Source organism: Elephas maximus, chromosome 9 (genome assembly GCF_024166365.1).
Source record: "Elephas maximus indicus isolate mEleMax1 chromosome 9, mEleMax1 primary haplotype, whole genome shotgun sequence".
Lineage (NCBI taxonomy): Eukaryota > Metazoa > Chordata > Mammalia > Proboscidea > Elephantidae > Elephas > Elephas maximus.
Window position 1 is genome coordinate 85,629,030 of NC_064827.1, and position 1,153,433 is coordinate 86,782,462.

Consider the following 1,153,433-nt stretch of genomic DNA (forward strand, 5'->3'; position numbering starts at 1 on the left):
GCCTTGAGTTTATACGTTACTATAACATATAAGAGAATATCAAATGTGTGTTTTTCAACATCTTGAAAAGGCAAGTAGCAACTTTTTTGGGACATAAATTGTGCATTTTTTTTTTTTTTAAAACAAGTTGCTCCATTTATATCCATCTGAGTGCTCGACAAAAGCCACATATAGATTTACTCCTGAAACGGTAAAGATTGTCTTTCACTGACTTTGTTTTTCTTCGTTTCTTTCTGTGAGGGAAAGATGAGTTTTTACAAGTTAGTTAGTTGCTAGGCAACCCCAAACTCCTCACTCACTAAAGGCAGCATGCAGCGTATCACAAGCAGAACCATTCCACGAGTTCAGTAAGAAATAGGCAGCCTACCTATTTCGTATGGAAGAACAGATGTCCTTAAAACTTATTTTGGACACAGAAATTAAAATTTGGTTTAAAGTAAGCGTTTCAAAAATCTGAAACAGAGGTAGAAAGTGTTCTTTATTTTCCTGACATGTTTTCCCATGAGAAAACACTTTCCTTTTTATCCCCTGGACTGCTCCCAGTCCCTATTGTTAAAAGCAGTTCTTTATAGAACCACTAATACAACTGCATTGGTTAAAAATAAAAAATACCGTGCTAGTGATGGCTGTTGTATTGGAAATCGGAGTCAGCTGTGACCCGCGCCTGTTCCAGGAGCCCACACTGATTCTGAACGAGCATCTGTCAGGTGAAATAATGAGTCCACTTATAGGTAGGCACCCTAAGTTTACACAACACATTTTATAGCACATGTATAAACTAGAGTGCACCATAGCTCCCTGTTTTAAGTATCAAGACAAAATTGCCAGAAAGTATTACTTCTGAAGAAAAAAAAATGTAAACATTTCCCCCACAATCACTGCTGACTCCCCTCACTTGAGGTTTCTTCTTCACTATGAAAACTCAGCTCATTCTTCTGGCCACGCAAAGGCCAAAATTAAGTTTTCAGGTAAATGGCATATTATGGATGTAGTGGTTTAGGCCATTGTAGACACCTAGATACAAGATATATAGTGGTGAGGCTTCTGATGTAAAAGGTACAGTGATGTGTTTTCATTTGTACGTACTCGATTTGCCTACATTCTCCGAAAGGACTATTACTACGCAGAGTCTCCTCTGAAATCACCGTGGTATTCTCCGCTGGCACTCGCTACCACAGGGTTATATTTTCCTTTTCACATTTCAGCTCCCTTTCCTTTTGCATAGCTCTTGCACCTGTTAGTGGGAGTTTTGTAGGAGCATGGAAAGGAGACCAGCAAACCTTTTCCCAAAAAACAGTCATTTCCAGAGCTAGTTCCTATTATGCACCCATTCAAATAAAACCCAGCCAGGTAAAAGCCCTGTCCCTTAGTGGCATTGTGGTACAATAAGATAAAGTTAACTGAAAGGCTCGGAAAATTTGGAAAAGTTAATAGAGTTAAAATTGTTTTGTTTTGTTTTTTAATGCTACCCTCCTTCTCCTTCAGCATCCGCTATGTGTATTCTGCCCTCACATCTCTGCCGTGATTTCTCAGGGAAACCTGTATACTGTAAAATAAGCAGATTATAACATGGTGCCAAAGAGAATGTCTGCTTTTATCCTTAAAGCATGTATTTAACTTATTCATCCTCTGCATTAGAAAACGAAAGTGCGGCTTATGTTCAAAAAAAGTACAAGTCATACAAAGCAAGGTTGAAAAGTTCTGTACTTAGTGTAACCTGTCGAAGGTTTGTCTTGATTAGTATAAATTCAGACTCTGCATACCCATTGACTATAAGTAACTGTGTGTGTTTTCAAGTCTTTAGATGACAGATCATGCTGGAATAGATGTGCTCTTGCTTGCATAAAGACAGCTGTGCTATGGCGTTTTTAATCTCATACATTAATGTGATTTAAGAGAGTGGTTTTGCTAAGGAAACTGAAGCACACTCATCATTACATCAAAAGGTAAAAAAAAAAAAAAAAAAAAAAATTTTTTTTTCAGAGAGACAGCAAGCATAAAGGGCCCAGAATCACTGTGTGATACCACAGGTCAACTTACCCAGTGAGACATATGTACACCAGTGTTGAATCTTTAAAATCCTACCCCAGTCTTTGCTGTGTCCCCCTCCCCCCGCCCCCACCCTTCCCCCAGAAAATAAAGAGGAAAAAAAAAAAAAGCATTTGCCTTCCCTCCAACAGTCAGAGACGGGTTCAGATAGTTGCCTCTGCAAGGGGACCAAGTGTGGACTTTGATCTTAGGCTACAATGTGCTTTTTAAAAACAATGCAGGGAGAGGAAAATCAGGATATTGACCAAAGACCAGTGACTTCCTGTGCTGTCAGTGTGCCTCTTCTGGGCCTTAGTTTCCATGTATCTGTCTGTTTCCTGGGAATAGTTTTGTCTTTTCGGGGTCCATCCCTCCCTGACATCGGTGGGTAGCACCTCACAAAGCGTTGGCCAGTGCCTTTTTCGATCGCTTGATCATACTGGGGTGGAACTCGGTGTGGCGCCGGGCGTGCTTTGTGAGGTGGTCACTCCTCATGAAGCGCTTCTCACAGAGCGGGCAGCGGAACTGCTTTTCCCCAGTGTGGGTCCGGTAGTGGCGGGTCAGCTCATCTGAGCGGGAGAACTTTTTAAGGCAGTCTGGCCAAGTGCAGGGAAAGGGCCGCTCACCTAAGAGAAGGGAATCAAGACAGGATACTGTTGAAAGAACGCTTCAAAAACAATTCTGAAGGCTGCTCACAGTCAACAATCCTTACGACTCAAAGGACACACCCATCGTATTTGAGGAAATTGCTGACAATAATCTTTGCTAAGCAAATGAACTTGCTATTTTATACCCAGTGGATCCCCAAGAGCCTCAGATTTTTTTTTTTTTTCTGGTTTTGTTCTATGCGGTCACGGGTTTCATGAGTTCTCTGAGGAATTCAATGAACTTAGCCCTTTGCTAACCTTCTGGGCATCTTAGAGATGGAGGAAACCTGAGGCCTCCAGTCTACCCAACATCCCACCTAGAGCAGACATTTCCCTTGACTCCTGGATGCTGTGGCCACCCAGCCTCTGTCTGAGCAAGGCTAGTGGCAGGGAGCTCCATTCCAGACAAGAGTGCTTAATCATAAGTACTCTTTTACTGATGTGAAATCTGCCTTCCTGTGAAGTCTATATTTTAAGTCACATTATCTTTATGCTAAAAATTAGTTTGTTCCCTCTGTCACATGATAATCCTTTAAATATCTGAAGACAGCTATCATGTCTTTCTCTAATCTTCTCTTCTCCAGAGTAAAGAATCCTGGTCTCTTCCATCTCTGTCATAAAATAAAAACATTATTATAAAATAATAACACACATGTACAGGCATAGCACTAAGAGCTTCACATACATTACCCCACTGCCATTTTCACAGGACACCCCCACAAGGTGGCCCATTTTATAGATGTGGAAACAGAGGCTTGAAAGATTAGATTGCTTGCTCAAGGTCACACAGTTAAAAAGGGGCAGAGTGTGAAACTGATCCCATCTACCTGCCCCAGGGCCAGTGCTTTCTGTCACTGGGCTGTCCTGCTTCTAGTAAAGACCTGACACTGTTTCCAAATCCCTTCCCATTCTGATCGCTTTCCTTGGATTCACTCTATTGTCTCGTGTCCCACTTAAAATACCAAGTCCCGCCCGCGAGACATGATCAGGTCCGCACCGACATCGTGAGCCCCCTGTACCCAGGAACGGAGGTGAGGGCTCGTGTCCGTGTCTGGGGAGGACACACAAGCAGAAAGGCTGAAGAAGCTCTGTAAGATGAACGCAGTGCAGTCTCGCTTTCTCCTCTGAAGAGTGATTACCACCCCTCCCTCCCAAGAGCCCGCCTGCTTCCTCCTCACACCTTTCCAAGCACAGCCAAAGGCACAAAGACGGCTCATTTCCACCCAACTCTCCAGACACTCCTCTAGTAGGTGTGAGGAGTGCATGTTTTCTCACCCCCATCTCCGCCTGCCTGGAACCCAGAGAGACTTGCAGAGGCTGGGAGCTGCCCAGTGTGGTGCGTCTGAGTCATCCAAGAATTATTCTTTCTTTTTTCTTCAGGTTCTCCTACCCTGTACCAATAAGATGCAGGAATTGTGATAGCAATAAAACAACCTTGATCACTTTAGCGACAACGTATACATGACTAAGGTTTCCTTTGTTTTTATGCACAGCAATGATCCTAGCATCTTCTACAACCCACCTGTTCCAATGGGAAACCCAGGGTGGGCAAAGTGAATCTTCGGCAACAGATTGGCTAGATGCAAGTCTAGTTAAAAATCATCCCTGCGCTCTGGGCTGAAAAGCCAGAGCAGCAAGAGGCAGCAGCAGGCCAATGAATGCTGAGCCCTACCTGAGGCGGGTGAGGCTAGGGATAGTGACACATGAGAATACTCAAAGCCTACTGTGGGGTGGCCAAAAAGAAAAAAAATCTTTAAAATGAGCCTCCCCCCCCCAAAAAAACTCAACAATGACATGGAGTTGATACCTATATTTTTGCAACTTCTATTGGATCAAAGGAAACCCTGGTGGTGAAGCGGTTAAGAGCTACTGCTGCTAACCAAAAGGTCAGCAGTTTGAATCCACCAGGTGCTCCCTAAAAACTATGGGGCAGTTCTAGTCCGACCTATAGGGTCGCTATGAGTGGGAATGGACGACAGCAATGGGGTTTTGGCATTGGATCAAACAGCAATTTTACCCAGTTCAGCAGACCTCTGAGCAAAAGGTGACATGCAGGTTGCCATAGCCAACGAGGCTGAGCTTCCTGAGGTAAGGACAACATCACATATGCCTTCTGTGCTAATCATGCTGCCAAGCATTTAATAAATGCCCATATTTTAAAATGTATACTGAGTTTTCTTCACCACGTCACTCATACAAAAGTCTGCTTGGAAATGACAGGATTACTGGGGAAGATTTCTGGCCTATTCCAGAATTAGACTGCAGCCAAGTCCTCTCTAAATCCAATCAAGTGTCTACAGAAGAAATATTCTTCTAAACATGTTATGGTAAAAATATAATTAAAAATTTTTTACCTTATTTTTATATAACGCATCACCCGTCTGTCAATTTGTCATCCCATGTGTGTTGCTATGAAGCTGGAAGCTGTGCCACCAGTATCTCAAATACCAGCAGGGTCACCCATGATAGGCAGGTTTCAGCGGAGCTTCCAGACTAAGACAGACTAGGAAGAAAGGCCTACATCTGAAAATAAGCCAGTGAAAGCCTTATGCCTCACAAAAGAACAGTGCCTCATATGATGCTGAAAGATGAGCCACTTAACTGAAAAACACTCAAAAAACACAGCGGTCACAACAATGGACCTGAGCATGCCACCAATCGTGAAGATGGTGCAGGACCAGGCGACGTTTTGTTCTGTTGTACATGGGGTTGCTAGGAGTTGGAGCTGACCTGACGGCGACTAACAACAAAAATATAACGAGCCTGTTCTCCACTGCTTTGGTGATGTGCATGTGAGGAAAATGACGAAAAAGAGAAAGCTCACTGTTTTCCCAGTGCTTGTTAGGACAAAAACACATCAGAGGTGGTTTTCTTGGGAGGGCAGTAATGTGGTTGCGCTTACTCACTAGCACATGTACTTGTTTCTTTCAAGTGAGTCATGAGACGAGGTTTAATTTATTTGAGTGGATCAGGTCCACTGTGGGAAAAATAGGCCAGGAGGCCACTTTGCTGTGTGCTAAGATGGGAAAAGAAATAAGGCACTCCTGTTTTAAGAAGATAGCTTTATAGAAGTGATAGGGGAAAACTGTCACAAAGCCTGCATCGGCTGTATGTACAGGAAAACGATTAAGTGTTTATGCTTATGATTTGTAGATATTCCAAGTGTAACCAGGGTCCATTCCCAGTGAATTAGCTTTCAATCTGGTTTATGGCTACACTCTCTTGACCACCTTTCACAGTTATCACTTTGTGATTGTTCTCATTGTTCCTAAGCCAAATGCTGTCACCAGCCTAGCATCCTTAACTCTCAAGTGTTTCACGGAGGAAGAGGGACACCCACAGAGTTCAGGGCAAAACAGAGCCACAGCAGCCTCTGTTAGACTCATGTAACTTGTATACTTCAATTTACAGATTTCCAGCACTTTAAAAAGATCTGCTTAGATGTGAGCAGCCAGCATAAAAGCTCCAGATCATTCTGACTCTTCTGGGATCCTTCGGAAAAGCACTAGGAGCTTTTGGTCAGTGATCTAAATCAAGGGTGAGTAAACTATGGCCCACAAACCAAATCTGGCCTGTCATCTGTTCTGTAAGGTCGACAAGCTAAGAATGGCTTATACCATTCTTATACTTGGTTTTTACCAAGTGGTTGGGGAAAAAAAATAATAATAATAAAAATGTAATATAAATATAAAAATTTTTTTATAATATAAACATTTATAAAAAATAAAAATAATACCTCATGACATGGGAAAAGTCATATGAAATTCAAATTTCCACGTCCACAAATATTTATTGAAACACAACCAGGCTCCTTCGTTTATGTACTGTCTGTGGCTGCTTTTTCCTACAATAGCAAAGCTGAGTAGTTGCAACAGAGACCATAAGACCCACAAAGCCTCAAATATTGACTGTCTAGTTCTGTACAGAAAAAGTTGGTTGACCCCTGATCTAAGTCAGAAGATTTGAACTTCTACCTAGTGTACATCAGAGTTTACAAATGCAAATGTCCTCTTCAGGAGCCAAGCAGGTAATAAAAATGGGTGAAGGGGCCAGGTGTGTTCTATCATGTGTAGGAGTGGGATCCATAGCCCACTGGAGAGTGCTTTCCCCACTTCACAAAGCACCATGCTGCCCGGGCACTTGTGTCTCAGGCTGGATTCTGCCTGGGGACCTACAGTTTGCAGTCCTTTGAAATCATCCGCCTCTTCAACCCATGCAGTGTACTATGAGATACCTTTCAGGATGCAAGTTAATGATGTTGTTATTGTTGTTAACTGCCAGCCATCGAGTCAGCCCCCGACTTGTGGCGACTCCATGCACAACGGAACAAAACGCTGTCTGGTCTCGTGCCATCCTGATGATTGGTTGAGGGTTGAGGATGTTGTGATCCGTAGGGTTTTCGTTGGCTGATTTTTGGAAACAGATCACCAGACATTTCTTCCTAGTTTGTCTTAGTCTAGAAACTCCACTGAAACCTATTCAGCATCACAGCAACATGCAAGCCTCCACTGACAGGTGGGTGGTAGCTGCACATGAGGTGCAGGGACTGGGAAACGATCTGAGTCTCCTGCACGGAAGGTGAGAATTCTATTACTGAACCAAATGAGGTATCATCTTGAAATGGATACATGTTTCATACCTAAAAAGTATGGGATGGGGAAAAGGGGACAGAATGCTCAGTCATATATGGAACAGACCCTAAAGGCTTAATGGGAGGATAGAGATGATTTGCACAGGAGGAAAAAAGAAAAAGACAGGCCTAAATAGAGAGGCCATGACTTGTCCCTCATCCCACAGCCAGGAGGGAACCAAGCCAGGCCTGTCTTTTCAACTTAGTGCTAAGCTCCAAAGGAGAACAATCAACATCTTCTACCGACCAAATCATATGGCAAAACAACTACCAATTAAAGAATCTTTAAACCTGTCTTTAGTATTAATGAACAAGTTACCATCCTCCTGGGGAAAGAAAAAAAAAGAAACTTGTACCAGTGCTTTATTTCTGGCCTTTACAGGAAAACACACCCAGAGGCAGTGACACAATAAACTGTGCTTTACTGGAGCAGAGCTGTTAACAGCACAAGTTTCTCTGAGTTCTCATTATTTATATACCACTCCCCTCCCCTTTCAGCAACAAACTAAGCACCTCTCACTGACAGACTCAGCTCAGAGTATAAAATAGACTTGATCAAAAAGGCTACTTAACACTGCACTGAATGCGTAAAAGATGTTCTCTGCAGAGACTGATCTGGCCTTCAGAAGCCTCTTGGGCCTGCAGTGGGTTCAAGAGAAGCAGAGTGAGACCTGTTGGCTATGTACCTGCTAACCCAGCACAAAGAACATCCCACGGCCTTTAAAGGGAGCCTGCAATCTACTTGGAGTCCCTGGGTGGTGCCAAAGGTTAAGCACTCAGTTACTAAACAAAGATTAGCAATTTGAAGTCACCCAGAAGTACCTCAGAAGAAAGACCTGGCAAACTACTGAAAAATTAGCCACTGAAAACCCTATGGAGGAGGAGCATATGGAATGTGTGGCTAATTACCTCTATGAACAATTGCATCCTTTCCCATGAGATCAGAAGAACTGGATGGTACCCAGCTACTGTTACTGAACCTTTTGATCAAAGATTCCATAGAGAAATCCTGATCAAAAGGGGAAAAATACAGAATAGAATTTCAAATTTTCATGGACTCCAGGCTTCCTGGAGCCATGAAGGTTGGATGAACCCCTGAAACTACTGCCCTGAAATAATCTTTAAACCTTAAACCAAAAATATCCCCCTAAAGTCTTCTTAAAACCAAACAATAGCTTAACAAGTAAAAAATGTCTGCCTTAAATATTATGCTCTTTTAAGAACTCTCTATATGGGATCAAAATAACAACAGCAACTTGAAAGATTAGACAGGAACCTTAGGGAACAGTGAATTTATGTTAATGGGAGAGGAACAACTCAGAAAAGGAGGGTGAGAATGGTTATACAACTTAAAGAATGTCATCAGTGTCACTAAATGTACAAGTAGAAACTTGAATTGGTTGGTGTATCTTTTGCTATGTATATTCTCAACAACAAAATAAAATTATATATTAAAAAAATAGGAGAGACTGGGTATTGGGCATATGGTAACTAGTTCCACAATTTTTCTGTAGATCTAAAACTGTTCTAAAATGAAATTTTATTTAAAAAAGAAAGAAAACACTGGAGCACAGTTCTCCTCTTGACACACATGGGGTCGCTATGAGTCAGAATTGACTCTAAGGTGTTATAGATTGCATTGTGTTCTCCAAAAATGTGTGTCTACTTGGTAGGCCATGATTCCCAGTATTGTGTGGTTCTCCTCCATTTTGTGATCTCATGTGATTATCCTATATGTTGTAAACCCTAGCCTCTATGATGTAAATAGGCAGGATTAGAGGCAGTTATGTTAATGACGTAGAACTCAATCTACAGCATTAGGTTGTATCCTGAGTCAATCTCTTTTGAGATATAAAAGATAATTGAGCAGAAAGGAGAGGGACCTCATACCACCAAGCAAGAAGAGCCAGGAGCAGAGCGCCTCCTTTGTACCTGGTGTCCCCCTGTGCTGAGAAGCTCCCAGACCAGAGGAAGATTGATGACAAGGACCTTCCCCCAGAGCCAACAGAGAGAGAATGCCTTCCCCTGAGCAGGCACCCTGAATTCAGACTTCTAGCCTCCTAAACTGTGAGAGATAGGAACTTCTGTTTGCTAAAGCCATCCATTTGTGGCATTTCTGTTATAGCAGCACTGGATAACTAAGACACAAGGCAACTGGTTTGGTTTTTGGTTTGCACTCTACCTGCTAACTACTCTTCTCAGCAATGTCCTAAAATAAATGTTTCTCCACACAGAAGGAAAAAAAGGGCCAAGGCACTTGACGAGTGTGGGGCTTGCTCACTGGATACACTCAGCCCTTCTCCAGGCCCCTCTAAGTTCAGACAAGCTGCCACTGAGGCCCTGTCCCGGACTAGAGAGGCCCATGCTCAGATATTGCCTCCTTCCTGCCTGGTTCTTCTCACTTTTCTTTCCTCAGTTTCAGGGAAGGGCCTGGAAAGGTCTAACCTTAATCGAGGCAGGAAGGTTAAAAGAACAAAATTTAAAACTTCCATTGCTTCTAACAAAAGAAAACCATTCTGGTAAAAAAACAAGTCAAAGGGAATGAGGCATCCCTTCTAGAACAGAACGCCAAAAGTGCCAATTAAGAATCATAGCTTCTCAGAGATGTATGAAATCAAGGCTTCTTCTTAAGAAAAATACAGTGCTTTTTGGTTGCAAAAAAGCAAATAGGGTTCCACAGATAAAAGGACAATTTGATACTAAAAAATCCTATCAATATTATTCTCCATATTAACAGGCTAACACACAAAACACACACACAAACACATATACAACCACCCTTGCCTTGATAGATGCAAAATTGTATTTGATAAAATTCAGTGTCCATCCCTAATAAAAGCTTTTAGGAAAATAGAAGGATACTTCCTTAACAGGATAAAAAAACATTGCTCTGAAATCTTCCACCAGCAAGTTCAGTAGTAAAGTAGAAGTAGCATTCCTACACGTGGCCAACTGTTCTCATGATTATGGCCACTGTATATTGTTCAAGAAATGTTATCAAGTGCAATTAGATAACAAAATAAGAAAAAGTAAGTGATGGGAAACCAAACCTGTTGCTGTCAGGTTGATTCTGACTCATTGCAACCCTACAAAATAGAGTAGAACTGCCCCACAGGGTTTCTAAGGAGCAGCTGGTGGATTCGAACTGCCAACCTTTTGGTTTGCATCAGATCTCTTAACTATTGTGCCACCAGAGCTCCAAATGATGGGAACCAAACCAAAAAACAAACATGTTGCCACTGAGTCAATTCTAACTCATAGCGACCCTAAGGAACAGAGCAGAACTGCCCCATAAGGTTTCCAAGGAGTGACTGGTGGATTCGAACTGCCAACCTTTTGGTTTGCATCAGATCTCCTAACTATTGCACCACCAGGGCTCCAAATGATGGAAACCAAACCAAAAAACAAACCTGTTGCCACTGAGTCAATTCTAACTCATAGTGACCCTAAGGAACAGAGTAGAACTGCCCCATAAGGTTTCCAAGGAGTGACTGGTGGATTCGAACTACCCACCTTTTGGTTAGCAGCTGAGCTCTTAACCACTGTGCCACCAGGGCTCCAAATGATGGGAAAACCAAAAAAAGAAACCAAACCCATTGCCGTCAAGTCCATTCCGGCTCATGGGAAGGAATGGTGAAGTAGGAATTATTTGCAGTTGTTATAACTTTCTTTTTGAAAAATTCAAGATAAGTAACTAAAAAAAAATATAAATTTAAAGTACATTCATAGATGTGTGTGCGTTAACACAGATAAAGATACAGATCTATAGATACAGACATATATAGCAATGGCTTTCTTACATGCTAACTGTAACCAGTCAAGATAAACCTAACAATAAAAGTTCAGGACCTGCATGAAGAAAACCTAGTAAACGCGATGTAAAAGAAAATGAATAAATGGATGGTTTCCCACATCGGTGGATGGCAAGGCTCAATGGTGTAAAAACTGGCAATGCTGTACAAATATATCTGTGAAATTAACACGTACCAAAGGGATTTTCTTCTTCAGCTTGACAAAATTATTCTGAAGTTCTTCTGGAAGAATAAACATGCCTGACTTGCCAAGAAATTTTTGCAAAAGAACAATGATAAGTGAGCACTTGCAAAAACCAGTTATTAAAATGTATGATTAAAGCTGTAATAATTAAGATAGTGAGATACCAGCACAGGAAAAGACAGATCAGTGGAAAAGAATCTCAAAATAAACCCAAGAGTTTATAGGGATTGACTATATAATAAATGAGGTATTTCAAATAGTTGAGGAAAAAGATGCTTTATTTAATAAAAGACATAGCTCTCTGGTTAAAAAATAATAAATCTGGATCCCTCTCTTTGTATTCTTCACTTAAATAAATTCCAAATGTATGATAAGTACAAATGTAAAAAACCAGAACCATAAAGGTTATAAAAGAAAATACAGGTGAATATTTCCAGAACCTTGGGGTGGAGAGAGACTTTGTAAACATGACACCAAAGGCATAATCCTTCAAGATGGATAGTTCTGAATACATAAAAATGTTAACCTTTTGCATGGCAAATATAAATATATGTAAAAAAAAAATTAAGAATCGAAATGACAGGCTAATTAAGGGAACTGCAGCATATGACAAAAGGTTAAAATATGTAATAGAAAAAACACTTGCAAATCAAAATGAATAGGCCAACTGAATAAAAGTGGGCAAGGATGCAAGTAAGTATTAATGACCGATAAGTAAATACATGAAAATATATAGTTTCACAAGTAGTCAAAACACGCCGATTAAGACATCAGTGAAATATCTAGGGTAGTGAACGTGTTAAAACCTCTGTTCATACCTACCATTGGTGGAGCTGTGAGGAAATAGGCCCTTTCCCATTACACTAAACCAACAAAAACCAAACAAACCCACTGCTGTCAAGTCAGTTCTGACTCACAGCGACCCTGTAGAACAGGGTAGAACTGCCCCATAGGGTCGATGGTTTCCAAGGCTGTCATCTTCTCTTCTCGGAAGCAGACTGCCACATCTTTCTCCCGCAGCATGGCTGGTGGTTCCAAACCACTGCCCTTTAGGTTAGCAGTTGATCACTTTAAGCACTGTGCCACCAGAGCTCCTTTCCTACTGTACTAGTGGGATTCATAATTGATACAGGGCAATTTGGCAATATATCCTTCTAGGAAGTATTTTTGAAAATAATTAGATATGAACATAAAAATATACAGGGACACCAGCATTGTTTATAAGAGCTAAAAGTTGGTAACAAATGTCCAGCAATAAAGAATTGGTTTAATAAATCATAATGTAGCCATACAATGGTATAATATACACTGTTAAAAAATGTATTAGATTGTTATATGGTAAAACCTGCAAAAGTTGGAGCCTATGTGAGGTGGAAATCTGTCAGAGAAGGAAAACTCAAATATTTTTCACTAACAGAGAGCCATAGAAAAGGGGTAAAACTGCACCCCGTAAAAGGTGGAAAACTTGGAAGACCCGGAAAAACAAGTCAGTCCCATCAAGTTCCAGCTCTCACAGGTTTCGCTGTATAATGAAATGGAAAGATGCTAGCAATACACACAGTGAAAAGAACCAGGTATTATCTGCTGTGTGTGTGAATATCTAATGGAGAGAAAAATTCTGGAGTAACACATTGAAAATATGAACAGTGATTATCTGTGGATGAGGGGATTAAGCAGAACTTCTTTCTGTAATTGTCTATATGTTCTGATTTTTAACAGTCAGCACAAATTCCTTTTATAATGAGAAAAAGTCAGAAAAAAGTTACTTTCTTATTTTAAGAGAGTGTTACTGAAAACAAAGAAAAGGATGAATGCATCTGAGTTTAAATTTTTCTATGAATGGATTGATGGAGAATATATTCCACTGGGTGGGATTTCCTTTCAGTTGAGAATTTACTGGGACACTCCAGGTCTCCAAGACCAAAGCAGAGACAAGTTATTCTATTTCCTTCTCAAATTGTTATGAAGAAAGAAACTTTATGGACATATTACATCTGTTTGCTCATTGCTCCTCCACCTTCTCCACTCTGACTTTTTTCATATGTGAAAGGGAAATGGCCCTACGAGATCAGACATAAATCTTCCTTCAGATGCTGAATTACACCAACAGAAATGCCAGGGTTGCCTAACAAAGGAGCATCCTTGTTAGGAAGCAGGGGGGAGCTGGGAAGAGATACAAAGACCAGACTCTAAAAAAGCCTTCCACATGGAGGAGGCTGGTGGGGCCACGGTCCAGCCCAGAGCCCAGGCCTAGGCCTCCTGTTGTCTGTGACCCCCCAGCATCATTCACTATGCGAAAGCAACGTTGACTTACAGGTACAAAACTGGAGTGACTGCTTTATCATTCTCCAGAATCTTCTAGTGCAGAACCACTAATGCCCCTGGCAGGAAAGGGTGCTGAGAATTATATATTTTCCTGCATAAGTCGTTCCAATGAATATTGGGTTCAAAAACCAAGAAATAAAGAACCATCTGTTTGCCAGAAATACTGCTACACATGTAGGTGTTCTGAAAGAATGAAAATACTTAATAGGTTGTGAAAGAATAATCCTGCCCGAATGTCATTACGTTTGCTCCTGAGATGTCACTGAATCCTTCTTGTGACTTGGTTTCTTTTCACATTTTATTTGTTGGTATAACGGAGTCACTATAGAACTTGGATGAGAGATGCTACTTCCTGGTCCCTGTGTTTATCTGTAGAAAGCAGCTAGCTCGTACCAGACTTCAGCTTCTGAAGTGGGAAGTGGGTGTGTGTCTGTGGCATCTGTGATGCACCACTTCCCCATTTAAGCACGCTGGTGTCTGGGAAGCAAGCCTATCTGGATACTGCTTGCATGTCCCCAGCCTCAACTGATCTGTGAAATTTCTCATGTGCCGGGACCGTAGGCTGAAGACAACAGACAACAGATTCTTGACTCCTTAGGCCCTCAGCCCAGCAAGAGATACTTCTCGGAGTCTCAGTTATACTCCCCTCATCTCAGCAATTCTGAAAGCACTGCAGACATAAAATGCAGACCCTAAAATGGACACGGAGCCCCTGGGTGGCACAGTTAATGAACTTTGCTGCTAACTGAAAGGTTGGAAGTTCAAGTCCACCCAGAGGCACCTCGGAAGAAAGGCCTGGTGATCTACTTCCCAAAAAATCAGCCATTGAAAACACTATGGAGCACAGTTCTACTCTGACACACATGGGGTCGCCATGAGTCGGAGTTGACTCCACTACAACTGACTGACAATGAAGTTCTGGCACTTGAGACGGTTTGATAAAAAGATAACATTGAAGCCATAGTCACAGAATTTAGAGCTGGATGAGGACTGAGTGGTCCTCCAAAGGCCCAGAGAGATGAAATGGCCTCCCTACAACCACACATATCTAGGCCTTCCAAGATCCAGGCCCAGGCCCAGATAAGCTGATTCCTAAGTCACCATTTCTTCCTGCTATTCAGATGACATCACCTCTGCCCAGTGATTTGTGGGGAAAGATAATAAATAACCTACTAGATACTAGCCCTGATGGCTCAATGTTTAAGCGTTTGGCTGCTAACCAAAAGGTTAGTGGTTTAAACCCACCCCTGGCTCCAAGGGAGAAAGACCTGCTGCTCTGCTCCCATAAAGATTATTGCTGTTGTTGTTGTTAGTGCCGTGGAGTTGATTTCGGTTCACAGCAGCCCCACGTGACAGGGCAGAACTGTCCCACAGGGTCTTCTAGGCTGCAATCTGTATGGGAGCAGTTCCCATGGAACTGCTGGGTGGGTTTGAACCAACCTTTCAGTTAGCAGCAGATTACAACCTAGAAAACCCTACGGGGCGGTTCTTACTCTATCATGTAGGGTGACTGAGTCAGAATCAACTCCAGAGCACCTAACGGTAACAACAACAGGTACTATACAACAGCCACAACAATGAACTCAAACAGGACCAAGAAGATGGCACAGGACCGGGCAATGTTTTGTTCTGTTATACATAAGACCGCCATGAGTTGGAGCCCACTCAGTGGCAACCAACAACAACCCTCTTCTCTCCCTCTTCACCAGTACAACGCAGCCCACAGCCACTGAGGTCTCTCTCCTAGATTGTGGTGATACACCCAAAACAGGCCTCCTGTGTCCGCTGCCGTCCCAGCTTCACCTCTCTGAGGAGCCCACAACAGCCTCCAACTGTACTGAAGGCCCTCCCTGGCCTGGCACCTGCCCAGCCTAGACCTCTTCTGTCCTGTGTCTCCTCTGAAGGGTTACTCCACGACCTCTCCAGCCACATGGGTCTCTTGACCCTTGAACATTCCATATCTTTTCCTGCCTCGGAGTCTCCACCCTACTGTTCTCTATGCCTAGTACACCTGTCCCTCGACCTTTTTTTTTTAGAAACTTAAACAACCTAGAATTTACAGCCATAAACATGTTGTATATGTGCTCTCAGTCTTTTTTCCTTTCTCTGTATTTCTAAAACGTGCAAGTAACATGCGTATGTGTACGTAGTCTCCCTTTAAAAAGCATTGAAGATAAAGTTCAACTAAAAACAATGACGACAAGTACTAACGCATTGAACAGGATATAAATGTTTGATGGCAAAACTATCCTGAGGAGCTAGATCCTTTGAATCTTTGCATATTTGGTGATGTTTGTGATCATGTCATTCGAACTTGTTCATGCTTCAAGTGAAGCTGACTCAGAGGGTGGGTGACTTGCCTAAGGTCATTCTGCATTTTAGCATGTGATGGGATTAAAGGCAGTTTTGTGATTCCTCCTTCAGCTCTGTGCACAGAACAAGATTAGATATGAAAGAAGAACCAAGGCCCTAGCTAAATAGACACAGGACTTTTTACTGTGTTTTTTCACTTCTTTTATGCTCAGGCCCTTCCTTCCATATGCACTGCCTCAGGGCGGGGCAGAAACAGTTTAACCAAAACCCAAACCCGTTACCAGCTGAGTCGATTCCAACTCAGAGTCCAACCCATAGTGACCCTATACAACAGAGTAAAACTGCCCCCTAAGGTTTCCACGGAGCACCTGGTAGATTCGAACTGCTGACCTTTTCGTTAGCAGCCATAGTTCTTAACCACTATGCCACCAGGGTTTCCAGAAACAGTTTAGGACTAGTAAATTGCTGTTCAGCTTTGAGTTTCAAAATAGTTTTCATATGTAAACTAGACCTAAGAGTCCTCAAGCCTAAACCCTTGATTTGCCACAAATTCCCACCAAGATCTGAGCTGTTGAAAAGAGATTGGAGCTTTGTTTTTAGAATTTAGTACCCAGCACTCTTTACTCTCCCTTGGACACAGGCTTGGGAAGTCCCTGAGGAGCTGTGGCTGATTCCTGGCTTCCCCAGGGCACATCTGGAGTTTGTAAGACCCTCTAGGGGAGTCCTGGAAACCCTGGTGGTGTAGTGGTTAAGTGCTATGGCTGCTAACCAAAAGGTCGACAGTTCAAATCCACGGAGCGCTCCTTGGAAACTCTATGGGGCAGTTCTACTCTATCCTTTCGGGTCACTATGAGTCGGAATCGACTCAACCGCAAAAGGTTAACGTGTGGCACTCATGGTAACTCCCGGTGACCAGCGATGCTACTTCAGCACGCAGGTTTCCAGCTTTTCCCTCTGGGTTCAACCTCTGCACACTGTTGTTACTAGACCAAGTAAGGCTGCTGTGATCCTAAATCCTTCTCACACACATCATGTGCCCACCATCAGTAGTCTTTCAGGCTTTAACCTCTCTGTTGCCTGGGATGGAATGAGCCACTGACTCATACGGTCTGGTGTTTGTCACCAAAGACGAAGAAAAACCACAGGTCTGAGCTCTCCAACCTTCAAGAAGCAGCCCCACTTGACTTCCCAGAGGGCAGAAGTGGGACGCAGCTCTCCTCGGCAGGCATTCCTGGGCAGGGTTTCGAAATTTGGGGGCAAGCAGGACATTGAGAAGAAATGAGTCAGGTCAGAGGGGAAAAAGAGCCTGCGTTCTTTCATGCTGGAACCCCCACGCAGTGGGACGATGCTCACCAGACAAGCATTTTGTGGCTGGCAATGGGTGTATTTTGCAACATGAAAGAGGGAAAGCCAGCTGTTTCGTTGTCATTCTGCTTATTTTCATTAAAACTGCAGTGGTGCAAAAATACTGTAGAATTATGTTAGCATAGACATTTAAGTCATTTCTTACGTGTGTTTTTATGAGTTATTTTTTAAGCCCTAATTTTTGCCTCTTAAGATTTATTATGGTGCTTTTGTTGGGCATTATGAACGCTGAATAGACTTCTGAATTCCAGTGGGAACTGGTATATCAACAGCTCATCTTTGTATAGATGAGGGGTTTATCTATTAGCACCAAACCCAAAAACCAAAATCGTTGCCATCGAGTCAATTCTGACTCATAGCGACTCAATAGGACAGAGGAGAACTGCCCCACAAGGTGTCCAAGGAGCGGCTGGTGGACTCAAACAGCCAACCTTTTGGTTAGCAATCGAATGCTTCACCACTGCACCAGCAGGGCTCCTACCAATTAGAACACAGAGTGAAATACTCATCTAAACACAATTCATTTCTATGGGCATTAAAATGAACAGACGACTGAAATGGACAGGCAAGTGAATGGCAGTACTGGTCACACTGCTGCCACTATACTTGCTCCTCGTTAGGCTTTTGGTATTGGCTTCAAGAGCCATATGCCTACTGGTATATGCCTGAGCATAAGTAACACATGTTGAAATCATCTTTTCTACAAAGACCCTTTTGTATGTGCACTTATAGCCTATCTTTTAGGTTGAACTCAGAGATAGTTCAGAGCTTTTTTCCCTTCAAAGGGGAGAAAAATATGGAGGAAAAAATGCGGTCATACTGTTTCGTCTCTCATTTTGTCAGACTCTGCTCTTTGGAGGATCCTATTTGTAGTTCTAAATGGGCTGATAGAGCGAATGGCTGTTGGTTTTGGTATCCATCCCTTCTTTTGGGTTATAAATAGCACACCCTGAATCTCCTTTTGGAAATCACCCCTTTTCCACTCTGAGTCCATGTATTTGCAGGAGCTGCCGCCCAGCCCTATAGGTCAGCTATGATGCAGCCAGGCTGCAGAGATTGACTGCAGGGATAGGCACATAACTGAAGCCTAATCATGGAGCTTCAAGCATGGAGATTGTGCCGAAATCATTAAAAAAGGGAAACTGACTTTCCACTGGGATTGCTGCACCGGCAGGATGGGAGTCTAGAGCTGCTGGCAGCCATCTTACCACGATTCCGAGCCTGCCCGCCCACGGATGAAACCAAAGCAAAAGGCAGCGATACTGAGCCCCGGGCAGAGGCAGATTCTGGAGACACTGAGGACCCGTATCCAGGGATACTAGCAACCAGAGCTACCCCTAGGTGAGTTTGTAACTTGAACCAATAAAATCCCATTTTTTAGTAAGCCGGTCCAAATTTGGATTCTGTTGCCTGCAACCAACAAACAGAGGTGGATCCAGAACCGGGGCCCTTTTTACAAACTGCAACGAAGCACCATCTGAATAACTATGGAATATAAAGCTGTCTGCAGACACTCCTAAGCAGGGTTCATGAAGACCACTCACAAACCAGAACACTACAAGAATGGAGAGGTAAAGGCTGGTGAGGCTGGGGCCAAATCCAAGACAGCACGTGAACCACAAGACCCTTCCCACTGGCAGAAACCTCAGGGACAGGTCAACCACTCGTGCACAACTCCAAGCATCCAAAACCACACTAAAAAAATTCCAGTGTAACCTTGGACTAGGTTAACTCACTTCAAGTCTGATTCCTCCTATAAAACAGGAAGAATAACAATACCTTCCTATCTCATAGGACTGCTGTGAATTTAAACACTTGGAACCTGGCATATAATATTTGATGCCACCATTTTATGACTATTATTCAAAAAACTCATAGTGCCTGCTATCAACATCTAGCACAGCTTTTTGTATGTAACAGTCATCAAAAAATATTATTTAAATGAATGAAACACTGTTGAATTAATTTGGAATTCTAAAATTCTAGGAACCTCAAGGGCTTCTGGGAAACTAAAATTATTTTTAATACTCAGTATATGAGGATACTGTGCTAAGTGCTTTAAATACCTCATCTGAATTAAGCCTCATAACAGCTCCAAACCAAAAAAACTCAAACCCATTGCCACCGAGTCGACCTCATAACAACTCCCACCCACCAAACCAAACCCAAAGCCAGTTCTGACTCACAGTGACCCCAAAGCGTTTCCAAGGCTGTAAAACTCTACGGAAGCAGACTGCCCCATCTTTCTCCCACAGAGCGCCTGGTGGGTTTGAACCACTGACTTTTTGGTTAGTAGTCGATCGCTTTAACCACTTCACCTCCAGGGCTCCTTGTAACAACTCCATAAATATATAATTACTGAGCTCCATTTCACAGATGAAAAAACTGAGGCTGAAATGTTAAGTATTGCCTGGGTTCTCATAATTAGAGTGTGGTAGAGGCAGGATTCCCAGGTCTGAAGGATGCCAAGTCTGGGTTCTAACCACTCACTATACTGCCTCCCTACAGAAGGAAAAGACCTCTCCTGGAGGCACTGTTCTCCTTCAGGTACCTTGGAGTGGCCTTCTCTCCTCATCACGGGGTCAGTAGGTGGGGCAGGCCTTACTCTTCTTTTTCAATTGCCTTCTTCTCATCAAGACTGGTTCCATGGAATAGAGGCACTAAAAAGCCTCTTTTGTTCTTCTTTCTCTCTTGGGACAAAGATGATCTATAGACACCTTCCATTTCTAAAATGTCTACTATTCTCAGGCAGGACTTGTGTGTTTTTGTCCACTGCCCACCACTGGTCCCCACTTTGGTTAAATGAGGTTCTCAGAGAAGCCTTCACTTTCACCACGACAGAGGCTCAGCCTGGGAACATGTTCGAACTTGGCTTGATACAAAATACCACTGCCTGCATTTCAAATCCTTGTCGTTCATTTTCTATGGCTTAAACTCCTGTCTCTTCATTTTAATCTACTTAAATAACTTCCTCACTTTTAAAAAAGGCTCAATTTGGTCAGTCGGGGATGAATCTATTCTACTGTTTAAATTTGTGATCATTAGAAAAATAAATTAAAGGACCCATGGCCCTGGGTGTTTAGATAGTAGGCTAACTGGTTCTTGGTGCTCTAGAAACTTTAGATTTCAGATCCAGATTTTCAGGGAACTCCCAAGCCTAATCTCATGATAAACTGAGATTACTGAGGCATCGATGGTTCGGTGGTAGACTTCTCCACTTCCATGCTCAAGACTTGGGTGTGATCCTTAGCCGATGTACCTCAAGTGCATCTACCACCCACCCGTTAGTGTAGACATGCTGTTGCTATGAGGCTGAACATGTTTCAGAGGAACTTCCAGACTGAGATAGACTAGGAAGAAAGGCCTGGTGATCTACTTCTGAAAATCAGCCAGAGAAAACCCTGTGGATCACAACGGTACATCTGCAACCAGTTATGGGGACGCTGCAAGACCTGGTAGTGTTTTGTTCCACTGTTCACGGGGCCACCATGAGTCGGGGACCAACGACAACAAACAGATTAAAAGGAAGCCTGCTGCTACACCATCACATACATATAGGCTTTAAGTGCAAATGGAAATGAATGCCTGGGAAGACCCCACGTGTGAAAAATGGATGCATCTCACTCTGTTAGTGGGAAATACATTCTCTATGAATAATGTTAGTCCTATTATTTGCTGAGGGGAAGGCTTGAGGCCGGGATAAAACAATGTTTTCCCTTGGCTTTAATGCACCAAAAAGCATTACAAGTTTAAGGAGAGTTCCAGGAAGGGAAGAGAAGGAACCCTCACGGGAGCTCTGCCTTCAGCTATCTCAGACAGTGATACCTCTCCATAATAAACGGACAAAGGCCACGAGAGCTGCTGACTCTACTTCTACCCTTCCACATGGTTAATTCGAAGCAGCTCTTCAGGCCAAAGCAAAACACTCAGCTGCTAACCGAAAGTCAGAGGTTCGAGTCCACCCAAAGATGCCTCAAAAGGAAGGCCTTGGAAGTCTACTTCCAAAAAGATCACAGTCATTGAAAACTTTATGGAGCACAGTTCTACTGTGACACACAGGGGATCACTATCAGTCCAAATCAAAGACCCAGGAGTCTATTCATATGGAAAGAAGTGAAAGACTTCAAAATGAAGGAAGATCTTGTGAGCATCCATAGGGGCCAAGCTTGAACCCAGGGGCTCAGCACTTTAGATCATCTTCCCAACCACCCTTCAGAGCACTTAGTACCCTCACGGTGCTGCTGGGGAAACTGAGGCTCTGGGAGGGTACATGATCTGCCCAAAGTGGCATGCTAGTCAGGGGAGAGAGCCAGTTTCTGAACCCTGCCGGTGTGCTTCCAGATCTCCTGAGTCTCCAAAAATGCTTCAATGGAACAAGCCCCATCTATCCGAGGGTGGGCACACACTTTTTTACAGACAAAATGATGGATGGGATGACCTCTCAAGGTCAATTCCATCCTCCAAATTCTATTCTTTTGACACTAACTGCTGCTGCCGCCAAGTGCTCCCAGTTAGGCATAGGCCTGTGACTAAGTTCCCAACAAAAAGTGGGGCGGAGCCAGAGACAGGCGTCCTCAAAGACCAGGGCAGAGGATCCCATTTCTTCCTCTTTTTAACCATGTGTGGGTTTTTTTTTTTTCCTTCCTTTTGCCCCTCCTTTTTGCCTGTGTTGCATAGAAACAGAAAGTGCCTTTGTACCAATTACTAGGCACTAATTTACGCTCTTCAGTGGGCGCTGGGCTTGCTGGAGAAACATTAGGAAAAGGTGGGAGGGTCGGATGTGGGGGAGGAATCTAGCAGCGGAGAGCTGGAATGCTGCAAGCTTCTTTTCCAAGCCTGAGAACAGGCAAGAAAGAAAAATTAAAAAAACCCAAAAGACTTGGAAGTCAAGACTAGCAAACACGATAACTTTTTTTTTTTTAAATCAAGAATGCCAATGATGGTAAAGCATTCAGAAATTAAACTGATAGGCCAGAAAGTAGGCTCCAACCAAGGCCCATCAGGCTGTTCTAGGGGCTTCTGAAAGGCTGATTTACTGGGAAATAATCCGCCCACTTTTCTTCTCAACAAACTTATTAAAGAAGACCATTGTCAGCCACTTTCCCAACGTGTCATATGATGTTTCTCCCTGGGAAGTTCAATCTGGGAATTTCCCACAGACGTTGCAGAACGACTAATTCTTGGGATAAGCATAAACAATTGAGACAGGAATGTAAATCTGACCTTTACGTTCAGAGTCCAAGAATTCATTTACCTCAGGTTACATCTTTGTGTCGAAGGTAATGGGGTGTTACAATCAAAACAGCACTATAATTACTCTGGCACCTCCCCTCCTTTGCTCCCACTTGCACCCTTCCCCTCTCTCTTCTCACCACCTAGAAAAGAAAACCAAGGGAAGCCATGTTTTCACTGTGATTTTACTCTGCTTTTCTTGTCGAACAGGAATCCTGCCAGGGGTAGAAGCTTCTCTCAGGCACACGTACTCTGCCTGTGCTAGGGCAGATGGAGGGAGGATGATGGAGAGCCAGGGGGCAGTGGGGGAAGGGCAGCAAGGGGTCCATCCTGTCTCTGGGCCTCCAGTCCCAGGATGTGACTTCAGCAGTGAGCTGGGGCTGGACTAGTGGCCTGGGCCATCTTTCCTTGGGCTTGGGCTAGTTTTAGCCTCCTGTCTGAAACCCAGAATCAAACCCTATGGACAATCTTTGCAACCCTCAGAAACCCATCTACAGCCCTTTGCTCTCTTCTCCAATGTAAATTGCTATTTTTTTTTCTAACAGGGTAAGTGAGACTCTATCTAGACAGTCTCACTGGAGTTGTTAGTTGTTAGTGCAGTTGAACCTGACACGTGGTGACCCTATGTTTTCAGAATAGAACTACTCCATAGGGTTTTCAAGGCTGTTACCTTTTGGAAGTAGATGGCCAGGCCTGTCTTTCAGGGTACCTCTGGGTGTGTTCGAACTGCCAACCTTTCGACTATCTTCCCAATGAAACAAAAGTTAGTTCTTGGTGGGTAAAAAATACCCTTAGCTGCTAGGATGGTTTGTGGCCTTGTGTGCAAATGGTTAACACACTGTTAACTGAAAGGTTGGTGGTTTGAGTCTACTCAGAGGCTCCCTGGAAGAAAGGCCTGGCGATTTACTTCTGAAAAATAGATCAGCCATTGAAAACCCTATGGAGCACAGTTCTACTCTGACACAGGAGTGGGAATCCACTCTACGTCAACTGGATTGTTTTTTGTTAGGTTTTGTTTTTTAAAGGGGCACAGTATATAAACAGCTATACAGGAAATCTGCGGTATTAAAATGTCATGGCGGAAGGGGAGGGCAATTATGATTTTAAAAAAGAAGTCTAAAATGTCTCCTGACCAAAAAAACACAAACCAGTTGCTGTTCAGTCGATTCTGACTCCTGATGACCCCGTGGGTGTCAGAGTAGCACTGCGCTCCATAGGGTTTTCAAAGCTGTGACCTTTCAGAAGCAGATCGCCAGGCCTCTCTTCCAAGGTGCCTCTGGGTGGGTTCGAACCACCAACCTTTCGGCTAGTAGTTAAGCACTTAACTGTCTGCGCCACCCTTAACTATTTAACTTCTTTAAAAAAAAGAAAAACAAACCCCAAAACCATTGCCGTCAAGTCGATTCCGACTCACAGCAACCCTGAATAACAGAGTAGAACTGCCCCATAGGGTTTCCAAGAAGCAGCTGATGGATTCAAACTGCCAACTTTTCCGTTAACAGCCAAGCTGTTAACAACTGCGTCACCAGGGCTCCAATGTCTCCTTAGGGGAGAGAGAATGAAAAATGGGTTGAGAAACAATTACCTGTGCAAGCACCACTCTGCTTACTTGTAAATAAACCTCTGATGAAGCACGTCAGGTTATGAAATATCATTCCGCATTCCTCTGGGGAACCCTCTGGAAAGTCTAACGGGACAGAGAGAATGTCCCACAGGCAGAAGGTCAAAGCACTGGGCCTCTGTTCAACCCATGAAGAAAAGAAAACTGGGCAGGGTCTTGTGAATGGGCTGCCCAGAGGCCCCTTCTGAGCTACTAAGTCTGGGGTGTAGGGTAAAAGCAAGACCTTGCTCTGTCCCCAAAACCCTGCCTTCCTGCTAATGGAAGTGGGTCCCTTCTAATACCTTTGATGACACTAACTGACTCTCCTTAGCCAAAGAGTGGAATCTCTGGGAGATGCGAACAGTGTGCTTAGCCATCAACTGAAAGGCTGGTGGTTGGAGTCCACCCAAAGGCCCCTCAAAAGAAATGTCTGATGATCAAGTGCTGAAAGATGGCAGCCATTGAAAACCCTACGGAGCACGGCTCTACTCTGACACATATGGGGTCGTCATGAGTCTCAACACTCAACAGCAACCGGTGTGGGTTTTTTGTTTTGTTTTTAAACCAAAGAGTATACTCCAAAGCTTTTCACAGTGATTAATAGAGGGAAAGAGTGAAGGAGGAAGAATGTAGAAGGTACGAGGCAAAATTTTAAAACTACCTCTGGTCTCAGGGAAGGAACATCCCTCCTGAGTTAGAGCTGGCCTGTCACAGACAATCTTAGAGAGGCTGAAAGATCTGTTCTTCATATTGGAGGACAATTTCCACCCCAGAGGCTATCCAGGTCCCTTCCGTCAGGCACTCTAAGTATCCCAGAGAAATGTTTAAACAAGATAAGAAGAAACAGAAGCAACCACTTTTGGAGGTTTTCTCAGCTCCCGTCTCTCCTTGTTTTACAGGAACTTCCTTCCGTCCTATGAAAAAACTGTTTACATTTAACAATTTTTATGGAACGGGGGTGTAATAGTTGGGACTTAGGCCTTTCTGATTTTCAGGATCCAGTCACCAGTGTCATCAAGCTAAACCCACTGTCCCCACGAGGACAGCTGAGTTATGCCATTCCAAAAAAGAAAGTAAAATTGCAACTGGCATGGAAATAGGACCCAAGGTTTCTGTTATTCAGATATCGACCTAGCACGTCTGCTGTGATGGTTTCTGATCTGGAATGACGGTGCAGATGTGCACCCTTCTGCAAATGCTGTAATGTGCGGGGTATCTGCAAAGTCAGGAAACATAGGATAAACTTAATATTAGTTACATTTTCAAGTAATATGCTCAATTTTTACAGATGAAGTGGGTCTAATTGTTAATCTGAAGAACTATAAAAATACGTTATAAACCAGTAGCCATGGAGTTAATTCCAACTCATGGCAACCCCATGTATGCCAGAGTAGAACGGTGCTCCATAGGGTTTTCAAGGCTGTAACCTTTTGGAGGGAGCCCTGGTGGCACAGTGGTTACAAGCTTGGCTGCTAACCAAAAGGTTCGCAGTTTGAATCTACCAGCTGCTTCTTGGAAATCCTATGGGGCAATTCTACTCTGTCCTATATGGTCCCTGTGAGTTGGAATCTACTCAATGGTAACAGGTTTGTGTTGTTAACCTTTTGGAAGTAGACTGGCCAGACATTTCTTCCAAGGAGCCTCTAGGTGGGTTCGAACCTTTGGGTTAATAGTGGAGCACTTAACTGTTTGTACCACCCAAGGACGAAATACTCTCTTAAAAAAAAACCCAAATCCACTGCCCTCCAAACGATTTCAACTCATAGTGACCCCATAGGATTTCCAAGGCTGTAAATCTCTATGGAAGCAGACTGCCACATCTTTCTCCTGCAGAACTGCTGGTGGTTTCAAACTGCTTACCTTTTGGTTAGCAGTTGATCACTTTAACCACTGCACCACCAGGGCTCCTTACAGAATGTCCAAAAGGTCTGGGAACAGGGAAGAGTTCATTTGTTGTATTTTTTTTTTTCAAACTAACAATTGGACCCACTGCTTAAAATTTAGAGATACTCCACCTGAAAAGATGGTTGGAGGTTGAAAAAAACAAACAGAACATACTATATTTAAATGTAAACTAACATACTGCTTAAACATAAGTTTATCCTACGTTTCCTGACTTTGAGGACACCTTAACTATAAGATCGAGCTTTTCTTGTGTGGAATCCTGTTAGGTGCCTTACATATCTTATCTTTGCAAATGAACCTATTGAGTTCAGTGATAATAGTCCTATTTTGTGGCTTAAGAAACTGAGGCTCAAAGAGAGGCTGCAAACCTAAGGGCCAACAGAAAAAAGGGCCAACAGAAGCCATGTAAATATGTTAAAAAAAAAAAAAAAAAGAAAGAAAGAAAAAGGAAGGGGAGGAGCCCAGGCAGGGTACGGCTCCAAATAAAGAATGCTCAGTTCAAGCCAGTTGTTGCTAGGCAGGAATTCAGGACCAATTGCCAAATCTTTCGATTTTTCCAGAGAAGCCAGAAATCTGGATTTCTGATGAAATCCTGATTTTTAGATGTTGGTAACTAATTGGAGCCCTGGTGGTGCAGGGGTTAAAGCACGCGGCGGCTAACCAAGAGGTCAGTGGTTTGAACCCAGCAGCTGCTCCGCAGAGGAAGATGTGGCAGTCTGCTTCCATAAAGATTACAACCTTGGAAACCCTACGCGGCAGTTCTACTCTATCCTAAAGAGCCAGGATTCACTTGAGGGCAATAGGTCCCCCCCCTCCCCCAAGTAACTAATTAAATTTTAAAAAACTCTGTGTTGGTGAAGCCAAACAAATTTGCAAAGCAAATTCAGCAGCAGGCCTCTAGTTGGCAAACTCTGAATTAAAGTTACTTGCTTAAGGTCTCACAACTAGGAAACAGTGGGACAAATCAGAACTCAGCTCAGTCTGCCTCAAAAGTATCTTTTCCCTCAGGATACCACTGAAGTAGCTACAGTGAATTAAGTGAAATTCTGTTTAACTGAGTCAACTCTTAAAGCCACTAGTTCTATATAAGTGTCAGCTGTATGAGACTCTACAAGGAAGCGAGCAAGAAGCAGGAGAGATTCCTGTAGGGTAGCATTGAGCAAAGGGGTGGGGCTGGGTTTCAACTCTAAAAATTGTCACAGAATGTGGACATTCTAAATACTATCCCTGTCCACCTTCTGGATTTAATACCAGCAATTAAAATCAGGAAGCTCCTAACCCTGTCCAGAGAAGAATTTAACTCGAAGCTTCATCTGAAACTTCCAAATGCACGGGACCACCCACAAGTCTCTTATTTAGAGTATCCTTAACACATACCTCCTTCAGCAAGAGGGTCGCTGTGCGTTGGACTCAACTCTACAGCAAGGGGTTTCCATTTGGTCTTATAGCAGCAGCATGCTTCTGACAATACTTAGAGGCCAACATTTTTATTCCACCACTAGAGTAGGATTCCAGAGCCCCCAAACGTAAATAAGACACCTACGATCATCATATCCACGTTTCAAAAGACTGACTGTAGCATTTAAAATGGGATTAACATTTCACTTCAGTTTCCACTCTTGACTGTGTAAAAGGTTCTCCTGACACAGCTGAGCCGACTTGCCTTATGGAGAATTAAAGAGCAGCACGCATGCATGCACACCCAAGCAGCCATTTCTATAAAAAACGCCTGAGCAAATCACTCAGCTGAATGGCCCAGAAACCACGGAATCCTTCTCCTGAGTTGGACAGACTCGGAAGGCTCACATGGAGGCACTGCAGGCCTCCCCAACTGCACGACTGGGCAGCTCCCTGAAGGAGAAAATGCCTTTGCTCAAGGTGGCAGTGGGTGTCCATGTGAACAAGTGAACTCCGGGAACATGGCTGACACTGCCAGGCCCGCCCAACAGCTGTTGGTGAGTAACACCCTTGGGTTAATGCACCCCCCCCCACCTTACCCCAGAGCCACCCAAAAGGTCAGATCCTCCAATTCAGGCACAAGTCTTTCGACATCCTTACAGAGACAAACTTTAAAACATGCTGTTTTATGGCAACCTAGATAACAACCCCAAACAGAACCTGATTTTCCATCAACAACAGAGGAAATTCAGTTTCACTCCTGTGCCAGCAGCCACCTCCACAAGAAGTGCCTTCCCAAAGAAATAAAATTGAACAGATGCACTTATGCAGCCTTTTAAAAAGCAAAACAAAAACCAATCATTCTGAAACCACAGACCACGGGCCTCTTCTTAAAAGTAGCAAACTATATGACGTCAAAAAAATCCGTGCTTTTCCAAGTAACTCCAATAACCAACCACCTCTTAAACACAGTGTCACAGGACAAAGAGAAAAGGCGTTATCATGAGACGGTCAAACCCGGTGCTAACCTTATCGGAATAGCAGTTGTAAAAGAACCTTTCTAAAGATGGTGAAAACTGTATGTCCAAGTAGGACCCCTTTCCCACTTTTCCTGTGTATGTTACACAGAACCAACAAAACTGGCTGACCAAGGTCCCTGAAAGTCTCCAAAGCCCATTTTATACTGCAGATGTCTTCCTACACACTCATTTGTCCAGCCCTGCCTTTGGCTCTCCCTGGGAGCGCCAGTTCCACACCGCATTCAGAATGTCCGTGTCCTCACATTCATTACGGAGCCTTGACCTCCGGCAAGGACCACACCTCCGCGCCCACTGCTCTATTCAGAGACGGAGGCTGCGACCTCAGTCACAAGGTTGAGGTCTCGCTCATTAGGAAGGCTAACTAGTCGTGAAGTTAACCCACCAGCATTACCACATCAAACTCCTCTGCTGCCTGAAGCGGTGTTATTTTAAACCTCTCTGGGGACTGTTGGCCAAATTTAAAACCACCTTGGCAAGCCCTGAAAAGTAGCAAGCATACAGCTAAAATGAGTACTTAGTCATCCCTAAAAGGCTCTATATAAAGTGTGCCGTTTCCCCCCAGGTTTCGGCCACTTCGCAGCAATCCCACCAGGGAATTAAATAAAATAAACGCCATTGACTCCCCCGCTTCAAACGTCTTCCCAGGTGGGGTGGCCCCTCAGCCGCCGGGTGCGGGAGTCCTGGGGGCGGGGCGGGGCAGGGGAGGGGCCGCACCACTCCCCGGCGATGCCACGCACGGGGGCTGGCACTCAGCTCTCACTCTGCCCGCCAGTTTAACGCTCTCCGTCGTTGCTCCTAAAGGCTGAGTATAATTAAGGAGCGAGTGAGCGTTCTGCCTTGACACGGTTAAGTTATTTAAAGAGTTAAAGAGCATCTCCTCCAAAATGTTTGCACCCTTTAGGCCGAGTGCGGTGTCCTTAACGCCCAGGAACGCTGCCCGGCCAAAGGTTAACCCGAGAGCTCGGTGGGAAAGGGAGATGCTGCTAACCTGTATGCACTCTGTAATGGGCTTTGAGATGGGAGGATTTTCCATAGACTTTCCCACAGCCACTGTAGGGGCACTTGTGCCTCTTTTCGGAGGCGTGTTTCCCCTTCGCCATTCCAGGGTGGAGAAGGGAGAGCGGGCTGGGCGCGCTGCCAGGATCCTGTCTCTCCTCCGGGCTGTGGGAAGGACTCGACCCAGATTCGGTGGTCACGTCGCTGTCGGATCCCATATCCTCGTCGGGACTCTCCAGACTGTCGCTGCACACCGAGGGGGTCTGGATGGGTCGGTACTTGTTCAGGTCCAACAAGCTCTTGGCGATGGTGACCAGCGTGCAGTAATCCTTCCAGGTGTCCCCCGGGTCACCGTGCTCCTTGGTCACCTCGCGCTCAGGTAGTCGCAGCCGTTCGGCGTCCGGAGCGCCCCCATGCTCCGGCACCGCAGCGCGGTTCGAAATGGAAACCAGACACTGAGCAGCCACGAAGTCCATGTAAGCGGCCGCGGACATGGTGCGGGCGACGGCAGCCCAGGCGGCGCGGCCAAACTTCGCTGTGGCTGCGGAGGTTCGGCTAGCCCTGCCCTCGCCTCGGACGACAAGCGCTGCGCGGCGCGGCGGCCAAGGGGGCGGGGGCGCGGGGCGCTTCCGACTCGCAGGAGCGCCGAGGCGACCTCAGCCCTTCATCTATACGTAACCAGCAGCGCCTCCGCACGCAGCATCCACGGCCCCCGGCTCTGCCGCGCTGCCGGCTCTCGCTGTCGCCCCTGCCCCGCGCCGGGCGCGATCCCCCCGACGGGCGCGCCGGCCCCTCTGAGCCAGCTCCCTTGGAAAGATGCCACACGTGGCGGTCGCAAGTTTATTCGATTGAAAACGCCCCCGAGGCGTTGGAAGAGGAAACTGCAAGAAGGGCACACGCCCTCGGCCGTCTCTCCGTCGAGCCAAAGCCCCAGTACATTCACTCGACCACCCAGTCGCCGGTGGGAAGGCCTGGGCCAAGCGTCAGTTCGAAGAGACACTTTTCCCCCAGTCCACTGACGGCTTCTGAGCCCCCGCGCCTGCCGGTCCGCACCGTTCCGGCATTCTCTTGCTCAGTAACAATTTCGCAGAATCCCATCACGTCACAATCCAACCCCCCTCCAATTGGCCAGCGGGGAGGGTGATTCAACTCTGTTTACTTTCTCCCCCCTGCCAGTCAGAACGGCCTTTCGGTGGAGAGGTGCGTCTAGAACTGAAGCGTGCGGCCAATCCGACTGTTCCCTTTCGATGCCTCGTGCTACCCCTACAGCCTCGAACGCCGACTTTTAAAAGGGTAATAGCCGGAAGGCTGGAAGGGAGAAGCCGCGCATCTTCGCGAGTACATCTCTCTCCCGGAGCTCGTCCAGGCCTCCTGGCTCACATTTCAGTTTGTGGAGCTTTGGGACGCACCTCCCCTAGGTGCGCGCTCGTTTCTATGACAAAAGAGAACTTCAGCTTCGATTTTCCAGCTCGCAAACAGTTAAGTGACTTCCTGCAAACGCTACAGTCCCAGCAACCAACCCTCCAATCAAAAGTAAGTCGGTTGATGTCACTGACATTGGCTCAGCCAATCAGAAGGGCGTTCCAAAAGCAAGCGCTGAACACTTGTAAACGCGAAGGGCTGTAGTGAAACTGGACACATCCTTGTATTTTGTGTTGCTGGTAGTAAAAGTGAGATGTGTATGGAAGGGCAGGGGTGATGAACAAATGTGATGTGAATCTATAATGAACACAACTAAACAAAAACAAACTCCAAATATGTCAGGCTAAGCTGTGCAAGAACAAACACAAATGAGAAAGTACCAATTCTTTTTTTTTTTTTAGTTTGTGGATGCAGCATACTTTTGGGCAGATTTTTTTTTTTTATTCTTCCTTTCAATACATTAACTACTACCAGTTTGCCGTAAAAACTCAGAGCCCATAAAAGTTGTTTTAAAGTATCGTCTTCCTACTGTCCAACTATTCTTATATTGAAATACCCCGTCTTTGCTTTTGTGATATTTCTAAAGCCCTCTGTGTTCCTGATGCAATTTAATTTAGTTTTGAAGCTATTCCCACCCACCTTTCAAATAAATGGAGACGTTATCCCCTGTTCATATAACTTTTTAAAATCACTCATTCTCAGTACATTTCTTCCCACAGACCCCTGCCTGGTTATTAGGGGGTGTTTCTCTTCCCTCACTTTACAGATGTGGAGACTGAAGCACACAGAAGTGACTTGTCCACCTTATCAGGTAGGTAGTGACAGAGCTTAATTGGGACCAAGAATCACCTGATTTCTAGCTCTTTGTGCTTTATAACTGAGCCCACTGATTTTGTGAAATATTAACTGTGCTAAGGAGATTCTTATGAACTCAAACCAACCAGAGATCCTTAGCTTTGAATATTAGGGCATTCCTTGATCAACGATTAGTATGGATCTTGGAGTCTGATTAACTTGGTTTGCCTCTTCCTCTGAATAAACAACGGGGTTATTTTCCATCTTGATAGCCGATCAAAGAATCTAGGGCTAATGTCTTTTGCAGAAGGCATGGTGACAGCACAGTTGATTAAAAATACATTTACTTTCCTAACTGGGTGTGAGAGGTACCTTCCGCTATGTGAGTAGATCTAGCGAGGTCTACCCATGATTCCACTGGCTGTTAACCTTTGTCTCCTGAGATTTTACACCGAGTTCTTGTTTTCTCAGAGACCCACTGCCATCGAGTACATTCCAACTTGTAGAGACCCCATAGGGTTTCCAAGACTGTAAATCTTTACAAAAACAGACTGCCACATCTTTCTCCTGCAGAGCTGCTGGTGGTTTCAAACCACTGACCTTTCAATTAGCAGTAGAGCCCTTTGACCACTGCACCACCAGGGCGCCTTTCTAAGTGTCCCAAATTAACCCTCCCTGTTTGGAGGCCAGGATAGTTTATTTTGCCTTTGCTTTTGAAGTGGTACAGGTGACTGCATGGGGGAAGGCAAGTGTAGAAAGAGCATGCTGGTCACCCATTACCATCACCATCATCGTCATTATCCCTGTCTCCTTTTATTGTGGGCTTATTCTGTGCCAGGCCCTGTGCCAGGTACCCTGCATGAATGAACATTCCCAACAGCTCTGTAAGGTAGGTGCATCATAGTATGTAAAAGTGAAGACATCTTCAGAGTTCTGGTACACTAATCGCCTTAATTTTAAAAGGAATCCCTTGGCGGTACAAATGATTAACACGCTTAGCTGCTAACCGAAAAGTGAGAGGTTTGAGTCCACCCAGGGGCACCTCGGAAGAAAGCCTGATGATCTATTTCCAAAAAATTAGCCATTGAAATCTATTTTGATACACATGAAGTCACCATGAATCAGAGTCAACTCAATGGCAAGTGGTTTTAATTTTTAAAAAGAACCCACTGAAGCTCAGGGGAGTCTGCCTACTTCATGATTTTTCTGGGACAAACGCTGTCCCCAAGGTTTTCACTTAGAACACAGCACCTTTGCTTGCCTCTTGAAGGCCCAGCGGAAATACCAGCGAGACCAGCCCAATACCAGCAGGATCTCTCTGGGATCCCTATGGTCCCAGCATGTATGGCCTCTCAGGCTGCATTTTAACTGGCCTTTTGTCAGTGAAACAGAGTCCATGACCCTGGCACCTTCAAAGAACCCCCAGTTAACACTGGGGTTATTCTGGTGAAGAAGAAGCTCTGTGATCTTTCCATGAAGATTGTAATCCAGGAACCTGAATAAATCAATCACCTTAGGTTGTTTTAAAATATATATATATATAACTTTTCCCTCCCTTACTTCTTGCCCTCTTCTCTTTAATATTGCTTGGATTGGTCGTGAACCTTGAACTCATTAAATTCGGAATAATAAATAGTAAAATAAGACTGAGATTTCAGCCACATGAATTTCTTTTACTATTTCCAAACATTAGCACTGCCTGGCTTGATTTAGAATATATTTCTAAACCCAGAAAGTCTAGAGTTGTACAATGTTCTCTCCCTTTTCCTTTTTTCCACTCATTCATCCTCCGGATATTTAAGTTCTTGGCCATGAGCGAGGCATGGGGAATACAGAAATGAGAGTCTATCCTCATGGGGCTGTTATGTTAAATATATGTATAAAGTAATATATATCACAACAAGTAACAATTCCTACATCAGGATTTGTCTTATATTTTCAAGAACAGTGCTTCCTTGTGGTGTTGGGATGCGTATTATAATGGTTTTATGATTAAAACCAGCTTATGCTGTTTTGCCAGCATGTAGTTGTCTCCATTAAAATTCTGGCAAAATAAATTAGCCCAAATTAATATGAATCATTCCTAATGAAAATGAATAATTTACCAGCAAAGTATATATTACACCAGATAAATACATAAGAGCTCTGTTTTCCCCCAAGTTAGTCTTTGTAAACACACATTTCAAATCCACACAAACCAACTGGGTGGAGCATGAAAATTCAAAGATTATAACTGTGCTTGTAGTTTCTAAGTATGCATTTCCCTTTCTAAGTTCTGCCTTTGCTTTATTTTCCAAGTTCTCGAAACAATGGCTAATGGGCCTGGAGCCAGGACACAGAAGTGTTGATTTCTGTGCATTCTGACATAATTATTATTATTATCACCTTTATTAAGAAGTGAATATGGTGAATATGGTAGTGCCTACAGTGAGCTGTTTCTTTCTGGATGTCTAGGCCAGCCTGGCAAAACGGTGCTGGCCTCCAGGGCCCAGAATGACCTGTGTGACCTTAGGTAACCTCATGGGCTGTTTGCTTAGTTGTGAATTGATGTGATTAGATTCATACTTCTCAATAGACCCTTCCAAACTCTATAAATACTCTGTTGTCAGGTGCTGTCAAGAAGGCTGTGACTCCTAGGGACCTTATGTATAACAGAATGAAATATTGCCCAGTCCTGCACCATCCTCACAATCGTTGCTATGTTGGTGCCCACCGTTGCAGCCACTGTGTCAGTCTCGTTGAGGGTCTCCCTCTTTTCCACGGACTCCTAACTTTACCAAGCATGATGTCCTCCTCCAGAGACTGATCCCTCCATCCTTAATTGTAAGGAGTATTCTGGCTGTGTTTCCTCCAAGGCAAATTTGTTCATTCTTCTGGCAGTCATATTCTGGTACCAGTATATTCTATACTCCTTTTTTTTTTACCAGCACCACCATTCGAATGCATCAGTTTTCCTTCGTTTTTTTTTTTTTTTTTCTTTGTTTAGCTTTCAAATGCATATGAGATGACTGAAAACACCATGGCTTAGGTCAGGTGCACCTTAGTCATCAAAGTGACATGTTAGCTTTTTAACACTTTAAAGAGGTCTTTAGCAGCCAAGGGCAAGGTTCTCACTAGTTTACATTAACCAAGGTACTTGTGTTCATTTACTAATCTATAGTGAACAATTTCACATGGGTGAAAAACAGGTGAAGCTGTTCACCTCAGAGCAGTAAGTACACATAAGGAAGCCCATACCCACCTTGGTTATTGAGTAATCCAGCCTTGTTGGCAGATTTGCCCAATGCAATACATCGTTTGATTTCTTTACTGCCGCTTTCATGGGCATTTACTGTTGATCCTAGAAGAATGAAATCCTGGACAACTTGTTTCTTCACCATTTATCATGATCTTGTTTATTGGCCAGTTTTAAGGATTTTCTAGGGATCCAGAAAAATCCTGGGGGGAAAACTGGGGCAAGATTTGGGTTCTTTAAATACCACATCATCTGCTGTGTTTCTGCACTGTTCTTTATGGCAGTGAAGGTCAGAATTCCTTAAACCGGTATTTAATGGGATAGCAAACACAAATATAAATTTGTCCTCAAACCTAACAGTTCCTTCTCTGTTCATACCGGGCTTTCAATTTTTCTTTCAGGCTTGTTTGTGGGAAGTGGCCTGAGGCCCCAAGAAGAACCTCATCATTTTTCCTGGGCAAGTTTTCCACACTAGGCTGAAGCCAGGTATTTCCTGGTGAACGCAGCATGGGTTCTCAGGTCCTTCCTCTGGAGATTTTAATTCAAATTGAGCCCAGGCTAGGTTTCCCCAGGTCGCCGAAGGGAGCCAATCACGTGGAACTCAATTGAAAATACAAATATTGGGGTCCCCTCCCTGCCCAAGGCCCAGGAAAGTTCAGGTTAAAATCGCACTCTGTAGGTATTGGGGTTCGCCAACTCTGGCGTTTCTTACTCTTTCCTACTGGGAGGCGTGGATAGCGCTGGGCAGAACTGCCAGCTTCCAAGCGGGAAGGAAAGAGAACAGATGGCCCGCTGGGGGTAGGGGATCACGTGTCAGATCTCAGTTCTAGGCTGGATCCAGACCCCTCCCTACCCGGATCAGGCCCTAGGGTTTCAGCGACTCCACCTAGGCACACGGACTTACTTGCGAATCTGTTTAGAAAAAAAAAAAAAAAAAAGCTGGAGAAGAGAGGAAGGTGGAGCGCTTGGGGAGGGGCTGGGCTGAAGGGCTGGGGCTTCCAAGAATGGCGAGGCTGCTGAGTTTGACTTACCATCAAATTAAAGCCCTATCGGGTGAAACGCCCTTGGCCTTGATGACAGTTAACACCCATTTGCTGGAGAGGGAGAGGAACCCCGGCAGGCGCGAAAACTTGCACGACGCCCTACTTTGCTCCCGCCCCACTTTACAGCCTTTCCCAAAACTCCTGTCCTCCCCTTTGACGAGCAGAAAGGCCACCCGTTTATGCATATGCAGGAGGATAACTTTAGCTCGCAGCCCCCGGCGCTCGGAGGGAACAGCCCCACGCTGCGCTCGGTGAATCACCCGCGCTTGGGGGCGGGCGCTCTGCTCCGGCCGCGGAAGGGCGGGCTGCGCAGCCACTCGCGGCCCGCGCGCCCCGGCCTGGCATCGCCCTTTTAAAAAGTCTTCCGCAGGCGGCCGCCGCAGCAGCAGCCGGAGGAGGCGAGTTCATCCGAGGACAGTCCCAGTTCTCAGAAATCCCTTCCCTGCTGGAACATCAAGCTCCCTTTACTGCAGTTGAACAAACTGCCCTAGATTGGGGGATGAGGAACCCGCCCCAAACTCGTGCAAGGAGCTCCGGGCGCCTGCGCCCACGTGAGCTAACCTTGAAATTAGCCCCCGCACCGGGCGGGAGGGGGTGGGAGTGGGCGGGGGCCGGCAGTTGGCCCTTGGCGGCAGGAGCCCCGCGTGTGCGCTGTCCGCGTGCGCGCACCGCCCCCACCGCTTATTTCGTAACTCCAGCGGGGTTGCTTTTTTTTTTTTAAACGCCCAGGTACGATGGGGTGTGTGGAGGGGAGCAGGCTACTTTCCCCATTCCCCCACGCCCGCGAGGAAAACGGAAACCTGCCCTGCGGTCCCCCCTGGAATACTGCGGAGTAGGGTGCCGAGATGACATCAGCTTCTAAACATAGTCCGCATCGCACCGCACCCCAACTCTGAGCGCCCAGAGCGACCGTGGCGGGGGGGGGGGGGCGGGGGAAGCGGGTGCTGTTGTACGGGGGCGGGGCGGGCCGGCCGGCGGAGATGACTTTGCAGGAATCAGGCTCTCAGAGTTTCCAGACAAACCTCTCCCGCGATGGTCGGGCCACGGTGTTAGGAAACATCCCTGCCCTTCCGTGCTCTCCCCCTGCCCTGCAAAACACACACTCACTCTAGCAATCCTTGGATCTAAAGTGCCTTTATTTAGAAATCAACCCATCCTCCCACCTTAGCGCCCAGTTCAGTCTGGTCCCGGTGGGCGCCCGCGCCCTCCAACCCCAATAAGGCCTCCAGCTAAGCCCGCGAGGGGGTCGGCGCGGCCCTGAGGGTGAGTCAGATGGGCTGTGTTTCCTGTGGTTGTTGTGGAACAGTTTGTCCCTTTTACCCACCCACCGACCCCCCTCCACCCTGTCTCCACCCCCTTGGTAAATATAGCGCTCACGTTTCATCATCTCTTTGTCCAACAAGCGCCAGACACCCCGGCCCCACGGCCCCCGCCTCCTCCCTCCTTCTCACTGCTCCCAGTTACCTCGCTTAACCCCGTGCCGGCAGGCGGCGGGCGGCAGTCCGCGCCGCGGCCCCGGTCCCCGCCCTCGCCAGCCCGCGCCCCGTCTCTCCCCACCGCAGCACACTCCCACCTTCCTCCTCTCCCCTCCCCTGCTTTTCCCGAAGTTGTGCCCCCACGCCCCCGCCCCACTCCCTCTTTCCAGTGTCCTGGGGACGGGGTCGAGACCCGTGTCGGTGTTGGGAGGTAGACACGCCTTCCTCCCAGTCCTAGGCGTCACCCCGTGCCCAGGCCAGTACTGAATCTTCCACTTACACCTACTCCCTGCCCAGGCCCCAAGGCAGCCCCTTGATCCCCTCCCGAGCGCAGGTGACAAGCTGCTGACACAGTGTCTGATTCACCGACAGCTGAACCAGCTTCTCGTACTTGGGGTTGGGTGCTGCGTGAACCGTCTCGGCCCCCTTCCCCCCCTCCCCGCCACCACGGAGAGGAGTGGGCTGGAGCGTCGGGAAAGGCGAAGTGGGTGGATGACAGCCGAGAAGTGCGTGCTTGCTCTTCCCTCTCCCCCTCCTAGTTTCAATTCCACACATACAGCCACCCACCGGGGACCGGAGGCGGCTGGTGTTCTCTGAACGCAGGGAACTGGCTCTCTCCGTGGTCTCCTGTTTACTTCCCTCCTCCTCTTACCCCCTCCTCTGCCCCCCCCCCCCCCATGCTGCCTCCGGGACTGAGCAGTTGGAAAACCTGCAGCGAAACACTGCAGTCATGAGACTTCCCTGGACCTGAGTTGCGCCCCGGGTGTGCCCTGCCCTTCCTTGCCTTGCGTCCACGTCTTTGTCCTGGGAGGGACTCGGGGGTGCCCCATCCAGGAATGTGAAAGAGGTGGCAGCCTCCCTTCCTTCCTCCTCCCGCCTTTTTCTCCCTCTTCCTCTCTCCCCTCTGGCACCAGATACCATCCTGTGAGGCCCCTCCTATCTCTCTCTTTGGCAAGGGTTCTGGGCCACCCCCATGAGTGGCCACCTGTCCAGGGAGGGGTGCCGAGAGAGCTGACAGTTCGTTAGAACTCTGTATCCAGGATGCTTGCAGAGCTGTTTTTTCTTTCTTTTTTTTTTTTTGCCTTCATAGGCTGCCTTGTTCAAGACAGGATGCCCAAAGTTCCCTTCAGGCCAAGGTTTTCAGGCAGGCCTCCTGAAACCTGCTCCCAGGGACACACCCTCTCCTTATGGAGGCTGGCAAAGTCTTCCCTCCAAAAGCTTGCTTCTCAGCAGGGAAGAATTTAGTCCCTCTCGCTAAGTAAGCTGAATGAACAAAGGACTCAGAGGAGGCCTTTAGGATTGGAGTTCTGGGTGCCGCCTGCCTGAAGCTCACCCCATTTAAAAACCACCTCTTTGCCACCACCCCCTGCTCCACTGCCATGGTTACCGTTCCCTGTCCTTCGGCAGGCAGCACAAATGCTGCACAGAGGCAGAAAGGAACAAGGGCATTTCTTTTAAATATCCAGAACAGCGCCTTGGTATTTTGGTAGCAGAGGAGCGGGAAGAAAACTCCTGACTGTTCCCCTGGTTTCCTTCTGACCCTCCAACTCTGAATGAAATCCCTCACCCTGGGCTGCTTCTCAGCTGCCAAAAGAGGAGGGAATCTTATTGAGATAGTAGAGAGTGGAATTCAGAACAAGGCAGGTCCACCCAAGGCAGGGGAATTACTACCCAACTAAGACTCTCCCAAGGAGCCCTGGTGCGCAGTGGTTAAAGTGCTTGATTGCTAACCTAACGGTTGGTGGTTTGAATACACCAGGGGCTCCACGGGAGACAGATGTGACAGTCTGCTTCCTTTAAGATTTACAGCCTTAGAAACTCTGTGGGGCAGTTTACTCTGTCCTGTAGGGTCACTATGAGTCAGAATTGACTCCAAGGCATTGGGTTTGGGTTTTTTGTTTGTTTGTTTGTTTAAGACTCTTCCTTTCCTCCTTAAAGCCCCCAACTGCTCTGAAGTCCTTGCCACTACCCCCCTTCTTGTTGCTGTCACCCACAGCCTCTTCTGTACACCCTTTCATTCCCCAAAGATGCCAGCACCTGAGCCAGTCCCCTACCTCTACCCTCCACCCCATTCCTGTTAACATTTTGGTGGATTTATCATCCAAGGAGAATCATGACCCACTTGAAACCCTAATCTCAACTGCAGCCACCTTGCCTTCCACCCTGCTGTCATGTGGGTAACCTAGACCTTTCCATCACCAAATAACTGAACCACCTCTGAACGCTCCATTTTAAGCACCCCACTCCCTGACCAGCACCTCTTTCCCTTCCAGCTCATTTGCAGTAATAACCACAGTCAAACAATTCTTTGATCCTATTTTGACCTCTAATCCATTGTCCTGACCACTTTTTCACTGTTGATCATTGCCCTTATGCTCTCGAATCGCCCCCCACCCAGGCTAGATTTCACAGTCTATCACTATATCATTCCTTTGCATACACTCCTCACTCCCTTGGCCCTCAGACCATCTGGCAAAATCCCAATTCTGCCCAGCTTAACACACTGGAGCAAAATAACAGTAGTAACTGCTGTCACTCTAAATGTATGACCGTAAATCACCAGTGGGCTTTTAGCCCAGCCCCTCTGCATCTCCCTAGTCAGTTTAGTTCCCCACACTCTGAAATGACTAGATTGCACCTCTATCCTCAAATATCCAACACCCCTCCCCTTCCTCACCTGGAGCTGAAAATCTTACTTGTTTCAGTGAGAAGATAGAGACATTTTACAAGAACTACCTCATCTTCCTGCTACCGAATCTTCCATATATCTGCCTCCCTGTCCAGACTCTGCCTTCTCTCCTATTCATTGGGGTACCATCGCTGCTCCTACCTAAGGCCACCTCTTCCACTTGACACCAGGACCCCTTCCTCTTTTGCCCACTGTTATGGATTGAGTTGTGTCCCTCAAAAATATGTGTTGTAAATCCTAACTTCTATGCCTGTGCTCTGTGTTCTTATAATCCCATTTGGGATCGGGTTGTCTGTTATGTTAATGAGGCAGGATTAATAAATGGGGTGTCTTGGTCATTCTCTTTTGAGATACAAAAGAGATTACTCAAACAGGTGGGGAAGCAGAGATGGGGGTAGAGAGATGCCAAGCCACACAAAGATCTCTCAGGAACAGAAGCTCAGAGACAAGGACCTTCCTTCAGGGCTGACAGAGAGAGAGAAAGCCTTCCCCTAGAGTTGGCACCCTGAATTCAGACATCTAGTCTCCTAAACTGTGAGAAAATAAATTTCTGTTTGTTAAAGCCACCTATTTGTGGTTTCTCTTATAGCAGCACTAGATAACTAAGATTCCTACTTAGTTATCTTGAAATTATTCCCCATCACTTGCTTTCAACTGTCCCTCTCTTTTAAATTATTCACTTCAGCATAAAAATATGGTACAAACAGTTAAGTGCTTGACTCCTAGCTGAAAGGTTGGCTCTTTGAACTCACCAAGAGGCGCCTCAGAAGACAGGCCTGGTGATCTGCTTCCAGAAGGTCACAGTCTTGAAAAACCTTGAGGAACAGTTCTACCCTGGACACATGCGGTCACCCTAAGTCAGAATCTACCTGTCGGCAACTAACAACAGCCACCTTCCTGTCTATGTGTGTGTATCCTCTTGGCTCCATATTCCCCTCCAGTATGGCTACATTTGTCTTTTTTTCCTTTTCTGAAAACTCAAAGAGTTGCCTGTACTCATTTTCTCTGCTCCCACACCTTCTAGTTTCTCTTGATCTCAAGCAATCAGACTTGCTCCTCTATCATTCTACCAGAACTGCTCTTACCAAGATCACAAATGGCTTCCATCCCACCACATCTTTTGGAAAGTTATTTTACCTCATCCAACCTCACAGCAGAATTGGACCCAGCAAAGAAGACTAAGAAGGACTAGCCAGGGAAGTAAGAGGAAAATAGGAGAATCCAGTGTCCTAGAAGCCACGTGAAGAAAATATTTCAAGGAAGGGTGGCTACCGCCTTGACAGCTTTCTTTGGCTCTATCTATGGATGTTGGGGTACCCTAGGCCCTGTCCCTGTTTCTCTTCTACATCTACACTCACTCCCTTGGTGATTTCATCCAGCCTCAAGGCATCAATAACTTCTCTACGCCAATGACTCCCACATTTTTATCTCCATTCCAGACCTCGCTCCTGAACTCCACACTTGACTATCCAACCACCTGTTCATCATCTGCACCTGGATGTCTAACAAGCATTTCAAACTTACCAAAATTGAACTGTTGATCATTTCCCCCAAAATGACTCTGTTTATAGCCTTTCCCATCTTAGATGAAGACATTCCTAAGCTTCTGGTTGCTCAGAGGAAAACCTTAGGGCTATCCTTGATTGCCTTTTAAAATTTGTACCCCCCATCTAATCCATCAGCAACTCTTGTGTATTAGTTTGTTAGAGCTGCCATAACAAAGTACAACAAACTGGGTGGCTTAAAGCAACAGAAATTTGTTTTCTCACAGTTCTGGAGGCTGTAAGTCTGAAATCAGCCATGGAAAGTTTGGAAACTTTCCAGCCATGCTCTTTCTGAAGGCTCTAGGGGAGGAATCCTTCCTTGCCTCTTACAGTTTCTCTTAGCCCCAGGTGTTCCTTGGCTTCTACCAACCTAACTTCTATCTCTGCCTCCATCTTCACATGGCCATCTACCCTCTGTGCCCCTCTCTTTATGTCTCTTCTCTTTTTATAAGGACCACACTCATATTGGATGAGTGCCCACCCTACCCCAGGATGACCTCATGTTAACTAATTATATCTAATATCCTATTTCCAAATAAGGTCTCTATCACAGGTACTGGGGGTTAGGACTTCAGCATATCTTTAAAAAAAAAAAAAAATCTTTTGGGAGGGCATAATTCTACCCATAACATCCCCAGAGTCGTATTTTCAAAATATTTCCAGGATCTGGCATTTTTCATCACCATCTCTACTGCCACCTTCATCTCTTACCTGGATAAAACTGCAGTAGCCTTTGACTTGGTCTCCCTGCTTCCACCACTTACCTTTGCTTCTTTTCTCAACACAAATGCTAGTTGCTCTTCTTAAAATACGTGTCAGGTCATGTCACTCCTCTGCTTGAAACACTGTGGTGGCTTCCATCTCAGAGCCAAACTCACAAAGTCCTTGTAGGCCCTGTACCATCGACCCTTCCACCCAGCTATCTGACCATCTCTCTTGCTGCACTGAATTGAATAGTGTCCCCTCAAAAATTCATATCCAACTGGAACCTCAGAACATGAGTTTATCTGGAAATAGAGTCTTTCTTTGCAGCTGTTTAGACGAGGTCATACTGAATTAGGGTAGGCCCCAAATCCAATATGACTGGTGTTCTTATAAGAAGAGGAGAGAACACACAAATACTCACAGGAGGAAGACACCGTGGGAAGAGAGGCAGAAATTGGAACGATGCAGCTACAAGTTGAGGAATGCCAAGGACTGTCAGTAACCACTAGAAGCTAGGATGAGGCAAGGAACAATTCTTCCCTAGAGGCTTCAGAGAAAACATGGCCCTGCTGACACCTTGATTTTGGACTTCTGGCTTCCAGAGCTGTGCGAGAATAAATTTCTGTTGTTGTTTTAAGCCACCCAGTTTGTGGTAATTTGTTATGGAAGCCCTAGGAGACCAGTGTATCTACTATGCCCATTCCTCACTCCATTCCAGCCACACTGGCCTCCTTTCTCATCTGGGAGCTTACCATCCACAATCCTGCCTTAGAGCACTTGCAATGTCAGTTTCTTCTTCCTGGAACCCTCTTTTCTAAGATCTCTGCATGGCTTACTCCCTCACTGTCTCCAAGCCTTTGTTCAAATATCCCCTTCTAAAAAAGGTGTGCCCTGGCTGTCCTATTTATAATCGCAACTCCAGTAGCGGTACCCCGACTCCCCTTTAACCTATTCTAGTTTTGTTTTTTCCTATAGCACTTGCCATCTTCTAGCATATGATATAGTTTACTTACATATTATGTTTATTGTTGATTGTCTGTCTCCCCGTTGGCATACAAGCTGTTTTGTTCACTGATGTATTCTTAGTGCCTAGAACAGTGCCTGAGAGATAATAAACTATCAGTAAATTTGCTTGAATGTTGAATAAATAACGAGCTATAATTTTTTGAACACTTACTGTGTACCAGGCACTTCAGAATACATTTTATGTGGTCTTACCGCCCTTGGTTTATAGATGAGGAAATTAAGGTACAGAGAGGGTGAGAAACCCAAGCTCATTCAGTGGTGGAGCTAGGACCTGAACCTGAACTCAGGACCATGCATCCAGAACCTGTGTTCTCAAAAACTCCATTATACTGTCTCGCATTTGAGTACATGTAAGACTGAGAGAGAGTTCTTTCTGCAGTGGCTGCAGTCAGTTGTAGAGATGCAGAGTTCGACGTCTTCAGATGTCATCTGTGTTTGGCGGGGGGAGCAGGGAGATGACAGATTGATTCTTCTACTCCAGACACCAGTGTTGAAGAAGGGGCACGGCCATGTCTTTGGCTTACATTAGAGTATTTTGGGTACTGAAGATGTTGAGCATACTTTTGTAACAGAGGCAGCATAATGCAGTAGAAAAAGCTCTTGGCAAAAAGGGCTCCAGGCATAATACCATCATAGTGTGGAGTTCTTTCTGTCCTTCCACTCGGGGTCTTCAGCATCAACTTCATCCCAGGGCTAGTTCCTCTCGCCATTGAAAATGGCTTCCAGGGGCAATTGGTGCCATATGCTTCTTTGTTCACATATATCAGGAAAAAGAATAAGACACCCATGGTTTATCTAAATCCTTCCCATCAATTGGATTGGGCTATTTTAGGTTACATGCCTATCTCTGGACCAATAGAAGATGGAATTACCTTATGAAGATTAGGTTGGAGTTCTAGAAGTTTAACACAAGGGGGCACCACTCTTTAGGGAGGGCTTGAAAAATGTGTGAGAAAGCTTTTCTTATCACAGTGATTTGGGAAGTGACTGGGCTTTGGTGGGCTGGGGGTCTAGTGGCATGTAGGGATGCTAAACCTCCTGCAATGCTCAAGACAGTCCCACAGAATGAGGAGCTGTCTTGCTGAAAATGCCAATAGTGCCCTGCTTAGAGACACTAGAATTGGTCAGAATATAATCCTAGATTTGAAGGCGGATCTCCTTCCCCTGAGTCACCTGGAGGAGGTATGGAGACTGGGATTTTGTCGGTGTCTTAGTTTCCCAGTACTGCTGTAATACAAATACCGCAAGTGTGTGGCTTTAAAGAACAGAAATTTATTTTCTCACAGTTCTGCGGGCTAAATTTCAAATCAGGGTCTTAGCCATGTTGACTCCTTCCTTGTAGGTAGTCCTAAGCATTCCTTCGTTCCTTGGCTTGTAGACATTCCTCACGTGGCATCTGACCTCCTCCCCTCCCCACCCACAGGTGTGCATATCTGTGCCTATCCTGCTCAGAAGTGATTAGGTTTAGGATCCACCCTACACTAGTACAGCCTCAATGAATTGATGATTGATTACATCAGATTGCATGATGGAAGTTAATTGCGTTACATTTGTCTCAGTTATAACAGAAGTATCACAAGTGGATGACTTTAAAAAACAAATTTATTTTCTCACAGTTTAGGGGGCTAGAACTCTGAATTTAGGGTGCTGGCTCTGAGAGAATGCTTTCTGTCTCTCTTGGCTCTGGAGGAAGGTCTTTGTCTCTTTGAGCTTCTGCTCCATGGTGATTTTCATATGGCTTGGCATCTCTCTTCCCTCCTGTCTGCTTCTTGTGATTGTTTAATCTCTTTTATATCTCAAAAAAAGATTGACTTAGGACATACCCTACACTAATCCTGCCTCATTGACATAAAAGAGTTGTTATAATCCCCCAAATGGGGTTATAACCACAGGCATAGAAGTTAGGATTTATAATACATATTTTGGGAGGACAAAATTCCACCCTTTGGCCCTCAAAAATTCATGTCCTTGCCACATGCAAAACACATTCACCCAATCACATCTTCCCAAAAGTCTTAACTCCAAGTCCAAAATCTCATCTTTGAATCATCTAAATCAAATATGGGTGAGACTTTAGGCGTATTCCACCCTGGGGCAAAATTTCTCTTCATCTCTGAACTGTGAAATCTAGAATACAAGTTGTCTGTTTCCAAAATACAATGAATGGTAGAACAGGCACAAGGTAGATGTTTCCATTACGAATGGGAGAAATTGGAGGGAAAAAAGGGGTAATAGACACCATGCAAGTCCAAAATCCAGCAGAACAAATTACATTAGCTCTCAAGTCTTGAAAATAATCTGTTATTTGTGACCATCTGGGCAATGGCCTCACCCTCCAGACTCTGGGTATTGGCCACAATCTCTGGATTCTGTGTAGAGGCCCTCATCCCTGGGCTTCAGCCCTGCCTTCCAGGTCCTTTGGGATGACAACTCTGCTCTCTAGGCTTTAGGTGGCCCTATTCTGCTAGTCCATCTGAGTGGCAACCCCACCCTCTTGGCCCCAGCAGGCCCTGTTCTGCTGTCCTTTGGGCATGGCACCCCCACCTCCACAAATTAGGACTGTAGCCCATCCCCCTGGCACAGGTAATGGCAGCCGCATGCTCCAGAACCACATTGGCGAAGATCCGACTCTTTCAAGGCTAGGAGGTTGTGGCCGCATGGCTTAAAATCCAGGAAACTATGGCCCTACTCATTGAAACTGAGAAGGCCCTGCTTCCTGGGCTCCTTCCAATAGTTCTGCTGATCTCTGAGCTGCTCCAGGAATGGTCCCTTTTTCTTCTTTGAGAAGAACAGATGTAGCTCCTTTGGTCTGTTTACTGCCAGTAGAATTCTAAGAGGCACACAGCATTCTTCCCTTTTGTTCTTTCTCTGTCTCCTTCAGTGTAAACTGTGGGGGTTTCCATCAGTCACAGCTTATTCCCTTTAATAAAAGATTGTGTAGCCACATCCTTGGTGAACATTCTAGGACATGTGTCCTTAGTTTGTACATCAGAATTTTCCAAATCTTTAAGTTCTGTTTTCATTTTACACAGATCATTTTTAAGCCCATCTGTTTCCTCTCACGTTTTACTGGAAGAAGCAAGGAGAAACCATGCAGCCCCTTTAAGATCTTGCTTAGAAATCTCATCAGCTATATATCCAAGCTCATCACTTGCAAGCTCTGCCTTCCAACAAATATTTAAACATAATTCAGACAAGTTCTGTGCCACTCATAAAAAGCATTGCCCTTCCTCCATTGTCCAATTACATGTTCAGCATTTTCTTTAAAAGCCTCCCCAGAAGCATATTTAATGTCCACACTTCTAGCAGTATTCTGTTGCTGGTGCCATATGTATTCCCTAAGATGATAGACTTTCTCTATAGCTCTCTTCACTTCCTTCTGAGCCCTCATCAGCGTTGCCTTTGACGTCCATAATTCTACCAACAGTCTCCTCAAGGCAATCTAGGCTTTTACTCTTAGGTACCTTAAAAGTCTTCCAGCCTCTTCCCATTACCCAATTCCAAAACCACTTCCACATTTTAGGTATTTGTTAGAGTAGCACCCCCACTTCTGGTATCAAATTCTGTCTCAGTTATCTAGTGCTCCTATAGCAGAAATACCACAAGTGGATGGCTTTAACAAACAAATTTATTTTTCTACAGTTTGGGAGGCAAGGCTTCCACAGGGAAAATATTAAACAACACAGGAAGCATCAAAAGAAGATGGAAGGAATACACAGAGTCACTATACCAAAAAGAATTCATCGACGTTCAACCATTTCACGAGGTAGCTTATGATCAGGAACCAATGGTACTGAAGAAAGAAGTCCAAGCTGCACTGAAGACGTTGGCAAAAAACAAGGCTCCAGGAATTGACGGAATACCAACTGAGATGTTTCAGTAAATGGATGCCGTGCTCCAAGTACTCACTCATCTATGCTAAGAAATTTGGAAGACAGCTACCTGGCCAACTGACTGGAAGAGATCCATGTTTATGCCTATTCCTTAGAAAGATGATCCAGCCGAATGCGGAGTTTATCAAACAATTTCATTAATGTCACACACAAATAAAATTTTGCTTAAGATCTTTCAAAAGCGGCTATAGCAGTGTATCGACGGGAACTGCCAGAAATTCAAGCTGGATTCAGAAGATGACATGGAACCACAGGTATCATAGCTAATGTCGGTTGGATTCTGGCTGAAAGCAGAGAATACCAGAAAAGTGTTTGCCTGTGTTTTATTGACCATGCAAAGGCATTTGACTGTGATTCATAACAAATTATGGATAACATTGTGAAAAACAGGAATTCCAGAACACTTACTTGTGCTCATGAGGAACCTGTGCACAGATCAAGAGGCAGTCCTTCATAACTAGATGGTGCCAGTTACCACTGATCACTGCCCTGACAGGGAACGCAACAGAGAATCCCTGATGGAGCAGGAGAAAAGTGGGATACAGACCGCAAATTCTAGTAAAAAGACCAGACTTAGTGGTCTGACTGAGACTGGAGGGACCTCAGAGGTCATGGCTCTCAGACTCACTGTTAGCCCCAAACTGACACCATTCCAGAAGCCAACTCCTCAGAGAAAGATTAGACTGGACTATAAGTCATAAAATGATACTGGTGAGGAGTGTGCTTCTTAGCTCAAGTAGACACATGAGACTATGTGGGCAGCTTCTGTCTGGAGGTAAGATAAGAAGGCAGAGGGGGACAGGAGTGTGTTGAATGGACAGGGGAAATACAGGGTGGAGAGGAGTGCGCTGTCACACCGTAGGGAGAGTAACTACGGTCACATAACAATGTGTGTATAAGTTTTTTGTATGAGAAACTGACTTGGACTGTAAACTTTCACTTAAAGCACAATTTAAAAAAAAAAGAAAAGAAAAGAGGCAGTCATTAGAACAGAACAAGGGGATACTGCCTGGTTTAAAGTTAGGAAAGTCATGTGTCAGGGTTGCAGCCTTTCACCATACCTATTCAATCTGTATAAAACCAAAAAATGGTTGCCGTTGAGTCAATTCTGACTCATAGCAACCCTACAGGACAGAGTGGAACTGCCCCATAGAGTTTCCAAGAAACTGCCTACCTTTTGGTAGCAGCCGTAGCACTTACCCACTATGCCACCAGGGTTTCCTTCAATCTGTATGCTGAGCAAATAATCTGAGAAGCTGGAAGAAGAATGAAGAACGGGGCATCAGGATTAGTGGGAGACTCATTAACAACTTGTGTTTTGCAGATGACACAACCTTGCTTGCTGAAAGCAAAGAGGACTTGAAGCACTTACTAATGAAGATCAAAGACCACAGCCTTCACTATGGATTACACCTCAACATAAAGAAAACAAAAATTCTCACAACTGGATCAATAAATAGCATCATGATAAACAGAGAAAAGATCAAAGTTGTCAAGGATTTCATTTTACTTGGATCCACAATCAACACCCATGGAAGCAGCAGTCAAGAAATCAAAAGATGCATTGCATTGGGCAAATATTCTGCAAAAGACCCCTTCAAAGTGTTAAAAAGCAAACATGTCGCTTTGAAAACTAAGGTGAGCCTGACCCAAGCCATGGTATTTTTAATCGCCTTATCTGCATGCGAAAGCTGGACGATGAATACGGAAGACCAAAGAAAAATTGACGCCTTTGAATTATGGTGTTGGTAAAGAATATTGAATATACCATGTACTGCCAAAAGAATGAATAAATCTGTCTTGGACGAAGTACAGCCAGAATGCTCCTTAGAAGCAAGGATGGCAAGACTGTATCTCACGTACTTTGGACAGGTTAACAGGAGGGATCAGTCTCTGGAGAAGGACATCATGCTTGGGAAAGTACAGGGTCAGAAAAAAGAGGAGTACCCTCAACTAGATGGATTGACACAGTGGTTGCAACAGTGGGCTCAAACATAACAATGATCGTGAGGATGACACAGGACGGGGCAGTGTTTCATTCTGTTGTACCTAGGATTGCTATGAGTCGGAACTGACGGAACGCACCTAACAACAAGAAGTCTGAATTCAGGGTGCCAGCTCTAGGGTCAGGCTTTCTTTCTCTCTTGCGTCTGCAGGAGAGTCTTTGAGCTCCTGCTCCGTGGAGATCTTCCTGTGGCTCAGCATCTCTCTTCCCCATCTCTACTCTGCTCTTTTGTTTAATCTCCTTTATAGCCCAAAAGAGATTGATATAAGACATACTCTACACTAATCCTGCCTCATTCACGTAACAGACAGCATTTTCTCAATGGGATTATAACCACAGGCATGTTGTTGTTGTTGTGCCTGATAGGCATAGAAGTTAGGATTTACAACACATATTTTGGGGGGACATAATTCAATCCATAGCAACATTATATTACATTACAAGGTACAGAAGGGAACAAATTCTCAAGAAGCCAGGAGGAAAAAGGAAAGCCATGTCTTACCTTGATGCAGAAAGAAAGATGTGAGTCTGGGTGAAAATACGTGGAGAGGTTTGGAGGCAGGGGAAATGCCTGGGCGTTCACAGCTGGCGGCGTCTGTTTTCTTTGTACAGGAGAAGCATGGTAGACTGTGAGGTTACTGGGAATGCAAGGGAGCCGTGAGGAGAGTGGCAAAGGTTTGGAATAGCTGTCATCAGGGCGAGCAGCCTTATTTATGCCTCCTTTTGCCGTGCCTGGCGCATGGCAAGGACTGTCTGCTTGAAGAAAGCGTTGGCTCAGTCTGAGTAATAGGCTGTTAAGCAGTAGTAGCTGCCAGTTGAGACTGGAAACCATGCATTTGCAAGGCTTTCTTAATAACTTTTATTTATTTCTTGTTATAAAACACATACATTTTCATTGTAAAAATATAAATAAACAAAAAAAGTAAAAATCAATCAGCTCCCACAAACCCAGACATAATCATGGTTAATATTTCAGTATGTATTGGTTTTGTCCTTTCTATGCACATTTATGCATTTTTTTTTCCAGTGTCCACCTAATTTAATTGGCTCACTCTTCATCAGCATCTCTCTCCCCCCCGCTGACCAGTCCTTTTCATGCCTGATGAGTTGTCTTCGGGGATGGTTCCTGTCCTGTGCCATCAGAAGTTCTGGGGAGCATTGTCTCTGGGATTCCTCTAGTCGCATTCATATCGTTAGGTATGGTCTTTTTATGAGAATTTGGGGTCTGTATCCCATTGGCCTCTTGCTCCCTCAGGAGTTGTCTGTCGTGCTCCCTAGCAGGGCAGGCTGTACATACTCTTTTATTATCTGTTTTTTTCATCTAACGATTTTCTCTGAGCATTTTCCATATTATCTTCCGCTCTTCTATATTTATGTAGCCCTGGGGGCTCAGTGCTTTGAAAGGTTGGTGGTTCGAACCCGTCCAACAGCTCCTCGGGAGAAAGACCTGGGGATCTGTTTCTGTGAAGATGACAGCTAAGAAAACTCTGTGGGGCAGTTCTGCTCTGTCACATGGGGTTGCTATGAGTTGAAATTGACCCAATGGCACCTAAAAGCAACAACTTTATTATTAAAAAAATAATTTATCTTTTGAGTAAGTACAGATTCACATGGTTAAATTAAAAAAGAAAATGTGATGCCAAATCTCCTTCCCAACCCTGGCTCTCAGTTATCCAGTTACCTCTCCCGGAAGCAAACAAATATCTTTTTTTTTTTGGTACGTCCTTCCAATGATACTTTATATCCAAGCAAACACACATATTTTCCCACATATGGTTAATCTTTTATAACAGTGTTCTGCACCTTGCTTTATTAACTTAATAATATATCTTGAAGATCGCTACATACCAATACATAGTTTATTCATGTTTAAGGGCTGCCATAGAATTCCAGTATAAATTCACCTTAATTTATTTAACAAGTCCCCAATAGCTTGACATTAAGTTTACTTTGGATCTTTTGAAATTTCAAACAATACTACAATGAACAACCTTCTTTCACATTGCAGCAGCACACCTGTAGGATAAAGTTCTTGAAAGGTAATTGCTGGATTAAAAGGCATATGTATTTGTAATTTTCATAGATTTTGCCAAATTCCCTTCCCTAGAGATTGTACTAGTTTATACTCCCACTAGCAATGTATATAAGTACCTGTCATTTCCTCATCAATAAGCGCGTTAAAAATGTACTTAATATTTGCCAATCTGATAAAAATTGTATTTCAGGGTACTTTTAATTTTCATTCTCTCATTATGGATGAAGTTGAGAATCTTTTCATATGTTTGAGAGCTATATATATACATATATATATATCCTTTACCCATTTTCTTTTGGACTGTAGGCTTTTTCCTTACAAAGTCTGTCTATATTAGGATATATTAGCCCTTTGAGATACGAGTCACAAATATTTTGCTCCATTTGTCATTTGCCTTTTAACCTTGCTTATTGCATTAGCGCCATGCAGAAGTTTTTTTTTTTTTTTTGTATTTGGTAGTTTATATAAAAAAAAAAAAAATTTTTTTTTTTTTTTTTTTTTTTATAGATAGGTATATATACACATATACTTAAAGTAGATTTTATTTCGTAATTAGAAAGGCCTTCCACATTCGGGTTGTAAAATAATTGTCCCATGGTTACCTCTAGTGACCTTATGATTTCATTGGCCATTTTTTTCTGGTGTAATTTTGAGATTATGTCTAAACTTAATTTTTTCCAAATAACACCTAGTTGTTCCAATTCCATGTGTTGATTTATTTTCTACTTATTTCATCTCTGACTAAAGGTAGTTTTTTTTTCTTTTCTGGACTTTATGCCTTTTTTTCTTCTTCTTTTTTTCCTTACCTCATTGTACTTGTTAAAGTCTTTAGTAACATGTTGACAAGAAGCGGGGAGGGTATCTTCGCCTTGTTCTGGATCTTACCTGACAGCAAACAGGTAAATGACTGGCTATGTGTTGTCAGATTGCTCTCCACAAAGTTTATGCCAAATGAAAAGAGTCTGTAGTGTATGGAGTTACCTCGAAAACCATAATCATTAAGTATGATACTAGCTGTAGGTTTTTTTGTAGATACCCTTTATCAGATCGAGAAACTTCTTAGTTTGTTGAGAGTTTTTTAGCATGGATTTTGACAAATGCTTTTCCTATCTCTATGGAGATGATAATATGTTTTTTTTTTTTTTTGCCTTTATTCTGTTAATTTGGTGAATTATGTTGGTTCATTTTTGAGTGTTAAATTAACCTTAGGTTGCTGGGATAAACTCCACTTAGTCATGATTTATTATCCTTTTTATATATTGTTTGGTTCTATTTGTTAATACTTTGTTAGGAATCTTTACGTTATGTTCCTGAGGAATATTGATCTGTAATTTTCTTGTGATATTTTTGCCATGTATTGATTTCAGATACCATTTTAGTCATATACTAAACTCCCATATATATCTGAGTCCATTTCTAGATTTTCTGTTCTATTCTAGTCCATTGATATTTGTCTTTCCTATGTCATTATTGTTGATGGATGCCATTGTTGGATACATAATGCTCTGATAAAGAGTATTTTAGCCATATTTTTCTCTATCATATTATGTCTTTAATATAAATCTTAAGGAGTTGAATAGCTAGGTCAATGGGTAGACATAATTTTCAGGGTTTAGCTACTTTGTCAATTTGTGCCCTGTCAGGAAAATAGAAACAGTATTAGTTGTGTCAATCAGGGGACTTAATTTAGGAAATGATTGCCATTGTTGGGAGGGCTGAAGGAGCAAAAAGAAGGTGACTGTCTTAGTTACTGTTACGGATTGTCTCTCCACAAAATATGTGTTGTAAATCCTGACTCCTGTATCTGTGGTTATAATCCTATTTGGGAATGGGTTTTCTTTGTTATGTTATGAGACAGTATTAGTCTAGGATATGTCTTAAATCAATCATTTTTGAGATACAAAAGAGCAGATTAAGCGAGCAAGCGGAAATGGGGGAAATTTGATGCCAAGCCACCTGAAGATCACCAAAGAACCAAGGAACAAGGACCTTCCCCTAGAGCTGACAGAGAGAGAAAGCCTTCTTCTAGAGCTGGTGCACTGAATTTGGACTTCTAGCCTCCTAAGCTGTGAGAAAATGAATTTCTGTTCCTTAAAGCCACCCACTTGTGGTATTTCTGTTATAGCAGAATAAGATAACTAAGACAGTTGCCTAGTGCTGCCATAACAGAAATACCACAAGTAGTTGGTTTGTTTTTTGTTGTTGTTGTTATTTATTGTATTTCAAGTGAAAGTTTACAATTCAAGTCAGTCCCTCATACAAAAACTTATACCCACCTTGCTATGTAACCCTAGCTGCTCTCCTCCTAATGAGATGGCACACTCCTCCTTTCCACCCTGTATTCCTCGTGTCCATTCATCCAGCTCCTGTTACCCCTCTGCCTTCTCATCTCACCTCCAGGCAGGAGCTGCCTACATAGTCTCACGTGTCTACTTGAGCCAAGAAGCTCACTCCTCACCAGTATCAATTTCTGTCTTATAGCCCAGTCCAAGCCCTGTCTGAAAAGTTGGCTTTGGGAATGGTTCCAGTCTTGTACTAACAGAAAATCTGGGAGCCCCTCTGGGTTCCCCCCAGTCTCAGTCAGACCATTAAGTCTGGTCTTTTTATGAGAATTTGAGGTCCCACTGTTCTTCTGCTCTGTCAGGGATTCTCTGTTGTGTTCCCTGTCAGGGCAGTGATCAGTGGTAGCCAGGCACCATCTAGTTCTTCTGGTTTCAGGCTGATGGAATCTCTGGTTTATGTGGCCCTTTCTGTCTCTTGGGCTATAAGCAGTTGGTTTCTAAGAACAGAAATTTATTTTCTCACAGTTCTGGAGACTAAAAGTCCAAATCAGGGTCTCAGCAGTGCTAATTCCTTCTGTGAGCCTCTCTTCTAGTTTGTGGTATCTCTGGGCAATTCTTGGCATTCCTTTGCTTGTAGAGGATTCTCACATGTCATCTGTCTTCCCCTGTGTGTATATGTCTCTGTGTCTATGCTTCTTTTTATGTAACTCAAAAGTAATTAGGCTTAGGATCTACTCTACACAGGTATGTGACCTCAGCTGATAGATTGATTACATTTAAAAAAAAAAATTTTTTTTTTTTTTTTTTATGGAAGGTAATTGGCTCTACTCATGGCCAACTTACTTAATCACATGTAACTACTCCATAAAAGCATCTAGACTAGTGTTTAGTCAAACTTCAGGAAACCATAGTCTAGCCAAGTTGACCATAAAATTAACATCATAGTGAGATAACCCCAGAATTAGAAACAGTAGGAAGCTACTATCAACCCTAGATTATAGGAATGAACAGAAGGAGGTGGTGTTAACCAAAGCCCAGGACACATATCCTGGTGATGACCGCTCTTGCTTTGAAACCACTGACAGTACTACTAGAATCCCTGCAGGCTGCTGGAGCCATCACCACCTACCGCTGCAGCTGCTGGAATCAGTGGCATCACTGGTTGGTGTCACCCAGTGTGGTACCTCATGTTGTCACCATCCTCCCCACTCCTTGCCCCCCACCCCTGCTCTTCTGCCTCTTCATTCCTCACCCCTCCCAGCTCCCTGTGGTTCCCCTCTCCCACTGGCCAAGGTGGAGACCTTCCTCTCCTCCCAATGGCAGGCACTGTGGCCCGGCTGCCTGCACCTTGACTGGCAGGCGATGGGGGGGGGCAGGGTGATGAGTTATGAGTTACTGCACTGGGTGACAGGTAACACGAACCCTAGTGACACCACTGCCTTGGCAGCCTCTCCCCCAGCACTGGCGACACCACCACAGACCCTGGGGTCATTTTAGTGTTACTCCCTCTGACAGTGCCACGGAGTGCAGACCACACTCTCCTAGTGATGCCACTGGCTGGAATCACCAAAAGATGCTCCGCTGTTGCCCGAGATGTCACCAGAAGCAAAGGGGGATAAACAATGTCTCTTTCCTTCTGTCTTCCAGTCACCTTCCAGGGCTTCCCATTGGGTGAACCTAATCAGAAGCAAGATGGCATGTGTCTTAGTTATCTAGTGCTGCTATAACAGAAATACCACAAGTGGTTGGCTTTAACAAACAGAAGTTTATTTTCTCATAGTCTAGTAAGCTAGAAGTACGAATTCAGGGCGTCAGCTCCAGGGGAAGCCTTTCTCTCTTCCGTCAACTCTGGAGGAAGGCCCCTGTCATCAATCTTTCCCTGGTCTAGGAGCTTCTCAGCACAGGGACCCTAGGTCCAAAGGATGTGCTCTGCTCCCAGCGCTGCTTTCTTGGTGGCATGAGGTCCCCATGTCTCTCTACTCACTTCTCTCTTTTATATCTCAAAAGAGATTAGCTTAAGACAGTCTAAAACTTGTAGATTGAGTCCTGCCTCATTAACATAACTGGCACTAATTCCGTCTCATTAATATCATAGAGATAGGATTTACAACACGCAGGAAAATCGCATCAGATGACAAAATGGTGGATAATCACACAATACTGGGATTCATGGCCTAGCCAAGTTGACAGATATTTTGGGGGGACACAATTCAATCCATGACGGCAAGGGAGTCTAGAAAAGTAGTTTACAGAGTCAGCTGTCTATGATACAGAGAAACTGGCCTGGCTTCATGGGCAAATGATCTGTGCAGTCACGCTTAGAAGAACCCTGTGTGTGGTTGAATGTTCTGCTGTGTCTGTCTTGAAATTCTCAGTGCTTTTTGAACAAAGGGTGCTGCATTTTTATTTTGCACTGGCCCTGCAAATTATGTATCTGGTCCTGTGGAGCAGAGCATAGAAGGGCAGGAATGGAGCTTAGAACAAACAGGAAAATGCCAGGACTGGTATGCGCTGCCAGTTGCTCTCTGCAAAGTTTATACCAGTTTGAACTACCTAGCAATGTAGGGAGTTGCCTGGGAAACCATAAATTAGTCATGGTGCTGTTGGGAAAGTTCCTAAGATTTCCCCTAAGCAGCTCCTAGTAGCTCCAAAAGCAAGAGCAGAGAAGTCAACAAAGTGGTTCTTGTCTCTCAACTCAGAGAGTCAGGTTATAAACCCTCCCTGAGCTCCTTTGTGTAATTTCCCTTCCTCACCCCTTCAAGGAGGAAAAGATCTGACTGGAAGTGTGTTGGCTGTCATAAAATTCCTATGTTCTCTGTATAACTGCTGGTATTCACGTCTATCATATTTATTTTTTATCGTACCCCTTTCTGTATCTTGGTACAGAGATGGTAGAGAATAGTGGGTGCATTAGTTTCCTACGGCTGCCATTCAAAAGTACCACAGGGTAAGAATTTTTGGTGCATGGCTTTAAATAACAGAAATTTATTGTATCACAGTTCTGGAGGCTAGTAGCCAGAGTTCAGGGTGTCAACAGGGCCATGCTTCCTCCAAGGTTCTAGAGGAAGATCCTTTCTTGTCTCTCTCAGATTCCGGTAGCCCCGGGCGTTTCTTGTCATGTAGATGCATCTTTACATGGCAGTCTTTGCTCTGTCTCTCTGTCTCTTGTTCTTTTATAGGACACTACTCTGATTAGATTAAGGTCCACCCTATTCCAGTATGACCTCATGTTGACTTAACTGGTAATGCCTCCAAAGACCCTGTTTTCACACACGGTCACATTCACTAGTACCAGGGTTAGGACTTGAACATAAATTTTGGGGGATACAATTCAATCTATAACAGTGGCCCAAATATTCAGCAGTACTCGGGGTTTTGTATGGCTCAGCGGGCTGGATTTCTAGGTGCTGGGCTGGTGAACATGCTCTCAGGTGGGAGACACCAGTCTTCATGTTGGCTCCAAATAACACAGCAATAGCAAAGGAATGGTGAAGGTGTTCAGAGGGTGGTTTTCAGATTTTAATACAGTTGTTAAGTGATAGAAAGGACCAGAGTGTGGTCATGCCATTGGAGCGGGAGGAGAGGTGATATGGAGAGGAAATAGAGGAACCTGACAGGGAACACAGAACCATCCAACAGCCCTGTAAGAATGAGCCTGCTTTGGGATATAGCGCTTTCAGATGTACCTCTCCCGTATGCCTGTCACCAGTAAAAATCTATTGTCATTGAATTGATTCTGACTCATGGCAACCCTATGTGTGTCAGAGAGTCAAAGAACTGTTCTTCACAGGACTTTCTATGGCTGATTTTTCAGAAGTAGATCACCAGGCCTTTCTTCAGAGGTGCTTCTGGGTAGACTTGAACCTTTAATCTTTTGTTAGCAGTCAGGTGTGTAACCATTTGCTGCATGCCTGCTATGGTTGTCTAAAATGTCTTTGTTAACAACCCATTCCTTTGAGTTAAATCATGGAGCCCATAGGTAACTTTCTACAGTTACAGGTAAAAGAAGCAATTCATTCATTCATGTATTCATTCGTCAACAGATTGGGCCCCCACTATATGCCAGCATTGGGCTTGTCCCTGGGGATGTAATGGTGAACAGGACACATATACTCATATACTCCCAGTTTAAAAACAGTTGCAATGCAGTGTAATTAGTGCTGTGACAGGAAAATTAAAAGATGCTGAGAGGAAAACATGACAAGTGTTCCTTACCTGTCCAGAACATTAGGAAGGGATTGAGAGCCAAGCTGACTAGGAGCTAGCCAAGCGAGGAGAGGGAACTGTGGGGAAGGAACATTCCAGGAAGACAGAACAGCAAGTACAAAGGTCCTGAGGTGAGAGACCGCACTGCATACAAGGAGCTTAAAGGATAGCATGGGAGAGAAGGAAGGCTGAGAAAGTAGGCATGGATCAGATCTGAAAGGACCCTGAATATCAATATGGCCTTTATCCTAAGGGCAACGGCAAGTTATTGAGGTCTTTAGTCAGGAAAGTGACATAAGGTTTGTATTTTACAAATACCACTCTGCCTGGCTCCTGAAGAATGATTTGAAGGGTACCAAGATGAGAGAAAGGGCGATAAGAGTTCAGGGGAGAGATGGAAGTAGCTTGGACTAGGATAGTGGCAATGGCCTTGAGAGAAGGAGACAAATTGTGGATAAATTTAGGACAAAAAACTGACAACACTTGGGGGCTCAGATTTCGTGGGAAAGATCAAGAAGGGAGTTAAGGATGTCTTCTAGGTTTCTGGCTTGGACAACTGTGAAGAACAAAAGTTTCTAGGTGAGGATGAGCAATTTGATTTTGGGCAAGTTGAGTTAGAGGTGGGCCTTCCAATGGAGTTGGCCAGCGAACAGCTGGATAATTATTAGCCACTAACTAACTCTTCACCTTAAATTACTTCATTACAGATTAGCAACCTAGTTAACTGGAAAAACCCTAGAGGGTTAAGATACAAATACTTTTGCTTTGCTGAAGGGGAGGAGACTAAGCCAAAGCCCTGAACTCTCTCTCCCTACCCTGAATTCCTCTGCCCACTTAGAGTTCATCCTCCTTCCTCTGGTTGCATGACATCTTTCTCCCCGTAGCTTTAGGATAGCGTTTGTCTCATTGCTTTCTATGGTGCCTGTTTGCCCATCCGTTTCTCCTACTAGATTCTGAGCTTGAGGCAGGATCTGTGTTCAATTCATCTTTGGATTTCCAGTTCCCTTTAGGCGGCCCTGACCGTAGTGTACTCATCTGTCACTCCATGACTGTAATTTATACCTTAGAATTCTGCTACTGAGTACAAAGTTGTTACCTGAAAAAATATTTCAATTAATTTTGATGGAAACAATAATGGTGTACTATGCCCCAAAATATCAAATTTTCAGAGATAGAAAAATATATCAATTGAAGGATTACAAATTTATTTAAGCAATAAACAACAATTTGAAGTTAGTTTGTACATAGAATGTAATATATTATGCTTATTGTGCTTGTTCATTTTTTCTTCAATTTTTTAACCTTTTGGTGCCTTATGGCTTTCTTGCATTCGCGATGGATTTAAAAATAAAGTTATAGCACAGAAAAATACTTCTAGGGCAAAATAAAAGCAAAACATGAGAGTATTTTGAAGTGCATGAAAACGCATGCACATGATGGATCCAAGAGCTGTAGAGGATGGTACTCTTTCAGTCTTTTCGTTTGGCAAATGTGCACTAAACAAAATGTCTTGGGTTTACCTATATATGGCTTGCAATCTAAATTTGTTTAAATTTAACAAATAATATGGATAGTATTGGCTAGAAGAAACTATTGTGTCAAGAAAATTGGTGACTCTGTCTTTGTTTCAATCCCAGTGAAGACATATCACTTTTGTTCATTATTTATTTAGTGAGTTTTTGGGTGAAAAAGTTATTGTACCAAAAAAAAAAAAAAAAAAAGAATCACAAATAAAGTGGTGTATCTTTTCAAACACTGTTAGGGTAAAAAGTTGTTAGTGTGTAAAAGAAAAATAAAAAGAGTAAATGAATAATTGGTGGGTCTAGGTAGGTACCTTTGTCACTCGGAGCCTTTGTCATACTAAAAAATTTAAGAGTTCGGGGGAGTATGTAATGGTGGAGGAGGGTATGGGATACCAAAAGAGAAGCCAAGTGCAGAGAATAGAATATGGAACTTTAAACCAGTTGCCCTGGCTTTAATTCTGACTCATGGTGACTCCATGTGTGTCAGAGTAGAGCTGTGCTCCATATGGTTTTCAAGTGCTGATTTTTTGGAAGCAGATCTCTAGGGCTTTCTTCCCAGATTCTTCTGGGTGGACTTGAACCCCTTGGTTAGCAGCATAATGGATCAACCGTTTGCAGCACTCAAGAACTCCAGGAGAACTCTGTTGTTGTGGATGGGTGCCCTTAAGGTGATTTCGAATCATGGTGACCCCATGTAACAGAGTAGAACTGCCCCACTGGGCAGTCTCTCTCCTACAGAGCCACTGACTGGGTGGGTTCAAACTACCAATCTTTTGGTTAGCAGTCAAGCTCTTAACCATTATACCACTAGGGCTCATTTTTTGGGAGAACTCTAAACCCAAACCAAACCCACTGCCATCAAGTCAGTTCCTATTCATAGTGACCCTATAGGACAGAAGAGAAATGCCCCATAGGGTTTCCAAGGCTGTAAATCTTTACAGAAGCAGATTGCCACACCTTTCTCCCGAGGAGTGACTGGTGGGTTTGAACCTCCGACCTTTCAGTTAGCAGACTAATGCTTTAACCACTGTGCCACAACTGTGCCACAACTCTAGATACCCTTCATTGATCACTCGGTAGATGCTAAGCATGGTAAGATTATCTCATTCAAGACCCCCTTCTCCTGCTTTGTCATTTTGCAGAAGGCTATCTGGAAACCCTGGCGGCATAGTGGTTAAGTGCTACTACGGCTGCTAACCATAAGGGTCAGCAGTTCAAATCTGCCGGGCACTCCTTGGAAACTCTATGGGGCAGTTCTACTCTGTCCTATAGGGTCGCTATGAGTCGGAATCGACTTGACGGCACTGGGTTTGGTTTTTTTGTTTGGTATATACTGCTTCTACTGTAATCATTGGCTTTTTTCAGTGGCACAGTACCAATGAACATGTATCAAGTATTTTCTAGAACAGTCTTAATTCCAAATATTCTGTTCCATTGTGAAGTCATGTGTTTCATTTCTTGGTTTGGTAAATATGGTGATCATAGGGAGACTACAAAGACATGGGGCAGGGCAAATAATTTTTCTAGTGTGAATGAAAGGAAGGGAACAATTGTAAGTTGGTGTACTTTGGGGCAGACATTCAGCTATGGGATGTATGAACTTCGTGGCAGTTTTTTCAGATAATATGTTTGAGGTAAAGAAGACTAAGCTTTCAGGCTTTAAGCAGACTATCATAACCATGGACTCTTTCTTACCTTGAGTCCCAGCCTCCTTACAAAGGAAGAAAACAGGAGCCTGATTAGGCATGTACTCTCCCTCATTCACTTATGATGATTCTTCTCCAGCTTCTCCACTAGAATATCTTAATAGTCTTGAGGAATGAGCCTCTGAGATTCTAAGGACTTGACTCAAGGGAATACAACAATTCCTCAATATTTCTTTAAAGTCTGGCTTTTCATTATAAAAACTCACCTTATTTTGTACTAATATTATATATTTATGTTTGATTTTGGAAACTCTGGTTGCTTAGTGGTTAAGGGCTACATCTGCTAACCAAAAGGTCAGCAGTTTGAATCCACCAGGCACTCCTTGGAAACTCTATGGAACAGTTCTACTCTGTGTTATCGACTCGATGGCAATGTTTTTTTTGTTTTGTTTTATTATGAAAATACTTTTTTGTCTCATCCAAATTTAATGGTAAAATTTTCACCCAGGAGGACTTGCTGTACTGTATTTATTGAATGGTTTTACGTGTAGCTCCCATCCCCATTATTGTCACAGTGCCACACTCTCCTAATTTAGGATCCCTGTGCTTATGAGTTCAAAAGTAAATTGATCTTTGAAGCTTTGTTTTAATGTTTTAAACATGTGTTCATCTGCTAACAATTCCCTTCCTCTTTCTTTAACCAGAAACCTCAGGGGAGATTTATTTCATCAGATAAAGGGGTCATTAAGCAGTGGGTCACCTGGAGTCAACCCGGTGACGGTAACCAGCCACCACCACTTCCTTTGGTCAGGCACACAATTAACTGTAAGGCTGAACAAATGCCTCTCACTTAGGAAGAGCACGTGGGCCAACAGTGCACACAGTTGCAGCCTTACAAAACACAAAGGTTTTAAATCAACATTTGGCACATCATTGTCTCATCCATGAATGTTCAATTTTTCCATGCAGACAAAGATTTTTTGCATCTTGAGGATTGGTACGAGAATTAGCTGGAGACTCTGTCAAGATAGCAGTGTAAGTGTATGCTCCAGCCACTGTCTTTGTTTCAGTCACATGTCAATAATAGACAAAATCTAAGATGAGAAAATAAAATAGACAAGTTGTTAGCTGTTGTCAAGTCGACTCTGACTCTTGACAACCCCACGTACAACAGAACAAAATGCTACCTGGTCCTGCATCACCCTCACAATTGCCAGCACGTTTGAGCCCATCATTGCAGCCGTGGGGCCAGTCCATCTCACCGAAGGTCTCCCTTTTCCTCATGGGCCCTCTACTTTGCCAAACATGATGTCCTCCTCCATTGAATGATCCCTCCTGATGACAACCAACCAACCAAAGAAGGAAAAATCAGAAAAAATGTGCAAGATGCTCAGTCTCACCAGTAATCATGAGAATGCAAATTAAAGTGAAAATGAGATGTTTGTCACACCTTCAGATTAACAAAAATTAAAAGTCAACAATATTAGTGAGGATGTGGGGAAAAAGGAAATCTCGCTCACTCTTGGTGAGCAGGAAACCTTGGTGGCTTAATGGTTAAGAGATACAGCTGCTAACCAAAAAGTCAGCAGTTCAAATCCACCAGGCGCTCCTTGGAAACCCTATGGGGCAGTTCTATTCTGTCCTATAGGGTCGCTATGAGTTGGAATCCACTGGATGGCAATGGGTTATTGGTGAGCATAAACTGGGAGAACCACTGTGGGGAAAACTTGGCAATATCTGTAAAAATGGGAGATACATGTACCCTACCAGCAGGTAAAGAGAAAAACTCTCAAAAGGATTTTCATTGCAGTGTTGTAATAGCAAAAAAAATGAAAATCAAAGTCTGTCAAAAGAAGAGTGAATAAACGGAGGGCTATTCACATAAAGGAGCCCAGTGGCACAATGGTTAAGAGCTCAGCTCCTAACCAAAAGGTCAGCAGTTCAAATCCACCAGCCACTCCTGGAAACCCAATGGAGCAGTTCTACTCTGTCCTACAGGTTCACTATGAGTAGGATCTGACTCAATGGCAACGGGTTTGGTTTTTTTGTATTCATATAAAGTAATAGCATGCAATAATTAAACGAATGAATTAGACCTGTGTGTATCAACATGGACAAATCTCAAAAATAAAATGTTATATTTAAAAAAGCAAGTTTCAGGACTACGTGTACTACCTTTTATGGAAATTAAAAAAACTCAAGCAATTGTCAAATATTGCTTATGAATACATATATGGTGGTTGTTATTGAGTGCCATTGAGCAGTTCTGACTCATAGTGACCCCATGTGACAGAGTAGAACTGCCCCTTAGGGTTTTCTTGGCTGTAATCTTTACAGAAGCAGATTGCTACATCTTTCTCCTATGGAGCAGCTGATAGGTTCGAACCAACAACCTTTCTGTTAGCAACCGAGTGGTAACCAGTGCTCCACCAGGGCTCCTTGGATAATATATATGTAGTAAAAATATTAAAAAGGTGGTTTAAAGGATAAACACAAATTTTGTGATTGTGGTTACTTCCAGGAAGCCGGCACATAAAACGGGATTAGGGAAGGGTAAAGATAAGGTTTCTACTGTAGTTGTAACAATGAGAACAAAGATTCAAAGCTGATATGGCAAAATATTAGCATTTATTAAATCTGGATGATAGGTTTCTGTAGGTTGAAATTTTTCATAGCAAAAAAGAAAAACAAATACTGTCAGGCACGTGGCTTCCGGCACACTTGACCAATTCCCAGAGACTCAGATTCCCCAGACAGCCCAGGCACACACTGATTCTATCAGCATGAGGAGCTTCTTCTGTGCACAGTCCCAGAAAGGGACTCCAAGGCTGGTCAGACTGGGAGTCCTCTCTCAGTGGTTACCAGGGGCGCAAGGGGGGCAGAAAACAAGCATCGAGCAACTGTTTATGGTGATGAAAAACCTGGCAACAGACACTGGTGATGTTTGCACAACATAAATGTAATTGTTGTTGTTGTTAGGTGCTGTCGAGATAGCTGTGACTCATAACGACCCTATATACTACAGAATGACACACTGCCTAGTCTTGCACCATCCTTAAAATCATTGTTATGCTTGAGCCCATTGTTGCAGCCACTGTGTCAATCCATCTTGTTGAGGGTCTTCCTCTTTTCCACTGACCCTATACTTTACCAAGCATGATGTCTTTCTCCAGGGACTGATCCCTCCTGACAACATGTCCAAAGTATGTGAGATGTAGTCTCACCACCCTTGCTTCTAAGGAGCATTCTGTTTGTGCTTCTTCCAAGACAGATTTGTTCATTCTTTGGGCAGTCCATGGTGTATTCAATATTCTTCGCCAACACCATAATTCAAAGGCGTCAATTCTTCAGTCTTCCTTATTCACTGTCCAGCTTTCACATGCATATGATGCGATTGAAAATAACACGACTTGGGTCAGGCACACCTTAGATTTCAAGGTGACATCTTTGCTTTTCAAGAGATCCTTTGCAGCAGATTTGCCCAATACAATGTATCTTTTGATTTCTTGACTGCTGTTTCCATGACTGTTGATTGTGGATCCAAGTAAAATCCTCGACAACTTCAATCTTTTCTCCGTTTATCATGATGTTGTTTATTGGTCCAGTTGTGAGGATTTTTGTTTTCTTTATGTTGAGGTGTAATCCGTACTGGAGGCTGTGGTCTTTGATCTTCATCAGTAAGTGCTTCAAGTCCTCTTTGCTTTCAGCAAGCAAGGTTGTGTCATCTGCGTGTTGCAGGTTGTTAATGAGTTTTCCTCCAATCCTGATGCCCCGTTCTTCTTCATATAATTAGTGTCACTGAATTGTACATGTAAAAAAATGTTGAATTGGCAAATGTTCTGTGATATATATTTTTTACAAAAAAAAAAAAAAAAAAGAATTGAGAGCCTCTGGTTTCCAGTCCACTTGGTAGGAAGGACTCCTCCCCCAAGGCTGACCTGGGACACTGTGGTCTGGCACTCCCCCTGGATTTGGAAACCAGAATGTCAGGTGCCTCATCTGCAGCCATGCTCCTGAGGTGTTTGTAAGTCTGGCCTGACCGCACCTGGGCCTGGGCAGCTGCAGCATCCTTGACCCAGGGCTGCTGCGGTACAGTCAACACATGGGCCGGTGTGACTTTCCTCTTCCTGGCAGCCAACAAAGCCCTATCTCACCCCTCACCTCTATTCCCATCGTGCAATGCATGGGAATTGTTTTCTTGCATTTACCATCTATCTGGTATCAAAAAAGTATCTTATTTTTGCCACTCTCTCTCTTCCTCCCTTCTCTATTTTTGCACTTGTTTCTTTAGCTTCCTGCAATACCATTTTCTTAAAGTGCTGCTTTGACACAGTTTTGAAGCCCCGTGTGGAAGCCGGTCAGTTCTTCTTCTTGAGTAGCTGATTAAGTCCACCCTCCAACCACTCCGCTTATCAGGTTCTCACATTCCTGGGCCTCTATACAGTCATCCTATTTACCCCAGGGCCAAGTACCTGATAACTAGAAACACCCTAGTGCCACTGAGCCTGCAGAATTTTTCAGAATGCCCAATCCCTAGGAAGCCTGTGAAGCCTAGCTGATCTCACCCTGCTTGCCAAATATAAGCCCTCTCCTCCAGTTCCAGCTTGTTGTTAGCTCGTCCCCGGTTACAACCCCCGTGTGGGCTTGCCTCCTGGCATGCTGTGCCTCCCTGACTCTGGGAGCTGCGAATATAATAAACCTAGTCACTTTTCATGGCCTCTCTGACTCCTCTTTCCCATGTTGCACCTGCCTTACCATCCCACAAATTTGTTAGAGCACTTCCTTATGGGAGTTTGCCTTACGTTTTCATTTTCCTCTCGCCGGTCTGTCCCAGTGCTGCGTTTTTTCTGCTGTCTCTCTCCTTGCCCTGTATTTCTGCCTACGTGTTCTCTCTGGAAAAAGTCAATGATTCAAAAGTAGAAATAGTATATAGCCTTCTATGGCATGTATGTGAAGGTCAGTAAGAGCTTCCCATCCTTAGGCGGGACAAACATGGTTTAATAAGCTGAAAGGGAGAGGTTCTCCCAGGAGTCTGCAATTATTCTAAAACCTTCTTCAGGTTACCTAGTGTTATCGATTCAATTATGTCCTCCCAACATGTGTGTTGTAAATCCTAACCACTATGCCTTTGGTTAGAGCCCTGGTGGCGCAGTGGTTAAGAGCTCGACTGCTAACCAAAATGTTGGCAGTTTAAATCCACCAGCCACTCCTTGGAAACCCTATGGGGCAGTTCTACTCTGTCCTATGAGTTGGAGTGGACTTCACGGCAAGGGGTTTTGGCTTATGCCTGTGGTTATAATCTCATTTGGGAATGGGTTGTCTTTGTTATGTTAATGAGATGGGATTAGTGTAGGGTATGTCTTAAATTAATCTCTTTTGTGTATAAAAGAGACTAAACAAGCGAGGAGAGGAGAACTCATCGCGGGCTAGTTGATTCCAACTCATAGGGACCCTATAGGACAGAGTAGAGCTGCCCCATAGGGTTTCCAAGAAGTGGCTAGTGGATTCAAACTGCTGACCTTTTGGTTAGCAGCTTGAGTTCTTAACCAGTGCACTGCCAGGGCCCCAAGCAGAGGATCAATGTTAGATGCTAAGACACATAATGCTCTCCAAAGAACCAGAAAGCAGAAGCTGAAGAGACAAGGACCTTCCTCCAGAGCTGACAGAGATAGAAAGCCTTCCCCTAGGGCTGATGCTCTGAATTCAGACTTCTAGCTGCCTAAACTGTGAGAAAATAAATTTGTTTGTTAAAAGCCATCCACTCGTGGCATTCCTTTTAGAGCAGCACTAGATAACTAAGACACGAAGCAATGCTCTTCAGTTTCCAGCCCTGGAGTCAAGTGTTTGTGGTTGCAATGGTTTATGACTTCTACCATGGAGGCACCTTCCTTACTGCAGTGTCTATGATAGGGTTTTGGATTTGGCTGGAGACTAAAATGATCTAGTGACCTGACAAAGTTGCAGGTTGGCATTAGGCTGATCTCAATAAATTATAAATTGAAGTAGCCACACTGAGTAAGGCCACCCATCCAGCCCGAGTTGCATGAACAGGGGTTTAAGATGTCAGTGCTCTCATATTTCATGGTAATGCTGGATCAAAATGGAAATTTTACTCGGCATGGCCACTTAAGTGGGGAATATCATGTCTGAATTATTTCTAAAAGGCAATTCTGTCTTCCCATAACACTTTTATACTTCCAGTGTTCTGTAAGTGTCCCTGTTGCCTGAAGTGGAGGCAAGCATTATCACCGTGCTGCCATGGATGAAGAGATGGCGCACAGACGTTGACTTTCACCTTGCAGGGCAATGGCTGAGTCATTCAGGGTCACAGGTCTCTCTTTTGCTGCTTATTCTACAGGACAGCATCATCTCATGGTCACTGAGTTAAAAGTCCTGGGCTCTACTGCTGACTAAGGCAGTCTGTTGGTGACCTTGAGCGATTTTCACATTCTGTCTGGATGCTTGTTTTCCTGCCTGGAGTCTGGATAAAAAAATCATGTTTCAAATTGCATCCCTTTTGTTAATTAGGAAAGCTCCGTGAACCAGAGGGGAACCAGTGAACCAGAGGTGAGGAATTCCTGATTGCAGAAGTATGGAGTCTCCAGCTTAGAAAGGACCCCAAAAGGGCAGCTGGCCTAAAAAAAACCAAACCAAACCCGTTGGTATCGAATCAATTCCGACTCATAGCGACCCTATGGGAGCTGCTGGTGGATTCGAACTGCCAACATTTTGGTTAGCAGCTATAGCTCTTAACCACTGTGCCACCAGGGCTAGGAGTCCCAAAACATTGCCTTAGAGGGGAATTAGTGAGGGAGTTTAAAAATACATATTCTTGAGCCACACCCCAGTCCTAGACACAGAAAATACCAAGATGAGGACCAGGATTCTATATTTTAAGAAAATACTTCAAATCATCTGGTGCAGATTTAGAAACCATGGCTTAAATGCAACCACTCTAAGTGCTCGGGAGAAATTGCTGTAGTTGCTGAGGGGTCAGGTGTGCGGTTTCATTAGCATAGGCCATGGGGCCAGAAATACAACTCCCTTAGAAGCAGACAGGAGATGGACTGGGCAGAGGTGTTGGGGAGCCCTAGACTTGTTATTGTTAGTAAGTCCTTAAGCTAAGTATGAAAACTGGAATGGGCCCTGAGTGGAAAGGCTCAGCACCAACCGTGTGATTGTGCACAAGCCCCTTTCCCTCTCTGGGCCTCAGTTTCCTCATCTGTAAAATGAAGGCATAGAGTTGTTGATCTCTAGGTTGCTTCTGTGACACTCTGACACTTACCTAACTTCCTTTTTGATTAGCATAGTGTTATGGATTGAATTGTGCTGCCCAAAAATATATGTTGAAGTCCTAACCCTTGGACTTGTGAATGTGACCTTGTTTGGAAACAGGTATTTTCATTTGTCATGTTAATGAAAACATACTGGGGCAGGGTGGGTCCTAAAACTAATCCCTCCTTAGTGGTGTCTTATAAAAAGAGCAGACTAGACACAGAGACACACACACATACAAGGGAAACACCATGTTGCATTTACAAGCAACAAAGGAAGCCACAGATCGCTGGCAGTCTCTGCAAACTAGGAGAGAGGCCCTCAGACAGAATCAACATGGCCAAGACCCTGATTTGGAATTTTAGCCTCTAGGAAACTAAGACATATGCCAAGAATCAAAATGCTGACCATTACCTTTGTTTTTCAGTAATGCTTTCTATGCCCCCAGAGTTTGTCCCCCTGAGTCTTTCATGGGCTTCCCCAAGTAGCGGGAATGTTGTGCCCAGCCACTGAACCGGTGTGATTTCCCATTGAGCTCGTCATGGCTTGAATTGTGTCCCCAAAAATACGTATCAACTTGGCTAAACCGTGATTCCCAGTATTGTGTGATTGTCCACCATTTTGTCATCTGATATGATTTTCCAAAGTGTTATAAATTTTACCTCCATGATGTTGATGAGATGGGATTAGCAGCAGTTATGTTAATGAGGCAGAACCCAATTTACAAGATTGGCTGGTGTTTTAAGCCAATCTCTTTTTTTTTTTGTTAACTTTTATTGAGCTTCAAGTGAACGTTTACAAATCAAGTCAGACTGTCACATATAAGTTTATATACATCTTACTCCGTACTCCCACTTGCTCTCCCCCTGACGAGTCAGCCCTTCCAGTCTCTCCTTTCGTGACAATTTTGCCAGCTTCCAACTCTATCCTCCCATCCCCCCTCCAGACAGGAGATGCCAACACAGTCTCAAGTGTCCACCTGATATAATTAGCTCAGTCTTCATCAGCATCTCTCTCCCACCCGCTGACCAGTCCCTTTCATGTCTGATGGGTTGTCTTCGGGGATGGTTCCTGTCCTGTGCCAACAGAAGGTTTGGGGACCATGACCGCCGGGATTCCTCTAGTCTCAGTCAGACCATTAAGTATGGTCTTTTTATGAGAATTTGGGGTCTGCATCCCACTGATCTCCTGCTCCCTCAGGGGTTCTCTGTTGTGCTCCCTGTTAGGGCAGTCATCGGTTGTGGCCGGGCACCAACTAGGTCTTCTGGTCTCAGGATGATGTAGGTCTCTGGTTCATGTGGCCCTTTCTGTCTCTTGGGCTCTTAGTTATCGTGTGACCTTGGTGTTCTTCATTCTCCTTTGATCCAGGTGGGTTGAGACCAATTGATGCATCTTAGATGGCCGCTTCTTAGCATTTAAGACCCCAGATGCCACAATTCAAAGTGGGATGCAGAATGTTTTCATAATAGAATTATTTTGCCAATTGACTTAGAAGTCCCCTTAAACCATGGTCCCCAAACCCCCGCCCTTGCTCCACTGACCTTTGAAGCATTCATTTTATCCTGGAAACTTCTTTGCTTTTGGTCCAGTCCAATTGAGCTCACCTTCCATGTATTGAGTGTTGTCCTTCCCTTCATCTAAAGCAGTTCTTACCTACTAATTAATCAGTAAAAAACCCTTTCCCTCCCTCCCTCCCTCCCCACCTCATAACCACAAAAGTATGTGTTCTTCTCAGTTTATACTATTTCTCAAGATCTTATAATAGTGGTCTTATACAATATTTGTCCTTTTGCCTCTGACTAATTTCGCTCAGCATAATGCCTTCCAGGTTCCTCCATGTTATGAAATGTTTCACAGATTCGTCACTGTTCTTTATCGATGCGTAGTATTCCATTGTGTGAATATACCACAATTTATTTACCCATTCATCTGTTGATGGATACCTTGGTTGCTTCCAGCTTTTTGCTATTGTAAACAAAGCTGCAATAAACATGGGTGTGCATATATCTGTTTGTGTGAAGGCTCTTGTATCTCTAGGGTATATTCCGAGGAGTGGGATTTCTGGGTTGTATGGTAGTTCTATTTCTAACTGTTTAAGATACCGCCAGATGGATTTCCAAAGTGGTTGTACCATTTTACATTCCCACCAGCAGTGTATAAGAGTTCCAATCTCTCCGAAGCCTCTCCAACATTTATTATTTTGTGTTTTTTGGATTAATGCCAGCCTTGTTGGAGTGAGATGGAATCTCATCGTGGTTTTAATTTGCATTTCTCTAATGGCTAATGATCGAGAGCATGTTCTCATGTATCTGTTAGCTGCCTGAATATCTTCTTTAGTGAAGTGTGTGTTCATATCCTTTGCCCACTTCTTGATTGCCAATCTCTTTTGAGATGTAAAAGAGAGAAGCAAGCAGAGAGACATGGGGACCTCATATTGCCAAAGAACAAGAGCCAGGAGAATAGCATGTCCTTTGGGCCCAGGGTCCCTGTGCTGAAAAGCTCATTGATTGGGGACGATTGATGACAAGGACTTTTCCCCAGAGCTGACAGAGAGAGAAACCCTTCTCCTGGAGCTGACACTCTGAATTCGGACTTCTAGCCTCCTAAACTGTGAGAAAATAAATTTCTCTTTGTGAAAGCCATCCACTTGTGGTATTTCTGTTTTAGCAGCACTAGATAACTAAGACAAGCTCACATCATCCCAAGGATTCTTTGCCACCTGCCTTAGTTTCCTAGTGCTGCTGTAATACAAATAACAGAAGCAGGTGGCTTTAAAGAACAGAAATTTATTTTCTCAGAGTTCTGGAAATAAAAGTCCAAATCAGGGTTTTGGCCATGTCAATGCCTTCCTTGTCAGTAGCCCCAGGCATTCCTTGGTGATTCTTATAGGGCATCTGTCTTTCTTGGTGCGGGTGTGTGTCTCTATCTAATCTGCTTTTTCTTTAATAACTCAGAAATGATTAGATTTAGAACCCACCCGACATAACAAAGAAAGCCCTATTTCCAAACAAGATTATACTCACAGGTGTAGGGGTTAGGGTTCCAACACATATTTTGGGGGGACACAATTTATTCCATAACACCAGCTCAGGCTAGAAAGGCAACCACTGAGAAGGCAGGTTCCAAGGAACCCAAAACCAAGCCCAGTGCCGTTGAGTCGATTCTGACTCATAGCGACCCTATAGGACAGAGTAGAACTGCCCCAAAGGAAGGGAGGTGGAAAACTATATTGAAAAAGGGTTTAGAAGAGACAGTGGTTTGGTTTGGAGGGAGGTAAGAATCCTACCAGCCATCTCTGCTCTAGATGAGGGTAATTTTGTCTGCTGCTTGCTGCTTCAGAGGGTGACCAGAGAAAGCTCCATCAAATGGCAAAAGCTGAATGCCTTTTGGTTACTGTGCTCACCTTGCCCTGGGTTGTGCAGCTGTTGGCAGAAGTGTGTGATGGTTATAGTTGCCGGCACCAGTGTTGGCTGCTCAGGCCCAAGCCTGGCCAATGGGAGGAGGCTTAGCAAGAAAGCAGCAGCATCTTTGCAGGCCAGAAATGATCAGGTGTTCACCATGACTGGAAAGGAGCAAAAAGAGAACAGCTTAGGTAAGAAAGTCCAAAGCTGAAGAGCCAAGGAATAGATTTTATTAGATTTTTGTTATCATCAATTAAATTCAATGAGGAGACATTTATTGAGCAACTATTATGTGTCAGAAACTGTAAGGCTTTAGGAATTCAAAGAGAAACAAGGCATGGTCCCTTTCTTTAGGTGTTCATAAACTAGTAGGGAAGCTCTCCATAAAAACAACAACAGCAACAAACCAGTTGTTGGTGAGTTGATTCCAACTCATTGCAACCCCACGTGCGTCAGAGTAGAACTGTGCTCCACAGGGTTTTCAATGGCTGATTTTTCAGAGGTAGATCACCGCTGAGCCTTTCTTCTGAGGTGCTTCTGGGTGGACTTAAACCTCCAACCTTTTGGTTAACAGCCAAGCATGTTAACCATTTGCACCACCCAGTGACTCCTTTCCATACGAACAGACAAAATATACTGATTCTTATGGTGCCTGCATAGCAGGGAAGGAGCTTACAATGTCTTAGGCTGCAGGAGAGGAAGGCAGGTGAGGTGACATTTGACTTGGGCTTAGCCTGACATTTGAGTAGGACTTTGCTAGGAGAAGAAGGGCATGGATGGGGCTCTGGGCAGGGGACACAGAACTAGCAAAGGCATGAAGGTGCAAAAAAGCATGATATGTTTGGGAATTGGGAAGCAGGTTGGAGTTGTGAGGACAAAGGGTGCATGCAGGGGAGAGGAAGATGGAGGGGTAGGATTTGGGCACCTCGTTAAGGAGCTAGGCTTAATTGTGTGTATGGGGGGAAAGGTTTTAGTAAAGCATTCTCTTATTTGTGTTTTAGAAATATTGTCCCAGGGCAGTGTGGAGGACAAGTGGGCAGAGGGCAAGAATGGAACCTGAGATGTGTTGGAAGGTCAGAGAAGAAAGGTGGTGGCAGAGAAAGGCTGGGTCATGCTTTTGTACTGGGTCAGAGAATGGACTGATGGCTGCCTGGATACTGGCAGTGCATGCGAGGGAGATGCAAGCCACCATGCTGGTTTTCTGGTATGGATAATGAGCTGAAGAGATGCCACCCTTCCCTGTCTCCACCCCTAGTCAGTTTCCTTTGCTTGGTGTGGGATCCAGCTATTTGCTTTTATGACATTTGTCCCAGATAACTCGCATGAAGGTGGTCTAGGGACACCCTTGAAGAAACAGTGGATTATATGGTGGGCTCTTAGAGGCCACCATTAAAAGAAGAAAACCCACTGCTGTCAACTCATAATGATCCTATAGGACAGAAAACAACTGCCCCATAGAGTTTTCCAAGGAGCTGCAGGTGGATTTGAACTGCCGACCCTTTGGTTAGCAACCTGAGCTGTTAAACACAGCACCCCCAGGGCCCCTCAATCTGTACAGTAGTAACAAAGTTGTGATCTGCCCTGACTTGTGCTCTAACTGCGTTTATAGCAGCTAAGCTGTGACCCTTTATCAGCTAATCACCTCTGTAACTTTTTGTGGCTTTATACAGCTGCAAGTTTATCTTAAGAGAGGTATTTGCTTTTAGGTAAACAGTGGCAAGTACACCCTGAACCAGTTCAAGGGAGGGAGAAGAGGAGCAAAGGGTAAATTGTTGTGCCTGGAGTCTTACTGTAAACCCTGGTGGTGTAGTGTTCAAGTACTACGGCTGCCAACCAAGAGGTCAGCAGTTCGAATCTGCCAGGTGCTCCTTGGAAACTCTGTGGAGCATTTCTACCCTGTCCTATAGGGTTGCTATGAGTCGGAATCGACTTGATGGCAGTGGCAGTGGGTGAGTGGAGTCTTATTTAGGTTCGGTGCTTTTAACTGGTTTGTTCTGGTTCCAATCCCTGCTGAGAATTTGCATTTCTAAAAATTCCCAGGAAGTTATACATAAGAATCACCTGGGGATCTTGTTAAACTATAGTTTCTGATTCAGTATATCTGGGGTGGAAACACAAAATTCTCAACAGGGGACTTGTTAGAAATGCAAATTCTCAGAAGAGGTTGAAACTGGACCAGATCTATTTGAAGCCCTGTTAAGCTTCTGGGTGCCCTTAGAGGGTGGGGAACTATTTAGCAGTCCCTCTTTCTAAAGTTGGTGGCACAGTGGTTAAGAGCTTGACTACTAACCAAAAAGTCAGCAGTTCAAATCCACCAGCTATTCCTTGGAAACCCTATGGGGCAGTTCTACTTTGTGCTATAGGGTCTCTGTGAGTTGGAATGGACTCGATGGCAATGGATTCTTCCTACAGCTAAGGGGATGTGGTGGTGCAGTGGTTAAGGACTTGGCTGCTAGCCAAAAGATTGGTGGTTCGAACCCGCCGGGTGTGCTCCACAGGAGAAAGATATGGCAGTCTGCTTCTGTAAAGATTACAGCTGTGGAAACCCTATGGGGCAGTTCTACCATGTCCTATAGGGTCACTATGAGTTAGAATTGACTGAACCGCAATGGTTTTTTTTTTTTTTTTTCCTCTTCTTTAAGTAAAGCTGTTGCCTTTTTTAACTGGCTGTTGGAATGGCAGGCTTGGCTTCATCCACCTCTAATACATAGGCACTTTCATTCATCTCATAAGGAGTTGTGTTGAGAGAGGGTCTGACTGGATGTAAGAGTAGAAGACAGAGGTCATTGATCAAGGAGAATGAGTCACATCCAGCAAGGGTTGGACAGCAAAGAAATGTGTCAGGATGATTGGGAAAGACGAAGGTCCCTGGGCATCGCAAATGGTTTGCCCTCGAGTACTAACCTAAAGGTTGGTGGTTCAAATCTACCCAGCAGCACTGTGGAAGAAAGGCCTGGAGTTCTGCTCCTATAAAGATTACAGCCAAGAAATCCCTATGGAGCAGTTCTGTTCTGTAACGCATGGGGTCTCCATGAGTTGGAATCAACTCGATGGCAATGAGTTTGGTGTTTTTGGTTTAGAGAATTGGCACAAAGGCAGCAGCTCCCTCTCTGCCATCCCAAGGCCAGGCTGGGTCCAGCATCTCCAAGTTCATGTCCAGGTTTATGAGGGTCAGTGTATTTGGGCTGTACTTGACATTTTCACAAATGGCTACTCTGTCATTGTTTATATTAGTTTTATTCCAGCTGTTGCTCCAGGGTCCTTCTGGCAGCAAGGCCTTCCAGGCTGGCTTGGAAATCCCTTGTTAATTGACTCAAGTCATGAGAAGATGCCATCTGCACTGAACTCTTGCCTGTGCCCTGCCAGACAAACCCTAGGAATGGACCATAGGAAAAGCAGTACTTAGGCTCACATCTCCAAGTTTGCAGAGCAGAACTCTGCTGGCAGGTGTGAACTGCAGGGGTGATGTCCAGGCCCAGGGGCACCTGGTGTGAAGAGTAAACGGACCCTGAGGATGTGCTTCCTCCTGGGTCCTAAGCATGCCTGACTGTGGAGGAGGTGTCCCAAGATTCCTGTCCAAGTCCTGTGGTTAATAGCATCCCGATGACCCAAATAAATTCACAGATAGCTGTTACTCCCTCCCTGTGTGTTTACTTCACACTAGCTTTCCACAGATGTGCCTCCGGTTGGGAGCAACTTGGGAAGACGCATAAGTGAGACTTTTCCTGTGAAGCTATTAGTTTTACCCCATTGCGTAAAGAGAAGGATAAAAAAGTGACCTCAAGGAGTTTTAGGAAGAAGGGCCACCTTCATCCTGGTGGGACTGACGTGTGTTGCTACTGAAATGCTTTCTCGTTTATATTTATAAATATGAAATATTTAAAAGCTATAGCAAGGGCAGCATCAACAGAACAAAATATTTATTGAATTTCGTGACACATCCCCCAATAGTAGAGTTTTTAAAAAGGGTAATATCAACTGTAGTGTGAAATTGACTTCTGTCTCCTCCAGTATGTATATAAACAGACTATCTTTCCTTCATACATTTTAATACTTTAAAGTTTATCTAAATCCCAATTCGAACAAGCATACCTCTTAAAGTTATATCTTAAAGATGGTGGTCCAATATGTTATTTGTTTATCAGGAGAGATGAATTACTAGTGGAAATCAGAAAACATAGTGTTTCGGTAAGACTTGGAAACATGGTCTCAAATGTAAGCCTAGTGCAGGGTGTGGTGGGTGGGGGAGAGTGGTGAGTGGAGGGAGAAACCATGAATTAAAATGGTTTTGAGAGATAGATCAACCAAATGCAGTGTGTAGACATTGTTTGGATCCTGATTTGAAGAAACTAACCGTAAAAAACAAGCAAGCATGCGAACAAACAACCCTAAGACAATAGGGATAATAAGAATACCGACTGGGTATTTAAATACATTAAGGACTTTTTTTTTTTTTTTTATTTAGGGGTAAGACTGGTAATGTGGCTATGTTAAAAAAAAAAAGTTCTCATCTTTTAGAGATACCTGTTCAAGTGTTTGGAGCCCTGGTGGCACAGTGGTTAAGAGCTAGGCTGCTAACCAAAAAGTTGGCAGTTCAAATCTACAAGCAGCTGCTTGGAAACCCTATGGGGCAGTTCTACTGTGTCCTACAGGGTCACTATGAGTTGGAATTGATTTGATGGCAATGGGTTTTGATTGAAGTATTTGGAGTCCCTGGATGGTGCAAATGGTTAACACACTCAGCTGATAACCTAAAGGAAGGAGATTTGAGTCCACCCAGAGGTACCTCAGAAGAAAGATCTGGAAATCTACTTCTGAAAAATCATCCCTGTGAAGCATAGTTTTACTCTCACACACATGGGGTTGCTATGAGTTGGAGCTGACGCAAATAGTGGTTTATTGAAGTATTAACAGATGAAACTATATGATGTGTGCAAGGATTCCAAAACTGAGGTGCCTGGCATGCCTAGCGTAGCTGGCTCAGGTGTAGGCTCAACTCCATTTTGTGATTTCTGCTTCTGCATTCCAAAGAATGTAACCTTGATTTATTCATATGCATATGGACCTCAGCCTCTGGTTGGGTGGAACCAGCAGACTGACTTCTCTCCATTCATATCCATATGGCCCTGGGTCTCTGGCTGGGCAGAACCAGCAGACCCTGGTGACCTCTTGTGCACACTTCTGCAGTTATGTGCGTGTACCTAACCCCTTAACCCACGTGTACTCTGTTAATCAATTCTAACCAAAGCCCGCTTCTAGATAGTCCTCTTTCCACTTTACTGATTGCTTGCTTACCGAGCAGAATACTGTAAGCTAAGTTCCTGATTCAACCCTACAACTATGCCCATGTGACTGCAGCTTTTCAGAGTACTGTATTTTAACTTTGCGAGAGCCAGTGTGTCCCTAGCTTGAGCTGCCTTTGCTCTCCACAAATTTCTTTACTTCCATTTTAAACAAGGTATGCATTGTTACTGTAGGACAGATGTTGAGATTTCTTTCAAAATAATCCAAAGGATTAGGGTGGGAGTTAAGGGTAAAGGGGGAGGTGATAGATGAAACAAAATTGGCTATGAGTTGATAATTGTTGAAGATGGATGATGGACAAAAAAGTGAAGGATTCATTATATTATTCTCTGTTTCTCTGTGTCTCTCTACTTCTCTATTTTGAAAATTTCCCTTATGAAAACTTGAAGAAAAAAAAAAAGAGACCTCACTGAACTCATACTTCTATTAGCTTTATTTGGTGGGTGAGGAAAAAGATACTGTCATAGTTATCTAGTGCTGCTATAACAGAAATACCACAAGTGAATGGCTTTAACAAACAGAAATTTATTTTCGCATGTTTTGGAGGCTAGAAATCCGAATTTAGGGTTGTGGCTCTCAAGAAAGACTTTCTCTGTCAACTCTGGAGGAAGGTCCTTGACTCATCTGGGCTTTTGCTCCTGGGCCATTTTTATGTGGCTTGGCATGTCCTTTCCCTGTCTCTGATTCCGAGCTTGCTTGTTTATCTCTTTTATACCTCAAAAGAGATTTACTCAAGGTACACCCTACACTAATCCTGCCTCATTAACATAACAAAGACAACGCATTCCCAAATGTATTGATTACACCCACTCCTCATTTACCGGCATGGTTAGTACCAAAGACCACCTCGTTATGTAAAAATTGGCATTATGCAAAAATGGAGGATGGCTATTCAGATCACAAAATGGAAGATGACTGCATCATTACATAACTGCCAAATTACATTATTACATAACTGCCAAACCACTGAGAATCATGGTCCAGCCAAATTGAAATATAACCTTAACCTTCAGCCAATGTTCCCCTTGCCTCATACCACGGTGTTCATTGCTCCTGGATGTACATCATTAATATGCAAAATAGTTGGGTAGTAGATTTTTTACTATTGTGTATGTGCTGCGAAATGTCAGATAATGGGATAGTTGGTAAGTGAGGAGCAGGTGGCATCTCTTCTCTGGTCCCTTGTTTAGTCACTTTTATACCCCAAAAGAGATCAACTCAAGATACACCCTACATTAATCCTGCCTCATTAACATAACAAAGACAATCCACTCCCAAGTGGGATTATAACCACAGGCATAGAGGTTAGGATTTATAATATGTATTTTGGGGGGATACAATTCAGCCCATAATATTCAATCTTTAGCCCCCCAAAATTCATGTCCTGCCACATGTAAAACACATTCACTCCATCACATCATCCAAAAGTCTTAAATCAACTCCAAGTCCAAAATCTCATCTTCTGAATCATCTAAATCAAATATGGCTGAGACTTTAGGCATATTCCATCCTGGGGCCAAATTCCTCTTCATCTGTGAACCTGTGAAATCTAAACTTCAAGTTAGTCTGTTTCCAAAGTACCATGGTAGAACAGGGACAAAGCAGATATTTCCATAACAAATAGGAGAAATTGTAGGGAAAGGGGGGATAACAAGCACCAAGCAAGTCCAAAACCCAGCAGAACAGTTTACATTAACTCTCAAGGCTTGAAAATAATCTTCTGTTATTTGAGACCATCTGGGCAATAGCCTCACCCTCCAAACTCTGGGTGTTGGCCACGCTCTCTGAATTCCATGTGGAGGCCCTTCAGTCCTGGGCTTCAGCTCTACCTTTCAGGCCCACTGGGATGGCAGCTCTGCTTCCTTGGCTTTGGGCATCCCCATTCTCCTAGTCTATCTGAGTGGTGACCCCAATCCCTTGGCCCTGGCAGGTCCTGTTCTGCTGCCTGCAGGGCATGGCAGTCTTGCCCCCTCAGCTTTGGGTGGTGGCCCCATCCTCCAGCACACCTTAATGGAAGCCTCATGCTCTGAAACTGAGTTGAAGATCCAGCTCTTTGAAGCCTAGGAGGCTGAGGCCCCACCCTTTGACATCCAGGAGACTGTGGACCCACCCTTTGACACCAAAAAGGCCCTGCTTCCCATGCTCCTTCCAATAGTTCTGTTGATCTCCGAGCTGCTCCAGGGGTGGTCCTTTTCTTTTCTTGGAGGACAACAGATGTAGCTCCTTTGGCCTGTTAACTGCCTGTAGAATTCCAAGAGGCAGACAACATTCTTTCCTTTCATTCCTTCTCTGTCCCCTTCAGTCTAAAGTGATGGATTTTCATCAGTCACAGGCTTAATCTCTTTAACAAAAGATTGTGTAGCTATATCCTTGGTGAACATCCTAGGACACATGTCCTTAGTTTGTACAACAGAATTTTCCAAATCTTTTTCTGTTTTCATTTTGCACAGTTCATTTTAGTATCCATCTCTTCCTCTTGAAGTTTACTTCTGGCAACAAGGAGAAACCATATAACCCCTTTAAAATCTTGCTTGAAAAAACAAAAACAAAAAAGTCTCGCTTCAAAATCTCCTCAGCTAACTACCCAAGTTCATCACTTACAAGTTCTACCTTCCACCAAATATTTGGACATAATTCAGACAAGTTCTTTGCCATTGCATAACAAGTATTGCCCTTCTTCCCTTGCCCAATCACATGTTCATCATTTTCTTTTAAAGCCTCCCCAGAAACAGATTTAATGTCCACATTTCTAGCAACATCCTGTTGCTGGCACCGTATGTATTCTCTAAGGTGATAGAGACTTTCTCTATAGCTCTCTTCACTTCCTTCTGAGCCCCCATCAGAATTGGCTTTGATGTTCATAATTCTACCAACAGTCTTTTCAAGGCAATCTAGGCTTTTATTGTTGTTGTTGTTAGGTGCACTCATAGTGACCCTGTGCACAACAGAATGAAACACTGCCCAGTCCTGCGCCATCCTTACAATCGTTGTTATGCTTGAGCTCATTGTTGCAGCCACTGTGTCAATCCACCTTGTTGAGGGTCTTCCTCTTTTCCGCTGATCCTGTACTCTACCGAGCATGATGTCCTTCTCCAGGGACTGATCCCTCCTGACAACATGTCCAAAGTATGTAAGACACAGTCTCGCCATCCTTGCCTCTAAGGAGCATTCTGTCCGCACTTCCTCTAAGACAGATTTGTTTGTTCTTTTGGCAGTCCATGGTATATTCAATATTCTCCAACACCACAATTCAAAGGTGTCAACTCTTCTTCCGTCTTCCTTATTCATTGTCCAGCTTTCACATGCATATGATGTCATTGAAAATACCATGGCTTGGGTCAGGTGCACCTTAGTCTTCAAGGTGACATCTTTGCTCTTCAACACTTTGAAGAGTTCCTTTGCAGCAGATTTAGCCAATGCAATGTGTCTTTTGATTTCTTGACTGCTGCTTCCATGGCTGTTGATTGTGGATCCAAGTAAAATGAAACCCTTGACAACTTCAATCTTTTCTCTATTTATTATGATGTTGCTCATTGGTCCAGTTGTGAGGATTTTTGTTTTCTTTATGTTGAGGTATAATCCATACTGAAGGCTGTCATCTTTGGTCTTCATTAGTAAGTGCTTCAAGTCCTCTTTGCTTTCAGCAAGAAAGGTTGTGTTATCTGCATAACGCAGGTTGTTAATAAGTCTTCCTCCAATCCTGTTGCCCCGTTCTTCTTCATATAGTCCAGCCTCTTGTATTATTTGCTCAGCATACAGATTGAATAGGTATGGTGAAAGAATACAACCCTGATGCACACCTTTCCTGACTTTAAACCAATCAGTATCCCCTTGTTCTGTCCGAACAACTGCCTCTTGGTCTATGTAAAGGTTCTTCATGAGAACAATTAAGTGTTCTGGAATTCCCTTTCTTTGCAATGTTATCCATAATTTGTTATGATCCACACAGTCAAATGCCTTTGCATAGTCAATAAAACACTGGTAAACATCCTTCTGGTATTCTCTGCTTTCAGCCAGGATCCATCTGACATCAGCCATGATATCCCTGGTTCCACGTCCTCTTCTGAAACTGGCCTGAATTTCTGCCAGTACCCTGTCAATACACTGCTGCAGCCATTTTTGAATGATCTTCAGCAACATTTTGCTTGTGTGTGATATTAATGATTTTGTTCTATAATTTCCACATTCAGTTGGATCAGCTTTCTTGGGAATAGGCATAAATATGGATCTCTTCCAGTCAGTTGGCCAGGAAGCTGTCTTCCATATTTCTTGGCATAGACAAGTGAGCACCTCCAGTGCTGCATCTGTTCGTTGAAACATCTCAACTGATATTCCATCAGTTCTTGGAGTCTTGTTTTTTGCCAATGCCTTCAGAGAAGCTTGGACTTCTTCCTTCAGTACCATGGGTTCCTGATCATATGCCACCTCTTGAAATGGTTGAACATCGACTAATTCTTTTTGGTATAATGACTCTGTGTATCCTTCCATCTTCTTTTGATGCTTCTTGCATTGTTTAATATTTTCCACATAGAATCCTTCGCTATTGTAACTCGAGGCTTGAATTTTTTCTTCAGTTCTTTCAGCTTGAGAAACGCCGAGCGTGTTTTTCCCAGGCTTTTATAAAAGCCTATGTTCTGCCCCTACTTGTCTGTCAGTTTGTCGTACTGTGGGGGCTTGCATGTTGCTGTGATGCTGGAAGCTATGCCACTGGTATTCAGATACCAGCAGGGTCCCCCATGGAGGACAGGTTTCAGCTGAGCTTCCAGACTAAGACAGACTAGGAAGAAGGACCTGGCAGTCTACTTCTGAAAAGCATTAGCCAGTGAAAACATTATGAATAGCAGCGGAACATAGGCTTTTATTATTAGACACCTTAAAACTCTTCCAGCCTCTCCTCATTATCCAATCCCACAACCATTTCCACACTGTAGATATTTGTTAGAGCAGAACCCCCACCTCTCAGTACCAAATCCTCTCTTAGTTATCTAGTGCTGCTGTAACAGAAATATCACAAGCAGATGCCTTTAACCCACAAATTCATTTCCTCACAGTTTAGTGGGCTACAAATCCAAATTCAGAGTGCCTGCTCTAGGGTAAAGCTTTCTCTCTTTCTTGGCTCTGGAGGAAGGTCCTTGTCTCTTCTGAGCTTCTGCTCCTGGATGATCTTCACGTGGCTTGGCATCTCTCTTCCCTGTCTCTGCTACCTAGCTTGCTTGTTTAATCTCCTTTATATCTCAAAAGTGATTGTCTCAAGATACATCCTATACTAATCCTGCCTCATTAACATAACAAAGACAACCCATTCCCAAATGGGATTAAAACTACAGGCCTAAAGGTTAGGCTTTACAATGCATATTTTAGGGGGACAGAATTCAATCCAAAACAGGTACTAAGGATTTTCTCTCTAATTGGGCTTACAATTTTTACCTTTATTAAATTTACAAAGAAATCCCATTGGGCTCTTTATAATCCTGTGATTTATTGTTTACGTGATTCTGTGAAACCGTGGCCAATTGATACACAGATCATAATAATCATCAGAGCTGGCCCCACATTGGTCTTGGAGAGGCAGAAGAGGACACAACTAAGTCCCACTGGGAGGTTGCTGATTTTGCATTTACACAAAGGCAGGGACCTGGTCTGAATGTTTGTAATGGGGCTTGGGGAAATGCAACAACAGATGTTATGCTTCTGGGCACTTACACAAATGTGGGGAATTATGGTTTGTGTGGTGAAGTTCATTTTATAGAAATTCTATGTCCTGTGCTCAAAAAATAATTCATACCATAGACTAAACTTCCCATGCTATCACAACTGTATTAGTTATCCATGTTGTGTAACAAATTACCTCAAAGTTTAGTGGATGAAAATCACAAACATTTATTATCTCACAGTTTCTGAGGATCAGGAATCTGGGAGTGGCTTAGCAGCATGGTTCTGGCTCAGATCTCTCACAAAGCTGAAAATCAATGTTTCATGGGGGCTTCAATTATCTGAGGGCTTCACTGGAGAAGGGAGGACCAGCTTCCTCACATGAATGTTGGCAGACCTCACATCTGCTTCCAAGCTCACTCATGTGGCCCTTCCCAGAGGGCTGCCTCATGAGATGGCTGCTAGCTTTCCCCAGGGCGAGCAAACCAAGAGAGAGAAACACACCACATGGAAGCTGTGGTCTTTTATAACTTATAACTTCTGCTGTACTCTTTTCTTTAGAAGTGAGTCATCTAGCTAGGGTAAACAACTCATTCCTCTTTGCCCAGGAGTTCCCTGCTTTTAGCACTGAAAGTCCCACATCTTGGGAACTCCCTCAATTCTGGGCAAACCAGGATGATTGGTGTGGGTTGAATGGTGGTTTGAAAAATCATATGTCCTTGTCCTAATCCTGGAACTTTATTGTTTACCTTGGAGTCACTGGGTGGCTCAAACAGTTAAACACTTGGCTATTAACCAAAAGGTTGGTGGCTTGAGTCTACCCAGATGGTCCTTGGAAGTATGGACTGGTGATCTACTTCTGAAAGGTCACAGCCATTGAAAACCCTATGGAGGGCAGTTCTACTCTGCCATACATAGAGTTGCCACAAACTGGAGTCAACTCAGCAGCAACTGGTTTGGTTTTGTTTGGATTTTGTTTTTTATTGGTTATCTTATTTGGAAAAAGTGTGTTTACAGGTACAATTCGGTTAAGGATATTCAGATGAGATTATTCTGGATTATCCAGGTGGGACCTAAATGACAAGCGTTCTTAAAATAACACACAGGGGAGGTTCACAGACAAAAGAGGAAAGGGCCATGTGAATGCAGAGGCAAACCTTGGAGGTGTGAACACCAGGAGACGGGGATCACTGGAACCATTTTGGAAACTGGCTACCACAACAACTTTCCTAAGATTTAGTTCCCTTGTTTACTGAAAAAAACGAGGTCGTGAGCCATTTTGTGGTTCATAATCAGAATATATGCTTTAGTTGTTTAATAATATGATGAATCACATCGAAGTGAATTGAATAAATACATAAACCAACTTTAGAACCAGCACTTTTATTGGGGGTTGGAGGGGTTAAGGAGATTTATTACACACACCCTCTTCCCCATCTGGCCGTTATTTCCAAGCTGACGTTGATGTTGGTATACTAACCACTTGCTGTAGAGTCGATCCCGACTCATGGCGACCCTACACGTGTCAGCGTAGAGTTGTGCTCCATACGGTTTCTAACGGCTGATTTTTTGGAAGCAGGTCAACAGGACTTTTCTTCTGAGGCATCTCCAGTTGGACTTGAATCTCCAGCCTTTTGGTTAAAAGCAGAGGGCGTTAACTGTTTGCACCAGAGACTCTATTGGTATGCTAGTTCTGCCTTTTGCTTCCGTTTCTAGAATCCTGGCCAGATTTATGACCTATTTTTCCTTTTTAGAAAAGAAGTTAATTGTTTTAATTATAAAAGTATCCACTTTATTATAAGCTACTTGGAATCTACGGAAGAGTAAACTGAAGTAAGGGAAAACATCTGAAGATTTTTGCTTATTTCTAGACATGTTTTTATGTGTTTTGTGTTTTGCATTACGGTAATTGTGCCACACATGCAATACTGAATCCTACTTTTGTCCTTAATATTATAATCATTTTTCTATCTTATTACAAATTCTTCATTGACATATTTATTTACGGCTACATATTTTTTCAGTGAGGAGGAAGTACCATGATTTTCTCCACATTTCCCCTATGACTGGATATTTTAATTATTTTGAAATTTAGAATATATTTTTAGTTTTTAATCCAGTTTGGGAGTCAACCATTTTGACTTTGACTCAAAATGAGGGTCAATTACTAGTTCATTCCTTTAAGCAATAAATATTTGTTAAGGACCCATCCTGTGCTTTGCGCTGTGCTCAGCACTGAGGATATAGAATTGAGCAAGAAGGACTTGTTTGCCTCCTGTGGCTCATGGAACTTGGAGGCTATTGTTGTTGTGTGCCATCAAGTGGCTTCCGACTCATAGAGACCCTATAGGACAAAGTAGAGTTGCCCCATAGGGTTTCCAAGGAGCGGCTGGTAAATTCGAACTGCCAACCTTTTGGTTAGCAGCCTGAGCTCCTAACCACTTTGCCACCAGGGCTCCATGCAGGTTAGTAAAATGAGGTATCATCTCTATTATCCACTATTGTGGCTTTAGTGCCCCTTTCCTGTAATCCATGAGCACCTTCTGCCCATGGCTATCTAACTACTAACAGGTCATGGGAATCATACATTTGTTTTTCCCACTACGTTGCGAGCTTTTTGACGGCAAGGAACATGTCATCAGTCAATCTTAAAAAAAAAAAAGAGAAAGAAAAGAAAGAGCATATTTGAAGCCACCAATACTATTTCTTTATTCAATTTCTTCCTTTTAAGGGTCAGCACACATGAACTGCCCTGCTTGCTGTCGCTGGTGGACTATAAATGAGATAGTTACTGCCGCCCAGTTCCAAAGTCACTCTGCTTGTGGGAAGCTGGATGGACTGTGCACTGGTTTCTGGACATTTTATCCCTCCATCTCTCCTTCCATTCCTGCCTCTATCCCTCTCTCTCTCCTTCCATTCCTCTATCCATTCCTCCATCCAACCCTCTGCCCATTCATCCCTCCATTCATTCATCTGTCCGTCTCTCCCACTATCCTTCCATACCCTTCATTGATTCAGTAAGCCCTGACTGACTACCTACTATGTGCCCATGCTCATGTTAAATTTTGAGATAACAAAATGAATGAATAAGTCAATGACCAAGAAAAGTTTTTCTCATTAAGGGGCTATAAATAGCTCTTGAGTTCTGGACATGAACTTTTTGCCTCTCTATCTTTCATTACACAGTTATATTGAGACGAAAGGAGGGAAAAGCCTTTTTTCTTTTGCCTGCTGTGTTGTTTTAAACTTTCATCAAAATGTACAATGCTCTGGAAAAACCCAAGCAAAAAGAAATCTTTCTATGGTGTCTAAAAATGTACAGACCCATCTCCGTAAGGGCCATGGTCAGGTCAGCAGTTGCCGTTCCATAAAGGGCGGGAGGTAGATTTTCCAATCATTTCACTTTTGGAAGACCACTGCATGTTATTTTTTTAGAACGGTTTTATTTACCTAAGGGTAACTCTCACCAACCCTTGCTCAGAAGTTGTGCCATCTTCCACATAACATTTATAATTAATTGAATCAGCTATTTATTTTGTTTTCCTATACTGCCCCTACCCCAGACAACCTGTGAAGAAGAAATCTCTCATCAAAGTAAAGAGAACCAGACTTTCATGTGCTCCAGTATCAGCCTTTTTCAGTGTTACATTCAGCAGGTTGGGGGAAGTGTGTGTCAGGTGTTCACTGAGTGCCTGGCACAATAGGGCACATGACAGACGCTCAGTCAATTCTTGTTTATTAAATGGATTGATATCAATCTCATAAGGGCTGGCATGGTGACTGTGTCCCCAGTACTTAGTACAGGGCCTCCTACCTTGAAGGTGCTCAATAGAGAATGTTTACCGAATGAGTGCATGAGTGAATATTACTGGGGAATGTTGAGCCTTGTAAACCCAAGAGTGTGCTCTAGGCTTGACTTATTCAATTCCTTCCAGCTCTGAACCTTAATATGAAATATGGACATGATTTAACAATTCTTTTGCTTGTGTTCTTTGTCTTTTTCAGGGAGATGAGGAAGAGGTTAGAGTCGTCCTTAACCAACACAAGAATCTAACCTGCTCCTCCTTCTCTATTCTCTATCTTATGGAAAGTGCCACTCTAACCAAGTCACTGAGGTCAAAGACCTGGATTTAATTTTTACTCCTTTTCCTCATGCAAGAGGGTCATGATCCAAACTACATGGGCAGCCCCAAGATGCTGGGAATGAGAAAGGGAACTAGAAATTCAGAGCATGGTCTGTGGGAAGAGGACAAAGACTAGGGAAGAAGAGAGTCATTTTAGGAGCCATTCCTGAGAACCTCCACTGTCTCATGCGGCTGGTTTATGGACTGCGCTTCCTCCTCACTGTGATGTTCCTTCCATGTGGAAGAACCTGCTCCATGTGGCCTTTCCTTAACCTTTTCTCTCCAGAGGGAGGATGGCAACTTAATAGAGTGATGAGTTTGGGAGAAGGGACTGAGTCTGTGTGGCTCAGTTTCTCCCTCTCTTTGGGTCTGACCTGCCAACAGAATGCCCCTACTCCACTCTGCTTCTCCATCTCTGTGTAGGGCAGCCTTTGCCTTTACTGGGGGCAGGGGGCGGGCGGTGCTGCTATCATCCTGTGCTCCTGTGACTGGTGGTTAAACCAAAGAAATCGAACCTGTTGCTGTGGAGTCGATTCCAGCTCATGGCAACCCCATGTATGCAGGCTAGAACTGTGCTCCATAGGGCTTTCAATGGATGATTTTTCAGCTGTAGGTTACCAGGCCTTTTTTCTATTGCCACTGGCTGGTTTCAAACTGCCAACCTTTTAGTTAGTAGCCAAACACAAGCTGATATTAGAATGGTTTTACTTACCTGAAGGTAACTCTCACCAACCGTTGCTCAGAATTTGTGCCATCTTCCATGAAGCATTTATTTCTAATTAATTGAATTGACCTTTTGTTTTGTTTTTCTATACTGCCCTCACCCCAGGCAATCGGTGAAGAAGAAATTTCTCTTCAAAGTAAAGAGAACCAGACTTTCATGTGTTCCAGTGTCAGTCTTTTTCAGTGTTACATTCAGGGACCACCAGGGGTCCACCCAGGGACCTGTGACTGGTGTCTAAAAAAAAAAAAGTTTGCCTAATTCTGGGATCCAGTATTAGAAAAAGAAGATCAGGCAGCTTAGTCTACTGGGACTGTGATTCTTTTAGAAGAAACATAGTACTTTGTAAAGCTTGATTGTATAAGGGGCCTTTCAATTTCAACTGTGGCATGTGAGCATGAGGACACTGATATCACATAAGGACAGCATGTTCTTAAAGTTGGAAGTGCCTTTGAACAGCTGGCTGCTCTGACCCAGCTGTTGCCACATGTGGTTGGGCACTCCTGAAGCAGATGGCAAAATGGCTCTAGGTCCCTGGTGCACATATTAGACCCTGAGCAACAGTTGCTACTCTTATTATTAATAATTAAAACCAGGTACTCTTTTCATGTTCATGGCAAATCTTTAAGTTAGGAATTACTGTGACCTGCAATTTACAAAGGATATACAATTTGGCTAAGATTATATAAACCACCACCACCCAGTGCTGCAGATTATATAGGTAGTAGGAAACCCTGGTGGTGTGGTGGTTAAGAGTTTGGCTGCTAACTAAAGGTCAGCAGTTCAAATCCACCAGAGGCTCCTTGGAGACCCTATGGGGCAGTTCTACTCTGTCCTACAGGGTCGCTATGAGTCAGAACCAACTCGATGGCAATAGGTTTGGCTTGGTTTTTTTTTTTTTTTTAAATTTTTATTAAGCTTCAAGTGAACATTTACCATTCCAATCAGTCTGTCACATGTAGGTTTACATACATCTTACTCCCTTCTCCCACTTGCTCTCCCCCTATTGAGTCAGCCCTTACAGTCTCTCGTTTTGTGCCAATTTTGCCATCTTCCCTCTCTCTCTATCTTCCCATTCCCCCTCCAGTCAAGAGTTGCCAACACACTCTCTAGTGTCCACCTGATTTAATTAGCTCACTCTTCTTCAGCATCTCTCTCCCCCTCACTGACCAGTCCTTTTCATGCCTGATGATTTGTCTTTGGGGATGGTTCCTGTCCTGTGCCATCAGAAGTTCTGGGGAGCATTGTCTCTGGGATTCCTCTAGTCGCAATCATACCATTAGGTATGGTCTTTTCATGAGAATTTGGGGTCTGTATCCCATTGGTCTCCTGCTCCCTCAGGAGTTGTCTGTTGTGCTCCCTGACAGGGCAGACATCAATTGTGGCCGGGCACCAACTAGTTCTTCTGGTCTCAGGATACTGTAGGTCTCTGGTTCATGTGGCCCTTTCTGTCTCTTGGGTTCTTAGTTGTCGTGTGACCTTGGTGTTCTTCCTTTGCCTTTGCTCCAGGTGGATTGAGACCAATTGATGCATCTTAGATGGCCACTTGTTGGCATTTAGGACCCCAGACGCCACACTTCAAAGTGGGATGCAGAGTGTTTTCATAATAGAATTATTTTGCCCATTGAGTTAGAAGTCCCCTCAAACCAAGTTCCCCAGACCCCAGCCCCTGCTCCGCTGACCTTTGGAGCTTTCATTTTATCCTGGAAACCTCTTTGCTTTTAATCCAGTCCAATTAGGCTGACCTTCCTTGTATTGAGTGTTGTCTTTCCCTTCACCCAAAGCAGTTCTTATCTACAGATTGATCAATAAAAAGCCCTCTCCCTCCCTCCCTCCCTCCCCCCTTTGTAACCACATAAGTATGTGTTCTTCTCCGTTTTTTCTATTTCTCAAGATCTTATAATAGTGGTCTTATACAATATTTGTCCTTTTGCAACTGACTTATTTCGCTCAGCATAATGCCTTCCAGATTCCTCCATGTTATGAAATGTTTCAGAGATTCGTCACTGTTCTTTATCGATGCGTAGTATTCCATCGTGTGAATATACCACAATTTATTTACCCATTCATCCGTTGACGGACATCTTGGTTGCTTCCAGCTTTTTGCTATTGTAAACAGAGCTGCAATAAACATGGGTGTGCATATATCTGTTTGTGTGAAGGCTCTTGTATCTCTAGGGTATATTCCGAGGAGTGGGATTTCTGGGTTGTATGGTAGCTCTATTTCTAACTGTTTAAGATACCGCCAGATGGATTTCCAAAGTGGTTGTACCATTTTACAATCCCACCAGCAGTGTATGAGAGTTCCAATCTCTCCGCAGCCTCTCCAACATTTATTATTTTGTGTTTTTTGGATTAATGCCAGTCTAGTTGGTGTGAGATGAAATCTCATCGTAGTTTTAATTTGCATTTCTCTAATGGCTAATGATCGTGAGCATTTTCTCATGTATCTGTTGGCTGCCTGAATATCTTCTTTAGTGAAATGTGTGTTCATATCCTTTGCCCACTTCTTGATTGGGTTGTTTGTCTTTTTGTGGTTGAGTTTTGACAGAATCATGTAGATTTTAGAGATCAGGCACTGGTCGGAGATGTCATAGCTGAAAATTCTTTCCCAGTCTGTAGGTGGTCTTTTTACTCTTTTGGTGAAGTCTTTAGATGAGCATAGGTGTTTGATTTTTAGGAGCTCCCAGTTGTCTGGTTTCTCTTCGTCATTTTTGGTAATGTTTTGTATTCTGTTTATGCCTTGTATTAGGGCTTCTAATGTCCCTATTTTTTCTTCCATGATCTTTATCATTTTAGTCTTTATGTTTAGGTCTTTGATCCACTTGGAGTTAGTTTTTGTGCATGGTGTGAGGTATGGGTCCTGTTTCATTCTTTTGCAAATGGATATCCAGGTATGCCAGCGCCATTTGTTAAAAAGACTATTATTTCCCCAATTGACTGACACTGGACCTTTGTCAAATATCAGCTGCTCATACGTGGATGGATTTATATCTGGGTTCTCAGTTCTGTTCCATTGGTCTATGTGCCTGTTGTTGTACCAGTACCAGGCTGTTTTGACTACTGTAGCTATATAATAGGTTCTGAAATCAGGTAGGGTGAGGCCTCCCACTTTCTTCTTCTTTTTCAGTAGTGCTTTGCTTATCCGGGGGTTCTTTCCCTTCCATATGAAATTAGTGATTTGTTTCTCTATCCCCTTAAAGTATGACATTGGTATTTGGATTGGAAGTGTGTTATATGTATAAATGGCTTTTGGTAGAATAGACATTTTCACTATGTTAAGTCTTCCTATCCATGAGCAGGGTATGTTTTTCCACTTAAGTATGTCCTTTTGAATTTCTTGTAGCAGGGTTTTATAGTTTTCTTTGTATAGGTCTTTTACATCCTTGGTAAGATTTATTCCTAAGTATTTTATCTTCTTGGGGGCTACTGTGAATGGTATTGCTTTGGTTATTTCCTCTTCAGTGTTCTTTTTGTTGATGTAGAGGAATCCAAGTGATTTTTGTATGTTTATTTTATAACCTGAGACTCTTCCAAACTCTTCTATTAGTTTCAGTAGTTTTTTTGAGGATTCCTTAGGGTTTTCCATGTATACGATCATGTCATCTGCAAATAGTGATAGCTTTACTTCCTCCTTACAAATCTGGATACCCTTTATTTCTTTGTCTAGCCTAATTGCCCTAGCTAGGACTTCAAGTACGATGTTGAATAAGAGCGGTGATAAAGGGCATCCTTGTCTGGTTCCCGTTCTCAAGGGAAATGCTTTCAGGTTCTCTCCATTTAGAGTGATATTGGCTGTTGGCTTTGCATAGATGCCCTTTATTATGTTGAGGAATTTTCCTTCAATTCCTATTTTGGTAACAGTTTTTATCATAAATGGGTGTTGAACTTTGTCAAATGCCTTTTCTGCATCTATTGATAAGATGATGTGGTTTTTATCTTTTGTTTCATTTATGTGATGGATTACATTAATGGTTTTTCTGATATTAAACCAGCCTTGCATACCTGGTATAAATCCCACTTGATCAGGGTGAATTATTTTTTTGATGTGTTGTTGGATTCTATTGGCTAGAATTTTGTTGAGGATTTTTGCATCTATGTTCATGAGGGATATAGATCTATAATTTTCTTTTTTTGTAATGTCTTTACCTGGTTTTGGTATCAGGGAGATGGTAGCTTCATAGAATGAGTTGGGTAGTTCAAATCCACCAACTGCTCCTTGGAAACCCCATGGAGCAGTTCTACTCTGTCCTCTAGGGTCCCTATGAGTCAAAATCGACTCAACAGCAATGGATTTGGTTTTTGGTTTTAAGTATACAAGTTCAATGAGTTTTGACAAATGTGTACACGGGTGCAACCACCTCTACCATCAAAATATGAAACATTTTCAACTCCAGAAAGTTCCCTTGGCCTCTGCATTCTCCCCACCTCCAGCCCAGGCAACCACTGATTTGCTTTCTGTCACCATAGATTCGTGCTATGCCTGTTCTAGAATATTTCAAATGTATGCAATTATACTATATGTCTTCTTTTATGTATGGCTTTTGCACTCTGAATAATGATTTTGAGATTCATCCTTGTTGTTGCATGGATCCATAGTTCCTTCCTTTTTATTTAAAATGCTGATTTTTCAAATAGCAGACCATTGTTCAGTGTAGCATTCAGCAAGATGAGCAGACTGAGGAAGTCCTTTTGGTCTAAAAATTCCATCAACTTGTCCTGGAAATGAAGGCCCGAGAATTGCTTCAGGTTAGTAAAGATCACATGTAAGAAGCAGCCAGGCACATGGATTTCTGCACTCCAGGAGCCAAGGAGGGTGGTAGAGATACGGCCTCTGTGAATGATAGAACGAATTACAGAGGATGACAGGGCTATTTGTTCAGTTCTGCTATGAGCTCAGCAAAATGTGACAATCCTGGGAAACATAAATATATATTGCTCTATTTATATATGTGTTTGTCTCAGGAGACCTGGTGGGGAGTGGCGAATAGAAGAGTGTGTTTCCTGAAGGGTTCGAGGTAACTGGGCAGAGCAGAGCCTGTCCCAGGTGGGGCATTGATATGTAGCAATAAATAAAAATCACAGTGACAGCTAGTATTTCCTGAGCACTCACTACGTGCCCGGCACTTTTAATTTTTTAAGTTTCATTTATTTTGTTGTTGTTGCTGAGAGTATACACAGAAAAACATATGCAGATTTCAATAGTTTCTGCTCATAGCATTTAGTGACATTCATTACATTCTTTGAGTTGTGCAACCATTCTCACCCTCCTTTTCTGAGTTGTTCCTCCCCCGTTAATATAAACTCTCTGCCCCCTAAGGTTCCTATCTCATCTTTCAATTTGATCCCATGTAGATAGTTCTTAGAAGAGCACAATGCTCAAGGCATTCATTCTTTATTAGTTAAGCTAAACTATTGTTAGGTTTTAAGAAGACTCCAGGGGATATTTTTGGTTTAAGGTTTAAAGACTATCTCAGGGCAATAGTTTAAGACATTCATCCAATCTTCATGGCTCCAGCAAGTCTGCAGTCCATGAAAATTTGAAATTCTGTTCTGCATTTTCCTCCTTTTGATCAGGATTCTTCTATAGAATCATTGATCAAAATGTTCAGTAATGGTAGCCAGGCATCATCCAGTTCTCATGGCAAAGGAGGCAACTGTTCATAGAGGCAATCAGCTACACATTTTATGTCCTCTATTCCTGATGCTCCTTCTCCCTCTGTTGCTCCAGGTGAATAGAGACCAGTTGCTGTGGCTTGGATGGCCACTTGCAAGCTTTAAAGACCCCAGGCACTACACAACGAACTAGGAGGTAGAACAGAGAAGCTAAACATGTGATTAGGCCAATTAACAGGAATATCCCATGAAACCATGACCCTAAACCTCCAAACAAAGAAGCCAAATCCCATAAGTTGTTTGGTTGTACACAAACAGCCTCAGTAGCTACTCTTTTTGTTGTTGTTATTGTTATAAATATATCTGTCATACAACTTTTGCCAATTCAGCTTTTTACAGGTATACAACTTATTGACCACAGTTACAAAAATTGGCTGTGCAACCCTACCCTTAATCAATGCAATATTTCTATCACCATTAACACCTCCCCCCTTTTCTTCTTTATCCTACCCCTGGTAACCACTAATAAACTTTGGTCTCATGCATTTGCCTTTTCTTGTTTTTTTATATAAGTGAGGTCTTACAGTATTTGTCCTTTTGTAATTGACTTACTTCACTCAGCATGATGTCTTCAAGCTCCATCCATATTGTAGCATGTATCAAGCTTTGTTTCTCCTACTGGCTGAATAGTATTCCACTGTATGCATGTGCCACATTTTGTTTATTTCTTCATCTCTTGATGGGCTTTTAGGTTGTTTCTACCTTTTGGCTGTTGTGAATTGTACTGCAGTGAACATTGGTGTACAAGTCTTTTTTTGAGCCTCTGCTTTCAAGTCTTTTGGGTGTATACTTAGGACTGGAATTGCTGGGTCATATGGTAGTTCTATTTTTAGTTTTTTGAGGAACTGCCACACTGTTTTCCATAATGGCTGTGCCATTTTGCATTCCCACCAGCAATGGATAAGCATTCCAATTTCACTATATCCTCACCAATATTTGTTATTTTCAGTTTCTTTTTTCTTAGCCATCCTAGTGGGAGTGAAATGGTAACTCATTGTCGTTTTGATTTACATCTCTCTGATAGCTAATGATGCTGAACATCTTTTCATGTGGCTATTTGAATGTCCTCTTTGGTGAAATGTCTATTCAAGTCCTTTGCCCATTTTTATAATTGGGTTGTCTTTTTGTTGTCAAGCTGTTGAAGTTTTATGCATATTTAGGTTATTAGATTCTTGTTGACTGTATGGTTTCTGAAGGTATTCTCCCAGTTGGTACCTTGTCTATTTACTTTTTTGGTAAAGTCTTTTGATGAACAAAAGTTTTTAATTTTTGTGAGATCTTGTTATTTTATTTTGTCTTCTGTTGTTTGTGCTTTTGTTATTATATTAGATAATCCATTATTGAAAGGTAGGCCTGACTGCATAGCCCCTGTTTGTTTTTCTAAGAATTTTATTTTTTTAGTTTGCATATTTAGGTCCTTAATTCATTTTGAATTTGTTTTTGCGTATGGTGTGAGGCATGGATACTGTTTCATTTTTCTGCATGTGGAAATCCAATTTTCCCAGCACAATTTATTGAAGAGACTCTTCTTTATCCATCAAGTGGACTTAGCACTCTTGTCAAAAATCAGTTGACCATAGATGTGTGGGTTTACTTCTGGACTCTCAATTCTATTCCATTGGTCTATGTGTCTATTGTTATACCAGTATGAGGCTGTTTTGATTATTATAGCTGTATAGTATGTTTTAAAATCAGGAAGTGTGAGTTTCCTACTTTGTTCTTCTCTTTCAACATGGTTTTAGCTATTCTGGGCCTCTTGCCCTTCCATATAAATTTGAGGAATGGTTTTTCTATTTCTGTAAAGAAGGCTATTGGAATTTTGGTTGGGATTATGTTGAATCTATAGATCGATTTGGGTAATGTTGACACCTTAACAATATTAAGTCTTCCAGTCTATGAACATGGAACATTTTTCCATTTATTTAAGTCTTCTTTAATTTCTTTCAGCAGTGTTTTATAGTTTTCATGGTTTAAGTCCTTCACCTCCCTGGTGAAAATGATTCCTTAGTATTTTATTCTTTTAGATGCTATTGTAAATGGAATTGTTTCCCCAAATTCCCTTTCAGATTTATCACTGCTAGTATTTTTTATTTTTTTTTAGTATATAGAAACCTAACTGATTTTTGTTTGTTGTCTTTGTACCCTGCAACTTTGCTAAATTTCTCTATTGGGTCTAGAAGTTTCCTTGTGACTCTTTTAAAATTTTCTATATAACAGATCATATCATCCATGAATAGAGATAATTTGACTTCTTTTCCATTCTGGATGCCTTTTATTTCTTTCTCTTGTCTTATTACCCTAGCTAGAACTTCTAATACAATATTGAATAGAAGTGGTGAGAACGAGCACCCTTGTCTTGTTCCCGATTTCAAAGGGAAAGTTCTCAGTTTTTCTCCGTTAAATATAATGTTTGCTACTAGCTGCTGACTTTTCATATATGCCCTGAATCATATTGAGAAATTTCCCATCTATTCCAATCTTCTTTAAGGTTTTCATCAAGAAAATGTGTTAGAGATAACTGGGAGCTCCTGACAATCAAACACGTATGCTCATCTAAAGACTTCACCAAAAGAGTAAAAAGACCACCTACAGACTGGGAAAGAATTTTCAGCTATGACATCTCCGACCAGCGCCTGATCTCTAAAATCTTTATGATTCTGTCCAAACTCAACCACAAAAAGACAAACAACCCAGTCAAGAAGTGGGCAAAGGATATGAACACGTACTTCACTAAAGAAGATATTCAGGCAGCTAACAGATACATGAGGAAATGCTCTCTATCATTAGCCATTAGAGAAATGCAAATTAAAACTACAATGAGGTTCCATCTCACTCCAACAAGGCTGGCATTAATCCAAAAAACACAAAATAATAAATGTTGGAGAGGCTGCGGAGAGATTGGAACTCTTATACACTGCTGGTGGGAATGTAAAATGGTACAACCACTTTGGAAATCTATCTGGCGGTATCTTAAACAGTTAGAAATAGAACTACCATACAACCCAGAAATCCCACTCCTCGGAATATACCCTAGAGAAATAAGAGCCTTCACACAAACAGATATATGCACACCCATGTTTATTGCAGCTCTGTTTACAATAGCAAAAAGCTGGAAGCAACCAAGGTGTCCATCAATGGATGAATGGGTAAATAAATTGTGGTATATTCACACAATGGAATACTATGCATCGATAAAGAACAGTGACGAATCTGTGAAACATTTCATAACATGGAGGAACCTGGAAGGCATTATGCTGAGTGAAATTAGTCAGAGGCAAAAGGACAAATATTGTATAAGACCACTATTATAAGATCTTGAGAAATATTATAAACTGAGAAGAACACATACTTTTGTGGTTATGGGGGGGAGGGAGGGAGGGTGGGAGAGGGTTTTTTACTGATTAGTAGATAAGAACTGCTTTAGGTGAAGGGAAGAACAATACTCAATACATGGAAGGTCAGCTCAACTGGACTGGACCAAAAGCAAAGAAGTTTCTGGGATAAACTGAATGCTTCAAAGGTCAGCGGAGCAAGGGCGGGGGTTTGGGGACCATGGTTTAAGGGGACTTCTAAGTCAATTGGCAAAATAATTCTATTATGAAAACATTCTGCATCCCACTTTGAAATGTGGCATCTGGGGTCTTAAATACTAACCAGCGGCCATCTAAGATGCATCAATTTGTCTCAACCCACCTGGATCAAAGGAGAATGAAGAACACCAATGTCACAGGATAACTAAGAGCCCAAGAGACAGAAAGGGCCACATGAACCAGAGACTTACATCATCCTGAGACCAGAAGACCTAGTTGGTGCCCGGCCACAACCGATGACTGCCCTGACAGGGAGCACAACAGAGAACCCCTGAGGGAGCAGGAGATCAGTGGGATGCAGATTCCAAATTCTCACAGAAAGACCATAGTTAATGGTCTGATTGAGACTAGAGGAATCCCTGCGGTCATGGTCCCCAAACCTTCTGTTGGTCCAGGACAGGAACCATTCCCGAAGACGACTCATTAGACATGGAAGGGACTGGACACTGGGTAGAAGAGAGATGCTGATGAAGAGTGAGCTATTTGTATCAGGTGGACACTTGAGACTGTGTTGGCATCTCCTGTCTGGAGGGGGGATGGGAGGATAGAGTTGGAAGCTGGCAAAATTGTCACGAAAGGAGAGACTGGAAGGGCTGACTCATTAGGGGGAGATCAAGTGGGAGTATGGAGTAAGGTGTATATAAACTTATATGTGACAGTCTGACTTGATTTGTAAACGTTCACTTGAAGCTCAATAAAAGTTAAAAAAAAAAAAAAGAATGTGTTGGATTTTATCAAATGCTTTTTCTGTAGCCATAGAGATGATCATGTGGCTCTTTTCCTTTGTTCCACTGATGTGGTATATTATGTTGATTTTCTAATGTTGAACTATCCCGGCATTCCTGGAATAAATCCCACTTGGTCATGGTGTATGACTCTTTTAATAGGTGGTTGGATTCTGTTTGCTAGTATTTTGTTGAGGATTTTTGTATCTATATTCATAAGAAATATTGGCCTGTAATTTTCTTTTCTTGTGGTGTTTTGTTTGAGTATTAGGATTATGTTTGCTTCATAGAATAAATTAAGGGTATTTCTACCTTCTCTGTCTTTTAAAATGGTGTATTGACATCTCCAACTATTATTGTAATACTATCTGTTTCTTCCTTCAATTCTATCAGTGTTTGCTTTATGTATTTAGGTGCTCCAATGTTGGATGCATATATATTTATGATTGTTAAATCTTCTTGATTAATTGACCCTTTCATCACTATATAATGTCCAACTTTATCTCTTCTAACAGATTTTGTCTTAAAGTCTACTTTGCCTGATATTGAGATTGCCACCCTTGCTTTCTTTTGATATAATATTTGCATGGAATATTTTTTTCCCCATTCTTTCACTTTCAACATATTTGTGTCCTTAGGTTTAAGGTGTGACCCTTGTAAACAGCACAGAGTTGGATCATGTTTGTTTATCCATTCTGCCACTCTATGACTTTTGATTGGAGTATTTGGTCCATTTACATTCAATGTAATTACCAATAAGAAGTATCTTACTCTGCCATTTTGTTATTTGTTTTTTGTGTGTCTTAAGCCTTCTTTGTCTTCATCCTTTACTGCTGTTTGCCTTTGTGTTTCATCAGTTTATTGTAGGGAGTCTTTTTGGTTCCCTTCCCCTTTTCTTTTGTGTTTGTATTTTATGTATTTTCTTAGTGATTATCATGGATATTACATTTAACAGCTTGTATTTATAACATTCTGGAAACCCTGGTGGTGTAGTGGTTAAAAGCTGTGGCTGCTAACCAAAGGGTCAGCAGTTCAAATCCAACAGGCACTCCTTGGAAACTCTGTGGGGCAGTTCTACCCCATCCTGTAGGGTCGCTATGAGTCAGAATCAACTCAACAGCAATGGTTCAATGGGTTATTTATAACATTCTAGGGTAAGTAGGTACCAACTTAAGCAACATACAAGAAATCCTATATCTATACCATTCCACTCCCCCCTTTTGTTGTTATCACTAATTATGCCTTTATATTTCATGTGTCCTGTAACATAATTTTATCCTTGTTTTTTTTATATATTTCTTATTAAAAGACGAAATATTTAGAATTATCAAGCATGAATACCTTATTACTAGCCCTTATACTTGTCCATGCATTTGCCTTTATTAAGGATCATTGTGTCTTTCCCCTTCCATGTACGGAACTCGCATTAGTATTTTTTTTTTGTATGGGTGGTCTGGTGGAGGGGCCCTGGTGGTGTAGTGGTTTAGTGCTATGCCTGCTAACCAAAAGGTAGGCAGTTTGAATCCACCAGCCACTCCTTGAAAACCCTATAGGACAGTTATACTCTATTTTATAGAGTTGCTCTGTGTCGGAATCAACTCGATGGCAAAGGGTTTGGTTTTTTGGTTTTGGTCTCGTGGATATGAACTCTCTCAGCTTCTGTGTGTCTGGAAATGTTTTAATTTCACCCTTATTCTTGAAGGATACTTTTGCTAAGTGTAGTATTCTTGGTTGGCAGTTTTTTCTTTCAGCACTCTAAATATGTCATTCTATTGCCTTCTGGCTTCCAATGTTTATGAGGAGAAATTGGCACTTAATCTTACTGGGGATCCTTTGTATGTGACTGTTTACTTCTTTCTCGCTGCTTTCAGGATTCTCTCTTTATCTTTGCTTTTTGAGAGCCTGACTATGATGTGTCTTGTTGTAGATGTCTTTGGGTTTATCCTGCTTGGAATTCTTGTAGTTTCTTGTATGTGTAGATTCATGTCCTTCGTGAGATTGGGGAAATTTTTTGTCATTATTTCTTCATATATTCTTTCTGTCCCCTTCTCTCTTTCATCTCCTTTTGGAATTCCCATGAGGTTTATTAGGTTTCTTGTTGTTGTACATAATTCTATTAAACTGTGCTCAAACTTCCTGAGCCTCCATTCTTGTTGCCCTTCAGTGTCTGTAATTTTAACTCTCTTATCCTCTAATTTGCTGATTCTTTCTTCTGCCTGATTAACTCTGCAGGTAAGTTCTCCTGTTGTATTTCTCATTTCAGTTGTTGTCTCTTTCAGTTGTAATAGCTCTTTTTTTAGATCCTCATTTTGTCCTTGCATTGTTTTCCTTATTTCTTTTAGCTCTTTGTCTAAGTTTTCCTTACTTCTTTAATTATGCTTAATGTTGTTGCCTTTTGTTCTTCCATTTTTTTCATTATTTGGTCAACCCTAGATGTGCTTTCACTCCCTTTGTCATGTTCATTTGGATGGGCCATTGTTTCTCTGTTCTTTGTGTGTCTTGTGATTTTTTTGTGGGGGCATTGATATTTTTGAGGATGTTAACCTTCTCAGTTTTCCCCAGTGTTTGTTTGTTTGTTTTAATCTGCACTACTTTTTTCAAAAAACTTTTAGGTGGACAGAGCCTTCAGTCTTTACTTGCTGTTTCCTCTCCTTCTCCCTCCATGATTTAATTAAAAAATAGGATTTGAAAATTCCAGATCTTGGTTTTCAAATTTCAACCTCTCCCAGACACACCACAGAACACACTGTGGTTAATCTGTCCATCAGTGGGCACTGCCACTCAGGTGAGATATCATGTACTAATCAATTTGTCCACCAGGGAGTGCAGTCCACTCTCTGGTTATTACTTACTTCCCTTCTCTGTTTCTGCAACCATGTTTTTAGTCAGAAAACCCATACCCAATGAGCCCCCAGGGTCTGAGTGTTCCCCTTTGGTTGTGCCCAAGGCTTCCTTCCCTGCTTTGTGGGGGTTGCTTATATCTGAGCTGGCATTCAGGGAAAGAATAGGCAGACTTTCTTACATTTAAGAAGGAGGAGGAGGGGCTGGCACTTCCCAGAAGGACCTCTGAGAGATCTGTCTTGTTGGTTACAGAGCCCCAATGGCCCTGTGGTGGTTGGGGGAGAAGTTTGCACTTAGTTGACCTACCTCCTGACTCCACTGATGGAACCTTCTTCAGGAGATTGTATCAGTCCAGCAGCACACAGTTACTAATTGGGGGAGGGTTGTCATGCTTCAAACGGATCACCAGGGAGGTCTGCCTCATTGCTATCAGAGCCTGCCCTGTAGTACGCTTGCTATGGTGTAGCCTCCACTCAAGATGCCTGCTTCCTAGCACACAGCAGCCCCAGTCAGCAGCCTGCAGTGCTGACTGGAAGGGGGAATAGACAGACCTAAACTGATCCCCAGGGGGGTCTGTCCTCTTGATTTCAGAGGCCTGAGCTACAGGGTCCCCAGGGAGGCAAATAGAGTCCTGACTATGGGTGCAGACTCCACTTCAGGGGCCTTCTGTGGCAATTTGCAATAGCCTGGCAACCAAGAAGTACCAGGTGGGGGAGGGGGAGTCATGCTCTGGTCAGATCTCCATGGAGGTCTACCTTGTTGCTATCTAAGTTCCCCCAGTAGATTGTGGGCTGTGAGTGCAATCTTCACTCAATGCTCCTGCTTCCTAGCACACAGCAGTCTCAGTCAGCAGTCCTTAGCCCCAGCTGAAAGTGGGGACAGACTAACCCTTATTGACCCCCAGGGAGGTTTGTCCTGTTGGTTTCACAGGCCAGAGCTCTGATGTACATGAAGAGGCAGGTAAAGTGCTGACTCTGGGAGTAGATTCCACTGCATGGGCCTTCTGTAGCAATTCATAGCAGGCTTGCAACCAACAGTGTCCAGGTAGGGGAGGTGCTGGCACACTCCAAACAGACCCCAGGGAAGGTCTGCCTTGTTGCTATCAAAGCCCTCCCCTCCCCCCAATAATATGTTGGCTGTGGGAGTAGCCTCCACTAAAAGATGCCTGCTTCCTAGAACACAGCAGCCTCAGTCAGCAGTCTTCAGCAGTGACTAGAAGGTGGGGCACACAGACCTGAACTGACTCTCTGGGAAGTCTGTCCTGTTGGTTTCAGAGGCCTGAGCTATGGATTACACAGGGAGGCAGGTAGAGTGTTGAATATGACAGCAAAATCCACTGCACAGACCTTCAGTAGCAATGCGAAATAGTCTTACAGTTGACAGTGTCTCAGTAGGGGAGATACTGGCACACTCCACATGGACCTCTGGGGAGGTCTGCCTTACTGATTCTAGATCAGAAGCTTGGAGTCCTGTCTTTTTGTACAGGCAGAGGCTGTGGTGGTTAGGGAAGCAGGCTTCTCTTCTGGGGCCACTTCCCCAGTTCACAGCAGCTAGTGGCCCCTGTGGGTGGGGGGAGGGGAAGTGGCAATGGGAGAAGGAATTTTCCTGCTGTATGAGACTTGGTGTTAATTTGTTGATTCTTGCTGTCTGTAGTTCTCTATTGCTTTCCTCTGCTCCCGGACTCAGAGTCCCTGAAAGCCGAGCACTGTTTCCTTGTATTTGTGGGGGCGGATCAGAAGAATGGTCTGTTTATGCTGCCACCTTCCCAGAATTCTCCTCCACAGGGTTTTTTTGTTTTCATTAAAAAAAAAAAATTTGTGGTAAATCTATATTTAACACAAGAGTTGCCATTTCAACTATCCTCACATGTACAGTTCAGCGACATTAATTATATTCATCTTCTTGTTCCACCATCACCATTATCTGTCCCTAATTTTTCCGTCACCCTTGACAGAAGCTCAGTGTCCTTCAAGCACTGAGACTTCCTTTGTTCCTTTCTCCCGCCCACTGCTGATAGCCACTAATAAACTTTGGCCTCTATACATAGGGTTTTCAATGGCTGATTTTTTGGAAGTAGGTTGCCATGCCTTTCTTCTGAGGTGACTGAAGGTGGATTTGAACCTCCAAGTTAGCAGCTTTTGGCTAGCCGCTGAGCATGTTAACAATTGCAACATCCAGGGATGCCTTGGACAATGTACTGTTACTATAGTCATTTTACAAATGAGGAAACTGAGGCCTGCATTCTCTCTTTCCTTCTCTTTTTCTTTTACAACCCCTTCCCCATACACATGCATCTGGCTAACTCCTACTCATCCTTCAGATGAAAACTCAAATTTGACTTTCTTTGGCAGCTATCCCCAATCCCCGCAGTCTAGGTCAGGGCCCCTACTTTATACTCTCAGAACCATTCTTTGTAGCACTTATCTTGACCATAATTTTACACTTACCTGTGATTATTTCATCAATGACCATCTCCGTTATTAGGCTGCTGGCTCCCTGAGGTCAGGGGCCGTATCTCTTTTGCTCTTGGCTATATCTCCAGCACACTAGCATAGTGTTTTGAGCATATACACCCACTGTCGTTGACTCACAGCAATCCTATAGGACAGAGTAGAACAGCCTCATAGAGTTTCCAAGGAGCAGTTAGTGGATTTGAACTGCCAACCTTTTGGTTAGCAGCTGTAGCTCTTAACGACTGTGCTATTAGGGCTCATGGGACAGTTCTACTCTGTCACAGGGTGTTTCTGAATCAAAAATCAATTTGATGGCACCTAATGACCACCACAACAACAATTGTCCAATAAATATTTACTGAATGAATGATGTGAAGTTCTATTTCCTCACAGGTGCTCACTGGCCTCTCAGACACTCTGTGGAACAGAAATACATAATGTAACCCCCCGAAGAACAACACAAAATCTCTCTTCTACTCCTGCTCTTCTAGGTGTTAGGGCAAGAACAATAGCCAGGGCAAGGTGAGAGTGCTTTGTTCCAAATAACAACAAAAAAACCCCAAACCTGTTGCCATCAAGTCAATTCTGACTCATAGCAACCCCCATGGGTTATAGAGTAGAACTGCTTCTATAGTTTTCTTGGCTGTAATCTTTATAGAAGCAGACTTCCAGGCCTTTCTTTTGTGATGCCACTGGGTAGGTTTGAACTGCCTGCCTTTTTTGCCACCCAGGGGCCTTACTTTGTTCCATGGGAGTCAAATTTAGAGCCAACTGTAGAGTTGAATCTAGAGGTAGGACTAGAAGGCTTTGTGGAATTTGAATGGATTATTAGGAGGAAATTTCAATAAATGTATTTTAATAAAATACAATATCATTTAAACACACACAAATTCTGAATTCAATACCCATTCTTGGATTCCCATACCTTTCAACAAAAGTAAACTTAGTCCCAAGTTCTTGTTAGAAGCTGATAAGTACCTATTTCCTTCCATTCCAGCAATGCAGGTTCCCCAGATACATAAAATTTACAAACTGTTTTGGAAGTATTTGTGGAGAAAGGTGCCATATAAACATATGAGATTATTGAAATAAATGCTGATTGAGAAATTTGCCAGGTGGATCGTTAAAATAAATTCAGCACACACACTCACACTCCAGCCCAGAATACTTTTCTTCTGTGAAAGCTCTGATCAGCAGGAATACATTTTTTTCTACCAGATAAAAAAAAATAGTTGACCGTAAATCAAGAACTGTGGTTTAATAGTCCCTGGCTTCCTGCTTTTGTTTGCTGCTGTCTCATGCAATCCTTCACCTGCTGGGACATGGGACCTGAAGGATCTTGGCATATTCTCATCGCTGCACATGGAGAGCTGGTGCTTAGCAGCAAGGTAAATATTGGCATGCTGGATGTGAGGAGCAAACATAAATACTTCAGGACACCCTTGGGAAAATTTGTCTCTGGATCTACCATTTTTCGTACCAATAGGCTAGCACAAAATCATGAACTTCCCAAGTTTTTGCCAAATCAAAATAAAAGACTTTTGTAACAACATAAAAACTGGAAAGTGCTTGAGAGCTCAGTGTCCGCCCATGGTGGATACTCAATAAATGCTGAGTGAGTCATTTTAAAGGTCAACACATGCCCTTATTTCCACAAACCCTGGTTACTACATGAAATTACTGAACTGGTCCCCCTGACTTTCTCCTTCATAATCCTGTCAATGTTTGGATGCAGTTACTTAAGCAAACCAGGTTGTTCCATACCTCAGTGCCTTTGCACATGCTGATCCTTGTACCTGGACTGGAATGCTTTCCATTAATCCAGAGGGACTGGGGACATGTTCTGATCTTTCAACACGCAGGACAAAGCTCACCTTTCACTTCTTTTATGAACCTTTTCTGGACTTTTTTTCCCAGTTCCAGAATTAGCCACACTTCCTGACCTTTTAACACTCAGTACGAGGATCACCTTTCACCTCCTTTGTAAGGCTTTTTTTTGGACTAACTCTCCCACTCCCGGAATTAGCTACTTTATCCCGTACAGATTTGACTGCCCTTATCTATTTAACACAAACGTGACTTGGGTCCTCTTGTCAAGTCCCTGCTCACACCCTGCACCCACTTTGAGGCCACATCAGTGCTTCCTTGTAACTTAGTGCCCCTTTGTGACCTCTCAAGCATTATGAATCATATAGGTTTTACGGAAATGTTCACCAGGGAAAAAGTGTGGTGGGTTCACATTGACCACCATATGGCCAAACTTCATAAAGATCCTCATTAAAAATCTTCATTCATTCCAAAAGCCTCTCCTCCCATTGACAGCTGTCTTATCTCCCCTATCTCCTCCAAATCTTCCCTTTCTTCTCTTCTCCAGCCCCACTGGCTCCAGCCTCCTTTCATCCCTGGATTCCTCCCCACCACCCCAATCCCATTTAGCCATTTACCCCCTCAGCCCTTTCTCCATCAACTTGCCTCCTTATGTTTTAGGTCCTATTCATAAAGTAGTCTCTTTGAGATCAAAAACTCTGACAAGGCAGGGGTATTACAAAGAACCAACACCCTTCTTCTACTACAGATTAGGGTAATTTGAGGGCAGGAATCAAGTTTTAGAAATCCCCAATCAAAATATTCATAATCTTTTTGAAATGAAGGATTAAATAAGAGTATGCAGCTACAGAATAAAATTCCTGAAGTCCCAATCTAATCATGATTTTCTCCTGTTTAAAGACCTGCCGTGCCTTCTCAACTAACGCCTTGGCCAACTGGTGGTTTCACCCTGATTTAGCACTCTGAAATAAATGTACGACTAGGAGGTTCCCTATTCTCAAGCCCATTGTACACATTCTTGCCTTCAGGCCTTCATTTGGTTTGCCTTTCCAGGCTTGGAATAAGCTAAATGCTTCATGAAGGCAGGTCACCATCACTCCACTGACGGCCAAGGGAGAGGTAGCTGGTCTGGTCTTGTAGTCCCATTCAAGTTCTCCCACTCTTCGAGGCTCACTAACATTCCTCATTTCATTAGACTCCTTCACTGGGGTCTCCAGCCCAGGCATAATTCTCTCTCGCTTGAGTCCTTAGGATATAAACCTTGGACACATCCACTCTGATGGCATTGAATCATCCCAGCTCTGCTTTGCTATGGGGAACAGGAGCCCTAGCGGCACAAAGGTTAAGTGCTTGGCTGCTAACCTGAAAGTTTGGTAGTTTGAGCCCACCCAGCAGTTCTGTGGGACAAAGTCCTGCTGATCTGCTTCCATAAAGATGACAGCCAAGAAAACCCGATGGGGCAGTTCTACACATGAGTCAAAAATCGACTTGGTGGCACCTAACTACAATAGCACTGCTGTGGAGTATGCTGTGGGGTGTGAGGGTCTGAGATCATCCCTCTTCCCAGACTATAGTCATTCTTAGGGCTATTCACCAAGTTTTTTTTTTTTTTTTGTCTTTCCCCATTTCTAAACTGATGGTAGGTTCGTACTTCTCCAACCCCCTTGATGTTATGGGTAGCCATTCAATTGGCTTTGGCCAATGAAATGTGAGCAGAACTGACATGAGCCCGTTGGGGAAGAAACTTTTTGAGAAAGATGTGTTAAGAGCCAGTGGGTGACTGATCACACTCTTTTCCTTCCTGACATGGTGCATGGCAGTGTTTGAGATATCTGGTCGCTTGTCCATCTGCCTAGGTCCTTGAGTGAGGACCCAGCTGATTTGAAATGGGCATGTGGTGTGAGCAAGAAATAAACTTGTGTTGTGTTAAGCCACTAAGAGTCAGAGGTTGATTGTTACTGCAGCAGAGCCTGTCCTGTCCTGACAGACAGACTATAAGTTCCTTGAGGGCAGCACTCATGCTTATCATTCTATTCCCCAGATGCCATTATGCCTATAGCACAATGCCTAATAGCCATTCAATTACTATTGCTGATTGATTATATAAACTGAGATAATGTAAAATATGATACCAGAGGGTGGGACTTTGTATCAAGACTTCACGTTGAGACTCCAGTCCCTGGAAAAACAAAATAAATGCACAAGATGATTCCAATACTATTATAATAAAAGCCTTGCATACTAGGAGGCATAGCAGTGTCATGGACGGAAATTGGGCTTCGGGCTGGATGGACCTGGGTTCAAGTCCCAGCTCTACCACATTCTTGGCTTCATGAACTTGGGCAAGTTACTTAAGCTCTTTGACTCTTGATTTCCTCATCTAGCATGGAGATAATAATAAATCAACCTACCTCACAGGATTATTGTGGGGATTAAAGGAGAGAGTGTATGTAAGCACCTGGCACATAATGAATGGCCAACAGACATCACTGTATTAGGCCTCTCCTCCCACCATGTGTGTGTGGGCTGGTGTGAATGCTGGCTTAATTCTCTGGGAACTGCTTCTTTTCATTTATGCCCTCTGAGATCTTGTTTACTAGTCTAGTTGGATTTGTTTAGCTTGGTCCACCTCAGATCCTTAGGGCTTTTGCCTTTCCTGCCCCATGCAGACTTGGGCCTTCTGAGAAATTCCATGTGCCACTGGCTGGAGTTGGCAGTATCCTTTGACAAAGGATTCCAAGGGGGCCAAAGTGTTTTTGAGGCAGGCAGTCTGCTGTCAGCATTTTAAACAGAGCCCTCATCCAGGTGGGCGTAGTCAGGAAAGTGAAGTGGAGATGGGCTCTATAGGGAAGAAAGAATGCAAGATGTCATGGGAACCAGCTCCCAGAAGCCCCACCTTGGCCTGTGCCCTGGTTCTATGGACAAGTGATTCCTTGATTGAACCCTGGGATCATATCAGTAATGGGAGCAGGCACGTAGGTGACATTATCCTCAATGACTGACTCCTTTGGGCCCAAGCTGAGGCTTGGCAGGGTAGCTGGGGGGCTTGTGTTTTGTTGGACTCCCAGCCCTGTGAGCTCTGCATTTATGGGTTGGTATGTTATCCCTGACCAAATCCTTGAGGCCAGCTCCCTCCCACCTCCATGGTGTAGCAACAGCCATGATGTGACATGTCCAACCACCCCAAAGGTGCTTGTGTAACTTGTTTTTGAAAGTCTTGGCAAGAGCTCCAATCTCAAAGTGAGAAAGGATATTTACATTCTATTCTAGAAGAACAGTCCTGAGAAGTGTCCTGTGTCAGGGCAGTTCTGGACCAATTCCTGTTCCCCAGCACTTCAGGCAGCTTCTTTCTCTCTGGGATGGCTCTCAGTGCCATGGAGATGGTTTCAGACCTAGAGGAAGCAAGCCTGAGCATGAAAGGAGGTAAGGAGTGAGAAAGCACTGCAAACCCCAGAGCTGCCACTGCCCTGTGTTAACTACCCACACTGGAAAGGTGGGGGAGATTCTGAAGGATACAGTTGTGTTGCCCCAGGGCCTAGCACAGTGCCTGGCAGAAAGCACTGTGCCAGGAGTAGGTGCTCAATTGACATTCACTAAGTAAGTAAATTATGAAAATGTGTGAGCAAAAAAACATGGGAGAGGACACCCTGGTGGAACCTTTTAATTGACACCCCAGGTAACAGCTTTCTCTGTACAGTACTTACCATATTTTTAAGTAAATAACATGCCAACTGCACCCTCCCCCGAGAGGTATTTTTGTAAGTGTGTTATACTAATTGTTTTGTATCAATATGTAAAAAAAATTGGCATAGCAGCCCTTATGAAAATACCTCTGGGGGAAGGGGGGAGGGAGGGTGCAGCTGGCAAACAAACGTAGAAGGTGCGCGTTGTTTGCATAAAAATAAGTCTATTAAGAATAACAATGGTCAAAATCAAAACCAAACCCTTTGCTGTCAAGTCTGTTCTGTCTCATGGCAACCCCACGTGTTACAGAGAAGAGTTTCTCCACAGGGTTTTCTAGGCTGTAATCTTTACGGAAACAGATTGCCAGGCTTTTCTTCCATGGTGCCACTGAGTGGGTTTGAACCAACAACCTTTAGGTTAGTAGATAAGCACAAACCATGTGTACCACCCAAGGACCTCTTACTATTTATTAAATTATAGTCTATGGCAAGCAAAGGCATATATTCTCTCCTTAAATTCCAAAATAGTAAATAATTCTGCAAAACAGGTATTCCTCTCTCCAGTTTAGAGCTAAGGGCACAGGGACTCGTGGGCACAGAGGCAAGTATCTTGCCAAGGCCTCATGGCCTGTGAGCCAGGACCCACAGAACCCCTTGCCAAAGCCCCTGCTTTTCCTCTTCTCTTCCCTTTCTCCATGTTGCTCCTCACCACACTGGTCTCCACATCCTGAAACAGCAGCAGCAAAGAGTAACCTTTAAAGGAGCCTTGAGACAGGGTTGGAGCCCTGGTGGTGCAGTGATTAAGAGCTTGGCTGCTAACCAAAAGTTGGCAGTTGGAATCCACCAGCGCTCCTTGGAAACCCTATGGAGCAGTTCTCTGTCCTATAGGGTCCGAGTTGCAATGGGGTTGGAGGCAGGGATGCCTCTCCCTGGCTGAGGGCTGTTGTACCTTTTTTTCTGGTCATTTCTTTCTCTTGTAAACCGGCTTGAATTCAGTGTGAAAAGAACACCTGGGAAGTGGCCCTATTCCAGATGTCTGCTTTGTCACACTTAAAAACACCCACCCATGTTCAGGGCCTTCTGGTACCTCAGTCTCAGAATCTCTTGGGGGAATACCCTCCCCTCACACACTGCCACACTGTTGCCGCACCGATGCCATGGAGTTGATGCTGACTCATGGCAATCCCACGTCTGTCAGAGGAGACACGTGCTCCATGGGGTTTTCAATGGCTGAATTTTTGGAAGTAGGTTGCCAAGGCTTTTTTTTTTCCTGAGGCACCTCTGCATAGGCTCAAACCTCCAACTTTTCTGTGAGCAGCCAAGCGCATTAACCGTTTGCACTGCTCTAGGGACTCCATGCCACTCATAGCTCTCCCCCTTTCTTCCTCTTCTGGCTGCTTCAAGGCCAGGTTTTCGAGTAGAGAAACCTTGCCCCAAGTATTATTCTATGGGCAGCCCCTGGCACAAAATAAGCTCTCAATAAATAGTCATAGAGTTGAACACTAAATTCTAGACCAAAGAAGAAGAAAAAGCTCTGGATCCAGAAGGAAAGAGAAAAGCTTGGGGGTGGGAAGGTAGTGGCGACAATCAACTCAATTTTCTGTCCTCTCTCTTTCCTCTTCCCCTGCCTGCCTTCCTCCCTCCCTCCCTTCGTGGAAGCTGCTGCAGTATATTTAGTGTTAATGCTGTCTTTTGATTACAGTAACATCCAAAGGGATTGAAAAGCTCCCATCAATGCCAGGAGCAGAAGTACACACTCAGGGGGTTGTTTCCTTGGAAATGTTTCAGCTGCAATTACTCTCCAAAGAGAACTATCCAAAGAACTCCCTTGACCCTTTGGAGAGAAGAAGTAACCATTAAACTGCAAGGTACAGAAAGTCGTTTGCGCGGCCTTTCCCTGTGTGCTGCGTCCACCTTCGGGGGGCACTGGCCCTGGGAGCGCCTCTGACAGCCCATGTATTCAAACGCAGGGGCTGTGGGTTGGCGGAGCGGTGCCTGCTGCCGCCGCCGCGGTGGCTGACATCACGCTGTTGATCTTGTTTTACAGAGAGCAGCCCAGCCTGTTGTGCAGAGTACAGAATGTTCTCTTCTGTGAACTGAGCGTGAACTTTTCCAACCCACTTTGTTAGAGGAGCCACACAGACACGGAGGGAAAAGACAGAGAAGATAACCCCCAAACCATTGAAATCATTGTGTTCTCTCTGATTTTGGCCCAGTTCATTTGCTTTTCACGGCTCGAAATTAAAAATCCCTAGCCTTACACTTCTTGGAAGAACAAAGTGCCTGTGATGGCCTTTCTCGGCATCAGCTTTGGAAATGAACATGTCTGTCATCGGCTTTCTTCAATTTACTTTTTTTTTTTCCTTTCCCTCTTGGGCATTCAAGAAAGAATAACAACAACAAAAGCTACTTTCCTGTAATGGAAAGTAAAGTCACCCGGTGCCTTTGACCTGTCTCTTAGTAGCTTGAGTTATCACAATATTAGAAATCGTCTTCCCCAAGTTGCTGGTATGGTGAGATAATTTATAGTGAAGGCTTTGGATCGTTGGCATTCATATATACATAAATGGCCAAGAGACGCTTCCCAGTGCTTGGTAACCAACCCCCCCACTGCCACCGAGTCGATGCTGACTCACAGCGACCCTACAGGACAGAGTAGAACTGCCCCACAGAGTTTCCATGGAGTGGCTTATGGATTTGAACTTCTGGCCTTTTGATTAGCAGCCCAAGGCTTAACGACTGTGCCACCAGAGCTCCACAATGCTTGGTAAAGCAGTTTGAAAGTCTCTTCAAAAAATACCTTTACCTAGTCTTAGGGCCATATCTCCAGTTTGGGAACACATAGACAAATGGTTTAGGGGGGTGTTGGGAAGATCTGAGGGGGAGATAGGATAGGTGGCCTGGTGTGGTGCAGTGGTTTTCAAACTTACTGTTCTTTATTTTAAATAGCAATGGATTCCCTTCTTTATACAAATTTTACCAGAAAGTTCATTGGTGATGCAGGAAGAGCACTGGATTTGAAGGGTGAGCCATGGGTTTGAGTTTTTTTCTACTCTTGGGTGCACACATGATATTCGGCAAGTCGTGCTTTCTGAAACTTGATTGGCGAAAGGGGCATAACTGGTTACCATCAGTTCTGACTCACGGTGGCCCTGTGTGTGTCAGAGTAGAACTGTGCTCCAGATGGTTTCCAATGGCTGACATTTTGGAAGTAGATCGTCAGACATTTTTTCTAAGGTGTCTCTGGGTGGACTCGAACTGCCAACCTTTCAGTTAGTGAGCACATTAACCATTTGCATCACCCAGGGACTCCAAAAGGGGCACAGAGCTTGCCTTACATACTTGCAGTGTTATGGGGATCAATGAGATGATATGAAAGTTGTTTATAAGGGTCAGGTGCTATATTGATTCAATGAAAGACATTCTGCTCTTGAATTCATAGACTCACCACCTACCTTGTGGTCAGTTTGGTGGCTCTTAGCTTGTGGGCCTTGCTCACTGCTGGCAACTGGGAGATCCCTAAATGAGTATCTTTACCTCTGATATAGTTCCAGTTCCTGGGAGTCCCTGTGACATTTTGTGTTTTTTTTTTTTTTTAAGGCAACATAAATCAGAATAAGCAAAAAACCAAGAATACTGGTTGTTAATTCATTCATTCATTCTATAAATTCCCTTGGATACTTGCTATGTTTAAATTACTCAGCTGGGGTTTGGGGGTTTGGAGATGAGTAAGATACGTTCACTGCCTTCAAAGAATTTATTGTCCAGTGACAGGCAGAAAAAAATATGTACACACACACACACATATAACATTTATAATATAAAGGATGTTGATACCTGCTCAATGGAATAAAAATAATAAACTGAGAAGATACAGTCCTAGGTGGGAGCTGAAGAGTGTTCTTCACAGTAGAAGAGAGGAATCATGAAACTAGATGGCCTTGGTGGTTAATGGAATTGTGTTGTGTATTTGGGTAATGGTGAGTAGATTCTTGTGGCTGAGCAGTTGATGCTAGAGTATATAGAAAGAAGCCAAAATTAGCTTGATCCTAGATCAGAGATGCCTACTTCCCTCTCTGTGTTCGTCATAGACATTGGTATCTTTTCTTGCTGAGTTTGGATGAAGCCTCAGAATCCTTCTCAACACAGCTCTACAAGAAACCACCACTAATCAGTTGGAGTTGGCACTTGAGATAAAACCATTTGTCATTCCTGGCTTGAGCTTTGAATCCCATATTTACATATTTGTATTTCATTTGGTTGTTGTTGGGAGTTATTGCACGTTCTTAAGAATCAGAATGATAGGACTGGTGACGTGATTCAGTCTGTGGTCTTGTAAGGTCATGTGAAGAATCCGTGGGAAAGGGGAAATGAGAAAGGAGAGAATGGAAACAGGGAGGCCAATAAAAAAACTGTGCAAATTGTCTAAGGTGGTGTGAGTGGGAGGAAAGATAGGGTGGATAGATGGGGAGGCGGTTGTTGTTGTTTTTGTTGGAGGTACTGTTGTTCCTACTCATAGCGACCCTGTGCACAACAGAACGAAACACTATCCGGTCCTGCACCATCCTCACAACTGTTATGCCTGAGCTCATCGTTACAGTCACTTTGTCATCGAGAGTCTTCTTTTTTGCTCACCCTCTACTCTATCAAGCATGATGTCCTTCTCTGGGGACTGGTCCCTCCTGATAACATACCCAAAGTATGTGAGATGAAGTCTTGCCATCCTTGCTTCAAAGGAGCACTCTGGCTGCACTTCTTCCAAGACAGATTTGCTTATCGTTCTCGCTGTCCACGGTACATTCAGTATTCTTCATCGACACCATAATTTAAAGCTTCAATTCTTCGGTCTTCCTTATTCCTTTTCCAGCTTTCACATGTATATGAGGTGATCAAAAACACCATGGCTTAAGTCAGGCTCACCTTAGTCCTTAAAGTGACATCTTTGCTTTTTTTTTTTTTTAACACTCTTGCAACAGATTTCCCCAATGCAATGGAAACCCTGGTGGCGTAGTGGTTAAGTGCTATGGCTGTTAACCAAACAGTCGGCAGTTCACATCTGTCAGGTGCTCCTTGGAAACTATGGGGCAGTTCTACTCTGTCTTATAGGGTTGCTATGAGTCGGAACTGACTTGATGGCACTGGATTTGGTTTTTTTTGGTTTGAATGCATTGTTTGATTTCTTGTCTGCTGCTTCCATGGGTGTTGATTGTGAATCCAAGGAAAATGAAATCTTTGACAACTTCAATCTTTTCTGCATTTATCAGGATGTTATTTGTTGGCCCAGTTGTGAGGATTTTTGTTTTCTTTATGTTGAGGTGTAATCCATACTGAAGGCGGTGGTCTTTGATCTTCACCAGCAAGTGCTTCAAGTCCTCTTCATTTTCAGCAAGCAAGGTTGTGTCATCTGCATATCGAAAGTTGTTTAATGAGTCTTCCTCCAGTCCCGAGGCTGTGTTCTTCTTCACAGAGTCCAGCTTCTCGGATTATTTGCTGAGTATATAGGTTGAATAATTATGGTGAAAGGATATAACCCTGATGCACACCTTTCCTGACTTTAAACCAGGCAGTGTTCTGTCGTTCTGTTCAAATGACTGCTTCTTGGTCTAAGTATGGGTTCCTTATGAGTACAGTCAAGTGTTCTGGAGTTTCCATTCTTTGCAATGTTATTCACCATTTGTTAAGATCCACGCAGTCTAACGCCTTTGCATACACAATAAAACACAGGTAAACATCTTTCTGGTATTCTCTGCTTTCAGCCGGGACCCATCTGACATCAGCAATGGTATCCCTGGTTCCACGGCCTCTCCTGCATCTGGTTTAAATTTCTGGCAGTTCCCCGTTGATGTATTATTGCATTTGCTTTTGAATGATCTTCAGCAAAGTTTTACTTGTGTGTGATAGTAACGATATTGGTTGATAATTTCTGCATTCTGTTGGATCACTTTTCTTTGGAATGGGTGCAAATATGGATCTCTTCCAATCGGTTGGCCAAGTAGCTGTCTTCCAAATTTCTTGGCAGAGACAAGTGAGCACTTTCGGCGCTGCATTAATTTGTTGAAACATCTCAATAAGTATTCCATCAACCTCTGGAACCTTGTTTTTCACCAATGCTTTCAGTGCAGCTTGGACTTCTTCCTTCAGTACCATCAGTTCTTGATCATATGCTACCTCCTGAAATGATTGAATGTTGACCAATTCCTTTTGGTACAGTGACTCTGTGTATTCCTTCCATCTTCTTTTGATCCTTCCTGTGTTGTTTAATATTTTCCCCATAGAATTCTTCACTATCGCAACTCGAGGCTTGAATTTTTTCTTCAGTTATTTCAGCTTGAGAAATGGCAAGCATGTTCTTCCCTTTTGGTTTTCTACCTCCAGCTCTTTGGACGTGTCATTATAATACTTTGTCTTCTCAAGCTGCCCTTTGATATCTTCTGTTCAGCTCTTTTATTTCATCATTTCGTTTTTTTTTTTTTTTTTTTACTTTCAAGAGCAAGTTTCAGAGTCTCTTCTGACATCCATTTTAGTCTTTACTTTCTTTCCTGTCTTTTTAATGACCTCTTACTTTCTTCACCTATGATGTCCTTGCACAACTCATCTGGTCTTCGGTCATTAGTGTTCAATGTGTCAAATCTTTTCTTGAGATGGTCTCTAAATTCAGGTGAGATATACTCAAGGTCACCCTTTGGCTCTTGTGGATTTGTTGTAATTTTCTTCAACTTCAACTTGAAGTTGCATATGAGCAACTCAGGGTCTGTTCCACAATTGGCCCCTGGCATAGAAATGATAGTGCTTAGTAATGAGAGATGGAGAAAGAAACCTTGATGATATCTGAGTTTGCTTATCTGGGTGACTGAGGTCCGAGGTGCCAAGGGAAGGAACACAGGAAGAGAGCTTTTTACCTTTCTTTTAATAAAGGGAAGATGATGAGTTTATTTTGAGACATGTTGAATTTGTGGGGTGTATTTTTTTATGGGACATCCAGGAGTCCCTGGGTGGTGCATACAGTTAAGCACTCAACTACCAGCTGAAAGGTTGTGATTCAAACCCACCCAGATCCATCAGAAGAAAGGTCTTGAAAACCCTCTGGAGTACAGTTCTACTCTGACACACATTGGGTCATCATGAGTTGGAGTCGACTTGAGGGCAACAGGTTTATTTTATTTTATTGTGCTTTAGCTGAGGGTTTACAGAGAAAATTTAGTTTCTTATTAAACAATACACATATTGTTTTGTGACATTAGTTGCCAACCCCATGACGTGTCAACACTCTCCCTTTTTTGACCTTGGGTTCCCAATTACCAGCTTTCCTGTCGCCTCCTACCTTCTAGTCCTTGCCCCTGGGCTGGTGTGCCCATTTAGTCTGGCTTTGTTTTATAGGCCTGTCTAATCTTTGGCTGAAGGGTGAACCTCAGGAATTTCTTCAGTACTGAGTTAAAAGGGTGTCTGGGGGCCATAGTCTCAGGGTTAGGTTTTTGGTTTTTGGATGGGACATCCCTGAAGAGATTTCTAGCCACCAATTGGAAATGTGTATCTGGAGCTAAGAGCTAGAGAAGTAATTCAGGATTCAGCCACATCGAGGAACCAAACAAAGCCTTGGGAATAGATGTCATCACCTAGGAAGAGAGAGAGAGATGCACAGCATTTATAGCCCTGCAGAAAAAGAAGGCCAGATTAGACACTTGAAAGGTGGCTACATTTAATGAACATTAGTGGAAGAGAATCAGAAAATAATAGAAATTCCTGACAATCTGGGGCATGCCGTTAGTTAAATCTAGTCCTTTACTCTTGCATCTGATTCCCCTTTCATTCAGAACATGACTTACCTGAATGTAACCTATTTAGTTTCTGGCTGAGAATGAAAGAAGGTAGGTAGTTTTCCTCTGTATATCCTTTAAGGCAATGCTCTCACCTTTTCATGGTTGACCATGAGTATGACCCCCAGTTAGAAATACGTTATATGTTGTGACCCAGTGCATACATGCAGATGTAATCATGTAACTGAAACAAAGAACTTCATGAAACAATATCTACCTGTTTATGTCCTGCAATTAATGCTGATATAGCTTATTCTATTCTATTTCATTAAAAAAAGTACTTGGGTCCCACTAAATTGATACCATAAACACTAATGAGAAGCATGTGTGGCTCAGTGGTAGAACTTTTGCCTTTTTTGCTGGAGACTTGAGTCTGATTCTTGGCCGATGCACCTCATGTGCAACCACCACTGTCTGTCAGTGGAGGCTTACAGGCGGCTATGATTCTGAATAGGTTTTACAGGAACTTACAGTTTAGGATGGATTAGGAAGAAAAGCCTGGCAATCTATCTCCACAAATCAGCCAGTGAAAACTCTGTGAATCACAATGGTCTTATCCATAACCCATCATGGAAATGGTGCAGGACTGGGCAGTGTTTCAACCCATTGCGTTAGGTCACTATGAGTGGCAGCTAACAACAATAACAAACGGAGACTATCTGCAGTTGGGAAGACACTGCATTAAGAGGCTGTAATTTCTAGAAGTTCACTCCCCCACTAGTGGTTGGCAACTTTCAGGAAAGACCAGAGGTTGTTAGTCACAGCTCAGCCTTGGGCTCAGTAGGAAAGAGCATAACCCTTGGATGTAGGAATTTTCAGCACTGGGAGGAAGTCTAGGTGAGATCTACCAGCAGGATTGCTTGTGATGTTCCCAAAACCCCTTGCAGCCGAATCAATTCTGACTCATAGCAACCCTATAGGACAGAGTAGAACTGCCCCTTAGGGTTTCCAAGGAGCGCCTGGTGGATTCAAACTGCTGACCTTTTGATAAGCACCTGTAGCACTTAACCACTACGCCACCAGGATTTCCAGATGCAAATAATAATAATACTAGACCTTTATTGAGCCAGGTGGTTTACATACGTTATTTATTTATAATTTTTTTTATTGTACTTTAGATGAAAGTCTACAGAACAAACTAGTTTCTCATTAAACAGTACACGTATTGTGTTATGACATTGGTTAGCAACCCCATGACATGTCAACACTCTCCCTTCTCAATTTTGGGTTCCTTATTACCAGCTTTCCTGTTCCCTCCTGCCTTCTGGTCCTTGCCTCTAGGCTGGTGTGCCCCTTTAGTCTCGTGTTGTTTACATAAGTTATTAACTCAATTCGTTCTCATAATAAACCTCTGAGGGAAGTGCAATTATTATTTTTTGCGGGGGGGGAGTGCAATTATTACTTCCGTTTTATAGATGAGAAATACTGAGACTGAGAGAGACAACTTGTCCACAATCGCACAGACAGTGAATGGGGAAGCTGAGATTCAAACTCTGTCAGTCTGTTTGCAGAGTCCAGGTGCTTAGCAATACTCGGAAAATGTTTGTCAGTGTTGGACTAGAGTCTGAAAGGCTTGGTCCACCTTGTCCTCTGGGTCATTCCTGTCAGTCTCTTGTGTGTCTTTCAGCAAGGCTTGGTCTTTTCTGAGTCCCTGGGTGGTACAAATGGCTAAGCACTTGGCTACAAACCAAAAGGTTGGCAGTTCAGATTTACCCAGAGGCACCTTGGAAGAAAGGCCTAGCGATCTACTTCTGAAAAACCAGCCATCGAAAACTCTACAGAGTGCAGTTCTACTCTGAAACACATGGGGTTGCCATGAGTAGGAATCAACTTCAATGCAACTTTCATTTTTTTGTCTTTTCTTATGGTACTCTTTATACCTTCTCTCAGTGGGGCCTCCTTGAGTTACAATTTTCTGGGATGTAATCAAATATCTGACATGTTCTTAGGAAGTGGAGGCAGGAAAAGAAGCAGGAGAGAAGGGGTAATGGGGTAGGAGTGAGGTTGATGAATGGATTTTGTGGTTGGGCTAGAGAAGTCTGTCTGAAGGGGCAGAGTCTGGGTCCTTATCACCTGTACCTGGCAACAGCGTCCCGCCTGGCTCCCCTTCCATCTTTGCCCAGGCTTATCTTTCCAAAACAGCACTGTCATTGTCACCCTCCTGCTTCATGCTTCCCGTTAACACTGCTGACGCATCATGTCCCAGACTGAACTCTTCCTCTCCCTGCAGTGCCAACTCATGCTTCTGAGGGAAGATCTACAGGATAGAGTTCTAACTCCTCAGATGGCCATTCTGGATGCCACGATTGTCCCCTCCCCACTTCCTTTCCCTCTCTTCCCCCACTACTTCCCTACGTGAAGGTCAGCCTGGAAAATTTTCTCCTTGTGCCTGGATGCATGGTACTGACTCAGGTCTCTGCCTGTACCCATGTTGCCCCTGCCTGGAATGCACTCCCCTTCCCCTTCCACCTCTCCATGCCGACCAATCCTTCAAGGCCCAGGCCAGGTCTTGCCTCTTCCTTTATGGTTTCTCCTGATCTGTTTCTTCACCTTTGCACCTTTGCTTTTGTGTCGTCCGTTTAGCCGTATCGCCAACTCCTGTAGAATATGTAAATGGTTCCTGTTTTATGCCCTCAATCAGATTTATTCATTCATTCTAAAACTATTTATTGAATTGCCTACTAAGTTTTAGGCACAGGAAACTTGATGGCAATTGAGGGCAAAACTGAGTCTCATACCTCCAGAATCCACAAACAGGGCCAGCACAGTCAGTGTCACGGAGAGATGTTGTTTTTGACCTTCAGCTTCCACTCGCCCGGCTAGGGAAACACTCCAATTTTCCTTTGGGCAAACCCCAAGTCTTAGTCCATGTGGTTTGAGCAGGGCTGACCTCACGTCCTTGAATGAGGAGTAGGCGTGTGACAGAGGTCCAGCCAGTGAGAGAATTGCAGTCCCTGGTCACAGATGCTGGTTCAGAGATGGGCATGTGGTTCCAGCCAGGCCAACGGGAACTAGCCCCAGGTTCTTGCTGGAACAATCTGGGGCTGCTAAGCTGGTGGAATGAGAGCCTGGAGCTTCTGGTAGTTATTATTGCCACCACTTGGGGAAAGCCTTTCTGAAGATGAAGCTCACAGGGAGAAAATCAGTTGAGGGATGGAAAGCAACCGATTCTGGATAACATCTTCTAAGCACTTGAATCCAGCTATGGCTAATAAATTACCTTTTTGTTTCAATTGATTTTTGTTGAGATTCTGTCACCTGCAACTGGAAGAGTTCTACCTATTGTGGTGCATCCTTCATGATTGGATGCTCAATGATGGTGATGACCTGCAAGTGAATAACAGCTCAAAGAGCAGCTGCCCTTCTGCATCTTGACCCTGACTAGCCAAGAGTGATTCTTATTCCAGCTCAGGTTGGGTTGAGGGTTAGGTTACATCGAGTCAACTGGTTTAGCATTGCTCTAGTCCTAGATGTGGTTGTTGTTAATGGCTGTTGCCCCCAGTCATGGTGACCCCATGCTCAGTGGAACAAAATGCTGCCTAGTTCTGCACCATCCCCATGATCAGTGGCAGATTGGACTCTTGTGATCCACAGGGTTTTCATTGGCTGATTTTTGGATGTAGATTCCCAGGCCTTTCTTCCTACTCTGTATTGGTCTGGAAGCTCCATTGAAACCTGTTCAACATCGTAGCAACGTGCAAGCCTCCACTGATAGACAGACGGGTGGCGGCTGTGCATGAGATGCAGTGGCCTGGAGGAGAACCCGGGTCTCCCTGGTGGAAGGTGAGAAGTCTCCCACTAAACCACCACTGCCTCTCTGTCATAGATGAGCACTGCATTTTTTCCCACACTGAATCCTTCCCACAGTGCCTTGTCCACGCTGGATATCCTCCAGGTGCTCAATATATAGTTGGGGGTAAAGTTTCCTATAAATCTTGAACTGTAGTGAAGAAATTGATTAAAATTTTTGATTGTTTCCCCAGGGCTCTCAGGATAATGTCACAAGTCCTTGATGTAGTTTAGAAGGCCTGGCATGATCTGGGCCCTCCTCATTTCTTTGGTTCTATCTTTTGTGCCCACTACCTCCAACTCTGCACTGGAGCCTTCCTGAACTTCTTTTAGTTCCTTAAGCCCTTGCCTTACTCTTCCTTACCTCCCGTTCTTTGCACATTAAATTCCTCCTGCCAGGACTCCTCCCCCTAATGCCTCCGCCCTCCTCCTCTTTGTTAACTCCTGCTCATCCTTCGTGTCCCAGTTTTGTTGCCTTTTTCTTCAGGAACATTTCCTGGGTCAATCAAGTCTGGTGTTCCTCTTAGGTGCTCCAAGAACAGTCTTTACTCTTTCTTTTGTTATCTTATCAGATTATGTGGTAATCCTTAATTCAACTGTCTGCATTCTTTATGCCCAAAGAGGACAGTCCCTGGGTCTATTTTGTTCTCTGTTATTTATCCCAACACCTGGAACAAAATTGCAAATACCTTTTTGGTGGGAGAATGAATGAATGGAACCTCCATCTGGCTCTCAATTGACATGTAGAAGTCAAAAACGGTTTTCATGACCTACCTGGCACTGCTGTGCTGGCTCATGTTGGCTTCTTGATGCTAATAGTCTGCTTTGTATCTCTGCTTGACAGTTGACCGGTTTCCATTGAGTTGATTCCAACTCATGACAGCCCCATGTGTCCCATAGTACAACTGTACTCCATAGGATTTTCAATGGGTGCTTTTTGGAAGGATACTGCCAGGACTTTCTTCAGAGGTGCTTCTGATGAACTGAATTGTGTCCCACAAAAATATATGTGTCAGTTTGGCTAGGCCATGATTCCCAGTGTTGTGTGATTGTCTACCATTTTGTCATCTGATGTGATTTTCCTATGTGTTGTAAATACTATCTTTATGATGTTAATGAGATGGGATTAGTGGCAGTTATGTTAATGAGGCGGGACTCAGTCTACAAGATTAGACTTTGTTTTAAGCCAATCTTTTTTGAGATATAAAAGAGAGAAGCGAGCAGAGAGACATGGGACCGCATACAACCAAGAAAGCAGCACTGAGAGCAGAGCATGTCCTTTGGACCCAGGGTTGCTGAGCAGAGGGAGAAGCTCTTAAACTGGGAAAGAATGACAACAAGGACCTTCCTCCAGAGAGACAGAGAGAGAGAGAGAGAGTCTTCCCCCAAAGCTTGCGCCCTGAATTCAGACTTCTTAGCCTACTAGACTGTGAGAGAATAAACTTCTGTTTGATAAAGCCCTCCACTGGTGGTGTTTCTGTTAGAGCAGCCCTAGATAACTAAGACAGTGCTTCTGGGTGGATTTGAACCTCCAAAGTTTTGGTGAATAGCTGAGAGCTTTGTTGTAGCTGTTGGGGGCCATCAAGTTGATTCCAAACTCATAGCAACGTGTGACAGAGTAGTACTTCGCCATAGGGTTTCCCAGGCTGTAATCTTTACAGGGGCAGATCGCCAGGTCTTTTCTCCTGTGAACCCACTGGTGGGTTCAAATTGGTGATCTTTTAGCTAGCAGCTGTGCGCTTAACCGTTGCGCCACCAGGGCTCCTTGCCAAGAGCATCGTTGTTGTGTGCCATTGAGTTGATTCCAACTCATAGTAACCCTATAGGATAGAGTAGAACTGCCCCATAGGGTTTCCAAGGCTGTAATATTTTCGGAAGCAGACTGCCACATCTTTCTCCCTTGGAACGGCTAGTGGATTTGAACTGACAACTTTCTGGTTAGCAGCTGAGTGCTTAACCACTGCGCCACTAGGGCTCCTCTCCGAGGCATTAGGGACCTCATATTGAGCAGGATTTATGGCAATGTGTTTATAAGCTTATAGTGAACTTATTAACTACAAGAGGTGGTGACAAACTATCAACAGAGAAAGAAAAACTTACATAGTCCTCATTTTAATAATGCCTATCGGAAACACTGGTGGTGTAGTGGTTAAGTGCTACCACTGGTAACCAAAGGGTCGGCAGTTTGAATCCGCCAGGTGCTCCTTGGAAACCCTAAGGGGCAGTTCTACTCTGTCCTATAGGGTCACTATGAGTTGGAATTGACTCGACGGCACTAGGTTTGGATTTTGGTTTTGGTTATGGGCGAGGGGTGGTGGCTACTAAGTGTGTTCTCTGATAAACCCTTATAAATCAATCAATCCACCAATCAATTAACACATATTTAATAAACACCAACTAGAAGTTAAGGGAGCCCTGGTGGAACAATGGTTAAGAACTATGGCTGCTGACCAAAAGTTTGACAGTTCAAATCCACCAGCAGCTCTGTGGGAGAAAGATATAGTAGCCTGCTTCTGTAAAGATTTACAGCCTTGGAAACCCTATGAGGCAGCTCTACCCTGTCCTATAGGGTCACTATGAGTCGGAATGGACTCAGTGGCAATGAGTTCAGTTTGGTTTTGGTACATAACCATAAGTAAACTAAAAAAACTAACAAACCTGTTGCTGTCGAGTCGATTCTGACTCATAGCGACCCTGTAGGAGCTGCTTAAAAAATACTTCTGGTGATTAATAGGGCTTTGCAGCCTTGAAGCTAGAGATGTGATGGAGCAGACAGAGCACAGATTCTTGGCTCCTAGTACAATAGTCATCTCCACCCCTGCTTCAAGGAAAGACCAAATTATTCCTGAGCTAGTGGTAGGAATATTTTCCTTTCCTCCAACATTTAGCCTCGGATTCTTGGAACATTGTCACTCCCAAAAGTCAGAGGCTGGGAATATTTTAAAATACTTTTAACAGAACATACTAAGCCTTGAACTAAATCATGGCCTCACCTTAAACGTCCTTAGGTTGCTCGAGACAACTTCTTGTGCCTGCATTTAGTCTTTGGCTAAAGCCACACGTGGACACACCTTTGGCTGGCCCCAAGTTGGAGCTTCTCCAAATGAAGGTGTTCCTCCTGGTTTAAGTGCTTCTGCCTGGTGAATTTTTGGAACATTTCTGGTGCCCTGTCTTGTCCATTTGAGTAAAATATGTCTGTAGTCAAACCGTAGTAAAATAATTTCAGTGACCTTCTGCTAAGGAGCCCAATAAACAGCTCCCATTCAGAGGCACTTTCAGAAGTAAGATTAGCTGCTGGTCTGCATATGAGACCGGTGGCTAATGGGCCATTTTACAAGGGAGTCTTATTTAATTAGAACCTGTTAGGAGTAAGACTTCCCATTCCAATTTGATCGTTTAAAGTGCATTGACTGGGAACTGAACCTGGTTCTCCTGCATGGAAGGCAAGAATTCTACCACTGAATCATGGCTGCCTCTCCTCCTCTCCTCCGATTCTGAGTTCTTGTTGTTGTGTGCCATGGAATGGATTCCCACTCATAGTGAGCCTATAGGGCAAAGCAGAACTGTTTCTGCTGAGCCGTTGATGGGTTCGAACCTTTTGCAGCCAAGCTCTTAGCTGTTGAACCACCAGGGCTGCTCCATTCTGACTAAACCAAATCAAACCACACCTATTGCCACTGGGTCAATTCCGACTCATAGGGACACTATAGGACAGAGCAGAACTAACTACCACATAGGGTTTCCAACGCTGTAAATCTTTACGGAAGTAGACTGCCACATCGTTCTCCCTCAGAGCGGCTGGTGGGTTCGAACCACCAACCTTTTGGGTGGCAGCCCAGTGCTTAACCACTACTCCACCAGGACTCCTCCATTCTGGCTAGCTCCTGTTAATAAAGCTTAGAGTCCTTTCTGAAAGAGAACAACACCCACCCCCTTTTTCACCCCCAAATATCCCAGGAGTCATTAGACTTTAAAGGACCTTGTAGCAATTTTATTTTTCTTATAGTCAGGAGCTGGAAATGTTTAACTCCGCTCCCCTCCTGAGCGGGGCAGTCACAGATTTTAGGGCCAGACTCTCAGGCAGTGGTTCTCCCAGGGAGAGACTCTCAGTGTTAGTAGCACGTTAGAATCGCCCCGGGGGTTTTAAAAACTATTGCTGCCTGGGGCCCACCCCTAGAGATTTTGAATTATTTCGTCTGGGGTACAGCCTGATACTGGGACTAAAAAACCTTCCCAGGTGTTTATAATGATGACCAGGTTGAGAAAAAAAAAACAAAACAAAAAATGGCTAAAACCAGCCTGTGTTGAAATAGGTTATCTTGGCTAGAACTTTCTCTCCGTCACAGAATATGACTTTGTAATAAAGAAACTTGGAAAACTCTTTTATGTATTTTTAGATTATAAGTGGGGAAAATAAAAGCTTTTACCTGGCCTGCCTCATGAGATTGTTGTCGAGCCTAAAGGAGATTAAGGATCCCTGGTGGCACAATAGTTAAGCACTCAGTGGCTAACTGAAAGGTTGGCGGTTCGAATTCACCCAGCAGCTTTTTGGGAGAAAGACCTAGAGATCTGCTCCTGTAAAGATTACAGTTTAGAAAATCCTATGAGGCAGTTTCTATTCTGTCATATGGGGTTGCTGTGAGTCAAAAAATCAACTCCATGGCACATAACAACAAAGGAGGTTATTTGGTAGTGGTGGTGGGGTGGGGAGAGTGCTTTGTAAACCAAGATTTGCAACCTCACACACCTGTGGGGTTCAGGCAGGTAAGTGCTGGAGGGGGACAGGCAGGCAGGATACCTGACAACAAGGATCTTGGAATGTGGATGAGGCAGGAGTCTTATCTCCAGGGCTTAACCTTTGCCCTGCTCTGCCTGATTGTTGAACATGAATCTGGACCCAGTGTTGCCAGGAATTTTTTTTTTTTTTTTTTTTTTGTAGAAGAAACTACACATTAGGATTTGTATGCAAAATATGTTAATTTTAAAAACACTGAGTGCCAATACTTGGAAGGTCAGCTCAATTGGACTGGACCAAAAGCAAAGAAGTTTCCGGGATAAAATGAATGCTTCAAAGGTCAGCGGAGCAAGGGCGGGGGTCTGGGGACCATGGTTTGAGGGGACTTCTAAGTCAATTGGCAAAATAATTCTATTATGAAAACATTCTGCATCCCACTTTGAAATGTGGCGTCTGGGGTCTTAAATGCTAAGAAGCGGCCAGCTAAGATGCATCAATTGGTCTCAACCCACCTGGAGCAAAGGAAAATGAAGAACACCAAGGTCACACGACAACTAAGAGCCCAAGAGACAGAAAGGGCCACATGAACCAGAGACCTACATCATCCTGAGACCAGAAGAACTAGTTGGTGCCCGGCCACAATCGATGACTGCCCTGACAGGGAGCACAACAGGGAACTCCTGAGGGAGCAGGAGATCAGTGGGATGCAGACCCCAAATTCTCATAAAAAGACCATACTTAATGGTCTGACTGAGACTAGAGGAATCCCGGCAGCCATGGTCCCCAGACCTTCCATTGGCACAAGACAGGAACCATCCCTGAAGACAACTCATCAGACATGAAAGGGACTGGTCAGTGGGTGGCAGAGAGATGCTGATGAAGAGTGAGCTAATTATATCAGGTGGACACTTGAGATTGTGTTGGCATCTCCTGTCTGGAGGGGGGATGGGAGGATAGAGAGAGAGGGAAGCTGGCAAAATTGTCACGAAAGGAGAGACTGAAAGGGCTGACTCATTAGGGGGAGAGCAAGTGGGAGTAGGGAGTAAGATGTATGTAAACTTATATGTGACAGACTGATTGGATTTGTAAACGTTCACTTGAAGCTTAATAAAAGTTAATAAAAAAAAGATTAAAAAAAAATTATAAGAACTTAAAAAAAAAAAAAAAAACACTGAGTGCCAGAAAGCACTTTTGGGAACTAGATCCATGGACCACCATTCTGTGAACTCCCTAAAATCGCACGATGGTAAGTAAGAACCATTCTAACATTAGGGCTTCTTTTTTAGTAAATCACTCTATTTCCATCACGTACTTTTGTTCTCATTGTTTTATGGACTGACTCTCTCCTCTGCGGGCTGCTTTGCTGGAGGAAAAGGGTTTCCTGTCCACGGGGCATAGAGAACACGTTAGTTTATTCTTTTGGTGTTTCCTAAGCTTCAAGGAGTTAACATGCCAGATGGGGAAGATGACCTGGGAAAGAGTTCTGAGCTTGAGGGAACCTTAACTGCTAATATTGTGTATATGTGTTTGTGTTTTAAATTGGCTTTATTTTTTAGAGCAGTTTTATAGTTAAGGAGCCCTGGTGCTGCAGTGGTTAAGAGCTCATCAAAAGAAAGGTCAGCAGTTTGAATCCACCAGCTGCTGCTTGGAAGCCCTATGGGGCAGTTCTACTCTGTCCAATGGAGTTGCTATGAGTGAGAATCAGCTCGACAGCAACTGTGTTTGGTTTTTTTATTTAAAAAAAAATTGTGCAGAAAGTACAGAGAATTCTCATATACCCTCCTTTTGCCGCTGCGGTTTCTCCTGTTGTTAACATCTTGCCTTGGTGTGGTACCTTTATTACAATTGATGAACAGGTATTGATCCATTATTATTAACTAAAGTTCACAGCTTACATTAGGGTTCACTCTTTGTGTTTATTGTGTGCTCTTATGTCTGGCAAAACTTTTGAACCAAGCTGGCTAAGCCAGGGGCAGGGCCCGTGGTGTCTGTGCCAGGAGACAGAAAAAGGAGATGAGCGTCGTGGAGAAATACAGGTGCTAGGGCATTTTTTTTAGGGCAGTTCCTGGAGCACAGGGCATGGAGTACTTACACAGAGGGAGTGATAGTCAAGGGAGGCTCCAGGTGGGGAGTTCTTAGGGGGAAAGGTGAGAGGGCAATTTGAGAGGAGACTAGAAATTGTCCTGGGAGAAGAAGTCGCTGAGAATCAGATCTGAGTGAGACTGCTTTGTCCTCATGCTCTTAGAAGCTGCTAGATTTTGAGATGAAATTGTAATCAGTTTGGCTACAGAGCCAGTGGATACCCCTACAATGCTGCTCCTTTGTTCTTACAACTTTAGAGCGTGCCAAAAGACAACGAATATCAGAGGGAAAGGAGAAAACCATTGTTTGAACACAAATGTCCTTAGTAGAGTCCAGGAGTGATAAGGGAAGCTATTAAAACATGCAGGATGTTAAACTGGTTTATGCTGAGCTGGGTTGCACCGTGTTCAGTTTGTTTTCCCGCACTTATTTTGAAAATCTCCTCGGTTCCTTCCCGTACTCATTGCTAAAGATAGCCCTCAAATGTGGAGAAGACACAGCAGAATTCCTCAGACAAAAAACAAAGAACACAGGTTAAAAGAACAATTTCTTGAAACTTAAGGCATTTAGCATCTTAATATGTAGAAATAAATAGAAAGCAGAAAACTGTGGTAAATTCCCTTGTCGAACAAATGTAGTATGTGTAGTCCCACCTAAGTTGGTTTTGTGGATCTGATTTTGGGGTTTTCTCAAAGAAGGAAATACCTGGGTCCTATCAAAGATCTGTCCCAGAAAGTAAAGCAAGTCTGAACTGAATGGACGTGAATAATTACCACCCTCATTAATTCTCCCTTCCCATACTATCTACTTGGTTTTGCAGTTTTGTGTAAGAGTTGAAGAGAGTCATAGATAACATGTTAGAGTAGGAAGGGAGTGTTGATGTCCTTGACTCTGTCCTCCTCAATTTACAGACAAGGAAATGAAGGCCCAAAGAGGTAGAGGGACATGTCCACGTCCCATGGTCAGTTAGTGTCTATAATGGCATTCTTGATCTTACCCGACATGTAGTCCCCACTTCTTTCTCCTCAGCAGACTTCCAAGTTGGGGATCTAGCCTTCTCCGGTGTGACTCAGGGGAAGCTGAGGCTGTTTCCACATCTGGGGGTTGTGGTTGTCATAAGTTGCTGTAGAGTCGGTGCTGACTCACGGTAACCCCACGTACAATAGAACAAAACTGTTGCTAGGTCCTGCACCATCTTCATGATTGTCGTTGTACTGGAGGCCATTGTTGTGGCTACTGTGTATGTGAGTGCTTTCCAAACTAAAGGGCTCATCTTTCAGTACTGTATTTAACAATATTCTGTTGGGGTCCATAGAGTTTTCCTTGGCTAATTGGCCTTTCTTCTGGGTCTGTCTTAGCCCAGAAGCTCTGCTGAAACCTGTCCACCAGGGGTGACCCTCGTGTTTGAAATACTTCATAGCATAACTTTTGTGTGTGTGTGGAGGGGAGCAGCTATGTTTCTTTTTTTTCAAATTTATTTTTTATTATTGTACTTTAGGTGAAGGTTTGCAGAACACATATTGTTTTGTGACATTGGTTACCAACCCCATGACATGTCATCACCCCCCCCTTCTTGACCTTGGGTTCCCTGCTACCAGCTTTCCTGTCCCCTTCTGCCTTCTAGTCCTTGCCCCTGGGCTGGTGTGCCCATTTAGTCTTGTTTTGTTTTTGAGCCTGTCTAATCTTTAGCTGAAGGGTGAACCTCAGGGGTAACTTCATTACTGAGTTAAAAGGGTGTCCAGCGGCCATACTCTCAGAGTTTCTTCAGTCTCTGTCAGTCCAGTAAGTCTGGTCTTTTTTTATGAGTTAGAATTTTTTTCTACATTTTTGTCCAGCTCTGTCCAGGACCTTATGTTGTGATCCTGTCAGATCAGTCAGTGGTGGTAGCCGGGCACCATCTAGTTGTGTTGGACCCAGTATGGTGGAGGCTGTGGTGGTTGTGGTCCGTTAGTCCTTTGCTGGTTCTGGAAGCTTCTTTGGTTGTCTTCATTCTCCCTTGATCCTGAAGGGGGAAGACCAGTGGAGTATCTTAGATGGCCGCTCACAGGCTTTGAAGACCCCAGACACTATTTACCGAAGTAGAATGTAGAACATTTTCTTTATAATTATGTTATGCTAAACTTATAGCATAACTTTTAGTATCACTTTTAGCAACCATAGTACAACAAATTGATGGGTGGTTGAACTCTAAGGTAAGGAGAACTGGTTGTGCAGTGGTTAAAGTGCTTCGCTGCTAAGCAAAAGGTTGGTGGTTTGAACCCAGCAGCTGCTCTGTGAGAGAAAGATGTGGCAGCCTGCATCTGTAAAGATTTACAGCCTTGGAGACCCTATGGGACAGTTCTACTCTGTCCTATAGGGTTGCTGTGAGTTGGAATCGACTGGATGTCAGTGGGTTTGGTTTTGGGTTTGGGAACTCCAGGGTAGATTCTAATTAATCAATGCACGTCAATTCTCTTTCTCTTTCCTGGTGGTTGGGAACAAGGGCACATGCAACCTTGGTTACCATTAAACCAAAAAACCAAACCCATTGCCATCAAGTTGATTCTGGCTCATAGCGACACCATGTGACAAAGTAGAACTGCCCTATAAGGTTTCCAAGGAACGCCTGGTGAATTCGAACTACTTTTAGTTAGCAGCCGAACTTTTAGTTAGCAGCCGAACTCTGAACCACTATGCCACCCGGAGCCATCTTTTCACCATCAATGGTCTAACTGATGGAGGTGTCCCAGCACAGTTAGAGCATTGCTCAGCTTCTACTAAGGGAAATGCACTTCCATTGTATCACACAGTTCCCAGCAGGCTAGGGCTATTCCAATGGGCACCTGGGCGAGGGGAGCTTTCTCACTTTTACAGGCTGATGGGTAGAGCTGGTGATTAACCATAGAATGACCCAGGGGAGGGAACAGGGAAGAATTTCTATGGCTCAGTCTTTGGAACATTAAGCTGGTGCCCAGTGCTGCAAATGACATTACCTACATCTGAATATGGCTAATGAGACAGAAGAGGAAGAAGCTTCCAGAACCAGCCAAGGTATTTTAGTTACAAGTAACACATGATACAATTCAAACTGCCTAAATAATAAAAGGGGTATATTGAATCAAATAAGTAAAAAGTTTTGGGGTGTGTGGCTCAATCCTGAGGCTCAAATGTTGTTACTAAGACCCTGTCTCTAGTCACTTACTGAATTTCCTATTGTCCACATTGGCTTTATTATGAGATTCCACATGGAAGCAAGGCAGCAACCAGCAACTCTGGACCTACCTTCTCCCATGCTCAAGCCCAGTGGAAGAGAGGTGGGCCTCTTTCCCATCTCAGGTGCTGTAATCATCTACTGCCTTCATTGGCTCTGGTTGGATCACATGCCCATTCCTGAGCCAATCAGCGTGGCAGTCCTCTGATTGGCCAGGCCTGAGTTGCTTGTCTTCTCCTAGACTGAAGGGAGTAGACTGAGAATGGCAGCGGATGCCCAGAGAAAAATCATTGTACTGTTACCCAGGAGACAGGCGAATGGGCGGTGGCTGTCCAACTTAATACCTAGAAGCTTCTCTAAATGGGGAGATATTTTTGGTTTATAGTTTGGAAAGAGCAGAGAATTTAAAATCAGAAAACCGAGATTTCAGTCCTGGCTCGCTGAATCTTAGCTTCTCAGTTATTAAGAGGAAAGGATAATAGCCTTTGTTTGATCTACATGTTGCTCTGAGGCTTGAGCAAGGTTCTGTAGGGGAAAGAACTTTTCAAAACAATAAGAGCTAAACAAACAAACAAAGGACTGTTGTTGTGGTCGTTACCATTATTGTTACTGCTATCCTTTCTGAATTTCATATCAGGCTCTGATTATGGTACAAGGTCCTTTCAGGCATGGCTTGAAAAGTAAAAGCATCCTTAGCAATTAGAAAGAATTTGGCCAGAGTTGCTGTAAGCACATACAGCATCTTTGTGAGAATCAGAAATATAACACCCTCGTCGCCCCTCCTCTCCCCACACCTCTTGGCAGTGTAGCCCCCTGGGAACGTGGCTTGGCAAGTAGACAACAACTTTGGGCAAAGAAGAAGGCATCTCTTCCTCCAGAAGATAAACCTGCATGGCTTGGTGAGTGGAGCCTATGGTGGATTTCAGCCGTGGCTTCCCCCTTAGCTGCAGGGGAGCCTTTGTGCAGTATATAACCTGCCCAATTGTACTTGGTGACCCTGACTTTGGGGATGAACCATCAAGCAGGTTGGACTCCGAAAGCCTTACTCCTCATTTCACTGGTAAAGTCCATCTAACCCTCCAAGACCGTTTACCTCTTTCCCCTTTCCTGAGCATGTTTGCTTTGTGCTGAATGCAGCCATCTCTGCCGTCTCTCTCAGTTAACTAGCCATTAGTGAGCTAGATTCTGCTGGCCTCTTCAGATGCTCACCTGCAGACCGCTCCAACTGCAAGGAAGAAGAAGCCTTCCTTTTTATAACAGTCCTAATGAGTGATTTTGCAGAGGGCGGCTCATCCTTTAAAGTGAATGCAGTGCGTTGGTTGACCACAGTTGGCTGTTGCTGGGAAGTCAGATGTTGATTTCCCCAAAATGCCCAGGAAGAGGGAATGAAAGGCACAGGCAGCTTCACCTAAACTGACCACCACTGTTTGCTATTCTAAATCCTCCTGGCAACAGCAACTATGGAAAGAAATTATTTGAACTAGATCCAGCCAGTCTCCAGGGAGCCAGGGATGTGATACAGTAAGTGGCCTTTGTGTTACTAGGATGGAAAGTCTCCCTATTCTGAAAAGATTATCCTTCTCTTTGTGAAAGATGGAAAGTTAGAGCAACAGGCGCTTACGCTGTTGTCGTGCTGTGACCGAGGTGCCCCTTTTCCTTCATCCTTGGTGTCTTTGGGGCACCTGAAATGCATAGCTGTGACAGAAACTTTTCAAATCTTTTAGCCAGATTAAACGGTCACCCTGATGTCCGTGGGGCAATTCAGTGGAATCCAGTCTCAGTTTAAAGCATGCTTGGGTCTCTTTTGCATAGCAAGCACCTTTGCGTGACTCTGCTGTTTTTACCCATCTCTCTTCTTTGCATAGAAAATAGTCGCCGCCTTTGCCTCCATTTACTCACCATCGACTCACTCCTTTACTTCCTCCAAACTAGTTGCTATTGAGTTGACTCAGAATAGAACTGTGCTGCACTGGGTTTTCAATAGTTGATTTTTTGGGAAGTAGATTGCCAGGCCTTTCTTCTGAGTTGCCAATGGGTAAACTTGAACCTCCAACCTTTCATTAGCAGCTGAGCACATTAACTGTTTGCACCACCCTTCCCCAGATCCATTCTCTGCCCTTTCTGCTCCTCCTGGGCTCACCTCGTCCTCCAGTTTCTAGTTGGTCCAACCAGTGGAAGACCTGGCAGGAGATTGGAAGGTGAGATGAGGTGTTCACTGCCTCTGACCCTCCGTTGCAGCCTCACAAGGGGTCCGGCAGAGGCTCTGTTCCTCTACTTCCTCAGTTCCTGGTGGGGACCCCTCCTCCCTGACTCCAATATCGCCACTGCCTCCCTTGCCCCTTCAGGCACAAGGATGAAAACAGTTTCCACTGTTGTCAGTCCTTAGGTACCTCACTATCTTTTGCTGGTTCCCTAATCCTGCCTATACCGCATGTAGAGCCCTTGTGGCAAAGTGGTTAAGAGCTCGGCTGCTAACCAAATAGTTGCAGTTCGAATCCAATCAGTCACTCCTTGGAAACCCTATGTGGCTGTTCTACTCTGTCCTACAGGGTTGCTATGAGTTGGAATTGACTCAATGGTAATGTTTTTTTTTTTTTTTAATACTCCATATAGTCCCTTCATTGAATTCTTTATGACTGAATCCTTTAGAATGTCTGTTTCCCACTGGGGTACTAACGGATGCTGTGTCCATCCTCACTGCTCTTCTAAAATAGATTCGTGGATGGTTATCAGGGACATCCATGATGGGTACCTGAGAAAACTTCCCAGCCTTTCTTATCCGTAGCCACTTGTGCTCAGGCTACTTCTTCCTCTTGATGCTGTCATCTTCCTTAGCCACCTAGATGCTGTTCCATCCTCCCTTCCTTCTACTTTTTTTTTTTTTATTCTCTGACAAGAACTATAACAGTTGTTTCTTAAGTGGTCCTCCTATTTCCATCCCACCATGCCCATCTGGATCATCATCATGAAAAAATAATAATCTTCCTAAAACACCTGAACCAATTTAAGGAGCAGCTACAACTCAGTAGAGGTAGGTTCTGGACATTCTCCATTTGCCCCTCTAGATTAATTCTTCATCCTACTCCACCATGCTCTGAGCCCCAAAGACTGACCATTATGAATGCATTAATGGGCTCCCTTGCCTTCCAGCTTCCTTTGGGTTCAGCCAGTTGGAGGCACGGCAGGAAATCAGAGGGTGTATTAGTCTGGGTTCTGTAGAGGAGCAAACCCAGTTAGATGTATACATGTGTGTATACAGAGAGATTTACTTCAAGGAAATGGAGCGTGTAATCATGGAGGCCGGAAAACCCCAAATCCACAGATCAGGTGGCAGGCTGGACACATCTGCTGGCTGACAGGATTGTGGGGGCTGGTTAACCCAAAATTAGATGTGAGGCTGGAGACTTCTGTAGGCTTACATCCTAGGAACTGGAGATCAGGCTACAAGAGGAGTATGGGGTCGAGAGAGGGAGAGAGAGAGCTTTGACAGAACGTCCACTTATATACTGGAGGAAGGCTATAACCCCAAGGAAACTCCCTTTGCAACTGACTGGCTGATCACATCAATCACATCATGGAAAGTGATTACATTATATTACACTATAGAAGAGGAACCACTGTCTGCCAAACCACTGAGAATCATAGCCGAGCTAAGTTGACACATATCGTTAACCATCACAGAGGGTAAGAGGAAGATGAGGTTGGGGTATTTATTTCCTGGGCTGCATTCCAGCTGCGCAGAGGGTTGGCAGTGGCTGTGTTTCTCTCCCAAAGGCTCCTGTCAGGGGGCCTTTCCCTGGAGCTACAACTACTATCTTCCTTTTAGGCCTAGGGATAGTAGCATCTCCTTACTGCTGCTAACCCTGTTGGTCCTTCTTAACCTGACCGCCACTTGGTAGATAGTCCCATACTAGTAAACTCTTCTAAATTACCCACTTGAGGGTACCATCCTGCTGGGACCCTACCTTCTATCAAGTTCTGAAGATTCTTTTCCACCACTGAGAGAGCTCCCATTGCTTTCTGGCCTCTCAACTTATTACAGCTTAGTCCAGTCCGGTTAAAAATTTAATCTCATATCTGATTTAATTCTCCTCTCCTCTCTTCCCCTCAAGGACAGGGCCCTAAGGAGGAAGACATGGAGCATTCTTTCACTTCCTGCTCCCTCCACTAGGCATCTCCTATGTGTTGGGGGTAGAAGGAGGAAAAGGGAAACAAATTTCTTTTTCCATAACTGGCTGCTGAAATAGTCCTCTCTATTGTGTCTCTGGCTGATACTGAGGACCCATCAAGTTTGTATGTGGGGCAGGAGTCCAAATACTGGTTTTTTCTGAAGAGTATGATGGTCAGGATGGGCTAGGTCATGCTGCGGTGACAAACCACCCCAAGATTGCATAATTCAGACAGGCTTATTTCTTTCATGCTGCATGTTCACTGAAGGTCAGCAGGAGGTCTGCTCACCATAGTCACTCAAAGACTCAGGCTAATGGGACAACCACCATTTCCAACACTACCAGAGGGAACAAGAGCTTCTAAAAGCTCTTGCATCAAGGCTTACATGTTCCAGCCAGGGTGACTTCTACTTGAATTTCATTAGCTAGAGCTAGTCATGTGACCTCACCTACCCAGAAAGGGGCCAGGAAGTGCAATCTTACCATGTGCCCAGAAGGTGGAGCTCTGGAAATATTTGGGGACAGTACTGGTGATGCCTCAGGGCACAGGTGTGAGTTCTTCAGAGGGTGGTCAAGGCCTAGTTCTCTGACAAGTGAGATCTGATTCCAAGCTAAGACAGCACTGCCCCATCCCTCATGTTCCTGGGTATATACTCATCTTGCTGCTGGAGATCCTCACCTGGTAGGACTACTAACAAGATGGCTTAAGCCCAACTACTTAAAAAAAAAATTGTGGTAAAATGATTTAACATAAAATTTACGATTTTTACTATTTTAAAGTGTACAATTCGTTGGCAATGAGTACACTCATGGTGGCGTGCAACTGCCACTTCTACCTGGCTCCAGAACATTTTCATTACCCCAAAGGGAAGCCTGTGCCCAGTAGGCATTCATTCTCCATTTTCCCCTCTCCCCAGCCTGATAAACATGGATCTGCTTTCTTGTCCCTGTGAATTTGCTTATTCTGGATATTTCCTATAAATGGCATCATATAATGTGGCCTTTTGTGTCTTTAAGCCCAGCTACTTTTTGAGGTGTCCTTGTGATCACGGAAAGCCCACGCAGTTGCTGTACCAAACGGTGGCAGGGGAGGTGCTCCACAGCTGCCTTCTTTCTCCATCTGCTGTCGCTCCAGTTTTCCTTTTCCTGGCTCAGAAGGAGACCAGCACCCTGCTGCCTAAGCAGTGAATGGACGGCCTGCCTCCCCTTCTTTCAAGTTCCTCAGTCTCTGCGGGTGAATCTCTTGAGGCACTACCCCCCGACCGGTGGGGATAGGATGGGGAAGAAGGCTTATCCATGCTGCTAGAGCAGGGAAAGCTACTGCCCTCCCTCCATGCCAGTCTCTTCCTGCCCCCTGCCCCCTATATAAGCAGAGGAGCTTATATAGCTTGAGATGCTGGTTAATTGTAGTGGAGCAGCAATTAATAAGTTCTGAGGGGGAGAGAGGAGGCCCCTGGTTGTGCAAACACTTTGCACTTGTCTACTAACCTAAAGGTTGGCAGTTCAAACTCACCCAGGGGCACTGTGGAAAAAAGGCCTGGTGATCTGCTTTCATAAAGATTATAGCCAAGAATCTCCCAAGGAGCAGTTTTGCTCTGTGACACATGGAGTCACCGTGCGTCGGAATTGACTCAGTGGTAATGAGCTTGTTTTTTTGGGGGGGGGTGCATCTGTTCTGATTTTTCTGTCTGCTTTACGACGTGTGTTCTTTTAGCTGATGCTGTTTTCATCAGTGGGCTGAGTGCCGATTTTGCCTCAACAGGAAAGGTCCGTTTGATACCCTCTCACACAGCATTTTGATCGTGTTCCTCCTCCACTCAAGAACTGTCCATGTCTCTCTGTTATGAATGGGATGAATTCCAAACTCTTGTCTTTGCATTCAAGGCCCTCTACAAGCTATTTCCAACGTAGTTTTCTAGCTTTATCTCTCACCATCCCCAGTGCAAATTCTCTGTTCCTTTCAGACTGGCCAGCTCACTCACTGCTCCCAAAATGGCCTTGCTCAGTTTGGGTTGGGGTCCTTTACTCATCCATCCTCACCTGGAATGCTCGTTTCTCTTCCTGTCTATGAGGCTCTTTCCCAGTGGTCTCCTCCCAGCTGGCCTGGGTTCCCAGCCTCTTCTCCCCTCTGAATGCCAAGCCTGGTCTCAACCCTGCTGGGCATGTGCCCTGCTGCCTCCTGTTGTTACTGAGCTCCTGATATGTTTGTGCACTGGAGGTGGGGCAAGTTGACAATGTTTGCAGGCCAGCAGAAGGGCTGAGTGGCCCAGTCAGGGAAACAAGCAGAATGAGGCTGGGGGAGGGGATGAGCCAGGGCCAAGGAATCCAAGCCTTTTCCTGATTTGTGACTGGGGAGTTAGGAATGTGTGAAGGAGGCAACTCTGGGGGGCTCTGCCATCTTCCAGGGACACCACCGAGGTCATGCTGGGATTGAGGGTCTGGAAGAGAGGGTCATAAATTTTCTGCTAAGGCTTCTTTCACGTTGACCCAGAAGTACATTCTATTGTTACTATGTTTGTGGGGAGGGGTGAGAAAAAAGAGACAGAAAGGAGGGAGCAAGAAGGACAAATTGGGGAGGGAAGATGAGACAGAAACAAAGAGAAAAAGGCCAGTTAATGTGGGGCGAGAGGCAGGGAGGGGAATGGATTTAGGAGCCCCAAAGCTTGAGTGAGAGGCAGCAAAATCTCTCTCACCTTACTGAAGGGAGGAGACCCTGCTTGGTGGCTCCCTTATTTCTATGCCCTTTCCCCACTCCAATACCAGGATGTACAACCCTCAGGTATCTTCCAATAGCCTGCCTGATGGGTCAGAGAGCAGCCCCAGCCCAGAAGGTATTCTCCTTTGGCAAGCTCACCTGTGTGCTGTGACTGGCTTTGTTTTTGTTTCTGGTCTAGTTTGTTTTAGTGGGAGGGGCTGACTTGTGCCTTGGAAGAATTATTTCAAGCCCTGGAGAAATGCCCAGAGGGACAGAGTGACTGCCACATCCCCAGTGCAGCCTGACCTTTCTCAGGATGGCCCAGAGCCACCTGCGTCCCAGAAGTTCCCCACAGCCAGGCAGGCACCTGGCGGGCACCATGACTAGTGCCTGCTGCCCCAGACCCTGCAGGGCTGAGTGTATTGCTTCCTTTTTGGGGCCCCCAAGTAAAACAATCACTCAGTCAATCAACAAACAAAAACCCTGTTGCCATCCAGTCAATTCCAACTCAGGGCGACCCCATGCATTACAGAGTAGAAATGCTCCATAGGGTTTTCTTGGCTATAATTTTTACAGAAGCAGATTGCCAGGCTTTTCTTCCACAATGCTGCTGGATGGGTTTAAACTACCAACTTTTAGGTTAGTAAACCCCAAAATCAAACCCATTGCCATTGAGTTGATTCCTATTCATAGCAACCCTGTAGGACAGAATAGAACTGCCCCACAGCGTTTCCAAGGCTGTAATCTTTATAGAAGCAAACTGCCATGTATTTCTCCTTGGAGCAGCTGGTGGGTTTGAACCACTGACCTTTCAGTTAACAGGCAAGTGCTTAACCACTGTGCCACCAAAACTCCTTTTAGGTTAGCAGTCAAGTGCAAATCATTTGCACCACAGAGGGACCTGGCCCCCAAATACCAAAAAAAAGAAGAAAAAAAAATGAAACCTCTTGCTGTGAAGTTGATTCCAACTCATAGCAACCCTATAGGACAAAGTAGAACTGGCCCCGATAGAGTTTCTGAGCAGCAGCTGGTGGATTCAAACTGCTGACCTTTTGGTTAGCAGCCATAGCTCTAAACCACTGTGCCACCAGTGTTCCCAGGCTGGCAGCATTCTGATTTGAGGCACCCTGAGTTTTGCAAACCCCTTGCTTCCCTAAAAGTGAAGGCAGAGGCTACAGGAACAAGGTGTTGTCAAGAAAGTCCATAACACCTGTGATGCCACAAGGCCTGTGGCGTGGCTTACACGCAGGCCTGGGCGGCTCGCTGTCTTCTGTTGTCTCGACGTTATTTCTGCACTTTCCTCCCGTCCTGTTCACAAACACTTCTCACCTGGAGTACTGCAGCAGCTTTCCCCTCCAGTCCATTCTATCTGCAGCTGCGAGATTAATTTTGGTTAGAGCCTCTGTCTTATCTTGTCATCCCTCCACTCTAAAACCTTCAGTGGTTCCCACTGCCCATTGAAACAGATAAGAACTAAAGAACAATCAGAGTTTCTGTGCTTGCTCCAGAGGGTAAACCAAAAAAGCCAAACCTGCTGCCATCGCGTCGGTTCCGACTCACGGCAACCCGGCGCGTTACGGAGTCGAATTGTTCCATCGGGCTTTTTTCATTGTAATCTTTATGAAAGCAGATCACCAGCCCTTTCTTCTGTGATTTTGCTAGGTGGGTTTGAATTATCAACTTTTAGGATAGTGTAAAATCCCATAAACTCTTCCACCTTCCCTGAGGGCAGGCCTGGAAGCTGGGGAGAGATAAGGGGTGATGTATTGGGGACCCTACATCAGTTGCCATCAAGTCAACTCTTACTCAGGGTGACCCCATGTGTGTCCGAGTAGAACTGTGCTCCATAGAGTTTTCAGTGGCTGATTTTCCAGAAGTAGATTCCCAGGGCTTTCTTCTGAGGCACATTTGGGTGGACTTGAACCTTCATCTTTCAATTAGCAGCTGAGCATGTTAACTGTTTGCACCACCCAGAGATTTTGAGGACCAGGAAACCTTGGTGGCATAGTGGTTAAGAGCTATGGCTGCAAATCAAAAGGTCAGCAGTTCAAATCCACCAGGTGCTCCTTGGATACCCTATGGGGCAGTCCTAGTTTGTCCTATAGGGTCGCTATGAGTCGGAATCGACGCAACGGCAACTGCTTTGGTTTGGTTTGGTCATAACCTGCCCATATCCCATTCCCAGTCCCAGCAGGTGCCACTGGGATTGTTGGTCCCGAGATTATCCTAACTCTTAGCCAAAGTATTCAGGTTTCCCTGTTTTGTAAGCTTTTCATCAAGACCCTCTAGCAATATTTGTTTATATGATGTGGAAAAGGGAAGTTTAGATGAAGATCCAAGTTTGCAGATATTAAGCCAGTAATGGCAAGTTCTTGGCATGCATGCCATCACATTGCTCCTCCCAGACCCATGGCACCTGTACCCAGTGCCATCTAGTCAACTCTGACTCACAGCTGCACTCTAGGACAGAGTAGTACTGCCCTATAGGGTTTCCAAGGCTTTAATCTTTGCGGAAGCAGACTGCCAGGTGTTTCTTCTGTGGAGCAGCTGCTGGGTTTGAACCATCGATCTTTTAGTTAGCAGTTGAGTGTTTAATCACTGTGCCACCAGGGCTCCTCACACCCATGGCAGATATGACTAATCCACTTTTGTCCACTGAGCCTAGCTGAGGCCTCAAAAAGCCTTTTCAACGTTACTCCAGGCAGCCACTACTGATCAATTGAATTTGGCAAGTGAAATGAAATCTATTTGCTTTTCTTACACCCAACTCTTCCAGGGAGTGAGACTTTAACCCATTTTGAGATGGAATACAAGAAGGTATGGACAGGCCACTACAGTGGACTGAAAAGTGTCAAGGGAGCTCACCGTTGTGGGATAATCATATTTTGAGACCTAACCGATGATTCTTCCCCATTTCTCTAGTCCGTTCATGAATTCAAGCTGAAGACATTTTGCTTTTATTTTCTTGGTGAATGAATGACTCAGCACAAATGCAGAGAAACCTGAGTCTAGACCTTTGAAACTTGTGGCCAAGATGATTATTTGAGAAAAAAAGGAAAGCTTTTGAGGTTTTGGAGTTTCAGAAGCATGGCTCCTAAGGGGACTCAGGGCATAAGAGATTATATGATCAGTAGAAAAAAGAACAAGACCAGGCAAACAGGGAAAAGCTGTCCTAGAGTGGAAGTGGGGTTAAGAGGAGAAAAATTGCAGAAGAGTAGGTCTCTGAGAAGGGTCCCTGAACCCTGCATTTTCCCCCATGGCCAAGTGTGGGAGAGGAATGATGGGACTCCTAGGTAGGGTTGGGAAACTGAGGGCAGAGGGGACCTGTGTCTCCATCTCTTGGGTTGAACCCAAGGAAGTGCTCAGTATATTATGGAATACAAAGGGCCTCAGATGAGCCCTCTGAATTTCTTGAACGCTAGGCTAATGAGAGACCTGTGGATAGGACCCTGTGCTTCTGAGAGTAGCACAGAGAGGTGGTGGACATGAACCAGAATAACATGGCGAAGACTAGTGGGAGTGAGAACTTCTCAGTGATTTCAGCATGACAAATGATGTTGCTGAGGACCAGGGAGCCCCAAATGAGAATCGACAGGAATCCTGAATTTGTTGTTGTTATTAGTAGCTGTCAAGTTGGCTCTGACTCATGATGACCCTAAGTACCACAGAACAAACTAGATCGACTCTAATTATGGCTGGAGGGAAGAAAAGATATTATGGCTCACAGAAGATAATTTATCTCTAGGATTTTCACTCTGTAAGAGTTGAGAACATAAATGTTTCAAAGAAGGGATTAATTTAGGGTTTCTTAACTTTAGGATTATTGACACTTGAGCCGGAAAATCCTTTGTTGTGGGTGGCTGTCTTGTGGATTGTAGGATGTTCAGCAGTGTCCCTGGCCTCCACCCACTAGATGCCAGTACTACCCATTTCCCCAGTTGTGATAACAAAAACATATTCAGATATTGCCATATGTCCTTTGAGGGACCAAAATCACCCCTGGTTGAGAACCATTGAGTTAGCTTAATATTCCCAAAGGGCAGGTCACAGAGTAAGGGTCATGCAAAAAGAAAGTGGGGTCTGCACCTGTAGTTAAGTCTGGAAGTGCTGAGTTAACACAAGCTAAACAGCATTTTATTTGTAGGATTTCTCAGGCATGCAATTTGCCAGCGCATGCTTTATTTAAGTTTCCATGAGGGAACATGTGGGCTTAGCACACGGTGAATACACTCTGGGCATTGCTACATTAGGTACATTCATGGACGGTAAAACATTAGGGTTAATAATAACGAACGTGTCATTAGTGCTTTACAGATTGCTAAGTACGTTTTGTATTTTCCTTATCATGGTTCTCCAGGTAAGTTTAATTATTTGTTCTTATAGGTGAGAGACTTGGGCTCAGAGAATTAAAAAAATTTGCCCATGGCAGCAGATGGGGAAACTTGAATTTGAACCGTTTCTTAGACTCAATTCCATATTCTTTGAAATGTTCCATGCTGCCTCTTGGACACGGCTCTAGCTTTTGAAATTGATTTATGCCAAAGTTTATCCTCATTCTAGGGGAGATTCACTCTTTTATGTTTAAAGTTCTCTTGAAAGACATTGTCACATTTACATGGGCAAATGAAGATCTAGCTCAAAGGGACCAATTGACTATCTTTTGCATGATGAAGAAAGCTTCTTTTTATTACAATTCTGAAGCATTTTTCTCCCCTCTGAAAATGAGAATTCTTGACTGTGTTGCTTTATTTTTTCCTTGGTTGCCAGGAAGCTCAGATCCAAAATTTCCATCTTGTCTGATGGTTCTATTATTATTTATTGTATGTGCTTTTTCACACTGCCTTAAGCTCTTTGGTGGATAGGAGGGGGTGTATAAATACCTACAATTAATAAATGGAAACTTTCCAAAATATTCACCCCTTTTAAAAAACCACAATACTTAAAAATATTTCCATCTGGTTTCATTTCCTAATCATGTTGGAATGTCAAGTAATGGATTGAAGCCAGGAATGCTTCTACTTGGGTGAAAGATAAGTAGCCGTTTATATGGGATGACTTATTACTTTAAATTAATTGAATTAAACTGATATCTGCATAGTGGTTTTGATTTACAATGCCCTTGGATAAACATTATCTTATGTGATCTTGTCAACTGAACTCTCTAAGAGTTGGGGCAGGTATTATTAATTATTATTCTCATTTTACTGTTGATGAGTAACCCCATGCTCAAATATTTTATGTGACTTATTTTTCTGTTCCAATGTTACTGGCCCAGACTACCTAGTGGAAGAGTTTGAAAGTAGATCTGGGTCATTTGCCTCCAAATGGGATGTTAGATCTGAGCAAACCCAAAAACCAAACCCAGTGCCGTCGAGTTGATTCTGACTCCTAGTGACCCTGCAGGACGGAGTAGAACTGCCCCATATGGTTTCCAAAGCTGTAAATCTTTTTTTTTAAATTAGAACTCTCACCATACTTTTTTTTTTTCCTTCTTCTTCTTCTTTTTTTTTTTTTAATGTGCTTTAGGTGAGTTTACAGAACAAATAAGTAGTACACATATTATTTTGTGACATTGGTTGCAAACCCTACAACATGTAGACAACTCTTCCTTTCTTGACCTTTGGGTTCCCCATTTCCATTTGTCCAACTTTCCTGTCCCCTCCTGCCTTCTCATCTTTGCCCCTGAGCTGGTCCAAGGCTGTAAATCTTTATGGAAGCAGAGTGCCACATTTTTCTCCGATGGATTGGCTATGGGTTAGAACCGGCAACCTTTCGGTTTCTGGCCAAGGGCTTTAATCACTGCACCACTAGGGCTGGCAAATCTTCCACCCCTATTTGACGGCCCAAGAAGTGGCAATGTTTTTGCCGTTAACTGCTGTCCAGTCAGCTCCCAACTCATGGCGACCCTATGTACAACAGAAGGAAATGTTGCCCCATCCTTCACCATCCCCATGATCAGTTGTGCATTAGACTGCTGTGATCCATAGGGTTTTCACTGATTGATTTTTGAAAGTAGGAAGCCAGGCCTTTTTCCTAGTTTGTCTTAGTCTGGAAGCTTCACTGGAACTTTTTCACCGTCATAACAGTTATCAGTTTCCGCCTAGCTGACTCTGATTGACTGATGATAACCCCACATGTGTCAGAGTAGAACTGTGCTCAGTAGGGTTTTCAATGGCTGATTTTTTAGAGGTGCCTCTGGGTAGACTTGAACCTCAGACCTTTTGGTTAGTAGCTGAGCTAACCAAACACAGTCTACCACAGATAAATAGTTGTTGGCTGTGCATGAGTTGCATTGTCTGGGAATCGAACTAGAATCTCCTGCATGGAAGGTGAAAATTCTACCACTGAACTGCCACTGCCCCATAGAAGTGGCAGTAGCAGTCCTAATTGGTCTAAGCTCTCTTTCCCCATTGGGCCCAATCATAGCCAGAATCCTTCTCAGCACAATGCCCCGGGCATACACCACCAATAAATCAAAGTTGCTACAAGGCATCTCAGAACTATATATTTTTTAGAATGCCATTAAACTCAAAAAGTTTCAAATTGTGAGAAAGGTGATCAACCGGATGTGGAAATTATCGAACGATATCATTAATAGCACACTGAAGTAAAATTTTGCTGAAGATCATTCAAGAGCGATTGCAGCAGTACATCGACAGGGAACTGCCAGAAGTTCAAGCCAAATTCAGAAGAGGACATGGAACGAGGGATATCCTTGGTGATGTCAGATGGATCCTGACTGAAAGCAGAGAATACCAGGAAGATGTTTACCTGTGTTTTATTGTCTGTGCAAAGGCATTCGACTGTGTGGATCTTAACAAATTATGGGTAATATTACAAAGAATGGGAATTCCAGAACACTTAATCGTGTTCCTGAGGAACCTGTACGTAGATCAAGAGGCAGTCGTTCCAACAGAACAAGGGGATATTACATAGTTTAAAGGCAGGAAACGTGTGCATCAGGATTGTATTCTTTTACTATACTTGTTCAATCTGTATGCTGAGCAAATAATCCAAGAAGCTAAACTATATGAAGAAGAATATGGCATCAGGATTGGAGGAAGACTCATTAACAGCCTGTGATAAGCAGATGACACAGCTTTGCTTGCTGAAAGTGAAGAGGACTTGAAGCACTTACTGATGAAGATCAAACTCCACAGCCTTCAGTATGGATTACACATCAACATAAAGAAAACGAAAATACTCACAACTGGGCCAATAAGCAGCATCATGATAAACGGAGAAAATATTGAAGTTGTCAAGGATTTCATTTTCCTTGGATCCACAATCAACACCCATGGAAGCAGCAGTCAAGAAATCAAATGACACATTGCATTGGACAAATCTGCTGTAAAAGACCTCTTTAAAGTACTGAAATGTGAAGATGTCACTTTAAAGACTAAGGTGCACCTGACCGAAGCCATGGTGTTTTCAATCGCCTCATAGGCGCGTGAAAGCTGTGCAATGAATAAGGAAGATGGAAGAAGAATTGACGCCGTTGAATTGTGGTGTTGGTGAAGAATATTGAATATACCACGGACTGCCAAAAGAACAAACAAATCTGTCTTGGAAGAAGTACAGCCGGAATGCTCCTTAGAAGCGAGGATGGCGAAACTTCTTCTCACATACTTCTCACATACTTTGGACATGTTAACAGTCCCTGGAGAAGGGCATCATGCTTGGTAAAGGAGAAGGTCATCGAAGAAGAGGAAGACCCTCAACGAGTGCCTTCAACGATGGGCTCAAGCATAACAATGATCATGAGGATGGCACAGGACTGGGCAGTGTTTCATTCTGTTGTACATACGGTCACTATGAGTTGGAACCAACTCAATGGCATCTGACAACAACAATATACTAGGCGAGAAACCTGAGATCACCGAACATGACGAATCTCGTCTATAGCATCTGTGTGTGTGGCAATTTTAAAAGTAGCAGATATGTCCTTTGTTGGTGATATTCATTCCTAAGGTTTATTGCAATTTGGATGGTGCTAACTTTATAATCAGCTGTTACCAATGGGCACTAAAATTAGCATACATAAAACACCTAGAGCAAATATGCCTTAAAAAAAAAAAATCTCCTGGTTGCTTCAGCTGTGCTGCATTTAATTAACTCCTTAGCTGATATGTGGGGTCCTGCACTCATAGTCAGTAACTGCAAGTCTTGCTCCAGGGCTGATTTTAACATAGGCCAATATTCCAGGATAGTAGACATAGACAGTTGTCTGGGAAAAGGGAAAAATATTTCCTTTTAGCTTTAGAAAATGATTCAAGCAGAACCCCATTCCCTGTCCTTACAGACACCATGATCTCAAGGATTTTAGCTTTAAAAAAAATCATTACTTTCTTCAATGTCTTGCCTTTTCTCTGACTCACAGTAAAAATTAAGAGCAATTAAAATCAATGTCTTGCTTGCTGCATTGTGTTGTTTATCATAAATTTGCTTCCTTTGGTGTGTGGTCAAAGATGATACAGATCTCCACCACCACTGATGTATAAGATAGTAGAATCACAGCCCAATATTCTTCATCTAATTGTTGTTTGTTATTTAAGGCCATGCTCATATTCTTTTTGTTCCCACTTGCTTAATTTTACACAAATGTGCTAAAAAGTGGCCAAATGATAAAGGAGTCTTTGGATTGTTGATTGACAGCCAGGGATGGTCCCTGTTTCCAATCTCTCTATTTCTTTCAAGTATCAGAAATCTGGAATCTGGTATGATAAAGCCACAAGTGGAACTAAGTTATGCTGAGCAAAAATACTTTTCCTGAGAATTTCCCAGTAGTTTTGATATTTTTGACTCTTGCTCACTAAATATGGAAAAGATTGAGACACTAAGCGAAGCAGGGCAGCTCTTCTGCTTTTTTTAGACCTTGTTTTAAGAAACTGTTTCATCGTTTTAATGTTATGTCTACAATATATCAGAAGTCTCCTCCTTATAGAAAAGTCACAGCCCTTTGAATGGTAACAGTTTCTGGAGGAGTCCGCTAGGCTTCCATTTTTAGATAAAGAATAAAGCTCTGTGGATTATAATTTGTATTCTGTAGTGGCCTGAATGTTGTCCAACAGATGGAAATGATAGAAATGGACATTTCCTAAAATCTTTTCTTCTTGAAAGAGTCAAAACCCCTTTAGACTTAACCTTCTCCTTTGTCTCCCATCCAACACAGGCTCACAGTATTATCCGAATTTGGTGGGTGTGTCATTGGATTCCTTAGAAAGTACTTGTGTACTTTTTTTTTAAATGTCTAGAATTTCTTTTTACGAAGAAGTAAACTTTCTCAGGAACTTTAGTTAATGGGAGTTTATTTTAAGGATACGATTGTGGAAGGCAAGAGGAGGTGGAGCAGTCTGAGCAGTTACTTGGTATGACTTCCCTGAAAATGAGCCCATTGTTCAATGATGTGTAGGGTCAGCAATGGTTATAGTAGTTCAACCGGAGTTGTATTGATGCAAGAGCAACCTGGTAACCTGCAATACTCGAGGCTCTGTTTCACCTTTCTATTGATGTCATTTAACATGTTTTCCTATCCTGTGTAGTGCATGCAAATTGGTAGTTAGACCTAGAGGATTGGTCAAATTATTACTATTTTTTTGTTAAGACTTCTAAGTTGATCTCTCTTTGAGATGTGAACAGCTGTCTTAGTTATGTAGTGGTGCTATAACAGAAATACCACAAGTAGATGGCTTTAACAAAGAGAAGTTTATTCTCTCACAGTCCATTAGGCTAGAAGTCTAAATTCAGGGCACAAGCTCCAGCGGAAGGCTTTCTGTCCCTGTCGGCTCCGGAGGGAGGTCCTTGTGATACATCAGTCTTCCCTTGGTCTGGGAGCATCTCAGTGCAGGAACCTCAAGTCCAAAGGACACGCTGTACTCCCTGCACTGCTTTCCTGGTGGTGTGAGGTTCCCCACTTTCTGCTTGCTTCCCTTTCCTTTTATCTTGTAAGACAGAAGGTGGTACGGCCACACCCCAGGGAAACTCCCTTTACATTGGATCAGGGATGTGACCTGAGCAAAAGTGTCACAGCCCACCCTAATCTCTTTAACTACAGGCAGAGGTTGTGATTTATAGCACATAGGAAAATCACAAAATGGAGGACAACCGCACAATACTGGGAATCATGGCCTAACCAAGTTGACACATATTTTTGAGGGATACAATTCAATCCATAACAACAGCCACTGATACCCATTGCTTAGATCCATTCATTTATTAGGGTCCAAAATAGCAGTATTCTAATTTTATCATTCTACATTTATTTCCCAGAATAAAGCTCTGAAGAGAAACCTCTGCATATCAGCTACTTGGTTGCCTTGACGTACAGTTCATTTGGAAAGTCAGAATACATGCTTGATTCTGCCCTCCTATTTATCAGTTTTCAAGATGATGAGTTAAGTTGGTTCCCTAGCATCCTCCGAAGGTAATCAATAAAGTTTTTTTTAATCAATATGAATGTATAGATTTAAACATATTCATTGTGTCTTTAATCTACTGCTGTCTTTATCCTTAATGATCACCAAATTTTCATATCCTTACCAATGGAAACCTCTTCAGGTCGGTTCCTAAGCCGATAGACATGATCTTAGTGATCTCTGTTAGTAGCTTCCTTGCTTTCAGCTGTGACAAGATGTTCTAGGTTCACCTTGTACATTTTTGGCTTTAGAGTTGAAATCAACCATCTCTCCAAGTATAGACTTGCTTCTTTATAGTGTAAAATAATATTTAGATGCCACAACCATGATGCCAGAGGAGCTCATTGATACTGGGTTGGTCATTGTTTCCAAGTGTTTTTAGAAGACAGAGAAATTTTTGTTTTTCATATCATGCGTTTAACCTGACACTTCTAATTGAAATTCAGTTCTACAGAGTTTTTATTTAATTTTATCAATCTTACATCTGTATCTTCTTTCTCCCGTGTTGAAAATTCTAGTTCCTAATGATACCAAGGAAACCCTGTGGCATAGTGGTTAAGAGTTCGGCTGCTAACCAAAAGGTTGGCAGTTCATATTCACCAGCCACTCTTTGGAAGCCCTATAGGGCAGTTCTACGGTGTCCTATAGGGTTTGGAGTTGGAATTGACTCGACAGCAACGGGTTAGGTTTTTGGTTTTTTATGACACCAACATAGCTGCGAAATTACTTTATTCCACAACGCACACACAACAGTCTCAGAATAACAATGCCAATACCACAACCAACAATCTAATTCCTAGAAACAGTTTATTTTACAGCTACATATTTCAAAGTGATTTGGAATAGTTTATCTCTGTGTGTGGTATGTCCCCAACTGGACACATTAAAAAAGATGGATAATTAAATTGTGATATATTTATATGATGGAATAATGTATATCAATTAAAATGGACAAATTAGATCAATGTATAACAACACAGTTTTCAGAAACATAATATTAAATTAAAAAAAAGGTTGTAGAATGAATATTTGTGGTAACATACCATTTAGGTAAAATTAAGACCTATAACATAATACTGTATATTGTTTATGGCTGTACACATAGATAATAAAAATACTAAAGCAAGAACTGATGGATACCCACCAAATGGTCTTTCTTCTATGAGCTCATTGTGGTTAAAAGAGAATCATACTTTGTAAATTGAAGTGTTTTTATTGAACATTTCTTTGTTTCTCTGCTCTGTCTTATTTTTTTGTTTTTCTTTTACAATTTAGCTCTGTATATTTATTTATTTAACATTTCACTCTGACCCCTCCTTGCTAAAGAACACCAAGAAAAAAAGTGTTGACCATGCTGGACAGTAATGCCCCTAGTGGGGGCCAGGTTAGAGGTAGTTGAAGTAAGAGAGAACCCCAAGGCCATAATTATCTGGTGATCTCTGCAACCTTCCGGAAAGAAGAATATTCCAGTGCAAACATGTCAGATCTGTCAAAAGTACATGAGATCAGCTCCTGAAGTTGTGAAATATGTTATAGTTCTACGTGTTCTGTGACAGTCCAAAGTGCACTGATCAAAACAAAACCTGAGTTCTGGGCGATATATTTGGCATTGGGAGGAACAACCCTGCACTATGGAAACTGGCGGCTCACAGACATTGAGTCGGAATTGACTTGATGGCAGTGGGTAATGGATTTGGGTTTTTTTTTAATGTAAAATCATTAAAAAATATGACTTATGTGCCAACATTTAAGTATTAAGAGCTTTTATATTTTAAAAATCCAGATTTCTGGGTTCTTTTGAAAAAATCAGAAGGTTTTGGCAACAGTGGATTCCCTGAATGGCATGGTACCAGTCATCTGGGGGTCCTGCCCCCAAGCTTATTTCTTTGTGTTGTTGTGTGCTTGATTTCAGGCTACGGAGTTGCTAATGCCTGGCTTAGGGCAACAGATAATGGCATTTGTATTTTTGTCTCCAATGCCCATTCTTCCTCCGAACATTTTTGTCATGTTTTTCCAACTATACTCAAATGAAAACTCAGAGGACTTAACGGAGCAACCAGAATGGAAATAATAAGAATGTTCATGCATTGGGAAGAATGTAACCACTGTTACTGAACAGCTTGTGTAGAAATAGCGGAGTGGGAACCTAGACCTAGATGTAAATCATCACTGAAAACACAATAAAATATTATTACAACAACAACAAAACAAGAACTCAGAGGACTTCCAAGTCAGGGTTGCTAGGTCCCACCAGCGTTCCTCAGAGGGTCTCCCTTTAGGGCCACATCTTGGAATTGTGGTCTCTGTGTTTTTGGGGGGATGGACAGTGTGGCTTAATAACAGTGATGATTGGAAGGTCCTTAAAATGCTGCTCTCTCAATGGCCAGAATATGGCCTAATGCTCATTCTTGGTCCGATGTGGTCATGGAAGATGGTTGAGTAGGGATAGCAGGCAGCAGGAGGCAGCCAGCATCGATTTTTATAATTCTGAAGGCAGACTACACTCTATTATTTATAACAGCCACAGCAAGAATTCCCAAAGAACTAAGTCTAATTAAGCATTCCTGTCATTATCTAGTGAGAAAATAGACTGGAATGAGTCCCAAACCCAATTCATACCTACAGCATGGGGTCGGTGGGAGGATGAGGGCCCCCCAGGTGGTCTGTCAGGATGAGGAGAGAGGCCCAACAACAGGTTTAAATAGGGCATTCAACCACAAGGACTCATTTCTGCAGGGCAACCTTTCGGAGGTCTTCCTGTTCATGGCATAGGTGGAGGTGGGTTCAAACAAGCCCACATGGATTGAAAGGCTCAAGTACAGTAGACGCTGATGGATGAAGTAGGGCATGTGCAGTGATAGCTAGAATTTCTCCGTGGACTATGTGGACACATGCATCACGAGAATGGGAGATGTCAGGAAGGGATGTTCCGAGGGATACCCACAACCACCACCGGAGGTTTTCTTTTTTTATTGTACTTTAGATGAAGGTTTACAGAGCAAATTAGTTTCTCATTAAAAAATTAATACACACATTGTTTTGTGACATTGGCTGCCAACCCACAACATGTCAACACTCTCCCCTACTCAACCTTGATTTCCCAGTTATCAGCTTTCCTGTTCTCCACTGCCTTTTTGTCCTTATCCCTAGACTGGTATGCCCATTTAGTATGGTTTTGTTTTATGGGTGTGTCTAATCTTTGGCTGAAGGGTGAACCTCAGAGGTGACTTCAGTACTGAGTTAAAAGGGTGTCCAGGGGCCATAGTCTCAGTGTTTCTCCAGTCTCTGTCAGTCCAGTAAGTCTGGACTTTATTGTGAGTTAAATTTTGTTCTACATTTTTCTCCAACTCTGTTCAGGACCTTCTATCGTGATCCCTGTCGGAACAGTTGGTGGTGGTAGCTGGCCACCATCTAGTTGTGCTGGACTCGGTCTGATGGAGGCTATGGTAGTTGTGGTCCATTAGTCCTTTGAACTAATCTTTCCTTTGTGTCTTTGGTTTTCTTCATTCTCCCTTGCTTCACACAGGGTAAGATCAGTGGAGTATCTTAAATGGCTGCTCACAAGCTTTTTAAGACCCCAGATGCTACTTACTAAAGTAGCATATAGAACATTTTCTTTATAAACTTGTTACGCCAATTGAACTAGATGTTCCCCAAGACCATGTTCCCCAGCCCTTAGCCCAGTGATTCAGTCCCTCAGGGAGTTTGGATGTGTCTATGAAGCTTCTATGACTTAGCCTTGGTCAAGTTGTGCTGACTTCCCCAGTATTGTGTACTGTCTTACCCTTCACCAAAGTTACCATTTAACTATTTTCTAGTTAGTGCTTTTGCTTCCCTCTTCCTCCTCCTTCCTGGTAACTATCAATGATTGTTTCTTTCTGTATGTAAACCTTTTCATGAGTTTTTATAACAGTAGTTTCATATACTATTCGTCCTGTTGTGATTGACTTACTTCACTCAGAATAATGCCTTCCAGATTCGTTTATGTTGTGAGATGTTTCCCAGATTCATCATTGTTCTTTATTGTTGCCTAGTATTCCATTGCGTGTATGTACCATAGTTTGTTTATCCGTTCACCTGTTGATGGGCACTTAGATTGTTTCCATCTTTTTTCTATCGTGAATAATGCTGCAATGAACATAGATGTGCATATGTCTATTCATGTGACAGTTCTTATTTCTCTATGGTATATTCCTAGGAGTGGGATTTCCGGATTGTATTGTATTTCTATTTCTAGCTTTTTAAGGAAGCGCCATGTCATTTTCCAATATGGTTGTCACCAGCAGCACATAAGAGTTCCAAGCTCCCTGCAGCCTCTCCAATATTTGTTATTTTCTGTTTTTTTTTTTTTTTTTATTGAACTTTAGATGAAGGCTTACAGAACAAACTAGTGTCTCATCAAACAGTACACACACTGTTGTATGACATTGGTTAACAGTCCCACGACATGTCGACATTCTCCCTTCTCAACCCTGGTTTCCCTATTACCAGATTTCCTGTTCCCTCCTGCCTTCCAGTCCCTGCCCCAGGGCTGGTGTGCCCTTTTAGTCTTGTTTTGTTCCGTGGGCCTGTTCAATCTTTGGCTGAAGGGTGAACCTCAGGAGTGACCTCGTTACTGAGCTGAAAGGGTATCTGGGGGCCATACTCTCAGGGTTTCCTCAGTCTCTGTCAGGCCAGCAAGTCTGGTCTTTCTTTCTGAGTTGGAATTTTGTTCTACATTTTTCTCCAGCTCTGTCCAGGACCCTCTACTGTGTTCCCTGTCAGAGCAGTCAGTGGTGGTAGCTGGGCACCGCCTAGTTTTACCGGACTCAGACTGGTGGAGGCTGAGCTGGATGTGGTCCATTAGTCCTTTGGACTAATCTTTCTCTTGCGTCTTTAGTTTTCTTCATTCTTCCTTGCTCCTGAAGGGGTGAGACCAGTGGGGTATCCTAGATGGCTGCTCACAGGCTTTTAAGACCCCAGATGCTACTCATCAAAGTAGAATGTAGAATATATTCTTTATAAACTATGTTATGCCAGTTGAGCTAGAAGTCCCCACAGCGCTCAGCCCAGGAATTTGGTCCCTCAGGGAATTCAGATGTGTCTATGGAGCTGCCATGACCTTGCCTTGTACAGGTTGTACTGGCTTCCCCAGTATTGTGTACCATCTTACCCTCCACCAAAGTTTACACTTACCTATTGTCTGTTAAGTGTTTTTCCATCCCTACCCCTCCCCTCCCTCCTAAGCATCAAAGATTGTTTCTTTTTGTATGTAAACCTTTTCATGAGTTTTTGCAGTAGTGTTCTCAAACAATATTTGACCTTTTGTGGTTGACTTATTTCACTCATCATAATGCCCTCCAGATTCATTCATGTTATGAGATGCTTCACAGATTTATCGTTGTTCTTTATCAATTATCGTTGCATAATAACTCCATTGTGTGTATGTACCACAGTTTGTTTATCCATTCATCTGTTGATGGGGATCTAGGTTGTTTCCATCTTTTTGCTATTGTGAACAATGCTGCAATGAACATGGGTGTGCATATGTCTATTTGTATGATGACTCTTATTTCTCTAGGATATGTTCCTAGGAGTGGGATTCCTGGATCATATGGTATTTCTATTTCTAGCTTTCTAAGGAAGTGCCACATCGTTTTCCAAAATGGTTGTATCACTTTGCATTCTCGCCAGCAATGCATAAGGGTTCCGATCTCCCTGCAGCCTCTCCAACATTTCTTATTTCCTGTTCAGTAATGCTGGAGTGAGGTGGTATCTCATTGTGGTTTTGATTTGCATTTCTCTAATGGCTAGTGATCAGGAGCATTTCCTGATGTGTCTGTTAGCCACCTGAATGTCTTCTTTGGTGAGGCGCCTGTTCATATCCTTTGCCTATTTTTTAATTGGACTATTTGTCTTTTTGTTGTAGAGGTGTTGAATTTTCCTGTAGATTTTAGAGATTAGGCCTTTGTTGGATTCGACATAGCCAATTTTTTTTTTCCCATTCTGTAGGCTCTTTTTTTACTCTTTTGGTGAAGTCTTTTGATGAGCATAAGTGTTTAATTTTTAGGCAATCCCAGTTATCTAGCTTATCTTCTGGTATTTGTGTATTGTTAGCTGTGATTTATATCCTATTTATGCCATGTATTAGGACCTCTAGTGTTGACCCTATTTTCTCTTCTATGATCTTTATAATTTTTGGTTTTATATTTAGATCTTTGATCCATTTTGAATTAGTTTTTGTGTATGGTGTAAGGTATGAGTCCTGTTTCATTTTTTTTTTTACAAATGGACATCCAGTCTTGTCAGCATAATTTGTTAAAAAAGACTGTCTTTTTCCCATTTAATGGACTTTGGGCCTTTGTTGAAGATCAAGAGACTGTAGGTGATGAATTTACATCTGGGTTCCCAATTCTTTTCCTCTGGCCAATGTGTATGTCATTGTAACACTACCATGCTGTTTTGACTACTGTAGCAGTGTAGTAGTTTCTAAGTTTAAGTAGTGTGAGTCTCCCTACTTTATTCTTTTTCTTTAATAGTGCTTTACTTATCTGGGGCCTCTTCCCTTTCCATATAAAGTTAATAATTAGCTTTTCCATCTTGTTAAAAAATTCTGTTGGTATTTGGGTGGGGATTGCATTGTATTTGGAAGTCACTTTGGGTGGAATTGTCATGTTCACAATGTTGAGTCTACCTATCCATGAGCATGGTATGTTTTTCCATTTATGTAGGTCTCATTTGGTTTCTTACAGTAGTGTTTTGTAGTTTTCTTTGTATTTGTCTTTTAAGTCCCTGGTTAGATTTATTCCCAAGTATTTTATTGTTTTGGGGGGCTATTATAAATGGTATTGCTTTCCTGATTTCCTTTTTGTAGTTCTCTTATTGGTGTATAGGAAGCCCAACTGATTTTTGTATGTTGATCTTGTATCTTGCTACTCTGATGAATCTTTCTCTTAGTTCCAGTAGTTTTCTTGTGGAATCCTTTGGGTCTCTATGTATAGTATCATATCATCTGCATATAGGGATAGTTTTACTTCTTCCTTACCAATTTGATTGCCCTTTATTTCTCTTTCTTGCCTTACTGCTTTAGCTAGAACTTCCAGCACAATGTTAAGTAAGACTGGCGATAAAGGGCATCCTTGTCTTTTTCCCGTTCTCAAGGGGAATGTTTTCAACCTGTCTCTGTTATGAATGATGTTGGCTGTTGGTTTTGAATAGATGCCCTTTATTATGTTGAGGAATTTCCCCTTTCCTCCTATTTTATTGAGAGTTTCTAACAAGAATGGGTGTTAGACTTTATCAAATGCCTTTTCTGCATCAATTGAGATGATCATGCGATTATTTTATTTATGGGGTGGATTATGTTGATTGATTTTCTAATGTTGAACCATCCTTGTGTACCTGGTCTGAATCCCACTTCGTCATGGTATGTTATTTTTTTGACATGATGCTGAATTCTATTGGCTAGAATTTTGTTGAGAATTTTTGCATCTGTATTCTTAGGTGGTATTGGTCTGTAATTTTCTTATTTTGTAGTGCCTTTTTTTTTTTTTTTTGCCTGTTTTGGTATCAGGGTTATGCTGGCTTTATAGAATGAATTCAGAAGTATCTTTTACTTTTCTGTGTTCTGAAATAGTTTGAGTAGTACTAGTGCACGCTCTCTTCTGAATGTTTGGTAGAATTGTGAAATCATCTGGGCCAGGGGTTTTTTTGTTGTTGGGTTTTTTTTTTTTTTTTCAATCTCTTGTTTGGGTCTGTTCAGATTTTCAACCTCAGTTTTTGTTGGTTTAGGTAAGCAGTGTGTTTCTAGAAATTTATCCATTTCCTCTAGTTTTCAAATTTGTTGGAGTGTAGTTTTTCATAGAACTCTGTTCTGATCCTTTTTGTTTCAGTTGGGTCTGTTGTAATGTCCCCCATTTCACATCTTATTTGGGTTATTTGCATAGTCTCCTGTTTTTCTTTTGTCAATTTGGCCAGTGGTTTGTCCATTTTTTTTTATCCTTTCAAAGAACCAACTTTTGGTTTTGTTGATTCTTCCCATTGTTTTTCTATTCTCTATTTCATTTATTTCTGCTGTAATCTTTATTATTTCCTTTTTTCTGGTGGCTGTGGGTGTCTTTTGCTATTCTTTCTATTTGTTCAAATTGGATAGCTAATGTTTTGATTTTGTCCCTTTCTCCCATTTTGGTGTGTACATCTCTTGCTATAAATTGACCTCTGAGCACCGCCTTTGCTGTGTCCCAAAGGTTTTTGTATGATATGGTTTCATTCTCGATTGATTTATAGGAGTTTTTTTTTTTTTATTCCAACTTTGATTTCTTCTATTACCCAGTAGTTTTTAAGCAAGGTGTTATTCAGTTTCCATGTATTTGACTTTTTTCCTTGCATTTCCTGTTATTAATTTCTACTTTTATGAAGTTGTGATCAGAGAAGATGTTTTGTATTATCTCAATGTTTTGGATTTCGTTGAGGGTTGTTTTGTGGCCTAAAATGTGGTGTATTCTGGAGAACATCCCATGTGCATTGGAAAAGAATGTGTACTTTGCTGCTGTTGGGCGGAGCGTTCTATATATATCTATAAGGTCAAGTTGGTTGATTGTGGCGTTTAGATTTTCTAAATCTTGAGTATTCTTTCTAGTTGTTCTGTCTTTTACCAAGAGTGGTGTGTTGAAGTCTCCTACTATTATTGTGGAACTGTCAGTTTCTCTTTTCAGTGCTGTTAGAGTTTGTTTTATGTATTTTGGAGCCCTATCAGGTACATAGATATTTATTATGGTTATGTTCCTATAGTGGATTGTCCTCTTAACCATTATATAATGCCTTTTCTTGTCTTTTATGGCAGATTTTGTTTTAAAGTCTATTTTATCTGAGATTAGTGTTGCCCCTCCTTTTTTGGTTGCTGTTTGCTTGATAATTTTTTTTCCATCCTTTGATTTTTTAAATATATTTATGTCTTTGTTTCTAAGGTGTGTCTCTTGTTGAAATCATATCGATAATGGATCCTGTTTTTTATCTATTCTGTCACTCTCTGTCTCTTTATGTGTGCATTTAAGCCATTTACATTCAGTGTGATTATTGATAGGTGTGTTTATTGTTGTCATTTCGTAGTTTTTTTTTTTGTGGTGCTGACATTTTCTTTGTTCCTTTTACTCTTCTGTGATGAATGGGTTTTGTTTTGTGGATTATTTTTTCATTTCTCTCATTTTTGTAGAGTTTGTGTCCACTGAGACTTTATGTTTTTCATCTTCATTTTGATGAGTAGGATTGTTAAATTTCTTTTTGGTTACCTTGAAATTTACCCTAATATTCCTAAGTTTAAACCAGTCTTTTATTAGTCCATTTGAAAGTTCTATGCTTACACCATTTATTCCCTCTTTTATTGTTCTGATGATGTTATTATTTACAGACCGACCTCTCTGGTTCTGTGTTGTAAATCTTCTAGTTTTGTTTTATCCCTGAGAATTCATTACCCAGGTTAGTATCTGGCTGATGCTGTCTAGTGACCTAGATTCACGTTGTTGTCTCATGCTGTGGATTCTCTAACTGAATGACTCCCTTTAATAATTCTTGTAAGTTTGGTTTGGTTTTTACATATTCCCTTAATTTCTCTTTATCTGGAAATGTCCTAATTTCACCATCATATTTGAGTGGGAGTTTTGCAAGATATATTATTCTTGGTTGGCAGTTTTTTTCTTTCAAGGTTTTATATATGTCATCCCATCCCCTTCTTGCCTGCATGGTTTCTGCTGAGTAATCAGAGCTTAGTCTTATTTTTTTCCCTCTGTATGTAAGTTTTTGTTTTTTCTTGAGCTGCTCTCAGGATTCTTTGTTTGTCTTTGGTTTTAGCGAATGTGATTATGTTATGTCTTGGTGCTTTTCTTTTGGGGTCTATCCCGTATGGGGTTCATTGAACTTCTTGGATGATTGGCTTTTCATCTCTCATGATATTAGGGAAGTTTTCTGTCAGCAAATCTTTAATGACCCTCTCTGTGTTTTCCATTTTCTCCCCTTCTTCTGGAACTCCAATTACATGCAGATTTTTGCTTTGAATGTATCCCATATCATTCTCAGGGTTTCTTCATTTTTCTTCATTCTTTTCTCTGATTTTTCCTCAAATGAAGTGGTATCCAAGGATTTGGCTTCAATTTTGCTGATCCTGTCTTCCATTGTTTCATTTTGCTCCTAAAACCTTCTATTGCACTGTCCATTTGTAAAATTTTGTTGTTTATCTTTTGGATTTCTAGTTGCTTTTTTTTTTTTTAAAAAAATGATTTCTAGTTGTTTATTTATCTTGACATTTTGTTCCTTATTATTTTCTTGAATTCTTCCATTGCTTTGTCTGTATTTTCCATAATTTTGTCTATTTTTTCCTTAATTTTGTATGTATTTTCCTTCATTTGTTGGAGGGCTCTGAATATTAGAGTTTTGAATTCCCTACCAGGTAGGTCTGGTACCTTTTCTTCTACTAGAATGTCATCTGATGTTTTATTTTGGTCACTTTTTGGAGCCATCCTGTCCTGTTTTTTTATGTTTTGGTATAGTCTGCTGTGTCTGGTACATTCACAAATTATTTTCTTCATTTACTGATTGTGGGTTTGTTTTTTGTCCTGCTTTTTTGTTTTATTTGGTTATATCTGTGCAGGCAACTGGGTGTGGTTTGTTGCTTGCTCACCTGTGGGCACAATTCTTCTCACCACCTTGTCCAGGTAGGAAGGGCCAGTCACTCAGCTATGGTGCAGCAGGGTGGGCTCAGGGAACTATGTCAGTGCCAATCAGTGGTGTGGTGCTTGGTGTGCAGGGCAGATAGGCAAGAGGGAAGGGAGAAGATGTCATGTGTGGAGCTAAGATGATGAGTGAAAGAAGGGAAAGAGAAACAAAAGCAAAAAAATAAAAAAAAGAAGAAAGAAAAAAAGTAAATGGTGGCATGGTAGAATTCAGTGGGTGGAGGTGGGGCAGACCCAGTGAGGCTGTGTGCCAATTGCTCTTTAGCTGAGTGGTGTGGCGCAGCCTGTTGAGAAGAGGCATGGACAGCACAAGGGGCTAGGTGGTCAGGAGAAAGGAAGGGAAGAAGAGAAAGAGAAGAAATCAACCAACCAACCAACAAAAAATAAAATAAAAATAACAACTATAACAACAACAGAAAATATGGTGGTGGGGAGCTGGCTATTGGGGATGGGGTGGAGTTGGGGTGCGGCAAACTGATGTCTCTCTCTGGGCAGCACGACATGGCCCATCAGGAAAAGGGGGAGGCAGTGCAGGGCCTAGATGGGAGGGAGAAGGAAAAGGGGAAATAGAAAGAAAGTAGAAAACACAGTGTTGAGGGAACCAGCCTGTGGGGGTGATGCAGACCCAGGGAGGTTGTGTGCCAGACACTGGCTAGCCAAATGGTACAGCACAGCCCACCAAGAAGGCAGGGGCAGCACACAGCGCTAGGGGAGTGGGAGAAAGGAAAGGAAGGAAGGGAGAGAGAGAGAGAGAGAAGAAACAAGAACAGCAAAAAGAAAAAACAAACAAACAAAAATCAATAAGTAAATAAAATAGCATTAAGGGAGCAAGTTAGTGATGGCAGCACACACCTGGGGAGGCCATGCACAGCAACTCTTCAGCCATAGAGTATGGCAACTCAAGACGGGGAGGGGTTGGTGCACAGGGCTGGGTGGTCAGGAAAAAGGAAAAGAAGGAAAGGAGAGAAGAAATAGAAAAAAAAAAGGAACAAAGAAAACAAACCAAAAAATTACAGCTTGTCAAGTAGGGAAGGGTATGGCACATTGGCCTTGCTGGGTGGGAGAAAGGAAAGGAAAGAAGGGAGAGAGAGAAGCAACAACAACAAAAAGCCAAAAAAAAAAAAAAAAGATAACAAAAACCAACCAAATGAACAAAAAATGGCGATGAAGGGGCTGGCTGCTGGGGGCGGGGTGGACCTGGGCAGCAGTGAGCTGGAGTCTCTCTGGCTGAGCAACCATGGTCTGTTGGAAAGTGGTGGAGACTATGTACAGGAAAGAAGGGTGCGGGGGGTGAGAAAGTGTGTTATGGACTGAATTATGTCCCCCCAAAAATGTGTGTATCAATTTGGCTGGGCCACGATTCCCAGTATTGTGTGATTTTCCTATATGTTGTAAATCCTGCCTCTATGATGTTAATAAGGGAGGATGGGAGGCAGTTGTGTTAATGAGGCAGGACTCAATCTACAAGATTGGTTTGTATCTTGAGGCAATCTCTTGACATATAAAAGAAAGAAGCAAGCAGAGAGACAGGGGACCTCATACCACCAAGAAAGCAGTGCCGGGATCCCTGTGCAGAGAAGCTCCTAGTCTGATGGGAGATTGATGAAAAAGCCAACAGAGAAAGAAAGTCTTCTCTTGGAGCTGACATACTGAATTTGGACTTTTAGCCTACTTTACTGTGAGAAAATAAACTTCTCTTTGTTAAAGTCATCTATTTGTGGTATTTCTGTCAGAGAAGCACTAGTTAACTAAGACAGCATATATCCGTGGTTACTGGGTGCTCTGTCTCCTGCTGGGAGCTCCTTGAAGTTGCCCTCTTATACTCCCTGTCTGCGTTCCTTGGTGGCCATAGTCCAAGATGGCAAATATGTGCCATGTTAGCTGGTAGGGGACCTCCACTCTGTAGCTTTCCTGGTTCTCTGTTATCTGTCAGTGTCTTATTGCATTTGGTGCTTGGTAGAGTTCTTTGTTCCTTCATTTGATGCTTAAATTTCCAGGATTGAAGTTTGTGTGTTTTACTTAGTTTTTTGGGTCTTTGCTCTAGAGGGATGGCATGGTGCTTCTGTCTATAGTGCCGTGTTGGCTCCCATCTCCAGGGTTTTTGAAATTCACTTTCTATTTCTGCTTCCTACCCTGCCTAATATCTCATCACTAGAGATCATTTCTTTATATTCAGGCACTATCCCTAGGCATTATTGCTTTTTATATAACTATCTTTGGGAGAAGCTTTAAAAAAAATTCTTTTAAAAAGGTATCTACTGTCTTTGCCAGGCTCTTTCTTATGCATGAGTTCATGTCCAAGGTCACAAAGCTAATAAGTGGTCACCAGGATTGGAGCTCTTCTAACTCCAAGTTCATTGCAGTAGTCTTCAAATAATGGTCCTGGGATACTTGGGAGGTCCTAGAGACCATTTCTGTGGGTCCTTGAATTTACAACTATTTTCATAGTAGTAAAACCAGTTACCTTTCTACTCTGCCACATGTGGAGTCATGGTGACTCCACGTGTGACAGAGTAGAACTGTGCTCCATAGGGTTTTCAGTTGTTGATTTTTCTGAAGTAGGTCACCAGGCCTTTTTTCTGAAGCATCTCTAAGTGGACTCAAACCTCCAGCCTTTTGGTGAGCAGGTGAGCATGTTAACCATTTGCAACAATCACAGACTCTTTTATAGTAAAACTAAGATGTTATTTGCCTTTTTGTACTCTCATTCTCTCATGAATGTGTCACGGAGTTTTTCAGAGGCTAATATGATGAGTGATATTACAACAGGCTAAATGCAGAAGAGAATCCAGCTGTTTTCTACTAAGCCAGACACTGAAGAGATTTGCAAATGCATACAATAATTGTATTCTTCTCACTAATTTTTTATTTGTTCATTTTGAAATTCTCAGTAATTTTTAAGAGTGCAAAGTATCCTGAGACCAACATATTTGAGAATCACTGCTCTGCAGCACAGTTAGTATATTCCTAGCCATCCTTATCTAAGCGTGCACTGAATGATTAATTCCTTTTTCTCCAAGACAGCTATCTAAGAGAGGTGCTGAGAGTGGCAATGGGGTGGGGAGAAAGGAGGTCCACTGTCCATGGAGTGTGCAGTCTTTGGAACTAAGAAGGTAGCATGAAGGTCTTTAGAAGGAAGAGAGAGCATAGAGAGGGGGACCCAGGAGGTACAATGTCTTAGTCTGGGTTCTCTAGAGGAGCAAAACCAGTGAAATGTGTGTATAAACATATAGAATGAGATTTACTTCAAGGAAATGGCTCATGCAATTGTTGAGGCTGGCAAGTCCCAAATTCATGGGCCTGCTGGCAGGCTGGAGACCTCTTCATGCTCATGGGGTTGCAGGGGCTGGCTAATCCAAGATCTGAAGGTCAGGTAGCGGGCTGGAGACTTCTGCAGGCTGATGTCCCAAGAACCGTGAGAACAATGCAGTGGAGAGAAAAAACGAGAGCACGTGAAAGCACCCTTTCAACTGATGGACTGCTCACGCCAGCTCACAAAATGGAAGGTAATTGCTTTATATTACATTATGGAAGAGCACCTAGTCCGGTGCCATACCACTGAGAATCACAGCCTAGTCAAGTTAAGACATAACATTAACCATCACATACCAGGAATAAACTTTTTCCTTGCCCAGCAGTGGTAATTGGACATTACAGTGTAGTGGAAACAACCAAGACATGATTCAGAAACTTGCTTTAGCAAAACCACTTAGAACCCTCTTTGGGGTTCACAGTTCCTTGCCTGTAAAATAAAAGGATGGGATTAAATCAGGATTTTCAGCCCAATATTGTGATAAAATGACAGATAATAATAAATATAATGATAATTAAAGATAAAATAATGAATACGGTAGCAAAGTTTGTAGATATTTACTTAAAAAAAATTAAGGCAGATTTAGCATCCTCTCCTCTCTTCATGCTACTTCACCTTCTAGAGTTTTGGTGTGCTTTCTTGAGTAGGACTATTGCAAGCATAGAATTGTCCTTAACCCAGGGAGAGTAAATTACCATGGCAGACGAAAGGCAAAGAGTCATTGGCTAGATAATGTGGTAAGGTTCTTTTTCAGCTCGAAATCTCTAGGGGTCTAAAACAGTGTTTGGTGCCTAGCCTGTTGACACAGGACCTTGAAGTACAGCAGAGAGACCTACTTAGAAGGAGGGTGGACAGTTACCAGGCTTTCTAGCTAAAGAGACATGGGGTTATTTTGCAATTCTGCCACCTGATATTTATGTGTCCTTGAGCAAGAGATATAATCAGTCTGTAAAAAGGGGATAATAACGGCCACCTCAAAGGGCTTTTATAGTGGTTCAATGAAAAAAACATGTCAAACTGCCTGGCTAAGACCTAGCATTGAATAAACCTTGGCTTTCTTCTCTTTTCTCAAAGTAGGCATATAGAGCACTGAGAGGGATAATATGAAAGATCTGTCTTTTTGGGTGCATTTTGACAAGGGGAAGAGCTGTCTCAGAGATGGAAGTGGGGCTCAGGTGCTTAGCTGCTGAATAGGAGGGGAAGCAATTTGGTAATTCTGAAGCTGAGCAGTTCTGCAAAGGCCATTTTAGGGACCTACTCCTTCCTGACGGCCTCATGGAATATCTCTTCACCCATATTTGCTCTGCCGGGTTTCACTTCCTGGACGACATGATGGATGGACTGCAGCCAGTAAAGACCTGGTCCTCCATTTATCATCTTCCGGCCTGCTTAGCGGAGCCATTTGCTTTCCAACAGGTAAGTCGGATGAGATGGATTACATGTTGTCAAAATAGTAAGTAATGGAATGTTGTGGTCATTCCTTTGTGATGTAAGAGTGGGAGACATTTAAGTATTTTGACTTAGCTTTACAGCAAGCTCAAAACATGGATATTTATAATTTCCAATCCTCCTCTCTGGCCTGTTTTACTCATTGATTTTAAAATTGTTCTGAAAGTGAATATTCAGGTTTCTTTCTTTCTTTTTTTTAAACTCTCTTGGCACAAAAGTATTTAGAGAAAATAAACACTAAATAAAATATAGCACTTTGTACAAATAAATATGGTACGTGGAGACATGGGAAGATGTTGTTAGGATTCATCGGTTAGGTGCATCGGATATGCTCTAATTGAAGGACTACTCTTTGTAGCCTAGAACCCAAAGAGCTACAGAACTCTAAACCATGGTTTGCATAGACTTTCAGAGGTAGGAAGTGGGGAAAGCATAGTCTTTGGAGTCTGAGAGATCTGGGTTTGAATTTGGGCTTCACTTCTTACTAGGTGAAGAGGCCTTGGTGGCACAATGGTTAAGAGTTCAGCTGCTAACCAAAAGGTCAGCTGTTCAAACCCACCAGCTATTGCATGGGAGAGAAGACCTGGCAATATGCTCCAGTAAAGATTACAACCTAGGAAACTCTATGGGGCAGTTCTACTCTGTCCTATAGGGTCTCTATGAGTCAGAATCAACTCGATAGCACACAATAACAACAACACTTTCTAGGTGGAGTCCTTGGGTGGTGCAAATGGTTACCATGCTTGGTTGCTAACCAAAATGTTGGTGATTTGAGTCCACCCAGAGGCACCTCAGAAGAAAGGCCTGGTGATCTACTTCCAAAGACATCCGTTGTTGAAAACCCTACGGACCACAGTTCTACTCTGACACATATGGGGTTGCCACAAGTCAGAATTGACTCCACGGCAACTGGTTTTTACTTAGTTGTGTAACCTTGGAAATGTCTTTTAGTCTTGCTGAGCCTCAGTCTCCTCATCCATAAGCTGGGGATAATAAAACTTACCTTGTAGAGCTGTTTTGAAGATTAAACATAATGTATGTAAAGTGCCTTGCAATAACAGATGCCTGCCTGTGATGATGGTAATGATGTCTGTAGTCTGTGCAGACAAATTCGGTATGCCTGGAGTAACCAGAGCTATTTGCCCTGTGTAGTTGTTTCAAAGTATTGCTTTTTAAAATATGCTTTTCAGTTCTGTCTTCTAGTCTGGCTGAAAATTACTAGGTTTTTGAAGAAGTTAGCAAATCAGTTGGTGGCTTAACACATAGAGTCACAAAACTGCATAACTAACCTTATGTAGAAGGCACATTAATAGCCATAGAAGCATATGAGCACATGCGTGCTGTGTAAGGGTAAGATCAGTTGCAGATGCCTTAGGATAGCGGGCCTATAGGAGGCCCCACCGGAGGTTAAATCTATGCATTTCTTTTTTTCTGTCTAGAGGTGCCAGCAATTACTTTGGAATCTTTGAAAGTAACACCTCTGCAGAGAATGTGTTGACATCTTAGAATCACTTGGGGAGACACTTCTAGAAGGACACATTATCTTTGAGTCCCCGAGCATGGCTTTCCTTAGGAGGGTGCATGGGGAAAAGGAGTGTCATGAGACCCATTGTATTTGGTTACAAAGGAAAACTCATTGCCTCCTAGTGTGGATCTTTGGGGAAGGGATGGGGTTATTTCCATCATGGGGTCCATATGGTGGAGAATGCCAGAACCAACTGTGAATGAGCACTCCTGGACTGGGAGATATGCCAAGATGTGTGTATGTATCTGAACTGAAGAACTGATCTGGGAATCTAGAATGGGACATCCATCGTTCTACTTAGCACTGATTGGGTGAGATTGGACTCCTTTGCAGAACACAGAAGCCTATTTAGGGATCTGGATTTAAGAGGCATCATCTAGGGTGGACCAGAACAATTAAGACTGTGCAGGGTCAGTCTTCAACAGCACCACCAAGTGGCAACATTGAGCAATGGCAGTGGCAGATTGACCAGAACTAATTCTCATCTCACTTGGATGTGAAAGTAGGACTGATCCACCTTTGGGAAAAGTAATTCCAGAAGGGGGAAGGGGCAATATCCAGTGTAATAACTGTGTCATCAAGGGATGTATCAATGAATACTAAGACCATTAGGTGAAAATTTGTTGGAGGGACAGCATATTCCCATGATGCCTAGGTATCACCCCACTTATTTATGAATTGTAGAGATAAACTATATCGTTACTTTGGAGAGATCTGGTGGTCTTTACCTTAACTATGTGGTCAAACTTAGAATCCTACTAGTGGAAAAATCTGGTGTGATGGAAATGTATCTAAAATACCATATTTTTATGCAAACGGTGTACACCTTCTACATTTGTTTGCCAACTGCTCCCTCCTCCCACGAGGTATTTTTGTAAGCATGCTATGCTAATGATTTTTACAGGAACTTATAACAAAAAGTGGCATACAGGTGCTTAGGAAAGTACCTGGGGTGGGGGGAAGAAGCAGTTGGCAAACAAACGTAGAAGACACACTTTATTTGGATAAAATATGGTACTTGTGAAGCATTCTTGCCAAATACGTTTAATCTGAATCTCATCAAGTCTTTAGACCAAACTTCCAGTTTACAGGAAATATAGGGAACAGAGGAATATGAACGAAGGAAGAGGCAATAATCAGGGAAATTCAGAATTTGGGAACTTGGAATATTCTACAAGACATTTGACCTGGATGCTTTAAAAAGTCAATGTCATGAAAAAGAAATGCATATTGGAGGATTGCTCTAGACTAAGAAACTAAAGAGAGTTATCAGCTGTATCAGTCAGGGTTCTCCAGAGAAACAGAACCAATGTGGTATATATATACACAGAGATTTTAAGGAATTGGCCTTATGATTATGTGGGCTGGCAAGTCCAAAATCTGTAGGTCAGGAGGCAGGCTGGAAACTCTAGCAGTCTTGAGTCCAAAATTGGTAGGCCAAGTAGCAGGCAAGAAACTCTGGTAAGTAATTATATTGTACTCTTGAAGCAGAATTCCCTCTCCCTGAGAAAGCTGTTTTTGCTCTTTAGACCTTCAGCTGATTGGATGAACCCCACCCACATTACGGAGGATAATTTCCTCTGTTGTTGTTGTTGTTAGGCACCATCGAGTAGGTTCTGACTCATAGTGACCCTATGTACAACAGAAAAAAACTGCCTGGTCCTCTGCCATCCTCAGAACCGTTGCTATGTTTCAGCCCATTGTTGCAGCCACTGTGTCAATCTGAATTTCCTTTACTGAGAGCGAATTGATTGTAAATGTTAATTACATCAACAAAATGCCTTCATAGTGATATCTAGACTAGGATTTAACCAAACAACTGGGCACAATAGCCTAGCAAAGTTGACCCATAAAATTAGCCATCACATCAACCAAATGTAATGGTTTGAAAAAGAAAGAAAAAGCTACAAAGGTAAACTTGGAAACAATTGCATAAATTTGAATATGGACCAAATATTACATGACATTAAGGATTATTGTTAATTTTCTTAGGCATGATGATAGTATTGTGGTTATGGGGAGAATGGTATTATTCTTATGATAAATGTTGAAATACTCTGAAGTGAAGTGTTTCAATTATTGCAACTTACTTTCATATAGTTCAGCAAAAGAAAAAATATGTATAGAGAGAGGGTGAGAAAGCCAACTGAGCAAAATGTCAATTATCATTGAGTATAGGCAAACAGTATACAGGTGTTTATTGTCCTGTTCTTTTTTTTCTGTGTGTTTGAAAATTTTCATAATTAAAAAGCTTGAGAAAAAACAAGGGAGACTCAAGACTCAAGGGGAAACTCAAGAGGAGCTACTAGACGCCCAGCTACCGAGAAGCGAGGATTCAAAGAATTCACTGGAAAAACAAAAGGGACATGACAATAGTTGTACTGCCTGTTTGTGGAACGGCCACTCACACAGGTTTCAAAAAAATAGCGGATGAAGCCTGTTCTCTTGGAATATTCATTGTGACAGAAAAGAAATCTAGTTATATGTCATTCACATAATGTCATGATGAGAAAGGCCGTTTGCTTGAATATGGGTGACTATTTCATCAGCAGATGGTCCTCCATGAGGTGGAGACAGGGAGCGGATCTCAAGTTAAATGAGATGATTGTCAAGACTGTTAGTTCATCTTCATTTGCAGGCAGAGCTTGCTGTTGGAGGACTGTGGAAACGTTGGTTTGCAGAAAGGTGCACAGACTTGTTTGCTTGGCCTTCACTGGGAATGGTTCAACCGACTTAATCCAGAATCTTTCTGCCTGAACGTCACTGCATTTGTTCAATAGCTGTGGAGGAGGACAGGTGAGCACCCACTGTGTCCAAGATCATGGCTCATCCAGGTGTCAGCCTGATTTTTCCTACAGACAGATGCTGCAAAAGGACTGTGTGTGCTTTCTGCTTTGACATCCCGGGTGGAGTCTCAGAGCTTTGTTGTCATTGTTGTGTGCCATTGGTTCGATTCCAACTCCTAGCAACCCCATGTGACAGAGCAGAACTGCCCCACAGGGTTTTTTTGACTGTAGTCTTTATGGAAGTAGATCACCACCAGATTTTTCACCCACAGAGCCACTTGGTGGGTTCCAACTGCCAATCTAGTTAGCGGCTGAGTGCTTAACCCTCTGAGCACCAGAGCTCTTTTCTCAGAGCTTTACAGTTGTTGCAACTTAGCCTGAGCTTCATGGTTTCTTCTTCTAGGTGGTTGTGGATGGGTTTTAGGGATTCCATGAGCCTCTTTAAATACTCTGCCAAATCTTAGCTCTTCCCTGCTTCGGGGGAGGTTTCTAGCTTTCAACAGATTTTGATAAGTGGTTATAACTCAAAAGAAATTCCAGACTGAGTTCCTGAGTGGCATAAATGTTTAACTGCTTGACTACTAACCCAAAATTTGGCGGGTCAAACCTGCCCAGAGGTTTGGGAAGAAAGTCCTGATGACCTGCTTCCCAAAGGCCACAGCCTTGAAAACCCTTCGGAGCACGGTGCTACTCTGTCGTGTGGGGTCGCCATGGGTCAGACAGAATTGACTGACAACAACTTGTTGGGTGGTTGGGTCGAGGCCAGCCTCTACGCCTCACTTAGCAGATCAACTGAGAAAACGAATTAAGGGGGAAAAATCCATTATGAAATTTTTTAAATGTCTGTATACTTTATATAAATGACCTGGTTTTCCTCCATTGCAGACTGAGCTAATGGCCTAGTAAAGATGATTGAATGAAATAGAGTCACTAGGGAGCTTTGCTGTCAGCACAGAAACCCCAAATAGCAGAGGCAAGTCTGGTTGAGATCCCTAAGAAAGGAAACATAATTTTTCCACTTTTACTGAAAGTCCGTAGAAGCCAACGAGATGGAGGAGACCAGTTAGGCTCTTTGGCTGGGGTTACATTTGAGCTCTGAGAAGAAAAATCATTGGTAAATATCTATGTCAATAAATTCTGCTCTCCACCCCATCCATTCTCTTCTTTACCTGGCCCCTCTATCTAATTACAAAAAAAGAAGAAGAAAAAGGTCCTGTTGGCAGAATTGACACAGAAGAAATTGCTTTGTTTTCTTCTTTCTGAAACAAACCACTCTATTTGATGAGGCATTGCTATGTTTACCAAAAAAAATTAGACAGAAATGTTTCCTTAAATTAAACTCTGAGGATGATAAGAGTGAGTGTGGGGTTGAAGAATAATTATAACCAAGAACAATGCCATTTAAATTGTTTTTGAAAGATTGCAAGCTGGATGGAAGCGTTTGGTGGGTCCTAAGGCTATCTATGCCCCTGGTTGTGAGTGGCTCTGGGTTGTGTGGGTTGCTGTCTCTGCCTCCGATCTCTCTGTAACCACCTTTTCTTGTTGTCAGCTCCTCAAGGGCATCTGGTGATGCAGGGACCTACAGTGGAGCTCACTGTTAGCATCATCTTCCCACGGCTGCATTAGCTTTCATGCAAAGCCCAAAATATCCCTTAGGGAACATTTTATGTAAAAATGATCATATCCTGACACACCACACTAGGGAAAATTACCTTGATGGGTGAAACCATTTATGGCCATAGTCTCCAAACACTTTTCAGCCCAGATTCAATTTAGGTAAAAGGTCCCATGCATCTTTTAGCCCAACCTTCCTATCTGCCACTCCTTAGGCAAAAGCCATCGTTCATTTGTGCATTCATTCAATCCATCACTCATTGTTTTGTAATTCATTTATATCTTCGCTTATCCATTCAACAAATGTTTATTGGGTCCCAATGTAATTCAGCAAATATTTATTTAGTATCTATTATTTCTTGGGCACTGGGTTAGATACTGAGGATGAATAAGATTAATGAATAGGACATAATCCAAGCATTGTTTTATTCATTCTATATCTTGAACCTCAAATCAGTGCTGCTACGATAAACATCATCACGTTACAGAGGACCAGAGAAGTGAGGTAACTTGTCTAAATCACACAGCTGATAAGTGGATGGTATCTGAACCTGTCTCTTTCTGCTATACTGCACTGCCTCTCCTCATCGTGGGGCTCTTGCCTGAATAAACGGTGCACTTGGTGGTTTTATTTATTTTGTGCTTTAAAATACACATCTGAACCTAGAATGAACAATACATTTTAAGAAGGCAGTTTAAGGAATTGCAATATGCACCCCCACCCCACCAGAGTATTTCTGGGATCCATATTCAAGACTCAAAATCTTGGAATCATCCCATCCTCAACTTTCCTCTTTCTATTGGCACATTTCTACTCTGACCCTATTGTATCTGCCCTAATTGATTCTTCCTGCTATATTTAACCCATCCCATGATCCTTTTACCCTATCGACAAGTCCCATATATTCCTGACCTTGGCTTCTTCTGTTATTTCCCATTTCAACCCCTGTTCAACTCTCACCCGGATCAAGTTTTCTGAGCTCATCTCTTTTCACTTATGACATATTGGCATATGCTCTAGCATGAGTAAATCCTTCGCCTGTTCCCAGGGCCCTGTTGTACCTTCATGAGATTGTGACTCTTTTTGGTCATGCTCTACTTTTTTGCCTGGAATCCTTCTCCTTCTCCCTCTTAAAATTCTGCTCATCCTTTCAAGTTATTTGAGCTCAAATATCACCTCTTCTGAGAATCCCTCCCAAACTTTCCTTCAACCTGTTTTCCAGTTATTCAAATTTGAATGCACACTTGAAATTCCACCCTGTTAATCCTAACACTTTGTTTATATAATTTGTTTATAGTGCTTTGAAAAGTCTGATTTGTATAGTGATTTACTTCTTTCTACTATATAATTGGGGCCCCTGGTTGAGCAGTGGTTAAGAACTATGGTGTGCTATGGCTACTAATTAAAAGGTTGGCAGTTCAAATCCACCAGCTGCTCCTTGGAAACCCTATGGAGCAGTTCTACTCTGTCCTATAGGGTTGCTACGAGTTGGATCAACTCGACGGCAATGGGTTTTTTAACTATAGGATTGGGAGCTTATTGAGGACAGAAATGGTCTATTCATTTATTTCTTCATTCATTCTATGTGTAGGCACTAAGCTAGGTATTCGGAACTGTGCCAACATGCCGACAGAGAAAAACAGATGAACTCATCGTATTGTGTAGGGTGGCAATTGCCATGACAGAAGATACATACAAGGCTTGATGGATGGCCAAGTAAGGAGAGTTCATTGGAGTGAGGTTATAGAACGCTCCACAGAGGAGGAGATGATCAACTTGAGAATTGAAGGATATAGTGCCTTATTTAATTCTAAGTACACATTTTTTCACATCCTGAAATAACTGTGTCTTTTGATCAATGTCTACATTTAATGTGACAGTGTTTCTCTTCTAACCCAAATATGGCATTAATTTGGCAGTGTGTCTTAAAGTCTGTGTCACCTTAAAACTGAGAAAATATGGTACTTAGACCCTTGTGGTTGCAAATAACAGACACCAACTATATTTAATATAATAAAAAAAAGTGTGTGGGCTGTATTAGTTTCCTATTGCTGCTGTAACAATACAATCTTAGTGGCTTAAAACAACAAAAATTTATTTTCTTGTTTCTAGAGGTCAGAAGTCCAAAACGAGTCTAAAGGGGTTGAAATGAGTCTGAAGGAGTTAAAATGAAAGCCTCAACAGGGATGTTTCCTTCTGGAGGCTCTAGGGGGAAAATCCATTTCCTTGCCTTTCACAACTTTTGTAGGCTGCCTGTGTTCCTTGGCTTGTAACCCCTTCCTTCTTCTTCAAAGTGCATTGCTCCAATCTCTGCTTCAGTTATCACATGGCCTTTTCTCTGACTCTTCCTGTATCCCTTTTATAAGCACCCTTACAATTGTATCAGGCCCATTCAGGTAATGCAAGATAATTTACTGATCTCAAGATCCTTTAATCACATCTGCAAAGCCCTTTTTGCCATATAGGGTAACATTTACTGGCTCCAAGGATTAGGGTATGTAGAATTTGGGAGGACATTATTCAGTCCACCACAGAGGGAATTTATCATAAACATGCTGATCTGCTTTTTGGACCCCAAAGGTAGGACTACAGCCAGGCCCCAGGAAGAGTCTAGAGTTCAGTACCTTGAATTTTTTCTGGTTCCTGTATCTGTTCCTGGAGCCCTGTTGGCACAGTGGTTAAGAGCTCAGCTGCTAACCAAAAGGTCAGCAGCGGAATCCACCAGCCGGTCCTTGGAAACAGTTCTACCCTGTCCTACAGGGTCGCTGTGAGTTGGAATCAACTCGACGGCAACAGGTCTTTTGGTGTATCTGTTCCTATTTGTGTCTGTATTCCTACTTTCTCTCTTTATTGGCAGATTGACTTCCTCTGCAATTCAGCTAATATGATTGCTGACAATTGCTGAATCTATAAGTATGGCTTCAACATGCAAAGATGTTGCCCCTCTGTCTCATCTCTTCCAAATTCTCAAGGGAAAAAACTCTAACTGGCACTCTCGGGTCAATGACATTCTTTGCCAATGGTGTAGCCAAAGCTGTAGCTGTAGCCAAAGGGTATGGCTACTCCACATTGTACACATGACTGCCAGCAGAGAGGCAGTTCAAGAGATGTTCAACTGGGCATAAGCTAAAAAATAATCCTCCATAAAGGATGACTAATTGTACACTAGGGAACTGATTGAGGAAGATGACATTTCAGATAGAATGTAACAGCACCTCGTCAATGCTTTCAAACACTTAGTGAGTATGTGTCTTAGTCAGGGTTCTTTAGAGAAATAGAACCAAAAGAAAAAAACCCAAACATGTCGCCGTTGATTCCAACTCATGGAGACCCCATATGTGTCAGAGTAGAACTGTGCTCCATAGGATTTTCTTAGCTGTAATCTTTACAGAAGCAGATTGCCACTGGATGGGTACAAATTGCTAACCTTTAGGTTAGAAGTCAAGTGATATACCTTTATTTCTACATATTGAGTGATTTTAAGGAATTGGCTCATGCGGTTGTTATGGGGAAGGGGCTGACAAGTCTAAAATCTGTAGGTCAAGAAAAAGGTTGGGGACTCTTGCAGGTGTATATCTGTAGGTCAGGCAATGGGAGAAGTGAAGAATGAGGGAGTTCTGGCAAAATGTCTATTTATAGTCTAGAGGCAGAATATGCCTTAGGAAAACTCCCTTTCTGCTCTTAAAGCCTACAACTGATTGATTGAGGCCCACCCATAGCAATCTGCTTTACTTAAGGTCAACTGATTTAACCACATGGAACTACTTCATAACAATAGCTAGACTAGTGTTTGGCCAAACAACTAGATGCCATAACGTAGCCCAGTTGACACATAAAGTTAACCATTACAGCAGGCAAGAAAAGTTTCTTGAAGAGTTGAGTTGTGGAATTTCTTCAAAGTGTGTCTGTTTACCTACAGGATATATCACTTTTTGCCTGGAATATTGCAGTCTGTCCTGCTGTACCTCCCCTTCACCATGACATATTTTTACACGACACATTTTTGCCCAAATTTCTTCAGTCATTTTCTTCTTATCACAGAATAAAGTCCAAACTGGCATTGATGTTAAAAATGACCATGCTACGTTTCCCCCATCTGGGACAAGAGAATAATACACCCTCTTCTCACTTATTGTCATGACTAGGTTCCAAAGACCAGGTCATTATGCATCACTATATAACTGCCAAACCACGGAGAATTATGGCCCAGCCAAGTTGCCACATAACCTTAACCATCACAGCCAGTGTTACTCCTGCCTCCCACCTTGGCATTTGTTACTGCCAGACATACTTTGTTAATGTGCAAAAATGTAGGATAGTAGATTTTTGAGTATAGTTGTAAATTCAAACCGTTGGATACCGAGATAGTCCATAAGTGAGGAGAAGGTATAGTGCCAGCCTCATTGATGTGTTGAGAAGATTAATGAAAATATAAGGGGTTATTATATTTTCCCAAAAATCTCTAATGTGAGTGCTCTGTCCTGGTCAGTATGTCCCAAACGCGCTACCACGTCTTAATTATTTTTATGGCTACGCCTTTGTTTAGGCTAGAACCCCAGCTTTGGAAAAGACTGACTCTCGCCTCCTTTCTTCTCCAGCCCTGTCTATTCCTTTAAGTTCTGCCAGGCTACAAATGTTCAGTCTTTCCTCTTAACTCTAAAAGCATTTATAATCTATTCTATACGAAGTCTCAGGGTAGATTATTTAGTTCAATCTCCTACCAAATGTGGGAAAACCTTCCACACGGTGCCTTCCCATTGGCCATTTTGCTTCTACTTGAATACTTTTAGTATTGGTGAGCTAAACTTGGGCTGCTCATTCCCAGTTTTTCAACAGCTCTAATTAAATAACTACAATATGCAATTATCTTTTTAGTCACGACTGTCTTGCCTTTTTAATAAAAATTTAGTTCTTCCAGAGGAACAAAGTAGCTGCATGAAAGGCAATGACGGTATTTATGCCTAAAATTACAAATTCATGACATTAGTAGTTAAACCATTTTTACCGCCTTTATCTTCTTTTATTCAATCTTTACCATTCCATGGAGGACGTGGCTTGCAGTTATAGGACTTGTGATTATTTTCATGATGCCTAGGAGAGGTCTCTGAGCAGAAAGAAGGCAAACAAAACTCTCCTGGTTGAGGTCTATTGATACCAACTGTACTCAGGCCACTTTAGGTTACTCTTAAACAGCATTTGAATTTTTAGAAAAAATTCTGTCTGAAAACGCTTACTCTCCCCCCTCCCCCGCTCCATTTTGGTGACTCCTTCCAGTCTTTTTACTATTCCTATACAAATATATTCATTATCTATATATTTATTTATTTTTATGAAAGATGGGTTGGGCCATATATGCTGCTCTGAATTTCCTTTTAGAAAGATGTATTAAAATACAAATGACATATAATCATGTCAATATACAAATATTTTTTTTATTTTTAATGGCTCCATGGTGTAGCCTAATTGACTTATTCTTTCTTCTATTGGTCAACACGTATGTTGTTTCCAACTGATTCTTGAATTCTGGTTCCTTTATTTTAGGAAGCAATAAAGTTATATTAAAAAGATAAATGACCACCACGGTCAGACTCATAAATTCACCCAGTTTTAAAAAACTGACGTTTGGTACTTGAGACAAGGAATATTGGAACAACAGTTCATGATTCTGAGAAAAGGCCATTCTAGGGTGATTGTGTCATGTCACAGTGTCTGTCCTGGTAACACATTATAATGTAATGATTTTGATACAGCCCAAGACTTCCAGGAAATGGCTTAAGCTATAAGAAAGTAATGTGCTGAATGTTTGGACAGAGGCCAAGTTAACAACCAGAGATTAAAAAAAAAAAAAACCAAACCTACTGCCATCGATTTGATTTTGACTCATAGTGACCCTATAGGACAGAGTAGAACTGCGCCCCGTAGAATTTCCAAGAAGCGCCTGGTGAATTTGAACTGCTGACCTTTTGGTTAGCAGCTGTAGCTCTTAACCACTATGCCACCAGGGTTTCCCAACCAGAGATTAGGAAGGGTAAAAAAAGTAATAGCTGAGAACTTTCCACTGAGAAGGGTGGAGTAATCTAGGCCTTTTCTACTGTAAGCCATATTCTGGTTCTTAATAAAATAAGGTACTGTAAAAAACCAATACATAATAATAAATCAGTTCTAGAGAATTCAACCCACTCCTTCTATCAAAGTCTCCTTCAAGAAAGCCCTGCATTGGTCTAAATCAGAGGTTTTGGCAGCAAGTGATGGTTGATCTGATGTTCTAGGAAATCTGAGGGCACACAGTTGAATGTTGTATGTATTGCATAAATGTACATATTTATGAACACAGACAAGTTGCTTCCAGAAAACCGTGCTAGTCATCCTATAAAGAACAAAACAAAACAAACAAAAACTAGACAGAGCCATTGGGAAGGGTAAAGATGAAACGTGCTAGTTGGAGCAAAGCCGCATTCTCAAAACTGGGGTCTAGGCTGGGAATGTAACGCGTGGAACTGGGGCTGCCAGGATTTTCTAGCGCGGGTGAGGCACTGGATCATTTGAGTGCTTATCAAAGCAGTGTATCCCTTACCTGGAGTGTACTCCCCATCAGCTTAGTTAAACCCTCTCTGTTTTTCAAGGCATATGGCAGCGTAGCCTCCTCTACAGAGCCTTTTCTGCCCTGAGCCACAAAGCACTATTACTCCTCTGAAATTCTATACTCTTATTTTTCATGCTGTATTCCTTAGGCAACTAAATGGTAATTAAAAGACTGTATAGGCAAAAAAAAAAAAAAAAATTTTTTTTTAATAGGCAGCTAACAACAACAACAACAATAACGATATGATTATATTTTCAATATAACTAAATTATCAATTCCATAGGGGCAGGGACTTTGTCTACTTTAATCCCGTAGCTCACTGCTGGGCACGTAGAAGCTGCTTGCCAAATCTATTTCGAATGAAGGATTGACTGTATGTATGTTTTGCCACTTATCTTCTCGTCACTATTTGAAATTAAGGTATTTCTAATGACAGTGCCATTTTTTATCCTTCTTGGCAGGAACCACAACTAGGGTTGCTTAAATGGGGTGGGGTTTAACCCTTTCCCTCCATCCCTCAGCTCTCCCAAAGCCACTCCAATTAAAAATCATAATAATATCCTTTAAAATGGATAATAAAACATATCCTTTACTTACCTTTAGCTTCAAGACAAGTTCCCAACATCTCCATCATTCAACCAAATTGCCACCCCTAAGCCTTTTCTGGAGCCCTGGTGGTGCAGTGGTTAAGTTCTTGGCTGCTAACCAAGAGGCTGGCAGTTCGAATCCACCAACTGCTCCTTGGAAATCCTATAGGGCAGTTCTACTCTGGCCTATAGGGTTGTTATGAGTCAGAATCAACTCAGTGGCAATGGCTTTGCTTTTTGGAAGACTTTTCTGCTTAGAAAGTCTAGAGCTGCTACTGCCTTTTTACATCCTTTAATACAGGGCCCAATATTCCAGTGCATATAGGGGCCTTCCAGATAATGCTAATAAGTGAATGGAGCACGTTGTAAGAGACAATAGGGAGAGGTGGGGATTGTGGTATGCTGGAGAGCACATGCTCCTTCAAAAGCAGGCATTATTTTAATGTGGAATACAGGTCTCATATTACCAGATTTTCAGATTTTTCCCATGAAGCCAGAAATCTCAAATTTTATGTGAAATCTATCAATTTCTAAAGGTTGGTTCAAATTAAAAAAAAATCCTGTTCTGACCAACAATATCCCTTCTCTTGACTAGATATGACTCATAGGTCACCAATTTGTAACCTCTGCTGTATTGACAAGTAATTAGTGGACCCTAGGCACTTATCTCTTTGTAGACCAAAAATGCTTGTGATGAGGATGATGGAGATCAGAAGGTGGCAAATAAATGCACAATGAAGTCTAAGTCATGTTTTGAACTATTGACTTTTTTTCTTTTTTATTGCAAAACATTTGTTACAGAAATTTCAGAAAGATTTTCCCATGGTTATCTGCCAACTTCTGCTTTGAATTATATATCTAAACAAACAAGCTCAAAGTGCATTGTGAATCCAATAATAGACCTTTAAAAAAGAACAATTCCTCTAAGGATTTTTATATATATTTATAATGTCGATAGATGTGCAAACCGCTGTCTATCCATACACAAAGGAAAAGATGTATATGTATACATATATTTAACAAACTCAATTTCAAAATCTTTGTATTTATAGGAATTCATTTAAAAATGATATTGAATAATCTCCCCCATTATAAACTATGGTAAGAACATTTACAAATGAGAATCTAAGTTCTATATTATGAAATGGCTATGCGTACAGGAGACTAATGTACTGTTTTACACAGCAGGAGCAGCATGACCCTCAGGTCAGATGCCGTAGTGGCAGGAAGCAGGTAAGACTTGATACAATGCTATGGTACTCTTCTTCCAAATCTTCCTTACAAAAATCCTGCAGCTGGGTCCAGAATGAAGCAACTAACAAATATACATGCATCTATCATTCAGGAGAACAGGAACAACTCTAAATAGGGTGAGTTTCCTGTTCCCTCTCTCAGTTCTCAGTGCATTTTATGCATATGCTCACTGAGTTGAAATCACGAATCTGATGACTCTAAATCAGGGTTCCCAAACTGTTGCCTTTGGGACTGAATTCTGCCGGTAGACAGATTTGTCTGGTTAGCACGGTACTTGAAAATCTGAATTTGAACATCTTTTTGGTGGGAATTCTTTCATGTCCTATAAACGCTACTGCTTCCTTCTGCCTTTCACCAGTCCAGTCTGCACACTCGTGTTCTGGATCTGGTTCCTCCAAGTGTTTGCATTTGCCACCCCTCCACCTGGATTCAGTAGCTTGTTCTGATGATATGTGGAAAGCAGGGGTGAAGATGTGAAGAATTCTTTGGGGGTTCTGAGAGGCAAAGCATTGGATGAAGCTGTGCAAAACCTGTCAAGCTGTCGGGCTGGGGTTGAGGGGAGGCTAAGCTAGGGGGAAGATTAAGACTGGGACAAAGTCTTCATGTTTGGTTTTTTCCAAGTTGCTGCTGTTTCAACTTAGTGAGCCAGGGTCCACAAGGCATTGAGGTAATGGGATGAATGGTCTGTTGGTCAGGCAAAAAAGCAGCTAGTGCTGGGATAAGGGAAAGGAGGAAAGTAAAGGAGATGACAAAGGCCATATAGCCAGGCGTAACACTGAACTTCCCTCACTTTTGTTTCACACTTTTCCTCCAGGTCTTGGTTGGCTTTGAAGCTCTTCAGGAAGCCCATGGAATTCTAGCCTTGCATATGACCTTTCCACTTTCCAATATGTAAACATTGTGCAAATGTGCAATGGCCTGCAGGTTTAAGGTGGCCAGCAGACTAGGTAAGTTAAGGAAAGGAAAATCCACCTCACTCATTGCCATCCGGTTTGCCTGGCCAGCAAAATGCTCTCTTAGATGAAATATAGAAATTGTCACATCTTGATTTCATTAACAGTGAAAAGAATGAGAAAATCATGAGAGAAAAGGTAACAAAACTACCTTCTCAAATGAATTAAAAAAAGAAAAATCTTGTCTTCCCTAAATCAGAACCAACCCTTTCTTTGCTTGACTCCAGTCTGAGAGAAAGAATGTTTGACTTGTAGAAACAAGAGAAAGCTTAGGTCAATGCAGGCTGAGAGAAGAGTTTTCTCTACTCTTTTTTTTTTTTTTTACAAGACTGTGCAAATTGGCTCCCCTCTGTTCCAGAAGTTGAATGGCTTCTTGTAATGAAAAGGTGATGTCTTTGAAGGGCAAACTCTTGATAGTGCTCTATCGGACATTCAACTGATCTGCCCCGCTAGGCTAGACTCACCCACAGCAGAAAGCCACAAGGAAAAGAGGGAGGGCATACAGTGTCTTGTTGGACCACTCATCTCCAGTGATCTGCGGAGTTCTGCCTTGTCATGCCTGAACTTCTCATTCTCATCTCTGGTTAGCAATTTGCACCCAGTGGCCCTAAAGAATCAGGCACGTGTCTTTCAAATATCACAGATACACCAACACCTCAACCTTAGTGAGCTCAAATGGTGTTGGCTAGCCATCTCTGGGTCCCATAGCTATATACCGGGTGGTTAATACTTTATTTCATATTATTTGCTCAGAGCTTAAAAAAAAAAAAAGATAAAAAACCTTGGTTGCTTTTTTGTTTTTAATTTTAAAAAATTGAACATGATCCCCAAAACAGTGTAAGAAGCCCAACAATTTGAGTGAATTCCTAACTGGTTTAAGCATTATAGCAGGCAAGAGTAAAATGTTAAGTGCTTGTGAAAAGTCAAAAGAAATGCATAAAGCAATGCATGCATTTTTGTTGCCACAAAATTCAGACTGGATTTGGAGAGGGATTACTTCATTTAAGTCACATAGTTATTGTTAAAGAATAGTGAGTTGTAATGCAATAACTAGGACAAGTAGATAACCACCTACCCACGAGCATCACTTTACCTAGAAATGACATAGTGTTACTAAATGAACATATTTATAAAATACTGTACACTGCCTCCACATTTGGCTAGCAGATGTAAACAAACAGCTAATTCAACTGGAGTTTCAAATATGATTTTCAGTTCATTTGTCATATAGTTTTTTTTTGCATAACATGCCAGTTCATCTTTCACAAAGTTACAGCTTGCCTACCACAGCTCATAGGGCCGGCTAGAGGATGTACATCAGTCATACAAATATTCTACAGTAATCTACAGAAGTATGAAAAACATAGAGCAGATCAGGAACAAAAATGCCTTTTTCATGAGGATGCTAAATAACATGGAGCTGGGAACATAATCAGTCCTTGCAACATGTGCTTCTTTATTGAATGTTACAGATTTAGAAATGATTATAAAGCTGTCCTGTAACGTTCATTAATACAACCACATGCTACAACTACGCTGGGTTAAACATGGGTTACATATATGTTTACACGTCTTTTATAATACAGCATTGTCCAACATATCAAACGGAGTAGCCTATAGATATAGCATGGTGAATGACTGGATAATACTCACTGTCCTTAGAGAAGTTAAACAGTCCACACGTTCAGGAAGGTTAGACTGCACAGCCTCAGAAAACAGAATAAAGGTACTATCCAGTTATCTACCACAATATTACCTATAGAAAGCATATTTCAGAATATATTTGGAACATTCAGAAGAAACACCTTTTGTGTTTTTATGAGTACATTTTCCCCATTTGATTATTCATACATATATATATTTTTGAAAGGGAACTTTCAAAGTGCTAAATAATATCCCAGACCTGGAAGCTTAGACTTAAAAACAAAAACAATCCAGTTCTGTAAAGTGCTGCATTCTGATGGCTAATACACCACTGGGCTTGGAGTAATACACAAGCTAGCCGTGACGACTGCCCCAAGCTGTCCAGCTTCTTGTTCTAATTCATCAACGAGGGGTTTTCTAACTATAAATATAAGTGTGTTTGATAATCAGGAAACCTCCATGGTCATTTTCATAAAACATTTCTAATTTTTCCTTTTTTTCAAAAGGAAGAAGCAATTTAGAACAAATCAGTTCATGTAGTAGTATATAAAAATTGGCACATTAGAAGCAGATGATTAAACCAATGCTATTACTTCCTCGGACTCTCCATGACTTTATTTATGTCTCTCAATAACTTGCTGCTCATGAGCTGCTTAATTCACAGAGACAGGTAATTAACGTCCCCTCAATCCAGAGACATGGTGGAATAAACGAGCTGAGCACAAGCTGACTGTACAAGGCCACAGAATCAATGCCAGGTGGGTGTGCAGAGAACCCAGACATGGAAAGAAATGGATTGAAAAATAATACACATGTATGTTTACCAAAAAGACATGGCTCATGAAAGTTACACCATTTGGGCTTAAAGTCACTTCAGTTTGGCTTAAATATTTCACACCCTTCACAAAAGATGTTAGAACTTAATTTTCATGCAAAACAAAACAAAACAAAAAAACAGGTAGTCCCAAAGTCAAGACTACTGATTATTCTGTTTCCCAGGTACTGTTATTTTCTCTCCAGAAATCACGATGAATGGAAACATGCATGTTTATAATTTCTGTCCTCCACTTCCAGTCTTGACTTTGGACCAGGATGAGGCCCTGGAGGTGCTGTGAGGTCCCGTTCTGTGGTCAAAGAATAATGGTTTCACTTCCTCCTTGGATTCCTCTACAGACTCCCTCAGAGAGCCTTCTGGTTTTGTAAATGTGCTCGCTACTTAAAATCATCAAAATGTTAGGACATAAGTACATCGAACTACCAACAATCCCATCTAAGGAATGAAAATAGTGAAATCTTGGTTCAAACTCTGGTGCTGAGACTCAGCCTTCCTGAGAATCACAGAGAAATGGTCTCTAAATGTAAAGTGCTTATTACAACTATGTTGATTACGAACAAACATGGTTCCTTGTCTTCAATATAAATCAATATGGAACCAAGGGTTCACGACCAGTTTAAAAGTTATACTGAAAACTTTGTATGTATGTGTACCCCCGCCCTGCCCCAGGAAAAAAGACCAAGGGTTTCATGAGATTCTTGTAGGAATTCATGAGTCAAGGAAGTCTGGGAACAGCTGATTTATTCTTAGACCAAATGTGTGTTTGCTGAGGGGAAATAGTCATTGCAGGGCCCAACAAAAATGTGTTTCTAGAGGGATTGTAAGCAAGTGAGTGACAACCTACAGTGTGCTTGCTCAAGTCTTTCTGATTCACCTCCCAAGGAGTAAAACAGAATTCTTTAATTCTTTATATATGTGACCTCATCACTTTATACCTGAAAAGCTTGTTCAGAAAGGTTTTTTTCTTCTTCTAAATATTTAAAAGTTAAATGTTTTGTCTGTGTATTCACTTGAATTTACAAAATGAGATAAAATCAGAGTTCATAACTACAAGTAAACCAAAAGAATCAGGTAGTATCTTGGGCCAGGTACATTACATTAATTTTTTTTTAAAGGCTTCATCCTTTTTTAAATCTTAGTGATCTAAATAGGGTTCTGAAAGTTTGGGGCCAAGATTTCTTTTTCCCACTTCCAGTCCAGATTCTGACCTAGAAGCTCTGCCTGTATTCTAGAGTCTATAATACTAACTGGTTGAGAATTGCATGTCTCTTCAGATTGCACTTGGTGTAACGGCTTTGTGCAGGAGAAAACACAACTAAACAAGATGTCATAATCGTGAGTGCTCTCAGATAAAAAGGGCCAGGGGCAGGCAGGGAGTACTTTTGACAACTAGTTTGCTACGAGGAAACCTTAAGGTCATAGGGGCTTTAAAAAATCACAGATTCAATATTTGGTCTAATAATATAATGAACTCTTTCAGTGGAACTCCTTGGATATTAAAAAATCCTAGTTATACCTCAAGGTGATAGAAAAGTCCCAGCCTCTTTAGAAAGCTCTATATGTCTGTTTATATACTATATATAAACACGTCTCTCTGTGTAAATGCCTGTAAGCAGCATATATTATAGAACTCTTTATATGGTTTATTTGCTTTCTATTTTGATCTAATGTATCTTTTTTTTTATAGCTCTGCATATAAGAAAAATATTCACTGTATGCTTGCAACGGATGGCTTTAGGTTGATACCAAACTCCCAGTCAATTCTGAAGTTATTTATGGTTTTGAAACTTCCTTAAAAAGCACTTTGGAACATTTCCATAAAAAAGATATCATCCCCTTGAAAAACTCCAATTAAATTTATGCTGAGCTCAGATGAGATGGCAAAACTCTAGGTATGAAAATAGCCACATATAACCATATATTCATATATAAAATGGTCAAGCGATGGGTGGTGTGAAGAATTGGCAGTTACATCTTGGAGGTGTTCAGAAGACATGATGAAGTCATGCAAATGATGACACTCACACAGCAGCAAAACACAGGACATAAATGGTAAGAACACAACAATATCTCATATGGCAATTTTAAGTTAGTTCTGCGGACTTTTTTTTTTCCCTTTAATATTACAGATTCAGTGAGTGAATTCAGCAATGACAAGTGAGATACAAAATAAATTAAAAAATATAAAACTATTTAATTACATTCATCCTGAGCTTGCTCGGCTATACTTGAATGCCCACTGGACAGAATAAATCACTCGACATTTGTTCTTAACATCAATTCTTCTTTCATTTTGGATTGCAATACAAAAAAGCATTTCTTTTCCCTTATTTTCTTCCAAAAAGATAAACAGCTGTGGCACCAGAAGTGAATATATAAGCGACAGGTGAACTATGACTGTTACCTTGTTTTTTCTTTATAATGATCAATTACAGAAGTGTTGGGATGAGAAGGATGTGGGACGTTAGGAGAGCTGCTTGCTGCCGGCTTATACTGAATAAAAAGGATGCTCTTCATCAGTCACCACAGTGATGGAGCCAATGTGAAAAGAAAACAGAATTGAAGTTTAGAATATCTCATTTGTATGCTGGCTATCTTATTTTAGTTTGCAATTTAGCCCTGCATCCTATACCTCTTGATAATGGTCAGAAATCAAAAGATGCCACCTGGCATGGAGAGTGTGTTAAGCCCCTTCAGGCCCCAGAGCACACGGCTTTCTGAAGTGATTGGTCATACCATTCATCTCTAACTCTTCTCCCCTTCTTTCCCTCTCCCTCCCCAGCAAGCGCGTCCACAGCTGAAAACCCTTCTGTTTGGCACTGGGTCAGGTCAAATGCTTTCTTGACCTGTGGCCCAGAAGTCACCTTGGAGTTACTAGGTGCCGTGGAGTCACCTCTGACTCATGGTGATGCCCTGTGTGTCAGAATCAAACTGAGCCCCACAGGGTTTTTAATGGGTGATTTTTTGGAAGTAGATGACCAGGCCTTTCTTTTGAGGGGCCTCTGGGTGGACTCGCACCTACCGTTTGCACCACCCAGGGACTCCCACCTTTGAGTTAACACCTCCCAAAAGCATTGCTTGTTTTGCTCAGCTAAGTAAAAAGCAGGTATGATTTAAGGAAGGGGCAAAGCGAGTTCAGGGAGATTTTAGGGCTGGATTCTTGAGCCTCCTGCGATGCACATCAAGAAGGTTTAGTTGTGCTTGCTTTCAAAGCTGCGGAAAGCAGACATTCTGGACAATCTCCTCATGGACAGGTTGTCCCCTTGGCCCTCCGGCTTGGAGGACTTACTCCTCTGGAAGGGGTTTCGCAGGCTTCCTGTGTTCCGTTGCCTGTCAAGTTTGTCACTGATGGAGAAGCTCTTCCTGGTGTGTGCATATGGTGCACTTGGCTCCTCTGCTGAGTAGCTGTTGGCACGCTCTATCTTGGGAACAGTGATGTTGTTGGACAGGGCTCTGTCTGAGGTATCGCTCTCCTGGGAGGATAACGTGATGGTGGCTCTCCGGCCTTTGGCCTCGTTCTCCTCACTGTCAGAGCTGGGGTGACTCAGTTCTGCTTCTCTTTCTGGATGGCAGCAAGATAAGTCCTCTGCTTTGTCTCTGAGACCTCCAGGGAAGGTGGCTCTGTCAGCAATTGCTTGAGGGGCATTGACACACCTTGTGTCAATACAGTCTGTAATACTTGTGTATTCCGCCGTTTTCATGGGCACCCCAAAGTTGGCATAATAGCTCCTCGAGGGAGAAAACATAAAGCTATGAGACTTAACGATAGGTGCCTCTTCCAGAAGAAAGGGTGTGGTGGCTAGGTAGCGGCTACTTTTGGAACGTTCAATGGTGTGGTACATGGGAGGGTCTGAGTCCCAGGGATTTTGGCAATCTGGGAGATGGGTATAATCTGAAGTAAAAGATCTAGTGTCCATGGAGGTGATGTCCTCAAAATCAATGCTCCGGCTTGGAGGTTTGTCTGTGGGTGCAAGAGTTGCATAGGCACTGCTTGAAGGGGCTGTGGAAGGTGCTGGAACCAAAAAGCTTGGCTCACCCAGCCCAAGGATGTTCATGGAATTATCCAGAGGGTCCACTGTGTCTATATCACAGTGGAGCTCATCCATGGTGGAGACATAGATGTCTATACATGATGATGGTCTTCTGGAGTCAGGGACAATCGCCAAGGTGTTTGCAGGGGCTGCGGGAGCTCTGGGTTCTTTTGATACAGAGTGGGAACTAGTAGCCCGGTGCAGGCTCAGGGACCTTTCTTTAAAAATACTTTCCAACTTTTCTATACCACCTTTGTCTTTCATATTGACTGAATAGAAAGAATGGCTTCGCATACGGGGCATTAAGGTTGGAGAAGTTGGGGACATGGTCTCCTCACCTGCAGGGTCTATACTCTCCTGGAGCTTGAAGGTATTCCCCTCTTGGCTGTTGAAGCTGCTCTGGCGGACGATGTAGGCTGCGTCTGTGCAGTCTGAGGAGGTCCGCGAGCGGATTTTGTTGGACTCAGCCCGCTCCAGACCAGTCAGGCGTTCCAAGGCTGTGGCCATGCGACCAATGAGGTCCTCAAGCTGTGCGAGCCGGATGTCCACAGTCTGGAGTGAGGCCTTCATGCAGTGCTCTCTCTCGTTGACTTCTTCCAACCTCATGGACATGTTTTCTACCCTGTGAGGGGGGGAAGAGACAGTAGGAGTCACTCTGGGCTGGCGTCCCCTGCTGGGGGGCTAGAGAGCATGGACAGAGAAGACAGAGGCAAAAACAGGGGTCATGGGTAGCAAGGGGGAGCAGGGAGCAGAGAATGGCTTTGATGCTGCCACTGAAAATCACAGAACCCAAATCTTTTTGAACTGGAAGATGCTTTAGAAATGATCTAGTCCAGTGGTTTTCAGCTGCTAATCCCCTTTTCCTACAATGAAATTTAATGCACAATCCTGATTAAAAACAAAAAAAACAAACAAATACCAGTTGTAGTTGAGTCAGTTTTGGCTCTTGGTGACCCTGTGTACGTCAGAGTAGAAGTGTGCTCCATGGGAATTTCAATAGCTGATTGTTCAGCAGTAGATAGCCAGGCCTTTCTTCCAAGGCATCTCTGGGTAGACTTAAACCTCCAGCCTTTCAGCAGGCAGCCAAGTGTGTTATCGCACAATCACGATAAATAAACACAAAAGTGGAGCAGCTCTTTTTTTCCTTGAATAAATATTCCTTGAATATTTTCTTTTTTAATTGTGCTTTAGGTGAAAGTTTACAGAGCAAATTAGTTTCTCATTAAAGAATTAATACACATATTGTTTTGTGATACTGATTGCCAACCCTGCAATGTGTCAACACCCTCCGCTTCTCAACCTTGGGTTCCCCATTTCCATTCGTCCAGTTTTCCTGTGTCTTCCTGCCTTCTCATCTTTGCTTTTGGGCTGGTATGCCCATTTAGTCTCATATATATGGTTGAACTACATATGTTATTGTTTGTTTTATGGCCCTGTCTAATCTTTGGCTGAAGGGTGAACCTCAGGAGTGACTTCATTACTGAGCTAAAAGGATATCCAGGGGCCATACTCTCAGAATTTCCCTAGTCTCTGTCAGTCCAGTAAATCTGTTTTTTTTTTGTGAGTTAGAATTTTGTTCTACATTTTTCTCCAGCTCTGTCTGGGACCCTCTATTGCCATCCCTGTCAGAGTAGTCAGTGGTGGTAGCCGCACACCATCTAGTTGTGCTGGACTCAGTCTGGTGGAGGCTGTGGTAGTTGTGGTCCATTAGTCCTTCAGACTGATCTTTCCCTTGTGTCTTCGGTTTTCTTCATTCTCCATTGTGGAGAAGCTCTTTTTCAGGTGGATTGGGGCCAAAGTCCCACACTTTCACTGCTTCCATGGCCTAGCTGTGACTTGGGGCAGGGCTTAATAACCTAAAGTAAGTATTAAGGTGTTGGCTTAACAGCGTGACCAACAAAAGGAGAACGCTGTATTTTGATAACTACCTAGAATTTCATAGTAACATTTTAGAATGGAAATATTTTTACTGCAGTGTGTATATAAACTTTGTATTTCATGGACTGAGATTCTTTTATTTTGCATTTGTATATATATTTTTTTAATTTTCATGATAATCTTTTTAGAATTTAGTGCCTCAGTGAGTTGGAATTGACTCGATGGCAACGGGTTTGGTTTCGAGTTTTAAAGGCATTAATAAGGAGCCCTGGTGGCTTAATGGCTAAGTGCTTGGCTGCAAACTAAAAGGTTGGTGGTTCAAACCCACCCAGCAGCTCTGTGGGAGAGAAGACCTGGCAATCTGCTTCCATAAAGATTACAGCCTAGAAAGTCCAATGGGGTAGTTCTACTCTGTCCTGTAAGGCCACTATGAGTAGATATTGACTCAATGGTACCAAAGAACAATAACAACCAAGGTATTAATATGATGCTGTTATCAAGGCACTTGGGTTGATCTATGTAATCCAGTCCTTCCATTAATAAAGGAAAGACAAAATCAAGAAATTTAACCATGATCGTATAAAATAATTTGTGGTGAATTCTGGAGTGTCTAGCAATAGTAAATTATCCACTCTTTTCTCCCTCTTGAGCACACACCTGCTCACTCTCTCTCTCGCTGGGTAACTGGCATTGGAGTCCCAGGAGGTATGAACTGTCAACACATGGCAGTACAACATCTGAGCAATAGGTAATGTGTCCACATGGCACAGGTTTCTGGGAAACACATGAATATTTGTCCATTAATATGTAACTTTTTCAAGGCTTCAGACAAAGACAGAGAGATCTTTGGATTTTCAGCTCCTTTCCCTGTTTGCCAGAAAATTGCTTCACATCATATCATTATAAAATGGTCTCTTTTGCAGTGACAGATGTGTATAAAATATGTGCATTTCTTTGGACTTTATTAATATTGGCTGGGTACCTATGGATATAATCACTCAATGGCATATGAGTATATGCCTGTGACCCAGACTACATTCTTTAGAGAAATGAAGGGCCAGGGACAGAAAAATGCCACTTATGTAATTCCTCCAGAGCCACTAGAGAATATCCAAATTGGATAGGCAGACAAAATGTCATATCATGGGAACTAGAGGTGACTGTCTTCAATCTTAGCAACCTGAGTCATATTGACAAAAGTCATCAATGTATTACACCTTTTTTCACACTATCTAGAGTTTGCTTCTGCTGTCTTTGTATCTCAAATGCTTGAAATTTAAAGCTGTACATGCCTTTGTAACACTCTGGTTGTTCTTTAGAACAGTGGTTCCTAAATGCTGGGTTTTGAATGTTGCCAGCCTTGAATGAGGTTTTTATGAGTCTATAGCAAAATAACAAAAATGAGAAAATTTAAGTGCATTTTCATAAAGCTATGCTTATTAAATTTAAAGGACTCTCTTCTCTTTATTTTGAGATTGTTTTTACAGCCCTAATGGCCCACAGAGCTATTGGGTTAATGAGATAGTTCTAAAAGAATCTAACCACTGGTGTAGAAAAATCTCCTTTTGTTTCTTTCCTTTTAGCTTGTTTCAGAAAAAGCAAAAGCAAAGCAATTCTGAAACAAACTCCAATCATTATCCTGACTAATTTACAAGTCTCTTGCTGTCATTTATTCAGGATGTATTGAGCACCTATATATGTTAGGCACTAGGACTGTTTCTGGAGTTCCTGGGTGGTGCAAATGATTAACGAGCTTGGTGGTTAACAAAAAGGTTGGCGGTTCAAAACCCAGAGGCACCTTGGGAGAAAGGAATGGCAATCTACTTCTGAAAAACCAGCCATTGAAAACCCTACGGAGTGCAGTTCTACACTGACACACATGAGGCCGCCATGAGTAGGAGTGGACGCGACAGCAACTAGAAAGCTGGAAGTCCATTTATACTCTGGGGAAGCTGCTCAATGATCTGGATGGACCACAAACCTACAGAGGAGCCTTGGGTTTGGTTGGGTCTCTCTTGGTTTGTGTCTGGGTCAGAACTTTCCAAATTCTGGCCAGCAACTCTAGCCCTGCCCTGGAATCAACTCAATAATCTGTAATGTCCAGGAGGGCAGCTACTACTACCTGCTGGAGAACTCTCTAGGATCTGTAAGTCTGGATTTTTTGTCTGATTTTGCGTATATCCTTTAGACAACGTTCTGTTCTCTCGTAAGCTTGGTGATTTCTTGGACACTAACAACACACACAAGAGGTCTCTATTTTGTGGCTGCGCAAACACTTTCAATTGATAAAAGTATGCCATGGCTTAAGCCATCTGCAGAAGGCATGAGACTATGGAACACACCTTTCTGAAGTCACGCGAATCCTCTCATCATTGGACGAGTTAAATCGATCATCCTTTTCCCTGAAATATTCTTCTATGCACTGTTCTTCAAAATCATGTACTTTCTTGAGTTCATCATCAGTTATGAAGAGTTCTGTGAAAGGAAAAAAAAAGAGAAAGATATGAGGCAGAGAAGTAAAAGTGATGATATCTGACTGGTGGGTCTAATGACATTCTTAATCTAAGTCAAGGTTATAAAAAGGGGCCTAGATTCTTTCCTAAATCTCAAACTAAATCTACATCCAATCAGGCAACTCGACGCTGTCTTCTTTCTGCTCATTAGAGTCACTATGGGTATATGTATGAAGTTCACCTGAGCGTATCTGGTTTACTGCAGGGGCTGATGAGAATTATGTAAGTTGCAAGACCCAAAACATAGTTAAATAAAGAAAAGGGAAGTACACAGAAAATGTAGGTTCCTTAAAAGCTCAAAAATTTCTGGGCTGAAGGGTGTGGCAGACAGACATTGCTGGTTGGCCTTACTAAAAGCTCTTTTGCAACCCCATTCTCTCTTTCCCACTTCCCCATTACTGGGGCTGGGAAGCCAAACGTACACACTTCCAGCTTCCTAAGAAACTAGCACTACTCATGCAGCCCAGTTTGGCCCATGACATAAAAGAAGTCTATCGCAGGGAAAAAAAAAAAAAAAATTTTTTTTTTTTTGGGAAGAGATCTTGCTTTTCTGATAAAATACAGAGATGTAGCTACTTCTTTCTGTTTTTTCTCCTTCTCCTTTTCTTCCTGCCTCGAACATGAATGTAATGACTGGAACTGCAGCAGCTATTTTGCTGCCGTGAGACAAGACAGTATGATGAGAATAACTGAGCCTAAAAATAGAAGGGCTGTGGGTCTTTGTCTCCTTTGAGCCATTTTTGAGCCCTGGGATGTCTACCTCTCCACTTTCTGTTATGTGAGAAAAATAAAGTCTTATTTGTTTATGTTATTGTTAGCCTGATTTTGTTACTAGCAGGTAAACCAATTCTTAACCGATACTGTGGTAGAAAGAGCCTAGTGGAAATCTGAAGTTTTAAATGGCCCATGAATCAGGGTTAGGGTGGGAGAGTCGGTTTGGAAAAGCCATAAATGGGGGAAGTCCCTCTTCTAACCCTGTGTCCTTGAGATGCCACTGGGGCTGTTGAAAATGTTTGGAAGTCCTGGATTTTAGGTAATTGGGGGTTAGTTTTGTGAGGCTGCTCTGGCTTGCTCTGAGGCATTCGCCTGAATCTGCTTGTGGGATTCATCAGCATATGAATGTAAAAGCAGGTGAGAGTAGAGAAAACACCAGAAATAAGACTCTTCTGCTCAAATATGGCAGGCCACCTTGGAAGGGAGGAGAGGAAGAGCTTTATCAAGAGGGAGGCACTTGGGATTCAGTCATGAAATTGCCCAGTGCTTAGCTTGGAGGGATGGGAGTGAAAAGAGGCAGTTTCTAGGACCCTGCAAAGTACAGACTCCTTCCTGTTAATACTATATTTTAGAACAAAGGAAGTAAGCATACCAGTAATCCCATCTTATGATGTATTTGAATTATGACAAACCGCATTTAACGACCATCTGTTTTTTGGACATTTAGAGTTGGAATCTACTCTATAGTAATGGTTTTTTTTTTTTTTTTTAATTGTTAGTACTATGTACTACCTACAATGTTGCAGCGTGTAATTTGCTGATGTTATCATTCTCAGATGTTCACTCACAGATGTTCAGTGTTATGATTTACTGTTCAAAATACTGCCCTATAGCTGGCTTTGGCTTGGTCTACAGTGAAGTCAGTGTCAGTGTCGGGAGTCCTGAGGGACAGAAAGTTGGGCAATGTTCAACTCTTAACAACATACGACAATTGAACTGGGCACGTGCCCAACAGCTGTTATGACACTGACTTCATTGTAGACCAGACCTACAGCGTGATCTTATTCAGTGTTTTGTACCGTCAGAAGCATTGGTTATTAATTTGAAGGCGAGTTTTTCGAATTTCTCATACTGTCACACTTGTACTGCTTACACCCCCAACAATATGCCTAGCAAAAGAAGTCATGCCACTGTAAGTTCTAATCCAAAAAAGACGGCAAGGAAGGCTCTAGACATGGATATAGAGATGAAGATCATCGAGGCCTATGATGATGGGAAAAAACTTGCTGAAATAGCATGTGAGGAAGGACTGTCTCGTTGGAAACTGTTTCTACAGTCATTAAGGATAAGAACAGGATTTTGGAGGCAGTTAAAGGAGCGATTGGCATAAAATTGACAATTTCAGCAAAGAAAAGGCAAGGGCCGATCCATGAGATAGAGAAGCTGTTGATGATTTGGATAGAAGACCAAATCCAGAAGAAGATTCCTATGAGTTTCCTGACTATTCAAACGAAAGCACACAGCCTTTTTGAAAACTTGAAGGAACAGCAAAGACTTTGATGCCACCAAGGGCTGGTTTCATCACTTCGAATGCAGATTTGGATAACAGAACGTGTGTATGACTGGAGAAGCAGGAAGTGCTGAGGTTGAAGCTGCCAAAAAATTCAAGGATGGGCTGGACAAGATAATACAAGATGAAGAACATCTACCAGAGTAGATTATGTAATGTTTCCAACCCCAAAGACAAAGATTGGATTTATAAAGATACTGATAGTAAATGGCAATAATAATGAAAACAAACACAAAAAAAAGGTATTCGACTTACACCAGAACCAACTTACAATGGAGTCATAACGGGACCCTGTTGTAAATCGGAGACTGCCTATACTTGATATTTACTCTTCTAGCACCTTAAATAGTGTCTTGTTTGACTACGTTGTCTACTAATACTAGTACTCTATATCTGTTTTTTTTTTTTGGAAAAAAACCCCCAAATATGCCAGATTTTACAATAAAAATTAAATTTTACACTGCAGATTATTTTCCTCTAAGGTTCTCCAAGAACTAGGCTTTGGAGGCAACTGGCAGTGTCCTGGGTTCTTTTAACTAGGCTACAGATTGATAGTGAAAAGTTTACTTTGGTTTATTGATTAATATAATGCAGATGCCCATGTCTCTGCCCTTTACCCTTTCTGACCCAGCCACAGCTCTGAAATCTTCTCTGAGAAGGAGCCAACAATTTGCTCCATCCCTTCCCTGTTTCTGGTGACGTGGTGATGCTTTTTATTGCTATTATTAGTGATAACAAGAAAACCATGAACTTGAACTTATGTAGCTGGCTTTTTCAGGTCTGTGGCCTTCTGTGAGGGTACGGACATGAGCTGAAAGGGGTCTGCAGACTGCCTCACTTCCTTTGTTGTATTTCCAGACCACCCTCTTCGTAAACTCTGGATAAATGAGGTTCTCCTCTTACCATAAAAAAAAAAAAAAAAGATTGGAGAATCTCTATTTTAAATGACTTTGGGGCCCTGGGTTAACCCTCAGCTTATTATCCACTGCAGAATATAGTTCATTAATAATAGCCCTCTGCCCCAGTTGAGCAGTTCATGTGCCACCACACTGATCAAGGTTTATAGCAGAGCTGGTTCTCCTTCTTTGTTTTTGCCATCATCTTTGTCGTCTTCTTCCTCTTCTCCTACTCCATTTGCTTCTTCTTTGTCTTCTCCCCCTGTGTCGTCTTCTCCTCCTGCTCCTTCCCCCCTTTCCCTAAGATTTCTATTTGCCTAAAATTTGTGATGTAGCTGAAAAAGTGAATTTCGGAATTCCCAGCTCTCCCTAACACTCCAATTTTAATATCTAGAAAGATGTTGGACATTACCATGTTGGGGAAGTTGCTAAAAGCTTCAGACTTAGAAAAACGATTGATTAAGTGGCTTTGGTTTTAAACCTTAGATGCACTGGGGATCATAAGGAATGTGACCAAGAATAACATGAGTTGCCTGTTATGAAGGTAGATTCCTGGGCCACGCTTCCAGAGGTTATTTTCAGTCATCTAGTGTAAGCTCACCACGCTTTGAGAAACCATACTAGCTTGCTTGCATGGGACTGGATTCCCAGTGGTTCTTAACTGAGGATGGTACTACCCCTCTAAGGGACAATTAGGAATTTGTAGGACCTTTAATAAGCCCTGGTGGCATAGTGGTTAAGCACTGGGCTGCTAACCAAAAGGTTGGTAGTTTGAACGCACCAACTGCCCCATGAGAGAAAGATGTGGCAGTCTGCTTCCGTAAAGAATTACAGCTTGGAAATCGTATGGGGCAGTTCTCCTCTGTCCTGCAGGGTTGCAATGAGTTGAAATCGACTAGCAGCAACAGTTTGGGTTTTTGTTTTTTTTTTTTCATGAGTACTAGTATTTAACGTTTAGAGGTCAGGTATGCTAAACCTTCTGCAATGTGTGGAATGAGCCTACACAATAAGGGATTGTTGCCCGTAAATGCCAGTAACACCTTCTTTTAGAAACACTGGGTTAGAAGGTGAAGGGTGAGGAATCTTTCATTTTGTTCTTTGAATAATGGGAACCAGGGCTGGTTTCCTTGTGAGGTCCTATAGGCACAATGCCTAAGGCTTAGGAGAATGTTTAAGACCTAAAAAGATGATAGGTCCAGAAATGGTAAGGGAAACTAAAACTTTGTCAAATGCAATTCAACTCAACTCATATGTAATGCTTTCTATACATACGGTAAAACTTGAGAAAGCCAGGACCTGTGTCAGGTAGATACTTGTCAGAGAAGGAAAACTCAAATATTTTCCACTAAAACGAGTGATAGAGAAGTGTAAGACTGCATTCTGTCAAAGGTGGAAATCCTGTGAGACCCAGAAAAACAAGGCAGTCCTGTCACAGGTTTCACTGTACAGTGGAGTGCTAAAAAAACCAAACTTGTTGCTGTCGAGTAGATCCCGACTCATAATGACCCTATAAGACAAACAGAACTGCCCCATAAGGTTTCCAAGGAGCAGCTGGTGGATTCAAACTGCTGACCTTTTGGTTAGCAGCCATGCTCTAAACCACTGCGCCACCAGGGCTCCAGTCTAGCACTGGGTGTGTATTAATATGGTTGATGTATTTTGTGGTGGGACCGTAAGAAAGTTAGGACCCATGAAGGTGCTTAATAAGACCTGCTGGAGATTGATTTTTATCTTACTGGGAAAGGAGATGAGGCTAAGAATATTCAATTTCAGCTTCTACTGTCTTCTTTCTAGCACTATTTCTTATGCAAGTATACCCTCCCAAGTCCCCAGGGCTGTTTTCTGTCTGCAGAAAATGGGAGGTGTTAGGTGGAATTAGTCCTGCATGATTTTGCCCGAGGAAGTGGTAGGGATTTCTGTTGTGTGGTTGGCTGGGGCTGCTGCTGGACACTTACTCAGGCCGTAGTCCCTTTCATCTGGGTCGCTCTCGTGTTTCCTCCATCGGCAGCACAGGTGCTGGAATATCATGGTCATGTGGCTGAAGATGATCAGAGGCGGGGGCAGAACCGGCCTCTCGTGGAAAGTCATGATGAGCTGATATCTTTGAAACTTCCACACTTGGTTAGATATCGATTTTACCTCAAAAAATGTGTTGCTGAAATAGAGACAGTGAGAATCAAGTGAGAAAATCTATTGGTCTCTGAAGCTCCCCCCGACCTGCCCCCTTTAAGTGCTCTGAGAAAGGACCCACTTACTTGAAGACAGCAATGAGGAGGTTGACCAGCAGGATGTTTGCCACTAAGAGGTAGCAGGCCATGATGGCCGGCACGATCCAGGCTCCTGTCTTGCAGGGAGGCAGCTGGATTATCTTACCATCTTCTCGGGTCTCATTCTGTCCACAGGGAGCTGAAGGAGCAACACAGGCAAGAAATGAAGCACCATGACTACTTGATTTTTTTTGAAAAAAAGAGACTGATTTGAGTGAAGGTTTTAGATGGAGAAAAGATACAGCCATCTCAAAACAAATGGAAAAAAAAAATCCAAAACAAACAGAAAAATGGAAGCATATTGCAAATATCTCAAGAGGCTGTGACTCCACAGTAGAGTGGTGGTACCGGTCTCCCAAGTTGTCCTCTGACATGAAAGAGGTGTGAGGCACCCCTGCCTGCTCTCTCTGTCCTCTGGCCTGTGACACTCATGGAGCAGCACTTGGTGTCCCTTAGAAGCCTGGTGGGGGCTTTCCTGGAGTGGTCTGAGGAGCCCAGGAAGTGTTCACTGCCCTGTCAAGTTACTTTCAAAATGTGCTGTGGAGGCCAGAAGCCGACAGCTATAAAAGCAGCCCCGAGGGCTATTGATTGAGAATTAACACCCAGGCAGCTGTTAATTGCCACGAGAAACAACCCAGCTAACGATTTGCTGTCTCAGTGCAGAAAGAACAAAACAGGGCAGTGCCTTGGAAGTATTTAGAGGCTTGTCACTTGGCGTTCCTGACGGATGGGGTTTCACGAGAGAGAGGGATGAGGGACCACGGGTCGTACCCATTCCAGAAATGCGCTTTTCAGGGAACAAAACCCAACTGCACTGACTAACCAGCCAAATAGGGGAAAGAGGTCTGGGGGTGGGGTGAGGAGGAAGGTGATGTGTAGGACTAGGTGAAGGTGAGTAATGTGGTAATGAGGCCTGCCTGGAGTTTCTGGGTAAGTTCTAGGAAAAAGAAGTGACAAAAAAACCTGACAAAGCACCTTAATACTGCTTTGACAGTGTGGTCCAGGGAGTTGCTGATGCCCCAAGGTGAGGAGGGATAGGTGAGGCAGGCCTCCCTCTCCAGCTCCCTATTAGAACAAAGTCCTTTTTCATCCACCTGTATAAAGGTGAGGGAGGGGGCAGAAAAAGATAAGGGGCAGGGGAGCGGTTTTGAAGACCTCTTCAGTCCCTGCCTGGGCGGTGCAAATGCTCAACTGCTAACAGAAAAGTTGGAGGGTCAAGTTTACTTAGAGGTGCCTCAGAAGAAAGACCTGGAGATCCACTTCCAAAAGATCAGCCATGGAAAACACCATGGAGCACAGTGCACAGTTCTCTCTGACACACACAGGGTGGCCGTGAGTCAGAATTCACTCCACGGCAACTGGTTTGAAGACCTCTCAGCAGTGACCGCTTTTGAAGATCCACCAGGAGGGTTAGAAAGTTGACGCCACATCTACTCCCAGGCTGGAGCACCTGGCAAGGGGTGTCCATTCCTTCTGGAGAGTTCCAGTTGCTAGGCTGTGCTCTGTACATCAGTTTTCCACCTTGGCTGCACACGGGGATCACCTGGGGAGCTTTCAAAAAATACCTGTGTCTAGCAATATTCCAGACAATTAAGTGAGAATCTCTGAGGGTGCCCCAGGCATCATTTTTTTTTTTTTTTTTTAAAGCTTCCCAGGTAATTCTCATGTGCCACTAAGGTTGAGGCCACTGAGCTTGAATTAGGCTGGAAAAAATGACTTGATGGGTGATGTGCCCTGCGGTCCAAAATGCACCCTCTCAACAAATTAGGGATTTTATCATTTCAGGACACCAGGACCCTGTTTTTCTGCCCAGAAAAAGGTGGCAAAGCTTTTCCTTTGGTTTTGCTGGAAGATGTTAGGATGTTAGGCTCAGGGGTTGACAACGAGCTGGGCTCTTTTTATTTATTGGCATCGTGGCACCAACCACCCAAGAAATCCACGTAGGAGGCCCTGATCATGTCCTCCCCAGGAAGGGAAACCCCCACTGGTTTCAGGATGAAGTCCAGCCCTGAAGGTAACTGGCCCAGTGCCCACTCTTGCCACTTTCCGCTCTCACTCCAAGCACAAACTGGGCCGAGCCTCTTGTGGTTCCTAGAAATGCCATATTCTCTTACTTCCTGATTTCAAGCCAGGCTTTTTCCTTTGCTTCCAAACCCTCCTCTCACACCTTGCTGTCACTTCCAGCTTTCACCTGGGTGAATCCTATTCATTCTTCACTGCCTACCCAGCTTACCAAAGCCCACGCAGCTCATTCTCTGTCTCCATAAGGTATTTTCGTTATGGTCCAAGAGTCCCAGAGCACTGTTTCTGCTTGCCCCTTGGTAGGTCTTCTCACTCTTTCTGGCCATTGCCAGTTTACTCGTCTGTGTCCCACACTGGATTCCCAATGGGAAATTGCTCTGTGTGGTGTCCCATTGCTTGGCATAGTGTATACACCCCTATATCCATACATGTGCACACACTACCAGTGTTTGTTGAATAAATTAAAGGTATCATGTGGACATGATCTGGTTGATGGGCAGTCACAGACATGTCCCACACCACTAGTTCTGAGGGGTTATGAACTCCTTCCTTGGGTCCTTTCCGGAAATCCTTCCCTTGATTTGGCACAAAGTCTTCCTATGCTCAACCATTCTTCAGTCTCTGTTACCCACTTGGCTGCAGGTTTCAGGGAATCTTCTGCTTCTCTCTCCTCTGTGAAGCTCCCTGGCCCTCCATGCCCTTCCCTTCTGGCTGACTGTGGAGTGCAAATGTCACCCCCTCTCTTCTGCCCTTTCCGACACACAGCAGCAGAAATAACAAAGTGTACACAGTTTTTAGACAGGTGGTCCCTGATCTCTGTTTCTCGACTCCATTCTGACAGTAGAATACACTCATGAGGAGTAGAGCTCATCCATCTTGCTCTTCTGACCCATATTTAGTGAAGGCCATGGAGACACTAGCCGAAAGATGAGCAGTTCAAACCTACTCAAAGGTGCCTTGGAAGAAAAGTCTGGCAATCTACTTCTGAAAAAATTGGCTACCGAAACCCTGTTATACTCTGACACACATGCGGTCACCATGAGTCAGAACAGACTCAATAGCAAATGGTTTATGCAGACACTTCCTCTTTTATGGCCCTTCTTTGCCTAGGGAGGAAATCAAGGAGAATAGCAGGCACTCCCTTGCTTCAAGTGACCTATGAGCATTCCCATGACCTCCAGATAGTGCAGTCAACATGTCCCTAGGTCTCTGTTGTGCTCTTCTGCTCACTTCTTCAAAGGCCCATACTACTAAAAAAAAAAAATTGGACTAGCTTAAAATCTCTGTACAAGGTTTGATTTGATATATGACATGATTGGCCCTGGGAGTACTTGCCAACCCAGGGCATTAATTTATTCTAACTTCCCCTACCTTTTATACCGCCTGCCTTTACAGAGGCAGTACCAATTTAGTACCACTCATCTATCAGTTTGTTGTACTGTGGTGGCTTGCATGTCGCTGTGATGCCGGAAGCTATGCCACTGGTATTTCAAATATCAACAGGGAGGGGGCGGAGCCAAGATGGCGGACTAGGCAGACGCTACCTCGGATCCCTCTTACAACAAAGACACGGAAAAACAAGTGAATCGATCACATACATAATGATCTACGAACCCTGAACAACAAACACAGGTTTAGAGACGGAGAATGAACTAATACGGGGAAGCAGCGATTGTTTCCAGAGTCTGGAGCCAGCGTACCAGTCAGGTACAGCACAAGCACAGAGAGCTGCTCCACCCCCCTGAACTAACACCGGGAGGGGGCCCAGCCAGTTCCGCGGGCGGCGTGGGACGCAGCCGGTAGGTGAAGTCCCTGGGAGGCAGTGACTGGTCTTGGAACGGGGAGAGCAGCGTCCCAGCCGGGGAACCGTCCCGCCAGGATTTGGACTGGACGCAGGTACGGCATAAACACGGAGAGCTGCTCCACCCCCCTGAACTAACCCCGGGAGGGGGCCCAGTTGGGTCGCGCGGGCGGCGTGGGACGCAGCCGGTAGGAGAAGTCCCCGGGAGGCAGCGACTGGTATTGGAGCGGGGAGAACAGCGTCCCAGCCGGGACACTCGGTCACGGCACAAGCACGGGGAGCTGCTCCACCCACCTGAACTAACCCCGGGAGGCGGCCCAACTGGTTCTCAGAGGCGGCACGGCAACGCGGCTGGAGAGACGAGAAGTCCCCGGGAGGCAGCGACTGATTTTGGAGTCGAGAGTGCACCGTCCCAGTAGGGGAGCCTTGACGCTGGGCGTGGGGCTGGAAGCGGAGGATCTGACCTTGACTCCAGCAGGCCAGACCCCCCGGGGGCAATCTCCACACAGCCAGCACACATAGGCGACGCGCCCCGCGGGAATCTCAGATATAATAGTCATTCCAAGCAAGACAAGCAACTCTGGCTATATTCTGAGGTGCTACTCTCCTATCTCTCTGTTCCCTCCCCCAACCTCCCCAGGCGGCTTCATTAACATCCGAATAGCCTGAGCCAGAGGGAGAACTCTGACAGGGATCTGACTGCATTTTTTTTTTTAGCGGATTTTCTGGGAAAACTAGTTTCCCAGTGATGGCTCGGAGACAACAATCCATATCAAACCACTTAAAGAAGCAGACCATGACAGCTTCTCCAACCCCCCAAACAAAAGAATCAAAATCTTTTCCAAATGAAGATACAATCCTGGAATTATCAGATACAGGATATAAAAAACTAATTTACAGAATGCTTCAGGACATCACAAATGAAATAAGGCAAACTGCAGAAAAAGCCAAGGAACACACTGATAAAACTGTTGAAGAACTCAAAAAGATTATTCAAGAACATAGTGGAAAAATTAATAAGTTGCAAGAATCCATAGAGAGACAGCATGTAGAAATCCAAAAGATTAACAATAAAATTACAGAATTAGACAACGCAATAGGAAGTCAGAGGAGCAGACTCGAGCAATTAGAATGCAGACTGGGACATCTGGAGGACCAGGGAATCAACACCAACATAGCTGAAAAAAAATCAGATAAAAGAATTAAAAAAAATGAAGAAACCCTAAGAATCACGTGGGACTCTATCAAGAAGAATAACCTGCGGGTGATTGGAGTCCCAGAACAGGGAGGGGGGACAGAAAACACAGAGAAAATAGTTGAAGAACTCCTGACAGAAAACTTCCCTGACGTCATGAAAGACGAAAGGATATCTATCCAAGATGCTCATCGAACCCCATTTAAGATTGATCCAAAAAGAAAAACACCAAGACATATTATCATCAAACTCGCCAAAACCAAAGATAAACAGAAAATTTTAAAAGCAGCCAGGGAGAAAAGAAAGGTTTCCTTCAAGGGAGAATCAATAAGAATAAGTTCAGACTACTCAGCAGAAACCATGCAGGCAAGAAGGGAATGGGACGACATATACAGAACACTGAAGGAGAAAAACTGCCAGCCAAGGATCATACATCCAGCAAAACTCTCTCTGAAATATGAAGGCGAAATCAAGATATTTACAGACAAACACAAGTTTAGAGAATTTGCAAAAACCAAACCAAAGCTACAAGAAATACTAAAGGATATTGTTTGGTCAGAGAACCAATAATATCAGATATCAGCACAACACAAGGTCACAAAACAGAACTTCCTGATATCAACTCAAATAGGGAAATCACAAAAACAAACAAATTAAGATTAATTAAAAAAAAATACACATAACAGGGAATCATGGAAGTCAATAGGTAAAAGATCACAATAATCAAAAAGAGGGACTAAATACAGGAGGCATTGAACTGCCATATGGACAGTGATTCAAGGCGATATAGAACAATACAAGTTAGGTTTTTACTTAGAAAAATAGGGGTAAATAATAAGGTAACCACAAAAAGGTATAGCAACTCTATAACTCAAGATAAAAGCCAAGAAAAACGTAACGACTCAACTAACATAAAGTCAAACACTATGAAAATGAGGATCTCACAATTTACTAAAAAAAAAAGCCTCAGCACAAAAAAGTATGTGGAAAAATGAAATTGTCAACAACACACATAAAAAGTCATCAAAATGACAGCACTAAAAACTTATTTATCTATAATTACGCTGAATGTAAATGGACTAAATGCACCAATAAACAGACAGAGAGTCACAGACTGGATAAAGAAACACGATCCATCTATATGCTGCCTGCAAGAGACACACCTTAGACTTAGAGACACAAACAAACTAAAACTCAAAGGATGGAAAAAAATGTATCAAGCAAACAATAAGCAAAAAAGAAGAGGAGTAGCAATATTAATTTCTGACAAAATAGACTTTAGACTTAAATCCACCACAAAGGATAAAGAAGGACACTATATAATGATAAAAGGGACAATTGATCAGAAAGACATAACCATATTAAATATTTATGCACCCAATGACAGGGCTGCAAGATACATAAATCAAATTTTAACAGAATTGAAAAGTGAGATAGATACCTTCACAACTATAGTAGGAGACTTCAAGACACCACTTTCAGAGAAGGACAGGACATCCAGTAAGAAACTCAATAGAGACACGGAAGATCTAATTACAACAATCAACCAACTTGACCTCATTGACTTATACAGAACTCTCCACCCAACTGCTGCAAAATATACTTTTTTCCTAGCGCGCATGGAACATTCTCTAGAATAGACCACATATTAGGTCATAAAACAAACCTTTGCAGAGTCCAAAACATCGAAATATTACAAAGCATCTTCTCAGACCACAAGGCAATAAAACTAGAGATCAATAACAGAAAAACTAGGGAAAAGAAATCAAATACTTGGAAAATGAACAATACCCTCCTGAAAAAAGACTGGGTTATAGAAGACATCAAGGAGGGAATAAGGAAATTCTTAGAAAGCAACGAGAATGAAAATACTTCCTATCAAAACCTCTGGGACACAGCAAAAGCAGTGCTCAGAGGCCAATTTATATCGATAAATGCACACATACAAAAAGAAGAAAGAGCCAAAAGCAGAGAACTGTCCCTACAACTTGAACAAATAGAAACTGAGCAACAAAAGAATCCATCAGGCACCAGAAGAAAACAAATAATAAAAATTAGAGCTGAACTAAATGAATTAGAGAACAGAAAAACAATTGAAAGAGTTAACAAAGCCAAAAGCTGGTTCTTTGAAAAAATTAACAATATTGATAAACCATTGGCTAGACTGACTAAAGAAAAACAGGAAAGGAAACAAATAACCCGAATAAGAAACGAGAAGGACCACATCACAACAGAACCAAATGAAATTAAAAGAATCATTTCAGATTATTATGAAAAATTGTACTCTAACAAATTTGAAAACCTACAAGAAATGGATGAATTCCTGGAAAAACACTACCTACCTAAACTAACACATTCAGAAGTAGAACAACTAAATAGACCCATAACAAAAAAAGAGATTGAAACGGTAATCAAAAAGCTCCCAACAAAAAAAAGCCCTGGCCCGGACGGCTTCACTGCAGAGTTCTACCAAACTTTCAGAGAAGAGTTAACACCACTACTTCTGAAGGTATTCCAAAGCATAGAAAATGACGGAATACTACCCAACTCATTCTATGAAGCCACCATCTCCCTGATACCAACACCAGGTAAAGACATTACAAAACAAGAAAATTATAGACCTATATCCCTCATGAACATAGATGCAAAAATCCTCAACAAAATTCTAGCCAATAGAATCCAACAACACATCAAAAAAATAATTCACCCTGATCAAGTGGGATTTATACCAGGTATGCAAGGCTGGTTTAATATCAGAAAAACCATTAATGTAATCCATCACATAAATAAATCAAAAGACAAAAACCACATGATCTTATCAATTGATGCAGAAAAGGCATTTGACAAAGTCCAACACCCATTTATGATAAAAACTCTTACCAAAATAGGAATTGAAGGAAAATTCCTCAACATAATAAAGGGCATCTATGCAAAGCCAACAGCCAATATCACTCTAAATGTAGAGAACCTGAAAGCATTTCCCTTGAGAACGGGAACCAGACAAGGATGCCCTTTATCATCGCTCTTATTCAACATCGTACTTGAAGTCCTAGCCAGGGCAATTAGGCTAGACAAAGAAATAAAGGTATCCGGATTGGCAAGGAGGAAGTAAAGCTATCACTATTTGCAGATGACATGATCGTATACATGGAAAACCCTAAGAAATCCTCCAGAAAACTACTGAAACTAATAGAAGAGTTTGGCAGAGTCTCAGGTTATAAAATAAACATACAAAAATCACTTGGATTCCTCTACATCAAAAAAAAAAAGAACACCGAAGAGGAAATAACCAAATCAATACCATTCACAGTAGCCCCCAAGAAGATAAGATACTTAGGAATAAATCTTACCAAGGATGTAAAAGACCTATACAAAGAAAACTACAAAGCTCTACTACAAGAAATTCAAAAGGACATACTTAAGTGGAAAAACATACCTTGCTCATGGATAGGAAGACTTAACATAGTAAAAATGTCTATTCTACCAAAAGCCATCTATACATTTAACGCACTTCCGATCCAAATTCCAATGTCATATTTTAAGGGGATAGAGAAACAAATCACCAATTTCATATGGAAGGGAAAGAAGCCCCGGATAAGCAAAGCACTACTGAAAAAGAAGAAGAAAGTGGGAGGCCTCACTTTACCTGATTTCAGAACCTATTATACAGCCACAGTAGTCAAAACAGCCTGGTACTGGTACAACAACAGGCACATAGACCAATGGAACAGAATTGAGAACCCAGACATAGATCCATCCACGTATGAGCAGCTGATATTTGACAAAGGACCAGTGTCAATTAATTGGGGAAAAGATAGCCTTTTTAACAAATGGTGCTGGCATAACTGGATATCCATTTGCAAAAAAATGAAACAGGACCCATCCCTCACACCATGCACAAAAACTAACTCCAAGTGGATCAAAGACCTAAACATAAAGACTAAAACGATAAAGATCATGGAAGAAAAAATTGGGACAACCCTAGGAGCCCTAATACAAGGCATAAACAGAATACAAAACATTACCAAAAATGATGAAGAGAAACCCGATAACTGGGGGCTCCTAAAAATCAAACACCTATGCTCATCTAAAGACTTCACCAAAAGAGTAAAAAGACCACCTACAGACTGGGAAAGAATTTTCAGCTATGACATCTCCGACCAGCGCCTGATCTCTAAAATCTTTATGATTCTGTCCAAACTCAACCACAAAAAGACAAACAACCCAGTCAAGAAGTGGGCAAAGGATATGAACACGCACTTCACTAAAGAAGATATTCAGGCAGCCAATAGATACATGAGAAAATGCTCACGATCATTAGCCATTAGAGAAATGCAAATTAAAACTACGATGAGATTCCATCTCACACCAGCAAGGCTGGCATTAATCCAAAAAACACAAAATAATAAATGTTGGAGAGGCTGCGGAGAGATTGGAACTCTTATACACTGCTGGTGGGAATGTAAAATGGTCCAACCACTTTGGAAATCTATCTGGCGTTATCTTAAACAGTTAGAAATAGAACTACCATACAACCCAGAAATCCCACTCCTGGGAATATACCCTAGAGATACAAGAGCCTTCACACAAACAGATATATGTACACCCATGTTTATTGCAGCTCTGTTTACAATAGCAAAAAGTTGGAAGCAACCAAGGTGTCCATCAACGGATGAATGGGTAAATAAATTGTGGTATATTCACACAATGGAATACTACGCATCGATAAAGAACAGTGACGAATCTGTCAAACATTTCATAACATGGAGGAACCTGGAAGGCATTATGCTGAGCGAAATTAGTCAGAGGCAAAAGGACAAATATTGTATAAGACCACTATTACAAGATCTTGAGTAATAGTAAACCTGAGAAGAACACATACTTTTGAGGTTACGAGGCGGGGAGGGAGGGAGGGTGGGAGAGGGTTTTTTATTGATTAATCAGTAGATAAGAAATGCTTTAGGTGAAGGGAAAGATAACACTCAATACATGGAAGGTCAGCTCAATTGGACTGGAACAAAAGCAAAGAAGTTTCCGGGATAAAATGAATGCTTCAAAGGTCAGCGGAGCAAGGGCGGGGGTCTGGGGAACATGGTTTGCGGGGACTTCTAAGTCAATTGGCAAAATAATTCTATTATGAAATCATTCTGCATCCCACTTTGAAATGTGGCATCTGGGGTCTTAAATGCTAACAAGCGGCCATCTAAGATGCATCAATTGGTCTCAACCCACCTGGAGCAAAGGAAAATGAAGAACACCAAGGCCACACGACAACTAAGAGCCCAAGACAGAAAGGGCCACATGAACCAGAGACCTACATCATCCTGAGACCAGAAGAACTAGTTGGTGCCCAGCCACAATTGATGACTGCCCTGACAGGGAGCACCGCAGAGGACCCCTGAGGGTGCAGGAGATCAGTGGGATACAGACCCCAAATTCTCATAAAAAGACCAAACTTAATGGTCTGACTGAGACTAGAGGAATCCCAGCGGCCATGGTCCCCAGACCTTCTGTTGGCACAGGACAGGAACCATCCCCGAAGACAACTCATCAGACATGAAAGGGACTGGTCAGCAGGGGGGAGAGAGACGCTGATGAAGAGTGAGCTAATTATATCAGGTGGACACTTGAGATTGTGTTGGCAACTCTTCTCTGGAGGGGGGATGGGAGGATAGAGAGAGAGAGAAGCCGGCAAAATTGTCACGAAAGGAGAGACTGAAAGGGCTGACTCAAGAAGGGGAGAGCAAGTGGGAGTAGGGAGTAAGATGTATGTAAACTTATATGTGACAGACTGATTGGATTTTTAAACGTTCACTTGAAGCTTAATAAAAGTTAATAATAAAAAAAAAAATATATCAGCAGGGTCACTCACGGTGAACAGGTTTCAATAGAGCTTCCAGACTAAGATAGACTAGGAAGAAGGTTCTCACAATGTACTTCTAAAAAAAAAGAAATTGGCCAGTGAAAACCTTGTGAATGTCAGTGGAACATTATCTGATTTAGCGCTGGAAGATGAACCCCTCAGGTTGGAAGGCACTCAAAATACAACTGAGGAAGAGCTGCCTCCTCAATGTAGAGTCAACCTTCATGACATGGGTAGAGCCAAGCTTTCAGGACTTCATTTGTGGACATAGCACAATTCGAAATGAGAAGAAATAGCTGTAAACATTCATTAACAATTGGAATGTGAAACATACAAAGTATGAATCCAGGAAAACTGGAAGTTATAAAAAATGAAATGGAACTCATAAATATTGATACCCTAGGCATCAGTAAGCCGAAATGGACTGGTATTGACCATTTTGAATTGGACAATCATACTGTGCCAGGAAAGACAAATTAAAGAAGAATGGTGCTGCATTCATTGTCAAAAAGAACATTTCAAGGTCTGTCTTGAAGTATAGTGCTGTTGGTGATAGGATAATACCCATATTCCTATAAGGAAGACCAGTTAATACAACTAATACTCAAATTTATGCACCAATCACTAAAGCCAAAGATGAAGAAATTGAAGATTTTTACCCATTTTTGCAGTCTGAAATTGATCAAACATGCAATCAGGATCCATTGATAATTACAGGTGATTGGAATGCAAAAGTTGGGAACAAAGAAGAAGGATCAGTAGTTGGAAGATATGGCTGTGGTGATAAAATGACGCCGGAGATCACATGACAAAATTTTGCAAGACCAACAACCTATTCGTTACCAATACTTTTTTCAACAACATAAATGGCAACTATATACGTGGATCTTGTTGGATGGAATACATAGGAGTCAAACCTGTGGAAAAAAGACTATGGAGAAGCTCAAAATCATCAATCAGAAAAAGGCCAGGGGCCAACTGTGGAACAGATTAGATGCACGTTGAAGTTGAAGCTGAAGAAAATTTAAAAAAGTTCACAAGAGCCAAAGTACTACCTTGAATATATCCTACCTGAATTTAGAGACCATCACAAGAAAAGATTTGACACATTGAACACTAATGACCAAATACCAGAGGAGTTGTGGAATGACATCAAGGACATCATACTTGGAAGAAAGCAAAAGGTCATTAAAAACAAAGAAAAGACCAAAATGGACGTTAGAAGAGACTCTGAAATTTGCTCTTGAACATTGCAATATGGAAGAATTCTATGGGCAAAATATTGAATGATGCAGGAAGCATCAAAAGAAAATGAAAATAATACACAGAGTCACCGTACCAAAAAGAATTGGTTGACGTTCAATCATTTCAGGAGGTAGCATATGATCAAGAACTGATGACACTGAAGGAAGAAGTTCAAACTGCACTTAAGGCACTGGCGAAAACCAAGGCTCCAAGAATTGACAGAATACCAGCTGAGATGTTTCAACAAATGATACAGCGCTGTAAGTGCTCACTCGTCTATGCCAAGAAACTTGGAAGACAGCTACCTGGCCAACTGATTGGAAGAGGTCTGTATTTGTGCCCATTCCAAAGAAAGGGGAGCTAACAGGAAGGGGATATTATCAAATGATATCATTAATATCACACGCAAATAAACTTTTGTTGAAGATGATAATTAAAAAATGGTTGCCACAGTACATTGACAGGAAATTTCCAGTAGTTCAAACCAGATTCAGAAGAGGATGTGGAATGAAGAATATCATTGCTAATGTCAGATGGATCCTGGCTGAAAGCAGAGAATACGAGAAAGATGTTTACCTGTGTTTTATTGACTACACAAAGGCGTTAAACTGTGTGGATCACATTTCAAAGAATGGGAATTCCAGAACACTTAATTGTGCTTATGAGGAACCTGTATATAGATCAAGAGGCAATCGTCCAAAGAGAAGAAGGGAATACTGTGTGGTTAAAAGTCAAGAACTGTGTGTGTTAAGGTTGTATCCTCTCGTCATACCTGTTCAATCTGTATGCTGAGCAAATAATCCAAGAAACTGGACTATATGAAGAAGAACTTGGCATCAGGTTTGAAGGAAGACTCATTAACAACCTGCAACCTTGCTTGACAAAACCTTGCTTGCTGAAAGTGAAGAGGACTTGAAGTACTTACTGATGAAGATCAAAGACTCCAGCCTTCAGTATGGATTGCACCACAACATAAATAAAAGAAAAACCCTCGCAACTGGACCAATAAGCAACATCATGATAAATGGAGAAAAGACTGAAGTTGTCAAGGATTCCATTTTACTCGGATCCAAAATCAACGTCCATGGACGCAGCAGTCAAGATATCAAAACGATGTATTGCATCAGGCAAATCTGTCGCAAAGGAGTTCTCTGAAGTGTTAAAGTACCAAGACGTCATTTTGAGGACTGAGGTGCATCTGACCCAAGCCATGGTATTTTCAGTTGCCTCATATGCATGCAAAAGCTAGACAGCGAATAAGGAAGGGCAAAGAAGAATTGGCGCCTTTGAATTATGGTGTTGGCAAAGAATATTGAATATACCATGGACTGCCAGAAAAACAACAAATCTGCCTTGGAAGAAGTACAGCCAGAATGCTCCTTAGGAGAGAGGATGGCAAGACTTTGTCTCACATACTTTGGACATGTTACTAGGAAGGACTAGTTCCTAGAGAAAGACATTATGCTTGGTAAAATAGAGGGTCAGTAAAAAAAGAAGAAGACCCTCAATGAGATGGATTGACACAGTGGCTGAAACAATGGGCTCAAGTATAACAACAATTCTGAGGATGGCGCAGGACCAAGCATTATTTTGTTCCACTATACACAGGGTTGCTGTGAGTTGGAACTGACTCAATGGCACCTAATAACAACAACAACAAGCACAGTGCTTATTCTACAAATATTTATTGAATGATTATATTGTGCAAGGCACTGGAGATACTGGGAATCAAAGAGACAATCCTTGTTGTTAAGAAGCTCATAAAGGGAACAGACCATTATTGTGTGATAATGTGTTTTGATGGGTGCAGGGTTGGGTTTGGGGGCATTTGTGCATGACTTGCTGGAGCCCTTCTAGCCCAGGTCACACAGCAGTCTGGTGGTCAGGACCAGTCTGGAAGCACACACATCCCATCACCTAGATTCTACAGCAACAGGTGCAACATAAATGAACTAGATGATCCTTGTGACAGTAATAATGATAATAGAAATGAATCATTAAGAAATGCAGCATTCACTTGGTAATATCACCAAAGAAGTAGGAGACATTATATGCAGCAGTTAGTGTAATGACTCCTGATGATGTCCTCCTTCTGGGTATATATCTGCACCAGAAAGTGCTATGACTCAAACTTATAGATGTCTACCACTGATGAAGATGAACTGGGTGCCTTGAAGTCTTGACAAGCTGCTGATTTCAGGATGGGGATAAGTAATTGGATTGTCACATGGCACCAAACATTATTGGGAACTCACGTTCCCAGAAAAACGCTCTAGGATGCACGCAACCAAGATGGCAGAGAGCACAGCCCAGTAGGGCATGTGGGCTGGTGACTACTGCTGTGCCATCTCCCTCCCTGCTTTTGGAACCTGACACTTGTGTGGCTGTTCCCCATTCTCTTCCAAGAAGTCAGTGCATAGTCACCACCACCTTCGTGTGAGGGGGCATGTTGTCATCTCCCTCTTTGTTGGTGATGGCCAGTGAGAGTCCCTCTAGTGGATGTTTGCTGATTCCATCTGCCCAGTATACACTTCTCCTTCCTCTGGCGAGAGCACTCTGGTTTCCGTTTGTGGAGCCACCCTTCTCCCACTCTCCTTCCATGATGTTTGGGTGATTTTTGGGTCCATATCTAGGAGATTAATCAGAGTGTTTTATCTACACTTTGCGATGGCTGGCTCAGGCATGAACATGTAACCAAAGCCTGACCAGTCAGAGCCAATGAGCATCATTGTGGGATTTCTGCTAGAACTGGTATAAAAGAGAAGTTCTCTCTTTACAATGCAGTATAAGGCTACCAAGTGGAGAGTGGTTGCCTGAGTGACTCCATCATAAAAAAAAGAAATGGATTCCTGACCCAGTCAGCCTAAAACCAGCCCTCTTTAATTATACAGAGTCACTCGATGGTGCAAATGGTTAACATGCTCACTGCTAAGCAAAAGAGTGGAAGTTCAAGTCCATGCAGAGGTGAAAAAAGTCCTGGCGACCTACTTCTGAAAAATCAGCCACTGAAAACCCTACGGAGTACAATACTACTCCAACACACATGGGGTTGCCATGAGTTGCAGTGGAGTCAACGGCAACTGGTTTTTCAATTATATGAGCCATTAAATGCTATTTTGCTGAAGCCAAATTGAATTGGATTTCTAGCACTTGCAACTAAGGGTTTTGATTAGCTGCTGTACACAGGCCAGAAGGAAAAAAAAAAAAAAAAAGATGTTGACATCTGGGGCATCCCTCTCCTGAAACACTGCAGTTTGAAATGGAGTCTTGGAGTAGCATAACAAGATTGCAAGGAGCAATTAGAAATGTGAAATCTGATACTGAGATTGAATCACAGTGTCCAAGTTTCAGGAGGCAGAGGCTACTGTTGCTTCCCTTCTTCCTAAAAGCATAGGCGACTTTGAGAGGTCTACACTGGTCAAAGCTCGGGTGTTCAACTGGGGCCTCTGACTCAGAAACTGATGACACAAATTTGACCTACTGAGGGTAAGAGCATTTAAGAAACTTTGGCCAAGCACCTGGACACAGCCAACTACTCCTCAAGAGAAGAGAAACTTGTTCTAGAAGTTGACCATAGATCAGGCCACAGGAACCTCAGAGTGGAGGTACAGGTGCAGAGTAGAAGAGCTATATCTATGTATTTGTGACAAATTAGAAGGAGTCAAACATCTGAGATTCAGATTTTCTATGATTTATCTATGTGGATCACACTGACACATCACATGACAGGAAGCTGGAGATGCCTTTTTGCCAACTACTCATTAAGTTGACCCAAGCCATGGTCTTTTCAATTGCCTCATATGCATGCAAAAACTGGACAATAAGAAAAAAAGAATTAGCATGTTTGAACTGTGGCATTGATGAAGAGTATTGAATATACCATGGACTTCCAGAAGAACGAAGAAGTCAGTCTTAGAAGAGATACAACCAGAATGCTCCTTAGAAGCAAGGATGGTGAGACTTTGTCTTGCCTTCTTGGGACATGTCATCAGGGAAGACCAATCGCTAGAAAAGGACATTATGTTTGGTAATGTAGAGAGTCAGCAAAAATGAGGGGGACCCTCAATGAGATGCATTGACATAACAGCTGAAACAAGAAGCTCAAACATATCAAAGATCATGAAGATGGTGCAGGACCAGGCAACAATTTGTTCTATTATACATAAGGTCACCATGAGCTGAAGCTGACTCGATGGCAACTAAGAACAACAACACTCATTAAGTAGAAAAGGCATAGATGAATGGGCTACAGAAAAATCTAATAGGTTGTGAGGACACAATTTGGCCTGAGTATGTGGATGATTCTAAGAAAGCCTTCCCTTTTCTGTACATATGGGGGTTGTGGAGAGCTGGTAACTGCCAGTGAACATTGGTCTCTCTATATCTTGAGGGATCATACAATATTTGTCCTTAGCATTGTGCTCTCTAGGACCATCCATGTTATATGAGGTTTTGCAGACTCATCATTGTTCTTTATAGTTGCATAGTATATACCGTGATTTGCTTATCCATTCATCCATTGATGAGCACTTCTGTTGTTTCCATTTATTCGCTATTGTGAATACAGAAGTAATGAACATAAGTGTATGTATGTCTGTTTATGTCACTGTTTTTACGACTCTAGGGTATATCCACCATGTGTATGTTAGTTTGAATCAGAGTCCTATGGTTTATTTTACTATGCTGGGAATGACAAATTGAAGAGGAATGGCATCATGTTCATTGTCAAAAACACCATTTCAAGATGTATCCTGAAGTACAATGCTGTCAGTGATTAGGATAATATCCATATGCCTACAAGGAAGACCAGTTAATACAACTATTATTCAAATATACACACCAACCACTAAGGCTAAAAGTGAATCAATTGAAGACTTTTACCAACATCTGCAGTCTGAAATTGATTAAATATGCAATCAAGAGGCATTGATAATTACTGGTGATTGGAATGCAAAAGTGAGAAACAAAGAAGGATTGGTAGTTGGAAAATATGGCCTTGGTGATAGAAATGATGCCGGAGATGGCATGATAGCATTTTGCAAGACCAACGACTTCTTCATTGCAAATACATTTTTTCAACAATGTAAATGGTGACTATACACGTGGACCTCACCAGATGGAACACACAGGAATCAAATCAACTACATCTGTGGAGAGAGACGATGGAAAGGCTCAATATCATCACTCAATAAGACCAGGGGCTGACTGTGAAACAGATCATCAATTGCTCATGTGCAAGTTAAATTTGAAGAAAATTAGAACAAGTTCTTAAGACCCAAAGTATGACCCTAAGTATATCCCACCTGAATTTAGAGATCATCTCAAGAATAGATTTGATGCATTGAACATTAATGACTGAAGACCAGATGAGTTGTGGAATGACATCAAGGATATCATACATGAAGGAAGCAAGAGGTCATTAAAAAGACTGGAGAGAAAGAAAAGACCAAAATGGATGTAAGAAGAGACTTTGAAAGTTGCTCTTGAACACAGAGTAGATAAAGCAAAAAGAAGAAATGATGAAGTAAAAGAGCTGAAAAGAAGATTTCAAAGGATGGCTTGAGAAGACTAAGTGAAGTATTATAATGAAATGTGCAAAGACCTGGAGTTAGAAAACCAAAAGGAAAGAACATGCTCAGCATTTCTCAAGCTGAAAGAACTGAAGAAAAAATTCAAGCCTCGAGTTGCAACGTTGAAGGATTCTATGGGGAAAATATTAAAAGATGGAAGGAATACACAGAGTCACTGCACCAAAAAGAATTAGTCCATGTTCAACTATTTCAGGAAGTAGCATATGATCAAGTACCAATAGTACTGAAGGAAGAGGTTCATGCTGCACTGAAGGCACTGGCGAAAAACAAGGCTTCAGGGATTGATAGAACACCAGTTGAGATATTTCAGCAAACAGACGCAAGGCTGGAAGTGATCACTTGTCTATGCCAAGAAATTTGAAAGACAGCTACCTGGCCAGTGGACTAGAAGAGGTCCAAATTTGTACCCATTCCAAAGAAAGGTGAGCCAACAGAATGTGGAAATTATTGAACAATGTCATATCACACGCTGAAGATGGTTCAAAAGTATTTGCAGCAATACATCAAAAGGAAACTGCCAAAAATTCAAACCAGATTCTGAAGAGGACACGGAACCAGGGATATCATTGCTGATGTCAGATGGATCCTGGCTGAAAGCAGAGAATACAAGAAACATGTTTACCCACGTTTTATTGACTATGCAAAGGCATTCGACTGTATGGATCATAACAAATTATGGATAACATTGCAAAGAATAAGAATTCCAGAACACTTAAGTGTGCTCATGAGGAACCTATACTTAGACCAAGAGGCAGTCTTTCAAACAGAACAAGGGGATACTGCCAGTTTAAAGTCAGGAAAGGTGTGCGTCAGGGTTGTATCCTTTCATCATACTTATACAATCTGTATGCTGAGCAAATAATTCGAGAAGCTGGACTATATGAAAAAGAATGGGGCATCAGGATTGGAGAATGACTCATTAACAACCTGCCATATGCAGATGACACAATCTTGCTTGCTGAAAGTAAAGAGGACTTGAAGCACTTCCTGATGAAGGTCAAAGACTTCGGTATGGATTACATCAAAAAACAAACAAAAATCTTCACAACTGGACCAGTAAGCAACATCATGATAAACGGAAAAAATGCTGAAGTTGTCAAGGATTTCAATTTACTTAAATCCACAATCAATACCCATGGAAACAGCAGGTGGAATCAAAGAATCTGTTGCATTGGACAAATCTGCTCCAAAAGACCCCTTTAAAATGTTATAAAGCAAAGATGTCACTTTGAGGACTAAGGTAAGCCTAACCCAAGCTATGCTATTTTCAGCGGCCTCATATGCATGTGAAAACTGGACAGTGAATAAGGAAGACCAAAGAAGAATTGATGCCTTTGAATTATGATGTCACTGAAGAATATTGAATATACCATGGACTGCCAGAAGAACAATCAAATCTGTCTTGGAAGAAGTACAGCCAGAATGCTCATTAAAAGCGAGGATGGTGAAACTTTGTCTCATGTACTTTGGACATGTTATCAGGAGGGACCAGGCCCTGGAGAAGGACATCATGCTTGGTAATGTAGAGGGTCAGTGAAAAAGAGGAAGATCCTCAAAGAGATGGTTTGACACAGTGGCTGCAACAATGGGCTTGAGCATAACAACAACTGTGAGGATGGTACAAGACTGGGCAGTGTTTTGGTCTGTTGTACACAGGGTTGTTATGAGTCAGAACTGACTTGATGGCATCTAACAACAATGATGGCTACTGATCATGAACATCTTTTCATATGTTTGCTGGCTGTTTGTCCTCTTTTGTGAAGGTTATGTTCATGTCCTTTACCCATTTTGTGACTGGCTTGTTTGCTTTTTTGTTGTTGATTTGTTACAGTTTTGTATAGAGTTTAGAGATTAGACCTTTATCAGATAAGCCATTTCCAAAGATTTTTTTCTCCAGTGTATAGGTTGTCTATTTATTCTTTTAATAAAGGCTTTTTATGAGCATAAGTTTTAAATTTTTATGAGGTTCCATGTATTTGTTTTGTCGTCTTCTATTCATGCATTTGTTGTGATGTTTGTTATCCCGTTTTCACAAAAAATTAGGTCCCATACTTTGCTCCCTATTTTTTTCTCTCAGAAATTTTATGGTTTTAGATTTAACATTTAGGTCTTTGATTAATTTTGCATTGGGTTTTGTGTATGGTGTGAGCTATGGGTCCTGTTTCATTTTTCTGCAGGTAGATATTCAGTTCTGCCAGCACCATTTATTAAAGATACTGTTTCTGCCCCACTGAACAGACTTTGAGACCTTATCAGTTGTCTTATATGTTCATAGAATCTATACATGGCTGGATCTGATTCGGAGTTCTCAGTTTTTTTCCACTGGTGTCTATTTTTGAACCAATACCAGCCTTTTTGTTTTGTTTTGTTTAAATTGTGCTTTAAGTGAAAGTTTACAAATCACGTCAGTCTCTCATACAAAAACATATATACACCTTACTAGGTATTCCTAGTTGCTCTCCCCCTAATGAAACAGCACACTCCTTCTCTCCACCCTGTATTCCCCGTGTCCATTCAGCCAGCTTCTGTCCCCTTGTGCCTTCTTATCTCGCCTTCTAGACGGGAGCTGCCCACATAGTCTCATGTGTCTACCTGAGCCAAGAGCTCACTCCTCACCTGTATTATTTTCTACCTTATAGTCCAGTCCAATTCCTGTCTGAAGAGTTGGATTTGGAAATGGTTTCAGTCTTGGGCTAATGGAAGGTCTGGGGACCATGACCTATGGGGTCCTTCTAGTCTCAGTCAGACCATTAAGTCTGGTCTTTTTATGAGAATTTGAGGTCTGCATCTCACTGCGCACCTGCTCCATCAGGGATTCTCTGTTGTTTACCCTATCAGGGCAGCCATCGGCTATAGCTGGGTACCAGGCTGTTTTGATTACAGTGGCTGTATAGTATGTTTTGATATTGGGGAGTATGAAGCCTCTTGCTTTGTTCTTTTTCTTCAATATTGTTTTGGCTATTCAGGGTTTCTTTCCTTTCCATATGAAGTTGGTCATTAGTTTTTCCATTTCAATAAAGACTGTTGTTGGTATTTGTATTGGGATTGCATTGTATCTGTAGATGGCTTTAGGTAAAATTGACATTTTCACTATATTAAGTCTTCTAATCCATGAGATTTCTTTCTATTTTTGTAGGTCTCTCTCTATTTTTAATGCAGTTGTCACTTAATTTTTTCCTCTGTAACCTTTCCAAGTCCGAAACAGTCCTGGGGACTACTTTATTTATTTAAATTTTTTTTGTGTGTGTGTTTAGGTGAAAACTTATATTGCAGCTCAGTTTTTTATTTAAAAATTTACACACAAATTGTTTTGTGACATTGGTTGCAATCCCCACTTTTGTTTTTTAAAGGGGCAAACAGAGTCTTACTTTTCATTTCTTGTTGTCCTTGAGTTTCATGAGCCATCTGTATATCCTTATTTTTTTTAACTCTCTTTTTATCCCTTCAGCAATCTTGATTTGATTTCTGATCTTTGCAAAAGAGAGCCCTAACAAACCCTGCAGCATATGAGATCCACTCTTTGACTATAATGTTAAAAAAATTAATACAGATTTCTAGAGGTGTTTTTCCATGCACTGAATTAACTGTTTAATAACCATTTTTCTTCTCCTTGGGTGTCATAATGCTTTATTTTCATGGAAAATTCAGTTTATTTCAATTTTCTCTTTTAAAATTTTATTGTGCTTTGGGTGAAAGTTTACAGTGCAAATATGTTTCTCGCTCAAAAATTTATACACAGATTGTTTTGTGACATTGGTTGCAAGCCCTGCATTGTGTCAGCACTCTCTCCTTTTCCACCCTGGGTTCTCTGTGTTCATTCGTCCAGTTTTCCTATACCCTTCCTGCCTTCTCATCTTTGCCTTTTGGGCAGGTGTTGCCCATTTGTTCTCGTGTACTTGATTGACCTAAGAAGCTGTTCTTTACATGTGTTATCGTTTGTTTTATATACTTGTCTAATCTTTGGCTGAAAGGTGGACTTCAGAAGTGGCTTCAGTTCTGAGTAAGCAAGGTATCTGGGGGCCACAGTATTAGGAGCTCCTCCAGTCTCTGTCAGACCAGTAAGTCTGGTCTTTTTTTTCTGAATTTGAAGTTTATTCTACGTTTTTCTCCCACTCTGTCCAGGACCCTCTATTGATCTCTGTCAGAGCAGTCAGTGGTAGTAGCCAGGCACCATCTAGTTCTAGTCTCAGGCTGGTGGAGGCTGTGGTTCATTTAGTCCATTAGTCCTTTGGACTAATATTTTCCTTGTATCTTTGGTTTTCTTCATTCTCCTTTGTACTGGACATGATGGTATCTATAGATGTATCTTAGATGGCGGTTTGCAAGCTTTTAAGACCCCAGACACCACTCACCAAAGTAGGATGTAGAGCATTTTCTTTATGAACTATGTTATGCCAACTGACCTAGATGTCCCCTGAGACATGGTCCCTAGCCTTCAGCCCCAGTAAGTCGGTCCCTCAAGGTGTTTGGATGTATTTAGGAAGCTTCTGTGACTTTGTCTTAGTCAAGTTGTGCTGACTTCGACTATATTGCGTGTTGTCTTTCCCTTCACAAAATTAACACTTGTCTACTTTTTTTTTACTATCTAGCTAGTGATTTCCCCTCTTCGGCTCACCCCTTCTGTGTGTAAATCTTTTTCTTTTTTTTTTAATAGTGGACTCATACAATGTTTGTCCTTTTGTGACCGACTTATTTCACTCAGCATAATGTCCTCCAGATTCATCCATGCTCTGAGATGTGTCTCGGATTCATCATTGTTCTTTATCATTGTGTAGTATTCCATTGTGTATATAGACCATAATTTGTTTATCCGTTCATCTGTTGATGGGTGCTTAGGTTGTTTCCACCTTTTTTCTGTTGTGAATAATGCTGCAATGTACATGGGTGTGCATATGTCTATTTGTGTGACAGCTCTTATTTCTCTATGATATTTTCCTAGCAGTGGGACTGCTGGATTGTAAGGTGTTTCTATTTCTAGCTTTTTAAGGAGGTGCCATATTGTTTTCCATAGTGGTTGTATCATTTTACATTCCCATCAGCAGCGCATAAGAGTTTCGGTCTCCCCTCAACCTGTCCAGCATTTTATTTTCTGTTCTTTTTGATTAGTGCCAATAATGTCAGGGTGAGATAGTATCTTATTGTAGTTGTGATTTGCATTTCTCTGATGGCTAATGATTGCGAGCATTTTCTGATGTGTGTTAGCTGACTGAATGTCTTGTCTGGTGAAGTGTCTGTTCAAATCCTTTGTACAGTTTTTAATAGAATTACTTGTCTTTTGTTGTAGAGGTGTTGAAGTATTCTATAGATTTTAGAGATTAGACCCTTGTTGAATATGTCATAGCCAGTTTTTTCTTTCCCAATCTGTAAGCTCTCTTTTTACTCTTTTGGTGAAGTCCTTTGATGAACATAAGTGTTTAATTTTTAGGAGCTCCAAGTTATTTAGTTTATCTTCTGGTGTTTATGCATTATTAGTTATGGTTTGTAGTCTATTTATGGCATGTATTAGGGACCCTTGCGTTGTCCCTATTTTTTCTTCCACGATATTTATCATTTTAGGTTTCATATTTAGGTCTTTGATCCATTTCGAATTAGCTTGTGTATGTGTGAGGTATAGGTCTTGTTTCATTTTTTTACAGATGGACATCCAGTTTTGCCAGTACCCTTTCTTAAAAAGGCTGTCTTTTCCCCCATTTAATAGACTTTGGTTCTTTGTCAAAATCAGCTGGATGGATTTACAACTGGGTTCTTGCTTATATTCCATTGGCCTAAGTGTCTGTTGTTGTACCAGTACCAGGCTGTTTTGACTACTATGGCTCTATAGTAGGTTCTGAGATCAGGTAGTGTGAGGGCACCTACTTGGTTCCTTTTTTCAACAATGCTTTGCTTATTTGGGGCCTTTTCCTTTCCATATAAAGCTGGTGTTTAGTTTTTCCCCTTGTTAAAGAATGTTGCTGGTATTTGGATCAAGATTGCATTAAATCTATAGATCACTTTAGGTAGAATTGACATTTTCAAAATGTTGAGCCTTCCTATTCATGAGCATGGTAGGTTTTTCCATTTATGTAGGTCTCTTTTGGTTTCTTGCAGCAGTGTTTTATAGTTTTCTTTGTATAGGTCTGTTGCATCCCTGGTTAGATTTATTCCTATTTTATCTTCTTAGGGCTGTTACAAATGGTACTGTTTTCCCAGTTTCCTTTTCAAAGTTCCCTTTGTTGGTGTATAGGTATCCAACTGATTTTTGTATGTTGATCTTGTATCTTGCTACTCTGCTGAATCTTTCTATTAGTTCCAGTAGTTTTCTTGTGGTATCTTTGGGGGTTCTGTATGTACAGTATCATATCATCCGTGAAGAGGGATAGTTTTAATTCTTCCTTTCCAATGTGGATGCTCTTTATTTCTTTTCCTTGCTTTATTGCTCTAGCTAGGACTTCCAGCGCAATGTTAATTAGGAGTCGTGATAAAGGGCATCCTTGTCTTGTTCCTGTTCTCAAGGGAAATGATTTCAGCCTCTCTCTATTGAGAATGATACTGGCTGTTGGTTATGTATAGATGCCCTTCATTATGTTGAGGAATTTCCCCTCTTTTCCTATTTTATTGCGAGTTTTTATCAGGAATGGGTGTTGGACTTTATCAAATGCCTTTTCTGCATCAAGTGAGATGATCATGCGATTATCTTCTTTTGTTCTATTTATGTGGATTACGTTGATTGATTTTCTAATGCTGAACCATCCTTGCATACCTGGTATGAATCCCACATGGTCATGGTGAATTATTATCATTTTTTTCGGTATGATGCTGAGTTCTACTGGCTAGAATTTTGTTGAAAATTTGTGCATCTATATTCATGAGAGATGCTGGTCTATAATTTTCTTTTTTTGTGGTGTCTTTGGCTGGCTTTTCTCTCAGGGGTATGCTGACTTCATAGAATGAATTCAGGAGTATTCCTTCCTGTTCTATGCTCTGCAATAGTTTGAATAGTACTGCTGTGAGCTTTTCTCTGAATATTTGGTACAATTCTCCAGTGAAGCCTGTCTGGGCCAGGGCTTTATAGATCTCTTTTAGTCTCTTGTAGTAGTGCTTTACAATTTTCAATGTTTAAGTCTTTTATGTCCTTGGTTAGGTTAATTCCTTGGTATTTTATTGATTTGGGGCTATTGTAAATGGTATCATTTTCTCGATTTCTTTTTCGGAGTGGTCTTTGTTAGTGTAGAGGAAACCAAATGATTTTTTTTGTGTTGATCTTGTACCCCACAGTGTTGCTAAATTCTTCTATTAGTTCCAGCAGTTTTCTTGTGGAATTTTTAGGGTCTTCTATGTATAAGATCATGTCATTTGAAAATAGAGATAGTTTTACTTCTTCCTTTCCTTTTTGGATACCTTTTATTTCTCTTTCTTGTCTTACGGTTCTTGCTAGGACTTCCAGTACAATGCTGAATAAGAGTGGTGATAATGGGCATTCTTGTCCTCAAAGGGAAGGCTCTCAGCCTTTCTTCGTTGAGTAAAATATTGCTGTTGGTTTTGCATTATGTTAATTCTGTTGAGAAATTTCCCTTCCATTCCTATTTTGTTGATAGTTTTTATCAGGAAGGGTGTAAAATTTTATTGAATGCCTTTTCTGCATCAACTGATATGATCATATCGTTCTTTTCCTTAGTTTTATTTATGTGGTAGATTACGTTAATTGATCTTCCAGTGTTGAACCATCCTTATAATCCTGGTATGAATCCCACTGGATCATGGCGTATTATTTTTTTGATATGTTGCTGAAGCCTGTTGGCTAGAATTTTGTTGAAAATTTTTGCATCTATGTTCATAAGGGGTATTTTTCTGTAATTTTCTTTTTTTGCGTGTGATGTCTTTGCCTAGTTTAGGTATCAGGTTATGCTGGCTTCATAGAAAGAATTTGGTAGTGTTCCTTTCTCTTCTAGATTTTTGAAGAGATTGAGCAGGATTGGCGTCAACTCTTTTCTAAATGTTTGGTAGCATTCTCCAGTGTAGAATTCTGGTCCTGGGCTTTTTTTTGTTGGTAGTTTTTTGATGACATCTTCAATCTCTTCTTTTGTAAAAGATTCTTTTTAAGTTTTCTACCTCTGTTTGTGTTAGTTTGGGTAGATAGTGTGCTTCTAGGAATTTGTCCGTTTCATCTAGGTTTTCAAATTTGTGAATAATTTTTCATAGTAATCCGTTATGATCTTTATCTCTGTTGGATCAGTTGTAATGTCACCAATTTCACTTCTTAATTTGGTTATTTGCCTCTTCTGCTTTTTTTTTTTTTTTTTTTTGTTAATCTAGCTGGTGGTTTGTTTGTTTTGAACTAAATACTGGTTTTGTTGATTCTATTGTGTTTCTATTTTCTACTTCATTTATTTCTGCCCTGATCTTTATTATTTCCTTTTTTTTCTGGTAGCTTTTGCTTCTTTTGCTCTTCTTTTTCTATTTGTTCAAGTTTTTGTTTTAAATTAATGATTCTGGATCTTCTTTTTTAATGCAGGCATTTATGGCTATGGATTTCCCTCTGAGTACTACATTTGCTGTGTCCCAAAGGGTTTGATATGTTGTGTTTTCATTTTCGTTGGATTCTAGAACTTTTTTAATTCCAGTTTTGATTTGCTCTATGACCCAATAGTTTTTTAGTAGTGTGTTATTTAGTGTCCACATATTTTTCCCCTTATTTTTCCTGTTGTTGATTTCAAGCTTCATACCATTATGATCAGAGAAGATACTTTGCATGATTTCAATCTTTTTAAATATATTGAGACTTTTGTTCTAACATATGGTCTATTCTGGAAAACGATCCATGCGCAATGGAGAAGAATGTGTATTGTGCTCATGCTGGGTGGAGTGTTCTATATATGTCTGTTAGGTCCAATTGGCTTATGGTTTTATTTAAGTTCTTGTAATGGATTGAATTGTGTTCCCCAAAAATATGTGTCAACTTGATTAAGCCATGTGTGGTTGTCCTCCATTTTTGTGATTTTCCTGTGTGTTATAAATCAGAATCTCTGCCTGTGGTTAAAAGGATTAGGGTGGGATGTTAACACTCTTGCTCAGGTCACCTCCCTGATCCAATGTAAAGGGAGTTTCCCTGGGGTGTGGCTGGCACCACCTTTTATTTCTCAAGAGATAAAAGGAAAGAGAAGCAAGCAGAGAGCTGGGGACCTCATACCACCAACAAAGCTGCACTGGAAGCAGAGCACGTCCTTTGGACCTGAGGTCCCTGCTCCTGAGAAGCTCCGTGACCAGGGGAAAGATTGAGGGCAAAGACCTTCCTCCAGAGCCGACAGAAAGAGAAAGCCCTCCCGTGGAGCCGGTGCCCTGAATTTGGACTTTTAGCCTACTTTACTATGAGGAAATAAACTTCTCTTTGTTAAAGCCATCCACTTGTGTATTTCTGTTAAAGCAGCACTAGATGACTAAGGCAGTTCTCAGTGTCCTTAGTGATCTTCTTTTTAGATGTTCTGTCTGTAATTGAAAGTGGTGTTTTGAAGACCCTACTATTATTGTGGAGTTGTCTGTTTCTCCTCTCATATTAGTCAGTGTTTGTTTCATGTATTTTGGTGCATTGCTGTTAAGTGCATACATATTTATAATTGTTATGTCTTCTTGCTGGATTGACCCTTTTATTATTACGCAATGTCCTTCTTTATCTCTTGTAATAGATTTTGATTTAATGTCTATTTTAACTGATATCAGTATGGCCACCCCTGCTCTTTTTTGTCTACTGATTGCATGGAATATTTTTCTCCATTCCTTTATTTTCAGTCTGTTTGTGTCCTTATGTCTATGGTATCTTTCTTGTACACAGCAAAAGGATGGGTCATGTTTTTTTTTACCCATTATGCCACTCTCTGCCTTTTGCCTGGGGTGTTTATGCTATTTACATTTAAGGTTGTTACTGTAAACAAAGTGTCTACCTCACTGATTTTTGCTATTTGTTTTTTGAGTGTTTTGTTTGTCTTTTTTTGTTCTGATTTTGTTTGTATTTGGCTGCTTTCTTGTGATAAGCCTTTTTGCTTTCTTCCTTCTTTGCTTCTGAATTTTTTTTCTTGGTGATTTCTTAGTGGTTACTACATGTATTACATTATACAACTTATAATTGCAACAATGTTTAACATATGAACAACAGTTCACATAAAACCTTAACATAATAAATCTATTCCTGATATGCTCCTCCCTCCCCATTTCTGTTGGTGCGTCTCCATTAACAACAACATGCAACCTATATTTGATAAGTTTACTTTGTACTTATTTGTTACAAACATGATGTTGTATTGTTAGCAGATTTTAATTATTGAGTTTATTCCCTGAAAATATCATATACTTGGTCCTTATGTTGTTGTGTTTTTCTAGAGATCTCTCTCTTATTTTTTATTTATTTGTCCCCCCCATGATAGATATGAGTATTTATTTAACATCCTTGCCTTTCCATTTGAAGTACTCCCATAAGTAATACTTGCAAAGCTAGTCTTGTAGTGGCAAATTCCCAGAGCTTCTATTTGTTTGGGAATGTCTTGATCTCCCCTTGTTTTTGAATGACAACTTCTCTGTGCAAAGAATTTTTGGTTGGCAATTGTTTTTGTTCAGTATTTTATATGTGTTGCCACATTGTCTTCTGGCTTCTACAGTTTCTGGGGAGAAATCTGTACTGATTCTTAAGAAAGCCACTTGGTATGTTATATATCATGTTTTTCTTTTGCTGCTGTCAGAATTCTCTTGTCTTTGGTTTTAAAGAATTTTATTAGGGTATGGTGTGGAGTTGATCTTTTTGTGTCTCTTTTCATGTAGCTTCCTGTATTTGTAGGCTTGGTTCTCTGTTTAGGTCTGAGAAATTCTCTCTAATTATCTCTTGGAAGATTATTTCTATGCCTTTATTGTTGTCATAGTGCTCTGGGATTCCAATAATTTTAATGTTAGATTTCTTAATTGAATCCCATATTTCCTTTTGGGTTTGTTCACTTTTCTTTGTTCTTTTCCCTTGTTTCTCTTGAGACCTGATAAGTTCAGTTATTTTGTCTTCTAATTCATCCATTCTATTTTTTTTTCTGTTTGACTCTATTGTTGAGTGTTTCTCTTTCTAGTTCAATTGCTTTATTTTTCAGTTCCAGTAGTTCTCTCTTTTTTTTCCATGTTTTAAATTTCCTTGTTGAGTCTCTCATTTTTTTCCCTTGATCTCCGGTACTTTGTTTTCTGTGTGCTTTTTGCTTTCTTAAACATATTTAGTACCATAGTCTGAAAATTATCAATTATTTGTATTAGTCTGGCCTCTATGGGAGAAATTTCCTCTTCTTCATGTTTTCCTTTTGATTGGTCCTTCTTCTCTTGTGATTTTGTGTTTTACTATTTTTCATTGAGCTTGGGCCATTTTGTTATTTATTTACTTATTTTTCACTTCAAATTTTGTATTCTGGGTTTTGTGGGAAATTTTTCTGATTGGGCACCCTGGTGGTTCAGTGGCCAAGCCCCAGATGCCAGGCAAAAAACCAGGCCCACACCCACAACCTGCTCCAAGGGAGAAAGATGTGGAGCCCACCTTCACAAAGACTCGCAGTGTTGGGAACCCCATGGGGGCAGTTTCAAACCACCACACAGGGTCATTATGAGTCAGAATTGACCCAGTGGCAGTGAGTTTGGTATCTTCTCCTGAGAACCACTAGAGGGCACTCTTATTCTTAGGGTTTCTTTTTTTATTCAGTGTTGATTCAGTTCTGGATGCTTGATCTCTGGATTCAATACACATGTGCAGGAGGGGATGTTCCTGTGGTAAAGGTGGAGAGCTCTCTATGACTTTACCTCATGGGTACCCCTTCCCAGGCTCTCCCACAGTGGTCCACTTAGGGAAGGGAGCTAGCAGTTTCCTCTTTGCTGTGTCTGTCTGAAGTACTCCCCTCACCCTGCTGCCATTGCAGTTCCTCCCGGTCCTAGTGCCTGTCTGTCTTGGGCCTCAGCAAGATTCAACAGCATTCTCTTCCAGCACCACGGTCTCCCTTCACCCCCTCCAAGTTGTGTGGCCCATGAACTCCCACAGCCAATCTGTGGTACCTTAAAAAATTGGGCCACAGCTTCTTCGGCTTAGTTCACTTTTCTGTGTTGGCTGTTTGGGGTGCTGTCCAGCCCCATCCAAAATAGTTGGGATGAGTGAGTACTCCTGATGCTAGTGGGTAGGTTCTGCCAGCTTCTGTGCTGTCTCCATTGGTCCTCTTCCCCACTTCTGGACTCACCCTGACTCTCCAACACTTCAGCTGCCACCCAGAGTTCTGAGATCTCAGTCTGTGCTTGTTTTTACGCATTGTTCAGTAGGTTAGTTGCTGGGGTAGTAAATGGGAAAGTCCACTCACTTCACCATCTTGCTCCACGCCCAGCCTTCTTTTAAATAACTAAAATAAAGGTATTCAGGATCACTCAGTTGAATGAAAGCTTCATGATGGCAGGAGTTTTTCTGTTTTACTCACTAAAGAAAACATTATCTAGAAGAGTGCTTCACACATACTAGGTGCTCAGTAAATATCTGCTGACTGGCTGCCGGCAGGAACATCACATGTTGCGCATCTGACCTGCTGTCAGGCATTTCTGTTGGAGTTACACTTGACGATTTTCACCAGGTCAATGTCTATTACTTACTTCAAGATCTCTCAAATGCTATCAGGATCTGCCAACATAAGATGGTTCCTGTGAGAGCAAAAACTTAGAGGGGAAAAGATGGATTTTTTTTTTTTTTTACAGTTGCCAAGGTTAAAGGAACATGTCTGGTTTTCTGAATGGTGTATATCTCCATGACACACAAGCCACAGTAACCCATCTTGTACACATGGCAGACACTGCTAATCAATCATGATACTCTCCCTCTGAGCCAAGATGTGAGTCTTGAAATCCTTCTGAAGACAAAAACTCTTAATAGCACAACCAACCAACTGAAGTTGACACAAAGATGGAAGCTTTTGCTTAGCCCCTTCAAAAATGGGAATATGAGTTTTATGATGAGAGATCATTTTTGTTCCTCTTTTCGGAATTCTCTGTGTGTCCACATGACCTGTCCAACATTCCACCTTTACCAACTTGAACCAAAAAGAGTCAGAATGGGTCATCCTGCTTATCTCGGTCCTTACATTTCTGAATGAGGGGCCACCCTAAGGGTGCTGTGTATGGACTTCTGCTTCATATTCTGGAATCCCGGACACTGCCCGCTTTAAAAAATAACTTTTAACATGGTTGCTTCATTGGAAAATGCTGATCTCAGCTCTTCCTTTATCTGGCATCCTCAAAAGTGAAGGACAGTGGAGATTTGGGAATAAGCATCTGTCAAAAGTATAGTATGTGCCAGACTCTATGCCAGGCACTTTACATATGTCATTGCATTTAAGCTTCTCAGTGGCTTTGTGGAGCCCTGGTGGTGCAGTGGTTAAGAGCTACAGCTGTTAACCAAAAGGTCGGTAGTTTGAATTCACCAGCTGCTCCTTGGAAACCCCATGGGGCACTTCTACTCTGTCCTATAGAGTTGCTATAAGTCGGAATTGACTCAATGGCAAAAGGTTTGGTTTGGTTTAGTGGCTTTGTACAAAATGTATTATCCTTGTTTCAGTTAAGGAAACAGGTGCAGAGGGGTGAAATGCCTTGCTCAAGATCACACAGCTAATAAAAGGCAATGCCAGAGCCATTCACTCATTCATCTGAAAAATACTGAGTTCTGGCTATGTGCCAGTAGGAATTGGCACTAGAGATTCAATTATGAATAAAGAGGGCCTTTCTCTGATCCCACAGCCTGTATGTACTCTGCTCTATCTTATGTGACCTTTCTAATATAATAATACTAGTGTCCATCTCCACTGCTCATCTGTCAGTTTATCGGATTGTGATGGCTTGCGTGTTGACACGATGCTGGAAGCTATGCCACCAGTATTTGAAACATCAGCAGGGTCACTCACAGTGGACAGGATTCAGAGAGCTTCCAGACGAAGGCAGACTAGGAAGAAGGACCTGGTGATCTACTTCTGAAAATTAGCCAATGAAAATCCTATAGATCACAACAGAATACTCTCTGATATTATGCTGGAAGATGAGCCCCTAGGTTGAAAGGCACTCAAAATACACAGTAGCCACAACAACAGACTCTAGCATACCAACAACTGTGAAGGGGCACAGGATTGGGCAATGTTTCTTTCTGTTGTACATGAATCACCATGCATCGGAGACACTTGATGGCAATTATCAACAGTAACCATCTATTGTATGCTTAAATGCAAGGCTCTGTGTTGCACGCTTTATTTGCATCACTTTATTTTAATATCTGTAATATTTTGGTAGGTATTACTATTCCAATTTTACAGATAAAGAACTGAGGTTTGGAAAGCTTTGGTATCTTGGTCAATACCTTATAGGCAGTAAGAACAAAGTCAGGATGTCTACACAAGCCTGCTTGACCACAAAATCTCTTATCTCTGTGCATCTGAAGGAAGAGCCAACAAAGGGTTGGGAGGTCTCTCTTAGTTATGACAAATGTAGAGACAGTTTGGGAGGCACTTGAATTTTTCTTGTTCCCATTGACAAGAATAACTTGTCCTGAACTCTTCAGGTGAGGTAACAAATATATGAGGAACTTTAAAATTCTGAGTGTGGAGAAACATGTTCGATTCAAATAATAGACGTCAGGTGTGGGCTTCAGCATCTCAAAGATAAGGCACTTGCCTTTTTGACTTAGTTGTGTGATATGTGAGAAAAAGAAGTGTTTCTTTATTTAATGCACTACAACCTCACTCTCAAAAAGAGTAGTTTAAAATGAAATACCAATCAATTTTGATATAATCAATGTCATCCTTAAAAATATTACGAAGGATATTTCTTGAAGATTGTCTTCTCTTGTCTGAAGAAATATCATAAAAGCTTATTCTAAATCACAGGCAATGGAATAAAAAGCTTAGCTGAGTGACTGACTACATTTATTCTATTTTTTTTTTTTTTTGAAAGGATTTTCAACTAAAAATCCAGCTTGAAAAGGTAACGAGACAAAGAGGGTTTCTCCACCTTCTTTTGAAAATCCGTCCAGTTTGCCATGGCGGATTTAGAAAGCCATCGACACAGCTCCTGTGGCTTATCCCAAGGATGAATTCAATTTAGATAGCTCTGCTCTTTGACCTCTTTCTGACAATGCTTTCCTCAGTGAGACAGCTGGAGATGCCTCCCTTTGTATGGCTATACCTTTCTAAGACAGTTCCTAATTGGAGGGTCTTACCAGTTTTTTTTTTTTACCAGTAACCAGTTGCCACTGAGTCGATTCCGACTCATGGTGACCCCATGTCTGTCAGAGTAGAGCTGTGCTCCATAGAGTTTTCAAGGGCTGATTTTTCAGAAGTAGCTCACCAGGCCTTTCTTCTGAGGCCTACAGACAAGGGATGACCCTTCCCTAGAGTAGTGCCGTGACTTGGACTTCCAGCCTCCAAAACTGTGAGACAATCAATTCTTGTTATTTAAAGCCACGTACTTGTACTATTTGTGTTGCGGCAGCACTAGGTCACTTAAGACATGCTTATAGTAAATCTCCCAATATTTGATCTAGTTTGGGTGGGTTTTGTTTTCTGGTAGTCAACACCTCTCTCCAGTCTAGGACAAAGTCATTAACATCTTAGAGAGAATCAGCTCCTCAGACTAGTAGCTGCATTAGAGGAGGCAAAGGGCCAGAAACCTGGGAACTTGAGCCCTTAGGAAGGAGACTGGTGACGGGTGAAGGGGGCTCAGGGAAGGGTTGGAAGCATGGAAATAAAAACCACTGAACTCACAATTTTACCGAGGGCTCACCTCTGTCATCATTATACATTCCTACTGATATTTGTCTAAATAAAATATAATTAGAAATAGGATTAGATAAGCTATTCTTCTTAAAAAAAAAAATCAGAAAGTCGAAGAACTGATGAACTCTTCCACATTTTCATGTGACTGTCCGCCTCCACTGTCACTCTTGATTGTGATGCTCTCATTCCCACTCCTCACATTGTTGCCCTACCTCCTCCAGGTCATCCCTTCCATCCCAGGTGCAGGGGGCTTAGGTCTGTCCTCACTGCCTTAACCTCAGACAGTTTGCCCTGTGGGTCCACATCACCTTAGTCTCCAAACCTTAAGGAACATGTTTGTTGTTTTTGTTTAAAACCGGATTGTAGGATTTTCCGGAAACTCTTCTGCTCTGAAGTGGGAAGAGTCAGGGTCTACTTCAAGAGGGGCTGTCTTATAAAGAGAAACCAGCAACCTCAGGCCAGTGCTTTCTATGCCTAGAAGGTCCTGTGCAGTGAACCAGGCTGTGCCCATTTCTGTGCAGACGCACGGCACGGGCACGAGGCTATCCCAGCTCCACGGACATGAGCCATAAAAAAAATGGCTCCCTCCAAATCCCACTGGATTACCCCCGAGGGGTTTGTGACATCTAGGGAAACAATCAATGTGCCCCTAACACTCAGGGCCGCGTATATAAGCAAACACTAGTTTCTGCTGACATTATGTACAAATTCCCTGGCAAGCATCAATGTTAGACATCCATCTGTACTCCAGCTCACGCTCCTGAGTCTGATCTGCTGCACACTGTGCTCGCTGAGCCTTCTGTCTGCCCTCTAGTTCCAAGGCTCTGCTCTCCCTGCCCTCTCCTTTTACTTTAAGTCTAGACTGCCCACCTTTCTCTGCTTAGTGTTAAAACGTGAGCTTCCCACATTTTAACTGAGGCCCCTCAACAGCAAAGAAATGCAGAAAGTACTCATCCCATGTTCTGCTAGGAACCTACACGGCTGTTGGCAGGAGCTCAGATTTGAGTACCCATCACACGCTATCATGTTGTGATAAGAGTTCAACCGTACGCTGGATATAAACGACATTTTTATTATAATAAAATAACTGGGTGACAGTACACCCTCGTACAGCCGGCTAACAACGGTTTTTCTTTCCTACAGCAGCAGTGACATACATTGGTTCCAATTAACAAACATTTTCGTCTTGACAGATTTAAATCCGTTAAAAATAACAAACTCAGATGCCAATCAAATGGAGAAAGATGGGAAGCATGGGGAAGGCACTCTGCAGTTCATCGTGGTTTGAATATTTTAAATACTCACATTATCCTATGTTTCTTGTTTGGTATCTGTCCACTACAGTGATCCATCTGACTAAATCATTCCTCCACATGACTAAACACAAGGCATTCGCCTTGGATGGTTCAGTCTGAGTTTCAAATCTGACATTTTACCATCTACATTTTTTTTTTTTTTTATACTCTTAGGTAAGCCTGACATAATGATGATAACAGAAATAATATAATAATAATAACATGCCCAGCTCCCCTTCATCATTCATGCACCAAGTATTTATTGAATCCCTACTATGTGTCTGGGTGGTGTAAACAGTTTGTGCTTGGCTACAAATTGAAAGGCTGGTGGTTTGAGCTCCCCACCCCCCACAGTGGTGCTGTGAAAGAAAGACCTGGCGATCTGCTTCTGTAAAGATTACGGTCAAGAAAACCCTATGGATCTCAGTTCTACTCTGTAACACATGGGGTCACCAGGAGTTGGAATACACTTGATGGCAACAGGTTTGGTGTTTGGTCTTTGGTATGTGCCAGATGACCGCGACGGGATGGATTGGCACAGTGGCTGCAACAGTGGCTCAGGCATAACAACGATGTGAGGTGCAGGACTGGTCAGTGTTTCGTTCTGTTGTACAACGGGTGCCTATGAGTCATAACTGACTCGACAGTACCTAACAACAATCACAACAACAATATGTACTAGATACTGTTCTAAGTGCTTGGGATATATCAGAGAATAAAACATCAAAGATCTTCACCCTTATGGAACCTACATTGGGGGTGGATGTGGCTGGACAGAAAATAAACAATCAAATAAGCAAATTAAATGGTGTGGATAAAAAGAAAAGCTCGAGCAGGACAAGACATTAAGAGCGTGTGGGGGGTAGGCCGAGAGGCCTCACTGAGGAGGCGTGATGAGAACCAAGGCTCCGGTCTTGGACAAGGGAGCTGGCACTGCGAGGGCAAAGGCCCTGAGGCAGAAGTGCACCTGCTGTGTTCTAGGGACCCCAAGCAGCTTCCTGTACTAGAGAAAGAAATACAGGAGTTCAGAATAACAGAAGAGGAAAAGAGCACTACCAGGTGGATGGAGGGAGATGCATCACGTGGGGCTTTGGAGGCCTTTGTAAGGACCTCACACAAGCAAATTAGGCTCAGCTGAGATAAACATGTAAACGATAAGGCATTATCATTTATTGTAATCCTTTATTAGATGTCTTAAAGAAATGGACCTCATTCCCCTTCATCCTTTCCAGCTCCTTCCTGCCGGATGGTTTCTTGCTCTACTAAGCCTTTTTATTCATTAATTCTATTTCTTCTAATATATCCCCCAATGCTCTTAAATGAGATAGGGAACAACCCCCTATACATCATGGGGCGGGGAGCTGGGGGATGAAGGCAGCTGAATTTTGGCCCTTTGCAGTCTGCAGCGTTAACTCTCAGACACCCTTTTACATCTGTCAGTTTGTTGTACTGTGGTGGCTTGCATGGCTCTAGAAGCTATGTCACTGGTATTTCAAATACCAGCAGGGTCACCCATGGTGGACAAGTTTCTGTGGAACTTCCAGACTTAGACTAGGAAGAAATGCTTGGCAATCTACTTCCAAAAATCAGCCAATGAAAACTCTATGGACGACAACAGAATATTGTCTGATATCGTCCTGGAAAATGAGTCCCCTAGGTTGAAAGGCACTCAAAATACACAGTGGCTGTAACAATGGATGTGAGCACACCAACAATGATGAAGATGGCGCAGGATTTGGCAACAGTTCGTTCTGTTGTACGTGGAGTTGCTATGAGTCGGAGTCAACTCTGTGGCAACTAACAACGACAGCACTGTAACGAAATGGGCTAAAAAAAGTGGGTGCCAGGCCTCACTCTCATTTTCCCTCAATCCCACTCACGTCAACATCTCCTTTATTGGCCAAACAGCAGCCAGCCAAAGGAAAGCTGGTTTCTAATCTGACTTGAGTAAAATCAACTGTTATAGATAGAAGAAAACCTCACAGTATGAGGCCTGGGAACAGGAACAAGGTTCTTACCGAGGACTTCAGAGCGCAAGCCAAGCTTTTGTCACGGCAGCTGAACCCCTCAGTGGTTGCTGCACAGCACAGACTGCTTGCTGCACCTGCTGTGCCAAAGCACAGTAGGCTTAGGTACAGGCAAAATACCTCCATTCCTGAAGTATCTTAACCTTTCCCGAGGCAGGAACCCCAACCAAGAGCTGTCGCCAGTGGATAGTCTGAAAATTATCCGGACTGTTTTACTCAGCAGTGTGCGTAATCTATCACAAAGCATATGAAAAGAAAGGCTAGATTTAAATTCTCATTTTCCTCCTTCATGAAGATATGAAGGCTGTTATTTCATTTCTAAGTGAAATAGATGGCTTTCATGAAATCTGGATTTTTCTCACAGGCCTGGAAAAAACAACACAAAGATGCCACTGCTTCTACAAATGATCGACTGAGGGAAAATACTCAAAGTTTTTGAAAATAAGATGGCTTTACTTTACACTTTACACAAACACTCCAATTTATACACTAGTGACGTGTGAATGCTGACCTAAGTGTGGTTTTTAAAAATATGGCCGTCATATTTTTCCTAAGCTGATGCTTCATGCAGCGCCATTCTGAACAACACTCCCTGACCAGCGTTTTCTTTGGCCGAGTTGATTTGAATAGACCTGTGGGAAAGTCCTGAATCTAAACCACAACAGGATAAAAATTGGCTGCTTTCTGGGTCTCACATAGAAAGGAAACAACTTGGGCTTTTTCTACTCGCGTCATCTAATTGTGACACAAAGGCCGTTCCCTAGGCTCCCGTGGATCAGCCCTTGTGGGGAGCAAATGTGGGGGATTTGTAACGGAATGTTCTGTTTGCCTAAATTTTCCACTATTCAGTAAAAAGGGGATAGGTAATGTGCGGGTTACGTGCTGCAGTCTCAAGGATCACGCGTCTACATGCATAAGTACTTGGCTGCTGACTGAAAGGTGGTTGGTTCAAACCCACCTAGTGACTTCAGAGGAGAAAGAGCTGGTGATCTGCTCCCATAAAGATTAAAGCCAAGAAAATCCTATGGGCAGTTCTACTTTGTCACATGAGGTCGCTATGAGTCAGAATCGACTCATCGGCACCCAACAATAACACACATAAAAGCACACCCACACAGGATAGAGGCAAGAGAAGCAAGCTCAAAAAAAGTTAGAGTCAAGTTCAGCTTCATTCCTAAATTAGCGAAGGAGATACAGAGGAGTAGACTTATACATACATTTAATGTGTGAACTGATGACAATCAAATCCCTGTGCAGGATGCAATTCTTCTTAAAAAAAAAAAAACCAAACCCATTGCCGTCGAGTCGATTCTGACTCATAGGTGACACTATGTGCAGAACAGAACTGCCCCATAGGGTTTCCAAAGATCACCTGGTGGATTCAAACTGCCGACCATTTGGTTAGCAGCTGAACTCTTAACCACTACACCACCAGGGTTTGCAATTCTACTTAAAAAAAAAAACCAAAATCCACTGTTGTTGACTCATAGCGACCCTACAGGACAGAGTAGAACCGCCCCATAGAGTTTCCAAGGAGCGTCTGGTAAACTTGAACTGCTGACCCTTTGGTTAGCAGCCATAGCTCTAAACCACTACACTACCAGGGTTTTACTTAAGGGGACATAAAACCAATGTCTAGTGGAATATAAGCAATAATTGTTCATTGGGGCCATGACAGACATACCAACTTCCACAGACACAAGATGGCCAAGTTTTCTCTCCAGATTTTCAAAGCACAGTGTTGATATGGCTCGGGTGAAACAAGTTTCAATCTCAAGTATAGCAAACATTTATAATTGCCAGCAAACAATGCTGGTTACCACCATCCTAGAGACGGATGTGTCAAGCTCTATGCCAGGTGCTTTTACATATGTTATCTCATTTGGTCATCACAAACGCAAACACATTGTTAGAAAGGTATTAAAGGTATAGAGCCTGGTCATTAAGACAAAATGGTGTAAACACTGCAGGAAACACTTTAGAATTTCCCACTCATTCACTTATATCTAAAAACCTCATTTAGCAAATACTCATTAAGCACTTTCTGTATCCCAAGCATTATTCTGCATGCTTCATACATTTTTAAAAAACTTTCAGTGACATAATTTTAATGATGTCAGGGCATTTCGCATTACCATACTTACATTTTATTTAACTGGGCACATACAGATATTGTGTTTAATTTTTTATATTTGAAAGAATGCCATAATGGACACTCTCGTATATCATGTTTATGCACATACACGGTTGTACTCTAAGATAAAATGTCTAAAATGGAATATTACTGGGTTAATGAACATGAAACATACTGATAAATTACTCTATTGAAGTGTCTTTTTTTTTAATTTTGTTTTTGTTGAGAATATACACAGCAAAACATAGGCCAATTCAACCGTTTCTACACGCACAATTCAGTGACGTTGATCATATTCTCCGAGCTGTGCAACCATTCTCACCCTCCTTTTCTGAGTTGTTCCTCCTCCATTAGCATAAACTCACTGCCCCCTCAGGTTCCTATCTAATCTTTCAAGATGCTGTGGTCCCTTTGACCTCAAATGGATAGTTCTTAAAAGAGCATAATGCTCAAGGCAGACATTTTGTACTAATTACGCTAAACTATATTAAAAAAAAAAAAAAATTTTTTTTTTTTTATTGTTTGGTTTTAAGAAGACTTCAGAGGATATTTTTGGTTTACATGCTTCATACATTTTAACTCATAATAAATATGAGACGTAGGTACTATTGTCATGTCCATTTTATAGATGAGTAAACTGAGGCAAAAGGAGTAAGTAACTCACCCAGTGACACACAGTTGGTAAGAGGCAGAGCCTGGATTCGGACCTAAGATTCTATTGTCCTCACCGCCACATTGTGCTGTTTTTCATGCTCAGAGACCTGAGAGTTATTTTAAAGGCAGGATGGTCTGAATGCCTGGCCATTTGCATTTGAAATTCCCTCATGTTCTTTTGTCTGGGTCAGTGGCGTCACATGATGAAGCTCATAGGCAATACTCTTGCATGCTATGAAGATTTTTGAAGGTAAGTTTGACTATAAGCGATTTTTGGCTGACATGTTTGTTTTAGCTACATATCTATGTAGATAACACATTTAATGTGAATGGAAAACTGATCATCACAAATATAATGAAAAAAAAAAAAGAAGCCCTGTTTTCTTTTGTATATATCGTCCAATGATGTGCTTTGGAAGGGGCGTGAACAATTTCAGGCTAGGAAGTATCATTTACAGTGTGTTGAGCAAGGTGAGTCACCCCACAGACTCAAAAACTCGATTTGAAGTCCTCGTTGGGTCTTATTTATCCCGGTTAACCGTGTACACAGTCTGGTTTTAATCCACGGAAACAGAGGCCTCTCCATTTACTGTGTAGATGGGCCCAAACAAGCTGTTTGTTTGATCATAGCTACTTGCATTCACCTTGACTGATAGCAGAAACCCTGGTGGCATAGTGGTTAAGTGCTACGGCTGCTACCCAAGAGGCTGGCAGTTCAAATCTACCAGGTGCTCCTTGGAAACTCTATGGGGCAGTTCTACTCTGTCCTATAGGGTTGCTATGAGTCAGAATCGACTTGACGGCACTGGGTTTGGTTTGGTGACTGATAGCCTCATTTAGCACGAAAGGGTTGGCTTTGCAGCAGGATCTCCGCTGAGAACAGATTGAAGACCAGCAGAAAATAAGGTAAAAGCGAAATCTTGTTTTGCTGTGCATTACAAAGAATAGCCTATTATTTCGCATTTCTAGGCGAATGAAGGAACTTGTTATACGGACAGTTGCCATGGATATACACTGCTCCAACTGGTCCCAGACTGCCATAGGAACCAGTGATATTGAGTCGAGGAATTCCAAGCAAGTAGATTTGGCTTTATCAACTGGTGGAAGTCTGTATGTCAGCATCCGAGCCAAGTTAAAATGTTCACCAACTATGTCCATCCAAGAGATGGTTCTGCCCTTGTAGAATACTCATAACAATGGCAGGTTCACAGGGCCACTTGGGCAGAATGGTGGGAATCACCTATCCCTTGCAGTGCGCTTTTCCTTGCGTTGCATTAATTAACCAAGTCTAGATGTAGATGTCTGGGCATTCCAACCATTTTGCCTTTAAAATAACTCTCAGCTCCCTCACCATGAGAAATAGCACAATGGTGGTAGTGAAGATGATGGAAATGTTGGGTTTGAATCCAGGCTTTGCCTCTTACCAGCTGGGTAGTCAAATATTAATTAATATGTTAAAACTTACACCTTATTTAGGTTTGTCTGCAGTCTATGTTTCCACGGAACTGACCCAGACTACTCATCTATGGACAATGGCTCATGGGACTTAATTTTGTCTATTTTGAGACCTAAAGAGATGAAGTTAAGGAGGTTTCCATCTTTGTATGCATTTGGAAGGCTGAATTGCTTAAAGCTCAAGATTAAAGTTACTTAGATTCTGGAACTTTTTATCTGTGTAGAATCTTGCTAGGCGATACATAGCTAGACTAATTCTTTTTTTTAATTGTGCTTTAAGTGAAAGTTTACAGTTCAAGTTAGTTTCTCATACAAAAATCTATACACACATTGTTATGTGTCCCCAGTTGCTCTCCCTATAATGTGACATTACACTCCTCCTTTCCACCCTGTATTTTCCACATCCATTCAACCAGCTCCTGTCCCTTTCTGCCTTCTCATCTCGCCTCCAGACAGGAGCTCCCATTTAATCTCCTGTATTTACCTGAGCTAAGAAGCACATTCTTCACAAGTATTAAATGTCTTGAAGAGTCCAGTCTAATCTTTATCTGAAGAGTTGGGTTCAGGAATGGTTTTAGTTTTGGGCCAACAGAGAGCCTGGGGGCCATGTCCTCTAGGGTCCCTCCAGTCTCAGTCAGACCATGAAGTCTGGTCTTTTTACTAGAATTTGAGTTCTGCATCCCACTTTTCTCCTGCTCCTTCAGGGACTCTAAAACAGAGTGGTTTTTATTTCCTGTACTGATACCAGACAGAGTCAACAGGGAGGGTAACTGGGGGTGAGGCTGCAGGCTCCCCAAATGTAGCTAGACTAATTTAGGATACTGTAATTTTTTTATATATGTAAAAATAACGGAATTGCATTTAAAAATTTTTTATACTTGAGATTTTTCTGTTAATTCAGATCCAGCTTCCTTTTTAGTTAAGAACTAGTAAAGTTTTAGGCCATAATATTAAATGATATTTTAAAAAGTAAATTTGCTTGAGAGCAACATTCTGCTATTTTTTCCTTTCCAAGAGAATCCTGGTGTAAATTAAACAGATTGAATATTGGGCCATTGTGACACGACCTCTTAACAATTTGATAGAGTAGATTCAAGCACCAAATGTCCATTGAATGACCAGTGAATCATCTAAGAGTAGGGAGAAAGCTGGCTGATCGCAAATAAAATATTCAATGTCAAATATCTCCAGGGTTGGCACACTTGAAATATCTTTTATAGTCTATCTTCTAGTCTTTCACTCCATCATCTTTCCTCTTTCTTTCACTTCCTTGCTTATTTTTGGAGAGATTATGAGGCAAATGTTCTATTCCACTTGAATAACAAAATCAGTCATTTTGAGCTAGCCAGAAAATAGAAAAGCCTTCCTCCTCTGTGTCCTACTAAATACAAAGCCCTCAGCATCTGCTTTAAGGCTTGATTATCGAACTACAGTAAAAGCTTGTCTCAGTCCAAATCCTGCCACACAAACAAACAGAGGCAGAGAGCTAGGACCTAGGTTCTGGAGCCAGCTGGCCTAGGTTCAAATCCCAGCTCTGCCATTTACTAGCTGTGTAACCTTTGGCAGGTCACTTAAACTTCTTGGGCCTCAATTTCCTGAGCTGTAAATTGGGTGATAATTATCCCTACCTCGAGGGTGTTGTTGTGAAGATCCATGTTGTTGATGATACATGTAAAGCTCTCAGCAGTGTCTGGCGTATACTGAGCCCTGGATCAATGCTGGCCACTTCTGTAAGAGTAGCTATAGCTTGGAGGACTGCAGCCCAGGTTCCAGAGCCAAGGCTCAAAGCCCAGCTGCCAAGGCTCAAAGCCCAGCTCTGCCTCTCTCAAATAGCTGTGCGCCTTAGGCAAGTTTCTTATTAGGTCAAACCATACGAACTTGCTGAGAGTAGACCTTTTTTGACCTACAAAAATGGCAGTTTCATAGGGTCCAACCTAATACGTAGGCAAGAATCTCTGTACCTGTTTCCTTACCTATTAAAATAGAGGCAATAATCCTACCTTGTTTGGGGATTATATGAGTTAACATACACAAAACATGTAGAACAAGGCCTGATATACAGAAAGTGGTATTTAAGTATTTGCTATTATTATTCTTATTACGCTTACATCTCATTACTGTGTGACACAAACCTTTCCCAGGAATAGCCCACTAACTAGTCCCTCTTTTTGCTTCTGTCAATCAGCCTTTCTGCTTGCCAGCAATATCCCTGAGCACCTTTAAAGCTTGATCTCAGTTCATCTGTTGAACCCTCCCACTCCGTTTACTCCACCTCCATCCTGTCTCCTGGGCCTGTGTGTATTCACTGTGGACGTTAATGTTCTACACTACCTTGGGGTGGTTCCTGTGATGCCTTTGTCTTCTCCAAAGGCGTGAAGACCCAAGGAGGGTGGAGCATTTCTTCCATTTTCCTTGTGATGGCTATTGTATATCTTCAGGGAAAAAAAAAAAAAAATCCTGAAGTTCTATTTAAATATGGGATCTCTAATGTCTTTATATGTCCCTGGGAGGTGCGAATGGTTTGAGCTTGACTCCTAACCTAAAGGTTGGTGGTTTGAACCCACCCAGCAGCACCAGGAAGAAAGGCCTGGTGACCAGTTTCTGTAAAGTTTACAGCCAGGAAAACCCTATGGAACAGTTCTATTCTGTAACACTTGAGATTACCATGAGTTTGAATGGACTAGTCAGCAACAGGTTTGGTTTGGGGGTTTTATAAATGTCTTTCTAGAGTCCCTGGGCAGTGTAAACAGTTAACATGCTGGGCTGCTAACTGAAAAGTTGGAAGTTAGAATCTGCCCAGAGGTTCCTCAGAAGAAAAGCCTGGTAACCCACTTCTGAAAAATCAGTCACTGAAAACCTTATGGAGCATAGTTCTATTCTGACCCACAGCAGGTCATCATGAGTCAGAATCTACTTGACGGCAATTGATAATATCTCCCTGCATTTTGAAAAACTTTTAGGGGAGGGGGTTGATTTTAGATTTATAGAAAAATTATAAATACAGTACAGAGAATTCCTGAATACTCCTTGCCCAGTCTCTCCTAATGTTAGAATCTTACATAACTATGGTATATTTGTTAAAACTAAGAAATTAACATGGCTATATTCCATTGAGTTTGTTTGATTTTTTTCCCCTCATCATTAGACCGGGGTTATGGGTTTTGGGAAGAATACCACAAAAGTGAGCTATCCTTTTCATCATATCACATCAAGTCATGATACCAACATGACTTATCACTGATGTTAACCTTGCTAACTCTCTACATTATTTAACAAGGTACAATTTTTATATGGAATTCTCTACATGTTAAAGTTATCAAGAGACCATCAAGATACTAAGTAGCTAGTATCCCTCAAATTGTAGCATTTTACAACACTGAATAGATTTGTCCAGTTGATCTCAACTTTATCAGACCCAAAACTCTTTTTTGTAATAAATATTTTCTACTTACTATGTCCTTTACTATTCTGAAATGAAATTTATAGATGATCTAATTTACCTACACACATAATCAGAGAAAAATCAATATAATACCCCAAAAAGATGTTAAGGGGAAATAAAAGGAAAGCAATCTATGATAAAATAATAAACATTTCAATATATAAATGCCCAGGCATAACTGTTCTAGAAGCCTAGAATAATGAAGTGGTTAGATGCTTACACCTGTATATAGACTCTCCATGAATGAGGTAGAAACAATTATAGACTGATAAATAAGTATTTTATATTGGAGACTCAAATACCATGAGGAGCATTGCCATTGGTCAATCAATTTTTCAATATGGTGAACAACTCTTGGGGAAGTTCCAAACCAAACAAAGCACCATCTCCTTCAATTTTCATAGTGGTTGCATTCCTGGAAAATTCAGGGCTTATTAAACACACACATAAGCCTTGTATATTATAAGTATAAAATGGAGTTAGGCTCAGATAATTACAAACAGGTTTTCTGTCTACATGAATGACTGGTGTAGTGTTGGAAAACTGTGTAGGACAGAGAACAATGCTTTACTGTGGGGGTGCCCTTCTCATTGCAAGACATCTAGTGTCCCTTGGACCTGCCCACCCAATGTCAATTGTGCTCCCCAATCAGTGAAGACAAGCAAAAATACCTCTCAAACTTCTAAAATAAAATTCCCCAAAATGCTCTAGTCGAGACCGCTATCAAATCCAATCACTTCTTTAACAACTGAGACCTGGACTTGGGTCTGTGCAGCCAGCATACAAGGGCAGAACTGAGCCTGGAAGTCAAGTTTGCCAGCTCCTAATCTACAGATTGAGTGCTTATTGAGGTTTCAGCAATACACATTGGATACCTTGGATTGATGCTGAAATGTAGATCATATAATTCATGTCACACCCAACCCACCATTACCACCAACCCATTTCTTGCACAAAACCCTTCACAGATTTCCCATTGAATGTAGGCGAATATTCAAATCCTTACAATGGCCTAAAAGGCTAGGCATGACTTAGCCCCTCCGGCCTCATTCCATGCCATTTTCTCTCTTGCACATTGTTCTTGCACCACGCTGGCCTTCTCCCAGTTACTGGCAGGAGTTACACTCCTTCCTGCCTTACGGCATTGGCACAGACTATCCGCCATTCCTGGCCTGCTTTCACCTACCCTTTGCCTGGCAAACTCCCATTTATTCTGCATATCTTAGCTTAAAAGTCACTTCGTCAGAGAGCCTTTCTCTGAGCCCTTAATAGATCTCCTTGTTAAATGTTCTCATAAAAAAAAAACCCGTTGGCATTGAGTCGATTCCAACTCATAGCGACCCTATAGGTCAGAGTAGAACTGCCCCCATAGAGTTTCCAAGGAGCAGTTGGTAGATTCGGACTGCCAGATGTTCTCATAGCATGCTGTTTTTTTTCGATTACAAGCTTATCAGAGCTTATGATTAAGTGGTATTTGCGTGATTCTGTGTTTGGTATCTGATGCCTCCACTAGCCTGTGAGTTCCCCAAAAGGCATGGCCTTCACTGGTCTTTCTCATTACTGTACCCCAGCCCACAGCACCGTGCCTGGAACAGTTGTTGTTGTGAGCTGCTGTCGACTTGTCCCCCAACTCAAGAGAACCCTGTGCGCAATGGAACAAAATACTGCCAGGATCTGCTCCACCTCCAAGGTCAGTTGCAAATTGGACTATTGTGATCCATAGCATTTTCAGTGGCTGGTTTTCAGAAGTAGATCACCAAGCCTTTCTTTCTAGTCCATCTTAGCCTGGAATCTCCGCTAAAATCTGTTCAGTATCACAGCAACACACAAGCCTTCAGTGACAGACAGGTAGTAGCTATGTACGAGGTGCACTGGCCACGAATCTACCTGGCTCTCCCACTTAAAAGGCAAGAATTCTACTACTGAACCACCAATGCCCTTGTGCCTACAATAGAGTAACTTCTAAATATTTGCTGAATCCATGAATGGATGACTAATTGTGTTCACTGCCCAGAATGACTTCCAGGCTGGCTGGAAGGCAGACAGAATGGGAGAAGCACCATCATGGTTTTTCATGATGAAAAGTATCATAAAACTGTGATTCGAATTTGCTGTGAAGAGAGAGAGAGAGAGAGGCTATTTGAGACTGCTGGTTTTTGCTTAGTTGTTTCAGTGGGCTTGATTTAAAAAAAAGTACACACACAGCAAAGTAGAGGTGTCCAGAAGGCATTGGTTGTTTGCATAAGTCAAAACTATTTCATTTACTGGAGTTGGATTCCTAGCTGAAAAGGAATGGAAGAAATAGCATCGTAAGCTTCAGCCTTGTAGGACTCAACCCTACAAGTACCACACTTCATCCTTCCAGTGTTACTACCAATGACACTTCATCTCTTAGGAGCCCTTGGTATTGTACTGTTTAAAATACAATTTTGTTTCATTCTTTCAGAAACCAGTCATTTGGGTATCATCTTTTTTTTTTTTTTAAAATCTGGCACATCTTCATGTCCCCAGAACTATTATTTATTAATGTTTTCCTTTGAATATGTTGTACGCTGACATTGACACAGACTTTAGCTTCATCATAAACAGTAAGGTGCCTGAATTCCTGAATTTCTTGGCTTATTGTATTTATTTGGGAAGGATGACTCTTTTTCTCAGCATCAGTGTCCCTGCTGGGAAGGCACACCAAGGCAGAATCTCTTACTGTCCTCAATTTGTTAAGGACACTGAAGAACAGAGAGGTTCAGTAACTCGACCAAGGTCGCAGACGTAGGTGGTAGAACTGGGATTGAGTGCCTGGCTCCTGATTTTGTCCTGGGCTGTCCCTGTCACACTAACTCAAGCCATTCTTCACGAACTCTCCACCCATACTAGGCACTCCATCAGCGTAAACTGTCATGGGACTAATGATCATTTCCAAAAGCAAACTTTTCTTTAAGTTTTTTTTTCCCTGACTACTTTATATCCAGTGCAGTGTTGCTGACGCCTTGGGGCTACCACTTTTTAACTGCCTGTTCCCATCCGTAGATTTGTAATTTTCTGACCCATCTATGAGTCATGTCTCAGTTACAAATGCTGCATTCTTGCTTGTATCACCAGGATGTTCACAGTTTTGATGATGGACGCTAATTCTGATATGCTTGTAGAGACAGGTGAATCTCCTCTTGGGTGGTGCAACATGTTTTTCATACTGGAATGTCTGATTCGCCCACGATGGGCACTTCTGAGCATATCTGAAGTACCACAACCCCAGTGCCATAGACAGCCTTCTACAAGGCCACATTGGCTCCAATCAGCTTCCTTCCTGATTCTGGGAGCCTTTGGCTTCTGGGGGATTCTAGAACTTTCTACCCTACTGACTGTCAGCACTAGGGTGCTGTGCTAGTCCCTGAATGGTTGCAAAACTGCTAATCCAGTTATTAAATCTAGTCCTTAATTTAGGATTAAGCCATATACCTGAACATGAATTTCACCATGACATTGCCTTTGTACTTGCTGTTTCCTCTGCCTTGAATGTTCTTTCCTCAGATCTTCCCACACCTATTTTCACCATTCATATTGCAACACAATGTTACCTCTTCAAGGTCTGACCACCCTCCATAAAATTGTGCCTCCAACTCCCACCCCAAAGACTCCGTACCAGAGTGCTTAGATTGATTTTCTTCATAGAACTTATAACTACCTGAAAGTATCTTGCTTTACTTATTTATCTTATCTTCCCCTTGCCCCCCAGTACAACGTAGCTCCCGTGAAAGGAAGAAGGAGGCTTCTCCTGTTGTTATGAATTGAATTGTGTCCCCCCAAATATGTGCTGAAATCTTAACCCCTATACCAGTGGATATAATCCCATTTGGGAACAGGATTTTCTTTTGTTACATTAATGAGGACACATCAGAGTAGAGTGTGTCTTAAACCTATTCACTTCTGAGATATAGGAAGAGCAGATTAGGCACAAAAGCAAAGAAGCACAGATTGGGGAAGATAGATGCCATGCCACATGAATACTGCCGAGGAACCAAGGAATAGGAGCTAAAAGAAAAAAAGATCTTCCTCTAGAGCTAACAGAGAGAGAGCTTTCCCCCAAAGCTAGTGCCCTGTTAAATTCAGACTTCTGCCCTCCTAAACTGTGAGAAAACACATTTCTGTTTATTAAAGCCACCTACTTATAATATTTCTGTTACAGCAGCACTAGAAAACTAAGACACCTGTTTGCCATGGTACTTCCAGTGACAAGTAGGGCAATCCATAAGTTAAAAAAAAAAAAAAAAAGTTGGCATTGAGTTGACCCTAACTCATGGCAACCCCATGTGTTTCGGAGTAGAGCTGTGCTCCACAGGGTTTTCATTGGCTGATTTTGTGCAAGTAGATCACCAGACCTTTCTTCTGAGGTGCCTCTAGATGGACTTGTACCTCCAGCCTTTTGGTTAGCAAGCAAATGTGCTGATCTTAGGTACCACCCAGGGACTCTACTCCATAAGTAGTTGTAAAGTAAATGAATGGCTGTGATCTAGTCACCCCAGTGAGGTGCACGGGAAAGAGCAGAGCTGGAATCAGATGCAAGTAGCTGTCTTAGTTATCTAGTGCTGCTATAACAGGAATACCACAAGTGGATGGCATTAACAAACAGAAATTTATTCTCTCACAGTTTAGGAGGCTAGAAGTCTGTACTCAGAGTACTAGCTACAGGGGAAGGCTTTCTCTCTCTGTCAGCCCTGAGGGAAGGTCCTTGTCTTCTTTCAACATCTGTGGGCCCGGCATTCCTTGGAGATCTCCATGTGTCTTGGCATCAATCTTCCCCTGGGTCTAGGAGGTTCTCAACGCAGGGAACCTGGGTCCAAAGGATGTGCTCCACTCCCAGCTCTTCTTTCCTGGTAGTAGCGAGGTCCTTCTCCTCTCTGCTCTCTTCTCTTTCCTTTTATCTCTTGTAAGATAAAAGGTATGACTCAAGCAAGGATGTGACTTAAATAAGGGGTGGTGACTTGAGTTACACCCTCTTGTAAGGCTGATCCTGTCTTATTAACATATAGAGGTTAGGGTTTACAACACATCACAAAATGAAAGATAATTACATCAGATCACAAAATGGAGGACAACCATACAATACTGGGAATCATGGCCTAGCTAAGTTGACCCATATTTTGGGAGAACACAATTCAAACCATGACAGTAGCCCTCTGTTAAAATACAGAGGTTAAGAGCATGAGTTTAGGAGTTAGGCCTGGGTTCCAAATCCACCTCTGCAGCTTCCTGCCTGTACGCTGCAAGCACGGTATTTAACCTTTGCTCTGCGTGTACATCAACGGTTAATCAGGTCTAAAGGAGTGGCTCTATATCGTGTGCCTGGCCTGGTACCAGTCATGGTAATAGGCTCTCCACAAATGTTAACTGACTGACTTTCCTTCTCCTAGAAATGCCAGAAGAAACCCATGAAACTCATGACACAGCCTCTGTGACACCCTTGATAGCTAGTAAAGAACTCTGGCGTCCTTATATTCAGCACAATCTGCTTAAGCACAACTGCCATACATTTTGAAAAAAGTGGTGACATTTCTGACACTTGGTTATCTTACAGAGGCTCCTAATAAAGAGTTTATAATCTTAAATCCACTGAAAAGAAAAATCTAGCCTTTCGGTGTGTGACCTGTTTGATAGAAGTGGTCCCCCACCCTGTATATTCAATTACTTGCTATATAATAGAACCACATGCACCACGTACAGTTCCTTCAGTAGTTGAACATTATGTTCCTCAGGTGACATAAGCGACTTTGAAGTACTTGTCAGCAACTGGCTCTCCTGTAACGGGATTGTAACCATTCAGTTCACAGTGGCATTTTACTTCTGAAGCCCTGGTGCAGAATATTAAAAAGGGCATGCAGCAGACTTCATTCCTTTGCTTCAAGGACTGTGATTTTGTAAAGCGGGACCCTGTGGCCTATTCAGGAGAGAGTCACTGGCTCTATCTAGCAAATGTTTAAAATGGTTTTGAATGTGGTCCGGTGGTGTTAAGTTGGACAGCAGCTATAGCGATTTGGTCTGATCGTGGGGAATGTGATTCTTCTCTGTGCTTTATCCCAGTGATGAGCTGGGCCCACTGAATGGGACAGATTACCAGGACTTCTAAGATTACAAGGTCCCCAGGGCACAAACAGTTTGCGCTCAACTGCTAACCTAAAGGTTGGCAGTTCAGACCCACCGGCAGCTCTATGGAAAATAGGCCTGGCAATCTGCTTCTGTTACAGTCATGAAAACCCTATGGGGCAATTCTACTTTGTAATACATAGGGTTACCGTGAGTTGGAATCAACTCCATGGCAACTAACAGTAACGATCTGAAGTCACACTCAGGCCACTTGCCCTGTTAATGCATGATGGTATTTTCATATTAAAAAATGACCAGTGTCTCTCAGATACACACTTGGAATCAGAAGAGTTGAAATTTGCTAGATTCCATCTGGATCTGCAAAATACTTGGTGAATTCTGAATAATGGGTTAAGGCCTTTGGGTTCTTCTTGTTCTTCATTGCAATGCTAGCTGCATATATTATCCCCAAAGCTGGCACCCAAGAGCAGGGGAAGGGGCCTATTGGTGTTTGCCAAAAGTGGTTCATCATGTTGACCATCCAGATACATGGTGTCCTAACTGGGTCTCTGGCCTGAAGATAGAGCAGAAGTGGGGGGACATGTTGTGAAACTGCTCGAGATGGTACATGGAGACCCAGAGCACTCTGTTCTTGGCTTCAGTTTGGAAGGACTTGGAGTTTTTTCAGATCTGTCCTTTAGGGCTTTCCTGTTATTGAAGACAACCACGTTGTGCTGTTTTTCTTTGAAAAGCAACAATAAGGAGTTGAATTTTGCATCCTGATAGATGAGGGTTTCTCAAGCTGAGCACTGTTTACATTTGGGACTGGATAATTCTTCAGTGTAGGGGGGCTGTCCTGTGCATCCTAGGATGTTTAGCAGCATCTTTGGCCTCTCTCGCTAGCTGCCAGTAGCACTCTCCATGCTTTGACAACCAAAAGCAGCTCCAGGCATTGTTGACTGTCCTCTGGAAAGCAAAACTGCCCATGGTTGAGAACCTGTGAGATAGACCTTAACTGTGGGAGACTGCTGGAAACTTCTTTGAGACTACTTCAGCTTCTTTCGGCTGTCCTGGGGCCTGCTAGGCCTTGGGTTTCCGGGGAAATAGATAATTATTTTTTTAAATTGTGGTGAAATATATACAGCATACCATTTGCCATTTCAACCATTTTTTTCCCAAGCGTACAATTCAGTAATGTTATTTATGTTCCCCATGTTCTACAACCATCACCACTATATTTCCAATGTTTTTTTCCACCCTTAACAGAGACTCAGTACCCCTTAAGCAATGCCTTCCCTGGGGAACAGATTTTTGAGGTACCTGCAGACAGGCAAAGAGTCCTTGGGTGGTGCAAATGGTTAACACGCTCAGTGCTCATCAGAAGGTTGGCCGTTAGAGCTGCCCAGAGGGGTCTCACAGTCTGCTTCTGAAAAACCAGCCACTGAAAATCCTATGGAGCAGAGTTCTACTCTGACACACATGGGGTCACCATGAGCCAGAAAGGACTTGAAGGCAACTGGTGGCAGACAGGCAAAGGAGGAGCCAATGATGAAAATGGCAACGGTGAAAGGGGGTGGTGCTTGACTTGCAATTGGCTCCTTTCCTCTCTCTCCTTTGCACCTCTTTGAACCTTCCAGCAGGGAAGAGGTGGGCTGTAGGTGAGGAGAAACCTGGTTAACCCCAGCGCCTGCAGATTGAACTGGGGGAGCCCGAGGCTTTTAGAACTTCAAGTCATCCTGATATTTAAATTCAGACATCAGCAATTTACAGCAGGCAGCAGAGAAGATGTTTTTTGGAGACAAGCCGGGCATCTGCCAGAGCCCTTGGCAGAACTGCAATGTAGGCAAAGCTGTTTTTGCCACCGCCTCTGTCTCTGAGCCTCCTCCACACCCTGTCTCCCTTCCCTTGCCCTCCAGGCACACGGTCGGTCGCCTCATGCTACCCTCTGGTTGTCCAGAGTCCGCCTCATCCAGGCAGAGCCATCTGCTTCCAAATTACCTGCCTCCATTCTAGTTCTCCCTCCCTGACTGCCGAGTTCAGCTATTTTGGGGGTTAAGATTAAAGATTCAAATACTTCACTCAAGGGAGCAGAGTCAGTAGGTTTAACCCATTCAGGGGATGTTTGACTCTTAAAAGAGAAGCCTGTTACCCTTTTTTTAGAAGATATTTTGGACCAAAGGTTTTTCTGTGGCTTATCTAGTTCTCTCGAAATAAGCATTTCAATTATACATTTTTCACGGTCTCCCCATTCTGCAATCACACGTATGAATTTAGGGAAACGAGAACCTTAACTTAGGAAGTGGCTCCATACAAAGTGAGCTGTGAATTTCCTGTAAGAAAAGGTCCAAATTTCTTGCCCTGGTACATAAAGCCCTTTACAATGTCTCCATCACTCATCTGTCAGATATTTTATTCTGGGCTGGCTCGTTTGTTGCTATGATGTTGGAAGCTAAGCCACCAGTATTTCAAATATCAGCAGGGTCACCAAAGGTGGACAGGTTTCAGCCAGAGCTCCAAACTAAGATAGAGTAAGAAGAAAGGCCTGGAGATTTACTTCTGAAAATCAGCCAATGAAAATTTCATGGATTTCAACAGAATATTGTCCTATATAGTGCCGGAAGATGCAAACATACCAACGGCCATCAAGCTTGTGCAGGATGGGTAACGTACTGTTTTGTTATACATAAGGTTACCCAGAGTCAGAGTCAAGTTGATGGCACTTAGCGACAAAATAGTCTATCTTTCTAACCTCATTTCTACTCATTCATTCAAATAATGGTGGAAAAGATGGACAGAGACCCCACCTCTCAAAAATGTGTCTAGTTCAGTGGGAGATACACACAAGAAACCAAACAAAAAGAATATGGTGTCATGTGCTGAAACAGGGCAGGTACAGAAGGCTTGGAAGCCCCTTGCAGGTGGAACCAGCCTCTACCTGGCTGGCCCAGGGAGGTAGTTCACCTCTCTGCTGTCCCCCACCTTGTCTGCCTGCACCTGGCATGCTTTGTCCTACCTCTCTGGCTTTGTACATGCCGTTCCTCTGTCTAGATTGCCTTCCCTCTCACGATTTGTCTGGGAAACTCTTAATAACCTTTTAATCTAGCTTAACTATTACCTCCAGGAGAATTGCCCTGCCCTTCCCTTGCCCTCTGTTGCATTTCTTTGCTTCTCCGTGTCCCCCTTTCACCTAAATAAAAGTGTGATCTTTCCTTTGACCAAAGTCCTTATACATCACCTCTATTGAAATATACATCATACTGATTGGTAATGGCTTGTTTATTTGTCAATCTTCCCCATTAAACTTTTTTCAAAGCTAACACAATAAAGGATGTCTCTTTTTCATCCCCAGCCCCTAGCACAGCACCTGGAACACAGCAGGGTCTCAATAAGTGTCTGAATAAATGAACCTGTTTAGCATCTGGAAAATGTGAAAGCAGGGTGTCTCCTTTATTCCTTTTTTTTTTTTTTTAATTAAATGGTGAAATAAATTGTATATACAGAAGAGCACATAAAACACATATGTCCAGTGTAAAATGAAAACCCACGTAACCACAACCCAGGTCAAGAAATAGCTCCCTCTATTCTTAGCTCGAGGGGGCAGTCGCAGTTCAGGGAGTAGAATTCTTGCCTTCCATGTGGGAGACCCAGGTTCGATTCCCAGCCAGTGCACCTCAAGTACAGCCACCATCCATCTGTTGGTGGAGATCTACGTGTTACCATGATATCGAACAGATTTCAGCAGAGCTTCCAGACAAAGACTAGAAAGAAATTCTTGGCAATTTACCTGTGAAAATCAGCCACTGAAAAACCTATAGATCACAACGATCTGATCGCATTGAGCATGGGGTTGCCATCAGTTGGGGGTCGATGCATTCTTAACTCATCAGTGGATGTCATCTATTTGAATGATGCATGTCACTAAGACAAGGACTCACAATTCCATATCTGACATGAAATTATTGGGATCTTCTTCTAAGCATACACGCATCTTGAACCTTAGGGCTGATAGTGGATACCAAATATTTGACTGAAATCCAAGCAGTTCAGTTGACCTTCACATGGCAGATGTGGTCTGAAATCTAGCTGTGGGAAGCTGTTTGCTCCACTGGTCAGTGTCTTGCAAAAGATCTTGAGCACCTCACTTCCCCCTGTGTACTGAGGTTGCAAACTTACTTGGACTCTGCCACATTGGAGAAACCACATTCAACATGTGAGCCTTGCTGGGATTATCTGGTAATAGGTAACGTGTGTGTAGATAGGTCTATTTTTTTGGTTGCTGTTAATACAGATCAATTTAAACCTTGCCACATTAATCAGGAGTGTAGTCTGCTCTGTTTTGAGTGGAAGCCACCATCTGCCACATTGCGTTTGGTCAGAACACTGTGCCTTTGCAAAAAGCTCGTAGTTACAGGATGCATGGCAACCACCTCCAGTGCGGTGCAGCTCAGAACTGGCAGGTTCTCTGCACAGGCCTCGCTCTGTCCCACTGCTGGGCTCACACAGTTTTCTCTTTCTTCCTCGGCTGCCCTCAACAACTAAGCATTTATCTTCCTTTTTCCTTTTCTTCCTCCCTCCCTCAATTCCTCCTTCCCTCACTTCCTACTTTCCTCTTTCCCTTCTGTCTTCTCCTTCGTGCTTTTTTCATTGTTTCCTCTCTTTCTTGCTTTTTCCATTCTTTCCTTGCTACCTTCTTTCCTTCCTCCCTCCCTCCCTCCCTCCCTCGTCTTATAGCTACCCAACAGTTAATGTCTGTGCAGGGATTGCAGTGATGACTTGCTTAATGATATTTCTTGACCTTGTCCATAATTCTATTCTTGAATACACATTCAGCTAAATTTCAGGAAATTATCAACTCAAATTCCTGGGTAGTGCAAACTGTTAAGTGCTCAATTACTAGTTGAAAGGTTGGGGTAGTTCAAATCCATCAAGAGGCACCTTGGAAGAAAAGCCTGGCAATCTGCTTCCAAAACGTCATAGTCTTGAAAACCCCATAGAGCACAGTTCTACTCAGCAACGCAGAGGGCCGCCATGAGTCAGAACTGACTTGATGGAAATTAACAACAACAATAACAACATCAACTCCAGGATCCTCTTTGATTTTACGTGTGTGTGTGTATGTAAGATGAATCCATGATCACTAGATTTAATTTAATCCAAATTTTATATTCTTTTATCATGAACTTAACTCTTTTTCATTCTTTTCATTGACATTTCAGGCACTTTGGCTCTTCTAGTTCCTTTGTAAGTAGTCACTGAAATCTTTTTTTTTAATTGTTTAAAACCAAAAAACCAAACCAAACCCGTTGCCGACGAGTCAATTCTGACTCATAGCAACCCCACTGGACAGAGTAGAACTGCTCCATAGAGTTTCCAAGGACTGCCTGGTGGATTCTAACTGCCAATCTTTTAGTTAGCAGCCATAGCACTTAACCACCACACCATCAGGGTTTCCTTAATTGCTTAGAGCAGATAATGGTGTCACTCTCTGTCCATCCCTTACTTCAAGGAGTTTAATTCATGCACCAACTATTTACTGAGCACCAATTATGTGCCGGAGATACAGCAGATGTGGTCCCTGCTCTCATGAAGTGGCATTCTAAAGGATCTTTATATTCTGGGACTGTGCTGTCCAGTTAGTAGCCACTGGCCATATGCAGCTGTTGAAGGTCTCTGTCACAATGGCTGCATTCCAAGGCATCAATAGCCACATGTGACTAGCAGCTTTGGTATTGGTCAGTGCGGATCTAGACCAGTTCCATTATCCCAGAAGGTTCTATTGGAAAGCACTATTTTAGAGGAATTTTCCAGACCTACCACCATCTTGTGAGTTTAAGAAATCCTTGTAGCAAACCCATGATAATTTATCATAACACCAGGTCATAATTCATATACAACCCTCCCTTTGAAAAACCTACATTAGTGGAGCCAGTAAGTTTGTTATTTTGGGCATTCTGTTTTTACTTGTGAAATAGCTAGATTGGTGTGGTGGAATATTATTTTGAAATACTCATTTCCCCCTCCTCTCTTTCAAGCAGGTATTGGTTCTGTACCCCACACCTCAGGGAAAAGAACTGGCAGGGTAGAACCCAGATATAGCCCCTGAGTCTCTCTGGCTTTTGTGGACCAAGTGTATAGCACCAGGGGGACCTTAGAGCATTTGTAGAAGGGACAAAAGAAAGGGGGATTTGGGGAGTAGCTAAAACAGTCTTGGCAGAAGCAGGACTGGAGGAGAGAGGTGTGTGTCTGGACACATACATGAGCATGGTCAAGAATGAATGTCAGCCTGCACGGGTTCTGTGGGCACAGGCTGTGTGGCTTTTCTGGAGGTTCTGTGGGGTACAGGGAGAATGCCTAGGATTTGGGACTGGGCCTGAAGGGTTATACTGACTGGAATGACAGACATTTCAGCAGCAAACTGCGTGGGCACGTGACTCAAGAACCAGATCCTGCCCCCGACCCCAGCCTTGATCCACCTTCAGACAAGGTGAAGAGGGGTGAGCCTAAGGTTACAATTTTCCCCCTGGTTAGGAGGATGGGTGATTACAATAGAAATAAGCAGAACTCTAATAACAATATGGAGTCCTGGTGGCATAGGGGTTAAGAGCTCGGCTGCCAACCAAAAGGTCAGCAGCTCAAATCCACCAGCTGCTCCTTGGAAACCTTATTGGGTGGTTCTACTCTGTCCTATAGGGTCGCTATGAGTTGGAATGGACTCAATTGCACCTAACAACAATATGATAACAATATAGACAGTTGCTTTTCCTGCGGCATCTGCATTTGTGGCCTGGGAACCATGTTGTATTCTTTGTCGCTGAGTCAATTCTGACTCATGGTGAGCCCATACAGAGTAGAAGTACTCCATAGGGTTTTCAAGGCTGTGACCTTTCAGAAGCAGATAGCCAGGCCTGTCCTCTGAGGCATCTCTGGGTGGGTTCAAATGGCCAGCCTTTTGGCTAGTAGTCAAGCGCTTAATAGTTGGCACTACCCAGAGACTCCTAGATGGCTTCCTTCTACATACACAAATGCAACGATAACAGACATAATCTTCTCATTTGGTCTGTTTTGTTTGAATTGGTAAAATAAGGCTTTTCCTGGGAGAAATGAATGTGCAAAGGATTGTACTTTGAGAAAACTTAAAATAGTTAGGAAATTGATTGCACCCTTGAGCTTTGATTCCACACGTTTTTCAATGGAACTGAGTGAGAAGGATGCCAATGCAATTATATGACTGGATGATGTAGATCAGGGGTTAGCAAAGTGCAGCCCATGGACCAAATGTGGCCTGTCTCCTGCTTTTGTAAATAAAGTCTCTTGGGAACACAGCCGTTCTATTAATTTACTTATTGCCTATGGCTGTTCTCATGCTACCATGGCAGTGTTGGGTAGTTACAACAGACACTACGGCCTGCAATACCATCTGGTTCTTCACAGGAAAAGTGTGCTGCCACCTGACCTAGAGTATAAACTGCTTAAAGACAAGGACAGTGTCTATACACCTCTCTGTTTCCTCACAGGGCCTTCCTGGAACAGAACGGTGAGAATTTGAGAAATATGGTGGAATACAAGATCCTCAGCCTGGAATGAATTTTCTAGCTTTAAGGATGACTTCTTTCAGTGACTCTTGGGAACCTAATGCCTCGAGCGAGAATCGCTAACTTTAGGTTTTAGAGAAGTACCAAACCAACCCAAACCCAGGGCCGTCGAGTCAACTCCGACTCATAACGACCCTATAGGACAGGGTAGAACTGCCCCACAGAGTTTCCAAGGAGTGCCTGGTGGATTCGAACTGCCGACCGTTTGGTTAGCAGCCGTAGCACTTATCCACTTCACCACCAGGGTTTCCTAAAGAAGTACAGTCAATTGTAATGAGATAATCTTATCTTGTTACCTTATTAATATTAGATGACTAGATCATCCATATGGTTTATATATAATCTGGGGCTCCCTGTGGTTTTCTACCCCATACTGCAAGAAAGGGTCCTGCACTTCTAATGATGTCAGGCTGGATCTCAAGGGACTTGGGACCTGAGTGTCTGTCTTAGGTCACATTCTTCTATAAACCAACCCTAAGCCAAGGATTCAAGTGGAAGTGATTTGTTGAGGGATTGCTCCAAGCAAAAACTGCAAAGAGAGTGGAGGAAGGAGGATAGAAAAAGACAAACAGCCAAAAAGGAAGCAATTTCAGCTGAAGTACGAGCCTTAGCTTGATCCCTGGGGGATCTCTGAAGTATAAATCTTACCTCACATTCAGGAAGTTATTTTGTGGTCCTGAAGGTAGTAGATGTTGTCCACTTAAGCAAGAGCCCAGGAAATTAGGCTTTTATTTTCCCTTGTCTCCTCCCTGGAATCCCTGGGTGGTGCAAATGATTAAAGTACTTGGCTGCTAACCAAAAGGTTGGCAGTTTGAGTCCACCCAGAGGTGCCTTGAAGAAAGGCTTGGAAATCTACTTCTGAAAAATCAGCCATTGAAAACTTTTGGAGCACAGCTGTAATCTGACACGAATGAATCGACTCAGCAGCAATTGGCCCTCTTCCTAACAGGCAGTAAGAGGGTACCAGCTGCCCTGGGGTACAAAAACTCCCAGGCATTTTAGGTTCTCTGGATGGTGAAGGGGCCCCAGTATTCCAAGAGTAATTCTATGTAGAAGTTCACAGCTATGAGATCCTAGCACCAAAGCACACAGAAGCTAGAAGCTAGAAGATGGGTGTAAAGCCTTGATAAAGGTGGGGGAACCTGGGCAGAGCACTAACGGTATCTGCTACAATGCCACTGGGTGTCTTCTCTACCAATATCATATGTGATTTGGGGTTGTATATTGTTTTGAATTCTCCATTGCAGGGCAGAATCTTATTTTTCTTTTTCCTCATCCTCTTTTTCTTTGAAAGCAAGTTATTTCTATCGTGGTGACTGCTGCAACGAACACTGGCGTTAAGTCTCTGAGTCTCTGCTTTCAAGTCTTTTGGGTATACACCTAGGATTGGAACTGCTGAGTCATATGGTAGTTCTATATTTAATTGTTTTAGAAATAGCCATGCTGTTTTCCACAATGGCTGTGCCATTTTGCATTCCCGCCAGCAACGGATTAAGGTTCCATTTTCCCTACATCCTTGCCAATATTTGTTATTTTCTGTTCTTTTTATTTTAGCTATTTAGTGGGTATGAAATATCACTGTGGTTTTGATTTGCATTTCCTTGATGGCTAATGATGTTGAGCATCTTTTCATGTGTTTGGTGTCCACTTGAATGGCCTCCTTGGTGAAATGTCCATTCAAGTCCTTTGCTCATTTTATGATTATCTTTTTGTTGTTAAGTTGTTGAAATTTTATGTACATTTTGGTTATTAGATTTTCATTGAATATATAGTTTCCAAAGATGTGTTCCCAGTCAGTTGCTACTATATGACCCAGTAATTCCACTCCACACCCAAAAGACTTGAAAGCAGATACTCAAATACCTGTACACCAATGTTAACTGCAGCACCATTCACAATAGCCAATAAGGTGGAAACAACCTAAATGCCCATCAATAGATGAATGTTGTTGTCAGGTGCTGTCGAGTCGGTTCTGACTCATAACAACCTTATGCACAACAGAACAAACACTGCCCGGTCCTGCGCCATCCTTACAATCGTTGTTATGCTTGAGCTCATTGTTGCAGCCACTGTGTCAATCCACCTCATTGAAGGTCTTCCTCTTTTCCGCTGACCCTGTACTCTACCAAGCATGATGTCCTTCTCCAGGGACTGATCCCTCCTGAGAACATGTCCAAAGTATGTAAGACAGTCTCGCCATCCTTGCCTCTAAGGAGCATTCTGTCCGCACTTCTTCCAAGACAGATTTGTTCGTTCTTCTGGCTGTCCATGGTATATTCAATATTCTTTGCCAACACCACAATTCAAAGGCATCAACTCTTCTTCGGTCTTCCTTATTCATCGTCCAGCTTTCGCATCCATATGATGCAATTCAAAATAACATGGCTTGGGCCAGGCGCACCTTAGTCTTCAGGGTGACATCTTTGCTCTTCAACACTTTGAAGAGGTCCTTTGCAGCAGATTGCCCAATGCAATGCGTCTTTTGATTTCTTGACTGCTGCTTCTGTGGGTGTTGATTGTGGATCCAAGTAAAATGAAATCCTTGACAACTCCAATCTTTTCTCCGTTTATCACGATGTTGGTCATTGGTCCAGTTGTGAGGATTTTTGTTTTCTTTATGTTGAGGTGCAATCCATACTGAAGGTTGTGGTCTTTGATCTTCATTAGTAAGTGCTTCAAGTCCTCTTCACTTTCAGCAAGCAAAGTTGTGTCATCTGCATAACACAGATTGTTAATGAGTCTTCCTCCAATCCCGATGCACCGTTCTTCTTCATATAGTCCAGCTTCTCAGATTATTTGCCCAGCATACAGATTGAATAGGTATGGTGAAAGAATACAACCCTGATGCACAACTTTCCTGACTTTAAACCAATCAGTATCCCCTTGTTCTGTCCAAACAACTGCCTCTCGATCTATGTAAAGGTTCTTCATGAGCACAATGAAGTGTTCTGGAATTCTTATTCTTTGCAGTGTTATCCATAGTTTGTTATGATCCACACAGTCGAATGCCTTTGCATAGTCAATAAAACACAGGTAGACATTCTTCTGGTATTCTCTGCTTTCAGCCAGGATCCATCTGACATCAGCAATGATATCCCTGGTTCCACGTCCTCTTCTGAAACTGGCCTGAATTTCTGGCAGTTCCCTGTCGATATACTGCTGCAGCCATTTTTGAATGATCTTCAGCAAAATTTTTCTTACGTGTGACATTAATGATATTGTTCTATAATTTCCACATTTGGCTTGATCACCTTTCTTGGGAATAGGCATAAATATGGATCTCTTCCAGTTAGTTGGCCAGGAAGCTGTCTTCCATATTTCTTGGCATAGATGAGTGAGCACCTCCAGTGCTGCATCTGTTTGTTGAAACAGCTCAATTGATATCCCAATTCCTGGAGCCTTGTTTTTCACCAATGCCTTCAGAGCAGCTTGGACTTCTTCCTTCGGGATCATCAGTTCCTGATCATATGCTACCTCTTGAAGTGGTTGAATATCGACTAATTCTTTTTGGTATAATGACTCTGTGTATTCCTTCCATCTTCTTTTGATGCTTCCTGAGTCGTTTAATATTTTCCCCATGGAATCTTTCACTATTGCAACTCGAGGCTTGAATTTTTTCTTCAGTTCTTTCAGCTTGAGAAACGCCGAGTGTGTTCTTCCCTTTTGGTTTTCCATCTCCAGCTCTTTGCACATGTCATTATAATACTTTACTTTGTCTTCTCGAGAGGCCCTTTGAAATCTTCTCTTCAGTTCTTTGACTTCATCAATTCTTCCTTTTGCTTTAGCTGCTCGATGCTCAAGAGCAAGTTTCAGAGTCTCCTCTGACATTCACCTTGGTCTTTTCTTTCTTTCCTATCTTTTCAGTGACCTCTTGCTTTCTTCATGGATGATGTCCTTGATGTCATTCCCCAACTCGTCTAGTCTTCGGTCATTAGCATTCAACGTGTCAAATCTGTTCTTGAGATGGTCTCTAAATTCAGGTGGGATATACTCAAGGTCATGTTTTGGCTCTCGTGGACTTGCTCTGATTTTCTTCAGTTCCAGCTTGAACTCGCATATGAGCAATTGATGGTCTGTTCCACAGTCGGCCCCTGGTCTTGTTCTGACTGATGATATTGAGCTTTTCCATCATCTCTTTCCACAGATGTAGTCAATTTGATTTCTGTGTGTTCCAGCTGGTGAGGTCCATGTGTATAGCCGCCGTTTATGTTGGTGAAAGAAGGTATTTGCAATGAAGAAGTCATTGGTCTTGCAAAATTCTATCATTCGATCTCTGGCATTGTTTCTATCACCAAGGCTATATTTTCCAACTACTGATTCTTCTTCTTTGTTTCCAACTTTCACATTCCAATCGCCAGTAATTATCAATGCATCTTGATTGCATGTTTGATCAATTTCAGACTGCAGCAGCTGATAAAAATCTTCTATTTCTTCATCTTTGGCCCTAGTGTTTGATGCGTAAATTTGAATAATAGTCATATTAACTGGTCTTCCTTGTAGGCGTATGGATATTATCCTATCACTGACAACGTTGTACTTCAGGATAGATGTTGAAACGTTCTTTTTGACGATGAATGCAACACCATTCCTCTTTGAGTTTTCATTCCCAGCATAGTAGACTATATGATTGTCTGATTCAAAATGGCCAATACCAGTCCATTTCAGCTCACTAATGCCTAGGATATCAATGTTTATGTGTTCCATTTCATTTTTGATGATTTCCAATTTTCCTAGATTCATACTTTGCACATTCCAGGTTCGATTATTAATGGATGTTTGCAGCTGTTTCTTCTCATTTTGAGTTGTGCCACATCAGCAAATGAAGGTCCCAAAAGCTTCACTCCATCCACATCATTAAGGTGGACTCTACTTTGAGGAGGCAGCTCTTCCCCAGTCATCTTTTGAGTGCCTTCCAACCCAGGGGGCTCATCTTCCAGCACTGTATCAGACAATGTTCCTCTGCTATTCATAAGGTTTTCACTGGCTAATGCTTTTCAGAAGTAGACTGCCGGGTCCTTCTTCCTAGTCTGTCTTAGTCTGGAAGCTCAGCTGAAATCTGTCCTCCATGGGTGACCCTGCTGGTATCTGAATACTGGTGGCATAGCTTCCAGCATCACAGCAACACACAAGCCCCCACAGTACGACAAACTGACAGACACATGGGGGAATGGATGAATGGATAAACAAAATGTGGTACATATACACAATGGAATACTATGCAGCCAGTAAGAGAAATGAAATTTTGATACATTCTATAATATGGATGGAGCTTGAAGATGTTACACTGAGTGAAATAAGTCAATCACAAAAGGACAAATATTGTATGACCTCACTTATAAAAAGACAAGAACAGGGAAACACATAGAGACCAAAGTTTTTTAGTGGTTTACCAGGGGCGGGACGGAAGGAGAGAGGAGGGATTAACAGTAATGGAAAAAATCACATTGATTAAGGGTAAGGTTACACAACCAATTAATGTAATTGCTGTCAATAAGTTGTACACCCGTACAAAGTTGAACTGGTAAAAGCTGTGTGACAGATATATTTACAACAACAACAAAAGAAGAGTAGCTGCTGAGGCTGCTTATGTGCAATCACCTCACGGGATTTGGTTCCCTGATCTGGGGGTTTAGAGTCATGGTTTCATGGGACATTCCAGTTAATGGCCCTAAATAACATGTTTAGCATTTCTGTTCTAACTCTTATTTCATTGTATAGTGCCTGGGGTCTTAAAGGCTTGCTAGCAGCCATCCAAGGCACAAAAATTGGTCACTACTCACTTGGAGCAACAGAGGAAGAAGTGTCAGGAACAGGAGGATGAAATGGAATGTGTGGCTATTCGCCTCCATGAACAACTCCCTCCTTTATCTTGAGACCAAAAGAAGTGGATGATACCTGGCTACCATTACTGAACATTTTGATCAAAGATTCCATAGAAGAATCCTGATCAAAAGGGGGAAGAAGCAGAATAGAATTTTAAAATCCAGACTTTCTGGAGCCATGAAGGCTGGATAAACCCCTGAAACTATTGCCCTGAGATATTCTTTAAACCTTAAACCAAAAATATCCCCTGAAGTCTTTTTAAAACCAGACAACATTTAGCTTAACTAGTGAAGAATGTCTGTCTTAAGCATTGTGCTCCTTTAAGAATTATCTATATGGAATCCAATTGACAATAGCAACTTGAAAGATAGAAAACTTAGGGGGCTATGAGTTTCTGTTAATGTGGATGGAACAACTTAGAAAAGGAGGGGGAGGATGGTTGGAACTGGAAGAATGTAATCAGTGACAATGAATTGTACACGTGGTAACTGTTGAATTGGTGTGTGTTCTGTGACAACAAAAATAAAAGAAATGATAAATTAAAAAAAAGCAAATTGTTTCTTGGGGGAACAAAAACCCAACCACTTTTTGTTGAGGGTCTCCTTTTTTTTATGATTAAAAAGATAAAAATTTCAAAATTCTCCTTGAGATTAATTCATTTCTCCTGTAACATCTATTGGGGGAAATATATCCCACAAGTTCTCTCCCTGCTCTGTAAAATGGTATTTCTTTGTTTGACCTAAGTTTACCTCTCACTTCAAGGGATTCTCAGCTCAAGTGTCTTGGGATTTCGGGAACCAAGTCATGTTCACTGTGTCCACAGAGAGATTCACTTTGTGAGCTCATGGACTTCAGACATATTCACTTTCATATTTACAGAGTGAAGAGTCCTAATCTTCTTGATCTGTCCTTAAATTGTAGCTTTTCATTCATTCCCTTGATTAGTTTGGGTGCTCTTCTCTGGCTCGATGCCTTTACGTCTTTCTTGAGGGCAGTGACTAGAATTATACTTGATGTTCCAGGCACAGGTACTTGACAGCTTTAGATTAGGTATGGAAAGCCTTTTCTATTTTCTTTTTAATACTGTTCTAGATGATATGTGATATCATTTTGGTTTGAGTTACATACCATGTAGGTGTCTCTAGTTTTCAATCTACTGCAATTACCTTTCCTAATCTGTAGCCCATTGCATCTAGCTAGAGTTTAGAGGACTATTGTTGTTTGACGACTAATTTCATTTGAAACATGTTCGTGATAAATCTTATCTGCTACTTTTCTGCTGACACACACATAAACTCCTCCTGAAGTTTGCTATTGCTGGCTTAGTATTTAGCATTGCCATAGGTTTTTTTAGTTTCTTCTCCAAATCTTGCAGACTCCCATTTTTAGATCACTTTGCACATGCCGAACAGGACCAGTTCCAAGATAGTTTTTAAGGAAACCTACTGATTTATGTCTCTATTCAGATGGGCACATGCTTTTAATATCTTTCTCCCCCTCAGTGCTAAGTTAAATCCTCAGAGGTGACAAAACAGTCCCAACAGCTAGATGGGAAGTCAACTTTTCTCCCCTAGGTGCAACATTTTGGGAAGTGATTTGGAACTTTTTCGAGAAGGTTTAAAGAATTTTGAATATATTACATCTGCTGACACTTTATTTTTCACACAGTTACCTAGAACTTACTTGAAGTATTCATGATAGAGCGAAAAGGCATAGGCTTTGGAATCACGCAAACAGAATGGTGTCCCCAAAACACTGTTAAAACCAGAATTATAACGGAGGCTGAAAATGGCCAAGATGAATGAAGCACCAACTTTAACTGCAGGTAAAGTATTAGCAAGTCTAGAAAAGTTTAAGGAAAAACTGTGTCTTCCAAAGTGGTATAAATAGCTCATTTTTGTGAAAGGAGAAAAATGATGTTTCTCTGTCATCACAGGCCACTGCTAATGTCAAAAGGAGAGCCCCTTCTGAGATTATCCTAAACTGCTCCACCTCTTAATTCTGAATGCCAGTTCACCATTCTCTGACTACAATATCTTATTGTCGTAACTCTCAGGATCCTTAGTTTTCTATGCCCTTGCTGCTCAGTCTAGAACACTAATCCTTTGACCATTCTTTTTCCTGATACTCACCAACATTGTATCTTTACTTTCTTCTCTCTACATCGTACACCTAATGATGCATAATTTTAAGAACTCTTGCTGGCATCTTAATAGCCTTAGTCTCCTTTCTTTCTGCCATAGTGGTACAGCATAGCATCTGTCTTGGGTTAATCCAACCCATTGTCTTTCCTGAGACTATGTCTGAGCTGCTGAGTCTTGACTGAGAAAACACACAACTAAATAATGGCACTAGATGCTCCTTGGAAACCTTATGGGGGCAATTCTACTCTGTCCTGTAGGGTCGCTATGAGTCAGAATCGGCTTGACAGCAACGGGTTTTTTTTTTTTAATCGTACTTTAGATGATGGTTTACAGAACAAACTAGCTTCTCATTAAACAGATATTACACATATTGTTTTATGACATTGGTTAACAACCCCACAACATGTCAACACTCTCCCTTCTCGACCTTGGGTTGCCTATCACCAGCTTTCCTGTCCCCTTCTGCCTTCTAGTTCTTGCCCCTGGGCTGGTGTGCCCCTTTAGTCTCATTTTGTTTTATGGGCCTGTCTAATCTTTGGCTGAAGGGTGAACCTCAGAATTGACTCCATTACTGAGCTAATAGGTGTCCAGGGGCCATATTCTCTGGGTTTCTCCAGTCTCTGCCAGGCCAGTAAGTCTGGTCTTTTTTTGTGAGTCAGAATTTTGTTCTGTATTTTTCTCCAGCTCTTTCTGGAACCCTCTATTGTGATCCCTGTCAGAGCAATCAGTGTTGGTAGCCAGGCACCATCTAGTTATACTGGACTCAGTCTGGTGGAGGCTGAGCTGGATGTGGTCTGTTAGTTCTTTGGACTAATCTTTTCCTTGTATCTTTAGTTTTCTTTATTCTCCCTTGCTCCTGAAGGGGTGAGACCAGTGGAGTATCTTAGATGGCCGCTCATAGGCTTTTAAGACCCCAGATGCTACTCACCAAAGTAAACGTGGAACATTTTCTTTATAAACTATGTTATGCCATTTGAGCTAGATGTTCCCCAAGACCATGGTCCCTACAGCCCTCAGCCTAGCAATTCGGTCCCTCAGGGAGTTTGGATGTGTCTGTGGAGCTTCTGTGACCTTGTCTTGTACACGTTGTGCTGGCTTCCCCAGTATTCTGTACTGTCTAACCCTTCACCAAAGTTATCACTTATCTATTGTCTATTTGGTGTTTTTCCATCCCTACCTTTCCCCTCCCTCGTAAACATCAAAGATTGTTTCTTTTCATGTGTAAACTTTTCATGAGTTTTTACAGTAGTGGTCTTATACAATACTTGTCCTTTTGTGATTGACTTATTTCACTCAGCATAATGCCCTCCAGATTCATCCATGTTATAAGATGCTTCACAGATTCATCATTGTTCTTTATCGTTGCGTAATACTCCATTGTGTGTAGGTACCATAGTTTGTTTATCCATTTATCTGTTGGTGGGCATCTAGGTTGTTTCCATCTTTTTGCTATTATGAACAATGCTACAGTGAACGTGGGTGTGGATATGTCTATTCATGTGACAACTCTTATTTCTCTAGGATATATTCCTAGAAGTGGGATTGCTGGATCATATGGTATTTCTAGCTTTCTAAGAAAGCACCGTATCATTTTGCATTCCCTCTAGCAGTGCATAAGAGTTCTGATTTCCCTGTAGCCTCTTCAACATTTTTTTTTTGATTCGTGCCAGTAATGCTGGGGTGAGATGGTATCTCATTGTGGTTTTAATTTGCATTTACCTAAAAATGGCTAGTGATCCTGAGCATTTCCTCATGTGTCTATTGGCCGCTTGAATGTCTTCTTTGGTGAAGTGTCTGTTCATTTCCTTTGCCCATTTTTTGACTGGATTATTTGTCTTTTTGTTGTAGAAGTGTTGGATTTTTTTGTAGATTTTAGAAATTAGAGCTTTGACTGATTTGTAATAGCTAAATATTTTTTCTCAGCCTGTAGGTTCTCTTTTTATTCTTTTGGTGGTCTTTTGAGGAGTATAAGTATTTAACTTTTAGAAGATCCCAGTTATCTAGCTTATCTTCTGCAATTAACAGGGTACAAACCATAACTCACTTTGAGTTTTTTTAGTGAGTTATGGTTTGTACCCTGTTAATGCTGTGTATTAAGGCCTCTAGTATTGATCCTATTTTTTCTTCTATGAACTTTATACTTATTGGCTTTATATTTAGGTCTTTGATCCTTTTTGAATTAGTTTTGTGTATAGTGTGAGGTATGGGTCCTCTTTCATTTTTTTGCAGATGGACATCCAGTTTTGCCAACACCATTATTAAAAAGACTGTCATTCCCCCATTTGTTGGACTTTGGGCTCTTGTCAAAGATCAGATGATTGTAGGTGGATGGATGCCCATGTGGGTCCTCAACTCTGTTCCATTGGTCAGTGTAGCTGTCGTTGTACCAGTACCAGGCTGTTTTGACTACTGTAGCTGCATAGTAAGTTCTGAGGTCAGGGAGTGTGAGTCCTCCTACTTTATTCTTCTTCTTCAATAGTGCTTTACTTATCCAGGGCTTCTTCCGTTGCCATATAAAGTTAATGATAATTTCTTCCATCTCTTTAAAGAAAGTTGTTGGTATTTGGGTCAGGATTGCATTGTATTTGTAAATTGCTTTGGGTAGAATTGTCATTTCCACAATGTTGAGTCTATACATCCATAAGCATGGTATGTTTTTTCCATTTATGTAGATGTCATTTGGTTTCTTGCAGTAGTGTTTTGTAGTTTTTCCTGTATAGGTCTTCTACATCCCTGGTTAGATTTACTCCTGAGTATTTTATTTTTTTAGGGATTATTATAAATGGTATGTTTTCCTGATTTCTTTTTCATCACTCTTTTTATTGGTGTATAGGAATCCAGCTGATTTTTGTATGCTGATCTTGTATCCTGCTACTCTCCTGAATTTTCCTATTAGTTCCAGTAGTTGTCTCATGGAGTCTTTTGGGTTTTCTATGTATAGTATCATATCATCGGGAAATAGGGACAGTTTAACTTCTTCATTAACAATTTGGATGCCCTTTATTTCTTTTTCTTGCTTTATTGCTCTAGCTAGGACTTCCAGCACAATGTTGAATAGGAGTGGTGATAAAGGGCATCCTTGTCTTGTTCCTATTCTCAAGGGGAATGTTTTCGGCCTCTCTCCATTAAGAATGATGTTGGCTGTTGGTTTTGCATAGATGTCCTTTATTATGTAGAGAAATTTTCCTTCTATACCTATTTTGAGAGTTTTTACCCAGGAATGGGTTTGGACTTTGTCGAGTGCCTTTTCTGCATCAATTGAGATGATTGTGTGATTCTTTTCTTTCCTTTTATTTATATGGTGGATTACACTGATTCATTTTCTAATGTTGAACCATCTTTGCATACCTGGTATGAATCTTACTTGGTTGTGGTGTATTATTTTTTGATATGATGCTGAATTCTATTGGCTAGAATTCTGTTGAGAATTTTTGCATCAATATTCAGGAGAGATAATGGTCTGTAATTTTCTTTTTTTGTGGTGTTTGCCTGGTTTTGGTATCAGGGTTATGCTAGCTTCATAGAATAAATTTGGAAGTATCGTTCCTTTTCTATGGTCTGAAATAGATTGAGTAGTATTGGTGTAAGCTCTTCTCTAAATGTTTGGTAGAATTGTCCAGTGAAGCCATCTGTGCCAGAGCTTTTTTTTGTTGGGAGTTTTTAAAAATTACCTTTCAATCTCTTCTGTTGTTATGGGTCTGTTCAGATTTTCAACATCGTTTTGTGTTAGTATGGGTAGGTAATGTGTTTCTAGAAATTTGTCCGTTTCCTCTAGGTTTTCAAATTTGTTGGAATATAGTTTTTCATAATACTCTGTTATGATCCTTTTTATTTCAGTTGGGTCTGTTGTAACATCCCCCATTTCATTTCTTATTTGGGTTATTTGCATACTTTCCTGTTTTTCTTTCGTCAGTTTGGCCAGTGGTTTGTCAATTTTGTTGATGCTTTCAAAGAACCAACTTCTGGTTTTGTTGATACTTTCTGTTCTCTATTTCATTTATTTCTGCTCTGATCTTTATTATTTCCTTTCTTCTGGTGGCTGTAGGCCTTCTTTGCTGTTCTTCCTCTATTTTTTTGAGGTGTATAGCTAATGTTTTGATTTTGTTCCTTTCTTTTTTTTTTTGATGTGTGCATCTATTGCTATAACTTGACCTCTGAGGACTGCCTTTGCTGTGTCCCAAAGGTTTTGGTATGATGTGTTTTCATTCTCATTTGATTCTAGGAATTTTTTTTATTCCATCTCTGATTTCTTCTATTACGCAGTGTTTTTTTAAGAAGAGTGTTATTCAGTTTCCATGTAACTGATTTTTTTCCTTATTCTTCCTGTTGTTAATTTCTACCTTGATGGCATTGTGGTCAGAGAAGATACTTTATATTATCTCAGTGTTTTGGATTTTGCTGAGGGTTGCTCTATGGCCTAAGATGCGGTCTATTCTGGAAAATGTTCCATGTGCATTAGAAAAGAAGGTGTACTTTGCAGTTCTTGAGTGGAGTGTTCTGTATACGTGCATGATGTGAAGTTGGCTGATTGTGCTCCTTAGCTCTTCTGTATCTTTGTTGAGTTTCTTTCTAGATGTTCTGTCCATTACCAAAAGTGGTGTGTTGAAGTCTCCTACTATTATTGTGGGACTGTCAATTTCTCTTTTCAGTGCTGTTAGAGTTTGTTTTATGTATTTTGGAGCCCTATCACTGGGTGCATAGAAAGTTATTATGGGTATGCCTTCATGATGGATCATCCCTTTAATCATTATATATGCCCTTCTTTGTCTTTTATGGTGGATTTTGTTTCAAAGTCTATTTTATCCAACATCAGTATTGCCACTCCTGCTCTTTTTTGGTAGCTGTTTGCTTGATATATTCTTTCCATCCTTTGATGTTTAATAAATTTACATCTTTGTTTCTAAAGTGTGTCTCTTGTAGACAGCATATTGATAGATCCTGTTTTTTCATCCATTCTGTCACTCCCTGCCTCTTTATGGGTGCATTTCGGCCATTTACATTCAGTGTAATTATTGATAGATGTGAATTTATTCCTGTCAATTTGTAGTTTTTTTTTTTTTTTTTGTGTGTGTGTGATGCTGATGTTTTCTTTGTTCCTCTTATTCTCCTGTGCTGAAATCCTTTTGTTTCTGGATTTGTTTTTCATTTCTTCTGTTTTTGTAGATTTTGTTTTTACTGAGACTTTATGTTTTTTTCTTTATTTTGATGAGTAGGGTTCTTAACTTTCTTTTTGGTTACCTTGAAATTTACCCTTATCTTCATAGGTTTGAACCAGTGTATTTTTTTTTTTTTTTATCACCTTGCCTTCCTCTCCATTAGAAAATTCTATACCTACACCATTTATTCCCTCTTTTGTTGTTCTGATGTTGTTGTCATTTACAGATTAACCTCTCTGGTTCCCTGTTGTAATTCTTTTGGTTTCAGATAGTCCTTTAGAGTTCATTTCCTAGGTTGGTATCTGTCTGGTATGATCTTGTGCCCTAGATTCAGGCTGCGGTCTGATGTTGTTCTCAGACCGAAGTACTCCCTTTAATAATTCTTCTAAGTTTGGTTTGTTTTTTCACATATTCCCTTAATTTCTGTTTATCTGGAAATGTCCTAATTTCAGCATCATATCTGAACAAGAGTTTTGCCAGATATATTATTCTTGGTTGACAGTTTTTTTCTTTCAAGGTTTTATATATGTCATCCCATTGCCTTCTTGCCTGCATGGTTTCTCCCAATTAATCAGGGCTTAGTCTTATTGTTTCTCCTCTGTATGTGACTTTTTGTTTTTCTCGAGGGGCTCTCAGGATTCTTTGTCTTTGGTTTTAGCGAGTGTTATTATGATACGCCTTGGTGATTTTCTTTTGGGGTCTATCCTGCATGAGGTTCATTAAGCTTCTTGGATGGTCAGCTTTTCATCGCTCATGATATTAGGGATGTTTTCTGTCAGCAATTCTTCCGTGATCCTCTCTGTGCTTTCCATTTTCTACCCCTGATGTGGAACTCCAATCACTTGCAAATTTTTGCTTTTGATTGTATCCCACATAATTCTCAGGGTTTTTTCATTTTTCTTTGTTCTTTTTTCTGATTTTTCTTCAAACAGAGTTGTATCCAAGTGTTTGTCTTTAATTTCACTGATTCTGTCTTTGGTCACATAGAACCTGCTCCTCAGCCCTTCTATGACACTGTCCATTTCTGAAATCTTGTTTATCTTTTGGATTTGTAATTGTTGTTTTCCTATGATTTCTAATTGTGAATTTATTTTGGAATTTTGTTCCTGTATTATTTTCCTGAATTATTCCATTTTTTGTCTGCATTTTCCATGAATGTGTCTGCCTTTTCCATAAATTTGTCTATATTTTCCTCATTTTTGTCTGCTTTTTGCTTCAGCTCTTGGATAGCTCTGAATATTAGAGATTTGAATTCCCTGTCAGGTAGTTCTAGTGCCTTTTCTTCTACTGGCAAGTCATCTGGTGTTTTATTTTGGACACCTACTGGAACCATCCTGTCTTTTTTTTTTTTTTTTTTAATGTTTTGATACCGTCTGCTGTCTTCAGGACGTTCAGTAGTTATTTTCTTTGTTTGTTGATTTGTTTGTTTCATCCTGCTTTTTTGTTTTATTTGGTTATGTCTGAGCAGGCAGGCTGTGCATTCTTTGTTGTTTGCTCATCTGTGGGCATGATACTTTTCACCTCCTTGTCCAGTGGGCAGGGCCAGTCACTCAGCTATGGTACAGCAGGGCAAGTCCAGCTGAAGGGGAGGGGCTGGGATGAGTCATTTGTGGCACATACTAGGACTGATGGGGCAGGCCGGGAATCAGTACAGGGCAGGTTCCGGTAGGCCATCCCTGTGCTGTTCAGGTGTGTGATGTTCAACGCATGGTGTAGGTAGGCAGAAAGGAGGGGGGAGGTTGTGATATGTGGAACTAAGGTGGGTACCGGAGAGAGGAGAGAGAAACAGGAGCCAAAAGCAAACAAACAAATAAACAAACAAAAAGTGCTACGGGACCTTGCTGTGTGAGTGGAGAGATGAGAAACTGAAAAATGGGGGAAAACACAAAGGGGAGAAAAATAAAAATAAATAAATAAATATTAGGGGAAAAAAAGAAAAGCCCCCAAGGATTCCAGTGGTGTGGCTGCAAAGACCCAGGAAGTGGCTCCCAGGCTGCGCAGTACATCCTGGCTAGAAGGAGCTCCTGAGCCATGAAAAGAAAAGGAAAACAAACAAACAAACAAAACAAAACAAAAAGCCCTGGGATCCCACCAATGTGGCCAGGTGGGCTGGGGAAGCAGTTCCCCAGTGGAGCAGCACTTCACAGCCTTTCAAGAAGAACCAAAGATGGCACATGGAGCCAGCTGTTCAAGAGGAAGGAGGACGAGGTGGTGAAAGGCATAGAAGAAACCAAAAGAAGCAGAAGAAAGCAAAACCAGCAACAAAAAAATGGCACTTGGGGAGCAGGCCAGTGTGGGCAGGGCGAATCCAGTGGGCAAGGGGCCAAAGCCAGTGCCACCCAGCCAAGAGACTGTGGCTGGTGGGAAGCAGAGGAGGGAGAGCAGCAGGGGGTAGAGAATGGGTGGTGGGGAAGTATATATCACTGGTTACTGGGTGCTCTGTCTCCTGCTGGGAGCTCCTTGAAGCTGCTTTCCCGTACTCCCTGTCCACCAATCTCTGATGTGGGCGGGGTGAATCCAAGTGGCATGGATCCTGCACTTCCTGGCCGGCCGAGCTACCACAGTCAGCTATGAAGTGGGGTGAGGTTGGGGGGGGGTAGAATGATGGGGGACGGGAAAGCATATATCTCTGGTTATTGGGTGTTTTGTCTCCTGCTTTGAAGGTGCTTTCCTGTATTCCCTGTTTGCCAATCTCCAACAGGATTTCATGATGGTGAATCTGTGCTGCGTTAGCTGATAGGGAACCTCCACACATATCTCTCCTTGCTCTCTGTTCTCTGTCAGTTTCTTATTCCATTAGGTGCTTGGCTGAGTTCTCTTTATCTCTTCATTTGACAATTAGGGTTCCAGGAATGACGTTTGTCTCTGTTTTACTCAGTTTTTCTGGTCTTTGCTGTGGAGGAATGGCATGGTGCTTCTGTCTACAGCTCCATGTGGCTGGAAGTCTGGTTTTGGTTTTTAAATAAACAGGTAGCCCCAGGCAATCCTTGCATCCTTTGGTGGTGCAAATGGTTAAGCGCTTGACTACTAGCAAAAAGGCTGGCAGTTTCAAACTCACCCAAAGGGGCTTTGAAAGACAGGATTGGCGATCTTTTTCTGAAAGGTCACAGCCTTGAAAACCCTATGGAGCAGTTCTACTCTGTAGCACATGGAGTTGTCTTCAGTGGCATCACTAGGATTGGTGTCACCCAGTCTGGTAACTCATGGTGTCACTCCTCTGCCCCATGGGTCACCTCCTGTACCAGACCATACAGAATCCTTAGTAATGTTTTTAATACTAATACTACTCGTAGATCATAATTCCTGTAAATTGCTCCTTCTTTTCCTTTAATTACACATTCATTCTCAAGTTATTGATATAGTTTCACAAATACTAATTACCACAAGATTGTAACTAAAAAAACACCAGAAAACTAGACAAAATCAGCAACTAGGAAAACACTAGCAACGAAAACAATAACACATACTTGTAGCAAGCACAGACAAAACCACATGATTTGAAGCATCATTGCAATTGGGTAATAATGACAGCTGTAACTAGAGTGAATTAGAAGGTTCAAAAAGTAAATCAGCATAGAGTTTTAGCCTTGTAGGTATATTGGTACATGTAAGCTGAGCTTATGAAAAATGTTTTTGTTATTATAACTAACATTAGTGATACGTTTATAGACAGTCATTTCGGTGTCATCCCCTCTGACACAGTCACCCAATGCAGTTGGCACCCTCCATACCCACCTAGTGATGGCACTGGTTGCCAATGGTTGGAATCGACTCAACGGCAACTAACAACAGCAACAACAGTAACAACAGGTAACTCAGTGAAATCTCCCATCTCCCCCAGTGGTGATTCCAAAACTTCACTTCTTCTCAAAGTCCCACTTCACTGACACACCCCCACCTTCTCATGCATATGCACCATTTTTCTCCCTCTTCCCTAAGTAAATGCTTTGCCTTGCTGCTCATTTACTTCTAAGTCCCTCTAATTGGTTTTTACACTCACCACTAAACTGAAAATGCTCTGGCAAAAGTCACCAGTGACTTCCTAAAGGTCAAATTAAATATTGACTTAACTGGGCTTTTCTCTTGCATTTGATACAATTAACTACTCCCTTCCCAGTATTCTGCTTTGGCCTTCTCTTCTCTCTCTACTTGTGGTTCCTGGCAAGCTCACCTACTGTCATGGTTTTAAGTGGCAGTTATAGTCTTGATCCCCAAATCTGTATCTCCAGTCCAGCTCCTTCTACTGAGCTCCAGAGTTCTATGGACTAAATAGCCTTCTTTGGGTTTTCTTGGAATTCTCATAGGCACCGTCAAACTCAATCCAACCCCAACTGAACAAATTATCCCCCTCCCCCATTAGCTTTTCCTTCCAGGTTCTCTATCTCAGTAGATGACATCACCCTTTTGACTAAACCAGAAATCTCAAGGGATCTCCAACATCTCTATTTTAAATCCTCATCCATCTCTCCCACCTCCATCCCTGACTTTTGTTCAGGTCCTTCTGATTTTACTTTCCTAAAGTCTCATACTGCTATCTTCTCCATCCCAACTGCTATTGCATTAGCTAATGTCCTCATCACCTCTCACCTCCAATCTCAGCCCCTCTTACAGACCCCCCCAGTTTTGCCAGAGGACTCTGACAGAAACATGAATCTAGTCATGGTACTACCTTGAGCATGGAGTTTATGTCCATGGTCTATACTCCTGTCTCTCTCTTTAGACTCATCTGTCCTGCTTCCTGCCTCCTGACACTGAGCCAAATGAAATTACTTGTTGTTCCTGGAACTTTCCATCCATGCTAAGTCTGAGTTTGGAATGCCATTCTTCTCTCTTCACACTCCCTGATTCCATCTGCCTAACAACCATCCACTCATATTTCAAGGCTCAGCTCAACCTTCCCTTTCTTTCCAAAGCCTCACCTACTCCCACCCCAGGTAGAACTGACTACTTTCATCCTTGGGCTCCTCTCTATGAGTATGGTGTTGATGTCAGTTTGCCTCTCCTGAACTGTAAAAAACAAACAAACAAAAAACAGTTGTTGTCGAGTTGATTCCAACTCATAGTGATCCCACATGTGGCGGAGTAAAACTGTGCTCTATAAGATTTTCAGTGGTTTATTTTGCAGAAGTGGATAACCAGTTCTTTCTTCCAAGGGGCCTCTGGGTGGAATTGAACCTCTAACCTTTTGGTTGGCAGCTGAGCATTGTTAACAGTTTCTACAGACAATGTCTGTGTCATGTGCATCTCTGTACCTCAATATCCAGCTCACAGTTGGAACAAAATAAATATCCATTGAATGAAGAATGAACAAATCCAAATAAAGTCTAACCTGTGAGCAAAGGCTAAGTGAATATTATGATAGCGGAACAAATGTTGACCACAATAGCGTACTGAGTCATCACCCAGGCCTGTTTGCAGACAGCCCTGTTGTTTAGCCTCAGCTTGCATTAGTAAACAAGTTGGGTGGGTATTCTCTAGAATGTGAACTGACTTTCAGGGACAGAAAATGGGGGTGGCGCCTGATGTTGGCTTGCTTCCTTAGTAATTTCTGAAAACAAAACCCAGCAAAACAATTTCTCCCCTTTCTCAACAGTTGGCATGGACTCAAGTTTTTCATTTCCAAAATACTTTCTTTGCTCAGGCAACACTCCCCACGCTATAGCTGGTAGGCATTTGTATGCTCTGAATCCGTTAGAGGAGTTCAGTACCGAATACCAAACAGATGCACAGCTCTGAGTTTGGAGAGCTGGAGCCTAAGGATTGGAATGCATAACAATAGCCATTTTCTCCGTTCATGCTGTTCTAAGCATCACCTTAAGCAGGCGTATTTTAGAGACTGGCTCCTCACGCCATTCTCATCTCCACACCTGAAGTGAGGAACAAATAATCTGAGACAGAAAAAGTAATGCAGGAAAATGTTTTAGCTTTACACATACATACTTGATCCTTGTTTCCTGACAAAAACAACACTTTAAATCCAGTTGATATTGCGGAGACAATGTGGATACAAAAGATCATGAATGTTTGCTTCATAGCAAACCTTCTGTACTAAATAATAAAATGGAATCAAGCAAAAAACAAAATACTCCTCCTCCAGATTATCTATTAATTTCAGATGGAAAATGAAAACCCAAGGCAATAAGGAAAAAAAAAAACAAAAAAACTGACCCAGGCATTAAGCAGATTGAACAGTTAATTTGCAGTGAATGGAAATAGCTAAATAATATTGTCATGGTAGAAAGGAAGTTTTGGGCATTCTGCTTTCACATTACTACCCAAATTTGTAAAAATACTCAGAGAGGAAGAAAGAAGGACTAAATTTAGACCCTTGTTTAATGCATTCAAGAGCATGATTCACGTTCCTCCTGCCCTGGTTCAGCCTGGGGAATCTGAGTGTATGGCAGGCAACACGCGAATGCCCTGTAAATAAATTGAAGTCCCGCTCATTCAGAGACTAGAGGAAGCCAGAGGCACCCCATTTTCTCTGCCAACAAAGGTATACTTCCAGGAGTCTTACACGTCAAAACACATGACCAGATTTCTGAGCTGGCAAGAGTCCATCTCATTTAGCTTTGCCCTTGGCTTTGGCATAGACGCTGCGGGAAGTTTATTCCATTGCTCCTCTCCTCTATGCCTTTTGCCCCTCAAGCTCCAGTGGGATCCTGACCAGCTCTCAGAAGCCATGCAACATGGGTCAACCTAATGAGACTGCTCAAAAGGATGTCATCATATGGCAAAGATGCATTTGGCAAGCTGGAACCCAAGCTACTTCATGGTAGCATGTAGTTCCGGTCTTAGAGAGCTAGTGTTTTATGTACATATATATTTTACATAGATACCTGGACACAAGATTGGGGTATTTGGGGGTGGGAACAAACAAACTCAAACAATAACAGCAAATCCAGTTCCCAATAATTAAACCAGGGTGTTGGGCAAAGTCTTCAGGGTAGAATAGACCATCATAGTCCTGCCCCAGTTTCATTATCCTCTGCTCCCAATCACATTCCTGCACTCCCCTCTACCTGCTACACCAAATAAAATATTTTAGCCTCTATCTAGATCAATGCTGGATGAGCCCTGGTGGCGTAGTGGTTAAGAGTTTCGCTGCCAACCAAAAGGTTGGCAGTTCGAATCCACCAGCTGCTCCTTGGAAACATTATGGAGCAGTTGTACTCTGTCCTATAGGGTCACAATGAGTCAGAATAGACTCACCAGCTATGGTTTATCATTCACGTTGGTGCAATTCAGTTCAGAGGTGAAAAGCACCTAAGTTATTTTGTCATTTTACAACGACTTTATTCTTTTAGCACATTTGGAAAGTAACCTTACAAGTCTCATCCTAGCTTCTTTGGCTTCATTGATAGCCTCTGTGTTTAGGACAAACTATAGGAAAGAACATGAAACGCATGTCAAGAATCTGTAGTTAGGTAACATTGCCTCCCACATGTGAGGGACTGAGAGCTGTCCTCCCTTTGGAGGTGGAAGACTGATGTTAAGAATCCATTCTAGGCCCCATCATATACATCCATGTACATTCATGTACATGTATTCCAATTAATGAAGAGATTGTTTTCCCAAACATGAAATGGGTTCAGCAATATTGAAGTTCACAACAGAAAGAGTTAGATATGGAGCGCGTGCATTATGTTAGAGATGATTGCTCTGGGAAGGCGTTTTTGGATGAGCAGCACTTGGAGAGGTCCACAGGGCACGTCCACAGGATGGGATTGGCAGGCCCTGGGCAGGGCCGTGGGTCCAGGTGGATATGAGATCTGATCAGCCTGAATACATGCTTCACAAACCAACCTGGACGCGGCACAGAAAAAAGGCAACACACCGTAGGGCAGCTGAAATGATTTGTGCCTTTCTCAAATAGCTTGGTACTTGGGTCTCCCTAGCAGTTCTTCTGAATGACCGGGTGAAGTCGTCACCCAACCCCAACTGGGCCCACTCAGCACCTCAACAGGAAAATCAAATCAGAGGACTAGGATGTCCAATGACCTCAGCCAAATGTCATGACAGATTTACAGGCAGCCTTCTAAACCCATTTGAGAAAGGACAAATACTCTTGAGCACTCTAGACAGAAAACTGGCTGATTTAGCTTAGAACAGTGGGGACAATACTACTGCAGTTATTTCAGAACATCAAAAAGGAAGGTAAATGGTTGGGGCAAGGGGTCACAAAGGTTGTAACCATCCAAAGTTGGGCCAGTGATATACTGGGACTTGGGGTAGAAATTTATTCTCACACGCGTAGACAACATCACAGATCTAATTAACAGTGAGGGAAATCTATTTTCATACTTCAGTCGCACAAAGCACCACTCTTCTGTCTCTGGGGGTGGGGAGGGGGGTGTTTCAAGTTCTAAACTACAATCAGCCCTTCTTTTAAAATAACAATAGTAAATCCTCTGATTCAGCCAGATGGTGGTGTTTGTTGCACTAGGCTGGGTTCGTAGTACAACATCAATAAATGGCCACTTGTAGAGGGACAGACAGAATCCTATTTATAAAACATACCTACACCTCCCTCCTTCTCCCGCCCCAGAATGTTGTATTGTTGAAACACCCTTGGGGTCTTCATCTTATTTAGGGGAAGAAAGGAGAACCAGAAAAGGCAAAACGATTTAACTAAGTGGAAAAGCAATTTTTCAGGGAGGAAAACAGCACATTTAATCTCTGAGGAAAATGAACATTGGTGGGCTTTTTAAGTGTTGTTTTGCCTTTAGGGACCATTTGAAAGGAGGACCTTGAAAGGACTCCCCCCCACCCCCCCATCACTGGAGAGCTGTCTTGGTGAAGGCTACACATTGCTAACCAAAGACATTACAATTGGGAGATGAAGTTAACATTCTTTCTCAGTGAATTGGCTGAGTCTTGTGAAATGAATATTTGTTCCAATTATGTTTTCCAAGGAGGCGTGCTTGCCCCAGAGAACTCATTTTGAGAAGGGAGGGGCATTTGTTTAAAATCTATCAAGGAAGGGAAGATGACATACTAGTGTGTCCTGTTGCCAGCGTACCAATATACTCTCTTCACAGGCCTAGGACTCTCATTCTTAGGTGATTTTTCCTTATTTTCCTGGTCTCAGTCCAAACAGGTAGGGGGCTGTGGGGAGGAGGCGTGTGCTGTGCTGACTAGTCTCAGCTTCTGCTCTTAATAAGCTATACTACCTGGTTATATAACACTAATCCATGTCCACAGACCAGGTCTCAGAGGGCTGGCCTGTCAGCAAAAAATGTTTGAAATATGTTAATTTGACAGTGTTGGAGAGATGTTATTTCTAGAGCTAAACTCCTCAGGGAAAATGAGAAATAGTTGCTCCTGGGATTCAACTCCTCCATACAGAAAGATGTTTCTTTCCTGATACTTTCTTCCCAGATAATTTCCCAATACCTGGTGCGTCTTAACGTTTGGTCCAAATAAAACCTGGAATAGACTACTGGGATACAACTATCTTCAAACTCGATAGAAGAGGAGTATTTATTCTAGAGAATCAGCATCTATTAGGGCGCAAAACATCAGGGGTCTGCTGGGGCTTGCTCCTCACACTGAAGCACTTCATGATATAGATACTATTTTTTCCTGGCATTGACAGCAAACGACTCGGGGTTTATGACTTAAGGCGTTTTCCATGCTTCCAGGCAACAAATACCAGCTTCCTATGAGTCTCAATAGCACATAATTTAAGACAGTGGGAAAGGGAATTGGAAAATAGTTTCCAGTACAAGGAAAACCTCATGCAGATGTTTGCCCTCACTCTGAATTCTGATGGCGAAATTGAGAATTGTTTATCTGTTCCGAAGTCAAACCCAAAGATTTTATTTTTTAAAGACTGGGGGGAGCTGGGGTAGGCGTGGGGAGTAGTGACATAATATATTCCTAATATTGAAATATTCAACACATGGCCCTAGGATTTTGAATCCCAAAAGAATTCAGATTTTTAAAAATTAAAAAATACAGTCCATTTCTTGGTCAAATTTGGCATACTAGGTATCAATTTGTGTCACATGAAGGACATACCTGAAGAAACACCTGAGGATGACTTTTCTAAATTGTACATTCGCCTTCTGTAATTGTTTTTTTTTTCTTTTTCCTTCAAGATAGCAAGCTAGGAATCAGTCCTCTATCTTGAGCCATTTATTGAGAACAAACAAATGAACTTGAAAAAGACATGACTCAATTGAAGTTAAATACCTGACTTTGGTGTATGAGAATCATAAACTTGCTTACGGTCTATCTGGTCGGCAAACACTTCCCCATAAATCATCCAATAGGGCATGTAGAAGATGTTCTTGGCCAGTTTCCACGATGGCTCCTCGTTGGGAAAGAGGATGGCTTGCCTTGCGACCCCAAAGCTCATCAGCACCACCAGCATAATAATGACAAAGTACATCATGTCTATCATCTGGAAGGGGTGGGGGAGCAGAGGGAGAAACAAAAGAAAACCCATATGACTGAGTGTTTCTATGAATGCTGACATGATGGAAATCTTTGAAGGAGGTGCGCTTTCTGTAAAGGATGTTAAAATAGGGAGTCATGTTTAGATAAAAGGACACTTATCTATTGAAGCCAACATCCACGGAATCTTATCCATAACTCAAAAAGCATTTTAAAAAAAGCTTACACACAATGGACTTCTTCATTTTTCATTGCTGTCTATGGGACCCAGTCAAATCTCTGCATGGGAGTCATATAACCCAGAAGCTTGGACCTCTAACTTTTTTTCTTCTTCTGAGGGAGGTGAGGGTCCTCCTCTTTCTTCTTAGCAAAATTGGAATTGGGAGTGTTGAACTATTTCAAGGGCTGTTGCAATGGTACACATTTCCTTTCTAGGTACTGAAAGGCTAATGAGTTGGAAAGCTCAAGACAATAATTGTGAACAAAGCTAGGACAAACCAAATATTCATGATATGCAGTCTTCTTCTTGTGGCCCTATCTCCATTCCACAATCTTCCACCATAAACCACGCTTCAGAGAACCATTCTTTCTATACTTCTCCTGCAAGGTATCCTATCAGCCACAGAGGGTATTTTCTTAGGTATTAGAATCTTGTAGCCTAACGACTCATACCCGTGCTTGCTGTTGACATGCTGGATTTTCATCTTGACGTGTTTGTAAAATTCCCTGGACTGCATTCTAGTACAATGTTTTTTGTTCTTTATTCCTTTCTTCCTTGTTTGTTTCCATGATACATGTTATCTGGGATCTGTTTCTCATATGCCAATGTACATTCCTCTTATCACCCGAAATGGATGAGGATACAATGACTATTGTTTATGCCTTCTTTTAGAAACATGTCCCATCCATTTTGGCTGTAAAGTAGGTATGCTTTCCAGGCTAGGTTCATCATGGTAACTTGCTCCTCGGCAACAGTGATAGGAGGTAGGAAAATGGCACCTGATAGGCCAATGAGATCCTTTCTTTAGATTTTTTTCAACTGAAATTCCCCTTCCCTCTCTCTAATGATGTGAATTCAGAGTGTCTGAGGCTAGGTCAGGCCCCCACTGGGGAAAATGATATGACTGAATGAAGCAGATACGCATGAGAGAGAGAGAGAGAGACCTGATAATGTTTGAGTCCCTAGTTATCATAGTTCCCTAAGGCCAGTTCCATCATGCCCTTCTATAAGTCTGTATATTCCTTCAAGGGTTAAGCTAGTTAGAGACTGGTTTGCATGAAACCATCTAATACAAAGACTACCTTCTTTTGAACATCAAATTTCTGGAAGGGATGTCCATCCACAAAGAAAGACTAATGATAATTTCATCAGTGACAATGAAGGCTTCCATTGAGCATATGTTAAAAGAGCACATTCAATGGTGCCTGTTTGGGATTATTGGGTTTCAAACATCACAGCCTTCCTGCATGCCTTAGGACCCTAAGGTCCCAATATATATGAAGTCAGTTAATCAACTTTCAAGGCAATTTCTAAATCTACTGCACAAATGTTATGACTTTGAAGCTAAATATGAATCTCAAAATTTGACATTCATTCATATTTGTTCACTGTCCTTAAAAATGTGGGCTAGTTCACTGTTATTTCTTCCACAGCTTAGTGGTCTCAGATCTCTCCTAAAGCAAGTGAGCCAACTGTGCTCAAACAGTTTTATAGGAAACATGGGCCTGTTTTTCATTTTCTCTTGCTTGTTCTCTTTTTAATTTTGTAAAATTCATTCATCATTTACTTATAAAAAGTTCGATCAATGAAAAGACACTAATGGCATCTAATGTTCGGCTTATTTAGACCAATTAAAAGATGGGTGGGGAGAGCAAGGTGGTACTCATGAGATATACGAGCTAGTTTGGCCCAAGAGAACTCCACCAGTAAACACATCAACTGTTCTAATTTAATTTCTCAGGATTTTTTCCACTCAGATTGATTGTGATATCTACCCCAAGGGTCAAAACAAATACTCAAAGGGAAGAAACATTCTTTCCAAAGACTCAGCTTCATATATTTCAAAGAAGTCTTAATTTCTAAACAAATACCATAATCTTGTAGAGTAGAATGTAGAAATAGAGTATTATTTGTGAGAATTGGGGCTAGTTACCTGTGTTTATAAAGATACATTGCCCAGTTGGTTCAATATTAAGAGAGCTGATTCCATTCCATTCTTGTAAATATAGCTATTTTGTAATAGTCAAAGATTAATTTTTTGCAAAAATTCTATAGGGGAGAACATATGCTGTGTTAAATTAAGCATGTGTTCTTGGGTGACAGACTGCCTGGGTTTTCATATTGGCTCTACTAGCAAAACTAGTTGGGTGGCTTTGGACAAGTTGTTTAACCTTGGTGTATACATTTATGAACTGGGGATAACAACAACAACAACAATAACGTATACTATTTTTGTAAGGATCAAATGAGATATATATGAAACACTTCATGTGGTAAATTTTCAGTAATGTATTGTCATTATTCGAGTTGGAAGGAAGTCAGGCTGTGGAGTCAAATAGACATGAGTTTGAATCCTGTCTTTGTCCCTTGCTGAGCCTTAACTTATTCAATTATTACACGAGGGGACTAAAACCTAATTCGTGGGGATGGAGGGATAATGACGTGTCTGACATGATATCTGGCACACAGTAAATGATGGTTACTATTTTTTTCTGGATTATGAAAGTGAGCTTACTATTATACTTAGAGAATTTCCTTCAGAAGTGGAATATGATGAAAGGGTCAAAGTTCTGTTAAGTGATCCTGGGGTCTGGTCTACAGTTCAGCTGGAATAGTACTGGGTTCGCAGGTTTTCTGTGCTGTGAGCCATTTGGTGAGCTGTTTATTTTATAACACAAATGCTCACAGAACCAATTTTAAAATGAGCTCCTGACCATTATTGTGTCCAGGAATCCTAGCAGCTGTCTGTCCCTAGATCATGGCACAGTGAGTTACTTGGCTGTTTATCATTGAACAGGGACTTTCTGATATTGAAGGTCTTTTGATATGATCACATCTAGGCATATTTTGGTAAGGTTCCATCCAAGCACCCCATCTGGTTCGCTGATAAATTTGACACGTATGTTTTACCGAACTTCTGGATCAGTGACTTAATTATTGGCCTAATTATCCTAAAAACCCAATGAAAGAGAAGCAAAGTCCCCAAATATAGTCACTTTCTACTTATTCTTGACTGATAAATGAAGTCATTCATAACTTAGGAGGTAAAGAAAATGCAGTAAGCCTCTCTTGCTCACTCAGTAAAATTTCATTCTAGTCAAAACTGGGGATAATTATGCCATTATTCAAATGATAGACGTGCATTTTAAAATAACCTTGCTGCATTGGTATGACTTTAGTTACTTCAAGTACTTAAATGTGACCCAGCCTTTTTGAAGTGATATATTTGGTTTGTTTGGACCTTTTCAGTTTTTATTTCTTTGAGTAAAATCAATTAAGAATCAGATGAAGCAACCAATCAGATCATGGAATTGCCTAATACAGTGGTTCTCAACAGGGGGTGGTTTTTCCCCCCAACCACTGGGCACATTTGGGAATGTCTAGAGATATCTTTGTTGTCATAACTGTAGGCCTGATTTCTGGCATCTAGTGGGTAGAGACGAGTGATGCTGCTAACATCCATGATGCAGAAGAGAGTCCTCCAATAAAGACTTTTCCAGTCCAAAGTGTTCATGGTGCCCAGGCTGAGAAACTGTGGGCTAATATTGCAACTGACATCATCACTCTTCACCTTCATGGGTTCCATTTGAAGATACATTTAAGAATCTCATGTAAGCTTGTCTTCTCTTTCTAGAAAATTCATAACCCACACATATTTAGATATAAACTGGGGGAGGACCCATAAGATCCTCTCTCCTAAGCCCATCCACAGACTGTAGGATGAGACTCCTGCTTTTAGACATAGGAATTTTTACCACAATTTCAAATTAATCATTAAAGTACAAAGAAGATATAATAGGCAGTGTAATAGAGTAATATATAGATAGATAGATATAGATATATAGATAAGGTATCTATTTTCTTTCCCCCTAGTCAAAAATACTTAACTGAACTGGGGCTCAGCTTGGGTAAGTAACTTAAGCTTGCTGAATTCAAGTTTCTCCTTTCTAGAGTGGGCGTGTTGATATTTGCCCCAAACAATGCTGGTTTTGTAAATACCAAGCTTTCTTATGGAAGGGTTAGGGATTCAGAGGAATAGCTATGCTCATCAGTTTTTACTTTTTCCATCGCACTTTAAAAAACATAATTTGAACATAACCAAAACAAACAAACAAAAAATCCCAAACCCATTGCTGTTGAGTCGATTCCAACTCATAGTGACCTTATAGGACAGAGTAGAAACGCCCCATAGAGTTTCCAAGGAGGGCCTGGTGGATTTGAACTGCCGACCTTTTGGTTCGTAGCCATAGCTCTTAACCACTATACCACCGGGGTTTCCAATATGAACATAGTAGTGGGCAATTATCAACCACCTACTATGAGCCGGACACTCAGTTGATCATTTAACATGTCTTTTTTCTAATCATCACAGCAACGCTGCAAGATATTCATTTATTATTTCTACTTTAGAATATGAATAAACTGAATTTGAAAGAGGCTAAAGAAATTGCTCTAGGTCTCATAACTCCTTTGTTTTGGGTTCAAATTCTCTATCTTTTTGTATGAGTTTGTCAGTGCTTTTGTAGGAAGAGTTTAGGTAATTTAAGATTCATTTTGGTAGAATTCCTCACTCACACAGATGTTTAATAAATATTGATTTGCTGCCCAAAAGGTAAGCAGCAATGACGCAAATAGTAAAGCCTGAATGAAAAGTGATAAGGAACATCTATTGATCAATTGTTGCTTGCAACAGCTCATACAGTGAAAGTCTAAACTGAGTGGAGGTATTTAGAAAGGGGTTTTTCAGTATGAGGTGACTGTCATGGTAGGATGGATAGAATTGTCTTTTCCATATGTGTCCTGTAAAGGTGAGGTAGGGGTCACACTTGGAAAAGTGAGAGAACAGATATAAAGCATCCACTTGCTGGACTTCAGGATCTGATTCTTCCTCAACTGAGGTGGGGAGGGAGCTGCTCTACCTGTGCACTCCCTTCTTCAGACTGCAGCTGACCTCCTAGGCTCTGTCTTCATGGAGGAGTCTGGAACTGGTATGTGGTCAAGGAAAGTTGGGATGGGACCACGGCTATTAGCGGGGAAGCATGTTAGCTTGCCACTTGGGTTCTCTTTTTAAGAATTATTTAAGTAGGAACATCATTCTAGAACCTAGTTCTTAACAGACATCATTTTCTAGTAGTATGACAATAAAAAAAAAATTTTTATTGATAGAATTTAATGTTCAATTTAAATTCACTTCAACACAACATGAACTATGTTTTTCTTACCTTTGTGTACGGAAAGGCCTTTTTCTAGCACTTCATTAAAAATGCGGAGTGGAAATCCACTTCTCTTCTAAGACCCAGCTAAAATGTAACCTCTATGTGAAATCTTCCCTGACTTACATTCCCTTTTCTTTGCTCCTGTTTGTTGTACTTGACACACATCTCTATCACAACATTCTCATACTATATGGTAATTACTTCTCTCCTTTTCTTTCTCTTACCTTCAATCTCCTAGAAAGAATGTCTTTGTAAACCCAACTCCTAGCCCATTGCCTGGCCCAAAATAGATGATTTTTATATATTTTTCAGTAAGTGAATGAGTGAGTTAGGATTAATTCTCCAGTTATGCATATAGATACAATCAAAACCCCAAACATTCAAAAGGAGTTATGTAAAACAAACAAAAAAACCCACAAAAGTAGGGCCATCTCATGTAGACTTTGATAGCAGGCCCCAAAGAATTATTTTCCACTTCCTATTATGACCACTTCTCTCTGAGAGTTATAACATGGAATTAGGAGACCCTGCTTACCATTTTTCCAATCATCATCACATAGGGGCCCAAATACTTGTTCACGCCAAAGATGTCTAGTAGACGGATGTACCAATAAATGATATTCACACAATAGATGACCCTTCCGTCACTCCTGAAGGGCTGGTCTTGGAGACGAAGGATCATTCCCACGGAGAACAGAAGAATGGCGATGAGGTCTGTGACATTCCAGTACTCTTGCAGCCATACCTTCACTTTTTGAAGCAACTTCCCTGGCTCGGACATGAGAATCTAAAAGGTAGGCAAGAAGTGGAGTTAGGCCTGATTTCTGTCTATATTTTCAGCCTGGTTGGAAAGTTGTTGTTCTGTTAGCTGGTGTCAGTAGCTTGCATTACCTGTATCTACTTGAATGCTTACATGCTATGAATGTACCACTGAACTAAGCTTAGGCCATCCAGATGTAAATATTCCAGAAGGAGATAGAAGCAATACATTTGATCTTTTGGGTTTTCTTACAATTATAAGATATACCTTAGGGCTTTGATATAAAGTTATTGATTCCTAATACCCTGTAAATCTTCTACCAAGCGCTCCTTCATCTCAGTAAATAGCACCACCAAATCGAGTTACTCACCCACCAGCTTGAGAGGACTCCTTCATTCCTCTCTTCCACATCCTATATTCCTGTAGGAACAAGTCCTATTGCCTCTATTTCTAAATATAACCTAATCCAACCACTTCTCACCACCTCCACTGCTAGTGTCCTATTCTAAACCCCATCACATCTCACAGATAATTCCAACAGCTTCTAACCGGTATCCCTGCCTTCATTCTTACCCACCTGCTCTCAATCCCTTCTCTGAGCAGCACACAGAATGATTCTAAACCTAAGTCCGGATCTGGATGGTGATTACATGGTTGTCTGCATAGGTAAAAGCTGTATCCTTTTGCCTACAGATCATCAAGCCATATCCGTCCGAGTTGTTAATTTTGCTATAGGTAAATTATACCTTAACGAAAACAGAGACTTGAGAGACACAATAACAAAACTAAAGCAAATTATGGTAATTGATGTGCAAACCTTTTGATGACTTTCATTATAAATAGAAAAAAATTCAAACCCCTTATCATGTCCTCATTTCATGTCCCACCATGTTCTTTCTCATTTAGCCCTACAGCCATAGTGGCTGCTCTTAAGCATAACAAGTCCATTCTATGCTCAGGACCTTTGTATTTGGTGTTTCTTCTGTTGGGCACTTTCTTCTCCCAGGTTTTTGCATAGCTGACAAAGAACTCAAGGTCTTTGCTAAAATTTGTCCTTCTTAGGAAGGCCTTCCTTGACCACCCTCACTTCAATGGCTTCCACGACTCCAAGTCACTCTCTATTACCCTATTTTTTAAAGACTTTATCACTGTATGGAATTATCTTCTGTATGACTTATACGTGTATCCATCCATCCATCCATCCATCCATCCATCCATCCATCCATCCATCCATCCATCCACCCACCCACCCACCCACCCACCCATCCATCCATCATCTCTCTCCACTAGACTGTAAATTCTAAGAGTAGACTCTTTGTTCCCAGGGTCTGCTACATAATAGGCACTCAATAAATACTTGTTGACTGACTGACTAATTGTCGCATAGACACCTCACAGCAATGCTCCAGTCCCTCTCATATCTTTCCTGCTAGCTTGGACTCTGACTCACCTTAAAATTAACAAAAAAAACCCAAACCTGTTGCTGTCAAGTTGGTTCCGACTCATAGGGACCCTATAGGGCAGAGCAGAACTGCCCCACAGAACTGCCCCATAGGATTTCCAAGGAGTGGCTGTTGGATTTGAACTGATGACCTTTTGGTTAGCAGCCAAGCTCTTAACCACTGCTCTGCCAGGGCTCCATACCTTAAAGCTAGCAGGGTCTTTTTGCCATGGTATGTGGGTTCTATGAAATGCACAGCTGAACTGCAGAGTCACCACTCATCCTGCCCCACAGCCAGGGGAACCAGGGAGCCCAGCTTAGTATGCTGTACACCAAGGCCCCTGAGATCTCCATCTCTTCAAGCCATGACCCATGGTTTCCACCCAGGACCTCCCATGGAAGAAGTGAGAAAAGACAGGGGCAGGTCTAATCTGCAGTTGTTTATCTGAATCCTCATTTCCACTTTAGTAAGTTACCTTGGCTAAAAATGCTAAGGAAGGAATGCCTTAATAAGCCAGGGCTGAGATTTAGAAGGCTAAGCAAGATACCTGGGGCCACTCGGTAGCCTCCCTCATCCTTTGTGCTATCTTCCTTCCTAAACCCTAGCCCAGGGTTTCTTGAACTGGAGCAAGCATCAGAATCCTGAGGGCTGGTGAAAACACAAATTGCTGGGCCCCACTCCCAGAATTTCTGCTTCCGCAGGTCTAGAATGCGGGCCCCAGAGTGTGCATTTCTAACAAGGTCCCAGATGATGTGGACGACCACACTCGGACAAACCACTCTTCTAACCATTGTGAATTCCTGCAGCTGGTGGTGTCTGATGGCTTCTCATCCCCTGGCTACATCTTCTCTAGGGAAAAATCTGTGTGTGGGGATGCGGAGGGGAAGGCAATGCCTTAGAGGCTTTGCAGGCTTTTGCCTAATATGGCACACTTTGCTAAGATTGTTAAAAGCAGCATAATGAATGGCGGGAGTTTGTAGTATAATTTTTTAAATAGTGAAAATATTTTTTTTGTAAAACTGTAACATTATAAAAAAAAAAGTCATAGAAGTGGAACAGCTGTGGAGCAGAGCAGGAGTGAAGTGCGAAGAGTCTCCACCCTCTGCCCCCCTCACTTCTAGAGTTAGTTCTTAGGTACTTCCTTAGAATCCAGGGACTCTGAGGCACGTCAGGGTTTGGAACTCATTACCATTGCCTTTGAGTTCATTCTGAGTCATGGCGGCCCCATGTGTGTCAGAGTAGAACTGTGCTCCACAGGGTTTTCAATGGCTGATTTTTTTGGAAGTAGATTGCCAAGCCTTTCTTCCCAGGTACCTTTTGATGGACTCCAATCTTTTGGTGAGCTGAGTATGTTAACCATTTGCACCACCCACGGGCTCCCCTTGGGGAGTGGAAAGAGTGGTGAGCATTGAGATGTATCAGTCAAGTTTAGGCCTAGCTCTCCTTTCTGGCTGTGGGATACAGGAGAATGGTTTAATCCCTCTGAGTCTTAGCTCCCATACCTATAAAATGGGAATGTAATGAAGCTGTGCCATTTACCTCACAGAGTTGTGGGAAGGAGGATCAAAATGAGATCATGTCTCCTTAAGCACATCGTAAACAGTGACATGCTATTAAGGGATTACCACTGCTTGTTTTGGTGACTACCTGCTGAAGTATGTGGTGCTGGGAACGGGCTGGCGGCATCCGAAACCACAAAGCCTGCCTTGTATATCCCTCGGGAGGCACGGAAGGTTACAGACTTTTCCATGTTTCCCGGATCTTGCATCTGAGATCTTGGGGGCCTGCATCTTTTCTGTGAGGAGGCATAAATGCCTGGGGACTTGTGGGCAGCTCACTGTCTTGATAGTCCAGCATTTTTTTAATGAGTTCAGGGGAAGAGGCACTCCTTGTGATGGGCTATCTCACCACAGAGGCAAAAGTCAGACACGAAGGTGCCTCACTCCTCACAGCTTCCTCAGAAGCAAGGACTCTTGGGTTGACCCCTCCCTGACCCCAGCTTCCAATGCCCTGCCCTCTTGGCTATTATGTGTCGCCTTAGAAGAAATGAATATCCAGGCCTGGGGCTCCTGGCAGCCTGCCTGTCTGGCAAGCTCCACCAGAACAGTCCGTGGAGTACAGACTGCTCCCTGTATTCTTCCAGTTTAGTCCCTGGAGAGATTCCAGTCTCCCTGCTTAAGTCTTTCCCTTTTCTGCTTATCATGGGGAAGGAATATGCATCTGGGCGTTAAGTCACAGGAGAGCAAGAACCGGCGTGTTAGCACACAGAGCCTTTCGCAGTACCAGGCCTTACTTCTCAGAGAGCTACACAAAGACCAGAGCAAATTTATCACTGTTTTTCAGTTTGCAAATGGGAAATCCATTTTAATGGCCAAGAAGTAGAAGGCATTATGAATGAAAAGCCCTAAGTTTAGAATATTTGGAGCAAGGCAAGGCATTCTTTTTTTTTTTTTTTAATCTAGACCCTTATAAAATGGGAGAAATATATCCACCTACTAAGCTCTCAGAATGGGTGGATGTTAATTAGAATTTAAATATCCTCAAAGCAGTTTAAAAACCTAAGAGAAGGGCACTAAGCATAGGTAAGAGATCTTTCATGATTCCAACTCCACTACATCTAACCAACACTGCAAAGTCCCTGGGTAGTGCAAATGGTTTGCTCTCGATTACTAACCTAAAGGTTCACTGTTTGAATCCACCCAGCAGCACCACAGAAGAAAGGTCTGGCAATCTGCTTCCATAAAGGTTACAGCTGAGAAAACCTTATGGAGCGGTTCTACTCTGTAACACAGTGGTCGCCATGAGTTGGAATCGACTCACCTGCCATGCATAATAGATACGTGTCTTTTTCTCCACAGGGGAACACTACTGAGCAGAAACCTAAGAAAACAAGGGCCTTTTAACCTGTCTCAGTAATGAAGGCAGTGATGAGTTTGTGGATTGATAGGAAACCTTTTCTCTATGGGTCCCGTTCAGTGACTAGGACTGTTCTGGAGCCCTTGAAGAAGTGGTAGACTTGATAGGGAGCAATTTTTCCAGAAAAAGGCCTCTCCCACTGACTGTAGTTCTTGGGAAAATGCACAGGAATCATCAGTACTGCACAAGCCTGCCTTCCCAAATGGCTTTTCTCCCTTGGAATGGGAATTTGTGGAGAGCTCTAAGCAGGGCTGCAGAGCCCTCTTGTGGATTTTGCTTGACCACATCCATTTTTTTTTTCTAGTTTCTGTTGAGTCGACTCCGACGCATGTTGGCCCCATTTGTGTCAGAGTAGAATTGTGCTCCATAGTGTTTTCAATCGCTGATTTTTTGTAAGTAGCTTGCCAGGCCTTTCTTCTGAGGTGCCTCTGGGTGGACTCAAACCTCCAGCCTTTCGGTTAGCTGTGTGTTAACTGTTTGTATCACCCAGAGACTCCACATTTGTTATAGTGGCTCTGAGTCTGATGGACCCCTGAGGTTAGCTTTGAATTCAAGTAAATCATATGGGGGTGGCATTATGATGGTGCCTTGTAGGTGGTGAGACTGGGGGGAGAGAGGGAGAAAAGAGGGACCTACACCCTCAACCTGGAAGACAAGAACTGTGCTCCATTCATGTTAGTGATCCCTAGGCTGGTGGAGTAACTGATACCCCAATAAACAAGAGAAAGAATTAAATGAATGAAAGGGTAGTTCCTCTACCAGCACCACTATGAGTTGCCATGGAGCCGATTACAACTCACGGCAATCCCACTGTGTCCGAGCAGAACTGTGCTCCACAGGATTTTCCGTGGGTGTTCTAACTTTACGGAAGTAGAACTCCAGGCCTTTCTCCTGAGGCATCTCTGGCCAATGGTGTCACTAGAAGGGTGTTGGGGGTGTGGACCGCACCAGGTGACACTGTCAGAGGGAGTGACACCAAAATGACTGTCTATAATATTTTTATTATTTTTTATAAAAATAATAAAAGAAATTTATTATTTTTTATAAAAATATCCCTGTAGTTAGTTTTAACAACAAAAACATTTTTCATAAGCCCAACTAACAGGTTTCAATATACGTACAAGGCTAAAACTCTGTGCTAATTTACTTTTTGAACCTTCTGATGAGCTCTGGTCAGAGCTATCGTTATTACCCAATTACGGTAACTTTTTTTTTTGAATAATGTGGTTGTGTCTGCATGTGCTACTAATATGCACTGTTTTTTTCATTGCTGCCCATGTTTTTACAATCACTGATTTGGTCAAGTTTTCTGGTGTTTTAGCTACCATACTGTGGTAATTAGCATGGAGGGGGTGACACCATGAGTCACTGCACTGGGTGACACCGACCCTAGAGACACCACTGCCTCTGGGTAGACTTGAACCTCCAACCTTTTGGTTAACAGCCGAGCATGTTAAGCTTTTACAACACTCAGGGACTCCTGTAGTTCCACTAGAGCTGCTGAAACTCATTTGGAGAATCATAGGTATTAGTGGAATGAGCCCAAACAGACCCATAGCAAGGAATTGAAATGGGAATTAATAGTGGAAAACTTGGAAAAGTCATGTTTATAGGGACAAGGAAAGAAAGGTGTAAAGAGCCTCAGAGACATTGCTGGAGCTCAAACAGCAAGTCAACTGGAGGGTTTCTTGGTGCAATAGAATGATGTTAGTAGAAAAGAGACTAAATCCTAAGTACTTAGGGAGTGATGACCCTATAAACATCATACTGTGCAGCTTCCCCAGGTCTGTCAAAGAAGGAAAGAAGCAGCTTATGAAGTCAAATCCATTATTTCTGCGGCAGCATGAGAGAAAATATTTTCTGGCTTAATTTGGATACTGAGTGTTCCCTTTTCCCCTCCACCTGCAAATATAACTAGAGAGGAATGGAGTTTTTAATTTTCATGCAGATTTATGGATTCCATGTAGGTTGAAAATGACCTACCCAAACTATCATCTTAAGGTGATCTTTCAACCCTGAGCATTGAGAAAAGTAGTTCCCTAAGAGTCACCTTTAAGCCAAACAACAGTCTACCTTAATTTGTAAAGAATGTTTGCCTTGGCAGAGAGTTCCTGATGGAGCGGGAGAAAAGCATGGCGCAGGACTCAAATTCATATAAAAAGACCAGACTTAATGGTCTGACTGAGACTAGAGGAACCCCAGAAGACATGACCCCCAGACTCTCTGTTAACCCAGAACTAAAATCATTCCTGAAGCCAAACTCTTAACACTGGTGGCATAGTGGTTAAGAGCTATGGCTGCTAACCAAAAGGTCGGCAGTTCGAATCCACCAGGTGCTCCCTGGAAACTCTATGGGGCCGTTCTACTCTGTCCTATAGGGTTGTTATGAGTCAGAATCGACTCGATGGCAATGGGTTTGGGGTTTTTTTTTGGTGGGGGGAAGCCAACTCTTCAGACAAAGATTAAACTGGACTATAAAACATAACATAATACTTGTGAAGAGTGTCCTTCTTAGTTCAAGTAGATACATGAGACTAAATGGGCAGCTCTTGTCCAAAGACAGGATGAGAAGGCAGACAGGGATAGGAGCAGATTGAATGGATATAGGAAACCCAGGGTGGTAAGGGGGAGTGTGCTGTCACATTGTAGGGATTGCAACTAGAGTCACATCACAATATGTCCATAAATATTTGTATGAGAAACTAACTTGAGCTGTACACTTTCAACTAAAGCACAACTTAAAAAAGGAAAAAAAAAATTTGCCTTCGGCATTGTGTTCTTTCAGAAAATTATCTATGTGCAGTTTTGACAACAGAAACTCCAAAGGTCAGACTAGCAGCTCTGTCTTAGGGTCAATCAGTAATTGCTTTAATTGTTCTTCAAGAACGATGCTATATGGAATCCTGCATGGCCACAAATTTTTTTATCAGTTCTAGTCCATTTCCATAAAAAAAACATTCCATTTCCATAGCAATGTTTAATTACTAGTGATAAGATGGAATATAAACATCTGTGAAAGATCTTTCTACTTTGGGATATTTTTGACTCTCTATTTGGAACATTACCCTGATTTGCAAATCGTATATTAAATAAACTTTAACTGATTTCTGTTATGTTTATAGCCAATGTTCTCTTTCATGAAAGCAGTTACCTCTCTCATCTTCTCTATTCCCAAGGTGAAAATATAGGAAATGACAATCCATTCCTGGGTAGAAGGCCAGCGTTCCATCTTCACTAACACAATATAGTTGAAGAGCATCAGGTATCCAATGTATGCCAGCTGAAAGGAAACACAATACAGAGCTCTGGCTGGTACAGTTTAGGAGCCCTGCCCTTGCACAAGGCCACCACAGAGCATGATAAAACCAGGTCAGCAAGCAGGACATGGAATTTATGACAAAATGCATTTGAAAACTCTAAACTATGTAAAGAATAAACATAGACTGTAATCTCTGAACTAATGTAATACGTAATCTTTCTTGACACTTACATGGGTCTCTGCTGCCCTGGCACTTTGCTTGTACCTGTGTGACATGGTGCATCACTTTGTTTTGCATTTACTCAATATTTTGTGTGAGGGCACTCTAAAACTGAGGTGCTTGGCATGATTAAAAAACAACTGACTCAAACCTGAATCAAAACTCCATTTTGAATTAAACTTTAGTCTGTCCTATGTCCTCATTTCTGCCTTCTTAAGAATAGAACCTGTGATTTAGAGCTGTGTAGTGCCAGAGAAATGTAGATTTCTCTGCTAACCACATTTCCCCTCCCTCCCTCCCTCCTTTCTTTCTAATGAGTAGATTCTTAATAAGAGTCAAAGGTATTCCATAAGACCTAGACACATGTGCAGATACCACTGTGGGACATATAATTTCCTCATCTATTAAAGGTTGAAAATGAGTTAAATGATCTATTTAATATGAAAATACGTCACATAAGAAATGCCACACGTACACATACACTGTAAGCTTTAATAAGCTTTGTGTAGAATGTGAAAGTTTTGAACAGAAATATAACCTTATGTTTCTTATTTAAGTCAGTGGGAGTTCTACAAGAATTGGTATTCCATTTGCTTGTATTTTCTTTCTTGTGGCACTCAACAGACCGCAAAAAGGACACTTGTTTACATTTGTGTTGGTATGAGAACTGAAACAAGAAGGTAGAATTGTCACCTTGTTTGATTTCAGTTGGGAACATGTGAAAAGGGCGACTCAAATATTCCCCCTAATCAGTGTAAGCCTACAAATGGTGGCAAAAGCACTCAAGTGTTGATTTTTGGGTTACATGTAAATTTTTGTGAGTAGGCAGATTGGAAAATATGGAATATGTGAATAATGAGGATGGACTATACTATTATTATCCCCATCTTACAGATAAGTAAACTGGCGGACAAAATGGTTAAATAACTTGCTTGAGGCCACACAATAGTAAGAAGCACCTGACTCCAAAGTTCATGCTTTTAACCACTAAGTTGTTTTCTGCAAGGTAAAAATAATTTATGTCTATATAAAATATATAAATAGAAATATTTTTGCATGTTCTGTATCTTACAGGGAGAATTTTTTTCTTTTTCTTTAAACATTACCCATTGCTGTTGGGTCAATTACCTCTCATAGCAACCCTATAGGACAGAGCAGAGCTGCCCCATATGGTTCCCAAACGGCGGCTGGTGAATTTGAACTATCAACCTTTTGGTTAGCAGTGAGTCTTAACCACTGCACCACCGCAACTCTTTTCTTTTCTTTTTTAACATTAGGCTTTAATAGATCAGAAATTTTGTTTCACTAAAAAAATACAATATTTATATTTTTATAATATTCTGTCCTCTTTTAAGACCATATTTTAATGCAGTGGTTTTCAACTAGTGGTAATTTTACCCCACAGGAGACATTCTTGGTTGTCATATCTGGGGGGTGGGAAGTGCTACTGGCATCTAGTAGGTAGAAGCCAGGGATACTTTTTCAACACCCTGTAATGCACAGGATAGTCCCCTACAACAAAGAAATATTCTGCTCAAAATATCAATAGTACTGAGGTTGAGAAACCTGCTCTAACCCAGTGCCAAGTGTTAGCACCCAAGACCACACAAAAAGCACCACATCTGGTCATTTGAGTCATCTTGGCCTTAGACTCAGATTATCTTGTTGCTAATTCAAGTAACTGCTGTATAGCCAGGTGTGAAAATGGCTAAAAATACAGACTCACTATCTTTCATCTGGCACAGTTCCACTGTGGCTGAAGAGAATCAAGGATGACCTGGGCCAAAGCTCACCCCAAGCTTAAAATGTCATTGAAAAGGAAAAATAGGAAATCAACGGCTGACCAATTTCTACCCCAGCAGGAGGCAATCCATTGTTTTGTAGGCAGAAAATGTTTGTGTGGTTTGCACACTGAACAATATTTTGGGCGGTTATAGGTTGCTTCAAGAAGTTTCTGCTGCTTCGGTTTGCATGTTGTTTAACTGTGGCAGAGCAAGAATGGCTGTTTGACGACATTACCAAACTGGGAGTAGTGCTGTCGTTGTTAGCTGCTGTTGAGTCAATTCCAACTCATGGTGACCCCATGTGTGCAGAGTAGAACTGCTCCATAGGGTTGTCAAGGCTGTGACCTTTTGGAAGTAGATCACTAGGCCTGTCTTCCGAGGTGCCTCTGGGTGGTTCAAATCACCAACCTCTCGGCTAGTAGTTGAGTGCTTAACCATTTGTACCACCCAGATTGGGAGCAGTTATGCATATATGTTACCCATCTCTACTGGTACTGCTTCTAACAGTCTCCTCAACCCGTGCCCACCAAATGTCACCCCGAGCCCAGGATGGGCATCGAAAATGGGCAGCTCTGATCTAGTCCTCATCCGTCTAGAGCATGGAAGTGTTTTGTGAAAGGACGTCTATTTTCCTGCTAGACTAGCCTCACCTCTATTTCTGCTAGTTCTCCTTTTTATCATTTCCTTTATTTTCTGAGAAGAAATGTAGCCTTAAGAATCTGCTTCCCAAACTCCACAAATCTTGGAACACTATTGAAAAAGCAAGGTCATGGAGCTTTCTTTCTTTCTACGTGAGTGGTGCTTACATTATGACTCACAGAGAAAACCACCCAGGTGCATAAGAAATGGGCATTGGCTCTGTGCAGCCATCCATAAGAAAGACGAAAGGGAAAGTGCTTACGGTGTAGAACCAGAACTTCACGATGGGTGCATTGTAGAATTCATAGATTTTTCTGCCCAGGGGGATTAACCGGTGCCTGCTCTGAACTTCCTCTTCATCCTTCTTCCTTGAGGACTCCCCATTGTTGCGTCCCAACATTGCCTACAGTGGAAGAGAATGGATACAATCATGGCAGGGCTTTGAAAAGCAGTGAGCCCATTTTACAGATAAGGAAAGGATGCTCATAGGACCTAAAAGACTCATCCAAGGCCCATCAGAGTGCCTTTCTTAAGTGAGCATTTGCATTATACATATGAACTGTAGGTACCCGTTTCCTGGGACAGTAGGTCTTGGGGATATTTTTTGAACATCCTCTTCTCTTCCACTCTGGGAGCTCTGGAAGATGACAGAAGATATCCAGAGTTCATAGAGGGAGACAGCATAGAGCCTGTGAAGCTGATGCGTTAGGAATCTATCTTCCCTCCCCATTCCTCTTCCCCTGCCCCACAGATTTAGTGAGACAGGCAGATTTGGGTTCAAATTCTGATTCTACCACGTGCTAATGACTCTTAATTTAAAGGTAAATTTTAACAATGGTACCTAATTTATCCAAAAGTTATGAGTATTCAAGAAGTTGAGTTGTCTGAAATACCTTGACCATAGTACCGACCTCACAGACATCTCCCAGCCCTTAGGCATATGCCCTAGTTCCCTGATTTCAAACCCCATAAAACTTGAATTACTGTTGTTATTAGTTTCATGATGACTCCTGGATCTACTGTCTTCCTCTGCATGAGAGAGTCAACAAGGTGAAACTAGGCTAACCGACCTGGGGAGGCCCCCATCTCTAAGCTGGTGGGAATTTCTTTAAGAATGGAAATACTTCCTTCTTATTGCAGTAGCAATAACAACAATAATGATTTAACATCACAAAAAAGACAGAACTTGGAAAAAGGCAGACACATGCCAATCTGGGTAGCAAGTGACAGGATGCCCCAAACATGGTGGAAGAATGGTGACGAGTTCCAGTCTTTATGTCACTCAGACATAAAGAACTGAGTCATAACTTGGACACTTAGAATCTGTGGGGCCTTGGGCAAGTTTCTTAACCTTTCTGAGACTTAGTTTCTTTAACTGTAAACTGAGGTAATACTAAAAAAAAAAAAAATGAGATAATACTAGCACCTGCTTTATAGGTTGGTATATAAATCAATAAGCATCTGGCACTTAGTACAAGTTACCAGTTGCTGTTAAGCTGATTCCAACTCAAGGTGGCCCCACGCCTGTCAGAGTAAAACTGCGCTCCATGGAGGTTTTCAATGATTGATTTTTTGGAAGTAGGTTGCTAGGCCTTTCTTCCAAAGTGCCTCTGGGTGGACTTGAGCCTCCAACATTTTGGTTAGCTGCCGAGTGTGTTAATCATTTGCACCACCTAGGGACTCCGGCACTTGATAAGTACACAGTAAATATTAGCTAGTCTTTAAAGTGAACTTGGACTTTCTTAGATACTCTTGGCTGAAGTGATCTAGCTGGGATTTCTCACCAGGAGAAAAAAAAAAAGTGCATTATTAGGAGTTTAAACAGCATAGGCACCCTAGTGGCACAGTGATTAAGAGATCAACTGCTAACCAAAAGGTTGGCTATTCAAATCCACCAGTCGCTCCTTGGAAACACTATGAGGTAGTTCTACTCTGTCCTAAAGGGTCTCACTGAGCTGGAATTCACTCAACAGCAACGAGTTTTTGTTTCGGTATAACAGCATAATTCCTTGGCTTTAATTCTTCAGTATTATTATAAGACAAGGTTAGTTCCACAAATGGCTGGAAAGTGAGAGTTTTATTAAATGTGAAACCAAGATAAGACCTTATCACTGCTCAGAGACGGACAGGGATTTGGGACAAGAAAAATCATTGGGAATGTGAGTTCAGAGTTGAGAGATCTAATTGTAGAAATAATTTGTCTTGAAGTTGAGAACAGAGACAACTACCAGATTATTTGGTTTCAAACAACCCTTATCTAAGATATCCAAATATTAATATATTAGTTTCAATGACTTTGATCGTTGCCTCAAATATTCAGTTTACTCAAATATATAATAATCACAAATGATTTACTTATAACCAGTAGAATTTCTGGAGAGGCTGACTTCCATTTCCTTTATGGACTTTCTGGCTAGAAAAGTACCTTGAGTGAATGAGTGGGTAAAATTCCACACTAACGCTTATCTATGCATTTATTTTGATTAGTGAGCTGAATCCATTTTCACAATGGATATTACACACTAGACAGCAATACAGTTCTGTAAATATTGATTGTTGACCTCAGGAAACTCTGAGATTACATGATAGTTGTCCTACAATTTATATAACATAATTATCCTGCTTCTGGTCTGCTTACTTACATGCTTAATAAAACAATGTCATTCGGGACATAACGAAATGGGAGTACAGACAGCTTGAAGGGTTGTAGATATCTTAGAGAGTGGCATTTTGGGGTAACCTCTGAGTCAGAATCGACTCGATGGCAATAGGTTTGGTTTTGGTTTTCGGTTTCTATGGATGGTGGCTTTTACAACAGAGCTACAACATTGCCCTGGGTCTGTGGACATGTTAGAACTTTCTTAAGAAAATGCAAGATAGAGACACTTACCTGGCAAAGCAGGCAAAACAGAACCAAAACCCAGACCAAAACAACTTGTTTTGCTTTTATCCAGACACATCCCAAAGTGAATGCATTTGGAAAAGGCTTGCCTCTTGTGGGTTTAAGTAAAGCATTTTAGACATTTCAGTAATTCCCGCCTAAGCAGCCTAACTTACTGATTTTGTTAATTTCTTTTTCCTGCAGTCAAACATTTCCTGTGACATTCCTTCCAGCAGACTTTAACAAGGTCAACGACAGACAAAAGCACACAGTATGGATTTGAGGATCTTTGCTGGCTGGACCCATATGTCAAGGCTGGGGAAGATCCTTTCAAGTGACCTAAGCTACTAAGAAGGATTGCTGGTGGAGCGGTGGTTAAGCGCTTGCCTGCTAACTGAAGGGTCATTGGTTTGAATCCACCAGCTGCTCTGTGGGAGAAAGATGTGGCAATCTGCTTCTGTAAAGATCACAGCCTTGGAAACCCTATGGGGCACTTCTACCCTGTCCTATAGGGTTGCTATGAGTTGGAATGGACTGGATGGCAATGGGTTTAAGCTACTAAGGATTCAGTAGGTAACAAACTATGAATGATTAATTTGAAGAATGTCCTGCTGTATATGCCCAGCTCAAATAGGTGCTGGGACTGTGGCCACAAAGAGATCTTTGGAAAGAGCCTACTGGAATGAAGTACTGCTTATCTGGAGGAAAAACAAGGTGGTCCCACCAGGATAATAATGGAAAGGCCTTTTGTCACCTGAGCAAAAGCAATTTTTTGTTTTCTCTCCTTATGGCTTCTTCTGGGTCATTATAGCAACAATCATTGGTCAGGGTTGTGTAGGAGGGCGGGAATATCAGGAAGTCCTTATGAAGTTGCTGCTTGGTCTCCAAAGCTATGAAGCCTTGCTGGTCCCTTTAATAGCTACATGGTATTTTTAGGCTTTGGAAACAATCCAGTGGCAGTCACAAGGCTCAGGTGGGGGTTGCAGGAGGCTGTCCCGTACCCAGCTGCCCCATTTCCCCTGCAGAACAAAGCATCCATGCTCTATAATTACACCAGGAAAAAGCTAATAAAAGCTTTCTATACAAACCTCAAAATTCAATTAGTCCTGCATTTGTAAGCCTGACCCTGAAGACAAAAGAGAAAGCCTTACTTAGCTTCTGATCAGCAGAACAGGTCCAGCTGAGAGAAGCCAGCTGCTTCCAGATCATGGACTCCCTTCCCTTCTCCATGTGTGTGAACACTGCCCTGTTACCTGATTGTTCGTAAAGCAGTGCCGTTTGGAAAACGTGGGGTGCTTTCGAATTTCATTGGTTTTTCCTGCACCACTAAGCCTGGCTGAAAATTTTCACATAGGATTGAACCCTAAAGTCATGTTCTTTGTGTACAGAGAGGAAACGTTTATAATACCCTGGTCTCAAGACTTAAATGAAGGCACCCGGTGATGCTTTAAACCAGGTGGGAGGCTAGGGAACAGCCAGGTGACCTGGAGAGGTATTAGATGTTAAGTCCAATGAATGGGACAAGTGGATTAGGGATACCCCCCAGCGAGAATAACTGCTTAGTGTTTCCTTACTGTCAGTTCCATGTCTTCTTCATCTTTTTCCTTCGTAGGCTTCTCTGGTTCTTCTGGTTCCTTCTCTTGGAGATGGATTTCCTGGGCCTGAGACATATAAGGCATGTCGTCTTTGTTCTTGAACTCCAAGCTGAGAATTGAAGGAGGAAGTAGAATTCCCAGAATTACCTAAAGTAATAATAATGATAATAATAATCATCACATTTAAAGGATTAAAATTAGTGTGGTTGCTTAGAATCAGAGGGCCTGGGGCAAGGGGTGTGTGTGAGTGTGTGCGTGCGTGTGTGTATATGCACACCTGTGCTGTGTGTGGCCCTGTGTGGAGACCTGGACACTTGAATCACTAACTGGACATGTGAATAACTAAACACATTGATGCAAACAGCTAGGAGAGGTTATGCACAATAGTTCAGTTTGCATTTTGGAGAAACTAAGCTTTTTGCCCACATGCATTTTTTTCAATTAACACCCACTTTTTTTTTTTTTTTTTTTAGCAAGGGGGAGGGGACTGAGGAAAAGAGAGGCCAAGCACTTTCACCCAAGGCATAACTGGGAAAGAATTCGGCTTCGCATTTAGCCACTAGACAGCACTTGACTTTGGCTGTGAAATCAGATCATACCTATGTCCACAGGCATTTATCTGCTAATGTGTCAAGTGGAGCTGATTATGTGTCATCTGGTTATTGCCATAAAAAATGCTGCCTGTCCTAGGTTGACCTTGAGACAATGCATGTAGGAAAGCATGTTATTCATTTTAGAGCACGTCCCTGGCATGTGCCACTACACAACAGCCACACAGACACACACACTGTATTCACCACGAGAATCCCCCCGCCTCCCACAGATGCCCCAGGAGAGGCCAGCGCTGTGTTTCTCTCATGTACAAACAATGTGCTTAGATCTCTATATGATGGTACTAAACACCCTAGGCCTCACTCAAGGGAGGGCAATCTCATTCTTCCTTTGCACGGAGGGTCAGTCAGGATGATACTCTTGTAATGAGGCAGGGACAGTCTGTGCTCAAAAGCTCACTGGGACTCGAGAGCAGCTAAGGGAAAAGGGTGACCCTGAATGCCGGGTGCCTGGCAGGCATGGGAAGGCTCAGGTGGCGGGCTGGCAGCCTTCATGGGACATGACACCCTGTCCTCGTTGCTAAGGGCCAGGCTTGGCTCCCTGTCTGAGGCGGGACTTGCAGTCGCTAGCAGTGTGGCTATAGAATGCCCATGACACACTTCATGGAAACTTCTGTAGCTCTGGGCCAAGAGAGGGTACTTAATTAGGGGTGGGCCAGGGAGTGGGGGACGGGTACTGATTCAGTCAGGGTGGCCTCAGGGTGTTGCTCCCGTCTGATGACCCTTCTGCTTTGGGCTGACCACAGAGGTGCCCAGATCAAGTAGTTCTAAGCAAATTGGAGTCCAGCTTAAGTTGTAACAGGAGTCCCTGATTGGTACAAACGGTTAATACACTTGGCTGCTAATGGAAAGGTTAGAGATTCGAGTCTGCCCAGAGGTACCTCAGACCAAAGGCCTGGGCGGGGGAGCATTATTCAATAGGCAAGGTAAGCACAGTGCTTACCTTGCTTACCAGATCATCTGCAGCAAACAATTTCACATTTTGTTACCATGTCAAAGATTCTGCTTCTAAGTACAGCTGGCATCTGTCTTGCTCCCAACCCGATAGTGCCTTCCTACAGAATCAAAGCCTCTTGTCAAATTTACAATCCCTGACAGGGACGGATTATTCAATCAGCAAGGTAATATGAAATGGTTTACTACAGATTAATAAGTAAGCATAAGTAAGCCCATGCTTACCTTGCTGATTGGGTAATCTGCCCGAGGCCTGGAGACCTACTTCTGAAAAATCAGCCATTGAAAACCCTACAGAGCACGGTTCTACTCTGACACACATGGGGTCACCATAATTCAGAGTCAACTGGTTTTCAAACTGTAACAGCCACAAACTCTAAAGATACAGCATTTTAAAATGTTCTTTTAATCTTCCCTCTCCCAATTTTTTCTGTCTTTACTTCTTTTAGTTTAGTTTCTTATTTGGAAAACACTGGGAAAAGAAAATAAAAAATCAAAAGCTGCACATCCTACTTCTTTTAAAAACAGTAAAGTCTGCAAACAACTTACTGTGCATCCTACCTGGTTTTATTTTTTTTTAATTATTTTATACAGACAAAACCATACACATACACTTTTTTTTTTTTTTTAAACAAAAACGGACTCAGGCTATGCATTCTGGTCTTTGCCTTGTTTTGCTTCACTTAAGAATACGTCATGATTATCTAGCAATGTTGTTACATACAAATCTATTTCATTTTTTATTTCAGTTTAGAAGATTTTTCAAATGCAGCTGATAGAAGTCAATGTCTCTTTAAGGAAAGACGCAAAGGAGGGCCAATGAGTTCAGGCTCCCTCAGAGGAAAGTTTGCCCAGGTAAGCAGCTCCCCGTGTACAGGGCTTGTACCAGAAGGAAGTGGTACCTCCGATGGTACCTGTGTGTTACTGTCACCTCCAGATCCGCTGAAAAAGATTAATGTCCATAGAGTGCAGTGTTGTTGTTGTTGTTAGGTGCCAACGAATCTGTTCCAGCTCACAGCAACCCCACGCACAACAGAACAAAACACTGCCCTGTCCTGTGCCATCCTCACAATCGCTGTTATGCTTGAGCCCACTGTTGCAGCCACTGTGTCAATCCATCTCATTAGAAGGTCTTCCTCTTTTTCGCTGACCCTCTACTTTGCCAAGTATGATGACCTTCTCCAGGGACTGGTCCTTCCTAGTGACATGTCTAAAATACATGAGACAAAGTCTTGCCATCTTGGCTTCTAAGGAACATTCTGGCTGTACTTCTTCCAAGACAAATTTGTTCGTTCTTCTGGCAGTCCATGGTATACTCAATATTCTTCGCCAGCACCATAATTCAAAGCCACCAATTCTTCTTCAGTCTTCCTTATTCATTGTCCAGCTTTTGCATGCATATGAGGCGACTGAAAATACCATGACTGGGGTCAGGCCCACGTGGTCCTCAAGGTGACATCTTTGCTTTTTAACACTTTAAAGAGGATATGTCGTTTTGATTTCTTGACTGCTGCTTTGATGTTGACTGTGGATCCAAGTAAAATGAAATCCTTGACAACTTTAATCATTTCTTCATTTATCATGATATTGCTCATCGGTCCAGTTGTGAGGATTTTTGTTTTCTTTATGTTGAGGTGTAATCCATACTGAAGGCTGTGGTCTCTGATCTTCATTAGCAAGCATTTCAGGTCCTCTTTGCTTTCAGCAAGCAACGCCCATACCACGAAATATTATTCAGTGATAAAAAATAAATGCATTGTTAAACTGTAAAAAGACATGAAGGAACCTTAAATGCACATTGCTAAGTGAAAGAAGTCAGTCTGAAAAACCTACATTTTATATGATTCCAACTATAGAAGATTCTGGAAAAGGCAAAACTATAGAGACAGAAAAAAGATCAGTGGTTGCCAAGGGCTCAGGGGAGGGAGGAGAGGGATGAAGAGGTGGAGCATGGGGCATTTTTAGGGTGGTGACACTATTCTGTAGGATACTGTAATGGTGGCTACATGACATTACGCATTTGTCCAAAGCTAGAGAGCTGTACAACACAAAGAATGAAACCTAAAATAAACTATGGACTGTAGTGAATAATAATGTATTAACATTAGCTCATCAACTGTAACCATTGTACCAAACCAATGTAAGCTGTTAATAACAGACTGCTTGAAAAAATAAAGTGTACTAAGAAGAAAAACTTAACCAAAAATTAATGTCTAGGTACCATCTCTGGAGTTGGACTTTTATGTGCCTGTTGGACTTCAGCAGGACCTGGGGAGGCCCTAGCTGCTGTATTAAAAAAAAAAAAAATGCTAACATGAAACCTCCTGATGCACGGTTGGGGTCTAGAACTACCCTCCTGAGATTACAGAGTGCCCAATCCCATCACAGATTTGGCTTGGAAAACTCCAGGCAACCCTCTGGTCCTCAGAGCCATAGGGCCTTCTGGGCGCTGACCTTGAGGCCTGAGTTCTTGCGCATCCGGAGGCGGCCCATCCACATGTCGGTGAGCAGCATCTGGCTGCATGTGTGTGCGATGAAGTCACGGTGCTTGGCAGCCACAGCAAGCTGCAGGCACGTGGCGTTGCTCCAGTTCTTCAGTTCATACGTCAGCAGCTTCATGGCCAGCTGCTCGTCCTGCTTGTAGGACTGGTCCAGGAGCTCCACGGCCAGCTGGCCAAAGTCCCTGAAAGAGAGAACACATGGAGGAGTCCATCAGGCCTGCCTGGAGACTTGGATGAGGAAAGTGGGGACCCATGGGTCAAGCCACAACAAAAGGTTGTTGCTGAGTGGTGTGTGGTATAGTAGTTCCTTATGGGGTATAGTCTGTTCATTCATTCATTCATCTAGCTAACAGTTATTAAGCATCTACTATCCTGGTGGCGTAGTGGTTAAGTGCTATAGCTGCTAACCAAGAAGTTGGCAGTTCAAATTTGCCAGGCACTCCTTGGAAACTCTATGGGACAGTTCTACTCTGTCCTACAGGGTCGCTATGAGTCGAAATCGACTGGACGGCAGTGGGTTTGGTTTTTTTGATTTTTATGGACCAGATCAAGGAGCCCGGGTGACACAATGGTTAAGAACTTGGCTGTTAACCAAAAGCTTGGCAGTTTGAACCCACCAGCCGCTTTGCGGAAAAAATACTGTGGCAATCTGCGTCCGTGAAGACTGCAGCATAGGGAACCGTATGGGGCAGTTCTACTCTGTCATATTAAGGTTGCTACGAGCTGGAATTGACCGGACAGCACACAACAACAACAACATGGGCCAGATCCACTACCCGTCTGTCAGTTTGTTGTACTGTGGTAACTTGCGTGTTATTGTCATGCTGGAAGCTATGCCATTAGCATTTCAAATACAAGCAGGGTCACCTATGGTGGCCAGGTTTCAGGGGAGCTTCCAGACTAAGACTAGGCAAAAAGGACTTATGATCTACTTCCTGAATCAATGAAAACCCTATGGATCACAACAGAATACTGTCCGATATAGTGCTGGAAGATGAGCTCCCTAGTTGGAAGGCACGATGCAACAGCTGCAACAATGGACTCAAACACGCCAATGATCGTGAGGATGGTGCAGGGCCAGGCAAAGTTTTCTTCTGTTACACATAAAGTCGCCACGAGTTAGAGCTGACTCAAGGACAGAAATCCTCATTAGATTGGAGGTGGAAGCCAAACAAGGCATGGTGCCTGCACTCAGGGCCCTGAATTCAGACCAGTAAGTCAATGACTAGAGTGCAGTATGTCTCCTTAAAAGTGATAGCCTTCAGTTCAAATCCCAGCCTTGTCAATTTTTACAAGTGTGTGTAATCTTGAAGAAGTTACTTAAATTCTCTGGCCCTCATTTTTCATAACTGTAAATTACACATAATATTAGTACCCACATCTCGGGGGTAGTTGAGAGGATAGAATGAGGTCACCTATGTACCTTCTTGTGTAGTATTGTGTCCAATACATGTTTATTCATGTCCATCCTCTGTGTGTAGTCCCTGGGTGGTGAAAACTGCCAAGTACTTGGCTATTTACCGAAAGGTTGGCGATTCAAACCCACGCAGAGGTGCCTTGGAAGAAAGGCCTCGAGATCTGATTCTAAAAGGTGTCAGCCAAGAAAACCCATGGAACACAGTTCTACTCTGCAACATATGGGATCGCCATGAGTCAGAATCAACTTGATGGCAGCTGGAAACTGGAACCCTCTGTGTGTACCATGGGGGTAATACTGCCTCCCCTTAAAGCTTTGGGTAGCTCAGAACCTCCAGTATTTGGGGCCCATCTTCTCTTCTCTTTCCCTGACCCCCCATTCCATTTGCTGGAGTGGCGAACCTGGAGTTGTGGTTCAGCTCCTGGGAGATGTCGTCGACCATGTCGTTCTCAGAGGCCTCGTGAGCCATAGCTTTGCAGAGCTTACAGGCCACCAGGGCCTTGGCCATGGCCTCCTCACCATGCTGCCAGAAGAACAAGGCCATCTTCTGCCGCTTCATCAGGACAGCCCACACCATCAGCTCGTGGAAGGGGAAAGGGAAGTGGTTGATCTCAGGGTCGTCCAAATCAATGTCCACCTCTTCTTCACGCTTCTTGGTTGTCTTTCTTCCTCTTCTCAAGGGAACATCGTCCTGTAATTTTAGGGACACAACATAGAGGCTGAGTTGGAAACAAATCAATTCATTTCAGTAAGTAGTTACTGACCCAGGTTTGGGACAGATACAGAAATGAAGTACGCCAGCTCCTATATGCAAAGAACTCATGGGCACATGCATGCCTAACTTTAAAACAAGTTATAATAAATGTATCAGCACAGTCCTGTGGGGACACGTCTCTCTGTCATACTTTAATTTAAAAGTTATTTCCTTAAGGGCCATTTTATTTTTCTATTGTCCTTAAAAAAAATTTTTTTTTCTCCACAGGTAGGGTTGTTTGTATCTCAGATGGAGAGTTCTATTCTTTTCATTGAAAGGGCCAGGACAGTCTATACTTGAATTTGCATGTATCACAATAATCACACAAACAAAAGACAGGAAGCAGATAACCTGTCTCGAGTTTCTGCATACCTATTGGACGCATTTGTGAAGTAGTTCTGGTGTTTGGATCTGTTGGCCATTTACAAGTACCCATAAATAGATTTCACTTACTGGAATTTATATGCTTCCTTAATTTTCAAGTTAGTATTTCAAATAGGATTTATTTCCTGTTTGCAATGCTAACATGACCTTCTGGTGGAATTTTCAAAGCTACTGTGACCTGTACCCTTGTTACTTTGAAAAATTTTATTTCCTTATTTTAGAATCATGGACTAAGCCCTAACGCTGCAATAAACTTAAATATGTTTTTTTAATTTGTAATAAAGAGAATAAATAACTGACACTAATAATTTGAGCAAACATTTACCTCCATTCCCAGCAGTTTCAAGGCTTTGGGCTGTTTAAGGAAAAAAAAAAAAATGTCATGAACTTAGTTAGATCTTTTTCATAGAGGTTAAGAAAAGAATCCTACCGTATCTTAAACAGGTAATATAAGGACTCTATGGAGCAGTGTGTTTTTTATGGAGCAGTGGTTAAGGAGGTTGGCTGCTAACCAAAAAGTCAGCAGTTCAAATCCACCAGCCGCTCCTTGGAAACCCTATGGCGTAGTTCTACTCTGTCCTATATGGTCGCTATGAGTTGGAATTGACTCGACGGCAACAGGTTTGCTTTTTTTTTTGGTGATTGTACCATATAGCATTTGTTCATTTCACTAAATAAAACGCCAAAAAGGGAGACTATAGAAATTCTAAGAGAATTGGGGATTTGGTGATTTTGGCAAATCACAGAAAACTAGGAAGCTATTATTGTTCTGTTGTCGTTAGTTACCGTCAAGTTGACTCTGGCTCATGGTGACCCCATGTGTTACAGAGTAGAACTGCTCCATAGGGTTTTTTTTGGCCTCCCTTGTGGCACAGTGGTTAAAGCACTCAGCTGCTAACGGAAAGGTTATCGGTATCGGTTCAAACCCACCAGCTGCTCTGTGGGAGAAAGATGTGGTAGTCTGCTTCCATAAAGATTTACAGCCTTGGAAACCTTACGGGGCAGTTCTACTTTGTCCTCTTGGGTTGCTATGAGTTGGAATTGGCTTGACGGCAATGAGTTTGGTTTGTTTTAGGTTAATCTTAATGGAAGCAGATTGCTAGACCTTTTCTTCCATGATACCACTGGGTGGGTCTGAATTGCCACCCTTTTTTTTTTTTTTTTTTTTAGGTTAATAGTCAAGTGTAAACTGTTTGCATCACCTAGGGACCTTCAGGAAGCTGGAGAGGCATAATGAGATTTCTCAAAAGTAGAGCTTGCAGGCTCATGATCTCTTTTGTGAACCAAGATTTCTTCCACCTTCTAATGACCATTCTTCTTGGCTGACAGCTCTATGACACCAATCACTTGCGAAAGCAATGAAATGTTCAATCAAACCATCAGATATTTCTCGAACCTCTGAAGAGCCTCCATTATCTGGAGACTTGGGATATTATTCAGAAATGTCTAGATGTCTCATGCTGGCCATCTCCCTATGCTGCCGCATGGGAGAGGAAGGTGAGTAGGGCTGGAAGGGCATGTTCTGATGGTGGCCAAGGTGCTCAGTGGCATGGAAGGTCAGCATCATCGGCTGTGCTGGGAAGTGCAAAACAGGCACCAAGAGAGAGGGTGACTCAGCAAACCACAGAACTTGATTTATGGTTAGCAAGTGGAGATACAAAATTATATAGCAGGGCCCAAGACTACCAATTCTTTATTTTTAACAGTAACAGAATGGGGTGGTTCCATCTTGAAAGTTATGTGAGTGAAGAGTAAGGCTATAGAACCTCCAGTTTCTCCAAATTTCATTCGTCCATTCCAGTTTGAACAGCTTGAACCTAGACTCTCTCCCTTTCCTTCTCTTTCAGTTTCTAAACTGACCAACTGTTAAAATTTTACGTGATTTTTCCCCTTATTTATAATTTTCGGTGCTTTTGAAGTTCTCTGATCCATGAAGTGAAAACTACTTTCAGTAATCACACTAAGATATTATTTGCTTTTTACACTATGCTAACATTTGCACTGGTGGTACAAAAGCCACGGTGAATAAAACTGCTGAGTGTCTTGGTTTGCATGCAGGCAGTGGTAGGAAATTTTACTAGCAGTCACGAGACTCTTCAGTGTTATGCATTTACATTACACACATGCCAATTCATTTATTAATGTCCTTGATAAAGCATATTAATTATTAATCCAGTTTTTATTAAATCTCTACCCTTGACTACAGGGAGCCCTGGTGGCACAACGATTAAGTGCTTAGCTACTACCTGAAAACTGCTCCGTGGGAGAGAACACCTGGTGATCTGTTCCTGTAAAGATTAAAACCCACTGCTGTAGAGTCAATTCTGACTCATAGCAAACCTATAAGACAGAGTAGAACTGCCCTGTAGGGTTTCCAAGGCTGTAATCATTATGGAAGCAGACTGTCACATCTTTCTCCCGCAGAATGACTGGTGGGTTAGAACTGCTGACCTTTAGGTTGGTTAACAGCCAAGTGCTTTAACCACTGTGCCACCAGGGCTCCTTCCCATAATATCATGGCCTAGGCAACCTCATGGGCAGTTCTACTCTGCTTATAGGGCCGCTATGAGTTGGAATCGACTCAATGGCATATAACAACCACCACCACCCTTGGCTACACATCTTTTTTAATAATCTGTGGGGTAAAACAGGAAGTATGCATAAAGCTCTGCTACTTTCTGAACCATGCTAGGTGGTCTTGAGGAAAAGCACTTAAGTGATTGTTTGAATTGAACTAGCCACTTTTCCATGAAGTATTTTTTACTTGAAGGAATAGCTGGCAGACAAACTGGTTACTTAGACTAGGAAATTTTGCAGATTTTTGGAAATGAATGAAGCAAGGCTATCATTTCAAGGAAAATAACTGACGGTATTTGTTAAGGACAAAATTCAAATTTTCAAACAAAAATGAGAATTCTGGAAAACTCGTATCTCCCATGATGACGCTGACAGCTTCTCAATACTTCGTATCACCTCCGGCGAGATTAGCAGTTATACTACTGAGTGTGAATTCTTGATACCACATAATGAAATGGGCCAACATTTGCAAGACCTGCATAACTCAAGGAACCAATATTTTCCAGTGGCCAATTCATTAAGTTACAAGATTCATATAAAGTACCAGACTAGAATATTTTAGTGTAACAGAAATCAGAAAATCTCATTGATATGGTTTCAGATTTCACATTGCAACTAATCTTCAGGAAACTACCACTTGTTGAATTTGGGTATAGTATCAACGAAAATGGAGACGACTAGATGGTGCAAATGGTTAAGTGCTGGGCCACTAACTAAAAGGTTGGTGGTTTGAACTCACCCAAAGGTGCCTTGGAAGAAAGGCCTGGGGATCTACTTCCGAAAGGTCACAGCCATGAAAGCCCTGTGGATTAGTTCTACTCTGATGCACATGGGGTCACCATGAGTCAGAATCAAATTGACAGCAATTGGTTTGATTATCAAAGAAGAATATCTCTAATTATCTGTAAAGATTATTAAAACACTCCCCCGTTTTCCAACTACATATTTTTGTGAAGCCAGGGTTTTTTTTTTTTTAATAAATTTCAACAAAACAACATTTCACAACAGACTGAATGCAGAAAGTAGATATGAAAATCTAGCTGACTTCTATTAAGCCAGCCACACATTAAAGAAATCGGCAAAAATGCAAAACAATGCTACTCTTGTCCGTAATTTATTTTTTATTTTTGTGGAAATATTTTTTCACAAACATGGTATTTACTTTAACACATAACAGGCTTGTTACTGTTATTGTAAAATGCACTAATAAATACTTTTCCTCCACTACCACCGCTATCACCAGTTGCTGTCAAGTCCATTCTGACTCATGGCGACCCCACATGTGTCAGAATAGAACTGTCCTCCATAGGGTTTTCAATGGCTGGCTTTTTTGGTAAGCAAATTGCCAGGCCTTTCCTCCAAGCTGCCTCTGGGTGGACTCAAACCTCCAACCTTTTGGTTAGCAGTCAAAGGCATTAACCGTTTGCACTAGCCAGGGACTTTCAATTTTAATTTCCAATATGATAAATATTATTATTTGTGAGCTATAATAACTCACAAAGATAAAAGTTCTGTGGGGTCCTCAATAATTTTCAAAAAGTATAAATAGGTCATAAGAGCAAAAGCCTTGGATATTGCTGAGTGAATTAATAAAATAAACTTGAATTTCCTTACTATCCTCTGAATATCTAGGCCCGCTCTCAGTGCGATTTTTTTATTTGAGCTGGACCTAGTGGACACACAAACACACAGACACACAAAGACACACACGCGTTTTTCTTCCTCCCCTAATGCATTCCTGTATTATTTTTAAACAGATTTGATGGCAGAGGGAGGAAGAAGAGGACACGCCTCCTTCACATTTAGTCTCCTCCTAGGAGACGAGGAAACCACACCCTAAATCTCTAGGGCACCCCCGACCTCCCAGGAGGAGCCCAGAAAACCAAGCAGCAAGGCTCACCCTCTTGGGGCCGAAGAGGTTGTGGTAGAGCGTCCTGAAGCGCTTGCGAGTGTAGTTGCAGCGGTAAGCTCCTCCCATCAGGTACTCGATCACCAGGCCGATGTCAATCAGGCTGATCCTGTAGTCCGGAGGCAGGTTCCCCTATCCGGGGAAGAAGGAAACAAACACACACACAGATCCAAAAGACAACGTGGTTTACTAGGGATTCCGCTCCATGTGTTCTGTAACTATTTTAGAGTAAATAAAAAATAATGAAAAATAAAAAACACATGAATATATTATTAGGCTGGTTAATTAATTCACCTTAAAATAGATCCAACCGAAACCTGGATATTCTCGCTTGGAAAGAAGACATAAGTTAAATAAGAAGATGCAGTAATCGTTGGGAATAACAGAAAATTACGTCAAAATATTTATTCAAGTCTTCAGCTGGGGAGAAAAAAACACCAGTGTAGCAGAAAGAAGCACAAACGTTGACATGGCAAATACGACCACTCCCACCCACTACAAACTAGGTTCCCTGAGGTCCCCATCTCTGCTTTCCCGTGCCTACTCTGCCCCTGGTCTAGGCCTGGCACCACCCTCCTGCTGATAATTTACCTCTTCTCACTCATTCATTGAAGACTCTTCCAGAAGATGTCATTACCAGGGTCTCCCTCAGGAGGCATGTTTAGAGCACAAGTCTCCTTTAATACAAAGTCTCTATTACTGCTTACCAAAAAATTTGGCACCTTTTTCACAAATGGAGAACAGCATCTAGGGAGGGATTTTGGGTGACAGGATGAAGTGGTGTAAGAAAATCTGTTCTTAAAGACAAAGCGGGGAGGGGTAGGAGAAGAATATTTATTTTCCCAGAATTAAAGAGGTTTTTCATACTTTTCTTTGAAGAGAATAATGCTTCTAAAAGACATACAATGCATATGTATGTTTTAGCTGTTTGTCAGATAAAATGCAAAAACAAAAATTCTTGATAAGAGCTAAATAGCTTTTTATTATTATCTACTCATTACTGGTTTTTACTTTAAAGGGAGCTCTATAGGATCTGAGCAGTCCGCAGGTAACGCAAACTACTAACTACAGGGTTGGAGGTTCGAACCGACCCAGAGGTACCTCAGAAGAAAGGCCTGGTGATCTGCTTCTGAAAGGTCACAGCCTTGAAAACCTCATGGAGCACAGTTCTACTCTGACCCACACAGGGTCACCATGAGTCTGAATGGACTCAACGGCAACTGGTTATGTTTGTTTGTTTGCTGGTATAGGGTCTAAGGCAAACCCTTCCTCTGTTAGGTCAGGGAGAGGTGCTCCATGTGTGGGCAAGTCTGAGTGCACAGAGAACTCAAAAGGGCGTGGCCTATCAACTCTCAGCCTCTGGTTTAGTTCCTTGATTGAGGAGAGTCCTCCATACTATGGATGGCTGTGGTGTCACAGCATTTGTGAAGTCTGGGCACTGGGTCCTGAGATGTGTTCTGCAGAGGCACAAGAAGCCTTGTCCACTTCTGTCCTTAGTGGATGGCCCCACACGGGGTGTTGTAGATCTCTGCCACTTCCATGAAGTGGCTCGTAATTGGTGGTTCTCCAACTTTGGTGGGTATCAGAATCACTTGGTGAGCTTGGTGACACTGCAAAGACTTGAGCCCTGCTCTACCTCAGTGACTTGGTCTCTGTGTGCTTTATTACCTCTCCATGTGACTCTGATACAAGCCAAAGCTGGAGAATCACTGGTCTGCTGACTGAACACGGTTCAGGTGGCAATGGTAGCTTACACAGTAGACCAGGGAATTCATAATCTAAAAAGAGAACCACTCTCAGTAGAAAATTGTTTTGATAAGCTAATGATAGGTTTTTGCAGTCATCCTTACTCAACTTTCCTATGGTCAACAGCAGCCATTTGAAGGTTTTAGGATGCAGGATTAGAGGAAGCCCACCATATCCTATCATCAAACCTATAACTATTTTTCTTAATTGTTTTTATTTATTTTTGTATTCCTAGTGCCTTTTATAGTGAGGATGGCACTGGGTTTTAGTGCCTTTTATAGTGCCTGTTATATGGTGGATACTCAGAATATACATATTGAAAATGTGAATGAATAAAACAGTGAAATTATTTGATGTGAAGTGGAATCAAGTCTGTGTTTGGGCTTTTTAGTATTAGGGTCTCAGTAACAACTAAATAACCGCAGTGTATTAGTCACCCCAGAGAGCCCTGGTGGTGCAGTGGTTAAAGCGTTTGGCTGCTAATCAAATGGTCTGCAGTAGAGCCATACGTAGGGCATCATATATAAGGTGGAAGTACTTTGGTGCATAGAACACCCATCCTTGGCTTTGGCCAATCAGAACCCAGCCCAAGAGCCATTTCCTTAGCTGAATCGTCCCTTTTCAAAAATGGTCTCTACCCCTCTCCCTGCCCTTCTCAGAATTTCAAAATCTCCTTTGTTCGAAGATGATCTCATCAATCTAACTGAATCAGCAAGTTCAGCTCTCTTCAACCTATCAAGAAAGACCAGTCATCCGACTTCTTTATGGAAAGCGTGATAAAACTAGAAAATAAGGCAACTTAGAGAAGGTTTTCTTTTAAGATAATTTTTCAGGTATTGCCCTTTCCATCAGAATTAAGCAAAGTTTAAAACTATTGCCCATGCAGCCACTTTTCTCTATTATTTAGGGGCAGATCGACAAGGCCAAGGTTTCTGCACCCTCTGGCTCTATTGAACAGTTAGGCAAGGCTGCTATTTAAAGAGCAGAAGAGCCCAAGAGTCTGGATGCACCCAGTTGGGCCTGGTCTCCTAGACACTTGGCTCTCCTAAGGATGCCCACCAGAGATGACACACACCATCTGCCTTATTCTCCTCAGCGCTGTGAGGCTGGCAGCATTAAGAACTCAGGGCTGTAAGCTTGCTGACCTGTGCTTCCGTCTGTCTCCCACTAATTAGCCAACTAGCCAACTTCCCTCACTTTTCTTCACTGTTAAAGGGGGTTGAACTTGTCTGTATGGTTTGTAGTACTCAAGTAGCAGGCTAATAAAAAATCCCCAAAGAAATCACTGTGATACTATTGAAAGACAATCATAGGAAGTCTATGAACTTGTGCTTACTTTTTATCTTGTAATGATTTCCTAAATTTAAAACGTGGGTATCCAAGATCGAGAAGGGGAGAGTGTTGACATGTCGTGGGGTTGATAACCAATGTCAGAAAACAATATATGCACTCATTGTTTAATGAGACGCTAGTTTGTTCTGTAAACCTTCATCTAAAGTACAATAACTGGAAAAAAAAAAAAAAAAAACCCATAACGTGGTGTCTGTGAGCCTAACGACTATGTATTTTCTTTTGAGGAACCTAGGCGTGAGCATCAGTTTGATTTCTAGGAGCATGACACCACTACTGCCTGAAGAACAGTATTGAATGGCAATGTCTATGCTTTTGAGGTGGCTGTAAGAGTGGAAGTTGTCAGGACAGTGATAATAGAAGTAAAATTTAAACTAAGTAAAAATTTAACAGGGGCAAATAAAACATTTTTAGCAGATGACTTTGTTTATAAAGAGCTGTTAGGGGGATATGTTGCTAGGAAAGGTGTCGGAATTCCCCTTTTCTGGAAACCACTCAAATAAAGATTATTTCGGAACTATGTATGTCTGGTCTGGTCAGACCCAGGAGAAAGGATTTGTGACCATTCTGGTTTCCACAGAAATTTGAGGCAAGGCCTGAGAGGATCCTCTCTATGTGCTTGCATTGTTTGATCACGAGGGGGTGCTGCTCACCTAACTGAGGCCCATGAAGGCCCCTCCCTCAGCAGCATCCACCTGCCTGTTCTAAGTGTTTTGTTGTATAACAAATGAAGAAAACAAATTCATAGCACTCTGGGGACAGGAAGAGAGTCAGATGCTCTTGTTGAAGTGGTATCCAGAGGAGAGAAAGTTCACCTTACTAAGTAGTATGTTTGTACTCAGCCTAAAAGCTTGAATGTATCTGATTTGCAGAGCAGAGAAATCAAGGGACATTAGTTTTAAATTTATTCCTAGGAAGTATGGAAACTTTTGGGGAAGAAGACATAGATTTTACAAAATGAATGAAATTGGGTACGGTCTAGGCCTTTTTGAGCCTGGCAAGGGGATAGACAGAGATGGGGTTTTGCTAACAAGGATGGCAGCATTGGCACATTTCTGAGGTGTTGAGTCCACGGCCTTGACCACCCGTGGCCTGCTGATGTCACAGATGGTGCATGGGGGCTGCTTCTGCTAGGACCAGCTTTGCAGGGGACCTATGACTACTCATGCGGAGAACAACCAGCCATGTGACCCCACAGTGGAAACAGCACTGGGCTGGCAGTGGCCCTGGCTCTGTACCCATGTAACTCAGGACTTCCTTTCTCTGTGCCTCAGTTTACTCTCTGACAAGAGGTGGTTTGGACACAGTGACTCCTAACGTCCTATCTATATCTAAAGGACCGATTTTATAACCATGACCCGGCAGGCTGCTCACATTTCTATGCTGCCAGGCCAGTGGACAAAGACCCCCGTCCAGAGATCCCAGGGTCGGTCTAGTTTCCCGTTATCATCTGGGGTTTAGTTAGTGGAACTGGGGGCTAGAAGAAAGGGGTGGCAAAGTGATAGACAGGGCTGGGATTGTGCTTATGGCCTCCACTTCTTCTGGAAAGAGCAGAGAAGGTGGATGGCACCACACAGACCAACAGGTAATGTCCAAAAACCTTCTGGAGGAGTCTTCCTCTGCTTGGGTGCTTTTCAAATTAGAAATCAATTAACAATAATACTGGGGTAATACTCCCTTCTGCCTGTTGTTTCTGTTACCCCTTCCCCCTTTGCTATGAACATATTGGTAAAGCTTGAACGATTAGTTCCCATTTCATGCCTCTGCATCATGTGGGAGGCCATGTAATTCAAATAATTTGACGCACACAATAAAAAGGAGAAGCTTGGTCTATGGGGTGGGTGCAATTTGACAAGTTGAAAAGGTTTTCTCCTTTTTTTGTGCTATGAAATTGCTAGCAAGTGGTTAATCCTGAACATTTTCCTGCCACTCCTCAGGATGCCTTCTCATTAAAAGAAGAGTTTAAGTTCACTTCTTAGACCCTCTCTTCAAATCGAACTCTGTTTTTCAAATGTCAGCTCAGGATATCCCCAACAGCATCCAGTTGTTTAGGAACAGGTTTGCTTTGGAATTTGTAGCAAGTCTCCAAAACAGGGTGTTCCCGATGGTTGTTCATGGTCACGTTCACCAAGAGAGTGGGGAAGGGGCTCTCCTGGGACAGCTTATCAGGAAGGAGAAGTGGACAGCAATTGGTTTCAGTAATTAACAGGCAGGGGCTTGATCTGGTGAAAGTTCACGGGAAAAGAGGACGTGCCCCCAGTGTTTGGTTACTAGACAGGGCAATCAGCCTTTTAAGACCCAAGGAAGCTTTTACAAATTTGCATGAATTTAACAGAGGGGATTATGCAAATATCTTTTCTTTATCCAAAGTATGCCTAGAAATGCTTTTATTTCTTAATTTATTTTTTACATTCTGCAAAGCCCTGCGTCTTGATTCCCATCTAAATGAACTTTAAATTATCATAATTTCACCACTACTTCTACATAATACTAAAAAAATCACCCTCCTTTGATGGGGAGAAATAGCACAGGTAATGGGAAGTATTAGCACATTGAATTTAAGAAAGAAAGAAAACGACTTTAAAACATACAGAGGCACAAATTGAGCAGACAGCCAGCTACTATATAATATAATGGCAGGTTATATTTCACAGAGAAGCAGACAGACTTGGGCCTTTCTGGCTTAATGTGAGAGCATTGGGGATGTTCAATGGATTTATGCATAAGAACAGTTCAGGGAACTGGGTTGACTTGTATCGACTTAAATTTCTGATTGATGCTGAATAGCAGCAATTCTTTTATCTCATTGCTCCTAGGCTGCTCCCCTGATACAAATAATTTGAGATTTTGAAATTAACTTGGGAGCAGTTCCCCACATTCAGTTCTGTTGGTCACAAAGAATAATTGAACGTGAAAGTGTCACATCCGTTGTGATAATTCCTAAATCCATCGCCTGGGTAGTAAGAGTTATTTAAATTTAATCTTACAGATTAATTATCAAATGGATAATATATTATCAAACAGATATATTATCAAACACTAACTACATTTAAGGTCCAGAACTGAGTTCCTAGCTCACAAATAGCATTTTGCACCAGGATTTCCCATTTGTCGATTATTTTTTTGCCACAGATCAAATAAATTATTACACATAAAAAGCCCTGTAATTGTAAAGCACAAAGCACATGTTAATAATTATGTTCTTTAATTTTGAAAATCAATTTAACTGTCCAGGATTTTCTTGGCATTTTATACATAGTTTACACCTAAATTGCTGGAAGTCACCTGGATCCATCAGATGGAGCTGTCTTTCAGTAGCAATCTCTCTCTCATTCATTTCTTACAAAAACACAAAACAAAAAACTAAAGCCTCATTTTCAGCTCCCTTCCTCCATATAGTATGAAACATGGATACTTTCTGCTCCTTTGGCGACCAGTGTAACCTGTCTTGCTTTCCAACAGTCAGATGCTCACTCTTATTTCTCTAGAAATAAACAGAGTCTGCATTTTCTGTTCCTGTTTCTTCCAAAGAGAAGAAACTAAACGTAGGCTTTGTATTTCTCCCCAACTTATTGGCAGTTTGTCTTCCCAGGAAAAAGGATAAATTTCTCCTAGGCCAGTTCACTACTATTCCAGGTGATTTGTTACCATTTTATCCAGTTACTAAATTAGCATATAATGAATGCTTAAATAACCATCTTCCTGCTCCAATATTTGGATCACATTAAAAAAAACAGTACTGTCCCTAATACATCCCTCTTCCCAGATTCTTAGCATTCTGCTCTTTCTTGCTAGTCTATATTATTTTTAAGGTACATATTCAACTAAAAAGACCCCCCCCCCCAAAAAAACAAAAACAACAACCCTAAATAATACTTTACATGCCTTCTATTACAAATGATTCAGGCAAATGCAAGAAGCAGTATAATGGGATTTCAGAAAAGAGAAAATGGCATTGCCAAGCAGGGTCCTATGGGAAGAGAATCTAATAAGGGGGATTTTGGTCATCTATATAGTCAGTGACATCTAACTGTGAAAATGTGTTTGACAGTATTGTCAGGCGAGCCAGGATTGCTGGCAGACACGGATGGTAGTGGGTGGGTGGCTTTATTTGAAGGCTTGGATTGGCTGAAGGGGTAGCCATCTCTTTAGAAGGCCTCCCACCTACTTCAGTGACAACAAGTGGCTCAAGGTGAGGAGGGTGATATTCACTATTTTAGAAAAAGTCAAAACATTTTATGGAACACGAGCCACAGATATCTTGGCAAAGGATACACAATGGATGTGTGTACTTTTAATCTTTCAAAATCCTTCTTCCCATTCAATTCCAAGCAATTTAAAACCAGGATAGATTAAACAAAGCTGGAAGACCGTGGGAAAGAGAAATGGGAGTGTTGAGCGCACCTATACCACCACGGCTTGAGATGGGGAGGAAAGATGTGGTCTCCGTAATATGGTTTTTGAGTTGGGTGTGCGAATTTCACAGCTTGTTTCCCTCACTTGGGAAGAACTACAGGTTTCTCTAACTCATACAGATGAAAAATCCCTCCATACAGTAATGTTTAGATGGGGAGGGAGTTTTCAAGGTCCAACAGAAGAAGTTGCGTGGTGTTTCTTTTTTATCCTTTAGTTGTTACTAGTAAAGGTCCCGCAGATTAATAGATTAAAAGCAAGAAGGAAAAATAAGAAGGCAGCTAAAGGACACTTGAAGGTCAATTTTAGCCAAGGGCTTCCTATGAGATGAAGAAACTGTAGTCTATTTTTGACCTCCCTTTGTAGCTGTCCTAGGGTATGTGCTGTAGACATTGTGAGGAATTGCTACAAACGAGTGATGGTGTGTGTATGTGCGCACGCATGCACACACGTTCTTGTGTGTGTGTGTATGTGTGTTTATGAGGGTGGTGAAGTGCCACCATCTAGTCTATCCTTTGAATTTAAAGCATCACTTTCTGAAAATACCGGAAGTATTTGGAAGCCAAGCTACCTCCGTAGGAGACTGTATGGGGCAAAAGAACAGCACTTGGCAAGATTAAACATACCCATCCTGGGCTGCATATTTCTCATCTAAAATGGGAGGTAATGATAGAAACTACTTCATCGAATTGTCGTGACGATTAGATGATTAGGAAGCACAGAAAGCTTAGGTCAGTTCCAGCACCCAGTAATTGCTCAATGTTAGCTATTATTATATTATTATTATTAATCCAATGATCTGAGCTTGAATTCCAGCCCCTCACTAACCAGCTGACACAGCTCTCACTTCCTTGTTTTTCAGTCTCCTCCTCTGTAAAACGGGACTAAGTCTACTTGATCCATACTTACCAGTTTTTCAAATGAGATGGAAAATGTGAAAAGATATTCTGGAAGAAAATGTAGTGAAAGAAGAATGGAATGCGTGTGTATGTTTTATTCCCTGTTTCTCTGAAACTATTTAAAACGCTTACTACACTCTGTATGATGCTACAGAACTGAAAGCAACACGTTGTACCAGGATCTGGCAAACAAAGATACCTCTGATGGTGAATCGGACAGCATGGAAACCAGCTTCCCAAACAGTGAGGGGGAGATGGGAAAATCAAGGAACGGCATAAATCCACATGGCACGGGGAAAGCCTAGTGACCACTATCCAAAGCATTCTATCCAACGAAAGCATCTAAAACCACAGAGACGGGAGATGAAACTACAGCCGCATCATAAGCGGGGTGTCAGTTAGAAGACACACACACGTACCACTGTGTTCTGAGATGGGGGTAGGTCTGGCAGGGAGAGGAGTTCTCTGGCAGCTCATGCAAAACAGAGGTGGTTTCTGATCACAGAAAGCAGTCAAGACAGGGCCTCTGACCTGCAGTCAAGAGGATTCTTACCTTTTTGACATCCCTGACCAAGTGGTACAATGTATTTGAGGGCCCATGTCTCTGAAAGCAATAAAGAAGAATGAAATGGTTTTGCTAGTTAGGGGCTCTAGTTGGCAAGGCAAGAAGGTTCTGGAAGGAAAGGTTCTGGTTGGTGGAGGGGCAGTGTATAGAGAAGATGGACCTTGTTCTAGTTGCTCAGTTGTACCTGTTTCTTCTAAACAAACACTCTGGCAGATTTGAGGATTGAATTTCCTCATGAAAAAGCATTTGAGGTTCTAGGTTTAAGCTTGGCGAGGGAGACCACCAACTCGGATGATAGCTTGCCCAAGGTATGGTTTAAGGAGTTAGTTTTGCAGCAGAGGGAGGCAAAGGGGCTAGTTTACCTCGCTGGAAATACACTTTGGCACATCACCATTGCGACTTGTTTATTACCCATTATGAATGAGAAGTCGTCTAAACACGGGCTGGCCAACGTTTTCTGTAAAAGGTTAGTTAGGTAGCAAATATTTTAGGCTGTGTGGGCCACGTGGTCTCTGCTGCAGCTATTCAACTCTGCCATTGTAGTGTAAAGGCAGCCAGAGACAATGTTTAAAAATGAGCATGGCTGTGTTGGCATCGACTCCATGGCAATGGGTTTGGCTTTTGGTTTACGTTCCAATAAAATTTTATCTAACGGCATAGATATTTGAATTCCGTGTAATTTTCATGTGCCACAAAATATTCTTCTTACCATTAAAAATTATATAAAAACCATTCTTAGCTAGCAGGCCATTCAGAAATAGGCAATGGGCTGGATTTGGCCCCTGGGTGGTAATTTGTCGACCCTTGATCTAAAGAAAAAGCCACAGGTGGTTTGGAGAAAAGAGATGCTTGGGGAAAAGTTGTTTGCTTGCTTGAGGTGAGAATAAAGTGAAATCGGTTTCTATCTTCTTGTCTTTCAGGAATAAGGTGACCAGATATAAGATGCCCAGCTAAATTTGAATTTCAGATAAACAATGAATACTTTTTAATATAAGTATGTCCCATGACATATTTGGGATATACTTTTACTAAAAAAAAAAAATAATAATAAAAATAATTTGCTTATCTGAAATTCAAATTTAACTGGGTGTCCTACATTTTAATTTGCTAAATCTGGCAACCGTACTGGAGGATCTACAACAGCGATAGCAAATCCTTAAGAAATGTTGCAGCACACTCAAGTATTGGGACAGTCCCTGCGTACTGTCTCAGCTACTTGCCCATTCATGCACACACGCTTATCAGAATCTTTTTTCTACTGAAGGGATGCCACATTGTGTAGTGGGTAAACACACATTCTCTGAGTCAGCCTGCCTGGTTCCAAATCTGGCTCTGACCAGGGGCAAGCTACTTGTGACTCAGTTTTATCATCTCTAAAATGGGTATAATAATAGCACTTATTTGATAGGATTGTTGTGAAAGTTAAACGATAAAATGTATATGAAGCTATTAAAACAGTGCTTCCAAACCCTCGTGCCGTTGAGTTAATTCCTACTCCTAGTGGCCCTATAGGGCAGAGCAGAACTGCCCCATAGTGTTTCCAAGGCTGTAATCTTTATGGAAGCAGACTGCCATATCTTTCTCCCCTGGAGCAGCTGGTGGGTTCAAACCACCAAACTTTCGGTTAGCAGCAGAGTGCTTTAACCACTGCACCACAGGGCTCCCCAAACAGTGTTTAGCACTCAATAAATGCTAGCTATGATTATTGCTACTAGGGCCATTCAAACTCCCATAATCCTCAACAGAGTACTCCAGAGAACCACTGTCAATTTACTGGAGTAGTGAAATGTATTGGCCTTTCTTGGTTTAAAACTTCCTACTTCCTTCCTTTTTGTTTCAATCGTTGGAATAAATTACTCTATTCCCTTGATTGATATGTAAACATTCAACATTCAACTGTTTTATTTTTTGGGAAAACCCCAGGATTCTTACTCCAAGTCTCAGTATGCTGAGCCAAGAAAAATCTGGGGAGTAAACAGAAACCCGAGGCCGCTCTGCTAACCTGTTTTGTACTTCCTGCAGGGGGAATGAAATAGAAGCTATGTGGTGCCCTCTAGTGCCATCCTTCTAGTCTAAAACGGGCTGGGGACAGGTCAATAAGCCCCCTCCCATTTGTGCTCTGGGTGGTGGGACAGAGAGGCACTGTAACAAACGAGAGGAAGAGTAATCTCTGAGACAGAAGCTTGTGTTTAGTCCTGACTTCTTTAGTTAGGAGTTTAATAACCTTAAAGAAATCAATTCACTTCTGGGCCTCAGTTCCCTCATCTGTGAAATGGGAGAGAACAATCTTTTCTCTTTTAATTGCATTTGATTTTAGTGAGGATTAGCTCAGAACCAACGCACTTAGCTTGCTGAATGTTCTGAAAAACTTCATAAATGGTAGTTTTTCTTATGATTAATGCCTGGCACCCCTAGCGATTGACTTAATAAGTCATTGCAAAATAAATAAAAACAAAACATACAAAAAATCCTTTTGAGTAACCTCAAATAGGAGGTATTCTACATTTTATTCCACCATAGCGCAAAAGGAATGAAGTTCACAGCTCTGAGGATAGCAAACTGGTGTGAGATGCTTAATCAGCCCCTTTGATGCTTAGACTTAAATCAATCCTCCTTTGCTGATTGCTTCCAATACCCCGTGGGCTTGCAGAATAAAACGTACTCTAATCCAGAGCCTCCTGGTTTTGTGTGAGAATCTGTGAGAATATTTCCCTTAGGTGGTCACGTAACTTTTTGCCTTAAATTGTTGACAATTGAGCAGTTAAAACAAGTAGGATCCCTTGACTTGGGTCTGTTGGCTACACAGGCCTAGGGAAGCGTTTGTGTGGAAGGATCCATGCAACTTGGGGAGAGGATCACAGGCATGTAGGAGGCAGGAGAAGGCAAAACAAGAACACAGAGCAAAGAAAAGTGCCTTAGCTTGGCCCTACCGTATTGTACAATTCCTCTAGTCTGGAGATGGTGAGAAAACGGTGCATGCTTACTCCATTCTCTATGAGTAATTTCACAAAATCCACTCTGTCCAGCACTAGGGCATCCAACATGGCTTGCTCCAGAGACCCCACCTGCAAACCAAGTCATTGAGTTAGTCTGCTCCAAGGTGTAGGCATGCAGTTCTTTGGTGTTCACTCAGACAGCTTAGAAATGGAGGCTTCTGACATTTGGTAAACCCTCAACACATCTAGGAACATGCTAGCAAGACTGTACTCAACTCCACTTTTGGGACAGCCATACCCTTTACTGTGATTTCAGCTCTGTCTTTGCAAATGGAAGCCAACGATTTTAGTTGCAATAGCTATTCCCTCCCTGAATCTCTTTTCTGAATTCTGAAAAGGGGAAAGAGCTTGAAGGGTGTTTCCCTTTCAACTCTTTGACCAAACTTCTGCAACATCGGTAAACGTCAAAATGGGTACTTTGCTGTCTTCGCTTCCATCTTCCTTAGGCTGATACCACTAGGTTGACTCGAGAAAAGAAACCCAAAGAAACAGATCAAAGGACCCAAAAGACATGATGGGGTCTCCTTAGAGAAATGGGCAAGACAGAGGCAGGAAGGTGTCACTTAACTATAAAAAAACAGCTCATCTTCTGGATTTGTCACTGACTAGCATTTTTATTTAATTTCTTCCTCAGAAGCTTCCCAGTGCCTTCTTGACAAATTAGCATTAGCAATCTGCAAATGCTAAATGAAGACATATGATCAATCTAAGGCAGAAGTTCTCTGAGGGAAAAGGGTTAAAAAAAAAAAAAAAAAGACCTGCACAGGACCAATGATGTCTTTCAGTGATTCCAGGCACAGGCATCTAATTTCAGGCAGCCTGGCTGTCTCCTGGGGATACATGGTATACCACCCCATGGCTAATTTTCCAGGTTTTTATTTTTGGTAGAGTCAATTGAGGGAAACAAACCAAGAACGGTTATATAAAGCTCCAGTTTGCTCTGTGCTGTTCTTGGGAATAGGGAGGACCTGTATTCAGCCACCAGGACCAGATGGCACCTGCACGCTGAAGCCTGATAAATCTGCCTTCCTGAGGTGTGACCCAGCCATAAATCAGCACGGGGCGGCATCACGTGGAAGCAGCAACGTCTTCCTTTTGTCCCTTTCAACAGACCACCAGAAACAACCAATAACTCCACTAATTCCTTAATTTTAATTAATGCAACCTTTTTCTTATGTTTTTTTGTTCATATTAAAATAAATGACATAATTTGTAGCTGAAAATTGATATTAAAGACCAATGATGGAAATGTTTGGACCGCTTGGAGTTGTGCTTAGTTGTAACTTCCACTAGGTGGCAGTATTTTCCTAAAGATGAGAAAGGAAGCCCAGGCCAGAGTATTCGGTTCGAAGGGATGTTTCCATCTTCAGGAAAAGGCAGTGGTTTCCTGAAACTCTCTCAGAGGTTTAAAATACCCTTGCCCAGGCAGGCGGGCTTTTCAGAGGGGACGACATATACTCTACCGGCCACTGTTGCCCATAAATAAAGATCTGGCTGCGAGCGATGTCGACTCTGTTCCAGGCTAAAGCTAAGCTCAGTTGGTCTGGGGCCGAGGCATTGGCTCCTGTGTATAGACATTAAAAAAAATAGACATTGGGAGAGAGAAAACATTGATTAGTTATCATATCAAGGAAATCCACTCTGCCACTCTTCCAATGGCCCCTTCTTCTTGTGGCACAAACCTGGCCCAACAGCAGGGTTTCACAAACTTAGCATTGATATTTTGAGTCAGGACATTGACATTTTGGGCAGGATAATTTTTTGTGTGTGTGTGGTAGGGGACTGTGCTGTGCATTGTACGATTTTTAGCAGCATCACTGGCCTCTTCCCACTAGATGCCTGAGCACCCTCTCCACTCCCAATGACAATAATCAAAAATGTCTCCAGACATTGCCAAATGTCCCCAGAGGGGAACAAAATCAGCCCTGCTGAGACCCGCTGCTCTCCAGTGTTGCTAATTCAAAGGCTGGCTCCAGTTCTACCAGTATCAGCATCATCTGGCACTCGTTAGAAATGCAGAGTCTCAGGCCCCACCCCAGAGCTACTGAATCAGAATTTGTATTTGAACAAGATCCCAGACAATTCATGGGCATGTTAAAGTTTGAGAAGTTCTGGTCTCCGACAGGCATTCCTGGGTGATGCAAATGATTAATGCACTCCACTGCTAACTGAAAGGTTGGAGGTTCCAGCCTGCCCAGAGGTGCCTCAGAAGAAAGGCCTGGCAATCTACGTCTCAAAAATTGGCCATTGAAAACACTATAAAGCAGTTTACTCTGACACACAGGGGGTCATGGTCTACGTCTACATGTTGCCTGGTCTACAACACATTTTTTTTCCTCTGTTGGCCAAGCACTAATTTAATTGCATGGTGATGGTGCCCTCAGCAACCAGTGGGCCGCCTTTGCTACTCTGTTGAACAAAAGCTAAGAAGATTTTTTTGCGAAAGGCATAAGAGCAGCCTAGCTTTACTTTGGTTCGTAGGTAGAAACCACTAGAGCATTTTTCTGCTTCCCTTTAGTCTCTAGATCTGCGCTGTGCTGTCCAATATGGTAGCCACCAGCCATTTGTGGCTATGTAGATTTCAATTAATTAAAATGAAGTAAAATCGAAACTTCGGTTTCTTTGTTGAGCTCGCCACATTTCAAGTCCTCAACAGCCCCATGTGCCTAGTGGCTACTGAATTGGGTGGTGCACATATGGAACACTTCTGTCATCATAGAAAGCTCCACTGGGCAGTGGTGGCCTGAATCAATGCCTCCTGTCCATACATACAACCTGCCAAACAACTGGACGTGAGACGAGAACAAAAGCAGAATGGTAGGTGGAGAGAACCCTGGGCTGCAACCAGGGGACTTGAATCTGCCCTTTCATGGCTGTGTGGCTCTGGACTTCTCTAAGCCATCGTTTTATCATCTGTGAAATGGGACAATAATTATTATCCTGCTTACCCAGCTGTGATGTTTTAAGACTGAAATGAAATCATATGAGGGCATTTATACGTGAACAGAGTTTTTGCAATTCACCGAGTTATCCTACGGAGCGGAGCCCTGGTGGTGCAGTGGTTAAGAGTTCGGCTGCTAACCCAAAAGGTTGGCAGTTCAAATCCAACAGCCGCTCCTTGGAAACCCTATGGGGCATTTGTGAAGATCCTTTAAAAATATAGATTCCTGGGTCCCATCTCTAGAGATTCTGATTTAGTAGGTCTGGGGTGGGATGTGAGTCACTGCATTTCTAACAAGTTCCCAGATGCTGATCTGAGGACCACACTTTGAGTAGCCAGGCCCTGGAGAGCTGTGATACTGTGCTCCTTTCACAGGTTGCTCAAAGCAATCCTGATTCTGCGGGCCACACATTGATGAGTTTAGTATAAAACATATACCTGTAGTAAATTGATTAGTGTTTGGAATGATGAATATTAATTCCATTTATGCAGGGAACTTTCCATCAAGGAAATTATTTCTTATCCCCTCCGATAACAAGAGGGACGGCAGACATACCAGGGCAACTGGCATTAAGTGAGGAATAAACAGGAATGGTGTCAAAATGGAATCAACTTGAAGGGAAAAAACAGTGAAGGCCCCATGGGATGGCATTTGAGAAGGTAACACCTTACAATTTGCGTCTTTAGCTTGTCTGACAGTCATTGCTGACCTGCTGTAATGGTTTAATCATTCCTTTTTTATCATTCATATGGTACCAATTTATATGTCACCCAAATCAATAACAGCAGCACAAATCTGAACAAAAACTTGTAGCAGGAAAGAGTCACTGAGGTCAATGGGAGCTACTGGCCTGAATATAATTAGGTAAGTGTCAGATGAAAGTGAGAAGCCAATGAGCCTTGACTTCTCAAAAATTGAAAATATATCACACGAGAATGGTCAGGATGACAGTTTGGATTAGTGGTTCTCAACTAGGGTGAGCAACCGTCTCAGTTTGCCTGGGACAGTCATGGTTTTAGCACTGAACATCCTGCATCTCAAGAAAACCCTCAGGCCTGAGCATACCTGGATTGTTGGTCACTTTATTTCAACCATGGCTGTACATTGGAATTGCCTGGGGAACTTTAAATTCACTCATGCCTGGGGCCCACCCACAGACAGTCTAGTTCAGCTGATCCTGGGCACTGAAGTTTTGAAAGCTCCCCAGGTAATTCTAATATGAAGCCAAGGTTAATAACCTCTAGACTAGATAACCCGTTGACCCGTTGCCGTCAGGTCGATTCCAACTCATAGCAACCCTATAGGACGGAGCAGAACTGGTGCCATAGAGGAGCACCTGGTGGATTTGAACTGCTGACCTTTTGGTTAGCAGCCGTAGCAATTAACTACTATGCCACCGGGGTTTCCTACTAGTCTAGATAGTATATGTATATTCATTCATTCATCTATTCATCCATTCCTTTATGCATTCAAAGATATTGACTTCATGCCTACTCATATGCCAGGCGCTATGTCAGTAAGAAGCTCTGTGGGTGGTGTAAATGGCTTGCACTCGATTACTAAAAGCTTGGCAGTTTGAACCTACCCAGCAGTGCCATGGAAGAAAGGCCTGGTGACCTGCTTCCATAAAGAGCTCAGCCAAGAAAACCCTATGATGCAGTTCTACTCTGTAACACAGTGGGGTAGGCTCAACATGAGTTGGAATCAAGACGGCAACTACTTTATTTGTTTATTTAATGCCAGTATGAGGACCAAGAAGAATAAGGCAGACTCCTTCGTCTAGAAAGCTTAGAGTCTAGAGAAGGGAAGCTTGTGACTAACTACTGTTTCCTGTAAAAAATTCATTTATTTGTTCAGCAAATATTTATTGCACACTTCTGTGCCAGGCACTGTTTATGCACTGGGCATTCATAGCGAACAAAATAGCTAAGGCCTCCCTTTACACAGAGCTTACAGTCTATGAGAGTGGGGTGGGGGCAGAGGAGAGAAAATAAACAAACTAAAGTCATGGGGAAGCCGCTGGAGGATTCTGTCCTAGAAACAATGCTGTTGGATTTGGATCTTAGAAAAATCACGTTGGCAGCAGTGTGGAGGATGGATCGGATGGGCACTGGACTGGAGGGAGAAGGAGCAATTAGAAAACTTCCACAATATTCTGGGAAAGTGAAAATGAGCTGAAGGAGAGCTAAGAATGATTGATACTCAGGGGGCAAAACTGAAAGCTCTGAGTGACATATTCCAAATCGGGAGCAAAGGAAGAAGAGAAGTCAAAAGTGATCCCCTAGACTTTAGCTTGGGCTGAGCGCAGGGACATGATGGCCGACTGATATTGGATATGCAAGATAAAAACAAGCTTTTGGGGGCAGCAAAATTTCATTTTTTAAACTACTGAGCTTGAGATGCCTGTGGTACATTCAGGTAGCAATTTCCAGAGTCCCTGGGTGGTGTAAAAATGGTTAAGCGCTCGGCTACTAAGTCAAAGATTGGTAGTTCGAATTCACCCAGAGATGCCTCAGAAGAAATGCCTGGTGATCTCCTTCTGAAAATTGAGCCATTGAAAACCCTATGGAGCACAGTTCTACTCTGAAACACATGGGGCAACCATGAGTTGGAATCGACTCAGCAGCAACTGGCTGGGTTTTCTGGTATTAGATACTCAGGTCTGGAGCAGGGGAGGAGTCAGGCCTGATGGCAGAGATTCGGGAAACACACCCATGAAGGTGCATCACCACTAATTCATGAGACAAGAAGAGGACAGAGGATGGGTAATTGGATGTCACCAATATTTGAAGGTATGACAAGTGAAACAAATCTTTAGAAAGAGGCCACAAAGTATCATCAGACAGGTAGGCACAGAACCCAGAGGGCACGGTGCTCTGAACTATGGGAAGAGAGATTTTCAAAGAGGAGGGAGTGATCAAGAGGCAAAGGCTGCAGAGAAGGCAAGCAAGGGTAACAAACAAAAACTGGCCTCACTTTTTACATTCTTCTCATTATCTGACAGCAGCTTATTTATCTATTGACTTATTTTTATCTTCCTTTGCCAGAATGTAAGCCTCACGAGAACAGAGATTTAGTCTACTTTGCTCACTGTTGTATTCTCGAAGTTCCGAACAGTGTTTGGCACATAATAGGCACTCAGTAAATATTGGTTGAATGAATGAAGGAATTGAACAGTGTGCGTTGGGTTTGGCAATTGAGAAGCACTGTATTCAATGACGGGGCCCTGGTGGCACAGTAGTTAAGTCAGCAATTGGAATCTACCAGCCTCTCCTTGGAAACCCTCTGGGGCATTTCTACTCTGTCCTATGGGGTCACCATGAGCTGGAATTGACGGCAACAGGTTGGTTTGGTATTCAATGATACATTTGTACCTGTAGTAGAAGAGGGGATTAGACGCATGTCTGCTACCTCTGTCCTCAAGGAAATTGCAATCTAGTAGGGGTGGAGGGGGGCTGGGATGGAAGGAGACATATGGTGTGCATACGAATCCCTGTAACACAAAGAACACATGGTAAGTGCCGCCAAAGCTGTACAAATGAGAAGTCCAGAGCACTTCCTCTCAGGTGAATCAGGGCAATTTTAGGGAGGAAAGAGAATGTGACCAGGATGGGGAGGACGGTGGAGATTTGGATAGATGGAGCTGTGGGAGGCTGAATGATGTCCGTGTCCTAATTCCTGGAACCTGTGAATGTGCCACTTTACATGGCAAACGAGATTGCAGATGTGATTAGGTTAAGGATCTTGAGATGGGAGAGGATCCTGGACTATCCAGGTGGATCCAATGCAATCACAGTATCTTGATAAGGGAGAGGCTGGTGGCTCAAAGCAGTAGTACGAGCTGTGAAGTCAAAAGCAAGAGGTTGGAGTAGTGCGAGGAAAGGGTCATGAGCCAGGAAACACAGCACCAGAAGCTGAAAAGGGTCAGGAAACAGATTCTAGCCTGAAGCCTCCAGAAGGAATGGGGCCCTGTCAACATCTTGATTTTGGACTTTTGACCTCCAGAACCATAAGAAAATACGTGTTGTTTTAAGTCACTAAATTTGTGGGGTTTTTTTGTTATAGCAGCAATAGGAAACTAATACAAAGTTATTAAAAAATACTATTGTGGGCAGACCGACCATAAAGAGAGAGAGAGAAAAAAAAAACAAAACAAAAACTGGAGAATAGAGATGTGAAAACAAGGCTCTTTAAGGATTTGGCCCAAGTGTAGAGCAGTATTTTCAAACTTGAGCGCACATCTGTTTCACCCAGCGGTCTTGTTGAAATGGTTGCTCTGATTCAGGTCATCTGGAGTGGGGTTTCTAGCTCCATTACTTTGACTGTATGTTGGCTTTGTTACTGTGAACAATGATAAAATAAATATGTGTACCCTTTCTCTTTTTCCTCCACCTCTCAATTTTAAATAGAAGCCTATATTTTTATAAGATTACATTTTGTGTTTAACTGTGCTGTTAAATATACTTATATTTCTAATTTGTGATTCGTCGGTCTTAAAATACAGTCATTATTATAGTAGGTAAATGGTACAGGTGTTACAAGCCAAAAAGCCTACCTGCTCCACCTCCTTTCTTTTTCCCTCCTTTTCCTCTCAAAATTTTTTCATGTTGCGTTATTTCTACGCTGTTATGGTAAGTAACATTTACATTCCTTTGTGTTACTTAAATTTACATTTAAAAAAATTCTTAGTTCTATTATTCTTGTATCAATGCTCATAGTCAGTTCTTTTGCCAGAGTGTCCCTATGTGTCTCTTGGTTGGTAGGTTGAATTTGTTCTGTAGTGTTTTTTTTTTCTTTCAAGAGGGTTTATGGAAACAGGATTGCTGGGGTTTTAAGAAATTTTTTAAAACTGTTTTTCAATAGTCTTTATATTTGAATGATGCTGACTCAATACAAAATCTGTTGCTCTATTACCTCCTGCCATTGGATGTCATTTTGGAAAGGTCTGAGGCCCCCGTGATTTGTCTACCCCATAGCAGATTTGATAATTTTTTCCGGGTGACCCAAAGTATTCTTATTTTCCTTTGAAGTCTAATAATGCTACTACAATATGTCTGAGTGTTGACCATTCTGGGCCAGTTTTTCTTGGCATAAGGTGGAGCTTTCAATATATAGATCCAAAAAAAAAAAAAAATTTTTTTTTATACAAAAAATTTTTTCAAATTACATTTATGTAAGTATATTTTAAAGTATTTGTTCTGATCCGTTATTTTGGGTTTTTTCCTTTGGAGACACTGTGTTTATGCTGAATTTCCATTTTCTGTCTTATGGAAATATTTCTCTGTAATTCTACTTAACTGTTTATTTTCCTTTCGTTTTTGTTTACTTTCCTTGTTTCTGTCCTCTTTTTCCTGCACTGTATCTTCCATAACATATATTTGCTCTTGCACCATTTTCCATCTCACTTGTGATTCTGGGATAGTTTTTCCCTCTGAGTGCCACTCAGATTTTGTCTCTTTGCTGCCTCAGCTTACTTTTACCAGAGTTTTGGTGTTCTCACTTTGAAGTATCGAATCATTTTGTTCGAAACATTTTTAATTTTACGGGGAAATATTGAATCACAATGTTTAGCTGCTTCTCAGCGACATTCTTATAAAAAGTATTCTTCCATTAATACTCTTTGTTCTTCAATTCTATATTCCTCGAATATCTCTGTATGCACTCCGGGCTAGTTGCTTTTTTATTATTCCTCATTTAGTGAGTCGGGTTATAATGGACCCTGGGTAGCATTCCTGGCTTGCTATTTTTCACAACTGGAAGGCTTTCTTTTCAGCTACCATAAAGACAAACTCCTTCCTGTAAGCATGCCTTATGAACTATGTCAGGGCCAGGGGGACTCCTGCCACCTCCAACTCTCGTTCTTGACAGGCTGTTTCTGACAAATGAGAGAACTTTACACCTTAGGGTGTTTCTCACACATCCAGGAACTACATACTTGTTGGCGTTTCCTGAGGACTACCACTGCTAGTCTCTCTCCCAGCTTTCACCCCTTCCTCCCACATAGTTCTGCAGAGACAAATGTTTTGAATATATTTTCTAGTTTCACCAAAAATGGAGTTTGTGGTTCCCTCCTCCCCCTTCTCCTTACTGAGTTTTGAAGCTTTCTAGGAGAAGGGGGACATGATGAGTTTGTGTAGCCATGTCCATACTGGAAGTCCTGAAGGGTTTCTTAGGTAGAAGGGTGTCTTAACCACAGCTGTACTCTAATTGCAACATGCGGGATGGATCGGAATGTGGAAAATAAGAGTCAGAAAGATCCTTTAAGAGACCATTGCAGTAAATCAAGTCAACAGTCCTGAAGGCCTGTTGGTGGCCAGTGAGGAGGTAAAGGAAGGAACAGACATGACAGATATTGTGGAGGCAAAATTACCCAGAATTAGAAAGAGCTTGCTTGAACTAAGGAAGAAAGAAGTAGATGGAGGCTTTGAGCCTAGATAGCTGGAAGAATGGTGGCTATGTGAACAGACAATCAGATAGAAATCAGCTCTCGGGGGAAAGAAAATTAATTTGGTAGAATTTGAGGTGCCTCTTGACATCCAAGACAATTAGAAAAAGAGGGGCCAGGGAGAGAGAAGCTAGGATTAAAGGCAGATCTGCAAATTATTCATATGGACGTGACAGCTGAAGCCCTGGTTCGAGTCTGGCGGAAAGGCTGAAGAAAAGAGAGGGCCCAATGAAGAAGACAAAGGAGTGATCGGAAAGGCAGAAACCTGGGTATCTCTGACACTAAAGAAAGGGAAAAATAAATATAATTACCACCATCCATTGAGAGCCACCTACCTGCTAGGCATTTTACATGTATTATCTCATTTGATGCTCACAAAAGCTCTGTACAGCGAATGTCTTTATTCTCATCCTGTGGGTTGGAACACAGAGGCTCAGAGAGCTGGAGTAACATAGACCTAGGCTTTAAACTGTGGTCTGCCCTCACCATAGGAGAAATTGCAGCAAGGAGTGGATAGAATCAACAGTGTCGAAAGCTGCAGAGAAAGTTCAGTAGGGTGATGATTTGTTTTGCACCCTGAGCGTTGCTGAACAATTCATTGAGTTGTCAGTGGAGGGTATGAGCCCTCTCTGGGATAGTCCCTAAATAAACCAGGTCAAGGGTCTCATCATGGTCCTGCTTGATGGGCTGGGGGAGGGGGACAGGGCAGGATTTGTTGACCTTGCAATATTCTGACTGCCATGATTCTGTGATACACAGGATAATACCACCCATTCCCACAATAATGCTGAGGAGCTTTTCTTCTTACTGGAGTTTTTTGGACCTTTTCTTGTCTTACCTAAAAAATCTTGTCTGGATTAAATGTCCTTCCTAGTAATTTTGTTCATTTCCATCGATATATTTGTAAATGTTGAAACCAGATGGGATAGTGTCTCTTGTCAATGAGAATCCTGTCATCCATTCATTAAAAGACATCAGATCCTCTGCCTATCTGAAAATCACTAAGGTGGAAAGAAACTAGAGCGAGACCCCTTCACGTGACCTGGGTTGCTAGGATACGCCTTCAGTCTTCTCCCAGAGTGGAGAGGCTGCCTACCCTTGTGAGCCTTTTAGGAACGTGGCTGCCACATCTGAGGAAAACCAAATTAAAGGCCGGAAACATACACATAAAAAAGATGAGGCCTGTACATAATTTATTCTTTGCTCTATTTTCTCACCCTGAGAGAGAACTATCTTTTCCTCTTGGTAGAATAACTTTAGATAAACTCCCAGGAGAAAGTTAAAAGGAATCAGGAAAATTGGATTAACTTTAGCTGAAGAAACTCTTATTTGGCTTTTATGGGACAAACAAAACAGGAAGCTGAATGAAAGAAGCCCTTTGTGGGAAGACGGGATTTTCCTTAGTGGTTTATCTTTGTTGTTATTGTTAGTTGCCTTCGAGTTGATTCTGTGACAGAATGGTACTGTTTCATAAGCTTTTCAAGGCTGTGACCTTTCGGAAGCAGATCGCCAGGGCTTACCTCCAAGGCACCTCTGGGTGGGTTTGAACTGCCAGCCTTTCAGTTAGCAGTCCAGTGCTTAACGTTTGTGCCACCCAGGGACTCAGATGGTTTATCTTTAGTAAATAAAAAAGATAATGATAACTAACATTTCTTTCATGCTTAGCTTATGCCAGGCACTGTTTCTAGGTGTTATTTAATTCTCACAACAACCTATGAAGTATCATTACCCCCTTTTTACAGATGAGGAAACTAAGGCACAAAAGCTTGTCCAAGGTTAAGTAGCTAGGAAGTGCTAGGCATTCAAACCCAGGCAGCCTGGCTTCGGAGCCAAAATACTTGATGTCTTCACTTTACCACCTCTAATTTTTTTTTTAAGACTGAGAAAGTGGTGTTAGGGACGGCTTCTAGGGAAAAGACCTGGGTCCCCAGCTGGTTTCATTTACTCAGCAAATTTTATTGAGGTCCCGTTCTCTCCCAGGCTTTGTTGCTGGCAGTGAGGAAACAAGGGTGGGCCAAAGTCTCTATTCTCTCCTGGCTTCTCCTTTGGGTTCTACTAATGAGTCTCTGTTTTAGACAGAGTCCCCTGAAGGCTAACTAAGAGCCTATGCCAGACTCTGAAGTGACTCAAAATGAATTCAATCTTCTTAAATTTCCTTTGGAACAGCACAGGTTGGTTCTAAATTGAACTCCACCCAACCCTTCCTAGCCCCATTCTTTCTAATCATTCCATCAGTATCGTCACCCCTCCCTGCTAGTCCTGTTAAAACACAACACAACAAAACAGTTGTTGTCAGTGGGTTTTCACTCACGGCAACCTTGTGTTTCTGAGTACAATGCATTCCATAGGGTTTTCATAGGAGTTCACTTTAAGCGACTCCACTTTAAATGATTATGCTATAAAAATGAATATTTATAAAACAGTAAATTAGGTGATACTTATTGTAGAAAGGAAACCCTGGTGGTATAGTGGTTAAGAGCTATGGCTGCTAACCAAAAGGTCAGCAGTTTGAATCCACCAGCTGCTCCTTGGAAACCCTATGGTGCAGTTCTAATCTGTCCTATAGGGTCGTTGTGAGTTGGAATCGACTCAGTGGTGACGAGTAACACGGGGGTGCTCCAGCATTAGGTCATTTACCCCTAGTATTAGGACTGATATGGGCCATGGTAGTTCAGTGGTAGAATTCTCACCTTTCATGTGGGCAGTTCTAGATCTGATGACCTCCTGTGCAGCCATCACTGTCTGTCAGATGACACTTGTGTTGCTATGATGCTGAATAGGTTTTGCAAGCTTCCAGACTAAAACCCTATGGATCACAAAGGTCTGATCCCAGTGTGCATGGGGTCAGTGCGGCTAGCAACAACAACATTAGCACTGATAGATACAGCCTTTTGGAGAACCAAGTGAGAAACCAGCAGATGGCAGCTGCCTGGCTCAATTTTGGTCCATGTCAGGTTACCATTTACTGGACAGCAGGTGAGTGGCAAGTACAAATACAAGCAGTAACAACTTCTTCAGGTGGAAGACAAAGAGTACTGAGCTTATTGTTAACTGCGGGGTCTTGGAAAAGTTCCTTAATCTCTCCAAGCTGCGGTTTCTCCCTATGTAAAACGAGATCAGTATTATCTCCCTCACAGGATTACTTTGAAGATTAAATAGGATAATAAATGGAAAAATTGTTTGGTTAAAGCACTGTGCAAATACGACATTAGTGTTAGACTCTTACATATTTCCGACAATAGATTTTCCAATCAATCAGGCTAACAACGCTATTGCCCACGCACACGCACCGGGAGGGGAACAGTTACCAGTCAGACTATTACCGTTTCTATTGTGGTCGATGCGAGTGATTAGGTGTCATGGAATTTTCATAAAAGGGTGCATACTATTTAGTGAAACGTAAATTCTAAGAGTTAATTACTGCCAGTCCTTAAATTACCCAGGGCTTATTATACACATGGCAGAAACCCTGGTGGCATTTTGGTTAAGAACTCGGCTGCTAACCAAAAGGTCGGCAGTTTGAATCCACCAGGCGCTCTTTGAAAACCCTATGGGGCAGTTCTACTCTGTCCTATAGGGTTGCTATGAGTCAGCATTGACTCAATGGCAACGGGTTTGGTTTGGTTATACACATGGCAGTCCCTGGGTGGTGCAAATTGTTAACACGCTCAGCTGCTAACCGAAAGGTTGGAAGTTTGAGTTCACCCAGAGGTACCTGGGAGGAAAGGCCTGGTGATCTACCTCCAAAAAATCAGCTACTGAAAACCCTACGGAGTACAGGTCTATCTTGACATACGTGGGGTTGCCATGAGTCGGGGTCAACTAGATAGCAGTTGGTTTATACACATGGCAGAATTGCAATGGGTGTTGGGAATGGGTCTTTTTTGGAGCTTGGGCCTCCAATCAAATGCTACTTTATATTGAGGTTTTCTCTTTGGACACTCCCTTAAGTGAGGTAAATTCGTTATAATGCTAGAGTCAGAATTTAGATAAATGTGTTATGTGTGAAGTATGAGTATGACTAAGTAATTTGAGAAGATGGGTGGTGTGTTTATGGTTGGGCAGCCTAGGGATGGATACTGGGTGTTGTCCACAAAAGCCACCACCACACCCAATTAGGGTCATAAAAGGAAGTGTGTCTGGCGCCCTCCTGAGGCTGCTTGGTGTAATAGGACATCCCTTAGGCTTTTTTTTTTTTTTTTTTTTTTTAGGCCCAGTGCTATGTGGTACGTGCTCAGCCTGCTAATCTCATGTCTGCACTTGTCCTGAATGGTCAGAGCTAATCCAGCGCTCCTCAGGGACTGGAAGCTCTCCTTCTCCTCTCAGCATTTGTACCCTGAGAGTAAGCTGGACTCTTACTTTCTCTTGGGCCTCTACACTTCGTAACCACTGGGTCTACAGGTAGCAGCAGGTGCCAATAAAGCTTGGTTTTGTCTTTCTCTTATTTATTGGGTCTGAGACTTCTGTATAAGGGCTCGTTCAGTTTAGAACTGTTCTTAGTTTCATTTTCAGAGCTAGGATGTTAGACTTTTACAGACCAAAGCTATATAAAACCTTCACAAAGTTGGTATTTAAACATATACCCTGTCTATATGGTGATATTTGCCAGGAGTTTCTGCTACATTATACTATTTCCTCATGTCCTAACAACATAATGCAAGCAGAAACAACAAATGGAATTTTATGTCTTCTTTCATAACGTCGTAAAGCACCATACCATTTCCTTCTCTTTGCTGACTTATTTAAAAGGACGTAGCCTCTTTATCGGGCCATTTTTTTCAATAAGAGAGGACAGTGCTCTACCAAACATGGGACTTTATAAAATTGATGCTGTTTTATGTACAATACGGAAACTTGAGAAACATGTGATGAACGCAAAACTGAGGGAGTGGGAAAAAATTCTATTATTCTGCTTGATTTTTAAAAAGATATTTTTGTGTGTTTTTTGGTGAAAGTTTACACAGCAAGTTAGGCTCCTGTTTGATGATTTCCTCACCAATTGATCAGTATAAGTTACATTTTTCACATTGTGTCAACATTCTTTTTAATTGTATGGTTGCTTTTGGTATGACAAAAAGCAATTCACTTATACAGCTACGTGAGTAAAATATTTGCATCTTCCGTATTGACATTTTTTATCAGGATTCTATAAAAACAGTGGTGAGCCTTGCTTGAGAACTAGGTAATCCAGCGACCATATGTGTTCTCATTTTTATTAAAGTTATGCAGGCATGGTGTTTAGAGAGCCATAACATTCCTACGAGATTCGTTATGAAAAGTCAGAAGTCTCACCTTCCCATTCCTCCTTCCTCAGAGGCAACCACTTTCACTTCCCGTAGCCATTTTGGTTCTCTGAGGAGCCTTGGTGGCGAAGTGGTTACAGCAATCCACGGCTAACTCAAAGGTCAGTGGTTTGAAATCATTAGTGGCTCAGAGGGAGAAAGACGTGGCAGTCTGCTTCAGTAGAGATCTGCAGCCTCAGAAGCCCTATAGGGTCGCTGTGAGTAGGAATGACTGAAGGGCAATGGGTTTAGTTTTGGTTGTGGTAGCTGGCCTTGGAAAATGGTTTCTGAAGAACTACATCTCCCAGAATCCAGCCCCTTGTGCTGTCTCCTCCCACAATGAATCTGGGCTGGTCTTGTGACTTGCTTTAGCCAATAGGTTGCAGTAGAAGTGACGCCATGCTGGTTCCAGGCTTAAGCCTTAAGAAAGTCTGGCAGCCTCTGCGGTTGCCTCCCTCACTCGTCTCGTAGATCGATTTGGGTCTTTCTGCCTCATCATCCAGGGGATTTCCAGCACCTTTCCCCTGTGCCGGAGCTCATGTTTTCCGTGTTCTGTGCTTTCTGTTTCTTGGTTTCCTCTTTCATTTTAGCGGAGCACATCTCCCCATAAATTCCAAAGAAAGAGTTCATGGAAGTGAGTTTTTTGACAATTCATATCTGACACTGTCTTCTACCTTCCCAAGTGCCTCTTAGGTTAGATACAAGATTCTAGATTACAGTGATGTTCTCCAGAATTTTTGAGACATTGCACAATTGCATGATAGCTCTCTGCAGGTTGTTTGGAAGTCTAAAGTCTTTTTTCCTCTTTGGAAGCTTTTAGGATATATATGTGTGTGTGTATGTATATGTGTATATATATATAATTTTTTTTTTTTTTTTGGTCTTCTGTGTTCTGCAATATCTTAATAATATGACTTGGCATGGCTTTATTTTCGCCCATTGTGCTGGGTACTCATTGAGCCCTTACAATCTGGAGACATGTCCTGGGGTCCTGGGACATCTGGATTTATTGCGTTGCTGATTTTCTACCTTCTGTTCTCTCTCTTTCTTTTAATATTTCTGCCTCTACTTTCTGGAAGGATTCTTCAGGCTTATCTCTTAAACCTTCCATTATTTTTTAATTTGATGTTATATTTTTTTAATTTCAAAGAGCTCTTTTTAGTTCTCTAAATAGATTAAGTAATTTACTGAACACTCGTTTTCCATGGTTAAAATATTTTCTTGGTTTTTTAGAGGATATTAATGATAGTTCTGTGAAGTTTCCTTTTTTATTAATAGGCTCTGTTTACTCCAAGTTGCATTTGTTTGTTTCATTCTCTATCTTCTATGTTAGAGGTCTTTCCTGTATGTCTGGTAATCCTTGGTTATCTGTTCACATTTAAGAGTGGGGCAGGCACTAAAGAGCTGATTGGAAGCCCTGAGGTTATGAGTGGAGATTGTCAACTGTGAACTGCACTGTAAAATACATGGTTGGGCTTAGATGGGAGGTCTTGGACACTAGTATTTTTTGGTCTTTTCCCCTCAGAGGTTCAAATGGTACAGAAAAGTTTCGTTCAATCTCCTGCCTGAAGGATGAAGACCTAGTCGCCAGTATTCTGGGAGCCAAGTGGGTTAAGAGGGCCGGATCTTAGCATTCAATATGCAGTCATTTATTTAACCCCATTTTCAATACTGTAGCCCAGTCCTTTCCTTGTGCCTGTTGTCCTCTACTTCAGAGAATGTTTTACCCTCTTCAGAGAATAAATCTTTACTTTGTGTTTGGAGCGGGTTTTAGAGTGTAAGGGAGATGAGATGGCATTCTGGCTGCTTATTAAAAAAGACTTTCAACAAATTCTTGTATATTTGCCATGTCTTTATTCTCACTTTATGCGGTTCTGCATGCACCAATTTCTGAGCCTTTTGGGCATTTTGCAGTGTAAATAAGCTTGATGAACACTTAGCATTGGTCTAAGTTTTCTTCCAGGTTTAAAAATGGCATATATCCCTTCTGATCAAATCCCATTGGTCAAAGCACAGTCACATGGTCTTAACATCTCTGCAAGGGAGGCTGGGATATTTAGTCTTCCAGTTTGTACATAAGAGAAATCAGTGTGGTGAACACAAGATATTGTTTCTGCCATGATGCTTTTAATAAAGAGTCCCTTACCCTGTGGAAAGGAGCCCTGGTGGAGCAATGGTTAAGCTCTTGGTTGCTAACCAAATGTTGGTGGTTCGACCCACCAGCTGCTCCACAGAAGAAAGGTGTGGCAACCTGCCTCTTTTCCTGCTTGGAAACCCTATGGGGCCATTCTACTTCGTCCTATAGGGTTGCTAGGAGTTGGAATCAACTCAATGGCAGTGGGTTTTGGTTTGGTACCCTATGGAGTGCAGTCATACTCTGACACACTTGGGGTTATCATGTGTCAGAATTGACTCAATGGCAATGAGTTTGGTTATTTGGTTACTCTTGTTTTAGAGGGGTTCGGAGGAGAATAACAGTAGATTCATGCATTCAATAACCATATTTATCTGGTAGTCTTTATGCACATTTTTAAGTATCAGGGAAAGTTTAGTCATCACTGATCACCTAAAACATGTCAAAAGTGGGGGCAGTCCTTAATATCTGGTCCTGGCCATAAATACCCAGGATGCAGAGTGAGTATTCTGAACTTTAGACAATAAAGATTCATGTCCAGGCTCCAACAATTACTAGCTGTGTGTCCTTGGCCAAGATATTTAGCCTCTCTGTTCCTCAATACTTAGCCTCTCTGTGCCTCAACTGTAAAATGGGTGATAATGATAGCATCTGCCTCATTGCAATAGTATGAGGGCTAAATTAGTTAATACTTATAGTGTTAATATTAATTATTAGTTTTATTACTGTTATTTTTATTAATGGAAACAACCTATTTTTGAATTGTGCTGCTGTCAATATTGCATTGGGCAAATCTGCTGCAAAAAACCACTTTAAAGTGTTAAAAAGCAAAGATGTCACTTTGAGGATTAAAGTGGGCCTGACTTAAGCCATGGTATTTTCAATTGCCTCACATCCATGTGAAAGCTAAATAATGAATATGGAAGACTAAAGAAGAATTGATGCCTTTGAATTGTGTTGGCAAAGAATATTGGATATACCATGGACTGCCAGAAGAATGGACAAATGTTTTTTGGAAGAAGCACAGCCAGAATGCTCCTTAGAAGTGAGGATGGTGAGACTTAGTCATGTTTACTTTGGACATGTTGTCAGGAGGGACCAGTCCTTGGAGAAGGACATCATGCTTGGTAAAGTAGAGGGTCAGCGAAAAAGAGGAAGAGCCTTAAGGAGATGCATTGACATAGTGGCTGCAACAATGGGCTCAAATATAGCAATGATTGTGAGGATTGTGCAGGACCAGACAGCATTTTACTCTGCTGTACATAGGATTGCTATGAGTTAGAACTGGCTCGATGGCACCTAACAACAACAACAGCTGTCAATCTGCATGATTATGTAATTTTGAACATAAAATGATTGATTTAATGAATGAAGCTGATTCATTGCTCTAAAGCAAGACTGTGAGGAAAACATATGATTCCCCAGTCCTGCTGGGAAGTCAGCAGTAATGACTTATTCACAAGCTGAGAGTAGCTCATAGCTTTTGATTTGCAGCTAGTCTAATGTGCAGATCATTGAGCACATTTCCTGCTCCTGCCCTGTATTCTCAGGAATGAGCAAGTCACAGAGTGAAAGGATGTTTAGCTTCTGTGTAACAGATGCCAGGAATGACCATATCTGTTGTAAGGACTGGCAGCATGGTGCAGGGAAGGGGTAATGAACAGGGGACTTGGGGTCTGAAGACCTGGATTCCAGTTCTCTTTCTTCCAAATACCAGTAGAGGCCTCTCAGTTTCCTTGTTAAAACCATTTCAAGATCCATGGAATATACAGTTGCCCACCCACATTTTCCACCTCTCAGGTTTCTTGAGTCTCTACTTGTCCTACTTAAAGTATTTGCTGCCCTCCAGTGGGGACTTGTGTAATGGTGAAAAATGAAAGAAATACTATTTGGTGCAAAATAGTTGGCGCAAAATAGATGGCACATCGGGCTTAAATGTAAGCTAGTGCATCCAGGAAGGGTGATTGGATAAAACTTTTGCTTCATTTTGGCTTTTGTTATGCTACATAAGCCTTGTAAACATATTTATGGTTTCCTATTTTTTTTTTATGTGATAGTTAGGGAGCCCTTGTGGTTTTGTTCTTTTTGTGTGTGTGTGTCATATTTGTAAAACCAGAGGTGACCAATGGAACCAAATGGAAGGCACTCTGCAATTAGTCCTGCCACTCATGACTGCTGGGCCAGAGGCACCCACTAATCATGGCACCAGTGTACCCCCCAGCTTTTGAGGTAACATGTATTCCCACATAATTTTTCTCAAAATCTATATTACCAAACAATAGTTTAAATACACTCAGTGACTCAGCATGCTTCCATTAATGAAAACACATGGTATCAACAAAAAATTCAAAGCAAAACATAATTGGGTCTTGAATTAAAAAAAAGGAGGTTGGACTATGATATTTATGGCTTTGTCCAGCTTTAAGAATCTACAATGTGACAGTCTTACATACATGATAATAACCTTGAAAATCTGGTAAAAATGGTTTGCCCAAGCCTGCAGACTTGGGGGCCCTGTGTTCATGGTTCTTACAAATACTTGGATCTACATGCCTAGCCTTTCCTGCTGGTGGCTATGGCCCTGGAGCAAAGAATACTATACTAGAAGATGAGAGACTTGTGTTCAGGCCCCACTGTCTCACCTACTACCGATATGAAGGGAACTGAAAAAATTACTAAAGGTTAGCAGGAGCTCTGATGGCACAGTGGTTAAGAGCTATGGCGAGCTACAGCTGCTAATCAAAAGGTTGGCAGTTCAAATCCACCAACCACTCCTTGGAATCCTATGGGGCAGTTCTACTATGTCCTATAGGGTGGCTATGAGTTGGAATCAACTCAGTGGCAACGGGTATGTGGGCAAAGGTTAGCACCAGAACTCCTCTTAAGAAGGAGACTGTTTGCAAAAATATCTTGAAAAGCTGTTGAGACATATGAGCACTTGAGGGCAGGTGCCAAAGAATTAGTGAACAGGAATTAACTGCTCAGTTTAAGAGGAGGAGCTTGTTTTACTTTTAAAAGAGAGGGTGAGGAAAAAGAATAGTGGGAGAAGAAGAATGCAAAGGGGACTGTGAGGTCGTGTAAAACTGAGGAAGTCATGGGTGAAGGATCCATGAACAATTCCCTTGTGTGAGGTAGCCAAAGGGTGTCCACATTGGGCTTGCCTACTGTTCAATTTGATGTTGTTTGTGTTATTGAGAAATAAACCTCTCTTCTAACCCTCCTTTCACAAAAGTCTACTATGTCCATTGAATGCTTTTCATAAGTGAGTTTTGCTTTTTGTTTTTGTTTTGAAACCTTAGGAGGGCTGAGTTTTATATTTGGACTAATATAACTATGTGAGGAATAGAAACAATACACATGGAATCAGGAACTTGAAGGTAGAGGTGATCCAGAGAATTTAAGTCCTTCAGTAATTTGGGGAAATCTTAGGTAGGGTGTAAGATTTGCATTTCTGCAAGTGACTTGGGAGGTGAGAGCTCACTTTAATGGAATTTCAAGGGGTAAAGAGGCCCCAGCCTATGTCTGGGTCATTCATGTAGCTTCAGCTAGTGGTCAAGTCTTTGGGTGATGCAAATGGGTAAGGCACTCCACTGCTAACCGAAAGGTTGGAAGTTCAAGTCCACCAAGTGGCATCTCAGAAGAAAGGCCTGGAGACCTACTTCTGAAAAATCAGCCATTGACAACACTATGGAGCACAGTTCTCTGACACACACGGGGTTGCCGTGAGTCAGAATTGATTAAACGGCAACTGGTAGTGGTAAAGCTAGTGGTTGATTGCTTCGAGACACAATTTCACTTCTTTCAATCAATGGTTAGTTATTGAATTCCTACCACGTGTCAGGCATTGTGCTGGGTACTAGGATACAGAGGTGACAAAGGCATAGTCCTTTTCCTTAGAAAGCTTCGTAATTGGAAGGTGGGTCTGTAACCAGGGTGATCATACTTCCCAACTTGCCTGGGACATTTTTGGTTTGTTCCAGTTGTTCTGGGATAATTATTTATATGGCCCACTTTCATGCCCAAGAAAGTTCCAGTCAGGAGATAAATTTTCTGGTAACCATTCCACAGAATTCTGATGAAAATTATATGATGAAATTTATATGAAAATGCTTTGTGAATTGTCATGGATTGGATTATGTCCCCTCAAAAATGTGTGCATTGACTTGGTTAGGCTATGTGTGGTTGTCCTCCATTTTGTGATTATAATTTTATGTCAAAAGGATTAGGGTGGGATTGTAACATCACTCTTACCCAGATCACATCCTGATCCAATGTAAAGGGAGTTTCCCTGGGTGTGGCCTGCACTACCTTTTCTCTCTCAAGAGATAAATAGGGAAGCAAGTAGAGAGTTGGGGACCGAATACCACCAAATAAGCAGGACCAGGAGCAGAGTGTGTCCTTTGGACATGGGGTCCCTGTGCCTGAGAAGCTCCTCCACCAGGGGAAGATTGAGGACAAGGACCTTCCTCCAGAGCTGACAGAGAGAGAAAGCCTTCCCCTGGAGACAATGCCCCATATTTGGACTTGTAACTTACTAGACTATGAGAAAATAAATTTCTCTTTGTTAAAGTCATCCACTTGTGGTATTTCTGTTACAGCAGCACGAGATGACTAAGACATGAATTGTAAAGCATTATACAAATGAAAGGGATTAAGAGACTTAACTTCTTTTATTGCACTCTTCTATTAGACACAAACAGAAATGTCTAAAATTACCATCTACCTTAGTCCCTGTTATTGCCATGAGATCTATGTGGTTTTGCAAGAAAATAAACCTTCCAGAAAATTAATTTAATTTTAAGACACCTTGGCATGTGCCCATTCATTTTCCAGAATAAACTCCTTTGTGTGGTTTGTTCTGTACCCTTACCTGTACGTTAGAGGGGTTAGATTATCGCCATTGCATCCTTTGAAATTTAGTGTTCTATAATTCTGGTAGGTTTTGGACATGGGGGACAGCCTAGGATTTTTTAAAGCCTGTTTTAGAAGGAGAAGGGTATGAACTACTATATGTTAGATATTTACCATAAAGCAGAGTGCCTGCCCTCAGGGAGCTTCCAGTATAATTATCTTCTGTCCCTTATGTCAACCCTCATGAGAGACATAGCAATTCCTCTCTTCCCAAGGAAAAAAACTGAGCTATACAGAGGTTAAACAGCTTGGTTAATGCCACAGTTAGTAAAGAATTGATTTAAGTATATAACTAATTGTATCCCAATGCCTGTTCATCATTCATTCATGAGTTCACCAAATACATACACGGAATACTGAGTGTGTGTCAAGCACCATGAGTAAAACAGATGTGGTCCCTGCCCTCATTTCTAGTTTGACATCAACCTCATCAGTCAGGCCACTATTTCCTAAATAGATATTTCCAGGTACTGTGGTAAGTCCTTTATTTGTATTATTGATTAAAATTGTTATAACTATGAAGGAGGTATTATTATGATCTCAATTTTACAGATTGGAAAACCAAGACTCAATGAAGTTAAGCAATTTGTGCAGTCAGGGAGTAGTGGTATTTTGAATGTGGCCATCATTCTCCCTATTTTAAAGCCCTTTGCTGGCAATTACTGTACTGAGGGGCTATGGGTGATAGTGAAGGATGGGGTGGGAGGAACCAAGTAAAGAAAGCCTGAAGAGATTTCACTTTTACAGAATCATTTTTTCTAAGCAATAGACTTTGGTTCTAAGGAAAAAGCAAGTAAGAACGTTATCTCCTTTAAAATTCTTGGCCAAAATCATCAAGTACAGACCATTAAAGCTGAAAAAGGCAATAGTGAGTATAATAATCAATTATCAACATACGGTAAATAATGTTAAGAAATTATGTATTTAGGTCTATCTGAAGTAGATTTTTTATAAGCATGCCTTGGTGAGTGTCTGAACCCTGATCAGCATGCATTTGACCTAGTTCCTGTCTTTGTCTACTGAATGAAGAATTTTTTCCTGGTATCGTACAAGGGGGAAACCCTGGTGGCGTAGTGGTTGAGTGCTACGGCTGCCAACCAAAAGGTCGGCAGTTCGAATCCATCAGGCACTCCTTGGAAACTCTGGGGCAGTTCTACTCTGTCTTATGGGGTCACTATGAGTTGGAATCTACTCGACGGTAGTGGGTTTTTGGTTTTTATAGTAAATGGATTTTAAGGTGCTGGCATTTGAGGCAAATCTGACACCCTCTGCCCCTTACTGTGTTTTTTTATTTAATTGCTTTGGGTCTGACCAACATCCTTTCCTGCCTCTTTTTCTGACCACACCTCTGTTTTTGTTGGGAACTCATAACTGTGTGACTTGGATGAGCTGAGTCTCCCATTCCCGGTTACAGAGGTTCTCCCAAATCCTGCTCCACAGTGATGGGATAAGGGATGGGCAATGGTCCAAGGTGAGTGAATCCATCTCCTCCTTGGGGCTTTTCTGTTCTAATTGCCAGGAAAGATGGGTCTTTTTTTATTGGAATTTGTTCAGCTGACTGGGTGTGAGATCGGTGCTGTCCATAGTCTTTGGCCCAACATGGGTAGGGACAAATGTCTGAGAGACAGAGTGCAGACCCCAGTGACATTTGAGCCCTGGATCCCCCTTAGCCTGAACCTGGTTTACCCATAAACTTCCCCAGTAATGTGAACCAACAGATCCACAAAAAAAAAAAAAAAATTTGCTGGAGGTAGTTTGAACTGTGCTTCCGTCATTTGTAACTAAAAAAAATTCCTGATTGAAGCACTATTCCCCTGATGATCTAATCTTTAGAAATAAAACAAGTGTCAGCTCAGACTTATTCCTGCCACTACATTGGGTGGAATCGTGGGTGTTCCTACTTTTATCAATAAGATACTGGATATGTAACTAAGGCTTTCTGGCAGCTGAGGACCCTGGAAAGTGCTCCAGGAGTTTTAAGGGTTGTTAATCACTCGGAAGTTCCTGGAGCCTTCGGGGAAATGCCTGATATCACAGTAGCAATGAGGAGCCAGGGAATTCTGGACCCCGAAGCTTCAGTAAGTGTAATAAAGAAAATTAAAAAGAGGTGAAGGGGCCAGAGTTCAAGCCTTGGCTCTGCCATTGACTTGCCGAGTGATCTAGAAAACATCTTTTAGACTCTCTAACCTCAGTTTTCTAGTCTTTAAAATGTATGGAGTAGCAAGGTAAAGTGGGTATTGTGGCTTCAGGGTGGCTTTGAGATGAGATAGCAATAGAAGGTGGGTGGCAGACATAGGTTTTGGAGGGGGCTATACCTGGAATGGAACCCTCGTGGCGCAGTGGTTAAGTGTTTGGTTGTTAAGCAAAAGGTCGGCAGTTGGAATCCACTAGGCTCTCCTTGGAAACTCTATGGGGCAGTTCTACTCTGTCCTATAGGGTCCCTATGAGTCAGAATTGACTCAACAGCAATGGGTCAGGTCTGGTGTGGTATACCCTGGGATGGGAGTCTCTGGATGGTGCAAATGATTAACACACTTGGCTACTAACTGAAAGTTGGAGGTTCAAGTCCACCCAGAGGCATCTTGGGGGAAAGTTGTGGCAATTTACTTCCAAAAAATCAGCCACTGAAAACCCTATGGAGCACAGGTCTACTCTGACACACATGGGGTTACCATTAGTCAGAGTTGACTTGATGGCAACTTGTTTTTTTGTGCCTGGACCCCAACTGCTGATGACCACTTTGTTCTGTGACATCTAAGCTAAAGGTGTGACTGAAATGCTAAAGGGACTACCACCATACAAGTGCATTTGGGGAAGCCAATTCTGCAAATCAAAAGACTTGAGGAAGATTAAATGTGGTTTTAAGCAGAGAAAGGCTTGGTATAAATTGTTCTGTAAAGAATCTACATTGTAAAACTTACCTGGTGAGTTTAGTCCCTAAGTGAAAGACTTTACTATTCTCCAGTGGTGTACCCTATACAGTAATGCTATCCCTGTCCCTTTATGCCTGAAACGAACTGATATGCCACACATTTTAACATCATAGGTCTCTTTTGGACACAATTTCCTATGCTTCTATTTGTATAATACTTAATAAGAATGGCAACTTTGCATCTGAAATAAACAAGGAGTATATGAATATTGATATCTCTTTTTTGATCTTAATAAGGATATCTAAACAGTACCAGGTTAAGAAAATAACATCAAAAGGACAGCAAGCCTGCATGTGCTTATAAATCTGCCTACACACAGTGGTGGTGGAGGGGCAAGGATTGAACATATTAGAGACAATTTTTTATTTTCAAAGCAGGGCCTTAATAAATTCCCATAAAACCCATTTATGAAACACCCGAAATTATGTAACGTAGCTTCTCAGTGAACACTTTCGGAGAAGTTAGTTGCTTATGAGATCTACTTGGTGTGTAGAGTTACTAAACGTAATCCAAAAAAACCAAACCCACTACCATGGAGTCAATTCCAACTCATAGTGACCCCATAGGACAGAGTAGAACTGCCCCATAGGGTTTCCTAGGCTGTACATCTTTATGGAAGCAAACTGCCACATCTTTCTCTCATGGAGCTGCTGGTGGGTTCAAACGGGCAACCTTTCGGTTAGCAGCTGAGTGTTTAACCACTGCACCCCAGGGCTCCTTTACTGGACATAAGTGCCTACAAAATATATACCAGCATTTTCTCCTTCTTTTTTTTTTTTTTCTTTTAATTAGGGATTGGTTCAGTATTTTTAAAAATAAGTAAGGTGGGTAGCAAGATGAATTGCTTATTGATATTAGTACTAGTTTGTGATAATAACTTCATTTTCTAGTTAGTTGAGTAGGAGAAGCATGCATTAAGAAGTAGCTCCAAAAGTTTAAAATACATTAAAAAAATTTTATCCACTTTTATTTCCAGTTTAGTTTTTTTCTTTTGAAGATACAGTTTTAAAGAAAGATGGATCAGAATACAGTCCTCTTATTCATTGCCTTGTATTATTTGAAGACATCTGACATTCTTATTTTTTTCTGAAGTCAGACAGGTCATATTGGCTATTATATGGATATTTTAATTTTTATTTTAAAATTTTTCCTTTACATTTTGAACAAATTTATGAATACGCATCTTAGTCTATTAAAAATGTGTCCTCCTCCACCTACGTTATCTTTAAGAAATTAGTTTATTTAGTATTGACAGCATTAATTATTATGTTTGAGGAAAAAAACACATAAAATGACTGAAACCAGACAATTAGCTCTGAAATGATTGTAGATGTCCACAGGAAAGTATTTCCTACAAATCGTGTTCTTTAGTTATGCATACAGTTACCTCTTCCTTAGACTTCCCAGTGGCAATTTGAACCATTTCTTAGATCAGTGGTGATCAGCTGTTGTCCATATCTATGTGATTTATACAGAGTCTTTGTACAGATACTTCCTGTGTCTCTTTATAGTCCTTTGGTTACATATATACCTGGACTTTACAATTAATTCCGTAAGGTAATATCTCCGTTTTTGTTATTTGACAAAAAATAATCATGGAGTTTTCTTGAGTATGGAAGGTCTCTTGCTCAGGTCCCTAATGCATGTTAGCATGCCTTTTTTTAATCCCTTAACACTTTAAAAAACTAAAGTCCACACTTAATTTGGATTTCCTTATTTTTTTAACCTAGTGTCTTTTTTTTTTTTTTCCTGCTCCAGGATCCATCTAGAGTACCAACATTACACTTAGTCATCATGCCTCCTTAGGCTCCACTAGATTGTAATAATTTTTCAGACTACCCTTGTTTTCTATGACCTGGACAGTTTTGAGGAGGAATATCCTGTTTTTGTACTCTATTTTAGCTCCTTTAAAATGTTTTCCAGGAAAGAAGTAAGCAATAAATATTACGCTAACCCCATGCATCAGGTGAACTTCTTTACCAATGAAGACTGTACCCAAAGAAAAATAATTCCTTATGTATGGCAGACAGCAATGATCACATATTATACTTTAGGGCATGTAAATGACTAGAAGAGTATACATAAACATTATTTGACTTTATATTTAATCCAAGGTCTGTAAGAAAAGATGAAAAAATTGTGGGTCATTTTACTCCACAGAAAGGGTCAACAACTCTGAGCCTATGGAAGGCTGTGAGCAGACGTTCTCTGATCTGACTCTGCCTGGAGCAAGAGGGATGGAGATTGGATGGGAAGGCTAAGAGGGCAGGTTGATCAGCACCGGAAGTTTGTTAAGGCAGTTTGGGGTCCTCTCCGGGGCAGTTTTCTCTGGTTGGTCTGATTTAGGTAGGGCCTAGGTGAGAGAAGGAGGTGGACAGAGGGACTGGGTGACCTCCCTAAATTCTTGCGTTACTCTTCCTATAGAACCTCCCAAGGTGTCTGCAGTCCAGAACTATTCATGACATCAGATCTGCGTTGAGTAGGGTAGACAGATTTAGCAAATAAAAATACAGGGCTACCATTTATGTCTGAATTTTAGGTAAACAATGAATAATTTTTTAGTGTAAGTATGTTCCATGTAATATTTGGGACATACCTATGCTGAAAAATTGTTGTTTATCTGAAAATGAGATGTTCACTGGACATTCTGTATTTTGTCTGGCAACTCTACCTCTGACTGATTTCCTTGGGCTTCCCTGTGTATGTGTGGTGAGAGGGGAAGACTAAAAGGAAGAGAAAGGTGAAGATTAAGTTCTCTAACTTCAGACCAGCACTCTCTGAGAGCTGTTTCATTAACACGCCAGACAAATGTGACATTGACCATTCTCAAAACTACCCTACATTACATCACTGAAATTGCCTTCTCTCTCTCCTGCTTTCTCTCTTCAGAGAAACAGATACCTAATAAGCCCGTATCATGTAAACAGTTTAATATATTCAGATCTTGAAGAAAATAAAAGCCAATGGGATCAGAAACATGGAGCAACAAAGGTAACATTTTCCCCACAGACACCTGGTGTCCTGTCTTTTTTTGGGGGGGGTGGGGGCTCTGTAATTACAGCTGTCTCTCTTATTCCTATTTATCTTCTAGTTTTCTCAGGTGATGAGAAGAATTAAAAGTATACTGAACAAATACATCTCAGGTATTAAAAACCCAAACCAAACCCAGTGCCGTCGAGTCGATTCCGACTAATAGTGACCCTATAGGACAGAGTTGAACTGCCCCATAGAGTTTCCAAGGAGCGCCTGGCAGATTCGAACTGCCGACCCTTTGGTTAGCAGCCATAGCACTTAACCACTATGCCACCAGAGTTTCCATCTCATGTATTATGTATTAGATACCAAAAATTAAACATAATTATACAAAATAAGTATTAAACCATGTTAAAGGCCCCATCCATGATTTTTAAAAAATTACACAAGAAGAATAAGTTAACAAAAATAAAGACTTGGAAACTGAAATAAGTAATCTCTTAGTCTCCAAAGAAGTTAGAAAAGTATTATGATTGATACCCTTTTTGAATCAACTGGGCCAGCATCAAAGAGGATTTAAAAGCCTTTGCAAAGTAGAGTTGACACACCATAATCTTTTAATGGCATAAATTCCCATTAGCATCAACTGCTACAAAAAATGTTCATTACAGTGATTAGAAATGTTAATTTCTTCAAGCAATCAGAATTTCCTTTAATCTTCTATTGCAGTGTTTTTTAAACTGTAGGTTATGATCCATTAGTGGGTTATGAAATCAATTTAGTGGGATATAATCAGCACTAAAGATAGAATAAAAAAATAGAGTAGATTAAAATAGAAAATATCCAATTTCATTGCGCATAGTCAATGTAAATATTTTATAATGCCTTCATTTCAATTTTCTCTATACATATGTGTAAGTACTTGGTTAGAATATATTTCCTACTGTGGGTCGTGCTCAAAAACATTGGAAAACAACTATCCTGTAATACAACAAATTCTAAGACTGACCAAGAAGTGAAGCACAATTTTAAGTCTCACAGTTTGGTGAAAGTAGAAGAAAATATTTTCAATAGAAGATACTATGAAGACCAACATGTCTTTACCAACAATTGGGACACTTTCCCCATTCACTATGAGTTTTGGTTCAAGGACATAAATGTAATTTTTACTTTTTAAAAATCAGATAAAGATGTCTTGGTAGTATATGTAAGTAAGTGCTATGGGGCCAGACTGTCTCTACCACTGACTGGCTGGCTGATTTTAGGTATGTTACTGAAATGCTCTGTGCCTCAATTTTCTCACCTATAAAATGGGGCTTTTAACAAACTGGTCTTACCAAGTTGTAAATATTAAATGAATACATACACAGAATCCACCTAACAGTATTTGACACATAGCAAGTCCTCAATAAATGTTAGGTACCATCATTATTACTTTTTCTTATTGTTATGTTAAGAATATCAAATATCATAGCTACTTGCCTCAAACTTTTATTTTTGTGATAAAAGGAGAATGGGGACCAGAGTATAGGTTGTGGCTCAGCCCATGCATGGTCCCTTGATTCTTCTCTCCAGTGTATGTAAGTTTTAGTTCATTGAAATGAAATGCTTTAGAGCAGAGGTTCTTTACTGTGGGCACATGGACATACTTCATGGGCTTGTGAACCCCCTGGAATTGTAATTAGAATTCTGAATGAATGTGCACATATATACCTGGGAAAGTGGGTGGAGAGGACTGACAGCTTCTCTTGTCAAAGGCGACACATATACCAAGCAGAGTTAGACAGACCTAGGTCTAAGTCCAACTTCTTCTAATTAGCATTGTAACCTTTAGCCAAGTTCCTTAACCTCTTGTAGTCCCATTTACCCAATTAGTAAAATGTCAACTGAAAACATTGTTGCTTGTCGTTAGGTGCCATTGAGTAGACCCTATAATATACAGTTGTTGAGATAACTAATGTTGACAGTATTTGTAAAGAGCTTAGCATATTGGCTACTAAATGAGGGCCACTCAAGTAAATATTAATAGTAGGAGGATGGAGACTGGAAATGAGGATACAATGGTTGCTGTTCTGAGTTTTAATTCCCAAATTTAACCCATTAATTTTCTTACTTATTCAACATTGATTGAGTGTTGCCATGTGTTGGGGACTGTGAGAGGATCTGATGAACAAGACACATTTTCTGCCCTTACAGAGCTTCCAGTCTAGGGAGACTACACACAGGCAATGACCAACTGGGTGATAAATGTACAGCTGGCAAAACATGGGAGCAGGGAAAGGTGTAGGAGACATGTCTAACCTAGAACCAGCTTCAGCAATGTTCGTGGTTCTATTTTGACTTATAGGTCCAGTTTTCATTTCAGTACCAAACAGAGGCAATTTCCTTTTGTATATTTTAATACTGAATAGAATTAATCAAATATAATATACCTATTTAGGGACACTAAGGATGGGATTTTATCTGAAGAACCTGGAGAAAACTGTTTTTCTCTTGGATATGGCTCCAAGGATGAGGACATGTAATAAGATCTCTTTATAATATTGAGACTAGACAACAGGACAAATACCCACCTTACATATGAAAATCATATAACCTGGGGGATTTCCATTTTTGCCTTGACTTCTAGGAATCTTACAGTTAAATTTAATGCTCAATTTTTAACAAGCATGGAAGCCTAATTTGGGGGTTTCTTTTTTTCTTTCAATGATCTTTGGTTTTCACTTTTTAATGTCTTACTGTTTGTGTGTGGGTGTGTGTATGTATATGCAAAAAACCCCAAAACCAAATCCACGGCTGTTGAGTCAATTCCGACTCACAGTTACCCTATAGGACAGAGTAGAACTGCCCCATAAGGTTTCCAAGGCTGTAATCTTTACAGAAGCAGACTGCTACATCTTTCTCTTGTGGAGCAGCTGGTGGGTTGAAATTGCCCACCTTTTGATTAGCAGCCGAGCACTTTAACCACTGTGCCACAAGGGCCCTATATATGCACATATACACATATATGTTACATAGACAATATATTCAAATCTTTATTGTAAGCCATACCAAATTGTTTTTCAAAATAGATAAGGTAATAATAATTGTTAACCTCAAATAACTTAGTGGCTTACATGTTACATCAGCCTTTTACTTTATATATTTTATGATTCAGTGGACATAATTTGAATAGTTGTATGTTTAAACCCTATAAAATTGAGTCACACCATGACAGGTCTATTTTAGTAGAATTTAATAGCATTAACAGTACCTTATAGGAGATATCTTTATATTATTAATGATTGGGTATTTCATGGTATTGAGATTGTATCCACTGTAAGAAGACATAAGATAGTTGTATTCATCCATTTAAATTGTTTTTGCACTCTCTGGACACAGAAACTCTTTTACCTTTGAGTAAAGCTGTCAGGATAGCTAAATCAATGTCCTGATGTCCTTCTGATCCCATCCGAAATACCGTGATCTGCAATTTGAGATAAGGTGACCATTAGAAATGCATTTTTCCCCAAGAGAAACTAAATTAACAAGACCGCATCTACACACAGACTAGCTTCATATCTATGAGATATATTCTTAACCACAGGGCAAGCACACATAGTAAGAACCTAATGAAAGTGTTCTTGTTCTTTAATTCATTGAGAGGGAGATGCCTTAGTAGGCTCTGAACAGAGACCACGTTTCATAATAGCATTGAATATAGTTACAACAGGTAGAAATTAGAGGCCAAGGAATGTGTCCTCCGCTATCATTTCAGTTTTAAAATTATGACTTTAAGGATTTACAAAAACATGTAAGCCTTAATATGGACTGAAATGAGAAATAATTGTTTTGAAATAGTTTGGCATGCTCTTCTCCACGTGTCTGTCAGTTTGTCATACAGTGGTGGCTCCTGTGTTGCTGGGATGCTGGAAGCTATGCCACTGGTATTTCAAATACCGGCAGTCACTCATGGTGGACAGGTTTCAGCAGATCTTCTGGACTAAGACCAGCTAGGAAGAAGGACCTGGCAGTCTACTTCTGAAAAAATTGACCAGTGAAAGTCTTATGAATAGCAGTGGACCACTGCCTGAAATAGTGCCAGAAGACGAGCCCCTCAGGTTGGAAGGCACTCAAAATACGATGGGGGAAGAGCTGCTTCCTCAAAGTAGAGTCAACCTTAATGATGGGGATGGAGTCAAGCTTTCAGGCCCTTCAGTTGCTAATGTGGCATGACTCAAAATGAGAATAAACAGCTGCAAACATCCATTAATAATCAGAACATAGAATGTACAAAGTATGAATCTAGGAAAATTGGAAGTTGTCAAAAATGAAATGGACCGCATAAGATAGATATCCTAGGCATTAGTGAGCTGAAATGGACTGGTATTGGCTATTTTGAATTGGATAATCATATGGTCTATATGCCAGGAATGACTAATTAAAGAATGGTATTGTTCGCACTGGGTTTTCTGGGTTTACTGCATTCATCATCAAAATAACATTTCAAGACCTATCCTGAAGTACAGTGTTGTCAGTGATAGTATAATATCCAAATGCCTACAAGGAAGACCAGTTAATATGACTATTATTCAAATTTACACACCAACCCACTAGTACCAAAAATGAGGAAATTGAAGATTTTTACCAACTTCTGCAGTCTGAAATTGATTAAACATACAATCAAAATGCATTAATAATTATTGATGATTGGAACGCGAAAGTTGGAAATGAAGAAGGTTCGGTAGTTGGAAAATATGGCCTTGGCGATAGAAACAACGCTGGAGAGCACAAGATAGAATTTTGCTTTCTTTATTGCAAATACCTTTTTTCAACAACATAAAAGGCGACTATACATGTGGACCTCACAAGAGGGAATACACAGGAATCAGATCAACTACATCTGTGGGAAGAGATGATGGAGAAGCTCAATATCATCACTCAGAACAAGGTCAGCGGCTGACTGTGGAACAGGCCATCAGCTATTCATGTACAAATTCAAGTTGAAGCTGAACGAAATTACAGCAAGTCCATTAAAACCAAACTATAACCTTAAGTATATCACACTTGAATTTAGAGACCATCTTGAGAATAGAGTTAACACATTGTACGCTAGTGACCGAAGACCAAACAATTTGAGGGATGACATCATACATGAAGAAAGCTAAAGGCCATTAAACAGATAAGAAAGAAAAGACCAAAATGGATGTCAGAAGAGACTCTGAAACTTGCTCCTCAATGTAGAGTACTCAGTGTAGAGTAGCTAAAGCAGATGGAAGAAATGATGAACTAAAAAAGCTGAATGGAAGATTTCAAAGGGTGGCTTGAGAAGGTAAAGTAAAGTATTATAAGGAAATGTGTAAAAACCTGGAGTTAGAAAACCAAAAGGGAAGAACATACTCAGTATTTATCAAGCTGAATAAACTGAAGAAAAAATTCAAACCTTGAATTGTAATATTGAAGGTACTATGGAAATATGTCGAACAGGCAGGAAGCATCAAAAGAAGATGGAAGAAATACACAGAGTCACTATACCAAAAGAATTAGTAGGCATTCAGTCATTTCAGGAGATAGCTTATGATCAAGAACCAATGGTACTGAAGGAAGAAGTCCAAGCTGCACTGAAGGGAATGGGCAAAAACCAAGACATCAGGCACCAGGAATTGACAGAATATCAATTGAGATGTTTCAACAAATGGATGCAGCACTGGAAGTGCTCACTCGTCTATGCCAAGAAATGTGGAAGACAGCTTCCTGGCCAACCAACTGGAAGAGATTCATATTTATGCCTATTCCCAAGAAAGGTGATCTAACCAAATGTAGAAATTATCGAACAATATCATTAATTTCACACACAAGTAAAGTTTGGCTGAAGATCATTCAATAGCAGCTGCAGCAGTATATCGGCAGGGAACTGCCAGAAATTCAGGCTGGATTCAGAAGAGAACGTGGAACCAGGGATATCATTGCTGATGTCAGATGGATCCTGGTGGAAAGCAGAGAATACCAGAAGGATGTCTACCTGTGTTTTTCTGACTATGTAAAGGTATCCAACTCTCTGGTTCATAACAAATTATGGATAACATTGCAAAGAACGGGAATTCCAGAACACTTAACCGTGCTCATGCGCAGCCTGTACATAAACCAAGAGCCAGTTGTTTGAACAGAACAAGGGGATACTGTGTGGTTTAAAGTCAGGAAAAATGTGCGTCAGGTTATATCCTTTCACCATACCTATTCAATCTGTATGCTGGGCAAATAATCCAAGAAGCTGAACTATATGAAGAAGAATGCAGCATTAGGATTGGAGGAAGATTCATTAACAACCTGCATTATGCAGATGACAGAACCTCGCTTGCTGAAAGTGAAGAAGACTTGAAGTACTTACTGATGAAGATCAAAGATAACAGTCTTCAGTATGGATTATGCCTTGACATAAAGAAAACAAAAATGCTCACAACTGGACCAATAAGAAACATCCTGATAAATGGAGAAAAGATTGAAGTTGTCAGAATTTCATTTTACTTGGATCCACAATCAACGCCCATGGAAGCACAGTCAAGAAACCAAACAACTTATTGCATTGGGCATATGGGCTGCAGAAGACCTGCTTAAAAAGTTAAAAAGCAAAGATGTCACTTTGAGGACTAAGGTGGGCCTGATTCAATCCATGAGCAATGAATAAAGAAGACTAAAGAAGAACTGATGCCTTTGAGTTATGGTGTTGGCGAAGAATATTGAATATTCCATGGACTACCAGAAGAATAAACAAATCTGTCTTAGAAGAAGTACAGCCAGAAAAGCTCCTTAGCAGCGAGGGTGACGAGACTTCGTCTCACATACTCGGACATGTTATCAGGAGGGACCAGTCCCCGGAGAAGGGCATCATGTCTGGTAAAGGGTCAGTGAAAAAGAGGAAGATCCTCTATGAGATGGATTGAACACAGTGGCTGCAACAATGGGCTCAAGCATAATGACAACAGTGAGGATGGTGCAGGACCAGGCAGTGTTTCATTTTGTTGTACATAGTGTCACTGTAAGTTGGAACTGACTCGAAGGCACCTAAGAACAGTAAGATGTATCCCCTTTAATAAATGGTCCCACTGTGTGTATGTGTGTGTATGTTTGCCTGTGTGCAAGTGTGTGTCTGCAATATAGCCAACACTACACCCACTCCTCAGCAATAGTTATCCAAGGGCTTCAACATTGTGATTCCTCCAGACTCTTCATTCCTCTACTTACTCTTGAATCTGCTTTAGAATAAAGTAATACCCAGATTGCAAGAAGGGGAAAAAGACAATATATAACATCTTTTATTTTGGTAAGCCAGGGGAGAAAGTAACTCTGGGGAAGAATAATGGGGAGTAGAGTTAGAAAATGAAAAGGAGGAGAGTGAGGAGATAGCAGTGAAAAATCAATACTTGTTGGTGACCTGACTGTTGACAAGAGACAAAGAGGGAATGGTGACATTGATTCTAGAAGAAGGTGTTGCTAACAAATGATATTGCTATCATGAACTAGCCATTGGGAAATAATCTCTATTTTTATGACAATGAAGAATTTCCCTCATAACTTTCCAATTCCCTGTTGTTAAAAAGAAGTCACGAGACATGTTATCTGTATGTACAAACTATTGGTCACTAAAGGCCTGTGCTTATGTTTCCTGGAGGGTTCTTCTATGGCTGCACAGGCAGCATCATGGCATACATATTGCAGTTCAGTGGAGGATTAGCTTTTATCTTGTACTCTAAGTAAGAGGAAACCCTGGTGGCTTAGTGGTTAAGCACTACAGCTACTAACCAAAAGGTTGGCAGTTTGAATCCACCAGGTGCTCCTTGGAAACTCTATGGGGCAGTTCTAATCTGTCCTATAAGGATTGCTATGAGTCAGAATTGACTCTGTGGCAACAGGTTTGGCTTTTTGGTTTTCTAAGTAAGAAGTGAACCTTCTCACCAAAAGGGACTTCGTATGTCCCTTCCAAAAGGAGCCCTGGTGGTGCAATGGTTACAGTACTTGACTATTAGCCAAAAGTTTGGTGGTTTGAACCCACCAGCTCTGCAGGAAAAAAGACTAGGAGATCTGCTCCTCTAAAGATTCCAAAAACCAAACCCATTACCGGTGAGTCAATTTAGACTCGTAGCGATCCTACAGGACAGGGTAGAACAACCCCATGGGGTTTCCAAGACTGTAATCTTTACAGAAGCAGACTGCCACATCTATTTCCCATGGAGGAGGTGGTGGGTTCCAATTGCCAACCTGTCAGTTAGCAGCCAAGTGCTTAACTGCTGCATCACCAGGGCTCTTTCCTGTAAAAGATTACATCCTCAGAAACTCTGTGGGGCAGTTCTACTCTGTCACATGGGGTCGCTAGGAGTTGGAATCTACTTTATGGCACACAGTAACATGCCCCTTCCTTTGCCACTTTATAGAATGCTCATTTAAGAGAGAAAGCTGCCATCTTCATAGAGACAAAGAGAAGTGGCAGCCACAGGCAATATTTTGGAGACAGATTTCAACTGAAAAAGACTTTAAAGAAGAAAGGGTCAGAAAGCAAGTGTCCAAGGAAAGAATAACACTCCTTAATGGTTCACTGACACAGGAAAGGGACATCCATTCTAATTCTGACTATATAGGATGAAAGCAATATGGTAAAGGACTATGCCTAGTTCCCAGTCAAGAAAGAGCTAGAAGGTGATTTTGGAGCTAAAGTTTACATAATAATCTGCATATAAAGTAATTTGCATTACTGAGTAAGTCTTTTTTAAAGAATCCTTTTGTCATTTTCATCAAGACTAGATAAAGAATCTCATCATGGAAAAGTGTAATACTTGTTTGAAGAACAAGAAAGACTACCTTGCTAAGTGGAGGAATATACTAAGTTAACTGATGGGAGAATGCAATACAGTAAATATGTCAGTTCTCACTAAATAGATACAGAATTGTTAGTCCAAAAAAATTTTTTTGTTGTCCTTGATAGACTGATTCTAGAATTCCTTTGGAGAGGTAAATGTCTCACAATAGCCAAGAACATTCAAAAGAAAAAAAGAACAAGAAGGGGAGATTTGTCGTATCAGTTATGAACACTTATTGAGCCATGGAACTTAAAGTACACTCAATCTGCAAAAGCCAGAACCTCTGTAAGGCAAAAACCTGTCAAGAGAGGGAAAACTCAAATATTTTTCACTAAAAGGAATAGAAAAGTGTTAAGACTGCACCCTTTCAAAGGAAGAAAACTTGTGAGACCTGGAAAAACAGAGCAGTCCCTTCAAGTTCTGGCTCTCACAGGTTTCACTGTAATATGATGTGGGCACTGGAATCAGTGAATAAATCAGTGAAATAGAATGGAACCCAGAAACACTCCCGTGCATATAGTAGATCTGGGTATAAGACAAAAGGAGCATCAAACATCAGTGGGGTAAAGACAATTTTTCAGTAAATGGTGCTGGAATAATTTGACTTTCCATGTTGAAAACCTGAATTCATTTGCTACCTCACAAATCGCGTATAAAAAATTCCAAATTAGATAAAGACATGAAAGTGGAAAACAAAATTAAAATATAGGAGAATATCATAATGATAGCGGTAAAGACTTCTTATTTAAGATATAAAGCATACAAATCATATATATTCACAGTATTATTCTTTGCACTTTCTGAACTTTTCTTTTTTTTTTTTATAAGACCTTGGCGTAGTGGCTAAGAGCTACAGCTGGTAACCAAAAGGTCGGCAGTTTGAATCTACCAGGCACTCCTTGGAAACCCTATGGGGCAGCTCTACTCTGTCCTTTAGGGTCACTGTCAGTTGGAATCGACTTGATGGTAATGGGTTTGTTTTGGTTTTTTCTTATTTTATATACTTTGATTGGCATACTGGGTACTTGCTTTTGGTACCCTGAGTGTACAAAACTATGTCTCCTTACAGAAAATGATACTTTAATAAGCCTTATTTTTATCTGTACACTTTTCCACCACCCTCCTTGCCCTCCAGCCTCAATTTTAAAAACTTTTGTAGCCCTTCGTTTGAGTGAGGCCTAGTGATATGTGTTTTCGAATACGTTATTTTCCACTCTTTCTAATCTTATGTAAATATATAAAATTAATGTATGAATATAGATAAAGATGTATACATATAAGTATGTAATCAACAAACCATGGGTGCAGACATTTGGCTGAAATGAAGATAAAGAAACTAATAAGGCTAAGCTATCCAGCCCCAGAAATCCTAGACAGTACGACCTAGTAGGGTATAGGCCCATTTAATAGAGTAAAGGATAATCTAGAAAAAAACCAATAAAAAGTATATTACAGTAGCAAAAAGATCAGGGGTTGCCAGGGGCTAGGTGGAGCCCAGGGCATTTTAGGCCAGTGAAACTACTCTCTATAACACTGTAATGGCAGATATACGACCTTACACATTTGTCAAAACCCACAAAACTATACAACACAAAGAGTGAACCCTAATGTAGACTACGGATTTTAGTTAATAACAATGTGTCAATACTGGTCCATTATGTGTAATGGAGACCCATACTTACTTTGCGTGCCAATCTGTTAGTTCGATAATGGCTGCTTGTAGGATTTTAAGACCCTAGATGCTACTTGCTGCACTAGGATTCAGGACGTGAACTTCGTGGTGTCAATTAACTGAGTTGTCCCATGAAACTAAGGACCTAAGCCTTCAAGCCAGGAAGTCATTCTTGCATGGTGTTTGTTTATGTTGGAGAAGCATCTGTAATCTGTATTATGGGTTATGGGTTCACACACATATCTGTACGTACGTGTACAGACACTTCTATCTGTGCACACATATGTACTCACCTGTACCTACCTGCACACATATATGCTATGTCCCTACATATGTGACCATACACTCCTTTTTTGGTGATTGTTGTTTTGGCTAACGTTTTAAGCCTTCTTTATGATCTGAAACATAGTATGGTGTGCACTTATCTGAAAGCAAGCTGGGGAAAACCGAGCTAATACCTGCGCTTATCGTTCAGAAGAATTAAGAAATTAGGCGTCCAAAGGAACTCCTTAAGCATCTGACCTACCTGCTGTGCTGATGCCTAAATTTCACTGCATAATTAGTGATAACATTTCAGATGCAAATTATTCTGAAGCAGCAAATCCATAAATGAAATTTACCCTGAAATGTAATGGTGAATATCAGACTTTCCTAGGAACAGGTTTAGATCAGGGTGGGGAAAAGAAGATGTATACATGTGGTTCCTGAAAGTTTTCTGGTGGTGGGGGCGGGAGAGAGGGCTTGGATGTGTGTGCTGTTGTTTGCCAATGAGCTTGGAACAAGCTCACATTATTACCTGATTGGGTTGTATGACAGGGCTTTGTGGCTGCTTTGGGAAACAGTTGTGGGGGCAATGCTGGCCCACTGGTCCATGATCCCATCATTGAATGCTTAGGCTGAAGAGCCCAAGGACCTGGGGACTGATACAGGAAAGAGCAGAGGGTGCCTTAGAAAGGAAAAGAGAGCACCAAGGGGCACTAGAAGCCCCAAAGACAAAATCTATTTTGTAATTTTGCCTTGAGCTGAACTGAGGTGACATGTCTTCACCACTACTCAAACATTTTTATTTTAAATTAAAAAAAAAATCAATTACATAAATTATATGCCTGCCTCAAAAAATATATGTAAATATAGGAAACCCTGGTGGCGTAGTGGTTAAGTGCTACTGCTGCTAACCAAAGGGTGGGCAGTTTGAATCCGCCAGGTGCTCCTTGGAAACTCCATGGGGCAGTTCTACTTTGTCCCATAGGGTTGCTATGAGTCAGAATCGACTCGACATATTTACTTATTTCTTAATTTATATCGGTGATTTCTGAGACGCATGTTAAACTCTCCTATTATGAATATATAGGAAAACCCAAACCCACTGCCATGGAGTTGATTCCAACTCACAGAGACCCTATAGAACAGAGTAGAACTGCCCTGTAGAGTTTACAAGAAGTGCCTGGTGGATTCGAACTGCCGACCTTTTGGTTAGCAGCCGTAACTCTTAACCACTATGCCACCAAGGTTTCCATATTACATAGATAACAATTATTCTTTGAAATTAATATGGTTTTGGCTTTGTATGTTTTCAAGCTTTTTATAGGTGGTGTTATGGATTGAATTGTGTCCCCCCAAAAATGGGTGTCAATTGGCTAGTCCTTGATTCCCAGTATTGTGTAACTGTCTGCCATTTTGTCATCTGATGTGATTTTCCTATGTGTGGTAAGTCCTACCTCTATGATGTTAATGAGGGGGGGTGATCAGCAGTTATGTTAGTGAGGCAGGACTCAATTTACAAGATTAGGTTGTGTCTTAAGTCAATCTCCTTTGAGATATAAAAGAAAGACTCAAGCAGAGAGACATGGGGGACCTCATGCCACCAAGAAAGCAGAGCCAGGAGTGGGGGCTTATCCCTTGGACCTGGGGTTCCTGCGCTGAAAATTCCTAGACTGGGGAAGATTGATGACAAGAACTTTCCCCCAGAGCTGACAGAGAGGAAGCCTTCTCCTGGAGCTGGCACCCTGAATTTGAACTTCTAGCCTCCTAGACTGTGAGAGAATAAATTTCTGTTTGTTAAGCCATCGACTGTGGTATTTCTGTTATAGTAACACTAGATAACTAAGGTGTATAAAGGTCGATGTCAATCTCTGTTTTTGGTGGATTTCACTTTTTTTTTTTTTAATAATTTTTATTGTGCTTTAAGTGAAAGTTTACAAATCGTCAGTCTCTCACATATAAACTTATATATACCTTACTAAAAAAAACTTACCACATACTCCCAATTACTCTCCCCCTAATGAGACAGGCCGCTCCCTCCTTCCAGCCTCTTTTTTCGTGATGGATTTCACTTTTTATCAACATATGATATCTCGCTTCTATTTCATGCTGTTGTTTTGTATTATACTTTGTTTTACATTAATGTTTTAATTGCCACACATTGTTTTTTGAGAGATTAGGGTTTGTCTGGTGTATTATTCCATCCAGTTATTAGATACCACTGGTATCTAATAACAAACTCTTGTTTCTATGCATTTGGCTATTCTAGATAGTCCATGTAAGTGGGATCATGCAATACTTGTCTGTTTGTGTCTGACCTATTTCACTCAGCATAATGTTTTCAAGGTTCATTCATTTTGTAACATTTATCAGCATTGCATTCCTTTTTTACAGCTGAATAATATTCCGTCATATGAATATACCATATTTTATTTTATGGCTGAATAATATTCCATTGTATGAATAGACCATATTTTATTTATCCATTCATCTGTTGATGGACACTTGGGTTTTTCCCACCTTTTTGCTGTTGTGACTAATGCTGCAGTGAACACTGGCATACAAGGATCTGTTTGAGTCTCTAGTTCCTTTAGGTATATACTTAGGAATGGAATTGCTAGGCCACCAGTGTAACTTTTAACAGCAGAAAAATTTAAATTAGGTAGAAGTAGAGCTATTAATTTAATTGCTTTGTAAGCAATTTAATGAACAAAGCCTGATTTTCCTCTACTATAAAGTTGTAGTTTTTAGCATGCACCCTAAAAGTAACTCTTGGATTTGTTTGACATGGTTGATTATCTTTTCAAAGCACTATGGAGATTAAAGTGTTCTTGGAGTTCCAAAAGAACAAAGGTTAAACATTTTATTAAAAACAAATGAATAATCCTGCAGTGAGAAGGATTGCTTTTGTATGCCCCTTCTCACCATGGTTTTGTAACTCCCACCAAGTGATTGGGTGGAACTGTGCAAATAGGGTAATTGTGGCCCACCAAGGGGTTTGGTCAATTTTGCCACCCCGATGAGCTTGAAATGAGCCATTCCAGATGCAGGAAAAAGATCCCATCCCCCACCAAGGAAGAACACCCAGGAGCCAGCATGTCTTTGGACCCTAGGTCCCTGCTCTGAGAAGCTCCAGGAACCAGAAGACAGAGAGAGAGAAAGCTGTAACACTGAAGGCAGTGAGAAGCAGTGGCAGAGACCTGGCAGCAGAGACCCGGCAGCAGGAGACAGCATGGTGGGCTTCCTGGCCCATGGAGAAAGAAAGTTGAGTGCCTTTGGGCAGAGGCCAAGGGCCAGATGCCTGCGAGCACGGCTGGGAAGAGACTGTCCTGATGAAAGAACTATATCTTGAGTGTTCCTGAGCCTGAATTGTAACCTGTTACTTTCCCAAAGCCAAAAAACCAAACCCATTGCCATCGAGTCAATTCCGACTCATAGCAACCCTATAGGACAGAGTAGAACTGCCCCATAGAGTTTCCAAGGAGTGCCTGGTGGATTCAAACTGCTGCCCTTTTGGTTAGCAGCCATAACACTTAACTATTACACCACAAGGGTTTCCAATAATAAACCCCGTAATTGTATTGTGTGGCCATTGCACTGATTTATCCAGCCCAGCAGAGAAGTAGAGAGAGTGCCGTGGGAGGGACGATTACCGTCAGAATTGGTAAAGATGGTGGAGAGGAGGCATGTCTGACCTCTGCCTCATGGGAATCAGCTTTAGACTGTTGATCTTGATTCTCCTTCCCCTTGTGAAGTTACAGGAGGTCAGACTCCATCCCCATGCGATTTTTACAAATCCTTTCCCCTTGAATTCGGTTTGACATCTTATATCTTGAGCTCTCTTGTGGACAAATTACCTTAGCCTAGATGGAATCCTGATTCTCACAGTGAAGGAAAGCTAAATCTTTCAAAATGACACAATTCCCCCATTCTCTGCCCACCCCCTCCAACCTGTCTGTGGACTAGTTTCTCTGCTTATGTTCTTGGCTCTCATTTTATAGACCCTTAAAAGTCAGGCATACGGGCATTGTGTGATCCCCTCACCTTCTGCGTACAGTTGATTCATCGCACATGTATTTATCAAGCATCTTTTCTGTGCTAGGCATTGTTTGTACGCTGAGGATGACAGAACAGTGGACAAAACATTCTGCCTTCAGGAACTTACATCCTAGTGGGGGAACACAGAGCAAAATAAGTAAAATATATAGTATGTTAGCTAGTGCTAAGTGCTCCACAGTGGTGGTTCTCACTCATTTACTGTCTTCTCTTTCTCTTCCCTGTCACAGGCTTTTCCAGCCCTTGGCATCTTAACCTGAGGGTGTGGTGGTTCAGCAGTAGAATACCCATCTTCCTGTGGTAGAATTCTGGGTTTGATTCCCAGCCACCACCCGTTTGTCAGTGGAGGCTTGCATGTTGCTATGATGCTGAATGGGCTTCAATGGAGCTTCCAGACTAAGATGGACTAGGAAGAAAGGCCAGGTAATCTACTTCTGAAAATGAGCCAGTGAAAACCCTATGGATCACAACCATCTGATCCTGTTGTGCATGGGGTCACCATGAGTCAGGGGCTGACTCAATGGCAGCTAACAACAATAGCCTCTTAACTATTGTAATAGTTTCTTCGCTGGCCTTCCTGACTCTGGTCCTATCCCTCCTTCCTTTTTTCTGTTTTATTCCCCATGCAGCTATTTAAGCAGTCTTCCAGGCCTGAGTATATCACTGTTCCTATTAAAAAAAATTAGCGACCTCTATTAGCTATGGTATAAAGCTAAAAATTCTTCTCAGGGCATGTATGAACTGTGGATATGGATTCCTGCCATTTTTTTAGTCTTATCTCCTGCTGACTACGTCCCCATTGCCATTCCCCTTGCTGCTGCTACCACTGCCAGGACTCCACACATCCGTGGCCCAGATGTGCTGAGCAACTTACTCCTTTCAGGACCCCTGATGTTCCTGGCCCCTCTGCCTTTGTTCATCGAGTTCCTTCTTCCTGGAATATCTATAAACCTTTTACCCAACATGTGCCACTTAAGTCAGCCTTCTTTTTATCTACGGCTGAATGCTCACTTTCTCTTTGTGCCTTTAATATATTCTGAAAGGCTTTCTGCTGTATCACTTTCAACCCTTTATTGCTCCTCTCTGCACATATGTCTCTTTGTACTAAAGAGAGGTTCATTTGTAGACAGGGATTGAAATAACCCTCATCTTTGCTGAGTAAATGTTTGTTGAGTGGATAAATTATTACCTAATGGTTGTGTTCAGGAAACTCTGGTGGCATAGTGGTTAATCCCATGGCTGCTAACCAAAAGGTTGGCAGTTTGAATCCACCAGGCGCTCCTTGGAAACTCCTCAGGGCAGTTCTAATCTGTTCTGTAGGGTCACCATGAGTCAGAATCCACTCAATGGTAACAGGTGGGTTAGGTTGTGTTCAGGAGACTGGTTTGCGGGAAACAAAAATTTAAAAAGTAGACCTTCTATATTAAAGTGATATCATAGCTAAAACAAATGGATGTATTAGACCATAGATGAAGAATTTATTATAAATGTTAGGAATAAGTTTTAAAGGAGGCTTGGCTCTATTGGACAACATATTATTTGCTTATTCAAGTGCTGTGGGATAGAAACAGGGCTGCCTGAGTTTTAGAAATTATTTATTGAGACTTAGTATGAATGTGACATTTCCAACATACAGGAAGCATGAATTAACTCAAAAGTATTTTTCACCAAAATGTTTGAATCTTTGGTTCCTACAGGTTAAAACATATCATAGAAAAAGACTCAAAGAAGGAATATGTATGTGGAAAATGAAAGAAACGGGAGTATGGGAATGATTTGGGAGATATCTTTTCTTTTTTTGCAGACAGTTTGGTTCATTTTCTGGGCAACAAATAAGTATATTCACCACCTAAATAATAAAACAAAGTAGATGTGGCTCAATAAATCATGGACTTTCAGTTTCTAAAACTCAGCAGGTCTTAGAGTTGAATAAGATAAGGGTGTAGAAAAATATATTGGGAAAATTAAACTGACTGCCTTTGTAGCTATTAATCAGCTCTGTTTATGATTTGTATTTATGTCACAGAGAGCAATGTATCTGTAAAAATAGACATGAAGATGGAACGGGGATTTTGAAAATGAAAATAACCGTGATAGTAAACTGAAAAACATCTATAAGCTCCAAAGATACTTCAGCTCAGTCTATCAAAACCAGAAAGGCACATTTCACAATCATTTCATGGTACGTCAGATATGTAAGAGTTGGTTTTTGAGTTTGACAAATGGTTTGGAACATGTCTGAGAATTTTAGAAAACAACCATAGCTACACAATAGATAATCCCCAAAGAAAGGCCTTCTAATTTTCTAGGAGTTTATAAAAGTCCACCCATAATAATGTTAACCAATAGGCTTAAGGAAACTAAAAATGCTACACCTGGAATCTCCATAAAGGAACATCTCTGAAATGTTTCTTATTTTCCTATTGAGTTTCTTAATAAAATTTGGAAGTATGCTTCCCAAGGAGAGAAGCAGGGGAAAGGGGAAGATTTAGATCCAGTCTGTAACACATTCACCCCAATGCAATGACCTTTACAAATTAGCAGTTCAACAGATTATTTCCCTGATGAATCATTAATAATCCTCAAAATAACTTGTAATAATTGAATGATTAATAGAAAATGCAAAGATCATTGTTCATCAAGATACAGATTGGTATAAGAGTCCTGCTAGGAATCCAAGCAGGAACCTTGATTGGCAAAAGCATTCAAGTGGATACTAGCTTCAATCTTCTCTTTGGCAAAAAGTTGGGTTGGTGTAAAGGAACAGAACAGTGCAACTCGAAGAGTAGAATACCATACACCTAAAACATACTCATGTTTGATTTCTAGCATTTGAGAAAATGAACTACCTTTAGTTGACTAAATTCTTCAAGTTGACATTCTGCCAAAGGCACTACTACCTTCTAGACATGGCCATAATGACTGAAATGGAGGAAGGTAGGGAATCAGAGGACACGTGAGAAAATGCAAACAATGGAAATAAACAAGCAATAGGTCAATGGGGGGTGATATATAACATTTTTTATCAGGAAATCAACGTCAAATAAATGCAATTATTTGTCACCAAGTAAAGAACTATAAATTGGCTTTCTATGTCATATTTTTGAATAGGACTCACAGCTTCATATTAAAGGGGGTGAATGAAAGAAGAGCTATGGAGATAGAAACTGGATAAAATTAATGTAATCCTAGTGTGTTCTCTTTTAAAAAGACTGTGATGTCTGAATTTAGACATGAAAAAATTTAAGTGATTGACTTTCAAAAGAATATTTTATTAGGGAATGGATTTGCCAGTTTATCTTAGAGGCATACTCCTACTTCCAGTACACATTTTGATTCAGTTTTGTAATAGACTCTTTCACAGATTAAAGCACCCCACATCACCCACTCATCCCTATGCCCTCTCAAGGGACCTTCATGGATGAACGACTTCACAGCGAGCAAAGAGTGCCAGAGACTGGAAGGGAGTTTGCTTCTGACTCTAACCCTCCACTCCCTCTTTTCCCTTTCTCCCATCACGTAATTTAAAAACACCGAAGTTTGTTTCTTTTCCCAAGAGATGCAATTCAGAGGGTAGAGACCCACTGATTGAAATACTGAGAAAAAAATAATAATTTTTCTTGTTTTGCTTATGAAAAGCAATCCATGCCTGTTATTAAAATTTGTAGAATATTTAGAAAAAGTCAAATAAAAATAATTTGCAAAATCCCAAGTCCTACCCAAAGCCCGATATTGATGATGTTTTGGTGTTTTTTCTCAGGGCACACACACTCCCATTCTCTCTCTTTTCCTTTTTCTCTCTCTCTTGATAGGATGTGTGTGTGTGTGGTGTGCTATATTTGTGAAATACTATTTTGTATTCTCACTTTCCTTTTCATTAGCATTATAACCAAATACTTTGTTATATTCAAAAAAATAATTGTCAATGTCTTCAGAGTATTGTGTGCAATGGATTTGTTCTAGTTCACTCAATCAGTAACCCATTGCTGGATATTGACATCGTTTTTAATGTTTGATACAAACAATGATGCGATGAATGTCTCTGTGTGTGAATTCTGTTCTGTATTTAGTATCCTGTCCTTAGAATAGGTTCCTAGAAGTGTGGGGCTCTTGTCACAAATTGCTTTGTAGCTATAAATGAGTATTTTAGCACACTTATAAAGTGAGTGGAAGCAAAAAGGAAGCTTTTGCTGTTCTTGAAACAGTCTATGATGGCATTCCTGCCCTATTAGTGACAATTCTGGGGAGAGGGAGACAGGGATCGTAAAGCTGATTGCTCCAAAACAGTACTGTGAAGCATGTTGCCGTCGAGTCATTTCTGACTCATAACAAAAACCAAACCTGTTGCCATTGACTCAGTTTCTTCTCATAGCAACCCTGTAGGACAGAGTAGAACTGCCCCATAGGGTTTTCAAGGAGCAGTTGGTGGATTTGAACTGCCGACCTTTTGGTTAGCAGCCAAATGTTTGACCACTATGCCACCAGGGCTTCTTCTAACTCATGGTGACCCTGTGACAGTGTGGAACTGCCCAATAGGGTTTCCTAAGCTGAAATCTTTGTGGGAGCAAATCGCCAGGTCTTTTCTCTTGCAGAGGAGCTGGTGGGTTCAAACCATCAACCTTTTGCTTAACCATTGCGCCACCAGGGCTCCGTAGTGGAAAGCTCAGGCACATGCGTATATTGAGAATGCAGCCTTCACCCCAGGAGGCAGAGGATCTATGAGCAGGGTCAGCTGTTGTTCTCTCTTTATTTGTGATACTACTAACCACCAGGTGGAGCTTAAACTCTTCTCTTGGAGGAAAACAAAAACAAAAACAAAAACCAAACCCATTGTCATTGAGTGGATTCCGACTCTATAGGACAGAATAGAACTGCCCCACAGAGTTTCCAAGGAGCGCCTGGCGGATTCAAACTACTGACCTCTTGGTTAGCAGCTGTAACATTTAACCACTACGCCACCAGGGTTTCCCTTGGAAATAAGGAATCTCAAAAAGTAGATAGACCTCATCACTTTCTCCTAGTTTCACTTTGCTGATTTTTCCTTTAGCCCTTTGAATGAATGCTACATAGATTCCAGGGCAGTGCTGGTTTATGTCACTGAAACGTGTAAATGAAATCATTAAAAGAACATAATCTACAGGTACTTATTTTTTAACATGTAAGTCATGTCATTGTAAAGAAATTATGAAATTTGGCTCAGTAACCCAACCAAGGCTCCTTGCACTCATGATTGACGTAGCCTTCATAGTCTAAAGAGCACTTTCTGATCCTTAGGTGACAGGTAGGGAGGACAGGAAGAAGCAACCCAGCTGGTTTTGTGATGAGGGCAAGGCATGGGAACAGGTTAAACTCCTCAGCTATCAATTCCTTAAGGAAATTTCAGCAGGGCTCTCTAGGGGGTTGGAACTAGATGACAACCTGTCGTCTATCACCTCTGGTATTCAGTTCTTTTTCTGAGAATTGATGTTACCTCTTCTGTTTATTATATAACTGTGTGATGTACCTCACTTGATGCCAACATGTTGGATGGCACAGGTCCAGCAATAATATTTCCAGAAGCTTCTTTATACACCTTGTGGCTGTGGCCAACAGAATCAAGAATATTTGTCATCTACATCTTGTCAGCCAACCAGATGGGTGAAATTCAATTTTACCCAAGGTAATATTTTCCATCTTAAAAAGGACATTATTGGGTTCATGTGCATTCTTTCATTTATTTTTAAAAGTAAATAGACATCCCTCTGAGGAGAACGTTCAGGACCATAGATGGTTCTTCCAGGGCAACACCATATGGGCTTCTTATTAGGTTGTAATAATTTTTAGGGTTTTATCTTATTTTTTTCATCATCACAGAATTGAGCTACATGTTTTTCTGATATTCCTGCCATATTTACCAGGATATCACGTACTTCTGAAATCCAAGTACTTATTTGAGAAATTATCACCAGAGGAGAGATTGTCAAGAAAGTATCCTAAAGTGCTATAGATAGAGAAGTTCTCCTACCTTCCTTTTCAAGGCAGGTCATTTTCTCTGGTGACAAGCTTGTTGACAGTTTCCAAGTTTGGTAGACCAGAATGCCCTTGGTTTATCCCTCTGGGAACCTGCCCACCTGTTACTGGGCCTATCTACCCTTTCCCTTAGGCAGGGCCTCCTAAGTCTGAGCCAGTGAGCGAGAATAACATTTCAGATTCCCTTTTACCGTAGGAAAAGATATGTTTTACTTTTCCTGCCCTTCCTACCCTACTATCAGAAACATCAGAGAGAAATTTTGAAAGCAGGACTTGTAAGCTCGCTGAAGGGCTGAGGTTGGGGTTCTACCTCCTTCCAGGCTGGCCTTCTGTACCTTGTCTGGCAGAGCAGTGGGAGAGAGATGCATAAATGATATTCACTTCAGAACCTGTGAAAAATTCTTCTAGGGATCGCCTTGGGGAAAGTTTTGGAGGAAAACACCCAATTCAGTCCCTGTGACTGTCTTCAGTTTCCTGACTTTTTTTTTTTTTTTTAAATGTGGTGTTAATTTAATATGGCAGTTATCCATGTCATAAAGATCTGGGTCTAATGAGCTCATATCTCTGACTCTTGGAATTACCATCTGTAAAAAAAAAAAAAAAAATAGTAAAGTGTGGTTAGATGGCCTTTGGGGCCTCTTTTAGCTCTAGAGGTCATAGATTTTCTTTCTTCCTGCTCAAAATGGCAGAAAATCATCATTAGGGCCATCTAATAGGTCCAGCCTCCTTCCCGATACATTAATTCCCTCAACAACATCCCTCAGAAGGGACCTTGGTTTTTATGGATGGTACCCTATTGAATACCTGTTGCCCTTTGCTGTTTTCTCTAATCAGTTCATAAGCTTAGGGCAAATTAACATTTTTAAAATGTTCCCCTTTTATGGTGCTGGATGATGGATGGCACCATAATCTCTGTTCCATGCCACAAATACCACACTGTCCATACTTAGCTTACTGTACACCCACCTCTTATGTCTATGAAGTTGGGTAAAGGGCATGGTGGCCCTTTCCCCATGCAGGAAAACCTGTCACTTACAGTACCCCATTAGTGCCCATGGTCTAGGGACACATCCGAACTCTTCTTTGTGACCACTGAGTTCTCGTTTTCCATACCCCACATGACTGTCACACACATTTTATGATCCGGCTGGGAGGAAAGTGGAGTCCTTGTGTGGTGCAAACGGTTAACGCACTCAGCTGCTACCCGAAAAGTTGGTGGTTTGAGTCCACCCAGAGGCATCTTGGAAGAAAGATCTACTACAGAAAAATCAGCCATTGCGAACCCTATGGAGCATAGATCTACTCTGACACACATGGGGTTGCCATGAGTTGGGATTGACTCAAAGGCAACTGGTATTGTTTGTTTGTTGGTTGGTTTTTAGAGGGAGGATAGACTGTGTATGGAATATGGGCTTTGGAATCCTACAGACTTGGAAGTGAATTGTGCTGGCTGCTAGATGTGTAATCTTTGGCCAGCTATTGCACCTCTCTGAGCCTTGGTTTCTTCATATGTAAAATAGAATTCTTTGTGTCATGGTTTTTACAAAGCTTTAAGTGGGATCATCTTCTTAAATCATGTGGCACAATTTCTACTATTTGGTATGGGCTTAAAAATTGTTAATTTTCTTCCCATTTGCTGTTGCTGTCTTCGGCATGCTCCCTGTGCATGTCCTTTCCCTCACTGTGGTGTCTTTGAACGGTCTGGTCTCTGCGTGGTATGTCTTGCCCCACCCTGAGGCTGTGCCTGGCTATCTGCTACTTGTCTTTTGAAGCACAGTTCAAGCATTACCTCCTGCAAGCCCATGTTGCTTCCATTCATCCTTCACCTGAGTTAGGCGCCTAAACAGAATTGTGTGACAATAACTCTATCATCACCCTTTTATTATGCCACAAACAACACCAACATCAGTAATAACAATATTGTTGTTGTCAGTTGCCGATAAGTCAATTCTGACTCATGTCAACCCCGTGTGTGCAGAGTAGAACTGCTCCATAGGGTTTCCAAGGCTGTGACCTTTTGGAAGCAGATTGCCAGGCCTGTCTTTCAAGGCATCTCTGGTTGAGTTTGAATTGCCAACCTTTCACCTAGTCGTCGAGCACTTAACCGTTTATGTTACCCAACTGCCCAACAATATTACTAATGGTCATTAACGGTGTATTTACAATGGGTCAAACACCATGCAAGTACTTTACAAATATGATTTCAACCAATCCCATAAAAGTCTATCACATAGTTTCCATTATTATTCCCATTACACAGATGATGACTTTGAGGTCACAGTGGTTAAAAAAGCATGTGGAATGTCAACTGATTAGGAAAGACAGAGGAGCATTTGAATTCAGCCAGCCTGTCCAGCGGGCCTGTTCTCCTATTTGCTTGTCTGCCTCCCTCAATAGCCTCTGGTTTCTTGAAGGGCAAAGACTCTTCTTTCTACATTCCTGTTACCTGGTATTGTGCTTGGCACATTGTGGGTGTTTGATGAATAATTGTTGATTGATTCCCCCACTCCCAGTCCAAATTCAGCCTGTTTTTTTTTTTTCCTTGTCATTTCTCTGCATTATTTCTCACCCCGAGACTGGCCAGGTTTCCACCTCATATCCATCTTCCATCTCACCAATAAAGACAGCACAGGCTCAATGCTATGTTCCAGGGCTGCCCAAGTCTCCAAGGGTGAGGACTCACTTAGCTTGTAGCTTTGCAGGCTGACTGACCATAAACAATGCAGACATGGCCATTTGTTTGGGAATGTCTCCGTGTGGTCATAAAGTCGGTATGAAAACAAATTCCTAAAGAGAGAAGACCTCCTGGATGCTTTGTGGATGTGTGGGCAAACCCATGTTTAAAGGACATGCTGGGACAATGCAGGACGTTCTGGGGTTAGTGTCTGAATTTTGTTTGTTTGCTTGAGTTAACAAACGTTGGAAAGCACCTGTAAATGGAGATGCAAGATTATACTTTACTCTAATGACTATTGTCTTCAACAATGGCAAATAAAGGAGAAAATCACAAAGACCGGTTACTGGCTATCAACCCCACCTCAGGCCCCCATGCCCGCCAGAGGCTGCTCTCCTGTCTTTGCGTGATCCTGGCCATTTGTCCTTGGGGCAGAGAAGATCCCTTGTTTATTTACATAATGCCAAGCCTGGAGATGCTGCCATTTCTCTCCTCCTTTTTGCTGTTTTCGATTTCAATTTATTCTTCCTCCACAGGTTTTTATCTGGGGCCACTTGAGAAGAAAAAGAAACAGCGACCTCTTTTGTCATATGCCAAGAATGGAAATACACAGGAAAACAAAAAACGGCCCTGGTAGGCTTTCCCCTTATACCAGCTGGGCAAATTAAAACTAAAGCTGGTGGGAGAATGGACAGTCCTCACGTGAAGCTGTATTTTCTGACCTGACAACAGGAGAATCTGACATTTGTTAAATGCCAAAGACTTCCTTAAAGTGTTAGAAAACAAAGATGGTACCTTGAGAACTAAGGTTCACCTGACCCAAGCCATGGTATTTTCAATCTCCTCACATGCATATGGAAGCTGGAGAGTGAATAAGGAAGACCAAAGAAGAATTGACACCTTTGAATTATGGTGTTGGTGAAGAATATTCAATATACCATGGACTGTCAGAAGAACAAACAAATCCGCGTTGGAAGAAGTACAGCCAGAATGTTCCTTAGAAAGGATGATGGCAAGACTTCATCTCAGAACTTTGGACATGTTATCAGGATGGACCAGTCCCTGGAGGATATCATGCTTGGTATAAAGTAGAGGGTCAGTGAAAAAGAGAAAGACCCTTAACGAAATGGGTTGATACAATGGCTGCAACAATGACCTCAAACATAGCAATGATTGTGAGGATAACGAAGGACCAGGCAGTGTTTCATTCTGTTATACATATGGTTGCTATGAGTCAGAACCAACTCGACAGCATCTAACAACACCAAAATAAATAAATAAATAAAAAGGATTGTCTTATAAACCCAGCGTACAGTGAACCTTATTTTGAAGAGTTTTCTCTTCTTGCAAGCTCAGATAGAATTGATTCAAACAAAGAACAATTCAGCTTTTCAGCTCTATTGTTTCTATCTAAACCCAAGTAATACCTCTCTCTTCCCTGGGCCAATACGGACACACAGTCTTGTGTCTTGCCACTGGATAGTTTAGTTTCTTCTCATTGTTGCCTATCGCACAAGTGTTAGCAGCTAACTTCTCCAAAGTCAAAAGTCTTTGCATGAAAATTGCAGGCTTTGATTTTAGGATTAGTAGCTTTCTTTGAGAATGACTATTTAAGAATGACAGCTATTCTCCTGAGAGGAGTGATTCTTTCCTGCCCTTTCTGGGATTACTTTTACTGTTCCATGTCAAGCCTAAGAAATTAAATGGGCCTCTATCAGAATTTCAGGAGTCTTGGCAGCACAATGGTTAAGTGTTTAGCTGCTAACCGAAAGGTTCATGGTTTGAACTCACCAGCTGCTCTGAGAGAGAAAAGACCTGAGAATCTGTTCCCATAAAGATTACAGCCTAGGAAACCCTATCGGGGCAATTCTGCTCTGTTATGCAGGGTCACTATGAATCAGAATCGACTTGATGGCAAATAACAACTATTATGGCAATTTAGTTCAGGAGCTTCAAGAACCGTATTTTTCAGTATAATTATTATTAAAAATAGTTAATATCATTAGAGGTATTTAGCTTTTCAGCAAATCCTGTTGGCTCATCCTTTACATTGAATCCAGAATGTGAACTTCCTCTGCTCAGGTCTACACTACCACCCTCTCTTGTCTGAATGATTGCTATAGCCCCACCAAGTAGTTTCCTTGCTTCCACCCTTGCTCCTTCTTCAAGCTGAGTCTCCACATAATGACCAGGGTGATCATATAAAGCTTTAGTCAGATCATGCCACTCCTCTGCTCAGAACCCATCAGTGACACTCACCTTGCTCAGAATAAAAGTCAGTCCTTCAGTGGCCTACCTGGTCCTCTACACCATGTCTCGTCTACCCTTCCCTCTCTTTTTAATCTCCTATTCTCTCTCCATGTTACTCACTCTGCTTCATTACAGTGGCTTCCTGTTTCCTGAGTAGGCCAGGCATGCTTCCACCCTAGGGCCTTTGCACTTGCTGAGTTTGCTCCCTGTCTTCTTTGCTTCTTTCAGTTTTTACTTGAATGCCATCTTCTCAGTGAGGCTTTACTCCCATTCGCCCTCTTCCTAGCCCATGGTAACAGCTAATAAACTTTGTCCCTATGCATTTGCCTATTCTAGATATTTCATATAAGTAGGATGATACAATATTTATCCTTCTGTGTCTGACTTATTTCACTTTCCATAATGTTTTCAGGGTTCATCCAGGCTACAGCATGTATCAGCATTTCATTCCTTTTCATGGCCAAATAATATTTTATCACATGGGTGTATCACATCGTGTTTCTCCATCCATTGACGGACACTTGGGTTGTTTCCACCTTTTGGCTATTGTGAATAGTGCTTCAATAAACACTAGTGTAAGAACTTCTATCCTTTTTGACTCAAAACCTGAGCATAGGCACAGGGCAGGACCCTGGAAGGTGAGGGCAATTAAGACAGTGCTTTGCTTTTGCCCTGTAGCGAACCCAAAATGAGTGAAGTCTGTACTGCCTGCTTGCTTTGGAAATCTTGTCTTGTGCTGGTGAGCAAAATGAAGGTATTCTTTGTTCAAAAACCTTCAAATACAACTATACTACAGCCCTGGGGATGTCCTGAAGAGTGAGGAAAGGGAAGGATTTGGCAAAATTTAGAGGCTGTCAACAGTGTTTTAGGTTATAACTGTCACAGAGCAATATGTACATACATAGAGAACCTCAAGACTAAGAAAACAGAACCTCTTAACAAATTGGTTTCTTTGGAAAACAAAACTGGAGGGTGGTTTTCCACACACCCACTTACCTATCAAAGCAGTAAGGAGATACGTACATGTACATGCACACATATATACACACACAGGTACACACAGAAACAGACGCATGCTCCTGAACACTCAGTGCGTTCATGAGTCACACAACTGGGTAATGTTAAACATGTTACTGGTCATTGAGTCAGCTTCGACTCATAGTGACCCTATGTACAACAGAATGAAACATTGCCCGGTCCTGCGCCATCCTCACAGTCGTTGCTCTGTTTAAGCCTATTGTTGCAGTCACTGTGTCAATCCGTCTTGTCGAGGGTCTTCTTCTTTTTCACTGACCCACTCTACTTTACCAAGCATGATGTCCTTCTCCAGGGACTGCTCCCTCCTGATAACATGTCCAAAGTATGTGAGACGTAGTCTCGCCATTCTTCCTTCTAAGGAGCATTCTAGTTGTACTTCTTCCAAAACAGGTGTTTGTTCTTCTGGCAGTCCATACCAAAACCCGTTGCCATTGAGTTAATTCTGTCTCATAGGGACCCTGTGTATTCAATATCTTCTGCCAACACCATAATTACAAGACATCAATTCTTCTTTGGTCTTCCTTATTCGTTGTCCAGCTTTTGCATGCATAGGAGGTGACTGGAAATACCACGGCTTTTTTGGGTCAGGCACACTTTAGTCCTCAAAGTGACATCCTAGCTTTTTAATGCTTTAAATAGGTCTTTTGCAGCAGATTTGCCCAATACAATACATCCTTTGATTTCTTGACTGCTGCTTCCATGGATGTTAATTGTGGATCCAGGTAAAATGAAATCCTTGACAATTTCCGTACTTTCTCTATCATGATGTTGCTTATTGGTCCAGTTGTGAGAATTTTTGTTTTCCTTGTGTTGAGGTGTAATCCGTACTGATTACATGTTAAATAATATATGTTAAACATGTTCAATAAGCTAAATGTTGTTCTAGAAGGCAATTCTGGCACAATTTGAGTGCGATTCTTTTGAATGACAGAATGTACATTTCAAACAGTATTGTCTTTCCCACAAAGAATCCTCAGGAAACTGTTCAACTTTACATTCCCCACTTCAGTAAAGTGCTAGCATTTTTCCACTTATTCTCAATACATTGATTGTACAGTTATAGGATGGTGTCTATTTTGTTCGGAGATATTAAAGAATGAAGTGTTCCATGGCAGCAAATTTTTTAGTTTTGTATGGGTTATCCCTTACTGCCAATCGAAAACAAGCTAATTCTCTTAGATGAAAACTTTTCTAAAATGGAATAGACACATCTGCCTTCTTAGCAATATTAAATAGAATATATACCCATTCTTTTCTTTGACTTGACTTAGTAATGTTTCATTTACTGTCAAGAAAGGTGCAGTTATTTGGCTCTATCTAAACGTCCCAGAATACTCTTAGAGTACAGATGTCTGCTGCTTACAGCTTTCCTGTCTCTATGGTCTGGCTGACGAACTCTTCTTACAACTCTTGGTGTGCCAGCCCCTTTTCCTGGTTTCTAACTGCAATGGGCAGGAATACCAGACCGAAGCTGAGCAGAAGAGTGCTGGCTTCTCTATGGCATCTGGAAGTTCTACGACTGTGTGGGATTTAGGGCACAGCTGTCTGATATCAATGTTGGCATTCGATTAAGTTTTTTTGCTGTTATTTTCTGGTTTTTGTGCACATTCTTGGTAGTTGAGGATTTTGTATACGGAACCTATAGATAAATTAGGTATTGCCATATTCTTAACAGAAAAAAATTTTATATTAATTTTATTTGCATTCTTTCCTCTAATCTCTACTAAGAAGTTAGAGTTGAATGTGTCTACACTCAAGGACAACATTTGCCAAGGGAAATAAACATGTCTTCTGTCTAAGGTGAGAATAACGCATGTGAGACTAGAAGTGAGTTTTTTTAGAAGTAGTACCCACCCAGTGCCGTCAAGTCAAGTAGTAGTAGTAGTAGCAGCCATATATAAGCACTATGCTAAGTGCTGTACATATTCGTTGTTGTCGTTAGCTGTCATTGAGTCGACCCCTGACTCACGGTGACACCACACACGGCGAATGAAATGCTGCTTGATTCTGTGCCATCTCCATGATTAGTTGCAGATTGAACTGTTGTGATCCATAGGGTTTTCATTGGCTAATTTTTGGAAGTAGATTGCCAGGTCTTTCTTCCTAGTGCCTCTTAGATCTCACTTAAGCTTTCCAACGAATGTGATATTATCATTCCTATTCTACAGTAGAGATACCTGAGGCTCTGAAAAGCTAAAGTAACTTATTCAAAGTCATATAACCGGGATTCTTATTCTGTGCTCTCAAACCCTATGCTGTTGGGAACTACCCTACTCATTCTGCTGGTGACATCAGAGTTTTCTGGGTCCTATGGAAAGACAGAAAGAGAATGAATGGAAGCCGCAATGAGGTCAGAGTAGGTTGCATGTTTGATATCGATGCCCACTGCTCTCAGGCAAGTGAAGAGCCTGCTGAGGAGATGGGAGGGCAGCAATGGAGACTTGGCTGGCCATGCTGGAAGCCCAGTGGCTCTCAGACCATGCTGCGCGGCTGCTCCATCACCCGAGCCACTTTTCCCTCCATTTTGTGCAGTTCATTTCTCCACCCAATGGTCTTTCGAAAGCAAAGTCACTATGTATGGGAAGAAAAGATTCGTGAGTGCTAGCTAGCCATTCTTCCCTTTGCTCTCTCAACGTCAAAATTCAATCTCCTCTTACTTCCTGGAAAACTATCAAATTACAGAAGAAGGTGAAAAGAACCTCTGTTACAAAGAAAAGGTAAGGGTTACAATATAGTCTTGAAATTCCTTTCTATTGGTTTGGCAAGAACACTTACGAATTGTTAAACATACCCAAATATGTATTGGTCATCTGTTCCTTAGGGCTTTGCTTTTTAGTAGAGAATTCCCTAGAGAGATAGCCTGCAATAAAGTGAGCTACTAAAAACTAAAGAAAGGCCAAATTCCTGAAAATCGGTATTGGTAAAACGGCATGAAAAAGTATATATTTTTACCCAGCAATTACAAAAATAATTAAGGCAACAGTTGCACCAAGCAGAATGTAATTATTTTCATCCAGCACCTGTTTTTGAGTCTGTCACTTTGCTATTCATTTCTGAACATCAGTGAGACATGTTTCTTTCCTTTTTAAACCTCTTCTGTACCAGTCCACTGCAGCAAAACACCCCTGACCTTGACGGCTATGTGCAGCTGCATGGGGACATTCAAGAAACAGTCAAATGCTGAGGACTTCTCTCATATAAACCCTGCATTGCTTTTGATTATGTTTTCAGTTTTTCCTTTGCTTTTGTTCCTCTTTCTTTCCCTTCCTTTCTACTTGTCTTCTTTTCAGAATTACTAACTAAGAGGCTTTACAGTGACAGGCGCTGTGCTAGTCCCTGGGAATAAAAAAAAATAAAACAGACCGTCCCTGCCCTTAGGATCGCTTGTGCCCTTTGCCTCCCATCTTGGATAACTGGGTAAATATAATTTAATCAGTCCATTTGTACTAACTTAAAGGAAACTGTGATTCTAGGTGGATATTTATTCTACAAAATAGGAACCATGGCTAGATAGAGTTCAGTTCAAAGTTTATAACCGCACAACTCCATCATTCAAACATTTTTATTAGTTCAAAGAACAAATATAGTGTTTAGATGATGAGAAAGATGTGCCTATTTTTTTTGGCTATAGTTGTTTAAATAAGAAACAATAGAATACATTTAATATACTTGATATTAAATGATGCTAAATGTAGCAGTAGGGAAAATTTATGAAATTATGTATTATACGGTAGGTTCCTGAAATTCTGAATGAAAAAAAAAAATTAGTGGCCTTATGCCAGCTTCAAAAACAAAAACAGTTGCTGTTGAATCAGTCCTGACTCATAGTGACCCCAGGGGTATCAGAGTAGAACTGTGCTCCAAAAGGTTTTCAATGGCTGATCTTTTGGTGGTAGATTGCCAGGCCTGTCTTCTGAGGTACCTCTGGGTGGACTGAAATGTCCAACATTTTGGTTACCAGCTAAATGCCTTAACCGTTTGCAACACCCAGGGACTCTAACGTCAGGTACGATGGACAATCCTAATTCCTTGAAAAGGAACCAGGTTTCTTTCTCACTCACTCTTTATAAAAGAACAATCCAGTTTTTATTAGGTAGTAGAGTGTGTTTGAAAGAATGACACAATTTGTGGTTCTTCGTAATTATGGTATCAATCTGAAAGAGCTGCCAAGGCCAAGTTCAATCCATATATGGACACCATGACTCTATGGGCCCAAGATTTGATAAAAGTCCCTAAAACAAGTTGGATAGAAGAAAGAATTTTTTTTTTCTAAAAGAAGAAATAAAATATGAAGAACAAGTCCTTTAATTATTTAAGAGATTATCTCAAGATCTTTTTCAAAAAAGGCCACCTACAACATCATCACCATGCCTCCTGGGACTTGTGAGGAAGACAGCTCACAGCCACCGGCATTTCTGATGCTACAAACACTTGGGAATACTTCCCTGGTTGCTTGGTTTTTTTGAGCCCATCTGTCAGGCTAGTTCAATTCCTCCAAGAATTCCCAGATGTGACAGGCAGTCAACAGCTTTGCTGGGCATAACAAATTTCATTTTAAGGAGTCCGTCTTGTAATTTCAAGAAGACTGGCTGCTGTTATAGGCCCAATCGACTCGAGGTTTCAATTGCTTTTCAAGTATTGCTTCATTGAGCACACTCAGCAATCACAGAATTACCCAGGTCAAAGTGGCAAAGACCGGGAAAGAACTCACAAGCCACTGAAAAGCAAAGCATACTTTAGCAGCATTCTGAAATAATGGTCCTAAACATGCTTTTTGCATTGACTGACATGCTTTCTGGTAAGGATGAGGAAGAAGAGGTGGTTCTGGAGAGGAGATGAAATTAGGGAGGAGGTTTCCCCCTCATCATTGGTGACTTACTAATGCTGACTTATGCATCTGTCAGTTTGTCATACTGTGGGGGCTTGTATGTTGCTATGATGCTGGAAGCTATGCCACTGGTATTCAAATACCAGCAGGGTCACCCATGGTAGACAGGTTTCAGCTGAGCTTCCAGACTAAGACAAATGAGGAAGAAGGGCCTGGCAGCCTACTTCTGAAAAGAATTAGCCAGTGAAAACCTTATGAATAGCAGCAGAACACTGTCAGATATAGTGCCGGGAGAGGAGCCCCTGAGGTTGGAAGGCACTAAGAAGATGACTGGGGAAGAGCTGCCTCCTTAAAGAAGAACCAAAACAAAACCAAAGCCATTGCTGTTGAGTTGATTCCAACTTCTAGTGACCCTATAGGACAGAGTAGAACTGCTCCATTGGGTGTCCCAGGAGTACCTGGTGGATTCGAACTGCTGAACTTTTGGTTAGCAGCTGAACTCTTAACCACTATGGCACCAGGGCTTCAAAGTAGAGTCGACCTTAATAATGTCGATGGAGTAAAGCTTTCAGGATCTTCATTTGCTGATGTGGCACGATTCAAAATGAGAAGAAACAACTACAACATCCATTAATAATTGGAACATGGAATGTATGAAGTATGAATCTAGGAAAATTGGAGATTGTCAAAAATGAAATGGACCGCATAGAGATCAATATCCTAGGCAGTAGTGAGTTGAAATGACTGGTGTTGGCCATTTTGAATTGGACAATCATATGGTCTACTATGTCACGAATGACAGCTTGAAGAGGAATGGCATTGCGTTCATCATCAAAAAGACATTTCAAGATCTATCCTGAAGTATATCGCTGTCAGCCTACGAGGAAGACCAGTTAATACGACTATTACTCAAATTTACATACCAACCACTATGGCCAAAGATGAAGAAATTGAAGATCTTTACCAGCTTCTGCAGTTGAAATTGACTGAACATGCAATCAGGATGCATTGATAATTACTGGTGATTGGAATGCGAAAGTTGGAAACAAGAAGAATCGGTAGTTGGAAGGTGTGGCCTTGGTAATAGAAATCCCGGAGATCACATGATAGGATTTTGTAAGACCAATGACTCCTTCATTGCAAATACCTTTTTTCAACAACATAAATGGTAACTATACACTTGGACCTTGCCAGATGGAACGCACAGGAATCGAATCGACTACATCTGTGGAAAGTGACAATGGAAAAGCTCAGTATCATCAATCAGAACAAGGCCAGGGAACAGACCATCAATTGCTCATATGCAAGTTCAAGCTGAAGTTGAAGAAAATTAGAACAAGACCATGAGAGCCAAAATACAACCTTGGGTATATCCCACCTGAATTTAGAGATCATCTCCAGAATAGATTTGACACATTGAACACCAAAGACGGAAGACCAGATGGGTTGTGGAATGACATGGAGGACATTATACATGAAGAAATCAAGAGGACATTAAAAAGACAGGAAAGAAAGAAAATACCAAAATAGATGTCAGAAGAGACCCTGAAATTTGCTGTTGGACATTCAGCAGCTAAAGGGAAAGAAAGAAATGATAACGTAAAAGAGCTGAACAGAAGATTTCAAAGGGAGGCTAAGAAGACAAAGTAAAGTATTATAATGACATGTGCAGAGACCTGGAGATAGAAAACCAAAGGGGGAAGAACATGCTTGGCATTTCTCAAGCTGAAAGAACTGAAGAAAAAATTCAAACCTCGAGTTGCAATATTCTGTGGGGAAAATATTAAATGATATAGGAAGCATGAAAAGAAGATGGAAGGAATGCACAGAGTCATTATACCAAAAAGAATTGGTCAGGATTCAACCATTTCAGGAGGTAGCATATGATCAGGAACCCATGGTACTGAAGGAAGAAATCCAGGCTGCACTAAAGGTAATGATGAAAAACAAGGTTCCAGGAATTGACAGAATACCAATTGAAATGTTTCAACAAATAGATATAACACTGGAAGTGCTCTTTAGTTTACGTCAAGAAATTTGGAAGATGGCTACCTGGCCAACCGACTGGAAGAGATCCATATTTATACCTATTCCCAAGAAAGGTGATTCAAATGAATGAGGAAATTATTGAACAATATCATTAATATCATACCCAAGTAAAATTGTGCTGAAGATCATTCAAAAGCAACTGCAGCAGTACGTTGACAGGGAATTGCCAAAACTTCAAGTCATATTCAGAAGAGGACATAGAATGAGGGATATCATTGCTGATGTCAGATGGACCCTGGCTGAAAGCACAGAATACTAGAAAGATGTTTACCTCTGTTTTATTGACTATGCAAAGGCATTTAACTGTGTGGATCATAATAAATTATGGATAACATTGCAAAGAATGGGAATTCCAGAACAATTAATTGTGCTCAGGAGGGACCTGTATACAGATCAAGAGACAGTTGTTTGAACAAAACAAGGAGATACTGCAAGGTTTAAAGTCAGGAAAGGTGTGCATCAGGGTTGTATCCTTTCACCGTACTTAATGTGTATGCTGAGCAAATAATCTGAGAAGCTGGACTATATGAAGAAGAATGGGGCATCAGGATTGGAGAAGACTCCTTAACAACCTGTGATATGCAGATGACACAAACTTCTTGCTGAAAATGAGAAGGACTTGAAGCACTTATTGATGAAGATCAAAAACCATAGCCTTTAGTATGGATTACACCTCAAGATAAAGAAAACAAAAATTCTCACACCTGGACCAGTAAGCAACATCATGATAAACGGAGAAAAGATTGAAGTTGTCAAAGATTTTGTTTTACTTGGATCCACAATCAATACCCATGGAAGCAGCAGTCAAGAAATCAAAAGACTCAATGCATTGGGCAAATCTACTGCAAAAGACCTCTTTAAAGTGTTAAAAAGCAAAGGGTGTCACCTTGAAGACTAAGGTGCATCTGACCCATGCCACGATGTTTTCATTCGCCTCATATACATGCGAAAGCTAGATGAAGAGTAAGGAAGACTGAAGAAGAATTGATGCCTTTGAATTGTGGTGCTGTCTAGGAATATCGAATATGCTGTGGACTGCCAAAAGAATGAACAAATCTGTCTTGGAAGAAGTACAACCAGAATGCTCTTTAGAAGCAAGGATGGCAAGGCTACATCTTAATACTTTGGCCATGCCATGTTATCAGAAGGGATCAATCCCTGGAGAAGGACACAATGCTTCATAAAGTAGAGGGCCAATGAAAAAGGGGAAGACCCTCAATAAGACTGATTGACACAGTGGCTACAACAATGGGCTGAAGCATAACAACGATTGTGAGAAAGGCTAAGGACCAGGCAGTGTTTTGTTCCATCATACATAGGGTCGCTACGAGTCGGAACTGACTTGATGACACCTAACAACAATGCTGACTTAAGAAATAATATTGGAAACTTCTGCTCTTACTCCGGCTTCATATTGTTATTGATCTTTACCTATAATTTCTAGAATGGCAAGGTTTTAAAATTTTACAAGTGTTTGTCTAGGTAGTAATTAGAAGATACTAAAAAATGCCATTCTGTATTTTACACTACATGCACACATACACACACACTGGATCGGTATACACTAAACACTCATACACTGTCCAAACTGAATTTTACAGAATTTTCTTTATTTCAAATATTCTTTCTAGTCTTAGCTCACATCCAAGATAATCTATGTATTTTGGTTCTAGTTTGAAAAACATGGCCATTGGACTGACACGAGAGGCCCTGGTGGTGCAGTGGTTAAAGCACTCGGTTGCTAACCGAAAAGTCAGCAGTTCCAACCCACCAGCCGCTCCTTGGGAGAAAGATGTGGCAGTCTGCTTCCATAAAGATTACAACCTTAGAGACCCTATCCAAAAAAAACTCACTGCCATTGAGTTGACTGCAACTCATAGTGACCGCGTAGGGTTTCAAAGCTCGTAAATCTCTACAGATACAGGTTGCCACATCTTTCTCCTGCAGAGCTGCTGGTGGTTTTGAATCATCAACCTTTTTGTCAGCCGTCAATTGCTTTAACCACTGTACCACCAGGGCCCTTTGGAAACCCTATGGGCCAGTTCTGTTCTGCCCTACAGGGTCACTATGATTTGGAATTGACTGGATGGCTGTGGGTTTGGGCTTTTGAACACATACAATCCTTTATTTTAATTCTAGGAGTGAAATACAGATTTTGATTCAGTAGATATTTTCTGAACACTGTCTGTAGATGTGTGTTAGGTGTTTCAATTCATATCATTGAAATCTAAGGACCTTTACTATGTGGATATGGCATTTTTTTCCTGGTTTTCTTTACTAACACATAATAGTCTTGTTATACTCTTAAATGAAATTGTCAGTGTATAGAACCTTTTAGAAAAATGGATATTTAGAAGCTTTAATATATGAAAGTATTATTTATTATTACATAACAATTTTATTATAATTAAATGTTATAAATTATATAATAATAAAATCCAAAACCAAACCAAATTCTGTTGAGTCAATTCCAGTGTGGTGTAGTGGTTAAGTGCTACAGCTGTTATCCAAGAGGTTGGCAGTTCAAATCCGCCAGGCACTCCTTGGGAACTCTATGGGGCAATTCTACTCTGGCCTATAGGGTCTCTATGAGTCGGAATCAACTCAACGGCAGTGGGTTTGGTTTTTTGGTTTTGGTTATAGGACAGAGTAGAACTGTTCCACAGGGTTTCTGAGAAGGGGCTAGTGGATTCTAACTGCCAACCTTTTGGTTAGCAGCCAAATACTTAACCACTGTGCTATCAGGGCTCCATAATAATATATAACCAAATAATATATTAGACTACTTAGCTGGCTCTGTGCCTTCAGCAAGTCACTTAACTGCTCATTTTACAGATGAGGACACTAATAATTCTGCTTCATGGGTTTGTCGTAAAGAAAGTGAACTAATATATATAAAACATTCAGAAAAAAAACCCTGGCATATTCTCAGAGAAGTTATACTGGCTTGACAGATGGGCTCAACAAACCAAGTAACCCGGAAAAAGTAGGTGTTCAGTAAATATTGTTGCTACTATTGTGATAATTTGATGTCCCAGTTTCCTCATCTGTAAGCTAAAGAGTGGATTCCATCTCAATGATCCCTACGGTTCCTTTCTCTTTGTGATGCTCTGTTACCTGTCCTTTAACTTCCTAAGGAGTGACACAAATCATAGACGAATGAGTCAGGGTAACATTTAACACAAAAGGAAATTTACCCTGAGGTATTAAGAGCCCATGGTAGCAAACAGAAATGTAACTATAACCGTTGTGTGTTGTTCCATGTAGAGCCCTGGTGGCACACTGGTTAAGTGTTCAGCTGCTAACCAAAAGGTCAGTGGTTCAAATCCACCAGTGGCTCCTTGGAAACCCTATGGGGGCAATTCTACCCTGTCCAGTAGAGTCACTATGAGTCTGCATTGAGTTGACAGGAATGGTATTATTGTTCCAAGTAAATAATTTATGTTTGCTTTTTTTTAATGCCAGAATGATAATAAGCAGGTAATTTCCCCTGAGGGCTTAAAAACTTGGCTTAGCTTTGAATTCTTAGGGATCCAGAAGGAGAGAAACTGAACTCAGCCCTAACAGGGAGCAGAACAGCTTGTCAGTTGGTTGTTTTAGCTCCCTGGAGGCTCATTCTGATAAGGTAATTTTGTGTTATAAATCCGGGAGAATGTTTGGACAGGCTGAGGGCCAGTTGTTTCAACAACTGCTACCATAAATCATTCCCCAAATAGTTGCCCTCTTTCTCAGAAACCTTCCAATGTGGAGTAAATGTAAACGCTAGTAGTCATGGGTGCTGTAAACTGCGTAAATTAGGCTTTGTTCTGCAGAGTGTATCCTTCCCTAAAAATGAAAATGTTCCTTCTATTTGTCAATATTTTGGCCCCAGCAATATCTGAGAAGGAGCCTTGTGGTGTAGTGGTTAAGGTGCTCAGCTGCTAACCAAAAGGTCAGCGGTTCAAACCCACCAGCCGTTCCAAGGGAGAAAGATGTGGCAGTCTGCTTCCGTAAAAATTTACAGCCTTAGAAAGCCTATGGGCCAGTTTTACTCTGTCCTATAGGGTTGCTGAGTCAGAATCAACTCAGCAGCAGTGGGTTTGGTTTTAGTTTTAGTATCTGAGGGCTATATCTTTTGATCCAAATGCATAGAATAAAAAATTTAATTAAAAAAAACAATTACCAGTAAGAAGCAAAACAGCCAAGAAGATACAGTTTTTTCTAGGGAACAAGAGCCCAGACAAGAAAAAGATGCTATTCATCAGTAGTTCAATTTCAGTGGTGTTTCACAAAATGAACCACTTCTGATCAGATGTAGATTTATTGGTAATACTGCTGGCAAAACAATTCAAGAGGAAAAGCAGCCAAAAAGAGAGGGTGTACACGAGAGAGAGAGCGAAAAGAGATTCTCTTTGGTCATTCTAATTGGTTTCTGACATTGTCCTCCAGCACAGCTTTTGTCGCACGTAAAGAATGTGTTCTACCATGACCCAAGACCTCCTTCATAATAAGTCACTGTTTTGTTAGTCAATAGCTGGTGTGTCAGTAACTTTGCTGGGTGTATTACACCTAGGAAACAGGAGACTTACAATGGGAATTTTTCCAGCGCCAACATTATAGCCACATTAATGGAGAATGCAAATTCAAACAGAGATGGGTCTGGCATGAGTTCATCAGTGAAGGGGTGCATTCATCACAGACATCAAGTACAGGCTGGTCTTCATATTTCTTTTTGTCCTGCAATTACTTCTTATCCTGTGGCTCCTTCCCACAGACCATGTATCCAGGGGACATAGCTTTTCTCGTAGACTTTGACTAAGGTCAGACTCTATGATGTCTAAGGATTCATAACATTCACCAATTCTGAAAATTGCCCAACAAAATGTTTGACCATTAATTGAAAATTAATTTTATTATATGGAATTCCTGAGTAATAAGGGCAAGTAGTAATGGTCATCTTTGCATTACGATATCCAACAATTATTGTTTATTCAAATGCTGGGACGTTATGCAGTGTTCATTAAAATTTTAGACACTGAAAAACAGCCTTCACATGTCATTTTAACGGTGAGAGACAGCTTGCTTAGGTAGATGTGGGGTTGGCATGCTATGAAATCCAAAGTTTTTCAAGTGTTCTCAATAGGGTTATAACACTGATACTAGGATGACCCCATAATTGATACCTGCCAGGGCAGATCCTTTGAGAACTATGGTGGAAATGAGCAGAGGCTGTTAGCACTGGCTTACTAATCGATACATACACAACCTTCTTCACTTACTCTTTTCTAAAAGCATGGTTTCTACTTTTGACTAGTTTAAAACTCAACCTAAATGTTTTCAATGGGGAAACCTCACCCTATGGAATAACGGATGTTTCAGCCTTAAAGATGTATTGTTACGAATGGTATGAACAAATGTAAATGTTTTAATGCTAAAGGAAAAATGTCGCTGTATAAATATACACTGTCTTCACTATTTGCCGAGTCTGTATTTGTGAATTTGCCTACTCATTAAAATTTATTTGTGACCCCAAAATGAATGCTCGTGGTGCTTTTCCGGTCATTTGTGGAAATGTGCAGAGCGATGAAAAATTTAAATTGCTTGACAATGTACATTCCAGCTCAGGTTGAACAAGGTAACACTCATGGTTCAGATTTCAAGCTGTCAACAAGTGTCCTTTTTGTGGTCTATTTAGTGCCAAGTTTTTCACATTTTTTCATTTTTTTTTTTGGTGATTTTGCTGTTTAAAATGGCCACTGAGTGTAGTGTTGAAATGCTAGGGTTCCTAAGTGCAAGCTGCCTTATGGAGAAAACACACGTGTTAGATGAGCTTCGTTCAGGCGTGAGTTACAGTGCTGTTGGCTGTGGGATCAACCTTAGTGAATCAAGGATACAGTACATCCAGAAAAAGGAAGAGAAAATTCGCCTATGTGTACGTGAGGCCACTCCAGAAAATGCTAAAGTAATGTCTATAGTGTGTAATGAAGCTACGGAAAATATAGAAAAGGGGCTCAATTTGTGGATTCATGAGATGATGATTGAGTTAAAGAAAAGCATTGTTGGGAGGCTGAAGGCCCAAGCAATACATTATTTGTAAGAAAAAAAAAAAAAAAAGAAGCATATATTAAATAAGATACCTTTAAACAGAAACACACATAAAAGAAGGTTGTGTATGTATCGATTAAAAAAAAATATAGTAAGCCTAAATTGCCCATTGCCGTTGAGTCGATTCTGACTCATAGAACCCTATAGGACAGTAGAACTGCCTCATAGGGTCTCCAAGGAGCACCTGGTGAATTCGAACTGCTGACCTTTTGGTTAGCAGCTGGCTCTTAACCGCTGTGCCAATTAGATCACATTATACCCTCCTCAAAACCATCCAATGGCTTCCAATTCCCACTCAGAAGTAAAACTCAAAGTCATTGCCATGTTTGGTTAGACTCTGTGTTATCCGGGCCCTGGCTCCTTCTCCAACGTCATCTCCTATCACTCCCTGCTCATGTACTTTCTGCAGGCACACTGCCTCTTGCTATTCTGGCTTCCGGGCCTTTGCCATTGCTGTTCCCCTTTCTGGAATACTCTAACTCTGGATCTTTGCTTGGCATCTGGCTCCCTCACTTCACAAAGGTTACATCTTAAGTATCATATCCTCAGGAAGGGTTTCCCCAAGCCCCCTATTCATGCACTCACTAACTGTGGCAGGCACCATCCTAGGTGCTGGGGTCACAGCAACAAACAGAAACCCTTGCCCTCAGGAACTTACCCACCCCATCTCATCCCACCCCATTCCATTACTTTCTATCACCATAATGCTGCCTTTCTCCTCCCCCTCAACGTACATATCAAAAAACAAAACAAAACAATCACATGGTATTGACTCTGGTTCATGGTGATGCCATGTGTGTCAGAGTAGAACTGTGCTCCATAGGGTTTTCAATGGCCCTGATCTGTCAGAAGTAGATGGCCAGTTCTTTCTTCCGAGGTGACTCTGGGTGGATTTGAACGGCCAAACTTTTGGTTTGTTGCCAGGTGTTTAACCATTTGCACCACCTAGGGACTCCAATGCATGTGTCACTACCTGATACCTTGTCATATATTTATTATTTCTTTAAGGTCTCTCCCCCACTAGAATGTGAACTAGATGGGGAGCTGTACTGGTCTATCCCCAGCCGCTAGAATAATAAGCGCCTGGCATGTGGCTGGCATTCAGTAACTGTTTGTGGAATAAATGACCACAAAAGTAGTGTGGTTAACAGAAGACTATTGCAGATAATGCACAGAGACTTTATATCTTGCTGTGGGTGACTTGAAAAGAATGTGAATGAACGTTCTAAGTGGAAGCCCACCCATGGACATCTAGCAGTTTCTGGGTACACCCCAGATTGCTGTTTCTCGAGTCTATGTTTTATAATTTGTTGGCCTGTGCAATGATTTGGCTTTAACAAGCAAATGCATTTCCTCCTTGGACGTTTCTGCTGTGAGCTTTGGCTGTACATGCCCGTGGTTGTGCGATGTGTGCTGTGCCTGGCATCTGCTCTGCTTCCCGCCCTTCTGTGTGCTGGTGCCTGTGGGCCATCTGGGAGTTTGTCTGCATGCTACAAAGTGGTTTAGAAAATCCTCCTCCATGAGCCCTCTGGCTTAGCCATTTGGGGCTGAGAAAGCTACCAAGTATTGCTAACCTGGGAGAGTGACAAAATCAGCCTACACAAGGAGAGGAAACAGCTGCAGTGGGAATGGTGAGCTTCTGAGGACCAATGAAAGGGGAAGACAAAGAGATTATGGTGCATGAATGGCAGATGGTGGAGGTCTGCTTAGAAACGGGTTGTCAAAACACATTGTCTTCACCAGAGCTGGAACATTGGCATTTAAAATCGCGGAGAGGCCAGTGACAAGTCCTGGCAACCACAAGCTCTATCTGTGTTAGAACTAGGGTTCCCTCTCTACCACCCCCCACCATTTTTAGTCCATAACGAAACTTGCAAGGTGGTCCATGTAAGCCTGGTGTTTTGGGTTGGTGTGTTATCTGGGTGGTACAAATGGTTAGTGTGCTCAGCTGCTAACTGAAAGGTTGGAGATTGGAGTCCACCCAGAGGTGCCTCAGAAGAAAGTCCTAGAGATCCACTTCCAAAAAATCAGCCATTGGAAACTCTATGGAGCATAGTTGTACTCTGACGCACATGGGATCACCATGAGTCAGAATCAACTCGACAGCAGCTGGTAACTAGTTGGTGTTACCAGGGCACCTGCATCCTTTACCCAGAGCAATGAGACATTCGGGGGCAACTCTCTGAGGATGATGGGCTTGCGTACAGTGAGCTGAGGTCACTGCACTGAGACACCGGAAATGTAGGCGTTAAGAGAAGAGATTTCTGTGGGAGCCACGGACGAGGCACTCTACATTCTAAGCCGCCATTTTGACTTTGGGGTTTCCTATCAGTATCTATCTTCGATAGGGATTATTTCCCTGGGTTTTTTTTGCCAGTGAATGTTCATGTTTTTGGCAGAGTGAAACAGCGGCCGGGTAAAGAAGAGACAAATAAGATGCAGAAAGATAAATAAGAAACACTGTTATTCAACTCTTTAGAAAGATTTTTCATCCTCCCTAATACTCTCTTTGTTCCTTAGAGATAGTGTCGCAGAGTAAAAGGCATGAAAACTTTAGAATTAGGCACATCTGGTCTTGAATCCTGGCTGTTTCAGTTATGATGTTTGCGTAGGCAAGCAACATAATTTCTCAGAACCTTACTTTCTTAATGTAAAAAATTGGAGAGAGTATGTATCATACAGAGTAATTGGAGTGTTCAAGGAAATGTGTGCTAAATACCTAGCACAGGGTCTGATCTGTAAAAACACCAAACCCGTTGTTGGACAAGACAGAAGAGAACTGCCCCATTGAGTTTTCAGGGTTGTAAATCTTCACAGAAGCAGACTGACACATCTTTCTCCCACGCAGCAGCTGGTGGGTTCAAATTGTCGACCTTTAGGATAACAGCTGAAGCTTAACCACTGCACCATCATGGCTCCCTGTAGGGTCTGACCAAAAATAAACCTGTTGGCAGTCGAGTTGATTCTGACTCATAGTGACCTTACTATAGGACAGATTAAAAGTGCCCTATGGGGTTTCTGAGGAGCAGCTGGTAGATTTGAACTGCCAACCTTTTGGTTAGCAGCCTTCGCTTGCTGTAGCTCTTAACCACTGTGCATTAAAGGGTCTGACAGTCCTCCCTAAATTGTTGTTATGTGTCATTGAGTTGATTTCGACTCATAACGACCCTACATGACAGAGTAGAGCTGCCCCATAGGATTTCCTATCCTGTAATCTTTATGGGAGCAGATGGCCAGGTCTTTTCTCCCATTGAACTGCTAGTAGGTTTGAAAGGCCAACCTTTTGACTAGCATTCAAGCATATAACCATTGCACCACCAGGGCTCCTTCTCCCTAAACTGAAAAAAAAAAAAAAAAATCCCAAACCCGTTGCTGTCGAGTGGATTCTGACTCATAGTGACCCTAAAGGACAGAGTAGAACTGCCCCATAGGGTTTCCAAGGAGTGCCTGGTGGATTTGAACTGCCAACCTTTTGGTTAGCAGCTGAACTCTTAATCACTATGTCACCAGGGTTTGCTCTCCCTCCCTAAACAGTAGTTATAGAAAAAAAGGAAGAGGATAAAATAAGGAAGAGAATACAGCATCAGACTTGGCAGACATGGGCTTCTTTTATTAATTTATTCAGCTAATACTTAAATGGAGCATCTATTTTGTATCTAGAATTAGATAAAAAGTGTGAGGTGCTGGGCAAAATAGATCAGCCTTCGTATAGACCAGTGGTACAGACAGACACGAACACAGGAGAATTAATAAAGGAGAGGAGTACAAATCCTGGTAAGTGCCATGAAGAAAATGAATAGCAGAATGAAAGGAGGGACTGCTTTACATAGAGTGGTCAGGGAAGGCTTCCCAGAGGAGGTGGCTTTCAAATTAAGTGTGAAGAATGAGGAGGAGCCAGACATGTGAAGGGGCATGTGAAAGGTAGGGGGGAGGGTTTCAGGCAGGAGGGAGAATGTAAACAAATGTAGACATCAACCAAGTCTCAGGTGTGTTTGAGGCACTGTGAGACCGGTGTGGTTGCAGTGCAGGAACAAGGGGGCAAGAGGCATAGGGCCAAATTGTTGGAAGTGATTCCTCAGAAAAATCTCCTAAAGAGTGAGTCCTCGAAGAAAATGCTACCTTGTAAGGTAATGATGCCTTCTTGTTATAGCGAAGTGTAGCGTGCTTATATTTGAATTGCTATCGTGATTGTTTCTTAGTGTTGTTACATGAGAGGTGGGATGGTATTGTGAGTACTACCTTAGCCCACTCCCTGGGGCAACCTTATGAACAGGACTCACAGCATTCATGCTGTGCCCACCAGAACCCTCTGGTGGTGGTGGAATTGGTTTTTCCCCTGAGAGGATGAAACTGACCCAGGTCCCCTTGACGGCTGCCAGGCTGCCAGAAAAACCCAAACTCCGCTTCTTGGCTCTCAAGGCAGTCCGTCCCAGACCAGGAGGGGTGAGGGCTGGGACCCACCCTTCCTCCCAGCTGGAACCAGGTTGTGGGAAGTAGCAATGGCACCTTCTCTTACTCAGATCTGAAGGTCTATGGCCTCTGCCTAAAAGAACATGCTCCTGGCTCACCTTCAAAACTAGGGCGGTGGTCTTTGAGCAGTAACAGTAAGTAATCTTTGAACCGTAACAGCAAGGCTTGGGGAGTAGGCAGGGGCCATGTCACTTGCTAGCGAGTGACCTAGAGCAAATTATTTACCTTCTCCTAGCACTCTTTTTGTCTGTAAAAATAGGGACAATGTTATCTGCCTCTTAGGGTTATGGGGAAATCAAAATGAAAAGTAAACGTCCTGTGAGGTGTTAATTTGTTCTCTTCCTTCCCACCTCCTTTTCTCCTCCCTTCTCTCCCCTTCATTGGTTAGTGACTCTCTCTCCTCTGTCTTCTGTCATGGAATGGCTCGTCATCGGTGTGTGCAGACAGCGGGTTGTGGGACTGTGAAAACAGTCATTCTTGCCACTTACTATGAGCTGTGGCGACGTGTTCCAACAGGGATGGGATCACACTATTTAAAACCAAGTTGGCTGAGGCCAATTTCATTTAATTATCCTCTTTGTCTGCGCCAGCCCCGTGCTCAAGGCCTATTCTCAACATATAATGGTGCTTCATTTGGTGGGATCCCTGGAAAATGAGGGGGTTCATATAAGTGAACTTTTAATTTTTTCCACAAAGATGAAGCCTGTCTCTTGGTGGCTAATTATGCCAGGACTTCTCTAGGCCCAAAAGTACAGTAGGCAATAGATGGTATAAGTCGTAATGATGCCAAAATAAGAATTTCCTCATATCAATAGGTTTCGCCTGAGGAGATTTTAATTTTTACCCCTTCCCCCCGCCTCAGGCCACACCCAGGTCAATTACATCAGAATCTTGAGGGGTGGAACCAGGTGTCAGTGTTTTTCAAAGCTGCCCAGGTGATTCCAGTGTGCAGCCAAGGGTGAGTGCCACTGCAGTGTGGTTTCTTAACTCCTCAAAACTCAGGATGTATCTGATTCTTCAAACTAAAAAAAAAGAAAGAAATCACAACCAAGTGGCTAGCTACAGGCCCATGCTGTTGCCCTCAGGGACAAAGATGAATGAAGTGTTAGTTACAGACAGGTGCATGGATTATGGAAATGAGCATGAAAGATCAGCTCCAAGTGATGCAGGAGCCACCACGACCACCAACTCATAGTGATGTGTTGATAAAGCTCAGTGGACTTGGTAGTGAAGAGAGTACAAAGAGAGAAAGAGGCCAGATGAGAGCGTAAAAATAAGGGAAGTATGATTTAATATAAGGAAGAGATTAGCAGGTAAAACCAAGGATTGGAAATGGAATGAACTGATTCAAACCCCTGCTGAGAATTAGCATTTCCACCCCAGATATACTGAATCAGAATCTACGGTTTAACAAGATCCCCAGGTGATTCTTATGTATAATAAAATTTGAGAACCATGGCTCTACTAGTGGTTCTCAGAACTGGTCCCTAACCAGTAGCATTAGCATCTCCTGGAAACTTGTTAGAAACGCAAATTCTCAGCAGGGGTTCGAACCTGACTGAACCAGTTTGAAGCCCTGGGTAAAACATTTGAATTCCCTTCAAGGGAGAAGATGGCCAAGTCAAGGAGATAAAACCTGAAGGTAAATGACAGACAACAATAGCAGCAATAATCTTCAGGTGGTGTATGTTTGTCTTTCAAACACAGCATGATTTTCTCATACAAGGTTCGGGTTTGGTGAAGGCAGATAATAAATTGGGAGAATGATAAATTGAGTACCAGATAATCTACATTAGAGTAATGACCTTGGCTCTAACATTGGGAGTTGGATGAATATATTCACTCACTGAATGTCACATCTAACAAGAAGCACAAATACTAATACAGAAGGAAGTGTGGATAAGTGATTTCAAATGATAGGGGGATATTTATACACATTGCTTAGTACGGACGAGAAAGTAGAAAGTACCTGGTTTTGAGACAGACACATGGTTTACAAAAACCTATCATATCAATAGCCTCTCTAGCCCACTTTCATCCTTTTGCCCTCAACCCTTCCATTCCCCTCTTCTCCCTCAAAACACAATGGGGCAAAAACAGCAAAGCTTGCAGCTTTGAGTAAATTTTGTGGACTCAGAAGTGGAGGAAGAGAATAAGCTATGAACTATCTGACTATTTTGGAGTAATGATTTCCAACCTTTAATCCTGTGACCTTTATTGAAATGAAATGTTACTGGGAAAGGGTTACAGAATCAAAATAAATTTAGAACAGGGAAAGAGTGGGCCAGAGTTTCGTATGTTCAGCATTCTTTTTCTTAATTGCTTCTACCCACAATGCCCTGAAGATGCTGTAGGAAGCAGAATTTGGAAATGATTTGTGTATGAGAGTTGACATCGTAGATTTCTAGACAAGACTCAACAATCCATGTGACATTCCCATTCCCTTCCTAACGCTTCCCTGTTCACTTCACCACATTATCTTAAAGTCCCCTAATCAATACTTCCTTTGGGTCAATATGTGTCCTGTATGAAAAGTTCGAGTATATTACAGGAATGAAAGAGTCCCGCATACATGAATGTGAATTCAGTAGTATTGCTGGCCTCCAGATAGTCAGGTGAGCTTTGCAGTGAAGAAATGGAATTGCAAGATGTGGGAGATACACAAGGCTGGAGGTGGGGGGTGGGGGTGGGGGGGGGAGACTTGTTAGGGTGTATAAAGGGGATTTATGGGAGTCCCTGGGAGCTTAAGGAGAAGAGAATCAGGAACTGAAAAACTAACTTTGCCTATTTCAGCATTTGGTCTACAGTTAGTCCTGCTCCCAAGGAAGGGAGTGGACAACCTTTTTCTTCTTTTCAACTACATTTCTTGGCTTCTTGTTCCTAGTATCTCTATAGCAAACTAGAATTTTGCTAAATTATTTACATTGCTTTATGAGAAAATGGATTTGGGTTTGTAAATAGGTCCTTGGATCACTGCCTATATATAAAGTGATGACTTCCTGAAGTGCATTATTGACTACTTAGCATAACAACAAAAGCATGGAAGAGATTACCTGTACAAAAGCTGTTAATAAGAAATGTGGAGAAAGTTGCTTGGAGAAAGTTAAATCTTTACCCAGATATAGCATCACTGAGGGACTGAAGAGTTTAAGGCAACATTTATGGCTTCTGTGATCCTAACTTTTTTACTGTCAGTGGAGAGACCCCTGATGCAGTGGTTCTTAACTCTTTTGGAGTCGTTGAAACGTTGAGCAGTCTGAGAATTGTACGCAATCTTTCCACTATATACATACTCTGAAAATCTTGCACGTATTTGTAGGGGGCTCACAGAACTCCCTAGGGAGTCTAGTTGCTCATGAACTCCAGGCTAAGAATTGTTGCTCTTCTGACTTGAGGGAAAGTACTGATGCATGTACAAAAGAAAAATTCCCATTTGGGAATAGGCTGGAAAGTCAGGTAAAGAATTGATCCCAGGGCTTGTAGGACCTGTTGTTGTTGTTAGGTGCTGTCGAGTCAGTTCCAACTCACAGTGACCCTATAGGACAGAGTAGAACTGCCCCATAGGGCTTGTAAGGAGTGGCTGATAGATTTGAACTTCTGACCTTTTGATTAGCAGCTGAGCTCTTAACCACTGTGGGACTTCGTGCATTTAATATTTGAGAGAGGTTTCAAGGGCTTGCATACCTTTTTTTAACTTAGAATATAAATAAATATGTTAGCATGTCTGTGTTCTGCCCCTGTATACCTGGGAAAGTCATCAAAAGTCTGTAGCACTATGAAGATTGGAGATGGGATATGTCTATTTAGTCTCATCTGTTCATTCTTGTAACATTTATTGAACATCAACTACGTGGAAAAGCATTTGCCAGGAGTGACGAGGAGACAAAAAGATATATAAAGCGTGGTCTTTTTCCTCACGGAGCATATAATTTTGTGGCAGACATAAACTCTGTATCCTAATAGTGGACAGCTCAAGAGAGCACATGCTGGAATTGATGCTGTTTAGGTTTATATCCTTGTCTATCCTTGCTCAGCTGTGTAACCCTAGGGAAGTTATTGGGCCTTGGTTTCCTTACCCATAAAATGCAGACAATACTCAGGATGGCCGTATGATTCATTGTTCAAACCAGGATTCTTTTGAAAGTAGAAGAGGGGCTACTAATTAATTACGCTGGGCACCACGCACAAACCGAACACTCTCAAGCAGTCACCCTGGTTTGGAAGGACTGCTGCGAGGAGTAAATGGAACAACGCATGCAACCTGACTGCGTTGGGTTTGCAGCTGAGTAAATGTTATCTGTTGCCATTAGCATTATGGATAGCCATGCGAAAAGGTGGTATTTGAATTCGGAGGGATGAATTCTTAAAAACCAAACTTATTATGTATTCAAATTTTATGTACCTAATGCATTTATTGTATGTTTAAATCATGTTTTTAAACATTTTTAGTGGCATGGGAAGATGACGTATATTACGTGAAAACAACCAGAATGCATAATTGTATAGAAATAATTATCTCAATGATATAAAAATTATGTATGGAAAAAATGGAAGAAAATGTACCACAATGGTAATGATGGTCATTTAACTTCCTCATGTATTCTCTTACACATTTTCTACAATTAAAATACTATTTTTATAATTTGAAAAATATTCTTTTAAGGAAGCCCTAGTTGTATATCCTGACTCTGGTGCCTGGTACTATGTAGACTTGGACAAATCTCTCAGTATCTTTGAGTCTCAGGTCACCCTAAGCACTGCATATATAATAACAGCTACTCTGTCTACCATGACAGGCTATTCTGATGATACAATCTATGAGATAATAGACATAGTTGGACATTAACATTTGTAGTCAATCCAGATATGATTATCTTTTCCTTAAATCAAGTTCCATTTCTCTCTAATGGGTTTCTCTGTATTGCTCAGTGGAACCAGGATTTAAAAAAAAGTTGTAAAAAAAAAAAATATATATATATATCTCATTTACCAATTCAACATTTTTTACATGTACAGTTTAGTGACACCAATTATGAACCGTAATTCTTGGCCAATATCTTCCCTCGCCTACTACATTCCATCAATCCCCAGTTCCCTGGAGAGCAAGTATTGTGTGTTGTGGGTTTCAGGGAAGAGACTATGAAAGAGGCAACCTTTACACTAGGTCTGGAGGGTGGACAGTGATGGAGGGTTACAGAGGAAGGACATTTTGACAGAGGGAACATGTGAGCAAAGTCACAGAGGTTGGAAATTCTCAGCTTTTTAGAAACTTAGATTTGGTTACACTAGAAAATAAGGGACAAGGGTCATAGTACAAGTAACTGTGGCTGGACGATTAGACTAGCTCTATACTGTGGAGGATCTTGAATGTCTGGCTAAAGACCCAAAACTTAATTCTGACAGCCAGTATTTTATAGCATACAGCCATTCTTGTACAACCTTCACTTTTTTTTTTCTATCTAGATACTAACACTATAACAGATCCTTTTCTTCAAATTAATTCGTTTAATCCCTGTAATAATCCCATGATGTAGGTACCATCATTATCTCAGTTTTACAGAGGAGAAAGCTAAAGGCATCCAGAGGTTAAATAATTTGCCCAATGCTGTGCACTGAACGTTAGATCTGGGATTGGAAGCCAAGCATATTGACTCTAAAGCTTGTATCATTGTTATTTCTATAACAGTGATATTCTGGTCATTTAACAGAGTTTCAGAACCTTCAAAAGTTAATCTATAATCCACTGTGTGTTGAGTACTAATATGGAAAAAATTTTAATTGCTTTCTCTGCATCCTCTTCCTACTATCTTGTTTAAAATGTTTGGACTTAAATTGTTATCATTATGATATTCAAATGTACTTTTAAAAAGTTTAGGTATGGTTCAGCATCTTTCTCATAGAGCATTTCAATTTTCCTCAAACATTGCTTTGAAGAGAAAACTTTTCTAAACTTGATATGTGACTTTACAACTTTCAGCCTTTTGACCTAAAAAAATTACTTCTCAGCTGTAAGAGGTTTCTTTCTTCATAACCATAGAGGCCTACCGCACTTGTGTGGCTTTTAGTGTTAAACAGGGAAGGCATTGGCTTACTCCTTTCCTACTGCCTGGGGGGTTCCATGTGTATTTCCTCCGTCCGTCTGTATTCTTGGTCCATTAAGACAAGGAAGGAGGGAAGATGGAACCTGAAACAGAGGAATGACAGGCCACCAGAGACAAAGTGTGCCTCATTGACAATTTTAACTAGGACTGGGGGAAATGCAAGGGAAAGAGCAGACATCTGTGGTTTTACTCTAATTAGTACTTGTAGAATACGCCTATGCACCAATTAGTTTCTTGTAGAATAACTGAAATGGTAGTTAACATTTACTGAGTGCTTACTAGGAACCATACACTGGCCAACAATGTTCTTTACCTATACTGAAATGCTTAACTTGCCCAACAACCCACAGTGGTGAAATATTGGGATCCTCAGAAATATCTCCTACATGGTATTGAGACTCTGACCTGCCAAGTAACACTAACTACCCCTTCCCTATGGTATTAAAAGTCTTGCAAGTTCCTATTTTTTCTAAGCAAGGAACATCTTGGGACTTTGTGATCCTTTCCCCAATATAGGATGCTTGTCTATAAAGACTGGTATCCTACTTGTTTCTGCCTAAAACCTCTTCATTTAGAAGTCATGTTTGCTTTCGTATGAATCAATGAAAGGATAGATAGAGCGTTGTCTCTCAGTTTCCCAAATATGGTAAGAGAGCTATGATTGAATGTCAGCATAGGTTCAAATATGCCCTCAGAAAAGTAATAAGTCTACCCACAAGGGAAGAGTAGTTGAGTTGGGCCTCCAGAGACTCATTCATAAGGAATAGACAACACCCCCTCTGTTGTCTTCCCCAGCTTCTACAGGTGATTTTTTAGCTCTGGGGCCCAGGACCCTCAATAAGTAGAGGATTGGAAGTCATGTGGTAACAACTAGGTACTATTTGGCCTTACAAGTAGTATGGTAGGGAATATAGGGAATGTGAAACTCTTGGACTAGTCCTAATCTTTTGGTATCTTCATATTTGCCTCATTATGGTAAAAGAAAAAAAAAAAAAAAAAAAGTCTGGACCAGAAAGGAGCAGCCTTAAGTTTGGTGGATCTTAAAATAAATGGGTATTATTATCACTCTATTTTTAAACTGAAGATACTGAGACTTAGTGGAGTGGTTAAGTCACTTGAATGATGAAGCCAGAATTGGAATCCAGGTTTGTATGCTTCTAGAGCTAACGCCCTAAAACCACCACATAATACTACCCCCTACAGGTCCAGTAACTTAAATAGATGGACCTCAATCAAATCTAAGACCATAGACCAAATCCATAACTCCCTAAGGAGATGTGCCACTGTGTTAGTGGAGATTTTAAAACAATTTATAGATACTGGATATATATCATCCTCATTAATGTATATTCATCTGAATTCATTCATTTACTCATTCATCCATTGAAGATTTATTGAGTGTCTGCTATATATATGCCTGGTACTAAGCACAATTGGATGTGAGTGAGTGCAGGAAAGAGAAAAATAAATCAGACACTGATCCTGCTCTTAAGAGCTTACTTGGAAAGTTAGAGATGTACATAAATAACTTAAGGTATAAGTGGTAAGTACTCCAAGAGCATTGCAAATGAGCTAAGTGTATCCCAGGTGCGTACACATGTGTGTGCGTGCACGCACATGCATGTATGTGCATGCATTTGAGAACTGGCGATGGCTAAAGAGAGTACTCTATACTTCGACAAATTTAGGGAAGCATAGAATCAAAGAGTAACCCCAAGGAGATCAGTTTTAGTGTGAAGGGTCCGTAAAGAAGCAATGGAATTTAAGACTGGAATGATAGACAAGAACTTCAGATTTTATATTCAAAGGTTTAACATCTCTATGCTTCAGCAAGAAGTATCTGGCATGACCACATAGTAGGGGCCAGCAAACTACGGCCCACTAGACAAATTTGGCCCATAATCTGTTTTTCTACAGCCAGTAAGCTGAAAGTGGTTTTATCTTGTCAAGAAATCAAATGGCGTATTGCATTGGGCAAAACTGCTGCTAAGGACATCTTTAAAGTGTTAAAAAGGGCTAAGGTATGCCTTACCCAAGCCATGGTATTTTCAATCACCTCACATACATGCAAAAGCTGGACAATGAATAAGTAAGACCGAAGAAGAATTGATGCCTTTGAACTGGGATGTTGGTGAAGAACACTGACTACACCATGGACTGCCAGAAGAACCAACAAGTCTGTCTTAGAGGAAGTACAGCCAGAATGGTCCTTAGAAGCAAAGACGGCTAGACTTAGTCTCACATACTTTGGGCATGTTATAAGGAGGAACCAGTCCCTGGCGAAGGACATTATGCTTGGTAAAATGGAGGGTCAATGAAAAAGAGGAAAACCCTTAACAAGATGGATTGACACAGTGGCTGCTACAATGGGGTCAAACATGGGGATGGTGCAGGAACAGGCAGTGTTTCTTTCCATTGTACATAAAGTTGCTATGAGTTGGAACTGACTCAATGGCACCTAACAACAACAACAACAGCAACAAGTTAGTAGGGAATAGCAATAGTCTAGGCAGGGAAGAATGAGGGTATTAATGAAAGTGTGGGATTTGGAGCTTGCAGGAACTTGGAGAAAGGCAAGGTTAGATATTTGTGCATTTATGTGTTGTCTCCATGAAAATAACGGGAATCGCAATAGCGAATGGAAGAGAAATGAGCCAAGAATTGATCCTTGATAAACATTTGTTTATAGAGTGGGGAGAAAGAAGAGAAACTAGGAATGGAAAGAGAAATGGCAGCAAACAGAATCAGGTGAGTGTAAAATGATGGAATTCTCTGAAAAGTAACTTTGAAGAAAGAAGAGGTTGATAGTGTAAAATGCTACAGTGTAGTTACAAAAAAGGATGAAAACCTGTTATCTTTGCTTCTTTATTCCATTAATACATTTTATGTATCCTTGGCTTTTCTTTGCATCAAGATACCCTTCCCAAATGAGAATGTGATGATATGACGTGTTAATCAGCTGCTAGGATATAACAGTGACCTATTTTTTATCCCTTAAGTTTATCTTACTAGGGTGAGTGTCTTTTATATTCCGACTAAAGGCAGTCACCAATGCCCCTCTAATTACTCTTCCCCCACCCCCAAACTACCTCTTCTCCATGTCTACTGGTTGCTTCTGGTAAGGTCTTTGGGACCTTCTTGACTGACGATGCTTAAGGAAAAAATCAGCTTATTTTCATTCCTGTATATCCTGACTTGATGAACTGGATAAACATACTTAATAATCTATTTTTGCTTGTTTGCTTCCTGATTTTAGAGCCATAATTGCAAATAAGCACCAGCTATAGGAAGTATGGAAGTCCTGGTGGCGTAGTGGTTAAGTGCTACAGCTGCTAACCAAAAGGTTGGCAGTTTGAATCCACCAGGCGCTCCTTGGAAACTCTACGGAGCAGTTCTCCTCTGTCCTATAGGGTCGCTATGAGTCGGAATCGACTTGATGGCAACGGGTTTGGTTTTTTTTTTTTTGGGTAGGGAAGTATGAAGGAAGCCCGTGTTATCATACCATAAAGGCTGTGAAATGCATGACAAAGGCCCGAAAGAAGTACACAAAAGATTAAATTTTAAAATTAATTTTACCACATAAATTTTGATTAGAAAATCCATTAAAAAATTTTTATATTCAGGCTATGAACTCACCCATAAATAGTCAATATGCAACATAGAGCCAAAATAAGCCAATGGTAAGAAAGGTAGGGGTAAGTAATAATAAATAATAACTTAGTTATGAAGATGCTTGAAGCAATTTGCCAAAAATCAAATAATAATAAAGTAGGAAAACTACAAAGTGCGCTAGTTTTTGACTTAATGAGAATGAAATTCAAATTTCCTTTATTCCATGTATAGAGTTGTACTAACGAGTCATTTTAGAGAAGGCAACAAATTAGTAGAAAGGTTTTTTTTTCTTAATCCAACATAGTTACATATGGGCTCACATTTCACCTTTATAGGAAAAGGAGTCTGGCATTTGAATATTTCATTTGTGTAAGAGAAGCAAAATGCATAAAGTCCATTTGACCCAGATGTGTGTTCAGTGGATAATTACTGAATCTCTTCTTCCTTTTTTTCTTTTGCCAGCCACCAGATCAGTTGCTTTCAAGCTCGTTATTGCATTTCGAATAACTACTATTTAATTCAAGTTGTTATAACCACCAATCCTAGCAGGTGTTACACAAACAATAAAACACGTCAGGGAGGCATGACAGCATCAGCCAACGAGTGGTTCGGGCAGAGGCTACCACGTGATTGTAAAATTACACCATGTACTTCTCTGTTGGAAGGCATAGTAACTGTGAGGTGTTACAGCTAGGACGCTTGCAGTTCCATATGATTTGAGCGCGTAGAAATGGCAGCAGGTGAGAATGATTTTCCATCCAAGGAAACTATGGGAGTTTGGAAAGTCTGAACTATTTGGTGGGGGAACAGGGTGGTGAAGGGAAGTAACAGAGAGGGTGAGGTTGTTACCCAGGCTGCACTAAGACTGAAGAACCTCAAAAGCTAGGCTAACTAGTCTGGACACTAATAGTAACAAAATGAAGCTCCTGAAAATACATGAGCAAGGGAATGACAATCAGAACAGAGTCTCAATATGATTAAACTTGGAGCAGTGTGTAGGGTGGCTTGTATGAGGGAGAATGAGGAGATCCTGAGACCAGGTAGGAAACCATTTCAATGGTCCAGGTGAAGCAAAACAAGTCAGAATGAGGATGGTGGCACTGTATTCTAAGTGGAGAAAGAAAACATGAGAGACACTGACAAAAGAAAATCAGAATAACTTGGCAATGATTGGCTTGGGTGGTCTGGTGGTGCAGTGAGGAAAAGGGAAGAGCCAAAGCTGCCCAGCTTAAGGGCATGGCAGGATGGTGGCAACAAAACAGGAAGTTGGAAGGAGGAGTCTTGTGGGTGGGGGTTGGGGGTGCTTGAGGCTATCGAAGAGGTTGATTTTGTTTTTGGACATGCAGAACTTGAAGTAATGATGGGATAACCAGGCGAGACATCGAACTGTAAGTTGCCATTGTGGTTGTGGAGATTGGGGGTTGAAAGTTAGGGCCAGAAATACAGCTCTGTGAATAATTTCCAAAGAGGTTATTGGTGAAGCCAATGGGAGGCGTATGATATGACCAAAAAGAAAACTCTATTAAAGTGAAGTGCTTAAAGATTCATCAGGTGATTATCTTAATGAATGAATGGGAGAATAAAAATTTAAAAGTTATACAAGGTTAATGGCATAGAATGCATGCAAATAGACTAAGCTCACCATTTAAAAAGAATGTTTACAATATAATAATAAAAACCAAAGCAATGCACTGCTTTCAGGAAACCCACCTCATACGTAAGGAAATGAAGATTGGAAGTAAAAAGGAGAAAGAGTAAATTCTCTACTAAACAAAAGACAGTATAGGTGTATTAACATCAGACAAGCTGAGATGCAAGGCAAAGGCATTATCAGGGACAAATAATGTCACCGAATGATTAAAAAAAAAAAACCTCAAAATAAGTATAACTAGCCTAAAAGTTTATGAGCCTAGTAACGTAGTCTCAAAATATATAAAGCAAAAATGGACAGAATTTCAAGGAGAAATTGACACAATCACTGTGGGAGATTTTAAATCATTTCTCTAAAAAATGATTAAAAGAAAAAAAAAGACCAAGAATAATGCTACGGGGGATGGTCTATGTTTATGGATGAAAGCGATGAGAAGTGCAAGGGAAAAAGAAGAAACAGCTAGAAAAGTAGAAGAAGAGCAGAACAGCACAATGTCATTGAAGTTTTAGAAAGGCAGAAAAGAGAAATACAGGAAACCACTGGAGAGCAAGTAATTATGAGGGATGCTGTTCAAGAAATGTATAATTTCTACGACAAGATCATAGAAGAAGTGCGAAGTGATGGGATGTGTAACCTAAGTTTAGAGAATGACCTTCAAGAAGAATAGGGGACACTACTTCCTTTGATACCAGGCAGGAAAAGAGCATGGATCAAATACAGTCATAATGGGGTCACCACTATCCAAGAAGTTGGGGAGTTGAAATTTGTGGTCCTTGATTTTTTTTCAAACTTGCATCTTCTGTTGAGCATGAAGGGAATAAATCTATACGTTCAATGCAATTCCAATCCAAATCCCAGCAGTGTGTGTGTATTTCATGTGCTGATTTTAAACTTGATATATAAGAGAAAGGGCTAAAATAGCTGACAGACCTGGAGAAGGATAACAAGGAGGGGGGATTTGCCTTATAATGCAAAGACCTATAAAGCTACACTTACTGGTAAAATAAGGCAATGGTGCAGGAATAGACAAGAAGGGAATTCAGAAACATGTATGCATTTATGGACATCTGATATATGATAGGGCTGGCATTATATGTAAGGACGGACTGTTCAGTGGGCCAATAGGTCATCAATACGGATTCCTACCTCACACCATATACAACAAATCTATCCTAGTTGTGCTAAAGATACAGATGTGTGTTAGAGATTTAAAAAATTCCAGATATGTGAAAGATGAAACTATATAAATTTTAGAAAAAATATAGAAGAACTTTTCTAAAATTTCAGAGTAGGAAAGGGTTTATTAAGCAAGAAGCGAAGAGTATAAATCATATAGCAAAAGTTGATAGATTTAACTACATTAGAGATTTTCTGTTTATCAAGGACACCATAAATATTGTGAAGAAACAAACCCCAAACTGGAAGAAGGCATGTGCAACACACAATCTGACAATTATATAAAAAGAGGAACTGCCAAACTGTTTGCCAAGTGGCTGCTACATTTTACAGTCGCATCAGCAATAGATGATGATGCTAATTTTTCTATATTCTCACCAACACTTGTGATTTTTCAATTTCTGATGATAGCCATCCTAGTGGAAACCCTGGGTCATAGTGGTTAAGAGCTACAGCTGCTATCAAAAAGGCTGACAGTTCAAATCCACTAGGCACTCCTTGGAAACTGTGAGGCAGTTCTACTCTATCCTATAGGGTCGCTATGAGTAAGAATCAACTCGACAGCAGTGGGTTTGGTTTTTTGGTTAGTGGGGTGAGTAGTCCTTGGGTGGTGCAAATGGTTAACACATTCGGCTGCTGACTGAAAGGTTGGAGGTTCGAGTCCACCCAGCATCACCTCAGAAGAAGGCTGCGTGATCTACTTGGAAAAATCAGCCATCGAAAACCCTATAGTGCACACTTCTACTCTGACATGCATAGGGTCGCGATAAGTCAGAGTCAACCCTATGGCAACTGGTTTGGTTTTTGGTTAGTGAGGGTGCAGAGGTCATTGTGGTTTTGATTTTCTAGACAGTTTTTAAAATTTCTTTAATTTTTATATTTTACTCAATAGCAATAATGAAACTTAGCTTAGTTTGGTTTCTAGGGGTGCATATCTCTCTGTAGAAGATGACAGGTTTTGAGATGTAGTTTTCTCCCAAGGTGGAAGTAAGCAGAGGAGAAGTGAACATTTTCATGAACTTCTATGGCATGAGTAGAAATATAGCCGAATCTCTGTGATGAGGTCATGAGAGGCTGCTCCCACCCCCTCTCCCACTAGGAGACCACAATGGGCCCATCAAGGCATATTCTCCATGAGGCTACAGGCCTGGAGGCCCAGGTTTCAAGGCTACGTCTGCATCCATAGTATCGATCTTTATTATCTAAGCTAATACAAAATGCTGGAATGAGAAAGATGTCAGAACGGCTCTAGAACCAAATCCCTTCTCTGAACTCAGCCATGATTAGATACCAAAAAAAAACCAAACCCAGGGCTGTCGAGTCGATTCCGACTCATAGCAACCCTATAGAACAGAGTAGAAGTGCCCCATAGAGTTTCCATGGAGCGCCTGGCGGATTTGAACTGCCGACCCTTTGGTTAGCAGCTGTAGCATTTAACCACGATGCCACCAGGGTTTCTGTGGTTAGATTGACCTCAGAATATTATATCCCATTTGGCTTGTAAAGATAATAAAAAGAATGTGAGGGGAACTCCACCATATAATGCTTCCTGGCTTTTTGTGCTAAACTCTGCAGCATGGGGAAGGGAAGACGCTTAGGCTCTGTAGCAAAGCAGTCCCAGCTGGGCTCTCCCTGGCTGTGTGAGCACCTCCTCACCTTGCTGAGCCTCAGTTCCCTCCCTGACCCCTGTAAAAGGAAGAAAAATACCTGCCTCCATGTCTATCTTGTTTATAAAGCATCTGTCCCAGCATATAAACCCTCCCTCAAAATTAGAAATTATTTTAATTACAACTATGATTTTAAAAATCCCTCATTTACTTCTGCCCTGTGATTTGGAGATAAACACAATATATTGCTTTCTAAGAACACAATTCCCTCAGCCTAGAGCCAGGAATACCTCACACTTCTTGCAATAAATATCTCCCATTAAAATGCAATGGACCTTTTCAGCAGGGACCATGATGAAGGGAGATGACAATTATTAGGCAGATTACCAGGTAGAATCTGGAGGAATCATCCCATGAAATACCTGGAGAGGTACATTCAGCCTCATTTGGTTTTATGACTTTGAACTAGCCCCTAGAATTTTAATCCTAACTGCCTTTCTAGGAAATGTGTGAGACTGTTGAGACGTTTCCTTGTAGTGAGTTTTGACAATTAGCACTGACCTTAGCACCAGAAAACGATTAGTGCTTAGTCAGAGGAAAAGCCATGTTGTGGTGTGCCCAAGCTCAGGATTTCAGGTACCTCCCTGGGTAGAGGAAGCCTGTGAACTGCAATGCTGGGACTTAACCAGATCTGAGATGGGAGAACATCGGTGCCTCTTTCAGAGTGGATAGAGGCTCTCCTGGGACCACAGCGATTTTGACTCTGTGTCCCATCCGCCCATTGGAACAGTCAGACTGTGCATTGGGGTCCACAGGTACTCAAGGATTAGAGGTGATATCTCCATTGTTCTCATCTCCACTCCCCTCATCCGAAACCTGGGAGCTGCTGAAAGGCTTCTCACAAAGGCATTTTGGAATGCTTTCTGGAGATGGGTCTTGTCCACTATTATGGATAGAATTGTGTCCTCCAAAAAAGATACGTTAAAGTCCTAACCCCTGGTACTTGTGAATATGACTTGTTTGGAAATACAGACTTTGAAGATGTTATCAGTTATATTGGGGAGCAGGGTGGGTCCTAATCGCATTCGGGTGATGTCTTACAAAAGAGCAAAAACAGACATGGAGAGTTACAAGAAGGATGGACATGTGACAAGGGAGGCAGATGTAAGCCAAGGGACTCTAGGAATTGCCAGGAGCCACCATAGGCTAGGAGAGAGTCATGAGCAGTTTCTGTCTCAGAGCCCTCAGAAGGCATCAATACGGTACTTCCAGCCTCCAGATCTGAGAGAAAATAAATTTCTGTTCTTTAAAGCCGTCTACTTTGTCGTATTTTGTGACAGCAGCCCTAGGAAACTAAGACAACTACTCCCACTCCAATCAGTTTTTTTCTAAATAGCTGGCTTCAAACTGAGAAGTTCCTCCTTTCCTCCTCCCTTCCCTCCGCCCTGCAGTCTCAGGGAGCGCCTGTGTGTGCCAGGCACTGCCCTGGACACCGGAACACAGTTGTGAGCGAGACGTTTCCAGTCCACGTGCTTGAGGAGCTTATTGTCTAGTTGGGGAGGCTGGTTGAAAGGCAGCTCGCTCCCCTCTACCCATCTGTCTGCCTGTGGTTCAGCCTGTGAGGGTCCAGCCTGTGCTCCCCTGAAGAGGAGCGCTCCCTGATGTTTCCAGAGAAAATCATTCCAGGATGCTCCGTCCAATTTGAGATTGCCCAAAACCTAAGTGGCAGGCTTAAACTGCTCCTGTGCCACCCTGCCAGCATCTACTCTGACCTCAGGCCTTTGGGAACAGTCTGTGTTTGCACTTGCCTCACAGCATCTACCCAGAATGGGTGATTCACTACCTTTACTTCAATGAGACAATTTCTGAATAAAAACACTTCCCGTAGAAATCAAATTCTACAAGTTCCCGCATCTGTAAGAAAAAGATAATAGCTGTACCTCTCTCACTGGGATGGTTGCAAAGATCACGTGTTAGTACACTTGCTTGGTTCACACCAAGTGCTCAAATGTTCACTGACGTTACTAGTATTCACCCTAAAAGAGCGTCTCTGGTGATTACATCACATCTGTAAGATACTTTGCCCAGATGTAAGCAACACTGGAAACAGTGATGAAGATACTGGAGGATGCTTCAGAAGCTACAGAAGTTTCTAGCATTCCTTGGGTAATTTTCTTCATTTCTCACCTGTGTGGATTAGCGTATTAGCCTGGGCCCTGCATCACTGAAGATAATTGACACAAAGCCCATCGGTGATTCACTACTCACAAGCAAAGTGAAGCCCCAAATCTAAGAGAGGATCAACTGAAGCATTTTCCAGGAGGAAACCTATTTCGTCTTGTCAACTCATTTGGGTGGGCCATCAGAGCATTTGGATGAGCTCCAAAAGGAAATGATGCTCAAATCCTGCGGCACACACTTCATTAAACCCAGGGTAGAAGAAGAAGTGTCTTTGCTATTTGAGGGAGGAAACTGCAGGAGCTAGTGGAAACTGAGGATGGTTGTAAGCTTTGCCAGAAAGAAAAAGCAGTCGATAACGTGATTCAAGAAAATGGTGAAGCAGGCAGACGGAGTGTACAGAGTGCCCTGCCACCTGCGGGGGGCACTGTCTACATACCAATTCCTTCTTCTTCATGCACTCCATGAGGATGATGAAGAGGTGCTGAGCCTGGGTCCGGGTGTAGGTGAAAGTCTTCTGTATGGTCACCAATAGCTGGTCCCTCAAAGATTCATTTATGAGTCTGCAAGTTAAAAACAAGGTCAAAAGCAGGTCAACCCAGAGCTATTATAGAACAGAAGAAAGTATTGTGAGGATTCTCGTTGAGCAGGGGTTACTTCTTCTTGTATTTTTTCTCACAATAGTTGTTTTGACTGTGATAATTAGAAAAAGATGCATTATAAAATAAATCCATTTTAATATCTTAGAATCTAATGAAGTAAGGGGTTTGGTTTAGCACTTATTCATTTTTTCTTTTATATGATATATGTCTGATATCTTTTTTCCCCAAGTTATATTAAAAATGTGCCTCCTATCAACTGTTCGTATCTTAGTAAAAATTTATTATAATACTTATCTGAAAGAGATTTAGATTTCAACTTAATCTCTAATTGCAGAAAAAAGTTTTATCCTGTTAATGGATTTCTAAGCATCAATGAGCATAAATTGGAGTTAAGTTTTCTCTAAAATCAACCCACATAAGTGACTTCATCTATGATTCAGGTCATCTTCACCGTATTACATCAAACAAAAGCCTGACCCACAAGGACATACCATACTGGTTCCTTTATTAAAAAAAAAAAAAAATATATATATATATATAGTGTTTATACTACAGAGGAATGAATGAGAACCAGGAAGATATGTCATATCCAATCGATGTTCAATTATCTCTTGAATTTAGATCAATCACAGCTCATTGCTAACTCCTCTCCCACCAACTTTGTTGTGCTGTCTTTACCTGCTGTCAAATGGCAGAAAGGAAAACTTACTTTGTAATTAACAGGTACTTTTCAAAATTTAGAAGGTAAAGCTGCTCTCAAGTATCAGCTGCAACAGTGTCATAATTTGCCTAACAGTTTATAGTTTACAAATTGCTTTCATAATCACAGTACTAACAACCCCTAGATAAAATAGTAAAATACAGTAATTATCTCATTTGGTGCTTACAGGAGCCTTCTGGTAAGAGATCTGCCCAATTTCACAGGCAGGACATTCTGGCTAGAAAGAGCCAGATGACTTGGCTTAAGGTCACATAGCAAATAAGTGGCAGAGCCAGAACCAGGACCTAGTTCTCCTGACTCCATGCTCTTTCCACTGCATCACGCTGCCTCTTATTATACCAAGTACATAACGCCACTGTCTCTTTCAGAGCTGCGGATGCTCGGGCAGGAAGTTGTAAAATTTTCTTTAACGTGAAAGCAAGAGAAATTTGTTGCTTAGAAGAAAAAGCAAGATGGGAGGCTCGAGAAGGTCTTTTTATCAGTGACCTGCTGTACTCCAGGGTTATGTGAAGATTCACCTGAACCCACTACATTGGATATAATAGTGACCCCACTCTGAGACGGAGGTCTTCTCTGTGACAAACTGTCCTGAGGACCTTGGAAGATTACTCAGAGACGATTGAGTTACCCCTTCTCCCCTCCAAGAAGATCTGTATCATGAATATACATATATACAGAAAGAGAATGGTCAAGATAAGGTTGGAAAAACATAAAAATATCAGATCCTCTCAAGATCATCTGAATTATTTTGGTGGACTTTGTGGCCCTAGCTGTGGATGAGCCTGAAACCATTCATTGGCTCATTCAATGACTCATTGATTGATTGATTTAGCAAATGCTCCCTGAATGTCTATTTAGTGCAAAACACTGTGGTAGGTGCCAGGGCTACAAGAGACAGAGGAGGTATGTGCACTCCCAGCCCTTGCTGAGTTTACACTCCAGTGGATTAGAAAGACATTAACCAGCTTTCAACTATAATGACAGCAATAAAGAAGTAGAGAAGCTTGTGACAGATGAAAATAATCTAATCTAGAGGGTTCAGGGAAGGCTTTTTTGAGGAAGCAGTGTTTTATCTGAGACTTGAAGAATGAATGAGCATTAGTAGAGCTGGGGGCTGGTGGGCCTGGGTAAGAGCATTCTAGGCAGACAGAACAACGTGAACAGCCCTACTCTGGAGAAAATACCAGAAGTTCAGTGTACTAGGTTGAATGGTGCCCCCCACCCCCCAATTCATTTCCAGCTGGAACCTGTGAATGTGACTTATTAGGAAATAGCATCTTTGCAGATGTAATCAAGTCTAGATGAGTTCATACTGGATTAGGGTGGGTCAGCGGCTGGTGTCCTTAAAGAAACAAAAAAATAGGAAATGTGGACGTGGACACACAGAGGGAAGACGATCAAATGAAGGTGGAGGTAGAGATTGGAGTTATGCTACCACAAGCCAAGGAATGCCAAGCATTGCCAGCAACCACTAGAAGTTAGAAAGAGGGAAGAGAAAATTCTTCCTTAGAGGCTTTAGAGAGAGCATGGACCTGCTGATACCTTGACTTTGGACTTCTAGCTTCCAGAACTGTGAGAGAATAAATTTCTGTTGTTTTAAGTTGTACATTTTGTGGTAATTTGTTACGGTGGCCTGGGAAATAATACAGTCAATATGGCTGGAGCCCAGAGAGCGAAAGAAACAGTGGAACAAAATGGGGCCATGGAGGGGATGAGCAGGGACAAGATCACACAGGACTTTGGAGTTCATGCTAGAGATTTTGGGGTTTACCCCACAAGTAATGAGAGACCATTAAAGGTTTAAGCAGGAGTGTGACATGACATTTGTGTTGTCAATTAATTTTCCTGAGGAGTCAAGATGTGAGCACTCATACTTGGGCCTATTTCTACTTGATAGGTAACTCACATGGATGGATCTAGACAGTTCTGCAGTATCAAACACACATAAATGTTATACACGATTAACCACAGAGGGGACTCTCCTGATTAGCAAATTGATCCAATCATTCATCTGGAGATGTTTAATTTTGATAACAACTCAAAATTTGTTTTCCACTACCAACCATCTGTAATGAAACCCCAATTCCCTGAGGTCATTAACCGTTTGAGAGATCTATGTCACTGGTATCCAGTCTGTCACCTTTAAAAACTAAGGAATGATGTGTGGCTTAGCTGACCATGGGCTTCAGTAGTTAGGAGACTTTTTAACCCAGTTTCACAACTGACTTAAGTTGTGACTTTGGCTAAAGTATTGAGCAACAAAAATCAAGGAATGCTAAAAGTACAAGCATTCTCTAGGTTAGTGTTTTCCAAAGTGTGAAAGGTCCATCTCTGAAGGAGCAGAGGTGATTTTATGTAGAACAAAGGTAATTTGGTCCATCCAAGGCATTAAATTGCACTCATTAAATGTTGTTGCTAGTTGCCATTGAGTTGGTGCTGATTCATGCCAACCCCATGCACAACAGAGCAAAGTGTTGCCTGGTCTTGTGCCATCTTCTTGATCATTGGTATGCTTAAGTCCATTGTTGTGGCCACTGCATTTTGAGTGTCTTCCAACCTAGGGGGCCCATCTTTTGGCACTATATTGTACAATATCCTGTTGTGATCCATAGGATTTTCATTAGCTCATTTTTGGAAGTAGACTGCTAGGCCTTTCTTCCCAGCCTGTCTTAGTCTGGAAGCTCTGCTGAAAGCTGTCCACAGCGGGTGACTCTGTTGGTCTTTGAAATACCAGCAGCATAGCTTCCAACATCATAGCAAACACAAGCCATCAGTGTACAATAAACTGCCTGACAGATGGTGGCATTACACATTAAATAACTCTTATTATTTTTCTATACTTCTGATTGCATGAAGAGGCAATTCTCATTTTTGGTGCTACTTTGCTTTTAATAGCTCCCTAGCTTTTGCTAACCTCTGCTTTTAAGAAAGAAATAAGAGATGTTAGGCCCCACGCCCTTGGCAGGAAAAGTTTAATTACATTGCTTTAAATAAGATGCCACTTAACATTTGACGTCTCCCTACCACGTCATGGTTTACAACACACATTGGACTACAGGGATAATTTCATTTAATCTTTGTAGCAGTCTTTGAAGCAAGCAGATATTAATTCCTTTTTTGCAGAAGAGGAAACTGTGGCCCAGAGGGGTTGAATGATTTGTGCCAAGTCTCACTGCTGGATGATGTCAATACTTGAGTGTATTGACTTCGGCCTTTTTTTCATGGTGCTGCTTTTCCTGCTTTTATTCTATGTGTTTCCATTTTCACAGTTTTCTGCATTGAAGGTAGAAATTTAAGTGCATTTATTGTGGAAAATGCTTTTCCTTTTTGTGATACCTAGAGAATGTGAAGGAAATCAGACGAGTTTGGAGAAGATAAGGAGAAACTGGTAGATGAGGACGGAAGCAAAGTGAATTTAGTAGTTTGAAGATTATATTTGTTTCTCATATTTTCAGAAGTATTTGCCATACTGAACTAGATGTTTTCTATTCAGCGCAAATGCTTAAACTCTGTTTTCTCCAAGGACCTTTTCTTATTTTGTGACCATATTCCTTAAGAGATAAGAAAGCCCACTTCCTTGAAATTACTGGTTTCCTAATCCTTGCCATTTTTTTTCTGCACAACAGTAGAATGATTTAAAAATTTTGACTGTGATATTTAAGAACTGGCAAATTTAGAAATAAGCTCATTTTAGATTTTCTTTTTATAGCCCTAGAATAGTGATTGAAGATTTCTTGACATCAAAACGTGGTCACTGTACTATGTGAATTTCTAGTCCTAGAAATGGGTCCTTGGCAAAGTGGCTATTTATGGAAACTGTGAATTTGTGGCTCCATATGTATCAGTGCTATTTTTGGTACACCTCAAATTAGAGGGTTTTGTGACTTAGGAAGTGTATTCACTGAAGTGAGAAAAATCTCTATACTATGGTATTTGTGTTTCAATTTAAATGTACTTAAGATGTGGGGCTTTGAGATGAGTCACAGTGTTGTTTAAAATAGGTCAATGCCTACCTGATGCTCAGGGTAACCAACAAAACTTCCCACGGCTTGCTATTTTAGTATTCTGTTCAAATGTGGCAGTATAAGCCATGTGTACCTTTCTCAGGATGAATTTAATTACCTGCAATATCAGAGTTCCCAGATAGAAAAATTAGAAAATACAGTTAGAACTCAATGCAACTTTAAAAGATACACTTAAGTTAATGGCTTTTGAGCATATGAGGGGCCCTTCTCCTGTCCCCAAACCCTTTCTATCCCAACACTCTCTATTAGCTTCTTCAGATACAATATGAGAAGATGTTACTACATAAATAAAAAAAAAGATCGTTAATAATACCACAGTTTGGTATTTTCAGGACACCGTTTTCTAAGGAATCTCTAATGCTGTAAAGATAAATAAAATTTTATCATTTGCTTGTTGCCAAACCAAATGACTAAATGTAATACTAAGGGCACAGAAATGTGCCTTGCCTGAGGTCATAGAGAAAGGGCATTTTTCTTTTCTTTTTTTAGGAAATTTACCACTTCCTCCCAAAGGCCATGAATTCTGGGACCAAAAATAACAGCATGATTCTTTCCAGAGAGGCAAGACAGCATAGTGAATAAAAAGCTTGGCTGCCAGGTCTAGGCTGTCTGGATTTAAGCTTCACAGTTGTCGCTTCCTGGCTGTGATCTTGTGCAAATTATTTAGCCTTTCCATGTCTTAGTTTTCTCATCTGTAATATGGGAATAATAATAACACCACTTAAACTCGTGAATATTAAATGCGTTAATCTTTATATGGTGCTTAGAAAAGTGCTTGGCATGTAGCAAGTTCTATCTAAGCCTTTGTTATTATTAAAGACAGTCCTACAGTGTCCCTTAGGAAAAAGTCAAGTGGCTGGGGCTTCTCTGTACAGTGCGGAGCCTGGGATATTCTGGGATCATCAGAGCCCTGCACACCTGGGGCAACCAATGGTAGAACGCCATTCCCAATACAGGCTGCAGAAAGAACTTTCCCATTTCAGGAGGTAAGAAATCACCAGTTCACTTCACATTTGGAAAACAGAGATGCTGTACCTAACAGACCTAACTACCACCAGATGCCCTGGAGTCGACTCTGAGTCATGAAGACCCCGTGTATGCCAGAGTAAAACTGTGCTCCATAGGGTTTTCAATTGCTGATTTTTTGCAAGTAGATCACCAAGCCTTTCTTCCGAGGTTCCTCTGCGTGGACTTGAGCTTCCAACCTCTCACTTAGCAGTCAAGAGCATTGACTGGGAGGCTTAATTATACCAGAGCTTAGAAAACACCTCCTTTAAACATGTACACATTTATTTCCTTATTCATTCAACAAACAATATGGCTGCCTACCATGTGCTAGGCACTATGCTAGGAATAGAGAGATGAATAATATTCAGTTCTAGCCTCAGGAAACTCACAGGGCTATGTGTTATATGTTTTAATAGTCTATACTAGGTAACAAACTACTCTAAAACTTAGTGGTAAAAAATAGCATTTATTTATGATGTCCATGGCTTTATGGGTCAGGAATTCAGGCAGGGCACAACGGAGATGACTTATCTCTGCTCCATGATATTCAGGGCATTAAGTTCAGTGGCTTGAGTGGGTGGAATGGCTCAACTGGGGTCATATGTCCGGAGCCTCAGTTCTTCTCCGTTCAGTGTCTGCTGGGGCTGGAATGTCCAAGGTGGCTCCTTCACTTCCCAGTCTAGTACCTGGCCTGGGCTGGGCTGAAAGAGCTGAGAACTGGCTAGCATGGCTCTCTCTTTGGTGGTTGCAGGCTAGATGCACTTTTAGACTCTCCTCCTAGAGTGCGAGGGTTCAGAGAGAGTGGTCTAAGAGGCCCAGGTAGAAAATGCAAGACTTCTTATGACTTAGCCTCCGAAGTCCCAGAATGTCATTTGCTTGCATTTCACTGATCAGGCAAGGCACTAAGAGCAGTCCAGATTCAAGAGGAGTGAAAGAATAGATGCCATCTCTTGATGAAAGGCATCAATATAGAGACAGCGAAGGAACTGATGTGATAATCTTGGAGATAAGGAGCGACTACTGATGTGACACTTTGAGGCAGTGATTTTTTCTGTGTCGTTGTTAGGTGCCCTTGAGTCGGTTCTGACTCATAGTGACCCCATGCACAACAGAATGAAGTGCTGCCTGGTCCTGAGCCATCTTCACAATTGCTGCTATGCTTGAGCCCATTGTTGGAGCCACTGTGTCAATCCATTTCACTGAGGGTCTTCCTTCCTTCTTTTCTATATTTCTGTGATAAAAAGCCTCAGCTGCTTTACTTTGAATTCTCTTTTAACAGCTGATTATGAGAACCACCATTTTTCCTTAAAAGTGAGTCTGATCACTCATAAATCTTTTCAAAATATGATTGCTGATTCTTTGTATGTTGTTGTTGTTGTTGAGTGCCATCCAGTTGGTTCTGACTCAGAGACCCTACATACAACAGAATGAAACACTGCCTGGTCTTGTGCCATCCTCACAATCATTGCTATGCTTGAGCCCATTATTACAGCCTCTATGTCCATCTTGTTGAGGGACTTCCTCTCTCTTGCTGACCTTCTACTTTACCAAGCATGATGTCCTTGTCCAGGGACTGGTCCCTCCTGATAACATGCTCAAAATACAGGGGATGAAGTCTCCCCATCCTCACTTCTAAGGAGCATTCTGGCTGTACTCCTTCCAAGACATATTTGTTCATTCTTCTGGCAGTCCATGGTATATTCAGTATTCTCTGCCAACACCATAATTCAAAGGTATCAATTCTTATTTGGTCTTCTTTATTCATTGTTCAGCTTTCACATGCATATATGGCCATTGAAAATATTATCACTTAGGTGCACCTTAATCTTCAAGGTGACGTCTTTCCTTTTTAACACTTTAAAGAGATCTTTTGCAGCAGATTTGCCCAATGCAATGTGTCTTTTGATTTCTTGTCTGCTGCTTCCATGGGCATTGATTGTAGATCCAAGTAAAATGAAATCCTTGACAATTTCAATCTTTTCTCCGTTTATCATGATGTTGCTTATTGGTTCAGTTGTGAGGATTTTTGTTTTCTTTATATTGAGGTGTAATTCATACTGAAGGCTATGGTCTTTGATCTTCATCAGTAAGTGCTTCAAATCCTCTTTGCATTCAGCAAGGTTGTGTCATGTGTATATCGAAGGTTGTTAATGAGTCTTCCTCCAATCCTGATGCTATGTCCTTCTTATATAGTCCAGCTTCTCAGATTATTTGTTCAGTGTACAAATTGAGTAAGTATGGTGAAAGGATACAACACTGACACATGCCTGTCCTAGTTTTAAACCATGCAGTATCCTCTTGTTCTGTTTGAATAAGTGCCTATTGGTCTGTATACAGATTCCTCGTGAGCACAATTACGTGTTCTGGAATTCCCATTCTTTGCAGTCTTATCCATAATTTGTTATAATCTACACAGTCAAATGCCTATGCATAGTCAATAAAATACATGTAAACATTTTTCTGGTATTCTCTGCTTTCATCCAAGATCCATCTGACATCAGCAATGATATTCCTCATTCCATGTCCTCTTCTGATTCCAGTTTGAATTTCTGGCAGTTCTCTGTGGATGTACTGTTGTAACCCCTTTTGAATTATCTTCAGCAAAATTTCACTTGCATGTGATATTAATGATATTGTTCAGTAATTTTCGCATTCTGTTGAATCACGTTTCTTTGGAATGGGCACAAATATGGATTTCTTCCAGTGAGTTGGCCAGGTAGTTGTCTTCCAAATTTCTCGGCACAGACAAGTGAGCATCTCCAGTGCTACGTTCCTTTGTTGAAACATCTCAAGTGGCATTTTGTCAATTCCTGGAGCCTTGTTTTTTTGGCAATGCCTTCAGAGCAGCTTGGACGTCTTCCTTCAGTACCATCGGTTCTTGATCATACCCTAGCTCCTGAAATGGCTGAATGTCAACGAATTTTTTGACTCTTGTGTATTCCTTCCATCTTCTTTTAATGCTCCCTGTGTTGCAGGATCCCCATAGAATCCTTCAATATTGCAACTTGAAGCTTGAATTTTTTGTTCAGTTCTTTCAGCTTGAGAAATGCTAAGAGTGTTCTTGCCTTTTGGTTTTCTAACTTCAGGCCTTTGCACATTTCATTATAATACTTTGCTTTGTCTCTTGAGGCTCCTTTTGAAATCTTCTGTTCAGCTCTTTTACCTCATCATTTCTTCCACTTACTTTAGCTGCTCTATATTCCAGAGCAATTTTTAGAGTCTCTTCTGACATCCATTTTGGTCTTTTCTTTCTTTCTTGTCTTCTTAATGACCTTTTGTTTTCTTCATGTATGATGTCCTTGATGTCATCCCACAACTCATCTGGCCTTTGGTCATTAATGTATAGAAACTGTAAATATTTTCTCCTTCTGATCTGGAGGTCTATACTTTCAAAAGAAATGAAAGAATCTGAAGTATCAATAACAAAATTATTGTGATTCACAATTACTCACAATAATTCAGATTTAGAGCCAACTTACATTTTCTTTTTTTGGTTTATGTACCAGGTATGATCCCTGGTGGCACAGTGGTTAAAAGCTCAGCTGCTAACCAAAACGTCAGCAGTTTGAATCTACCAGTTCCTCCTTGGGAACCTTATGGGGCAGTTCTATTCTCTCCTATAGGGTCACTATGAGTTGGATCAACTCAACAGCAAGGGGTTTTGGTTTATGTACCAAGTGGAGTCCCTGGGTGGTGCAAATGATTAACATATGCCGTTGCTAACTGAAAGGTTGGCAATTGGGATCCATCTAGAGGTGCCTCCGAAGAAAGGCCTGGTGATCTACTTCCAAAAAATCAGCAATTGAAAACTTTGTGGAGCCCAGTTCTACTCTGATACACATGGGGTCACCATGAGTCATGTCAAGTTGGCTTGAGAGCAACTGGTTAACTGGTTATGTACCTGGTATTTATGTTAGGCTTTTGGCCCCAGGCATGAACTTTTTTCAGGGATAACACCATCACATTTTGTCCCTATTAAATGATGTATGTAAGGGACATTATTCACTAATATATACAACATGCTTGATTCAACCTTTAAGGCGCAAGATCAATGGAGTATTTGTTTGATGCCCTAATCTCACTTTGAGATTTGTTTAAAGGGGTAAAGCAACAACAGCCTCTGTTGGCTTGGGCAGTCCCGCCAGGAACCCAGTAACAGGGAAACCTGACTTTCTAAAACACTGTTCCAGTCTACCTCATTCTCAACCCATCTTGGTTTGGGCCTTCATCATAACTTATCCAGATGGAGCCAACAGGTCTTAATTGATCTTTCATCTACCCTCCTCCAATCCATTCCTCACAGCACAGCGCTGACTGAATGGTTCTTATACAAAGCAAACATGATTCTATCACATTCTTAAAACCCTGCAATAGCTTCCCATCACTAGCAAGATAAAATTGCAACTAGTGCACAGCATTTAAGGTTGTCATAGTCTTCCTTCCCAGCTAGGCTCATCTCCTATCACTCACACATACCCCATGAAATACTGGCATCTCCTAACCCTTGTATGTCTATGCCCTTGTACTTGTGGTACCGTCTGCTTGGAATACTTTCTGCTCATCACTTAAAACTCATCCTTCCAAACTCAGCTTGATACCCACTTCCTTTGTGAAAGAAAGTCTCTGATGACCACTTCCTGGTATTCCCATGGTACTTGGTACATATTGCTACAGTTATTCTGTTGCATGGAATTGATTTATTCACATGTTTATCCTCCTCTGGTAGACTATGGTCTCCTTGAAATAGTGATTTCATCTTTATCCTGCCTGTTCTTTAAGCTTTAGTAAGTGTACAGTTCAATATTGCCTCTAAAAGAATGTGGATTAATTGATTGAATGAGTAGCTGCTTGCTTTGCTATTTTCCCATGCCCCTTTGTGCTTCATGTTGAAATAGACTTCCAGCCTATTTTGGGAAATGGGAGAAGTGGCATAGAGTTATTACATCCCCCATCCCCAGTAATTTTATTTTCTTGATCTTTTTTCTTTTAATTAGAATTTATCTCTAAGGACTATTCTCGGCTTCTGCCAATCTTTCTTTAAACCTACAGGGTGTTCAGAAATGAATTGGCAACCCAACTGAAGATTCTCTATTTGGTTTTATTTCTGGAGCCTATTTTTTTTCCCCTTTGAGTCATTTTGTAGCTCTAGTCAGGGGCAGATTCTTATTCACCTGTGTCTATCCCATAATGCTTAGGGCAATGACTTGCCCATAAAGTGCTCAATAAGTGTTTGGACATTTTAAGAATTTCAGTGATATTCAAGATAATTTCCCTCACATACCTTGATGGTTTTGACAACTGGAAGTAATTTATATCATATAAAAAATTAACATAACATGTACATCTATATTTTTTTCAATTAACTCATGGCCATAAGTGGGAGGGGTAAGGTCAGTTTTACAATCTGCTACAGATGATGGAGTTACATAATTTAGGCACTCTGATATGGTGCTTTTGGTTGGAATTCAGCTCCTTTATTTTCTAGTTGAGGGAAATGATGCAAGCTAATTTCTTTAAGCCTAGATCTTATCTGTTAAGTAGGGGTAGTATATGTATTTTAAAGATGATGTATTTGGAAAAAAAAAAAGATTATGTATGAAAGTAACCTACAGTTGCTCCAAGCACATCGTAGATATTTAACAAATGGCTTTTTTTTTTAATTGTTTTTGAGTACTCTGTGCTGCTTAGCTCAAAGCTGAAACAGAGTACCTGGTGTGCTGACTAGAGGACGGCACGCAACAGAGAGCAGAAAGACTCAATTATTTCTATAAAAGTTGGATGAAGCAGGTTTGTGAATGGGATAGAGAAGTCCATGATTCAAAATCACTTAGCCAGAGCATCAAGAGGGAAGAGCGGATTAGCTCTTGGATCATATTCATTAAGGTTATACAAAATGGAATAAATGGATATTAAGATTCTCTAAAACCATCACTCTTAGATAATTTTATGTCATCTTGAAGTCAAACAGGTGTGAGGATCAGAACTATTACTTGATTGTGACCTTCTCCTGAAGCTAGACTTTCATGTTTCTGAAGTGTGTACGTTCTAGGAAAGGTGCTAATCTGAAAAATCTCCTGAGCAATTTGAAGTTCTGGATAAAGGAATGATACAACTTTAGAGCAATCATTTTTACAGATGAAGAATCTGAGGCCTTCAGAGGTGAACGGACTTGCTTACGATTATGTAGCTGATAAGTGTCCAAGCTGGACATAGAGGACAAGAGAGTCAGGAAGGAAGAATCTCTAACAATGAATTACATTAACCTAAACATACAGACTCAACTCAACGTATTAATGTAAAGTTGGTGATTTGTTATTTAAGTGACCGGATGCAGGCTGCGATGTCTTCAGTTTTATCCCTAAGATGGGATATCATATATCTTATGTGTGAGAAGGCTCAGAAATGTGATTTTAAGGGTTTGCTGCTTTCCAAGAATTACTCCCCCAGCTTGTCAGATGCCCAAAATTCCTTCTAAGTAATTATTTTGTCCAACCATTAGAAGCCCTAAGAGCAACTCTTGGAGTAAGTGATGGCTCATGTTAAACTCACACTTGATTATAAGTGACATGACAGTCATTTTCAGAAAGCACTAGTTAGAATGAAACATAGGGAAGGATCCAACAGAGGAGACAAACTAAGTAGATTACTTTTCCCCACTTTTTACTGAGGATCAACTCCAGGTACAGACAGCCTCTATCTTAAGGCTGTGAGAAATCGTACCTGCAGTCTTGCTTTAGCATCTAGCCTAGAAAGCTTGTTCTTTTGGGGTTTTCTTTAGTATCTGCCTAGCAACATGGGGTAGTTAACTCATTGCCGTTGAAGTCAAGTCGATTCCGACTCATAGCAACCCTACGGGACAGAGCAGACCTGCCCCATAGGGTTTCCAAGGAGCGGCTGGTGGATTTGAACTGCTGACCTTTTACGTTAGCAGCCGAGCTCTTAACTACTGCGCTACCAGGGCTATCTGTTGGTTGGATAAAAGAATGTAATTATTCACCTAAAATGCACACACACAAATGTAATTAAAACATGAAGGGAGCAATGTCAAATAACACTGGAAATTTGTCAGACATTTAAGGGTCCCCAGTTTGGTGGAACCCAACTGTAGAAACTCTAGAGCTGTGCTATCCATGCAGCCAATACAGCCACTGGCCACATGTGGATATTTAATTTTCATTAAAATGATATAAAATAAAACGATTCAGTTTCCTGGTCATACTAACCTAGTATGAGTGCTCTAAATAGCCACATGTGGTTAGTGGCTATCCTATTGGGCAGTACAGATACAGAACATTTCCATCATTGCGGGAAGTTCCATTGAACAAGCGCTGTTCTTGAGGCAGACTGCCAAACTCTCAACCTTAGGCAGGGACTAGCAGGACATTGAGGTGAAAAATCTTGGAAAGTGTTGGCTGGTGCCTGTGGTGATATGTTCCTGCAATTTTCTCTTCTTCCCCTTGCCTTGAGTTATGAATGTTCCCAAGTGTATCAAATGAAGTGTTGCTGAAGAAGACAGGAACTGAACATGGCCAGTTAGCGTCTGTGCCATAAACTATCAAGGAAAGTAAGTCCTCTGAGTTTATTCCAAGTGAAATCCCATCAGTGAACATTGCACATAACCAGGCCAGAAGAATAGTCAAATTTTTATTTATTTAGGCCCTGTGTAGAAGACAGAATCAGAGCTGGTCTGATATGTGAGCTCCCTGGGCACCCGTTCAAGTGACATGCTCTCAACGTTGGTCCAACATTTATTCAGATGAGAAGTTACCAGCACGTGATGAAAGCTGGGTGCAGCCCTCAGCCTCTGCTTTACTGTTGTGAACAATTCAGCTCTGGGGCAAACAAACTGAAACCTCTGCAGTTACTGGGTCCCATCTTCCCAGGAGGCCATAATGGTGTAGCTGCTAAGAACACAGCTCCCAGCCCCAATCTGCCTGGGCAGAAGACTGTCTAACTATGAGATGTTGGGCAAGTTTCCTGATCTTTCTATTCCGAATTTCCTCATTTAGAAAATGGGGATAATAGTAATGATAACCAAAAAACCTTGACCCACTGATGTCGAGGCAATTTTGACTCATAGCAACCCTATAGGGCAAAGTAGAACTGCCCCATAGGGTTTCCAAGGCTGTAAATCTTTAAGGAAGCAGACTGCCACATCTTACTCCTGCAGAGCGACTGGTGGGTCTGAACTTCTGACCTTCCAGTTAGCAGCTGAGCACTGTAACCACTGTGCCACCAGGGCTTCTCAATAATAATGATAGTGTTTATAAAATATTTAGATCAAGCTTTTGTTTGTAGAAGCTTTAAAAGGTATTTATTTCAGTTCCCTAAGCATGCTTTTGGGATGAATATGTAAGTAATTTGTCAACCCTATAATCTATTCTGTGAGATGTTAGGGTAAATATAATTTTCCTATTTTTGTTATTTTTCTGTGATGGATTCTTTTTTAAGTGTTTTCAGCAAATTATTCTTTCTTATACATTTTCCATAGGGAACTGCTCAGCTGACTTGTCCCTTAGTCCAGCTCCAAACAGTATTCCACATTAAAAAGCTTCTTACCCTTGATATCCTATGCATAATGCCTGTGTGGAAAGGCCATTGGAGAAATTCAAAAACTGATGCCATTTACCATGTTGATCAAAATCGACTATTTCCTTTGCTTGCCCTGAGTATCTTTTAGGCAGATGGGTTTCTTATTTTTTTTTTCCCATTGGTTTTATAATTCAGTCCAGTACTGTGATTGCCTGATAGTAACACATGGGAGTGTCTGTAAGAATCTGGCTTCATTCTAGGGCACAAGGGAACACTCATGGCATGTTGACTTTCTCTGCCTACAGTGGACGGTATTAAGCTATCCCAGTACTCTTTCCTCTGAGCCCAGATGTGGCCTCATAATCATTCTCAACATATCATTCTAGGAAGCCACTACCAGTTGATTGGAGTTGACACTCAAGATGTAAACTGTTTGCCATCCCTGCTCTAAACCAAAAAACCAAACCCATTGCCATCGAGTCGATTCCGAATCATAGCAACCCTATAGGACAGAGTAGAACTGCCCCATGGGATTTCCAAGAAGTGCCTGGTAGATTCAAACTGCTGACCTTTTGGTTAGCAGCCGTAGCACTTAACCACTACCCCACCAGGATTTCCATCCCTGCTCTAGAGATAATAAAATCTCAAATATACTAGCAAATGGTGGAAACCAAGAGGACCATCGGTTTAGAGGACTCCAAATTCTAGGTCTGTCTCTGTGGCACTGAACTACGGCTTCCATCCACGCAGAGGAGTGTATTCTTTATTGTTTACTCAAGCCGTTTCGGAGGCTCTGCTTGCTGATGGGCATTTGCTTTGCTTTGAATATATGCAAAAACATGTCTATCAATTCTAGGAAAATAAAAGGCTTTGTTGAAACTGAACGGAGACTTTTCTAGAAAGCAGAAGTATAGACTTGCGTTAACCCTGAAATCCTATTTTAATGCATCTTAGTGTTTCTCTGGCTGAAGAAGCTTTTATAGCAGGTGCCATTGCTGTTTGTAGGTTTCATAAACCCTATAGTCAGTAATCAACATCTGAGAATTGCATGGAGAATCTGGGGGGAATCCTTTAAGAACATACATCTCAAAGATGTTAATCTACTATATTTCTAGCAAAGGCAGGTTCTAACGTCAGCCAAGTTGACTCAAAATTCATTTCTTTTTAGGTAGAGGGATTAAATACTAGGACATTTTATTATATGAGCCTCACTCAGATGAGTTTTAAATGTATTTGTGGTTTTTAAAGCCCTTGCTACCTCTTTTCATGAGAGGTTATGTCAACAGAATTTCAGAGAAAAATTTTTCAGAAATTTAGTAGGTAAATAAATGCATGAGTATGTGACAATCAACTGAAATCCATTATTCTGTGATGAAGATTTTTTAATGGTTTCCAATTTGGTGTAGGATACAAGGTGATTGTGGTAACAATGACTAAACAGTTCTCGAGTAACTAATATGTGGATGGTTTGTGTATATAATTTATTACTATTATTATTAGTAATAGAACTGGGTTAACCATTTAATACTGAATAATCCATTTATTCTGCTCTCACCACCCTATGAATTAGGTAATATTTTTATTCCAATTTTTTATTTTTCAGTTGAGGAATTTAAACTTAGAGGATTTAAATACTTATTAGCAAGTGACAGAGGAGTCAGGCATGCTAATGGGTAAATTAAAATTCTCTGTTTATTCTTTTAATACATATATATTCAGGAATTCCACATGAAAGACAGCTCACTTGGAGCTGAAAAGGCCATGAGGAGAAGGGAATAGAAGGAGGGATTGATTATGGGTCATTTCATTCAGGTCTTGAAGAATGGGTTGGAGTTTGTCAAGTAGGGGGAAAGGAGGGCTGGGCAAGGAGGATCTTCCTGAGTAAAGAGTATATGTTAAGGCAGGGAGGCCAGTGATAGCATGATGCTTGGAGAGCAGTGGGAGGTCAATGCAGTGAGTTGTTGGGGGAATAGAAGGTTCATTCAGTAAGAAATGGGTCTAGAGAGAGGCTGGGGCCAGAATTAAAGTGTTTTGAGTCCAACCAAAGGATGTGGTCTTGACTTGTAGATTAGTGGTCTTTAGCTGGGTTCTACAAAGAATCCCTTGGGGATCTGAGGAGGAACTCCAGAGCTGCCTCAGAGCTGCATTAGCGGGTAAGAGCCAGGCAGGGAGAGGGAGGCTCTAGACCGGTGGTTCACAAAATGTGGTCCCTGAATGAGAAACACAGTGTTTCCTGGGTATTCCTTTGAAATGCGAATTCCCTGATCCCAGCAAAACTCTTTACTGAATTAGAAATTTTGGGGGTGATGCACAGCAATCTGTGTTTCACCAAGCCCTTTGGATAATTCTGATGCAAAATACTTGCTAGGCTACTAACTTAAAGGTTGGAAGTTCTGGTCCACTCGAAGGTACTTTGGAAGAAAAGCTTGGTATTCTGCTTCTAGAAAATCAGCCATTGAAAACCTTCTGGAGCACAGTTCTACTCTAAACACGCATGGGGTCACCATGAATTGGAATTGACTCAGTGGCAACTGGTTAGTTGGTTGATAGAAGATACAGTTTAAGAACCACTGTTGCAGACCTTCCACCCCAGCTTTAACAGAGTAACTTATCTGTTTCATGGATTGCACTTCTCCCTGCAATTTCATTTGAGAAAGGACTCAGGGGCTTTAAAAAGTGAAAATAATTTTTATAGGCCATGGGGAGATAGGGACTCTTTAATTGTCACCCATTGCAATTGTAACATCAAGGGAAACTGAGGTGGGAGCTTCTCATGGTGGTGTTAGTAATGACTGTACCTCTCAAAACAGCTGAGAGAATCATCACCTCTTTTTTTTTTTCCTCTTTCACTTTTTAAATTGTCATACATTTTGAACTAGTCAGAAAATAATTTCCAAAAGAAATAAGGATATAAGTGAACTGAATGCCCTTAAGAAATTGATGTAAATAAAAGCACTAACAGAGAAGTCTACCAAGCCTGTCAAGATGAGTACTTTTGTGGTATAACTTTCTATTCAAGGGAAGAATTTTCAAGTCCAACAGATGTTTGGAACAAAGAGCAGCTGTAGCTAAGAAAGAAATGAGGTGATTCACACTAAAAGTACTTTTCAAGTCATCTGAGTTCCAAGGACAACACTGGACAGAGGGCACAAAGTGATTACGGTAACACCTCAGTGAATTGTGTGAGGAGAATGGACGTGAGAAGTAGAAACTGAAGCTAATTTTCTTGAAAACACTGGAGAAGAACAAAGAGAAATCTAATTTCTATACATTTTAAAATGGTGTTTCTGAAAGTATGGTTCATGTACCACTCTCACTGGAATCAGCTCAGGTTCTGGTTTCAAGTAGTTTCCTGGGCCCCATCCCAGGTACATGAATCGGGATATTTGGGGGAACCTGCATCTTATAAAGCTCTCCACGTGATTCTCAGGCCCCCTGAAATTTGTTAACCACAGGCTTATTTTGATTTTTTGTAAAACAAGTAGCCAAGAGTTTACTAGGAAAATCTCTGAGGAATTTTATTAATAGATACCCTTGAAATTTGGGCAGTGATGGACTGTGTAAACATTGCTTACAGTGGTTCTCTGAAAGGGGTTTCTTTATCATAATGGATTACCCAGCTATGTGTTTTTCTGATGTTTGCTGTTCATGTTCTAGGCCATGCTTTTCCCAATGAGCTTGGAGTTGAACAATCTGAAGTCAATTTAATCAACACAGGGAACAGATTGGCCAATTTAGGTAAATAAAACTTTTTCCCCTCAATGTAACTTTCTTCCATGAACTCTAGATAAATTTTTAGCCAATGCTTCATTCTCCTCATGGTGACACACTATGGCAGGACCAAATAGTAAGCTATGAGGCAAAAATATTTCATTTTGTACTTTAATAAATGAATGGAGCCACTCTAGCCTTGTGGAGTTTGGATACAATGATATACGTGTCTGTATAGCTATTTCTTTATATATTCCTCAGAGGCGAAAAATTATAGTAATACTCCCTCCAGGAGACTTCCCCCATTTACTCCCACTTTTGCCTTCTCAGAACGCAGTCACTAATATCCAACTGAATATTATTTGTTATTATTTTAGTTCAAATGAGATTATGTCTCTTGAGGAAAAAGTTAAAACTTTTTTTCATAGAACCAGTAGTGACTGAAACAGGCATTCAAAAAATACCTGGTGACTGATTTTAAAAGTCACATTATCAGTTCTATTCTTGTCTTCACTTAGATTTTAAACACACATGAATGCATATAATCAAGTACACCTATTAAAAAAAACAAAAAACCAATAACCAAACCCGTTGCTGTTGAGTCCGACTCATAGAGACCCTAAAGGACTGAGTAGAACTCCTGCATAGGGTTTCCAAGGAGCACCTGGTGGATTCGAACTGCTGACCTTTTTGTTAGCAGCCATAGCTCTTAACCACTCATAGCTCTTAACCATCAAGCCATTAGGGTTTCCAAGTACATCTATAAACCAAAACCCATTGCCACTGAATCAACTCTGACTCATAGGAAACCCTGGTGGCGTAGTGGTTAAGTGCTGCAGCTGCTTACCAAAAGATCTGCAGTTCGAAACCACCAGGTGCTCCTTGGAAAATCTATGGGGGCAGTTCTACTCTGTTCTATAGGGTCATTATGTGTCAGAATTGACTGGATGGCAACAGGTTTAAGTACATCTGTAAGTATATATAATTAGTTACATATAATTAATTTAATTAAATTGAATTGAATACACACACATATACATATATAGGCACACACAAAATACCACAAAACCGTACATAGACTTTATCCCTTTTACTCTTCCTTCAATCCTATTTGGATTGATCATTTTTTCTGTGTGAAGTTATATAAGACTTATACAAGAGAGGGTCAAATATTGGCTTTTTCTCTGTCATTTCAGTTGACCTTTATTTAGATCTACATTTGACGGAAAAGAGAAGGAGGAGAAAGACACTCATTATATTACCATTTTGTGGATAATTAACATACACTGTTCTCCTGAAAGGGAGCCCTACTGGAGCCGTGGTTAAGGGCTCAGCTGTTAAATGAAAGGTTGGAGGTTTGAACCCACAAGTCTTTCAGCCAGAGAAAGATGTGGCAGTCTGCTTCCATAGAGATTGTTGTTGTTGTTGTTGTTAGGTGCCCTTGAGTCAGTTCTGACTCGCAGCGACCTTATGTACAACAGAAGGAAACACTGCCTGGTCTTGCACCATCCTCATGATTGTTGTTATGCTTGAGCCTACTGTTGTAGCCACTGTGTCAACTCATCTCATCGAGGGTCTTCCTCTTTTTCATTGACCCTCTACTTTTCCAAGCATGATGTACTTTTCCAGGGACTGGTCCCTCCTGATATAATACGTCCAAAGTCTGTGAGATGAAGCCTCATCATCCTCGCTTCTAAGGAGCGTTCTGGCTATACTTCTTCTAAGACAGATTTGTTCGTTCTCTTGGCATTCCATGGTATATTCGGTATTCTTTGCCAACACCATAATTCAAAGGTATCAATCCTTCGGTCTTCCTTATTCCATAGAGATTACAGCCTAGGAAACCCTATGGAGCAGTTCTACTCTGTCCTATAGGGTCACTATGAGTCGGAATCAACTTGACGAGACTCAAGCAATGAATTTTTACGAGTTCTCCTGAAAAGATTCTTGCCAGTAACTCCAGACTCAAGTGCTTTGTTCTCTGTGGTTTCGTAACCCTTTATACCTTTATTATAGCATATGCAACCCTACAGTTTTCTGTATTCATGGCTATGTTTTAATCTCCATCATAAGTCCTTGATGGTACCATGTCTTGTTCATCCCTCAACAATTCCATGCATATAGTAAGCACTCAATAATTGGTAACTAGGAAAACAGTTTACAAACACAACACTTCAAATAAAGCCACTAGCATTCTTTATCTGTTCAAGACGTTTCCAAGGTTTCTTACTTCCTTTTTGAGATAGTTACAAAGCCGGATCAAGTTTTAATGTGATTTCTTATGGGAAATTCAAATTCCAGAAAACAGACAAGATATGAGGAAATTAACAAAAACTGTGAAAGGGACACTTGAAGTCAGCATATTTGATATTTGTTTCCTTCTTTTTCACTTGAAACTCCAATTATGTCTAAATCATGCTGGAATGTAGACCACTGAGATGAAATACTTTCCATGGCAGATGTTTTGCAGGCAAATGATAGAGCTTTAACGTCCCTTCAGTGTTAGATGGAAGAGTGTTTTGAGCAGCAGAAAACATTAGATGTCACTGCATAGAAAGACATCGATGGCAAAGGGGGTTGGTTTTTTTTTGGTTTGGGGAGTGCAGATGAGGAATTTAATGATAGTTTATACCTCGGTTTCTAAAATATCTCACTTCCTGGTAACTTTCTCCTGCGTTTGGTCATTCCACGCGTATTTGGAGAGAACAGAAACTTCTGCAATGTCTCTGCTAGTGTGTATAGTTACATAATCTGAAACCATACAGTGTGTTTCCTTTCCCATCTTCAGTTGGTATACCATTTATGCCTTTGCTTCCCCCCAAAAAACCAAACCCGTTGCCATTGAATCGACTCATAATGACCCTACAGGACAGAGTAAAACTGCCCCATAGGGTTTCCAAGGAGCGGCTGGTAGATGCAAATTGCTGGCCTTTTGATTAGCAGCCACACGCTTTCTTTCAAATGAGGCAAACCAGATTTTTATTTGAAATATATTATCTATTCCCCTGTCTCCAAGTTAAGTCACTGACTCAAATTTTTCACAATGTTGTTGTGTGGCATCAAGTCAATTTCAACTCATACAGACCCTATTGGACAGAGTAGAACGACCCTCTCAGCTGCTAACTTGAAAGGTTTTTCACAGCATCTGATACAAATGTCATTGGCACATAAGAATGTGAACAGTCTCTTGAAGTTTGCCCCACTGATCATTTCCCAAAAATTATGAACAGACTATGCAAAGCTTTAAGACTTTCTGCTACTAGTACGTTCTGCTTCTTGCTCTCTAGGATGTCTGAAAATTGTAAATCCAGATTATTTTTGGGACAAAGACTTCAAAATAAACGTATCAGTAACAAAATTTAGATGAATGAGGGGCAGCATCTGAGAACATGCCTTTTTCACGCTGACATTTTTCATTTGTGAAGTACTTGCTCACTGACTAATAAATGAGGGGCAAGCTCACATTTTCTCTGCAATCTGAGACTTAGGTTGACAATTACCAGGCAAAGTAATCTCTAATGTCAACTTCAGGGCCCAACATCCTGACAGGTGCTCCTGACTATGGGCAGTGCTGTTCACCTTGCTCCTTCAAAGAACATCACAGCAAATAATGGTATCTCTAGAATTTAATACCTTAGGTAACTTAGTTTGACCCAAAGAAGTTACCCACATAAAAAAGGACAAAAAAAAAAAAAAAAGAAGACATATACAGTACATTAAACCAAAAACCAATCAAACCCATTACTGTTGAGTTGATTCTGACTCATAGCCACCCTATAGGACAGAGTAGAACTACCCAATAGGGTTTCCAAGGAGCAGCTGGTGGATTCAAACTGCTGACCTTTTGGTCACTAAAGCCTAAAGAATAGTTACTACATACATATTCTTATATATTTTACATAGTGTTATATATACTACTATACTTGGGTGGCATTAATCTATTTATTGTTTGTAGTGTTTAGTCCCTGGTGGAGCAGGTTAGCAGCTATGGCTGTTAACCAAAAACTCAGCAGTTGGAATCCACCAGCTGTTTCTTGAAACCCTATGGGGCAGCTCTGCTCTGTCCTATAGGGTCGCTATGAGTCGGAATTGACGGCAACAGGTTTGGTTTAGTTTGGTTTTAGTGTTTAGTCATTCACAGTTTGGAAATAAAGTTTGACAATATTTGCAATATAGTTAGGAAAAGTGATTTGTGACCCATTCTGAACTACGACAGAAAGGAAATAGAAAACCAGTACAACTGTAAGGGGAAAAATGGGTTTGGACCACTTCCTTCAGGCAGTATATGCCACAAAGCAGAGATGGGGAATAAAAGATAAGAATTTAATTACAATCAGCTCTTAGTTTTTCCAAACACATTTGCATTGTGATACAGTCTGTTTTTTTCTACCTCAAGTAATCTCAGCTACAAAAAAAAAAAATCAGTTTTGTCAATTACGATTTGCTTCTAAAGTTATTCTTTCAAATTTATATTCTTGAAAGGTGGTTAATAACAGGAAGTTCAAAGACAAAATATATAAAGTTCACAATGGCTAAAAAAAAAAAAAGAGCAAATTTCATTCTGTCCTTCAAGATTGTAAAATGAAAAGCTGAATATACACATTTTTAGTTCTCTGGCCTGTATTATTTAACAACATATCAAATAAACACATATTTAAATTACTAACTTACTACAAAGTAAAAATCAATGATTTCAAAATCCTGATTCAGCTCTGACATAAAGGTTCCATCAACAGGGAGTGTCTGAATCCTACATCCAATTTAATATGCACAATCACACACATATATTTATATAGGGTTGTTATGAGTCAGAATCAATGGCCATGGGTTTATTTATTTTTTTTAATTTGAACGTATAATTACGCATATATTTATTTGTAGTAAAATATGTTGGACTTTGTTGGAAATCCAAGTAGAGATCCTTCCTGGTGAATGAAGTCTCCGTGGGCCAATTCTTTTTTTAGCATAAAGAAAACACACTGTTGCAAAATCATGCTATTTGGAAATGATTCTTGAAATTGGCTGCACTAGTGTCACCACACAATTTCTTATCAAGCTAAATAAACATGGTTAATTCTGGCAGTTATCCAAATGGCACAGAGAAACATTCTGACTTGATTTTATCATGGCAAATTTATAGTTGCTTTCCTGGAGCAAATGTACACTTTTAGCATGACGCTGTATTTTGTATATATAGATTGGTAAATATAAAGCTGCTTTAGACTTCTTTTTTTAAGTAACCATTTCTGAATGTTTATTAAGGTTTTTAAAGTTTTAATTTCAAAAAGGGCCCAAGATATAAAATTGTATCTTAATTCCTTATCTCTACATTAGTTGTATGACTTCATATTCTTTGCTAATCAGCCGTGGTTAAATGTTTATACAGATCCCGTATAAATCATGTTTTGCACATTTTCACCATGAAATAACTAGAACGAAAACTACCAATTAGAGTTAAAAGGGCATGGTATTTTTTTGGACATTTAATTTTAGGGTTGGAGTATAGCAGTCTGGGTAGAAGAAGGAAAAAGAGTCACATGACATAAGGCTGGTCAGCTTGAACATGGTTTACAGTCAGGAATGCATTGATTTTATCTTTTCGGCATACGCAGGATAAGAAAAAAAATCAGAAATTATAAAAAAAAAAAAAGAGAAAGAAAGCAGAAACTTAAGTGCTGTTGCCTGTTTAAAAGGAGGGTAAGGAAACCCTGGTGGTGTAGTGGTTAAGCGCTGTGGCTGGTAACCAAAAGGTTGGCATTTCGAATCTACCAGGTGCTCCTTGGAAACTCTGTGGGGCAGTTTTACTCTGTCCTATAGGGTTGCTATGAGTCAGAATTGACTTGAAGGCAGCGGATTTGGTTTTTTTTTTTTTGGTTGTCACTGGAGTACTATGAGAAACACTGAAGCATATATCACAAAACACATTTCATGAATTTTTATAATACACCAGAAAGAACCCTGGTCTGGGACTGTGGGCTGTGTGACCTGGGGTAAGTCACTTAGCTTGTCTGTGTATCTGTCCCTTGATTAAATAATCGAGGGTCCAATCCAGCTGTAAAATGGATAGCCTTTCTTCCATGTTAAAAGAGAACTAGAAAGGGCAATTTATCAAAGATTTGAACATTTTCAAGGTACACAAACCAAGATAATGACAAACAATAGGTACTAAATCTGGGCTTTCATTATGTATAAACCTAGGATACCTACAGTGTTGAGGTAAACAGTTTTTTTGTTGTTTTTAAATCAGTTTTCTGAAAAGGAAACAAGCATTCTGAATGCAAACTTCTGCCTATGTTGCATGAATACAATAAAATAATCGTAAACACTAGGAAGCAAGAATTAAGTGAAAGCTAAAAACTGTATAAATTCTTTATTTTTTTTAAAAGAAGTAATTTCTGCACTTAAAGCTCAAATTTTCATAAAAACAAAGCCCATTTGAGGATCTTGAAGTCTGGTTGATGGGAGATATGGAGACATTTGGGCAAAGCTCTCTTTTTTTTAGTTCCTCAGCTATAAAATAGACCCATACTAAGTAACAAAGAAGATAACAGTGATTTAACAAAATCTGAGCTAAATTTACAAGGAAGCAAATTCCAGCTTTGGGCTTGCAGTTAGCTTTTTGTGGGAGTATCAAAAGCTTTAACTGGGCCTGAAACCACTGGCCAGGTATTATTTTGCAACATTAAGCCTCATGCCTTTCACTATTCCTCATTTCACATATTTAGGGTTCATATTCTAACCAGGGAAGGGTGCTGTATTGATGAGTTTCCTGGAGTGCTGGGCCACTTGCAAAGACAGGGAAGGGGGTGCAGAGCGAAAGGATGGTGTTGAGTTGTCATGTGGAGTTCCAGCTGAGTCCCTTTATTTTAAGGCAGGTGGGGTAAGGGAGAACGTGGAAGACAGAGTGTCCTGAAAAAGCGAGCTCACCTGTCATTTTTATTACATAATTACATGCTTGTCAGCTTACTAGCTTTGTGAGGGTGGAAGTAGTGTGTTATTCTTCTTTGCTATGAGTCAGAATCTACTCGACAGCAACGGGCTTGGCTTGGGCTTCTTTGCATGTCCAATGTTGAGCATGACACATGGCACCCAGTAGACATTTACTGTATATTTATAAAAGGCATGAATACACATGAATATATTAACTTGTTATATTCATATATTTTACATATGTATACATTAACATGTTAACTTTTCGTATATTTACAAAAAGTCTTAAATACAAGGCCCCCTTCTCCTGCAGGGTTCTGCTCTTCCACTAGTTTCTTTGTTCAGAAAATTAATTGGGTTAAGAAGTTCCTTATTTTAAAGCTTTGATGGCCCTCCCAGTTTTCCTCCTCAAACCCACCACACCTTGGGATGAATTACTTGGATCTAACAATCTGGACGCTATGAGTCGGAATTGACTCGATGGCACTGTGTTTTTTTTTTTTTTGGTTTTGAACAATCTGGAAACATGCCTGAATTTCTCTGTTCACCTAATGGTAATTTAGATTAGAGAAGAGGGCTGGCTGCAAAATGCAGCCCTCCTGGAGTTGGGGACCTTGGACTATTGAAAGCAGCATTAGGGGACTGCTAGACCAAGGAACCAGTTGCCATTAAGTCAACTACCACTCATGGTGACCCCATGTGTGTCCCCAGGTAGTGCAAATGGATAACACTCTTGGTTACTAACCAAAAGGTTGGAGGTTCAAGCCCATCCAAGAAAGGCCTTGGTGATCCACTTCTGAAAAATCAGCCATTGATAACTCTACTCTGACACTCGTGGGGTTGCCATGAGTAGGAGCTGACCAGACAGCAACTGCTTTTAGACCAAGGAAAGTGCATAAAGTGTTCAAGAGGAGATTATAAAGAATGAGAGTGGTTACCATTACAAAAAGTCTACTTTCCAAGTCAATCTAGAGGAAGCTGACAGAACAGCCACTCCAGCCTTTTATAATTTACTAAGATACACTATTCCAGTCTCATTAGCTGTGCTTCATGTGTTAAAGCCCAGTTCCTGCTTCTTGTGGTTGGGAGGAAGATGACAGAGAAGGAGAAAGGAAGAGAATGGAGACCATGTCCCATGAACTCCTCTTTTCTCCTGTCCTCTTTATTATCAGTATGCTCCAGTATCAGTATAGCTTTTATGAAATCTCTCACCTCGTAGAGTATTTAGAATATGTGGCCCTGCTCTTCATCACCACCCTCCATGACAAGTGTTTTTTTGACAACATGTTGTTAGTCTGTTTTAATGTGAGAGCTCGGCTAAGGTAGTCCAAACTTTGAACTCAGACTTTGAATCTAAAAGTCTATCATGGGTCCTCGTAAATTACCTACCCGCCTTCTTCTGAATACTTATGCCCAAATGCCAGGATGTCGGATGCCCGTCCGCTCCCATCACAGACAACAACAGGCACGGGAGGGGTGTCTCGAAGGTACTCCAGAACAATGGAGATCACATTGGGTCCTCCTTCCACAATGAGCGCCACCACTGGAACGCCTTGACCGATTCCTGTATTAAAAAAGGAAAAGAAAAGGAAAAAAAGAGAAAAGAACACAAAGCCAGCAAACCAAAGAAACAAAAAGAGAAACAAAAAGCACAAACTAAAATTACTGAGCACAGGGGAGGCAACAACATATGAAGGGATAAAATACTGAGGGAAAATTTACAGAAAATCCTTTAGCAGGATTTCCCCACTAGAGTCTGTTTGATGTTGCCCTCCCCCAACATTCCCAGGGCGGTGGGGCCAGTGGAGGGACTGATAACCATACTTTATAGGAGAGGACCTAGGTGAGGAGAGGAAGGAACTGGTCAATAGATAGAGCACTGGGCCGGGAGCCAAAAGATAGGAAGCTAAATGCAATCTTAAGCAAATTCTCGCAATCCAATGCTTCAGTTTCCCTACATGAAAAATGAGAAGTTAAAAATTCCCATCTACCTGAAATTATCAGAGTGATAAGAAAATGCCTGAAAATATCCTTATGAGTCAACTGTTAGCTGGCTTGTTGGTTTATTTATTTCTGACCAGAGATGATCAGCTCCATCATTGATTCTTAGCACAATAGTCATAATAAATTACCCCTGAGACATGCATCTGCTGTGTGCCATTATTGAGTCCTTCCCTACTGAGCAAGGTGCCAGGCACGTGATGGTGTTCAGTAAAGATTTGTTGAATTCAGTTGAACTGAAGAGTTTTTACCAACGTTTTCTAAAGTATTTAAGCAATTTATGTTGAACCGTAAGAAACTGCTGCTTCCAGGTAAAAACTGAGATTTCAGCACCTGCATATGGTACAACCTAACACATTGAAGGGAAGTATTAGAAACCAATGTCCACGAGAGACATGATGAGGAAGAAGTTAAATCCATTTTCAAGTGAATATGTCATCGTTGTTTACTGAATAACTTCCTTCTGCTTGATTTAGCATCACACACTATGTTCTCACCCCAGCTCCTCAGAATAGTTAGGGAATTAAGTCAGTACCATAAAAATGAGACTGTTTTGTAGGGCGTACAAAGCAGTTAACTAAAAAAAGAAATAATCAAAATACTGTAAATATGAACTAAAAAGCCCTTAGGAATCTCCTTCTCCTCCTCCCTATTTTGCTATGGTTTTATCTTGTATCAAGAAATTCTTTCCCAGTGAGAGAATAATAGCTTGTGGTTTGGCTTCTTGCACCATTTGTAAGAGATTTCATTTGATTTATGTGACCTGTTTCACTTTTAAAGTATAAGTACTTCAGTCTTCTAGGGTCTTATGTATTTTAACTCACTGTTTTGCATGCTTTGGTTTTCATCTTGAGCGACTGATGCAAATAGCTAGATACATGAAAATGGGTGCCATTTTGAATCTAGATTAAGAAAACAATATTGATTAAGGCAAGATGCCAAGATTTCTTCCTGTTCCCTAGAAGGAATTGGGAGAGAGAAGTGATCCGTGGTGCCATCAGAGTTTTCTGCGGATGGGGAGGTTTTGAGAATCACTCCTTCAAATCCACGAAGGGGGAAGTGGAAAAAGTCTTGCCACTCTCTTTTGATCCAGAAGCCCTTAGTGACTCAGACAATAGGCCTCTTTAAAGCTCTGCCTGGTTGTCTGTCAAAGAGCTACCTTCCTCCATTGCTGTTGATTACAAGGATTAAGCAGGTTCCTGTTGAAAAGCACTTTGAAGATTAAGGGCTAACTTGAAATGTGAATATAGCACACTTCCTTTGGAGAAGGATTTGCTGTTTTGCAATGCAGTCATCTAAAACACCCAACCCTCTGTTAATTTGTACTTTTATAGGCCTTGGAAAATAGTGTCTCTTTTCCAATGTTTAAAGTTATTTTCATGAAGCATTTTCCAAAGTACCATGCTATTTGCTTTTTTTTTTTTTCCCTTGGCTTTATCATATGTTTCCATATTGTTGACTTTATATCCAGGGACAATATATAATACCTTGTTTTATACTGAATTACATGTTTAGACTCATTCTAGGATCTTACAAGAGAAGGCTTTGCCAAATTCTGACTCTTGAGCACTGACTAATTCTGCGAGTAGGATCTTAACTCCAGCTCACACTAGCTGTGATCCCCTCAGTGTTTTCATGGAGGGAGATGTCCTAGAATAGGACCTTCTAGAATGTCTGGTGACCTCTGGTCTACAGGACAACAGGCAAGATGGCTGAGAAATCTCCCCTCCCCTTGAGAGGGTACATAGGTACAAAGGATTCATCTCCATAAGCTGTTTTGTTTGAGAGTAAGAAACTGGCTGTTTATTTCCTGCAAATATATTTCTCAACATATCAAACTGTAATGACCTCTAGAAATATAGAAGCATTTTCTGAATGATCAGATTTCCTATACCTGGAATGACACTGATTCTCAAGTAAGGTTACAAAAACAACTATATTAACTGAGAGCTAAATACTTACATAAAATATGTATCAGTTAAAATGATCAAAACAACTATATTTAACCTTGAGCTGAATATATATGTTTATATTTAATATGAGTATATATATAATGAGTATGTACCCACATGTGTATACATTCAGACAAGTCCAGTGCTAAATTTTATATGAAATGGATAAAGTATCATCTACTTTTTCATAAATAATATATACATATATATATATGACTTCAAATTCTCTCTCACTTCCTTCAGTGATAATACATGAAATAAAACAATAAAAGCCATTATAGACTAAAAGAAAAGCATTTTTGAGTTTCTTAGTTATAGGAGTTATACTTTGTATTAATTAAACTTACACACACACACACTGCCTTTGTCTATGAAAAAATAAAATCATATCAAATGATTAGTAAGGACCTAAAGTAGTGGTTCTTGGCTTTTTTTTTTTTTTGAGACTAGGATGTTAGGATACTTTTGTGAATCTTATGAAGTCTAGGGATCTTCTTTCCAGAAAAATAAAGGTACCTATGGATATTCCCAAAAATGTTTCTATGAAATTTCAAGGGGCTCATGGATTCCTGAACACTTTGTTCCCCAAAAAACCCACTCTCAATTAAGCACACTGGCATATTTGCAAAGAGCGTTGTTGTTATTAGGGGCCACAGGGTTGATTCCAACTCTGTGAAAGAGTAGAACTGCCCCATAGGGTTTTCTAGGCTGTCATCTTGAAGAGAGCAGATTGCCAGGTCTGTCTTCCTCAGAGTGGTTGGGTGGGTTTAAACGACCAACTTTTTTTTTCCTTTTTTAAATTTTTATTGTGCTTTAAGTGAAAGTTTACAAATCAAGTCAGTCTCTTATATAAAAATTTATATACACCTTGCTATGTACTCCTAAGCTACCAACCTTTTAATTGGCAGCCAAGCACTTAATCATTGCACCACCAGGGTTCCTTTCAAAGAGAGGCAGTTTATGTTATTTTCTGAAGCTCACTGAGGCCTAGCAGACAAGTTACCAGGGTGGGATTCCAAACAAAGCTCTGTGTCCAGGAGAATTATGTCATGTTATTACTTTCCAGGTATACTGATGGCTAAACTTTTCAGTATGAAGCACTGTCTACAGGATCTCTATTTTCTCTCCCTCACTCCCTTCCATGGTTTTTTTTTTTTCTAAATTACGTTTTAGAGATTCAAAACCAAAAACCAAACCCAGTGCTGTCGAGTCGGTTTCAACTCATAGCAACCCTATAGGACAGAGTAGAACTGCCCCACAGAGTTTCCGAGGAGCACCTGGCGGATTCAAACTGCTGACCTGTTGGTTAGCAGCCATAGCACTTAACCACTACGCAACTAGGTTTCCATTTTAGAGATAGGATATTAAAACATTCTCTAGAGAAAGTCACAAATCACATCCTGTAGTATAGGACTTTTAAGGCCAAAAAAAAAAAGGCTTTATGAGAAACCAAAGAACAATATGGTTTTATTAATGATATAAAGGAAATATTTTGGGAATCCACTGCATACACAGCTAGATTCTCAAGGCCCAGTGACATTTTCATTAAAAAAAAAAAAAAAAAAAGACCTTTGGAGAATATCCCAAATTTGTGCACTGCTCAGTTAAACCTATCGGCCATTCACAAAAGAAGTTGTTTAGACATTACGTTTAGAAATATGTAACCTCTATTATTCAAGAAAGAAAAATTCATTTTATCTAGATCCTTCAGGGACTTTGTGAACAGTTATCTTTTTGGCTTGGGGGAAAAGGTAAAAAATTAAAAAATAATTTTTTAATTTTTTACCATAACCAGGGACTTGCAGTAGTTTTCAGAGACTTCCATTAGGATTTAATTTTAGAGCAATGTAGAGTTGCTTTAAGCAGGAAGAGGCAGGATACTTGCTAAACTCTAGGTTTTGCAATTGCAGAACTGGAAGCATTATGTTGTTGTCAGGTGCCATCCAGTCGGTTCCGACTCATAGTGACCCTACGTACAACGGAACAAAACACTGCCGGCCCTGCGCCATTCTCACAACCATTGTTATGCTTGAGCCCACTGTTGCAGCCACTGTGTCAGTCCATCTAGTTAAGGATCTTCCTCTTTTTCACTGGCCCCTTGGGAACCCTATGGGGCAGTTCTACTCTGTCTTGTAGCATTGCTATAAATTGGAATTGACTCGACAGCAACAGGTTGGTTGGTTGGTTACTTTACCAAGCATTATGTCTTTCTCCAGGGACTGGCCTCTCCTGATAACATGTCCAAAGTATGTGAGATTTAAGTCTCACCATCCTCACTTCTAAGGAGCATCCTGGCTACTTCTTCCAAGACAAATAAACATTATAAAAAAAAAAAATTTGAGCTTGGGTAATGTATTTAGCAGATGCTTTCTAAAGGATTCCAGATAGAGCCAGGGCTTTCAAATTACATTAAAAAACACAGTGCCCTCGAGTCGGTTTCGACTCATAGCGACCCTATAGGACATACGGAGCCCCAATTAATTGTTCACTGCATAAGATAACCTCTTGGACATTTGTCACATTTTGTTCCTACTGCTTTGCAATTCAACCTGGGTTACCAATAAAGTGAAAAGCGTAGAAAACGGCTTAAACAAAGACTGGGTTGGGGGAGGTGGCAAGAAGAGAAAAATGTCTTAAAATTCCAAACTACCTTTTTTTTTAAATGCAGAAATCATGTCTCTTCTGAAATGATGCCATAATCTATAATCAGTTCAGGCACTCATAAACACATTTGGTGCATTTTAGGGAAATGCCTGAATAACGGAATTTTTGATCAAACTAAATTTAGTTTTATGTCCTCACCATATATAATCTAAAATGCTTATGAGTATAAGGAATAATTTACTTGCTGTTGGAAAACGGTCCGTATTTACATGGAGATGGAGCACAGATCAATTTTTAGCTAAGTTTTAAGGACCTTGGGCCCCAGATCACGTGATTATCATATTACAGTCCACTTAGAAATGGGTTTCACACTTTACTTGCTTGATGTCTGCCTGAAGATCTTGGACAATTTAAGACTGAGTCTGTCAGAAGAGGGTGGATATTTCTGCTTACCAGCTAAAGTCACATAGCAGTAACATGAACACAGTCATTTTACTGGCCCGGGCAGCCCTGGAATTATGTGATTCTTGATGATTTAAAAGTCTTTGTAGAAAATTCATGTGATTTGAAATTATTCATGTAGTGAGACATTATCAGTGTATTTTTTGTTACACAATTTTAAAGTTGCATAATTATAACTACAGTATACATAAAATAAAAGACTTGGGGACATCAGCAATTACTGTAGCAATTGAAAGAGAAGCAGTCAAGCTATTTGCCTAGTTTTAATGGTTACCAGCTTACTGCTTATTTAAGAGATAAGGGCTGAAGATTACACAATACCACTGCTTTCCACATATAGTTTCAGTTAGATTCTTGATGCCCTTAACTATTTTGCACATCTCTTTTGTGGTCTGGAAAGTATGGGATGGATTTGTGAAACCTATATAAAGCAGATAATCGGTTGTGCCTATATGACAACCTTCAGAACTGGCCCTACTTACTAAGGTTAAATTGCTTCTTATAACTAGGAAGACTCCCAGTTTTGAATACATGAATATTCAGATACAACTATAGAAATACTATTGTTTAGAAAGAGAACATGTTAACACACTGATTTATTATTTTTTTTAAAAGATGTAATTGGAAATCTTTGAGCTGCTAAGGCACAGAGTGAGTCCAAAAAAATACCTAGGGGTGACATAAGGAAAAACACATCTAATTTTAAGTAGCATATCTTCAGTCTTCAAGAGAAGCAGATGTTTTGCATACTGCCTTTACACTTTGGAGGTAGGATACACTGCCTATTCAAGGCAATAGAACTATAACGTGCCAGACATTACTTCGAAATGGGTAAGAAGCCCAAATATCTTTTAGTGAATCCTGTTGGTGTACCCAATTGATGAATGCCAAACCCAAATGCAAGCGAGTCCTGTGTGCCATTGTTGCTACAATTTTGTCACTATAATTCTGTACCTAAATTGATGCTTAGGAAACAGTCAAAATAAAACCACATGCAACAAGGTGATTCACTACTAGGCACTTCTGGTTATCTAGCACTTAGGGTTTAAATTATTTGAAAGATAACCGGGGCCTTTCTTTATGGGTAGACTTCCCAAAGCATATGTTTCCAGCCTACTTTAGGACTAGGAAGGGGTGAAAAGAATTTGAATTTGTCTTTTCACATTCCTAAATGTCTTTTCCTGCACTCACCAAGCATTACAGCAACTCCTTTACTTATATTTAACTCAATAGACCCCTCTCCATGGACAATCTTTCTATATTTAAAGCTAATACCAATATTCCAGAATAAATATACATCTATATTTTATCTCAGCATCTAAAACCTCAACAATTTTGGCTGGAGGTATGGAGTTGTCAAGACATGGACATATAGTCTTTGGATTAATGGGAAGGCCTCCCACAGACAGTGATAATAACTGAAAACTTGTGTGAGGATTTCTTATCCTGGGGACTGAAAATATAAAATGTATTGAATTAAAAAAAAATTAATATAGTGAAACTTTTTTCCCCTATTTATTTTCAATATTGTTGAACTAATTTATTTTGCATATTGTCAATTCTCCAGGTATTTTTCATAAGAATCCAGTATGAGGCCCTACCACCTGGCTTTCATTTTGGGGACTGTCTTTGTGCTTTGCTTTTCTGTCTAGCAATAAGAGAAAGTAGATTGCCAGGCTTTTCTTCTGAGGCACCTCTGGGTAGACTTGAACCTCTAACCTTTAGTCTAGCATCTAAGTACATAACTGTGTTAATACCACCCAGGGATATCTGTATGCTCCCTTCCTGGCAATGTGGATTCCAAGACTTAGGCTTGCCCTTGATTTCAGCAGACTTTCCTGGAAAGACACTTGCCTGGAAAGACACTTCCCAGCCCCACTACCATCTCTATCCTACGCTCTATAAGCCTTGGTCTGTCTCATGCTGTCAGACGAGGCTTTTCCTTGGACTTTTGGCTGCCATTCTAGAACTTGAGCTAAATTGGTCATGCCTTTGTTTTCAGTCTTTGATTCTCAGTTCCATGACTGCTTCTGTCTCCATTTGTCTGCTGGCTTCCTGGTGATTCCCACTTCCCCTGGGATAGGGCCCCTATTGGCTCTCATCCTGTATTATTGCAGGTTAGTTCACCTCCTGCTACTGCAAACCCTGACAGCATGGGTAGACTTCACCATTCTAATAAGATATTAGCTGGAACCATCTACATCCTAAAAAAAAAAAAAAAAAAAAGAGGGCAGAAATAGATCTTGATATATATTTATACCTTGATATTCTACACAGTATCTAACACCCAGATTAGGTACATAATTCATAGTGTTGTTTTGAGTAATAAATATTATTTATAAAGCACTTAGAGTCTGGCACTTAAGAACTGTACGGTTAAAGCAACACACATGTAAACATGCTCATTTATATCTATTAAGCCTAAAAACGTTTGTACTTTAAACATACAAATGATTCATGACTGTGAAGAAAACTGAATGCATCCTGTACTTTTAAACCAAAAATGTTCTGATAACAAAGCAATTTGAAAGATGCTTTCCCCAAAGTTTGAATATTCTTCACACACATCAAAAATATGCTAAGAAACCCAGATTCCTTTATCTGGTATCCAAAAGGCAAAAACTTTCTGCTTTTCAATTTTCTTGAAAACTGGTTTTGGGTGGCTGACCTTATGTATCACTCCCCAGATGCCTTCTACCAGGGGCCTCTCCTGAGCGTTTTAATCAGCTGGTTAACATGAGTCCTTTGAGTTGTGTGGGTTGGACAGAGATGTAAATGCCAAATCACAAAGCCCATCAACAGACTGCAAGTGAATTACATGCTTATAAACTCAGCTTTTGACATAATCAATGGAAAACAGTTATTCCCTTATGGCTAGGACTGCTTTGATTGAAATATTCTGCTATTAATGTCAATATATTACAAGGACATCCAAGCAGCATTCCCGGGAACCATTTCAATAGAATGTGAAGGGCCAATCCCATGGGCTGTAAGGCAAGTATTACTTTCACAAAAGAAAAGAGCCAGCATTATTTTCTTTGGGGCCATTGTTTGCAGACTGAATGTTTTAATGTAATTGATCTAAGCCCACAAGAAAACACTCCCAAACAAAGCTATAGTCTTCTCAGTCTCTGCTCTGTTCAAAGCCCACATCAAAAGGCAGACCTTGCCTTCTCAAATGTAAAGTCCTCAGAGTGTTCTAACTCATTTTACTTTATAATACTTTGCCCACAGCCCATATGGCTTCTTTGGTAGAACTAGTAAGCAGCCGAAAAGCCAGGGAAATTGTAGATTGAAACAACACTGAGAAACATAGGCCACGGTACGGGGCAGAGCTGGACAGGGAAGGTGGGTGGTAGGAGAGATGGAGATTTTGCTGATGGTACGTTATTACTTTGCCCTTCCAAATTATTCAGAAACAACAACAACAACAACTCTTTGCATCTGTTAATGAAGACTACAATTACTGCTCTCTGCTCCAAATATGGAAAAGTTCTGTTCTGTCTTTAAGAAATGCTCTTCTGGACCGTTTCTCTGTGATGAACTTTTACTCATCCTTCAGTTCCCAGGACCAAAGACAGTTCTCCTTCCCCTTCCCCACCTACTGCCACTGGGCAGATTAGCAATTCTCATTTGTGTATTTTGATAGTATTTATTTAACAAGTAAACCCCCAAACCAATAGTATTTAAAAAAGTTTGTTTATAAAGAAATTATCAGAGTACCTTACATACTTCTTTTGAAAAGTTTTACCTTATCAATTACATGTTTAGGCATCTATTTTCTCTATTAAAACCAAAAAACACCAAACCCGTTGCTGTTGAGTCGATTCTGACTCATAACGACCCTATAGAACAGAGTAGAACTGACCCATAGGGTTTCCAAGGAGCAGCTGGTGGATTCCAACTGCTGACCTTCTGGTCACTTAACCACTGTGCTACCAGGGCTCCATTCTCTCTGTTAGGTAGGTTTATTTTGATATTCCCAGTATATCATACCTACTCTACATTTAGTAAGTGCTCACTAAAATTTGGGGTCCAAAAGGAAGGCAGAATACTGAATTACCATCAAGCATATCCTGATCTTTCGTAGGTTAAATGACAATGTAATTACTTCCACAGAAATTTAAATGTTTTATGACAAAAGCAATTTTCCTTCAGTCAACTGGTCTGAGACCCAGGGTACTCAGATCTCATGAAATCAGAGTTGTGCTAAATGCCTAGTTTCTGGGCTCATCAGTTTTCCTGTGAGACTATGGAAATTGCTTCCTGACTGCTTTGCTTGCCTCCATAACAATCTTTCTGTAACAGCTAATTATCACTCATAAATACAGTCTTTGTAAAAATTGTTAGTGGGTTCCCATTGCTTATACAAAATGCCCAAACCCTTTAGCATGACATACTAGGCTCCCCACGTTCCTGACCCAAGCTTTATCTGCAGCTTCATTTCTTTCTAGAGTTTTCTGTTCACTCTGCTTGTTGATCTCACCAGACTATTTTCATGACCCTCTGTCTAGGATTATTTTTTCAGTTTTCCTTTAGCTATTCCTAATTTTCAGGGGAGAGTATCTTTTTCCATCCTGGCTTTGTGAAGAGGAATTTTTATAAGTATATCCTTGGACATTCTCTGCCTCTTTACCCATGTCATCCCTTGGTAAATTTGCTCTTTTTCCTCTTGCCTTCTGTCTGCCTGTGTGTGTCTGAGGTCTTCCCAGCTCCTTCAGGGGCCCTGCTTCTGAAGGGGTGTGGTGGGGCACAAAGGCGGAGTCTTACTCTGGGAGTGTATCTAATTTTGAGAGTCTGGGTGGTATAAATGGTTAATGTGCTCTGCTGCTAAATCAAAAAGTTAGAAGTTTGAGTCCATCCAGAAGCACCTTGGAAGAAAGGCCTGGGATCTACTTCAGAAAAACTAGCCATTGAAAACCCCATGGAGCAGTTCTACTCACATATGGGGTCATCATGAGTTGGAGCTGACTTGATGGCAACTGATGCTGGCATTACGGCCAACAGATTTAAAACCCTATCTGCCAACTTGCATGCCCCTTACAAAGTAATACAAATGATATTTTGGATTCCATCAAGAAATACTTTTATTTAATTTTCACAGCTTGGATGAGGAAGATGGCTACTATTTAGTGTAGACCCTCAAAGACCCCAACTCAATCTTCGAGGCCCAGTTCAAACGTTACCAATCTCCCAGGGCCCTTCCCAACTCTTTCAGGGAGAATTATTCATTCCTTTTTTTTTTTTTTGCAGTTCTACTGTTCATTTTTCACATAGTTTGGCAGTTATTTTATTCTTCCTTGGTTTAATTAAAGTTTCCTCCACTAACGCTAAGTTTCTGAGTTCCTTTTAGTCAACATTCTGGTTCCCATAGTGCCTCATGCTCAGAAGGTAGTTCAAATAAATGCTTGTGAAATAAAACCAAAAATAAAATGTACAGTGTCAAGGATCTATACTTAGGGTCTAGCACAGGTTAAGGAACAGGCATACATTGGTGGGCACAAAGGGACTGGCTGTTATATCTTAACAATGCTACTGTAGCCTCCTGAAAGTGGACATGGCAGCCATGTTAGTGGCCCCATGGTGTCCTTTCACAGGCCCAAACTACTGGGCCTTGTCAGTGGTCACAGACCCAGAGAAGAACATGCTGAGTGGCATGTGACCTGGATGCGGGTACACAATTCATCCACCCATCTGGATTAAGTCTGGAAGAGCCCCTATTCTTTCAGACTCAAATAGCCAATTTCAGTTCAGTTCTTGTGCAGTTTTAAATTGAAGCCTTGCAATTTCTCAGAATTGGACCCAGCTGGAACCACAAAGTGTCCAGGACACTGGGGAGAAAGGTGTAAACAGAGGTTTACATTCCTCCCCTTGCTGAAAGGCTGCCCATGAAAGCAATTGCTTCCTCCAGGTGAAGTGAATAGAGAGGTCTATGACTGAAATGGAAACCTAATTCTGTTCCTGCTGAGCTAATTGATATGGGTTAGCTGCTAAGGTGCTATAGGCTAGGGGTGACCTTCCTTCATCACCAAGGTTATTAAAATATCTGACTGCCATTATCACATATGAGACGAGGGGAGGGTAGTGATTATTTTGTATCTAATATTGGTATTTAATCCAATTTCTTAATCACAGTTGGGAAAAGGATAAATTGTTTTTATTTGATTAGGCATCTTTTCTAGAAGATAAAGTATCAAGTCCAATCTGATCAAATTTTTACTGTGACTAAATCTTCAATGAGAATATGGGTAACAATGTTGTGAGGGGGCACTTCTTTCCTCTGGTTTCATGGAGGGAGCTCTATTTGTGTGAGGCATCCAGCCTCGTGTCCTCTCTCCCTCTGTTCCACATACAGAATTGAGTAGCTTGGTTGGTAGAGATCACTGCTTTTTGATTGGATGGAGCTAATCTATTAAAAGTCCTTCAGTACAGGGGATTTAGATTCTTCTTCTTTTTCTTCCATGGATTAGTGCCTCTCGGTGATCTTGGCAAGGTGCCTGCTTGCAGATCTAAATTAATCCTCTAGTGGGCTGTCTGGGGACTGGGGTGAGCAGGCAAACCTATTTGTCCTTCACACTGTCATTATCTCCAACAACTTCATCATAAATAAAAATTATATTTTATCTCCATCTGCTGGACTCTGGTGTCCAACTCTCGGTCGATATAAATCTTGTACAGTCAGGAGCAGGGTAGTTATAACTTATTGGGGTTCCTTCAAATTCCAACACTACAAACTCATTTCTACTTCTAAAATTCACTTTATAATAGTGTCTAACAAACTGGAGACTCTGGTTCAAGTTTGTCAATGTGAACTTGTTTTTTAAGTGCAAATATGGCTTTCTCTGAAAGACATAGTTTTCTCTGTGTCCTTGTAAGTCTTGAAAATGACAACTGCAGCATGTTAAACAAAAAACCGAGTTACAGATGGAACCACAACATGGCTCTTAACTCATCAACTTCTGAACTGTGGTGAATAACGTAGTTAAGTCCATTGGGCTTGTTCCTCTTAAGTGGAAGTAGCAGTTGCTGAGTGCTACTGTCGGGCACTAGTCCTGGTGGGTTGCATATGGATTAATCTGCTCAACAACCCTATAGAAGGGATAGTTTTATCTCCATTTTATAGTTAAGGAAACTGAGGTATAGAGAATGAAATTGCAAAATTCACATGACCAGTAATTAGCACAGGTGGATTTTAAGCAGAGACCTATTAGGAACTCCAGAGACTTCACTCTTTGCATGTGACCTAGTCGTCTCTCTTTATGATGGTCATATAATTTATCATACAACCAGGACATTTTTGCAATTGAAGGGGGCACCATTAATAAGTACTCTGGGATAACTATTTAGTCCTGGATAAATCAGTAGGTATAGTCACTCTACCCATCTCACGTCTTAGCAACTCAAACTCATTTCTGGTAGCTTAAAAAAAATAAACACTTATATTGGGAGCAGTGGTGGTTCAGTGATAGAATTCTCACCTTCCATGTGGGAATCCTGGGTTCAATTCCCAGCCAACACACCTCCAGTGTAGGTACCACCTGTCTGTCAGTGGTGGCCGTGTGTTGCTATGATGCTGAACAGGTTTCAGCAGAGCTTCCAGACTAAGATGGGCTAGAAAGAAAGGTCTGGGGGATCTACTTTCGAAAATCAGGCAGTGACAACCTACGGATCACAATGGTATGATTCTGTTGTGCACGGAATTGCCATAAGTTGAGTGCTGACTCGATGGCAACTAACAACAATAACATCTCAAATATTTAGAGAGGGGTCTGGGTTTGTTCTCTGTTCCTTTGTTGCTTCTTTTCCTTTCTTAAAAAGCCCAACACTGACTTTTTCCCTTCCCTATTTTCTGAGATTAGGTGTCTTGCTACATGTAAACCACAGCTGTTTGCTATTGGAGATATTTCTTCCTCTAGATACGCAGGGGGATGCAGCTCCTGGGAAGGATTGGATTGTGCAGCGAAGGAAGACAGCAACAACTATACTGCAACACCTGCGTAAATCCTGAAAGGGGAAAATATCAATTTAAAGTTTTTCTCATGTTGGCTAACAGATCCCTACATAGTGCTGGAAAGAAAGGACTTCTACTTTTCTCTCTTATAAATAAATGCCTCCTTCCCACTCGATCGGTTAATCACATCGGATGCATGAGCAGGAGGAATGGGGAGGCGGCCCATAGGCATGTCACGGGCAGCACTCTGGGTTTTTAATCACGGGTGGGGGGGTGGGCGAGGTTGACCTCATTATTCTACTGTCATGTTTGTGTGAAACAGCTACTGGGCGTCTTCCTAGTGTTGCCACCAAGAATCTATTTGACCGCAGTAAGTGCTAATGCCATTATGCTAGAAAGTGGGCTACCCTAATATACACGAGAAAGTGGCACTTTAAGGACTGCTCTTAAAACTCTGATTTTAATGTGCAAAGAACTCATTTGTGCATGGAAAGTTACCACATGAAGGGGTGCACAGAAATCCCCATTTTAAGTTATCAGCTCTTCTTATCCATGTCTGCTCTAGAACAATAGCTTTAGCACACATCAGAATCACCTGGAGAGTTTGCTAAAATACAGATTGCTGGGTTCCACCCCCAGAGTTTTTGATTCAGCAGATGTGAAGTAGAGGGCAGTGGTGCTTCAGTGGTAGAATTCTTACTTTCCACGTGGGAGACCAGAGTTCAATTCCCGGCCAGTGCACCTCAAGCGCAACCACCACTCCTGTTTTCCAGTGGAGGCTTGCATGTTGCTCTGAGGCTGGACAGGTTTGAGTGGGGCTTCCCCACTAAGATGGACTAGGAAGAAAGGTCTCATGATCTACTTCTGAAAATCACCCAACGAAAACTATGAATCACAATTGTCTGATACCATTGGGCATGGGGTTGCCATGAGTCGGGGCTGATTTGTTGTTAACAACAAGCTAACTACAGATGTAGGCTAGGACCTGAGCACATGCATTCCTAATAAGTTCCAAGGTGATGCTGTTGCTATTTACCCTGGGACCATACTTGGAGGATCACTGCCGTAGCATGGAGCTGTTTGGAGAGGTGACTTTTGCCTGTGAGAGGGAGTGAAATCTAAAATGTGCAAATTAAGGTGAAAGCCAATGGAGTGGGGCTGAAACATCCACGAGCAATGTTTCTAGAAGTATATTTTAAAGTCTAAACCAGGTATCACCAAACTTCTATAAAGGGCCAGACGGTAAATATTTCCAGCTTTGCAGGCCAGATGGTCTCTGCTGCAACTACTCAGCTTTGCTGTTGTAGCGCTAGAGCAGACATAGACAATATGGAAATGAATGATCATGGCTATGTTCCAATAAACCTTTATTTACAAAAACAGATGGCAGGCTGGATTTGGCTCCTGGGCTGTCATTTGCCAACCCCTGGGTCTAACTAACGTGGTAAAAATGATTCATATTAGGCAACATCTGTTGATTTACCAAGCCTGAGTATGCCTGTGATCAATGAGGAACTAACCAAGTTAGAAACCTAGTTTATAAGCCAAGAACTAGCACCCATTTTAGGTGTATGTGATCGATATATCATTGCCCTGACAGGAAGATACGCACTCTTCTTGCAATCCAACCCCAAGAGCCACCTACCTGGGACTACTTAAAAATGAAGAGACTACCACTTTACCCTATTTCAGCAGTGTGTGGGTTTTGCTGCTCTACTATCAGTTACCTATCTGTATTTAGTATATTCTCCACTTGGTGCTTTTCTGTGTAGCAGGGTTATTCATTGAGTTATTAATTTAGATTTTATTTCCTATTTGTTTTGCCCTCTCCTCATTTCAAAAAGGGCCCATTGGGCTGTCTTTTCTCAGGAGAGGTTTACATTGCTGGCCAGAGCTGGTAGTAAAAATATGGAAAGGAGAGGTTGCCCTAGGACAGCTCTCTTGATGGTATTTGTGAAATCTTGCCTACTCTACCTTCAAATTATAGCCAGAACCTATTTCTCACCACCTGGGCTACTACTACCACTAGTCTACGCCACCATCAGCTTTTGCCTGGATTATTACATGAGTCTCTTAACTGGTGTCTTGACCTTCACCTCTGCTTCCCATTAGGCTACTCTCAATGCAGTAGATAAAGCTATCCTGTTGAAACCTATGAGATTATTCCTGTACTGAAAACTCTCCAAGCTCTCCATTTCATACAAAATGAAGTCAAAGTCCTTGCAGTTCTTTACTGGATCCAGCCCTTTGTTCCCTCTCTGGTTTCATTTCCACTACTCTCCTCATTGTTCATTTCACCATGGCCACACAGGTCTCTGAGATTCTCTTCAAACATATTGGCCACACTCTAGCCATAGAATGTTTTTATTGCTGTTCCTTCTCTTAGAACTACTGTTCCCCAAGATATTCATACAACTTGCTCCCTCACTTCCTCCAAGTCTGTACTCAAATGTCACCTTTTCAGTGAAGCCTTCCCACAGCTCTACCTAAACAATGCAACCCCTTTTCTATATCCCCCTTTCTACATTCTCTGCTTTATTTCTCGCCCCAGTACTTGCCACTATCCAATACACTACATATTTTAATTATCATATTTACTTTCTGGATCCTTCTACCTAAATATAAGCCACATAAAGACGGGGGCTGCAACAGGCACTTTGTCTGAGGGGAACTGCTGTGACATATACCTTCGCATGCTGAACCTGGGGATAAATGCACCTACAGCAAAGATCCCACTGGTTTTAGTTGGCACAGGTCTACTAGAGTTGCCCATCTACAAGGAACCATGTGGGCATGGGTAATTAACATATCAGAGGTAACCTTGACTGAGGGAAGTTAAAAGGCCTTTTCCTATATTCCAGGTTTCTTGTAAACATGAGATGGAGAGACAGAGGTATAGACAAACAGAGAGAGAGACACCAACCTAATAAAGATTGACTTTTTCAAAAACTAGATGGAATGGGATTGGATTTATTTGAATTAAGGAAATGTGATATTTCCTACATACCTAAGTTTATGACTAATAATTTACACTCACTACAACACTTCTTATTACTTGAATATTGGAAAAAAATAAATGGAATAAAATAAATCCTGCTACATGCATACCAAGAAAACAAGTTAAATATGGAAATAAAAAACTTTCTACTTCTACCCAAGCTCTTCATGTGGGTACGCCATGTTTAATTATCGCTTTCTTCCTAATCTCCTCCATGAATTCATAGTAAATTCTGATCTGCACCAGAGTTAGGGTTCACTTCATGTGTTCTCCCTCTGGGTGGGGGAAATGCTGGTAATGAGGAAGGGTTCAGCTCAGGTTTGTTTGATGACCAGAACAGCTGACTCTTCGGTCCTCATCTCCCTGTTTTAGCAAAGTGTGCCAGTGTTTTTATGCTGCCTCATTCCAGCAGGAACTGCCCACAGAATCCCATGTGGACCGAGGGATGCCAAGGCTCTTTAGCCAAAAGAGTTTTTGATTCCTCTGCCTGTAGTTTAGTTTGGTGTTTGCCTGCTGGGTTGTGGTGTACGGAACTCTTTGCATAGCTTTTGAAATCTGGCCTCCACACAGGACAGGGATAGCCTATTCGGGGAGGGGAAGGGCTGCCTATTTGACCTGTAAATCCCCCCAAGAACCAAATCCATTGCTGTCGAGTTGATTTTGACTCATAGCGACCCTCTAGGACAGTAGAACTGCCCCATAGAGTTTCTAAAGAGCAGCTGGTGGATTTGATTTGACCAGTAGGAGGGCATAAAATCCTCTACTCATGTGTCAGTTTGTTGTACTCTGGTAGCTTGTGTGTCGCTGGAAGCTATGCCACTGGTATTTCAAATACCAGAGGGTCACCCAGGGTGGACAGGTTTCAGTGGAGCCTCCAGACTAAGACAGACTAGGAAGAAGGACCTGACAATCTACTTCTAAAAAAAAAAAAAATTGGCCAGTGAAAACCTCATAAATAGCAGCAGAACACTGCCTGATACACTGCTGGAAGATGAGCCCCACAGGTTGGAAGGCACTCACAATATAACTGGGCAAAAGCGGCCTCCTCAAAGTAGAGTTGCCCTTAGTGATGTGGATGGAGTCAAGCTTTCAGGATCTTAATTTGTTGATGTGGTATGACTCAAAATGAGAAGAAACAGCTGCAAACATCCATTAAAAAATCAGACCATGCAATGGATGAAGTATGAATCTAGGAAAACTGAAAGTCATCAAAACTGAAATGGATTGCAAAAAGATCGATATCTTAGGCATTAGTAAGCTGAAATGGACCAGTATTGGCCATTTTAAATCAAACAAGCATATGGTCTACTATGCCAAGAATGATAAATTGAAGAGGGATGCTGTTGCATTCATTGTCAAAAGAACATTTCGAGATCTGTCTTGAAGTACAATACTGTCAGTGATAGGATAATATCCATATATCTACAAGGAAGACTGGTTGATATGACTGTTATTCAAATTTATGTACCAACCACTAATGCCAAAGATGAGGAAATTGAAGATTTTTACCAACTTTTGCAGTCTGAAATTGATAAAACAAGCAATCAAGATGCATTGATAATTACTGGCGATTGGAATGTGAAAGTTGGAAATGAAGAAGAAGGAGTGGTAGTTAGAAAATATGGCCTTGGTGATAGAAACAATGCCAGAGATTGCATGACAGAATTTGGCAAGACCAATGACTTATTCATTGCAAATACCTTTTTTTCAACAACATAAATGGCGACTATACATGTGGACCTCACTGGATGGAATACACAGGAATCAAATCAACTACACCTGTGGAAAGAGACTATGGAGAAGCTCAATATCATTTGTCAGAACAAGGCCAGGGACAGACCATAGAATAAATCATCAATTGTTCCTATGCAAATTCAAGTTGAAACTAAAGAAAATTAAAACAAATCCATGAGAGCTGAAGTATGGCCTTGAGTATATCCCACCTGAATTTAGAGACCATCTCAAGAACAGATTTGATGCACTGAACACTAATGACTGAAGACCAGACTAGTTGTGGGATGACGCCAAAGGACATCATACGTGAAGAAAGCAAAAGGTCATTAAAAAGACAAGAAAGAAAGAAAAGACCAAAGTCTCTTCAGAAGAGACTCTGAAACTTGCTTTTGAATGTAGAGTAGCTAAAGTGAACAGAAGAAATGATGAAGTAAAAGAGCTGAACGGAAGATTTTTAAAGGGCAGCTTGAGAAGACAAAGTATTATAAAGAAATATACAAAGACCTGGAATTAGAAAACCAAAAGGGAAGAACATGCTTGGCATTTCTCAGTCTGAAAGAACTGAAGAAAAAATTCAAGTTGCAGTATGGGCAAAATATTGAACAGGGCAGGAAGCATCAAAAGAAAATGTAAGGAATACAGAGAGACCCTGTACCAAAAAGAACTGGTCAACGTTCAACCATTTCAGGAGCTAGCACATGATCAAGAACCAATGGTACTGAAGGAAGAAGTCCAAGCCACACTGAATGCATTGGTGAAAAACAAGGCTCCAGGAATTGAGATGTAACAGTAAATGAATTCAACACCAGAAGTGCTCATTCATCTATGCCAAGAAATTTGGAAGACAGCTACCCAGCCAACCAACTGAAAGAGATCCATATTTGTGCCCATTCCAAAGAAATGTGACCCAACAGAATGTGAAAATTATCAAACAATATCATTTTGCTGAAGATCATTCAAAAGCGGTTGCAGCAGTATATTGACAGGGAACTGCCAGAAATTCAAGCTGGATTCAGAAGAGGATGTGGAATAAGAGATATCATTGCTGATATCAGGTGGATCTTGGCTGAAAGCGGAGAATACCAGAAAGATGTTAACATGAGTTTTATTGACTATGAAAAGGCATTCAACTGTGTGGACCATAATAAGTTATGGATAACATTGTGAAGAATGGGAATTCCAGAACACTTAATTGTGCTCACATGGAACTTATAGAAAGACCAAGAGGCAGTTCTTGGAACAGACAAGGAGATACAGAGTGGTTTAAAATCAGAAGAAGTGCACATCAGGGTTGTATCCTTTCATCATACTTATTCAACCTGTTTGCTGAGCAAATAATCTGAGAAGCCGGACAACATGAGGAAGAATACAGCATCAGGAGTGGAGGAAGACTCATTAACAACCTGCAATATATGGATAACACAACCTTGCTTGCAGAAAACGAAGAGGACTTGAAGCACTTACCAATGAAGATCAAAGACTACAGGCTTCAGTATGGATTACATGTCAACATAAAGAAAACAAAAATCTTCACAACTGAACCATAAGCAACATCAATGATAAAAGGAGAAAAGACTGAAGTTGTGAAGCATTTCGTTTTACTTGGATCCACAACCAATACCCATGGAAGCAGCAAAGAAATCAAAGGATGTATTGTACTGGGTAAATCTGCTGCAAAAGACCTCTTTTCAATTGCTTCATATGTATGTGAAAGCTGGACAATGAATATGGAAGATCGAAGAAGAATTGATGCCTTTGAATTATAATGTTGGCAAAGAATACTGAACATACCATGGACTGCCAGAAGAACAAACAAATCTGTCTTGGAAGAAGCACAGCCAGAATGCTTCTTAGAAGCAAGGATGGCAACACTTCATCTCACGTACTTTGGACATGTTATCAGGAGGGACCAGTCCCTGAAGAAGGACATCATGCTTGGGAAAGTAGAGGGTCAGTGTAAAAGAGGAAGACCCTCAATGAGATGGACTGACACAGTGGTTGCCAACAATGGGCTCAAACATAACAATGATTGTGAGGATGGCACCGGACTGGGCAATGTTTTGTTCTGTTGTGCATAGGGTCACTATGAGTCAGAACTGACTCGATAGTATCTAACAACAAGCACAACAAGGGCATAAAATATGTATTTTTCCTCACAGGTAATGATCTTGAGGTGGGTATTCAAGGTTAAAAGATTTTTTATTCCATTTAAACCTGTGACAATTTTATTAGTGACAACTCGGGACACTATTTCTAGTCATTCCTCGTGCTTACAGGAATTGAAAGCCCAAGACCCACTTGTTGTCGAGTTGATTCCAATTAGAGGTCTCTTTTACATGCTTTAGCTTCGGTGGCTTATACATGCTAGAAGGGGACTTTGAACAGTCCTATGATAAATTCCCCAGCCTTAACCATCTTAGACAAATTAAAACCTCAGCTCACTTTTCATTAAGACCCCCCAGAGTCATTTTTTTCTAAATATATCCCACTGTAAAATTGTTGATTATGGCAAAACAGGACTGAGTCAGTACCAGTTTTCCCAGTTATTTTATGTTTGTCAAACTTTCTAAAGTTAGCTAGGCATAGCTACTGGATGAATTGATTCCAATCTAGACTGAAAAGCAGCCATGGGCAATTATCATTTTAAATAAGTGGAGAAAAATTGATAGTTATCTCTTTTCTGTATAAATGAATAGGATGTCTGCTACAAAAAAAAAAAAATCCTTAGACTCTAAATTCATAAGATGGAAATTATTTAACAACAATAATGATTCAACAGGAGCACAATCAAATTTCTTTCATGCCCCTGACACAGGTATGGCTGATGGTCTTTGCCTGTACATGTTCCTTTTTATTTTTGTCCTCTCAGTATTTCCATATAATTATTGTTTTATCATCTGGCTTTTTGTCATAGCTTTTAATACCTAAGCTCTTCTATTACATTTCTATGTTATTATGGAAATAAGACCTAAAAGTAAGGCCAAAAAAAATGAATTATTGATGTTTACAATAAAAATTTTGGGGCACCTACATGTATGTGCCAGGTGCTGTGCTAGGCTTGCAGGATGACAAAAATAAGACACAGGCCCTGCTCACCAGGAGCTCACAATCTACAGATGGTGGGGAATGATGCAGAGAGGCAAGGCAAAGACAAGTAGTCACTCTACCAAAATACGTAGAGCTATTTTTTTTTTTTTTTTTTTATGACGGTACATGGAGGATGTAGTGAGTAACTGGACCTAGAAGTATAGCAAGGGAGTGGGATGGGGGGATCTTTATAGAGGAGAATTTTGAGTTGAGATTTGGAGGGAGTGCAGGTTTACAGGTGAGTAGAAGATGGAATTTCAGCAGATGTCAAAAAGGGACAAAAACACATCTGAAAGGACATATTTAAAAAGACTGCAAGTAGCTTGGAATGGGTGGACCACAATAAGGTCCACATGGTGTTGTGACAAGAGAGGAAGCTAGAAAAACAAGAGGAAAAGATAATGGAGGCTCTGTTTATTAGCAGTGAAATAGAAAAGAGATTGGGTCATGTCAAGAAGGTCTACGTCATTGTGATACGAGACTATTAGATCCAGCCAGTCAGGGACAGTAAACTTTGCTGACTTTGAGAATGAAATTCTAGTCAGACCTTTGCAACCCATGTCTTTTTAATCTGAAAGAGATCTAGCATTCTTCCTTGCATATGAAAGGATTTAAGGGATCTTAACAGCATGTTGGACAGTTCTCCTATTGAGACTCATTTTCAGAAACTGCCCTAGTCCCAGAATAAGTATCCCAAGATAGGAAAAGCTCTTTCCTAAAAAAGAGAGCTCACACCTTGAATGGGAAAATGGATCAGATCAACGAGACGGGCAAATGCCAAAACACAGATTTTCACTAAAATGTGTTCTGCTTCCCCAAAGTTATTCTTCTGGCTCCATTGTTGTTTTGGTGGTCAAGGTGACTGTTTCATTAACAACCATGTTGGTGACACAGCCAACCTATGTCAGACCATTTCCTAAGATGAGGAAAGGGTAGGGGGCTAGACTGTGCTATCTTCTTCATATAATCTACTGAAACAGAATAATCCCCAGAGAAGATCCTTTAAAAGGCAGAGAAAACTTTGAACACGTTGCGTTGAGACCATCTGAAAAATGGCAAGTCATTCACAGTCCAAAGTTGCTGGTCATGAGTTAGGTATTTGTATTTGGGGAGGTCTTTTATTTAATTGATTGAATCTGCAGGCAGTAAGATCTTTCTTGTATTTAATAGAGGGTCTGGATGATAGAGCTGAACAGGTTAGAGCATCTACAGAGCAATGAGATGTAACCTGCCCAGAGGAAGCTTAACTTGCCTTTGAAGTCAGGTGGTTTGAACTTGGGGCTGTTAGTCTCTGGGAGTACAACTTATCTTCTCATTTCCACGGCTCCCTGGATGAAGTTCTTCTGTGACATTTAATGTTTAGAATTGTTATCTATCTGTGGTACAGTTATGGACTCAATGATGGAAAGTATCATGTCATGGTTATCCCAATGCATTCGATGATGGTGCAATGATCAAAAAGATGCCAGAGATGACAATTGAACGTCCCTTTGCCTTCCCAGCCTCCTTCATATATTCTCAGGCATAGGATGACAAAGGGAAGTCCACGAGTCACATGAAGAAAGACTGTAGCCATGGGTACACGATCAGAGGGTCCTCTGCTCGCTTCCAGCCCCACCTCCACTCCATCGCCCTGTCCTACACCCTTCTCATGTTGTTCTTCCACCATCTGGCCCGTATCCACCATCTTCTGCTCAAAGTTCTGCTCATGACTAATTGCAACCATACTGATGCTCAACCCATGTCGGGCACAGAGTTAATGCTCAAATAGTTATTGAAAGAATTAATGACCCCAAGCCTTCCAAGGTAATAAACTTTTAGGGGAACCTCTTTTTGAATGGAATAATTGTTCTGTCTTTGGGGTGGAAAGAGCAAGGGTTTTGGAACACATCAGCCTCAGTTTGCACCTGGTTGTGCCACTAACTGGATTTAAGACAAAGGTGTAACCTCTCTGAGTAACTATTTTATCAATTTTAAAGAAGGAAGATAACAATCCCCACCTTGAAAGGTTTTGTGAGTATTAAAAGAGAAAATATTATAAGAATGCCTCGCATAGTGTGCGGAACATACTAGGATGTCAATAAATGCTCGTTTTCTTCCGTCCTAATAATACTGCCACCCTGTCCTATATGGTGTCTTTGTTGTTGTTAGTTGCTGTTGAGTCAATTCTGACTCATGGTGACTGTAAGTATGCAGAGTAGAACCACACTTGGAGTCTTCCAGGCCATGGCCTTTTGGAAGCAGATTGCCAGGCCTTACTGCTGAGGTGCCTCTGGGTAGGTATGAACCACCAACCTTTAGATTAGTGGTCCAGCATTTAACCTTTCAGCCACTCAGGGACTCATGTGTCTTTAAAAAAAAAATCTTTAGAAGATTAGTAGATGATTAATCTTTAGATTAATCTTTAGATGATTAATCTTTAGATGATTAAAAAACAAAAAGCAGGGAATAACTAATCTCTGAAGTACATGTATGTCTTAGAAGAGTTTGAGATAGGCAGTGATCATAGAGAGGGATATTGTTAGAAATTTTTAAAGGAAATGAGTGTTCCTATGGTTAATTTTCTTGGTTGGCAATTAAACGGAGATTCAAGTTGTCCATTAATTATACTTACCAATTGGGTCTAATTGGCAACTACCCCATAATGAATAAAACAAGCGGGAGTCAAGAGAGAAAAACGGCAGGCATCCTGTCAAAAAATAAAATCTTTGAAATTTCTACAACTCAGTGGTCGGATATACATTTTATTAATGCAGCCCGATCATCCAATTTATGTAAATATATACAAATGACGGCAAGCCAAGTGGCACATTCAGACCTATGCAAAGTGCCAAACAGCCTTTTGTACCAGCTCTGACTTGTCTCATCACTCCTTAAATTAAGTGGGTCTTTACAACCAACATTCCCTTTGCTGGACAAGCGCCCTTCCTGATTCTGTTTCGGTGTGAACAACTGCTGCTGTGGTGAAAGGATTAAATGAGCTAACCCATGTTAAGTGTTTCTTACAATGCTTAGCACTTAGTAAGTACTTGAGAGATGTTATATTAATTATAATCATAAGTATTCATCTTTCAATTTTGTGTCTTCCGGGATAGGATCGGATCTAGACACTCCGCCTCCCTTTATAAAACATTTTTCAGATTTCTGGAGAAACAAGTGCCCTAATCTTAGGTGACTAGCTACTTTTGGCATAAAAGAACTACATCTTCACAGGCTAATTTACTTTTTTTTTCTTTTTAAAGAGGAATTGAAACAAATGCCAACATGTCACTTGACATGTATAACATTATATTATTTACTGAATTGATCCCCATGTTTCCCTCCCTTTCCCTTTTCTTGGTCAAGAAGATGTATCTGTATCTATTGTTATTGTTGTTGTTAGATGCCCTCGAGTTGATTCTGACTCATGGTGGCCCCCTGTGTGTTACAGTAGAGCTGTGTTCCATGGGATTTTCAATGGCTGATTTTTCAGAAGAGATCACCAGGTCTTTCTCCTGCGGTGCATCTGGGTGGGTTAGAAATGTCAATCTTTTGGCTAGTAGTTGAGTGCTTAATCAGTTGTGCCACCCAGGGACTCTATATTTACATGGATATATATATTCCTCCCACCCAAGACAGTTATCAAAGCCATTTCGGTATAATAAATTTCCTACCCAGTTGGCTATCCTACCCTAAGCCAGGAGATAAATTTAAGGGTAATACCGTGTCTCTGGAGTTGCTAACTGACTAAGTTTGTCTTAGGCTACATGGCTCAAATCTAGACCTCAGAGAAGCCCATGGGCAGCTAAGCTTCTGCTTGCTCTTTATTCCTTAGAAGCAACATTTATCCTGTTTATATTAGGTCTGTGACCTTAGCTTCTTAGGATCAAGCCAGACTTCTAGAGCAGCTGCAGCTGGTGACAATAGTTGGGAGGTGGGGGGTAGCTGGTTGCTGAGAGGCATGGTAGGGTCTCACCCCATTTTTCATGGGAAGTCTTTTGGTAATTCCTCAGTGCCCATAACCTGGCAGGACTGCCTTTTCATTAGAATGTACTCATTGGCAAAACACAAAGCAATATCCCTTGAAGTACAAAATGTAAGGGTTGGTTTCCCTGGAGTCTCAGTAGTTTGCAAAATAATAAACCAAGAGTAACTACTATATATTTTTCTAGAAAATAACTAATTAGCACATTCCTGAGAACATAAATTCAGCTTGTGAGCACACACTCCCCAGGCCTCTCTATCACTGTGTAGAGCAATTAGACCATTTGCTAAACAGTATGAGCAAAGCTTCAAACAGATGACAATACAACCTCCCCACGCCATGGCCCCGGAAATGTAGCATAAGCATTTGTTGACGGAAGTAAGCACAAGACTGGCTTCACTGCATCTTTCCTGCAGAGGTAACAGCACACTGGCATTTTCTATTTACTTCTTTTTTTTTTTTTTTTTGCACTTACCAAACCCTAATTACCAAAAGTTAAAATGGTACTTTAGTGAAGATCAACCAGGGTAAGATTGATGGCATAGTTAAGAACAGAAATGTTTGGATATGAGGTATCTGTGGGCTGTGCCCCTAATTTGCCCTGATATTTCCTGAACTGACTTTCAGGGCACAGTAGAGAAAATGGTCTCAAAAGGGAAAATGGGGGAATAAAGGTCTAAGGACTTGACATTGCAATGAGGTTCATGCTCAGGTTCATGGAACCTTTTCTTATTTGAGAAGTACCTCCCGCTCCCCCTACAACTAACATGACGCATGGCAAAGAAGAGCAAACAGGGAGATTAGAGTTCCAGGTTAATTAACTATATAAATTTAGGCAGGACCTTGAGCTTTGCAAAATGGGCTTTCTCATCTGCAAAAAGAATGCAACGGAAGGAGATGCAATACACTGCCCTTTCTGTCATTCTATTCTGCCTTACTATCTCCCTATTAAAGGGAGTCAGCAAAACAATGAAACATGTATACATTTCCTTATGATCTTGATGATTTCCTGAAAAACTAATCCTAATTCACATATAGCATTTATTCCTGCTTGCAGCTTAAATTCTGTTTATGCAAATAGAAGAGGAGAAACAATTTAATGAAAGCAAAATAAATTCAGTTGAATCACAGTCTGAGCGTTAGGAGCTTTTACCTACGTGGCTGGCAATCCCCTGCCCCATTCCACCTACCGAAATCTTTCTTAAAACACCTCTGAGAGGTACCCCCAGGACCATCCCACCCGGAAACATTCTCTGTCTAGATTCCTGTTGTACTTTGTATCATTAAAGGAATTTAATATTTCCTGTTTTATAATGTAACTCTGTATACTGAGAGGCTGTGGAGCATAGTGGTTGAAGCATGGACTCAGAGGCGGAATTCTTAGGTCCACCACATGCTGACTTTGGACCTATTCTTTGATCTCTCTGGGTGCCCCAGTTTCCTTATTATTGGTAAATGGGAATAGTAATGGCACGCATGCCATAGGATTGTTGTGGTAATTAAACCAGTTATTACTTGTAAAGTGTTTAGAATTGTGTTTGATAAACACTAGTTATTTTGGAGCCCTGGTGGCACAGTGGTTAAGAGATTGGCTGTGGGGCAATTCTACTCTGTCCTATAGGGTCTCTATGAGTTGGAATCGACTCGACAGCAATGGGTTATTGTTAACTTATTTACAAGACTCTAAGTTCTTCAAGTGCACAGTCATGCCTTATTTATTTTGCAATCCCTATAGTGTCTTATGTTTCATAGGTGTGCAAGCAAATACGAGTAGAGAAATGAGCCTAAGGGAAGTATTTCTTGGGGGAAATATAACAGAGAGCGATCACCATTTATTTGAAATGACTGATATTTTGAGTTCTCTTTTTTGCCACATTTTGACAAACTGCAGGGCTTACTTATGACATTCATTTTGCCTCCATACAAAGCATCTTAAGAGTATAGTTGAGTAAAGAGTGTATGGAAGCCACTTTTTCCACAGTGAGGATAACGGGGAACAGCTTTGGGATGAGCCAGCACCATGACTGGGAGTAGGACCCTAGGACAAGGGAGCTGGACTTAGGGGTGTCCAGGAACGTGATGAAGGGAAAAAGGAACAATTCTAGTCATGGTGGGAATCACAGGTAGGGCATTTTCAGTATCTCCATTATAAACAGGATATCTGGTTGTGGCCAAGGACCAGGAATGAATTTTGGCTGCCTTGTCATCCATCAACTCCAAAGAGGTAAGGTAATTTTGGTTCTGATTTCAACCTTATTAAAGGTGAATCTATTAAGTTGCTCTGATAATTTTTGTACACATTCTTTATATGTGATTTGAGAATATTTTTCTCAATAGTGTGGTTGGTGTAGATTCCTTCACCAGTCTCTCTTCCCTTTGATTTCATGACTTGGCTCTTTCCTCTTGCAGAGACTGAAGGATTGTCAGTGAGGGAGCAAGAGAAATCAACGCCTGCTAAACACAGCCGGGCTGGCTCCAGCCACATCTCAAGGGTGATAAACACCTAAGGGAGGAAGGTTTCTAACTCCTACATTACATGGATAGGCTGCTACTTCCACAGGTTTTCTGTCTTTTTCTTTCCTTCTGAAATGGATTGAATTGTGTCCCCCCAAAAATATCTGTCAACTTGGCTAGGCCATGATTCCCAGTATTGTGAGATTATCTACCATTTTGTCATCTGATGTGATTTTCCTATGTGTTGTGGATCCTGCCTCTATAACGTTAATGAGGCAGGACTCAATCTACAAGATTAGGTTTGTCTTAAGTCGACCTATTTTGAGATGTAAAAGAGAGACATGAGCAGAGAAGGGGCACCTCATAACAGCAAGAAAGTAGTGCCAGGAAAAGAGCATGTCCTTTGGACCCAGAGTCCCTGTGCTGAGAAGCTCCTAGTCCAGGGGATTGATAACAAGGACTTTCCTCCAGAACTGACAGAGAGAGAAAATCTTCCTCCGGAGCTGAAGCTGTGAATTTGGACTTCTGGTGTACTAGACTGTGAGAGGATAACTTTTGGTTGTTGAAGCCATCCGCTTGTGGTATGTCTGTTAGAGCAGCACTAGATAACTAAAGCACCTTCCTTCCCTACCTGGAATCTCACTCCCCAGAGGTGTCGTTAATAATTGTCTTACTTGTGTCCTTTCAAATATTTTATAGGTTTACGTGTGTGTGTATGTATACACACACACACAGTTTAAAAAATATAAATGTGATTATATTAAACTTACTCTTGTACGACAGTACAACAGGCCTTTAACTTAAGAGAAGGAAAAAATGCCCTTGGATATCTTTCCACATGAGCCCTTATTGATGAATCTTTGGGGTATTTCAATTTTTTTTATTCTTGTAAATAATGTTGCAATAAATATGTGTAGAAAAAATTCCTAGAACTCAATTACAGGGTCAAAGGATATGCACATTTAAATTTTGAGGTGGGTAGCCAAATTGTCTTCCAAATCTGGTTGCCCGTATGGACATGCCCACCAGAACTGTAGAAGCATATATCTCCTTATACATTTATTGACAGTATATGTTTTAAACTGGTTTTTGCCAATCTGATAACTTAAAAAAAAACTCATTGTCTCAATGTACATCTATTACAATTATGAGTAAAGTTGAGCATTTGTATTTTCTTCCCCATGATCTTCCCGTTGGTGATATTTTTGCCCATTTTCCAAGAGGACTTTCCACGTTTTCCTTTTTGATTTCTAGAGGCTCTTTGTACATTACAAAAATCGGCCCTTTGACATTGCTGTGAATATTTTCTTTGGATTACCATTTGTCTTAACATTTAATCTATTTTCTACAGAAACTGTGCTTGTGTGAATAGAAAAGTCACAATAGCTCTGAGTTTGGCATTATAGAAAGATGAAGGGGAAAGATATGAGGTAAGCCAGAAACAAAACAAAGAAGTTGTTCTATAGATAGAGTATCCAGAGAGGAAAGGCAATGTTTATCTTCAAAGCTCCTGCCTGTGGTTTTGTTAGGTCTGTAAGACAACAGATATTCCTAGGCTTTATTCACTTACCAAGATACAAGTTAAACCCTACTGTCTGTAGATTTACCTTTTAGGTTTTATTGACTAACACAGGCTGAAATCAAAAGAAAAACTAACTAGGGTTGGGTCAATATCTGGATCTCTAAAGCAAGGTGACCCAATTCCCTATTAAGGGCAACTCTACTAATTAATCTTTTTATAACTGTCAGTGTCAACAAGAACTTCCAATTATTTCCTGGCATTCCTAAGGCTTCAAGCGTCTTCAACACTGGCTGTATCTTGTTAGTTATCATTTATGGGTTATTAAAGTTCGTTGTTAGCTGCCATTGAGTCTGCCCTCAACTCATGGCTATCCCATGTGTTACAAAGTAGAACTGCTCCATGAGTTTCCTTGGCTGCACTCTTTGTGGAAGCAGATAGCCAGGCCTTTTTTACTGCAGACCTGCTGGATGGGTTTGAACTGCCAACATTTAAGTTCGCAGCAAATTGCTTGTGCCACTCAGGCTCCTTCTAATTAAAGTATACTTGTTGCCCTCCAGTCAATCCTGAGTCATAGTGACCCTGCAGGACAGAGTAGAACTGTCCCATAGAGTTTCTGAGGTTATAGTCTTTATGGAAGCAGGCTGCCACATCTCTCTCTGGAGGAGTGCACTATGGGTTTGACTGCTTAACCATCGCATCACCAGGGATTCCCCGAATGTTAAATTGGGTAATTGGTAAGAGAAGGCTTTAAATTCCTCATGTGTTCTTGTACTCATCAGAGTCTCCTCAAACATTTCCTCAACCGAGTCAGGATGGGCAATTCTTGATCCCTAAAACTGGTCTCTTGTCCTTTTTCCCCAATAGGGTAATGTCCAGGTATAACCTTCCTCCTCAGGTTTGATAGGTCAATCAACCTCCATTCTACTGCCTGTTAGCAAGATTAATTCATATGTAGGTAACACGAGCATTATCTTCCTGGATTTATCTTTGAAACATCACTATCAATTGTAAAGTGTCCTAAAAAACACAGAATCTGTCCTATTTAACATTTTAACATGGATTTACCAAATGATGTGTCACAAAAGGAAACTGTGGTGGCCTAGTGGTTAAGTGTTATGGCTGCTAACCAAAGGGTCAGCAGTTCGAATCTGCCAGGCGCTCCTTGGAAACTCTATGGGGCAGTTCTACTCTGTTCTATAGGGTCGCTATGAGTTGGAATCGACTCGAAGGCACTGGTTTTGGTGGGGTTTTTTTGGTGTCACAAAATATATGGTAAAGGATCCGTTATGGAACGCACATGCATTCTGGGTAGCAGAGCATATGAAATTATTTTGAGGTGATGGGAGTCTGTTTTGGTTAGTTAATTCAAAAAGCTAACTAAACCAGAATGACCTAAAACAATCTATATAATTTTAGGTAGCCTTTCTCAATATGATTTCAAATGGAAATTATAATTTCCAGAGCCAGTGTGAGACCTTTCAAATAAAAAAAAAAAAAATACCTACCACTAAAAAGTTAATAGGAGAAAATTCTAAAAGGCAGACGCTACTTATAGGCCAGGCTTCCCAATGAGCACGTTGGGACATATAGGTGTATCTTTTTTTCTGAATGGCAGATTCATCTCATGAACCACTTCACCCAATTAATGACCACCTAGAGTGCAATGTTGAAAAGGTATACAAAACTCAGTAGCTGTCCCCTGATGTCTATTTTCCCCTTCTTTCAGCATAGTAGACTTTTAGCTGGTGCCACAGGAGAAAAACCTGGCAATCTGCTTCCGTAAAGAATACAGCCAAGAAAACCCTACAGAACAGTTCTACTCTGTCATACGGGGTTGCTGCGAGTCGGAATAGACTTGACAGCACCTAACAACAACGTGTTTGCCCAGGATAAAGACTATATTTCCTAATCTTTCTTTAATTGGTGTGACCAAATACTGGCACATAGAATGCAAGGAAAAATGATGTGTGTAACTTCCTCAGTGTGCCTTCAAAGCGAAGAGTTCTGCCTTCCCTTTGCTCCTCTTTCCCAGTTCCCTCTGCCTGGATGGTGGACATGATGGTGAGGAAACAGGGATGGCAGAGCGCAAGATGGAAGGAACCCGAGTCCTCAACATGGTGAGGCCACCATAAACTTCTGTCTCATTAAACATCCATTATTTTGAGTAATTGTTGCAGCAGCAGAAACTGTATTCGAACATAAAGTGGTTCTGAGCTATATAGCAAGGCCCTGTGGCAAAAAGTGTCACGCTAAATTTGCAGTCTTGGCCATGGGCAAGGGACCTAACGATATGCCAACTCTCATCTCTTAATACACAGACATCCAAGCTACTCCAAAATGGAAAACTCTATAGAAGTTTTCATATCTTATACCTCCCTCTTGCTAGCTGCCTCCCTGTCTGTGTTATTTCTGAACACCCAAGGCCTGGCCTATCTGTATCTGATATGAATTTAAAAAAAGGAGATGGATTCAGCTATCGCAATCAGAATAAAAATATGTAATAGATGTAAAAAAAAAAATAGATGTAGTATCTATGATATATCATTTGTGTTTATAAAAATGACTATAACCCTTTAAAGTAGCCTCCCAGGAAGCTGTATGCTTACTTCAATGATTCAACGATGCCGCCATTGTTAAAACATTTTTGGATTTTTTAAAATCCTTACCCTCACACATTTCTTATAATAATATAACTGGGTCACCCTGCTTAAATTTCTTTCAGGCTGGGCTGGCAACTATATTGAGGACGTCAAAAGTACTCTTGAGATCGTCTATTTCAAATTTCTAGGGATAATAATATAAAAATACTAATATGTATAAGATAACTACAGTCCAGGGAAACAAGAGAATTATACTAGATATGAAGGTAAATTTTTGAAAAGCATTGCTTTATGGCATTTTTAATTCATTAACCTACTCATTCATTCAAGATTTATACTATTTCTCTGCACCCTTATTTCTAAAATAATTCCCAGTAGTTTTTAAACTATAACTTTATAGTTTGATTTGTATTCAATTTCTAACTTTATTCTAATGTTGTTATCTTGTGCCATCAAGTCAGTTCCAACTCATAGCAACCCAATGTGTTACTGAATAGAACTGCTCCATAGGGTTTTTTGGGGCTGTAATCTTTACGGAAGCAGATAGCCAGGACATTTCTTCCATGGTGCTGCTGGGGGGTTGAAATCACCGACCTTTCAGTTGCCAGGCGAGCACAAATGAGTATTTCAACAAATCATAGTTCTATTAGAATAAAAACTTGTTAAAATATTCCCTGGACAATGCATTCTAGTGAGCAGGCTCTCCAGGGGTCTACAGGTAGATCAACTGGATTTCTGGACCCTTGCCCCTACCCCCAAGTCAGCTAATAACTATGGCCTGTATGGCTTCTGTGAGCATCATGGATGCTGACAGGAAACCACCCAGCACTGAGCACATTTCTGGAATCACTGAGCCTGAAACATACAAAGCAGCAGTGCTAAGAGCTGGTGCGCTGAATTAGAAACTCCGATGTGATTTACTTCATGTATTAGTTCTGCTTGTTAAGCAGGTTGGTGTGTCTCTTCAAACAAATAACAGCTTCTTTAGAGCCATTATGGCCAAAAGGTCAATTCGAGTCCTCTCACAGTTTTTAAATACACCTACTCCTCACTTATTGACTATCTGCTTATCCGACATTTCACATTTAGGACAACAGTAAAAAATCCACCACCCGAGGAGTATTTTGCACATTAACAAGCAGGCGCGAGGCCAGAGGGAGAGGAGGGGGATGGAGGGTGAGATTTGTGAGAGGGAGTGGTTAGTATTACCCAGGTCAGACTGAGGAGCCAGGCCAGGCCTGTGGTGAGTGAGGAACAAATGGGTGGCATGCAGGAGGCAGGGTAGCCAGGCTGCGGCAGCACAGGCTGCAGGAGTCAGTCAGGGGGTTCAGAAGTCCCTTCTTCCAAAGAGGCCTTTCTGCCACCTCTGCCAGGCCCAGCTGCCTGCAAGCCACTGAGGCCCGTCTCAGGGGCCAGTGGAACAGGAAGGTGATACTTGGGATATGTGCGAAGGCAGCGGACAACCCCTAACCCCTGCAGGCTCTGTGGTAGTGGGAAAGGCATGGTGGGGGTAGGGGGTCCGCTGGTCGTGCACATTCCAGGCCTGACTCTCGAATTTCATGTAACGACCTGGTCCTTGGAACGTAACCATGTTGATCAGTGAGAGTGAGTGTACACTGAGAACACTAACATGTATGATGGCTTTAGTTATCTCCCAGGAAAGCACAGGTTTAAGATTTAATGCAAATAGATAGAAGGAAGAACTTCCCAATAGCAACTAATACGAGGATCTAAAGGAGGTAAAAACCAAACCTGTTGCCATTGAGTCAATTCTGACTGATAGTGCCCCTTTTGGACAGCGTAGAACTGCCCCATAGGGTTTCCAAGGCTATAAATCTTTCCTGAAGCAGACTGCCAAATCTTTTTCCCATTCAGCAGCTGGTAGGTTCAAACCTCTGACATTTGGGTCAGCAGCTGAGTGCTTAACCACTGCACCAACAGGGTTGATATTCAGCCTGTACTGTGGATTTGGACTCCCTGGGTGGTGCAAACAGTTAACGTGCTCAATGCTAACCAAAAGATTGTTGGTTCTAGTCTCCCCAGAGGCGCCTTGTAAGAAAGGCCTGACGCTCTGCTGCTAAATCAGCCACCGAAAACGTTGTAGAGCACAGTTCTACTCTGACATACCAGGGGCTGCCAGGAGTCGGAACTGACTAGACAGCCCCAGACTTTTGGTTACCATGGATTTAGGATACTGGCGTCTATATAAAACCCATAAAACCAAATCTATTGTTGAATCGATTCTGATTCATAGCAACTCCATAGCACAGAGTAGAACTGCCTCATGGGTTTCCAAGGAGCAGCTGGTAGATTTGAACTGCCAACCTTTTGGTTAGCAGCCAAGTTCTTAACCACTGCGCCACCAGGAAGTCTATATGGGTTGTTAAATATTTTGCATCTAGTGTTTGTTCTTCTACGTGTGTGTCTTTAAACTCAGACAGACCATCTTGGAAGTGTGTGGTCCTGCTGAATGGAGCTGGGCGGGGGGAGCTACTAGATTTAAAAACAAACAAAACCCCAGAAAACTCAATAATTATTAGCATTCGCTGAGTAGGCTTTCCCGAGATTGCTATTGGCATTTAGGCCACGCAATGCTTCAGGCCAGACTGTCCAGCACGTTGCAGGATGTTTTGCTCTAATGTCATTAATAACCACCAGAAATTATGACAACCCCAGATCCCCACTCATATTTTTAAATGCCTCTGAGAGGAGGCAGTGACAACCCAGGTGAGCACTACTGCAGCTTTGTTTAGGAAAAAACAAACAAACAAAAAAACCCTGTGGTAGAGAAACCAGGATATAAATGTGTGCCATCATGAGCACTTACTGGTGATTATGGAAATTTCGCTGAAACAAAATGTCTTAAATTGGTGTATGTCACCTCTCAGAGATGAGCTTTTCAAAATAAAATCTCCCGTAACTAATTGGAGTTTGCCAGCATTGATTCACTTTGTGAACTGGTGTGTTAATGGTATTCACAGTACATACACCTCAGTGAAGAGGGGGAATATTTGCTCCCAACAATAAAGAAAACTTATTAGGGATGACGTCCTGTACTGCTAAAAAACCAAAGCCATTGCCATAGAGTCAATTCCGACTCATAGCAACCTTATAGGACAGAGTAGAACTGCCCCATAGGGTTTCCAAGGAGCAGCTGGTGGACTTGACCTGCTGACCTTTTGGTTAGCAGCTACAGCTCTTTATTGCCACCAGGGCTCCTCTGCACTACTGGGGGCATTATTGTAATTCTTATTATTTTAGTTAGTTTGTATGAGTAAGCACACAATCATATGTGAAAAGATATGTTAGCTTAAAGACTGAGTAATAAAACGCATATTGTTTTTTTCCAGAGAGCTCTAAATAACGATATCCTCAAATACCAAATTTGATTGTTTTATGAATTCTGCAGTCATTTCTGCTACTTGTTTACTTAGAAATGCCAAACCTATTTTAATCTGCTGCTTTGGAGGAAAGTACTCTAGGTGGCCGCGTCAGATGAGGCTACACACAAATGTCAGACATAACTCCGGAACAAGGAAAGAGAAGAGCATCAAATTCTCCTTCTAGAAAACCTCTAAAGTAGCAAAAGCATGGGCTAGGGAAATCTAAAACTACTCAGCCTTTCCCATCAATTAATATTACAATATACATGTATCTGTACAGTCCATGAGGATAGTAAGACTTTGTCTTGCTCACTTTGGACACATTATCAGGAAAGACCGATTGCTAGAAAAACACATCACATTTGATAAAGTTGAGGAAGGTCAGCAAAAATGAAGGAAACCCTTGATGAAACAGATTAACACAATAGCCACAACAATGGTCTCAAACATATCAAAGACAGTGAAGATGGTGCAGGACAGGGCAGTGTACTGTAATAAATAAGGTTGCCATGAGTTGAAGCTGACTTGACAGCAACTAACAACAAATAAGGTCTGCTGTGGAAAATAATCCCTTAGACTAGATTTTGTCTGACACGGATTTCACTTTAAAGTGTGGAGATTGTAAAGTAAGAACTTCTTAGCCTCATAATGAAATATAATGAAATTTTCCTATGTCAAAGTTGATGTTCGGAACATAATTACATACGCAATCCAAATAAATGTTTGCTTCAGCCAAACCTAATATTCAAACAGAAAGGACACCTTAATCAGATGGAGCCCAAAGAGGTTTCTCTTCTCTGCCTCCAATCTCCTTTTTGAATAAAATGATAAAATACAAGGAAAAAAAAAAAAAAACTATATTGGCCCAAATCTAAGCTTTTATGAAACATTCTGGGCCTATTTACATTCTGCCCATTCTGATGCCTTCAACAAATAGAGCGCTCAACGATCCTAGCTGCCATTCGCCATGATTACTCCGAAGCACTGAAGTAGCTCACATCTCTAAAGAAAGCTCAAATTGTCTCTATTATATTCTGCTTACTTAGGCAGGAGGGGTAATTACAGTTTAGAATATATTTTCAATAATGTAGCTATAATAAATCGTCTTTTCTGGTTATTGCTGCAATGATCAAGAAATTAACTACTGTTCAGCAAGTAATGTTAATAAAGACTTGATGACACTTGCCAGAATACAATTTTGAGTTTGTTTCCCTTTGGGCCTTTTCTGTAACTAAAAGGATACATAACCAGCTGCTGTTGAGTCAGTTCTGACTCCTGATGACAAGTGTGCCAGAGTAGAACTGTGCTCCATAAGGTTTTCAATGGCTGAGTTTTTGGAAGTAGATCACCAGCTCTTTCTTCTGAGGTACCTCTGGGTAGACTTAAACCTCCAACCTTCCAGTTAGCAGCAGAGTACGTTACTGTTTGCACCACCCAGGGGCTCCAAAAGGGATACATGGCTTCTTCTTAACAAACAGAGCTGGGTTACAATTTGTGGCAAAGGTGTTCTGAAGAAGACCCTGGCCTCTGACAGACTTGCAATGAGAAGGTCTGGGTCTCAGGTTGGGACCTATGGCAGCCAGGCTGTATGAACACAGTACGTGGTTTCCTAGTAGGAAACACTTTACTATCCAAGAAGGCAGTGATTTTGAACTGCCACTTGCTAGAATCCTTTCATATATTGACTCATTTAATAATCATAGCGCTGTGACGCATTGTTATCCTAGTTCATAGATACAGAAACAAAGTCTAAGAGAAATACAGTTATTTGCCCAACATCATAGAGCCACAGTCTGGACTCGTAGGTCTGCCTGCCACTTTCAGCCTATACCATGGGTAACAGGCAAAGCCTTCTCTAAAAAACTTCGCCATTCAAGCTCTTAAAAATAGTCACGATTGCATTTTTTTTCTCCTCCTAGGTGCATACAGTTAATGACTTGGCTGCTAACCAAAAGGTTAGAGGTTTGAGTCTACCCAGAGGCACCTCAGAAGCCAGTCTAAAAAATCAGCCATTGAAAACCCAGTGGAGCACAGTTCCACTCTGACACACACAGTGGTCACCATGCATTGGGGCTGACTCGATGGCAACTGGTTTTTTAAACTTCCTTTTGAGAATTGGGACCGAATGCATGCTTTAAATGGTTTTTGGCCAGCTGGATAAATTTTGAACAAGAGAAGGTGATTGTCAAATTTTTTTAGATGAGTTGTAACATGCAATAATGTAGTTCTTAATTTTCATTTTTGAAGGAATTGTAAAATTCTGCTACTGAGGTTAAGGAAAATACTATTAAGGTTTCTTCTCATGTATGGTGTAATGGTTAAGGTTGGCGTCAACGTGGCTAGGCCATGATTCTCAGTGGTTTGGCAGATATGATGTAGCTTGGCAATTATGTAATGATGTAGTCATCCTCCACTGTGTAATCTGATGTGAGCAGCCAATCAGTTGAAAAGGGAGTTTTCATGGGGGTGGGGCCTGCATCCAATATATATACATGGATGTTTTGACAAAGCTCATTTGCTCTAGGTCCTGCATCCGGCTCATCGTCATCTGACTTCCAGTTCTTGGAAATTAAGCCAGTGGTACAGGTGCCATATTGCCTACTGATCTTGGGTTGATCAGCCTCTGTATCTATGTGAGTCAGGAGAAGCCTCCAGCCTGATTCCTGACCCACGGACTTGGGACTTGCTAGCCTCTACAACCGCATCAGCCATTTCCTTGAGATAAATCTCTCTCTCTCTCTATATATATATGCTTCACTGATTTTGCTTCTCTAGAGAACCAAACCTTAGACGTTTGGTACTGGGAATGGTTCTAGAGAAACAAAAATGTAAGGATGAGTTTTCTAAATTGGTTCTCAAGTCTGATAGTCTTAATGTCATTGATGACTCTGCCTCCAACAATAAAGAGGACACTGCTAATCCATGATGTGAGGTGGCAATATTAATATACAAAATATCACCACCAACAGATCAAGTATTGTTGAGAAGTGAGGCTCTGGGTAATTGCATGTTTGAAACTTTTCTACAATTTTGTCAGAATGAGAAGTATAGGGAAGCTGGTTGGTTGGTCCTGAAAGAAAGAGATGAGCTCAGGACTTCAGAGTCACAGCTCAAGCACCACATAAAAGACCTCAAAGTGGCCACTTGTTCCCTGAAAGAAAGCCTTATTTCTTATAGTAATGGAACCGATATAGCCAAAAACCAAACCCAGGTTGTGCACGGGCCCAACAACATGGATTTCCACTTACTAAGGCTGACTTGGCTACAGCCACTTATGAGGGCCCAATCTACCAGTAGCAGAGACCAACACTGAGTCCCCAATATGGCACTATTCCTTGAGGTGATCAGCCAGCAACCTGGTGGTAGGTTGATTACAATGGACTGTTTCCATAATGGAAAGGGCTGCATTTCATTCTTACTGGGATAGACACTGTGGATATGGATTTGCCTTCCCCACATGCAATGCTTCTGCCAAAACTACCATCTGTGGGCTCACAGAATGCTTTATTCATTGTCATAGTATCCCACACAGCATCACCTTGGATCAAGGGACTTGCTTCACAGCAAATGAAGTAAGGCTAGGGACATATGCTCATGGAATTCATTGGTCTTACTATGTTCCCCAGCATCCCAAAGCAGGTGTCTTGATAGCATGATGGAATAGCTTTTTAAAGACACAAATACTGCACCAGCTAGGTGGCAATACTTTGCAGGGTTAGGGCCATATTCTCCAGGAGGCTGTATAGGTACCCAACATATGGTGCCGTTTCTCTCATAGCCGGGATTCACGAGTCTAGGAACCAAGGGGTGGAAATGCGAATAGTACCACTCAGCATTATTACCCCTAGTGACCCACTGGCAAAATTTTTGCTTCCTGTCTCTGCGACCCTGTGCTCTGCAGGACTACAAGTCTTGGTTCCAAAGGGAGCAATATTCCCACCTGGAGACACAACATGAATTCCACTGAACTGGAAGTTAAGAAAGCCACCCAGCTTCTTTGGGCTCCTCATGACTCTGGATCAACAGGCAATGAAAGAAGTTACCATATGTCTCGTGTTATTGATCCTGATTACCAAAGGGAAACTGAACTGATACTACATAACGGAGATCAGGAGTACGTCTGGAACACAGGAGATCCTTTTAGTACTACCACGCACTGTGATTAAAGTCAATGGAAAACCACAGCAACCCAATTCCAACACAGCCCAGATCCTTCAGGAATGAAGGTTTGGGTCACCCCACCAGGCGAAGAACCACAACCAGCTGAAGCGCTTGCTGAGGGTAAAGGAAATAAGGAATGAGTAGTGGAAGAAGGTAGTTCTAAATACCAGCTACAATCATGTGACCAGTTGCAAAAATGAGGACTGTAATTGTTCTGAATATTTCTTCTTTGTATGCGTGTATCAAATATATTTGTTTTCTTCACTTACAAAATATACGATGTAAACAGGGCTAGTGTGTTTTCAGTTGTATGCATGTTAGTTGTATCATATTAGGCACAAGTATCACTTTATAATTGTCTTTATTTAGAAATTGTATATGGTTTAAGTAGATGTGTACAGGTGCCAAGTAGACAAGAGATGTACTGTGATTGTTAAGGTTGTATGTCAACTTTGCTGAGCTATGATTCTCAGTGCTTTGGCAGTTATGTAATAATTTGGCAGTTACGTAATGATGTAGTCATCTCCCATTTTGTGATCTAATGTGAGCACCCAATCAATCAAAAAGGTAGTTTCCTTGGGGGTGTGGCCTGCATCCTATTTATATATATAGAGAGAGAGAGAGAGATGTTCTGAAAAAGCTCGCTTGCTCTAGATACTGCATCTGGCTCATCATCATCTGACTTCCAGTTCTTAGGACTTGAGCCAGCGCCCTGCCATATTGCCTGCTGATCTTGGGTTTTTCAGCCCCTGCATCTACGTGAGTCAGGAGAAGCTTCCAGACTGACACCAGACCCATGGACGTGGGACTTGCCAGCCTTTACAACCACATGAGCCATTTCCTTGAGGTAAGTCTCTCTCTCTCTCTATATATGTGTAGATACGCTTCATTGGTTTTGCTTCCCTAAAAAATACAGCCAAGACATATGGCTAACATAGGTTAAAAATGCTTTGATACTGAAATATTTATGAATGAAATGATATGCCATTTGGATTTTCTTCATAATTATCCAGAGGAGGAAATAGAAGTGGGTAAATACAGAGGAAACAAGATTAGCCATGTTCTGATAATTGTAGAAGCTGGGTAATAGGTGCAGCTTTTGTATTTGTTTGATACTTTAATAATAAAAATGTTTATAAAATATGTTTGGGATTTTTAAGCTTTATCAAGCTACTTATATCATACTTTCTGGAGTAGAGCCTTGGTACTCATTAATTTAGCTAACGTGTTTATTGAGCAGCTAAGCTGTTCCCAGCAATGTGCTAAGTTATTTCAACATGTCAACAGCAATAAAATATGAAAATTGTTTAATATGGACCTTTGTTTACTTAAACACTTCAAGCTTAGTATATGCAATGCCGCAATGCTAATGGGTTACCTTTGATAGAATTCACTTACTCCCCTTCTGCATTGCAATCTGATCATTTAGATTAATGATTTTATGATCTTATAAAAGTTAATCACAGCATTTCTTTCATCCATAGTCAGTGATAATACCCTTAGAGCATAAAGAAAACACATAGCCTTATCCCCTTCCCTCTTCTCCTCCTTCCTACTTACCAAGCAAAATCCCAACCCACATTTAACCTAACTCTATTCCCATTCTACTGCTCAAGCTGAACATGGCTGGAAAAAAGAGCCTGATAGCTCATGGCACTTTAATGTATGGCCACAAATCTCAAGTGGGTCCTGGTTGTTGCATGATCATCCTACATTTCCTTGGCTGTTCACTCTCAGTTTCTGTAAACTGACTGCTTCATCCTTCTTACCTGTCCTCAATCTCCAACACCGCCTTCCCTCCCATACTCTCAACGGATGACCTCCAGTATTGTTTTATTTAGATATAGATGTAATAGAGAGAGAACTACCTGATCTTCCCACCAGAAGATGTTCCATCCTGCCCACATCTGAGCCGATACACTCCTCTTTCCCTCTGTTACACAGGGTGAAACTGTCCCTGGTCTACTAAGGCCACGTCTTCATTTGCGTTCACCGAATCCCATCCCCTCTCGCTTTCTTGAAGACTTTGTTGAAATTTCCTGGAGATCAGTCCTCAACCCACTTTTCTTCTTGTATATACTTACTCCTTAAGGACTCTCATCTAGACTCTTTGGTTTGAAGAACATATTGGTGTCTCCAAGAATGACTATTCAGCAAGCTTGATATGTCTATTCTGTACCCTGCACTAGGAAATAATTAGCAAGTCCTCTTGGGCTCTATCTTCAAAATATACCTTGAGTACAACCAATTTTTTTCTCCTGCTACCATCCTAATTCAAACCACCATCATCCTTCCCCTGAATTACTGCAATAGCCTTCTAGCCCATCTCCCTGCTTTTAATCTTGGCCACTACCTCAGTTACCACTTTGTTGTACTTGTGGTGGCTTCCATGTTACTATGATGTTGGAAACCATAACACCTGTATTTCAAATGCCAGCAGGGTCATCCATGGTGGACAGGTTTCAGCAGAGCTTCCAGATTAAAACAGACAAGAAAGGCCTGGTAATCCACTTCCAAAAAGAAGCAAATTAAAACCCTATGGATCACAATAGAATATTATTCTATGTAGTGCTGGAAGGTGAGACCCTAGGTTGGAAGGCACTCAAAATACACAGTGGCCACAACAGTGGACTCAAGTGTACAAACAATTGTGAAGATGGTACAGGTCCGAGCAATGTTTTGTTGTATGTGGGGCGACCAACAGTCAGAGCTGCACCTGACAACCACCACCACCACCTCAGTCTATAATCTCTATACACAACAGCCAGAGTGATTCTTTTAAACTATAAGGGATATCCTGAAACTTGTCAGATCAAAACTCTATTAGAAGAAAATGCAACTTTTCACAAAAGTGTTTTTCTTCATTGAACATTCTGGGGTCTTTGTCCATGCTTTCTCTCTCTCTGGAATGCTCTTTCCCTAGCTGACTCCTTCATCTTCTGTTTAAATGTCACTCCTCGGAGAGGCCATTCCTGACACCTTATCTAAAATACCCTCCAACACATATTCATGCATGCTCACATGTACACATACATACAGCTTACTCTGCTTTACGTTTCTTAATAGCAGTTTTAACTTCCTGGCATCATATACCTACTTGTTTACTTATTCTGTTTGCCCCTCTTGGCTCAACAAATTGTTTACTGCTGCTTTTCTAGAACCTTAACCATGACCGTCACATAATAGGGTCTGCTACATATTTGTTTACTAAAGGAATGATTAAAATTTTGAGGCCTTGCATGTTGGAGTTAAGAATATTGCAGGTGATAGAGTGTTCTAAAGTAGGTAACTGCTCAAGCCTGAAAGAACCCTCCTTGCAAAACAAAGCCATTTAGTAATAAATGACAATCCTCCTGTGCTGACTGTTGACAGCAGGGCATGTCGAGGGAAGGGAGAGAATGAGGTATTGGATGCCAGAGTGCTGAGTAAAATACTTGATGACTGCAATATGTTATTATTAATAATTGGCATGTTGATGACAAAGGGTTTATAGGCCTGCTGAACGGAATTCACTTAACATCTAAGTAAAATATTCTTCAGGAGATTTTGCCATGGATGTAAAAAAAACAGACCAGTTGTTAGGGATGACCTGCATACCATAGTCACCTAAGTGATGAAGATGAATGGCACTTTAATGAAGAAAGTGCTGAGTGTGCTCAGATGTCCCCGGGGCCATTCTATGTGTGACAGTCAGGTGGTCAAAAGTATCATTAGTATAGCATCTAATTTTCAGGAGACCAATTGAGTTCCACAGCTGTATTTTAGATTTTGTAAACTATTGAAGAAGGAAAAGAAAAAGTAAATGGAAATTTCAGCATCGACTTACAGAACAATTATTTTTAGTAGGAAGAACTACATTACTAGTAATTCTGATATAAAGAAAACAGCAGCATCCAGATCAGCAAGGAGAACCGCTGTTCTGAAGTGTCCTGAGTGGGACTTACATTCAGGATTGGTATTCCTCCTCCTGTTTCATGCTACGACCAGGTCACCATGAACTTTTCCTTCTTCTTTGTTCTGTTCTGGAGGCTTCTGTACTCTCAATGGGCACTTTTCTTTGCTGCTAACTGATGGAAGGCCTCAAGATCCTGCCCTACTTCAATGAGCCTGAGTCACTTCTCATGTCCTGAGGAGCTCCCTAGTCCTTCTCTGGTGTGTTGTGTGAACACAGCAATAAGAGAAGCAGACCTCATGATTTGTGGGTGACTCACTTGTAGGGTAACCCACCGTCCCATCTTGCCTAGGACTGAAGGGGTCCAGGGACACAGGACTTCCAGTGCTAAGCCTAGGAAAATTCCAGGCAAACTGGGATGAGCTGACCACCCTTCAACTATTAGGTCCACGGTCAGAACTCGCAGGAGTTAACTCATGACAACATTCGCTTCAGTTTACAGGCAAATTTCTAACCTTTTTAACTTACTGTACCTCATGGGTCTCTGTCGGGTTTCTTTAACCTTCCTCTTACCATTCAGTTATATGCATTAAATGGAAGCCTGTGGGCTTCCAGTAAGCCTCAAGTACAGTACCTAAAGCAAGGGGAAAATTATGTTTATAAATTATATTGGTTACAATGACCATCTGGCTCCCTCTGCCCACACTTCGTTCCACCTACTGCCATTTAATACCAGTCTGTGGGCTTAGCCTCTGCCCCAAACTCAAGGCCTAATCCTGATAGAGGACCAGGAACATTTCAGGAACTTCTTTTGGTACCTGGGCCGTGCCTTTTTCCTCCTTTATACCCAAACCCCTGACTGGGTCCACCACTAACCAATGTATCCATGTGCCAATACCTGCCTTGATCCTGTAGCCAAGGCCCAGTGCTTCCATGAATGGCACACTTGCTGATGATCTACCCAAGGATAAGCGTCTGATCCTGAGGCTGGCCTGTCTAGCATCCCTGTTGTCTGAACCTTCTGCCTGTGGCCTGCTCTTCACCTCCACGCTGCTGGGCTCTGCTCCTCACTGAGGCCAGGCTACTGTTCATGAGCCTCCCACGCAGGACCTCCACACATACAGCCCACTAGAGAAAGGCACCCCTCCTGGCACATACATTACAAACATGTGTCTTTGTCTGGGAGGACCAGTTACAAAACACTCTTCCCTCTAGGTAGCCTGTAAGGCACAAGGCTTGGTTAACAGACTCCTGGCTGTGTTTTAACTTCCACTCACCTCCCTTAGCTGGGTGACTAATTCACATAGCCAGGCCTAACTCTGCTCTCCACTCTACTTTACTATTCAGCTCAGCTGCCACCAGGGCCGGGCACAAGACATCCCTTGCCTGTCTGGACAGAGATGCTCCCATTACCAAGTACTGGCTTGACCTTGAACGTGCTCCTTGTCTACCATGCTCCCATCCACTTTACCTTTCAACTCACTGCTATTTAAGCTCTAATTCTGAACCTACTGGTATAAGAAAAGTAATTCTATAAACCATAAAAATCTAAAATATATGACACAAATTACATAATATTTGCCTGTTTTATTAAATGTTATAAATTCAGTTTTAGTACTTACAGCAAAACCTACCACCCACTGATAATAGTGCTTTTTTAAATTTGACCTCTGCTGGTTTCTAGATCAATGTGCACCTTACTTTCCTAATTTCTATTTTTTTTTTTTCTGATGATGTTCATCTAAGCATAATTTTTGTTTTCTCTTTCAAAAGACACTTGGGGATTCTTGGATAGATGAGAGTTTCCTTGTTCAATTTTGACTGCAGGCCTGCACTGCAGTGTACTATTCCAAGCTTCTTTGTGAAAAAGATAAAACTATGGAAGTTGATCGCTGAAAACAGAATTTTCTAAAAGATGGAACGAGAAATGCAAGTATAGAAAACAGGAGTCATAGTCTGATAGGTCTAAAGTCACAGGTTTGGAGGAAAGGTGGCTTCAACAAGCATTTGGGACAGATGCAGAGACCAGGGAAGATAATAAGCCATTACAACAAGTTGAATCAAATTATACCTTTGAACAATTAACCTTTTGAAAACTTATTTTGCCCAAGAGAATCTTTTGCTGTTTTTGGAATCGTAGGCTTTTGAAGTTCAATCAATTAGATCAAAGTTTTCCTGACAGGACATACAATTACCACAAAGTTTGAGTCTGCTTGAAGCCTTCACGTGACTTTGTGAAGGCAAATTGAATTTTACTTAGGGAGGAGAAATGGTAGATGGTTTTAATGCCTCTATGACATTTAAATGCAAGGCACTTAGTGACTTGGGGAGACATTACTGTGTTTACTTTGTTACCTTTTTACTGTTAAAACAACTGTGCATATAATAAATACAGCATAGAACGTGTAAGTTCTTAAGAGAGAATTTTAGTGTAACCATCCAATGTGTATTACGTGGTTGTGATGGTTAATTTTATGTGTCAACGTGGCTAGACTATGGTTTCCAGTTGTTTGACCAAACACTAGTCTAAGTGCTGTCACGGAGTACTCACATATGATTAAAACAGTTGGCCTCGGGTAGAGCAGATTACCTTCCATAATGTATTCTAATGTAATTACCTTACATGTAATATAATATAATCACCTTCTATAACGGAATCTAATATAACATAATCAATCAGTTGAGGTCATACCAGTGGATTCTAAACCTAATCACTTCTGAGTTATAAAGAGACCAGAAGAAACACAGAGACACAAACACAAGGGAGAAGACATATGTCATGCGAGGATCCACCTACAAGCAAAGAAATACCAAAGATCATTGGCAGACACCAGAAACTAGGAGACAGATTCAAAAAAGGAATTGACATGGCCGAGACCCTGATTTGGACTTTTATCCTCCAGAACAGTGAGAAAATAAATTTCTGTTGTTTTAAAACAATCCACTTGTGGTATTTCTGTTATGGTGACACTAGGTAACTAAGTGGTATACATACATATACACATGTATCTAAATACACACAAATAAAGAGACAATGAATGACTACTTTCATAAAAATTGAGAGAGTTAAAGATGACGCTTTAGTTTACAAAATGTTTAGTTGCTTTGAAATGCTTTAACATGGCTAGATCTGTGTTAAGATCAAAAATAATTTTTTTTTTTCATTTTTCGCCACCAAAACAAGTTTAATAAATAGGAAGAATTTCTTTAGGGTGCCTTTCCTCCTTAGAGTACTGTGTGAAGGATGTAAGAAAAGTTTTGAGAAAAAGTGTATCTACATTCACAAATCCCAGATGGGACTGAATTTCTCATGCATGCAAAATGAGCTCTAGTCCACTAATTGCATATTCAATTTTTACACCTCCAACCCTCCCACCCCGTATGAATAGCTCTAATTCTAAGCACTGGCCTGGTAGAAATAACGATCCATAATTGAACTTTTTCAAGTTTTCATAATGTTGCTACATGGTGTGCTTAAAATGATTCACTCTTAAAGTTATTTCTTATGAGGCAAGGCAGTGGGAACAGTGGCCTACTTACTTGTATTTATCTTCTGGAGTGAAATATGCTTTTCCAATTGTCTCCGAAGTTTCACCTCTGCTCCGTATTTTCCAGTGGTCCCATTGTCAGCCAGAATGAAATGGGAGTGCATGCTGTTGAGAACAGTGAGCTTGCTCATGGGATTGGACATGGTCTGGTATGGCCGGACAACCTGTAGGATTTCAAAAGTAAGAGGCATACGTCAGAGACAAGAAAGCAAAGTATGAGGAGAACCAGATCTAGTAGAGAGAGAGAGAGGAAAAACCAGTACTTTGGAACAGTAAAAGCACAGCCTACATCCTCTTCCTAATATTCCTTTGGAAGGAAGTGAGATTTAGGGTAAAAGTTCCATTTGAGGCAAGACCATGCTTACAGGATTATTTGTTTACTTCTTTAGGTCCTTGTGGGTCGCTATGAGTCAGAATTTGACTGGATGGCAATGGGTTTGGTTTGTTTGGGTGACGCAAAATGTTCGTGATAGGTTGGCAGGTAGAACCCACGCAACAGCACTCCCCAGGAAAGGCCTGATGGTCTGCCTTTCTTCTGCGGTTCTAGTCTGTAACACATGGAGTCGCCGTGAATCAGAATCCGCTTGGTGGCAATAGTAAGTGATTTACTTCTTTACTGAATTTATACGAAATTAGAATTTGTGTTTTTGTTGTACTCTAAGGCAGTCATGCCAGTGAATGTTTCATTTTAGAGTTGATCTTTTATTTGCTAATAAACCAAAAATAATTTTTTAGTTTAGGTACTTTGTTTCTATCTTCCCCTACTCTACCATATCATTGCTTTAATTTGTTGTTGTTGTCGTTAGGTGCCATCGAGTCAATTTTTAACTCATAGAAACCCCATGTGACAGAGTAGAAGTGTCCCATAGGATTTTCTAGGCTGTAATCTTTACGGAAGCTGATTACCAGGTCTTTTTCCTAAGGAGCTGCTGGGTGGATTTGAACTGCCAACCTTTCTGTTAGCAGCTCAGTGCTTAATTGTTGTGCCACCAGGACTGCTTCCATGCTCTAATAGGCACAGCAGGACAATCATGATTCTAGAGAATGAAAAGGGTGGGGTGTGACCTTTTCTGTTAAGCCTGTTCAGTAATCCGAAGGTCTGCAATGTAAAACCAACACTGTTTTTACTAGACATTTTATTTAGGTGCAAATCTTGAATGCAAAATTAATGTCTCGTGAAATGAATATGAATGAGGCCCAAAATGCTCACCTCTGTCTTATTCTACTTTTTTGTTGTCGTTGTTTTAATTTCATGGCGAATTACACTACTATTCTCAGTGTGATCTTTTAGATTTTTGATATGAAAAGATTTTTATATCAGATTTTTTATATAAAAAGAAAGGTAATATCTATCGTGAGCTAGTTGCTTTATATACATTATCTATATTCCTTGCAAAAATCCCATAAGCTAGATGCTGTTATGTTCATTTTGTGTTTCAAGAAACTGAGAGACAAAGCAAGTTTTCCAAGCGCTTGCAGCAGACAGAGCCCGAATTTACACCCAGGTCAGCCTGATTCCAAAAATCTATGCTTATCCCACTTTTCCATGTGGATCAGACCTAATGGGAACATAAGCTGATGTGTTGGAAACCTACTCCTGAAATACTGTGCTAGGAACTTCACTCAGGACTATGAAAAAAGGACATTTAACAGGCTCATTGTTACCTGGTCCCAGTACAGCTATCATGGCACTGGATCATAGAAATCATCATAGGACAGAAATGAACATTACTAAATCTTTATTTCTGTGCCTTTGTGTGATGTATACATTAATTATTGAGTTGGGATCTCTCCTTCATTTTCGATATATAATAACTCACCATGAAAGGCTGTAATCAAGTTGAGTAATTAAAGGAATTACAAAGTTATTTAAGGAAGGGTACTCTTCAGAGTAAAATTCTCATGGAAGTCATTTTTTAGATCCTGATGCTAATTTCAAAACCCCAACATTTCCATGAGCTCAGCAAATAGAATGCACTCAATAAATAATGAATGAATAAATAGAAAAAAACTTGAGACAGATATGCTTTTGTTCAAAACAAAAAAAAATAAATAAAATAAAACCTCTTTTCTGAATTATTTGGGAATTGATTTAATCTAATTTAAAATGCATAAATAATTCCAAACTTTTGAAATACCCTTCAGCTCTATTAATATTTACTCGATTTGTTAAAGCAGCAGTAATATAACATTAATTCATAGCTTCATTTTAGTTGGCATTTATTGAAAAAGGAAGCCCGTAACTTTTTGATTACTCTTCCCAGTAATCACATGAAGCAGTATTCAATCATTCCTTTGTCTAGATGAGTGAATGAGAGCTCCAAATACCAAGACAGTGGGTTTGCTAGCCCCATCCTGATCCCTTTACACTGAAAGAGAAGATAGCTTGTGGTTGAGGTTCCCATTTTGTTGTTACTCATTTTTATCACAAAACATTCATCCTACAGTAAAGGGCAAGCTAATAAATATTAATGCTTTGTTGAAAGAGACTTAGCAGAATGATTTTCTCCTATTGTTAACATGCCATTGCATTGTGCTTTTGGACAAAAGAAAATGTTTGTGATTTAGTTACTTTTCTAATAGTAGCCTCCCAAGGCTCCATGCCAGCTATGGAGAAGACCCCAAGCAGTTTCAGAGGTAGGGGACGGTGGGTTTTCCAGAGATTGAACTATGTATGATAGTGAACCCCAGACATTTGGGCTGGCTGAGACATGAGCCCATACTTTTTAATTCCTGGGAGCCTAATTAGAGACCCACAATAAAAGTGAAATTTTCAAATGAATAAAGGAATGAAAATGATTCTGATGTATGCACCATAATCTAAGAATGAAAGAACATAATTAAATCATCTGACTATATTCTGTATATTTGTTTCCTCCAACACTGATTCTAAGGACATTGGTATACCAGACTTCTGAGTTTCGACCTTCTTTCTCATAATACATGCTGTGACAGCTTTTGGGAATACTGTACATATATTGGTTATGGCAAGCTGGTCAAGTTTACAGTATCACTCATAATTTTAATTTCCTTATCTTACTGATCCCCATCTCTTTTGATATTTTATGAAGGCAAGTTAAAGGTAATCATATTTTGGCAGAGAGTTTGTCTGCTGAAAAATATTGTTGTTGTTAACTGCTGTCGAGTCATTCCCAGACTCATGGTGACCCCATGTATTACAGAGTAGAACTGCCCCAGAGGGTTTTTTTGGACATAATCTTTGTGAAAGCAGATCCCCAGGCCTCTTTTCCATGGAGCCACTGGGTAGGTTTGAACTGCCAACCTTTTGGTTAGCAGCCAATTGCAAACGACTTGCATCACCCAGCCTCTTAATAAGGAATCTTTGGAGGATATGTTGACTCCTGCAACAATCCTGAACACTTGAGCTGTGAAAATCATTTTGAATCTCAGTTCTGCCAACGGCTGTGTCAATCTGAGTCTCACTTTTGGAATCTTCAAAATGGAAGTGATAAAACTACTTACCTTCTGGGCATTAAATGAGTCTATATGTGCAAGGTACCAGGCACTATGCCTAGTTCCTAGCAGGCAATCTATAAATGTTCATTTTTTTCTTTAGGTCTACTTTACCAGCTGTGTACTGATTCGCCAGTTGTGAAGTAATGACAAAAATGAGATGAGAGACAAATCATTGACTTTCATTTAAAACAAAGGATTTAAATCATTCAGTGTGAGTAAAGGAAAAAATGAAACAAAACAAAAAACAACTATCAGCTGGCAGAATACGCAATGGAATTTTTCCTTGCCAAGTCCTCCCAAATATCTAAGAAGGAGGTGCCCTGAAACAATTTTTTGATTAACTGTAAAGCTGGAAATAACTTCCCGAATTCTTCAGAGGAAGGAGTTTTGGTCTAACTTGCCTAAAAAATCCACTTAATATTCTTGATAACCAACGTGCCAGCGCTCTATTTTTGTTTGAGTTATAATTTGCATATCTACAAAAGATTTGCTGATCTTCCTGTTAGGTTTTATAAATAGAAAAAAATAATGTATTTTCATCCCAGGAATACAAATTATGTTTTACAAATAGAAAAAAATAATGTATTTTCCTCCCAGAAATACAAATTAATTTTTCTGTTTGACAAAATATACAACCACTTTTAATATTAAGACCTCGTAAAAAGTGGACTTTATCTGAATTAAATAAATTTATATTCTCATACATATATACATTTATATACACATACACACGTACATGTGTAGCGAGTAAGAACAATTGTGACATGTTCATAGCTTGTAGGTCTATTGGATCACTCTAGCACTTCTCTCTACTAGGGGTTCCTGAGAGAATTAAGCTCTCGTGCCCAAAGGCCTCCACTATGTATAATGCGTTACCTTCTGTCTTATGCATCTAGGGTGGCCCTGATTATGTACCATCCTAGAGAGAGGTGAGGAAATAGTCACTTGAATCATTTCTATGTTTTAAAGTTCTGATAATGAACTTGGGTTACAAAAGGCTGTGTGTGTGAGAGGTCCCCTATAGAGTGATCTTTCATGACTGATAACTATAGTAACACCTATACTTAGAAGGGAAATTTGCTTAGAAGTGGACTTTAGAACACTCAGTTCTCTCCAGGCATCAAGGACCAGAATGCTTCCAAATAATAACATATTATCTCCCTTTTTTGTCCCTCAAATATAAATGAGAGAATCCTTTACTCATTAATCCAGTGCACACCTTTTAGTACTCTTTGATTGGTAAAATTATGGTTCAAAGGTCTCTGTACACCTTGACTCTGAAACAGAGAGGCCCTGTGAAATGAAGTGGAACTGTCTAAGGGGCTAGTGGGATGTAAAGAGCCTTTACAGAGGGCATTCCTAGGGTCATCGTCATTCCAAGGGAGTGACTGATTCAAAGACACTACAGAAAAACGAAACACCCTTCATGTTGCTGGTGTTAGAGGGCCATGTCTATTTTCCTTAGATGGGCATCAACGAGTCATTTGGAAGCTGATCTATGACACCTGCTTACGCTCTTCAAGCTCTTTTCATGCACCTAGTGGTCTCGCACAGGAGTACTTTAGCTGGAAGTCAGGGAATGTAATTTCTAGTACTGGCTTCTTCAGTTACTAATGTATGATCTTGGGCATGTCTCTGAATTTATTTATTTGTTCAATTATTCTTTCACTCATGTACTCTTTACAAAATTTCCTGAATACATATTGTACCGGGTGGAAAAGATATAGTGTAGCATCCAGCTTGGTAGTGTCTCATAATAAAAGCTTAAAATAAGTTTATTGAAAGAAGCTTTGTTTTCTCATCTATAGAGGAATTTGACTGCAATTTCTAAAAAATAAAATATTTTATCCTCTAAAATTGAGTGTGTGACAGAGACTGGAGAAACCTCGAGAGTATGGCCCCTGGACACCCTTTTAATTCAGTATTGAAGTTACTCCTGAGGTTCACCCTTTAGTCAAAGATTAGCCAGGCCCATAAAACAAACAATAATAAACAGAGCTCAACCACTTAAAAAAAAAAAAAATTTTTTTTTTTTTTTTTACATGAGATTAAATGGGCACACCAGCCCAGGGACAAGGAGGAGAAGGCAGGAGAGGACAGGAAAGCTAGGACAAATGGAAATAAGGAACCCAAGGTCGAGAAGGGGAGAGTGTTGACATGTCACAGGGTTGGCAACCAATGTCACAAAACAATATATGTATTAATTGTTTAATGACAAACTAATTTGTTCTGTAAACATCTAAAGCACAATAAAAAAAAAAAGAAAAAAAATTATAGTGTGGACTGCCTGTGACCTTTCATGAGTGCTGGCTACACGAAAAATACTTCTCTTGTGTCCTGGGGTCTCTTACATTTTATGGTGCTCTGTACTATATAGTTGCTATGAGTCAGAACTGACTTGATGGCAAAGAGTTTGGTTTTTTTGGTTCTATAATGCAACGGCAGTTTGGTTACCTGGGACTCCTTTTCCAAACAGAATTGAATTGGATGAAATTAGGTTTTTGGTCCATCAGTCACAGGCCCTCTGCAATCCCAGGCCTTATTACCTAGTGAGTTGTGTATAAACATCCCACAGACAAGTAATAGGGTAGGACATGTGTGGCCCTCAGAGTCATCTACTCCCTCCTAATATAATCAGGATTTTAATTTAGGCACAAAGAATATTCACATTCATTGACCACTTATTGTATACCAGGAACTATGATAGATGCTTTCACATGGATTAATCTATTTCATGCTTACTTTACACGCAAAGCTAGAAGCACAGAGAAGTGAAGTGTTTGGCCACGTTTGACCCACTAATGATATTCTTTCCACTAAGTACATGTTGTTGTTGTGTGCCATGGAGTCGATTCAACTCATAGAGATCCTACAGGACAGAGTAGAACTGTCCCATAGGGTTTCCTAGGCTGTAGTCTTTACAAGAGCAGATTGCCAGGTCTTTCTCCCTTGGAGTCACTGGGTGGGTTCAAACCGCCAACCTTTCCAGTAGCAGCCAAACACTTAACCACTGCACCACCAGAACTCTTTAAAGCACATGTAGATGTGTAGGTTTGAAATTTTGTTACGGACCAAAAGACATTGAGAAGTCAGAAGACCTAGGCTGATTTTAAATTTATAAGAGAGAACAGGGTGGGTTTTGCTGTTGGACATTTCGTCAGTGGCTCAGCTGGGCATCAAAATTCTCTTCTCTGACAGCTGATCAGATTATTTCCAGATGAGTCATCTAGAACTGTGTGGATACAGAGGTCAGGAAAGGAACCAGCAGGCAGCAACATGGGGTTTGTGCTTTGGAGAAAGAGAAACAAAAGGAACGGCAAAGTTCTCTTGGGATCAAGCATCCGCTTCTGGGAAGGATGAGGGGACACTGCTGAGAAATGAGAAGCAGCCTCTGGGTCTGAGATAAAGGAACGTGGGGAGTGAGAAAATGAAATGGAAAAAAAAAACAAAACAAAGAAAAGGCTCCCTGTGTTCTCATAATCATAGAGAGGCCTGAGCTAGCAGAGACACTGGCTTGTTATTTCCTATTCAGACAGCTCAGCTGTAAGTCTAGGTATAAAGCAAGGTCATAGTGAAATCCAGATGCTGCCTCCCAGCTCAGCAATCCAAAGAAGAAACCAGCAAACGCAGGGGTCCATCTCCAAAGAGAGATACTTTATCTGTGTGGCTCCCGTTAAGATCCACGGGAAGAACAATTACAGTTTTCTACAGCACTTTGAAAGTGAGTCCCTCAACTCATATACTGCAGAGAGTTACACGGTCCTCATCTCATGTACACCACTCCAATAGACTCACCTCCTTTTGTTCTTTTCTAAGGAGAACCATGCATCATTTAGCCACAGGGCCTACTGGCAGTGGGAAAAGACATGCCAATTCCGAAAAGGGTTACTTCCTTTAGAAATCGCAATATGTTGGGGTAGTGATGTTAAAAGATGTTCACAAATCCTTTGAAACTCTCCCTTACTGTGGGCTGAACTTAGTGACTCACTTCTAAGGGATTGGAAAAACCATAATCTATGGTGTGTGACTTTCAAGACTAGGTCATCAAAGGCTTCTACCTTATTCTTTCTTGGGTCATTTACTCTGAGGGAAGCTAGCATCCATGCCGTGAAGACAATAAACAGCCCCATGGAAGAGTCTGCAGTCCCTGGGTGGCTCAAACAGTTAATGTACTCGGCTACTAACCGAAAGGTTGAAGGTTCGAGTCCACCCAGTGGCACCTCAGGAGAAAGACCTGGTAATATACCTCTGACATACATAGGGTTACTATGAGTCAGAGTTGACTTCAGGGCAACTGGCTTTTTGATGGGGAGGCCCATGTGGCACAAAACTACAAGCAGCGAGCAAGGAGCAAAGGCCTCCTACCAGAAGCCATGTGAATGAACCATCTTGGAAGAGGATCCTGTGGCCCCAGCTGATGCTGACTGTGACCTCATGAAAGACCCTGAGCCAGAACAACCAAGATAACCATGCACAAATTCCTGACCCACAGAAACTGTAAGATAGTGAATGGTTGTTGTTTTAAGCCACTAAGTTTTGGGGTAATTTTTTTTTTTTTTTTTACAGCAGTAGATAACTACTAATAAAAAAATAGTGAATTATTATTATCCTCTTTAAGACCCAAAATTGTGTCCTCTCCCCTTCATTCTGGACCTGTTGATATATCATAATTTGATGAGGGTCAGTGAAAATAAGGGAAACCTTCAGTGAAATAGATTGACACAATAGTGACAACAATGGACTCAAACACACCGATGATCATGAAGATGGCATAAGACTGTGCAACGTGTCATTCTGTTATACATAAAGTCACCATGAGCTGAAGCCAACTCGACAGAAACTAACAACAACGATAACAATTCCCCCAAATGCCTGGGTCCTCTGTGCTACCTGACATTCTTCCCTGGTCTCTAATCAGTTCTTGTTCCTGTTCTCCACGGTAACTGTGACTAACCTCCTATATTCTCCTCACACCTCTGACCTAACACCACCCCTCTCTATTCTGCAGACCACCTGACTTGCCAGTTGGGTGACGTGAAACAAGTAACTTACCTCTGTATCTCAGTGTCTCCATCTGAAAATGATATTTGTAATAATTATAGGTGGTTAATTACATAACCACCTATGAAACATAACGCTCACAGAGCCGAACACATATGAACTCCAAATGAATGACAGCTGTTATTATAATAGAGAAGCAGTGTTGTAGAACATGTGAGGTTATGGCCTTGGGAGCTAGATGGCCTTGGGAGCTAGATGGCCTAGCTTTAAATCCCAGTTCTTCCATTACTAGTCATGTAGCATTGGGCAAATTACTTCACCTCTCTGTGTTTAGTCTCACCATCGGTAAAATGGGGACAATGATATATTGATAATAAAAATAACCACCTCTGAGTGCATTGCGAGATTTAAATGAGTTTCTGCTCAGAGGGGTAAAGACCTTTAGTAAGCTTTACCTGCTACTCCTTCCTAAACCCATTGAAATGTGTTTTGCCCTTTTTTAGTCCTCTGAAGCTGCTTAGATCAATGATGTCTGTCCGTCCGTCTTGATAAATTGGATGGACACTTCCAAGTCTTTACCTGCCTTATCCTCCCAGTAGTACTTGGTATTGCCCTTCACGACACTCTTCTGAAGCACACTCTTCCTTTGGCTTACGTAGCACTGACTCTCTGGTTTTGTTCATACCTCAGGGCCTTTCTTTAGCCATTTCATGTTGGAACTCATCAGAATCCAGGTATAAGCCCTCCTTTTCCACACAAAACACACTCCCTTGATGATCCTGTACACTGCAATGGCTTTAACCAGTTAACCAGTCACCAGTCCAATTGATTCCAACTCATGGTGATCCCACATGTATCAGAGTAGAACTGTACTCCATACAGTTTTCGATGCCTGATTTTTTTGGCAGTGTATTGCCAGGCCTTACTTCTGAGGCACTTCTGCGTAGACTCAAACCTCCAACCTCTCTCTTAGTAACCGAGAGCATTAATACCAGTTGCACCACCCAAGGACTCCTGCAATGACTTTAATTACCATCTATATTTTTTTATACGCAGATGCCTTCCACATCTAAGTCTGCAACCTAGATCTCACGCCTGAGCTTCAGACCCATATACTCACTGGCATGCTGGACATTTTCACATGGATATCCCAAAGGAACTTTAAAATCAACATGTCCAAATTCAAACTTAACATTGTCTTCACCAAAGCTGCATTCCCATGTAAGTGAATGAGACGGATGTCCTAGCAGTTAGCCCAGAACCTGAGTGTGGTCCAGGCTCAGCTGCACTGACTCTCATCTGGAAAATATAACAGACTTGAATGGATCTCCTTGTCTCTTACTTTTCCCTCTTAAATCCCCTAGATACATCCTGTCCAGCCTAGTCATAGAAGCCCAATAACCCTGCACAAGGACTATTATTAGAAAGTGTTCTGAGTTTACAATATGAAATCACATTTGGCTTGCCTCAGAAAAAAAAGGGAAAAATGTGCTGAGTTGATAACTATATCAGAACTAGCAATCAACTGTGTTATTAAACTTGATTTTTCTTGGCTAGAGGCATAAATATGACATCAAAAGAATACTTCCCAATTAAATATAAGAATTCACTCCTAAAGTTTATAAAATTCTCAGAATAAATCTGTAGTTTAGGGAAAGTGGAAGATACCATTAAATCTGAAGATAATAACCACACAAGATGGTGTGTTGGAAATATACCCAAATACAATTTTCATCTTCAAGTTATAATGAAAAGTGCTTTTTCTTGTGACCATGGCTGGATTTTTAATTTGGCGTGCTTTATTAATCTGGATTCAGGAATAGAGAAATTACATAGGGTTCAGAAACCTTCAATTACCTGAAGCTATTCTGGTTAGATTATTTTCTAAAGCAAGGAATTTCAATCTAGACTGTGTTAATATGAAAATTATAATGCATTGGAAAATATTTCTTGACTTCATACTGGTAATATTATCATAATTATTTATCTAGGTAGTGATTCTTTAAAAGCCAAAACCCATTGCCATCTAGTCGATTCTGACTCAGCCACCCTATAGGACAGAGTAGAACTGCCCCCCATAGAGTTTCTAAGGAGCAGCTGGTGGATTCGAACTGCCGACCTTTTGGTTAGCAACCTGAGCTCTTAACCACTGTGCCACCACGGCTCTAGAGATTCTTTAGGGACCACCCCCACCCTAAAAAAAAAAAAAGGGCTTCTGGTCACTGTTGAGTTTATTTTTTGAGTTCAAATTATATTTGCCAGTATCTCATCTAAAAATAAAAACATAATATCATTAAACATTTTCTTATATCTTAGCATACTTGACATTTTACTAGTTAAGAACTGGGCTTGAGAGACTGTTGAATCAGGGTGCTAGTCCTGGTTTAGCTTCCTTATCTATAAAGTAGGTAAAATATGTATCTCAAAAGGTTTATATGGAGCCCTGGTGGTGCAGTGTTTAAGAGCTTGGCTGCTAAGCAAAAGGTTGGCAGTTAGAATCCACCAGTTGCTCCTTGGAAACCCTATGGCGCAGTTCTACTCTGTTTTGTAGGGTTGCTATGAGTTGGAATCCGTTCAACGGCAATGGGTTTGGGTTTGGTTTGAAGGTTTATACATGCAATCATAGAGCATCCTCAAAGTAAGGTTCAGTAAGCTCACAGAAGTCATATGAAGGTAAACAGAGCACTTAGAGACAGAGAACAGCCCACCTACAGATGAAGAGGCAAAGTCTTACAGAGTTTAAGGTTCTTGTCAATGCCTCAAGTTCATGCAAAAAAATTGTATTTGAGGGAAACAAACAGGCAACAAATTAATCCCCGTTTTTGATTAAGCTGGGGAAGAAGACAGTTGTGGGAGAGTTACAATCAGGGATATGAATATTACGTGCAGAGTTAGTCAGGGAGAAGACGTCTTTGTGTAAGTAAGCCTTGAACTAGGTTTGATAGAAGTGTATGATTATGGGTTACGATAGAGAAAAGGAACAGTAGGAATAACATGGAGAAATCAGAGATGAGGTTAACCTCAACAACGAGATAGTATATGTTTTCATGCTTAAGTGCAGAATAAAAAATTATTACCATCTCACTTTTCATAGCCTTACCCCTCACCAAAGGGGTATTGATCTATTAACTGAGAAGAGAAGGGACTGGTTAAATAGAGTAGGAGATATTTAAATTTAAAGCAACATAGCTAGACCCACCACTCAGTTGGGTAGATAATGCATCTTCCAAAAGGTTTAGAGAAAGGTCTGTTATCATTTTATGCTGTTTTTTGCCCACACTGTAACATGCTAAACTCTCACATACCACCTTGAGTTTCTATGTAAGGAAATAGTTTTACATTCAGATGTCTGGTTAAAAAAAAAAAAAAAAATGCCCCTACTACAGTCACTATAGTTTGGGAATATAATTAGAGACGAGGTTGTAAATAGGTATCACTTACCACCATATTTTATTGCGGTGTTTATTTTCCCTCCAGCTTGAATTTCATCAGGCAAAATCCATCTCATCAACATTTATTGAGCTTCTACTATGTGTGAGGCTCTAATTTAGGCTCTAAGAGTCCAAAGGTACATGCCCTGTCCTCAAGTACCTTAAAGTATAGCTGAGAGGTAAGACTTGGAGGGAGGCAGAGAGAGCCAAGTCATTCTCATAAGATGGCTGAGAAGGAACAGAGTGTAAGGTAAATGATCCAGAACATCTAGAAGCAGACCCAAGGACAAGTTAACATTTCCTCTTTAAGTTCACTGTTGTTAGGTGCCATCACGTTGGTTCCAACTCATAGCAATCCTATGTGCAACAGAGTGAAACACTACCTGGTCCTGCCCCATCCACACAATTGTTGTGTTTGAGCCCATTGTTGCAGCCACTGTGTCAACCCATCTAGTTGAGGGTCTTCCTCTTTTTCTCTGACCCTCTACCTTACCAAGCATGATGTCCTTAAGATTACGTATTCTTTGTTATCAGAATATTGTTCAATATAGTGCTGGAAGATGAGAACTTTAGGTTGGAAGGCACTAAAAATACAGCAGCTGAACAATGGAGTTGAGTATACCAATAATCGTGGAGATGCGCAGGATAGGGCAACGTTGTGTTCTGTTGTACATGAGGTCACCATGAATCAGAGCTAACTCGATGGCAGCTAACAACAACAGCTCTCCTTTATAGGACACATTCAAGTTCTAAGATGAATAACAACTACGACTTCTACCAATAAATAATTCTAATACTTGACCATTCAGCTTCTAACAGTATTTGTCTGAGAACCAGCCCTACAGAAACAAAATAAACTATATTTTAGAAATAAATGTACTGTAATATATCAGGCATAAGAAGCGGGAGTTTTTATTTTATCCTTAGATTTATATTTACTTCAAGTAAACTTCCTAGATTCCTCTTGACATTTATTTTGCACCATTTCAACATTATTCACATACACATTACCTGACCAGGAATACAACTGTTCTATTTTTTTTCTCCCAAATGATTGCATTTTAATAGAATTCTGAAGTGGTAAAGATTTTTAAGAATATATATATTTTTTTCTCTGCTACCTGATGTTAAAAGGTTTACTTTTTGATGTTTATTACATGTCCATTTGTTTATATAAAATGGAAGGAAAAAAGTAGAAGACACTGAATTAAACTAGTTATAAAAATTGTTGCAACTATTTAATAAATTTATCAGATAACACTTTTACTTTGATGAATTTTAGGGGAATTTTTAGCAGTGACTGTCAGCTTTTTATGAAAATACTTGCTTTTTTTTTTTTTTTTTATAGAAACCTAGCTTCAGATTAATTTTTAATATACTGTATCACATTGGAATAGAAAGCAGCAGTTTTGTTTCAAATAACTCACAACTTGAAAAACTGTGATCAAACAAGAGCCCAGGGAATTCTAAGTGTAGTCCAGTTTTCTTAACATTGAAGTTGTGAAAGATTTCATTTTACTTGGATTCTCAATCAACACCTATGAAAGCAGTAGTCAAGAAATCAAGTGATGCATTGCATTGGGCAAATCTGCTGCAAAAGACCTCTTTAAAGTATTAAAAAGCAAAAATAACACTTTGAGGACTACAGTGTGTCTGACCCAAGCCATGGCATTATGAATCGCCTCATATGCGCGTGAAAGCTGGGCAATGAAAAAGGAAGACAGAAGAAGAATTGATGCCTTTGAATTATGGTGTTGGCAAAGAATGCTGAATATACTATGGACCACCAGAAGAATGAACAAGTCTGTCTTGCAAGAAGTACAGCCAGAGCGCTCCTTAAAAGGGAGGATGGCGAGACTCTGTCTTACATACTTTGGACATGTTATCAGGAGGGACCAGTCCCTGGAGGAGGACATCATGCTTGGTAAAGTAGAGGGTCAGCAAAAAAGAGGAAGTCCCCAGTGAGATGCATTGACATAGTTGCTGTAACAACAGGCTCAAACATAGCAACGATTACGAGGATGATATGGGACTGGGTAGTGTTTTGTTCTATTGTGTATAGGGTCGCTAGGAGTTGGAACTGACTTGACAGCACCTAACAACAAAAATTCCAGTTCTGGGAATTTGGAGAAGAATATACCAGAGTGACTGAAATTGATTAGATCTTGCTCAAAGATTAGCTGAAAAACTAAAATACAACTGTGTTTCCTGTCAATTTCATTTCTTTTTCCCGATGGTCTCTGCCTGTTCACCTGATTCTTTGTGACTCTTGGCTTGCCTCTTTTAGACCTCTATGAATAAGGACAATAAATGTGTACATTTTGTTGTCCTCTGTGCTGGGATGGAAACCATTTTGAATTGGAAAGTCAACAATTTCACTGAGTTCCATCGGTAGACATGAACTAGACAGAAAGAAAAGAGGAGGACAAGAGGAAGTGACAACTGAGGAAAAAGTTGGAAGTGGAGGAAAAGGAGTAGGTGGGTCATTTACTTTTGGCCCACTGGGAGCAGGTTCAGTTCCTTTCAGAAGCCCAGACAATTATGACACAGCACATAAAGCTGCATTTTTAAGGCTGTGAGTTATGACCCATTAACGAATGGTGAAATGAATTTAGTGGGTCACAAGCTGAATTTTATACTTTAATCAAAGAGAAGATATCAGAGTGTATTGAACTTAGTAAAAATATTATTTTGGACAACTTTTGTTTCAACTTACAAATATATGTGTATATGAATACGTGTATTTTCTGGGTCACGAAATAAAATGTTATTTTTACTAAGGGCTGTCAAAAATGTTTGAAAACTACTTTAAAAAGAATGTAAAGAAATTTTACATCCTTCCACCACTGATCATTCCCACTGTAGAAAATTGTAGAAAAAAATTCCTTTGTTAATTTGAAAAGTAAAGTACAACGAAAAATATCATCCATTATCCTAATATTAGAGATAACCACAATTCATATTTTGGCCTATTTTGCACACACAAACACACAGATATTTTACCTATGTAGACTATATATAAAATTTGATATCTTAGTATTTAAGCATTGAGGTTTTTTTTTTTTTTCTTTTTGCCATCAGCCTGTTTTCTTTCTCTACTGTGCACTCCACAGTCTGGATTAAACACAGGTGGGACACGGAAATGGATTGTATATTCTATTAATTCTTTTATCTGGGCCAGAGTTTATGTCTATTTGAAGAGGGGTGCTTATGCCAGCATGAAGTAATGGGATTCAGGAATTTTTTTCTTTACACTTTGGACAAATCACTGTAGTGGCTTGACTTACACACTCCTAGTAAAAATGAATAAATGGAGGTGCTTGCCTTATGCAAGCCTTCCGCTTCAACTCAAGGAATCACGTCCATTTAATAGTCTCGTTTATCCATACATCTAATTGTCTGGCAATATATCTAACATGTATCTCTGTAACAGTATAAACAGAAGAATAAATCTTAACTTTTCTAATTTCTATTTTATATTGGCAGACCCAGAAGCCATAAGCTTGCATATGACGCAATATTTCCAAAAGAAAATGAAAGATTCAAGCATTTCCAAATGTACAGCTGTTTGGCATCATATGGACTTAGCATCTCTCTATTCTACTATTCTTTTTCCACACTGGTCTACATAACAACTCCTTTTTAATTTAGCAATGCTTCACAATTTAGGCTTCAGCATAAATTAAGGAATTAGAATCTATTATACTTTTCAATAAAATTAGTATTTCTGTGGGGCAAATGTACAGAATATGAGTTTTTGAATGTTTACTAATACAGTGAATCCCAGCAAGTTTTCCTTTCTCTTCTTTTGTGCAAGAGTCTCAAGAATTTATCAGGGAGTGATTCTCTCAACTCATCGAGGCAAGTAAATGTACAAATACTGTCTTTCTACAATCACATAGAATTTATGAAACAAATGTCATGACACAAAAAGGCAGGAGACCAGCATTCTCTGCCAATACTTAGGCAATGGTGGTAATTATTTGGTCACTCCACCTGAAATACAGAAATAGTCAGCTTCTACTTATTTAGAGTTCACGTGAAGGAGAAAGTTCCAGAACAGCTTTTGTCCTCACAAAACTGAAAAACAACTTAGATTTACAATAGAGACCCTGAAGCTATGAATTTTTCCCAAAATGACTTCTGAATCATCACAAGATTTTAAACAAATAATTCATTTGTTAATAAACTGCAATACTAAATGTTTTTAGGGTTGAAGGCGTTTTAGCATATTTTAATTCTTAAAAAAAAATACTCTTTCTCAAAATCTACATATACTTAAATTAAGAGCTGACTTAGAGTCTGAGGCAAGTATCTCCTCAAGCATATCCCATAAAACAGTAGTCACAGACACTCTGAAAAATTAATATTTACCTTTCTAGTTAGTTCTGCCTACATAACTTTTTGGGAATTACTGTTTGAGGCATTCAACTTGTGTGTGGTATAAAATAGCCAATATATTTTAGTTAAGATAATATTATACTAATAAAAGAAATATGTCATTCCTTACCATATACATTCTGGATAAATTAGCATTCCTACATGTCTTATGGTAGCATTGATATAGTTGCTTCTTATGATATAAAGATTCTGAAAGGCCTGAAGAATGCTGGTTTAGCTGCTTGTGTTTCACAACATTTTTTTTTTTTCATTCAAGCTACGTTGCATTGAATTGTAAAGCATGCATAAACTGTGTCGCGTTGTATTGCAACACAAGAGAAGAAGCAGTTTAAGACCAGTTACTGTTCAACTTCTCTCGATTTTTTTCCTCTTTTGATTTTTTGGCTTCTACAGATCTTTTTTTTTTTTTTTTTACAGATCTTATGAAAGGCTTCTTAGCACATTTGTTATCCACTATCACGGGCCAGCCCAATTGGGATGCAAGGGCTGTACTGATCTAATTCAGAGAAGCAATGATAAGTAATTAATGCTAAAATCATTGAGGAGAAAAAGCAAAGGCAATCTGTTTACACAGTGTAGTTTTAATTTATATCAGTGGAATCTTGAGAAGTGTCATGGGGGAAAAGTCTGGGGGTTAGTAGGAGAGACAGACTTCTAAAGGAGTTGAGAATTCCCAATTTTTTTAAGAAAACAACAGCAACAAAACAGATGAGACCTCTGGAAGGGACAGAAATAAAATGGTGATTCTGAATAAATGGGACCAAGCTCTTTTGATTTCTGGCAAATTTGTCAATTTTGTCAGTATGTGACTCAAAATCAGAATAGGAAAGAGAGGCTGGTGCTCTGGCCGAGGACTTCTGAGCAGCTCCAGAAAGGACATAAAGAACCGAACTGTACCCAAGATTTTAGCGAAAGGAAGGTCTACGAGGAAATCCACGTGCTTGAATGGAGAGCAACTCTACCTCCACAGTTCTCCTGAGCTAGGTGAATGGCACACAAATAATAAAGACGTTGGAGCCCTGGCATGAGGACAGTTCCAGTTGAATGTATCCATTGACAAGCTCATGTTACAAATATAAGTATGCCAAGAGCACTTGCAAGACTTAATGGGTGGGGAAAGACCACTGTTTGATTCAGACAAAAGAGGGTAGTCAGTGAGTCTTACTTTGGACCTTTCTTGATCGTAAGAACTAACACGGAATTTACAGATTTTGGAAGATGAGTTGTCTCTCGATAAACTACTCCTTACCTGAGTTTCATTTTAGGATGTGGGAACTAAAACCAGTCAACCAGTTGTCATCTAGTCATTTCTGATTCATGGCGATCCCATGTGTGCCAGAGCAGCACTGTGCACCATGGAATTATCAATGGCTGATTTTTGGAAGTAGGTCACTAGGCTTTTCTTCTAACGCACATCTGGGTGGACTGAGTGCATTAACTGTTTCCACCACCCAAGAACTCCACGTGGGGTCCCCAAGAGCTGGACTTGACAGGGACTAAAAGAATATTATAATATGTGTATTTTGAATACTAATTTTATTTGACTCTTTAGATATCCCCTCTATGAGAAAATTACCCTGGAGGGAAGTCATGTGAAGGGGAAACCCCCAGGACTTACATCTCTCCCAATCAGGTCCTCTTGGTTCTCCACAATTCCCCAGGGGGCGATGCCTATGGTGCATATCTTCCCCCGAGATTTCGATGCATGGTCCTTCAAGGCGTCTCCAACATGTCGAATAACACCTAAAAGGGAAAATTCAAGTATTAGTCTTGCTTTTTGGAGCAATTACTTTTCCATTGTTCTAAAGAAAATTATGATAACTGTTCTCTGAGGGTTAAATACATTGAATATAAAATTATGATGCATTTCTATACAAATCACATACACTTAGAAGAGAACACAAACGTACTACAGCAAGCCTAGATAAATTCTCCAGACCTGTATATGAACCTAGCAATGTGTTTCTTATTCTGATCTATATGAAAAAAAGGAAAAGCATCCAATGTGTATAAAAAGAATAAATACAATTCTTTGAACTTAAAGAATCTTTTCCTTATAGTATGAAGCATAACGATATGTTAGCATGACTAAGAACTAAGGCCTTGACTGTGTTATGTAATAACACCATACGTAATATTAAATCTATACCACAGTTCGTGTATGAGTTAGGGCCATTTGACTATTTAGCTCATGTTTGACTATTTAGCTCATGTTTTGTTAACCTTAATTTCTTCTTCCTACTTATGATTACATAATGTGGAGAGCTTGCTTAGAAAGAAAATATTGGCATATTCCATGGAATATTAATGTTGAAAGTAACAAACACACCTTTTTACTTTCATCACCCTAATTGTCTTCCTAATTTGTTACCATGGACGTTCCTGCCATATTGCTAAAAATGAGAAAGTACAGTTTACAAAATGGTAGGGAACTCACCTGTCACCTTTCTTGCAAACCACTTAAAGAAGATACAATTTCTAACCTTTTAATCTCCCTCTCGAATGATCATTACTCATGGAAGAGTTATAAAATATGTTCTCTTAAGAAAGATATCTCCACTTATCAAAATTCTACTACTCTTCAAGGAAAAATTCACGTCTAGTGCCATCTCCTATATGAAAGCTGAGTTGATTTGATTTCTTCATTTGAACAGGAATGCAGTTTGTGTGTCTATTGAAAATGTCAATATGTCACCTAACACATTCTGCCATGATTCCTAATCATACGTGAGGCTGTCTCGTCTAATAGACTCCTTGAGGGGAAGGTTAGAGGGTCATCTCTGTGTCCCTCAGGGGTTAACACAGAGCAAATGCTCAAAAACTTCATAGTCAACCAAGTAAACACACAAACATACCAGGCAATTTAATCATGGGAGAGGACTAATGTGGTAAGTTGCTCAATTCTGAAATATGCCTAAGATAAACGGCAAGATCCTCCTTTAAAAAATAAAATAATGAAATAGTGCAAATGGCCACTAACCCATGTTGAGCTATGCTTGGAGAGTTGGGAAGAACACCAGCTTCACTTATTCACTTAGCTATGGATTTCCTAAACGAGAGTATTGGTAAAGAAAAACAAAAACAAAAGTAAACCTATGAACATTGGTGCTAAATTATTCCCTATTTATTTTGTAAAGCTCCTTTTGGGGCCAGCCAGGGACAAGAAATGTAACTTCCTGGCTTGCCCTTCTCTGTGTCCCAATTCTTCCTCCTATTGCCTCTTCCCTATCCCAAGCGTTCCACCATTAGAACCTCACTTTGGGTTTTGAATTAAACACTAATCCTGGACCGAGACGGAGAGGTGCTCTTTGGTTTGAAGAATTTACGCTGTAAATTCTTTTTTTGATATTGGGTGTGTTTCATAAAAGAAAAGACAATAAGCAATGTTCTAAGCTCCTGAAGTAAAATATTAGTAAGAGCTTCTTTTGAACCTCTGGAACTATTTGAGTTGGTCTCTATAGGTGGTGCAAGTATTTTAAGTATTACAGGGAAGTGACAGTCTGGACAATCAAATGATCCTAGCTAAGCTATGAGTGCAACTTGGATCCCAAAACCTGAACAATCATTGGAATAAAATTGCTCTGTATGCTTGATTGAACAAGATGAATGACACAGAGATGACTGAGCAGGTCATTCTAAGATCATGTCAGTTTACAGACTGAATCAGGATTTCACATAACATTGGGCCCGGGTGATCTGCAGAATTCACAGCTAAAACATTGTCTATGGAGTTGTATGCTGAGTACCCACAGATTCTAGGTGTCTAGGAGAATTCTGAGTGTACATCTCATTCAAACTTCATCCAAATTATGAATGACAACAACAAAAACACGTTGTTAATTAAAATTTTATTTGAATTGGAAAAAAAAAAATCCTAGTTGGTCCAGGGCTATTTTCAGAAAGCCCCACTATCTCCAAATGTACTTTGAGCTCTGTGGCAGGTTTCAGTTGACTTACTGCAGCATTATTTCTGCACTTGCAATTGGGAGTTCTGACTCAGGCTGAGGAAATATGTCAAAAAAATTTACAGGCATCCATTCATTACATTATCTGTTGCACATTATTAATGTTCTGCAGATACACACTTAACTGTAAGTGGGTTTGTAAGAATTGATTTGACAGCCTTCCTGTATCACAATATAGAAACTCATTTGGCAGGTAGAAAAAACTGTTTGGAATTCATGGTAGGGTGTATTTTCTTTTGATGCAGGAATGATTTAAAGAATATTTTAAATACTAAACACATAGTAACACTGGACTTTGCTATAACAGTTTATGTTCCAGGTGGAAATGGCATTTTACAAAAATTAAAGCTATTTGGCACCGAACGTAGAAGTGCTTAAAGAAAAAGGCAGAGATTGCATTTAAATGAAAAAGTATTACTTAAAAACTATTGGATGCTTATACAGCAAATTGGGCTATTGAAAATATCCTCTGAAATTCCACTAGTCATGTTTACAAATTTTGTATAGTCAACTTTTAAACATCTTCCATCTGGTGCTTATGTTTAAGTAATTCTTCTATATCAAGAAATTGCTGTACATTAACATCTACGTAAGGGAGGGAGAGACACTGAGAGGAGAGATAACCAGTGAGTGTGAGCACACATAGGTAGGGGATGAGGCAGGGGGATATAAAGGCATTTACCCTTAGAGAACAATCTCAGTCACAACATTCTCATGGCCTCTGTTGCCTTTCTCTACCCCACTTCCAATTACCTGTGTTAACCCCTCCAGTGAATATCCACGCTCCGGTTGTCATAGCAGCTTTGATGAGACCTTTCCCAAAGACTTGCTTGAGTTTTGGCTGGAGTTCAAAGTTCTGCAGGCCCCCATGGACAGAGATGAGAAGCTTGGGAAGTTCCAATTGCCATTCCTTGGTCATCAGGTGTAGGAGAAGATCAGGCTTTGTATCAAAAGACACACGCACATACTAGAAGAAGAAAGGCCATCAATTAGGGGAACAGGGTGGGGCTGGCTGATGCTTTGCTGCCCGTAGGTATATGTATAGTTACTTTAAGAAAATGTCTCATGTGAAAACAGATTTTTCAAAAGGAATGATCATTTGCTTTACCAAAAGAACCTTTATTAGACAAAGGGGTTCACCATTTTTAAAAGCTTTCTTGAAATTGTGGGTCACTACAAACTTAATTTTTTTTTTTTTTTTCCTAAAATGCAGTGCAGACTCATTTCTTCCTGGAATGAATTGTTTTCTCAAAAGACATCATTTTACCAACCTTTACCTTTGTGTCACAGTTCAAATGTTTCTATTATTTTTAATATTGATTAATATAGGTAATCCTTTTTTTTACCAATTGGACCTACATATAACTATTTTTGTGATCCCACTATTTTGAGAGGTTCTGAAAGATCCTACAATTCTCCATAACATACTGAGAAATTTATAATAAAGTAATAAAAAACTGTGAGTTGATGCCAACTCATAGCGACCCTATAGGACAGAGTAGAACTGTCCTATAGGATTTCCAAGGAGCGGCTGGTGGATTCAAACAGCTGACCTTTTGGTTAGCAGCCAAAATGCTTAACTACTGCATCACCAGGACTCCAGTAAGGTAATAGCTGATTCCAAAAACCCCAAACCCACTGCTGTCAAGTTGATTCCGACTTAGCGACGCTATAGGACATAGTAGAACTGCCCCATAGGGTTTCTGTGGAGAAGCTGATGAATTTAAACTGCCGACCTTGTGGTTAGCAGCCAAGCTCTTAACCGGTATATAGCCATCACTTTATTTCCAGTTGTATCTGTTAAGAGCAACTGCTATGAACTTTAATTTTTAAATTATTCTACGAGAATAATTTAAAAATTTACAAGGCAAATATATTTGAAAGTCTTTGGAAATTCTTCACTGAGGTGGCATGAAAAGAAGGAATATTCAGACTTCTAAACAAGGTAGCATCTGGAACCTTGGGAGGTAAGTGAGCACCAAAATAGGCTTTGGCTCTGAGGGTCTCTGCTGAACCCTGGAGACCTTGAACATTTGCTTTAGGGGTTTAGTGGGGAGCTTACTAGGGAATCTCACATAAAGCTGAGACCCCTCAAAGGGTCAAGTATAAGAGTGAAAAAATATATAAGTCTGATAGACTAGGAGGAGACCAAGAAAATTCGCCTGCCTCAATCTTCATTTTGGGTGAATGGGGAAAAAAATATCCTGAGTATACATAAACACAAGCACACCTTTCCACATTTATACTATCAGTGTGGTTTGAAAAATACCAAGCAGAATATTGAGTATAAACTCATTCTGGTTGAATAATGCTCCAGGTAACTGGAAGAAGCAATTGTGAATCTTTTATGGAGAATGTATGGTTAATCCAGTCCTCAATTCCCATAGGAAAACAAGCATTTAATAGGAAAAAATAAAATCACAAATCACACAAGGAAAAAAAAAAAAAAGTACCATGAATTAGAATAAACAGAAAAAACAGACATCAGAATAAGACTCTCAAGATACTGAAATCGCCAGACACAAAATATAAAACAGCTATGCCTAATGTGTTCAAAAACACAAAATAAGAAGACTGACTATATAAGCAAGGAACAAGAGACTCTAGAGAATGATCATATAAATTTGAAAAATAATCCAAAAGAGCTTCTACAAGTTAGAATGTAGTAATTTAAATGAAAAATACAATGGATAAATTAAACTAAATTAAGAAACTGAAGGTAGAACCAGAGAAATAAGCCAGATGCAGCCTAGAAAGATATAGGAACCAAAAACATAAAGGAAAAATTAAAAACCTCGAAGGAGCTAATTATAATTCTAGATAAAAATAAAAGAGAGAATGAGGAAGATGCAATATTTGAACAAGTATTAGCTGGGAATTTCACAGAAGTGTTGAAAGAAACCAGTCCTCAGACCAATGAATCTCAAGGAGGATAAATGAAAGGAGACCTCACTCATATACCCATTACAGGGAACACCAGTTGGAGGGGGGACCTTAAAAGCAGCTAGAACAAGTGACACATCACTTATAAGGAGCAGTAATTAGACCAAAGGACTCCTCCTCAACACTAACAAAGGACACCAGAAGCCAGTATCTTTAATGTAGAGAGAGGATATTTGTTGGTCTAGAATTCTAGATTCTGCAAAAATATCTTTCAGAAATGATGGCAAAAGATAAACATCTTCAGACAGCCAAGACTGAGAGACTTTACCTCTAGCAGCCCTCACTGAAGGAAATTTGAATGTTTATGTAGCAGGCAAGAAGGAACACGATTCCAAATGGATGGTCTGGGTACAAGAAAGAATGGTAACAAAGATATTAGCAAATACATGATAAATCTAAAAAGTTTTGGTTGTATAAATGGTAGTAACAGTATCTAATTTATGGATGGAAGAGGATAGAGCTAAAACACTGGTCAATAACAGCATGCAAATTGGGAGACAGTAACGAGAGTTATAGCTTTCTAAAGTCTGTATGCTGTGTGATAGAGAAAATAAAGCTACTGATTAAGATTCGTTAAGTGTTAAAGTTGTATAACCACAAAAAGAATAGCCCTGCATGTAACCATACAAACACATATATATATATGTATGTATAGATAAATGATATTATCCAGGAGATGGCAATTTATTGCTATACATTTGGGTCTAGGAGACCCCATTGTTGCAAAAACGCAAAAAAATTATACATCTATTCCTTTGTTAAAGTATCCTAGAAATATATTTAGATGATCTGTGAGGCCAAATAAACTCTGGTGGCGTAGTGGTTAAGTGCTACGGCTGCTAACCAAAGGGTCAGCAGTTTGAATCTGCCAGGCGCTCCTTGGAAACTCTATGTAGCAGTTCTATTCTATCCTATAGGGTCGCTATGAGCCAGAATCGACTCGATGGCACTGCGTTTGGTTTTTGGTTTATGAGGCCAAAGATGCACAAAATATGAAAGCAGTTTGTTAAAATAAACTGAATTATCAAGAAATAAGAGCTAAAGTCTCCTATATGCATATACCAGAATTCCAGAAGTGTTGGAACCCATTACAGTTGCTTCTATATTGATTTGATCTACAGAGCAGGAAACAATTCCAGAATAGGAAGAGTCAATATTGTCAATGGGCACTAAATACACTGTACCAACTGAATTTAACTAGAGCTGACAATATGAGACACAGCATATTTTGTGCACAAAAATGGCAAGAGCCTTCAGGTATCTATCAAAAGAGATTCTCAACAACAATGTGCCCTTTTGTGCTCTGCAAGGAGCCTTGGGGCTGGAGAAAGGATACTGCAGGTGTGCAAGCAAACACAAGTCGTTTTTAAATAAAAGCTTCTTTATCATATCCCTTGAGTGACTCTTTGTAAGAGAAATATCTAGACAACAAAAGCTATAAGATTAAAGAATGAAATGTTTTCTGGGCCTATACACTGCAGTCCATGACACTCGAGTCGTTAAAATTTGGTGGCTTTGCTTGACTGAATTTATACCACTTTGACTAATTCCCAGAAAGGGATATTTAGGAATAAACTAAACTTGGGAATCACAAGAATTCCAAATGATAGAAACCACAAATATGTAGCGTAAGAGATGTTCATAAATTGCTTTTTTAAGATACTAGTCTCATTTCACTAACTTTGATGTGAATTTTCCTATTCATAAAAAAAAAATTGAAAAGTCCATATTCTCCTAAGGTGAGATATAAATTATCCTATTCTTAAATATAGAAAAACATCTAAACATTATAGAAAAACTTCTTAAAATTATGTTTCCCCCTGTAAACCCAGAGAGTAGGTCTTAAAATTTCTGAAGGATTCTATGGATGTAGTTTCAATGATTAGAGAACGCATAAATGAGAACAACATAATGCTTTTGAAAAATAGTTGTATTTGTGGCCCCCTGGAACCTCAAGATGCCTCATTTAGATCCTCAACTGTACCTTTCGTTTAACCAGGTAAAAAAAAAATGTGAGATTCAGAGCCATAGTCAGTAGCTGGGAACAGAGATGCATACATCATTAACTCACAGAGTGTGAAGAGATGTTACCATTCACACTAAATCACTACAGACACTGTGTAATAATTTCAGCAAGCTTAGCCTAGCTAAGTGACATATAACGGAGTTCAATTATTCATACTAATTGGTAATAACCCAAGTGCATTTTTAGAAGTAAGCCTTGCTTGGTAAATAATTGACACTGGGTCTTCTAAAGTTACCCATAAAACTTAGCAGCAAGGAACCAAAGTAAGTTATTTATGATTGATAATGTTGAGCTCTTTCCTGGAAAATGACCAACAAATCTATTGCATATGTTGAAATTCGTTTTGAAATAGCCTAAGGTTCTTTCCTCGTTAGGAATCTCAGAAAAGCTTTGTTCGTGATTACAGAATGCTTTTTACTCAATTAAGTGATCGAGTGAGTGAATGAACAGCCTTAGAGGTGGCATAGTCCCCAGCTCCCCATTTCATAGATGAAGAAATAGAGGCACTTGGTATGTATAAGGTCACATTACTCGTGGGCTGTCTTCAATATTTCTCTGTGCTCAATTTCTTAACTCTACTGGGAAAACAAAACTAAACAAACAAAAAAAGTAAACCTTGTGTATTTACTGTGCTCCCAGCACATACATGCAGTATACTTTACATGTATCATTGAATGTACTCCTTCAACAACCCTGTGAGGAGGTGGGTTGTTGTTAGCTACCATAGCATTGCTCCAGGCTCATGACAACCCCACGCACAATGGAATGAAATACTGTCCCAGTCCTGTACCATCGCCCTGGTGGGTGGTAGATCACACTGTTGTGATTTATGGGGTTTTCATTGGGTGATTTTAGGAAGTAGATTGCCAGGCCTTTCTTCCTAGTCTTAGTCTGGAAGCTTTGCTGAAATCTGTTTAGCATCATAGCAACATGCAAGCCTTCATTGACAGATGGGTGGTGGCTGCACATGAGGTGCACTGGCCTTGAATCAAACCCGGGTCTCCAGCAGGGAAGGAGAAAATTCTAGTGCTGACCACCAATACCTCATATGAGGAAGCAGGTGCCACCCACATTTCACAGGAGGGACAGAGAGGATCCATCCTGGTCTCAAGTTCACACCACGAGTAAGTGGTGATGGATTCAAACGCCCAGGTCTGTCTAACTTCAGAGCTCATGCTCTTGACCTCAAAGCTATAAATGCCTCCGTCTCCTTTTCCATTTCCTTCAACTATATCTAGTTACTCTCCAAGCCCTAATAATCCATTTCTCAAACTGCTGTTCTCAACAATCCTTTTCCCTCTCTTTCTTAGGTTACCATTTTAAAAAAAGATTCTCCTTACAAGGATGTCAGTTTGGATTACGGCAATGGCATCCTAATAGCTTCTTTAACCCCAGGCTCCCTATGAGGTACCAACAGGCAGGTTTCTTTCTCCAACTCCTTTTTGATATTATTTCTCAGTTCAAGTCATCACATCATATGTAAACCCTATCAGGATCCTCCATTCTGACCGTCAAGGCCCCCATAATTTGGCCTTCCCTTTTTTTATATTTAGTTATTTATTTAGAGACTTTTCCCCAATTCTCTCTGCATTTGGCTAATGCTATTCCCCAAGTCCTAGAAGAGCCGTTTTCTCTATATACGTCATTCTTATCTTCCAGAGGCTTTTGTTTCATCTAAAATGACTTATCCTAAGAGTGAAAACTCATGGTGCACAATATAGCTTGCAATCAAAGTCAGTCTGATATTTTCTTTGGTTGTTTCTCCAATGTATCCGTTTTATCTCTCCAAACTGTGAGATCCTTGAGAACAGGAGGGACCCTATCCAACCTGATTATGTTTTTCGGTAACCTGTTCAGCAGTGGCTAGGAAGTAGTTACAATCGTAGAGAGAGACAGGAGCTTAGAAATATCTTAGCAATCATGGGGGCCGAGAGATCATCTAGTTCAATTCATCTGCTTTACAGGTGAGGACACTGAAGCCCAGGGAAGCTGAGTGACTGGGACCAAGATCTCAGAGCTAATTATCCAATAATTAACTGTTGGCTTAATCTATTATCAAAGCTATTGTTACAATGTAAACCCTGGTGGTGTAGTGGTTGAGAGCGAAGGATGCTAACTATAAAAGTCAGCAGATCGAATCCACCAGGTACTCCCTGGAAACTGGGGCAGTTCTATTCTGTCCTATAGGGTCGCTACGAGCAGGAATCAACTCTACAGCAATGGGTGTTTGGTTATTGTTATACTGGAGATACTAGGTTAGCTGTGCTCCTTAAAATTGATGTGCCTGTGACTCAGCTGAGGACCTTGTCAAATGCAGATTCTCATTTAACATGTATGGGGTGGGGCTTGAAGTTCTATATTTTAACCAGCTCCACCTGGGGACCACATGAGTAGCAAGGACTATAACCCTTCCCCAGACCAAAGATCTGGTGTGTCTTGTGTTTGCAACTGGGCCAAAGGAAAGAAAGAACATTAAACCCTTTACATGAAAATCAAAGAGAAGAATTGAGGAAATACTGGAAGGGTTACTCACGTCACAATAAATAAGAAGCTGCAGCCAATGACAGACTATTCAATGTATCTCTGACTACATAACCCTGTGACCAAGGCTAATTCTTAAACAAAGGAAAACATGGTTAACTATAGGCCACACTTGATTACCCAGAAGCTGATAAGTAACACAAATACTGTGTGGCCCTGTTTTTTTTTTTTTTTACGTTGGCCATTATTTGCCATTTATTGTGTCCTTCACTTAGAGAATAAAAGGTAAGAGTCACAGCTGAGTCACAGGCACATCAATTTTAAGGAGCACAGCTAACCTAGTATCTCCAGTATAACAAAATAAAGGAAGTACAGGCCGTCCCCAAATTACAAATGAGTTCTGTGACTAAGTCTGTCTTTAAGTCCAATTTGTACATAAATCAGAACAGTTAAGTACAGTTTGTATCTAACATTAGTTAGTCCAATGTTTGTCTGCTTATAGTATATAGTGTACCTTTCTATGTATAAAAACGTTAGAAACACTTCGCAGATACACTAAAACATCTTTAACATAATAATAAATAAATGTTCTGATGCATGTCTCAAAGTAGGGTCTGTTTGTCGTTATGAACGATCGCATGTACCTCAAAATTGTAACGTAATAGGCCTTCTGGGGGTTGGTTAGTAAATATGGGTTGCAAGTAAGTTGGATGTTCATAACCTGGGGACTGCCTGTGTTTACATAAACCAATTTTCTGCTTTTTTTGGGGGGGGGTGGATTGTTATTGTTTAGTCATTCCAGTAAATGGCCTTAGGAGTAAGAAGATAATTCAAACCAAGGGATAAAACAACACTTCGAGATTACCTGACAATTTTAATTTTAAAATTATACTCATATCCATAAAACCCTGGTTACTCATTAAGTTCTCCAAGTGCCTGTAATATAACAGCTATCTTACATGCCAATGTCATGGATTGAATTGTGTCCCCCAAAATGTGTGTCAACTTGGCTAGGCCATGATTCCCAGTACTGTGTGGCTGTCCACCATTTTGTGATCTGATGTGATTATCCTACATGTTGTAAATCCCAACCTCTATGATGTTAATGAGGCAGGATTCAATCTACAGGATTAGGTTGCATCTTGAGTCAATCTCTTTTGAGATATAAAAGAGAGAATCCAGCAGAGAGGAGAGGGACCACATACCACTAAGAAGGAAGTGCTGGGAGCAGACTATGTCTTTTGGACCTGGGGTCCCTACCCTGAGAAGCTTCTAGACCAGGGGAAGATTGCTGACAAGGCCCTTCCCCTAGAACCAACAAGAAGAGAAAGCCTTCCCTGGGAGCTAGTGCCGTGAATTCAGACTTCTACCCTCCTAGGCTATGAGAGAAAAAATTTCTGCTTGTTAAAGCCATCCACTTGTGTTATTTCTGTTATAGCAGCATGAGATAACTAAGATATCAGCTCAGCAACTTCAGAGTCATAAATGGTTATGCCCAGAGCAATTAATCGCTTCCTGCTAAATGGTCAATGTGATTAGAAATTGGAGCTATTTTGGTTGTCAAGATAAGCAATTTTGACTGTCCACTTGCAGGCTCAATAACTGCTAAGGGATCACCTTACAAAATAACAAGAACTCTTCCTAATGCACGTACTAAATTTTGTCATTCCGACGTGGGGATATGTGCTGTCATTTATGGATTTCCCAATCATATGCAGAATCACACTGTAGCATCACATGCTGGCATTGGAAGACACTTGGCCAATTTGAGCACTTCGCCCTGTTAAACAGAGGTGATCCTGACCACCTCCCAGGCCACTGTGAGGATTACATTGTACAGTATGTATGAACGTTCCTGAACCTGTTGCCGTTGAGTTGATTCCAATAGCAACCCTATGGAACAGAATAGAACTGACCCATAGTGTTTCCAAGGCTGTAAATCTTTACAGAAGTAGACTGACACATCTTTCTCCTGTAGAGCTGCTGTCAGGTTCAAGCTGCCAACCTTTCAGTTAGCAGCCAAGCACTTAACCACTGCACCACCAGGGCTCCTTCAAACATGCCTAGTATGGCAGAAAAACCAGTAAATGTAAATTGGGTAAAGGTCACAAACAGCTCTTATAAATGGCTCTGACATACAACAGGATGCAATTAAGTAGTTTTTAGCTCTTTAACTGATCGTTATTGTGCACTGACAAGTTGATTCAGACTTATACCAATCCTACACGACAGATCCTTTGCCCCACAGGGTTTACTAGACTGACATCTTTACAGGAGCAGATCACCAGGTTTTTCTTCCACGAAGCCACTGTTGGGTTTGAACTGTCAACTTTTTGGTTTACTGATATAGCCTCCAAAATAGTCCTTTTTTTCTCAACCTTGGTTATCTGAGGAGTGACTGGTGTAAGGAGTTATTTTTACAAAAGTATGTGTAGAGAGGGAAAATCCTACCACTGACCTGGGTTCCTAACCAACCCTTTGTTTGTATGCTCTTAGTTCTCCAATTTAAAATCTCTAGAGATACAATGGAAACCCCGGTGGCATAGTGGTTAAATGCTATGGCTGCTAACTAAAAGGTCAGCAGTTTGAATCTACCAGGCATTCCTTAGAAACCCTGTGGGGCAGTTCTACTTTGTCCTGTAGGGTCATTATGAGATAAATTAAGCTCATGTAAATTACCCATGCCTGGAACTATCTACCCTTTTCCCTTTCCATCATTAGCCCCCCCTCCTGGTAGCAGGAAGCCAATGTGATGAGCTAATGACATTCAAAATAGCATCTAAGAATGACCTGTACTGCACAAACTAGAGGTTAGCTGTAGTTCAGATTTTACAATTTGATCTATTCTTAGGTGCTTTGAAGCCAGTACATTCAACATGATTTTTAGGAAAAACAAATTTTGAGTTCTGAGCAACAAACCTAGAAATGGTATTTTGTAAATGAGACCATAATAGAAGACTGGAGATTTTCTTTAGTTTAAATAGTACGGGGTTTTGGTAGGTCCACTGCTGTGTTTTCTAAAGCCACTCTTACTGCTTCGTCATTAGAAATGTTACTATTCACTATTAAGGCAGAATTCAACTTTATTATGGCTTCACTCTATACTAAACTTAGAGACCACAGAGGTGTCACCAACCAGACAACATCCATTTCCCTTCATAATATTCAGGGTGGGCAAAGGATGGAGGGTGGAGAAGCAGCCCAACTTAGAACAGGCTGGAATTGCTAAAAAAAAAAAAAAGTCTTCATATGGTTTTCTGAGCTTGAGCTTTTGTGGAATAATTTGACTCTGATACTGATCAGTCACCATTTAGCCCTAAGTTTTATCCACATAACTTTGCCCAGTTGTTTTAATGAAAATCTAAAAGAACTGTAGAACACTGAATCTGGCCATACCCTTGGACATGCTCAATGATGAATCCTTCCTCTCATTCTGTACAGCCATCTTTAATCCTTAGGAATGACGGCTTGGTATTTGTAAATAGTGCTTGTTCTAAGTAATGGAACTACTGTTGGTAAAGCTATTTTAAAGTTACTTTGAATGCCTTTCTTCCAAGCCTAGAGTGGGAAATTTGCCCTATTTTCTTTGCTGGTGAGAATGTGACAGGGATTTTCTAATTCTTCGTAGTCACATTTTCAGTGGGCGTTTTGAATTAAAGCTGTGGCCGAGCAGGCTGTGTAGCATCAGGCTGCTGAGACAATTTAGCTGATATCAGCTTTTCAAGTCCATGAGGCTTTTTGTTTTGCAGGGAGTTTAACGCTTATGGTGGCTTAAGAGATGCAAATCCCCCTAGAAAGAAGATATTTGGAATACAAATGTGATGTGTCATTGCTATTAGATGCCTAGTTTGAGGACTCACAAAACATTAGAAGTAAAAATGTCACTGTGATTTATTCCATATTGTGTTTGTGATCCCCCAGTGTTAGATATTAGGTACTTCTAAGTGATGGGTTTGGATAAGCCAAAACTAAAGGTTTAGAATAAAAAAGTTCACTAAACATATGAAGAGGACACCAGGGGTATGCTATCAATTTTCTACCAGAATTATTCAGGGTAAAATTTTCTGGAGGCAAAGAAACAAGATGGTTTCTTAGAGGAGGGTTGGTTCTTCCTTATCTATAGCCTGGAGTCCCTGGGTGGTGTCAAAAGTTAATGCGCCTGGCTGCTAACCAAAAGGTTGGCAGTTTGAATCCACCCAGAGGCAACTCAGAAGAAAGATCTGGGGACCCACTTCTGAAAAATCAGCCATTAAAAACCTTATGGAGCTTGGTTCTGCTCTGACACACATGAGGTTGCCATGAGTTGGAATTGATTCAGCAGCAACTAGTTGGTTATGACTGGAATCAGAAAGGTAATTAATAAGCTCTAGTTTTAGTCTATTTCAAAACAGCCTTCCAAAAGTACTGTCAGTTCACTGGCCTAAGGAGTAAAAAAAAAAAAAGGAGTAGAAGGTGGAAATTGGAAATCAATTATAAAACCTTACTGTACCTCATCAAAGATGTGGTGAAACCCATGTGAAATTATGCACTAAAGATTAGTAAGTAAACACAATTATGGCCATGCATACCTTGCTTACTGGTTAATCCACCCCGGGTAGGAATAATTATCTAAATTATAGGAAAAATAATTATAATTAAAAAACGGTTGAAGCAGTATATCAACAGAGAACTGCTGGAAATTCAAGGAGGAGTCAGAAGAGGATGTGGAATGAGGGATATCACTGTTGATGTCAGATAGATCTTGGAAGAAAGCAGAGAATACCAGGAAGGTGTTTACTTGTGTTTTATTGACTATGCAAAGGCATTCAACTGCATGGATCATAACGAATTATAGATAACACTGCGAAGAATGGGAATTCCAACACACTTATAACTGTGTTCATGTGGAACCTGTACATAGACCAACAGGCAGTTGTTTGGGCAGAACAAGGGAATACTGCATGGTTTAAAATCAGGAAAGATGTACGTCAGGGTTGTATCATTTCACCATACTTATTCAATCCATACACTAAGCAAATAATCTGAGAGGCTGTACTATAGGAAGAAAAATGCTGTATCAGAATTGGAGGAAGACTCATTAACAACCTGTGATATGAAGATGACATAACTTTGCTTGCTAAAAATGAAGGAGACTTGAAGCCCTTACTGATGAAGATCAAAGACTACATCTTCAGTATGGATTACACCTTAACATAAAGAAAACAAAAATTCTCACAAGTGGACCAATAAGCAACATCATGATAAAGGGAAAAAATATTGAAGTTGTCAAAGACTTCATTTTGATTGGTTTCACAATCAATGCTCATGGAAGCAGCAGTCATCAAACAACATATTGCACTGAGTAAATCTGCTACAAAAGATCTCTTTTAAGTATTGAAAAGCAAAGATGTCACTTTGAGGACTAAGGTATGCCTTACCCAAGCCATGATATTTTCAATTGCCTCACATGCATGTGAAAGATGGACAATGAATAAGGAAGACCGAAGAAGAATTGATGCCTTTGAATTATGATGTTGGAGAAGAATATTGAACTAGCATGGACTGTCAGAAAAATGAACAAACCTGTCTTGGAAGAAGTACAGCCAGAATTCTCCTTAGAGGTGAGGATGGTGACTTCATCTAGCTTACTTTGAACATGTTATCTGAAGGGACCAATCCCTGGAGAAGGACATCATGCTTGGTAAAGTGGAGGGCAGCAAAAAAAGAGGGTGACCCTCAACAAGATGGATTGACACAGTGGCTGCAACAATCAGCTCAAATACAGCAATGATTGTGAGGATGGTTCAAGACTAGGCAGTGTTTTGTTCTGTTGTGCATGGGATCACTATGAGTCAGAACCAACTCAATGGCACCTAACAACAACAACAGCAAAATATATGAAAAATGTAATAAGGGCTCAACCTGATCTAACAAGCCAGTAAAGAGCAAGGGAAAACCTGAAGAGAATTATGTGGGTAACATGAGAGATTTAAATACAAGCCCTTAATTAGGTCATACTTACCTTGTCCACATGTCAGCTCAGCATTAATTGGAAGAGATGAGTAGTAAGCAAATAAGATTTGTAATCAAACCGAGCACTGCTTTCTTTTCAAAGTAATCCATGGTCTTATCCCCAGATAAAGTCTTTGAGAAATGACACAACGTCTGCTGATGAAGCCATATTCTTGTTGTGCGCTCAGGCAGTTTTAAAATGTTACCGGGAATCCATTCTAGTAAAACAATCTCTAAGCCAGAACTTGAACTTTCTGTCTACTTCTGAAAACTCAGCCAGTGAAAACCCTATGGCCCACAATGGTCTGATCTCATTGTGCGTGGGGTCGCCATGAGTTGGTGGCTGGCTTGACTACAGCTAACAACAACAAGACCCTTAGCATCTTATCTTCTTCCTTGCCCCTTTGTTTTGACTTTTATGAAGCATCTGAATGAACTTTCAGATCCTCTGACAGCCCATGTATGTCCTGGTTGCCATGCAATGTGGTAGGATGTGACTTGGTGTTGAGAAGAGTACCAAAAAAAAAAACCAAACCTGTTGCCGTCGAGTCGATTCCAACTCACAGAGACCCCATAGGACAGAGTAGAAATGCCCCACGGAGTTTCCAAGGAGTGCCTGGTGGATCTGAACTGCCTACCTTTTGGTTAGCAGCCATAGCACTTAACCACTATGCTGCCAGGGTTTCCATTGAGAAGTTGAGAAGAGTAGGAAATCAGAATCTGTCACTCCCTGTCAGCTTAGAATGCCTCCTTCCTGTGTCACAATTTTTCTGTGTAAAGAGAGAGATGTGGATTCCATTGCTATTTCACTTGGGCATGTCAAGCCCCTGGGAATTGAGGACAGACTAGTGCAAATCCTCAGAAGGGCTTGAAAATCAGTTATGTTAGTCTAGGATGTAGTTTTACAAAGAACTCTTCCTGCTCACAGCTTTTGAGTTTAATTAACCTCATCAAATAAAAATTTCAAATTCCTTGGGTAAATAGAGCTAGATACATAATAGTAATTACCTTCCTTTCAATCACCTATATATAACTTCTCAAACAAAACTACTATAGTTTGTACGTAGAGATATATATGACAGAGAAGAAGTAGAACTGACAAGGAGTCCTGAAGAGCCTGGATTCGAGAACCATCTTTGCTGTTAAATAACTGTGATTTTGGGAAAATAATTTAACCTCTCTGGGCTCCAGTTGCCTCATACATAAAACATGCAGAAGGTATGGGATTAATTAGCATTTTTCAAGCTGTTTGAACAGTAGAATAACTTGAATAACTTTTATAAACACTGGGTACCCAGGTTCTATTCTAGACTAACAAATAAGACTCTCTGGAAGCGAGTAGAAGGCCTGCAGGTTATTCTGAGTCTCCAGGTTGAGAACCACTGCATCCTACTTTACATCCCTTAAATCTTTTGGTGGCTAAAGCTCTGTGAGGTCATGCTCTATGGCATATACATGGTATAACAGATATATAGTGTTTCTGATCAGAGATAAATTTCAAACAAGACCTGCAATGTCTTAACAGCGACTCTTTCTCTGTTTGCTCTGCTGAAAGGAGTCCCGGGGTGGTACAAACAGTTAAGCACATGGCTGCTAACTGAAACGTTGGTGGTTCGAACTCACCCAAAGGCACCTCAAAATAATAGCCTGGTGGTCTATTTCTGAAAGGTCACCATAATGAAAACCCAATGGAGCACAGTCATATTCTGCAACACACTGGGTCTCTATGAGTCGGTACTGATCTGAAGGCATCTGGTTAATTGATTTGTTGTTGTTGTGTGCTATGGAGTGGATTCTGACTCGTAGTGACTATATATGACAAAGTATAACTGCCCCATAGAGTTTTCTAGGCTATAACCTTTATGGGAGCAGATGACCAGGTCTTTTCTTCTGCTGAGCGGCTGGTGTGTTCGAATAGCTGAACTTCATTTAGGGGCCCAGTGCTTAACTATTGCACCAGCAGGGATCCTTGTTAACTGGTTATTCTCTACCAAATCCTGCAGACTTTGCCTCGTATTCTGTCCAGATGCCCCTGAGAACCTGGAGAAACAAATGCTTCATCTTGGGCTTCCACAAAGGAAATATAAGCGTTAATGTTACATTTTATTTTTATTTTTCAAAAAAGAATAAAAGTCAAAGTTAATTAGCCTCTAGAGTTTTTTGACTACTTCATTAAAAATCATTTCAATTTTCAAATATCCTTGTCAAGAACAGGGCATATGGGGTTAGCTGGCCTGTCTGACTTAAGTCTTGGTGAATTATTACTATGCCTTCTCCATGTAAAGACTGGCACACTTTAACAGACAGCAGTTACTGATTTTCCCTTTGTCCAAACTGCTTGTTGATTTGTTCCGGAAGGTGAAGAAGGCATCGATTGGCAAAAATGACTATCCCGCTGATAAAATGAAACCGCTGACCGCTGGACAACTCCACACCTTTGTCAGAAGTTTTCTAAGTGAGCAAAATGAGCATTTGTGTCTGGATGCATAGCTGGCATGTCCACTTGTTAAATATTGGGTTATAATAAGGAGGAAAACTGGTCCTCATTTGGCTGATGAACCTCAGAAAGAAAGGCTTCCCTCATTTGTGGCTGGTCTGAGACTGTGGAGGGCAGCAAGGTCCGACCTCAGAGCTGGCTTCGTGGACCGCGCCCAGTGCAGAAACATGGCTCAGGAGGGCCTGGACTTGGGGGCCTAACACTGCAGTTACTGTCTTGAAATTCTTAATAATTTTTTGAATTTGAATTTTGCAAATGATGTGTGCTGGGACAAAGTAGCATGTGCTGAGGGTTTGAAGCCTGGGCTCCCACAGAGTTCTGCCTTCAGCTGCATCCCTGGGACAGATCTTCAGTCGCTAGCTCCTGCCCCGAGTGTCCCAGGCAGCCCAACCTCCTCCCCATCTCATTTTCCCTTTGTCCAACTGCACATTAAAAAAAAAAAAAAAGTTAGTTCCAAATGCTGAGAGGTAGAGAAGGCATCAGTAGGCAAAGAACGACTATCCTGCTCATAAATCAAAACCTCTGACCTCTCTTGCTCTCATCCTGGTCAATGGCTTGGGTGTGGGCAAGAGGAAGGCCAGGGTGGGTGTGCGTCCTGCAAAGTGTCAGTGTGGGACAAGGCATCACCTGTTCCTGCCTTGGGCTGGCAGTGCGGTAGCCTGTTTGGTGGGTGGCTTGGTGTGAACCCTCACTCAACCCAGATACTGACCGTAGCTGATACGGAGGTCACAATCCCTTGGGGTTCACTATGGATTGGGGCGGCCAGCATGGGAAGGAGAAATTGATTTCCCTGCTACCACCAAGGCCTCACATTGTCATTTTTCACCAGGCTCCACAAATCATTTGGTGGTGTTACCTAGCCTAATTCCCAAAAGAGAGCTATGGGGTTCAGTAGAGGTATGGGGGGCCTAAGGAGCGCTGTTCAAGCTGAGTGTTCAAATGTGTGCACTCTTAGGGAACAGAGTGAAAGATCTGTTTGCTTCTTAAAGCCTTCCTTCCACTGCTAAATATCATAATGTACATCTATCTTATATTTGCTGTGTTATATGGGGCAAGTTAGTTAACTTCCCTGGGCCTCAATGGTATTATGTCATACAGGAATAATAACACTCGTGTCATGAAGGTTAAATAAGAAAATATACGTAAAGTACTTGGTACAGCGCTGGGCACGTAATGTTGCTGTTAGGTGCTGTCAAGTCGGTTTCGACTCACAGCAACCCTGTATACAACAGAACAAAACACTGCCTGGTCCTGCACCAAAGTCAAAGTTGCAAAATATGGCAATTTGCAAACTATATTATCTCCTGTCAGTGATGTGCTAGTATCCATGGTACCAGTCCTAACTAGTGAACGGCACTGTTATGAATTGAATTATTTCCTCTAAAATATGTATTGAAGTCTTGGTCCCTATATCTGATCATGTGATCCTGTTTGGGATAGAGTCTTTCTTTTGTTATGTTAATGAGGCCATACCAGTATACAGGGTGAGTCCTAAACCTAATCATGTCTGAGTCATAAAAAGGGCAGAATAGATATGCATGGGGCAAGGGGAGCAGGCAGGGGTGGATGGAGAAGCCAAGCAACTCCTGCCCTATAGCTGATACCCTAATTTGGACTTTTAGCCTCCAAAACTGTGAGGCAATAAATCCCTAGTCTTTAAAGCCACCCGCCTGCGGTATATTTTGTGAAGGCAGCACTAGCAAACTAAGGCAGGCACTGATGTTGCTGTGGTTGTTAGTTGCCAGTCAAATCGATTCTGACTCCTGGCGACCCCATGTATATTGCTTTTAAATACAACAGAGCAGTAGATTGCTGGCTTATGCAGCCTGGTACTCTGTGAAAGTATTCTGACACATCCCAGGAAGTCAAGGAAGCCGCTTCACTACTCCGTCACCATTTTTTTCATAAGTAGTTACTACTTTCATAAATATTTCTAGCACTAGTTGTATGTGGTTGTTAGTTGCTGTCGAGTCGATTCCAACTCACGGTGGCCTCCTGTGTGCAGAGTAGAATGGCTCCATAGGGTTTTCAAGGCTGTGACGGTTTGGAAGCAGATCACCAGGGCTGTCTCCCAAGGCACCTCTGGGTGAATTCAAATCAATAACCTTTTGACTAGTAGTTGAGTACTTTCTCTCCTACTTCTCATAAACCTTCAAAAAGGCAATACTGCCTACTTGATAGATAAAACAACTTGAGGCTCAGCTAAGCTAAATGGTTTAAGCAAGACTTTCTAGCTAGACAGTGAGAGAGTGAGGGTTTAGATCCAGGTGTGTCTGACTTCAAAGATCATGCATCTTGTTTTAATTGATCACAAAACTTCTCACTTAGCTATAGTAAGTGAACTCTTTGCAGGAGAAATAACAATAGCAAACACTTGTTTACCTTTAACACCAGATGCTATACTAAACACTTAACATATACAGACTCATTTAATTCTTGCAACAGCACTAAGAAGTAGGAATATTCCATTTTGCAGATGAGGAAACTGAGGCACAGGGAGGTTAAGTAAACTGAAGAGTCGTACAGCCAGTAAATGACAGAGCTAAGATATAAACCCAGCAATATGGCTTCAGAGTCTGTGCTCAACCACTAGGCTAAGGAATCGAAACTTCTGGAATTATTTTAAAGGGTTAACTGAAAAAATGTAATTTATCTAAAATAGTATTTTAAGACTTATACATCCAAATGAGTACCCTGTAAAGTATTAACAAGTATTTTTGCCATTTCTTTCAGAGCCTGAAGCAAATAATAATGATAGCTAAAAATAGCTAAAATTAATTTTTCATCTGTTATGTGATGTGCTTTACAAGTGTTTTACGTGCTATTTCCTTTAATGTTTATGACGGTAGCATTATTGTTCATATACTACAAAAAAATTTACTGAGGCCCAGAAAATTTAAGTAACTTTATCCACATCACACAGGAAGTCTGTGATGGTTCTGGGATAAACCTGGATTCTCTGAATCCAGAATCCACATTCTTCATTACCAAACTCATATTCTATTGTTTTATATATTTTTAATGGTGGAAAACAGTATCTTGAGAGAATAGACTTGATTTTCCAAAAACTGGCAGAGGTCATTTGTGACTAAGCCCTAATCCCCCTAAGCTTTAGGAATTCAAGTACTTGAGATTAATTTTTGGCCCTGAAACATACAGTACAGCTTTTCTTTTGTGATATATAAATTTTCTGAAATCAGTCCCCAAAAGGCAGATCAGAACACGTTTTGGCCACTGGCAGCATGATGTAATTGTTGATGTGTGCCATTGAGTCGATTTAGACTCATAGCGACCCTGGGGGTCATGGTAGAACTGCCCCATAGGGTTTCCTAGGCTGTTGTCTTTACAGCAGCAGATCGCCACTCTTTTTTCTAAGAGTCTCCCAAGGTGATAACTTTGAAGGTACACTCTCACTCATAAGCATATTCATGTTTCATATTTGACTGACACTGCATATTAATGATGAAAATCATGACCAGATGCTGAACACATTCTCACTGGGCTTTGGCACAATGCTTGCCAGCATCATAGAGACATTCTGTGAAGGCACTGGGTATACCAGTCTATAATGATTATGATTGCCTGGTGAGCTACTTCCTCATTAGCAGCACTTGTCTTACAGGGAGAACTTGGACAACTTTAATGCATGATTCTGGAGGACCAACATTGTATATAGTTCAATCCCACACTGTGAATGGGGACTCTACTCAATTGGAGACATTTAATGGCCTCCTGTGATGGGATATATCCCTTAAGTGGATGAAAAACAACAACAAAAAAACCAAACCTGTTGCCGTTGAGTCAATTTCAACACATAGCAACCCTATAGGACAGCGTAGAACTGCCCCATAGGGTTTCCAAGAAGCGCTCGTTAGATTTGAACTGCTGATCTTTTGGTTAGCAGCTGTAGCGCTTAACCACTATGCCACCAGGGTTTCCTAAGTTGATGAGAACGTTGCCAAATCTCCGTTTTCCTTTGTTCTGTATAGGCAAGACTAACTAACCCACTCTTTGTTTTCAGAGGACTTGCTGGTGGTTGTAAATAGCATCTATTCTTCTTTGGTTGAATTTATGCATGTGAATTATGGTGTTGGTGAAGAATATTGAGTATACCATGGACTGCCAGAAGAATGAACAAATCTATCTTAGAAGAAGTACAGCCAGAATGCTCCTTAGAGGTGAGGATGGTGAGACTGTCTTAATTACTTTGGACACGTTATCAGGAAGAACCAGTCTCTGGAGAAGGATATCATGCTTGGTAAAGTAGAGGGTCAGCAAAAAAGAGGAAGACCCTCAATGAGATAGATTCATACATTGGCTACAACAATAGGCTTAAACATAGCAATGATTGTGAGGATGGCACAGGACAAGGCAGTGTTTTGTTCTGTTGTACATAGGGTCACTATGGGTCAGAACTGACTCGACGGCCCCTAACAACAATAGCAATAACAAACAGCATCCTCTTCTTTCCAATGTATAGCTCAGAATTGGTTTTAATATGTATCTCAAATTTAATTTTCATAGGGAGAAACTATGAGAATAGTTCAGTCAGCCTTTCTTGGTAAAGAAAATATTGCTGTGAGGTGGGGAGAGGAAGGAAAGAGAAGGTGAAGGAGGGAAAGAGAAAAAGAAGGACAGGAAGGAAAGAGGAGAAGAGAGAAAGACTGCTTTATTGTCCATTTGCAGATTGTGCTTGGTATGAGGTATTTTGCAGTATGCCTCTCTAAGCAAAATTTCCTTTCCAAACTCAGAAAACTCTATAGCATGACCACCTCCAACTGCTCCACCATCAGCTAACTCTGTCTTTTCTCTCCCAACTGTTCGAAGCAAGTTATTGGAATATAGCACTTCTAGAACTCAGAAAAGATGCTTTACTTCTATCCTTGTAGGGAGTGTTCCCTGGTGAAAGCTGAAGTTTATAAGTGATAACTTTTAAAAGTGAAATTTAGATATTTTCTAGAAGCTCCTTTCAAAAAAAAAAAAAAAGGTTTTTCACATGGAACACTTTTACTGAGAACACGACTGAACAAAGTCACTTGAAAAAAGTACTCAATATGGATGGCAAGCTCTAGTCTGAGATGATCATTTCTACCTTGACTTGAGAAAAATGCGAGTTTCAAATAGAATAAAACAGAAACCTAAAGGTCATATATTCTTCATCAAAAGGAAAAAAAAAAAGGAGCTAGAAAACATGTCTTAATGAGATCCAGAAAGTAACAGAACAGTGTGGATAATTTTAGAAAGCTATTTGTTACTATTATTAGTAATAATAGTCATTGTGTCTGATCTCATATTATTAGAAAAATCTTGGGAGGAAGGTTTTCTTTTCCCCGTTTGATAGATGAAGAGCTGAGACACAAAGGGTCAAGGTAATTAAAGCAAAGTCACCCCGCCAGGAAAGGAAGAGTTAGGATTCAGCCCCAAGACTAAATCCCAAGCTCTTAACCACTCCATTGCAGGACAAACGATAGCATTTGACGAGACACTGAATGGCTCTCTGATTACCATGGCTTTGTTGGAATGGCCGCCTCCTTGGAACTCAATGGTCCCAAAAGCATCTGTTGGGCTGAGTTGAGTGTGCTTGCTGATGGACCACTTCTCAGACTGGATGTCATTTCGGGAGAGACGACTTTCGTTTTTCTCATTTTGAAGAACGGAGATGCTGGGAGTGAGGCCGACATGCTGGCCTATCAGACGCCCACAGCAACACCTACAACATAAGAAGACAAAATCACCCCCTTTTGTTAGCCACTGTCGGAATACGCACGTTTAAGGCAAATGGCTGCAGAGATCTATAATGAGCAGCAACCCATTTCAGTCAGTTCTCAGGTGGAATTTCCTGTGTGGATGTATCAGGCAAATGGTGCACTTAGGACTGACCTGACATACCTATCTTTTTACTCTCCCTCCCCATTTTCCTTTACCTGTATGAGCTGTAACATGCCTCCTGCTTTTCTCCACCCTCCCGTTTTCACAACCGCCATATTGTTCAGGATTGGACAGTCGAAAACAAAGGTTACCTAGGTTTTTCTATTTTTCTTTCCTTCCATCTATCAAATCATCATGAAGGACATGGAACAGTACGGAGGAAGAATTTTAACATGTACAATATGTGAGTCACTACCTAACTTGTCTTTTCCAAATTGACACTTACTGTCACATATCCAATACCAAGAATAAAAATCTTCAGGCTTTAATGTTCTTGAAGAAACAATGAAAAAAGTTATTCACAAGATATTTGCAAACTTAAATTGTACTACTTCCATCATGAAAATGTCTCTCACATACTACTACTGCCACTATTACTAGTATTAGTAATAATTATCACAATACATAGCTATTAGTTATTAAATACAATATGCCAAGGTATTATTACCCCATTTTGTGGATTAGACAACTTGCCTGTATTAGTTTATATGACTCTATGGCCCGTATTTTAAACTGATTTATTATATTGTCTGTTCATAAAGGCATTTCCGGACATTTATATGTTACTTTATCCTAAATGCAATAGTGACCCTATAGGACAGAGTACAAGTACTCCATAGGGTTTCCAAGGCTGTAATTTTTACAGAAGCAGACTGCCACATCTGTCTCCCACTAAGTGCCTGGTGGGTTTAAACCGCCGACCTTTCAGTTACCAGCTGAGCTCTGAACCACTGTGCCACCAAGGCTCCTTAGTAATCTGCTAGGAGTTGTTTATTTAAAAGTCTTCTTTCCATTGTAGCAGAGTGTGTTGGTACAAACCAACATTTTAGTGAAATGCATGGCAGGTAAAACCACTAACCATACTAAGAAAATATACCGCACTGTTATTTACAGTGATTTAATTCCTTCCCTGGTAGTACAGTGGTTAAGAGCTCTGCTGCTAACCAAAAGGTTGGCAGTTTGAATCCACCAGCTGCTCCTTGGAAACGCTATGGAGCAGTTCTACTCTGTCCTATAAGGTCGCTATGAGTTGGAATCAACTCAACAGTAACGGGTTTAATTCCTTCCCCAATGGTATACCCGTTATTCTATACAGGCTTTTGGAGAATTAACTGTGGATGTGGCATAGTATGTGCTGGGTATATATACAATTGCTTCAAAGATGTCCAATGACAAAACAATAATCTTAATTGACAGCAGTCCCCTTACAATAGGTAATAATTACTATTGGAGTTTAGTTCTCCCAGTTCTACTTCATGTTCTCTATATATCATAAAGACAGCAAGATTACCTATGGGGGTCTTTGGTGCTGGGTATGATGTGAACACATTCTCTTTTATAAAATGCTCTTTCTATCCAGGATTTCTGAGCCTGAAAAAAAAAAAAAAAAAAGGAAGGTGAGCATAGCTTTTAAATATTTTTGACAAAGAAGCAAAATTTCCTAACCACATAGTAGACTAGTGTTTTATTAAGTGAATTGAAATTGTGGTACTTCACACATCAGCACTGCATATCACAAAGCCAATTACTCTCAGAGCCTGCTGATCAGGCTATTTACCATTATAATATTGGGAGTTAAAGAAAATGGTCATAATGAAAAGGATGTTGGTGATGAATTATATACCGAATTCACAATTATTTCTGAAGAACAGAAAGACAACGGTATTTACAGGGGCAATAGAGGGACAGAGCAGTGTACTTGTAACTCTGTAGAAAACAAGGAATACTCAGTGGTAGGGAAAAATACATCTAAAGAAGCTTAATGTTTTTATGCTTGACACTTCCATCTAATTTTCCTGGTAGAAGTAAATACAATCAGCCAGGGAACTGCGTAACTTGAAAGCCCTAGTTTGTTACTGTGCTTTTCTAAAACCCAAATTATCAGTGCTTAAGTACAGAGAAAGAAAGGAAGTGGAAACACGAGGAAGATAAATGTCTTCATCAAAGTCCCCAGTTTCACAGGTAGCGCCTTTGGAAGGAAGTGAGATAGCACAGTTTTACACCCCACACTCCTTTAAGCACAGCAAATACAGCTTCCTAGAACGTCCACCAGGAGTCCTGCCTCTGCTATTGGGTTCCCAGATACACAAAGGAGGTTCCGGCAAACTGTACAATCTTTGTTCCAAAGCAGAGTGTCCATCCTGCATCCCTTTACTCCTTTCTTTCCCAGCATTTGAAAGAGTAATCTCCTGTGAAATCCAGTAAGATGCTCAGAAGATTCCTCCTCTCAGAGCTTGATATGGAAGTTGCTAGAACAACTTGCAATGCTGTTTCTACATGGCCTCATCTTCTTTCCGTCCTGGATTCAGGTCTAAGTTTATACTCTTAAGACATACAGGGGTAAAGCAAAACCGAGCTGTTCACTTGTCCTGTCTTAATGACTGGTATCAACTGTTGCAAGTTGCCATTTGTTGGGCATAATTGGTATTGACTCTGCCAAAGGCCCAAATGTTGGTATAAACCATGCTACGGTCTGATTTGCTCTCAATCTCTAAATCTTGCATCTTTCTTTTCTTTCACAATGAAGGTCTTCTTGGGCATTTGACACAGAAGGCAGCATTTGTCTAACTCCCATGACAAAGCATGTTTAAAAAGTAGCAACACGGCCTATACACCAATGTTCATTGTAGCACTATTCACAATAGCCAAAAAAGTAGAAACAACTGAAATGCTCATCATCAGATGAATGGATTTAAAAAAAAAAAAAATGTAGTTTATGTACACAATAGAAAATTACTCAGCCAGAAAGAGAAGTGAAGTCCTGATGCATGCCACAAAATGAATGAACCTTGAAAACATCATGCTGAGAGAAACAAGTCAGTCCCTAAAGGACAAATACTGTACAATCTCACTTGTATGAAATAAGCAAATATATGGAAACCAAAGATTATTTGTCAGCGGTAGGAATGGAGTGGGGATAGGGGAGTCATTGCTTAGGGAGCAGTGAGTTTATGCTAATGATGGTGGAATAATTTGGAAAAGGATAGTGAGCAAGAATTGTTGTACACCTTGAAGGATGTAATCTCATTGAATTATACATGTGGAAATTGTTGAGATGGCATGTTTTGTTACATACACTTTGACAACAATAAAAAACAAAAAAGTAACAACATGGAGGATGGGTGAGGGCACAGGAGAACTGGATCCTGCTTAAATCAAGGTCATGATCAAGGGGTCCATCTTCTGAGTGTTTCTGTATGTCCATGTGAAAAGCCACTCCCAAAGTGCCTTAAAGATCCTTGTGTCCACTTCACCCTCTGTGTCCTCACACCACAAAGGTAACATTTGCAATTCTGCTGGTCAGCTGGATGTGAGAAAAATACCAGCGTCTATTTGCAAAGCTTATTCTTCCCAAACACATAGGAAAAATGAATGGCTACCTCTTTGCAACAGAAACGAGCTTAGCAGCATAGATAACCAGTCTTTATCTTTGTAAAAAGCCTGTAAGTTAAACTATTTGTAGGCCACAATTTTCCCTAGACATCCAATACTTTCACTGATAATATCTTTTGGCAGAAAAACAATAAAATATTCCTCGCTGGACATTTGAAACCAACTTTCTCTACATCTCACGGAACGGAAAAGGGAGGGTGCACTTTCCATTTTCCTTCATGGCCCACTTTGACCAGTGTTTTGAGGGCTCTTTGGGGGAGCATCTGGGAATTTCCTAGAGAGTGTTGTTCAATACTCCCCGGGAGAAAGGGTTGCCATGAGTCATAATCAACTCATTGACAACTGGTTTGGTTTTTTCGTGCAGAGCATGAGGTTTGTGATTAGAAAATTGGCTTGATCAAGACTCTGTGGTATGAACAAAGTCACATAATTTCTTTGAGGCTCAGTTTCCCTCATCTACAAAATGGAGTACACAACACTAGTACATGGGTACCATGATTTCCCTTTAAGAAGAGATCAGTGCTGAGTTGATTCTTGTACTGAAAGGTCAGACGAATGTTCAGAAAAGAACACTATGAAAATGACGCAGCAGATTTAACCTAGATTGATCTTTTGTCTTGAGGATGATAGGCTACCAGGCCTGGTTGTCCACTAGCCCAGATACTTAGAAAAGTTATTTAACTTCTCTGAATCTTTTCTCTAACATGGGGATAACCATAACTACTTTGGAAAGTTCGTCTGATAGTCAAAGCAAATAATTCAGGGAAAGTACCTATACTTAATAGTCCCTGGGTGGTACAAACGTTTAAGCACTTGACTACTACCGAAAGGTTGGGAGTTTGAACCCATCCAAAGGTGCCCGGAAGACAGGCCCGGGGATCTGATTCTGAAAGATCCCAGCCTTGAAAACCCTCTGGAGCAGTTCTACTCTGTACACACAGGGTTGCCATGAGTCAGAATTGACTCAACGGCAACTAGCCACACCACCACCACTGTGTACTTAGGGTTGCTGTGAGTTGGAATCAACTTGACAGCAAAGGGTTTGGGTTTTTGTTTGTTTGTTTGTTTTTTAACATTTATTAAGGGCTCATTGTGTACCTTGTATTAGGTCGTATATGCATTAACTCCATGGCTCGACATGAGAACCCCGTGAGGGAAGAACAATTAAATCTAATTTACCAGTGAAGAGATTGAGCTGGAGAGATGTATCAAATATGTTTTAAAGCCAGGGTTTGAACTTGGACAGTTTGACTCCAGAGTTCACACTCTTCACCCAGGAGACTGAACTGCCTCTCCAAAGTAGCTATTATCGATACTACCCTGGATATAGGCATTGCCATCTAGGCATGCCTGGGAATGCCTTGGTATGTGGACAGAGTTGGTCCTCTAAAGGCATGGCTTAGAACCAGTTCATACTTGCATCTTTCCTCTCCCTATTTTTCCCTCGCAGTACTCACAAAAACATACATGTGGAGTAATAAGTACTCTGCTATCTGACTCTTCCTCTCTTCTTGAGGGAGAGGATTGGGTGGGACATTAGGAAGACATGAGAATAGGAGAAAGAAGTGAAGGTAAGGGGGGGTCATAGTAGCTGCAGCAAATAAATATAATCACAACAGGACTTCTAACTCGAAAATCTGGAGGACCATGTCAATTAGATTAGACTTTTCGAGGCCACCTTCATTACTTCTCTCGCTCGTAAAGCCCAGTTTCAATTTGGAAAGCCCTGTACATTGTAGTCAGATGGTGTGTAATAAGAATTACTAGATATGGATTGTCAATTTTTTTGTGAGTGTTTAAGCATCAAGTGATTTGACTTCTGTGTAATTTAGCAACTTAACTGCCTTCTTAAAGGTGAAAAGCTACCTCACTGTGAGTAAAGAGATTGACAATCAAGTTTCTATTTGCTACCATTAACAAATTAACCACTCCCCTTGCAAAGCCGCAGAACACTGGAAAGAAAACAAAGGCATAATGTAAAAATTTTTTTTTCTATCATTCGTAATTGCATTGGCTTCTTTTTAGAAGAAAAGTATAATACGTAATAGAAAGAACGCATGTGTAACATAAAAAAAATTACAAATTCCACAAAATATCGTTTGTAATTTCCTATACTCTGCTGTGGGCTTTGCTTTCTTGTGCTTTTGTTCAGGTCTCTAGTGTGGACAGATACTGGATTTTTCAGATTATTTTCTTGGACAGGGCATATTTGGTGCGTAATCATGGTTTAACTTGTTCTTGAAACTAATTCCTTTTTCTTTCTTTCAAAGGCTTTGAACTACTCTATGTACAGCTTTACACTGGGCTTTAACATCCAACTGAGTTAGTCAGGATGGTTATCCTCGTTGATAGAAAGCATGAAATAGTTTTAACACGCTATGTTTCTAGCTGACCCTTTAATTCTCTTCTAATGTGAAACTTCAACGGACCTTGTGCCCTAAAATCTTTTCTTTGAAAATATGCTTCAGAAGTCCCATGTACTCTCAGAAAAGATGGCTGTTATCTGCCCTTAGAAACTCACTTTCTGTACATTCTTTTCTAAAGATAGAAGGGCCACATCACCATGTCTGAGTTTGGGAAGGGCTATTTTCTTTCTTGTCTTTCTGCATTATCAGTCATGTGTGATGTGTGTAACAGGGAAATGTTTTTCAAAGGCTAATAATTAAAGGACATCTTATTCAGAACAAAAATGAGGGCATTCATGTTTTGAACAAAGAATAATGATTACCCTTGAAGACTAAATTATTTAAAGTACTAATTTGGAAAGTTAAATATACAGTACAAGCAGGACATGTACAGGCATCAAAATGATAGAAACAATTATTGCCTTAAAAGAAAAAAAATATATAGTTTCATTTAAGGACGTTTCACCTGTTTTCACAAAGATTCTGCTACAGATATGAGTCCCCAAGCTACTTTCATTCTTTTGATCCCCTACTCCCCACTAACGACAGAATCAACAACTGCTCTAGGTAGGAATAATTTACAAATACATATGTAGAGTGTATATTAAATCTATCACGGAAAGTTTTGGAAAGTTCTGTTGTAATCTACCCTTCAATAAGGCAGCTTAACTGAAGTATAACAACCCAGACCAGTGATCGCAAGGTAAGAAAAAGAGTCCACTAACTTTATACAAAACAAATGAGGAAAATTTCACAATGCTCCTCACTGTCCGACTCTCACGTTTCAAACACACACCCTGTCCCAATCACAACAAAACTCCAGAGACTCAAACGTGCTAAATACATATGTTCATTTCTGTCTTTTGTTTTCCCTCCACACCTCCCTGGGCATTCCTTAGGTCTTCCTCTAGGTCTCCAGATTCCATGTTGGGAAGGTGAAGGAGAGAAAAGTCAGCTGAAATCATTTTACCTGAGCAATGACTGGGTGGTGGCGAGGGAGTCCCACAGGCAGCTCGTGTGGCTTTCATTTTGCTGTGGCTGGGGCTGGTCATCCTGTTAATAACGCTCTTATGACCGCCCACTGGAAAAAAAGTCCCTCTCCCGGCTCTTCCCCCAAGAGACGTTTCAAGTAAGCAATGAACTTGGGCAGATTAGCCCCTTGGAATGTGCTGTTTCGGGATTAGTCTCATTAAGAACCCCATGGACATTCCCTCACAGCCCTAAAACACTGCTTGATTTGAACATCTAATCTGACGCCAGAAGAAAAACAAATCCCCTGAGAGATCGGATTTAACTGGCACAAGTCCTGACAGGCTCCCCTCCACTCCCCCCTTCGCTTTTTTCCATGTTCAGAAAGGAGGCTTGTGAGCGTGTGATAAGGTGTGCTGGGTTCTGAAAGTTCACCTTTGGAAAGCAAATCCTTCTAAAGAAACAGTGTATTAAGACTCCAAGGGGCTTGAGCACACAAGTGGCATTGTTCATCTCCAAAGAATGGAGTGATAACACTTCTTTAAAGAGCAACTGCAAAAAAGCTCTGGATGTTTCAAAAGAATATTCTGGTCTCTGAACAGCAGCCCGTGTGGAATAAAGCTAGAATTTGCTGGTGACCCTCCACAAGTTCTAAAATGTCAGCCTGCAGCCCCTCCCTGCCTCCCAGTTGAAAATGGATGATCAGAAACCTACGCTCCCTGTGTCGTTATCAAAAAAATATGAGCTGTGACCACCCCAGCATATGGATACAGATTTAAAGTAGTTACACTGTGATCTGTTTATCTGAGGCGGCCCAATTGAGAGGTTCTGGCTACCATTTAGTCACCCAGAAAGGACTCTTTCGGATATCATCCAAGAGTGCATTTTTGAGATAACATTGTTCACTGTGAAGTGAACTTGGGGAGAAAAGAGCTCAAATTTCAACAAGGCAATCTTTTTTTTTTTTTTTTGTTAAAGCTGAAGGTATGCTTGCTTCATCTCTAAAACACTGACCTTTTCCCACACACAGAAGTTAGAGCTGAGAGATGATACTCCTTATTGCCATCTTATGGACCGGAAGTCTACGAGCACCTGTGCCTTTGATTTTCATTTGTCTTAATCTCTTCTCACCGTGCGTAATACTGTCATGTGGATGCTTAAGGAGAGCAATAGTGGGAATTGAATACATTATTTCAATCTTATATCTTTGGCCATTTCCTTGCCTCTCTGCTGTTTCTAGAATTAATTTCCTTCCAAACTCCCATATCTTTTGGTTTCTTACTTACTGAGGTTTCACTAAGAGACAAGGGATGACTTTTACTGGAGAAAGTGCTACCACAAGTAAGACCCAAGTGAAACATCAGCCTGATCGTTAGCACTAAACACATGATAAAGAAGAAGTCCGTTGACTGTTTTTAGGAGTTGGCTACAGAATAATGCGTAGTGAAGGCCTTAATTATGTACATACCCTTCCAACTATGTAGCTGTTATATCCCTAAGAATTTATCCTAAAAGAATCATCAGATATGTGAGCACGCAAAGATGTTTGCTGCAGCATTATTTATTGTACAGAAAAAGTGGACACAAATTACAAGTCCACCAATAGGAGACTAATTAAATAAAATTTTTTTTCTTATGGTTCATGTCATTTGATGATCAAAATCAGGGTTCAGAAGACTAGTTACACAGAGAAATACACACTTTGACATTGTCATGTGAGAAAAGCAGGCTATGAAGTGCTAAGTGTAGAATAGTCACAATTTTTAAATAGAGACAGAGATGATAGGTAGGAAACAAATTAAAGTTGTACCTATAGTTAATTTTTATTTTCTTTAGTTTGCTTTTCCCTATTTTCTGCATGTAATCATATGTTTGTACTCAGAAAACTTATTTTATATAGTCATAAGATTTCCAGATACCTTTTTTGTTTTTTTTTAACTGTCAAGCTCAACCTTATAACGGTAGGAGGCTATTGAGAAAGAGTAGCTCAGGAAATAACTTAGGAAGAATTTGGTTAAAAGAGACACCGGTCTCTGGGGAAGATTTGGAAAGGAAAGTTCTGCAATATCTTGTGTTGGAGAGAGAGAAAAAGGAGAGAAGAAGAACAGGAGAGAAAAAAGGGAAGAGATGAGAAGGGGAAGGAGGAGGAGGGCTGGGCCGGCAAGCATCTAAGAGCTACACTGAGTTAGTTTATAGGCTCTAGAGTGTATGTAAGACTAAATAAATCTGTTTTAGATAACATTCGAAATTTAAGAAACATTTTTAAAATTCAGGTTTCTTGACTCCCGTCTTCACTAGACACTACTTCATCTGACTTATGTCAAATCTTGAGTTCTATTACATGCATAGTGAGTCTATTGAATATCATTCATGTATTTTTTTTTACCCTATTCTCTCTCCCTATCATTTTTGTAATTTTGCTTTTTTTTTTTTTCTAAAAATAAATCTTCAATAGGGAATAGTATAGGAGGCACTTGCCATGAACTTTACACCAAAGGCAAAGATACTGTCACCAGAACCGTGGGCATTTTGTGTAGGTGAGAAAGGAAGCCCCAAGGTGGAGTCAGCACAGCAATTCTTTCATTTGAGGTCACAGATGTTCTTCAGGACCCTTTAATGTGAGAAGGTAGTTAGCTCCAAAGAGACTTGTAGCTCTGGGCCAAGCTTCCCATACGGATCTCTTTAAAATCTTGTGCTTCACCCAACAATGCAACTCTCAACGGTATATTAGCAGCTTGTTCTAGATGTAGTTTAGAGAGGATATAATTTGAATACTAACGAGAAGAAACCGCAAGTGTAACGCTAACCATGTTTATTCTTTGCACCTATACTTATGAAATGGCATAATATCTCATTCTCCCAATTCATCACTAAAGAAAAATTACACTCAAATAGAATATACTAAAAAACTTCTGGCATAAAATTCAATTTAAGAAAAGGAAATCAGATTTTCTACAAGTAGAAACTAGATTTTGACATGGAAAATGCATATTTCTTTATAAAGATATTCTAGCCATATTTTTCTGTGATGTCCACTTTGGACAAGAACCAAAAAACAAACCCACTGCTGTGTGTCTATTGTGACTCATAGTGACTCTATAGGACAGAGTAGAACTGCCCCCATAGGGTTTTTAAGGCTATAAATCTTTATGGAAGCAGACTGCCACATCTTTCTCCCTTGGACCAGCTGGTGGGTTCAAACCGCTGACCTTTTGGCTAGCTGCTGAGTGCTTTAACCACTGCACCACCAGGACTCCTTGGACAAGAACAACAACAAAACAAGAGCATTATATAGAGCAGAGGGTAACCAATTTTTTTCTGTAAGAAGTGTCAGATGGTAAATATTTTAGGTTTTTTTTTGTAGGCTATATTTTTTTTTTTTACAACTACCCAACTGCTGTTCTAGCACAAAAAGCAGTCAGAGTCAACATGAGAACAATGAGCCTGGCTGGGTTCCGATAGAGCAGGGGGTGGGCTGGAATTCGTATGTCCCTGCCAACCCTGGTATAGAGAAAAGAGACCTGTCTGATTGGGAGTTGGGGAGGTGGGAGAGTTAAGAACCGGGCTTTCACAGTACCACCACTAATTTCATGTCTTTGCTCTTCCTCAAGCATGTCAGACAAATTCTCACCTCTGGGCCTTTGCTCCTGCGGTTGCTTCTGCCTAGACAGCAGCATCCTCAGGTATCCCCACAACTCCGTCCCCCAGTGCGTCTGGATGGCTGAGAGGCCTTCCTTGACTACCCAGTCACTCTCTATTCCCTGTCTTATCTCTGTTTTCCTCATAGCCTTCAAAGCACCTGACATTACGCCATGGTTTGGTTTGCTTCCTTTTTGTCTGTGTTGTCGCTCACTAGCACACAAGCTCCTGGAGGTAGTGATCTTGTTTTGTAATGGCTGTTTCCCCATCACCTAGAACTGTGTTTGCAAAAGGCAGGTGCATAGGGAATTGGGCATATCATTGTATTTCCCTGTGCATCAGATTTTTTATCTGTAAAATGATGGCATTAGACTGGACCAATGTTTCCAAAAGGGTGATTTGAGAGTGGTAGGTACTCAGATGGGTGTTTTTCTTCCAATAACCAAACCAAACCAAACCAGTTGCTCTTGAGTCGATTTTGACTCATGGTGACCCCATGTGTTTCAGAGTAGAACTGCTCCATGGGGTTTTCAAGGCTGTGGCCTTTTGGAAGTGGATCACCAGGCCTTTTTAAAATCCCACTGCTGTTGAGTCGATACTGACTCATAGCGACCTTATTGGACAGAGTAGAACTGCCCCATAGAATTTACAACAGTGCCTGATGGATTCAAGCGCTTAACCGCTACACCACCAGGGTTTCCTAGGTATATATTCATATTAGAAAAAATAAATATAAGGAGTGGCTAAACCTTCAATTTAACGAGTGCTATTGCTAAAAAAAAAAAAAAACTTTTTTTTTTTTTTATTGCTTGGGGATATAAATTTTCCCTTTTGTGGCTGTGAAAAAAATGAGTCCATCAAAAATATTTAATAAAGTAAAAATGATTTGTAAATAAGAGAAGGATAGTGATGTCTGAAAAGTGGCTACGACTTGGGAAACACAGGAGCAGCCCCTCCTGAATGTTCCTTTAGGCTCTTTGTTTTCATTCTAATGGATGAAAACAAATGTATTATGTTCTCTAACAGTCAGAGTTATCATTGATCTACAAAGTAAAACAATTCCAGAGAACCAGGACAAAGCCAGTTGCCTCCAGAGTACACTGCCACCAGTGTGTTCATTCTAAAACAATCAATCATGACATCCCCTGATCAATACCCTTCGGTGGCTCTCCAGCCCCAGCAATGTTAGTTCCACATTGAAAGCCTTCAGGATGTGGCTTTAAAAGTATCTTTATTGAAATCTCTCAATTTCCTTCCAAACCTTCCAGCACTTTATGCCCCAGCAAACCAATTTATTGATTGTTCCCCTAATGCACTATACCCTTCCCTGCTTCTGCTGTTGTTGTTAGGTGCCATCGAATCAGTTTTGACTCAAAGCAAACTTATGTGACAGAGTAGCACTGCCCTGCAGGGTTTTCTTGGCTGTGATCTTTATGGAAGTAGATCTCCAATTCTTTCCCCCGTGGAGCCTCTGTGTGAGTTTGAACCATCAACCTTTTGGTTAGCAGCCAAGTGCTTAACTATTTGCGTCACAGGGCTCCTGCTTCTACACCCTTGACTATGTTGTCCCTGGAATGCCAGCTTCTTCCTTTGGTACTTGGTAAATGCCTCTTTGTTCCTCAAAACTGCACAAAACATGGTTTTGTGCACCTGGACTACTGTCCTACTTCCACACCTTGTTCACACTTCCGTTGGGGGAAATGTCAAGCAAAATGATAATGCTTTGTTCTCACTTTATTATGTATAATTGGCCACTGCCAATCTCCACTGCAAATACATAGTACTCTAGGTTTAATAACCAGAGTTCTGTAGTTTTGCCTAGAATACTTTTCTTCCTCCTTCTCCTATTTTTAACACTGTTTCTATGAGAAGAGCCGTTCTTCATTCCTAATAATTTACCTTTGGGGAGTGGGGAGTAATCTATACACAGGTTGAAACTGTACTAAAAGCCACTTTATAGGCTCTAAAGTTAAACCATATACATCTTAAAATAAAATCAGATGATATTTTTCTCATCTGACTGAGGAAAAAAAAAACTCAATAACTTACACTTCATAACTTATGCTTTATAATGAAGCTTTATAAATGAAGCTTATCTTTTATGACTAGATCATGGCATTTAAATTATATTGAAAAGCAATCAGAAGAATTTTTATTTAGAAGTAATGTGAATACGAGGAACTGTGGCACAGTGGTTAAGCACTCAGCTGCTAACCCAAAGGTCGGTGGTTGGAACCCACCAACTGCTTTACAGGAGAAAGATACGGTTTCTGTAAAGATTTCCAGCCTTGGAAACCATATGGGGCAGTTCTACTCTGTCCTATAAGGTCGCTATGAGTCGGGATCAACTCTAGGGTAATAGGTTAATGTGAATACATATAAGAATTTTATTCTCAGACATCTTCATAAACAATTTAAAATTATATTTGCATATTTCTTTTGAAAATTGTTTCTTTGTTATGAAGCAGTTAATCATTGCCTGGCAATAGTACATTATATTTATAAAGTATCTTGTAGTTCACAAAATACTTTCACATGTAATGTTTCATGCAACCTTCACAAAAAATCTGTGAGGTAGATATCATAAAATTCCATCATAGAAATAAAAAGCCGGGGCTGACAGAGGTTAAGCATTATGACAAATGACATGATCTGCCATTGGCTTAGTTGGATGGACCCAAAGTCTTAGTTCATTAGGGTGCAGAGAGCCCTGCACTTCTTCCACTGTGTGACTCATTTTAGGGAGGCTGCATGACGTTTTTCTTCTTTATGATGGAATAAACATTGTAATCATTGTGATCTTAATAAAAATATATACACTTCATTAAGCCTAATAGATAAGGCTGAAAAATGAAAAAGAGGATGCAGGTCTCTATTTCCAAAGTGTCTTATTCATGGCCAAGGACTAATCGCCTCTCTGAACACAGAAACAATTTCTACACACTGTGAATTAAAACAAAACCCTGGTGGTATAGTGGTTAAGTGCTATGGCTGTGAACCAAAAGGTAGGGAGTTTGAATCCACCGGGCACTCCTTGGAAACTCTATGGGGCAGTTCTACTCTGTCCTATAGGGTCGCTATGAGTCAGAATCGACTCGACGGCAATGGGTATGGTACGGTATGGGTAAATTAAAAAATTAAAAATTACACATACACTTAAGGGCTTTACTGCCTTCCTCCACCAAAAACCATTAACTACAACAGTGCTGGTACATACCTTTAAAAAATAAACAACAGATCAAACTTTACTGAGAGAAGAAGGAAATGAAAGACAAAATTATAAGAAAAAAACTGTAAGATTGAAGTTTGACATGCTCCTCCAGGGTCAGGAAGTTTACAGTAATGGATCGTTGGTTAGCAAGTATTATCACCTTGATAATGTCAGGGCCACAACTAGTGACCAGGAGGGCTTTCTATATTCATGGAGGCTACACCAGTGGGAGCAAGAATTTCATTTTCTGTCAATTCACCGGGGAACTGGAGCAATGTAATGTCATCCCTTAAGGCCTTAATTCTGTTTAGCTTTCACAATGCATTCCTGAACCGTTCTGATTTTGTCAGGAGCCAAAGAAATGTGCTGAGTAATGAAATTAAAGGCTTTTAGGGAATTTATGTGACAAGTAATGTTGGAGATTCAGAAGCTGATTTTCATTTTACCTCTTTTGCCCTGAAAGGATAAAGACACTGAGAAAAGCAGAGGGGGAGGATGGATAAATAGCTGTACTTATATTTGTAGTAGAGACTCCTATCAGGATTAATTACTAAGGAAATCACAGTCTCTCTCTCTCTCTAAATATATATGATATATATTTATATATTAAGGTAATTGTTAAGACTGAGGGTAAAGAAGATAAAAAAATAATATACTATATTGTTATATATACTATTTTTCTCTCTTCTCTCTGCATATTATATACAATTATATATTAAGATAACCGTTACGACTAAAAGTAAAGAAAATGAAAACTATGTATAGTTTATTTTAAATATGTTTTTCCTTAATTAACTGATTACTTAACTTTATTTACCCTCAGTCCTAACAACTGCCTTAAAGTGTGCTGGGTAGAGGTACTAATTTATTTTTATCAATGAGTGATTCGAATTCTAAGATCATACTCTATCCTCACAAGGTGCAGACTTCAATTTGGATGCAGGATTTTATTTCTGAACTTCTGATTTCCCTTATCCGTTAATAGCAGGAGTAAGGCAGAGCCCAGTGGGAGCATAGCTCATTAGGAATCATCAGATATGAATCCTTGCCATGACTTAGTCACAGCTAGCGTGTGACCTTGGCGGGTGACTTCATCTTGGTGATCCTCAAGGTCAGCCCCAGCTCTCAGAGTTGAAGATTCTGGGAATCAGAAACTCACAGCTTTGTCATGAGTCTCTCATTAGGGTGAACAAAGAGGTGTAAAAGATAAGAGATCTTTAAACTTCTTAATTTTTATAAATTCATGGAACCGTTATTCCTTTGATAACCAAACTAACGATATGGCAGTAGAGCACAAGATTTTGTGTCATTTGAGCACAAAGTACGTAAGGAGATTTGAATTAATAAATAATCCTTAAAAGAATTCTCACTAGTCTCCAACCATTCTGAAGAATGTTCCTGGTTTAGCAATATGGCACACATGTCAAGCTTTAATTCTGTTTCCATAAGACTTCAAGTTTAATTAAGACATTATTACAATTAATTAATAAGCTAATATTTCTAGCCCTGCAGTTGAAAGAATTTCTAAGACCAGAACTTGGTTGTTTTCTTGCCTTCATCCATTACCAAATGCTATGTGAAATCTTTTTTTTTTTATGTTACTTTGTTTTTTTTTAATTAAACTTTATATTTTGAGATAACTGTAGATTTACATGCAGTGATAAGAAATAATTCAGAGAGATCCTGTGTACCCTTAACTCAATTTCTCTCAGTGATAACATTTTTCAAAACTATAGCACAATCTCTGTATATATTTTTGTTTATAGCACAATATCACAACCAGGATATCAATATTTATACAATTCATTTTTCTTGTTTAGACTTCCCTGGTTTTACTCATACTGTTGAGTTCTATGCAAGTTTTTTTTTATTGTGCTTTAGGTGAAACTTTACAGAGCAAATTAGCTTCCCATTCAACAATTTATACACAAATTGTTTTGTGATATTGGTTGCAATCCCTGCAATGAGTGAACACCATCCCCTTCCACATCCCCAATTCCCTGTTTCTATCCACATTTCCTGTTCCTTCCTGCCTTCTCGACATTGTTTTTGGGCAGGTATTGCCCTTTTGGTCTTGTATACATGATTGAACTAAGAAGCACTTTCTTCACATGTGTTATTTTATAGACCTGTCTAATCTTTGGCTGAAGGGTGAACTCTGGGAGTGGCTTCAGTTCTGAGTTAAAAGGATATCCGGGGGCCATACCCATTGCCTGTCCATCCATTGGAAACCCTGGTGGTGTGGCGCTTAAGTGGTATGGCTGCTAACCCAAAGGTTGGCAAGCTATGGCTGCTAACCAAAAGGTCGGCAGTTTGCATCCCCCAGGCACTCCTTGGAAACCGTGTGGGGCAGTTCTACTAAGTCAAATTTCGATCATTCAGATCAGAAGACACAGACACTGCCTACGATTTGTGTTTTTTTTAGCCTAAGCAAAAAAAAAAATATATATATATATATATATTTACCTGGAGAGACTAAGAACAAATTAATCCCATTTTTATCATCAGAAGCAACTTATAAGCAAACAGGTCCAGCAATATAAATGTAAAGCTATTCCTATTACTCTCTGGAAGTGAAGAATGACAGGGTATTAAGTTAATGCAGCATTAATATATTTCTGCCTAATAGCCTTCTTTCTCTGCCAACTTACTAGGTTGTTGGGTAGGAAATAAAGCTATCCACCTAAATTCAGCCTTCGGTTATGTTGTGCTAAAGTGACAGTTTTAAGGTTGTTCAAGATTATTAGGCTTGGCTTCAGAATATTGGTAATGTCTTTTCCTATACTTTCACATATAGCAAAACCTGTATTTTATTCAGTTATTCTTACTTAGTGTATTAATATAAAATCTCACTGGAATATTCTGTCCTGGAAGATACTAATCCATGTACTAAAATACCAAAACCAAACCCACCGCTGTCGAGTCGATTCCAACTCACAGTGACACCATAGGACAGAGTAGAACTGCCCCATAGCATTTCTAAGGAGTGGCTGGTGGATTTGAACTGTTGACCTTTGAGTTAGTAATCATAACTCTTAACCACTGTGCCACCAGGGCTCTAATCTAGCTTTCTCTAAATATACTAATTTAAATTTTACACATACAAAAATAAACACAAAATCAAAAGAAGTGATAAGGAATTTTAATTGGTAGAGCAAAAATTTATTTAGCCTCCAGTCTGTGTTCCACTGGATGACAACATGATTTTTTTTCTCCTCTCTGTTTTCTCATCACCTCACACATACCATGAAGTTGAGTTCCAATCTCTGAATATTTTATGCCAACATGAATTTCTGATAGCAGACCTCTTCTGAGAGAAGCTATGCTAATAAAGTTACTTTAAAAAGACTACTGTGCTGGCTTCCTAATTGGTCCCCCCAGTCCATTCTCCACCCAGCAACTAGAGTGATATTTTTAAATGTTAAATTAGTTCATGGTACTCCATCTCCCCTACACCTCCCAAATAATTCAGCAGCTTCTTATTGCTTCCAGAATAAAATCCAGATTCCTTGTTGGGCCCACAGGCCTTGCATAGTCAAGCCCTAAGTCATCTAGTGCTGCTGTCACAGAAGTACCACAAGTGGATGGCTTTAACAAAGAGAATTTTATTCTCACACAGTCTGTAAGGGGGAGAGCTTGCACTAGGGAAAGAAAGAGAGGAAGTGGTCTCTACAGGGGTCCCTACTTGGCAGTTAAATATTAACAGGTGGAGGTAGGAGAAAAAGGGTACAAAACCCTAAGAAAACAATTGTATCAGAGCACTCAGTCTCTATCTGAGTAGCCTGCTTGATGCTCCCTAGTCAAGTGTACTTTCGCTACTAACCCTCTGCTAGCTAATAAACCTCTGCTCACTTGGCACTACTTGTCTCAGTGTTTGAATTCTTTCCTACACCGAAGACAAGAACCTGGGCATTCTCTCCTGTAACAAGTCCAGTAGGCTAGAAGTCCGAATTCAGAGCACTGGCTCCAGGGGAAAGCTTTCTCTCTCTGTTGGCTCTGAGGAAGGTCTTTGTCATCAGTCTTCCTTGGTCTGGGAGCATCTCAGTACAGGAACCTCAGGTCCAAAGGACACGCTCTGCTCCTGGCACTGCTTTCTTGGTGGTATAAGGTCCCCATGTCTCCCTGCTCACTTCTCTCTTTCATATCTCAAAAGAGATTGGCTCTTGTAGATCTCATCAATGTAACTGCCACTAATCCATCTTATTACATCACAGTAATAGGATGTATAACACATAGGGAAATCACATCAGATGACAAAATGGTGGACACAACACTGGAAATCATGATCTAACCAAGCTGACAGATATTTTGAGGGACACAATTCAATCCATGACAAGTCCCACTCATTTCTCCACACTTTTTCTATGCCAGTCTGACCGAACTTAATACCTCCTGCTGATTGACCTTCTTTCAGATTCTCAATTATTCCAAATTTAGGATTGTGTTAGTTGCCTCAAAGATGATTTTGACTCATAGTGACCCCATGTGACAGAGTAGAACTACCCCATAGGATTTTCTAGGCTGTAGTCTTTAGAGAAGCAGATAATCAGATCTTTTCTCCATGGAGATGCTGGATGGGTTTGAACCCTTACGTTAGCAGCTGAGCACTTAACTGTTGCTCCACCAGGGCTCCTTAAATTGAGAAAGAAAAGCCAAAATGTGATAAATTGGTCATTAGTTTGAATACTATTTTTTTTTTTAGGGAATACAAACAATGTTCGTGACCTGGGCAGAGGGTCATGGGTGATTTGGTATTTCAAATGTAAATTTTAATAAGTAGCAATTTCGGAAACATATCCTTCCAGGGAACTCAAAGTTTCCCATAAATTTGTTTCTTTGATAATCTGACTTATTCCAAGATTGCTGTTTGGCTTCTGAGGGATGTATGATGTCATTTTAGAAGAAAAGTAATTAGTAAAGGCATACTGGGAAATCATGGAGCGAAGACCAAATATCCTGATTCATCTGTTAACTTGGACCCCAAATCCTAAATTTTCAAGAGATCTTATTAGGTCCCTCTTCTAGTATTTAGACAGAAAACTAACTTCTTCCATATAAGTAATACCTTATTTCTAGCTGGTGAAGAGTGAATGCTCCAAGGCTCCCTTCCCCTTATTTTTATTCCTAAAAGATACTCTCACTGTGGTCTTTAAGGTCTTGTATGTCTGATCCCTGCCCATCCCTCCTACCTCCTCACTTTGGTCTAGATGTTCTAGCTCTCTGACCTTTTTCCAGTTCCAAGCAACTCCTTCCTACCTCAGGATCTTTGCACATTCTATTGCATATTCCTGGGAAGCTCCATTATTGGTTCACTGCTTAACTCATTTCTCTTTCAGTTCTTGCTTCAAATGTCTATTTCTTCAGGGAAGGCTTCCCAGGTTTCCAGGCAGGGTAGGTTCCCCCATAAATGCTGTTAGAGCATCCTGTACTCTTCCTTCAAAGCTTAGCCCCATCTATAATTATAAATTTATTTGTGTGATTATTTGGCTATGGTCTACCTCCCCAACTTGACCATAAGCTCCATGAAGGCAAAGACCATATGCGTGTTCTCCACATTTTACTCTCGTTATTGAGCACAGTGCCCATCCAACGATCAGTACTTAATACGTATCTACTAAGTGAATGAGTGTGCGTGCTCCAACGTCTCATTCAATCATTCATGCCAGACACTGGGTTGAGTGCTGAGGATACAGTGCTGAATAGCTCAGATATGGTTGTCTCCCTCCGCTCCCCTATGGTCTGGCCAAGGAGACAGAAATAAAGATTACAATTAGGGTGAGTGGCCGGACAAGGGAAGTCACACAGTGAAGCGGGGACAAGAAAAATCTCCCTGGGGTAACGTGTAAGTTGAAATCTAAAGAATGAGTAGGTGTCAACTGGTCAAAGAAGAGGGAGTATGTTCAGGCAGAGGGAACAGCATGTGCAAAAGCTCAGAGGAGAACAAACACAATGAGTCAGAAGAACCGAATTAAGTCAGGATGGCTGGAATACATGTAGCAGGAGATGATGGGGGTAGACAGAGAGCATGGGCTAGACACTGCAGGACTCAAGCACACAGAGGAGTTTCTGTTTATCCTGGAGGCATAGAGAGGTGCAGTATTCTGGGACCTTCCCAACTTCTTTTGCCCGCCTGCCTAGCCTTTGTGCCTAGCTTGACATATGACAGTCACTGAACTCCTGTGGTGCCACAAGTTTGCCTCTTCAGCTTTGCACTGTGAAATCAAATCTTTATGAAAGATATTTTACCTTTATTACAAGAGGCTTTTTTTCTTATTGTGAACCTGAAAATTCCTGACCCGAAATTAATCCACCAGTGCTTTTTTTGATTTGTTTTTGTTCTTTTTTTCTCTCACCCGAAGTTGCTAATCGACTTTCCTTTCCCATTCAAAGAGCAGACAATAACAAAAACCATTAACATGTGGCTTAATGAAAAAGCCTCTGGGTTTCTTTAAATTTATAGAGGTGTGAGAGCCGTAGGTAGGTGTAGGGCCAAATCTTCAGGGAGTTACTATTTTAATACTAACAGTAGCCATTAAGTACTTCATCCCTGTGGAAAGCGTTATTCTTTAAAAGCTATTTAAGTCTCTGTGAATTCTGGATTCTCTGGGAGTGCGATGCTTTTGAAAGATGAGAACTGTTGCTTCAATTTTGAAATTGTTTATTAAATCACACAGCAATCAAATATTGTGTTATTCTGTTGAATTAATACATGATTGTATTTTATAACAGCATCTACTGTTCCCTCTGTATGGATCCTTTTTGTATGATATTATTACAAAGGGAAAAATCATAAAATACACACATACACTTGAACATACATACTCACATGAAATGCCTGACTCTAGGATGCTAGCCCCTGAATTAGAACATTGTCTGCGACCATTGGCTAAAAATGTCATCAAAGATCACAAATGAAGATATATAATACAAATTAAAGCACTAGGTGACTGTAACACCAAAAAAAAAAAAAAAAAAAAAAAAATTTTTTTTTTTTGTTTGTTTGAACAGTTATTTCTTTCCCTTTTTACCTTTTTCCTTTGAGTACCTCCCCTGAGCTTCTAAGTACTTTGTTCTTTCTTCTGACCATTAACACTTTCTATCATTATTAATGGAGCCCTGGTGGCACAGTGGTTAAGAGCTACCTACGGCTGCTAACCAAGGTCAGCAGTCTGAATCCACCAGGTGTTCCTTGGAAATCCTATGAGGCAGTTCTACTCTGTCCTAGAGGGCCGCTATGAGCTGGAATCGACTGATGGCAATGGTTTTTTTTGTTGTTGTTGTTGTTATTTTCATCCTGATTAGTAGCAAACAGTTGCCCTATATCCTCATGCTATACTCTAAGGTCATTTAGGGCCAAAACCAGATGAAACCCATTGCATAGGGCAGAGTAGAACTGCCCCATAGAATTTCCAAGCAGTGCCTGGTGGATTTGAACTGCCGACCTTTTGGTTAGTAACTGTAGCACATAACCGCTACACCACCAGGGTCTCCCATTTAGGGCAGGGTCCATATTTAACCTACCTTTTTACCCTCCTTCCCAAACTCAGTACTTTATATCTGGTAAACACTCAATAAACATTTGTTAAATTAATGGATAATATTATGCAGTCTTCAAGAAAATAGATCATTCAACTCTAGATGGAAAATTCTTACTCTTCTATTTTCCTGACGTGTTTTGCACCAATGGAACTCTCAGTTTTAAAATACTGGGTAAAACGTGACTGTCAGTCTTAAAGTTTTGTCCACTGAGTTGACCGATTGATTATACTGAGTCATGTGCGTGCACACGCACACACTTTAGGGGACTCTGGTGGCTGAAGGCACCTAATTAGTACTCCACCAGGTATCAGGCCACTCCTGGTCACCTTCCTAGCATGTCACTTACTTCCTCTAAGCTGTTTTTCTGACCCTCTGAAGAGCCCTGGAAGGGTCCGGATCTAACATGCTCAGAGTAGCCTGACACATGTAGAGCAGGCCACAATGACTGACAAACGACCCTGGGCTGCCACGCGTGCTCAGTAACGCAGGAGAATTTATGTCAAGGAACCAAAAGACTCATGTCAAGGAAGCAAAATCACTGGAAATGCATCATCAACAATAGTTGAGCCCATTTCAAAAACGTTTGGTCCCTCAGTTCACTTCTGTGCTTAGTCTTAGCCCCGCCTCATAATAAATAATCAGTAGAAACTATGAATAGGTAAAACCTCTGATCCTGCCTACTGTTTCCCCCCACCCCTAAATGAATATGTGTAAGTATAAATTATACATTGCTCTAGCAGGTCAGGGAACTCAATCTGAGGTCGGTACCTCTGAGTTCCCGCTTGTTAGCCTGTGAAATAAACTCTTTCCCCCTTTCATAACCAGTGCCTGAGAGTTTGGCTTCTTGAACACTGGGCGCGGACCCACTGGTCCAGTTTCTCACACACACATGTGCGCGCGCACACACACACACACACACACGGGTGTGTTCTGTTGGCTTCTGGTAAAGACACTTCAAGTTCTGTCCTTAGCACTTCTACACTGAACATGCTGGAAAACACTAACGTAAAAAAAATTTTATAAAAATATACTAAATCCCCACTTTTGCTTCTGTTGGCATTATTGCTTCTTAGACTATCCAAAGGACGATGGGTCCATGTTATCATGTTTAAATGCCTGGGCCTTCAAATTAATATTTCATGGTGTAAAGAAAATATCTTAGGAAAGCTCTGGATTGTCAAATGCAATTTTGGGGGTAGGCAAAGTTTTCTATTAACGCCAATAGATGTCATTATTTAAATTCAGTCATTCATTAGATAGTATAATTGCCCATCAATTATGTTTTCCCACTGCATTTAGATCTCATGTTATACCTCTCCTTTGCTCAAAAGTTTGCAAGACTTAGAAAGTACAGGCTGACATAGAGTATCTGAAAAATAATTTTAGTCAGCAGAATTTGAAATAATAGAGTAGATCAGATCTTTATATTTCTTAGGTAGCTTTTAAATGATAATCGTGGGTAGTTTTGATTTCATCAAAATAGAAAATTCTGTACTTTCTATGTTAAAAAAAAGTCAAATTGTGCCAGCAGAATTCAAAGTGGGTGGATTTTGGTTGATGTTTACTGGTGGTAACCTGGGCAGATTTAAATGATTAATTAGTCCATTAGGTAGAGGGCAAAATCCTGAAACATTTTGTTCAGCTTAATTTTATGGCTCCCTTTCTTTGTGTCCTTAGATACACATATCTTACCCTCATCTGTACTGCTGGGGCTCATGATTTAATATATATGGCCAAGTTGATGAGTTTCTCAGGGCATCGTTACTATCAGCTTGTACTTTTGTGCCAGACACTGATACAAGTAACTTAGAAAATATCTAGATACATCCTAATCCACTCAATCAGTAATTTTGTTGTTACAGTATTCTCTTACCTGGGCTGTTTAGAATAGAAAAGAGAGGTAGAGTGGTAACCCAACTATGACAGGGACAAACTACTCTAGTGCCTTGGTTTTTCCTTTTATAAACACACAGAATACCTCCTGTCTCTTATTATCTCACAAAGGATTGTGGTAGGGACTGATTTGCAGAGTGACAGCCTAGATTCTTTATGAGTACCACACAAGGATTGCTTAGCATAGGGTACCAGCTTGCTGTATACAGAATAAAACATTCTTTTGAGGTTTTTAATTTTTGGTGATAATAGGTGGCTGAATTTAAGCAGTTTTAAATGACATTCTTGCTTGACTTACACCTAAATGTCAATTTTCTTTGGATTAAAGAAGAACTATATAAATTAATATGACCAAAAAAAAAAAAAAAAATCAAAACCAAACAATACCTATCAGGAATTTTCCAAGATTTAAGTAACATGGAATTTGATTACGCGATGCATTTCGGGGCTCAGTCACAGCATGCTGTAGGTACCCAGGCAGGCTGATTATGACTTAAGCATTGTTTCAGTGTGATTTTGCAAAGGATTTCGTTAATGCAGATTAGTAAGTTTATTAAGCTGTTGATAACTGAAGCCTCTAAGGTTCAATAAGTACCATTCAGTGAGGTAGATTAGTGAGGTTTAATTTGTTGCTTTCAAATAGCAAATGAAGACTTAGCAGAATAATTACATCTCCTCTGTGGGCTAACAAAAGGTGACCTCACAATGGTGCTTTCGGTCAATTTTACATTTCAGCAGCTTCCTTTAGAGTATTACTTTAGAGTGTTCTCCACCTCTCCAAAGTGATGCCAAAATTCATTGTGTGTAAATTAGATTTCTTAGAGAGACATCAAGCAAGTAGTCACATGAAATGTTGAGTCACGTGTGAAAATATTCTCATGAGAGCACTCTGTGCTTACCTTGGCCACAGCTTTTCTATTCTTCCTTGAATTTTTCATCCATCTCTTTGTCCAAATGATAAGCACATTGGAGGTAGAGGCTATATGTCTCATCTGATTCTTTAGCGATTCATACTGTAACTAGCAAAGACAGTCCCTCTGTATATTTGCTAAATAAATAAACAATTATCTTAAGAAATCACCAACTATGTTCTAGAAAAGGAGCCCTGGTGGTGCAATAGTTAAGTGATGGGCTGCTAACTGAAAGGTCGAAGGTTCGAACCCACCAATGGCTCCACATAAGAAAAGACCTGGCCACGTGCTCCAGTAAAGATTTCAGCCTAAGAAACCTGATGGGCAGTTCTACTTTGTCATATATAGGGTGGCTATGAGTTTTTTTTTTTTTTTTTTTTTGAGTTGGAATCAACTTGGTGGCACACAACAACATGTTCTAGAAAACCATTATTAATAAGTCTCCAAGTTATAAAAAGTTAATCTTAGCCAGAGAATAAAGTAGCTGTGTGAGTTAAAACACTATGAGTCAACATGTTGAAGAGATTGTATCAGTGAGCAAAATAATGATTTATTATCCAATTCTTGGCCACACAGAGTGCTCAGCCTAAGTCAGCGAACTAAACAAATTAAGTTAGTCTCTTGGCATGACCTGGACCTCACTTTAGCTGGCTTTGTTAAATCTTCACCCTTGCAAGATGAATCCATTGCAAGATTGCAAGATGTGTCCAATGCAAGATGAAGAGAAAGAATCCTTATTACTCTAGGATGCCTGGATTTGTCCTAATTTTAGCAGAGTCACAAATCAGAAGGCCTGAAAAATGCTACATTGGGGAGACGTGATGTAAGTAATATCTCTTAAGAAGAAATGCCCAAGCTCTTTGGAATGACTGGAAATGAATTTCTAAATTCATAACAGAGCCAAATGTTGCAGAGTCCTGTACCATCTTCATGATTGTTGGTATGTTTTAGTCCATTGTTGCAGTTATTGTGTAATACTTTCCAATCTAGAGGGTTCATCTTCCAGTACTGTATTGACAGTGTTCAGTTGTGATCCATCAGGAGTTTTCTGACTTCCAAGTTATGGTATTTTCACCTCTGGATAGGAGCCGAATTGGTAGGACAAGTACTCAGAGGCTGAAACATGTTGTTTGTAACAGGGGCAGGAGTTGTTCTGTGTTTGGAAATAGATATAGTTTTAGCTCTGACATACGTGAGTGTTGAAGTTCCCAGCATTCCACTTAACGTAACTTATTTAAAGAAACTTCATTTTCAGCATTGTTTTCCAAGGTGTATTTAAAGACATCCACCACCCATCTATCAATTTGTCATACTGTGGTGGATTGCGTATTGCTATGACGCTGGAAGCTATGTCACCAGTATTTCAAATACCAGCAGGATCACCCATGGTGGACAGGTTTCAGTGGAGCTTCCAGACCAAGACAGACATATGAAGAAAAGTCTGGCAATCTACTTCCAAAAATTAGCCAATGAAAACCGTATGGATCACAACTGAACACTGTCTTATATAGTGATGGAAGATGAGTCCCCTAGGTTAGAAGCCACTATACAATAGCTGCAACAATGGACTCCAACATATCAGTGACCATGATGGCAGTGCAAGACTGGGCAACATTTGGTTCTATTATACATAGGGTCACCAGGAGTGGAAGCTGACTCGATGGCAACTAGTAACAACTTTTAAAGACATATTTTAGGGATCTCAAGAAACATAGGATCATATTTTTACAATGATATGCACCTTCTTTAGGTCTCCATCCTTTGCTATTCATAATGAAAGGCTTTCTAGGGAGCTCATCTGTTGTAGTATAGATTACAGAGATCCCCTGCAGGGATGCTGCCCAAACACAAACTCTTCACCTTGCTTTTTTACTATTTCTTTTGTATTTTTGTATTTTCTTTCTGTATTACCAAAGAGGTACTAATTCATTAAGGGCTTTTTGGAAAATAGTTATGCAAAAATAAGAAAATAAATATTACCTCTAACCCTGACTTCCACCTAGGGAGAGCTCTCTAATAACATGCTGGCATATATTCTTGGAACAAAAGTGTAAGGTACCCTTCCAACCTACGAGGCAAATTCTTGATTTCTCCCTGGGATGCAGTGACCTGATGCAAGCATGCAGAACTGAATTAGCGATTCATTTGAGAATGTGCTGAGCAGGCAAGTAGAGGCAGAACTGGCCATGGACCCAGCATGGGGCAAAGGTGCTTGCTCCTTGTCACAGGAGAGACATAGCGCTTCATATAAATACCTCAAATAGTTCCTACATACAGACAGCACATCTAAATGTGTCACACCCTAAAAGTGGTTGATTTATGGCCCTGTTTCACGGAACTGGGAGTAACGACACCACTAGGGTTGGTGTCACCCAGTGTGGTAACTCATGGTGTCACCCCCGCCCCATAGGCCTCCTTCAGTACCAGACCATAGAGAATTCTTAGTAATGTTGATTGTCAATTGTAATCATAAAGTAAAATGTGATAAATACAGTTGTAAATTGCTTAAATGTAATATTTCTTACATTATATGAATACTGACAACAAAAGTGTTTTGTCAAATCATTCTACATTGAATTACAACATTATTAGCTATAACATTATTAATAACTGAGCTGAAGACTTTTTTTATTTTTCTCCTTCTTTTCTTTTAATTGTTACTGCATTCTCAAAGAAGCTATTGATATAGGTTCACAAAGAATTACCACAATATTGTAGCTAAAACACCAGAAAACTTGAGAAAATCAGCGACTATAAAAAGACTGGCAGCAACGAAAACAATAGTGCATGCTTATAGCATGTGCAGACGAAGCCACATGATTTAAACATCACTGTAATTGGGTAGGGAACCCTGGTGGCTTAGTGGTTAAGTGCTACAGCTGCTAACCAAAGGGTCGGCAGTTCAAATCTGCCAGGCACCCTTTGGAAACTCTATGGGGCAGTTCTACTCTGTCCTATAGGGTTGCTATGAGTCGGAATTGACTCAATGGCTCTGGGTTTGGTTTTTGGTTTTTTGGTAATTGAGTAATAATGATATCTCTGACAGGATATCAGAAGGTTCAAAAAGTAAATTAGCATAGAGTTTTAGCCTCGTAGGCATATTGATACATGTAAGCTGGGCTTACAAAAAATGTTTTTCTTGTTATAATTAACTACAGAGATACTTTTATTAAAAATAATAAATTTCTGCTGAAACATTGCAGAAAAATTTTATAGACAATGATTTTGGGGTCACCCTATCTGACAGTGTCATCTGGTGCAATCTGTACCCCCTACACCCACTTAGTGATGTCACTGACTGGGAGTACCTAGGTAGTGCAAACAGTTTATACGCTCCCCTGCAAAATGAAACACTGGCAGGTTTAGCCCACCCAGCAGTGCCTTGGAAGAAAGTCCTGGTGATATTTTCCAAAAAAGCAGTCCTTGGAAATCCTGTGGAGTACAGTTGACACCATAACACACATGGGGTGGCCTTGAGTTGGAATCAACTCAATGGCAACTGTCCTCCCCCCACCCCCCAGATCTGGGGACATTCTAATTTAAGTGATTAAAAAAAATTATGACAATCCTAAAGATAAAAAATAATAATAATAATAACTGGAAGCCTCATGATACACTAGAAAACATGTTTAGGAATCAATGACTTAAGGTAAGATTCCTGTTAAGACTTAATCCAGGCTTAGTAAAAATGTGCGTTCATGGTCTCTTACTCACAGATTTTGAATCTGTAGGTAAGGATGGGTCTCAGGAATCTGAAGTTTTAAATGGCGACCACAGGTAATTCTGAGAAATGTGGCCTATGAACTACTCTCTGGGCAACTCTGCTAACATTTCCTCTTAGCCACTGGTTAGAATATGAGTTTCTCAAAAATTGGCTTACTTACATTTACCTGCAATGTGGCAATCCCGCTGTTATTGCTTTGGTTTTGGTCCTCCTTGTCTTATTCCTGGACTGTTGCTATAATTTTCTAACAGGTCTCTCTGTCCCCAATTACCGCTCCTTATTCCATTCCTCACAGTGCCATCAGCATTATCTTCTCAAATCCAGGTTTCTCAGCCTTGGTACTATGGATATGGGGGGCTGAATAATTTTTGGTTGTTGGGGACTGTCTTGTGTATTATAGGATATTTAGTAGCATTAGTGGTCTATACTCACTAGATGCCAGTATCACCCTTCCAATTATATGACAACAAAAACTGTCTCCAGACATTGCTAAATGTCCCTGGGGGGTTGCAATCACCTCCCAGCTGAGAACCTCTGTTCTTAAAACATAAGGAATAATGAGTTAGGTACTTCCTCCAATGTTTTACCACAACATTCAATTATCCATATAATTTGTTCCTAAACTTAATTTCCAGCCTCTTCTATTAAACTTCTTGATGACCCTTCACTTACCACCAAACTAGACCATTCCTCCAACTAACCATTGGCATTCACACTTCTGTATTTTTACTTCTAGTTTTTCTTGCTCCCTGAATGATCTTTCTTTCTCATTTGCTTTTCCAAGAAAACCCGACTCCCTCAACGTTTAGCTCAAAGCTATCTTCTCCAAAGCTTGTCCTGACTTTCCTAATGGCCTCTGCTCCTTCCTTGTGTAGTACATGCTTATTTCTGCCTCTATATAGGTCTTATTCATTCAAACTTGCCTCACAATCGATTTTTACCCATTTCTTTCCCCCTAGCTGGCAGCCAGCAGGTCTTATTTCTGTCCAAATCACTAGCGCTTAGCAAAAGGACAGCATAATGTGGCCCATTATAGCATTTGTGGAAATAGACTGATATTTGGCATTTCATTAAAGCACACCACAGAGAGTAAACTTTTCTTGAATCCAGTATGAAGAGTAATGAAATTAAAATGTTTGTGCAATAGACCTACAGCACTGCATTAAGTCCTTAACTGGAGTTACATAAAAATCAAAATGAAAAAGTGGACCAAACTACTTTTGTTGTTGTTAGGTTGTTGTTGTTTTTGGCACCTTCAAGTCAGCTCTGACTCATAGTGACCCTGTGTACAACAGAACAAAACACTGCCTGGTCCTGCACCATCCTCACAATCATTGCTATGTTTGAATCTGTTGTTAAAGCCACTGTGCCAATCCATCTCACTGAGGGTTGTCTTAGGCAGGGATCTCTAGAGAAACAAAACCAGTAAAGCATATAAATATGTATATATAGAGATTTATATCAAGGAAATGGCCCACACAGTTGTAGAGGCTGTAACGCCCCACGTCCGTGAATCAAAATAGAGGCTTCTACTGATTCACGTAGCTGCAGGGGCTAGCAAACCCAAAATTGGCAGGTTGGAGAGCAGGGCTCTTGCTCATAGGCTGTGAAGATTGACAATTCCAAGACTGACAGGCAAAAGCGCCGGTAAGCTGCTAGCTTAAGTCCCAAGAACCGGAGGTCAGATGAACAGGAGCCAGCTGCAGGATCCAGAACGAGTGAAAGCTCCTGAGCCTTGGAAGAACATCTGCTTATATTCAGATGCAGGCCACAGGCCCAAGGAAACTCTCTTTCAACTGATTGGCTACTCACAGCAGATCCCATCATGTGGGTGATCACATATCGAATCTCAAGAGGGAAGTGATCACAACATTGTACAGTTGCCAAAACACTGAGAATCATGGGCCAGCCAAGTTGACACACAATCTTAAACATCACAAAGGTCTTCTTCTTTTTCAATGACCTTCTAATTTACCTAGCATGATGTCCTTCTCCAAGGACTGGTCCCTCCTGATAACATGTCCAAAGTAAGAAGGTCTTGTCATCCTCCCTCCGAAGACGCATCCTGGCTGTACTGCTTCCAAGACTGATTTGTTCATTCTTCTGGTAGTCCGTGGCATATTCAATACTCTTTGCCAACACCATAATTCAAATGCATTAATTATTCTTCCTCTTCCTTATTCATTGTCCAACTTTCATATACATATGAGGCAAATGAAAATACCTTGGCTTAGGTAAGGCACACCTTAGTTCTAAAGTGACATCTTTGTTGTTTTGTTTTGTTTTCTTTTTAACATTTTAAAGAGGTCTTTTGCAGTAGATTTGCCCAATGAATGTGTTGTTTGAATTTTTGACTGCTGCTCCATGGGCATTGATTGTGGATACATTAAAATGAAATCTTTGAAAACTTCAATATTTTCTCTGTTTATCGTGATGTTGCTTATTGGTCCACTTGTGAGGATTTTTGTTTTATGTTGAGGTGTAATTCATACTGAAGGCTGTGGTCTTTGATCTTCAATAGTAAGTGCTTCAAGTCCTCTTTAGCTCAAACCCATCTTCTCTTTCAGTAAGTAAGGCTGTGTCGTGTGTATTTCACAGGCTGTTAATAAGTCTTCCTCCAATCCTAATGCTGCTTTCTTCATATAGTCCAGTGTCTTGGATTTATTTGCTCACCATACAGATTGAATAACTATGTGAACAGACACAACCCTGATGCACACCTTTCTTAACTTTAAACCACCCAGCATCCCCTTGTTCTGTTCAAATGGCTGCCTCTTGATCTATGTACAGGTTCCACATGAGCACAATTAAGTCTTCTGGAATTCCCATTCTTTGTCATGTTATTCACAATCTGTTATGATCCACAGTCCAATGCCTTTGCGTAGTTAATAAAACACAAGTAAGCCTCTCTGATATTCTCTGCTTTCAGCCAAGATCCATCTGACATCAGCAATGATATCCCTTGTTCCATGTCTTCTGAATCTGGTTTGAATTTCTGGCAATTCCCTGTTGATGTACTGCTGTAACCATTTTTCAGTGATCTTCAGCAAAATCTTGTCTTCTGTGATATTAATGCTATTCTTCGGTAACTTCTGCATTCTGCTGCATCACCTTTCTTTGGAATAGATCTCTTCCAGTCAGTTGCCCAGGCAACTGTCTTCCAATTTTTTTGGCATAAACAAATGCTTCCAGTATTTCCTGTTTGCTGAAACATCTCAATGGCTGTTCTAAAAATTCCTGGAGCCTTGTTTTTTTACCAGTGACTTCCATGCAGCTTGGACTTCTTCCTTCCTCCAGTACCATCAATTTTTGGTCATATGCTACTTCCTGAAATGGCTGAATGCCAACCGATTCTTTCTGGTACAGTGACTTTATACATTCCTTCATTTTCTTTGATGCTTCCTGGATTGTTCAATATTTTTCCCATAGTAGCCTTCGATATTACATTTTGAGGCTTGAATTTTTTCTTCAGTTCTTTCAGCTTGAGGAATGCTGAACGTGTTCTTTCCTTTTGGTTTTCTAACTCCAGGTTTTTGTACATTCCATTATAAAACTTTTTCTAGTTGCCCTTTGAAATAGTCTGTTCAACTCTTTTACTTCATTATTTCTTCCTTTTGCTTTAGCTACTCTATGTTCACGAGCAAGTTTCAGAGTGTCTTCTGACATCCATTTTGGTCTTTTCTTTCTTGTCTTTTTAATGATCTTTTGCTTTCTTCATGTATGATGTCCTTGATGTCATCCTACAACGTGTCTGGTCTTTGGTCATTAGTGTTCAACGTGTGAAATTTATTCTTGAGGTACAGGTAGGATAACCAAGTTTTACTTGGTTATCGTGGACTTGTTTTGATTTTTTTCATCTTCAACTTGAACTTGCACATGAGCCATTGATCGTCTGTTCCAAAAGCAGCCTTGGCTTTGTTCTGACTGATGATACTGAGCTTCTCCATTGCCTCTGTCTACAGATGTAGTTGATTTAATTCCTGTGTATTCCATCCAGCGAAGTCCAAGTGTATAGTCGCTGTTTATATTGGTGAAAAAAGGTATTTCCAATGAATAGGTCATTGGTACTGCAAAATTATATCATGTGATCTCCAGTGTCATTTCTATCACCAAGGCTATATTTTCCAACTACTGTTCCTTCTTCTTTGTTCCCAACTTTCACATTACAATCACCAATAATTATCAATGCACCTTGATTGCATGTTTGATCATTTTCAGACTGTAAAAGTTGGTAAAAATCTTCAGCTTCTTCATCTTTGACATTAATGTTTGTCAGTAAATTTGAATAATAGTTGTATTAACTGGTCTTCCTTGTAGGCATACGGGTATTATTCTGTCACTGACAGCACTGTACTTCAGGATAAGTCTGAAATGTTCTTTTGCTTAATGAATGCAATGCCACTCGTCTTCAATTTGTCATTCCCAGTATAGCAGACCATATGATTGTCTAATTCATAATGACCAGTACCAGTCCATTTCAGCTCTCTAGTGCCTAAGATATCCATCTTCATGTGTTCCATTTCATTTCTGATTTTCTTAGTCACATAGTTTGTATATTCCATATTCTAAATATTAATGGATATTTCTTTCCATTTTGAGTCGTGTCACGTCAGCAAATGAAGGACCCAAAAACTTTACTCCATCCACATCATTACGGTCAGCTCTACTTTGAGGAGGCAGCACTTCCATAGTCATATTTGGAGTGTCTTCCAACCCAAGGGGCTTATCTTCTGGCACTATATCAGACAGTGTTCGGCTGTTATTCACAAGGTTTTCACTGGCTAATCTTTTATGAAATAGGTCACCAGGTCCTTCTTTCAAGTCTGTCTTAGTCTGAAGGCTCTGCTGAAACCTGTCCACCACGGGTGACCCTGCCGATATTTGAAATACTAGTGGCATAGCTTTCATAATCACAGCAACAAACAAGGCACCACAGTACAAAAACTGGCAAAAGACTGGTGGAAAACTACTCATAAGCAGCCAAATTAAACAAAATCGCCCCCTGCAAATGAAACCATGAGCCATGTTGCGTTTTTCCTTTCTTTTAATAAATATAAATTATACCTCAAGTCACCTTTGAAAAGTGCTGACGCTGTAGGTGCTACATTAGCATTTTGTTATAAAGGGAACCCCCAGGAGTTATGGGGTTTAGCAATTACTCTGTTATTGGCTTAACAATTTCAATAATTTACTGCAATTAACTTGTCTCCCTTTTCTCTTTATTGCCTTATGCCCTTACATTATGTTGTATAACAAAAGCATAGTTTTTCTTAACCTTCCTATCTTGGCCTCAGACCTAAAGTGCCCATTTGTACCACCTTAGCTACCAACAGCTCACCCTGAACTCAAAAGAAAGGGATAGGGACAGGAGCATGAGTGTGAGGTGAGGAAGATTATAGAGGCAGAAATATTCATGGTGGTGAGAGGTCCTTTGAAAGCTTCTCTTTTTATTTATAAGGTGTCAACCATCCCAACTGTTAATTGGAAGGAAATGAAACCAAAACAAGGGATGAGTTAGAAGGTGGGCCATTCTTCTACACTGAAATCTGTAATAGCATTCTGCCGAGAGTTTACCAGTACAAATGACCTAGCTCCTAAGTCCTTTGGACTCCTCTAAACATATCCTTTTAGCTGTGTCTAGCTGATTGGGCTTTTGCTTAGACAGGAAAGAAGGCTGAGGATTTGAATTCAGGTGATTTAGTTTAGGCTGTTCTAGGTCTTAACTGAGTCCAGATTGTATCACGTCTACATGTGGTCTCCTATCATAAATTCCATGTTGAAATATGAAAATTGAAGGTTATTTAAATTCTGAAAATATCTTCAAAGAGCTAATTGTTCACTGAAAAAAATAAATAATTCCTAAGTATATCACATTCTTCTAAAATGTAGTAGGAAACAATACAAGGAATGTAAATATAAAAATGCTTTTTCTTCCATTTTTTAGAGCATAATGGATTGGAAATGTGATGCAGATCTAATAAGTAACATTTATGCTATAATATTTATGCCAACATAAATGCTTTCTTTTTATGAATTATTGCAGAAGAGAGTTTCCCTGGATATCTAAAGCATGAGAATAAATGTCTGGCAGACAACTTTAAGTTTCTTATCCCAGTAGTTATGATTCTTCTCATTTATATTACAACTGGGGAAACGAGGCAGCCCATACAATCTCGTATTTTCTCTGTGTCTGTGTGTCTCAGCATCTGTTCTTCTCGTATCAATCCATTTCTTCCTTACCACCAAAGACTGGCTTCCTTTTTCGTATTCCTCCTTGCTACCTGTGTACACAAACTCATGCATATTCATACTCTCATATGTAGGAAGTCTTTGATTTGCATGGAAGCCCAGGTATTACAAGAGTCTATGAAGCCCTGTGTATTTTTTCCCTTAGCCATCATATGATAAAAAAATAATGTCAACAATTGTGCAACTGCAGTGTGACGAGTGTGAATGCTCTAATTGGTCAACTGGACCAGAATGATGAGTTTTTTTTTTTTTTTTAAACTAATGTCACTTCTAATCTATTACAAGAGTAATGAACAGCCAAGCAGCCTATTTCCCACGGATATCTTCAAAGCTCTACAGATTGCCATTTGAACCATTCTTTAATTGTATCTGGCACAGACTGTAGCATGCTCCATAGACCCACGGAAGGGGTATTAACAAGATTTGGTTGTTATAATGATGAGGCTCTATATGACTAAACCTGTTGCCATCAAGTCGATTGTGACTCATAGCGACCCTATTGGACAGGGTAGAACTACCCCATAGGGTTTCCAAGGAGCAGTTGGTGGATTCGAACTGCCAATCTTTTGGTTAGCAGCTAAGCTCTTAACCTCTGTGCCACCAGACTTCCGTCTATATGACCAAAGGAGGTTTAATTTCATTCTTTACTATGAAGTATTATTACCACCCTGCACACTGCACACAGTAGGTGTCAGAAAAATCTGAATTTTTATGGCAATATATTCACTTTTCTATTTCTTGTTGGGTTATTAAATGGAGGTCAGAGTACTTTTGTTTTGGGTGGTGTGTGTATGCATATTTTATCCAATCTTGTATGTAAAATTTTCTGGATAATTAAGATAAAATTGGGAATTGTCAGACAGTATATATTCTCTAGAAAACCCTGGTAACATAGTTGTTAAGAGCTATGGCTGCTAACCAAAAGGTCAGCGGTTCAAATCCACCAGGCACTCCTTGGAGACTGTATGGGGCAGTTCTACTCTGTCCTATAGCATTGCTATGAGTTGGAATCGACTCGATGGCAAAGGGTTTGGTTTTGGTTTGGGGGATATATTCTCTAAGGCTTTTCTCAGAAAACGTTATCTCATTCATTAGGGGATTCTCTTGTTCAATATATTTTGCTGTTGACAGGTAAATATTTTGTTTTCAACTTTTGCTTATGGCCTTTACATTCATTGTTAATATAAATTGCGTATCACTTAAAAAATTTGGTGGTGATTGGAATGGATGGCTGTGTCACACCCTTCTCCTACACTGACAATAATTCACTAACTGGTTCCCTCTGACACTGGCTTGACCTTCAGGCCTAGGATGAGAATAGGAAGGAAACGTGGTTTCTCCACGGCTGAACTTTACCTCAGTTAAAGAGGTGATGATGCCCATTCTAGAAAGGGAAAAGACTGATTTAATAGCATGTCTGGTCAAACATGGAAGACTGAACACATGCATTTTTTTTTATGGTGCCTCTCAAATATTCTCCTAATGTGGTAGCAAAGGAGAAAAAAGGCATAAGCCATAAGGACAAGAACATGGAGAGGAAGGTAGAAATATATGAGGGATGTCAACAAAATTTTTCAAGTTTTAAAATGAATGCAGGAGTGGGAACTAATACAGCAGACTAGAGATGTTCAAACCTGAGGAGTTGGAAGGGGGAGGCATAAGCCAACTAGAAACAAGGTAGGTAGATGTGAACCTTAGGTAGACATAGGATTTAGAGGCAAGGGGTTATTCTGGAGGCTGGAGTGAAGGTGGGGTTGTGGGGCTAAGCCCATATGGGACAAGTGGTTGAAAGTTGAAAGAAGTGACCAGACTCCCAGTTTTTTTCATCCAAAAAATATCACAATCCCTCTTCTGCTTTAAACAGCTTCTGTTATTTCTTAGTGAATAATGAATGTGAATGGCTAGTGTAGAGGAGGCTCTTTCATGAACGATAAATCGCCATAGTAATATACATTATAACGATGCTATTAACAGTACTCCTACTACAACTAATAATGGTAAAACAAAAATATCAAGATGTCTCATGCTGCACTAACTGGTATTTTTAGTAGGATCTTTTTATTTTAAATTTTTTATTGTGCATTAGCTGAAAGTTTGCAGATCAAATTCATTTCCCATTGGATAGTTTGTATGTAAACTGTTCTAAGATACTGGTTTCATCCCCCACAATGTTTCAGTACTCTCTCCATTTCCATCCCAGTTTCCCTGTTTCCTTTCATCCTGATTTTCTATCCTTTCCTTTTGGGCAAATGTTGCCCTTTCGATCTCCTATAATTGATTGTTCTTCTGGGGTGTTATCATTTATTTTATGGGCTTGTCTATGGTTTGGCTGAAAGGTAGTCTCCAGGAATGCTTTCAGATCCTTATAGTGGTATCTTGATGACTTTAGGATTTAAAGTCCACATCCAGACCTGGAAAAGTTAGGGCCCTAACTCTTATTTACTTGAAAGGGTAAACTGTAACTCACGCAACCAAGGTCACATTACCGTGGTAGCAAAGCACCACTTCCCTTTACACGTGGTCAGATTAAAGGGCTAATGGTAATTAAAGATTGACACAGAGTGAATAAGATTAATATTAGAAAAGGATTACATCAAAAAAAAAGTTTACATCAAAGGACTCTTTCTCTTTTCTCCCACAGAAGGCCTGGGACACGAAAGAAGTCTTATGCAAAACATTCTAAGCCTCTCAGTTATTTCAAAAGAGCTGAAAAAATATGACTAGGCAAGCATAAATTTATTCTACTGGAAAATACCACGAGTGATATGATCAAGGCTTTACTCCACTTATAGGAAACCGCACTATGTTGGAAGGCAAAGTGGGTTATGGGTGGCCAAGAACTTGGGAGTCTTGTTTAGAATAAGTAGAGGAGAGCATATCCAGTGGACAGGATGTAATGAAGTCCATAAGCCATTCTACCAAATCTTAACACCAATATGTATTCACTGTTCAGCTACAAAGATGCAAGTTTTCTCATATAGTATTATCTGTATATGCATTGCATACATGTCCATGTTTGCAGGTACACCATCATCTAAACATGATGATGTACTGGAAGAATATATATATATATGGAACTCTGGTGGCACAGTGGTTAAGAACTTGGCTGCAAAACAAAAGGTCAGCAGTTCAAATCTACCAGCCACTCTTTGGAAACCCTATGGGGCAGTTCTACTCTGTCCTACAGGGTAGCTATGAGTAGATATCAAATCTATGGCAATGAGTTTTTGGTTTTATATATACATACATACATACATATATATATATATATATGTACACATCATCACCCAGAAAACCCACATCATATATAATCATATATATATATATATATATATATATAATGTATATGCATGTGTAGTTTTCTTTCGGCGCTTCTGATTAGTTTTATTATGAAATAGCCAGAAATATGATCTAAAATCAAAATAAAAAATAAGACATGCAGGAAATGACTACAGGTGCACCTCTTTTTATTGCACTCTACTTTATTGTACTTTACAGATACTGCGTTTTTCACAAATTGAAGGTTTGTGGCAATCCTGCATTGAGCAAGTCTATCAGTGCCATTTTTCTAACAGCACAAGCTCACTTCATGTCTCTGTGTCACATTTTGGTAATTCTCTCAATATCTCAGGCCTTCTCGTTATTATTATATCTGTTATGGTGATCTGTGCTTAGTGCTCTTTGATGTCACTGTTGTACTTGTTTTGGGGGGGTACAAACCGTGCCCATACAAGATGGTGAACTTAATAAATGTTGTGTGTGTCCTGACTGCTCCACTGACCAGCTGTTTCCCCATCTCTCTCCCTCTCCTCAGGCCTCCCTATTCCTTGAGACAGAACAATATTGAAATTAATAACCCTACAATGGCTTCTAAATGTTCAAGTGAAAAGAAGAGTCGCATGTCTCACTTTAAATCAAAAGCTAGAAATGATTAAGCTTTGTGAGGAAGGCATGTCAAAAGCTGAGATAGGCAAAAACTAGGCCTCTTGTGCCAAACAGTTAGCCAAGTTGTGGATGCAAAGAAAAAAATTCTTGAAGGAAATTAAAAGTGTTACTCTTGTGAACACACAAACAATAAGATAGCAAAACATCCTTATTGCTGACATGGACAAAATTTTAGTGGTCTAGATAGAAGATCAAACCCTCCCTTAAGTCAAAGCCTAATCCAGAGCAAGTCCCTAATTCTCTTCAATTCTATGAAGGCTGAGAGAGGTAAAGAAGCTGCAGAAGAAAAGTTTGAAGCTAGCAGAGGTTGGTTCATGAGGTTTAAGGAAAGAAGTCATTTCCATAACATAAAAGTGCAAGGTGAAGAAGCAAATGCTGATGTAGTAGCTGCAGCAAGTTATCCAGAAGATCCCGCTAAGATAATTGACGAAGGCGGCTACACTAAACAACAGATTTTCACTGTAGACAAAACAGCCTTATACTGGAAGAAGATACCATGCAGGACTTTCATAGCTAGAGAGAAGTGAGGGCCTGGCTTCAAAGCTTCAAAGGACAGGCTGACTCTCTTGTTAGGGGCTAATGCAGTCGGTGACTATAAGTTGAAGCCAGTGCTCATTTACCACTCTGAAAATTCTAGGGCCCTTAAGAATTATAATAAGTCTACTCTGCCTGTGCTCAATAACAACAAAGTTTGGATGGCAGCATATTTGTTTACAAAGTGGTTTACTGAATATTTTAAGCCCACAGTTGAGACCTACTGCTCAGAAAAAAAATATTCCTTTCAAAATATTACTGCATTGACAATGTATCTGGTCACCCAAGAGCTCTGATGGAGATGTACAAGGAGATTAATACTGTTTTCATGCCTACTAACACAACAACCATTCTGTAGCCCATGGATCAAGGAATAATTTCAACTTTCAAGTCTTTTTATTTAAGAAATAAATTTCATAAGGCTATAGCTGCTATAGATAGTGATCCCTCTGATGGATCTGGGCAAAGTAAGTTGAAAATCTTCTAGATAGGATTCACCATTCTAGATGTCATCATGAACATTTACAATTCATGGGAGAAAGTCAAAATATCAACATTAACAGAAGTTTGGAACAAGTTGATTTCAACCCTCATGGATGACTTTGAGGGGTTCAAGGCTTCTGTGGAGGAAGTAAATGCAGAAGTGGTCGAAATAGTAAGAGAACTAGAATTAGAAGTGAAGCCTGAAGATGTGACTGAATTGCTGTAAGCTCATGATGAAACTTTAATGGATGAGGAGTTGCTTCTTACGGAACTCCTAAGGAAAGAAAGTGGTTTCTTGAGATTGAAACTACTCTAGGTGAAGATGCTCTGAACATTATTGAAATGACAACAAAGGATTTAGAATATCCCATAAACTTAGTTGATTAAGCAGTGGCAGGATCTGAGAGGATTAACTCCAATTTTGAAAAAAGTTCTACTGTGTGTATAAGGCTATCAAACAACATTGCATACTGCAGAGAAATCTTTCACGAAAGGAAGAGTCAATCAATGTAGCAAACTTTATCATTGTTTTAAGAAATTGCTACAGCCATCCCAACCTTTAGCAACCACTACCCTAATCAGTCAGCAGCTGTCAACATTGAGGCAAGATCCTCCACCAGCAAAAAGATTATGACTCACGGAATGCTCAGATGATGGCTAGCATTTTTTAGCAATAAATTATTTTTTTAATTTAGGTATGTACGTTGCTTTTTAGATGTAATGCTATTGTACGCTTAAAGACTACAGTGTAGTGTAGGCATAACTTTGATATTCACTGGGAAACCAAAAAAATTGTGTGACTCCTTTTATTTCAATGTTTGGTTTATTGTGGTGGTCTGGAACCGAACCTGCAGTATCTCCAAGGTATGCCTGTATAGAAAAAATCTATTTGCTTCTTAACCTTTAAGCCATTGTGAAGCAATTTACATGGCAAATTCGTGGATAGCCCTAGACCACAAGTGAGGAAACAGGGAGTTCTTCAGAATCTCAGAATTGAAATGGGGAACGACTTTGGAGACAGAGGAAAAGATACCGAACAAAGGTTCAGGGACCTGGGATTTTCCTTTCAGAGGTTTTTTTTTTTTTTTTTTAAATAATATTTTATTGAGTTTTTGGTAAAAGTTTACACAGCAAGTTAAAATTTTCAGTGACATTAGTTACATTTATCACAATGTGTCAGCATTCTCTTTGTGTTCTATTTGTTCCCTATCGGGTGTGATAGTTTCCCGGCCCCCTTATCATCTCATCTTTGTTTTTGAGTTATTGTTAACCTTTTGGTCTCCTACCGATGGTTTTTAAGCAGAGCACTGATCTTATGGATAATATCCTTTATTTTGTGTGCCACTGTTGTTTTGCTAAAAGGTGATTTCAGGGGATAGGCTCTGTTCTAGGTTTAAAGAGCATCTTAGGTTGAAAGTCTCAGGGAATCCTCTATTCTCTACTGTTTCAGTTTGTCTGGCTTTTTTTTTTTTTTTTAAATAAGAATTTGAGTTCTGCTCCACATTTTCCTCCCATTCTATCTGGGACCATCTATTGTGACCCCATTCAGAGTGGTCAGTGAGGGTAGCTGGGCACCATCTAATTCTTCTGGTCTCAGGGTAGATGGGGGCGTGGCTCATGTAGACTAGTTTCTTCTCTGAGCTTTTTGTTGCCTTCTTACTGTTCTGCTTCTGGTGAATACAGACCTACAGTTGTGACTTAGCTGGCCATTTGCAAGCTTCTAAGGAATTTTTTTTTTTTTTTTAAGACGTCAAATGCTATTCACTCCACTAGGAGACGGATCATGATTTTTGCAAACTATGTTATGCCAATTGATTGAGTTGTCCTATGAGACTATGGTTCTGAGCCTTCAAACTCAGAAAACCAATATTGGAAGGTGTTTGGTTAAGCTGGAGGAGTATCCATATTTGTGTCTTCACTTTCAAACTCAGAAAACCAATCTTGGAAGGTATTTGCTTGTGTCTGTGGAGTATCCATATTTGTGTCTTCAATGAATATATGTGCCTGGACCCACATATTTGTATTTACATGTATCTATAGATATTTCTTTCTGTTCTCACCTATGTACACACCTGTACCTACCCATATACCAATATGCCTATACCTATCCATAGGTGCTCAAACACTTATTTTTATTTTTGTTGTGCTTTGTTCGCTACACTCCCATTTGGTGCTACTTTTCCTATCACTACACCCCCCTCCCCACCCACCCCAAAAAAAGTCTCAGAGTTGTTTTGAGGCTCAAATGCAATGTCTGTGAAAACACTGTGGGGACTGTCACATGAACAAACAAAAGGAAACATTTTCAGTGGAGTTAGCCAGTGCTAGCCAGCTAGGAGAAGAGTCAAGGTTAGGACCCAACAAACATTTATTCGCATTTGGGGTCAATGGATGCCTGGGCAGGGGATCCCATAGGACAATGCCTAGGCATTCTGGACAGTTCCACTCAGGCTTGCCCCATTCACGCTTGCATCTCATGGAACATATCTCTGTAAGTCAAGGTCTACTCTATGGACAAGGGTAAGGAATACAGTCATCACCTTTCATCCATTCATTTATTCAACAAATGTACCTTGGTCCCTTACCATGTACTAGGTGCTGTTTTAGGCACTTGGGAGTATAGTACTAACCAAGATACATAAGAAAATATGAAGTTGTGTGTACTTGAGAATGTTGCAAAGAACGGAAATGTGGCATTGGGCCACTCCAGGTCTCTGATCCATGTCTTTTTGAGCTAGGATACAGAATTGTCGTAATACTACCAACACTTATGTAGCACTTGACAATTTGCTACATGTCTGTAAGTGGTATTTTGACAATACTACTTCTTATAATAGACCTTCTTGTGGGGCTATGTCCTCAAGAAGCTTACATCTCGTAGTGCTGCTCTGATTCTAACAGGCTACATTATAGCTCTTGAGCCTTGTTGCTCAGGTTGTAAATGCAAAAATTTTGGAGTCAGATGACATTGGTTTGAGTGCTGGCTTTACTGAGTGCTAGCACAGTGGCTTGACAGGATTTCTTTTTTTTAAATAGTTCTCTAAGTGAAAGTTTACAATTCAAGTCAGTTTCTCATACAAAAACTTATATACACATTGTTATGTGACCCTAGTTGCTCTCCCTTCAATGTGACAGCATATCCCTTCTCCCCACCCTGTATTTCCCATATCCATTCAACCAGCTCCTGTCCCCTTCTGCCTTCTCATCTCACCTCCAGACAGGAACTGTCCACGTAGTCTCATGTGTCTACTTGATCTGAGAAGCACAGTCCTCACCAGTATCATTTTATGTCTTATAGTCCAGTCTAATCTTTGCCTGAAGAGTTGGCTTCAGGAATGGTTTCAGTTTTGGGCTGTCAGAGAGTCTGGGGTCCCTCCAGTCTCAGTCAGACCATTAAGTCTGGCCTTTTTACTAGAATTTGAGGTCTGCATCCCACTTTTCTCCTACTCCATCAGGGCTTCTTTATTGTCAGGGCGGTTGTTGGAGGCAACTGGGCACCATCTAGTTCTTCTGGCCTCAGGCTTGGCAGGATTTCTTATCTTTGCAGGGCCTCTGCTTCCTCATCAACCAATGGAGATGATAATATTACCTATCTTCCAGGCAAAGTGAATGTCAAATGAGATACTATTTTTCCAAGGTGAAAAGTGTTATATAAATGCTAGTAGTAGTATGACAATGCTATATGCCAGTCCAAACAAATATGGATCTGGCCCCTGGAAAGCCCAATGCACTTTCTGTTCTTTACAGAATTCTCAAGTTTACACAACTCTGTATTTTACTCTTATAATTCAGTGTTTATTGACTATTTGGAAGGTTTTAAAAATCTTTAATATTTTTTATAACTGGGCAGGACCACCTAGCCCATTCCATACAGGCACATCTATCTGCACAATAGCTAACACTCCAATGTGTACTGAAATCTAGAGATATACATTAACTGCCCAGGCTATGTGAAATCCAACAATAAAATTATTATCCTGATAGATTCTCTCTTTCTTCTTTTCCTTCACATCTGATACTTTTCATTAGAATTATCTAATACACAATCCGATTGATTACAGATGACCTGCAATAACTCTCAATAATTATGACAAGACAAAATGGATTATAGGAAATCTATAGTATTCATGAGTGAGGAGAATTTTTTTAGACAATAATCTTTTATACTATGTAAAGAGCATCATTTTCAATGAATTTACTGCACTACGAGCCATTTTGCAGTGAACTGAGAATATATTTTACAAATAGAGAAGAGCTTCAGAAGGTTAAATGATATTTTTAATTCACAAAGAGAGATAGAGTACAGACTAGCCCACAAAACCCTCCAGAAACTACAGAGGTAATTTCATAAGGAACACATTTGGGAGAGATATCAAATTTGACTCAGGATAGCTAAAGTATTAGGTAATCCTAAATTAGGAGTGGAGGGAGTGACTAACCAGCCAGGGACTTTAGTGAAATCCTCATCACATGCTGAAAAGTCCCTTTTAAAAAGTGCATTACTCATCACATGGGCCAGACAACAAGCAACCCAAAGGATCAAAAAGGAACTAAAAACTATACTGACGGGTCACAGGAAAGATAGATATTAAGAAAGGTCTTTCAAATTGGGAGTTTGGGCAGATCAGCTGCAAAATACCTCCTTAAAGTTTTAAAAAAACAAAGATATCACTTTGATGACTATGGTGTGCCTGACCCAATCACCATCATTTCAATCACTCATGTGCATGTGGAAGTTAGATAGTGAAAATGGAAGACAAAAGAATTGATGCATTTGAACTGTGGTGCTGGTGAAGAATATTGAATATACCATGGACTATCAAAAAAATGAACAAATCAGTCTTAGAAGAAATACAACAAGAATATTCCTTAGAATTGAGGATGGCAAGCCTTCCTTACTTTGGGCATGTCATCAGGAAAGATCAATCACTAGAAAAGGCTATCATATTTGGCAAAGTAGAGGGCCAATAAAAACAACGGAAGACTTCAATGAGATAGATTAACTCAACAGTGGCGACAATGGACTCAAATGTACCAATGATCATGAAGATGGCACAGGATCGGGCAATGTTTCGTTATGTTATACATAAGGTCTCCGGAAGTCAGAGCCAATTCAGTGGCAACTAACAACAACAACATTCAAATGTCCTTAGTAAGAAAGATGAAGGCCAATTCGTATAAGAAGTTGGAGAACAGAACAGTAGCAATTCATTAAAAGGTTAGGCTGATATATTTTTTGTTCAGGCTGTTGTTAATGTTTTTGTTATACAAGCTGTCTACACAGAAGCAGAACAGCCGAATAATTTTGGGGAATGCTCACTTCTATCTATCTGCAATGACTTTCTGGGGTAGGCTGCACAGCTATAGCCTAATGTAAAGTGGTGTTTTCATCTCACAAGCTTATTTAGCTAAAATGGTCATTTTTTATGGGCCAAACCCTTCAGAATATATTGGGGTCTCGGTGGATTTTCACTTCAGTTACATGCACTGATTACATTATGCTGCCGCATCTTCCATTTCTTTTATGAGATATAGACAGCCACAGAAGATGAAGAAACACATGCTAGAACACAAAAGAATCCAGAAGTCGAGTATGCAAGAATTATTATATGAAAAAAGTATTAATCAATTTGTAATTGGATCAAGACAATGGATTCTTTTGATAACAAAAGGAACAAAAAATAGAGCAGTTGAATCATAATGGATGTTCATTGTGCAGTAAGATATTTTAACATTTATGAATAAAAGTCTAACATGTTCATTGTATATCACTCTTGGATTGGATTAGACAGATTTTAATTAAAAGATTACCACTAACGAGTAACAATGAGATTTGTAAGACCTAATACTTAAACCAGGAGATTTATGCTTTATTAAAACCAATTTCTCTAGTTTAAAATGGTTTCTATGTGGCAGAGCAGTGTAAAGAATTGCCTGACATCACGGATCATCTTAGAGCTCAACAGGCCTAATGACAAATCTAGTCTAGGACACCTCAGGAAAGTGAGGGACAAAAGAGATGGTGAATATCATCGCTGGAACTAGACTCTGATTTCCCAAAGCTTCCATTTAGAGAGTTTTGATTATACTGGATAGTTGTAAAAGCCCCACAAAATCTAGACTGAGTTTTGAAGAGAATTTCTCCCCAAGAGGCATATTCCTAGAAAAATTGCAAACCTTACAGGCAACTTTACACAATAGTCAAAAGATGGACAGAACAGAAATATCCGTCGACAGATGAATGGATAAATAAAATGTGGCATACACATACAATGGGATATACACAGCTGTAAAGAGAGATGAAGTTCTGACACATGCCATAACATGGATGAATCTTGAAAACATTATGCTGAGCAAAATAAGTCAGTTAGAAAAGGACAAATACTCTACTCTCACTTACATGAAATAAGCAAATACAAAGAAACCAAAGATTATTAGTGGTTACCAGGGGTGGAGGGAGGGAGAAAGGGGAGTTTTTGTTTGAGGGGCACTGAGTTTATGTTAATGGTTGTAGAACATTTTAGAAAAGGATAGCAATAATGGTGGTACAACATGAAAACTGTAATCAATGTCATTGAATGGTAAATGTGGAAGTTGTATTCGTGAATATTTTGGTGCTTATATTTCACCACAATTAAAAAAAAAATAAAAAACAACCTATAGGTAGATGTCTTCAACTGGGAGTGCCTTTAGGGAAGGGAAGTAGCAGACTGGAGTACGCTAATGTTTTGTAAGATTAAACAAATGATGGCTGGGAAAGTATGCTGATAATCTAGAAGAAAATTCTCTTTATTGCTGTGCACCAGCTCACTGGCCATTAATAGCATCTCTTGTGAAGGTCAAGGAAGGTCGGATTGGTAAATCAGAGCATGGCTCAGGTTGTCTAGGCAGCTACCATTAAACCACAAACAGTTGACAGTTCAAGACAAAATAAAGCATTAATGCCAATTTCTGGAGTTTGTCTAGCTCTGGGGATACCCCTGCTTGAATAAGATCCTTGACAAGTGCTACATACTGGGCAACTCATTAGAATAGTCTTTATTTTGATATTGCAGGAACCTAAGTTCTCATTATGCTACACACAATAAAGCTAAAAGTAAACTTTTTTGAAAGATTTGGTTGGTTCTCCTCTACATCTACCAATTTGAAAGCAGCCTGAAGATGGCAGAAGCTGCTGATAGAATTTGTACTGAACAAGCCTCCTGAATTCAAACCTTAGTTGGAGCAAGGACTCCTTGGGCGATTCAAACGGTTAACAAGCTCAGCTACTAACCAAATGGTTGGAGGTTCAAGTCCACCCAGAGGTGACTTCGAAGCAAGGCCTTGTGATCTGTTTTCAAAAAACTGGCCATCAAAAACCCTAGAGAACACAGTTCTGCTTTGATACATGTGGGGTCACCATGAGTCGGTGTCGACTTGATGGCAACTGGTTGATTAATGGGAATGAAGGTGGTCCAAATGACTCTGGGAGATCCCTAACTAGCAAGCTTGTTACCAATATGAAACTTGGACTACAAAAATAATGTACTATCTCTCTGTAGGGAACAATCAGTCAGTAAAAGGAATTGAAGCCAAGGCCAGTGTCTGCATAAAATGTTCAGGGAACCTGACAGATGATGTTGCTCTAGAGAAAGACACAAGGAATGGGAAAAACAAACAAACAAAACAAAGCATGTTGCCATAGAGTGAATTCTGACTCACAGGGACCCTATAGGACAGAGTAGAACTGCTCCCATAGAGTTTCCAATGCTGTAAATCTTTACGAAAGCTGACTGCCACATCTTTCTCCTACAGAGCGGATGGTGGGTTTGAACTGCCAACCGTTCAGTTAGCAGCCAAGTACCACCATGGCACTCAGGGAATGAAAGGCAAAAGGAAATATCAGGGGAACTGGAATGGAACAGCAATAGGTTAACGCAAAACTCAAAGAGGGAAAGAGATTTCATTTTAGAGACTAATACAAGCTGCCATCACTGACGGTAAATCTGCGACCGCATTTTGTTGCAGCCTTAAAAGATGACTCGCCATTCCTGGAGGTAATCTTTCAGTTACTGCTTATTTTATTAAAACAGCGTTTCTTTGGCAAATCAGATCATATCCTTTAGCAGCTCCCCATTGGCTGAGGGTTTGTGTCCAAGCTTCTCTCATCATGGCATTCTAAGCCCTTTCTAACCTTTTCCCTTTGTCATCTCCCACTACGCTTTTCCATTATACCCTACACTTGAGCCACAAAACCACTTGCCAGTCCCCAAACCACATACATTGTTTCATGTTCCCTCTGCCCAAACTACTCTTCTTGTCCCCTTCTCTGCCCTTTCACGAATCTATTGTCTTGCAAAACTCACTGCCTCATCAGCTCATCTGTGAAGCTTTTCCTTGCCTACATCTCTTAGAGAATTGACGACTCACTCCTTTGTGCCCCAATGCACCACAAAGATGGTTAGATCATAGTAATGATTCCACTTTATGGCATTTGCTTATTTGTGTGTCTGTCTCTACTAGACTGTGAACTCCTCTGAGTGAGGGACCCTCTCTTCTTTATCATTGTAGGTGTACATCTTAGCATAGGGCTTGCACAGAGATGTCACTGAATATTTGAAAAATGAACGAATGCATGGATGGACCAATCAACCAATCACTGGCTATATGCATACTTGATGAGACTGAGTCTTAATTATATTATCGAAGCATTATAATTGTTTTAAAATATCTGTAAAAAAAATTATCCTCGTTATCCTTGTCTTGCTTAGGCAGGAGAAACATTTCAGGGAATCTGAGGGTTGGAAGAGTTCTTAAAAACAAATTTATCAAAGGAGAAAAATCATGTCCCAAATGTGGGAATCATAGTCTTAATGACACAGATCCAATCAAACTTAACAGGGGTAAAGAAACAGATCTATAGAAAATCAAGAGAATGAGTTACAATCATGTCTCATGGTTTAGAGACTTATTGTACAGCATAAGTAAAAAAAATAAAAAAAAAAAGAGAAAAAATACTAGTGAAATTTGGAATTCAAAGGCACAAACAAGGAATAATAGAGTAAAACAATAGACCAGAGCATTACAGAAACAAACGAACTTGTTGCCTTCGAGTCAATTCCGACTCATAGTGATCCTATAGGACAGAGTAGAACTTCCCCATAGAGTTTCCAAGGAGCACCTGGTGGATTTGAACTGCCGACCTTTTGGTTAGCAGCCATAGCACTTAGCCACTACGCCACCAGAGTTTCCATTACAGAAATAGGCTCTTAAAAGTAAAAGGTAATTAAATGCCTCAAAAGGCATATTCTATAAATTATACCACAAAACCTAGAAGTATCCACAAGCATCTTTCTACAAAAATTTTTCTATAAGAATCTCTGGTCTTTTCCCACTATAAGTTTTTCCTTTGAACCAAACTTTGCATAAATACTCTTCTCACTTTTCTTCTGGCCCAACTGACTATACAACCAGAAAAGCTGAATCTGCCTTTAAATCATGGTGATGCTCCAATCCAATCTTTGATTTCAGGCTCATTATAGGGCTGGTAATGAGATGATGGTCAGTCTAGAGGAAGAATCTGTGTTTGACCTCACCTAGGTGACCAGCCACAATGCTTTTGTAACAACATTTTCCTCCTGGGCCAGAGATCCTTTAAAAGGTTTACATATGCTTATGCCTTTGAGGTTCAAAAACAGCTTTCAAAACCATTTTCTATGATATTCCCAGTGGACTGTAGAAGGTGACATTTTGTTTACAATGGAAATCACTGATTGGTTTGCCTTCATTCTATACTATTTGTTTCAGGACTATTTATACACTGCTGTGTTCCAGAAGGAAACCCTGGTGGCATAGTGGTTAAGTGCTATGGCTGCTAACCTAAAGGTCGGCAGTTCAAATCCACCAGGCGCTCCTTGGAAACTCTATGGGGGCAGTTCTACTCTGTCCCATAGGTTCACTATGAGTCAGAATTGACTCGATGGCAACGGGTTTGGTGTTCCAGAAGGAACTGAATAGCTTAAAATGAGAATGGCATGAAAAATGAAAGAAAAACTAACGTGGGACCTAAAACGTATGCGTATAATAATGACCTACACAATTGCTAATGGTGCAACTTTAATAACACAAATTAAAGCCACAGAAAATACCACTGGCCGCTGAGCACATAACACACCCACTGCAGATTAATGACCCTTTAAGCATTTCCAGATGATATAGGGTTACTCCTTGGAGTCACAATTGACTTGATGGTACACATGACAACAACAGTCCTTGGAGAGAAAATCCCCTTGCGACAACTCCAAACACTGCCATGTAATATGAAAGGCGGCATATTCTGAAGGCCCATTTCTACGCCAGTGTCTTCCTTTGGGTCAGCATAACTATTTAGATCTGGCACTCGACCTTTTTTTTAAACAGGTAGATTGGATGTAACTTTGATTAGCAAAATGATAGACTCTGTGTCCACGGTGGTAAAATATTTTATGGAATTTCAAATATAGAAATGATATAGCCGGAATTTTTTCTTAATATCCAGACACCAAGACATTTGCAAATAAAGCTCATTCAAAAGTCAAAAATGTACTCGTTTATAATGGGCAAGGAGCAGAAGTATGTGGAGTGGTGGATGATCATTAGACTTTGAAAATTTAAAGCGTTTGAAGGATTAAAGTTGTGATATTACCTAATATCTCAAAAGAATACAGAGAGAGTGAGATTTACTGGGTTTCTAATAATGGTCAATTATTGTTCTATTAATAATTGATATTAATAATTATCAGTCCATTATTAAAAAAACAAAACATTTTAATCCTCTATTAATAACTGATTAATGACCTCGAGGATGACTTGTGATATGAGTTCATGACGGCACATATACGAAAGTGCTTTGTAAACTTTCAGCCAGATGATGGCGATGATCATTCCAAAATGAAACCAAACCCGTTGTTTTTGTTCTGACTTGTAATGTTCTGTTCTGACTCGTAATGACCCTATAGGGCAGAACAGAACTGCCCCATAGAGTTTCCAAGGAGCGCCTGGTGGATTCGAACTGCCGACCTTTTGGTTAGCAGCCATAGCACTTAGCCACTACACCACCAGGGTTTCCCCATGAGCATCAGCTCTTGCTAAACATATCATATTGTGCTCGTTGCCACAATTAGGATGCGAAGACTTAGGCCATCACCTGTGCCACAAAAGGCAAGCTCTTTGAACTGACATTCTTGTTCTTTGGGGGCTGGGACTGGGACCACACAGAAAGTAAGGCCCAAACCTGAAAATAAGAGTATGACGTCTAGTCGGCAACAAACAGCAAGTGTTATGTAATTCAATTCTCCTTTACCAAGCCTGCTCTCCAACATTTCTAGCTGATAAAGAATCAAATTCACCACATGTCTACAGCAACAGGTTTGGTTTGGTCTGCAAGCCAAGCACACCTAGCAAGGGCAGGTTCAGAGAAGCCCAAGGTGCAAATGAGCATGCCCCTTCATCTATTCACGCCCCATACTCAGCAAGGCTGCGGTTAAGCTCGGATGAGGTCTCAGATGCCTCATTTCCTTTGTGCCTGATGCTGTACACGTTCAACAAATACTGACGACTGAATGGAAACTGGTTAAAATTTATTTTATTACTCTGAAGGCGTAAATCTGGGTGAGGATAAGGGAGGGACACGGATTTTGGATTTTGCGTAAGAGACAAATTTTTTTTATCTGTATAAGTTATCATCAGTTCCATTTTCCTTCCAATCTTTCATTTATTCCTCAGATAAGAATGATGTCAACTGCTTTTTCTCTCTTTCAGAGAAGGTACGATGAGCAAAATACAGATCATTCATTCAATCATTCATTCAGTTCTCAAGAATATTTATTTGGCCCCAGGCACTGCCCTGGGGAACGGGGATCCCTGCTGACTAAGTCACAGTGTCCGGTGCCCAACACATCCTTGATGGATGAAGGAATGAATGAATAACCTGGGACTTGCACACAGTGACATTTCAGGGGAAAAGAAAGTTGTTGGGCTGGACCTTATTAGAATAAACCACAGAGCTATTCAAACTGTAAATAGCAGTGCAGACAACCTGCTCCTGCCTCCAGTTTCCAGCCTGGTGCAGGTGTGGCACCAAGTGCATAAATTTCCATAATAGAAAACATAATGTGTTTTCTAAATGTAAGAGACGGGACACAGTAGATGGGGACGCAAAGATGTTATCCACTTAGCTCACAAGGGAAAAGTCACAGTCTGAACTCTTTCCCAGGAAAGAATTCAGAAACCAAATCCAGTATAAAGAAAAGATGACCCTGTGTTGGTTTGTACCTTACTGTCCTTTCCTGTGTTGATACGTTAACATTTTCAGATATAATGGTTCTTTTTTCCAGGTCACCAAGCCCAGACAATGTGCCGGAGGCAGGGACAAAGTTGGCTCATCAGCAGGCCTTTGCACTTAAAACAAAGATCTGAGCTTTCCTGGCTTTTCCAATTGAGTCATGACATAAATACACAGAGAAATGACTGACATGTTTGGTTTTGCGGATTAGCTCCATTGGATGGAAATGACCCATTGGCACCACCACACTAATGCCCTGGAACTCTTAAAGTATGAATGAGTTTCCTATCCACCCCCCTAAAAAGATAATTTCCCATGAAGTACTAAAGTGTTTTAGGGTACTTTTTTAAAAAAGGAACTGTATTAAAAGAAAGGGATTACAATTACAATTTTTTCTTATCAAGGGCACTGAAAGATAATATATTTGCCTTTTGGGGGGGCTGTTTATCATAAAGGAGAAGCAAAATGCTGAAGAGGAAGCACTTAAGAGATGGATTTAAATTTTTACAGAATATTAGTTAACGTTAATAGCTACAACTTGTAGACAATATGGACAGGGATTGGTTTATTGTAGTTTTACACTGCTTTACATGTAAGTTTCTTAAATATGAGAGACACTCAATGAATGAATGTATTTAAATGTTGTTCAGTCAATAGCCCATTGTGTCTATTCAAGAACAGAAAGCAAAAAATGTTTTCTCTGAAATATAAAATTGTACAGAATTTGAAGCTGCCATATATTTTCTATTTCATGAATTTTTTTGAAATTTATTTTTAAAAATGTAAAGATACCTCCTTTTTCTGGCAAAACTGTGTAAAAAACAGACCCAGGCCATAATATTTATTGACTGAATACATCTAAGAAAAAACAAAGTCTTCTGAGAAGTTACTTATTTCTCATCAAAGAAGCACAAGTCAGGTGTTCATTCTGGGCTCATTTTCTCTAATTTACTGCAGAGGCCAACAATTGCAGTAATGTGGTTCCCAAGATCCCAGTAGATTAAAAACAACAGGGAAGCATGAAAAAAAGGAAGAGGGATAAGAAAGAAGGGCTTCAGGGGAAACCAAGAAATAAGAAGTAACCTCAGAAAGCAGAGCACCTTGGAGCCACCTACGGACAGGTGAAAAATCCAATATACATTAATGGGCCTAGACTTCACAAGGAATCTTTGGGTGGTATAAATGCTTAACACACTCAGCTGCTAACCGAAAGGTTGGAGGGAGCTGCCAGCAATCCCAAAGAGCCACCTTAGACCATCAAAAACCGATAGATATGGCTCTTTTCAATCATCAGTTATGCATTTTCCCACACTAGAATGTTGGAGCCTAATAATTTAATACAGGTCATATTCTAGAGTTGTATTTCCCAAAATGCCTTTCAAAGAGCCCTGGTGGCACAGTGGTTAAGTGCTTGGCTGCTGACTGTAAGGTCAGTGGTTCAAACTCACCAGCTGCTCTGCAGGAGAAAGATGTGGCAGTCTGCTCCAGTAAATATTTACCGCCTAGGAAACCCTATGGGACAGTTCTACTCTGTCCTATAGAGTCACTATGAGTAAGAGCCAAGTTGATGATAACATTTTTTTTGTTTTTATGCCTTTCAAAACACTGTTCCTGCAAGATGTTACTGAAAGGGTTCTGAAGTATGTTTGAGATTGCAGTTCGAATCCACCAGGTGCTCCTTGGAAACTCTGTGGGGCAGTTCTGCTCTGCCCTATAGGGTCACTATGAGTTGGAATCGACTCCACAGCAACGGGTTTGGTTCTTTTTTTTTTCTTTCTTTCTTTTTTTAATAACTGGTCTCTAAACAAGAGAAACAAGAGGAAGAGGGGCTTTTAATCAAATTAGTTTGAGGCATATTCATTTAAGCAAAGTAAAACTGCCAACCATTTGGTTAGTAGCCATAGCACTTAACCAGTACGCCACCACAGTTTCCTTAGAGACCAGTAGCAACCTCTAATGTCTTGCAGAAGTTGCCCAAGTACCTGTTGTTTTTGGGTGCTGTTGAGTCAACTGAACTCATAGCAGCCCCATGTGACAGAGTAGAAACGCCCCATAGGGTTTTCTTGGCTATAATCTTCACAGAAGCAGATTGCCGGGTTTTTGTCTCACTGAGTCACTGGGACTCGGTGAGTAAAAGGTTTTCTTGGGCTTTATGCAACCTTATGGGTTAGAATTTTTAGTATCATCAAAACCAACTGAGGCGAATGGCCTCTATTTCATTGTAATTATACTATGATACTATTTTCTCTCAATGATATATATTTAATTACTTTTAAGAGTATCATGCCATGGTCTAACGAGGACAACATGTATAGCCATAAATAGCATCAACAATAATTTATAAATACATGGAAATTAGAAATGAAATGAATAACCTTCTGCCATCTCTAAAGTTAATTAGCATTATAACTTATTATAGCCAATAAGTATGCCCAAGGGATGATCAGTGTGAAAGACATACTCATCTTCCATGTCTAGAATCTAGATCCTGATAAGTGATTCATTTCTTATTTGGGGATCCTCTGACTTTTCTGGTCACAAACAAAGTGTAACAGCCCACAGTAAGACAGGAAGTCTTTGTTTTCCCTTGTAATTTCAATAATCCCTTTTTTATGCTGAGTTTTTATTTCTGTAATAATACTTAAAGGAAGAAGCAAGTCTTGTGGATCGGCAGCTATTTCCTTTGTATGGAAAAGAATCCAGGTAGTAGCCAGAGATTTTAGACTTTATATCCGTCACAGGAAAGAAATGAGGCGATACAAAAAAGAATATTCAATGGGGATGTCCCATGGGTTTCATCTTCTAGGATAAGCTCATGGAAAGGGGACACTTAACTCAACCTGGGCTCTGAGAGACAGGGGGAACATCAAAGGTGAGGTGGGTGGTGACCTCTGGAGGTCCAGGTAGTGTCTTCCCTTAAGTTCAAGGGCCGAAATTTTTGGAAGTTTGATGGAAAATCCTTGAGGACTAGAAAATAACATTTAGATAGAAATTTTAAATCAGGTTAATTACAACAGATGAGAATGATGCTTTTAAAATTTGGCAATGATCTGGGGATGACTGTACATAATGGATGTAATTGGTGTCACTGAATTATACACGTGAAAAATATCAACGGGCAAATGTTGTGTTATACAAAAAAAAAAAAAAAAGCTCAGATACAGAAAAGTAGGAAATGCTGGGATAAATAGGAAGTTAAGTAAAAAAAGTATGGAGTTAAGAATATTTGTTAGAAAAGAAATTGTTAGAGGTCAAACAGTTTCTCAAAGTTGAAACTGCAACATAAATGAATGAATGGTAAGTAGGACATACCCAAGTGTATGAGAGCTGTACACATTTATTATTTTCTCTCCTAACAAATTATATTACGTTAATTTATAACATAGTTTAAGGAACTAGACTTACAGTATGATTTTAATTACTTAAATAGAGAGGTATAGAGTGTTTAGGCAATGGCCAACTAATTTTAGACCAATATTTTCACCAAGAACAACTAGACAAGCTTGACAAAATATATGTAAGATTTAGAAGACTTTAGGAAGTGATGAAGACAGCAAGGCTTGTGGGGCCAAGATTCAGGAGTGAAGGGAAGTTCATAGAGGTGAACAAAACAATACTGAAAGAAACTGAAACAACAACAAAAAACCCTTTGCTGTCCAGTTGATTCTGACTCATATCGACCCTAAAGGACAGAGTAGAACTGCCCCATAGGGTTGAAAGAAACTAAAAAAGACCTAAATAAATGGAAGGATATATTATGTTCATGGATATAATTCATATATTATGATTTTGTACTTTTTGATCAAGACCTCCATTTAGGGTATCATTTCATAGGATTAATGTCCTACAGATCACACTTCTGGAAACATTTTATTACATCAATTGCTTTTGGTTTTCCTCCACCCTCTTTGACCATTCCTTCTTGGTCTCTTTTGCAAGGTCACGTTTCTCTAACCACCTTAAAACACAAGCATTCAAGGCTCCATATAGACCCTCCCTCCATTTATCTCATTCTGTACTTCTGCCTAGGTAACTTCACAAAAAATTGTGTCTCAATTAATGCCTAAAATCTGATGAACCCCAAAATCCTTATCTTGAGGCTACATCTCTTCCATATTCTACATCTGTGTATTCAACTACCCACTAGATGTTTCCAATTAGGTGCTTCAAAGGTATCTTTAATTCCATATGTCCAAACATGAATTTACAGGATTCTACCAAAACCTGCCTCACGTATATTCCCTGTTAATGAGCATCAACATCATGAATCTATCAGTGAGTAATTAGAAATCTGGAAGTCAGTAGCCTGCCCTGTAATTCGTGTTACCATTCACCATCTAAAAGTCCCTCATCCTGTTGATTCTAGTTTCTAAATATGACTTCGCTCTGTTTTCTCCTCTTTGTCCCTATTGCCAATGTGGCTGTCTTAGTTCACAACTTTATCTGCTCTTGTTGCATTGCAGCAATACCTTTCTAAATAGCCTTGTCATATCATACCACCCTTCCCTTCATTTGCCTCCCTAGGACACCTTCTCCATACCCCTTACTGTCCCTTCTCTCTATTCTGGCCTTGAATGAACCTGGCTGAGTAGGCACTGACTGAGTTATCAGGTGTGAGTATTGAAAGCCTGGAATAATAGAGCAAGCATCTACACTGGGCAACACAATGATGTTAAGCCAAAGGGAAGAGTAAGAGTGGGGTCAGTATAATCAAAGTGGTACCTCATGATAGCCTCAAATAGTAGCTGGTGTTGAGCTCAGTCTTTGTGGCCAATGTAGGCAGAAAAAGGGAAAGGGGGAAAAAAAAAGAGGGGGAGGAGGCAAATAAATATTCAAGAGGGTTAATGCAATCTTCTCTGAGAATCATTATGTTGATATTTAGTTTTCTAGGCACTTAGTAATTCTCACTTAGCATTTTTCCCTAAAGGTATGAAGTTAAGAATATTTGTTAGCAGTTAAACAGTTTCTTAAAGTTGAAATTGCAATATAAAACAACGCTTTTATGAGTAAAGCATTATGTTGGGGAAAAATCATTTTGACACTGGATAAAATATTAAACACAGCAAGCCTTAGATGTCCTAAGTAGCTGCTTGGTAGAGAGAGGTAATCTCAAGCAGATAAGACAGACTGTAATTTCTTAGGCTAGCTTCTCAGATAATATAGATAGCGGGTAAAGGCAGCGAGGGAGCACGGGAAAGTAAATGTGAACACATTTGAGGAGCTTATCTGAAAAATCAACAGGAGTATTCAACACTGCTCAGTGAATGGAGCAGTGTAGGGGAAGCAAAAACAAAGTAGACATTGCCCCCTAACTAGTGTTTGAGCGCAGATTTGGAGAGAAAGCCTGGAAAAAACAATAATTGATGGGAAGGAGAGAAGCAAACTAAAATATACCAGGCACCAACTCTGTGGCAGACACCATTGATGGTATAAGTCGCCCTTTCTCTTTCTTTTATACTTGACATTCAATAAACTACACATACTTGAAATATGAATTTGTTGAACATTGGCATGTGTATGTACCATACCTACAATAAAGTACAATTACACCATTCCCAAAAGTATCCTTCTGCCCCTTTGTAATTCATCTCTGCCCAAGCAACCAGGCAACCACTGGGATACTAGGTTTCTAACCTATGAGACTGATTCTTGTAACAGAAAATCTAAATGTTGTTATTAGGTAGGCCACTGAGTCGATTTCAACTCATAGTGAATGAACCCATGTGACAGAGCAGAACTACTCCATATGGTTTTCTAGGCTGTAATCTTTAAGGGAGCAGATAGCCAGGTCTTTCTTTTGAGGAGACGCTGTGTGGGTTTGAACCACCAACCTTTCGGTTAACAGCTGAGTGTTTAGCTGTTGCACCACCAGGGCTCCTTTAAAATCTCAGTAAAAGTCAACACAAAAAACAAAAACCAAACCCACTGCCATTGAGTCGAGTCAATTCCAACCCATAGCAACTCTATAGGGTTTCCAAGGCTATAAATCTCTACAGAAGCAGACTGCCAACATCCTTCTCCCACAGAGCCACTGGTGGCTTTGAACTGCTGATCTTTAGGTTAGCAGTTGATTGCTTTAACCACTGTGCCACCAGGGCTCCTATAATGTAAAGTAGGGCTTATGTTTAGCCCTCTAACGGAGAAATTGCTAACCCCAAAACAAAATGGTAGAAACAATTACTTCTTCCTTTTCAAAATCTGTGACAATTGTTTCCATAATGTCTGATTTTGTCTTCCAGAGTTCTGCTCCTCTGACAGGATTCAAAGGTATAAGCTCTGAGTTCCCAGACGTATACCCAGAGGTATACCCACAGTGTTATTTGGTTCACCCACAAATGATTTACTGCGCTCTCTGCAACCCTGTGGGTCAAAGATCAGTACTTAAATCAGTATGGAGTTTAGTGACCTGTCTTTCATTGCACTGGCAAAGATCACTGCTCCCCTAGGCTTCACACTTTTCACACCATCACCACTCGTAAGAGAAGTCTAGAGGGAGGTAATAAATAGGAAAAAAGCCATCAAGCTCACATACATTTGTTTCCAACATCCAAATTTCAAAATTAATAGAAAATAGCTGTTGCTAAAATTTTCAAGAATTTTTTATAGCAGGAAAAGACCCAAACAACCAATAATGATTTAAATAAATTAATAGCTTAGTTTTATCTACTACTGACTATTCTATAGTAGATTTGTGATGTCTAGCAGTGCTGGCATAAAGGCAGTAGGTTGTACTAGACCCATGGTTGAATTCGGGTTTTTTAGCCTTATGTCTAAATTTCTAAGTCTCTTTGACATCCCGAGTAACTCATTGTCTGTAAATTTTCTCAGTAGTAAAACACTGACTTGTCTATCAGTCTTGAAAACATAAAAATTCCATATCTTACAGTTTCTTGATTTCCACTTTGACAGTCAAAGATCACACCTAGATCACAACGTACCAAGATGTTCTGTTGGCCCTGAGAAGAACAAGGCCAGAGAACAGAGAAATGTAGGTACATCCCTCACCATGTTCTGTGGGCAAAATAACTTAGAGCCTAGCTTTCAATGATGGCTGATAAACACCACAATCCATCTCTCTTAAGAGTCACTGGTGGCATAATAAGAAATTGAGTGATGTGTCAGAATAAATAATCCTATAGTGATGGTAGGATGCCTGGTGGTGCAGTGGTGAAGCAGTCAGCTGCAAACTGAAAGGTCAGCGGTTCAAATCCAGGAGCCTCTTCATAGGAGAAAGACAGTCGGCTTCGGTAAATATTACAGCCATAGAAACCCTATGGGGCAGTTGTATTCTGGTCTATAGAGCTGTTATGAGTCAGAATTGACTTGACGGTAACAGGTATGATGATGGATGATGCATCTTAACAGGCATGTGTCCTTTGACAATGAAAGCACGGATTTCACAGTAGTTACCATCCAATAATGACCATGCTTCAAAAGTCAGTAATAATGGCTTAAAAAATAGTTCTTTGCAACATCCAAAACATTTAGACCTCCAGGAAAGGAAGTGTTAAGAGAATATATTTTTTAATGATTTCTGGTTTGAAAGGAAAAGGTACATCTACAACAACCTATTTTTGGATAAACGAGGCTTGCTTGCTTTTGTTTCAAAATCTTCATACCATTGTGTTGGAACTGGCCATACATCTAGTCATGCAGCTCACTGACTGCCACTCACTTTGTTTTACGAGTTGAATGTGCATGAGTTATGATTCTTCCTTCTCGTGTAGATTTCCTTCCTCCTCACAGTTCCCCCCGCCCCCAAGCAAAATAGAAACAAGCTATTTTTTGAACAAAGATCAGTACAGTAGAACCATTGGTCTTGAGCTCATAAAGGAAAACATGGGCTTGGGCCCATGCAGACACAAAATGAAGCCATCTGGGCTGATGCTCAGTGAGTGGCATCTGCTGAATAAAGAGAAAATAAAGTGTTTCAACAGAGAAGTCAGCTTTGGGTATAAAACTTCTTCATTTTGAGGGTTTCAAGCTTAAAAAATTTTTTCCTAGTCTCCATATAAAAACAACGGGGGAAATATGTAATGTCAAGATAGCAGTTTTATACTAAGATGATGTTCATATGTTTTTCATATGAAGCAGGTATACATTGGTCCACCCAAACTAATATATTTTCTATATTAATACCTAAAATTGTATTATAGATTCAACCCACAATCCATCTCTTGATTCCTTTCCATTTCCATCACTACGGATAAAATGTGAACCTTCATTACCCCTTTCTTGTGTGATTACAGTGGCCTCCTAATGGATGTGTCTGTCTGTCTCCTTCTTTCTCCTCTACCTCCCCGTTTTCCAATTCATCCTATCTCCTGTCCTGCCAAGAGAGGCTGTTGTTGTTAGGTGCCGTCGAGTCGGTTCCGACTCATAGCGACCCTATGCACAACAGAATGAGACACTGCCTGGTCCTGAGCCATCCTTAAAATCGTTGTTATGCTTGAGCTCATCTTTGCTGCCACTGTGTCAATCCACCTCTGAGGGTCTTCCTCTTTTCCGCTGACCCTGTACTTTGCCAAGCATGATGTCCTTCTCCAGGGACTGATCCCTCCTGACAACATGTCCAAGGTATGTAAGACTCAGTCTTGCCATCCTTGCTTCTAAGGAGCATTCTGGTTGTACTTCTTCCAAGGCGGATTTGCTCGTTCTTTTGGCAGTCCATGGTATATTCAATATTCTTCACCAACACTACAATTCAAAGGTGTCAATTCTTCGGTCTTCCTTATTCATTGTCCAGCTTTCACATGCATATGATGCGATTGAAAATACCATGGCTTGGGTCAGGTGCACCTTAATCTTCACAGTGACATGTTTGCTCTTCAACACTTTAAAGAGGTCCTTTGCAGCAGATTTACCCAATGCAACGCATCTTTTGATTTCTTGACTGCTGCTTCCATGGCTGTTGATGGCTGTTGATTGTAGATCAAAGAGGAGTTTTCCTAAAGTACTAGGTTACCATACTCTCAGTGAAAAGTCCTTTAATAACTGCTCGTTTGGTAAGAAACAAAGTCCAAACTGCTTAGCATGGCAACCAAGGCTCTCTGTGATCTAGTTGGAATCTCTTTTCCCAGCTATAAAAACCCAAAAACCCAACCCAGTGCAGTCGAGTCGATTCTGACTCATAGCAACCCTATAGGACAGAGTAGAACTGCCCCATAGAGTTTCCAAGGAGCACCTGGTGGATTCGAACTGCCAACCCTTTGGTTAGCAGCCGTAGCACTTAACCACTATGCCAGCAGGGTTTCCTTTCCAGCTATAGTCAAACTAAACTGTATTTTAGAAACATGCCCTGCCTTATCATTGGGCAGACTCTGTCTCAGCCTAGAAGGTCCTTTCCCACCTACTCCGACCTCTTATTGCATGTCTGTTAGTTAGCCTCTCGAAGTTTAACTCAAATGTTATTTCCATCATTTTCCTCAGCCAGATCAGCCCTCTGTACTCCCATGAGATTTTGTTTATTCTCCTATTACAGCACTTATATTCTACCTTTTTACTTGTGTTTGTCTATGACTGATATTCTGACTCATGGCTACCCCATGTGTGCAGAGTAGAACTGCTCCATAGGGTTTTCAAGACTATGACGTTTTGGAAGCAGATTGCCAGGCAGGCCTGTCTTTTGGGGCAACTCTGGGGGATTCAAGCCATCAACCTTTCAGCTAGTAGGCAAATGTTTAACTATGCTACACAGGGGCTCCTTTTCTTAATCCTTTTAAAAAATGTTTGGTTGTCTCCCATACAGATTTTCAGTTTAGCAAGTAGATTCATTCCTCTCATGCTTGTATTCCCTTTTTTCCTTGACTAATTTATTTATTCTTCATTAAACAAATGATTGTACTCCTCTACACAGGTTGTTCTATTCTCTCACTTCCAGTTTTAACCCTCCAAAAAAAAAAAAAAAAAACAAATCCAAATCCATTGTCATTGAGCTGATTCTGACTCATAGTGACCCTATAGGACAGAACAGAACTGCCCCATAGGGTTTCCAAGGAGCGGATGCTGGATTCGACTGCCCATCTTTTGGTTAGCAGCCAAGCTCTTAACCACTGTACCACCAAGGCTCCACACTTTTCATTTTTGATTGTTTTCTATAGTTCATTTAAATATGATTTCACAATCTGCTTCTCTGTTCTCTACGGACTTTAGATTAAAAGGTAACAGGATATTAAAATGGTGTTCTTTCGGACTCAGTTTTGCTGATGCCTAAAGGCTGAACTATAAATAATTGCTGACTACCTTCACATTGCATAGCAAAGTGCTAGCTCATCCATGTGGGGCTTTCAAAAAGAAAAGCTCCAAATTGGTCTGTCAGCATTAGTCAGGCCTCCCACTCCCACAGACTATGTAAGAGACTGATGTTAAACAGCCCAAGAGATAGAATATTTTGGGTAAGAATTGTTGAAATGCTATGGTGTTTGTCAACGGTGGTTAGGGGGTTGCTTCTCCCTTGGCCAAGTGATAGACCAAGAGGGTCTTTAAGAAGCTTGCTTAGAGAGGTTGGTATGTGTCTCTTGAAGGGGAAGCTGCACAGAAAGTGAACTACACTTCTAACACTAGCAGGGTGAAGGTTTAAGGCTGTTTCCCTCTGGTTCTCTCTTGCCTGCTTTGATAATGCAAGGTGCTATGCCATGAATTGCCCTATGGAGAGGCTCACATGGCAGAGAACAGAGAGTGGCCACTGCCCAACAGTCAGCAAGGAACTGAATCCTGCCAACAATCACACGAATGAATGTGGCAGAGAAGCCTTTCCCAATTGAGTTTTAAGATGAGACTGAAGTCCTAGCCAACACCCTGACTGTGATCTCGTGAGAGACCCTGAGCCAGAGGACCCAACTAAGTCACACCCATGTTCCTGAACAACAGAAATTGTAGGCAACTAACACATCTGGGAACCAACTATGGACCTCATGAATAGGATCTGGCCTGAGGATGTCTTAAAAACGGTCTCATCCAAGAGACATCTTCAGTGATAGGTGAAAGTTCTTCAAGAAAGTGATGATCACTGGAAGGGCAAGATATCAAAGGGAGCATCTTAAGTAGGTAGCCAGAGGCATTGCCTGAAACAAGGACTTGGAGGAGGACCTGAGGAGCAGAGGTGGGGATTGGGTGAGAGAATCTCTGAGGAAACAACATAAGAGTCCCATGAATGAAGAAGTCCCATGCGTTACCCTCAAGAAGCACCAGTGCCCAATTATAACTGTACCAGTCATGTAGTTCCTTGGCTCCTTGGCTGGGCTTAGAAATAGAAGCCCAGAGAACAGAAAAGCAAGGCAAGATAGGAGCAAGGATCAGATATCCTGCCCCTTTCCCACTCCAGGTTCTTAGCAGCCCGAGCTATGAGAGGAGAAAAATGTTCCCTGTGAATGACCTTGTAGTTTTGATATTTGACTAGATGAGCCTGGAGTTACTTGATTATTTGCTTAGAGTGGACCCTTTAACGCTTGAAAGTGATCACAGAACCTTTTCTGAAAATACCCGGAGGGACTATAGACCCTTGGATCTTGTTCATGATGCAGAAGAGCAGGCACATTAAGTGATTTTAAAGTGGGATGTCTCAACCTCAGCACTGTTGACATTTTGAGCTGGATAATTCTTTGTGTTGTGTGTGTTGTGGGAGAGGCTATCGTGTGCATTGTAGGATGTTTAATAGGATCCCTGTTCTCTGCTCATTAAATACCCATAGCATTTCCCAGTTGTGACAATCAAAAATATCTCCACATGTCCCCTTGGGTGGCTGGGTCGGGGGGAGTGGAACGACTCTTGGCTGAGAGCCACTGGTTTAAAAGAAAGTAGTTTAAATAAATAAATAAAATAAAGAGAGGTTGTTTCTGTGCTTGTACATTACTAAGACCACCTTGATCAATAATCTGGCTATAGGAATCACATGCAGAGCTTTGAGTGCAACTCACTGTCCTTGGGAATTGGATTTGACACTTCTTGGGAAGTGGATTTGACAACTGGCAGGATAACTCACAGGGGATTCTCATGGATAGAATTGTGTCCCCTCAAAATACCTGTCAGCTTGGCTAGTCGTGATTTCCAATATTATATGATTGTCTACCATTTTGTCACCTGATGTGATTTCCCTATGTGTTATAAATCCTGTCACTATGATGTAATGAGATGGATTAGTGGCAGTTATACTGATGAGATCTACAAGATTAGATAGTGTCTTAAGCCAATCTCTTTTGAGATATAAAAGAGAGATGTAAGCAGAGAGACATGGGGACCTCATACTACCAAGAAAGCAGTGCCAGGAGCAGAGCACATCCCTTGGACCTGAGATTTCTGCATGGAGAAGCTCCTAGGCCAAGGGAAGATTGGTGACAGGGACCTTCCTCCAGAGCTGACAGAGAAGGCCTTCCCCTGGAGCTGATGCCCTGAATTTGAACTTACAGCCTACTAGACTGTGAGAGAATAAATTTTTCTTTGTTAAAGCCATCCACTTGTGGTATTTCTGCTACAGCCATACTAGATGACTAAGACAGAGATACATACCTACGCACAGGCTGAAGAAAGTTTTCTTGATGTATGGCACTTAGGAAACTAGCCACCTTTCCTTTTGTGCTAACTGCATTCCTTCATTGCCATTTCTTGGCAAAAGAGAGACTCAATTCTGAATAAATACCATCCCTTCAATTCCTGCCCACAAGCACACACATATGTCCTACACATATGTTATTCAAGTTTGGCTTGAACAATTGAACACGTTAGGCCTTAAAAAGCTGTGACGGTGGTTGTACAGCTATGTGAATTTACTAAAAGTTACTGAATTATACATTTAAAATGAATGAATTTAATGTTATGTAAATTATACCTCAATAAAGCTGTTAAAAAAAGAATTTTAAACAGAGCAAAATCAGTCTTTACATCTTTTTGCATCTCTGAAGTTCTTCGGCAGATATTCTTTCGGCTACTATCTGAGGATACATAATGCTTTCCTTTGATTACCATTTTCTTACAAAATCATTTCTTTCCGAATTTATTACAGATCCTTTAACTTAGCTTGTGGCTAAATTTTCACACACTGATACTCTACTGGTGAGAAAATTTCATTTTGAAAAATTGGAAAGGGAAACGGCTTGCTCATTTTTATTTGATTTCAGTTATTGTTGTGCAGCTAAGTGGTCTCAGGCTGGTTTTCTCTCCACATATTGAGCTTGGACCTCCAAGGAGGTTATTTTTCAAAAGGAGATTTTGCAGGTAACCTGCATGTTATACAGAACGTAATATTGGGGGCCTGAGGAAAGAGAAGAGACTCTAAACACGATCCATAAAAGCTCATCTGCTATGTATCAACCCATCTGAAACTGTGATTGACCCACTTATTAAAAATAATGGTCACCAAGAGTAAAAGTGATCAGTCTTCCTGACTCCAGTCTTTCTAAATGATGACTATGGGGCCCATTATACAATATGGCCCCTATCCAGGGACAAGTAAGTGGAACCCATAAAATGCTTGGTTTATTAATTACTTTGACAATTTAGCTAAACTAGTTAATGAAAAAGAAGCCTGGGGAACTTGAATGTAAATTTTATTTAAAATAACTATATGCTTTCATTTTCATGGCTGAACAGGTTTCAGTAGAACTTCCAGACTAAAACAGACTAGGAAGAAAGGCCTGGCAATCTACTTCTGAAAATCAGCCAATGAAAACCCTATGAATTACAAAGGTCCAATCTGAAACCAATCACGAGGATGGCACAGGACTGGGCAACGTTTTATTCCATTGTGAGTTGGGGGCCAATTCGATGACAGCTGACAACCACAGCATCCTATTTTAAGACGATGGAAGGGGTGTGAAGAGAAGATGAAATTCATCAGGATTATATCAGGACAACACTCCCAGGATTAGGACATCTGCTTTCCACCCCGCTCCAATGGTTTCTTAAAAACAAATTTATTTTTTATGATAAATTATTTCATATTAATTGCAGAAGAATACGGAGAACGCAGAATGCACTAAGAAGGAAAAATATCAGCCATAATCTCATTACCTGTCAGAAAAGAGAATTTAGTCTTTTTTGCCAATCGGTTTGTTACTCAGTTTGTTTGTTGTTGTCGAGTCGATTTCAACACATAGAGACCCAATAAGACAGAGTGGAACTGCCCCGTAGGGTTCCCTAGGCTGTCGTCTTTATGGAAGTAGACAGCCACATCTTTCTCCCACAGAGCCGCTCGTGGGTTCAAACCACTGACTTTTTGGTTAGCAGCTGAGCACTTAACCACCACCCCACCAAGGCTCCTTTATTTTTGCCAAGACATGGCTATAAAGGCATATATAGTTAGAATAAAGGGAAAGATGCCTAAGTTACTGAGGGTCAAATGTCAGAAAATCTTTTTCAATCTGTGCATAGATATGTGTCTCCTGTAAGTTATTCTTGCCAGATGTCAAATTCACTTCCCAAGAATTTTCTTCAGGTAGGACCCTGGAGAACCAGTGAGTTATACTCAAAGTTCTACATGCGATTGCTATAATCAGCTTATTGATCATGCTGAACTTAGTAAGCCACAAGAACAGAAACTTTTTTGTTTTTACTACTCTCTTCTAAGCCAGTGTCTCTTAACCAAGGGTGATTTTTCCCCTCTTCCCCCACCCCCAGGGGACATTTGACAATGTCTGGAGACATATTTGGTTATCATACCTGGGAAGTGCTATTGGCATCTAATGGATAGAGGTCAGGGATGCTGCTAAACATCCTACAAGGCCCACCATAGCCACCCCTGCCCCTCACACGCAACAAAGAATTATCTGTCCCCAAATGTCAACTGTTCTAACAGAGATAATGACTATTAATATTTGGTTGTATATCTATCAATATCTTTTTTCCTTCCACAGTTATAGTCATACTGGTCATCCACTTTTATAGCCTGTATTTTTCACTTAAAATTATATCATGAATATTTCCCCATGTCATTATTCTTCAAAACACGGTACTTAACGTTGCACAATTTTCTATCATTTGAACATGCCATGACTTATTTAACCATTCTTGATGGATAATCATCAGATTTATTTCCAGTGTTTCTGCACTGTAAATAATGTTGATATGAACATTTTTGATCCTAAGTCTACCTCCATTCCTCTAATGATTTTCTGTGGATGAATTACTGGAAGTACAATTACTGAGTCAGGCTATATGAATGCTTTTAAAGGTCTTGCTCTTACTGCCAAATTACTTTCCTGTTCAACGGTCTCTCTTGCAGTGTATTAAAACTACTCATCAGGCCTGAGCTGCTGCTACCACATCTTACTGAGTTGAAATTTGACGTGATAACACTCATCCCATGTATCCGTGAGGTGATTTACAGGTTGGTGAGTACTTTAACAACCAACCATTCTCTCAGCTGACTAGGTAGGAAGTTGAGGTAGTGTTACCTGCTCCCATTCACACAGCCGGCACCCCTGTAAGGAAATTTTACTTTAAAGAAGTGATTTCCTTAAGGTTACATCCATTAAAAAGAAAAAGAAGAGGAAAGAAAAGACTGAACAAGTACCCGAGGGTAACTTTCATTTTGTGCTCTTCCCACTGAACCACAACGCCTCATCATCACTGAAAAAACACAATAACCATTTCATAACATGAATTCCGTGAACACGGCTATGCACAGACCTAGCAGAGCCAGTCAGGGTCTTGGCCTTCATATTCTCCAATACTCAGCTAACACATCCTTCCCTACCTGCCCCTTTCCAGCAGATGGTGCTGTTTTCTCAACGTTTTAAATTTGCTACACAGCAAATTATAACCTGTGATTGATTGGAGCAGGGTGGCTTAAGGGTGTGCAATGAAGTCTACTTTGCACGCTGGAATTATTGAAATTGCTCACAGGCTCAAACCAAATCTGAAAATGAGATAGCATACCTTAAAGACAATACCAGTCTTTATGCAGTATTGGTGCAAACAATGTGTTTTCGAGAGCACTGAGGGCAAAATAAAAGATGAATTACCAGCTTAGGACAATTATGTATTAAATGAGACTTTTTTTCCTAGAGACGCAGTGGTAAATGTTTTTTGGTGTCTGTGGGAATCAGGGAATGGGTCTTAAACAGAGTGGTTATCACAAGATTATGAGTCATTATACAGATTCTGTATTGTTTCTATGGTAGATATCACAGAATAAATATGGATTGCATGGCTTGGGTAGCAGCCGTGACTCATTTTCCAAAATAATTGAATGTTTAGATGGAAGAAGCCTCTTTTTTAGCCAGCCCAGTGGAGATAAATTACCCATTGTCAATATTGGTTAGAAGATCCCTTAAACACAATTAGTACTTGGAGGAGAACAGCATCTTCCCAGAGTTAAGAAATTGTTTATAATGTGAAAATCAGGCTAGTCCAATTTCTCTGAAAATAGTCCAGGTGAGGGCTCGGTTTCAATAAAGCATTGTGATCCATTCATGACTCCAGAAAAACAAAACAAAACAACCAGTCACCTTTAAACTCAATCTGCGTATCTCCGATAACTATTACTATTCATCCACGTTTAGATCAAAAATGACTCACAGACTCCTGGTAAAAAGATGGGTGATCAATGGTATTGGCAAGTAGGTGACCTGCCACGGCTTCCTTTCTAAATCTGTAATTTGATAAGAAATGAAAATAAATTGCTAATCTGGATTTGGGGGCAAGTATGATCTTGCCTGAGGTATCTAGAAGACCAAAGTGAGGCAAAGCAGTATATGTAAAATATTTCAGGTCCCACCCAAACTATTACATTTATCTGTATGTATTTGTAAAGATTTGTGGTTATCTAATTCAGAGATACTGCTGAGTAAGTCCTTTCCTTTTGCAAAAATCACATGAGTACATGTGATACCATTAAAAAAAAAAAAAAACTGATATCATAGATGTTGTTATGTTGTTAGGTGCCATCGAGTCGGTTCCGACCCATAGTGACCCTATGCACAACAGAATGAAACACTGCCCAGTCCTGCGCCATCCTTACAATCGTTGTTATGCTTGAGCTCATTGTTGCAGCCACTGTGTCAATCCACCTCGTTGAGGGTCTTCCTCTTTTCCGCTGACCCTGTACTCTGCCAAGCATGATGTCCTTCTGCAGGGACTGATCCCTCCTGACAACATGTCCAAAGTATGTAAGATGCAGTCTCGCCATCCTTGCTTCTAAGAGCATTCTGGCTGCACTTCTTCCAAGACAGAGTTGTTCGTTCTTTTGGCAGTCCATGGTATATTCAATATTCTTCACCAACACCACAATTCAAGGCGGCAACTCTTCTTCGGTCTTTCTTATTCATTGTCCAGCTTTCACATGCATATGATGTGATTGAAAATACCATGGCTTGGGTCAGGCGCACCTTAGTCTTCAAGGTGACATCTTTGCTCTTCAACACTTTGAAGAGGTCCTTTGCAGCAGATTGCCCAATGCAACGCGTCTTTTGATTTCTTGACTGCTGCTTCCATGGCTGTTGATTGTGGATCCAAGTAAAATGAAATCCTTGACAACTTTGATCTTTTCTCTGTTTATCATGATGTTGCTCATTGGTCCAGTTGTGAGGATTTTTGTTTTCTTTATATTGAGGCGCAATCCATACTGAAGGCTGTGGTCTTTGATCTTCATTAGTAAGTGCTTCAGGTCCTCTTCACTTTCAGTAAGCAAGGTTGTGTCATCTGCATCACATAGGTTGTTAATGAGTCTTCCTCCAATCCTGATGCCCCGTTCTTCTTCATATAGTGCAGATACCACAGATAGACTCACTAAAAAATGAAATACACACTCTTTCCAAAGGAAGTGTTGGGTATTTGAAAAAGATGCAGGCAGACAACAAAGGCAGAATGACTTTTCTTAGATCTTAAAGCCTCAGAAAAAGGCACAACTTTTTCTTTATGTAATATTACTTCTAAGATTCAGAGAGGGGCTTTCTAATTCAACTCACTTCCCAGTCTGGGGCTGCAGTAGTAGAAGTTAACAAACAGATCCATTTCTCAGTTATTACTTTTAAGAAAGCTTTTAAAATTTGTTTTAATTTGTGAGTCTTCTGCACACAAGCTCTACCTGGGTGGACTTGGCTGCGTTCTCCTAAGAGTGAAACATAATCTCAGTACCAGATGCTCTTAGGGAAGGCATTTTAAAGACTGAATTTTCAAAGGTGTCAGCAACCTTACAGATTTGAGATCACAAATACCCACAGGACAAGTCAACTAAATCTTCCAATCAGAGGAAACCTGTGTTGACAGCTCTCCCCATGGCAGGCATTCCTTTTAATTGGGAAATTTCCAGCTTAGATGTTGAGTGCTAACCTGAAAATGCACCATACCTAAGGAAATTCCATTTCAACATGAAAATTTATTCGAGAATTCTCCATGGCTGTCATAGTTGAAGGGCTCAGTCTTATCAAGGTTTTGAACTTTATTGCCAACATATTGAAATGTTTTCCTGTTTATCATCATTTTACATCTGAATTTACTGTGCCTCAGTTCTCTTTCCATGGGAAGCTGGGGGGCTAAAGAGAGGTTTCTTGTATACACAAGACTGAGAGAGAGTGTCTCCTTACGTTTTTACTGGAATTAAAATTTACTTCATATTGCTATATTCTGCATGTAAAAGCCAAATCAAGCCAAACTCGTTGCCATTGAGTCAATTCTGACTCATAGTAACTCTACAGGACAGAGTAGAACTGCCCCATAGGGTTTCCAAGCAGCAGCTGGTGGATTCCAACTGCCAACCTTCTGGTGAGCAGGCATAGCTCTTAACCCCTGCCCCACTGTGTAGGAGGTGGAAATACACTAAGCCACGGATAAGATGCTACTGAATGTTACCTGAATGATTTGGTAACTGCCATCCTGCCATAAACTATGTAGGCCAATGGACAATTCTCAGGAAACTCACAGTATTAGAAACGGTACAAGACTTCCAGCACAGCTGGCAAAGGTTTAAAGAATTCCAAATCTTCTAATTTAACGTTGTAAATTAGAAAAGTACGTTAAGGTTTTCTTGTAGAGAGAGAAAACACACACTTTATAAACTTTCTTGGGTTGCCAGTTTCTGGTGACTGGTTTAATGATCTTTGCTATTTGTAAGGACTTTCTGAAAACTTTTTCCTGTTTTCCTCTTTTCAATGTTTCTCTTAGGCCCAGGCATGGAGTCTGGGGCACCCCATTTTGTATTAAAAAGGGGAGATTTGGCAAAGCTACAGTCTTTGATAGGCTCTTGACCTAAGACAAAACTAAAACGCAGACACAGTGTACTCCGGTCTCTTTTCCTTTTAGGTATTGTCAATTCCCCCCAATTCGGGCTGTCTCCTGCCTATTTTCAGCTCAGGTGTAGCTTTTCAACTTACATCAGGTCTATTCACAATGTCCTCCTAAATCTTTCCCTCTTGTCATGGACTGAATTGTGTCCCCCAAGAATATGTGTCAACTTGGCTAGGCCATGATTCCCAGTATTGTGTGGTTGTCCTCCATTTTGTGATCTGATATAATTAACCTATGTGTTGTAAATCCTAACCCTCTGTGATGTTAATGAGGCAGGACACAACCCTCAGGATTAGGTTGTATGTTAAGTCAATCTCTTTTGAGATATAAAAGAGAAGTGAGTAGAGAGGAGAGGGACCTCATTGCCACCAAGAAAGGAGAGCCAGGAGCACAGCATGTCCTTTGGACCTGGGGTCCCTGTGCTGAGAAGCTCCTAGAACAGGGGAAGATTGATGACAAGAGCTTTTGCCCAGAGCTAATAAGTGAGAAAGCTTTCCCCTAAAGCTAGCACCTGAATTCGGACTTCTATCCTCCTAGACTGTGAAAGAATAAATTTCTGTTTGCTAAAGACATCCACTTGCGGTATTTCTGTTATAACAGCACTAAATAGCTCAGACACCACTCTAATCCTCTTTCCTCTATTTACCATCCAAACTGTCCTGTCCTGTTGTACTTTTTGGCCCCCTCACTGTCTTGCTCTTTATCATTTGCTTATCTGTGTACTTTTCTTAACAGTTACTACTTAAGAGTAACTAATCAACAGTTACTAATTCATACTGTAAATACTAATTAATAGTTACTAATAACACTTCAACGACAACTGGTATAGTATATGATAACCCTTAAGGAGTCCCTAGGTTGTACAAACGGTTAACACGCTTGGCTGGAAGTCCACCCCAAGGCACTTTTGAAGAAAGTCCTGGTGATTTACTTCTGAAAAATCAGCCATTGAAAACCCTATGAAGCACAGTTCTACTCTGACACACGTGGGGTCGCCATGAGTCAGAATAGACTAGACAGCAAATGGTTTGGTTTTGGCATCCAGGACTAGACCCTGGAAAAACTGAGCAGCATTCCGGGTTTGCTTTAGTTGCCCCTGGCTCCTGTTTTATGGTTATATTATTGTCGACCTTTCTGTTGGATCTCCTTTTTTTTTTTCCTTTGGACTCACTGTAATAGAAGGTGAGGGAACAAAGAAGGGGGTGTGGCATGTACATACATGCTCTACATCCTTCCTTCCTGCCTGCCTGCTTGCTTGTCTGCCTGCCAGCCTACCTTCCTCACACTGCTTTAGGAGCTGGAAATATAATGATAAGCAAAAACAGCCACATTCCCTGCTCTCACGGTGCTTACAGACTTGGAGACAAGTCTCATATAAGGAAGCCTGAGACAGAGTATCTCCTTATGTTTTTATGGAAGATACTCCAAATATGTATGTAGATACTCATACTTTTGAATGTATTAATAATAATCTGGGGTAAAAAGAAAGGAATAGGATCCCAGAGAGTTGAAACAATGTGACCTGACCTAGACCAACCCAGACTCTTCCAAAGAAGAGTTATATCAAGAGGGCAAGTAAGAGACGGGGGCGGGGGGGGGGGGGGGTGGTAACAGCATGTGTCAAGGCCCTGCAGCAGATGGGAACAAGATCCTGAATAAAGGTCAGTTGATTTGACAGAAGGAGGAGCCAGATCTTTTAGGGCCATGTTATAGTCTCTAATCTTTATCCTAATGGAAGAACAAAATGCTTCTGAAGGTTTTTTGGCAGGAAATTGTGGGGATGTCACACTCTGACTGCTGAGTGGAGAACATATTGGACAAAATGATAGTGAATGTTAAGAAGGCCTTTTAAGAACACTTGGGTCTAGGCTGGTGTCAAGAGAGATGGTGAGAAGGGGACGAGTTTGACATGTATTTCAACAAGACTTGATGATGTGTCAATATATGAGGTATAATGGAGGGGATGGTTTCAAAGAAGACCGTTTAATCTGTGGTTAGTACATCAAGATGAATGATAACACCAGTCAGTGAGATAGACAAGATTAGAAAAGGTCAAGATTTAGTTGAGAAGATCATGAACTCAGTCTGGGTACATGGGGTTTGAGGTTCCTTTAAAATGTCAAGGTGGCAATATCTATAGAGAGTTGGATATGTGACTATGGACCCATAAAGAAGTCCAGAGAGGAGACAGTGAATTTGGGAGTCATTGTTTTTCAATAGTAACTAAATTTGTGGGTATAGGTGAGATTGCTTAGGGAGGGGAATGAAGGGTGAAAAGAAAATAGGGCCTGAATTGAGCCTTAAGAAACTCTACATTTAAGGATTAGGTAGTGAAGCAGCAGCCTTTTAAGGATTATAGGTGGCTGGAGAAGTAGGAAGAAAAATAGGAGAGTGTAATAAACAGAAGCAAGAAAAGAAACATTATAAGGAGGTGAAGTGAGGTCTGAAAATCAGTCAGTAGAGACATGGAGACATAGGCAAGAGCTGTCTCCATGTGATGATGAAGATGAAGCTAGAATGGAATGGGTTGACGAGTGAGTAGAGGTGAGAAAAAGGAGGTGGCAAGAACAAATAATGCTTTCATAAGTTTGGCTCCAATGGAATAGGAAGAGATAGGGTCATAGCTGAAGGATGATAAAAAGTTTCAGAAGGGATTTTTTTTTTTAAATGGGTGTGTTTGAAGATGTATAAAGCTTGAATATGCATAAATGAAACTACCCTAGTTGAGAAGGACAAGTTGAATACAGAGGAGAGAAAGGGGATAATCCATAGTGTTGAGTTCCTGGGAAGGAAGGTTTGTATTTAGAGGAAAGAGCTTTCCAATGAGAGAAAAGGAAAGAGATGGGAAAAGAAGAAGGCAGAGTCTAGCTTGATAGTGGAAATCTGAGAAAGTTACCATTTATGAATTCAATTTTCTCTGCAAAGTAGGCAAATGTCTTTGCATTATCAGACAGCATTTCAAGATGCAAAAATATTTGTCTGTCAGTAACTGGACCAATGATACCACTTTTCCTAAGACTTACAGCTTTAAAGAGTAGTAAACTGGCCCAAATTCACCATCATAGTAACTTTACAAGTATAATTAATGTATTCCAGTTACAATGCACATAGGAAACCCTGGTGGCATAGTGGTTAAGAGCTATGGCTGCTAACCAAAAGGTCGGCAGTTCGAATCCACCAGGCACTCCTTGGAAACTCTATGGGGCAGTCCTACTCTGTCCTACAGTGTTGCTATAAGTCGAAATCAACTTGACAGCCATGGATTTGGTTTTTGTTTTTTTATGCATATATAATATATATTTTATAGAGCACCTGTTTTAATTGACTCAATGGAAACTAACAAGAACAACTCCTGTACGCATCAGTTTTCTCAACTTATCCTGAATATGGGGACTTAACATCTACTACTATAAAGAACTGAACAGGGTAATATATGTAAAATACTGACTGCCATTGTCTTTTCCTTCACAATAAAAGTTACACCTTTATTTCTTTTGCTCGAATGAGTTTTCATTGAGGAGTGTGCAGTTGAAGAGAAGCCATGGGGAATGTAACAGCAGAAGGTGCTGAACTTTATCCTTAGGGCTGCTAAGGGCCTGTGAAGTGTGCCACGACATGAGCATGAAAAATGAGCTGGTATTCCAGTGCTACTACACATTCTGTAGGTGAGACATTGTCTGTCTAGAGTGTCTTTCCCATGACTGCAAGTTCTCAGAGGATGAAGTGCAAATTCCTACAAAGTCCTTGTTAGTGGACCCCAACCTACTTCTTAGCTTCATCGTTTGCCTACGCCCTATTCACAAAAACACCACGATTTCTGCTCCACCTGTTTCTACACCTTCCCAACTAGGTGTGTGCTAGTCTCCCTCCGTCTGGACTCCTGCTGTTCCTCTTCCCTATCTCATAAAAAATTTTCTTTTTTGTGAAGACTTCCCCAATTCCCCTAGGCAGTTGGGTTTTCTCTCTTTTCTAGGCTCCTAACATGCTGAAACTTCTGAATATATCTCTGTTGTAATATTTACTGGGTTGTATTTAATTAATCAATTATTCAGTATGCCTTCCCACCAGACTTTGAGCACTTCAGAGCCAAAGGACCAAATTCCTTTTGGACTACTTCAGTGTGTGTGATGGCGCTAACACATCATGGGTATTCAATAAGTGTTTGCAGAATGAAGTAAAGAATATACGTGTGGGGATGTATGTATGTAACTCCCTTCATGAAATTCCATATGAAGACCTGGCACCATAATACTCTCCGTGGAGGGGGAGAATTCTTTCTATTCTCTGCAAACATTTGGCTAAGGACGGAATTTTGTACTTTCCTGGCAGAACGTTTTATTATTAACCCTTTGGAACTGGATAAGGAGATTCAGGTTGATGGAACCTCAACCAGAAAGCAATTACACAAGGCTGACTTGCGTAGTTATCTGACATGTTCATCTTCTAGAAAATGACACCATCTAAATAGGAAGGGACGTCTCTGAGTGGTACAAACAGTTAAGTGCTCCACTGCTAACTGTAAGGTTGGCAGTTAGAGTCTACCCAGAGATGCATTGGAAGAAATGCCTAGCAATTTACATTTGAAAAGTCAACCATTGAAAACTCTATGGACCACAGTTCTACTATGATATATATGGGGTCGCCATGAGTCAGAGTGGACTTGATGACAACTTTGTATTTTTTTTAAATAGGAGGCTGATCACACTTTATACGCCATCTACAAATATACCTAACCTTAGGCCTGTGCATACTAAAAATGCATGATCTTAATCTTTACTTTATCATATCTATCTTCTTCCCTTCACTCACTGATATATGTCCTATATGTTTGTTCCGGTCATTGAGTAGTAGCAACCCTGACACACTAACTGTACTGAATAATTAGTTTTATTCCAAGAATAGGTAGAAACTTAAATATGTTTTCTGGCTAAGGCTTAAACGTAATCCTGTTTATATTTGTTAATCTTTTAAAAGAAGAGTCGACAGGTTTATTTCCCCAAGCATGATAAACGCTCCATATCATAAGACCCATTGGTATGCTATTCGTTCAAATCACTTATCATTCCCAAATTTGCTCAAGAATGCTTCAAAGCTGCAAGGCTTAGGAGAAGGAGTATTAGTGGTCCACTTACTGACAGAACAAAGAGGCCTGTGAATGGTTTTCCATTTATATACTTTCCTTCCTTGAATTGCTTTTTGATAATGCCAAAGACACCTGGCGCTGCCTTAGCAATGGGATTAGCGTTGGCTGCAAAGCACAGGAGAGAGAGGGCTTACTTAGGGTGACTGCTGTAGGGGAGTAATTTTATAAATTTACAGTCTCCAGCCTTCAAGTTTATTAAAGTTGATAGTCTAGTACAAATGTACTGTAACTTCAATAAATTCAGTAAGTAAATAAACAAATCAATGACAAAATGCACCCATCTTCAGATGTGAACAACGGTAATTCTTTGCCTTGATTCGATTTTCAGGTATTTCTAAAAGAAAACAACCACTTCACTTAACTCCCTTCATTAAATTCCATATGAAGACCTGGCACCATAGTACTCTCCGTGGATGGGGAGAATTCTTTCCATTCTCTGCAAACATTTGGCTAAGGACAGAATTCTCTACTTTCTTGACTGAGCGTTTTATTATTAACCCTTTGGAACTGGATAAGGAGATTCAGGCTGATGGAACAGGAGGCCTCAACCAGAAGGCAACTGATGTATTCAGAGATCAGTAAAGAGTTAGTGGAGCAGTGACCTCAGAATTGAAAATGGTTTGGTTACTACCAAGCTGCTGGATATTTTGGAAAACGGTTCAGATGAATTGAAACCTAAAGTCCTTTCACTCTTCCCATCCTTAATCCCTCAGGTGCTCCGGGGCCTTTTATTTCATATAAGCCTCCTATGCCTAGAGTTCTCCCGACTCAGTAAGTAGATTTTCTTTATGACTCAATGGGATATACTCTCTTTGCTCAGGAGCAGAGCTGTCCCTGAAGGTGAAGTGAATGAAGAACAAACTCATTACGAGCATCTCTGCTGACTCCAGGCTTTGGAACCAAAGAGAAAATTCAAATAAAATTTCTCTGCTATAACTCGTATCTGTCAAAATCTTTCAGACACTCAGCTCTCCAGACCATACAAAAGATAACCTGTTTATCACCAACGTTAATCTCTGCTATCTCAGACACCTTCAGGAGCAAACTCAGCCCAAGGCGTAAATTATCTTATACTCTGACCCAACATTAACACAGTGAGGAAGACGTGTACCATGAGCTGGAAATAGGTTTAAAGGCGTTAATGAACTTGTTTTGTTATACATTTTTATACAACTTCATCATACGGTAAGAACTGGCAAAATAACTTGTTTTCATAAATTCACATTTGAAAATGAAATACATTTTAAAAGTGGTTAGTTAAAAGTAGATAGACAGGCAGGTAGCAGAGACACAGGCACTGAGCTGAGAGCTAGGAGATTTAAGTTCTATCCTGTCCTCTATCTTCCCTTTGCTGTTTGGCCACAAACTAGCAACTTTGGGCAAATTTCTTAACAATTCCTCCCTCAGACCCCAGATGGCATGAATGATTGAGTGCTCGAATACTAACCAAAAAGTTGGCAGTTCGGACCCACTCAGAGGTGCTTTGGAAGAAAGGCCTGGCACTCTACTTCTGAAAGGTCATAGCCTTGAAGACCATATAGAACATAGTACTACTCTTCACAGTGAGTCAGAGCTGACGCGAGCACAATGGGTTATTCCTCCCTCAGTGCACACACCCTTAAATAAGAAAAGATAGTTATGACTCTAAAATCAGTTCTTCCAGTAACCGAACTGTAAGATACTATACTGAAAACAGTGTAGTACACAGGGAATATTCTAGAATATCTAATTCTTGCTAAAATAACTTTGTGACATATTACAGACAGAAGTGTCCAAAGTTACTGAGTCAATAAATTTTCCTGTGGACAAAAAAAAAAACTTCTTCAAAATGGACTGCCATTCTTAAGTTAAAAGAAATTAAATACATGGGTAAGTAGTATATTTCACTGGCTCATTTTTGTGGAAGCCTCATGAGAAGATCAGCCACCTGCCTGAAAATGTGGCCTCCACTAAACAGAGATTTGGATGCTTATTGGGCAAAGTGCTTATTGGGCAAAGTGAGAAATCCTCTTCCTCCTGCCAGGGGTAGGAGGCTTTAACAATTACATCTGTGATCCATTTTAACCCTTGTAGATCCTGCAGAAATCTACTGAGAATCCTAACTAGATCCTCAGACTAAGACCTGGCAGTGTTTGGGGGCCTAGAGCCTCTAAAGGACTGCTCTTGTAATTTAATACAATTAACACAATTAATATAATTTTGGCTTTTGACCTTAGCTCATTTCTGAGGACTGTGGGTGTTAGTTGCCATCGAGTTGGCTCTGATTCACGACCACCTTATGTATAACAGGATGAAAGGGTGCCCAGTCCTGTGCCATGTTGTTTTTTTTTTTTTTTTTCTGTGCCATCTTCATGATCATTGATATGTTTTAGTTTGATATTGTGGCTATTGTGTCAATCCATCTGTCTTACTCATCTAGTGCTGCTATAACAGAAATACCACAAGTGGGTGCCTTTAACAAAGGGAAGTGTATTCTCTCACGGTGCAGTAGGCTAGAAGTCCGAATACAAGGTGCCACCAGCTCTCTCTCTGTTGGCTCTGGAGCAAGGTCCTTGTCATCACTCTTCCCTTGGTCTGGAAGCATCTCAGAGCAGGGACCTCAGGTCCAAAGGACACCCTCTGCTCCCAGTGGTGCTTTCTTGGTGGTATGAGGTTCCCCTGTCTCTCTGAGCACTTCTCTCTTTTATATCTCAAAAGAGATTGGCTTAAGACACTACCTGATCTTGTAGACCTCATCAATATAACTGTCACTAATCCATCTTATTATCACAGAGATAGGATTTAAAACATACAGGGAAATTACATCAGAAGATAAAATGCTAGACAATCATACAACCATACAAGGGAATCATGACCTAGCCAAGTCGACAGATATTTTGGAGGGACACAATTCAATCCATGACATTCTACCCTTTGGCCCCCCAAAATTCATGTCCTTGCCACATGTAAAACATATTTACCCCATCATGTCATAGCAAAAGTCTCAATACCAAGTCCAAAATACAAAAATTCCTCTTCATCTGTGTAATCTAGAATATAAGTTATTTGCTTTCAAAGGTACAATTGCAGAACAGGCACAAGCTAGACATTTCCATTACCAATGGGAGAACAGGAGGAAAAGAAGGGATGACAGGCACCAAGCAAGTCAGCAGAACACATTAGCCCTCAAGTCTTGAAAATCATCCTCTGCTCTCTGAGACCATTTACACAATAGCTCTGCCCTCCAGACTCTAGATATTGGCCACACTCTCCAGATTCTGAGTGGAGGTCCCTTGGCCCTGGGCTTCAGCTCCACCTTCCTGGCCCACTGGGACAGCAACTCTGCTCCCTTGGGCTTAGGCACACCATTCTCCTAGTCCAGCTAAGTGGTGACTCCACCCTTAGAAACACCAGAGGCCATGGCTCTACCCTTTGAAGCCCCTGAGGTCCTGCCCATACCTTATGAGACTGAGGCAGCTTGGTTTCCTGTATTCCTTGTCTCTTCAGCTTCTATTTCCTGGCTTCTTGGCCTCTTGGCTCTCAGGTCTCAAGCCTGCATCTGCCCTGCTGGGGTAAGTGTTCCAAAGCTCTGTTGCTCCACTGATAAGTGCCTGGAGGCACCCCACTCTGCCAGGAAGCCTCCTGCACACAGGCACTCAGCTATCTCACTTGGTAGGTCTCTTCAGTGCTGTCTGGCATTGGTTTCCTGGTTCGCCTGCTGCCAGTCTGCTGCCGCTTCTCTGCCACTGCAGGTTCTCTCCTGCTGCTGGTCCTCTGCCTTTGCTGCAACCCTATCCAGTCACAGTTTCAAAACAGCTTCCACATTTTAGGTATCTGTTAGAGCAGCACTCCACTCTCTTGGTGCCAAATTCTGTCTTAGTCATCTAGGGCTGCTATAACAGAAATACAAGTGGATGGCTTTAACAAAGAGAAATTTATTTCCTCACAGTACAGTAGGCTAAAAGTCCAAATTCAGGGGGTCAGCTCCGGGGGAAGCCTTTCTCTCTGTGTCGGCTCTGGAGCAAGGTCCTTGTCCTCAATCTTCCCCTGGTCTGGGAGAATCTCAGCACAGGAACCTCAGGTCCAAAGGATACATTCTGCTCCCTGTGCTGCTTTCTTGATGGTATGAGGTCCCCCCTCTTTGTCAGCTTCCCTTTCCATTTATCTCTGTTTATCTCTGCAGGCCACACCCCAGGGAAACTACCTTTATATTGGATCAGGGATGTGACCTGGTAAGGGAGTTAGGATCCCTTCCTAATCCTCTTTAACATAACAATCACAAAATGGAGGACAGCCACAGAATACTGGAAATCATGGCCTACCCAAGTGGATATATACATTTTGGGGGGGACATAATTCAATCCGTGACACAATCTCATTGAGAATTTCCCTCGATTTTGCTGACCCTCTACTTTTCTAGCTACTGGTCTTTCCAGATGACATGTCCAAAGAAAGCAAGAAATGATGTCATCCCGGCTTCTAAGGAGCATTCTGGCTATATTTCTTCTAAGACTAAGTTGTTCGTTCTTCTGGCAGTTTGTAGTATTTCAGTATTCTTCGCCAACACCCCAATTCAAATGCATCAATTCTTCTTTCATTGTCAAACTTTCACATACATAAAAGGTGATTGAAAAGACCATGGCTTGGGTCAGGAGCACCTTAATTCTAAGGACTATTGTCTAATTTGCCATTTTTCCTATGAGAATGCTGTTCCCATTATGGTGTATCACTATGGTGCAGGCAAGTTCTGGGTCCTTCGGGCTGGGGCAGAGACATAAAATGTTCAACGCTTTTGTCTTGAGTTTACTGATGTTGGATGAAGTTGCTTCAAAAAACAGACAAGATCCAAAGAGCAAATTCAAACCATGTAGTAACAATGTTGTTTCTACTTCCTCAGGCTATGTTCCCTTCTCAGGTCACTGACTCCTGGCTTTTTCTCCCATTTCTTCATGGGGCCTGTTCTCTTTAAAGTCATCAGTGACTTCTTTGTTGCTAACAGGGCTTCAGACCGCTTTGTTCTAGCTCAAACCCCTGCTGAGAATTTGGATTTCCACCCTAGATATACTAAATCAGATTCTTCATTTTAACAGGATCTCCCCCAGGTGATTCTTATGTATCATAAATTTTGAGAACAATTGCTCTACTAGTGGTTCTCAGAATTGGCCCCTAACCAGCAGCATTAGCATAGCCTGGGAACTTGTTAGAAATGTAAATTCTCAGGCAGGGGTTTGAACTGGAACCAGCCAGTTTGAAGGGCTGGATGCTAACTCCACTGGATACTTTATAGTGGTTATCTACTTTGAGCCCTTTGCAGCATCTGCCGATGCTAACTCCACCTTCCTTCTTATTGCTCTTTCTGCACTTGGTGAAGGTATCTCCATTTAATCCTGGTGTTCCTCCAAACTTTCTGTTGATTCTTTTTCAGTCTCCTTTGAAGACTTCTTGTCCTCTGAACATCCTTTAAATGGTAATACCCACTTCCATTCCTCTTCTCACCATGCATTGTTACCAAGTGTATCAGTAATATTATTCCTTTCTCCCTCTACCTAGATATCTCAGTGGCTGAGTTCCACCATTAGACATTCATTTCTTTATGGCTGACATTGTATAATGCAAGTGCCCTATGCAAGGGATAACTGAATAACCTACTAATATGTTAAAATACACCTGCTTTTCAGAGCTACTCCCTTCTGTGAAAGCTGAGACACCTCAAGTGCTGCCTCTCTATTTCAGAGGAACTAGTAAGGAGGAAACCCTCGTGGTATGGTGGTTAAGAACTACAACTGCTAATCAAAAAAAAAGGTTAGCAGTTTGAATCCACCAGGGACTCCTTGGAAACTGTATGGGGCAGTTCTACTCTGTCCTACAGGGTTACTGTGAGTTGGAATCAACTTGACGGCAACAGGTTTGGTTTTTTTTTTTTTTTTTTTTAGTAACGAGGAGAAGAGAGGACTAATAGTAGGGAACATCAAAGAGGAGCTTTTTATCCTTTAAGATTTTGCTTAAGGTTGCTGCTGTCATCAGAATTCTCTCCAGGGTTATTGTCTTTATTGATGAGAGAACTTTCCAGAGTGAGTAAGAGGTTTCACCCATTATTGTTGTTAATTAGCCTACAGTCCCTGAAACTTCCCTCAGATGTCAATAGTACTTCCCCCATCTTTGTCATTTATGTTAATTATTCAGTAGGGTTAATGACTTATCACTGTGATTTCCGCAGTAAAGCAAATATTAGTCAGCCCAACTGCTTAGAGCAAAACACGATCTGAATAGCAACTCAGAGATTTACCTTAATGCTTCAGGGAACAGTTTCACGAGATAAATCAACAAACCCCTAATCAGATTACAGTCATCAGATGTACCCACGAGGGCTGGTTTTGCAAGTGAAAGATTGAAAAGAGAAATTTGCTAAGATAAGCCCAATTAAAATTTATGTTGAGAGGTAGAACAAGCAATCTAAAGCAGAGACAGCTCCATCTTTTGAGCCGAGTTCTGAATTATGAAATAGGGTTGCTACAAACCTTTTCAAACATCTTCATTCACTCATTCTGTGGCCCTGGGGAGTCCCTTCTCAGCACCCTGATCTATTAAGGTGAAATTAATTAATCCTGTTAATGACATAAGATGTTGCTCCTTGGAGCGTGAAGGTGGCATGGAAATAAATTACTTAAAGTTCTTTGGAATTCAGCTTGGTGAGACATTAAAAACAAACAACAACAACAACAACAAAAAAAAAAACCAGTGCCGTTGAGTCGATTCCAACTCATAGTGACCCTATAGGACAGAGTAGAACTGCCCCATAGAGTTTCCAAGGAGCGCCTGGCGGATTCAAACTGCTGACCCTTTGGTTAGCAGCCGTAGCACTTAACCACTAAGCCACCAGGGTTTCCTGGTGAGACATAGTAAACTACTTTCTAGCTTAAATGAGGAATCTGTCTGATGTTGCGATATTAAAACAAACAACTCTTCTTCTCAGTTGGGTGGCCTTAACCTTCTTGAAGTGAACGTGGGGTTCCCGTGGGCTCTTGTGCCTCTGCACGGAACATTTGAAACTGTTTCCTGAGAAATGATAACCAACATTTATGTGACAGCCATTGTTATAAGCACATAATATGTGTTAACTTATTTAAGTTTTATTATAGCCCCTCGATTAAAGTATAATTATCACCTCTAATTTATCAATGAGGAAAGCTCGACATAGAAAGGGAAAGCATTTTGGCAAGGTCAGCAAGCTATAAAGTAGTAAAGCTGGGATTGGAGTTTATGCTCTTCATCATCAGGCTATCTTATCTAAGTGTCCTAAAAGATTTGTTCGGATTTCATCGGGAGATACAGACAACATGGAGGCGGGGGGGAGGATAATGGGTAGGGATTGAAGACAACGTGCCTCAATCTCAATTCCTTGTTCGTCGTGGGTCTATTGATTCAAGTATTTCTTGAGCATGTACTGTGTACTAAGTGCTATGCTAAGTGACAAGATGTTCCTTGGTGAATAAATAGGTGTTTTCCTTGCCTTCATAGGTTCCACAGTATCATGGGAAAACAGACAATAAGCATACTAAACAAAAAAGTATACAAGTATATAATGGTATGAAATAGAAATGGTATGAAGGAAACAATTAGGAAGCAAATAGGACACCAAGCTACAGATTTGTTGACAGATCTGGTGGTAAGGGAAGGCTTCTTGGAGGACCAGAGAAGATGGCCTTAGAGCTGAGGCTGAAGGATGAGGAATCAGCCATGAGAATTTCGGGGTTGGGGACAGGATGGAGAGTGAAGGGAAGGGAGTGGTTCAGGCTGAGGGAACAGGGTTTGTGGTAAGCAAGAGCTTCTTCGTATTCAAATAATTAAAGGACGGACAGAATTGTTGCCTCTTAGCTGAGGAAAAGACTGACTCTCCTTTCAGAGACCGTTGCAGCTGGTATACTTATTTAAGATTCTTTTTTTAAAATGATAAGTTTTTTATAATCTCTAAAAGTGTTCATACAGAAAATAAACCAAAACCAAACCCGTTGCTGTTGAGTCAATTCCGACTCACAGTGACCCTGTAAGACAGAGTAGAACTGCCCCATAGGATTTCCAAGGAGTTGCTGATAGATTCAAACTGCCAACCTTTTGGTTAGCAGCCAAATGCTTAACTACTGCGCCACCACGGCTTCATGTAGAGGATGGGGGTTTGAAAATCACTGTATAGTGCAGAGAGAAATCTGAGGGGTTATCAGTATGGTAAATGTAATGGTAGTCATATATTCTGTTCCTACCTTCAAAAAATATGTAATCTCTCTGAGAAATCTTTAGAGAGTTTTTATGGAGTCATATTCACATAAGTTTCCTGTTTTTTTTTTTTTTTAAAAAAAAAACAAACAAACCTGTTGCCACTGAATCGATTCTGGCTCATAGTTACCCTATAGGACAGAGTAGAACCGCCCCACAGGGTTTCCGAGGAGCGGCTGGTGGATTTGAATTACTGACCTTTTGGTTAGCTCCAAGTTTCATGTCTAGAAGGTTCTAAATAGGTAAACAAGCCCAAAGGTAGGAGGAGATTCTATTTGACTACATCCATTGGTCATCACCTGTGAGCCAATGTACCACCTTATTTCATTAAAATCCATGGCTGCTCAATGTGAGTTCACACACTCAGTGGGTACTAGTGTGGTATGTGCCATGGGCTGAGAGGTGCTTGCATGTACAGGGGGCATCAGTGTGGTATCTACTCTGGGCTGGGGGTGCTTAGATGCCCAAGTGGCATCATTGTGGTACCTGCCCTGGACTGTGGGTGCTTGCATGCCCAGGGGGTCTCAGTGTGGTATCCATTCTGGGTTGGGGAGTGCTCTGATGGCCAGCAAATTTTGTAGGTGCAAAGGCTGATGCAGAAAGGGACATTTTATTAAAGGCAGCAAACTCTCAGCTTCCTATTTGCACTGAGAAAGACTTAGAAGGGCTGGATTATACCAAATGAGTACCTGGATCAGACTGTGTTCCCTTGCATCTCAAGCACCTTCTGTGAACTAAATGTACTCTTTGGAAGATAAACATGATTACTGTTTGGCTTGACTCCTCAATTCAGCAAGTAGTTTGCAACACAAATCTTGAAGGAAAAAAAAAAAGTTACTCGGATGGGGGAAAAAAAATTAACCTGTCTCTATGTGTTCCAAAAAGTATCAGCAGAGGTCCTTGGAAATATTATATTTTGCTCTAAACTTGTAGGTTCTTTTCTCTAAAATGTTACTACATATTCTTTTCAACATCTCTTTAGATGTCCTTTGGCACACTTCAGGTTAGCAAGCAGGAGCAATTGGCTACCTTTCAACTAAGATACTTTTCAGCAATAGAGTATAGAAAAGTAGAGAAAACCTTCCTTCTCAAAAGTCTTCCCAAAAGCCAGCACAACTTGTAGAAGGCAAGGTCATGGAAGCTCCGAAGACACATCCAAACTCCTTGAGGGACTGAATTACTGGGCTGAGAGCTGTGGGGACCATAATCTCAGGGAATATCTAGCTCAGTTGCCATAACAGTTTATAAAATGTTCTACATTCTACTTTGGTGAGTAGAACCTGGGGTCTGAAAAGCCTGCAAACTGAGATACTCCACTGCTCTCACCCCTTCAGGAGCAAGGGAGAATGAAGAAAACTAAAGATAAAAGGAAAAGATTAGCCCAAAGGACTAATGGATCACAACTACCACCACCACCAGACTGAGTCCAGTACAACTAGATGGTGCCCAGCTACCCACACTGACTGCTCTGACAGGGATCACAATAGACGGTCCTGGAAAAAGCTGGAGAAAAATGTAGAACAAAACTTATGTGGATTTGACCCCAGGAAAACTCATGATTTCTGTCAGAGAGTACATATATCTTGAAGGTAGGAACTGAATATACGACTTCCATTGCATTTACACCCTCAGTAAAACATTTTGGACACAAAATGTTGACTGCATAACACATGATTCCTGTAGGCCCTCACATTAAAACCCACATCTGATTTCTTATATCCATTGGGTAACATGCGTTGATTTTCCCTAAGTGATTGAGAGCATATTTTGCTTTGCTGAGTTAGAAGTTATTTTTATTTGACTATGTAGAAACCGTGGTGGCATAGTGGTTAAGTGCTATGGCTGCTAACCAAGAGGTCGACAGTTCAAATCTACCAGGCACTCCTTGGAAACTGTATGGGGCAGTTCTACTCTGTCCTATAGGGCCACTATGAGCTGGAATTGACTCAATGGCAATGAGTTTGGCCTGTTTTTTTTTGGTGATGTGTAAATACCAACCAATTCTTCTTAGCTTATGACCAAAATCCTGGCTAACTGTAAACATGGATCACAGTCATTGAAATATGCTTCAAAGTGTAGCCATTATCTCATTTTACTAAGCTTCTAAAACCCTTACCATTTTGTTAAAAGATTTTGTATATATCGCAGCATCTTCAAAATATCTGATCCTGAAGAATTATTTTACTGTTTTTTTTTTTTTTTTTTAGTCATTACAGTGATGACGATGCTTTGAGAGTAATTTCTCATAAACAAATGGCTCCATAGGTTTATAACAGTAAGAGAGATGCAATCTCAAGCTGGCCACTGTACTAACTGGCAGTACATAGAAGGAAGTAGCTGGAGGGCTGGAGGCAGATGAATGAAAGCCAGAGAAGGGAAAATGAGCAATAGCATTATTAATGACCACCCTGCTCGAACAATCCTGCCTCCAAGAAGCAAAAAGGAAGCCACAAGTCTAAGTGAGAAACAGCCTTGGAGCGCTTCATGTGTTTCTCTTGTGTTGCTTTATTTTGAGTGGACTCAACTGCTTTAGACCACAGATCCCACATCCTCTTCTTTATTTCTACACCCCCTACTTTCTCATTCCATTCCTTCCTTTCCTTTGTCTCCCCCTCCTTTTTTCTGATCTCTTTTTTCCTTCAATCAATGAGGTCATGAGCGAAGGGTTATTCTAGGTACTCCCTGTAAGAACGTCCCCTTTGCAGCCCTGCAAATAATCATCACGCCTTAAGAACTGGTGAAGGAAGGGTGAACGATCATGTCATTGGACACCATTCAAATTCCCCCATACTTATACCTTACCCCCAGGAGAGAAACTTGATCTAGGGACTTTCAGAAGAAAGGTATGTAATAGAACATCAGATTTCCCTTCAGTCCTTCCAAAGATTTCTTGATTAAAATCGTCAGAAGGCCAAGATTAATTACCAGGGTCTTAAAATTTTTCACAGCAATCTTTTGGTGGTTTGCAAGCAAATGTTTATGCTCATTTATATTTTGAAGGCTTTGGCCATCTGACATTGAAGAGAGGCAGATAACTCAGCTCGCAGGGAAAAACGTTCACGTAAAAGCTTCAATAAAGCTAGCTGAATGACCAGAGAGCAATGCAAGTTTTTTCATGTTCTATATTCAACTGTATCAACAGAACCAAATGCTGTCTTTCTTTGGACCACATCACATTGTTCTTTGCTTTTAAAGGTATCACGAGAGATTTAAAAGTTGCTCTGGGGTAGCGTCTGGGTATTGGGGTTTTTAAAAAGCTCCCCAGAGGATTCTAACGTGCACCCAGAGTTGACAAATACTGTTGGTGAGGGAGTGAGAAGGCACGGAAGAATCTGCTTTGACTTTCTCAAGACAAAATAGGACCCTCGTCCCTGCCCTGCTAGGCTCCTTCTATCATATTTTCTTGTTCTATTATTTTTTTCATAGCAGTAACTACCAAATGAAATTACCTCTCTACTCAGCGGGTTATTTGTGTATTTCCAGTCCCAGCCCTTGGGAATGGAAGCTCCATAAGGAAAGGGGCATCATCTCTCAGGTTCTCTGATAGTGAACTCTTGTACTCAGAGCTGTACCTGGTACAGGGTAGTTGCTCTGTATTTCTGTGTCAAATAAATGAATTTAAACTCATTAAATATCAACTTTCCTATCTGTGCAATGAGCAAAAACTACTACTACCTACTTTGTTAGATTGCTGGGATGATTCATGGAAACCATGTCCATGTAAAATAATGTGAAATGCTAAGAAATGTTATTCTTATTACCGCAAGGCACTGTTCAACTCAAAATGTTTCCCCAAAGAGCTCATGCCCTGAAATTTCCACCATGAGATGCCCTTATTTGGTTTTCAGGTGACATTGTTAAAATGTAAATTGCTTACCTTGGAGGAATAACATTAATTAGGAAAGTTCCTCACTTAGCAACCACTAGCAACTCTAAAATATAGAGTAAGGTGATTCTGAATTAAAATTTTAAATTTAGGAAAGTTCTGTACTATATTCAGACAGGACAGCACCAGCGAGAATGAGCTGGTTCAGGGGATAGAGAGGTGGTTAGTAGGCAGGCAGGGTGTTGCCCAACAGGGCCAGAGAAGTGAGAGATAAGTAAATATAAGACAAATTTTGTTGGCCTCCAAACTAGAAAAGGTGGAGAAATCATACTTATAAAAACCAAAACCAAACCTGTTGCTGCTGAATTAATTTCCAAGTTGATTCTAACTCACAGCAATTCTATAGGACAAAGTAGAACTGGCCTATAGAGTTTCCAAAGAGCTTCTGGTGGATTCGAACTGCTGACCTTTTGGTTAGCAGCCGAGCTCTTAACCACTGTGCCACCAGGGCTCCGTAGTTAACATAGTCAACATTAAAGTCAACATTAATCAATTACCTAGTGAGCGGACCAGACAACTGCCATATACTATTTTATTTTATCCTTAGGGCAACTCTTGATGTATTATTATCTTGATTTGATAAAAGAGGAAATGATAGTTCAGAGATGTTAAGTTCCTTGAGAGGCAGCATAGCGTAGTGGTTAAAGGCACCGAACACAGAGAGAGAAGGACTGAGTTAGAATACCAGCTCCAACAGGAACCAGCCAAGGGACCTTGGGCAAGTTATTCACCTCTGCATGCATCAGTCTCCTTCTCTGTAAACAGGGATGTTAAATACCAGTAGTAACTATCCTATAGAGTTGTTATGATGACTGTAATGGATTGAATCGTGTCCTTCCAAAATATGTGTTATAAATCTTAACCTCTATGCCTGTGGTTATAATCCCATTTGGGAATGGGTTGTCTTTGCTATGTGAATGAGGCAGGGTTAATTTAGGGTGTGTCTTGAGTTAATACAAAATGTAAAGGAGTAAAATATAATAGGAGCAGATTAAGCAAGCAGACATGGGGGAAGACAGATGCCAAGCCACATGGAGATCTCCAGGGAACCAGAAAACAGAAGCTGGAGAGACAAGGAGCTTCCCCTAGAGCCCATGGAGAGAGAAAGCCTTCCTCTAGAGCTCGTGCCCTGAGTTCGGATTTCTAACAACAGCAACGAGGAAACTGGGAGAAGGAGCCCTGGTGGTGCAGTGGTTAAGTGCTTGGCTGCTCACTGAGAGGTCGGCGGTTCAAATACACGAGCCACTCCTCAGGAAAAAGTTGTGGCAGTCTGCTTCCAGCAAGATTTACAGCCTTGGAAACCCTGTGGGGCAGTTCTACTTTGTCCTATAGTGTCCCTATGAGTCAGAATTGACTCAATGGCAGTGGGTTTTATGGGTTTCAAACTGTGAGAAAATAAATTTCATTTGTTAAAGCCACCTACTTGTTACAGTAGCACTAGATAACTAAGACTATGATTAAATGCATTAATATTTATAAAGCACTCAGAATACTCCTTAGCACGCAGTGGGTACTGTACAAACATACATAAGGATACATGGGTATCCAGTGATGAGGGACGGTATACCAGAGATTTTAAAAAGCTTTCCATTAAAAGATACCTATTTACCATCTATCTACCTATCTAGGTATGCACATGTAGATGTGTGAGTTCATGTATGTATATGTGTGGGGGTGTGTGTGTGTGTGTGACCCTCAATGAGACGGATTGACACAATAGCTCCAACAATGGGCTCAAGCATAACAATAATTGTGAAGATGGTGCAGGATCAGACAGCATTTGGTCTTGTTGTATATAGGGTTGCTATGAGTCAGACTGACTCGACGGCACCTAACACTGCCACCACCACAACACACACACATATATATATCTGCTTAAGTGCTTGAATACTATCCAAAAGGTTGGCGTTTGAACTCACCCAGAGACATATCAGAAGACAGTCCTGGCGATTTGCTTCTTAAAGGTCACGGCCTCAAAAATGCTATGAAACAGTGCTACTCTGCACATAAGGGGTCGCCACGAGTCAGAGCTGACTCAATGGCCCCTAACAACCACAACATACGCATATTTTTGATGGATTTTCACACACTGAACACATCCACATAGCCAGCAGCCAAGACCATGAAATAGAATATTACCAGTGCACAGAAGCCTTCTCATGCTCCCTTCTAATCATTTCCCTACCTCCAAAGTTAGCCGATATCTGACTTCTAATGGCACAGGATAATCTTGCCTATTTTCACATTTTATGTAAAATGAATTCCACAATATGAGCCTTTTTTTTTTTTGGTCCAGCCTCTTCCACTCAGCATTATAGACCCATTCATACTGCCCAATGCAGATTCCCCACCTCAGTGCCATCGAGTCGAATCATTTATTTTCAGTGCTGTATAGTATCCCATTGTTTGAATTTACTTCAATTTACTATCCATTCTACTTTTGACGGACATTTGAGTAATCTCTAGTCGATAATGTCACTATGAACATTCTACTAGTGTTTTTTGATGAACACATGTAAACATTTTCATTTGGCATATACTTGGGAGTAGAATTTCTGACTCATACGGTATGTGATTAGTCAGCTTTAGAATATAGTGTAACGCAGTTTTCCAAAGCAGCTATACAATAAATACTCATATCAGTGGTATATAAAAATTTCATTTTTTCTTTTTCATTGTAGCTATCCTAGGGCAGATAGAGTGGTATCTCATGGTGGTTTTACTTTGCATTTTGTTAACGACCAATGAAGTTAAATATCTGTTTAGTGGCATTTATTGGGTACTTGGACCTCTTCCTTTGTGAAGTAGCACCAAGATTTGAACCTAAATTTTTTCTAGGTGAAAAACCTGTGTTCTTCCTTCATTCCCATTTTTTGTTTTTAATAACTGTCTCCTTCTGATGCTTTCCAGAGAAATGCCAAGTGCTGAAATGCTGAGTCCCAATTTAGATACTAGGAATATTCACTATTTTTATTTTGTATTCACCTTTTTCTTTTGTAGTTTAGAGAATTATACTCTCGTAATTGAACGGAGGAAGGGGGTCTTCCATCAAAGATATTTTTGCTCTTTCTTTTATTGTCATTCAAAGTGGACTTAAAAAAATTATCTCAGCTCTGCAGGCCAGCTCTGAGCTCAGAGGGTGGGGAGGGAAGACAATGAGGGAACTGACCTACTTCTGGAGGCTCCATGACACCATTTCTAGTGACTGTCAGGTATTTTTCAAGATATTTGTATCTGAAACTGAGCCAGGTGTGTGTAGGGGAAGAAGGGTTGGGTGAATATGTGCAAAAATAATGACAATATAGACAGGCTATGGGTATTTTGTAGGGGAATGCATGATTGTAGCTTTGAGTTTTAAGCTTTACTTTTACTGTTAACATACACCCAGGTATACCAAAGGTTCCTGAGCTTTTTGCAAGGTAACTAAGTAGGGAAAATTACTATTAAAATATATTCCATTTATAAAACATTTAAGTTGGTGCTGCTTTTCTTTATACTTAGAAGAGTGTACAGGAATACCATCGGATTCCTTAGCATAACTCGACTTTATAAACACCAGCCGTGATATCCTCCAGAATACAGTCCCTATATTACTACTCTCGTGACAAAAGTCAATTATTTGTGGTTTTCAGATGGGACACTAAACTATTCTTCTTATAAAGGGTTTCAGTTAATGCACGTTATTGTCTTGGCTTATGTTCAAATAACACACCGTTTTTCTTCTGGAGAACCTGAAAGAAACTTTTTTCTCTAAGAACGCCTTCACAAGTAGGGATTATTTAAAGTAATTTTTGGGGTGGGGGATGCTGGGAAAGCTGCATGGAGAGGCACACTCGGAGCCACCTGTGTCATTCTCAACATTGCTGAAAATCACGTATGCCTTTTAAAATACTTCCATCTGTATCCGTTCAGCCCTATCCAGATGTTTGCCTTATCTTTCTTTCTAATGAAATGCTCATCTGGAAAAACAAACAGCCCTTCGATGACTATAATAAGTTTCTGCACTCTAACATGCCTTCTAGCTCGGGGTATATCTATAAAGAACTGAGACAGTGGCCAGCAGGCTAGGATGCGGTTAAAGAAGAATGGATCAATTAGCAATTGGAGAGATGGTGTCTTCAAAAGCATGACTTGGGTAGCTGAGAGACTATTAAACAAACATCCACCTCATAAGGAATTTAGACACAGTAAACAGAATTTCTGCTGTTCCCAGCGGTTGCTATTCCAGCCATAATTATGGCTGGGATTATTCATGATAGGTGGACCTCACTGGTGAGCCCAAAAGGTGGTCTCCGGCCCACATGAACTCACAATATGACATTGGACCTGGAGTCGCTTTTTACAGTTTTCCCCTAACTTTTTAAACAATTTGCCTTATGACCAAAGAGTGATAATTAATGCAAAAAGATTTGCTCATATTTTGTCCTTAGTACAGACAGGCCTGCTATCTTGCTGATTCTGGCATTTTCCTCTATGTCGTGGTTTTAGGGCAACAGAGTCAATGCCCTCAGCTTAAATTCTCATGGCATCTCCCTGATTCAGCAATTATAGTTAAATTTATTTGCTTATTCAATTAGAATTTAAGTACCTATTATGGGCTGTGCATGGAAATAAGCCCTGGGCAAACAGGGGTCCACAAAACAGACATGATCCATGAAACTCACAGGCTGGGGGATGGGGGAGAAGGAGTATAGAAAATACGTAATGAAAATATTTTGTACATTTTATTAGAACTGTGGTGCTTTACAGAGATTTAAAGGAAATACATTATATGCGGTGATATTGAACAACAAAGGTGAGAATCTAGTTAGGAAGAGTAGTCAGGGAAGGCCTTTCTGAGGAGGTGATATTTGAACTCGGACTTGAAGATAAGCAAGTCAGTTCATGGGAATAGTTGGCAGAAGAAAATTCCAGGCAGGGGGAAACCCAGGTACAAAGGCTTTGAGGCACAAATGGGCTGGATGCGTTTGTGGACTGAAGAGACTTATGTGATGAAAGGGGGTAGTGTCTGAGGAGCAGAAAGGAACAGGTTGTGAGCAGGGATTTTTCCTAAGGGGATAAGTAAACAATCCCACAAAGATAAATGCACAAAGCTATTCATCATGGCATTGTTCATCATACTGAAAAACTAGAAACATCCTAAATGTCTAGCAATAATGTAATTATTAAATAACTTAGTATTCATGCTTGAAGTTTAAAACTGCGCAGCCACTAAAAATCAGATTAAAGATGGATGACAGAGAATGTGGTCTAGTGATTCAAAACACAGATTCTGGAGCAAAATTGTCTAGGTTCAAACCAAGGGTCAGACACTTCCTAGCTGTGTGACCTTGGGCAAGTTATATAACCTCTCTGGGCTTTAGTTTTCTCATCTGAAAAAAGGAGATAACATTCTAAGAGGATTTTTTTTTAATTTAAATGAGTTAGTGTATTAAAGAACTTAGAAAAGTGATTTTTGCGTTATTAAGTGGTGTTATTATCTTCAGCAGCATTTACTGACAGAAAGCTGGCCATCATGAAATCTAAAAAGTAGGTTACACAATTATACAAAGAGTACGTTTAACATGTTAAAAAAAAATCTTTGCATAAAAAGGATAGAATATACTAAACCCATTGCCTACTGCCTAAAAAAAATGGTGGATATCTTTGGATGATGGTTTTAACTTTATTTTTTCTGTATGGTTGGCATCACCTTTTTACAACTAGTGTGTGTTATTTTTATAATCAGATAAAATGATAAAGCTAATTCTCTTTTATAAAAATACATTTTTGTGGTACATTGCCTTCTTTTTTCAAAATCTTCCAGTAAAGTGACTTCAAAGTATATTGTAACAGAAACCTGTGAATGTTACGGTAGCAGCATCAGGTCACCTCTTTTTGTAGCTGGCCATTTTCACTCTTTCATTCCTCAATAAAAAGTGCTTTCCAATTGGCTGAGTCATATGCCAGGCACTGGGAATACAGTGATAAATACGATGACATCTCTCCCTATAAACACCTTACAATCCAGCTGAGATAAACAGGTAAGTGGTAAGTAAAGTCCTGAAGGCTTCACCTCCACATGGGGACTTATCAGGTGAGAATAAATGGGATGGTTTAGGTTGGGTGGCATGGCCTTCTAAGCAGATGTCGCTATGTGTGGACAGCAGGGAGGTAGGAGAGAGTGTGGTGAATGTGGGAACCACAGAAACTCCCATGGCTACAGCTTCCAGTGAAAGGAGGACGTGAGACTGGAGAGGAAGGAGGAGGTGAGTTCCTGGAAAGATGCCTCCGCCATGTCAGGGAGTTTAAACTTAATCCTAAAGGCAATGAAAGGGGAGCCACTGAAGGATCTTAAGGAACTGTAATAGGATCATGAGCAGATGTGTGTTCACATGAGCCGTGAAGAAGAATAATACAGGATTCTGGAACCCAAAAGAAATTCAATCTGCTTTCATTTCTAATTGTAGAAGTCATCTCCCTGCTCTGAGGCATGGGGAAGTCACTGTCCGTCCAAGCTAGGTCTGCATGTCTCTCCTACACCTGAACTACCAAAATTAAACCCATTGCCATCGCATTGATGCCAACTCACAGCGATCCTATAGGACAAACTAGAACTGCCCCAAAGGGTTTCCAAGGTTTTAAATCTCTATAGAGCAGACTGCCACATCTTTCTCCCTCTAGTGGCTCGTGGGTTCAAACCACTGACCTTTCACTTAGCAGCCGAGTGCTTAACCGTTCTGCCACAAGGGCTCCACCTGAACTACAGAGCAAACTGATTCATGTAGATAGAATCCACATGAAACTTGGAAGCTTCCCTGAATGCTAATTTGGCACTGCAGTCTGGAAGGGTGCTAAAGCAATTCGCTACGGCATGACTGATGAAACATCCGTACCTTGTTTACGAAGATTTGAAAAAGGAATTATTGGAAAGGTTCCCAGTGCAGTCATGATTTTTCTCTTAAATTGAGACGGCAAAGTCTATACGGTATTGCAATTTCTAGCAACAACTTCTAAAGCTGCCTTATTTAAACAGCTTAGAAAGTATTTAAGGACCAAACTTTTTTTTAAGGTAATGTGACTGTATAGATGCATTTAAACCAGAGCAGAACATGACTTGTGGCCTCAAAAAATCTTCTATGAAAAACTCTGTTTGCTCTCAATGAAGAGCTGTTGCAAGTTAACAGTGTTATTTTTCGAGGGGCTATACTTTTGCCTTGAGCCATCAGAAATAGATGGGCAAGCCTCCACAATATTTTCATGGACTTAGGTGACAGATTACATATTGTGCTACAATATCACAGGTCCATGGGGAACACAAATGGTTAAGTGCTCAACTGCTAGCTAAAAGGTTGGCAGTTCAAACACACCCCAAGGTGCTTTGGCAGAGAGGCCTGGTAATCTGCTTTCAAAAGGCCACAGCCTTGAAAACCCTATGGAGCATAGTTTTCCTCTGTGACACATAGGGTTGTCATGTGTCTGAACCAACTTGATGGCAATTGGGTTGGTGTTTTTTTGGTTGACAGTATCAAGGAAGAAAAAATAAAGTGATTTTCAGAACATATAAAATTGAAAACACCTAGTACTAAATGAATTGCACAGTGATCCTTGTTATTCTTGGGAAAATGCTGCCATTTCAAGGAACCAGAGACTGGGTTAAGGCACTGAGAATGGAGGTCTCTCAACAGTTACTGGGTGCACAGGTTCCAAAATACACAGAGAAGGAGAAGGTCAACGTGGTGACCGATGCATTTACTGAGATTAAGAAACCAAAAAGGCCCATTAAATCTTTTCCAGCCTCTCCAGGCTGCACTGAAGCCTCTTTCTACAGCACAACTACATTGCTCTTTTATTTAATTTGTTTTTCAATTATTCAGCCTCCAAGGTTTCCTGATCTTTGCAGGAAAATATTCCGATTTAATCAACTTAGCTTGTGGGAAACAACTGTTAGATTTTGCATTTCAGGACTCATCCTTAGTAGATATTTAAGAAATAATTATGTTAGAGTGGGTGGACAGAATGTCAACAAGTAATGATATATTTCTTGAGTGTTTTTCAATTCAATATATGTAGCCCTAAATCTGCAAACAATGTGATGAAAGCATTTTTTTTTTTTAAGAAGAGAATAACAGCACTCTATTATTCTGTAAGTAATCAAAGCATAGATCAAAGGAGTTTGCTAGAAATGCCAAAATATGCATTATGCATGTACGGGATCAAGGAAAATATAGGCACAGCAATAAGAGTTAAACTAAATCTTTGTAAAATATTAGCATATTATATTCAATTTTGGAAACCCTGGTGGCATAGCGGTTAAGTGATACAGCTGCTAACCAAGAGGTTGGCAGTTCAAATCCACCAGGTGCTCCTTGGAAACTCTATTGGGCAGTTCTACTCTATCCTTATAGGGTTGCTATGAGTTGGAATCGACTCGACGGCAGTGGGTTGGGTTTTGGTTTATATTCAATTTTATTTTACTACATGGCTAGCTCTTCCTCACTAAACACATTCTGTGTACCAAGTATATTTTACTATTATGTTCCTTTTAGAATTTGAGAAAAATGACAGAGCATAAGTATTATTGTTTGCATAATCCAGAGGTGGTGAAGCTCATTGATAATACTTCTATTACAGTATGCTCTTGGAAACCCTGGTGGCATAGTGGTTAAGAGCTACAGCTGCTAAGCAAAAGGTTAGCAGTTTGAATCCACCAGGCACTCCTTGGAAAACCTATGGGGCAGTTCTGCTCTGTCCTATAGACTCACTATGAGTTGGAATCAACTTGACGGCAACAAGCTTGTTTGTTTGGTTTTAAGTCTCTGCAGTAACTTCCAGATTTTGCAGGTGGTTCAGTGGTAGAATTCTTGGAGCCCTAGTGGCACAGTGGTAAAGAGCTATGACTGCTAACCAACAGGTCAGCAGTTCAAATCCACCAGCCACCCCTTGGAAGCCCCCATGGGGCAGTTCTACTCTGTTCTACAGGGTTGCTATGAGTTGGAAGTGACTGGATAGCAAAGAGTTTTTTTTTTTTTTTTAAAGGAATGCTTCCTGGAAGGTCTGCTTGTTCCTTTACTGTTTCCTATTGCCACTCAATAAAACAAGGGCTTTCGTAATGAGAATGGAATTCTATTCAAACATTCAAACAAGGAAGCTGGAACTTGTGTCAGTGCATTTTTGCCTGCGAAGATTTCTGATCAGTTGAACAGAACCTTCACCCTGGACCTGAAGACTGACTCTGTACTGAAAATGGCTACTCTGGGGCAGACCACAAGGCTCAAGGTCAGGATGCTACCTGGGGTCCCTCATATGAAAAGTCCTGATTTTATCTCCAAAGACAAATGCAATGCCCTGGCTTGAAAGCTCCATTCTCCTAACTACCAATGAGCCCAAATTTCTGCCTCAAAAGATTTGCTCACTGCTTTTCAACTAAGAGTCTAATATTTCCTGAAACTGTGTCACCAAAGAAAGCACACTTTCTTTAACAGCAAATTTTTATTACTGATTTAACAGCCTGAATCAATAGCTTGGGGTTGGTCTTTGCTCCTAATATCGGAATTATGGTGAATTCTTAAATGATGTGCTAGGACGTGCTTTCATATGTGGAATTCACAATATAGCTCTTAATAGGGACTTCTAACATAATGACCAAAAAGACCCTAGCTACTGAAATGTCACAGAAATTAAATAAGTAATTTCCTCTCTCATTTTACATAAACAGATGACTCCTGACATTGAGATAAAAATAGCATAGAAAATACATAATTATATAGCTTGTTTCAAGCACACTGACTTCTTTCTGAGTATCTCTGATGTACCAGGCCTTCTGATAGGCACTGGGAATTTAGAGATGGATAAGACATGGCTAATTTTTGGAGACGCTTGAAGTCTAGTCTCCCGAAGGCTAAGAAGAAATTCATCAGGAAGATTGGGTAGGGTGGTGAGGGGAGAGGGGGCAAGATGGGAACTCAGACAGAGACATCAGCATGTGAGCATGAGCACTGGGGAAGTGAAAATAGTTCACTGAGGTTGTGGTAAAGAAAGCTCATGGCGGGTCATTGGCAGATAAATTTGGTTAGGTAAGTAGGAATAAGTTCAAAGGAAATTTATACACAGTTGACCCTCAAACTCCAGTGCAGAACTCTCCAGTGAGCTTGGAGGGGCCCCATGTAGTACTCCTATGGCCTAAAAACCAGCACTAGTTGCTGTTGAGTTCACTTCAACTTATGAAAACCCCATGTGTGTTAGAGTAGAACTGTGCTCCACAGTTTTCAATGGCTGTTTTTTCAGAAGTAGGTCACTAGGACTTGTTCTCAGGTGCCAATGGGTGGACTCAAACCACCAACCTTTCAGTTAGTAGCCGAGCTCATTAACCATTTGCACCACCCTGGCCTAAATAAGGCAGGCCAAGAAGACCAAGAGCTGAAGCAAGCTGAGGGGGGGTACTCTGCCACAGTACTGTTCGTTCAAGTCCAAACCTCAGACCTTATCACGCCACTGCAAAGGCTCTCATCCAGAGTTGGCTGCCAAGAGCTCCATGAGGAAGATCAAGGAAATATTTTCTGCAAAGCTTACTGCAGATTTCGTCTAGAGAAGCTTCAGTTAGGTATTATTAGCTTGAGCCATCAGGAACATCCATGAAGAAACAGTATCTAAAAAGAAATCCAGAGAGATGGCCAGGCTTTTCCCAGGAGGGAAGGTAGGCCACCTTCACCCTGGTTACACGAGGACAAAGATCTGATGGGAACATAAGGAAATCAAAGAGAGAAGACTAGCTCCTTTTTCTCTGGCTTACTATACGAAGATTCATGTAAAAAGAGAAAGAAAGACCATGTCAGTTCCTCCTACTCTTTCCTGTCTGCTCAGGACAGTGAAACATTCTCTCCACTATTCCTCTAGCCCAATTATCAATAAAATATCCTTCAGCATGTCCACCAGGCTTCCTTGATGGTGACCCAACTTTGGATGTAAGGTGTAGAGGGGTATGTGAGAAGGAACGAAAGACTTTCAACTTCCTCTCTCTAGAGCCTTCAAATTGCATGAACATCATATGCATAAACATCCTATTTCCTAGTCTTTAAGATTTACATCTGTTCACAACAGTAATTTGTGGGCAAATTGTAAAATTGATGTGTACCTTTGATGTGGCATTTTTTTTCCCTTGAAAAGTCTTATTAAATTAATGGTGCCACTTCTAATCATTGGCATCTTAGAATTATGGAAATACGCGAGTAGGGGAATAAAGACTAGTTTCATGCTTACAAGTACCTCTGATTTAATATTTGAAATCCTTGATTTATGAGTGCAGTCTTTTCATGACAGTGTTATGAGAGCAATGGTTTTGGATAGCAGTGTTGTGCCAGCTTGTCTGTTGTCATCTTGGCATCACCCTTCATCCTTGGGGAGAAGCTTGGGAAGTACACTTCCCGGGTCCCTTGCCAGCCAAGTTCCTGGCTGAATTATGCCAGTGGGAGTCATTTGCAGGAGATCTGGAAAGCAGAAGAGAAGCAGCCTTCATTCTCTGTCAGCAGCCAGGTGAGCATGAATAGATGCGCACGTAAGGCTTTGCCAGGGACTTTCCAGGTGAGCGCCTGGGAGTCACTCACTTGGGTGTTATAGCCCCTTAAGACCATCAGCGATAGATTCTTTTCTTTTGCCTGCAATTCCAGAGTTCCTAAACCCAGCAGCTTGTTTTTTTCAATAACCTTTGCTCCTGCAGCATTTCTAACATAAAAAAAAAAACATATATGAGCCTCTAATTCTCTGCATTACCTTCTTTTCTGCTGAAAGTACTCAGAGTGACCAAAAACTAGTAATCATTTTCCCTTTCTTCTATATAATTAAAAACAAAAAACAAAAAATGCCTGTTGCTGTTGCGTCTGACTCATAGAGACCCTACAGTGACCCTATAGGACAGAACAGAACTGCCCCACAGGATTTCCAAGCAGCACCTGGTGGATTCGAACTGCTGACCTTTTGGTTAGCAACTGTAGCTCTTCATCACTATGCCACCAGGGTTTCCTTCTATGTAATACCCAGGGCTGTCGAGTCGATTCTGACTCATAGCGACCCTATAGGACAGAGGAGAACTGCCCCATAGAGTTTCCAAGGAGCACCTGGCGGATTCGAATTGCCGACCCTTTGGTTAGCAGCTATAGCGCTTAACCACTACGCCACCAGGGTTTCCTTCTATGTAATATTCCTCTGTATTTACCTGACAAAATTCTTTAAACTGCTAGGGGGCACTCTTTTTGGAGGCTGTTTCTGTGTTAAAGAAGTCAATGCAGGAACACTGAGGGCTGTTCTTTGGCATTATTTAGTTTCCTTGCCTCATCCAATTATTTTTGTTTTCATTTATGTTGCATGCTCTTGTCTTTAGACATTCTCCACAATCCTACATGGCTTAATAATAACAACCACAGTAGCAGTTAAAATCTAATTCTTAATACTTTCCAATTCATGTGTGTGTGTGTACATATACATACACATAACACACACACACAATCTCACTTGAGCTTCATAGTACTTTTACAACTTGAGTGGAGTGGTATCATTTTTTCCTATTTTGTTGTTGTTAGGTGCCATCAAGTTGGTTCCTACTCACAGCGACCCTATGCACAACAGAACAAAATACCACCTGGTCTTGCACCATTCTCACAATCATTGTTGCAGCCACTGTGTCAATCCATCTCTTTGAGGGTCTTCCTCTTTTTCACTGACCCTCTACTGATCATTAATGGATGTTTGCAGCTGTTTCTTCTCATTTTGAGTCATGCCACTTCAGCAAATGAAGGTCCCAAAAGCTTTACTCCATCCACGTCATTAAGGTCGACTCTACTTTGAGGAGGCAGCTCTTCCCCAGTCATCTTTTGAGTGCCTTCCAACCTGGGGGGCTCATCTTCCAGCACTCTATCAGACAATGTTCCGCGGCTATTCATAAGGTTTTCACTGGCTAATGCTTTTCAGAAGTAGACTGCTGGGTCCTTCTTCCTAGTCTGTCTTAGTCTGGAAGCTCAGCTGAAACCTGTCCTCCATGGGTGACCCTGCTGATATCTGAATACCAGTGGCATAGCTTCCAGCATCACAGCAGCACACAAGCCCCCACAGTATGACAAACTGACAGACACGTGGGGGTTTCCTACTTTACAGGTGGGAAATTTGAGGAGTGATATCATTTTTTCCTATTTTACAGCTGAGAAATTTGAAGCCCAGAGAGGTTAAATAACTTACCCAAGGTCACACAGAAAATCTGGGAAGGGGCTAGGACTAGAATCCAAGCTTCCAAGCTTTATGACCACTATTCCAGACTGTCTGAGAGTATTCAACTAACTTATCAAGTAGGATGGCAAGCCTTTGCATATAACTTTCCCTGTCTAGGAAAACTTCCTACAAGCCCTATGAACTCTGAGTTATCATCTCTCTTTTCCAGGCCAACAGGATCCAAGTCTTTGTCAATGTTTTGAATCCCACTCTTCAAATTAATATAACGAGCTCAATGGAGAACTGCAAGATCAGTGGGAACGTCTCTATGCTCATTATTTGGCACCTAATACATTTGCTTCTTAGAAGTGAGTATGGTGAGACCTCATCTCATGTACTTTGGACATGTTATCAGGAGCGATGAGTCCCTGGAGAAGGACATCATACTTGGTAGAGGGTCAGCAAAAAGGGAAGACCCTCAACAAGATGGATGGACACAGTGGCTGCAACAATGAGCTCTAACATAGCAGTGATTGTGAGGGTGGCGCAGAACCAGGCAGTGTTTCATTTTGTCGTACATAGGGTTGCTATGAGTAGAAACTGATTCAATGGCAGCTAACAACAACATACTTGATACCCTGAAAAGTATAATAATCATGAGTGTGACAAGATATCATTATCTCTGACAACCTTTCAATGGCCAATACCAATTAGTCACCGGTCTAACATCTAGTAAATACGTTTTCACAACAGAGGAGCTTCCAAGATTCTAATTGGGCTATTTGACAATGTCACTTGAAGGGCATCCAACTGAGAACTAACTACAGGGACTTAAATGTTTGCTTATGCAGAAATAAGGTTAACAATAAGGATAAAGGAATTGGGTAACACTGGCAGTAAAAGAACACAGGCTATACTTACATGTATAAATGGAGGACTTGAACAGCTCTCAAGTTTAACCTGCTTTTTAAAAATCATATAAATATAGCTCTGCCAGGAGAAATATATATATATATATATATATTTACCCCAGAATTTATGGTTACTATTACTTAATTCAACATTTCCACCTAGGGATAATATATCTTAAATAGAAAAAAAAAAATTCAAATATGTAATCTGCAATAAGTCAGCAAGGCAAGTGAAAAAGCTAAAGTCAGCTCTTAAGGCAAAGGCAAAGACGCTGAAAATCTGTGTAATAGCTTAGTATTGACTACACTAGGAATATATCTTTGTGGTTGTATTTATATGCATATCATAGCTAAATGAATGAAGATTTTAGTGATTTACTTCTTACATTAAATTTCTTCTAGGGGGTTAGAAGCTGGCGAAATGGACACGAAAAGAGAGAGTGGAGAGAGAGAGTGGGCTGTCTCATTAGGGGACGAGTAACTGGGAGTGTGTAGCAAGGTGTATATGGGTTTTTGTGTGAGAGACTGATCTGATTTGTAAACTTTCATTTAAAGCACAATAAAAATTATATAAAAAAAAGTTGTTGTGAGGCTTAAAAGGATTAATGAATGTGAAAGTTCCCTTTAAGCTAAGTGCTAGAGATATGTCACTGTTTTGCATTATAGTATATGTATATTTTTTATATATAGACATACACAATAAATGTATATTAAATAAAAAAAAATTCTTCTGAAGTTTAGAGTTGTGTTTTCAAAGCAAATGCCTACTAACTAGGCTTGTGCACAACTGCAATAACAGTCAACTTCAAGAGCAAAACACGTGACCTGGGAAATTCTGATCCTGTAAGCACTTTGGGAAGTTTCTAGTATGTGTTCTCCATTGTACCAGGTGTTATTACAGTTGAGGTGGAAAACACTCCAAAGGAGTCAAAAGGACTGAATTCAAACCTCAGGTTTGCCCCTTAGTGACTGTGGAACAGTAATGTGATTTGGGTCATGTCTTGAAAATCCCTAGTTTTTATAGCTATAAACCCTGAAGGTTTGTTTTGAAGATTATTATCAAATGAAATATATTTAAATTATATAACAGAGTGCCTGGCTCACAGCTAGAGGTCAATAAATACTCATTCCTCTGTTACCCTTAAGTCTTGCACCAGTTCAAGGACTTTGCCCAAAGTCCTCAAACCCAGCAGCTCCCCTTTGCCCCAAACCTCCCCTGGTCCGTGGTGTCCCCATAAAGACAATCAGGAAGAAGAGGCAGAACTTTGTACATTTAGGAAACAGACTTTCCTCTGCGGTTGCAGCCCTCCACTAGTTCTTTAGCCCTCTTGCCAAGCCTTAGCCTAAGTAAAAGGAAGTTATATAAAAAAAGACTGTGCTTTGCTTTCAGATCTCACTTCTCTGGAGATGTTCTCTGGGTACAGGGGGAAGCAAGCTTAACAACCAGAAAATAAGGAATTGTGTGTGTATATGAGACACGCAAGTAGACATGGAGCCTTGGAACCTCCAAAGCAAGCACAGAAAGGGACATAGTGAGGTGAGAGATTGCTGAACTGAGTTAACCTTCCCCTTGGGGTCTTTCCTGATTACCACTGTGGTTACCATGTGACCTCAGTGACTGCAGGCCAGTGATCTCCCTCTTTCCTAATTTATTTGGATTTGCTGGTGTAGTTCATTTGGTTTTGCTCTGCATGGATGAGAAAGTCTTTAAAGGCAGCAAACACGTGCATAAATTCACCAGAAATTCTCTTCCTTGATAACAATAACAACACTCACATAGTATTTTGTGTGTGTGTGTGTATGTGTGTGTGTATATATATATATATGCCTCCTTATATTGTAAGGTAATTATTTGTGTTTCTCTCACTCTAGTATATTCCTAACGTCTAATATTCTCAATCTTAATGCTTATTAAAATTTAATGCATCAACTAATACTGATAATGATGATAATAATAAGCACAGCCCTTGATTTGTCCTCTTTGGGCCCCACATATTCTGAAGTCTGAGTACCGGGTGATGGCTAAAGAGCAAGATGTTCTCAAGTGAAAAAAATGGGAAGTATCACATTTTTTTTTTTTTTTTTTGTAAAAGGAAAAAGAACCAAGTCAGGATGAAAGGCATGTTCATTTGGCAGCCAAGGAATACATTCTCCTTAAAAAGCAACCCTCTGCCAAGTTCTGGGCTTCTGTTTGTTGTTGTTTTAAAGGTAAACACAATTAAGAAAGAAAATAGCAAGTCTTTAAAAGCACAGCCGAATATTTATGTTTTCCCTCCGAGACTTCTGGGCTTATTTCTGAGGATCCCTCTTTTCTGCTAACACCCTAACAGTTAAAAACCACCAACATAACTCTGCCGCACCATTCTGTCTCGGAAAGTCGGAAAGAGGGGCAAGTTTTCATTTCATAACGTCCATCCTTTTCAGATTGTGTTGTAATTCCTCAAAGTCTGAACACCAACATTATCATTTTCTCTCCAAATTCTGAAAGCACACATTTTTGTGTTCTAAAAATTCCACGTTACCAAGTCTTATCAGGCAGTTGGGCACAGCTATCTGCTCCCATTTTAATTGCTTTATCCTAGAAAAGCAACTCTACTGATGATAACCCCCACTGCCGTGGAGTCAATTCTGACTCACAGCGACCCTATAGGACAGAGTAGAACTGCCCTATGGGGTTTCAAGGGATGGCTGGTAGGATTGAACTGCTGACCTTTCAGTTAGGAGCCGAGCTCTTAACCACTGCACCAACAGGGCTCCAAATAATAGGCTCCCCGAATGAGTTAAACCATTAGGGCTTTCTCTCCTCTGAACCGTCTGTACTGGTTTTGCCAGAGAGGCAACCTGAGCCCTTGCCTGAATGTTAGTGAGAATTCCACTGATGAACTCTTGGTCCACTGAAAGTCTGCTGATTCATTTGCTTCTTGGGTTTTTCCTCTGGTGTCACATTCGTGTGGGGTCATACTTACAGCTAATTCCTGTCTGAATCAAGCTCACTCTGAGCAACAACCTGTATCAAAATTCTGGACAACATGGAGAAAAAAAAAAAAGCAACACAGAGGAGAGGTAACGGATAGCAGTACAGCTCTGGTTTAGACACCCTGCCCCCAGGCTTCCTTCTTATTAACACAATCACTTTTTGGAGATAGTCCTATGTGATAGTCACTACCATCCTTGGAAACAAGCTCTCTGGCAGATAACTGTGGTTTGAATAATTGCTCGTCGAGGGCTACATTTTTCATCTCGTTGAGACTGAACTACCTTTTAGGTCACCTGGAAGTTTGTCTGGAGTGGTTCCCAGCTCTCTGAGTATCCCACATTGTGAAGCACAATGCCCATTGCTAGGAAAGCTAGATACTTACACACCAACAGCCCTGCTCTAGCAGTGACATTTGGAGGCTGGAGGGCCTCTGGCCTTCTCTAGTGGCTGTTTTCCCGAGGCTAAGCAATCGTCCACATGGAATAACCTGAGGCTGTATTCACAAGTACAAACATGAATGGGCATGTGGGTGCTCTCTCCTCTCACACACTCACATACTCTTACACTCACACTCTCCAGTAACAGATTCAATGCTCTTGGCATTTGTTTCCTTGTCACCAAGCTCTTCTGAACACTGCTCTGCCTTTTACTCTGTGCTTTGCTCATATCACTCCCCAGGTCAGAATGTTTAATAGTTTCCTGTCCTGCACAACATACTTCAAAATCTAGCACTTGAAGACCTCCTCAATATGGTGCTTCCTCACTGTGGTAGACAAAGTAATGGCTGCCCCAATGACGCCCATGTCTTAATTCCAAAATATGTTAAGGCGCCCTGGTGGTGCAGTGGCTAAACCCTCGGCGGTTAACTGAAAGGCCAGTGGTTTGGACCCACTAGCTACTCTGCAGGAGGAAGACATGGCAGTCAGCTTCCATAAAGATTATAGCCTAGGAAACCCTGTGGGGCAGTTCTGCTCTGTCCTATAGGGTCACTATGAGTTGAAATTGACTTGATGGCAATGGGTTATGAATATGTTACCTTACTTGGCAAAAGGAACTTTGCAGATGTAAGTTAAGGATCTCGAGATGAGGAGATTATTCTGGATTATCCAAGTGTGTATAACGTAATGTAAAGGGTCCTTCTAAGCGGGAGGCAGGAGGGTCAGAGTCGAAGAACAGATGTGACAATTTAAGCAGAGGCTGAAGTAATGTGCTTTGAAGATGGAGGTAGGGGCCACTAGCCAAGGAACATAGGCAGCTTCTAGAAGCTGGAATAGACAAGAAAACAAATTTGCCCCTAGAGCCTCTAGAAGGAATCATCCCTTCCAACACTTGATTTTAGCCTATAAGACTCATTTTCGACTTCTAACCAATAGAACTGTGAGACAATAAATTTAGGTTGTTTGTGGTAGTAAGACGCAAAAGATTGGCAGTTTAAATCCACCAGCTGCTCCTTGGAAACCCTATGGGGCAGTTCTGCTCTGTCCTGTAGGGCTATTACGAGTTGGAATAGACTTGACAGCAATCGGTTTTTTGGTTTTGGCAGTAATATGCTTGTGGTAATCTGTTATAGCTGAAATAAAAAACTAGTACACTCACCTCTAGCCTATCTCTAGTATAATCTTTCTGTATCCTTAACCAGAGCAACGTTCTTTCAGCCAGGGTGTTTTACAGTACCCTGTCTCTGCAAATCCTCTTCATCTTCTAAGCACCTTAAACCCTGCCTTTTTTCTGGCAAGTCTTCCTGAAGACATTCCTGTCTCCCTTGGAAAGCTCTAGTAATTATTATGAGGCCATCTTACATGTCTTCTTACTCAAGGGCAATGTTATGATATTTTCTATTACCTTGACCTTTCTGTGACTTTAAATCTTCCTTCCCAACTAAATTGTGAGTTCTCTGAGAATGAGGTATGTGTCATACTATTTTCTTTTTTTTTTTTTTTACCCACAGTCCCTAGCATGCAACTGTGCACAGAGAAAGTACTGAAGTAGGTATGTATGGCTTTTTTTGTAAATCAAGACATAATAAATCATATTGTAATAAGGTGTGTTACGAAAATTCCAAATAGCCCCTCTTACCAGTGACTTTATAGGGTTAAACCCGGCAGTGGATTTTCCTGGAGGCCCTCTGTTTTTCTAAAGAAGCATCAGAGAATGACTCTGTAGGGTTATGATTACTGGTCAATAATGGAAAATAAAGAAATAGATGGGAATGTTATAAAGATAATAGGAAGTAAATGGTACTGGAGGTAGATAGGGTACTACAGTCCCCAAGGGCACTTCCCCAGATAACACAATATGCTTGACTACAGATATAAAATGATAAAACTATAAAAATGGATTTAGGACTTTTAATGAGGCACTTAGGTACCCTATGTTCTCTAAGATCCATTCAGTGCCAGATACCAAGGACTTTTCTAGTAAGATGAGAGGGGAGAGTATAATAGATGTTCTCATTATTTTTTCAGCCAAGAGCCTCTGCAATGAAGAGTTGAAATCGACAGGTAATATATTTTTTCTAAAGGATTGCAGTAAAAAGTTACAGGATCTGCCTATATCAGAGGCATACACATCACCGAGGAGCCCTGGTGGCATAACGGTTAAGCACTCAGCTGCTAACCAAGAGTTTGGCGGTTTGAACTCACCTGGCAGCTCTGTTCGGGACAGTTCTACTTTGTCCTAGAGGGTTGCTGTAAGTCGGAATTGACTTGACGGCAGTGGGTTTGGTGTTGGTTCAGCAGGCTCTGTGGGAAAAAGCCCTGGTGATCCGCTCCTGTAAAGATTACAGCCTAGAAAACCCTAGGGGGCAGTTCTACTCTGTCACATGGGGCCACTATGAATCAAAATCGACTCGACAGCATCTAACAATAACAACGACCCATAGGTTAAGAGCCTGGCTTTGGAGAAGAACTTCCTAGATTGAAATCCTAACTTCTTCATTTAGTGGTTTGGTAAACTTCTGCATCTTTCTGGCCCCAGGACCCTGGACTCTAAAGCGGGGGTAATAAGAGTACTTCCGTCTTTCGGCTGTGGTGAGGAATAAATCAGATAATGCATACAAAGCAATCAGCAGAATGCCTGGCACATAATAAGTCCTTGTGAAAGATTAGTTGTAATTATCATTATCTCTGAAAACCTACTTGGGACATGAAACCTTCTGGAGCACAAACAATTCGGAGATTAATGAAACAAAACAAAACACCTCTGCTATCTGGATGGCACAAATGCTTAACTAACTAGCTGAAACGCTGGCAGTTTGAATCCATCCAGAGACACCTCAGAAGACAGGCCTGGCAATCTGCTTATGAAAGGTCACAGCCTTGAAAACCGCATGGAGAAGTTCTGTTCTGTACACATGGGGTCGCCATTAATCAGGATCAGCTTGATGGCAACCAACAACAACCACTTGGGAAGAAGATATGGCATAGAGAAAGGAGAACTAACGGCCAGAGTTATAGCCCATGCTTAAAATTAAACAGTAGACCTCAAGGCAAGGTAAGGTCCATGGAGTGTTTCCAAACCCACCCCAACCACATTGCAACCATTTCCCTGTGACTATGAACTGCTCGTGAACACAGAACCAGAGAGAACAAAGCACTAACCTTTTCTGGCAATGAGCTGGGACCCCAGGACGAGACACACTGCACAGCTCTGACATCATGACCATAACCACAGTATGAGGTGGGTATTGTTTCCCTCAGTTCACCAATACAGGGAGGCGGCTCCGGGAAAGAAACCAGATGCAAAAGAACGTGTGCAATTTGCATCCCTATATATATAAAGTTTCAAAAAAAGACGATGCAGCCCTAAACTGTACTGTTAGAAAAAAGACAGTGGTTACTCCGGAGAGGAGAGAGTGGAAGCAACTGGGAGGGGGCCTGAAGTAGGTTCGTTGTCGGGGAGGGGGAAGGTTAGCAGTGGTCTACGTTTTGGCCTGGGTGTAGCTACACAGGTGTTTTTTTGGTAATAATTTATTGAACTGTACATTGATGGGAACTGTGATGGTGTAGTGGTTAACAGCTCGGCTGCTAACCAGAAGGTTGGCAGTTCAAACTCACCAGCTACTCCTTGGAAACCATGTGGGGCAGCTCTACTCTGTCCTATGAGGGTTGCTATGAGTCAGTATACGTTCATATTATGTGTGTGTGTTTGCAAGCGTGCTGTACTTCAATTAAATAGTTCATAAAAATGAAGCTCAGAAGGGTTAAATAACATGTCCAAGTTCACATAGAAAGTGTGTGTCAGAGTGGGGATTCACACCCATGTTTCTTAGGCTGGGCACCAAATCTATAGCCTTTCCCCAAGCTCTGCAGCCTTTAAAGAGTGTGACTGAAAAATGACTTTGTTACATCTACGCTAGGCTACACTTTTATCTAGAAAACTTCCAGCTGGGGGGAGAAAGAAATGTTTTGAAACAAGATTTTCTGTTTTAAACTAATGAGGGCCAACTGTGACATTTAAGTTCCTGTCTCTCACACATACACACACACACACACACACAGACACACACACATTTTCCCTCTTGCAATATGCATTCTCTCTAATGCTGTCTTCCCTGGGTAACAGAGGTTTCTAACCCTGGTTTCAAATTTCATAACACTCTACTGGCAAATCAGTAAATACAAATCAATTTAATGCAGCGATTTCTCACAGGAAAGGTAAAGTTTCCGTTTACCTAGGACAGCTGCTCCGAAGCAGTAGATCCCATGTGCATATTGGTTATCATTATTTTTATTCTTATAATATATCCTGATTGTGGTGACACACACACACACACACGCATTTAACTTGTTTATTGTCTGTATCTACTTCTACCCTAAAGCAATAATCAAATCTCTCACCTTCTTCAGTGTACACCCAGTACCTGGCATACAGAATAGGCTCAAAAACAGATTTCGAGTGAATGAATGAGTTGCTTAACCAAATGGATCACAAGAGAGGAGACAGAAAAGCAAGAGTTTCAAAACTATGAGGCATTTTGGTAAAAGAAACGTGTTACATACTAAGGACAACAATCTTGACATCATTGTTATTTTTCCTTGTGGTTCCCCATTGTTTTTTTTCCCCAGGTGACTAGTCTGGACAGCACTTGCTGAGCTGTTACTAACTGCCAGGCTCTGTGCTAGCAGCTGTGGTGTTCTGGTTAGGGAGCTCACAGACACTTTTCTGGTTACAGTCTGAGCGGATGTCAGTTATTAAAAACGACCACAAGTTTGAATCCTAGCCACAGGTTTGCTTCCTGTCCTTGACTAATTTTCATAAATTACCATTTGTAGCTGAGTTAATAGATATTTTAATTAAGCTTGGGGTTTTAAATAAATCACTCTTTGTGTTCCAAAGATTCTGCTGAGGTATCTAGTTCAATTTTAGCAATTCTGCAGACTTTAAAAAATCAAGCATTTTCTGACTCCTGGCTATGCTGTATAACAGCAGGAATTTCCATCAACCTGCATTTCTCTGCCCAATTTTCATTCTCTTGCTAGAATATAATGTGCCTTACAAAAATTTTTTTTCTTTTTTTTCACATTTAGTCTGTGTTTGTTTTCTTATTCAGTAAACCAGCATCTGACACAATCTCTTTGTACTTGTACCCTGATGTCGCTGATTTTTCTAGTTTCTAGTTCTCTAACTCCCTGTCCAGCCCTTAACTTTTCCCAGGATAGCTACTGTGTCAATCCCTCAAGTTATTCTTTATTTTCTGCAATTCACAATAAGAGGCATACTTGGGCATTTTTCTCCAGCACATTTAATATTCCCACGGGCGCGTTAGTCAGAAGGCCCAAGGAGGTCCCTCTTGATAGAAGCAGCACTGGGCACATCTTGGATATCTTAAACTGGGCAAATACTGTACTTTGATTTTACAACTTCCATGAAAAAGGCCCCAGTAATAAATAATGTGCCAATTTCAATTCAAAATATCCCATTTTATGACTTTTTTTTTGGGGGGGGGAATCCTTTGGAACACAAATTCTCAGATTTTAATATACCAGAGAAGAACAATCACACAAGGAAGAGAGATAGAGTCATGATTTTTGCAGTTGCATTTTACAAAAAGATAACTGAGAAATTTAAATATAAATCTATATTCAAGTTTAGAGGGTGCAAACTGACTATCTGTTTTGGGCTAGAATTTAATATCTGTTTAGGGTATAAATGGTATTTTTGTAACTGTGGTTCCTGGATTGGGTTACAAAGGGAAAAAAAAAGAAAATGACAGAAGAAACAAAGAAATAAAGCAGCTTCTCTTTGTGACATTCTTTAACAACTCTGAGGAAATTTTTTTTTTTTTTTAAACCACAGCTTTCTCACAAATTTCCTTCTAATCCAATTCAACTCAGTCAAATGTGGGACATTTTCATTCTGAAAAATTCTAGTTTCTTAGAGACGACTCCAACATCCCAGTTCCTTGGGGACAGTGAGTGCTGACAAGGGTCAGAGAACAGGGGAAACCCTGTGGGCAGGAGACAGGGAGGGTCGGAAAGGCTTTGTGAAAGAAAGAAATCTTTTTTTTTTTTTTTAATTGTGCTTTAGGTGAAAGTTTACAGCTCAAGTTAATTTCTCATACAAAAATATATACACATATCTGTCCCACAGGGTCGCTAGGAGTCGGAATCGACTCGACGGCACTGGTGGGTATTATTTTGTGACCTTAGTTGCAATCCCCACAACGTGACAGCATACTCCCTTTCTACCCTTTCTACCCCAGGTTCTCTGTGTCCATTCAACCAGTTCCTGTTCCTTCTTGCATTCTCATGCCTCTGGACAGGAGCCACCCATTTGGTCTCCTGTATCTGACTGAACTAAGAAACGAACTCCTCACGTGCATTATTTTTTGTTTTACAGGCCTGCCTAATCTCTGTCTGAAGAGTAAGGTTTGGGAATAGTTTCAGTTCTGGGTTAACAGAGCATCCCAGAGCCATAGTTTCGGAGGTTCCTCCAGTCTCTGTCAGACCATTAAGTTGGTCTTTTTACGTGAATTTGAGCACTGCTCCACACTTTTCTGTGGCTCATTCGGGGACTCTCTGTTGTGTTTCCTGTCAGGGTGGTCTTTGGTGGTAACTGGGTACCATCTAGTTCTTCTGATCTCAGGCTGATGAAGTCTCTGGTTTATGTGTACCTTTCATCTCTTGGGCTAATATTATCTTTATATCTTTGGTGTTCTTCATTCTCCTTTGCTCCAAGAGGGATGGGACTAATTGATGCATCTAAGATGGTTGCTCGCGAGGTTTTAAGACCCCAGACACCACTCACAAAAGTGGGATGCAGAACATTTTAATAAACTTTGTTATGACAATTGACCTAGATGTTACCTGAAACTATGGTCCCCAGGCTCCAGCCCCAGCTACTCTGTCCCAAAAGAGGGAAATCTTGACTGGGTAGAATTTAGATAGTAAGACAAACTCTAAATATATTTTTATTAAAAGAATCTAAGTAGGCAAAGGCCATGGATGGAACGAGAAGCTAAAGACAGACACATTTTCTGAGCAGTAGCTCCAGGGAGGGTTCTCTGCTATGGGGAAAAATCCTTGTCTTAGGTTCTTTAGCTCTGACATTCCTCAGTTCCTTGGGGATCTCCACATGCCATCTGTCTGTCCCCTATTTGTGTTTGCTTCTCTCTGTGTCTAATCTACACTTTTTATATCTCAAAGTCATTAGGTTTAAACACACCCTACACTGATGTGGCGTTATTAACATAACAAAGAAATCCTATTCCCAAATATAATTAAATCACGAATATAGGGTTAGAATTCCAACATATATTTTGGGTCTGGAGGGGGCACAATTCAATCCATAACACCAATGGACAGAGAATTTTATAAAGCAGTTGATGACTAAAAAAACAATATTCTCCATAAGTTAAATGTGTTACTATTTATAAAATGCCTGGTACATAGTCAATACAGAATAGGCATGGACTAAATAAATAAAAAGGGAATGATACTTACACTACCTACTAACCAAAGAAACCAGCAGGTTCATCTAGAAAAGTGAGCCAGTCGTCACAGTTTGAAGGAAGGCTCTTTTTCTTTGTACAGCATGCTAAATTACTGAAGCATTGCACGTGCATTATTTTATTTGCTTGCACAACAGTTTTCAGATATAAACGAGACAGGTAATTTTCTGTTATTTGACAGAGGAGAAACATGAAATTCAGAGAAAATTAAAGTAACTGACACAGACACAAAGCTGCAAAATTGGCTGCAGTTCCACAAGAGTGAAAAGGGTCAGTTTCTTCAGGAAGTTAGAGAAAACTTCAGCAAAGGCGTTTTTGAGAGGAGGCAGTTTTGACAGTGCCACGTTACTCCTAAATCTTCAAAGTGTGTCTTTAAGAGTAAGAACAAGAGGTTAATTTAGGATTCTTCAAAGGAAAGGGAGCTGGGTTTGAGTGAATGCTTCCTAGATAATTGTTCCTGTTATTGTTAGTTGCCGTCTAGTGGATTCCGACTCATGGCGACCCATGTGTTCAGAGGAGAACTGCTCCATAGGGTTTTCAAGGCTGTGACCTTTTGGAAGCAGATGGCCAGGCTTGTCTTTCAAGGTGCCTCTGGGTGAGTTCGAACAGCCAACTTCTCAGTTAGAGCACGTAAACGTTTGTGTAGTTATTTTTAATAAAGAGTTCTCGTCTGAGAATGAAGGGCCCTCAGTGCTGCCGCTAGTGGGCAGTGGGGATATCTCTGAATGATCCCTTTGAGTCTATTTCCTCATTTATGAACCACTGTAAATTCTCTCTAATTATAATTTCCTTTTTTTTTTGGAAGCAGAGAAAGGCTTAACAGCACTTCAACTACAAAGAGAAAAAAAGAGAGAGAGAGAAATGTACGTGAATATAAAGACTCCTAAACATGTTCTGAAGTCCCCGGATGATACAAATGGTTAACATGCTCAACTGCTAATGGAAAGGTTGGAGGTTTGAGTGTACCCAAAGGTACCTTGGGAGAAAGGTCTGGTGATCTACTTTCAAAAATTTAACCATTGAAAACCATAGGAGCACATTTCTACTCTGACACACATGGGATTACCATGAGTTGAAACTGACTCAGTGGCAACTGGTTTGTTTTTTGTTTAAACATGTTCTACCTGTGTGTTAGGAGTCCCTGCGAGGCAAAAGGAATCTGCATTCTACTACTAACTGAAAGGTTGGCAGTTTGAACCCACCCAGAGGCACCATGGAAGACAGCCCTGTCAATCTCCTTCCAAGATGTCACAGGCTTGAAAATTCTATGGAGCAGTTCTACTTTGCACATATGGGGTCACCATGAGCTGGATACCATTCAATGGCAACTTTTTTTTTTTCCAGTTTCATTTTGTTGTTGTTAATATACACAGCAAAATATACACCAATTCAACAGTTTCTACACGTACAATTTAGTGACATTGATTACATTCTTTGAGTTGTGCAACCATCCTCACCCTGCTTTTCTGAGCTGTTCCTCCCTCATTAACCATAAACTCACTGCCCCGTAAGGTTCCTATCTAATCTTTTGATTTGCTGCTGTCAATTTGATCCCAGATAGATAGTTGTTAATACAACATAATGCTCAAGGCAGAACTTTTTTTCTAGTTAAGCTAAACTATTGCTCAGTTTTAAGAAGACTTCAGGAGATGTTTTTGGTTTAAGGTTTAACGATTATCTCAGGGCAATGGTTTTAGGGGTTCATCCAACCTCCATGGCTCCAGAAAGTCTGGAGTTCATGAGAATTTGAACTTCTGTTCTACATTTCCTCCCTTTTGATCAGGATTCTTTTATGGAATCTTTGATTAAAACATTCAGTAATGGTAGCCAGGCACTGTCCAGTTCTTCTGGTCTCATGGCAAAGGCGGCAGTTGTACATGGAGGCAATTAGCCACATATTCCATTTCCACCCTCCTCCTACTTCTGACTTGCCTTCTTCTTTTGCTGCTCCAGGCGAATAGAGACCAATTATCATGACTTGGATGGCCACTTGCAAGTTTTTAAGACCCCAAGCACTACAAAACAAACTAGGAGACAGAATAGAAGCACTAAACATTATTAGGCCAATTAACTGGGGTATCCCATGAAAGCATGACCCTAAACCTCCAAACCAAGGGATCAAATCCTATGAGCTGTTTGGTTGCGCATAAACAGCCTCAGCAGCTACTCTTTTTGTCATTGTTGTAAATATCGGCAACTGGTTTTGTGTGTGTGTGTACTTAACCTGTATGTTGGAGGGGAAGGAGAACTATCAGCCACTGGTATCTACAGCACAGCCATGACTGATCTGCACATGTGAAATGAAAAATGTCCTTGATGATCTGCAGGGCCACTGCCTTCTCATGTATTCACATCTAGTAACCAAAGCAGTGCAATTCAGCCAGCTGGTGTAAGGAAAACCACCACCATGCCTACGTCCCTCTCCTTCAACATAGTATATTTTACCCTCTTCCAATCAAGTTAATGTGACTCAGAAAATCCCTTGAAAATTCCTTCTTTCTAAAATTTGAACTTCTCTTTTCCAGCAACAACCCTATATAGTACGCCTACAACAGAGACTTCCAGACTATGACTAGGAAGATAGTCCTAGTGATCTACTTCTGAAAATTAGCCATTGAAAACCCCATGGATCACAGAATATTGTCCAAGAACATCAGCTCACTTCCTGTGGATACATCATCAGCAGGGACCGATGGCTGGAGGACATTGTATTTGTAACGTGGAGGGCCAGCAAAAGCAAGACAAACCCTCAGGGAGATGGACTGACACATGGCTGCAAAAATGGACTCAAACATGCTAACGATAATGACGCCTGATCAGGCAATCTTTTGTTCAGCTATACATAAGGTTGCCATGAGTCAGGACCTGTTCAACAGCAACTAACAACAATAACAACAACATGAGGTTTTTAGTACTTCAGAGATATCAGCCACTGAAGCTATTTCTGGTGCCTTTATTGGCAACATAAATTCCTGAAACACTGAGAGCATAAGAAAATGTTATTTTAGTTTCTGTCATGGGGTAAGGCATTCAGCATGGTGCCAATTTGCCACCAGCCTAACTTAAACCACCTTATAAAACATAAATAGCATGAAATCTAAATGCATTTGTTTTGGTGGCAGGTGGCCCTGTTTTATGTGGTGAAGTTTGTGTCATGGCTACAGGCTCACTAGGTATCTTGCTAGCAATACATGGAGCTTGGATGCCACCCATATTACAGAGAAAATGATTCCAAAAACACAATTCCAAAATGCCACACTGATACCTTTTCCACAAATGCCAGAGAGAAACATGCTAAACTGAGATGAGTCCCCCACCTTCTACTCCCTCCCTGCCCCCCTCCTTAGAGAAGAACGAAATCAGCAAAGATTGAATGTTATTGGCCTGGCAGTTATCTTAAGATGTGTCATCTCAAGGGAACGCTTCTGTACAGCAGAAAAGAATTTTCAACTCATACAACCACTTCTAAGCTTAGGTTGTGTATTTCTTCTTAATGCCAGTGATAGGCCAATATACAAGGTCCCTGTGGGCCAAATTGTGCCATCTTTTCAAGCCTCTGTCTTTTTTCGTGACATATGTATTCATATATATGTACATGCAAATAGTGGTGATATATATGGAAACCCTGGTGGCGTAGTGGTTAAGTGCTACAGCTGCTAACCAAGGGGTCGGCAGTTTGAATCCGCCAGGTGCTCCTTGGAAACTCTATGGGGCAGTTCTACTCTGTCCTATAGGGTCACTATGAGTCGGAATTGACTCAGCGGCACTGGGTTTGGTTTGGTTTGGTATCATACACACACACACACACACACACACACACACTTGAAACCAAACCCGTTTCCATCTAGTCAATTTCGACTCACAGTGACCCTACAGGACAGAGTAGAACTGCCCCACATGGCTTCCAAGGAGCACCTGGTGGATTCAAATTGCCGACCTGTCGGCCTTTTGGTTAGCAGCCAAACTCTTAACCACTACATCACGAGGGCTTCCTACACCTATATACATCTCTATATATACACACACCCACCCACCTATTGCCATCGAGTTGATTCTGACTCAGAGCAACCCTATGAGACAAGGTAGAATTTCCCCATAGGGTTTCCAAGGTTGTAATCTTTACAGAAGCAAACTGCCACAACAAAGCAGCTGGTGGGTTCAAACCACCAAATTTTCAGTTAGCAGTTGAGTGCCTAACCACTGCACCACCAGGGCTCCTCGTGTATATATATATACACACACACACACACACACACACACACACACATATAAAACCAAAACCAAACCCGTTGCTATCAAGTTGATTCTGACTCATAGCAATCGTACAGGACAGAGTAGAACTGTCCCATGGAGTTCCCAGAGCACCTGGTGGATTATAATTGCCAATCCAGCCATAGCACTTAACTACTACTCCACCAGGGTTTCCCTATATGTGCGTGTATGTATGTGTGTGTCCATTTATATATATGTAAATGGATATTGGTGTGTGTATATATATCTATACACACACACAAACACACATATATACTTATATATACATAGACATATATACATATATGTTTATACATCACCACTATCCATTTCCAAATTTTCCATAACCTTTTTTTAACAGAAGTTCCTTTAGAATCAGGCAGCTAGCCAATAGGTGAAGACTTAGACACTTAGGCTCAAGTAGAAGTGAGTGCCATTCCCAGAGATACCTTAGGTTCATGGCGCATTTTCCCTTTCCATTGGCTTAGGAACCACTCCAAGCAAATCCCTGGTGAATATCCTTAACAAGCTACCATCAGGGCAGGATTGATTCACCTGAAGGTTCTCAAACTTTAGCTTGTGCATCAGGCTGGAGGGTTTGTTAAAACACAAGCTGCAAGGCCCCACCTTCAGTAAGTCTGGCATAGACCTGAGAATCTGCATTTCTAATAGGTTCCCAGGTGATTCTGATACTAATGGTCCAGGGACCACACTTTGCGAACCATGGAATTTAACAATAAGCAAACCAAATCTCAACCTTTTCAAAACAAAAACAAACCTAGATATTTTAGAGAGAGAATTTTTTTTCAGAAGACTGTCAAATCAGTCATCATGGGACAAGAACTTTCTCACACCTCTTTTATAGTTTTGCATTGCCGTTTGCCCAGACATTCCTGGTTTATGCCTGTTGTCCCAGCACATATGAATAACTCCTCCTTTCATCTTTACAAGTATCCTGGGTTGGACGATAAATTACATGGCCACCCATACAGACTTGTTTATAGTTTTGATCTGCATATGAGAAATGCTTATCTAACAGTTTTGGGGTTTCAAGGTGCAAAGGTCTTAATCCCACCCAGGTTGCAGTTCTGCAGGGAAGAGGAGGTATGGTGTGTGGATGGGAAGGATCTGTGGTCTTGGGTAAGAAAACAACTCCAGGCCCCCTTCCTGGCCTCAGAGCCCCTTTTGGGGTGGGGGTTGAGCCTATTCGCCTCTCCCCCCAATGGCAGATCACCAGGCATGAGCTAGGAATCAGCCTTGCTCGGTTGATATAAAACCAAACCAAAATCTAGTACAAGAAAGGCTCTTGAGAATGCTGATGTATAACGTAGAAAGACATGTTGTCATGGACTGAATTATGTCCTCCCAAAATGTGTGTTTCAGCTTGGTTAGGTCATGATTCCCGGTATTGTTTGCTTTTCCTGTATGTTGTAAATCCTGCCTCTATGACGTTAATGAGGGAGGATGGGTGGCAGTTTTGTGGTGAGGCAGGACTCAATCTACAAGGTTGGATTGTGTCTTGAGGCAATCTCTTGAGATACAAAAGAAAGAAGCAAGTACAGAGACAGGAGGACCTCATACCACCAAGAAAGCGGCACTGGGAGAGGAGGGTGTCCTTTGGACTCCGAGTCCCTGTGCAGAGAAGCTCCTAGTCCGGGGGAAGATTGATAAGAAGGCCAACAGAGAGAGAAAGCCTTCCTCTGGAGCTGACACCCTGAATTTGGACCTTTAGCCTACTTTACCGTCAGAAAATAAACTTCTCTTTGTTGAAGCCATCCGCTTCCGGTATTTCTGTTATAGCAGCACTAGATAACTAAGACACGTGTTATAAGAAAATTGCACATCTCAATCCAGGTATCCCCCACACCCCCTTCCAATGGGAATAAAGCCAGAACTAGTCTTCCTGTTAAATGGCTGCTACCATTTTAACCTTCAAGCTGGCTCTGAAGCCTTATAAACCACATAACCAAACCCGTTTCTGTCGAGTCGATTCTGACTCATAGCGACCCTATAGGCCAGAGGAGAACTGCCCATGGAGTTTCCAAGGAGGGCCTGGTGGATTCGAACTGCGACCTTTTGGTTAGCAGCTATAGCACTTAACTACTACGCCACCAAGGTTTCCTGAAGCCTTATATACTGGGCAAATATATGCTTTTTTGCTAACATAGCCAATATGGTTTTTCTGAGGTCCGTGTGGCTAGACTGGGATATTTAATGGCTAAAGACAATAAATCAGTTGGGGCATACTTACTCCCCACAAGAGGCCACTCTCATTCTGAGTCAAAAGTGAAGGATTTCTTGATGTCAGTTGTGGTGTGTGGGTGTGCTGGCCTCAGGAGAGGATGAGGCATTGTTCTACCCTCTTTCAACAGCACTTTTAAGCCAGTTTTTCAACCTGCTAGGTAAGGCAGTAGTAAAAGCACTCCTAAGGCTAGGCTGCCATATAATACACCCTTCTTGGTAACTGTAGGTACTGTAGGTGTCGTTACTTGGAACAATTTATCTGACTGGGTTTCTATACCTAAGAGTGTATACAGTTGGCTGCAACTTTAGCCCAGTAAAATGCTAAAGGCGGTAAGAGATTTGTACCTAACTGACATGTCCTTCCGCTTGCCAAATGAAGTACAGCCAGAATGCTCCTTAGAAGTGACAATGGCAAGACTTCATCTCACATACTTTGGATGTATTATTAGCAGGGATCAGTCCCTGGAGAAGGACATCATGCTTTGTAAAGTAGAGGGTCAGAGAAAAAGAGGAAGACCCTCGATGAGATAGACTGACACAGTGACTGCAACAATGGGCTCAAGCATAGCAACAATTGTGAGAATGGCGCAGGGCCAGGCAGTGTTTCATTCTGTGGTACACAGGGTTGCTATGAGTTGGAAATGACTCGACAATACCTAACAACAACAACACTTGCCAGGTTTTTAGATAACTTTACCCTAAGCTTGTCCTGTACAATCCAGAGCTTGCAGTTTTTCTGTATCTGGACCCCTGGTTTCAGGTAAGTACCTGGTGGTGGAAATGACTAATGATCTGAGCTGCTACCTGAAAGGCTGTAGGTTTGATCCATTCAGAGGCACTTGCAAGAAAGGCCTGGCGGTCTACTTTTGAAAAACCAGCCAAAGTTCTTTTCTGACAAACGTGGGGTCACCATGAGCTAGAATGGACTCCACGACAATTATTTTTTAAACCAGTTCCAGGCAAGTAGATGTTTAGGGTAAGCAGAGAGAAGAATGAAGGAGACAACCAACTGGGTACATGAAGTAAACAGGGAGCAGGCATTTGTCACCCCAAAATGAAAATAAACAGCAGAGTTTACTGGTATTTATTAGGTACTTGCTTTGTATAAACACAGCGCTCCTTGAAAGTAAAGGAAGTTAAATGTACAACCTTTGCCTGTGGGAGTTTGATTCTAATGCAGATGACCTAAATTCAACCAACACTCCTTTGAACCGTCTCCACACACACACACACACACACACACACACACACACACGCAGCACAAGCAGCCAAGAGCTGATGCTACAATGAGAGCAAGGCTATTAAATATTTACACTGAGGATACCCTTCTTGAGTTAGCCATGGTGGTATGTGCTGGGAGGCATGCTGACAGTCTGCAGCAAGGAGGGGCAGCATCTCCACTCTTCATTTAGCCAGGAAAAGCTTTCTGGAACAACTGGGACTTCAGGAGATCTTTGGAGGGCAAAAAGAAAGATGTGATAACAGAGGGAGCAGCAGCAGGAGAGAGATCAGAGTTAGAAGCAAGAGAGATTCGAAAGTGGCAGGCTGGGAGAGTTTTTTTTGTTTCCCTTTGCTTTTCTAAAGTGGCTTTAAAGCGGGTTTCCTTTGTGTGGCTGATGCAGGAAGCTAATCAATTCTGGCTGTGTGTAGGAGTTCCTTTTTCTTATACTCTCTGCTCACTTCTTCTGTTGTTTGTTCCCTGGGGTTCTCAGGCATCTGCTTTACGTTCTGATTTTGCTCTAGTCTTTATCCCATCTGACTGATTTCCCCATCGCTCTGTACTCACTCATCTTGTTTCCATCTCCTTTACTTCCCACTTCCAATTGAGTTGTTCAGCAGCACAGCAGTCCCTGGCAATACATACTCCTCGAATATCTTACTTTGTACTTCTCTCTTAAAAAAGGATAGAGGTGATTTAAAATCAATTGAACTATTCTTTAAATGTGGGGACTCAAATTTGGGTCAACCGCCCATCTATCAGTTTGTCATACTACAGTCATTTGTGTGTTGCTATGATGCTAGAAGTTTTGCCAATGGTATTTCAAATACGGCAGGGTCACTCATGGTGGACAGGTTTCCACAGAGCTTCCAGACTCAGACAGACCAGGAAGAAAGGCCTGGTGATCTACTTCCAAAACATAGCCAAGGAAAACTGTGTGGATCACAACAGAATATTATCTGATATAGTGCCGAAAGTTGAATCCCCTAGATTGAAAGACATTCAAAATACACAGTGGCCGCAACAATGAACTTGAGCACACCAACGATTGTGAAGATGGCACAGGACCGGGCAACATTTCATTCTATTGTACATGAATTTGCCATGAGGCAGAGATGACTCGATGGCAACTAACAACAACAATCATTAGGCGCTCTGTGGCATTTTGCCTGAATGTCTAAGCATACTGCTATGGCTTCTTCTATTTCCATTTTCTTGTATCTTTTGGGACTCAGGAACTGCACTGTGGTTCATTTGTTTTTAGAAATTTAAAGCAATTTCAACACACACACACCCCCAGAGTGCCTGTTCTTTTGGGTGACTGGGAAGTTCCAGAAAAGGAGTGACACCAAAGCAGTTGTTCCTAATCGACATGAGCCTTGATGGACCTAGAGTCTGGGTCAATGACTGCTCCCTTCTACAGAGAAAGATGGCAATGTCATTTGGTCCAGAGCTTCAGAAGTCTTGATTTTAGAGCCATGGTTTATGAAAACCGTATTGTTACCTGCTACAGTTTCATAGCACAACATAGCTTGGAAATGGGAGGGTAAAAACACCATTAGAGCTATCTCTTTGACACAGGCCACTGCCTCTAGAAAGTCTCCTAATAAATTATGAATAAGATGCCTGGAAGTACATGATTAACCCATTAGCAAAGATTGTCTTATTGCCTGAGTTGGAAAGGAGAAAGGAGAAAGAAGATGTGTCATCCTGGGGAGGCTGGAATGTCAGGCAAGGTCTGAGGAAACAGCTTTAAGGGAGACAATCATAGAGATAACTGAGACACGCCTAAAGATCATATCTGTACACATCACAATTTTGCCTGAGGAAGTCCTGGGTTCCAGTCCCGGTTCCATCCCTTCCTAGAAGTGGGACCCTCAGAAAGTCACCTATCCTTTCTAAACCTGGGTTTCCTTGGTTGTCAAATGGGGTAATAATACTACCTAAATTATATGATTACTGGGAGAATGAAATGAGGTAAAGTAGGCAAACATTTGGCACAGTGACTGGCTCATTGTCCGTACTCAGTTAATGCTAATTATTATCATTATGCAAGGATGATAGCATTGCCTTCCTTATCATATTTTGAAGTTTGTGATTTTAAAGCACAAAAAAAATTTCAAAAAAGCAATAGAAAAGCACAGCAGCATCCTAGTCTTAGAAAATATTTCTATTATCCCCAAACAAACTGGATTCCATCCAATAAAGCACTAAATATATTCTTAAGAGGTTTACAAAACGTTTCCAAGAAGATGTTTCCTAAAGTGCCTTTATTTACTGGTATGACTCATGTGATTCTGATAAAGCTCCCGACTCTCTCTGCAACCTTGGAGAACTGCGGCTATTTCACCATCTAAATCTTACCAGTCTTCAGTCCTGGTTATACCTTTCCCATCTACTCTCCAACGCCAATTACATCTCATCTTGTCACGAATATTTTTTTTTCTTTCTTGACCTAGCCCAGACATCTCACCCCGCTATTGACTTTATTTCTCCAAGTCAGTCATAATGGATGACCTCACATTTTTGGGTTATTTATCTTTTATAGCAATAAATTCAGGACTATAAACCTCAAATAGACTTTCAATGATAGCTGGCATCACTGCCCTGGTAAACTTCCTCTCCTAATTTTCATAGTCACTCTTCGAAATATCTGCAATCTCACTTCATATTACTCAGAGAAATCAAAGCTTTCCAAAGGAACCCTCTTAACTTCTCGCCCTTGGAAACGACAAACCCACGGGCCTAGACACCAGTTTGCACCTTCTATTCTCCTGTTAGATTAAAGGAGCTACTCCTCCTCTTGCCTAAGCTTTAGAGCCCTCCTCTCCAGTCTCCTCAGGAACCTCACATAAAGATTACCCATTTTCCTCTCCTATATAATCAGCCAGTCCCTTCCCAGTGGATCCTTCCTGTCAACATTCACATATGCACAAACCCTAGTCATCTTTAAGCAACCTGCCCTCATCTTCACAACCTACTCTAGGTCCCAGCACATTTCCATCCCCAGTCTTCACAACTAAACTTGTTATAAAGTTCTTTAAACTTTTAGTCTCACTTTCCTCATCTCTTGCTTCCTCCTCAAGCTCTACCAGTCTGGAATCCTTACCACCACAACAGCATTTTTGCTAGGGTCACCACTGGCCTCCGTATGCTAAATCCACGACTCTCATCAACATTATACACTGTGGATCACTTCCTCCTTCTAAGAACTTTCTTTCCTTGGCATCCATAACCCCACTTATCTAGTTTTTCCCCTATCCCCATGTTATCCCTTCAGAATCTTTTGTAGGCTTACACTGCTCTTCTCAGCTATTAAATGTAAATGTAGGAGCTCCTTCAGGATCAATTCTAATACTCTGTCTCTTCACACTTTGTACTTTCCTCTAGGCAGCCTCATCCATCCCTCACAGCTTAAACCCTTCAGACCAATATATCCAAGTGCCTACTTAATATGTCCACTTAGATACTTCAAAGGGCATCTCAAACTTATCCCTGACAAAGATGCATTTTCTCTCTGTTCAGTATTTTCTCTCTCCTTACAAGACACCACCACCAATCAGTCCAGTTCTGTAAACCAGAAGCCACAGAGGCAATACAACATGGTGATAAGAATGTGAGCTCTGGAATCATACAGTGTTCCTTTCGCAGGCCCACCACACAGCAACTGTGTAATTTTGGACGAGCTACTTAAATTTTGTTTTAAAATGAGGAGAATAAGAGATCTATTTGAGGCAGACACAGTTGTTGCCTACCCAACAGTCACTGCCCATGCTTCTTTCCTAATAGAATCCATTAGCTGTGTGCTTGTTCGAAGGATAAGCAGAAATGGATAAGAAATATCCCCTAAAATGAGAATTTGGTTGAAGGTAGATAGAGGATGATGAGAACTCACAATTCCTAGGCTGGAAACTGACAAATCTTGCCATTCAATCGCAAACTACCTGGTTGGATGAATCTCTTGGAATGAGAACAATTTTACTAGAAAGGTGTAATATAAAGAAAAAAAAAAAAAAACAGCAAGAAAAATCCAACTTACTGGTATGTTAACTACTGCCTTGCAGATTCCAGTGTAGCTGTATGAGTCAAACTCTGTCCATGGCCTGAAATTCAAATTAATTAAGAGCTCTAGTGTTTAAAGCCTTGAAATACTGTAATAATGGAATTCTCACCTTAAGTTAATGTAAGCAGAGGGAGGCAGGAAATTTAGCAGAGAAAACATTGCCTCCCCAGGTATTTTCTGAGTTGTCCTTGTTGTTGTTAGGTGCCGTCGAGTCAGTTTTGACTCATAGCGACCTTAAGTACAACAGAACGAAAACACTGCCCGGTCCTGCGCCACCCTTACAATTGTTGTTATGCTTGAGGTCATTGTTGCAGCCACTGAGTCAATCCACCTTCTTGAGGGTCTTCCTCTTTTCCACTGACCCTGTACTCTGCCAAGCATGATGTCTGTCTCCAGGGACTGATCCCTCCTGACAACATGTCCAAAGTATGTAAGACGCAGCCTCGCCATCCTTGCTTCTAAGGAGCATTCTGTCTGCACTTCTTCCAAGACAGATTTGTTCCTTCTTTTGGCAGTCCATGGTATATTCAATATTCTTTGCCAACACCAAAATTCAAAGGCAGCAACTCTTCTTCGGTCTTCCTTATTCATTGTCCAGCTTTCACATGCATATGATGTCATTGAAAATACCATGGCTTGGGTCAGGGGCACCTTAGTCTTCAGGGTGACATCTTTGCTCTTCAACACTTTGAAGAGGTCCTTTGCAGCAGATTTACCCAAATGCAATGCATCTTTCGATTTCTTGACTGCTGCTTCCATGGCAGTTGATTGTGGATCCAAGTAAAATGAAATCCTTGACAACTTCAATCTTTTCTCCGTTTATCATGATGTTGCTCACTGGTCCAGTTGCAAGGATTTTTGTTTTCTTTATGTTGAGGTGCAATCCATACTGAAGGCTGTGGTCTTTGATCTTCATTAGTAAGTGCTTCAAGTCTTCTTCACTTTCAGCAAGCAAGGTTGTGTCATCTGCATAACTCAGGTTGTTAATGAGTCTTCCTCCAATTCTGATGCCCCGTTCTTCTTCATAGAGTCCAGCTTCTCGGATTATTTGCTCAGCATACAGATTAAATAGATACAGTGAAAGAATACAACCCTGACACACGCCTTTCCCGACTTTAAACCAATCAGCATCCCCTTGTTCTGTCTGAACAACTGCCTCTTGAGCTATGTAAAGGTTCCTCATGAGCACAATTATGTATTCTGGAATTCCCATTCTTTGCAATGTTATCCATAGTTTGTTATGATCCACACAGTCGAATGCCTTTGCATAATCAATAAAACACAGGTAAACATCCTTCTGGTATTCTCTGCTTTCAGCCAGGATCCATCTGACATCAGCCATGATATCCCTGGTTCCACGTCCTCTTCTGAAACTGGCCTGAATTTCTGGCAGTTCCCTGTCGATATACTGCTGCAGCCACTTTTGAAACATCTTCAGCAAAATTTTGCTTGTGTGTGATATTAATGATATTGTTCTATAATTTCCATATTTGGTTGGATCACCTTTCTTGGGAATAGGCATAAATATGGATCTCTTCCAGTCAGTTGGCCAGGAAGCTGTCTTCCATATTTCTTGGCATAGACAAGTGAGCACCTCCAGCGCTGCATCTGTTTGTTGAAACATCTCAATTGATATTCCATCAGTTCCTGGAGCCTTGTTTTTCACCAACAACTTCAGAGCAGCTTGGACTTCTTCCTTCAGTACCATCAGTTCCTGATCGTATGCCACCTCTTTAAATGGCTGAATATCAACTAATTGTTTTTGGTATAATGACTCTGTGTATTTCTTCCATCTTCTTTGGATGCCTCCTGTGTTGTTTAATATTTTCCCCATGGAATCCTTCACTATTGCAACTTGAGGCTTGAATTTTTTCTTCAGTTCTTTCAGCTTGAGAAATGCCGAGCGTGTTCTTCCCTTTTGGTTTTCCATCTCCAGCTCTTTGCACATGTTATTATAATACTTTACTTTGTCTTCTCAAGAGACCCTTTGAAATCTTCTGTTTAGTTCTTTTACTTCATCAATGTTTCCTTTTGCTTTAGCTGCTTGACACTCAAGAGCAAGTTTCAGAGTCTCCTCTGACATCCATCTTGGTCTTTTCTTTCTTTCCTGTCTTTTCAGTGACCTCTTGCTTTCTTCATGGATGATGTCCTTGATGTCATTCCACAACTCGTCTGGTCTTCGGCCACTAGTGTTCAATGCGTCAAATCTATTCTTGAGATGGTCTTTAAATTCAGGTGTGATTTACTCAAGGTCATATTTTGGCTCTCTTGGACTTGCTCTGATTTTCTTCAGTTTCAGCTTGAACTTGCATATGAGCAATTGATGGTCTATTCCACAGTCAGCCCCTGGCTTTGTTCTGACTGATGATATTGAGTTTTTCCATCATCTCTTTCCACGGATGTAGTCAATTTAATTTCTGTGTTCCATCTGTCAAGGTCCATGTGTATAGTTGCCATTTATGTTGGTGAAAGAAGGTATTTGCAATGAAGAAGTCGTTGGTCTTGCAAAATTCTATCATTCGATCTCCGACATTGTTTCTTTCACCAAGGCCATATTTTACAACCACTGATCCTTCTTCTTTGTTTCCAGCTTTCACATTCCAATCGCCAGTAATTATCAATGCATCTTGATTGCATGTTCCATCAATTTCAGACTGCAGCAACTGATAAAAATCTTCTATTTCTTCATCTTTGGCCCTAGTGGTTGGCACGTAAATTTGAATAATAGTCATATTAACTGATCTTCCTTGTAGGCGTATGGATATTATCCTAACACTGACAGAGTTGTACTTCAGGATAGATCTTGAAACGTTCTTTTTGACAATGAATGCAACACCATTCCTCTTCGAGTTGTCATTCCCAGCACAGTAGACTATATGATTGTCCAATTCAAAATGGCCAATACCAATCCATTTCAGCTCACTAATGCCTAGGATATCAATGTTTATGAGTTCCACTTCATTTTCGATGATTTCCAATTTTCCCAGATTCACACTTCGTACATTCCAGGTTCCGATTATTAATGGATGTTTGCAGCTGTTTCTTCTCATTTTGAGTCACGCCACATCAGCAAATGAAGGTCCTGAAAGCTTTACTCAATCCATGTCATTAAGGTCGACTACTTTGGGGGAAAAAAAAAAATTTTTTTTTTTTTTTACTTTGAGGAGGCAGCTCTTCCCCAGTCATCTTTTGAGTGCCTTCCAACCTGGAAGCTCATCTTCCAGCACTATATTAGACAATGTTCCACTGCTATTCATAAGGTTTTCACTGGCTAATACTTTTAAGACATAGACTGCCGGGTCCTTCTTCTTAGTCTGTCTTAGTCTGGAAGCTCAGCTGAAACCTGTCCTCCTTAGGTGACCCTGCTGATATTTGATACCGGTGGCATAGCTTCTAGCATCGTAGCAACGCACAAGCTCCCACACTATGACAAACTGACAGACACTTGGGGATTTTCTGAGTACCTCCTATTAATCATTGTCTTCTTGACCAAGGGGACAAGACTAATCACAAAGATAAGCATAAAAGAAGTATCTCCCAAACCCCTTGTGGCTACTATTTTATTGTATTTTAAAATAGAGGCATTAAAATCAATGCTGCTATGATTAGCCAAGGAAAGATGTCAGCTATTAGAAGACAGGTATTCTCAACGATTATGTACGAAGAGATTGTTGGCTCTGATTTTACACTAAGGAGCAGACTGGGAGAAAACAGAATGGAAGCCTTTTTTTTTTTTTTTTGAGTACTGTATTGCTGAATTTACAATATACTTGGCTAAAAATAATCTGTGACTGTTGAAACCCTACAGTGATTTTTGGGAGCAACAAAAAGTAGAGTGCTAAAACTATGTGGCTCAAAAGAAGGGCATTCTACCTGATATGCATCTCAGTTGTGGTTCTGGAGAACAGACAAGAAAGATCTTCCCTTAAAGCAGGATCAGAGATGGCCAGATTGTTAACCACTACCAGGCTGAGAGTTCTCACCATTCTGGTGTAACATGATATGATAAATTTCATTTTCCAGTGTGTGTATTGTTTCTCCTTTTTTCCCTTTTTTTAAATGGTAGTTTTTATTGTACTCACCCACTAAATTTTTGATATTATTATTTGGTGTGATGGAGATGAATAACTTGTCTTCTAGATTTAGAATACCTGAATGTGAATAGTCATATTGAGATATCATGCAGGGCAATACCTCTCTGCCAGAGAGCCCAGATTTGCAGCAGGACAAATAATTGGTTAAGTTTTGACCTTGGCTTCATAGTAAAGGAGGTGAATGTATTTTATGTAGGTGTGCCATTTAAAAAAAGTATATGTGGTGTAAAGAATGTTTATGGACATTGTATAGCCAAAGGGGTGGACTGTGGAAGACACTACAGACAGTCAATTCAATAGCCATTTCCTATTTCCTCCTGTATCTCTCCTTCCTTGATAAAATACTATGTTCAAAAATATATCAGTCATGGGCTTCAAGGAAAACTGGATCTTAATTCAGCTCCAAGGTAAACCTTGATATGTTGATTAGTCTGAGCTGATCTTGGTAATTCCTCTTCCTTGCCAGCAATTGTTTTAGGAATGGACGTGTGATATAATTCTGGCCAATGGGATAGGATGACAAGTCTCCTGAGAGGCTCCTGGAAATGTTTTCCTTGCTTTAAAAAAATATATATATATATATATACTTGAGCAAATAGAAAGACAAATGTGTTCTTGGACAAGATGGCTCAATATCATAAAGATTTCAAAGCTTCATAAGTTAACATACACATTTCTTACAAACCCAATAAAAACACCATGGAGTCTTTTTCGGGAGCCATGTAAGCTGGCTATCAAGTTTATTTGGAAGAATAAGAAAGCAAGAATACCTAAAAAAAACCTTCAAAAAGAAGATAAATGGTGGTGGTGGGGGAGACAAATAGATATAACATATAATCCTACACAATTACAATAATGTCGTATTGGTGCATGAAGAGAAAGACAAGCCAGTGGAACAGAATACAAAATCCAGAAATAGATCCAAGTGCACATGAAAATTTAGGATATGATAAAGACAACTTCTCAAATCAGTGACTTGAAAAGAAAAGAAAAGATGATCTGTTTATCTAATTGTGATAACTGAGTATCCATATGTGAGAAGATAAATTGGAATCAATTTCTCATGTTGAGTATACTACAACAAATTCCAAACAGATCAGAGAATTGATGTGAGAAATGCAAACATACAAGTGCTTTTATTACCTGAGTTACTGTTGTGTTAGGTGCTAATAGTGACCCTGTAGGACTGAGTAGAACTGTCCCACAGGGTTTCCAAGGAGCGGCTGGTACATCTGAACTGCCAAACTTTTTGGTCAGCAGCTGAGCTCTTAACTACTAAGCCACCAGGGCTCCTATTACCTGGGGAGTGAGGAAAAATTTCCTAATTATGCAAAAAAAGAAAAAAAAAACATCAGGAGAAAAATAAAAGGACAAATAGCAAAACAGGAAAAATATCTGCACATTAAATCACAAATAGCTAGAGTATATATATAGTATAGTATATAGCTATAGTATATAATACATAAAGGTCTTTATTGGGCCTTCTCAACATTTAGAAGAAAAAGACTAAAATTCCAATAAGAAAATGGGCAAATATTATGACCAGACAGTTCATTGAAAAAATAATTCAAATACTTTTAAACATTTGAGAAAATGTTCAGTCATGCTTATAAGATTAATGCAAATTAAATGTAATAGGATCCCATTTATCATCTATTAGATTGGCAAACATCCAAAGTCTGATTATATTCTTTGTTGAACAGGCTGTCAGGAAACCAACATCTCAGGTGCTGCTGGTGAGAAGATGAAGAGGTATGACATATCCCTATACAGGGGGAATTTGTCGTTAACTGATGAAATTACACATGTATTTGCAGCTTGATGGATCAGTCCCTCTTCTGAGAATTTACATTGAAGATACACTAAAAAACTATGAAATGACATGAACAAGTTTATTCATTATATTACTATTTGAAATAGCAAATGTCTATAAATTATCGAAGTGTCTGTCAATAAGAGATTGGTTGAATAAATTACGATACAAACATAAATGGGCTACTATGCAGTTATAGGAAACCTTGGTAGCGTAGTGGTTAAGAGCTACAGCTGCTAACCAAAAGGTCAGCAGTTTGAATCCACCAGACATTCCTTGGAAACCCTATGGGGCAGGTCTACTCTGCTGTATAGGGTCACTATGAGTTGGAATTGACTTGATGGCAACAGGGTTTTTTATGCAGTTATAAAAAGGAATGAGGAAGGTCTTATAAATCACTATGGAGTGATCTTTAGGGAATATTAAGTAATAAAAAGCAAGAGGCAGAGAGTGTGTATAGTACGCTATCTTTTGTAAGAAAGAAGGGGAATATATACATCTACATATTTGCTAACATTTTCAGAAAAAAAATAATGGGAGGATGTCTTAGTTATCTAGTGCTGCTATAAGAGAAATATCACAAGTGGATGCCTTTAACAAACAGAAATTTATTTTCTCACAGTTAGGAAGCTAAAAGTCCCAATTCAGGGTGCTAGCTTTAGGTGAAGGCTTCCTCTCTCCGTGAGCTCTGGAGGAAGGTCCTTGTCTCTTCTGAGCTTCTGCTCCTGGGTAATCTTTATGTGGCCTGGCATCTCTCTTCCCCCATCTCTGCTTCTCGGGCTTGTTTGTTTAATATCTTTTATATTTCAAAAGAGATTGACTCAAAATATACCCTAATCCTGCCTAATTAACATAATACACCTAACCTAATCCTCATTGACATAACCTAATCATGTCTCATTAACATAACAAATACAACCGATTCCCAAATGGTATTATATCCACAGGCGGAGGTTAGGTTTTACGACACATACTTTGGCAGGGACACAATTCAATTCATAACATTCCAGCATTTGGTCCCCCAAAATTAATGTCCCTGCCACACATAAAACACATTCATCCACCCCATCACATCATCCCTGAAGTCTTAAACTGGCGCCAAGTCCAAAATCTCACCTTCTGAATCACCTAAAGCAAACATGAGGGAGACTTTAGGCATATTCTATCCTGGCCAAAATTTCTCTTCACCTGTGAATCTGTGAAATCTAGGCTATAAACTATCTGTTTCTAAAGTACAATGGTGGAACAGGCACAAAGTAGACATTTCCATTACAAACAGGAGAAATTGGAAGGAAAGAAGTGATAACAGGCACTAAACAAGTCTAAAACCCAGCAGAACAATTTACATTAGCTCTCAAGGCTTGAAGTAATCCTCTGTTCTCTGAGATCATTTAGGCAATGGCCCTGCCCTACGGACTCTGGGTGTTGGCCACACTTTCCAGATTCTGGGTGACGGCCCCTCAGCCCTGGGCTTCAGCTTTGCCTTCCAAGCCCACTGGAACAGAAACTTTACTCCCTCTGGTTTGGGTGGCCCCATTTTCCTAGTTCTTCTGAGTGGTGACCCCACCAGTCAGCTTTGGGTGGCAGCCTCATCCCCCTGGTACACTTTAATGGCATCCCCACACTCTGGAACTGAGTTAGCAAAGGCCTGACTTTTTGAAACCTAGGAGGCTATGGCCCCACACTTTGAGATCCAGGAAACCATGGCCCGACCCTTTGAAATTCCAGAGGCCACAGCCCTACCCTTTGAGACTGAGACAGTTCTGCTTCCTTTGCTCCTTCCAACAGTTCTGCTGATCTCTGAGATGCTCCAGGGATGGCTATTTTCTTTTCTTGGAGGACAACAGATGGAGCTCCTTTGGTCAGTTTCCTGCCTGTAGAATTCCAAGAGGCAGACACTGTTTTCTCCTTTCATTCTTTCTCTGTCCCCTTCTGTCTACACTGATGGGTGTTCTATTGTAGTAGTTAGATTCGTTAGTCACAGGTTTAATCTCTTTAACAAAGGATTATGTAGCTACGCCCTTGAACATTCTAGGACACATGTCCTTAGCTTGTACAAGAGAATTTTCCAAATCTTTAATTTTTCTTTTCATTTTGCATAGTAAATCCATTTCTTTCCTCTCATATTTTACTCTAACTGGCAAGGAGAAACCACATGGCCACTTTAAGATCTTGCTTAGAAATCTCATCAGATATTCAAGTTCATCACTTATAAGTTCTACCTTTCACCAAACATTTGAACATAATTCAGACAAGTTCTTTGCCACTGCATAAAAAGTAGTGCCCTTCTTCCGTTGTCTAATCACGTGTTCATCATTTTCTTTTAAAGCTTTGCCAGAAGCACATTTAACGTCCAAATTTCCAGCAACATACTGTTGCTGGTGCCAAACGTATTCTCTAAGATGATAGAGAATTTCTCTACAGCTCTCTTCACCTTCTTTTGAGCCTTCATCAGAATTGACATCTATAATTCTACCAACAGTCTCTTCAAGGCAATCTAAAACCCAGAAAACCCAGTGCCGTCGATCCCGACTCTAGACTTTTACTATTGGGCACCCTAAAACTCTTCCAGCCTCTACCCATTACCCAATTCCAAAAGTACTTTTACATTTTACATATCTGTTGGAGCAGCGCTCCACTCCTGGTACCAAATTCTGCCTTAGTTATCTAGCCCTGTTATAAAAGAAATACTACAAATGGGTGGCTTTAACAAACAAATTTATTTTCTCACAGTTAGGAGGCTAGAAGTCCAAATTCAGGGTGCTGGCTCTAGGGGAAGGCTTTCTCTCTCTGTCAGCTCTGGAGGAAGATCCTTCTCTCTTTAGAGTTTCTGCCTCACGGCAATCTTCGTGTGGCTTGGCATCTCTCTTCTCCCATCTCTGCTTCTCTAGCATACTTATTTAATCTCTTTTATATCTCAGAAGAAACTGACCCAAGACATACCCTAATCCTCCCTTATTAACATAGTAAATATAACTAATCCTCATTAACATAACAAACACAACCAATTCACAAATGGAATTGTAACCACAGGCAGAGGGTAAGATTTACAACACACATTTTTAGAGGACACAGTTAAATCCATAACAGAAGATAAACCCAAAACTAATACAGATGTTTACCTATAGCAGAAAGAAGGTAATAGAGGGGAGGCAACAGAAATGGGAACTTATCCTTTCTGGACTCAGCTGTGTGAGTAGTGATATGTGGAGCTGCTGCAGCCATCTTGCAACCAAGAAGACCAAGGTGTACAAAAAAGATGACAGACTGAACTTCTGTTCCAGATGTCATTAGAGCTACTGAATTAAATCAACACCCAAACTAGTCTACTTTAAAGATATATAGAGCTCAATTCAAATGATATTTGTTTCTGATGGGCTGTATGACCTTGGGGTAGTTATCTCTGAGCCTATACAATTGGGACAATGAAAATTCTTGCAGATTGTAAGAACTTGCCATTATTTGTGCAGAGAGCCTAGCAGAGTTCCTACTAAATGCTATTACTCCTATTCTTTCTCTCTTTCATACTACAAAAAAAAAAATTACTACGCCCCTCCCTTATTTAATGTCGATTTCCAGGTCAATCCTCAGGAATTTTTCCCAAAATAGCTTCAACCATGGTTCAAGCCCTTGCACAGTTCCAGACTTACACGTCTCCCTCAAAGGATTCCTGTAGCTGCCCTTTCAAGATTCTGTAATGTTCTGCAGCCCTTATGTGCATAACAAATGCTGGTTATGTGGATAATAGGCGGCTCTCAAAACAACCTAATCCAATCCCTGCATATGCCCTTGATTTGGAAATTCTTTTTTGGAACTGGAAAAAGCCTTCAGAACTGTGGCCTTTTGAAAACTGTTGTCCTATGACATCATACTTAATTTGTTATTGGCACTGTTATCTACATTGCCATTAAAAAAGAAAAGTAAAAGAAAAAAAAAACAAAACAGCCCATCATCTGAAAAATGAATCAGAGTGATGGTCAGAGGAAATAGAAATTAGACATGATGCAGTGTGAATACAGTAGCTTCCCTTCCCGTTTTCCCATTGTCTATCTCCAAGGGTGACTTTTCCCCTCATCCATTACAAATAATGCCTTAAACCGAGCTCCTGCCCTTATCACATAAGCTGTTTTGGCAGGTGTAATTGCTCCAATATACTGGTGCATTTGAGGGGCTGCTTTTCTCTCCTGACACATATTATATACTGTGACTCAGACACTTATCTTGGGCTTGGATTCTAACACAGTGACCCAGGAAAGTCGTGTTCTCTTATTTGTAAAATAAGAACACTGCTTAGAAATGCAAATCCCTGTAAGAACAGCATTTATTCAGTGCTTCAGGTAAGTCATGTTTCCTTGGTTGCATATTTGTTTCCTACTTTCTGCATATTTTCCATGGGACACAATGTGACTTCCCACATGTGCTAGGCTGAATAAGGATCCCCCAAACACCTCCATGTTCTAGTCCCTGAAACCTGTGAATATGTTACCTTGCATAATGGTGCAAACCATTAATGTGCTGGGCTGCAAACTGAGAGGTTGGAGGTTCAAGTCCACCCAGAGGCACCTCGGAAGACAGGCCTGGCAATCTACTTCCAAAAAATCAGCACTGAAAACTCTATGGAATACGGTTTTACTCTGACACACATGGAGTTGCCATGAGTTGGGGTTGAATCTACAGCAACTAGAACTGGAAACAGTAAGAGGACATTTGTAGATGTGATTAAGTTTAGGATCTTAAGATGGGGAGATTATTTTGGATTACCCAGTGAGCCCAGTATAATCACAAGGGTCCTTATAAGATAAAGGCAGGAGAGCTGCAGTGAGAGAAGGTGATCCAATGACAAAAGCAGAGATTGGAGTGATGCAGCCAGGAACCAGGGAATACTGACAGCTTCTAGAAGCTAAAAGAGGGAAGAAATAGATTCTTCCCTGGAGCCTCCAGAAGGAACCAGACCTACTAAGACCCTGATTTTAGCCCACTGAGATTCATTTCTGACTTCTGACCTGCAAAACTGTAAGAGAATAAATTTGTGTTGTTTTAAGCCACTAAGATTGTGTTAATTTTTCACAGCAGCAATGGGAAACTAATATACTGTCCATTGTCTCATTTACCCACATACTATGGGTGATATGGGACTTCCACACCCCTGTCCTACTTTCCAGCTTTCTGTTGTTATTTTATCCTAAATACAGGTCAAGATCCACATGTAAGCAATACCCAGCAGATATGGAGTGCCAAAGAACAAAATGGGAACAAAGAAAGAATACAAAGAAATGAGATAGCAACAGTCTGATTATGATGTTATTATTTGTAGGGCTTAAGGACAGTCAGAGACTGTTGTGGCCAACACCACACATATCTCTAGACAGCAGAGGATGAAAATGCCAGGGTTAACACTGAGACTTAGCTGTCAATATTAAAGAGACTCAGACGGAGGGTGTCTGGCAAAGAATGTTCTTCCTAAAGAGATATATGAAGAGTACCATTCCTTCTCACACTTCTTGTTTGGTACACTATGATGTGAGGACCCGCCATGTGGAACTGCGGCAGCCACTTTGAGACCATGAGGGAGAGCCCAGGAGAATCCTGCAATGGGCAGCCCAGAGTTCTCACAGCATGGAGCCTCTAACTCAGCCTTGAGAGAACGCATTTCCAAACTTCTTGTCATGTGTGTAATGGAATGCCTGTACTGACCAAGCCATTTGTAGTCAGGACTTTTATTCTATTGCTTGTGGCCAAAAATATTATGATTAAAACACCAGTTAAAAAAATAAATGAAATTTAGCTTCGAAATCCATCTGAACTACTTGCTGTGCTGGGACATTCGTGAGATACAAAAATGGGACAGATGTGATCCCTGCACTCAAGGAACAGGGTATTCATAATACCACAGGCAGAATATAATAAGCATTAAAAAAAAAAAAAATCCAAAGAACCTTGAGTTTGGAGAGGAAATGAGCCACTGGGACAGGTACACTGAACATGCAGGTATACCAAGGGTGGGATGTTGTTGTCGTTAGGTGCTATCAAGTCAATTTCCACTCACAGTAACCCCATGTTCCAGAGTAGCACTGCTCCAGAGGGTTTTCTAGGCTGTAACCTTTATGGGAGCAGATAACCAGGTTTTTCTCCCATGGAGCCACTGGGTGGGTTTTAACTGCCAACTTTTTAGTTACCTACCGACAACTTAAGCATTGCCCCACCAAGGTTCCTCAAGGGTGGGGTCTAGGGAGAGAATTTACAACAATAATAAAGCTAACTAAAAGTCATCTGCTTTTTATTATCATCATGGCCCAGCAGTTCTAAACAATGTCCATGCTAAAATATTCCTCCCAGCAAAAATATTTTCTGAGCCTGAAGTCTAGACAATTCTGTGATTGCTGTTGGGTTTTAATTACATATATGTAAGCCTTCAATTAGTACATCTTTATTACTTATACTTTAATAAACATCTGGACTTGATTACGTGTTCATTTTGAGAGAAAGTTTCTAATTGTTGAGAATCATTCAATGCTCTGAGATATTTCCCTTCCAATTATCTATGTCAAGTCAAATAATTTCTCTGTGAGCTAGGTATCATCTCAATTTCACAGACGAGGTAACAGAACTAGAGACCTATGGTAATATAGCTTTGATAATGAAATCAGGAAGTGAATTAGGCAGTTTTGGAAGCAGCAATGTTTTTCTTCTGGAGATCCACCCCATTATTCCACCAATTTCTTTAGCGTTTATGATTTCCCTAAAAATGTACACGAGTGGAATACAGGTGTGCAAAAACAGGTGTATAACCTAGCAGAGTCTCTTCATATCTCTGGTATTAGGAAAAAAAGATCAACACCTCAGAGCAATAAGGCCGTATTTGCCTCTTATTCTCTCTAGTCATGCTTCAAGGAGCTTCATTTAGCCATGGTGGCTCAAGGTTGTCCAACAGAAGTTTCTGTGATGATGGAAATATTCTGTATCTGTTCTGTCCAATGTAATAACCTCCAGCCACATGTTCCTATCGGGCACTTGAAAGGTGACTAGTTGTGACTGAGGAATTTTTTTTTTTTAATTAATGTTTAAATTTATATTAAATGTATTGAATGTTGTAAGTATAGATGATATGGTACCATTAATCTCTTTCAAAAAGTCCAACAGTGGCGTTGTGTCATATATCCATTAAACTCAAGTGACTCAGCAAAACAGTAATGACACAAAAATATAAACAAAAACCCACGGGTATTCTTTTGTGTAAGTAATGGATCTAGTACTTAAACTATATAAAATGTGATCTCTTCCAAATCTATAAGGAAAAATAATTTGGCTACATTCATTTATTTTTTGAAATTCCCTTAAGTTGTCCAGAAAAAGAAGTATGAGGAACTTTATGAGATTTTCAAAGATAATTTTGACTTTATATAATTTTTGCATAACCTGCTGAGTTTTGAATACAGGCTCCGAGTAAGATTTGACTTCTAAGTACCCTATTTAATGTGAAAGGTATTTGAAACATTAAGCATTTGGAAAATAATGTTTCGTTTTTCCATTTCTTGTGTCCTTTTTTCCGTAAGGTTTCTAAAATATGTTATATCCTACAACATTTCAGGAGTAAATATGATTTCCGACGTGGAATAATTACTTTGTTGCCAAAGAGATTATGTTCCAATAAGTAATTATGGTAGCTTTTTTAAAATTGAAGTCCAGAGCCAAGGATATGTGATACAATAACTGTCATCAATAAGTCAAGAATATATTCACACGTATATGGTTATATTTGGGCAAAAAACACACATATACATTAGTTATTGTGTTTTATAAGCAATGAAAACTCTTTGAGGATACCTATACCCCATCGCTGTCGAATGGATCCCGACTCCTACTGGAGGACAGAGAAGAACTGCCCCATAGGGTTTCTCAGGCTGTAATCTTTAGGGAAGCAGACTGCCACATCTTTTTCCCATGGAGCTGCTGGTGGGTTCCAATGGCTGACCTTTTGGTAGCAGCCGAGCACTTAACCCACCAGGACTCCTTTTGGGAATAGAACCTGTAAAAACAAGATCAAGGAGGTTCTTGCTGCTATTATATCATCCTGTGAATATAGCCACACACATAGTATAAAATATTATTAATCTAGTAAACTATCCCATCACCTGTCAGTTTGTTGTACTGTGGTAGCTTGCATTTTGCTATGATGCTAGAAGCTATGCCACTAGTATTTCAAATACTATCAAGGTCATCATGGTGGACAGGTTTCCATGGAGCTCCAACACTAACAGACTAGGAAAAAAGCCTGATGATCTACTTACTAAAATTGTTGTTGTTGTTAGGTGCCATTGAGTTGGTTCCGACTCATAGTCACCTTACGTTCCACAGATGAAACGCTTCCCAGTCCCGCGCTATCCTCATAATCATTGTTAAGCTTGAGTTCATTGTTGCAACCATTGTGTCAATCCATCTTGTTGAGGGTCTTCCTCTTTTTCGCTGACCCTCTACTGAGCATGATGTCCTCCTCCAGGGACTGGTCCCTCCGGATAACATGTCCAAAGCACGTGAGACGAAGTCTTACATTCTTTGCTTCTAATGAGCATTCTGGGTGTACTTCTTCCAAGACAGATTTGTTTATTCTTCTGGCAGTCCATGGTATATTCAATAGTCTTTACCAACACTATTAATTCATAGGCAGCAACTCTTATTCTACCTTCCATATTCATTGTCCAGCTTTCACATGCATATGAGGTGATTGAAAACAACGTGGCTTTGGTCAGGTGCACCTTAGTCCATAAAGTGACATCTTTGCTTTTTACCACTTTAAAGAGGTCTTTGTAGCAGATTGTCCTGACGCAATGCGTTGTTTGGTTTCTTGACTGCCACTGATTGTGAATCCAAGTAAGATAAACCTTTACAACTTCAATCTTTATCCCTTTTATCATAATGTTGCTTATTGGTCCAGTTGTGAAAATTTTTGTTTTCTTTATGTTGAGGTTCAATCCATACTGAAGGCTGTGCTTCAAGTCGTCTTCACTTTCACAATCAAGGTTGTGTCATCTGCATAATGCGGGTTGTTAATCAGTCTTCCTCTAATCCTGACGCCATGTTCTTCATATAATCCAGCTTCTCGGATTATTTGTTTAGCAGACAGATTGAATAAGTATGGTGAAAGGATACAATGATGACGCACACCTTTCTTGACTTTAAACCATGCAGTATATCCCCTTGTTCTGTTCGAATGACTGCTTCTTGGTCTAAGTGTAGGTTCCACATGAGCACAATTAAGTATTCTGGAGTTGCCATTCTTCGCAATGTTACCCGTGATTTGTTATGACTGACACAGTCGAATGCCTTTGCATGGTCAATAAAACACAGGTAAACATCTTTCTGGTATTCTCTGCTTTCAGTCAGGATTCATCTGACATCAGCAATGATACCCATGGTTCCACATCCTCTTCTGAATCTGGCTTGCATTTCTGGCAGTCAATTTCCTTGTTAATGTAGTGTTGCAACCTCTTTTGAATAATCTTCAGCAAAATTTTACTCGTGTGTGATATTAATGATATTGTGCAATAATTTCCGCATTCTGTTGGATCACCTTTCTTTGAAGTAGCTACAAATATGGATCTCTTCCAGTTGATGGGCCAAGTAGCTGCCTTTTAATTTTCTTGGATTAGATGAGTGAGCATTTCCAGAACTACATTCATTTGTTGAAACATCTCAATTGGTATTCCATCGATGCCTGGAGCCTTGTTTTTCACCAATGCCTTCTAAAAAATTAGCCAAGGAAAACTCTATGGGTCACAATAGAATATTTTCCAATACAGTGCTGGAAGATGAGTCCCTTAGGCTGGAACGCACTCGAAAGTACACAGTAGCTGCAACAATGGACTCAAACATTCCTGCCATCAGGAACATGGCACGGGAACATGCAACATTTTTGTTCTGTTGTACATGGAGCCGCCATGAGTTGGAGTTGATTCTCTGCCAACTAACAACAAGTAATCAACTGAAACTTTCCTTCTACACACCAATTAAAACAACACAGATTATTAGTTGGATCCTGGAATGTTGTTGGAGTATTCAAAATCTTTAATTAGCATTATATTAAAATATGCATATATTTTAAATTATATTAAAATTATATTTCATGGACAATAAATCATACATGTTATGTAAATAACTAAAAAACTTTCCTACTATGGTATAGAACAGTGATTCCCAAGCACCAGACCTGGGATTACTGCACACTGTGACAAATCTGGTATCCTTCTATGTAGAAATGAGGAAAAATAAGGACATAAATGATTACCTTTTATTCTGTAATTATGTTCTAAATTTTTGTGTTAAAATATGTCTTCTTAAATTAGTAAGCTTTGGTTAAAAAAAACTGTTGTTTTGTTTAAAGAAGACTTCAGGGGATAATTTTGGTTTAAGGTTTAAAAATAATCTCAGGGCAATAGTTTCAAGGGTTCACCCAGCCTCCATGGATCCAGAAAACATAAATTCCATGAGAATTTGAAATTCTGTTGTACATTTTCCCCCTTTTGATCAGTATTCTTCTATAGAATCTTTGACCAAAACACACAGCAATGGTAGCCAGGCACCACCCAGTTCTTCTGGTCTCAGGGCAAAGGCGGTAGTTGTTCATGGAGGCAGTTAACCAACGTTCCATTTCTTCCTCCTGTCCCTGACTCTCCTCCTTCTACTGTTGCTCCAGGTGAATAGAAACTGGTTTTGGTGCCTTGGATGGCTGCTTGCAAGCTTTTAAGACTCCAGACACTACACAACAAACTAGGTGGAACAGAGACACTAAACATGATATTAGGCCAATTAACTGGGATGTTCCATGAAACCATGACCCTAAACCTTGAAACCAAGAAGACACATCCCATGAGGTGTTTGGTTGTACATAAGCAGCCTCAGCAGCTACTCTTCTTTTTGTTGTTGTTATAAATATATCTATCACACAACTTTGGTCAACTGGACTTTTTACAGATGTACAGCTTATTGACAGCAATTACATTAGTTAAACCAAAATTATCCCCTGAATTTTTCTTTAAACAAAACAACAGCTTAGCTTAATTTTAAAGAATGTCTGCCTGGAGCAGTGTGCTGTTTTAAGAACTATCTATATGGGATCAAATTGACAAAACAACTAGAAAGATTAGATAGGAAACTTAGTAGTCAGTCAGTTTGTTAATGGGGGAGGAACAATTTGGAAAAGGAGGGCGAGAAAGGTTGCACAGAATGTAAACAATGTCACTGAAGTGTACATGTGGAAACTGTTGAATTGCTGTGTATATTCTCAACAACACAAAATAAATTTAAAAGAGAAAAAAAGTGTATTGTTTGAAGCTGATAAATTTGTGTAATTTGCTATGATTGATAAACAAATGTGTATCTACACATAAATATACACACACATATATTTGTATGTATATACATTTATATAATAGGAGCATATGATTATGTTTTTAAAAGACATTATTATTTGAAAACAAATTCTTGTTTTTGTCTTTTTCATGCACACCTATGCTTGCGTCTATAATATAAATATGAAGTGACAATTCTTATCTTCTGAGGGACAAATGGAGATAAAACCAGCTATCTGCTATTTTGATATATCACCAAGGACTGCATAAATGCACATCTCTTTCACTCCATCTCCTTTAGTTTGCTATAAATTCTCTACAGTGAAATAACCTTCCCATCTTGCCCACAGGCCGTAGTCAAGAATCTAGAAAGTGACAACTGAACTTTTAACTTGGTAAAGCGGCAATCCCCAAAAGTTTACAACTGTGAAGAGCTTTCTGCCTTATTGTAGTTGACTTTTCATTTTCTTAGTCCTTCCATAGAGTTGGAAGAGGGAGATGGTTCTTTTTACCCTCCTGACTTGGGCCAAGGTCAAGATTTTCTTTGGAAATCTCAGGATGTCAGTAAGAACAAGTTTCATACATTTTTCAAGTTAAATTCCAGTTGGTTCGGACTGTTTGAACTAGGAACATGGGCATTCAACCAACTCTACCTTCTAATGTGCTTCAAAAAAAAAAAAAAAAAGAAGTCTCAAGGCTAGATAAAATCAGATCTAATAGAAATACTATGATTTTGTTCCTCCTCTTTATAACCTTAAGCAACATAGCCTATTTCTATAGAAAGCATATGTATATTTTGCAGGTAGAACATAATAATAATGCCTAATACCTATTAAGGAAACCCTGGTGGCGTAGTGGTTAAGTGCTACAGTTGCTAACCAAAGGGTTGGCAGTTCGAATCCACCAGGTGCTCTTTGGAAACTCTATGGTTCAGTTCTACTCTGTCCTATAGGGTCTCTATGAGTCGGAATTGACTCGACGGCACTGGGTTTGATTTGGGTTTGGTGATACCTATTAAACACTAACTATATGCCTGACCCGGTTCTGGGCACTTTAAGTATATTAATTTCCTTCATGTTCTTAATATTGAAAGTAGGTACTTTTTTTTTTTTTTACTGTATGCGCTACTGTTATGCTTATTTATAATTGGGAAACAATGGAATGTTCAAGTAACCTGCCCAAGATCTCATAGCTAACAAGTGGAGGAGTTAGGAACCCAGAAATTCTGGTTCTTGAGTTATGCGCTTAATGCCTATGCTCTTCTGAGATGAAATGCATTGTGTCTGTGAGTTCACAAAGCTATCGGGTACAAGTGCAGCATCTGGCAGATGGCTAGCACCCTCATGTCTAAGCTTGTGTCTCTGCTTGGAGAGACAAAAGGCACAGGCATGGAACAGCTACCGGTAAACATCTAAGGAGCAGTAATTGACTCCCAACATTTCCCTCTCCTTCCAATGCTCTTGGTAATAAAAATGAAGAATGAGGGAGTCCACTTTAAAACATCTACCTAAAAAAAATAAATAAATAAAAAATCTACCTAGAGCCTGGAAAACCCAATAAAGCATCATAAAACAGTGTAGTTTAAGAGTTTATAATACGACAGAAGCTTTCAGTTCGAGCTATGAGGTAAATAGGTCTGGAAAGGTGATTCCCTGCATCCCTGTTCTTTTATAACATGTTCTTGGGCCCCAAACACCCTGTGCTAGAAATGCTTGTGTCAAAATGAAGGAAGGCAGAATTCACTTCTCTCAGTCCTAGGCTATTTGTTACTGACACTGATGTCGTGAAACAATGTGTGCGTGCGTGTGCATGTCTGTGTGTGCATGTGTATGCATTCGTGTGTGTGCACACACATGTACTTATTTAAAAACAAAGACATACAGTGCACAAAAGAGGTTTTTTGTGTTGTTGTTTTCTGGAAGAATAGATTTTAGAACTAATCAGCTTTCTTCCATCCTATTCCAAATGGCCTTTGAAAATAGACTCTTCACACCTGTATCTCTCCTGACATACTGTGTTTCTGAAACTTGCCCATCTCAAAGGTCTGTAAGCTAGATTATGTATTACGACTTGATGGCACTGTTTGTTTGTTTGTATTAAGTAAAGGGGCACCTATTTATAGGATACTTGAAATGATTCATTTTTTAATACAAATAATCACCCTTTAAAGGATCTACTTTTGAAGTCAGTATGCACTACATTGGGCTTAAAGGGATTGCTCAGTTTAGGCTTTTTCACCTCTTGCCTGAACTATGGTTCGGTGGCATCATTCTGCTTCCCTTGTCTTCAGCCTCACAACAATCACCCAACCCCATTCTTTACCGCCAAGTTCATTGTCCATCCCACCTCTGCAGTAGGGGCTCTTATTCTGAATACATGGATAGAATTTCATAAACTTGGATACAAAAATAATATACCTTTATTAATTTCTAAGGAGCCCTGGTGGCTCAGTGGTTAAGTGCTCAGCTGCTTACCGAAAGGTTTACGGTTCAAACCCGTCAGTTGCTCTTCAGGAGAAAGATGTGGCAGTCTGCTTCCATAAAGATTGCAGCCTTGGAAACCCTATGGGGCAGTTCTATTCTGTTCTATAGTGTCGCTGAGTCAGAATCGACTTGATGGCAATGGGTTTGGTTTTGGATTTTTAATTTCTAATTAAACATTAGCATTTTTTTCTATTACGTATGGAGACAACACTCTTCAGTATTATTAGCAGTAATTTTGTCACCAAAAGAAATCACAGAGATTTTCATATCACATTACAGTTGCAGCAAATATCCCCAAATATCATCTATGCTCATGACTATTTCAAAAGTGTGATAGTTAGCAGACCTGCTGCTAGATCTTGCTATTTAAAGCATTAATAAGCAAGCACATATATTGCTGTGTCACACATTTTTTAATATGTTGATGACTATATTTCAATTTAATTTGCCTCCCTTTGAAATTTTATGTGTGTCTTTTTAAAAATCCTGAGAAGGGATTCGTAGGCTTTCCCAGACTGCTACAGGGCCTATGGCATATATGCAATAATTAAGAACCTCTACTCTGGAAGGATCTTTCTAAAGTTCTCACTATTTTACTCCCTGACTTAAACTTCTTCCATGGCTCCAATTCATGCTTCAAATTCAGGCCTCTGGTATTCCTGGGCACACTGTGCCCTCTGATCAAAATGCCTTTCCCCAATCTAGTGCTGGCTAACTCCTCTCATCCTTTGACACCCAGCTCTAGGGGCACCTCCCTGTGAAACTCTGCCTGACATATCAGCTCTTTGTCCTGTCCCTCTCAGACTCAGAACTATCACTCGTTCTTTGCTCACTTCTGAACGCTCTACCTGTATTATAGGCCTTAACACAGGGCATCACGGTTGTGTATTTCTATGTCTCAGTCTTTTAAAGGGCTGTGAGTCTGGCTGCTCCTTGTACTCTCTGTTTGACAATGGCTGCGTGAACTATATGGTTCTTTCAAGCACATGGTCTTGACTACAGAGTACAAGTGTTAAATAAAGAAATAAACTTTGAATTAGTACAAAACTTGGCTTTGTGTCCAGTGACACCTATTAGAAGGCTATATAGAATTCTCTACTGTAGCATAATGTGCTTTGCTGATACTTTCTTAGTGAAGTATGAAGGAGAGCTTCTAAATTCCAAATATCGTTGTTGTTAGGTGCTATTGAATTGATTCTGACTCAATGGCCCTATGCATCACAGAATGAAACATTGCCCAGCCCTGTGCCATCCTCACAATTGTTGTTATGCTTGAACCCATAGGTGCTGCCACTGTGTCAATCCATCTCATTGAAGGTCTTCCTCTTTTTCAGTGAGCCTCTACTTTAGGAAGCATTATGTCCATCACCAGGGACTGGTCCCTCCTGATAACATGTCCAAAGTATGTGAGGTGAAGTCTCGCTACCCTTGCTTCTAAGGAGCATTCTGGTTGTACTTCTTTCAAGACAGATTTGTTTGCTCTGGCATTCCATAGTATATTCAATATTCTTTGCCAACTCCATGATTCAAAAGCATCAATTCTTCTTCGGTCATCCCTTATTTATAGTTCACCTTTCACATGCATATGAGGTGATTGAAAACACCATGGCTTGGGTCAGGTGCACCTCAGCCCTTAAAATGACATCTTTGCTTTTTAACACTTTAAAGAGATCTCTTGCAACAGATTTGACCAGTGTAATGCATTGTCTGATTTCTTGATTGCTGCTTCCATGAGCATAGATTGTGGATCCAAGGAAAATGAAATCCTTGACAATTTTGATCTTTTCTCCATTTATCATGATGTTGCTTATTGGACCAGTTGTGAGGATTTTTGTCTTCTTTATGTTGAGGTATAATCCACACTGAATGTCATCTTTGATCTTCATCAATAAGTACTTCAAGTCCTCTCCACTTTCAGCAAGCAAGGTTGTGTCATCTGCATATCGCAGGTTGTTAATGAATCTTCCTCTAATCCTGATGCTCTATTCTTCATATAATCCAGCTTCTTGTATTATTTGCTCAGCATACAGACTGAATATGTATGGTGAAAGGATACAACCCTGACACATACCTTTCCTGACTATAAACCACGTAGTATGCCCTTGTTCTGTTTGAACACCTGCTTCTTGGTCTAAATACAGGTTCCTCATGAGCGCAATTAAGTGTTCTGGAATTCCCATTCTTCGCAATGTTATCCATAATTTGTTATGACCCACACAGTCGAATGCATTTGCAAGTCAATAAAACACAGGTAAACATCTTCTGGTATTCTCTGCTTTCAGCCAGGACCCACTGACGAGGCAATGATTTCCCTCATTCCACGTCCTCTTTGGAATCTGGCTTGAATTTCTGGCAGTTCCCTGTCGATGTACTGTTTTAACTGCTTTTGAATGATCTTCAGCAAAATTTTATTTGTGTGTGATATTAATGATATTGTTCGATAATTTTCACATTCTTTTGGCTCTCCTTTCTTTGGAATGGGTACTAATATGTATCTCTTCCAGTCAGTTGGCTAGGTAGCTGTCTTCCAAATTTCTTGGCAGAGACAAGTGAGCATTTCCAGCGCTGCATCTATTTGTTGAAACATCTCACTTGGTATTCCTTCAATTCCTGAAGCCTTGTTTTTTGCCAATGCTTCAGAGCAGCTTGGACCTCTTCCTTCAGTACCATCGGTTCTTGATCATATGCTACCTCCTGAAATGGCTGAACATCAACCAGCTCTTTTTGGCACAATGACTCTGTGTATTCCTTCAATCTGCTTTCGATGCTCCCTGCGTCATTTAATATCTTCCCCCATAGAATCCTTCAATATTGCAATTTAAGGCTTGAATTTTTTCTTCAGTTCTTTCAGCTCCAGGAATGCCGAGCGTGTTCTTCCCTTTTGGTTTTCTATCTCTGGATCTTTGTACATTTTATTATAATAATTTGCTTTGTCTTCCTGAGATGCCCTTTGAAATCTTCTGTTCAGCTCTTTTACTTCCTCATTTCTTCCTTTCCCTTTAGCTACTTGACTTTTAAGAGCAAGTTTCAGAGTTTCTTCTGACATCTGTTTTGGTCTTTTTTTCCTTCTTGTCTTTTTAATGACCTCTTGCTTTCTTCATGTATGATGTCCTTGATGTTATTTCACAACTCATCTGGTCTTCAAACATTAGTGTTCAATGCATCAAATCCATTCTTGAGATGGTCTCTAAATTCAGATGGGATATACTCAAGGTCATACTCGGCTCTCGTGGACTTGCTCTGATTTTCTTCGACTCAACTTCAGCTTGCATATGAGCAATTGATGGTCTGTTCCAGAGTCAGCCAAATTCCAAATATTAGCACTGAATAATCTTGACCCCTCTGGGTGGATTAACTCACAAGGACCAATGTCTTTAGAATACTCCCAGGGAAACTTCTCTGACCGAAGTGCCATTAAAACCAAGAACTGGGCTCTTTGTAATCATCCTAAGTGATGTCTCTTCCTGAAAAACTAGACTCGTCTTTTTTTTTTTTTATGTATACCATTCCTTCAACTATTCATTCATTCAATCCGCAAGTATTCCTCAGTGTCTATTATCCACCAGGCACTGTCTAGGGGATTCAGCAATGAAGGCGACAAACCCTGTCCCTACTCTCATGAAGCTTAAATCTAAAGCAATGCTGTCCAAATAAAACTTTCTACAATACTGGAAATGATCTGTATTTGTGCTATTCAATTTATTAGCCACTAGCTACATGTGACTACTGAGTACTTAAAATGTGACTAGTGTGGCAGAGAGACAGAATTTTTAATTTAATTAATCTAACTGAAATAACCATATGTTGGCTACGGATATCATATTGACAGCACAGCTCTAGAAGTTGTATGGTAGAAATGAAATACCAAGAAAATAAATGTGTGAACAAAAACCAACCAACTACACGAATAAGAAAAACCTCAGATACTGAAAAGTGCGAATGCAAAGAATTAATTAGGCTGATACAGAGTCACTGGGGTGAGGGAGAGACTACTTTTGTTCAGGGCTACTTCCCTGTAGTCAGAAAAGATTCCTCTGAGAAAGTAACATTTCAGCAGAGACTTGAATATCAAGAAATATCACACTGGGGACATCTAACTCAATTGGTATAACATAGTTTATAAAGAAAATGTTCTACATCCTACTTTGCTGAGTAGCATCCAGGGTCTTAAAAGCTTGTGAGCGGCCATCTAAGATATTCCACTGGTCCTGCCCCATCTGGATCAAGGGAGAATAAAGAAAACCAAGGATACAAGGGAAAGATTAGTTCAAAGGACTAATGGACCACAACGACCACAGCTACCACTAGACTGAGTACAACAAAACTGAATGGTGCCTGGCTACCACCACTGACTGCTCTGACAGGGATTACAAAATAGGGTCCCGGACACATCTGGAGAAAAATGTAGAACAAAATTCAAACGCACAAAAAAAGACTAGACTTACTGGTCTGACAGAGACTAGAGAAACCCCAAGAATATGGCCCTAGGACACCCTTTAACTCAGTACTGAAGTCACTCCTGAGGTTCACCCTTCAGCCAAAGATTAGACAGACCCATAAAACAAAATGAGACTAAATGAGCACACCAGCCCAGGGGTAAGGACAACAAGGCAGGAGGGGACAGGAAAGCTGGTAACAGGGACCAGCACATAGAGAAGGGAAGAGTGTCAACATGTCCTGGGGTTGGCAACCAATGTCACAAAACAATATGTGTATTAATTTTTAATGAGAAACTAATTTGATCTCTAAGCCTTCATCTGAAGTACAAATAATAAAAAGAAAGAAAGATCATGTTATGGGAAGAAATAGAGGAAAGAGAATTTCAGAGAGAAGTAATAGAAACAACTACAAACTTCTAAGAGAGCTTGCTTGAGGGATATAAAGGTCAATGTACTTGGAGTACAGTAGGTAAGGAGTTGTAGTAAACCATGAAGTCAGAGGAGGGCTGGTGCTGTATCACAGGGCTCTATAAACAATAGACAGAGTTTGGATTTTTCTTCAAGTACAACGGGAAGGCAGTGGAGGGTTTTAAACCAGTGGACAGACAGCACGATTTAATTTACATTTTTATAAATTTCTCATTGCTGGCTATATGAAGAATGGACTGGAGAATGGAAGCTGGGGATCCAGTCAGAACGATTACAGTGGTCCAGGCTTGAGATGTTGGTGGTTTTGTGTTAGGGTCATGACGATGGAGCTAGAGAGAAATGGGTGGAATCAGTATATGTTTCAGTAGTGAAGTCAACAAGATTTTCTTATGGGTTGGGTATGGGGTACCCCAAGAAAAGGAGAGGTATCAAGAACAACTCTTAAATTTGGGGCTGTAGCAGTTCTCTAGTAAGGCACAGAGCACTCACATTGACTGAGAGAATGATTGGAGGAGGAGCAGGTTTGGGATGAAATCCCAAATCGAGAGTCCTGTTCTGGATATGCCAAGTATAAAATACCTATCTGACATGCAAATGAGCATGTCCAGTCTGGAGGTCTGCAGAAAGATCAAGGCTGTGATGTGGATTTCAGAGCTGTCAGAGTTTACATGGTCTGTAAAGCCGAGTGGCCAGATGAGATCACCTAAGGAATGAGCACAGGCAGAAAAGAGAAGGGAATGTAGGAGGTCTGAGTGTGCTGAGCAGCACTTACATGGGATGGTGATTTCTTTCAGATTAGGTTCACTCTCTAATTGGAGCAAAATAGGCAAATTTTAAGACCCAGCCTGCAATTATTGCACCATGCAAATGGGAAGAGTCAGGGAGAGACAGGCAACAGTTCTTAGCTGTCACTACATCCACCCCAATCTCAGTGAGGTTAGCAACAGCAGCTCTGTTTCACAGAGAACATAATCGGGATGCAAACAGTCATGCACGCCTGAGTTAACTTCCTGACTCCACTTTGTGTTGACCACATCATCTTAGACAAGATACCTAATGGATCCCAAACTTCATCTATAAAATGAAGTTGTAGGCAGAATTAAGTAAAATAATGCATGAAATTCCAATTCCTACCACATAATAAATGCCCAAAACTTCTTAGCTGTTGGTTCAAAATATCTTCGCCAGTGTTAGTGATGCTAGTGACTCATTTCGAGCCACTTTGGTGGCGCAGCGGTTAAGAGCCCGGTTGCTAATCAAAAGGTCGGCAGTTTGAATCCACCAGCCACTCCTTGGAAATCCTATGGGGGCAGTTCTACTCTGTCCTATAGGGTAGGTATGTGTCAGGAAATTACCTAGTGCTATGCAACTCCAAAGGAACTCTGATGGTGCAACAGTTAAGCATTAGACAGCTAACTGAAATATCGGCAGTTCAAATCCACCCAGCAGGTTCATGAGAGGAAGACCATAAAGATTACAGCCAAGAAAACTTTATGGAGCAGTTCTACTCCGTCACATGAGGCAGGTACTAAGAGTCGTAATGGACTTGATGGCACATAACAAAATCCAGTTCCAGTCTGTGATATTTCTACCGCACCACAATTCCTGTGTTTGAGAACTATCTGATTTTGGCCCTATGTCTAATTTCTATAAAGCTCCTTGAAAATAATCTCTAAGTTTAATTTAGTTTTTTTTTTAATTTGGTAGTGGGTCTATGGTGCTCTCTCCTGAAACTGACAACTTTCTGCTCTCTGGCAGGTTAAGTATACAGTTTTCCAGGCTCCCTTTCAGAACTATGCCCAGAGATATTTTTCCCTTCATTGCTTCCTCTTTTCCTCCTCCCAGCCCACCTTATGCTGCCAGGGAACTTTGCCAGCTTACTCAGCACCCTGGGCTCTCCAGTAAGGCACAAAGCACTCACTCTCTTTCACAACCTGCCATTAAACCCGTACATTAGCTAAATTCCTGCTGACTCTGCTTTCTCTGGCCACTCTATTTAATAAACTTAAAGCCTCGTTGGATGTGAGAGACAGAAGTGGCAGACAACTCATTTATCCTTTTTTTTTTTAGACCATTAGAAACATGGAGCCAGCCAGGCGTGGTTATCTCCAAAATGCCTTTCTTTGTTTCTCACAGAGCGTGTTCTCCATCTCGGCTTTGAGTTTGCACAGGTGATTCACTGAATCTATGGGGATATGCCCAATGAATGCCACCACCAAGGAACACGGCAGACTTCTGGAGAAATCAAACCACATCGGTTTCTGTAATTCCTTCGTGGTGTGTGTGTACTAAATCTCAACCTTTGGCAGCATTTTCTAGCCTTACATTTAATTAAAAATTAGTCTAGGACTCTTCATAGTACAACACATGGGTGCTAGGCATTTTTTTTTTTTAATCAGAATTTCCTAAGGCTAGAGGATCTAATTAACTCTCTTTGAACTGTCCTTGTGACAATTTCCTAAAAGGCTTTATTCAAGAATACATGTAAAACAGCAGTTCAAACAAATTTCCTAGAGATCAGGAAAGAAGAGAAAGTCACAGATGGACGAATCTTTTGCTGCTTGTAATCTCATCTGAAAATGTGCCTGTTAGATTTTTTTTCTATCTGTTTGTTTTATTTTATTATTATTATTTTAACTCTCATTAAGGTCATCTCTAAACCCAAAACACTGAATCCTTTTTTTTTTTTTTTTAACTTCTTTGTGTTTTGGAATTTGTCATCCCTGCAATCAAGTATCCTGGTAACAATTAGGGAAGGTATCTGGTAGGACATTTTGGCACTTTTTTCCTATTAGGCTGTGACAGAACCCACTTAAGAAGAGTGAGATGATGCTTGTCTAGCCATTCATAATGCCACAACAAGAGGCATTTGCTTTAATTAGCTGCGGCAGTGGTACCAGCAACTTTCCAGATGTTTGGGCAAGAGAAGAAGGAAGCGCAGCATGCCCAGCTCTTAAAAATAATTCCGCAAAAGCAAGCGCTGCAAAGCCCAGCGGCTGTCTGCCCACCCTCCTTTCCCCTCCCGCCCCCCACACAGATTCACACACATGCCTGTTTCTGGGCATATTTACTTAGCTGTCCTGTCTTAATATCCCAGCATCCCTCCCGAATTGATACAATTTCTGGTCATTCTAGGAAAAATTTTAATCTTGTCACTTTTTCCTCTGTAATTTCTGAATCCATTAACTCTATGTCACTTTTCTGTAATGCAGAGTACGTTTTTGAAGTTTCTTTGGGTTTGTTTTCCCCATCGGTCTGAGAACAGCTTAAGGGTGACTACTGTGTTTTACTCGTTTTTGTAAATCACAGAATCCAGTGTCTCATGCATTGTAGGTACTATATTCTTAGATTATGAAAGGTCTTTCTTAACCTTTTCAAATGAATGACTAATGCTATCCTGTTCTTAAAAATTGAACACATACCCACAGGAACAGATTTTGCATATCATTTTAAGGGGTTAAGAGCTTTGATCTATACACTTGAACTCACCTTGCTCATTCTACCTAGAGGGTGAAGTCTTAGGTGAGGAAATGCATGGCTTCAATATTATGATTGGAAGTCATGGGGAGTCTGATTAAGAAATGCTCTCTGCAGCTGATATTTGACAAAGGCCCACAGTCTGTTGAATGGGAAAAAGACAGACTCTTTAACAAATGGTGCTGGCATAACCAAAACTCCGTCCACAAAAAAAATGAAACAAGACCCATACCTTACACCATGCACAAAAACGAACTCAAGATGGATCAAAGTCCTAAATATAAAATCTAAAACGATAAAGATCGTGGAAGAAAAAATAGGGACAACGCTTGGAGCCCCACTACATGGCATAAACAGTATACAAAACATTACTAACAATGCACAAATGCCAGAAGAGAAACTAGATAACTGGGAGCTCCTAAAAATCAAACACCTATGCTCATCCAAAGACTTCACCAAAGGAGTAAAAAGACTACCTACAGACTGGGAAAAAGTTTTTAGTTATGACATTTCTAATCAGCTTCTGATCTCTAAAATCTACATGATACTGCAAAAGCTCAACAACAAAAAGACAAATAACCCAATTAAAAAATGGGCAAAGTATAGCACTTCACGGAAGAAGACATTCAGGCGGCTAACAGATATGTGAAGAAATGCTCACAATCATTAGCCACTAGAAAAATGTAAATCAAAACTACAATGAGATACCATCTCACTCCAATAAGGCATTAATCCAAAAAACACAAAATAATAACTGTCGGAGGGGTTATGGAGAGACTGGTGGTAAGAATGTAAAATGGTACAACCACTTTGGAAATCGATTTGGGACTTCCTTAAAAAGCTAGAAATAGAACTACCATACAATCCAGCAATCCCACTCCTTAGAATATATCCTAGAGAAATAAGAGCCTTCACATGAACTGGCATATGCACACCCATGTTCATTGCAGCACTGTTTACAATAGCAAAAAGATGGTAGCAACCAAGGTGCCTATCAACAGATGAATGGATAAATTATGGTATATTCACATAATGGAATACTATGCAATGATTAAGAACAACAATGAGTCTGTGAAACACCTCATAACATGGAGGAATCTGGACGGCATTATGCTGAGTGAAATTAGCCAGTCTCTAAAGGACAAATATTGTACGACACCACTATTATAAGAAGTCTAGAAAAAGTTTAAACACAGAAGAAAATATTCTTTGATGGTTACAAATGTGGAGAGGGAGGGAGCAGGGTATTCACTAATTAGATAGTAGACTAGGGCTATTTTAGGTGAAGGGAAAGACAACACACAATACAGGAAAGGTCAGCACAACTGGACTAAACCAAAAGCAAATAATTTCTTACCTTTAGGTCAGCTCACTGGGTCGTGCTCTCTTACAGAGATTATTTGTGAAGCTTAACTTGTAAAAGGCAATTAGTTGACATTAAAGGTGATGTTGAGAAATTGTGCGTACACTAAATTCTCCACCTACCTGGCAAATGCTTCTTGATACTTTGGCTACTTGGTTTGGCTGTCTAGATATTTATAGTGAAAGAAAGGGTAGACTCTTTCTTTTGGGAGAGTGACATTTTTAGCCAATGCCCGTAAACCTGAAAGCTCCCATCTCCGTTATCACCTGCCATAGGGTGGGTACCATCCATATTCTGTCTCAGGACAGGCAATCTATAATGTACTATTTTAAAGACAATGGTTTTGATTTTTTCCCTTTTATCTTCATATAAATGTCCTCTCTGTTATCTTCCTCAGAATTGTAGCTTTTCATTGCCTGAATGATTAAGCCCCCATCTCCCTGCTGGATTTTTCCTTTGAAAAACATGCTTTTTCACTTTTTTATGCCTTTCCAGGGCTTCTAAAAATACGTTTTAGATTGAATAAAATTTCCATCTCACATTATTACTCATCCTAAGGATATTAGTATATAGATAGCTAAGGCTATACATACTTTTTGCTACATGCTATCTGATTTAATAATTTACTGGGAATTTTTTTTTTCTTTCTACTTTAACAGTAGCTTAAGGTTTTTCTTTTCTTGGGTTAGTAACTATCTGGTTAAATTGTTCCCAAAGCTTTAACATTCACTGTCTGGGATTTCAAAGTAATTAGAATTCTGGATTAAATTTCCTTTGATGTTATTTGGCCCCTATGACCAAACAGATGTGGGGAACACTTTTGGGGCTTTAGGGGTCTTTAGAAGGCTTTCCATTTCTTTTTCACAAATGAGAGCAAACTTCCCATCAGTCATAAATATCCCTTTAATAGGGATTCATGACTTTTGTTTCTTTCTCCAGTGGGTAGTAACAGTGTTTCTTCTGTTGGCCAAGGTCAGTATATTCTCCTGATGCTATACAGAGCATGGTTTGTTGTTTGCGTCTTAAGAAGGCCTAGGTAGGTGGACAACATACTTTCTCACAGAGCTCAAAACTATTTTATAACTTCTGCCATGTACTCTTTTTCCTTTTTTGTCTGTATCGTTTTTATACTCACCAATCGTTATGCTTTTTTTAGTTTCCTTCAACTTCTCAAAATCTGACTTTTCCACATTCTTTCCTGGACTATCATTTCCATTTGTTTTGGGATCTAAGAAATCAGAGTAGAGAAATTCCGAAACCTTTCTACCTTCCCCTAAGAAGGGAGACTGGCTCGTTTTGCAGAACACATGATTGATGTCTAGTTCCAGGTGATCTTCATAGCATACCAACCGAAACCAAACCAGATGCCATCAAGTCGATTCCAACTCATGGTGACCTCACGTATGGCAGAGTAGAACTGCTCCATATGGTCTTCAAGACTGTGACATTTCGGAAGCAGATCACCAGGCCTGTCCTGTGAGGCACCTCTGAGTAGGCTCAAACTGCCAAACTTTCGGTTAGTGGTTGAGTGCTTAACACTTTGAGCCACCCAAGGGCATACTTCTAGCAACTGTAGTTCATTTGACAGACTCCTTAGTGTGCAAGGTTCCTGGGTTCGAACATTAGTTATAACTCACTGTAGATTTCTACTAGATATTTCTCCAATTTTGCATTCTTGGGTGAACTATTGTGCCCTTCCTGATCTGCTTGTATGCCTACCTTCTTTGAATTGATAGTAATTAAAAAAGCATCACTGCTCCTCCCATATACATTTACACAGCCCCCAAAAAGATCTCTCCAAGCCTCACAATAGAATATCCCACATCCCACAGCACACAGCCCACACAGTCACAAGAAATACCTTGTCCATATGCCATCAAGCCTGTTTCTATTGTTCTTGGGTTATGGTTGGTGCTGGAAAATTCCACTCTTAATTTTATTTCTCTATTTATATACTCCATATGTTATATTTTAATTGTATTTCTTACTCTTTTTTTTTCTTTATCCTGATAGAACCCCCTTTAACTGAACGTTATTTGTGTTACTATTTATCAGTTGCTTTCTAGCATGTTTCCCCTCCCATTTTTGTCTTTCCATTTTCCTCCTTTCTGTTTACCCTATTCCCATGATTGCTGTTGTTAGTTGATACATTATTTATTCTTGCAACTCAGATTACAACACTGTGAAACGCACATTTTCACTGGTGTGGTTTCAAAGCCCCAGAGCTCCATTGACATTTATTTTACAATAATGGTCTTTATCTCCTCTTCAAACTTTTACTTTCTACCCTCTTACCCTCTGTCATATTACAGAGTAAACTCATCGTTTTTATTCTTTCCATACATTTTTGTTGTATACCCGCTATATGTAAGGCACTGTAGGGGGTAGAAAAAATGATGAGGCATGGCTCTTGCCAAGCCCCCTACTTCTGCCTAACTGCCAATTCCTACCTCCTTTTTTTGAGCTCTTTGGTCTCTTTCAAATTTACCTTAAGATGAGTTTTCCATTTTTCTTCAATTCCAGCTGCCTTTCAGTAAAGGGAGCATACTGGAATGAAAGCACTCAGCAAAGATGAGTCAGGATCCGGCCTATTCCCATAGGGCCTCACTAGAAAGAAGCAGGGTTGTGAGGGCATTGACCTAGCAATATGCTGTCCGTCACACCTGAAGGATATTGCATGTACGGTTTCAATTGAATTTATTTTTCCAGCTGTGTGAATGGGGTAGTCTGCATACACCCACACTTTCTCCAACCGGCCCCTTCAGGCAATGGCTCAGGCCAGAACTCAGCATTAGACTTAGACTTTCCCAGGTGGGAGCATTGTAGTTTCTGGATTTGAAAGTGACCGGAAATAAAAGCAGAAGTGGAGCTATTACCTTGGAAGAATCCAGAGGAGGAAAATCAAGAAACCCTTCACTTCTTTTCAAATGCAAAAGGGTAAAGAGTTCAGTTGGTAACACTAGGCAAATGAAAGACTGGAAACTCCAGTGTAATATTCCCCCATAATGATGCTTCTTGAGAACACTTGGCTACCATGCATAGTATCATGGATCCTGTGTGCTTTAATTGCCTGCTATTTTTGGCAAGGTGGCATTTTCAGTTTTTGTTCCCTCACTGCAGAATGGATAAATACAGCAACTGACTCATATGTAGATCCAGGATTATTTTTATTCTCCGGCACCTTTCCATGTCACACCAGAAAAAAGGTGCAACTCTTTCTGGGCAGTCCTCCTACAGACTGTCTAAAATATCTATGTGGGGCAACGTTCCTATAGCTTTCAGGAACATCTGAGACAATTCACATTGTGGTCCAGTGAGAGTTACTTGGGGAGTAAACTGACTTCAAGATCCCTAGGTGGTGCAAACAGTTTGCACTTGACTATTAACCTAAAGGTTAGTGGTTTGAATTCACCCAGCAGAGCTGCGGAAGAAAGGCCTGGTGATATGCTTCTGAAAAAAAATTACAGCCAAGAAAGCACTAGGGAGCAGTTCTTCTCTGTAGCACATGGGGTCACCATGAGTTGGAATTGACTCAACAGCAACGGGTTTGGTTTTGAGTTTAGCATTCAGGCCCTTTTTAAGTTAGAACCCTCTGCAAAAGGAGGGGCCCTGCCATGCATTTAATTTCATAGGTTGCAACAGCCTGGTGCTTTTTTGATCTCACTTATCCTGAGAAAGCTGTCAGGGAGGCCCCTGCAGAGATAGCTGACCCAAACAGGAAGCCATCTCTCAGCATAATGTATTCCCAACGGGAGCGAGTAAACCGTTCACTTTTCAGTTCAAAGCAGTGAATTCAAGGCACATCAGTTGGTTTTGGCTCAATGTGACCCTAAAATCAAGTCAAATGGAATGAATTCACAATTCAGTGCCTTAAGATTCTGTTTGGCTGAACAGTGAGGTTGAAGTGTTGAATTCCATCTCATTTTAGTTATTATTTTTTTCTTTAACCATTTCCAAAGTACTGCTAAGTTTTGGAAATAAAGAAAGTGCTAAATTGATTTTCAGATCTACTACCAGACTTCCCTGGAGCAAAATGAATTTCCTGAGGTGTGGTATTAAATGAAAAACAAATTTTAAAGGGCATACATACAACAGGAAGACATTTTTCTTAATCTAGTTGGGATCTAGAGAAATTTAGGCTTTGCTTTTTAATTTACTTGACTTTTTTCTGGCAGTTAATAGTCAAACTTATCTAGTGTTGTTGCCTTTAGATAGAGCGAATTAAACACAGTTTAGTGGTCCAATAACAAAATCATCAGCCAACATAAAAGAAAGGGATATTGCCCTTTATTTCATTAACCAAGATTGCTCACTTACTTAATAACTAGTTGACAATAAATTGTGTATCTGCTATTCAGTCCACAGTGTTGACATACTCTGAAAAGTGATGTGAGCTATTTTTTCTGAGTTCCTCATTAGTGTGCCTAGAACCAAAATATTCACAGAATCAAGATAAATGCCTATCCCTCAATCCCTCCAATCTGTCACTCCTATAGAAGAAGCTGATATTAATCGAACAAATTTTGTTCCTACAGACATAATGCCAGCTAGCTAACCACCAAAACACTGTTGTTTATCAGAGGGCTCTCAATGAATTAAATGAAAAATACAAAATGATGGTTTAGGCTGTTAAATTTCCTCAGTTCCACCTAATTACCTTCCATTCCACCCGGTGAAAGGTTGGTGTAGAATTTGCTTGAGAGATGGTTGACAGGTGAGTGACTGAGTGAATTCTGATGATTAGAGCTCCCGAAACTCAAACCTGGTCCCAGGTCAGTCAAATGTTTGCCTTAGTTTATAGTATATAGTTTACCTTTCTATGCGTATAAAACACTGAAGAAACATTTCCAAACTGCGCAATGTTCTCATGAGCGTCATAAAGTAGTGTGTGTGTGTTCATCATTATGAACCATTGTATTTAACTCAGATTTTTAATAGGTCTGATGGCAGTCCGTTCTTAAGTACGAATTGTCCATAAGTCGGATGTTTGGAACCTGGGAACCTCCTGTACTTCTGCATACTTGGGCACCACACATTGTCTATTAGGAAAAAAGCCAGGAACAATAGAGGCATTGTAAAAAAGAAAACCAAGCACTATCCTTTTTTTCTTCTGTAAAAACTGCAAGACCCTAAACCTGAAAAATGAACCTTTTGTTGTTGAATCCAAAGCAAAAAAAAAAAAAAATCATTCTATAACTGGAGAAGGCTGTGATTCTTGATTCACAGGTATCTAGGCAACTGTTTGATTCTTACCCAAGAAGGAGTGTGGGACACTTCTGTCTTGCCTTTGCAGTCTAGTTGTCAGAGGCATATGTGAAAGAGAAGAGGGCTGCCCGAGATGGTTCTGTATAAGGCTTAGGAACAAAGAAAGTGCAATTGGCATGCCACAGACCAGGTACCAGGCTTTGGATGCCCCCTTGTGGTTGGGATGTCAATACAGAGGGAGAAACTACACTGAGTAATCTTGAAAAAGAAAAATTTGCTTATTGAGCTACCTCTAAGTCAACCCTTAAGAGGTATGATCTGGTCATTGCCTACCTCTCCAGCCTTGCTTTTTGCAATGTATCTCTTCCCTTTTGTGTGCTCCAGCTGTGGCAGCCTTCCTTTAGTTATCAAATGTGCTATGTCCCCCTCTTGTTCTTTGCACGTGTTGTTCCTTATGCTTAGAATACTCTCAAACCTCCTACCCTCACTTGACTGGTTGACTCCTATTCACCTGCATAATTCACCTTTGATATCACTTCATCTTTGAATCATTCCCTGACCTCAGGTACTAGTCATTATTAAATAATATATTCTACAAGCATGGTCTAAGCGGTTTGTTCTTGGCTACTAACCCACACAGTTGTGCCACAGAAGAAACACCTGGCGATCTGCTTCTGTAAAGGTTATAGGCAAGAGAACTCTATGGAGCAGTTCTACTCTGTAGCACATGAGGTCGCCATGAGTTGGAATTGACTGGATGGCAACAGGTTTTTCTTTTTTAGAAAGACTCCTCTAGACTGAAATTGGGGTCAATGGTTTTTGCTTTTGAACTTGAAAAGGACTGTTCAATCTCCAGGAAACCATCAAATACAAGTGACCACACTTCTATTTAATGACAGCACTCAGAAAAACAAGAGATCGACTTTTCAGACACACCAAACAATTGTTCTACCTTGATGTTGTCAATAAAATATCCAGCATTTTGATTATTTTTTCCTTTAGCTCCCTTGATCCCTTCCTCTGTAGATCTATTCCCTAAAACCCCACTAGATTTTTTTGTCTCCTGGCATGCCTCAAGAATAAGAGACATTCAATGAATGTTTACTTGGCTATGATGATCAATTTATTACTTTTTAACATTATTAAAATATTAAAGTTGAAACTCTAATGCGTTAAAAAATAAATTAAGGTATAGTTTTAATTTTACTTATTTTTTGTCCCAGATATCCCTTTTGTCCCCTAGATTTCTATTTGAATAATTTCAAACATGCAAAAGAGTTAAAATGATAAGGAAATATGCTGTCACCCAGAGCCTCTATTGATATACATCCTTTTGTAATCTGAATGATTTGAATGCAAATTGCAGGTATTATGTCAATTCACTTCTAAGTAGTAGAACAGTATATTCTCAAGAACAAGAACATTCTCCTACACAACTACAATACCAATATCACATCCAAGAAATTTACCTGACAGATATAATATACAGTACATATTCAAATTTTCCAAAAATGCCATTAATAACTTTTGCTGTGTTGTTGGACCCAGGACTCAATCAAGAATTACTTACTGCCTTTGGTTGTCAGGTCTGTTCAGCCTCTTCTAATCTAGAACAGGTCCACTGCCTTTTTAATTTGTGTTTTTCAGGTCATTCATTACACTGACATTTTTTACAGTCTTGGGGTTAGGTGCCTTGCACAATGTTTCACAATCTGGATTTGTCTGGTTGTTGCTTCAAGATTAGATTCAGTTTAAACATTTTAAATCCTTTAAACCTTGCTTTTTTACTTAACGGTATATACTAGAAAGCAGTCCTGTAGCGGTTCAAGGATATTTTATTTAATCCTCTGTATGTCTTTGTGTTCATAGTAATTTATTGTGCAAAGTTCATTTGAATATTCTTCTGTGGATAGGCGTTTGGATTGTCTTCAGTATTTTGCTATTAGATACAATGGTTCAGTCAACTCTTGTTTGGTTTTAAGAAGATTTCAGGGGATATTTTTGGTTTAAGGTTTAAAGATCACCGGGTTTTTTTTATTAGGGCAATAATTTAGGGGGTTGTCTGCCTTGAGCATTTTAAAATCATTCTATAAGGTCAGTTGACAACAGCAACTTGAAAGAATAGATAGGAACCTTAGGGGGCAGTGAATTTATGTTAATAGGGGATGAACACCTTGAAGAACGTAATCAATGTCACTGAATCGTATATGTAGAAACATGAATTGGTATATGTTTTTGCTGGGTATATTCTTAACAACAACAACAACAAAATACTACTAGCAGTTATTGTCTATGCCTTTCACTGACACACAACATATGCTTTAAATTATTATTTTTGTCTGTTTTGTTTTGAGTTGATTTTTGCCCATGCGCAGCTGTTAAGGATTAAATTGTGTCCCCCGCCCCCAAATACGTATTAGAATCCTAACCCTTATACTTGTGGATATAATCCTGCTTGAAAATAGGAGTTTTTTTGTTATGTTAACTAGATCATACCTGAGTGGGGTGGGTTCTAAATCTAATCACGTCTGAGGTATAAAAAAGCCCAGATGAGAGTCAGAGACGTGCACACACGGGAAGATAGACGCCATGTGAGGATCACCTACAAACCAGAGAACCAAGGAACACCCAGGACTACCAATGAGGAAGAGTTTAATTCTGCAAAGAACCTGATTTGGACTTTTAGCTTCTACAACTGAGAAAATAAATTTCTATTCTTTAAAGCCACCAAAAAAAAAAAAAATAAAGGAAGAGTGGAGAAGCAATTTTGTGCATATGTGCTTTTGTATTTGTTAAATGTCTAGGACTGGGACTGGTAGGTTAGAGACAAAGTGGATATGTAATTTTATTAGATAAGGATAAACTCCCATCCACAGGAGTAGTGCCATTTTTCATGCCCTCCAGCAACGTAGGAAAGTGCCTGCTTCTGCACAGCCTGGCTAAGAGTGTGTTTTCAACCTGGAATGTTTACCAATCTGATGCATGAGAAATGTATCTTAGTGTAGTTTATATTACATATATTAATTGGTTAAGAGCTACAGTGAGCTACAGCTGTTAACCAAAAGGTCAGCAGTTCGCATCCACTAGCCTGTCCTTGGAAACCCTGTGGGACAGTTCTATTCTGTCCTATAGGGTCGCTTTGAGTTGGAATTGACTTGACAGCAATGGGTTTGGATTTTGTGTGTGTGTATGTTAATTTATATGAATAAAGTTTGATACCTTCTTTTAAAAGACTATTTTCGTAGTATTTTCTATCAGTTGTTCACATTTGCCCTTTTTTTTTTGTTGTTAATCAGGTTTTTGGTCTTTCTTTTTCTCTCATTTTTAAAAAGTTTAAAAATATATACATCAGGGAGATTCATCTTTTATCTGTGTTACAGTTGTAAATGCTTCCCCTAAATTTGTAATTTGATTTTGAATTGCATATTAGGCTTTTCATTTAACATAAGAGGCTTTGTTTGTTATTATGCAATCAAATTTATGACTTCATTTTATTGCACCTTGATTTCGAGTCATAGTAAACATCATAGTAGGAAGGCTTTTCCCATATAAGGATCTTACAGGAACTCCCTGTTTTATTCTTAACGGTTTCATTTTTTTACACTTAGCTCTTACACTGATTTGAAGTTTATTTTGGTGATGGTGTGTGGTATGAATTCAACTTCATCTTTTTCCAAATAGGTATCCAGTTTTCCCTACACTGTTTATTGAAAAGACTATCTTTATCCCAGTGATTGGAGATGGTACTTTTTCATATACTAAATTTCCATATGTACATGAATCTATTTCTTGGTTTTTTATTCTATCCTTTGTTTCAGCTATCTATTCATGGGCTGGTCCTACACTGTTTAAATACTGGACCTTTATAGTTTGCTTTAATATCTGTTAGGGCTAGTCTGTCCCTTACCACTTGTTTCTTTTAGCATTTTTTTTAAACTTATTATTACATTGTTTCTTATCCCAAAGGAAACTTAGAATCAACTTTTTTCTCTATAGGGAAAACAAAATTGTATTTTATCAGGAAACTATTACCTTTATATACTAACTTGTTCAATTCCAGTTTTGTATTTTTTATGAGTGTTTTGAAGTTTTCTTCTACAGGTTTGGTATAGTTCCTTGAAGCTTTGTCTCCCAGTATTTCTTCTAACTGCTTTTGTTTGTACGCATGAAAGCTAATAATGTCCGTTTGCTTTTTTAATATTCTGACAGTTTACTGAATTCATTTATGACTTATGTTGGTTTCATATTGAGTCTAAGATTTTTGGATATCCTATCATATAAGCTGTAAATACAGATACTCTTACTTCGTTCCCAATTCTTATGGCTCTGTAAATTTGTTCTTATTTGATTTCAGTGGCTAGTATCTCCAGTGCAGTATTAACCCAGTGGTAGAATACTGACCATCTTTGCCTTGTTACTGGCCTTAATGTGAATGCCTTGTGTTTCCTTGTTGATGCTCATTTCTGGATATGTATTTGTGTGTATGTACACACACATATACATATGTGTGTATATGCCTAACCCGTTGCCATCAAGTCAATTCTGACTTACAGCAACTGTATAGGACAGAGAAGAACTGCCCCACAGGATTTTCAAGGAGTGGCTGACGGATTTGTACTGCTGACTTTTTCTTAGCAGCCCAGCTCTTAACCGTGGTGCCACCAGGGCTCCTTCATGTATATAAACAGAGAGAGAATGAATCATGTTAAAGAATTCATCATTTCCTGTTTTGCTGATTTTTGTTTTACATCAAGAAACAATATACGATTTTTCTTCTCAGATCTATTTTAATGGTAAATTATATTGATAGATATTTTGTTATTGAACTATCCTTGAATTTCTGGAATAAATGCCTCTTGGCCATAAAGTATTTTTAAATGTGTTGCTAGATTCTGTGTGCTATTTTATTTATGATTTTTACATTTATTTTCATAAATGAGATCAGGTTACTGTTTTCCTTTTTGGGCTATCTTAGTAGTGTTTATGAATCAATATCAAAGTTGTTTAATAAGAATACTGTGGAAACTTTTTTTTTTCTGTCCTGTGAAGCAATTTAAGCACAGTTGGGATTATTGGACCTTTGGAAGTTTGCTAGAATTTGCTTATTTAAAATGTCTAGACCAGGTGCTTTTTTGTGAGACTGTTTGATAGCTATTTCTAGTCTATGGAAATTGGTCTATTTAAGTTCTTAATCTCTTAAGGTGAATTTTGTAAATTACATTTTCCTAGGGAATTATGCCTTTCAGCTGGATTTTCTTATTTTTTTTATAAAGTAGTGCAAAGTAGCTTTAATAATTTTAAAATATTTGTTTAATGGCATTTATCCTTTGCCCTTTCTTATTTTGTGTATTTGTGATTTCCCCCACAAACACACACACAGACCTGTTAGGTCTGGTAATGATTTATATATATTAAGGAGTTTTTTTTAAAGAAATAGCATTTGACTTATTTCTTAGCTCTACTGTTTTTTTGTTTTCTGCTATAATAATCCCAGCTTTTATAGTTATTATTTCCTTCCTTCTACTTTCTTTTGATTTACTTCATTTCGTAGTGTTTTGAGCTGGCAATTTATTTTATTCTACAATTTTTTTTATTGCTATAAGTATTTAAGTTTTTCCTCAATCACTGCTTTAGCTGTATTCATAGATTCTGATACGTACTGTTTTCATTATTATTATTTTGTAGAAATTCTGTGATTTTTGGTTTCTAATTCTCATTTTACTTCAAGTGGCTTAATAGAGTTTTGTATTTAAATTTCCAAAAACAAGAGCATTTTGTTATTAGTTTCTTATTTTATTAAATTGTGATGATAAAAAGTATTTGTATTTTTTCCACTTCATGGAGCTTACAATTTCATCACTTCAAATATGATAATTTATTGAGTTTTACATATGATTGTGATACCAATTTCGATATATGTTCAAAAGGTGTAACTTAATAATTGTTACATGGGACTTTCATATTCTCTCATTTTTTATCTACTTGACCTAAAAGTGATGTAAAATTTTCTATCATTAGTGTTTCTACTCCTCCTTACATCTCTGTTTATTTCTGCTTTATGAACTGGGTCAACTGATGGTAGATACTAATTACTAAGGGTCTTCACTATAAATTGTGACTTTTGGCATTATAAAAAGTCAGTTGGGACTAAAGAAATACAGGAAAGGAAACAAATAACCCGAATAAGAAACGAGAAGGACCACATCACAACAGAACCAAATGAAATTAAAAGAATCATTTCAGATTATTATGAAAAATTGTACTCTAACAAATTTGCAAACCTAGAAGAAATGGATGAATTCCTGGAAAAACACTACCTACCTAAACTAACACATTCAGAAGTAGAACAACTAAATAGACCCATAACAAAAAAAGAGATTGAAACGGTAATCAAAAAACTCCCAACAAAAAAAAGCCCTGGCCCAGACGGCTTCACTGCAGAGTTCTACCAAACCTTCAGAGAAGAGTTAACACCACTACTTCTGAAGGTATTCCAAAGCATAGAAAATGACGGAATACTACCCAACTCATTCTATGAAGCCACCATCTCCCTGATACCAAAACCAGGTAAAGACATTACAAAAAAAGAACATTATAGACCTATATCCCTCATGAACATAGATGCAAAAATCCTTAACAAAATTCTAGTCAATAGAATCCAACAACACAGCAAAAAAATAATTCACCATGATCAAGTGGGATTTATACCAGGTATGCAAGGCTGGTTTAATATCAGAAAAACCATTAATGTAATCCATCACATAAATAAAACAAAAGACAAAAACCACATGATCTTATCAATTGATGCAGAAAAGGCATTTGACAAAGTCCAACACCCATTTATGATAAAAACTCTTACCAAAATAGGAATTGAAGGAAAATTCCTCAACATAATAAAGGGCATCTATGCAAAGCCAACAGCCAATATCACTCTAAATGGAGAGAACCGGAAAGCATTTCCCTTGAGAACGGGAACCAGACAAGGATGCCCTTTATCACCGCTCTTATTCAACATCGTGCTGGAAGTCCTAGCCAGGGCAATTAGGCTAGACAAAGAAATAAAAGGTATCCGGATTGGCAAGGAGGAAGTAAAGTTATCACTATTTGCAGATGATATGATCTTATACACAGAAAACCCTAAGGAATCCTCCAGAAAACTACTGAAACTAATAGAAGAGTTTGGCAGAGTCTCAGGTTATAAAATAAACATACAAAAATCACTTGGATTCCTCTACATCAAAAAAAAAAAGAACACCGAAGAGGAAATAACCAAATCAATACCATTCACAGTAGCCCCCAAGAAGATAAAATACTTAGGAATAAATCTTACCAAGGATGTAAAAGACCTATACAAAGAAAACTACAAAGCTCTACTACAAGAAATTCAAAAGGACATACTTAAGTGGAAAAACATACCTTGCTCATGGATAGGAAGACTTAACATAGTAAAAATGTCTATTCTACCAAAAGCCATCTATACATATAACGCACTTCCGATCCAAATTCCAATGTCATATTTTAAGGGGATAGAGAAACAAATCACCAATTTCATATGGAAGGGAAAGAAGCCCCGGATAAGCAAAGCATTACTGAAAAAGAAGAAGAAAGTGGGAGACCTCACTCTACCTGATTTCAGAAGCTATTATACAGCCACAGTAGTCAAAACACCCTGGTACTGGTACAACAACAGGCACATAGACCAACGGAACAGAATTGAGAACCCAGATATAAATCCATCCATGTATGAGCAGCTGATATTTGACAAAGGACCAGTGTCAGTTAATTGAAGAAAAGATAGTCTTTTTAACAAATGGTGCTGGCATAATTGGATATCCATTTGCAAAAAAATGAAACAGGACCCATACCTTACACCATGCACAAAAACTAACTCCAAGTGGATCAAAGACCTAAACATAAAGACTAAAACAATAAAGATCATGGAAGAAAAAATAGGGACAACCCTAGGAGCCCTAATACAAGGCATAAACAGAATACAAAACATTACCAAAAATGATGAAGAGAAACCCGATAACTGGGAGCTCCTAAAAATCAAACACCTATGCTCATCTAAAGACTTCACCAAAAGAGTAAAAAGACCACCTACAGACTGGGAAAGAATTTTCAGCTACGACATCTCAGACCAGCGCCTGATCTCTAAAATCTACATGATTCTGTCAAAACTCAACCACAAAAAGACAAACAACCCAATCAAGAAGTGGGCAAAGGATATGAACACACATTTCACTAAAGAAGATATTCAGGCAGCTAACAGATACATGAGAAAATGCTCTCGATCATTAGCCATTAGAGAAATGCAAATTAAAACTACGATGAGATTCCATCTCACTCCAACAAGGCTGGCATTAATCCAAAAAACACAAAATAATAAATGTTGGAGAGGCTGCGGAGAGATTGGAACTCTTATACACTGCTGGTGGGAATGTAAAATGGTACAACCACTTTGGAAATCTATCTGGTGTTATCTTAAACAGTTAGAAATAGAACTACCATACAACCCAGAAATCTCACTCCTCGGAATATACCCTAGAGATACAAGAGCCTTCACACAAACAGATATATGCACACCCATGTTTATTGCAGCTCTGTTTACAATAGCAAAAAGCTGGAAGCAACCAAGGTGTGCATCAACGGATGAATGGATAAATAAATTGTGGTATATTCACACAATGGAATACTACGCATCGATAAAGAACAGTCACGGATCTGTGAAACATTTCATAACATGGAGGAACCTGGAAGGCATTATGCTGAGCGAAATTAGTCAGAGGCAAAAGGACAAATATTGTATAAGACCACTATTATAAGATCTTGAGAAATAGTATAAACTGAGAAGAACACATACTTTTGGGGTTATGAAGGGGGGAGGAAGGGAGGGAGGGAGAGGGTTTTTTATTGATTAATCAGTAGATAAGAACTGCTTTAGGTGAAGGGAAAGACAACACTCAATACATGGAAGGTCAGCCCAATTGGACTGGACCAAAAGCAAAGAAGTTTCCGGGATAAAATGAGTGCTTCAATGGCCAGTGGAGCAAGGGCGGGGGTCTGGGGAACATGGTTTGAGGGGACTTCTAAGTCAATTGGCAAAATAATTCTATTATGAAAACATTCTGCATCCCACTTTGAAATGTGGCGTCTGGGGTCTTAAATGCTAACAAGCGGCCATCTAAGATGCATCAATTGGTCTCAACCCACCTGGAGCAAAGGAAAATGAAGAACACCAAGGCCACACGACAACTAGGAGCCCAAGAGACAGAAAGGGCCACATGAACCAGAGACCTACATCATCCTGAGACCAGAAGAACTAGTTGGTGTCCGGCCACAAGTGATGACTGCCCTGACAGGGAGCACAACAGAGAACTCCTGAGGGAACAGGAGATCAGTGGGATGCAGACCCCAAATTCTCATAAAAAGACCAAACTTAATGGTCTGACTGAGACTAGAGGAATCCCGGCGGCCATGGTCCCCAGACCTTCTGTTGGCACAGGACAAGAACCATCCCCGAAGACAACTCATCAGATATGAAAGGGACTGGTCAGCAGGTGGGAGAGAGATGCTGATGAAGAGTGAGCTAATTATATCAGATGGACACTTGAGATTGTGTTGGCAACTCTTGTCTGGAGGGGGGATAGGAGGATAGAGAGAGAGGGAAGCTGGCAAAATTGTCACGAAAGGAGAGACTGAAAGGGCTGACTCAATAGGGGGAGAGCAAGTGGGAGTACGGAGTAAGATGTATGTAAACTTATATGTGACAGACTGATTGGATTTTTAAACGTTCACTTGAAGCTTAATAAAAGTTAATAAAAAAAAAAAGTCAGTTGGGACCTGAATTTTACATTGGTTAATATCAGGGAGGAAATATCTGTTTTCCTATGATTTTCATTTGCCTAGGTAGTATACCTCTATTCATTTCTTTATTTTTAGCTTTTCAGAATAAATTTTAGGTATACTTTCGTATAAACCATTGAGTTGGGTTTTGCATTGTCAACAAATCTAAAGTCTTTATTCTTCTAATTCATGAGTTTAACCCATTTACATTTATCGGTATGTTTGATATGCTTGGTCTCATCTTCATCATATTATATTATGCTATAATGCTATACTTACTGGTGTATTTGTTATATTTTATACTGCTATACACAGTGAGTATATATACATATATATCTGCATATATATGTAGTCAGTTTTTTTTTCCTTTCTTTTTCTCTTTTTGTTAAGCTTATTTTGGTATTTACGAACATTTCTAATGGTATTTCAGCGAGTGTCTTTACACTAATACTTTTATAATGGTCTGATTCCTCCATACAACTCTAAAAAACTAAATGCTATTGAGTATCAACCATTCGACCCTGTAATATTTTGTCAGGTTCATAAGAGTTAGAGAAGCTTATTTTCCTGTTACATTTAGAACTTGACAATGGATGGGCTACTGTTTCAGAAGTAGCCCTTTTAAAATATCATCCTTTTAAGACTCAAATTACATGCAAGCTAGCCCTTCTACAGTTGAATGCTCCCAGTTTGGTTATTTGACAATTTCTCATAAGGCTTCTGACACTAAGAACCCTCTTTGTACCTTGGCAGCCACTTAGAATAGACTTTCCTATGTTCTTATTAGTGTGGATAATGTCACTGTGGAGCCTAGAGTGCTAAGCAGTTAATATTGTTATCACTCTAGCTATGGCTTGAAATAATTCCCTATGTTCCAGGTAACTAAGATCTATTCAAAATCACAGATCTCTGGGTGAAGAAAGGTTGGGATAAGGTGAAAATCAGTCTACACGGCTCTAAGAATCTGAGACACTATTGTGCTACAAATGAGTAATTGTATGAACACTTTTATTTAACAGTCTTTATTTATCGGTATAGAACCTCTTAGAAGACTTATTTCGCTTTGATGACCTTTAAAGAATGTCACCTTTATCATTACACTTTGATTTTATCATTTGGAGACTCTCACATTTGCTCTGTATTCTCAGTAGATAATTCAAAACTTTTCTTGTGAAAATAAGCTAAGCCAAAAAGGAACCCAATGAACCTGAGTTATTTAATTCAATGCAATAAAGATTTTGGACAAATTTTTGTTTTGAATGGAATATTTCTATGTCAGACTGAGCAATAGGTGTCTAGCAGTTTGATAGATTCTGCTTCCTTTAGTCTAATAAGAATAAATCACGAGAGTTAAAAGGAATTCTGAAGGCATTACCAACCATTAGTATACTGCAAGTCTTATTAACTTCCTTTTTTGGGTGTATATTATACTTATATCACAATATTAAGTTATAAATACAAGATTCAGATTCAACCTATCAGATGACATTGGACTACTATGTGCCAGACATTGTGTTAAAAACTCTTATAAATATTTTCACATTTAGTACTTAGAGTGAACCCAGGAAGCCTACTTCTCAGGTAAATTTATCAGAGAAACCTTCCAAGATACACCCAAGGAGACACACATAGGAAGCCATGACATATCTCTGGTCTGCTAGGTTTTTCTGACCTCCTTATATAAAGTGATTAACCCAAAAGAAGTAAAGAAATAACAGAAAAAGGAACATTACACAGATGCGACAAACAGAAAACCCATAGGATGATGGTATATATGAACCAAAATATACAATTACATAAAATATAAATACATGAAAATTAAAAGATCTATTGGCATGACATAATCAGAGAAAAAAACAAAACAAATAACAACAAAAAAAACCTATATGCTGACTACAAGAAACACATCATAAATATAAGAAAACAAAAAAGTTTAAAATGATGAGGAGGAAAATAGATACCATGTAAATATAAGTGAAGAAAAATATGCTAACAGAGAAAACAGGCTTTAAGGCAAGAAGTATTAGAAATAAAGAAGACTATTTCATAATGATAAAAGGTTGATTCACATAACTCAATAAACTTGCATATACTTAATTATAGAGCATCAAAATTTATAAAGCAAAAATTGATGGATGCAATAAAGGAAAAAAATTCATGACAAAAAAGGATACTTACAGTGCACTTTTCTCATAACTGATAGAATAAGTAGGAACAAACATCATCAAGGAGACAGAAAATTTTTGAAATATAACTAACAAACTTGATCTAACATATTTAGAACTCTATACCCAGCAACTAAGTGTAGAACATATATTCTTTTCAAGTACAAAAGGAATATTTGCCAACAATTGTCCATATTCTGGACCATAAAGCAAGTTTCAACAAATTTCAAAGAAATGAAAAAAGTAGAGTATGTTCTCTAATCACAGTGGAATTAAGAGAGAAATCAATACCAAAAAGATAACTGAATAATTCCCTGATATTTGAAAATTAAGTAATATACTCTGAATAACTCATGGGTCAAAATGAAATTAGAAAATATTTCAGACTGAATTATGATGAAAATATATTAGAACTTCAAGGACATACCTAAAGCTATACTTAGAGGGAAAGTTTACAGCTTGGCTTAGTATATAAGGAAAAAAAAAAAAAAAGACTGAAAATTGATTATTAAAATACCCACCCCAAGAAGCTAGAAAAACAATATCAAATTAAATCCAAGAATAAGAAATGGAATAATAAATATAAAAGAAGAAAACAATAAAATAAAAAACAAAGAAAACAGAGTCAAAAAAGCTCAAAGATAATTTTTTTTTTTTAGGGGAAAAAAAAAAAAAACCGTTGCCGTTGAGTCAATTCCGACTCTTAGCGACCCTATAGGATACAGTAGAACTATCCCATAAAGTTTCCAAGGAGCGCCTGGTGGGTTTGAACTGCCAACCTTTTGGTTAGCAGCCATAGCACTTAACCGCTAATAATTTGGGTTTCCAAATTAGTCTTTTTAGAAGAGACTAATAAAAACTGGTAGAATCCTGACAAGCCTGATAAAGAGAGACAGAAAGAGAGAAAACTCAAAAAAACAATATAATGACTACACAGACAGTAGTATTAAAAATAACAAACCAGAGTTTTGTGATAATTTTTATGCTAAAAAAGGTTGAAAATCCAGACTCAAATCACAAATTCCTAGAAAAATACAACTCACCAAAGTTGATATAAGAAAAATTATAAAATATCACAGTCTTAACATCTTTTTAAGAAATCAAAGCTATAATTTGGAATCTTCCAAAGATAGGTTTAAGAACATTTATAACAACATTATTCACAATAGCCAAACTGGGAAATACTCAAATGTCTATCAATGTTGGAATAAAGATACTGTGGTATTGGAATATAAAAACTACAAAAATAAAAGAAATACAACTTGATATCGGGACATTTGTATTGGAATAGCACAGGGGTTATCTGACACATTTGAAAAACGCATAATGGAGTATTTACACTTTTAAAAAGCTAGTAATGTCCATTAGTTTTCAATTTTTTTTTAAATCAAACTAAAAACAAATGTTGTCAGGTACCGTCGAGTTGTTTCCGACCCATAGTGACCCTATGCACAACAGAACGAAACACTGCCCGGTCCTGCGCCATCCTTAAAATTGTTGTTATGCTTGAGCTCATTGCTGCAGCCACTGTGTCAATCCACCTCGTTGAGGGTCTTCCTCTTTTCCGCTGACCCTGTACTCTGCCAAGCATGATGTCCTTCTCCAGGGACTGATCCCACCTGACAACATGTCCAAAATATGTAAGACGCAGTCGCGCCATCCTTGCCTGTAAGGAGCATTCTGGCTGCACTTCTTCCAAAACAGATTTGTTTGTTCTTTTGGCAGTCCATGGTATATTCAATATTCTTTGCCAACACCAAAATTCAAAGGCGTCAACTCTTCTTTGGTCTTCCTTATTCATTGTCCAGCTTTCACATGCATGTGATGCTATTAAAAATACCATGGCTTGGGTCAGGGGCACCTTATTCTTCAGGGTGACATCTCTGCTCTTTAACACTTTGAAGAGGTCCTTTGCAGCAGATTTATACAATGCAAAGCGTCTTTTGATTTCTTGATTGCTGCTTCCATGGCTGTTGATTGTGGATCCAAGTAAAATGAAATCCTTGACAACTTCAATCTTTTCTCCGTTTATCATGATGTTGCTCATTGGTCCAGTTGCGAGGATTTTTGTTTTCTTTATGTTGAGGCGCAATCCATACTGAAGGCTGTGGTCTTTGATCTTCATTAGTAAGTGCTTCAAGTCCTCTTCACTTTCAGCAAGCAAGGTTGTGTTGTCTGCATAACGCAGGTTGTTAATAAGTCTTCCTCCAATCCTGATGCCCCATTCTTCTTCATATAGTCCAGCTTCTCGTATTCTTTGCTCAGCATACAGATTAAATAGGTATTGTGAAAGAATACGACCCTGACGCACACCTTTCCTGACTTTAAACCAATCAGTATCCCCTTGTTCTGTCCGAACAACTGCCTCTTGATCTATGTAAAGGTTCCTCATGAGCAAAATGAAGTGTTCTGGAATTCCCATTCTTTAGGCAGTGTAATCCATAGTTTGTTATGATCCACACAGCCAAATCCCTTTGCATAGTCAATAAAACACAGGTAAACATCCTTCTGATATTCTCTTCTTTTAGCCAGTATCCATCTGACATCAGCAATGATATCCCTGGTTCCACGTCCTCTTCTGAATCCGGCCTGAATTTCTGGCAGTTCCCTGTCGATATACTGCTGCAGCCGTTTTTGAATGATCTTCAGCAAAATTTTGCTTGTGTGTGATATTAATGATATTGTTCTATAATTTCTGCATTCAGTTGGGTCACGTCTCTTGGGAACAGGCATAAATATGGATCTCTTCCAATCAGTTGGCCAGGAAGCTGTCTTCCATATTTCTTGGCATAGACGAGTGAGCTCTCAAGTGCTGCATGTGTTTGTTGAAACATCTCAATTGATAGTCCATCAATTCCTGGAGCGTTGTTTTTCGCCAGTGCCTTCAGAGCAGCTTGGACTTCTTCCTTCAGAACCATCAGTTCCTGATTATATGCCACCTCTTGAAATCGTTGAATATCGACTAATCCTGTTTGGTATAATGACTCTGTGTATTCTTTCCACCTTCTTTTGATGCTTCCTGAGTCGTCTAATATTTTCCCCATGGAATCCTTCACTATTGCAACTCGAGGCTTGATTTTTTCTTCAGTTCTTTCAGCTTGAGAAACGCCAAGCGTGTTCTTCCCTTTTGATTTTCCATCTCCAGCTCTTTGCGCATGTTATTATAATACTTTACTTTGTCTTCTTGAGACGCCCTTTTAAATCTTCTGTTCAGTTCTTTTATTTCATCAATTCTTCCCTTTGCTTTAGCTGCTCGACAGTCAAGACCAACTTTCAGAGCCTCCTCTGACATCCACCTTGGTCTTTTCTTTCCTGTCTTTTTAGTTACCTCTTGCTATCTTCATGTATGATGTCTTTGATGTCATTCCACAACTCGTCCGGTCTTCAGTCACTAGTGTTCAATGCATCAAATCTGTTCTTCAGATGGCCTCTAAATTCAGGTGGGTTATACTCAAGGTCATATTTTGGCTTTTGTGGACTTGCTCTGATTTTCTTCAGTTTCAGCTTGAACTTGCATATGAGCAATTGATGGTCTGTTCCACAGTTGGCCCCTGGCCTTGTTCTGACTGATGATATTGAGCTTTTCCATCATCTCTTTCCACAGATGTAGTCAGTTTAATTTCTGTGTGTTCCATCTGGCAAGGTCCGTGTGTATAGTTGCCGTTTATGTTGGTGAAAGAAGGTATTTGCAATGAAGAAGTCGTTGGTCTTGCAAAATTCTATCATTCGATCTCCGGCATTGTTTCTATCACCAAGGCCATATTTTCCAACTACTGATCCTTCTTTGTTTCCAACTTTCACATTCCAATCGCCAGTAATTATCAATGCATCTTGATCGCATGTTCCATCAATTGCAGACTGCAGCAGCTGATAAAAATCTTCTATTTCTTCATCTTTGGCCCTAGTGGTTGGTGCATAAATTTGAATAATAGTTGTATTAACTGGTCTTCCTTGTAGGCGTATGGATATTATCCTATCACTGACAGCATTGTACTTCAGGATAGATCTTGAAATGTTCTTTTTGACGATAAATGCAACACCATTCCTCTTCGAGTTGTCATTCCCAGCATAGTAGACTACATGATTGTCTGATTCAAAATGGCCAACACCAGTCCATTTCAGCTCACTAATACCTAGGATATTGATATTTATGCATTGCATTTCATTTCTGATGATTTCCAATTTTCCTAGATTCATATTTGCTACATGGATGTTTGCAGCTGTTTCTTCTCATTTTGAGTCACACCAAAGTAGCAAATGAAGGTCCCAAAAGCTTTACTCCATCCACGTCATTAAGGTGATCTCTACTCTGAGGAGGCAGCTCTTCCCCAGTCAAATAAGACCATTATTATTTTAAAAAAGAGAAAGTAAACGTTGAAAAATTTCACAGTATGAAAGACAAGGAATTTGAGATGAAAGAGTTGGGGGGGAGCAGTAATGTCATCTTGCAAAGTGGGGTGTCAAGAGACAAAAGTATAAGTATGTCTTTTGAACATCTAGAGGTGACCAGTGAATAAACTGATAACAGCAGTTTAGCTATAGGGGAAGGAAGAGAAGAGAGGGAGTGTGAATTGATATAAGTGAGCTAAGACCTTATATATCATAGCAGAAAGTAAATGTATAACATTGAGAGTTGATCAGTCAAGAGACAGCGATACAAGCATATTACTTAGAGATAAAGAGACGACAACTAAAAGATCCTAAAGGGCCAGCAGTTGACAGTTGTTGCCTCCAGGAGGCTTGAATAAGGATGGTGAGGAGTGGAGCAGAGACTGTTGCTTTTTATTATGAATAAAAAATATGTAGCATGAAAAGGTACAAGCTCTAAAATACCTTGAACAAACTTGAACCAAGTGGTAGGAATCACTCTACCCAATATTAAGGCTAACTGTATGGATACAGTGATCTAGACAGTGAGAAAGACAGACACACAGATTAATGGAATAGAACAAAGAAGCTACAAGTAGACCCTCACAATTATGCTCTGCTGATTTTTAAACAAAGGTACAAAAGCAATTCTTTGGAGTAAGGACAGTCTTTTTAATAGATGGTTCTTGAACAATTCAATATCCAGGTGCCAAATAAATAAACCTAAACCTCACACCTTATACAAAAATTAACTAAAATGGATTATAGACTTAAATGTAAAGATAAAAGTGTAAAACTTTAAAAAAAAAAAAAGGAGGGGGGGGGAGAAAATCTTTGAGATCCAGGGCTAGGCAAATAATTCTTAGCCTTAACACTAAAAGCATGACCCATAAAAGGAAAAATTGATCATTTGGACCTTATCAAAATTAAAAAGTTTTGCTCTATAAAAGATCCTGTTAAGAAGATAAAAGACAAGTTAACAAAGGACTATTACCTAGAATATATAAAGAACTCTCAAAACTCAATAGTAGGGAAGGGCAATACTCAATACAGGGAAGGTCAGCTCAACTGGACTGGACCAAAAGCAAAGAAGTTTCCGGGATAAAGTGAATGCTTCAAAGGTCAGCGGAGCAAGGGCGGGGGTTTGGGGACTATGGCTTAAGGGGACTTCTAAGTCAATTGGCATAATAAACTCTATTATGAAAACATTCTGCATCCCACTTTGAACTGTGGCATCTGGGGTCTTAAATGCTAACAAGCGGCCATCTAAGATGCATCAATTGGTCTCAACCCACCTGGATCAAAGCAGAATGAAGAACACCAAGGTCACACAATAACTATGAGCCTGAGACAGAAAGGGCCACATGAACTAGACCTACATCATCCTGAGACCAGAAGAACTAGATGGTGCCCGGCCACAACCAATGACTGCCCTGACAGGGAGCACAACGGAGAACCCCTGAGGGAGCAGGAGATCAGTGGGATGCAGACCCCAAATTCTCATAAAAAGACTAGACTTAATGGTCTGACTGAGACTAGAAGAATCCCGGCGGTCATGGTCCCAAACCTTCTGTTGGCCCAGGACAGGAACCATTCCTGAAGACTACTCATCAGACATGGAAGGGTCTGGACAGTGGGTTGGAGAGAGATGCTAATGAAGAATGAGCTACTTGTATCAGGTGGACACTTGAGACTGTACTGGCATCTCCTGTCTGAAGGGGAGATGGGAGCGTAGAGAGGGTTAGAAACTGGCAAAATGGTCATGAAAGGAGAGACTGGAAGAAGGGAGCAGGCTGACTCAATAGGGGGAGAGTAAATGGGAGTATGTAGCAAGGTGTATATAAGCTTATATGTGACAGACTGACTTGATTTGTAAACTTTCACTTAAAGCACAATAAAAATTATTAAAAAAAAAAAACTCAACAGTAAAAAGGCAAACAATCCAATTAGAAAATGGGCAAAAGGCATGGGCATTTCACTAATACAATGAAAAAATGTTCAGCATCATTAGTCATCAGAAAAATGAAAACTAAAACCAGGAGATATCACTATACACCTATCAGATTAGCTAAAGTAAAAACCAGTGACAAAACCAAATGCCAGTGAAGATGGGAAGAAACTAGATCATTCACACTTTGCTTGTTAGAAGGTAAAATAATAGTCATTCTGATAAACAGTTTGGCAGTTTCTTATAAAGCTAAACATGCAACTACCATACAACCCAGCAACTGCACTCTTGGACATTTATTCCAAAGAAATGAGAACTTACATTCACATAAAACTCTGTATATGAATGTTCGTAGAAACTTTATTCCTAATTCTTAATATCTGAGCTGTTATTCTAAACTGGAAACAACTCAGATATTCTCAACAGGTGAATATTAAATCAACTGTGGAATACTACTCAGCAATTTAAAAAGATACATGCAACAGCTTGGAAGAATCCCAGGGAACTACGTTGAGTGAAAAAAGTCAATTCCAGAAGGTTACATACTGTATGACTGCACTTATAGTAAACATTTGAAAAGATACAATTTTAGAAATAGATTAGTGGTTGCCAGGGGTTAGGAACGGGGAAGAAGAGGTGCAGGAGGGAGATGGACATGATTATGACAGCCATGAAAAAAAATGCGCACACACACAAAAAGGATCCCTGCAGTGAAAGAACTCTTCTGTATCTGGACTGAGGTGTGGATACATGAACATATGTGATAAAATTGTACAGAACTAATGTACACACGCACGCACACATACACACACAGGTGAATACAAGTAAAACTTGGAAAATCTAATAAGACCGTAGGTTGTATCAATGTGACTATCCTAACTGTGGTATTATACCATGGTTTTGCAAGATGTTACCATTGGAGGAAACTGGTAAAGGATGCCTGAGATCTCTCTGTACTACTTTTTACAACTGTATGTGAATTCACAATTATCTCAAAATTTTAAAAAAGTTTAATTAAATAAATAAATCAAGAACACACATACACAAATGTCTCAATAAACTCAAAGAAAGAATACGGTAGTCCCTGATTTACGATGTATTTGAGTTAATGATGAACCACTCACGACTGACCTTTTTTGTGTGTGTAGTACATCTTATTGTTAGTACCAACATACTATATACAATGTTGCGGGATGTGTCCGCTGATGTTATTACTCATGCCAACCCCCAAAGACAAATAAAGATCAGGTTTATAAAGATGCTGAATATAAAAAAAATAATAATAATGAAAAGTTAAAAAAAAATGAGGTATTCAACTTAAATCAGAAATGAGTTACAACGGAGTTGTTGGAACAGAACCCCGTCGTAAGTCAGGGACTACCTGTGTATGTATATGTATGTATGTGTGTGAGTGTGTGCTACGTACAAATGCGTGTGTGTATACACACACAAATACCCACACTGGAACAGAGGAACAGAATGTCAAGAAAAAAGCCATCATCAAGTTCTGGAAAAGAAAAAAAGAAGACATAGTGATATCAGAAGGTAGGAAAACTACTGCGTAAGACTGAAACTGAGATGGCAACAACGAGGCAAGCTTCAACATAAACAGGAATGAAAACCCAGGGAAGGAATTTCATGGTGCTTTCTTGATCAGAATACATAATTATTCTAAATATGCACCACCACCCACCACTGCTGCTTAGTCAATTCTGACTCATAGCGACCCTATAGGACAGAAGGTCCCATAGAGTTCCCAAGGAGTGACTGGTGGATTTGAACTGCCAACCTCGTGGTTAGCAGTCATAGCACTTAGCCACTATGCCACCAGTTTCCAAATATGCAGTACAGTGTAATTGTTAAGAATGTGGACCCTGAAATTGGCTTCCCAAGATTCAACAACTCAGTCAATTATTAGCAGTATAATCCTGAGCAAACTATTTTAACGTTTCAGAGCCTGAGGTTCCTCATAACACATGAATCTCATAGGATTGTTATAGGGACTAAAGAAGTTAAGGAATATAAATAGGTTAGAAAAGTGCCTGGCATTCAGTCAGTCATACCTAATGGTATTATGACCTGATAGCAGGACATTCATCACTTATGACAACATAACCCATAACTTTCCTACTTTTTTTCTTATTATTTATTGCAGTTTGATGCTTCAACTAACTGAACTCATTCCACAGTGTCTGAGGGAATTGAAGCCTCTGCGTCTCTGACTTCTAAAGACATTTGAAAATAGGCGAAAGAAGCACAGTATTGTGTAGGCAGCTGCTTACCCATACAGGTATAAGCAATGAACCAGTGTTCATCAAAATATCCCTTGAAAGCTCTCCTCCTTTTCCCTGGCTTTGATTTCCAACATATCTTCGTTATGTGACTCCAGTGCAAGTTACAGATAATTGTGTAATTTCTTCACTTCCTCAACACCAAGCAACCTCTTTATTCCTTGCCAAAGCACAACGTACCTTAGATAAGGCAGCACTCATTCCCTAAATAGAAGTTCTAACAATCATTTTCCTGACCCACTCATCGATTTTTTCCTTATTTTGAAAAGCTGTTTACTGATGAAGATTGACAGACAGTAATGATCTAGACTGAAGTTGTCGGCTCTGAAACCCCTGCAGATAGGCTGGCTCTGCTTGTCAGAGTGGCGCAGAAGTAGCTCTTGAAGTAGCCCTGCAGCCTACGGAGACAGCTGTGAGAACTCACCCTAGGAAAGTCTGAGTGTCACTAGTATAGAACAAATGATCATGGAAAAGGAATAAATATATATATTTTTAATTTACGGGCATGAAATTATGAGACTCATATTTTCTAATGAACTACAATATGACCTTTCCTAGGGAAAACACTATTTTGGTAGTATAGGCACATTTCTTCTTTAAAAAGACAAGAATTGACTTGGTAGCTATCACTGTTGGCATAACATACACAACATACAGCCCATAGAAACACACACACAAACCCACACAGCAGGAACACCAGAATCCAGTCCATTGTGTGCCTCTGGTTAGTGTCATTAAGGGACATTTTGTCATAGGCAGCTGTTGCTCTCTCTTTCGGTACCTTCAGGAATTTAGGTACGAAGATATACCATTTCCACTTTCCCTTAATGAAATCCCCTTAACAGGCCACCATTGACACACTTACCTTAAATGTTTTTTAACCCCTTAAAGTGTTTCTACTGGCCGGTATCTCCTTCTTCAGAGATAACTGATTCCATGCATTACTTACTATGTGGATGATTCTACCATTTATGATCATTTCTTAACTTGAGGAGCCCTGGTGGTGCACTGGTTAAGAACTTGGCTGCTAACCAAAAGTTCTGCAGTTCGAATCCACCAGCCATTCTTTAGAAACCCTATGGGGCAGCTCTACTCTGTCCTGTAGGGTCCCTATGAGTCGGAATTGACTGGACAACAACCTTTTTTTTTTTTTTAATGTATGATGATTCTACCATTTATTTTTATTGAATTTCTTAAATTGAATCCCTTTTAAGAGAAGTGCTACATTCCAGAATTTGATTAATAGTGCTACCTCCATCTTATTCATACCCTTTAGAACTTTAAAGGCCTTCAGTTTAGTTCGGTCCTCATCTTCTCAACTCAGGGCATGCATTCACCATATCCCCTAATCATCTGAGTTATCTCTGAATGAACAAACTTCACATCCTTCTAGTGCTATGGAAGTACAGGAACGAGAATCATACATATACCTCCAGGATGAACATATAATGATTGAGCGCCTGATCAGAACAAGGATTTCTTTTCTTCTCTCTGGGACTCTTTCTAAAAATGATTTAATAGGTAGAGAAAGGGAAATGCTACACTTTGGGAAACAGCCAACAATGGCTCCCAGATCCAAAAGTCCTCTTTTCAAAATTACTTTCTGAAAATGTATTACCTTTCCCTACGAAAGCACATATGCGGTATCTTATTGGGTCTTCTCGAAATCCTCATTAATCTGGCAACTCATTCCCTAGATAAGGTGGCTGTTGTTGTCAGATGCTGTCGAGTCAGTTCCAGTTCATAGCAACCCTATATACAACAAAATGAATACACTGACAGTTATTGCTATGTTTGAGCCCCCTGTTGCTGTCACTGTATCAATCCATCTCATTGAGGTGAGTCAATACACAGATGTATTATTATTTTTCTCTCCAAGTTAATTCAATCTCTGCAGTCTTTGAGGATCTGATGATTTCAGGTAAGAACACTTGACCTATAATAACACCAAAGCACTCACTTCAAGAGAGAGTGAAAAATAAAATACTAATAGAAATCAACTTAATATCAGTAAGAGGGATTGCTTAATATGTACTATGCATGCACAGATACCTACTGCCAAAGATATAAAAAAAATCAGCGTGGTGTAAGAGCTATTCTTAAAATATGGCCAACCTATACAGTGACATCGAATGAATATATAAATAATTTCTTAATACGAAGTTCAAGATTTACCCATTCCAAATTCAAATATTATGTGAAGATATAAAAAAGGAAAATACCATGATAAAGTTTAGAAAATCTATAGCTTACCCCTGAAAGAAGAAAATCAATAAAATTTTCAATGTGCTCCTAAAACAGTCTCCTTAAAAAAAAAAAATCAAAGTATATAACCATGTATTATAAGAGACCTTCAGCAAGACCATATTAAGTCATTCCAGAACCTTCTGTAGATCTGGGTTCAAATGCCAATATTATTGTTATGGATTGAATTGTGTCCCCCTAAATACATATGTTGGAATCCTGGGCCCTATTCCTGTGCATATAATCCCATTTGGGAATAGGGTTTTCCTTGTTACGTTAATGGTGCTATATCAGAGTAGCATGTATCTAAATCCTAATCACTTTTGAGATACAAAAAGAGCAGATTAGACACAGACAAGCAAGAGAAAACTAGGGAAAGATAGATGCCCCCTGGAGATCACCAAGGACCACTGGAGCTAGAAAGGCTGAGACAAGAATTTCCCCAAGAGCTGACAGACAACCTTCCCCTAGAGCCAAACCCAAACTCAAACCCACTGTCCTCAAATCCATTCTAACTCATAGCAACCCTATAGGACAGGGTGGATTCGAACTGCCAACTTTTTGGTTAGCAGCCAAGCTCTTAACCGCTACACCACCAGGGCCCCCTCTAGAGCCCATACCCTGAATTTGGACATCTAGCTTCTGAAACTGTGAGAAAACAAATTTCTGTTCATTAAAGCCACTTACTTGCGGTATTTCTGTTACATTAGCATTAAGAAAATAAGACAGTTATAGATACTGATAACAAACAGGAGTCAGATAGATAACTGAACTTAGGAAAAAATATTTATTGAGGAAATCATAGATAGATTGAGGTTGGAACACTGCTTTGTGGGCTACTCTTACGATCTGAGTCATGTACCAGAATACAGAAGACCTCTTAGCCAAAAGCAGTTACTAAAGGGCCTCAGGTACCTGACAGAACATGCCGAGGCTTTTCATGTAGAGTATAGATTTACATTCCCTTTGTGACCCACAAATCTATAAAGTATCAGCATAACAAACAAATGTTAATAAATGCTCACGGTGGTGCTCTTAAGCTCAGGAAATACATTTATTTTTAAATATATTTTCTAGAATTTGTTCAATAAACATGCTACTTTTACAGTTAGAGAATATCATTAAAATCATGTAAAATAATTTAGCATTATTTTGTTTTTAGAGATGACAGAGATTTGGAAAGATGAGTTCCATTTTCACTTACAATAAAATCCTAAATTTTAACAAAGCTTAGTGACCTCTAAAATGACACCCAGGTTTTCCTTAACTAATTAGCCTAAATGACATTTTAAGAACATAAAATATTATTTTAGGATAGGCACAATTACTCATTTGGGAATTTAGTGCAGCAATGCTAGCTTAGACATAAAGAACAAATATACTAATTTGTAATATTAAATTCTTAAATTCAACATCCAGGATGTAGTTGATGGTATTTGGCAGTTCAGCTGGTCAGCGGTTTGAACCCACCAGCAGCTCTGTGGGAGAAAGATGTGGCAGCTGCTTTTGTAAAGATTTACAGCTTTGGAAACCCCATGGGGCTGCTGTAAGTGGGAACTGACTCTGTGGCAGTAGGTTTTTTGGACTGGACGTGGGCTACAAAGACTGAATGAATATAAACCTATTTCTCCTAGAACTTTTTTCCCCCCTAGAGATGTCATTTTAATTCTCACATTTATTGTGCTAATATGAATGACATGAAACATTTGAAAAGAAATTACATAGACACAGGTCACTACAGGAACCATTTGAGTCAAATGTTGAGTTATTGAACTCGTGAGAATTTGGGGTTTATTAAGCACCCCTGTATATTTTAGCTTTTCCCTGGAATACATGTGGGGCTCCTACTACCCCTGCCCTGCATGCTGAGGAATTAAAATTATGAAACCACAGTGAGTCACATGGTCTCATTAAATGTCTGAAAGTTGAACAAAAAATTTTAACATTACAATTCTCACTTTACAGACGAAAAACCAAGACAACTAAGTAGAACCTATGAGAGATATTCAATTATTCTCTCTCAACTCACACACACACACTGAATGCCAGCCGAATTATTAGGCTCTAGAAAAAAAAAAAATTTTTTTTTCTTTTAGAAAGAAAAAGATGAGCAAGGCCAACATGGTTTCTCATGCGTTAGGCCTTATAATCGATACCCTTAGTAGTAAGAAAACAGAATTACCATCAGTTTTGATTTGAGTTTGAATTTTAGTTCTATCACATATTTCTCTGTGAACTTTTCTAAGCTTCTGTTTCTTTATATGTAAAAACAGAATGACAGTAGCTCCTTTGTCAGCTTGCTACAAATAATGAATTCAACATGCATGAAATACCTAGTATAGTAATGAACACATACTAGGTACTTAAGAAAGCCACATACCTGGGACAAAGTAGATATTCGAGAAAGAATAACCATTATTATTATTTTCATGGTTGCTGTTGATAATATTTTAGTAATGTTAAAAACATGCCTACTTATATTCCACTAAAAAAAAAAATCAGTTGCCATCAAGTCGATTCCAACTCATGGTGACCCCATGTGTGTCAGAGCAGGACTGCACACGAGAGGATTTTCAATGGCTAACTTTTTTGGAAGCAGACCGCCAGGCCTTTTTCCTGAGGTGCCCCTGAGTAGATTCAAACCACCAACCTTTCAGTTAGCAGTCAAGCGCATAACAGTTTCCATAACCCAGGGACTCCTATATTCCACTAAACCTGTTGGTGATGAGTCAATTCCAACTCATAGCAACCCTACAGGACAGAGTAGAACTGCCCCATAGAGTTTCCAAGGAGCCCTGGTGGATTTGAACTGCTCACCTTTTGGTTCCAAGGTGAAGCTCTTAACGGCTGTGCCACCAGGGCTCCTATATTCCACGAAGGCCATGGAATTTCCAGTGTTTGAGATCATGGGAGATTTATACATTTCCCTTTCTCATATGCAAAGCTCTCAATTTAAGGTTGAAGGCTGGAGCTATTGGGCTAACCCTACCCTAAATGTGTTCAGCTACTGATGCTTTTGGAAGATATAATTTCATGAACCACAATTTGAAAACCACTGAAATTAGGACCTCCCACTTAACTGACTTAGAAGGTGTTAGGGCCCATTCTCCAATATCAGCTTATAAATCCACCGTTAAGACCAATATATTCTAAAATTCAGTCTGAGTAGAACATAAGTGAGGAAAGAAAACAGGACAAAAGAAAGAACAAAGAAGATTTCAGAAGTGAAGGGTAGGTTAAGAAGACGGTTATTCCAAGTCTACATAAATGTAGTAACATTTTATCGACTAGGGATGATATAAAAGTGTGCATGATGAAAAGATCTGGACCTACAAGTTGAAAAGGTGATCTTCTGCATTCAATTAATCTCAAGTCTGAAAAATGTAGGCATTTATCGTTTTTCTACCAAAACACTGAGGGTGCACGTGTGCATTTTAAATTTGTTTAACAATAGTTTTTCTAATGATGATCCTTGCTAATAGCTTTTAGCATCTTGCCAGCAGATTTTGGAGGTAATGAAGTATTTTATTTCTTTATAAGGAAAAACATGCTAGATTGCTTAGTCATTGATTTTGCATTATAAAATTTCATCAAGGATATATGTATACCTAAGTTTTTAACTGATTTCAATAAGGACTTAATTGAATAGATTTTCGAAAACTTTAGCTGATTAGAGGTCACCAATTTATAGTGTGCCAGAACCAGGCTCTTTGTTATGTTACATTGTGCGGTACTTGGCTATCATACCATCATGGATTTGCAGTAAATATTAATTAAACAAATTTGCAGAATTTGGAAGGGAAGTAACCTTCCTTCCTGTCAGGTTCATTTTACATGTTTGGGTCCAATGTCACCTTTCTTTTTGAATTGTACTCTTATTACTTCCTGGACTCCATTTAGCCATCTATTCATCATAGTCTCATTTACCTTGATTAACACTCTCTGCTTTACTTAGTGCCAATTGTTGATTATAAGCAGAGTTAAACCATCATATCTCATTTCCATCTGGCTCTTTGGCACCCATCTGATATCCCACTGACAATTCATCTCACCATCTCAAGCAGATCGGAGCTTGCAGTCCCTGAAGAAAGAGGGAACACTAGAAATAAAGAAGGGACCCTAAAATGGTAGGAAGCCAAACAACAAGAATAAGATATTCTAAGAAGTGCGTTGTACTGAGAGCAAGGTCCCTGGGATACAGCTGACTTTGATATACAAAGCCACATCTTCGAAACTGGCCTTTCTGGTTATCATGCTAGCCATGCCCCAACTCCGCTTGGGTTACTGGAGATCCAGATAGCACTCACCTTAATAAGTAAGTCTGAGTCAGTGACAAAATGGTAAAAGGGTTGGTAAAGACTTCACGTGTGTCCATATTGTATATCAATTGAATGGGTTTTGTTAAATTGAGCTTATGCTCAAGATAAGGTAATCTTCATTTTTCTATTTAGCTTACTAAAACATGGGGAAAAGAAAAGCAAATATTTCATTCATACAAATTTAGATAATTTTATACCAGATTTTGGTCACTTCTATGGAGCACGGCTCTGCTCTGACACACAAGGTCTTGCCATGAGTCTGAGTCAACTCAACGGCAACTGGTTTTATTTTTGTTTACGTCTGATTTGTAGGATTCAGTATCCGAGATACTAGAGATAAAACAGTATACGGCAGTAGGGTGTGCTGGAGCTGGTTTGCTTCAGCGTAAGAGTTGTTTGCACATATGTCTTCCCAGCTCTGCATTTACAGTTGTCACCCTGGGCCATGGTAGGAGTATTTATACCATGGAAATTGACAATGCTGCAAATCAAGGTTTTATTACTACAGTTTTCAGACCGCTGTTGTTAAGCATTTGTCAGTATGCTACTGGGTGTATATCTGTATATGTGTGTGCATACACACATTCTGAAAATTTAACTCTTGGAAAGCTTAATTAGAAATAACCTTAAATCTTGTTCTAGCTTACCCATTTTTTCAAAAAAAATTGACAATTATTTAGTTGATACAAAATCCCAGTACTATTTTTTCAAGCTTATTCTTTTTTACAGCAGGCAGTTGTTAACAGTGGCCTAATCTCCAACCTGTTGGTAACTCTAGCCCAATCATTAAGGCCAAGCCCTTTGTTGTAATTAAGCAGAGTTATTCCAAAAGCTGTTCCCTGTAATCACATTTGTTTTTCTTAACTAGTAAAAGCTTGGTTAACAATTGCTCAGCTAACTCCATCCATCAAGTAACTAGCAATTTATAAAAACCCAGTGCCGTCGAGTTGATTCCGACTCATAGTGACCCTATAGGACAGAGTAGAACTGCCCCATAGAGTTTCCAAGGAGCGCCTGGTGGATTCGAACTGCCAACCTTTGGCTAGCAGCCATAGCACTTAACCACTACGCCACCAGGGTTTCCTCCAGCAATTTATAGAATGTAGATTTTTTCTGGCAGTCAAAGGCAAAACTATCAAACACCCCAATGGATGCGAACTTCACTATTTTCCCAAAAGTCTTCCAACAACAAATTCAGAAGTTGATTTAGAGACTTAAAGTATCTTACAAACAGGCACAACGTGACATAAATTTGGCAATTCACATATTGTATACAAATATGATATAAAAATTTAGGTCTTTATCAAGCTCGTATTGGGGACCTGTTATAATCAGGATCTCTCAAACTAAAAACAGTCCATACCCTTGAAGAGTTTACCATCTAGTCATGGGTAAGAGCATAAAATATAGTGTGATATTTATTAAATACAGGTAAGTAAATGATGTTATATAAGTACATCTATTCCAACTGAATTTATTGTATACCGTGTTAAGATTCAACTTAATGATGCAAACACAGCTTTCTTACAATTTCAGGACTTTTTTTCTGTTTCGGTGAGAAAACAAAAATAATCACTAACCCTAAATTTATAAGGGGCCCTGGTGGTGCAATGGTTATGTGCTTGGCTACTAACTGAAAGGTTGGTGGTTTGAACTCACCCAGCCACTCCATGAGAGAAAAACCAAACCAAACCAAATCAAATCCATTGCGGTCAAGTCGACCCTACAGGTCAGTATAGAACTGCCCCATAGAGTTTCCAAGGAGCATCTGGTAGATTCGAATGGTTTTTGTTAGCAGACGTAGCTCTTAACCACTATGCCATCAGGTTTCCCCATGGGAGAAAAGAACTGGCAATCTACTAGAAAATCCTACGTGACAGTTCTGTGCTGTCCTATAGGGTCACTGTGAGTCGGAATTGACCTGACAGCACACATCAACCACGGCAACAACTTCATGATGTACAAATGGTAGGTTTCAGTCTCCATCTTCTAAGCAGTTAGAAGATTTCCCCTCTGCCACTTCACATCTTCACAACTATGGGTGTTAATTTATTAACCCTCAGTTAATTGGAAGAGCCAGCTAAATATAATGCCTTATTCCTTCACCAAGCCAGCAACCTGAAGTATAACTCTAATTGCTTGTTATCCAGATGACAGAAAGCAATTCCAGTGACTGTTTTACTTAATTAGGATGCATGAAGCACGGACCTCCAGGTCACATTTCTGTAAATTATGCCTTTTCAATTTTCTTGAGAAAGCACTTGTGTCTCAGGTACCTTGGCATAGCTTTTAGGTAGACCACATAAACTCAGTGCAACCAATTCTCACTTATTTGTGGATGTATCATCTACACTGCCTTCTGGTTTTTCCAGAGACCCAGTTCATTTAATTATTTCTGATTTTCACTTGCTGGACATTAATGGTAAAATGTTAACAGCACATAAGCTACATTACACATTTGTTGGTACAGTATTTTGAAGGAAAAGATGACTGCATGAAGGATCTCCCTCAATTTACCTTGCAAAGGAGAACTCTTTGAAACAGAAGCTTTTGACACTCTGCCCAGACTCAGAGATATTTCAAAAGAAGGCTACGTTTGCATGAGTCTGAAGAAAAGTAGCTGCCTAAGTGGGATGCAGACCCCAAATTCTCGTAAAAAGACCAGAGTTAATGGTCAGGCTGGGACTAGAAGGACCCCGGAGGCCATGGTCCCCAGACCTTATGTTAGCCCTAACAGAAACCATTCCCAAAGCCAACTCTTCAGACAGGAATTGGACTGGAATATGGGATGGAAAATGATACTGGTGAAGAACAAGCTTCTTGGATGAAGTAGGCACATGAGAATATGTCCGCATCTCCTGTCTGGAGGGGAGAAGAGAGGGCAGAGCGGGCCAGAAGCTCTGGCCAAGAGGAGAAAGAGTGGAGGGAAAAACTGCCATTTCATAAGCGGGAGAGCAATTAGAAGTGTATAACAAGGTGTATATAAATTTTTGTATGCGATAATAACCTGATTTGTAAACTTTCACTTAAAGCACAGTAAAAATTAAAAAAAAAAAAAAAGTAGCTGCCTACGCTCGTGAAGCAACTTGCCAGGTGGAATTGTGCAAAATGGCAGTATGGGGAACTGAATGACTCCTTTGCACCTTACGGACGTCATTAGGTGGTTCGATGGTGGATGGCTGATCAACAGACACATTTACTCAAACATGAGTAAAAATACACATTTCAAAGACAAATACAAATTGGTGGTTTTTAAATTATGCAACACTTAGGACAACTCATTACCCTATGACGACAAGCATTTATTAGGTATATATAATAACAATAAACTACCGTTGAGATGGAAACCCTGGTAGCATAGTGGTTAAGTGCTACGGCTGCTAATCAAAGGGCTGGCAGTTCGAATCCGCCAGGCGCTCCTTGGAAACTGTATGAAGCGGTTCTACTCTGTCCTGTAGGGTTGCTCTGAACCAGAATCAACTCGACGGCACTGGCTTCGGTTTTTTTTTTGGTTTGGTATGGTTGAGATGCCAAGAAATAGGAGACACAGTTGTTACATACAGTAGCAATGATAGGAGCATGAGCAATAACACAAAGCAATAGAAGGCCTCCCATACAAAGATTTGAAAGCTATAGGACATTATCTATAAACTCTACATTTATTTTCTTTTGTCTTAGGGTTATTAACAGAGAATTAACTGCATCTTGATCATTCTGCCTTAGTCAGTTCTTATTATGATTATTTCCTCCTTCTGACAGTATCCTGGGAAATACCACATTTAAAGTTCGAATATGTATCACAAATCCAATGTTTTGATGATTTTTCTGGGGGGAATCTACTACTTTGCTAAAACTCACTGCGGTTACATGTATACATGACATGTGTACACATGTATGTGATACGTGTACTTGTAATATATGACTTTAAATGGTACAAGCTTACACATGCAAATGTCCACATGCTTGTGTGTGTATGTGTGTGTGTAGGGGGAAAGGGCTTCAGCTTAAGCCCTTGCCCATCCACTTAGCACAACTTTTACAAAACAGAGTTACAAGATTGCAATTCTTGTTCACACAATTCGTGCCCACTGTAAGCTGACTATGTGGTTCACTTCATCTCTTGGCTAACAGCCTACAGAACATTGGATGATGTGGCAGGTGCATGCAGAAGCCTCTCAGTGAAATACATCCAGCCAGACTAAACAGTAATGCACAAGAGCCCACCAGTTGTATAATACAAGCTAGCCTGCCGTTCTTCCCTTCTTCACTCACAGTTCCATCAAGCATGGATGCCACAGGAGAATCTCTAATCAAGAAAAACCTGGGTAACAGCGTTAGTCCTATAAAATGACAGCTATGTATTCCAATAAATGGCATGGCCTATCACTCTTGCTGCTAAGGCTTTTACATTTTTTTTTTTTTTCTGTCTTCATCAGACAAAACATACTGGTGCTTACTGATTACAGGAAAACAGAGGTCTAAGAATTGATTTTTAATGACACTACTGAATTTTCTACAGCCTTAGTTTACTGAGGTAAAAGCTGGGGTGACAGAGTATATAAAGTGTTTTCAAACAGATTTGCATTGCTCAGGCCACAGGTTGTTTTATATTTTGGGGAGTTGGAAGAGATAGACAAGTGCATATTAGGCATTTGAGAACACTTATCCATTAACGCCCTGGTGCCACAGTGGTTAAGTTCTTGGCTGCTAACTGAAAGGTTGGCAGTTTGAATCCACCAGCCCCTCCACAGGAGAAAGATGTGGCAGCCTGCTTTCGTAAAGATTAGAGACTTGGCAACCCTATGGGGCAGTTCTACTCTGTTCTACGGGGTCGCTGTGAGTCAGAATCGACTCAACTATGATGTGTTTGATTTGGGGTTTTTGGTCATCCACTAACAGCTGTAGATGCAGAGGATAATGGGGTTTGAAGATATCTGAGGTGCCTCTTGTCTAAGTTCAAATGCTAATTTATTTTTTTCAGTACTTAACTATATTTTCACAATAAAATGGATAAAAGAGGGGGTAGGGGACAGTAGAGATTACATTGCAACTTTAAATTTTTGTCAGAAAATTAAGACACATATTAAAGGCCGAAGAAAGCAAATCCTAATTTATTGATAAGAATATAGAAGTCCAGAGCGGAGAAATGACTTATTCATAGCCAAAAATCAGGTGCATGCAAGAGCTGACACTTGAACTCATTGGCCTCAGTTTCTTTCTTTCTTTCTTTTTTTTTTTCTATTTACAAAGTGTTCATTGTATAATCTGCCTGGGACTTTTTCTTTCTTTCTATATTTTCTTTCTCCCTGCTTTTTTCCCCTCCCTCCTCTCTCTCACAATCTTCCTTTCCCTTCTCTCTTCCCTTCCTTCTTTCATTTTCCTCTTTGTTTTTCATCTACCCCCATCCATATATTTAGTAAGTATTTACTGAGGTTCTATCATGTGCCAAACATAGTGTTAGGAACTAGGGATTCAGATGAATCCCTGGCCACAGGAACTGATAGTCTAGTAGGGCACATGGCATTAAATGAGTTAGGAAAGGCTTTCTGAGAAAGTCCTATACTTGCACTGAGACCTGAAAGGTGAATAAGGAATATAGTCTGTCACAGAATGTGGAAGAATAACACTCCAGACAGAAGTAACAGCATGTGCTCATGTCCACAGGCAGAAAGCTGATAAGTCAGTTCCAGAGTAGAATAGGCCAATAGGGAAATCTCAGCAGAACTGGAAACACCAGTGAGTAGAAAACAGTATCATTTGACTATGTCCTCAATTTGCAGTTCCAATTCCCAGCTCCGAATTCACTCTAAAATATTTTCTTTGCTGTATAATCTTTGCAGTAATAAATTGGGAAGAAATATTTTAAAGTAAACAACAACAAAAGAGCAAGCTGCATCTGGTATCCATGGGAAGGCATGGTCACCATAACCACATGGGCTGTTCTGTTTCTTACCCACAGTTCTCTGTGCCCTTACGTAAGCCAGTGTGGTCAGTGGATGACTATGGACTCTAAAGCCAGACAGATCATGAGTTTTAATCCTGACTTTCTGGTACTTTCATTTTGAGGAAACCTTTCTAATTCTAATCTTCGGTTTCTTCATTTGCAGAATCACAATTTAATACTATCTTCTAGAAAATAGAATACATGTAAGGAGCCCAGTACCATGCTAGACACATCAAGTACTCAACAAATTTTCAGTGAGTGGGTAAAAAGGTATATGACATTTTAAAAATAAGAAATTCAAATCATAATATTAGTAGATTCTCTTTAACAGTAGCAATGAGTTTGCAGGAATTTAAAGCTATATGCTTTAGCTAGATAATGTTAGGGATGAAAGAACGTAGCTTTTCACCAGTGCACACGGGGTGTGAAAATGCTGCATGTGGCCACAAAAGTGGAAAAGGTTAATTAGCCCGTGGAGTCACAAACATGGTCAACTCAGACTCAAGACTATTCTCATTAACACAGACAACAAGCTCCAAAGCCCAGCACTGATAAAGTACCTATAAACACTTGAAATGAAGAACATTAACTTCTCTATGTCTCAATTTTCTCACTTGTAAATAGAGATTATACCTCACAGGGTGGTTTTGGATTAAATGAGAAAAAAATACTTTTTTATATATAATACATAAACAATTATTATTATACAGTATTCCTAGGGCATAACAAGTTCTTAGTGGACATTATACTTTTTTATTCATGGAGTATGAAGGTCATGTTTTATAAAATAATGTTTGAAATGCTAATACTTTATAATCCGATTATAAGGGCCATAATAAAAAAAGTGACTGCATTTTTTTTTTCTTTATCTGATACGTCCCATGGTGTCACGAGAATCATTTTTTTTGACGTAATTATGCTGGGGAAGAGAAAGCTGATAGCTATTCCTAACAGGCTTTAAAGGCTTTAGACTCACTTTCAACTCATATACAATTTTATTGCTTGAATAAAACAAAAGACAAAATTCCTTATGTTTTTAAGAAGAAAAAATCCTGGTGGCCAGAGTTGGAATTTTTCATAAAAAATAGTTTCTCTCAAAGCACATAATATAAACATTAGTGCATAAAGCTTTCTTTCAAGCAGAAGACTTGAAGTTCACAGATGTTCATCAACCTGACACTGCCTCCCAGACCTTCTCCAGTGGTGCTATCCCCATAGAATTACCAGCCACAGCTAGGTGTTAGGGGTGTTTTCTCATGCTGCTTCTAAAGTATTTTTATTTCAGGATGGTATTTTGTAAGCTAGAGACATTTACACAGAGAAGCAACTTTCTGAATACACTTTTTTAAAAATTAACTTTGAATATATCCTAGAGAAATAAGAGTCATCACATGAATAGACACATGCGCACTCATATTCATTGCGGCATTGTTCACAGTAGCCAAAAGATGGAAACACCAAGGGTGCCCATCAAGAGATGAATGGATAAACAAACCATGGCACATATATACAATGGAATACTATACAACAATAAAGAACAGTGATGAATCCCCAAAACATCTCACAACATAGATGAACCTGGAGGGCATTATGCTTAGTGAAATAAGTCAATCACAAAAGGACAAATATTGTATGACAGCACAATTATAAAAACCCCCAAAAAGTTTACACCAGAAAAAAAACAATCTTTGATAGTTACGAGGGAGGGGAGGGGTAGGGAAGGAAAATCACTACCTAGATGGTAGAAAATTATTAACTTTGGTGAAGGGAAAGACAACACACAATACAGGGGAAGTCAGCACAATTTGACCTAGACATATCCAAACACCTTGAAGGACCAAGTTACTGGGGCTGAGGGCTGGGGGCCACGGTCTTGGGAGAAATCTAGATCAATTGGCATAACGTAGGTCATAAAGAAAACACTGTACATCTCTACTCTGGTGAGTAGTGTCTGGGGTTCTAAAAGCTTGTGAGCAGCCATCTAAGACACATCTATTGGTTCCATCCTATTTGGAGTAAAGGAGAATGAAAAACTGAAGATATTAGTCCAAAGGTCTAAGGGACCACATGAACCACAGCCTCCACCAGCCTGAGCCCGGAAGAACGAGATGGTGCCTGGCTGCCACTGCCAACCACTCTGACAGGGACCACAATGGAGGGTCCCAGACAGAGCAGGAGAAAAATGTAGAACAAAATTGAAAATCACAAAAAAGACCATACTTATTAGTCTGACAGAGACCAGAGGAACCCCCAAGACTGTGGTCCCCAGACACCTCTAATTCAGTACTGAAGTCACCCCTGAAGTCCACCTTTCAGCCAAAGATTAGACAGGTGTATAAAATAAACAATAACGCATATAAGGAATGTTCTTCTTAGTTCAATCAAGTATGTGAGACCAAATGGTCAACACCTGCCCAAAAGCAAAGACTAGAAGGTCAGAAGGGACAGGAAAACTGGATGAATGCACATGGGGAACCCAGGGTGGGAAGGGAAAGGAGAAGAGTGCTGACACATTGTGGGTATTGCAATCAATGTCACAAAACAATTTGTGTATGAATTTTTGAATAAGAAATAAATTGGTGATGTAAACTTTCACCTAAAAAAAACAAAAGCACACAAAAATTAAAAAATTAGTTTAAAAAATTACCTTTGACTTGGAATTAGAAAAAAATAATTTCACAACCATCATAGTTATAACAGATTCAGAAAGAATCATCAATGGATGCTAATACAAGAGGTATAAAATTTAATTAGTAACAGAATATTTACATAATCTCAAAGTATCTTTTATAAGAAACTTATTAGTTTACAGGAAAAAAATAACCTTACAGAGGTAAAACCTAGCAGATACCACCTTAACTACTGATGGAAATTAATATCATCAACAATGAGAAACAGACAGTATACGCCTCCAGATACGATGCACTGGGAAGGACATAATACCATGTCTGTGCAAAAATGTATAACCTGAATGTAATCATGAGGAGGTATCAGACAAGCCCAAACATTGAGAGAATCACTAAAATAACTGGCCCATATACTTCAAAAGTGCCAAGGTTATAAAAGACCAGGAAAGACTGAGGAACTTTCCCAGGATGGAAGAAACTGGAGAAATGACAACTGGGTCAACATGAGACCCAGGATTTTCTTCTGCTATGAAGACATTTGAATTATGGTGTTGGCAAAGAATACTGAATATACCACGGGCTGCCAGATGAATGACCAAGTCTCTCTTGGAAGAAGTACAGCCAGAATGCTCCTTAGAATCCAGGATGGTGAGACTTTGTCTCACATGCTTTGGACATGTTATCAGGAGGGATCAATCCCTAGAGAAGAACATCATACTTGGTAGAGGGTCAGCAAAAAAGAAGACGACCCTCAATGAGATGGATTGACACAGTTGCTGCAACAATGGGCTTAAGCATAACCACGATTGTGAGGATGGCGCAGGACCAGCTAGTGTTTCGTTCTGTTGTGCATGGGGTCACTATGAGTCAGGACCGAGTCCACGGCATCTAACAACAATGACATGAAGACATTTTGGGACAAGAAGCAAAATCTGAATAAGTTATGCACTTTAGATGATAGTGTGTTAGTGCTAGTTTCCTGGTTTGATTATTGTACTGTTGTTATGAAACAGAAAGTCCTTGTTTTGGGGAAAAACACTGAAGTATTTAAGGGTGAAGATGTCTTATGCTTGTGACTTATTCTCAAATGATACAAAAGGAGACAGTGTGTGTATGTGGAGAAAGAAAGGGTGAGAAAGTAAAAGTGGTAAAATGGCAACATCTGGAGAACCTGGGCAAAGAGTATGGGGATTCTTTATAATATTTTACAAGTATTCTGTAAGTTAGAAATTATGTCAAAATTTAAAAATTTAAATGAGTGCTTCGCCTTTAAAACAATTGCACTCACTGGTGTGACAAAATAGAAAGAGGCATGGTATTTTGGTGGATATTAGGTTTTAGTATGATCAGCTTGGTAGAGAGATAAAAAATATCAGGGATGGTAGAAAAGTGACCAGAAATACCCACTGCTGTTGAGTCGATTCATAATGACCCCATAGTGTTTCCAAGGGTGTAAATCTCTATAAGAGCAGACTGCCGCATCTTACTCCCGCAGAGCTGCTGGTGGTTTCGAACCGCCAACCTTTGGGTTAGCAGTTGATCGTTTTAACGATTATGCCACCAGGGCTGAGAAGAGTCAACTTACCCCTAATACATAATGCATGAGTATATTCTTTTGCCTAAGTCCATTTGCTGTTTCCTTGGCAATGCCCAAATCACTGCACAGCAAGAGGCTGTTATTATTTACTTCAACTTAAGGGGCAACCACTGACCATAAGACCAGTTCAGAGATAAGACCTGATTCAGGTATTATCCATTCCCAACGGTTTAGTTAGTGGCCTGAGGTTGGATGAGAGCCAAGAACTACCGGTTTTGATATCTATACCCCATATATCCCAAGCAGTCTCTGCTTGTCTCTTCTCCTGTGCCCTTGAACTTCCCCTCCTCATTCTCTTTGTCCCTACCTTATGCAGCCAGGATTTAGCCAACGGAATTCCCTGGACATTTAAGAAAAAAAAAGATCCCTTTTCCCTGCATAGGCTAACCTCTTCCTTGTCCTGAAATGATACTCACTCCCACCTCAATACCTTCTCTTACATTATCCTCTCTGTCTAAAATAAAGATAACTTAAAATAATGTCTTACGTCTTATAATAAAATAACACTCTTAATAGCAGCCACCCGTTACTGAATTTCAGCTTTATGCGAGGTATTGGCCTAGATACTATACAAATGCAATCTCATTTAATCCTTACATTCTGTATGGGATAAACCCAAAAACCCATAACGGTGGGATAGATGTTATTATTCCCATTTTTAGAGCTCAGGAATTGGAGGAACAAAAGATTAGAGAATTCCCCCCCTCCCCCAGCTTTCTGGCTTTGTCCTTTCCACGTCTATTTCCTGAAGTATACACCTCAGAATATTCAAAGATGTTATTTGCAAAAAAAAAAAAAAAAGAGGAAGAGAGCAGCAAAGGTCAAAGAAGTTTGGGAAATACTGCCTTTAAATAAATACTTCGTTTGTACTGTGCTAGCTGGTGTTGCTATTCTTCAGTGTGTCTGCATTAGGAGCAATCCCCCACTTCAGTGCGTCCTGCCATTCAACAGTCACTTTAAAAAATTATTTGCTGCTTTTTCATGTAATTTAGGCTTGTCACACAAATGGACGGTGTTCATTTGAGGATCGGAATATGCCTATACTCAGTTTCCTTCATATGTTAAGCACATAGTAGGTGTTCAATAAATCCATGATTATTGGCACACTGAGCCATCCACATTTTCTCTTGCCTTCTTACAGTAGTCCTTAGCAGTTCTCCTGATGTTTCACTCCTTGAATTTCCTGGTTCCCAGATGATATTGACCTGTAACCTAAGGGACCTGAAGCTGACTTCTAATGACTAATATAAGCCTTGGTCTCCTGATAGCCTTTGATCACATTGGTGTAACTTCTTCATTCTCCCCTTATCTAGGTAAGAGTCAATTTTGTAAAGAGCAGAGTCCTTCACAGAGGAATAACAGAGGAAATTTTTAATTTAAATAAGCATATATAACCAGCAGTTGGGAAAAAATGAAAGCGCCATAAACAGTTCATCAGGAAGCCCCATGGTGTGTTAAATTACAAGCAACGAAATCACAGTGTCACAAAAAAAAAAACCACTACGCAGACTTTGAAATGACTTTTCTGAACTGCAAAAGTTGCAGTAATTCCTATTTCCTGGGATTACACACAAGCGTGACTGCATTCGAAGGAAATCACATACTTTCTGCCAAGTCCTTGCAGTTTGTTTTTTTTTTTTTCTGAAAAGCATCAAAACTTTGATATCTTCGCAAAACAGATCTTGAGCTTTTAAGCACAAAGATATAAGAACACACACATTGCTAGATAATTTCAAGGCTAAAATGATGTCTGGCATATTTCCTCCTAGTTCTTTAACAGCTAAATTCTTTGCAGAGAGACTTAAACCTTGCTATTTTTTTTTTTATTGCCCAGCTTTGGAAATCAGGTGGCAAATTGCCATTAAAAAAAAAAAAAACAGTATATTTTGGACATGAGGTGAAATTCTGGGGGAGTTTGGGCGAAGATATGAAAGAGTTTGGGAGGGGTAACTACATTTAAGAAGTCTGAGCTATCAGAGTAAGGTCCACGGGTGGCACAAGTTTTTTATTAACCAAAAGGTTGGAATTTCAAAGCTACCCATCAGCACTGTGGAAGAAAGGACTTGCAATCTACTTTCAAAAGGTTGTTGTTTTCATGTGCCATTAAGTCGTCTTCTGGGAGCAGATCACCAGATCTTATCTACCATTGAACTGCTGGTGGGTTGGCACTATCAATCTTTCAATTAGCAGCCAAGAGCCTATGGGCATTGAAAACGCTATGGAGTGCAGTTCCACTCTGACACACACGGGATGGGTTTAGCTATCAGAACAAGAAGAATTAAATGGCTACCGGTTACCTTCAATGAATGGATAGTCCCTGGGTGCCTAGTATGTAAAAGCTGTAGCGCTGAGTGTTATGGGAGGGGAAACCAGCCACCAGAACCATAAACTCCTCCCACCTTCTTTTCATAGGCACAGATTTTGAACTCGCCTCCATTTGCTGCATGGTCATCTGATTTCCCCTTCCTCTATTCTCTCGGATCTGTTATAATCTTCCATCACTCTACTGTAGTGGTCCTCAAAGTACGGCCCCGGGACTAGCAGCATTAGCATCACCTGGGGATCTGTTAGAGGTAAAATTTTTCTGTTCTCACTGCAGATCTACTAAATTAGAATCCTGGGATAGTGGGCATGACCAGAAATCTATGTTTTAATGAGCTCCCCAAGTAATCTTGATGCATACTAGAGTCTGAGAACCACTGTACACTTGGAACCAATCTCTCAAAGCTTAATACCTCTTAGTGAATAAATCTGTAGCTTTTCCTCAGATTTGATTCTTCTTGCCTCTGTACCATTTCACATCACTGGTCACCCATTTCCGGCTTTCTTTGTCCTTGTTTCCTATGGCTTTGTACTACCTTGGCCCTCTTTTCACCTAACACTGCTCCTTTATCTTGGGGATTGAAATGTGTTCTCCAAGAATGTGTGTCGTACCTCCCGTACCTGTGGATGTAATCCTATTTGGGAATAAGGTTCTTTGTTGTATTAATGAGGCCATATCACTGTACGGAGACCTGGTGGCACAGTGATCAGGAGCTACAGCTGCTAATCAAAAAGGCTGGCAGTTTGAACCCAGAAAACACTCCTAGGAAACCCTGTGGGGCAGTTCTACTCTGTTCTATAGGGCCACTACGAGTTGGAGTTGACTCGATGGCAACAGGTTTGGTTTGGTTCGTGTATCACTATACGGTGTGTCCTAAACCTAGTCACTTCTGAGTGATAGAAACAGCAGCCTAGACACAGAGACAAGTAAACAGAAACAAGGGAAGGTAGATGCCATGTGAAGATCACCAAATAGAGGAAAAGAAGTTGAAAGAGTTAAAGATCTTCCCCCAGAGGCAAAGGAGAGTTTTCCACTAATGCCTAGGGGAATTCGGACTTCAGCCTGCTCATTAAAGGCACTCACTTTTTACGCTTTCTATGGTATACTTTGCCTCTTTCTACTTTGTACTTTCTCCCATGAGGGTCAGATGCATCTCTATGATTTCAATTATTAACGTTAGTCACAGGATTTTTTAAAGTTTGTGCTTTATCCAAGCCTGTTAGTCTCCAAGCTTACATTCCCAATTGCTTGCATAAAAATGCCATCTCTCCAGAAGAAATAGATGGTGCCCTGCTACCACCAATGACCGCCCTGACAGGGAACACAACAGAGAACCTCTGATGCCGCAAGAGAAAAGTGGGGTGCAGAACTCAAATTCTAGTAAAAAGACCAGACGTAGTGGTCTGACAGAGACTGGAGGAATCCCAGAAGACATGGCCCCCGGACTCTCTGTTAACCCAGAACTAAAACGATTCCTGAAGCCAACTCTTCAGACAAAGAATAGACTGGACTGTAAGACTTAAATGAAACCCTGGTGGTGGTGTGGTTAAATGCTACGGTTGCTAGCCAAAAAGTTGGCAGTTTGAATCCACCAGACACTCCTTGGAAACTCTATAGGGCAGATCTACTCTGTCCTATAGTGTCGCTATTGACTCGATAGCAAGGGTTTTTTTCCATAAGACTTAAAGTTTGATACTCGTGAAAAGTGTGCTTCTTAGTTCAAGTAGATACACGAGACTAAATGGGCAGCTCCTGTTCAGAGGTGAGATGAGAAGGCAGAAGGAGATAGAAGCTGGCCGAATGGACACAGGAAATCCGGAGTGGAAAGGAGGAATCTGCAGTCACATTGTAGCAATTAGGGTCACATAACAATGTGTGTATACATTTTTGTATGAGAAATTAACTTGAGCTGTGAACTTTCACCAAAAGCACAACAACAACAACAAAAGCCGTCTCTATGTTCCACAGCTTCTTAAAAGTAATATATCCAAACCCAAACACTCAGTCCTCTCCACCCCCAAAGCAGCTGCTCATCTGCTGTTCCTATTTCTCTCACCAGACTCTCAGACAAGAAAATACAAAGACTTGGGCTCATCTTTGTTGTCTATTTGCTCCATGACCAATTAATCGCCAAGTCTCGTTGAGATTGTTTGTTTTTTTCCACTTAAGGCCAACTTCCCACTAGACCCAGCCTCCAGTCATCCTTTGTTTTAGTTTCTTTTTTCCAGTAATTGCTCCTCGATCAATATTTTTAATGTATTATTCTGATGCTTTGATTATATTATTCGGAAAACATTCAGTGATTCTCTAATATCTGCCAGTATCATCTACATAAAGTCTGCATTCAACAACTTGACATTGAAGATCATATACTGCTTCTTTTTTTTTCTTCTTTTTCTAGCCAAGCTGGGAGACTCTCCATTGAGGAATCTCTGGACTTTTTAATTTTTTCTAATGTTTATGTAGCTTTATTTTTGAATGCTTCCACCTAACCTGGAATAATATTTGAATTCTCCTCATGTCACCTTCTTAAGACATCATCCTTCCTCCCTTTTCTCTCCTTTGTACCTTTCTCATGGCAGCTGACACATCTATAAATGATTATAGTAATGTGTACAATGGTTTATCTTCTTTGCTAGACTGCAAACTCTTCGAGGACATGTCCTAAGCTGGCTTCTACCTTTTTCTCTCTCACCTGAGTACCTAGTACACAGTTTTGTCGTATTATAGGTACGAATAAACATTTGAGTACTGAATAAGCAAGCATGCCTGCATGTTGTGTATGACATGACTATGGGTCTCCTAAGTAAAGCAGCCAACGAGAAGGAGCGGAGGGGCAGATGGCATATAAAGCCTGTAGACAAGACATTTTATGCCTCGTTGGGGTAACTAAGCCTAGAGTTTTTTGGAGCAGAGACTTAAAGTAATGACAGTCTGTTTCGGATTGTAAAGAATTCTAAGTGCAGGCCGAAGGACTCTTAGGGAAGAATACCTCTCACATATCAGTGTAGGGTGATCATTTCTGAGCTCTTTAACAAGCAACTTCAACATGAAGTCAGGCAAGCACAGACAGGGGAAGATAGATGCCCTGTGAAGGTCACCAAGGAACTGAGGAATAGAAGCTGCAGGAGACAAGGATCTTCCCCCAGCAACTAACGTTACTGTACTGTGTAACATTAGTTTTGATGAAAATTAATAATTGCTAACTCATAAAACTGGAGACTCTACAGTCAAATAAGGAACCCTGGCAGCCCATCAGTTAAGCACTAAGCTGCTAACTGAAATGCTGGCAGTTTAAACCCATCCACCTGCTCCACAAGAGAAAGACCTGATGATCTGCTCCTGTAAAGACTGCTGCCTAGAAAACTCTATGGGGCAGTTCTACTCTGTCACATTGGATGGCTATGGATTGAAACTGACTCAATGGCACCTAATATCAACAACATGGTCAAATAATTTGGCGGGAAAATATGACTTAAAAATGAAGAGCATTTTTTATTGTAGAGCTTCCTAGAACTTTTATTTTGCCCATGTGTGATATTCCAGGAGCGGCTATAGGATGTAGCATTTCCTATACATATATGACACAAAACTCTATCACAGAGCACTTGTAGGGATAGCATTTCACATTGAGAAGTACTGCATGAATGACTCTTTGCAACTTTTGGGAGCTTTGAAATAAGAAAATGAAGGCATTTTTAATATTCAATACCTTAGAAATGGAAACAGTGAATTAGCTAGCCCATAAAGCGGCAAGGCAAGTAAGTGGCAGTTCTCTTTCAAGCCTCCAAATATTGTCATCTGCTCCGCACTCCCTACTTCCAGGAAGATTTCCCATGTTGCCTGTTACCCACCTCTCACTCATCATTCTTCCCTACTGTCACTGAATGAGACACTTTTTTTTTTTTTTTCCTGCAGGAACTTCTTCGCAATCCATGGGAGGTGGGAAAAGGAAATTAACTACACACACAATCCTCAGGCCCTTATAATTTAAAATAGATTCCCTCTGACTTGAATGTGTTGCTTAAGCAACATATATAAATGATATAACATATCAGATGTGTATTTGTCTGCAGGCACTGAATAAAAGATTGATCAGGATGGAATGGGAGTTGATAGTCTTTGGTATTTCATACTTATGGTCTATTTTTTTTTCCCTAAATGCCATGACATTTACTTAAGACATGTTCAAAAGAATTCTTTCAAGTAATAAGCTGAAAACACTGCATATACCAGTCCTAGAGTTTTATACATATGCCAAAATGTTCTTACCCTTGTAATCCTTAAAATTGCTCCTTGAAACATCCTGAAGGCAAAATATAAGAGGCTTTCGCAGTATTTTATGAAGATGAATTCCTCAGGGCCATTCTTTTAGAGAAAGAAAAATGTGTGAGTGTGTGTTTATGTGTGTGTGTATGTGTGCGTACATGTAATCAGCTTTATGAAATGCTTTTCTAGTGTTTGCAGAAATTAACCAGAAAATGGAGTTCATATGTAACTATCTTCCTGGATAATTTGGAATCAAGACCACTAAGGATTCATAGGAATTACTATACCCTGAATATGTAGATCTAAAAAAACATGCGACAGTCTTTAATCATTCATGAAATATCAATTTTTTATATTATTCAAGTGTTTGTTGATTTTCTTCTGAACTTAAATGCTTTAGCCTGAACTGCTCATCAGGTAAGAAACTTTAATCATTTTTTCCCTGAATTGCTTATGAAATATTTTACTGGAATTATCTCAGAATCAGGGCCATCGTTAGGAACCTAGACATGCCATAGTATTGGAAAAAATCCAATAGATAGTTTGAATTTGCAGAGGGATTGATGTCATCCGGTAAACAACACTGTCCTCTGTCCACAGATAAGATTAACATATCGCTCATTTGATTATTTTCCTTGAAAAATATCTGGAGAGGGCATAACCTGGGCTGTTGGTTCACCATGAACAGTTGAGAACAAATACCTTCATGACTGGTGAAAGCTAGCAGTGGCTAAGTCCATATGATAGTAAGCTATCCAACTGCAAATGTACACATATGTGATTGCCATGGAAAATTATTGCCTTTGAGAGGCAAGCCTACGGGCTGCATCCCTCTAGACCAAAAGGTTGGTAATAGTAGACCCTCTGGTTCGCCACTGACTCACCAGTGGTTTGTAGAGTGCCTGGTACATTAAAAAAAAAAAAAAGAAGAAGAAGAAGAAAAAGAAACTATTGCCATCCAGTCAATTCTGCCTCATGGTGACTGGATGTGTTTCAGAGTAGAACTGCTCTGTAGGATTTTCAAGGATCTGACCTTTCAGAAGTAGATCTCCAAGTCCCTTTCTTTTGAAGTGCCTATTGGTGGGCTAGAACCGCCAACCTTTCTCACACTTAACCTTTTATGCCACCCAGGCACTCTTGACTGGCACGTACCAAAAATCTGTTGCCATTGACTAGGTTCTGACTCGTGGTGACACCATGTATTACAGAGTAGAATTGCTCCATAGGGTTTTCTTCGCTGCAATAGTTCCAGAAGCAGATTGCCAGGCTTTTCTTCCACAGCACTGCTAGGTGGGCTTAAACTGCCAAGCTTTAGGTTGGTAGTTGAGTGCAAACTGTTTGTCTCACCCAGGGACCTTGCTTGGCACATAAAAAGAAAAACAAAAACAGTTGCCATTGAGTAGATTCCAACCCATAGAGACCCTATAGGACAGAGTAGAACTGCCCCATACCATAGGGTTTCCAAGGAGCAGCTGGCAGATTTGAACTGCTAATCTTTTGGTTGGCAGCTGTAGTGCTTAACCATTGCGCCTCCAGGGCTCTGCTTGGCACATAAAAACCAAAAAACCTGCTGCTGTTGAGTCGATTCTGACTTATAGTGACCCTAAAGGACAGAGTAGAATTGCCCCGTAGAATTTCCATGGAGCTCCTGGTGGATTGGAGCTCCTGGTGGATTCGAACTGCTGACCCTTTGGCTAGCAGCCATAGCACTTAACCACTATGCCACCAGGGTTTCCTGCTTGGCACGTAGTAGGTGTTTAATAAGTACTTATTGAATAAATGAATGAATGATTCTATTTTTACCACTTACGCAACTTCAGAATAAATATTTGTTGTTGTTAGGTGCTGTCAAGTCAGCTCCGACTCGTAGCAACCCTATATACAACAGAACAAAACACTGCCCAATTCTGTGCCATCCTCACAATCATTGTTATGTTTTTGAGCCCACTGCTGCAGCCATTGTGTCAATACATCTTGTTGGGGGTCTTCCTTTTTTCCACTGACCCTTTATTTTACCAAGCATAATGTCCTTCTCCAGAGACTGGTCCTTCCTGATACCATGTCCAAAGTACATCAGATGAAATCTTGCCATCCTTGCTTTGAAGGAGCATCCTAACTATACTTCTTCCAAGACAGGTTTGCTCATTCTTCTGGCAGTTCACAGTATACTCAATATTATACTGCCAACACCATAATTCAAACGCATCAATTCTTCTTCAGTCACCTTTTACTAGTATGTTATTGACACTTTAAAAAAAAAAAAAAAAAAACCAAGCGTGTGTATTTTCATCATCCCATACCATATACAGCCTAGATGAGTGTTTAGCTCAGCACAGGTGCTCAACATATTTCTTAAACGAATGGACGGCTAAAAGCATTTAGATATTCGATTATCTTCTTCTTGTTATTATCCCAAAGAACTGCTCCAGTCTAAATTGTTTGGAAGGTAGGCCTTCTCTTAGGGGCAGCTGACTGGCCACGAACCTTTCTTTCTATAGAAACTTCATTGCCTGGCCATTCATCAAGTGCCCAGTCTGTCTTCCCCAAGCAGCCACGCTGGGGCAATGTGTGATCCTGGAAATAACCCTGCAGTTCTTATTTACCATATAAATCAGGAGAATTCCCACTCGGTTCTGTCTCCCCCCTTCCTAAGCACCTCATTTATTGCTCCAGCCAGGAGAGAGCTTTCCCTGCTCACCCCACTTGATTCTGTGATTTGAATCTGCTTGTTTAATGTGTGGGCTAGATTCTAAGACTTGCACTAGATGAAAAATTAGAGACAATCACACTCATACATAGAAATGACAGGTGACTGAAAAGCAGTATTCAATTTTCAAGACTGTCTCAGAAAGCAAAAATCTCCCTTTGATGCTGATGTGAGAGTAACATCAAGATGGATTTCTGTGGAGTGTGAAACGGCTAAAGGCACTAGAAAGCACTCATCCCTAATGTGAAGGAGACATAGGACTTTTATCGGGAGGTTGTAAAGGAGACATAGGACTTTTATGGGGAGGTTGAGCTATGGCTTCATTCCGGCCTGCTTTAGCCATTATGAGATGAAGGCAGATGGAAATTATTCATTCCCTTCAAACTCACATTCTGAAATGCCATCTTTTAAAAGAGCTTTGTCATGATCTTTTGCTTCCAGGGAAATATGACAAACGAGGTCTTCCCCAGCACAGGGTGGGGACCCTCACATTCATTACAACATGGCTGCACTAACATTTTCAACACCATTCTTGCTCCTATATCTCAGGCACTGTAAGGGATTCCATCTTACTTATCTTTATTATCACAAGGCACATCCTGACTCCCACCCAAGGCTGTTCTGACATGCCTTCATAACGTTATTTCCCTTCATACACAGACCGCCTGGCCTGTCGTTGGGATAGCCAAAATGCCCAGTCATATTCATAGTGCTAAGTACTTATCTTTCAGAGTGTGAGAGAAACTCTCCAAAATATATAGTATGCATGGACATTCCTCTGACATTGACCATATCTGAAAAGTGATGTTTAGCTTCTGAAACATTTTATAATTGTGCATAAACCAAAGTAGCCAACTACTGTTTGGTTCAGGAGAGGAAGGAAGAAAGGTCTCAAGTTTAAGATGGGTGGCCCCCAAACATCCCAGGCCAGTAAGGAGGCAATATGTGTTGACTGGGTTTTGAAGAGGAAAGGAGGAAGTAGCCAAATGACAAGGTCCTTGAAGGTGACTAACACTTAGCTATTTCTCTTTGCCTGGTCATTATGTGCATGCTATACTGGCCCAGCTAGACTGTAAGTTCTTTGAGAGCGAAGAAGGCACTGTGGCTTAATGGAAAAGAGTGCAGGCTCTGGAGTCCCAGGGGCCTAGATTAAAATCCCATTCCCTCCACTTTCTAGCTATGTGATCCTTGGAGAATTATTTCACTCTCTGAACCTCAGTTTCTTCATCTGTGACCCAGAGGTTAATGATAATCTTCTTCCAGGTTATTGAGGCTTAAATAAGAGAGTGTAAAATGAAATGATAACTGGGCCTAGACCACAGAAGGTGCTCAAAAGCCTTATTAATTATAAACACCCCCTCAGTATCACGCACATATTAGGAAACAATCCATATTAGAAATTGTAATCTGGTGTTACAGATTGAATTATTTTCTCCCAAAATGTGTTGAGATTCTAACCTCTGCACCTATAATTATGACTCTGGAAATAGAGGCTTTCTTTTGCTACGTTAATGACCAGAGTTGAACAGGTCCTAAACCTAATCACTCTGAGCTATAAAAAGAGCAGAATAGACCCAGGGACAGACACTGGGAGATAACAGATGCCCAGGAAAGCCAAGGAACTCCAGAGCTACTTGCAAGAAAGGACCTCCCACTAGAGCCACACCCTGAATTCAGTCTTGGAGCCTTCAGAACTGTGAGAAAGTGGATTTCTGTTCTTTAAAGTCATCCACCTCTGGTATTTCTGTTACAGCAGCATTAGGTAACTAAGCCACAGGGATTGTGATTTTTTCATCATTGTTGTACTGGTGTCAAGTATGGTGAATGGGAGGTAGAAAGCTCTCAACTCATGTTTGTGTATGTGAGTGAAATTTAGCAGTTATTTTTTCATGAAATTCATGCAGATCTCAGACATCTCTTGGTAATAGAGAATTGGAAGGACACAGAGAAGAAGTACAATCTATATCTTTGGGAAGAATAGGAATAAGGCACAGTGTTGCTTACAGAAATGGAAGGGTTTCTCAGATTGTCCTGAAGTCCTTGCTACGACAGACAGAGGAAATCACAGTCATGAAAGACAAAAGACACAGAATGAGAAAGAGAACAAAAGGCACCTCTTGGACTATTAAAATATAATTATCATTGCGCAGTTAACTAATTAGAAAAAACTGTATCTGCAATGGGCCCATGCCAATAGAAGGCAGTTTGGCCAGCCCAGTGAATGTATTAACTCACAGCCCTGCCTCACTTGCTCTCCTTTCTAAAGCTTCTGCACATGGTTTTGCAGGACAGCATTCCCTTCACCTCAGATAAATTTCTAATGCAATAATGGTATCTGATAAGAGGGGATGGGAATAGGCCTGGACTGTAGATTGACTAGTCATCGCCCATGAAGGCACTGACTCCAGCTCCTGAGAACTAAGTTCCTCATGCCCATAGGCCTCAGTCTCCTCATCTGTAAAAATGCAAAATCTGCACCTCGTCAGTGTTTAAAACTGTATCTGCAGGGATAGGAGGGAGACGACTGGCCTGGGCTCGGGGCTCCTCTTCTTCTTCAATCAGGGAAGCTTTTTTTTTTTTTTAATCTATTTTAATTATTGGCTTTCTGCAGTAACATTTTCATTATGCTATAAGGAATTTTGAAATCTACTAGGTCCTAGAAAATATATTAGTTTGGTGGTCTCAGCACAACCACTTAACCTCTTTTGCATTCATTCAACACATTTTTGAGTATGTCTTTGAAAACTCACACACGAGTTTAAGTGCTTTGATGTTGACTACATGCAGTCACGTCCATTATCTCATTTCAACATTGCTGTGACATCAGTAACTATCATTCTCCTCCATTTTAAAGATTAGGAAGGTGAGGTTCATAGAGGGTGAGCCATGGACCCAAGGATACACGGGTGGTCAGTTATGGAGCTGACGCAGGAGCATATGTCCCCTGACCCCAAGTCCAGTGTTTCTTCCCCCACGCCACGCTGCCTCACCCATGTCAGAGACTGTCCCACTCTAGGCTATCCTGCACAAAACATGGAAAGCAAAGGAAAATGGAGGACTGTCTAGTCTTAGTCTGTATTCCCATGTGCTCTGTATAGTAAAGCCAACATATTAGGTGGCTGATGCTCTTTTTTTGCCACCAAGAATTACAGCAGAAGACACTTTTTGTGTTTATTTCAGTCTCATCATCTAGGAGACACGAGGAAAAAATTAATTATCATTTAATTTCATCCTCATTAGTGTTCAATTCCAGCAAGCCAGAGCTACTTCCGTACTACATCTCTTAATCAAACATATTCCTGACATCAGAGTAACCACGTTAGAAGGGGAGGGAGGTGGGGGACTGGAGAGAGAATGTTATCACTTGTGGCTGGTTTATGTCATAGGGGAAAGAGAAACACTCAGGCCACAATTTGACTTCACATCAAAGAAGATGCTAAATTTAGATACAAGGGACAAAGGGACAAAGAGTTAAGTACAGAGGCCTACAAAGTAGGATCTCAAAATTAATAGCTTAGGGCCCCACCCCACGCCCAGTGCCGTCGAGTCAGGGCAGGGTAAAATAATTAGGGCTCTAATAGAAGGATGAAAATAACATTTATCAAGTATCTACTGGGTGTGATTTAGCATAAAAGGTGCAACGTACATATTGTTATCCTCATTTCATTCTAGAGAAATTTGAAGCTCAGGTAAGTTAAGGAACTTGGCCAAGGACACACAGCTAGTAAATGGCAGATCAAGTGTTCACACTCTGGTGTCTTCAAAGTAGTTTTTTAAAACACAGTTAAAATTAAGCTACAGTCAAGACATATGAGTGCATTAATCCAAATAAAGCAAAATTGAGTTTGTTGGACTAAGAAGCCATATTGACACCAGAGTGAATATGTTTCAAAGCATCCTGTAAAACAGACTACGCTCTGATTTGATTCTAGAGTTTGATAAGCAGACCCCAGGAAACAGCTATTTCTTCAATGTTCTTAAGAGATGAATCTTGAGGCAGCAATTGAGTTTTGGGCACCAGTTCTCATTAGCTGGTTTCCTGAAATGCCGTCTTGAGAAGGACTTTGAGCCCTTGACATATATCAGTGGGAAAGAATGCATGTTTATTAGCCATGGCTGCAGTGGGTGTGAGGCTGGCAGTGGTGACATGAGATATACAGGTTTTGTGACCTTTGGTCCTCCCATTGGAAACAATTTATACTCACCACGAATACTTTACAGTACTTTTTAATAATGAAAGCCATACTAACAGCTTGCTTCAACCTCTATTCACCAGCTGAACCAAAAATTACACAACCACCAAAAAACAAACAAATAGAGCAACTAAAACTCTAGGAGGTTTCTAGAGTTTGCTGCCAATGGCCAAGGTGCCATCATTTACCTTCCTCAGTGCACGAGCAAAACACATCTCACTCTCACCAGATACATGAAGTTCTTGTAAGTCTATGTGAGATAATTATTCCTCTTATAGACTGAAATGAAATGACTACCAGAAACTCTATTATTATGGCAAAAGTATATTATACCGCCATCACAGAAAGTAAAATAACAACTTTTACAACTACCCCCAAGAGATCTCAGTAACTCTTGTGGCAGCAATGATGCATATGGAGTTTCATGATCAGCAAACTAATATGCTTCCTTTGTAGAGCTTGGTATTAAAAAAAAAAAAAAAAAATGAACATGGAGAAAAGAACAGGGAAGTTGTCTCCCAAGTTAGCACTAGATGATCAGAGTCTTGTAATTAAATGACTTGGAAGGGACCTCAAGATCATCTAGTTCAAATGCCTGTTGAAAAAGATCGGGGTCAAAAGAGCCCTTGGTGGCTGGGCAGGAAGCCAGAGCCATAATGACCTCTAGGATGAGCTGTGCAATGCCTGCCCTTCCTTCTAACTCACCCTGCCTCCTTATCCTCACATGTAAAGTGTCGTCCATCTCATTTCCCAACACGTTCACATTCTTTTGAGTGTCTCCTACGCCATTCTTGTCAAAGGGACTTTAAAGGGAAAAACTCTGTGTTAAATACATAAATTACGATTTATGCAATAAATATATTAATTAATTTAACACACACAGGGTTTGTGGCCCTTAGACTATTGAGTTTTCTCCCATGGTCACTCAGAACAGTGGCAGCGGCTGGTTATTTGCTGATACTTGTTCATTCTGTATGCAATACAAGGCTATGGAAGATGCATACCATTATAGACACCACCTAAAATTTCACTGCCCAGTTTTGCAAAGTGCGTGTTACCTTTCAACTCTGTTGGAGGCTAGAAACCTTCTCTGACAATTTACAAATAATGTAAAATTTTTAATTTAAGTGTAGAATTGCCATGGACTTAGCAATAGAAACTCTTTTCTGGTTCCTTGTCTGCCTCCTCATACTCCCCGGCCAGCAGGTTCCCAGCAGCCTGGAGCCACAATGGCGGAGAATTTTCCAGCCAGTATGCCAAGGGCTAGAAGTACAAAAGTCCTTATTACATATTATTGGCCAACCATCACAAAACAGGGGGAGGAACCTTCACACATTGGAGTTTAAGAGCCTCCCGCCAAAGAGACAGCTTCAGAGTTAAAAAGAACCTGTGGGAGAATCACTGGATTTTAGAGCTGGAGGGCTCTTAAAATAGTTAAGATTTTATATTCAGTTAGATGTGGGTTTAAATCCGGACTACTCCACACACAAGAAATGCTATTTATCATTGATGTAATGTATGCTTTTAACATGGTGTCTGGCACACAATAAATGGTAGCTGTTATCATCTCAACTAGCCTGTTCCTCAATGAGCAACATGATCCAGAGAGGTGGACAGCTTGCCTAAGAAGACTCAGTAAGTAGTGTCGATGTTACGTCACCCGTAATGGTCCCTAGGAGGACACCTGCCTGATTTTGCTGACTAGCTTGAGATGTTTCCCACATGCAAGATTTCTGCATCTTTGGTTATCATTCAGGATGCATACCCTGAAACTCTATTCCCCCTCATAGGAGACCACACATCAGCAATATTCTTTCATAGGTATGGACTCATAAAGTTCACAGAACGTATTTGTTTATTCTGCCCTGGAGATCAACTACTGAGGTAGTCATGAAGTGAAATAAAATTGAATTTGGCTCAGCTCTTTGTTTACAGAAGTCCATTCAGCAGTACCAGCTGCTACTTTGCTGCTTATTTTGTTTTGTTTTAGGTTGTCAGAAATCATTCTTTCCATGTAGTCATTTGCCAGTTATTGAGTACCTATCGTGAGGCTAACACTGTAGCTTTTATTATACTTACGAGTAATAAAAATCTATATATATAGTTGACATCTTCATGGTCCAAATAATAAAGGAACTTTCAATTTTACTAGAGGAGATGCTGCAGATGTACCTTTGAAGGTTGACAAATAGATATGAGGAAGTAAGGATTGAGGCAGAAGGATGACTTTGGAGTCAGATAAACCCAGCTCGACCACTGCTGGTTGTGTGATCTGGTGAAAGCCACTTCACATCCTGTCTCCATTTCCACTGTTCAAAATGAAGACAATAGCAGTGTCTCACAATGATTTCTTATCGTGATGATTAAAAGAGGTGATGCATATAAAGCACTCCACACAACCCCTGGCATAACTCGTAAATGTTTGCAGCTTACAGTCAGTTCAGAGTGGACCCGGAGATCGCACTTCATGCGAAACACAGGGAGGAGGTAAAACACTGTTGAGTGATGGTGAGGCCAGAGCCTAGGTTGTATTCAAACCATTTAGGAGGCAACTTGCTGATGCTGAGTATTTGTTATTTCAAGTGGTGGTTTGAACAAAGTTACATATCAGGCAAGTGAGATGGATTGGAGAGGAGAGAGAATAACGTCAGGGAGACTGGTTATAAAAATATTGCAATAACCCAGGTGTCTTAAGCTGGGTTCTCTAGAGAAGCAAAACTAGTGAAGCACTTATATATATACATACATATATACATATATATATATATACAGGCACACACACATATATAAACACGTAAATAGAGAGAGAGATTCATATCAAGGAAATGGCTCACGTAGTTGTAGAAGCTGGAAAGTCCCAAGTCCGTGGGTCAGGCTAGAGGCTTCTCCTGACTCATGTAGCTGCAAGGGCTGGCAAACCCAAGATCAGCAGGTCAGACAACAAGCCTCTGGCTCACAGGCTGCGGAGGCTGATGAATGCCAAGATCAGCAGGTAAGCTGCTAGCTCAAGCCCAAGAACCATTGGTCAGATGAACAGGACCGAGCTGCAGGATCCAGAGTGAGAAAAAGCCTGCAAACCTTGCCAGAAAGTCCACCTATATTGGATGCAGGCCACACCCCCAAAGAAACTTTCTTTCTACTGATAGACTACTCATGTAGTTGATCACATTATATCGGATCCTATCATGGAGGTGATTATGTCATTACACAACTGCCAAACTACATCATAACTGCCAAACCACTGAGAATCATGCCCTAGCCATGTTGACACACAACCTTAACAATCACGCAGGCAAGAGTTTGGGGGAATCTACAGCAAGGTCAGTGCAATAGACATGTAGAAATAATAAAGAGGCAACTCTGAAGACAACTAGAGTCATTGGAGATAGAGACTAAATGGAGGAAATACCAGATGTCTGCAAGATTTCAAATACTGTGCCTGGAAAAGGAGAGAACTGAGGATGGGCAACAGGATCAACAGGGGAAGATGAGGCGTTCCATTTCCCAGGTTTCAGAATGTATTTTTCCAGCTGGGTCTTGTACATGGCAGGGAGATATTCAATACGCGTCCCCTTGCGTATCCAAATGAAACCTTTCTCCAAGGGTGCAGCTTCAGCTCGATCAGAATTCAAATAGATGCACATCTAGGAAATATCACTTACTGCCCATGCTACTTGGTCTGTTAACGCAGTATAGCCTCTGAAGCCTTATTGCCTCCTCTCTTGAAGGACTTGATGATGCAGACGGAAGTCAAAATAAAGATATTATTAATATAAATATTAAAGATAATATTACATGTGTGGGGGTGCTGCAGTGCAATGTTGATGTGTCCTTTTCAGTTCATAAATAAACACTGTAATGTGGCACAGTGGTTAAGAGCTACGGCTGCTAACCAAAAGGTTGGCAGTTTGAGTCCATCATCCGCTCCTTGGAAACCCTATCGGGCAGTTCTACTCTGTCCTATAGGGTAGTTAAGAGATGGAAAAGACTCAACAGCAATGGGTTTAAAGATTTGGGAGTAAATGTCTTGCAGACATCCTACTTAGCAGATCCGCAGGCCCAGGTGCCAATCTGAGCATTTCCAATTATGAGACTTATCTATTTCTATATAAAATGGTAACTAAGTACACAGATATGCTGGCCACTAAAATACTCTCTCAGAAAATGTAGAACAAAATTCTAACTCAAAAAGAAAGACCAGACTCGCTGGCCTGACAGAGACTGGAGAAATCCTGAGAGTATGGCCCCCAGACACCCTTTCAGCTCAATAATGTAGTCATGCCTAAGGTTCACCCTTCAGCCAAGGATTGGACAGGCCCATAAACCAAAATGAGACCAAAGGGGCACACCAGCTCAGGGGCCAGGACTAAAAGGCAGGAGGGGACAGCAAAGCTGGTAATAGGGAAGCCAAGATTGAGAAGGAAGAGTGTTGATATGTTGTGGGGTTGTTAATCAATGTCATAAAACAATATATGTACTCACTGTTTAATGAGAAGCTGGTTTGTTCTGTAAGTTTTTTCTTTTTTTCATCTAAAGTACAATTTAAAAAAAGTAAAAAAAAAATGGTGTGCCGTTTTCTTTTTACAACTGTAAATACTAAAAGCAATATTTTCTATTTATAGAATGTTCACAATATGCCTGGAATGTTACATTTGTAACTCTAATCTTTAAACCAATCCTAAAGGCTAAGTATTGTCATTTCCATTTTGTAGAGGAGAAAAGTAAGTCCTTAAAAAAGCCATAAAGGAGTTCAGATTTGAACCATGTCACTGTTACAACTTTTACCATATCTGTGTTCTCTCTGTGCTATTATTTAACATTTCTCTTTAAATTGATTCACCTCTTTCTTTTAACTTAGCATTGTCTTTAGCAGTATATAATTATGTTTTCAATATAACAGTTAAATTTTAAAAATATATATTAAAATGAATATAACCTTATACCATACTTTATAAGTCGCATTAAAACAAATGTACAATTCTAGAGTAAAAATAATGATCATTCATTAGCACCTAAAATTATCTTGTGTGTCACCAATGGGGAAACCCTGGTGGCATACTGGTTGAGAACTATGGCTGCTAACCAAAAGGTCAGCAGTCTGAATTCACCAGGCACTCCTTGGACACTCTATGGGGCAGTTCTATTCTGTCCTATAGAGTTGCTATGAGTCGGACTTGACTCGACGGCAGTGGGTTTGGTTTTCTGGTCACCAGTGGTATGGATATCATACTCTGTGTAAAAGTGCACTATGTATTGCTACCACTTATCCAACATACTGAGCCCAGGGTATAGCCCAACACAAGCATTGATATTTCCCTAGATAACACTGGATGCATGTTTTAAGCAAGTTGAGCGGCCACCTGGCAGTAGCTTAAAATCTATAGCTTTGACTGATGGGCATTGCCGGCTTATACTATTTTTGAAGTAACAGGCTTAATTTTCTGTCATCCTCCTGCTGATTCTTCAGCTGCTCTGTCCCCACCTGATGAATATGGAGTTGAGGAAAACAGAGCAGGGTAGAGGCAGCACAGCTGCATAGATGTAAGAGGGCTGGCTCATCAGCAGTATGATGAGTTCCTGGAGAGGTTAGCCGCTCGACAGGGACGGGGAATAGATTTCAGAATAGACAGTAGGACACAGCTGGTCTACCTGATGAATCTTGTGCCAGTTTCCAAAAATATCTTTCTCTCTGCCTGTGTTTGGAGTCTGAAGTTCTGCTACAGTAGATACATTCATTTGACATATTTTTCAAATCCCAAGAATCAGCTGTTAGGCTATAAATAACCTGTGGGAGGAATAACACCTTAAGCCATCATTAGCCAATACTATGCTGGTAGGTTCTAGGTGGCAGTTAAGGACCTAGGAAGAGAAGGTCTGCACTGGAGATGAGGGAAGAGTATGTTAAAGGCTAATGGAAACAAAGTAGGAGTGTGTCAACAAAAACTTTCTCCTGCTCTCCCTCCTAGGTCTCTCCACCTCTCCCCTCACTTCATCTAGGAGTTTCCCTTGTTGCCAGCATCTTCCTACCTGGGGCCAGGAGCTTCTCCACTAGGGGCCCAGACCTCCTGTCTGCAAGGGTAGTGTATATGTTCCATGCAAACAAGTCAGTGTGCTCTGGCTCTTTCTTTTCTAACAGCTTTATTGAGATATAGTTCTCATGCCACATAATTCACCATTTAAAGTATACAATTCAGTGGTTTTTAGTATATCCATGGATATGTGCGATCATCACTGCAGTCAATTTTAGAACATTTTCTTTGCCTCAATAAGAACCCTGTACCCTTTAGCCCAACAGGTTAGTGGTTCAAACTCACCCGGTGGCACTGCAGAACAAAAGGTCTGGCAATATGCTTCCATAAAAATTACAACCCCACCCCCCCCCCAAAAAAAAAAAAACCCTATGGAGCAGTTCTACTTTGTCACATACGGTGGTCTCCACGAATCAAATCAACTCGATGGCATAAGGTAACAAGACAACAACAACCCTTTAGCTGCCCCATCGGGAAACTTACACCGAGCAGGGAAGACAATGATCACATTAAAATTTTATAATATGTATTTAATTGCATTAATGTCATCAAAGCTGAGGAAGAGGAGGAGAGAGCGCTGTGAGTAACTAGTGGGTCCTTGTTGGGATGGTCAAGGAAGCTGTCCCTGTATAAGTGGTTGCAGGCTGAGAGCTGACGCATGCACGGTTCTCAGCCCGTGCAGGATACCGCAAGGCCCTGATGTAGGCAACAAAAGGAGCACTGGAAGAACTGAACAAAGGCCAGCATGGCTGACTTATCTTGAAAAAAGAAGGCAATGTCCTAAGATGCAGCTGGAGGGGTGGTAAGGCCATGTCATGCAGTATCATATAGGACATGCAACCCTGGTTAAATGAATATACAAATGAAGGAAGGACAGAGAGAATCTGGGGGCTCAGGATATTCTAGTCATATAGATTTCAAATGCAGTCACACCTGGGGCCTGTGAGGTGTGCAGAAAAGAGTCAACATTGCAGACATGAGACCGCTATCCTTAGAAAGTTCTGTTTAAAAGGTTCACCCTTGGCTGATACCCGGGAACTTGGATTTAGGGAAGGTTCCCACCATTCGCAGAAGTGATAAGAACGTCTCACACTGTGCCTAAAACAAGATAGTGTATGCTGAACACCTGCTTTCCTGCTGAGAATCTGGGATTTTGGTACATGCTAGACAGAGTGCCCATGTGACCAGCCCCCAACATAAATCCTGGGCACTGAGTCTCTAATTAGCACCCCTGGCAGACAACGTTTCATGCATATTGTCACAGCTCGTTGCTGGAGGAATTAAACCTGCCCTGTGTGGCTCCTAGAGAGGACTACTGGATGCTTGCACTTAGTGTACTCTGACTTTGCTCCATGCACCTTTCCCCTTTGCTGATTTTGCTTTGTATCTTTTGCTGCAATTAATCTAAGCCACGTATATGACTGTGTGCTGAGTTTGTGAATTCTCCTAATGAATCGCTGAACCTGGGGTGATCTTGGAGACCCCCAAGACAGGGCATATGACTCTGCTGACCTGAAAGTCCCTAAGTACCATGGAATTAAGACTCCCACGCTGATCACCACAGAAAGGCTTAAAAAAAAAAAAACAAAAAACATTGCTGTCGAGTCAATTCCAACTCATAGCGACCCTATAGGACAGAGTGGAACTGCCCATAGAGCTTAAGGAACAACTGCCGACCTTTGGGTTAGCAGCCATAGCACTTAACCACTGCACCATCAGGGTTTCCACAGAAGGGCTTAAGAAGGTGGATTTAATAGCCTCCCTGCTCCTGAAGAACTACAGGCTCTGCAGTTGCATTACTACTCTAGGGTCTAGAAATATCTGCAGGGATCCACAGCTGGGTGATGAAAATTTAAAGACATACACCAACTTCCAGTGAAGTTTCATAATAAACATTAAACCACCATCGGCAATCCCTAGCGTCACTGCCCTGGATTTGTCAAGAATATGCCATCTTACCTTTAGGGTTTCAGAAAGCCAATGTTGTAATGCTCTGCAGCTTTAATTTACCTGCCACTTATTAAAATGTAGGGTGTACCAAAGAGCCTAATAAGGCGATCTTTTTTTTAAGGGCATCTCACTTTTATGTCTTTATATGAAGCCATCCAATGCTGTGTCACCCCAGGGAGCAGAACTCAACCCTAAAGCTAGACGTTAGAGTAGGCCAATTTGGGATCAATACAAGCAAGAACTGGCTAGCCACGGAAGCTGAATCAGTTCTCTCTTGAAGGAGTTAGTTCCCAGGGACCAGCTTGTTCTGTGTCACCCCAGGGAGCAAAAATTGGTCTAAGTTCCATCTTTTTTTAGCTTTCAGTTTATTATTCAAGACCAAGGCAAAGGAGTCATGCTTTGCACTTTATATTCTCCTAATTACAAGAACTCCTGATACAAACATATTAGGAAAACCATACAAAAGCAAATTTAAATAAAATATATGCAACTTCATCACAGTCAGTGGAACAAGGCTAAAAACTTGATTTTGAGTACAAAATACCTTTGTGTCTTTGAGTAAATGGCAAATGCAATATACTTACTCTCATGTTCCCAAGAGAGTAAGGCAGCAATAAAATATTGATGAGACAAAATTGGCATGGAAGACAAACCTTGCTTTCTGAAGTAACAACCAAAAAGCACTTCCGCCTCTCCTATTTCTGGAATCCAGCCATTCCAGTCACACTATCAAATCAGGGCTCACTTTCTATCACAGCACTCACCTCCTCCCATGGGCTGCCACTTGGGAAAGTCACAACACCTTTAAACCTGACATTTCCAAGGGGCCTGGCATGCTATTCCTATGGAGGTTCACACCAATGTGGATCAATACAATATCTTCGCCTTTACTGAATACAGTTAGAATTCTTTTATGAAATCAATAGACAGTTATTGGACACCTACGTCATGCAAGACACGTGCTGTGTCTAAAGGTGACAAAGTACTTGATATCTAGATACCATCAGCCTGGGGTGTGAAGTCAAATGTGGCAATAGAATGAAATGATAAGAGAACTGTGTTGTTAAGTAACAAATGAGAACTAACACTATGAGGTCGAAAGGGGGAACTGTAAAAGTCTTTATGGAATGAATCTACAGTGAAACTGCCAGACCTTTCTTCCTAGTTCGTCTTACTCAGGAAGCTCTGCTGAAATCCGTCTACCATGGGTGACCCTGCTGGTATTTGAAATACCAGTGGTATAGCTTCCAGCATCATAGCAACATGCAAACCACCATAGCATGACAAACAGACAAACAGTACTGGTGAAGAATACTGAATATAGCATGAGCTTCCAGAAGAAGAAACAGAGCAGTCTTAAAAGAAATACAACCAGAACGCTACTTAGAAGTGAGGGTGGCAAGACTGCCTTGCTTACATTAGACATATCATCAGGAAGGACCAATGACAAGAAAAGGACATCATGTTTGGTAAAGCAGAGAGTCAGTGAAAATGGGGGAAACTCTCAGTGAGATGGATCGATAACACTTGTCAAAAATGATGAACTCAAATATACCAGTTATAGTGAATATGGTGCAGGACCGGGCAATATTACACTCTGTTACACGTAATCTTGCCATGAGTCAACACAACGTAAGTGAAATATAAAGACTGGTGGGATTCAATGGTCAGAGGTGGGGAAAAATTTCTGATGGAGTTGATAATGGGCACTGTATACAGTCATGCATCGCTTAATGCCCACGATACGTTCTGTGAAATAGCCCGTTATGTGATTTGAATGTTGTGCCGACACCATATTACAAGCAGTCCCCAGGTTATGAAGGTCTGACTTAGGGACAACTTGTTCTTAAGAACGGGACTGCCATAAAGTCTACTGTATTAAAAATTTGAGTTAAATACAATGGTTCATAATAACGAACCCATGTACTACTTCGTGATGCTCATGAAAACACTGTGAGGTTTGGAAGTGTTTCTTAAGTGCTTTAAATGCATAGAAAGTGCTTTATATGCATATATACTAAGATAAACATATGACTAACTGATGCTAAATAAGAATCATGTACCTGTTCTGACCTACCTACAAATTTGATTTAAAAGCAGAACAGATCTCATTCGTAACTCAGGGACTTCCTGTATAAAAGACACATGAGATATATGTGTTGCACGGGTGAAGCTGCTGAGTTCACTACCTCTGGTTATGTCTGCTACATCCCATTCTCTGATCAGGATTTATGAACTCTATTATAACCTTATGGGACCACGGACATGATGTATGCCCAAACAGATGTTATGTGCCACGTGACTGTATTTTTAGATGGCCGTGAGCAGACTAATGTGTCTGAGCGGTGCGTGTGTCTAGGGAAATAATGCAAGATAAAGCTGAAAAGGTAGACTGGGACCAGGACTGCCTAGAATTTAGTCTAAGAAGGTCGGCATTTCTCTTGCTGACAATGGAATACCAACAAAGGCACATGGGGAGCTGAGAACTTTTGCTTTCATGGTGACATTTCTGGATGTTCAATCTTGAAGCATGGTATGCCTGTTGCCAACAAGTCAATTCCGACTCACAGCAACCCTATAGGACAGACCAGAACTGCTGCATAGAGTTTCCAAGGAGCACCTGGTGGATTTGAACTGCCGATCTTTTGGTTAGTAGCCATAGCTCTTAACCACTATGCCACCAGGGTTTCCGAAGCATGGTATAAAAAAAAGGTATAGGAAGGAGAAAATTGGAAAAGGGTTGTGGAAGGGGCCATAAGTCATTGATATAAAGCCCTGAAAAGGAGCTGGGACTAAAGGGCAGCCTAACATATCTATTAGAGTTCCTGGGTGTGAAAATGGTTAACGTGATTAGCTGCCTACCAAAAGTCTGGACTTTTCAGTCCACTCAGAAGCACCTTGGAAGAAAGACCTATGATCTACATCCAAAAAATTAGCCTTTGGGAAAAGAATCACATGATCGCCTCAATCAATGTAGAAAAGGCATTCAACAAAGTCCAACACACATTCCTGATAAAAACTCTTGATAAAAAAGTTATAGAAGGGAAATTCCTCAACATAATAAAGGGAATCTATAAAAAACCAACAGTTAACATCATTCTTAATGGAGAGAGGCTGAAAACATTCCCCCTGAGAACAGGAACAAGACAAGGATGCCCTTTTTCACCACTCCTATTTAACATTGAGCTGGAAGTCCTAGCTAGAGCACTAAGGCAAGAAAAAGAAATAAAGGGCATCCAAATTGGTAATGAAGAAGTAAAACTATCCCAATTTGTGGGTGATATAATACTATACATAGAAAACCCAAAAAACTCCATGAGAAAATTACTGGAACTAATAGAAAGATTAAGCAGAGTAGCAGGATACAAGATAAACATAAAAAAATTAGTTGGATTCCTATACACCAGTAAAGAGAACAATGAAAAGGAAATCAGGAAAAAAGTACCATTTATAATAAAAATTTTTTTTTTTAATTTATAATAGCCCCTAAAAAATAAAATACTTAGGAATAAACATAACCAGTGTTGTAAAAGACCTATACAAAGAAAACTACAAAACACTACTGCAAGAAACTAAAAAGATCTCCATAAATGGAAAAACATACCATGCTCTTGCATAGGTAGACTCAACATTGTGAAAATGTCAATTCTACCCAAAGCAATCTACAAATACAATGCAATAACAATCCAAACACCAAACAAATACCAAGAGCATTATTTAAAGAGATGGAAAAAGTAACTTTATATGGAAAGGGAAGAGGCCCTAGATAGGTAAATCACCATTAAAGAAGAATAAATTAAGAGGACTCGTACTACATGACTTCAGAACCCAGCTACAGTAGTCAAAACAGCCTGGTACTGGTACAACAGATCCATTGACCAATGGAACAGAATTGAGAACCCGTCTACCTACGGTCACCTGATCTTCTACAAAAGCCCAAAGTCCACCAGATGGGGAAAAGAGTCTTTTTAACAATGATGCTGGCAAAACTGGATGTCCATCTGCAAACAAAATGAAACAGGACCCCTATCTCACACCATACACAAAAGCTAATTTGAAATGGATCAAAGACCTAAACATAAAACCAAAAACTCTAAAGATCATAGAAGAAAAAATAGGATCAATGTTAGAGGCCCTAATACATGGCATTGACAGAATACAAACCATAACTAACAACACACAAACTTCAGAAGATAAGCTAGATAACTGGAATCTTCTAAAAATTAAACACACTCATTGAAAAAATTCAGCAAAAGAGTAAAAAGAGAACCTACAGACTGGGAAAAAAATTTTGGCTATGGTGAATCTGATACAGATCTAATTTCTAAAATCTACAGGAAAATCCAACACCTCTACAGCAATAAGACAAATAATCCAATTTAAAAATGGGCAAAGAAAATGAACAGACACTTCACCAAAGAAGATATTCAAGCGGGTAACAGACACATGTAGAAATGCTCATGATCACTAGCCATTAGAGGAATGTAAATCAAAACCACAGTGAGATACCATCTCACCCCAGCATTACTGGCACACACACACACACAAAGACAGAAAATAATAAATATTGGAGAGGCTGCAGGGAGATCTGAACTCTTACGTACTGCTGGTGGGAATGCAAAATGGTACAACCATTTTAAAAAATGATAGGATGTTTCCTTAGAAAGCTAGAAATAGAAATACCATATGATCCAGCAATCCCACTCCTAGGAATATATCTTAGAGAATTAAGAGCCGTCACACTACTAGACATACGCACACCCATGTTCACTGCAGCATTGTTCACAATAGCAAAGAACTGGAAACAACCTAGATGCCCGTCAACAGATGAATGGATAAACAAACTATGGTACATACACAATGGAGTCCTTACTGTTGTTAGGTGCTGTTGAGTCAGTTCTGACTCATACTGACCCTGTGTACTACAGAATGAAACACTGCCCGGTCCTGAGCCATGCTCACAGTCATGTTATGCATGAGTGCATTGTTGCAGCCACTGTATTAATCTGGAGTACTACACAATGATAAAGAACAATGATGAATCTCCGAAGCATCTCACAACATGGATTAATCTGGAGGACATTAAGCTGAGTGAAATAAGTCAATCACAAAATGACAAATATTGTATGACACCACTACTACAAAAAGTCATGAAAAGATTTACACACAAGAAGAAATAATCATTGATGGTGACAAGGGAGGGAACAGTGGGAATGGAAAAATACTAGACAATAGGTAAGTGGTAACTTTGATGAAGGGTAAGACAGTACACAATACTGGGGAAGCCAGCACATCTTGTCCAAGGCAAGGTCATGGAAGCTCCCTAGATACACCCGAACTCCGTGAAGGACTGAATTACTGAGCTTAGGACTGTGAGGACTATGCTCTTGGGGGAACATCTAGCTCAATTGGCATAACATAGCTTATAAAGAAACTGTTCTACCTTCTACTTTGGTGAGTAGCATCTGGGGTCTTCAAAGCTGTGAATGACCATCTAAGATACTCCACTGGTCTCACCCCGTCAGGAATCAGGGAGAGTGAAGAAAACCAAAGTACAAGGGGAAGATTTGTCCAGAGGACTAGTGGACCACAACTATGGCAGCCTCCACCAGACTGAGTCCAGCACAACTAAATGGTATCTGGATACCACCAACAATTGCTGTGACAGGGATCACAATAGAGGGTCCCAGACAGAAGTGGAGAAAACGTAGAATAAAGTTCTACCTCACAGAAAAAAAAAAAATCAGATTTAGTGGCCTGACAAAGACTGGAGAAACCCCGACACGGTTTTAGCTCAGTAATAAAGTCACTCCTGAGGTTCACCCTTCAGCCAAAGACTACACAGACCCATAAAACAAAACAAGACTAAAGGGGCACACCTGCCTGGGAACAAGGACTAGAAGGCAGGAGGGGACAGGAAAGCTGGTAATAGGGAACCCAACGTCAAGAAGGAAGACTGTTAACACATCATGCGGTTGGTAACCAATGTCATAAAACAATATGTGTATTGTTTAACGAGAAGCTAGTCTGTCCTGTAAACCTTCATCTAAAGTACAATAAACAAACAAATAAAACATTATAGCCTTTGAAAATTCTATGGAGGAGCACAGCTCTACTCTGACACACACGGGGTCACCATGAGTAGAAGCCTACTCAGCATCAACTGGTTTGGCTTTTTTTTGTTAAAGTGTCTATTAAAATGAACAGAGTTGAAATTCGGTTGGAAATAAGGGAAGGGTGAACTAGAAATGAACACAAGAGGCAATATGAGATAGTAGCCAATTAGCATTGGATACAGAGCTCCATAAAAGAAATTTAAAAAATAAATGGTTTTGATACTATGTTCTCTTAATGTGCTGAACTTCTAATTTGTAGCCCTTATCATAACAGTAATACATTAATTATTAGTGAAATTATTGATTTTTCATTATTCTCTTCTAGACCTTAAGCCCCTGTAAGCTGGGGTTGTGTCTCATGCGCCTGGAGTAGGGGCTGGTGCATGGAGATTGTTCAAAAGCTAGAATATGTAGGCTTAGTCAGAGGAGAAGATATTTTGAGAAAACAAGTATGATAAACCTAGTTTTAAACAAGATGATTTGAAGTAAAATGTCCTGTTATTTCTCCTTTACACAATTTACTGTAGTTAGGTGGTAGGGCTTGTAAGCAACTGCTGTATCAGAGCTTTCATGATATTTATGGTGATATTTGTTCAAATCCATGTAATAATGAAGCATGTATTAAAATGAAATTATATTGTAGAAGGTAATAGTCATTTTAGAATCTGAAAACTAATGGATGAAGAACCCATGTTCGAGTAAGATTGTCAAGTATCAATGACTTTTCATGCTAAATTATTGAAAATGCCTCTAACTGGTTTAAAGTTCCTTCAGCTTTATATTTCTACGACACCCTAATCCCTTTTCAGTCTCTCTTACCTTGAAATCTTTCTGAATACAAGTACAGACTTAATCTTTCTTAAAAGCCACTTTGATGAGTGAATGAATGAACATTAGAGGATGTAAGACTTGCCATGATGCTCATTGGCTGAGTAATATGATCAAATCATAGTCATAAAACTCTGAGACTCAGTTGTTTATTTTATATTTTTAAATAATGGGGATACTAACATGTTTTCTAAATATTTTGAGAGCATATTATTAAATTAGGTTAATGCATTAAGAAATCTACCAGCGCTTCACAGCAAAATACACTGTATCTAGAAATTATCTCAATTACCTAAAGCAATTCTGAAACCCAGGAGACTAAAGAAAGTAACTGAAATTCTTATCACATACATGTCTGTGCACTGAAGTTCATACGTTCTATTCACAAGGACACATTCCAACCTTCATACAGAACCTAGTCTGTGTACTTTGGCTCATCAGTTCTAAGTCCACAGTAAGAACAGAAGCAACACACTATGTGTGAGGTCAGGATTCTCTAGACACTGGTGCACTGGCAAGAGCAAGAAATGACATCTGGCAGCAGGATGTTAAGTGATAAAAAAAAAATCCGTCAAATGCAGACAAAGACACTCAACCAGCACAGCACTATGGGGCTTGTGTGTAGGGGGAAACTACCATCCAACTCCCAAGAATAATCAATTGTGTATGTAGTAGTGACCCTGTAGCCGCTCAGACTACAGTGCTTTGTTTCAGAGGGGACAGAAGTGTATCACATGTTTGAGAAATGTTCCTTAAAGCTAAGGAAAGATAAGTTTAGGCACCTCAACCAGATGCCACAGAGTCAACTGTGACTCATGGCGACCCCCATGGGTGTCAGAGTAGAAGTGTGCTCCCTAAGGTTTTCAACAGCTGATGTTTTGGAAGTAGATTTCCAGGTTTTTCTTCCAAGAAGCCACCGGAGTGGACTCCAACTCCACACTTCCAGTTAGCAGCCAAGGGCATTCATTGCTTAAACCACCCGGGGCATCCTTATCACCTTAAAGTTATAAAATTTAGTCTAGTGAAAAAATTTGCTGAAGTGAAATACATCATTTCCTGATGACAATAATATCTTAACAAGACTTGATTGAGTGACCTTGATTATTAAACTATGGGCAAATGCTAAGTCTTTGCCTACGGCATAGCTTGATACTTGGGAAATGCTGTTTCCTGAGAAACTCCAGTATGATCTGGTTCTCACACCAATAAAAATCCCGAGAAAATGGATTCCGTCTACACTTTCCAGAAATTGTCCGTCACCCTGAGACTTGAAATTTTAAAAAACTCTATGACACACAGGCCTTCCCAGTCATAAATAATAGATTCTAAAAGTGTTTTAAAAATGGAGTCTTCACAGATAGGGTGCAGTCTTGAAGTTGTGTTAACACTTTTGTGACAACGTGGAATGGAGAGGGCTTCAATGGCCTTTATGAAGAGTGAGGTCACAGCTTACGCTGCTGTCTAATTCAAAACTTCCAGTTTTGGCATATTGAGACACACACTGATAAATCACTGTTGACAAGCACTCAAGGCTGTTGCATATTAAATAGTTCTTTATTGTTTTAAATAAGACCCAGAAATCAAAACCAGACATAATTTGTTTTTCAGACAACCTTTCTCTATGTGGTCTATTCCAGGTTTTCCCCCTGCCAGTCCCTCCTGGCCCCTATTCCTCTTTTTATCTCTCCTTGCCACAATGTCCACTCTTTGGTCATTGCTCTGTACCTAAAACTTAACTCCTGCTATCCATCCATTTATAGCCTGCACCAGTTCATTTTTTCAGTGTTCTGCAGATAAAGGTCTGAAGGGAAACCTGTTTCCTTCAGTTGATTTTAGTAGTTCTGTCAGACCTTGAAATTCCTCTTGCATAAAACCACTCTTAAGTTAAACAAGAATTTACCCCAGAGGCCCAAAATCTGACAGCTAGTGTCTGTAGAGGTCAGGAATTTCTTTCAATGGTTTGAGAAAAAAAGGAGGAAATGAACTTCTATTATGAGGATTTCAAGTTCTGGCAATGGCACGTTCATTGCCTACAGCTCTTACAATCCACCTACATCTATTATTTTCAAAGTCCTTGAACATATCAATTACCAGAAACTGCTCCCATCCCTTCCATTAATTATTGTGTGACCCTGTAAGCTATTACAATTCTTTGGATCACTGTTTCATCATTGGTAAAAAATGAAGGTGCTATGCGATATTGGTGGTACTTAGTCATTTTGGGGAGATCAGAATTTCTCTGACACAACACTTTGCCTATGATTTCAGGGGTTCCACCTCTGCCTGGAGGAGGCAATGGTGGTTCAGTGGTAGAATTCTTGCCTTCAATGCAAGAGACCCTCATTCAATTCCTGGCCAATGTACCTCGTGAACAGCCAACTACCCATCTGTCAGTGGAGGCTTGCATATTGCTACGTTCCTGAACAGGTTTCCACAGAGCTTCCAGACTAAGATGGGCTAGGAAGAAACACCTAGTGATCTACTTTTGAAAACCCTATGGATCACAACTGTCGAATCTACAACTGATGATGCGGATGGCGTAGGACCTGATAACGTTTGTTCTGTTTTGTATAGGGTCGTCATGAGCTCAGGCCAACTCGTCAACAGCTAACTACAACGACTGACCCCTAGAAGCCCCTCAGGTTAAAAATCTCCAAATGATATAATCCCTGAGGTTTCTTCAAACTCAGATTGTATGGTGTTTAGTTCCACGAACATGGTCCCATTTTGATGATCACTGACCTGACTATATTGGAAACAAGAAAAGTGAAGGTAAGTACAGGAAGTAGCTCTCTCCCCCGAAGATTCCCTTGTTTTTTCCACCTTAATGGAGTTTGTAAGAGTTCCCTAATTAAATGCCTTGCACATACTTTCAATTCCTGGTGTGCTCAGGATTTGGGAATTCAACAGCACTTATTTATATGCTAATTTGCTACGGAGAACTGTACTCTTTCTTAATCCCAAAGGAACAAGAGATGTTCAGCTTTATGCTTTGCAGCATCCAGCAGGGTCTAAGGCAGCCTGCACTGCAAAGTGCCCTGGGGAACAAAGGCTGTCAGTGCCACACGGAACCAGGTGGCAGTGGGATCAGGGAAGGCTGCTTGCAACCCAGCGTGATGTCCTGCACAAATAATATGGATCTCTAGAGCCTATCTACATCTATGTGTCTTAGATATGGACCAGGGACCACCTGCCCCCAAATCGTCAATGGTGAAACGAAATTCACCAAGCAGGACCTCTATGCTACATCTTGGGGCACCGTGGAGCTGGGCAGCCTGGGGCAACTGTGTTCCAGTGACTCACCCCAGACATAACTACTGAGAGCTTATGAGTGTGGAGCCTAGAAATCTGCAGTTTCACAGGCATTACAAGATTCTCTTGTATCCTGAAGTTGTGAACCTCTGATACAGAGCAATGTATTTGCAAGCATAGGGGAAGAAGAGATTTAACTAAGGGTACCCAGTTATTTAAGAACGTCCATCATGGTACCATGTGAGTCAGTCTTCCAGACCTGGGAATATAGAGATTGCCATGGAAGCACTGCTGAAGTTTCTGGGGCTTTGCTTTTCTCTGCAAACTCAGGATATAATGCCTACCACATGGGTTCAAACCAAACCAAAACTTTTGCTGTCAAATCAATCCCAATTCATGACAACCCCATGTGTTACAGAGTAGAACAGCTTCCCTGGGTTTTCTTGGCTATGATCTTTTACAGAACCAGATCACCAGGCCTTTCTTCCATGGTACCATCAGGTAGGTTTGAACAGCCAACCTTTTGATTAGTAGCCAAATGAACCTCAGAGGGTAGCTGACAGTTGAATTAAATAATGCCACGTTGACTGGTCAAGTAAACTCTACCACACTCACTAGTTTACCAGTTGCCATCAACTCCAACTCATGGCGACCCCACGTGTGCCAGAGTAGAACTGTGCTCCACAGGGTTTTCAATGGCTGATTTTTCAGAAGTAGATTACAAGGCCTTTCTTCCGAGGCACCTATGGGTGGATTCAAACTGCCAACCTTTTGGTTGGCAGTGGAGTGCATTGACTGTTTGTATGTCCCAGGGATTCCACCGCATCCACTCAGTGGGAAAATATACCGCCATATAAAAGAATGAGGAATCCAGCAATATACTCATATCACAAGCTTTTCAAGATACATCAGTGAAAAAGGCAAAGTACAAAACAGCATCTGCAGTACCTTATAAACTATTTACAAGAAAGATGGAGAAATAAGAATATATATTTTTCTTTATATGTAAGTGAATGAGAAACTAGTAAAAATGATTACCATAAAGGATAGTCAGGGGAGACAAGGAGGGTAAGAAGAGAAGAAATTGTATATCGAAATTAAATAATTTTTAAAAATGCATGCCCTTTAGTCACTTCCTGAACACAAATCTATTCAGAACAACAGAAAAGTGGATTTAAAGCCACCAGTCTAATCATATAATATGCTAAGTTATCAATTTTAATGAATGTTGACCATAAAATTATTATATTTCACTCTGATGGTTGCCAAAATTCTCGTCGCCCAAATCAGTTTGCAAATCAGAGAAATAACTGGATAAAGTGTTATCATTAAAATATACCAGTAATTTGTCTTGGAAATGGGAAGGAGAAATGTCTTAGATCAGCACTAAACAAAATAGTGTAAGTCGGTAACCTGTTGGTGAACTTATTCATGTGGGGGGATTTCTGCATCGATTGTTATGCACTCTGTCTACTCCATCAGGTCATGAATGATGCATGGCACTACCAGAAGTTCAGCTCTATAGCTCTCCACTGCTGATTGAAGCACAGAGCACTGTGGAAGAGCAAACAAGTATGTCTTGCCTTTGCTCTTTACTTTGTACCAGCTGGGGGAACAAATCCATTGCGGTTTCTGTAACCCTTGCTCTCTAAATTCTCTTGGACCATATTTCTTATCAGATGTATTTTCTTTAAACACACACACACAAAACCATAGCAAGATGTCTTAGATGTCTCTGAGTTGCCCAATATTCACTGTCAACTGATACACACGCAAGCAACAACATAGCCACTGCCTGTTGCCCTTGAGTCGATTCTGACTCAGCGATCCTAGTGACCCTATTGGAGAGAGTAGAACTGCCCCATAGAAATTTCAAAGAGCACCTAGTAGATTTGAACTGCTGACCTTTTGGTTAGCAGCCATAGCCTTAACCACTATACCACCAGAGTTTCCAAGTAACATAGTCACTATTTTTTTTTTTTCTTTAATTATGAGGTTTGGAGAGGGAGAGAAGATAAGCAGAGATATCCAGGTTCTGAAATCATCCTTTCCGTATGATTATACCTACCCCTCACTTACCACCAATCTCATTATCCAACATTTCACATTTATGACAACAGTAAAAGAATCTGCTATCTGACTGTTTTGCCCATTAACGACACAGTAACAAATGCTGAGGTGCAAAGCTAGAATAACGCTGGCTGTGATGGTTAAGGTTGTCAGCTTAACTGGACCATGATTCTCATTGGTTTTGTAGTTATATAATGATATACTTTGGCAGTTACATAATGATGTAATTTGGCAGTTATGTTATGATGTAATCTGACAGGTAACGATGTAGTCATCCTCCATTTTGTGATCTGGGATAGTCATCCACCATTTCGCAAAATGCCAATTTTCACGTAACACCCTGGTCTATGGAACCTAACTTTTTATAATACAAATATAAATCTTTGTCTCTATAGGCGGTATGAGCAGAAATCTCATTTTCTAGTTACACATGCAACACTCTCAAAGGGGCTAGACATGTTTCCAACTCAACTAATGGGACTTTAATACACAAACTACAAATATGTCAACCTGGGATGCTACAAATGGTTAACACACCTGGCTGCTAACCAAAAGGTTCACGGCTTGAGTTCAACCAGAGGCACCTCAGAAGAAAAACCTGGCAATCTACTTCTGAAAACTCAGCCACTGAAAACTGTATGAAGCACAATTCTACTCTGACACACACAGAGTTGCCATGAATCAGAACTGACTCGGGTGACTTTTTTTTTTTTTTTTAAATATACTAATAATATAAGTGCTGCTCGAAAGGATTTCTTTTGAGCTTTCAAGCTGATATAATTCTATGCTGGTGAGTCTTCAGAGAAAAAAGTGAATAGGTAAGATAGCTGCTGATCACAGAGGGCATGAGGATCTAGGTCAGCTTCAACATAAGAGACGACAGTAGTGTTACAGGTTCTTTAGTTTGAAGTGATGTGTCAGACACCACTGACTGTCTCCCAGCATATGTTCTCCTTTATTCCTTTTAACAGGAGAACCTCCATCCCCATGGCCACTTGGTTAGAGCCTCACTAGCTTTGTAGCTAGTTTAGCTGTGTGAGTTAGTTTGGACCACTTTACAAGCCACATTTTGAGGATGGCAGAGCTGTTCTACACACCCTGGGCTATTACATGAGAAAAAAATAAAACTTTCTTGATTAAGCCACTGTATTTTTGGATCTTTTGGTTAAAAAACACAGCCTTCTACCTAAACTAATAGAGATGGCATGGTTTCAGAGAGTTTTTTCGGAAATTAGCTTAGCTCTGGGTAGTAAAGAATGAATAGGGTCACAAAGAGTAAAAGATGAGAGACTATTAGAAGGTTGTAGTCACAGGACTACAATCATGACAATGAAATGAATAATATTAAACTAGCCAGCAAAAACTCTCATGAAAAATTTAGAGCAGGGAATTGTCTCCCAGGCTTCTCATCCATTGCTATAGATTGCTAATTAGGTGAGACAGAAGGAATGCATTATAGCTATAGCTGTACCCATAGACTCTGAGGTAGAGTGATTAGGGACATGGGACAGGAACAGAATGGGCTTTGGGGCCACACAGACCTAGGCTTTAATCCAGCTTTCCCACCTACTAACTGTAGGACCCTGGGATTTATTTAACATTCATGAACATGAAATGTAAATGGAGACATTAATACCTTCCTGCTAGCATGAGAATGCAGGCAGAACTTCCCACACAGGACCGAACTCATACAGAGGAAATCAACAAGGGTCAGGTCTATCTCTCTCTCCTCCACTCCTTGGAGGAGGCATCACAGACAGCTCGGTGCCAGGAAAGTGAGAAAGGAGAAGGTAAGAGGAAAACGTAGGAAATCGGATTCAGAATTTTTTGGTACCTGACCTCCTGATTAGGTATGAGGTGTTAGGATTACTACATCCAAAACTGAAAGAAACATCTTCAGAGAGAAACTAATTGAGACTAAAGTCACAAAATACATGTTCATCTGATTTCTTTACGTAGGGAAACTGAACATTTCCGATATTGTTTCCAACAGTTTATGGAATGCCCCCACTGATGACAATCCCTACAACATTTGAGATTTCTCTATTTGTTATGGCAGTTATTTAGTCTCAGGACTGCATTTTGCCTTCAGGATAGCTATCAGCTCATAAATTAATGCAGGGTTGTTAAACTTACCATTTTTACACAGCATTTGTAAGATTTGCCTATTTGTATTTCCCTTGAGCATGTTTATGCATTCATCTCTTCAACAGTTAACATTGAGCACTTAGATGCACCAGATCCCCTTCTAAGAACTTGTTATTGTTAGGTGCGGTCCAGTTAGTTTCAACTCACAGTGACCCTATGACCAATAGAATGAAACACTACCTAGGCCTGTACCATCTCCACAACTGTTGCTATGTTAGAGCCCATTGTTGCAGCCACTGCGTCAATCCATCTTGTTGAGGGTCTTCTTTTTTGATGACCCTCTAATTTACCAAGCATGATGTGCTTCTCCAGGGACTGGTCCCTACTGACAACATGTCCAAAGTTTGTGAGATGTAGTCTCACCATCCTTGCTTCCAAGGAGCATTCTGGCTATACTTCTTCCAAGACAGATTTGTTTGTTCTTCGGTCATTCCAGTCACAGTATATTCAACATTCTTCACCAATACCATAATTCAAAAGCATCAATTCTTCTTCAGTCTTCCATATACATTGTCCAGCTTTCACATACATATAAGGTGATTGAAAATACCATGCTTTGGTCAGGGGCACCTTAGTCCTCAAAGTGACATACTTGCTTTTTAACACTTTAAAGAGGTGTTTTACAGCAGATTTGCCCTATACAATACACCATGTGATTTCTTGACTGCTGCTTCCATGGGTGTTGATTGTGGATCCAAGGAAAATGAAATCCTTGACAACTTCAATATTTTTTCTATTATCATAATGTTGCTCACTGGTCTAGCTATGAGAATTTTTGTTTTTTATGTTGAGGTGCAATACATACTGAAGGTCGTAGTCTTTGTTCTTCACCAGTAAGTACTTCAAGTTCTCTTTGCTTTCAGCAAGAAAGGTTGTGTCATCAAAGGTTGTTAGAGTCTTCCTCTAATTCTGATGCCCCGTTCTTCTTCATATAGTCCAGCTTCTCGGATTATTCGCTCAACATACACAGTGAATAAGTATGGTGAAATGTTACAACCCTAATGCATACCTTTCCTGATTTTAAGCCACACAGTATCCCCTTGTTCTATTGGAATGACTGTCTCTTGTTCTATGTATAGTTTCCTCACGAGCACAATTAAGTGGTTTAGAATTCCTTTTCTTTGTAAAGTTATCTATAATTTGGTATAGACCCACACAGTCCAACGCCTTTGCATAGTCAATAAAAAACAGGTAAACATCTTTCTGCTATTCTCTGCTTTCAGCCAAGATCCACCTGGCATTAGCAATGGTTCTCTCTTTCCACATCCTCTTCCGAACCTGGCCTGAGTTTCTGGCATTTCCCTGTTGATGAACTGCTAAAACTGTTTTTTGAATTATCTTCAGCAAAATTTTACTTGAGTGTGAAATTAATGATATTGTTTGATAATTTTTGCATTCTGTTACATCACCTTTCTTTGAAATGGGTACAAATATGGATTTCTTCCAGCTGGTTGGCCAGGTAGCTGTCTTCCAAATTTCTTGGCATAGACAAGTGAGCACTTCCAGCATTGCATCTGTTTGATGAAACATCTCAACTGGTATTTCGCCAGTTCCTGGAGGCATTTGTCTATCAGTTTGCCCTACTGTGGTGGCTTGCGTGCTGCTGTGATGCTGAAAAGTGTGCCACTGATATTTCAGATACCAGCAGGGTCACTCAGGGTGGACACATTTCAGTGGAGCTTCTAGACTAAGACAGGCTAAAACGAAGGACCTGGTGATTCATTTCTAAAAAAAAATGGCCAGCGAAAACCTTATGAACAGCAGTGGAACAATTCTAAGCACTTAATATGTATAAATTCATTTAATCTTCACAATAATCCTATGAGGTGGGCACCATTATTACCCCGTTCCATTTACTAGGAAAGTGAAATGTAGAAGGATTTAGCCTGTTTGCCCCAAATCACACAGCTCCTGAGTTGCAGAGGCAAGATCTGGCCCAGACAGTCTTGCTCTAGAGCCTGTGCAGTCACTCTGCCTCGTCAAGGGCTCAGAAGGGTGTTCCAAAACTAAAACAATTCACGGCATAAGGCACAGAAGCAAGAAAAACTAAAACTGTGAATAGATGACTAAAAAGGGAAAGCCCAATAAAAATGATGAAGATTAAAGAGTAGTGGGGAGGTGAACTTAATGCAAACTCCTAAATTTGAGTTAAAATCGAACCTCTAAAATTCTTGGTAGAGTCTCTGGGTGGCACGAACATTTGAACATTTGACTACTGGCCAAAGGTTGGCAGTTCAAACCAACCCAGAGATGTCTTGGAAGACAGGCCTGGTAATATGCTTGCCTAAGGTCACAGCCTTCAAAACCCTATGCAGCAGCTCTATTCTGCACAAATGGGGTTGTCATGAATCGGAACGACTCAACAGCAATTAACAAGAGGAAGAACAAAACTTCTTGGCAGTTGGGACAAAAAGGAAAGTAGAGTATGCGACATGGTACTCATTGTCTATTAAAAGGAAGATCAGTCATTCCCAAGGAGAAGCATTCCATATCCTTAACCAGCCCTTTATTTAATTTCCCAGGTCTCAGCTTGAGAAAGTACAGATGTCTCCTCAGTCATTAGCCCCTGGCACTATCTAACTGCTTTAATTTTCCTGGCCAGAGATGTAGCTTCAGCTAATGCCCACAGTCCCAAATGCTCATTGATATTTTCTTGAATAAGATTTTAAAGCAAGCTATAATGCCTTTCCCCATTCTACTCAATAGATTATCAACCAACAATGAACAATAAACCAATGTTTTAGAAAACTCTGTATCTTGTATCTCGTAACATTGAAACAGTTTGCTTTTCAAACTGGCAGCTCATATATGGTCACAACTCCATGATGCATGAATTAAATATTATTTAATTTTAAAAAAAACCCAGAAAAATATTGCTGGGATAATATTGAAAAGGAATGTTGAATTTTATAGTGGCACAAAGCTGTTTATGATTATGCTGATTTTATTCCACTGGGTAGCTATTAAAAAGCTGGAGAAGTACTAATCCAAGGGAAAAAACCACACTTCTATTATATAAAATGATCCTAATTTAAACTTTCTTTGCTGGACCATTTTTCTTCTGTATAAAGAATACATATTTTGATTCCATTAAATTGGGGGCTTTCAAATAATAATAAATAACTTGAAGAGCTACAATCTTTTTTTTTTTTCCTCAGTCTGACTAACAAGGGCTATCATCCCGATTATGGTTAATAATATAACTCAACAGCCTACAATTAATTCTATTTCAGTAACTACTGGAACAGGTATATGATTAACTCTTATTCAAGTTATTGTCCAAATATTGTACAATATTTTTCTGCACGGGAGGCAAACAGCCTGTGCAGCTCTTTCTTGTGGCATTTTTTTATTCCCACTGGTATGTGAGTAAGATAGCTACTAGGGAGAGAATTTCCTGATATAGGTATTTGTTTATTCCTGCTCATATAAAATTTATTTTGCATTTTAAAGGAGGAAACACCATGGCTTGTGGTCACTTCATCATGAGATTTTAAGGATCTGAGAGGTTTGGTGGTGTAGTAGTTAAGAGCTATGGCTGCTAACCAAGAGGTTGGCAGTTTGAATCCACCAGGCACTCCTTGGAAACTCTATGGGGCAGTTCTACTCTGTCCTATAGGGTCGCTATGAGTCAGAATCAACTTGATGGCAACGGGTTTGGTTTGAGAGGTTTGGTAGTTCTTGGCCCTATTATGTTATTGTTAAATATTGACATCGGGCCCTGGCATCAGACTAACTAGTAACCAGTCGTCGACTTGATTCCTATTCATTGTAAACCCATGTGTTGCAGAGTAGAACTGGGCGGCATAGGGTTTTCAAGGCTGCGACCTTTTGGAAGCAGATCACCAGGCCTTTCTCCTGAGGCACTTCTGTGTGATCTCAGCCCACTAGTACAGCACTTAACTGTTTGCACCACCCAGGGATTCTTGTGTCCAAATCCTACATCCTCATGTGGCATGTTACTGAACATCCTACTGCTCCAGATAGTTCATATGCAAACCAAAACCAAACCCGCTGCCATCGAGCCAATTCCAACTCATAGTGACCCTACAGGGCAAAGTAGAACTGCCCCATAGGGTTTCCAAGGAGCGCCTGGTGGATTTGCATTGCCAGCCTTTTGGTTAGCAGCCGAGCTCTTAGCCACTGAGCTACCAAGGCTCCCCACATGCAAAATGAAGACGATAATAGTTCCTACAACACAAGGTTCTTGTAAGGGTTAAAAGAGATGTTACATGTAAAGTGCTTAGAACAGTGCCTGATACAGAGAAAATTCTCCGTAATTATTAGCTGTTGGAATTGCTACTAAAAAAGTAGAGGCCTGGCAAGTTTTGGAAAGAGAATTCTCAGGTACGTCATTTTGGTTAAGGATAACTGTTAACTTTAAGGAAAAGGGCAGCTTGAAATGACGTATTTAAAGGAGGAAACATTTCATATCAGTGGGGAAAAAAGACTTGAACGAGAGAAATAAAATTCAACTTATGAAAATAGCTTATTATATATGTCCAAGAAATCAAGTTATAATTGCACATATATGCTAATTATTGGAATTAACCTACTGTTTCTAAGAACAAATCGTTCTCCTTTTTTGGGGGGAGAGTGTGACTAAATTTCCTGATAAAATTGCATGATACATTGTAGCACCATTATTAAGATAGTCATTTTGGTAAAAATATTAATAAATTTTTGATGAAAAGGCTTTTCTCCACATTTTGATATTCAAATAATGCTTTTTAAAAAACCTATCCTGCTTTCACCCTGAGATTTCTTTTCTTTTTCAATTCTTGACTGACAGAACTCGTGATCATCATTTGTTTGTGACTTTGCAGAAGATTCAAGCCATTCATCAACATTGCTGTCAGTGACATTCTGCATGTTGAAGGGTTTCCAAGTTCACTCTGAAATCAGTTTGCGCTCTACTGTGTTCGGTGTTTAAACAGATGAGATGTTAAGTAGAGAGGGTTGTTTGATTAGGGGCTAATTTTATAAGTGATCAGTTCATCTGTGAATATTTGCACAATTTGGTTAACTGTGCTTACCTATGCAACCTTATTCCCCTGGGAATTTGGATAATAAATATTCAGAAAACCACCTTGTTGCCTGTTTCATAGATTTAAATTAAATATAAGTCTGTGTGTCTATAAAGATCTACAAAACATGAGGCAAGCTATACTTCATAAAACCCACTTAACTGGTGGCTTGTGGGTCATAACTCCTTGCCGCCAAGTCGATTCCAACTCATAGCGACCTTCTAAAGACAGAGTAGAACTGCCTCATGCAGTTTCCAAGGAATGCCTGGTGGAATCGAACTGCTGACCTTTTGGTTAGCAACTGTAGCTCTTAACCAGTAAGCCACTAGGGTTTCCACAAGTAGGTCCTAAAATAAACCATAAATAATAGATATCTGGGCCCTTTATCTAAATTTTGAAATAAGACCAAAAAAAAAATCAAGCATTTTTTTTCCAGTTAAAAAAAAATAAAACGAAACTGTAACCCTCCGGGTATAAGTTGTGCAACAGGCCCTCCCTGAACAGCAATATCTTATACTACTCTAATTGTGAAGTTCAACATCAAATGGAAACTGTTACACGTGTGTATTAACTAGCAACAAGATTAAGCTGCCCCTGTAAACAAAACACAAACAGGACAGGGCTGTAAACCAATGGTCATTGCAAAGGGAGTGAAACTTTAGCATCAATCCAACAGCCGCCATAGTTCTTCCTTTTTTTTTTTTTTTTTAGGTGTATCTTATGCTCAACGGTATACTTATGTGAAAAAAAAAAATTGGAATGCCAGGGAAAAGAAAAAAAAAAAAAAGATACACTTAGTGGTGCGCTGGAGGTAGTTCATACCAGCCCAAAAGAGCTGGTTATTAAATTTTCAGGAACTTTTCAAGACAGCCTCCCACCACCTTGAAATCAGACTTGCGAGTATTTACACCATGAAATCAGCTACTACATCGCTGATTTTGTTTGCTACAAACGAGGAATTTTGTTTCCAGAGCTGGTTGTTAAACATTTCCTAGCACACCACTGACTCTTATAATTAAAACAATGGACTAATCTTCCACTAAGCCAAGCAGCCATCCTTGGGTAGAGCAGAAACGCTTTCATCTGTTCTCAAATTCCTGGATTGGGTGGAGAATTCTCTGTAGAAGCTCATCCTCCCGGAAACAGAGCTGCTGTGCGTAAGCCTCCGGGAGTCGCCAAAGATAATTGTTCTGTTGCTCTCAGCATTCTCCACTTCTTAGCACAGTGAACAACACCCTCTCCCTCCCTGCCTCTTTTTTTTTTTTTTTTTTTTACTATATTAGTCTCTCTTCCTACACTAAAAATCAAAGAGATTGGGGCTGGGCTAGGGACCTGAGTTGGGAGAGAAGAGAAAAGCTAGAGAGACATTATTGTTCTCTTTCCAACCCCATGCACAGCTAGACAGGGCTTCTCCACACTGCTGCTTTTGAGGTACCCCTGGAAGATTTAAAAAGGTATCAAGGCCTGAAGAGGAAATGGATCATGTATCTAGTTATCCCCATGAACCACTGCCTCCTTTACCATGAGACCAGAAGTGGATGGTGCCCAGCTACCATTACTGATGATTTCAATCAAAGATTCTATAGAAGAATCCTAATCAAAACAGGGAAGACTATGGAGCAGAATTCTCAATTGAATCTAGACTTTCTGGAGTCATTAAGGCTGGATGAACCCTCAAAACTATTGCTCTGAGGTAATCTTTAAATCTTATTCTAAAACAATCCCCTAAAGTATCCTTTAAACCAAGAAATAGTTTATCTTAATAAGTATGTCTGATTTGAGCATTGTTGTCTTCTAAAGAATTATCTAAGGTCAAGCTGACAACAGCTACTCAAAAGGTTAGATGAGAAACTTGGGGAACAGTTAAGTCAACAGTTTGGAGAAGGATGGTGAGAATGTTTGCACAACTTGAAGTATGTAATCAACGTCACTGAGTTGTATATGTAAAAACTGTTGAAACAGTGTATGACTGTTTTTTCACCAAATAATAAAATAAAGTACCAATGCTTGGGCTTCATTCTAGACCAAATGAATCCTATCTGAGATTGGGGCCCGGGAAAGTGGAGCTCAGTGAAGTTTAAGAATCACTTATGTAGGACTGTCTAATAGAGCAGAAACTAGAACATAAACTCAAAGACAGCAGGGGCCTGCCTTGTTCACTGTTCTATCCCCAGGAACAGAGATACATGTGCACACATTTCCAAAAAAGGGGCAAATGTGTTTTCCTGAGATACAAACAAGCACTCTCTACAAACACTTGGCCTAAACATTACTTTCTTACACCATCTGTAGGTTACAGTCTCCCTTCTCTTTCACCCCAGGCTATGTCATTCACAGTCTTTTAAACGCTAGCCAACCACACAAGGTCCTTGGCATATAATTTGGCAATATTTACCAAAATTGTTAAATGCATGTAGCCTTTCAAACAGTAACTCCACCCCTAGAAAATCACCTTATACATATATTCCGACCTATGGGCAAAACCGTACACATGACATTTAAATTTTTCATTTTTTTACAGCACTGTTTATAACTATAAAAGCCTGTAAGCCAACTTCTTTAGATGATTTGTTACAAAAATTAAGGTATATCTATGAATGGAAATATATGTAGATGCTCAAAAAGAGACATACCTATATAAATATATATTTAAATATGTCCTAGATATAATATTAAGAGGAGAAAAGCAAGCTGCATAATAAAATGTAAAGTATCTCTTCCCATGTATATGAACATCCACTTTTGTTTATACACAGCAAATTTCTAAAAGATTCAAAAGGAATTTTTAACAATAATTGCCTCTTGGGAGGGAAAATTTGGAATTAATTATTACTGGTGAGTTGTCATAGTATTTTTCATTAAGTACTTCCTTGTATTCTTTAAATCTTCTGCCATTGCATATATTATTTTTTCAACTAATAATTTAAAAAATCAGAAACAAATAAAAGTAAAGTGTTTTAAAGTATTTAGACTTACAACTACAAATATAGGTGTACATTTTGTTATATAAGCATTTGTGATGTTAAAGGACTCACCAAAAGCATATTCCTCTCATCATTTTTCTTCTTTAAATAGTATGGTAAATAGTATGAGAGTATCTCTGCTGGCGTAGCCTAATGGGGGAACCCATTATAAAATTTAGTCAATGAGCCTAGAATTTCAACTAAGATATCATTTCAATTTACAGCTCGATAAATGCAGAAATCACTTCAGAGCAAGCACCTAAACAGGTACGAAACAAAAAGTGCCACAACCACCCTCCCTCCCCTTCTGGCATCTAGGAGATCTACTGCCAATGGTCATGGCCTGCTTTCCCAATGAGCCTAGATGCAAGTTCAGAATCCTTCTCAAGGCCCTCACTGACAGTTAAGCAGAATGAGAACCAATATTTCCATCAGCCATAAACTAACTACACACCCATCTTGAATTCCTGGGGAGGCAAGGAGAAGAAGCCACTGTGCTTGCCTGGCTAGGGTTCTGTTTGCACAAACTGAATGTCTCAAGGAAATGCGTGACTGTGCCCATTGGAGTCAGTGGCTGGTACTTGGGTTAAGTAGTACAAGTTGAAAATGTACAAGATGAAAAAATGTGCAAGAGTAACACATGAGGTGAGAAAAGAATGCTCTCGCTGGAGAAAGCGAGGAAAAGTACACCTGCTTGGTCTATGGACACTGGCAAGCTGGAGTTTGGAATGAAGGAACAACAGTGAGTATCATATTCTGCACTGTTCCTTTGGAGCCTTTTAACTTGTGCCAAGTTCATAGGGAACAGTGCACTCTAACAAAGAACAAGCCAAATACATACTGTATCTTTGGAGGTATGTGACTTAGTTAAGCCAAGTCACCTTCCCAGATCTATTTTCTATTGGTTAAGTGCCTGGATGGTGAGTGGTGATTTCTAAAGTCCCTTTCAGTTTGTACAGTCAGAACTGTACCCTTTGAGAGACACTGGAAAGCAGTTCGTTTTTTATTAAAAATGTGTGTGGTCTTCCCAATGGAATGGAGATTTGGTTATGCAAATTGCATCTGTCTGCTCCCTTTCAAGCTTGCTTAGTAGTCAACAATGCTCGTTAGTAAACCTGCTTGACTTGGAGACCCTTGCATGTACAGAGTGGGGCACGGTCTCCTTCTATTGGGTTGGAAGGTTGGCCGATCCCGAAGTGGACTTTACACACAGACACATTACCCCCAAAGGTCCTATGGTCACCTCAGGAGAGTTGGTCAGGACACAGTGAAGAATCTTTGACCTCTGAGGTTTGCAATCTAGTCATTAGAATGAGACAACAGCAACAATAACCTCAAAGGATGCTGTCACCCTAATGGTAGCAGGACCAAGAGGTGGCTTAGAAAGGCTTTAGCCATACCTACTATCAGCTCTCCAAGCCCCAAAACAAACCAAATATGTACAAAGGCTGGCTTCACAGTACAGCTGCACAGCCCCCCCCATACTCAGAAGCGGAACACACCCTTGAGGTTTAACATTTTTAGCCATGGTCTTAAAATTCTCAGTTTATCTTTGAAAGTGTGCTTTGTATGTGAAGTCCAATGGAACAACAGAGAATGTTTCAGGGCTTTAGAGGCTAAGCTTAAATGCAGTCCCACCTCCCGCTGCCTACTTGGGATGGATTCCTGTTCATCCAGAACCCCAAAACTGCCCAAAGATCATCGTCTACGCCCTCTCCTGTGGTGGCCTGGGTGCAATCATCCCATGAGTATCCCTAAACGAAAAACAAAAAACCTGTTGCCATTGATTCTGACTCATAACAATCCTACAGAACAGAGTAGAACTGCCCCATAGGGTGTCCAAGGAGCAGCTGGCAGATTCGAACTGCTAACCTTTTGGTTAGTAGCCAAGCTCTTAACCACTGCAACACCAGGGGCTCCTGAGTTTCCCCAGGCAACATTAAATAGTAAATTAAAAAGAAACATCATGAAAGATCCAAAGATAGATCACAGGAGAAAGGAATAAACTTTCCCTGATTTTTGAAAAAGGGGTCTTGTATTTTTTTTGGTACTGGACCCTAAAAATTGTGTAGCCGGCCTTGTATGTACAAAGTAAAAATGGTAACTGTGAAGTCCCCAAAGCACTCCTTCCACCCAGGTGGTTAAACCTCAACAACTGCTATATGTACATTCTGGAGTCAACCACACACCTGAAAAGAATAGACCCAAAGAGCAGGAGAGACGGGGCCAGTGGGCACACCTGGCTTGTTGGAGACAGGTCTACCTTTTGGGTCTGACTTCAACAGGTCCAGAGCACACCCTCTGTACCTCAGCTTTAAGGACATGAAGCCAAACTAGTGTCTAGCAAACAAAATTTACTAAAAGCCTACTACGTGCCTTTATGCATTCAAAGAGGAATAATACATGCTATAAGGTATTTACAAGGAACTTGGAAAGACAGGATATTATCTCATAAAAAAAAACAAACCAAACCCACTGCCGTCAAGTTGATTTCGACTCATAGCGACCCTACGCGACAGAGTAGAACTGCCCCACAGAGTTTCCAAGGAGCGCCTGGTGGATTTGAACTGCTGACCTCTTGGTTAGCAACTGTAGCACTTAACCACTATGCCACCAGGGTTCCCATTATCTCATAGAAAGGCAATTAATAGTGGACATGCGAAGCAACCTACAGAAGGAATTAACTCCTAGCCGATCACTCACTAGCCTTGTGCCTTTGGGCAAGCTGACCTCCGTGTTTTAGTGTTCTTATCTTAAAAAATAGAATAATAAAAGTAGCTCATCCAGTAATTGTGAAGAGGATAAAATGCCTTGAACAGTGCCCAGCACATAAAAGTGCTGAATCAAAATCAATGTTAGGTATAAGAACTCAAAGAAGGGACGTTTCTGAGAGAGCAGGGATAATCAGGCAAAGCTTCTCAAAAGTACCAAGGCCATGTGTAAGACTAGAGTTCTTTACTGAGGATTTTTATGGCATCACTAAGAAAGCAACTATAAGCTTAATATAAGAGCACTCATTAAGAAGGATCCTTGGTAGAATAGTTGGATGGGAACGCTTTACATCATTGTTATTTGAAAACACACACACACAGAGCACTTAGAAATAAGAGACTTAGTTTCACCACATGCTTTGTGAATTATTTCTGAAGTGATTACCATTGGGTTTTCCAGTCTCCAAGAGTCTTGCTTTGGTATTAAGCAGTTCTAATGAAAGTGAGCAAACATCTGTCTTACATTCTGGCTCTTTCCTTAGCTACATGGACTCATTGGAGTTACAATTTTGGATGATTATGAATAAGATAAAAGCCACATCTGCCTACCCACCAATCTTTTAATTTTCTACTAGAGGAACCTTATGGCCCTTGCAGAGATGTAACGTCATCTATTGATGTTTTAAGAGAAATCCGTATTGGAAAGAATGCAGAAAAAGTGCATCTACCTGGCTACTAGTGTTTATCAGTAGCAGACAGGGTTTCTAACATGCCAATTTAACGAACTGTGTGTTCAGTGAATGGCTGTGTGCTCTCAGCTGACCCCAGTGCCAATCTAAGATCAAAGGAATATATCAAATGTGTTAAGGGAAATTTACTTGGTGTTTACTGCTTATCATTTGGCTGCTTTGGATTTAACTATGTAGTGGTCACTCCTAAGAGTATACACATAGATGTCCAAATAGCTGATGTTGAAAATACAAGTTAGGAAACCTTTTTAATGGTGTCAGTTTTCTTGACATCCACAGAATGTTATCTCATTGACAAGGCTGTATGATTTTAATGTTCTGCAATGTCTTCTCATTTAATACCTATTAGCATGAGTAAAGAGAGGATACCTATAAGGTAAGTTACAGCTGTGTAATAAAATGAACTTATCAGCCCTGGTGGGGCAGTGGTTAAGTGCTTGGCTGCCAACCAAAAGGTCAGCGGTTTGAACCCACCAGTTGCTCCTCAGGGAAAAGCTATGGCAACCTGCTTCCATAAAGATTATAGTCTTGGAAACCCTGTGGGTCTTTATGAGTTGGAATTGACTCGATGGCAAGAGTGTTTTTATTTTTTAAATGGTTGGTCTAAGGACTTAAACCACAGACACTATTGAATGATAGCTTACAAGGCACCTTAACTTCTCAGGACTTCCCTTCTGAATACAAGGAAGGAAGTAGAGTAGATAATCTATAAAATGCTTTCCAGCTCTAACAGTCTATGAGGCCATCATTTGTGAATTAAATGATCTTATGTGGCCTGATCTCCTGTCAAATCAAGGAAGAAGGAACAGGTTGTTATTGGAGTCAAAGTGATCTATGTCAAGGAAATGAAGTCAAAAGGTTAATAACCAACGACAGTGCTTTTGTAAGAAAGGGTGTCTTTTTGGTGGTGGAGACAAGAAAGAATCATAAAATACGATAAGTTACTGAATTTGACATCTATTATAAATGACTTTGGAATAACACGAAGGATGAAAAAGGCAGGAACAGAACAAATAACCTCTTAGAAGACAGTTTGAAAAAGTCTTTACATGGAGATATAATATGGAGATTTTGAGCTTGTCCCTAGCTGGGAACCCTTCAAATACCTCTATGTGTGTGATCCAAGGAACGGCTTTCATTTAGCTAATTCAGTATGACAGGTAATGCATTTCCCAAAATCCAGTAATGTTTAATGGTAGTATGAACCTGAAGTCCAAGTGAATCTCTTAGAATTTACAGGAATTGAAGTGGCTGAGTGATTGTGTGAGATAGACATAATTTTCTAAATAATTACCATTTATTGAATGTCTACCATGGATCAAGAACTACATTAAGCGTTTTACATACATTATTTCATCTAACATTTTCAACATCACAGGTGGACAATTTACTATCTGAAATGAGCATACGCACAAGCAACCTGCTCAAGGTCACAGGAAGGTTGAAACTCAAGCTTGTCTGATTCAAAGCCCGTACTCTTTCCCATCCTCCATCGTGCCTCTCTCTACATCTTATTGGATGAGTCAACCTTAAGGACCGCTTATTCTGAAATTGCCAAATGCCGCAATGATCTGACTACGCACTGCACTGTCTTGGATGAGTGGGAAAGTATCAAGAAAGGAGGTGAATGCGGCTCCTATTTTTAATGACTCCGACTTCTGTGTTCATTATTGTGCCTTTGTAATTAGTAGGCCTGCATATTGAAGGACATTTATTTGTTACTGGTGGTGTATATACCAAAAACCATATCAAACCCATTGCCATCGCGTCGATTCTGACTCATAGCGACCCTATAGGACAGAGTAGAACTGCCTCATAGGGTTTCCAAGGAGCAGCCAGTGAATTCAAACTGCCGACCTTTTGGTTAGCAGCCAAATGCTTGACTACTGTGCCACTAGGGCTCCAATGTTGTATACAAGTCTATAAAACTTATTATTCCATATATATATATATAAATGTGTATATGTGTATATACAGTGAAACTTGTGAGAGCAGGAACTTGATGAGGCTGCCTTGCTTTTCTGGGTCTTGCAAATTTTCCACTTTTGGCAGGGAGCAGTCTTACTTTTTTTTATCTTTGTCTATCACTATGAGTGGATAACATTTGAGTTTTCCTTCACTGACAAGTTTCCACTTCATACAGGTTCAAGCTTTTGCAGACTTTACTTTTTTTTTTTTATAAATACATATATTTTTTGAACCAACGTTTCCTTACAAATAGTGGTAAAATATATTAAAATTAATTATTCAGCAGGAGACAATTCAAACAATAGTTTGAAAGAATTATCTTAGTGGTGGAATCTGGAGGTGAAGTGTTGTGGGCCCAGTCTACAGGGGAGACAAGGACTCTACAGTGGAAAGAGGCTTTTGAAAGGAGAGGAAAGGGTGGCAGCATTTGACTGGGGGCTAACCATGCACCAGTACTGAGTTAGTGGCTCTTCAACATTCCCTTTGATTCTCTTGGCCACCTGGAGAAACAGGCTGGCATACTGTAATTAAGTAGATCATTTTCGTTGCACAATCACCGATAAACCACTTAACCAGTTGCTGGTGAGCTGATTCCAACTCATGGCAACTGCATGTGTTGCAGAGCAGACCCATGCTCCAAAGGGCTTTCAAAGGCTGTTCTAACCTTTTGACAGCAGACTACCATCCCTTTCTTCTGAGGCACCTGAGTGAGTTCACACTGCCACCCTTTCAGTTAGTAGTCAAGGGCTTAACCATTTGCATCACCGAGGGATTCTAATTACAAATAGTGCACACAGTTATGACAATGGTTCACACAGTATCTTTATAATAAAATAAAACAACGCTCTAAGAATTTGCGATTTTACACAGCTTTTTTTTTTTTCATGTAGGCAACCAACAATGAATTAGTAATAATGTGAAGGAATATTATCATGAATGAAGAAATGTTCTGTACCACTTGCTTCTTGATTGGAAAAAGAAGAGATTCATTCCAATTTCTTCTCTTCTCAGAGACCTTAAAATAGCTATAATCCTAGACTATCCTAATGAACAGCTTAGACAAATTCATAGCTCAGAATTAGGTACGAATCACCAATCAATTGGAGAAGTCCTTTTTTCCTACTGAAACAGAAAATCTACCTGAAATAGATCAAAGTGACAAAGACCAGACAGTCATTATGTGTATCCTGCCAGGATAAGCAGGATCTCCACGATGATGGAGAACAAGGTCTTCAGTGGGGCTCTGCTCATTGGCTTAGATCTCTGTAAAATCTCATCCCAACATGTCTTTTCCTTGAAAACAGCCCTTCCCCTCCCCTTGCAGAAATTAAAAATGGTGGCTCTGCCCAAGGGAAGAAACCCACTGATTCTTTGAGAATAGTCTCAGGAAAAGAGATGGGAAATGCGATAAGTGCTTTTTAGGGTAATGCTAACCAAACATTCTAGCCAGGCTGGGACTCAAGTAAGGTGAGTAGTGTATCACTTACATAACCCTGACAATGAGCACCTCCTTAAATTTTGCACCCTAGGTACCTCATTCATCTTGCCCTAGTCCTGGCCCTGATTCGAGAACATGAAGGTTTTGCCTGAACATGAAAATCCCAAACTTCCTCCCACTTATAATCTCCCTGGCCATCAACTTTGCTTGAAAACTTCTGAACATCATGGCTTATCTCTTCTTTTCTTGCCTCAAAAACTTATTATCTCCCTAACTAAAATCAAAATCAAACTCATTGCTGTTGAGCCGATTCCTCCAGCTCCATAGGATTTTCAATGGTTGTATAGTCATGAAAATAGATTGCCAGGCTTTTCTTCCTTGGTGCTGCTGGGTGGAATTGAACCACAGCCTTCCAGTTCGTAAGTGAGAGCAAACCGCTTGTTCCACTCAGGGGCCATTATCTCCCCAATGCCTGAGAAATTTAAGTCAGATCTTCAGCCCTCACCAAGAACTTCTTACTCAAATCTTATCTTCAAGCCTCAGACCACATCACCACTCCTGCATTTCACCTGTTTCCAAGTTGTGTCTTCCCCTTAGAATTTCCCTTCTCTAAGCTCTGCTTACACTTTAGAGAATGATTTAAAGCTCAATTTAATTGCCATTCCCTCTTTTCAGATCCCACCAACAACAATTCATTTTTTCCTTCCTCTTTGCTCTTTGTTTACAACACTGAGAGAGCACATATCTCGATACGCCTTTTAGAAAAATGTTATTTGCACTATATCTGCTCTATGACTACCCTTGGACTTCTAGAGGAAAGAGTCCATTTTATTGGTCTCCGTACTCCCATAGAATCCAGCAGTGAATTGCACATTGCACATGGTGGGCCCTCAATATATTGGCACCTCACTGAAAGACTGGGTACAATCTTTAGAAATGTAAAGTGTACTTGGGTCAATAAGCTTCTAGGGAGAGAGTGAGCTCATTTTCTTCTTTCAATCAGCAAAATTGATTTCAGACATAGGCTGTTGCACATTTAGGCCAATTCTACTGAGTATAAAGACTAGGAAAACATAACTAATAAATGACTTCAGGGTGAGTACATGGTGTAATTGTATTTCGAAAATTACAATCTGCATGAATACAAAGCAAATAAGTATCGGAAGCTCAAATATTTGAAAAGCTCAACAGTGTGGACGTGATGTTCTTTGGATTCAAATGTTGACAGGAAGAAACTGCGCCTATGGCAGTCCATCTGCCTTAACCCTTCCACTGTTATTTGTTCTTTAATCAAGTATTAACTGTGTGTCCCCATTGTGCTAGGTGCTGGAAATAAATACAGGGAAGACAAAAACTCTGTTCCTCAATAAGCTGTCATCAACACTCAGCCACAGTTACACATTTTGGGTTATAGTAACTCTACAGTCAACTGCGGAAGTAAAGACGCTTGAGACAAGCCTTGGAACACAGAGATATTTATGAATTCAAATCACACAGAGGCTAGAACACTTGATTATACCAGAAGAGAGGAAAACAGATTTTAGGATAGAAGCTGCTGAAACATGTTTTTGAAGGTTGAGTAGGGTTTCTCTAGATGGCAAGGAAATGAACTTGATTCTGTGAAGAGGGAACAGCACAGAGAAACACATGGAAGCCTGACTCAGTTTGTTATGGCTTAAGATCTACTATAACGTATTTCTTATATCTCATAAAATCTAACGATAGTTTATCATACAAACTAGACTGTAGCTCCTTGGTTACCAAAATGTTTTCCAATATATCAGCAATGCTTCTCTCTGGCTCTAGAGTCTATCTAGCATTACTTAATATTGCAAAGATTAAAACTGACTATGTTAACCAGGATTCCTTATTTGTGGGTATTGAGCAGTAGAATTTCTAGGGCATGATGAGGTTTTCTTCCTCCTATCTAGCCCAGGCTACCGCGATTACTTTCAATGTGAATGTAGGTGAGATCTTTTCCAGCTCTAAAATTCTATAATTTTATTTCACTCAATTTTTCCCTCTTTGAAAGAGCTATCATGTTCCTTTGATTTTGGAAGTCATTCTATCCAAATTTGATATCTGTGCTTGTACATTGCGACCAGACGATGATATGACAACATACATGAGCAGAGAGGTGGAGAGTGAGCAGGAGGAAGGTGTAATGGAGAATTGAGGGGGAAGAATACAGCTTCTGATCTATTGCTATCTTTTTCATCCACTTCATTCTCACTGAAAAATTATCCTGGTAATATCTCAGCTGTTGTTCTCCAGGGTAAAAGGCAACCACAAATACAAAGATGAGTTTGTAAGTTACTGGAAATACATATATGTGTATGTGTATATATGTATGTATGTATACACAACGTATACATAAACCCCCCCAAAAAACAAATCCATTGCCATCGAGTCGTTTCCGAGTCATACCGACCCTATAGGACAGAGTAGAACTGCCCCCATAGGGTTTCAGAGAATGTAATCTTTACAGAAGCAGACCACTACATCTTTCTCTGGTGGAGTGGCAGGTGGGTTTGAACTGCTGACCTTTTGGTTAGCAGCCAAGTGCTTAACCATCGCACCACCAGGGCTCCCTATTATACTGTATACTATATACATATATACACACACATATATACATGCTTAATGTATACTCATTGTGTGTGTATATATAATAAATAATATATTTTTATAATATATATATGCATACACATATTGTGTGTGTATATATATAATACATATATACTTATAGGCTCCCTGAGTCAGAATTGATGCAACAGCAATGGTTTTTTTTAATAGTATATATTTGCTATATACAGCAAATACATATAACACATATAAATATATATACATGCATTACTATAAACTATGCACTTACCCTTCAATAAAATAACTTTATAGAAGTGTTTCATACACTGTCAATATGCTATGCAAGGATAGAGCATAATGCAAGAATACATAAACACAATAGCTCTTTTTCTTTACAAGTCGTATACATGGTCTGTTTAGGGATAGATAAAAGACAATGACAGAGTGTATGTCTATACTGTATGTATCTTCCTTTGTATCATTTGCAAATATTTATCTCTAGCTGAGACACCTGGCTACTTCAGAGCCAGAAATTCACTTAGGAATCTTTTTTTCCCCCAGGTACATAAGGTGATATTTGATCAATGATTTGAAAAAAATATAAAGCTGTCATAAAATCATCCATAAAAATCTTAGTATCTAAAGAGTCCTTGATTTTGAAGGGGGGTCTTGGAAGTGATACAGTATATCATGCACCCAATGCAAGAATCAACCTCCATAACCATGGTTTTTGGTCCTCTGTTGAACACACCCAGGGACAAGGAGCTCAGTGTCTCACGAGGTGGGCCCTACAACATGTGTACTCAGCACCTGCTATGTGCAAGGGCAAACGGGGCTCTTTGGAAGGGCTCACAGATAAAGCTGGCAGGCACTGGTTACCAGAGATAAGGTCTCTACATGGATAAATGGCAGCACAAGGGAGTGGTGCCTTTGGAGCGGCAGAGTTTGAGTGCTCTGGGTGTTACTAGAAGGAAATATCTAGCTTGGCAGCAGTGGTGAGTAGAATCAATCAAGGCCTCGTAGAATAAATGACATTTCAAGCTTTAAAGGACAGGTGAAATTTAGACATGTGAAGAGAGTTCAGACACATTCTATGCCAAAGGAATGGCATATTCCAAAGGATAAAAAAAAAAAGCTAAGAAGTCTTTTCCTTCCGCTGGGCTGCAAACTGTCTCCTCCAAATACTCAGCAAACATTCAACTCAGAGTAAGTTGAACTCTGTTTTTATATAAGCTGATTCTCACATGTAGGCAAAGTAGTTTTGTCCCTTTTCCCTGGTATGAATCTTGTCATCTGCCAATTTCCAGTCCTGTCACCACCTTGGCCATCTTCCACGCATACCTCATGTTTATCAAGGTCTCCCTTAAAATATGCTTTCCAGACTGTTAAACTGTTCTTCCTATTTGGCTTGACCAGTACAAACACAGGAAGACAACTATTTGCTTTGCTTTGGTAGATTTCTATTAGGAGGCTGTAGAGTACAGAGGTTAAGTCATTGTCTTCTCAAACTACACTGAAGTTCAAAGGCTGGCTTTACTGCTTACCCACTTGTGGTCTCAGGCAAGTTATTTAACTTCTCCAAGCCTCAGTGTTCTTATTTGTAAAAGGAGGATAATGACTACCTACTTCAAGGAGTTTAACTATGAGGATTAAATAAAATTCTACATGCAAATTATTTGGTATAGTGCCAGACATATAGCAAAGGCTTGTGTAATGATTTTAAAAGCTCCAATAAAGTTTTTGGATTCTTGATTTATGTCTGCAGAAGCAATTTTTTTAACTCCCCCCACCCGTTTTTAGCAAGTTTCATGGAAAATTCTTGGCATTTTCTTCATTCTAAATTAATTTTTATTTAATGGCTGCTGGTCCTACCTCTGGCTCAATAAGGAACACTTGGAAATATCAAAACTTGAAAATACTATACTTGTCATTCCTGTGCAGAAGAGCATCCATTCTTTGGTATGTTTGACAGCCTTTATTACTAAAGTTATATTGATTATGGTAAAGGATAAATAAGCAAGGTCATATTTGTCCTTAAGACCCCTGTAGCGTGTAAACATGAATCTATTGCTTTGGTCCATATGGACAGAAGAGGTGACATGGCTGCTGAGGATGGCCATGGAACATGAACACACCTTAACTCCAAGGCGCCAGTGCACAGACGACAATGTGAATGGTGCCCCCTGAAGTTGTGCAGTGGACCAATCTAGTTTTTGAACGACAGAAAACAAAACTAGTTATGCATCTTTGCGATAAATATGAGGAGAGATGGATTTATTGAAATTTAAATGTAACTTCTCAAAATTTGTTTCCACAACAGCAAAATGACTAACTTCTTCAACTTATCAAATGTGTATTCTTCTGCATTTTCTTGTTGTTGTTGTGTGCCACTGAGTCAATACTGACTCACAGCGGCCTTATAGGACAGAGTAGAACTCCTCCATAGGGTTTCCTAAACTGTATAATCTTTTCAGGAGCAGATTATCAAGTCTTTTCTCCCACGTTGCTGCTGGTGTGTTTGAACCATGAGCTTTTCAGCTAGCAGCCGAGTGTTTAACCATTGTGCCATCAGGGCTCCTTCAGTTTCTTCTTAGTATTTTATAAATTATAAAATATACTCTAACCCAAATTTCAGGACATGGTTAATAAGATTTTTACAAATGAAATCAGCTATATTTCTTAGGACCATAATGCTGATTTAGGAAAAACGAAGACAACATAAATTTGGTATTTCATTTTTTTCTGCTCTGATTCTAAGTTTACAAATCTTCAAGACCAATACGGAAGTATCCATTTGAATCGATGAGATTAAAGTCTTCTAACCTCTGGTTTTATTATCATGTACCTCTTACACTCAACATTGGGACATATTTATGGATAATACAGACATTCATTTACTTAAAAATATTTGAGTCTTTCTATTTGCCAAGTACTGTGCTAGGTACTGGGATGCAGGGATGAACAGAATAGACAATTTCCTTCCTCTTTTAGAGATTATCTCTGAAAGATTCTTTGAATATTCTTTCTGTCCTGAGTATTCTCATTTTATTAGTGTGACTGCTTTTCTGTTTCTCTTCCAATTCCATGTCCCATGCTCTATTGTTTTAGCGAATCCCTATTATTTCACCAAAGAGACAAAATATTGTAACGGGGGAATACACCGGAAGGAAACTGGTTAGTGCTTACGGGCTCAGACCAGATTGAAAACTCAGCTCTTTCCCATTTACGTACAGTGTAACCTCTAGCTCTTTGTAAGCTTAGTTTCCTTCTTTGTAGAAAGGGCCATCCTGTGTCATAGGGATGTTGGGAGAAATGAATGGGATGCATGAAAGCTGTTAAACACAGCTTTCTCCTGACACGTAATGATTACTCTGTGAAACCGTACATATTATTAGGATACCAAGTTGTCATCCAGTTAATTCCAACTCATGGTGACCCCATGTATGTTAGAGCAGAACTGTGGTCAACAGGATTTTCCATGACTAGATTTTTAGAAGTAGATCACCAAACCTTTCTTCCAAGGCATCTCTGGGTCTACTTGAACCTCTAAATTTTTGGTTAGCTGCCAAGTACCTTTACCATTTGCACCTTCCAGGGACTCTTATTATTACAAAAACAAAACAAAAAGTCATTATTGAGTCGATTCTGAGTCATAGAGACCCTACAGGATGCAGTAGAACTGCCCCATAGGAGCTGCTGGTGGATACAAACTGCTGACCTTTTGGTTAGCAGCCAAGCTCCTAACAACTGCGCCACCATGACTCCTATTATTATGAAGGCACATACTAAAAAAACAACTTTGCCTCTGGTTTTATCACCTGTACCATTAAAGAAAAAAAAAAATCCATCCTCAGAATAAAATATAGACACTTAACTCAGCAATATATAACATTTGTCTCATAGGACGTAGCCAAGGTTAACTGTGAGGGTCAGGAAAGAACAGACACAAAAACCCTCCAGTTTTAGAAGCACACAGCTCTGGGAAGGTCTTAAGTCCTCTTAGCTCACTTCATCCAAAACAACTACTTTGTATGCAGAAGATGAACCATATCATCCCCAAAGATGAGTATCTACAAAGTGGCTTGTAATCCAAGCCTTGGGAAATGCCTTGGCTTTTATCTAGAGGAGGGCTCAAAAGACATGTTATTATTTCCCTTTTTTCTTCTTGGGCTTCTGAGCTTCCGATTACATCTGGCTGTTAAAATTTGTGAGAACAAAAACTCTCCTGTTTTCACTAATAAAAGATTTGTTTACGAAATGAATTCTGAAGGAGTCAAACTGGCTTTGCCATCCTGTGTGAGGGAACCATTGCCTAGATTTCTGTTTTTTTTCTTTCATGAAAGAACATGGGATTGGGCGGTGACATGGGGCATCAAGGGATATCCCTCCATTTAAGCCTTTGGACTGTTGCTTATGAGCTCTTAACCACAAAGCTTAAATAAGTGGAAAACAAAATTACTAGTTGATTGCCTCAGCCAGGAGAATGTGAGAGTTTCCATTTAAATTATCTTCTTCTAATAGCCATGAGGTGTCCTGGTGGCACAGTATTTAAGTGTTTGGCTAAAGGCTGGCAGTTCGAATCCACGAGCTGCTCCTTGGAAACCCTACGGGGCAGTTCTACTCTGTCCTCTAGGGTTGCTATGAGTCAGAATTGACTCGATGGCAATGGGTTTAGTGGCCATGAAGATATTTTCAGTGCTCACCTAATGGAAATATGACAGAAATGGAACAGACACTTGAGACTTTCAACAGAATAACTTCTTATGGAATTGCAGTTCTCCTCTACCATTATCAGAGAGATGAGTCATAAAAGTCAAAGTGGTTCTATGGTTTCCTTTTCTGGGGACCACCATGGCTGTATCCAATTAAGGGTTAAACAAAAGCATTTATTCAAGCAAGATAACGCTCGAAAATTAGCTTGTTTCTTCCGGAAGACCAATTTTGATTTTAAGTGAAGTTAACATTTCCAAAATCAGTTGATGGGCTCCCATCTAAAAATAGGTAAATCATCAGGAAAAGAATATAACTTCAGAGTGATGTTACAAATGCTACACTTCTACTCAGAATCAAAATAGTACAGAGAGTGGCTCCCTTTCATTTCAGTCAATTTTCACATCGAGTTGCTTCTCTCTTTCTTTAACTACTAAAAATTGCTGGAACTCAAAGGTCAGCGGAGCAGGGGCTGGGGTCTGGGGAACTTGGTTTGAGGGGACTTCTAAGTCAATGGGCAAAATAATTCTATTATGAAAACACTCTGTATCCCACTTTGAATTGTGGTGCCTGGGGTCCTAAATGCCAACAAGCAGCCATCTAAGATACATCAATTGGTCTCAACCCACCTGGAGCAAAGGCAAAGGAAGAACACCAAGGTCACACGACAACTAAGAACCCAAGAGACAGAAAGGGCCACATGAAACAGAGACCTACATTATCCTGAGACCAGAAGAACTAGTTGGTGCCCGGCCACAATCGATGTCTGCCCTGTCAGGGAGCACAACAGACAACTCCTGAGGGAGCAGGAGACCAATGGGATAAAAAAAAAAAAAAAAAAATTACAGACCCCAAATTCTCATTAAAAGACCACACCTAATGGTATGATTGCGACTAGAGGAATCCCAGAGACAATGCTCCCCAGAACTTCTGATGGCACAGGACAGGAACCATCCCCGAAGACAACTCATCAGGCATGAAAAGGACTGGTCAGTGGGGGGGAGAGAGAGGCTGATGAAGAGTGAGCTAATTAAATCAGGTGGACACTGGAGAGTGTGTTGGCAACTCTTGACTGGAGGGGGGATGGGAAGATAGAGAGAGAGGGAAGATGGCAAAATTGGCACGAAACGAGAGACTGTAAGGGCTGACTCAATAGGGGGAGAGCAAGTGGGAGAAGGGAGTAAGATGTATGTAAACCTACATGTGACAGACTGATTGGAATGGTAAATGTTCACTTGAAGCTTAATAAAAATTAAAAAAAAAAAAAATTGCTGGAACTACCCTGCTAGGATCTGAAGGAAGAAGGTAATCATATCCATGGGCAAATTTTTAATTGAAAATCATTAGAATAATGAGAGTCAGGAAACCTGAGAGAAAGAGCAGACTACGGTACCACATTGCCTCTGGGTGCTGTGGAACTCCTCCAAAGCTTGAGAGAGAGAATGAGACCCAGGAGGCGAAAAGCTTGCAGAATTCCCCACTGATTGTTGGAACCATATCGTCTGTGTGAGTGTGTGCGCACACACACATACCCAATTAAATAATATGGCGTCGGAGGTACAAGGACTGTACACTGTCCTGGTAGATTTTATTTCCCGGGGGTGCTGCAGTCATCATCTATAATCAAGCAGCCTTTTACCATGAAATGTTTACCTCTTTATCAGTTGGTGGTCACCTTAATTTATGTTTCTGCAATTTTTGTGAGGGAAGAGAGTATCTAGTACTCTTTGAGAGAAAATAAAAAATTAGAATTCAATCAGACTGCCTCTAGGGCAGATGTTGGAATATTCTTGTTGGTCTTACCTTAGCAGGCACCTCATTGATCTCATACATATTTTTGGTTTGCAGTAGCTAATGGTTTAGAGAAAGGGGAGAGGGGTGCAGTAACCAATATCTGTGACCTATTTGGCCAGAGCTCAGCTGACATTAGTAATTTCCTACTTCTTTCCTGACTCTGGCAGCTTTCATAGTTTGTTGTCAAAAAGACTCAAGGATGGGTTTGGTTTACAATGTTTGTTGGTTGGTTCCTTTTTATAAAAGTGCTCCATGCTCATTTAAAAAAGTTAAAAAAAAAGAATGAAAAACACAGACTGTATAATCCTATTATGCCATTATTCAACGATAATGTTTACACTTTGATATATACGCAACTGGTCAAGATTTTATGATTACATACATACGAGTTAAAGATATGCTTAATTTTAGAGTGTTTTATACTTAATATTATGCACCTTTAAAATATATTTATATGTACATATATATTAATTTTAGGTTATATACTCATTTTTTTTTAGTTCTTCAAAACTCCTTTGACTTTAGAATTCACCACAGAACACTTTCTGACACTTCTCTGTATCCTCATTCTCATTGACACCCCTGAACTTCTCCTAGGACCAAATATGCCCCCATAAAAAAAAAATATTCTTCTTTCCAAGCTTATGTGGCTCCTCATTTCAGGGCCTAAAAATAGCTATAAGGTCCACATCCGCAACAGTGCCGTATAGAAAACAGATAATTAACCCCAACGTCGTAAGTGACGAAAGAGCCAACTGTGGTTTTGAAAGACACTGCCGAGAGATGAAATATTTCCAGCTTCATCCAAACCAATAAACTTTGGGGCCAAGGGGCATTTTGGATGTAACTAGCATGCTGCCAAATTTCACAGATGGCACAAAGTTGGAAATGTGTGGAAAGAAAGGGATCCATGATTAAAGCAGCCAAGAAAAGGAAAGATGCAGAAAGAAGAGCTCCTGAAACCATACAGGACGTTCTAGTGCATCCTGCCATAGAGAGAAAGAGAAGATGAGGCAAAAATTCACCCAGTGCCTGCACAGCCTCTTTGATGCATGCTGATTCCACCAGTTTTTTGTACGAATCAAGGCTCTGTAATCAACACTAAGACATGTGTAATGTGTTTACTTACCTCCTAGTAGGCCCTTTATCAGGGGCATGGATCAAATCTGATATCCTCGCTCTACTCACACAACCCCAAAGTGAACAGTAATGCAAAGACAATGAAAGTAATAAGCACGAATCACTAGTAGAAATCAACACTTCCCAGGGTGAACTGTGTGGCCCCTCAACGTTAATTTATTTAGTGCGTAGGAGTTCAGGAAGCCTTCTTCCACATCATCACCTAGGTAGAGACCCTTCAAGAGAGATACAGAAGCAGATACATGTAGGGAAACAAGCCAAGCCAGGCTGCCTGGGTGTTCCTACTGGTGTTTTCTAATTTAGTGCAACCACTTTCACACATTATTCAGCTTAGACACACTGTATATAATGCTAGTAACGTTGATTGTGCACTGCGAATGCTTTCCTATCACCCAAGTTTTGTTAAACAGAGTCTTAGTATAGGCAACCTTGGAAAAATCACTTAGGTTAAGGGGAAACATTGAAAAATCCTAGAAGTTATATTACGCTTCCTCTCTGGTGCTGGGGCCTTTTTAATAATCCTAACTTATTATGCCTTTTCCTTCGGGTGAGTTTCTTCCCAAGAAGCCTGGGGCAAGCCCACTGTACCAGCCATTCACATGCCATGGTTAAAAATGTAACTTAGACACAACCCAAGTCCATGCGACATTTGTATTATGATTCTAAGCTTCTTTTCATTCATTTCAACACCAAATAATAATAGCTAATATTTATAAAGCATTTACTATATGTAAGGCCTTGATTTTAGCACTATATGTGTATTATGTTGTTCATACCAATTCTAGGATGTATCATTATTATTCGCTTTACAGATGAAGAAACTAAGACTTAAAAGAGATTAATTTACCCAAAGTTACCAGTGACTGAGATGAGACTGAGTTTATGACTCGCAATACCTATGATATCCTGGCTCTGTATTCATGTATATCGAGTCTATTATGTGCCATTTAAGGAGAACTGATGGTGCAGTGGTTAAACACTTGGCTGCTAAGCAAAAGGTCTGTGGTTCAAATCCACTAGCTGATCCACTGGAGAAAGGTGTGGCAGTCTGCTTCCATAAAGACTTACAGCTTTGGAAACCCTCTGGGGCAGGTCTACCCTGTCCTATAGGGTCGCTATGAGTCAGAATCGACTTGACACAATGGGATATGCCATTACGTGCCAGACAGTATGCTGTTGTTTCTCTCACAGTTTTTATAAAAATAGTTTAACGTGTCTTTATTTTAGAAGAGCCTCAGATTTGTTGGCCACACTTCCAGGGATTGATATACTCTGTTTCATTGTATTTTGTGAAAACAAATCCTTCTCTGGTTTTCAATTCCTAACATTTCATACCTCAAATTTTAACTCCTTTGATTAAGAGATACGTTAATAAAATATCTGACTGAATACTATAAACCAGGCATCTTGTTAGTCACTGGAAAAGAGTCAAACAAACCACATCAATTTCTTTACTCTGAATGAATATAAAATCCACATAGCAATAGACACAAAACTATGAGGAGACAGGAACACATTGGAAAATTAGAAATAAAGGATGCCTAAGCTTTTTTTTTTTTTTAAGCCTCCAGTCTCATTTACTACCAGGAAGTAAGTAACAGCCTTCAGAGATGGTCTCCAATTTCAAATACCAATTCTGCTGCAACAGTTTCCTGAGTCTAAGTAACTGTAAAAATGAGTCTAGTTCCCCTAACTATATCATTGCTGTTGTTGTTGTTAGGTGCTGTTGAGTTGGTTCCAAATCCTAGCGACCCTATGTATAACAGAACCAAACATTGCCTGATCCTGTGCTATGCTCACAATCATTGTTGCAGCCACTGCGTTAATCCATCTAGTTGAAGGCCTTTCTCTTTTACCCTGACCCTCTGCTTTACCAAGCATAGTATCCTTCTCCAGAGACTGGTCCCTCCTGAAAACATGTCCAAAGTACATAAGACAAAGTCTTACCATCCTTGCTTCTAAGGAGCATTCTGGCTGTACTCCCAAGAAAGATCTGTTCATTCTTCTGGCAGTCTGTGGTATATTCAATATTCTTTGCTTATACCATAATTCATATGCATCACTTATTCACCAAATATTTATTGTGTGCCCACTGTTAGACTTTTTCATTGCAAGGAAACCCCTCACTTCTGATTCCAGCGCCTCCTCTTTCTCTCATCTCAAAATCATGCTTGAATTTTAAATCTCCTGTTCTCTATTTGATTCCTCCTATGTGTTGCAAACCTAAATATACGTTTCCTCTGGCTCCTCTAAGCACCTGAAACCCACACCCTATTTTTCCTCTCCTCCACTGTTTACCCTCTTAAATTAGTCTACCCATGGCCTCTACTCCCTGCTTACTCATTTTTTCATCCATCCTGAAAACATATGAACATCTATGATCTCTGTGTAGGTGCCATGGAATGAGACATGGATAAGACACAATCTCTGCTCTTGAGATGGTTGTGGGTGTTTTCTTCCCCCCCTTGAATATTCAACCACACCTTCCCACTCAGCTCACTTGTGACCTTCCAGATCATTCAATACAAGAGTCATCTTTTTGTCCTCACTGACTCCCTCCTCCCAAGGGAAACTGATGTAAGAAACTCTGCTGGATTAGTAAAAGATAATTTGTAATACTGTTTCTAATTACTGACGGGAAAGCAGAATCATGTGTTTATGTGTAACTGAAAGCAGAGATGGGACAGAAACGTGGGGAGCGCAGAGAGGGGTGAGATGAGTGATTCACCAAGGAATTAGTACAAACTCAGTTAAGGAAATCCAAAACTTGGCACATGGCTACACTGTCAAAGATGAATATCACAAAACATATCTTCCATTAGAAGCAATTTGCACAGGAAACGCAATTAATTTTTTTAAGGTAATGAACATTGAAGACACGACTTTCTGTGGTGATGAAAAGACAACACCGTCAACGCTCTCTTTGTAGGCCTTGTGACCCACTTTTGTGACTAGTTTAATATTCAAAGGGCAGATGTGCCTTCTTCACTTTAGAAAGTTCAATGTTTGAAAGCAATTTAGGTCATTGGCTCCTGTGACAGCATTTCCCCTGCGAGAAAGCTACATTTAAGCATGCATGTCTTGTATTATTGACAGCTAAGCCAGTATTTTGCCTGTGAAGTCTAACGACATTCTTTCTAGGCCCTTCAGAAGAAGCAATTAAATCAAAACTCTATGCCAGCCTTTATTTTAGGAGGACACGTCTGTGATTTGACCCCCAAATCTGCGGAAAATGGAATCACGGCGTGATTTTTTCCCCAAACATATGCCAAACACTCCCCCCATGCCAGTCCAAATCAGAAATAACATACAGTAACATTAATTTTTTGTTTAGTGACAGGATAATTTTTATATCAGTAGTAAATGGAAGGTATTTTTTTCAGAGGCAAAGCAAACAAAGCTCCTTCCCTTATGCTCACAACTTCCATTGCGTTAAGTAAAGGGAACCACTTGTCCTTTGAATAGACCACATTGTGTCTATGTTGGTGTAGTTCAGCTTGGGATCTCCACTTGGGATTTCTGAGAACTGTGAATTCATTTTAATTTATCACTGTGTTCCTAGTGCCTAGTCCAGACTCTGCCAGGCAACTGGTTTCTGTAAATATTTGCTGAATACACTTTCCTCTAGGAAGAGTTAAGAAACAACTTAAAATGTAAAGTCCAACTACTTGCATATGAGGCCCTTCCCATTTCCTGTCCTGTCTCCTGCCACAAAACCACTTTTCCGTCACAGGCCTGCCTTACTTCACCCCACACTGATCAACTGAAAATCACTGGACGTGCCATGCTTGTTACACTTCCATGCTTCTGCACATATTCTTTCTTCCACCTGGAACCTCCTTCTCTTCCTGTTGAAATCCTAATCTTATTTTCAGATCTGTCCAAGCCTTTTTTTGTTAAACAAAGCTTATTTGTTTCATAAGTTATTTTTCTGTAATCATTGGTATATTACTTTATTTTTTTATTAAAAAGCATTATGATTGTTCAATTTTTCTCTTTAGCTGATCAGATCCTAGAATGTATATGTCATTTTTGTCCCTGTATTGCTAATGTTTAACTTCGGGTCTGAAACATTGTAAATGCTCAATACATATTTATGGACTTGATTTTTAGTTTTAATTCTAGTACATACACTTGGTCCCTTTGTAATAAGCCAGTACATATTGCTCCCTCCAAATATTTGTGTTTTAGCAGAATTCTGAAGCACAGTTTTTTTGAAAACTAATTAAAGCAGTCCACTTTTCAGTTTTAAATAAAGATATTATTACCTCAAATTCTTTTCTATAGATAATAGTTTTTTTTTAATTTAAAAATACCTATGCCCAGTAAATCACACGCTGAATTGTACAGTTTAGAAGTTTTCTCAAACACTTGTATTATTTTTGTTCTATTGAATCCTGATTGTAACCAAAGTAAATAACCCCATTACATTTTTGTGATAAAATGATAGAACAGAGCTTTTAAAAAAGAAAAGGAAAAAAATGAAATAGGAACCTGAGAACAAGGTGATGAATGTCTTTTCTTCATCATCTCAGTATTCACTGAAAACTAGTCTTTCAACTTGCTCGGGTCAAAGCATGACTTCTTATTTGAGAAGCCTACCAAATAAAGTCTGAGCTTTCACAAGATAAAGTGGAGAAAACTTATCAAATACTGGTATAGTGACTTATGTCACTGTGGTAATTCAAATTTATTTACAGAGAGCCTTAAAAAAGCTGCCCAAAGTGCAAATACTTTGCTGGGTGTAGAGACCATGAAAGGTGGAGGAATGCTTAGTAAGTCTTAAAGAGTACTCTAAGTGTCTATAGGGTCGCTATGAGTCGGAATCGACTCGACGGCACTGGGTTTGGTTTTGGGTTTAAGTGGTCTAAGTATATTTAAGGAAGTAGATGTGATGGAGACGGAGAGATGGTATACCCACAGAAAGACAGTTTGGTGCCCCCTTTAGCTCCACAAAGGCCAACTGCACTTAACTGTATTTTTATGCAAATAATGCAGCGCCGTCTACATTTGTTTGCCAACTGTGCCCTCTCCCCAACTGTGCCCTCTCCCCGAAAGATATTTTTGTAACTTCACTATGCTAATTTTTTTTTACAGCAACGTGTAAAAAGAGTCAGTACAGCAGCACTTAGGAAAATACCTGGGAGGCGGTGGTGGCGGGTGCAGTTGGCAAACAAACATAGAGAGTGCATGTTATTGGCGTAAAAATACAGTACTATATAAGTTTTTACTTCTAGCACCTAGAACAGCATCTGTTGCATAATATACATCTGAGAAGATTAGTGAAGAGAGGGAACCCATCACTCAATGCTAATATATTTTCTCTTTTGGATCAATAATCAACATCCACGGAAGCAGCAGTCAAGTAATCAAATGACATATTATAACGGGTAAACCTGCTGTAAAAGACCTCTTTAATGTTTTGAAAAGCAAAGCTGTCACTTTGATGACTAACGTGCGCTTGATCCAAGCCATGGTCTCTTCAATTGCCTCATATGCATGCGAAAGTTGGAAAATGAAAAAGACAGACAGAAGAAGAACTGATGTGTTCCAACTGTGGTATTGGCAAAGAACATTGAATATAGTGTGGATCACTCAAAGAACAAACAAATTAGTTTTAGAAGAAATACAACCAGGATTTTCTTCAGAAATAAAGATAGTGAGACTTCGACTCACTTACTTTGGACACATTGTCAGGAAAGACCAACCACTAGAAAAGGACATCATGTTTGGTAAGGTAGACGGCCAACAAAAATCAGGGGAACCGTTTTTTTTTTTTTTTTTTCCAATGAGATAAACTGACCAAATTGCCTCAACAGTGGACGCAAACACACCAATGATCATGAAAATGGCACAGGACCTAGCAATGTAACCATGAGTCAGAGCCAACTTGATGGCAATTAACAACAGTTCCTTTTTTCTGAAATGTGAGCACTCTCCACCAATACAAAGCTCCATGGAATGATTCTAGCTGAGAACAATCAGATCCATTTAGTAACACTTCATGGGTGACCACCACTACTAACATACATACCTAGTAGTATAGCCAACATTTGTAAAATTTTCTGATGCTAAGCTTAGCTGGATAAATCTATAGCCTATTATATCCTATTTTTTCTTAAAAGTCACAAGCAAATTTGTTTTTATTTATAACTTGTAGCATTATGTTTCAAAACAACTAGTATATATTAAAAGCTTTCCATGTGCCAGGTACTATTCTCAGTACTTCATATGTAACAACTTATTATTTTCAACCACATTGTAAAGTAATTATTATAACTATCCCTATTTATTTAACCTCTTTAAACCTCAAATTCTTACCTAAAAACTGTAGCTAGTAATACCTCATTATTGAAGATTAAATGACAAAATAGAAAACATGTATCTTGGCTTCTAGCCACAAAAATACCTCAATAAAAGTTCATTTTCTTCCCCCGTCCTCATCTTTATTCATCATTTTTTGTTATTGTTTAAATCTGCTTACAAAATTTAACACCGCAGTTCTCATGAGGGGAATACAAAGTATCACAATGAGATATAACTAAACACCCATCATGATGGCTAAAATTATAAAAAAAAAAAAAAAAAATGACAATGTCAACTTTGGTGAGAATGTGTAGCAACTAAAACTCTTAGACATTGCATTAAAGGGAGCATGAAATGGCATGACTGCTTTGGAAAACTAGTAGCTTCTACTAACGTCAAACATACGCCTTTCCTGTAACCCAGCAATTCCACTGCTAGGTATATACTGAAAATAAGGGAGTGCATACATCCACAAGAATGTTCACAGCAGCTTTATTCATAAGAACCCAAACTGGCAAATAACCCGAATGTCCAGTAAAAGGAGCAAGGATAAACCAGTGGTGGTATATTTGTACTATGTGAAATCACACAGAAATAAAGGAAGAAGGAACTACTGACAGATAAAAACAACATAGATTAATCTCAAAACCATGTCGAATGAAAACAGCCAGACACAAATGTACACATACTGTGTGATTCCAGTTATAAACCAAACCAAATCCAGCGCCGTTGAGTCGATTCCAACTCACAGCAACCCCATACGACAGAGTCTTACTGCCGCCATACAGTTTCCAAGGAGCGCCTGGCAGATTTGACCTGCCAGCCCTTTGGTAAGCAGCTGTAGCACTTAACCACTATGCCACCAGGGTTTCCGATTCCAGTTATCAGAATTCTAAATCAGGCAAAACTAACACAGAGTGATAGTAGTCAGAAAGTTGCTAACCTGGAGACAGTGGTGAGGGTATTAACAGACAAAGGGCACCAGGAACTTACTAAAACTAGTTGCCTTCAAGTTGATTCTGACTCATAGTGACTTCATGTATGTATGTCGTTGTAGAATTGTGCTCCACAGGGTTTTCAGTGGCCACAATTTTGGAAGTAGATACCCAGACCTTTCTTTAGAGGAGCCTCTGGGTTGATACAAACCTCCACCCTTTTGGTTTGAGGTCAAGGCACATTAACACTTTGTACCCCCCAGGGACCCCAGAGAATTTTCAAAGGTAATGTAAATTTCATATGTCTTGATCTGGTGGTAGTCTTACAGCTGATTAGATTTGTAAGAAATTATTGAGCTATGTAGTTAAAATTTATAAATTTTACTGTTTGTAAGTTATACCTCAATTTAGTGAAGCTTTCTCGACGATGTTCAGCAGTTCACGTAAGTAGTTCACTGGTTAGAGGATTTTACAGGATAGTGGAGATGACCATCCTAGAGAACATGGCTTTGATTTAAACAGCCTCGATGTCTGGAATTCATTTGCTTATTGATTAGGGCCACATCCAAATTCATACCTACTCAATCTGCTCGGTGATATTCCATTATTGGCAATTGTTTAACTTCAGTTCATTATTCCCTTTGCCTAGTGTTTTATAGCCATCCAGAGCAACAAAAAGGAGCCTGCCCTTCCAGACTGCATCTGGTGCCCCATGTCTGTGCTCACCAATATGACAACATAGACCCAGCCACCATGTCATTTCCAATTTGCTTGTCTGTCTCCCTCACTCTCTTATTAGCTCCCTTGATCAGAGACCTAATAATTTTCATCTGTGACTGTCTGGTACCTAACACAGTTTCTGACACATAACAATAGATGATTATAGAATGAGCGTGTGAAGAATGAATATGCGAATGGGGGAGAAAAGCTAACTTTGTATTCCTGCTTTCATTTGTGCATTGCTCTACACCTAAAAGCAAAATAATGCTTGCTTTGATTGCATTAAACTTGCATGAACTTTTCCCCATCAAAAGAACTCCAATGAAAACAGAAATATTCTGATTAAAACATCAGCCTTTCTTAGGCTGAACTCCTTTGTTGTTGTTGTTGTTAGGTGTCCTCAAGTTGGCTCCGACTCATAGCGACCCTCTGCACAACAGAATGAAACACTGCCCAGTCCTGCGCCATCCTTACAATCGTTGCGCTTGAGCCCATTGTTGCAGCCACTGTGTCAATCCACCTCTTTGAGGGTCTTCCTCTTTTCCGCTGACCCCGTACTCTGGCAAGCATGATGTCCTTCTCCAGACACTGATCCCTCCTGACAATTTAGCGTCCAAAGTATGTAAGATGCAGTCTCGCCATCTTTGCTGCTAAGGAGCATTCTGGTTGTACTTCTTTTAAGACAGATTTATTCGTTCTTCTGGCAGTCCATGGTATATTCAATATTCTTCGTCAACACCACAATTTAAAGGGATCAATTCTTCTTTGATCCTCCTCATTCATTGTCCAGCTTTCACATGCATATGATGTGATTGAAAATACCATGGCTTGGGTCAGGCGCACCTTGGTCTTCAAGGTGACATCTTTGCTTTTCAACACTTTTTTTTTTTGCAGCAGATTTATACAATGCAATGTGTCTTTTGATTTCTTGACTGCTGGTTCCATGGCTGTTGATTCTGGATCCAAGTAAAATGAAATCCTTGACAACTTCAATCTTTTCTCCATTTACCATGATGTTGCTCATTTATCCAGTTGTGAGGATTTTTGTTTTCTTTATGCTGATGTGCAATCCACACTGAAGACTGTGGTCTTTGATCTTCATTAGTAAGTGCTTCAAGTCCTCTTCACTTTCAGCAGCAAGGCTGTGTCATCCACATAACACAGGTTGTTAACGAGTCTTCCACTAATCCTGATGCCCCGTTCTTCTTCATATAGTCCAGCTTCTCAGATTATTTGCCCAGCATACAGATTGAAGAGGTATGGTGAAAGAATACAACCCTGGCGCACATCTTTCCTGACTTTAAACCAATCAGTATCCCCTTGTTCTGTCCGAACAACTGCCTCTTGGTCTATGTAAAGGTTCCTCATGAGCACAATTAAGTGTTCTGCAATTCCCTTTCTTCTCAATGTTATCCACAACTTGTTATGATCCACACAGTCAAATGCCCTTGCATAGTCAATAAAACACAGGTAAACATCCTTCTGGTATTCTCTGCTTTCAGCCAGGATCAATCTGACATCAGCAATGATGTCCCTGGTTCCACATCCTCCTCTGAAACCAGCCTGAATTTCTGGCAGTTCCCTGTCGATACACTGCTGCAGCCGGTTTTGAATAATCTTCAGCAAAATTTTCCTTGCATGTGATATTAATGATATTGTTTTATAATTTCCATATTCGGTTGGATCACCTTTCTTGGGAATAGGCATAAATATGGATCTCTTCCATTCAGTTGGCCAGGAAGCTGTCTTCCATATTTCTTGGCATAGACGAGTGAGCACCTCCAGCGCTGCATCCGTTTGTTGAAACATCTCAATTGATATTCCATCAATTCCTGGAGCCTTGTTTTTCACCAATGCCTTCAGAGCAGCTTGGACTTCTTCCTTCAGTACCATCGGTTCCTGATCATATGCCACCTCTTGAAATGGCTGAATATCGACTAATTCTTTTTAGTATAATGACTCTGTATTCCTTCCATCTTCTTTTGATGCCTCCTGCATCATTTAATATTTTCCCCCATGGGATCCTTCACTATTGCAACTTGAGGCTTGAATTTTTTCTTCAGTAATTTCAGCTTGAGAAATACCGAGCATGTTCATCCCTTTTGGTTTTCCATTTCCAGCTCTTTGCACATGTCATTATAATACTTTACTTTTACTTCTCAAGCCACCCTTTGAAATATTCTGTTCAATTCTCTTACTTCATCAATTCTTCCTTTTCCTTTAGCTGCTTGACACTCAAGAGCAAGTTTCAGAGTCTCCTCTGACATCCATCCTGGTCTTTTCTTTCTTTCCTGTCTTTTCAATGACCTCTTGCCTTCTTCATGGATGATGTACTTGATGTCATTCCACAACTCGTCCGGTTTTCAGTCACCAGTGTTCAATGCATCAAATCTATTCTTCAGATGGTCTCTAAATTCAGGTGGGATATACTTGAGGTCATATTTTGGCTCTCGTGGGCTTGCTCTGATTTTCTTCAGTTTCAGCTTGAACTTGCATATGAGCAATTGATGGTCTGTTCCACAGTTGGCCCCTGGCCTTGTTCTGACTGATGATATTGAGCTTTTCCATTGTCTCTTTCCACAGATGTAGTCAATTTGATTTCTGTGTGCTCCATCTTGCGAGGTCCATGTGTATAGTTGCTGTTTATGTTGGTGAAAGAAGGTATTTGCAATGAAGAAGTCGTTGGTCTTGCAAAATTCTATCATTCGATCTCTGGCATTGTTTCTATCACCAAGGCCATATTTTCCAACTACTGATCCTTCTTCTTTGTTTCCAACTTTCACATTCCAATCGCCAGTAATTATCAATGCATCTTGATTGCATGTTCGATCAATTTCAGACTGCAGCGACTGATAAAAATCTTCTATTTCTTCACCTTTGGCCCTAGTGGCTGGTGCGTATATTTGAATAATAGTCATATTAACTGGCCTTCTGTGTGCACATATGGATATTAACCTATCACTGACAGCGTTGTACTTCAGGATAGATCTTGAAACGTTCTTTTTGACGATAAATGCAACACCATTCCTCTTCGAGTTGTCATTCTCAGCACAGTAGACTATATGATTGTCCGATTCAAAATGGTCAATCCCAGTCCCTTTCAGTTCGCTAATTCCTAGGATATCGATGTTTATGTGTTCCATTTCATTTTTGACAATCTCCAATTTTCCTAGATTCATACTTCGTACATTCCAGGTTCCAATGATTAATGGATGTTTGCAACTGTTTCTTCTCATTTTGAGTCGTACCACATCAGCAGATGAAGGTCCCAAAAGCTTTACTCCATCCACGTCATTAAGGTCGACTCTACTTTGAGGAGGCAGCTCTTCCCCAGTCATCTTTTAAATGCCTTCCAACCTGGGGGGCTCATCTTCCAGCACTATATCAGACAATGTTCTGTTGCTATTCATAAGGTTTTCACTGGCTAATACTTTTCAGAAGTAGACTGCCAGGTCCTTCTTCCTAGTCTGTCTTAGTCTGTAAGCTCAGCTGAAACCTGTCCTCCATGGGTGACCCTGCTAGTATCTGAATACCAGTGGCATAGCTTCCAGCATCACAGCAACACGCAAGCCTCCACAGTACGACAAACTGACAGACATGTGGGGGAAACTCCTTTAAGCATGGTTATTTTTTTTTTTTAATCCTGAAATGTTTATTATCAGAATTTTAGTTTACTATTATGTTACTTCTAAACAATGTACTATTTTGCTTTCTTTTTTCAGGGGTATAAAGTCAGCCAGAAGAGTTTACAAAGCCCATTAAAAGCTCTTCTGGGAATTTTTGGAAGTGGTGAAACTGTGAACGATGGGGCAAGTCAAGGAAACGTTTAAGGAGACAATTGACTCCATCATGCCATCTTGTAATAGAACTCTGAAGACATTTCTTCATTACTTCAATTGTGTCCCTCCACTGGAGGGGAGCTTGCTATTCTCCAGGCTCTCTAAGCCTCCTCATCAGAAATGTCAACTTTATAGTTCACCTAAAACCAGGTACTGCAGTTGGAGTCCATTCTTTCCCGTAATGCATCAGTAAAAGATGAAGAATAATTGGTTATCCCCCCTTGCGAAGTCAAATCTTAGTTTTGGATTACTTCAGTATCTTTTAAGTCTGGGGGGCTTCCAGAACCACCAAGCTATTATGCATGGAAGGGATTTGTGCTAATTGCATTAGAGGAATGGTGTGCCTACATCTTTGCTAAAAGAATCTGCTCCCACCCACATCAACTGCCAGAATAATGGTGATTCCATGTAGATGAGGTGGGCATCTGACTAAACCTATGACAATAAAATTTCTTAGAAGAAGGGGAGAAACTAACTAGTGAACTGTAAGGAATGGAACTGAAAGAGTGCATAGAACTGGGCACTATGGAAAGAGTTAGAGGAATACAGAGTAATAGAGGAAACAGGCCCAGCAAGAAAACCAAAGAGTAGACAGATCAAGAGAAGCCAAAATAAGAGGCCTTCAGGCCCCATAACAGAGAAGTCTGGGTCCCTTATATTTTCTGGCTGTACTTCCCTTCCAGTCCTTGAGTATCCAGAGATTAGCCTTAAGGGACATTTTTATTTGTTAACCTGAGCTGGTTTCTGTTGTTTTGCAAACGAACTACATCTGAAACAGTAATTTTAATATAACCATAACAATGACCGATAATAACTACATGGTGAAATCAGTAGTATACAAATAACATGCATTTCCTCAGTTCAAATTATTGCAAAAGACTATGATCTTGAATTCTGTTCACTTGGATTGTGTCATTTCTGTTTAAAGGAAGGGAACTCCTATTTACTGAATACCTATTACAGTCTATGCCAGAACCAAACATGCATTAATTTCTGAACAATACAAAGCTGTATTTTTATTATTCCAATTTATAACTAAGGAAACTGAGGCTCAGAGAAGTTTGGTGCCTTGTAAGTTATCATGTCGAAACTATGCATTTAAGTATTTTTGTTGTAAAGTACCCAAATAACCTACCTATGCCTATTATAAATGCACGAGACAACTCTGTACTCTAGTCTGGTCTCAGTTGAAGACAGAGGAAAAGCCGGGGGTGGGGGGGCAGGGGCAGATGTGAGATGCAGAGGAATGCAAGAGAGGGATTTCTGAGTTTGGAATCAGAAAAGTCCACTAAGAAGTGGCTAAACTTCTGTGGGCCATAATTTTTTTCAGCTATGATGACAGTCACTGTGTCTACTCCACTTGTTTCACAAGGTTGTTATGAAATTCAGTTCATGTGATGCACACTGGAAAACATCTTATAAGTTATTAATATCATTTCACTTTCACTCCCTGTACATTTTGATTAGTTTGTGAATAATGACATATTTTAAAGAATGAGACTGTATCATTTTTTTAAAGAGAAAGAAAACAAGTACATCCCCTACCCAAGCATGAGCCACTTGTGAACTATTGTCATGATACGGCAAGCCCACCACCACAAACAGCTCCCCAGTGAGCACATGATGATGTTGCAATTAATGAATGATCTACTCTCAGCTTCCTTCAGACACTGGAGTTAAGGTCATGGGGCAAGCAATGGATTCTCTATCATTCCTGCTTAAATCAAAGAATGCTAATGCTAGAAGGATCTTAGCAATGATTTCATGGTTCACAAGCTATGGCCTGTAGGCCAACTACCCACCCTACCTTCTGTTTTTGCACAGCTAGTGAGCTAAGAATGATTTTTACGTTTTAAAATGGTGAAAATTCAATGAGAAGAATGTTTCACAACATATGAAAATTAAATGAAATTCAAAATTCAGTATTAATAACTGAGCTTTATTGAAATACAGCTACATCACTTGTTAATCTATTATCTAAGGCTGCTTTCGTGATACAATGGTAAAGTTGAGTACCATATTTTATGGAAATAACGCATGCCCACTACATTCATTTGCCAACCGCAGCCTCCCCCGCAATGTATTTTCATAAGTGCCACTATGCCAATGTTTTTTTCATTGTGGCTGTAAAAAAAATTAGCCTTGAGCTCTTGTGAAAACACCTCATTGTGGGGTGGGGGGAGGAGCAGCAGGCAAACAAACATAGAAGGCACACAGTATTTGTGTAAAAACACGGTAATTACAAGAGAGACTGCATGGCTCACGAAGCCTAAAATATTTACCATCTGCCCCTTTGCAGAAAAAGTGTGCTGACCCTGACCTAAGCCAATCCTGTTGTTTTATAAATGAGAAAACTGAGATATTGAAAGATAAGAATATTTATTCTAGGTAACTCAGCTATGATATTAAGTCATATAAGAGTCAGGGCTAAAGCCAGTTTTTCTGTTCATTTAATTCTGTTGAAATAATTGATTGAAATTAGCTTTATTTATACTCAACTTTAAATTGTATTATAAAGTCTCCTTATTTAAATTACTGGATTTGTCTCAAAATATTAAATTTCTCACATGAGTTAAAGTTATAGGGAAAATTAATGTTGATGAACTAAAATATTTTTTTCATTTATTCATTGAAATGTTCTTTATACTGTACCATTCTTAAACAGTTCTGAGTAGAAGTTATTGTAAAACAAAATAATGGTTAAATTTAAATATTTCACTTAAAACCATCCATCAAACTGAAAAATATGATCTGCTTTTAATTTACAAAACAATAATATATAGAACATTCAAACACTCAGCTAAATTGGCCACATTCAAATTTTTTACAAGAAATGAGTGACAACAAGATGAGAAAATAATTCTTTAGTTTTTCTACGTTTAGTGAATAGAACTGAATCAGTTAATTTTCTAAACATAAGCTAAATTCCAGTCTCTAGTAAAATAAAAGTGTGCTTAAAGTTAAACCATCCCCTTCACACCACTAGGAAGTCTCTCTTGGGTTTCCAGCAAAATCGGTTATCTACTCCGTCCCTTAAAACACAGTCATTTTCAAGGAAAAATGTTTTAAACAGTGGTTCTCAACTGAGGATGATTTTACCCCCTCAAGGATATTTGACAATGTCTGGAGACAACAGGGGTGGTGAAGAGAGGGGGTGCTACTGGCATCTAGTGGATAGAGGTCAAAGATGCTGCTAAATGTCCTGCATTGAACAGGACAGATGGCTGCCCACGACAAAGATTTATCCAGCCCAAAACGTCACTAGTGCTGAGATTAAGAAACCCTGTTTAAAGATACATCATTAGGCTAACTCAAAGGATTTGGCAATCCTGAAAATTAAACCATGAGGTCCTAAATGTTCAAGCTGTCATTTGTTTGTGAACTAACCCTACAGAGCAAATATTCCTGATGGAAACCTGGATAACAACTCATTCTTTGTAACATTTTATTCTAGGCAAGGAGATAGACAGTCATTGAGCTTATGTCAACAGATAATTATTTACCTTCTTTCCAGCCACATATATGATTGGCCTTAACTGACAAGCAGTAAGATAATTGTCTAATGATTCTGATCTCTTCCAAGAGATTTATTTTGGCTTTGATATATTTTTCCCCCATGGGAGGCTGATAAAACAAGATTTCTATTTAATTTATACCCATAATACCTGATATAGTAAAATAACCTAATACAAACAGAAAAATAAATCCTAATTCACATTTACCTTTAAATGGAAATACCAAGATATTTCAACTGTATTGAACCTACATAATTATCTAGAAATTTGCCGGAGGTATATTTAAAGGACAATCCCTGCAAGTTTTAGTGCAACTTTTCTTCTAATAGTATTTTATACTCTATTTCACAGTGTAACCCAGCCAACAACACTAAAGCAGACATCATTTGATTTAAGTCTAGTAAAGCGACTAAATTAAGGAATGCCTTTTCTCCAACATAAGCAACAGATGAGGTAATTTTAATCACTCACCTTCTTTATCAGTAAATATTTTGCAAATATCTGGTACTACCTAGTTAGAGTTTCTTCCTTGAGTACATATTTTATTCTGCCTCACTCTTGCTGACTATATTAATTATTAGTTCAATTCCTTACCTAATCTCTTGATTTGGGGATCATAATGTAAGTTACCTCAAGCTCAAGGTATTCTTTAATCATATAAAATACTAAGACCCTATAATACCATTCAGAACACTGACCCAAGAGCATAATTATTCACTCCCTCCAACAGTGACCTATTCAAGCATAATTTATGTAGTACCAAAATATTCTAGACTCTCTGATAAATGCTTCAGGCACTAAATTGAATAAAATATGATCTCCAGCTTCAAGAATATCTTTACAATGAGGTGGAAGAGTTGATACCACGACATGGCAAAATCATTGCTAGAAATACCTACTGACTTTTATAGAAATGCATAATATGAGAACCTAGTATGATTTGGGGGTTCAGGGAAATTTTTCCTGAGTTCACCCAACTCATGTGAGTTGTGTACTAAAAATTGAGCAGGAGTTAGCTAAGAGAAGGAGTGGTTCAGTTTTTCCAAGGCAGTGGGAATAGCTTCTGCAAAAAGCCCAAACCAACAACAAACAAACCAGTTGCCGTTGAATCGATTACAATTCATAGCAACTGCCATGGATTGAATTATGTCCCCCTCAAAAATGTGTGTATCAACTTGGTTAGGCCATGATTCCCAGTATTCTGTGGTTGTCCTCCATTTTGTGATTGTAATTTTATGTTAAAGAGGATTAGGGTGGAATTGTAACACCCTTACCATGTCACATCCATTATCCAATGTAAAGAGAGTTTCCCTGGGGTGTGGCCTACACCGCCTTTTCTCTCTCAAAAGATAAAAGGAAAGGGAAGGTAGCAGAGAGGGGAGACCTCATACCACCAAGAAAGCAGCACTAGGAGCAGAGTGCATCCTTTGGACCCAGGGTCCCTGTACCTGAGAAGCTCCTTGGCCAGGGGAAGATTGAGGACAAGGACCTTCCTCCAGAACTGAAAGAGAGTGAAAGCCTTCCCCTGGAGTTGACACCCTGAATTTGGACATTTAGACTACTCTACTGTGAGGAAATAAATTTCTCTTTGTTAAAGCCATCTATTTATGGTATTTCTGTTATAGCAGCACTAGATAACCAAGACAGTGACACTATAAGACAGAGTAGAACTGTCCCATATGGTTTCCAAGGCTCATCTATAACAAATTCCATGATTTTGACCAGATAAAAATAAGATATGAAGGTAAGCAGGCAGAGGCCAGATCACCAAGGGTGTTATATACTACACCAAAGAGCTTAAATTTTGTTCTATAGGAGATGAGGAACCAATGAAGAGGGTGAAACATGGCAGCATCATGGTCTTATCTGCATTTTAAATGGACCACTCTAGCAGCAGTGGAAAGGATAGCTTTGTAGTAGGTGAGATCGGACGCAACTGTAGTAGTTTGAGCTCAAGAAAAGGAGACTGAACTTGGGTTCCAGGTATAGACAGAACAGGGTGGAGAGAGACATATGTATAATCATATCTAGCAGAATTGGCTGGCAGATTATGTCTGAGGAACGAAAGTAAACAAGGCAAAAAGGAATAACCACAGATTTTCCAGTTTGGGTTTAGCGAGTGGGTGTTGCTAGCAACTGGGAGAAGTATAGAAGGAAAGGAACAGACTTTGAAAGAGGTTGCTTAGTTCTGCAACGTTCATACGATTAGGGCAGAAGTTGGTGCTGTCTGCTGCAAAAAATTTTCCTCCGCCAACCACGTGACTGCACAGTCTCGTAAAGTGAGTAAGAATAAGTTTAATATACCATCTTTTCTTCTCATCCATGATACTACCTATCGACTGCACATTTCTGGCACCTAAATAAGCTGTCCTGCATGGTCCCTTAAGAAACAATTATTCTGGCCATTCAATGCCTCATGCCTGCGGAGACTTTTAAGATGTGGATGTTATGAGCCTATATAAATTTATAGAGACATGCTGTGTGCTCAGTTTTTAACAATAACAATCAGATGCAGAGGAGTGGTCTCTCCAGAGGCATAATTTTAATAAGTCACCATCTCTTTACTAAGCGGTTACACTTCAGACTGGAGATTCTCAAAGGTCATCAGGATCATCTGTGTTGCTTGTTAAATGCAGATTCGCAAGGCTCTCCCAGAGACTAGATTTAGTAAATCTGGGTGGAGTCCTGGGAATGATTCTATCATAGGCAGTTTTGAGACACTCTCCATCACTGTGGTAGGTAAATATCCCTCCATATAAGACAATTCAATATGTAAAGTACTACTGTTAATGGATTTATAAACAACAGAATTCATTCTATTTCTCTTCTAAAACTTGCAGAAACTCATAATTTGGGGGAGAAGCAAAACTGACCAATGCTATCTCTCAACTGCAATTCTTATGCATGTACCTTGGAAAATGGAGTTCAAGAAGAGTCACTGGTTGGAACAGAACATTCGAATGCTTTTAAGCACCACTTTTGTGTCTGGTAAACAAAAACTACATCTACCCGCCTCCTAGTGACTCTGTTATACAGCCCCCTCTGCCAGCAGTTCTGGTGCTATGTCTTTGTCGTGTACCCAAGAGCCAAGAAAATTTTCTTCAGCTTTATTTGCCACATTTAACACTAGGCATTCACTTTTTAAAATTCCAAGTATAAAATTAATTTTAACTTTGAATGTGCTTTTCCAAATGAAGCCCTGAATGTGTTCTCCATTCTTCTCCCTGTCCACAGTCACTGGTTAGTTCTTGAAGGCCATGGGGGTGGAGGTGGCAGGGGGTGGGGGGCTCTACCATTGTATGCTTTAGCCACATCAGCTTTGGCCTTGGCCCCAGAGGTAACTGGGTTCTGCTCACTTGGTACTATTATATAACCTTGGAATCTAAGGGTTCTGCACTTGAGCGACCACTGCAATTCCAAGGACCACCATGTTGTCATTGATAGCTGCCGTTGAGTTGATTCCTACTAATTGTGACCCCATGTGTGCGAAGTAGAACTGCTCCATAGGGTTTGCAAGGCTGGGACCTTCTGGAAGCAGATCTCCAGGCCTGTCTTCTGAGTTGCCTCTAGGTGGATTTGAACCATCAACTTTTTGGCTAGTAAAAGAGAGCTTAACCATTTGCACCACCCAGGGACTCCAAGGACTACCACAGGGGAAGAATATAAGGGCATATTCAGGATGTTACAGAATCCTGACCATGATATTGTCTTTGAAAGCTGATTCACAATCATTTCTCCATACAAGCTCAATAGAATAAAAAAAACCTGAAGTTTCACATCACACAACTGAAAAACCTTCATGCAAAAAAAAAAAACCTCACAGAGAATGATATAAATAAACAAAAAACAATAACAATGGGGACAAACATTTCTTCAGATGATAATGCTTTGTTATCTACAAATCAAAACATGGAAGCTGAACTCAATTTATTCCCCTATCTGTAAATGATCTTTCATAATCATATTTCAAAAAACTGTGAGTGTTTACTTAAAACCTTTTGCTTCCACTGTTGACTAACACAAAATCTGTTCTGCCCAGATGCCAGCCTAAGACAGGGCATTTAATTGAGTTTCCCTCCAGCTCAATCTATGCCAGCATTTCTCAGTGTGTGGTCCAAGAGGCTCCTGCATCAAAATCGCTTGGAGTGCTTATTAAAATGCAGATTCCTGGGCTCTCCACCTCCTACTGAATCGGCATCTCAAAGCATCAGGCTTGATAATTCACTTTATTTTACAAGCTTCCCAAGTGATTCTTATACATCCTTATGATTTCAAATGCTCTTCATGTATTCATTCATTGATTTGTTCATTCAAGAAACATTTATCCAATACTTTTTGTCAATCACAGTCTTTAAAGCTCCTTTTCATGTTAGATAATGGAAAGAGGGAATGAATATAACCTAGATGTTTGAAGATTTGGAAGACAGAAGAAATGATGCATTCGAACTGCGGTGTTGGCAAAGAATACTGAATATATCGTGGACTGCCAAAAGAATAAACAAATCAGTCTTAAAAGAAATAGAAGCAGAATATTCCTCAGAAACAAGGATAGCAAGGCTTTGACTCGCTTATTTTGGATACATCATTAGGAAAGACTAATCATTATAAAAGGACATCACGGTTGTAAAGCAGAGGGCCAAGAAAAGGAGGGAAATTATCAGAGAGACGGATTGATGCCATGGCCACAACATTGGGCTCAAACGTATCAACGATCATGAAGATGGCACAGTAGCAGGCAAACTTTCATTCTTATACATAAGGCCACCGAGAGTTGAAGTCAGCTGGAGGCCGGAATAACAACAATTAACATTTGAATACTAGGTTGGAGCCAGTGAGATAATACGAACAGACTGGGAGAAGGGGTGGGTGTGACGCCACTGATGGGGAGCAGTGTCCTCTCTCCCTGTGGAAAGTCATCTACGAGGAAGGCAGCACATTTTGCCCTTAATAAGAAAGACCTTGCTCTGGGGATCACCGTGCCTCCACAGGTCATCCAGAGTGAGGTGGTTCTGGATGTGCACATCCCACTCATTTCCTCCTTTATACCCCAGTGACCACACATTTTCCATTCTTGCCTTCACCGTAGAAGGCCCCAGAAGGCAGAGCTCTCCAGAGAGACAGGAGGGTTTCTTGTTGCCTCAGGAATTTCCTTCAGTTTGCCTGAGGAACATTTCACAAAAAGGCAAGTCACACGGTTCACTGTTCAGCAGCCTGAGTTGAAGCCATCATTTGAAACACACCAAACAGTTTTTCCTTTCTCCTGGGTTTTAATTTGGTCACATTTTCTTTTCTTTCTCCATTTGTTTTAAGGGAATCTGAGGCTGGCACACTGAGATGGAAAGGCAGAAGTTTATTTGTAACCATTAAAGTTGTGCCTCACAATACTCTAACTGTGTTTTCCTAGAAGCAATTTATATTCTTCAAGTTTCCCATCTTCAAGGTACTCTGTGGAATTGGTTCATAACAAGTTCCCCAACCTTGCTCCCCACAATCTACCCACATATCTAGATATAATAGGTATGTATTACCTACCTCTCTTTTTCTGGAAGTATCACTGTTACTCACTAGTGTGTTGTTCAGGAGCACCCTGTGCTGGCTAAGTAAAAATTCTGGGTGATTGATATTATTTTACTTACCATGTACAGATTCAGAATTTTAAATGGGAAAAGGGAGATCTTGGGGGGTCATAAATGTGAAACACATACTACCGAAATGAATCAAATATAATCGTGTTTTTTTTTTAATTTTGAGAACACCATAGGGAAGTCAGTTTCTGGAATACCTGGCATCAACTGTAGAAGACAGACCAAATCCATTTGTTGTTAGGATCTTGCTGTGCTTCAGGAACAACATAATGGACATTAGCTACCATTTTATGGAGCCTTCTATACTTCTATATAGGTTCCATATCATGGTGGCTAATGGTGGTGTAGTGGTTAAGTGCTATACCTGCTAATCGAACGGTTGGCAGTTTGAATCTACCAGGTGCTCCTTGGAAATTCTATGGGGCAGTTCTACTCTGTCCTATAGGGTCGCTATGAGTTGGAATTGACTCAATGGCAACAGGTTTGGTTTTGGTTTTATATAGAAGTATAAGACATTGGCACTTGGACAGAATTTGGGCTGATCTGAAGTCTAACTCGCTCTCTGCTCTTTCAATTAACTCCCCTGTGTTACCCAATTTATTTCCATTCATCCTTCTGTGTAAAAGACAAGCAAGGAAAAAAGAAAATGGGAAAAAAAAATCTGAGCTTTTTGACTAGATTCCAGAAAAATGGGAGTTTACCATACAAAATTTTACAAAAAAAGGTACAAATAGCAAAAAAGACAGCCTGAGAAAGTAAGAAATGATGCTACTGATTTTATATTATTTACTTCAAAGAGCCTGTTATCAGGCATTCATTCAGGGCTCATGTTCATCCATGAAATAGAAACATTTTCCTTACATTTGTCTTAGTTCCTCTAGAATCAATAACTGACATACCCTTTCTAGCTCACCAAAGAGGAACCACGAAGTAAGAATCCCTGTCCTTCCTTCTCAAGCCCTTAATTCCCAGATCCTGGGACCACAGACCAACTAGACAGCAAAGACAGAAACTTGGAAGTTATTCAAATTCTTCCTTCAATCACAACCAATCAATTAACAAGCCCCTGTTTATTTCACTTCCATTACTTTTGCCTTAGCCTAGGTCCTCATCAAATCTCCAGGCCTCCAATCTAATCAGTCTCTCAGTTTCCAGTCACACCATCTCCCACCCACTCTAGACATTACAGCCAGAGCAATCTCATACCTGAATCTGGCTGTCATCTCCCTGTTAAAAATCCCTTTAATGGTACCTCCTTAGCTTTCAGGATAAAGGCCAAATGCCTTATCTTACCCTGCTGATCACCGTAGTTCCATTTACTTCTTCTATTTTAATATTCACTCCAGTTTAACTACTTTTACCCCCAATGGACTATGCTCTTGCATGCCCAAGAAAGCATGTGGTTTACCAAGGGCATCACAGCACTGAGTTAAAGTCAGGTCAAGATCCAAGCCCTTCATTTTAAAAAGGAGGACATCGAGTTACAGAGAGCTTAAATACTTTACCCTGGGCTACACAGTTGAATAGGAACACAACTGGGACTAGAAGCCAGTGTTTAAGTTTACTTATCTAGAGTATAATTTCTTAATTATCTTTCTGGCATTGTTCAAAGTGGAAAAAATCATACTATTTCTCAATGTAAAACTTTGATAATCCTAAAATGATACTGATCATTTGGTTTTTATTAACAGAGTGGCTTAAACATGTCTATCCAACATGTGTTACAAGTATAGAACTCTCCAATGCAACCCATTTTCTCAGAAGCCTTCTCTTTAGTAAGCCCACCAAGTCTGCAGCCTTCAGAAGCGCAAAGAAAGCTCTGTGCTCTAAAATTACTCCTCAAATTCAAGAGAAGTTCCCAAAATAAAATCTCCCAAATAAAACAATGTTAGGAACAAACCTGGTAATGACTATGAAATATGCTAAGAACATTCTGTCACTAAAATAAACTTGACTTTTTTTGTGATTAATAGTAAGATTACATCTTGAAATAAATAAGAATGAAGCCATTGACAACAAAAGAAACAGTTTGGAAAGGGTCCCATTTAAAACTGATCCATTTGAAAACAGCCTCTGTCTTTTGGCTATCATTGCCACGTGTATATCCAGAAATTCATTTTCGACTGTTATTTCCAAATGCAAATGTGAGCCGTTGGCATGTTCAAAATTTGCTCTGAGAAGGACAAAACAACAAATGAGACTTTTCAGAAGGAATAATAAGTACGTTCCAACAGTCACTGGGTTTAACTCATGCTTCAGATGCCGGCTTTCCCCTTCTAATTCTTTAGTATTCTGTGTCCATTTTGGAAATACAGGAAATAGGACTATGAAGCCATTTCTAAACATCAGCATGGTACTGAAGTAAGTTAGCAAAGAAACATGTTTCCAAGGGGAGGATAAGGATAGGGATACTCTAGCCAATTCTGTCAGAAAGAGCGAGCAATTAGAGTTGAGCCAAATCTAATCATGCCATCATGCCCTGCACTGCCTTTACTGACAAGGCAGGGCCCTGGAGAGGACATAGCACATCAGAACAATGCTTGGAATAGGAACAAAAATTACCTGTTGAGTAGGAGGATTGGGGTTTTTTAAGTATCTGATTTCAATAGATTCCTGGTTGTCCAGGGGCTCCATCAATCAAAGGAAAATGATAGGGCGTGGGGGCGGTAGAGTAAGAGACCGAGAGGGGTAAGAGCAGAAACTGAGAAGGAATAGTTAAGAATTACTGTTATAAAATATTCAATATAGAGACTAAACCAAGAAGAACATTGACCAAAGGGTGCAAATCATTATTCATGAAATTCTACTTTACCTGAAAGAAAAAAGGCAGAGCAAGAATACACAGGGACTAGCAAAGCAAAGACAGGATAGCATGAATCCAGGGGGGAAAAAGTGACCTAATATTCAATTCCAAGGTGTGGATAATACAGTTGCCCATTTACAAAAAGCAGCTTTCATTTCTATTTCCAAAAGAACGTGGTAACACCTTGTTTTGTTTTTAAGAGTTTGAAATGGGCTCAATATCTGAAATCTCCTAGGATAGCTGAAGTCTTTCAAAATACAGAAGTCATTTGGGAAGAAACTTCTCTTATAAAATACATCCTGTCTTTTGAGTATTGAGAGAATTGGATGGATACTCATGAATGTACTCCATTAGACACATTTTTATAAACCATCATGTTAATAAAGGATGGTAGGATTGAGCTGTACAACAACAATATTGGTGTCTTATTGACAATGACTCTTGGTTTGTAGCATGAACAGTACTTTCAGTTAAAGGTGAGAGAGCTCTTCTAAACAGAAGTAATCTACACCCAATAGATACTTCTCTAATGGTTTTGTGACAAGTAAATAACGAGTGATGTTTTCCACTAAAAATTCTAGAGTATTGATTACTAATACATTGGGGGTGATAGTCACACACATGTTTAAAGGACCATTTTGTAAGTTAAAAAGCATAATTTTGGCATAAAGCCAATGAATGATTTTAACTGAAAAATGTTTCTCACTGCCCATGGTATTGCTGGAGTCAGTTTCAATAATCACAGTTAGATTTGCCAGGACATTCTTTGTCCCAGACCCTTGATTTACTAGTGACTCTGGAGGAAATTTTATACTCTTTTGTTAATTCCCTGACCTCATTCTTTTCTACGCCCCATCACCCACATTCCAATACAGTAAAAGTACTTGTGTCCAAGGAAGCTTCTCTCCCATTCCCCATGCCCAAACCTGCCTTTCCTCCTATATATTCCTCTAGGGAAGCAAGCAATAGCCCTGACAACCATATGATGGGGATTTGAACAGCACTTGGGGGACAGCCTTTGTGAAAGTTAATTTCAGTTTGTGTTTAACAGGATAAAGCAAATTCATAGACAACGGGCAACACTCTGTTCAAGGGGGTCAGTTAGCTCTACGGCACAAACAGCCTCCATCAAATTTAACCCTCTAGAACACAGCCTCAGAAAAGAACGATGCAAGTGTAATTTATTCAAGGCTAATTCATTAATCCCCTATTGCAGTTGATTAGACTCAATGACCAGCGGTAAATTAAAATACCCATATTTTATATGGAAAAGGGGATTAAGAACTTTTCCTTGCCTTTTCAACTTCAAATGTATGTGGACCATCCACAGATATGTACTTTTCCCAAATAAGTGTTAACCATTCTCTTTTCTGGGGAAAAATACTTGTTTTCTGTGCCTCTTAAATTTCATTTTTATTTTCTTCCCTACAACCCAGATGATGAAGGTGAAATATTATGACTTCTGGAGACTTTGTCAGTATCTTTCATTTCAAGGCTTCTAGAAAAGAGGAGGGTCGCAGACACAAGGTAGCAATTTTAGCTCAGGTGTGTACCTTTCTTTTGTGTGACTCAGGCAGTGTATGTTAGGGAGAGAGCTTGAAGCATAAATTCAATAAACATTTAACAATACTTCACCACTACCTCTGACTTCACTTGAGAGGCAAAAATTATCACACCATTTTTTATTTTTTTTAAACAAGGGCACCAAAAAAGTCATTCTTTGTTTGCCTTTACCTGACCAACCACCTAGCTACACAGGGCTTTGAAAATAATGAGGAGAATCCTTTGTTCTCTCAGGTTCCATTTACAGGAAAAGTGGGTCGAAGGGCTTCCCCAGGGAGGGAAGAAAAAAAAAAAAAAACAAAAAAAACCCCAGAGCCAAACACAAGGGAGTAAGGGATTTCACTCCCGCTGGTGTTCCTGCCCTCCCAAAGAAGTTAATCTAGTTCTATTAGCAGGATGGTTAAGAGGGGTGGGGGGAGTACTCAGGCAGCCTGTTTTCTGCGACCACAGTCTCATTCTCAAGCGTGGCTCAGACCACCCTCTCTTCCCTGACACCTGGCGGGGAGGGGTGTTGAGAACCCCCCACTACCCACCAGCCATGGGCGACAAAGCCAGTACTGCATGCATTTGAGCTCCCCAAAAGGTGCGTCCCAGTGCAAGTGCGAAGTTGGATATTTAGACCTGAAACACAGAATTAGAGCTACTGAAAGCAGCAAGTTACAGTACCTTAAGAAGTCTGACAGATGGGAGAAAGGCTGCGTGGCACAGCTTCCGGATAGTCCAGTTTAGGGGTCGAGGAGCGTCAGTTTGATGCATGACCCCTTCCAAATTCCACCAGAAAAACAAGAAACTGCAAACCTGAGCAATGCCTAGAAAACAAACGGTCCCCCACGGCCCTGGCATCCCATGGTCATGTCCACACCTGCAAACTCCATTAGGGTAAAGGCTTCCTGGAACTTGGGAGACTAGTCAATTGGCGTTGCCTGAGCCACTGAACCTTCTTAAGAAAGCCACCTCCCTTCTCCCTGCAGCCGTGCTCATGCATACCAAATGTGGCTGAATGGAGGCACACTGCCTGCTGCTTCAGGGAGGGGACGTATGGGTTTAAAGGAGAGGGACAGCCTGCACAAAACAGCCTGTGGTCGGGAGTTGGGGCAGCCTACTCCGAAACGCGCGCTCCCTCTCCGGCTCTCCTCCCTGCGAACGCAGGTCTGATGGTGATGATGGTGGGGAACCCGTGCCATTTGCTTTGTTAGCTTGGTTTTGGGGGGAGCCAGGAGGAGTGCAAAAGGGGCCATAAAGCCAGGATGGGGAACTTGCACTTTCTTGCACAAAGCATCTTTGAGGAGCTGGAACAGCACAGGGGGTGGGGCTAGGACACAGGCAGAAGGGCTACCTAGGAGAGATTAGACCGGTGCTTCCCTTTTGATTTACGTGACAGAATAAATCGAAAGCAATACTCAAAAGCATCTACAGTAAGAGATCTCTGTCGTGTTCCGAGGTTTTTACTAACTATGATTGAAGTTTCTCACCCAGATGCATACATTATATAGATGACAGGCAGGCAGGCAGAGATAATAAGCACACACGCGCGCGCGCACACACACACACACACACCCTGAGCAGCTAGTTGTTCTTTTCATAGAGAGCAATGTAATCTAACGTCTATTTGGCTTGATTTTAGAAATGGCAGTTTCTGAATTCGGAGTTATCCCCTTTTGAAAAGCCAGTTGGTACAGTGAAAGTTTAACCCTTTTCTGCAATGAAAGTTTAACCCTTAAGGTGCCTCATGGGAGGCTTTCTATAAAAGATGGAGCCAAAGGAGGTGGGCGTTTCCTTCCCTCCCTGATCATTTTCTAAGGATAGCTTTAAGAGAGTTGCTGTGTTAGCTTGTGTAGTTTTTAGGGCTCCTGTGGTGAAATAGAACAAAGGAGAACTTTTCAATTTGAAAGCAGAAATGGGCTAATTTCAGTTAGAGTAGGAGTGGTAGCAGAGTGAAGGGGCTGGCAGGGAGAAGAGGGAGTTCCTGTCATAGCCCCAACTCTGTCTCTTATCCCACTCCAGGCATACCACCTCAGTGGGACCAGCTGATCTGCTGCTGTCCAGGAGGAGCTCACATCTTAGAGCATTGGTGCCTTACTTATTTTTTTTCCTCTTTTGTCTCTCCCTAGTGACTATACTGATTTTCCCTTTCTAATTAACTTGAAAAAAAATAAAAACTTAAAGAGATAGGAAATCCCAGCTGCATGACTATTATCTACTCTGAAGCACAGAGCTGAATCAGGAGGGATGGGAGCAGATGTGATACCCGGGGATCCTGCTGTAATTCAGAATTTGGGACAAGACAGATCCTCCCTGGAGTGTGGTAACTATCTGGCACGCTGCTCTATAACACTATTTCCATCACACTGGTCCTGTGTTACACTTGTGAGGACAACATCGCAAAAAGGCTAGTTCATTGGTAGAAGTCCAGATGAATGAATTGCCTTTTATTATAAATGTCTGATTACCTCCTATTTAACACTGTCACTTTAATAGACCCGACCCACAACTGGTTCATTTTCAATCAAAATTCTATTTCTATAAAGGACTGAAGGTGGCTTTAAAATAAGAACAGCTAGTGTGGTGGTTAGGGTTTTGGGTCACAGGTGGCTGGGCCATGATTCTCAGTGGTTTGGCAGTTATGTAACGGTATAGTTTGGCACTTATGTAATGATGTCATCATCTTCCACGATATGATCTGATGTGGTCAATCAGTTGTAAGGGGAGTTTCTCCAGGGGTGTGGCCTGTATCCAATATATATATATATGGAAGTTCTGGCAAAACTTGCTTGCTTGGTCTGGATCCTGCACCCAGCTTGTCATCATCTGATCTTTGGTTCTTGGAACTTGAGCCAACAGCCTGCCACATTGCCTGCCAATCTTGGGATTCATCAGCCTCCACAGCCTGTGAACCAGCAGCCTACAATCCTAGCTGCTGATGTTGGATTTGTCAGATTCCACAGCCCGTGAGCCAGTGGCCGACTATCAGACAACGTTGGGTGCATCAGCCTCTGCAGCTACATGAGTAAGAAGAAGCCTCCACCCTGACACCTGACCCACAGACTTGGGACTTGCAAGCCTCTACAACCACAAGAGCCATTTCTGTGAGATAAATCTGTCTCTATACACACATATAAATATATACATCTATGTATTTATTTATACATACGCACAGGCTTCACTTGTTTGTTTCTCTGAAGAACCCAGCCTCAGGTATTTGGTATCAGGAGTGGTTCTAGAGAAACAAGATCATAAGGATGAATATTCTAAATTGGTTCTCAATTCCAACTAGTCTTAAAGGTGTTGATGACTCTGCCCCTAGTAGTAAAGAGGGTGCTGCTAATCCATGGCATGAGGTGGCAATATTAATATGCAAAATATCACTACCAATAGATCAAGTATTGGTGAGAACTGAGGCTCTGAGTGATCACATGTTTGACATTCTTCTATAATTTTGTCAGAATGAGAAGTATGGGGAAGCTGGTTGGTTGGTCCTACTTTTGCTAGACAAAGTGGTGAAAGAAAGAGATGAGCTCAGGGCTTCAGAGTCACAGCTCAAGCACCACATAAAAGACCTCAAGGTTGCCACTTGTGCCCTGAAAGAAAGCCTTGCTTCTTGTAGTAAGAGAGCTGATATTGCCAAAAACCAAGCCCAGAATCTTATCGTACCATGAATTACAATGCCAACTGAATTCCCAACCTCGAACGGTATCCGAAGTTAACGTGAGAAAGTGAGAGCATTGATTGGGAAGAAATGGGATCCTTAAACTTTAGATAGGACATATGGGCAGAAAATCATGAAGATGGAGATACTGAGCTCCTAAACCATTAAATCATTCCTGCCAATGAACCAGCCCTTTTACTCCCACCTGAAGAGATCAATCCATCTTTGTCTGCTAAGCTACACTCCCCAGTAAAATCATTATCCCTTCTACCCCTACCTGTTTAAGATTAACCCAGTTGTACCTGAAGAGGCTTTGTCTGAGATATGACCTGAAGTGGTGCCTGGAACATCACCTGAGGTAGATGCCTTATAAGACACTGCAGAATGTTCCTAGGATCCACTCCCACTACCCATTTTTACTTCTAGACCTATAACTATACTTAAATCTCAATGAACCCCAAAAGGTAAAGTACAAAGTGTGACCCAGGAGGAGGTACGTTACACTCCAAAAGAACAGCTTGACTTTTGTAACATGTACAAACAGAAACCTGGGAAATATGTGTGGAAATGGCTATTGAGGGTATCAGATAATGGTGCAAGGAATATAAAGTTGGATCAGTCTGAGCAAATTGATACGGGCCCACTAAGCTAGATTCTTCATTCAATACTTCAGCTCAAGAGGTTAGGAAAGGATCTAGTAGTTTATTTGGTTGGTTCACTGAAGTATGGATTATGCAATGGCCTACACTAAATCAAGTTGAAGTACCAGACCTATGTTAGTATGCTATAGAAGAATATATCCAAAGGCTTAGGGAAATTGGCATTTTAGAGTGGATTTACCAGTTTAGGCCCAAAGACGCACACATGGAGTGCCCAGAACACACACAACTTACCACAATGGTGAGGAATAAATTTGTGAAGGGAGCCCCAGCATCCTTGAAGACTGTTGTGATTGCCATTTTAAATAAGTCAGATTTGACAGTGGGAATTGTCCTGACTGAATTAAGGCACCTAACTACAATGGGGAAACCCTGGTGGTGTAGTGGTTAAGAGTTTGGCTGCTAACCCAAACATCAGCAGTTGGAATCCACCAGGCACCCCTTGTAAACCCTATGGGGCAGCTCTACTCTGTCCTATAGGGTTGCTATGAGCTAGAATCAACTGAACAGCAATGGGTTTCTTTTGGTTAACTACAATGGGGCTGTTTGGACTCTGTGGTGGTAGGGGCCAAGTGGTAGCACTCAACTGACAAAGACAAGGTGGGCATTGTTACGGTAATGGACAGCAGAGGCAAAGCAAAGATCAGAATAGTCTGACTCATGTCGACTTATGGTGTTGGCTACTTAGTCATGCTGTCCCTAGGACTGAAATAAACAGGAAATCTACTAAATATTTAATTGATCTGTACAGAAGCAGAAGAATTCTATATCAAGTGAATAGCAGCCTAACTCGTATTGACACAATAGAGAATCATAGTCCTTCAATAACTTCCCAGACTTGAGCCAGCTCATAGACCCACAATTCCTTGAATGAAAGGGAGGTCAGGTCCCCTTGAGGAAGGGCCACACTAAACTGCCAAAAATTTATACTGTTTATCTTTCTCCCAGCCTTCCTCAAAGAGTTCTATGGTCTTTTATGAGAGTAACTGTTCACTGGGGAAAAGAAAATAATCAGACTTTTCAAAGATTACTGGATACTGGCTCTGAGCTGACACTAATTCCAGAAGATCCAAAACATCGCTCTTACCCAACAGTCAGAGGGTGGGGGGGGGTTGAATGGTCAGATTATTAATGTAGTTTTAGCTCAGGTTCATCTCACATTGGGTCCAGTGGACCCCTGAACTCAACCTGTAGTGATTTCCCTATTTACAGAATGCATAATTGGAATAGATAAACTCAGCAACTGGCAGAATTCCCACAATGGATCCCTGACAAATGGAGTAAGGGCTATGGTGGCAGGAAAACCAACTGGAAGCCATTAGAACTGCTTCTGCCTAGGAAAATAGTAAACAAAAAGAAATACTGTATTCCTGGAGGGATTGCAGAGATTACTGCCACCATCGACGACTTGAAGGATGCAGGGGTGGTGATTCACACCACATCCCCATTTGACTCACCTTTTAGGCATGTGCAAAAAACAGGTGGATCTTGGAGAATAATAGTGGACTACTGTAAACTTAACCAGGTGGTGACTCCAATTGCAGCTGCTGTTCCAGATGTTGTTTCATTGCTTGAGCAAATCAATACATCTCTTGATACTTGGTACCCCAGTACCCAGTGCCATCGAGTATGCAACTATTAATCTGGCGAATGCCTTTTTTTCAATTCCAGTTTTGAACAATCACCAGAAACAGTTTGCCTTGAGCTAGAAAGGTCAGCAATACACCTTTATTGTCCTACCTCAAGGCTATATCAACTCTTCTGCCCTATGTCATAATTTAGTCTGCAGGGACCTTGACTGCCTTTCCCTTCCACAAGATGGCACACTGGTCTATTACAGTGATGACATCATAAAAAAAAAAAAAAAACCACTGCTGTCGAGTCAATTCCAACTCATAGCGACCCTATAGGATAGAGTAGAACTGCCCCATAGAGTTTCCAAGGAGCACCTGGCAGATTTGAACTGCTGCCTTCTTGGTTAGCAGCCGTAGCACTTAACCACTATGCCACCAGGGTTTCCTATTTGTGTGCTAGAGGGTGAGAAATTAATCCCACAAAAATTCAGGTGCCTTCCACTTCAGTAAAATTTCTAGGGGACCCACTGGTGTGGGGCATTGCTGAGATATTCCTTCTAAAGTGAAACAAAGTTGTTACATATGGCCCCTCCTACAACTAGAAAGGACGCGCAATGCCTGCTGGGTGTCTTTGGGTTTTGGAGGCAACATATCCTTCATTTGGGTGTGCAGCTTCAGCCTATTTATCAAGTGACTCAAAAAGCTGCTAGTTTTGAGTGGGGCCCAGAACAAGAGAAGGCTCTGCAACACACTCAGCTGCGATGCAAGTTGCTCTGCCACTTGGGCCATAAGACCCAGCTGATCTAATGATGCTTGAAGTGTCACTGGCATATAAAAGATTCTGTTTGGAGTGTTTTGCAGCACCTATTGGTGGATCACTGTTCAGACCCTTAGGATTTTGGAGTAAAGGCCTTGCCATCTTCTGTAGATAACTACTCTCCTTTTGAGAAACAGCTTTTGGCTTGTTACTGTTAGTAGGCACTAAATGCTTAACCATGGGCCACCAAGTCACCATGTGGCCTGAGTTGTCCATCGTGAACTGAATGTTGTCTGATTCACAGATCATAAAGTTGGATGTGCACAGCGGTACTCCATCATTAAATAGAAGTGGTAATATATGAGATCAGGTTCAAGCAGGACCTAAAGTCATTAGTAAGCTGCATGGGGAAGTGGCCCAAATGCCCATGGTCTCCACTTCTGTCAAATTACCTGCCCTCTCCCAGTCTGCACCTATGGCTTCATGGAGAGTTCCTTATGATCCACAGACTGAGGAAGAGAAAACTCATGCCTGGTCTAGAGATGCTTTTATGTGCAGGCACCACTCAAAGTAGACAGTGGTAGCACTGCAGCCCCTCTCTGGGACCTCCCTGAAGTAAAATGGTGAAGCGAAATTCTCCCAATGGGCAGAATTTTGAGCACTGCATCTTATTATTCACTTTGCTTAAGAAGAGAAATGGGCAATTTTATATTAATTCATGAGCTGTGGCCAATAGGTTAGCTGGATGGTCAGGGACTTGGAAGGAACATGATTGGAAAATTGGTGACAAGGAAGTATGGGGAAGAGGTATGTGGATAGATCTCTCTGAATAGGCCAAAGAAGTGAAGATATCTGTGTCTCATATGAATGCTCACCAAAGGGTGACCTCAGCAGAGAAGGATTTTATCAAGTGCGTAGGATGATGCATTCTGCGGGAACTAGTCATCCTCTTTCCCCAGCTACTCCCGTAATTCCCCAATGGGCTCATGAACAGAGTGGCAACGGTGGCAGGAATGAAGGTTATGCATGGGCCCAGCAACATGGACTTCCACTCACCAAGGCCAACCTGGCTTCAGTCACTGCTGAGTGCCTCATCTGCCAGCAGCAGAGACCAACACTAAGTCTCTGATATGGCACCATTCCTCAAGGCGATCAGCCAGTAACCTGATGGCAGGTTGCTTACATTGGACTGTTTCCATCATAGAAAGGGCAGTATTTCATTCTCACTGGGATACTTACTCTGGATAAGGATTTGCCTTCCTTGCATGCAATGCCTCTTTCAAAACCACCATCCATGGACTCACAGAATGCCTTATCTACCATCATTGTATCCCATATGGCATTGCCTCAGATCAAGGGACTCACTTCACAGCAAGTGAAGTATGAAAATGGGCCCATGCTCACGGAATATACTGGTCTTACCATGTTCCCCATCATGCTGAAGCAGCTGGCTTGGTAGAATGATGGAATGGCCTTCTACAGACAATTACTTTGCAAGCAAGGTGCCAATATCTTGCAGGGTTGGGGCAATGTTCTCCAGGATACTGTATATGCTTTAAATGGTGCATATATGGTGTTCAGTATATGGTGCTGTTTCTCCTACAGCCAGGATTCACACCTCCAGGAATCAAGGGGTGGAGGTGGGAGTGGCAGCATCCACTATTACCCCTAGTGGCCCACTGGAAAAATTTTTGCTTCCTGTCTCTGCAACCCCATGCTCCGTGGGTCTAGAGGTCTTAGTTCCAAAGGTAGGAATGCTCCCACCTGGAGACACAATAATTTCACTGAACTGGAAATTAAGAACGCTACCCAGCTACTTTGGTCTTCTCATGCCTCTGGGTCAACAAACAAAGAAAGGAGTTGTCATGTCGTCTGGTGTGATTGACCCTGAATACCAAGGGGAAATTGGATTGGTGTTGCATAATGGAGGTAAAAAAGAGTATGTCTGAAATACAGGATGTCCCTTAAGGTGACTCTTAGTACTACCATGTCCTATGATTAAAGTCAATGAAAACTACAGCAACCCAATTCCAACATGACTACTGATGGCCTAGGCCCTTCAAGAATGAAGGTTTGGGTCAATCCACCAGGCAAAGAACAACAACCAAGCTGAGGTGTTGGGGTAAAGGAAATTCAGAATGAGTGGTGGAAGAAAGTAGTGCTAAGTACCAGTTATGACCACGCAACCAGTTGCAGAAATGAAGACTGTAATTGTGAAGAGTACTCATTCCTTGTATGTGTGCATCAGATATTTTTGTTTCCTTCACTGATAAAATATAAGATGTAAACATGTTTTCAGTTGTACGTATGATAGTTGTATCATCTTAGGTGCAATTATGACTTTGTAATTGTTTTTACTTAGCAATTATATATGGTTTAAAGAGATGTATTCAGGTGCAAGCTGACAAGGGGTAGACTGTGATGGCTAAGGTTGTGTATCAACTTGGCTGGGCCATGATTCTCAGTGATTTGGCAGTAATGATGTAATTGGGCAGTTATGTAATGATATAGTCATCCTCCACGATGCAATCGAATGTGAACAGCCAATCGGTTGTAAGGCGAATTTCACCAGGGGTGTGACTTGCATCCTCTACATATATACAGACATTCCAGCAAAGCTCGCTTCCTTTTGCCCTGGATCCTGTTCATCATCATCTGACCTCTGGCTCTTGGGACTTGAGCCAGCTGCCTGCTATATTGCCTGGTGACCTTGGGTTTGTCAGTCTCTGCAGCTACATGAGTCTGGAGCAGCCTCCAGTCTGATGCCTGACCCACAGACTTGGGCCTTGTCAGTCTCTATAACCATGTAAGCCATTTCCTTGAGATAGCTCTCTCTGTGTATGTATGTGTGTGTGTGCATATATATGTATGTATGTGCATATATATATATATATATACATATATATATACGTGCTTCACTAGTTTTGCTTCTCTAAATAACCTACCCTAAGATAGCTAACACACACATGTCAAGAATTGTGCTAAGCACTTTAAATATGGTGCATAAGACTATGTCTACAACAACCCCCTTTAAGTAGGTATTATTTCATATTCCCATTTCACAGATTAAGCAAGTGAGGTTTAAAGAAAGCAGTAACAGGTCTAAGTCACATATCTCGTAAATCCAGTGTCTTGATTGAAACCAATCTATTTGGCTGTATAGACAATCCCTCCTTTTTCTCCAATTTCTTTCATAATTAAGGGGACCACAGTAATATATATACCACCCCAATGTTTTGATGGTTTAACCTTATGTAAGAGTTGAGCTAAGAGATCTTGAAGAAGCAATGCTTAGCATTTCTTTTAGATTATTACTTTTACATGACACTGATGTAGTAGTTAACAGCAAGATAACTAGAGTTAGGCTGCACTGATTCAAATTCTATTTCTGACCTTGGCTTTGAGCAATTACTCACCTTCTCTATGCCTTAGTGTCCTCACCTCTAAAATGGAGAAACAAAACCACACGTGTAGGGTTGTTCTGAGGATTAAATACACTTAGTATAGTGCCTGGCACATACAAAATCCCTTATACTATGATTTTTCTTATAGATAGAATGTACCAGGGTCCCAGGGTTGACACTGAGGTGGGAAACCACTAACAGTTTCTATTAGTAAGCGTGAGTTTGCATCCTTATAGCATGAGGTAATAGTCGAGCAAAACAAATTACACCTGCTTGTTTCCTGCAAGTTGTCATGAGTTTCATAGTGTGGTAAAGAAGAAGCCAGGAGTCTACAAGAGCAGTATGTGTTTCCTCAAGCTATACAGCGCAGTGGTATTGGCCAGATCACTAGATGTTGCCTTTAGTGAGGCTATAAAATGTTAAATGCCATTAAGTAGTTCTACTGAGGTTGTGACAAGCCTGCTCTATGGATGCTGAAACACTGCAGTTCTCTATCCCCTTCCCCCACTGTTACAAAATATTAAGGACCCCACAAAAATGACAGCCCTATTCTGAAAGCACACAGCCTTTGATCCTCCTAGCCCCTTTAATTTTTACCAAATAACTTTGGTCAAAGAGAATAGTTAGGATTTTTTTTTTTTTTTATGAGGTAGAAGGATTCCACAGCCCTCTAATGGCAATTAGAAGAGAGAAGTACAAAACCTCCCGAGGACTGATTTGGTGGCTACACTGCAAAAGAGTTGAAGATCCATGAAGGATGACAGTACATGAGAGGTTCTCTTCGCTCAGTGCAAAAGTTTGTGCCACAATTGTTTGCTATCAAAACGCCTAAAGTAGGGTTTTCAGAGCTCCCCCAAATCCACTTTCAAGGAATGATATTTTCACATGGAATGATGCCTTCTCAGTCTTTAGAGTCTAATGAGAAAAAAAGAAGTATGCCTGCCCCCAGAAGTTAGCATCACATAATTTCAAAGTGCCTGTTTATGAATTTCATTAATGAGAATGTTTACAGATATTCAGAACTAATTCTAGCAGGTTTAAAACTGACGCTACCATATTAGTTTTTCATATGCTAAAAATTAGCAAGCAGGCATATCTAATTTCTGTACTCCAAAGCCTACCTTTGAACAAACTCTAATTCTCTCCCATGCTACATAAACCCACTTCCCACTGATCATCTCCCCCTTTCTATTTCTTTGATAAAATGATACCAAATTTAAGCATTATGATAAAATTTGAGCTTGGTTTCAATGCTGACATTGAGCCACAGTGTAGACATTCTTCATTTCTTCCTTTTCAATACCACGCTCCCTCTCATGTGAAACCCTGATGGCATAGCAGTTAAGAGTTAGGCTGCTGACCAAAAGGTTGGCAGTTCAAATCCACCAGGTGCTCCTTGGAAACCCTATGGGGCAGTTCTACTCTATCCTATAGGGTTGCTATGAGTTGTAATTGACTTGATGGCAATGGGTTTGGCTTTGGTTTTTCTCCCTCTCGTGACACCTTTGATGTAGCATCACATCACTTTGCACACTGTTTTCTCTTACACCCCTTTGACACAAAAGGGGCTCCCCCATAAAAAAAAAAATCCAAGAGAATGTGACAGGGACCAGGTGGTGCAGAGTATTCAAAAGCCTCCTGCTAATACGTGCTTTCTCCTCACAACACTCAAAAAGGACGCCAGTGTAATTCTTCACAATGTGTTACAATGACACTGAAATTTATAGGTATCTGGACATTCACTGAACATACATTTTCAGGCCCTAATAGATTAATATACTGTGCCTAGTGTGCGAGAGAAAAGACCTGCTCCCATAATGATTAAAGCCTAGAAAACCCATGGTGCAGTTCTACTATGTTACATGGTGTTGCTACGAGTTGAAATTGACTTGATGGCACCCAACAATAACAACAACAGTGCAGAAGATGGCACAGAAGCACCCATGGGAAATACCAGGAACCTGCCCAACGTAAGCTTGAAGATTATTCTACTTGCCTCACTACTTTATAATCTCAATATTAACACCAGCTTGCCTTATGATTGACCTCAATTATTTGCTTTGTTGTACACATTATGGCAAGTCACCATTTTTTGGTCAGAAAATCATTTGTGTTATTAACTTTATGGCAGTTCATCACTTTTGTCAAAAACAAAAGACAAAAATATGTTTTTCCTCTTTTTTCCATTTGTTGTTTTTATTGTGTGCTGTTGAGTTGATTTCAAGTCATAGCAACCCTGTATGACACAGCAGAACTGCCCCAAAGGGTTTCCTAGGCTGTAACCTTAATAGGGTCAGGTCTCCAGGCGTTTTCTTCTGCACAGTTGCTGGTGGGTTCAAACTGCCAACCTTTCAGTTAGCAGTCGAGTGCTTAACCATTGTGCTCCAGGGCGCCTTTTCTCCCTTTTAATAACAGTCAGATAGACCTATACATTTTTAGGACAATTTAGATATTTTCCAAAATACTAAAGCTCTTTGTAGATTCTATTGGCCTGCAGACAGTTTTTAACTTCAGCCTTTCAAATACATGGTTTTCAAAAAGATTAAAGAACTTTTTATTCACTTGAAGTATTTTATGCCTTTTTTTTATATATGATACATTTTAAAATACATTAGCTCTGTTAAGACTAATGATTCTCTTTGTTAAGTAGCCTGTGTGAAAAAAAAATTTTTTTAAATGGCATTTATTCCACGTAAAATAAAAAGACCTCAGCGGCAGAAGAGTTATCTACTCTCTCTTTTCTTCTGCATCGGGATCTCTCCCTGGCTTGCTTGCCTGCTGTCCACCCTCAGCCTGAATGCTTGCAGTGACAGGGAGTGGGTGATTTTTTGAGGAGCCCATTCCATGGTTGGACAGCTCTACTTGGCAGAAAGTTCTTCTTAGGATTGAGGTGAAAGTGCCTCCCTTCCAAGTCGTTTCTCTTCCAGAGAACAGTTCTCCAAATATGTGAAGACAGTTACCAAGCTTCCTCTTAAACTTCCTCTTCTCCAGACTGGACATCTTGGCCTTTAACCTTCTTTATATGGTAGAGCATAGTTTTTATTTAAAAGCCCTCTTAAATTTTATATTCAATATTATGTTGTGCTATGTTATGCTATGCTAGTTACCATACAGTCAGCTCCTGACTCATGGCAACACCATGCACAATGAAAGAAAACGCTGCAAGTTCTTGCACCACTTCCAGGGTCAGTTGTGGGCTGGGGTTCTTTAAATACATGCCAAAGCCAAACTCATTGCTGTCCAGTCAATTCTGACTCATAGAGACCCTATAGGACAGACTAGAACTCACCCATAGGGTTTCCAGGGAGAAACTGGTGGCTTCGAACTGCTGGCTTTTTTTTTTTTTTTTAGCAACTGAGCTCTTAACCAGTGCACCACCAAGGCTCCATGCCACCAGGGCTCCTCTTAAACCCCTTGAATGACTTCACGTAAAGGTCCTTTAGGGAACCTTGAGGGAAAACCCACGAACAATTTAGCTTCTTTTTAAAATTTTTCTTCAAGAATTAGTTTACTCAACGTACACTTTAATAGCTGACCCTCCCCCCGCCCCACACACACACAATCAAAGCAAGTGCAGCAAACAGAGTGTCCGCTGTAATGTGACCTCTCATCATATCTGTTATGGATTGAATTGTAAATCCTAACCTCTATGCCTGTGGTTACAATCTAGCTTGGGAATGGGTTGTCTTTTTTACGTTAATGAGGCAGGATTAGTGTAGGGTGTATCATGAATCAATCTCTTTTGAGATATAAAAGTGATTAAACAAACAAGTGGGCAAGTAGAGACAGGAGAGGAGAGATGCCAGGCCACAAGAAGATCACTGGGGAGCAGAAGCTCAAGAGATAAGAACCTTCCTCCAGAGATGGCAGAGAAAGAAAGCCTTCCCTTAGAGCCAGTGCCCTGAGTTCAGACTTCTAGCTTCCTAAACTGTGAGAAAATTAATTTGTTTATTAAAGCCATTTACTTGTGATATTTCTGTTATAGCAGTGGTAGATAACTAAACAATACCTGAAGCCCAAAATGTGTTCAATTCCCTTATTTTGACCCTGACTCATAAGGGAGTGGTAAGGGACCCTGGCTAATGGGAAGTCCATGCTTGGATGAAGAAATGGGCAGGGGCTTGACAGCCTGTGCTGCCTTCCTCTTACCTTTACCTGATAGCTCAGAAGTCAGACAGACCAAGTTCAAACTCAAGTCCCGCCTCCTACTAGCTGTGTGGCCTTGATCCAGTTACTTCACCTCTCAGAGTCTTAGTCTCAACATCGTAAAAATGGTACCTACAACAGTTTCCAGTTTGGGGCAGATTAAAAACAATTAGCACTGTGCCTGACAGAGTAAATGCTCATTTAAAGGTTATTATTATTGTTATATTTTTCACTGACATGACTGGCAGTTCAGCATAGTGCCTAACAGCATAAGATGGCCTGGATTTAAACCTCAGCTTTCCCATTTACTACCTATGTGGCTTTGGGCAAGTTACTTAACCTCACAGGGTTTAGTTTCTTCATATGCAAATTGGGGATAATAATACTACCTATGTCACATGAATATTGTGAAATGAACTAACTAATACATATAAAGTTCTAAGAAGAGAGCATGGCACATAACAAAAGTTCAATAAACTCTAGTAATTATTACCAATATTAAAGAGTTATTTGTTGTCCTTCCCATGGCAACTGCCCTAGGAAAAGCACACCAAAACAAAACTGCTTCATTTCCCTCTTCTTTGTTTCTTCCAGTAAAAAGAGAAGCTGCAGACAACATCCAGGAGAAAACTATCTGGCTGTCCTTACTGCCCCTCCCTGCAGCTAAGGGAGAATCCTAATCGTATACTCCACTAATAGAATGCAAAACTTTAATATGCACAATATTTCACTTGGGCAAACGCTGAAGTATATAAGCAGGTACTGTCTCATCAAAAATAGAAATCCTATATATAGGCACACAAAATGCATAACAAATACTCAAAGGCCAAGAGCTAAAATATATCCTCATTCAGCTTGGAAACCCTAAAACTCCCATTCACAAAGCAGATGCTTTTTTTTGTACGATTCTGAAATTTTAATAAGTCCTTGGAGGCTTGTTAAAAATATAAGAATTTGAGACGTGCGTTTCTACCCACTTAATATTCAGTCTCCTAATATCCGTAATGCTATTCATAACTCTAAAAGTTCTTTCTATATACTAAGCTCAGACAGCCACAACACACACGTGTAGACTCATAGGATATAGATATTTTAGGAACATTTCCATTATGAAAACCATAAATCTGACCAACTTGGTAAAGAATACATGAATAAAAGCCTATTGGGAGGGGGATTTAAGCAGTGAATTTCCAATTATAGCTTGGATAAATTGTATGCTCTGGAGGGAAGCTCAGCACTTTCTTGTTAACAGCACACCAGAAGTCAGATTTATTGGCCAATAGATGCTTAAATAAGATACAAGTTCAAGCTCAAGCCTGACATATACATTCTCAAACACCATATATATTCTCCCACCGATTACTGTGGAGGGTCTGCCCCAGTCACACATCCTGCCTTGTGCATCTGGGCTTCTGATGCTAACAGCCAGCGATGTGTTGGACCATAAGGTCCTCTCACCTGGGTAACAGGGACATGCCGTGACCTGGAAAAATCTCAAAATGGAAACTCAGTAGAGAATTTTAACGAAGAAAGTAATGAAAATCATACTTTCTATTTGCTTTTGTTTTTCTTTAATAAAATGTATCACTGTTGATATTTATCCCGGCACCATATTTTCACCGCCATGTGCCTTTCAATTGAATATTTATTAATAGTAGTGGTCAGGATTGCATGCTTTTAGTTTTTGAGACATCGGTCCAGGTTATGTTTTGTTTTTCTTGTGTTGTTGTTATTGTTAGGTGCCATCGAGTCAGTTCCAACTCATAGCAGTCCTATGTACAACAAAACACTGCCCTGTCCCACGCCATCCTCATAATCATTGTTAAGCTTGAGCCCATTGTTGCGGCCATTGCATCAATATATTTCATTGAGGGCCTTCCTTTTTTTTTGCTGACGCTCTACTTTTTCCCAAGCATGACATTCTTCTCCAGGGAGTGATCCGTCCTAATAATACGTCCAAAGTATGTGAGATGAAGTCTCGCCATCCTCACTTCTAAGGACCATCCTGGCTGTATTTCTTCCAAGGCAGACTTATTTGTTCTTCTGGCAGTCCATGGTATATTCAATATTCTTCACCCATGCCATAATTAAAAAGCATTAATTCTTCTTTAGTCTTCCTTATTCATTGTCCAGCTTTTGCATGCATATGAGGCAATTGAAAACACCATGCCTTCGGTCAGGCTCACCTTAGTCCTTAAAAGTGACATCTTTGCTTTTAAACACTTTAAAGAGGTCTTTTGCTGCAGGCCTGTCCAATGCAATGTGGAATTTGATTTCTTGACTGCTGCTTCCATGAGTATTGATTGTGGATCCAAGTAAAATGAAATCCTTGACAACTTTGACCTTTTTTCCATTTATCATGATGTTGCTTATTGGTCCAATTGTGAGAATTTTTGCTTTATGTTAAGGTGTAATCCATACTAAAGGCTGTATTCTTTGATCTTCATCAGTAAGTGCTTCAAGTCCTCTTCATTTTCAGCAAGTGAAGTTGTAACATCTGTATAACTCAGGTTGTTAATGAGTCTTCCTCCAATTCCGATGCCACATTCTTTTTCTAGATTCTAGCTTCTCAGATTATTTGCTCAGCATACAGATTGAATAAGCATGGTGAAAGGATACAACCCTGACACACACCCTTCCTGATTTTAAACCATGCGATATCCACTGTTCTGTTCAAAGGACTGCCTCTTGGTCTACATACAGGTTCCTCATGAGCACAGTTAAGTGTTCTGGAATTCTCATTCTTCACAATGTCATCCATAATTAGTTATGATCCACACAGTTGAATGCCTTTGCGTAGCAAATAAAACACAGGAAAACATCTTTCTGGCATATTCTGCTTTCAGCCATGATCCATCTCACTTCAGCAATGATATCTTTGTTCCACATCTTCCTCTAAATCCGGCTTGAATTTCTGGCAGTTCTCGGTGGATGTACTGCTGCAACTGCTTTTGAATGATCTTCAACAAAATTTTACTTGTGTGTGATATTAATGATATTGCATGTGATATTAATGATTCTGTTGGATCACTCCTTTGGAACAGGCATATATATAGATTTCTTCCAGTCATTTGGCCAGGTAGCTGTCTTCCAAATTTCTTGGCATAGACCAGTGAGCACCTCCAGTGCTGCATCCGTTTGTTGAAACATCTCAATTGGTATTCTGTAAATTCCTGAAGACTTGTTTTTTGCTGATGCCTTCAGTGCAGCTTGGACCTGTTCCTTCAGTACCATCATTCCTAATCATATGCTCTGTCCTGAAATGATAGAATGTCGACCAATGATTTTTGGTACAGTGGCTCTGTGTATTCCTTTCATCTTCTTTTGATGCTTCCTGTGTCGTCTAGTATTTTGCCCGTAGAATTCTACAATATTGCAAGTCAAGGCTTTATTTTTTTCTTCATTCAATTCTTTCAGCTTGAAAAATGCCAAGCACATTCTTCCCTTTTGGTTTTCTGACTCCAGGTCTGTGCACATATCATTATAATATTTTACTTTTTCCCCTTGAGCCATTCCACTCTTTGAAATCTTCTGTTAAGCTCTTTTATGTCATCATTTCTTACATTTGCTTTAGCTACTCCATGTTCTTTTCTGTATTTTCAAGGACCTCTTATTTTCTTCATGTATGATATCCTTGATGTCATTCCACAATTTGTCTGGTCTTTGGTCATTAATGTTCAATGTGTCGAGTCTATTCTTGAGATGGTCTCTAAATTCAGGTGAGATATACTTAAGGTCATACTTTGACTCTTGTGAACTTGTTCTAATTTTCTTCAGCTTCAACTTGAACTTGCATATGATCAAGTGATGGTCTGTTCCACAGTCAGCCCCTGGCCTTGTTCTGACTGATGATATTGAGCTTTTCCATCGTCTCTTTCCACAAATGTAGTCAATTTGGTTCCTGTATATTCCATCCAGTGAGGTATAGTCACGATTTATGTTGGTGAAAAAGGTATTTGCAATGAAGAAGTCATTGATCTTGCATAATTCTATCATGCGATCTCTGGCATCATGCCACATCAGCAAATGAAGGTCCCAAAAGCTTGACTCCATCCATGTCATTAAGGTAGATGCTACTTTGAGGAGGCAGCTCTTCCCTAGTCACATTTTCAGTGTCTTCCAATCTGGGGGGCTCATCTTCCGACACTGTATCAATGTTCCACTGTTATTCATAAGGTTTTCATTGGGCAATTCTTTTCAGAAGTGGACCTCCAGATCCTTCTTCCTAGTCTGTCTTAGTCTAGAAGCTCAGCTGAAACCTGTCCACCATTCAAAAACCTGCTGGTATTTGAATACAGGTGGTATAGCTTCCAGTATCACAGCAACACACAAGCCACCATAGTATGACAAACAGACACATGGGGTGGTATAAAATCAATACAAACAAAATGGGTTTTGAAATTAGGGGGAATTGGGTTTGAATCCACATTAAGTCATTGGGCAAGCCTTATAACTTTTATGAGCCTCAATGTGCTCATCTTTAAAACAGACATAGTGATTAACCGTACTAATGGTAAAGATGACTTTGAGCATTTATGTGCTAACAATGGCCTAAGGCTTCTACATGCATAGCTTATTTAGCCTTCACAACAAACCTACGAAATTTGCAGCATTATTATCCCCATATTATAAATGAGGAAGTGGTTTCAAAAAACTGAGACACAGAGAGGTTAAGAAACTTGAACAAGATCACACGGCCAGTAAATGGACTTGAATCCAGGACCAAATCTACAATCTGTGCTCTTACCTATGACAATATGTTCCTGTCAATTAAAAAAATACGTACATAAACTCTTAAAAGGTGCCCGTAGCTTTCTAAAGCAAAAACTAGTGCTTGCTCATGATACAACTGGAAAACAGGGGAAAAGTAGCTCAGTGGACCAAACCTTAACACCAGAATCCTGAAGAGCACAGAAGGAACAGGGGCCCTTATGATAGCTATCAGTATCTTATGTTTTTATTGCCACCTTCTCCACCTCCTAGTTCTATCTGGCTGGGGCAGCAAGCTCAGAATTCTCTGCTGAGACAAGGATGATCCCTACTCATGTGATATGCCTGATATATAACGGAATTCCGGGAACACAGTATTTGTTAATCAGGAAAAAAAAAAAAAAAAAGAATATTTCTAAAGGATTCATATGATTCTTATAAATGTGGACAAAGTTTTTATATATATATAAACTCATTTAATTCTCACTCCTTTACTACTTTTGGAGCCCAGGTGTCACAGTGGTTAAGAGCTTGGCTGCTAACCAAAAGGTAGGCAGTTCAAATCCCCCAGCCGCACCTCGAAAACCCTATGGAGCAGTTCTACCCTGTTCTATAGGGCTGCTGTGAGATGCAATCGACTTGACAACAACGGGCTTGGTTTTGGGGGGTTTTATACAACTTTTATCCCCACCTGGATTTTTTGGATGACGAAACCGAGACAAAATAAGGTAAATACTTGCCCAAGTTCACACAGTAAATTTCAGAGCCATGGTTTTAACTCAAATGTAAGCTCTTAATATATTGTATGATGTTTTATACTATACAAAGATAAATTTACTGCTACGGTTATTCAATTAGTTTCAGATATGCCAGCGAGATACCTCATAAAACTGTAATCTATCATTCCTGCTGGCTGCAACGCATCTAGATATTTATGACAACAGGAGGCTTCAATCATATAAAAGATGCACTTGGATAACTATCATAGTAAGGAAAAACCAAAGGTATCCATGTAATTACATAAATAAAACTACGATGATTATTTAAGGTTGCCTGACCTTCTCATAAAAGGTAGAAAAGCACTTGGGGGAAAGGAGACAAAATATTAACAAACATTGTCAAAACTCTGCCACGCACCTGAAGCTATTAAGCTGGAAAATGAAAGTATTAAAGAAGAATTTGATTTATAATAGCTTCTAAATCGGTTCCTAAATCATACTCTGATGGCTATTATTCTAAACCTAGCCAAAGCCACCCACAGGAGCCTAACATGCATTGGCACAGGTATCTGGTTGCCTGCATAGGACCCCCAGCTGTCCCTAGGAAACCTTCTCCAATGAGTAAGTGGAGAGATGACAAAAGAGGAAAGAGCTCTAATATAATACCCAATAATGTTCCAGGGAAAACAATCTTAAGAAATTAAGTTTTAGTAAATAAAAGGTAAACCCCCGAACTGAACCTGCAGCCATAAAGTTGACTCTGACTCAGAGCGACCTTAAAGGACAGAGTAGAACTGCCTCATTGAGTTTCCAAAGAGCGCCTGGTGGATTCGAACTGCTGACCTTTTGGTTAGCAGCTGTAGCACTTAACCATTATGCCACCAGCGTTTCCAAATAATAGGTAGATAAAGCTTTAATGTTTGTATTTTTCCTCTTTATTCAATTTTTTGCAAGTAACTTGTTGACTACAGATCAAATGAGAGAAAGATCAATTCAATTTTATGAGAATGCCCAGGACTAAAACAGATGAAGTCACTCACATGAGTAAATCTATCCAGTTCTTCCCACGAAGTTAGGACAAAATCTAAGCTCCTTATCTTGGTCTATATGCTGTGAATAATATGATCCTACCTATCTCTCCTGTCTCATCTTTGGCCATTTCCTCCACTTATGTTTCAGTCACGCTGATTTCTTCCAGCTCCTTGTGTTCCCTGCCACCAGGCATTTGCACATGTTGTTGCCTTTTCTTCCAATGCTTTTCCTTCAGTTCTTTGTAAGATTACCTCCTTCTATTACTTCAGGTCTCAGCTTAAGTATAACATCTCTATTCTCTATCCCTTTTTGATTCCCCTGGCCCTTATTCATCATCCATTGGAGCCATTTATTTGAATTCTTACATTTACCCCAACTTATAACTAATTGGTTGGTTTACTTATTTTTGGTCTTTATCCCCTACTCAGACATAAATTGCATTAGGACACTTATCAGCTGTATCCCAGTTCCTAGGAAAATGTCTAGAAGATGATATAAACTTTGTGGACTGTATAACGAGTGAATGATGAATGAATCGACTAAACGTGTATGTTATAATCATTTTTTTCAAGTCATTTAGCGTTATCTTGTCATGCCTAGAGCAGACTGGTTTGAACACAGTGATTCCTCAGTGTCTGTTTGTTTCCCCAAATCTTAACCCCATGACTTTGAAAAGTCTAAGAATTACTGATTTAGGTATCAAAAAGTTAGTAAAAGGAGGACTTTCTCAGACTCTAACCTGCAAATAAAGACCAAACTTTAAACACAGAGGAATTTGGAAAAGAAAATCAAATGTAGAAGAGTATGGATATCAGAACTTGAATTGAAAAATGATCCATGCTAGAGAATTCAACTATCTACCACTCATGATTGCCCCAGCCTTAAACATCTCCCTTGATAGCAATTCCTTAAGGGCTTAACTTAATGTCAGAATAAGCCTTTATGAAGGTGATTCTCCATTTTATATGAAGGCAAAGTGTTTTGCTGTAGAAAAAATGGGTTGGCTTTTTGTAGGTCTAGGAAACCGTTCTTTCATTTAGAGTACTATTTTTCTTATTAATTCATAAGGGCTCTTTTTATATTAAGGCCACCATTGTCATGTGAATTGCAAGAATTGTCCTACTTTCCACTTTTAATTGTGTTTACACTCTTTTCTCATTAATAGGATTTTTAAAAACATTTAAACATTCAGTCTCGCAGTCATTTCTTTTGTAGCTTCCACCACTGATGTTATGCTAAAGAAAAGCCATCCCCAATCCAAACTCCAATAAACGCTCATCCATATACTCTTACAACTGATCTACAGTCATTCAACTGCTCTTACCATCATCTTTGTTCCATTTTTCTTCCTTCTAACTTCATTATTTTGCCTACTATCTACAAAAGTGATTCACTATGTATGTGTGTGTCTGTGTGCCTCTTCCTGTCTTTATATTTTCAATATCTTGACTAAAATTTCCTAGCTGTTACTTAACCAAACCACAGTCATATAATATTCTTCTATATTATAGGCCCATCAAAAGGGTGTGATACAAAGTTTTAAACAGCAACTGTAAATACAGGGATCTTCTTTACTGGAATATAGTCCACAATCTGTTCTTAATGAGGCCTACTGCTTCATGTTTTCAAATATTTAAAAAATTTCCCCCTTCTCACAATCTCCATAGCTTATAGAATGCAAATGCCTTGAAATATGCATCATCTTGTCTCAGAGCAATTTGGTCCTGTAGCAATCAACATGGTGGGAATCCCTGCCACAAAAATGACTGGCAAAGGCAATGAGTGAATTAAGCGTTACCCTACTGGCCCATTACTGAATAAATGTAATATAGATTTCTGAGTTTGCCAGAATCTAAGCCGCTAAAGACTTTGAAGATCAGAGCCAAAACCTTGAACTAAGCTTTGTGGGTTGGTAGCCAGAAAATACAGAACTTCTGTTTTTAACACTGTTCACCTGGCACCAAACCAGTTGGGGAAAAATCCAATTTGAAAACTCACTAAACCTTCACAATGGGAAAAGATATTTGTTTATGATGGGCAAGGGGCAAAGAGACAAATGAAGAAAGCCAACAAGAGGAATTCTTTTCATAAAAATGACCCTACAGAAATTTATCTAAATAAATCCAAAATTAGGATTATTTTCAGCATCCTTGAAAGGTTGGAGGTTTGAGTCTACCCACAGGCACCTAAGAAGAAAGGCCTGGTGATCTACTTCTGAAAAATCAGCCATTAAAAACCCTATGAAAGATCATCCAGCTCAGTTGGCATAACATAGTTTATAAAGAAAATATTCTACATTCTACTTTGGTGAGTAGCATCTGGAGTCTTAAAAGCCTGTGTGTGGCCATCTAAGATACTCCACTGGTCTCACCCCTTTGGGAGCAAGGCAGAATGAAGAAAACTAAAGACATAAGGCAAAGATTAGTCCAAAAGACTAATGGACCATGACTACCACAGCATCCACCAGACTGAGGCCAGTACAAGACCGTGTCAGGCTAACACCACTGACTGTTCTGACAGGAATCACGATAGAGGGTCCCAGGAAGAGCTGGAGAAAATGTAGAACAAAACTCTAACTTACAAAAAAAAACAAAAAACAAAAAGACCAGACTTACTGGCCTGACAGAGACTGGAGAAACCCTGAGAGTATGGCCCCCGGACACCCTTTTAGCTCGGTAATGAAGTCAATCCTGAGATTCACTCTTCAGTCAAAGATTAGACAGGCCCATAAAACAAAATAGGACTAAAGGGGCACACCAGCCAAGGGGCAAGGACTAGAAGGCAGGAGGGGACAGGAAAGCTGGTAACAGGGAACCAACGTCGAAAAGGGAGAGGGCTGACATGCCATGGGGTTGTTAACCAATGTCATAAAACAATATGTGTACTAACTCTTCAATGAGAAGCTCGTTTGTTCTGTAAACCTTCATCTAAAGTACAATAAAAAAGAAAACAAAGAAGTTAAAAAAAAAAAAACAAAAACCTATGGAGTATAGTTCTACTCGGACACACAAGGGGTCGGAATTGCTTAAGTTGGAAGCCATTAAACAGCAACTGGTAAAAGCTGGTGAATTATATCAGTGAGTCATAATTTACCTGGTTGCAACACCTGAAATGTCATATTCTGTTGGCATCTTTCCAACACCATGGACTGCAAATTTCACAGGAACCTCTCAGTACCCTTCAGCTCCTATTCCCCTTTATTTTGCTTTTTCTTTAAACAAATCCTACCATCTGTCACTTTCATTTCTGATGGGGTGAGGGTACAGGAGCCATGGAGACATCATTGCATAAAATGGCAAATACTATGGACGCCAAGGCAACTGGATTTTTCTCCAGGCTGTACCACTAAGCAGCAGTATGAACTTCCTTAGTGGACCTCACTTCCTGGGGTCTCAGGAAAATGCTGGAAAATGAGATTTGATTTCGATGCTTCGTGAAGTTCCTTCCAGTGCCAACATCCCATGATTCTGAGACCAAATTTGTTAAGTCTTAGATTGTTTTTAGAGTGCTAAAAATATTTTCAGAATTACCTATTTTGAATACAAAATGAATACTGTCCAGGATTTTCTACGAGGTCCATGCTACAGGACAGCCTAAGAGGCTGAATTCACCTAGAGCAACGTGGAATCATAGATGTCAAGGGCGAGTTTTACATGCCAGGGGAGTTTATGCTGTAAAACATCTGGGCTTGGTATATCTGAGCATATGCTTATCTTTAGGCAAAAAGAAAAATACCAGCAAATTATAGATCTGTTTTCTCCCCCCGCCCCTGCCCAGCAGAGTTAATAGAGTTATACTTCCGGTGTTGTTAATATATAATACAACCATTATTTATTACTTGCTGAGGAATTATATAAATATATATCTCTAAGTCTATAATTTATTTGATGCCACACTTATATCTCTAAGTCTATAATTTATTTGATGCCACACTTGCAGTATAATTATGAATTTAAGATTTTTGCAAATTTACAAAGATATCCTTTAATATGTGGTTTAATTAATATTGACTGGGCTAATTGGAGACCTGATAGCACAGTGGTTAAGAGCTATGGCTGTTAACCAAAAGTTCAGTAGTTCAAATCTACCAGCTGCTCCATGGAAACCCTATGGGGCATTTCTACTCTGTCCTATAGGGTCCCTATGAGTCGGAATCAACTGGACGGCAACAGGTTTTTGGGCTAATTGGAAAAATTTGTTAATTCGACCAATTTGTTCTGAATGCTTGCTATGTGTCCAGCACTATACCAGGTGATGAGGATACAAAGATGATTAATGTAGAGTCCACACAATTATGGAACACGTAGGCAGATTATTTGTCAGGATGGGAAGTTCATGTAGCACGGTCAGAGCTAGACTAAAGGCAAGATGAGATAGAGACAATCAGTATCCTGGACAGGCTGGAAACACAAATTCTTTAGCTAGTGGCTTAACCTTACCCTGGAGGAATGACTGAATGTTAAGTGGAGAATGTTATAAAATTACTAGGCCTAGTCTCTCCTCTATCGTCACAAACCATTCAACTCTGACACAAATGTGGACACCTCATTTAGTGGAGCAAAGGAGCCACAGTTACCCAGATTCGTCCACCTGAGAAGGCAGTCTGGGGCTAGGGTCACCTTATGACTGGAACCTACTTCCTGGGGATTTTTACTCTTTACCCCAAATTACTTCTCAATGAATTCTTCCCAACCCCACATCTTAGTCTCCTTGGGAGGAGTTCTAATAAATATAATATTCTCCTTCTCAGGACATTTCCAGGGGTATTATGGAAATTCAAATGCCCATTATAGAATGGGGTCCAAGAAGCTGATGACCAGATTTCTCCTTAATCCAGGTTTAGATGGAGATATTCACAGGATGCTAAATGGGTCACAGGAACAGGACAGTCAGAGGGTGGCTTCTTAGTCTGGCAAGGCAAGGAGACACGCAAGTTTTGAGCTGCTTCTGGAAGCACAAGAATTTAGTAAATTCAGCCATAAAAGTAAAGGTACTGTCATTAGTAAGAACAGCCTTGCTAAAGTGAAAGAAGTGAGAAGGCTCACAGGACATTCCGAAGACAGCCAGTAGTTTTGTTTGGCAAAAACAGGCTTAGGGTGGGTGTTGATCGCTGCTAAAATGTTTGAGCTGTATCATTAGAACGGGTGGGTGAGACACTGATGTTTTTAAGCATGAGAGTAAAGGTGGTCAGGATTGTGTTTTAGAAAATTACTCTAGCATCTGAGTAGAAAACAGAAGTAGGCCAAGATCCATGGCAAGAAAGCTAACTCAGTCAATTATAGGAAAACAAATAACAATTCTTCATTTTTTATTGGTTGAAACAAGGTAAATTTTTCTCTTAGAGTTCAGGTCAACATAATGTTGCAAGCATCTATTTAACAAAACAAGTTATTTTTTATGTTGTACCTTTTCCTTAAAACTAATTTTAAAAAAAGCATTGAAATTCACACAAAACAAAGAAAAAGATCTTTTCTTTTCAAAGAAATAAAGATTAAGTACTACCATTTTCATGGCCTTATACTAAGACAAAAATCTATTGCTTTTGATGTAGCTTCTCTCTGTAGACAATAACTAACATCAAATAAAAATCTAAGTCTAGTAATTTGTCCACTTGATGTTAAGCACTTAACAACGTATTTGAGCAGTGATAACTGAGTGTTAAAGATCCATCGCTGGGGTCATAACACAATATATTTGGCAACTGTGTCAAAATAAATTTTGGTAAGTTGGCTGAGCAATTCCAATTATCCTAACCTTGTTTCCTTGTAAAAAGGATGGTTCTTCTCTTATTTCTCTTTAATTTTCCAAATGGAAGAGCACATGACTTTGAGTTTTAATCCTCACGGTCCCTTATTTTGATATGTCACTGAAGGAATTATATGCAAAAGATTTAGAGTTCTGCATAAATGTCTAAAAGGAAGCCCCAGGCTTGGATGATACAGTTCAAGTGTTATTTTTAGAAAGTAACATTTTTACATTATTTAAACCATTTAAAATATGCATTTAAGGAACTTTTGCAGTTAAAATAGGCAATGGCACTTGGGAAAGAAGTATTAAAAACAAGAAAAAATGGACTGTAACAGAATAAATCTTCCTTTCTCAAACTCGCACGCCTGGACACAAACAGGTCTCCTTAGCATCCTTCTCCACCCAACTTTTCCTCTTGCCTTTGTTTATATTGTACCCAGACAGGTGAAAAGAAAATGCTGGTGCTATCCTGTTCCTAGGTAGAGGTGACCCTGTGCACACACTAAGGATGCCTAATCTCAGGACATGGAGAAAAAGCGAGTCTACAAAGATTACTTATAATTTGCTTTCGCGTTTTAAATGAAAACCATGTTCTCCAATTGACTTTTAAGTACTTAAATGAGTTTCTAGTGGAAAATCTGTAATTTCTAAGCATTCTTTCCTTTTTCTCTTATCTTCTATCCCCCAGATTGTTTGTTTCACTTAAAAATAGTAGGTCCAACAATTGAATTGTACACTTTAAACAGGTGAACCTCATAACATGTACATCACACCTCAATAAAGCTTAAATAATAGATTGTAACACGGGGGGCCAAGATGGCTGACTAGGTAGACGCTACCTCAGATCCCTCTTGTAACAAAGACTCGGAAAAACAAGTGAATCAATCATATACATGACAATGTACGAACCCTGACCAGCAAACACAGATTTAAAGAGTTGACCCGAGTGACAGAGACGGAGAACGAACAACTACGGGGAAGCAGCGACTGTTTTCGGAGCCTGAAGCCAGCGTCCCAGTCAGCAGAGAAACTGACCGCGGCTTCTTAGACAGCACAAGCACGGGATGCGGGCCTGACCCTCGGGGGCAATCTCTACCCAGCCAGCGCACACAGGCGATGCGCCCCTCGGGAATCTCAGATAAAACAGTCATCCCAAGCAAGATAAGTAACTTTGTCTATATTCCGGGGTGCTACTCTCTCCTGTTTTTCTGAACCCTCCCCCCACTTCCCAGGCAGCTTCATTAACATTGGAATTTCCTGAGCCAGAGGGAGAGCTGTTCCACGGTTTTCCTTTTCCTTTTTTTTTTGGTCTTTTCCTAACCCATTCTTCTGGACTGAGAGAAACAACCACAAAAAACCCAGGGACCAAAAATCCTTCCCTAATTGGACTGAAAACACAGAACCAGCTCCAGCCAAGCATATGTGATCCACAGTCTCGGGCTTTCATCCCTACAGGGAACGAGGTGGCTATTATAATGCAAAGGCATTTCTGATAGGTATCTGACTGCATTTTTTTTTTTAGCAGATTTACTGGAAAGACAAGTTTCCCAGGTCTGATATCTCTGTGTATTCAACAGAGCCCTCACTGACCCACAACAGGGAACTGAGGGCTGAAGCTCCCCCCAGACCACCTAGCCTCCTGACTTAGGGGTCTAAGGAGGGTGACACCTACCAATCTGTAGAGGTACTTGCACTGGGGGCCTAAGGTACAGCTGCAGAGCCCACCCACCAAGGTGCTTTAGGAATAGAGACACACCTACCTCACTGACACTTGGGGGAAGCCTGTCAGCACCCTGCCCCCCCTGGAGTGTGAACCCCAGCTGCTACTAGAATCTGGTGCACACAACTATCACCACTACTTCTCAAGGTGGATAGGTGACAGGGTGCATCACACACTTGATGACCCAAAATCAGATTCTACTCAAGAATAGTGAATGGACTCAGGCATATATATCTGGTAACAGCCCAAACCAGCTGGTAATAGGTCATAAGTTAGTCAAGGGCTACAACAATCAAGACAGCACAATCTAGTAGCCCATCCACGTATATTGAAAGAAAACAAAACAAGATAAGACTCAGTGAGCACATATAGAATAAATCACTACAATATCTTAGTGATGGCTCAGAGACAGCAGTCAATATCAAACCACATAAAGAAGCAGATCATGACTGCTTCTACAACCCCCCAAACAAAGGAATCAAAACCTTTCCCAAATGAAGATACAATCCTGGAATTATCAGATATAGAATATAAAAACTAATTTACAGAATGCTTCAAGACATCAGGGATGACCTCAGAAATGAAATAAGGCAATCTGCAGAAAAAGCCAAGGAACACACTGATAAAACAGTTGAAGAACTCAAAAAGATTATTCAAGAACATAGTGGAAAAATTAATAAGTTGCAAGAATCCATAGAGAGACAACATGTAGAAATCCAAAAGATTAACAATAAAATAACAGAATTAGACAACGCACTAGGAAGTCAGAGGAGCAGATTCGAGCAATTAGAATGCAGACTGGGACATCTGGAGGACCAGGGAATTAACACCAACATAGCTGAAAAAAAATCAGATAAAAGAATTAAAAAAAATGAAGAAACCCTAAGAATCATGTGGGACTCTATCAAGAAGGATAACTTGCATGTGATTGGAGTCCCAGAACAGGGAGGGATAACAGAAAACACAGAGAGAATAGTTGAAGATCTGCTGACAGGAAACTTCCCTGACATCATGAAAGATGAAAGGATATTTATCCAAGATGCTCATCGAACCCCATTTAAGATTGATCCAAAAAGAAAAACACCAAGACATATTATCATCAAACTTGCCAAAACCAAAGATAAAGAGAAAATTTTAAAAGCAGCCAGGGATAAAAGAAAGGTCTCCTACAAGGGAGAATCAATAAGAATAAGTTCAGACTACTCAGCAGAAACCATGCAAGCAAGAAGGCAATGGGATGACATATACAGAGCACTGAAGGAGAAAAACTGCCAGCCAAGGATCATATATCCAGCAAAACTCTCTCTGAAATATGAAGGCGAAATTAAGATATTCACAGATAAACACAAGCTTAGAGAATTTGCAAAAACCAAACCAAAGCTACAAGAAATACTAAAGGATATTGTTTGGTCAGAAAACCAATAATATCAAATACCAGCACAACACAAGGTCACAAAACAGAACATCCTGATATCAACTCAAATAGGGAAATCACAAAAACAAATCAAGATTAATTAAAAAAAAATGCTTAAAACAGGGAATCATTGAAGTCAATATGTAAAAAATCACAATAATCAAAAAGAGGGACTAAATACAGGTGGCACAGAACTGCCATATGGAGAGGGATACAAGGGGATATAGGACAATACAAGTCAGGTTTTTACTTAGAAAAATAGGGGTAAATATTAAGGTAACCACAAAGAGGTATAACAACTCCATAACTCAAAATAAAAACCAAGAAAAACGTAACAACTCAGCAAACATAAAGTCAAATACTATGAAAATGAGGAACACAATTTACAAAGAAAAACGTCTCAGCACAAAAAAGTAAGTGGAAAAATGAAATTGTCAACAACACACATAAAAAGGCATCAAAATGACAACACTAAACACATACTTATCTATAATTACGCTGAATGTAAATGGACTAAATGCACCAATAAAGAGACAGAGAGTCTCAGACTGGATAAAGAAACACGATCCGTCTATATGCTGCCTACAAGAGACACACCTTAGACTCAGAGACACAAACAAACTAAAACTCAAAGGATGGAAAAAAATATATCAAGCAAACAATAAGCAAAAAAGAGCAGGAGTAGCAATATTAATTTCTAACAAAATAGACTTTAAACTTAAATCCACCACAAAGGATAAAGAAGGACACTACATAACGATAAAAGGGACCATTGACCAGGAAGATATAACCATATTAAATATTTATGCACCCAATGACAGGGCTGTAAGATACATAAATCAAATTTTAACAGAACTGAAAAGTGAGATAGACACCTCCACAATTATAGTAGGAGACTTTAACACACCACTTTCAGAGAAGGACAGGACACCCAGTAAGAAGCTCAAAAGAGACAAAGGAAGACTTAATTACAACAATCAACCAACTTGACCTCATTGACTTATACAGACCTCTCCACCCAACTGCTGCAAAGTATACTTTTTTTTCTAGCGCACATGGAACATTCTCTAGAATAGACCACATATTAGGTCATAAAACAAACCTTTGCAGAATCCAAAACATCGAAATATTACAAAGCATCTTCTCAGACCACAAGGCCAAAAGTGGAAATCAATAACAGAAAAATTAGGGAAAAGAAATCAAATACTTGGAAACTGAACAATACCCTCCTGAAAAAAGACTGGGTTATAGAAGACATTAAGAGGGAATAAGGAAATTCATAGAATGCAATGAGAATGAAAATACTTCCTATCAAAACCTCTGGGACACAGCAAAAGTAGTGCTCAGAGGTCAATTTATATCAATAAATGCACACATGCATAAAGAAGAAAGAGCCAAAATCACAGAACTGTCCCTACAACTTGAACAAATAGAAAGTGAGCAACAAAAGAATCCATGAGGCACCAGAAGAAAACAAAAAATAAAAACTAGAGCTGAACTAAATGAATTGGAGAACAGAAAAAACAATTGAAAGAATTAACAGGGCCAAAAGCTGGTTCTTTGAAAAAATTAACAAAATTGATAAACCATTGGCCAGACTGACTAAAGAAATACAGGAAAGGAAACAAATAACCCAAATAAGAAATGAGATGGGCCACATCACAACAGACCCAACTGAAATTAAAAGAATCATATCAGATTATTACGAAAAATTGTACTCTAACAAATTTGCAAACCTAGAAGAAATGGATGAATTTCTGGAAAAACACTACCTACCTAAACTAACACAGTCAGAATTAGAACAACTAAATAGACCCATAACAAAAAAAGAGATTGAACCGGTAATCAAAAAACTCCCAACAAAAAAAAGCCCTGGCCCGGATGGCTTTACTGCAGAGTTCTACCAAACTTTCAGAGAAGAGTTAACACCACTACTACTGAAGGTATTTTAAAGCATAGAAAATGACGGAATACTACCTAACTCATTCTATGAAGCCACCATTTCCCTGATACCAAAACCAGGTAAAGACATCACAAAAAAAGAAAACTACAGACCTATATCCCTCATGAACATAGATGCAAAAATCCTCAACAAAATTCTAGCCAATAGAATTCAACAACATATCAAAAAAATAATCCACCACGACCAAGTGGGATTTATACCAGGTATGCAAGCCTGGTTTAATATTAGAAAAACCATTAATGTAATCCACCATATAAATAAAACAAAAGACAAAAACCACATGATCTTATCAATTGATGCAGAAAAGGCATTTGACAAAGTCAAACACCCATTTATGATAAAAACTGTCACCAAAATAGGAATTGAAGGAAAATTCCTCAACATAATAAAGGGCATCTATTTTTTTTTTTTTTTTCTTATACAAAGCCAACAGCCAACATCACTCTAAATGGAGAGAGCCTGAAAGCATTTCCCTTGAGAACGGGAACCAGACAAGGATGCCCTTTATCACCGCTCTTATTCAACATTGGGCTAGAGGTCCTAGCCAGGGCAATTAGGCTAGACAAAGAAATAAAAGGCACCCAGATTGGCAAGGAGGAAGTAAAATTACCTCTATTTGCAGATGACATGATCTTATACACAGAAAACCCTAAGGAATCCTGCAGAAAACTATTGAAACTAATAGAAGAGTTTGGCAGAGTCTCAGGTTATAAGATAAAAAAAAAAAAAAAATACAAAAATCACTTGGATTCCTCTACATCAACAAAAAGAACATCGAAGAGGAAATAACCAAATCAATACCATTCACAGTAGCCCCCAAGAAGATAAAATACTTAGGAATAAATCTTACCAAAGATGTAAGAGACCTATACAAAGAAAACTACAAAGTACTACTACAAGAAACTAAAAAGGACCTACTTAAGTGGAAAAACATACCTTGCTCATGGATAGGAAGACTTAACATAGTAAAAATGTCTATTCTACCAAAAGCCACCTATACATACAATGCACTTCCGATCCAAATTCCAATGACATTTTTTAATGTGATAGAGAAACAAATCACCAACTTCATATGGAAGGGAAAGAAGCCTCGGATAAGTAAAGCATTACTGAAAAAGAAGAAGAAAGTGGGAGGCCTCACTCTACCTGATTTCAGAACCTATTATACAGCCACAGTAGTCAAAACAGCCTGGTACTGGTACAACAACAGGCACATAGACCAATGGAACAGAATTGAGAACCCAGATATAAATCCATCCATGTATAAGCAGCTGATATTTGACAAAGGCCCAGTGTCAGTTAATTGGAGAAAAGATAGTCTTTTTAACAAATGGTGCTGGCATAATTGGATATCCATTTGCAAAAAAATGAAACAGGACCCATACCTCACACCATGCACAAAAACTAACTCCAAGTGGATCAAAGACCTAAACATAAAGACTAAACTGATAAAGATCATGGAAGAAAAAATAGGGACAACATTAAAAGCCCTAATACAAGGCATAAACAGAATATAAAACATTACCAAAAATGACGAAGAGAAACCAGATAACTGGAGGCTCCTAAAAATCAAACACCTATGCTCATCTAAAGGCTTCACCAAAAGAGTAAAAAGACCACCTACAGACTGGGAAAGAATTTTCAGCTAAGACATCTCTGACCAGTGCCTGATCTCTAAAATCTATATGATTCTGTCAAAACTCAACCACAAAAAGACAAACAACCCAATCAAGAAATGGGCAAAGGATATGAACATGCACTTCACTAAAGAAGATATTCAGGCAGCTAACAGATACATGAGAAAATGCTCTCGATCATTAGCCATTAGAAAAATGCAAATTAAAACTACGATGAGATTCCATCTCACTCCAACAAGGCTGGCATTAATCCAAAAAACACAAAATAATAAATGTTGAAGAGGCTGCGGAGAGATTGGAACTCTTATACACTGCTGGTGGGACTGTCAAATGGTACAACCACTTTGGAAATCTATCTGGCGTTATTTTAAAAAGTTAGAAATAGAACTACCATACAACCCAGAAATCCCACTCCTCGGAATATACCCTAGAGAAATAAGAGCCTTCACACAAACAGATATATGCACACCCATGTTTATTGCTGCTCTGTTTACAATAGCAAAAAGCTGGAAGCAACCAGGGTGTCCATCAACAGATGAATGGATAAATAAATTGTGGTATATTCACACAATGGAATACTACGCATCGATAAAGAACAGTGACGAATCTGTGAAACATTTCATAACATGGAGGAACCTGGAAGGCATTATGCTGAGTGAAATTAGTCAAAGGCAAAAGGACAAATATTGTATAAGACCACTATTATAAGATTTTGAGAAATAGTATAAACTGAGAAGAACACATACTTTTGTGGTTATGAGGGGGTGAGGGTGGGAGGGTGGGAGAGGGTTTTTTAGTGATTAGTTAGTAGATAAGAACTGCTTTAGGTGAAGGGAAGGACAATACTCAATACATGGAAGGTCAGCTCAACTGGACTGGACCAAAAGCAAAGAAGTTTCCGGGATAAACTGAATGCTTCAAAGGTCAGCGGGGCAAGGGCGGGGGTTTGGGGACCATGGTTTAAGGGGACTTCTAAGTCAATTGGCAAAATAATTCTATTATGAAAACATTCTGCATCCCACTTTGAAATATGGCGTCTGGGGTCTTAAATGCTAACAAGCGGCCATCTGAGATGCATCAATTGGTCTCAACCCACCTGGATCAAAGGAGAATGAAGAACACCAAGGTCACAGGATAACTATGAGCCCAAGAGACAGAAAGGGCCACATGAACCAGAGACTTGCATCATCCTGAGACCAGAAGAACTAGTTGGTGCCCGGCCACAACCGATGACTGCCCTGACAGGGAGCACAACAGAGAGATGCTGATGAAGAGTGAGCTATTTGTATCAGGTGGACACTTGAGACTGTGTTGGCATCTCCTGTCTGGAGGGGGGATGGGAGGATAGAGTTGGAAGCTGGCAAAATTGTCACGAAAGGAGAGACTGGAAGGGCTGACTTATTAAGGGGAGAGCAAGTGGGAGTATGGAGTAAGGTGTATATAAACTTATATGTGACAGTCTGACTTGTAAACGTTCACTTGAAGCTCAATAAAAGTTAAAAAAAAAAAAAAGATAAAAGGAAAGGGAAGCAAGAAGAGAGTTGGGGACCTCATATCACCAAGAAAGCAGCACCAGGAGCAGAGCACATCCTTTGGGCCTGGGGTCCCTGCACCTGAGAAGCTCCTCAACTAGGGGAAGATTTAGGACAGGGACCTTCCTCCAGAGCCAACAGAGAAAGAAAGCTTTCTCTGGGAGCCGATGCCCTGAATATGGATTTGTAACCTACTAGTTGGTTTTAGACTGTGAGAAAATAAATTTCTCTTTGTTAAAGCCAAAAAAAAAAAAAAAAACAGATTGTAACAACAGTAAACCAGTTGCCAGTGATTCGGCTCCAACTCCTAATTATCTCATGTGTGTCAGAGCACAACTGTGCTCCACAGGGTTTTCAAGGGCTGATTCTTTGGAAGGAGGTTGCCAGGCCTTTCCTCTGAGGTGACTCTGGGTAGACTTGAGATGCCAATTTTTGGTCAGCAGCTGAATGTGTTAGCCGTATGTACTGCTACTCCGATTATAACACACACACACACACACACGGCTAGGTCTATGCTACAGACTCCGTTTTCAAAGTATTTCAACTATTTATTAGGTGGGAATCACATTAGGCTTCCCTTTGGACATTTCCTCTTTTCTAATTGGTCCTCTGATCCACTCGGTACACTCATGGCTTACATTTTAATAGGTCATGTTCATTTCTGCTTGCTCTAATAGAGAAAATGATTTTTTAAAGGTGAATGTTTTTCCACTTACAAATATGAAAAACACTATTCCTCAAGGCTATTGGCTTTGCAAGCTATAGTAGTATATAACTTGTATAGTATAAAATACCATGATTAGTATATAAAGGGGCTCAATTTGCCAGCACAGTAAAACTTGGTTGCAGATTTTATTACTCTCATCCTTTTCTCTCTTCTCAAGAGATTTTTCTTTTTTTGTTTAGTTTACCTCTTTAGCATTCTTACTGGATTCCCGAATATACACTATTTTCTCCAAAAGCTGTCCTCCCTCACCACAGTTCATGTTGCAACTGAAATAATCAGTGTTCTCAGAGACTAGGTTGATGGAAAGAGCATATTAGATCAATCTTCCTGTTAGCTAAATAGCCCACACAGACACAGCTATGTGATAACATACTACCTCAAGAGGTTTACTGCCATGAACATTTTACAAGTTGTGAAGCTCTGAGGTAAAATTCAACCCGAATTCCTGAGGACATTTTACAAATAATTAACACTAAATTTCCCACTCATCTTAACTGATATTTTTTAAAAAACCACTATTTACATTTCAATCCTGAAAACAGGAACTAACACCCTCTCCTATTCAGCAATTTGCAAAAACAGAGCTGGGTTGGGACAGGGAGAGGGTGGAGATAATACTAAAAGAACAATAATGTTAATGTCTAACTTTGTAACTAATTTATAAACAAAATTAAGGTGATAGGAACTAGCTGACTCTACTATGGCAAACCTTAATTTGTATTACAATTATTGGTTTACTGCACTCTAAGTAGTTACAGCAACAGAAGTGATACTTATTGAATACCCACTCTGTGCCAGGAGTGGTGCTAAGCAGTAATCCTTTTCGCAACTGTGACAAATACTCTTGGCTGGCTACTCAATTGCCATTCTCAACATCTTTCTACTTATCCTCCTCCTGCTGGTTGTTTCTGTTGTTGTTAGTTGCCCTTGATGCAATTTCGACTCACGGTAACCCCAAGTGTACAGAGTAGAGCTGTTCCATAGCATTTTCAAGGGTGTGAACTTTTGGAACCAGATCACCAGGCCTGTCTGTTCAGGCACATCTGGGTGGATTTGAACCATCAACCTTTCGAATAGTAGTCAAGATCTTAACCGTTTGTGCCACCCAGGACTCCTCCTGCTAGAAAACAAAAAACCAAGCCTGTGACTGTGAGTCAGTTCTGATTCATGGCGACCCTATAAGACAGAATAGAATTGCCCGATAGGGTTTCTAAGGAGTGGCTGGTGGATTTGAACTGCTGACCTTTTGGTTAGCACCCGAATGCTTAACCACTGCACTGCCAAGGCTCTCCTTCTGCTAGAGTAGCTAAAAAATAAGATGCTTGTTTTCCAAGCCTCCCTTATAGTTTAGAGTATTCATACAACTCAGATCTGGTCAATAGGGAAACAAATGATGTGCCGGTTTGGGGAAATATTTTCCCTTCTGGAAAAATAAGAAAGGCACCCCAGCTCCCTTGCAACCCCCTTGTCGTCCCACTGATCACACCTTATACTCTGCCTTTGGGATGCTATTTTTTGAGAATGTGATGTCTGGAGCTGTGGTAATCCTCTTGAAACCATGAGGGAGAGGCCAAGAGAAAGACAGACTGGCACCCACACAGCTGATCTTCTCAGGCGGTTGAACCAACCTAGAATAAACTGCCTCCAAGACTTCAATTTATACAAGATAATCAAATGCCTTTATTAATTTAGCCACTAATAGGTTTTCTGTTACTTGCAGCTGACTACTTCCTAAGATAAGCAACCCTACGAAAAAATTACAAATGAAAAAAGAGAAAGGCAGAAAAGTTAACCCCACAAAGTCACACAGCTATCAAAAGGTAGAGTCAAGATTTGAACCCAAGTACTATGTCTCCAGTGTTTTAAATCCCTCCTCAAAAATGCTTCCCATTTCCAAAGGAAACAGTGTGGGGTTTGGAAAGTAGAGAGTCACTTCTCTTCCCTTCTTCATGATTCTAACCTGTTTCAATTTTCTTCTTCTTTCCTCTTTTTCAATATGGCATCTCAACATCACATTCTCTCAAAGCGACAAGTTTGGTCACATCCCATCCTAGCATAATGTTTGAAACTATTTTAATGCCACATTTAAGTCAACAGTAATATAATGTTCCTCAAGAACTGCCTTAAACTAACATATTTCATTCATTCATTCATTTAACAAACATTTACTGAGCTTCTACTACGTACCAGGCACTGACATTAGTAGTGAGGATAAAGATGAACAACACTAGTGCCTGATAGTTGAGTCATACATGTTCTTATATAGGAAAACAGTGAATATTAATAATGAATAAGGAAGACCGAAGAAGAATTGATGCCTTTGAATTGTGGTGTTAGTGAAGAATATTGAATCTATCATGGACTGCCAAAAGAATGAACAAATCTGTCTTAGAAGAAGTACAGCCAGAATGCTCCTTAGAAGCAAGGATGGCAAGATTACGTCTCATATACTTTGGATGTTATCAGGAGGGTTCATTCCTTGGAGAAGGACATCATACCTGGTAAAGGAGGGTCAGCGGAAAAGAGGAAGACCCTCAACAAGGTGGACTGACACAGTGGCCGCAACAAAGGGCTCAAGCGTAACAACAATTTTGACAATGGGCAATGTTTTATTCTGTCACTTTAAGTCAGAACCGACTCGATAGCACCTAACAACAAAAGCAATAAATGCATTACAGTGAAAAGCACAATATAAAAATAATCATATTATATGATTCTATAAACTAGCCTGGACCAGGCTTCAATTTCTCTGGGCCTCTGGTTTCCTATTTCTCAAGAGAGGGACTTGAATTGGGTGATTTCCAGGTAGTACATCTTCAAAACACTTTTGCACATGACGGCTACTCTCTCTGAAATGGTTCCCACCTTGGGCACAGTTCCCATTGAATAAACCCAGAAATAAGAGTTTTGAGTGCAAATAGTTCATTTGGAAGTTCTCCCAGAAAACAGAAGGTAAGTGGGAAGGAAAAGAGAAATGAGACAATGAGGAAGGTGTTAGCAAGTAAATGACCACGGTGGACACCTGGAACTCCAGATTGCTGGTATGTTTCAGAACGTGATGGAATACCTGCTCCACAGAGCTATCCCATCTCACAGCTGAGGGAGCCAGGGGATTTATACACCAACTCCTACACAGTTATTGCTTGAGGGCTACTGAGAGGAGAGGGCATTAATTCCCACTGCTCTGATCTCTCTCAATCCATCAGGCAGACTCCTGATCACTTTCTGGGTTAGCTAAAGTGTTACCTCCTCTGTGAAGCTTCCATTGATGCCCACACTCCAGCAGTATCATATTCTTCCATTACAATAAGAATCACACTCCATCATCCATTTTGCTTGCAGGCCTATCTCCCCCACTAAAATCTAATCTCTTTCTTTCTCCAGCCTACCTAGTAGTCCACCTGTATCAATTTGATCAGTGCTGTTGGTTAAGTCTGTGATTCTTTTGTAAAAATTCAGCCTTCACCAAGCTGCCTCTTGTCTCTCAAAGGAAACAGTGTATGCAAAAATTACTGAGTGTTTATGCCAAATAGCCATCTTTGTTGATGACTCAAACTATTTTGACATCCAAAGAGTGGATTGGCTCATCTTGGCATTTTAATGTTATCAAATTTGTAACACCAAGTACTTGGTAAGCCATGATGTTTGAAAATTCATTCAGCAGTATTACCACCAACAAGCATATAATGGATGCCTAATACGCACAAGGTGCTGTGCTACTTGAAATTCTTTCTTCTCCATTATTCTGCACAGTTTTCCATAGATACGTCATTTTATCTGAGAGCGAATCTAACGTCGAAATTTTAACATTGAAATAAGATTACTGAAAAAGTTAACCAAGCTAATTTGAGCACAGTATCTTTAACTAAAGATGGCATCCTTAGATTCCCACCCCTCCCCCCTCCCCGGGTAATTTATAAAAAGAAGCTCGTCTCAGTGATTTATACTGAAGGTGTCTTTTCTGCTTGTGTGAAGATGCCTTTCCATGCACTGTCAGCTCTGTTATTCTATGTAAAAAGTACACAGTCTTCAAAAGAGTTTTGTATTTTTCCATGGGCAAAACTTTGTCCCACTAGCTACTGTTTTGTTATTGGAGTGGCATTGTTTTGTTTTTAATATATTCTAAGCAACATCATTTCTTTTCATATTGATCAGTCTTCAAAATCTATTTTTCCTTTGTTATGTTTCAACAAAATGGCCTCCCCTGTAAAACCCTGGTGGCGTGGTGGTTAAGTGCTACGGCTGCTAACCAAAAGGTCGGCAGTTCGAATCCGCCAGGTGCTCCTTGGAAACTCTATGGGGCAGTTCTACTCTGTCCTATAGGGTCGCTATGAGTAGGAATCAACTCAACGGTAGTGGGTGGGGTACCCCACTATCCCTTCCTTTATGGCCAACCCAATGGGAAAGAAGAGGTACAAAAAAATTAGTAAGAGAGTTCTCAATCTCATAAGATTGATGATTTTTAAACTTATCACTTAAGTTTTATCCTGAACACTAAGCTGTGGTATGTTCTATCCAATTGAGTTATTTTAAACGGCCCATCCAAGTGCTTTAATTTTATTCTTAACCAATCTTAACCTGTTGCTGCGAAGTTGATTCCAACTCATAGAGACCCTAGAAGACAGAGTAGAACTGCCCCATATGGTTTCCAAGGAGCGCATGGTGGATTCGAACGGCCAACCCTTTGGTTAGCAGCCATAGCACTTAACTACTACACCACCAGGGTTTCCTAACCAATCTTGGCCTAGTCAAAAACCTTTTCCAAATCCATTCACCCAAATCTTTGCTCATTTACACTCTGACCTATGTCGGGTCTATGTACCCATTTATCCACCCTCTTTCTCCTTTCTTTTTGGATACCAGTCAATTTTGTTTCTCCTTCTGCTTTGTTAGTCACAATTGTTATTGTACCCACAAAGTAGGCAGAGCACAGTACAATTTGGGGACTTTTCTTGGGGGAGCTAAGGGCTAAGGTTTTTTTTAATTTATTTATTTTCCTTATGGGTCATTAGATTTCTCTGAGCTCCCTGGTGAGCTGGTTTAATCAGATTACAATAAGCATTTTTCCTGAGGGTTATATATAAACCTTACTTGATGTATCAGCAGCAGAAAGGAAGACTAGCAAAAGTCAATGCAGACTGCTGATCAGCCATTTTGGCACACAGTTTAAACTGTGACCTTTGGCAATAAAATGTTTTTAAGAGAAAAAATTAAAAATTAAAAGAGTAATGTGCTTAATAAAATAACCTTAGTAGAAAAAAAAAAAAATGAACCTCAATTATGGCCTCCTTATTTTTGGTTTAACTGCATTACCCACTAAAAATAGTCATTTTGAAATAAATTGATAAAGTAAGCTTCTGTACATATGTATCCATGACAACCCAGGTTTACATTTTTGAGCTCCAAATAGCTGTTTCACTAGAAATATGTAAATTCTTTTAAATGCTAGAATAAGATAAGATTATTTATTTCCAAAAATAACAGCTGGTTAAGAGTTCAACAAAAAATTCACAGCAAATCCCAAATTGGGAAATGGCTTGAATATGTTTCTTGGAGGAACTAAAAAAGCTGTTTATTATCATAATTATAATAAGGAACAAAGAGTCAAGTGTCACGTGTCATCCAGTCTATTGTGAAGTCAAAAAGGATATGAAAATAAGAGAAAGTGTATGTGTAGCCTTCAACACTAAGGGAACTTCATTTGGAAGTCTTGTAGGGTCACTTCTCTGGAGCTGATACACACTACAGGTAAGGGGTAGGAGAAGAGTGAATATAGCATTTGGACAAGGCTCCTGCTACCCTTTCCTTTATCCAGTAAGTGATATAAGTTCCTGTAGATATGGGACTTTGAGGACGGATTCTAGAATGTTCTGTAAGTCAAAAAACAGCAAATCCTGTGCCATAGGATTGAGTTTACTCAGAGAACTCTGAAAGCCTTAACAACCTGTTATGAAACCTGGAGCTGCCCTGCAGAAAAAATTGCAATTTCTGGTAAAAAGAAAAACAGATAATATGAAGAATGGAAAAATCAGACATTTCTAATGTCTATTTTCTCGTAAAATCCTAATTTTTCTTCTATATATGTCAAAAAAGGGAAATTATATTACTGCTAATACAGGAAAAAAAAGTCACTGAAGTAAACACATCTTAAGACTTAAAATTTAAATTTCAGATGAAAGTTTCGCGGTAGTATCTGAAACTGTCTTTTAACAAAGGAAACACCTATGAACTAATCAGAATGAAAGATGAGAATCAAGGGGAAATCCCAAAATATGTATCAAGTTAAACATTGGAATTGTCCCCATTAATTATATTTTTTAACTCATCAAGTTTGGTGAAAAATTCTGGATAACTACAAAAATATTTGCCTAAAACTATGGTTCTCAACGAAGATACCTGAAGGAGGATTCTGACGTACTCCGTAATTCTGAGTTAGGTGCATATTTGTTCTTTTAGTTGTAGGTCTGACATTTAGATCAATTCTCTATTTGTAGACAAAATGAAACAATATCCCTTTGGGTACTTGGGGGGATGGGAGGAAAATGTTGTCAAACCATGTTTTATCTTCTACATACTTCCTCAGATGTTCCGTCATTTTTAAATGCATCTGACACAATGTCATGGTGTATAATGTCAGCTTTCACAAGTTTGTTGGTAAGAAAAATGATGGAGGCTCAGAATCATTATGGTTCCGGGAGAGCCTGTAGCCTGCCTGGCTGCTATATAATACATTCTAGGAGTTCCCTCTATGTTCATGGTACTAAACAATCCACCGAAAGTCACAGACAAAATTTAAAAAACTCAAGAAGCAATTTGATCTAATCTATTAGCCTTTAGCCATACTCTGGCCTCCTAACACCAGCATTTCTCTGACACCATCCTTTTAAAACGAGCCTGGGTCATGCAAGCAGTTCGTGATTGGTTGCTAATCCACCCAGTGGCTCCACAAAAGAAAGGCTTGACAAACTGCTTCCATAAAAATTCCATCCACCCATCCCACTGCCAGCAAGTCGATTCCAACTCATAGTAACCCTGTAGGACAGAGTAGAACTGCCCCACAGGGTTTCCAAGGCTGTAATCTTTACAGAAGAGGACTGCCACATCTTTCTCCATGGAAGGGCTGGTGGATTCAAGCTCCTGGCCTTTCATTAGCAGCCAAGCACTTTAACCATACAGATTACAGCCAAGAAAATCCTATGGAGTAGTTCTACTCTGTAACACATGGGGTCATCATGAGTCAGGGGCTGACTCTATGACAGCTAACAACAATTCTTTTAAAAGAGTAAGTTTCTTTCCAGTCACATCAAGCTGTAGAAATGTAGCAGGTTCATCTGAGAATTAAATTATGCTACAGGGTGCTTCTTAAATAACAGTTTGGTCTGCCCCGCATCCTTCACCTTTCTTCTGGAAAGAGAACTGTCCTTCCCAGAGGGCAACCAATAGTATGTTTTCTGCTCCAGACTCTGACCACAGTGATTGGTTCAGGAAGGAGCATGTGACCCATCCTGGGCCTACCAGAGTCCCCCTTGATGTTTCCTTTAAATCTACAGGAAAAGGCTACCTCTTTTTGTTAGGGTAACTAAACCGGTAAGATACATGTCTGGGGATGGGGGATGCTATCTTCATACAAAAAGTGAGAGACCCTGTGAGTGAGTTAAGCTAAGTAAGTAGGGGCAAGCAGAACTGAGAAACAGAAAAGGAGCAACATTGTTTCAGCTTCCGCAGTTAGCCTTGTCCAAAACCAACACCACCTACTTGTGCTTCCTAGTCTGGGAACCAAAACATTGCTTTTTTTGCTTAAGCTACTTTGGGTAAGGTTTTCGTCATTTGTAACCTCGATACAGGATACAATTTTTCAACAAAGAGATAGTTTCATAGATTTCTTGTTTAATACTAAACATAATTTAAAAACAAGAAATCCCTTTTTATAAAATACCATAATATTGTAGATAAAGCAAAAGTTTTCTTACTCCACTGCCCATCATAACCATTTTTATCAGTTTGGTTTGTTATCTTCATACTACTTTTTATTCATGGTTGCAAAGAAAAGATGGATAGAGGGACAAATGGATAGATGGTTGGATGGATGTGTAGCTACACTGGTTGATATAGATATAAAAATGACAGCTAGATAAGTGGATGAGTGGGTAAACGGGTTGATAAAAAAACGGGTTGATAGACATTTATTATACATATGGTTTAAAAATAATTGAATTATCTTTATTTATGGTTCTATTTTTTAAACCTTGCTTCATTTATTTATCAATATATTGTGGTATTCCTTAAGTGTTAATATATATTGACCCATCTCTTTTGAAGCGCTAAGTAGCTTCATTGGGGTGGAAGTATCATTGTTTGTCTATCCATTTTCGTACTATGAAACAAAAAAACCCCATTGCCATCGAGTCGATTCCGACTCATACGGACCCTATATGACAGAGTAGAACTGCCCCATAGGGTTTCCAAGGAGTGCCTGGTGGACTCGAACTGCTGACCTTTTGGTTAGCAGCCGTAGCACTTAACCAACTACAGATATTTGGATTTATTTTTTCTTTTCTTTTGTATAGTTCAGTATAGTTGCACAATACAAATCTAACTCCGTGTCTGTCAAACTCAGCACCAGACATACACGTGTACTAGACGGCACTGCTGGCGTAGGAAATGGGGTACCATCTGAACCCTGGAAACCTTGAAAGAATGTGCCCTCTCCTGAAGATCTCAGGAGCTGGTAGCCTTTCACAGCTCATTAATACTCCCTCACTGAACAGTCATTTCTTAAAATACTCCCTCATGCAAGCACTGTGCTTAACCCTCAGAAAATCGAATGGAGTTGCTTCCTGGCTTTAAGGAGTTCACAATAAGTATGGCAGGGATATATACCTGTACACATAATTATTGACAATTAGGACATGCCAGGCACTGTGCTAAGCTACCTCATTTCGTCTTCAGAAGGAGCTTCTGCATCATTCTTGTTCTACAGATGGAATTAAGAGACTATCCAGTGTCACAGAGTTAATAAGGTCAGAGCTGCAATTTTGCTTACAAATCCCAGGTTCATAAGCATTTCACAAACTCCATCTTAAATAAATGAAAGCTGCTAATTTTTATAATTTTGAGTGAGAAATGGCTGGGAGAGAAAGGGGTAGAGGGAGGGCCGTGTCATAGGCCTGACCTATGAATGATGCACACAGAGAGGCTGCTGACTTGGGAAAAAGGAAATTGGATGCTTGTAAAGCCTGAAACCCAGGAAATGTCAAGTACCTATACAGCTCCCTGTCAGTTCTGTGTAGTACTTCTAAAAGTTCCCATCAACTTGGTCTCTAGAGCCCACTGCTTTCTTTGCTTCTTGGAATGTATGTAGGAAATACACACACTTTATAATTTATAATGGCATCTTATCTACCTGTGTTTCCCCAATCACACTACTCAACAAACTGTTAAATAAAATAGAGAATAAAAATACATAAAATACCTCTAACTATACTTTAGGGAGTCAGAAAAGCCTAGAAATTATTTAAGGTTTCGTAGTGTATTGAAAGACAAGGGTTAACTTGCAAAATGTTAAAAATAGACCTTGGAAGCTTTAGAACAGAAATTTCATACAGGAACTACCTAAAATATTACTATACCATAATCCAGGTAACTATTTCTGTTTAATATTAAAACAAAATACACTACTCACCTCTCTCCCCACCACAACACACACATACACACACACACACGACAATAAAAGCTGTACTTGGCTCAGAAAAGGTTCATGGAAACCAAATTCAGCTGCTCTTCCTCCTAACGGAACCCTGACCCAGAGCTTCTCTGAAGTCCTGTGTTCACACTTGACAGAAACTCTCAAAAGATCTTTGTTGAGTACTGAGTGATTCCCTTAAAACAATCTCCAGTCTGAACAGAAATCAGGTTAAGATAGCATTTTGGAATTCAGCCCATTTTAAGTACTATAATCACATTAACAGATTTAAGAAATAACTTCATTTGCTGCCAACCCTCATGATTCAAGATCTTATAAAAAGAAAATGCTGCCTCTGGACAGATGTGGGTATACAAGTCATATCTCAGACCTGCTGGAAGAACCTGCAACACTATATATGGGGGCCTCACAGGCAGATTAATTGTGTGGCACTTTCTGATCAACATTTCATTTTCCAGGGATCTAGAAACATTCTCTCTTCTCCTCTCTACCTTGTCAAAATCTTTTCAGCCCAAGGGCGACCTCAACAAGAAGCCTACCTTGAAAAATACAGCCAACAACGCTCCCTCCCTCCTTTCTTTTACTACCTATATCTCATTTGATACTTAATTAGTGATTCTTGAATGGGGAGTGACAAGGAGTGGAGTAATAGAAATTACTGAAGTTTGAAAATTTTCTCAAGTTATGATGACATACTTGTTCTCCCACTTGAGAATAAGTTTATTAAATAAACATAAGTTTATTAAATGTTTACTAATTATACTGAAAATAGTTTATATTTTTCTTAACACCCTGGGACATGGTATACCAAACTCAAAACCAAACCCACTGCCGTCAAGTCGATTTCAATAGGATATTATTAATGGGATACACTATAACACAGCTAAGTTGTTTTGAAATGCTATCCTTTTTGAGATTTCACTTTAGCTATCTAGCTTCTTTATTTACTTTTAATCTCCTCTCTTGGTATTCTGTCAGTTACCCACAGAACTCTCCCAAGAAGAATATGTAACTAGTACATGGTAGAAAAATGCCTAAAAAGGCCTCAAGGAAACATCAGTCAAGAATTTTATACCCAACCAAGCAATCATTTGCATAAAAAGGGCATAGACAAATATTTTTTTTAACATGCAGTTATATACATGTATGTCCAACTTCTCTAGAACTCAAGAGTATTGCTTCAATAAAGCTTTCTTAAAAAAGCTATCAGAGGATGATTTTTCTGCTAAGGAAGAGGAAAATGGAGAAACAACAACAAAATAGCAGGAACTACCGAAGCCATCTAATTCTAGGATGGGGGGAAAACCAAACTTGTGGTGACTATAGCAATAAAATTATGAAACACAGAAATAATATAAATACCAAAACTTAAATGTTGGAGAAGGAGATAGTAGTGGATGTATGCTGATATCTTCTATTTTTAGAGCTGCAAACTCAACAGGTATCATAGAAAGCTGATAAATTAAACAACAAAAATAAATGTGCACTCAAAAATATAAAGATGAAGAAATAACCTTAAGAACAAGGGAAGTTATAACAAAATAAGAGGCTGCTATTATTCTCAGTTCTTTGAAAGTGAATTTGAAAATCTGTATGAAATACATGGCTTAAGAAAATATAATTTACAAAAAATGACCCAGATGAACAGAATGTGTAAACAACCTAATTGGTAGAAATAAAACTGAGGAAACAGTAAGAGTGATACCCTTCATCTTCTTTTTTACTTTTGAAAAAGCACCACTCAGATAATTTCCAGGTGATATGAAACTATCAAGAAGTAAGTAAGTCCAATATTATATCAAATCTGAAAGTGCAGATACTTGCAATATTATTTAAAATGTTCTAGGACATAGAAAAAAAGCAGAAAGTCTTTTAAATTATTTATATCAAACCAGTACAACATGGATATCAAACTTCAATGAAAATAGCCTCCCCCTAAAGTCACAAATAGCACTTAAAAAAACTAATGCACAAACCCTAAAAACAATAATATATATTTTTTAGACCTATCAAAAAAAAAAAAAACCCATTGCTGTCAAGTTGATTCCAATTCATATTTAGAACTATATCAAGCTGTTTATGTAATTCATATGGAAAACAAATATGCACAAATAGCCAGGAAATTTTTTATAAAGATTCCTGATAAAGGGAAGGGCAGTAGAGTGCGGACTAGTTTTATTATAAGTCTGCAATTAAAATATTGGGATTCTGTTACATAAAGAGACAGATTATTGCCACAGAATACAGTCTAGGTCTAGATCCAAATACGTATGGGACTTTAGTTTATGACACAAGTGACATGTTGAGTCATCAGAAGATAGGTTAAATGGCATTGGGACAAACAAGAAGCCATCTGGGAAAAAAAGGGCTGGACTTCTTTCTTATATTAAAATAAATCCCAGATAAAAACACTAGAAACAAATAGGAATGTGTGTGTGTACGCGCACGTATTTGTAATGGGAAGTAAAAAAAAAAAAAATCATAAATTGAATAGGTTAAAAAAATCTAAATTTTCCTTGTGATAAAACATATCACTAAAATGCCCCAAGATAAATGATAAATGAGGAAAAGTATTATTTACAAAGCCTATCACAAAGGGATAGATATTCCAATACAGAGTTTTAAGAAATAATTAGGAAAAGACCAATAATTCAAGAGAAATATGGGCAGAAAATGCTGAGAGCTGGTACGAAATGAAATATAAATGACTACACAAGCTCTTATGTATAATAAATTAAAAATATACAGATACATCTTGAGGGAACATCTAGCTCAACTGGCATGACATAGTTTATAAAGAAAATGTTCTACCTCCTACTTTTGTGAGTAGCAACTGGGGTCTTAAAAGCTTATGAGCAACCATCTGAGATACTCCACTGGTCTCCTCCCGACTAGAGCAAGGGAGAATGAAGAAAACCAAAGACTCAAGGGAAAGATTAGTCCAAAGGACTCATGGACCACAAGTACCACAGCCTCCACTGGGCTGAGTCCAGCACAACTAGACAGTGGACAGCTACCTCCACCGACTGCTCTGATAGGTATCACAATAGAGGGTCCCAGACAGAGCTGGAGAAAAATGTAGAACAAAATTCTAACTCACAAAAAAAAAAGACCAGATTTACTGGTCTGACAGAGACTGGAGAAACTCTGAGAGTACGGCCCCCAGACACCCTTTTAACTCAGTACTGAAGTCATTCCTGAGGTTCACCCTTCAGTCAAAGATTAGACAGACCCATAAAACAAAACGAGACTAAATGGGCACACCAGCCCAAGGGCAAGAACTAGAAGGCAGGAAGGGACAGTAAAGATGGTGGCGAATCCACAGTTAAGAAGGGGAGAGTGTTGACATGTCGTGGGGTTGGTAACCAATGTGACAAAACAATATGTGTATTAGTTGTTTAATGAGTAACTAATTTGCTTTCTAAACCTTCATCTAAAGCACAATTTAAAAAAATGACTAAAATGGCAAACTCTTTGTTATATGTATTTCACCACAATAAAAGTAAAGAAAAAAATATATACAGGTACAATTTTCCAGCAGATTGATAATGATCTAAAAGCTCGATATACACATGTAAGATATTATGTACCTTCTTACACTCCTGGGGAGAGTACAAATTGATACAAATTCTATGAAGTGAAATTTGGCCATTTTTATCAAAAATAAAATATGTATAGGCTATGGATTTTTTTAAATCATGTTTATTACCCTGATCAAAATCATATAATACAGTGGCTTTAAAATTTTATTTTCACATAGGTATACAGTCTGAATGACTAGCTTGCAATGCATGGCAGCTTTATAAGTTTCGTTCTACAAAATGGTGGTGGTGGTGTAAGGTTGGATAGTGCCCGAGGACTTGAAAACTTGCAAGCAGCCATCCAAGTTACAACAGATGGTTTCTATTTGTCCGGAGCAACAGAGGAAGAAGGAGAGTCAGGAATAGGAGGAAGAAATGGAAAGTGTGCCTAATTTCCTCCACAAACAACTGCCTCCTCTGCAATGAGACCAGAACAACTGGATGGTACGTGGCTACTATTACTAAGCGTTTTGATAAAAGATTCTATGGTAGAATTCTGATTAAAAGAGGGAAAATGTAGAAAGGAATTTCAAATTCTCATGGAATCCAGATTTTCTGGAGTCATGGAAGCTGGATGAACCCCTGATACAATTGCCCTGATATAATCTTTAAACCTTAAGTGAAAAATATCCCCTGAAGTCTTCTTAAAATCAAACAATAATTTAGCTTAACTAGAAAAGACTATCTGCCTTGAGTATTGTGTTCTTTTAAGAGTATCTATATGAGATCAAATTGACAAAACAGCTCGCAAGACAGGAAACTTAAGGGGCAATTAGTTTATGTTTATGAGGGAGGAACAATTCAGCAACGGAAGATGAGAATGGCTGTATAACTTGAAAAATATAATCAATGTCACTGAATTGTACATGTAGAAATTGTTGAACTGCTGTATGTTCTGCTGTGTATATTCTCAACAACAACAAAAAATAAATTATACAAAATACATATGTCTAAACCATCTGTCATCCAGTTAATTCCGCTTCACGGCAACCCCATATGTTTCACAGTGTAACAGTGTTCCACAGGATTTTCAATGACTGGTTTTTTGGAAATAGATCGCCATGACTTTCTTCCAGGTCACATTGGAGTGGACTCAAATCTTCAACTTTTCAGTTAGCAGCCAAGTGCTTTCACTGTTTGCACCTATCGGGGACTCTGTATAGACCCCAGGACGTAGTCACTTTACTGCTAGAATGTTATTCTACAGAGTGCTCACTCACGAGCTCAATGCCATAGGTACAAGGATATTGTATGTATCATTGTTTACAGCAGCGAAAGTTTAGAAAGAACATAAATTTCTATCCGTAGGAGAATGGTGAACTATATTATATAAATCCAAAGGAATATTAAGCAGCTATTAAAAAGAATGTGTCAATTCTGTATGTACTAACATAGAATGAGCTCCAAGTATTAAAAAAGGTAGATAGCAGTGAATATTTCATGTTTCCATTTTTGCAAAACTATTCACTGAGTCCTGACATGAAGGTTCTGAGTTTTTTACTTCCACTATTTGCCCTTGGCATGTGAAAAATTTACCGTAAGAACCATATAACATATCTGCCTTTACTTTTCAGAAGAGGTATAAGAGCTATAGCTTGTTTTAGAATCCATTTATACATCATAGTTGATTGTATGATAATAAGGGCTTTCAAAATCTTGACACATGTTATAAATAACTACAAGTACATATCTTTAATCACATATAAAACTGTGAACGCCTTGTTGATAAAAATTTTATCACCTTCAACCTGCTGTACTATAAACAGCAAGAAAAATGATTCTGAGATTTACTGCATAGCAATTTGGAGATTTATTTTTGAAGTCAAGGTCACCACCAAAAACCAAGTCACTGTAGAAGGCATAAGTTATGCATTCTCAAGAAAGGTGCTGAACGTTGATTGCCCAATACTTACCTTGCTTAAGATTTAATTAACTGACCAATTTCCTTATAATTATGATTGTACTTATAAGGGTAAATCACCATTATTAAAAGGCACCCACCTCAAAGGAATTTTTTAATGGGGAGGTAAATATAGCTTCGAAAAAAAAGTTACAAACCTACCATTATTTCCTTGAAAATTTTCACATTAAATTTTAAGTTTTGAGTATTTTCGATAAAATATACATGATTATTATCCATTTTCACTGGATCATTAATATTCAATGAAAATAATGGAAATAAAGAATTTTATTTTAATGTATTATCCACTGTGTTTCAAATGAACTGAAATACAGAGAGAAGACCCAGTGGAAGAGAGAGACCACAATAGTGATATAGATATAATCTGCCCCCATGTGGGAGGTATCACCCTGACTCTTCCTGGATACATCGCTGCCCAAAAATGTTGAGGCCATCCAAAGGGTAGAATAAATTCTCAACAGCTCCTTCATCGGCTCATATATTCTTTCTGAGCTGTCAAAACAATAAACCAAACCAAAAACCCATCGCCACCGAGTCAATTACAACTCACAGCGACCGTACAAAACAGAGTAGAACTGCCCCATAGGGTTTCAAAGGCTGTAATCTTTATGGGAGAAGACTGCCACATCTTTCTCCTATGTAGTGGCTAGTGGGTTCGAACCACCAACCAACCTTTAAGGTAGCAGCTGGGGGCTTTAACCATTGCACTAGGAGAGCTTCTTGTCAAAACAACAAGATCCCAAATCAAGAAACTTCTGGATGGCTATGTGCACTGATGTCAATTCTTTAAAGGGAAGCTATTCCATATCACGTACCGTGTATGGTGGACACAAAGGATAAAACAACAGAGACATACCTTGCTGAAAGTCTGGTAGGAGAGACAGTGGGTTGACATGAGCAAAGTCAGCATAATGTTATACTCCTAACTAGCACAATGACAAACATCTACCATTTATTCAGTAATAGAGACATTTTGCATTCTATCTCACTTAATCTTTGTAATACCCAGACAGTGTTATTTTATCCAAAGGATAGAGAGCTAGGGTTATAAAAGATTGCCACCAAAGAAAAGAATGATACAGTCTATAATTCAAAGTACAAGATTTCCTTTAAAATGGCATATACAGTACACAATTGCAACCGTTGTTAAAACTTGTAACCCATTGCTGTTGAGTCGAATCCAACTCAGAGACCCTATAGGTAAGAGTAGAACAGCCCCACAGGGTTTCCAAGGAGTGCCTGGCAGATTCAAACTGCCCACCTTTTAGTTAGCAGCTGTAGCTCTTAACCACAATGCTACCAGGGTTTCCACAACAGTTGTTACTAATGATATAATGCCTGTAAGAAGCATTATCTTGGACTTTTTTTGCTGGATGCTCAAAAAATTTAGCTTTGCTGCATGTTACAGACGTATTAATACGGTTGCTTTACTGAAAAACGTAAGTAATATTTTCTAGAAACAACATTTTATCCTTAAATAAGAGCCATCAACCCAGCTATGAAAAAAGCCTTTATCAAATAACCTTAATTTCAAATAAACACAGAATATCTCTATCTGTACACGAGCTATGTTCTCCTGCCAATTATCCAGGAAACAAAGATTTTATTTTAGCCAGCCAGAAAGACCCTGAGGCTATAAAGTGAACCTGAACCATTCTGGGATTAAATTTTTTGCCAAATATATCCGAATGCATGTTTAAATTACAATTACTAAATAGTTCAAATGTATTAAAATTTGAACTTGAAACAAACCTGTAGCATTTCCATTGAACGCTAGCATCCAAAAAGATAAAGTTTGCTCTAAATAAATGCACCTAAACCATGCTGTACATTAACATCAATTTACAGAGCTTTAAAAAAAAAAAAAATTAGTGCCCAAGTCTCACCCAAAATGAGAATGAGAATCTCAGTATGTTTTAAAGTATCTCAGATAATCTTGATGCCCGGTGAGAGTTGAAATCCATAACTCCAAATTAATCTATAAATTGCCATATCCTAGCAACCAGAGTATTGGAGTCTCTCACTCTAACAGTCAACTCAACTCTAGCTTTACTTTTGTTGTTTAAGTATAATGGGAGCTTGAGAAAGGACAAGGATAATAGGAGCTTGTAGTGGTTTTATGTGTGAATAATGGAGTCGGGTCTTTCCAGTTTCAATCCTAAATCTCACCAGACGTACAGACTTGGACTACTCATTAAGCTTTAAGCCTTTGTTTCTTTATATAGAAAATGAGAATACACCAGAATCTACCACCCTGTTCATAAGGAATGTATACCCAAAAAACCAAACCAAACCCACTGCCATTGAGTCGATTCCGACTCATAGTGACCCTATAGGACAGAGTAGAGCTGCCCAATAGTTTCCAAGGAGCACCTGGTGGATTCAAACTGCCGACCTCTTGGTTAGCAGCTGTAGTACTTAACCACTACACCACCAGGGTTTCCAAGTAATGTATACAAACTGCTTATTGCCATATCATGTACATAGTAACTGCTGAAAAAATGAACAGCTATGACTATTAATTACCTAATGAAGCCCAATCTGTATACCTAATTTCTTGCTATCAGAACTAACTTTTAATGCTTTAAAGCATTAGAAATTAAAGAACTGATTGCAATAGGTACTACCTATATTTGTTGTTGTTGTTAGGTGCCATCAGTTGGTTCCAACTCATAGCGACCCTATGTACAACCGAATAAAACACTGCCCAGTTTGGTGCCAGGCAAACAATCGTTGCTATGTTTGAACCCTTTGTAGCAGCCACTGTGTCAATACATCCTGAGGTTCTTCTTCTTTTTTGCTGATCCTCTACTTTACCAAGCATGATGTCCTTCTCCAGGGATGGGTCTCTCCTGATAACATGTCCAAAGTATGTGAGACAAAGTCTCACCATCCTCACTTCTAGAGAGCATTCTGGCTATACCTCTTAGACAGATTAGTTCATTCTTCAATATTCTTCACCAACACTTTGATTCAAAAGCATCAGTCCTTCAGTCTTCCTTATTCATTGCCCAGCTTTCACATGCATATGAGACGGTTGGAAATACCATGGTTTGGGTCAGGCACAGCTTAGTCTTCAAAGTGACATCTTTGCTTTTTAACACTTTAGAGAGATCTTTTGCAGCAGATTTGCCAAATGCAGTACGTCCTTTGATTTCTTGACTGCTGCTTCCATGGCTGTTGATTGTGGATCCAAGTAAAATGAAATCCTTGACAACTTCAATCTTTTCTCCATTTATCATGATGTAGCTTGTTGGTCCAGTTGTGAGGATTTTTGTTTTCTTTATGTTGAGGTGTGATCCACACTGAAGGCTGTGGTCTTTTATCTTCATCAGTAAGTGCTTCAAGTCCTTTTCACTTTCAGCAAGCAAGGTTGGGACATCTGCGTAATGCAGGTTGTTAATGAGTCTTTCCCCAATCCTGATGCCCCATTCTTCTCCATATAGTCCAGCTTCTCAGAGTATTTGCTTAGCATACAAATTGAATAAGTACAGTGAAAAGATACAACCCTGATGCACACCTTTCCTGACTTTAAACCGTACAGTATGCCCTTGCTCTGTTCCACCAACTGCCTCTGGATCTATGTACAGGTTCGGCACAAGCACAATTAAGTGTTCTGGAATTCTCATTCTTCAAAATGTTACCCACAAATTGTTATGATCCATAGAGTCAAATGCCTTTGCATAGTCAATAAAACACAGGTAAACATCTTTCTGGTATTGTCTGCTTTCAGCCAAGAACCATCTGACATCAGCAATGACATCCCTCATCCCGGGTACTTTTCTGAATCCAGGTTTAGTTTCTGGCAGTTCCCTATTGATGTACTGCTGCAACCTTTTTTGAATAATCTTTAGCAAAATTTACTTGCATGTGATATTAATGATATTATTTGATAATTTCTGCATTCTTTTGCATAACCTTTTTTGGAATGGGCACAAATATGGATCTCTTCCAGTCAGTTGAGCAGGTAGCTATCTTCCAAATTTCTTGGCATACATAAGTATTTCCAGTGTTGCATCTGTTTGTTGAAACATCTCAATTGGTATTCTATCAATTCATGGGGGCTTGTTTTTGCCAATGCCTTCGGTGAAGCTTGGACTTCTTCCTTCAATACCATGGGTTCTTAATCATACACTACCACCTGAAATGGCTAAATGTTGACCAATTTTTTTTGGTACAGTTGACTCAGTTTATTCCATCTTCTTTTGATGTTTTCTGTGCTGTTCAATATTTTAGCCATGGAATCCTTGAATATAACAATTTGAGGCTTGAATTTTCCCTTTAGTTCTTTTATCTTGAAAAACGCTGAGCGTGTTCTTCCCTTTGAGTTTTCTAACTCCAGGTCTTTGCACGTGTCATTATAATATTTTACTTTGTCTTCTTGAGCTGCCCTTTGAAATCTTGTGTTCAGTTCTTTTACATGATCATTTCTTTCATTTGCTTTAGCTACTTGACATTCAAGGGCAAGTTTCAGCGTCTCTGCTGACATCGATTCTGGTCTTTTCCTTCTTTTCTGTCTTTTTAATTACCTTTTGCTTTCATTATGTATGATGCCCTTGATGTTATCCCACAACTCATCTGGTCTTTGGTCACTAGTGTTCAATACGTCAAATCTATTCTTGAAATAGTCTCTAAATTCAGGTGGGATATACTCAAGATTGTACTTCAGTTCGCATAGACATTTTAAAATTTTCTTCAGCTTCAACTTGAACTTGCATATAAGCAATCGATGGTCTGTTCCACAGTCAGCCCCTCGCCTTGTTCTGTCCGATGACATTGAGTTTCTCCATTCTTTCTTTCTACAGAAATAATTGATTTGATTCCTGTGTGTTCCATTCTGTGAGGTCTACATGTATAGTCATCATTTATGTTGCTGAAAAAGGTATTTGCAATGAATAAGACGTTGGTACTGCAAAATTCTATCATGTGATTTCTAGCATTTTTTCTATAGACCAAAGGCACATTTTCCAACTACCGATCCTTCTTCATTGTTTCAAACTTCTACATTCCAATCATCATTATCAATGAATCTTGTTTGCATGTTTGATCAATTTCAGACTGCAGAGGTTGGTAAAAATATTCAATTTCCTCATCTTTGGCATTAGTAGTTGGTGTGTAAATTTGAATAATAGTTGTATTAACTGGCCTTACTATAGGTGTAGGGATATTATCCTATCACTGACAGCGTTGTACTGCAGGATAGATCTTAAAATGTTCTTTTTCACAATTAATGCAACTCCATTCCTTTTCAATTTGTCATCCCCAGCATAGAAGACCCCAGGATTGTCTGATTCAAAATGACCAATACCAGTCCTCTTCAGCTCACTAAAGCCTAGGTTACCGATCTTTATGCGATCCATTTCATTTTTGATGACTTCCAGTTTTTCTAGATTCATACTTCATACATTCCACATTCTGATTATTAATGGATGCTTGCAGCTGTTTCTTCCATTTAGAGTCTTGCCGCATGAGCAAAGAAGGTCCTGGAAGCTTAACTCCATCCACATCATTAAGTTTGACTCTACTCTGAGGAGGCAGCTCTTCTCCAGTCATATTTTGAATGCCTTCCAACCTGAGGGGTTTATCTTGTGGGACTATATCAGACAATGTTCTGCTGCTACTCATAAGGTTTTCATTGGCCAATTTTTTTTAAGAAGTTGATGGCCAGGTCTATCTTCCTAGTCTGTCTTACTCCAGAAACTCTGTTGAAACCTGTCCACCATGGGTGACCCTGCTGGCATTTGAAGTACCTTTGGCATAGCTTGTAGCATCACAGCAACATGCAAGTCACCACAGTATGATAAAATGACAGACAAGTGATGGGCTACCTATGTGATCCCATATAATTCTTTTATTAAATGTTTTTCAAATTATAAGTAAGATAATAATGTACTTATATTTCTGAATTATTCTCCACCATACTGGAGAAAAATTGATAAAATCATTCTTCAAAATTCCTAAGACTTACAGACTAATTTTTAACGTATCATAGGAGAAATTCTATCTTCTTGAAAATTTGCAAACTCTTGTGGAAGAATGCTCAATGTCACTTGTGAATGCATTCCTAATTGCTTTGGAAAGGAAAATGATGATCATTTTATGTAATAATGGGTGTCTTCATGACAACTATCCTCCAAAGTCAAATACCTTATAAGTGCTTTAAGCCAAAACCCTTGTTCCCAATGGGGCTTCAAGAAGAATTGTGTTCAAGAATATTTAAATCTCAGTATAATTTCCACAAAACATACTTCACCAACCATTTAAATACTTCACTTCTCTGCTCTTCTCACATGCATGGATGAGTAAAGACTTCCCTAATGTAATAATCCACGTTGGACACATATTAACTTTCTTAGATACTCAGTTTATTTTCAGACATCCACAGAAGATGAACAACAGTACATTATCAACAAAAAGCATAACACCTATACAAGGCTGATGGAACATTTTGGTTTGCATGTTACAGTCCTGAAGGCAAAGAATATTTTTGCTGAACAAATATCAAAGCCTCAGAACTTTAACAACAAAAAAAGCAAAAGCAAATAATTACCATAAATGTGTCCATTTTGCTAGTTAAACATCTTTAAAAGTATTACTCTTTATTTTAAAAAGTTATAAACATTACAGCTATCCATTTCAAAAGGTGCTAGTTTCTAAGGATTTCTATCCTACAGTCATCTGAACATAATAATACAGAGTATTGCTTGTTTAACTCTTGCTTCTTACACAGTAAGAGAAGGATGGGTTTAAACCAACGCTATTCTCCAAGGAATCTTATTATACCACACAGATGATATCAACAAAATTCACAAGTCAAAGTAAAGCCACTCTGATTTACCAACAATATATATGTACATTTTCAGAAACCCAGTGAAATCTACAAAGTTCAATAATTAGACGAGCCATTAAAAAAAAAAAAAAGCCATGGCCATTGACTTGATTCCGACTCATAGCGACCCTATGGACAGAGTAGAACTGCCCCACTGGGTTTCCAAGGAGCAACTGGTGGATTTGAACTGCTGACCTTTTTGTTAGCTCTTAACCGCTATGCCAAAAAAAAAAAAAGCTATTAGCCTATATTAATACCTACATAAAAACTGGTTTTCAGTATTACAAGAAAACATGTCACACTAGAGATTTGTGATGACCTAACATTTAACTGATGAATAGTATTTGTCTGAAGGTGGTAAGTAATAAAAGTTACTAGGTTAAAAATATGCTATTTTTAGTTATTCTTTTATGGGTAGGAGGAATCAAGTAGTTGAGTAAGGAAAAATCTAAGCTAAAGAGCACATAGCTTGTTAAAACTGACATAAATTATGCAAAAATTATGAGGACAGATTATCAAAAAATGTCTGCATTAGCACTATAGAACACTATACTGGGTTAAATGAGGTTAATATAACTTGATATGAAAGACTGGTAATGACTTTCTCTTACTGAAAACCTAATTATAATATTATACAGTAAGATATGTTGCCTGAAATCTTAAATTACAACATAGCTTAGACTATTAATTTTTGATATAGAAGTATGCCTTGCCGAGCACACAAAGAAAAAGTCCTACCATATACAACTAGCAAACACTGAAGGCTTACTCAGTACAAATTAGCTCTTATTTAATTCTTCCAACTCTTTGGGTTAGCTGTGATTATCCTCATTTTATAGATCATGAAATAAAGCTCAAACTGTACAATGACGTGACCAAAATTACACATGTGTGAGAGGGGGAGCTTGAATTTGAATCCAAGACTTTTGGCTTAGAACCCATACTACTTTAATTAGTCTAGGATGCCGTATCAGGTAAAGATGGACACCCAGTAGCTATCGACCTGTTAACAATTTATTCCTTCTAGACGACTCGAGTTACATACTGTTCAAAGAGAGTAAAAGAGAGAAAGACAACTCAATTACATTACAGCACCACAAGAAATAATCTGCTTGACTCGAGCAAAATAATTGAATCTCTCTAAGGAGCCCTGGTGGCACAACAGTTAAGCACTTGGCTGCTAACTGAAAGACTGGAGGTTTGAACACTCCCAGCAGCTCCATGTGAGAAAGACTTGGCAATCTCCTCCCATAAAGATTACAGCCTACTCGTAAAAAGACCAGATGGACCCCAGAGGTCATTGTCCCTGGACCTTCTGTTAGTCCAAGACTGGAACCATTCCCAAAGCCAACTCTTCAAACAGGGATTGGACTGGACTATAAGACAAAATGATACTGGGGAGGAGTGAGCTTCTGGGCTCAAGTAGACACATGAGACTAAGTGGACAGCTCCTGCCTGGAGGTGAGATGAGAAGGCAGAGGGGAACAGGAGCTGGCTGAAAGAACACAGGGTGGAGAGGAGGAGCATGCTGTCTCATTAGGGGGAGAGTAGCTAAGAATACATAGCAAGGTGTATATAACTTTTTGTATGAAAGACTAATTTGATTTGTAAACTTTCACTTAAAGCACACACACGCACACACAAAAGATTACAGCTTAGAAAACCCCATGGGTCAATTCTACTGTGTCACATTGGGTCACTATGAGTTGAAAATTGACTTGATGGTACCTAACAACAACAACAAGCTTCAGATAACTCATCTAAAATTAGAATAAACATCTTTCTCTTATAATCATTCTGAGGATGAGATAAAGTATGGTGTGTACAGTATTGACCACACAATGGCCCCTAGAAAGCCATTAGCACATCCAGGCACACACAAATATATGTTTCTGTACCTTCTTGCTATAGAGAGAACAAGGTGGACAAAGAAACCTTGGCCTCACCATCTGTGTTAATTAGAAGAGGGAACTCAAGTGTCAACACACTGAATCAAACATATCAAGCATGCATACTTCAATATTTGGCCAAAAGTTATTCTACATACATTTAAAAAAAATAATCCTAACAAACATAAAATCAAAAAACATCACATTCTATTTACTCATCTTTTAATTTTTACAGTGTTATACATAATAGTCTTCTTTCTTCCTAACAAATCCCTCATGAATATCCTAAGGGTCAAAACCCTTTCCAGTGAAAAATAACTCATACGTGCTGTGTTTAATGCAACATGGTTATGTTTCAACCATAGGGAACATTTACCAACCTGAAATATTGCTTCCACATGATTTGAAGTCCACTAAAATCATCTGCAATCCAGAGATTTATGAGGTTGAGTCAAAAATTTGAAATAATATAGAAACTATGTTGATCCCATCTGCTGAGATATGGGTAGATGAATCATCAGGCCCCTTTCAGGGGAAAGCTGTGGCAGAACATTTAGTCCAGGTTTTCTGAGACTCCAAAACTGTGGATCTATTGAGTGTTTAGGGGCCTTTGATGGCGCAAACAGTCAAATGCTCCACTACTAGCCCAATGCAGTTTGAACCCACCCAGAGATGCCTCAGAAGGTAGGCCTACAGATCTGCTTTCAAGAAGTCACAGCCTTGAAAACTCTCTTGAGCACAGTTCTACATTGCACTCATGGGGTTGCCATGAGTTGGAATCGACTTGATGACAACTAACAACAACAGCATTGAATGTCAAGGGAAAGTGTTGGTAAATAGAGTGAAAAAATTCAGACAACTCCTATCAGACTCTATAGGGTTCCCCTCCTCATGCCCCCTACACACCTCTTTATTTCCCTGACTGTATCTTCTATTCCCTTCTCCCACATTCAGCTTCAGCTATACTGGTCTCTATGCTATTCTCTGAACACATCAGGCACACTGGCCTCCTGTCTTCCTGCAAAATTCTTCCCTGAGATATCTGAATGGCCCTTTAAGTCTCTGCTCAAATATCACTTTCTCAATGAAGCCTACCTGGACCACCCAATTCAAAATGTTAACTTGCCTCCCACAAGGCACTCACCATCCCCCTTTACTTGTTCTTTTCTTTTTTTCATAGCACATAATCACCTTTTAAAACCTTTTAATTTGTATACCTACAATGATTATTGTTTATCATTTGTCTCTGCCCATTTGCACATAGTAGGTACTCAATAAAGGAGTCCTGGTGGTACAGTGGTTAAAGCACTTGATTGCTAACTGAAAGGTCAGCAGTTTGAACCCACCAGCCACTCCGCTTAAGAAAGATGTGGCTGGCTGCTTTTGAAAAGATTTCAGCCTTGAAAACTCTACGGAGAAGCTCTACTCTGTCCTATAGGGTTGCTATGAGTTGGAATCAACTTGACAGTAATGAGGGCTTTAGGTGATCCATAAATATGTGTTGAATGTTGAATGCAGAGGAAATTATGCCATATAGGACATTTCCTTATCCCACATCAAGCCACCTCTCTGACCCAACCCCCCCAGATTACTTATCATCTTCTTTTAATTTTCCACTCTCCATGTTTTTGCTTAGAACATACCTTTTATCAAAAATGATCTCCCCCACTTCACCTCCACTCATAAAAAAATCCAACCCGTCTTCCAGGCCCTGATCAAGTTCATGTCCTGTGTGAGGTTTTCCCAGATTCTGCTGAGGCAAGATTAAACCCTCTTTTCTCCTTTCCCTCCATAATTGGACCTCTGTTGTGGCATTTAACTATTTCAGAAGCTATTCCTAGGCTATTTCAGAAACTATGGTCTTTTTTAAAAGTCATCTTTATATTCCCCTCAAAGCCTATCACAGTGCCTGAGACATTATAGGCACTCAATAAATACTTATGAGATTGAACTTGCCAGAATTTTATGATTTTGCATTGTTGGTAGCCAAAAATGTTAGCTATAACTAAGTGTTACACTTCAGAGAATCATTTTTAACTCCTTTCAATTCAATGTAAAAATCAGGTAAATCTGATTGAACGTGAGGTTTTTTACTTAGTGCACAGACAAGCATATCTAAGAATGTAAAGTAAAATGTCCAGAAGGCCAAAGGTTGAATTCTGAAGAAAGACGGTCTTTGAGGAAGCAGGTAGCTAAGGATAGATTTGTAAAGGTGACAGAGACGACAGCTAGAGAGCTCATGAATTCTAGAAAGAGGATTCTGCATACCAAAGAAAGTGATTTTAAGTAGTAAAAAAAAATGGTTAACAGGGACAAAAGCAATGGGATTATCAAGAAATATAACGACAGATATAGAGCTATTGGACTTGGCCATATGGAGGTCAATGGCCACTTTGGCCAGTGCAATTTCAGTGTGAATCCTGCATCCAGTAGGTTCAGAAGTGTTAGTCAGGACATTTTCCATCAAGTGACAGATGCCAACCAGAATCAGCTTAAGCACAAAGGATGCTGGGATAGCTCATGGTATCAAAGAGGGAGCTGAACAACCAGGATGCTGAAAGGCAGGAACCAGGGCAGCCTCAAAGCCAATATTTAGAAAAATAATTCATCAAATAACCAATGGGCTGAAAAGTCACTCCATTTAAAGCCAACGGAATAGCTGAAAGCCAATTCACTGAACAACCAGTTCACTGAATTTACTTGTTTCTTTTAACTACTGGAAATGATTCACAGAAATTTGTATTGAATAGGCTTGGTTTAACAGCTTGTGAAAAATTAATGCTGTGTTTTAGATGACCAGTTTTCATTTTTTTTCCCTCCATAACAGTATCGTCAAAAAAGCCCAGTTTGCCCCAGATACACATTGTTAGAGCTGAAGGGAGCAGGCCAGGGAAAGTGTTGGGGAGGGGGAGCCCATGGATGGAGGAGACAAAGAGGCCAGCACACATCACAGTCTGCCTGTTGCTCTCCTGGAGAGCAGAGACTGAAGGGCAATATAGGTGGATGAAGAATGAGGGACAGAGGAGGAGATGAAGAAAGAGAATGGGAGAAAAAGAGGGATATGATGTGAAGAGTTTATGCTTAAAGCTAGGAAGAGATCATCAGTGATTCTAAGCAGAAGCAAAGTGGGAACAATGAACTTCATTGCTCTGAACAAAAGTTGGACTAAATTTTATTTTTCTATTAGCAATAACAGAGATTGCATATAGTATCTGAGACGATAGTCATTATGTTCTGAACTTTTAAAATTTGTCTTTGTATGCTCATCTAAAACATTCAGGGAGGGGCAGTTACTCACTAAATATCTGCTGTCCCCTAGCTTTGGAAAGAATTGTCTTAATGTTCTCAATTCTTCCATAACAAATCTTTTTGCTTATATTTAATCCATAAAGTTTAATGTTCATTGAATTTAACAATTCATGAAGTTGCATGAATAAATAATAATAATTTGATTTTTCTCTTAAATAAAATAGTTCATTTAAATTAAATTTTGATGTGCTATTTCACATATCAAGTCAGACAACAGGCTGAGCAAATGGTCCTTGGGTCTAACTGGCTTCGCCAACAATACCTGCTCATAGTAGGTCATATGTTTACATCAAGGACAATCTGTGTAGGCAAGCCTCAAAGTCAGGCTGCCTAGGTTCAAATCCCAGCTTTCTATCTTATCAACTGTGTGGCCTTTGACAAGTTACGTAAGCACTCTGTGCCTATTTTCACAAGTCAACACTGCAGCAATAAAAATACTGACCTCATATGGTTTGCGCTGGAGTTCCTGGTGGCGCAAATGGTTAAGTGCTAGATTACTAACTGAAGGATGGCAGTTTGATTCTACCCAAAGGCACATCGGAAGACAGGCCTGGTGGCCTACTTCTGAAAATTCAGCCATTGAAAACCCCGTGGTGCACATTTGTACTCTGACACACGTGAGGCCACCATGAGGTGGAATCAACTCCACAGCAACTGGTTTGCTTGATTTTGGTTTATAGGGTTTGTGAGTATGAAATGTGTTGTATAGAGAGAGAGAGACAGAGCTTTTAGAACAGTGCCTGACCTACAAAAAAAAAAAAAAAAATAGGAAGTACTATTTAAGTGTTTGATGTTATTGTTATTATGTTATCATTTTTTTGTTGTTACAGTAGTAGTTAACAGGGATGCAAAAAGCTGCAAAACATGGTTTCTGCCTTAAAATCCAGAGTAGAGAGATACGAGATCACACACACACAATTCTAACAGCATGTTGAATGAGACCTGTTATATTGAAGCAAAGGCTATAAAACTGTACTAACAACAAGCCACCAGGTGTGTTCCTCCTTTCAACGGATTTATTAAGAGACGGCAGAACCAGCTCCCTATCTACCGACCTGTCTCCCTGCTCTCCATTTCCCCAATCAATATAAGAAAAAGCCAGAAGGATAGCCTTAGACTTCATGGGTCCGCACTACCTCTGGTGAAAGGTTACTCACCCCTGACCCAACCATAAGAGAAAGGCAAAAATCATTTGTTTCAAAATCCAAAGGTTGCAAGGAAGACCCAGGAGATTCACTAACAGCAACTGATAAGAAGCTTGCCTGGTTGCTTCCTTAGATGGAGCTGAGTATAGTGAGAGTTCTTAGGCGGGCTTAACATCTATCCCCTGGCAAGTGGGACAACAATAAATATAAAATCTGGTCATCATTTCCAGGCCAGAGCTTTTTGAAGGCAGGAAGGCCTTCAGAGTAGTTTCTCAGTAGGTCTTAAAAGGGCTATGTGGTTGTTTTTGTTGTTAGATGCCGTTGAATCTGTTTCGACTCATAGTGACCCTGGGAACAACAGATGGAAACGCTGCCCTGTCCTGCGCCATCCTCACAATCATTGTTATGTTTGAGCCCATCATTGCAGCCACTGGAACAATCCATCTTGTTGAGGGTCTTCCTCTTTTTCACTGGCCCTCTACTTTACTAAGCATGTTATCCTTCTCCAAGGACTGGTCCCTCCTGATAACATGTACAAAGTACGTGAGATAAAGTCTCACCATTCTTGCTTCTAAGGAGCACTCCAGCTGTACTTCTTTCCAACACAGACTTGTTTGTTCTTCTGGTAGTTCATGGTATATTTCGATCACCATGGCATTTTCAATCTCCTCATATGCATGTCAAAGCTGGACAATGAATAAAGAAGACCAAAGAATTGAGGCATGTGAATTATGGCTTTGGTGAAGAATGTCTGAATACACTATAGACTGCCAGAAGAAAAGGACTATAGTTTCTTGTAAAGAAAAGTGGTTAGGAGCCGCTTCCAAGTTCCCAGATGCCCATGATCCCTGTGGCCCCACGTGAAGGAGAAAGATGACAGAGGAAGATAGGACCAAGTGAGAAGTACCCCACTATGAGAAGAAATTGGGGATATGGCCTTCTAGAGGGATCAAGGAAAATTAGATTGTCCCTCTCTACAGGACTTGTCAGCAACAGAAGGCACCAAAAGGAGGACGACGAAGCACCTTATCCTCATAAAATTCAAGCATCAACACAGAGAACATTATCTCAATAGAGCAGAAGATGAACCAGAAGGAAAAAGAGCAGCCTAGTTACACAACAGGCCTCCTTCCACAATTCCCTTCTCTGCCTATTTTGAGGGACCAGGACTTGAAAGAAGGAGCCATGGTGACCCAATGGTTAAGCACTTGGCTGCTAACCAAAAGGTTGGCAGTTGGAACTCACCCAGCAGTTCCAAGAGACAAAGACCTGGTGATCTGCTTCCATAAAGTTTACAGCCAAGAAAACCCTCTAGGGTAGTTCTACTCTGTCACAAGGGGTCACTATGAATTGGAATATACTTGATGGTATCCAACAACAAGGCCTTCAAAAGGATCTAAAAGCCAACCCCTGTTTATCAAAGTTCAAGCAGCCCAAGTCATAGCCTACACTGGGGGAGACAAAGAGAACTTCAAATCAGATATGACACTGGAGTTTAAATAGGATTAAACCAAAACCCACTGCCGTCGAGTAGATTCCAACTCATAGCAACCCTATAGGACAGAGTGGAACTGCCCCACAGAGTTTCCAAGGAGTGCCTGCAGATTTGAACTGCCGACCTTTTGGTTAACAGCCGTAGCACTTAACCACTATACCACCAGGGTTTCCACTTAAATAGGATTACACTAATCATAATAACCAAAAGTGAGCAGAAAGTTATTATATCTGATCAAAATGTACTAGAGGGAAATTAAACATAGCAGGCTGAGAGATGTGACTGAAAAATAAAAGTGCAATGTTTCCATGTCTGTATATTCTTTAACACCATGTTTTGAAGAAAAGAATTAAAATGATTAATAGGTCATAAATGCAGAGATTCAAAAGTAAACTTAAATGTATTACTTTTTTGAGAGTATAAAAGTAAATTTAGCCATATTATCCAATGTAAAATATTTGAAAACTGGCAAAATCTCACTGCTTGAGATTTCTCATAAAGAACTTGTAGCCATTCAACAAGAATTGCATAAAGACATTGTGGTGAATCACATGGAAATATCCCAGGTAATATCAGCACCATTTCTTATCATCTTGTTTGAGAAAAAAAAAAAAAAAACAAGGAGACAGCAGAAGGGATTCAACAATTCCACTTAGCATTCCATTCTTATTCCAAGAGAATATCAACGGACATGACCTTAAAATATAGTTGATTAACAAGTAAAAGAAAATAATTTACAAGAAGGAATGTAAAAAAAAAAAATTATAGCCATAATCCCAGGAATTTGAATCAAATGAAATACATACTATATATTATGATTTAGAAGACTATTTGGGCTAGTCAGTGGTTGGTTTAAAACCTGCAGAACAATATCCAGATAATTCTGAAAAAGATGCGTTCATTTTAGCCTGACCTATGCAGGTGATTTTCTTATTCATTTACTTTATTTTTCTCATGTTTTTTCCTCAAGACCACTAAGTATGATATGAACACACTACTCTCTTTAAGAATTCATTATTATTTTCTTCTGGTAACCCTAAATTCACACCAAAGAGGCTTTGAGAAGACAAAGGTGAACTTACCAGAATAACTGCTTTGTCCATAAAACCAACCAACCAACCAAATATCCCAAACAAAAAGCACACCTTTTTATCCTGTGACACTTTTCATTTGAGATGCTTTATGAATATCACTCTAAACAAAACAGTCTCCTACTCCATGCAGAGATTAATTTAGGATCTAATTAGAAGCTTCCAGAATTCTGAGAAGCAAAGGCTCATGGCCGAGGTTCCAATTAAAACACCCTAGTGGTTTCACTCCTTGCACAAGCTGAGTTAGAGATCTTTTTTTTTTAATGTTTTCCCTGATGATCTATGAGAGGTTTACTCAGACTTTCCCAGTAAACCAATTATGGAGAATCATGACAGCATAATTTTTTTTAAGAAATCTAACAGCATTCTAGTTGCGTTCTGCAGAAGAAAAACCTAAGAAAATAGAAAGCTGTGAGTGGGGGCCAGGGTGTGAGAAAAGAGGGGAAATGAAACAATAATTTTAATTACACAGTTATCTTACCAACATCTGTATAATACCATGACAAACAGACCGCTAAGGTATTATTTTTTCTGAAGCTGAAAATAAGGACAACATGACATATCTCATTTAGAAGAACTACTATTATCAACTTACAGAAAATATAAAAATGGCTTGCCCAAAACTTTACTTTAATGGACAAAGCAAAACAAATTAAAAACTACCTCCTATCATTGTCTCCTTTTTAGTGGTATTTTTTGCATGGCTTTGAAGCCAGCAGACACTTCTGTTGCAAAGTAGCATACCAACTGCAATGGTTCTCTGAATATACAATTTCTCTGCTGTCCTCCTTTGTGGGCTAGTTTTCCCGGTTTTGTACTCTGTAGTGTCAGGGAGTAAATAAGGACAGATGCTACACCATTCTGTTCTCTTCCAAGTCCAACCCCCACATTCCCCGTGGGTGGAAAGAAAAAGACAGCAGTGGATATTGAATGGAGATCGAGAGTTGTAGCCAGTTTAAGTCAGTCTCTCTTCATCATTATTTGCAATGCCAGCATTCGTCACATGTTCTTTAATCCTGACATTCTTCCTGCATGGATTATACTGTACCATTGCCAACGGGTTACTTCCAAGGGTGCTGGTATTGTCACAGTAATATCCTTTATATTTTCCAAGGATCACGAACATAAATGCCTACAAGAACAAGCAGGTAACTACTTAAATGAGTGAAGATGCTTGGCTAAAGATCCAGACATACTTTTTTTTTTTTTCTTTGTCCTGGTGATTTACTTCTGAAAAATCAGCCACTGAAAACTTTATGGAGCACAGTTCTACTCTGATGCACATGGGAGCATTCTGAGTCATAGTCAACTCAAAGGCAAATGGTAACTGGTATTAAATCTATAAATTAGAATGTGTAGCGACACTGTAGATTAGGTTTACATTTACATTATAACTACACTGTAGACTAAGCCAACATCATTAAGGTACGGAATTTACAAACAGGTCCCATTCAGCTTCATTTTTTTCATTAATAAAATAAATCTTTACTATGTACATACTATGGACTAGGAATTTAGTTACAGTGCCTATCCTTAAATTACTTACAATATGTTCTGGCGGTGGGGTGTTATGGGAGCTCAAAGGAGGAACATCCAGGTGTATACTGCTGTTCAGGTTATAAACTGCACAAATCCAGGGGGGTGCCCTTCACATAGATTAGGAATTGAATGGTGTCCCCTGGGGCTGTGCAATGTGCCAGGCTCAAGTATCTGAGAGTAGGGTGACATCATAGAAGGCTTTTTGGAGGAAGCCTCTCCTGGATTAAAAATTTCAGTAGAATTTAGCTAGAAAGAGATTGGCTGGCAGGGGGAGGGAAGAAAACAGCAGAGATCTCATTCCTGACAGAACTTCTTATGAAAAGAGAATAGAATAAATGTGCTTTTGGCTTAGTCCTTAATAGTCTCATCACTGTCATGCTTAACGGACATTTGCCACCAAAGAGCAAGTCATAATCTTTAACTGTGAGATCTCAGAGAAAAACAATCAAAGCTTTCTCACTGCAGCTGAGATTTAATGACTCTGATGTACATAAAAGAACTCCCCTTAAAGACTCCCAGATTCTTCTCACTGAACTGAAAAGCATTGACTCAGGGCAGAGTGAAAGAAACACAAAAATAGTGGACTTTATAAAGCATAGCAAGGACATCACTCATGGAAAACAGGGGTATCTAAAAGGCAAAGGCAGCATAAAACTGGTGAGGTGGGCACAAACAAACAAAACACCATGAAAAACTAGAAAAATCAAAGACGTGAAAGGAAAGAAGAGCCAGTAGGACTTTCTCTACAAACCATAATGTCCTCTTCCTCTGAACACTTTTTTGACTGAACCACCCACTAATCAACGATGTCCTATGTCTTTTATTTATTTTTGCTCTCTCTTCATGACTAGATTAACTGCTTTGTATCATAACCCTTTTAGTCCCTTGGGCATCCAACCTGTGCCATATACATATGTTGACGATGAGTATGAATAAAGAACAATCGTATCATCAACTCTTTTATCATATATGGATTGTAATACCATCAATGTGCAGCTGCTGCCATGAGTGCCTCATTAAGTAGGATTCTTTCTGTTTCTGGGAAAGAAGCTACTTGTACTGAAAAGAGGATGTGAGACTTTGACTCACTTACTCTGGGCAGATGATCTGGAAAGACCATTTACTAGAAAAAGACACTGTTTTTGGCATAATAGAGAGTCCGCAAAAATGAAGAAAACCCTCGATGAAATGGACTGACACGACGGACTCAAACACACCGGCAATGATGAAGATGGTACAGGACCGGGCAACGTTTCATTCTGTTGTGCATCAGGTTGTCATGAGTAGAAGCTGACTCCACAGGTAATGACGACCACAATAATAACGATACTGAAAGGAATCAGTGAGCAGAGCAGATTTTCCTGAACATTTTATAGGCCAATTGGAGGAAGGCTTTGCATCTCAGTCCTCACGGCACACACTTTCTAATCCCCCATTTGACACGTTGCTTTTTCTCCAGGCCCTTTACGCAAACTGGAGTTCCCTGTTTCTAGTTCTTCTCATATGCCCTGATCTTCCTTGCATGCCTCTAATACTTCTACTCCTTGCCTGCGCAGAGCAACTTAACTTTGCCTCTCTCTAAATTTCCCTGCACATACCTAGTTACTCAGTTGACAAAGGCTTTTCCAGTTTCAAGTGCCCATTTTCCTTAGTGGAGTATTAATATTCATTTTTTCCTAATTACAGAATAATAAGGTCAGGGAGAGAAACAAACATATAAACAACAACAACAAAAAACTCAAGAGGTTAATCGTGAACGTGTATGTAAAGGCAGTACATTTACATTATAAATCTTATATTTGCTGGTGATGAAAGAGATGAGCTATGCTTTGCAAAACAATTTATCCTTAAAATGTAGTTGCAAGTACTAGTCTATTTGAGAGAATATCTAACCCTGTGTATTGATCGACATGTATTCATTCTTTATGGAAAATTACATGGAAGGTGGGGGAAGAGACAGGTGGCTATCTGCCAGTTAAGAAGCTTTAGAGACTAGCACATCAAACTGTCCAAATGTTTTTTTCTACATGCAGCTAAGGTAAGAATAATATTGAAATGGCTGCAGGACAGCTTGAGCCAACTTTTAATTTGTTTTTGGATTTGTTGCCTAGGAAGATCAATTTAATTTCTGGAAATAATTGTTCATTATTTGTGAGCTTTTACTTGTAAAAGGACAATGAATTTGATTAGCAAATAATTGACATGATCTGGGCATTGCTTTTCATTATATGTTGCTAAATATAAAGTCACTCTGTATTCTCTGTACTCAGAGATAAACCAGATCTCAATAGTCCTCTGCAATACAACGTACTTTCTAGGAAGGAAACTATTTCAGTGTCTGTCATAGTGTGTTTGGGTCATAGTGATAACTGATTCTGGCATATGGGTACTTTAGGACCAAGCCAAAAAAGTATGTTCCTACTTGCATTTATATTTCTTCCTTCAAAAAATAAAATGAATTTGAAAATGAAAAATCATTTCAGGAAAGAATGTCAAAGAGGGAAGATTTTGGAGAGAGATGACCAATTAAATTTTAGACAAGCTAAATTAGGAAAAAGCACAGAAAAATTATGTTGAAATGTCCCATAGGCCTTTGAAAATGGAATCACAGTTTTGGAGAGAGATCTGTGTAGAGGGATATTTTGGGATATCATAAAAATGCATTTGATTGATGAAACTGTGGCATGACAAGGAATGAACCAGGACATTGTTGAAGGCAAACTCTTATAAAAACACTCCTATTTAGAGTCTAAAGGCTCAAAGGGAAGACACCAGGTAACTGGAGAAAATCAGAACAGTACTGTTCGGCATTTGGTACATGTGTGGATTCAGCAGGGTTAGAAGCCAGAGTCCAGGGACATAAGGCAACGCTGTTAATGAAGACAATGCAGCAAGCAGGTGAGAACCACACATTTTAGTAGTTAGGCAGAAGGGACAGGGACAAGTATAAGAGCACTAAGAAAGGACAAGCAAGACGTTCAAGCAAAAGTTGCTTTTTTTTTTTTTTTTTCAGAAAATGAAAGCTAACCCTGTTTAAAAGTACAAGAGAAGGAGCTGGACTACTGGAAGTGAACAAGAGACTAAAGACCTTTAGGCAGTCATAAGGAAACACGGCCAAATTAGATGGAGGCATGAAGTACCAGGAGGAGAGGAAACGGCAGAGGACACTGAGAACAGAGGTGGAGGTAAACATGATCAAAGACGCAGAGCAGCTCCTGCCACCCTGCCATGATCTTTAACGTAAGTTTGGAAGCAAGGGAAAGGTGGGAAGTTAAAGACGACAAAAAAAAAGAGCCATGAATAGCCTCTCTGAGTCTGTGTTTTTGCACGAAAGAGAAATAGATAGTGGACCTACGTTAATGGCCAAACCAAATTTGTGCAAACCTGTTAAAAAAAGAAAAAAAAAAAAGAAAATCAGTTCCCATCAAGTCGACTCCAGCTCGTGGCAACCCCATGTATGTTATATTAGAACTGTACTCCATACAGTTTTCAATGCCTGTGACCTTCTAGAAGTAAATCACCAGGCTTTTCTTCTGAAGCACCTCTGGGTGGATTTGAAGCTCCAAACTTCCTGTTAATGGCCAAGGACTTGACAGGCTTAGCCCAAATAATTCTACAACTCCCTTCCATGAAGTCTAGCAGTTGAAGAGCAGAAGAGGAGAGAAAGTGAGCTCTGAGACAACTCCGAGAGTTATCAGCGTGTAGGAGGCACTGTGAGGCAGTGTGAGGGTCCAAGAAACTGCAGGAAGACTAGATCTCTAACATAATTAAGAACGGAGGCAAAGAGAAGAGAGTGCAATGAGCTGGCAGGCAGTCAATGACGTCGATCTGGCAGGTAGGCTGGAGTGATTACCCATGCCAGCGGGGGGCAGGCAGTGAGGATAGTAGAACAGGTGAAACATCTTGAAAGCAAAACGATACCCATTGATCAGATCTAGTGTCTGGGATGCTGGGGAATGGCTGTGCCATGAAGGAAGGCATGCAGCCATATCACAGAGGAGTGGGATCCATTTTCAACAAGGGATCAAAATCATCAACGGTAAAGGACATGGATACACTAGGCATTAATAATCTAAACCAGGTAAGGAAATGTTGGAATGTATGGATAGCAATGAGTGATTTTATGTCATGCAATGGGAAATACTTCTTTAACATACCAAACACCCAAGTTTTCACAGACACAGGCAGGATTCCACATCACTCATAAATTAGAGAAGTCTAGCTTTTCCCACATTCAAATACTTAATTGAAAGAAGATTTAACTAACATTCTAAACATTTTAAAATATTCTCAACCCAGGCCCCAAACATCACCAGGCTTTTAGATTTTCAGCTCTTGCTTCCCTGGCTTTAGAACTAGCACACAAAGGTTTAGTCACGTGGAAGTACCACAGAGAGTTATCTTATTTTGACTTTTATGAGTTTCTCATTTTCTTTTCACTTTACTTTCCTTAAGCTACAGGGAGATTGTATTTTTGCATCATGGCAGAAAGCACAGTTTAGAGCCAAAAATGTTTCTAATGAACTTGCCTTTGCTAACAGACGATGTTTTTTATGAAACTAAGATAGGTTCTTAAACTCATTTCGAGTGAAGTATTATTCAGCTTGGTAGTGCATGGGTTTTCTATTCCTCTAGATAAGATTTTTATCACACAGCCTCTCTGTTGAAAGAGTTTAAGAAGCCTCCACAATGGCAAATGCTTACCAACAGGTAATGTATGGCTTACAATATTTCACTGTATTTATAATGATAAGACCCACACTTCAAGGAGGAATCCTTATGCATGTACTATGTGTATTTCACAATTTAAAATCCAACAGAATGGAGCATATTCACAGAACCAATCAATCAGCCAGATGCTGTGGAGTCAATTCTGACTCATGGCAACCCCATGTGTGTCACAGTACAACTGTGCTTCAAAAGGTTTTCAAAGGCTGATTTTTTAGTAGACTGCCTGGCCTTTCTTCTGAGAAGCCTCTGGGTGGACTCAAGCTTCTACCTTTCAGTTAGCAGCCAAGCACGTTAAACATTTGCACCACTGAGGGACTCCATATTCACAGAAAGTGGGTACATAAGCTTATTATGTCTTATTTTAGGACTACCAATACCAGTTGCCATCAATTCCTATTCATACTGACCCTAGAGGACAGAGTAGAACTGCCCCATAGGGTTTCTGAGGAGCAGCTGGTGGGTTGAAACTGCTGACCTTTTGGTTAGCAGCCATAGCTCTTAACCACTGTACCACCAGTACTCCTTAGGTAATATAAACACAATAAAATAATAAAATGATAACTCGTGTAATGAGTTAGCACAAGTTCCTGAAAAGTGTATATTGCATATCCAAGAAATTTAAATTAAAAGGAATAAAAACAAAATACAGTTTATCTCATTTTTGTAAGCTCTCAGATAATTTTTTATTCAAATTAACTACTGTTTATTATTAGCCAATAAAGCCCCTGTCAAATAAGATTTTAGATTAGTCTACATCAAAGATCCTGAGGTTCAATAAATTTATGACTGACATATGACATTTGTAAATAATTATTTCTAAAACATACTATATTTTCTATTGTGGAAACATAAAAGTACTCTCTTTTAGGATATCATTTCTTTGGCACTATATTTAGAAGATAATACTTAAAGAAATAATCACCACAGAGCAGGCAAATTTTGAGACGATGAATTACATGCCTGAAGAGAAAATAACAATTTTATAAGATTCATTGCATCTCTGAAAGTATTTTCCAACTACAAGGTACAAATTTTACAGCATTTCCAATCTGCTGGTAAAAATGCCTTCTGCCCCTCCATTGTGAAATCCTGAAAGGCAGAGATGCTTCTATTACTTCTGAGAAGTTTCTCCTATCAAGTCAAAGTAATTAATCTATTCTATTCCCTCAGTGACACTACTGCCACCAAGGACTCGCGAGTCTAAAAATTAACTTTTTTAAAAAACATTTTTAACACTTCAGAGGACAGTTTAAACTTATATTAAATAGAAATTTCGTGTATTCAAAAGAAAATGTAAATTTTCAGAGGATATTTAACCAGGTTTTTCCTTAAGTTCTTATATTCCAGCATTTCCTCTGCCTTCCAGGAATCAACGACCCAGTTTGGAAGAAAAAATGAACACACCTGAAACACAGAACAATTCGGTACAAAATGCTGTGGACCAATGGAACAAACACTGTTAGTTTCAACGCGAGAGACTGGGTTGAACTAGTCAGATTGGGCCTGAAAGAAATGATAAAACTAGCCAACCATTAAAGGGACAGTAAGAGGCAAGAGGCATCACCACTCATGATACTGAAGGAGAGTTAACAGTCATCAGGCAGTTAGTTACCCACTTGTCCTGCGAAATAACAAACTTTATACCATATCCAAGGTTTCAGTCAGAGACAGTCCCCATATGCTCCTGTTCTTGTTTGCTTAAACAAGATTATTTCATTGCTTACAATGATTATTTCATTGCTTAGCTTTACTAGGAATGAAATCTAAATGCATGCTATGTGAAATACAATGTAGGACACACAATTTATTTGATGATTTTGAGAAGTTCAGATAATTCTGAAAAAAACAGTTCTTTTAAAAATGAAATCCACCACTGACTGCTCTAACAGGTATCACAATAGAGGGTCCTGGACAGAGCTGCAGAAAAATGTAGAACAATATTCTAACTCAAAAGAAAGACCAGACTTGCTGGCCTGACAGAGACTAGAGAAACCCTTAGAGTATGGCGCCTGGACACCCTTTCAGCTCAGTAATGAAGTCATTCCCAATGTTCACCCTTCAGCCAAAGATTGGGCAGGCCCATAAAATAAGACTAAAGGGGCACACCAGCCCAGGAGCAAAGACTAGAAGGCAGGAGGTGACATGAAAGCTGGTAATAGGGAACCCAAGATTGAGAAAGGGGAGCGTTGACATGTCGTGGGGTTGTTAACCAATGTCATAAAACAATATGTGTACTGTTTAACGAGAAACTAGTTTGTTCTGTAAACCTTCAGCTAAAGTACAATAAGAAAATAAATAAATGAAATCTACTTAGTAAAAACTGAAACTATACAACAAAACTGCTTCTAGGTCAGACAATTAGGAAATTAGATTCCTTGCCTTTTCTGAAGAGGCGGAAGGCTGACTTAGCTGAAGACTTCTGTGATTTTTAATGGTCTAGAAGCATTAGGAGTCCTAGGTGGCACAAATCATTAAGCACTAGGCTACCAACAAAAAGGTTGGCAGTTCGAATCAACCCAGAAGTGTCTCAGAAGAAAAACCCTGGCAGTCTATTTCCAACAAATCAGTCATTGAAAACCCTGCGGAGTATAGTTCTACTTTGACATAGATAGGGTAGCCATGAGTTGGAGCTGACTCCATGGCAGCAGGGTCTAAAAGCACTTGAATCATCATTCCAATTAAGAACAACCAAAATATATTCCCATCGGGTACACTATTTTTCCATAACATTCTGTCTAAAAATTTTTAAACCATAATGGGACTTGTCTAATCAAATCTGTCTCTCAAAATAGCAAACTGCTGTAGGTTGAATTGTGTTCCCCAGAAAGATATGTTTAAGTCCTAACCCCTGGTTATTGTGATCTTATTTAGAAATAGGGTCTTTGCAGATGTGATCCAGCTAAGATGAGGTCATACTGGAGTAGGGTAGGCCCCAAATCCAGGATGACTGGTATACTTACGAGAAGAAAGGAAGAGACACAGACAAAGACACTCAGGGAGACTACCTCGTGACACAGAGACTGGAATGATGCTCTACAAGCCAAGGAACGCCAAGGATTGCTGGCAACACCAGAAGCTAAGAGAAAGGCATGACTAGATTCTCCCCTAGAGGCTTCAGATAAAGCATAGCCCTGCTGACAACTTAATTTTGGACTTCTAGCCTCCAGAACTGACAGAATAAATTTCTATTGTTTTAAGCCACCCAGTTTATGGTAATTTGTTATGGCAGCCCCAGGAAAGTAATATATAAATTTTAGTGGTTCACCAACAAAAACAGCAGTACCCACGACATAGCATTAATGTGGCTGGGGCGTTGGTGTTCATCATCAGAGGAAATTGTTTTGTTAAACTACCATGTTGGAAATGATCTATAGCTCAATAGAATATAATAAATTTTACATTACACAATAAAGGGGCAGAGCTTTATCCATCTTTCCTAGAAAGAGACATCATTCCAAATTTATTTCAAGTTCAGCTCATCTGAAAAGGAATTTAACCTGGACATAACTCCCTAAGGTATGGGTTGTGGCCTGATCCCATTTCTAGAAAAAAGCTTGCATTTTGTAAGTACTATATCTAATAAGAAATGTGAGTTATAATAACTTCACATGGGAATCTATAATGGACACTCGGACGTCAGGTGAATTTCCGAAAACTTATTCACTGGATCTAAGGGAAGGAGGCGGAGCAGACACACAGTACCCACTGGAACAAGCAGTGAGTCTCTGTAAGGATGTTTGAGATGTCCTAGGCCACATGCTGTCTTTGTTGCCTAAAAATTTCTGATTATTTTTACCAAAAAGAAGAAAGCATGTATCATAAGGGATTTCTCTCGTGCTTGCACAGAATAAAATTTGAGTCTTTTTTACCTCAATTAAAACTTCAAAACCCCAAGATTAGACAGTTACAGTAAATAAAAAGTTAATGGTTGTTGAAAAGAAGCCCTATGTCCCCCCCAAATGCCAGCATATTGAATTTTCTAACAACAATAAAAACACTATTTAAATATTTAGCCATCCGATCCTGTGGGAATTAAGTTGCCAGAATAAGAGTGAATGGTTCATGAAGCTCTCGAGTGTTCACGTTCATCATGCTAATTCCGTCAAAGGGGGTTGACAAGGCTGCCCTAATTTGGGAGCCCAGTTTCCTCATAAATGAATCCATTTCCGTTAAAATTAATTTATCTATGTCTTTTTAATACCACCACTTTATAGAGCAAAGAAGATCTGTGATCTTCCTAACAAAGGAACCATTTCAGTCACTCACCATTCAGAATAAGGTTCTTTTAATTACCACAGCCCATTACTACTTTGAATCCTATAAGCACGTCTTTTTTTTTAACTCTAATTTTTTTTTAATCAAAATATTTATTTTTTTGTTTTTTTAAAAGAATAACAGAGTGGGAACAACAATCTTGCTGCTATTTTCTTTTGATTAGGAGGAAACTAAGTCCTTCAAACCACAAGATGATGAACAAGATGATAAACCCTGCCCTTAGGTTAACTTACTCTATGAAACAGCAAACAGGAAATGCATGGCTTAAATAATAACAGAATGGTAATAACTGAGAAGAATAAATGGTGTTTATTTAGCATCATATTTTCAGACACTATGTGAAAAACTATGTGAAGTATTTACAGCTGCTAACCAAAAGGTTGGCAGCTCGAATCTTTGGAAACCCTATGTGGCAGTTCTACTCTGTCCTGTAGACTCACTATGAGTAGGTTGACTCAGGGTGTTTTTTTAATCAGCTCCATGGCAACAGGCTTTTTTTAAATAGAAGCCCTAATGGTGCAGTGGTTAAGCACTTGGCTGCTAACTGAAAGGTTGATGGCTCGAACCCACCAGACGTGCTCCAAGGGAGAGAGATGTAGCAGTCAGTTTCCACGAAGATTTACAGCCTTAGAAACCCTATGGGGCAATTCTGCCCTGTTATACACTGTTGCTATGAGTCAGAATCGACTTGACAGCAATGGGTTTGGTTTTTGTTTGAATCCTCCCTATAGGAGTTCCTAGGTGGTACAAATGTTTAATGCTCTCACTGGTAACTAAAAGGTTCGAGGTTCAAGTCCACCCAGAGGCACCTTAGAAGAAAGGCCTGGTGATCTACTTCTGAAAAATCAGTCATTGGAACCTTGTGGATACAGCTCTACTCTGTACACATGGGGTCGCTATGAGTGGAGTAGACTCGACAGCAACTGATTTTATTCTATGAGGTAAAAACTCCAGTGGCATAGTGGCTAAGTGGTACAGCTGCTAACCAAAAGGTCAGCAGTTCAAATTCACCAGGTGCTCCTTGGGAACTCTATGGGGCAGTTCTACTCTGACCTATAGGGTCACTAGGAGTTGGAATTGACTTGATGGCAACGGGTTCAGATTTTTTTTCCTTTTTTGGTTTATGAGGTGGCACAGTGGTTAAGAGTTTGGCTGCTAACCAAAAGGTCGGCAGTTCAAATCTACCAGCCACTCCTTGGAAACCCTATCGTGCAGTTCTACTCTGTCCTATAGGGTTCTATGATTTGGAATTGACTCAATGGCAATGAGTTCGAGTATTTTGTTGTTGTTGTTGACGAGGTAAATACTACAATTATTGTATTTCTACAAACGAGTTTTTCTCTTCAAAACTTACAAAACCGATGCCAAATTCACCACTGTCTTTTAGCAACACATAGGTAATTTTCTACTTCACTTTTCTGTCTCCATCACGCAAGTCACTTACAGGTGAATAACCCTTAGATGCAACTTTTGCTCAAAAGCCTGACCAAGCAATATGGGTAACACAAGATTATGTCACAGTCAGCACTAAACAAGGTTTAACACTATTTCCTGAGTGTTTACTGGACTATCTGCATGCTAACCACTGAAGGTGTCTGGTAAAGCAGAAGTTCCTGGACTTAGTCCATAAATGCTAGACCAGAATCAGCTAGGACCTGGGAATCTGCACGCTTAACAAGCCCCACAGGCTATTCTTATGTACATGGAATGATGGAAACAGCAGCCTCTACGTGATTCATGCCCCAAACTCTCTTTTCCACGTACTCAGACTGCTGTCTTGTTTATCTTTTATACGGACCATACTTTTCGAGACTCTAAAACCAAACCCAGTGCCATTGAGTCGATTCCGACTCATAGCAAACCTATAGGACAGAGTAGAACTGCCCTATAGAGTTTCCAAGGAGCACCTGGTGGATTCGAACTGCCGACCCTTTGGTTAGCAACCATAACACTTAACCATTATGCCACCAGGGTTTCCTTTGGAGACTCACACAGGCATAAGATAGGTATTTTAACTGAGTAAATGCTCACTTATTTTTTTCCCTGTACTCCGAAATACAAATTTGGTACTAGGATTTCAGAAACGCCTCTTAAGCTGACTTTAGAGTAGAGAGTAGAATGGAGAGCAAGTATTAGTGTGTGTGTGCATAACAAATGTTGTTAATCCGCCAGGCCACACATCACTAGAGATGCAAGCACATCTTGCACTATCGAACTTCCCTCTTCAAATGACAGCCTCAGGAGGAACAGCGGCTCTCCAGACTTTCAAGTCTATGAAAGGGACCTGCATCCCTCTGAGTCCTTAAATAATCCTACATGGCCAAATAAAACCTGATCATTTCTTCTCCTTCTTCTTCCTTAACATAACCAAAAAACCAAACCCACTGCTGTCAAGTCGATTCCGACTCATAGCGACCCTATAGGACAGAGTAGAACTGCCCCATAGAGTTTCCAAGGAGTGCCTGGTGGATTCGAACTGCTGACCTCTTGGTTAGCAGCCGTAGTACTTAACCACTACACTAGCAGGGTTTCCTTCCTTAACATAGAACAGGATTATTTCTGAAAGTCTGGACAACATGGCAGTAGGCATCAAAGAAGAAAATGGTTCCAATTTCATGCATACTTATCAAAAACATAAAGTAGCCTATTTGTCCTGAAAAACATTTTTTTTTTTAATTCTTATCAAATTATTAAACTTTATAAGGCATGTAACACTGTAATGGCTTACTTACATGACCCTAAGTGTTCACTATTGAAAATATTTAAAACTACATCAGGGGATAGAATGATTTATTTAACCCATCTCCCAAGTGGGGTTAAAAAAAAAAAAACACACACACACAGTAAGTAATCTGGTAGTATGTAGATAGGATATACCTAGCAAGGCAGTAAATAGTCAGGGTTTGTGGTATATAAGAGAATGTACTTTATGGAGTTATTCCATCACTCATTGTTTAGGTAAGATTTAAAATCAAATAATGTTCTGTACCCAGACTTATTAATGTGCGGTCAGTTAGATCAGCACAGTCAGTGACCCCTGCAAGGTCAAGGCCGTGGCATTCCTGCAGGTTCTGGTTCTCAGCACGAGCTGTTCATCCCCTGCCAGGTTCTCTAAGGATAATGGAAGAGGGAGAACACAGAAAAAAAGCAACTCAGTTGAATCAAATCTGTCTCTTGGAAGTTCTCCTCGGCCTGGTGATGCTGGAGACAGTTCTCCCTCCAGCCATCCAGCCGCTATGAAAATGTCTCTCCTCTCCTGCTCTTTAATTTCCTGTCTTATTACAATTATTGGCTTCTTTCTTCTCCTGAAAGCCACCCTGACAACAGTCCTAGCCAAGCACACTTACTTCCATTGCATAATATTTCCCTGCTTTTATACCAGTCCATTCTTTTCCAAGATTTGCTTTATGACTTTCATGCTAATTCTACAATTTTAATTCAAGATGTTTTATTTTGATCACTTTTCACATCCAAGTACACAAGGATAGGAAAATCTCCCACTGAATTTCTATCAGATCATTACAGCTAACAACACTGCTTACGGACTCCCCTAATGGCATGAGTGATATTTGTTAGTTGTTGTGGTCTGGTTATTAGGTGCAGTCAAGCTGATTCCAACTCATAGCAACCCCATGTATAACAGAACGTAACACTGCCCGGTACTGTGCCATCCTCACATGAATGATATAGGCAGTAGCATTTTCTCAGTGTCCTCTGTTGTTTAACAATTATGTCTATCACAGCTTAACTTAAAGGGACATTTGAAATTTAAAAAAAAAAAAAGAAAGTGACTGGAGGCTTCCCCTGTGGAGACTACGGGCTAAGGGACAGAAGAAGAAAACACAGTAAACAGCTTCCAAATCTCACTCATATACTCATCACCACACACAGTACAGATAATTCACCAGGAACTCGTTCAGGGTCCCATGGGACAAACAGCGACAAATGATACTGCAGCTTTACCACACTTTTTCTCAGATCCCTCAGGAAATGCCAATTTCTACCATTTCAGCTCAGCCAAAATCAGGGCAGGTTTCCAGCTAGACAGAGAGCCGTTTGTTTGTTTTTCTTGTATGGTGGTGAAAATATATATAAAAAACATTTGCCAATTCTACATTTTTCACATGTACAGTTCAGTGGCATCACAGTTGCATTCGTTCTACCGTCACCACCCATTGCCAAGCTATTCTCTCACCATTAACAGAAACTCAGTGCCCCACCACCCCGAAGCAATGATTCCCTCTTTCTTCCTCCCTCTCACCCCAGGTAACTATTAATAAACTTTGGTCTCTCTACATTTGCCTATTCTAGATTTTTCATACTAGTCAGCTTTTTAATATAAATCTCCAGATGCAGCTACTGAGGACACTCTTCTAGACATCACCAGTGTGTAGGGTCAGAGAAGTGAGGAACATCTCCCGCAATGGGGTGCTGCTACAACCCAAAATACTTGATTCCAAACCTACCGTGTGGGAATGAGTCAATGAATAATAACTAATGGAGTCAGTCAATCCCAGAGGGTGTAATGGGGGCTCCAAGGGGGCTGCTTGGCCCACTGCTAACATTTATTAAGCATTTTAAATCTAAACTTTGGGCTTTCTTTCTAAATGAAAGAAACATTAACTTGTTAAACATAAGCATTTAAAACATACTTCCGTTTTTGACCTGGTTTTGGCATTTTTCCCTTTTCTTTTTTAAATATCATCAGAGCCCTGAAAAAATGGAAGTAGCCTGGGCCTCTCTCAACATCTGCCAGTCCTTGATTCATTCCGTGACTGTTCTCCGCCATGATGCCATGGGAGCAGATTCTTGTCTACAGGTAGCGGATAGGGCATCTTCTTCCTCTGAAGTTTTGACCAAGAGCGAGCCCTGGGCAAAATTATGAAAAAGGTAAAAATTTCTCATCAGCAGTCTCAGTCTTTCCCTTTTTTCTGTCTTGTTGATCCACTCCTCCTACGCTGACTTCAGTCTCTGGGCCATTAAAAATTGGTCTCAAGCAAGGGTCTGACAACAGTCTTTTATGTGCTCATCCAAATTTAATTGCATGTGTTGGCTTACTCCAGAAGAATTAGCACTGAAGTCCTATTTCTCACTGATGAAGTTTTGCTTCGTTCTTTTAAAAAAAACAAGGGTGGGGAACAATAAGAAATAGGTTGCTAATGCACACGCTCAAATTAGAACTGCTGCTATGTAGATGCAGGACAATCTGTATAAGATCTGCTGATCTTCTGTAATGAGCGAGTAGGGAAGTACATGCATTGATGAGCTAGCTCTATGTTCAGGGAAACCAAGGGTCCTTTCAAAGATGGGTATAGGAAAGCTGCAGGGGGAATCAACAGACTCTGAAGTAATAAAAACCCAGTGTGCAACTGACGCAAGAAAGGAGAAACTATGAAAGAAATCATTTCAGAGAAATTCTGGGTGCAAAACTTAATATAACCATTAAAAAAAAAAAAAAAAAAAACTGATTCTGACTTATAGTGACCCTATAGGACAGAGTAGAACTGCCCCATACAGTTCCCAAGGAGTTTAAACTGCTGACCTTTTGGTTAGCACCCACAGCATTTAACCACTACACCACCAGGGTTCCAGTATAACCATAGTTGCTTCATTTCCATCCTTTTCTTCCCCAGTTCCTACCACTGAAAAATACAGTCCTGTCACTTGATCTAAAGCAAGAATATTAACCTGCAGATATTCCATAAATATCTATATTTTCACATAGGGTGGCAAAAACAAAAAAGCTTGTTGGGAAGTAGATAGATCCTCTTTGTTTTTGCAGGGTTGTTTGGGCCAGGTGGGGAATAAACCCAGTCCCTACTGTAGACTTGGCTTCTACGACTCAGACACTAATTAGGGTAGAATCTGGGCAAAGCTTCTCATGATATAATCAATCCCCTGCCCGGTATAACTTATAGAATGGCAATGCAAGAGAACTCACATTTATTTAATAGGCATTTATTACATGGCAGGCTCTGTGTCATGTGTGATATCATTTCCTAACTTTTCTATTAGGTATTTGCCTAAATATTTTAAAGATCAGGAAACTGAGGCTCACTCAGGTAAGGTAATTCACCCATGAGCTCATTGTTCACTAGATATCAAGAGCGCTTTGCAGAAAAAGGAGCAAAGTACATGGGAAAAGCATCACGATATCGTAATTTTGGGAAAATCATTCTAATTAAATGTTTTAGTTTCTGGATATTTTACAATACTCAAAACAATTCACAGGTGAATTAATTAACGTATTCAAACTATTTGCAAACCGTAAAATAAAAAAAAAAAAATCTAAGTAATCCCATTTCAAAAGCCACCAAGCGTCTATTTCTCCTTAACTTCATTCCCTTTCTGATATTGGGTTATATGCTTTTTAAGGGCAAACTCTGTGTTTACCTTAACACCATATCTCCAAGGACATTTAGTTTGAAAATTTGCCTCCAGAAAGGCAAATGATTAACATCCAAAGGTAAAGTGCTTCTGATAGAAAATAAATAGATGAATCATGGCATTATGTGGTCAGCCCACAACAAGATTAGGAAAGAAATCAGTTGGGATTTGACAAAAATGGGGCATATTCCAAATTAGAGATATTAGGGGCAGCATTTTCTATTATTATATTTAACTCCTTAAAAAAAAGAAGAGATATGAATGCATATAAAACCTTTGAGTTTCTCTCACGTGCATCACTGTTGGGCTGATATCTCGTACTTCAGAATGAGCTGGCAAAATTCTAACATTTCATTATCCCTCAACTGGATCTATGAACAAGTTAGAGAATACCGTACCATGGGGTTTTAAACAAGTATCTCATAAATATATTTGCCACTATTGTTCAATAACTCTTCTTAAAAATCATTTATCATGGTACACAATACTTCATCATATCAACACACATAATTCTGGGCAAGTTTTAATTAAAATATAAGCCTGGTTTGCAATTACTAGTATATTTGCATACCAACAATTAGCTCACTATATACATATTTTTTAAATAATTTTTATTGTGCTTTAAATGAAAGTTTACAAATCAAGTCAGTCACATATAAGCTTATATACACCTTACTCTATACTCGCACTTACTCTCCCCCTAATGAGTCAGCCCGCTCCCTCCTTCCAGTCTTTCCTTTCGTGAGGATTTTGCCAGCTTCTAACCCTCTCTACCCTCCTATCTCCCCTCCAGACAGGACATGCCAACACAGTCTCAAGTGTCCACCTGATACAAGTCGCTCACTCTTCATCAGCATCCCTCTCCAACCCATTGTCCAGTCCCTTCCATGTCTGATGAGTTGTCTTCGGGAATGGTTCCTGTCCTGGGCCAACAGAAGGTTTGGGGACCATGACCGCCGGGATTCCTCTAGTCTCAGTCAGTCCATTAAGTCTGGTCTTTTTATGAGAATTTGGGGTCTACATCCCACTGTTCTCCTGCTCCCTCAAGGGTTCTCTGTTGTGCTCCCTGTCAGGGCAGTCATCAGTTGTGGCCGGGCACCAACTAGTTCTTCTGTCTCAGGATGATGTAAGTCTCTGGTTCATGTGGCCCTTTCTGTCTCTTGGAGCTCACTATATGTTTAATAGGGGCTCTGTTGAACATATTAAACAAGCTTTTGGCTGTAACATAGTGTTTGACAAATCTTCTTCACAGATCAGATAAAGTTAAACTTTAGGTCAACTCAAGTCAAATTATTCCTTCATTTCTAATTGGCCCATCTACATTTAAGAGATTGCATGCTGGCATTAGTAGCCCTGATGGTACAAGTACTTGGCTGCTAATCAAAAGGCCGGTGGTTCAAACGCACGAGCTGCTCCAAAGGACAGGAGAACTGGTGATCTATTGTCATAAAAAGATTAGTTTTGGAAACCCTATGGGACAGTTCTACTCTGTCCTATAGGGTCGCTTTGTGTCAGAATTGACTCAACAGTTAACAACAACAACATGCTGGCATTACAACCTTTGTTTGTACATACTTAGCTCCAATGAATTATTTTTCAACATATAGGTTGAACTTTCCCCTTCCCTCTAAGAAATTTCTAGTTGCAGGGCCAACAAAAATCTGCCTACCTCTTTCCATCCAGCCTCCTGGATGCTTACCAAAGTCCTCCTGGAAGAAAGAGGTGAAGGGAGTAGAGGAGACGGAGGAAGGACCTGCTCTCTTGGCTCTCTTAACTAGGCATAGGCACACTGCTCTACACACTCATCAATAACATCTGAGGAAACTGGGCAGGGAACATTGGTATCAGTGAAACCTAGAAACATAGAAATCATCTTAGGGAGAAAACTGTAGCAAAATTAAATGATTTAAAAAAAAAAATAATAATAATCCAGAAAAATATCAAGCAAAACCTAAAAGTTCCCTCCCTGCTTCCCCATTACCCAAAGCTGACCACTCCTAAGATTCTTGTTATTCCTTCAGACATTTTTCAGACATCTATGATATGGTGGATTAAATAGCATCACCCGAATATATGTGTTGAATTCCTGGCCCTTGTAGTGAGACATGTGATCCTGTTTGGAAATAGGGACTTTGTTCTGCCATGTTAAAGAGATCATACCAGTGTAGGGTAGATCCTAAACCTATTCACTTCTGAATTAGAGAAAAATCAGAAAGGACATACAAATACACACATGGGGGGAGATGAATGCCTTGTATTATCTATAAGCCAACGATGCCAAGGAACCAAGGAACATCCAAGGAAGAAATCAATATGGCCAAAACCTCGATTTAGACTTTTACCCTCCAGAACTGTTAGAAAATAAATTTCTGTTCTTTAAAACTTGTGGTCTATCTGTAATAGTAACACTAGGAGACTAAGATATAAGAGCATATATAAAGACATGCTTTCTATAACTCAGTAAGGATTATTCTCTACATAACACTTTTTCCTCTGAACCTATCTCCTTTTCTGTCTTCAAGATAAATACAGATTTATCCCATTTTCTTAAAAGGGTAACCAGTACTCAATTGTATAGTTACATTTTAATTAATTTAGCTTTCCTCTCTTAATGAATATTTATCTAGTTTTACACATTTATTTTTATTGTTATGAAGAGCTACAATCATCATTCTTCTACACCTTCCTTTGGACACAAGTGCAAGTACATCTACACAATTTCTAGAAGGGGAAGTACTAAGAAAAAATTTTGCACATTTCAATTTTAATGGGAAATGTTAAATTGCTCTCCTAAAAGGCTGTGGAGTTTACATGCCTGAGAGCACTGTGTGAACTGCATGCTTCCCACATGCTTACAAACACGGGCTATCAATAAACATCTTAATCATTTCCAATCTGACTGGAAAGAACTAAATTAAAAGGATCAAACTGACATGACAGTAGTGCTCCTTTATGGAGTTGACATGAATAGGCTGACTGTGGTTTATATCATTGCAATCACACTGTATATACAATTGTCTGTTTTTCTTTTCTTGTTTAATCTACTGGGTGATCCTTTTGATGCTATTGTGTTGTACTTATGATTAGAATCAGGAGAGAGTGAGTATCTCTCAAAGACCTACAGAACTGCCCAAAGGCAGACCTCAGAGCATTGCCTCCAGATGTAACCTGGATGTCTTCCACCATGACCCAGAGGTCACCACGCTTCCTCACCTAGACATGAATTAAAACAATTACTCACTAGCTTTGTGACAAGGAGCAAGTTACTCAATATCTCTAAGTTTTGTGTTTTTCTTCTGTAAAATGGAGATAATAAAGAATGCTATTCTCTTAAAATTGATGTAAAAATTAAGATGATCTAAAAATTAAATAAGATGATGCAGATGGAGAAAGAAGCATGCTGCCTGCCATAAACTAAGTGTGTAATAACTGATATTTTTATATCACTATATATGTGTACACATATCTATTGAGGAAAAAGGACCTATTTTACAAATTGAAGAAAGGAAGAGACTGATTATTCTCATGGCCAAGCCTTGAACATATAATCCCCAGAACAGGTTTTAAAACAATCTGTGCCCAACTGTACATCAGTCAATAGTCAATCAACAGTAGCTTCTCTCTGGTGCCCAGGATTTCTGGGATAAAGGTCAGGAAGTCCCTAAACACTCCCACTTTGAAGTCCTTTAAACTCTCAACTCCAGGCTTCTCAAAACCTTGTACAAGATCATTCATTTCATTTGTTCACTGTGCTTTGGAAGTACAGCTTTTTCTTGCTTAATAGCCACTATATTTAGCTTTCTGTTTCAGATGAGGAGTGGTGGCCTCTTGCTTGAACAGAATATATGATACATATGTATAATTAAAAAAAAAATCTAAGGCTAACCTATTCCTTTTGTTTGCTACATAGTAAAATTTACAGCCTTCCCTTTTCTCTATTAAAACTTCAATCTAGCATAAGCTAAGTATAGTTAAAGGAAGTTGTCTTGAGAAATGAGAAATAAGTTTACTGTTTTTCTCAGAACTTATTATCGCTCCCCACAAAAAGAGGAAAAAACTATTTTCACTGGAGGATTAAAATAGCTCAGTTCATATGCAAACCAATTGTTCTTGTCATATTAGTCAAGACAAGAACATAAATTTGTTTTAGGAAGATCTGAATCTATGCTTTTTTAAACAACATTACCTGTATGGTACAACAGTGGTTATTAATACACATGCATATATACACGTTCTCATGTTATCATCTGCATAGTTCATTAATTAGATGTACAAATTCCTTAGCTCAGAAGATTGTTTGCATTTTGGACCTATTTCAGCTTTCTTGTTTTATCCTGATCACTCCCACCCATGAGCTCCACTCTAGTTGGTCCTGCAATGGCTGTCTAATAACTACCACTTTTTCAGGTCTCTGTACCATATTTTTATGCAAATAACCTACACCTTCTATATTTGTTTGTCAGTTTTGTCCTCCCCTCGAGAGGTATTTTCATAAGCTCCACTATGCCAATTTTTTAATTTTCATGTTGCTGTAAAAAACTACCACAATGTACTTATGAAAATACCTCACAGAGAGAGGGAGTTATTTGTGTAAAAATACAGTATCTGTGACCAAGCTGTCCTTTCTGCTTAGAACCTCCTCTGTCCTCTCCACACAACCACACTTGCCAAGCTCCCACTTGTGGTCTCAAATGTGTCTTCCATCCCTTTCGTCTCTCCCTTATCCTCTTGCACTCTGTATATGTGAGACCACATACCTGGGATGTGTTTTTAAAAAAAAAAAAAATTTAACTCCAAGACTATACATAGTCGCAGACATATAGAGTATTTTCAGTCACACGCACTATTCATAAAGAATTCATCTGTAGCCCACAGTACCTAGAAAAGAATTTGCAAAATCCATCGAGGGTTCGGTTTTTTATCCTCTTGATTGATTTCGGTGTCATTTTTATACATCCCAAGTTAAAACTGATTTCCCCAATGACCATCAGAGATATGAGGATTTAAAAGAGCAAACTGAATACCTTGCCTTTTGCCTTCACTTTCATATTAAAAGTATTTGGGCTGAGCTCTGTTGACAGTTTGGTACATTTAAGGCATGAGCAGTCTCAGATTCATGTCATTTTGCACAGTTGTTCAAGGTAGACAAGGCAGTGGTGACTGAAATCCTCATTGAGTTGTGATTCACAACTAGCTAACACGTTAAAAAAGCAGGACAGCCAATTCTGTTCCCGAAGAATTTGCAGAAACACCTAACTGAATTATAAGCATTCAATTAATATTTGCTAAGTGACTGACAACCCTTTTATACTGTTACCAATTAAAAGTACTCCCATTCACACCCAGGTATGGTACTGAAATGTTTGTCATGGAGACTTAGTACAATCGGCTCAAAAATAACAAGCCTCCTTCCACATTTCATGACTGATTGATGAAATATCTGAAAATGTCCAAGTCTCCCAGGTATCTGAGACCCCTCTATAAGGAGTGATGGGAAGGGTAATGAAGGCAAGGTAAAAAAAAAAAAAAAGGGGGATGTTTAATTTTGTATAGATATTTTATAAGCTCTTGGAGATTGTGTCATATGTTTGATAAATTCATGATATATGTTTCTCCGTGAAATAGGGTCTACATCTACCTAAATACAGAGATACACAATTTGATTTATTCCTGGCTAAAGAGCTTAAAGAAACCCTGGTGGCGTAGTGGTTAAGAGCTACAGCTGCTAACCAAAAGGTAGGCAGTTTGAATCTACCAGGTACTCCTTGGAAACCCCATAGGGCAGTTGTACTCTGTCCTTTAGGGTTGCTATGAGTTGGAATTGACTTGACGGCAACAGGTTTTTTTTTTTTTTTTTTTTCAATAGAGCTTTAATAGCCATCCAGCTGGTATCTGCCCAACTGGTCTCCATCCTCCTCTACTGTGGGCCACTCTATTACATAATCACTCTGGTCAGGATACTCCCCTGAGCAGGAACCTATATAAATTTTCCACGTCCTACAGAACCCCGTCTTAGACTGGCATTGAAAACCATTCACAAATTGTCTCCCAAATACTCTGGTGAAATCTCCTATTAACCACCCACTAAAGGCAAGCTCCAGCCGAGGGAAAAGCAACTCTAATTTCCTGAGCTCTTACTATGCGTACACCAGGCAATGTGTTTAATGTTTTAGATACATTTTCTCCTTACTAGGAAGCCATTATGTCCTGGGTTTAGAGAAGAAGAAACTGAAGTCTGAAATGATAACATAACTTTCCTAAGGCCACAGGGCTTGTTAATAACGGAGCCAGAATTGCCATACCGGCTCCAAGACCTGTTAAACATAAAGTTGCATGAACAAGTCTCTGCCTCCTGACTCCACCTTTTGCTCTATCCTCGGTGCCCAAAATGGTGCTGAGTACATAGTAGCCACTTGATATACAAACAGAACTGATCCTGTGGGTCTAGTTTGTTTGTTTTTTGTCTGTAGAGACAAAGCGTGCCAGCCCTTATATCAACCTTCTTTTGAAGTTCTCTTTCTTCCAGAATGCTTTGCCTGACCAACCTCTCCAGCCACACTGATACCTCTTTAACTCATGGTCCATGCCAGAAATTTGTAATTAATGTTCTACTTCCTTGCAATGTTTATTTTTTTCATTTAGCTTTGGTCTCATGGTCTCATTCATTCTTAAACTGTAAATTCCTTACACCCCCTAGCTGAGTGTTTGGACCCAAGTGACAACTGATAGTGTTTTTCTGTGCAGGAGTATTCTATACTTGCCTGCAATATAATGAGATAAAAATAATTTATAGGCATTGCTGTTCTTCCAGTTTGGAGCAGTCATTTTTGGGGGGGAGAAAGTTATTTTAACTTCTATGTGTGTTTATTTCCTTAAACAATTAAACAGCAGTTTTCTGAACCCACTACCTCATCAAAGATGAGAAAACTGAAGTGTGAATTCCAGCTGCTGACAACATCAGCCTGTGGCTGTCAGTGGCTGAGATTGTGTGTTTCCTTTCCCTCTCCTTCTTCTCACCTGGCAACTGATGGGTAGGTGACCTGAGTGCTTTACTTCCTCACACAGAAATGAATCTAACATTCTAATAGGCTCATTACTTTTTTGCCCTGCCTTTTCAGTCTTGGAATGAAAAAGAAAGAAAGAAAAATGTATCTCATATACAGTAATCTTTATCTCTGAGCTTAAGGAAGGCAGCGTCTTAAATCTTTATGTAAATATAGCAAAATCTCATATTATTGAACAAGAAATCCAAAGGGTATTGGTGTGATTCTTTCCTTTAATGTTCTCTTCTTTCGAATCTAGGTTTCTGGGGAGAAAAAAGCAAGAATTTTTGCTCTCAAAAAGTTAATTTAGTAATTTATGATCGAAGCTTAAAGACACTAATGAATAGAAATACTTGTAAAGAAATTAGTAACTACATAGATTAACATGTAGAGAAAATACATGTATTAACTTATATAGAAAAAAATACATATGATGCCCTGGTGGCACAATGGTTAAGTGCTCAGCGGCTAACTGAAAGTGGTTGTAACCCGCCAGCGACTCGTCTGGTCTTCAGACCAGATGAGTTGTGGAATGACATCAAGGACATCATACATGAAGAAATCAAGAGATCATTCAATAGACAGGAAAGAAAGAAAAGACCAAGATGGACGTCAGAGGAGACTCTGAAACTTGCTCACGTACGTCGAGCAGCTAAAGCAAAAGGAAGAAATGATGAAGTAAAAGGACTGAACAGAAGATTTCAAAGGGTGGCTCAAGAAGGCAAAGTATTATAATGATATGTGCAAAGAGCTGGAGATAGAAAACCAAAAAGAAAGAATACGCTCAACATTTCTCGAGCTGAAGAACTGAAGAAAAAATTCAAGCCTTGAGTTACAATAGTGAAGGATTCTATGGGGAAAAATATTAAATGACGCAGGAAGCATCAAAAGAAGATGGAAGAAATAGAGTCATTATACCAAAAAGAATTAGTCAATGTTCAACCATTTCAAGAGGTAGCATATGATCAGGAACCGATGGTACTCAAGGAAGAAGTCCAAGCTGCTCTGAAGGCATTGGTGAAAAACAAGGCTCCAGGAACTGACAGAGTATCAATCGAGATGTTTCAACAAACAGATGCAGCGCTGGAGGTGCTCACTCATCTATGCCAAGAAATACGGAAGACAGCTTCCTGGCCAACTGACTGGAAGAGATCCATATTTATGCCTATTCCCAAGCAAGTTGACCCAACCAAATGCAGAAATTATAGAACAATATCATTAATATCACATGCAAATAAAATTTTGCTGAAGATCATTCAAAAGCGGCTATAACAGTATATCAACAGGGAACTGCCACAAATTCAGGCCGGTTTCAGAAGAGGACGTGGAACCAGGGATATCATGGCTGATGTCAGATGGATCCTGGCTAAAAGCAGAGAACATCAGAAGGATGTTTACCTGTGTCTTATTGACTATGCAAAGGCATTCAACTGTGTGAATGACAACAAATTATGGGTAACATTGCAAAGAGTGGGAATTCTAGAGCACTTAATTGTGCTCACGAGGAAACTTTACATAGATCAAAAGGCAGTTGTTTGGACAGAACAAGGGGATACTGATTGGTTTAAAATCAGGAAAGGTATACATCAGGGTTGTATCCTTTCACCACACCTATTCAATCTGTACGCTGAGCAAATAATCCGAGAAGCTGGACTATAGGAAAAAGAACAGGGCATCAGGATTGGAGGAAGACTCATTAACATCCTGCGTTATGCACACGACACAACCTTGCTTGCTGAAAGTGAAAAGGACTTGAAGCACTTACTGATGAAGATCAAAGACCACAGCCTTCAGTATGGATTGCACCTCAACATAAAGAAAATAAAAATCCCCACAACTGGATCAATGAGCAACATCATGATAAACAGAGAAAAGATCGAAGTTGTCAAGGATTTCATTTTACTTGGATCCATAATCAACAGCCGTGGAAGCAGCAGTCAAGAAATCAAAGGACGCATTGCATTGGGTAAATCTGTGGCAAAGGACCTCTTTCAGCTGTTGAAAAGCAAAGACGTCACCTTGAAGACTAAGGTGTGCCTGACCCAAGCAATGGTATTTTCGATCACATCACATGCATGTGAAAGCTGGACAATGAATAAGGAACACCAAAGAAAAATTGATGCCTTTAAATTGTGGTGTTGGTGAGGAATATTGAATATACCATGGACTGCCAAAAGAACGAATAAATCTGCTTTGGAAGAAGTACAACCAGAATGTTCCTTAGAAGGAAGGATGGCGAGACTGCGTCTTACATACTTTGGACGTGTTGTCAGGAGGGATCAGTCCCTGGAGAAGAACATCATGCTTGGCAAAGTACAGAGTTAGCGGAAAAGAGGAAGACCCTCAATGAGGTGGATTGACACAGTGGCTGCAACAATGAGCTTGAGCATAACAACGATTATAAGGATGGTACAGGACCAGGCAGTGTTTTGTTCTGTTGTACATAGGGCAGCTATGAGTTGGAACCAATTGACTGCACCTAACAACAACAGCAACCCACCAGCTACTCAACAGAAGAAAAGGCCTAGTCATCTGCTCCTATAAAGATTTCAGATTAGGAAACCCTATGAGGCGGTCCTATTCTGTCCTGTAGGGTCGCGGTGAGTTGGAATAAACTTGACAGCATACAACAGCAACTGTATATATATATATATATATACACACACACACACACACATGCACACTTAGATTTAAGAGATTAATATTAATAATTATCTAAGAACAACGTGTTACTAGAGATACCTTTCCAAAGGTTAGAGAAAATTATTCTGGATTTTATTATGGATTTACTCCATTTGAAAATCCTCTCTTTGTCCCCATTTTTACTATAATGTTGGCATTGCTTTCCTCTCTCATTTCCCATGCAGCCATCACTTTAATGGGCCTCTCAATCCAATTTAGTCCTCCACCTCCCTGACTCTACTGAAAATACCTAGAAAAGGTCACCAGTATCCACTTAATACTTAATGTTCTTCTAGTCCAATTTCTTTTCTTAACTCTTATGACTCTATTCTCTCCTTTTCATCCAAACTGTCTTCCCAAGCACAGTTTCTTTGGTGGACTCAAATCCCAAAAATCTTCCCTTCAGCATTAGGTATTTTGTTCATTTCCTATCCTCTTGCTCTACCAGTGCCTCCTCACATAGCTCTTTACTTCTATAAATTCAAATGATACTATTCGGCCGAATTACTTCCTTTGTATCTCTGATATTCAACTGTCTATTAATTACCAGAGCTGAGTTTTAAATTATTTACTAAATCTGTTCACACAATATCTCATCATCACCTGAAACTCAGTAAGTCTGAAACTAAATACAAAATTGTCCCTTTTACTCCCCAAACTTCTGTTTATTCTCTAGTGTTTTCTGAATCAGTGAGGAATCCAAGTAAGAGACCTAAAATGCAGAAGGCAGTGTGGACTGTGGAAAATACGCCACTAATAAGCAGTTTGATATTATGAAGTTCCTTCACCTCACTTTAGCTCAATTTCCTTATCAGTACAAGGAGGTTGTAATAGTCCACTGTCTTAGGCTGGTTTCTCTAGAGAAGTAAAACATGTAAATATATACATAGAGAGAGAGATTTACATCAAGGAAATGGCTTATGTAGTTGAAGAGGCTGGAACATCGCAAGGCCATCAATCAAGATAGAGGCTTCTCCTGATTCACCCAGCCACAGTGTCTGGCGAACCCAGGATTGGTAGGTTGGAGAGCAGGGCTCTTGCTCACAGGCTGTAAAGATCAATGATTCCCAAGATTGGCAGATAAGGCTGCAGGTAATCTGCTAGCTCAAGTCCCAAGAACCAGAGGTCAGACGAAGAGGAGCCAGCTGCAGGATCCAGAATGAGCAAAAGCCCCCAAGCCTTACCAGAATATTTGCTTATATTTGGATGCAGGTCACATACCCAAGGAAACTCCCTTTCAACTGATTGGCTACTCACAGCAGAACCCATCATGGGGGTGATCACATATTAAATCTCAACAGGGAAGTTATCACAACATTATACTACTGCCAAAACACTAAGAATCATGGCCCAGCCAAGTTGACACACAAGCTTAACCATCACATTCAGGTTTCTCACATTTTCAGCATTTAAAGGACAAATTAATTAATGAGCAATCAGTGTGCACTCAGACCACCAAATGTATATAAAGTTAAAATAAATAAATGTATAACCCATTGCCTTTGCCACAGAGTTGAGTCCGACTCATAACAGCCCTATAGGACAGGGTAGAACTGCCCCATAGAGTTTCCAAGGAGTGCCTGGTGGATTTGAACTGCCAACCCTTTTGTTAGCAGCCACAGCATTTAACCACTACACTAGCAGGGTTTCCTCAAATAAATACATACAAATTTTAAAATTAAAAAAATTATCTTACATGGACAGGTGATACTGAAATTGTTTTATACTGTTCATATTGTTGAGACATATATGACATTGTAATTTTTTAGTTTGTTACCATGATGGGTAAATTGAATCAAGTTTTTGTCCCCCCTTCTCTTTGCTTCTATTAAATTAGAAAATCCAATTTAAAATTACAGATCACTTGACATTTTATTAATTGTTTGATGTTTCTAACAGTTCAGTGTTTCTCAAGAAAAAAGGGGTAGCAATATTCTATATATGGAAGGAACAGTAAAATAGATTTATGGTAAGCAAGATTGCCACAAAGACTATGTGCTCACTAAACCTGTTTCCTCTTCTTTGGCGTACAGTTCAACTGTTTCCCCAACTCCCTTTAAATTAAATGTGATTGTGTGGCTGAATTTTAGCAAACAGAATTGGGCAAAAGAATGCATTCTACTTTCAGACCCAGCCCATGAAAACCTACCACAGGGGATCTGAGGGGGAAACTTGGGAGCCATAAACTGATGCTGGTGAAATGCAGGCTCTTTAGCCTGGGTGCCTGAATTACTGCATGGAAGAGAGCTGCCCAGGCTGAAACATAAACTCTTACTGTATTAAATCACTGGGTTCGTCGGTAACCTTAACTAATACCCATGCATTAGAAAACATTTTTATCCATATACAACAGGTACTACTCCAATATTGAAAGCATACTCTACACTTGTAAGTGTGCTAAAGCTTAATTAGGAAAGAACAAACCTTTATTTCAATTATTTCTGAAAACTCAGCTAGACCTGAAAAAGGGATCAGAAATTACCAATATGTATACATCAAAAACTGTCAAGAATAATCACCATAAACCAATTTCAAAGTAGGTAAACCATTAAGAATTGGTGGCGTATATATATTACACCACAAAACATTGAGTATTTTCATTTCATTAAGTAAATACAAAAAAGCAATTTACAACAGGCATTGATCATTACTTTGAAAGAATATTCATACACATACATATATATATATATATAACTACCACAAATTAGTGTTTTATTCTCATTTCTTCTACTTGTGTTATATTTATTTGGTTTCCCAGCTTCTTGGTCATAATGCCTTGGTTTTCTTTTTAAATGCTATTTCAGATACTATTGAAACAATGAAAAGTAAATATATATATATACACAGTCCCAACTGCAAATATATTTTTCCTTTATGTTACTTTCTGTTTTTCTCTATGTGCATATTCAATATTTGCATTTCTACCCTAAAATCCCAGATGGAGATTTTCAGTCCACATTACCTGTTAACATTACGCTATGCACATTTCGGCATTTTGCCACATACTCTCTTCCCTCCCTATATATTGACCTGTTTTGCTAATTTCTACATAACCCTAGCTTTACTACTTATCAACCTTCAATGTTTAGTTTCCCAATTGATATCTGGCATTAAACTCTTGCTGAAACTAAATATATACCAGATCTATTAAGAGTTTTTTTTTTTTTTTCCTTACATCATACACAATACACTAACTCAAAATAGATCAAAGACCTAAATATTAAAGCTAAAAGGATAAAATTCTTGGAAGAAAACTTAAGGTCAAACCATCAGACCTAATTTTTGTAAAGATAGATTATCAAACACAGCTACAAATACATGAACAGCAGAAGACAAATTAGATAACCGGAACCTCAGAAAAATTAAATCCTTATGCTCATCAAAAGAGTATCAAAAAAGTAAAAAGACAACCTACTGACTGGGAAAAAATCTTCAAAATGACACATTCAATAAGTCCAAAATATATATAAAACTTAAACAACTCAACAAATAAAGACAAATAACCCAATCAAAAAATGGGAAAGGACATGAACAGACACTTCACTAAAGAGGACATTTAAGCAGACAAGAAACACATGAAAAGATGCTTTAAGTCATTGGCCATTAGAGCGACACAAATCAAAAGCATAGTGAGATGCTGTCTCAGTCCTGCTAAAATGGCACTGATTTAAAAAAAAAAAAAATATTGGCAAGGCTGTGGGGAGACTGGAACCCTTATCCACTGCTGGTAAGAATAAAATGGTACAACCTCAATGAAAAACAGTATGGCAATCCCTCAAATAATTAGAAAGCTACTGTATAATCCAGCAATTCTGCTTCTTTGCATATACCCTAGATACCTGATAGAGGAGGCATGAACAGACACATGGCACATCTATGTTCACTGCAACACTATTTACAATAGCCAAAAGATGGAAACAACCTAAGTGTTCATCAACAGATGAATGGATAAACAAAACATGGTATATACATACAATGGGATATGAATGATGAGTTCCCAAAACATCTTGGAACATTGATAAACCAAGAGAACATTATGATAACCAAAATGAGTCAATCAGAAAAGGACAAATATTGTATGATCTCACTTTTTAAAAATGGCAAGAACAGTTATATATACAAAGACCAAAGTTCACCGGTGGTTACCACGCGTGTGAGATGGAGAGGGGGATTCATTCTAGAGACAGTAGTCACTTTTTCCTTATGGCGATGGAAGAGGCAGCACTGAATATAGGAGAAGTGTTAATGCCACTAGGTTGTACACACACACACAAATGTTTAGGTAAATGTTACATATAATTTCACAACCAGCACCAAAATACCCATGTTTGTGTGTGTACACATGTATATAAAATGATGGTCACAAAAATAATACCTCTTAGATATAACTAATCACCTCGCATGATATTTTTTCTTGTTTTGAAGACTTAGGGTCATAGTCTCATGGGACACCTTTATCAATAGACATAATACAGTTCTTAAAGTTTATGTTCTACATTCTAGTCCAGTGATTTAGTGGCCTGGGATCGTAAAAGCTTGTGAGGGGCCATCTAAGATACAACTATTGCTCTTTACTCTTCTGGAATGAAAGAGAAAGAATGATAACAAAGTCTCAAAGAAGAAACCAGTCTACAGGACTAATTGTCTACATGAACCATGACCCCTCTACCTTGAGACCAGAACTAGATGGTACCCAGCTACTTCTACTGAACCTTCTGATTAAGACCACCTTCTGATATGGACCCTGATAGGAAGAAAAATGTGGAGCATAATTTCAAATTTTCAAAGAATCCAGACTTAATGGACCTACTGAGACAGGAGGAATCCCTGAGACTAGTACGCTGAGATATTCTTTAGGTGTTGAACCTAAACTATCCCCTCAAGTCACCTTTTAGCTAAAAAGCAAGTTAACTCATAAAGTAATGAATATCACTGTTGAGTACCACATTTTTTTAAAAAAACTATACATATGAGACCAAATGGTCAACAAATGCCTAAAGCATACATGGGAAGGTTGGGGGCTATGAGATTAGATCAATGGGAACAGAACAACTAGAATGGAAATAATGAGAATTTATTATGCAGGTTGATACAATGTAAAGAAATGTAACCAATATCACTGGACAATATGTATAGAAATTGTTGAATATATAGAAATTCTTGAATGGGAACCTGTTTTGCTGTGTACTCGTCTACTGAAAATACAATATTATTAAAACCAAAAAAAAGATATTTTGTGTGTGTATGTGTGTCAATAAATGGGACTTATTTTAGTACTTCTGATGGGATTTCTATTTATTTCCAAAGAAAACTAAGATCTGAGCATTATAAATTATGTCCTCCGAACCCCTTACAAGAGGACTCAATTACTAATGTCTTAGCAGGGCCTTGTTATGAGGTTCTCTGGATTTCATAGGCAGGTAGAGACCTCAGATTATTATTTTTTACACTTCCTGCGTTTGACTTGGCACTTGCTCTGAGCGTCTTTCTAGGTATAGCGTGGCAGGTACACATAAACCTCATGTGGAAGATCGATGGGTCCAGGTATTATACTGAACACTGCAGGACTGTGTGTAAGCAGAATTCAGTATTCTTAGCCATAACAATCTTAGTGAGGAATATTTTTTGAGAGCGCAGACTACGAAGCCTGGCTGCCCAGGTTTGAATGCCCCACATGCCACCTACAAGGCCTTGTATCCCTTCACCTGTGAAATGAATCTAATGATATAGCTTACTGCAAACAGGTGTTAGGATTAAACGAGAAATTTTATGTAAATAGTTTAATTGCCTGGTGCGTAGTAGGTGTTAGAAACATAAAGTTCTCTAAAAAAGAACATCATAAATACTGAATAATACCTTTCTTTTAGCAAAAGGAAAACTTTCAGATAAGCCAGTAATACTATCATATGCCCTCTGCACTGACATTATGTAAACAATATCAATTATTTACAGCACTGTTACAGATTGGTGGCTTATAGCTTGGCCTGCAAAAGTGTTAATTTGGCTGGCATAGATATATAGCTGATTCTGCTTCTCTTGTTGACCCTGAGTGACACCTGCTCTCTCAGGAGTTTCAAAGCAGCTGCCGAGACATAGAAGGAACACTGACTAGCTTTGCAGCAGGACACAGCAGGCTAGGATGCTGGCTATCACTGTTTACAATGACAACTGGGACACATTAGCCCTTCTGAGCTTTTTTCTCCCTTGTCTGTAAATCTAGAAACTATCTCCATCACAGCAACATTATGGCTGGCTCAATGTATTTTCAAAATTATCGGTGCCCCACCCCCAACCTTTTCCTTCTCAACATGTCTCAGTAAGTTGGAGTCCAATCCACCATGGTTAATTTTGTACCAAAATACAAGAGTGTAACTTCCAGTCTCTTTTTAACTTTCATATGCTTATTTTGACTCATGGCGAGACCTTAATCATGTTATTTGATCTCTCTCTGTATCAGTTTCCTCATCTGTTAAGCAGTGTTTATAGTTGCATTGACCTCTTAAGGTCGTTGAGAAGATTAAACAAGTTAAATATATGTGTGCTACATTGGACAGTGGTGGCTCAGTGTCAGGAGCATTACACAAGTATTAATTACCATTATCAGCATTACATCTATGCCAATTCAGAGCTCCATAAAGCAGTAGAATCATTAGTGATGCCATTTCAAAGAGCTGAGTACAATAAGAGGAAAAACAAAGATTTCTTCTATGAGAATAAGTACCAGTCTTTACTCTCAAAGCTTCAGGAAAAAAAAAAAAAAAAGGCATTCACTGAGCCCTAAATGAATTTATCACACTCTACTCTGGCCTTCTTGAACTTTAGAAGTGCACATGCCTAGGTGTCGTTTTTGTACCTAGTTGGCTAGAGAGCAGTCGAGAGGGCAGGAGAGTAAAGGGGATGGAATGGCGCCCATGTCAAGTTTGTTGGCAAAACACTTTTAACTAAAATTATATGCAATAGTGTGTAGAAAGCATTAAAATACATTAGAGGTTGTTTGAGGACACAACGTAAACAAAAGCTATATTTACCAATTACGTACTTTCCCCAGAAAAATACGCTGAAACGCTTTTAGCTGTATGCTATGTAGTCTGGAAGATAAACTCAACACAAGATGTAATTACTCATTCTTCCCAAATTTATATTTTGTGTAGTGTTAAAAGTGATTCATTTACATGAGTTAAGAAATGTCTCTCACCTAAGGCTGTCATCAGAATACACAAATTGAACTGTCTACTGGTGTTTCCATAAGAATGACAGAAATCCCTGTGTTTGCATACTATGGTTTAGATAATAATGGAAGTGTGAAAGAGTCACCTCAGGGGAAGAAAATGAGCAAAGTAAACTTTGGCTTCCATTCCAAGTATACTCTTCAGGAATGTGAAAGGAAAATGGAGTTTCAAGATAAGGGATGCTGTTAGATAGCTGGAATAAAGAGAAAGTTACCAGGTAAAAGAAAATACATAGCTTTGCAAAATGCTTTGCAGGACAAAGATTATTTAAGAGGTGTCAAATTGTTTCTCTTACTTCCTCAAGGAGTGATTCATCAACCCAAAGCTATCTTAGACAGCTCTAGCTCTCATGGAATATTCTTCTCTGCAGTTGAGTTGGGTAAAGAAGCGAAACAGTGGACTCAGTAAATAGCTCCCAGTATAAAATAAAGTCCGATCTTTGAAATCAAGTTCTTGTTATAAGCCAGAATTGACTTGACGGCCACAGGATTGGTTTTTTGGTTTTTTATCACAGTGTTATACGCCTGGAAACTATGATTAGGAATGAGAATTTTTTTTCTTTGACATTTTATGGAATGAAAATTCAGTTTCTACTAAAATTTCCTTCTATTCGATAAAAAGACTAAGACACTATAATAATATCTAACATACTACTAACGATTACAGACCTAATTCCTGGAAGTAACAATATATTCTTGCATACTTTATCTTTTTAAGTGAGAAAATGTTTAATTACAAAACAATTATATTTGATATTTCTTTTATAAAAGGTATCTCTCATTGTAATTTCTCATTTAAAAACTATCAAAGATATGACAATTTAAATGTCATTGACTATCACTTTATAACAAGGTGATAGCCAAGATCACAAACTAAGATTAGAGACGTACTGAGAGTCTTCAATAGTGTGTCTAATTAAGTGATATTGGCCATCATCTCCTAAAGTGATTTTTGGCACGAGAAATAGAGATAAATGGGAAACTGCCAGAATACACCTTACAAAAGACAGTGCACATCAACTGATCAATTACTCACCAGTGAGAGATTTGCCATTTTATAGCAGTGTGCTATAAATTTTCTACATAGTAATGGATTGTACGACCACATAAACTTTTGAATCAGCTATCATGAAAAATTAAGATGAACTTTAAAGCATTTTAAAACGTCATATAAAACCATTTGACACTGTTAACGCTTTTAAAAATATCTTTATTTCCCCTTTTGAAAATATAAAATGATATAAAGAATTAATATATTTCAAGTTTTCTTATTTTCATCAGTTCCCAAATACAGCTTAACTTCACTTTCCTTTTTCATTTTAAAATTACACTGATCCTTTTTTGACGGGAATTGTTCTCTTATCCCCAAAGCCCTTCTCTCCTATGTTCATGCTTAGCCAATGGAGTAAGGTGTTTTGCCATTACAGGGCTCAGAAGGGAGGACAGATAACAAAACAGAGAAAGAACAAATAAATTTCAATTTTGTTCTCCATCGCTAGCTCTGCAAAGTAAGAGAAAGGAGATCCTGAAAATAGAATTAACTTTATGCAGGTGTTTCGACAAAGAACAGGGAAGTCAGAACGCTGGTGGCATTTATGGCAATTGATTTTATCTGGTTGTCCTGCCTATCCAATAACTGACATTTGCCTTAGCTGAAACTGACCACTGAATAATAGTGCAAAACAATGCTGCTAGGCCAAGGATACAACTTGTTGTTGCAATTTTGTATTTTCATTTGAACCAAAACATTCACACACAAAAATATTCATGGTTTAGACACTGAAAAGCTTTTGAAACCCTGAATGAAATGCTAGACATTGACTTTAATACTTCACCTCAAAACTAAGAATAAAGGTCGGTGGTAGACACACCTTCAGGAGAAATAACAAACATTTGGTGGTAGAGGAGGTAGAGGGTATTAAAAATAAGTGTTTCAAATTGCTCTATGGTTTTCATTAATTAACACTGGGTTTTTTTTTTTACTGGTGGCATAGTGGTTAAGTGCTATGGCTGCTAACCAAGCAGTCAGCAGTTCGAATCCTCCAGGCGCTCCTTGGAAACTCTATCGGGCAGTTCTACTCTGTCCTGTAGGGTCGCTAGGAGTTGGAATCAACTCAATGGCAGCGGGTTTGGTTTGGGTGGGTGGTGTAGTTGTTAACAGGTTAACAGTTTGCTGCTAACCAAAAGGATGGCAGTTTGAATCTACCAGGTGCTCCCTGGAAACCCTAAGGAACAGTTCTACTCTGTCCTATATGGTTGCTATTGGGTCAGGATCAACTCAACAACAGTGGGTTTTGGTTTTTTGTTTTATTTTATTTTATTCTTATCTTTGAGGTCAATTCTAAGAAAGAGCCAAGAGCTTACTTACTTAGGTCTTCAGAATCAACCAAAATAAAATCTATTATATTTATGGTAGCAATGCTTAGAAAAATATTTAATTTTCCTAAAATTCGTGGGTTTTTTAAAAATTCATATTAAACCTACATACCATCACAAGTTTAGCTCTGGTCAAAAGTAGTGTCACTAAATTTCTCTACAGTATCTGCAACACACTATAGTTCTCCCATTTATTGTTCCAAGGTAAAAACTGAGACAGCCAGGGACATATAATCAGTGTAACCCTTTGTGGTTTGAAGTATTATGTAGTTTGATGACATGTCACAGAGAAATTAGCAAACCTATAATATAACTGTAAAAATCTCAAGAGTTTTAGTAGTGGTCTATAAAACCATTTACTTGTGAGGAACTTATGTGAATGGAGAAGCTTTAGTTCATCTGGATACAATGTAAATCATGAAACTTCAATCCTTTCAATTATTCATATGCCACAGGTAGAAACTGAGTTCTGGCTGATGTTAGAGTGAGGAAGAGAATTAACAAATTGATGCAAGTTTCTATCCTGCATTATAATTGCTAAAACTAAGTGCTTGCCTTTCAAAAACCGAGTTTGTAATTTCTATACAAATATTGGCAAGTGAATGTGTGCTTGGATTTCCATAAGAAAAATGGTATTTCTTAAATCTTAATCCTCAGACCAGGAAGCCAGTTCCAAAAATTATTTTATGAGTTAAGACATCTAACAAAGGAAAAAGGCTTTAAATTAAAAAAAAAAAAAAAAAAAAAGTAGAAAGGAGACTTTTTTTTTTTAATTGGGCTTTAAGTGTAAGTTTACAAATCAAGTCTCTCATACAAAACTTACACATGCCTTGCTATGTACTCCTAGCTGCTGTCCCCATAATGTGACAGCACACTCCTCCTCTACACCCTGTATTCCCCGTGATCATTCAACCAGCTCCTGTCCCCCTCTGCCTTCTCATCTCGCCTCCAGATAGGAGCTGCCCACATGGTCTCATGTGTCTACTTGAGCCAAGAAGCTCAGTCCTCACCAGTATCATTTTCTGTCTTATTGTCCAGTCCAATCCCTGCCTGAAGAGTTGGCTTTGGGAATGGTTCCTGTCTTGGACTAATGGAGGGCCCAGGGGCCATGACCTATGGGGTCCAGGAGAGAGACATTTTGATTAACTCACTTGCTTTCTTCTTTGCCGTGAATACCAAATTTATTGGGTAGGGGAACCTTTTGCAAAATAACCTCAAACAAAATAATACCAGATCACAAAGCCTATATTACTTTTTTCCTGACATCTTCAAAATATTGCTGCAAGCCTGGAATAATTCAAGGTAGAGGCCAAGAACAGCTGCCAACGGAGAGACAGGGGTAACTATTCTATGGAAAGGTCTTCAAACTATGGTTCATATACAGAATCCAGCCTGTTTCCTGCTTTCGTTCGAGAAAAAGACCTTGCACTCTACTCTGAAAATCAGCCAGTGAAAACCCTATGGATCACAACAATCTGGTCTTGAACCACAAGTGATCACCAGGGATAGTGCATGACCAGGCAGCTATCCTTCTGTGGTGTGTGGGGTCGCCCTGAATCAGGGGTCGACGGCATGGCAGCTAACAACAACTCCCTGCTTTTTGTAAGGCCCTTGAGTTAAGAACCACATTTAAATTTTTAAATGGCTGGGAAACAAAAAAAAATTTCATGGCACAAGAAAATTATATGAAATTTAAATGTCAGTGTCCACAAATAAAATTTCATTGGAACACAGCCATAATCATTCATTTCTGTTTTATCTATGGCCACTTGTGCACTACAGTGGCAGGGTTGTGACAAAGACCATATGGCCCCCAAAAAGTAAAATATTTCCTAGCTGGCCCTTTTCAGAAAAGGTTTGCCAACGCCCGATCTAGGGAATCCCAAGAGCAAATCCTTTGGGAGCATTTCTCAGGGCTGACTTGACTTCCTCTGAGACCCTTCCTTACTTTCAACTGTCTCAGGGGTTCAGCTCACTCTATTTTCATCTGTAAGGTGGTCTCTACTCCCTACCGAACTGCCTCAAATGCAGTAGACAGTCGCTTAAGATTGGGACATTGTTGCTGTCCATATATAGTTCACACATGCATTTTTTTATTTTTTGCATATCATAATGACTAGGCAAAGATCATCCATGGGAGGTTGATAAGGGTACTTTTTCAATCTATGTGTGTGGGGAGGGGTTAATATATAGGTAACATAACATTTGCCATTTTAACAATCTTCACATGAATACTTCAGTGACATCAATTACGTTCATCATGTTGTTTAACCGTCCCCCTTAACCATTCCCAAACATTTCCACTACTCTGAATGGAAGTGCATTGTGTCTTCCTTTCCCCCTCCTTCCTGCCCACCCCTAATAACCACTAATAAACTTTGGTCTCTATACACTTGCCTATTCTATTCGTAAGGAGAAAACAGGTTGGGGACAAAAAATACAGTAAGCTCAAGCTGGTCGCAGTTTCCCAAAATCTTACAGGAATCTCACAGTCATCATTCCTGATCTCTAAGCTTTGACTCTTATATGAATGCTGCCTAGAAGGTACATTGCACTGCTACTTTCCTTTTCTAATCCAGAAGGTAGACCTTTTGAAACTCCTTCTTTCAGTTTGCTACTTTCTTTTGTATAATCTTGGTTCCGTCTAATACAGTGCCTTTCTCCATGAGGTCTGCACTAAAAAGGTGTAACTTCAGTTAAACCTAAACGTCCTGCCTGCCTATATTAAGAATATGCAGATTCTTGAAAATTTCTCTTACAAATTCGATTTAACTACAATGGGTTTAAACTCATTCCCAAAGCCCCAAGAGCTAACAAGCTTAGGTAGGACAGCTTAGCTGGGAAGACCAGAGAAGTGGGGCCTTTGAGCCTCACTCATGTGTTTCAGCCTGAAAAGAGCTGATTTCATCAGTTTCATACATTGGGGTTTTGTGTAATGCTTGGTTTCTAATTTAGGCTTCATGATTAAAATATATATATATATGTATGAAGAATTAGTGCATTGTAAGAGTCTTCCCCTGAGTTTCTTACTAATAAATACAATATTAAAAAAAAAAGTTTTCAAGAGAAAAATACTGAGTCAAACAATTTAAACATCTTTCTTTACCACAAGACTTCTCAGAGCCTTAAATATATAAATGTACGTCATGGATCAAGAAGAGACCCCTTATTCCCCAAATACATTTGATCAGTGAACCCATGAAGTATATGGTCCTTTTAAAAGGAAGATACTTTCAAAATAAGACTTTAGGAGTTCATTAAAAAAAAAAAAAACCATAAATGCACATCGGTTTAGTGGTGTTTATTAGCAAAAGGCTTTTCTCAGAGGAAAATGACTGGAACCAAAACTCTATTCTGATGCGCGTCGCCATTTAAGATGCAAATATTGGTCTCTACTCCTCAGGAGCAAATGAGAAAGAAGGCCGTTTTAATATAACGGAATTTCTAGCATCGTTTACCCTGAAACCAGAAAAACTAGATGATGCCTGGCTACCACTACTGACTGTTCTAATCAAGGCTACAACAAACGACCCTGACAGAATGGGAGAAAAATGCAGAATAGAACTCAAATTCTTAAAAAATCCAGGCTTGTGGGGTCAGTTGAGACTAGAGGACTCCCTGAAACTATCACCCTGAGATGCCTTTAAAACTTTGAACCAAAACTATTCCCTGAGGTTACCATTTAGCAAAATAACAGACTGATACACAAAATAAAGGATATTACCCGAGAGTACAGTGCTCCATTAAAAAACCATCTATATGAGACCAAAAGACCAACAATTACTCTAAAGCAAAGATGAGAAGCAGGTAGGGAAACTGGAGCACTGAGTATGGGACGACCAGAACACAATTAAAGAGAACACTGACTCATTTGAAAAAAGTAACTAATGTCACTGAACGACTCGTACAGAAACTAACAAACAGGAATCTAATTTGCTGTGTAAACTTTCACCAAAAACACAATATTATTAAATAAAAAACTATCTTGATATTAAAATGATTTGAAGACCTTTTAAATCCTTAGAGAGACTTTACAGTGTGGTAAGAATAATCACGTCAGATTGACCTGTTGATTGTTTATAGGAAGGATCAATGAAAGATTTAAAGTTTACATGCACATATCCTGGGACGTAGAGAACAAAGACAATGTAAAGGTAAAAACAAAGAAACCAAAACCAAAAATAAGTATACTTCTTTTTAATCAGATGGATAGGTAAGACAGAGTTTTATAGTTGGATATCTAGATTAGGATAAGAAAACATTTTCTGTAAAGGACCAACTAGGGAATACTTTAGGCTTTATGGGCTATACAGTTCTGTCACAACTACTCAACTCTGCCCCTGAGGCATGAGAACAACAATTAAAAAAATAAATAACAAATAAAAACCCTGTCTTAGTTACCTAGTGCTGCTATAACAGGAATACCACAAGTGGATGCCTTTAACAAAGAGAAATTTATTCTCTCACAGTCTAGTAGGCTAGAAGTCCGAATTCAGGGCATCAGCCCCAGGGGAAAGACTTCTGTTTCTGTCAGCTCTGGAGGAAGGGCCTTGTCATCAATCTTCTCCTGGACTAGGAGTGTTTCTGTGCAGGGACCCCACGTCCAAAGGACGAGCTCTGTTCCAGGTTCTGCTTTCTTGGTGGTAGCAGGTCCCCCTGTCTCTCTGCTTGCTTCTGTCTTTTATATTTTAAAAGAGATTGACTCAAAATACAACCTAATCTTGTAGATTGAGTCCTGACTCATTAACATAACTGCTGCTAATCTTACCTCATTAACATTATAGAGATAGGATTTACAACACATAGGAAAATCACATCAGATGGCAAATGGCAGACAATTACACAATACTGTAAATCATGGCCCAGTCAAATTGACAGCTATTTTTGGGGGACACAATTCAATCCATGACAACCCCTTTGCTGCTGAGTCGACTGCAACGAATAGCATAGCGACCCTATAGGACAGAGTAGAACTGCCCCATAGGGACTTCCAAGAAACAGCTGATAGATTCGTACTGCCAACATTTTGGTTAGCAGCCAAACTCTTAACCACTGAGCCACCAGGGATCTAAAAACAACAATACACGATACATAAATGAAGGGGTGACTGTGTTTCAATAAAACTTTATTTGTGTACACTGAGATTTAAATTTCATAAAACTTCCATGAGGCACAAAATGCTATCTTCTGATTTTCTTTTAATTTTTTTAAAAACGTAAAAAAAAAATTCTTAGTTCATGGGCTGGACAAAAAAGGTAATTGGCCAGATTTTGCCTTTGGGACATAGTTTGTCAACCCCTGGACTAGATATTTGCTTTAATTCTTTCCTTGGTTTATCATGTTCAGGCTCAGAATAAATAACTTTTAAAGATGCTGGACAGTGGTGTCATGAATCACAAGACTATTATTTCTGTCTTTCTGACTTCACCTTTTTAAGGAAGAGAAGTAATGGAAAACACTCTCTTTTGAGGGTACTAGAAAATGGTGAGGCTTCATTTTCTCAGGAGTTTTACGAAGATGCCAAAATGTTAAATTTTCATCACAGGCTAAGAGATGGTCCCTACTTTCCGTTAGGTCTATAATTACTTTTTGTATAAATCAATGATCCCATCCGTTGACTTTTAAAGAGTTAATACTACTCTATTTTTCTCTGCTACAACAAACACACACAGTAGCCTCTTAGCCACAGCAGAGCCTTATGCAGATTTGTATTTCCTTTAAAAGCTTAAGCCTAAAGCTTCTTGTGTTGTGATCTTTTTGATCCTTTCTTCAAATGCTTCATTTTCTGCCTCTAAGTTTCAAAACAAAGTCATCTGACTTGGGATGTGCAATGCTTTCTCTTAACCAGTGTCAAAACCCATAATTTCTTAAAAGATGCAGAAACCACTATGTAATATTCTTTGTTGGAGAAAAACGCCTCCAACTCATTTGACTTACAAGCAATCTCTAAGGCAGGCTGCCGGCCTCCACAGAATGAAGAGAATGAGAGAACAGGAAGAAGGGTTTGTTTGAAAGGAGTAACAGTTTCAAGACGAGAGCCTGAACCGCAGCTTAATGTATCAGATATATCAGAATTGCCAAGCATTTCAAAAAAAAGTAGTAGTAGAAAAATAATTTGGAATTTTCTGAAAAAAGTTACATATATATTTATTAACACATCCCAGCAACTCTATTTCTAGGTGTCTACCCAAGAATTTTTTTTTACCCAAGAGCAGGAGCGCTGGTGGCACAGTGGTTAAGAGCTGGCTGCTAACCAAAAGGTCAGCAGTTAGAATCCACCAGGTGCTCCTTGGAAACCCTATGGGGCTGTTCTACTATGTCCTATAGGGTCACTGTGAGTCAGAATCAACTCGATGGAAATGGATTTGGTTTGGTTTTGGACTCATGAGTAATGAAAACATATGTCCACACAAATGTTTTTGTTAGTTGCCTTCAAGGCAATTCCTACTGATAGTGACCCCATATGTTCAGAGTAGAATTGCTCCATAGTGTTTTCAAGGCTGTGACCTTTTGGAAGCACGTCTCCAGGCCTGTCTCCTGAGGCACCTCTGTGTGGATGTCAACTGCCAACCTTTCAACTCGTGATCCAGCAGTTAACTGTGCCACCCAGGGACTCCTCACATATGTTTATAGCAGCATTATTCAGGAGAGCCCCAAAGTGGAAACAATCCAAATGTCCACTAACGGCTCTAGACACTTTCACCATAGCTATCACATTATCTGATCTTTTTTCTATGGTGGCTCCATTCTTCTGCGTTTTTATCATATCATGTCACTTCCCCCTTAAACCTTTGATGGCTCCCTATTACTGGCAGAATAAAGTCTAAACTATTGAAAGTGGTATACTACCAACTTCTTTACAAGTATCATCTCCAGCTGTCCTGCACTCCAGCCACATGGTACTAACAACCTGGCCCTGAATATTGTACCAAAAACCAAACCAAACCCCTTGCCATCCAATCGATTCCAACTCATCGCGACCCTATAGGGCAGAGTAGAACTGCCCCACAGGGTTTCCAACGAGCGCACCTGGTGGATTCAAACTGCCAACCTTTTGGTTAGCAGCTGAACTCTTAACCACTACGCCACCAGGGTTTCCTGAGTATTGTACAGACTTTCATAATTCCGTATCTCTTCTATAGGTCTCTCTGCCTGGAAAACTCACATTTCAAGGTCAAATGAAATAGCATCTCCTCCTTGCTGCCTTCCGTGAGTCCTTCCATTTCTCAGGTAAAATTCTCTCACTGTTTTGTACCAGCGGCTTCTTCACCACTGTAATTCCGTCAATTTTAACCTTGTAGTAGACTTCATTGTTATCTATCCGCCCCCACTCCCCCGAGGCAGGGAACTCAAAACTGTGAGCACCGTGAAGACAGGGAAAATATCTTATTAAAGCTTAACACAACTGCATCACAATGTAGTTGTTTACCAAGAATTTGTTAAATGGCTAATATCCATGAATACTACTCACAGCTTCACTGGAAAGCAGCTTCATTTTTAAAAAATATTTGCTTCTTAATGTATATAACAAGGCACTGCACTTGTCTTGCATATGGAGAACATGTTGACAAGCACTTCATTTTCAAGCCTGCAAAGAGCCAACAGTGAAGACAAAGAGCTATGTTTCAGGGCACATCTGCTCCTGTTACCACAACAGGCATTCCCGGCAGCCCTATCAGTGAAAGCCTGCAGAGTTAACTTAGGCCCTAGGGTTCTGCTTTACAATTCACTGTTGCTCAAGATCACCAAGTTTAATGTCAGAATTCACTGGATTTCAGAACCTCCTCAACTACCATTATTTTGGGGCTTAAGCGAGCCCTTCCAGAAGCTCTCAGAGTTTAATAAAATTTGTTTGGAATCTGTCTTTAAAGGCATTATTAGGCCACTTCCAATGAGCACACTAAATTGCCCTAACTTCCTTGGGAATCCAAAGACCACTATTAAGAAATTGGCAAATTTAAGAGGCAGATTCATTTAAGTGTAAAATAAAATGGGAGGAAATAGCCACTTAGTCCCACTTTGAGGAGGAAATGAGGGTTTTCTTCGCTTGTGGTTTTAATCATATAAGGCATTTGCTCATTTGCTGTTTTAAAATATTTTCTATGGCTTTTCTTTTTTTTTTAATGGCAGGACAAACAGGCATTTCAGGGCAGAACAGAGGGAGGAAGTTAATACCACTGAGGAAGCATCTGAGAGCTTCAGAGTTACAACACAGGGGTACATCTACTGCCTAGTGGGCTCCGAGGTGGGGGGTGCAGATACATGTCAGAACTCAAGATGGATCAGAAGCTAATAGCCTGGAACCAATAGAGATTTGTGAGAGGGATCCTATGTGTGCCTTTTGTGAAAGCTAATCATTTGATGGCTTAAGCGAAAACCTATACCTTGATTGTAACTGAAGTATAAAATTGATGACAGAATTTTGTCCTCAGTGAAGAAGACCTGTACAAATTCTTTGCTGTTTATTAAAAGATGTGATTTATTGAAAGCAAGAGAATCACTACAAATAATGAGATTGTAAACAGGTTTCCAACTGATACAAATAGTAATCATTTGTCTACTAATTTGTGCATATGTTAGAATGAGTTAATTTCACGTTTGCCTAATTCTTGGTGAGTAGTGACAATTGTTACTAAAAAGGAACTGAAGATTATAAACCACTTTCGTACTGTGGTTGCCTGAAACGGGTAGTCCAATTATTATACTTTACATAAAGCAATGACAAAGTATGGCTATTTCCTTTGGCAGAATATATAGGGAGAGAAGGGCAGATGATTTGTTAATTTTTCTGTCTGGCCAAATGGAAAGTAAAGAACAAAACAACATACTTCTTTTGCTTTGAACTCAGTACAGTATCCTCTTTCCCTGTGAATCTCTTTAAGGAGGAGAGTTAATCTTTCTATTATTCACCTCTGTACCTTAACAGCACAAGGCACATACAAGGTACTTGGAACATCGTTTTAACATCAAATCGAATACCAGCTTTCTGTCCTTTTCCTTTGAGAAAGAGCAAACACTTCCACACCGATGCAAAAGAAAATACACCTCCATATGGAAGAAAATACCATAGCACTAATTTGTGAGATCAACTCTGTGCGCGCCTCTTCCATGACCCTCTTTGAGAACATTCGGTCTCTCATGTACTCTAGAGAGTATAATGGGATCCATGGTCATATTTTCAGCAAAGGCACACCATGTGACAGGCATCTTGGTACACTTCTGTGGGCACTAAGTATGTGCCCGTTAAGGTGGGGAGAGGAAACGAAGGGTTGTTTAGTGTTTGTCCTCTATGATCAAATAAAGAGTTAAACAGAACAGGCTTCTGCCAAAGCACCTTCTTTGCGTCCCTATGAACCCAGAATTTATGACCATGGTATTTAGTACAGTGTCATCTTTATAATGTGCACAAAAAAAAAAAAAAGGACTCATTGATTAATGACATTTAATAGAATACTAGGCTAAAGATGAGTGGGAAAACTTTTACATCTAAGGGTTCAAAATAATGGTTTTAAAGTCTGGCTTAAAATCTAGCTCTTCTGATTAAATACAATATTCTTTCAGCCAGATCATTCTGCCTAAGAGAAAGCCAGACAGCCTATTAGGGAATGAAACCAGCAAACTTGGCATTGTGGGCATCGGACTGTAATCAGCAGTGCTTCTGACCACAGTATCCCCCCCTCAACAGGGCCCTTCTCCTGGATGTGGTTAACAGCAGCCTGGGAGTCTGAAAGAGCCAAGGAGGCTCCTCACCTACCGTCGTCAGTGCCCCAGAGTGACCAGGGTCCTAAAAAGACAGCTTCTGTCCAAATATTTCCTTGCCAAACTGCAAACGGATACACTTAAATCACAGACTATTGGAATTACTTACAATTAATTGCTTCCAATCAGAAGAGGATGCCTTTGCTGACCTGATTACCATCATGTACGAACCACAAGATATGAGTAAAGGCAAAACAAGAGATAAGGTATGTCGTGATTTAAATTTTAACTTCTGGTGGCTGGGTCCTGCTCTACCTTTCCCTGGCCATGTGATCCCAGAGTGTCTTGCACATGGGAGTTTGAGAAGTGGTGCAAGGCATTCCTCTTACCCCAAATATATATAAAATCTGTAACAACACACTCTCATACAGCACTTACTATATGTCAAGCACTCTACACAGATTAACCTATTTAATAAGAATGATGATGACAACATAATCAAGGATATATAACATTTTTATTACCATTTCAGATCAGTAAATTGAAGCATAATGTAGTTAAATAACCCACCCAAGGTTATACAGCTAATAAGCAATTGTGCCAGAGCTTGAATCCAGGCAATCTAGCTCTTGAGACCTTGTTAATAACAACTTAGTTGTACTATTAAAGCTCTTCATCATCTATGAAACTTGCCAAGTTATATCACCAAGGGTAAATTTTAATTTCCCATCACAGACATTGCAGTTTGTCACTTGGCTACCTGATGTGACCATCCTCTTCAGGTCCTTCTCATAGGTGTTCACCCATTCATTCATCTACCCAACATACATTTATTGAGCACTTACTGTACAGAAGCCACTGTGCTCAGAGTTGGGGATAAAAAGATGGAGAAGACAAAGGTCACAATCTATCAAGAAAGGCAGGTCCATATTCCAATGAATGCTATATGATTCATTGTTCAGAGTGCCACAGGAGCACATAGGTCTGGGTGACTGGCTGCTTGCTTGGGCAGGAAACTTTTATACCATCGATAATGTACCCAAGTCTTACAGGATGAGAAACACATTGACTGGTGGTTTCATGGCTATATTATGATTGTGCTGAAAACTTTCCAGTGTGAAAGTCTTCATTCCTTTTTCTATATTTATGGAAGAAGGCCAAAACACAAAGTGGCACAATGATACAAGTTGGGATCCTAGAATGTAGTCTTAGAATGCGGCCTTCAAAGATCTATAAACTGCCTGATACTGTATACAAACTGTGTGTGTGTGTATAGAGCTACATTTTTCTGGGATTTTTTAAACCAAAGTCTCAAAATGGTTTGTATTTCCCTAAAAATTTTTTAAAATAACCAGGCTAAGAGTTTTAACTATATACTCATTGCTTTTGAGTCGATTCTGACTCATAGCGATCCTATAGGACAGAGTAGAACTGCCCCATAGTTTCCAACAACTGGCGGGTGAATTTGAACTACTGACTTTTTGGTTAGCAGCCATATCACTCAACCACCGTGCCTCCAGGGCTCCTCCAACCAAATGTGGAAATTAACATACAATATTATTAATATCACACACAAGTAAAATTTTGCTGAAGATCATTCAAAAGTGGCTGCAGCAGTATATGGACAGGGAACTTTAAGGAATTCAAGCAAGATTTAGAAGAGGACATGAAACCAGGGATATCACTGCTGATGCCAGATGGATCCTGGCTGAAAGGAGAGAATAGCAGGAAGATGTTTACCTGTGTTTTACTGACTGGGCAAAAGAATTGAACTGTGTGGATTGTAACAAAATATGGATAATATGGATAACATTGCAAAGAATTGGATTCCAGAACACTTAATTGTGCTGATGAGGAACCTGTACATAGATCAGGAGGCAGTCATTCAAACAGAACAAGGAGATGCTGTGTGGTTTAAAGTCAGGAAAGATGTGCATCAGGGTTGTATCCTTTCACCAAATTTACTCAATCTACACGCTGAGCAAATAACCCAAGAAGCTGAACTCTATGCATCAGGATGGAGGAAGACTCATTAACAACCTGCAATATGCAGATGACACAACCTTGATTGCTGAAAGCAAAGAGGACTTGAAGTTTATTGATGAAGATCAAAGACCACAGCCTTCAGTATGGATTGTACCTGAATGTAAAGAAAAAAATCCTCACAACTGTACCCATAAGCAACATCATAATAAACAGAGAAAAGATTGAAGTCGTCAAGGATTTCATTTTACTTGGATCCACAATCAACACCCACGGGAGCCGCTGTCAAGATATGAAACAATGCATTGCATTGAGCAAATCTGCTAGAGAAGACCTCTTTAAAATGTTAAAAAGCAAAGATGCCACCTTAAAGACTAAGGCGCACCTGACACAAGCAATGGTGTTTTCAATAGCTTCGTATTCATGTGAAAGCTGGTCATTAAATAAGGAAGACCTAATAAGAACTAACACCTTTGAATTGTGACATTGGCGAAGAATATTGAATAAACCATGGACTGCCAAAAGAACAAAAAAAATCTGTCCTGGAAGAAGTACAGTTGGGGTGCTCCTTAGAAGCAAGGATGGTGAGAATATGTCTCACATACTTTGGATATGTTATTAGGAGGAATTGATTCCTGGAGAAGGACATCATACTTGGTAAAGTATAGGGTTAGTGAAAAAAGAAGAAGATCCTTAACAATATAGATAGACACAGTGCTTGCAACAACAGGCTCAAGCATAACAACCACTGTGACCATGGTGCAGGACCGGGCAGCGTTTTGTTCCGTTGTACATAGGGTTGCTATGAGTTGGAACCAACTCGACGGCACCTAACAATAATAACAAGAGTTTAACTAGTGAGAACAAAGTTGATACAGGTCTCTGTTGTTTTATAATTCATTGGTTATTATATTTATGCCTAGTTCACCATATAATAAAACGTACGTATGAACTCCCCTGTTTAAAAGCTCCTCAGGGTATTTTTTTAAATCACTGGACTCAAGACAGTCAAGCCATATTTTAAGAAGAATCACTAATCACGCATTTAACACCAGTCGCCCTATGCTAGATTATGAAATACCCTGCCTTAGAGATTATTAGGAAAATGGTTGGTTGATAACATTACTTTCTTGTCTGTCCATTGTGCTTAATATATAGCCCTTTTTCCATTTTCAAAAGTGGAATTTTTATGTGTGCTAAGTTTACCAACTGACCTAAATAAGTGAATTAGAGAAGAAGAGTTGATACCATACCATGTCCTCCCAACGGTCTTTAATTTATTAGCTAAGAAAATTAGCAAAATTTTCTTAGTTGGTACCCTGTTCTATGATTTCAACCTATTCTTTCAGGCACTGAGGAAGGACTTTCATGAGAAGCAGTACAACTTAGCAAAAAGATTGTGAGCTTTGGTCTCAAACAGAACCCAGTTCAAATCCTAGCTCTGCCTCTAACAAGCCATGTTCTTTTGAACATGTCAGTGACTCTTTCAAGTCAATGTCTCCTTATAAAACAGATTTTATAATTCTTTCTAAGCTGTAAAGAGTACTTGAGAGAATACGCGTGTCTTTCACAGGGTCTGCCCCTCAAAGTATATGACTACCCTCCAATCAAAAAGTGTTCTGTAGGTAAGAGCTAACAAATGTATTCCCATCACCACTACCCCCACCCACCCATCACACAATACGTTTCGTTTCTGGGCTCCACAGCACTTTGCTTTAACACTTAACATATTCTGCATGAAAGTTAGTCATTTTCATGACTCTCTCTGATGTGGTGGTCTCTCACATTGGCTTTTATTCCAAAATAGTTTTAAACGTGGAAAAGGCCAATCAAATACACTGTTGGGATCACAAGTAGAGGCTTGGAGGTGTCTGTGAGTTAGTGAAAAAGGCTCAGCTAAAGCCACCATCTCTGGAGAAAATATTCATCGATCGCTTGAAGATTGAAATCTAAACTACAGCCCGTCGGCCAAATCTAGGTGGCCCCCTGTTCTGTCCAGCTCATGAACACTGTCATGCTCATTCATTAAGCATGTTCTATGATTCTAAGTTTGCCGACCCCTGCTCTAGAGCTGGGCTGTCTAATAGAGATACAAGGCAAGCCAATATAAGTAATTTAAAATGCTCTAGTAGCCATATTTAAAAAGTAAAGAATTTAGTAATATAAATATATGTAAAAGTATTAAAAGATTATTAATGAGAGATTTCCCATTCTTTTCTCATATTAAGTCTTCAAGATCTGCTGTGTATTTTGCACTCATACCACACATTTTTAGGACTCTCCACATCTCCGGTGCCCAGTAACCACATGTGGCTGTTGGCTACCATATTGTAAAGCACAAGGCTGGAGGTTCATGTGCGACTGACGTAATATGAAGACAGAAGCGGATGTGAGAACCCTTCAGCCCCCAAGGCCTCGGCTGGGTCAATGATCTAACGAGTAGATTACCTCTGGGAACCCTGCCAGGCCTTGGGTCCCTAGGAGCCTATGTAAGTCAAAACAGGGAATAAAAGCCAGGTAAGATAAAAAAATAATTATAATAAAGGCCAGGAAATTTAGAATATATGCCTGAGAGAGAAGGATGGCAGAAGATGACAGCTCCCTCCCCTGCCCATGAAGCTGCTCACAGATGCAATGAATGTGTGTGTGCACATAGTTGCTTCAAGTTTTATAAAATTACTTGTCAATTTCTTTACCACCTAGATCTGGCATAATTCTTATAGTTGCTACATACTCCTAAAGAGTCATTATCTCTTGAAAGGCAAGAACAATATTTAATTCCTCTTCCTATGGCATCGTGGTACCTAGCATGGTGTTTGGCACTTAGGATGTGTTTAAAATGTATTAATTGAAGCTGAAACTGAGCGGTACAATACTGATAAATGAATAATGGACAAATGATGGACTTACTGGCTGAAAAGAAATGTAATAATAAACTAGCTTTTCAGTGATAACAGTTTCAATCTTCCCAGGATGCCTGTGGTTTAATAAAGATCACAGTCTGAAGGTTAAAGAAAGTTCCATCGACAAATACCAAGTATCACTCTGTCAATGGAAGAAGTAAGCCTTTGTTCATTTGGTAGTGTTTAGGGCCTGGGGGAAAGTGGAGGTTTTCTCATTGCTTCTGACCACAAGTCAGTCATACATATTCTCTTTGAAAATCGAGACAGATAATTTTAACAAAACAAACCAATACAAAGGTCCTTGTGGGCCAAGCCTGCAGCAGAACAATGCCTGCTCAAAATTCTGTACTAGTGAAGCGGACTTGATTCAGGTTGCTCATGCATTGCTACTCTAAGTAAGTTATGGCCCTAATCTGCATAGATTTCAAGGCAGTGAGATTCTATATTGTGCAAAAATTTATAACAATCTAAGCTACAGACAAACTTCCGAAACCTCGGGATTGTCAACACTGCACTGCAGCTTCTAAGCCTCATGTCTGTAAGCAGATATTTCTGTTTTGGCTTCTGGAATGTCTGTCTTCCACATCCAAAGGGCAAACTTCAAATTGCTCATATCACAGGAAAGTATTTGTTGTATGCAGAGACAAAATACCTATTATTTTCCATTTTCTAGGTTTCGGAGCCACAATTCAACCAGTATCAGTTAAGCTAGGTTCCCTAATAGTGAGACAAAGAATTAAATAGTATTTTTCTATGGAATATAGAAGGTTACTGAATATCTCCAGTGTGGAAGCATTTGGAATAGTAAACTATTATTGTATTATACTATACTACATTATATATACGTGTGTGTGTGTGCGTATGTATTTTACATTACGGTAGACTGAATAAAGTAAAAAAAAAAAAACCCTGTCCCCCAATCCTCATAATTTGTGAATATGTTACCCTACATGGCAAAAGGAACTTTGTAGATGTAATTAAGTTAAAGATCTTGAAATGGGGAGAATATCCTGGATTATCTGGATGGGTCCAATTTAATCACAAGGGTGCTTATAAAAGAGAGATAGAGGGGCCCAAGTCAGGAAGAATGTGATGGTAGAAGCAGAAGGAGAGACAGAGATAGAAGATGTTACACTCTGGCTCTGAAGACGAAGGAGCCATGAGCCAAGGAATGCAGGCAGCCCCCAGAAGCTTGAAAAGATAAGGAAACTGATTTTTCCCCAGATCCTCCAGAAGGAATGCAGCCCTGCCAACCCATCTGTGGACTTCTGACCTCCAGAATGATAAGAGAATAAATTTGAGCTGTTTTAAGCCACTAAATTTGTTACAGAAGCAACAATTATATATACACATCACACTTCCGTTTGAATAATAACCCACTGCCATTGAGACAATTCTGACTCATAGTGACGCTACAGGGCAGAGCAGAACTGCACCATAGGGTGTCCAAGGCTGTAATCTTTACAGGAGCCGGGTGCCACGTCTTCCTCCCACAGAGTGACTGGTGGGTTCAAACTGCTGACCTTTTAGTTAGCAGCCAAGTGTTTTAATCACTGTGCCACCAGGACTCTCTTATTTGGATAATAGCTTTTAAAAATTGAGTTATTATTTAAATGTTACATTTACCTGAGTCCTTTCAAGGAGTTGAACTCCAGGTATTCCAAAGGCATTAAGTTTCTTTGGAGACTTAACAGATTCCTGCTAGGTATAAGCTATCATATCTTTTACAAATTAAAGGCAAGCAAGAGAGTAGAATCCCCAGGAGATGATGTTACCAACTGGGGTAGATTCTAAGAAGGAAAAAGGTATAGCACATAGAGGGAATCTGAACTTATAACCAAGAAATGGACTGGAACCAGTACTTTTTGTACCTATTACAAATTAGTCTGGTCTGGGTACATATTCCGTCATACCATCACAACCACCTGCTAAGATCATGCTGTCAATTAGTGAACAGCGGAGCCAGAAGTTAAACCGAAGTTACTGTGACTCCAACATCCACGCTGTCAATGTTCTACCACTCGGCATCTCATTCATTCTCTACAATAATACTGTTTGTTCATGTTCCTGATCCTGCCCACTCCCTGATGCATATTCTAATGGATTTATAACTTAGATTCAGTACCAAGGTACCCATTTCTTTTTAACTTGTGCCCGTCTCCCTTCCTGACCTACAGTTAACTTGGCATCTCTTCTCCATATTTTTTTTTTTTTTTTGTCTTTTGTACCTATATTATGATGACTACCCACTGTAGACTTCCATTATCACACTGTCATACTAGGGGACTGGACAGATCACCTTCTTCTCGTCCATGAACAGGCTCCTCTCTGTTGTCTGTCCTTAGCCTCCATCCAGCAGGAACCCGCTTCAAACTCCAAACTCTGTCTCTAGGGTTACATTTAAAAGTGCCACATGTAACTACAAAAAGTCATAGCATGGTCTTCATTTACCTCATCCCTCACTACTGTCCTACAGTACACATTCTCGTTACCTAAAGTTAGGGAAATGGAGTTAATGAAGGTAGTAATGATAAAAGATGATGTGCTTTTCAAATCTAATGAATCTTCTTTCTCTCTCTTAAGAATCAAGAGGAGAATGCTAAATCCATGTGAACTTTAGCAAAGACATTATGCTTCATCCTCATTTCATAAACATGATAAACAATTATGGTCAACACACATCATATTTGTCTCCAAATTACAACCTGATAATTAGTACCAAGTATTGGTACCAAGTATTCATATCCCAGTGAACATACCTGCTTTAATTATAAGCAGATATTTTCAATTGCTCATCTCTTGGTATAAGTATTACATGCAAAATCAAAAAGATTATTAGGATGGGAAGTAGGTTTATTTTACTTTGCAATTGCCTCTAAACATCATCTGTGCCATAAAAACAAAAAATATTTTCATACATCGTTCCGTGGGGAACAGCTCCGATAATTTTAGAAATATAACTATACTCAAGATACTAGGAAATTGCAGAAAGAATTTCCATCTTCCAAATTAAAATAAATAGGAAGCTTATGTGACAATGTGTTTAAAATTAGTTTTAAAAAGTGTAGGTGTTATTATTAGCATTAGAAAGTCTGCCAGAATACCAAATTTTCAAAGACCTTCTAGACAAAAATTCAGCTAGGCCTTTTAAATATTATTCCAGGCTTGAGATTCCTCTTTACAGTAAAGCTAACTCAATACTCTATTCCTTTGACTCAGACATGAAGTCTCATTGTCCTGCTTTCTGACTCACAAGGAGGTATATAGCTATCTTGCTGTGATACCCTTCTGCTTAGTTATTGTTACTTATATATTGCTATGTAACAGTTTACCCCCAAATTAAGTGACTCATGGCAACAATAATTTTTTTTTAATTTCATTTCATTATTCCTTTGCATCAGGAACTTAGGAATGGCTTGGATGGATGGTTCTGGTACAAATATTTTCATAAGGTTGCAGTCAAGATATTGGCCAGATATAATAATAGACATATAGACCAATGGAATAGGATTGAGATTCTAGAGCTATGCTTTCACATCTCTGGTCAACTGATCTTTGACAAGGGTATTAAATCCATCCAATGGGAAAAGAATAGCCTCTCTAAAAATGATACTAGGACAACTGGACACATGCAAAAGAATGAAGTTGGACCCATACATCACACCATATATGAAAACTACCTCAAAACAAATCAAAGACCTAAATGGAAGACCTAAAAGCATTTAAAACTCTTAAAAGAAAATACAGAGGCAAAGCTTCAGAGCCTAGTTTTCAATAATCGATTCTTAAATATGACAGTGAAAGCATGTGCAATAAAACACAAGACAGATAAATGCGATCTCATCAAAGTAAAAAAACTTTTATATATCAAAGGACTTTCTCAACAAGGTGATGAGACAACCTAAAAATTGGGAGAAAACTTTGGGAAACCTTATGCCTGATGAAGGTTTAATATCCAGAATATGTAAAGAACTCCTACAACTTAATAATAAAAAAACAAATGACTCAATCAAAAATGGACAAAGGAGATGGACAGATATTTCACCAGATAGGATATACGAATGGCCAACAAACACATGAAAAGATGTTCAACATCATAAGTCATTCCAAACCCACTGTCATTGAGTCGATTCTGACTCATAGAGACCCTAGAAGACAGAGTAGAACTGCCCCAGAGGGTTTTCAAGGAGCAGCTGGTGGATTCAAACTGTCCACCTTTGATTAGCAGTTGTAGCTCTTAACCACTGCACCACCAGGGCTGCTCGTAAGTCATTACATAAATGCAAATAAAAAACACAATGATGTGTCACTTCCTGCCCACTAAGATGGCCATAATTAAAAAAAAAAAAAGTGTTAGTGAGCGTGTGAAGAAACTGAAACCCTTATCCACTGCTGGTAAAATGATAAAATGGTACAGCCACTGGGGAAAAAGTTTGGCGGTTTCTCAGAAATTAAATGTAGAACCACCATATGACCCAGCAACTCCACTCCTAGGCACAGACCCAAAATAAGTGAAAGCAGGGATACAAACATGCTTGTAAACCAATGTTTACTGCAGCACTATTCAAAACATCAAAAAAGTGGAAACAACCTAACTATCCATCAATAGATGAACAGATAATCAATATGTGGCATATATATATATATATATAATGGAATATTAATTAGCCATAAAGAAAAACAAAATTCTGATATATCATATAACATGGATGAACCTTGAAAATATTACATTGAGTGAAATAAGTCAGTCTCAAAAGAACACTGTATGACACCATTTATATAAAATATCTAGAATAGGCAAATGAATAAGACCAAAGTTCATTAGTGGTTACCAAGGGTGGGTGGGAGGGAGGGAGAAATGGGACACTGAGCTTCTGTGAAGCGTGATGAAAAAAGTTGGAAATGGATATTGGTGATAGATACACAACTATTTACTTCTAAGGTTACTCACTCACATGCCTGGTAAATTAATTCTGATTGTTGGCAGGAGGCCTCAGCTCCTGGTCATGTGAAATTTTTATAGGGATGCTTGAATGTCCTTATAACATGGCAGCCGGCTTCCCCCAGAGTGAATGATAGGAGAGCGAGGTGAAAGCCACAGTGTCATTTATGACCTAGTTTTGGAAGTTACCATCATTTTCTATTGGTACAGATAAACTCTATTCAATGAGGGAGGGAACAAACAAAAATGGTAATACCAGGAGGCAAGGACCATTGAGGGCTGTCTTAGGGACTGGCTAGCACAGCTAGAAAATTCCAATACCCCCACCCCCATTCTGAGGGATCAGATGATCCACCTTCTTTACAACAGATGTTCTTTGTCTTTGGACTTGTAAAATCAAGTACTCAAACTTCTTACTCAGGAATTCAACAAACAGTGATGAAGTAGCTATTTCATGTCTATAAACATATAAGTCATAAGATTTAAAGGTAGAAACTAACTTCAAATTTCTTATTCACTGTAGTTCTCCCTAATGTGTTGTGGCCCCTAACTCCCTCTCCAACATCATTGCCTGCCACTCTCCAGCCTCCTGCTTGCCCCTAGAACATGCTAGGCTATTGTCATGTAGGACCTTTGCCCATGTGTTTCTCTCTTTCTAGAAGACTTCTATCTTTGCATGGCTTGTTCACTCACTTATTTGGGACTCGGCTCAAACGGCTCCTCCTCAGAGAGACCTTCCCCAACCACCCATTCTATTATAGCCTTCTTCCTCCTCCTCAATCACTCTCGAAATCTTTTCCCTCATATATTTTGTACCATAAAAAATATCACTACTTGAAATTTTATTACATATTATATTTTTAGCTTGAAGTTACATATATGTCTAACACACTAGACTGAAAGTTCTATGATCATGAGTTTTACATATTTTGTTCACTACACATGACCAGTGTACATAGTACATAGTAGGTATATAGTAGATGATCAATATATTTATTGAAAAAAAAAGACAAATGGGTACATCAGTTGGATTCCTTTGGCTCACCGGATGGAACAGGGAAGAATGAATTAATATGATGTCTATGTTTTAAGATCTCATTCTTCCAGGGTTTCTGGATCACTTAAGGGATATGTTCTTTGCTTTGATGACATTATTTCAGTAAATTGTTTTAATCACATTGGAAATTGCCAGTAAGTGTTTGTTTTCCTTAGATGTAAGACTCTGAGATTCAGATATTCCATCTCAATATTGAACAGTCAAACACATGAATGGGTGCCAGTCTAGCTATGTTTCCAAGAAATTCTTAATACCCCAAATCTTAAGTTCCTAGATTTGCAAAGGGCTCTCTGCTGATGCAAACTGCCTCTGTGTACAATGTCCAAAGTTAAATCATGAAGATAGGAAAAATTTAATGAGATGTTACATATACCAAGGATGAAACTTGTGAAATGACTCATGCTTTCTTTTGTCTGTTGTATATTTGTTTCTTACCTGAAAATCAAATGGGGTTCTACAAAATAATTGGCACTTATGTTGGTGACAAAAGTTTAAATAATTCAGTGACTTTCTCAGGACTGCAGATGCCATAGAATAAGTTCATAGGCATATACTACAAAAAGGACTTACCTGTCCTCACTCTCAAATTTGTTGTGTATGGTATGTTGTGGAAATGTCTTTTGACTGGGAATTAGAGCACAGTGTTAGATCCACAACTATCTGTCCGTACGAATTGTGGTCAGCCACTTAAATTTCCCGGACATTAGTTTCCTTATTCATAAACCAAAGTATGACTGTTTACTTTGTTTATTTTCTTTCAAATCTAAAGTCTAAACATTTACTTCTCCTCTTCCCTTCCTGCCTTACTCCCTTCAGATTTACAGACGGAAACATAAAGAAATACCTGGAAATACCCTAAAAGTTTAGGAAGAAAAATAATCCTATTTCATTTAATAAGAATCAAAAGATAGGTACTTTTCCATTCACACCACCTCAATTGTGGTTCCCCAAAGCTCTAGAGAATCTTCTAGGATGAACTAAGTTATCACACTTCAGGTCATAAGATACACTTGTGTTTATTGTCCAAACTGGGAGACATTAAACCCCACTCTGCTAATGTCTGCTAAGATAAAGGCAGGTGGCAATGAAGTAATTACAATGACTTTCATTACATGAGCTCCCCACATACAAGATACTCCAGTTGCCCAACTAAGTCCCCTCAAGACAGAGACAGGACTATATTATCTAATTACCTGTAAAACAAACAAACAAACAAACAAAAAAACCTGCTGAACCTGTTGCTGTTGAATCAATTCAAACTCATAGTGACCCTGTAAGACAGAGCAGAACTGCCCCATAGAGTTCCAAAGAGCATCTGATGGATTCGAACTGCCAACCTCTTGGTCAGCAGTCACAGCACTTAATCATTATGCCACCAGGTTTCCTTATCTAACTACAGTGCTTAAAAATTATTTAATAAGTGCAGTGTTTCTCACCACAGAAAGCTCTGCATAAAATTGATTTTAGTCCATTCTGAGCAGAATGTAAATATTTGCACGTAGAAGTTTGTAAGTGAGGAAGTAGTTTGGAGCTAAGCTATACACAAAATGAGTACAGTTAGACAGTGGGGTTTTAACTTATCAATTCATAAACTTTACCTATTCAAAGTCTGTTTAGTATGCTCTTTAATCAAATGTTCTTTGCTTTTTTCTGAATGAGATGACCATAGTATTGAAACAACTCTAGAGCATGTCCAGTATGCCCTCAACATTTTCCTAGATCATATCTTTTAGAAATGCTTCCCTTTTGGGACTTTGGGTAGTCTCTCTTCATTCTAGCCTACTACTTAAACAATCTGCTTCATCTTCTTTCAATGTTGGAGAGTGGTGAGGTAAGTCACCTAAGCAAAACATCAGGAGACTCCCAAAAAGTGATTGGCAGATTTTTCACCTTCCTACTCAAGAATGCAGGAGGAGGCTGGAAGGAGTAGGCTATACCTATCAAATCTCTAATAGCTCATTACAATGGGAGGGCTAAAAACAAACAAATGAGTCAATTCTGACTCATAGCGACCCTATAGGACAGAATTGCCCCATAGGGTTTCCACCACCACAGCTTCTACGATGGAAGGATTAGTAGAAAGTTAACCACAAAGTAACACCTTTCTTGCATTCGTATAATACATTCCAATGCATTTCCATAAGGAAAACTAAGGAGTAGTAGCATTAAATTATCAGTACATTCCTTTTTCTCTTCAGTAAATTTATTTTTATTTCACTCCACATGGAGCGTGTGTAATGGACTATGAAGAGTGCCTTCCAGAGATGACACTTGATTTTTAAGGGATTAAGTCTGTCTTCCTTCTCTATAGACCATTCTCTAGCACAGGTGAAATTCAGTGGTTCTATCCTTCCCTATACAGTTGTTACCACAATGATATAAGCTGATTTATCAACCATACAAAAAAAAGTTCAAAGTTTGAAGAGAAACCAGGTTTATAGTGTCCTCCTACTCTGTTTCGTGTAGCCCTCAGTTAATTTTTGCACTCCCTCTCCCTTATCTCTCAAGTCTCAGTTCTTCTCAAGTTACCACTGTCTCAAAATGAACTTTCTTTTCTTCACCCAATATCTCCTCAGTTAGGAAGCCCTCCTCCCAGAGTTATCATGACTAAATGATTAAGTAAACCTTAGTGTGACATATTTCAAAGTCTATTTACTTGTTAAAGGGGCATTATGAACTCAAACGTATCTCTAATTCATAGAACATTAAGCAATGAGATGATATGAAAGCTGCCAAGAAAACTTACATAATTATCTAAAGGTCAGAAGGGAACTTCTTGTTGCTCCTTAAATCACATCACACAAACTACTATTTGCTCTTCATATGTGGTAGGATACTGGGGTTTTCTCTTTCTGTGGTACACCTCAAGAGTATTAATGTTGCTTTAGGTAATAACATTTTTGAAACATTGCCAACCCTAATTCTAAGAGGTATTATTATTCTCTTTGATATGGCTCTCTACCAACTATACCGGTGGTTATTAAAATACAATGTGGTACAAAAGATCTCAGATTGGTATATTCCGAAGATGCCTATGACTGGGTTGAATCAAACACATCTTTCTTCTTGTGATTCCCTTCCCTAACTCCTTCCCTTAAGGAGAAAAGAAAAATAACAGCATTTTAAAAACCGGGTGGTATACATCCAGAGTGAAATACTTAATATTTCATACAACAAAATTCAGCAATGTTAACCCATTTTTTACTGAGGGTATTTTCTATACCAGAGTAGCACGTCAAGCTTACTGCCAACAATTATTGGTGTGTTTTGAAGCGTTTCACACATAAACATTTCAAAACTCAGTTTTTATAATCTGAACGTCTTTTGGGCACTTCTGAGTCACTGAAAATATTAAGTTACATTCCCTAATCTTTCAGTATAACTTACTTAATGCAGCATTTTCCAAGGGTTTTTTATATGACCCTAGTCCCAGTGGCACTGAGGGAAAAAAAGGCCTGGGCATCTGTTCCCATAAAGATGACATATGGAGCAGTTCTACTCTGTACACGTGGAGTCGCCCTGAGTCAGAAGCAACTCGATGGCACAAGACAAAAACAGTCCAGAGGTTTGCAGGCTCTGCCCTGTGGGCTAAATCCAACCTTTATTCTGTTTTTAATAGCCCGCGAGCTAAGAATGGCATTAACACTTTCAAATGGTTGAAAATAATTACAGGGAGACTAATATTTATGATGTGAAAATTATATGAAAGTCTAATTTCAATCTCCATAATCAAGTTTTATTGGGACACAGTCACATCTGTCCACTTCTATATTATCTATGGCTACTTGGATGCCACAATTGTAGAATGCAGTAGTTGTTATAAAAATTGCATGTTATACAATATATAAGAAAGACCACACATAATATCCTTGATTTTGCTTCCTGGCCTACATTTTGGTTTTGATTATTCAAGTGAAACCTTGATTTTACTATCTGGCCCTTAGAGAAAAAGCTTGTCAACCCCTGCACTACACCAATGAGACGCTCTGTGGAAAAAACAAACAAGCAAGAACAAACAGACCTGGGGATCACTGTGCACTTTCTTCCTCTTTCAGAGATTCAAATGCATGTTAGCATACTAATGGCTCTGAAAATTCAAAAATTGTATCCTATATTTTTTCAAACTTCCTTTAACCATGGAGTGCCCTTTTAAAAATGTCACATCAACCATTTCAGGAAATAGTAGTATTAGAAATATCCAGGAGGGGAATTAACAGTGCTCATAAACGAACTTCATACTGTACTTTCTTCCCCTGACCACAAATCCAGAACATATATACTGTACTAAGTATGAATACATGATTATAGATCCTGAAAAACACCTACATGTATCTTCCTAATTAAAGCACATCAAAAGTGCCATAAGACAGATCTTTACTGTAGTTACAGGATAGAGAGACCCCCCCTGAGGCTAGAGTTCAATTACAGCAAGTCGCCCAGTCCAGGAGTCAATGTTCACCTGCAGATTTCTGCATTTGTGGCACAGAAGTGCTCGAAGGATTACCTAGGAATCACTGCATGACCATGATGTGACTTCCTGGGTCATTACACAGGTAGAGCTTTGAGTTCATCCAGAACCCCTCGTAATGTCCAACGCCTGCCGTGACAATAAAAGAATATTCCTTTGCTTAGTTACTAAAAACATAGATGTCTTCCTGTTTGTAATGTGCCTGGTAGTCTCACTGAGAATTCATTGTGTGGCCGGGACAGTGCTAATCACTGGGACAAGAAGGCTTATATTCTAGTTTAGAATTTAAAATTTCCGTGCCTAAAATGGAAACCCTGGTGGTGCAGTGGTTAAGAACTACGGCTGTTAACCTAAAGGCTGGCAGTACAAATCCACCAGGTGTTCCTTGGAAACCACATGGGGCAGTTCTACTCTGTCCTATAGGGTCGCTATGAGTCGGAATCGACTCGACGGCAATGGGTTTGGTTTGGTTTATACCTAAAATAATGCTTTAAAAAGAAAGCATACATGTAATACTAAAGTGTCCAAGCATTAGTAGGTAAAGAATTCTAATCTCAATAACCAAAACCAAACGTGTTACCATCAAGTCGATTCTGACTCACAGTAACCCTATAGGACAGAGTAGAACTGCCCCATAGAGATTTCAAGGAGCACCTAGTGGATTTGAACTGCTGACCTTTTGGTTAGCAGCCAAACTCTTAAACCGCTAAGCCACCAGGGTTTCCTCCAAGTCCTTAGGTATGCCAAACACAGAAGTTGTGCATTGAAACTACTTTACCTCATCAGGATAGAGCCTCTTGAATTGGAAGTGTTAAAGATTGCTTTGCCTACTTAGGCCTTTGTTAAAAGAGGAATTTCACTGTATTTAGAAAATGGAATTAATTAGGGCAGCGTGTGGAATTTATTCACAACATTTGCTACATAAGAATATATTCACTTGAAAGGTTTCATTTTTTTGTCAAGGATTAATTGAAGAGACCTTTATGGCATCTAAATATAGCTCAGAGGAATAATTTAGCGCACCTTGAAATTCACCACATAAATGTGACGTTTCCTTCCCCTGAAACTGGGTGAGCCTTATATATACCACTTTTTGAACCTGTGCCAGATTCTTTGTCTACAGTATATTTTGTAAATTCAGGAATAATTTTTTCCTTAGACACTGAATAATCAATTTGATTCTTTTAGGGAAATTTGAAGTTATTGTTATATTCAAAGTGGTAACCTGGAAAAGAGAGACTGGATAGATTGTAAATTCCTGGGGGGCAGGAACTGTATTTTATCAATCTTTTTTATCCCTTTCCGCTTGCTGCTCACTTGACTCTGACTCACAGAGATCCCTTGTACTCCATAGGGTTTTCAGTGGCTGGCTTTGTGGAAATAAGTTGTCAGGTCTTTCTTCCGTTTTATCCCTAGTGTCCCATAATGCCTACCAGAGTAAGCAATTAACAAGTATTGTGGTGAGTGAACGAATATACATATTATAAATCTAGCCAAGGCTGCAAGCCCGTGTATACATTATTACTGGCATATGGTTCTGTCATTTGTTATTTTGGCATCTTTTATCCAAGTCTATACTGACTCTAATACAAATATTTTACGAAAGTTTTAATATAAGTCTAAATGTTTGCATTAAACACCCACACTTTAAAAAAATACATGTATTTTCACGCTTGGAACAAAAATAGAAATTAAAAAACTGTTTGTTTTGTTTTCAGACTTTTGCCAAAACAATTTTAGTAGTAAGTTAGTAGGCAGAGAGAGAGAGAAAGAGAGAAAATACCAACATTTTTAGGAAAAAAAACAAATCAAAACAGAAGTCTGTAGTCCACTCATCGCAGGATTAGTATGCTAAAAAGAATTCATAGAGTGGTATCTAGGTCATGCCAGGAATAAAATTTCAATTGAACTTTTTTGGCTCCTAAAAGGATACCAAATCTTTTATGTTGACAATTTCCTTATTAGAGATTGGACTTCATGGTATTAGTTCATCATCAGAACTTTCTTGTACATTGTATTCTTTTTAAATGATCTCTTTTATTACTAAACACATAAAAAGCTTTTGAAATGCTCTGAGTTACTTGGCTTCTAAGAGAAACGCAAATAGAGGAAAATACCTCAAAATTATCACTTCTTTGTAGGGCTAAATGTTAATAGCAGACTACCTGGCTTCACTTCAATGCAAAGTCTTTCAAATAGACCTGGAACTCAGGTAATCACACACTTGGGCTTCACATCTTTAGATTGGAAGCCTTGGGTGGTAAAGACTGGCAATGCTGCTGGAGCTCTTGCTGCTTCTGCTCCTTGTAACAGCTCGTTTCACTACAGTCCTGAAGGCCTTTTCTTAACCATGTGTAGCCAGAAATTCAGTTAGTTCAACATTAAAAAGAAAATCCTGGATTGAAATCTGGATTCATATCACGTTTTTTTAACAGACTATATTTGAATTCTCTTATGTAATATATTAACACTTCATAGGCTCACTGATTTGGTATGCTAAGAAATGTAAACTCATCTTGCAAAAAAAGAGACCATAAAAATAAAAGTGATATATGCAGATGCACTTTAAGGGTTTAAGAGATTGTCTTTGGACTTTGGGCAGATTAGAACTGATTTACAATATTCTTAGGCAAAAAGCTGGCTCATGTGACTTTATCCAGAACATTCATTTCATCATCTACTGAGCAGCAGTGCCCATTACACCGGTGGACATTCAGAATCAGGATGAGTCAGATAGAGTATTGCTCTTGGAAGGCGACGTTAAGACATAAACATCTCTACATTTGCATACGTGTCAGCTTGGGAAATCACTGCCTCTCAACAGCTTTTAATTTTTTGTTTTTGTAGCAGACAGATGTGAAAAGCAATATTTTCAACATAAACTCTCATTGTCATTCAGCGGCACAAGGTACTGGGGTAATGTACAAGGCAAGGCTGTGGTACAGAGAAGAGGCCTTATAGACCATCGTCTGAAGAAGCTTCTCAGGGCCATTGCCAAGGAGTCCATTCAAACTTATAGTGACCTTATAAGACATAGCCAAGCTGCCTCATAGGGTTTCCAAGGCTTTAATCTTTATGGAAGCAGACTGCCCCATCTTTCTCCCACGGAGCAGCTAGTGGATTCAAACTGCCAACCCTTCAGTTAGCAGTTGAGCGTTAATTAGCCACAGTGAAACCAAGGCACCTCCAGCTTAGCTCGCTAGCTTTATAGATAGATGTAGGTTCCTCAGCAGCAGGAGCTACAGCAGGACTTTCAGTTTTAATGGGCTGATTCTATAAAATGGTCATTGTCTTAGTTTCCTAAACCAAAAAAGCCAAACCAAACCCACTGCCATCGAGTAGATTCCGACTCATAGAGACCCTATAGGACAGAGTAGAACTGCTCCATACGGTTTCTAAGGAGTGTCTGGTGGATTCTAACTGCTGACTTTTTGGTTAGCAGCCATAGCTCTTAACCACTACACCCCAGGGTTTCCACTTAGCTTCCTAGTACTGCTGTAATAAAACTACCAAAAATGGGCAGGTTTACGGAACAGGAATGTATTGCCTCACAGTTTTGGAGGCTCGAAGTCCAAATCAGGACATCAGCTCTAGGGTAGGGTTCTCTCTTGTTGGTAGCCCTGGAAGGTCTTTGGCATTCCTTGGTGTTTGTCTCCACCTGTGTGCATGTATGTGTCTGTGTCTATTCCTCCCTTTTTATAAGTCAGAAGTAATGAGTTTTAGAGTTCAATCTACACTGGTATGACATTAACATAAGGAAAAAAAAAAAAAGCCCCTATTTCCAAACAGGGTCACATTTATAAGTACCTGTTACCATTGAGGAAACCCTGGTGGCGTAGTGGTTAAGTGCTACAGCTGCTAACCAAAGGGTCAACAGCTCAAATCCTCCAGGCGCTCCTTGGAAACTTATGAGGCAGTTCTACTCTGTCCTATAGGGTCACCATGAGTTGGAATCAACTCGACAGCACTGGGTTTTGGGTTTTGGTTACCACTAAGTCAATTCTGATTCACAGCGACCCTACAGGACAGAGTAGAACTTACAAGTAAGTACATGAGTTAGGATTTCAAGACTTATTTTGGGGAAACATAATTCAATCCATAACAGTCACTTAACTGAGGAAACATCTGATTCTCTACAGCTGAACACCCTGCATAGTCCCATAGCATCCCTTTGAAGATCATTACCGGGTTAAATGGGGAAAACAATATATTTAGGCTTGACTTATGTTTCCAGAATGAAATGTCAATCAATGAAATCAGATTCTGATGCAAGAATTTAATCTGACTCTCTCAAAACTGATTTCTACAGTGCTCAATTTGGAACCTGATAAAGATAATTCTACTTATTTGTATGATTATTGTTGTTTTTTATTGCTATTATTGATACTAATATCAATGGTACTTTTATCATTACTACCAGTACTGCTCCTGTTACTATGAGCATGGCTAGCTTCATTACCACGCCCACTCCTTGTCGGGGTTTTCTGCAACAGCCTTCTCACTAACTCCCTACTTCTACTCTGGCCCTTTTATCATCCATTATTGCCTTCCTCACTTCTCGTCATACAATCTCCTTATAGCAACAAATGGAACTTTTAACAATGTGGGTTAGATCACATCACTCCTCTGCTTAAAACCCTCCCATGCCAAGGTCTCTGAGTAAAACCCAAGCTGCTTATCGTATTAAACTTGCCCCTGTTGACCTGACTTCATTTCATACCAAGGCAGTGTACCTGGGTGCCGTGGAGGGCACTGTCACTGGGCTCCAGCTACCGTAGGCTTCACTGCCCCCTCATTGAACTCATTTAGCCTCAGAGCCTTTGCACCTACTGTTCCTTCTCCCTGGCGTGTTCATACTCCAGCCTTCAGGTGGCAGCTCCTTCTTGCCATTCTCATCTCCATTTTTCAAGTGTCAGCTCTTGAGAGAGTGTTAGACGGACCACTCAGTCCTGCCTCATCACTCTCTAGCATTTCATCTTTTTTTTTTTTTTTTTAACATTACCTTTGTCGTTACTTGCAATTTTCCTGTCTCTTTACATCTTTATTGTTTTTGACTCTCTAAGATGCAAACTTTATGAGGGCATGAATCCCGCCTATCTTATTCACATAATATCATGCTTGATGCATTTTAAGGACTCAATAAATATTTGTTGAGCAAATGAATGGAGGAATAAATTACTATTATTAATGAGAGCTCATGTGGTTAATCACTTAATACGTACCAGACAATATGCTGTGATTAAATATCACAATTCATCTATACTACCACCCTGTAAGGGAAGAAGTATTAATTATCTTAGGTTTTTAGTTGGTCTGCCTGTAATATCTGCAGGGTCTATGGAAAAAGACAAATGGAGACCCAAGCACCTTCAGTGTAAATACTCAAAAGTGATAAACCAAGCTAATCTTCTGTTACATAAAATATGTTCTCCTCTACTACCCTGGCCATATACCTTCATAACAGTGTGTGAGATCAGGTTTGAATCTGAATTCTCAGATTCCACGAAGGGAAATAGAGGCATAGGAAAGAGCACTGTGGATGCCCAGCCCCTCACCCAACTCCCTTAGCTGCCACCGCAGGCTCTGTCTCACACTGCAAGGTGCCTCGTGCACACAGGTTGTGGACACCCCAGCTTGCATGTCGAAGCTCAGTTCACACCCCTTACTCAGCTGTCCCTAGACAACACTTTGTGCCTGTGGTCTACCTACAGGAAGACAGGCAAAGAGGCCTGTGCAGGCTCTGGAAGGGGGCACAAATTTACATGGGCACAAAGTCCCAGGAATCCAGAGCATATTCTAAAAGGGGAGGCATGGGTTCCGGGTAAGAAAGTCCCCCAGGTAGCATGAAGTCATCCTGTGAGGAAAGGTGCAGCCAGAGACAGGTTAGAGCAGAGCTTTCTAGAGCATAAGGCCCAGGGCAGGAGGCCTGTTCACCTCCTGAGTCGAAAATAAAAGGGAGGCCCCAAAAGATAAAAGAGTGAATGGCAGAGTCAGACTTCTAATCCAGCCATTCTAAATCCAGCTCCCATGCTCTCTGCCAAGCTTGTTTGCATCACTGTATGCGCAGAAGATGACAGTATTTGTCATGCACACTGGGGCAAGTCATCCAAGCCACCCAAGCTCTGTCCCACTGTCTTGCAGGTTAAGATCAATTATTTAGACACATCAAAAACAGTGAACTGGACACTAAAAAGCTGCACACTGTGCTTTAATTTTCATTGTAAAATTCATAGAATTATAAAGACCACACCGAAACATAAGCCAGATTATTTGAATAACAGGTCATTTCATTCCAGCAAAATGTAATTGAGTTCCTACTATGTGTAAATCACCCTGCTAAGTGCTCTGGGCAGGGGAGTGGGGTGGCTACAATGTTAAATGATACAGTTACCAACTTCAAGAGATGTCTCACCTAAGGGGTACCATGCAAGTGAACTGCTGGATATAACACGAGACTGGATACATGAAGAGACTGATAGCACTATGAGGAATGCAGTTTAGTAGTACAGGGGAGGCATGCTTCGTTAATTCTGACTGAGGGAATGCAGATGGCATTCAAATGGATATTGAAAAATGAACAGGATTTGAAATGTTCAGATTGCTGGGAAGGACATTCTAGACTGATACAACAACACGAGTGGAAACATGACAGTGATGGTGACGTCACTGACAGTATTGCCAAGTCCAAGATGGGTGGATTGAAGAATATTCTGGGCGATGAATTTGGAAAGGTAGTTTTGTGCCAGATCAAGGAGAAGCATGAAATATGAAAGTATCTGAATTTTATTCTTTAGACTACAGGGAGGCACTGAATGAATGTTTTTAAGGCAAGGAGTAACCTAATTCCAACTGTTTTTAGGAAAATGGTTGAGGGGATTTAAAGGAATAAATTAGTACTGAGAAAGCCTTGTAGGCAAAGTAGGCTTTAAATGGGCAGTCATGGTGAAAGTGGATGAAGAATTGTGATACAATTGGACAGAAGAACCGTGGGGACATTGAGTGAATAGGAATGGATAATCAATTAGATAAGGAGATCCAGGAAAGGGCTGGCAAAGATTAGGAGGATGGTAACTGAAAGACTCAGGAGACAGGAACAGATGTTATTAAATACATAGAGTTTAAAGTTAATATTGGAAGAGAAGAGGGACTCAACTGTCCCACACAAGGGCAGAAAGGAAGAGACATTTACGGAGGATAAAGAAGACGTAAGGATATTTGATGAATTTAATAAAGAAAAACTTTTATTTTCCCAGCAAAGCAGAACCCATGTCATCAGTTGAAAGAAAAGGGATGGACTGGAGGATGACTGAGATTTTAAGTAACATTTTAAAACTTTGAAATTATGTAATGGAAGCTGGAAGGGGGCTTGCAGAATAGATTGTTGGATAATTTGGATCTTTATTTGGTTGTTTTTTGTACCCTTTCACTTGATCCACTGATAGATGGAGAAAAAAGTCAATAAAACACTAATTGTTAAAGTATTATAGTTTTACAAGAATGTTTTATGTTCTTCCCCAGGGTTTGTTAGGTTTTTTTTTAATGACTTAAATTTTTTATTTTACTTTTTAAAGGATTTATATTTTTAAAAACTGTTAGAAGGGATTATAATAGATGGTCCAGGAAAGAGCTGGAGAAAAATGTAGAACAAAATTATAACTCACAAAAAAGACCGGACTTACTGGCCTGACAGAGCCTGGAGAAACCCTGAGAGTACAGCCCCCAGACACCCTTTTAGCTCAGTACTGAAGTCACTCCTGAGATTCATCCCTCAGCCAAAGCTTAGAAAAAAAAAAAAATTTTTTTTTTTTTTCGGGGGGAGACCCTTAAAACAAAATGAGACTAAAGAGGCAAGGACGAGAAGGCAGGAGGGGACAGGAAAGCTGGTGACAGGGAACCCAAGATTGAGAAGGAAGAGTCCTGACATATTGTGGGGCTGTTAACCAATGTCATAAATATGTGTACTGTTTAATGAGAAACTAGTTTGTTCTGTAAACCTTCAACTAAAGTACAATAAAAAAAAAAAGAAAACTACCTTCATATACGTTTGAAAAATTTAAAAACAAACTTCAAAATAATTCATTGGTCAAACAAATTATAATATTAGAAAATATTTATATAAAAAATTAGAAAATATTTATATATGAAGGATAAACTCACTAAGCTAAAGTAGCACAGTCAAACCTCATTATTTACAGATTCTGTATTTGTGAATTCATCTACTTGATAAAATTCATTTGTAACCCCAAATCAATACATGTCGCACCTTCCTGGTTATCATGACACACAATGCACAGAGTGGCAAAAAATTCAAGTCGCCCAGCATGCAGGTTCCCAGCTGAGGCCAAACAAGGTAGAAAAAAGAAACTGTTAGAAAAGAAAAGGCATGTTTGTCAACAAGACTGATGACAACTTGGATTTATGAATGGATTTTATCAGTGCAAACTAGACCGGTCAACAGAACACTGTAAACAAACTAAATGACTAAAGGTGCTGCCCTCTTCATACATTCCAGCACATGTTCTAGAAAACACTATGTTTCACAAACCCTTCAGTCTGGACCATAGTACAAAATGGACTAATTGAGATTTTAATTGAAAGAAAAAAAGGAAAGAAAAGCAAACAGCAGTTTGATAAACAGCACCCAAAATTGAATTGGCCCTATTTCGTAGTCATTTATACAAATAGCTGGTTTCACAAATTTAACTGACATTCGCCTACAATTTTATCAACCTACTTTCAGGGTGTGAATAATAATGGGATTTATTTTGCCATCTCAAAATTGGCCTCTGTGAATTCACACAGTTCTAATTTATCTACCCTAATATCAGAAAGATTTAGTTGTAAGACACTTTAATTAGTGCTCTCTGTGTACTTGGGAGTTAGTTACTCCCGTTTTAGCCTCTTCAGGTTTAATGTGCACCACGTAATTCTAGTGTGCTGCAAGGCAAATATAGATTACCAAAAGGTTACCGCTCAGAATATTTAATACGGCTAGAAAGTAGCAAAATGGAAACACTATTTCAAAAGCCAGACTACTGAGAAGCTGGATTCAGAGAACACAGTCTGCTGAACTCCAAGGACCCATAATTACTTTAGCAAGAGACAACAGTGGCAGTGAGGAGGGATAAGAGTGATACCTGTGAAGGAGAATCAATGAGAACTGACAACTTACCACATGTGGGACTCAAGGGAAAGGTCAGAGATAAGTTCAAAGCATCTAGTCTAGGTTACCTGGGGAAGGATGAGGATGTTGAGGCTCAGGGAGTCAGGAGAGAAAGGAATTAAAGGTACACCGTGAGGAGCAGGCATTGGAAGGATGCGGGACATCCTATCCTCAGAAATGGGAGGAAAGGAGGAGAGAATCAGAGATGATAAAGTGAAGATTGTCTGATGTGATTCCTATGAGATGACCTTTGTTTTCTCAGTGATACAAGATAATCAATTCAGAGTGAGAAATATCTGATGTGGGAAATGGTAGAGTAGAATACCAGACTGGAGTCCTTTCTGCTGCCTAGTCATTACTGGTTAGCCTAGAATTACCATCACTGGCATAAATATGAGATCCAACAATTATGAACTAGAGTTTAAAACAAGGAGGTCCAGAGCCATAAATTTTTATTTTTATAACAAATTACCTATTTTATTAAGCAAAGGTCTTAAATGGGCATAATAGCAATATATTTGAGGGGGCACAAAGGAGATTGGCTTGTCCTGAGGTAATAGCACAATCTCAAAAGTTGACAATCCATCACTCCCAAAGGGTCCAAGATCGAAGAATATTTATAACTCCTCAGATTTTAAGCCAACTCTTACTCTTATCCAATTAATAAATTAGTTCAAGCTCTTCTAAACCTCCAACAATTTAAAGAAAGGGCATTAGGAATTATTCGTTGTCTACCCAAAATTCATCTACTCGTCTTGGGTGTTTTTCACTGGAATATTCTTCTAAACATGTGACTCAGTGGTAAACACAGAATATCCTAAACAGTCGTGGAAATCAAGTTACTTCGCCATGGATTGGTTCAGGGAAGAGTACACAACCAACTCTGGCCAATGAGACCTGAGGGAGTTGCCTCCAAGGCCTCTGGGGGTTCTTCTTCCTTAGGATATTCTGGTGTTAGAAGGTGACTCCTGGAAACACACTATCATCTTGTGGCCATGAAGGGATAAGCCTGAGGACAAAATTAATAGACTGGGGATGGTTGAGGTGAAAGATAGAAAGGATACTCTTTAGGTCCCCATGGTAAGGAACCATCATATCTTGGTCATTCTTTTTGTGAGAGATAAATTTTTTTCCTTATATTCTATATTAGTGGAGTTACCTCTTTTTGTTCTTGTTACTCGGAACAAATTGCATTTTACAGGATTTAAGGGTGTGTCAAAAGCTGGATAATGAAAAAGGAAGACCAAAGAAGAGTCAACGCATTTGAATTATGGTGTTGATGAAGGATATTAAATATACCAGGGACCACCAGAAGAAAGAACAAATCTTTCTTGGAGGACGTACAGCCACAAAGCTCCTTAGAAGCCAGGGTGGTTACGTTTTTTTCTCACTTTGGATATGTCATCAGGAGAGATCAATCACCGAAGTCATCATGCTTGGTAAAGTAGGTTAATGAAGAAGAGGAAGACTTTCAACAAGATGAACTGACACAGTAGCTGTGACAATGGGCTCAACCATACCTACTTTTGTGAGGATGGCACAGGACCAGGCAACGTTTTTTTTGTTGTACATAAGGTCGCTATGCATCAGAGCTAACTGGACAGTACTTAACAACAAGGTTGTGATAGAAAAGATAAAGTTCCTGTTGTCAGCTAATTACCACTTTTCTCATTGTCTGTTTGACTCATTCAGCCAAGGCACTTTTAATAGAGGCCTGGTGTAACTGTTATAATCCATGCCCAATTATTGTCACATGCTTACACAGCATGTCAACTTCCCTGAGCACCAATATTTTGGAAGAGCCCTCAATATCTTAATGTAAGTTTTTTGGAATTGTAAAAGCAGGAGTTTTAGAAGAGCCTTGTAGCACATTGTACAAAAAAAAGCCATTTGACGATTAAAAAAAAAAAATTGCCATGGAGTTGATTCTGACTCAGCAATGACCCTACAGGGCAGAGCAGAACTGCCGCATAGGATTTCCAAGACTGTGATCTTTACAGAAGACTACCACATCGTTCTCCTGCGGAGTGGCTGGCGGGTTTGAATCACCAGCCTTTTGGTTTACAGACAAGCACTTAACCACTGCGCCACCAGGGCTCCTTCATTTGAGGATACGTGAATAAAAATCTTTGTGAACGAGAAATATGAAAAGAGATTTATTTCAAAACTAATGATTTTTATGACTTGCTTCTAAACAGCAGGTGATGAAAACAGTGTTTCATGTGGAATATACTGACTTACAAATAACACTTGCGAAACTTGTTCGTTTCATTTGTAAACTGTTAAGAGCCGAATTCATCTGAAGCATCTTTAAAATGTACTAAAATAATGACGTGTGTTCACCTAAAGCTTCATGTTATAAAATGTCAGCCAGAATTTCTAGTATGAGGCCAAATCAAGTAAGTTAATGAGGCTGTATCCACATTCAGAAGCAAAATTAACATCCTCGAGAAAACAAAAATATTTTTAGAAGTTTCATTTGTCTACAAATACTATTTGTACTCTATAAAACCAAAGTCTAAATTAAATTGGAGCTCTGATGTGGCTGTGTATTTCTACCCAAAAATTAAAGAAAAAAAAATCAAGTGAGGTTATAATAAGCAATGGAGGTGTAAATAGTCTGTATTTTACTACAATGAGCACTGCCCGCAGCTCCCCATAAAAACCAAAAACCAAACCCAGTGTCGTCGAGTTGTTTCTAACTCATAGTGACCCCACAGCGACACTATAGGACAGAGTAGAACTGTCCCATAGAGTTTCCAAGGAGCGCCTGGCGGATTTGAACTGCTGACCCTTTGGTTAGCAGCTGTAGCACTTAACCACTACACCACCAGGGTTTCGGCAGCTCTCTGTTTATAATCGTAGTACTAAAGTCCTACAATATGAAGCCACCCTGCAAGCTAGCAAATAAAGCCTTGAAACAAAAACCACACACATTCTCTAACAAACGTTTTGTCCTATTTTAAAGAAACCTAGACAGTTTGTACTTCCTTTAAATGCAAATTCCTCTCCGAAGTGCACATCATACAATTAAAATTAATTCTTTTTCACAACAAATATCCTTCAAAGGTTTGTCCTAAAGACCTTCTCGTTAGGAAACTTCACACATGATTGGTACTGCAGGTGCAAGTCTGGATAACAGGGAAGAACTGCAGAACAGAAAGCAGTGCGGGCTGGGAACACAAAAAGAATCAAGACAAGTGGGTCGGAGGATTGAAAACAATGGAGAGATGCCATCAAGTGGCGGAAGAAAGAACTCCTCTTGATGTAGGGCACCATACACTGCCATCTGGTGGCCAATGCTGAGAAATCATTTTAGGCTCGTAAACTGTACAATGTGACTATTGGCCTTTCATGTGGTCTATATTTTATAAATTAAGGCTTGATAGCTCTCCATTGTCATTAGCATATTAAACGCCATTAATAACCTTTATTATGTCATTTAAAATAATGACAGAATCATAGGAATATTAATAATGGAAGATCAGTCTCAATTCTACAGAGGGCAAAGTACATTTAAACTTACTGCATCTGGATTAATAAATTATATTCAGGGAATTTTTCCCATAATAAACTCAAACTGAGTAGAGCTTTAAAACTATATTTAGCCTTGAAGCTGTAAATTTTCATTAGCTCACCGAATTTTTACTTTTGCTTTCCATACTTACTGATAACCCAAGGTTAGGATCATAAAAAAAAAAAAAAGGCTTTGTTATTGCTATCATTTAATTTTGCTTTTTTTTTTAACCTGAAATAGACCTTATAAATAGACTAATGAATTCATTCATTTCCATCTTCTAGACACATTTCTTGACCATCCTTGCTGAACCAGCCACTGTTCTAGGTGCTGGCTATACCACAGTGGCTAAAACAAAGACAGCTCCTACCTTTGTTGTTGTTACCTGCTGTCAAGTCAGCCCTGGACCACAGTGACCCCATGTGTTCATCAGTAGAACTTCTCCAGAGGGTTTTCTTGGCTGTAATCTTTACAGAAGCAGTTCACCAGGTGTTTGTTTTGTGAAGCCACTGGCTGGGTTCGAACTGTCAACCTTTAGGTTAGTAGCCAATAGCTAACCGCTTGTACCACCCAGCTTTCTTCGCCCCTGCCCTTAAGGAGCTTATAATCTAATGCCGAATGCTAAACAATTGAATGTACTTTTTATTCAAAATACATGTTTTGAGCCTATACTATTTCTTATCCCTTGCTTTGGAACATATTAGAGAACAAAGTAGACAAGGATTTCTCCTCTCAAGGACTGTTCTGGAGCGTGAAGGAGTCAAACAAAGACTGCAATAGGGACCGTTCCTAGGGAAGTAACGTGTAAGCTCTGATGGGAAACATAAGGAAGAGCCCACAGAGGGTACAGCAGGAGCAAGGGCAGAGGGAAAGGAACTGCAGGGGCCTATGCAAAGGTGAGAAGATGGTGAGAAAGGCAGAGTAACTGGGATGCGCGATGAGCAAGGGGAGAGAATGCCCTCAAAGTCAGTAAGCAAGGAGGGGGCAGGTCATGTCAGCATCTCGTGGGTCATGAGAAGGAGTGTCACTTTCAGTGTCCGTTCCAAGGGAAGCCATTGACGGGATTTGATCACAGGTAAAAAAATAAAAATAAAATTTCTTTTTTTTTTATGACCTGCTTTATGTTTTATTAAAAAATAAGTATAGCTGCTGTTTGGAAGATGGATGAATTGGAGGACAAGCAAGGACGTTTTCATTTTATTTCTCTTTTTCTTTTTTTTTTTGACAAGAACGAATTTGATAAACTGCTGGAATGATACTTCAGCTTCCTTAACATAGGGCATGACACTTTTAACCTGTAAATAGTCCTGAAAAATACTCTTGTGCTCTAGAAATCAGAAAGAGCAAGACTTGATGTCCACAGTACCTCACTCACCAGTTACAATTCATCACTCCGCCCCTAAACTCCCCTATCACGGCACAAACGTCACCCTCTGATAAATTAACCTGTTTCTGTTGGCGCTTATCTTCTCTACAAGACTGTAAAGGCTTAAGAGCAAAACCATGTCTTCCTCATTTTTCCCAATCCCACAAGATGATCCCTTATACCTGGTAGTTTTATCATAAGTATTTAATTATATAAAAAGTGAAGCATCGTATTAATTCGTTGGGCCATAAAATATTAATTTTTAAAATTGAAATCCTGACCTCCCTAGAAAAATCCAGCTGATTTATTTATTTGTATCTTTTAGGTTTTGTAATCATGGCCAGCTGAAGTAGGACACATGATTCTCCACAAAATGGCACTCAGCTCTTCTGACAAGGGAACGACGGCATATTAGGGTGAGTAGAAGGCTTTTCTGGGGCTTCATGCAATACTGTAGGTTCTGTTTGTTCCCCTTAAAACTCTGGCACCGTTTATCTGACATTGACTTCGATTTCTTCACATTTCTGAAAATGATGAGATTTTGTGTTAGCAACCACCTCTGCTGCAATGAATCCCCGTATGAATGCAGGAGAGTGCTGTGAAAGTCACTCATGGGGACAAACTTCCTTCAGCACGCAATTGTGAAATCTTTATTGGGAGAAGCTTTTAGTCAGAGGGAAGAACAAAATTAATGACTTCCCTGCATCCACGAATCTAAGGAGTCGTCTTATCTCCCGGGAAGTAGATCTAACACAGTAGAAACAGCTTTGAAAATAACTCAGAAGATTTTTTTGTTATGAAACTTCCCTAAGTTTTCACTCCGTATTTAACTCCTTGTCCTGTGGGCTCCCATACCACCATGTACTTGCTTTGCAGAATCACACTTTGACCCTGTAAAGATTTATTTCATAAGTCTGTCTTCCTTATTAAACTGTCATTTTTTCAAGTTGCTGTTGTAAATTTGATCCCATATAGATAGATCTTAAAAGAGTTAAGTTAAGCTACTGTTTGGTTTTAAGAAGACTTCAGGGGATATGTTTGGTTTAAAGTTTAAAGATTATCTCAGGGCAATAGTTTCAGGGGTTCATTCAACCTCCATGGCTCCATAAATTCCGGATTCCATGAGAATTTGAAATTATATTCTGCATTTCCCCCCTTTTAATCAGGATTCTTCTATAGAATCTTTGATACAAATATTCAGTAATGGTAGACAGGCACCACCAGCTCTTCTGGTCTCATGGCAAAGGAGGCAGTTAGTTGTTCCTGGAAGTAATTAGCCACACATTCCATTTGCTCCTTCTACTCCTACACCTCTCCTGTTGCTCCAGGCTGATAGAGACCAATTGTTGTCCCTTGAATGGCCTCTTGCAAGCTTTTAAGACCTGGGGCACTATTCAAGGAACTAGGAAGTAGAAGAAAAGCACCAAACATGTTATTAGACCAATTAACTGAGATGTCCCATGAAACCATGACCTTAACCTTCCAAACCAATGAACCAAATCCCATGAGGTGTTTGATTGTACATCATTAGCCTCATCAGCTACTCAATTTTTTTCTGGCACCGTTGTCAGTATATCTATCACACAACTTTGGCCAATTCAACTTTTTACTCGAAAGATTAGCTAGGAAACTTAGGGGGCAGTGAGTTTATGTTAATAAGGAAAACAACTTGGAAAAGGATGAGAACAGCACAACTCAAAGAATGTAATCAATACTATTGAATTGTACATGTAGAAATTGTTCAGTTGGTATATATTCTGCTGTGTATATTAACAGCAACAATAAAAATAATTTTTTTTTTTAAATGTCATTCTTGGGGTCAGTTTCTTATTTTTTTTTTTATCCCGGCATCTAATCCGGTTGTAAGATGTTCAACACGTATTTGATGGATAAAGGAAAAAAGATTTTAGGTATAGTTGAAAAGTTTTGCTGACTCAAGGGCAACATTTTACTTCCTAGTAAATTAGAAACCCTACAGTATGCTTTAGGCCAGTAGTTCTCAATCAGGGGCAATTTTGCCACACTAGGGGACATTTCTTAATATCTGGAGACATTTTTGGCTGTCACAACTTGGGGTGTATACAGACCAGGAATACCATACAATGTACAAGAGAACTCCCTACAACAAAGAACTATATGGTCCAAGATGTCAACAGTGCCAATGGTGAGACACCCTGCTTCAGGCTGAGGTTTCAATTACTCATCATACACATAAAAAGACAAAAAACGGAACACGAGCCCCTGAAACTGCTTTGGTTTTATCCAAAGTATGATGATCTATCCAATGTTTTTTAAAGAAATTTAATGCAAAAGCCCTTTAGCAATCTGCTACTTGTACCTCTGTACTTGTATATCTTCATACAGTTTGTAAAAGCTTTGTATGTTCGTGATAAGATCCAGTCTCTACTATCTAAGTTACAGAGGAGATAATGACAAGAAAAGAAAAAAGAGAGGCTGGAAGGAAAATCAAAATGGGACTACCCAAGAGACTCCGCCTTTCCTTACTTTTCATCTAGATAAGGTTGAGTGAAGTTTCCCAAATATCGAAGGGGAAAAACTTTACCAGGTGACGTTCTCCTGTAACACCCATGGGCTGGCAAAGCATTCAGCCACCTTGTTGGCATATGCAAACACCACCTACCTCTTCCTAAATCATTCCATGATACTCTCCATGTAACTCTGTTACAGCGACCTCCTGACATGAAACATCAGTTACGGTAAAAATAAATTAAAAGATATATAGCTATATACAAATTAAAAGGAAGGCGAAGAGGCAAAACCTGACAATATCATTTTGCCTGGTCTTAAAAAGTCTACTCTGGCCTCTTTCATAATCCTTTTTTGAAGCATGTTTATAAAAATGAGTAAAAATATATCACTGCAAACTACAAAATGTAAAACACTGGTTCTATGACCTTAATCAAGTTTTTTTCCTGATCCAACATCTATTATTTTATTTGCAATACTAAGGGTTCTATATGCCCCTTTTGGAGCCCTGGTGCTCCAGTTGTTACGCATCGGGCTGCTAATCAAAATGTCAGCAGTTCGAATCCACTAGCTGCTCCTTGGAAACACTACGGGGCAGTTCTACCCTGTCCTATAGGGTTGCTATGAGTCGGAATCAACTGGACGGCAGCGGGTTTGGATTTTTTTGTTTTGTTGTTGTTGATGTGCCCCTGCTAATTACAAAAACTCTAAGGTTATCCTTCTGAGTAAATTCATTACCTGACTCTCCTTTCTCCTAGACAAAGCCAGCTCCGCTCTTTGCTTCTTAAAGACACCTGTTGCCACAATTACCTTGTTTCTAAAATGAATGATCTACCACCGACCAAGAGTGAATGGTTCAATCAAAAGAAAAACAAAAAGTATTTACTGCTTCTCCTTTGATCTCCTTCAAAAATCTGAGATGTAACATTCAGTAATAATTTCAGTTCCTCTGAAGGCCAGTCTGTCCCTTTTTTCTTTTATTGAGAGACTTGGTGACCATGAAAGCAGAAAAGAGAGACACTCCATTTGAGGACATCTTAGTAGGCAAGGGGCTGGAATTGAGGCCCTGTTTCTACTGATAATGTTTTCATGTCCGAAGTCACCATATATTATTAATTAGTAGACACAGTCTTGACTCTGTGATTTCATTATAGTCCTAACTTTCTTGCATGGCAGCTCTCTCCACTAACGGCAGTGTGTCCGTTCACCTCTCTAGGAGTGCTATTTGTCTCCTTACATGCACCAACTGTATGCCAGGTACCAGGGTCCCAGGAATGAAGAACATTGGTCCTCAAGGAAGTCTGCTCTGGTACAGCAGAGAGACTATATAAAAATAGTAGAGAGACTATATACAAACGTGATGAGAACTGCAAGAAATAAATAGCTCTTTTGTTCTTTGGGTTCAGCCATTAACTCTTGTTTGACTGTAGTTCATTTTGGAAAACTAGATAACTATGGCGAAGGCTGTCTACAAAAATCAAACAGCAGGGGGCACAGGGGAGCCAGTGACTGCCCACAGGGAAAGCTTCACAGAAGAGGAGATATTTGTACCCAGTCTTAAAGGATGAAGAGGAGGAGGTGTTTGCCAAATAGACAAGGTAAGTGAGAAAATTTCAGGTTTAGAGCGCAGGATGTGCAAGGCACGATGATACTGTGATATGGGATCTAGACGTAGTTTGAGGGGCCAGAAGGAAAGGTGTGTGTGCAAGAATAACACAGTCTACGAGACCAAGGTGAGAGCAGAGGGCTGGCTACAGAGGCTCTTGTACAGCAGGTTAAGGAATTTGTGCTTTATTGTACAGGTTTATGAAAACTTTGAGAATTTGGAGAGGTAAGTAATATAGTATCTTCAGAAGTGTCTCCACAGAACACCAGAGCCCTGGTGGCACAGTGCTTAAGAGCTCAGCTGCTAACCAAAAGGTTGACAGTTCGAATCCACCAGTCACTCCTTGGAAACCCTGTGGGGCAGCTGTACTCTGCTCTGTAGGGTCACTATGGCTGGAATCAACTCGGCGGCAACGGGTACTTCCACAGAACATCAGTCCTTTCTGTACTCTTTCAAATAAAAAATTTAAAAAAGGTTTTGGTTAGTAAAGTTAGGAAAAGTTATGTATTATAGCATACTCTTGGACACTGTATAAATTCTAAGAGCTCTGAGAAATCTTGCAGTGAAGAATCCTGTTTAACATAACTTAGTCTAGTATTTCCCACACGTAACATCTTGAACATCCTGTAGAATGAGTGCTTGCACAGTGGTGAGGGAAACTTCTGGCAACGCAATTTGATTTGCAGTTTAGAAAAGTTGCTTTATGTTTCTAAGGAAATGCAGCAGATGAATTAAAAACAGAAACAGGAAAGTGCTATAAAAGTATAGATGAAGACGAGTCCTTACATTCATATGAGAACAAAAGAGACAGGTTCTTACGTAAAATACATTTAGGAGAGAGATTTGGTAGCATACTGTGCTAGTTAGGATCGTGTGTCTGCTTGGCTGGGCCATGATTCTCAGTGTTTATGTGTAATCACCTCCATGATGGGATCTGCTGGGAGTAGCCAGTCTGTTGAAAGGCAGTTTCCTTGGGCTTGTGGCCTGCATCTGAATATAAGTGGACGTTCTGGCTTTTGCCTGCACTGGATCCTGCAGCTGGCTCCTGTTCATCTGACCTCTGGCCCTTGGGACTTCAGCTAGCAGCTTACCTGCTGATTTTGGGATTTGTTGATCTTCACAGCCTGTGAACAAGAGCCCTGTTCTCCACCCTACCAATCTTGGGTTCACCAGCTCCTGCAGCTATGTGAATCAGGAGAACCCTCTACCCTGATCCACAGACTTGGGACGTTCCAGCCTCTACAATCGCATGAGCCATTTCCTTGATATAAATCTCTCTCTATGTATGTTTATACACTTTACTGGTTTTGCTCCTCTAGAGGATTCAGCCTAAGACAAATATGGTAATTGACTGGATGTGAGGTGGGTGCCTTGTAAGGAAGAGGAAGAAAAGATGGACCGACCTCAGGATGAGTAACTCAGTGGGTGGTGGGAGCATTTGTCAGATGAAATAGGAGAAGGAACAGGTTGGAGCAAAATGATTTTAGTGCTGATGCAATGAAAACCTCAGGGCCATGGGATCAATGGCTGGCCAAGAAAAGCTACATGATAGTGATATGATTAAAACATGATTTATGGAATGCTTTTTCTATATAATAGCAATGGCATGGGTCTGATTGAGCTCTTCAGGACATTTTCCTTAAATATTTATATATAAAAAACTTAGGAAAATTGAATTGATTTTCACTAAGAGGAATGTGGCTTTGTACTGTCTGTACTTCAGTGTATACTGGTTTTGCAGCTGAGACAAGCAGAGTGTTGGTGATCCTTTGGTAACGTCATCTGATAGTCAATTACAGCTGATATTAAACAAACAAACAAAAAAAATCAAAGTCATTGCCATGAGTCAATTCCCACTCACAGTGACCCTATAGGACAGAGTAGAACTGCCCCATAGGATTCCCAAGGAGTGGCTGATGGATTCAAACTCCAGACCTTTTGGTTAGCAGCCAAATGCTTAACCACTGCGCCACCATACCAGACATCCTGGAAAGTGAGAGTGAACTGCTTTAATTTTCATCTAAAGGTCTGATTACTTTACATCCTAAGAATGAAGTGGTTATTTCTTTATAACCCAAAAAAAACAAAACCGTTGCTGTTGAGACGATTCCGACTCATAGAAACCTTACAGCAGAGTAGAGCTGCCCAATAGGATTTCCAAGGAGCACCTGGTAGATTCTAACTGCCGACCTTTTGGGTAGCAGCCCTGGTTCTTAATCACTATGCCACCAGGGTTTCTATGTATTTGCCTATAAGATACATCAAATTGGGGGCATGCTGGTATTTGGTCACTATGTGTTAAATTGCTATGTGAGGTGAGTTGCTTCTACTCATTCAGTAAGTATTTTTGCCTCAAGAACACACATTTGAAGGTTCTCAAGGCCTACATTTTCCAGGATTGGTTATTTTATTTTATTGAACCTGTAACTGGTATCATACAGCAAAGCAAAAGTGGAAACAAAACTATATTTTAAAAATATTCTAAAAATATGGGAACAAGAAATATTCTAAGGCATGAAGCTTCATAGGTGCATTTTCCAGGTAAATCACCTGGCGCTTACTTACGTGCCAGGTGCTGCTCTCAGCCCTTGACACGTATAGACTCTTTTAATCCTTGCAACAACACTATGAAGTAGGCACTGTTAACAGCTCCACTTTACAGATGTGGAAACTGAGGCTAAGTCGGGTGTGCAAGATGATACATTTGGTATCAAAGTTGGGACTTGACGTGGGCAACCTTTTTCCGGAGTCTGACCGCTTAACCCCTCCGCCATACCTTTTTTGTGCTTGTTCAGCAATAATTTTCAAGCTAGCACCCCCACGGTCCCCATGGATTCTATTTATTATAAGGCACGCCATCCACTCATCATGTAGATTTTGCGTATTATTGAGAAAAGGTTTCCTCTTATCTCTTACTATCCTATTAAAAAATAAATGGCTTATATGATCATGACAAATCAGTATTTACCTTGTGGAATGTAAATGAATTTGAATATGTCACTTTTAAATATTAATACATTAAATTAATATTTCCTGTGTGATTGCTGACTTCCATGTTCTGTGGTAATTGATTGACGATTAGCATATTTAATCCTCTCAACATCCCTAGAATATTTTGTAGATAAGGAACCCGAGACCCAAAGGGGTAAAGAAAATTTCCCTGATCTCAGCATCCTGAAAATTGTCTTCTTAAAAATTACAGACTACTATTTTGAGAATCATGTTGTATTTTCAAACAATTTCTTAGTGATAATTACTGTAGCAGAGTGCCTGACTTCTTCAGTTTTATTTTAAAGCTACTTATAGAAGTAGTGCAAGGGCTTTAGAGAAAATGGAAAAAAATTAAAAAATCACTAAAAATCCCACCATCTCCACTGAATACCATAAATTTTAGTCCTTTTTTTCCCTTTATTAAAATCTACTATAATACTGATTTTCTCTGATTATACCATAAATGTTTTCATAATTAAATTTTTCAACAGCTACATTTTATCCATTTCGTTAACACTGCAATGCAACTTAACTTTCCTTCAATGATCCACACTGAGTTGCTTAAATGTAAAACATTAAAAATCATTTTAGCGATCAAATTTGTACATATTAGTTTTCTCCCCCTTTGGGATTCAGTCCACAAGGTTAAATTCTAAAGCCGATCAGGTGACAGATAGTACAGTCAAAAGACTACTGATTTTGTTTGAAATTTACTTCCAAGACCTTAAGAAAGAAAAGTCCCAAATGACCAATTTCATGAAGATTTTAGGTCTACAACAATATCTTTCATCTTTCAATTCTTTGAGTCTCATTTCCCATGGCATTCATTACAGGTCTCTAAGGAAGTGATGGTAACATTTTATATGTTTACAATGACACAGACCTTAGGCATAAGGGATCAAATCTTATTTACCTTTATATCCTCTATTACTACTAAACCGTCCTTCCCATAGGACACAAGCAGAGTTGTGTGTCGATTTTGGCATAATCACAATGAGTCCAGGAAGACATACAAGGTCCACATAATTCGGAAATACCCACTCCAGATCTCAAACACACAAACTTTCTCACCTGTTCTAATTACAACTAATCCCTATTCCTTGCTCTAGCCCACAACAATTATGCTGCTACCTTTGACCTGATTATTAAGATTCTGAAGTAGGAAAAGAAGGGAAAGTAAACAAAGTGACAAAGCTAAAGGACAAGAGTAGAGTAAGAAACCCACAGAGTGGAAGAGTGTGCATCCAGGCGTTGGAGAGCAGAATTCATGTTGACTAAAGAGGAGAGTGCCTCTCCTGTCAGTCTCAAACATGAAACAAAAGTGAATGATGTTTTTCAGTGGCATTAAGTGACCCAAAGGAAAATCCCAAAATCAGCATAGGAATTGCCTCCTCATAAAAGAAAATAGTAGATGAGGTTTAAGGGAGTTCACCACATGTAGTCATTCTTCTGTGAGCTTTAGATATTTTTTACTTATTTGATCTTTACAGCTTATTTGATAGCGGGAGCCACAGTCACTCATTTTTCAGGTGAGAAAACCAAGGCTGGGAAAGTTTAGATAACTTGCTCAAAGTTGGCCTTGAGCAGAGCCTTGGTAAAAACCCAGATAGGCGTATGCCAGGGCTGCTGACGTACCCATCCCATCACACCATGCTGAATTTCCTTGTGCTCCAGGATGGTCTTCCCTTTTTGCCTTCCTTTCTTCTCATATTATAAAAATATTTTCTCTCCCATCCTCTGTATCACCAAGCAGAGTATTTCTATCATAGGATATATTTTGAAAACCAACTTAATGTTAAATTAAAAAAAAAAAAATTCTAAAGAGCACGTTGGTTGAAGGTGGATGTATCATTTCTTAGTAATACTAGGGAAAGAATGTTTAAATCTTACAGCAAGGTGTTTTAATAAAGAAATACATTTAATTTGGGTGATAGCAAAGAAAGATTTTTTATAAGTATGAAACACCCACTCACTTCTCTTAAATCCAAGTGTTGGGTTCTTAATCGTTTTAAATGAATTAAGGGCAAACATGAATTAGAACTTCCATAATGCAAAGAAAAATGTAAAGGTTAATAAAGTTAACTCTCATTATTACTTAGAAAAGTTCCATGTTTTTTAAATACCAAAATTATTATTTTGAGATTTTAAATTGTCTTTGCGCATTAGAGTACCTAGATTTTCCTGTCATAACCAGATAGACCATCCAAATACGGATTATCTTTTCGATTAACATAAATCCCTCATGTAGCTTATTTTGTTTTCTCTCACATACTTTAGAAAAGGGAATTGTTTAGATAAGAGGTGAAACTATAAATTAGTAAGCCTGCCTTTAAAAAAAATTCTCCCACAAGGATAACACTTTGGAATGTATAAGTGCGTGTGTGTGTGCGCGCGCGCGTGCATGTGCGCTAAATAGCTCTTGCTTTATCGTCCCATCTGGTTACAAAGGCATGACATACAAACTACTAGATATCTCTGATTCCAGCTTCATTATTTCCAATGCTTCCTTATCCCATCATTTGTTTTCAAACATCTGTTCTCAGGAGATACCTGAGCCTATTTTGTTTAACTCCTCCGTGACATGCAGCCTAGGGAAATTCATCAGTCTGTTATGAATCCTTGTGCATCATGGGACAATTCCTTTAACATTACCCATTGCTGTCGAGTCGATTCTGACTCACAGCGACCCTATAGGACAGAGTAGAACCGCCCCATAAAGTTTCCAAGGCTGTAATCTTTATGGAAGTAGTGTGTTACATCTTTCTCCTGTGGAGCAGCTGGTGGGTTTAAACCACCAACCTCTCAGTTAGCAGGTGAACACTTAACCACTGTGCCACTAGGGCTCCTATTAACACTAACGCACCAAATTCCTTTGTGTATTTGTATTTTTCCTTCTAATGTGCAACAGCTGTCTGGGTCTTTTCATTATTTATTGTGATTCTACTTTTTTTCTCCTGCTTTCATCTGACCAACGACAATTCCCTCTGTTACCTCTTTTCCTCCCATGTTTTAAATTCAAGTGACTTACCCACTTGAAATCCAAATTTGTCACTCCTATTATAAACTGCTGTCACATCCTGGTTTCCCTAGGAAGATATAGGTGACCTTTGTGGATAACCTATCTTATCACTGAGGGGCAACGAACTTGCTGTGCCAGAGAAAGGGAACTGAGTGCCTGTCACCAGTTCCAATGCCATCAGTGGTTGACACCTGTCAGACCTCTCCAATCTAAGCGGTCTGTCAGCCGAAACCAGAATCCCAAGATGTTTCTGCTGTTTCCTGGCTCCTTTTACCGTCTATCTCACCCTTTTGCACTTGAATGCAGGGTTTTAGTGAACTGAAGCTTGTCTGGGCTCTTGCCTTCATTTTATCCAGCTCTCAGGATTGTAGGATTCTGGGCACTGAAAGCTGGAGAATATTTATTTGAAGATGCCAAAATAAAGGTAAGGGCTGGTTGTGAACAAAGACTAACCTATTAATTTCTGTAACATGAGGGAGTGATCAAATATAGCTGCCTGAGCCTTCATCCTCCAGTAAGAAAAAAACAAAACCATTTTTAAAAACTCCTTTGGCCACCCCCATGTGTCACGCTATTTACATTTTGCTCTTTCCATTTTCCCTTTTTGTTCCTTTGTACCTTTAGCACTTGCTTCTGAAGCCCTACTTTCTCCTTTTTTCTTCCTACCTTTCTTTCCTTCCTTATTCTCTCCATAAGTGGAAAACAGGAGCACAGAAACAATTAAAATATTTTAGTGTGTTCCATGTTGTTATTAATAAATAATTTTAATCTTTTGAATGCCATCTCCACCCTTCCCCCCCAAAAATGCTAGCCCCAATGAAAAAAAGTTCATTTTAATTTCATAGCACTCAAACTTTAAAGCAAGAATGCTAACCCTGTTAGTCATCTATGGAAAGTTCATGGTGAGGGGTAAAATAGTTATTCCATCAACCTACCTCTCCCTTCATCTTCCCACCCTCAACGCCTTTACCTGATTACCCTAAGAGCCCCTACTAAGTTAACACATCCCCCTCCACCACCGTATGGTCTTATAACACCCCAGGACTTTATACCATTTATCAAAAGTGTTAGTAAATAAATTAATCATTCCCTTCCATGCTGGAAGCACATTGAGGGCAGGACCTACAGTGGCTGCCCATAAGGAGCACTCAGAAGATGGTTATCAAATGAATGCGGGGCTGCCTGGTAAGTACGTGGATGATACTTTCCATGAGTACTCTGTGCTACTGCTATTTCCTATCACTCTTCGAGGCCACAGAGAGATTGGGAAGTCATAAGAATTTTTGTTCAGACTGTACCCATCATGTCTGCTACTCTCTCCCCAGGATCTAAAACCCCACAGACAGCCTCCCACCTCAAATGCCAAGACTCACTCTTTGTGTTCTTATTAACTACATTTTTTTTTTAACATGCCCAGAGATATAAGTGGGAGACACCACCTTTGATGCCCCATAATTTAAATGGACATGACAGACAATAACTTGTATGCATTCTTTTTGCTATTCACAGAGGATAATAAATAATGAGGATGGTTATGACATAACAAAAAATAAACCTAAAAACTTCCTGACTGCTGCTACCACAGCTCCTAGGGTGTGTGAGAAAAGGCAGGGATTTTTTTTTTTTTCCCACCTCAGTGCATTTTAAATCCCTTGAGATCAGTCATCCCGAAGCTGCTCTTTTCGTTGAGGCTATCACCGAATTCTGATAATAATGCAAGAGCATATTTGCTAGGAAATACTGTACATGGATTATTTACAATAGTTTCAGGTTGATTGGTTAAGATAATAAACATTTATTGAACTTACGCTATGTCAGAGACTATGAACTGAGATACGTAATCAAGCAATTATTGTCTTCCCAGTTGCCTTCGAGTCGATTCTGACTTGTGGCAATGCCATATGAACTAAAGGCTCTAAGGGAGGCCTGAATATCCTAACATGGGGTTGTGGAGGAGAATGGGGAAAATACTAGGAGGTAGGAGCTAGATCTGTCTATAGAGACCAGGAAGGCTTCTCAGGAGAAGGGACATTAGACCTGAGCTTTGAAAGAGGAATATCAATTAACGAGATAAGCAAGGTTAGAAGACATTTCGTGCATAGCATACCATACATATAAGAGACTGAGGCATGAAAGAACATGGTATCCTTACTGGTGATTAACAGCATAGTGTATAGGGTATACAAGCGGGATGGGCATAGGTGGAGAGAGAACCAAGGTAATTGTTTTTAATTCTATAATGGAGGTACATTTCAACTACAAGAAATATACTGAATAATAAAGGCACACACAAATTACAGTAGATTTATATTTGAATAGCTGTTATATTATATACAAAGCTCTATAAAGCACAAATATTCCCATTCTTATGTTAAAAAAAAAAAAGAAGCAGCATAGAAAAGAATGCCACATCAAACCATTAGATCTGGAGAAAAGGTTAATTTTGCATACATGATCAAGATCAAAGAGTATGAACATTTTTCTCTGCTATTTTTTATCTTCTCTTACCACTGAAATGTCTTGAGGGGAATGGCAGGCATTTCTGGTTTAAGAGAAAAACTGGACCCATTCTCCTCCAAGTCAGTGATCCATGGCCAGAATCTCAGCATTTGCTCAGAGCAATGGAGCAGAATGATCTCATTTGAAATAGAAGTCTACATTTTCTCTAGAGGCTGAAACTACCTTATAAAAAAGAAGACTAACCACTGCCCAGTGAGCTATGAAAATGGGGCACGGAGGTCAAAAGAAGAAAAACTAGTCTTAGATGTCTGAAGTAAATAAAAAACAATGAGCTAAAGCCTGCCTATCGAAATGAAACTAGAGAAATCAGAACGAATGATGCTCTTTCTGGCAAACAATCGTAAGAACACCCAACTGCGAAGTGTTTCTACCTGGAATCAGGACAGCTAGAGTAGGTGCTCAATTAATATCTGTTGAAAGAATAACTTTCCACTTTGTAAAAATCTGACTCCACTTATTTCTCTAAGCTATATAGGAGGTTAGTTCATTGAATTCCTCTCCCAACTTGTCTGGTGGCTCACCTGCTTCCAATGCCATGCAAGATTAAAGAAGTGTTTGTATTCAACTAAGAAAGAGAATCAAGGCTCTCAGTTATCCCTTAGTCAACACTTCATGTTCTCAACTGCAGAAACAGTCAAGACTTTTTATTGAATGATGAGCACTGTTAGGGAAAATTTTAGGGCAGAGACTAATGAGATCTAGTAGAAACACTGGTTAAGTAGAGGGTCAGCAAAAAAGGGAAGACCCTCAATGAGATGGATTGACAAAGTGGCTTCAACAGTGGGCTCAAACATAGCAATGATTGTGAGGATTGCACAGGACCGGGCAGTGTTTCATTGCGTTGTACATAGGGTCGCTATGAGTTGAAACCAACTAGATGGCACCTAACAAGAGCAGTAGAAACATACATGATGTGCAGAAGAGGAACTTCTTAAACAAGAACAAATTGGAGAAAATGCTAGGGAATAAGAGTCAAAGTAGATGAGGTTACCACCAGAAAAAGGGAGAAAGAGGTGGAAAAACAATTCAAAGAAATTTAATAGAAGAAACCTTCTGGTTACCTTCAGACCGTCTGAAAGATTTGCACCTAAGCTGTCCAAAAGCTGCTTTGAGAGCCTAAAGCAGGGAAAACTTCTTGATATCCAGCCATTTTCTAGGTTAAATAAAATACTTATTTTTTAAAAGTCTACATAGATACGTGGCTTAAGACTTCAAAAGTATATAAAAGGTATAGAATATACATTTCTATGACCAAAAACAGGGGTAAAGAATCCACACACATATGGAATTCACAGCGTGTATTTTCCTGTGGGGAAAATTGGCTCTGTTTCTTGGCTCCATTTCAGAAAGCCCTTGTAGCCCCTGTGGCTTGGGTCCTACATCTGTACAAAGTCACAGTTGCAGAAGTGCCTATTTAATCACAGCTGTCAATAATGAAGCAGCATCACAACCCACCCACCTGCACACACCCGCAATGTGTCCCTGGATGGTATGACTTACCAGTCATACTCTATTTGGAAGTATATCAGTGTGTGTGTGCCCACAGCAATGCAAACCATCCAGTAGGCTGAATTCTTATCAAAATTCAGGAAGAATAAAATATGGCTTTCTTCAATTCGATGTGGGGAATATTTTTCATGTAGATAAATTTTGTTGGGAGACAAGTTGGGGAGGTTCATAATGGACTTACAGGAGGTCCTATATTATCCCTACACTTTTCAATAAATGTCAGTCATATAATGAGTCCTGGTTGACATAAATTTAAAAAAAAAATGTAGGATATGATTTTTTTCCCCTTTTCCTATTCTAAACTCAAAAGTACAAACAATGAAGAATTTGCCCATGTTCAAAATTATTAAGCTTATTTTAGTTCCAAAGGCTTAACACTGAATTCAGAAAATCACAGTTTGGAATTGTCACGTATCTTTAGAACTAGCATTTTCTGGAGTTCTCCACGGTAGATACAAACTTAGCACCAGCTCATCAGGTCCATGGATGAAGGAAGTGTAATCATCCTACACCAAGAAAAAGAAATAAGCATGCATCTAAAAGGCTAAGTGAGAAACGAATTATTCTTACAGAGCAGAATGTTGGGTGGGGATGGCATATGGGCGACCAAGAAAGTGCCACATAAAGCTCCCAGGGGGCCTGGTTTGGCTTGGGCGATGACTGACAAGCACATCTTCATGGATGTTTTCAATGGGTGGCACCACTATTGTCCTAGCAGCCCTAAACCCAAAGTCCCAAACACATGGAGCCAAGTCATTTTTTTTCACTTGATGAACAGTAACATAAACTGTCTCCTTGAATTAAAAAAAAATTTTTTTTGAATTATTAACAAACAAATAAAAGGAGTGAACAGGGGTATGAACGGAGGAGAAAAAAGGTAAGGACCTAAATCTTTTTCTATCCCTAAGGAGCCAAACTAGTAGCTCTTGTCATTCTCTTATGAAGAACAGATTGCATTTCACTTATTTCATTTTTGTCTTGCCAGCTGGATTAGTCTGAGACACGATTTTGGGTGACAGAGGGAATGCCTTTTAATTCAAAACTCAGAAAATTTAAGAGTTTTGCTTGAAAGGAACCTTGGCAAACAAACTCTGCAGGTAGTAAACTGAAATGAGAAGCATTTTCAAAATGGTGCCTGGGTGTGGAACGAAAGTATGTTGTTTTTCTCTTATCTTTTTTTTTCTCCCAATGGATAAAATGAGTAAGCAAGCAAGAAACTCTGACAATTTTTAAAAGTGATTTCATGTTCACCATACCTACATGCTAAATAATAAAAGTTAAAAGTACAAAAATGTCTACATTAGTTTAATAGGTACAAAAAGAGGGAAAATCTATTTGCAATATAATGCACGACACCCGAATAAGCAGACTGACCACTTTTCCCAGAGCAATACTGGCTATTGATACCTGCTTCTGTATTAACACATTTACATGTTTACTCTTCCAGGTATTTATTCATTTGATAAGTACTTAAAAAGCTTGGGAGAGTCAAAAATGAAACAGACTCAGAGGTTTATAATCTATGATGAAAAAGATGAAACTCAGCTGTATCCACTGGAATGGGCTCAGTCTGGACATAGTTTATTCCTAGAGTCTGATGCTATGAAATTGGCTCATTTGTAATAAGAACTATATAAATAGGAACCCTATAAATTGTTTTTCATATTTTCATATTTATTTTAGCATCTTACATGATCATATACTTAAATTGTTATATTATCAATTAATAATTATGCAGTCTCTAAAGAGAGCTCACATGTATGTGTGTACGAATGCAAATCAAGAGCCAGCAGGAGCCATGATCTAAACATGTACATGGGCTTTGAATATGGAAATTGTAGTAAACTTTTTAATTTTGGTAATAATTTTACTTGATTAGAATCCTAGAATTCAAAAGAGAAATCAACATTTGACTTTCTAAGCTCCCCTTCTTCATCACAGATATGTTCAATTCCACCTAAACAGTTTTTTGACAATATTTACTATGGTAAAGCCATGATTTCTGCATTGTGATGTTGACAAAAAACATGACTGTTAGAAGAAAGAAAAAGATGGCCCTGCCACCTGATCTCTTACCATACATTCTGTTTTCCTATCTTCTGTTCTCTTTCATCTCTTGACACAGGAAACAAGAAAATAGCATTGACAGGCCAAGCTGATGTCACTAAGTGATAACTTGATAAGGCATAATTATTCCCTTATATTGTTCCCCTTAAAGTCATTAAGATTATAAAGTCAAAAGGGAAGTTGTATGTGATTCTGGGAACTTCACAATGTTCAATATTAATTCCCAAGCATGTTGTGAGCATAACAGATTTGGAACACATAAGGAAGACAATGAATCTCTAAAAATTATTTCAAGCTTCTGCACCATTTTAATATCTTTGCCTGGGGCAAAGCCCAGGTTACTATGCCCTAGACACGTCTGATGGGTATTACGAAATGCGTTGCGACGAGATCGACATGAAAATGGTAAACGTTGTGTTTCCTGTTCTGGGTAAAGTACACACAGATGAGTATTTCTTTATTGCTCTTAAACTGCATATGCTTTTCTTTGCTTCTTCATCTAAAGGTTACAGTCCTCAATAAAAACATTTTTGTTTATTTGTTTTGGTATTTAAAAGTTCATGATGAGTCATTTGCGTCTGATGTAAAAGACAACAAGCATGAGTGGAAAGTTTTGGAAACATCAGAGTGACAATCAAAGGTGCATGACTGGATTGGATTTGAACAATGAAGATGTGGGCAATAGAAACATTACATGGAGAGAAACACTGAAGTCTAACAGTGAGATCTGATGATGGTCTACAAAGAGTTATTTTCAACTTGGGGCTCATGGAATCCTAAAATACCACTAATGAATTTCAGGGATTTCCTAACGTTTTGAAAATACATACTTCTTTCCTGGGGAGACGAAAGACAGCTTTTATCATGTTCTCAAAGGACTCTGAGTTAAAGATCAATTAATCCATGTCAAATGGAAAGAATGTGGTCTAAACTATGCCTTACAGAATGACACATTATATTTAGTCATTGATTAACTGGGTAAAAAAAAACCACTGCTGTTGAGTCAATTCCAACTCATAGTGACCCTGAGGGACAGAGTAGAACTGCCCCATAGGGTTTCCAAGGAGCACTTGGTAGATTTGAACCACTGACCTTTTGGTTAGCAGCCACAACTCTTAACCATTACGCCACCAGGGTTTTCAATTAACAGGGTAGAAGAGAAAGAAGCAAGTGGCAATGATCTAAAATTTTTATATGGTACGAATCATGTTCAATTTGGATATCCCAAAATGATAGGCTATTTCAAAAACAAATCCCACCAACTAACTTGTATGCTGAACAAATTGTCACTTTGAAATAATTTCTATAAAGTTCTTTGCCTTATTTAAGCTCACATATAATTTTACATAGCTAAAATGTGATTTTCAAGAATGATGTTCAAGGTGATCATTCATGTGTAAATAATTTTACACAATAATACTGACTGGTCACTGAGCCAATTGAGAAGACTTCATCATTTAAAATATAATTTTAAAACATCACCTGAGACATTTAATAAAGCCCAGTGGAAGTGCTCATTCCTACTTTCCATTTCCCTTTCAGTTAGCAGGAATTTCAACGTGATGATATGCCTCATCTTTCACCTCATGCAATGACATTATTCTTCATTTGCTCTTGCCCTTGAACTACAATAAGGAAAATCATCATTTCTGAAGGCTGAGAAAAAATAACCACATTTGTTTTGGGATCTGTAAAGCAGTTCTTTCTCAACATCATTTTACCAAACTATCAAATCTACAAAATGGATTACATTTAGCAAGTGGCCCATTTCCTTAAAATAAGAACCAAATTTGGCAAAATGGATTAACTGCTTTAATCACGACCTTCCCCACACATCTGTCAGTTTGCCCTACTCTGGTGGCTTGCGTGTTGATGGAAACTATGTCACAGGTATTTCAAATACCAGCAGGGTTGTCCATGGTGGACAGGTTTCAGCTAAGCTTCCAGACCAAGACTGACTAGAAAGAAGGACCTGGTGGTCTATTTCTGAAAAAGTTAGCGAGTAAAACCTTATGAATAGCAGCAGAACACTGTCTGATATAGTGTCAGAAGATGAGCCCCTCAGGTTGCAAGGCACTCAAAAGACAACTGGGGAAGTGCTACCTCTTCAAAGTCGAGTTGACCTTAATGATGTCAATGGAGTCATGCTTTTGGGACCTTCATTTGCTGATGTGGCATAACTCAAAATAAGAAGAAACAGCTTCAAACATCCCTTAATAATAAAACATGGGCTGTATGAAGTATGAATCTGGGAAAATTGAAAGTCATCAAAAATGAAATGGAACACACAAACATTGATATCCTAGGCATTAGTGAAATGGACTGGTATTGGTCATTTTGAATTGGGCAATCATATGGTATACTATGCCCAGAATGACAATTGAAAAGAGCGGCTTTGCATTCATTGTCAAAAAGAACAACTGGAGACCTATTCTGAAGTACATCGTTGTCAGTGATAGGATAATATCCAGCAAGGAAGTACCAGGTAATACGAATATTATTCAAATTTATACATCAACCACTAATGCTGAAGATGAAGAAATTGAAATTTTTATGAACTTCTGCAGTCTGAAATTGATCAAACATGCAACCAGAGTGCATTGATGATTACTGGTGATTAGAACGGGAAAGTTGGAAACGAAGAAGGATCGGTAGTTGGAAAATACAGCCTTGGTGACAGAAATAACACCACAGCTCCCATGACATAATTTTGCAAGACCAATGACTTAGTCATTGCAAATACCTGTTTTCACCAACATAAATGGTTACTATACACATGGACTTCAGATGGAATACAGAAGAATCAAATTGACTACATTTGTGGAAAGAGACAATATCATCAGTCAGAACTAGGCCAGGGGCTGACTGTGGAAAGACCACCAACTGCTCATGTGCATGTTCAAGCTGAAGAAAATTAGTGGAAGTCAACAAGAGTCAAAGTATGACCCGGAGTATATTCCACCTGAATTTAGATATCATTTCAAGAAAAGATTTGACTCCTTAAACACTAATGGCCAAAGGCCAGACAAGTTATGGAATGACATCAAGGACATCATACATGGAAAAAGCAAGAGGTCATTAAAAAGACAAGAAAGAAAGAAAAGACCAAAATGGATGCCAGAAGAGACTCTGAAACTTGCTGTTGAACATCAAGTAGCTGAAGCGAAAGGAAGAAATTATGAAGTAAAAGAGCTGAACAGAAGACTTCTAAGGGCAGCTCAAGAAGACAAAGTAAAGTATTATAATGAAATGTGCAAAGGCCTAGAGTTAGAAAACCAAAAGGGAAGAATATGCTTGGCATTTCTCAAGCTAAGATAATTGAAGAGAAAATTCAAGTCTCAAGTTGCAATACTGAAGGATTCCATGGGGAAAATATTAAACGACGCAGGAAGCATTAAAAGACGATGGAAGGAATACATAGAGTCACTGTACCAAAAAGAATTGGTTGACATTCAACCATTTCAGGAGGTAGCATATGATCAAGAATCAATGGTGCTAAAGTAAATCACCCAAACTGCACTGAAGTCATTGGAGAAAAACAAGGCTTCAGAAATTGATGGAATACCAATTAAGACATTTCAACAAATGGATGCAGCGCTTGGAAGTGCTCACTCCTGTATGCCAAGAAATTTGGAAGACAGCTACCTGGTCAAAGAGATCCATATTTGTGACTATTGCAAAGAAAGGTGATCCAAAAGAATGTGGAAATTATCAAATAATATTATTAATATCACACACAAGTAAAATTTTACTTAAAATCACTCAAAAGGGATTGCAACAGTACATTGACAGGGAACTGCCAGAAAGTCAAGCCAAATTCGTGAAAGGATGTAGAATGAGGGATATCACTGCTGATGTCAGATGGATCATGGCTGAAAGCAAAGAATGCCAGGAAGATGTTTATCTGTGTTTTATTGACTACACAAAGGCATTCAACTATGTGAATTGTAACAAATTATGGATAATATTGTGAAGAATAGGAATTTCAGAACACTTAATTGTGCTCCTGAGGAACCTATACATAGGTCAAGAAGCAGTTATTCTAACAGAACAAGGGGGTAATGAATGAATTAAAATCAGGCAAGGTGTGCGTCAGGATTATATCCTTTCACAAAACCTATTCAATCTACATCCTGAGCAAATAATCCAAGAAGCTGGACTACATGAACAACTGGACATCAGGACTGGAGAAAGACTCATTAACAACCTGTGTTATGCACATGACACAATCGTGCTCACTGAAAGTGAAGAGGACTTGAAGCACTTATTGATGAAGATCAAAGACCCTAGCCTTCAGTACGGATTACACCTCAACATAGAGAAAACAAAAATTCTCACAACTGGGCCAATAAGCAACATCATAATAAATGGAGAAAATGTTGATGTTCTCAAGGATTTCACTTTACCTGGATCCACAATCAACACCCGTGGAAGCAGCATCAAAAGATGCATTATATTTGGCAAATCTGCTGTAAAAGACCTCTTTATAGTGTCAAGAAATTATCTCATACGCATGCAAAAGCCAGACAATGAATAAAGAAGACAGAAGAATTGATGCTTTTGAATTATGGTGCTGGTGAAGAACAGGGACTACCGGAAGAACAAACAAATCTGTCTCGGAAGAGGTACAGCCAGTATCCTCCTTAGAAGCAAGAATGGCAAGACTATGTCTCACATACTTTGCACATTTTATCAGGAAGGACCAGTCCCTGGAGAAGGACATCATGCTTGGTAAAGTAGAGCGTCAGTAAAAAAGAGGAAGGCCCTAAACGAGACAGACTGACACAGTGGCTGCAACAATGGGCTCAAGGACAACAATTGCAAGGATGGTGCATGACCAGGTAGTGTTTTGTTCTGTTGTACATGGGGTCACTATGAGTCAGAACCAACTCCACAGCACCTAACAACAACAATGACAACTTTGGAAGAATATTTACATGAATTAGGGCTAACTCTTCATTTTAGTAGAAGGGTCTTTAATCTAGATCATTCAAAACTCATGAGTGCATGTATTCTTTTTAGAAAATGTTAAAACTAAATAAGCTTTAACTTGATATTAAATATATGTATTTCATGGGCAGAGAAGGGAGACAAAGTAAAGTGTGACCGAGAGTAGGCAAAACATCTAAAAACTGATATTAGCAGAGTGAAAGGGGAAAGGAAGCTTAGCTTTGTTGAGTTATACCGAACTCTGTTGTTGTGTGCTCTTGATATCTACTCTGACTCATAGTTGACCCTATAGGACAGAGTAGAGCTGCCCCATAAGGTTTCCTGGAAACCCTGCTGGCATAGTGGTTAAGAACTACGGCTGCTAACCAACATGTAGGCAGTTCAAAACCACCACGTGCTCCTTGGAAACCATATGGGGCAGTTCTACTCTGTCCTATAGGGTCGCTATGAGTCGGAATCAACTCGACAGCAACAGGAATAAGGTTTCCTAGGCTGAAGTCTTTACAGAAGCAGAATACCAGGTCTTTTCTCCCTAGGAGTGGATGGTGGGTTAGAATAGCCAACCTTTTAGTTAGCAGTTGAGCTCTTAACCATTGTGCCATCGGCGATCCTATAGCAAACTCTAGACTCTTTAAATAAACTTTGGCAATGTAATTGTCTAAAAAAATTGAAGTAACCAATGCAGATATGAGTAGAGGTCTTTCTAATTCTAAAGCCCCTACCCTTCTACCATCAAGTAATTGATTTACAAGTCAACTCATCAATGTTCACATGCTCAGGTATAATGCAGTGGTATCTCCCCAAATACAAAACATCTGTGGTCTAGTCTGCATATAATGATAAGGCTCTTCTAGTGACTTCTCTAACAATCCACTAGCTTGTATTAAAGAAATATGAACAGTAAAATACTGAAATAGGAAAATATTTCATCAAAGTATACTCCACATACATGTGAAACAGTTAAACATTACACTTCACGAATGAGTTTCAGGAAAAGAGGATGTAAAGACAAGTTAGGAGATTAGAAATGGAAGGCAGAAAGTTATTTTGAAAGAGTAAAAAGGAAAATGAATGGTAAGTAAAGAAAAAGGAAAGGGGACCAAATTATAAAGAGTGTAGGAGAACAATGTAATAGAATTCCACACATTTTTCTCTGTTGATCCTCTTATTTCTTTGATGAGTGCTGATGCTGGGGAGGCTACCCAGATCTATATCTTGTAGCTCTGAGCAGTAAAAATCACCACTTTGTCCCCTGGTCAGTAGGAAAGTTCTGCTCAGTTAATTCAATTCAGGTAAAAGGAACAATAACTAGGGACCTATTATGAGGCAAGCATTGCCCTAGATCCTAGGACTCAGAAGTAAATAAAGTATGGTTCCACGTCGGAGGTGGAGAAACCAACAACTCCAGTAGTGGCAGTAAATCCTATAGGAGAAGCACACACTGGACCTACAGAAGCACAAAGCATTAGCACCTAATCAAGTGGAAGGCATCAGAGGAGACTTCCCCGAGGGGGCAATTACTCAGCAGAACCTCAAAGAAGTTAGGGCTAAGAAGGAATACCACAATATTAGCTTCAGAACAAAAGCAAAACATACAAGATTGAATAAAACCAGACCTCTTTAGAAGAGTCTTCAGCACTACAAGGAAGAGTAAAGTGGTGGTTTTCAAAGAAACACATATTTCTTGAACGAAGGAACAAGTATAAGAGGTAATTGGTCATGCGAAAACAAGGTACATATGAAATATAACCTGTGAATAGAAACTCTCTAAATCTGACATCAGTAGCATACACTATTTAGGTTGAACTGTATGAAATTGCTGGATTTTTACCATGTCTGATGAAGATGACCAGCAATTGTGTATGGTTCAACATGACATAAAGGTTGACAGATCTGACCAGAAATAACAACCTGGGAATGTCTTTGACAGAGTTAATGCTTATGCATTAACACATCCATATGTAACATATACAGACATCTTACATATCAATGTTTTTAGTTACCCTCGAGTAGCCTGTGACCCAAGGCGACCTTGCATATAACAGAATGGAACAGTCTGGTCCTGTACCATCCTTGCAATTGTGGATATGTTTGAGCCCACTGTTGCAGCTATTGTGTTACTCCATCTCATCAATAAGAAAAATGAAACCTCAAAAGAAAAACAGGTAAGAGACAAGAAAAGGCGATGCACAATGGAACTACCAATGGCCAAGTAATATAAACAGAAATAGTCAATCTCAAAGTTAATCGAAGAAATGCAAGTTAAAACAATAGTAAACTATTACTTTTTGGTCATTCTATTGGCAAAAGCTAAGTTTATTCCTTAAGTTCTCTCCCTACCAAACTTAAAACATACTGCGACCATTTGCACTCATTATTTTCTTCCACTCAAATTGCTGAAGGATACCCTACGATGGAAATGAAAAGAATTAACTTGGTTCCTTTAACAGATTGGCCTTTCCTATAAATATTTCCTTTGGCCAAGGTACTAAGCCCAAATTACACACACAGGCGGAGGAGGCAACCCCTTCCTGTGAAAGTATTAACAGCTGGAGAGAGATCTATTGGGTAAAAAATATACTATGAAAAAAAAAATTACCAAATATGGATAGTTACGCAACAGAGCTCAAAGGTGTATTGGCTTCCTGAAGTTCTCCAAGGCAATACAAGATGTAGTTAAATATTTGTCCATCTGGCAGTTTGGAAAAATAAGGTATTTTAAAAGAGAAGCTAAATCTAGACTTGAAAGGAAAATTCTACCTAAGTGAAAAAAAAAATTAAAACTCTATCTTTTTAACAAATTTGTGTGTCTGGGGCAAGGGTCTCAGAAGGGTGGTCAAAGCATTAAGAAGGTCTGGTATGACATGGGGAGCCACCGGGTGGTGCAAATGGTAAAAACACTTGGCTACTAACCTAAAGGTTGAAGATTCAAGTCCATCTAGAGGCATTTCAGAAGAAAAATCTGCTTCCAAAATAACAGCCATTGAAAATGCCGTGGAACACAGCTCTAGCACACATGGGGTTGGCATGAGTCAGAATCAACTCGATGGCAACTTATTTTTTCTGGTATGACATGGAGAACTGTCAGGGACTCTATGATACCCTAGGAGGAAAAGAGATGGGAACAGTTGGAAATGTTGGTCCCCAGCTGGCTTGCTCAGAAAACCATCTCTGAGAAAGAAGTGGGTCTATGTCTGGAAGAGCTTAGTGTGGGTAGGGAGAGATTTGAAAAGCAATGCTGATTCTTACTTTCTGAAAATGTACTAATGTCCAGCACGGATGAAAATGATCCCCAGGTTCTTGAGAGACAATGGGTGAAAAAAATTAAATAATGGAGTCAAATTAAGAGTTTAATACCAGATTTGCTTTAAGAAATAGATACAGGCTACTCTATATTCCAACCTGAGTCATACCACAAAGGCTTCTTTGCAGGTCCTTGTAATTTCTGGTTGTTCTTTCCTTTTGGATAAGGGTCTTTGCACATGGTTATCTCAGGGTCTTTCCTCACATATACATGTACATTCTTGCATGCATAAGTATGTTGATAAATAGGTTGATCCCTTTCATTCTTCAAATCTCAGCTTAAATGGCCTATCTTCAAGAAGGACTTCCTTGACCACCGTATCTAAAGTCATTTCTCTTTTCTCTACTTCAGAACACTCTTTGCTTCCTCCATGGCATTTACCAGATTTTGTAATAATTTTTTTTTTTTTTTTTAGTCATTTGTGTGTGTTTCCTCTATTTTTCCCTAAGTAGACTATTAGCTCTATGAAGGCAAGGGCCATGTCTATTTTATTCATTGCTGTATCCCCAGCACAGGGCATAGTGTATGTTTGGCATAGGTAAATTTTCTATAAATATTTGCTGAAATGTTCAATGAACACACTGCAGGAAGGAGCACAGCTATGGAAAGAATCAGGACCCCAAAGGTGAAGTTGAGAGGTGTGTTAACGTGGTAACGACCAACCCTGGCTTGTCAAGGTTAGCCTACATCATGGAAGATGCCAAGGAAAAGGAAGCAATTCAGGACACAAAGGACAGAGGAGAGGCACACTTCAGCTGAGATAGTGATGGAACTTGAAAGGCTATTAGAAAGAGAACACCGAACTCTGAAACACAGGTGTCAGGGATAAACTTGGGTTCTCTTACCTCTGTAACACCTCTATCACTATGTTGTATTATATTTTATTCCATATTCTTTATTTTCTGGAATAAAAATTCCATGGAGGGAAAGAATTTTTTTTTTTTCTGCTGTTGTCTCCCCACATACTGTATCTGGTACATCGTAAGCGCTCAATAAATAAATATTTGATGACTGAATTAATTCTGCACTGGTGGGGTGTAGAGCAAAGTCTATTTTTATTGTCACTTGTTATTGATATCAACATCTTGATCGTTCTCTTCTCAAACTGGGGAGGTATGCTTTTCATATTGTTTTAGAACTTGATGGGTCACTGAGCCATCATTATTACTTATTTCCTATTAAAATTGTGAAAATGACAGGGGAAAGCCACATTCAGGTGTAAATCAACACGCTCTGTGACAGTAAGGTCCATCTAGAAATGAGTATTCAGAGGTTAACTCACCCCAAGTGGTTGAGAGTATGGTACTATTTTTATAAACAAGAGGTATGCCAAATAGTTACAAAGTCTGTGCATATTTATGTTGGAAACTTCAAGTAGAAATGGGATTTTTTAGACGTCTGTTGTTTGGAAACATCTGTTAGCACCATCTGTATAGGAATTCAAAGTCAAAATTAACAGCATACTCTTTCTTGTATGAGGCTCATGGGTATGGGAACTTAAAATCACTGAATCAGTATCCTTACCTAAGAAATAGCCTCGTCCCCACTCACTCTCTCCCTCCTAATATGAACCAAAACCAAAACCAAACCAAACCAGTTGCCACCAAGTTAACTTTGACTCATGGGGATCCCATGTGTGTCAGAGTAGAATTGTGCTCCTCAGGGATTCAGTGCCTCTGGGCAGGCTCAAACCTCCAAACTTACGGTTAGCAACTGAGAGCGTTGACCATTTGGACCACCCAGGAACTGTTTTTCCAATATGAATAAACTCGTTTACTGACTTTTTGGAATATAAAAAACAGCAAAAACCAAACCCATTGCCATTGAGTTGATTCCAATTTATAGCAAACCTTACAGGACAGAGGAAACCCTGGTTGTGTAGTGGTTAAGTGCTACAGCTGCTAACCAAGAGGTCAGCAGTTCAAATCCACCATGTGCTCCTTGGAAACTCTGTGGGGCAGTTCTACTCTGTCCTATAGGATCCCTATGAGTCGGAATCGACTCAACGGCAATGGGTTTGGTTTGGATTTATAGGACAGAGTAGGGTTTCGAAGGAGTGGCTGGTGGATTTGAACTGCCGACCTCTTGGTTAGCAGCCATAGCTCTTAACCACTATGCTACCAAGGTCTTCTTTGGAATATAGTCAGACTATAAATCTGGCTGATGCAACCAGACACATTTAGGTCAATATGAGGTGTTCCTGCATAAGGAGGCTGTGAGTGGTTGTGTGTGTACCACCAGCATTGCCAGCTACCCCCAAATTGTAAGAACCTCAGTTGCCATCCTCAGGGGCACTGCTAGATGACAGCTCTCCTACCTCATTGAGCATTCTTGTTCAATTTCATGTGGGGCCCCCTTTCCTCTTTAGTGTTCCCCAAGTTTCCATATTTAGTTCCGTCTTCCTTTACCTATTTAATTCCTTTCCAGAAAGTTAATCTACTCCCATAATTTCAACTACCACCTCTATTCAGAATTTTAAGATTTCAAGTTGAGTGCACTTTCTAACACACCAGCGTCTACTTGAGTGCTGATACTGCCTTCTGGTGTTTGTGTTTTACAGCTGTGTGTGTATTCCTTTTGGAGTCCCTGCTGGTGAAAATGTTTAATGCATTCAGCTGCTAACTGAAAGGACCAAGGTTTCAGTCCACCTAGAGTTGCCTAAAAAGAAAGGCCTGGTGATCGACATCCAAAAAATCAGCCATTGAAAACCCTATGGAGCACAGTTCTACTCTGACACACATGAGGTCGCCATGAGCCGGAGTCGACTTGAGGGTAACTGGATTTTTTAATGTCCCTTCACGTTAATGCTCTGATCTGTCATATGCTCAATCATCAGTGACTTCCCTCAGGGCCTCCTGTTAGGAAAGCAATACATCATGACAGTTAAACACCCAGAATCTAAAGTCAAACTGCCTGGGTTTGAGCCCTGGTTCTGCCACTTGTTTGCTGAATGACCCTGGGCAACTTAACCTTCGTGGCCCTTAGTTTTTCCATCTGTAGTTATCAGCCTCAGTGAATTGCTCTAATGCTGAAAGAAAATACACAGGAAGTGAAAGTGCTATAACTATACGTGGAACAGTGTCTGACAGAGTGTAATAACAAAAAGTTAGCTATTTTGACACTGAGGAGTCCTGGTGGCATAGTGGTTAAGTGTTCAGCTGCTAACCAAAAAGTCGGTAGTTCAAATCCACCAGCACGTCCTTGGAGACCCTGTGGGGCAGTTCTACTCTGTCCTATTGGGTCACTATGAGTTGGAATCGACTCGATGGCAATGGTTTTGGTTATCATTACATTAGATTTTAGATTGAAAGAAGCATCTTTGTAGAAATGAAATCCACTTTTATTTCTGTATAAATGACAGCTAGTGAGTCAGGTCCATCACTTTTAATATTTCAGGTAGAGTGCCTCAATGTTTAAGGAGATCAAGAAATTCAATATAAGTGTTTCTTTAAAATCGGCCATATTTATGTGTGAAGGAAACATGGAGGACACAACTCTTGATCTGTCTAACGACAGAGGGTCTTACACGCCTTTCAGCTTTCGTCTCTCAGAATTTGATTTCAATAAATACTATACTGTTATATTTGCTTGTGGTTCTTTTGAGCATTAAGATTGTACATTTCTCATTATAAAGACACATTATGCTAAAAACCCCATAGATTAAATTATTTGATAAAACAAACTTATCTAAAAATCATTATTACTGAGTACAGAAATTGCTGATTTAAATAACTTTATCTAGAGAGTTTCATTTTATCTAGAGCTTCATTGTTCAGAAAACTCTTGTAATTCAGCACAAAATGACATCCCCTTTATTTAATAATTGATGGCTTCTTTCATTTCAAAACTGGACTTTTTGATGCCTTAGTTTTGAGGAAACACTGTCTTTCAATTAATATGTTTACACTTCAAGGCTAAATTGGCATTTTTGCTCTACTTGGCAGGTTCTGTCTCCCACTTAGCAGATCCGCAGGCCCATTTGCCAATTTGAGCATTTCCAATTATGAGACTCATCTATTTCTATAGTTACTGACAACTAAGTACATGGATATGCTGACCACTAAAATACTCTCTCAGAAAACGTAGAACAAAATTCTAATGCAAAGAGAAAGACCAGACTTGCTGGCCTGATAGAACTGGAGAAACCCTGAAAGTATGGTCCCCGGACAACTTTTCAGCTCAGTGTTGAAGTCACTCCTGAGGTTCACTCTTCAGCCAAAGATAGGACAGGCCCATAAAACAAAACAAGACTAAAGGGGCACACCAGCCCAGAGGCAAGGACTACAGGGCAAGAGGGGATAGGAAAGCTGGTATTAGGGAACCCTAGGTTGAGAAGGGAGAGTGTTGACATGTTGTGGGGTTGTTAACCAATGTCATAAAAGAATTTGTATACTGTTTAATGAGAAACTAGTTTGATATGTAGACCATCTAAAGTACAATTATAAAAGAAAATAGAAATACTAAGGCCCTTACTGTTTATTCACTGGAAGGGAAACAGATCGTTGAAACCCTTTTCCTCCAAGCGTTGGATAAATGATAGTGATCAAGTTTAACTGCACAATATCACATACATATATTCACCATTCCATAAAAGGTTATGTGTACCTGAGTAATTTCTTACCGTTGCTTAGTAGAGCACTTTTTTTTTTTTGGATCAATTTCAGTTGCTATTGCTGTGATATCCAGAATGTAAATTTAAATTAAGATATTGGGATCCAAGTTGATCTTACGAAAACTGTGTCGATTACATTTTCAGTTACATGGAACATACAGTATGTGAAATATAATAAAAAATAACAACAAAAAAAAGAGTATTTCTGTTGTCATTTAGTATATACCTTTCAGATTTTTTTAATGTATACATTTATGTATTTACATACATATTAGTAATGTACATATCATTTATGTATTTAAAAATATGGTACCATATTTTACAGTATTTAAGTACCCCTTTTTCAGTTTAGAAATGTATCATGGCCATACAATTTGCTTTTAAGAAAAGAAATACAAAGAATAAAGGTTGCTTATTTAAGAAAAAAAAAAAGAATAAATCATCTCTCAGGTTAATGAGGACTAAATTATTTATTAACCTTTACTAACTATAACTCAATTAAGATTTTAATGTGCTGTAAATTACTTAGTACATACATTTCTGAACTCAGCTGGAAAATAAAAGAGAATATCCATTCCTGGCAATGTTATAAAAGATCAGATTAACTACTCCCAAGAAAGAAATAATTATGAATAAAATCTGAATTTTGTATTGTACTCGAAAATTACATTATGTGAAAACAGCCTAAAGAGAGGAATGGATAAACAAAGTATGGTATATACATACAATGGAATACTATTTTGCCAGAAAGAGAAATGAGGTCCCCACACATGTACCACAAGAATGAACCTTGAAAACATTAAACTGAGTGAAATAAGTCAGGCACAAAAGGACAAATGCTGTATGACATCACTTATAAGAAAGTGGCAAATGTATAGAGACCAAAGTTTGCAAGTGGTTACCAGGGGCAGGCAAACGGAAAAGGGGAGCCTTAGCTGAGAGGGCAAAGAGTTTCTGTTAATGGCGGTGGGATAATTTGGAAATAGGTAGTGGTAAATGGTTGTACGACATGGTAAATGTAAACAATATCACTGGATCGTCCATGTAAAAACTGTACATACATGTGAATTGGCAAATGCTTTGTTATACATATTCTATCATAATACAATTTTTTTTTCCAAAAGGGAGAAAAGGCATATTTTTGTCCAAACTAACTTTTTAGACCAAAAATCTCAATTCCCACACCAACTTTTTAAAAATCCATCCTCCACAATTTCAATTTTATTTAAAATCAACAGAGAGTAGGGACATCCAGAGGTCGATTCACCATGAAGAAATGAAGCTTTGCCTTCAGGGTCCCTCGCTTCACAGGCTTCTTGCGAGGGCCTGGGAAAGACCTTGAAATGTGCTTCTTAGGTTGCATATTTTTATAAAGCATAAAAAACTAAAATATTGCTATTATTTTTCTAAAAAGTGTCTCCATAAGTTGTATAGGCCCCACTGAACCCTACTGAACCCTGCTTGGGTGTGTACCATTTGCCTGTTGGAAATCATCTTTCCAGACGCGCTGTTCAATTACTTGCATTTTTACCATCACCCCACTAGAGGGCTCTAGCTGCATTACGTAAAGAAGACCAAAGCACACTTGTTCTCTTTGCCTTTTTTCTTCCGGTTCCTTTTTGTGTATCCAGATACAGAAGGAAACACTGAGCAAATAATTTAAGTCTCAGAGTTGAAAAGCTGCTTTTTAGTTTGAACCGCTGCCATCAACAGACTGATGTGGCAGAAACGTCTTGTTCTGCCCCTTGGCTGCCAATCCTTTCATTTGCCAAATTCAAGAGTAAAGCCAGGCCCAGACACGTCCTTAGGTTTAACAAAGTTGAATGAAAGGCCATTTCATCTCAGGGTTACTTAGCCCAAATCAAATAATACCCAAGCTGTTTGGTGCAAGCCATCTCAAGTGCTCAGACATCATACAAGGCTTTCTTTGCTGAGAACAAGCATCAACATCACCAGTCTCTAAACACATTCAGCTTGTTTCTGCTGCTTTTTCTAGCCTCAATCCCCTTTCAATCCCCTGCTGGAGTTTGTAACAAATTTTAAAATCAAGCCTCACCAAGGACTAATCACCCTGCAGGTGCAAATTAACCCATTGTGCCACATAACATCAAAACAGCAACACAACCATTTTTCAAAAGCAGATTTATAATGCCGCTGTAAAAATAACTCATATTTGCCCACAACTTTCCTCCAGTGCTTACCTGGAGCCTGAAAACGCCAAGTGACTTTCAGAAAAGAGGAGTTATGTACCAATATTCTGGAGACCTATAAGCCAGGAGATGAAGGGTCTATTGACGAGAAAGTTTGACAATTTTCCCTCAGGTCATGAGGATACCTTTCCATAAGCTCCTGGTAGGGGCTGCAGGGCCGAAAGTTGTTGTCAGGTCAGGGATAGTAGTTTTAGAGTTTTCCAATCAACTTGTTGATAAATCATGATTAATAATTAAAAAAAAAAAAACTCATTAGAACATACTAATTCAAATTAAGCTAAGCCAAGGGAGGGCAGGTAATTTATTCAGATTTGCAATCTGTTGGTTGCTGGAAGCCAGAAATCTTGCTGTGATCTGCCCTTCATGTGAAAGCTCACTTTGCAGAACCTGTCTTCCATAGAGAGGAAAAATCTCAAGCCAGAGAACCCAGTCCATTAATACGTTTATTCCTTAATACATCACTAATGAAACAGGCTTTGATGGTCATTTGAGCCTAAAGGAGTTAGTATGAATGTGAAACATTGGGGCAGGAAATAAGGCATCCAGTGGCATCCATAGCTTAGACACAGGGAGTAGCAACAAGTTTATAGGGGAAAGAGACAAAACAAAGCAGAAATCAAGATGGTAAATGGTATTCAATTCACTGGGAGTGCTGTTAATAAAAATCACTCACCAAATGATCTAACCATTGTCTGCTTCTCAGGTTCCATCCAGTATCACTCTACCCTTGTTTGTTGTATTTCAGCCACCCTGGCCTTCTTCCTGTTTTTCAAACATGCCAGCCTCCTTCCCCTACCTGGAATGCTTTTCTCTCATGTCCTCCTGGTCCTGCTTCTCCTTCCTTATTTAACCCAGAGTTCAAAAGACACCACTCACAGAGGTCTTCTTTGAGCACCCCAGGCAAAGCAGTCCTTCTCGTTCCCTATGACGCCATAGCACTTACCCCTATTTAAAATCCTTGCTAATTTGCTTATTTATTTTTCTATCTTCTTCTAAGCAGCTATGAATTCTGTGAGAACAAGACCTTGTCTCTTGTTCCCTGATAAATACTCTGGAGCCTAGAAACTTTTCTTTGTTGGCTTTAAGTATTCAATAAATACTTCTTGAATAAATGAGTAAATGAGGTATAAGACTATTCTCAAAAAGACAATAACATATATTGAATAGCTAATGTAAAAAAGCCATACCAGGACACTCATCCTCTAGGAATTAACCATCTAATTTGAGAAATACACTTTGTAAAAGAAACGATGCCCTGGTTTAGGGCACAAATGCCAAGAAGAAGTAGAGAACTACAGGAGCTTAGGGAAAAAGTCACTACTCAACTTTCCTTCCCGAGCCTCAGGAATCTCAGAATACACACCAATGTGCTTTTGTGACTATATATCAAACAGATTTTTACACAGGCAATCACTATGAGGTTGGCACACAAACACCAGCTAGTTGCACATGGCCTTATATGGGATTTAGGAAGAGAATTCCTTGAATGCCAGAAATAACAAAGGATGAATCCAGCGGGGTAAGCAGCACTGAAGCCACTGTTTGCTCTGTCGTTAGCTGCCAAATCACGGTGGCCTAGAGACTGATTTTTCAAAGACTTCATAAACAAAAAATAGGAGAAAGAAGCCTAGAGCCCAAGCAGATGGGAAGTCATACAGAGAGCCTCCATAAAGAAGATGGAATCCCCCATCTGGCTGAGCTGGAAAAGCACAGTATAGCCACTTGCAGAGGGAGACGGTGAACATCCATTGCTTCTCTTGGCTTGGACCTTAGGTGGGAATGGGGGAAAAAAGCAAAAACTTTCTCATGAGAGTTTCTAACCCCAAGCCCAACTGTATTAGAAAGAGCATAATTTATATAAACTGTGTGGCCCCACAACCCCTATTTCAAAATTTATTTTAAAATGGTAATGGATAAGTACTGGCTCTACCGCCACACAAAAGCAAACTCAAATCCTCTCTGGAAGAACACACTTTAAAACCAGGCCTCAAGGGACCCCCCCACAGGTGAAGTTCCAAGAACATAAGCTCATAAGGAAAAGAAGTCACTTGGGGTATATCAAAACGAAAAAGAGACCATCAAAAATTGGCCACAGAAGACCAAAGAACTGATGCCTTTGAATTACGGCGCTGGCGAACAATATTGAATATGCCATGGACTGCCAGAAGAATGAATAAATCTGTCCTGGAAGAAGTATAGCCAGAATACTCATTAGAAGCAAGGATGGTGACATGTCATCAGGAGGGACCAGTTCCTGGAGAAAGATATCACGCTTGGTTAAGTAGAGGGTCTGTGAAAAAGAGGAAGACCCTCAAGAGATAGACACAGTGGCTGCAACAATGGGCTAGAGCTTAACAATTGTGAGGATGCCACAGGACCGGCCAGTGTTGCGTTCTGCTGTACATAGGGTCACTATGAGTCAGAACTGGCTCAATAGTAGGTACAACAACAATCTTTAGGGCAGTGGCACCAAGCGTTCATTCACATATTAATTCAGGAAATGTTTAAGAACCTTTATGTCAGGTCCCCATTCTAAGTGATAGGAATTTGCCATGTTCTTATGCAAATAATGTGTGCTTTCTGCATTTGTTTGCCAAATGCTCCCTCCCCCCAAAAGGTATTTTTTAAGTGGTCCTTGTTGGCACACCCGTTGCTTTTTTTTTTTGTTGTTGTTGGCAGACAGACATAGAAGGCGTGAGCTGCTTACATAAAAATATGGTGATAGTGAACAAAACAGACCAAAAACCCTGCCCTCACAGAACTTATATCTTTGTAGGGGTGACAGACAATAAACATGATGAGTAAATAAAATATACAGTATGTTGGAAGGCAATAGTAGCAAAGGAGAAAAATAAAGCAGGGATTCATTTTCAGTTGGGATGGGCAGGGAAAGCCTTGCTGGTCTGAAGGAGGTGAGGACTGAGTGAGGAAGATGCCTGAGGACACACAGGGGAAAGCAGACGCAAAGGCCCTCAGACAGCATGCAGCATGCCCGCCATGTTTGAGGAACTTCAAAGAGGCTGGAAACAAAATAAAAGGGGACAGAGAGGTAAGAGGGAAAGTCTTCCAAGATCTGGCTTTTGCTCTGAGTGAAATGGGAAAGGATTGGAGAGTTCTGAGAAAAAAAATGACATGATCTGACTTGGCCTTGACTGAACACTCTGGTTACTGTGTTGAGAGACACATTAAGGAGGGTCTTGGGCTAATCCAGGGCAGAGATGAGGGCGGCTCAGACCAGTCATTTAAAATACTTTTATAATATTTTTAACAATTACCACACAAAAAAAGTAATGATAGTACACAATGAAATTAATCACTCTGCTTTTGTTTTAATTATAAGTTTAAATATCTGTTCTTTTACGGTCAGTGTAGATTTTTAATTCATGCAGCAGAGTGATTGTATAGTAAAGAATATAATCTTACCCAAAAAGAAATCTGGCCTTTGTCCTTGGCTACTGGGAGGTGTGGGAGGTGAACTCTACGCTCTTGGAATGTCATCCCTGACAAGAGTGTTTTGTTTATCTGGGGGCCTTGGGTCACACCTGATAGTCTGACAATTTGGGATGAGGGATTTAGGGTACATGGTATCAGCTTGGCCTCCAGAGGGGCTGGAGACTGAGATGAGCCCCTGGGGCAGTCAACCATGACTAGGTGATGAAGTTCAAAAAAAACTCTGACACTATGTCTTGGGTGAGCATCCCCTGTTGGCAGTATGCCATGAATGTTACCACACATCATTGGCAAGAAAAGTACTCTGGCCACAACTTCCTGGAGACAGGACACCTGAAAGCTCTGCGTCTAGAACTTTCCTGGACGCTGCCCTATGTGCCTCCTCCCTTTGCTGTTTTAGCTGCAATAAACCATAACTGAGTATAACAACAGCAAAAAAGGCTGCAATGGCAAACATTTTGTTATGTATGTTTCACCACAATAAAAATTTATAAATACATAATTTATCAAGCTGTGCAATTATGATTTGTGTACTTGACTAGATATAGGATATACCTCAATAATGTCTAAAAGATAAATACAGAAAAAAAAAATTGGCCACAAAGTTTTGAAAAAGAAAGCAATAAAACTTCTAAAGATAAATTCTGTAACAGAAAGGAGAACCTCAATGGACAATTTTACCAGGAGATCAGGTAGAGCTGAAGCAAAAAAATTGTGAATGGAAAAGACAGATCTAAAGAAATTACCCTAAATGTAGCACTGGGCAAAGAGAGGCAAAATATAAGCTAGAAGCTAAATAGCTGGTGAACAAGAATGAGAACGTGTAACACAGACCTCTTCAAAATTCTTAAGAGAGGAAAAAGAAACTGTGAAAGAGACAATATTTGAACTGATAATGACTTAGTATTTCTCAGAACTGATAAGACAGTGACCTCTAGATTTAAGAAGTAAAAGAGATCTCATGAGTAAATAAAAAGAACCTCATACTTACATTTATATCATGGTGAAACTTCAGAATTCACAACCTAAAGTTTACAATCAAGAGACTCTTGCCCTGCTAAAGAATATACACCAGGAAGAAATAGCATTGAAAGGAAGAAATGATGAATAAGGGAAATTTGCAAACCTATGAGTGAAACTGTATAGAGTAACAGCAATAATAAAATGTGTCTCATTTCAAGATATAATTAATCAAGATATAATTAAAATCCAGGAAAATTAAATAATTTTAAATAATAAGTTAAATAATTCTAAAATTCTTATATTATTTGGTAGAATGGTAAGATAGAGATTAACATAAAACTTTGCTAAATTAAATATGCATTTAATAGGGCCTAAAAAAAATTTTTTTTTAAAGAGTAGAAACAGTATATATAAATTCTAAACTGATTATGGAGAAGAACAGGAAGAGGAAAAATTTCTGAAAGAAGGCACGGCAAAAAGAAATAGAAAATACTAATTACACATTATCCTTGGTGGTGCAATGGTTAAGTGCTCGGCAGTCAGCAGTTCAAACCCACCAGCTGCTCTAATGAAGAAAGATTTGGCAATCTGCTCCTGTAAAGATTACAGCCCAGGAAACCCTACAGGGCAGTCCTACTCTGTCCCGTAGGGTTGCTATGAATCAGAATTGACTTGACAGCACATTATAATCATATATAATAAAATGAAGACAGATACATCAGTGATAACCCATGTAAATGGACTAAACTGTCAAATTTAGAAAACCACCAGATTTGATTCAAAAAAGACAATATTAGTCAAATACTACCCAAACCAAGCTGGAGTAACATATTACCACTAAACAAAACAGATTTTTATGCAAAAATATTTGCAGTGATAAAGAGAATCACTACCTACTGACAAATTGTTTAATTTACTAAAAAGATGTAACAATTTCAAACTTCTATGTCCCTGATGTCATACCCTCAAAAATACATTAAAAAAAGTAATATAAATGACAAATCTACCTTCATATTGGGAGGTTCTGATACATCTCAATAATTGATACAAGAAGCAAGGAAAAAGAAACTGGCAATAAAAAATAGCAAAAATTTGAATAACATAATTAGAGACTTGATCTAATAGAGAAATAGAATCCTGTAACCAATAGCTGAAGAATACATATTCTTCTCAAACTCACATAAAATATTTAGAAAAATTTAGGACATAATTAAGGGTATAAAAATATATATATATCCTAATTTAGGATATAAGTCTCATCAATTTCAGAAAATCAAAGTTATATAGGTCATGTCCTTTTACTATATGTCATGGATTGTATTGTGTCCCCCCAAAAAGCTGTATATTAACTTGGTTAGGCCATGATTCCCAGTATTGTGTGGTTGTCCTCCGTTTTGTGACTGTAATTTTATGTTAAGAGGATTAGGGTGGGATTGTAACACCACCCTTATTCAGGTCACCTCCCTGATCCAAGGTAAAGGGAGTTTCCCTGGGGTGTGGCCTGCATCACCATTTATCTGATAAAAGGATAAAAGGAAAGGGAGCCAAGCAAAGAGTTGGGGACCTTACACCACCAAGAAAGCAGCACTGGGAGCAGAGCACATCATTTGGACCTGGGGTTCCTGCACCTGAGAAGCTCCTCGACCAGGGGAAGGTTGAGGACAAGGACCTTCCTCCAGAGCCAACAGAGAGAGAGAGCCTTCCCCTGGAGCTGATGCCCTGAATTTGCAGTTTTAGCCTACTTTACTGTAAAAGAATAAATTTCTCTTTGTTAAAGCCATCCACTTGTGGTATTTCTGTTACAGCAACACTAGGTGACTAAGACACTGTAACACGATTAAGTTAGGAACAAGTAATAAATAAGACAGAGGAAGAAAACAAAGAGGACCAGGTAGAACTGGAAGGAGGAAGAGAGAAAACAGTGAGAAATGAAAGAAATATACTTCTAAACAGCACACAGCTAAAAATAATTAGAATGAAGAAATGCTTTCAACTGAATGAATGAATGATCATGGAAATGCAATATATTGACACTTATAAAGCTTACTTGGAGGGAAATGTATATAATTCATGTGTGTGTGTATAAAATAAGGCCAATATAAGATGGTATAAAAGAAGACAATAGGTTTTTCTTCTTTAAAGCCATCAAAGTAAAAAAATTAAATACACATATATAAAATCTTGTCCCTTAAGTAACACTACATTAGGTCATTAAACAAATGTATATTGAAAAGTAAATAATAGTTATTATCCTAGGTGTTTGTAAATAAGGATAATAAAGTTCCTACCCCCATGGAGTGTTATAAACACTCTGGTAAAAACAACAACAACAAAAAAAAAAACACTCTGGTAAAAAAAGGTAGGAGGAGGGAAAATAAACAAACAAAAAGGTTTGTTTGGAGGTATATATATATACATATATCTCCAACTGATATATATATATATAAAAAAAAACCCACCTATATATTTATCACTCTCAAACACACACATATACACACGTGTATATATATACGCGCGTCTGTGTGTGTGTGTGCGTGTGCATTTCCAGGACCTTAACATGAAAAGTTTTTAACATGAAAAGTGAAACATTAAGGGATTTTGAAAAAAAAGAAGTAGGTGCATATCTTTATGACATAAACTGAAGAATAACTTACCTAAAGGAAATAATTGATAAATTGACCTATATTAAAATTAAGACTTTCTATTCAAAAAAAAAAAAAAAGAAAAAACAAGTTTTGTTTTTTTTTTATTCATCAAGAGGAACCATGTAATGACAATCTAAACTGGGATAAGGTATTTGCTGCACAGATAACAGACAAAAGAGTATTATCTAGAATACGTAAAAAGAGCTCCTATGAATCAGTAAGACAAAATCAAACAACCCAATAGAAAAAAAGCATGAATAAACATTTCCCAGAAGAGGAAACCAGAATGACAAATAAACATATGAAAAATGCTCATTCTCTCTAGTAAGCAAGCAGATGTAAATTAAAATCTCAAGGGAATACCATTTTTCACCTACCAGACTGGCAAAACTTTAAAAGCCTGCTGTCTTCTTGACAATGTTCAGAAGGATATAAACGCCATGAATTTTCATGCACCACTGGAGGGAATGCAAATTGGTATAATCACCTTGGAAAACAAGTCAGTATTACATAGCAGAGTTGAATATGAGACTATCCCATGACCCAGTAACACCAATTCCAGATATCAACCTTAAAATAACTCTTGCACATGTATACCAGGAGACATAAGAAAATGTACATAGTAGCACTATTCATAATAGCAAAAAAAAAAAAAAGCAAACTGTAAACAGCTCAAAAAAATTGTGATTTATTCACACAATTGAATTTTATACAGCAGTATGATTGAATTAGTTATACATGTTAACATGACTAAGTCTCAAACACATAATATACAGTGAAAAAGCAAGTCACAGAACAACATATACAGTATGACCCATTTCTATGAAATGAGAAGAAAACACAGGTAAAACTAAACTTATATTATTTAGAGATGCAAAGAAAAGCAAGGTGACGATTATATGCAAATTCAGAAGTGATTACCTCTATTATGGTGTTGGGTGACACAGGAAATATCAAAGGTAGTGATCACATCCTATTTTTATAAGGTAAAAAGAGATGCTCGTTTCATTATTTTTCTTTATACCTATTGCTACATACACTCTTTTGTAGGTATATTTCATAATACTCTTCTTCAATACATACAATTGTATCAGCAATGCAGTCCTTGCCAATTTGCTATGTAAAAAAAATGAAGGTTGGCAAGGTAGAATGGAAAATACAGGTCAAGTATGGAAAATAGCAAATGACAGTGGTCAGTACCTTCAAGGTTTACAAACAAAAATTAAAAATTGTATTTAGTGGTGAAGTAGAATATAATATTCCAGAATGAAAAGCTCATGCCAAATGTTAGAACTCAGAAGAGAAAGGGAGAGAAGGAGAGAGAGGATTAGCTCTAATAAAAATTTATTTTAAATGATTATAACAACAAAAAAACCATTGCCATCAGAATTGACATGCCCCTCAACACCATAATAGAGGTAACCATTTCTGAATTTGTTTATAATCATTACCTTGTTTTTCTTTAGATCTCTAAACAATATAAGTTTAGTTTTTAAGTCTGTTGTGGTTTCTTTAAAAAAAAAGGTTTACAATTAATTCTTATGAAGTATGAAAATGTATGTAATGTTTCTTGAAAGTTAGACGCTTGCTATGTTCTACCATAGATGTCGGGTGATACAGTGAAAGCAATCCTGGCCCAAAGGCCCTACAACTCAGGCTCCAGCACTGGTTCTCCTTCTTACACCCTCAATTTTAGGGTTGTCTCTGAGCCTCTATCACAGGGCCTTTGAGGTGATGAAATAGGAAAATGCTGTGAAGTGGTATAAAATTACTAAGAACACTAAGCACAGGTATTTAAGTTTCCATGTACTAAGCACCGGACTCAGTTGTTTTACACAACTTTGATCTTTATAACAACCCTGTGAGATAGGTACTATTTGTCCCTTAAGCAAGACTGCATTCACTCATTAAACAAATGTATATTGAAATGTAAAAAATAAGTTATTATTCTAGGTTTTTTTTTTTTTTTTCTGTCCATGAATAAGAACGATAAGGTTCCTAACTCCACAGAGTGTTATGTTCTAGCAGGAGGAGGGAAAATGAACAAGCAAAAAAACAGATGCAAATAAGTAACATGGAGAAAAAAATGGTAACGTGATAGTGTGTGTTGCTGTCTACGTTTACCTAGCATGATGGAGAGTTGTCTTTCTGAGAAGGTAACGTCTGAGCTGGAGAATAAAGAGAAGGAATCACCCTTGTGAAGGTCTGGGAGAAAAATACTGCAGAAAACAGGAGCAGGTGAATGTAAAGGACTGGGAAAAAACAAGGTCTGTTTAGCCAGGGAAAGCAAAGCACCATGAATGAGGGGGTTGTGGTAAGGGCACAGGATTAGCGAGGGAGGTGGGGCCTTTGAGGGTCACAGATGTTTGGATTTTATTCTAATGCAATGGGGTCTTAACGCAAATTATCAGATAAGCATTTTAAACTAGCACTCTGTTTGCTACTGATAAAAAGACTAGAGGATCACAAGCCATTAGAAGGTTATTACAAGACAGCAAGAAAGAGATGGAGGTGGCTTGGACTGGGATGGAAGCAGTAAATAAGGTGAAAAATAGCTGTATTTGAGATATGTTTTGAAAGATATTCTAAAGGTAGAGCAAAAAGAACTTACTAATGGGCTCCTAAGTTTGGGCCTGTACTAATGACTAAAGGGTAAAACCATTTACAGAGATGGAGAACAATGCAGGAAGGAGAAATCTCAGGGAGATGAGAGTCAAACCACTGCATGAACAAATGTGAGATAAAAGTCTTTCAATTTCTCTTCAATATTTCTAGGAAAGGTGTCAGCAGCTTCCTTTAATACTAGTAGTAATGGTAGTAATAATAATACGTAGTAACATTTACTGAGAATGTGTCAGGCCCTGTTCCTGATCCAAGCCTTAAAATGTAGGTATTATGATAATCTCCATTTAATTGGTAGAAAATAAAGCACTGGTTCTCTTAATTTGCTCAAGATCTCACACCGACAAAAGTGGTAGAAGCAGGTTTGAACTCAGACTATCCAGCTCCATATTCTTTAATCTTCACCACTTGAATGCCCACCTTCACAGTTTATTTAGCATAGTAGGAACCCTGGTGGCACAGAAGTTAAGAGTTTGGCTACTAACCAAAAGGTCAGCAGTTCGAATCTACCATCTGCTCCTTGGAAACCCTATAGGGTTGCTGAGTCAGAATCTACTCAACAGCAATGGGCTTTTTTTTTTTTTTTTGGAGTGTAATTGACCTTCCTACATAATAAAAGGCAAATGACATAGCTGAGCAACTTAAAATAGAACTGATGATCAACTCCTCTGGTCACTTATTTATTTATTTATTTTTTTGAAACCATAGAACCAAAATGCTTACAAGTGGAATTTAGAGCTACACTACTCTAGAATTCTAGTCTCAAATCTGTGGAACAGTGAATAAGCTGTACCACCCCCCCCCACCCACATATACATACACAGTTCTTTCAGGAAAACCTCGGGTTGAATAAATCTACCGTAATTCTTTACTACACGACATCTTGAACATTTAATATTCGCAATGTAATTATGAATCTATAAAAGGAATACAGGATATATTGTAGCCTAAACTTGTTTGATCAAGAAAACTTGGAGCTTTTGTTGTAAAACAAAGAAACAGTAGTAACATGACCCTGGAAAACATAACCTGTAGAAGTAAATGGACCAACCTAATACTTTCTCATTGTGCAATCAAGGGTTAGAAAATCATCTTATGGCCCTATTGACGGTAAAAATTGACAGTAAAACATGACCCCAAAGATTATCATGGAACAGGACAAAGGCCTCAGAAATAATCTGACCTCATCCTTTTCTTACCCAGATAAGGAAATTAAAGTTCTAGGTCTTCAGTTTACTCAACAGCAGTATACGATTAATATGGCACTTTCCTACTTCCGAAAGGTCACAGCCACTGAAAACCTTATATGCAGTTCTTCCTCTGAAACACATGGGGTCGCCATGAGTCAGAATCGACTCAATGGAAACCGGTTTGGTTTGGTTTTACAAATTCCAGGTCCATAATATACTCCTTTACTTTGGGTTCTGTTTCTCTCAATTTTAAAAACTCAGAGCCCAAACGGATGGCCATCACTGCCTGGCAGAGCCCAAGAGTGACCTGCAGGTAGCAACACAGAAAGACCTTCGAATGTCACCTCTCCGATCTCTCTCTAGCCCTCTGTTGCTCAGAACTGGCCTCCCTCCCAGTACTTGCGTCACTAGGCAAATGTGCTTTCATATGCAGTATAAATCTGAGTATTTTTATGAAGCACTCTTGTTTAAGGAAAAAGAAGACACACAATCAGAAAACAACATGGAAATGAGCCAATTCAAATTACTGTCCACACTGTCCTACTTTCCTAAGCAAAGGAAACAACTCACTATTATTCTTCCTATTGCCACAAAAGTAATACAAATCTGTGTTCAAAGGAAAAAAAAATAAAGACCACTGTTAGATTTGATTTCTTGAGACACTTGGAAGACATAAATTATTTGCCTTAATTAACGTCTCTTGAAAAGAACGCACAGGAGTTAATACCTTCCTTAAACACAGAAAAAGTTTTTCCGCTGAAGCCTAGCACTTCCTAGAAAAAACACGAGCACTCCTAAATGATATAAACAAGTAACCTGATTATGGGTGTGGAGCAGGGGAAAAGCTGATAAAATAGGGGGCCAAGACTGAGTTATACGTAGCCACTAACTAGCTGAAATACCTTAAGCAAGTCAAAGAACACTAGGGGACTTTCAGCACTATTTGGGTTTTCAGACATTAAGTCTGTTTGTGTTTTGAATGAGATTACGTTACTTTAAGTGCAAAAACTCTGTCTTTAATTTAATTGTCAAAAACCGACTAGATGCTTACTCTGTGCCAGACACTATGCTAAGTGCTTCTACGTGCTCATCTCTTTTAATTCTAACAATGTTCCTATTATATTTTTTTTTTTATTATATAGGTACTCATATTACCCCAATTTTATCAACAAGGAAATTGAAGCCTAGAAATCTTATGTAATTGATACAATCCTCTCATTTTAGAATGACAAAACTGATTGTGAAGGACATTGTATGCCATGCCAGAGTGTGATTTTTTCTTGTAGACCAAAAGTTGCCAAACTTTGTTTCAGACCTTAAAAAAAAAAAAAAACTTGCCATTGGATCAATTCCAACTAATATCGACCCTATAGGGCAGAATAGAACTGCGCCATAGAGTTTCCAAGGAGCGCCTGGTGGATTCGAACCGTCGCTTTTCTGGTTAGCAGCCGCAGTTCTTAACCACTGCATCACCACGGTTTTCGCAAAACCTTTAGGCTCCACGGTTTTTTTTTCACTGAGACTGGAGGTCAAAAGAAATACCTAAGTAAGAATTCTATTTATTGAATAGTTATATCCAAACAACTCAAATATTTTTGCCCTAATAATATCATAGTCATTTGAAAAAAAAAAAAAAAACTAGTATTTTTACTTCATCCTCTAATAACCACAGACCTTGAAGTCAGATTGGATACCACCATGTTCCTTTCTTGTTTCACTGTTTTTCATGTGATACTTGCTCCTTTGTATCACCCATGCATGCTCTCACAACGCACACACACACAACACTGACAGAGTTAATTCCAACTCATGGCGCCCCCATGTGTTGCAAAGTAGAACTGTGCTCCATACCTTCTTCCCTGGCATCACTGAGTGGCTTCAAACCTTCAACCTTTCGGTTGGTACCCAAGCACAAACTGTTTTTGCCACCCAGGGACCTGCTTTTTATCGCAGCAGCCACTAAAAACCCAACTTCACAAGATATGACATCATCGAAAGGAACGTAGGCAATCTAAAGTTGAAACTGAACTACCTCAAGCTAGCACACACTGTGTTCAACAGATGTTGCAAGTACTGCTTTTAAATGCTAACATTTCCAATACTGCGTGGTACCCAGGTAAGCTCACTGCCCTGCCTGGGGCACCTTAGCACACAGCTTGGGAACGCTGGTGCTACTCAATGAGGAACATGGAAAGATATATTAAGCAGGAGAATGACAGGTTTTGGTGAACATTCTGAAAGGTTCATTCTGGCAGCTGATTAGAGAAAGGATGGCAGCGCCAAGACTGGAGGCAAAGAAAATAGTTCAGAAATCATTTCGGCATCCCAGGAATAAATCTGGGGTGGTATTAAACCACTGCAAAGCTCCAAAAACAAAAGGCGTTTTTCTTTCTTTAATGAGATTATTACATAAGAGAAAAATATTAAGAAAAATCCACTTATAATTCTACTTCCCAATACAAGTATTAACATTTTAGTGTATTTACTAGTCCTTGTACACATGTACCAATGTATTACAATTTATTCCATTTTTAGAAAAATAGAACATTAAAATATTTCCTCCCTCTCTTTATTATTACCATGAATACCTGGGTTTGTAATTTTTCTAATATTATTTAGAATTTAGCTACTTATTTTCTGGGACATCCATGTTTTTAGGGCCAGTGATTTTATTATTTTCCTGGAATTTCTTTAAGGGAGTGATATAGGCTAGGTGGAGGAAAGCTAAACAGTCCAATACAGCTGAGGATAAACAAAATGTCTGGACATGCCTGCAGTTAATTTAGTTAGTTTCATCTGACTTTAAGTAGTCTAAAATACCAACACTATCAGAGTACAACTAAGGCAGCGGGAAGAGGCGTAGGAGGATGTGAGTGGAGGTTATTTTATTACATTACTGTTGGTGGCTTACATTATTGTTGGTGGCTTGAGCATGCCTGGAGGCACCTCATAAGAAAGGTCTGGCAAGATATTTCTGAAAAATCAGCCCCTGAAAGCTCTGTGGAGCACAGTTGTACTCTGACCCTCATGGAGTTGACATGGGTCAGTACTGACTTGATGGCAATGGGTGTGTGTGTGTGTGTGTGTGTGTGTGTGTGTGTGTGTGTGTGTGTGTGTGTTTGTGCCTGTCTGTGTGAAATACACATCATTTTCATTGACAAAAATCATGCCTGTTGTATAAAAACCCAATATCAAACTCATTGCCATTGAGTTGATTCTGACTTACAGTGACCCAATAGAGCAGAGGAGAACTGCCCCTTGGGGTTTCCAAGGAGCGGCTGGTGGATTTGAACTGCTAACCGTTTGGTTAGCAGCTAAGCTCATAACCACTGTGCCAGCAGGGCTCCTCCTGTTGTATAGTGAGTGCTAAATCAATACTGGAATAGAGGGTTGGGTAGATGAAAAACGCTAAGTAAGAGTTTTGATAAAGGTACTATTGTTGATGAAAGATGTTATCATGGGGGAAGCTAGATGAAGGATATTGGAAAACTTGTTGCACTACTTTACAACTCTTCTATAAATCTAAGTCTTTCAAAAGAAAAGTTTACTAAATGCAAAAGTAAAAAAGAGAGAAAAATACAGAGGAAAAAAAGAGAAGGGAAGTGACAGTGAAGAAAAGAATTAGGAAGTGAGAAGGAAAAGGGGGGGAAGAGTATGAGGGTTGGACAGAATGAAGGAGAAATATGAAAATATTAGAGAAATTATTGTAACATAACATTGTCTAACTGGTAGATTTTATGGTGAAAGGTGACTCTCAGTTCTCAGAAAAAGTAAAACATTTGTAATCTAGTACAAAATGGAGTTAGTACAAAAAAAAAATCTATACGTTATTTTCCATGGGGTGACTAAGGCTGTACATCTTCCTTTAAGACTCTTGCATGTATTTAGAAACACGGAAACTAAAAAGCAGATTTATATTTTTAAAAATGTGATTCTGTTAAGGAATATGCTCTTTTGATAAAAGATCAAAGGTTGTCTGAGTTTACATACATAAATCAGATCACACTGTGAGGGAAAATCCCCAGGAAGGACACATTTCTATAGGAGACACTCGGTAGTAGAGATCTTCCTAGAAGTCTAATATAATTACCTTGACATTTGCCTCCACATCATGTGTCACATATATAAAGAGCAAATGGAATTTCTAATTGAAAATTACCTTTCTGTGCTTGAAGTGATAAAGAATGGGGACATCGCTGATACTGTTCCTCATTTCATGGTTCTTAAAGATAAAAGCAAGTCTATAATGGTGAACCACTCTTCATCATAAGGCAACGAAGAAAAGAGTAACTGAAGCATTAACTATTTAGAAATTTAATTTAAATATATTCTCACTGGTGGTCAAAACATACTTGCAAAATGCACGAAGCTTCAAGCTGTGTTTAATGACACATTTGTGGAAGCCCAGAACAAGGATATCTGCCTATTAATGGGCTAGTAAATTATTTAATTGGATACATCTTTCCATTCAGTTCTAAAGTACATGCATTTCTTCTCTTACACAAAGTCTCCAAGTGCCTTCCAAAGAATTATATTTTGTCAAAATGTAGAGCAAGGGTGTAAGACTTACCTCCTCAGCTACAACTTGCAACATGTAGCACTTTTCACTTGATCCAGTTAAGTCAAAACTAGTACCTAGATAATAAGTACAAGCAGTCCCCGATTTAAAACGGGGTTCCATTCCGACAACAACAACATAAGTCAGTTAGGACATAAACTGAATATCCTTTTCTTTTTTTAGTTTTCATTATTGTCTTTTGTTATCAGTATCTTTATAAATCAGATCTTCGACCATCTGCAAGTGATCGCCTGAGAATGATAATAACATCAGCAAACTATTCGCTGCGACATTTTATGTAGTACATGTTACAAACAACAAAGTATACCAAAAACAAAAAAAAAACCAGACGGCCCTAAAAGAAGTTTGGTTAGTCATAACTCGAATATGTCATGAAGTTTTTTGGTTTTAAAGGTGATATTGTTTCTTTATTTTTAAAGGTGATATTGGTTTAAATGCTTAATTTTAAGTCAGGAATTTTCTCACACTTGCCAACTTAGAATCTTATAAATCAAGGTTAAGTCTTTAGGTTATAGAAGAGCAATAACAGAAAAATCCTGCCAATTGTTTCCAAAATGGGTAATTAATTCTTAGGTGATCTATTTTAGAAAGATAGGTTTTCTATGGGGGGGGGAATCTAAAACTAAAGCCAATGATGACCCCCAAAGATACATGGGATTTCAGAGCTTAAAAGAATACCTGCTATTGACTGTTACTGTTCTCAGGACTATTGTTTTATTATAACCAGTGGTTATTGAGTTGATTTCAACACATGGCAATCCCATATGTTCCAAAGAGTTTTCAAGGGCTGATTTTTTAGTAGATCAGCAGACCTTTCTTCCAAGGCACCACTGGGCAGACTTGAACCACCAATTTTCAGTTAGCTGCTAAGAGCATTAGCCATTTGTACCACTCAGGGACTCCTCAGGACTAGATTAGCCTCTGGATACTCAGTCGAGCCTTAAGTAGGACCGTGAAATTCAATTCAATGAGATGAATACATATTCAATAGTCAATTTGTGCTATATTCCACATAGCAAACCGAGACTCCACTCCACCATAGTTTTCTTTCCACCACCATCGAATGAATGTATAGAGGACACTACCTATGCACACAGCATTTTACGAGAATAAAAAGAAACACAGGAAAACAGAAAACCTGCCCTCAGGGAACCAAATCGTGGCAAAACGCGCCAATACGGTGGTAATTTCTAATTTTAGGTGTAAGAGATTATGTCTTATTCATCTTTGTCTTCTGGGACAATGTTGTGTACCTGAGAAACCCTTTGGGACCTCAGTAGTACGAGGAGTGATTTTTCCCTTATGGAGAGGACACAGCATGGCAGAAGAAATGCTTTTTCTTTTCTAAAATTCTTTCCAAGTGGGGAAACTAGTTTTTATATGTTTCTTACTTCTCAGAGTCAGTGCTTTGTGCTGACACGTTGTGTTTAAGTGTTCTGAAAAATCACTCACACCAGTTTCAAAATTATATACAGAGCCAATATATCTGCAGTATCAGACATTTCAGGTATAAATTTTTATATTTTATGAAAAATCCTCTTTAACAATATGCTTCTAATCAATCCAATCACTCTCTTGGTTATATGCTTGACTTGAATGACTCTCTGTTTAAGATATCACCTCATTCAAAGACCACCTGCTGCTCATCTGACGGAGGCAAAGATTAGACAAAGGTAATTTTTGTGTGTGGTGGTGTAACAGAGAGGAGAGACCTAGGTTTTCATTTCAGTTTGACAACATGCCAGTTTCTGAAGATAAAGCAAGGATAAGAACGATGTACCAAACGGGGACTAAATAAGGTATCATGCACATAGGAGCTATTAGCATAAATTTTTTTTTTTTTTTTTTACCTGGCATATGGTGTAGAAGCCTGGTTAGTATTAATTTCCTTTACGTTTCTATAGAAACATGGATTCTCCCTCTAGGGGGGTTTTCTCCATAGTTAGAAAATCTGATCAATTATTCGTCTTAATCTTCATTGAACAAACCTTATTGAAATAGCTTTTTTTTTTTTTAAAGCCCCTCTTTATTCTAAACCACTAGAGATAACTGTCAAAGCTTTGGGAATAATAGTGGAAAATGCCAAACACCTACCTAAAACAAACAAAAAAAATGTACAAAAATTTAGCTGCACAAAACAATTCCTGCACTATAGGTTTTTAAACTGCTTTCTATGTTACTGTAAATTAGAAAACCTACACAGCTAGAAACAAACACTGTAGCGATTTTAATCATACACTTACTATAATGGTCATTGGAGTTACTTTTTAGTGAGTCTGAGATCATAGATATTTGCTAACAAATATTGGTTAGTATTTTGTGCATCCTCATGGTCTACAGGTTTACAATCAAACCAAGAGTCTGCCAGGTCATCTGAGCAAGTAAGGCTATGTAATCTATACGGAAGCCCAACAATCACCAAAGGATTCTATGGGACAAAGTCAATATACAAGATTTGCAACACTTAAATGTATCTAAAGTAGTAACATCAGATAAGTCTGAAATCTTATTTGATACAATTTTCACTTCTCTAATTCTTGCTACCCCTTGCCTCACATTCATTGACATTGACCTTTCCATTGGTTCAGAGAAAAGGCAGAATTTAGTGCAGGAAAATGAGATAATATTCTACTTTTAAATCCCAAACAGGCTGGTAAAGTCCATTTCAGAGACAATGCTTTTAAGAGCCAAAGCTTTTATTTGTAAGATCCAGGCTCTGTGGAGAGGATAGATTTATGAGGCTCAGTGAGTCAAAGCCAGAAGACTCAGCGTAGAGATGATCAACATCAACTTCAAAACAGAGATAAGGATTTTATTTTTTACCAAAAAATGTTTTCAAAAAAAATCCTTTTATAAACAATACTGTGGATTGAAGAGACTAGAAAAGAAGTCTAGGATTAAAATATTGGCTATATAACTAAGAAAGGCCTGGGAGTGAAAATGGGCCTCAAGAGAAAATTATATAAATTCCAGATAGACTGATAACCAAAACCAAACCCAACCCATTGCTGTCAAGTTGATTTCGACTCATAGCAAATCTATAGAGCAGAGTAGAACTGCCCCATGGAGTGTCGAAGGAGTGTCTGGTGGATTCGAACTGCCAACCTTTTGGTTAGCAGCTGTAGCACCTATCTCCCACCTGGGCTCTGAGAGGAGAATGTGGGGTAACCACAGTAGAGTTAAAGTAGATGCATGCAAAATCATTGGGCCTGGAAGCCAGAGGCCCTGGCAGACTCTGGGGACACTGTGGATGCTGACCAGTAGTCAGAGGCCAAACAAACCTAGTCACCTCACCCATAGTGGCCAGAAAGAGCCCAGTGACATCCTAAACATCCCACTATGGTATCACACAAGCTTCTTCCTGTTCCAAGACAAAGAAAGGAGCAGGGAAGGAGAAAGTGAGCCTGGACTTATCACATTGTGTAAAAAGATTAAATTGTATAAAAGAGAGAACAAGTTACTTTGAAAATGCATGACAGACTTATTCTTCCTCGCCATCTGTAGAAATGGGAACTCATGACCAAGTTAAATTCAACTACAGAAAACAAACAAATGAAAAAGCCTTAAATTTCTGTATATTTGCATTTTACAGTACAAATTTTAATAAGCTACAGTGTTTTTCTGGGGGGTAGTATTGGTTCAACACTAGAATTCTTGCCTTCCATGTGGAAGACACAGGTTCAAATCCCAGCCAATTCACCTAGAGTACAGCCACCATATGTCTGTCAATGGAGGCTTGCTTGTTGCTATGACGCTGAAGAGGTTTGTGGGGCTACCAGATTTAGACTTACTAGGAAGGAAGGCCTGGTAGTCTGCTTTCAAAAATCAACCAATGAAAACCCTATGGATCCGATCTGTAACTGATCATGGGGTTGGCATAGGACCGGGCAAGGTTTCATTCCATTGTGCACGGAGTCACCACGAGTCTGGGATCAACCCAACAGCAGCTTGCAAAACCACCACCAACAGTGTTTTTCTAGATGCTATATTTTGAACAATGGTAGGAGAGAAGTAGAAACGGCCGATAAGAATCTTAAGATGGAGAAATGGCAAGAGGTCAGAGGGGCCTGAGTAGAAGATGTGGACGCCATCATCATATCCTTGCACCAGCCCTGTCACAATGCTGCGTCTTTCAAGGCTCTTCACTGTTTTAAAGTTTTTAGCTCATTAGTGTGATGAAGAAACGAGCTCCCTAAGGAGAATGGCAATGAATGGAGAGCAGTGGTAAACCCCTACAGGAGAAAGCTCAAGCCCTGCTTAGAGATGGGCAAAATTAAATCTAATAGCCTAGCTTGTTTCAGTAGCTTATTAAAATATCAACAATACAGAAAATAAAATTTTATCATTAAGACCTCAGGAGAAAGGTTTTTATGTTATTTTAAATGTGTCTTTTAACAGACCTTGGAAACTCTATGGGGTAGTTCTACTCTGTCCTATAGGGTCGCTATGAGTCGGAATCGACTCAACAGCAGACAGTTTGGTTTTGGTTTGGTTCTTTTAACAGATATACTTAAGGAAAATAAAACCATTGCTTTTTTTTTTTTTTTTTTACTCTGTAATGATTATTCAAAGTTTGTTTCTATGAATTACACCCCCCCCCAAAAAAATTGCACTAACGCCCAAACAAAAACACATGTATAAACACACATGCCTGAATGGTGAAACACACACATTTGTGTGCCTAGCTTAAAGAAGATGCAACATAATTTATGTAACAAATTGGATTTAATGTACTTAAATTCTCTGTGAAGCTAGGTATACATACAGTTATGTAATGATATGATATAGATACACAGTTATAATAACCTTAACCAGTTGCTGTCCAGTGCTGTCATGGTGACCCCATGTGTTTCACAGCAGAACTGCATTCCACGGGGTTTTCAATGGCTGATTTTTCAGAAGTAGATTGCCAGGTCTTTCTTCCAAGGATCCTCTGGGTGGACTCGAACCTCCAACATTTCTGTAAGCAGCCCAATGTATTAATGGTGTGTACCACCCAGAACTCCACGTTTATAAAGTATTAAATTATCGTACCAATTTAAGATAAAAGTAATTAGAGTTCTCTAGGTCTGGTTTTAATTTTGGTTTCGGTTCTGTTTTTTACAAGGACTTTATTTCTCCCAAACTAACATCTCTGCAAGGCTGCAGCAGCCTGCTGTGTGTGCCCACCTCAGCTGATGGACGGTAGAGTTCCAAGGCACGTTTTATTCAGCAGAGTGGGAAGTCTATAAGGACTGCTTTAAGCTGCAAAATAAACGTGATCTCACAAGGTATCAGCCACATGGTAATTACAAGGAAGGTTTACAAACGTCAAAGAATTTAAACTAGCTTTATTGTGAAAGCAATCCTTTTATTAAATCAAGTCTCATTTTTTAATAAAGTATAAATGAATTATTCCCAGGACTCCACATTTCTAATAGTGCCTGATAAACATATCATGCTGCCATGTAAATACGAAATACAGAACTAAAAATTAGGACAGCAACTATGTTTGCAAAAGTTATTTTTCAGAGCAGGGATCTGGTCTGTAGCGTTTGCTCTTCAGACTTAAAAAACACATCAAAAGAAAGTTGAGAAATGTAGACATCCAGTGAATCCATGTGTTGGCAGAATAAAGTTACACTTTTCTAACGTTTAGTTTGGTTTGGTTGTGTGGCTCAGGTGAATCTTCTCTATTTAGTTTTGATAGAATTATATACTCTGTAGGGAGAGGGGAAAACCAAGAACTTCTTAAACACCATCATTCCCATGAACACTGCTAAAAAAAGCTCTCATTTTGGAGCACTTACTAGCAGGTAGAGCCCTGGTGGGACAGTGGTTAACAGCTCGGTTGCTAATCGAAGGGTTGAATCCACCAGCTACTCCTTGGAACTCCCTATGGGGCAATTCTACTCTGCCTTATATGGCTGCTAGGAGTTGCAATCGACTCCATGGCAAAGGGTTTGGTTTTGGTTTACTAGCAGGCACTACGCAAGGGACTTGCCATTCTTTGTCTTATCTGATCCTTGCAATACCCCTATGGACAGGGTTATTCTCCCATTTTACAGATAAGAAAACTGAGACTGCAAAAGACCGAAGTTATGTGACCAAACATACACAGCTACTAATAAGGACACGGGTGTGTCTGTGAAGTCATTTCATTTGTAGCAAGAGAGGCATGAGCATTCGACACAGTAAGAAAATCACTACATGTACCCGTATTCAAGTGTTCAATTGAAATACCCTTAGAACATTGTGGGAGCATGGGGAGACGCAGAACCAAGATCTGGAAGCTGCTAGGACTCACTGAGCTGGAGGCTGATCTTTAGACATTTTGGTAAAAATAATCTTTCCAGGAATAGTGAGCCTCGGAAAACAATGACTAAATTCATTATACCAGAGGATTATAATGCAGAAAACTGCCCACATCTAATTTATTCTAGGCTTGTTGATGCTGCTATTGTGATTTTTCTCCAACTTCAGCGTTTGCAGCAGAAAATGTAGTGGAAAATGTAGCGGAAAATATGAGCAAAGATAGAGCTCTTTGAGGCTGACTGGTACAGCTGGACGTGGCTAAAATATAAATTTTGATACAAAATTATAGCTTTGTTTATACACAATTAAATTGCCATAAACTGTAATGGGCTCCAAAATCACTAAGAAAACAACTCTCAAGACTTTAGTCTGTAAGGAAAAGTTCTCTGTGGATTTAAGGGTTATTACAAACTCTGTGGGGCAGTTCGACCCTCAAATGTGGTTGCTATGAGGAGAAATAAAACCTAAAAACAAGAACTCAGCCTGGGAGAGAAACCAGGAAAAATAAGTAGCAATGACTAACAGCAGAGCTTAAATCAGAAGCGGTGCTTATCTGCAGCTGCACGTTGTCATAACCAAGGGCAGTGGTCCTCATAGTACAGTCCCAGGACAAGCATCACTTAGGAATTTCTTAGAAATGCAAGTTCTCAGGTTTCCAGCCAGATCTACTCAATCATAAGCTCCAGGGTTGGGGCCCAGCAATCTATTTAAAGAGCCCTCCAGTGGTTTGGAATGGAGGTCAAAATTGAAGAACTACCGACCTACAGAAATTTTAAAATATACCAATCCCCCCTCCCAAGCATCAGATTTCATTAGCCTGGGGTACAGCCCAAGCACCTTTTCCCCCAGAAATTCCCCATGAGATTCTAATATCTCAGCCAGAATTGAGGCCCACTGGCCTGTTTCTTTTCACATTTGCTCTCAATGTCAGTAATACACGTAATATCCTCCCTAGAAAAAAATACAGAAAAACATAATGGGCAAAATTGCATGTACTAATCCTTTCCCTCTCTTAGCAATCCTACCTCAAGAACATTCAATTACTGGGTCTATACTACCCTGACAAATGGCAGTTCTCCTAACTAACATCATAATAACAAGGAAATCATAAACAGCTTCCAGGATGCACCTTACCAACTCAAGTCTCTTAGAAAATAACATCAGATATATAAAGACAAAAGAAAATGACAGTGAATTTTTGACCAGACAATCCAAGCACAAGCATTTGGACTACAGGGGGTATGGGCATCGTCATTCCCCACTTCCTGCCATTCCTGCCCGCCTGCTGGGAACTTTGCCAGCGCGCTAACAGGCTCCACTGCTTGCTGTGCAAAACTCAAATGAGAATGTTATTACACATGTAAGGAAATTCTGGGGCTCCTAAAACTGCCAATGAATAAAACCAAAAACTAGTGATGACCCGATGAAGAAATGCCTTCTGATTTGGCATTTATTGTATAAGAATCACTCTAAAAAGTGATGAACATTATTTCCCACAGATTCAAAGACACAGGGTACACAAAGAGGTCTATAGGAACACTGGAAGAAAAGGGTCCAAGACCCAAGGATCTGAAAGTGTGCTCCCCAGACCTGCAGTATCAGCATCACAGGGAACATTCTCAGGTCCCACCCAGACCTATGGAGTCAGAGGCTCTGGGGGTGGGACCCGGAGAGCTGTGTTTTAACAAGCCCCCCCCCGCCCCGGCCCAAGTGAACCTGATGCCTGCTAAAGTCAAGAAACACTGTTCTCCCCAAGAATCACCCTGGTGCAAAGGTTGGATTAGAGATTAAGTCAGCAGGTTGGACAGAACCATTAACAGGAGACAGTTACGCTTTCCACATCAAAAAGCCAAGGCAAAGAATATACAGTTCTGTTCTAAGGACAGAGCTTTGACTAATGTTTTCTTTGTTCCTACAATTCTCATTTTCCCTATAACTGAGCCCAGCCATAATCCTATCCTGCCCGTATCCACTGTCACTGAGTTGATTTCAACTTATAGAGAGCCTACAGGACAGAGCAGAACCACGCCATATGGTTTCTGAGGCTGTAAATCTTTACTGAAGCAGACTGCCACGTCTTTCTCCCACAGAGTGGCTGGTGAATTCGAACTGAAAACCTTTTGGCTAGCAGCCCAGAGCCTAGTCACTGCTCCCCCAGGGCTCCTTGTCCTGCCCCCAGTAATAGACAAATCTAACGTCACTATTTTGGGTCTCTTATCAAATCTCTTCAGCCAATAATCTAACTCTAACCATGTCCTTAACTCTAATATCTGAGCTTTATTTTTGAGACCAGTCCCTGGGTACCAATGGTTAAATGCTTAGCTACTAACTGAAAGGTTGGTATGAGTCTACACAGAGGCACCTCACAAGAGAGGCCTGGCAATCTACTTCCAAAAAATCAGCCACTGAAAACCCTATGGAGCACAGTTCTACCCTGATATATGTGGGTATGCCATGAGTTGGAACCAATTTGATGGCAACAGGCATCATCTTGTTTGTTTGTTTTTGAGACTGGGTATCTTTTATAACTGACTCTTTCCATCCTGCATACTTTAAGGTCAATGACTGATTCTTTCTTGAAGAATGCAATGAGGTCAGTTGATCATGGAGGCTCTATAAATTTACTTTAGAACATGAGTATAAATAGTCACTTGCCAGCCAGACTTAGCTTATGATCAAAAAACGCCCACAGGTGTTTCACTTGGCCTGCAATGATGGTCCACACTGAGTTTTAAAGTTATTTTGAATTATGAATATTTAAAAATTGAGCGACTTCACATGCAAAACTGAATTTTTGTCTTTATTGGAAATATCAGAAAATATGGTAATGATTGGGTCTGTATTCTCACATGATGACCACAGGCTAAGGTTGAAGAGCATTTGCCATGAGTGTAGATTACAAAAGTCACGTGTCCTTGTTTATCAGGCTTGTGCTGACATTTTCATACACCAAAGCAGAAAGTGAAATATTTCTTACGCTTGAGCCTTTATCAAAATTGGACAAGCAAAAAATAGCCCCAAATGGCCATTTGTTTTAAGAAAAATGAGAGGAAACATTTTTGCAAAATCAAGACTGTCCCAACATGTTCAATGTGCACACAAACTATCTGTTGAATGAATATAACTAAAGATATATATATATATACACAACTAAAGAGATAGATATATATATATATATCTCACTTTACCCATTTTAACTACCTGCCAGGAACCAAGGTTTACAACCCTTGCACTAACCTATTTTATGAACTAACTCTCTTAAATCATCAATGTTTTATTGAGGCACTGGCTCTCAGCGTTGACTGGGCATTATTGGAACCACTTGGGAATTTAGAAATAGTGATACCTGGTTCCACCCCCAGAGATTCTCTTTGAAGTGGTCTGGGTTATGACCAGGGTGTCAGGAGCTCTTAAACACTCTAAGGTGATGCTAATATACACCCAGGGTGGAGTATCAGGATGCTTGAGGAATGGGAGATGGGAGCTCTCAGACTATGTAGAAGGGTTAGAGAGCTGGTGTTGCCCTGCTTTCTCTCCGTCCTCAGGTCATAGTACCTGTTCTTCACAGTCATGTCTTCACATAACCAAACCAGCTGCCGTAGAGTTCACTCCCACGCATGGAGACCCCACGTGCATCAGAGTAGAACTGTGCACCACAGTGTTTTCAATGACTGATTTTTCGGAAGGAGATTGCCAGGTCTTTTCTTCACGAGGCGCCTCTGTGTAGACTTGAACGCCAACCTTTTCAGTGTGATAACGATGGACACCACGCAGGACCTCCCTTCTCATAACTATGAATTACCTTATATATGTACTAGAATTATTTCTCTGTTTTGGAAATTTCTTTTTACCATCAGGGATTTTCATTGCAGTCTATTGCAAGGGAAACACCCACAAAAGGCGGCTCATGTACGCTCCCCCTTCCCATTCTCCTGTGTAGTTTGAAAACTGCCACTAATTAAAAGGTTGATGTCGATTCAGATACATACTGTTTTACGTGTATAGTCTCAAGTAGAAACGCAGAGGGGAAACAGCCTTGCCTTGTTACTTGGTAACTATCACCACCAGCTTGTTTGATCGTATAGAGTTTACCATATGGGAATAAAAATATTTAGGTTTCTGAGATCAAACAGTAATCCTGCAGTCCAAGTTCCAGAGTGCACAGGAAATCTGCACAGATACGTTTTCCATAATATCACCTGACCAACTCGCCTCTCTCATCAGAGTTTCCTGCTAGTCGTGCAGCAAATGACTGGCATTGGCCCCCTAAACTTGCATTTGTAACCGAGGCCCTTCTGCAGGGAAATCCTGCCTGAGATGAATGAGGAACTTCTTTGCCGACATTTTTCTTTAATTTCCTTCTCTCAGCTTTGTATCTTTATAATAGGCAGACGTATTTAATGTAGTAAGTTTCCTTGGTTTCTGTTTAATTTTCATTTTATTCTTTTTTATATTAAAAAATGAAACAATTTTGGACAATCAACCAGATTATAAATTCACTCTTCTAACATAACCTCTACAAACTTCCTGCACACTTCTTTTCAAATATAGTTGAAAAAGCTTGAGGTATCTTATCAAGCGTATATGTCCATATTGCTCCTTAGATATCATTGTTAATGTCTGTAACATATTCCCCTCTGACATTACTATGAAACGTAATTTAACTGACCCTTCCTATGTTGTTCACTGTTTAAAGTGCTTCCAGTTTCTTACCTGAATAGATGCCAGGGCACTGAATATTGCATGCATATTTTCCAGTTTTGCACTTAAACCTAATTATTTTTGATTTCCTTTTATTTAGTTTACTTCTTTAGCCTTGAATGCCAAAAGTGGGATGATTGGGTCAAAAGGTATGGACACTATGAATAGTGTTAATCTCTGAAATGAGTTTTAAGCAGACTGACCACAGCAGCCTGTATGACAAGTGGTTTCATAGCAACCCAGACAGGTCATTTTCTATCTTACGTTTTATTTTTGCCTTCTTTTTTCTTTCCTTAATACAAAAGTACACTAGTTATTCTTCACATTCACTCATATGTATCAATTGTAGGTCCTCTTTTGTGAATTTTATGTTTGACTTTGCCCTTTTATCCATTTAATCAACATGTTCTTCTTACTAAGTTACATATTTACCCTAGTAAATACACATTTTTTTTTACATAAAAAATATGTTGACTTTTGACAATTTCTATTTGCTCCTGATATTTTTCCAGTTTAGTACATAAACCTAATTATTTTGCTTTTGGGGAGCCTATCTTTTTTTAATTCTTACAATAGTCAAATTTGTTGATTTTTTTTCCTTTTAATTTCTCCTAGAACTTTTAAAGTAGGTATTTCTTTTTACCTAAAGGAGCTGATAAATATTCAATTGTATTTTATTTTACTTTTTCATTTATTTGTAATTTAACTCTATGGAATTATTGTAGAAAAAAATGTATAAAATGTGCATCTAACTAAAATTCCCCCCAAGTTACCAACCCTTTATTTCAAACTATTCATTTTATATTATTCATCTCTCCCCCTTTCTGGGGGGATGCAGGGGAAATTCATGTATTATAATTGGGTTTATTCAATAGGGAAACCCTGTGGCTTAGTGGTTAAGTGCTACAGCTGCTAACCAAGGGGTCAGCAGTTCGAATCCACCAGGCGCTCCTTGGAAACTCTATGGGGCAGTTCTACTCTGTCCTACAGGGTCGCTATGAGTCGGAATTGACTTGACGGCACTGGGTTTGGTTTTGGGTTGGTTTGGTTATTCAGTAGTTATTTATTGTTTTCCAATCACTTGTATCTTTCATGGGAAAAAGGGTAAAGTTTAAAATTGATTTGTTTTTTAATTTAAAATATTGTTAGGTTATTACTTTTTTCTTGGAATATTCTTTTCCTTTGAAATAGTCTTTGATATCTTTTCATGATAATTCTTTCCCAAAATTTGGAATCCTTTACTGAGTTTTGTTTGTATTATTATTTAGCTTTTATTTATATAATTAATTTTAGTACACTGACATGTTTATGAGCTTTAATCTTTAATCTTCCCCCTGGAAGTATTCTATGACCATTTATTTACATTTGCTTTGCTTTATCTCAGTAAAGTTTCATAAGAAATATATAGTCCCTTTGCAGATTATTTTTAGATATTTCATACATATTGACTGTAATTATAGATGGGATTTTATATGTTCATTTCTAAATTAATACTGCTGGTAGGGCTTTTTTAAAAATTGTTTACCTGTATTCAATTACTTTATTGAGGATTTTTATTGAGATTAGTTGCTTTTAATTGATTATTATGACATTTCCCAGTTATTCTAATACTAATATTTTGGGATCAATATTTTTATAAAACCACCCGAAACATTAAAAATAGTATTATGCTCTAATAGTCAAGGCAAACATGTTTTACATTATATATTATAGAAATGTTTCTACCTAAGCACGATTACATATGCACTAGAATACATATTTCAGTCATATTAAGGAAATATCCATATATTTCTATTTTCCGTGGCTTTATAAATTTGTGTTGATGTTTATCAAATGCCTTTTTGCACCTATTAGGATAACTCTCTCAGTTACCTCTTAGTTTAAAATTTGAGTCTCTTCTTTTCATGGCTTTACTACAATTGAACAAATTCTATGGTCAATCTGAGTTGTCTGAGTAGGTTTATTCTTTCACTACACTGTTTAACTTTTCTACTTTAAGATATCTGTGTCTCCAGAAGTGCCAGTAGTTATGTTTTAGGGTTAGGGTTTTCTAGTCTTTATGTAATTTCCTTATGTAAATATTTTTTATCTAAGACTTTTACTCACATTTCTATAATTAGAATTTAAGGTTTATGTAAGCTAAATATTCTAATACACTGCCTCTCCTGAAAGGGAAAAAGCCCCAATAAACTGATTGATACTCATAGCCTATATGAAAGTTTTTATGATTACTTAGAAATATTTACCTCTTAAAAAAAAAAAAAAAGCTATTACTCTACTTGTTTTTTACACACTGTCACTGTCTTAGTAAAAAGGGTTGGTTATTTGAGATGTTCTCAGCACGAATCCAGGAGAGCTGAGTGGAAGATTGATAGGCATGTTTATACATATAATTTAGGCATCAATTTGTGATTATTAGATTTATCTGGCCTTATTAGCCATTCAGACAGAATCTAGTTGTCGTAACTATTTAATGATCAGTTATCACTTCATTAAAATGCCTATCCTAAAGGTAGTATTTAACACACTTAAATTAAAGGACCTGATCTTTTTCTTTTTGTGGGGCCAGCTGGAGGTTAGGTAGTGACTCGTTCTGGCTCAGACTGAAAATTATTTTACACTTCAGCAAACAAAGTAATGGGGTGGGGTGTGGGGGGGAGTTGACATAAACAGTACTGCTGTGCTCTGTAATTGAAGCTCAAAAATGGACTGCGAAGCCACAGAAGCAGAAAACCAGAGTAAACTTTCAATGGAAAGAGAGAACAATGATGTGTCTGGCAAGACGGATTCCCAAACATTAGGAATATAAGACTGTGAAGTCAATTCGAATGCACTGGCATCTTGCGCTGACACTGAATTGCAACTCCTCGCTTAATGTCGGTCTTCGAAGACACCAGAGAATATATCATTCCTGGATATACCCATTACCAGTTCCTGTGTACTCAACACTGACTCATGGCGACCCCATTTGTGTCAGAGTAGAGCTGTGCTCCGTAGGGTTTTCAGTGGCTGGTTTTTCAGAAGTAGATTGCCAGTCCTTTCTTCTGAGTAGAATATTATGGACCTCCAAGCTTTCTGTTAGCAGCAGAGCACAATAACCATGTGCACCAGCCAGGGACCCTGCTCTTGCATCTAGGGACACCATAACATAAGATTGATTGGGTCTTTATTTGGTTATCAGAGTTTTCCATCTGACAGGGCTCTGCCTTTGTCTGATCAATATTTGAAAGTAGTGCTACATGTTCCAAAGCATCTTAGCAGCAAGCTAAGAAAACGGATTTGATGCGAGAATGCAAATTAAACATCTCATCTTCTGGAACTTACTTTTAATCTTGTCATGTACCATGTAATAATATAGCTTCTCCAGAGTCTTCATTCTTTTAAAAGACTCACAATAAACAATGCTGTTGATTGTCCATTTAGCTGTAACGTTTAGGACACCCTGACTTTCTAGCTGTTTCATAATATTCCAATTCTGTGTTGTATCCAAGGAAAAATATCCATTTCGTAGATAATCTTAATACAAATACGCTCAGAGTAATTTAATATGTAAGCATTTCTTGTATTTTTTCCAGAAAGGTGCCCATGCAATAATTTGGTATTATAATGCAAGCAAAATGGATATGCCTCCATATAGATTATTAAAAATGGAATCATTTTTGTTACTTAGTAGATGTACGCTAAGGAACCCAGCCATCACTACAATCACAGTAGAACCCAAAAAGAAAAGGGCTAGGCAAGATCCAGCACAAGTGCATTATCCTGATGCTGAATCTTCAGTTACTTCCTTGGTCTTACAATTTTGGTGTAATTCTGAAATAATGTGCACATGTGGGACATGCTGCAGCTAATAAACGCTTCGAGGAAAAACACAACTCGGACCCTGAATTCATCAAGTCCATTTTCTCAGAAGGACTTCCTGCAACCCACATGCTGACATGTTAATTTACAACTGAAATGTGCACACATTCATTTTCATCAAAACACTGTGAAAACATTGTGGCAGAACTGGCAAAAACAACAGAAAACCCACTCTTGGCACGTTTTCTAACTTTCTGAAGGTGATTTGGGGGAGTCAGAATTTAATGACTTATTTCTATTGTTGTCATTCAGCCCATAAACCAAGTTATAGAACTTTATAGAAAATCAACCTTTTACAAACAAGGTATCTTTCATAAAAGAAACAGGATGTAACATAAATTCAGATGGATAGAAAAACTGATATTGCGATCTACGCACTGATATTTGTAAGCCATCAAAATAAAATATAATATTCAAATCCAAATCTTGGATAGCAGACCTTTCAGTATGTTAATGGAAAAGAAGAAACGAGCCAAAAGAATACGATAGAAAACTAAGTCAAAGTGTACCGATCTTTGAAATTAAAAGAGGTAAGAATCCATACACAATAGCTGGAATTCATTATCTTATACTATTTTCTGACAGTTTCCTTTTTAGAGGAAGATGTCGAAGAGTCAAGAGAACTCATAGTAAGATAAAACTAACCTGAACTTTAATATCATCTTGGAAACAGAAACCAACATTTCATAAAGAATGATTTAACAACACTATGTAACAGTAACCTCAGACAATACAGAGAAAGAGGAGTGGTAGGGTGAGAATTTGTAAAGGAATATCTAGGCATTAGTTCTAGTTATTATAACAGAAAAATCCCTAGGGGGGAAAAGGTAAATTATTAGGATCCCCTAGCTGGAGACAAATATCTGTTTATATTCAATTCCCGTTGCTCTAAGCAAGTTTCCTGTGTATAATTTGGCCACCAGAGTACATCAACTCACCCAAAGGGAGTGCCCCATGCAGTCAACTGATCCAGTTATTAAATGCAGCTCCCACTGTAAATTAATAAGTGGGCATTAAGATTTAGAAGTCAGTCTCTTGTGACTTTGGCTAATGCCAGTCAATCTCTCTGGCTGTTTCACCTCCAGCTGAGCAGGCACGCTTTAAGCCTTCAAGTGTAGAATCCTGAATAACATTCTTGACCGAAATCCAGACACCACGGAAAGTCCAACCTGAAACACCTTAATATTTTTTTAACCTTTCCTTTATCACAGAGCAAATCTGTCAGTTAAATAAGAGATGAAAGAAAACAATTTCTAATCAGATACTGATTTGTTAATTTCTCACTCTGTTTCTTAACTGAGTTTTATTCTTGAGCACAACTTTCTACTAAAAATTATTAGAAAAAATATTCTATAATTTTATTCAATAATGTTATACTTTTCTTCCTTCATCTCTTCTTCCTTATATAATTTTTTGGAGGGTAACTTTAAAGAAAATATAATCCTAATCATTTATGTCATACTCATTCTTGCAGAAATTAACATTTTAAAAACTTGTACATGAATAGATAATAGTGGAACTAAATTGTCACTGCTGTTGTTGTATGCCTTCGATTCGATTCCCACACATAGCAACCCCGCATGACAGAGTAGAGCTACCCCAGTTTCCTGAACCGAAATCTTTATGGGAGCAGATTGCAAAGTCTTCCACAGAGCCGCAGGGTGATTTGCAGCCGTCTTTTTTTTAGTGGTTAACTGGAGCCATGGTGGTGCAGTGGTTAAGAGGTACAGCTGCTAACTAAAAAGTCAGCAGTTCGAATCTGCCAGCCGCTCCTTGGAAACCCTGTGGGGGCAGTTCTATTCTGACCTATAGGGTCGATGTGAGTTGAAGTAGACTGGACTTGGCAATGGGTTAATGCTTAAGCGTTGTGCCATCATGACTCCTTTAAATCATCACTAGGAAAGTATATTTATGTTAACTCGTTGTCTTGTTAGACATTATTTAACCTCTCTAGGTCTAATTTCAACATTAGAAAAACATGTTCTACAAGAACACATTATTTTGCAGAAAAGAGGTATAGCACCCAGGTAGAAAGATCTCTACTTCCTGCTAGTTTTAAAAGTAATACCTTTATGAATTTACATAACCTAAGCCATTGTTCACTGATATGAATACCCAAATCTGCTACTTTACTATCTTTTAAAAAGAATGAACTGATATGTGAAAGCTGATTCCTAAATTCAAGATGACCCATCTGGTGCTTTGGACAGAGGTATCCTTACACTGAGGGAAATTATTAAAGAAGAAGAAGAAAAAAAAGAACATAGAAAATTAACTCATGAAGATGTTTTTCACATTTAACTTCAAGATTAGTTAACTCACTTATCTTTATGCAAATAATAAACACATTATACTTTTTTTGCCAGCCAGGCAGTCCCCTTACCCCACACAATATTTTTGTAAGCACGCTCTGCCAATTTTTTTTTTTTTTTAAGTGTTGCTGGCTTCAATTTTTATTTCTGATCATGTGGAAACTCCATTTAAGGTAGGTATGATTTCATCTTATACATAAGCTGGAGATTAACAAAAATGAACAGAATGAAAGAAATTAACACAATGATATGATTTACCTCTAATACGGGAGGACAGGTAAATGAGGCTGAAATTCACTTCTGGAAATGTCACCTGAGACACGCGTGGTATATGCGTGGGTGCACTACGCTAGAACTTAACTTCATCATTTCTGACTGTTATACCCATGGGTGCGTCATTTACCTGGGCACATTACTTGCAAAAAAATGTCGTATATGTTTTCACAAGTAAATCACATCACATTTTATTTTCTAAAGCACGTGCCTTACTTGACTCTTTACATTCCTTTCCTTGGCTTATCACAGTCAAGGAATTCCTGTTGTATAACTTTTCTAATTACTTTTGCCTGTTGCAGAGATAGCATGGTGCTTAGGTCCTCACTCATTACCTGAATTCTGCTGGCTTTAATGTAAATAGCAGGATCACAGAGTCAGTTTAACTCACAACAACCTTAAGTCCCATTTGGCTGCCAGAAGAATCTTTTGTGTTTCCTAATGGTCACTTGAAAATACTCATAAAATCTTATGGTTTTCTTTTCTACCAGGGAATCTTATTTGTTTGTCTGATTGTAAATATTGGAAAAGTACAATGAAAACATGGAAAAAAAAAAAAAATGGTGATAAGCCAGAATTTCCTGGGCAACCACTGCTACCATTTTTGTTTTGTTTGCAGTTTTGTTTAGAATTTTTACACGTTTTTATAACTAAGAAAATACAGTATCTCCAACTTTAAGCTTTGTTTTAAAAATATTATAGTAATTTTGTCCACAGCATTATAAATTCTTCATAAACACCACTGGCACAGGCTGAGGACATGGCACTGAGATACAGTAATTTAACCACCTTCCTGTTGCCGGGGATGATGATGTTAGAATGAATATTTTTTCAAAGTAATGCCTGCCAACATGCTAAATGGCTCTTAATTGTGTTTTACTGAATGATACTCTATTGGCCATAAATTGAGGTATACAGGAGATAATCATACCATAAAGATAATGATATTATCCTTTCTCAAACAAAAATATCTATATTTATCAACTTTACCAAACCCATTTTCCACCTATTCCTACCTTCCTTATTCCTCAACATTTGAGTTTTTTTCCCCATGAAATAGCTTACGTGATCATTTCTTCTGTTTTCTAGTTTCAGCAGTATTCAGCTACATATTCTGAAGCTACAAAAAACAACAAAAAAAATTGCTATCAAGTTCATTCCAACTCATGGAATCCTATAGGACAGAGTAGAACTGCCCCATAGGGTTTCCAAGGAGTGGGTGGTGGATTTGAACTGCTGACCTTTTGGTTAGCAGTACAGCTCTAAACCACTGTACCACCAGGGCTCCATCCTGAAGCTACAGTCAACCTGAATAAAGACATTCTTTTAAAACCAGGATAAATCATTGTGGCCCCACATCCTATCCCATGAGTATCATGGAAGAATAAAGAAAGGACTAGAAAGGGAAGCAGGAAGTCTCAGAGAAATGTCATGCATGCTGGTAGACAGACAGGAAAATCTGAGCAGAAGTCTAAAGTGTAGCATGCCTATCAACCATGCAGAGAGCGTGGCAGATGTCACATTCCATCTGTTCCTAGAGGAGATCTGGATCTTGGGAGTAAGGCCTTAGGTGAAATGAGGGATGGGATCGCAAAGCTGACAGAACAAGAAAGGCCCCGGATTTGAAAGTGTTTCTGAATCAGGGAATCCTGGGTTACTTTGGGGAATCCTATAAACCTGGCAGCGTTAGAGGTTTTGAGCATCTCAGTCGGCTGTTTCTTTTAGGCTGGCAATACCTTCTGTTTCCAAAGAGGGAGCAGAAAAATATGGGGCTGAAGGTCCCAGGTGGCAATGTGGATGTGATGAGAAGAATGAAGCTTTGGAGTCAAGCTGACTAGAGTTCATGTCCAGGCTGTACTGCTTAAGGTAAGTTTGGCCTTCTGCAAGTTTCTTGGCCCAAGTCTCAGTTTTCTCTCCTGGACAACAACTCAATAGTTGTGGCAGTGTGTGTAAGGCACGAAGCAGCGTGTCTGGTAAATACAAACCAAACCAAACCCATTGCCATCAAGTCGATTCCGGCTCATAGAGACTCTACAGGACAGAGCAGAAGTGCCCCATAAGGTTTCCAAGGAGCAGCTGGTAGATTCAAACTGTCAACCTTTTGGTTACCAGCCAAGCTCTTAACTGCTGCGCCACCAGAAATGGTAGATGTTTAAATCAGATGCCATCCAGTCAAATCCGGCTCATGGCAACCCCATGTGTGTCAGAGTAGAACTGTGCTCCATAGGGTTTTAAATGGTTCATTTTTCCAGAGAAGATTACCAGACCCTAGGCACCTCTAAACCGACAACCAAACCCGTAGCTGTTGAGTCAATTCCGACTTATAGCGACCCTATAGGACAGAGCAGAACTGACTCCATAGAGTTTCCAAGGAGCACCTGGTAGATTTGAATCGCCAACCTTTGGGTTAGCAGCCATAGCTCATAACCACTATACCAGAGTTTCCAAGCACCTCTAGGCAGACTAAAAACCAACCTTTCAGTTAGCAGCTAAGCTTGTTAACCATTTGCACCACATCACCCAGGGACTTCAGTAGGTGTTTAATGAGCATGAAATCCCCTCGTTGGCTCCAGACTCTCTTCATCTCCCTCAATTCTTCCCCTGTCTCTTCTGGACTCAAGGAAGAGTGAGAACAAGCAGACTGGATTCTTCCTGCCTTGTCTCCAGGAGATAAGACAAAAGAATTATCCAAGTAAATACTGTACTAATTTGCATTCACATACAAACTCGCTTTTAAAAATAAACCAAAAAATTCTAGAGCATAATTCAGCTGTTTAATGTCTATAAAACCAGTTATAACCTTTGTAGAGATCTGAGGTATAAGAAACCTTTTTAGAACTTCCTATATATTTGAAACTGAGGACTTTTCATGACATGCAAAAACATCTTCCCACCTAGTCTGGATCCTGATTTCCTCCCCGTCACTGATTTTTCTAGCTTGAGCTGTAGATTTCAAGCTACAGTTCATTTAAGCCCAAAAAATCCAGCTACATTTGCAGCCATTTATTAGGTTCATGAGAATATTAATTTTATCCAGCTCATTTATAAAAATCAATTTAAATAAGGAAAACAGTTAAAAAGGATTCTGTCAGAAATTAGACATTTAATTACCTAAAACAGAAAGGACATTACCTGGCAATGTTTTAATAAGATTTTCAAATTATGATCTGCCTTTCCTTATCAACTGAGGTTTATACAAACTGGAATTTTATATTTTGCTCATTGAGAAGCTAGAACAAAATCTTGTCCTTCTGTTGATGTGCACATACTGTTTTTTCTGTTTAAGTCAAAAACATTTTGCTCTGAAGGCTACTGAATTGAGCAGAATGGTTAGGTCCTGATCATACCAGAAAAAAAATTAATATCCATGCCTTTCACATTGGTGACAATGTCCTCACTTTCTCTTGAAAAATGCCGTTATTTTGGATGTATCCAGACATCCATTAGAACGTAGACATTTACAGGATTATACTAGGATGATGATGGTGATGGTGGTAACAGATAAAATACTTAAAAACAAATATTTTCAGAGAATAGTGGTTCTAACATCTTTTAACTTGTCATCTAATATGGGATATTAGTTTCTATGCTTTCTGTTATAGTTCATCCTTATTAAAACCCACTGCCGTCGAGTCGATTCCGACTCATAGTGACCCTATAGGACAGAGTAGAACTGCTCCATAGAGTTTCCAAGGAGCACCTGGCGGATTTGAACTGCTGACCTCTTGGCTAGCAGCCGTAGCACTTAACCACCACACCACCAGGGTTTCCTCATCCTTATTAGAAATCCCATAATAACCAGGTTTTCCGCTTATAGTACCTGGGATAGCCCTTCTGTAATACGTTTCAGGGTTCTTTTTTTTTTTTTTTTAATATTCTTTCCCTAAACAGCCTCTTTAACAAAGCATTCCTCTTTGTAACATTCATGTACGTTTTATTTGGTTACTCAAATTTTGTTGATTTTCATTTCCAAATAAATGTTTCTATCACATTTTTTAAAGGGGCTTGACTATCGATGATAGGGTAATAAATATTCTATCATGGTATCTGTCCCATGATTCAATTTTTGACTAATATTTGGTCTAAAGTTATCACCCTTCTTTTTATATTCCAAACACCCATTTAAATAAAAAAAAAAAAATTGCCATCGAGTAGATTCCGACTCATAGTGACATAAAATTCTAGGTTCAAGAACTGTTAACCTAGTTCCATTTCACCTTACTAATTTTCAACTAAATTAAGGAAATGTTTGCTCTAGAACTTCAAGTACCTAAATGATGAAGGTGGATCTGCTACCCAGATTCAGAGACAGAACACAGAACAGGCCTATTAGTGTAATTAGCTCACTTAAATAACGAAATGAATACACGGGGTCACTATTTATGTACAAAGTGTGGCAACTTTTAACTAAAAAGTGTTATCCTAACGCCTACTTTTCTTTCCGTCGATAATCTCCTTTCTCATTTCTTGACTTTGTAGTTGCTGAAAACCACACCAACAGACACCATCCAAATCATGTCCACTGATTCAGTCTCCCCACCCCTGGTTTTATTCCCTAACTCATTCTATTATTTCGTCTACATGGTAAGCAGAATAATAACCTTCCTCCCTAAAGATACCCATGTGCCAATCCCCAGAACCCATGAATGTTACCTTACATGGCAAAATGAACTTTGCAGATGTGATTTAAGGTTAAGCACCTTGAGAAGTGGGGATTATCCTGAATTACCTAAATGGGCCCAATTTAATCACATAAGTCCTTAAAAGAATCTTTCCCTGCTGAGGTCACAGTCACAGGGAGATGCGACTAAAGAAGGCGGGCACAGAGAGATTCAACATTGCTGACTCTGAAGACTGGAGACCCTGGTGACGTAATGGTTAAATGCTAGGGCTGCTAACGAAGAAGAGGTCGGCAGTTTGAATCCGCCAGGCGCTCCTTGGAACTCTATGGGGCAGTTCTACTCCGTCCTATAGGGTCGCTATGAGTCGGAATCCACTCAACGGCAGTGGGTGGGACTCTGAAGACAGAGGAAGGGGGCCATGAACCAAGGAAGGCAGGTTCTAGAAGCTAAAAAAGGCAAGGAAATAGACCCTCCCCTAGAGCATCCAAAAGGGCATGCAACCCTGCTACACCTTGATTTTACCCCATCAAGACCCAAGTCAGACTTCTGACTTACAGAACTGTAAGATAACAAATTAGTAGTTTGTAGCCACGACAGTTCTAATTTGTTACAGCAGCAACAGAAAACTAATACAACCTACAAGGATTCATCTCACTGTAATGGAAAAAATCTTGTGAACCAACTATTATGCTTTTTAGATGAGAAAAATGGACCAACCCAGAGGCATTGCAGAAGACAGGTCTGACCATCTACTTCTGAAAGGTCACAGCCTTGGAAAGTGTATGGGACACTATTCTTTCACACACATCGGGTCGCCATGAGTTGGAATTGACATGATGGCAACTAACAACAACGATGTGGTTCTCTGCTCTACAGTCATCCCTTTTATTTTTTTTTTCCTACAAAACCGTTTAAACACATTGAATCCCCAATTTTTTGATGCATGGATGATTTCAAGCTTTTACATAAACCAAATTCCCTGTGCTACATTTTGGTTTCTGTCATTCTATTTTGCTGTCTCCTCCAGGAGACGTCAGGAACACACTCTAACCATCAGGATGCAATTCTGATCTGTCATATTACATTTGCATTGTGACACATATGTAAATGCAGAGACTAAAGGCTCAAAAAATGAGTGCTTGAAAAAAGGGAATGAATCAAGTACTTCTGCTGGAGTCAAAATCATAAATATTTTGTCCAAAATGATAGCATCGTCTTAAGTAAAACGTAAACTGATAATTAAAAACAATTTCTTGGTGTTTTCTATAAGGGAAAAAAGGTAAATTTTTCAAAATATAGAAAAGCTAAGACTATGCCACTTTAATTATATATATACATATTTTGCTGTATTTTTTTTTTTTTTGTACTTTAGATGAAGGTTTACAGCATAAACTAGTTTCTCATTAAGCAATTAGTACACATTGTTTTGTGACATTGGTTACCAACCCCACAGCATGTCAACACTCTCCCCTTCTCAACCTTGGTTTCCCTATTACCAGCTCTCCTGTCCCCTCCTGCCTTCTAGTCCTTGCCCCTGGGCTGCTGTGCCCCTATAGTCTTCATTTTGTTTTGTGGGCCTGTCTAATCTTTGGCTCAAGGGTGAACCTCAGGAGTGACTTCATTACTGAGCTAAAAGGGTGTCCAGGGGCCATACTTTTGGAGTTTCTCCATTCTCTCAGACCAGTAAATCTGTTTTGTGTGTGTGTGTGTATGTGTGTGTGAGTTAGAATTTTGTTCTACATTTTTCTCCAGCTCTGTCCAGGACCTATTATGATCTCTATCAGAGCAGTCAATGGTGGTAGTCAGGCACCATCTAGTTGGACTAGACTCAGTCTGGTGGAGGCTGTAGTACTTGTGGTCCACCAGTCATTTGGACTAATCTTTCCCTTGTGTCTTTAGTTTTCTTCATTCTCCCCTGCTCCAGACAGGGTGAGACCAGTGGAGTATCTGAAATGGCTACTTACAAGCTTTTAAGACCCCAGACACTACTCACCAAAGTAGAATGTAAAAATTTTCTCTTTAAAATATGTTATGCCAACTGAGCTAGATGTTCCCTGAGACCATGGTCCCTACGGCCCTCAACCCAGTAATTCGGTATCTCAGGGAGTTTGGATGTGTCTGATGGAGCTTCCATGACCTTGCCTTGGACAAGTTGCTCTAGCTTCTGTGTACTGTCTTGTCCTTCACTAAAGTTACCACTTGTCTGTTTAGTGTTTTTCCATTCCCCACCTCTCCCCTCCCTCATAACCAAAGATTGTTTCTTTTTGTATATAAATCTCTTCATGAGTTTTTATAGTAGTAGTCTCATACAATACAATATTTGTCCTTTCGTGATTGACTTATTTCACTCATTATTATGCCTTCCAGATTCATCCATGTTGTGAGATGCTATGCAAATTCATCATTGTTCTTTTTGGTTGCATAGTACTCCATTGTGTATATGTACCACAGTTTGTTTATTCGTTCCTCTGTTGATGGGCATATATGTTGTTCCCACGTTTTGCCATTGTGAACAATGCTACAATGAATGTGAGTGCGCATATACCTATTTGTGTGATGATTCTTGTTTCTCTAGGATCTATCCCTAGGAGTGGAATTGCTGGATTATATGGTATTTCTATTTTTAGCTTTCTAAAGAAATGCCATATCATTTTCCAAAATAGTTGTACTATTTTGCATTCCCACCAGCAGTGAGTAAGAGTTCTAGTCTTCCTGTAACCTCTCCAACATTTGTTATTTCCTGTGTTTTTGATTCGTTCCAGTAATGCTGGGGTGAGATGGTATCTCATTGTGGTTTTGATTTGCATTTCTCTAACGGCTAGTGATATTAAGCATTTCCTCATGTGTCTGTTAGCTGCTCGAGTGTCTTCTTTGGTGAAGCAACTGTTCATTTTCTTTGCCTATTTTTTAATTGGATTGTCTTTTTGCTGTAGATGTGTTGGATTTTCCTGTAGATTTTAGAGATTACACCTTTGTCGGATTTGTCATAGCCAAAATTTTTTTCCCAGTCTGTAGGTTCTCTCTTTCACTCTTTTGGTGAAGTCTTTCAATGAGCATTAGTGTTTAATTTTTAGAAGATTCTAGTTATCTAGCTTATCTCCTGGAGTTAATTATATTCATATTTTTGACTGTTATTATTCTCATTGGAAACCTTGGCGGTGTAGTGGTTAAGTGCTACAGCTGCTAGCCAAAAGGTCGGCAGTTCAAATCCACCAGGCACTCCTTGGAAACTCTATGGGGCAGTTCTACTCTGTCCTATAGGGTCACTATGAGTCAGACCCGACTCGATGGCAATGGGCTTGGTTTTTGGTTTTTTTCTTTTTATTATTCTCATTCGTTATTCTACCTAAAATACATAAAAAAAAAAAAAAAAGGCATCCCAAAGTTATCAAAAATAACATTGATCATGGTCATTAAATTTTGGACCATCAATGACCAAATGCTTAAACACTATAAGAATGGTGTGGGGGAAGTATCTGCCCTCCTTCAACCCCACAAGGGGGAATGAAAACTAAGATCAATACCTCAAGGCTGACTCCCATGAGGTGGACTAGACAAGCCCCCTCCCTCTGCCATCTTTACCAATTCTGACACCAACCATCCCTCCCACATTGTACTGGGTTCAATAATTAATTGCAATGGCCACACAGAACTTAAAGATCATACTCACAATTATAAGGCTTATTAGGAAAGTAACAGTTACAATCTAGGCTCAGGAACTCCCAGGATACAGTCCTTCCATTAGGACAACCTCTTTTTAGTTGTGCTTGCAGGCACACCTCTCCTTAGCCCTCTGCTTCTTCCCAAAGGCACTCTGCTGTCTTGCTCCGTGGGCCAGAAAGCCCACTGCACCATCTCCTGTTGGGTCTCTCCTTCATCAGTGGTGGTGTACTCATCCCCTCTGCTCTGGAATTGGCTGTCTTTTAAGGCAAAACTGACCAATCTCCTTGGTAGGCCACAATTGTGAGATAGGTAGTACCCTATCTCACAATCACCTGGGTAGAAGTTAGAAGACCATGGCTAGAAAGGCCACACACAAAGTAATTAATCACACCACAAACACAAACAAAAACTTATCTTTTAAATATATCATGGAAAGTTGCAGGCAGAATGGAGCCTGGCTTGGGCTTCAACACTTAAAATAGACTGGGGAAAAAAATGAAACTATGTAAATGGTGTGTATTAACACAGATTTTATGATAATTCATCCCTGGGTGGTGAAAACCGTTAACACACTCAGCTGCTGAGAGGTTGGCCGTTCAAGTCCACCCAGAGGCATCTCAGAAGAAAGGCCTTGGCAATCTACTGCCAAAAAATCAGCCATTGATAACCCTACAGAGTACAGTTCTACTCTAACACACATGGGGGTTGCCATGAGTCATGGTCAACTTAGTGACAATTTGTTTTGTTTTTTTTGTAGAGGAGGTTGTGATAATTCAGAAACCGTATGTGATCATAATTGAATTATAAGTTATTAAAAAGTACTCAATATCATGGGTTTTAAAATATGAGACATTATGTGACAGAGGCTTAATTTCAAATATAATCAGGTTCCATTAATGTATTTCACTGTTTTGGCAACTAAAATAGCATTTCCTTAGAATACCTACAATTTCGACTTTTTATAAATTCAGGTATGATTTCCACAACTACATTAATGATGAGGTTTTACTGAATATAATCAAAACACAACTGGATGGTAAGTAAAGTGTTTTATTTTTCAATAATTGTGTTCAGAAAACATACAGTTCTCCTTCAACCAACATGTACTTAAAGTTTCAGAGTGGTTTTTAGATAGTGTTCTGAGAAGGAGGAGACCACGTGTTACAATGGCAGCACTTTGGAACCAGCAATCAGTAAGGATAACCTACTAGCTCTGAGGCTTGACATAGAAATAACTTGTTTTATAAAGATACGCCATCCTTTGCCCTTAGTCCACTCACCTCAAAAATAAAAGAATCAAAGAATGTGAGTGTTGGAAGCAACTTTCAAGTTGATCATTTTCTTTTTCAATCCACTTGGTATGTTTTCGTTTTTACATTTTCATTGAAGTGTACATGAAGTAACATAATTTTACATATTTAAAGTGTGCTATTTGATCAGTTTTCACATTTGTAACCATTACCACAATCAAGATAACGAACCTTTTTTTTAACCCCCTAACATTCTCTCATGTCCCTTGGTAAGCCAACCTAAGGTTGTCCCTTATTCTTAGCCCCCCACTCCCAAGCAACCACTGACCTGCTTTCTGCTACTAGATACATTTGTATGTTCTAAAATCTTGGATAAATAGAAACATTTATCCAAAAAGAATCAATATGTATTCTTTTTGCCTGGTTTCTTTCACTTAGCATAATGATTTTTAGATCTCTTTTGTTTTAGGTTTCAATAGTTTTTCCTTTTAATTGGTGAGTAGTATTTCTAAAGTTAATTTTTTTGTGCATATAAGGTCCCTCAGTAGGTACACTTATCCCCATGGCCAAATGCTGCGTTTTATGAATGCAAGATAATACTATTAAGAAGTTAACATCAATATCCAAAATCCCACCACTTTGGCCACTTGCAAATGGCCCCTTAGAGTCATTTATGCCATGGCTGCTTCATGAAATGGGAAGAAAGTTTTGAGAGGAGTATTCCTGCAATGCCAGAAAGGGAGGAAGTAAAAAATCTGAATATGTTAAAGCATATTTTGCTCTGCACTTTGTTATTTTAAGGATTGAGCTACAATAATTAGAATATACGAGCAAGGTACAGTTAAAACAAAACATTCGATGAATCTTCTGGAGGAAAGACAGGATTTGAGTAATGGGCGAAGGGTGTCTTCCAGACCACAACCGTCCCAGAGGACGCTATTTGTCTTCCCTAAAGTTTGAAAGGTCTACTGAAGAGAGCAGCAACATACCGCGAAGTTAAATCTAGAGTTATACTTCCCGTAATTCTGGTGTTGCAGACATATTTGCAATATTAATTAAAAAGAAAAACAAATATGTATTCTATAGTCTAAACATGGAACAATTGTTTTCACTGAGCGTGAAGTTAAGAGTTCCTTACTTATCAGAAGAATCCCCAGAAAGAGATCAGACCAAGACAGATTAGTGTGGAAATAATGAACCAATGAAACAAGGCCAAAAAAATGGTCAATATTTTGTATGCTCTTCATCACTTGGCCTTTTCATTGACCCTGCCCAGCAGAATCCAACCCTGGCTGCTCCTCCTCTATCTCTCTTTCAGGTTCAAGTTCATCTGCTCAATGAGTAATCACTAAAGTTTCTCTCAACAGCCGCATAAGAACTTTGTAGAAAATAAACAGAAGCGGGGAAGATAAATGTTCCATGTAATGTTGAAAATGAAGTAGCCTATGGGTTAGGGCAAGAACTCTGACTTATGAAAGCTCTTATCAAATAATTTCTGGTTGTATAGACAACTCAGATTTTTTGCAATGACGGTAAGAACTAATGGTATATCATAGTGTTTAATCTGGTTTGAGATTCCACGGTATGTTTAGAAGAGCTTATTAAGAGTCAACTCCTTAATTATTTTAGATACTAATAGTTGTCATTTATTTGTCCACAAGCTGATTTGGAGGTCAAGAGAAGCCCCCCTCTGCTGTCTTCAGTGAATGTTTGGCCGTGAATTTTTCACAGGTAATTCACATGGGGACACACCATCCAAATGATTAATCCAATCATATCATGATACCATAGTTGTTGCGGTTGTTGTCGTTGTCAGTTGCCATAGTCAGCTCTGACTCAGGGCGGATTCTATGTGTAATAGAATGAAACACTGCCTGGTCCGTGCCATCCTGTCTTTGGTACGTTTGAGCCAATTGTTGCTGAGCCGCTGGGTCAATCCATCTCATGGAAGGTTCCCTTTCTTTTCCTTGATTCTCTACTTTACCAAACATTATGTCTTTTTTCTAGTGGTTGATCTTCCCTGATGACATGTCCAAAGTAAGCAAGACGAAGTCTCCCTATCCTTGCTACTAAGGAGCATTCTGGCTGTATTTCCTCCAAGACCATTTTTTTTGTTCTTCTGGCAGTCCATGGCATATTCAGTATTTTTCACCAACACCACAATTCAAATGCATCAATTCTCCTTCAGTTTTCCTCTTTAATTGTCCAGCTTTCACATGCATTTGAGGAAACTGAAAAGACCACGACATGGGTCAGGCGCCCCTTAGTCCACAAAGTGATGTATTTGCTTTTTAATACTTTAAGGAGGTTTTTTGCAGTGAATTTTCCCAATGCAATACATCGTTTGATTTCTTAACTGCTGTTTCCATGAGCGTTGATAGTTGTTGTAATAAAATATCATTATTCAAAACAGTTCTTGTAAGATTGCAGTAAATTTTATTTAATAAAAATTCATTAAGCATCATCATAAGTAAATATACATCCAATGTGTTGTATTGTCCCAGAAATGACACCTCAGCCAGTCACACTGCCTTGGGTTCCAGCAGAGTTAGACTATTCCTGCATGTTCTGTGTGAGTGAGGGAGTTACAAGGAAAATGTCAAATCCTGTCTCATGAACAACATTTTGGGAGCGAGGCTGAGTCAGTTATTTTTCAATTTATATTTTATGCCGTAAATAGAAAGCACTAAAAAATAAACTGTATTAAATAGATATAAGCCCAGGATTTCATGAAAAAGTATCAGACCAGCTAGTTGATATTTTTGTTTGTCTTTAGCTTATCTCTGTTCTAAAAATACTTTTAAAAATAATGGCTTGCATATTTAAACAACTCTCCCCAGATTCCAGCATTTCCAAAGTAAAAATTAAGGTTCTTTTTTTTTTTTTAAGGAAATCATAAAACAAGTAAATTAATTTGATTAAAAAAAATAATCAAGTTAAGGATAACAATTCAACTAATAAAGTGTGTTTGCAGACAAAAAAAAAAGATCAGCCATTTTTATTCACCTTTTTTGAAATATTTCTAAGTCATTTTTTTCCCTTTGTAATAAAAAAGGTGATACATTCTAAATGTCAAGATTGGATACTATATTAAGTATTTCAACATTTGGGAACACAAACGGCTCCTATCGTTTCCCCCCTAAAAGGTTCACTCTAATTTGTCCTGTTTTCACAGCCCAGTAATTTAAACACAGTGGGATCTCAGTTCTTTACTCAGAGGCATCATTTTATTAGGCTTCACATCTTACAGCATGTTTGGGACTCCTATCCTTGAAACAGCTTGAAACTGAACAGGGAAAAGCTGTCAATTCAAGAATACCAGCTTCCAAACATGTCAACTTACCCAGTAACCACTATTCTCTAGAGTAGTCCTTTCAAGCTCTAGAGCTCCTTATACATTATCTAACAATCTCACATACATTATTTTATTTGATCTTCACAGAATCCTTTGAAGGAGGTGATACTATTCAATTTTTTTTTTCTTCAAGTAAGGAAACGTCTGAAAGTTATCCAAGCTCAGGAAGCTATTAAGGGAATTTCTAGCTATAGTTTATTGCAACCAAAACTGTTGCATGGATCAGGATTGGATATTTGACTTCAAATCTACCAACGATCTATGCTATTGCCTTGAGAACTGACACCAAGACTCAGAGAGTATAGTCACTTGGATACAGGTATTAAAACTAAAAACCCAAAGTGTGGTCAGATGAACCAAGAAATTGTTATGCTAAAACATATATTCAATTGAGCAAGCAAAACAAACAGGTTAAGAACACAAAATTGGGTTGACACAGTAAGATTCACAAGAACAAGGCATCAAGGAAACTGGGCAACCAAGAAGAAAGAAAGAAAAAGAATCGCATTTCCTGGCTTTCCTGTTCTTATCCCAGGAGACCTGTCTGTACCTTACTTCCTGACCTCTGAAGACAATGAGATGGGCTGCTACAGGCTCATAATAAAACCTCTTGCTTAAACTAGCCTGAGTGAGCTCTATCACAACCAAAACTGCCTTGGCTAGAAAGCAGTGGTAGAAACCTGACCTGAATCCTCAACCTCCAGACTTTAATCCCTTGTCATGCACAAAATCATAAATTTCACTTCCCTGTGGGAATCCGTTCATTGGATACTTTAACAGAGTGTGCTCACCTGGTGTGGCTTGCACGTATGTACATAGATATATTTGAATGGATTTTTTTTTTAGATAAGTACATAAAATGGTGTTATTTATATAAATACGTATTATAATTAATAAAAATAATTTATTGGCTAGGAAATAAATAGGACTAATTGTTAGGAAACAATAATCAGTAAGACATAAATGAAGAGTGATTCGGGAATTATAGGCCTCTTGAATAAGTGCTCCAAAATTATCAGTTACTTTCTGCAACACAAATTTAAAGAGCAGAACTTGTCTAGCACAAAACGTTATAACATGGTTTCCCCGCGATTGTGAAATAAACAGGCCTAATGTCAACAGAAGCCAGTTCCTTTCAGTTAGAGCCAAAATGGTAATCAAGAAAAGATGCTGACGTGTCTTCAAGCACCAGCCAACACAAACAGGCTTTATCACAAACGAGATCCTTTCCAAGCTGTGTCTTCAAGCTGAAATTGTAGGTAAGTCAGAAGAGGTACGTAAGGTTCTTATTTAGTCTTACTTTAGTGCAAGAAAAGGCTCAAAGCCTTTTCAGTGATTTAAAAGCCACACGTGCACCAAGTGAAAGTGATTGCAATGAAGAATTTGTTGAGAGTACAGGTTGGTAAAATTTTGCAGATTATTCGAAAGCAATTGCATCAGTATATCTACAGGCAACAGCCAAAAATTTAAGTTGGATTCGGAAGAAGACATAGAATGAAAGTTATCAGTGCTGAAGTTAAATGGATCTTGGCTGAAAGCAGAGAATACCAGAAAGATGTTTACCTGTGTTTTATTGACTAAGCATTCGACTGTGTGGATCAGAACAAGTTATGGACAACATTGTGAAGAATGGGGATTCCAGGACTCTTTATCGTGCTCATGAGGAACCTGTGCATAGATCAAGAGGCAGTCATTAGAACAGAATGAGGGGATACTGCATGGTTTAAAAATCAGGGAAGGTGTGTGTCAGGGTTGTATCCTTTCACCATACTTATTTAAACTGTATGCTGAGCAAATAATTTGAGAAGCTGGACTATGTGAAGAAGAACACAGCATCAGGATTGGAGTGAAGACTCATTAACAACCTGCAATATGCACATGACACAACCTTGCTTGCCAAAAGCAAAGAGGACTTGAAGAGGACTGGTGAACATCAAAGACTACAGCCTCCAGTATAGGTCACACCTCAACATAAAGAAAACAAAAATCCTCACAACTGAACCAAAAAATGGAGAAAAGATTGACATTGTCAAGGATTTATTTTACTTGGATCCACAATCAAAACCCATGGAAGCAGTGGTCAAGAAATCAAATGATGTATTGCAAAGGGCAAATGTGCTGCAAAAGGCTGCTTTAAAGTGTTAAAAGGCAAAGATGTCACCTTGAGGACTAAGGTGCACCTGACCCAACCCATGGTATTGTCAATCGCCTCATATGCATGTGAAAGCTGGACAGTGAATAAGAAAGACCAAAGAAGAATTGATGCCTTTAAATTATGGCGTTGGTGAAGAATACTGAATATACCATGCACTGCCAGAAGAACAAACAAACCTATCTTGGAAGAAGTACAGCCAGAGTGCTCCTTAGAAGCGAGGATAGCAAGACTTTGTCTCATGTACTCATATTATCAGAAAGGACTAGTCTCTGGGGAAGGACATCATTCTTGGTAAAGTAGAGGGTCAGTGAAAAAGAGGAGGACCCTCAATGAGATGGACTGACACAGTGACTGCAACAATGGGCTCAAACAGCAATGACTGTAAGGGATGGCACAGGACCAGGCAATGTTTTGTTCTGTTGTACGCAGGATCACTATAAGCCGGAGCCAACTCAATGGCACCATTCAGCAAAGACAGGGGTTGGTTCAATCATTTCAAAGTGAGGGCAAATTTACATAACATTAAAAGACAAGTATGAGCTGTCCATAGTTGGGGATTTGTAACCTCGGGACTGCCTATATCATCATTTTTGAAGGCGTGTTTAGAGTGTTTGTGACCTTCTTTCACATACACACTTACGTCCTTACAGCAACCTTGTGAGGAAATTGTTCTCCCATCTAACAGGTGAGAAAATTAAGGCTCAGAGAGACTAAACATCTAGTCTAGGGTAACAGAGATAGTTTAAGTTATGATAATGGAAGGGACCATCACGTACCCTATGATCCCCTTCTTCCTGGAGGTGAGATAGGACAGGACAGGGCACATTTTAAAGAGCTGCTCTCCATGTAACAGGTGAATAAATTTGCCAATGAATGAAGGAATTTCTAGGAAAGGAAAAGAATCAGGGCAAGTCCAAGTCTACGAAATACAGATTTCCTTCTTTCTTCTTAAAAATAGTCACCATGTTCTCGCTCCTTCTCTCCCTCTAGAATGAGGCAGGATCTGCTGAAGATCTCATTAAAGGGGAATGGTAATTTGATGATGATTTTCCTTTGGGACTTTATTTCACTCTGTTTACAACAATGTATTTTTGATAGTGCAGCATAACTGGGCTCATCTAGAAATTTTATACATTTACAGCAAGCTTGAGCAGAATCTAGGAAAATTATTTCAAAAATTGTTTCCACCACAGCAGAAGTCTACTCTAAAGAATAGATTCCAGCCAGGTGATAAACAAGCCATGTCTTTGACCTATATATTTCCTTAAGCTCAGTAACTACTTGCACATGTTTACAAAATAGCTTTACTTCTCAGGTATGAGATCAAAATATGGTCATTGAACATACTTAACATATGCTTGCTGATCACATGTTTTATAACTATAGGGAACGGCACGCAAAACGTTCCCAAGAGCAATGACATTTATTATAGTTAAGGACTCAGGGAACATCTGACCTGGAGAAGATCCAAGAGACTTCTTCACACATTTCTACTGAACAGATGAGACAACTAAGGCTGTCCCATGTGATCAGTGGATTAGGAACACTTATTGCATGCTCTTTGTATTACATTTTGTTTCTTTAGCTGACTAGGAGCTCTTGGAGGGCAGGGAATATGTATTATACTCACTTTTGCATCCCTAGCAGCCCTTATTGTACAATGATTAAGCACTCAGCTAATAACCGAAAGGTTGGCAGTTCAAACCCACCCAGCGGTTCTGTGGGAGAAAGATCTGGTGACCTGTTCCCATAAAGAGTACAGCCAGGAAAACCATATGGGGCAGTTTTACTCTATCACAGGGGGCCAATTTGAGTTGGAATTGATTTGCCAGCTGTTATGGATTGAATTGTGTCTCTTGAAAAATGTGTGTCAACTTGGCTAGTCCACGATTCCTAGTATTGTGTGACTGTCCACCATTTTGTCATCTGATGTGATTTTCCTATGTGTTGTAAATTCTACCTCTATGATGTTATTAAGGTGGGATTAGCGGCAGTTATGTTAATGAGGCAGAGCTCAATCTACAAGATTAGATTGTATCTTAAGTCAATCTCTTTTGAGATATAAAAAGAGAGAAGCAACCAAAGAGACACAGAGACCTCATACCACCAAGAAAGCAGTGCCAGGAGCAGAGCAAGTCCTTTGGACCTGGAGTTCCTGTGTGAAGAAGCTCCTAGACCAAGGAAAGAGTGATGACAAGGGCCTTCCTCCAGAGTCAACAGAGAGAGAAAGCCTTCCCCCTGGAGCTGGCACCCTGAATTTGGTCTTCTAGCCTCCTAGACAGTGAGAGAATAAATTTATCTTTGTTAAAGCCATCTACTTATGATATTTCTGTTACAACAGCACTAGATAACTAAGACAGCAGCACACAGTACCTTGCTTGGCTTAGGGTGAGTGCACTCTAAGCACTGGCTGAATGAGTAAATAGCTCATTAAATTCAACGGAGACTCCTCATGCATGTATTATTAAGGCAAAGAAGTAAATGACTGTTTTAATGCAATCTTTACTCTGGTTGATACTGCCATTAAGGGCTTCTGATTGGCTGGCAGAGCAGCCAGAGAACACCCTTTCATGACAAGGAAGACGAGCAGCAGAGACAGGAGCAGTTGGAGTTCAGGTTTTCTTGACTCTTCTTTTATCCTCCCACAACTCCTGAATCTTCCTCCGAGGTCAGCTTTGTTTCTACAATAATCTAAACTGACTAACATCTTCTGGACCAGTTCCATCAATGTTGTACAAATGTTAGCTATGTATTAATCATTATACCTTGCCTACTCCCAGAAAGGATGTAAGGGGTATAGTTTTATGAGTTATGATGTTATTCATGGTATTTAACACTAAGTAACTCAACAAAAGTATCAGCCCTTCAGGAAGCCAGCTTTTCTGCCCGGCAGCTGTGCTGGCTGTTCCACAGCCCCACTAGGCTGTATTCATTTGGGGAATGATTGCCTCTGGATATCAAAAATAGAGTGAAAATGATTACACACAGTATGAGCCAAAGAAATGATCATTCCTCCAAGGAGGAAATATGCTCAAGTGACCACAGTGAAGAGACAAATGGTCCCACTCACTGTCAACATTCTGACTTCATCTTCTCCACATCCCTAGAAACTCAGCCTGCCCCACACTTGTCACCAGGGCCTCCTGCCAAACCACCACATGTCTCCTCCTGATCATTTCTTCACCCTCTCCCTTCCTACCAGACCATGGGGTATAAAAAGTGACTGAGGTGTAATCTTTCCAAAAGTTTGAGCAAAGGAAGAAAAGTTTTAACTAGTTAATAGTCAAGAACTAATAGGCCGGAAGCATCTAAAGACTTCCTGTCACTACTACTGCCTAAGTGACTGCCACCATGAGTCCTGCAAGCAGATTTGAATTACTCTGCAATTGCCATTGAAGGAGAACACGATTAAACATCAAGGAGTTCAGGGGCATTTGGTAGATTACTAAAAAGTTTAAAAAGAAGTATGAATCAAGATTTCATGTAGAAGTATAATTAAAGTTTCGTTCTCATCCAATACTCCTTTGATAAGGGTGAGCATTGTTTTAGATTTAAAAATTGTTATTAATGAAAATATCTAAGCAGTTCACCCAAATGTCATTTTTTTTTTTTTTTTTTTAATTATGTCTCCCAATTCTGAAGAAAACTTCAATGAAAATATGTTTGGAATGCTGAGTTCTATTTCCAGGTCTGTCTCTAGCTTGGTAGCCTACAACAGGTTATTTGATGCCTTTTGGTAGGTTTTTTTTTTTTTTGAATCTTTCCAATGGGTATAGCAATATCTGTAACAACTCAATGGCTAAAAAAAAAAAAATTTTTTTTTGGCTAGTCATGATAAATTCGTATCTATGATAATGTATATAAAGCTGCATTTCTAAATACAAATGATTATTCAATTTATTATTCAATTTGTGTTTTTTTTTTCATGTGTAGCATTACAGCACAGCTATCTTTTTTATTTTAACTGCTGCCTTCAATGCTGTAACCCAAAGAAATGCATTCCTATAACCATACCCAGAGACCATGTCCTTCCATACTCACATGTATGGGCTTCCCTGAATGCCAGTAAAGTAAAATAATTCAGAGTATGGGCTTAACAGGATTCAAAACTCAACTCTGTGCAACTACAGAAAGGAACTTAACCTCTCTGAACCTCAGCTTCCTCTTCTACAAAAGCAGGGTAAGAATATTCTGTTGTGAGAGTAAAATGTGATAAGACAAGAAATCTGTCTGATACTACTGAATAAATGTTAGTTGGTACTAGTTAAGTGGGGCTTTTTAACATGTATAAACTTTAGCAATAACAACAGCCCCAGAACAGCAGTATACTTAATTATCAACTGCCTTGATTGTTCACTCTCACTTCATGTGTTTATCTTGTCTCTTAAATTAGCACCTGGAGAGAGATGACCAGGTTTTATAATTTGTGTTTTGTACAGAGTCTAATGTAATTCTAAGGACACAGCAGACATAATGAAATACAGTTTTAATTATCCAGTGGTTCCTCAATACTTCAATTGACCAAGAAGAGTTGGATATGGAGTATCCCAAAGTCTTACAGCTGAGCTGAGCTCAGGAATTTGGCAAAAAGCTTAAGAGCTTCAACTAAAGGAGCTCTACCTTATACATTTAATAAGCTGGAAATAAGACTGAAATTGGGTAAAAATGGGGGACTGCGGGTTAGAAGAGTTGTAGAAAACCATTGCCATGGGCAATCAAAAAGCCATGCAACCATAAAGACAAATGAATATGCACCTTAAATATTTTGCATCAACTATTTTTTATCTCTACATTCTAGTTTGAGATTTCTCTGTGCATTTTCTACATTCTTTATCCTGAAGAAAATTCATATGGATGGCCCCAGAATTTTGGATGACCATCTCCCTATACCCACTGCTGTCGATGCAGTTCCAACTTATAGTGACCTCATAGGACAGAGAACTGCCCCACAGGGTTTCCCAGGCTGTAAAACTTTACAGACACAGACTGCCACATCTTTCTCCCACAGAGCAGCTGGGGGGTTCGAACCACCAACCCTTCTGTTAGCAGCCAAGTGCTTAACTACTGCACCATCAGGGCTCAGGTGAAAACATGTTTTTATGGTTCTCCAGTTCTATTAAAGGAGCATTACTGAGCACTTGCTATGTGCAGGGCATCTAATAATTTAAACACAAATACATAACTGTGTACACATAAATATAGAGCAATTCTTGGAAGCATCACACCATGAGTTTCATTTTGAAGGAGCTGTGGGATGTAAGCTGGCAGGGCATAAAAAATAAATAAATAAAAGAAAAAGAGACCCAAATATATAAAGGCAATTAAAAAAAAAAAAAGCACATCCACCAGAAATCACAGCCTGGTAGTACCTGGAGTGTAGCTCCCAAGGTAGCATCCCCAAAACATATTCCTTATGTACAGTTACTGTACAACCTTCATGCAGGTAACTCTCACGTCTCTCTCATTAACATGAGCTAATTAGAGGAGAAACAGCAGTTTGAGTTTGTGAAAAACTGAACTGCAGGATTTTTTTTTAGGTGATGTAATTTAATGACTTTCCGGAGTACACAGTAACTCAATTAGGCTAACAAAAATCCTTGTTATGTGTGGCACCTGCTATAATGAAAGACAAACATTTTTTATAATTATTGTACCAATTTGTACATAAACAGTACTGTTGAAATTCAAAATCTTAGACTAATTATTTCCACTAAAAGAATAATGATTACTATTTATTGAATACCAATCACCCACCAAACATTGTACTACTAGTGATCACAATATCCCTGAAAGGTTAGGGTTTATTACTGTCAATATTTTTCTAATGCCAAGGAAACAAACTTAGCAGGATATAGTAGGAAGAGTACAGAATACAATTCTGATTTCTCCATATCAGAGAAGCAGGGTCAGGGTGATGGATATCTTGAAGGCTGATGCTAAGGTATGTGCTGTGGGCTGTAAATTGCAGTGGAATCAAGGATGTGAACGATAGTATGAAAGGTAGAGCCCCAGGAAGATTCAAAAAGCAGGAAGGCTGTCCCAACAACTGGTTCATCCAACCAAACTAAAGGACGATGCCACTGTACAGGTTGAACACTGCACACTGTCAGGGGACATCATCCATGTTGTAGCCTTTGTGGATGGTACCCCCTGGAAGGATGAAGTACAAAGCCTGTGAGGCCAAGTGTCTGCCCTGAGAGAGAGACTGGGAATCTGAGCACAAGGATAAGACAATCTGCACAGATCTTATCCTGTATGGGTAAGATCCAAGGATACCAGGTGACAGTGAGGAGGATTTAAGAAGATGATGGGAGTCACAGCCTATAATATTCTAGAATCAGAGGGGAGCCACAGGCTTTCTTGGTAGGGTTTCCATAGCTTCAGGTGGTACTGGGGCAACTGATAAAGATGCTGACCTGGCCTAGACAACTATTCACTTTTCTTAAAGGACTTGCCTGAGAATCAGGAAAAATTCTTTTTCTATCATTAAATCGCTATAATGCTATACACAGAAGGACTTTATTAACAAAGTGAAGAGACAACCTACAGAATGAGAAAAAAATTGGGGGAATCATAAGTGTTTACTATCCAGAGTATATGAAGAACTCTTACAACTTAACAAAAAGACAAACAATCCAATCAAAAACATGGGCAAGGTACTTGAATAGATTTCAACAAAGAAGAAATGCAAACGGCCAACAAGCACATGAAAAGATGTTCAATGTCATTAGTTATTAAAAAAAAAAAAAAAGGAAAAGAAAATCAAAACCATATGTGAGATACTACCTCAAACTCACTAGGATGGCTGCGATCACAAACATGGAAAACGGCAAGTGTTGGTGAGTATATGGAAAAACTGGAACCCTTGTGCATTGCTGGTAGGATTGTAAAGTGGTGCAGGTGTGTTGTGGAAAATAGTTAAAAATAGGATTACCATATGATCCAAAAATTCTGCTTCTAGTATATACCCAAAAGAAGTAAAAAGTAGGAACACAAATACTCATATACCAATGTTTATTGCAGAATTATTCACAATAGTCAAAAGGCAGAAACAACCTAAATGTCCATCAATGGATGAGTGGATAAACAAAAAGTGGTACATACATACAATGTCATATTACTCAGGCATAAAGAGAAATGAAGTTGTGACATATGCTACAACATGGATAGCCTTGAAAACATTATGTTAAGTGAAGTCAGTCAGCACAAAAAAGATGATATTGTATGAGCCCACTTATATGAAGTATCTAGAATAGGTGTAAAAAGACCAAAATTTATTAGGGGTTACTAGGGGTGAAAAGGAAAAGGTACGTCATTGCTTAGGGGGCAACGAGTTTCTGTTAAGGAAAATGGAAAAATTTGGAAATGGATAGTGGAGATGTTTATACAACATGATGAATGAAATTAATGTCATTGAATTTTACATGTAAAAAAAATGTTGAAATAGCAAGTGTTTTGCTATCTGTTTAAAAATAGCTATGAGATTTTAAAACCAAACTCATTGGTGTTCAGTCAGTTCTGACTCATAGTGACCTTACAGGTCAGAGTAGAACTGCATCATAGGGTTTCCAAGGAGCAGCTGGTGGATTTGAACTGCCGACCTTTTAGTTAGCAGCCATAGCATTTAACCACTGGTAAACTTAAACTCCTGGGATCTCAGGCTTTTACCTATAGCTCAGTTTTTCACATTTGGGCAAATTAAAACTCCAAACTTGAATAATTTTATATAATTAAATCTTCTAGAATATTAATACTTCAAAATAATCATAAACGTGTGTTTATTAAGAGACCCTGATGGCACAGGGGTTAAGCACTCAGCTGTTAACCAAAAGGTCAGCAGTTTGAACCCACCAGCTGCTCCATGGGAGAAAAATTTGTAAGTCTGCTTCCATAAAGATTTAGAGCCTTGAAAACCATATAGGACAGTTCTACTGTCCTATAGGATTGCTGTGAGTCAGAATTAACTCAGCGGCAATGGGATTTGATCTTGGCATGTTAATTATACCTCAAAAAAAAAATCCTAAATTTGGCAAAATTTCAGGTGTATTTATAAAATGTATTACAAAGACAATTATACAACAGAAACTCCTATACCAAAAAGCTAGATTATAAATTCAAAAGTGTCTGTGTTTAAAGACATAGGAAACTTTTCATGAGTGCTCACACAAGATCAAGTATCCACATATTTTCTTTGCCTTTTAAGACAAAATATCCTTCAAGTTGATCTAGGTTATAATGTAGTCTTACAACAAATACAATTAACTAATTTCGTTTGCTAACAGTACTTCCATAGTGCCCACAATTCTCTATTAATTTCTAAATGCAGCGAAAAAAATCTAACAAGAGGAACCCCAGTAGGTAGTAAGCCTACGTTTTTATTTTTGTCGTCATTTTATACTTGTCATCATTTAAGTTATATTCTAAAAATAGTGAGAAATAATCTTGTAAGTAATATAATATTCGCACATGTTATTGTACAGACATAGTGTTTATATAAAACAAACTCTCCAACATATATGATCAGGGAACAGAAAATTTGAGTTAATCGAATATACTGGTAAACTAACATAATCAATAGATGAGTAACTGACAACCTCTTTAATATAAAAATGACACTATACATATTTAAATCTTGGATGATTAGAAAAAATACTTCAGAATCTTAACTGAATCTCAGAGTCTTTATTTTAAATATTATTTGTAGCTATCAGAGAATTTTTTTATTAGAGAAAAGCAAGTTTTGATTCTAATTGGCTATTTTATTATTGTAATTATGAATAACAAAGATTTTAGTAGAGATGTCTTTTACTAAAGCCTCTTTATCTAACCCAGAGGAAAATTAGTCTAGAGTAAGTTTCCATGTTCTTATTGACTTTTTTTTTTTTGTAGCACTGAAATCCTTTGCTCAAGTGAAGTCTCGACAGTGCGCTAATTGAGCTAAAAGTGGCACTTTAGTAATATAAATAAATTTTCTTTTTTTAATTTATTTTTAAAAAAACTAGTCAATCATGGATTGGACTGGACAATGGGTTGGAGAGGGATGCTGGTGAGGAGTGAGCTTCTTGGATCAGGTGGACACTTGAGACTATGTTGGCATCTCCTGCCTGGAGGGGAGATGAGAGGGTGGAGGGAGTTAGAAGCTGGCGAAAAGGACACAAAAAGAGAGAGTGGAGGGAGAGAGCGGGGTGTCTCATTAAAAAAAAAAAAAGTCTCATTAGGGGGAGAGCAATTGGGAGTGTGTAGCAAGGTGTATGTGGGTTTTTGTGTGAGAGACTGACTTGATTTGTAAACTTTCACTTAAAGCACAATAAAAATTATTAAAAAAAAGAAAAAAACTAGTCAATGAGAACATATTCTGTTTTGAAGAACCTAAAAATGTGAAGTCACAGGACATAAAGGAAAGTTGACTGTTACATTTGCTTCATTATCAATTTATTCATACACTTCATTTCAGTTGCATGATTTCATGAAAACCATGTTTCACACCACTGAGCAGTTGTGTACAATTTTAAAGAACAAACGAGCATGGTCTTCATTTTTTAAAAAAGACCAGTGCACTGGAAGTCACAAACTTCTAATGAACAACACATTTGGAAACATTCAAATGCATATGCAAAGTAGAAGTTTTTGCAGAAAACACAAATTAATCTGTTTGTAAACGTGACAGTGTCTATGTAACATAATCTAGTATCTTGCCTTACACAGTTCTTAAATAACTTAAATAACTACATTAATAAAATTTGAATCAAAATTTGGAGAATTCCTAGCGAACTTCTGGAAAACCAACGGGTCTATATTAAACAACTGGTCTATATATGTGGTGTAGTGGTTTAAGAGCTTGGCCGCTAACCAAACGGGCAGCAGTTTGGATTCGTCAGTGCTCCTTGGAAACCCCATGGGGCAGTTCTACCCTGTCTTATAGGGTCGCTATGAGTCAAAATCAACTCAATGACAATGGGTTTACAGGACTATATTAAATCTTCCAGGTCTAAAACTCTGACTCCATGTGACTATTTAGTCTCTACAAGGCAGAGAATTTGGAATTGTGGAACAAATGGTTTTCTAAGAAAGGCAGTGACAATGACAAAAAACAGGGATCACAAACTCAATTGTATATCGAACACCAGTAAGGAATATGCGTAAGTTATGAGGACTAAATAAGGTTGATTATAAGCCAGCAAATATATGACCTGCTTACAGAGAGCTAGTCAGGACTCAGCTCCAACAAACTGACGTGCTGTGAAGACTCAGGACTAGTACTAGACAACCTGTATTCTGGCTCCCCTAGGTAGTCATGCCTTTGGGTAATTCCTTCTTCTTGACTTGCTTTCAATGTGAATAAAACACAGCAAAGTGAAGCCCGTCATCTCTAAGGTGAGGTGACAAAAGTCTGACTTCTGTCTTGCTAGTACTTTCTTTGGCTCTTCTCACTTTTGCTATGATGAAAGCAACTGCCATGTCTTCAGTTGCCCTATGGAGAGGCCCATGTGGGAATGTCCCATGAGCAACTAAGTCCTGACAAGAACCAACGGAAGGAAGAGCCATTTCCAGTGGAGCCTCGAGATGGCTCCATCCCCAGCAGCCACCTTAAGTGCAACTTTGTGAGAGACCCTGAACCAGAGAACAGAGTTGAACTGTGTCTTGACCCCTGACCCACAGAAACTAAGAGAAAATAAATTCTGTTGTTTTAAGCAGTAGGTAACTAACACAGAGAATTATCACATTTTTTACTTTTTTTTAACAGGAATTGGAAATCCAAATTTGCGTGTTTTAAAAAAAAAAATTTTGTCCCCCATTTAATTTAATATATAAATATGTACCATAGAAGAAAACAGCACATCTGAGGGCTAAAGGGGCTTAAACATTTCCATTTTCCACTGGTACATGAGCAAGGGAAATGCCAGAGATCATGACCACAAAGGAGAATGAGGAAAAAATTCCTCCAAAACGAAGTTAAAAAACCATTTTTTTTTTCTTCTAGTCATAAAGCATAACATGTCAACAGAGATGGTCTATTAAAGATAAGAAGTTCTGGTTGCAAGTAGATGTGGTAGTCAGCAATAAAATCAGAGAAAAAAAAAATCATAACTAAGTGAGCAATTTACCAGTCAGAGACCTTGAATCAATCAAAAGCCTAATATTAAATCTGCTTAACGTTTTGCTTTCAACCTAATAGTAATAAGCAAGCCCCAGAGTACACCCAAGGGATTATTTTTTCCTTTTCAAATTTGAAAGACCATACCCATGGTTAATATACACAAGTTTCCAATTGCTAGGAAAAGAGAGGCCAGTTTCTAATACAGAAGTGTACTCAGGGATATAAATCATACTAAAATATTTTCAGACAAAATGTTTCTATGAATTTGTGCCACAATTACCATAATACTCTTTCTTCTATTACAGATGAGGGCTAAACCCATTTTACTTACTTTCAACATTTCATCTATCACTTTTAGGAGAATGAATCCCAAATATGTATTTATATTCTTGGCCACATTCCTAAACTACAATTCTTTACCTCAAATAGTTTTGTCTTTAGTTGCCCTCCTTCTCATTCAACAACGATTTTTTTACCAAGTTGCCTCCCCTTGCCCTGCTCCACCACACATTTTTATTCAGCTACTAAATCTTACTGGATATTCTTTTTATTTTATTTCTTAATTTAATTGTCCTAAATAATACTTCCTTTATATTTCTAGAAAATTAATGCTGGTTTAAGCCCTCAACCAGCTAACATCCTAATTACTATGTATTTTGTTTTTCTTTTCAGCTTTTCTCCCCATTACTAATTTATTTTACACACACACCCACCAATATTGAGCTCCTTAAAAAAATCACTAGATATGTATCAATTATCTTTGATAATATATTACAAAAGCAACTGTCACTTAAATATTTACTGTCAAAAAATCAAAAAATCATGGACAAAAGCCACTGTAATCAATTTCAATGTCTGAAAATATAGTAACAAGTGTGTAGACAGGAGACATGGTCATGGCCTGGCATTACAGATTATAGTAAACTTAAGCCCTCCCCTGAAGCCCTAGGTAGAAGCTTGGCAAATCAAACTCTTATATTTATTTAAATATATTAGAAGACCACTTAGACAAAACCTGTGTTAAAAAAATAATGCTTCATAAAGCAAGTAACCATCCTAAAAGTTAACTACTAGAAGTGAACTTCTCATACACTAAGAACTCTAAAAATAGAATACACCTTTATAATCTTCCTATTATATGACTCATACCAGTTTAACTTGATGCAATATATAAAGATACGAAATAATGCTGCAGACAATTGCCAAAATAAAATTCTTTCTTTTTCCATTTCAAACATTATGAGGAAAAATAATAAATTAGTTTGGTATTTTGCCTTTGGAATATTTGAAAGAGTAAGCAAATAATTTCACTCCCCCCTCTGCATGAATTCTCTCCCATACATTTACCATATATTTTCTAGGTCTTCAAATTAATTTGTATAAAAATAATGTCTAGGTAAGAGCTAGTTATCAGGTAGAATCTATTAGACTTTAAAATTTAGAAACTAGTTTTGGACTTTAATACTTACTATCTTTAGAGGTGGGAAAATATGGTGCCCTTTGACTTCAGACATTGGCTATAAATTACATAAAAGCAGCAGACAGCTTTACCAAAATCAGATAAAAAATCATGAGGTCAGTGCAATCGGACAAGACAGGAGAAAAGAATCAAAGTAGTTGTGCATCCAAACTACCAATCAGTTCACTCAAGACAAACTATTAGCTTATTAATACACTCCAAGAAGGCCACCAGACATCTTCTGATAACCCAACTTTGAAAACTGAGCGGAAAATAATAAAACTAATTCTTTAAAACTAGGAGGTAGCGGTCACAGCAGGTGACTTTCCATTGCGTAATGGAAAGTGCTTACACTATGGATCACTTGTACTGAAATCAACTCTTGGCTCTGGACTTCTGGATTCAAATAATATTGGAGTAACTTGTATCATACTAACCGTCTTGTCAATAACAACTAAAAAACTCCAATCAAATGTTTCTTAAGTGTTCAGAGGCATTGGAGAATGATCCAAAGTAGACAGGAAGTGGAAAGGCCCAGTTCGTTCAAGGAAGGATATCACTTTGAGTGAGACTTACATCTGTACAATTATTCCTCTGAGGGCACCATCCATTCTTCCCAGAGCAAAGGCTAGAACTCAAGCAGAAAATGGTGATCTTAATGAAATGAGGAGTCAAGTCAGCTGTCTGAGTCTACGATTGCCAGAGAAACTCTAAAATTAGGGAGAAGCTCTCGAGAAACGATAGAGCCACAAAGTGGGGAATCCCCAAAACTGCATAAAAGTGTTTCTCAAAATGTTTGCATGACTGCTAACTGCACATGTACAAGGCAAGACTCCAAATTGCTCAGGGTAAACAACAGATCCAAGGCTGGAAGGGCTAACTGGCATGAACTAAGTCAGAGGCACTTGGTTAACACCTCAGCTTTTCCATTAAATCTCCAGACGGACCATACCCGAAGGGTAAAAATCACATCTTGTTATGAAGAGGTTTGCCTTAGACTAAAGGAAAACCTGAAATAGAACCATACCAACAAAACTCGAAACCAAGTCTCTGCAAGATCAAGGTGATCTGCCAGTCATTTAACTGTCTGTTAGACCAACACTCAAATCTCTTCGGTGGGAAATAATACAACCCAGAGTCTCTTCAGTGTATCATACATAATATACACTGTACAAAGCAAAGAAACATGAAAATATGGTCTATGGTCATGAGAAAAATGAACAGGAACAGACTCACTGAAAAGGCAGGTTTTGGAATTAAAATGCAAGAATTTTTTAAAAAGTAAACTACTCCAATGTTAAACTACAAAAAAGGAGGGATTTTTATGTATAAGGAGATAGGGATTTCAGGAGAGATATGGAAACTAGAAAAGAAACAAGTAGAAATTCTAGAAGTAAAAAAAAAAAATCAGAAAGAAAAAAATTAATTAGTTATGAAAAAGACTGGCAAAATTCAACAGGTGTTTCAAATTAAAACGCTTGATAAAAAGCGATGAGTGAATATTTTATTAACATCAATGAATGAGCAAATACACACACACCCCCCTACCTACTTCACTCTCAGAGTCAGCATCTTATTTGATAGTGAAATATCACAGACATTCGTACTAAGGACAGGGACAAGGCAAGGATGCTCAATACCCACTACCTCCAGTACCATTAAAAATTGTACTGAAGGTATTAGCAACACAATTAGATATGAGAAAAGAATAAAACCATTTTTTATTTTCAGATAATAATATGCTAAACCAGAAAACAAAATAAAAAGCAGCCTCTGAGCGAGTTCCAACAGCCAGTCTTCCAGTTAGTAGTCGAGCACTTAATAACATAATAAGTGTGCCTTAAAATGCCTGAAGAATCAATGATAAAATTAACTCAGACTACAAAAGAATAAGGCATGGCAATAGGAAATAAAATTACTATGCAAATAAAGTCTTCACATAACAAATAATAACAATTTGGAAGACAAAATGGAGAAAACTTCATTCAAAATTAAAGCAATAAAGGCAAATACTCAGAAATGAACTTAATCTGAAATGTTGAAGAAAATTGTAAAAACAATTCTAAAGATACAAATGTAGATTTGCATATATGGAGAACATCCTTTATTATTGGCTTGAAAGTCTCAAAATCATAAAGATATAAATTTTCCCACAGTTAATTTATGAATTTAATGCAATTTACAAAACGTCTTTTTTTTCTGGAGCTAGACAGGTTGATACTAAAGTTCATATGGAAAAAATAAATAAGAACAGCTAGAGAAACATTGAAAAAGAACAGCTATGAGGGAAATCTATCCCTACCTAATATTTAAAAAAAAAAAAATTAAGCATACTATAAAACCTCTAAAATTAAATTAGTATGGGTACTAGAGCAAACAAACCAACGAAGTAGACTAGAAGGCCCTGAAATAGACCTCAGTACTTAATAAAAATTTAGCATAAGATAAAGGTAGCATGTAAAATCACTGGAGCAAGGATAAATTGTTTAATAAGCAGTGTTTGAATAAGTTTAGAGACATTTGGAAAATGATAACATTAGATTCTCATAACCATATACTAAATTCCATATGGGTAAGCGATCTAAATACTAAAAATGAACCTTTACAAATATTAACAAAAAATTAGTTAATCTGTAACCTGACTAAGGGAAAGGCTTTCCAACTATAATCGCATGTGCATATTCAATCGAAGACGGAATTTAAATGTGACTGTGTACAAATAATGGAGCCCTGGTGGCACAGTGGTTAAGAGACTGGCTGCTAACCAAAAGGTCTGCAGTTCGAATCCACTAGCTGCTCTTTAGAAACCCTGTGGGGCAGTTCTATTCTGTCCTGTAAGTTCGCTATGAGTTGGAATCGACTTGATGGCAACAGGTTGGGTTATATATAAATAAGGGAGCCTTGGTGGTTAAGTGCTCAGCTGCTAGCTGAAAGGTTGGTGGTTAGAACCCACTGTTTCTCCATGGAAGAAAGATGTGGCAGTCGGCTTCCGTAAAGATTACACCTTAGGAAACCCTATGGGGCAGTTCTACTCTGTTCTATAGGGTCCCTATGAGTGGGAATTAACTTGATGCAATGGGTTATGTACAAATAAGATAATTAGAATAGCACAAAAATAAATATCGCATTAAAAGCATAAAAAGACGGTCCACAGACTGGGAGAAAATATTTACAAATCACATTTCTAATAAAGAACTTTAAAAAACGGCCTACAGCTGGATACTACTCCTCCATTACAGTGGCAAAAAAAAAAAAAACAACATAAAACATTCGCCTGAAGACCTGGCAATGCCAAATCAGTTGCTGACAAGGATGCAGAGCAACTGGAGCTCTGTTGATTAGAACACAAAATAGCACAGCTACCTTGGAAAACAGTTAGCAGTTTCTTATAAAGTGAAACATCTACCATATGACCCAGCCATCCCACCCTTATGTACTTACTCAAGGAAAATGAAAATTTATGTTCACATAAATATCTGTACCTGAATGTTTACAGCAACTTTATTAAAAATAACTGAAAATTGAAAACAACCCAGAGATCCTTCATCTGGTGAACTGATAAACCAAAACCAAAAAAACCAAACCTACTGCCGTCGAGTCGATTCCGACTCATAGTGACCCTATAGAACAGGGTAGAATTGCCCCGTAGAGTTTCCAAGGAGCGCTTGGCTGGATTAGAACCGCCGACTTTTTGGTTAACAGCCGTAGCACTTAACCACTACACCACGAAGGTTTCCAACTGGTAAGTAGACTTTAGTATATCCATATAACGGATACTACTCAGCAACATAAGGCTGTCTTACTTTAGTCACATAGTAATGGGAATGAATTTTAAATGCATTTTGTTAAGTAAAAAAGCTAGGCACAAAATGATATATATCGTATGATTCCATTTAGGTAACACTGTAAAAAGGAAGGAATATAGGTTCAGTAAACAGACCAATGGTTGCTAGGGGTTGAGTGGGGAAGAAATGACTATAAAAGGGAAGCAAGAGGGGATTTTTGGGATAATGGGACTGTTGTATACAGAACCACAATAGTGAATACAGGGTTCTATGAATTTAACAAAACCCATTGAACTGTATGCCGCAGAGAATTGCTTTTTTTCTGTATATAAATTAAAACAAAAATCATCCAGCTTGTGGGGAAAGATAAAATGCAGACTGTGACTAACAAATCTAACTTTATTATAAATTAATCACATAACCACACCAAAGAGGGTGGGGAAGAAAGAAGCTGAACTAAGTACCTTTAAAAAAAAGTGTTTTCACTGGATCCTGTGAGACTATAAAGACAAAAAGAACTGTACAAAAACATTGTATTGTGGTAGGTAAATTTATTTCTCATAGGGGTATGCTTTAACAATTCTGAAACTACTTTATGCGTATACGAGGGTTGAACAAATATTTAAGTACATTGTAAATTATTAGAGTTACTTTCTCATTGTCAGAGAAAGAAAAAAGGGAAAGGCCAGAGTAGTCTGTAGTGCTGGGCTGAAGCTAGAGGTATTAGTATGGACTCATGGCTTTTGTTGATGTATAAATACAGAAATATGGATGTTTGTATATGTAGGGATTAGCAGACACATACGTATCTCTTAAAGAGGCCTGGTGGCACAGTCTCTTAGCTCTATCCAGTGAAAAAGACTAAGAGCAGTGATACCTCAGTAGCAATGAATATACCTAGCAGCCACATTCTGGTTTCTAAATATCATTTTCCAGTCAGAGGAGTTATTGGTTCCATACATGGGGCAGAAATAGTACAAAAGAAGTCTAGAACATCTTATGGAACCAAAAAAAGAAGTGCTAAATAAACAAAAATGGGTGTATGTTGTAATGACATAGAAGTCAGCCTGAAAGATCTCCCAAAGGCCAAAGTTGAAACAACTTGAGAATGAAATAAGTTACAATAGTAACTTTCAAGAATAAAAAATATATATCCGTGAATCCATATGTATTATATAAATAACTGAATGAATAAAACTTGGACAGAAGCAAAAACTCTTTCTTTGGAAAAATATCAATTAAAATATGCAGAAGAAATGAAGTAAATAGAAAATCACCATCAGAACACCACAGTAATAATTGTTGCAGGCAAGATCCACCAATGGGCCAAAAGTAAGCAGAAACAGGATATTTCTATAGTCTCAAAGTATCTCCCTCAAATATTATTTATGATTACAACAGGAAAAAATAGTAATTTTACAATGGAAAAAAACTTGAAAGACACTGCCTTAATCAAATAATTATCAAGGTTATTATCATTAGTATTAGGATGGATTGATACAATGAACTCATTTCTGATACAAGAAGGGTACATCACTCTGTGTTATCTTTTCCAGTAATGCATAACCTGAAATTAATCAGAGTAATCATGAAAAACATCAGGAAAAAAATTAAATGACATCTACAAAACAACTAACCAGTAACCTTCAAAAGTGCCAAGGTCATGAAAGACAAGCTAAGATTGTTAACTGTCGAATGCTGAAGGAGACTAAGGGCATATGACAACCAAATGCAATGTGGGTTCCTGGTTTGGATCCTGGAAGGAAAAAGCAACGTTACTGAGAAACTTGTAGAAATTCTAACAAAATCTTCAGTTTAGTTAGTAGTATTGTATTTGTGTTAATTTCTTAGTTGTTCTATGAATACATAAGATATTAACATAAAAGGAAGCTGCAAGGAGGCTAGGTGAGAACTCTTCTATTTTTACAACTCTTCTGTATTAAAGTATGTATCAGGAACAAAGCCAAGGACAGATGACAAATTGGGGGAAAATATTTGCAACATATATCACAGATAAAGAGTTAACCTCCTCAATGTATAAAGAGGTAAAAATTGAGAGGAGTAAAGACCAGAAATGCTGTAGGGAAATGGACAAAAGCAGAACAGACAACTTATGAAAGATAATTTAAGAATGACTTTTAGCATATGAAAAGATAAACAATTTACTCATTAAATGCAAATTAACAGCACATTGACATGTCATTTCTTATCCATCAGATTCACAATAAACTATGTTGGCAAGGCTGCGGGCAAACAGGCAATCTTAAGTATTGCTGGTCATAATGCAAAAGGGGCCACACTTTATGGAGGAGAATTTCAATGTCTTTTTAACACATACATGTTTCACTCTTCAATCCAGAAATTCTATCTCTGGGACTCTCTTGAAGATAAACCTCCAACAACATGAAAACACAAGCGCACAAGGTTATTCACTGCAGTATTATTTGTCATCGCAAAAATATTGTAAAATACTAAGATGCCCAACTACAGAAGACTGATTGAATAAACCATGGGACAGCCACACAATTTAGTACTGTAAGAAATAAGAATGAATAAGCTTTACAAATTTACATGATTTCCAAAATGTATTATTAAATGAAAAGAGTGAGGTAAAATATACCTGTGAAAATACATCTTGCGTGCAAGAAAGAAAAAGAAAAAAATGTAATACATCATTATGATAACACAAGAAGAATAAACCAGAGAATGAAACTGGTTTCTTACAAGGAGTTTGGAGTGGGGAATAATGCTATGGACAGGCCAAGGAAGGGATTGACACTTCTTTCAACAACTATTTTATATAATTTTGACTTTTGGAAGCATGTTCTATATATTCAGAATATAAAACAAAACTTAAAAGGATGGGAGGAAAGCCCAGAACTCAATGCAAACTGAAATATATTGAACTATATTTTGAAATAATAAAGAAACACACTGAAGGGGTTAAAAAAAAATGTATTAGTAGCATTTGATCACAGTACTTTGATTATATACCTTCAGTATAGGTAGAGAGGGGACTTCAAACAAATTCTGTACTTTTTTTTAGTAATTTTTTCCAATATTATGGGAGTGGCAATTCTGAAAGTATTTTATGTATATTGTATTGGACAGTGAATAAATGTGTTGTTTTTTGGGAACTAGAGAAGAAAGATACAAGTATGGAATGGAGGAAGGCATAGAGGAACCTGTGGGACTGTCTTGGAATCAGAAGTATCTATATAAATGATTATATAAGGCTATTTTATGTGGATAAAAGTGCTAATGTATTCATATTCTATCTGTCCACCTGAAAGGGCCTACAAGCAATTAACACCCCAAGAGCAATAAGCACATCTAACATCCAGATCTTGATTTCTAAATACCATTTCCTTTCACAAAGATCAAAGGGACCAGGGATCCTTGAAGAAATGGATGATTCCAGAACTGAGACAAAGAAAATATAAATAAACCTGGAATATTTATTGTGCCAGAAAGTAAAGAAGTTTTTTTTTTTTTTTAAATGATGGGGGCATGTTAAAAACAGAGAGGACCCAGCATGAAGAGGCACCATTGGCCATATCTGGGATAATTTGAACATCAAAATAAATAATAACATTAATCAGTTATAACTCATTGAATAATACAGGAATCCATTATCAATCAATTGATACATGACAGATAAATTGGAGGGGTGGGCCAGTCAGGGACTGTTCCTTGCAGCAGAGTGATGACGGATAAATGTGAAAGGAGTGGTAGAGTTGATAATAAACCATTTTTAAACCATAATTGAAAAGGAACATCAATGGATGTTAGATCTAGCAGGACAAATTTCATTAAAAACAGGATATACATATCGTCTTAAAATGTTTCTTAAAATTACTGAGTTGCAAGGAGAAAAACAGTAGCTATACAGTGGAGAACTGGACAATATGTTGGTCCAGTGATCAAAGTTACTAATGAATGACAAATATCCTTTACTCTCAGACATAGCGTCCTGCAAAGGACACATAACACCTCTATGATATTCAGACCAGGGTATGATATTCAGACCAGGGATACATAGTCCAAACCTATTCACAAGGAAATCGACACAGCCAAATTGAGGAACTGACCTGTATTCTTAAAAAATGACAAAAGGGCCCAGACAATTATTCCAGATTAAAGGAGATAAAAGAGATCTGACAAGTAAATGCAATCAATATATAACCCTAGACAGGGCCCTGTTATGATAGGAAAAACATAAAGTATATAATTGTGACAAATGACAAAACTGGAATATAAAATGTATATTAGATACAAGCATTATCAATGTTAAATTTAATGAATTTGATAACTGTATTATGGTTATGTAAGAGAACTTCCTTGTATTTGGAATACACACTGATATTTAGGAAAATGGACAAAATAAATGTAACTTATTTTCAGTATGATCAGAAAAGTTAAAATATGTATATTTATGTGTGTGTAATAAAAAGATAATAAAACAAATAAATGATGCACTTGGAAAATAAATGCATCACAAAAAGAAAAATGCTATATGATCTCACTTATATGAAATGTATAGAAACCAAGGCTTATAAATGATGTGAAGACTGTAATCAATGTTATTGAGTTATATATACAGAAATTGTTGAAATGGCAAATGTTTTGTTGTGTATATTTCCATCACAATAATAAAAAAAAAAACTTAGTTCTGCCTGTTATGACTATTTTACCTAAGCTTCCTGAATCTTTCTCTCCTGATCTTAAATTTTTTACCAAGAGCAGATGCAAGTTTTAAGGGTCTGCCTGCTGCCTTTACAGTTGTAGGGGCACAGTTTAAGGAAAGGAATACAGAATAACAAATGAAAAATTAGGCACCGGGTCTAGTTAAGCTCTGTTTAGCTTCATGGTAAATCCATTTCTGATCGTTACCATCCTTAGTCCTGCAGGGAGTTCAGCCTCTTTACAAACAATGCACAACTCACTTTAGTTCTTGTGCCATTATAAACTAGGGAAAAAAAGGGGAAGAGGTGCCTTCTGAGAATGAAAGAACCCATTGTCCACAAGCCAAAGGAAGCTTAGAGGACGTCATAGGAAAGAGGAGCTGATCCTAGATGAAATAATGATAGAAGATATAAAAATTAAGAAGAGTGGGTAAAGACATATCCATCTGGGTTCCTGGGTTGAAGTAGAAATGCAAAGACGAGAAAACCACCTGCCGTGTATAGGAGGGAACAGAGTAGGAGTGAGAGTACCTTTTTGTTTTAGGAGAAAATACACTGATAGGAGTATGAGGTTAAGATAAAGAATCTCTTTTTGTTCTTTGGGCCTGGACGGTTAGGCTATAACATTGTTCCCATCACTTGGCAAAGAAATGTGGCATAAACCATAATGAATGAATGATGATGGGGGGAAACTCTGCCATCTCTGGGGTGTTGGTTACTGAGCAAATCCATAAGATGAATTGCCTATAATCTAAAAGGTAGGAAATGTGGGGGTGCTATGTTCTGCCTTGCATAAAACAGTTCTGATTTACTCCTTTTGCTCCAATATCATGCCTGGTTTAGCATTTTAGGACATAAAGGTATCCCCGTTTGAACAATAAGTTATATGGTCATCCAAGAATAATATTGCTGGGAAGGTTAACTATGATTTAATTAAAAAAAAAAAAAGGCAAAAATGCTCAATACAGAGTAAGCATTCAGTTTGCATCAGTTTTTCCTATAACTCTACTTAGAATTTTCTTTTTCATCATTAAGAACATCATACACAGACTTCCAGTCAATATGGCACCTTAGGGACCCCCTGAAAACAAAGACTGGAGAAACCAAGTAAAATAGACACAAAAAACAACCTCAGATCCCAGAGCATTAAAGAACTGAAGAAACAAACTGAGCATTGGTTGGAAGCAGAGGCAGGATCAGCAGGAAAACAGAGATTTGCAGATGGATCTCACAGCCCTGCCTGCAGGCGTGGAACAGTGTGGTCATTTTGGGACAGCATAAAACAAAAACCCAAGTGAGGAACCCAGGAAAGCAACCAGTGGCAGAGATTCTGTGCAAAAACCTCAGAAAGAAATTGGCAAGATGGGCAGGACACAGCCTGGGCTGGGACACCCCGGTGGGGAAGGTGGGAGTGGTATAGCTTTGAAACCAGGGAACCATGAAGCAATGCCTGTAGAGCAAGCGAAACAGACTGAGTCATCTAAGCCTTAGAGAAAAATAAAGTGTAGACAGGAAGTGCATGATTGTGGGAGAATAAAGGGAAACGCTTACCAATGAAGATCAAAGAATACAAACTTCCGTATGGATTATATCTTAATGTAAAGAAAGCAAATATCCTCTCAACTGGACCACCAATAAGCAACATCATAATAAATGGAGAAAAGACTGAAGCTGTTAAAAATTTCATTTTACTTGGATCCACAATTAACGCCCGTGGAAGTAGCAGTCGAGAAATCAAATGACATATCGCACTGGGCAAATCTGCTGCAAAAGACATCTTTAAATAGTTAAAGAGCAAGGATTTCACTTTGGGGACTAAGGTGCGCCTGATTCAAACTATGGTATTTTCAATAACTTCATATGCATGTGAAAACTGGACAATGAATAAGGAAAACTGAAGAATTGAGGCCTTGGGATTGCGGTGTTGGTGAATAATACTGAATATACCACGGAGTACCAGAAGAATGAACAAATCTGCCTTGGAAGGAGTACAGCCAGAATGGTCCTTAGAAGTGAGGATAGTGAAACTTGATCTTCCTTATTTTTGGACATGTTATCAGTAGGGATCAGTTCCTGGAGAAGGGCATCAGACTTGACAAAGTAGAGGGTCAGCAAAACACAGGAAGACTCCCCATAAGATGGACTGATGCAGTTGTTGCAACAATGGGCTCAAACATTGCAACAATTGTGAGGATGGTGCAGGACCAGGCAGTGTTTGTTCTGTTGTGCACAGGATCGCTATGAGTCAGAAATGACAACTTGATAGCACCTAACAACAACAACAACAAAGAGGATAAACAGAAGAGTGGGTGAGAAGTCTAGCCCCTCTGGTGAGCACAAGAACGGGGTGAGCTAGGAATTAGTGCAGGGACTGCTTGTAGGTGGAGCGACTCAGCCATTTTTATGGGAGCCACCCAGTAAAATGTTAGCCCATGGAGTAATAACTAAAGACCCCATCCCAGAACCCCCCCCCCCATAAGAAGCCATTCCACCTGTCACCTTCATTAACACATGCCCTGAAGCACAGGCAGACAAAGCCAAGGCATGCAAGCTTGGCCCTACCCACCACACTTCCCTGAGGCACAGGAAACCCTCACTGACAAGCAAGCCCAGTTACTCCCACCATCCCCTCCCTGAGACACAGTAGGGCCTAACTGATACAGGCAAGTCCTGCCATGGCCATTACTCCTCCCTGAGGAGCAGATGGCCTGTACTGAAGGGCACAAGCCTGGCTATGCCCATCACCCCATCCTGGAGGCACAGGCTGGTCACATTAACCCATGCAAGTCTGGCCATACCCGCACACTGTTCCTGAGATGCAGGAGGTCCTAGTTGATGTGAAGAAGCCCAGCCATGCCCATCATTCCTCCCTGAGGTACAGGAGGCATGCGCTAAATGGCATCAGCCCAGCCACACCCACCACCCCCTCCCCGAGGTACAAGTAACTTGCACCTCGGTACACAAGCCTGGCCTAAACACTTGGTGACTGATGATTCACACACCTTCTCCCCAATCACCTGGCACTGGTGGTATGCACACACAGGCCCCAAAGCAAAGACCTACAAGAACACTCCCTCCACCCACCCCCTAGTGACTGGCTGGACAGACATATCACTTCAACAGCAATGCCAGTCACATGCTGACAGATGCCATCTGCACCTGTCAAGTGATGAACAGGAGATCCTAGTGCCCACATCCAACATCAGCCCAACTGTAACATCACATACCCCATAACCAAATAGTTTCTGAAGGTTGTCGGCACTTACACTGAAAACCTGATATCCCACCACCTACTGAGATGCCAATTTAAGCATGCAAAGCAGGCCTACCTCACAGCAGATAAGAAGACATTCTGCCCTGACCTCCAGAGAATGCATTAACTGCTAGCACCAACCCAGAAGGACCCCATGCTCCCAAAAGGGCTATAGAGGGACCCTGATCACCCAACACTCTTCATCCAGTATCAGGGAAACAACCTATTCTCTCACTTCCACTCAATCTGATAAGGGAAGACATATTAGCCTAACCACAGAGGACTCACATGTGGGTGAGACTCACTATACCCACTAGGGAGAGGAAATCACACCCAGCAGACACCACCAAAGTACACATAGACCAGACCCACAAGTCAACAATTAATATAAAGAAAAAGACATTCTAAAGAAAAAGATAAGAAACAAAGCTCCAATTGCATCAAAACAAAACAAAAAAATCAGGACAAAACAAACACACACTCAATTACCAAAAACAAGTCCACTGCCATCACATAAATTCTGACTCATAGTGACCCTACCAGTACAGAGTAGAACTGCCCCATACAGCTTCCAAGTAGTGGCTGGTGGATTTCAACTGCCAGTCTTTTGGTTAGCAGCTGTATCTCTTAACCACTGCACCACCAAGGGCTCCACAATCAATAAAGAAATTCATAAATAAATAAATAAATACCTTAATGTCTCAAAGACAGCAGACAATAACAAATCACGTGAACACACAGGATAAGATGATTGAAACAAGTAAGCAAAATAAAGGGGCAGAAGACCTTCCTGAGGAAGAAATGGAGTAGAACAATCTGACAAGTAATTCAAAAGACTTATATGTAGAATCCTCAAAGAGATCAAGAAAAACACAGAGAAAACCCTAGAAGAATTCAGGAAAACTATACAACAACAAAATGGCAAAATAAATTACAGTTAGAAACCATATAAAAACAACTAGAAATCCAGAAGTTCAACAATGAAATGTTAGAAATAACAGGACATAGAGTATAACTGAAGTAATAAAATCAGCAAATACAGGACAAATCCATTGATACTGATATGTCTGAGCAATAATCAGAAAAAAAGAATCAAGAAAGGCTAAGAGTTATGGAGGACACGATCAAAAGGAATAATTTACGTGTAATAAGTATTCCAGAAGAAAAGGGGGAAACAAGAACGGAAAGAATCTCTGAAGATTTATTGGCAGAAAACTTTCCTAATATCATGAAAGTTGAGAAGGTTTCCATCCAAGAAGCTCAGTGAACCCCATACCAGGTAGAGCCCCCAAAGGAAGTCACCAAGGTACATCATAATCAAACTTTACAAAACCAAAAACAAAGAAAGAATTCTGAGAACAGCTTGTGAAAAATGAACAGTCACTTACAAAGGGGTGCCAATAAGACTAAGTACAGATTTCTCAGTAGAAACCATTGCAGGCAAGAAGACAAGAGGATGATACACATAAAACTCTGAAAGAAAAGAACTTCCAACCAAGAATCATATTCCAGCAAAATTGTATTTCAAATATGGTGGCAAAAGTAGGGCATTCCCAGAACAACAGAATTTAAAGGAATCTGTAAAAATCAGACCACCTTACAAGAAATATTAAAGGGAGTCCTTTGGACAGAAAACCAACAACACCAAACAACCTGAGATAAACACACAACAGCATCACCTAGATAGAAACTTAAATAACGAAGTCACAAAGTAAAATAAACTGAAAACAGTGAACCAGAAATGCCAATTTGTAAATGATGACAATTTCAAAACAGAAAGGGGGAGCAAATGGTGCTATGGAATTTCCACATGGAGAGGAAGTCAAGGTGATATCAAGGAATAACAGACCATTTTAAAATTAGGAAGATAAAGATAAATTTCAGAATAAAGAAGGAGAAAATCAAAAAGGGTAAACATAAAATCAACAAATAATGAAGGATACGAAAAGAAAATCCATGAACAAAAAGACCTCAGCACAGAAAATTAAACGGAACAAAGAAACCATTTATACCACACACACACACACAAATTAAATTAATAATGGCAGCAGTAAATTCATAACCTATCAACCACACTGAATGTAAATGGTTTAAATGCACCAGTAAAGAGACAAAGTGGCAGAATAGATTTTTAAAAAATTACCGATCAATATATTGTCTACAAGAGACACACCTTAGACACAAAGATATAAACAAGTCAAAAATCAAATGATGAAAAAAATATATCAAACAAACAGTAACTAAAAGAGAGCAGGAGTGGCAATAATAATCTGATAAAATAGGCTTTAAGTCAAAATCCATTATAAGAGACAAAGAAGGGCATATATAATGATTAAAGGGTTGATTCACCAAGAGGACATGGCCATAAATATTTACACATCCAATGACAAAACTCCAAAATACGTAAAACTAACAAAACTGAGATGAGAAATAGTTTTACAATAATATTGGGGACTTTAACACACCACTTTCGACGATGGACAGAACAACTAGTAAGAAATTCAACAAAAATACAGAAGATCTAAATAACATAAATCAACTCAACCTCACAAACCCACTGCTGTCCAGTCGATTTCGACTCATAGTGACCCTATAGGACAGAGTAGAACTGCCTCATAGGGCTTCCAAGGAGCGCCTGGTGGATTTGAACTGCCGACCTCTTGGTTAGTAGCCGCAGCACTTAACCAGCACTTAACTATGCCACCAGGGTTTCCTCAACCTCATAAAAGAAAAAAAAAAAATTTTTTTTTTCAACCTCATAGACATATACAAAACATTTCATCCACCAGCAGCACAGTACACCTTCTTCTGCAATATACATGTATCATTCTCCAAAATAGACCACATATTAGGCCACAAAGAAAGCCTCAATAAATTTAAAACCATCAAAAAAACACAAAGCATCTTCTCTAATAATGCCATAAAATTAGAAACCGGTAACAGGAACAAGAAAAAAAATTAAATAAATGGGAACTGAATATCACCTTACTTAAAAACTAACAGGTAACAGAAGACATTAAGGATGAAATTTTAAAAATTCTTAGAAAGAAGAATGAAAACACAATACACCAAAACTTTTGGGATACAGAAAAAGCAGTGCTTAAGAGGAGAATTTATTGCAATAAATGCACACATCAAAAAAGGACCCCAATCAACAGCTTAACCCTACAACTGCTACCAAAGGAAAAAGGAGGAGCTAAAGACATCCACAGTGAGCACAAAAAGGAAATAATAAAAATCGGAATAGAAATAAGTGAAATAGAAAATAAACAATAGAGACAATCAAGACTAGAAGTTGGTTCTTTGAGAGAATCAAGAAAATTGACAAACCACTGGCAAAATTGACAAAGGAAAAAAATGAAGATACAAATAGCCAACATGAGATGGGTGACATTACGACAGAAGCCCTGGTTCAGACAGCTTCCCTGGAGAATTCTACCAAACGTTCAGAGAAAAGTTGACACCAATTTTACTCAAACTATTCCAGATCAGAGAAAAGGAAGGCGTACTCCCTAAGTCATTCTATAAAGACAGCGTAACCCTGATACTGAAGCCACTTAATGGCACCACTAAAAAAGAAAATTATAGACCAATATCCCTCATGAAAATAGATGCAAAAATTCTCAACAAAATTCTAGCCAACAGAATTCAACACCATATTGACAAAAAATAATACGTCATGAGAAAGATTCATACCAAGAGTGCCAGGATGGTTCCACATCAGAAAATCAATCAACATAATTCACCGCATAAGTAACAAAGGAAAAGAATGACACGATCATCTAAACTGACACAGGAAAGGCATTTGAGAAAATTCAACACTCTCTCCTGAGGAAAACTCTCAGAAAAATAAGAATAGATGGGAAATTCCTCAAAACAATTAAGGGCATATACGCAAAATCAACAGCCAACACTATTCTCAGGAGAGTAAGGTTGAGAGCATTCCTCTCGAGAATGAGAACAAGGATGCTTGTTTATCGCCACTCTTATTCAATCCCGTGCTGGAAGGTCTAGCTAGAGCAATAAGGTCAGAAAGGGAAAGAAAGAATATCCAAATTGTAAAGGAAGAAGTAAAACTATCCTTATTTGCAGAAAACATGATACTATACATAGAAAACTCCAGAGACTCCACAAGAAAGTTACTGCAGCTAACAGAGGGATTCAGCAAAGTGGCAGGGTACAAGACCAACACACAAAAATCAGTTGGGTTCCTCTGCACTAACAAGGACTTTGAAAAGGAAATCAAACAATCATTGTCATTTCTAGTTAATTTTCTAGTTAATTTACTTACTATTACTGAATGTACCATTATTATGCTTTGGAAAGAATGATTTTGAAATATAAACTTCTATGTGGATACTATAGTTATATAGTTTTAAAATTATAAAATATAAGGTTTGGATTAACTGCCTTAATATTGTGCCCTCTAGACAACAAATTCATCATTTACGGTTAACATAAACCTTTAAAGAAAGTAATGAAACTTAAAATAAAAATTGAATTTTAAAATTCAAATTATTAGTTTTTAACAGTTTAAAGATTATGCTGTTGTTGATTGCTCATTTTCTGAGAAGTTCAAAAGGCATTCTATATTCCCTGGAAAAATAGCTGATTATTTTCTGTTTTTATTAAGTCAAAATGAGTAATTCTAATGAGCTTTAAAGAATATTTCCTTTTCTACAAAAGTGTTAAATGACTTAAGGAAATATAGATTTTTACAAAATGTCATTTGTTCCAATTACTGATAAAAGAGTTTAATGTTGAAAGCCCTAAATAAAAATCTACTTTTTCCAAATGTGTGCACTAACGGTAAGCACTAAAAAGTTACCCGCACTTCAGTGAGCCACCCCAAACACTGGTAATAATTTAAAGAAATGTTAATGATTATACACAAATTACTCAGAAAGGGTTTTGTGACGTATTTATCAAAGCATTACCTCATTTTATTAGCAAGTGCTATTATTAGGCAAATACTTTCTCTGTTATCTAGTGACTACGTTAGGGCAGCAAAATCTTTTTGCATCACTACTTTCCCCTGGGTGGTTGTCTCCATGCTAAGCATTTTCACAAGCATTGCAGCTCATTTAATTCTTAAAATAATCCAGGGCGGGGAGCGGGAGGGTGGCGGGGGCATACCATCAAGTATTACCTTTCCCATTTTTACAGACAGATAAACTTTTGAAAATTCTTTAGGTCTTACAGTCATTTTGATAAACTGACTTCCCTGAAGTCAATTTTTATTATTACTGAGCGAAAGATAAGAATATAAGCAATGCCTAGAGTGACTGTTTTATCTCTTTTCTGTGTTATTTCCTTAAAAAGCTGCTGAAGATCAGTTAGTTATGAGTCTAACGTGTGAAATAAAAAACAGCTCAAATCTGCCAAGAAAACATCAGCTCGCTTCACATTTGTGCCAGAAAAGTCCTCCGCTCTTTTGAAGATTGCCTTCTGCAGCGGTGTTTTGGATTAGAAGGATAAAGATGGGAATCATGGACATCTAAAAAAATGCATTTTATATCAGCTAAACGATGGCTCTGAAATTACTTCTCTACTACCCTGGAATTAAAATAAAACGCATGCCACTATTTCTGACTGAGGAGAAAATTGTAAAACTGCATCTTTTTTCTATCAGACTCTTGAGAGCTAAATAGAGATTGTCTGGTAAAGAGGGAAGGAACCTCCACCTTAAAGAACAATGGAAATGTACATTTCTAGAGGCCTCACTAAAGATGATTAGATTAAGATTTATAGTGCAGCTCACATTCCAGGAAGCCAGTATAAAAAAATGCCATTAAGCAGACTTCAGTGTAACATTCGGTAAATTGTTTCTCCGCATGGAGAATCACTTTAGATTTTTAAAAACCCAAGACATTATCATACTGTAATATACTGGCTTTGTTGTTGTTTGTTGTCATTCAGTTGTTTCCAACCCCTGGCGACCCCATGTGTGCAAAGTAGAGCTGCGCCATAGGATTTTCAAGGTTGTGACCTTTCAGGGGCAGATTGCCAGGCCTGTCTCTCAAGGCCTCTCTGGACATGTTCTAAACAAAGGCCAACTTTTCAGCTAGTAGTCCAGCACTTACTTGTTTAAGTTTGTTCAAAAAAAGTCGACGGCAGTGGGTTTTTGGGTTGGAATTAAAGTTAATGAATTTATACTCTTTCGTGTCTAGTTAAACATTATTACAATCAACAATTACTCAAATGTTTTCTTTTTATTGATTCTTGGAATTTTTTTCATTCTTTTCAGTTCAATTTTATTTTGCAATTTGAGTTTCCCTTCAGGTATATGAAATTCCTAACTCTATCAACCTACATACAAGTCATTTGCCAAGTCTTAAAAAAAAAAAAAGTCTTAGGTCACCTCAAATTCAATAAGCATCATCTTCAAGTCATATGGCCCAATACGCACATCTTTTAAGATATGTCTTCTGGTGAGAATATTTGAAACATTAATGAGAGCTGATATGCAAGATATTTTGTGGAAAGGATGATAGTTCCACATAACTCATTGCTGTTGAGTTGATTTTGATTTATAATGACCCTATAGGATAAAGTAGAACTGTCCCATAGGGTTTCCAAGGAGCGGCTGGTGGATTCCAACTGCTGACCATTTGGTTAGCAGCCGTAGCTCTTAACTACTATGCCGCCAGGGCTCCACAGTTCCATATATACATCCTGGAAATTAGGCTACATTGATACCTACCTCCATGCTTATAAAGCAAATATTTCTAAAACTTCCCAGGAATTAGGAATGACTAAAAACAAGGGCTTTTTTTTTTTTTGATTAGGAATTCAAACTTGAAAAGGCCAAGAATATGACAGAACCTTATCAGATGATGTTTTCATACACTAGGGGCTAGAGAGTATTCAGTAATAAAATACAAACAGAGCTTTGGCTTTATTACGGATAACGGGCTATTCTCCTTTTAAAAAGTCATCTTTAATGAATCTGTGAAATGTCTTACAACATGGATGAATCTGGAGAGCATTATGCTAAGTGAAATAAGTCAATCACAAAAGGATAAATACTGTATGAGACCACTATTATAAAAACTCAGGATAAGGTTTACACATAGAACAAAATAAACTTTTACAGTTACAATGGAGGGAAGGAATGGGGAGGGAAAAACACTAACCAGAAAATAGAAAAGTGGTAACTTTGGTGAAGGGTAAGATAGTGCACAATACTGGGGAAGTCAGCACAACTTGACCAAGGCAAAGTTATAGAAACTTCGTGGACACATTCAGACTCCTTGAGGGACCAAATTATTGGGCTAAGGGCTGGGGACCATGGTCTTGGGGGTTATCTAACTCAATTGGCCTAACATAGTTTATAAAGAAAATGTTCTACACATACTTTGGTGAGTAGCACCTGGGGTCTTAAATGCTTGCAAGTGGCCATCTAAGATATTCCACTTGTCCCACCTTGTCTGGAGCAAGGGAGAATGAAGAAAACCAAAGACACAAGGGAAAGATTAGTCCCAAGGACTCAATGGACCACAATTACCACAGCCTCCACCAGACTGAATTCACCATATCTACATGGTACCCAGCTACCACCACCATCTGTTCTGACAGGGATCACAATAGAGGATCCTGGACAGAGCTGGAAAAAAATATAGAGCAAAATTCAAACTAAAAAAAAAAAAAAAAGAACAGTCTTACTGGTCTGACACAGACTGGAGAAACCCCAAGGGTATGGCCCTTGGACACCCTTTTAACTCAGTACTGCGGTCACTCCTGAAGTTCACCCTTCAGCCAAGGATTAGACAGGCCCGCACAACAAACAACAAGCATCTCAACCATGTATATGAGAATAAATGGGCACACCAGCCCAGAGGCAAGGACAAGAAGGCAGGAGGAGACAGGAAAGCTGGACGAATGGAAATGTGGAATCCAAGGTCAAAAAAGGGAGAGTGTTGACATGTTGTGGGGTTGGCAACTAATGTCACAAAACAATATGTTTATTGTTTAATGCGAAACTAATATGCTCTGTAAACCTTCATCTAAAGCACACACACACACAAAAAAAGGTTATCAGTAGTCCAAATTGTGAATGTAGGTAAAAAGTGTTCAAATTGTAACAAAATTTACTCAAGCAAATTTAGTGGTTGTTGCAATGCTCAAGGCTCTCTCTGCTCTTTACAAGGCTTCCAACCAGTTTGTTTTGGTTGGAACCCCTGCTGAGAATTTGCATTCAACCCCAGATATACTGATTCAGAACCTGCAGTTTAACAACATCCCCAGGTGATTCCTATGTATGATAAATCTTAAAAACCACTGCTTTACTAGTGGTTCTCAGAATTGGTTCCTAACCAGCAACATTAATGTCACCTGTGAAGGTGTCAGAACTATAAATTCTCAGCGGGGGTTCGAACTGAATGAACTGTCCTAAAGTCCTGCTTCTTTAATTTGCATTCTGAAAAGAATGACTGTTTAATTTAGACTGCCACTGCATATGGAGGAAGGAGGTGGCAAAAAAATGAATAATTTAAACTGTATATATGATCAGACAAAGGATTTGACATTCAGGTTGTTTCCAATTTAATTATCTATTAATAAGAAAATGGATAAATAAATCATGATCATTTTGCAGTGAAATACTATAAGCAATGAAAATGAATGAAATAGTGCTATGTATATCAACAAAGATCAATCTTCAAAATATAATGTTGGGCCAAAAAAAGAGTTGTGGAATGATATATACAGGAGGCTACGATTTAAACAATGTTTTTAAATGTGTAAACTATTATATAATTTTAGGGTTATTTTTTTATATGTACATAGAAAATATTATATGTATTAAATGATAAATGTCAAATTCAAGAATGAGGGTTATAGTGCAGGGGTGGGGAGCAATTAAAAAAAAAAAATGAAGAGGAGGATGGAAATGGGAAGATCCGTAAACTGAATGGTATACATATAATACGCTTGATCTTAGCTATAAGGTTAAGAATTGCAACAACAGTAATAACAACCAAAAAATATGTGTGTGGTTACACAGGTAGATATGTATGCATATATGTGTATAGGAAGGCATATTTGAGTACATGCATGTGCATGTATAGGTGTTTCTGCAGGAATAAGTATATACATGTTTGTGTGTGCTGCATATACGTCCATGTATGTAATAAAGCACATAGGAGACACTGTTTCAGAGACTTCCTGGACATATTCAAACAACTCACAGGATTGGTGTACTGGGTTACAAGGCTTGGGACCACAGTCTCGAAGGGCAATTTAGTCAACTGACATGAACATAGTTCACAAAGACAATTTTCTATACCCTAGTATGGTGACACAGCAGAGGGTAGTATGGTGAGTAGCATCTGGGGCCTTAAAAGCTTGTGAACAGCCATCGAAGATCCAACGATTGGTCTCTACTCCTCTGGAGCAAAAAAGAATGAAGAAAACCAAAGACTCAAAGAAGAAACTACTCCATAGGACTAATAATCTACATAAATCAGTTTCTTCTAACCTGAGACCAGAACTTTCTACCCAGGAACACGACAGAAGGTTCTGGATAGAAAGAGAGAAAAATGTTGTACAAAACTCAAATACCTAAAAAAAAAAAAAAAAAGCCAGAGACCTACTAGATTGATGGAGACTAGAAGAACCCCTGAGACTATTGCCCTAACATACCCTTTGAACTTGGCACCAAAGCCACTCCTGGAGGTTACCTTTCAGCCAAATAATTGATTGGCTTACAAAACAAGCAATGTTACCAGTGAGTAATGTGTCCCCTTAAACAATCAACTATATGAGACCAAACGGTCAACATTCACCCAAAAGCAAAGAAGAGAAGGCAAGGAGAGGAGGAGAAGGTAGATCAATGGAAACAGAACAAACAGGACAGAAAAAACGAGAATGCTGACACGTTGTGAAAATTGTAACAAGTGTCATGGAACCATTTGTATAAAAATTGTTAAATGGGAATGTAATTGGCTGTGTAAACTTTCACCTAAAACACAATAAAGTATTAAAAATAAAAAGGCAAAAAAACTATTAATGTTATACATATAGATGCTTATTTTATTATCATTTTTACCCTTTTATGTATTAGAAGTGTTTCATAATACAAAAGAAAAAGTTGTTGATAAAAACGTCAAGATAAAAACGACTTAAAAGTTTCTCCCGTGAGTACTCTAAAAGCAACTCAAATAGAACTTCAGATTCTTATTATGTTGAACAATGAACTTTTTTTTTCCTATGAAGATTGGTATAAGGATGTCACTGAAGCACTCAAAAATGATCATTCCCTACTTATATTCTTTTAGAATTATTTATTGATAAAAATGGAACATGATACAACAGCATTCAACCTATGTAATTAATGTAAGATTTCTACAACAGTTGTCGCAATACTAATGGACACTTGGCCACACAGCTCACATGTGAAATAGAACACCTAAATGAACATTTCCCATCCCTGCTAAAAGTCTTTGAAAGTTGAATACTCCTCAAAATCTACTTTTTCAAACAAGACACAAATATGTCCTCCCATGTCACTTTAGCATCTCCTTTAACTTGTATTCATTCCCCTGATTGGGCCAAACCAGTCGCAGACTGTTCCCAGACAGTCCAGCCTTCCTCTGTCTCAGCCTCCATCAAAATTTGTTCAGACTGGAAGCTCCCTTGGAGGTTGTCATCCTTCACACCTAAGAGGGTTCTTTTCTTACCCCCTTCCTAACATGATTCAGAACCTCCAAGTGGGGCCTGAGAACCACCCTGCCTTCTTACACGCCTTCTGGGATCGATAGAGCCTAAAGCTCAGGATTCACAAGACAGGGTGGCATCCTAACCATTTTGTTCGTAATGTGAATGCACAGACCCCATCCCAAACCATCCTCCCACAAAACACAAAAAGCAACCCCACTGCCATTGAGTCAATTCCAACTCATAGCGACCCTAGAGGACAGAGTAGAACTGCCCCAGGTGGTTTCCAAGGCTGTAATCTTAATGGAAGCCGACTGACATATCTTTTTCCTGCAGAGCAGCTGATGGGTTTGAACCACTGACCTTTCGATTAGACATTTTGGTTAGCAGTCAAGCACTTAGCAATGCACCGCCAGGGCTCCACACCTACCAAAATCAGAATCTTGCATGACATAGCTAGTTTGTACCACAATGCCTTAGCCCATTTATTTCTAACCTATTCTCTTTCATAATTACCTCCAAGAATATACAACCTGTACAGAATGCTCTAGTTTGGTGAAAGAACTTGGTTTATATTTCTGCCCCTGACTCACAAAAGCCGGGTTCACTCCTTCCCATGAGGTGGGAGAAATAATAGATACAAAGAAGCTTCAAAGCAGTGAGAGCATAAATAGCCTGCGGCTCCTTTCTCAAAAAGTGTGTCTCCTATTCAAACATTATTAGCCATCAGACTATTTAATTTACATCCATAATAAAGTCAGCATTCTTTTAGCTGCTAAACTTTCTTAAACTTCTAGCACCTTCTGAAAAAAAGTGCCTGAGTTTCAAATTTCAAAGGGGAGTGTAGTTATCATTGGTGTCTCTTGCCAAATACTTCCATGTCTCTTCTCTTCCAAGGTCATTGTCCAATTGTACTTCTTGGACCCCTTCTGGCTGTTTGGGGTCATGTGACGCTTTCTCTCCAATGAGCTATAAGGGGAGGTGCAAGCAGGTAAAAGCAATTAATTGCCAGTGCAAGACCCTCCAGGATTTTTTTCCCTTTGGCATGGGTCTCTAACGACCTGCAATGGACATGGACACTTAGCAGGAGTTAGAACTAAATCTTTGCTGGTATTTGGGAAATTTTATTTTAACCACAGCATAACTCAGACTATCCTGATTATTCCAGGAGGTGTCACTGTCATATCCCTTAAAAGGATACGATACACTAAAAATCAATTTAAGATTTTTAATAGACAACTTACATTCAAGTCCAAATGACTTACCATTACATTAGAAAAAGCACCATTCAGGAAAGACAAAATCTGCTAAACCCATTATGACAAAGAAGCTAGTGGTTTATTAGGCTTCCATGTAGCCTCTTCTTAAAGGAAATGCCTAATCCTGAAATTTCTGACAATAGCCAGCAGGTGGGTCCCTCTGCACTCTTGAGCTCACACCAGGTAGGGGACTATCCATTCAGCCAACAGAAACAGCTACATTGACTATGGCCCTGAATATCATATGCCGTTAACTGAACAATTTTTGGTAAGGTCTGTGGCCCTGAAAACTCAGAGGCTAATGTCTCTATACCATGGCATGGCTGACTAAGAACGTGGTTGGGAGGATAGGTTTGAATGAAAAATCTTAGCTCTGTCTACCTTTCTAGGTGCCTTACTTCACTTGACTAAGCCTCAGTTTTCCCAACTGTAAAATGGGGTTACTAATTCCATCAGGTCACTGTGGGAATTAAATGAGATAATCCACGGGGACTACCTGGGTCAGTGTCTGGCACATAGTGCGTTCTCAATAAATGGCAGCAATTGTTATTATGAAGAAGATAGCTTTTTGACACAGTAACAAAACCAGGAGACTTCTACCATTTTCCATTTATTATGCATATTCAGTTCTGAATCTTTCTTACTCCCTTCTGTATCCCAACCCTGAGCCTCAGGGACATAGGTCAGTGAGAGAGCAGGGACCACAGCGTGATTAGCCTAACTGGGAAAGTGAAAACTCTTCAAGGGCAGCTCTTGGCAAGCTGTGAGGTTGATGGCTTGATGGCACCCATGAAGGGGAAAACAGTGAAAGAGGACTACAGGATGCATATGAATGGTTCTATCCAGCAAATCACCACTCTCAAGGTCTCCTCTAATCCTAGGTTTGCTATAGGCAGAAATAATGTCTAAAAACGAAGCCTGCTACTCAGTTGATTCTTCTTCCCTTTGGCTAATTCTCCAACATCATCAGCTTTACTTGTTGCTGCAGTACCAATATTTTCTGTGCTGTCTGTTATCTTTAAAGAAGCAAAAGACACCATGTGTAAAGACAACACCATGTCATTTATCTTTAACTAAAGTGGAAATATTTCCTAAGACACATGTTAACATTCTTCAAATGCCATCAGCTCAAACAGTGAAGACATTACATGATAAGGAACGAAACCTCAGGAGCTTCAAAAACAAGGATAAACACACATCGGTTATTGTACTGAAACTAATAGCAATTCTATTCATGAGATACAAAGATACCCCTACTGTCCCCTTTGCTCTAGGTGAACTTGCATTCATCAACCTTTTCTGGTCCAGTCTCTCCAATTAACAACAGTATGCATCTGCCAGACGTTTTGCTGGAATCGGGAACACTGTGTATGGTCATAAACACACCAAAATTAACTGTCTACCTCTGAAATACAAATCAGCCCTCTGCTCACTGAAACTATACTCAAACAAGCCTAATTGGTACATACTCAAGTGATACCCAGTCCTTGAAAGAAATGCTTCCTTTTTTTTTTCATTATGCAGAAAAATTCAGAGTGAAGTAACTACTGAGTTTTTAAAGCTTTCCCTGTGAATCTGTTATGAAGGGAAGTGATTCTGAAAGCACTTGGGCAGTGATATGAAAAATAATACTCCATTTATGTTGTAAACAAATTTCAGTTTGTCAAAATGGGTAGGTGACTTACTCTACATTTCTGTTCCGGCTCTCAATGCAACAGGGGGCCTTGGGGAGTGGGGACAAGTGCAGAAACAAGTGAGCACTACTGTGGAAGTGAGATACGTGTTATATTCTAGGAGAGTACAACGCTTCCACAACAGAGCCTACTGAAGTGACTAGGATGTAACAGGCATTAAATCTTTCATGAATTAGATAAGCTTGGGTTGTTGAAAGGGTCTGAAAGTTCAGAAACAACCAGTCGTCAATTTACTTTGTTATCAAACATTAACATTTGCAGCACTGTTTTTGTTATTGTTTTGTTTTTTTTTTCTATTTTTCTTTTTGGCTTTATCTGTAAACAATTCACTCACTGGTAGAGATGAATGAGGCCAAGGTTATGGGCTCAGTCCTCACATAGATCCATTATCTCTACGTGATTTTCGAAGTCACAGACTCACTTTGATATCTTAGACATGCTTTTGGAAAAAGTGTGTTATTTGTCAGGTAGGGGCAGTGTATGTGTGTTATTTGTCAGGTAAGGCCAACGTCTATGTTATTTTTCAGGTAGGGTCAGGGTATGGCTAGATGAACGTAATCCTTCACCAGTAGTGGGGAAAAAATTTTAAAGAAGTCAGTGTAATCTTCAAAATTAAGGACTGCTAGTATATCTATTTGCTCAAGTTTTCTGTTCTGTTCTTCAAATTAAATAGGGCTTGAGTCTAAATGTTTTATACTACATTGAGTAAGTCTTCCAATAGCAAGACTTTTGAAATTCCAAAATATAAAAGTGCTGGATAGAAAAGAACAGAAAATAGGGTGTAGCCAGAAGACCAAGAAAGAGCCAAGTAAGCCAAGAGGAAAGGGAGAGTCAGCACAAGTTTCAAAGCTGGGCTATAACATATCTCTTCTCTCATCAACTTCCTGCTCACAGGAAACTAGAGAAAACTGACAGTTCTGGCAATGTGGCCTTATCCAATTGGTCACTACAGTTTGCAATGAATGCATAGATGCTACTGCCAAAGAGGTAAATAGGTGTGGCCTACAGATTTTGCTTAATGTATGACTTTCTATGCATCAAAATGTAAATTCAAATAATTCTGTTAAGCATTTAAGAATTCTGCCATACTTCTTTTGATGACAGGATGCCTCATCAAATGTCTGGAAACCAAGGCTAGTTGTCATTTAGCTAAGCATTAAGAACTGGGGGAAGGAGGGGAAGTAGGGAGCAATAATTGTAGTAATTGTTTCTCAAAGAGTGAGAATTAGAGGATAAGAATCAATATGTGTAAGAAAGAAGAGCATTATAAGGCTTAGAGCTTGAATGTGAAGCAATAAACCAATTCATCTGGTGAAGAGTCAAGTTATAGAAGAAAAAGGGAGACCATGACTGTTTTTTTGTGCTGTGTCTATGATGATAAAGTATCGCTGTGGCCAAGAAGAAATTAAATCTTGAATGCAAGTCACTGAAAACCTTGACAGAAAATTTTAAAATGTGCTTGAACAAATATCCCAAATTGACTAAATTATCTCATTTAAACAATCATAATTTAAAACCTATAGCTTACCTAAGACCCATGCTATTAAACCACTGTTTTTGTTTTTTTTTTCCTTTAAGACATAGCTAATTTTAAAACCCTTGCTTTAATTTTTCACCATTTAATTGCTAGTGACAGTTTAATTGCCAGGTTCCTATTACACCTTGTACTTTCAATTTTCTATGCCTCTTTCCATAGTAGCTTTCTCCTTGGACACCTGTTTCCATCTAGGATTTTAAGATGATCCTGGCATTTCATATTAACCAGACAACTTCATTGTTTCATGACTCAGGCTAACAGGTGGTATTTCTTGATTTCCAAACAAGAGTGCCAACATAAAACCACATTGCTTATGAATGCTGTTAGAACATTAATTAAGGATTGCCCTTGATTTTGGTCACAGCACAAATGCCTACAACGTCTCAGTGGCTTCAGTCCATTTCAGAGCTCTTCATGGCTGTGTCTACAAAGAGATTCTTTCACAGGTGCCTTTACAATTTAGGGCTTTTAAGACCTGTGATGCTTAATATTGTGTGTCAGCTTAGGTGGGCCATGATTCTCAGTGTTTATATGTGATCACTCCCATGATGGGACCAGCTGTGAGTAGCCAATCAGTTGAAAGGGATTTTCCTTGGGGGTGTGGCCTGCATCCAAATATAAGCAGACGTTCTAGCTTTTTGCTCACTCTAGATCCTGCGGCTGCCTCCTGTTCATCTGACCTCTGGCTCTTGAGCTATCAGCTTATCTGCAGATCTTGGAATTCTTCCATCTTCACAGCCTGGGAGTGGAAGCCCTGCTCTCCGACCTGCTGGATCTTGGGTTTGCCACCCCTTGCAGCTATGTGAGTAGTGAACAGAGAGAACCCTCCATCCTGATCCACAGACTTGGGTCATTCCAGCCTCTACAACTGCGTGAGCCATTTCCTTGATATAAATTTCTTCCTTTCTCTCTCTCTATGTATATATATATGCTTTACTGGTTTTGCTTCTCTAGAGAACCCAACCTAAGATAAAACTCAACTTTATAATATCCTTAACATTCATATTTAATAACTCACAACTAAAGGGGAGAACCTATGCTTACTCTGCATGAAGCTCTTCTAAGAAAAAGCAGACCAAGCAAATCCTGAAGGTCTTTGTTTTTCCTTTTTTGAACTCGAAACATCTGATTAATGGGCATATTTTCCATGGAATAACTTAAGAAAATGCTTTTCTGTTAAAAGTAACTTTTTAATTTCCATGTTGTCGATTTCTGGCTGCTTTAATTCATTTATGTGGATGGTCCCTACATATCTTCCATTCTGATATACACTTGTCAGTCAATAATTAAAAAATACTAAATTTTTTCCTGTTCCTTGTTTTTTTTCTCCTATAGAAAGCTATTTTTTAGAAAGGAAAATTAAAGTGTTTAAAATGTGCTTGTGATAATAAAAAAAAAAATCCATCTTTCTTCCCTCTAAATCCAATTTTATACTGGCTGTCTTAGCGCACATCAGCTGGCGAACTGAAAGAATGATTCTGAGAAACAAAGCTGCTCAGATTTTGGCAGAAACTAGCACTCCCTGTGTTGCCATCTGAAGAAACACTAACATAATTGAGGATCTTAACTAACAAGCCAATGACTAAATGAGTGTGGAGATTAAACTATTCCCTTCTGTCTCCTACAGAAGTTCCCTAGTAATGTGCTGAAACATATGGATAAATAACCTGTTTTTACAACCATGATTTCATATTAATGGCAAAGCCAAGAGCTTCAGTATCCAGCCCAATGGAAATGCAGAACTGGGAGGGCAGCATAGCTGTATGGTGACACATACGGGCTTTCAAGTCCCATGGGAACAGTATAGCATAGCGCTTGTGAGTATGGTCTTGGAAACAGACCATATAGGATCAAATCCTGGGGTTCCACTCTACCTTAGATAAGATACTTAAACTTGCTGTGTTTTAATTTCCCCAACAATAAAATAGAGATAACAAGAGTTTCTATCCACAGGTTGGTTTGTGCGAAGTCAATGAATGGGATGATCTATATAAAACAATATAAAACCTATGAGAGGAAGGATTTGAGGCTTTGCTCATGGCTACATTCCATCATCTACAACAATTCCTCTCTCTTAGTAGGAATTCAATAAACATTTATTAAACAAATAAAGAATGAACAGCACTGGTGGAAAAATGGCTGGCACGTGGCACAATGTTAGTTATTATTTTCATCCTTACCATTCTTATCGTTACGATTTTCTTATCCTTACAAGGCAGCTATGTGATCTTAAGCTAGGTATTTAGTTGCTCTGAGTTTCCATTAGTTTTTAGAAAGCACTGTAAGGTAGTGGAAAATGTGCCTAGTCAGAGTCAGGAGTCAGGAATCTAGTACTAACTCAAACACTTAAAGTGATTTGACCTTGACAGTTATTTGACTTTGGGCAACAGGGAACTGGTAGTATGTTCTTATGTTAATTGTTATTAACATTTCTTAATACAAAGATCACAAGAGCTAAATAATGGATGAAAATGTTAAGAATTTCAAAAGAATATATTAATTTCACCGAGATCGACTTCAAAATAAGTCAGATATTTTATTATAGGTATTGAATTAGGTAGCACAGTACTACATTTGGGTGAAAAAGGGTAACAAAGACTCATTCAGCTTCTAAATAATGCTAAATTATCCTAATCTCTAAATTGAAAACCACAGTCCAAATATTCAGTGAATTCAGCCCTAGGCTGAGAGAATTTAGTAAGGAAGGGGTAACTATTGTAAAGAGCTTACCTTTGAAAGAGGGAGAAAGAGCATACAAAAGAAAACATACATGGATGTAAATAATGAAGCAAAATTCATGGTTTTGCAGCTTTTACAGAATTACCCTATTAATTCTGATTCAAATCCAAGTTGAAGCCTGTGAGGATACTAAACTATATAGCTGTCATGCCTTGAACTGTGTCCCCCCAAAATATCTGTCAACTTAGCTGGGCCACAAGTCCTGGTATTGTATGATTTTCCACCATTTTATGTGATTTCCCTATGTGTTGTAAATCCCATCACTATGATGTAATAAGATGGATTAGTGGCAGTTATATTGATGAGGTCTACAAGATTAGGTAGTGTCTTAAGCCAATCTTTGAGACATAAAAGAGAGAAGCAAGCAGAGAGACACGGGGACCTCATACTGCCAAGAAAGCAGTGCCGGGAGCAGAGCACATTCTTTGGATCTGAGGTTCCTGCACTGAGACGCTCCCAGACCAAGGGAAGATTGATGATAAGGACCTTCCTCCAGAGCCGACAGACAGAGAAAGCCTCCTCCTGGAGCTGATGACCTGAATTTGGACTTGCAGCCTTCTAGACAGTGACAGAATAAATTTCTCTTTGTTAAAGCCATCCACTTGTGGTATTTCTGTTATAGCAGCACAAGATGACTAATACAATAGCCTATGCATCTTTCCTCTGAAACCATTTTCCTGAGAATAAATTTCCCAATGATTGGTCAACCATAAGCAATAGAAACAAAGCCAGGTGAGGGCCCAGGGCAAAAGAGGCATTTGCTTCTTCTAACAGCCATCTGAAGGACAATGAGTTCCAGCCACAGTGGCCCACTGGGACAGTGCTATGCCCTAGAGGTAAACCAGTTGGATCCAAGACCTGAAATATATGTGTTGGCGGCATGCTGATGGAAGAACAGTGGGTACAAAGTCAGTCCCCCAGTACTTTCATATAGCAACAGGTGGTGTAGTTTTTGGTGATGGTCCACCATATCAGTGCCCTAGAGACTTTGCCAGGGCCATGAATACTCAAGACCTAAGTTCATCTCCTTCTTTATCTCAGCCACCTCAGCCTCAAAATGGTCAATGCATTGGGTTTTTTCAGTATTAATTTCTAATTTGAGATATGAGATGTTATCATTATCATGGCTTTTCTGCCCACAGGATCCACCCAACAACCATTCGTTTAAAAAATATATCTTGCACACCTATTCTTAGTCAGGCATTATTCTTCTAAAACCAAAAAAAACCCAAACCTGTTGCCACTGAGTCAATTCCAACTCATACCAGCCCTATAGGACAGAGTAGAACTTCTCTGTATGGTTTCAAGAAGCAGCTGGTGAATTCAAACCCCTGACCTTTTGGTTAGGAGCCGAGCTCTCAACCACTGTGTCACCAGGGCTCCTGATCCTGACAGTACATTAGTGAGTGAATAGACCAAAAAAAGACTGCCTAGCCTCATGAGCTGACATTCTAGTAGATGCTTCATAAGCAAGACACTACCATATGCCAGCTCTTAAAGACTGTCTCTAATTGCACATCACCATCTCTTTTTGAGGAGGCAAATGAGATAGCTTATTTGTAGTTTTCTGTACATTCAACTGAATGTTTCTAAAATCTAAGAGCCAGAGCACAGCACAGTATCACCCAGGTAATAGTTTTTACTAACTGTTGAGAGTAAGCTTTGCATCAAAATGCTCTGGAAAAATAATCATTAAGAAAGAAGGTTGCCTAAATATTGATAATCGTTGAGACTAGATGACAGACATGCAGGGGTTCAGCATATTATTCTCTCCTTTTGTGAATATTTGAAATTTTTCAGAATTTTTTTTAATTGCACACTGACAAATCTTAACTATCAACCAGTTCTGAAACAGGCTTTGCAACTCAAAAAACTAATAAATATATCAGGAGACTAGATGTCTCTTTGAGGTTTTGAGAGACCATAAGATCAAAAATTTTTAACTCTCAGATTTTAGGAAAAATGAAAGGGGCAAAGTGGCGATGAAGGAAAAGAAACTAGGATGATTTATCCAAAAATGTTACTTCCCCAAGGCGAAGTGTTAGTTAATGGCAGGGAATGGTTCATACCCAGTTCTTGTGGCTGGATACAATCAAAACTGTCATTTGAACAGTGGTATCTATTGCATTTTATACACGAAGGGCTCAGGAATGGCAAGCTGGTTGAAAAAGGGAGCACGGTTTCTTATCTTGCATTTAGGTTTACACTCAAGGTCACTATTTTTACTAGGCTGCATGTTCATTGGTGGTGTCCCCCATGGCACCACTGCAGCAATGCAGAAACTGCTGGCATGTAAAAAAAAAAAAAAAAAGGCTTTCATTGCTTCTAGTGCCTATGCATTATTCTGTCTAAAATTTCTTTTGGCTTTTCAGAATCTACACTATAAGTTCCACCAATAAACTGACACGAATCAAGCTGAATTTATTTTTATTCCAGAGTTGGAAGACTAATCATCTCTCTCTGATCAGATTCAAATATGTTTGAAAAATAAAACCCTGCCATTTTTTTCCCTTGCAACCCAATGGAGGCAAGTATGCAAAAAAGAGATGAAAGAGATTATAGAATCACAGAATGTTCAAACTGAAGCCCCTTGGTTTTGCAGGCAAGGGAGCCAGGGCTCCGCTAGGAGGTGATTTGCTTTAAGATAACACTACTTCATGTCGCATTCACCTGGGACCTCCGGTTCCTGATTTCCAAGAAGTGCCCTCTCCGATGCCTTAATCATGCCCACAGGTGAGGCCCCTGAAGACCGCATCACACCTACAAGTGACTGGAGGGAATTCCGCAGGGCCCCTCTATTCCCTGTCTAGTCTGTGCACATGACCTGAACATCTCTCATTTCAGGGAAAGATTTTTAGGTTTGTTTCCTTATTCAGGAATAATTAAATACATAAATCATGTCCCAGGGAAGAGACAAACCTTTAGCCATTAACAGTCACCACACAGCAAAAGATATTGGCCTCAGGGAGAGCAAGGTCTGGGAATAACAGAGCAAAAATACCCACTTCAAGCCATTCTTCAAGAAGAGTTGAGGTAAGGGAAGCTTTGACTATATAAAAGATAACTCCACCTATCTGTTTTCCCTATGGCTGGCCCTGAAGGGCAGGACCTTGTTACTATTATCTGGTTAAGCATATTTCAGTAAGGGCGGCCAGTGTATAAGAGTTGAAATTAAGGTTTCAATCTATCATCTGTCAGAATGATACTTTCTATTTTATATTACTGCCTGTCTCTATGATTATGGGTAAACTTCCTGAACTTAACAGATAACAGTTCTTATAACTGACAATTAAATACATTTCCTTATAAGATAATGAATTAGATCTAAAATTTCAAATTAAACAGCACCTTTAATTACTAAAGCCAAGTGGCTGGTGAACACAGATTGTGGCTCAAGCTAATGGCTGTGTGTAGTTTAGTTCAGAACTTGTACAGATATAAAATAATAAAAATGGCTACCTTAGGAATTAATCTTAGTAGGCATACGTTTGGGACAACATAGTGGCACTGCATTGGGATTGCCTGAGAACATAAACAGTGATTCTTTCATTTAAAGCAAGCAAACAAATTATTACAAAAAACAAAACACACCAAAATTATCATTAAAGAAATACTTTGAAATAAGCATCCTTCCTAACGCTAAGCTTGAGAAATCAGAAATGTTCATTTTATTCACTGTGTTACCTGTTATCACTCTCTAGGGACTATTCTAATAAAATTTTCATATAGCAGAATTTGTCCATTTAGGCTCTGCTAGAATTCAACAAACTGCTGTTTGAGTTAAGAGTATATTAAAAAAAAACACCCAGCAAAATGAGAGAAGACTTGCTACTACTCCTATGTAAATAAAACTGTTCATCATCATTTCCTGGTGTGAAAATGGAATTGTTAGTCTTAAGTTCTGCTTTGTCCACCTGCCAACAGACCTAGAGTCATGTTTTATATTATAGTTTCCTAAAACCAATTTGAAAGGGTATTTAAAAAAAAAAAAAAGCCTACTGCCATTGAGTTGATTCTGACTCATAGCAACCCTAAGTGACAAAACAGAACTGCCCTATAGGGTTTTTAGAAGCACCTAGTAGATTCGAACTGCCGACCTTTTGGTTAGCAGCCAAACTTTTTTTTTAATTGCATTTTAAGTGAAGGTTTACAGTTCAAGTTAGTTTCTCATGCAAAAATTTATACACACAGGACTTCCAGCGATACGCGATTCCTCCCCCCGCCCCATCCCCTTCCTGCTGCTCTACCTCCCAGTTTCCTGGTTGGTTGCAGTGGCTCTGCCAGCCTGGAACTGCAGCATCCATGCCGCTTGGATTTGCCCCACCCATGTTGGAGATCTGCAGACAGGGAATACAGGAAAGCAGCTTCATGAAGTTCCCAGCAAGAGACAGGGCACCTGGTAAGGAGTGATATAGGCTTTCCTAGCCTGCCTTCCCTTCCCCCAACTTTGGCCTCTTCTGCTTTCCATCAGCCACAGTCTCTTGGCTGGGAAGCAAATGCTTAGGCCTCAGGCTGCTTGGATTCACCCTGCCCACACTGGCAGGGCTCCTGAGCTGGTGTTGGTCCTTTCTGTCTGTTTTGGTTTCTTCTGTGCCTCCTATCACCTCCCCTTCTTTCTCTGAAACACCTGGCTCCGTGTGCCATCTTTGCTTCTTCTGAAAAGCTGTGAAGCCATGCACCACTGGGGAACCACTCCCCTGGCCCAGGGCACCATGCTGGTGGGATCCTGTGGTTTTTTTTTTTTTTGCCTTGTTTTGCTTTGTTCTGTTTTATTTGTTCGTTTTCTTTTTCTTTTCACAGCTTGGGAGCCCCTTCTAGCCAGGCTTCACTGCACAGCTTAGGAGCCACTGCCCCAGTCTGTGCAGCCTCATATATGGGATCCCTGGGGGCATTTTTTTTTCTTTTCTTTTCTCTCTGTATTTCCCTGTCTTTCCTCGTTTTTCAGTCCTCGTCTCTCTACACTTATTTTCTTTTCCTGTCTCCTGAATACCTGGTCCTGTGTAACATCTATATCCCCTCTAGCCAGGATATATCATGCAGCCTTGGAGCCACTTCCCCAGTCTTAGCAGTCCCACCAGTGGGACTCCAGGACTCCTCGGGACTTTTTTTCTTTTCCAAATTTTTATCTAGCTATTTTTTTCTTTTCTTTTTTCCCTTTTTCGCTTTTCTCCATTTCTGTTTCTTTTCTCTCCACTCCACTTTCTTTCTTTCTTTGCTTGTTTGTTCTTAGCTCCTGTTTCTCTCTTTCCTCTTTCCCATGCCGCTATTAGCTCCACACATCCCAACCTCCCCCCTCTTTCCTGCCTACCTGCACTGTGCACTGAACATCACATTCCTGAGCAGCCCAGGTACAGCCTTACTGGAATCTGCCCAGCACTGATTTCTGGCCCACCCTGTTGGCCCACGTATGTGCCACAAACAACTCATACTAGCCCCTTCCCTTCAGCTGGACCTGCTCTGCCACACCATAGCTGATTGACTGGCCCTGCCCATTGGACCAGGAGCTGAAAAGTATTGTGACTGCAGACAAGCAAACAACAAACAACCCACAGCCTGCCTGCTCAGACATAACCAAATAAAACAAAAAAGCAGGACAAAACAAACAAATTGACAATCAAGAAAAAAAAATACTGAATGTCCTTTGGACAGCAGACAATATCAAAACATATAAGAAAACAGGACAGGATGGTTCCAGTAAGCATCCAAAATAAAATACCAGATGACATTCCAGTAGAAGAAAAGGCACTAGAACTACCTGACAGGGAATTCAAATCTCTAATATTCAGAGCAATCCAAGAGTTGAATCAAAAAGCAGACAAAAATGAGGAAAAAAATAGACAAATTTATGGAAAAGGCAGCCAAAGTCATGGAAGATACAGACCAAAAAATGGAACAATTCAGGAAAGTAATACAGGAACAAAATGCCAAACTAAACTCACAGCAAGAAATCATACAAAAACAACAATTAGAAATCCAAAAGATAAACAACAAGATTTCAGAAACGGACAGTGTCATAGAAGGGCTGATGAGCAGGTCTGAAACAATGGAAGACAGAATAATGAAACTAAAGACAAATACTTGGATAAAACTCTGAGGAAAAATCAGAAAAAAAAAAAAAATGAAGAAACCCTGAGAATTATGTGGGATACAATCAAAAACAAAAATTTTTGAGTGATTGGAGTCCCAGAACAGGGAAAGAAAATGGAAAACACAGAGATCATCAAAGAATTGCTGATAGAAAACTTCCCTAATATCATGAATGATGAAAAGTTGACCATCCAAAGAACCTCAATGAACCCCATATAGGACAGACCCCAAAAGAAAAACACCAAAGCACTTGCTAAAACCAAACAAAAAGAAAAAATCCTGCAAGCAGCTCAAGAAAAACAAAAAGTCACATACAGAAGAGAAACAATAAGACTAAATTCTGATTATTAAGCAGAAACCATGCAGGCAAGAAGGCAATGGGATGACATACATAAAACCTTGAAAGAAAAAAATTGCCAACCAAGAATCATATATCCTGCAAAACTTTCATTCAGATATGATGGTGAAATTAGGACATTTTCAGATAAACAGAAATTAAGGGAATATGCATAAACCAAACTTACAAGAATTATTAAAGAGAATCCTTTGGTCTGAGAACAAACATCAGACTACAGCCTGAATCTAGGACACAAGATTGTACCAGCCAGATACCAACCTAGGAAATGAACTCTCAAGGACTATCCAAAACCAAAACAACTGCAACAGAGAACCAGAGAGGTTAATCTGTAAATGACAACAATGTCAGAACAATAAAAGAGGGAATAAACTGTATAGGTATAGAACTTTCTAATGGAGAGGAAGGCAAGTCGATACCAAGTAATGATAGACTGGTTCAAACCTAGGAAGGTAAGGATAAATAAATTTCAAAGTAACCACAAAGAAAGTTAACAAACCTACTCATCAAATAAAGAAGAAAAACAATCTTTCAATAAAAAAAAACTACAAAAACAAAAGAAATAAAAAGCAAATCCACAAACAAAAGGAACTCAACACGGAGAATAAGAGGAACAAAGAAAATGTTAACACCACAAAAAAAGCACTGCAAAATGACAGCAATAAACTCACACCTATCAATAATTACACTGAATGTAAATGGCATAAATGTACCCATAAAGAGATGCAGAGTGACAGACTGGATTAAAAAAACAGGATCCATCAATATGCTGTCTACAAGAGACACACCTTAGAAACAAAGTTGCAAATTTATTAAAAGTCAAAGGATGGGAAAAAATATATGAACCAAATAACTACCAAAAAAGAGCAGGAGTGGCAATACTAACCCCAGATAAGATAGATTTTAAAACAAAATCCACCATAAAAGACAAAGAAGGGCACTATATAATGATTAAAGGGACAAACCATCATGAAGACTTAGCCATAATAAACATCTACGTACTCAATGACAAGGCTCCAAAATATAAAACAAACTACAAAGTAGAAATTAACAACAAGAAGAGCAAGAGAAAAAAACCAATTACATGGAAACTGAATAACATCCTGCTTAAAAACCACTGGGTAATCGAAGAAATCAAAGATGGAATCAAAAAGTTCCTAGAATCAAGCGAGAGTGAAAACACATCATACCAAAATCTTTGAGACACAGCAAAGGCAGTCCTCAGAGGTCAATTTATAGCAATAGATGCACACATCAAAAAAGAAGGGACAAAATCAAAACATTAGGTATATAACTTGAATGAATAGAAAGAGAACAGCAAAAGAAGCCCACAGCCACCAGAAGAAAGGCAATAATAAAGATCAGAGCAGAAATAAATAAAATAAGGAATAGAAAAACAATAGAAAGGATCGACAAAACCAAAAGTTGGTTCTTTGAAAAGATCGACAAAATTGACAAACCACTGGCCAAACTGACAAAAGAAAAACAGGAGAGAACACAAATAACTCAAATAAGAAATGAAATGGGGGACATTACAATAGACCCAACTGAAATAAAAAGGATCATAACAGTATTATGAAAAACTATACTCCAACAAATTTGAAAACCTAGAGGAAACGGACAAATTTCTAGACACAAGACCTACCGAAACTAACACAAAATAACGTTGAAAATCTGAACAGACCCATAACAAGAGATTGAAAAGGTAATAAAAAAAAAAAAAATTCCCAATCAAAAAAAGCCCTGGGCCAGATATCTTCACTGGAGAATTCTACCAAACATTCAGCGAAAAGCTGACACCAGTACTACCCAAACTATTTCAGAACATAGAAAAGGAAGCGATACATCCAAATTCATCCTATGAAGCCAGTACACCCTGATACCAAAACCAGGCAATAAAATAGATACCACAAAAAAGAAAATTACAGACCAATATCTCTCATGAATATAGGTGCAAAAATTCTCAACAAAATTCTAGCCAATAAGATTCAGCATCATATAAAAAAAAAAATACACCATGACCAAGTAGGATTCATACCAGGTATGCAAGGATGCTTCAACATTAGAAAATCAATCAACATAATCTACCACATTAAAAAAAAGGAAAGAAAAGAATCACATGATCATCTCAACTGATACAGAAAAGGCATTCGACAAAGTCCAATACCCATTCCTGATAAAAACTTTCAATAAAATAGGTATAGAAGGGAGATTTCTCAACATAATAAAGTACATCTATGCAAAACCAACAGCCAACATCTTTCTCAATGGAAAGATATTGAAAACATTCTCCTTGAGAACAGGAACAAGACAAGGATGCCCTTTATCACCACTCCTATTTAACATTGTGTTGGAAGTTCTAGCTAGAGCAATAAGGCCAGAAACAGAAATAAAGGGCATCCAAATTGGTAATGAAGAAGTTAAACTGTCCCTATTTGCCGATGATATGATAAAAAAGATGATATGATACTATACATAAAAAACCCAATAAGACTCCACAAGAAAACTACTGGAACAAATACAAAGATTCAGCAGAGTAGCAGGATACAAGATCAACATACAAAAATCAGTTGGATTCCTATACACCAATAAAGAGAACAATGAAAAGGAAATCATGAAAACAATACCACTTATAATAGCCCCTAGAAAAATAAAATACTTGGGAATAAATTTAACCAGGGATGTGAAAGACCTATACAAAGAAAACTACAAAACACTGCTGCAAGAAACCAAAAGACATCTACATAAATGGAAAAACATACCATGCTCATGGATAAGTAGACACAACATTGTGAAAATGACAATTCTGCCCAAAGCGATTTACAAACACAATGCAATACCAATCCGAATACCAACAACATTATTTAAAGGGATGGAAAAACTTATCATTAACTTTATATGGAAAGCGAAGAAGCCCCAGATAAGTAAAGCACTACTGAAGAAGAAGAATAAAGTAGGAGGACTTGCACTACCTGCCCTCAGAACCTACTATAAAGCTACGGTAGTCAAAACAGCCTGATACTGGTACAACAACAGATACATTGACCAAGGGAACAGAATTGAGAACCCAGATGTAAATCCATCCACCTGTGGTCACCTGGTCTTCAACAAGGGCCCAACATCCATCAAATGGGGAAAAGACAGTCTTTTTAACAAATGGTGCAGGCAAAACTGGATGTCCATCTGCAAAAAAAAATGAAACAGGACCCATACCTCACACCATATACAAAAACTAACTCAAAATGGATCAAAAACCTAAATATAAAGCCAAAAATTATGAAGTTCATATAAGAAAAAATAGGTCCAATGCTAGAGGCCCTAATACATTAAAAAAAAAAAAAATTTTTTTTTTTTTTTTTTAGCAGGATACAAATCACGACGAACAACACAAAAGCTCCAGAAGATAAGCTAGATAACTGGGATTGCCTAAAAATTAAACACGCTCATCAAAAGACTTCACCAAAAGAGTAAAAAGAGAACCTACAGACTGGGAAAAAAATTTGGGCTATTACAAATCAGACAAAGTTTTAATCTTCAAAATCTGCAAGAAAATCCAACACCTCTACAACAAATGATTCAATTAAAAAATGGGCAAAGGATATGAACACACTTCACCAAAGAAGACATTCAAGCAGCCAACAGACACATGAGGAAATGCTCATGATCTCGAGCGATCAGAGAAATGCAAATCAAAACCACAATGAGATACCATCTCACCGCAGCATTACTGGCATGAATCAATAAAACAGAAAATAATAAATGTCGGAGAGGCTGCGGGGAGATCGGAACTCTTATACACTGCTGGTGGGAATGGAAAACGATACCATTTTGGAAAATGATATGGTGCTTCCTTAGAAAGCTAGAAATAGAAATACCATATGATCCAGCAATCCCACTCCTAGGAATGTATCCTAGAGATATGAGTCATCCCACAAATAAATATATGTACATCCATGTTTATTGCAGCATTGTTCACAACAGCAAAAAGATGGAAACAACCTAGATGCCTATCAACAGAGGAATGGATAAACTGTGGTACATACACACAATGGAATATTAATGCAACGCTAAAGAACAACGATCAATCTGTGAAGCATCACATAACATGGATGCATCTGGAGGACATTATGCTGAGTGAAATAAGCCAATCGCAAAAGGAGAAACACTGTATGAGACCGGTACTGTAAAAACTCATGAAAACGTTTACATACAAAAAGAAACAATCTTTGATGGTTACAAGGGTGGGGAGGGGTGGGGATGGAAAAACATTTAATAGACAATAGATAAGTGGTAACTTTGGTGAGGGGTAAGACGGTACACAATATTAGGGAAGCCAGCACAGCCTATACAAGGCAGGGCCATGGTAGCTCCATAGATACAACCAAACTCCCTAAGGGACCAAATTGCTGGGCTGAGGGCTGTGGGGACCATGGTCTCAGGGAACATCTAGCTCAATTGGCATAACAGAGTTTATAAAGAAAACTTTCTACTTTCTACTTTGGTGAGTAGCATCTGGGGTCTTAAAAGCCTGTGAACAGCCATTTAGGACACTCCACTGGACTCACCCCTTTGGGAGCAAGGAAGAATGAAGAAAACTAAAGACCCAAGGGAAAGATTAGTCCAAAGGACTAATGGTACAAAGAGATGGTGCGCAGCTACCACCGCTGACTGCTCTGACAGGTATCCCAATGGAGGGTTCTGAACAAAGCTGGAGAAAAACATAGAACAAAATTCTAACTCAAAAATAAAGACCAGGCTTGCTGGCTTGACAGAGAGAAATTCTGAGAGTTATGGACCCACATACCCTTTCAGCTCAGTAATGAGGCCACTCCTGAAGTTCACCCTTCAGCCAAAGATTGAACAGGGCCGTGGAACAAAACAAGATTAAAGGGGCGTACCAGCCCTGGGGTGGGGGCTGGAGAGCAGGAGGTAACAGGAAAGCTGGTAATAGAGAACCCAGGGTTGAGAAGGGAGAGTGTTGACATGTCATGGGGTTGTTAACCAATGTCATCCAACAATGTGTATACTAAGTGTATGATGAGAAACTAGTTTGTTCTGTAAACCTTCATCTCCCCTTACAATGTGACAGCACACTCCTTTCTACCCCAGATTTTCCATGTCCATTCAGCCAGCTCCTATCCCTTTCTGCCTTTCCATCTCATCTCCAGACAGGAGCTGCCCATTTAGTCTCATGTATCTACTTGAGCTAAGAAGCACCCTCTTCACGAGTACCATTTTATGTCTTATACTCCAGTCTAATCTTTGTCTGAAGAGTTGGCTTCAGGAAAGGTTTCAGCTCTGGGCTAACAGAGAGTCCGGGCGCCATGTCGTCCAGGGCCCCTCCAGTACCAGTCAGACCATTAAGTCTGGTGTTTTTACTAGAATTTGAGTTCTGCACCTCTCTTTTCTTCTGCTCCATCAGGGGCTTTCTGTTGTGTTTCCTGTCACAACAGCCAAGCTCTTAACCACTGTGCCACCAGGGCTCCTGAAAGGTATACTATTAATTGAGGACTTGCTGTATTCCAAGAATGTTGTAAGTGCTTTATATTCATTATATAATCGATCCTAAAATCACTGTCAGTTTTTTATTATCCCCATTGTAGAGTTGGGGATATGAAGGGTTGATAATATTAACTTAGTCCAAGCTAGCCTGTGGGCCAGAGCTACAGCACAGTCCAGGTAACTACAATCCAGGCTTCTAACCTCTGCAGTGACTGTCTCCCTTGGGCTTGTTGTATGCCCTGTGTCCCCAGGTCTAGCATATAATAAGTATACAAAAACTTTTATGAAATAAATGGATGAAATAACATGCTAAACTTGAGCTATGCCTGTACACAATGCCTAAATGTGTTTTGCCATGGAAATGCTTTCTAAATAATCTGGACTGAGAGATTAAAAACATACCCTTAATTCCATCAAATTCATATTTTTGTTTTTGTTTTTAATTAAAGGAATAAAACATAGAACTCCAAAGGTGTGCTCCAGAAAATCATGCAGCGGTAAAAGAATACTCAGAGATAGTTGGCATAGATTCTTCAATCCATTAAAACATATAAACTCTCTTTGTTTTTAAAACTAAGATCATTTGGATTCACTACTGATTCCAAGAAAATCACAAATGATCACCACCATCTTGGCTGGCATGGGATAACTTGATCCTAAAAAAGTACTCATGTGATGAATTTATAAAAAAAAAAAAAAACAGTTGCCATCGAGTAGACTCCAACTCATTTTGACTCCATGTGTGTCAGAGAAAAACTATGTTCCATAGGTTTGCAATGGCTGTGTTTTCAGAAGTAGATCAACAGGGCTTTCTCCCAAGGCAACTTTGGGTGGCTTCACATCTCCAACCTTTCAATTAGCAGTTGAACACATTGACTGCTGCACCACCCAGGGACTCCTCATACCATGAGTAAGTGAGTAAAATCTGTCACTCAATTCAATTGTCTTTCAGAAGGTTAATTTGGTCACGGTGTTACACATGTACAAAGTGAAAGACAGCTCTCAAATTCTGTCTTAGAGTCCAAATCAGCAACAAAATACTATTTATACAGGAGCTGTTTAGCCGTGTGCAGATACTTTATACCACATATAATCTAAATAAATCCTCCACAGAGAAGAAGAAACTGAGATTGATATACTTATGTGTCCAGAAATACAGAATTAACAACAGGGGTGGGGTTTGAACACAAGCCCCCATCATACTATCATCATTCCCTTTCTATGTCATCATGCTGCCTCATACATTTAAATTATACACTAGGTACTATTTTTCAACTCAATGAGTTGATTTTGTTTGAAACAAGTGTTTTGGCCCTAGTCATCCTCAAAATATATTTGCTGGAACTAGAAGCTCATAAGTGCAAAAGGAGTAAAAATGTGCTTTGTAAAATCTTTTCCTGAGGAAACTCATCCTCAGCCATCAAGTCTCAACTTACACAACAGGTTCCTGGGAATTCTTTCCTGTCCCTGAACAGTTGGCCTCTGATGCACAGTACACTTACTCTCATCACACTGGACTTAAGTTCTTGCTGAAGCTTGTTACCCCACTGGTCTGTAGCTCTGTGAGGGTGGATCCTGGGCCTGGCTTATATCCTGCTGTATCCCCAGGTCTATTTTTGTTGTTAGCTGCCCTCAAGTCTGCCCCTGACTCATGGCGACCCAATGCACAATGGGATTGGACCATTTTAATTCTTAGGATTTTCATTGCCTAATTTTCAGAAGATCGTCAGGCCGTTTTTTGTAGTCTTAGTCTAGAAGCTCTGCTGAACCTTTTTGGCATCACAGCCACATGCAATCTCCACTGACAGACAGGTAATGGCTACGCTTGTGTACACTGGCCAGGAATTGAACCTGGATCTCCTGCATGGAAAGCAAGAATTCTACCACTAAACCACCACTGCTCTCCCAGCATGCAAAAAATGTACAAAAATATTGATGAAATAAATGGATAAAATACTATGCTGAACTTGTGATATCTGTGGTCACTTGGACTTTGGAAAGCTGTTTATTAATGCTAGCCAGGAAAAGTAATAAGACTGGATAAAAGATTTGAGGTTATCTCACTATGGGATGATAAAACATCTCTATGCAAACCAGAAAGGAAAAAAAGAGAAAAACAAGGAGTATTCTAAATACGATTAAAAAAAAAAAAAAAAAAAAAAGAAGCAACTGGTGCCCATCAACGGATGAATGGATAAATAAATCATGGTATATTCACACAATGGAATACTACGCATCAATAAAGAACAGTGAGGAATCTGTGAAACATTTCATAACATGGAGGAACCTGGAAGGGATTATGCTGAGTGAAATTAGTCAGCTGCAAAAGGACAAATATTGTATAAGACCACTATTATAAGAACTTGAAAAATAGTTTGAACTGAGAAGAAAGCATTCTTTTGTGATTATGAGACGGGGGAGGGAGGTAGGGTGGGAGAGGGGCACTCACTAATTAGATAGTAGATAAGAACTACTTTAGGTGAAGGGAAAGAGTACACAATACAGGGGAGGTCAGAACAATTGGACTAAACCAAAAGCAAAGAAGTTTCCAGAATAAACGGAATGCTTCGAAGGCCAGCATAGCAGGGGCAGGGGTCTGGGGACCGTGGTTTCAGGGGACATCTAAGTCAATTGGCATAATAAAATCTATTAACAAAACATTCTGCATTCCACTTTGAAGAGTGGCGTCTGGGGTCTTAAATGCTAGTAAGCAGCCATCTAAGATGCATCAATTGGTCTCAACCCACTTGGATCAAAGGAGAATGAAGAACACCAAGGACACAAGGTGATTATGAGCCCAAGAGACAGAAAGGGCCACATGAACCAGAGACTACATCACCCTGAGACCAGAAGAACTAGACGGTGCCCCACTACAACTGATGACTGCCCTGACAGGGAACACAATAGAGAGCCCCTGAGGGAACAGGAGAGAAGTGGGATGCAGACCCCAAATTCTCATGAGACCAGGCTTAATGGTCTGACTGAGACTGGAAGGACCCCAGTGGTCATAGCCCCCCGACCTTCTGTTGGCCCAGGACAGGAACTATTCCCGAAGCCAACTCTTCAGACATGGATTGGACTGGACAATGGGTTGGAAAGGGATGCTGGTGAGGAGTGAGCTTCTTGGATCAGGTGGACACTTGAGATGGACACTTGAGACTATGTTGGCATCTCCCGCCTCGAGGGTAGATGAGAGGGTGGAGGGGGTTAGAAGCTGGTGAAATGGACATGAAAAGAGAGAGTGGAGGGAGAAAGCGGGCTGTCTCATTAGGGGGAGAGTAATTGGGAGTGTGTAGCAAGGTGTATATGGGTTTTTGTGCGAGAGACTGACTTGATTTGTAAACTTGCACTTAAAGCACAATAAAAATTACTTAAAAAAAAAAAAAGCAACTAGGCCCCATGTACAAAAAAAAAAAAAAATGATGTTCATTCCTGGGGAAGCCTTAATATTTCTATCACCACTATTAGGATTCATCAATTCCAAAACAGTATGGAAAACTAAATCTTAAAATATGTTTTATTCAATGCAACAATTTAAGGGAACTGGATGGAACATTCAAAGATGATATGAAATACAAGCAGTCATCATTTAATTAAATGGGATATTCTTCCGGACCTTTTGAACCACTAACCGGTTGGGAGAGAAAGTGCATGTAGTGGGCAGATTACCTTAACACATCTGCCTTCAGCGGCTGTCAGAGAGAAAGAGAGAGAATGATTACAAGAAGGTCAGCTAATTTGTTTGCTTATCGCAAAAACCAACTGGTTATTCCAAATGACTAGAAAGGATTACAAATCCTCTTAGAGTTGAAGGTGAAGTTCAGAACTATTCTGGAACAAGGGAGTGATTTTAAAATCTTCGACAACCCTAGGAGGAGGGAGGTGGGGAGAATTCCAAGGAAAAGACAATAAAAGACTATTTACACCTATAGTTTGAGAGTAGTGTGTCTCATTAACAAAAATGCCTATTATCTTCCTGGGTGTCTGAAATTACTGACCCAAGGCACGGAAAGTTAGGACAGAGAACTCTTCAGTTAAGCAAACCAGTAACCCAGTGAATCACTGAAGATTTACTCAGACACAAGAATACATCCTTTTTAACTAAACAGTCACGTAAATGTTCATAATTATTCACCTAGGGGAAAAAAGTCTATTCCATTGCAGAAAGGAAATAAGATAATGTTGAGATACAATCTTGCTTCTCTCTGGAATCTGCTCATTTTAACGACGTAGACCTGCGGACCAAAAGGAAGGCCTGGCACTAGTAGCACCGGGTCAGAAATAGAAAATTTTTTTAAAAAGGAAAAAAAGGTGCAGAAGGGAATACACTAACAAAGGACCCAAGAGCAGCAGAGATCATATTTCCTGAAGCTCAAAGTAGACAAGAGGTAAAGGTATCTCCTTCTCCATCTAGGACCCTGGGCCCCTAGAGTAATGAGCAAATAGAGGCTATCCACAAACATCCCATTGGTTATTATGAATCCTTTTTTTTTTTATATTAAATTACATAGTACCATTTTTTGTGGTGTTTGTCATCCTATTAAGAACCCCCCAGGCCCCATGTAAATATTACAATAAAGAATGAATTCTCAATATTTGTCTTGTTTCCATATCCAGGTCACGTGTTAGACTGATTGTCACATTATTTCTCTTGCCTTATAATAGTGTTCCTTTTGACTTGATTTCACTCAAGAGACTACCTTAGATTCTAAAAGTTCCCCAAATAAGAGTGAATGACTGGACTCACTGCACAGATAGAATAGATGGCACCCCATGCGTTACGATTTTAGGGGTTCTGAACAGTATGGCTTACCAAAAAAAAAGAATAAAAACTTGTCTCTTGAGGGCTACTGTCTTGTCTGCCATTTATTTAATTAGGATCTCTGCTCTTAGTGGGGGTGAGGAGAGCTGCAGCAGGGTGTAATAAGAGAGGAGAGGGCCAGGAGCTAAACAAGCCTGGACTCAGAGCCATTTTCACCACTTTCTATCCACGTAGCTTTTTGCTCATCGCCTACTTCTTCTGAGCCCAGCTTCCCCAGTGGCAGAAGAGGGGACAATGCCCACCTACATGCAGCAAATATTTATTGCTTATGTTGTCAGCTGCCTTCAAATCAGCCCTCAACTTACGGCAGCCTCATGTACGATGAGAATGGACAACTGCGGTTCATAAGGCTTTCATTGCCTAATATTCTGAAGGACATGGCCAGGACTTTCCTCCCAGTCTGTCTTAGCGTGGAAGCTCAGGTAAAACCTGTTCAACATCATAGCAACACACACAGGCCTCCACTGACAGATGGGTGGTAGCTCTATGTGAGCTGCACTGATGGGCACTGAACCTGGGTCTCCTGCACAGAAGGTAAGAATTCTATTACTAAATAGTAAATGTTCGTAGAGCATCTATTCTGCGCCAGCTGTGTTCTAAACACCAGGGATAAAACGAAGCTAACAAAGTTCATGCTGTCCTGGAGCTGTCACTTTAGTGCATGTGACAGAACATAGACAAACATGCAGATAAATATTTGATATAATACCAGTGTGATAAGTGAAGCAAAACAAAGTAGAAAAAGGAGATAAAAGGAGACGGGCGCCATTTTAAATTGGAAGGCATTTCTGAGGAGGTGACACTTGAGCTGAAACCTGAATATAATGAGATGATCCCTGCTAAAGGGGCTTTTTCTAAGATCACAGAAAATTTATAAACGAAGGACCTAGTACTGCTCAGTACATAGCAAGCATTAAAAATTGTAGGTGTTGTGACTTTAAATTTTTTAAGTTTATTTCTATTCTCTTATTAGGGCCCATGTTTATTAAAATGCAAAGTGTTACTGTCTGTAAAAGAAGAGTCCTCAGGTTTTCAGACATATTACCCTGGAGGGCTTTATCCTATTTACTGTTTCCTTGGAAAACAAGAGAAATGGAGCTAGAGGGCCTGTAGGAATAAAAACTTGCGGCCATCAAGTCGATTCTGACTCACAGCATACCCTTTAATGGCACCAAGAGTGGAGAAGGAGGAAGGTGTATGGAGCTTGGGATAAGCATTAACTGAGGGAGGGTGGAGCCCTGTTAGGCTCTGAGCTGCCCTGAAGACGACATGGGGTCTGCAGGCACAGGTGTAAAGTGGTAAAGGTGGCATGGAGGAAGAGAGGAGGAAATATGTCTCCCCACTCAAGTCACCTATGTAACCAGCATTTTTAGGGCCTTATACAGCCCTCTATAATTGTCTTTGTATTTAAATTATCTTTGTATTTAAAGAATACATGCATACTTGCTGTCTTAAAATACTATCTCCCCAAAAGAACATTCTCCCAATAGTCATTTATTTCATAAAGGCAGTGGATCAGAGACGAGGTTTATTTTATTTTATTTTTTTCCTATTTGGATGTTTAATTTTTTTTTTAATTACACAACAGGTCTATTAAAAATGAATTCAGTAATTTCAATGCAGATTACTCTCTAATAAAAATAATTCATCTGTGATAAGTCTGCACATTCAGAAATTTAAACGGTCATAACAAATTCAAATGGATTTCTTACAGAAAAGATGCCACCAACTCAAAGAATTTGAGGACTTTTTAAAGAAAATGAGCCTATTTAATTGAGTTTTTTGAAGAGGGGACACTAACTCATACATGATGAATAGAATTAATCAGGAATTTCTTATGACTTTTTTCCTTTAGAGCTGCCTTATTTCCACAAGAGGATAAACAAAACAAAATGACCCCACAAAAAACATTCAATGTAATCTCAGAATCAAATTTTCTTCCTTAATATTCTCAGTCCACCGCTGGTGGGAATGTAAAATGGTATAGCCACTATGGAAAACTGTTTGGCAGTTCCTCCAAAAGTTAAAAAAAGGATTCCCATAACACTCAGCAATTCCACTCCTAGATATATACACACAAAAAAATTGAAAGCAGGAATTCAAACAGGTATGGGTACACCAATGTCCACTGCCGCCATTTTTCACGATAGCCAAAAGGCAGCATCGACCTAAATATCTATCAACAGATGAATGGATAAACAAACTGTGGTCTATACGTACAACTGACTGTTATCCAATGGCAAAGTGAAATGAAGGTCTTATATATGCTATGATATGGATGGAAAACATTGCGCTACTACCTCAAACAAGTCGGACAAAAAAAGCACAAATACTATATTATCCCACTTATATGAAATATCTTGAATAAGCAAATATATAAAGACAAAATAGATTAGTGGTTACCAAAAGATATGAGGTGTTGATTAATGGGTACCAAAGATATGAGTTATCACTTAATGGGTACTAAGTCTCTGTCTGCAATGATGAAAAAGTTTTGTAAACAGGGGAGATGGACGCACAATATTGTGAATGTAATGTCACAGGGTTATGCATTTAAAAAGGCTTAAATGGCAAATTTGCTAGAACAAAATTAAAAAAAACCAAAATACTTTGTAAAACCTGAACATACTAGCAATGCTTTACCATAGGCTAAAAGCACATTTTGAGAAGAGGGTTTGTGAATAATCAAGAGACCGCACCCAGAAAAGCCTTTCAGAGTCTTGCATTATAACAGCTAACCTTACCAGGGTGCCTGCCTCTGTTCCAGATGATGGAATATGGCCATTAATCCTCAGGAGAACTCCATGAGGAAAATTTTATTATTTTCATTTTGTCAATAAGAAAATGGAGATATCTGAAGTTCACCAAGTTTTCTATGGTTTTCACAGTAAAAGGCAAGTTTATAACATTTCTGTAAAGTTTTTTATTTATTTATTTTTAATTCTCTTTTAATTAGGGAAATCCTAGTGGCGTAGCGGTTAAGTGCTATGGCTGCCAACCAAAAGGTTGGCAGTTTGAATCCACCAGGCGCTCCTTAGATACTCTACGGGGTGGTTCTACCCTGTCCTATAGGGTTGCTATGAGTCAGAATCGACCCGAAGGCAATGGGTTTGGTTTTTGGGTATGGCAGTATAGCAGAAAACTATACTGGTTAGGAGGAAAAAGATCTGAGCTTTAATTACCATTTTTCCACTTGGTAATCAATCTGCCCAAGTGTATTTTCTCATCCAAAAAGTCCTAGCCCAGATCCAAGCTCACCAAAACTGTCAAATTAGAAGACAAAGGCAAAAGTGCTCTGTAAACTAAACAGAGCAGGACATGAGCCATCTGGAATTTCCCCCATGCTGCTAAGTAACTGGCTGAATTTCCACGGGGAGGTCACCACCTCTCATGTGGAATGTATGTAGTTAGTGTGTGCCCAGGCCCCAGGGTAAATGTTCAACTACTCTTAGGATACTCAGATGTTGCTTTTCTGTCGTTCTACTAACAGATATTTTTCCCCCACCTTAAATGTTTTAAATGCTGGTCTTTCAACTTGCTATTTTAGTATTTACTGAGTTTGTTGGGTTTTATTCTTGTTGTTGTTTTTAAGTGTATTTCAGCTTCACTCACTGTTAAGAAGTATCAATAACCAGGATTGGACATGCAATCTTTGAGGTGAGGACCAGGATTTTAGATGTGCCACTGTGCCGTTGTGTGCCACTGGGTTGATTCTGACTCATAGTGACCCTATAGGACAGAGTAAAACTGCCCCATAGGGTTTCCAAGGAGTGGCTAATGGATTCAAACTGCTGACCTTTTGGTTAGCATCCTGAGCTTTTAACTACTTTGCCACCAGGGCTCCACTGTGGCCTCAAAATAAAATTCTTTCTTTGGTAAAATATGATGAGACTCCCATAGCACTATGCCCTCTGATTGTGAGTAAAATTTGAGAAGCTGATTTGGACCTTCTGATTACTTGTTTGAAAGCTGCAGAGCTTATCCATTAGCTCAGGGGAGCTTCTGCTACCCTGAATCTCAAACTGAGAAACCCAGTGATTGGAGAAATCTGTAGACAGCCAGCCAAACTCCAGGTCTAGAGACACCAAGGAAGATTTTAACCCAAGGCCTGAAGGGAAAAGAAGCTCCATCACTGGATTTGTTTTTTTTTTTTTTTTTTTTAAGGAGTAGATCCAATCCACTAGACAGAAATCCCCCTGAGAGCAGGGACCATGTCTACCATGTTTAATACTGTTTGAACAACAGGCAGTAGAAGGACTATCACATAGTGACATGCACAGAAAAATGTTTATTGAATAAATGAATAGACCTGTGATAAAATGAGAAGTTTTACTTTATGCACAGTTCGTGGATGTCTATATTTGAATCTGAGGAGAGGAAAAGAAAGGCAGAGAAATTTGATGGCTAGAATCCCATATCCACTCCAACCAAGGTGTCACGGTTAAGACTGTGTGTCAACTTGGCTAGGCCATGATTCTTATAGTATTCTGGCAGTTGTATAATGTTGTGATCATGTCCCTGTTCAGATTTGATATGTGATCACCTCCATGATGGGATCTGTTGTGAGTAGCCAATCAGTTGAAAGGGAGTTTCCTTGGGCATGTAGCCTACATGGAATATAAGTGGACATTCTGGCAAGGCTTGGGGGGTTTTTTGCTTGTGCTGGATCCTGCAATTGGTTACTGTTCATTTGACCTCCCGTTCCTGGAACCTGAGCTAGCAGCTTACCTGTGTGATCTTGCCTACCCATCTTTGGATTCACCGATCTTTGAAGCCTGTGAGCAAGAGCCCTGCTCTCTGACCTGCAATCTTGGGTTCGCCTACCCCTGCAGCTACATGAATCAGGAGAAGCCTCTATCCTGACTCATAGTCTTGAGACATTCCAGCATCTACAATCACGTGAGCTGTTTCCTTGAAATAAATCTCTTGATATATGTATTTATACACTTTACTGGTTTTGCTTCTCTAGAGAACCCAGCCTAAGACACAAGGATATTCAGAAATAATGCCTGAATTTGATTATTCATTTTTTATACCATAACTTGTCTCAATAAAGTTTAGAGACAGAAATCTTAGAATTTTCCTACAACTCTTAATATACCAACAGCAAACTCTTAAATTTGTTGGTTGGTTAGTTAATTGGTCATCTAGATAATATTAGCTGGCAGTAATCATTGAGTGTGAGCCAATGGTAATCAAAGAATAAGAATCTTCCATGTGCCCAGAAGTTTGTAGCTTAATAGCATTCATCAAATCATGTACTATTTGCAGCTTACACTAAGGAGTAGTGTGAGTATTTACCTTGCAAATAGCAGACATGGTCTGCATCGTTGGCATACACTGGCTAGGAGGCACCGCAAATAATAATTTGTATACATTGCTTTGTGTACTCTAAGCCACAATTCTTGATCCAATGTGCTCACTTGCTCTGTAATGTATTTTGTACCATTTTATAGGAGCACATCTCACTTTGCAAGGTAATGGGTCAGAATTTATCCCAGATTTGGATGTAAAGAAACAAAAACAAAAGAAGTCATTGCTTCAATAGCTTAATTGGTTGTTTGGTTAGTTAGCTTGCTAGTTAATTGGCTATCTAAGATAATGTCTGCAGGCAGTAATCAATGGATGTGAGCTAATGGTAATCAGAGGACAAGAATCTATATAACTATATTTATAACCATGTCCTAATCTAAACAAAGAAGCGATTATGGTTTTATTTCTTATTTATAAAGTTAAGTACCTGGCCAATAATCCTCTTCCTTTAAAATGAAGTAAGATTGTCAGGCAGAATTCCTATTACCCATTAATTTCTAGGATCTCATAAAGGGGAACAAATTCAAGGCTAAAAGAGGCTTAAGAATCCCAAGTTCAACTACTCACTAACTGAAGCCATTTCATCATGAGGAAACCAGCTCACTCCAGTACAACACAGTAAAGTTACAATTGTCAGTCACACCAAAGAAGTGCTTTGGAAAAAGTGACACAGAATGAGGGTTGTAAGGTCACCTCTCCCTTCATATATACTAACCCCAGGCTAAACTGTTGTATTTCACCGAAGCCTTTTTTTTTTTTTTTTCATGCATCTTTAAGTTGTTCCAGAGAGTCCCTAAGTAGTACAAATGGTTAACGTGCTCAGCTGCTAGCTGAAAGCTTGGAGGGTTGAGTCTACACCCAGAGGTGTCTCCAAAGAGAGGCTTGGTGATCTACTTCAGAAACTTCAGCCATTAAAAACTATGCAGCACAGTCCTACTCTGACACAGATGAGGTCACCATGAGTAGGGATCAACTCGACAGCAACTGGTATATATGTAATTGTCCCCAAAATTGCCTCCTTCCCCCAAAAAATATCCACTGGGCCTACAGCTGAGCCTCTGTCGTCATATCAATATGTCCTTTCAATAATCTGTAAAAAAAAAAAAAAAAAAGTTGAACTCATTATTTCAATTTTACGAAAAAGAAGAAAGGCATGATAAGAAATTCTAAAGATATATTTATAGTTTGGTATTAGAGCATAAATAAATGTCAATTACCTTTTTTAAAATAAGGAATTTCATTTATCCAACCAGCAACTTAAAAATATATACATTATTATCTCATACTCTTGAGGTATTAGAGAACATTCACAAATTCATCAGCAGAAATTCTTAAATCCATGAAAAGTAGTTGTTATATGAATAGCCATATACGTATTCTTAAAGTCTTTACTCTGTTGCAAGGATCCTCTGATTGTTCTCCCCAACAGCTAGGTTAATCTTCCTTATAAGCGTTGTGTGCTTTATGTCAAAATATATGATACCAGATTTTGAGTCAAAATTTTGGATTGAGTTTAATTACTCAAATAAAAAAGATTTTTCTTAGTCTACAAATGTTAAAGTGGCATATTAATTCTACTGCTGCTTAAAGCTTGTGAAACCATCCTCGATGTGTAGAAACAGAGGGTTATGACTCACCAATTATTGTTTTACTACTCCTAGAGCTTTCGATACAACATTCATCGCTCATCTTTTTAAACTAAAAGTTTCATTTAATTAGTAAAATTTCAATAGAAGTTTTAAGACTGCATATCTATTCATTTCCCCAATGGTTTCTGTAAACCTCAAAGCATTGAAAAGAATTTCTTTCCAGTCCTGTACAAATTATATTTGATTAAAGCCCTATGCAGAACTCTGAATATTCATCAGTCTAAATGTCTGGCTAAAATAAACGGGATCTTTTCATGTTGGATGTGCATGGGTAGGAAGGCTTTAAAATTATTAATAAATCAAAATAGAGCAATGCTGATATGTAGTATCATGTATGATGCCTTTGTAGTATTAACATAATCAATTGTAATAGTCTTAATGATTTATTATTCTGAAACATGTACTCTTACCCCTAAATTTAGGTAACAAACATCGTTCATGAAAAGCAATTTTTTTTTCTTTATGATCCTTACCAACAACAACAACAAAAAACCTAGACAAATAGTAATAGTTACAACCAGTAAGCTAAACAACTTGAAATAAATAATGGACTGTTGAATCCACCCAATTTCACAAAATAAAAAATATTAAGTGAAGGAGCATATGACAAACAGAAAATCCTATGGGTCAAAAGAGAAAACACAATGGAAATTAGAAAACATTTAAATGTAATGGTAATGAAAATGACATACAAAAACATACAAGATGCAGCAAAAGCCATCCTTAGAGGGTATAGTCTTAAATACGAAAGCCATCCTTAGGATATAGTCTTAAACACATGTATTAAAGAATACCAAAAGCCACTGCTGTCCAGTCGATTCCAACTCATAGCGACCCTTTAAGAGTAGAAACCATCTATCTAATTATCCATCTTAAGAACTTAGAAAAAGAACCACAAACTAATCTCCAAAAAAAGTAGAAGAGATAGTGCAAATAAGAACAGAGAACAGTGGTAAATGAAATTTAAAGAAAAAAAAAATACATATACTAGGAGAAATTAACAACAAAATTTGTAGGAAAAACAATTCCTGGTAACATTGATCAAGGGACAAAAAGAGAGGAAGTACGACTTATACTGCCAGAAATTTAAGAGACATTACAATATACATTTAAAAAATAAAAAGATACATCATGGACAACTTTATGACAAAATATTTGAAAATCTAGATAAAATGGACAAATTTTTTGGAAGATCAAAAGCTACAGAAAGTGATCAAGGAAGAAAAGAAATCCTTAGAGCACTTTATCTAGATGGGTAGTAACGGAGAATGTGAGAGGAACTTCCTGGCTTGCTGGTGATAGTCTATTTTTTTGATTGGGAATATGATTTAGCAGGTGTGTTCAGTTTGTAAAAATTCATCAATTTTTACACTTCTAATTTTTGCACTTTTGCATGCGTATTATCGCTATCCCATTCATACTGCAATAAAACATTTCTTTACAAAAACTAAACCATGTGCTAGATACTCCCTAAGAATACAGCCTTGCTCCCCAAGCAAACAAATCATCATTTCTAACATCGGGTGGTGTGGTGAGGGGGTGAGGATGATAGTCCGAATTTTGCTACATTAGTCTAGAAGAAATCAGAAGGCAATTCACTTTTTATATTTTATTATTTTCATTTAGGAATTAAGGGAGATTCAAGAAATTCTGAATGCTTTCAGACTTTTAAGATCTACTTTTGTAACTTTGACGAAGCAGTTTTCCCCTATAAGTGATTTACATGAAATACTTTAATAGAAAAGACTTAAAAATTTGTATCATTTGTGTTTCATAATTAACAGTAAATTGACACATAACTCAAGTCATTTTCCCAGTGTTCTATATTTGTAGTGTATTTAAAATAATATCGTTACCTCTTTCTTTCCTCATCAGCATAAGAGGAATATAAATGTTTCATTTCATCCAGGCTGTTAGGATTAAATAGGGAAATGGATTTAAAAACAGTACCTTGCACACAGTTAGGGTTCAATAATTATTCGCTATTTATCATCATCAATAGCTGCATCATTAGACTCATAACTCTTTTCCTCCAAGTCAAATGTACACTCCCAGGTTCTAGTCTACAAACATAGGTAATATGCTTTACATTAATTCTATACTAATTTCATGACTGAAAGTTTGTATATTTTATATTTCTATTCACAGGAGCACTGTATAAATCAACAGTGAAATCTACATTTCTGCTCAAAATTTAAGCTAAATTTGAGTTTCTATTTTCCATGCCAACCATGAAACTCAACTTTCGTCTATATGCCCGTACTTTAAGTTTTCTCAAAGAACAGAATTTCAAATTCAAAAACTACAAGACTAAGACAGTTAATACTAGATACCAATTATTATGTATCTACTATGTGCCATGAAAGTGTTACTATCTTAGTTTAGAAATGAAAAAAGGCTCAAGAATTAAGATTCATACAAATGGTAGAACCGTGTGCCAAGCCACTTCCTGAAAATGCCTAACCATCTGTTCTCTCTACCATACTATACTGCCTCATACAAATAAACATAATAGCCATTCAATAGAAAGTCCTAATAACCAAAGATACTTCAGATTAACAGGTCATTAGAGTAAGGCTTGACTACATGGGCATTAAAAAGCCATTTAAGGAATTATCCTTTAACCACAGAAATAGAATATCAACCACCACCCCAGGACAATCATTTGTGTAATCTTACAAGAAGAAGGGATCAATTACACGGCAGTTCTCACCTAAGATCCTTTAGGCCAAATCTCAAGTGTAAACTTTATATAAAATATCATTATTGGCCCCATTAAAGTTCTTATATTCATTACAACCTAAAATTTGACATGAGCCTTGACCAATACCAACTTGCCATGAAGACAAGTCTGTTATAAATCATCACGCTCACTACTTTTCATTGATTAAAGAGTTTCTGTCATTGATACATTATTCTCCTTTGTGATTAGTCTGTATCTTTTTTATATAGTTTTTTATTGAAGTATAACATACAGGCCAAGTACACGTATATACAGAAAAGTGCACGTCATTAGTCCACGGCTTGAGATCTTTTTACTAAGTAACCTCACCAATGTAACCAACATCCATATAAATAGAACCCAGTTTAAAAAAAAAAAAAAAAAAAGAACATTATCAGCCTCTCAGAGATGACTTTTGCCTGTTTGCAAACATTACATAAAAGGATTCATGTAATATATACACTTTTGTATCCGGCTTCTTTTACTCGACATTATGTTTGTGAAAGCCATCTATGTTGTTCATGTAGCCGTAGTTAATTTTCCTCATTGCTATATAGTGTACAACTGTGTAACTATACCATAATTTATTTATCCATTCTATCACTGATGGACATTTGGACTGCCAAATGACACCGTTCAAAGAGTTAAAAAAAAAAAAAAAAAAGCAAGCCACAGCGTAGGAGAAAATACTTGCAATATATTTATCCAAAGGACTTATATCCAGAATGCATAAATAACTCTTATAAATCTAGAATTAATGGACAAACAGCCCCATAGAAAAATGAACTAATGATTTGAAACAAGTGCTTTAGTAGGGAGGCTATGCAAATAGTAAATATATCAAAAGAGACTCAATTGCTTTAGTCATCAGGGAGATACAAATAAAAATACAATAAGATACCACTATCTACAACCTGAAGCCCTGGTGGGGGAGTAGTTAAGAGCTCAGCGTCTAACCAAAAGGTTGGCAGTTCAAATCTACCACCTCCTTCTTGGAAACTGTATGGGGCAGTTCTCCTCTGTCCTACAGGGTTGCTTTGAGTCAGAATAGACTCAACAGCAATGGATTTTGTTTTTTGGTTATATACAAACTAAGGAAGCTTGGTGGTGTAGTGGTTAAGCACTAAACTACTAACCAGAAGGTCAGCACTTTGAACCTATGGTCAGCTCCATGGAAGAAATATGTGACAGTCTGCTTCCATAAAGATTACAGCATTGGAAATCCTACGGGGCAATTCTACTCTGTCCTATAGGTTCATTATGAGTTGAAATTGACTTGATTGCATACAACAACATATACAAGCTAGAATGGATAAGGTAAAAAAGACTGAAAATACCAAGTGTTCACAAGGATGTGGAACAAATGGAACTCAGGCATACTACTGATGGGATGGTAAATTAGTACAACCACTTTAGAAAACTACTAAAAATATTCATAGCAACACCTAAGAGCCATTCCAAGATACTTTAAACTTTTACTATAATTTTTCTGGGTTTGAAAAAGGAAAGTAATTGCTATCCATTCAACAAACTTACTGAATACCTTGTAAGTCACATACATCGTGCCAGGTTCTGATGATACAAAAAACTCCAGTTTAGCTTTCCCTAGGGTTTGTACTCTGAGATGTTACCTCCTGCTGCCCTTTGCAACCATTGTGTGTATTTCTATGTTGCCCCTATTCAAATTATCAAAACGTTAGAAAAATGCTTTAAATGTTCTTTTGAGTTCATGTCTTCAAATAGCATTTAGGTGAAACTCCTTTTTAACAAGTTAGGCTTGTTATGTTAAAAAGATAAATCCCCACCCCCCCAAAATTAAATTCCTTTGGACAGGACCCAAGTAGGTCCAGCCGTTACATTAGATAAAATTTTAACACAAAACGTAATGTGTACAAACTATCTTGGAAACACAGTCAATGATACTTCTGCACAAGTCATATGGTTATACCTCTATAAAAGATGTATTACAAAATAATGCCAGATTCAAAGTTCAACACATTCTATTCGATCACAAGCCTATAAGAACATACAGGTCTTTAGATTATCTTCATTCTTGGAAGTCCAGCAGGGGTGAGATTAGAATGATACAAATTTCAAAACATGAATACTAAACGAGCACAGCATTTTAAGTAACAAAGATAAGTATTGTAATATTTTAAAAATCCATGTTAGTTGTACCACGCAAATTTATAATTATAGTTGTCTTTACTGGAAACCAGATCACAGTTTTACTTCCTTAATGTATACCACTTAAATAATTTTTTTTTCAACTTTCGATAAATGTAAAACATTAAGGGAAAAATTTATCACATAAGGAAAATAGCTTAATCACATCTTTAGGACATACAGTAGAATGGATCTGCATTGTTCAAGTAGGTCTTATGTAGATATAAAATACTGAAAAGCACTTTTGGAAGAATACTTTAAATCATCAATTATTCTGGAACAAAATATATCATTGCTTAAGTTTGTGAGAGCATATATTTTCACTGGTTTAACAATCCTTCAGCAGAGTCAATTGACTAATTGGAATTTAGGAACACTAATTCTCTTACCAAAAACACTTGTAATAGAAACATCTATCATGAATTTAGGTTTTAGACATCATACTTACCATCTGTTGGGTGTACAATAGTTACCGCAGAGTGTAGGTGGTTATCAATAACCACCATATCTATCCATGATAACCAACTAGCAAAGATAATCACAGTCAAAGGAAATTATCCACAAAAGCCAGAAGAAAAAGAAAAACTGCCAAGTTTCATGACTGCCTGGTTACTGGGTTTTCTTACCTGCTCTTCCTCATAGAAATTATTACTCCTTGGAAAATTTCAAAGTCACTACCCTGCAAAAGATAATTATTTTAGAACTAACTATATAGGACTATGATCAATAAGTCCTGTTCAATATAGCTATTCCAGTTAAATGTATGAAATAGTATCCTTTGACTACAACACACCTAAATAACTAGGTCAAAAAGAAAATTTTTCATTGACAACCTTTGCAAAGGACTGAAAACTATGAATTGTTTTAAAAAGATTTTTAAAAAGCAGCAACAACAAAAAATCCTGTTTCATTTATGCAATTTTACTTTTCTTTCTTTGAGTTCATTTTTTAAATTCAAATAAAGGCTGATTAAGTACTGGTCTTATAAATGTGTCAAGAGAAACTATAAGATCAGCATATCATTCAGCCCTCTTGTGTATTCAGGTAATTCTCTTGGTGTATACAAGGTTCTCTTTCTTAACCACTAAGAATTGTCTGTGCGTATTCCTTGATCTCTGGTTCTATTTTCACCTAATTTTAAGATAAGGAGGAAAAAAATCAAGCCAGATTCCATCAATGTCTTTATGAGAGTGCATATGTCTAGACTGAAAAAGTACAAGTCATGATTAAAACTATTAGTGTCCAATATCCCCAATATTAGAACCCTAGTTTTTTCTTAACGTGCCGTGGTCTTCCTGGCTATCTTGTGACAATTTGTCCTTCTAGGGAAAGATAGGCTGGTAAAATGTCACTGATGTTCTCTGAGCTTAATGCAGCAAGCTGTGGGCCATTCCAAACCCAAAAGAGATGTACAAATCACAAAATGAATCACAAAATAAGAAGGGAACAAACACATGAAATGGTGTGTAACCACTTAAAATCTTGTCCTACATTATCAGAAATTATGCATGCTAGTGAGTTTGTAATATGCCATTAGTGCATGAAAGAGCCCAATTCTCAGTGCCATGATTGAGAATGGAAAAGTTTAAATTTGATTTCATGTTTGTCAATTGTTTCATTAATTAAGGACCCTGGAATCTTGACCCTGGAGAAGTAGTTAACCAGCTCAGGTCCACAGCGATCAACCTCTTTTATCCGGCTCACCCCTAAGGGAGGGAGGTCTCTCCAGGAAAAGAAACTTCATCAGCAGAAACGCAATAGTTATATCTATTTATTTTTTAATATTATTGTATGTAGAAAATAAAAATGACTTTATTTAAAAATCCCTTTGGAAAGACAATACATAATACAGGAGAGGTCAACACAAATGGACTAAACCAAAAGCAAAGAAGTTTCCTGAATAAACTGAATGCTTCAGAGGCCAGTGTAGCAGGGGCGGGGGTTTGAGGACCATGGTTTCAGGGGACATCTGAGTCAATTGGCATAATAAAATCTATTAAGAAAACATTCTGCATCCCACTTTGGAGTGTGGCATCTGGGGTCTTAAATGCTAGCAAGCTGCCATCTAAGATGCATCAATTGGTCTCAACCCACCTGGAGCAAGGAAGAATGAAGAACAACAAAGACACAAGGTAATTATCAGCCTAAGAGACAGAAAGGACCACCTAAACCAGAGACTATATCAGCCTGATACCAGAAGAACTAGATGGTGCCCAGCCACAACCGATGACTGCCCTGACAGGGAACTCAACAGAGAACCCCTGAGGGAGCAGGAGAGCAGTGGGATGCAGACCCCAAATTCTCACAAGACCAGACTTAATGGTCTGACTGGGACTGGAGGGACCCCGGAGGCCATGGTCCCCAGACCTTCTGTTAGCCCAAGACAGGTACCATTCCCAAAGCTAACTCTTCAGACAGGCATTGGACTGGAATAGGGGATGGTAAATGATACTGGTGAAGAACGAGCTTCCTGGATCAAGCGGACACATGAGACTCTGTTTGCATCTCCTGTCTGGAGGGGAGATGAGAGGGCAGAATGGGCCAGAAGCTACCCGAATGGACACGAGGAGAGAGAGTGGAGGGAAGTACCGTGCTATCTCATTAGAGAGAGAGCAATTAGGAGTATATGGCAAGGTGTATGTAAATTTTTATATGAGAGACTGGCCTGATTTGTAAACTTTCACTTAAAGCACAATAAAATTAAAAAAAAAAAAAAAATCCTTTTGGTCTAAATCCTGTCCTTTAAGGTTCTAAAGCTTTCATTCACTGCATCAGAAATAAAACCTATTTTAGGAACTGACAGGGAGAAGAGAGTCCCCTGGTCTTTGGTCAAAAAGATCCCTAAAGCATTCAGCATCTTAATTCAGAATTGCTTAAAACCTTCTAGGGAAGAAATTATAAAGCTTGGTATTGGGTAGCAGGAAGTAGAAAAACACTCTCTAGGATGAAAAGATGAAGAGCTGGAACTAATCGTGTCTCCAGTGGAGGGATATACACAAAGGTTGAGATAAGCCATCAGGGTCACCTGGGTGCTTGAGTTTAAATAAGGTCAACCATAAGAAATGTAAGACATAGTTACTGCCCTGAAGCCTCACCTGTATGAAAATGATACTAAATGACCCAAGACAGTATTGAATAGAGTGTTACAACTGCAGTACAGCTTAGATCACTCAGACATCAATAAATGCTAGAGGCACGGGGAGTACTTTTTGGAAGAAGCAAAACTGGAAATAAGTCAAGGCACTGGTGACATTCAGATGAGGGGGGCGGTGCAGTGCGACAGAAGAGAGGAAATTATCCCAGGCGTAGGGTGAATATAATCAAAATCACAGCAGTGGAAGAAAGCAGGATGACGCAACCCCGGGGACCACAGAGCAGTGGGAAGTAAGATTCCCTAAGCATGGTCAGCTCAGAACCTATCATTTTGATGACTGGGTAAGGCCCTGTATGTCATTTAACACTCTCAAACACTGATTAAGTGGGATGCTAGCCAATTTACAGGTGAGGAAACAGGCTCAGAGAAATTTAAAAACAGACTAAATTCACTCAAAAAGCAAACTAAGATTTTTTTTTTTTATGTCTATCTCAAAGCCTATACAATTCACTATGCTACACAGCTTTTTTTTCCAATACTGGGGACAGCTTTGATTTGGGGACAAGGGATTCTAAGTTCCTTGTTATGCTCAGCCACTGCGTCTCAGTAAATGCTGATTCTACAGCCTTTGATCACTTCTTCTGCTGAGATCTACCCTCAGAGCGCTGACAGGCTCAGGGGAGAATAGAAGTACATAATCATGATAAACTGTCATACACGCCAAAGATGAATTAATGGATGAATACAGACCTGCTATTTAACGGAATTAAGTATTTGAAACCGTGGTACTGGCCAAGAACATGGCTTTAGTGTTAAGACTTTATTTTGAATCCTGTTTTTGGCCTTTATTAGTTGTATGACCTTGTACAAGTGATTTAATTTCTCAAAACTCCAGTTTCTTCACCCAAAAAATGCTTGTCATAAAGCTTACAAGAATGCTCTTCAAATTAGGTAAAATCACATATGGAAAGCACTTAACACAGTGTCTAACATAATGTACTCAAATTGCTTTTGTTACTGGTGTTAGTAGAATCGGTGGTGCCCTGTGTCCTACGATATAGACCTGAGACCTGTGTTTTTATGCCACAAGCACTCAGAATGAACGTGAACAAATATCCACCTTTATTGTTATTCAAGGGGCCCTGGTGGCACTGTGGTCAAAGTTCTGGGCTGCTAACCAAAAGGTCGGGGGTTGGAACTCAGCCAGGTCGCGGGAGAAAGATATAGAAGTCTGCTTTCGTAAAGACTACAGCCTTGGAAACCCTATGGGGCAGTTCTACCCTGTCCTATAGGGTCGCTGTGAGTCCAAGTCGACTCAACAGCAGTGGGTTTTGTTTTGAGTTTGTTATTTACCAATGTGTACAACTGCTACACCATTCAGTGAATTCACGGAAACCAAGCCTTCATAGTTTATGTGTCCTTGGAACATGAAAGTCTTGTATGAGCTGACAAACAACTAAGTCTCATATACTTGATGAAATCAATCTAAGGACATAGTTATGTAACTGAGCCCTCAATAGAACCATTTATTGTACCTTGGAGGAAATGAGTTGTAGACCAAAAAATCAGTGCGAATTTTAATTAATTAAACTTTTGAAATGGTTCCTTCTCTAATTCTACGTGAAAAGCTGAACTGTTTTTGGAATAAATAAAAGGACGGTGATCTACTTCATTCATAGGATTTGCTGTCTACTGCACAGAAAAACTCATTCATTACCTTATTTTCTGTTCACATTCTACAGACGAAGAAGCTGAGGCACTAACGTGTTAAGATCAAGGTCAGACTACTAGAAAATGGTAAAGTCAAGATTGGATTCCTGGGTCTTGCGTCTTGTGTCCAAGTATATAGTCTTATTTACACTTAAATTTAAGCAATCAGAGGAAAAGCAAACCAACCAACCAGATCCACACATGTAGTCCACATGAGAAAGCGCTAATAGAAAATGCTTGCTCTGTGTAGACCCAGAAAAGGTAGCAGAAAACCCCTCATAAGAGTGGCATCCTGATTCTTTTTGTTTGGAAATCATTAAAAAAAATCAGCTATAGAATTGTTATATTTGTCTTTTTTTTTTTTTTTTGCACTGCCTTACATAGTGTTTAATGTCTTAACTATGTTAAATATAGATCTTGCTTTCTCAATTCAATGATTAGAGAGCTAAAGGCCAGAATAATGTCTTATACTTCTTTTTTCAACTTTATTCAGCAATAAGCATGTGCGTCATACTCAACAACTACTCACTGAGATGGTTTATATAGTATGTTGTCTGAGGGCAGAGGGTAGACATTAAAATAATGTCTAATAATCCTCTTCAGGATTTTTTTTTTTTGATAGAGCATTAAAAAAAATTCTCTAGCATTTTGCATCAATATTTACATCACTATTAACTCAGGCTGATGCATGTATATGTGTGTGTATTTAAGTCTTGCTATTTTTCATTCTTGACATGTTGAAATATGAGTCATTTCCAGCGATACAGGATATCTTGTGTTTGCGTTGCCAGGTCCATTTTTCACCTTCCTTTTTTTTTTTTTTTTCTCTGTTCTGTGTTCTGGTAAACTGACTTTTAGAGTCTGCCTCTATTTGCTTCTTTGTACTCTGGCTTCTGTTGAGTTCAGCCAATGGGAGACACCAGCAATGGCAGATTGGGGGGTGGAGAAGAAAAGTCAGAGTAGTTACTTCCTCAGCTCCTGCTCTGTACCAAAAAACCAAACCCAAACCTGTTGCTGTCAAGTCAATTCCAACTCTATAGGACAGAGTAGAACTGCCCCATAGGGTTTCCAAAGCACCTAGTGGATTTGAACCGCTGACCTTTTGCTTAACAGCCGTAGCTCTTAACCACTATGCTACCAAGGTTCCCACTGTTCTGTTAAGGTGCTCCAAATGATCTGTGTCCCTTTTCAAAAGGTCACAGCTCCTGTCAGGTGACCCTCCCCTACAGCTACTCTGTCCAGATGCTGGGGGACAGTCTCCTTCCCTTGCTCCTTTGACTCTAGAAGTGCTAACTGCTCCCAGCTGGCACTAGCCCTGAGGACACCATGTCTTCCCTTGCTTTTCCTAAACTACGCCTACAGCTTTGTAAATTTTACATTTCTTCACTAACACAACAAATCAATCTTACCAAACAGGTTTCAAAAAATGATTACACAAGCATTTGCCCAAGAAATAAAAACAAAATATATTCACTAAGTATTTTAAATCTCAGGCATAAGGTCGGTGTTTATTTCTATGGTTGATTCTTCACTAGAGAGTATACGGCTCCTGAGTTATGCACACAACACACCAAAGGTGCAGTCCATTTCCCTACATCAAATTACATTTTTTCAAAAATACAGCAACATGGAAGATTCACCAAAAGCTGTTAAGGTTGAAGTGCACAAAGAACTTGGGTAGGAATGAGTTCTTCTGTCTTACCACTGCTTTACTAAGTCCTGTCATTTTGGTGGAACGAGAGTACAGCTTTAATACATTATGCACTCTGGTGGTTGATTCATGTTCAGAAACATCAAGAAGGTTAAATAAGTTTGTAATCATTTTATGTTTGGAGGCACTGCTCCCTGAAGTAAATGTTGAAATTTAAAAGTAAATACATATATTTGAGGACTCTGCATTCTTTGGCTTCTTTTATTTCTGAAGTGCAGCCAAACGAGTTATTTGTAAGTCAATACAGCATCTGTAATACAAATATTCAAGAATGCTAGTTCCTTAAAATATTGTGCAAATGGATTTCCTTATTTTGACCATGTATTTTAAAAAAAAAAAAAAAAGGCAAAGCATAATAGAGAAAAAAATTGATTTGGCAAGGATTTTCTTCTGAAATAACCCAATAGGCTTTTAAAACAAAATCTCATGAGCATACATATCCCCATTCATGCTGCTGTCGTCATGGAGACCAATCTCTGGCACATTTGATGGTGTAACCTACACATCTCTCTAGCCCGAAAATTCCATTGTTGCCATGGAAACTGCCAGTCACTAGCCTTCTATTCCTTGAAGCTCCCATAGATACCACTGAAATTTCAGCTGTGGCTTTCCTAGCCTTTAGCAGTTGTAGGGCTTCAAAGCGATGCCAAGAAAACAGCAACGATAAAAAAAAAAAAAACCTGTCAGTATTTTGTACCTAATTGCAGTAATTTATTGCAAACATAAAATGCCATGCAGTGGACACAATATTAGTAATTATTTATTTTAAAAGAATCCCAGTTGAGCCTTAAAACTGTTGAGGAATTCTCAAGACTCTAAAATAAAGGATTATTTCTAATGTCATTAAAAAGAGCCAATAGTCTTAAAAGGCATTAATTCTTCGGTTAATAATAATCTTTCAAATATGAGAAAATGTTACTTAGTGTAATGAGCTTTGAAGTCTATCCCTTCCAGCAAAATGGAACCAAGAAATTACAAAATGTTGAGTCTCCTGAGATAACTCAATGGAGGCACAGCTATGCTGCAGAGCCCATTTTGAGAATGAACCTAGACTCCTTTGATAAACGGAAGGACAAAGAAGAGTTATAAATCCTGATTTCAGAAGTTCCTCCTTCAAGTACCAGAAAATAGTTCCAGAATATAAGGTAGGATAATATTTCTACATTTGTCTCTTCAGTTTTCTTAAGACATTAATCTCAAAAACCAATTACTTCTGAAAAATAAGTCCTCAAACTACTTCTTTAATAAGTGTTTAGAAATAAAGAAAACAATTTAAATGGGTACCAAACTTGTTACCCAATCTGATCTATATGAACAGGTCTAAAACCAGCAACCCATAGGGTAAATTTGATTTACAGAACCTTTTAATTGGTCTGAGATCATTTTTACTTGAATTAGAGGCTTACATTTCAAATCTACACAAAAATCCTGATTTCCAACTTCTCTTAAATAAATGGAAGGATCTAGAAATGCTGAGTCTGCACTTCTACAAGGCTATTTTCCTCTCCAGTTTGCCACAATCCCCACCATTCCCAATCATTTACAGCCAGACTATTATACTCATTCATATTAAATGACTAGTCTTTATAATTAAAAAAATATATATATCAATGACTACAATGATATTCATAGATTATCTGTTATTTTTAAATGACTCTTAGTGATTTGAATATTTTGGCATAAACCAACAAGAAATAGTGATTTGTTGAATTTGAAGTGCCAAGAGAGTAGAATTAGAAAGGACTCAGATTTCTGGCTTAGTTGGGGTAAGAGGAGAAGAGTGGTGGGTTACTCCCTAACATGCATAATGCAGGAAGGGGATGCATTCTGAGTGTTCAGGTAGCAGAGTTAATGTGAATAAATCTAGGAATATTGGCTTTGTAGTATCTATGCAATATCAAGGTACAGATATAGCTGGTAACCAGTTCAACATTAGGATATGTGTATATAACTAACTTGCATTAATTTTCTTCATGCTGTTAATAATCCCTAGAAAATTAGTAAATATATGATTATTGTTCATTACATAATACAAGATTTGTCATTACGTACTTTGCCTACAATTTAAGTCATAGATAAAACCTCAAAATATTAATTCATAATTATAACTTTAACTATCAAAAACCTGAGAATGTATTACAAAATTTCTGAAGAAGATGAAATGTCCCATATACATCTGTTTGATCCTTAGTTTACCATGTGGTTTGACCAATAGACATATACACAAAGTACAAACATTTATCCTTTTCTAGTAAGAGCATGTTATCCTTCATTGGCCCTAGAGCACATGCTGAACAAAAATCAGAATACTGGAAAATATACTTGTATAAAGGCGCTGATAATTGCTGCACTTGTTAAGATGATCTAACATATCAGAATGACATGACAACAAATTCGTTTTGGAAAGATGTCAAGTGTAAGTAGTTCAGGAGAAATTTTGTACTAAATTTTTAAAAAATTTTTAGATTGCCTAAGTAAAGAAGGCAGTATTTTCCTGATTATGGATGGATGGTGTCATGGATTGAATTGTTTCTCCCAAAATATGTGTCAACTTGGCTAGGCCATGATTCTCAGTACTGTGTGGTTGTCCTCCATTTTGTCATCTGATGTAATTGTACTATGTGTTGTAAAGCCTAATCTCTGCCTGTGGTAATAAGGCAAGGTTAGGTTATGTTAAAAAGGATTAGGATGGGATGTAAAACCCTTCCTCAGGTCACAGTCCTGTTCAGATACGAGGGGAGTTTCCCTGGGATGTGGCCTGCATCACCTTTTGTCTTACAAGAGATAAAAGCAGAGTGAAGGAGCAGAGAGAGAGAGAGAGAGACCTCATAGCACCAAGAAAGAAGAGCCAGGAGCAGAGTGCATCCTTTGGACCTGGGGTCCCTGAGCTGAGAAACTCCTAGATTCAACGGAATATTGATGACAAGGGCCTTCCCCCAGAGTCGACAGAAGGAAAAAGCCTTTCCCTGGAGCTGGCGCCCTGAATTCAGATTTCTAGCCTCCTAGATGGTGAGAAAATAAATTTTTATCTATTAAAGCCATCCACTTGTGTTATTTCTGTTACAGTTCCACTAAATAAATAAGAAAGATATTAACCCAGTTAAGAAACTTCCTTAAGTTCAGCATATGCTCCAGGACCAATGGAGGATAACATGCTTTTACTAGAAAAGGATAAATGTTTGTACTTTGTGTATATGTCTATTGGTCAAACCACATGGTAAGTTAAGAGTTCCTTCAGGAACTCTGCAGTGGAGATCACTGGACCCTAAAGAGCTGCTGATTGTCAAACATGATGGTTTCTGAACTCTCAATTCTCACAGCCAAATAAAGTCAGATATTAGAACCTGATCTTTAATTTGATAGTAGAAAATTATCTTTGTGATCTCTCTCAGGGAAGTACCTAGTGTGGGCAAATCCACTGATGACCATATGTGATAAAAAAAAAAACTATTGCCATCGAGTTGATTCCAACTCACAGTGACCCTGTAAAACTGCCCCATAGGGCTTCCAAGGAGCACCTGGGAGATTTGAACTGCCAAACTTTGGTTAGCAGCTGTAGCCCTTAACCACTGAGCAACCAGGGTTTCCCTATATGTGATATAGGACCCTAAATACTGCCTGTTAATTTTTACCAAGAACCATGGTATTTTGTACCTATCAACTAGTTTCTGAAGAGGTTTCTTGAAGTGAAAGGAATAGAAAAAGATATTGAATCTTCATGAAAAACAAAAACAAACCTATTGCTGACAAGTCGATTCCGACTCATAGTGACTGTATAGGATAGAGTAGAACTGCCCCACAGAGTTTCCAAGGAGTGCCTGGAGGATTTGAACTGCTGACCTTTTGGTTAACAGGCATAGCTCTTAACCACTTGCCACCAGCGTTTCCATCTTCATGAAAAGGAATGCTAATGTCACAATTTCTCAAATAAAATATTGGGTGTCTGCATGTCTCACTTTCTGCAGAGTTGGCAAAGCGAGGGAAAAAAGGTAGCATTCTTTTGAAACATCAATATTCTTTATTGTTTTAATTAAATATCACCTGTTTCTTTTTTAAACTATGTATAATATTAAATAAAGTGATTCATGAAATAATTCAAATAAGGCACTAACAATACATGGCACATAGTAAGAAATCAACGAAGTTTACCTACTATTATTAGCTACTATTGCTACATAATTTCTTTACCCAAAAAAAAAAACCCAAAAACCCATCTCCAGATAATAACCACTACCAAAAACCAGTTGCCACTGAGTCAATTCTGACTCACGGTGACTCCATGTTTCAGGGTAGAACTGCATTCCACAGGGTTTTCAATGGCTGTGATCTTTTGGAAGTGGGTTGCCAGGGCTTTCTTTGAAGTCACCTGTGGGTGAACTCAAATGTCAACCTTTCCATTAGTAGCTGAGAACTAAACCGCTTGCATCACCCAGGGATTCCGAGACAACCATCACTAGTGTCAAAATGCATATCCATCAAGACACACACAGACATAGGCATACGTGTAACTTCTCTTTTTTATTAAAATGAGGTCATACTTTACATACGATGATATAACATGTTTTTCCATTCAAAGGTATATTGTGAACACGTTTTCATGTCTCTTTATCTATGTCTATATTCATCTACATTGTCCAATAACTTTTCCATTGACAAATAAAACACTTTGGACAGCTCTGATTCTAAAAATGTCGAAGGGTTCTTTTCCTGTTTTCAAAGAAACCAGAGTAATCCAAAGGCTCATTAGTCAGAGATTTCTATGACACTGCCTAGATCTTGTTATCACTCATCCTACATAATTAGACCAGCAAAAAGAGGAGCCAGAAAGGAAAAACATTTCCTGCAGGCCTGCTTTTTCAGGCATTTCCCCAATGTCACACAGAAACACACACAGGCAAAGTGTATGAGGCTAAAAAAGTCAAAGAGCATCAATTCTTTTCTGAAGGCAAGTACGAAATCTGGCTATTTAATCACTGTTGCCTGACAGAGCCAAATTGAGCCTGGGTTGTGAGAAAGACTAAAAATACAATTTGAAAAAGTAAGAAGAAAAATTTGCCACAAATCTCTCAGCACAGATTTTTAATTTAAGGCCTTAGGGTGCATGATGGAATTTGCTGTATTACCTCAACCTCATATGAGAAGACTATGGTAAAGTCAAGAACAGTATGGAAAATTCCTTAAGGAACATCCAAGACAACAACGCTGAAGTAGATATTAACCCATGCTCCTGCCAGGTCCACCATTTCAGCCTTGAGAATAGTCGACACAGTGTTAACAGAGCCCGGAGACAGGTTTTACTAGCCTCTAAAATGCTGTAACAGCTCTACGTATGTCAGCCGAGGGAAACGTTAGCTTCACAGCAGAGTCATTTAAAACACAAGAACAAAAAGAGTATTTTCGTCTTCAATTTCTCTAATATGGCTTCATCACCCCAGGAGAGATTGCTCTACTGGTTTGAGGAAATGTACATTTGCAGTCCAAGGCCCTGGATTCAGCAGAGTCTACTGTTTTTTAAAGAAATCAAAATGAGAAGTCTAGGGACTTGAACTAAATGTGAATAGGTTTGGCCACTTGACAAGTATCAGATCCTGCTGTACAATTACAGAAAAGTAACAGCTTCTTAGAGCAATAAGAAGAATAAAATGTTACATGATAAAAGTAAGAGATGGTCTCCTGCCTCTAGGAAGCTGAAACAACCCAACTAGAAAACTTATTTAAGAAAAAATTTTAAATGAATCATTGCAAAAAATAGACATAGATATAGATGTGCATGTCTGTGCATGATAATGTATTCACACATTATTGGAAAATTAAAGAAAACAGGAGGAAAAATTATTAGGATTACTTTTATTTAAATAGGTCTCTGGATGGTGCAAATGCTTTGCACCTGACTACTAATCCAAAGGTAGGCAGTTCAAACCCATCTAGCAGCTCTGTGAGAGAAAGGCCTGGCAATATACTTCTAGTGAAATTACAGTCGAGAAAACCCTATGGAGCTCGGTTCTACTCTGTTACACATGGGATTACCATGAGTTGGAATCAACTTCCAGCAATTTCTTTTTTTTAATTTAAAAGAAGAAAAGGAAGGGTGGAATCAGTAAAGAATTGACGGCGTCAAATTTGTTGATGTACATAAGAAAGCCAAAACATTTTGCCATCAAGTTGATTATGACTCATAGCAACCTTATAGGACTAAGTAGAACTGTCCCATAGGATTTCCAAGAAGTGGCTGGTGGATTCAAACTACTGACATTTTGGTTAGTAGCTGAGCTTCTTAACCACTGCGCCACCAGGTTCCAAGCAAGGCAAACTTAGCAACAAACTCATTTTAACTAGGATTTTGACTTTTCTCATCTGAGTCAACAATTAAACTTAGTTAAAAAAAAAAAAAACTTAGTTATCTCTTATAATCTGCAAACACTTATATTTCTAATTCTCCAAATTTCAGCTTCGGTCATTTCCAAATCTTTAAATTCTAACCATTGTAAATGCAGTGTGTATTCCTGTTGACAAAAAGGCAATTCTATTAGCTCCACAGATAAACATCAGTACTCTTTTACCTACAGTTTATACCTGGAAAATGACCTTGATGAGACCATCTGATATTCTTACTCCATCCTGATGATGTGTACTACACTTTAGTTCTCTACCTAGACATTAATTATGTCATTTAGTGTTAATTATTATTAATTACATAATATCCATACCAAAAAAAAAAAAAAAAAAACAACCCCATTGCCATGAAGTCAATTTCAACTCATAGCAACCCTATAGGACAGAGTAGAACTGCCCTATAGAGTTTCCAAGGAGTGCCTGGTGGATCTGAACTGCCAACCTTTTGGTTAGTAGCTGTAGCTCTTAATGACTATGCCACTAAAAAAAAATAGGGTTTCCAAATATCCATACGCTTATGCATTAATTACACAATATTCATATGCTTACAAGGGAGGCCAGTTAATGTGACTATTATTCTAATTTACACACCAACAACAACTAACAGGCAAAAATGAAGGAATTGAAGATTTTTACCAACTTCTGCAGTCTGAAATTGATCAAACATACAATGAAGATGCATTGACAGTTACTGGTAATTGGAACGCAAAAGTTGAAAACGAAAAACATCAGTAGTTGGAAAATATGGCCTTGGTTACAGAACAAGGCTGGAGATTGAGTGATAGAATTTTGTAAGACCAATGACTTATTTATTGGAAATATCTTTCTTAAAAACATAAACAGTGACTATACATGTGGATGTCACCAGATGGAATACACAAGAATCAAATTAACTACGTCTGTGGAAAGAAGATAATGAAGAAGCTCATTATCAGTCAGAACAGGGCCAGGGGCCGACTATAGAACAGACCACCAATTGCTTACATGCAAGTTCAAGTTAAAGCTGAAGAAAATTAAAACGTGTCCATCAGAGCCAAAATACGACTTTGACTATATCCTACCAGAATTAGGCACAATGTCAAGAATAGATTTGATGCACTGAACACAAATGACTGGAGACAAGACGAGTTGTGGGATGACATCAAGGACTTCATACATGAAGAAAGAAAAAGGTCACTAAAAAGCTGGAAGGAACCGTGAAACTTGCTCTTGAATGCAGAGTAGCTAAAATAAATGGAAGAAATAAGAAAGTAAAAGAGCTGAACAGAAGATTTCAAAGGCTGGCTCGAGAAGACAAAGTGAAGTATTATAATGAAACATACAAAGATCTGGAGTTAGAAAACCAAAAGGGAAGAACGAACTTAGATTTCTCAAGCAGAAAGAATTGAAGAAAAAATTCAAGCCTCAAGTTGCCACATCAAAGGATTCTATGGGTAAAATATTGAACAATGCAGGAAGCACCAAAAGAAAACAGAAGGAATACACAGACCTACCATATCAAAAATAACTTGTCGATATTCAACCATTGCAGGAAGCAGCATATGATCAAGAGCCGATGGTATAGAGAGAAGAAGTCCAAGCTGCACTGAAGGTATTGGTGAAAATCAAGGCTCCAGGAATTGATGAAATACCAACTGACATGTTTCAACAAACAGATGCAATGCCAGAAGTGCTTGCTCATCTATGCAAAGAATGTGGAAGACAGCTACCTGGCAAACTGAATGAAAAAGATTCATATTTGTGCCCATTCCAAAGAAAGGTGATCCAACAGAATGTGGAAATTATCAAACAACATCATTAATATCACACGCAAATAAAATTTTGCTGAAGACAATTCAAAAACGGTTGCAGCAGTACATCAACAGCAAACTGTCAGAAATTCAAGCCAAATTCAGAAGAGGATGTGGAACAAGGGATATCATTGCTGATGTCAGATGGATCTCAGCTGAAAGCAGAGAATACTCGAAAGATGTTTACCTGTGTTTTATTGACTATGCAAAGTCATTCAACTGTGTGGATCATAACAAATTATAGGTAACATTGTGAAGAACAGAAATCCCAGAAGACTTAATTGTGTTCATGAGGAACCTGTACATAGACTAAGAGGCAGTCGTTCAAACACAACAAGGGATTACCGCATGTTTTAAAGTCAGGAAAAGTGTGTGTCAGGGTTGTATTCTTTCACCATACCTATTCATTCTGTAGGCTGAGCAAATAATCCAAGAAGCTGGACTGAATGAAAAAGAACACCATATCAGGATTGGAGGAAGACTCATTAACAACCTGCAATATGCAAATGACACAACCTTGCTTGCTGAAGGTGAAGAGGACTTGAAGCACTTACCAATGAAGATCAAAGAAAGACCACAGCCTTCAGGATGGATTACACCTCAACATAACGAAAACAAAAATCGTCACAACTGGACCAATAAGCAACATCATGATAAATGGAGAAAAGACTGAAATTGTCAAGGATCTCATTTTACTCGGATCCACAGTCAAGGCCCATGAAAGCAGCAGTGAAGAAATCAAATAACATATTTATTTGGCAAATCTGCTCCAAAAGACCTCTTCAAAGTGTTGAAAAGCAAAGATGTCACTTTGAAGACTAAGGTATGCCCGACCCAATCCATGGTATTTCCAGTCGCCTCCAATGCATGTGAAAGCTGGACAATGCATAAGGAAGACTGAAGAATAATTGATGCCTTTGAATTATTGTGTTGGCAAAGAATATTTAATATGCCGTGGACTGCCAGAAGAACAAAAAAATCTGTCTTGGAAGAGATACATCCAGAATGTTCCTTAGAAGTGAGGATAGAAGTGAGGTTACATTTTGCATATGTAATTAGGAGGGACCAGTCCCTGGGAAATGACATCCTTCTTGGTAAAGTAGAGGTTCAGTGAAAAAGAGGAAGGCCCTCAATGAGATAGATTGACACAGTGGTTGCAACAATGGGCTCAAACATAGCAACAACTGTGAGGACGGCCCAAGACTGGGCAGTGCTTCGTTCTGTTGTACACGGGGTCACTATGAGCTGGAACCAACTCAACTGCACCTGATAACAACAAACAAACAAACCACTGAGAATCACGGTCCACGCAAGCTGACATATAACCTTAACAATCACAGCCAGTGTTACTCTCATCTCGCACCTAGGTGTTCATTACTGCCAGATCCACTTCTTTAACGTGCAAAAGAGTTGGATACGTTTTTTATTATTTTCATAAATGTGAAATGTCAGATAACAAGATAGTCGATAAGTGAGGAGCAGGTGTAGTTATTTTTCTATTTTCAGTGTAAAAAAGTTGCCAGAGAGTCAGCTCTGACTCATGATAAGCCCGTTATGTCTGAGAATTGTGTTCTGTAGGGTTTTTAACAGTTGATTTTTCAGAAGTAGATCACCAAGCCCTTCTCTGGAGGCACCTCTGGGTGGACTTGAACCTCCAACCTCTTTGTTAGCAGTCATTTTCACCACCCAGGTACTCCATTTTAAATATAAGCTAATAAAATGTTCCAAGTTTGTACCCTCAGGTTAAAAGTGATCTTTAACAATTCTAATTTATAAATACAATTGTCAAGCTCTCTTAAGTGTTAATTGTATTTTTCCATGTAAAGGGTGCTAAATAAACGAACTTTAATCAGAATTTTAAAGAGTCTATTTTAGGAAGTTTTATAATTTTTCAAGTTAAAAAAAATATCAAAGTTGTTAAGTCGAACCATATGAAATTGCTGATATTCAATGATTTGATCTTACAAAAATAGTAACTGCATATGGCTTAACCTAATACTTATTGCATTCATGCTAATATAAGGCATTCTTATAAAACACTTCTAGGTTTTTGAGTTTACTTAAGAATTAAGGTGTAATAGTTAAGTAGCTAAACAATAATTTAGTGGCAAATACTTTAAAGCAATATAGGATTCATTTTCAACTGAAGGACATAAACAATATGTACGGAGAAGGAAGAAAATTAGACAGCAGGCATTTCCATGGGCTAGAGTGATTTAGAAAGTCTTCACTGAAGAAAAAATTAGCAGAATTTGAATGGGATCATGGAGGCTGCAAATTCAAATGTCTACTAGGGCCTTGGTGGGAACTTAAGGAAGAATGTCAAGCAGAAATTTAAAGGACTGTGGTAAAGTACAGAGCTCTGGTGGTGCAACAGTAAAGCACTCAGCTGTTCACGGAAAGGTGGCCAGTTCAAACCCACCAGCCACTCAGGTATAGAAAGACGTGGCAGTCTGCTTCTGTAAAGATTACAGCCTTAGAAACCCTATGGGGCAGTTTTACTCAGTCCTATAGGGTTGCTGTCAGTCAGACTCGCCTTGATGCTAATGGGTTTAAGGGTGGTAAACTAGTAGTGTGTGTGGCTGCAGTGTGATTAATTACTTTTGTGTGGCCTTTATAACCATGGTCTTGTAACTCCTACCCAGGTAATCAGGTAGAACTGTGTGATAGGGTAATTATGATCCACCAAGGGCATTGGTCAAGTTTTGCCTTAAAAGAGAGCCAAATCCAGAGCAAAGAGGAAGACTCTACCACCACCAAAGAAGGACAGCCAGGAGCAGAGCGGGCATCCTTTGGACCCCGGATCCCTGCACTGGGAAGCTCCTGGAAGCAGGAGATGGACAGAGAGCAAGCTGTAGCCCTGATGACGTGGAGAGGTGGTAGCAGGAGAGACCGGAAAGCAGGTGACAGTAGGGTGGCCTTCTGGGCCCACAGAGAAAGAAAGCTGAGTGCCTTTGGGATGAGGTCTAGGGACAGAGAAAGGCATGCCTACGAGCATGGTTGGGAAGAGGCTGTTCTGATGGAAGAACTGTAACTGGAGTGTTTCTGAGCCTGAATTGTAACTGTTACTTCCCTAATCAACCCCATAAAAGTGAGTACGGTCTTTGAGTTTAGTGTGGCCAATACAATGAATTATCAAACCCAGTAGACAGTGCTGTGGGAGGGGCAGCTGGTGTCAGCATTGATGAAGATGACGGAGAGCAGAGGCATGTGTGACCTCCACCTCATAGGAATCAGCCTTGAGCTGTTGATCTTGATTCTCCTTCCCCATTGTGAACTTAGAGGAGGTCAAACACTGCCCCCACACCATTTTTACAGCACCCCACCTAAAAGCATTCAAATTTAATTTAAAAAAAGAAAAAAAACAACAGTACCTACTGAACCAAACACACCTTTATGAGTGAATGGGGAACTCAGAGCTAATAGTTCATGAACTTTAGTTAGAGCGAAAATTAGGAGACTCTACTAGCAGAAAAGCCAGAACAAAGGCATGGACAAATAGAAATGAAGGCTTATCAGACAAGTAAGGGTAGGTCAATCTGGATAGCACAAAGTGTACATATAAGGAGGTAAGTTCAGAAAGAAGGTTGGACCAGGGTATGGAAGGACCCAAATGCAAGACTGACAAGTTTGAACTGGACTACTTCAAGCTTCCGAAATATGCCTCAGCTTGGTATTGGTCTTTGTTTGGTATTGCTGTCTCCATTTTCGAAGCCTGCTGCCCCATTTCTTCCCTTGTCTATATTCCACTCGTTCTTTGAGATCTTGTTTTGATGTCACATCTTCTATCAAGATTTCTCTAATACTCTCAGTCAGAAGTAATCACCATCACTCCCTCCTCTCAAATCTCATATTTTTTTTATATCTCTGAAGACTTACAGCACATTCTAACATTAAAGTTAGACATCTTGGGTTTTCTACTGAACCGCGAACTGTGGCCTTCTTGAAGGGCTACATCTTAGTCACACTTCTATCCTACACAGAATGAAGAACAGCGTTTAAGAAATGTTAGTTGAATAATTTTTCAACTGAAAGTTCATTGTTGTTGTTGTTGTTGCTGCTGCTGCTGCTAAAAAAAAAGCTAGGTGCCCTTAAGTCAATTTTGAGTCATAGTGACCCCATGTGACAGAGTAGAACTGCCCTATAGGGTTTTCTTGGCTATAATCTTTACAGAAGCAGATTGCCAGGTCTTTCTCTTGCAGAGTGGCTGGGTGGGTTTGAACTGCCAACCTTTCAGTTAGTAGCTGAGTGCTTAACTGTTTGCACCACCAGGGCTCCTTTATACTCAGGAAATGGGGAAATAATTATGTGTTTCAGTAAAGTATGCAATGTGATCAAAGTAATGTCTTGGTAGTAATATAGAATAATATAGAAAGGAAGAAATGCAGTTCATAAATTTTGGTCCTGGATTAGAAGAAGGGTTGTGAGAATTAAAAGGAAGGGGTGAATATAAAAGGTTTGTTTTACAGGAAGGACTAGAAGGATACCATGGTGTTACATGGCCAGTGAGGTGAAGATAGCAAAGATGACTGGATGGCTTTGAGTCGGGGGTATTAGAATAATATAGCAGTGAGAAAAGGAGAGACTGATTCAGGCCAAAGGAGTGAGAAACAAACACGTTTAGACCTGTGGCAGTTCCTATGGCAATACGGCCAAAGAGAAGCACAAAATCGAAGTTTGAGTAGCATCACCTCTATTTTCAGGATGTTTCTAAAGATACTGAATGGCACAGTATGAGGTGAAATGTTTCATGTATTTGAAAAAACAACATCCATTTTTATTCTCATGCCCCAGAACAGTACCTGGCCTAGGTTAAAAAGAACAGAATAGTTGAGATAGTGATGGGGAGAGAAATGAAAAGGAATTTGCTAGTAAATGTTACTGAAGGTCCCAGAGCAGGGCACATGCTGGGGAAAGAGGCAACAGTTCCACCTGAGGATGGAATACCAAATGAAAGGAAAAGGATGACATTCAAGAAAAGGTAGAAAGTCTCCAAACAAAATCTCCGAATGCTTGCAATTGCACAGCAAGCCAGCAGTGCCCACAGAATTATACCTAGACTTTTTGAAAATGTGGACTTTACAGTTCTGTCCATGTTAATAACTTAGAGACCCTTCATATCATATCCAACTCTACACAGCCACTTCCATCAATAAACAGGTTTTGGTACGATGGCCTGGAATAAACAAACTTAAAGATGGCCACAGGGTGCCGAACGGTTGGCAACAGTACACCACACAGCACACGGAGGTCAAAATGTTCCACTGAGACCAAAAACTGATAGACATCTCAACACTAACATTAATTCTTCCCCTGACTTTCCCCACATTTGATGGCAAGTTTATGCTTAAAACCTAGGATTTCATAATCCAAAGTCTATATATCCTTTTAAAGGATGCACAGATATTGTCTTTAGGAGGTTTGGAAACTGTTTTAAAATATAGAAAAACTTTTCTATGTACATAAATATATATATTTTTCTGAGGAGAGATCCACAGATTCCCTCAGACTCTCAAAGGGATGTGGAAATACAAGAGATTAAAAACCATTAATGACACCTACTCATTAAGGCTCTTTTAGCATGACAAGTTTCATAGGACAAGAGAATAATGTATTATAATTTATTCAATCATTCATATTGAATATTCTATTATTGATATATTATCAACGTCTTTTAAAAGGTTTTCAGTACATCTTTGAAATAATTTTCTCATTACTTTAAGGAAAAAAAACAGGCAACTAAGTTGTATCCTCTGTATCATTTCAACCATAGAAAACAGACTTTGAAGACAAAAGAAAAATTTTTAAAAGTCCATAGATGAGCTAATAATTTTCAGTTTCTTTTTCAAAATGCTTCATGTCCTCCAAATTTTCTAACATGAACATATATTGCTTTACCAGTATATTTATAATGGAAATACATAGATGTAGGTTACAGGCTTCAAGATCAAATATGAAGACATATTCCCTGCATCAGTCAGCCAAAAACGGCCCTTTCTCAGGTTTTTCTGGAGACTCACCAATTTGAACCAATCATATTTTGCCGAGGCTGATATTGTTCTTCTTACATCCCAGCCTTTTTGATTACATAACATCTGCCCATCTCACAATAGTTTTCTCTCTAATCCACAATCAAGTTTCTCTTCATTGACTGAAAAACTCAAGTGTAGAAATAATTTCAAGAGAAAACCCAACCTGCACATTAGAATTACTCAAAACTACATTCCCTAGCTCAAATGTGTTACAGTGTTATAATAGATAACGCCTCTACCTACTGCTACTCAGCATCATAAGCACTGTGCCTGGAGGGTCAAAATTGGGATGCCCTGTAGGAGGGTAGCATGTTCCAGCAGTGGTTCCCATCCAAGGGCAGTACATCACCCAAGCGTGTGTGTGGTGTTTGGATTGCCAGTGCAGCTGGAGGGCACTACAGTACTGTCATTTAGTGACCAAGGGCCAGGGATGCTAAACATCCTGCAACGACCAGAATAATCCCTCATAATGAGGAACTGTACAGCCAAAATGCCAACAGCACCTCTACTGAGAAACACTGAGTCTTTGCTGTGCACATCCTTTCCTCTTCTCCTGCAGGGCTCCAGTCCAAATCTATCTTCCCAATGGAACTCTCCCAAAGTACTTCAGTGCATCTTTTCTCTGTATTTCCATCTCTGGTACTCAATTTGGTACTTAATTACATGGGTTTTTAGATAATATTTAACAGTTTCATATGTAAGTACCTTGCCTCTCTCAACACAACTGTGAGCTCCCAAGTTCATAGTCATCTAGAAAAATTCCAAGTGCTACCATTTAGGAGGTGTCCTGGGGTAGTGCAAGCAGTTAAGTGCTCAGCTGCTAACCAAAAGGCTGATGATCCAAGTTCACTCAGAAGCACCTTACAAAAAAGGCCTGGGAATCTACTTCCAAGAAATCAGCCATTGAAAACCCTATGGAACACAGTTTTACTCTGATACACAGGTCATCATGAGTTGATATTAACTTGACAGCAACAGGTTTATCATCCAGAAAAGTGCTAAATGCATCTGAATAAATCAAAATATATAAGGAAAACAAAATATTACAAAAGCTTTAGACTTTCTAGGAAGAGTGGCTGATTTTTTTTTTTTAAGGAACAATCATATTCAGAGCTTCCTTGTAGAATAGTTAATCAGAATTTAGTGTAAATGACACTATTTTCCAGAAGCAGCAGTTATTTCTCTCAGATAATATTGGTACTGAAGTAGAAGATCAAACATTGTTAACTTTTTGCCTTTCTGATTTTTCTAGATGATAGCAAATTAATGAATATCTACCTCAACATTTTGATTGTTTATCCTGAAAAGGTCTTAAAACTCTAGGTTAGTTAGTTTCTTATTATCAGGATCAAAAGCACTTAATAGGTTCTTATGCTGGGCAATATTCATATAAATTAACACTGATGTAAAGTTTATCTTTCCATAGTTTTTCATAAAAAATAAATTAAAATGCTGGTGAGGATATGGGGAAATTGAAACAGTTATCTATTGATGATGGAAATGCAAAATTATACAGCCATAGTGGAAAATAGTGTGGAAAAAAAACTGAAAATAGAACTACCATGTGACCCAGCAATTCCACTCCTAGGTATACACCCAAAAGACTTGAAAGCAGAGACTCAAAGAGAGACTTGTACACCAATGTTCATTGCAGCACTACTCACAATAGCCAAAAGATGGAAACAACCTAAATGCCCATCAACAGGTGAGTGGCTAAACAAAGTGTAGTACATACATACAATGGAATACTACGCAGCCAGTAGTCCTGATAGATCCTACAGTATGGATGGAGCTTGAAGAGTTTATGTTGAAATAAGTGAATCACAAAAGGACAAATATTGCATGACCTTATTTATATAAGAAGACAAGAAAAGGCAAACGTATAGCAAAGTTTTCTAGTGGTTACAAGGGTGAGAGCCAGGGGGCAGTTATTGCTTATAAAATACTGAGTTTTGGTTTACAGTGATGGAAAAATTGCATTGATTAAGGGTAGGGTTGCACTGCTGATTATTTTAAGTGCTGTCAATAAGTTGTACACCTGTGAAAAGTTAAATTGTCAAAAGTTGTGTGATAGATATATTTACAGCTATGACAAAGAAAAAAAAAAAGAGTAACTACTGAGACTGCTTATGTACAACCAAATACCTCATGGGATTTTGTTCCTTGGCCTAATAACATGTTTAGTGCTTCTTGTCTACCTCCTAGTTCATTGCTTAGTGCCTGGGGTCTTAAAAGCTTACAAGTGGCCATTCAAGGCACAATTGGTCTCTTTTTGCCTGTAGTAACAGAGGAAGAAGGGGAATCAGGAACAGGAGGAAAGGGTATGTGTGGCTAATTGCCTCCATGAACAACTGCCTCCTTTGCCATGAGACCAGAAAAACTGAACGGTGCCCGGCAACCATCATGAACATTATGATCAAAGGTTCTAAAAGAATTCTAGTTAAAAGTGGGAAAATGCAGAACAGAAATTCAAATTCTCAGAGAATCCAGATTTTCTGGAGCCAAGGAGGCTGGATGAACGCCTGAAACTACTGCCCTGAGATAACCTTTAAATCTTAAACCAAAAATAACCTCTGAAGCCTTCTTAAAATCAAACACTAGTTTATTTTAACTAGTAAAAAATGTTTGCCTTGAACTTTATGCTCTTTTAGGAACTGTCTATATGGGATCAGAGCCCTGGTTGTGCAGTAGTTAAGAGCTACGACTGCTAAGCAAAAGACTGGCAATTCAAGTCCACCAGCTGCTCCTTGGAAACCCTGTATGGTAGCTGTACTCTGTCCTACAGTGTTGCTATGAGTCAGAATCGACTGAATGGCAAGGGGTATATGGGATCAAACTGACAACAGCAACTCAACATCTTAGATAGGATCCAGTGAGTTTATGTTAATAGGGTATGAACAACTGAGAAAAGGAGGGTGAGGACTGTTGTACAACTCAAAGAATGTAATCAGTGTCACTGAATTGTACATGTAGAAATGGCTGAATTGATGTATGTTTTGTTATGTGTATTCTCAACAAAAATAAAATTTTAAAAAATACACCAGAAAAATAAAAGAACAAGTAAAAATTGTTTTATGTGAAAATAACGTTCTTAAGTAAATTTTATGGGGTCTAGGATGATGAAAGACATGGAGACAGAGACTTAAAGCAAGAGAAAGGAACAAAGAAGAAATAGTACATAGCTTTGGAAAAGATAGAGCTGAAAGGGAAAATGGCCCTCTTTAATCAGTAAGATGAAGAAGGTTTCCTGGAAGAGATAAAATTCGAGAATAAATGTAAGAAAGACAATTCCTGTTGGGTAGGAATTTAGGGAGTGAAAAAAGAAAAAAAAATAATAATAATTTTTTATTTTTTTTTTAGAAAGGTAGGACAGAGTGAAAAAAAATCAAGTAAATGTTCAGTAAGCCACCTACGGAAGTCAAATTAGAGAATAACTGAGAATAGTTAAAGTTAGTAAAAATGAGAGGACTATTTTGAAGAAGAATTTGGGAGATATGGTCTTAATTCGATTACCAGTGAACAACTACTAAGACCATGAAAGGGATTCAGATAGGAAGGTGACAAATATTTCTGTAAATTGCATATTTCTGTAATTCTGCTTTGGCTGGTGACATTTAGAGGTTATCACAGATTATTCCTCAGATATACAATTTCTATACCCAGGCTTGTAAATTTTGCTTTTAAGAACCAGTGTTCCAAAACATTTTTAATGTGTACAGATTTATTCGTCAGTAATTTTTATCATGGAATATTTTCAATTAATAAGCAACTTTTAAGAGTCCAGAGAGTGACACGGTTTAGCCTTAAATAATTGTTAAAAAAAAAAAATTAAAACTTATGGAAACTTCCATTTTAACCTTATTTTAAGCAATAGACTTGTTACTATGATGTGAATCATCGTGTTACACTCTCACACTTGAGAAACCCTAACCACAGGAATATACTTCTCAGGGAAAACATGTTTTAAGAACTATGAATAGAAAATTAAAATCAACATAAAAAATTGTCTCTATAAACTTTTTATAACAAATTTTTTTCTATTAGTTTAATTTGCTAGGCAAGAAAGATAAAGTCCCATGCCACAAATGAAAGAGAAAATATGTTTCCAACATAGAGAATTAATTCAGCAACATTCATGTGGTTCAGAGAGATACGTTTAAATAAAAACAGCGCAGTTGGTAATCAGGATCAAACCCTGGAGCTCCCAAAATGGATTGTATCACCACTTAGATAAGGATCACTAATGTAGCTACTATTATTCTCCTTCACAGCTAGAATGGTATAGTCTCTATCAGGAGTGTATTGGACTGCAATAACAGATTTTATAAAGCATATGTTTTCTAATACTATTCTGATATCTTTCTGGCTTAAAAAAGTTTTTTTTTTTTTTAACATAATCACACTTCTCAATCTTTGCTTTTCGTTTTTATTCTAAAGAACAGAATGTCTTTTGAAATCAGATAATTTCCTGAACCATATCTTAATAACTGATTCTTGACACCCTAAGGTCTGTTGAATACTACCTACAACATTACAGTGGCACAGTGCTTTCACTGGATTGAGCCTAAAAAAAAAAAAAATGCAAACTTCACTGGGAATTTTTTCTCACCAAAGGTTCTCTTTGGGTTCATTCTTTCCCAAGAAGCAAAAAATTAAAACTCTCATATTAAATCTATGGCCACTTAAATAAAAGGAGCTTAAAATGTAATTGGAATGAGACTATACATTTTGAAATACATTTACATAAACCCGTGACATTTATGAAGTACTCTTATGTTTATATCATGAAAACTGAGAAAAAAGGAAGACAGAGAATCTACGTTATATATTCCAGAATATTAGTCTCATTGAAACCACATTAGAAATTCTTTTAAGTTGGCAGAATTTGCTTTATTCTCCTCAGAAGTGTATACCCAAAAGAACTGAAAGCAGGAATGCAAACAGACACCTGTACACCAATGTTCACTGCAGCACTATTCACAATAGCCAAAAAGTGGAAACAGCCTAGGTGTCCATCAGCAGATGAACGGATAAACAAAACGTGGTATATATGTACAATGGACTATTACTCTGCCACAAAGAGAAATAAAGTCCTCATACACATTACAACATGGCAGAACCCTGAAAGTATTATGCCGATTGAAATAAATCACAAAAAGATAAATACTGTTATGATGTCACATGAAATGTATAAAATAGGCAAGTGCGGAGACCAAAGTTTATTGGTGGTTACCAGGGATGGGCAGGAGGGACGGGAAAGGGGGGATTCACTGCTTAGGGGATGCTAAGTTTCTGTTAAGGGAGATGGTGCAATTGGGGACCAGGAAAAGGTGACGACTGAACAACATGATGAACATAATTAGTGCCACCAAATTGTACATGTGAAGAGTGTTAAAATAATAAATACTTTGTTATGTGTATATTACCATGATTAAAGAAAAAGAAATCTGAACTTTGCCCAATAAATAGAAGAGATTCTCGTCCAAGTCAAACCCCAAGCCAAAAACTCTGGATACTAACCTATCACATGTACCTTACCAGTCCCTTTATCCAGTGTATCCAGTTTGCACTTTGTCCATTTATTCACTTAGCAACCATATCTTGAGCGTCTTCTTTGTGTGAGATGCTGGTCTCAGCACTGATAAGTTGATTGTCATGGCTTTGGCTCATGACAAACTTCACATTACATTAATTTAACTGTATTTGACACTCTTAGGTTGTTTTAATTTCTCTTTATCCTACAAATCCAAAGATCTCTCCTTTGAAAATGTATCCTCTAGACCAGGGTGCTATGGATGAACATGCTTTAAGAAAAGGGTAAGAAGCCTCGTTCTGGTCCCAGCTTCATCTTTGTCAATCCCTTACCATGATCAAGTAACTTAACTTCTTCAGTCTCTTTTAAATATAAAATAGGGTTCATATACTGCACCCTATCTTACAAGGTTTTTACAATGAAAAAATGAAGTGTTGTGTATACACTGAAATTTATAAATCAACAGGAAAATGTAAAGTAAGAAATATCAGGAAAGCCCTCATAAAATAAAGGGCAAAGAGTATAAGCAGGCACTCAACAAAAATAAAAATACAAACAATAAATGTTAAAAACATTCAATTTCATTAATAAAAGTAATACAAACTTTAAAAAAGATCCAACTTTTTAATTAAAAAAGATTCTTAATATCAAAATTGATATTTATTAAGTGCATTAACAATGTCCGTAATTTACCTTTAAACAGGAACTCTGGCCATATTTTTGCTCAGTAATTCTAAATCAACAATATTTACCTTTAAAAATTCAATCAAATATGTACTGAAAAATCTGCATCCAAGAATCTTCATAGCAGCATTACTTATAGTAAAAAAAAAAAAAAATATGGCAGTAGCCTAAATGTGCAAAAGTGGTAATGGGAGGGTTATTTAAAATAACAGTATAATTGTAAAATGGAAGTAATTAAGTGATTAAAAATCATGACTTGGAAAACCATTTAATGAAGAAATAAAAACAATATATTGTCCTTGTTGATACCCAGCATATGCTAGAAAATGTTCAAGGCACTAGGAGTACAGTAGAGTGGAAAGCAGATAGACAACCCTCCTGCTTCATAGAGCTTAGAGCTTAAGCAGAAATAGATACATAGACTAACCTCTAAAATCTATACAAAATCCAATGCCTCTACAACAAAAAGACAAATAATACAATTAAAAACAGGCAAAGGATATGAACAGACACTTCACCAAAGAAGACATTCAGGAAATGCTGATGAATAGCCATCTGAGATATGTCTACTGGTCCCATTCCATCTGGAGCAAAAAAGAATGAAGAAAACCAAAGACGCAAGGGAAAGATTAGTCCAAAGGACTAATAAACCACAACTACCACAGCCTCCACCAGACTCAGTTCAGTACAACAAGATGGTGCCCAGCTACCACCACCAACTGCTCTGACAGAGATCACAATACAGAGTTCCAAACAGAGCTGGAGAAAAATGTAGAACAAAATTCTAACTCACAAAAAATAAAAAAAAACCCAGACTTACTGATCTGAAAAGACTGGAGAATCCCCAAGAGCATGGTCCCCAGACACGATTTAACTCAGTACTGAAGTCGCTTTACTTCTGAGGCTCACCCTTTAGCCAAAGATTAGACAGCCCTATAAAATAACACGTAGTTCAACCATGTATATGAGACTAAACAGGCATACCAGCCCAGGGACAAGGATGAAAAGGCAGGAGGAGACAGGAAAGCTGGACGAATAGAAATGGGGAACACAAGGTAGAGAAGAAGAGAGTGTTGACATGTTATGGGGTTGGCAACCAATGTCACAAAACAATACGTGTATTAATTGTTTAATGAGAAACTAATTTGCTCACCTAAAGTAGAGTTAAAAGAGAGAGAGAAAGAAAGAAATAGCTACATAGAAAACTCTAGGTTTCTATATGGTTACAATGATTATAGTTATTAAACTAAAACCAAACCCGTTGCGATCGAGTCGATTCTGACTCATAGCGACTCTATAGGTATACTGCTCCCATAAAGATTACAGTTGAGAAAACCCTGTGGGACAGTTCTACTGTCAAATGGGGTCTTCTATGAGTTGGAATCATCTCAGTGACACCTAACAGCAACAATATATTAACTACATATTCAAATTAGACAACTAGACAGAAATCTATAAAATGAGAACAATTAACCTTGGATAATGAGAAGACAGATTTAACTTTACTTCTTATACATTATATTCCAGATGTATTAATGGTATGGAGGAAATAAACTTTATAAAAATACATTCAGCCCTGAGATTCCCTTTAAACTTTAAACTGAAGCTACTCCTGGAGGTCACCTTTCAACTAAATAGCAGGTTGGCACATAAAATAATTATCACCTATGAGTACTGTGTCCCTTTAAAAAAAAAAAGTCTATATGAGACCAAATGGTCAACATTCAGTGGTGTCACTAGGGTTGGTGTGACCCGTCCCATAGACTTCCTCCTATACCAGACCATACAGAATCCTTAGTAATTTTTTCTTTGCTCTAATGTCACTCATAAATCATTAATTCCTCTATATCACTCCTCCTTTAGTTATTATTTCATTCTTAAAAAAGTTATTGACACAGATTCACAAATACTAATTACCAAAACAGCTGAAAACTTGACAAAATTAGTGACTATACAAAAACTGGCAACAATGAAAACAACAGCACATGCTTGTGGTGCATGCAAATGAAACCACAAAATTGGAAGCATCACTGTAATTGGGTAATAATGACAGCTCTGACTGGAGCGCATTAGAAGGTTCAAGAAACAAATTAGCATAGAGCTTTAGCCTTGTAGGTATGTTGATACATGTAAACTGGCTTATGAAAAATGTTTTTGTTGTTATAACTGGTAAACTACAGGGATATTTTTATAGTCATTTTGGTGTCATGCCGACAGCGTCACCCAGTACGGTCCACACTCCTAGCATCCTCCTACTGACACCACTGTCAACATTTACCCTAAAACAATGATGAGAAGGTAAAGTGAGGGAGCAGGGAAACTAGATTAATGTAAATAGAACTACCAGAACAAAAACAATAAGAATTGTACACACTGTAAAATTTTTTTACACATTTTAAAAAACATAACCAATGTCATGAAACAAGTAGTACAGAAATTGTTAAAGGGAAGCCTAATTTCCTGTGTAAACTTCCACCAAAAACATAATAAGTTATTGTTTTTTAAAAAATTTACCCAGAAATTGGGGCTAATTCAGTGCTCTTAACAGGTGTACCATGCCATCCCTCTGCAGCAAAGACCTCAAAAACTAAGTAAAACAGACACATACATCAATATGGGAACTCTAAGCATCAAAAGAAGGGATAAAGAACAAGATTAAACATCAAATGTAAGAAGAAACTGACAGAAAACAGGACAAGAAGATGTACGGAGCAGAGGTCGCCTGTCAACTAACACAGCACAGTGTTGCCATCTTGAAACACAGCCAGTAATGACCCTGGACAGGGAATACAAGAAGACAAATTCACAGCGCTTCCAAAAGAAGACAGAGCAACTAGTAACCAGAGAAATAGGCTTTCCCACCCCTCATGCTTCTGATGAGTTGAAGCAAGAACTCCCTCATCCTGGCAGCCCTCACTGCTGGGGTCCACGATACAAGCCCCCACCTGCCTTGCAGTTTCTTTTCTTTTTTCCCCTCCTTCTTCCTCCCACCTAGCACCATACACCAGTTCCTCCCCTTCCTGCCAGCCCCTACAATGCCATGGCAGCTATAGAGCCACCAGAGAACCTAGAGGAAATGGACAAATTTCTAGAAACATATTACCTACCTAAACTAACACAAACTGAGATAGAATATCCATACAGACACATAACAAAAGAGACTGAAGAGGTAATTAATCCCCCCTCACACACACACACACACACAAAAGCCTGGCCTGGATGGCTTCACTGGAGAACTCTACCAAACATTCCAAGAAGAGCTCACAGTAGTATTACTCAAATTATTCCAGAGCATAGAAAAGGAAGGAATACTCCTGAATTCATTCCATGAGGTCAGAATAACCCTGATACCAAAGCCAGGCAAAGACACCACAAGGAAAAAAAAAAAAAATTACAGACCAATATCTCTCATGAGAATAGATGCAAAAATTCTTAAAATTGTAGACAATAGAATTCAGCATCATATCAAAAATATACCACGACCAAGTGGGATTTATATCAGATATGTAAAGTTGGTTTAACATTAGAAAATCAATCAATATAATCCACCACATAAATAGAACAAAAGAAAAGAATCACATGATCATCTCAGTCAATGCAGAAAAGGTATTTAATAAAGTCCAACATCCATTTTTGATAAAAACTCTCCATAAAATAGAAAGGAAATTCCTCAACATAAAAAAAAGGCATGTATACAAAACCAACAGCCAACATCATTCTCAATGGAGAGAGGCTCAAAGCATTCCCCCTAAAAAAGGGAATATGACAAGGATGCCCTCTATCATCATTCCTACTTAACATTGTGCTCAGAAGTCCTAGCTGGAGCAATAAGCCAAGAAAAAAGATATAGAGGGCAACCAAATTGGAAAGGAAGAAGTAAAACTATTCCTATTCAGAGATGATATTATACTATACATAGAAAACCCTAAAGATTCCACAAGAAAACTGTTGGAGCTAACAGGAAGATTAAGCAGGGTAGCAGGAGACAAGATCAACATAAAAAAGTCATTTGGATTCCTATATACCAACAAAGAGAACTTTGAAAAGGATATCAGGAAAACAATAACATTTATAATAGCCCCTAAAAAGATAAAATACTTAGCGGTAAATCTAAACAGGGATGTAAAAGACCTACACACACACACACACACACACAAAAAAAAAAACACTATTGCAAAAGACCTACATAAATGGAAAAACATACCATCTTCATGGATAGGAAGACTCAACACAGTGAAAGTGTCAATTCTAGCCAAAGAGATCTACCCGTATAATGCAATCCTGATCCAAATATCAACAGCATTCTTTAATGAGATGGAAAAACTAATCACTGACTTTATCTTAAAGAAAGAGGCTCTGCTCTGGATAAGCAAGGTTTTATTTAAAAAAAGAACAAAATAGGAGGCCTCAGGTTACCTGATCTCAGAACGTAATATATAGCTACCGTAGTCAAAACAGCCTGGTACTGGTTCAACAACAGACACGAAGATCAATGGAACAGAATCAAGAATGCAGACATAAATTCATCCACCCACAGTCAGTGGATCTTTGAAAAAGGACCAAAAGCCATTACACGGGGAAAAGACAGCCTTGTAACAAATGGTGCTGGCGAAAGTGGATGTCCCTCTGTAAAAAAATGAAGCAGGACTCACAACTCACACCACACACAAAAACTCAAAATGTATCACAGACTAAATATAAAGCCTAAAACAATAAATACTATGGAAGAAAAAAATAGAGACAACGCTAGGGGCCCTAATACAGAGCATAAATATAAACCAGAACCAACGATGTACAAAAACCAGAAGATAACTGGGAGCTCTTAAACATTAAACACTTCTGCTCATCAAAAGACTTCACCTTAAGACTAAAAAGAGAACCTGCTGACTAGGAAAAAAATTTTGACTATGATGTATCTGGCAAGGGTCTAATCTCTAAAATCTATAGAATACTTCAATACTTCAACACCAAGATGAAATAATTCAATTTAAAAATAGCCAAAGTATATGAACAGACACTTCACCAACAAAGACATTCAGGCAACTAACAGATATAAGGAAACGCTTGTGATCATTAGCCATTAGAGAAATTTAGATCAAAACTACTAATAAGAAACCATCTCATTCTGACATTACTGGCACTAACAAAAACAGATAACAAATCTTTAAGAGGTTGTGGGGAGACTGAAACTTTTATGCACTGCTAGTGGGAATGTAAAATAGCACAATCACTATGAAAATGATATGACACTTCCTTAAAAAGTTAGAAATTGAAATAACATACAGTCCAGCAATCCCACTCTTAGGGATGTATCCTAGGGAAATAGGAGCCATCAGCATACAGACATATGCACACCCATGTTCACTGCAGCATTATTCACAACAGCAAGAAGTTGGAAACAACCTAATCGGTCATCTAAGATACATCTATTGGTCCCATCCCATCCAGAGCAAAGGATAATGAAGAAAATCAAAAACACAAGGAAAATACTAGTTCAAAGGATTAAAGGACCACATGAACCACAGCCCCCACCAGCCTGGCCCCAGAAGAACTAGATGGTGCCTGAGGGGATCACAATACAGGGTCTTGGACATAGCAGGAGATAAATGTAGAACAAAATTCAAATTCACAAAAAAAGATCAGACTTACTGGTCTGACAGAGACTGGAGCAACCCCAAAACTATGGCCCCAGACACCCTGCTAACTTAGAACTGAAGCCAATCCTGAAGTCCACCTTTCAAAGATTAGGCAGACCTATAAAACAAACAATATACATGAGGAACACGCTTCTTAGTTCAATCAAATATACAAGAGCAAATGGGCAACATCTGCCCAAAAGCAAAGATGAGAAGGCAGGAAAGAACAAGACAACTGGAAGAATGGACATGGGGAAGCTGGGGTGGAAAGAGAAAGGGGGAGAGTGCTGACACAATGTTACATTCAACCAATATCACAAAACTTGTGTATAAATTTTTGAATGAGAAACTCATTTGCACTGTAAACTTTCACCCAAAGCACAATTAAAAAAAAAATGCCAAAAGAAGACTTTCTAACTTTCATTAATAAAACCAAACAAATTTTTTTTATAATCAATGATGTGGCCAGTGACCTCTGCTTTAAGGAACTCAGTCTACTTAGCTGGAACAATTAAACAGAGCATGGACTGGGAGGGAGATGAGCATAAGATCAGATGAGGGTAGGCTGCGGCGTTAGGGCAGCCAGGGAACTGGATACCTCAGAAGTCGACCAGGATTCCTGTGAGCAGGACACTGGAGAAGAGGCATGTGAACGGACAAGGTTTTTACAGGTCCTGGGCAATAAATCCACCTGTTGCAATAGTGCTTTAAGGTTAGGCAAACATATCAGCCACCACCCCCATCAGCCCATTTGCCATAATGTGGTGGCTTGCATGTTGCTATGATGCTGGAAGCTATGACACTGGTATTTCAAATACCAGCAGGTTTTTCATAGACAGGTTACAGCAGATCTTTCAGACTAAGACAGGCTAGGGAGAAAGGTTTGGCAATCTACTTCCAAAAATCAGCCAGTGAAAACCGTATAGTCATAATGGAATATCGTGTTGGAAGGTGAGCCCCTAGAGGTTGGAAAGCACTCAAAATACACACTGCCTGGCACAACAGACTCGAGCATACCAATGATCATGAAGATGGTTTTGTTCTGTTGTACATGGGATTGCTATGAGTTGGGGCCAACATGACAACTAGCTAGCAACTACAATAACAAACATACCAAGAAAACGTTTACTCTTAATGAGGTAGATAGAAAAGATTCACTGCATTTTCCGGAAAAATATTCTGAAAACAGGGTTTTTATAAAATTAGTCAGAGGTACACAGGGTGGCTGAAGAAAAAAAGAAACTAGAGAACGAGGGATCATGTATGAGGCTGGGGTCCTAAAGAGTTGGACTTGAACGATAACAACTAGAATGGAGAGGAAGGCAAGTACCTGTTTGCCACTTCAAAGGACAACAGCCCATGAGATTCCTCAGGCTATGTCAAAATAAAATTTAGACCCAAATTTGACCACAGACTATTGAATAATTGAGGAATTATTTCATTATAAATAATGTATTCAGCTGAACAGCCTTGAGGCAGAGGCAAAAATTGAAATTTCAAAAATTAATATTATCACCTCCAATCACTCTCAAGGGTTACCAGCGGAAAGACAGCTCTATAAAGCCACACCATCCATGTTCTGATTCTAAGTAGTAAAGACATGGCTGGTCTACATATCAGAATGGCTTCTGCCAACTTTCCAGCAGCACTGACATGGACAGAGAAATGAACATTTGAATAAATTGTCATCAATCGCTTACCATAAATTAGAATTAGCAGGCAAGCCTCCATAAACTGGCACTTTGCTCCTTACAGATGCCAAAATACACGGAAATCCCAAGCTATTTCAGACAGCTAATTCATTTTTCTGTATCGAGACAATTTAAGTGACAGGAAACATGAAAAGATGCTAACAAAGCTTGGCTGCATTAATAGTCCACAATAACGAGTATATACAATATTCCGAAATTGAAGAGGTATTTTGCATTTGATCATTTTGTATCAGCTGGTTTGCCATCTCCTCCAGATCAATTTTTCTATCCTCCCACCTCCTCCATCCTCAGCTATGCTGAAGGCGCACTAAGGTCTTACAATGGATGTATCAAAAATCTAGGGCATTTCTTCTGTTTCTAAAACCTACTTGACAAACATTTCCAAAGCGTACAATTAATCAACTTCTCCTTCCCAAATTATTTTTTCCCACATGACTAACTTTTAAACTGCACTTAATCATCCCATTTCTAAGAATGAAAGAGGAGTTTCACTTCAGTGGCCTTCCCTGAAAGTTTTAATCTTTTGTAGGGGGAAAAAAGTGATTCTAAAGCTAGCGGAAAGGAGTGGGACACACCCACTTGTAGAAACTGTGAAGCAGGGAGGCCTGGAGGCCATGTTGTTTTCAACTACGACCCATGCCAGCTTGGCCTCAGTTTGAACCTTCCACTCACCTCAGTTTAGGCCAGCTTTTTTAAAAAGAGCAATTAAATCAGAAAGCCAGTAAACACCATCCTGTTAATGTAATTTATCTATTCTCTCAAAAAAAAAAAAAAGGTAACTAGCCTTTTCTACCCCTGAGAAAGGTATAAAGTGTGGAAAACCAAAAAAAAAAAAAAGATTCAATCTCTCTCCTTAAAGTTCTGTTCTTATGAGAAAGAGACATAAACACTCTCCTGAGTGTGAATAGCCGTTGTTGTGTGCCATCAAGTGAGTTCAGACTTACAGCAACCCTGTATGACAGAGAGGAAATGCCCCATAGGGTTTCCTAGGCTGTAATCTATATGGGAGCAAATCGTAAGTCTTTTCTCCTGCAGAGAGGCTGGTGGGTTTGAATCAACAACCTTTATAGAGACCCAATTAAGACTAGGAGCTTCAAAAGAATTTGAAAACAGGGGCCAGTAACTATACTTGCAGGTCAAACGCAGCTCAAGGCCTATTTTTATAAAGAAGTTTTATTGCAACAGTCACACTATTCCTGTAAGTATTGTCTATACACCATCCATGTTATAACAGTAGTGTTGAGTAATTGCTACAGGCACCATATGGTCCTCAAAGCCTGAAATAGTTACTACCTGGCCCTTTGCAGGAAAAATTTGCCAATTCCTATTCTAGAGAAAGAAGCATCTGGGGATTTAGAGTTAGGACTGGCCATTCCAAGTAGGGAAGCATGCACAAAAACAGCAAAGAACAGAAAAAAAGAAAATGATTGTGTCTTGGGACTGGGTGGCTCAATGTGGTTACAGCAAAGAGTATGCATGGCAAGCAGGAAGGAATCTGGCTAGAGGGATAACAGGGCCCAGAATACTAAGCACTTCCTTCTTAGGTTGCTGACAAAAATATTAATAATGACTACCATTGGTGAATGTTTACTGCATGCCAAATACTGCTAAGCTAACCATTTCACATTCATTATGTCATTTAAGCTTCAGGACACTGGTGTGAAGTACAGTTATAATCCTCATTTTGTGAATGGGCAAACTAAAGCAGAGAAAGTTGAAGTGAGGTCACACAGCTAATAGGTGACTGAGGAGGGGTCTGAGCCCAGGCAGTGTGATTCCTGTGTTCTGTACTACCTTTAAGGGATTAGGAAGAGAGGGAAAAAGGTCACACCTCACTGAGGACCAAGTAATATGACAAATATAAAGCAGTTATCACTGAAGAAGTCAACAGGGGTTGCTATCCAAAGAACTAGGATTTATGGAACAGGACAGATAGCTGCAAGACAAAAGACTCGTGCATCTTACTAAGGAGGATTAAGGATCCATGGGGGGAGGAAAGTAAATTAAAAGGAATTTGGATGATAGAGGCAAGGTGGTGCTTTTTAATGACCAATTAGGAATGTTTCTCCTCTTAATATTCTGAAAATATGAGGTTTATGAAACTCTTGACGTACAGAGGAAGAGTAGGCTAGTGAAAAGAGCAAAGTTTTAAAGATGTCCAACGTTTTTCCTACTCAGGAAGCCCCTTATAAGCTCAACAAGTTACACTAGAAACTAGTCACTCAGCCTCAGTGTCACCATCTATAAAATGAGGTCTGTACCATACATGGAAAGGGGCCCTGGCAGCACACTGGTTAAGCACTCGGCTGGTAACTGAAAGATCAGTGGTTCAAACCCACTACCTGCTCCATGGGAGAAAAGACCTGGCGATCTGCTTCCATAAAGATTATAGCCTTGGAATCTATGGGACAGTTCTACTCTGTGACATAGTATCACTAAGAGTCAGAATCAACTTGATGATACACAACAACAACAATGTACATGGAATCCCTGCGTGGTACAAACTGTTAAGGTGCTCAGCTGCTAACTGAAGGTTGGAGATTCAAAGAAAGCCCTGGTGATCTCCTGAAAAATCAGGCACTGAAATCCCTGCAAAGCACAGTTCTACTCTGACACACAAGATCACCATGAGTCGAAATCAGCGGGATGGCAACTGATTGGTTATAATCCATACATCCCAAGGTGACTGTGAGGATGATTTAAAAAAAAAAAAAAAACACCTATGAAGTCCTTAGCACTGTGCTTAACACAAAGTAGCTAAATAAATGCTAGTTAGTACTGCTGTTCCTGAATTTCTAAGGAGAAGGGAACATTCAACACTTAAGAAAAATAAATAGGTTCTTATTGTTACATGAATAGATTTCCATTAGCAAATATCTTAAATATCTACCTTAATAAGACACATTTCCACTTAAACAATGCAGCAGAACATGTACTTCTTAGGATTTAACATTATCCCAGAGGCCCTTCTCTTACCTTCTCCTTTTCCCACCATTCAATTACTCACCAAGTTCTTTCAAATCAACCTTGTAAAATCTTAAACCTCTCCTCCCCTTTCTTGTCCCTCTGTCTTATTTCTAACAGAAAGCATCTTCTTTTGGCTGGACTGGTATTATCTTCTAACTACTGTTGCTGCCTCTAGTTTTTCCTCTCCTTCACCCTGTTATCCAGACCTACTGGTTGTATCTTAATATGATGTCACAGATCTGATTACCACCTCTAATGGCTCCCCACTGCATGGAGAATGAGGTCTGGACTTCACTCAATGTACAAGACCCTTCCTACCTGGCCTCCATTTATCTTCCCTGCCTCAATTTCTGCTGCTTCCCCACATAAATTAGGCTGTCTTGTACCTCTGTGGCTTTGCACAGCCTGGTATGCCCTTCTCTTGTTCTTCACCTAGAAAATCTCTCTAGATCTAAACCAAGCACCCACTGTGCATTGCAAGGCTCTTTAACTTATCCAGGCCATATTGGTCTGTCCGTGACTTCTCCATCTTCTGCAGTTTTTTGTACACATCGACACTTTTTTTTCTATATATGACACTTTGGTATTCCCACTTGTACTATAATTAACGTGTGTGTCACACCTAAACTGTGGCTACCTCTAAGTCAGGGATTCTATCTCATTTGACTTCACATCCTTAACACCTTTTCTATTTCTTGTCTCATACTAATTATCAACAAATATTTGTCATCTGGTAAATTGAAATGACAATTACTATTTGACTCTCTTCCTGGATTCTACCGTCATATAACTTCAGTTTTAGTCTATTAGAATTAACACTTTCTAACATACAGAGTGTATAGCATTGTCCTACACACAATGGGATAAATGAAGTAAAGAAGAAATGGCATCTTCCTCCTTCTTTCCAGGATTTTAGGAATGGGAACCAGTCATCATTACACACTGGGTATGGATTAGGTAGAGATGCAAACTAACTGCCCACATCCGATCCCAACTCTCAAATTGTGACACTAATAGATAATTTCTAGGTTTTATCTTTACGTAAACAAGGTATTATCCTGAAACTAAACCATATACCTGGGTTCCTTTCCCTTTCTAAAAACGGTGTACAAATGGATATGTCTTCTCATTTAGGGATGTTAGAGCAGGAAAAAAGTAAGCTAGAACCTCTGTAACCAACTGTAAGTTGACAGTTCTGTTGAAACATTTTTTGTTTTGTTTGTGTTTTATGTAACTGAGATCTAATTATAATTGCTTTATAATAAAAATGTCATTGTTATGAATTTCATCTCTTCCTGGTGGTTCTCTTTCTCACTGTGCCATGTAAAATTATCAAATCCATTTGTTTTTATTCCCTGTGCCAGGGTCACTTCAAAGAACAGTAATTAATATTGGGCAGGTGACAACTAATACATATTCAAGATAAAAATACATTTTAAAAGATGCCAAAGGCTATTCTCCACTGTTTCACACCTTAATGCCGACACTCAAAAGTAACAGAAAACAAAACAACTAAGACAAAGTCCTCTGTCATGAATATAGTGCTATATTTTTAGACAACAAGAAGTTGGTAAACAGCTCCCTTGATGAAAACAATCCAATGTGGTGCTTACTTATGACGGTGATTAATAACGGAGTTCAACCGGAAGTGTAATGTTACTGGAATTAACCTAAAATAGAATTTGTAACACTATCTTCATTCAAAAGACCCATTTACGACCCTTCTTTGGACAATAAGATTTGATTACAATTAAAGCCTAGCACTTTTTTGGTTCAAATTTTGGGAATTTGTCATAGTTGCTTTCCATCTGTGTTATATTCATGTTAATATTTTTAATTAAACTCACTTATGTTTTGCTTGGATGTATTTTAAAAGGAAATTCCCTCTCAGCAATAGAAGTGAAAATCTAGTGTTTTCCAAATAAAAAAAAAAAAAACCGTAGAAGGGAGGGCGGAGCCAAGATGGCGGACTAGGCAGACGCTACCTCGGATCCCTCTTACAACAAAGACACGGAAAAACAAGTGAATCGATCACATACATAACAATCTACGAACCCTGAACAACAAACACAGATTTAGAGACGGAGAACGAACTAATACAGGGAAGCAGCGATTGTTTCCAGAGCCTGGAGCCAGCGTACCAGTCAGGTACGGCACAAGCACAGAGAGCTGCTCCACCCCCCTGAACTAACCCCGGGAGGGAGACCAGACGGTTCTGCGGGCGGTGTGGGACGCAGCCGGTAGGAGAAGTCCCCGGGAGGCAGTGACTGGTCTTGGAGCAGGAAGAGCAGCGTCCCAGCTGGGGAACCGTCTCGCCGGGATTTGGACTGGACGCAGGTACGGCATAAACATGGAGAGTTGCTCCACCCCCCTGAACTAACCCCGGGAAGGGGCCCAGCCGGGTTGCGCAGGCGGCGTGGGATGCAGCCGATAGGAGAAGTCCCTGGGAGGCAGCGACTGGTATTGGAGCAGGGAGAACAGCGTCCCAGCCGGGACACTCGGTCACGGCACAAACACGGGGAGCTGCTCCACCCATCTGAACTAACCCTGGGAGGGGGCCCACCTGGTTCGCGGGGGTGGCACGGCCATGGGGCTGGAGGGATGAGAAGTCCCCGGGAGGCAGCGACTAATTTTGGAGTTGAGAGTGCACCGTCCCAGTAGGGGAGCCTTGACGCTGGGCGTGGGGCTGGAAGCAGAGGATCTGACCGTGACTCCAGCGGGCCAGACCCCCTGGGGGCAATCTCCACACAGCCAGCACACATAGGCGAGGCGCCCGCGGGAATCTCAGATATAATAGTCATTCCAAGCAAGACAAGCAACTCTGGCTATATTCTGAGGTGCTACTCTCCTATCTCTCTGTTCCCTCCCCCACCCTCCCCAGGCGGCTTCATTAACATCCGAATAGCCTGAGCCAGAGGGAGAACTCTGATAGGGGTCTGACTGCATTTTTTTTTAGCGGATTTTCTGGAAAAACTAGTTTCCCAGTGATGGCTCGGAGACAACAATCCATATCAAACCACTTAAAGAAGCAGACCATGACAGCTTCTCCAACCCCCCAAACAAAAGAATCAAAATCTTTCCCAAATGAAGATACAATCCTGGAATTATCAGATACAGAATATAAAAAACTAATTTACAGAATGCTTAAAGATATCACAAATGAAATTAGGATAAATGCAGAAAAAGCCAAGGAACACACTGATAAAACTGTTGAAGAACTCAAAAAGATTATTCAAGAACATAGTGGAAAAATTAATAAGTTGCAAGAATCCATAGAGAGACAACATGTAGAAATCCAAAAGATTAACAATAAAATTACAGAATTAGACAACGCACTAGGAAGTCAGAGGAGCAGACTCAAGCAATTAGAATGCAGACTGGGACATCTGGAGGACCAGGGAATCAATACCAACATAGCTGAAAAAAAATCAGATAAAAGAATTAAAAAAAATGAAGAAACCCTAAGAATTATGTGGGACTCTATCAAGAAGGATAACCTGCGGGTGATTGGAGTCCCAGAACAGGGAGGGGGGACAGAAAACACAGAGAAAATAGTTGAAGAACTCCTGACACAAAACTTCCCTGACATCATGAAAGTCGAAAGGATATCTATCCAAGATGCTCATCGAACCCCATTTAAGACTGATCCAAAAAGAAAAACACCAAGACATATTATCATCGAACTCACCAAAACCAAAGATAAACAGAAAATTTTAAAAGCAGCCAGGGAGAAAAGAAAGGTTTCCTTCAAGGGAGAATCAATAAGAATAAGTTCAGACTACTCAGCAGAAACCATGCAGGCAAGAAGGGAATGGGACGACATATACAGAACACTGAAGGAGAAAAACTGCCAGCCAAGGATCATATATCCAGCAAAACTCTCTCTGAAATATGAAGGCGAAATTAAGATATTTACAGACAAACACAAGTTTAGAGAATTTGCAAAAACCAAACCAAAGCTACAAGAAATACTAAAGGATATTGTTTGGTCAGAGAACCAATAATATCAGATATCAGCACAACACAAGGTCACAAAACAGAACATCCTGATATCAACTCAAATAGGGAAATCACAAAAACAAACAAATTAAGATTAATTAAAAAAAAAATACACATAACAGGGAATCATGGAAGTCAATAGGTAAAAGATCACAATAATCAAAAAGAGGGACTAAATACAGGAGGCATTGAACTGCCATATGGAGAGTGATACAAGGCGATATAGAACAATACAAGTTAGGTTTTTACTTAGAAAAATAGGGGTAAATAATAAGGTAACCACAAAAAGGTATAACAATTCTATAACTCAAGATAAAAGCCAAGAAAAACGTAACGACTCAACTAGCATAAAGTCAAACACTATGAAAATGAAGATCTCACAATTTACTAAGAAAAACGCCTCAGCACAAAAAAGTATGTGGAAAAATGAAATTGTCAACAACACACATAAAAAGGCATCAAAATGACAGCACTAAAAACTTATTTATCTATAATTGCCCTGAATGTAAATGGACTAAATGCACCAATAAAGAGACAGAGAGTCACAGACTGGATAAAGAAACACGATCCATCTATATGCTGCCTACAAGAGACACACCTTAGACTTAGAGACACAAACAAACTAAAACTCAAAGGATGGAAAAAAGTATATCAAGCAAACAATAAGCAAAAAAGAAGAGGAGTAGCAATATTAATTTCTGACAAAATAGACTTTAGACTTAAATCCATCACGAAGGATAAAGAAGGACACTACATAATGATAAAAGGGACAATTGATCAGGAAGACATAACCATATTAAATATTTAAAAAAAAAAAACCTACTAAAAATTTTTAAAATATTCATCAGTGTATCATCTAAAGCCATTTTTTATATAACCTTGCCTTTCTATTAAAATGAAAACACCCCTGAGAAGGACAGAACAATAAACCTTCTAATTTACATATTTGTGAATGAGTCACTCATTTAAAATGGTTGAACTTACGGCTTTTTGCCAGGCAGTATCCTGTAAGCTCTGCTAGGACTCTGTCTATCTTGTTTTCTGTTATATTGCTATTGCCTAGCACAGCTGGCTGGGATCTGTTGTTCTTGGGTGCCCTCCAGTCAATTTTGACTCACAGTGACCCCATGTGACAGAGTACATCTGCCCCATAAAGTTTTGTAGGCTGTAATCTCCAGGTTACAGAAGTAGATCTCCAGGTCTTTCTCCCACAGAGCCATTGATTGGGTTCGAACCACCAACCTTTCGCCTAGCAGCGGAGTGCTTAACTGTTGCACCATCAGGGATCTAGGGAGTATTTAATATTTGTTGAATGAAACAAACAAAGAGATGAATTAAGAGCAATGGAAGAAGGAATACAGTTCTATAGAGATACTCTCAGTCTACAGAAAAGAGAAGTATGAGCAAGTAAAAAGATGACCAAACTTTTCCTCGAGAAATAGGAGGACGTTGTGAACAGTAAGATATCTTAGAAAAGGTGAACCTCCAAGGGAAGACTGAGTCTGCAAGTTGACATAAACTTTGTCTACTTCAATATTTAGCCTGGACCAGCCTTTCCAAATATGGAAACCATTTATATCAGTTTATCATAGTAAAAAGGAGCCCTGGTGGCACAATGGTTAAAGCAATCATCTGCTAACTGAAAAGTCGGTGATTCAAAACCACCAGCTGCTCACTGGGAGAAAGATGTGGCAGTCTGCTTCCACAGAGGTTTACAGCCTTGGAAACCCTATGGGGTCACTATGAGTCAGAATCGACTCCACGGCAGTGGGTTTTGGATCATTGTAAAAGCAGTCCCTATGTGGTGCTAATGATTCAGCACTTGATTACTAAATCAGAAGGTTGGTGGTTCAAACCCACCTAGACACTCCACCTAGACACTCCTCCCATTTCTGTGGGCTACACAGAAAGGCCTAGCAATGTATTTACAAAAGGTCAGAGGAATGACAACCCTATGGAGCGCAGTTCTACTTTGCACTCATCGGGTAATCAAAACCGACTCAACTGCAACTGGTTTTATCATCGTAAAAAACACACACCACGTACACACATATGCACACATGCACAGAGTAAGCACAAATTTCTTTTCAAATAGGATAGAAATTCTGTCCATAGAAAAGTCAATGCGGCTAAAACTTCTCCAGAGATTTACAGTGAAACCAACCCAAAGGCATTTCTTTGTTGTGCTCAGCCACCTTTGTGTTAAAACTGTGTCATCTGCATCAATGCTTTAATAAAACACAGCAAAAAGTTTCCATTGGACTGGGGGACTTCTTTGGGGAATACCGAGTCCTCTTACAAAATGGAAATGATGATGTTGCTTGAGAGATCAATCAAGGATTAAACACAATGGTCTTCTGGAATTGGAGCTCAGAGTTTAGAAATGTAGGCTGAGAACAATGATTAGGCTTGATATGGGAGATTTAAGGGCCATTTTGAAGATTCCAAAGAAGCTCTGAGCCATGTTGAAAGAAAAACTTTGGTTGGGTATGTATATTTCATATGGTCTACTTATTAATTTGGATGGGGAAGGAAAGCTTACATTTGCCAAACTAGCTATTTTCTCCTACTTGGTTTTGAAGTTTTATTATCTAGTTCAGAACAGAAAAATCAGTAACAAACTCTTATTTATTGAACATTTTATGTGCCACTTCTAAGTGCTTTCTACACTTCATGTAATTTATCCCCCAAAATTATGAGATAACTTCTATTATTACCACCTTTTTATAGGTAAAACTTTGGTAGTAGAGATGAAGGAACTTTCCCAAGATCATAAAAGCAGTAAGTAGTAGCAGTGTGATTTGTGTGCAGGTGGTCAGATTCTAAAAACTTGAACTTCATAAGTGTTAATACCGTAGTGTCTCTTAGTATTTGCTCAGTGGATGTATAAATAGTGATTACTAGGTATGTTTTCCTCATGGGCCACATACTCTCTGCTTACTTTTCAGCCTGTTCTGTAGTTCTCCACACCACATCTATCAACACTAAGTGGCTTCCTGAACATGACTCTTTGCTTGGTAATATTCACAAGGCTACACTGAACCATCATAACTTTTTTACTGTTTGATGGAAACCCTGGTGGCATAGTGGTTAAGTGCTACAGCTGCTAACCAAAGGGTCAGCAGTTTGAATCCGCCAGGCGCTCCTTGGAAACTCTGTGGGGCAGTTCTACCCTGTCCTATAGGGTCGCTGAGTCGGAATCGACTCGACAGCACTGGGTTTGGTTTGAGGAAACCCTGGTGGTGTAGTGGTTAAGTGCTACATCTGCTAACCAAAGGGTTGGCAGTTCGAATCTGCCAGGTGCTCCTTGGAAACCATGAAGCAGTTCTACTCTGTTCTATAGGGTCGCTATGAGTCGGAATCGGCTGGACAGCACTGGGTTTGGTTTTTGGTTTTATGTGAAAATAAAATGTAATTTGTTCCATTGTATTACACTTGTCATGGTACTACTCTTCATAATGTATAAGGTAGCTCTAACCTCTCCCTCGTACAATGCACAGTGTCTGTGGGCTACAAAGCTAAAGAGTACTATTAAGAAGCAAAGAGGTTATGCCATTTGAGGGCAGAAGGCAGCATCTAAGTGAAACTATGGAAATGAAATTTTAATGTGATAGATTTCATTACTGTTACATCAATGCCTTACTACAAGAATCAGTTCATCATAAGAATAATAGGCTGTCATAATTTGATGTTGTGGAGCAGATTCCATATCACCACTCTTAACAGCTTATTCATTGATCATTTTTTACTTCCTTCCACAAAAAGAAAAGCAGAAGTGGGATATAGTTAACTTGCTTGAAAAAACTGTAATGTCTTGAATAGTTTTAAAAGGCCTAACTTGTCAAATACCCTGTATATGATGATCGCATTGTCTGAACCAAAAACATTGAATATGTAATGGATACATTGGTTAACAACAGGGCTGAATATCTTAAACTGGTACTGTCAGGAAAATCCTCAGGTGCGTGACACATGGCATAATATATCCACAGTCTTTACTATCTTTCCATAAAAACAAGACACTAACTCATGAAGCAGAGGAAACCCCACACCCTTGTAATTATTACACAACATAAACACTCAGTCTCTTTGGAATACATAAATATATTTAAATTACAAAATGTATAGGAAAGACCATATGTGTTTTAAAATGACAGAAAACAGTGTAATTAGAATAGCAAGCTTCATTTTTAGGTAACTGTAGTAGACTAAATAATGGAACCCAAATAGATCAGGTCCTAATCCCTGGAAACTGTAAATGTTATCTGAGTTGGAATAAGGGTCTTTGTGGATGTGATTAAATTAAGGGTCTTGAGATGAAGATGATCCTGGATTATCCCAGTGGGTCCTAAATACAATCTCAAGAATCCTTATAGGAGATTTGAAACACACAAAAGATAAGAAGGCAATCTGACCACAGAAGCACGACTGAAGTGATGCAGCTACAAGCCAAGGGATGTCAGCGGCCACCAAAAGCTGGAAAATGTAAGAACAGATCCTCCCCTAGAGTTTCTAGAGGAAGTACTGCCTTCCCAACACCTTAATTTCACTCCAGTGATGCTGATTTCAGACTTCTGGCCTCCAAAACTATGAGATAATAATTTTAAGTTGTTTTAAGTCACCCAATTTGAAGCAATGTGTTAGAGCAACCACTGGAAACCAATATAATCAAACTAGCAAGAGCTCAGCTGCTAACCAAAAAGTTGGAAGTTTGAATTCACCAGCCACTCTTTGGAAATCCTGTGGGGAAGTTCTACTCTGTCCTACAGGGTCACTATGAGTCGAAATTGACTCGACAGCAATGGGTTTGGTTTTTTTTTTTGGGGGGGGGAGTTTTATTATACAATTATCTAATTATTTTTCAAATACATATAAACATTATATATTTTCCATTTATCTACATCTGTTAAGAATAACCTAATGAGAATATTTTTTTCATATATCATAAACAGAACAGTATTCAGGGTGATACTGAAATATGCTTTTCAGGTGGTAAACCCTCAAGTAACTTGCAGAACTATATATATATATATATATGTATATATATATATATATATAAAAAAAAAGGCAAGCAGATTTTTCAAGCAATTATTAACTTCAGTCTGAGGTCTTAAAAGCTTGTGAGCAGCCATCTAAAATACTCTGCTGGTCCCACCCATCTGAAGCAAGAGAGAATGAAGAAAACCAAAGACACAAGGGAAATATTAGTCCAAAGAACTAATGGACCACAACTACCACAACCTCCACCAGACTGAGTCCAGCACAACTAGATGGTGCCCCGCTTCCACCACTGCCTGCTCTGACAGGAATCTCAACAGAAGGTCCCAATGGAGAAAAATATAGAACAAAATTCTAACTCACAAAAAAAGACTAGACTTACTGGCCTGACAAAGACTAGAGAAACCCCAAGTGTATGGCCCCCAAACACTCTTTTAGCTCAGTGATGCAGTCAGTCCTGAGGTTCATCCTTCAGCCAAAGATTAGACAGGCTCATAAAACAAGACTAAATGGGCACACCAGCCCAGGGTCAAGGACTAGAAGGCAGGAGGGGACAGAAAAGCTGATAATGGGGGATCTAAGGTCGAGAATGTTGACAAGCTGTGGGGTTGGCAACCAATGTCACAAAACAAATGTATATTGTTTCATGAGAAACTAATTTGCTCTGTAAACTTTTATCTAAAGCAGAAAAAAAAATTATAAACTTCAGCCGCTATGTGGCCATTAAACTCTTATTGTGGGAAATCGATTCAGTCCAGCCTCCAAAATGCTTTCCTATCTCCTGTTTCTGCCTCATTGTGAGTTTTCTATACCCAGCCCTCTGAATGGGTATCTAAGAGGCTCTGAGCAAGGTCCATCTCTAACAATCTAATTTATAGTGCAAGAATTTTTTAAAAATATAAACACTAAGAACTAAATAACGTTGTGTGCCATTGAGTCAATTCTGACTCATAGCAACCCTCCACGGCGGAGTAGAACTGCCTTATAGGTTTCTGGCTGTAATCTTTACAGGAGCAGATTGCCAGGTCTTTTCTCCCATGGAGCTGCTGGTGGGTTCGAGGCACCAACCTTTTGGTTAGCAGCCAAGGACTTAAATATTGCACCACTAGGACTCCTTTAAGTAGTATTCCAAAATCCACTGCCGTCAAGTCGGTTCTGACTCATAGCAACCCTATAGGCCAGAGTAGAACTGTCCCATAGAGTTTCCAAGGAGCGTAGTATTAGGAAAGTAAAAACTCAAAGGAAATATAAAAAGATTGCTTCCAAAATACTAATCCTAAAATTACAGAAAAAGCATGGATGGTAAGGAAAAAAATTGAATTTCTATTATTGCCTGAGACCTTGGAAAAACACATTTGTAATAACCCTATCATAATAGCCCAATGATTTTTTTGTGAAATATTACTTTCCACATTAGTTGACAGTAAGGCTGGGAATTGTACTTCTCAGTAAATGAATTTGTAATATTCTTTTATTTCACAGCAAAAAACAATGAACCTGGTCGTTTTACCAAAAAAAAAAAAAAAAAAAAATTGCCATCAAGTTGATTCCCACACATAGCAACCCTATAGCATCAAAGTATTGCTTGGGACTTATTTAGGACTTGTAAATTAACTGTGAATCAATGGAGCAGATTTAATATAAATTAAGGCAAGTATTTAAGAAAAGCAGAGGGAAAGTTAACCAGCACATTAATGTGTTTGTAGCACAATGTTTGTAAGAACTTTAGGAATGACTATTGCTTTTATATTTTATAAACCTGTTTGGACTGGTTGATAATTCCTCACCACCCAAGGTAGATTTGTTTTAATGGTTTCCCCCAAAGTAATAACACAAGCTACTTAAAGATACGAGGGCTTGTGTTACCCTGCTACCATTATTATCATAAGTAAGAAAAAACTCATTGCTATTATCATAAGTAGAGAATATATATGCTTTCCTGGGTAAGATCCCTATCCTACATCATTGTGTATGAATGGGTTCTCACTGTGTATGAATTAAGGTTCTCAAATCACTTTACTCTTTAAAAATATAACCATTAAGTGTCTTATGATGCTTCTTTTTTCGTTAGCTATATTCACATTTCAGATGTGACTTCCATTAGTCAGGGTTCCTAGCCAAGTTAATACATAAAATTAACCATCCCATGACTAATAAAAGGTTTTTGAAGGACAGCATCCACTTATATTTTTATCGACTTTATTCAGGTATAATGTACATGCAATAAAATGCATCCATTTTACATGCACATTTTAATGCATTTTAATAAAATTATACACCTGTGAAGCCACCACCATAAAATATAGAATATTCCCATCACCCCAAAAAGTTTCCTTGTACTGCTTCCCAGACAATACCCCACCCCTCAGTCCTAGTACTGACCTACTACTCGTCACTACGGATTTCTCTCTTCTGAAGTTTCATATATATGGAATCATACAACACACACTCTTTTTTGTCTGGCTTCTTTCACTCAGTATGATATTTTTGAAGTTTGTCCATGTAGCTGCATGTATCGGTAATTCATTCCTTTTTATTGCTGAGTTTTCCACTGTATGGATATATCACATTTGTTCATTCATTCACCTATGAAGGAACATTTTGGTTATTATGAGTAAAGCTGCTTGGGTTATTAGTAGTAAACCTGCTATGAATATTTATGTGATGGTCTTTGTGTGGTCATATTTTCATTGGGATCACCAGGCAATATGGTAAATTTATGTTTAATTTTATGAGAAGCTGTCAAACTGTTTTCTAAAGTGTTTGCAACTATTTAACTTCTCACCAACAACATACAAGTGATTCAATTGCTCTCCATCCTTGTGAACACTTTTAATTTCATCCATTCTCTTGGGCGTCTAGTGGAATCTCACTGTGATTTTAATTTGCATATCTACGAAACACTCATGATGTTGAGCATCTTTTCATATGGGGGCGCTCTAAGTCTGAATCGACTTGACAGCAACAGGTTTTTGGGCTTTGTTTTGTTTTTTTACCATTTCCGTATTTTCCTTTGTGAAGTCCCATTCAAATCTTTTAGAGAGTAGTGATGTTTGGTTTAAAGACATATACTCACGCCCAAACACAGTGCCTGCTCCATAGATTATTCAATAAATAGTAATTGAGGGCCAGAAGAGACATGATTGCTCCAAAAGACAAACATCAAACAATCTCGCACCTGTCTCTCAACAAGACTGACTTATTTCAAAAGCTATTTGTTTTATCTTAAAACAAATGATTTGCTTGTACTTGGTGAACCATTTCTCTTTGTCATGTTCTGTCACTAACAAAACACCTGAAGAAAATCTGTTTTAATACTTGACTCTAAGTTTTTTAACAGACTAAAAACCTTTGGTGAGAAGGGCCTATTTGAAGGGGAACAAGGGATGGGAAGAAATACTAAAGTAATTAGAAATCATGTTTATGAAGTATAAACAATTGTTGCTTTTAATGAGACTTAATAATATGCTTTAAAGTAACTGGTATTTGTTAGTAGCATGACGGAGTTTAATGAACACAGGAATATCTGGGTCCAAGCACTGATTTCCACCACATGGGTCACGGGGCTGTCCTAATGTCAGTTTGTGGAAGGCAAGCAGCAGAAATAGGCTCCAATAAACTCAAATCAAAGGAAATTTTTTCCAGAATGTCAGAGACTCCCAGAATCTCCAGCAGATCAGAGAATTTGGAAAGTTGTAAACATGGGCAGAAAGCAAAGAAGCCTGGATTAAGGAAGCAGGAGAGACAGCAGCTCTCTCAGCAGTAATGGTCTCATCAGGATAAACTTCAGTGAGATGGTGTAGTCTTATTGTTCCTTTGCTCAGGATTTGCATTCCAAAAAGGGAGTCTGTAACTGTCTATATTTTAAGGACTTATACCTGCCCTCATGACCAGGTATTGTGAGCCCCTAGACAAGAAATGAAGTCATCCATGATTTCATTCTACTTGCATCTGCAATCAACATCCATGGATCCAGCAGTCAAGATTTTTTGCCTTGGACTGGTAGAACAACAGACACACGCACCAATGGAACAAAATTGAGAACCCAGACATAAATCCATCCACCTGTGGTCAGCTGATCTTTGACAATGGACCATAAGTTCATTAAATGGAGAAAAGACACTCTATTTAACAAATGGTATTGGCAAAACTAGTTGTACATTTTGTTAAAAAAACAGAACCCACACCTCACACCATACACAAAGTTTAACTAAAAATGGATCAAATATCTAAATATAAAACCTAAAATTATAAAAGATCATGGAAGAAAAAATAGGGACAATGCTAAGAGCCCTAATACATCCCATAAATTTAATGCAAACCAGAGCTAACAAAGAACACCAGAAGGTAAGAGTAAAAAAAGAACCTACAGGCTGGGAAAAAAACTTTGGCTATGACATATCCAACAAGGGTCTAATCTCTAAAACGTATAGAATACTTCAACACCTCAATAACAAAATAGTAATAATAATCCAATTAAAAAATGGGCAACAGTTATGAACACTCAGGCAGCTAACAGAAACATGAGGAAATGCTCCCAATCATTAGCTATTAGAGTGACGCAAATCAAAACTACAGTGAAATACTATCTCACCCCAACATTATTGGCATGACTCAAATAAATACATAACCAATGTTCGAGAGGTTGTGGGGAGACTGGAACTCTTATGCACTGCTGGTGGAATACAAAATGGTACAATGACTACGGTAAATGATATGGCACCTCTTTAAAAAGCTAGAAATAGAAATACCATACAATCCAGCAATCCTACACCTAGGAATATATCCTAGAAATAAGAGCCATCACATTAATAGACATATGCACACCCATGTTCACCCCAGCACTATTCACAATAGCAAAAAGATGGAAACAACCTGAGTGCCCATCGACAGATGAACAAACTATGGCACATACACACGATGGAATACCACACAACAATAAAGAACAATGATGAATCTGTGAAGCATTTCATAATATGAATCAATCTGGAGGGCATTATGCTGAGTGAAATAAGTCAGTCACAAAAGGACAAGTAATACATTAGAGCACCATTATAAAACCCAAGAAAAAGCCTGCACACAGAAAAAAAACAAACTTTGATGGTTAAGGGGGGGCAGGGAGAGGTGGACAGGGGAAATCACTAACTAGGTAATAGACAAGTATTAACTTTGATGAAAGGAAAGACAACACACACTATAGGGAAAGTCAGCACAGCTTGACCACTGCAAAGCCATAGAAGCTTCCTAGACACATCCAAACACCTTGAGGGACTGAGTTAATAGGGCTTAGGCCTGGGGACCATGGTCTCAAGAGACATCTAGCTCTATTGGCATAACACAGTTCATTAAGAAAATGTTCTAGGCTGCGCTTTGGTTAGTAGCATCTGGGGTCTTAAAAGCTTGAGAGAGGCCGTCTAAGATACATCTATTGGTACTACCACATTCAGAGAAAAGGAGAATGAAGAAAACCAAAGACACAAGGAAAATATCAGAGCAAAGGGCTAATGGACCACATCAACCACAGCCTCCGCCAGCCTGAGCCCACAAGAACTTGATGGTGCCCAGCTACCACCACCAACTGCTCTGACAGGGATCACAATAGAGGGTTCTAGACAGAGTGGGAGAAAAATGTAGAACAAAATTCAAATTTACAAAAAAAGACCAGACTTACCGGTCTGACAGAGACGGGAGAAACCCCTAAGACTATGGCCCCTAGACACCCTGCTAACTCCAAACTGAAGCCACTCCCAAAGTCCACCATTCAGCCAAAGATTAGACACGCCTATAAAATAATAATACACATGAGGAATGTGCTCCTTAGTTTAATCAAGAACTCTAGACCAAATGGGCAATGAATGTACTCCTGACCCAAGCCATGATCTTTTCAATCACCTCATATACATTTGAATGCTGGACAGTGAAAAAGAAAGACAAGAAGATTTGATGCATTTGAATGATGCTGTTGGTGAAGACTACTGAGTAGTATATCATGAGCTGCCAGAACAACATAATCAGTCTTAGAAGAAACACAACCAGAATGCTCCTTAGAAGTGAAGATGACAAGACTGTGGCTCACTTACTTCAGACATGTCATCAGAAAGACCAACTGCTAGAAAAGGCTATCATGTTTGGTAAAGCAGAGGGTCAGTGAAAATGAGGGAAACTCTCAATGAGAGGAATTGACACAACGGCCACAACAATGAACTTAAACATACCAATGATCATGGGGATGACTCAGAACTAGGCAACATTTCCCCATAAGTCCGAGCTGATTTCAAGACAATAACAATAACTTCAATCCTAAGCAGACAGTATCCAGGTAACCTGTTGCCATTGCGTCAATTCGATTCCGACTCATAGCGACCCAAAAGGGCAGAGTAGAACTGCCCCAAGGGTTCCCAAGGCCGTAAATCTTTACAAGGAGCAGACTGCCACATCTCTCCCCCATGGAGCGGCTGGTTTGTTCAAACCACCAACCTTTCAGTTAGCAGCCGTGTACTCCACCAGCGCTCCTATATCCAGGAAGGAAGGGTATTATTGTGTTGCTAGGAAGTGGAGAAAGATTCTAAGCAGGAAATTACCAATCTCAGTAATGAATTAAGGGCAGTTAAATTTCTCAATTTATTAAACACTACTAGAATGTCCCCCTCCTCAACTTAAAAGGATTTCTAAAAGGCTCTAATAATACCATGTACATACAGTACCTAAGAGCTCTGAAAACCAGAAGGCACCTAGCAAATGTTAACATTTCATCATAATGACAAGAACTAAAAGGGGAAGTGTAAAAAACACATAGTAGAGGATGCAAACCTAAGGAAAATAACACCCTAAGACCCTCATAAAATATAAAACATTAGAGTTTTTATGAGTTTAGCTCATTCTCATAAAGCTTCTACTTCCTAGGCCAATTTTTCTTCCAATATAACTTATAGATCTAGTAAACAGAAAAGACCTTATTGGTAGGATCTAATGAAGTACAATAATATAGAAGTAGAATGTGTGGATAATATTTGCTTATTTCAAAGAGACTCTTTTTGGCGCGGAAAAAGCTATTTTTTTCTAAAGGACTCAGAACCAAATGGCTGTTCAGACATTTTAAGATTGAGAAATTTAGTCAAATGTATGGAAGATATATTTTCCAATGGTGTTTTCCTGTGTTCATTTCTTTTAATTAATAGACTTCTCTTTGCCCAAGAAATAGAGTTATGAGATAATTAACTTATTCCTAGCCAAGCTGAAAAATCAGGTATCAAGTCAGTTAATTTCTTTTGGTCTCAAGTCTTGCCAACAAGACTTGCCAACACTTATAAGTACGTAATAGCAATAAAAATCTGTAACCAGAGATTTATACACAAAGCATATGTTTATCATCTCAGTTTGTGGGCTTATTTCTCTTCCATGATGCAAGTCAGAGTAATGATTTCCATTCCATGATATAATCCAGAATAATGTTCTAACCTTAGTTCAGATACATATTTCAAGTATAATTCTGACACTCTTTGAATTTAAACTCTCAGGAACTTTTAGGCCCCTGAGGTTCATTCAATGAGATTCAACAAACCCATTCTTTTAAATAAAATCATGTATTATGCTATGAATAGTCAATCAATGACAATTCAATTGATTACACAGTCTTACATTTAAAATTTTCTACTATAGCTTATTTACAAAAAAATAACTTTCATGGTTTCCTATTTGAAAGCCTTCATGAACATTAGCCACTCTCTTTATCTCACATCACTCTTCATAAGGAGGAATGAACAGTTGGGACCTGAGAAATCACAAGGCCTGGTATACGGAATTGGGTCGGCAGGTGGGTCACGGAAGAAAAATGTTGAGGACAAGGATGCTGCACGGACTTTTCCATTGATCACTTTCTCCTTAAAAACCCACATAATTAACCATAAAATTTTCCTTATATAAACCCTCCTTTCTGGATGATGTTAGAGCAAATGTGTAAAACACGTAGCCTGAAAGCAGTAATGTAGCAAGTAACACAGAAATACGTTAATACGGCTACCAAGTTATAAAGGATGCATGACTAGTCTTACTTTGTACTGAAAGAAAACTATGAAAAAAGGAATCATTGTCTTAGATGTAGAAGGAAAATGTGACAGATTATCCATACAGTTATAAATAGATACTCACAGCAAGCAATGCCATCTGTATGTATTATTTAGGGCAATGATTTTCTACCCTTTTGTCTCAGGGAACCCTTCTGCCTTTGAGAACCATCAATTTCCACTGACTACTGGGTAAGAGCTTAGAAGTATAGGGTTATGACCCCTTGACCATATGCCTGGTTTTCCAAGGAATCCCAAGAGGCATTTTATGAAAACCCAAAGTATCATCAAACACAGATTTAAAATCACTGCCCCTTCTGTTTAATAGATACCATCATCTGATAGATCTTTCTAGTAGTATAACTTCAAAGACCTACAAATGAGCTAAAAACATTTCCATGATCACGGAAATTATAAAGGACTCCTAATGTGACAACTGGCTGAACCCACATTATATTTCTATGCTTGGTTTCTAAGAAACCATTAGCTTTTGAAAATTATTCAGTTGATATAAAATACACACACACATAATTTGATTTTTCTAGTATTTCTGACCCTTG

General features: G+C 39.9%; 3 protein-coding genes and 2 long non-coding RNA genes across 14 annotated transcripts; 2 read left to right on the top strand and 3 right to left on the bottom strand.

The window, feature by feature from the left end:
- Window positions 1-2,122: 2,122 nt before the first annotated feature.
- On the bottom strand, window positions 2,123-30,686 carry KLF9 (KLF transcription factor 9). Its single transcript, XM_049895526.1, has 2 exons — window positions 29,468-30,686; window positions 2,123-2,654 (listed from the first exon to the last, which is right to left on the bottom strand). Exons 1-2 carry the CDS (start codon window positions 29,967-29,969, stop codon window positions 2,425-2,427), a joined length of 732 nt encoding a protein of 243 aa, XP_049751483.1. The 5' UTR covers window positions 29,970-30,686; the 3' UTR covers window positions 2,123-2,424.
- LOC126082493 (uncharacterized) lies at window positions 29,968-177,265 on the top strand. Its single transcript, XM_049895000.1, has 5 exons — window positions 29,968-30,125; window positions 30,176-30,408; window positions 30,506-31,008; window positions 31,664-31,708; window positions 176,907-177,265. Exons 1-5 carry the CDS (start codon window positions 29,968-29,970, stop codon window positions 177,084-177,086), a joined length of 1,119 nt encoding a protein of 372 aa, XP_049750957.1. The 3' UTR covers window positions 177,087-177,265.
- On the bottom strand, window positions 43,426-49,969 carry LOC126082707 (uncharacterized). Its single transcript, XR_007518620.1, has 3 exons — window positions 49,810-49,969; window positions 48,503-48,558; window positions 43,426-43,484 (listed from the first exon to the last, which is right to left on the bottom strand). It is a non-coding gene; the product is annotated as an uncharacterized LOC126082707 (long non-coding RNA).
- LOC126082706 (uncharacterized) lies at window positions 109,722-110,799 on the top strand. The gene is made up of 3 exons (XR_007518619.1): window positions 109,722-109,845; window positions 109,974-110,139; window positions 110,319-110,799. It is a non-coding gene; the product is annotated as an uncharacterized LOC126082706 (long non-coding RNA).
- Window positions 177,266-182,528: 5,263 nt separating the features above from the next.
- Window positions 182,529-807,770, bottom strand: TRPM3 (transient receptor potential cation channel subfamily M member 3). 10 transcript variants are annotated; one of them, XM_049895513.1, is made up of 28 exons: window positions 807,517-807,770; window positions 525,423-525,502; window positions 523,709-523,913; window positions 503,019-503,232; window positions 499,919-500,043; window positions 481,983-482,154; window positions 459,081-459,155; window positions 435,067-435,241; window positions 408,588-408,711; window positions 350,995-351,067; window positions 321,445-321,545; window positions 319,916-320,050; window positions 316,974-317,024; window positions 308,307-308,342; window positions 308,004-308,144; window positions 303,852-303,881; window positions 302,790-303,079; window positions 300,925-301,153; window positions 296,885-297,052; window positions 292,692-292,832; window positions 289,679-289,807; window positions 281,945-282,196; window positions 275,806-275,980; window positions 194,265-194,415; window positions 193,965-194,164; window positions 188,659-188,791; window positions 184,777-185,060; window positions 182,529-182,918 (listed from the first exon to the last, which is right to left on the bottom strand). In XM_049895513.1, the coding sequence occupies exons 1-28, from the start codon at window positions 807,691-807,693 to the stop codon at window positions 182,896-182,898; spliced, it is 4,089 nt and encodes a 1,362-aa protein (XP_049751470.1). In that variant the 5' UTR covers window positions 807,694-807,770; the 3' UTR covers window positions 182,529-182,895. The 10 variants fall into 10 exon arrangements, with proteins under 10 accessions (XP_049751470.1, XP_049751471.1, XP_049751460.1 ...); XM_049895514.1 differs by lacking the exon at window positions 459,081-459,155; XM_049895503.1 differs by having other exon boundaries at window positions 182,529-185,060.
- Window positions 807,771-1,153,433: the final 345,663 nt, after the last annotated feature.

Coding starts and splice junctions, on each gene's coding strand:
- LOC126082493 (XM_049895000.1), top strand. CDS start 29,968: ATGGTGCGGGCGACGGCAGCCCAGGCGGCGCGGCCAAACTTCGCTGTG. Junction 30,409..30,505: donor TCCGTCGAGCCAAAGCCCCA/GTACATTCACTC, acceptor ACGGCTTCTGAG/CCCCCGCGCCTGCCGGTCCG. Junction 31,709..176,906: donor TGACTTGTCCACCTTATCAG/GTAGGTAGTGAC, acceptor TGTTTTACACAG/CAGGAGCAGCATGACCCTCA.
- KLF9 (XM_049895526.1), bottom strand. CDS start 29,969: ATGTCCGCGGCCGCTTACATGGACTTCGTGGCTGCTCAGTGTCTGGTT. Junction 2,655..29,467: donor CCATTACAGAGTGCATACAG/GTTAGCAGCATC, acceptor CCCTTCTCTTAG/GTGAGCGGCCCTTTCCCTGC.
- TRPM3 (XM_049895503.1), bottom strand. CDS start 807,693: ATGCCAGGGCCGTGGGGGACCGTTTGTTTTCTAGGCATTGCTCAGGTT. Junction 525,503..807,516: donor CATCTGTCAGACTTCTTAAG/GTACTGTAACTT, acceptor TTTTTTTTTCAG/GCTCAGAAATCCTGGATAGA. Junction 435,242..459,080: donor TTGCCAATTAGACCCAATTG/GTAAGTATAATT, acceptor TTTTTAATACAG/GAATCGGTCAAGGCGTTCCA.